The sequence below is a fragment of the Podarcis gaigeae genome (genome assembly GCF_964106915.1).
Source record: "Podarcis gaigeae genome assembly, chromosome: 2".
Lineage (NCBI taxonomy): Eukaryota > Metazoa > Chordata > Lepidosauria > Squamata > Lacertidae > Podarcis > Podarcis gaigeae.
Window position 1 is genome coordinate 409,662 of NC_139679.1, and position 1,153,433 is coordinate 1,563,094.

Below are 1,153,433 nucleotides of genomic sequence, written 5' to 3' on the forward strand. Positions count from 1 at the left end.
TGTGGCCATTACCTGCCCCTCCAAGCTTAAGGGTATTTCTGTTAAAGGATTCCGGGTCTGTGGATCTTGTCCAAAGCCCAAGGCGGGGCTAGGGCCATGACACGGCCCCGTCATGAACACCTGGGGGAGCTCGAGTTAGTTTGCATCGACGGGGCTCCCCCCTTCTGGTGATTTACCCTTACCAAGGCTCCCCCCTTCTGGTGATTTACCCTTACCGGCAGCAGGCAGGAGTCAGATATAGCCAGGTCCATTCAATGCCTAAACAAATTACCGCTCACATTCTGTAATCAATAAAGTTGTGGCCTAAATTTGCCCAATAACATTAACCTAATATCTGTGTCCTGGTGTGTTTTATTCCTCAACGAGGGGTGGTTGCGGGGTCTAGACACACAAGAACAGGCCCCTCTGCTTCATCCAACCAAGTCTCTGTTACACATGCCAGGTCAAATCCTCCATCCACGATCAAGTCATGGATGGCAGTGGTTCTATGAATCATTGACCTGGCATTGCACAGCAGCATCTTCAGGTCATGTGAGTATCTCTTGCTGATTCCAGTATTTGTCCAGACAAAACCATACCAAGGATAGTCCTCAAATAACAACTAAACCTGCCTCCTTGGTAATGACATGAATGTGTGGGAAATAGTATAGTATGATGAATTTGCGAGCAGGATTTGAACTATAAATAACAGAAGGAATTAGAGATTATTGTATGGAGAGAGAGAGAGAGAGAGAGAGAGAGAGAGAGAGAGAGAGAGAAGACAGGGTGCAGCAAGGGGGAGAAATTAAAAACCCTGTGTGTTAAGTTGTGGGTGAACATATCAGACGACACAGTGATTCTTCAAACAGCTCTTGTTTATTCACAGGCCAGAACAGAACAGAACTGAAGGGTTCAGCCAGCATGCTTATAGAGAGCCCCACTAGAACGCAACAGGAACCATTTTCTGTAACTATCCAATCAGTGAACGTCACTTTCGATCTCTTATTTGCATATGTGGACCTGAACTATCTACAGTATCCCCCTGCTGGCCCAGGGTGAGAACTTCAGGACATAACATTGTGGAAAACAGGAGGGGAAGTTAAATAAAAACTGAAGAAAAAACTATTTTGTTTTGGAGTGTATAGGTGCTTTTTTTTTATTTAACAAAATACTATGTCTCATGGAATGCTAAATGATAATACAAGAGCATAAATGTAACAGTGTGGGGAGTTGTAATCATGAAAGCTGATGGCAAGCAAAATATTTACAGGGTTGTTGTGAGGATCAAAGGAGGAGTCGGAGAACCATGTGCGCCACCTCAAGCTCCTTAGAGAAAAAAGGTGGGATGGTGCTCTCTTTTGTTCTTCTAGGTACTTATTTTTAAGCATTTATAAGAATGTTAGGATGCAGTGCATCAGTGATCCTGATTCAAAGTGGAGGAATCCCTAGAGTGAAGCAATAGCATATTTGCTGCTCTCACACCAAAGGGACCTATCACTGTAGAGGTAATGGCTCGAGAGGGATTGAGACTGCTTTAGAAGACAGAACCTCTACTGTGTGATATTCTTATATATGCAAGTTCAGCAGTGGTACAGATGGAAGGCTCTAATATAAAAAATGGAACAATATGGAAAAACAATATTCGTTAATTGAGGTAACGCATTTGTTTGCTATCCTCTTCTCCAGTGTTCATTATATTAACTTCTTTGATATTATTGGGGACAGATGAGTGATTTCAAAAAGACTTTTAAATTAGATCCATGTTGACACTCAAGTCCATAACAGACAGCTTAACCCCACGTTACTTCCATGTAAGTCTTTTTTTTTAATGAAAAAACAAAAACCATGAGAATAGAGTGAGGCCCTGCTACACTGGGAGCTTTAAACAGGGGGAGAAAACATTTGTCAAGTCTTGGTAAATCCCAGTTTTCATCTTATGGCACTGCTAGGATATCTTAGCCTCTTGGTACTCACCACTGTCTGAAATTACCACTGCAAGTATTTTGAGGCAGGAGGTTCATTTAAAAAAAAAATTCTGGTCTTTAAATCCTACAGATCTCAAAATGCAAGTTTAACATGAATGGGCTATGAGATCAGATCCAGAGTCCCCACCACATGTTGAATGACATGGTAGTGTGAGAGATAACAGGGTGGGGGCAAAATCTTTCAGTTATAAGCTTTGTTTCCAACTACAGCTTTTGAATTAAGAGCCCTGATTAAGAGCCCTCTGTGTAATAGGCTAAACTGCAGTCTGCAGATGGCCAACTTCTGCATCAGCAGATGGGGGCACTAGATTTTCCATGCAGCAGTCCAGGGATGAGCAGTATATTTCGCCCAAACCCCTGCAAACCAGGTCAGGGTCTCAATGAAAGTCAACATGACATGGTACCATAGTTAATTCCCAATGCTAACTTTTTGGTTATGACTGGGTGTTATATACAGCATATGAAAAGAGGTGCACTGTGAAAGTGCAAAATCTGTCTCATGAAAATTATTTTTGAGATCTGGTGTAACACAATGACTAAGAATGAGATACACCAGTGCCTAGTTTGAATCTCAGTTCCACCATGAACTTAGGAAAGCCACATGATCTCTGCAATATGGGGAGTAATATTTTCCAGGTGGGGTGCCAACTTGAATAAAATATTGTGCAGGGGGCAGGTAAGCCCCACCCTACATAACTGAACACAAAATGTCATGCATGCACACCATGAAGGGTGGCCCTTTCAGATATTTTATTTGGGGGATGAAGGGATCTCAGCCCCTAGGAGTTGGCTCCTATGTTTACAGGATAGTTGCAAGGATACAACTACATCAGGGATGATGAGGGTGTGATCCTCCAGATGTTGCTGGACTCCAATTCCCATCATCCCTGACCATTGGCCATATGGGTCAGGCCCAGTGCTTTTTCTCTGGGGGTACTCAAGGGAATGCAGTACTGACACCTTTTATTCTAGAAGAAAAGAACTGGCTGGGCTTAATGAAATTTGGAGTCCAACAGCATTTGGAAGGCACAAGTTCTCCGCCCTTGAAGTAGATAATGTAGGTGAAGCTTTCAATTCTGTGGGGGAAACCTTTGTTTTGTCCATTTTGCCTACAATCATGTTGGAACCTACTAGCTGAGTTAGCTATCAGGAGTGTATTTGATTTATGATATGGTTGCGCACTCATTTTTTTGGTTTCTGATCTGCTTCATTCTAGCCTATAGGCATATCATAATATATCGTTTCTATTTCTGCCTCACAGATAATAGCTCTAGAAGACTATGAGAGATGAAAATGATACAATGGTAACCGAATTCATTTTGATAGGACTTTCGGATCACCCCAGAGCTCAGAAAGTCCTCTTCTGCCTACTTCTGGTTGTCTATTTCATTACCCTCTTTGGCAATGGTCTGATGGTGGTGGTAATTATTGCTGACTCACACCTCCACACTCCTATGTACTACTTCCTCAGCAATCTCTCTTCAATAGATATTTTCTACATCTCCAGCAGTGTACCACAGATTTTAGTCAATTGCTTCATTGCTAGAGCTACCATTCCTGTTACAAATTGTTTGACCCAAATGTACTGTGGACTCTTCCTTGGGATGACTGAGTGCTTTCTTCTGGCTGTCATGGCATATGACCGTTTTGCTGCTGTGTGTCATCCCCTTCATTACACCTTAATCATGAACAGTAGGCTCTGTATCAGTTTAGTAGCCTCATCCTGGATTATTGCTTTTCTGCTGGCTGTGCTCCCTGTATTTTTCATACCAGTAAGCTTTTGTGGCCCTAATATCATCAATCATTTTTCTTGTGAAGCCCAGGCAGTCCTTAAATTGGGCTGTTCCAATGCCCGCATCAATGAGATCTTCTCAATTGCTCGGGCTATTCCAGTTCTTGTTGTTCCCTTTCTTTTCATCATGGTGACTTACATTCGCATTGGCCAGGCAGTGCTGAAAATCCGATCGGCAGAAGGTCGAAGCAAAGCGTTCTCCACCTGTGGCTCCCACTTGATTGTGGTCAGTATATTCTATGGCTCAGCCATGTCCATGTATCTTCAGCCAGATGGTAGACCCTCTTCTGATCGGGACAAGCTGATCTCTGTACTGTATGGGGCACTGACCCCTATGCTAAATCCCATGATTTACAGTTTGAGAAACAAAGATGTAAAGGGGGCTGTGTACAGATTGATTGGGAAGAATCCACCAGAATAAATATATCTGTTTTTGATGGAAGATTATCATGAAGTTTTTGTATATGCCAATGCTTCTTTCCTTCCTTTCTTCTAGTGTAGCCTTCTGTCCTGCCTCTTTAAATAAACTATTTCATGTTGGATCCGTATATTTTTGCATACCTGAATGAGACCTGAATCCCAAAGTCATAAGGCAAAATTCACTGAAAACCCTACCTACAAGCAGTGGGAGAGTCCTCTAAGCTTGATAGTCATTGAAAGCAATTAGAAGTTATTTTCAGTTAAAAAGCAGAGAGCAAGGGGAAGGGCTACCTTACTTTATTATTTTTTAAATGACAAGCATGTGAACCTGCCACATGGAGCAAGCCGTTTGCACACGCTCTCTCTCCCCTCCAATCACAAGAGCCCAATGAAACTGTGTCTGAGGTTTTTGCCCAATCCCTGCTCACTTGCCACCCAGCAAATCTTTTACATGTTTCCCCCCCTGCCACCAAGCAGGCCCTGCTCATGAGCAGAGGCTGGGTGATCTGTGGATCATCATTGTGACTTTCACTGTGCAATTAACAAGATAAGTGAGTCCCTGGCAGGGTGCTGCAGACCCCCTGGGTGTGTTCTGCGGACTCCCAGGGGTCCCCAGGCCCCAAATTGGGAGCCACTGTTCTAGGGTGTTTTTTGCAGTCCTAGGGATCATCCACACCTCCACTTGTCCCACTCCTAGAAACATAGGTGCTGGCTCTCTGGGTGCCTGAGCACAAAATTCCCCATGAAGAGGCCGGGCACCCACAAACTTTGTTGCCAGGGCCATATACGCTGCATGACACCCACGGCCCCAGGCACCTACAGTCATGTGGTCAAGTTGGCACTCCTGCCTAGAAAGCAAGGAGTCTGAATGGTTTTCCACATGACCCATGCTTTCTAGGTAAGGTCTGAGTGCTTTTCCTATTGTCCTCCTCATTTCCCATGGAAAACCCACCCGTTACGTTACGAGAGATGGTGCCCCCGGGTTTCTCCGTCCTCCACCAGTCTGTGGGCCGGGGGGGAGGGGTGGCATTATTAATCCGAGAAGATGGTTCTTTCAGGGCTCTACCATCGCCATCAATTCCCGGCATTGAATGTGTTGGCCTAGTGTGGGGCTCCGAGGTGAGCTTGGCTGTCTGGCTGGTGTACCGGCCACCTAGCGCACCAGCAGCCACCCTGTCAGGCCTGCTGGAGGCGGTGGCTGGCTGGGCCTTGGAGTTCCCTAACCTATTGGTATTGGGGGACTTCAACATCCATGCTGATGCCATTCCCTCCTCACAGGCTCTGGACCTGGTGTCTTCCATGGCGACACTAAGGCTCTCCCACACATCAAGCAGGCCACACGCTGGATTTGATCTTTGGCGCCGGTATAGATGTGATCATGTCTCCTTCAATGAAGGTGCCATGGTCTGATCACTACGCTCTGAAAGCCAGGATTGACTTTCCACCCCCACCCTGCTTAGGTGGCGAGCCAATTTGGGCTTGCCCGCAGAGGCTGATGGACCCTGAGAGATTCCGTCAGGCCTTGCGGGACCTTGCTCCCCCTGGCGACTCATTGATTGAGCTTGTTGAGGGCTGGAACATCCAGCTCCTAGCAGCCATCGATGAGATCGCACCTAGGCGCCCTCTGCGACCCCGCAGAAACCTTGCTCTCTGGTTTACCGAGGAGCTTCGGAAAATGAAGCAGGACCTCAGACGGCTAGAGCGAGTATGGCGGCGTGCCCGTGACAGAGCCTCAAGAACATCTTATAGGGTTTTTATGAAAACCTACAAGATGGGAGTGAAGGCCGCTAAGAAGTCCTACTTCTCGGCCTCCATTGCCTCCGCTAGCTCTCGCCCGGCGCAATTATTTAGTATAATTAGCTCTTTAACGTCCCTTGAAGGACAGCCAAATTTAAATAAGAATTTGACACACAGCTGTGAGGCATTTACGAGCTTTTTTGCGGAGAAGGTCCTGTTGCTCTGCCATGACCTCCCTGCCAATTTGGATACAATAAAGGAACTGGAGGCCCCTCGACTGTCCTCGGGTCCAGTATTGGACCACTTTGACCGGATATCCCCAGCCGATATGGACAGACTCCTCCAAGCTGGAAAGCCCACCACCTGTCCTCTTGACCCGTGCCCGTCTTGGAACGTGTCCAGACGAGGTGCGGGCCCCCTTGGGTGATATCATCAATTTGTCCCTTGGCACCGGGATATTCCCAGGGGAACTGAAGGAGGCAGTGGTGCATCCACTCTTAAAGAAAACATCGTTAGATCCCTTAGATCTATCCAGTTACCGCCCAGTTTCGAATCTTCCATTCCTGGGTAAGGTGATTGAGAGAGCGATTGCTGAACAGCTTGGTAGGTTTCTGGATGAAACATCGGCTCTCAATCCATTCCAGTCCGGCTTCTGCGCTGGTCATGGGACCGAGACGGCTCTGGTCGCCCTAACAGATGATTTCCGCAGGCAGCTGCATCGAGGCGGGTCGGGGCTGCTGATTCTTCTAGACCTGTCAGCAGCCTTCGACATGGTCGATTCCGAACTCCTGGACCACCGCCTTGCCGACGTGGGGATCCAGGGCACAGTCCTTCAATGGCTGCGCTCGTTTCTCTCTGGTCGGGGACAGAGGGTGGCGCTTGGGGGGGGAATTGTCATTGCGCCACTCCTTGGTGTGTGGAGTGCCTCAGGGTGTGATTCTCTCCCCAATGCTTTTTAACATCTTTATGCGCCGCCTCGCCCAGCTTGTCCGGAGTTTTGGGCTGGGTTGCCATCAGTATGCCGATGACACCCAACTATCTGTTGATGGACGGCCATCCTGACTCGGCCCCAGATGCACTGACCAGATGTCTGGAAGCTGTGGCTGGATGGTTACGTGGGAGCCGGTTGAAGTTAAATCCTTCGAAGACAAAGGTCCTCTGGCTGGGACGGAGCGATATGGGATTGAGGGGGCAACTCCCATCTCTTGCGGGGGTGCAATTAGTGCCAGCATCGTCCGTTAAGAGTTTGGGTGTAATCTTCAATACCTCCCTCTCTATGGAGGCGCAGATTACAGCTATAACAAAGGCGGCATTTTTTCATCTCTGCCAAGCTAAGCAGCTGGCTCCTTATCTCTCTCGCTCTGACCTAGCCACTGTGATCCATGTGACGGTCACCTCCAGACTGGATTATTGTAACTCGCTCTATGTGGGGCTGCCCTTGAGATTGACCCAGAAACTCCAGCGGGTGCAGAATGCCGCGGCGAGACTCCTTATGGGGTCTTCACTGCGAGATCATATTCATCCGGTACTATACCAGCTGCACTGGCTCCCGGTGGAGTACAGGATCAGGTTTAAGGTGCTGGTTTTAACCTTTAAAGCCCTATACGGCCTAGGACCTTCATACCTACGGGACCGCCTCTCCTGGTATGTCCCACAGAGAAATTTACGGTCTGCAAATAAAAACATCCTGAAGATCCCAGGCCACAGAGAGGTTAGGCTGGCCTCAACTAGAGCCAGGGCTTTCTCAGCCGCGGCTCCAATCTGGTGGAATGCTCTGTCTCAAGATACTAGGGCCCTGCGGGACCTGACATCTTTCCGCAGGGCCTGCAAGACAGAGCTGTTCCACCAGGCCTTTGGTCAGGGCGCAGCCTGACCCCCTCCTCTGGCAATCTGCACAGAATTTTGCTTAATTGGTTGCCATCAATTTTATTTTAATTTTATTTTAATTAATTTTATAATGAATGTTTTTAGAATGTTGGATTATTTTGATTGTTGTTAGCCGCCCTGAGCCCAGCTTCGGCTGGGGAGGGCAGGATATAAATAAAATTTATTATTATTTATTATTATTATTCTTTAGTGCTGATTCAGAGCAAACATCAATCCAGAGAAAATCTGAATTGCCTTTTGTTCCAATTGAGCACTAAAGCACAGTTTTCCCCAGAGGAAAGCAGTGGGACAAAAGGAGGGTGTGGATAAGTCCTTAGGCTGTAAAAGGACTACAGAACTCTGGTTCCCATCTTTTCAGCGTCTTGGTCCATGCATCTCTTAGCTCATACAGAAAGAGAAATTGGCAATATGATTAACCCCACCCAATGTGATTTCAAGTATTATCAGGTTCAAATGATGGTTTGCAAGTCAAGGATTCCTTCTCATTATAGGCTACAGGTTATATGGCACGATAGATTGCAGGCATATGTTCCTCTATGAACCGCAGGCTGCCCCTTTATAGGTAAGGAGAGAGGTCAAACATCAAAAATAGCCATTCCCAAATGCATGTAATTCAGTGTGGGTGACTGACAAAAATGTGGTTCAGATATGGCACCACAATTTATAGGAGACACATATACACAAAAACAACAACATGAAGGCTAAAATGTGACAGTAATGTCATCTTTTCCCAATGAGAAAAATGGACCTTATGGACCTTAATTCTTACAAAGTTCCTATAAAATGATATTTCTGTCTTTCTCACATGCACACCAACAGTGGGATAGGGGTTCTAAAGCACTTTGAGTGATAGGTCTGAAATATATGTAAGTGCTGGAAATGTTTGTGCAATGCATGTACATTCCACATTCCAATTAATGATGGCAACAAGGACAATCCCTGGGAGAAGTCTTGTATTTTCCCAGGTACAAAATATAGATCAGGCCACCAAAAAAAAAAAAAAAAGATATGTGCATATGAATTGATTGAAATCTATGGCCTCCAGCCTAAATGACTCTTTATTATGTTCTTGGCTATAACTTATCTGTGGTGGGATGATGAGCTGCTTGTGCGTAAAAGCTTAGCCCCTCAGAGTTTGGCCAGATTAGCAAAGCTCTGTCTGTAGCGGAGCCCCTTAAGCATGGCTCCCTCAATCGCTGGCAGAATCCGACAGTGGGCGTTTGCGGAATCTCTTCCAACATAAAAGCTCCTTAACGGAAACGCGTCTTCTGGACTCTCGGCGTGACAGTTTCCGGCGAGGTGTGGGTGTCCCTATAGGAGGTCCTGAAACCTCCTCACTGTTTTCGCTAGAAGTGTCCCAGAGCCATCCCTCCGAATCCCTTTCCCTCGGAGCTCCTTCTCTCCCCCTGCTGGTTCCCTCCTCTGCTGTTAAGTCTCTCCTAACCTCCTTGAGCCCTTCCACCACCTGCTCTTCCGATGGCAGTTCCCTGACATCCACCTCCCCTCCAGGGCCCCCTTCACCCCCTCCCGTCCCTTCCTCCATGGGCGGTGAGGATGCAAAACCCCTGAAAGAGCCTCCCTCATCTTCCGAAGTCTCGAACACTTCCCTCCACCGGTTGCTATCCCTAGCCCCCCAGTACTCCTCCTCATCAGAGTCTACTCCTTCTTCCAGCTCTGATTCCGGGAACCCTTCGAACTCCTCTTCCTCGTCGGTGGTGCCAAAATGTTCCCTCCGGAACCTCGTTACAGACTGAGGTTTCCTTGGGAACCTTTGATGAAACGTTTCTATCAAAACCTCGTCATTGACTTCCTCTGCACTTACCCAGGTGTTTTCTGACTCTGGTTCCCCTTCCCAAGCTACCAAATACTCCACCTGATTACCCTTCCACCTGGAGTCAATGATTTCCGCCACATGGAAATCATTTCCCTGACATTATCCCTTCATGTACAAGACAATGAGGTCTTGTACAATATAAAACATACATAGAGGGGAAAAACCATACGGAGTGGTCAGCATACAGAGTTCCAATGTTGTTGACCAAGACTTCATGGCCAGAGATCCTAAATCAGTGGTGGCCAGTCTTTTCCAGCTTGTATTCCACAAGCTGGAAATGATCTGTAATAGAACACACACACCTCTCATTTAATGGTGTTTTGCCTCTAGTTCACTGGCCAGATTTTGAAGGCAGCTTTGCAATGAGGACAGGCAATGATGATGATGATGATGATGCACCAGTCCTGACCATGCATTGGCCCAAGGGTCCTTTTGCACATATCCAAGCATGTGATAAATCCTGTGCCATGTGTGACACCAATGACTTAGGGTGGCCACCAATGATCTATACACTAGGACTGCTTAAACCAGTATGGGGGATGACTTGTGGACCTTCAAAAGCTGTTGTACTACAGCTACCATCACCCCCTGACCCTTGACCATGCTGGCTGGGGGGAATGGGAGCTGGAGTCCAACAACCTCTGGAGGGCCACAAGTGGGGGCATCCCAGCCAAAACTGTCACATTGGGCGGGGGTAGAGGACAAACTGCCATCTATAGATGTGGAAATATGGAAACAACGAGGAGAGGCAGGATTGAGATTTGGAGCTATGTTTCAAGGTCCAGGCTATGGGAAGTCCCAAAAAATTAATAATTATAATTTGGATTATAATTTGGTATTGTTTATTTTAATTGGATTATGATTTGATATGTTAATTGGATGTTTTTTATTTGGAAAATTAATAAAAATGATTTAAAGAGAGAGAGAGAGAGAGAGAGAGAGAGAGCCCTCCATAGCTGGCAGTGACACCGAGGAGGAGGAAGGGCGGCTTAGAGGAGGGGGTGATGTGCTGGGGAAGGGGGAGGAGCTCAGTCTGGACAACTCCATCTTCTGGGGAGGACAATGAGTAGAGGAGCTCCATCCTAGTTTATTGTTTTAGCAATAAATCTGAAATAATTAACAGCCAGAGTTGTCTCGCATTTGTGGGCGAAACCAAGCCATAACACCAGCCCTGATTGGGAGGTTTTAAGGGTTTATTAATTCAACATAGTGCCTACAAAATTTATCATGTTCTTGTCTAGAGTGGAGCTTGCCTCTGAATTCAGTAGCTTCCTGTGATGATTTTTTATGCATCTTTCCGCATATGTACTCTATATCCACGGGGCCTCTTTTAAAGGACTCACCCTGTATAAAGTCCTGAGTGTCAGGCACACAGATTATAAAGCTGAAAAGATGCTTTCCCAGTAATTGTGTGTAACTGAGGGACTGTGTGTCCAAAACAAAATTACTTTGGTGTGTATTGATAACAGGGAATTCAACACTTCAGCTAACCCAGAATCAAGGATTATGCTTCTTAATCTACAGGATTTGTTCCACAACTATGTTGAGAAAGTATCTATAGTGTACTTGACAAATTACAGTGCACTGAATACTAATTTTTGAAGATACAGGATTACTGTTGCAAGCTTTGCCCATGTCTGCAATGCTTTTGCTCAGGCTTCCTCAACCTCGGCCCTCCATATGTTTTGACATGACAATCTTATTTAAAGTCAGTAAAAGAAAGTTTACTTACAGTATCATCAGTTCACAATTGGATCCCTGAAGGCAGACTTAGGTTACAAAAGTATATATACATGTGGAACTATCCCATAAGCGAGTTAGTTCCTTTGTCGCTTGTTGGCTGAAAGCCAACAGGGCATCTCTAGCTGAAGAGATGTTGCTTCTTCGAAGAATGGAATCAGTGAGAGAGGGCTGTGTCACCTGGGCAGGTAAGGTCACACCCACCTCTAGTCACATGCAGAAGAAGTTTGCCCCAGCCCAGGAGGAAACAGGAAGTTTACCTACTGGCTGGTGCAAACATTCCTCCTTATGTCCACTCTAGGAATGTTGTACTTGACTGCTATGTGTTTCACATCCCACAAATTTATGGTGTTGTTGTTTAGTCGTTTAGTCATGTCCGACTCTTCGTGAACCCATGGAGCAGAGCACGCCAGGCACTCCTGTCTTCCACTGCCTCCCGCCGTTTGGCCAAACTCATGCTGGTAGCTTCAAGAACACTGTCCAACCATCTTGTCCTCTGTCATCCCCTTCTCCTTGCGCCCTCCATCTTTCCCAACATCAGGGTCTTTTCCAGGGAGTCTCCTCTTCTCATGAAGTGGCCAAGTATTGGAGTCTCAGCTTCACGATCTGTCCTTCCAGTGAGCACTCAGGGCTGATTTCCTTAAGAATGGATAGGTTTGATCTCAAGAGTCTCCTCCAGCACCATAATTCAAAAGCATCAATTCTTCGGTGATCAGCCTGCTTTATGGTCCAGCTCTCACTTCCATACATCACTACTGGGGAAACCATAGCTTTTACTATACGGACCTTTGTTGTCTCTGCTTTTTAAGATGCTATCTAAAATTTATGGTAGACTTTGCTTAACATTTACCCTTCATCCTGTGAAATTTAGGGGGGAAAGAAAGAGGGAGATAATATATAAGCAAATGAAGAAGAGGAAAGGATGAAGAAGGTTGTCACAGGCTTCAAATAGCTTTATTTTGCATGTGAACTCTAGTCAGGGTCTTGCTAGGCTTATGATTTTAAATGACTCAGATGGTCTTCACTCATCAAACAGCCTGCTAAAGAAAAAATCACCATCCTTTCATCTTTTCCCAGCCCAGAAGCCAGAGCTTTTCCCAGGAGATGCCAAGACCATGGGTAACAGCAGTGATGCAGTGGTGACTGAATTTATTTTGCTTGGTCTCTCCAACCATCCCTTGGATCAGGTTGTATTCTTCTGGATCCTCTTGGCTGTCTACCTCAAGCTTCCTCAACCTCGGCCCTCCAGATGTTTTGAGACTACAATTTCCATCATCCCTGACCACTGGTCCTGCTAGCGAGGGATCATGGGAGTTGTAGGCCAAAAACATCTGGAAGGCCGAGGTTGAGGAAGCCTGGTCTACCTTATCAACCTAGTTGGGAATGGGCTGATGGTGGTGCTGATCATAACTGATCCCCACCTACACACACCCTTGTACTTTTCCTTCAGCAACATTACTGGACATTAACTACACCAGTAGCAGTGTCCCCCAGGCCTGGTCACCTGTACCACTGAGAGAACCACCATTTCTTTCATGGGCTGCATGGCCCAAATCCACATTAGCTTATATTTTGGCATGACTGAATGTATCCTCCTGGCTGTTATGGTATATGACTTTGCACTGCACTCTGATTATGAACTGGAAAGTGTATGTCCAACGAGCAGCTGGGACACAGGGCAGTGGCCTGATATTGACTCTCATCCTCACTGCAATTGGTCAGAAAAAGTTATGTGGCTCCAACATCATCAATCACTTCACCTGTGAGGCACAGACCATTGGCAAAGTGCACTGTGCCAACACCCATCTCAATAACATCATCTCTTTTATAAACACTGTTACTGTTCTCATTGCCCCCTTTTTATTCATCTTGATGATGTACTTGCGCATTGGCTTGGCTGTGTGGGAGAGCCAGTGTAGTGGACTTGTAATCTGGTGAACCGGGTTCACTTCCCTGCTCCTCCACATGCAGCTGCTGGGTGACCTTGGGCTAGTCACACTTCTCTGAAGTCTCTCAGCCCCACTCACCACACAGAGTGTTTGTTGTGGGGGAGGAAGGGAAAGGAGAATGTCAGCCGCTTTGAGACTCCTTTGGGTAGTGATAAAGCGGGATATCAAATCCAAACTCTTCTTCTTCTGTGTGGTGGATCCATTCTGCTCAGGATCAAAGTAAGGCCTTTCCCACTTGTAGCTCCCATCTGGTTGTAGTTGGCATCTTCTATGGCTCAGCCATGTTCATTTACCTTCAACCAAAATCTAAACATACTATAGACAAGGACAAGGTGATCTCTGTTTTCTATGGAGCAGTGACTCCCAAGCTGAAACCTGTGATATACAGCCTGAGGAACAAAGATGTCAAATGTACCCTGAAGAAACTGCTTAGGAGGAAGTTCCCAGAATAAGAGACCCTCAGAAATCTTAACTGATTTGTTCATGTCTTGCCAAGTATCTAATAAATATCTAAAAAAGATAAAGGACTCCTGACAGTTAAGTCCAGTCGCAGACAACTCTGGGTTTGCAGCGCTCATCTCGCTTTACAGGCTGAGGGAGCCGGCATTTGTCCACAGACAGTTTTTCTGGGTCATGTGACCAGCATGATTAAGCCGCTTCTGGTGCAACAGAACACTGAAACCCGAGCAGCGCACAGAAACACCATTTACCTTCCTGCCAGAGCGGCACCTATTCATCTACTTGCACTTTTTGGTGTGCTTTCAAACTGTTAGGTTGGCAGGAGCTGGGACTGAGCAACGGGAGCTCACCCCGTCTCGGGGATTCGAACCACCGACCTTCCGATTGGCAAGCCCAAGAGGCTCAGTGGTTTAGACCACAGCGCCACCCGTGTCTCCTACCTCTACATTAAATTCCAGTCACTGTGGAACAGTTGCCCATGTGTCCTCTTCACAGGCCTCCAACAGTCATCTTCTTAGCCACTGTGGGGAACAGGATGCGGGACTAGGTAGAACTTTGTTTGATCTAGCAGGCATCTTCTTATGTTCCTACCTGTCTTCAATCACACCAAATTTTTTAATGTTCGGTCCATGCAACCTTTAGTGTGTGAGTCAATTCATTTTTCAAGTGGATATGCACATGTTAAACTGAATTGTTCATTAGACATCCAGCTCCTGATTGCTGGTTTTGATTTCCCAGCAATTCTGTAGATGTGTCTGGGGCTGCCATTTTTCACACCTTTAACACAGCTTGAGCCACACACAATAGCAGATGGTAACACTGATGTTACAGTGAAAGGCATCCACTGCTAATTTCTGTGGTTCAAGCTGCTGCTAAAGGTATAACCCTCCAACTTATAGTACTGGGATGGATCCAGGCTACAGCAGGCACGTTGCAGCCTCATTGAATCATGGGGGGGGATAAGTTAGGGCTTAGTCACAGTTACCATTCCTCCACTCTTTCCAGGCACAATCTGTGCTTTAAAGCACCTTGTCCAAGCACCTTTTCCCCTGCCAGAGCTTTCCCCATGAAAAGTCACCATTTAAAGCTCAATCGGAACAATATATGGAAAACCTGAACTGACATTACCCTGATTGAGGGGAAGAGTGGGTTTTTGCAGAGAAAGCTCTGGGGCAAAATAATATTAACAAGTGATTTTAAATACAGGTGAAATTCCAGAAACACGGAAAGAGGCTTACATTACAGTAATTCCAAAACAAGGTTCAGATTTGCTGCAAATTAAAAATTATAGGCCTATCTCATTGTTAAATAATGGTTATAAATTATTTGCAAACATTTTAGCTAACAGAATGGGAAAAAAATTAAATGAGCATATACATCAAGATCAGGCAGGATTCCTTCTAGATAGACAAATGAAAGAGAATATAAGAAATATTCTGAATACCTGGAGGTCAAAAATGAAAATAAAGCAGCAATGATGTTTATAGATGCTGAAAAAGCCTTTGATAGCATCTCTTGGAATTTCATGACAAAATTACTTGAAGAAATTAATTGTGGATCCAAATTTTAAAAAGGAATACAAGCAATACATTCAGAACAAAAAGCCAAATTAATTGTAAATCAGGTGATAATGGAAGACTGTAAAATACAAAAAGGAACTAGACAAGGTTCCTCACTATCACCGCTTTTGTTCATTCTGGTCCTGGAGGTGCTTGCCAGAAATATAAGAGAAGACAAGGAGATCACTGGGTTAAAAACTGGGGAAAGTGAGTTTAAATTGAAAGTATATGCTGATGATCTAGTGATTACAGTGGAAGATCCAAAAAACTCTCTCTCTCAAGTTATAGAAAAGATTCAAAAATTTGGGGAAGTGTCAGGATTTAAATTAAACAGAAATAAAACCACATTATTAGTTAAAAATCTGAAGAAGAGAAAAAAGAGTTGGAGCAAAGTATTGGGATAGAAGTCCTGTCAGGGAACTGCCATCAGAGCCAGAGGCGGAGGGAAGGCTCCAGAGGGATGCCGGAGAGGGTCCCAGTAGGGAGAGAGGCAGCCCATCTGCTGGGGAAGGAAATCAGCATAGCACCAGTGGAGAAGGGGGGCAGATGGGGGAATCGGCGAGGGGGCTCCAGGACTCCTTGCCAGAAACCAGCGGGGAGAGCACGGGTCCTCCGCTGCCCACACCCTCCCTGCGCAGAAGACTTCCACACAGGGAGAGTAGGAGGAGACTCGGCGTCAAAGAACTTCTTTGCTGGAAGAAGTTCAAGAAACGCCCACTGACGGATTCTGCCAGTGACTGAGACAGCCACGGATGGGTGGCTGTCCGGACAGAAAGGGTTCACCCAGGAAATCCAGCCAGGTGTGGCAACAACTTACGCACGAGCAACGCCTAGAACCGTTACAGCAATCCGTCAGTTACTGACGTTGCTTGTGCGGAGCCCCAGAGAGGCAGCATGATGAGCCGAACAGGGACAGCCGGAGAGCTGGAGCAGCCAGCTGCGATGCCGAGTCTGGTAGAGAGAAATTGAGACTTGGAACAGCATGTAGCTATCTTGACAGCGCGGCTGGACGAGAGACGGGCTCAGGATGTGCAGGTCAGACCCACCCCCATCGCAAGGAAAGTACCGGGGCTGGTACACAAGTTTGGTGGGAAACCCCAGGACTACAATGCGAACAGAACGGAAATAGAGTACGCTTTGGAACTGCAGCATAATGACTTTGCTGATGACGGGGAGAGGGTAGCTTACATTGTGGGGTATCTGGAGGATGGGGCGCGCGAATGGATCAGGCCCCTAATGGCGACGCAAAATGATGCCTTGAAGGACCTTAAGAAATTCTTCCAGGCAATGAATGCGATGTATTCCAGCGAAGTGGAGCAAAGTGTAACTCGGCGGGAATTGATGGGGTGCAAGCAGGGGAGCCAGTCCGTTAGAGACTACTGGTCGCGCTTTGCAGTGCTGATCCACCGGCTCGGCTGGAATCTGGACTCTGAACCTATATGAATGTTGCTTGAGGAGGGGTTGTCCCCAACGGTGAAAGACGAGTTGTCCCGCGTGCCCCGCCCACAGTCGATGGATGAACTGACCAAGGCTGTGCTTGCGATTGGAGTACAGCAGGAAGCGCGGGCTCAGGAGAAACGCGAAGTGAGAGGGGAACGTTGCCATGACTACCGCATTCCGGAGATACCGAGACAGCTTTCCCAGGCGGCTGAGCCAATGGAAATTGATGGCGCATGCGCGCGAGGTTTCAAACACCAGTGAAGGTCACAAGAGGGAGGGGAAGGATTGGAAAACCACCAAGAAGTGTTTCCTCTGCCAGCAGCCAGGACATTTTGCTAAGGTCTGCCCTCAAAGAAAAGCCTGGCAAGGGATGGTAGGGGCTGCTGGCTGTGAGGGGAAGGGGGAGGAAGGGCAGGCGCAGGGAAACGACAACGCCTGGCTGCCAACCAGCAGGGGCAGTAGCCAGGCCAGCAACCAATAGAAGTAACCCAGCCTGACCCTCCCAAGGCAGCTATAGCCATAGAAGTGGTGCTAGAACTCCCGAATGGGACCCAGTCAAGGTTAAGGGGCTGCTGGATTCGGGCAGCTCCTGTAATTTCTTCAGCAGGGACTTCGCTCTGGAGCACCAACTCCACCTGCTGCCCCTGGATTTTCCCTTGCAAGTGACCACCATCGATGGCAGGGAACTTCGGGGGGGAGTGACACACCAGACCCAGCCAATGCAAATGTGGGTTTCCAGGCACACAGAGACCATCGCCTTTCACGTGGCCACACTGGCAGGACCCCCAGTAATACTGGGAATGAGCTGGCTGGCACTGAATGATCCAGTAGTGTCATGGCATCAGTGGTCAGTCACCTTTGGGTCAACTTACTGCTTGGAACACTGTCTGGGGGGGAGAACCTAAGAATGACGGTGGCTAGGGTGGCTGGGCTTGCCGTGGAACTAAAAGGGGAGGTGCCACCACAATATGCTGACCTGAAGGAAGTCTTCAGCGAGAAGGAGGCGGATAGACTACCCCCCCATAGGCCCTTTGACTGCCAAATCAACTTACTCCCAGGGGCTCAGCTGCCGGTGAGTAAGCTGTATGCCATGTCCGACCGGGAGATGCACGAGTTGCGGCAATTTATTGACAAGAACCTGAAGAGGGGGTTCATAAGGGAATCAAAGGCGGTGGGGGGCAGTCCAGTGTTCTTTGTGGACAAAAAAGAGTCTAATCAGCCCAGATTAGTTGTGGATTACAGGGCCGTAAACCTGGTGTCAGAACCCGTGACCTTCCCAATGCCCAGGATTGATGACATTTTAACACGGGTGAGGCAGGGGAAAAATTTTACCAAGCTGGACCTCAGGGGAGCGTACAATTTGATCAGGATAAGGGAGGGGGACAAATGGAAAACTACCATGTTCACCCCCCTAGGGGCTTTTGAATACTTAGTCATGCCATTTGGATTACAATCAGGCTCTGCCTGCTTTCAAGCTTTCATGCACCACGTGTTGGGGCCCCTGCTGTACAATAATTGCATAGCCTTTTTGGATGACGTCTTAATCTATTCGGACAATGAGAAGCAACACGTCAGAGACGTCAGGGAAGTACTACAGAGACTGCAGAAGCACCAGTTGTGGGTCAAGCTGGAAAAATGCCAATTTCATGCCAGAGAAGTCGAGTTTCTGGGGTACAAGTTGTCAGACAAGGGCCTAGCTATGGACCCAAGCAAGATGAAGGCAGTGCTGGAATGGAAGGCCCCCAGAACCAGGAAGGATGTGCAGAGGTTCCTAGAGTTCAGCAACTTCTACAGGAAGTTCATAAAGAACTTCGCTCGCTTAACCGCGCCCATCACAGATTGTCTCAGTAGCAAAAGGAAGTTCACGTGGACAGAAAGTGCCCAGCATTCATTTGAAAGACTGAAAAAGGTGTTTGCTTCGGAGGAGCAGCTCCTGCACATTGATCTGGAGAAGTCCATGAAACTGGAGACGGACGCGTCTGACCGAGCCATTGGGGTGGTCCTTTTGCAGCCAGGGGCCAAGCAGAGCTGGAGGCCGTGTGCCTTTTTCTCAAGGAAGCTGAACAAGTTGGAGCAAAACTACACCGTGTATGACCGCGAACTGCTTGCGATCTATGCAGCCTTTCGGTGGTGGAGACATCTGTTGATAGGGGCGCGGCACAAGATCCAGGTCTGTACTGACCACAAGAACTTAGAATACTGGAGGACCGCGCAAGTACTCAACCAGAGACAGATTCGATGGGCTCAGGAGTTCTCCAAGTTTTCCTTCAAGATGCGATACGTGCCGGGAGAGGAAAACGTAAGAGCAGATGCTCTCTCCAGGAAGCCGGAGTACATGGAAGGAGAGGGACCGCCGGAGGTCCGACACGTGTTTCCCGAGGACCGATGGATGTGTGGGGGAGCGTTGGTTGGGAAACAAGAACTGACTGGGCTTACTAGAGACGACGCGTTCGCTCAAGCGAAAATCAGGGAACTCCGGGATGGAAGGGAAGACTAGGGAGGGTTTGAGGAAAAGGAAGGGCTACTGTACTATAAGGGGGCTCTGTATGTACCGGGGGAGACCTTGAGGGAGAAGGTACTCAAACAACTCCACGACAACCCAACAGCTGGGCACTTTGGACAACACAAGACCATGCTGCTCGTCACCAGGCAGTTCTGGTGGCCAAAGGTGAGGGAAGACGTACGGGAATATGCACTCCCGTGCGACCGATGCCAGAGGGCCAAGGGGGAGAGGGCTGCCCCCGCAGGGTTACTGGAACCCTTGCCCACACCAGGAAGACCCTGGGAGGTGGTGTCCATTGATTTTATGACAGATTTGCCCAAATCAAGAGGGAAAACAGCAGTCATGTTAGTAGTCGATCTACTGACAAAGATGTGCCATTTCACAGCTTGCTCTCATGTGGTGACGGCAGAGGAGACAGCCAGGTTGTTTGTGGATCACATCTTCAGGCTGCATGGGACTCCCTTGAGGGTCATCTCGGATCGCGGGAAACAATTTACTTCCCTGTTCTGGAGGAAGCTCATGGGCTTGCTACAGGTCGAGGTGGGCTTCTCAACGGCAAGGCATCCGGAAACCAATGGACAAGCAGAAAGAGTGAACAGTATACTCCAGCAGTACCTACGCTGCTACGTAGAACGATTGGGTAGAGAAAGTAGCGTTGGCTGAATTTGCGTACAATAACGCTGAACATGTGTCCATGGGAATGAGCCCGTTCATGGCCAATTATGGGTGTCATCACAGGGCCTTCCCGGGGAGGGGGGAGGAAGGATGGAGTGTACCCACGGCAGAGCAGTTTGTAGAAGAAATGGAGGCCTTGCACCAGCAACTCAAGATTAACTTGGAATGGGCCAAGGAAGTTTACAAGAGGCAGGCGGACAAGCACCGTTGGGAGGGGGAGGCCATACGGGTGGGAGACCAGGTGTGGTTGTCAACCTAAGGGTTACCCCTAAAGGGAGGGTGCAAAAAGTTGCAGCCGAGACGGCTGGGGCCTTTTGAGGTAACACAGCAGGTGAACCCCGTGGCATTCAAGCTCAAGTTGCCTGACAGCATGAAGATACATCCAGTGTTCCACAGGTCCCTACTTTCACCGTACAGGGAGGGATGGTAATTTCCGGGGCGGCAGGGAGGAGTCACCACCCACCCACAGGTAGAGGAGAGGGAACGCCGGAACCAAGCCACGGAAATACTCGACTCAAGGTGGCGAGGTCGCCAGGTGGAGTACTTGGTGGCTTGGGAGGGAGAACCCAAGTCAGAAAACACGTGGGTCCCCGCTGAGTCGATCAATGACGGGTATCTGGTGGAAGAATTCCACAGCCTGTTCCCAGATAAACCAAAACCACTAGCGAGATTCTGGGAGGAAGAATTTGGAACCACTGACGAAGAAGAGGACTTTGTGGGTTTTCCCGCCTCCGAAGAGGAGGGAGGGGAGGTGTCAGAGGGAGAAGAATCAGACTGGGAGGCCCACCCCGTGGGAAGAGATCGGAGCAGATGGGAAGCGGGTTTGAATCCTCAGAGGATGGTGACAGCTCCTTCAGGGGATTCCCCGCATCGTCGGCCGAGGAAAGGGACAAGGTTGAATCGGAAAATCGGGCCGGGGGTGGAGGGGGTCCTGGGGGGGAGGTGGATGTCAGGGAACTGCCATCGGAGCCAGAGGCAGAGGCAGGGAGAGAGGCAGCCCATCTGCTGGGGAAGGAAATTAGCATAGCACCAGTGGAGAAGGGGGGCAGATGGGGGAATCGGCGAGGGGGCTCCAGGACTCCTCGCCGGAGACCAGCAGGGAGAGCATGGGTCCTCTGCTGCCCATGCAGACTTCCGCGCAGGGAGAGTAGGAGGAGACTCGGCGTCAAAGAACTTCTTTGCTGGAAGAAGTTCAAGAAACGCCCACTGAAGGATTCTGCCAGTGATTGAGACAGCCATGGATGGGTGGCTGTCCGGACAGAAAGGGTTCACCCAGGTAACCCAGCCAGGTGTGGCGACAACTTACGCACGAGCAACCCCTAGAACCATTACAAGTCCATAAAAAGGTAAACTATTTAGAGATATGGTTAACACAAAAAAATATAAATATCTATAAAGATAATTATGAAAAAGTGTGGCTTGAGGTAAAAAGAAATTTAGAAATATGGAGTAGAATGAACCTTTCCCTATTAGGAAATATTGCAGCGGTAAAAATGAATGTTCTGCCAAAAATGCTCTTTCTTTTCCAGACAGTCCCAGTAATGGTGAAAGGTGACTGCCTCAAAAGATGGCAGAAGGAAATTTCCAAGTTTATCTGGGGGGGGGGGAGGCCAAGGATTAAGCATAAGATACTTACAGATAGAAAAGAAAGAGGCCGTTTTGCCCTCCTAGACCTTAAATTGTATTATGAGGCTGCATGTTTGGTATGGATCAGGGACTGGATACAATTGGAAAAAGGAAGAAGCATTGGACTTAGAAGATCACGATAACAGATTTGGATGGCATGCATACTTATGGTATGGGAAAGGAAAGCTACATAAAGGATTCTATAATCATAATTAGGAAATCATTAATGAGGGTTTGGGAGAGATATAAAGAGTTAATAGAACAAAGGACACATTGCAGGCTCTCACCAATTGAAGCTTTGTTGCTCAAGCTACTTGGCAAGAAAGGGAAGTGGCTTACATACAGCGATTTATTAAAAGATCAAGAAGTTAAATGGAAACTAAAAGAGTATGAGGAAATAAAAGATCATTTTCAGAGTTGGTTACATTATAAGCAATAAAGAAGACAACAAGAAAGGATTTAGTTACACTACTAGATTTCAAAAGGAAGTCATAGAAGGGAAAGTGAAGTTGCTGGAGTATTCTGCTAGAATGGGAAAAGGGACACGGGTGGTGCTGTGGGTTAAACCACAGAGCGTAGGGCTTGCTGATCAGAAGGTCGGCAGTTCGAATCCCCGCGATGGGGTGAGCTCCCGTTGCTCAGTCCCTGCTCCTGCCAACATAGCAATTCAAAAGCACATCAAAGTGCAAGGAGATAAATAGGTACCGCTCTGGCGGGAAGGTAAACGGCGTTTCCGTGTGCTGCTCTGGCATGTACACTGTACGCCGGCTCCCTCGGCCAGTAAAGCAAGATGAGCATTGCAACCCCAGAGTCAGCCACAACTGGACCTAATGGTCAGGAGTCCCTTTACCTTTACTAGAATGGGAAACATAAGATGAAGAGGTGTCGCTACATGCCAGGAACAACACAGGTGGGCTATCACAGAAGAAGTGGTTGTTCTCATGTGAGCCACAGAAGAGCCATCTAAAAAACAGTGCAGTGAGTCCCAGTGAGAGGATGAAACCAGTGGAGCGGACCACCACCAGTAATTGGAGACATAGCACCTGGCTCATGATTAGGGTATAGCACAATGGGTTGCAGATAACCACATTTAGGCCATCACAGCCAGCAAGAAGCATTCAGAGGTGCCCAAGGCAATGAAAAAATACATCTGTACTGCACATTCAAGCCGAGAAATATTGTGGCTCTTGATCAAGAAGTTTGCCAACATTTGGGGCACAATGACCAGTGTGTAGCAAATCTCAATGGAGGAGAGGTTGCACATGAAGCCAAAGTCACCACCACAATAGTAAAGTGCCCTGACAGAGTCACTAAGTACATGGCCATAAATACCCAGAAGAGAAGGACCTCGTATTCAGGCAGATTAGAAAAGCCCGGCATGGTGAAATCTCCAGTCGCATTCAGTTCCATTGGAATATTGCAACTATAATAGACATGGTTGTGATAAGATAACATTTATACCTGTCAGGTCTGCCTCTAGATCCCAGCTCACAGAGGACCAACGCCCGGTGGATATAATGTACAAAAGTCTTTATTGAAGTTTAGTTTCCATTTCAAAGCTCTGGGCGCGCAGACCCACGTCTTGATGCTAGACCGGCTAAGTCCCCTCTGACTCACTGCTCCACCCACACCAGTTTAAGATTCTAGCCCGGCTCCACCTCTTACGCTGTTCTTTCCTTCGCTGGGTCCTTCTGCCCTCTGGGGTTTCCTCCTTCCTGGACTCCTCTGACGCTGAGCCCCCTGAGTCTTGTCCCTCCCTCCGGCGGGCTTTAGGACCTGGCTCCCTTCCCGGGCTCCCCGCTGTGCCGCGCTCCTGTACATTTGAACTTGGCGCGCGCGCCCAGCCGGTGACTTTCCTTCTGACCCTTTCCCCGCTTCCTGATGTGGGCGTTGCCAAACCTGACTCCTCTCCTCCCTCTGGTGGTGAGGACACTGGTCCCGACTCCTGGGACTCCCCCTCCCCACTGCGCTCTGGTGGAGACGCTGGTCCTGATCTCCAACTGCTGCTCAGGGACTCCCCGCTGGCCCCTTCCTCCTGGGGCTTCCCCCCTGGAACCCCCCTCGCTCTGGCCACCGGCGCTCCCTTCTGTGAGTCCTCCGATTCGCTAGAGAGGCTTGTGGAATAACTCTGGCCACTGTCACTGCCTGCGCCCCCCTCGTACTCCTCCTCCTCACTCTCCATTTGCTCCCCCTCCTGTGTCTCTCCTTCTGAACCCCTGACATCCATCCCCCCTCGAAGCCCCCCTTCCCCCCTCCCCCTCTTCAGGTGCGGGTTCCGGGTGCTCTAGAGTTGTTGGGGTGAGTTCAGGATACAGTTCGTCCCCCGAGGCGTGGAGCCATCGTGATAAGTCCGGAAATTCCTCCATGGGCTCGTCGACTGCGATTCCCTCCGCTTCCATCTCCTGGGCGGTGTGTTCGAAATCTGAGGCCGCCCCCAAATCACTCAAAACCCCTTCTCCCCCTGTCGCCTGAGGTGACGCCACTTCCCAAGGTCCCTCCGGCATGTCTCTGCGCCATCCCACTTCGGGTTGGTCCTCCCACCAATAAGATCCCCCCGTGCCAAAACCTGAGAGCGAGCCCTCTGGGGAGCTGCCTCCCGGAGCCGAGTCCTCCGCTGACGAGAAACCCCGGAAAGTGCTGGCCGAGAGTGTGGGTGTGAACAGACAATCATCGAAAAAGCCCGCTGGCATAGGCTTGTGCGGGAAAAGTGTATGGAATTCTTCCTTGAGCAACTGCTCCTCCAATGCGTAATCCGGCACCCACCTGTTGGCACTGGCCGGGGTGTCCTCTGTGGCGAGAAGATATTCAATCCCGTCCTCCCCCCACCTTGAGTCTAAAATCTCTGTGGCTTCGTTGAGTGGCCCCCTCCTCGGCGACCCCCCCTTTTTGGGCGCTTCCCTGAGCGGGTCTGGCGCTGTCCCTGGTGCCTGAAACCTGTGGGGCTCTTTGTAGGGTGTGAGCACTGATCTATGAAAGACCGGGTGCATTCTGGACCCCTCTGGGAGTGTTAACCGGAAGGCCACTGGGTTGATCTGCGCCTCTACTTGGTAAGGCCCTAGCTGCTTGTGCCCGAGCTTCTTCTTGGCCAACGATCTGGCCGGAACTGCCTGGGCTGCTAACCAGACCCAGTCTCCTACCCGGATGTCTTCCCCAACCCTCCTGTGTCGGTCTGCCTGCACTTTGTAAGCCTGTTTCGCCATCTCTAACTGCCTCCTGAGCTGCTCGTGGATCTCCTGCAACTCCGCTGCCACGGCCTCTGCTCCCTGCGGCTCCCCCTCCCTCACTTTCTCTAAACCCGGGAAGGTTCTGGGATGCCGCCCATTGTTGGCGAAAAACGGTGTCACCCCCGTGGACACGTGTTTCGTGTTGTTGTAGGCAAACTCGGCTAGCGGTAGGTAGTCCACCCAGGTCGAGGGCTGCTGGTTCACGTAGCATCTCAGGTACTGCTGCATGATGGCGTTGACTCTCTCCGCCTGTCCGTTAGTCTGCGGGTGTCGCGCCGATGCCAAGCTGACCTTGACGTTCAGGAAGCCCATCAGCTTTTGCCAGAAGTTGGAGATGAACTGGCGCCCCCTGTCGGACAGGATGGACCGTGGGAGGCCGTGCACCTTGAACACGTGGTCTATAAACATCTTGGCGGTCTGCTCGGCTGTGGCCACCTTCGCGCAAGGAATGAAGTGGGCCATCTTGGTGAACAAGTCTACTACCACGAGTACTGCCGTCTTGCCTCTCGAGCTGGGCAGATCCGTGACAAAGTCCAGGGCCACCCTTTCCCACGGTTCGAACGGTGTCTGTAGCGGTTCCAACAGGCCCGCCGGCGGCTGGTGTACTGGTTTGGCCCTTTGGCAGGTGTCGCACCTCTTGACGTATTCCGCGACATCCACCCTCATCTTGGGCCACCAAAAGTCTCTGGCTACTAGGTCCACCGTCTTCTCCTTGCCAAAGTGTCCCGCGCTGGGTGCGTCGTGCAGCTGTTGCAGGACCCTCGCGCGGAGGTTGTCTCCCGGCACGTAGAGGGCTCCTTTGCGGATGAGCAGGCCGTCGCGTATTTGGAAGTCGTCGTCCCTCGCCGTGCTGCTACGCACCTCCTCCATCTTGGCTCGCGCGAAGGAGTCCGTCTGCAGCGCGCGACGCACCGCGTCCAGGTCCACCGTGGCTGACGCGCATGCGCATGCCCACGCCTTGGGTGCGAAAATATGCTTGGCCGCCGCCGGCGCCTCTTTTTCGAGATACTGCGGTTTCCTGGACAGCGCGTCTGCCATGATGTTGTTGTTTCCAGGGATGTATTCTATTCTGAAGTCGAAATCTGCAAAGAACTCCGCCCAGCGGATGTGTCTCTGGTTCAGGAACCTCGCCGTGCGCCAGTACTCCAAGTTCTTATGGTCTGTATGGACCTGCACCGTGTGTTTGGCCCCGACGAGGAAATGCCGCCACGCCTTGAAGGCTGCATGTATGGCCAGTAACTCCCTGTCCCAGATGGTGTAGTTCTGCTCCGACTTGCTGAGTTTCCTGGAGTAGAAAGCGCACGGCCTCCAGTCCCCCTGGTGGTCTTGCTGCAACAGGACGGCCCCCACGGCCCTGTCTGACGCGTCCGTCTCCACTCTCATGGGCCTGCTGGGGTTCACGTGTAGCAGGTGTTCCTCGGACGCGAAGAGGTGCTTGAGCTTCTGAAAGGACTGCTCTGCCTGCTCCGTCCAGATGAACTTCTTCTTCTTGGAACTGAGGATGTCAGTGATGGCTGCTGTCTGCATGGCAAAACCTTTGATGAACTTGCGATAAAAGTTGGCAAAGCCGACAAACCTCTGGACTTCCTTTCGATTGCGTGGGCTCTTCCAGTCCAGCACTGCACGTACCTTGGTACTGTCCATGGCGAGTCCCTTGTCGGACAGTTTGTAGCCCAGGAAGTCCACCTCCGTCTTGTCGAACTGGCACTTCTCCAGCTTGGCGTAAAGCCGGTGCTCCCGCAGCCGCTGCAGGACTTCCCTGACATCTCTCTCGTGAGCCTCCGGCGACTCCGAGAAGATGAGGATGTCGTCCAGGAAGCAGATGCACTTCTTGTAGAGAAGACCCGCCAAGACATGATGCATGAATGCTTGAAAACAGTGGGAGCCATTTTGTAATCCAAAAGGCATAACTCTATATTCATAGGTGCCCAGCGGCGTAAACATGGCCGTTTTCCACTCGTCACCTTCCCTCACGCGAATGAGATTGTACGCTCCGTGCAGATCCAACTTGGTAAAAATGCGCCCCTTCCGCACCGTCGCCAGCAGGTCATCGATCTTGGGCATAGGGAAGGCTGAGGGCTTGGTTTTCGAATTTAAGACGCGGAAGTCCACGACCAGCCTCCTCTGGGGCGTGTCCCGCTTCTTTACAAAGAATACAGGGCTGCCCCCCACCGCCTTGGACTCTCGGATGAATCCCCGCTTCAAGTTGTGATCTATGAACTCCCTGAGCTCCTGCAATTCATCCTCAGACATGGAATACAGTTTCCCCGTCGGGAGCGTCGCCCCCGGCAGGAGGTCAATCTTGCAGTCGTATGGTCTGTGGGGAGGCAGCTTGTCCGCTTCTTTCTCGCAGAAGACCTCCAAAAACTCTTTGTACTTGTTAGGTACCGCTTGCAACATGCCCAAGTTCAGCTGTGGTCCATCCTCATGCCCCTCATCTTCCAAGTCAGCCAGGATGCAGTGTTCTGCGCAGTAGGAGGAGCCGAAGGTCAGTTGCCGCTGGTACCAAGCTAATGCCGGGCTGTGCCTATCCAGCCAACTCATTCCCAACACTATGGGCGTGTCTGACAGGCGGGTGACGTTGAAGCTGATGACTTCGCGGTGATTACCAATGCGCATCACCATTGGCGGCGTCTGCTGTAGCACTTGCCCTCCCAGTAGCTCCCTGCCGTCCACCGTGACGACGTTCAGAGGTACCGTCGCTGGCAGAAGGGCTATGCCATGTTGCTGGATGAACTCCATGCCTATAAAATCTGCATTGCTCCCAGAGTCAATGGTAATGGGGATTTCCACAGTGAGCCCATTGGGAAGTTGAAGGGATGCGGTGAGCTGCACTACTGGTTTGGGTGGGAGGGGGTCTGTGGGCTGTAACATTACTGGGGATTGCTTCACTGACTTGTCTGGCTGGCCCCCAGTGACTCCATTTCCAGCCAGACAGTGTAGTTTTCCTGCTGTGATTCACTCTGCTGAACTGCTTCTGTTACTGTCGCTGCGGCTGCAGTGTGCTTGTGAAACCGCTGGGGACACTCTTTCGCCATGTGCTGAGCACTGTCGCAGATGTAGCACTTCCTGGTCCCTCTAGGAGGCTTCATTTTGACTGCTCCCGGCGTTAGGGCTCCGGCTGTGGACTGAGCCTTAGCACCACCTATCTCCATCGGCTCCTCTCCTCCTCCCAGCGGAGGCATGGATCGAGCGCGTGCCGCTTCCTTGGGAAAGTGGGGCGGTCCTCTCGCTGGCGTGCGGCCCCAATGCCCTTCCTCCTTGTCCCAAGGGCGTCCTTCCAGCCTAACCCCAATCGTGAGTGCCCTCTCCACAACGTCTTTGGTGGTTTGGGGTCTCTCTCCCCTTGCAATTTCGTCTTTCACAGCTCCGTTCAGCCCCTCCCAGAACAGGTCTCTGACGGCAGACGATTCTCTCTCCCAGCCCATTACATTCACCAATGCAACAAAGCGTGAATGATATTGCCTTACAGTGGCTCTGCCTTGCCTTAGTCCGTGAATCTCCTTCCTAGCGATATCCACATCAATCTCAGACAAAAAACACGCATCCATCACTTTAAGGAAGGCACCCGCATTTTGGAGGGCTGGATCCTTATCTCTCCAGAGATTGCGCAGCCAGGATTTAGCCTCTCCCCGCAAATGCGATACTATAAATCCCACTTTCTCTTCCTCTCTTCTAAAGTCTTTCTCCAGCAGTTGCAGTGCATATACTACATCTGCTCTGAAGTTAGGATACTGCTGCAGGTTCCCATCGAAATGCGACACAAGGCTCCCTCCTCTGTTCCCCAGCCCAATCCCCTCTGGTCTGGCGGCCGGTAGCCCTTGTGCAGTCAGCACTTCTAACCTGGTTCGCAGATCCTGGCAGGCAGCAGCTGCTTCCTGTTCCTTCTTTCTGGACGCCAAAATCTCTGCGTTCAGCTGCGTCACGGCGTTTTGCAAACTTGCTACCTTCTCTTCGGTAGTCATTTTTCAGGTATTCGTGAGCTCGCGAAGTACCAATCTTCACCCCTCACTGCTTTCCCGCACGTCACGAGGTGATAAAATTGGTGGAGGCAGAGGGGACTTACTGTCAGGTCTGCCTCTAGATCCCAGCTCACAGAGGACCAACGCCCGGTGGATATAATGTACAAAAGTCTTTATTGAAGTTTAGTTTCCATTTCAAAGCTCTGGGCGCGCAGACCCACGTCTTAACGCTAGATCGGCTAAGTCCCCTCTGACTCACTGCTCCACCCACACCAGTTTAAGATTCTAGCCCGGCTCCACCTCTTACGCTGTTCTTTCCTTCGCTGGGTCCTTCTGCCCTCTGGGGTTTCCTCCTTCCTGGACTCCTCTGACGCTGAGCCCCCTGAGTCTTGTCCCTCCCTCCGGCGGGCTTTAGGACCTGGCTCCCTTCCCGGGCTCCCCGCTGTGCCACGCTCCTGTACATTTGAACTTGGCGCGCGCGCCCAGCCGGTGACTTTCCTTCTGACCCTTTCCCCGCTTCCTGATGTGGGCGTTGCCAAACCTGACTCCTCTCCTCCCTCTGGTGGTGAGGACACTGGTCCCGACTCCTGGGACTCCCCCTCCCCACTGCGCTCTGGTGGAGACGCTGGTCCTGATCTCCAACTGCTGCTCAGGGACTCCCCGCTGGCCCCTTCCTCCTGGGGCTTCCCCCCTGGAACCCCCCTCGCTCTGGCCACCGGCGCTCCCTTCTGTGAGTCCTCCGATTCGCTAGAGGCTTGTGGAATAACTCTGGCCACTGTCACTGCCTGCGCCCCCCTCGTACTCCTCCTCCTCACTCTCCATTTGCTCCCCCTCCTGTGTCTCTCCTTCTGAACCCCTGACAATACCCAAGCTTGCTTTCAAACATAATGGGGGGGAGAACAAAAACAATGGAAGCATCTTGAAACTGTGGCTGTGAACATAACACAGGAATATCTATAAACAGAGCTGTAGAATGGGGTGGGGGCTGGGGACCCCGGCCCCAGGTGCAGAATTTTGAGGGGGCATGCACCAAGTGCCCCCATGAGGGATCCTCTGCCTGCAACCGGGGGTCTCTTGGCCACTACATCCCAGGCCCCCTCACTGAATGGCCACCTGGGCAGCATTTGCTCACTCAGACGGAGAGTGAATACAGAGGGAGAATGGCGAGCAAGGGGTGACCCCGGCATGGCCTGGCACTTTTTTCCATGGACATCCAGGGGATTCATCCGCCATAGGCCACATCAGCCGATCAGGCTCCCCCCCTGTGCAAGCAGCACAGGGCAGTCCCTCTTGGCTCCAGTGGCAAGGGCTGGCCTGGCCCTGTGGGCTCTGTTTATCTTCTGTGCCCCACTCATGCCCAGCATGCATGCCCCAGGCACCAGCAAACTAGGCCACAGCACCGTCTATAAAGCAGTCCCTGATTAAATATGTGAAGCCAGAGCACTGCAATTTTGGCTTTAATGACTGGCTCATTTTTTTGCCCATTCCCATGACCTGCAGAAGTAGAGTAATTAATGCCCAATAATCAAATAATCAGCTGTGAGTGTGAAGGCCGCTCCCTGCAAGGCCCTAAAGTACCTGGCCCCTAGGGAGGGGCCCACACTCACCCACCCCTACAAAAGAGGCTCCTCATGAGGCTGGAGGAACATTGTCTGGCTACTGTTTTATTGTTTTATTGATTTAATATGCTGTAAACCGCTTTGAGATTTTTATTAAAAATGTAAAGCGGTATAGAAATTAAATAAATAAATAAGGTTAAAACTCCCATTAAAAGGATCTCAGATAGCAGGACTGAAAGAAATCTTAGCAGACCAAAGGGACAGTGATGGCACTGGGGGGGGGGGATCTAGGGTGGGCACAGAAGAAGCAAAGTATATTTTTAGGGGGTTGTTCTTTAAAAGGGAAATAGCTGTGTATGTAATGACAGGAGTCCAACAATGGTTGGGTGAGCTCATTGTTAGGGAGGGCCTTGCCTCTTTCCCTCTGGTGCTGCCCATGGTTAGTGGGCATAAGAAGACAAAGAAGCATTGTAGAACAGGCAGAAACTATGTACAGGGTACCTAATATATATCCATAACCCTGCAGACTTTTCATCACCTACTTCTTCACTTCTTCATTTGATTTTTAAATTACCGGAAAGTTCAGAGAACTGAATATCCTTTGATCAAAATCCCATTCATTCTGGGACTTACAAAATATTGATGTAACCAGAACTACCAATCAAAGTATGGCAGGAGTACTATTTGGAGAGTAGTTAGCTCTTCCCTAATATAACACATTTTTGTATGTTATTTTCACTAACACATGCATTTATATGCTAAGACTGTGCAACCACCCAAATTTGCTTCTGAGCCCAATTCATCCATCCTGATCAGGTAGCCACCCAACCCAGACTGATCTGGCTGAGAGACTCAGGCCCGATGCAGGTCCTGAACCAACTGGGGACCTTGCACAGTCCAATAGAAACAATAGTTTCATATGGGTTTTTAAAATCAAACTTGTGGTCAGTTTTCTGTATTTCACCTTATTCTGTTAGTGTACTTTTATGGTTTCATTATGTCATAACACATCTTTAAGCTGGTATATTCTGTGTTTTAAGATGGACATGCTTTGTAATACTCCTATGAGGAGACTGTTTTTATTTTGCTGTATTCTTTTGAGAAACTTCAGTAACATTTGTTTGTTTGTTTGTTTGTTTGTTTACACTGACAACTGGGAAACATTGACCTGCAAGCTCTCCAATTGGAGAACAGCCTTTACCAAAGGTGTCATGGGTTTTGAAGACACTCGAACTCAGGACAAAACATGCTAAGAGGAAGGCACTCTTGGCAAACCCTCACCATGATCAACTCCCACCTGGAAACCTATGTCCCCACTGTGGAAGGATGTGTGGATCCAGAATTGGCTTCCACAGTCACTTACAGACTCACTGTTAAAACCATGTTTATGGAAGATAACTTTACACAGCTATAAGTGATTGTCAAAGCAGCAGCAAAAAAAAAGAAAAAAAGAAAAAAGTGAATGCTAGTGTCTACTATCCAGATCAAGGGAAGTAATAAAGGTAAAAGTAAAGGGACCCCTGACCATTAGGTCCAGTCATGACTGACTCTGGGGTTGTGACGCTCATCTTGCTTTATTGGCCAAGGGAGCCAGTGTACAGCATGACTAAGCCACTTCTGGAGAACCAGAGCAGCGCACGGAAACGCCATTTACCTTCCCGCCGGAGCGGTACCTATTTATCTACTTGCACTTTGGCGTGCTTTTGAATGTTGGCAGGAGCAGGGACCGAGCAATGGGAGCTTGTAGCACCCTGCTTGTGGTTAACGCTTAGCTGGAATGAAATATTCAACGCAGCAATAGAGAAATTAAAATAGTAATTTATTTGTCAGACAAATAAATGAGAGGCACAGTGGTATATGGTTACCAAGCTCTGGCCTGGCCTCCTGCCATTCTGGCCAGCACTTATATTTCCTTAATCCAGCCCCCTTGCTCCTCCTGTGGCTGCCTCTGTCCAATCAGCCTGGTTGAAATTCTTATTGGCTGTTTGCTAGAACCAATCACAAAAGATACACCCATTTCCTTCTGTCCTTTTATGGGACACAAAGAGCTATATATTCTTATATCTATAAATGACAAATAAGTAGTAATATATCTTACATGTGTCTCAACAAGGAATCTTAATTACCAGCTCACCTCTTGCCCTCCTTGCCCTATTGCCTTCCAAAACAGATGATTAATCTTAACTTTTTATCTTCAAGGATCTTGAGTTCACATCATCATTGAAAGATCTCCTTCATTTGGAGGTGTCTAAACAAAAGGCCTGACAACCATATATCAGGAGTGCTCGATGGCGTCTCCTGTCTGGCAGGGGGGCTGGGCTGGTGGCTGACTTAATTTCAGGATAGTTACAACTCTTACAACTATATGAAATAAGAATCTAGCATTTCTTAAATCCTTTGCATAATTACATTTAAGCCAATATATTTAATACATAAATAACATTTTAAAAGGAAAAGAAATCTTAAAAGGATCTCAGTTTAAGAGAGAAACAGCTTTAGAAAAGACTTCCCAAAAATGCTCTCTTTCTGCCAGCCAGACCAGTTGCTTTTCAATTTGCTCTTGACCTTTCAACCTTAGGAAAATATGGCTCAAGTTTTAATGGGAGGCACATGGTGTTATTTTACTATTTACCCACTCCTAATTATGTTTTCTCAGCCTTTTTTATCTTCTGTAATATGTAGGGTCAGTGTCCTCGCTCTCAGCCTGTAATTCCCTTTTTACGACTTTGAGAATTGTTTTCTGCTATAAATCAGGGCCCCCCCTTGTCTAGGAGGAAAAACATCTTGCCAAGGTTTTTTAGTCTTCTGCCTGGCATGAAACATTTGAAAATCTTTAAGCTCTTTTTAATATACAGGCCCTGATCGGAATATATAATCTCTGATAAAAATGCAGGCTTATGATTAGATGCCTCAAGCTCACCCCGTCGCGGGGATTCGAACTGTCAACCTTCTGATCGGCAAGTCCTAGGCTCTGTGGTTTAACCCACAGCGCCACCCGCGTCCCCAAGGGAAGTAATAGTACCACTCTATTTTGCCTTAGTCAGACCCCACCTGGAATACTGTGTCCAATTCTGGGCACTACAATTTAAGAAGGATGTTGACAAGCGGGAGCATATGCAGAGGAGGGCAACCAAAATGATCAAGGGTCTGGAAACCAAGCCTTAGGAGGAGGTTGGTTAGAAGGAGCTTAGAAGGAGCTGGGTATGTTTAGCCTGGAAAAGAGGACTGAGAGGAAATGAGATTGCCATCTTCAAATATCTTAAGGGCTATCACATGGAGGAGGGAGCATACTTGTTTTCTCCTGCTCTGGAGTGTATCAGGGCTTCAGGAATTCTATTCCTTCCCCAGTGGCAGCAACAAACAGAGTAAACAAGAACAAGAGTTTGTTCATTCATAACAGCAAGAGGCAAAAGAACGCCATCTACCCTAATCATGGCGTTGTTCCAACTGAGCTCCTCCTCCCTCCTTCCTAGCAACAGCAGTTCCCCTTATGGTGGCCACACAAGCTCAGTTGTCTCTGAGTCCTTTGTTCCTGCACTCTCAACGAACACTGAATTCTGGGAGAAGGGGGGGGGTCAGAAATACTTGTTAAAACTTTGGATAAGGATATAATCACACATTATATCCTCTCCTGCATCCCTGAACATTCCCACAAAGGGTTATGGGCCCAGTATTGCATATTTTTGTGTATTTTTGAAGGATTGCGTTGGATTGTGATTTTGAGTTAAGTAGTATTTTTCTGAGAGAACTTCATGGTAAGCACATGGTCTTTTGTACCATTGTGCACTGGGGATTAAGCAACCCCCCCCTTCCCTCAGAGTTCACAGGGACCCAAGGCAGTGAATATTTGTTTTGTATTTTGAGATTTTTGAGATTTTGATTTTAAAATTTTGAGAAATTTGGAATTTTGAATATTTTTCAATTTTTTGGATTTTAAGATGGCTAGAGCAACTTTTGATAGTGATGCAAAACTAGGAATGCCTGTGCTAAATGAATACAATTTCATGCATTGGAAGCAGCGCTTAATACCATGTTTAGATTCAAAACACATTCTGTTTTGTTTTTTTTAAATGATATTTATTGAAGTTTCCATTAACAACATATAAAAACAAACAACAACAAAAACAAACAAAAACAACAAGTATAGTTTCAGACCTTATTTTCTTAGCCTACTTTCCCCGACTCCCTCATACCTCCCTGTTCTGTATTCTAATTTCATTATCCAGTCAGTAAATCCATTCCCTTATTTCCCAAAGTTTTTTGACAATTCCATTCCTTTTCCTAATTAACATCTCTGAACACCGTATTATTTTCCAACCCATGTCTTTCTAGCCTTCATTAATTTTATAATACTTGTCAAGATAATCTTTAAATTTCTTCCAATCTTCTTCCACTGTCTCTTTCTCCTGGTCTCGGATTCTGCCTGTCATCTCTGCCAGTCCCATGTAGTCTGTCATTTTCATCTGCCATTCTTCCAAGGTGGGTAGCTCTGGTGTCTTCCAATACTTTGCAATAAGAATCCTTGCTGCTGTTGTGGCATACATAAACAAAGTTCTATCCTTCTTTAACACCACATGGCTAACCATGCCCAGGAGAAAGGCCTCTGGTTTCTTCAAGAAGGTATATTTAAATACCTTTTTCATTTCATTATATATCATTTCCCAGAAAGCCTTAATCCTTGGGCACGTCCACCAAAGGTGAAAGAATGTTCCTTCAGTTTCTTTGCATTTCCAACATTTATAATCGGGCAAATGGTAGATTTTTGCCAGTTTGGCTGGGGTCATGTACCACCTGTAAATCATTTTCATAATATTTTCTCTTAAGGCATTACATGCCGTAAATTTCATCCCGGTGGTCCATAACTTTTCCCAGTCAACAAACAAAATGTTGTGACCAATATCCTGTGCCCACTTAATCATTGCAGATTTAACAGTTTCATCTTGTGTATTCCATTTCAACAGCAAATTATACATTCTTGACAAGTTCTTAGTATTGGGTTCTAACAGTAGATTCAAAACACATTCTGGATGCTTTAGAAGACCCTCAGCCTACTGGTTCATCTGAGGAAGATTTAGCCAAGAAAACTGCTTGGAAACACAAGAATAGGGAAGCCAGACACATAATTTTGAGTGGACTTCGTGATGAGCATCTATCATTAATAAATAGTAGAGATGATGCATCTCAAATCTTATTTTTTTAAAATGATATTTATTGGAGTTTCAAATAATACATAAAAAAGTAAAAGAAAAAAGAAAAAAAAATCAACGTTTACAATCCACATTTTCAGTACCTTTTTTCCACAACTTCCCCTCGCCTCCCCTTCTTGTATTCCATATCCAAAAGTTTGTTCAGCAAGTTCTTATCCCTAAATTTTAACCTTAATTTATTGTTATGTTAAATTCAATTTATATATCACCTTTTAGCTTATATACATCAATCATTATACTTAAAGACTTTTTCTAAGATCGTCCCAGTTTCCCTTCCACGAATTCCCCATTTTACTACTAGTAGCAACACAAAAAGAAAAAAAGATAGAAAAAAATCAGAGTATTTTTGTACATCCTTTGGATTTCCAAACCCCACCCTCCCTTCCCCGGTTTGAATCCCCAAACCATTGTTCATTTGTCCATCTTTTATCAGCCTGGCAACCTCACGTCTGAGGCCCTTAAATCTCTTTCAGTCCCTCTCTGCGGGTTTCTTTGAAAGTCCTTTATATTAAACACCAAATCTCGGAGGGGCACTATCCCTATAATGTCCATGTTCCTTCCAGCCAGACCTCCATGTTTAAAGGTGGAGCTCAAGTCTTGTTTCTCAATCCTTTTAAGTCCAAATAGCCCAAAGGCTGCAACTTCCACCTTGATCAGATTTATAGACCATAGATCTTCAGATCTCCACAAAAGGAGATCTTTCCACTCCTCATTTTCCAGTTCAAACCCAGTTCTTATTATCCAGTTCTTATTTTCTTTTATATCCATCTTGACAGGCCTCCGGCTCTCCTTTGCCTTCTGCAGCATTGCAGCCCCTCCTTCCTGCTCCTCCTGTTCAACATATATCTCTTTCTCCACTTCTTCAATTTTCTCAAGTTTCTTTTCTTGTTCAGCTGCCTGGGTTTTGTACATCAAATCCTTTTCCAACTCAGTAGATTCCTTTGCTGTTGACTTCACAGTTATGGCACTTGTAGACAAAACAAAACCTTGCTCCTGCGACTCACACAACTTTCTCACGAGAAAAATAACCTCCTCCAGGTCAGCTAGTATTTTTCGACCTATTTCCATTTTTGTAATGTCCCTGAACCCCCACTAGAGGGATTCTGGTTATTCAGTATTCCTTTCACTTCCAACCCAAAAGCCAAGTTAATTTGTTTCAGTTCTTCTTTATTTTCAGCGATTTGTAACTATATTGTATCTATTATAACCAGCAGGAACATCAGAAACAAAGTTCTCTATTTTTTCCGCCTTTGACAGCTAATTTGACAGCTGTCAAAATCTTTTATGTCTCCTCATCAGGCTCCTCTCACGGATCACTCCAGGTCCCAGGATGGGTGGCACTTTAATTCAAAAAATTAACTCTCATCCTCCAGCACAATTACTTATACTATCAATCCGTTCAATTAATAACTTTTATCCAATTAAGAAGGGATTCTTCTTTGACCTTAGTTGTCAAATCCTTGCTTTAAATTGTATACAATGGGGGGGAGACGGACTTCCTTTTTGCATCTCCCCCGCTCGTACCAAATCCAAGAAAACTTTAAGTCCAATTTCAAAATTACTCACAGGTTGTTATCTTTGAGTTTTAGTCCAAATTTTCAAAAGAAGAAGTCAGCGCTCTCAGTCGAATGGCATGTGGCTTCACTTGGCAGGGGAAGCAGAAGACTCACAGCACCGCGCCGCTCCCCGTCCCCTGCTCCGAAGCCTTTAAAAAGGCTTCTTCGCAGGTCGGGGGGCGCAAACGGTGCCCACCGAGTCACCAGGTCCACAGGCTTCCGCGCCCATGGTTTTTGAGGGTCCCTGCGTTGCCGGCGCGGCAGGACCCAACCCCTGTCTAGCAGATTCCCTCCGGAGCTCAGAGGGAATCCGCCATTCGCCTATGGCGCCAACCCGGAAGTCCGATGCATCTCAAATCTTAAAAGATATTGAGCGCATGTATGGAGAATCTACCATGAACTCCTACAGAACCTTGATGTATAAATTAACCAGACTGAAGATGAATTCAAAAGAGGCATTCACAGAGCACATCAACAAGTTAACTGAGATTATTCAAAGAATTAATCTTACTCCTAAAGCTTTTGGTGAAATTACAAAGACATCATTCTTGCACATACGTGTGTTTGGAAGTCCGTGTTACTACCACGTCCCCAAAGAACACAGACACAAGCTTGACTCCAGGGCAAAAGCAGGTATCCTTCTTGGGTACGCTTCTGGAGGCAAAGGGTACACAATCTTGGACTTACAAACTGGTAAGACAAACGCGCACCATGCAGTTTATTTTGATGAATATGGCAAAGCTGACACTAAGAACAGTGTTGTGGACTCTTCCAATGAGTCAGAAAGGTCTCAAGAATTTGTATACTTCCCTTCTGAAACCCCACAAAGTACTAATCTGCCTTCCAGTGTTATAGCCCCCCCCCAGGCAACGCACCAGAAGATGCAGAGGACCAGATCACTGGTGGCACCAGAGACAAAGAGGAGGACTCAGATGGGGACATGCCAGTGTTGGAGGAGGATGAGGAAGCTGATGCGGTCGCAGAACCAGAGGTCAGACACTCATCCAGAACCAACAAAGGTTTCCCACCATTACGGCTGTCCTACTTCGCAGGGTTGGCGTTTCCACAGGAACCTTCCACTTGGGAAGAGATACAGGAGATGCCAGCTGCTGAAGCCAGTCTCTGGAGGAAGGCCGTGCAGGAGGAGATGGATGCACTGCTTTACGGCATTTAATGCCCTAAGAGAAAATATTATGAAAATGATTTACAGGTGGTACATGACCCCAGTCAAGCTTGCAAAAATTTATCATTTGCCCAATAATAAATGTTGGAAATGTAATGAGACTGAAGGTACTTTCTATCACCTTTGGTGGACTTGCCCGAGGATTAAGGCCTTCTGGGAAATGATTTATAATGAAATTAAGAAGGTACTTAAATGTACGTTTCATAAGAAACCAGAGGCATTTCTCCTGGGCATGGTCGGCCAATTGGTGTTAAAGAAGGATAGGACGTTTTTTATGTATGCCACCACAGCAGCAAGGATTCTTCTAGCAAAGTATTGGAAGACACAAGAACTACCCACGCTGGAAGAATGGCAGACGAAGGTGATTGACTACATGGGACTTGCGGAGATGACCGGCAGAATCCGTCACCAAGAAAAAGAGACGGTGGAAGAAGATTGGAAGAAATTCAAAGTATATCTTAAGAACTGTTGTAAAATTAATGAGTGCTAAAATGTCAAGGGAAAGGAAAACATAGAATTACAGCTGTAATTGATTAAGTATGAGAAGAAGCTAAAAATGAAAATAAGTAATCAGTTAATTGGTGTGAGGGGTTGCTGAAGAAATTTAAAACAGGGATGCAGAAAAGGGGAGGTAAGGGGAAGTCCGGGAAGCAAGGTTAATGAAAAAAGAGGTCTTGAAATTATACATGTTTATATGTTTTGTTTGTTTATGTGTGTGTGTTGTTGTTTTTTAATCTGTGTTGGAAAATCAATAAAAAATTAATTTAAAAAAAAGAGAGATGGATGCACTGCATCAAAACAAGACCTGGACACTCACTGAGCTGCCTCCTGATAAGAAGGCCATTGGCAGTAAATGGGTTTTCAAGGTTAAGAAGGGGTCAGAAGGAGAAGTGCAGCGCTACAAAACTAGACTTGTATCACAGTGATTTTCACAACGTTTTGGTGAAGACTATGATGAAGTTTTTGCACCAAACGTGAGGTACAGCAGCGTAAGAATGCTTTTGAGCATTGCAGCCTCCAAGCAAATGAGGGTGAAACACATTGACATTGCTACTGCTTTTCTTCACGGGCAGATTTCTGAGGAAATTTATATGAAACAGCCCAAAGGTTTTGTAAAACCACATGAGGCACATTTAGTATGTAAACTGCAGAAAGGACTTTATGGACTTAAGCAGGCTGCTAGAGCCTGGAACTAGAAGTTGCATAAAATGCTGACACAACTTGGGTACAAGCAAGGCAACGCTGACAAGTGCTTGTACAGTAGGTCAAATAATGGACAATTCTCATATATCCTAGCATTTGTTGATGACCTGATTATTGCCACAGCAATTGAAAGAGATTATGCACAGAAAGTAAAACACCTTAGCAAAGAGGTGGAGGTCAAGGAGCTAGGAGATGTCCAGTACTACCTCGGGATCCAAGTGGAAAGAGAAGAGGATGGCTCATTTCTTCTCAGCCAGAGACAAAAGATCCATGAGCTGATTGAATGCATGCAGATGCAAGACGCACACCCAGTTGCTACACCAATGGCTACTGACTTCTTGAAGAATCAGCAGGATTTGAAGCGGTTGCCAGACAACAGTGAATACAGGTTGGCGATTGGTAAACTTTTGTATTTAGTTACCACATGTAGACCTGACTTAGCTAATGCTGTGGAGATTCTTAGCAGAAAAGTGAATTCTCCCACTGAGCATGATTGGGCAGGTGTAAAGAGGGTGGTGTGGTATTTGAAGGGTACCATGAATTGTAAATTAAGGTTACCAGCCGTCAGAGACCCTAAGTTGGTTGGGTATACTGATGCAGATTGGGCTGGGGATAATGCTGACTATAAATCAACAAGTGGTCGTGTTTTTATGTTTGGGGATGGACCTGTTGCATGGGGCAGATATAAACAGAGCTGTGTAGCATTATCTTCCACAGAATCAGAATACGTTGCAGCAACAGAAGCGTGCAGAGAGATTGCCTGGCTCGATCAACTCATCAAGGACTTTGGGTTGTAAGAAAAGAACCTGTCAGCTTACTAGAGGACAATCAGAGTTGCCTGAAGCTGACGCAGAGTGAGAGGTTCCTGGCCAGAACAAAACACATTGGGGTGAAATACCATTATATACGCCAGATGATCCAGGATGGACTTGTGGAACTGTCTTATCGCAGCACCGAAGAGATGACTGCTGACATCCTGACAAAGCCCCTACCAAGAGAGAGTTTCCAGAACCTACGTGTCAAGCTGAGACTCTGGGTGGTTGAATAAAGTTATTTACGTTTTGTGCATGTTGTATTGCCTGAGAAGGGGTATGTGGGATGTAAAACACAAGAGCAGTCAATTACAACATTCCTAGAGTGTACATGTTTAGACATGGGGAGGGATGTTTGTCCAGCCAGCAGGTAAACTTCCTGGGACAGACTTCCTCCACATGTGACTAGAGGTGGGTGTGGCCTCACCTGTGCAGGTAATGACAAAAGCACAGGGCAGGGGCAGCCATCTCTCTCTCTCTTCTCTTCCTTCGAAGAAGCAACATCTAAAGATGCCCTCTTGGCTCCCAGCCAAGAGAGGACAAAGGGACTATCTTCTTATAAGATAGAATCCAAATGTATATTACTTTATTAAGCTGTCTGCCTTTCTGGGATCTGATGTGAACAGAATGTGAGTAAACTCTTTTTATACTTTTGTAAAAGACTGTGTCGTGTCTTGTATTTTAAGAGGGAATAAAGGGGAAATTACCAGATGATTATTATGGAGGTTCTAGCAAACCTGAGCAAACGCTACCGTTGCAAACTTAAGATAAAGGGGAATGTTTCACTCTGCTGATATTAGGAACTTTTTAACACAAGTTGGATAAGGATATAATCACACAATATATCCTCTCCTGCATCCCTGAACATTCCCACAAAAACTTTAAAGCCTGCGAACTGGTGAAGTGCTTTCGCCTGTTAGCAGAGCTTAGCAGAGTATTGCAGCTTTTCTTAGACAACTCTTGAGATTGCTCAGTCAGGAACGATGATCAGGAACAAAGACTGATGACTAGTAACTTGATTATTGTAGTTTATTTACATAGCAGTAACCACAAGCTATATACAATTTACTAGATACAAACACGACTTCTTAACTCTCAGAATACTACTAACACACCAGCACACGCCACTCACAACTAGTGTCATAGGTCATGCTGCCTATATGAGAGACCTCAGCCGATCACAGAGCTATTACTGGGTCCTCTTATCTTTAGGCAGATTTCTTCTGTGCTCCGTCTCCCTAGCCTGCTTTTGAGACACTAATTGCTCACTTGCCAAGCTGCACATAGACTATGAATTTCAACAATACTCTCCAGCGACAATGTGTCAGCTGGCTGCTCTGTCTCTATCTCCCCTGGCTCTGCCCCCCTCCCCTTCTCCTAACACTTTCCAACTCTTTTTTTTTTTTACGAACTCTGAGGTGTGACCTTCTTCAAACCCCTGCTGCATTCCTCTTCTTCTGCAGTGTCAGGAGAATGGGTGGTGGTGGTGGTCACCATTTCTCCTCCATTTTGTTCCCTGGAGTCCAATCCCTGACAGAGGGTAGGACTCAAACCAATGGCTTCAAGTTGCAAGAAAGGAGATTCCAACTAAACATTCAGAAAAACCTTCTGACAGTAAGAGTTGTTCAGCAGTGGAATAGACTCCCATGAGAGGTCGTGGACACTCCCTTCTTGGACGTTATTAAACTGAGGTTGAATGGCCATCTGACATGAATGCTTAAGATCAGATTCCTGTATTACAGGGGGTTGGGCTAGATTACACTTGGGGTGCCTTCCATGATTCTATTATTCTATCTCATAAGTCTCAAAGGGAAGGAAATGTGAAAAGGTTAAAATTTCCTAATCCTAAATGGCAGGTTTGGCATGTAAAGATCAGCTACCTAGATCCATGTACTGATAGTGGCCGCCTCCCAATTGGGAGTATTTGGGGGGAGGGATTCAAATGCATAACAGAAATTTAGGTTTACATAATGAAAGTGGACTAAAGCACTCTTTTACTCTGGCGCAACAAATCCAGGGTTTTATTTTACTCATCTCCTTCACATCTGGTGGAAGGACATTCCACAGGGAGGGTGTCACTACCAAGAAGGCCTTCTGCCTGGTTCCCTGTAACTTCACTTCTTGCCATGAGGGAATTACCAGAGGCCCTCAGAGCTGGACCTCAGTGTCTGGGCTGAAAGATGGGGATGAAGACATGCAACAGCACACATCGTCAGATATGAGTTAGACATGTGGGAACTGGCTGAGAACATGGCTGTGGGTCACAGCAATAGCACTGGATGGACCTATCCCATACAGTTCCCTAACCCTTCCATGCAATCTTTCAAAGTGAAGATGCATATGCCCCTTTAATTTTTAGTGGAAAGGAATTTCCTTTCCCATATTCTCCAGAATGCTCCCCTGACCTCCTTGTTTCTGAGGCTGTAAATCATGGGGTACAGCATGGGTGTGACATTGGTGTAGATCAAAGACACCACCTTGTCCTGCTCTAGGGAGTAGCTAGCTTTAGGGCGGATGTAAATGAAGATGGCACAGCCATAGTGGAGCACGGCCACAATCAGGTGAGCAAAACAGGTGGAGAAGGCCTTCTTCCGGCCTTCAGAACATTTGATCCTGAAGATGGAATTGGCTATGAATGCATAGGAAATGAGAATAAGCAGGAATGGAATGAGCAAGATCATCATGCAGACAAGGAACACAGCCACTTCATTGAAATGTGTGTCACTACAGGCCAGGTACAGCACAGGTGGAATATCACAGAAGAAGTGGTTGATATCATGTGAGCCACAGAAGGGTAGGCTGAAAATCAGCATGGTAAGTCCCAGTGAGATTGTGAATCCACTGGCGCAGGCTACCACCAAGAGTCGCATGCAGAGATTCCTGCTCATGATAAGAGTGTAGCGCAATGGGTTGCATATGGCCACATATCTGTCATAGGACATCACGGCCAACAGAAAACACTCAGCGCCCCCCAGGGCAATGAAGAAATACATCTGAGCAGCACACGCAGTCAATGGGACTCTTCTGCTCTTGGCCAAGAGGTTGGCCAACATTTTGGGTACAATGACCAGAGTGTAACAGACCTCAATGAAAGACAGGTTGCGCAGAAAAAAATACATGGGGGTGTAGAGGGCAGGGTCAACTAAGGTTATGACCACAATGGCCAAATGTCCCGACAGTGTGATAAGATGCATGGCAAGGAACAAGGCAAAAAACAGAGACTGCAAAGTTGCATTGGTGCTGAATCCCAGCATGAAAAAATCAGCACCCAGGCTTTTGTTCTGCCCATGTTGCTCCATCCTAGGTTACATAGTTGTCAGGCAGTGCTTGCTGTCAGTCTGTACAAGAGTGAAACAAAGATAAAATAAAGACAGGATAATATTAGCAAGAGGCAACAGGCAAAGATGAAAAGATTGCCTTTGAAACTACTCTTTTAGTCAAAAGTAAATGTATGCAGTTTTAATTGATCAGTTAATCAGTTAAGACAAATTTGATGAGTCAGGTAAGATTTCATTATCATTGGGTGACATCCCTAGCAGAGACATCCAGATCATCAGTTGCTACAATGTTTACATGCGCTTTCCCCTTTTTGCAATTTGGAAGTCAGTTTGGGTTTTTTGGTGGTGGTAGTGGTTTTTGGAGGGCGGAGAGGAAAACCATGTACCAAATGGTATGTGATATTATTCAAACCTAAGGCGGGGTGGTGGTGGGAGCTTAAACTGGCCACTTATTTTGAAGGGAAATCAGCCAGCTGGAACCCTGACCTAGTACCATGCTCACAACCCAGATTGGTACCCACAACTGTTTCCTGCCAAAAATCACTTCCCTTCCCCAGATCCTTCCTTCCTTCCTTCCTTCCTTCCTTCCTTCCTTCCTTCCTTCCTTCCTTTGAATATTCACTTTTATATAAGATATTGCACTATACAGACTAAAAACACAGTGTTGCAAAAAACCCACTAAAATAACAAACAACAGTATGAGTTGGTTGGCAGTATTTCTTTACTGCAAACAGCATCCTAGAGGCCACATAAAAGCTGGGATGGGGGTGGATTTGGAGCAGGACACTAGCATGGCACCCTGACCTGAACTGGGAGCTTAGCACCAGATCATGTGACTCTTTGCTGAGTGGTAGAGCATCTGCTCTGCAAGCAGAAGGTTCAATGTTCATTCTCCAGATGGGGCTAAGAATGTCTGCTCTCTGAAACCCTCGAGAGCTGCTGCCAGCCAGAGTGGGTGATGCCGAGCTAGATGGACCAATGGTGTGACTCAGTACAAGGCAGCTTCCTATGTACAAGGCAGCTTCCTATGTACTACCTCAGTACAAGGCAGCTTCATGGCCTCAATGCAAAGGGAATCCCCCTGCACACAGAGTCTGGAAGTGGTTCTTCTGAAACAAAAACACTAGTTGGTAGAGCATCTGCTTTGAATGCAGAAGATCCCAGTTGAAATCCCTGGCATCTGCAGTTAAGGCTAGGCAAGACACCTACCTGAAACTTTGGAGAGCCACACCAACCAAAGTTGTACACATTTATCTCCATAGAGCCTTAATTATTTTTCTGCCCATTATGGCAATTGTAATGTATTCTACTAGATGTGGTATAGTTTTTTAATTGTATCTTTACAGATATGTCACAGAATATCTGAATGAAGCTCATAGATGGCTGGTGGTCAACAGACCTCAGTTTGGGAAGCCCTGCTGTAAACAGTACTTGTCTGACTCAGTAGAAGACAACTTCCTATATTCCTGTCCTATAAAAATAACTCACCTAGACATTTGGACGTTTGTTTAAGTAGGATGTATGAGATCCCCACAACAACAGAGTAAGGGCTGCGTATTTTTGGATTTTTTAAAGAAGTGGTTGATTATTGCAGGTTGTAGCAATCTTACTGCTCCCACTATCTCTCAGCATAACCTGCTTCAATGAGTGGCTTTGATGTGAGAATGGAGAGAGGGAGAAGCCTGTTCCCCACCTTGAGCTCCTTGGAAGAAAGGTGAGATATAAATGTAAATACATAAATAAATAACCAGTGGAGAGGTATGACAGGTGTTATAGATCTATGCAGTGGTCAGTTTTGAAGTGTGTCACAGAGACGTGCCTGCAAAAGAAGTTCCCTAGCCATGTCTCCAAGGAAAGTCCAAAAACGCAGGCAGCTTTGTTTATTTTTTGCATTTATTACATACACACACAAGTGTGTGCATGTACATCTGCATGTGTGTAACCCACCCAGAGGGGTTTTTTTAAGTTAAGTGTTCTATATATTTCATTATAGAACATGCAGCTTCCTCAAAGAGCATCAGGACACCATAGCATAATATCCAGTTCATTAGGATGACTGTCACAAAACTGCTACAGAGGTCCAGCTAACTCTTCATCCAGATAAAGAGCAGCCTTCAGCTTTTAATTAGAAATGGAAGCAATCCTGCAAAGAAGTTTTGACATTTAAAGCGTAGATGTAGGAAAACCCCCCCCATCCAGCTTCGGTTTATTGTCCTCATTCTTCAGCTTCCTCTATGCAAATCTGTCACAACTTGAAAACTTTATTTGCACCACATTCACTTGCCAGACTAAGGAGAGTCCATCAGTTACACTGGCTCTGAAAAGAAATTCTTGGAACTGTATGCTCCTGCATTCCCTCTCCATTCCCACCATTGTTGCTTGGCTATGCAAATCCTTAGCCCCAGCTCCCTCAACCTGGTGTCCAAAACATTTGGTTGGCCTCAAGCTGGGAAAGGCTGCCTTGAATATCTTTCAGGCATTCTCACAAAGTGGATCTTGCTTCAACCCAGTTTGCAATACAAACACATTTTTTCTCTGCTTTCCCTTCCAGGCAACTATCAGAAGAGTTTAACATAGTAAAGTAAGAGAGGCTCAAAAAAGGACCATTCTGAAAAATGGTCTCTGCAAAGTCTATCTGTAGCTTATGATTCTCAACTCCTGCAGCTGAAAAGAGGAAGGATTGTAGCTCATTAGTAGAGCATCTGCTTTGAATCTGAAATGTCCCAGAATAGTCCCCAACACATCCAGGAAGGACTGGGAGAGAACCCTGCCTGAAATGGTAGAGAACTGCTGTCAGTCAATGGCTACAGTACTGAAGTAGATTGGCTAATGGTCTGGCTCTGTGTGCTCTGGCCTTTCCTATGTTCCTGTGAAACATTGTCCTGCTTTAGAACTTTAAAACCCTGCAATTCCTTACCTGTCAGAAGTCTGATTTGTTTCGTTATTCTTTTTCTGAGAAATTTGGACATTTTTTCGATCAAGAATCAGCAACTACAAACTTCTCTTCTCATGCCGAATATGTTTATTCATAAGTCTAGGTGGTCAGATAGGAAGGCTTGCTGTAATCTGAACATGCATCACTAGCAGGTGGTGCTGGCAGAGATGGAATAGCTATCTGAGCCATTTATAGGTTTGTTTGGTCCTCAGGGAGATCTTGCCAGCCTTTTGCATCAGAAGTCCAGAAGGAAAATAGGAACAGGATGCATGCTGCTGAAGGTGAATAACTTAGGCTGAGATAAAATGTCTCTCTCGCCAAAAGAATTATTTTATTCTATTTCAACAATTCATTTACTGCTTAACACCACAGCCACTCTCTGATGTTAAAAAGAAACAAAGAAAAATAAAACTAACTATAAAATCATAAAATTTGCTTTAAATGCCTGCTGAGATAAAAAAAGATGTTCATCACATGCCAGCAGATCAACAGGGGGCGTGTCTGGTCTCGGGTGGGAGAGAATTCCACAGAATTGGGTCAACAGTACCAAACACAGCTCCTCGTGGAGGCAAGCTGTGTGACCAAGCCTTGTGGGCCCTCTAAAAGTGACTTCTGTCATGATTAGTTTGGGATATGAGAAGTCAAGTGGTCTTCAAGGTCTCCTGGACCCAAGTTGTTAAGGGCCTTGTAAATTAATACGAGAACCCCCATATCCCTGCTTAACGTGGATTACACAATTTTTGCAGATATTCTGGCTAAAAGACTGAAAAAAGTACTAGTTGAAGAGATACACAAAGACCAAGCTGGCTTTCTCCCAGATAGACACTTGTCTGACAACACGAGAAACATAATTAATATTTTAGAGAAGCTACAAGTGAACATCAACACTAAAGCAGTTTTGATATTTGTTGATGCGGAGAAAGCTTTTGATAATATTTCTTGGAGTTTTATGAAGAAAAATCTTCAGGGGATGGGGGTTGGTCAAGGTTTTGAAAATGGTATAGGTGCAATTTACTCAGAACAAAATGCCAAATTGATAGTTAACAACGTGGTGACAGAAGAATTTAAGATGGAGAAAGGGACACGACAAGGCTGCCCAATTTCCCCATTGCTTTTCATTTCGGTCCTGGAGGTTTTGCTAAACATGATTAGAAGGGACCATCTGATCAAAGGTCGGAGCTAAACAGTACAAACTTAAAGCGTTTGCAGATGACTTAGTATTGACATTACAGGAGCCAGAATCTAGTACTAAAAGAGTATTAGAATTGATTCAGGAATTTGGTCAAGTGGCAGGATTTAAGTTGAACAAATTAAAAACTAAGGTTCTCGAGAAAAACTTAACACCGATTGAGAAAGAGAGGTTTCAGAAGGAGACAGGTTTAACACTGGTTAAGAAAGTAAAATACCTGGGGGTTAACATGATCGCTAAGAACTTAAATTTATTTAAAGATAACTATGAGAAATGTTGGTCAGAAGTGAAAAAGGATCTTGAAATATGGTCAAATTTGAAGCTTTCCTTGTTTGGTCGAATTGCTGTTATAAAGATGAATGTATTGCCAAGAATGTTATTTTTATTTCAATCATTGCAAATTTTGGACAAAATGGACTGTTTCAAGAAGTGGCAGAGAGACATTTCTAGATTTGTCTGACAGGGCAAGAAGCCCAGAATAAAATTTAAAATATTAACTGATGCAAAGGATAGAGGTGGATTTGCCCTGCCAGACCTTAAACTCTATTATGAATCAGCAGCATTTTGCTGGTTGAAAGAATGGCTGCTTCTTGAGAACACACACATTTTGGATTTAGAAGGTTTCAATAATGTTTTTGGGTGGCATGCATATCTGTGGTATGACAAGGTTAAAGCACACAAAGCATTTAAAAACCATATTGTCAGAAGAGCATTGTTTAATGTCTGGACAAGATATAAAGATTTACTTGAAAATAAAACCCCAAGGTGGCTATCACCGATGGAAGCAAAGGCTCAGAAAAAGCTCAATATGGAGGCCAAATGGCCAAAATATTGGGAGATCTTGGAATAGGAGGCTGACAAACTGAAATTGCAGAGTTTTGAGAAATAGATAAAGTGCGAGACTGGCTTCATTATTATCAAATAAGGGAGGTTTATAACTTGGACAAAAAAAATGGTTTCCAGGTGGAAAAATCAAAATTGGAAACAGAACTGTTAGATCCCAAAACTAAGATATTATCAAGAATGTATAATTTGCTGTTGAAATTGAATACTCAGGATGAAACGGTTAAAGCTGCTATGATTAAATGGGCACAAGACATTGGACATAACATAATGTTTGCTGACTGGGAACAGTTGTGGACCACAGGTATGAAATTCACGGCATGTAATGCCCTAAGAGAGAATATTATGAAAATGATATACAGGTGGTACATGACACCAGTCAAGCTTGCAAAAATATATCATTTGCCCGATAATAAGTGTTGGAAATGTAAAGAAAATGAAGGTACATTCTTTCACCTTTGGTGGACATGCCCAAAGATTAAGGCTTTCTGGGAGATGATCTATAATGAAATGAAAAAGGTTTTTAAATATACCTTCCTGAAGAAACCAGAGGCCTTTCTCTTGGGCATGGTCGGCCAATTGGTGTCAAAGAAGGATAGAACTTTCTTTATGTATGCAACAACAGCAGCAAGAATACTCATCGCAAAGTATTGGAAGACACAAAATCTACCCACCTTGGAAGAATGACAGATGAAGGTGATAGACTATATGGAATTGGCGGAAATGACTGGCAGAATCCGAGACCAGGGAGAAGAGTTGGTGGGAGAAGATTGGAAGAAATTTAAAGACTATTTGGAGAAACATTGTAAAATTAATGAATGTTAAAATGATGTAGAATTGAAATGAGACGGCTTTAGCAACAAAGTTAAAAGAATATGTAAAAATGGATTGATAATTAGATGACAACATGAGGCTCAATATGTTAAGATATAAAATTAAGATAAAAACAAAGAGGGTAAGGATCTGTTGAATTAACCATGTGAACTGGAATACAAAAAAGGGAGGCGTGAGGAGGTCAGGGAAATAAGTAAATGAAATATAAGACATGAAAAGATTGATTTGTTTTTAATGTTTTTTATTTTTCATCTATCTATATATATATATATATATATATATATTATGTATTTTGTATTTGTTAACTTGTATTTTGTAACTTTGCTTCTTATTTTCATTTTTTTCTCTTTTTTATTCTGTAACCTTTTTCTGTCTATAAAATTTCAACAAATATCTTTTTTTTTTAAAGTAAATTAATACGAGAACCTTGAGCATGACTCAGTATTATATGATAGTAAGAATGTAGCATAGCAAGTTCAAGTCCTGCTTTCTTTTCTCTTATGGGATGCTGTAAAACTAGTTGTTTTATATAATTTACTCAAAAACTGCTTAACTTGTTGCATTATGAAAATCTTAAGTAAAAACAAATCTTGTTTCAAGGTCAGGGTGGGGGAGTGGGGGGATAAACTGATCCATCCCTAGCCTCAGCTAATATCTTAAACCTGGACTACAAGTACATATGCAGCAAAATATACATGTCCCATTGAGTTTCTTACAATGTGGACTGTAGCCCAACTGACTCCCTAGATTGGCTAGAGCAGAGTGAATAATAAGGCATCAGACCATTTCTGATCCATGCCACTTTTTCATGCATATATTCCTAAATGCATTCTGTCCAGTTTCTTCATTAACTTGTAAAAAAACCAAAAAAACCAAACTTAAAATTCACATGGAAATTCATATGTGCCTTTTTTCAGTGCCTTTTTTCTATAAAACAATGTTTAGGGGTACTCTCATTTTGACTCTAGAAAACCACCATTTTATAGTTCAAATTGGGGGAAATAAATACAGTAAATGCAGTGGCAGAGGAAGGGGGTGCAGGGGTGCGGTCTGCCCCAGGTGTCATCTCTGAGGGGGGTGACAAAGTGACAAAAATCTGAGTGGCTTTTTTTTAAAAAAGGGCCTGCAACATGGTGTTTGCATCTGCCCATTGCCTCTCCCTCAGCTGCCCTACAGCTGAGGGGGAGGCGGCAGAGAGGCTCCACGCAGCACGCCCCATTCCCGACTGCAGGACACGTGCACCGCCCCCAGCACTCAAGTGGCTACCTACATCACTGAACAAATGGACAAAAATACAAAGATTCACAAAATGTTTAGGAGTATGCGTACCCCTGCAACCCCCCCAATAAAAAGCACTGCATATAATAAAAAACTAAGAATGTCACCACACTGCATTCCGCTTGACCACAGACAAGTTGGTGCTGCTAAGTGCAGCAGAAAGGCAGCTCAGAAGTGATGGGGTGGTGAATGTGAGGAAAGACTTTCTGTCCCTCATTCCCCACCCCTGCCATAGGCCACAATGGCATGAGATGGAAAGGGACATGGAAAGCACCCAGAAGTGGCAGCCAACCACTGGCTCTGGAGTGACAGTGGCAGCAGCATGAGGTGGAAAGGGGAAGGTCTCATCCACCTTGGAGTCAACATTTTAATTTCTGATGTCTAAGATTGAAAGGATCAGCATGTCATCAGTGGGGGAGAGTGAAATGAAGAGGAGAAAGCCCCCCCCCCCCCGTCCTCTCTGCTGTTACTGCTGAGCTGTTGCGATACTACAGTATGACAACAGCACCCTCTGTCATTGGCCAAGTGAACTGCAGTGTGACAACATTCTTAGATTGTTATTATATGTATAGAAATATGACTTTTCATGTGCATTTCTTTTTAACAGACAGGGCTCTTTCTGGACTCTGTCTGGAAATGCCAGAGATTTAACCTGATAACATCTGCGTGCAAAGCATGGACTATCACTGAGCTCTGGTCTCACTCCTCTTGAAACACTTCACTGAACTTCATGCTGGCAAACAGAACAAAGTCAAATGGTCTAGTCAGTAGTAAAGGAATAATGGACAAAACAAAGTGATTTTGGACACCACTAGGTAATAACAACCTGCCTACAAATATCTGTGATTATAGATTAGGCTCTCCTTAACTTGGCTTCCTTAGTACATCTCTTAACAAAAACTAACCTCTACCAAGCTAAGTGGTTGTGTGGCCACTCCCCATCTCCAAATTACTCTCCACAATGGTGCGAATCAGTCCTGTACCAGAAAAATCCATTATCACCACACCCCAGCACACAACTTCCACAGCCTGAGCCCTCAGGTGTTCATAGCAGAGTGGATTGATTTATTTGGCTAGTTCCTCAGGGTTGGTGAAAAGCCCATTACCAGAGCAATAGGTAAGGTGTATGACAGCTTGGTCACCATTGGCTGCTGCATTAAGGTGCTCCTTGACCCGGTCCCATTTGCGCTCTGCAGAGAAAACGTCCCAGGCATCACCAACACTTAGTTCCTCATACAGCACTCCCAACACCTCTTTCTCCAGTTCCTCAAGAGGACCACCTTGCCTCATGCCTGGCCTAAGGTGGGAATGGCCTCCTTCATCTAAACACAGCCCTGGCCTTCTTCATCCAAATACTGCTGCAAACAGGGGGCAAAGTCTTCTTTGGGAATAATTGGGAGTTCCTCTTTGACCCTCATAAGTACAGTCTCCTGCTTGTGGTCCCTGAGGAAGCTCAATGTCTTGTTCAGAACTTCAGAAAAATCAGCCTCCTGGAAAGTGTTGACATGGTAGATAAGAAAATGGCCACTTCTAGTTTGCAGCGGATGTCCAGAAAGTGCATGCCAGCAGCCAGCTGAGCTTTGAGAGGCCAGCTCTGACAGTGGATCTTCAAGTCACCAAGGAGACTCATGGAATCATGGGTACCAGGGATTGAGACTCTGGAAAGGAGAAGTTTGTTTGTTTGTTTGTTTGTTTGTTTGTTTGTTTGTTTGTTTGCTTGTTTGTTTATACATGCCCCACCCTCCCCAGCCAAGACAGGGTGGCTAACAACCAATAATAAAAACAAGTTGATTAAAATACAATTTAAAAGATTAAGATACAACATTAAAACATTAGGATGCAGCCTCTTCACAGGAGAGGAAAGGAAAAAGAAAAAGAAAAAGAAAGAGGGGGAGGGAATCAAACTGTCATATCTGACATCCAGTCAGGGAGGGTAACAGTGGGCCATGGAGTGTTGTCAAATGCCTCCGTCTGCTCCTGATTTTCAGTCTCCATGGTGAAAATGAACTTTCCTGCAAGGGATAGAAAACATCGTAGCTTTACCACTTCCTGTAGTAATATAAGGCAGCTGAGAACTTGAGAAACGAATGTCTCTGTCTGTCTCTGTGTGTCTACATAAAAACAACAACATACACACAGAGAGAATATACGCGTACATACCAAATTCAAGTTATTCAGTGTGTTGTATTATGGTATAAACAGTACAAATACAATTTTTAAAATATACAGTCACAATCAAGTCCCAACAAGCTCTCATTAACAATTCTACAGCAGCTAGCATCAACAGCTAGCAAAGACCAAGATGAACAAGGAAGTTTTCAGCATACACTGATATTGTATAAAAGTTGGTGCACCCCTTATTTCCAGTGGGTAGGCCATTGCAGAGCACGTCCACCCCCACATAAATGCCCTCTTCCTCATTTATATCTGGGAGGTTGATGGGTAGGTGCGTGGGTGAATAACCCCATGAACAGGAGGGCTTTAAACTGACTAATGTGGGGGAGGGAGACAGTGCTCCTGAAGGTAGGAATCTATCAATTGATGAAGATGATCATCTAAATGTCATAGACCAAATGGAGCAAACAGCACGCAAACCTAGTGGTGGTAGGAAAAAATCCTTAAATAAGAGACACGGGGGAATGATTAATGGACTTCAATGTCTGTACACTAATGCGCAAAGCATGGGAAATAAACAAGATGAGCTTGAGCTCTTGGTACAGCGAACTAAATATGACATAATAGGCATCACAGAAACCTGGTGGGATACGTCCCACAATTGGAATGTAAAAATGAAGGGATACAATCTATTTCAGAGAAACAGACCAGACAAGAGAGGAGGAGGTGTGGCGTTATATGTCAGGGATATGTATACCTGTGAAGAGATCCAAGATTTAAAACCTCAAAGCCAAAGTGAGAGCATTTGGGTCAAAATTAAGGGAGAGAAGAATAACAGGGACCTCATTGTGGGAGTTTACTATAGATCCCCAAGTCAAACGGAGGACATAGATGATGCCTTCCTGGAACAGATGGCCAAGCATGCAAAAGGAAGGGAGATAGTAGTAATGGGGGACTTCAATTACCCGGATATTTGTTGGATGTCAAACTCAGCCAAGAGCATAAGGTCAAACAGATTCCTCACTGGCCTTGCAGACAACTTCATTGTCCAGAAAGTGGGAGAAGCAACAAGAGGAACAGCCATTTTAGATCTGGTCCTAACCAATGTTGATGACCTGGTTAGTGGGGTAGAAGTGGAAGGATCATTAGGCGCGAGTGATCATGCTCTTCTGAAGTTTACTATACAGCGGAAAGGAGCAGCCAAGCATACTAGGACTCAATTTCTTGACTTTAAGAAAGCCGACTTCATAAAACTTAGGGAAGTGCTGGGTGAGATCCCATGGACAGTAATACTAAAAGGAAAGGGAGTTCATGATGGCTGGGAGTTTGTTAAGAGGGAGATAGTAAAAGCACAACTTCAGGCAATACCAATGAGACGGAAACATGGAAGGTGCCTAAAGAAGCCAGGGTGTCTATCTAAAGAACTTTTAACTGAGTTAAGATTAAAAAAGGATGTGTACAAAAAATGGAAAAGGGGGGGAAACCACCAAAGAGGAATTCAAACAAATAGCCAGCATGTGTAGACACAAAGTCAGAAAAGCTAAAGCACAGAATGAACTCAGGCTTGCTAGAGAGGTTAAAAGCAACAAAAAAGGCTTTTATGGGTATGTTCGTAGCAAAAGGAAGAACAAAGAAACAGTGGGGTCACTCAGAGGAGAAGATGGTGAAATGCAAACAGGGGACACAGAAAGGGCTGAACTCCTCAATGCCTTCTTTGCCTCAGTCTTCTCCCAGAATAACTAAGGAGATAGTACAAGAATACTTGGCTAGTCTAGATGTATTCAAGTCTCCAGGGCCAGGTGAACTGCATCCAAGAGTATTAAAAGAACTGGCAGATGTGATCTCAGAACCACTGGCAGTCATCTTTGAGAATTCCTGGAGAACAGGCGAAGTCCCGGCAGACTGAAGGAGGGCAAATGTTGTCCCTATTTTCAAAAAGGGGAAAAGAGAGGACCCAAATAATTACCGCCCAGTCAGTCTGACATCAATACCAGGGAAGATTCTGGAGCAGATCATTAAGCAAACAGTCTGTGAGCACCTAGAAAGGAATGCTGTGATCACCAATAGTCAACATGGATTTCTGAAAAATAAGTCATGTCAGACCAACCTGATCTCGTTTTTTGACAGAATTACAAGCCTGGTAGATGAAGGGAACGCAGTGGATGTAGCCTACCTTGATTTCAGCAAGGCATTTGACAAGGTGCCCCATGATATTCTTGTAAAGAAGCAGGTAAAATGCGGTCTTGACTATTCTACCACTCAGTGGATTTGTAACTGGCTGACTGACCGAAGCCAAAGGGTGCTCATCAATGGTTCCTCTTCATCCTGGAGAAGAGTGACTAGTGGGGTGCCACAGGGTTCTGTCTTGGGCCTGGTCTTATTCAACATCTTTATCAACGACTTGGATGATGGACTCAAGGGCATCCTGATCAAATTTGCAGATGACACCAAACTGGAGGGGTGGCTAACACCCCAGAGGACAGGATCACACTTCAAAACGACCTTGACAGATTAGAGAACTGGGCCAAAACAAACAAGATGAATTTTAACAGGGAGAAATGTAAAGTATTGCACTTGGGCAAAAAAAATGAGAGGCACAAATACAAGATGGGTGCCACCTGGCTTGAGAGCAGTACATGTGAAAAGGATCTAGGAGTCTTGGTTGACCACTTGACATGAGCCAACAGTGTGACACGGCAGCTAAAAAAGCCAATGCAATTCTGGGCTGCATCAATAGGAGTATAGCATCTAGATCAAGGGAAGTAATAGTGCCACTGTATTCTGCTCTGGTCAGACCTCACCTAGAGTACTGTGTCCAGTTCTGGGCACCACAGTTCAAGAAGGACACGGACAAAGGCAACCAAAGGCAACCAAAGGGGGGCAACCAAAATGGTCAAAGGCCTGGAAACGATGCCTTATGAGGAACGGCTAAGGGAGCTGGGCATGTTTAGCCTGGAGAAGAGGAGGTTAAGGGGTGATATGATAGCCATGTTCAAATATATAAAAGGATGTCACATAGAGGAGGGAGAAAGGTTGTTTTCTGCTGCTCCAGAGAAGCGGACACGGAGCAATGGATCCAAAGTACAAGAAAGAAGATTCCACCTAAACATTAGGAAGAACTTCCTGACAGTAAGAGCTGTACGACAGTGGAATTTGCTGCCAAGGAGTGTGGTGGTCTTCTTCTTTGGAGGTCTTTAAGCAGAGGCTTGACAACCATATGTCAGGAGTGCTGTGATGGTGTTTCCTGCTTGGCAGGGGCTTGGACTCGATGGCCCTTGTGGTCTCTTCCAACTCTATGATTCTATGATTCTATGATTCTGTCAGAGCTGCCCAAGATCCCAGCTCACAAAGGACCAACGCCAGTTCTTGCTGTATACAAAAGTCTTTATTAAGGTTCAGTTTCCATTTCAAAGCCGCGGCGTGCAGCTCTACGTCTCAACCCTAGACCGCTGAAGCTCCATCTGAATCTCCTCCCCCTCGACACCAGTTCAAGACCCTAGCCTTGCTCCACCTCCTCCTCTGCTCCTTTCTCCTCTGGGTCCTTCTGCCCGCTGGGGTGTCGCCCTTTCTGGACTCTTCTGATGCTGACTCCCCGGATTCTTCCCCCTGCTTCCGGCGTGCTTTAGGACCTGGCTCCCAATCCGACCTCCCTGCTGTCCCGCGCTCCTGTACATTTGAACTTGGCGCGCGCGCCCAGCCGGCAACCTTCCTCCTGACCGTTACACTACTCCTGTCGCTGCTTCCCCCTTCGGGGGGGTTGGCTGGGTCTGACTTCCCCTCCGTTCCCTCACTCAGCGATAGGGGCGTGGTCAGCCCTGCCTCATCTTCTCTCGCCACTGGAGGGGAAACTGGCCCTGACACATGGGACTCTTCCCCCCCGCTACGCCCTGGTGGGGAAGCTGGTCCCGATCTCCAGCTGCTGCTTTGGGAGTCGCCGCTGGCCCCTTGCTTCTGGTGCGTCCTTCCCGGGACCCCCCTTGCCCTGGCCATCGGTGCCCCCTTCTGGGAATCTTCCGAATCGCTGGAGAAGCTCATGGAATCTCTCGGCCCACTGTCATACTCCCCTACGCTGCCCTCGGATTGTTCCCCTTCGCTCTCCACTTCCTCTCTCCCCTGTGCCTCTGCTCCTGAACCCCTGACATCCATCCCCCCCCTCGAAGCCCCCCTTCCCCCCTCCCCCTCTTCGAATGCGGGTTCTGGGTGCTCCAGTGTTGTGGGGGTGAGTGCGGGATACAGTTCTTCCCCTCTGGTGTGCAGCTGGCCAGCTGGGTCCGGCCAGTCCGGAATGGGCTCGTCGACGTCGATCTCCTCTGCTTCCATCTCTCTGCAGCTGTGCTCGAACCCGGGATCCTCCCCCAACATGTCCATGTCCGTCTCCCCCCCGGTCGCCTCGGGGGATGCTGCCTGCCAAGGCCCCTTCAGCAGTTCCCTGCTCCACCCCACCTCCGGTTGATTGTCCCACCAATAAGAGCGGTCTGTAACAGACTCCGAGAGTGATCCCTCCGGGGAGCGTGTGTCGGGTGCTGGTTCCTCATCTGATGAGAACCCCTGGAACGTGCTGGCTGAAAGTGTGGGTGTGAAGAGATATTCGTTGAAATAATCTGCCGGCATAGGTCTGTGTGGGAAGAGTGCATGGAACTCTTCTTTGAGGTAGTGCTCCTCCACCGCGTAGTACGGTACCCAGCTGTTGGTGCTGGCCGGGGTACCTTCCCTGGCGAGGAGATATTCAACCCCCTCTTCCCCCCATCTCGAGTCCAAAATCTCTGTGACCTCGTTGAGTGGCCCTGCTCTCGGTGACTACCCCCCCTGTTGGCGATTTGCGGGGTGGGTCTGGTGCGTTCTCTGGTGCCTGGAACCTGTGGGGTTCCTTGTAGGGTGTGAGCACTGATCTATGAAAGACTGGGTGCATTCTGGAGCCCTCCGGGATTGTCAACCGGAAGGCTACCGGATTGATTTGTGCCTCAACTTGGTAAGGCCCTAGCTGTTTGTGTCTGAGCTTCTTCTTAGCTAACGTCCTGGCCGGCACTGCCTGGGCTGCTAAACAGACCCAGTCCCCCACTTGGATGTCTTCCCCGACTCTCCTGTGCCTGTCTGCCTGCACTTTGTATGCTTGCTTTGCTAGTTCTAAATTCCTTCGGAGCTGCTCGTGGACCTCCCGCAATTCCTCTGCCCAAGCCTCTGCTCCCTGTGTGTCCCCTCCCCCACTTTTTCTAATCCTGGGAAGGTTCTGGGATGCCGTCCATTGTTGGCGAAGAACGGTGTCACTCCCGTGGACACGTGCTTCGTGTTGTTGTAGGCAAACTCGGCCAGCGGTAGGTAGTCCACCCAGGTCGCGGGCTGTTGATTCGCGTAGCATCTCAGGTACTGCTGCATGATGGCGTTGACCCTCTCCGCTTGTCCGTTGGTCTGCGGGTGGCGAGCCGACGCTAAGTTGATCTTGACGTTCAGGATGCCCAGCAGCTTCTGCCAAAAGCTCGAGATGAATTGACGACCCCGGTCGGACAGGATGGACCGCGGTAAGCCGTGAACCTTGAAGATGTGGTCTATGAACAGCTTGGCTGTCTGTTCCGCTGTGACCACCTTCGCGCAAGGAATGAAATGCGCCATCTTGGTGAACAGGTCTACTACCACGAGTACCGCTGTTTTGCCTCGCGAACTGGGCAGATCTGTGACAAAGTCCAGGGCCACTCTCTCCCACGGTCCGAGCGGCGTCTGTAGCGGTTCCAACAGTCCCGCCGGCGGCCTGTGTACTGGTTTGGCCCTTTGGCATGTGTCACACCTAGTGACGTAATCCGCGACTTCTCCCCTCATCTTGGGCCACCAAAAGTCTCTGGCTACTAATTCCGCCGTCTTGTCCTTGCCGAAATGCCCAGCGCTGGGCGCGTCGTGTAACTGCTGCAGCACTTTCGCGCGGAGGTCGTCTCCCGGCACGTAGAGGGCCCCTTTGCGAATGAGCAATCCGTCGCGTATCTGGAACTCGTCGTCCTTCGCAGTGCCTCTTCGTACCTCTTCCATCTTGGATTGTGCGAACGAATCCACCTGCAGCGCGCGACGTACCGCGTCCAGGTCCACGATAGCTGAAGCGCACGCCCACGCCTTCGGTGCGAAAATGTGCTTGGCCGCCACCGGTGCCGCTTCCTCGAGATACTGCGGCTTCCTGGATAGCGCATCCGCCATGACGTTGCTGTCTCCCGGGATGTATTCTATCCTGAAGTCGAAATCCACAAAGAACTCCGCCCAGCGGATGTGTCTCTGGTTCAGGAACCGCGCCGTGTGCCAGTACTCCAGGTTCTTATGATCTGTGCGGACCTGCACCGTGCGTTTGGCTCCGATGAGGAAGTGCCGCCATGCTTTGAAGGCTGCATGAATGGCCAGCAACTCACTGTCCCAGATGGTGTAGTTCTGTTCCGACTTGCTGAGTTTTCTGGAATAAAATGCGCACGGCCTCCAGTCCCCTCGTGGATCTTGCTGCAGCAGGACCGCCCCCACCGCTCTGTCCGAGGCGTCCGTTTCAACCCTCATTGGTTTGCTGGGGTTGACGTGTAGCAGCTGTTCTTCGGACGCGAAGAGACGCTTGAGTCTCTGAAAGGACTGCTCCGCCTGGTCCGTCCAGGTGAACTTCTTCTTCTTGGAGCTGAGGGTGTCCATGATGGCTGCCGTCTCCATCGCGAACCCCATGATGAACTTGCGATAAAAGTTGGCGAAGCCGACGAACTTCTGGACCTCCTTCCGATTGCGTGGGCTCTTCCAGTCCAACACCAATCGGACCTTGGTGCTGTCCATGGCGAGTCCCTTGTTGGACAGCTTGTAGCCCAGGAAATCCACCTCCGTCATGTCGAACTGGCATTTCTCCAGTTTGGCGTAAAGTCTGTGCTCCCGTAGTCTCTGCAGGACTTCCTTGACGTCTCTCTCATGAGCCTCCTGCAATTCCGAGAAAATCAGGATGTTGTCTAGGAAGCAGACGCACTTCTTGTAGAGGAGTCCCGCTAGCACGTGGTGCATGAAGGCTTGGAAACAATGGGAGCCATTTTGTAAACCAAATGGCATAACTCGGTATTCATAGGTGCCCAAAGGCGTAAACATGGCTGTCTTCCACTCATCGCCCTCCCGCACACGTATGAGGTTGTATGCTCCTCGAAGATCCAGCTTGGTGAAGATGCGTCCCTTCCTCACCGTCGCGCGTAGGTCGTCGATCTTGGGCATGGGGAATGCCGTGGGCTTCGTCCTCGAATTTATGACCCAGTAATCAACTACAAGCCTCCTTTGGGGCATATCTTTTTTCTTCACGAAAAACACGGGACTGCCCCCCACCGCTTTGGATTCTTGGATGAATCCCCGCTTTAAGTTGTGATCTATGAACTCCCTGAGTTCATGCAGTTCGTCCTCAGACATGGAATACAGTTTCCCAGTCGGCAGCGTCGCCCCCGGCAGGAGGTCAATCTTGCAGTCGTAGGGCCTGTGGGGAGGTAGCTTGTCCGCTTCCTTTTCGCAGAAGACCTCTAAAAACGCCTTGTACTTGTGGGGTACCGCTTGCAGCATGCCTAAGTGTAGCTGCGGGTCTTCCTCCTGCCCCTCATCTTCCTGGCTAGTCAGGATGCAGTGTTCTGCGCAGTAGGAGGAGCAGAAGGTCAATTGACGCTGGTACCATGCTAATGCCGGGCTGTGCCTGTGCAGCCAACTCATGCCCAATACTATGGGCGTGTCTGACAGGTGGGTGACATTGAAGCTGATGACTTCCCGGTGATTTCCAATTCGCATCACCATTGGCGGCGTTTGCTGTACCACCTGTCCTCCCAGCAATTCTCTTCCATCGACCGTGACTACTTTCAGGGGCATCGTGGCTGGCAGGAGCGCTATGCTATGTTGCTTGATGAAATCCACTCCTATAAAGTCTGCATTACTACCAGAGTCAATGGTAATGGGCGCTTCCATAGTGAGTCCATTGGGTAGCTGGAGCGATGCAGTGAGTTGCACCACCGGTTTGGGCGGGAGTGGGTCTGTGGGCTGTAAAATCTCTCTCGGGGACTGCTTCACTGACTCGCCTGGCTGGATTTCAGTATCAATGTCGGCCGTGTGGAAAGAGAAATGATCGACACTTTCCAACGTTACACCATTGAGTTGGATTTGTAGTGCTGTAGATGGGGTGTTTTGTGCTTTGGTTTTTTGGATGTTGAGCGATAGGCCAAGCTTTCTGTAAGCTTCTGCAAAGATATTTAGGATGGTTTGGAGGTCATCTTCTGAGTGTACACACACAACCCTTTCTGGACTCTTCTGATGCTGACTCCCCGGATTCTTCCCCCTGCTTCCGGCGTGCTTTAGGACCTGGCTCCCAATCCGACCTCCCTGCTGTCCCGCGCTCCTGTACATTTGAACTTGGCGCGCACGCCCAGCCGGCAACCTTCCTCCTGACCGTTACACTACTCCTGTCGCTGCTTCCCCCTTCGGGGGGGTTGGCTGGGTCTGACTTCCCCTCCGTTCCCTCACTCAGCGATAGGGGCGTGGTCAGCCCTGCCTCATCTTCTCTCGCCACTGGAGGGGAAACTGGCCCTGACACATGGGACTCTTCCCCCCTGCTACGCCCTGGTGGGGAAGCTGGTCCCGATCTCCAGCTGCTGCTTTGGGAGTCGCCGCTGGCCCCTTGCTTCTGGTGCGTCCTTCCCGGGACCCCCCTTGCCCTGGCCATCGGTGCCCCCTTCTGGGAATCTTCCGAATCGCTGGAGAAGCTCATGGAATCTCTCGGCCCACTGTCATACTCCCCTACGCTGCCCTCGGATTGTTCCCCTTCGCTCTCCGCTTCCTCTCTCCCCTGTGCCTCTGCTCCTGAACCCCTGACAGATTCTAACACTTATGCACATTTAAATCTCTCAAGGTAGCAGAGGAAGAGGCATCCAGAGTTTCCCCCACCCATTCCCTTCTAGATTTGAATGTCCTCCTCCTCTCTGCCCAGCAGCAGTGGGTGAGCGAAGGGGGTGGATGGAAGGATCAGCAAGGGATGGGGCAAGAGGAGCTGTGGCTGCCTCATCTGTCACAGCATTGGTGGATTTAAAGGCATATGGAAGGACTTTTGCTACAGAAGCACCACAACTGAATCCCAGTTCTTCAGAAGAGCAGCCCACTTTCAACACACAGGTGCACTTATCTTCTGTTTGGGGAAGTTAGTGCTCCTATTTTTAATGTGAAAAACCCCTACCTTTCAAAACCCAACCCCTTGATTTTCAGAACACCTCCTTTAGGAGGATTTGCTGGAGTTTTGCAGAAGTACAACTAATCTTTAGGGGAAGAAACCCTCATGGGAAGGGACCCCCCCACTGGCAGAGGAAGGGGTCTGCAGGGTGTGTGGCCAACCCCGGGTGTCATCCCTGGGGGGGGTGACATCACTGCGATGTCCCCTTGGGATTCTCACCCCGCCCCTGGGTGCACAGCATGTGTGCCGTTCCAGGTGCCAGAGCCACTAGCTCCGCCTCTGGACACCCCCCCCAAAAAAAAAGCAGCTCTGAGGGAAGTTGGACTGAGCATGCTTAGTGGCATTGAATGCTCATGCACAGCTGGGAAGAGAAACAGGAAACCTACAGGCAATTTGGAAATAATGGAATGCTTGGAATCCTTAACACCCTGCACTACAACATTCTGTTGCAGGTCTCAGTTCTCTGACCACTGGTCCTTTTGTAGCCAAAATGGCATACACAAGAGGGTATTATATCAGCTTAAGAGCACTGGAAGAGTCTGCTGGATCAGGCCAGTGGCCCACCTAGTCCAGTTTCCTGCTCTTACAGTGACCAACAAGATAGCTGTGGGAAGTACCCAAGCAGCCACTGCGCACAAGAGCAACTGGCATTCAGAGACCTGCTGCCTCCAACCATTGTGGCTAGTAGTCACCAAAAGCCTTCTCCTCCATGAATTGGTCTAACCCTCTTCTGAAGCCATTCAGGTTAGTGGCCATCCTTGCCTCCTAAGGTAGAACATTCCACAGTTTAACACTGGGCTGCATGAAGGACTTTCTTTTACCTGCCCTGAATCCCTCAACATTCAGCTTCATTGGATGTTCACAAGTTCACATAGTGCTATGGGGATGGAGAGCTTTTCTCTGCCCAATTTCTCTAAGCCATGGATAATTTTACATTCTTCTATCATGTTGCCTTGAAGTGCTCCTCCAGACTGCCTTCTGTGCTGCATTTCTAGGCACAGGTCTGGGTTTTACTGCGTCCAAGCATATTTTGTCAGTCAGGTTTTCCACAGATTGCCATTTGCTCCAATTCCACAGTGAAATGTGGGTTTTTCCAGGAAAAGCACCAAGACAAAAAGACCTGCTCAGACACAGAGCTTTGAAGCCCGGACCTGTGCTAGGAAGCAGGTATGAGTCCCTCATCGCCTTTTCCTTAAACTAAAAAGCTCAGAACAGTGAAACTTTTCCCCAATAAGGGAACTGCTCCATTGTGTTCTGGGAAACCCCTTTGTCGAAGAACAAAATGGAAAAGAAGCAAGCTGACGAGGACTGAACATGCTCAGTAGGCAAGGAATGATAACTGAGGAAAATAAAGAAAACAAAGTGCTGGAAAGAATGAAAGGATGGATAGGGAGCGCTGCATAGTGGAACATTTTGGGTATAGGTCCCCCTTCTTCTATGGTTTAAGCAACTCTTCTGCCCCAGATCCATTTACTTGTTTTGGAAATCATGATCCTCTCCTGCCTCTCTCACTTTAGAGTTCAGATTTAATTGCTAAAATGTTACAAACAGATTAATATTTCATCAGTTTGTGGATGTCACCTTACTCAACAGGCAGGAAAGACGGGTTTGAGTGCCTGCTTAAGCCTCGTTTGCAGATCTGACAGGGCTTTATCAACCAATCTGGAACATCATGCCAAGCACCTCCCTCATTTAGTCAATCTTCACCAGCTTCACCTGGGCTGGGCTGCCAAAGTTACTTGAGCTGGTGCACTGCTCTTGACACATTTCACATGTGCCCTTTGCACTATGGGCTCATCCAGACTTGCACTTGTGCCTAGGAAACATGGGTCCAAGCAGTTTCTCAAATCCTAGAAGGCCCTTCAGAACACGTCAGTATTTTATTGTATTATTTCGTTAAGTGCTGTCCATGGAAGCCCAGGACAATTCTGTGTCCAGGGCAGCTGTTTACAGCTCCACTTGGTATGCAGGCTGAGACCCTACCTGCCAACTGTCTGTCTCACCAGAGTGGTGCATACTCTGGTTATCTCCCGCTTGGACTACTGCAATGCACTCTACGTGGGGCTACCTTTGAAGGTGACCCGGAAACTACAATTAATCCAGAATGCGGCAGCTAGACTGGTGACTGGGAGTGGCCGCCGAGACCATATAACACCGGTCCTGAAAGACCTACATTGTCTCCCAGGACATTTCTAAGCACAATGCAAAATGTTGGTGCTGACCTTTAAAGCCCTAAAGTAGGGAAAACCCAAAGATCCAGGACAAAGTGCTGCCTTTCTGAAATTCCCCCCAGACATCAATTCAGCCTTTGAAATCCCGGTAAAGTCTGGATGTTTGGCAGCCCTACCTAAACGACCTTGGCCCAGTATACCTGAAGGAGCGTCTCCAACCCCATCATCCAGCCTGGACACTGAGGTTACAGGGAACCACGCAGAGAGCCTTCTCAGTAGTGGTGCCCTCCCTGTGGAATGCCCTCCCTTCAGATGTCAAGGAGATAAAGAATTATACAACTTTTAGAAGATATCTGAAGGCAGCCCTGTATTGGGAAGTTTTTAATGTTTGATATTTTACTATATATTCTGTTTTTTTTAATAATATTTTTATTAATTTTCCAATTTTATCAACACAGCAACACTAAACAATACATACAACAACAGACACACACAAAAACATAAATTTTACTTTCTTAACCTCCTTTTCATAAGCCTCTTTTCTCGGACTTCCCCATACCTTCCCCTTTTTGCATCCTAGTTTTACAATTTTTCAGCAACACTTTTAGCCAATTAAAATTTAAACTCATTCTCCTTTTCAATATCACATTAAATCAAAAAGAATAAATATAGCTGTAATTATACATCTTCCTTTCCCTTCACACTTTAACACTCCTCAATTTTATAGCGATTTTTTAGATACACTTTAAACTTCTTCCAATCTTCCTCCACAGTTTCTTTCTCCTGGTCACGGATTCTGCCGGTCATTTCTGCCAGTCCCATAAAGTCGATATTTTACTATATATTCTGTAAGCCACCCAGAGTGACTGGGGAAATGCAGCCAGATGGGCAGGGTATAAATAAAATAATAAATAATAATGATAATGATGACAATGATTATTATTAAGTTCAACCAGCACATGGTCTGGTTAAGGGTAGATGGCGAATGCTTATCCAATGCCTGATGCCAAAACGGCTTACATCTGAAATCTATAAAGTTGTGGCCTAATCTAACCCAACCCATAGTCTTCTGTGTCTTATTTTCACTATCAAATCCCCATTGGCACACAGCATGCCTTATGCGCTTGGCCCATGCAATAAATGCTAACAGGGAATAGGACGTTTATTAAATAACAGCTGAAGGTTAATAAGCTTGCCAATATTGTTCATGTAGAGCAAGTAGTTATTTGTAGTGCAGTGATTACATGTCAAATTGTTACAGGCCCATCTTAAAACAATTAGGTTTGGTTTAAATAATTTCAGAGTGGTTGTAATCTGTAATCTGTAATCTAAGTAAATGAGGCCACAATCCTATATCCACTAACCTGGGTTCAATGGGTCCTACTTCTGAGCAGATATTTTCATAGGGAAATCATTGCCTATCTCCCTCAAATAACTACTGATTTACAAGATTTCAATTCGGTTTTGAAACTTTTTAACCTTCTTATAACAAACCTTACCACTTTTTTTACATCACCTCCTCAAAAGGCGAAAGTGGTGCATTGCAGTACTGGGGCCCCTTGGTTTAACACCTCTTGCAAACAAGCAAGATCCCTTCTTCATTCTATCTATAATGAATACAAAAACTCTAATGCCCAGGCTCTACCACCCTCCTATTTACAAGCCAAAAGAGCATACAAACAGATTTTAAAGCTGGCCAAACGCGAGTGGTACCAAAAGCGTTGGCGAGCCTTGATTGCGGCCTCTAGATCCCGCAGACCACAGGAATTTTGGGCTCTGATAAACAAAAGAGGAAGGAAGTACCCATTGGCGATTATCCCTGCGCCCACATGGGAACAATTCTTGAGTAAATATTTCTCTTTGGCAGAGGAATCCAACTCACTCACGGAATTCCGAGCCGACCATCTACCTTTGTGGCCCTCTACCGACCCAGAACTGATAATGGACTTGATACTAGACCTGAAAACGGGCAAAGCCCCTGGGCCGGATCTAGTCCCTGCTGAGGCTATTGTTGCGCAACCGAGGTGGTGGGCTGAAATTCTGGCCAAAGTCTTTGATGCAATTAATTCTACGGGGGGGTCATGGAAGGAGGCCGTGATCGTACCAGTCCATAAAAAGGGTCCCCCTGCTGACCCAGAGAATTATCGGAACATCAGCCTTTTGTCTATCATCGGGAAAATCTATGCAAAATTTTTGCTGTCTAAGCTGTCCCATTGGGCATATGACTCAAACCTGATTGGCCATGAGCAAGCGGGCTTTAGGATCAATTATTCGACCACTGACCATATGGTAATTATGTATCATCTTGCCAGAAAATATTCTGCCCCAAGTCGGGGGCGCCTACGTGTTGCTTTCATAGACTTAAAGGCCGCCTTCGACAGTATCCCAAGAAACTGTCTATGGAAGAAATTAGAGAGATGGGGCATAGATAGAAGGCTGTTATGGCTTATAACCCAATTACACCACGGGTCGTCGGCTAGAGTGAGATTTACACCGGCGGGAAACCTATCCAATGAGGTCCCAATAAATAGAGGAGTGCGCCAAGGCTGCATTTTGGCCCCACTCCTCTTCAACTTGTTTATTAGCGACATGAAGCTCTTTCTGAGTGAGTATCAAGCCAACATTCATGCCCCCCGCCTAGCTGATTTTCGCTGCCCTCTGCTCTTATATGCTGACGATGCAGCAATCCTTTCCTACTCTAGAGTCGGTTTATGCAGAGCTCTAAAGATTTTTGCGGCTTACTGCAAACTCAACCACCTGACAATTAATTATGGAAAATCAAAAGTACTGGTCTTTACCAGGTCTCGGAAAACTTACAGCTGGAAGTTAGATGGAGTCCAATTAGAACAGGTTTTCAAATTTAAATACCTGGGAGTCTTTTTTCACTATAACCTAAGCTGGAAGCCACAGATACAGTATTTACTGAACAAAGGGAAAACAATACTTTACACTCTACTCCAATTTTTTGCGGCCGACGGAGCCTCCCACATCCCTTCTGCATTGAAGGTGTACCACGCAAAAGTGGTTTCCACCCTCTGTTATGCTGCCCCGCTCTGGGCCCCAGGGTCCAATTTAACATCGCTAGGGACATTGCAGAATCAGTTTCTCCGTCGCCTCCTGAAACTCCCCATGTGTGTGAGCAATGCAGCCATACATCTGGAGTTAAGGATTGCATCATTGGAGACGGTCATCTGGAAGCGAGTCTTTGGCTATTGGCTGTCCAGCTGGCATAGGCTTCCCGACCATTACCTCTTTCAGTGCCTCTGGCGGGATGACTTTGTTAACCCGTGGGTAGGAAAAATCCATGCCAAACTTTTGAGCATCGGAATTTCCCCAGCGGACTCCTTAAAGATGAACCTACGCTCAGCCAAAAGCCTTATCGAGCAAAGATTAGCAAACATTGAAAATCAACACAACCTCTCCAGGGGTGGGGGTGTCTGCTCTCCCAGGTATCACGGAATAACCCCACCACTTGGCCTTCCATCATACATGTCATCTCTTTCATCTGCACCACACCGACTTGCATTTATTCGTGCAAGGTTCAATGTTTTTCCATCGAACCTGTTGAGCTACAGATTTTCCAAGGGTTTGGTGTCTCCGCTATGCGAGTGTGACGGGAAAACAGTTGAATCTCTTCCTCATTTCAACTGTCCCTTAGCTAGGACTAAATTCCTGGGTCCTGCTTTACTGCGCTTGGTTGGCAGGCCTGTTGAGTCACATGCCGCACTGCTCTTGCAGGATACAGATCCTTCTGTAACTCTGCAGGTGGCGAGATTCCTGAATGCGGTTATCTCACACACAAAAACTACCAAAAAACAACAACAACAACAAAAACTAATCGGACAGTCATGATGAGAGTGCATGACGGATCTCGTCTCCAGTTCTCCTTTTTCTGTGAACCGTCCCTTGGATCCTTCCGGGCCCAAAGCCGTTACTGTCACTGTTCAATGACCACCCTTGCATCGTGGTGTTCCCCTTCTGTTGTTAGATGTATTGGTTTTTATGCTTCTGTGCTTTTATGTTTGTACATATTTTATGGGCTAATAGCCGTAAATAAAGTAATAAAAAAAACCAAAGGAAATACTTCCAAAGGAACACAATTGCTTCTGAAGTCTCAATGCATGATCTGACTTTCTCAAATACCATAAATCGAACGTGAAAGAAAATAAATCTCCCTTCCACTGTCATGGAAGTATTTTATTTTATAAATATTATGGTCTGATAAGAATTGAAACATTTTAAAAGAGAAGGTTCAATTTAATTTCCCTAGAGTTCCCTTCAATAATTATTAAGTTCTCACTTAAATGTGAATTATTAAAGCCATCCAGTGCTTTTTTCTGGGGGTACTTAAAGGTCATCTTCTTCTTCTCTGGCATTCACTCGTAGCCGAGTAAGATGGTCTTCCATGAACATGGTTTTAACAGTGAGTCCATACGTGACCGTGGAGGCCAATTCTGGATCTACACATCCTTCCACAGTGGGGACATAGGTTTCCGGGTGGGAGCTGATCCCGGTAAGGGTTTGCCAAGCGTGCCTTCCTCTTAGCATGTTTCTCCCTTTTGTCCTGAGTTTGAGTGTCTTCAAAGTCCATGACACCTTTGGTAAAGTCTTCAAAGTCCATGACACCTTTGGTAAAGTCCATCACACCTTTGGTAAAGGCTTGCAGGCCAGCGTTTCCCAGTTGTCAGTGTTTATACTATATTTTTAAAGATTTGCCTTGAGACAGCATTATGGTTTCCATTTATAAGCTCTGGAATTAGTTCGCCTGTCTTCCCAAGTGATGTGTCATTTTTATAGACACCATTGATGGAATCTTTTGAGAAGCTGGAGATAGTGTTTATAAGCGGACCATGTTTCACAAGCATACAGTAAGGTTGGTAGTGTAATAGATTTGTAAACAAGCACTTTGCTTCCCCTGTGAATGTCCTGATCCTCAACACGCTGCACTTCAATTAGGAGATAGCTGTGCTTGCAGAGCTTAGGCAATGCTGGATTTCAGTATCAATGTCGGCCGTGTGGAAAGAGAAATGATCGACACTTTCCAACGTTACACCATTGAGTTGGATTTGTAGTGCTGTAGATGGGGTGTTTTGTGCTTTGGTTTTTTGGATGTTGAGCGATAGGCCAAGCTTTCTGTAAGCTTCTGCAAAGATATTTAGGATGGTTTGGAGGTCATCTTCTGAGTGTGCACACACAACGTTGTCATCAGCATATTGAAGCTCTCCGATGGAAGTTATGGTAACCTTACTCTTTGCTTTCAGTCTACTCAGATTAAAGAGTGTTCTATCTGTTTGATATATGATTTTGACTCTGGTGGGCAGTTTCCCTTTGACAAAGGATCATGGCAATGAAAATAATAGATAGAGTTGGGGCAACACAACCCTGTTTTACACATGATCCCACTGTGAATGGTTCACTTTGAGAGCCATTGTTATCTGTGATTGCTGCTGTCATATCATCATGGAGGAGCCGAAGGGTGTTCACAAATTTATCTGAGCAGCCAATTTTCAGAAGGACAGTCCACAGGGCATTATGATGTACAGTGTTGAAGGCCTTAGTCAGGACAATAAACACCATATACAGGGATTGGTTTTGCTCTCTGCAATTTTCTTGAAGCTGTCAAGCAGTGAAAATCATGTCCACTGTCCCCCTAGAAGGTCTAAAACCATTTTGGGATTCAGGAAGGGTTGCCTCAGATATTGTTAAGAGATGGTTTGCTAAGCCCCTTGCAATAATTTTGCTGGCTGCAGCTAATAAAGAGATGCCTCGATAGTTTCCACAATCCATTCTGTCACCTTTTTAAAAGAGATTGATAATTTTGGCATCCCTAAAGTCTTTTGAGATCTCCTCACTCTCCCAGATTTTTTCGATGAGTGTGTGAAGTTGTTGTATAAGTTTAATTCCGCCCACTTTGAAGACTTTGGCAGGTATCCCATCAGGTCTGCTGGCTTTGTTATTTTTCATTTGGTTAATAGCTGTACAAAGCTCTCCCAGATTTGGAGATACTGCAAGCTCATCTCTAATTTGTTTCTGCGGAATTTGTGAGAGGACCTCAGCAGCTACAGGGGAGCTGCAGTTTAGGAGATGCTGGAAATGTTCTTTCCAGCACAGTACAATAGCTTATCTTTTAGAAGTATGGTACCATCTGTTGAGCGTAGGGGACATATGCCATGATTTATTGGCCCATAGATGGTCTTTGTTGCTTTAAAGAAACTCTGTGCATAATTAGTGTTGACTAAGTGCTGGATCTCTTGAATTTTTTTTATCCATCAGGTATTCTTTAATTGTCTGGTTCTTCTTTAATTTCAGCCTTAGCATTGGCATAGGTTTTTCTTCTTAGTGGAGCAGTTTCTATCTCTTTGCCAGATATGAAAGGCCTTCCTTTTCTTGTCAATAATTATTCAAACTCACTGTCATTCTCATCAAACCAGTCCTGGTGTTTCTTGGTTTGGTATCCAATAGTTTGTTCACAGGCTGCAATAATGGGTGTTTTTAGCTTGGTCAAGTGTTCCTTGCTGTTATCAAGGAACTCCAAAAGTAGGTGGTCCTTAGGAGTCATTTGGAAGCAGTCCTGCTTAATAGGATTTTGAAGGGCTTAAGTGTTCATTGTACACCTTGGTTTCTTTCCTTGAAGCCTGTGTTGAGGTATAATCTTGGTAGCCATAGTGGAGTGTATTAATCGGTGATCTGTCCAGCAGTCATTGTCACTCGTCACAGGAGCACATCACGGCGATTTTCAGCTCAGACAATTACATAGGCTAAGAGGTGCCAGTCATTTGACCGAGGGTGCCTCCATTATGTTTTAAATTTATTTTTTTGACAAGAGTGTGTTGGTTATAACAAGGTAATGTGCTGCACATACAGTCAAAAGTAAGATTCCTTTCTGGTTGCTGTTGCCAATTCCTTCTTTCCTAATAGTCCCAGGCCACAGATCTAAATCTTGCCCAACTCTTGCATTAAAATCACCCAGGAGAATAATTTTATCCTCCTTAGGCGTCTCTGATCAGATGGCATCCAGCTGAGAGTAAAAAAAATTCTTTAATGTCTTTATCGGAATCCAGTGTTGGTGCATAAGCACTTAGAATAATAGCCTGTTGGTTTTTGGTGAGTTTTATTCAAAGGGTTTAAAGCTGCTCATTAATGCCAGTAGGGACTTCTGACAAGAGCCTCACAAGATTGTTTTTGGTAGCAAAGTCTACTCCATGTATTCAACGTTCTTGTTCAGGTAGACCTTTCCAGAAGAATGTGTAGCCTCCTTTTTCTTCCTTCAGTTGTCCCTCATATTGGCTTTTTCACAGATTAGTTTGCACTACAGAAGGCGTGCTGGGGAGACCACACATTCAAGAAACACAAAAGTAGGACTTCCGGTCTGATCACAAGGTGGAAGCAAGTGGGTTTTCCCTCAGAAGAGGGAGGCCAGCTCCAAGGAGGCAAAGGGGGGTGCTACAAGGGCGCCGTAGCCCCTCAAAACCCCGCTGAAAGGAGATTTAGGGGGTCAGGATCCCAGTGCTGCCGAAAGAGCGATTCCCCCAGCCGCCAGGTATCCTCTTTAAGGGGAGACGAGAGCGGTGGGGTAGAAGGGCTGGCAGCGGGATGCCATTGCCAGCCTCTAGGAGCGAAGCCCCGAGCCTGCCCACTGGAGCAACCGGCTTTCCAAATTAAAAGAAATTGAATTGGTAACGTTAAAAATGACTAAATTACAGCTGAGTTGGACCTAATTCGACACAGACAAGGGGTAAACAGGAGGTCAACCTTGTCTGAACTCTGAAGAGCACACAGAGAATATCCACAGAGCAAACGGAGCAGTGAGTAAAAAACAAACGGAGACTGTTTCGGCAACTGAATCTATCCCATTTGGTGTGTGTTTTTTTTGTGTTACTTTTTTTTTTAAATGGATTTTTATAAAGAATATTGGGAACTGAGGGAATAGAGGAAACTGGCGCAAGCTTTGAGGAAAAACAAAATTGAATTTAGATGGGAGTTCCCAGAAGGACTATCTTTTGCATACAAAGGGAAAAGACACAGAATAACAAGACCAGACGAATTGGACAAATTTCTGAGAAGATATAAAGAACTGGGAAGAGAAGAAGCAGCATCAATTGAAGAAGGAGCTGAAGGAGGAGGCTCTCAAGACTCAGAAGAAGATAGAGGAGAGGAAGAAGAGGAAGAGGAAAAATAAAATTAAGGACTATTATAAAAAATTAATTAGAAACTATCATGGTGTTGAAATTATGGACTTGGAATGTTAATGGGATGAATGAGGGGGGAAAACAAAAATTCAACAATATTTGAAAAAACAAAATTTGGACATTATTTGTTTACAGGAGACACGTGATGAGGAAACACAGAAAAATCTTAATAAACAAAAAATTAGGAAATGAATTTATTTCATCGGATAAAACTAAAAAGAGAGGTGTGGTTCTATATGTTAAAAATAAAATAGAGGCTCAACAGATTTTTAAAGATGAAGAAGGTAGAATTGTGGCGGTACAAGTCAAATGGCAAGGTGAAAAAATAATAATCGTCGGAGTGTATGCACCCAATGAAAACAAAATGGACTTCTTTAAGGATTTAGAAGAAAAAATATTTGAATATTTAGATCAAAAGATTATAATAATGGGTGAAATGAACACAGTTGTGTCAATGGAGATGGATAGACTAAGAGCAACAGGTAAATCAAAAGAGGGGAAACTGCCAAAAACTTTCTTTTCAATGGTGGAGAACTGTAATCTAATTGATATCTGGAGACTGAAACACCCATTAGAAAAACAATTCACTTACCAGTCAGAGGCAAATCAATCAATGTCAAGAATAGATAAAATATGGATAACTAATGAGCTTACAATAAGAATTCTAAAGATCGAAATTCAACCTAGGACACTTTCGGACCATAACCCAATAAAATGTATTTTTAAAGGATATGAAGAAAAATCTTTCCGGTGGAAAATAAATGAAAATCTTTTTGATGATCAAAAAGTGGTAGAGGATGCACAAAAATGTTTGAAGGATTATTTTATAAACAATATGAATCAAGGAACAAAAACAAGTATAGTTTGGGATGCTGGCAAAGCAGTAATGAGATGTTTCTTTATTCAACAGAACACAATTAAAAATAAATATAGAGAAAAAGGGGAAAAAGAAATCTTAAAACAAATAATGGAGAATGAGAAGAAACTTGTTGCCAGACCCGATGATAAAAAATTGAAGATGAATATAAAAACATTACAAGCGCAATTTTCTATGATAATAAATAAAGTAGAATGAAATATCAAAAGGATGAGGCAAAGGAACTTCGAGTTTGCTAATAAATCTGGGAGACTATTGGCTTGGCAGATTAAAAAAAGGAAAGAGCAAAACACTACACACAAAATAATTGTTGAAGATAAAGAGATTGAAGATCCGAAAGGAACAAGAAAAGGAATTGTGGACTTTTATAGACGATAATATAAAAGGAAAGAGAAAGGGAATGGGAAAAAAATAGAAGACTACTTAAAAGAAAAAGCGGTGCAGAAGATTCCGACGAAAGAGAAAAATAAATTAAGTGAGATGATAGAAATAGAAGAAATAAGAAATGCAATCAAAGAATTAAAAAGTGGAAAGACACCAGGACCGGATGGATTTAGCGCAAGATTTTATAAAGAAATGAAAGACATTCTAATTGTACCATTGAAAGAAGTAATGAACAACATATTAACAAAAAGAGAAATACCAGAAACTTGGAAAGAAGCATATATTACTTTGATACCCAAACAAGACTCTGATTTATCTCAAGTTAAAAATTATAGGCCAATTTCGCTTTTGAACAATGATTATAAGCTGTTTGCAAGCATATTAGCAAATAGGATGAAAAATGTATTGAAGGGGTTGATACATAAAGACCAAGCGGGTTTTCTTCAAGGCAGACAAATGAAAGATAATATTAGAAATGTAATTAATATTATGGAATATCTAACTGCCAGGAATGATAAACAAGCTACGTTGATATTTGTGGACGTGGAAAAGGCCTTTGATAACATTTCTTGGGAATTTATGTTAACAAATTTTGAGATGATGGATATAGGACAAGGGTTTCTGAATGGTATTAAAGCAATATATAAGGACCAAAGTGCAAAACTAATAGTTAATAATGTGATTACAGAAAACATATGGATAAAGACTCTCCTCCCTGGAAGAGAGGGGAGTGGTTGTGGGCGGGAGCCGGAGCTCCGCCCTTAGCAGGGGGCGTTAGCCCCCTGCCTCCTCCTCTCACCTGGCTGGCGCCCATGCCCCTCGGCAGGCACCCAACCAGGTGCCTCCGAGGGGGCGTTTACAGCAGCCTTTTGCTGCGGCGCCAGCTCCTCCTCAGCCTCATTCTTCTCTCCGTCGTCTCGTCGCGAGTCATCGCAGGGCCTCTGCCTTGGTGGCTGTGCGTTTTATTTTAATTTTGGCCAGGGTGCCTGTATGTTTTTTCCCTCTATTGCCCTTGCCTGTCCGATTGCCTGGCTGGTCTGGGTGACTGAGTGGGTTTGCCTTACATTTTAATTTGTTAGCCAGGGTGCTTGTACGTTTTCCCCCTCCCTTGCCTGTTCCTCTCTAATTTTAAGTCGTGTGTGTGTGTGTGCTGGCAGCATGTGTTTGTGCCTGCCGTTTGTTGATTTATTACTCTTTTAGTGTGGGTTTGATTTACCCTGCCATCCCTTCCATTAGTACCACTTAAATCGGGAGCCCCCTCTGAAATTTTAAATGATGCCGGGGCTTAGAATAGACTGTGCACTTAAACCTCACCCCTCTTACTTTGTCTAAGCCACACACCCCTCTTCGCTTGGCATTTGGGGGAAGAAATAAGGCAGGGCTTGGGGCGGACAATTCAGGGTTTCTGATCAGGGAACCATTCCTCAGCATTGTACATTTATACGCTTAGAACCTTTGAAGGTGTACCTTTGCCTGGTTCTTGTCATTGGCTTCACTTGCCAGTACAGGGTCCCTAAAGAAAACCGCTTTTAAACAAACAAACAAAACAAACAAAAAAGGTTGCGGCTTATAGACCCTTACTGAAAAGTCCAGGCTAACCCACGGTTTATATTTCCACTTCATTTTGGCTCACTGTAAAGGACAGCTATTTTCCTTTTCTTCTAAACTTTTCCTTGCCCGGCGTGTTCATAAAAACTAAAAGTATAAGACAAGGATGTCCACTTTCACCATTGTTATTCATCACGGTCCTGGAGGTCTTTTTAAGGGCATTAATTAGTAATGATCAGATAAAAGGGGTTACAGTTGGTTGTAAAGAATATAAAGTTAAGGCCTTTGCTGACGACTTAGTATTAACGTTGGAAAATACTACAAATACTGTAACAGAAGTCTTGAAAGAATTAGACCAGTTTGGTCAATTGGCGGGATTTAATCTGAATAAGAAAAAACCAAAAATAATTACCCAAAATTTGGATCAGGAAACAATAGATAAAATGCAGCAACAATTAGAGATAGAAGTGGTAAAGAAAGTTACCGTATTTTTTGCTCTATAAGACTCACTTTTTCTCCTCTAAAAAGTAAGGGGTAATGTGCGTGCGTCTTATGGAGCGAATGCAGGCTGTGCAGCTATCCCAGAAGCAGGAACAGCAAGAGGGATCGCTGCTTTCGCTGTATAGTGATCCCTCTTGCTGTTCTGGCTTCTGGGATTCAGAATATTTTTTTTCTTATTTTCATCCTCCAAAAACTAGATACGTCTTATGGTCTGGTGCGTCTTATAGAGCGAAAAATACGGTAAATATTTAGGAGTATGGTTAACCCCCAGGAGTATTGATTTATTTCAGAATAATTACACTCCAACTTGGAATAAGATTAAAAGAGACTTGGAGGTGTGGGGGAGAATGAAATTGTCATTTGGGGGAAGAATTGCAACGATAAAAATGAACGTGCTACCGAAGATGTTATTCTTATTCCAAATGATTCCAGTAATCAAGGGGGCAGCTATATTTAAAAACTGGCAAAAAGAGATTTCAAGGTTTATCTGGCAGGGTAAGAAGCCGAGAATAAAGTTTAAATTATTGACAGATGCAAAAGAACGAGGAGGCTTCGCCCCGCCAGACTTGAAACTATATTATGAAGCATCCTGCCTCTGTTGGTTAAAGGAATGGATGAAATTAGAAAATACTGATTTGTTAGATCTGGAAGGGTTTGATAATAGGTTTGGGTGGCACGCATATTTGTGGTATGACAAAAAAACGAGTACATAAAGGTTTTGAAAACCACACCATAAGAAGGTCTCTGGTTGAAGTTTGGGAAAGGTATAAAAACTTATTGGAACCAAAAACTCCGTATTGGCTTTCGCCATTGGAGGCGATGAGTGTGAAAAAAAATAATATGAAAGGGGGATGGGTGACATATCAGAGGTTAATACTGAAAACAGAAGGTAAATGGAAAATGAAACCATTTGAAGAGGTTAAGGAATATGTTAATGACTGGCTGCATTATTTCCAAATTAATGAAATGTTTAAAAAAGATTTGATTTCAAGAGGTTTTGATGATAAAGAATCAAAATATCAAAGAGAAATAATAAATAATGACTTTAAAGTTTTGGCAAGAATGTATAAGCTATTATTAGAATGGTGTACAGAGGATGAAGAGGTAAAATCGGTTATGATTGACTGGGCCAAAGATATTGGCTATAACATACAAATGGAGGATTGGGAGAGATTATGGAAAGAAGGTTTAAAATTTACTGCATGCACAACAATAAAAGAAAATGTGATGAAAATGATGTATCGATGGTATGTAACAGCAGTGAAATTAGCAAAGATGTATAAGATATGTAATAAATGTTGGAAATGTAAAGAAAAAGAAGGTACATTTTATCATATGTGGTGGGAATGTAAGAAAGTAAAAAGCTTTTGGGAAATGATATATAATGAATTAGGGGACGCAGGTGGCACTGTGGGTTAAAGCCTCAGCACCTAGGACTTGCTGATCGAAAGGTCGGCGGTTCGAATCCCTGCGGCGGGGTGCGCTCCCGCTGCTCGGTCCCAGCGCCTGCCAACCTAGCAGTTTGAAAGCACCTCCGGGTGCAAGTAGATAAAATAGGGACCGCTTACCAGCGGGAAGGTAAACGGCGTTTCCGTGTGCGGCTCTGGCTCGCCAGATGCAGCTTTGTCACGCTGGCCACGTGACCCAGAAGTGTCTCCGGACAGCGCTGGCCCCTGGCCTCTTGAGTGAGATGGGCACACAACCCCAGAGTCTGTCAAGACTGGCCCGTACGGGCAGGGGTACCTTTACCTTTACCTATAGGGAATGAAATAAATAAGAAAGAAAAGAAGTTATTTTTATACGCAGTGACAGCAGCAAGAATATTGATGGCCCAGAAGTGGAAACAAGAGGAGCTACCTACGTTAGAAGAATGGAGAATGAAAATTATGGACTATGCAGAGCTTGACAGAATGACTGGAAGGATCCGAAATCAACGAGACCAGAGATTTACAGAAGATTGGAAAAAATTTATAGAATATATGCAAACATTAAGTGATAATCAGATAGAGAAGATGTGAGAAGAAAGGTTAGAATATCACACAAAAAAATGTTTAATATAAAACAATAATAGAAGTATGGCTTTAGGAATGTGGAAGAAGTAAAAATGTGAAGGAGTGTCAGTCAGGTTGAGACAAAAAAAAATCCTTTTTGTGCATGCACACAAAAGCTCATACCAAGAACTAACTTAGTTGGTCTTTAAGGTGCTACTGGAAGGAATTTTTTTTGTTTTGACTATGGCAGACCAACACGGCTACCTATCTGTAGTCAGGTTGAGGAAAGTCAAAAAAGAGAACGGGGATATTACTAAGATGTATGAATTGTATGAATTTGTATTGGAAAATGAATTAAAATATTATTTAAAAAAACAAGAAACACAAAAGTAACTTTTGCTAGGTTTTAATAACAAAAACAAAAACCTCCTTTTACACTAAATTACAATATATCAATAAGCACGACCCATCCACCAGGGTACTCAAAGAGCTACATGCTGCTCTTTATAAACCATACCCAACAGCTTAATTACCACAACTTAACAGCACCTAGTCAAAACAAAAAAAATTCCTTCCAGTAGCACCTTAAAGACTTGACTATGGCAGACCAACACGGCTACCTATCTTTAACAGCACCTGCTATACTGCTTCACCTGCAAAGCTAGGTCACATTATTTGCTCTCGCCCTTAAAGACATACACATCTTGTGAAACAATAATGAACCTTCAAAATTAAAGAGACCATTCAACACCTCACCTGCTCTTCAGGTTTCTTGAAACACTGCAATATCAATGTTAAAACACTGCAGCTCTCCTGCAATGATGGCAGTTCTGCATTTGGGATGCTTATTATCTGTGTTATCCAACGAAGTCTGTATATTCCATGTTCCAAAGTTCAGTTGTCCTTTACGACCGCTAGGTGCACCCCACTGGGTGCAGTAATCCAGTCAGGGGGAAAGGGGAGGCAGACTATGCTTAGGGTACCTTTTCTAGCCCCTCCCTCTTTTTCAGGTGAGCAGAGTGGATTCTAAGTAGGGCTGCTCAGTCATGGATACAGCTGCTGAGCTGCTCAACTGCCTCATTCCTTGAGTCAGAGACTGAATCTGTATCCACTGCCCAGGTGTTGGTTCATGACTAGGGGCTTCCAGATTTCACCCAATTGCCATGGGACTTTTTTGGGTTTGGGTTTGGGATGGGTTTTTGGAAGATGCCTGTAAATTTCTTTTACTTTTGAGGGTTTGGGATGGGTTTTTTGGGGTACTCAAGGGTATGCAGTACAGACACTTTTTTCCCTAGAATGAAAGCACTGCACGGAACAAAGAAGTGGCTGTCACAAGTCTATCCAAATCAGTTTTCTTGCACAAAGATGAGGAAACCCGTGGCCCAGCAGATGTTACTGGACCCCACTAGCCCCAACCAGCTGAGAACCCTGATTGGGGTGTGGGGGGTGGCAAATATTCTTTCCCCAATTTCTCACTTTCAACTATTTTTCTAAAGCAGCACTTGCAAACACTTTGTTTACATTCTCTGAGAAAGGAAATATGAAATGCTATATACCAACATATTGCACCATGAATGTGCCAAACTTGTGGCTGCTGTTCAGGTTTGAAATTCTTGTCTCCTAGCAAAATCCAAGCCCGCCCACTTCCCAATCTGGCATTTGTCTGCCAGGGTGCTGTTCACAGCCCAAGTCTCCAAGTTCTACTATGGTCAGTGGGACATGGCCCTGCTTATTATAGGACAACAACCTCTGAACTGCCCGACCCCATGGGCATAGCCAGGATTTTTGTTAGTGGGGAGCTTTTTTTAGGAAATCAAAGTTGCTGAGCTTTTCTTGGGAAATCATGGGTATAAATTATGGTTACCAGATGTCCCCGTTTCCCAGGGACAGTCCCCGGACAAAATCCGTCCCCAGAATGTCCCTGGATTTCATTTAATGTCCCCGGATTTATATTTTAAGTGTTGTAGATTTATTAGTAGGGAATGAATGTTGCGTGATTGGTTCAACGGCACAAGACACATCATATGGGGACTTCTGGCGAGGCAAAATGGTGGGCACCATGGCAGCGAGCAGCTCCTGAAGCCAGCCAGAGCCAACTGCACTACCAGGCTAGCTCCAAGTTGCTGAGGTTGCCCCTGCCAAGGCGGAACCAGGGACACATGGAACGCCAACAGGGGGAACCGCAGACCCAAATCAAGCCGGGAGTGAGAGCGCCTGGCCACCCAGCCAACTGCCCAGCGGCGCTCCAGGGCCACTAAAAACCCTGGAGCCAACACAGGGAGAAGGAGGAGAGGAGAAGGAGAAGGAAGAACACAGAGGGGAGCCCTGACCTTGCTGCTCTGCCACCGCGGAAGAGAGGTAGGAGAGCACCGGGAGGGCAAGGACATGTGGCCGAGCCCAGGCCCAGCCTGAGCCTATTCCACAGCTGATAGCGCTCCAAGAGATCAGGCCCAGAGGAAGGCTGCGCAACAGGAGACCACAGAAGAGAAGATATTACTTCTTAATTTTCTTTAAAAATGATTTTTTCAAACGAACTCTTTTTTCTCTTTTTTTAGAAAAGTGTCCCAAATTCTTTGAAAAAAAATCTGGTAACCTTAGTATAAATACCCCGCAAAAAGGATATTGCGGGGGGGGGCAGGCTTCTGCTGGGGGGGCAGAGAACCTCAGATAATTGAGTACTTTCAATGCTCTTCAACAATATTTGTGCATGGAGGGCGCTGCCCTGCTGCCCCCCCCCCTTTGGCCTCGCCCTGCCCTACCCCCCCCAAAAAAAGTTCCTTGGGAGGGGGCAAAGGCTTGCGATCATTTTGTTAAGATTTCATTCTCCGATGCAAATGCGTTTCCGGGACCCGTCAAACGATAAAGGAAGAATAAAGCCCAAATAAAAGCGAACACGCATCAGCCCAAAGACGTCGCGAGATTAACACGACGAGGCGGTTGCGCAGCTCATCCTGAATCTTCGCCGCGAAACATTTTCCTGGCTTTGCGGGGGTGGACTAGATGGCCCCGGGGCGTCCGTCGCCGCTCTCCAATCCCGCTCGGGAGGCGGAGAGCGCGAGGCGCGCATGTGCGCATGCGTCCCCGAGCGCTTCGTCCCGGCGGAGAAAGGGAAGAGCGGCGGCGGTTTGTCTGCTCTCGGCCGGTGAGTGGCGGGCGGTTGGGCGGGAGGTGGTGGGGCGCGCGGGGAGGCAGCGCGCCGCTCGGCTCGCCGCTCTCCGGCTGCGCAGCCCCGGGAAGGGGGCGGGAAGGGGTTTGGGGAACGAAGCTGCCCCCGGAGAGGAGCCCGAGGGGCGCCCCGGGGGGGGGTCTGCGGGCAGGAGCCGGGGCTGCCCGGGGGCCCGATCCCCGGCGCCCTTTGCCCCCAAGGGCGATCAATGCGCGGCCGCACCTGGCGACGCGGGGGCGGAGCTGGGGAGGCGGAAGAGGGCGGGGGCACTGGGGTGCGCCTCTGAGGGTGAAGCCAAAGCGCTGTGTTAGCAGCGCCCGTGTCCCCGTCAGTGTGGGCGGAGGGAGAACAAGACGCCTCTCTCAGCCGAACTGATGTGCCAAGAGAAGCAGAGCCATGTGTTTGGCACCCGCAGGAGTTGCTTTGCAGGATGCACCATCTCACCGTCTTGGGGACGCCCCTCAGGATTTGTGTAGGATTTACTCCTTAACCTTTCCTTCCTCCAAAGATAACCCTCATGGCAGCAGAGGTTTAGGACCAGAGTTTTCCTTCTCCTACCTTCCCAGGCTGAGGAGCCCCATAGACCCCCACTTCCCTCGACTGCACATGCAGGGGCTTGAGGGTTGGACCCACTCTTGATATCTTCCGCCCAGAGCCTGTCTTCACATGCAGGGGAACTCCGTAACTCATCAAGGGTCTGAGACCCATTGGCTACCTTCACCTGGGGTGGGGCCACTGTCGCATACTGACAGCTTCTAGAATCTAGGAGCTGAGGGGTTGGACTAGCTGACTCTCGCGGATCCCTTCCAACTCTGCAGTTCTATGAACCAGCACTGGTATCTGGTTTGAAATCATATCTGTTCTTAAACCAGGATCTAAGTCGCTTAGAAGTAGGTGGGGCTTCTAATGATGTCATTGTTTGCTTGCATGTTTGCATGCTTGTTTGTTGCATCTACATTGCAGCTTTTTCCTCCAAGGAGCTCCAGGTGGTGTACATGGTAAGGTAGCAAAGGGGTGGGAAGTGCAGGTGAGGGGGGACTCCCACTCTCATCAGCCCCAGTGGGCAGGAATGGCGGTGGGAATTCAGCCTTCATCTGGAGGAGCAAAGTTTCCTCGATGCTGGGATAGGATGACATGACAGGATTGCCTGCCCAAGATGCAAAAGTCATGCAGTATATTGATAGAGGCTTTCAAAAGAATGCTCTTTTAAAAAAGAAAAGAAAGAAAATGAAATACCTTGCAATTGACTGTCCCGTTTTCTTGACAGGCTTAAAAAAATGGTGGTTCTCTTCCCCTTTTTTACTCATCCCTGTTGACTTCAGTGGGAATGAATATGGGAAGATTCAAGACAGACAATTCACCTATGGAATTAGCTGCCACAAAATTTCACACTAGCTACCAACTTGGGTGGCTCTGAAATGGAATTAGGCAAAGTCAGGGAGATTAGAGCCTGTCAGTGAATAGGAGACACAATGGCTTTGTTCTCCTGCCACTGTCAAAGGAAGTGAACCTCTGACTGCCAGTTGCTGAGATGACAATTGGGGAGATAAAGGCTGTTGCATTAAGGTCCTCCTACGGCCACCTGAGAGCAGGATGCCTGACTAGATGAGCCTCTCACCTCATCCAGCAGGCTCTTAAATTCTTAGAATAGTAGAGATGGAAGGGATCCCAAGGGTCATTTACTCCAACCCCTCCTGCAGAAATCTCAACTAAACATCCTTGGCAGATGGCCATCCAAGTGCTGCTCAAAAACCTCCAAGGAAGGAAAGTCCCTTCCACTTTGCTCTGATGGTGTTTCCTGCTTGGCAGGGGGTTGGACTCGATGGCGGGAGGCAGTGGAGGACAGAGGTGCCTGGCGTTCTCTGGTCCATGGGGTCACGAAGAGTCGGACATGACTAAACGACTAAACAACAACAACAACAACATCACCGTGACGTTTCATGAGCTATGAGCTCATGGCGCCTGGGGAGGCACATGTGAGCTGGAGGGATGTGTGCAAGGCAGGGGGGAGGGCGAAGGAGCCCACCATGGCACCCCAGCTCTTGCCGTCAATCCTGCCAGAGTGACCCCGCCCCAGATCCAAGCAGGTTGCGCTGCGCCTTCTACCTGCCGCACAGCGGGGAACACAGCCAGCTGACATTGCACTTGTGGGTGTGAACCTTGCGCTCCCACACAGGTGCCCCCCATGTGGCCCAGTCTTCCTCTCCGCAAACGTTGGTTCCTCTGACCGGGCTGCGTTGCACCAACGGCACCTGTGGGGGGCATCTGATTCATGCACCCTCAAAAATCCCTGCCCAGGGCCACTGCCCCTCTGGGCTCTCCTATCTCTTCTCATTCTCCTCTTTTCCAGGCTAAACATTACCAACTCCTTCAACCATTCGTCATAAGGATTGGTTTCCAGACCCTTGGCTATGTTGGTTGCCCTCCTCTGCACACATTCCAGTTTGTCAATACCCTTCTTAAATTGTGGTTCACAGGACTTCTGGTGTGACCAAGGCAGAATAGAGCAGTGCTATGACTTCCCTTGAAGTAAAGGTAAAGGGACCCCTGACCATTAGGTCCAGTTGTGGCCAACTCTGGGGTTGCGGTGCTCATCTCGCTTTATTGGCTGAGGAAGCCAGCGTACAGCTTCTGGGTCATGTGGCCAGCATGACTAAGCCGCTTCTGGCGAACCAGAGCAGCGCACAGAAACGCCGTTTACCTTCCCACCGGAGCGGTACCTATTTATCTACTTGCACTTTGACGTGCTTTCGAACTGCTAGGTTGGCAGGAGCAGGGACCGAGCAACGGGAGCTCACCCCGTCGCAGGGATTCGAACTGCCGATCTTCTGATCAGCAAGTCCTAGGCTCTGTGGTTTAACCCACAGCGCCACCTGTGTCCCTTGAAGTATGTTCATCTTTAATCCTCACAACAACCCTGTGAATTAGGTTCGGCTAAGAGACTGTGAGTTACCCAAGATCACCCAGTGAGTTTCATGACTGAACAGGGATTTCAACCCCGGCCTCTCAGGTCTGAGCTCAACCCTCTAACCACTATACCATACTGACTCTCTTATGACTTATCCCCAGGTAAGTGTATAGTTTACATAGGATTGTGGTCCCCTCTCCGCCACCTCTGTTGACCTGCCAACAGCATGACTGTCCCCAGCACAGAAGAAATGAAGAGCTTCTGGAAGAGTTTCCAGGAGAAGAACCAAACCTGTTTCATCTTGGGTGCTTCTGGTGAAACTGGGAAGGAACTCCTAGCTGAGCTCTTGAGGCGACAGCTTTTCTCCAAGATTACCCTCATTGGCCGCCGGAAGTTGGAAGGATCACTTTACAGCAATGTGGTAATGAAAGCAAATGTTCCTTAAGTCATTGTTGATTTTTAAACATAGATCCAGATTCTCTTTCCCTCACCCCCGTTTTGTCCTCCCACCAACTTTGTGATGTAGAGTAAGCTATGGTAAGGTAAGGGTAAAGGACCCCTGGACGGTTGTCCAGTCAAAGGCGACTATGGGGTGTGGCGCTCATCTTGCTTCAGGCCAAGAAAGCTGGTGTTTGTCCACTGGCAGCTTTCTGGGGCATGTGGCCAGCAGGACTAAACTGCTTCTGGTGCAATCGGTCACCTTGACAAGTGCCAGAGTGCACAGTTTTGTTTACTAAGCTAAGAGATAGGTAAGCCCCTGAGCTTCCTGGGGATTCAAACCTGGGTCTCCTCCAAGCCTAGTCTGACTTTTCCACCACTAGACCACACCAGGGTTCCTCCAGGCATCCTATTTAGGGCTTATTCATGTTGGATTTGTGCTCATGATGCTCTTGGGCTAGTCATGCGCCATCCTACTTTGGTGGATGGAGCTCTCGCAGTGTCTCATCCTGGGAGATCTTCAAAAAAAAAATGAGAGGCACAAATACAAGATGGGTGACACCTGGCTTGAGAGCAGTACATGTGAAAAGGATCTAGGAGTCTTGGTTGACCACAAACTTGACATGAGCCAGCAGTGTGACGCGGCAGCTAAAAAAGCCAATGCAATTCTGGGCTGCATCAATAGGAGTATAGCATCTAGATTAAGGGAAGTATGGGCCATGATAAGGGGACTTAGTGGTTGTTAATGGTAGGTGATGATGTTGCGTTGTATTATTATTTTATATTATATTGTATTATGTTATTTATGTGTGGTGTGTTAGGCCTAATAAAGGATTTTGAATTTGATTAAGGGAAGTAATAGTGCCACTGTATTCTGCTCTGGTCACACCTCACCTGGAGTACTGTGTCCAGTTCTGGGCACCACAGTTCAAGAAGGACACGGACAAACTGGAACGTGTCCAGAGGAGGGCAACCAAAATGGTCAAGGCTCTGGAAACGATGCCTTATGAGGAACGGCTAAGGGAGCCGGGTATGTTTAGCCTGGAGAAGAGGAGGTTAAGGGGTGATATGATAGCCATGTTCAAATATATAAAAGGATGTCATATAGAGGAGGGAGAAAGGTTGTTTTCTGCTGCTCCAGAGAAGCGGACACAGAGCAATGGATCCAAACTACAGGGGCAGGGGGTTGGACTCGATGGCCCTTGTGGTCTATTCCAACTCTATGATTCACTTCCCTGCCTCTCACCTAGGGTCTGCTACTTCCATTGGGGTGCAGTCCTTCACCCACAGAAGGGAAGACCCCAAAAGGATGGCTACCTGTGTTGAATCCTCCTTGTGGTGGGCAGCCCACTGCCTGCAACATGCCTGGCTTCTCTCCCCATCTGGAAACACAACCTCAGGGTGCACTGAGTCCATTTTTCCTGTTTCTGAGCAGTGCCAGCCAATTAACACTGTTTCATACAACAAGATGCTCCTTTGTGTTTCTTTAATAACTCGGCTGTCATGCCAAGATGTTACTGCTGGATTTCTCTGTCAGAAACCACAGAGACATCTCTTAAGACGGTGGGCTTGGCTGATAAAAGTTGCTCTCCGAATAGAGCCAACAGTATTCAGAATCAAAACAAAAAAAATTCCTTCCAGTAGCACCTTAAAGACCAACTAAGTCAGTTCTTGGTATGAGCTTTCGTGTGCATGCACACTTCTTCAGATACCTGAAGAAGTGTGCATGCACACAAAAGCTCATACCAAGAACTGACTTAGTTGGTCTTTAAGGTGCTACTGGAAGGAATTTTTTTTGTTTTGACTATGGCAGACCAACACGGCTACCTATCTGTAACTGGAACTATGGAAGTATTCAGAATGTTACACAAAACGCACAGGTGGAATCAATTAATTAATATTATAGGTAAAACTTATAACCAAAAGAACAACAAAGAAGACACTCTTATGGGATGCTTCAGGAAGCATTGGGGGCAACACAGAATGTGGTATGGGGCCGCAGACAAGCTGCCCAGCTCTGCCCTGCAAGAATCCCCCACGCTGGCTGGCAGGAGGTCTGGAGCAGAGAGGTGTGGGTTGGCCAGACAATCCTTGGAGAAATTGTAGATTTCTGCTCTCTAGGAAAGAATGGCAGAGCCAGCGGTTGAGAGATGGGGTTACAACACCGCTTAACATATGTATTTCCCCCCCCCCAATATATAAGTAGTCTGTGCTTGGCTTCCACATGTGTGGAGGTGTGGGGGCTTCTAGGGAGTGTGATGACAGCTACACCAGGAGATAGAAGTGAGTTTACTTATTTGTTTGAAGCTCCATTCCTCCACATGGGTCATTTTTTTAATTTGAAGAGTTGCATGTTGTTTTCTCCTTCTTTTGGCTCCTCTCGTGCTCTGCATCCCAGTCACAAGAAGTTGTTGACTTTGAGAAACTGGATGAATCGGCGGCTGCCTTCCAAGGCCATGATGTTGGGTTTTGCTGCCTGGGGACAACAAAGGCCAAAGCCGGAGTGGTGAGCAACCAATGCCAGCAGGAGGGCGGGGCAGTATTTTGTGGGTGGTAGGAACTGAGGAAGATGGCAAGGCCCACACAGCCATGGGGAGCCTCAGGTCAGGAGCCATTCAAGCACCTGTATTGGTTCTGTGACCATCTCCCCACGCCACACACCCTCCACAGCTGCCGCCCCCCCCTTCCCTCAGCCACATCTCCTGGTGATGCTTCTTGCTTGCCTGCATGGAGGATGGAAAGTGGCCTGTCAAGAAACTAGCCTAGTATGCAAATGTAAAATTCACATCTCTTGCTCTGCCCATTTTTGCCACTGGCATGTGATTTCTGGAAGGTTTCTCAAAGGAAAAGTGGCTCCCTGTCTCCGGAGTAAAAGGAAATGGGAGCTGCATGAAGCAGCCACACAAGCACTTTGGTGTGGCCTAATGTTTGCTTTCTTTTCCTTTGTGTCTGAGAGCTGTGAGGGTGAAATGGGAGCGCTGGGACCTTGGCAGAGGATGCACTAGGAGTTGTTCATTTATTACATATGCACAACATTTCTTCCAAGTTGCATGAGGTTATCTAATTCTTTGTTCACAACAACCCTGTGAGGTACACTGGACTGAGAGAAAGACTAGCTTGCCCAACTTGAACACAGGTCTTTCCAGTCCAAGTTTTGCCCTGCACTAGCTGTCACCTGCTAGTTCAACCTACTGAGTGAAAATTATTGGTATTTAAATATGGCTTGAGTCACCCTTACCCTTTGGAATAGAGAGGATTTCCAAATAAATGTTACTTTCTCTGGCCTGCAGGATGGATTTGTGCGGGTCGACCGTGACTACGTTGAGCACTCTGCAAGACTTGCCAAAGCTGGTGGCTGTCACCACTTCGTCCTGCAGTCGGGCAAAGGGGCCAATAGCTCGAGCCGCTTCTTCTACCTCCGGGTTAAGGTGTGTCTTGTTGGAGAGAGCCTAGTCCTGGGGTGCAAACCCTCTGGCCCTCCAGATGTTGCCAGACTCCAGTACTCATCAGCTGCAAGTTGCAGTCCAGCAACATTGGGCGAGCCACAGGTTCCCCAGGTCTTGAATTGTCTTTCAAAACAAAGTAATCAATGTATGGGAGGAGACACCAGTTTTCTGAGCTGTTCTGAATTCTGTCCTTAAATGCCAAGTTCTAGGTTTTAATTTTATGTACAGATGGCTGTGGCTCTAGGCTCTACTCTTCATTCTACTGCTATTCTGGATATTAGCAGAAGCTAATAATAATAATAATAATAATAATAATAATAATAATAATTGCCTTTCCTCCAAGGTGGTTTACAGGGTTTTCTCTCCCTCCCCCAGACCATTAAACTTTCACAAAAGCCCTCTGGAGTTTGTTAGCTGAGAGAGATTAGTAACTGGTCCATGATCATCACGTAGCTTTCATAGCTGAGGAATAATTTGAACCTGGGTCTCCCCAGTCTTGGCCTGACACTATCAGCACTACACACACGAGCGTGCGCACACACACAAACAACCCAGAAGCAACACAGTGTTTGTGGTTCAAAATGAAGTGATCAAGATCAGTATCCCTGCCATAATATGGTGTGTTGTAGATGCGAAGCCAATGTAAGCCCTAATAAAGGGATGTGGTGGGGCAAGAGTGGGGGGGGGGGACTTGGGTTGGATCCTCAGCCCATGCAGCTCAGTTTCATGACCTGGTAATCCAGTGTAAGTTACACTGATGAAAAGGGAAGTGTTACTCAAACCCTGTTTTAAAGGCTCACTTTTCTTCTGCCAGGCTTAGGCCAGCTCCGATAGGAGAAGCTGTACTCCTGAACAGAGTTTGGATCTGGTGTACTTTATGGTATTTTGCTTCTGTATAGGATTGCTTCATCAGCTGCCCCTGCCCTGGTAATTTTGAAGCTGGATTACTGCAGTGCACTTTTCATGGGGCTGCCTTTGAAGACAGTATGGAATACTGCAGCTAGGTTGTGAACAGGAATCAGGCAAAAAGATCATATCTTGCCTGCATAGAAACAACTCTACTGGCTCCCAGTGAGTTTTCAGGTTCAATTCAAAATATTGGTTTTAATCCCTAAGTTCTAATACATTTTAGGTCCCAGATAAAAATCCAAACAAGTTGTTTTCCCAGTCTCTTAAAAAGTGAAATATTTTAAAACTTGGAGCAACTTGATTTTACACTCTTTAAATTGGCTGTTGATGTTTCAGATGGTTTTTAATTTGCTGACTTAGTTTCATTGTATAATAACAGTAATATTTTAAATTGTACTTCTTGTTTCTTATTACTGTGTTAACTACCCTAGAAAAATGAATCTATGTTAAAAGTGCAGGATAAAACTTTTGTATGTAAATAAATGAATGTGTGTATGTAAATAAATGAATGAATATTTCATTTCCTCTTCCCCTACAGGGTGAAGCAGAGGACAGGGTCCAAGCAGTTGGCTTTGACCGTTGCTCCATTTTTAGACCGGCGTAAGTAATGCAAAGTGTGTGTTTGTTTGTGTGTCTGTGTGTACAGTGGTGCCTCGCAAGACAAAATTAATTCGTTCCGCAAGTTTTTTCTTCTTGCGAGTTTTTCGTCTTGCGAAGCACGGTTTCCCATAGGAATGCATTGAAAATCAATCAATGCGTTCCTATGGAGACCGTCCGGGGACAGGGGGGAAGCGCCGCGCGCCTTCCCCTCTGTCCCCGGACCTGTTTTAAAGCAAGGGGCAGCGGGGAGAAGATTGCTTCTCCCCATTGCCTGCCCCGCAATCTCCGGGGACAGAGGGGAAGGCATGCGCACCTTCCCCTCTGTCCCCGGACCTGTTTAAAGCAAGGGGCAGCGGGGAGAAGATCACTTCTCCCCGTTGCCGCCCCTGGGTTCAAAAGGGGTCTGGGGACAGCGGGGAAGACGCGCTGCGCTTCCCCGCTATCCCTGGAGCTTGTGGGGCAAGCTTCGTTTTGCGAAGCAAGCCCATAGGGAAATGCGTCTTGCGAAGTGGCTAAGAAAACGAAAAACTCCTTCGTCTAGCGAGTTTTTCGTCTTCCGAGGCGTTCGTCTTGCGGGGTACCACTGTAGATTGGGGATGTGTGGGTGGGATAGAAGGAAAAGCACTCAACTATTGACGGCCGTTGTGGGGATGATGAGTGGTTGATGGGCACATCACAGTAATAATAATAATAATAATAATAATAATAATAATAATAATAATAATAATAATAATAATAATAATAATTTATTATTTATACCCCACCCATCTGGCTGAGTTTCCCCAGCCACTCTGGGCGGCTCCCAATCAGTGTTAAAAACAGTACAGCATTACATATTAAAAACTTCCCTGAACAGGGCTGCCTTAAGATGTCTTCTGAATGTCAGGTAATTCTTTATCTCTTTGACATCTGATGGGAGGGCGTTCCACAGGGCGGGTGCCACTACTGAGAAGGCCCTCTGTCTGGTTCCCTGTAGCCTCACTTCTCGCAATGAGGGAACCGCCAGAAGGCCCTCGGCGCTGGATCTCAGTGTCCGGGCTGAATGATGGGGGTGGAGACGCTCCTTCATGTATACAGGACCGAGGCCGTTTAGGGCTTTAAAGGTCAGCACCAACACTTTGAATTGTGCTCGGAAACATACTGGGAGCCAATGCAGATCTCTCAGAACCGGTGTTATGTGGTCCCGGCGGCCACTCCCAGTCACCAGTCTAGCTGCCGCATTCTGGATTAATTGCAGTTTCCGGGTCACCTTCAAAGGTAGCCCCACGTAGAGCGCGTTGCAGTAGTCCAAGCGTGAGATAACTAGAGCATGCACCACTCTGGCGAGACAGTCCGCGGGGAGGTAGGGTCTTAGCCTGCGTACCAGGTGGAGCTGGTAGACAGCTGCCCTGGACACAGAGTTAACCTGCACCTCCATGGACAGCTGTGAGTCCAAAATGACTCCCAGGCTGCGCACCTGGTCCTTCAGGGGCACAGTTACCCCATTCAGGACCAGGGAATCCTCCACACCAGCCCGCCTCCTGTCCCCCAAACTGTGAAGCCAGTTGGAATCCAAGATACTGGCTTACCAGTGGGTTTTATGACTGAACAGATATTTGAATCTTGATCGCCTCAGTTCCAAGTTCAGCACTCCCACATAACAATGGCTCTTGCTTGCAACAGGTCGCTTGGCAGCATTTTACTCCCAACAGTGCCTAAGTGCGCATTATGACAACATTGTTTTGGGCGTTCCAGCTCTTCTTGAGGGAGTTGTCACTAACCAGATCCAGGCTCTCTTGGATGAGACCAATTTCCACCTGTGTTTAGGCCTGGTTTAGACTGAAACTGCCTTGGTCATCCTGTTTGATTGTCTTTGTCAGGACAGAGGCAGGAGAATGTGACTCGGTTGGTTCTCTTTCATCTCTCAGTCTTCTGGAGCAGCTGAATTGGCAGTAGGTGGTGGCACTTGACAGTGGTTCTGGTCCTGTTTGTATGTCCATCTCCAGAGGGTTGTGCTCAGGAGATGTGAGGTGCCACATAGAATCATAGAGTTGAAAGAGACCACAAGGGCCATCGAGTCCAACCCCCTGCCAAGCAGGAAACACCATCAGAGCACTCCTGACATATGGTTGTCAAGCCTCTGCTTAAAGACCTCCAAAGAAAGAGACTCCACCACACTCCTTGGCAGCAAATTCCACTGTCAAACAGCTCTTACTGTCAGGAAGTTCTTCCTAATGTTTAGGTGGAATCTTCTTTCTTGTAGTTTGGATCCATTGCTCCGTGTCCGCTTCTCTGGAGCAGCAGAAAACAACCTTTCTCCCTCCTCTATGTGACATCCTTTTATATATTTGAACATGGCTATCATATCACCCCTTAACCGCCTCTTCTCCAGGCTAAACATGCCCAGCTCCCTTAGCCATTCCTCATAAGGCATCATTTCCAGGCCTTTGACCATTTTGGTTGCCCTCCTCTGGACACGTTCCAGTTTGTCCGTGTCCTTCTTGAACTGTGGTGCCCAGAACTGGACACAGTACTCCAGGTGAGGTCTGACTAGAGCAGAATACAGTGGCACTATTACTTCCCTTGATCTAGATGCTATACTCCTATTGATGCAGCCCAGAATTGCATTGGCTTTTTTAGCTGCTGCGTCACACTGTAGGCTCATGTCAAGTTTGTGGTCAACAACATCTTCCATGCTGTTTAAAATCTGCATGAAACCACTGGAAGGGAATGTGGAGTATATTGCCATTAATTTGCAGGTGATTTGCAACTCTATTTCTGCAGGTGTAGAAGTGGATGTTCTAGACCAGGATGAGACCCAGTAAACTGAAGTTTAATTCAGATAAGATGGAATCACTGTTAATGGAGGTTCCTTGGACTGAATAGGTGGGGTTCAACCTGTTATGGATGGGGTTGCACTCCCCCTATTGAAGCAGATGCACAACGTGGAGTTACTTCTGGATCCACTCCTATCACTGGAGGCAAAGTGACCTTGGTGGCATGGAGTTCCTTCCATGAGTTCCAGCTGGTGGCCCAGCTGTGACTTCATCTGGAGAAAGAGAGCCTAGCTTCCGTTGTCTACCTCCTGGTTAGATTATTCCAGTGCATTGACTTACCTGCTGGGCTGCCCCTTTCCCTTCATTAACCTGCCTAGACCCTGCATTCATTATCTGGGGTGTGGAGGGTGGCAACACAAGATCAGGCCTTCTCAGTGATGGCTCCCTGACTCTGGAATTCTCTCCCCAGAGAGATGCACCTAGTGCCTTCACTGTTAACCTTTAGGCACCAGGTGAAGACATTCCTATTCATTCAGGCATTTCTCTCTTAATTGGAGTTATTATTTCAGTTAGGTGGGATGTGCCTTTTCATGTTGTTGCAGAATGAACACTTTTAGTTGATAATGTTTTATCTTCTGAAGTATTTGAAGTTTAATCTTATATTGCTTTTTTTTAATAAAAGCAAGCCACATGGAGACAATTTCTTTGTAGTAAGTGACAGATAAATATAAGTAAATAATAACCCCCAAACCAGTAGCTCCCACCTCTGTATAAACTGGGTTGCTGTTTCAGCAGGAGTGAACGGCCCCCTATGCTGGAACCACTGTAGCTTCCATGTTGGGGCCTGAGGCAGATACTTAGTATGCCCTGTTTGAAAAATTGCTGTATTCACTGTCCTGAATCCAATACACTTGGTCTTCTATATGATTCACTGATTTTGCTGTCTCCAGAAATGCCCGTGATAGATGCAGCTTCCCCCTCCCTGCTTGCTTGTACTCTAAAAGGTATCCAGTGTGTTATCTGTTGCCTTCCAGAAGTCACCATTCTGAGCAGCTGTGATACCTGGTGACATCAGACAACTGAAAGGAAGTGGTTTTCTCCTTCTGTCTCCTACAGAGTGCTGCTGTGTGATCGCCAGGAGTCTCGGCCGGCAGAGTGGATGGCCCAGAAATTCCTAGGAGTGGTAGCCCTTGTCTGCCCCACAGCCCTTTCTGTTCCAACAGTGACTGTGGCGCAGGCAATGCTGAATCATGTGGTGATGCCAGGAAAGGAGGGCCAGAAGGTTTATGTGCTGGAAAATGCAGATATACATGCCCTTGGGCAGGCAAAATGGTAATGGGACAAACCGCCACACCTCCCATGGCAGCCATTTTGAGTAGCACTGCTGGTTACCAGAAGGACAAATATTTGATTTTCACTGCTGTGCAATGCTCACTAAAGATTGTAAAGCACATCTATGGAGGGAGGGTGCTGCTTATGGGGTCACTCTCCTCTGTGCCTTGATCTATGGGAGATCTGTTCTTGGTACAAGTCTTCTTTTCCTGTCATGCATTAAAATAAGATCCCCTCAAGTGCTTGTTTCCTTACTGCTTTGAAGGTACTGATCAGATCCCTTCTGGGCTAACTGCCTCTTTAGGAATGTTGCTGAAAACCAGCCATAACTGGTTTGCTTCTGTCAGTATCTATAAAATGTGTGATTGGGATACCCATGTCTGAGAACAGTGGGTCTGTCACCATCATTTGGACCCAAGATTATACCCTTCTAGGCATTTCTGTGACACAGGAAATATTTCCAACCCTGGCAGGACTGAGCTGTCAAGCTTTCAGACATGTAACAATCTGAGCTGGCGCTGGGAACCTGGCAATCTTTTCCTAGTCCTATACCAAAGAAGATTGTGATTTCTTTTTATGTTGAATTTCTGCTTATGGCTCAAGGGAAAAATTGAATGTTATTCAACTCTCATGGGTGAAAATGAATAAGGGATGCTTTTTCTACACAGGTTGAAAAGAGGAATGTAATAATGAACAGGACTCAAATATTATCCACCACCCCGGAATTTTCTGCTATGCTTCAAAGCTGTGTTACAGCAGTCACTTACAAGTTCCCAAGAGGGCACAATACATGTTCACATGATCTCCATTCGCACGAGGTACACCAGCCTTCACCAAACTTGTGTCTCCTGTGCATGTTTTGGACTACAGTCCCCATCAGCCCCAGGCAGTATGGCCAGTTCTCAGGGATGATGAAGAGAAAGTCCCAAGACACCTGGAGGGGACCAGGTTTGGAAATGTTGGCACACACCTTTTTAGAGAAAGCCTTGTGTGAAGTGGCCTACAGATTGTGGCGGAGGGGCCTGTACAGGAATCTGCCTGGTATATTAGCCATAGCTGAGCTCTGGTGCTTCAAGTAAAAGTCTAACTATCTTCGGCTGAATGCTACTAAGTGAAGCTTTCTGATATTTTCATGGATTTATTTGTTTTGCAATAATACTTCACCTTGTACAGTGAAATGTTCTCTCCCTCTCCTCCCCTCATGCATCCCTAAATCTGTTCTGAGGGTTCCCTGAATCCTCCAGAGCAGATCTAGGGAGCAGTAATTTGTATTGTGTTAGCACAAATCTTTTCTGCATGAGATCTACCCAGTGACAAGACAGTTATGAATATGAGCTTGAAAGAAAAGTGCTCAATATTAGACTGTACGCTCAAGTTATCTGCATTGGATCTGACTGGTAGATCCCATTCAGATAAATTGAACATACAGTCCAATATTCTGATCCAGCACTTTTCTTTCAAGCTCATATTCATAACTGTCTTGTCACTGGGTAGATCTCAAGCAAAAATAGGTATTTCAGTGGATAATGCAAATGTTGAGAAGCAAAGTGAGCTAGCAAAGAAATGTCAAAACAATATTCAGCAAACAAGGCTTGGGAAAACCTTTAGACCTGACTTCCAATTGCATTTTATTTGATTCATGAATCAAAAAGTATGCTATTTTTATGAAACAATTATGGTGTTGGTGATATTTCTAAAGCTGTAAATGTGTTTAATTCTTATTTATATATTCATTAAAATCATTTAAAAGGCTTTAAAGTTTTGTAGTGTAATGATTACATGTTAAAATGTTAGTTATAGCTTGAAATACCACTCCAAAATAATGTGTGTTCTTTAGATTTTGTTTCCATTTTTCCTCCTTATTGCGTCCCAGCCAGCACAAAATATAAATTATTTAAAAAAAAACAGTCTTGGGACATCAGCACACCCTGCAATGTGCAGGGCAAGGCAGCACACCTGCTTAAATCATGCATCACAATTTACACTTAAGTATTTCAATATTATTATTATTATTATTATTATTATTATTATTTATTTATACTCTGCCCATCTGGCTGAGTTTCCGCAGCCACTCTGGGCAGCTCCCAACAGAATATTAAAAACACGTTAAAACATCATTCAACCTTCCCTAAGCACACGTGCAATTAGAGGCTGAGATGGGAGTAATCAGCCTCCCAAACTCCTCCAGGACCGGAGGAAATAGGCTTCATATAGATGTTAAAAAGCATGAGGGAGAGGGGTCTGTACACTCATCCCCCAAAGCCACTTTCTGGACACGGCCCAGGAGGAAGGAGCAGAACCACTGTATAGCAGTGCCCCCAGCTCCCAGCCCCTCTAAACGCTCCAGAAGGATGTTATGGTAGATGGTATAAAAGGCCGCTGAGAGATCCAGCAGAACTAGGAAACAGATTTCACCTTTGTCCCTAGCCCGCCCTAGATCATCAACCAGTGCAACCAAGGTAGTTTCAGTCCGATGATGAGGCCTTAATCCCGACTGGAAGGGATCCAAATGGTCCGCATCCTCCAGGCGTGCTTGGAGCTGTTCAGTAACCACCATGGAATCAGCTGAAAGGCCATCTCATTGGATAAAACATTTCCTACTACTCTCTGGAAACTATTTGTATCCGTTAAGTGGCAGGGATGGGCCATCCGAATCGGTCCCACCTCCCTTCAGAGGGGATTGGATTGGATTGATCTTTCTTACGGCCATTGGCCCGTCACACGACAGTTTCCCATACCACCATAATGTACTTGAACCTCCAAATTTAAAACCACCAAAACTTACAAAAAACAGACAAGTACCAAAGCAAAACAAAAACAAAAGACCAACATCATACATTAAATTAAATTTGTAACATAAACATCGCCCTCTGCTCATAAATTAATAGAAGACATAAATAGTGATATCACCTAATTACATCCTAAACATAGATCATGGTTTAAAGGGATTATCCGAGCCACACAGGAGTCTGTTTCTCTTCTTTAGGGATAGGACGCTGATCAAGAATCTGGCAACCATGAGTGATCTTAGGAGGTCATCATCATTTAATAGATATCTCAGTTTGGCTTCAGTCGTATCATCGGCAATTCCCTTTAGATATTGAGCAAGGAACTTGCTCCTGGCCGATAAGTGAAAAGCACAATCAAGAATTATGTGATGCAACGATTCCGGTGCCCCACAATTACAATCACATAAGAGCGATATCTGTCCATTGGAGAATCTATTTCTCAGCACATTCGATGGGAAGGTGTTGAATCTTGCCTTTACAAAGGCATATCTAGGAGCCGAAGAAGTTAAGGAATTCAAATAGTTTGGGAGCCTTAAGGGGGGTAATAAACCAAGGTTTAGAGGTGAGCAGGTACCATTGCCCAAGACCATTTTCTGCTGCAAGTCCATCTCCTCTAGTTTACAGGTTACTGTTCTTTTAGCTGGAACTATGTCCTGCTCTAGTAATTTGGATGGGGAGATTCCCATTGCCGTAATTTTCAGCTGTAAATTTTTTACCCATGGGCTCTGGAAATCATCTCTCCACATACATTGTATCAAGTACAAGTTTGGGAGATTGTGCCATAGAGATAACCAGTGACAAAGTATGTGCTTCCACAGAGTGTTTTCCAGGGATACAGTGTTACATTCCATGCGTAACGCTGTATTACTTACACAGTTGGGCAGTTTCAATATCCCTCTTAAAAACTGATTTCGAATAACCTCTAGGTGAGATAGGTTGACAAAAGTCCCCCAAATTGAGATGGCATAAGCAATTGTTGGAATCACCTTGGCCTTGAAGACTTTCAACGCCGATGGGATATGAAGGGCCCCATCGGTGAAGAAGAATCGCAAGATCGCCAAGAAGATAGCTTTGGCTCTATTTGTAACATAGGCTACATGGGCCTTCCATCTAAGGTTATGTTGTAACCAAACTCCCAAATATTGGAATTTATAGACTTGTTCGATGACTCTCCCATCAATTTTCCAATTATGGAGTTTCCGGCTCTTTGAGAAAATTAGGATCTTAGATTTTCCATAATTAATTGTAAGGGAGTTTGCGTTACAATATGATCCAAAAAAATTTAAAGCCCTCCTGAGACCTACTCTAGAAAAGGAAAGGATGACTGCGTCATCCGCATATAGTAACAAAGGGCAGCGATAAAGTGCTAGGCGGGGTGCATGAATCCTTTCTTGAGTCTCTATTAGGGGAGTCCTCATGTCGCTTATAAACAAATTGAACAGGAATGGAGCCAATATACAACCCTGTCGGACACCTCTGTTAATGGGAATTGAATTGGTGAGATCACCCTCCCGGGTGAATCTCACTCTAACCGCTGAGTTCTCATGGAGTTTGATTATTAGCCAGAGAAGCCTTCTGTCGATGCCCCAGCGGGTGAGTTTTTCCCAGAGGATGCTCCTGGGGATACTATCGAATGCTGCCTTTAGGTCAATGAATGCCACACAGAGTTGGCCACCCTTTGGGGTGGAATATTTCCAGGCAAGATGCTGTAAAATTAGAATATGATTAATTGTTGGCTGTTTTGGGCGGAATCCAGCTTGTTCGGGCCCAATTAATTTTTTCTCTTCGGACCATTGGATAAGTCTGTTCAGCAGGAAGCGGGCATACAGTTTCCCCACTATTGAGAGCAGACTGATATTTCTGTAATTCCCCGGGTCATCTGGTGAGCCCTTTTTGTGGATTGGAACTATAACAGCGTCCTTCCATACTTCCGGGATCATTCCAGAGTTGTTAATGGCATCGAAGATGGTCGCCAGGACTTTGGCCCACCAGTCCGCGTGGTATTTTATAGCTTCTGCCAGGATCAGGTCTGGCCCAGGTGCTTTCCCTGTTTTGAGTTTAACGATCAAATCATGGATGTCTTCCGGATCGGTGGGGGGCCAGAGGGGAAGCTGATCTTGGAATTCATCTCTTGTATTAGCAATATAGTCAGTTGTGGCAAAGTAATTTTTTAAGTAAGATTCCCAAACCGGGGCAGGAATAATAGTCAAAGGGTATCTTTTAGTTCTTTTATTTACCAGGAGCCAAAATTGTCTGGAGTTCCGTGATGATGAGGCTTCTATGATTGCCCGCCATTGATTCACTTGCCATTCCTGTCTGGCTTCCTTTTGAATTTGCTTGTAGGCCGATTTTGCTTGGAAATATTCTTTTGGCAACATCGTTGCCCCAGAGGCTTTATACTCTTTGTAGATGTTACCAAGAAGTTGTCTAGCCTGTTTACAAGCACCGTTAAACCACAATGCACCTATCTTCCTTTGTGTTCGGTTTATTTTAAGCGTTGGGACAGAGAAAAAAGACGTTAGATCTTCCGACAAATTCGAGAATAGTCTTAGAGTTTGGTCATAATCATAATAATCCTCGATTAATCCTGAATATGCTTGTTTTAGTCCTTGTTGGAAATATGCTGAGTATTTTGGGGCCTGTAGTTCGGACCATTTTACACTTTTGATTTGCAATACTGAGTTCGTAATCAGATGTGTTGGGTGTCTGTCTCCATCTGGGGTCCAGTCTATAGTCATTATGGCGACCAACAGTAGGTGGTCGCTCAGTTGAATATTTTCAACTTTAAAATGGGAAAATTTGCGGAATATGTCATAAGATACTAACATATAATCCAGGACACTGTTTGCAGAGGAGCTTATGTGTGTAAACACACCCGGTACGTCAGGCGGGCAGTTCCCGTTTAGAATCACTAAGTTTAGACGTAGTACCAATTGGTAAAGAAGGGTTCCTGCTTCATTTACCCTTTTGTCTTTGGAAAGTCTTTGATTATGGAGGGAGAGGTCATTTATGAATTCTGGGGTTATCCACCATTTGGCTTTGATTCTTCAGAGGGGAAGAGTTGTGCAGAAGTCCAGTGGCACCAGGAAGTGATCTGACCATGGCACTTCTTTTGTTTCACTTTTACTTGGTGTCACCCACATCCATAGATGTGAACACCAGGTCTAAGGCATGTCCACGACTGAGTTGGGCCAAACTTATTCAGGGACAGCCCCATAGAGGCCATGCTTTCCACGAAGTCCCGAGCGGCCCTTTGTAAGGTTGTGATGGCATGGATGTTAAAATTCCCTAGGACAACCAAACTAGATGTCTCCAGGAGAACATCCACCATGACCTGAAGCAGCTCAGGCAGGGAATCCTTTGTGCAGCGGGGAGGCCGGTACACCAAAAGGAATCCTGTACTGCCCCTAATGTCCAACTTCCAGAGCATGCACTCAGAGAACTGGGTCTCCCCAATAGGACACCTGGTGTAAAAATCACTGCAACACCCCCCCCCCGACCATATGACCTGGGTTGCTGTGCATAAGAGAAACCTGGTGGACAAGCAGTAGAAGGACAGGTCCATTTACTTCAACCAAGTCTGTGTTACACATGCCAGATCAAGTTGTGGATGATAGCCAACTTGTGAATCATTTACCTGGCATTGCACTTTTGAAGCCAGGGGATGAGAATGTGGGGGGTGGAAAATGCAAAATATGTTGTATTATTTATTCCGCCTTTTTCCCTGACAGGTTATTTTGTTACCTTAATAACATAAAACACATAACATATAACTTGATTTACTATAGAATTATCTTGTGTGATATAAACAAAGTACAATTTGTTCAGGCAATAATTACAAATGGACTTAACCTTTTAAAATTGATTTATTAGATGATCACAAATTTGTTGAAAAAGCAAAAAAGACCTTGAGGGATTATTTTGAAATAAATAGTCAAGGGCTAACAAAGTTACAGATGGTCTGGGATGCAAGCAAGGCTGTAATGAGAGGACTCTTTATACAACAAAATTCATTTAAAAGGAAATTGAGAGAGAAAAAGAAAAAAGAAATATTAGAGGAAATTATGAAAAAGGAGAAACAGCTGCCAAACAAAGCAAACAAAGAGGCAGTAAAACAGGCAATCAAAACATTACAAACCCAATACTGAATGATTATAAACGAGGAAATCAGCTGGAAAATAAAAAGAGTAAAACAAAAATATTTTGAGCATGCAAATAAACCGGGGAAGTTGTTAGCCTGGCGGTTGAATAAAAGCGAACAAAGGAACTCCATAAATAAAATTAACATAAATGACAGAATGACAGACAACCTGAAGGAAATACGAGAAGGGTTTGTTAAATATTTTTCTGAGTTGTATAGACAAGGGAAAGAAAAAACATTTAAGATAGAAGAGTACATTAGGAAAAGCAATATGCCATATTTAAAAGAAGAACAAAGGAACATCCTTAACTCCCAGATAACAATGCAAGCTCTAAAAATGGCAAGTCTCCAGGCCCGGATGGCTTTACGGCTAAATATTATAAGATATTAAATGAACAATCAGCGAACCCATTGAAAGATGTCATGAATGAAATACTGAACACAGGTGAAATCCCAGAAACATGGAAACAGGCCTATATAACAGTAATTTCAAAACAAAACACAGATTTGCTGCAAATTAAAAACTATAGGCCTATTTCCTTGTTAAATAATGATTACAAATTATTTGCAAATATCCTAGCTAACAGATAAAAAAAAAATTAAATGAATAAATACATCAAGATCAAGCTGGGTTCCTACTAGAAAGACAAATGAAGGAGAATATAAGGAATATTTTGAATATAATAGAATATTTGGAGGCTAAAAATGAAAAGAAAGTGGCAATGATGTTTATAGACGCTGAAAAAGCCTTCGATAATGTTTCTTGGAAGTTCATGGTAAAGCTGTTAGAACAAATCAGAAGTGGTCCCAAGTTTTTAAAAGCAATAGCAGCAATCTATTCAGAACAAAAAGCTAAACTAATTATAAATCAGGTGATAACGGATGACTGTAAGATCCAAAAAGCAACAAGACAAGGATGCCCATTATCACCATTATTGTTTATTCTGGTCTTGGAAGTATTTGCCAAAAACATAAGAGCAAATAAAGAGATTACAGGTGTAAAAACTGGGAAAAGTGAATTCAACTTAAAAGTGTATGCAGATGACCTAGTGATAACAGTGGAAGAACCTAAAACTTCACTCCCTAAAGTAATAGAAAAAATTCAGAATTTTGGGAAAGTGGCAGGATTTAAGCTAAATAGGAATAAAACTAAATTATTAGTTAAAAACATGAAGGAAGAAGAAAGAACCGAATTAGAACAAAACATTGAGATTGAAGTCCATAAAAAGGTTAAATATTTAGGGATTTGGTTAACATCAAGAAATATAAACCTATTTAAAATAACTATGAAAAAAATTGGCTTGAGGTAAAAAGAAATTTAGAAATATGGAGCACAATGAATCTCTCAATGTTAGGAAAAATATCAGCAATTAAAATGAATGTGTTGCCAAAAATGCTATTTCTTTTTCAATCAATACCAGTCATCCTGAAAGATGAATGCTTTAAAAAATGGCAGAAAGGGATCTTAAGATTTATCGGGGGGGGGGGGGCAAGAGGCCTAGGATAAAACATAAAATACTTACAGATGTAAAAGATAGAGGCGGGTTTGCCCTTCCAGACCTTAAATTGTATTACGAATCTGCTTGTTTGGTATGGATTAGGGACTGGATGAGATTGGACAAGCAAGAGGCATTACAACTAGAAGGACATGACAACAGATTTGGTTGGCATGCATACTTATGGTACGGGAAAGGGAAGATTCATAGAAGTTTTTACAACCATATAATCAGGAAATCATTAATGAGAGTATGGGAGAGATATAAAGACTTATTGGAACAAAAGACTCCGTGGTGGCTTTCACCACATGAAGCAATACTGCTCAAAGCACTTGGAAAGAAAGGAAAATGGCTCACATATGCTGATTTATTAAAGGAACATGATGGACAATGGAAATTAAGAGATTATGATGAGATCAAAGACCACTTTCAGAGTTGGTTGCATTATCGACAACTACATGAAACATATAAAGAAGACTGTAAGAAAGGATTTAGTTATACTAGATCTAGGTTTCAAACGGAAGTGATTGAAGGGAAAGTGAAACTATTGAAGGCCGCATACAGCATACTATTCGAATGGGAGACGAAAGATGAAAAGGTAAAATCAGTTATGATTAAATGGGCACAAGATGTAGGTCACAACATTATGATGGAAGATTGGGTTAAATTATGGAAAACTGACTTAAAATTTACAGATTGTTCCCTATTGAATGAGAATTACATGAAGATGATGTACAGATGGTACACAACACCAGTGCAGTTAGGGAAAATGTACAAAACTAGTTCAAATATGTGTTGGAAGTGTAAGGAAAAGGAGGGAACATTTTATCATATGTGGTGGGATTGTAAAGTAATTAATTTTGGGGGGGAAATGATATACAATGAATTGAAGAAAATGTTCCATTTAACATTTGTTAAAAAACCTGAGGCATTTTTGTTGGGAATTGTAGTGAAAGACCTGCCAAAAAAGCTGAAAAACATCTTCACGTATGTGACAATGGCCGCGAGAGTTCTGGTAGCACAAGGATGGAAGACTGAAGAAACCCCAACTAAAGAATCATGGCAAGAAAAATTGATGGACTATGCAGAACTGGCAAAATTGACATATAAGCTATGGGACAAGGATAACTGTGACTTTAAGGATGAATGGGTATTTGAAGACGCAACAAGGTATTTGAAGATGCAACAAACTGGACTCCTTGGCAGGTTTTGAATAAACATTCACAATTTTTTTACTGATAATAATTAGCTAAACAGTTGGAGGATCTATACAATTCTGTAACATGCAGAAAATAGAATTATTGGAGAAACCAAAGACTGGAACTGAGGGAAGTAGTGGGGTGGGGTGGGGGGATGGGTTTTATGGGGGCAGGGGGGAGGGAGGAAAAATGGGGGGAAATAAGGATATGTTTTTGGAAAATGTGTTTTGTTATAATTTTGAATAAAATTTATTAAATAGAAAAAAACCCTGTTGTTGTTACAAGCGATCTTCTGTGTGTGTGTTCTCTGCCCTGGGACCTTTGGATGAAGGGCAGATTGCGAGCACCTGAAATAAACAAAAACCTCTGCAGCCATACAGGTGATGTGGGATTACAACTCCCATCAGTGCCATCCAGCATGGCCAGGGGTCAAGGACACAGGAGTTATCAAATAAACTTGGAGACACACAATTTCACATCTCTGGTCTAAGTCTTTTAATATTTAAATTTATTTAAATTTACAAATTTACAAACAATCATCAAGCAAGCAAATAAAACAATTTCCATAAATTCCCTTGGACACTTTGTGGGTCCTTATGCATCTTCTCTGTTAATCCAGTTTTATTTTTTATTTTCCCCCGATAAATTTTTATTCTTTTCTGTATACATTCTTTTACAATACAAATACGATACATTAAATCACATATATACTTTTAGCTCTGTTGAGCTTGCGTCTTCCCTCCTTCCCTTCAGCAGGTATCCCTTATTTTCTTTTATCGCGTATTCTGATTTTTAACCTCATATCTGTCATGCATTGTAAGAGCTATTTCAGTCCTGCCACTGTTTTTAAAGTTTTACAAATATCCTTTAAATACACAGTAAATTTACTCCAGCTTTCTTGGAACCTCTGATCGTCCTGGTCCCAAATCCTTCCTGTCAGTTTGGCTAACTCTGCAAAACTCATCATTTTCATCTGCCACTCCGCAATAGTGGGAATTTCTTGCAGGTTCCAATTTTGGGCGAGCATGTTTCTTGCTGCTGCTGTGGCATACATAAAGAGTCTTTGTTCCGCTTTCTTAATTTCCTTCCACATCAAACCCAACAAAAAGGCTTCTGGTTTTTTGGGAAAGGTATATTTAAATATTTTCTTAAGTTCATTGTAAATTAACTCCCAAAAGTATAGGTAAAGGTAAAGGTACTCCTGCCTGTACGGGCCAGTCGTGTCCGAATCTATGGTTGTGCGCTCATATCGCTCAAGAGGCCGGGAGCCGGCGCTGTCCGAAGACACTTCCGGGTCACGTGGCCAGCATGACAAAGCTGCAGCTGGCGAGCCAGCACCAGCGCCGCACACGGAAACGCTGTTTACCTTCCCACTATAAAGTGGTACCTATTTATCTACTTGCACTTAGGGGTGCTTTCGAACTGCTAGGTGGGCAGGAGCTGGGACTGAACAACGGGAGCTCACCCCGCCGCGGGGATTCGAACCACCAACCTTACAGTCAGCAAGTCCTAGGTAATGAGGTTTTACCCACAGCGCCACCCATGTCCCTCCGAAAAGTATAAGGTGGATGCAAAAGAGTTTAAAATAAAAGTGTTTGCTGACAACTTAGTTCTAACAGTAGACGACCCAAAGAATAGTGTACAAGAAGCCTTGCAGAGAATAGAGGAATTTGGAAAAGTTGTGGGATTTAAACTTAATAAAAACAAGACCAAAATGTTAGTAAAAAATATGAACAAATAAGAGATAGAGGAATTGCAACATAAGACAGGAATCATGGTGGCTAAGAAAGTGAAATATATTGGAATATGGTTGACAGTGAAAAATATAAATTTGTACAAAGATAATTATGAAACCACATGGAGAGAGATCAAGAAAGATCTAGAAATCTGGAACAGGTTGAAACTCTCCTTTCTAGGCAGAATATTGGCGATTAAGATGAATGTTTTACCTAGAATGTTATTCTTGTTCCAAAAATTTCCAGTGAGTAAGGGGACAGGACAATGTAGAGAGTGGCAAAAAATATTATCGAGATTCGTCTGGCAGGGAAAGAAGCCGAGGATTAAAATGAAAATTTTGATAGATAAAAAAGAAAGAGGCGGATTTGCCCTGCCAGACATGAATCTCTATTATGAAGCGTCCTGTCTCGTATGGCTAAGAGAATGGATAACATTGGAAAACACTGACCTTCTAGATCTAGAAGGCCATGATAACAGGTATGGGTGGCACTCGTACCTGTGGTATGATAAGGTAAAGGTCCATAAAGCTTTCCTAAACCATGTGATAAGAAGGTCAATCTATGAGGTGTGGGAAAGAAACAAAAACTTCTTGGAAAGGAAAACCCCATGGTGGATATCACCAATAGAAGTGTTGACGATATGGAGAGGGAAGGAGGACCGAACAAGGGTTAAAACTTAAGTCATATGACCAATTAGAAGGCATGTTTACACTGCGCCCCCCCAGAAAGCTCAAGGGGGGAAGCCCTTGAGGGAAAGAGCCCCAGCCGTGTGGATGCAGCTCCCCGTTTTTCCGGGTTTCTTTTGTTAAGGAGCTTGAAGCGGAGAGCCTGCTAGCACAAAAGGGGAAACAGCGACCCTGTATTACGATGCCTCTGGCTCCCTCTGAAGAATGCGATGAACCTCCTCAACCATAAGAACGGAACCCTTAGTGTGAGTAGTCTTTTTTTATGCCGAAAAATTTAATGTTACACTAAGAGAACGTCGGATGTTAGAAGATTTAATCTGGGAATTTATCTCGATAGAGGACTAAAATGGCGCTGGCTACAAAGTAGCAAGGAGGAGACAGGAAGTTTTTTTCTTGCTGCCCGACTGTGTGAGTTACTAAGTAACTGTCTTGGACTTCTAATGTAACGAACGTGAAAATTTGAAATATTCCACAACCCTGGACAGCCAGCCTCTTTGGAGAGGAGCGGCTTAAATCTAAAATCTAAAAAGAGAGAGTAAATAACGGAAGGCTGCAGAGCAGTGTGAAATGGAGCTTTGCAGTTCGGGAGAGAAGAGCTGCCTATGGAACTCTATGTAGAAGGGCACGGAAAAAACGGCTCGAGAAAACCGTCGGAAATATTAATAAAAAGAACTCTCCCTAACTTGTTGGCTCTCGTGGACACGCTGGAGGTTTGCTCAAGGCCTCTACGACTGAAACAAAAAACCATACGAAGCTAAAATATATTCCTCCAGCCCACCCTGTCAAAGCTGTACATATACCATGCTCATAAGTTCGTGATTATCATTTTTCCCCCTCCCCTGGTCCCCCCCCTTCTACCCCACGTTCAGTTATACCATTCATGACATTTACATTTTTGTGTTAAGTCAAAAAATAAATTGGTTACTCTATATTTTTTTCCTTCCCCTCTCCTGTCCCCTCTCTCCCTCCTCCCTCCCCTCCAACTCTGTTTTACTGTCTGTTTCTCTTTCCTCTTTATTTTAATAACATAACTAACAACTTATCCAACCTACTTTCTACTCACCAATTTTTGGAGGAACTCTAAATCATCGGAATCATAACATTTAATTTAGGACGATCCTTTATCTCCTGAAAACACAATCAATGGGATAACAGCTAACGGAACATCTGAGGCACCCAGTGTGGTTTCCTGGATATAACTACACCTCACCTAAGACCGAATAAAGAGACGCATTGGAATTTGGAACTGGAAATTCCAGAGTGCAATAAAACTTCGCGCAGCCCCCAGAGTGCAATAAAACTTTGCACAGCCCCCGCGAACTGGACTAAATAAATAAGTGGCTGAAAACTACAGGATTATACAAGTGGCTGAAACTACTGAATATATAGAGACTATACAACTTCTTCTTTTTCCCCCCTGGAATATAACAGAAAGACACCGATTTTTGTTTACGCTTTTTTATTTTTTGCTCATCTCCCCTCTGTCTCTGAAACAATTATACTAATATACTAATACAAAGCAAATATTTAACAACAAAAAGTTTCTGGAAATATAAGCGGGACTGGTTAATATTGTGTGAATAGTTGATGTAAATAAACTGAAATAAGGTATTGAAAGCCCCCTTGATACTAAGAAAACAAAAGAGGATAGGAGGTCAGGAGGGCAAGAGTTTTAAACTAATACAGTTTAAGGTGTTTATGGTGTGGAAAACATAAAAAGGGGGGGTAGATTGTGAGCCCTTTAGGGGAGAGAAATATAAACCACAGGATGTCGGGGGAAATGGTAAAAAAGTTGGAGGGACCCCGGGAGAAAGAAAAGCATCTCGACAAGAGGAAATTAAAGACTTAGACTTTTTGTGGTTTAAGATTAAAGAGGAATTTAAGCAAAGGGAAACACACATGGAAAACAAACTAGGAGAAATACAGGAGCAAATTGATAGGAAAATAGAAAGTGCTGTAGGCGAACTCTCGAAAAAGATACAAGATCTGACAGTTAAATCAAAAATAATTGAAGACTCCAATAAAAAAACACAAAAAGATTTGAGGGACCAAAAGAAGGAAACAGAAAAGCTGAAGGAAGAAGTAAAAAAATTAAATAAAACACAAGACCAATTATTGGACAATTTAGCTATGACAGAAATGCGTCAAAAAAATCTTAATTTAAAATTTAAAGGGATCGCCGAAGAAGCAAATGAAAACATAAGAGGAAAAATAGTTCAGGAACTTGCAAAATGGTTGGAGATGAAAGAAGAACAAATAGCATATACAATAGAGAACGCGTTTAGAATAAGAGGAAAACCACAACAATTTAAGTCCAAAAGAATCCCCGGAGACTGTTTAGTAATATTCAACTCCATTGAAATGAAAAATATAATATTAAGAAATAGTTTAAAAAGAAAGTTGATGATCGGAGTCCGTCCAATCACCATCTTTAAAGAAATTCCAATTAGGATCCTGCGCAAAAGGATACAGACAGTTAACAAGTGTTTTGAAGAGGAACGCAATACAATACAAATGGGAATTCCCAGAGGGGGTTTCCTTCTATCATAAAAATAAAAAATTCAAGCTGACAGATATTCATGAAGCAGAAAAGTTCGTGAGAAGATACGAAAAAGACCTGGGTAAAGAAGAAGTAGGACAGCGAGGAGGCGACTTGGTCGCAGGGGGGAGTGGAGGGGGTGGAGTCGAGGAGGGGGGGAGTCAGAGGAGGAAACGGAGGATTTTAGATCGGAGGAAGAGGAGGAGGGAGAAGACAGAGAGTTCAACAGAAAGGGAAGCACCAGACTTTAAATCAGAAAGTAGGATAAAGTGTACTTAGTCATAACTTGAAATGACCATTAAGTTTATATCGTGGAATGTGAATGGCTTTAACGATAAGTCCAAGAGGAATAAATTTGAAAAAATTATAAAGAAAAAAAATATCGATGTCATTTGTTGCCAAGAAACTCATGTTGCCAAAAAACACAAGCATATTTTAATAAATAAGAAGCTGGGAACAGAATTTATCAACTCAGACTCAAAAAAGAAAAGAGGGGTAGTAATTTATGTGAAAGAAAAATTAGAACCCAAGCAAATATGTAAGGATGAGGAAGGAAGAATCCTAGGAGTACAAATTAAATACCAGGGAGAAAAAATAAATGTGGTAACAGTTTATGCCCCAAACTCAAATAGACTGGAGTTTTTTAAAAAATTGGAGCAATTCTTATTAGACTTAGATAATAACAAATTGGTCTTACTTGGAGATTTAAATGGAGTACCGACACCAGAACTAGATAGAAGTGTAAGAAAAAAGAAGTTAAACCAAGGGAAATTACCGAAATCCTTCAATGACCTTGAGGAAAATTTAGATCTAATAGATATATGGAGATACAAAAACCCTACGACAAAACAATTCACCCACTTCTCTGAACCACACCAGAGCTGGAGTAAGTTGGATCAGATTTGGATCTCAAGAGAATTAACAACAAGAGTGGTGAATTGCGAGATCCAACCCAGAACTCTGTCGGAACATAACCCAATAACACTACAACTAAAGTGGAACACCACCGGGCTATACAGATGGAGAATGAATGACTACTTATTTGAAACAGAAGAAGTGATTGAAAAAGCAAAAACTACTATAAAAGAATATTTTGACCTAAACATGAATAAGGGGACAGACATAGATGTAGTGTGGGACGCTAGCAAGGCAGTGTTAAGAGGCCTCCTGATACAGCAAAATATTCAAAGAAAAAAGGCCAAAGAACAGAAAAAAGAAGAAATAATTAATAAAATGAGAATATGTGAGAAAAACATGATAAAAAATTCGAACAACAATGGTTATAAACAAGAATATAAGATGCTCCAAACACAATACTCAATATTAATAAATCAAGAAGTGGAATGGGGAATCAAGTTAATGAAACAAAAGTTTTTTGAATCTGCAAACAAAACTGGAAAGTTCCTGGCGTGGCAATTGAGAAAAAGGAGAAAACTCAGTCTTATCAACAAAATAAAAGTGGAAGAACAAGTGCTAGAGGACCCCAACGAAATAAAAAAGAACTTCCTTAAATTCTATGAAAAGTTATATAAAATAGAGGAAGAAGACTTAATAAGTATAGAAAAATATTTAGAAGAAAACAGCCCAAACAACATATCGGAAGAGGAAAGAAACGATTTAAATAAACCTATAAAAGTAGAGGAAATTAGAGAGGCAATTAAGAGGATGAAACTGGGGAAAGCTCCAGGCCCAGACGGGTTATCTGCTAAGTATTACAAGACCCTAGAAGAATATATAACACCGGTATTATGTGATGTAATGAATGAGATATTAAGAGGAGGAAAAACACCAATATCTTGGAAAGAAGCATACATCACGTTGATTCCGAAACCAGATTCAGACAAACTTAACATCAAGAACTACAGACCGATCTCATTATTGAATAATGATTATAAGATCTTTGCCGATATAATGGCACACCGACTTAAAAAGTGTCTGAGTAATCTCATCCATACTGACCAGGCCAGTTTTCTACCCAATAGACAAATTAAAGACAACATAAGACATACAATAGACATCATTGAATATCTAGAATGTCATAATGAAATTCCAGCAGTTTTAATGTTCGTTGAAGCCGAAAAGGCATTTGATAATGTGTCTTGGGTTTTCATGATAAAATGTTTGGAAAGGTCGGGGATAGAGGGCACATTCCTGGAAGGAATTAAAGCGATTTATACACAACAAAGTGCTAATCATAAATAACAATTTGACAGATCCGTTTAAGATAGCGAAAGGTACCCGACAGGGGTGCCCTCTGTCCCCGTTACTGTTCATTATGGTGCTAGAGATAATTACAAATAAGATAAGGAAAACTCAAGATATTTGGGGTATAAAAATAGGAGTGAAAGAACACAAATTGAAATCATATGCTGATGATCTTATGTTGTCGCTGGAAGACCCAAAAAAAGAGTGTTGGTAAAGTATTGGAACTACTAGAGGAATTTGGAAAACTATCCGGTTTTAAATTGAACAGAGCAAAAACCAAAATAATGACCAAAAATCTGGAAGAAAAGACAAAAAATGATCTCGAAACTCAAACAGGGATTAAAATTGCCAAAAAAGTAAAATATCTCGGAATCTGGTTAACCATGAAGAACATAAATCTGATTGAAAATAACTACAAGAACACATGGAAAGAAATAACAAAGGACTTGGATACTTGGAACAGAATACACCTCTCTTGGTTGGGGAGAATGGCTGCGATCAAAATGAATCTATTACCAAAATTACTCTTTTTATTCCAAAATTTACCGATAATTAGGGGAATTTCACTATTTAAAGATTGGCAGAGACTACTTTCTAAATTTATTTGGCAAGGAAAAAGACCAAGGATTAAATTCAAATTGCTCACGGATCAAAAAGACAGGGGGGGATTTGCGGTCCCAAATTTACAGTTATATTATGAAGCAGCATGCCTTTGTTGGGTAAAAGAATGGATTGTCATTAAAAATAAAGATTTGTTAGATCTAGAGGGTTTTAACTTAAGATTCGGATGGCATGACTATCTGTGGCGGGATAAAGGAAAGAAACATAAAGATTTTTCTAACCATATTATTAGAGGGCCACTGTTAGAAGTGTGGGAAAGGAATAAAAAATTATTGGAACAGAAAACCCCCTGGTGGTTATCACCAATCGATATACTGACAAAAAAGAAAATAAACACTGAAGGGGAAAGATGGACATATGAAGATCTATTAGTTAGAAATGAATCTGGGTGGAGAATCAAACCATATGAAGAAATAAAAAATAAGTTGACTGGCTGGATTCAATATCACCAAATTAACTCCATGTGGACGGAAGATAAAAAGATTGGGATAAATGAGAAGAAATCTAGATTTCAGATTGAAATAATAGAAGGAAGAACAAAATTACTATCAAAAATGTATAACCAGTTACTTGAGTGGGACACCAAAGATGAGGAAGTGAAGGAGGTGATGGTGAAGTGGGCAGTGGACTTGGGTTATAATATAGAGTTTGACAAATGGAAGGCTTTATGGTGTAAAGGTATGAACTTCACGGCATGTACAACACTCAAGGAGAACATGTATAAGATGATGTACAGATGGTACATGACGCCGGTAAAATTGGATAAAATTTATAAAACAGGTGATAAAATGTGTTGGAAATGCAAGAGTAAGGAGGGCGACTTTATACATATGTGGTGGTCATGTGAGACACTTAAAAAATTTTGGGAATCTATCTATAATGAATTTTAAAAAGTCCTCAAATACACCTTTAGCAAAAAACCTGAAGCTTTCCTCCTGGGGATAATTGGCGAAGAAATCAAAAAGGAAGATAAAACTTTTTTTCAATACGCAACAGTGGCTGCCAGAACCCTCATAGCACAGTATTGGAAAACGTCTAAAATCCCAACGATAATAGAGTGGCAATCTAAACTATTTGACTATTTAGAACTGGCAAAATTGACACAGAAAATAAGAAATCAAAAAAGTACAAAATTTAATAATGAATGGGATAAATTTAAGTTATATATGGAAACAGAAATAAAAGGAAAATAAAAATGTTGATAAAAAACAAATATATATTTGAAAAATTCACAGTAGGTATGAGATAACGCTTACTACGTAAAAATTGCTTGAAAAATGAGACACTGCGGATAAAAAATATGATAACTTTATTCCGAAATCAAGATAAAGGGAAGTCGATGAGTGTTTGTCAATGTAAGTTGAGTTGTCTATGTTTTTATGTATTACATGTTTCGTTTTTTTTCTTTTCTTCTTTTTTCTTGGCTGTGTAAGTATGTTTGTGATATGTATGATATGTATGTATGTTAAAAAGCAATAAAAAATATAAAAAAAATAATAGAAGGCATGTTTACAGGTTGGTTGCAATACCATCAGGTGAATGATATATTGAGTGATGATAAAAGGAAAGGCGGGTTTGAAGATGAAAAATCAAGATTCCAAATAGATTTAATAGAAGGCAGAGGTAAAACTTTATCTAAAATGTATGATTCGTTATTAGAATGGTTTACAAAAGATGAAGACGTGAAAGAAGCAATGATAAAATGGGCTATAGATTTTGGGCATAATATTGAATTGGATTCATGGTATGAATTGTGGAATGTAAACATGAAATTTATGGCATGTACGGCTTTAAAAGAAAATTTAATGAAGCTGATTTATAGGTGGCATTTAACACCAGTAAAATTGATGAAAATGTATAGAATGAAGGACAAAAAATGCTGGTAATGCAAAGAGTCAGACGGAGACTCCCCTCCCCCCAATAATATTTATTAAGTTTCAAACAAATACAACACATACTGTAAAACCAATGAAACGAAAAGAAAAAGAAAAAAGAAATAAAACAAATATAGCAAATAATAACCAAAAATATAACCACAAACAGATAAAAAGTAAAAATTAACTAATTAAACTTCCAGCTTCATAAACATATTACTTGACTTCCTCTAATCTCTTCCATCTGAATTTCCTTGTAACTGAATGTAGCAGTTTTCCAATATCAATATTCAAAAAACAATATTCCAATTATAATCAAATTTCTTAACTTTTCTTAACATTCTATATCTCATTTATTTAATTTATCCTAATTTAATCCTAGGCCTATTTAGTACTTTCAAGTAACTAATAATCTTTAATATTACAATATTTAATCAAATAATATTTAAATTTCTTCCAATCTTCTTGATATTCCTCTTCTTTCTGGTCGCGGATTCTCCCAGTGAGATCAGCCAGCTCCATAAAGTCCATCCATCTTCATCTGCCATTCTTCCACAGCTGGTAATTCTTGTGTTTTCCACTTTTGGGCTATTAATATTCATGCTGCAATTGTGGCATACAAAAATACCTTTACATCTTTCTTGGGCAGTTCAGGACCTAATATTCCAAGGAGAAAGGCCTCTGGTTTCTTTATAAATGTATATTTCATCAATTTTTTTTTATTCATTATAAATCTTTTCCCAGAAGTATTTTACCTTAGGACAGGTCCACCACATATGATAAAAAGTACCTTCCTTTTCTTTACATTTCCAGCATAAATTATCACAATTATGGTAAATCTTGGCTAGTTTGACAGGGCTCAAGTACTACCTATACATCATTTTCCTAATATTTTCCTTTAACATCATACATGCAGTAAAATTAACCCCTTTCTTCCATAACCTCTCCCAGTCTTCCATCATTATGTTATGTCTTGTGCCCAATCAATCATAACCGATTTAACTCGTTCATCTTTTGTATGCCACTCTAATAACAGATTATACATTTTAGACATATTCTTAACATATTCTAACAACTCCGTTTCCAATTTGGTTTTTTCTGTTGCAAAGCCATTTCTCTTATCAATCTTGAATAATTCATTAATTTGATAATATTGAAGCCAATTCACTTTATCCTTAATTTGTTCAAACGGATTTAATTTAAATCCTTCATAATCCTCTAACAGTAAATCTGAATACCTCAGCCACTTGTTTTCTATATTTAGCTTTTTGGGGGCCTGTGCTTCCATTGGTGAAAGCCATTTGGGTGTTTTTTGTACCAAGAGATCCTTATATCTGTTCCATACATTATAAAGCGCTTTTCTAATTATATGATTCTTAAAACCACTATGGGCCTTTATCATGTCATTCCATAAATATGCATGCCAACCAAATCGATTGTCCAGTCCCTCCAAATCCAAAATATCTTCATTATCTAATTTAATCCAGTCTTTAATCCAGCAGAAGGCCACAGCTTCAAAATATATCTTCAAGACAGGCGGGGGAAAACCCCCTCTTTCTTTTACATCCGTAAGTAGTTTATATTTAATTCTAGGTTTTCCCCCCTGCCAGATAAATTTAGACAGCGCCTTCTGCCATTCTTTAAAACATTTAACATTGTCAGTGATAGGCAGGGTTTGGAACAAAACAACATTTTCGGCAATACATTCATCTTGACCACCGATATTCAGCCCATAAGTGAAAATTTGACCATATCTCTAAATCTCTTTTTATTTCATTCCATACTTTTTCATAGTTATCCTTATATAAATTCAAATTCTTCACCGTTAAATTCATACCCAGATAGATAGATAGATAGATAGATAGATAGATAGATAGATAGATAATACTTTATTCGGCTATAAGCCCACGGGTCACACCCAGATATTTAACCTTTTTCGTAAAGACCAGGCCTGTTTTTTCAAGAAGGGATTTTCTTTCATCCTTGTCTATGTTTTTATCCAAAACTTAGGTCTTGCTCTTATTTAATTTAAATCCTGCCAGCTGCCCAAACTCCTGAATCATCTCCAGTGCTTTTAATGCACTGGTTTCTGGGTCATGTAAAGTTAAAACCAAATTGTCAGCAAAGGCTTTTAATTTATACTGCTTGGATCCTACTACAATGCCTTTAACTTTCTCTTCTTTCCTCAACATATTTAGCAATACCTACAGAACCGAAATAAATAATAGAGGGGAAAGTGGGCACCCTTGCCTAGTTCCTTTCTCAATTCTAATTTCCTCTGATACCACATTGTTAACAATAATTTTAGCTTTTTGTTCAGAATAGATCGCCTTAATACTATTTAAAAATTGTTGACCAACCTCCATACTTTCTAATTTCCCCCCCATAAAAACCCAATAAATGTTATCAAAGGTCTTCTCTGCATCAATAAACATTAATAATGCTTTACAATTTCTTTTAGCCTCTAATCTTTCTAATATATCAACTATATTCCTAATGTTACCTTTCATATGTCTTCCAGGCAAAAAACCTGCCTGGTCTTTATGTATATATTCTGCTAAGACCTTTTTCAATCTATTAGCCAAAATATTTGCAAATATTTTATAGTCCACATTAAGTAATGAGATTGGTCTGTAATTCTTAATATCTGATCTACCTTGGTCTGGTTTCGGTATCAGGGTTATATATGCATCTTTCCAGGTTTCAGGTGCTTTCTCCCCTCTTAAAATCTTATTACAGTGGTACCTCGGGTTAAGTACTTAATTCGTTCCGGAGGTCTGTACTTAACCTGAAACTGTTCTTAACCCGAAGCACCACTTTAGCTAATGGGGCCTGCTGCTGCACCGCCGGAGCATGATTTCTGTTCTCATCTTGAAGCAAAGTTCTTAACCTGAAGCAATATTTCTGGGTTAGCGGAGTCTGTAAGCTGAAGCATATGTAACCTGAAGTGTATATAACCTGAGATACACATCTGCCAATGGTTGAATTAACCAATCTTTCAAAGTTTTATAATATTTGGCAGATAAACCATATGGTCCTGGGGCTTTGCCTAGTTGCATCTAGTTTATTGCTGTCTCTACTTCCTGTCTTGTAATCATATCACTGAACAAGGATCTTTTGTCTCCGGGAATTTTCTGCAATTCATTTACCTTAAGAAATTGCTCAATTTTATCCTTATCTTCTTTACCTTTTTTGTACAGTTGTATAAAATATTTCTGAAAACATTTCCTTATGTCTGCAGGGCACAGATTTTCCATCAGATACAATATTTGCAATAGTATTTTGTTTCTGTCTCTTTTTTAATTGCCAAGCCAACAATTTTCCACACTTTTTGCAGATTCAATTGAATCTGTAAGGCTTTAATTTCTTTTTGTATCTGTTGGCTTTTTGGCTTTGATCTTCTACTCTTTTCTTTCTCTTTTTTTTGAGACAGAATTTTTTATTTTTTCTCATTTTGTATCTTTTTCTTTATAGAATTCTCTTGTATGATGAAACCTCTCATAACAGCTTTACTGGCATCCCAAATGACTCTTGTTTCTACTTCTATATTTATGTTTAATTCAAAGTAATCTTTTAGAGTCCTTTGGGCCTTGCTGATCACCTGTTCATTCCTCAACAAACCATCATTCATCCTCCATCTGAAGGAACCCTGCAGACACAATTTCATTTCCAAAAACACTGCATTATGGTCAGAGCACGTCTTAGGGCAGATTTGAGTTTTACACACCCTGGGGACCAGATCTGTAGTAATCCATAAATAGTTGATTCTCGAAAATGTTTGACTCGAATTTGAGAAAAAAAGTGTAATCTCTTTCCATAGGGTTCCGTAGCCTCCATATGTGTGACAGATCATATTTGTCCGTCATATAAAAAAAAACCTTTGGAAGTCTGTCAACATTCTGATATTTTTGTTTCTTGTGACTTATCCATAAATGTTGAAACTACTCCATTCAGGTCCCCCATTAAAATTAATTTGTAATCCAAATAGTCATTAAGTTTTAAATCCAAGTTCTTAAAAAAATCCACTTTTCCATCATTTGGTGCATAAATTCCCAATAAAAGAAATTTGTCGCCTTATGCTGTAATTTTAACAGCAATGTATCTCCCTCATCCTTAAACAACAACTTGGGATTGCATTTTTCTTTAACATAAAAAACCACACCTCTTTTTTTTTACCTTGTCCGATGAAATAAATTCCTGTCCAAGTTTTTTGTTCTGTAAATTTTTTCTATGAAATCTAATAACGTGTTTCTTGTAAACAAATTATATCCAAATTATGTCTTGCTAAGATATGATAAACTTGGTTCCTTCTTTCTGATAATTCAAGCCATTTACATTCCAGGAGTAAATTTTTCGGGACATCCTGATTTTTTAGGGGCCTACTGCCCCTGCCCCCAATGAAGAGGGACTTTCCAAGCCAAGCTCCTTTGCGTTTTTTCTCTTTCTCTCCCACAGTTCTAATTCTTTGTTTTCTCTCTTGAAATTTAAGAGAGGGACCCTCTGGGAACTCCCACCTGAAAAAGACACTTTCCCCCCCCTTAAAGCAGTCACCAAATCTGTTTAATTATTTCTCAAAGCCAAGAAATCTGGGAACCTCTTTGAATAAAATTACCCCCTTCCCATCTATCTTTAAGCTTTTTTTTATAGTGATGTCCTAAAATAATATCTCTTTGATCTTTTGTTTTAAAGATCACCATACAGTCATGTGTGATCTTGGAGTCCTTTTTTGGTCCAAATCTATATGCCTTGTCAACCCACAAATTTAATTCTTCTTTTGAGAGATCCCAATAGGCTGCAAATTCATCAATAAGCCAGCCCTTTAAATTATCCTGCTCCTTCTGGGGTGCTCCTCTCAATCTCAAATGGGTCTCCCTCTCTTTCATTTGAAGAAACGCGATTGAATTCTCAGGTTCCTGCTGAATTGTTTCCAATTGTGACAGTATTGCTTCATGTGCAGTTACATCTGTCTTAACCACTTTCAAATCTTGCTTTAATTCAATAAAGTCATTTTTTAAATCCTGAATAGTTTTGATTACCTCTTACTTCTGCTTTGATCTCCTGAAGAAGTTGCATCACAGACTCCTGAAATGTTGGTGACCTAGAGTCCCTTCTTGCTTTAATTTTTGCTTTCTCTGGTCTTTCTGCCTTTTCTCCTTTGTCTCCCCCATCCATGCTTTTTTATTTTTTATTTTCCCAGGGTCAACCTCAGTCACAAGGGGGAGATAGTGAAGCAAACAAATTCTCTTCCCAGCTTCTCCGAAAGTCCCCACAACAAAATAGCAGTCTCTCCTTTCCTCAATCTTTGGTTCTGTTAATCCTTTCTTTTTACTCCTCTAAGTTCCCAAGAGTTTAGTTTTAAAGTTATAATTTAATAATGATTTTTAGAGTTCTGGCTGCTGGAATTACTTTGTTTTTCCCAAAGGGGAAAACAAAAGTTGAAAGTATCCGATTCCTTTATGACGTCACAATAGAGTCTAGCCTTCCCCCACCGGGTGGTCCGCTTCCACAAAGAAGATACAACAGTTCAAACAGTCTTCTGCAGGGAAATTAATTTTTAGTCTTTAGCCCCCTTGAGAACGAGGGAATCCCCAGGCATGCCTGCGACCCTGCCCACCAATCGGCGGGCTGGGGAGGCGTGGCCTAGCCCATTTAAGGCCAGGTGCACCCGGGGACTGCCCTCTTTGCCCTGTTCCAGCTGCCCGGTTTTCCCATCCCACCCACCCTTTAGGATTAGCTAGCTTTGACCTTGCTATGGACTCCGGTTGGTTGCCGCAAGGGGCCTGGTAGGAATTTTTCCACTTGGTGCACTTCCAGCCATTTGGTTTTTTTGCCTACCTCGTAGCAAACGTCACAACTTCCTCGGTATTGGCGGTTAGGCATTGGTAGGGGTAATTGTTATGCAAATGAAGGGGGAAGGAAACACCATCACCTTCCACCAATGGAAAAGGGTAGTCCAGTAAAGGACTCCAGGGGGCGTCGCCTTGTCCAAAACCTAGGGAGGTGAGGGCCTCCGGCATGCCCCCGAACAGTGACACCCGTGGGATCCTAGCTGGCGTACTTCAACAGGACTCCCACGGCTGGTGGATAACCCTTCCCGGTCTCCATGCCGGGTAGTTGATTGGCCTAAGGCCAATACCTTCTAATTCCTGTAATCAATAAAGTTGTGGCCTTTTATGCCCATTAACCTTAAATAATGTGTCCAGTGTTTTCATTTCACATGGGGGGAGGGGCCTTGCCACGCAAATCAAATCTGTATCCTTTTACTCACGAGTTTCGAATCAAATTTTCCTTGGAGCTTTTGGCCACTCACGATTGCCGGACTCAGAGCTTTGTGCATTGAAGGAAGCAAGTCGATTCCCAAGTGCCACTGTCTCCAACCCCGCTCACACTCGGCGCTCTTTTTAGAGCTTACCGGGGAGCGGGGGAGCCGTTCCAGGCACCCACAGGAACACCAGGTCCTCAGAATGCTCAATCTGAGGGTTTTTCGGGGTACCGCAGCGCTCTAGCGGTTCTCCCCTGCCTTCATAGCACCAGCGCCCTTTCCGCGAAAGGGCTCCTGTCCGCCATGATCGGGCGAGCCAACCAGCAGTCTCCTAAATTCACAGAGGCAGATGGAGACTTTTATCACATGTGGTGGACCTGTGATAATGTTAATCCAGTTTTATTAAATCTCTGATAAAACCATAGTCCAATGCTTAACTGCATTCCATTCCTAGTAATAATTTTTATTATTTACAATGATTTTTTAGGTAAATTACATATTTTCCCAATTCTTTATTGAAATTTTGGTCTTCCTGATTCCTAATTCTTCCGGTCAGTTTTGTCATTTATGCATAGTCCATTGGTTTAATCTGCCATTCTTCTTTGGTAGGGACTGTGCTTTCTTTCCATCTCTGAGCTAATAGTTTCTGGGCAGCAGTAGTCGCATATATGAAAAGTCTCTTCTGGTCACTTGGAATTTTGGCACCAACAATTCCTAAAATAAAAGCTTCTGGTTTCTTAGAAAAGGTTATTTTAAACATTTTTTTCCCAATTCATTGTATATTATCTCCCAAAATTATTTTACTACTTTACAAGTCCACCACATATGATGGAAGGTGCCCTCTTTCCCCTTACATTTCCAGCATGTATTTGATCTTGCTTTATACATTTTAGCTAATTTGCTAGGGGTTAAATACCAGCAGTACATAATTTTCATATAATTTTCTTTCAAAGTACAGTGGTACCTTGGGTTAAGTACTTAATTCGTTCCGGAGGTCCGTTCTTAACCTGAAGCTGTTCTTAACCTGAAGCACCACTTTAGCTAGTGGCAGCCTCCCACTGCCGCCATGCCACCGGAGCACGATTTCTGTTCTCCTCCTGAAGCAAAGTTCTTAACCTGAGGTACTATTTCTGGGTTAGCAGAGTCTGTAACCTGAAGCATCTGTAACCCGAGGTACCACTGTATAACATGCTGTAAACTTTAAGTCTCATAACCTCTCTCATGTTGCTAATTGTATGTTATATCCCTAACCCAGTGTATCATTACTGATTTGACCTTTCATATGCCATTCTAACAATAATACATTTTTGAAAGTAATTTAGTCTTGCTTTCTAACAGCTCATTAAAGAAACCTTTCTTTAGGTCCATCTTAAATATATCATTGAGTTGATGGTATTGTAACTAATCAGTTAGTAATCCCCTTATATCTTCAAACCTTTTTAATTTCAACTCATGATATACTTCTATTAATAGTTCTTTATAAGATACCCAGTCATTTCTCATTGTTTGTTTTTAAGAGATATCACCTCCAGTGGAGAGAGCCACCATGGTGTTTTTTGTTCTAATAAATATTTATATTTTTCCCATACTTCATAAACCACTTTCCTTACTCCATGGTTTAGGAAAGCTCTGTGTACTTTAACCTTCGCATACCACAGATACCGTATGTGTGCCAGCCATATCTATTGTCATGACCTTCAAGATCTAAAACATCAGAATTTTTAAATGATATTCATTCCTTTAGCCAGCAAAACATGATGCCTCGTAATATGGTCTTAAGTCCAGCAGGTCTAAATTGGTCTAAATTGACTGGCAGAAGCTCTCCAGGGTTCCAGGCAGGAGCCGTACCTGAAGATGCCAGGGATTGAACCTGGGATGTTTTGCATGCAAAAAAGGCCTTCTTTCTCTTGTCACAGGATTGCATTTGCCCAGGCACAAATAGAGATGGGTATAGACTGAGTAGACATTTAGCCTGAGTATAATTAAAGGGTTGTCTCTACATTATCTTTCCTTCAGAACATGACCATTGCGAACTTAAATTAAAAGCTAATAAATGGCTAAGCCTGCTCTTACTCATCAGATGCTTCATGGCTTTCTTCACATCCTTGTTCCTCAAGATGTAGATCAATGGATTGAGCATGGGGATGACAAGTGTGTAAAACATGGAGACCAATTTGTCTTGGTCTTGAGATCCATCCTTGGTCCAGGTCTGGGCATACATGAATATGGCAGTGCTGTAGAAGAGACCAAGTGTGGTGAGGTGGGAAGTGCAAGTAGACAAGGCTTTTTTGCTGCCATTGGCTGGAATGGACCCTGAGGACATTCCAAAGGAGCTGGAAGTCACTGCTAGTCTGGATGATGGAGCCCATTAGGCTGCATGCATAAAGCTCCCAGGCTAGGAACTGATCGTACGCCATGGCTACCAGGAGGAAACACTCTGCAGTCACCAGTGTGGAGAAGCAGAACATCTGAGCAGCGCAAGCTGACAGGGAGATGGAAGCTCTGCCACACTGCAGCTGGACGTCCAGGGCCTTGTGTGCAATGACTGAGGAATAGTAAAGATCTAGAAGAGAGAGGTTACTGAGGAGGAAATATGTGGGGTATGTAGACACTGTTCCATTCCGATCAAGGTGACCATCCAGGGATTGCCTAACACTGTGAACACATAGAGAAGGAAGATACCAGAGAAGATTGGGCCTAGTTTAGGGTTCTCAGTAAAGCCCAGGAGGATGAATGTTTTCACTATGGTCACATTATGATCCTCTGTAGAGTCAGGGCTGGTGGATCTGTGGATGAAACCACAGACATGGGTGCATTGCAATTGACACACACACTCAAGGTTAGAAGTAGGTGCCAGAAAAACAAGACATAAACTATGGATTTAAAAAGACCTTGCAGAGGAGGAAATGGGAGGAAAGCAGCCAATGTTCCTTGACTTAATAAATACATTTTAATGTAAGCTTGTGCAAAATTTATCACCGAGGCGAGAATGTATGCAAACAAATAAAAATGCAAAACCAGAGGCCCAATCCCTTCCCCCATCCTTGGATGCAGCTTTCCAGCAAAAGGGAGTCCGTATATAGATGCTCAATTAAAGCCTCTTCCATTAGGACCCCATGGTTGGCCCTGAGGTGCCATTTTGCATCAACTATACTCTTAATGCGAAGCCTATGTTTCTTTGAGGATCAGGCATAACTTAGTGGAAGGGCAGAAGGTCCCAGGTTCAACCCCCAGCACCTCCAGGTACAGCTGGCAAAGACCCCTCTCAGAAACCCATGGCAGCCGTTGCCCCTCAGTAGACCATATTGAGCTGGATGGACCAAGCTGAAGGCATTCTTCAATTCATCAAGGGAGGGAGGGACATCCAGGTCTTTTAAGAAAGACAGAGTCTGGATACCATCAATTGCTGTGTCAGAGACCATGTTTTCTCATAAGTACAGTTCTTGATAGCACTCTGCCCATTGCTTGCTTCATCTGCTTACTGCAGTCTGCGATGATCTCTCCCAAAATGGTTTTCAGTGGTGCTGTTTGCCTGACTGTTGGTCCAAAGGCTTTCTTCATGCCTTCGTACATTTTGTGAGTGTTGCCAGTGTCAGTAGCAAGTTGGATGCTCTGACATAGCTTTAGCCAGTGGTCACTGGCCCATCATCTGGCAATCGGCTGAACATTACTCCTTGCCTTTCTCAGGGCAGCAAGCGTCCTGAGAACAATTGTAATTCACAATTGTAATTCATAAGAGCCTCACACTTTGCAGCAATAACACATGACATCAAGCTTGCATTGATTGAGAGAGGTTTAATGACATCAAGCTTGCAGTGACTGAGAGAGAGAGGTTTCAGAAGGACACAGGATTAACATTGGTTAAGAAAGTGAAATACCTGGGGGTTAATATGACTGCCAAGAATGTGAACTTATTCAAAGATAATTATGAAAAATGTTGGATGGAAGTGAAAAAGGATTTAGAAATATGGTCAAATTTGAAGCTTTCACTGCTAGGCCGTATTGCTGTGATAAAAATGAATGTATTGCCAAGAATGTTGTTTTTGTTCCAAACACTGCAAATTTTGGATAAAATGGACTGTTTCAAGAAGTGGCAGAGAGATATTTCTAGATTCGTCTGGCAGAGCAAGAAGCCCAGAATAAAATTTAAAATACTAACTGATGCAAAAGAAAGAGGTGGATTTGCCCTGCCAGACTTTAAACTTTACTACAAATCAGCCGCATTTTGCTGGCCGAGAGAATGGCTGCTTCTTGAAAACACAGACATTTTGGACTTAGAAGGTTTCAATAATGTATTTGGGTTGCATGCATATTTGTGGTATGATAAGGTCAAAGCACATAAAGCGTTTAAAAAACATATTGTCAGGAAAGCATTGTTTAATGTCTGGACAAGATATAAGGACCTACTTGAAAATAAAACCCCAAGGTGGTTGTCACCGATGGAAGCGAAGGCTCAGAAAAAGCTCAATATGGAGGCCAAATGGCCGAAATATTGGGAGATTTTGGAACAAGAGGGAGATAAATTAAAATTGCAGAGCTTTGAAAAACTAAAAAACAAAGTGTGAGATTGGCTTCATTATTATCAAATAATGGAGGCATACAATTTGGACAAGAAAATTGGCTTCCAGGTGGAAAAATCAAAATTGGAAACAGAACTGTTAAATCCCAAAACTAAGACCCTGTCAAGGATGTATAACCTGCTGCTGAAATGGAATACTCAGGATGAAACGGTGAAATCTGCTATGATTAAATGGGCACAAGATGTTGGACACAATATTATGTTGGCTGACTGGGAACAGTTATGGACCACAGGTATGAAGTTTACAGCATGTAATGCCTTAAGAAAGAATATTATGAAAATGATATACAGGTGGTACATGACACCAGTCAAGCTTGCAAAAATATATCACTTGCCTGATAATAAATGCTGGAAATGTAAAGAGACTGAAGGTACATTCTTTCACCTTTGGTGGAAGTGCCCAAGGATTAAGGCTTTCTGGGAGATGATCTACAATGAAATGAAAAAGGTATTTAAATATACCTTTTTGAAGAAACCAGAGGCCTTTCTCCTGGGCATGGTCGGCCAATTGGTGTTAAAGAAGGATAGAATTTTTTTTATGTATGCTACAGCAGCAGCAAGAATACTCATCGCAAAGTATTGGAAGACACAAGATCTACCCACCCGGGAAGAATGGCAGATGAAGGTGATGGATTACATGGAATTGGCGGAAATGACTGGCAGAATCCGAGGCCATTGTAGAAACATTGTAAAATTAAGGAATGTTAGAAGGATGCTGGAATGAAGTTATGTGGTCTTAGCAGTAATGTTGTAAAAATGGATTGTTAACAGGTAAGAATGTAAAGTTACAATATATTAAGATAAATTATTAAGATTAAAAACAAAGATGGAAAGGATTTGCTGAATTAACTAACTGAACTAGAATACAAAAAAGGGAGGTGTGAGGAGGTCAAGGAAACAAGCAAATGAAAGATAAGATATGGAACAATTGATTTGTTTTTTATTGTTTTTATTTTTCTGTATTTTGTATTTTTTGTTTTATTCTTTTTTATTTTTGTAATTTTGTTGAAACTTCAATAAATATTATTTTTTTAAAAATAGAAGCCTCTGAAATAGAGGACACTCAGAACATTAGAAACTGCTGTGCAGATGTGGTTAAAACAGACAATTAAAACAATGTACAACACTAAATTTAGCAAAAATGTACAACAATAAACTGTCCCAGGGAGTTGACTCAGAATCACCCATGGATCCGTGTTTGGGGCTTTCCATGCCGGACTATTTTCAGTTGGGCGATGGTCTGCACCTACAGATCTGTACATAGAATCTGGCGACCATCTAGGTCATCTTCTGATCTTTGCCTAACAGCAAAAGGTCAAATTTTTGCTTTCGCGGGAGGTTGGCGAGCCTCACCAGTAGGGGATCCAAGATCTTACTACGTGCCTCTTCATAAAATTGACATCTAAAGAACAAGTGTTCTTGGCTTCCTATCTCCTCCAATGGGCAGGTGCAAAGTCTCTGAGCATACGGGACCCTTCTAAAGGCTCCATCCAGGACTGGTGAGGGAAGAGCCGAACTTCTGGCGAGTGTAAAGGCCTTTCTTGCATCCCTAGATACGAGAAAGAAGAGATATACTGCCAGTGCGGCTATATCTCTCTCGATTTCTCCAATTCTAAAGTCGGGGCACCTTGCACAGTCCTGCTGACTCTCGGTGTGTAATATTATTTGCCTGACTGTAGCTTTTGCCTGGCCCAAGCCCCGACTTAGAAGGGCTTGAGGGGCAAAACCCAGTTTCTGGAGGGTGTTCAGGACTGCAGTCTGCCATCCCAACTGGAATTGGTCACAGAGGATCAGTGGGGCTATCCCTCAGGGGGAGCAGGTTCAATGTCAGCCATTTGTTGATTGATGTTAGGCAGATGCTAGCCTCCACTCTCATCATCCCCGTTTCCAATCTAACCCATGCGTTTGAGACACATCTGGGGACTTGGAGGAGAGCTCTAAGAAATCTAGATTGAACTCTCTCAAGTGGGGAGAAAGCAGAGGAAGGCGGGCCCAAAAAGGAACCATAGAGGAGTTGTGCCAAAGTTTTGGCCTTGTATAATTTTAGAGCTACGGGGACGAAGAAGCCCCCTTGTGCTCTGAAGAATTTGAGGATACAATTTGCGTTTTTCCCCGCTGAACTCCCGATGGAGTTTATTTGTAGTTTGTTGGTTCCTGAGGCCTGTACCACCATTCCTAGATACTTGTAGTTTGTGACTTGTTCTAATTTATGGCCTTGGAGTTCCCAGCTTCTAAGCTTTGGTTTTTTCCCAAAAGCAAGTAAGTATCTTGGTCTTTTGATAGTTGATTTTGAGACATTCAGATTCACAGTATGTTGCGAGCTTTCTTAGTGCTCTTTTGAGTCCAATGGGGGTCTGGATAGAATTACCGCATCATCGGCATATAGCAGGACTGAAATATGCTGATTTGCAAGCTTCAGCGGGTGGAGCTCTGAGTCATTGAGTGCAGATACTAAGTTATTTAGATAGAAATAAAATAGTAGAGGGGCCAATAGGCACCCTTGCCTGACTCCTTTGAAGGTTTTAATAGGGTCCGTTAGGTGTCCTAGGCAGCTGCACCTGACTCTAAGAGCCGTGTTTGCATGCAGTACCTGAATTAAGAGCAGTAGCCTTCGATCTATATTGGTACCCTGTAGTCTGTCCCAGAGTCTGGTTCTGGAGACTGTATCAAAAGCTGCTTTTAGATCGACAAAGGCAGCATATAGTGAGGCCTGCCCTCCAGATTTGTATTTGTCAATGAAATGTTGTAGCGTTAGGCAGTGATCTGTCGTGGACCTTCTGGGTCTAAAGCCCGTTTGTTCTATTGCCAGAATATCTTCATTCTCTAGCCATTCTGTAAACTTATTAAGGAGGTGCTTTGAGTAGAGTTTACTAATCACACTTAATAAGCTAATCGGCCTATAATTCATTGGGTCCCCTCTGTTGCCCTTTTTATAGATTGGGACTATTATGGCTGTTCCCCATTCCCTTGGGATGCAGCCAGTGTCATCTATGTATGTGCAGAGGGTGGCTAAGAAAGGTGCCCACCAATCCACCTGTGCTTTTATCATTTTTGGCGTAATGCCATCTGAGCCTGGGGCTTTGGCTGTTTTCAGTTGGTTTATATATGCTTTCACTTCAGTTACTGAAACAGGCGGCCATTTAGCCAGTTGTTCTATATTATAATTCCGTAGTGGAGGTTCAGCATCCTCAAATATTGGAAGAATGAGACCCACAGGCTAGGGGGAATTTGTGAGATTAAGGGGGAAATAGCTTTATGGGTACCAGAAGTTACCAGTTTCTAGAATAGTGTCTGATCTTTTGCTTTTGCCGCACTAATTAATTCTAGCCAACATTTTCTGGTATAGGCATTCTTTTGGTGGCGTATTAGGTCTTTATACTCTTTTTTTAGGGCATGGACGGCAAGATAGGCTTGGTGTCTGACAGAATTTTCGGCTGTCAGGGCGGCTTTGTAAGTATTTTGCAGGGCTTTCTTTGCCTCAGAGCAGGTGTGATCAAACCAGGGTTTGTTCGATGTTATTGGTTTAGTTGGCCTTTTCTCTGTGGTATTAAAAAGATGGGGTTTTAATTGTTGGAGACATACTTGGAAAAAAACTCTCATACTTGGAAACTGGGTCCTCAGGCCTAGGATTATTCCCAAAGCCAGTTAAAATTGTACGGAGTTTTTCAGAGGTTACAATCTTCTTCAGTTTGGGGTCAAGTGCAGGGGTCCATTTGACTCGGCAACCAGGTCGCTCTAATGCAGTGATCTCTGCAGGGTATACTGTTCTCAGGAAGGGTGACTCGTTTAACGGAGACACCTGGAGGTGCAAAGGGAAATGGTCCCCCTCTATGAATAGGAGCACTTTTAAATTCACTATTTTTGTTAGCAATTCACTGTCCGCCAACATATAATCAATTGTGCTGGATCTTACCCCAGACATGAATGTATATTCCCCGGGGATGTCGCCCCTGATGCGACCATTTAGGATATGAAGACTTAGCTGCCTAGAGAATTTGAGGAGGCAGGCTCCAGCAAAATTTGAATGTTGATCTTTTGACTGCCTCGGTAGTTGCAAGGCCTCCGTGCCAAAGTCATCAGGGTACCCTATTTTTGGCCTGTATTTGATTTCTAAACTGGGGTCGTCAGGACCTAACCTTGCGTTTAGGTCGCCCACCAACAGGACCTTTGCTCCCGGATAGTCTGTTAGCAGTAACCTGACATAAGAGTCCAGTCTATTCCAGATGCCCTCAATATCGGGGGTGGTGGGTGGTTTTTGTTTGTTTGTTTTGTTTTTGCTTGTTGGGGGGATATAAGCGTTGATAATTAGTAAACTGCAGTTTCCCCAGGATATGAGTAGGGCCATTGCTAGATGCTCTAGGGGGGACAGTTCCTTACAGGTGGCGTTTAGGCAGAGTGAGATTAGGATACATAACCCTCGCTTGAGCCTCCCTGGTCCTCTGCCTGCAACTGCTCTCACTGCATATGTATAGTATCCTTCCAGTGATGGATTTTCAGCTGCCCACGTCTCCTGGAGAGCAATAATATTAAAGTTTTGACGGTAGAAGGGAATGTCTGTAGAATGGGAGAGGCATCTGGACCAGCCGGCAACATTCCAGGACATGATGTTTAGGGCAGTAGTTGATTCTTGGGTTTTTAGATTCCAGGCACTCATAGCTGTTTTCTGCCGCTGATTCCTTGGGTTCTTTGAGTTTGGCTTGATTGAGCCGCGATGCGGAGGAATGGGGGAGCCTTTTGAGGGAAAGACTAATTTGGGGGTATTAATTTGTCTGTCCAGGCAGTCACCCGCTAAGACCTTATTTCATTCCTCTGCATGAATAGCTTCTAGGATTCCCCGGCAGTCCATGATGATTGAGCCAATTCCCGGCGCTGGCACTACTAGTTCGACTTGTTGCGATTTGGACTGGGCTGTTGGTGGGGGTGTAGGAAGGCCCATTTCTTCTGGAGACAGATATCGACAAGTTGTCCATTCCTCGTTGGTTAAAGGCTTTGATTTACAATTAAATTCCATGGGAGGAGGCGGGGCTAGAGGTGGAAGGGAGTTCCTTATGGTCGATAGTCTTTCAATTAGTGCATCCTGGGAAAGTAGAATCTGCTCGAGGTGGGTTGTTAGGAGTTGTTCATCCTTTGAGGAGAAATCCTTTTCTAGCTTATTTGGTGAGGGCGGGGTTTTGTACAGCCTGCCAGATTGTTTAAGATTGCCAGCCTCTGGGTAGAGCAGCTTACCATTTCCGGCACTGTTGGATTCTGCAGTGCTGGTTTGGGTTTTTGGTCTGGCTGGCCTATGTGCTCCTAGAAGTGGTAAAGGGTCTTCGATGTTTTCAAAGAAACGGTGCACAAGCAAGCCAGCCCTCAGGAAATTGTCTTTATTAGAAAGGGTCTGCTTAGTTGAGAGCCCGTCCTTAAAAGTCACTATAGCCCTATTTTGGGCCGTATCATGAGGGACAAATTTTACCTTGATGATATTTTCTGCTGTCACGAGGCCCCTGGTGACTATTCCGATTTTTTCGGGAATATTTACTTTTCTTTGAGCATATGATGGATGACCTCTGTTTGTGGGAAGTATTGTGAAGGCAAGTTTGTGTTTGTTTAGCGTTAGCTTCCAACAAGTCTGTGTTGTTTCATCTTGATCCTTTTTTGTTATATTGGGGTACACAGGATTTATTTGTGATGTCAAGAGAAGGGTTGGTTGCTTGGGAGCTGAAATTTCCTTTGGTTTTCCTATTTCCCCACTAGAGGGCGGTGTGTGATCTGCTGGGGCGTGGGGCTTTTCCTCAGAGTGCTTTATTGGAATGCATGAGTTTGTGATTTTCTTTTGGGTTGTAGAAGCAGAGTTCTTTGTTGTTATATTCTCCAGCACCTTAAAGAGCTTCTGGAAATTCATTTTTTTAGTCCGGCAGGTCGGCGCTCCTTTTTGGCCTCTCAATTTGATGTTTTTGGTCTTCTTCATTTTTTGTGTTGAGCATTTTCTCTTTAAGGTTGGTTTCTTGGGAGCAAGGGACCCTCCCTCCTGCACTGAATTGTTTCTGTTTGTTTTTTTGTAATCAAGTCCTGGCTTGGTTTCACCTCCATTAGTCCTAGTCCCAGATGTCATGTGAGGGAAAGCGACCTCATGGTTCTTAATCAATTCAGTTAGGGTGGTAAGCAGGTTCAAGCTTTCTGAAAGGAAATTTTTAATTGGCTCAAGTTCTTTGCTTATCTGTGTGAAATGAGTTTTGAGTAACTCTTCAAACATCCCTGACAAGTAGAAGATAAAGTTGTCCGGGTACTGTAACCTTAAGCTGTTTGGCCATTTGTCTGTCTCAATCAGTTCAGTCGGGGAAGGGCACCTTAAATTCTCTCCTGATAGGGAGGAGAGGGGAGGCTCATTTAACATGGCTTCTGGGTTTTCCAGGAATAGCTCCTGTTCTAAACTTGCTTCACGTCCCTCTTTGGCTAGCTCAGTTTGTTTTAGTTCTGTTGCCAGGTCCACTCCCTCACCTCCAACGTTAGTTTTTTCCTCCCTTCTAATCCAGGTGTGGTCAATAGACCACTCATGAGAATGGAGATTTCCTGGATTATTTGCTTCATCAGCCTTGGAAACAGGTTGAAATTTTGGCCTGTTTTTTCTTTGGGGGAGTTGTTGCAGGTTGTAAAGGTGAAATCCCCAGTTCTTTGCAACATTGTCTTGTAAGTACCATCTTCGTACTCGGAGATAAATAGGGCTATTTTATCCAGCCCACAGCTTTATGGGCTTTTCAATGGAGGCAGTTCAAAGTTTATTTAAGTAGCTTTGAGGGGGGGTTAAAAGTTCACCCGACAGCTCCCAGAGTCTTTTACTGAGTCTTTTTACTGTTGTGGGTCCACACCATTTGGTAAGAAGAGCTATGTTGCCGCTAAAGACAGAGGTTCTGTTCTTAGGTGTGGGTATTAGCCATTACAGATCTTCTCCAGCAATGCACTGCAACATTTTGAGTATCTTCCTTGAGGTGTCTTCTAAACTGATTACCAACCAGCTGTCATTATATGCTGTAATGGGTGGTATTCATCAGTGGAGTCCTCACGCAAGGTCTTTTTATCCCCCTCCTCCCCAAAGTGTCTTCTGCACCCAAAATTGGCTGGGGGGGACAGCTTGCAGGGGGAGCAGAGGGCAGATCATTCTGTCTGACATGCTGAAATGCTTGTGCTGACAGAACAATCAACTTTGCACAGCATTGAATTATCTCCAGTATCTCTCAGACTTGCTATGATGGTGAGTTCCTAATGCCACATTTAATCATTCATATTCAGTTCTACTGTGGATGGGGTTCTAAAATACTTTATACTTTGTACTCTGTTTAATAGTCCGTTGACCCTAGTAAACACTTGATTGATTGAACTTCTCTAATCTAATACTTCCTTCCACCATCACACAGTGCCATGATTGCAGTTTGTAGGATGTATTCTTGGCAACATCCTGCTCATTGGGCAAACAGGTTGGCATATGTGTGCCTCGGGAGACAATGGAGGAGTGCGCCTTTGGCAATGAAGTCAAGCCTTGAAGTGTTACAGTGCCTGCTGTGGCTGTAGAGACCGTTACGGGAGAGAAACATATTTTGTTGCAGCTGGGTCAGATGAAGGCAGCTGGTTTTGCTGCTACAGATGCCCCATGGTGTTTCTTCTCTCTGCGCCCCCCCCCCAGTGGTCATTCTTCCACTGTTGTGAATATACAACCTGACTGTCTCTAGGAACTGTGGATATTGGCAAGGGATTCCCACATGGCAGGGTTGATGTTTTCAGTCTTCATGTCTTACTTGCAGACATCTTTGTAAGACAGAATTGGTCTGCCACACTAACTGTTTTCAGTGAAGCCAAATAATCATGCAACAATGTTGGTGTCCAATAGCCATGGGTAGGCTCCAGATTTTAGTGTGTTCCTGAGAAAGAGGCCCTTGGAGGCTGCCTCCCCAAGCAGTCCCACCTCCATGTCCATGTCATCACTGTCACTCTGCTTTTCTGCCCACTTGACACCCGATTGGCACCGTTATCCAGGGAGAAGGCAGGTGAAAAGGCAGCCAAAGCAAATAGGAGCAAGAGCAGGGCCAGGAGGCTGTGCAGTTAGCCCCCTGCTGGACCATGGGCCTTTAAAGTGCCAGACGCTACTAAGTCCTGATGTTGACCCTACCAGTTCCTCACCCATGGCACCACTATCTGAGGTGGTTTTATGGAAGTGTCCCTTAGTAAAAGACATCAGGGAGCTGTGGCTTTAGAGCAGGGATGGAGAACCAGATGTTGTTGGTTTACAACTCCCATCAGCTCCAGCCAGAATAGCCCATGGTGATGCGAGTTGTAGTCCAGCAACATCTGGAGGGCCACAGGTTCCCCATTCCTGCCAATGTGGTGCTCTCCAGATGTTTTGGACCACAACTCCCATCTGCCCCAACCACTGTGGTCATCGGCTGGAGGGCAGTACATTGACTGCTCTTGGTTTATTCAGCCATAACTCTCCAACCAGCTCCATCAGAAAGCAGTAGTGTGGAAGTTTCTTGCACTTCATAACAAAAATAATTGCCTATCTAGGGTATTGCTGTTTGCAAAGTTTGCTAATGACAAGTTGCTTTAAAAAATATACTTTGCACAACAGCATATAGGGGCCTTATTAAAAGTCTGCAAAAGTTTATAATGCAGTGGGGACAGGGAGGAACCTATTTGCCAACTTATTTGTAGACTCCCTTACTGCAACGGAAGCTCGCGGGAGAGAGATGTGTTTTGGAAATAGGCAGCCAAGCCCCACAGGACACTAGAGAGGAGGCTAATTTAATGAGCTGGAAGAGTCACAATCCAAGAAACTTTTCTTTTTAGTAACAAAGATCTCTCATTTGCATTGACAAGAATGCAACTGCAAATAAACGAAACCAGTTCTCAAATTGGCACCCCAATCTGAAGTATCAAATTTCACTGATCTGCAGGTTAATAGGTTCCCAAAGAGCAACCACCTCCGGTTACTACTAACTCTAATAACTGTAAAATTTTATTTGGTCCAGTATATATATATATATTAATAGGGAGTCTAATGCTGATATATTTGGAAAACACTGGGAATTAATTTCTTTCATGGGAAGCAATCCCAATGGTTAAATCCCTTCCCCATTCCACACAGAGAGTTCATTTTATTTGTATTTTTTTAAGAAACCCCACTGCCACATTTAATCATGTTCTTCTACCTCCTTCTGCTGGATTGAACAACCATATATAGCAACTTCTCTGGAAACAGACATCCCTGAGAAAATATGTAGAATAGCATTTGGTGTTATATAATTTTTCAGGAAATTCTAATTCAATCAATTGTATAAATAATGGTCCACAGCTGAAAATAGCCAGAGGTCCACAGCCAGAGGGAGGAACTTCATGTCTGGGGTTGCCAAATGTGGCCCTCTAGTGTTCTCTATCCAGCCCTCTGGACTCTTCTGGTGCCACATCTCTTCCCCAGGGCAAAACCCTCACCAGCCTCTTAATTATCACTGCTTTCCTGGTGCTGGAGGTTAAAGGTTAAATTGGAGAATGGAAACTGCATGGCTGGGACAGAGCTTATCAATACTTAGACCAATAAGAGTCACATCCATTGCAGTCAGCCCACCCAAAGCAGCATGAGGCCCCGTTCTCCACAAGGGAATGTGGCCTTGGGTTGGAAAAAAGGTTCCTCCCATCTGATATAAATAATGGAACCAATGCTAACCATTCCAGCTCCAGATTGGCTCATCGTGCCACTCTTAAATGACAGCTTCTTAGAGGCACCAGAAGTCATGTCTGAGGCCTCATGGGGACATCAGTGGTGGTATCTGAGGCTTTAAAGGCCTCAGAGATGGTGTTAATTTAATTAATTAATTTATTATTATTATTATTATTATTATTATTATTATTATTATTATTATTATTATTTTCTACTCTGCCCATCTGGCTGGGTTTCCCCAGCCACTCTGGGCGGCTTCCAACAGAAGGTTAAAAATACATTAAAACATCAGTCATTAAAAACTTCTCTAAACAGGGCTGCCTTCAGATGTCTTCTAAATGTCCAAGGCCTTGTGGGGCCTTGTGTGCAACTTCATGATTTCATGATGTTATATTAGGTTGTGTGCCACTGGGCATCCATAATCTGGGGCCCAAGTCAGCACCCCTGTGTCCTGTTCTGGGTGCCATATTTTAAGGAGAAGATTTACTACTTTTAATACATCCAGAGGAAGTTGACCAAGAAGGTGAGTGGTCTTAAAACCAAGTCGTGTGATGATGAACAGTTCAAAGAGATAGATATGCTTAGCCGAGTGAAGTTTAAGGAAAAACTTGATAGCTTTCTTCACATATCTGAAGGATTGAACATAGTTCCATGCGAGAGCAGAGCTAGAAACAATGAGTAGAAACAATGAGTAGAAACAGCAGGTTCATGGATGCTGTAGAAGCAGCCTGCATTGCCAATCCTAAATTCAGGATGACCTCCCAAATCCCCTCCAGCTATAAGATTTTACCATTCTTTTTCTCAGCATGGGCAACCAAATGGTTCAAGGATGACTGCAAGCAAGGCTTGTAGGGCAACACCCCTCTCCTGCTGCTCCTCAACAACTGATATTCAGTGGCTTAGTGCCAATAATGTGTCTGGTAGCCACTTATAGACCTGCCCTTTGTGAATTTAGCTTATCATCAGATAGTGAACTCAATTCTCTGAGTACCAGGTACTAAGCACAAGATGGTGGTAGCAGATTCAGGGGCAACTCCAAGGTGGGAAAGTCCCAAGAAGCAAAAGAAAAAAAACAAAATACCACCTCATCACTCAAAAAAAGCCCAATGAGGACTCAGCATGTTCAGTGGGCAGGCAATGCTGTCTGATGGGGGGAAATATGATGGAATATCCTGCAAAAGAGCAGGAGAGACTATCTGGAAGCATGAACATACCACTGTGGCGGGAAAGTAAACAGCATTTCCGTGCACTCTGGCACTCGTCACGGTGTTGTACCAGAAGTGGCTTAGTCAAGCTGGCCACATGACCCAGAAAAGCTCTGCAGACAAACACCAGCTCCCTTGGACTGCAAGTGAAGATGAGTGCTGCACTCCCTAGTTGATTTTGACTGGACTTAACTGTCCAGGGGTCCTTTACCTTTACCTAGTAGGTGTATGTCTAATTGTAAGACATGAGAGGAGCATGATGGAAAGGAAGCAGCAGTCACTGGTAATCTTATTGTCTTGCCTTCTTCCTACTACAGACAGGTAGCCGTGTTCTTCCTACTGTTAGTCATAGAATCATAGAATCATAGAGTTGGAAGAGACCACAAGGGCCATCGAGTCCAACCCCCTGCCAAGCAGAAAACACCATCAGAGCACTCGTGACATATGGTTGTCAAGCCTCTGCTTAAAGACCTCCAAAGAAGGAGACTCCACCACACTCCTTGGCAGCAAATTCCACAGTCGAACAGCTCTTACTGTCAGGAGGTTCTTCCTAATGTTTAGGTGGAATCTTCTTTCTTGTAGTTTGGATCCATTGCTCCGTGTCTACTTCTCTGGAGCAGCAGAAAACAACCTTTCTCCCTCCTCTATGTGACATCCTTTTATATATTTGAACATGGCTATCATATCACCCCTTAACCTCCTCTTCTCCAGGCTAAACATGCCCAGCTCCCTTAGCCGTTCCTCAAAGGGCATCGTTTCCAGAGCTTTGACCATTTTGGTTGCCCTCCTCTGGACACGTTCCAGTTTGCCAGTGTCCTTCTTGAACTGTGGTGCCCAGAACAGGACACAGTACTCCAGGTGAGGTCTGACCAGAGCAGAATACAGTGGCACTATTACTTCCCTTGATCTAGATGCTATACTCCTATTGATGCAGCCCAGAATTACATTGGCTTTTTTAGCTGCTGCGTCACACTGTTGGCTCATGTCAAGTTTGTGGTCAACCAAGACTCCTAGATCCTTTTCACATGTACTGCTCTCAAGCCAGGTGCCACCCATCTTGTATTTGTGCCTCTCATTTTTTTTGCCCAAGTGCAATACTTTACATTTCTCCCTGTTAAAATTCATCTTGTTTGTTTTGGCCCAGTTCTCTAATCTGTCAAGGTCGTTTTGAAGTGTGATCCTGTCCTCTGGGGTGTTAGCTACCCCTCCAGTTTGGTGTCATCTGCAAATTTGATCAGGATGCCCTTGAGTCCATCATCCAGATCGTTGATAAAGATGTTGAATAAGACCGGGCCCAAGACAGAACCCTGTGGCACCCCACTAGTCACTCTTCTCCAGGATGAAGAGGAATCATTGATGAGCACCCTTTGGGTTCGGTCAGTCAGCCAATTACAAATCCACTGAGTGGTAGCATAGTCAAGACCGCATTTTACCAGCTTCTTTACAAGAATATCATGGGGCACCTTGTCAAATGCCTTGCTGAAATCAAGGTATGAAACAGCTGTTTCTTTATCATTTCCATCATGCTTTCTCCTTTGTTTGTCTTACAGTTAATCATAAATGAGCCAGGTCTTGGCCCCCCATAATGAAGCCCTTGCTCCAGGACTATACTAGAAAGCTATTACACATCATGGGATGTGGGTGGCGCTGTGGGTTAAATCACAGTGCCCAGGGCATGCTGATCAGAAGGTCGGCGGTTCAAATCCCTGCAACGGGGTGAGCTCCCGTTGCTCGGTCCCAACTCCTGCCAACCTAGCAGTTTGAAGCACGCCAAAGTGCAAGTAGATAAATAGATACCGCTCTGGTGGGAAGGTAAATGGCATTTCCATGTGCTGCTCTGGTTCACCAGAAGAGGCTTAGTCATGCTGGCCACATGACCTGGAAGCTGTACGCTGGCTCCCTCGGCCAATAAAACAAGATGAGTGCCGCAACCCCAGAGTCGGTCACGACTGGACCTAATGGTCAGTGGTCCCTTTACCTTTACTTCTATTGTCTCACTTCATTCAGGAGGGATGGTGGGGCAGTGAGGAATTATGTTCCAGTGTCCAAGGAGGAGAAACTCAAGCATCTCCTGCCCCTCTGCCACCATTTACCATGATAATAGTTTGGATTTGATATCCTGCTTTATCACTATCCTAAGGAGTCTCAAAGCGGCTAACATTCTCCTTTCCCTTCCTCCCCCACAACAAACTCTCTGTGAGGTAAGTGAGGCTGAGAGACTTCAGAGAATTGTGACTAGCCCAAGGTCACCCAGCAGCTGCATGTGGAGGAGCGGGGAAGTGAACCCGGTTCACCAGATTACGAATCTACCGCTCTTAACCACTACAGCACACTGCCTCTAATGAGCTGTTGGCATCAGGGCACATAATACTGATAGCAAAATCCTTGAAAGGATAAATACAAATCTGCCTCTCACCATTCTATAATCCTTCTCCATTATTATTATAAACATTTAACTACAATACTAAGAATGATAGAACTTCTTTCTTCTTTGGTGATCACTCATAGCCGAATAAGATTGTCTTCCATAAACACGGTTTTAACAGTGAGTCCGTGAGTGACTGTGGAGGCCAATTCTGGATCCACACGTCCTTCCACAGTGGGGACATTGGTTTCCAGGTGGGAGTTGATCAGGGTGAGGTTTTGCCAAGCGTGCCTTCCACTTGTGTCCTGAGTTTGAGCGTCTTCAAAGTTTGAGTGTCATGACACCTTTGGTAAAGGCTGTTCTTTAACTGGGGCGCTCGCAAGCCAGTGTTTCCCAGTTGTCAGTTTTAGATTTTTTTAGATTTCCCTTGAGACAGTCTTTAAACCTCTTTTGTTGACCACCAGCATGACGCTTTCCATTTTTAAGTTCAGAATAGAGTAGTTGCTTTGGAAGACGATCATCAGGCATGACCAGTCCAACAAAGTTGATGTTGAAGAATCATTGCTTCAACACTGGTGATCTTTGCTTCTTCCAGTACACTGATATTAGTTCATCTGTCTTCCCAAGTGATGTGTAAAATTTTTCGGAGACACCGTTGATGGAATCTTTCAAGGAGTTGGAGATGGCATTTATAAGTGGTCCACGTTTCACAAGCATATAGTAAGGTTGGCAGTACAATAGCTTTGTAAACAAGCATTTTGGTTTCCCTGTGAATCCCTCAAACACTCTGCACTTCAATTGGGAGAAAGCTGCACTTGCACAGCTCAGGTGATGCTGGATTTCAGCATCAAAGTTGGCCCTTGTGGAAAGATAACTGCCTAGGTAAGAGAAGTGATCGACATTTTCCAACGTTACAACATTGAGTTGGATTTGTGGTGCTGCAGAGGGGTTATTTTGTACTTGTTGGTGCAGCACTTTGGTTTTTTGGATGTTGAGTGATAGGCCAAGCTTTTCGTAAGCCTCTGCAAAGATATTTAGGATGGTTTGGAGGTCATCCTCTAGGCGTGCACACACTATGTTGTGTGTTCTATGAAGTTCTATGACGGAAGTTACGGTAACTGTACACTTTGCTTTCAGCCTGCTCAGATTGAAGAGCTTTCCATCTGTTTGATATATGATTTCTACTCCGATGGGGAGTTTGCCTTTGACAAAGTGTAGGATCATGGCAATGAAAATAATGAATAGAGTTGGGGCAATAACACAACCCTGTTTAACACCTGATCCCACTGTGAATGGTTCACTTTGAGAGCTATTGTTATCTGCAATGTTGCTGTCATGTTATCATGGAGGAGCCGAATGATGTTTACAAATTTAACTACATTTAACAACAATACTAAGAATGATAGAATTTACTATAAGAAGGGGTAAACTTAGTGTGTGCTTGACTAGGACTAGGGGGAGATGGCTTTGAAATCACACACAGCCATAAGTTTCACTGATGTGACTCAGTAACACAAACTCTCTCTACCTCAGCCTTGTAAGGATGTTATGGGGAAGCGAGGAAAAACCATACAGAGCACCATGAGTTTCTTGGAAGAAAGAATATTAATTAAGATTAGAAAACAGAGTGTCAAAAAGTTGCTTATATATTCTCAAATTACACCCTCTAACAAAAAACATTTAATGTTGTACAATTTTCAGTCTCCTGAAAACAAAACATCACAAATCTCACTGAGTTTTTGAAGCACCAAAAAGGCTTTCTTTTAGATTGTCTTAAGAGCTTCAACTTTGATCGCTTCTCAGCCTTTTGGCTATGATCAAGTGTAGTATAAGAGCTTAAACTTTGGGGAAGCTTGATTAATACAGATTTTCTGAATGACAATTACCAAAACAAAACTAAGAATTAATAGACATGAATCAGGCTGTATCAAATGAGGAAGAAGTACCAGCCAGCCCCTTGTCACTTCCGAAATCTGCTTTGGGACTGGACCTTTTAGGCATTTTATGAGGCAAAATAGCAAGACACAAGATTTATGAATTAAGGAACAATGTTGCAAAATTAGTTGGTGTGTAGATGAAATAGTCATATATGAGCTGGAAAGCTTATGGAGTTTTAGGGAGACATGAAAGAGAAGCCATGAGAATAAATATGATGGAAAGAAAAGCAGCTGGTAGGAAACAGGTCAAGCATGCATATACCCTGGCTCCCAATTTCCCTCTCCCAGTTGCTGTTCCTAAGGGAAGCAGCCACCAGCGTGTTTGTTATCTCCATTTGTGCTGAAAATGCAGAAAAGTTCTGACTCAGCACCCAAAAAGAAGCAGCCTCAGGGGGTGGAGCGTGCAAAACAGGAAAGGGATGTATAAACTGCTCTGCACCAACACGTTATGAAAAGTTCGTGACACACATTTCTGCTCTAAACCAGCAGGGATTTATATTTGTGTAATAAATTTAGACACCCTCCCCCATCCGTAGCAGGAGTGACTCATAAGATGGCTATCTGCAGATGTTTTTGAAACGTGGGCTTATTTTTCACTTCCTTTTCTTTTTTGACTCTCTCAGCATGACAGTGGAACGGACTTCCTCAGAAGGTGGTGGACTCTCCTTCGTTGGAGGTTTTTAAGCAGAGGTTGGACGGCCATCTCTCATGGATGCTTTAGTTGAGACTCCTGCATTGCAGGCGGTTGGACTGGATGACCCTTGGGCCCCTTCCCGCTTTACGATTCTATGAAAGAGCTTTCCATACTTTCCATGTTGATGACACACTTTTTAGACATGCATCATTTCACAACACAGTAATTCAGTTTTACTAGCTAACTGGAGGTAAACTAACCCTTTTCCAGTCCCAGGAGTGCAGGGAGTGTTTTTACAACACACCTGCACACTGCAACCAACACGCTAACATGTTGCAACACAGAGTTTGGAAAGCTCTGCTTTATGATATATGCTTAGCTCATGCAACAGACCAGCTTTCAATAATCTAGTGCTTTCCAGATACTTTGGACTAAAACTCTCCATCAGCCCCAGGCAGCATGGCCTGTGATCAGGGATGATAGGAGCTGAATACCAGCCACATCTGGATTGCACCAGACTGGGAAAGGGCTTCAACACATGGTGGAGGCAGAGGTGACAATATTGAAATCCTTGCCTCTACATATGGGAAAGTGGGGCTTTTGCCTGCAGAGATCCCCCAGGTTCAATCTCCAGCATCTGTCAAAAAGGATCTCAGGAAGCAGGGCTGGCAAAGAGCTCAGCCTGAAACCTAGGAGAGTCTCTGTTAACTGGGACTGCTCAAGCCACTGATCACTGTATGGCCCTTCTTCTTTCTAATGCAGCTAATAATGTAGCATCAAAGGCAAAAATGAAAAACATAGGTCATGACATGAATGCATCTAATACAGCATTTTCAAACCTTTTACCTTCAATTAACTCTTTCCAAATTCCATTGTTTGTGAACCGAAACTAAGCCAACGACAGGGAACCTATGGCCCTCCAGACACCACAGTCAGCCTGGTCAATGGTCAGGGATGGGCACTGTAGTCCAGCAACATCCAGAAGGCCACTAGTCCTCATCCCTGCTCTAGGCAAACACTTCATTCATGCTGAGCAATGCTGATGCACCTCACTGGTGCCATGAACTAAGCATGCACCCTAAAACATATCCAATACTTTCCTGTGGCAACAGACTGCTAGAGAAGACCAATGATGCTGGACAAACTGACTTTCAAATCAGTATATAATGACCCCCCCAAAAAAAAAAATCTCATCACCATCACACACATATAATGGAGAAAAGGCAGATAGGGACTACACAACAGCCAAATCATTTTAGTGTATTGATTGCTCAAAGGAGATGAAACAAATAACATGCAGCTCTATTTTAGTTGTATTAATACAACTTGTGCATCATTTAATGGTCACAAAAATAAAACCCTAATGTGTTAGTTCTTTTGCTTCAAGGTTCTGCACCTCAAACATGAGAACTTGAAAAAAAGCTTTGGTCTACAGGTGTCATTAAGATGAACAGCAAAATGGAAGCAATGGTTTATTTACTTATGCCTATTTTTCTACCCTCATAAGTGTGTTGGTACAATCCAATTTGCAAACCCACCTCAGCCGTCATTGGCTGAGGTGGGTTTGCAAATTCACCCAGAAGTTCACCCAGGAAAGCTGATTCTAATAAGGCTGATTCTAATAATTCTAATTCTGATTCTAATAATTCTAATTCTAAACAGGTACCAACAATATTGATCACTCTGGGCTGGTGCTGCTCTTGGACCTGTAGGAACTGGGTTCAAATCTCTGCTTAGCCAGCTTCATTTCTGCTTTTGCTTAACAGACATAATAGTCACTTGCATCTTTGAGGGTTTATTACTATTATTTAAGGTTACCATCTACTGTATTGCTAATCTTCTGTTTAAGCCCTACTGAAATTAATGGGTGCTTCAAACAAGCTTATGGCCCACTTGCTGGTGGATTGCAACCCAATTGTGCATCCAGAAAGGGGGGGGATGTGCTTTCTCACTGCATTTGATCCCCACATACTGCCCCATCCAAAATGACTCAAGAGGAAAGATCAGTATGAGGTTCTTCTCCACTCCATCACTGCCTTCCTCTCCAAGCAACATCTGTAGCATTTTGCTACACACCACATCCTAAATTATGTGTGTCCTATATACAACATCACACCAATCACAAGTCTGCCTATGGATATTAAATAAAGCTGCTCAAATTGCAACACAGGTGTAGTTCTGCCAATCCAACTCCAATCAGCAGAAGAAATGTGTAGTCCAAGGTTGTTCCAAGTACCATGTGCTGAAGAATATACACCTCTGAAAGAGGAGAGTATCAGATGCAAAATGTCTGCTGAGAAGTGGAGGGTGCAGTGAGAGAATGCAGCTAACTATAGGGCTGTGCAGAAAATTCTCATGTAGTATAATCTCATGTAGGAAGAAGTAGCAAGGCACTTGATTTTGTGAATTGTTTTGATTTTGTGCATCTTGTGAGTAAGTGAATACACAGAGGTCTGGGGGCAGAACTTCCACAGTCTCGCCATCCTGATGTGATGGAAGAGCTCTGCTGGGGATCTCCCATCCCATCCAGCTGCAACCCCTCCACCTGGTGACATGATGCATCACACACCATCTGCTTCAGAGTTGGATGATGCTTGCTAGCATGCCACAACCATGCTTTCTGAGGCACCTCTGCTGTCACCAGAAGGGGCATCATGGTGGAATGTCCTTCCAGGATGGGTGAAACTGCAACAAGGCTGACATTGAGCTGTGTCTTTTAGAACCTTCCAATGTTCCTTACAGGATCGCTAACACTACCTTGCAAGCCTCTCCCTCCTCTCCCCTTTCTTCACCCCATTGAACTGTTCCAATGTTTCTCCAAACTTCAGGAGCCTTTGGACTAATAGTCTTCAGCATGCAGATCTGGGGCCCACCTTTTTAACTCTGATCTGCAACATGAGGCTCGTTTTAATTAACTATATCTTACCCTCTCTTCCCCAGCCCCACATTTTTTATTTTGAAAACGAACAAAAATAATAATAATGGTGGAGTGCTGCAGGCGCAACCCGCCTTGAAATGCTGTCCCACAAGTTGAAGGGCAATGCTTTATATTTGCTTGTCACAATGTATGAAGGGAAATGTGGCTCCAACTATGCCTCCCTCGATGGATGGCACCTCCCACCATGCATCTCTGACCACTGGGGAGTGAAAGCACTTTGTGTCTCTACAGAGCAAATCAAGAGACATGGTAGCAAAAACATTCATCAGCCCAAGGGAAACAAGGACATTTCTGACTTTCCACATCAAAACTGGGCATTGCAATCTCAGCACAGACAAGGCACACAGAAAGGGGAGGGGAGGGGAATCAGGATTCCACAAAAATGAGATCTGAAACTGTCACCAGTAAAAAAATTATATAAAAATAACTGGAAAGGTTTGAAACGTACACCAAGATAAATGGTTTGTCTGACACAGAGAATCATTGTGCTGTAGTCTGCAAGTCTGGCCTGCATTTTTTCAAGGACTAACCACTCTTGCTTCTTCCAGAACATATAGGGCTCCCTGTAGGAGCACGTACCAATTCTTCAAAGAATAAAACTTCTCTTACACAACTGAGTATGGAAAGATCTCACCCACACCACTTCCAAAACAGAGGGTGGGAGAGGTGGGGGATGGCACAGCTATGTAAACCAAACGATTTCTGTTGCAGGATCTGCATGGCAGAGGGAGTGGAGCTTGCCATTATTGCTTTGCCACAAGGTGTGATGAAAGATGTGGACCCCACAGTGAAAAGCGAGGGAAGCAACCCATAAACCCTGAGAAAGGGAAAAGCCCTCCCTGCCTCATGCCACGCCATGCCCTCCTGCTCAGCCCCCTTCATCTGTGCCCCAGCAGGGTCATAGTTCATCACGGGCTGTGCTGTCCAGAGGGGACTGGAGCACATTAGAGTTCTTGGCTTCACTGCTCAGCTCCTGCTGCTCCTTCATCTTCTGGGACTTGGCCCGGTCCCAGTCAGTTTTGATGTTCTCATTGTTCCACACCACAGAGGTTTCCGTGTCGCTGATGTAACCATCGTCTCCTGTGTAGTGCGTTGGGAAGACTAGCAGCGGTTCTACAGAGAAGGCCAGCAAGTTCCGGTTCTCAAAGTGCTCCATATACTCAGAACTGTAGGAGAACAAACATCACATGAAAAGAGCTGCTTCTGGAGATACATCTCTGCCACACGTGTAGGTCAAACAACTAACTGCACAAAAGTATGACTCCTGGAGTTACATGAGGCAAACCATGAACCCCCTTTGAAGAGAAGGAATGCCTTCTCCTCACTAGCTAAGTTTGTCTTAGGTTTCTGACGAGCTAGAAAGATGAAACTTCATAATTTCACTTCTCGGGAAATACAAGGGTCTACTGTACAAATATCTTCTGCTAATATAACTTTCTCTACTCATCTTGCTTATTTGGACCAGGTTTCCTCAGTGTTAGATATTTTTTCACATTCTTGTCTTCCTGTGAGAGAATCAGCTCCTTGGGCAGCTGTTATGTTCTAGAACACTCTAGATTCTTCCAGCAGAAACATATTAGAAGCTGTGATATGAAAGCTAAGAGCTGAATTGCACCTTAAAGGTCGGTTATGGGCACAACAACGGAATGTCTAGGTGTGCTTTTTTATAACAAGAATACATAGCTGAAAATGAATGAACTGCAACTAAAATATTATGTTCATTTTTTACATGGTCTAGTCCTTCCCCTGCCCGCCCCCCCCCCCAATATTCTTAAGAGGGTCTCTTCACCAGTGTTCAGAGAGTAGCTGGAAAGAGGGAGGCTGAAAAAGGTCCTCCTTTCCTTCCACTCTACAGTTCTAATCTGAAATCTTAGGTGCAGTACTGTGCCCAGAGCTCAGAAACTGCTTGTGCTGATCAAATTGTGTATTTCAAAATGTGCCTAGAACAATGGGAGTTTTGAACATTGTTTAGAAGAGAGAGTGAACCCTACCTAGAGTGAAGGCTACCTAGGCAAAAGCTACATAAGATTCCACAGAGAATTGATTCCTACCTTCTCAAAGAGTACAATCATCTAGCCCAGGAGTTGCTAATGCAGTTGCTCTTCAGATGCTTGGACTCTGGCTCCCATCAGCCCCAGCTAGCCTGGCCAACAGTCAGGGACGATGGAAGTTGCAGTCCAGCAACCTCTTGAACTGGCTACCCCTGATCTAACCACACTGAGGGAAATCCACTTCAGCTGTCAAGTGTTCTTGGCTTCAGATAGATGGCATGGCCAAAGAAGATAGAAACCAACTTGGAACAAGGCAAGGGAGCAAGAGAGCAAAAACCATTTTCCAAGCAAGAAATACATGCCAGGACAGAACCTACAGATGAGACAAAAGCAAAGGTGTCCATGCCAAACTAAAGAGGAGGTGTGCGACAGGACTGTGGAAGGAAGCTCAGACACGGCCATCCTTCTGGCCCAACAGGCTGCCACTTAAAATCCTTCTGTAAATCAGGAGGGCCTACAACTATTACCTGCTGCCTTGTGATACATATTTGGGAGAAGAAAAGGCTCAGGAGTAAACCCTACACAAATCTGGAGTGGAGTGTACTAGATGGCGCCTTGTATGCCTCCTTCCAGCAACTACTGCAGTCCAGCTGGTGCCAAACGTCTTGATCTGCTTTCCTTTGAACCACATCACCAAGAGGTCTTGTTGCCTGGGCATCCCAGGTCCACTGCCCAGGTGTGTCCCAGGGAGGTCACTTCGGTGCTGCTAATATAGCAAAAGCAATGCAGGAGGCAGCAGTTACAAGTCACAAGACTCTGCAGCTAGAGCAGGCCCTGGCCATTTGACTTCCATTGTCTTGAGGCAGATGAATGCCAACAACTTCTAGCCAACAGAAAACAGCAAAGGACTCCTCTCTATCTCCCTCTTTTAAGAAGCTACATCTCATGTGCACCCTGCTCCTTCCTGCCCAAGGCCACAGGCCCCTCTTCCCCTCCCAGCCCCAACCTTACACAGGATGTTTGTCAAACATGACAGGTAGGAACTCGTCCACAGGCAGCATCTTGGAGAGGGGCTGGGCGTCCAGGAGCTTCTGGGCCCCCTGGAGGGAGATGACGTAGGCCAGGGTCCAGTAGGAGTAGTCCGCTTCCACCAGATTACGGACGTGGGGCACGGCTTTCTCAGGATGCTCCACTTGCATGCGTTTCCGGCCAATGTAACTAAAGGCAAGCAGAGATTGAGATCATGACACTTCTTCCCTTTGAATCACATGGGGGCAGCCTGCAGGCAGACCTCCACTGCTCTCCATGCAGCCCACCAAGCCCCAGGGCGCCCCCCCCCCCCGGCTGCTCAGCCACCAGCCATCAGCAGGGAAAAGGTTGCTGTCCCTGCACTGCTAATGGGGTTCCTGGCAGACAGTGCTGCAGAGATTAAAGTGTGAGTGTGTAAGGCAGGTAAACAGGAGTGAAAGGCATGGGGGGAACTAGGTGCCTATGAGTGTGAATGGCAGGGCAGATATCATAGAATCTTAGAGTTGGAGGGGACCCTGAGGGACCAACCCCCTGCAATGCAGGAACCTCAACTTAAGCATCCATGACATATGGCCACCCAACTCGTGTAAATGTGAAAGGGAGCAGGGAGGATGTTGGTCCCGTAACTCCCCGCTCCTGCCCACATGAATCCCCCAGAAGCAAAAATGTTGCCCAACTCTGCCATACAAGATTCCCCACTGACGGATGCTTTTGCCAAGACTTCCCGCTGCCTGAGTCAGCACTTCCGTACTTACATCAAATCCCAGTCCAGGCCCTCCTCTTCTAAGTCATAGATGAGGTTCATCATGCGTCGCTTAAAAAAGATCTCGAAGCGCAGGTCATCCTCAAACACCACCGACTTCTCCAGGCCTCTCTCAACAACCTAGCAAAAATCAGCACACGTCACTGTTTATTGATTCATTTATTTAATGAAAATATTTCCATCGTGTTTTTCCACTAAGGTGCTCAAGGGGTTAAATCTGCTCTTTCTTGGACCAAGTTATTTTTGGCTGCTTGGCTTGAGTTTGATGGTCACAGAGAGGGGCAAGAAGTCATGCAGGGGACTGATGAGACCACACACCCCCCCCCCCAGCAACTGGTAGCTCTGCTGGGTCTGGACCAGCCTTTCCCAGCCTTTTGTCTTTCAGATACTTCAACTCTCATCAGTCCCATCAGCACCTGGAAGACACAAGGATTGGGAAGGCTGGTCTAGAAACTTGCTTTTTTATTTTTAAAAATGAAAGCTTGTATTCTCAGAAGGCGGATGGTATTCTCAATGCCACCTTCGGCACTCTTTTTCTGCAGTCTTTCAGAACCACAGCATATACAAAGCCCTGTAAGATTGTATGTAGCTCTGCCTCCCAGAGCAGGGAAACAAAACTGGCATTCAGATTTTGAGTGGCAAATATCCCCTAAAGGTCCCTTTCCTTTCTAGATCATCACACCATGAATGTTTTCCATATTCTAGCTGATGTAATAATCCAATGTGCCCAAGAGGTGGCAGCACATACTAAAAATGCAGTGAAATCCGGTTCTAAGGGATTCCTTCCTGCTGCTTTGGAAGACTGCAAGCAAGCAAAGCCACACAGCAGACCCCAAGTCTGGCTCTTGTGCCAAAATAAGGCCAGCATCCCACTTGTGCCAGCACAACAGGGACCGCTCTGGAATTCTGTGTAACACTAAAGCCCCCATGTTTCTCCACTGATGGAAATTGGTCCAATGCATATTGCTTCATCGCCTTTTATATCTGTATCTTGGGCCAATAATACAATTGTTGCCTAAACTGAACCATTTTCACCCATTTCAAAAAGGATGAGGAGACCAATGGAAGGTTGCAGATCTGCATCTGTAGAAAGGCATTTCTGTTTCCAGATCTTAGTCACTTCCAGAAAGCTAATCTGCAGCATTCAATAGGCTCCACACAGAAGGTAGCCACTTACGTGAGCTCTTCAGTATGCAAGAAGGCCAGAGAAGGCACTGTGTTTACCAACTACCATTTTAAAACATCCACTCACTGAAATCCCGTGCCACATTAACCCACATTCTGCAACACAAAATGCTAAATTCTGCAACCTGCGTGAATTATGTAAATTAGGCATGGAATGGTACACAAGCCCCACACACTTTCTGGAAATCTTATAGTGGGGATGGGAAACCTGTGGCCCTCCAGATTCCCAGCAGTCCCAGTCAACACGAGGAAATGGATTATGGAACTTGTAGCCCATCATCACCCCAGAGCCACATGTTCCTCATCCCTGTCCTACAGAGATCTGTCAACCCCATGGGCCACAAACTTTGAAGCCTAGCTAGGAGGATTGGAAGCTTGCCTACTCCCACAATGAAAGGGGAGATTCTTTGGGAACTGGATTCTGTGCCAAGTACTGTGTCTTGCAGTCCTTAACTGCTTGTGCAGAACCACACATATACACCTGTTTTGAAAGCTTCATGGTTGGGAACAGATGACCTAATCTCCTGAAAAGACAGACTGTTTGACATAAACATAATTTTTGGATTTGGTTTGTGGTATTCAAGAGTTCAGTTCCAACTAAGTCGATCTCATAAATGTCGTTTGGAACGCTAGGCACCTTTCCAGTTAGGAGTTTGATCTGGCCTTCCACAAACTGTCATGCAGATCTTTTTTGGTTGGAAGATTAAATAAGAAGAGTTTGTTTTAAGAACCTCTGCGCATTCTATGTCGAGCTTAGTTCTTGTCGCCATTTCACTTTGGTACTTTGGTGTTCTGTTAGTGCCTGCTTGTTATTAACTGATAAACTGTGGACCTCTTTGGATAATTGGGTTATTTGAGAGGCAGTACCTCTAATTTGTTGAAAGATATGCTCAACTGTTCTTGAATTTGGAGTTAATTGGGTGCTCTCCCTACTTGTTATTCCTTCCTCTCTTAGAGGCACAGGGTCAACTTGCCCCATTGTTGGATCCAGTATTCTCTCCATATTCATAATCATCTTTAAGGAGAGAAAATCATTTTTTTGTTGGAACTGTAAAAGCAGATTTATTTTAAAAAGTCCTCCATTTTAGATTGTTTGGAATCTAATTAGATTGGTGAGAGAGCTGCTTCCTCTGGGTCCCTGTAGCGTTTACTAGCAGGCATAGTGTTGCGGTGGGGAGTAAACAAGGAGAGGTTTCCTTAACCAAAGAAGAGAGAAAAAATAGAAAGTGCTCAGTTTGTTCAATTTAAGAGCTTCTCTGTGAGGTGACTGCCAGGAGTTCCAGGAACAAAGTATAAAAGGGAGCTGGCGGTTAATAGCTAGCAGCTGGCGGCCTGCCCAGGATGCTTCACAGAACTTGCCCAAGGTGTTTCTCATAGCATAGATAAGAGGGTGCTGATAGAATCCCAATAGGTTGGTAAGTTTAAAAGTAGAGAAGTAAAAAAAAAAAAAGAAAAAAGGAAATATTACTTCCCTGGGTAGCAACCAGCGCTAATTACAGTCCTGTTATCTGCGGAGCTTTGAAGCCTGCTTGCCAAGCCGTTGCCATCTTGGAACCGCCCCTGAATAAATAATTAAAAAATGGCCGCTGTTTGACATGATGAGCATCACTTACCTCTTGCCAAACCTTATAGTGGCTAAGGAAGCAACCCAATTCCCCCTTGGTGAGTGGACGCCCATGGTATGGGTCCTTGTAACCTGGCAACATCTTAATGCCCAAGGCTTCCACCTGGCTGGTGTTCATTGCTCTGAGGACAGATGGAATGAAAGAATAAAGGACAGTCAGTAGAACACAAGCTATTCATGAAGAGAGCGGCAAAGATACATGCCAAAGATATATGGCTGTGTGATCTAGGGTGAAAAATAATGCAGAAAGAAAACAATTCTCTTTCCCTAGATCAACTTCTGTTGGTGCAGAAGCTTCCAGCCAGCGCAGAGTTCTTCACTGAACAGAACAGAAAAGCAGTCAAGCCCAAGAAGCAGGGTTGTGTGCCACTCAAAAGCTTGCCTACTTCTTTCTACAGCCGCTGAAGTTTCTCCAACACAAGATTTCACTTCCCCTGTTATTTCTGTGAGCAATTTGGCAGCAACATCTTTTGCTCCGTGCAAGCAAAGATTAAACGAGGAAGATAAAGAGCACAGGGTGTTGTCTTTGGGCAGATTAGTTTCTGCTTTGGCCACGACTGGCCGGAGGTCTTGGGGGTCCCAGGCAGAAGACCCTTCATGTCAAACCTGTTGCCCTAGAGCCTTTTTCACTGCAGATCCAAGACCTTCTGCAGGTTGCAAAGCAGGGGCTCCAACCCCGAGCTACAGCCCCTCCTTTTAGATATGGTGAGTGTGAGCCCATTCCACTACAACACCATTGGGCCCCTAAGTACCCAGGATATTGGCATGGCTAAGGTCAAGCACCCTATTCCACCCTGGACACTCGCCCTTTTTGTCTTTGTCCCAGGCGGGCACTCACTTGCCATCCACAGCTTCAACCACTTTGCAGTCTATCTCCTGCTCATAAAGCGCCCGCAGCATCCGCTCCCGGCGGTCGGTCCGACGCTTCAGGTTAATCATGAAGACCTGGGAAAGGAAGCATTGCGGCGTCAAGAATGCAGAGCGATGGCCCACTGTGGCAGAAAGGCAGAGGAGGGAGCAAAGCAGCGCCCCAGGCTTTGCCATAGCTCTGCAGGCAACCGAAGGACATAGCGGAGCTTTGAGGAGAGAGTCAGAATGGACTCTGCATTACTTCAGAATGTAGGCAGAAGATGCTGAGCTCCCTGCAAATGGCCAAGTAGCAAAGCAGGAAATAAGCTGGGCTGCAACCTTTTCCTTGCAGGAAGTTTTCTTTTATGCAGGGGGCATTATAAAAGGGGATCTTCCTCTCCACACTTGCAACACACACCTGTAGTCTGAAGTGGTACAGTCCACTCTCATCCCCTTGGGATTCTGGCACCAGCTCTCTCATGTCTAGACATTTCCCCTATGGCACTACACTCTAAGATCTATCTGCAGAGCTGAACAAAGAAGGCTCCAGAAGTCAAAGAACTAGGGAAGTCTGCAACTTGGCTTTCAGAAGGCAGGATGTCTGAAGGCAGCAGCATCACAGCCCACCAATGAAAAAGTCCCTCAAACTGCCCTCTACTAGGGCAAACCCAAAGGAAATTGCCCGGACCCCATGGAAGCAGATGTACATGATGGTGGAGATGATGACAATCAAGGGTCGGTCAAATTCTGTTCTCTGCTTAAATCCTGTGACTTAGATTATGCCGTTCAAGCACATTCACACAGGTCTGCTTGTTTTTCCTCACCTCATCAAATCCCATCTTGTCCGGGATTTTAGGAGGCACAGATAGGTATCGAGAAGATTCCACTGGAGGGTTTTTAACTGTAGGGAAAGACAAAACTGGGTCATGCAGTGGGTCACGTGACCTGTCACCAGGTTTTCATTTAAGAAAAAGAAGAGCAGAGATGCAATTTATGACAAGCTCCCCCCCAGATTCTTGGCCTCGTGTCAGATGCTAGGGAGGGCCATTGTTCGGCGGCAGAGCTTCTGGAAGATCCCAGGTTCAGTCCCTGCCATCTCCAAGTAGGGCTGGAAAAGACTCCCAGTCTGAATCCCCCAAGAGCCGCCTCTGGTCCGTGAAGACATTTCTAAGCCACATTAATAAATCTGCACCCTAAATTTTGATGTGGAGGCACATACATGAATTGTTCCCCATGAATGCCCAGTGCACCATGTAGTCCTGCAGCACTGGGTCTCCCAAACTTTCAGGGGGGAAATTGCTCACACCACACTGATTTTTTTATTGATAAGAAATACATTGGAAAACAAAAAGTGCTTGATTATAACATAGAACACAAATACTTTATAATATGATCAGGCGGGATCTAGAAAACATAAAACAATGCAGCCACATAAGAACACAAATCATTCCCAAAATATAAGTATGGATACAAACTCAAAGAGAGGTGTGAACTTGCTTTTGCCTGGTAAACTTATTTATATTGGATCTTATTTGATACAAACAAACTCTTATCTCCTCATCAGCACAAAGAAGCCTTTCTCTTTTCTGATCTTTCATATTTGTCAGAGCTGACAATCCCTGTTCACAACAATATGTTGCGGAGAACTGTAGAAAAACAAAACAAAAAAAATTCCTTCCAGTAGCACCTTAAAGACCAACTAAGTTAGTTCTTGGTATGAGCTCATACCAAGAACTAACTTAGTTGGTCTTTAAGGTGCTACTGGAAGGAATTTTTTTTGTTTTGACTATGGCAGACCAACACGGCTACCTATCTGTAGCTGTAGAAAAACAGCTATACTCTTGAAGAGGGGCACGGATAGATATAAAAAATATTTTAATACTATACTATACTGAAATGTTTAACTCTTTCTTTGTTTGTCCTTGAATCTTCCTGCCACACTTGCCTTCCTCTCTGCCACACCCTCTGAGAACCACTAAGAGGTGTCTAGGTGGATTTTTAAAATGGATTTTCTTCTTAGCCCAAGGATGGGGATCTTGTGGCCCTCCAGATGTGGCCGGGCTAGAACCCCCTTCATCCCTGACCCCTGGCAGTGCTGGTAGGGGTTGAGGGGAATTGTAGTTCAGCAACATCTGGAGGGCCAGTCTAGCATTAGCAAAATGCAATTTTGACTTCTCAAGAGCCCTAGGAAGACAGTTCACTCCCTCTGAGTTTACACTAACTTTGTAAATAGATCTCCAGGAAACCAGGCAAGGACATTTCAGAAAGTCCCTGCCCCTTCCCCTCTGGCTGCAAATGACAAGCATATGGGGGTGGGGGGAGACTAAAGTCCTTTTAAATTTATTTCCTTACATTTCTAAGGTTTCATGGTTTTCTTTTCTCATCCCCTGGCCAATATTTTATCACTGTAGCTTGGGTTCAAGATTACCCCAAATATCTTCTAGTCAGATTCAAGGCTAAGTTGAAATGTGCCCTTGGCCGTTTCCTAGAGGGCGGGTGAGGGGATTTGGGCACAAGGCTGGCTCTCAGTGTGGGCTAGAAGCTTCGATGACATATCTTCCTCTAACTCCAAGTTCTCCCTAAAAAAAAAAAGAAAAATCTTCCTCCACACAACCTTTTTCAACCACTATTTTCAACAGACTTGACTGTCCCACTCCTCACAGATACATTCCACAAGGATGAAAGTGTGCCTGACAGCAAAGGCAAGGTCTTCTTCTTCTTACATGAATGTGCTTTTGCACATTTGCATTCCATGGAAGCACAGAAGACGAGGTCCTGTCCTGCCAAAGGAAAAGATCTGAAGGAGCAGCTGGGTGGGAGTTGGGGGGCAGGAATGTCTCTTTACCCTCCAAAGTCTTGTTTTTAGAAGGCTTCTATATTCAGACACCAGGCGCTGCTATTTTGCCCATGAAATGACCAGTGCTGTGTTTTGCCAAATAAAAAACAAAAATCAACCCCCATTGTTTCAACACAAAGAGGATGCAACTTTAAAGAACCAAAACCAGTTGTCCATAGCAGCAGAAACATGCCTGAAACAAATCCCACTCCACTGGTAAAGGCAAATGTTGAGAAACTAAACGTTTTCTCCCCAACACAGTACCTTTCCACATGCAGAAAGGTTTTTGGCATGGCAGCCAAGCCATGTACATTCTGAGGCGGTACAGTCCACCTCAAAAGCAGCACCCTTGAATGGGCTCTTGGGGCCCACAAGCCATCTGCTACTTACAGAAGTTTTGCCTTCGAAGAAATCTCCCAAGGGAAGGTCAGCACAGAGAATGCCCCTTTCGGTTAGCGAAAAACAAGCAGTTATTAATGAAAAGAGGGTGCACACGGAACTCTCCTACCTTCCACCTCAGTCACCTTCTCAAAGAGGTGACCATTTTGCCTTTAAGGGCAGTCAAATTTAGTGAAAGGACCTTTGTGTAGCTGCAGCCCTGTACAAAGAGCGACTGTGAATCATCCCCAAGGGACGGAGTCTAGCAAACTCCTCCAGAACCCAAAGGAGGGGCGACTGCTACACACAAGCACCATTGATGGCAGAGGCTGCTCTGAGAGGCTTCACACAGGCCATGTGGGGATTGGATTGGATGGGATTGATCTTTATTACGGCCATTGCCCGTCACACGACAGTTTCCCATACCACCATAATGTACTTGAACCTCCAAATTTAAAACCGCCAAAACTTACAAAAAAACAGACAAGAACCAAAGCAAGACAAAAACAAAAGACCAACATCATACATTAAATTAAATTTGTAACATAAACATCGCCCTCTGCTCATAAATTAATAGAAGACATCAATGGTGATATCACCTAATTACATCCTAAAACATAGATCATGGTTTAAAGGGATTATCCGAGCCACACAGGAGTCCGTTTCTCTTCTTTAGGGATAGGACGCTGATCAAGAATCTGGCAACCATGAGTGATCTTAGGGGGTCATCATCATTTAATAGATATCTCAGTTTGGCTTCGGTCGTATCATCGGCAATTCCCTTAAGATATTGAGCAAGAAACTTGCTCGTGGCCGATAAGTGAAAAGCACAATCAAGAATTATGTGATGCAACGATTCCGGTGCCCCACAATTACAATCACATAAGAGCGATATCTGTCCATTGGAGAATCTATTTCTCAGCACGTTCGATGGGAAGGTGTTGAATCTTGCCTTTACAAAGGCATATCTAGGAGCCGAAGAAGTTAAGGAATTCAAATAGTTTGGGAGCCTTAAGAGGGCTAATAAACCAAGGTTTAGAGGTGAGCAGGTACCATTGCCCAAGACCATTTTCTGCTGCAAGTCCATCTCCTCTAGTTTACAGGTTACTGTTCTTTTAGCTGGAACTATGTCCTGCTCTAGTAATTTGGATGGGGAGATTCCCATTGCCGTAATTTTCAGCTGTAGATTTTTTACCCATGGGCTCTGGAAATCATCTCTCCACATACATTGTATCAAGTACAAGTTTGGGAGATTGTGCCATAGAGATAACCAGTGACAAAGTATGTGCTTCCACAGAGCGTTTTCCAGGGATATAGTGTTAAGTTCCATGCGTAACGCTGTATTACTTACACAGTTGGGCAGTTTCAATATCCCTCTTAAAAACTGATTTTGAATAACCTCTAGGTGAGATAGATTGACAAAAGTCCCCCAAATTGAGATGGCATAAGCAATTGTCGGAATCACCTTGGCCTTGAAGACTTTCAACGCCAATGGGATATGAAGGGCCCCATCGGTGAAGAAGAATCGCAAGATCGCCAAGGAGATAGCTTTGGCTCTATTTGTAACATAGGCTACATGGGCCTTCCATCTAAGGTTATGTTGTAACCAAACTCCCAAATATTGGAATTTATAGACTTGTTCGATGGCTCTCCCATTATGGAAATTATGGAGTTTCCAGCTCTTTGAGAAAACTAGTATCTTAGATTTTCCATAATTAATTGTAAGGGAGTTTGCGTTACAATATGATCCAAAAATTTTAAGGCCCTCCTGAGACCTACTCTAGAAAAGGAAAGGATGACTGCATCATCCGCATATAGTAACAAAGGGCAGCGATAAAGTGCTAGGCGGGGTGCATGAATCCTTTCTTGAGCCTCTATTAGGGGAGTCCTCATGTCGCTTATGAACAAATTGAACAGGAATGGAGCCAATATACAACCCTGTCGGACACCTCTGTTAATGGGAATTGAATTGGTGAGATCACCCTCCGGGGTGAATCTCACTCTAGCCGCTGAGTTCTCATGGAGTTTGATTATTAGCCAGAGAAGCCTTCTGTCGATGCCCCAGGGGGTGAGTTTTTCCCAGAGGATGCTCCTGGGGATACTATCAAATGCTGCCCTTAGGTCAATGAATGCCACACAGAGTTGGCCACCCTTTGGGGTGGAATATTTCCAAGCAAGATGCTGTAAAATTAGAATATGATTAATTGTTGACTGTTTTGGGCGGAATCCAGCTTGTTCGGGCCCAATTAATTTTTTCTCTTCGGACCATTGGATAAGTCTGTTCAGCAGGAAGCGGGCATACAGTTTCCCCACTATTGAGAGCAGACTGATATTTCTGTAATTCCCCGGGTCATCTGGTGAGCCCTTTTTGTGGATTGGAACTATAACAGCGTCCTTCCATACTTCCGGGATCATTCCAGAGTTGTTAACGGCATCGAAGATGGTCGCCAGGACTTTGGCCCACCAGTCTGCGTGGTATTTTATAGCTTCTGCCGGGATCAGGTCTGGCCCAGGTGCTTTCCCTGTTTTGAGTTTAACGATCAAATCATGGATGTCTTCCGGATCGGTGGGGGGCCAGAGGGGAAGCTGATCTTGGGATTCATCTCTTGTGTTAGCAATACAGTCAGTTGTGGCAAAGTATTTTTTTAAGTAAGATTCCCAAACCGGGGCAGGAATAATAGTCAAAGGGTATCTCTTAGTTCTTTTATTTACCAGGAGCCAAAATTGTCTGGAGTTCCGTGATGATGAGGCTTCTATGATTGCCCGCCATTGATTCACTTGCCATTCCTGTCTGGCTTCCTTTTGAATTTGCTTGTAGGCCGATTTTGCTTGGAAATATTCTTTTGGCAAGACCGTTGCCCCGGAGGCTTTATACTCTTTGTAGATGTTACCAAGAAGTTGTCTAGCCTGTTTACAAGCACTGTTAAACCACAATGCACCTATCTTCCTTTGTGTTCGGTTTATTTTATGCGTCTGGACAGAGAAAAAAGATGTTAGATCTTCCGACAATTTCGAGAATAGTCTTAGAGTTTGGTCATAATCATAATAATCCTCGATTAAGCCTGAATATGCTTGTTTTAGTCCTTGTTGGAAATATGCTGAGTATTTTTGGGCCTGTAGTTCGGACCATTTTACACTTTTGATTTGCAATACTGAGTTCGTAATCAGATGTGTTGGGTGTCTGTCTCCATCTGGGGTCCAGTCTATAGTCATTACGGTGACCAACGGTAGGTGGTCGCTCAATTGAATATTTTCAACTTTAAAATGGGAAAATTTGGGGAATATGTCATGAGATACTAACATATAATCCAGGACACTGTTTGCAGAGGAGCTTATGTGTGTAAACTCACCCGGAACGTCATGCGGGCAGTTCCCGTTTAGAATCACTAGGTTTAGACATAGTACCAATTGGTAAAGAAGGGTTCCTGCTTCATTTACCCTTTTGTCTTTGGAAAGTCTTTGATTATGGAGGGAGAGGTCATTTATGAATTCTGGGGTTATCCACCATTTGGCTTTGATTAAAGACTCCCAGTTGGTTGCAATGCGAGCATTGAAATCCCCTGCTATAACATTGGGTATATTGGGGTATTTGGAGTGACAAAGAGTAAGATGTTCCTCCAAGATTCCCCATTTATTGTATAAGTCTGCAATGTTGCCTCCAGGAGGAAGATAAACATTTGTTATAACAAGTTCAAAGTTTTTCCCCGTAACCAGGGCTGTAATTGCAAAGGTGGAAGCATTTACAAGCGTGAGGTTTGCCTGTATTTTCAAGGAAATTGCTATAACTAATCCTCCACTAGGCCGGCCTCCTTTAGTAGACGGGCATGCCTCCTTTAGTAGACGGGCCGGCCTCCTTTAGTAGACGGGTAATGATGTAACATCAAAACCATTAATATCTACTCTCCCCTCTTCCCATGTTTCCTGCAAGAGAATTACTTGGTGTGAGTTTATTAGTTTTACAAAGTCCGGGTCAGATTTTTTTCCCCTTCCAACCTGCTATGTTCCAGCTTAAAAGGGAGAACGGGGGAGGATTTGACTGAGGTTTGGGTAGTCACAATGGAGAAGGGGGGAACGCTGATCTTGGTGGGTTGTCAAATTTAAAGAAGTCAGTAATTTTTCTTTGACTAATGGTAGATGACTTCTCTCCTTTTGGTGCAGGTGTGCCTCTTGAGCTATTGTGAATAGAGATAATATTTGACGTTTTTAGCTGTCGGGCCCAACTAGGCCCTGAAGAGGCTCCTGCCAAGTCCGCTGGAGCCGTCCTCTTTGGGGATCTAACCGATCCACTTGTGATCATTTGGTTTATATGTCCTGCTGGGTCTTCAGTCCACTCTGTGGTGACTCTCGGCACTGTGGTGTCTTCCTCACATGATTGTTGGATTTTTGGTGGAGAAGCCTGACTTGAGGTGGCCACTACCGTCTCAGGACGTGGATGGTCTTCGATGTATGTTGATTCCAAGTCCGGCATGGAGGGGTGAAGGGACAACGATTTATCCAGGGGGGTGTTATCCTGAGTTCCATTCTTGGATTGGTTAATCACGGAGGGAACAGATAAGTCTATTAAAAGCAGGGATGAGTTACCAGCGTGAAGGGGAGGAGAAGAGTCTGCCTCCAGCAGTGGGACCTTCCCATCTACTGCAGAAGGCACCTTATATGCTGGGTATTGGGGAATTGTTGTTTCCACCTCCATGGGGCATGGCACCGCTAAATTAGAGTGGGTATCATTCGTAGGAACTCCGTTGCAGGCGATCCTTAGGAGCTGAAGTTTAAGTAAATCCAGCCTATTTATAATTTCTTGTTGTTTCATCGCTGGTAACTCTCCAAAGGAGGCGATAAGCTCTCTTTCCTCCTGGAGTGTCAAAGAGTTACTGGCACACTCGTAGTGTTTAGTTGTAGGAGTGGAGGTACTATGAGACTGGCCCAGACATGGGGTGTACAGCTCAGCCCTCTTTTGTGGTTCAGGGCGGGAGGGTTGTACCGTCTCCTTGGTTAATCCCTCCGATAGGAGGGGTCTAATTTTGGAATCCATGAAAACTCTCATTGGAAAAATACCAAGATTATTCAAAAAAACTTTTTGCTTAATAATAAGAGAGGGGATTTTTGCAGAGTGGAAAGCCAGCATCATTCTCTGATATCTGTTCTGGCGGACTAAGGGAAGCACAGCACAAAGATCTATTTGTGATGCCTCGAGTTTTAGAAGCCATCTGAGGTGCTCTTTAGTCCCATGTAGCGTTGTCCAACTTAGGTCCCTTTCCCGGAAGGTTAGGGAAATCTTCCTTGGATGTAGAATCAGGGATTGGCGATTCAGTGCGGGGTTGAGATTGTATTTGCAGTTCTTCATACAATCAGTGTTTGGTGGAGCTTTCTGCCGGCGCAATGGAACATCTACTGCCCCATCTTGGGCTGTCTGTGCCAGCTGGTCATCCAGTTTTTGCTGAAGGCTATGCAGCTGAGAGGATAGGCCGTCAATTCTCTTAAATATACAGTTTAGAGTTCTAATTATTAGATGGAGTTGCTCGCATCCTGTGCAGTCCGATTCGGCTACCAACTCCTCCTTCGGATAGGGACCATCCCCATTTGTGTTACCATTAGCGTTTCCAATTTGTAACGTCTCAGGGGCCTCATCTTCTGATGTTGTTTCAAGGGCAGTTAGAGGATCGAAACGATTTTGAGTTGCTATTGAGTAGGTACATTCCTCGGGGCCTCTCCCTCCTTTAGGTGAACCCTTCCTTAATTGCTTAGGCCTCGGAGAGGATAATGCCTTGTCAGAGTCTCTTGGACGTTTTCCATGGCCCATAAATCAATTTTGCAGGAGAACCGTCGTGGGCACTGTGCTGGGGAGCTCCTTAAATCCTTTAGTCTTCCTCACAAGAATACTACCACTTCCAGGAGAGTGGTGCCATAAAATTACTCACAGGAAGGCAGTCAGTTCAAGCCTCTTCCTTCCCCTCTTCCTTGTTCCTAGGATTTTCGAGACAGCTCGGTTCCAGCAGTCGGGCAAAATTCACTTCGTAGTATGCAATAAACTAAAAGCTAAAGGAAATTGCTGGTCGACAGGGCAGAGGATTTATGCCCAGGAGAACCTTTCACTTATCTCTCCCAGTTAGGGAGGTGGCGGCACAAGTAGCGGGATACTAAAAGATACTAAAAGACAGCCAGCACAGCCAGCAGATCATTAAAACTCACGGATAAAAACAAGGGAGGATAAAAACCGCTTAAAACCACTTAAAACTTTGATAAGGGTAAGCGAAATTACTCGGAAACTACCTTCGCCGCCATGTTGGATCCTCCTCCCTCTGGGTATCACATAACTTTGCCTTTATCTGGGTCACATAACTTTGCCTTTATCAGCCCACAACCAGGGATTGCCCAGGTGCCAAAATTAATTGATTAACTGATTGCCCAGAAGCATGCAGAGCCCTTCCTATAGCAAACCACCAGTGAAGATGTCAAAAGCTCTGCCAAAAGTAAGCCATCCTCGCTCTCCCCTAAGTAGGGCTGGGTGATATCTGGTTTTCAACATCACAATATATCACCAGCTAAATATCTCAATATATCTGCGGCGGCAGAGGGCCTTGCTGGGGGCCCCCGGAACAATGGAGGGTGCACTTCACTTCCCCCACAGCCACCGAGGGCCTTGAGGGTCCCAGCAGCGGTGGAGGGCCTTAAAATGCAAGGAAGTAGTAGATGAAAATATGAAATAAACTTCCATATAATATAAATTCCTTCCAGTAGCACCTTAAAGACCAACTAAGTCAGTTCTTGGTATGAGCTTTCGTGTGCATGCACACTTCTTCAGATACCATATAATATATTTAATATATTTTCAACCAATTTAAAGAGTAGTTTGTGATTTATTAGTCAAGTTGCATCTGCTTTCCCACTCAGAGGTCTAAGTGGAATATTTGCATGCATAAGCCCCACTGAATTCAACTAAACTTACTTTTCCTTTCCTGGGAGTAAGCCTCTTGAATTCAGTAGGACTTATTTGTGAGTAGACACACATTTGCTTGCACTGCTTACCAACAAACACCCTTAGCATCATGCTCACATAGTACCCAACCTCCCATTTCAGCATAAGGCAGCCAGCTAAATCTTCTCCCCTCCACCCCTCCAGAAGCCCTCATCCCACCAATCTCTCTCTCTTTTTATCAAAGGCAGGGAGGGAGGGCAAACAAGCAAAAAGATAGTCTCCTTAAAAACAAAAAAACCCCTTCCTTTTTAATATGGTGGAAAGCTATTTAGGGGGAACCAACAACATAAACACCCCCAGAAAATAAAAACAAAAACTCTTCCCCCTCTTTTTTTCCACAGGTGGGGGTGATTGTGAGGAAGAAAGAAGAGCTTTCCAGTGCTTTATTTATATTCTTTGTATATTTTGCCACTGAATCACTGGAAAGACTCCAGTGAAGCCGATAGAGTTCCTAAGCTCAACAATTCCAGAAACTTTTGGGGTGTCCTGGTCTTTGCTTTTTGAAATATGGTAACCCTAGATCTGCTTAGGAGGGAGGAGGGAGAGACTAAACAAAGCAGGAAACACAGCGCCTTGCTGAAACTCTTATCATGATGTATTCAATGATATGCACAGCCCCCACCCCCAGGGTAGTTTTCTAACCCTCCTCCTAACCCTTACACAAGGTAAAATCTGGTATCTGTTTATAAAAATTTCTTCTTTGGTTTAAAACAACAACTTGCAAAGGCCTTGCTAACTTTTGGCCAAGAGTCACATAGAACTCACCCATCACCTCCAACTGCACGTGCATGAAACTCTCCACCTCGTCGCGGAGGGTGCTGTGGGATCGCAGAGGCACGGGAAGGAAGCCATACACCTCTTTGTTGCACACGTACATCTGAACTTCTAAACAAAGCGGGGAGGAACCACAAAAGGGAGCACATAAAATCAAGATGTCATTGGGCAGCAGAAGACAGACCCCTCTCTGTATCCTTTCCAAGTCAAGGAGTCATGGCCATTGTTATGTTTCACCTCCATATGCATGAAGTTGGACTAATTGGTGATTAAAATAAATTCTGATGGTACACTTGGCAGCCCACAAAATGCTCCAGTACCCTGTTCAAAGATTTAAAACTAGGTGGAGAACCAGCCCAAGGAATCTGCACTATTTGGACTACATGCAATTCTACAGGAGCTCAAAATGTAGGAAGGGGTGCTGAAGTCAGCTTCCCAGGACTCTCGGGAAGCTTCTCTTCTTTTTCAAAGCTTCTGGCCCTTATGTTAATTCTCAATAGCAAAAGAGGTGCCTGAACGAAATTTTCTGTGGTTGGGGCACAGCTTCAGCACCCTTGCCTCTCCCATGACCAACAAACCCAGAGCAAAAAATTCAAAATATTAAAACACAGAAGAACAAAGTATGCAAAATAAGACCAATTTATGATCCCCCCCCCAAGATGCACCATTTATATAGCTTGCAGAAATCCACATCTATTTTTTGTTTTTTGTTGTTGCTAGAAAGGAAAACATATAGCCCTAGTTACGGTGAGGAGCAAAGATCAAAGTAGAACTGGTTGTGCCTGGAAATCCCAAGAATGCCTCCTTGGATTCATGGATTTGTGTTTCTGTTTTGAAGGCACTTGCCTCAGCTGAACTGAACTGGCCCCAAGCAAGCAGGCAGGTAGCAAAGTAGATCTGCTTCTCCTTGCCCATGCTGCCACCTGATTGCCCATTCCATGGCAACACTATCCCAGGTGCAGCAATATTTAAAGCGGAGATGGGGAACCTGTGGTCCTCCAGCTGTTGTGGGAGTACAATTCCCATCCATTCCATCATGACAGCCAACAGTCCGGGATGAAGGGAACTAACCCTGTTTTGAGTCCCACGTGCAGGCAATGGGCCTTTTGGAAACAGAAGCTCCCTGGGAGAGACAGCACCTAGAAAGGAATGCTGTGATCACCAATAGTCAGCATGGATTTCTGAAAAATAAGTCATGTCAGACTAACCTGATCTCGTTTTTTGACAGAATTACAAGCCTGGTAGATGAAGGGAACACAGTGGATGTAGCCTACCTTGATTTCAGCAAGGCATTTGACAAGGTGCCCCATGATATTCTTGTAAAGAAGCTGGTAAAATGCGGTCTTGACTATGCTACCACTCAGTGGATTTGTAACTGGCTGACTGACCGAAGCCAAAGGGTGCTCATCAATGGTTCCTCTTCATCCTGGAGAAGAGTGACTAGTGGGGTGCCACAGGGTTCTGTCTTGGGCCCGGTCTTATTCAACATCTTTATCAACGACTTGGATGATGGACTCAAGGGCATTCTGATCAAATTTGCAGATGACACCGAACTGGGAGGGGTGGCTAACACCCCAAAGGACAGGATCACACTTCAAAACGACCTTGACAGATTAGAGAACTGGGCCAAAACAAACAAGATGAATTTTAACAGGGAGAAATGTAAAGTATTGCACTTGGGCAAAAAAAATGAGAGGCACAAATACAAGATGGGTGGCACCTGGCTTGAGAGCAGTACATGTGAAAAGGATCTAGGAGTCTTGGTTGACCACAAACTTGACATGAGCCAACGGTGTGACGCGGCAGCTAAAAAAGCCAATGCAATTCTGGGCTGCATCAATAGGAGTATAGCATCTAGATCAAGGGAAGTAATAGTGAAGAAGAAGAAGAAGAAGAAGAAGAAGAAGAAGAAGAAGAAGAGGAGGAGTTTGGATTTGATATCCCGCCTTTCACTCCCTTTAAGGAGTCTCAAAGCAGCTAACATTCTCCTTTCCCTTCCTCCCCCACAACAAACACTCTGTGAGGTGAGTGGGGCTGAGAGACTTCAAGGAAGTGTGACTGGCCCAAGGTCACCCAGCAGCTGCATGTGGAGGAGCGGAGACGCGAACCCGGTTACCCAGGATTACGAGACTACCGCTCTTAACCACTACACCACACTGGCTCTCCAGTGCCACTGTATTCTGCTCTGGTCAGACCTCACCTGGAGTACTGTGTCCAGTTCTGGGCACCACAGTTCAAGAAGGACACTGACAAACTGGAACGTGTCCAGAGGAGGGCAACCAAAATGGTCAAAGGCCTGGAAACAATGCCTTATGAGGAACGGCTAAGGGAGCTGGGCATGTTTAGCCTGGAGAAGAGGAGGTTAAGGGGGGATATGATAGCCATGTTCAAATATATAAAAGGATGTCACATAGAGGAGGGAGAAAGGTTGTTTTCTGCTGCTCCAGAGAAGCAGACACGGAGCAATGGATCCAAACTACAAGAAAGAAGATTCCACCTAAACATTAGGAAGAACTTCCTGACAGTAAGAGCTGTTTGACAGTGGAATTTGCTGCCAAGGAGTGTGGTGGAGTCTCCTTCTTTGGAGGTCTTTAAGCAGAGGCTTGACAACCATATGTCAGGAGTGCTCTGATGGTGTTTCCTGCTTGGCAGGGGGTTGGACTCGGTGGCCCTTGTGGTCTCTTCCAACTCTATGATTCTATTCTATGATTCCCTTGAACTCCACACACTTGTCCTTGCCACGAGTGATGCCAGCTGATTGATCAGAGGGTGTGGTTGGGGGGGAAATGGCCTCATGGGCCAAACTGCATCCCCAGGGAAGGTAAGACTGACCCCCTGGCCAGATGTTCCCTACCTCTGGAGTAATAGAATCATAGAATCATAGAGTTGGAAGAGACCACAAGGGCCATCGAGTCCAACCCCCTGCCAATAATTTCCACAGGGTGCTATTTCCTAACAGCAGGGAGCAGCATGGGGCTATCCAATCTTCTTCTCCTGGCTTCAAAGAGCAGCAGTTGTATGTGATGAGAATGGAGTGTTTCTAGCAGGCAACAAGTTGGGGACTGAAGAAATACTGTGGCTCAATGGTGGAGGACGTGTCTTGCAAGCAAAAACCCTGAGGTCCAATCCTAGGTGTTTCCAGGCAGGGCTACAAGGGACTTTTGCCTGAAACCTCGGAGAGCTGTAGCCAGTCACTATTGATAATGCTGAATTAGACTGGCGAATAGTTTCATAGAATCATAGAGATGCAATGTTGGGAGGGACCATAAGGAGCATCTGCTCCAACCTCCTGCAATGATGAAATCACAGTATGACTAGGCATATGGCAGCTTCCTGCGCCCCTATTTTCCAAGGCAAAATAAGGGAAAGTATGCAGCTATGCTGAAGAATTGTCTGCAAGGCAGCTCAACAAAGAAAAACCATCTCAATTAATCTTGTTGATCCTCACAAACAGATGCCTCTGCGAGGCCAACACACACAAACCAAGACGGCATCCTTCTCTGTCAGCAAAGATAGGGCTTTGACTCACCTGCCTGCCTGCAGGCAAAGGCAAAGACGATGATGTCATCAAATGCCCAGGTGTAATCCGGATGGGGTGGGTAGAAGACAAGGCTCCGAGTGGCCTCTTTCTGCAGGTTGATAAGAAAGGTGGAGTGCACCATGGGAACAGCAAAGCAGCCCTGGCGGTCTCGCTTCCTGATGGGGATGTAAGCAGGCGTGCGCTTGTAATAGCCCTAGGAGAAGCAGAATGGAAATTCCACATGAGATTTTCTGCAATGAGAAGCAGGAATAAAGCCCAGCCTAGGAAAACTTGCAACACTTCAGCATCATGTGCAAAATGAGTCTTTGTGCTGAATTATATGAACAGTAAGGCAGGAGAAGGGACGCAGGTGGCGCTGTGGGTTAAAGCCTCAGCGCCTAGGACTTGCCGATCGAAAGGTCGGCGGTTCGAATCCCTGCGGCGGGGTGCGCTCCTGCTGCTCGGTCCCAGCGCCTGCCAACCTAGCAGTTCGAAAGCACCTCCGGGTGCAAGTAGATAAATAGGGACCGCTTACCAGCGGGAAGGTAAACGGCATTTCCGTGTGCGGCTCTGGCTCACCAGATGCAGCTTTGTCATGCTGGCCACGTGACCTGGAAGTGTCTCCGGACAGCGCTGGCCCCTGGCCTCTTAAGTGAGATGGGCGCACAACCCCAGAGTCTGTCAAGACTGGCCCGTACGGGCAGGGGTACCTTTACCTTTAAGGCAGGAGAAACGGGGTTTCCGTGTGCTGCTCTGGTTCGCCAGAAGCGACTTAGTCATGCTGGCCACATGACCCAGAAGCTCTCTGCGGACAAACGCCGGCTCCCTCGGCCTATAGAGCAAGATAAGCACCACAAGCCCAGAGTTGTCTGCAACTGGACTTAACGGTCAGGGGTCCCTTTACCTTTAAGGCAGGAGCATAAAAAAACAGTCTCATACATGATGACAGCACTTAAGAGCTCTAGCTGCACGGTTTTTAAAAGACTTGCCTCTATAGTTAAACTAACACATTGTATTAGATCTAAAGAAAAAAGATAGCAAAATTAATTCAGAAGATATTGGTCCTCTTTTACCATGTACTGTAAAAAGAAGCCACTGTTTCCAAAAACACACCATGGACACACAATTTTTTGATATCAATTGATGTTTACACTTTTCCAATAGGGTCAAGTCAGAACTTGCTTTCTTGGTTCATGTCATAGCTGTTGCAACAAAATGCATAACCTCATTATCTTGCATATCTATAGCAGAGAATATTTCAAGGAAATGTGCAAGCATGGATTTAATTTTAACTTGTGTTTAAATACCTCATTATCTTTTTATGGCTCTAGGTGCTTGATTCTTAATTTGAAGAACATATCCTTTTCTTAAATAAACATTTTTTCAATGAATGAGTGCAGATGCTCATCATCCTTGATCCACACACAAAGAGAGATTCTGAAAAAGTGAGAACTGTATTGGCTAGGAGGCAAGGAAGTTGCAGAGAATATGCCTGGTAGATATTTCTCTGTGTTGAATTTGTTGAAGGACAGAAGATCGTTGAGGTCATGTCAGCTGACAATGTGCTTAGCCATGGATATACCAAGTCCTTCATGCCTACTGCCTCAATCATAGTCTTTGGCTGTGGTCTCAGGCACACATGGCAAGAACAGAGTTAAACCAGAGGCTGGGATCCACCTACCTGAGAGGTCATCCCACACCAAAAGTTTGAATAGGCTGCCCGTGAGTCCAGCATCGGAGCCACCACAGTCTTGTTCTCAGCTATCAAAAGGCCCAGAGTGTCAGGGTTCGTCAGGAGATTGTCTGCATCCACAAACTGCAGAATTATGCAGCAAGAAAAAGAAAAGTCAGTTCTACAGCAGCTGTTCCAGTTTAAATGTTGTGAATCCCCAAGGTCCAAGGTTGCTGGTGAGTAAGAAACCTTAGCCAACAAATTACTGTGCCCCTGTCTTAGGACCTCAACTTCTAACCTATGCTTACGATATGCCAACATTTTAAAACTGGCAGCTGCTGGGCCAAATCTGGACCCAGGAGATTTTGGTCCAGCAGATGCAGCCTTGAGATCCAATTGCCAGAAAAATAACTTTTCAGAAAGGAAGGACAGGTATGAAAATGAGAGGCGACAGCTGTGATGTCAGTGAAAGAGAAAAATAAGGATGGTGAGGAGTCAGCCATCTGCTTGGCAAGGGAAAGACATGTTGCCCCCCCCCCACCTTTCTTATTGCCCCCTATACCTTCTCAGAAGGAAGGGGACCCCAAACTTGGATGGCAGCTGCTTTTCCAAGGGGCATTATATGTACCTTCTCATGGTCACTATTTAGTAGGGACCAAGGCTTTGATATTCTGGTACCTGTTCCTGGTAAATTCTTGTCCGTATTTTGCTTGCAAGGGCAGCTTTGGGGATAACCACCATTGTAGCACAAGAAGCTAGAACATTCAAGCTACTAGTCATTCCTATGCAGGAGGCAGAGACGTGAATGTGTGAGCAAAGAGCACTAAGGCTCCATGGAATTCACAGCCTGCCATTTTCCAGCTGGCAATATTTATTTTCGTCTGCAGTGCGAGGCACCCGTTTGCTTTCCTTTTAACTAAAAGCACCAGACCATCTTAGCTTCTAAAACAGCATAGGACAGTATATTGTGAGGCCATTAAAATGCAGAAAGTGGAGGAGGCCCTTTTCTGCACATGTAACACAAGGAGGACGCTACTCAGATTGCTGTAAAAACAAATGGCAGAGTGTGTCCCTTTTTTCATCTGTGAAACAGAAGGAGGTATGCTTGGCTTGGAGGACAACTACAAGAAAAGCCAGCTTAAGCATGCGAGGACACTCCTTCCATAAGAAATCCTTTGAGGAACTGTGCAGGAACTGAGGTCCATTGTGGGCTTATCTCCTAAGAGCCAAGGTACTGCTAGGATTAAAAGAAACTTGATGACATCTCCACAAACAAACAGGTGCCTCTGCTTTTCATGAGCAGGGCAGCTCCCTCCAGCCCTAGCAAGAAACACAGAGACACACAAATCACTCCCTGCCAGCAATTCTGGGCTGCAGGCCAGCACCTAATTCCAGAACAGAAGTACAAGGCATGACAATCCAAGGGGGCTGGCTCCCAGTGAGAACAGCTGGACTTCTACCACTCCATCCCAAAATCCCACCCCAGTTGTGCTTGCCCAGGACTGAAAAGCACCAAGGGAAAGAGCAGCCCACATAAGAATGTCGGCTGCGCCCCCAGCGAGGCAAGGCTGAGGAGGTCAGGGGGCACAAAGGGGCATTGGAGACAGGGAAGTGGCATCATCGCCCCCAGAGATATTCCACTCTGTACTAGAAGAATCAGGTGAGGCAAGGCAGGGCATCACCTGCTGTGATCTGCATTGGATAGTTTCCTTTTAATGCCAGATTTGGCAGTATTTGCATAACAGCAAAGTGGCAGAAGTAAAGAGCTGGATAAGATCAATGGACACGGCACTGCCGAGGCAAAGCCAGTCTCACCCCAGAAATGAAGGGCCAGCCGTGAGCTCTCTTCTTCTGTTACTTTTGTCCTCAACCAAAATCTTATTACAAGAAATTGAGGGTTCTGACCAAATACCACATTTGGTTTTGAGAAGAGGTCTTTCCCCACTGGAGGGCTGGGGCGGGGGGCAGAAAGGCCGCCTTTCCCTATGGAAAGGGCTGTGACTTGAGATCTCTAATGGAGGGACCACCAAGCTTTTCGGCCAGTGGTCACTGCAACTGTTCCCCCACCCCCCGCACTTCACTTAGAATCATAGAGTTGGGAGAGACCACAAGGGCCATCGAGTCCAACCCCCTGCCAAGCAGGAAACACCATCAGAGCACTCCTGACATATGGTTGTCAAGCCTCTGCTTAAAGACCTCCAAAGAAGGAGACTCCACCACACTCCTTGGCAGCAAATTCCACTGTCAAACAGCTGTTACTGTCAGGAAGTTCTTCCTAATGTTTAGGTGGAATCTTCTTTCTTGTAGTTTGGATCCATTGCTCCATCCATTGTAGTTTGGGATCTAACAATTCTGTTTCCAATTTTGATTTTTCCACCTGGAAGCCAAGTTTTTTGTCCAAATTATATGCCTCCATTATGTGGTAGTAATGGAGCCAGTCTCGCACTCTATTTTTTAATTTTTCTTTTTAAAAAAAAAAAAAGATTTTTATTAAGGTTTCAACAGATTTTATAATAACAAACAAGACAAAACCACACAACAAACAATAAACGATAAAAAACACAAAAACCAAACAAAAATATATAAGTTCAACTCTTAATTTCATATAACTTACTTTCCTGACTTCCTCACCTCTCCCTTTTCTGTATTCAAATTTCCAATTTAGTTTCAGCAAATTCTTCCTCTATTTTCACTAATTTTAATATTTCTTAATTTCTTTTAAATTAACCATTCCCACTGCTGTCCACTTATCTTCTAATCCCCCATCATTTGATTAATTTAACTGTGTTTCTTTACTTGTTACTCATAAAACATCTTTGCACATTCCTTTCAGCTTTGTCACTAATGCCACATTATCTCACTATCCTGCATCACTTTAACATTCAAATAATTTACAATGTTTTTGCAGATAATCTTTAAATTTCTTCCATTCTTCTTCTGTTTGTTCTTCTCCCATGTCACGGATTCTGCCAGTCATTTCTGCCAATTCCATGTAGTCTATCAATTGCATCTGCCATTCTTCCAAGGTGGGCAAATTTTGTGTCTTCCAATACGTTGCGATAAGTATTCTTGCTGCTGTTGTTGCATACATAAATAAGGTTCTATCCTTCTTTAACACCTTCTGGCCAACAATGCCCAAGAGGAAGGCCTCTGGTTTCTTAAGAAAGGTATACTTAAATACCTTTTTCAGTTCATTATAGATCATTTCCCAGAAAGCCTTAACCTTTGGGCACGTCCACCAGAGGTGAAAGAATGTTCCCTCAGTTTCCTTACATTTCCAACACTTATTGTCAGGCAAATGATATATCTTTGCAAGCTTGACTGGTGTCATGTACCACCTGTAAATCATTTTCATAATATTTTCTTTCAAGGCATTACATGCCGTGAATTTCACACCAGTGGTCCATAACCGTTCCCAGTCAGCAAACATAATGTTATAACCAATGTCTTGTGCCCACTTAATCATAGCTGATTTGACCGTTTCATCCAGAGTATTCCATTTTAACAGCAAGTTGTACATTCTTGACAGTACCTTAGTTTTAGGTTCTAACAATTCCGTTTCTAATTTCGATTTTTCCACCTGGAAACCTAATTTCTTGTCTATATTAAAGACCTCTCTGATTTGGTAATAGTGTAGCCAGTCTCGCACTTTATCTTTTAATTTCTCAAAACTCTGCAATCTCCATGTATCTCCATCATGTTCTAATATCTCCCAATATTTCGGCCATTTGGCCTCCATATTGAGTCTTTTCAGAGCCTTAGCTTCCATAGGTGACAACCACCTTGGGGTCTTGTTTTCTAATAAATCTTTATATCTTGTCCAGACATTAAAAACTGCTTTCCTGACAATATGGTTCTTAAATGCTTTATGAGCTCTAACCTTGTCATACCACAAATATGCATGCCACCCAAACGCATTGTTGAACCCTTCCAAATCCAGAATGTCAGTGTTTTCAAGAAGTAGCCAGTCCTTTATCCAGCAGAAAGCTGCTGATTCATAATATAACTTCATGTCTGGCAGGGCAAACCCCCCTTTCTTTAGCATCAGTCAGTATTTTAAATTTTATTCTGGGCTTTTTGCCCTGCCAGACAAATTTAGAAATTTTTTAATCTGTCTCCCTCTTGTTCCAGAATTTCCCAATATTTCGGCCATTTGGCGTCCATATTGAGTTTTTTCTGAGCCTTCACTTCCATTGGTGACAACCATCTTGGGGTTTTATTTTCTAACAAGTCCTTATATCTTATCCAGACATTAAACAGTGCTTTTCTGACAATATGGTTTTTAAACGCTTTATGTGCTTTGACCTTATCGTACCACAGATATGCATGCCAACCAAATACATTGTTGAAACCTTCTAAGTCCAACATCAGTATTTTCAAGAAGCAGCCATTCTCTCAGCCAGCAAAAAGCAGCTGATTCATAATTAAGTTTAAGGTCTGGCAGGGCAAATCCACCTCTTTCTTTAGCATCAGTTAATATCTTAAATTTTATTTGAGGCTTCTTGCCCTGCCAGACGAATCTGGAGATATCTCTCTGCCACTTCTTGAAACAGTCCATTTTATCCAAGATTTGCAATGTTTGAAACAAAAACAGCATCCTTGGCAATACGTTCATTTTTATCACAGCAATTCAGCCTAACAGTGATAACTTCAGATTTGACCATATTTCTAAGTCCTTTTTCACTTCAATCCAACATTTTCCATAGTTGTCCTTAAATAATTTCACATTCTTAGCAGTCATGTTAACCCCCAAATATTTCACTTTCTTAACCAGTGTTAATCCTGTCTCCTTCTGAAACTTATCTCTCTCAATCACATTTAGATTTTTCTCTAAGACCTTAGTTTTCATCTTGTTCAACTTAAAGCCTGCTACCTGACCAAATTCTTGAATCAGTTCCAGTACTCTTTTAGTACTAGATTCTGGCTCCTGTAAAATCAATACCAAATCATCAGCAAATGCTTTCAGTTTGTACTGTTTAGCTCCCACTTGTATACCTTTAACCAATTGGTCCCTTCTAATCATATTTAGCAGAACTTCCAGGACCGATATAAAAAGCAATGGAGAGATTGGGCAACCTTGTCGTGTCCCTTTCTCAATCTTAAATTCTTCCATCACTACATTATTCACAATTAATTTAGCCTTTTGTTCTGAGTAAATTGCACCTATACCATTTCAAAAACCTTGACCTACCCCCATCCCCTGTAGATTCTTCTTCATAAAACTCCAAGAAATATTGTCAAAGGCTTTCTCCGCGTCCACAAATATCAGAACTGCTTTAGTATTAATATTCACTTGTAGTTTTTCTAAGATATTAATTATGTTCCTCGTATTGTCAGACAAATGTCTGCCCGGGAGAAAGCCCGCTTGGTCTTTATGAATTTCTTCTGCTAACACCTTTTTTAATCTTTTAGCCAAAATATCTGCAAAAAAATTATAATCCACATTAAGCAGCAATATGGGACGGTAGTTCTTAAGCTGTGTCTTTTCAGTCTCTGTTTTCGGTATAAGTGTAATATAAGCTTCCTTCCATGACTCTGGTGCCCTTTTCCCTTCCAGTATTTCATTACAGACTTCCTTTAAAGGTTGTATTAACCATTCTTTCAGAGATCTGTAATATCTTGAAGTCAAACCATCCGGTCCTGGAGATTTACCTAATTGCATGTTCTGAATGGCCCCTTCTACTTCCTGCTCCGTTATTTTGTAATTCAGCATTAGCTTATTTTCCTGAGAGATTTTTTGTAGTCCATTTGTTTTCAAAAATCGATCAATGTCCATTTCTTTCTGCGTCTCCTGTGTATATAGTTGTTTAAAGTACCTCTGGAAGCATTTTCTGATCTCCACTGGATTCTGTATATTCTTTCCTTCCACTTCCAAATTCATAATGGTATTGAGTTTTTGTCTTTTTTTCATTTGCCAAGCCAACAATTTTCCGCACTTATTTGCCAATTCAAATGTCTTTTGTCTCATCTGTTTAATCTTCCATTCTATTTCCTGATTCATCATTTTCATATATTGTACTTGATATAACTTTATCTCTTTCAGGATCTCCTGCGACTTTGGTTTCGCTCTCACTTTCTTCTCTCCTTCCTTTATTTTCTCCAGGATTTTATCTTTTTTCTCATTTTGAGCTCTCTTCTTGATTGCATTCTGTTGTATCAGAAATCCTCTCATAACCGCTTTACTTGCGTCCCAGATTACTCTTTTTTCCACAGTAGCATTCATATTATCTCAAAATAGTCTCTCAAAGTTTTTTGGGCCTTCTTAGTCACTTCTTCGTTCCTAAACAAAGTATCATTCATCCTCCATCTAAAGGAACCAATTGGCGTCAGTTTCATTTCCATCTTCACAGCATTGTGGTCGGAGCAAGTTTTGGGACAGATTTCCACTTTACTGATCTTCGGAACTAGTCCTCTAGTTACCCAAATTTGGTCAATTCTTGTCCATGTCATTTTGGCCTCAGAGAAGAAAGTTCCCTCTCTTCCCAGAGAATTCTTCATTCTCCAGATGTCAACTAAATCCATATTTTCCGTCATGTCAAAGAAGGTTTTTGGTAGTCTACCATCCTTGGTGACTACCTGTCTCTGTGCCTTGTCCATGTTTGTAGACACCACTCCATTCATATCTCCCATCAAAATCATATTGTAATCCATGTAGTCCATCAGAGTCTGGGCTGTGTTTCCTCTGTGTTTCCTCTGCTGGATCATTTGCTCCAAATTCTTCAGGTCGGGCATTGTTTTCTTTATCAGAGAAGACTGAGGCAAAGAAGGCATTGAGGAGTTCAGCCCTTTCTGTGTCCCCTGTTTGCATTTCACCATCTTCTCCTCTGAGTGACCCCACTGTTTCTTTGTTCTTCCTTTTGCTACGAACATACCCATAAAAGCCTTTTTTGTTGCTTTTAACCTCTCTAGCAAGCCTGAGTTCATTCTGTGCTTTAGCTTTTCTGACTTTGTGTCTACATGTGCTGGCTATTTGTTTGAATTCCTCTTTGGTGGTTTCCCCCCTTTTCCATTTTTTGTACACATCCTTTTTTTAATCTTAACTCAGTTAAAAGTTCTTTAGATAGCCACCCTGGCTTCTTTAGGCACCTTCCATGTTTCCGTCTCATTGGTATTGCCTAAAGTTGTGCTTTTACTATCTCCCTATTAACAAACTCCCAGCCATCATGAACTCCCTTTCCTTTTAGTATTACTGTCCATGGGATTTCACCCAGCACTTCCCTAAGTTTTATGAAGTCGGCTTTCTTAAAGTAAAGAAATTGAGTCCTAGTATGCTTGGCTGCTCCTTTCCGCTGTATTGTAAACTTCAGAAGAGCATGATCACTCGCGCCTAATGATCCTTCCACTTCTACCCCACTAACCAGGTCATCAACATTGGTTAGGACCAGATCTAAAATGGCTGTTCCTCTTGTTGCTTCTCCCACTTTCTGGACAATGAAGTTGTCTGCAAGGCCAGTGAGGAATCTGTTTGACCTTATGCTCTTGGCTGAGTTTGACATCCAACAAATATCCGGGTAATTGAAGTCCCCCATTACTACTATCTCCCTTCCTTTTGCATGCTTGGCCATCTGTTCCAGGAAGGCATCATCTATGTCCTCCGTTTGGCTTGGGGATCTATAGTAAACTCCCACAATGAGGTCTTTGTTATTCTTCTCTCCCTTAATTTTGACCCAAATGCTCTCACTTTGGCTTTGAGGTTCTAAATCTTGGATCTCTTCACAGGTATACACATCCCTGACATATAACACCACTCCTCCTCCTTTCTTGTCTGGTCTGTTTCTCTGAAATAGATTGTATCCCTCCATTATTACATTCCAATCGTGGGACTTATCCCACCAGGTTTCAGTGATGCCTATTATGTCATATTTAGTTTGCTGTACCAAGAGCTCAAGCTCATCTTGTTTATTTCTCATGCTTTGCGCATTAGTGTACAGACATTGAAGTCCATTAATCATTCCCCCGTGTCTCTTTATTTAAGGATTTTTTCCTCCCACCACTAGGTCTGCGTGCTGTTTGCTCCATTTGGTCTATGACATTTGGATAGTCATCTTCATCAATTGATAGACTCCTACCTTCAGGAGCACTGTCTCCCTCCCCCACATTAGTCAGTTTAAAGCCCTCCTGATGAGGTTTCTGAGATTTTTGGCAAAAACATTCCTCCCAACCGTTGTGAGGTGCAGCCCATCGCTTGCCAGAAGTCCATCTTCAAGAAACTGCAGTCCGTGATCTAAGAATCCAAACCGTTCCTGTTTACACCATTTGCGAAGCCAGCTGTTCACTTCCAATATTTTTCCCTCTCTCACTGTGCCACGTCGTTCAACTGGGAGGACAGATGAGATGACAATTTGTGCATTTAATTGCTTAAATCCCCTGCCCAGAGCCTCGTAATATCTTTTGATCTTCTGGAGGCTATTGCTTGCAGTGTCGTTGGTTCCCACATGAACCAAGAGGAAAGGGTATTTGTCAGTGGGTTTTATGATTCCTTGCAGTCATTCAGTTACATCTTGGATCTTAGCCCCGGGGAGACAGCACACCTCCCGAGACATCTTGTCAGGCCCACAGATCACTGCTTCTGTTCCCCTACCACCACTACACGCCTCCTCTTAGGTTTGGTTGGGGTTCTTCCGTGAGCTGTCCGTTCCAAGGTCGCCTGCACATTCCCTGAGGACTGACTTTGCTGCTCGTCTTCATATACCTGATCGACTGTAATGAGGGAGAGATCCTCAAATGGAGTCTGTTCTTCGTCTTTCATGCTAGGGGAGAGGACTTCAAAGCGATTGTGTATTTCTAAACAATCAGAGCGAACCCTGGGCCTCCTACTTCTTTGAGTCACGTTTCTCCATATATCTGGCTCCTGTGTTGGTGAACTAGCCTCCTTCTCAGGGGAGTCCCCTGTCCTTGGTAGAGACTGTGTTCTCTGTTGCTTCCAAGAAGAGCTCCAGCTCTCTAATTCTTTGGAGCGTAGCTACACGTTCCTCCAGTTGCTGGACTTTGTCTTTTAAGAGGGCAATCAACATACAATTGCTGCAGGTAAAGCTGCCTGCAACCTTTGGCAAGAAAGGTTTTCTTTCCCCAGGCAAAGGAAGAGAGAAAAGTGCAAACATACATGCTTCACTTTCCCAAGGGATCCGGTTAAAAGTCAGATCCAGCAGAATTATCCAGAGGTTTGGGAGGCCCTCAGGGCTGAAAGAGGAAATGAAGTAAAGTGTTGCTCCACCAACTTCTGCTTTCAGTTCTATGTACTTTTCTGAAGAGAGACGGGTGACCTCATCACTTCATGACTCAGGAGGAAGACCATGGGTGGGGGGCTCAGAGGCTTGGTAGGAACAGGGGAAATGCCGTGAGGGCACCTTGCACCCACAGGCGTCATCTTAGCAACCTCTGCCCTAGGGCCCTTGGCGGCACACGCATCCTTCCCTTCTCTGTGCAACATCAGGGGCCCTTGGCTTGGCCAAAGCTACTTCCCAGGTCAAAGGGGAGGCCCTGGTTCAGAATGTATTGAAAGCTTGGAAACAAGTCTGCTCACTTCTCCCAAATTTCCTTGGGAGGTGGGGGATGTAAGAAAACAATCCTCAGCGCTTAGGCAAATTACTCACAAAGAGCTTCACATCATTCTCCGTAATCCCTACAACAACCCTATAAAGCTAAGTCAGAATTATCATCTTCAGATTTCCGCTTTGCCTGGGGTGGGGTGAAGAGGGATTATCACGGCAAAGGTGTTTTATTACCTGAAGTCAAAAATCCAAAAACATCATTCCCACCTACAATTAACGCAGGGAATGAACCACAGGGAAAGGAACAGCTGCACAATCTGACAGAAGCAAAAAGTGGGGCTGGTTTGAAAGGAGGCATTCCCAGCCCAAACACTATAACCATTAAATGACACAGTTGTTTACTGAAGCATCCCTAGAAAAGTCAGGCTTGTTTCCCAGCCATGGGAATTAAAACTGCACAACCCACACTGGTCTCCAGATTATCTCTCTCAGCTGTGCGGCTGAGCAGGGCACTAGCATGCGCTGAAAGCCCTCCTGGATGTGCAGACTGCTGGGCTGCCACACAGCATACAGTGATGCCCTAAATCAAGGTCCCTGGAAGTCAGTCATCAGATCTTAGAAATGCAGCTCCCCCACCCTGGCTTCTCTCCCAAGCCTCTCCTTACCAGGATGTAGTCAGCCCACATGTCCCGCGCAGACTGCAGCGCTGCCTGGCGAAGCTTCATGACATGTTCATAACGGGAATTGGACCAGTGCTTGGGACCTTCCTCATCCAGATAGGACCTGCCAGGGACAGCGAGGCTCAGGGTGAGGTCACATAAAGAAATCACCTTCTTCCCCACCCTACCTGCCCCAACAGAGGAATCTAGATGCGCTAAATGCCAACGGATGGGGGATACCCAACAAAGTGCTTCAGCCAGCACAAGGTTTTCTACAGAACGTCTCCCTCTCCCATGCATCCCCATGCCCTCTCCAGATCTGCTCTGGAGGGTTGAGAGAGGCCCCCAGAACAGATGGGGGGAGTGCCATTGCACTAGTGGAAGCATTTTGCTACCCCAAGGGATTTTGTGACCTTCATCAGTTGGCTCTTATCCTTATGACACAGATAAGCTTGAAAAACACGGAGAGTAGGTGCTGAAAGCAGAAGAGGCTGCTAAGGTCCTTTACATACTTACCTGTGAGCAAGTGCCATGAAATCTGGTAGGACTTATTTCTGAGTAGACGTAGACTGGATTACAGTGTAAAGGTTTCCAGTGTCTTGGCACTGCAAAGAATCTTGCCTTTCCTCAGAACTAGTAAAATAGATTTAGTTCAAATTGCAGAATTGTGTAAAACAAGAGGAAACTACACAACTCTGTTCAATTTGCATAGTTTATACTAGAAGCAGAAGCTGCTTTTCCTTGCACAGAATTTGAATTCATTTTATTTTTAAATGCAGAGTAAACACAGCCTGGCCACAGGGTATCATTCGCCAGAAGCCTCGTTTGGGCCATTCATCCGTGGCCACAATGTGCAGTTTTGATGTGCCTGTGGTGCAGCGTCCGAGGTGCATGCCCTGCCTTGCTGAACAGAGCCGTCCAGAGGAACGGGGTGGGGCTACCCAAGTTGACTCGCTTATGCAATCCACCCACCCTTTTCTGCAAGCTGCCCATCAACAAGGCTATGTCTGCAAAACATAAAGCAAAAAAACAAGTTTGTGGAACTCAGCCACAGAGCAGTCTCTGTGTTCTCACTCTCTCCTTGGGAATTGGATCCCTCTTCAAATCAAGTTTCTGTTTTCTTTTCCCTTCTCTTCACCTCTCCCCACAAATACTGGAGCCCCTTTTCTCTCCTCCCTTCCCCACAATGCTGGTTTGCTCACCTGGGTTGCTCCATGGGCCGCCACTCCACCGAGTGATACATGTTTTGTACATTCATCAGCCATTCCCGAAGCACAGCTGTCGTGTTGTCCACATTGTGATCAGTTGCCACCCTAAAAGACACGCAAGGCAATGGATTTGGAAGTTTCATTCCTCCCCACCTCACACTTCCAGGCTTGCAAACAGCCACTTGCCAAGGTTACCCAAAATGTAGGACACCAGTATTTTAGCATCTGCACAGGTTTCTAACTGGGCACAAATTTCATTTGAAAATGTATACCCCACACTTTGAATAATTTCTTCCAGAGCACAGCTTACAGTCTCCAAGAAAAACCAACCCACTTGATGATTAAAAAAATGTACAAAATTACAGTTCAGCTAAAGAAAAAACAAGCATAGAAAGTGAAGTACAAGAAACAGAAGATAAAACAGTGAAAGAAAAACTCAAGCTTGGGAAGGTTTGGGAGAAACACTTTTGACAAATGTAAAAACACAACAAAGTTGGGGTCTACTTCACTCAGGGGAGGAGGATCTCAGAGAACTGGTGCTGCAACGTCAAAAGCAGATGCTCGAGTCACAGCATGCAGGCATGTGCAGCACCATCAAGAGCCCTTCCTGGCTTAGGAAAGCAATTCCCTTCAGAGAAGAAAAGGCCCACACAAAGGCAAGTTTCCAGAAATGGCTCTCGAGTTCCCACGCCTTCTCCAGAAGACTCTGCCTCCCTCCCACTGTGCCACTCTCACGCCATGGAGCCTGGTCCTCTTCCTTCCCCCTGCATCCATTTCCCCACGTGTATTTTATCTGTGGATCAGCAAATCTGCTGCCTCTTTGGACAGCCCTGTCCTGAAGGCCCAAAGCAGCAATGGGAATCCTGCGGCCCAATAACTGCACTTGGCTCCACGCGGTAGTGGTGGGGGGGGGGGGACAAGAGAACAAAGGATGTCCTGCCCAGCTCCAGCTCCCACCCACCACCCGTGAGTGCCCCAGCTATGATTACCCCACCATATTTGTAAAAGATCAGACAGCACTCCTCATTCCAAGCCAGGATGAGACATCCTAAGCCCATAGCATCTGATATTTTAGAAACTCCTGTCAGCTCCAGTCAGTGTGGAGATCTGTGTGAGCCGATCTCACAGTTCTTCAGGCCATGTATGTTGAGGATCACGTTTCTTGCGGATTAATTTGTTGACTGTAACGAACCTCCTCCCAAACCTTGCTACTTACAATGAGTATGTTTCTTATTCTTATGTGCATCATGATCCTTACATCTCCCTAAACCTGACAAATTGCCACCTATAACTTTGCCTCCATTCTTCATTAGGATGAGCCACCGCCCCATCAGATCAGGGCCTCTTGGGGCTGTCAAGCCACTCAGATCCTCCTGGCCAGCTGCCAGAACAGGAGAGGGGGAGACAGAAGGCCGGCCAGTGTTTCCTTTTACCACACTTTCCATAGCTGCAAGATGTTTCAGTAATGAAATGTTGGGGGGCACTTTGCACATGTTCTGAAGTATCATATTACATATTTTTGAGATGGATTCTGACTTAGGCTGCCAGCCATTATAGAGAGCGATGTTGGTGCCCAAAGGCTTGCAAACCAATTTCACAGTGAACGACGATTTTGGGTCCACTGAACATCAACCAAAAACTAGGCACAGCCTCAAAAACCACACAAAATTAATATATGATATTAAACGTATCTACTTGCTGGGTGTGTTTTAAAAAGTATCAAAGCAGGCAAGGAAGGGGAAAATTAACCCTGCCCTTCCTTACTGTGATACAGTATCTGTTTGGGTGGAGGGCATTTTGGTGCCAAAGTGACTGTCAGCTTCAGAAGAGGGATTTTATTCAAGACCACCATCAAGGGAGGGATCAATTATCAGCCACTACTGCTGATATAATTCACATTTTTTAAAAGCTGCTTATTAAATCCAAAGAAATACAGTATTTTGATAAATATTGAAAATAAAATGGAAATTCACTTTTGAATTCCAGCCTGCGGGTGGAATTGGCTGCAAAACAACGTCAGCCCAAGCCACTCATGTACAGTAATCTTGGCAAACAGGCAGGCAAACTTTTGTTTGCTGTCCTTACTGACATTTCCTCTCCCCTTCCTCCAGCTGGCTACTCTGTGTGCAAACCGTTTTTGCTCTGTTTTTTGAAGACTGGTAATTTTCATGTGCTCATTCCCAAAGCTGCTTTCTAATCTTTCATGGAGTAGACAGGAAGGCGAAGTTCTGCAGCCTCAAGCCACTTTCTGAGTCACAAGCGGGGAGCTGCTCTTGCACCCGAGTTCTGCTTCCACTGGATGCCAGACTACATGGGCCAAAGCCCGCCAAATGCATGCATGCACAGAGGCATACTGGGTGGTGGCTGGAGGTGGCTGTTTTCTTCCCCGAGTACGGACTCAATCGTCGCAGCAACACGGCTCAACCCATATTTACTGGTAACTAAAAAAGCAAGGGACATGGGTGGCACTGTGGGTTAAACCACAGAGCCTAGGACTAGTCAATCAGAAGGTTGGTGGTTCGAATCCCCGCAATGACGGGGTGAGCTCCCGTTGCTTTGTCCCAGCTCCTGCCAACCTAGCAGTTTGAAGCACGCCAAAGTGCAAGTAGATAAATAGGTACTGCTCCGGCAGGAAGGTAAACGGCGTTTTCGTACGCAGCTCTGGTTCACCAGAAGTGGCTTAGTCATGCTGGCCACATGACCCGGAAGCTCCCTTGGCCAATAAAGCGAGATGAGCACTGCAACCCCAGAGTTGGTCCCGACTGGACCTAATGGTCAGGGGTCCCTTTACCCTAAAAAAAGGGAGGGAGTTGAAAGTGGGGTGTGGAGCGTGGACGCGCGGCTCCACAAGTTCCGGATGGCCATTGGCCCTGCTTGCTTGAGCTGAGTTTCCTGCATGGCAGGGGGTTGGTCTAGATGACCCTCGGTGTCCTCCCCCCCTCTACACTGCTAGGATTCCGGGCGAAACATGCGCTTGGCAGCCGCACAGCCATCATCCGGGTGTCGCGGCTCGGAGCGGCCTCCTCGCGAGCAAGCTGCGCGGCGAGCGCGCTGGGCTTTCGGCGGCGGGCGAGGCTGCGCGGGAACTGCGCGATGGGAAGCGGCTCCTGGGACTGGGCCGCCCGGCAAGCCCGGCCCTTCGCTCGCTCGCTCGCTCACTCACCAAAGCGCCAGGCGGTCCTTGGGATGGCGCAGCCTCTCCAGGCAGCCGAGCGCGGCGGGCAGCGAGTGCGCCGCGTTGCGCGCCAGCAGGGCCAGCAGGACGCGCGGCGGCCGCGCCGGAGACTCGGGCACCCAGCGCTCCTCCGGGAAGTAGCCGCGCGCCCGCCCGCCGCTCCACGCCAGCAGCGCCGCCAGCGCCAGCCACGCACCCCGGCGCGGCCCCGCCGCCGCCGCCGCCGCCATCGCCTCGCCCGGAGCACCAAGCGCCGCCTTCCCGGCAGGAAGCAGCCGCCCCCGAAGGCGGCCCTCCGACACCAACGCCAGGCCGGCGGGGCGGCGGCGCGCCTCGCTCCTTTCCGGAGGACGCGCCCGGGCTGCGCGCTCCCAGCAGCATCCTCCGGACGCAGAGGCGCTTCGCAGAAGGGGGCGGCTTTGCTTAGGCGGGCAGAGACGGTTGGGGACAACGGCTTTTTGGTTTTTTGAATACTGGATCTTCCTCCGCAAGGGCAAATCCCGATTACATAGCGGGGGCGGGGCGGTATATTTATAGAGACAGATTTATAAACCACTTAACTCTCTACAACAGTGCATAAAATTAAAATGTAAATATAAACAACTTAAAGACACCCCCCCAAAAAAAAAAATCCCACAAAGGAATGAATACACTTAAAATTAATTAAAACGCAGATGAAATCAGTACGGCACTCCTGGGTGCTACATATTAAGAAGTACAGCATACAAGGAAGCTGAGAGCAGTAAAGATAGACAGGGATAAGGTGAGAAAGTCCCATGAGAAAAGGATCAAAGGACTGGCGTTGGGGATGCGATGGTGCTCTTCAACTCTCTGCAGGATGGCCACACAGAACCAGTGACATAGTGTGGGTTGCCAGTGCCCAGAGCCACGTGGAGGGAAGGAAACGGATGGAGTGTGTATGCACATTCAACTAAGAGCATCATCCAAGAGATCCGCAGGTGCAGAGATAAGAATTGTTGCATTATCAGGAGAGGTCACTTCTTGGTTCACATGGAGACACCATTTTCAATGGATCCCTGTGACAGAAGCGCAAAGCTGTATTGAGACAGCACCAAGCATTGAAACTTTGCACCCCCAACAATTTTGCGCCTGGGGCAGCCGCCCTGTGGTCCTTCCCACACTACACCACCACACAGTTCAAGGCAAAGACATGTTCTCTGCTGTCCAAGAGGGCAGGACTGGATCTCGTGGGCTGAGGTGACAGGAGTATACAGTATTTCAGTTGATCATTGGGAGAAAGGAGCAACTGGACAATCAACCTAGAGGGGGGTCAGGTGTCTCTCTCTAGCTCTGGGTTGATGAGATTATCTGCAAGGCTCCCACCAACACTATGAAAAAATGTTGACACAGCGTCCTCCTGTCAGCCATTTTGGATGTCTTCCAGCATCTGGCCTGTCCAGATTTGCCAGCTGGACACTCACAAGATCCAGGTTTGTCTCTTGGAATTATTTAGTGGAGTGGCAGGAAGTGCAGCTGCAGCTCTGTGTCCCAAGATAACCTCCCCACCAGCACACACACCCCCACACACTCCTTGCAGCCAGGGATGCTGCAAATGCAGGAAATAGTCTGCAGGAAATAGTCACAGCCAGCTGCATTAGAACATCTGGAGTTGCATCAGAACAAGACTGTGATCCAAGCACACATCTTCTGTCCCGGGGGGGATGTTTGAACACAACAGTCTCTTTGCTTAACCCAACTGAAAGCCTGCTTTATTCAGTCCCCATAGTGGTGATCCAGGTGTGTTTAAACACACACAACTACCAACAGCTGGAAAGTTTGCTACTGCTTGTCCCAGCAAATAGTGGGTGCTGTTTGTCCCTCTAAATAGTGTGGAAAGGCAGGGGGCTTGCCTTTGTGTGTTTACTTAGAAGTGCTACTCAGTTTTAAGTAGCTTTTGAGTGTGATGTCACTGTTCTATCACTAGTGATAGTTTAAACATTATTGCCACTGTTGGTTTGATGGTATAGTTTGTGTGGTTTGATTTCAGATGATGTTTGTCCATTGCCTTGAAAGGCGATCACTGGATTTAATATTAAACCCATTAAGAATAAGAATTCAGTGGGGCTTACTCCCAAGTAAGTCTGTATAGGAGTGCTGCTGTGCAGCCCAATCCTATGCAAACCCATTCAGCAGTCCCAGAGACTTGCTCCAAGATAAGTGCACAGCGTTGCCTCTTCTTTAAGCCAACCTCCTTGGCTCTTGGTTCTGCTCTTTCTCAACAGCACTGGCAGCAAAGGTAGGTCTCTTGTTCAGAGTTCTCTCCCCAGTCCAACAGGTGACTCCCATGGTGCCACAGCTGCAGCCAGGTCTGCTGGTGTAGATCAGGGATGCAGCACCTGTGGCCCTTCAGATCTGCTGGACTTCAAATCCTGCAGTGTGACAGCTTGGGGAGATAGAGAAGGTGAGTAGATTGACCAAAAAACTGGTGCAGGAAAAAAGCACGGACTATTTTTATGCTAAGGCTTTAATAGTACAAGAAGCAATGTTGTTTGTTTGCATGGCAGCATCAACAGATAAAGGTTCTCCAGTGCATCAACACCTCCCTGAGGGCTTTGGCCCGGCTGGGTCAGGCCTCTGCCTTGCCTGGATGGAGGACAGTGGAGAAGTTTCCCCCTCTGGACAAAGATAAGACTTCAGGCAAGGGGAGGGCACTGCCTCAGGGGCCAGGATCCACCGGGGAAGCAGATCCTGACAAGTCTTTCCTTCCCGCTTGTTCCTGATGCAGCTCTTCCCTCAGCCCTTCTCCCCAGGCAGGGAGAGGGTGCCATCTTGGGGTCTGCCTCAGGTGCCCAGAGGTCTTGGGCTGCCCTCTTCTTCCCCCACATTTGCCTCTCGCTCAGTCCAGAAGGAAAGGGAAAAGGCTTTCCCCCTCTTCACTTGTGTTGCTGAAAGGAAAGGAGGAGGGCAGAAAAAGGGCCAGGAAAAGAAATTCTGTGACCTGTTTGCCCATCCTAAGACGGAGAAGCTTTGTACCTCAAAACAAATCACATTCCGGTATTGTGGAATATTGTGCCAAGAGAGATTCAGCAGCTGCTGCCCTCTGCTTCCATGCTGAAATGTTTTCTGTGCGGCCAGGTTTATGCAGGTGATTAGGAAGACATTTTTTAAAAAATGCTTTTTATTAATGTTATTACTTACTACAAACACAATAAAATCACCAAAATAATTACTACAAACAAAAGAAGATATAGAAATAAAAAAGCAAAAAGAGAGAAAAGAAAATAAGAAAAAACATACCAAATACATACATGAAACCATAAATCCATCAGTCTGGCATATTGACTTATGTCACCATATTCTTTAATCTTCATTCCTTTTCTTCTTAAATAGACTTCCATCTTCCTCTAAACAGGTCTATTTTATCTATGTGTTAAACTGCTCCTATTATCCTTTCTTCATTTCTACTGTTTTCCACATACTATACTAATAATTCATACTGTGGTTTGCAAAAGTTAATAAAAGCAAATCCAAGTTTTTACTTGGGGACACTGGTTTTTCACATAATCTCTATATATTCCCCATTCCTTTAGGAATTTTTGGTTAGGTTGTCTCCTAATCGCATCTGTCATTGTTGCCAACTCGAGATATTCAAATAGCTTATCCTGCCATTCCTTTTTTGTTGGTACTTTTTCACTTTTCCAATGCCTAGCTATTAATATTCTACCTGCCGTTGTGGCATATAAGAATATTCTCTTTTTTCATTTGGTATATCCAAGTCCAAAATACTCAACAAGAAAGCTTCTGGGGGTTTTTTATATATATAAAGGTTTGCTTAAACATATTCTTCACAGTTCTTCAGAAGTCTAGAATATGGGAAGTCCAGTTGAAATTTAATAATTCAGATTGTAATTTGTTTTTTTGTTTTTAATTTTTATTTAATTTGTTATTTTTTTATATTGGATTATGATTTGATTTGTTATAAATTGGAAGTTTAATGAAAAATTATTAAAACAAAACAAAACAAATTCTTCAGCTCCTCTTATATAATATCCCAAAAATCCTTTTTTTTTCTCAATCCCACAACACCTCCAGCAAGTGTTACGATCTCATTTTATACTTTTTGGAGCCGAGGGCTTGCCGATCAGAAGGTCGGTGGTTCGAATCCCCGCAACGGAGTAAGCTCCCGTTGCTCGGTCCCTGCTCCTGCCAACCTAGCAGTTCGAAAGCACGTCAAACTGCAAGTAGATAAATAGGTACCGCTCCGGCGGGAAGATAAACAGCGTTTCTGTGCACTGCTCTGGTTTGCCAGAAGCGGCTTAGTCATGCTGGCCACATGACCCGGAAGCTGTACGCTGGCTCCCTTGGCCAATAAAGCGAGATGAGCGCCGCAACCCCAGAGTCAGCCACGACTGGACCTAATGGTCAGGTGTCAGGGAACTGCCATCGGAGGGACAGGTGGTGGAGAGGCTCCAGGAGAATAGGAGAGACTCTACAGCAGAAGAAGGAACCAGTAGGGGGAGAGCAGGAGTTCCAGCGGAAAGGGAATCGGGGGAGAGGCTCTGGGATACTTCTAGTGAGAACAGTGAGGAGGTAACAAGACCCCCTTTAGCAACCCCCACCCCTCGCCGGAAGCTGTCACGCAGAGAGTCCAGGAGGCGCATGTCCGTCAAACAACTTTTATGTTGGAGTAAGTTCCGTAGACGCCCACTGTCGGATTCTACCAGCGACTGACGGAGTCATGCTTTGGGGGCTCCGTTAGTGCCTAGGTTTGGGTGACCAGCCAAACCCCAGAGGGAACAAGCTTTTACGCACAAGCAGCTCATTATCCCATCACAGCAATCCGACAGTCTTTGAAAGCAGCTTGTGCAAGCAGAGGGCATCATGAGCGAACCAGCCAGAACCGGAGGAGCTGGAGCTGGAGCAGGTCCAAGCCTGGAAGAAAGGTACAGGGCGTTGGAGGTCCAGCTCGCGCTGCAAACGGCGAGGCTCGAGGAGAGGAGGGCTCAAGATGTGGATAAGGGAAAAACCACCCCACTTGCCAGAAAGGTGCCTGGATTGGTGCAGAAATTTGGGGGGGATCCCAGGAACTATCAAGCCTTTAGGACAGAGATGCAATATGCTCTCAATCTACTGTTTGATGACTTCCCCGATGAGAACTCTAGAGTGGCGTACGTGATTGGCCATCTAGAGGGAGGGGCGAGGGACTGGATTAGGCCCCTGATGGCAGCCAATAATGAAATCTTAAAGGACACAATGAATTTTTTTCGCGCCATGGACTTGATGTTTTCCAGCGAGATTGAGCAAGGGGTGGTGCGCAGGCAGTTAATGGCGTGTAAACAGGGGAGCCGATCTGTACGTGAGTACTGGACTGAGTTCACCATGCTGATTCATAGACTGGGGTGGGACCTTGCGAGTGAACCTATTCAAATGCTGTTTGAAGAAGGGCTCTCTCCGGCAGTGAAAGATGAACTTTCCCGGGCGCCTAGGGCGGAGTCTATGGACCAGCTGACTAAATCTGCGCTGTCCATAGGAGCGCGCCAGGAAGCCAGAGCTTTGGAAAAGCGGGAAGGAAAGGGGGAACGTTGGAAGGACTTCCGCATTCCGGAGATTCCGGAGCAGCCTTTCCCGCCAGCAGAGCCGATGGAACTTGGAACAGCGCGCGCGCGCGCAGTTTCAAACACCAGTGAGGGACGGAAGAAGGAGGGAAAGAACGCCAAGAGATGTTATCTCTGCCAACAGCCAGGTCACTTTGCCAGAGTCTGTCCGCAAAGGAAGGAATGGCAAGGGATGGCGGGAACTGTTGGGGGAAAGGAGGAAGAAGAAATCAAGGAGCAAGTAAAAGCCAACGCCTGGCTGCCAACATCAGGGCACAGCAGCCAGGCCAGGGAGTAGTGAATGTGCCCACGCCGGAACCCCCAAGACCAGCGCTTGTGATAGAGGTGTTGCTGGAACTGGCAAACGGACACCCACTAAAGATAAAAGCGCTATTGGATTCAGGTAGTTCCTGTAATTTCATGAGTAAGGAGTTTGCAGCTGAACACCAGATACAGACTATCCCATTAAGTAAGCCTTTGCAGGTTACCACGATTGATGGGAGGGAACTGTTGGGAGGAGAAGTGAGCCAACAGACTGTACCAATGATAATGAGGGTGGCAAGACACACAGAACTGATAGCGTTTAACGTAGCCACCTTGGGAGGAGCTCCTATTATTTTGGGAATGAGCTGGCTGGCACTACACGATCCGCTAGTAGGCTGGCATCAGAGAGTGGTTTCCTTTGGATCAGCACATTGCCTAGAACACTGCAAGGAGGGAGAGGCTCAGGCAGGGGCCAGGGCCACTCTAGCAGGGATGGAAGTGATGGACAAGGGGAAGGTGCCACCACAATACGCTGACTTGATTGACGTCTTTAGCGAAAAGGAAGCAGATAAACTGCCCCCGCCCAGACCCTTTGACTGTCAAATTAACTTACTCCCAGGAGCACAATTGCCAGTGGGCAAGCTGTATGCAATGTCAGACAGTGAGATGCAGGAGTTAAGGGAGTTCATTGACAAGAACCTCAAGCGAGGTTTCATCAGAGAGTCACGAGCGGTGGGGGGCAGCCCAGTGTTCTTTGTGGACAAAAAACACACGGGTAAACCCAGGCTTGTGTGTGATTTCAGGGGCCTAAATGCAGTGTCAGAACCAGTGACGTTCCCTATGCCTAGAATTGATGACATTCTGACACGTGTGAGAAAAGGGAAAATTTTTACCAAGCTGGACCTTAGAGGGGCATATAACTTGATACGTGTGAGAAAGGGGGATGAGTGGAAAACCACTATGTTCACCCCCTTGGGGGCCTTTGAGTACCTCGTTATGCCCTTCGGTCTACAGGCGGGCTCGGCCTGTTTTCAATCGTTCATGAATCACGTCCTGGGGCCATTGCTCTACAAGAACTGCGTAGCGTTCTTAGATGACGTCCTGGTATACTCAGAGAATGAGGAGCAGCATGTGCGAGATGTAAGAGAAGTACTGAGCAAACTGCGAGAAAATCGGCTATGGGTGAAACTGGAGAAGTGTCAGTTTCATACCAGGGAGGTGGAATTCCTGGGGTACCGGTTGTCTGACAAGGGATTGGCCATGGATCCCAGCAAGGTTCAAGCGGTACTGGAATGGAAAACACCAAAGACCAAGAAGGACGTGCAAAGATTCCTGGGCTTCGGAAACTTCTATAGGAAGTTCATCAAAAACTTTGCCCATTTAACAGCGCCCATCACGGATTGTCTTAGCAGCAAGAAAAAAATTGTTTGGACGGAAGAAGCGCAGCGGGCGTTCGAACACTTAAAGCAGGCGTTTGCGTCGGAAGAGCAACTTTTGCACGTAGATCTACAACAACCAATGAGGGTGGAGACTGACGCGTCAGACCGAGCGGTGGGGGCCGTGCTTCTCCAGCCGGGAAAAGATACGTCCGAATGGAGACCGTGTGCGTTCTTCTCGCGGAAGTTGAACAAATCCGAGAGGAACTACACAGTATACGACCGAGAACTGCTCGCCATTCATGAAGCATTCCGGAGATGGCGCCACTTGCTGATTGGGGCGCAGCACAAGGTTCAAGTCCGAACTGACCACAAAAATCTGGAATACTGGAGAACAGCACGAGTGCTGAACCAGAGACAAGTGAGATGGGCCCAGGAGTTCTCCAAATTCCACTTTGAGATTTGTTACGTGCCAGGCTCCGAGAACGTGAGGGCGGACACTCTCTCCAGGAAACCTGAGTACTTAGAGGGGGAGGGAGCGCCTGAGGCAAGGCATGTAATCCCTGAAGACCGCTGGGTGTGTGGGGCGGCATTGGTGGGGCAGAGGGAACTGATAGAGGGTACTGAGAACGATGAATACGCCCAAGAGAAATTCAGAGAACTCAGGAGGACAGAGGACAACACAGGGGGGTTTGAAGAAAAGAACGGGGCGTTGTATTACAAAGGGGCACTGTACATACCAGATGGGGAACTGAGGGGCAGAGTACTCAAGCAGTTGCATGACAGCCCCACAGCGGGGCATTTTGGACAGCACAAAACCATGTGGTTGGTTACCAGAGAGTTTTGGTGGCCCAAGGTGAGGGAGGACGTACGGGAATATGTCAGGGGTTGCGACAGGTGCCAGCGAGCGAAAGGGGAGAGGGTGGCGCCAGCGGGGCTATTACAACCCTTACCCACACCAGAAAGGCCATGGGAGGCAGTATCCATAGATTTTATGACGGACCTGCCAAAATCCAAGGGCAAAACAGCTGTCATGGTGGTGGTAGATCTATTAACTAAGATGTGTCATTTTATAGCCTGTTCCCATGCGGTCACCGCGGAGGAAACCGCCAAGTTATTTGTAGAGCATATTTTCAGGTTGCATGGCGCCCCCTTGAGGGTGGTCAGCGACAGAGGGAAACAGTTTACTTCCAGGTTCTGGAGGAAACTTATGAGCTTACTGCACGTGGAACTCAATTTCTCAACTGCCCGGCACCCAGAAACAAATGGGCAAGCGGAAAGGGCAAACGGGATTTTACAACAATACCTGAGGTGTTATGTAAAAGACAGAGAAAATGATTGGGTAGATAAGTTACCTCTGGCAGAATTTGCCTACAACAACGCTGAGAACGTGTCCACAGGGATGAGTCCTTTTCTGGCAAATTATGGGTGTCATCCCCGGGCATTTCCAGGAGAAGGAGGGGAGAGGTGGAGCGTGCCAGCGGCGGAACACTTTTTTGAAGAGATGGAAGCGATCCACCGTCAGCTTCAACTTAACTTAGAGAAAGCCAAGGAATAATATAAGAAACAAGCAGACAGAAATAGGAGGGAAGGTGAAACTATAAGGGTGGGAAACCGGGTGTGGCTATCCACCCAAGGACTACCGTTCAAGGGAGGGAGTAAGAAATTGAGACCCAAAAGATTGGGACCCTTTGAGGTCATACAGCAGGTCAACCCAGTAACATTCAAACTCAGACTGCCCAGTCACATGAAATTGCACCCAGTATTTCACAGGTCATTACTGTCGCCGTACCGAGAGGGACGTGAGTGGGGGGAGTGTGAGAGAGAGGTCACCCAAACGCCCGTGATAGAAGAGAGAGAACGCGACATGAACGTGGCAGGAATCATTGATTCCAGGTGGAAGGGGGATCAGGTGGAATATCTGGTAGAATGGGAGGGGGAAGTTGAGTCGGAAAACACTTGGGTACCAGCAGAGTTAGTCAAGGACGAGGTTTTAATAGAAACATTTCATCAGCGTTTCCCAAAAAAACCGCAACCCGTGGCACGATTTAGAAGGGAACACTTTGGGACCACCGATGAGGAAGGGGAGTTTGAAGGGTTCCCAGAGTCAGGGGTGGGTGAGGAAGCTGACTCCGACGAAGAAGAGGAAGACGAGGAGAGAGACGGTACGCCGTGGTTAGAAGTGTTTGAATCCTCGGACGACGAGGAGAGTTCCTTCCGGGGCTTTCCGCCCTCACCGCCAGTGGGAGAGGAGGCGGGGGGGTGAAGGGGGCCCTGGGGGGGAGGTGGATGTCAGGGAACTGCCATCGGAGGGACAGGTGGTGGAGAGGCTCCAGGAGAATAGGAGAGACTCTACAGCAGAAGAAGGAACCAGTAGGGGGAGAGCAGGAGTTCCAGCGGAAAGGGAATCGGGGGACAGGCTCTGGGATACTTCTAGTGAGAACAGTGAGGAGGTAACAAGACCCCCTTTAGCAACCCCCACCCCTCGCCGGAAGCTGTCACGCAGAGAGTCCAGGAGGCGCATGTCCATCAAACAACTTTTATGTTGGAGTAAGTTCCGTAGACGCCCACTGTCGGATTCTACCAGCGACTGACGGAGTCATGCTTTGGGGGCTCCGTTAGTGCCTAGGTTTGGGTGACCAGCCAAACCCCAGAGGGAACAAGCTTTTACGTACAAGCAGCTCATTATCCCATCACATCAGGGGTCCCTTTACCTAATATATACTAGAATGTCCTACAAGAGCTGCCTTCTCTCTCTCTTTTTGCTATCGATATGCCTGTGCATTCAGCAGCAGCTGAGCTGGTCAACAATGAAGCAGCTGAAGCTAAATGTGGCAAAACGATGGAGAAAAGCTTTGCCAGAGCAGGAAGAGCAGGATAAAGGTCAAGGGGGCAAAGCAGGGGGAAAGTCTTGCACACTGTATCTCAGTTAACTGCATAACTCCGGGATTCATGGGATCATAGACTCACGGAATGGTAGAGTTGGAAGGGACCCTGAGGGTCATGTGGTCCAACCCCTGCAATGCAGGAATCTCAACTGAAGCAACCATGGCAAATGGCCATCTAGAACTTGTGTGATGCATGGAACTTGCACTTTCCTTTTGGCAGTAGCACCCTCCCTGTGGAACACCATCCTATCAGATGTCAAGGAGATACACTTTTAGAAGACATCTGAAGGCAGCCCTGTAGAGGGAAGCCTTTTAATGTGTAACGTTTATTATGCTTTTATATATGCTGTAACCTGCCCATAGTGGCTTGGGAAACCCAGTCAGATGGGCAGGGAATAATAATAATAATAATAATAATAATAATAATAATAATAATAATGAAAGCCACATTAAACAGTGGATTTCCCTACCCCCTTCTGAGTAAATAAGGGGAGAATTGCATTGTTGCACACATTGCATCCGTACTCTATGAAAAAATCCAAGAGCACCCCACACCTATCAACCTCTGCTTAAAAACCTCCAAGAAAGGAGAGTCCACAACCTCCCAAGGGAGACCGTTCCTCTGTCAAACAGCTCTTACTGTCAGAAAGTTAGCTGGAATCTCCTTTCTGGCAATTTGAAGCCATGGGTTCGAGTCCTACCCTCCAGCAGGAGCAAACAAGCTTGCTGCCTCTTCCATGGGACAGATTTCCCTGAAAAGATTTGAAGATGGCTCTCATATCTCCTCTCAGCCTCCTCTTTTCCAGACTAAACACACCAGCTTCTTCAACTATTTCTCATAAGGCTTGGATTGCAGATGCCTGATAATCTTGGTCATCCTTCTCTGCACAAATCTTAAATTGTGGGGTCCAGAACTGGACCCAGGTCTCCAGGTGTGGTCTGACCCAGTTAGAACAGAGTGGGACCAGGACTTGCCTTTCACTGTGAAGTGGGCCTTTTTCTTTTGTATAAAAGTCTGGATTCTTAGGATTCTCTCTCACTCACTCATCCCCCCCCCAGAAAAAACCCTATAAGGCTGGAAAGCACTAGACATAAGGACTCAGGGGATTAAACTACAGTTCCAATAATTCTTTAGGGAAAGCCATGATGGTTAAAGTAGTATAATGCGGCTTTAAAAGCAAGGTGCAGCTGCGACCTTAGGCTAGGTTCAAACAGTGACTGGCCCAGAGGAACTTCATGGTTGATCAGGGATGTGAACCCAGGACTTCCAAGCAATGTACTTACCTGCTATTCCACCTGTTTCACTATTCTATGACTGACACTACAAAGACTGCTGTTCTCTGGGAGATGAAATAATGGAGCAACAAAACTGCCTGCATTTCTTTTTTGCTTTTTCTTTCCCTGGGGGTGTCACTGGGAGGCTAACATGATGAGCTCCTGTGCTTCAGAATTTACCTCCTCCCCCTCTTGTGCAGGCCATTGGGTTGCTCAGCCTCCTCCCACAGGGAAGGGCTATGGAACATCTTTTCCTTTGACAGCTGTAAGCAGCAGTGCCAGCCAAACGTGGACATGGCTTGCAGTCATCTGGCTGTGCTTTTCTGTTAACCTCTCAAGATGCTCCTGTACATTCTTTATCTCCGTTTAGAAGCTTGTAGACTTAAGATGTCACTACAAAGCTTTGGTGAATTGGCTCTGTTGCATTTCACGTCCTCTCTACCTCTCCCATCTACATCTTTTCAACTGAGTCTTGCCAGCCCAAGTTGACCCCAACTGCCCTGCAAATACACTGCGACCGTGGGCCATATAAATTCTGCTAGTACCCTGTATGTTAAATGTGCACTGACCCAGCATCCATATATAATGAGTGCCAATGCAGAAGAGACTTCACTCTTGTCCCCATATTAAAGAAGAATCACACAAGGAAGAGAGGAACACACAGTGCCAACATGGAGTGGCTGTACTTTACATCTTTAATTGTGCACTCACTTTACACCACATTAGACTGTTCACATGATAAAAGACTGTAACGCTGTTCCCTGCAACTCTGTTTACAACTAGTAGCTGGACCCAAGCGTCCCCCCCACCCCCATTTCACACTTTGTCCTGGCTAAAGAAATAATTATATTGGTTACACAGTGCTCCACAAATGTATCACTTCATTAATTTTTTTAAGAGGAGGAAGGAAGGGGGGGGGAACAGTGTTAGTTTAGTGCCGCTCCTGAGCGCTACGACCAGATGTGGAGACCGTGACCTGGAATGTTGGCAGGCTGGGACCACAACCTGCATTTGATGGGCTCTCCCCAACCTGAAGCATGACCTTCTACAAGATGGAGTGCTTCTCAAAGGGAATTGTCAACTCCTTTGCAGCTGGCTCATCCAGAAACCAATACAGCTTCCCAGTGTGGGGTTGGACCAGGGCAGCTGGCAGTGGGTTCTCTTCATCACCTTCCAAAATACGCTGTCCCAAAAAACAGCATGTTAGAAACTAATCACTTGGAACTTAATGATTAGCACAGTACTCAAAATGTAGACATTACAGAGATTTCCCTCACCACATCTCCAACAAAAGATAAGAATCAGAATTCAAACCCAAAACTGCATGATTAGCAGCCTTGATATCTACTGAATCAGACATGCCTTTGGAAACCAGGTAGGTTGGTAGGGTGTAGCAGAGGCAGCAGTTTGAACAAAAGGGGTGTTTTTAAACTCTAAATGCTTCTGGAAAGATAGACACCCAGTGGCGAGGGCTGGGCCTCTGGTTCTCTTCATAAGCTCCCTCGGCCCCAAAACTAACAGAAACAGAATTACACAAAATGAATCCAGCCTGCAGAAGTTGATGAATTTGAAAAATCAGTGGGGAGAGAGAACATGAAATTGCGGGGCAAAGTATTATTTATTATTTTGTGAATCATTTCCCATGAAAACATCTTAAAGAGATTTACTTTTTTAAAAAAACCATTATAAAATAGAGAGCCATAGCTCAATAATGAAGCACGTGCTTTACATGCAGAAAAGCCCCTCCTTCCATTCCTGGCATCTCCTCGTCCAAATCCCTGGAGAGCTGCTGCAGCCGCTGTATGCTAAGGGTGGGAATCCTGCACCCATCCAGATGTTACTGGCCTCTCAAGTGCCACCAGTCCCAGGCAGCCTGGCTAAGGGTCAGGGATGGTGGGACAGTCCAGCAATGTGGCCGCCAGTTCCCTGCTGCAGGTGTGGACAATACTAACTTGATTACTCCTATCAGGCCACATGCCAGGCTGGCTTAGAACACCTCTTTCAAGCATTTAATGAGGTTGAAGCTGTTCTCCTCTCCCAGACAAAAGCAGCTAATGCTGGAAGAAACAAGCCAGTGTTGCTTTAAGAAGAGGCTGCTGCCATGTGGCTCCACTGCTGCTTCTCTAGGAACCCAGAAAAAGCCAAGAGGTGTGTTCCCAACAGCCTCACCATCCTCATGCAATTGCTCTGTCAAGGATGATGTGTATTCTTTTCCTGGGGAATTCTAAGACAGGTAAATTCTAAAACACTCAACATGTTGCATCTTTAGGAGGTTAATGTTTGATTCAGACAAAAATCTGATTTAAGTCTGAAACACTTCTGTTTAACTCCTCCACAGATAAACCAGGGCAGGAGAAGCTGAAGCTCTCCAGACCTTGTTGGGACTCCAAATCCCATCAACCCCAGCTGGAATGGCCAATGTCCAGGGATGCTAGAAGCTGTGATCCAAAAATGGACTCAGGACCACAGGTACCCCACCTCAGGTAAAAACCTACCAGTACTAAGTTTCCTAGCTCTTGGTATTCCTAACCCACCCCCCACAACAAATCCATTCTCTTCTTTGCCAGGGTGGAATCCAGCGCACCTCCAAACCTGTGAGAAAGAAGCCACAGGATGCATGTTACCTTAATCACGGCAGCCTTGCTGTCCCCAGTGGCCACAAACACCACGCTGCGAGCCGCGTTCAACACTGGGAGGGTCAGCGTAATGCGCTCCGGAGGTGGCTTTGGAGAATCGCTAATGGCAGCCACTATTTTCTCCCGCTCCTGCCACAGGAAAGAGGGAGGGAGGGGAGATTAGGGGTGTTCTGTCACAGCCCTGCCTACACCATATTCTGCCAAGCCCATAATTGAAAAGGATCTCCACAGAGCTATTCTCAGGCACATTACTGGCAATCTGTGGCATCAGCCAAGCACCTGTTCTGAAGAGCAAGCCTAGATATTTTAACTGGGCAGACACTGGTATTCAAGCCTCCATAGCATCCATGCAGAGCAACCAGTCTTGAGAGCCAGCCGGCCAGTCATCTTTAAAGAATGTGAAGAATGCATGCAAACTCATATCTTCACCCAGAAATGAAGCAAGGTGGCCGGGTACACAGAAAGGTTGAGTGAGATTTAAACACAAGTACAAAAGAGGAAATTTGACATGACTATATGGAAGTCCTGGGAGCAGTTCTTCCTAATGTTTAGGTGTAGTTTGGATCCATTGCTCTGTGTCTGCTTCTCTGGAGCAGCAGAAAACAACCTTTCTCCCTCCTCTATGTGACATCCTTTTATATATTTGAACATGGCTATCATATCCCCCCTTAACCTCCTCTTCTCCAGGCTAAACATGCCCAGCTCCCTTAGCCGTTCCTCATAAGGCATCGTTTCCAGGCCTTTGACCATTTTGGTTGCCTTCCTCTGGACACGTTCCAGTTTGTCAGTGTCCTTCTTGAACTGTGGTGCCCAGAACTGGACACAGTACTCCAGGTGAGGTCTGACCAGAGCAGAAGACAGTGGCACTATTACTTCCCTTGATCTAGATGCGATACTCCTATTGATGCAGCCCAGAATTGCATTGGCTTTTTTAGCTGCCGCGTCACACTGTTGGCTCATGCCAAGTTTGTGGTCAACCAAGACTCCTAGATCCTTTTCACATGTACTGCTCTCTCTAAGCCTCTCAGGGATAGGGCACAGTATAAAACCCAATTAGAGAGAAGAGATTTCTCACCCTTTACTCACATCCGCTTTACTCGCCTGAAGCAGTAGTGCTGTAAGCACTAATATCAACATGCCCTAAATGGGGGAGACGCAAGTAATGCTGACACCTCGTCAGACATTATTTCAGGGACATGCCAGGCTGGAACCAACAGCTCTGGTGCTTCTATCTCTGCTGGGCAAGTGATGCCATCATTTCCTTTTTTAAAACAGGGGTTTCAACAGAAGCAAAAGCAAAATACAGGAAGTGTTTAGAAACCATTCCATTCCATTTTGGAATGTTTCAACTGCCTATGGCTGCCAAAACATATTTTTGAGTTGACTATTTAATGTACTTCAACATTTCCAAGGTACATTTAAAACCATATCCACACTTGCTATTTTCTTACTTTCCCAAACTTCAAAAGGTCGGAAAACAAATGCATCTTTGATGAGATTTTTTTTTTAAAAAGGTCAAGATTTTCACTGATACACACACTAGTACACAAACACAAACAAGTTTGAACTAGACATTTAAGCAATTAAAACTTAAGCTGATTCAATGTTGGGGGCAATTTTAATCTGAGGGTCTGTGAGTTTACACTGTTTAATTTCTAAAGTTATTTGGGTTCTTGTGTGTTATTGCAATAAGGAATGAAAAAGAAAATATTATGGCTCTCCCTTCTAATAGCCGACAGGTAGCTCCATTTATTAAATTGAAAAGTCGCCTTGTGGTTTCTCCAACATCTCAAACAGCAACCTCTATTGACGTTTTGGTACAATACAGATGTATTTAAATTTAATTTAATATATTGATCAGTTAGGAGGCAGATGGTTAAATAACTCATCTTTAAATTCATTGATAGTCCCTAAAGATAAGTTTCAAAAAACTTCAAATATCCTAAGGGAATTGTTTGAGTAAAGGTAGTTGAATAAGAGGAAAAGGGGTGGAGTCAAGAGTCATCGTCCGATGAAAGCAGATGATGCAAGGCAAAGAGAAAGGGGAGGAGAGCAAACACCTGGTCAAAATCTGAGATAACATAACAAGAAAGTGTCCAGAATATTCAGTTTAACCACCTGCCAGATCTGTTCCCCTGGCAATCAGTTTGTCATGCCTTGCAGCCACCTACAGTGGTGGTGGTGGGGAACCTACAGGGGTTGCGGGACCACCTCTCTCAGCTCCCATCTCCACTGGCCACAACCGCTGGAGCTGACGGGAGCTGGAGTCCTCCAACAACATCTGGAGGTTAACACAGAGCAGGATTGGGGAACCGAGGGACTAGGTGTCAAGTCACACCCCTCACCAGCCCAGCTCTGCACCCTCTTTGGGTGCTTTTGCCTGGCTAGAATGCCTACTTGAACCCTCATCATGTGTCTTGTGTTCCTGAATGGAGGACACAGAAAGAGGACTTCAACTCTGAGAGCAAGCCTTTCTGCTTGTCTGATGGAACTATCTCCCCTCTCCTCCCCTTGTGTGCTGTTCTGGAGGTTCTCCTGCCCAAACCCCTTAACCAACTGGGGAGTGGGAGAGGAGAAGTGGGGAAAGTCCTTGTGCAGACTTCTGCTAGCGAGATTGGTTAACTAAATTTGGCCCAAAGTGCTTACTGCACAAAAGTAGCATGCACATTTATTACTCAGCCCCCTTTTGCTTCTGGCCCTGCCAAGCACTGTAAGGTTTCTCAGAAGGGAGTGTAGTCCTTGGGCTCAAAATGCAATCCCCACACCTGACCTAGAAGCTCAGTGGTTAGCTAGCTCCTAGTGTGGGAGAGCATCACTCCCAAAGATCCAGCTGCCCAGTGAATTCCCACTTGGCACTGCCAGAACAAAATCCAATTTAAATGTGTCAGGCAGCCTGCCTTCAGGACAAAGCAAGACACCAGTAAGCCTTAATCTGATTCCCCTCAGCAGTTTAAAATAGCCAGCTAGATAGACAGCAGCCCCTTCTACTTCCTCCTCCTTATTCAGATGCTGTGAGGCATGACCTCTGAAAGGAACATGGCTCACACAGGGGTGGAGAACCTTTTTCAGGCTGAGTGTGACTCAACAAATGTGAATGCTGCTTTGGAAGAGGAGTCTAGCTTCTGCACTACTCACTCAGTCATGCACACCCCTCTATCCTGCACCGAGGCAAGCAAGAGGCAGGATCCTGTTCAAGGACACAAACATAAACTCAAGGAGGGGGCAAAGCAGGGCCAGTGAGGGGCGCAGCCTGGAGAGAGTTCCACGGGCAGACAGAGAAACCTGGGGGGCTGCATTGGGTCCTGAGCCTGAGGCTCCCCAGTCAAGAGAGGAGCAGTGCAGCAATAAACCTGCAGGCACATTTGGTTTCAAACTGGGTGAGGGACCACGTGTTGAGATTCCTGCATTGCAGGACCCTTGGGGTCCCCCCCCCAATTCTGTGATAGGGGTCAGCAAACTTTTTCAACAGGGGGCCGGTCCACTGTCCCTCAGGCCTTGTGGGGGCCAGACTATATTTTGAGGGGGGAAAACAAACAAATTCCTATGCACGCTGCACATATTGTATTTGTAGTGCACAAAAAATAGGAAAAACAATACAATATTTAAAATGAAGAACGATTTTAATCCCGCTCTCCGTCCGTTTTCCATGGGGGGTGTATATGTGTTTTGTGTGTTACAGAAACTTAGTCACCAGCTATTCACCCTCAACCACCTAAAAGGTAAAGGTAAAGGTACCCCTGCCCGTACGGGCCAGTCTTGACAGACTCTGGGGTTGTGCGCCCATCTCACTTAAGAGGCCAGGGGCCAGCGCTGTCCGGAGACACTTCCGGGTCACGTGGCCAGCGTGACAAAGCTGCATCTGGCGAGCCAGAGCCACACACGGAAACGCCGTTTACCTTCCCGCTGGTAAGCGGTCCCTATTTATCTACTTGCACCCGGAGGTGCTTTCGAACTGCTAGGTTGGCAGGCACTGGGACCGAGCAGCGGGAGCGCACCCCGCCGCAGGGATTCGAACTGCCGACCTTTCGATCGGCAAGTCCTAGGCGCTGAGGCTTTAACCCACAGCGCCACCTGCGTCCCTCTCAACCACCTACCCACCCCCAAAAGTGACACAAGCCAGCTCCCAAACAGGGAAGGGTACCCCTGCCCACAGAAAGAATGCCTCCACACCACAGTTTCCCTTCCATGGGGTTTTCCTACCACAGCTCATCATTCTTGGCAGAGTGTGCCTCCTGACCATGGGAAGAGTGCCCTGCTGAGTGAGTGTGTGTGTGTGTGTGTGTGTGTGTGTGAGAAACTTCCACCTACCCCGCTCCCCAAGAATATGGGGTGCCACCTTGAATAAAATATTGGGAGAGGCAAGTAAGCCCCACCCTGTATAATCGATCGCATTGTGCTTTACACGTGCACACCAAAAGGCAACGTCCATCAACTTTTTTTGGGGGGGTGGCTCCCTCAAAAAAATTTGGGGGCGGCTTGGTGGTGATGAAGGAACCTATGCCAAGAACAGAGACAGGCCAATCCCCAGAATGGCAACAGTGCCCCTGTGCATGGCGAGAGCACCTCTCCAGCACTTGAGGCTACTACAAATTGGGGTGGGGGGTGGGGACCGATCCCACTTGCCTCCTGATTCTGGCCAGCCAATCTCAGGCTCGAGGTGAGCCTATACCCACCCTCTCACGAAACTGGCAAGAGTGCCCCTGCCCATAGCAAACGCGCCGAGTGCGCAACACCCACGCCTCCTGCTCTGCTCCGTCTCTGCTGTTGGAGACGAGGAAGCCAAACTTGTCGACACAGCGCTCGCCATTGGAGCTGCCGTGGCGGCTGCCCAATGAGCTCTGTGAGTCCATCTCGCTTGTCACAGCCACCGCTGCTTCGTCTTTGGCAGCGCCGCTGCCTCGGCCAGGGGTGCAGAGCCCATGCCACTGGCCTGGGTGGCGGAGGCAGCCTCCCTGCCGCTTCCTTCCACTCGGCTCTTGGCCATACGCGGCTGCCTCAGCGGGAAAGAAGGGGCATTGCACAGAGGTGTCCGTGGCTTCGGATTGGCTGCAGGAGCTTCCTGCAGCCAATCCAAAGCCATGCCAGCATCGCGGAAGTCAGTCCCCGCACGGGAAGGCATCCATGGCTTCTTCTGAAGGAAATGCTGCACCACACTGGCTTAGATCAGCACAGGGAGACTGACTGAGCGGGCAGCAGAGTCCGCAGGCCAGATTTACGAGCCTGGTGGGCTGGATCCAGCCCCCGGGCCTTAGTTTGCCAACCCATGTTCAAAGTTCACTGCAGCTCCACACCCTGGCTCACCTGCAAGAGAGAATGATCCGGAAAGAGTGAGCAAGTGTGCCCATCTGGTCCCACTCCCAAGATCAAGAGGTCAAACACAGGCATATCCTCGCCTTGGAAGGCCTACACAGAATGGGAGAACACAAATTTATCAACCACATTTTCAATACTGCCCTTCAATATACAATTATCACTGTGCTTTACAGAGCTTAAAATAAAAGTAAAAATGCACTGGAACAGCATCGCAATCCTAATGGCAGGAAAAAAGAAGAAGCCATGATAATATCATCAGAAGATGATAATAAGCCTGGGAAAAGGTATTTGACTGGCACCAAAATACCTTAGTGCCAGGCAGCCAATTCCTTGGTGTGTCCAAGTGAGGGACAGCCGACCTTCAAATGCATTAGAGGGAAGACCTTGCCTCCCACCAGCAATTTTCCAAAGTGCTTTCAGTCTTCAAGCTGTCAAGCTGTCATGGGGGCCGGGGGGGGGGGGGAGACCCAATTCATTTAGCAAGGAGAGATGCATATTTCTGACTATTACTAGAAGATCCCTCTAGGCTTGATTCGAGCGTGGGAGAAACAAACAAACCAATAAGAAGAAAGCAAAATAGTTCTAAGAACTAAAAAGAATTGAATTTGAAAAGTGAGAAAAATAAGGTTTTCACCTAGCACCAAAAAAATCCTAACATAGGCCCCAGGTATGGCTCTTTGGGGAGAGCATTCCAAAACTGGGGTGCCACCACTGAGAAGACCCTCAGCCCATTTAATGCAGAGCAGCAGAGCAGACTAGGAAGAGCTCTAGCCAGGAACTCAAAATTTAAGATGTTGAGTTAAGCAATGAATGGTAAATAAGCTCAGTCCATTAACTCTCAACACACAAGGATTTTTTGTCCCAACATGGGGCCTTGTCTGAAAAAAACACACAACTGTACCTCTTTCAGTTTTGCTGCATAATCTGCAGCTGCCTCTTCCACTGGTAGCGAAGGGTTGATAACAACAATTTGGTCCTCAGGTACAGCAATTTTAGAAAGGAGGTACGTCTGAAATAGGTAACCACAGGTCACATAACAACAAAACCATCTATGGTGGTTCTTTCCAACTTTTGTACTAGGTGATGAAAGCATCATATAAATTGCCTCTTTTTCCTCCCTTGTTGAAATTTAGATTGTAAGCCCCTCGGGGCAGGGGCTGGTTTCTTTTTAGCTTATGTATAATATTCTGTAAAGTACATCAACGGCACTATATAATTAGTAAAAACAAGATGACTATTTCATTTCTATATCCCGGAGGGCCAGCCCAATCTGTTTGGGCCGGTGCGGCGAACCCCACAAGGCGGGGTCCGCTGCCCCCGGGACCCCGCCGCCCCCCTCCCCCCCCCCCAGGGCCACCTGGTAGGCGCCGTAGTTGCTCTCGGGGTCGCTGAGCGGGACGCGGCGCTCGTCGGCGAAGGCCAGGAGCCAGCGGGCCGGGCAGGCGGCGGCGGCGGGCAGCTCCTGGGCCAGGACGCGCACCAGGCTGCCTCCGGCCAGGCCCAGCGAGAAGCGGCCGGCCGGCCCGCACTGCGCCTCGCGCTGCGCCACCAGCTGCGCCAGCGCCGAGCCCAGCTCCTGCGGGGAAGGGAACACCGAGACGTGCGGCGCCGAGGCCGCCGGGCCGCGCCGGGACGACGAGGAGCCGGGCATGGCGGGCGAGGCAGAGAGGGAGCCGGCGGGCGGAACGGAAGGGCCGCGCGGCGAGGGAGCCGGGGGGACCCATGAAAGCAGCGAGCGCAGCCGGGCGGAAGACCGGGAGGTAGCCGAGGGAGCACGGGCGGAAGAGGCGCCGGAAGGAAGCGCAGCGCAGCTCAGCGCAGCCCGACCCCGCCCAGGAGGCACCGGAAGTCCGGCGGCGAGCTCGGAAGCCCTCGCTGCTCCGGACGGCCTCGTAGCGCCGTCCCGCGGCCGGAGGCGCATCTCTGGCTGCCCGCCTCGGCAACTGGCCCTCAGACTCAGCCAGGGGGTAAGCTGGAAGTCAGGAACCAGAAGCGATCCACGAAACCACGTTTCCCACGTCCAGCAAGAGTCCCGCTGCAAGAGCAGCTTTGGCCTTTGCTCCTGCTTTTTGAGTGCCTTTCTCCTCAGCAAAGTCTGGAGGGCGTTGTGTTGGCTGCCTCTGTCCCATCAGGCACCCGGGAAGACCGTGTGATGGGAGTCCCAGAAGTAGGTGGCTAAGGCACAGGTAAAGCCTGGTCCTTAGGAGGCCTCCTCCTCCTTTGCCTTTAACAGACCAAAAAGCAGCAGGTGAAGAAATTAGTGTCCTATTTCTATACTGTCTTGTATTTCCCCCCTTTCCTGGACCAAAAGTGGTCCTGAAATGTAGAATGGTGGCAGCCACACATCTCTCATTAGTTAGATTCTAAATCTCAGGGACAGGGCTATTTATTGAAGATACAGGCGCAACTTAATATGAAATGAAACCTCCACCTTTTTAGCTAGAGGCATCTTAAAATTTTGTTTCTTGAGCATGCATGCCTAGCTGCCTATGCTATTCTCCAACCCTTTGGAATAATCCCCCGCCCCTTTTAATGTAGAGACTGTCTTCCTACTTTGCTGCATGTCTCCTGCACAGGAGTTCATATCCAGTCCTCCACTAAAAATAATGCATGGCGTAAAGTAGCTCTTTTTATCTTCCATGAATCTTCCAATGATTAGCTGTATTAGATGTCCTGAGGTTCTGGTTCAAGAGACACCTGCAGGAATGAATGTTAATGTGTGCAGAGGGCCCATAAATAATGGTCTTCTATCCTGCTATAGCCAATGAGGTCAAGCGTCTACAACAGGAGCAATTTCTTGTAGGGGAGGGAAGTATATGACCACAAAACAGCATGGAAGAAACTATCAGCACATGCCCTACCAGGGGACACTTTAGATGCTCGGAAAATGCATTATTACAACAAAAGGCACTGCCTTGAGGGAAGACACAGGAAGAGTAGAAAGTCCAACTTGCGAGACGTGCCTCGTCTCACAAAAGGATGAGGTAAGAGTTTGATTTGGAAGTAAGGTTCATTGGTTCCAATGAAGTTAAATTCCAAGGACTGAAGGATACTTAGGATCCTTTTTGGGTTTTCCTTCTGAAAACTTCTGATATAATAAAAAGTGAGGCATGACCATGGATCAGGTGTTTGTCTTAAGTACATCCTTTATATGGGTTGTATTCTTAGAACAAAGGGAACCTATTAACATAATTTACAGAATACATATTGCGTGCCTGCCCCTTCCAATATGCATACAGGCAACCCTAGTTACTAATCCAAATAAGACTTGCTTGTGATAACGGCTTATGCAGATATGATGAAGAGACACAGGAGATGATCCAATGCTGAGTGGTCTCCACCCACAAAAGTCTTTTTGCTTGACTAGCTACATCAATTGGTTTAAAGCCTGACAGAACAGAACTGAGGGCAACAAAGAGTGAAACTGGTCTCTGCATTTGACTGAAATGACATGCAGCTGCATACATCAAAGAGAGACAGAGACAAAAAAGAGCAAGACAAACTCTTAAGCTTTCTTCATTTTTTATTTTCAAAACAAAGTTATACTTTGACAATAGTGACTCCATCTGAAAATGTAACTGTTAGTGCATGATTTCTGTTCAAACCATGAACTATATAGCCTTAAAAAAACCTGTGTGCTTTTCTCCAAATATCAGGGCTCAGTTAGCTGTAGGTGCCTTTTTCTGAGGATTAATAACAAAGCTAAATTTATTACAAATGTTAACCTGCTCTGTCTGGCTCTGATGAAAGGCACATTCTGAGTCTAATAAAAAAGGGAAAGCACACATTCCACTGGTTTCAGAACCATTACTTAACAATGGCCCTACTAGTACTGTATGGTGCTCTATTATACAACCTAACACTGCATAGAAGTCTTTGTAAAATGGTTTTGTCCAAAGTTACATTTTTATGAAAGAGAAGAAGGGTTATTAAAGGGAAAAGGGCACAGAAAGAAGAGTACAGGAACATCCCAGTAAAATAATCAATTCCATAGAAGTTAACTAGGATATCCTTGGAATAGCTGCATTAGTGGTACAGGTCTTCCACAGCAACAAGAAAGAATCACAGCAACTTTGAAGGTATGGTCACTCACAAGTCTCAGTATCCCTTCTGTCTTCCTTGTTTTAAATAAAATGCTTTGTGCCATCTACAGAAATTGCACTAGAAAAAGCGGTAGAGTTAGTAATACCCACAGTTGTGCACTGATGGAAGGTGAATGTTAGGATTATGTTGCAACTTGCTTTGAGCAGCTGCCACACTTCCTACAGAGAGCAGTGTGGATCAGAGAAACCAAAACAAATGTTACCAGACTTTGTTCTCAGGATTATCGCCCTGTTTTCCAAGATTCTGGATCAACGTCAAGTAATCTGAAATGTTGCAATGTTCAAAAGTGGACATGTAAACCAAAGCACAATGGCTTCCCCTACAAGGATACAAAGTATTTTATTGATCTTCTGTCATTGTGTGGAAACTTTCAAGCACCACAATGGATTAGAAGGGTGTTTCCTGTGCATTTTTCAGCCCAAATTTGTTTTTGCTTTAATATAACATTTTAAATACCAACTTTGTTGTTACTTCATCAAATTAGTCATTTTATTTTTAAGATCAAAGTCTCTGCAGATAAAATATTGCATTTTGAAAGTCAGTCCATTAAAGTTCTACCTAAACATGGGTACATTTCAGAGTGATGACAACTGGAGGGACTATAAATGTGTAGATTAGGAAGCTGGAAATCCCAAAACAACTGAAGAAGCTCCACAGCAATTGTGCTATTGCCTTAAGTAAGGCAAATCCAGCTGAGACACATGGCAGAAGGCAAGTCCACCAGTGCTATTGCAGGCTCAGTCACACCAACGTATTGAGGGCTTTAACAGTGTAATAATGGGGACCATAAATCTGTCTTGCTTCACACAGTGTCTTAAAATGCAATGGTTACATAGAGGAAGGGGAAGAAAAACCATTCTAAAGACTGAACAGTAGAAAGGGGCCACCACCTTTGCTCAGGAAACAGTTAATGTGCTTTTAAAAAAGATGATGGCCACTCTACTCCCTGTGCCTTGCTAGTTTTTGTCCCTACTGCAGATGTTCTGAATGGAAACCTTGCTTCACTTGTTTAACCAAGTTTGTTTCTCTAGCCAAGCAAAGCCCTCCAGTGGCAAACTCTTCACTAGTGGCTTTTGCTGATGAAATCACAGAGACACTTTTCCAGCCTGGATCCTCTCAAATACACACTCATCCACAGGTAGGTACTTGCCAAGTTTTACATCCAAGAAATATAATCGATCAGATGTCTGGTGTGGGTTGTAGCTTTCCCTTTGCAAACGTGTTTTCTGAATTTTGAAAGTGCCTGTTGGAAGAAAAGAAGTCAGAATAATGGTGGGAGGAGGACAAGGGCAGTGGCAAGAAACAGCTATACTGCAGATTGAAGGGAGACGATTGGGTGAAGGAATTGCCCTGCTCTCTTCTTCAAAGCAAGCATGTCATGGTCAGATGTGAACACAGCTCAAACTTCAGCTAGATTCAGGAGGAAGACTGGTTATTTCTGTGAGGCAAGTTGTTGGTATTGTTACCGTATTTTTGGCCCCATAGGACGCACCTCATTTTTTGGGGGGGGGAATAAAGAAAACAAATTATCCCCCCCCCCCCGGCACGGGGCAGGCACGGGGGAAGCCCGAGCTTCCCCCGACCCCAGAACAGCCTGCTATCCGCAAACCTAGGGAGCCGTGCCGGTCTCCCCAGGCTTGCGGAGAGGTGCGCAAAGCCCAGACGCGCTCTTCAGCGCGCACCAGGCTTCGGGATGCAGGCAGCTCTGCGCCACCCTCCGGAGCCGGGCGCGGCTTCGCGTCGGGATCCAGAGGGTGGCGCAGAACTGCAGGAAGCCCGGGAGCACAGGCAGCTCTGCGCCACCCTCCGGAGCCGGGCGCGGCTTCGCGTCGGGATCCGGAGGGTGGCGCAGAGCTGCAGGAAGCCCGGGAGTGCAGGCAGCTCTGCACCACCCTCCGGAGCCCCGCGCGGCTTCGCGCCAAGATCCGGAGGGTGGCGCAGGGCTGCAGGAAGCCCGGGAAAGCCTGCATTTGCCCCATAGGACGCACACACATTTCCCTTCATTTTTGGAGGGGAAAAAGAGCGTCCTATAGGGCGAAAAATACGGTATATGCGTTAGTCACGAAATACAAAAATAGCCTCTGGGCGATTTACAAAATAAATTCAAAGACACAGTTAAAAATATAGCAATCAATATTCCAACAAAGCAACAACCTCAATATGCTAACAATAATTAATAAGAAGGGTGAAAAGGTAGAGACAGAAATTACTAAAAAGTAATGATTGTTACAATACAGAATACAGTGAATCGGTCATCTTGCCATTTTGGATGTTTCTAGATAGGAGCTTGATGTCACAAACAGGTGGTTTAGACGAAGTTTTTTCTCTGTGCACAACTGGCATGCAACTGTGCACATGCTCCATTTTTTAGGCTTATATTTTTCATCGGTATTCTGCTGCTTCCCATCCCCATCAGTAGGTGGCCCTTAATGAAATGTTTCTGTGCTGTTTTCTGGCCCCAACTCTCATCCACTCCTCCCCTGCCAACCACTACCTTCTCTGGTCTGGGCATGCACACATGTTTGTCCATATATGTGCGCACACACTTAAGGAACTCTACAGGAAGTGTGCAGGAGTAAACATTACCAGCGCTTAGTTATGCTTCAAAAGGTAAAAAGGTAAAGGACCCTTGGATGGTTAAGGCGACTCTGGGGTTGCGGCGCTCATCTCGCTTTCTGGCTGAGGGAGCCGGTATTTGTCCACAGACAGCTTTCCAGGTCATGTGGTCGGCATGACTAAACTGCCACTGGCGCAACAGAACACCGAAACGCCATTTACCTTCCTGCTGCAGTGGTACCTATTCATCTACTTGCACTGGCATGCTTTCAAACTGCTAGGTTGGCAAGATCTGGGACAGAGCAACGGGAGCTCACCCCATCACGTGGATTCAAACCACCGACCTTCCAACTGGCAAGCCCAAGAGGCTCAGTGATTCAGACCACAGCCCCACCCGCATCCCCTGCTTCAAAATGGAAGGTTATGCTTGGGGTTGTCTGTGTGTGGCTGAGTACATCATTCATTTGCATTTGGGTTTTGTTTTAATACGGATATCTTGCATAAGGTTGATATTTAGCAATACCTAGAGTCTGAAAAAAGATAGAAATAAAAATGCTAATCTATGTATTGTAACTACAGTCTCCAAGTTAATCCCCTACATGTGTTGAGATGTTGAGAGAAAAGTTCCTTTGAACCATATTGGAATTTCAGCATTTGCTGCCAGCATGTGGCTATTGGTAGAAACGGGCAGAGGCATATTGGTTGAGCTGCTAGAGCAAATGACTATGTCAGGGCTTTCCAAACTTTTCATGTTGGTGGCACACTTTTTAGACAGACATCATTTTGTGACACAGTAATTTGGTTTTACTAGCAAACCGGAGGTTAAACTAACACCTTTCTAGCCCCAGGAGGAGCACAGGGAACGTTTGTGCGACACACCTACACACTACAGCTGACACACTAATGTGTCACGACATTTACTTTGAAAAGCTCTGGGGCTAGGTTTTGCTCAGATGAGGAACAAAGTGTGGCAATAGAGACCATGACCAAAGCACATAGACATAGACAGAGAGAGAGAGAGAGAAAGAGAGAGAGGGAGCTCACCAGCTTCCATACCAGTGGGTACAGGCTGACAGATTATTTTACTTAATGGGCTTTCTGTAGTAAGAGAACATCTGGCTGTGGTGAGGACTGCAGGGCCTGCTCCCTTCCAGGGCCTTCTCCAAATGGCCCAGGGGGCGTGGCCCAGGCCCTTATTTGGAACAAACTTTTGGGGAAGTGCAGAAAGTTGTTCTGCTATTGCTTCCCTATTCCAAATGGTTTATGTGTTTTAAAATGTCCTCAAGCAGTCAGTGGCATTTTAAAATTTATTTCTTTTTTTCCCTTTTTTGCTTTGTTGGTTGGCTATTTGGTTGGGGATTAATTTTAGTATAATTGTTCTGTTTTTGTTTTTTGTTGTTTTATTGGTTGTGTATAGTTTGTGTTTTGTTTTTAAGGGGCGGGATCAGGGCTGCCTGGGAGTGGGGCCCCAGCCAACACAATGGCTGGGACAAGTTCCACAGGGGGGGAGGCACTGGGACATCCGATCTCGGTGATCATGGGCAGGAGGAGAAGTTATTCTAAGACCAGACCGTGTCATTACCGAGGAGGAAGGTTTAGTCGTTGTTTGAAGACTATCCCTGCCTCCGGGTCTGGCCTTGTCCAGATGGATACTGGAATCAACAGGGGAAACCCACACGACCTGAAGGTGTTGCTGTGTAATGCCAGGTCAATGATGAATAAAACCACTGCCATCCACGACCTGATTGTGGATGGTGGATTTGACCTGGCATGTGTGACAGAGACCTGGTTGGATGAAGCAAATGGGCCTGTCCTTGCCGCTGCTTGTCCACCAGGTTTCTCTTACGCACAGCAACCCAGGTCATGTGGGTGGGGAGGGGGGTTTGCAGTGATTTTTAGGAAGTCATTAGCTTGCATCAGGCGTCCTACTGGGAAGACCCAGTTTTCCGAGTGCATGTTCTGGACGTTGGGCAACAGGGGCAGTACAGGATTCCTTTTGGTGTGCTGACCTCCCCGCTGCACCAAGGATTCCTTGTCCGAGCTGCTTCAGGTCGTGGCGGATGTTCTCCTGGAGACACCTAGCTTGGTTGTCCTAGGGGATTTTAACATCCATGCCGACCACGACCTTACAAGGGGCCGCTCGGGACTTTGTGGAAAGCATGGCCTCCATGGGGCTGCCCCTGAATAAGTTTGGCCCAACTCATAGTCATGGACATGCCTTAGACCTGGTGTTCACCTCTAGTGACGTGGGTGATCTGACACTAAGTAAAAGTGAAACAAAAGAAGTGCCATGGTCAGCTCACTTCCTGGTGCAACTGGACTTCTCTGCAACCCTTCCCCTCTGCAGGGAGGTGGGACCAATTCGGATGGTCCGCCCCCGCCAAGCTGTGGGGATGTTTTTACCAATGCTTTTATTAACTATGTTTTATTGTGGGGTATATGGAGTTTTAGGGGAGAGGTGATAACTCTGCTGGGGAACACATTGTACTCCTTCTGGGGTAGTTTATTCCCCTTGGGTCCCCACCCTGCAGTCAGCTCCCACTTGTAACTCCTAGAAGCTGTCAGCAGGCAACAGCAAACACACTGGCTTCGACTGGCCAGCTAAATCAGGTGAGGGTAGATGATGGGTCTGAAAAACTGAGGGGGGAAATCATATCTGCTGCCTTGTGGGACATATTTAGGAGAAGAGTAGGCTAAGGAGTAAACCCTACACAAATCCAGAGTCCCTAAGATGGTTTCTTGTACACCTCCTTCAGGCAACTTCTACAGTCAAGCTGGTGCCAAATATATTGCTCTGTTTTCCTTTGGACCACATCAGCCAGGCTGAGAGGGGGATGGAGCCCAGGACCTCCATACTGCCCAGGCTTGTGCCCCAGAAAGTTTACTAAATAACGTAGGAGGCAACAGTTATGAGTCAATGTCTTTGCAGCCACAGCAGGCACTATGATTCTCTGGCAGTTTGATTTCACTCCTGGAGGCACACTCCATTGTCTCTTGATCCAACAATGCTTTATTGTACTTGTTATTCAAATTGTTCTTTGGGGATTTTTATTACAGCTGATGCATTCTGATTTTAAATATGTAAGCTGCCTTAGAAGAATTATTCTGTTACACTCTCAGGGTGCCCTTCCATGCATCATGGCAGGTATTTTGCTAGTTATCTGCAATCTGAAATGATTAATATAAGTTACAGATATTAATTCTGTCTCACTTCTAGGTTACAAATTCCCTTTATGTCCAGCTCTTCCTCCAAATTACAGAGAAGGTCACCCTTTCACCTTCTGGCAAGGTGCATAAACTGTCTGTTGCCAGTATATTGAAGCAAAGGCAGCGGAACAGAAGTCCATGGGTGAAATCTGGTGTCAATTAATGTAAGTTAATGAGGTCAGTCTTAAATATTTCAAACAAAAAGCCACAAATCTTCCAGCCTGCTATGCCCAGTTAATAGTTACTATTTAGTTGTGAAAGATCAAGCAGAAACTCTTTCACATAATGAAAGTTACCACTTGATACATTTAGATCTCCATTACGCAATCGGCATCAAATGCTGGTTTTGTTCCTGTCATTTAAATCTGGCCGCAGCTCAGCTTGCTAAAAGAGGCTGAGTTTCTCACTTCTTCAAAGCAAAAACAGGATATTTTAAAGCCTGTGCCAATCGTAAAAAGGCTCTTAATTCCAACATAAGGGAGTGTAAGCAAGAATGCCAAGATGCTGAAGCAAACAGGCAGTTTCTTTGTGGGTGCAGACAATGAATTCTTTAGCAACAAACTTGACCAACAGCCTACTTGTTAATCTGAGCTGTTTGAAGAAACCTGCTTAGAACACATCCTGTTGCTCTCCAAAAAAAGAGAGAATTCTCTGGGGTTAGCTCAGCTGCTTCATGAAAAGAATGTGAGTGAGTTTTATGTGCTTGTGGGTCAATTTCCACAACCATTCTCCACTTTTTGGAAGATATCAGCATCAACAGTTACCATGCTTGATGGTCAGGAGTTCAGCAATCTCAAGCAGCTGTACAAACCACACAGGGCTAATGGTAGGAGACAGAGAATGCCCATAGTGAGTTAATTTACTGCCAGGATGTTCTTATAAAACAAATCAATCTGCTTCCAGAACCTTTAGAGAAGAAGCAATTCCCACTTTGTTTCACCCTACTCAGAGAAATGGAAGTAAGGATCAAGTGACTGGGTTGATATACCGAGACCAAATATTCCAGCATAGAGTCTCACAGCAAACAGGCAACCTGGGCCGGGTGCCAAGAGAGGATCTTGCTGCAAATGTGCCATTACCTGTAGTGTCAACCTGGGGCAAGAGCCGGAGGAAGATGGGTCGTGCATAAGGGGGCAGTACTTTCTGCATCTCTAGGTACAGCACGTTAGGGTTTAACTTGGCTTCAGGATCAGCAATGGCTGCCATTCCTGCCTTGCCTTCTACTCCTGAAATCAAAACAAAAAACACAGGAAGGGACACAATCTTATACCGCAAAGGAGCAGTTAGACCCAACCTAGCAAAATCCACAGCTGGAATTCAAATCAGGTTTCACTCCTCCCTCCCACAAATAACTTCACAGCAAAGGATAAAAAACAGCCTAGCCCGAGAGGTTGCCTGCTGCCTTCCCATAGGAAAGAATTGTTACTTGCCCTGTGACTGCACCAGGAATGTCACTAAAGTGGCCAGACCTGGCCCTCCAGCTGTTTTGGGACTACAATTCCCATCATCCCTGACCACTGGTCCTGTTAGCTAGGGATGATGGGAGTTGTAGTCCCAAAACAGCTGGGGGGCCAAGTTTGGCCATGCCTACTCTAGCCTCTGTCTCTGGAGAGGGAGTTGTTGCTAGTTGCTCCCCTCCCTATGAACAAAAGGAACACCAGAGGAAAATGCCAATTCCAACTCACCAATTTGTTCCGGCAGCATCAATCGCATCTTCCCCCCTTCCCTCATTTAACCTCTAGTTTTTTAGTTTGAAGATCCAAAGGCAGGGCTCATATCTCATTTTTAATTATGTACAGCTTTCTGCCCTGCATCAACATTGTATAGTGAATTTTAATTGCTGCGAGCCATTTTGGAGTCAGTGGAGGAAACAATATAATAAACTATACTAGTGGCCAAAATTGTGGAAACCTTTTGGAGAAAGTGTATTTCCAAGGTTTGATGGCTCATAGCACCACTTGTTTTTGGAGTAATACCACAAAATTATATATCAATGGAAAGATAATTTAATGAAGAATGTAATGCAACAAAGTTTGTTCAGTTATCTGTATTCTATCAAAAGTTATGGGCAAATAACCAGAAAAAGGAGTGTTTAGAGGGCCAATCATGTGTCATCTTGTTTTGGCAATGATGGCTCATAACACCATTTTTTTTAGCAATATAGTGGTACCTTGGGTTACAGACACTTCAGATTACAGACGCTTCAGGTTACAGACTCTGCTAACCCTGAAATAGTACCTCGGGTTAAGAACTTTGCTTCAGGATGAGAACAGAAATTGCACAGCAGCGGGAGGCCCAATTAGCTAAAGTGGTACCTCAGGTTAAGAATAGTTTCAGGTTAAGAACGAACCTCCGGAACAAATTAAGTTCTTAAACTGAGGTACCACTGTACCATAAAATTATATATTAATGGAAATATAATCTAATGAAGAATGGAATGCAATAACTTTTATGAAAGATTATTTATTACAACAGAAGTCATAAAGAAAAGAACATGAAACACATAGAAAAAAATTAATATACAAAAATTCTCCCCATGTCAGTTAATACTTAGTTGGGCAACCTTTAGCCTTCCCATGGAGTGGACCAAGTTTTTTAGTTCTGCAGCTATAATAATGTGAAACCAAGATTGAATTATTGCCTCTTTTATTTGGGTTTTATTGCTGGGTTGCTTCTGACTAACAACTTTCTCCATAGATTTTTGATTGGGTTTTGGTCTGGCCTATGCATTTTTGGGCATTTACATTCCCATTAATGATGCAAATTCTGCCCACACGTTTTGCTGTCATACAACCCCAGATCGTAACATTAACTGGGTGTTTCACGGTAGGTGTAATACAAGTGGGATGTAAATCTTCTCCGATTTTCCTCTTCACGTATTTCATGCCATCACTATCAAGCAAGGAGATAGTCCCTTGTTCCACTGTCCAGTTAACATGGGTTTTAGCCCAGTTTAATCTTTTCAACCTTTGTTTGAGAGATAACAATGGCTTTTTCCTTGGAATTCTAGCATATAGACCATATTCCTGCAGTCTGCGCCAACAGTCCTTGCACTCAACTTCACATTATATTGCGCCATGTCATCTTGTATACACCCAGATGATTTTCTTCTGTCATTTAGGCACAGTCTCTCAATTCTTCCACCGTAACTTGCTGTTGTGCACCTTTTCCTGCCTTTACCAGTTTGATTTTGTAGTGACTGAGCCTTCTTATACCTCTTCAAAAATTTAGAAATGCCACTTTTGGTTAAGTTTCTACCAATTTTTCTTCTAATTTCTTCATAACTGTAACCTTGTTCACTTAATGATACTATTTTACATCACTTCCTGGCTGATCAGTCAACTTTGCACCATTTCTTTAATTTTTTTACGTTTTACAAGCTCACTAAATGAAAGAACAAAAAAACCCCCAACCAACTTGATTAAATTATCTTTCCATTGATATATAATTTTATGGTTTTACTCAAAGAAAAAGTGGTGTTATGAGCCAAGGTAACACCTAATTGGCCCTCTAAACACTCCTTTTTCTGGTTGTTTGGCCATAACCTTTGATAGAATACAGATAACTGAACACACGTTGTGGCATTCCATTCTTCATTAAATTATCTTTCTATTACTACAAAAACAAGTAGTGTTAGAGCCAATAAACCTCGGTAATACACTTTCTCCAAAACATTTCCCAATATTGGCTACTAGTGTAGATAACTGAAAGGACAGTAGACTTTCTGAATCAAAAGACAATTTCTGCCCTCTTGCTCACATTAACTCTTCACTCTGCTCCTTTCATTTCAGTCACCAGCTATTATTCAGTGACTCCGCATAAAGGATGTTTTGTTCTGCTCCAACAATCCCTGCCAGAAATCTGGGCTATGCCACTAACAGTGACCAAGAGGAGTCCAGAAGGAAATAAGCCCAGTCTATAAGTCTTCCTCTCCTTTAACTAGAGGAAGACCTTTGTCATCACATTATTTTAATGGTCACTGTAGATTGTCCTTTTCTATCTGCTTTACCTCTGTCCAGGCAGATATCTCTGTTGTCAGTTTCAAAAGTCTCCTCACACTGCCCCACAGGGGCCTGGGACTGGTCTCTCCATTCCCAACAGCAAGGGCGGGCTGGCTGGCTGGCTGGCTGGCTGGGCTCCCTCTCCCACTTGCTTGCTTACTCCGATGCCACCTCAGCTTCTGGCAACCAGCACTCCCTGACCAGCCCCAGAGGCATCATTTGCCTGCAGAGCTTGTAACCAGGGCTGCTGCAACAAACAGCTGTGCAAGCCTTTGGGAGCCAGAAATGCAAGAGGGTATCAGAGGAGGGAGGGAAAGAGGCCAGTGTTGCCCAAGGCACCCCTGACCACCATTCAAGGCACCCCAGGATGCCACGGCAGACTGGTTGAAAACCACTGCACTAAAGACATTCTGATGATGTTTTTAGAGGATTACACTCTGATTGCTCATTTGTATTTACTTCCTCTCTAGTGGTGAATCTTATTTCTGTATGATTTACTCTCCTTTCTCATCAGCTTGCTTGCAGGACCCCAATCCCAAAAGCAAATACTGATTTCTAACTATTCTGGGAAACTAAACAGCCAGATGGGCAGGGTATAAATAAAATAATAATAATTATTATTATTATTATTATTATTATGCCTACTCACTGGTCCAAATTGCATTCCCTGCAATTGCATTGTTCCATTTACCTGGCACTTCAACTCCATAAACAGCAACATCTGTCTTGCTGAGGATGTGGCTCAGGATTCCTTCAACCTCTGTGGTAGAGACATTCTCCCCACGCCAACGGAACGTGTCCCCACTCCGGTCTTTGAAATACATGTAGCCAAGTTCATCCATCACTAGTACATCTCCTGGAATTAAAGAAACGACACTCAATACCCAAACAAACAGCAGAATTGCCTGCTTTTGGGGATCACTGGGTATCTACTACCTACTGCCCTGGAGGAAGGATCCCACAACAGCAAGGGAAGGAGGCAAGAACATCACATGCCTGCCCCTGTTCCAGGTGGCTGTTCCCTTCCTCTGCAGCAGGGATGAGAAATATGCAGCCTTTCAGTTATTGTTGGACTGCAGCTCCCATCCTTCTTGACAACTGGTCAAACTGGCCAGGCTGATGGGAGATGGGATCCCAACATCTGGAGGACACATTTCTCATCAATGCAGACCTGGCCTACCACTGTGAGAACGATCCTGATGCTTTTCTATGTTGACTTTCTTAATTGTAGTTTTAAATAATTATTTTACTGGTAAATTGCCTTGGAAGGATTTGTATCCTGCAAGACAGGCTAAAAAGAATTGTGATTGGCTAATTATTGATGAACGTAGTTGTCTCTGCCTCTACAATTGGGGATCCAGTAACAGAAGACCAAAATAAAGTGACGTTGTTGCTCTCCAGCCGCTAATGGAATGACTCAAGAGCCAAACAAGCAGATAAAGGCTCAGAGGCTGGGCAAGAATGAATAATTCCCTATGGTAAAACTATTCCATCACAATAGGTAACAAAATCAAACCAGAAGGCTTAGGACAAGAACCATAACCACTTGAAATCCCCTGCACATGGAGCAGTGCTCTATTGAAAAAAGACATAGAAAAGGCAATGAAGGCAACACATAGGCGTCCACCCCCACCCCCCGATTATTTAAGTCTTTTTTTTCTTTTTTTGTCTAAGCTTATATTGTACTTCCAGGTTATACTATAGTTAAGCCGTCTTCTTAATTCTGGTTAACAGAAAGGCAGGGTACACATCTTTTAGATAAATGTGATACACAGAGCAGTCTGACTTCGCACATCCATGCTTAGGAAGTGCTGCTTCCTAAAGCCAAGTCACATGAGAGCAGTGGCACTGACTTGCATGAGTCACTACTGGGAACCCATGAGTAGAGTAGAGTAGAGTAGAGTAGAGTAGAGTAGAGTAACTGAGGGCAGGGTTTGATGTGTTTAGTCTGAGCAAGATCAATCTTCTAGGCCACAACTGTAAATATCCCTAGCCACCAAAGAACAAGATGATGGCCTGAAGAGTACCTGAAAGGTAAGCCTGGTCCCCTTTCTGGAAGACATTGTAAGCAATCTTCTTGTTGGTCGCATTCTCATTGACATAGCCATCAAACCTACGCAAAGGATCCTCCTGGTTTATTCGACCCACAAGTAGTCCTGGTTCTCCTGAAAATAATAATTCCAGATGGAAAAAATAGAAATCAAGATACTTCTGCAAAGATTATTCCAAAGTAACCACTAGAAATGCAGCTGGATAGAATTTGTTAGCATCTGAAGTTTCCATGTTTCTGCCACAACATCTCAAGAAAAGTAGACTGATTTGTTCGCAGCCCTATAAAACCAGACATCAAATGAGACATGTAGCCCAGTCTTACTCATGTATGAAATTAGTGGGTCTCTACTCCCAGGTTAGGTGTGTAAAAGACTGCAGCCTGTGGAGGTCTGTTCTACAGATATTCCAACTATTTTACTATTTATTTATTTATTACATTTATATGCCATCTTTTCCTCCAAGGAGCTCATGGTTCTCCTCTTCCCTAGTTCATCCTCACAACAAGTGTGTGTTAGGCTAAGAGATGGTGACTGGCCCAAGGGCACCCAGTGAGTTGGGATTTAAACCCTGGTCTCCCAGGTCATAGTCTAACACTCTAACCATTACACCATTTTGTGCACTTTCATCTCACAGTATTTTTGCCTGACAAAATTCATGCATGCTGCAGAGTGATACCATCATGCAACATTATGATACCATTAAAGAGAAGCACAAGAAAGAGAGAGAACCGGCTCACCTAGCATACATCAACTTTGGTGCAAGGGAGTGAACAACTGGGGAAGGGAGGATAGCCAAGAAAAGGGAAAAAAGACAATCGTTCTTCATAAGTGACAATCACGTGGTTCAGCTCCATGGTTAGCTTCAAATATAGGACCATAAATTGAGTTATCCTGTTAATCTACATCAGTTCAGGACAGCACATGTTCCTCACACAGATGCTGCTGGCAAAATATGTCTTTAATTCACATTTAGTTAAAATGGGTTAGTAGTTCATGGGACAGTAGCAATGTAGTCAGACAGAGAGGCCCAGTTTATATGTTCATGAGGTAGCAATTCAGTTCCCTTGAGGAAGCCTGCATTTGCCTAGCTTCCATCTAATGTATATGTGGTTTCAGATCACTACACAATAAGTACATGGGCCCTAGTTATCTAAGGTGCCACAAAATCTCCAATCTGCTCTTGAAGTCATGCTAACTGCAGGTTTGACTATGACAAAGAGCAAAAGCAAATTAGCAAGGACTCAGATCTAATGATTAGGAACAATGGCCCTATTGGGGCAGCCAATTTGTCCCTTAAGACCTCACCCGCAGAAGCCATAGCAGTTAAAAGGAGGAATATGAAAGGAGAGTGGCCTACGTCCCAATTATTACTAGATGTGGATAAAGATGAGCCAACTTTGAAGAAATATGATGAAATCAAAAACCACCTGTCAGACTGGCTCCAATATTTTCAGTTAAATCAAAGACTGTATATAGATAAAAAAGAAGGTCTTGCAAAAGAAACATTCAAATTCGAAAAAGAGTTAACCCACAATAAAGGGAAAAAACATATCACGAATTTACGACTATTTATTAGAATGGGAAGTAAAAGAGGAACAAATTAAAATAGTAATGGTAAGGGGGTGCAGGACCTTGGATACAATATCTACATGGAACAATGGGAAAGATTATGGAGGCCAGATATTAAATTCACTGCATGCTACAACATTAGGGAAAACACTATGACGATGCAATACAGATGGCACCACACCCCTAAAATGTATAAAGACAGGTTGTCAACATGCTGGAAATGCAAAAAGGACAGGGTCATATTTTCGTATGTGGTGGAACTGTGGATATCCATGAATTTTGGAATAACATCTATACAGTGGTACCTCGGGTTACAGACGCTTCAGGTTACAGACTCCGCTAACCCAGAAATAGTACCATGAGTTAAGAACTTTGCTTCAGGATGAGAACCGAAATTGCACAGCAGCGGTGCGGCAGCAGCAGGAAGCCCCATTAGCTAAAGTGGTGCTTCAGGTTAAGAACAGTTTCAGGTTAAGAAAGGACCTCCAGAACGAATTAAGTTCTTAACCCGAGGTACCACTGTAGTGAACTTTAAAAACTATTCAAATTTACATTTTAAAAAAGACCAGAAAACTTCCTATTAGGTATACTACCAATAGAATTTTTAAAAAATATAAGACCATTGTCTATGTATGCAATCACGGCATCCAGAATAATAGTGACAAGAAACTGGAAAAATGAAATCCCACCAATGATTACAGAGTGGCAGACTCTTATGATAAAATACCTGCAACTAGCAAAACTGATGGGAAGAATCAGAGGAGTGTCAAACCAGAAAGTATACAGAGAATGGAAAATATTTAAAGAAGAAGGCACCGGAGTCGTGGAAAGAAGCTTTCATCACACTTATACCAAAATCCGAAGCTGAAAAGGCACAACTTAAGAACTACCGTCCCATATCCCTTTTAAATGTGGATTACAAAATTTTTGCAGATATTTTAGCCAACAGATTGAAAAGAGTGTTAAATGAAGTAATACACAAAGATCAGGCAGGCTTTCTCCCAGGTAGACATTTGTCTGATAACACAAGGAACATTATTGACATATTGGAGCTATTGCAAACGAACACTAATACAAAAGCAGTGCTAATTTTCATTGATGCGGAGAAGGCCTTTGATAATATTTCTTGGAGTTTTATGAAGAAAAATCTTAAGGGAATGGGTGTGGGACGAGGGTTTGAAAATAGTTTAGAAGCAATCTATTCGGAACAAAAGGCAAAATTGATAGTTAATAATGTGGTGTCAGAAGAGATTAAAATTGAAAAAGGAACACGACAGGGTTGCCCTATCTCTCCATTGCTATTTATCTCGGTCCTGGAGGTGCTCTTGAATATGATTAGGAAGGACCAGTTGATCAAAGGAATTCAGGTCGGAGCTAAACAATATAAACTTAAAGCCTTCGCAGATGACCTGGTTTTGACGTTACAGGAGCCAGAATCTAGTACGAAAAGAGTTTTAGAACTGATTCAGGAATTTGGTCAGGTGGCAGGATTTAAACTAAATAAGCAAAAAACTAAGGTATTGGAGAAAAATATGACGTTAATGGAAATAGAAAGGTTTCAGAAAGAGACAGATTTAAATGTGAAGAAAGTGAAATACCTAGGGATAAATATGACAGCCAAAAATCTGAATTTATTTAAAGATAATTATGAAAAATGTTGGTCAGAGGTCAAAAAAGATTTAGAAATCTGGTCAAAATTGAAGCTCTCCTTGTTGGGTCGAATTGCTGCTATAAAGATGAATGTATTGCCAAAAATGTTGCTTTTGTTTCAAACCTTGCAGACTGTGGACAGGATGGACTGTTTCAAGAGGTGGCAGAGTTTGTCTGGCAGGGCAAAAAGCCCAGAATAAAATTTAAAATATTGACTGATGCTAAAGAAAGAGGGGGGTTTGCCCTGCCGGACATGAAGCTATATTATGAATCAGCAGCATTCTGCTGGATGAAAGACTGGCTACTTCTTGAAAACACTGACATTCTAGATTTGGAAGGGTTTAACAATGCGTTTGGGTGGCATGCATATTTGTGGTACGACAAGGTTAGAGCTCATAGAGCATTCAAGAACCATATTGTCAGGAAAGCAGTTTTTAATGTCTGGACAAGATACAAAGATTTATTAGAAAATAAGACCCCAAGGTGGTTGTCACCTATGGAAGCTAAGGCTCTGAAAAGACTCAATATGGAGGCCAAATGGCCGAAATATTGGGAGATACTAGAACAAAATGGAGACACATGGAGATTGCAGAGTTTTGAGAAATTAAAAGATAAAGTGCGAGATTGGCTACACTATTACCAAATTAGAGAGGTTTTTAATATGGATAAAAAAATAGGTTTCCAGGTGGAAAAATCGAAATTAGAAACGGAATTGTTAGAACCTAAAACCAAGGTACTGTCAAGAATGTACAACTTGCTGTTAAAGTGGAATACTCAGGATGAAACGGTCAAATCAGCTATGATTAAGTGGGCACAAGACATCGGTTATAACATTATGTTTGCTAGGAAAACAAAACTCCAAGGTGGTTTTCACCTCTGGAAGCTAAGGCCCGAAAAAGACCCAATATGGAGGCCAAATGGCCAAAATATTGGGAAATACTAGAAAAAGATGGAGACAATTGGAAATTGCAGAGTTTGGAGAAAATGAAGGATAAAGTGCGAGACTGGTTACATTATACTCAGATTAAAGAAGTCTTTAAAAATGATAAAAAGTTAGGGTTCCAGGTGGAGAAATCGAAGTTGGAAACAGAACTGTTAGAACCAAAGACTAAGGTACTTTCAAGAATGTATAACTTGCTGTTAAAATGGAACACACAAGATGAAATGGTTAAATCAGCTATGACAAAGTGGGCACAGGACATTGGGTATAATATCATGTTTGAGGACTGGGAAAGGTTGTGGACCACTGGGTTGAACTTCACTGCATGCAATGCTTTGAAGGAAAATGTAATGAAAATGATATATAGATGGTACATGACCCCAGTTAAACTTGCTAAGATATACCATTTGTCTGATAATAAATGTTGGAAATGTAAAGGAAATGAAGGAACATTCTTTCACCTCTGGCGGACGTGCCCAAAGGTTAAGGCTTTCTGGGAAATGATCTATAATGAACTGAAAAAGGTATTTAAGTATACCTTCCTTAAGAAACCAGAGGCCTTTCTCTTGGGCATTGTCGGCCAGATGGTGTTAAAGAAGGACCGAACATTTTTTATGTATGCAACAACGGCAGCAAGGATACTCATCGCTAAGAATTGGAAAACTCAAGATCTACCCACACTGGAAGAGTGGCAGATGCAACTGATGGACTATATGGAACTAGCCGAGATGACTGGCAGAATCCGAGACCTGGGAGAGGAGAGGGTCGAAGAAGATTGGAAGAAATTCAAGATTTATCTAAAAAAAACACTGTAATTTGGTTGAATGTTAAGAAAGGATGCTAGATCATAAATAATTGTGCACCACTAAATTAGATGGAATTAAGATGATAAGTAAGTTTGAGGAAAAATTACAAACCTATTGGAGAATTAATACTCATCGCAAAGTACTGGAAGACACAAGATTTGCCCACCCTGGAAGAATGGCAGATGCAATTGATAGACTACATGGAATTGGCAGAAATGACTGGCAGAATCCGAGACACGGGAGAAGAACAAACGGAAGAGGATTGGAAGAAATTTAAATACTATCTGCAAAAACATTGCAAATTATTTGAATGTTAAAGTGATGCAGGATATAAAGATAGTGCGGCATTAGTGACATAGTTGAAAGGAATATGCAAAGATGTTTTATGAGTAATAAGTAAAGAAATATAGCAAAATTAATCAATGTTAAAATGATGGGGGATTAGAAGATAAGTGGTTGGTAGCGGTAATGGTTAATTTAAAAGAAAATAAGCAATATTAAAATTAGTCAAAATAAAGGAAGGATTTGATGAAAATAAATTAGAAATTGGAATACAGAAAGGGGAGGTGTGAGGAAGTCGGGAAAGTAAGCTACAAGAAATTAAGATTTGAATTTATATATTTCTTTCTGTTTTTTATGTTTTATACTGTGTTTTGTCTGTTATTGTGTTGTGTTGTTTTGTTATGATAAAAATTTGTTGAAACTTTAATAAAAATTCTTTTTTTAAAAAAAAAATTGCATTGTACAAACAATAAGATACTTGCTGAACTTGTAAGCAAAAAGTGTATTAGATATTATACTGGAATATGTGTGTGTGTACCGTATTTTTCGCTCTATAACACGCACCTGACCATAACACGCACATTGTTTTTAGAGGAGGAAAACAAGGGAAAAAACATTCTGAATGAAACAGTGGATGTATCATTTTTGGGCTTCATGCTGTGGCCACAGACATGTGATCTGATGGTGAATTTGGGATGACCCAATGCAAAGATCCTGAGAATCCCTGTGGATCCATGCTCTGTAACCACGTTTTTGCACCATTGCAGCCCCAGGCAACAGTGGGTGCGTGATTTTTTTGGTGCAGGCTGTAGCCATGGACATGCTATGTGATCTGATGTTGAATTTGGGGTGACCCAATGCAAAGATCCTGAGAATCCCTGTGGATCTATGCTTTTTAACCACGTTTTTGCACCATTGCAGCCCCATGCAACAGTGGGTGCGTGATTTTGGGGGGGCAGGCTGTAGCCATGGACATGCTATGTGATCTGATGGTGAATTTGGGGTGACCCAATGCAAGGATCCTGAGAATCCCTGTGGATCCATGCTTTTTAACCACATTTTTGCACCATTGCAGCCCCAGGCAACAGTGGGTGCGTGATTTTTTGGTGCAGGCTGTAGCCATGGACATGCTATGTGATCTGATGGTGAATTTGGGGTGACCCAATGCAAAGATCCTGAGGATCCATGTGGATCCATGCTTTTTAACCACATTTTTGCACCATTGCAGCCCCAGGCAACAGTGGGTGCGTGATTTTGGGGGGGCAGGCTGTAGCCATGGACATGCTATGTGATCTGATGGTGAATTTGGGGTGACCCAATGCAAAGATCCTGAGGATCTATGCTTTGTAACCACATTTTAAGTGGGGAGGGAAGGAAAAACACAGAAGGGACAAGGAGCAGGAGAGGGGTGTGCAGAGAAGCAGCTGGCTAAGAATGCAGGAGCGGGGTAGGGAGGAAAGGAAGGCAAAAGTTTTCCCCCACCCAAGCCAGCCAGCCAGCCAGCCATCTCTCTCTCTCTCTCTCTCTCTCTCTCTCTCTCTCTCTCTTCCTCCCTCCCTCCCTCCCTCCCTCCCTCGCTCCCTCCCCCCCTCTCTCTCTCCCTTCCCCCCTCTCTCTCCCTCTCCCCCAGCAGCACCGGAGCTTGCCTGGAGGGGAGGGGCTTTCCCTGCTCTTTGTTCCGTTTCAGCAAACACAGCAAGGAAACAGAGAAGGGTGGGCAGTAAGACCCTGAGGCAGAATGCAGGAAAGCAGCCGCTTTCTCTTTTCAAGTTTCGCTTCTCTGTGCAGCGTGCAGCCCCGCGATTTGATTTTTGCTTGATTTTTCGGCTCCAGGGACCACACATTCGCTCTATAACATGCACAGACATTTCCCCTTCCTTTTTAGGAGAAAAAATCTGCGTGTTATAGAGCGAAATTTACGGTATATAATGAAATAACATAAATCTGTGCAAGAAAATACAGACAGTATAATGCGGCGACATTTTTCCACCTTCGCCGCATCAAGCAGTTGGTCCCTTACCTTTCCCGCCCCGACCTGGCCACAGTGATCCATGCGACGGTCATCTCCAGGCTTGACTACTGTAATTCGCTCTACGCGGGGCTGCCCTTGAAGCTGTCCCAGAAACTCCACAGGGTGCAGAATGCTGCAGCGAGGCTCCTCACGGGGTCTCTGCCATGGGAGCATATTCACCCAGTGCTTTTCAAGCTGCACTGGCTCCCGGTGCAGTACAGGGTCAGATTTAAGGTGCTGCTTTTGACCTTTAAAGCCCTTCACGGCCTAGGACCCTCGTACCTACGGGACCGCCTCTCCTGGTATGCCCCACGGAGAGCCTCAAGGTCCATAAATAACAACACCCTAGTGGTCCCAGGCCCTAAGGAAGTTAGATTGGCTTCAACCAGAGCCAGGACCTTTTCACCTCTGGCTCCGGCCTGGTGGAACGCTCTGCCTCATGAAACCAGGGCCCTGCAGGATCGGATTTCTTTCCGCAGGGCCTGTAAGACAGAGTTGTTCCGCCTGGCCTTTGGCTTGGAGCCAATTTGATTCCCTCCCTCCCTCTCTCCCCCCCCTTTCTTTTCCTTCTCCTCCTGCGATGAGGCTACATTTTAATATTCCATTATTTTAATGTTGTATTTTATTCTTGTTTTTAAGTTGTAACCATTCATCTTGTTTTTATTATTGCTTGTAAGCCGCTCTGAGCCCTTGGCTAGGGAGGGCGGGGTATAAATAAAAAAATATTATTATTATTATTATAAGCAGTATAATAAGAATTATTGGAAATTTTACATTTTAACCTGTTATTTAATTGTAATATAGTGTATTTTTTCTTTTCTTCCCCCCTTTTCTTCTATTTTTTCTTTATTTGTATTGCTTTTAAAAAATATAATAATAATAATAAATTATTTATACCCCGCCCATCTGGCTGGGTTTCCCCAGCCACTCTGGGCGGCTTCCAACTGAATATTAAAAACAATACAGCATCAGACATTAAAAACTTCCCTAAACAGGATGTCAGTACTGGTTGTTGTCCTCTTCAGATCACCACACAAATGATTCTTGTTTTTTTATACCTTTTTATTGTGTATTAACAAACAAACTTTTAAACGATCCTTATCTTTTAACTATTCTTCCTCAGAGTCACTTATTTCAGATACCTTCTGAGCTCCTCTTCTTGGTGACCAGCCACCTTCAAAATGGCGAAGGTGCCCTTTCCTTGGCTTTCCTGCTCTTTTTCCTACCCTCCTGGCTAGAGCTGGCTTGTATCTCCTCTCCTCCGAATCTGAGCTAGAACTGAACCGTGGCCTTTCCTGGGAACAGCCGGTCCCTCCCTGTTCCTGTTGCCCTCTTCTGCTCCTCCCCCCCTTGGGAAATGCTTTATCCCTCTGGAAACTGGAAACTTCTACCTGTAACTCTTCCCTGACACAGTTGTCTTTTTAAAGTAAAATAGTTGTTTATTGCTATGACATCTGCTGGGAGGGCGTTTCACAGGGCAGGCGCCACCACCAAGAAGGCCCTCTGCCTGGTTCCCTGTAACCTTACTTCTCGCAATGAGGGAACCGCCAGAAGGCACTCGGCACTGGATCTCAGTGTCCGGGCAGAATGATGGGAGCGGAGACGCTCCTTCAGGTATACTGGACTGAGGTCATTTAGGGCTTTAAAGGTCAGCACCAAAACTTTGAATTGTGCTCAGAAACATACTGGGAGCCAATGAAGATCTCTCAGGACCGATGATACATGGTCACGGTGGCCACTCCCAGTCACCAGTCTAGCTGCCGCATTCTGGATTAACTGCAGTTTCCGAGTCACCTTCAAAGGAAGCCCCACATAGAGCGCATTGCAGTAGTCCAAGCAGGAGATAACCAGAGCATGCACCACTTTGGCGAGACAGTCTGCGGGCAGGGAGGGTCTCATCCTGCATACCAGATGGAGCTGGTAGACAGCCGCCCTGGACACAGAATTAACCTGCGCCTCCATGGACAGCTGTGAGTTCAAAATGACTCCCAGGCTGCACACCTGGTCATTCAGGGGCAGTTACCCTATTCAGGACCAGGGAGTCCCAACCTGTCCCCCCAAAACAGTACTTCTGTCTTGTCAGGATTCAACCTCAATCCATTAGCCGCTATCCATCCTCCAACCGCCTCCACTCACACACTTCTGCTTTGTATGATTTGTTATTTATGTATATATGTCTATGTGGGAAATTAATAAAGATTTATTTTTTTTAATTGTCACTTAAGAAGCCGGGATATATACAAGTGCCAGGGACCCAAACGTAAGAGCTTCCAAACAGGATCTGAAGCTAGTTGACTTCCAGATTCTGGCTTTCTGGAAGCTAGTAACCATATTTTGCCAGTTCAGATGAAACAGGGAGCTGCGGTTCACCCTGTCTTCTTGATTTGTTCAGCAACCTGGGAAGAACAAATTAGCTGCAAAGGAGTTGCATCAGGTGTACAGAGCTTGTGCATATCATGGCTTATTAAGCCACAAACTGATCACCCAAACCAGATCAATATTTCACAATATAAATTAAGACCAGTTAACCAATTACAACAAACAGAAGTACACCCATAAATAATTCAGCCTCAAACCACCGTTGGTTATGTACATGGAAACAATCATCAGTTGGCTGTCACTTTTTGGGATGGCTGCCAATCCTTGTCCTAAAAGATTCATTTGAATCTATCAACTCTGTTGCTTTATATCAGGAGTAGCTAAGCTATGGCTCTCCAGATGTTGTTGCACTCCAACTCCCATCATCCCCACCTAGCATGGCCAGGGATGATTAAAGCTGTAGGCCAGCAACTTCTGGAGAGTCCCAGGTTCCGCTCCCCCACTGTGTGTCTGTGCTTACCTTTCTTGTATGGCTATCTTTTTATCTACCCTCTTCTTTCTCTCTCTTCATCCTCTTACATTTCTCTTCAACAACTTCTTCCGCTTCCAATTGCCACCAGTTAACTTTTCAGCCTGTTGCTCTGTTCCACGGTTCTATGCTCCTTCCCCCTTCCCTTGCTCTGCATATTTATTTATTCAACTAATTTATATCCCACCCTTCCACCTTTTAGGTATTCAGTGTGTCTTACAAGCATGTTTAGATTAGCGGCAGTGAAGCCCTTCACAAGACCATGGATTCCTTCACCTGACACTTGATGTCTACTCTGCTTCTGGCCATCTTGCTCTCCCTGGTGAAGCAAAGAACAACCCTGCCCTAGAAGTGTCTGTCCACGATCCTCCCCACAATCAGCCCTGGGAGGTAACACCATTCGGGTCAGAAGATGGCTAGGGATGCTCCTAACACACAGCAATATCATATGGCAATCACAGTGACATTTACCTGGGCGGCAGGTGATGCATAGTCCATTCTCTTTCCTTATCAATTCCATGGTATCCTCATTTACTTTTACCAAGCGAATAGGATACACATTTGGCAAAATCCGGCTGTTGAAGCCACAGGCACCAACCTGACAAAAGATAAAGCAAAGTTTAAAAGACGATGGAGGCTACCCTGAGTCATTTGCCATGATTAACCAGCAAGGAACAGCCAGAGAGCTTCCAGTGTATACAGATCCCTGAAGAACGATCAGCTGAGGAGAACAGAAACAAATATAAGGAAACAGGGGAGGAGGACCTGCTCAACCCCCCTATACTATAGCAAGTATCCTGGAGTGTGGTATTGCTAGGGATGTGGGGAAGAGAGAGATATGTCTCACCAGTTTGTTTGTTTTTAAATTGATAGTCTCCTTGCTTTATACAGGAATGTTTCAGGAAGAAATTTGTCTCTTTCCCTTTTCCCCTTTCCAGGACCTCCACTGCTATAATACACACTTCATATACGGTAGTAAAATGTTCAGGTTCAAGCAATATCTTTAGTGCCTCACAAAATGTTCTTCCCCCAGTCCTGAAGCTTCTACTTCACCCAGCCCCCTCCACAGAACAGTCTAAGGTTCCTGTTCTAGGCTGGCAGGAACCCCAAGGAGGAACAGTCCTCAGGAAATTGGGACGCACCGCAACATTAAAAAGGTCAAGGTTCAAGGACCCCTGACAGTTAAGTCCAGTCGCAGACGACTCTGGGGTTGCGGTGCTCATCTTGCTTTACTGGCAGAAGGAGCTGACATTTGTCCACAGACTGTTTTTCCGGGTCATTTGGCCAGCATGACTAAGCCGTTTCTGGCGAAACCAGAGCAGCACATGGAAGCTCTGTTTATCTATTTATCTAGTTGCACTTTTTGGCGTGCTTTTGAACTGCTAGGTTGGCAGGACCTGGGACCGAGCAACGGCCGCTCACCCCATTGCGGGGATTCTGATCAACAAGCCCAAGAGGCTCAGTGGTTTAGATCACAGCGCCACCCACAATCTATAAATGAAAACTGAAAACTGGTAATAGTGTACATCAATGAGGATTTAATAGAGCGAAGTTGTTAATCTGGACCTGGTGGTTGTCAGGGAAGAGTTAGAGTTAGAAGTTTCCAGTTTCCCAGAGGGAGAATGTTTTCCCCAAGGTGGGGAGGAGAGCAGTGAATCTAACAGAAGAGAGCAAGAGGAACAACAGGGAGGGACTGGCTGTTCACAGGAAAGGCAAGGGTTAAGTTCTAGCTCAGATTCGGAGGAGAGGAGATACAGGCCAGCTCTAGCCAGGAGGGTAGGAAGAAGAGCAGGAAAGCCAAGGAAAGGGCCCCTTCGCCATTTTGAAGGTGGCTGGTCACCAAGAAGCAGAGCTCAGAAGGTATCTGAAATAAGTGACTCTGAGAAAGAATAGTTAAAGATAAGGAGCGTTTAAAAGTTTGTTTGTTAATACACAATAAAAGGTTATAAAAGAACAAGAATCGTTTGTGTGGTGATCTGAACAGGAAAACGGGACAACTGGGAAGACCCAGTTTTCCGAGTGCATGTTCTGGAAGTTGGGCAATAAGGCAGTACAGGATTCTTTTTGGTGTACCGACCTCCCCGCTGCACCAAGGATTCCCTGCCCGAGCTGCTTCAGGTCGTGGCGGATGTTCTCCTGGAGACACCTAGCTTGGTTGTCCTAGGGGATTTTAACATCCATGCCGACACGACCTTACAAGGGGCCGCTCGGGACTTCGTGGAAAGCATGGCCTCCATGGGGCTGTCCCTGAATAAGTCTGGCCGCGGACATGCCTTAGACCTGGTGTTCACCTCTAGTGACATGGGTGATCTGACACTAAGTAAAAGCGAAACGAAAGAAGTGCCATGGTCAGATCACTTCCTGGTGCAACTGGACTTCTCTGCGACCCATCCCCTCTGCAGGGAGGTGGGACCGATTCGGATGGTCCGCCCCCGCCACTTAATGGATCCAAATGGTTTCCAGAGAGTGGTAGGGGATGCTTTATCCCATGTTGATGGCCTTTCAGCCAATTCCCTGGTGGCCCGCTGGAATGTGGAGTTAACCAGGGCTATTGACTGTTTGACTCCGAAGCACCCTCTCCGATTGCATGGAGCCCGGAGAGCCCCGTGGTTTTCCATGGATCTGAGGGCAATGAAACAATTGCTGAGACGGCTAGAGCACCGGTGGCGGATAACTCATTCCGAATCTGACTGGACACAGGTTAGAGCTCAACATCGAGCCTACCAAGTGGCGATAGCGACAGCGAAGGAGACTTTCTTCGCCGCCTCTATTGCATCTGCAGAAAACAGCAGCAGGAGACTTTTTCAGGTGGTTCACAATTTAGCGGAACCACCTGCGACATCGGGGCCCAGTACGGGCCACATGATCTCCTGCAATGATTTTGCAAAGTTTTTTGCAGATAAAATCGCTCAGATTCGGGAAGAAGTAGACTCCACCGTGGGAGCAGGGCCAGGACGGGAGAGTGCTAGAATCCTGTCTAGTCAAGTTGTGTGGGATCAATTCCAATCTGTTACCTCCGAGGATGTGGACAGGCTGCTTGGACGAGTGAAGCCAACCACCTGTCTCCTGGATCCTTGCCCATCCTGGCTTATAAAAGCTAGCCAGGAAGGACTGGGCGATGGGCTTCGTGGGGTGGTGAATGCTTCCCTCTGTGAGGGAGCTTTCCCAGACCCACTGAAAGAGGTGATTATTAAACCGCTTCTTAAAAAACCATCTTTAGATGCGACCACGATGGCCAATTATCGCCCAGTCTCAAATCTTCCATTCTTGGTCAAGGTGATTGAGTGAGTGGTTGCTGAACAACTCCAGGCACGCCTGGAAGAAGCGGACCATTTGGATCCCTTCCAGTCGGGATTCAGGCCTCATCATGGGACTGAAACTGCCTTGGTCGCACTGGTTGATGATCTCCGGCAGGCTAGGGACAAAGGTGAGAGCTGTTTCCTAGTTCTGCTGGATCTCTCAGCGGCGTTTGATACCATCGACCATAACATCCTTCTGGACCGTCTTGAGGGGCTGGGAGCTGGGGGCACTGTCATACAGTGGTTCCGCTCCTTCCTCCTGGGCCGTGTTCAGAAAGTGGTGGTGGGGGATGAGTGTTCAGACTCCTGGGCTCTCACTTGTGGGGTGCCTCAGGGTTCTGTCCTCTCCCCCATGCTTTTCAACATTTACATGCAGCCACTGGGAGAGATCATCAGGAGGTTTGGGCTGAGTGTTCATCAGTATGCGGATGATACCCAGCTCTACCTCTCTTTTAAATCAGAACCAGTGAAGGCGGTGAAGGTCCTGTGTGAGTGTCTGGAAGCGGTTCGGGGATGGATGGCGGCTAACAGATTGAGGTTGAATCCTGACAAGACAGAAATACTGTTTTTGGGGGACAGGAGGCGGGCAGGTATGGAGGATTCCTTGGTCCTGAATGGGGTAACTGTGCCCCTGAAGGACCAGGTGGCAGCCTGGGAGTCATTTTGGACTCGCAGCTGTCCATGGAGGCACAGGTCAAATCTGTATCCAGGGCAGCTGTTTACCAGCTCCATCTGGTACGTAGGCTGAGACCCTATCTGCCTGCAGACTGTCTCGCCAGAGTGGTACATGCTCTGGTTATCTCCCGCTTGGACTACTGCAATGCGCGCTACGTGGGGCTACCTTTGAAGGTGACCTGGAAACTACAACTAATCCAGAATGCAGCAGCTAGACTGGTGACTGGGAGCAGCCGCCGAGACCATATAACACCGGTCTTGAAAGACCTACATTGGCTCCCAGTACGTTTCCGAGCACAATTCAAAGTGTTGGTGCTGACCTTTAAAGCCCTAAACGGCCTCGGTCCAGTATATCTGAAGGAGCGTCTCCTCCCCCATCGTTCTGCCCAGACACTGAGGTCCAGCTCCGAGGGCCTTCTGGCGGTTCCCTCACTGCGAGAGGCCAAGTTACAGGGAACCAGGCAGAGGGCCTTCTCGGTAGTGGCGCCCGCCCTGTGGAACGCCCTCCCATCAGATGTCAAAGCGATAAACATCTACCTGACATTCAGAAGACATCTGAAGGCAGCCCTGTTCAGGGAAGTTTTTAATATGTGACATTTTAGTGTATCTTTCATCTTTGTTGGAAGCCGCCCAGAGTGGCTGGGGTACAAATAAAAAATTATTATTATTATTATTATTATTATTATTATTATTATTACGACCAGTCCTGACAGTGGTAAGCAGAGCATATCAGTAAAATTGTCCTTTCTGACGTCAGTCTACAAACTGCTGTCACATCTAGCAATGACCTGCTGTCTGAAGGGATTTCCCCACTAATCCAGTCACTTCTTGGGTTACTTAAACCACTGCATATTCATCTTGCTGCATGGTTCACAGCAACTTGATATGACTTTGCATGTAGCCCTGTGCTATAATGGGGCTGCGTTTCTTCTGGCAGATGGTTGGAGCTACATAAAAAGTTGCAGCTGTTTGTGTATTGGGTGGGGAAGAGAGTTGCTTCCAATTAACACTCTTCAGAAACGGAGCTTGCACATGGAAGGGTTTGCAGAGATTAGGCTCTGTGAGCCTATGCCACAAGTGGCCTAGGCACTATCCAGCCCCAACGTAAGGGGGCAGGATCTTTTTTCTGTCAAGGGCCACCTTCCCTTGAGGGTCATTGTCAGGGACCACATGCTGTCAGTGCCTGAGGCCGAGGCCAGGGGAGGCCCTCCCCCTCTCTTCCCCTCCTCCTTCCTTTCCTCCCAATGGAGAGGGAGAGGGATGGATGGAAGGAGAGGGATGGATTACACTTGCCAGAGATCTGAATTAATCACTTGCCTTCCCTGCCCCTCCTTCCACCACTTCCTCCATCTTGCGTTCCCCGCCCTCCATTTTTCTATTCACAGCTTCCTTCTCTCCCTCCAGGCACTCCACCCCGACCCCCACTTGACATCAGGCCATATTGCCCACTCCCATCCTGCATGAGTAAGAATTGTTGTTCAGGCCGATTAACACAAACCAATATATATCACACATATATGCCTCACTGAGTCTGCTTCCTGCAGGGATCTCAGAAGGCCTTGAAAATCTCTCTTTCAAATGGCTTTCTAGGAGTCACTTTAATTAGACTGTGGCTACATAGTCTATTTACATAGACTATGGCTACATAGTCTGTGGCTACATAGTCTAATTATTTTATCCTGACCTAGTTATTCTTTTGAGGAGATTGGTTCCCCCCCCCCAATATTATATTACCATTTCTTTGTTGTTGTTTTATGACTGTAAGCCAGTCTGGACAGAAATAGCCCCAAAAAGCAGCCTAAAACTATTTCAAAATAAAGAATAAATTACAGACGCCTCCCAAATATATATTGCCATGGCAGCCCTTTAACATACCTTTCCATCCAAATTAGCAATGCTACAGTTACACTCTGTAGCCCCATAAAATTCCCCAATCTGTTTAATTTGGAAGCGTTGGGTGAAGTCTTCCCATATGGTAGGCCTCAAACCATTTCCTATTGCCAGTCGTACTTGGTGGTGTTTCTCTGCCTCCCGCACCGGTTGGTTCAGCAGATACCTGCAGATCTCCCCAATATACTGGATAATCTAAGAAGAACAAGACAGACTAGATTTGAAAGATTACTAAACCCTTTAGAAAATTTGGTCAAAATGCAACATTTCCAGAACTTTTGAAGAGACAGAGGAAGGATATCTGTTTTTCTGATTACTTTGAGGAGAAAAGGGGCATAAGTTGATCTGTATATAAAAAATATTTTTACTACTTTAAGTATGGGGGGGGGAGAATGTATTACGAGTCCATTCATCCAGAAAATACTGCATGGTTGAATGACTGAAAGCTTTAATTGATTAGCTTTCATATAAACCACCCCAGACTCTGTGTTCATCATCTGAGGCCCTCTTCATGCGCCTCCTCCATGAGAGGTCCAGAGGTGGCAACACAAGAACAGGTCTCCGATGAAGTGGCTCCCATTTGTGAAATACTTTCCCCAGGGAGGTTTGCCTGGCCCCTTCATTATATATTTTTAAGTGCCAGGAAAAACACTCTTCTTCAACCAGGCTTTTTGCTGATTAGTATCTGTGGGAGTATTGTTTTGCTGTTGTTGTTTTTACTTATTTTGATCCTGTATTTTATTCTATTTTTATTATTTAGAAAGGTGCCATGGCATTTACAAACCATGGGCTGCTGCTCTTTCTAAGAATACAAGGCATTCCCCTTCTTCTCTCACACATGAACAAATGACTCTTCTGAGAACAAATGACTCTTCCTGCTGCAATACGTCCATGTATCATAAGATGAAGGAATGCTTTTGTCTTCAGAGCAATATTTTAATTCATATGAATATAAAATCTATTAATGAAAATGCGATTGACTAGTAAGATTTAGTAAAGTTATTCTCACCACTTGGCCTACAGTAAAACTAAGAGAATCAGAGGAGGAAGCATAAGTGTTGCTACACCTTCACATGCAAGGGCACATTCAAACCAAATCCATAGTAATGCAACCATATAATGCAATATTGTCTTGGAAATAGCCACAAAAGTTACCTATTGCTCAGACACAATTCTGACACAGTACTACAAGGAAGTCAGACATTTCACCCAGTCCAGTGTTATGCCTGGTGGTGACCTTGGAATTCTATACGGTGGGGCAGTCTACAAATACTTTTTATAAATCAATAAATATGCACAGCACTTCAAAGAATAAGTGAAGCCTAGCACTACAAAGAAATGCTAGGAGATGAGGTCAGCTTAAAGAATCAGTTCTTGATCAATGCAACAGGGGAGAGGAAAAATCAATTAAGCACTTTCCTTGATGAGTGTCACACAAGACACTGGCAGCAGCAAGAGTGTTAGAACTGGGATTAGCTTTCTCACTATGTAAGCCTCTCTGTGTTACCCAATATAGCTACACAGTCGTACCTCCGCTTACGTATCCTTCCAGTTACGTAAACTTCGGGATACGTAAGCGGCAAACCCAGAAGTATATTTCCGGGTTTTTGCCGAGCGTGCATGCGCGGAAGCAGTCTCTCCGGTTGCAAAAACCTCAGGATCCGGCCGGACATCTGGAATGGATCCCATCAGCAACTGGAGGTACCACTGTATCTGGAATGGGAGGGCAAATGGTCAAGGGATTCCCTGCTGGAATCTTCCTTTGCAAGGAAATTCTGAAAGCAAGAGGCACATGAAGCTGCTAGCCAGGCACTGGCGTCAAGTGCAGTTCTGGAAGACAACGGCCAGCAGCTATGTATTCGACTTAATTCATTGCCACACCTCCAATAAAGGGACAAGAGACTGTCCATCTCTATTCAGAGGTGGCTATTCATGAGGCAAAGTGAAGTGGCTGCCTCAGGTAGCAAATCCCCAAGTGCCATTAGGAGTGGCAGAGTGAGACAGAGAGTTCTGAACCACAGGACATAATCCACTGAGATGCAGGAAGGATGATAGTTGGACTTTCCACCACAGCCTCATCATGACTTGGGTGTGTAACTAATTCACTTTAGCACCTACAAACCACCAGGGTTTGAATGACTCCTACCTGTCCATGGGCATCTCTTGTCAAGAAAAACTAGCTTTAGCTATCCAACAGGCACCTGCAAAGGTTTAGGGTGGGTACAGATCACAATATTTGGATGGGAACCCTTCCTAATTATTTCTGCTCAGGAGAACCCAAGTACTCTGGATCACAGGAACATCCACAATGTTTAATGTGTCAATACCAATTGCCCTTCAGTGACTGAAACAGCTTTGGGATCTTATAAATCCAGCTGAAACAGGGATTTGCAAGGAACTACTGCACACATATCATTTGGAGTACCCCATTTACCTCAAGGTAATTTCTGATTTCATTCCTGTTAAAGGGTCTTATTGATCTTTTTGAGCTGGAGCTTTCTTTCCAAGCAGACCCTCCCCACAAATTCATTTGCTCCCACCTCCTACAAACTCTGGTGCCTACAAGCAGAGTTTGGGGCTCTCCTTACTGTGCACTTGTATTTCACACAGTCATCCCAGAAGCGACTGGCAGAAAATTTCTTCCTAATCACTACAGTCAGGCCATGGATCACACACTGGCCAGCACCCATGATATTCCCTAAGAGAAAGAGAGAAAGGTTGTCAGCATGGCGGGTTTGCCATGAACCTGGAGGACGGCATCATCTTTAAACAACAGAGTGCCCCCAGCAATGCCAGAGCAAGCCTCCATAACTAAAACAAGCAGCAGGAACTATGGCCTACCTGCTGAGTGATACAGTGGTAGACAGTTATAGATTATGTCATTGGGGGTCATTCTGTAGGCATAATAACCAAAAGCTGCTATTCGGTAATATCTGCAAGGAAACAAAAAGCATGTATGAATTTAGGTCACTTAATACTATCTAGCAGTAGCAAGAAGAAAGTAAGTATTTGGTAAAAAGGAGAATTTCAGCTCACATAAGCAGACTTTCTAAAGCAACAACACAAGAACATGCAGGCAATGTAACAAAGGAGACTATTTTCAGGATCCTATCTCTTGTTCACAGGTACATCTAAGGAAAAAGTTGCAGAAGGTACTAACCCCATGATGAAGGCTCCTGCATGATTTCTATCCATAAGATCCAAAATAGTCCACACACACACACACACACACACACACACACACACTACAAGAGGTGAAATCAAATTCTCTCAGGTAGCCCTGTTTCCATAGATAACACTCTCAGTGTTTTATATTATTATGGAATTCATTTCCACCTGGCCCTCAGCATTTCTTACTTTTTCTCTGTGAAGGAACTGCAGTCCATAATCAAACCAATGGCCTGGCTTGATATAGCATAGCTTCCTACATTTGTATATGTGATTAGGCACAGGGCCACTATCCTAAGGGTGACTATGTATACAATGGGAAGTGGGGAGGAGATGCAACACACATCTGGTGCAATGGGCCCAACAATATCAGAAAGCTGCACAAGCTGCATTTCATTGCTCCTGCTGCCTCCTCTCAATTATTCAAAGACAGGAAGGAAATGTTATGCCTTCTTCCAAGAAGACAGCTGTAAAGACAAGTGTCTGGCAACCTACTGTCCAGTAGTGCTTCTTGGATATTTGTGTACATATTAAAAAATAATAATCACAAATTAAAAACTATACTGAACATTGGAAGACTAAGTTCCCAGGACAGTCACGTTGATGCTCCTCACCTGCTATGCACCACAATGGCAGCCTTGGGCATTCCAGTTGTGCCAGAGGTGTAGATGTAGAACAGTCGATCTAGGAAGAAAATACAGAAGTGGAGCATGAGTGAGACATTCAGCTTTTGTCTCCTTGATCCTTGCCCATCCTGGCTAATAAAAGTGAGCCAGGAAGGGCTGGGTGATGGGCTCTACGGTGTGGTGAATGCTTCCCTCTGCGAGGCAGCCTTCCCAGACCTGCTGAAAGAGGCGGTCATTAAACCGCTTCTTTAAAAAACATCTTTAGACCCGGCCAATATGGCCAACTATTGCCCAGTCTCAAATCTACCATTCCTGGGTAAGGTGATTGAGCGGGTGGTTGCTGAACAACTGCAAGCATGCCTGGAGGATGCGGACCATTTGGATCTCTTCCAATCGGGATTCAGGCCTCACCAAGGGATGATCTCCGGTGGGCTAGGGACAAAGGTGAGAGCTGTTTCCTAGTTCTGCTGGATCTCTCAGCGGCCTTTGACACCATCAACCATAACATCCTTCTGGACTGTCTAGAGGGGCTGGGAGCTGGGGGCACTGTTATACATTGGTTCTGCTCCTTTCTCCTGGGCTGTGTCCAGAAAGTGGTGTTGGGGGATGAGTGTTCAGACCCCTGGGCTCTCACTTGAGGGGTGCCTCAAGGTTCCGTCCCCTCCCCAATGCTTTTTAATATCTATATGAAGCCGCTGGGAGAGATCATCAGGGGGTTTCGGCTGGGTGTTTTTCAGTATGCAGATGACACCCAGCTCTACCTCTCTTTTAAATCAGAACCAGTTGAAGGCGGTGAATATCCTGTGTGAGTGCCTGGAGGTGGTTGGAGGATGGATGGCGGCTAACAGAATGAGGTTGAATCCTGACAAGACAGAAGTTCTGTTTTTGGGGGACAGGGGGTGGGCGGGTGTGTGGGACTCCCTGGTCCTGAATGGGGTAACTGTGCCCCTGAAGGACCAGGTGCGCAGGCTGGGAGTCATTTTGGACTCACAGCTGCCCATGGAGGCGCAGGTTAATTCTGTGCCCAGGGCAGCTGTCTACCAGCTCCACCTGGTACGCAGGCTGAGACCCTTCCTGCCCGCGGAATGTCTCGCCAGAGTGGTGCATGCTCTAGTTATCTCCCTCTTGGACTACTGCAATGTGCTTTACGTGGGGCTACCTTTGAAGGTGACCCGGAAACTGCAATTAATCCAGAATGCAGCAGCTAGACTGGTGACTGGGAGTGGCTGCCTGGACCACATAACACTGGTCCTGAGAGATCTTCATTGGCTCCCAGTACGTTTCTGAGCACAATTCAAAGTGTTGGTGCTGACCTTTAAAGCCCTAAATGGCCTCGGTCCTGTATTCCTGAAGGAGCGTCTCCACCCCCATCGTTCAGCCCGGACACTGAGATCCAGTGCCGAGGGCCTTCTGGCGGTTCCCTCATTGCGAGAAGTAAGGTTACAGGGAACCAGGCAGAGGGCCTTCTCGGTAGTGGCGTCTGTCCTGTGGAACACCCTCCCAGCAGATGTTAAAGCAATAAGCAACTATTTTACTTTTAAAAGGCAACTGAGGGCAGTCCTCTTTAGGGAAGTTTTTAATGCCTGATCTGTACTGTTTTTAACACTCGACTGGGAGCTGCCCCAAGTGGCTGGGGTAACTCAGCCAGATGGGCAGGGTATAAATAATAAATTATCATCATCATCATCATTATCATCTACCTTGGCAAACTACTTGTCTCCGAGACAGCTGTTCTGAAAAAAAACAGAACAGAACAATAAGCAGAAGGGCTTCTGTGCCAGTAAAAGTGACCTGTGGTGGCCCACAGCCCAGGTTGCAAGATGCAGTTATGCTCTTTTGACCCAGCAAACAGCCCTCAGGTTATAAGCTTTCAATTTCCATGCCTTCCTGAAACTAGGACAGGTGCTGGCTGAGACATCTAGTAACATGATGAAAGGTCCCATGAATCAGTGTCTGTCAGATGCTCCTGCTGGACTATGCAGGATAACCTGATTCATTAGGGAAAGGCGTGTGGTTGTATGGAAACATACCATCTAATCCTTTGGCTGGAACCTGAGCTGGAGGAGATGTTGATGCCTTAGCCAGAAGAGGGTCCAGGTGTTTGGTGCCTGGAGGAACCAATTCAGGTTTGAAGTCTCCAGAGCAGAACTTGACCATATTTTTCCCCAATGTCCCATTCACTTCAGATATTGCTGCAAAACATAGTCAGCCTTACAAGAAGCTCAAAACAGTAGGTACCCAAGGGCAAAGAGTTTTCAGAATCTAATTTTGAGAAGATGCCAAACTACAGCTTGTGGGAATTCTGTTTATGTCAAAAGAACAATAAACCCAAATGTAAATTTTCATGCCATGCTTACAATAATGATATTCAAATTATGCTAATTGCATGCAAGAAAAGATGCAGGCTAGCCTTCCCAACAGCAATTCCCTGGAACCACACCTAGCATGTTCTTGCTACCATTATCTAGGACTGGTACACACACACACACACACACACACACACACACACACACACAGACCTACTCCCTGCAACAAAGGCCACAGGCACACAAACCCACCTGCTGCAGATATACAGGATAAAGTATTTGTATCCTGCCATTTGCACTAGAGATCTTTCTACCAATGCTGATGGGGGGGTCTTTTTAAATTGCTACTTTCTGCAGCTTTTAAAGTATAAAACCTTCCAAAACAATTTGCAGCATTCATAAACAATATAGCATCAATAAAGATTGATACAATACAACAGAAGAGCATTGTAAGAGCCCAATAAATGCATCAGTCAAACTAAACAACCTGTAAAAAGATTGGAAAGATATCAGAGATGGGACTAGGTGAGATTCCCTGAGGGGTGAAATCCAAAGACAAGGAACCACAACCAAAAATGCCTTTTTACAGGCATATTGCCTCATATGATGTAGGGACAACAGTAGGGATTCTTCTGGTGAGGATCTTAAAACCTAAACAGGCTTGTGTGGAAAGTTTTTGAGGTATCCTTTATATAAGCCATTTTATTCTAATAGTGTTTCTATATATGTACTGTTCTGGTTGTACACTGCCCTGTGTGTTTTACTGAATGGTGCATAGAAAATGTCAACATAATTAAAATATTAATGAATATAGTTGTGCTCCTCCTAGCAGAAGACTGAAGCTAATAGTCCATTTTGGGGGCCAGGTGGGTGATGGGTATGAAGTGGAGGATTAGGGTCTGAGAAGCCCCTTGACACCAATCTACTGTTCTGCCTCTACTTCCAGACCACACTGGCTTCTGCACACCCAGAGGAGAGAGCAAGAGAAACCTGCTCCCACTTCTGGCACCAAGGAAATGATGGACATGTTAGCACTGCCTTGAGATGACCCATTCCGTAACAGATCAACCAATTCAACCTTGGCAAATATTACTAAGAGCCAAATTACCACTGTGCAATTGAAGATCTTCAGTTGGACACCGGAGGAAGTGAGCAGCTTTCAAGTATTTCCTCCAGAGAAATCAATCTTCTCCCCCTCCTCACAAAACAAAAGTGTAGTTCCTCTGAGTAAAACAAGAAGTGCTTAAGGAGCAGCAAACCAAATGGAATCCCACCTGTTGACAGCTCTCCGCCAAAGATGATGGCTTTTGCCCCTGATGTTTTCACACAGTAAGTCAGAGAATCAAGACGCAAGTTGAAGTTGATGAGGGCTGCCTCGATGCCCACTTTGGCCATCCCCAGCCAGAAGCCTACAAACTCAGGTCGACTCTCCATAAAGATGGCAATGACATCACCAACTCGAAAGCCTTGCTGGTAGAAGAAGTTGGCCACAGCATTAGAATATTCATCCAGATGCCGGAAAGTCCATTTCTCATCAGTAGCTTCATAGATAAAGGCCACTTTTTCTGGATGTTGGCGGACCACATCCTGGAATATCTTGGGGACATTGCTCTTGGCTTTCCGGTGCCAGTACAATTTATATTTAACCTGTATGAGCACCGACAGCCCCCTGCAACAAGGAAAATCTAGTTACAATAGCACTTAACACAATGCTCCCTGCTCAGAGGGAAAGGCAGCAATATACCAGAGTATCGTCTTGTCCAGATACTCATTCTTCAAGATACAGACTTCACAGATATTAACTTCATTTAAGGAGCTACTTATATTGTGCCTGACCCACAGTCAGTTCCATGCCGAAATGACTTCATACAAAATAAATAAATAAATAAAATTTCTGCATCTAAGCAATCTAAATTCTACACCCAGCTAAGTATGCATTCACCCTCCTTACTTTGAGAACAGCTAATTATGCATTCACCCTCCTTACTTTGAGAACTTAATAATACAAGTTTGTTTTCACTATTTTGCACATTTTAGACTTTAATAGGCCTGTGGAGAGGGAGAGGCGAAGAGCTAGTCACAGAATACAAACTTTCCCAACCAGTGAAAAATGTAGTCACACACCTCTCTGGCTTCTTGAGATTTCATCAAGTGTCATCCACACATCTTCAATCATAGAATCATAGAGTTGGAAAAGACCACAAGGGCCATCGAGTCCAACCCCCTGCCAAGCAGGAAACACCATCAGAGCACTCCTGACATATGGTTGTCAAGCCTCTGCTTAAAGACCTCCAAAGAAGGAGACTCCACCACATTCCTTGGCAACAAACCACTGTCGAACAGCTCTTACTGTCACGTAGTTCTTCCTAATGTTTAGGTGGAATCACATCTTCAGTCATAAGGGCTAGAAATTTGTTTTTGTTTTTAAAAAGCCAGTATTTTTGAGGAAGCTGACTTTTATGTCCAATATCACGTTCTGGACTTGTTCTGCCCTCAGCTGCAGCATACAGACATAAATATCCTCAGTTCATCTAACCAAGTATATTTATGTCTTGACAGCTACTGGCACTTGATGCTTCAAAGGAAGCAACAATTTAAACTACTGTACTGGGAACTTGTGCCACAATCTACCCTCAATTAACAATTCCCAACACTAAAGATTTTCAAAGGCTGATATTATAGCTCCTGGTATCTTAGCTTATATATTAGATTTAATATATATTATTAGATATTATACCTCCTGGTATCTTAGCTTATAAGCACCAATGGTTCAAAATTCTCTGCATGAAACAGAGCCTGTTGTCAATGCAGAAAGGCATTTGTCTATTGCAGGGATGCCCAAATGGTTGATCGCAATCGACAGGTCGATCTCCAGTTGATAGCAGTCGATCGCCGGCTCAATTTCCTCCACGGGGTAAAAAGAACATCCCGCCCCCTCTTTCTGTCCTTCATTTGCGCACAATTGCAAAAACAGAAGACGGAGTTTTTGCTGGCCGGTTTATTGTTTGGTTAATGATTTATGGCATGCCCCCCCCCCCAAAAAAACAGAAGAGCTTTTGGTTTCCCGCCTAAAAAAAGCTCTCCCCCCCCCCCATGGGTAGATCACTGACAGTTTTTTATTCTGGGAGTAGGTCGCAGTCTCTTGGGAGTTGGACGTCCCTGTATTGAAATTAAAATCTGGTTCTAGCCAAAGTTGAGGAGGGGCACTCTACAAACCAAAAAGACATGCTGAATGTTAAGTATTTCTTACACAAGTACATACAAATAAAGTTTGTTTGTTTGTTTTTTCATTCACTGTGAGATAATGTATAGCTGCCTCTTTGCTGCTTCCTGCTTAACTCACATTTTGGAGTACTAAGAAGCAATGGTCTGTGGTATCCCACCCTGCCTATTTAATGCCAAGTGTTACGTGGGAGATTTCGGAAACTCAGGAAAAAAAATTCTACAACAACATCTTCCAGATAAATTGTTTCAAGTTTGGTTATCTTACTGTGAATTGTTTTAATGAAGTGTTGCTTTTGGAGGTTAGGGGTTTAAAACAAAAGACTTCTAGTTCTGTGATAGCTGGGAATGTTTTTTATACCTTCGAATGGTTATACACCATAAGAGTTCAGAAGGTAACAATCTCCAGCTAATGGGAAGGAACAGAGAGCATTTGGAGCCAATATGTAGTTTTGAATTTGAAAAAAATATATATATTTTGAGCTGTCAGGAGTGTCAACTTGCATAAAACTTTGGGGAGGGGGGCCAAGTATGCCCTGCCCCATATATTTGATCACAAGACGCAGTGCACCCACACCATTTGAATGGCAATGCCCATCAACTTTGGGTGGACAGGCTGCCTTAAATATTATAGGGGGGTGAATAGTCCTCGGTCCCTGGGAGCTGGCTTCTAGGTGAACTGTAGTTGACGTTAAAATTAACAAGAGCCAAGCCTTGGATCTGGCTGAAACAGTTCCTATTTCAGCTGTGCTGTCTGTTTCTAGGAATGTTCCTGCCTCTATCATGGTCTGCTTGTATATGTGTAAATGAAGCAAGTGGTTACAAAAGGACACTAAGTGTCTGGTTCTCTCTCATCCAAAGGAAACTAAACTCATAATTGACACGGGAATTTCTCACCCATCAGATTAGTGCAGAATATATACAAGCAGACATGTATGATTCCCTAGATCTCTCGGTCCATATAGCTCTTTGCAGAACCAAGGATGGAGATAAAACCATAGGGACTGAGGCAGTTTTGGCCCCCTGAGGGGGCTGGGCCTCCTCCATTTTCAGAGGGCATTTGGCTCTGCCCCCTGGCTCCTCACAATGTCATATGTGACGTCAGGACAGAACAGGATAGAACAGTCATTCGTACGTCCACACATCACTCCATGGTCAGGCCAGTCCTTCGCTTCTCTATGCCTACATCTTAGAGTTGTTTACATATAGAACCGGGGGGGGGGGGTTCAGGGGGGGAAACCATGGGTTGTATCCACCTAGAGTAGGCTTAAGTTGGTCCTGTTCATTAATTTCAATGGATCCACTTTAAGTAGAACTAACACTGGCTACAATCCTGTGAAAAAGAAACTGCATACGAATGTTCGTATTTTGCATGAAACTGCATTCCGAGTCTAATGTTTTCAGATTTGCAGTCTGGAATGTCTTTAGACATGTGCTGTGACAGAAAGAGGAAAATGACTAAACAAGTGGCAGAAGAGGAGGGGAGATAGGAATAGGGCAAGAGGCTATAAAAGAAGCAAAAGAGCACAAAATTCCAACCCCTAAACACTGGGCCTATATATTTTAAAAAAACTTCTCTGCATCTGAAAGCTTGAAAACTGAGATTTTAACACTTGCAAATTTTTCATTAGATTCTCTTATAATCTTAGGGCACAAGAATTAGGCTCATAGTAGCCCCTTGAAACAAGGTATGCATTGGTTTCTGGCCTGCAACGTGCAGCTGCCATGCACAGAATTAAGTTGTGCATGTCATTGCAAGCCTCCATTGGTGCATTAGGTGGAAGGGAGACTGTAGATGCTGTTGGTCTTAGTATTACAGCCTGACAACACTTCCAGCATCTTTTAACAAGGTCCACTTGGCACCAAACCCTCCCTTCTGTGGCTTTGTCCTAATTTGTAAATAGTATATATGAAATAATATACAACAGAGGAAATCATTTACAGAATGCCCTTTGTTCCCAACCAAGCATGGAGACGGGACACAACCCAGCCAGCAGAATACACGATGTGCACTCAGAAGGTGCAGGTTCAATCCCTTGATCAAAAGCATTACCTCTGCCCAAGAAATCAGGGAGCTGCAACAAGTTAGAGTATAAAACAGCTTCATAATGTATTAAAACATGTCAGTCAACTAGTGCAACTAAAGTAAAACTGTCTCCTTGCAGTGGACATGGTAGAGCACCCAAACAGACCTGAGCCCCAATACTTCATTTTAAAAATCAAGTGCTGTATTCAAAACATTTGATTAAAAATTGTAACATATGCTGGAACTACAGCATTTCACAGGAAAAAATCACTACTAATTTTCATTTTGTTGAATGGGCAAGGTGAATCAGTTCAAGAAGGACACTGACAAACTGGAACGTGTCCAGAGGAGGGCAACCAAAATGGTCAAAGGCCTGGAAACGATGCCTTATGAGGAACGGCTAAGGGAGCTGGGCATGTTTAGCCTGGAGAAGAGGAGGTTAAGGGGTGATATGATAGCCATGTTCAAATATATAAAAGGATGTCACATAGAGGAGGGAGAAAGGTTGTTTTCTGCTGCTCCAGAGAAGTGGACACGGAGCAATGGATCCAAACTACAAGAAAGAAGATTCCACCTAAACATTAGGAAGAACTTCCTGACAGTAAGAGCTGTTCGACAGTGGAATTTGCTGCCAAGGAGTGTGGTGGAGTCTCCTTCTTTGGAGGTCTTTAAGCAGAGGCTTGACAACCATATGTCAGGATTGCTCTGATGGTGTTTCCTGCTTGGCAGGGGGTTGGACTCGGTGGCCCTTGTGGTCTCTTCCAACTCTATGATTCTATGAATCAGAAAGGGAACAAAAGGGAGTGGAGAAAGGAGGAACACTTTGCAATTTAAATGCTATATTTTCAGGTTCAATTTGTGTCTGAAAGCAACAAGGAGCAAGCAAAATTAACTCATTTGTAGAAAGGCTCTTAAAGATGACTCAAAGCAAATTATATTGCATACACCCCATCCAGTCAGGGTTATGAGACATTAAAAATTATATTGACAAAAATTGAATAAAAGATGAACACCACCACTAGCAGCACAACCTTAGGGATATTTGCTTAGGAGTAAACCAACAGAGTTTAAAAGCAAGTATGAATAGGATTGTATTTTAAGACTGCTGCACAATGCATGCTTAATCAGAAGGTAACCCCTCCAAATTCAATGAAGCTCACTGCTTCATAATTGTACTCAGGACTGCTGTGTTAATTATCTGCTATCCTGACTTTTTGTCTATACCAGACACTGAAAGCAACTTTTTGGTGTGGGTAACTGATCTTTCTGGTTTTTTGGATAATTTAAAACATCTTCCATTGTACAGTGGTACCTTGGTTCTCGAACTTAATCCGCTCCAGGAGTCTGTTCGACTCCCGAAACAGTCTGAAAACTAAGGTGCGGCTTCCAATTGGCTGCAGGAGCTTCCTGCACTCAAGAGGAAGCTGCATTGGACATCCAGTATCCGAAAAACGTTCGCAAACTGGAACACTTACTTCCGGCTTTGCGGTCTTTGGGAGCCAATTTGTTCAACATCTAAGCCGTTTGAGAACCAAGGTACCACTGTAATGGACAATTATGATCAATTTTGAAGTAGGAATTCCTTTTAGACTCATCAGAAAGATAATAAAAAGTGCCACAGCATCAAGACATGACTAACAGGGCTGAACTAAACACATTCTGTACCAAAAATGTCATTTGCTGTTGATCTAAGGAAGACTGCCCAGAGGATTAGACCGCCAATACAAATCAATAACATTTTAAAAAAAAAATCCTACACATCCCTCCTGAGTGAAGCAGGAGCCTTGAGGGACTGGGGAGAAGAGAGACTGGTTTAGTAATAGGCTGTTGGCATTTCACCAAATGAGGCTTGCCTGTCACAATGACCCTGCCCTCAGCTCTGCCAGGAAAGAAACAGAAGAGTCTTTGCAAGCTTTAGCTGCACTTTCCACATTCTTAAGGGGGCTTTATTCTCTCCTGTTATTTCTCACTTGCCATGCAATGAGAGGAAGCAGAGATCCAGAGGACACTGAAAACCCCTGTAAGAAGTGAAGCAATCTTTGAGAATGCAGCAGCCCTAAATCCATTGACAACACAGGAATCTCAAGGATATATAATCTTGAAGAAAATAGGTGTCAATTTCAATTACAGAGCAAGGCACACAGGAGAGCAGTATGGATCTAACACACAGTTTATATCTTCAGCCAAGAAAGCTCATCTATGGTTGTTTAGATGATTCTTCTTGTTACTGCCACTCTTGTGATTCTTTTGTACAGTGGTACCTCAGGTTGCAGACGCTTCAGGTTACAGACTCCGCTAACCCAGAAATAGTACCTCTGGTTAAGAACTTTACTTCAGGATGAGAACAGAAATCGCGCAGTAGTGGTGTGGCAGCAGCGGGAGGCCCCAGTAGCCAAAGTGTTAAGAACAGTTTCAGGTTAAGAACTGACCTCCAGAACAAATTAAGTTCTTAACCCGAGGTAGAACTGTATTTGTTCTTTTATATGGTTGCACTGGTGGTTTTTCATTTATATTATAGTACCCCACCCTGCAGTGGTGAGCAGATTGAAAATATTTTGAATAATAATAAAACAAAGATCAAGAAACCCAATTATACACATAAACTCCACACAGAATTCATGTTAATTTCTAGGTGCAAGTTATTTCCAAGTAGGAATTTGAATTTGGCTTTAAATTTATTTCCCCTTTCAAACTTTTAATTTATCTAATTTGGATTCTGAAGCATAATAATAAGATTTATCTCCTTTTATTATCACAACAATAGCATGATGTACATTGGACCAAGAATTAGTACCTGGCCCATGGATGTAGCCAAGGGGGAGCTGCCCCCCCCCGATCAAGTAAAGCAATATAAATACTTAACTTACTGATCAATCACATTGGCTCTGCTCCCCTTTCAAAAGTCCTGAGCCCCAACAAAGATCCTGGCTACGCCGATGACCGGGCCCCAAGCTTCATGGGTGAGTAGAATTTCTCAACATTTCTCATTATGTGTAGTTTCAGAATTCTTCACATTAACACTATTTATGGTTTTGAGCAGACAAATAGCTAACAAAACTTTAAGCAACCTTCTCTCCCACCTGCTACCCACCACAAATTAGTTCTCCCTTCAAGGTCGCAGCCTCCTGTGGAGCATTTCCTTTCAAAATGGAATCAGAAAAATGATTTTCACAACGTTTAGTTCAGCCCCAAATCTACCTCTAACCACTCAGTTACAACAGCTGAGGAATGGAATTTTATCAATAATATTTTAGCTGCTTTTAACTGTGTATTTCCATATCAACAGCTTAGAGTCTTAGGAAGTAAGAGCTGTCTCTTTCAGATGTACAGTGGTACCTTGGGTTACATACGCTTCAGGTTACAGACTCCAATAACCCAGAAATAGTACCTCGGGTTAAGAACTTTGCTTCAGGATGAGAACAGAAATCGCGCGGCAGCAGCAGGAGGCCCCATTAGCTAAAGTGGTACTTCAGGTTAAGAACAGTTTCAGGTTAAGAACAGACCTCCGGAACAAACCAAGTTCTTAACCCGAGGTACCACTGTATACGAATGGTATGGTACTTTGCTTCTGAAGCAATCTAGCAAATGCTTCACACACGGTTTCATTTCACAGTAAGAGTATTTCCATTCATGTGGGTGGCCCGTTCAACGTAGCTTTGTCCCCAGATAAACTAACCTTGGGTCGCTTTCCTCATAAGTACAGTACATAAGACTGAATAAACAGAAGATTTAGAATGTTGTACCTTGATCATCTTTGGATTTATCAGCAGCAATAAATCCAATTTAGCACAAGTTCCACTTCCACTGAAGTCCTTAGCACACTGAGCCACATACAGGTCTACCGGGTGTGAGAACACCTTTATTATTTATGGCACAAGTGGCAAACCCTTTTCAGCCTGAGGGCCACACTGAGCGTCAGCCACCTGTCCAAGCAGCATTGGGCATGGCCAAAGGATATGTGTGCATACAGGCTCACTACAAATACAGCCAGTAGTAGCTAGCATGGCTGAGGCTGCATTGCTCTTCCACCTCTCTAACATTGTGTGCACTGCTGATACCAAAAGGGAGAGAGGAAAAGACAAGGCAGCATGGAACTCAACATGGTTTTTGGCTCAGCAACACAGCTAATCTAATGCCCTGTGCAGAGCTTCCTGTGACTGCATCCAGCACAACACAACACAGGCAGCACACATGCACTCGCTACACAAGCACATTCACAACACACAGTTTTTTCACCAGACATGTAACCACAAAGTACACTTTTCTCTCATTCTCCACACTCATGTGCACACGCAGCATTGCCAACCCTCAGCACTCCAGTGCTGGGATGAGAGTGTCTGGAAATGTTGTGTTTTATACTCTTAAAGATCAGGCTCCAATCTTAGTTCTATGGTGCTCAGTGCAAAGATCAGAAAGAAAAACCCTCTATGTGCACTTTTGTTGAATTTCCTGATCAGAGGGCTGGTGAGCCACTTCTCACGGCATGAGGGGCCAGATCTGTGCCACAAGTTGGCCACCCCTGATTGATGTAAACAACAAACGAGCACATTACAATGCAAGAGGAAGTTGTACTTACAGGAGATCTCTCAAGGCTGTTTTAAAGATGATCCGGAGAAATGTCCAGCCACCAGTGCCAATGTAAATGCCCAGAGCAACTGCAATACTCCATGACCAGGCCAAGCCAAAAAAACGCATCAGGCCAAGAGAACCAAGTGAGGCAGTGCAAACGCCAATCATACGCATTCTAGAGAAAGAGATAGGCTGCAGTGTTAACCACTAAGTTCATTTGTTTTGCATCAACATTTTATTAAGTATGCAGTTGAGCAGTGTTAGAAACTCAAGATATATAAGCTAGATGCCAAATGGCTCCTTAAACCAGGATTAGCCGGGGGTCATTCCACGTCGGTTCAACATAGTCATGCCACCCACTTTCTCGGATTTTAATGAAACTTGGTGTACACCCTTCCCTTATGGTTGAAAGAAACCCCCTTAATCCCCCCCATCTCAAACGGTTTTAATTTTATAGCACTTCAAAATTTTGTGAAATCTGTGTTTCTGTCCCTCTTGAGATCGTCGGCCTTGTGTGCATTTTATTGTTTTTCTCCATAACCAATGATCAGATCTCTTTGAATTTTTACACAGAGATCAATAACATGATGAGGATTTCAGGAAAAAATACACCAGCACTCAAAAGATCTTATAAATGCCTTTAAAAAATGTATAAATGTAGCTTTTCTGATGGAAAAACTAGGTTTAGGAAACCTAAATTTTCAGCGTTAGGGCACGATGCAATCAAAAGTTTTTGATGGCGAAAATTATTGCAAAGTCATGCTCTTTCTCAACAAAGAATAAAATTTATGGTTCTCTTATGTCTTGTAACAAAACTTTACGTTTTTTGGACATCGTGGGGGGGGGGGAATGGCTACTGGGTACAACTTTCCTACAATCCATAGCTGTGAAAGAAAAAAATAATGAAACAAAGTTCATCTTAAAATCTAAAATAATATTGGTGATTACAGGGTTGTTGTTGGTTTTTCAAAAGTGCAGACTTGTTTTCAGTTTTGGGGTATTTAAAACTATGAAAATTGGCTATATCATGAAATCAATCTAAAAAAAAAAATCGGTCAGAAACATTAAATGCTGACATGTAAGGAAATAAGACCTAGCAAGAAAAAGATTAAAAGTATGTAAAAGTATCCATTATATTCAATTATGAGTACATCAAACCATATTTACACTGCCTGGAAACTTTCTCTGATCCCGTATGTAGCACCTCTCAAAAGACTATAAAGTTTCCTAGGTACAATTCAAGGTGCTGGGCTTGACTGAGAAACCTTGAAGACAAGGGAGACTGCCTCCTTCTCTTGTGAACGCCAAGATCAACAAATGGGTATTTAACAATGCCATCCACACACTATGTTCTGATGCAAGTAATGAACAGAAAGGCTGTCCGTTAACTGAAGCACAAGCCTGAGTATCATTCCAAAAAGTTACAAATACTCATTTCATTTTTTTACTTGGTGAAGGCTAAGGTAGCCAAGGTGAGAACTTTCACACTGAATATACTTAAATCCATTTTTAGTCCTGAGTCTTCAAGTTTGGAGAAACAACACATTTTATGAACGAGTGAATGAAAGCTTAATGAAGGATTTGAAACAGGATGAGCATGTAAGTTACTTGGCGAATAGAAAGGAGCAACTTGTTCCAGAAGTAGGGAACGGCATGCTAGAAGGGTACAAAGACAGGAGTGGCAAAAGGGAACAAAGGAGAATCAGTGTTGTTTTTGCTACAAAGCTGCACACTCCAACACTTTCATTTAGCTGATTTTCTGTCTTGCACACTGTCTTGCAACACACACACTCCTTTGACTAGACTCAAATACAATCCCATCATAACATAGATAGCAACAGTCTGTCAGGGTGCAAATGCTGCTTATGCACCAAGAAAACTGCATTATTTACCTAGTTAAATGACATAAAAAGTAAAAACAAAATCACCATGATAGGCAAGGAACATTATTTAGATAAGATAAAAGATTGGATCTCCTAAAGTCAGGAGCTAGATCCCAAGGCCTGTGAGGACACTTACTTGCTTGTCCTTAGTTACAATTTTCAAGCTAATAATAAATATACTGCATGTCAGTTGTGCACATTTATAATCTGTACCTGAAAATATAATCTTCCTAGGGTTCCTTCTTTAAGTACAGCTTCCTCAATGTGTTTTATACTAGGATCATGTGTTTGATACAGTCATGGATTCAGTTTAAAAAGATAACAATTGTAGTCCTTGTTTTAGCCTGTTTCTATTAAATTCAGATTTCACTTTTTTTCTTTTGTTTTAAAACAATCTTACATTAACTAAATAGCAATAATAATAATAAAAATAAAATAAAATCTGGCTTCAAAAAACAACATCAATCATTCATCCCATTTCAGCTTCAAAATAAAATGCAACTCCCTAGCATTTTAGGGGAGATGAAATAGCAGCACTACTTACAGGGAGGATGACTAATGCCATATAGAGAATTTCAAAGACAGAGACTGGATCTTCTAACAAATCCAACTCTGATCAAAGCATCTGTTTGACATTTAAAGCCCTAACCAGATTTCAGCTCCTGCGTACTTGAAGGATTGCCTCTGCCAGGGGCTCTGATATCATCAGTGTCTATGGTGAGAGCATGATTACAGCTCACAAACACATGTTCATTGAGATTGGTGGGTATTTTGATATTTTCTGTTGTTTAGACTGATTTTAATTTGGCAGAGCAATCCAAGCAATGGGGAAGCAAACTGACTCACGTGGAAGCGGCAAAACACGACCCACGCATGCGCAGACATGCCGTCGCGTCTTACGTTCTGTTCAGGATGCGAACGGGGCTCCGGAACAGATCTTGTTCACATCCTGAGGTACCACTGTACTGATAACTTGGACACAGAATACCATCCCTAAAACCTTAGCTTCCACTGTACATTTTTAAAAAGATGTTTCTAGTCTTGAAACCTAGGAGCAGGTGGGGTGGTGAAAGACTGCTGTGGAGTGCCACTGCAGCTTACAAGGACAGGGTCAGGCAGGAACAAGGAAAGGGCTGCAGGAATGCACGGGCAGGGCCAGCCTTGCACTCTTGTCATTGCACCCATAAACACTGACCTCACCTCACCTCTGCCCTGCCCCACCCTCCTGGTAAGCTGCAGCTACACCAATCAGTGTCAGGAGGACAACTCAGTAGCACCCTCCCACCACACCAGCTGCTCCCGTCAAAACTGCAGTGGGCACTATATGCAGAATAGTTGCATGCAAGACTCTTAAAACTCAAGGGCACAAGGCAGTCTTCCAATGGTTAGGAAACAAAGTTTTACTATCCCAAAAGGGTTCCCAGTGTTTTCTTGCATAGTTGCTATTCCTTCTTGCATCAACAATAAAATCTAATATTCCCTTTCTTCTCTGGAATTCCACTTCTTGCCAAATTCTTTTAAAATTCCAGTCTTAGAAGCAAAAACTCACTACACCAATTTACAGTATTCAGTAAATGCAATTCATTCGGCAACTATAAAAGTTGTGTGTGATGCCCAAATGCCTTGTACAGGTTGCATGAGGCAGTAGGTATCTGCTTTCTTGTTGCCCTGATCCCACAGAGAACTGTCACCACCATGCTCGAAGTTCAGCAGCAACAAGTGAATTCATGAATGGCATCTTGAAGCAGGTAACGCGTAACATTTTCTGTTCTAAGTCTCCTTATTCATTCATATATTTTTCTCCCCCTTGTTTCCAATTCCACAATGAGAGTATTGCTGAGTGCCACAAGGAAAGGTGTAACTTGGTTTTGTCCCCTGGATTTGGGGAGAATCTCCTGAACTACTCTAAGATCAAAGTCTTTCTGAGGAACAGAACCAGCCCCTTGAACTACTTCTAAAACAGCTACACCTATAGTTAAGATGTAAAAAGCTCTACCTTGGACCATTTGCCATCCTCTCTGTCCAAAGTAAGGACTAGAATGTCTGTGTTATCCTTACACAAAAGATCATCAGATCTTTAAGCCTTTCCTCCTCCTGGATTGTGGATGATGGGAGCTCTATCATCACCAGGATGACATCCTGCAAGCCAGTTTGCCAGCTCTTGGGCTTCAAGAACTGCCTTTCCCTTCTTTTCACATCTGTGGTATGTTAACTCCCAAACCAAGTTTTCAGAAGCATGCCCCTACTCACAATCCAGGCTTTTTCTTTGAGAGTCTTGAAGGGGATGATGCCCTATAGCATCTATGAAGTAGGACTAGAAGAGTGTGAGGAAGAGACTTCATGGCTTCATTTAAACGGCTGTCCAGGCACTTCTGGCAGCAGCCTCTGGCACACCTCAGTCCACCTCAGCTCTTATAGCTCTGCTAAGGATCTTCTTGACCCACTCAGTGAAATCAGGGTGCACTGAGGTCCCTCCAACCACCCTTACATTAGGGTTGGGGGTTTAAGGGAGTAAAACAACTCTACAAAGAAGTCCAATGTTTCATATATTTGATCCCTACAATTCATTCTACAAGCAGAATTTTTCTTGGCACATTTTTTTTGGGGGGTGTAGTGTACATACAGCCCTACACAGAGTTAATAAGGTTGTGTTTTGTACAGTCACTAGTCAAGAAGTCATAGAATCATAGAGTTGGAAGAGACCACAAGGGCCATCGAGTCCAAGCCCCTGCCAAGCAGGAAACACCATCACAGCACTCCTGACATATGGTTGTCAAGCCTCTGCTTAAAGACCTCCAAAGAAGGAGACTCCACCACACTCCTTGGCAGCAAATTCCACTGTCGAACAGCTCTTACTGTCAGGAGGTTCTTCCTAATGTTTAGTAAATGTAATGTGCCTTGCAGATTGTCTCTTGTCAAAAACATTTTGGGTGGGTGGGTATGACTCTCCAAATTCCCTACATCACCTAACCGTGCTTAAGTTTCAAAAGCTTTTTCTGTTATCCTGCCTAAATCTGCTGTGTCTCAACTTGATTCTTGCCCTTCCCTTGTGACTCAGGTGAACAGCTCCATGTGATCTTTATTGCAGTCTAGATATTTGCCAACTGATATCATGTAGTGCTTTAATCTTCATTTCTCTAAGCTAAACAAGCACAGTTCCACCAACTTTTCCTTATGTCATAAATTCTGGACTCTTTGTTGTATCTAGTTGTATGCGTTGCTATCCAACATGCTCTCTGGATTTGTTTTTCTCCTCCTCTCCCCCTTTTAAAGTGTGGTGACTAAAAGCAGGTATGATACATCTGAGTCATAACCAGCACTAGTTTGGTTCTGTTGTAAATATTACCTTCTGGTAAAAACGTGCCTGCGTAGAAATATGAGCATCAGCTTGATTCTTGGTTATTGGTGATCAGACCTGGAACAGGTGATTTTAGAAATATTTTTCATCTTTTTTCTGCAAGTATGGAAGATGAGCCTTCCTGGATTAAATCAAACGTCTATTTGGTCCAGCATTCTGATTCCCGCAGTGGTCAGACGGATTCTTCTGGCATATTATATGCATGCAATGGCATTTCCTGACATTCTCCTAGCACGGGACCTCTCAAAATGTTGGCTGGCTAGCTCCCTCTTGCCATCCTGTCTCGTCTTCTGTCCGTTTGGCTAGTCTTTTCAGTGGCCATGGATGCATCGTGTGCCAGGGTTCATTTATACAGGCAGTTTTACAATACAGTCAAATGACATCCCTATGGGGCACCGGGATAGCACCCCACCCAGCCCGCGGGTCCGGGGGAGGGCTTCTCGCCAGGCTTCCTCCCGCGACCCTCCGAGCCCCATCTCTCGCGCGCCCCTCCCAGCCGCTCTCCCCCTCCGTTGCCAGGCAATGGCACGGCGCCCCCCGCCCCCTCAGGAACCGTGGCGAGGGCAGCGCCCACCGTCGTCAAGGCAACGCACCAGCTCCCGTACCTCGCGCCGCCACCGCCCACCGCTCGCTCGCGAGGCTTCTTCCACCTTCCGCCCGTCCGTCCGTCTCTCCGACGGCCGCTTCAGAGGAAGCACCGCCCTCGACTCCACCGGCGGGCCCGGGGGCGGGGCCTGGAGGCAAAAGCCCCGCCCCAAGACATCGAGCCCGGGAGGCCTAGAGAAAACGGGGGAGGGCGGAAGGCGAGGATGCTGGGAAGGCGGCGGAACGGAACGAGGGGGCGGGGGTTCCTGCTCAGCTTTGGCAATGGGAGGGGCTGCGAAGGCGGGAGGGGCACCTCGACGTCCTCGGTCGGACGGACTGCTCGGGAATGTTGTCCAGCCTTCCTCGTCCGTCTGTCTCTCACACAAACGCAACTCTTTCGATAACTGACTGGGTGGTTTTGGTTGTTGTCCGTTGGCAGCAACTCGACAGACACCCCCCCCCCCGAACTGACAGAAAGGGCTGTCTTCAGAAAACGGTCCGCTTCCCGCCCTGGCCTCTGCAGGCTTGCTCCAGAAATGTTGTCAGGGTTGGACTCAAGACTCCCAGTGAGTTGCAGGGGGTTGGAATAGATGACCGTTGGGATCCCTTCCAATTCGACAGTTCTCTACACAGAATGCGACTCTTGCTTTTCTCTTACGTCTGCTCTGGTCTGAAGCCCTCTCTTCAACTGGAGGGCTGCAGTCAGCCGATGGGCTATAGCCCCATCTAAGCTGGGCTGCAGCAGCATCTCTCTTAAATATCATAGAATCATAGAATCTTTTTTTAAAAAAAAAAATATTTTTTATTCAATTTTTTCCAATATAAAATTTATACAGTTCATACATCTTTTTTATATCCATTCTCTTTTTTGACTTCCCTCAACTTGACTGATACGCCTTCCCTTCTTGATTTCTTACACATTTCTAAAACCTATTATTTTTATAAATAAAATCTTATTTTACTCATATTCTAACATTTCTTTTTACAGAGCTTCATTAAAGCTTACAAGCGTTATTTGATTATCACTTAATTTATGCATATACTCTGTAAACTTTTCCCAGTCTTCTATAAATCTTTGGTCTCATCGATTTCGGCTCCTTCCCATCAGTCTATCAAGTTCTGCAAAGTCCGTCATCTTCAATCTCCATTCTTCTAATGTAGGAAGCTCCTCTTGCTTCCATTTCTGAGCCATCAGTATTCTTGCTGCAGTCACTGCATATAAAAATAGCTTCCTTTCTTTCTTATTTATCTCATTCCCTGTAATACCAAGTAAAAACGTTTCTGGTTTCTTAACAAAGGTGTACTTAAACATTTTCTTCAATTTGTTATATATCATTTCCCAAAAGCTTTTTACTTTCTTACACTCCCACCACATATGATAGAAAGTACCCTCTTTTTCTTTACATTTCCAACATTTGTTACATCCTTTATACATCCTTGCTAACTTCACTGGTGTTACATACCATCGATACATCATTTTCATCACATTTTCTTTTATTGTTGTACGTGCAGTGAATCTTAAACCTTCTTTCCATAATTTCTCCCAATCCTCCATTTGTATAATATATCCAAAATCTTTGGCCCAGTCAATCATAACAGATTTTACCTCTTCATCTTTTGTATACCATTCTAATAATATCTTATACATTTTAGCCAAAACTTTAATATCACTGTTTGTTATTTCATTATGAAATTTTGACTCTTTATCCTCAAAACCTCTTAGTTTTAGATCTTTTTTAAACATTTCATTAATTTGAAAATAATGCAGCCAATCATTAACATGTTCCTTAACTTCTTCAAACGACTTCAACCTCCATTTACCTTCTGTTTTTATTATTAAATTCTGGTATGTTGCCCACCCCCCTTTCATCATGATTTTTTTCACACTCAGCGCCTCTAGTGGTGACAACCAATACGGAGTTTTTACTTCCAACAAGTTTTTATACTTTTCCCATACCTCTATCAAAGACCTTCTTATGGTGTGGTTTTCGAAACCTTTATGTACTCACTTTTTGTCATACCATAAATAAGCATGCCAGCCAAATCTATTATCAAAACCTTCTAGATCTAGCAAGTCAGTGTTTTCTAATTTCATCCATTCCTTCAACCAGCAGAGGCAAGATGCTTCATAATATAATTTCAGGTCTGGCAGGGCGAAGCCTCCTCTTTCTTTTAAATCAGTCAGTAGCTTAAACTTTATTCTTACCCTGCCATATAAACCTTGAAATTTCTCTTTGCCAGTTTTTAAAGATAGCTGCCCCCCTGATTACTGGAACAGTTTGAAATAAAAATAACATCTTTGGTAGCACGTTCATTTTTATTATTATAATTCTTCCCCAAAATGAGAATTTCATTCTTTCCCACACCTCTAAGTCTTTTTTAATCTTACTCCAAGTTGGTATGTAGTTATTCTGATACAAATCAATCCTTCTGGGGGTTAACCAAACTCCTAAATATTTAACTTTCTTTACCACTTCTATTTCTAATTGTTGCTGCACTTTATCGGTAGTTTCTCGATGCATATTTTTACTAAACATTTTTGTCTTTTTCTTATTCAAAATAAATCCCACCAATTGACCAAACTGTTCTATTTCATTCAAAACTTCTGTTACAGTATTTGTTGAATTTTCCAAAGTTAGTACCAATCATCGGCAAAGGCCTTAACCTTATATTGTTTACTTCCTACCGTTATCCCTTTTATCTGTTCATTGCCTCTTATTGCTCTTAAAAGGACTTCCAGTACCGTGATAAATAACAGTGGTGAAAGCGGACATCCTTGCCTAGTTCCTTTAGTTATTTTTATGTTTTCTCTTACCACATTGTTAACTATTAATTTTGCTCTTTGGTCTCTATATATTGCCCCAATACCATTCATAATTCCTTGTCCAATAGCCATCATTTCAAAGTTTTTTAACAATAATTCCCAAGAAATATTATCAAAGGCCTTTTCCGCATCCAGAAATATCAACATAGCTTGCTTATCATTCCTGGCATTCAAATATTCCAAAACGTTAATTATATTCCTAATATTATCTTTCATTTGTCTGCCAGGAAGCAAACCTGCTTGGTCTTCATGTATCAAACCCTTCAACACTTTTTTCATCCTATTTGCTAATATATTGGCAAACAGTTTGTAATCATTATTTAGAAGCGAAATCGGCCTATAATTCTTAACTTGATATAAATATGAGTCTTGCTTGGGTATTAAGGTAATATATGCTTCTTTCCAGGTTTCTGGTATCTCTCTTTTTGTTAACATATCATTAATTACTTCTCTCAGTGGTACAACTAGGATGTCTTTCATTTCTTTATAAAGTCTTGCACTGAATCCATCCGGCCCTGGGGTCTTTCCACTTTTTAATTCTTTAACTGCATTTCTTATTTCTTCTATTTCTATTCTTTCATTTAATTTACTTTTCTCTTTCGTCAGAATTTTCTGCACCCCTTTCTCTTTCAAGTATTTTTCTATTTTCTTTAGATTATCTTTCTCCTTCTTCTTGTATAATTGTCTATAAAAGTCCACAAATCCTTTCCTTATTCCTTTCGGGTCATCAATCTCTTTATCTTAAACCACAATCTTATGTACCATACTTTGTTCTTTCCTTTTTTAAATCTGCCACGCTAGTAGTTTCCCAGATTTATTTGCATTTTCAAAGTTCTTTTGTCTCATCCTTTTGATGTTCCATTCTACTTCCTTGTTTATTATCATAGAGAATTGTGCTTGTAATGTTTTTATGTTAAGTTTCAATTTTTTATCATTAGGTCTATCAATAAGTTTCTTCTCATTTTCCATAATTTGTTTTAAGATTTCTTTTTCCCCTTTCTCTCTATATTTGTTTTTAATTGCATTCTGTTGTATAAAAAAACCTCTCATGACTGCTGTACCAGCGTCCCAAACTATACTTATTTTTGTTCCTTGATTCATATTGTTTATAAAATAATCCCTCATATGCTTTTGCACATTCTCTACTATTTTTTGATCATCAAAAAGATTTTCGTTTATTCTCCATCGGAAAGATTTTTCTTCAAATCCTTTTAAGGTACATTTTATTGGATTATGGTCTGAAAGCACCTTAGGTTGTATTTCGATCTTTAAGATTCTTGTTGTAAGGTCATTTGTTATCCGTATTTGATCGATTCTTGACATTGATTGATTTGCTTCTGATTGATAGGTAAATTGTTTTTCCAATGGGTGTTTCAATCTCCAGATATAATTAAATTGCAATTCTCTGCCATCGAAAAAAAAGGCTTTGGTAACTTCCCTTCTTTTGATTTTCCTGATGCTCTTAATCTATCCATCTCCATTGAGACCACTGCGTTCATATCACCCATTATTATAATTTTTTGATCAATATATTCAAATAATTTCTCTTCTAAGTCTCTGAAAAAATCCATTTTGTTTTCATTAGGTGCACACACTCCGACGATTATTATTTTTTCACCTTGCCATTTGACTTGTACTGCCACAATTCTACCTTCTTCATCTTTAAAAATCTGGTGGGCTTCTATTTTATTTTTAATATATAGAACCACTCTTCTTTTTTTAATTTTGTCTGATGAAATAAATTCATTCCCTAATTTTTTATTTACCAGATTTTTTCTATGTCTCCTCATCACATGAGTCTCTTGCAAAGAAATAATGTCCAAATTTTGTTTTTTCAAATATTGTTGAATTTTGTTCCGTCCCCCAGGGTACACAGAAAGGTTGAGTGAGATTTAAACACAAGTGCAAAAGAGGAAATTTGACATGACTATATATGTAGCCATGAGCACTTAAAAGCAAAGGGAAGTCCTGGGAGCACTCCAGACTTGAGAATGCCCTGGAATCTGGTTGCCCATGCACTTAGATGGAGCAACAATTGGGAATATTTGTCAACTTGGGAAAGGGGGGCTGGCACCTAAAAGATTGATACTGATTCCAGCTACGTTTGATATTTTCTTGCTTCTCCAAATACATGCTGTCTGAACAGACAGAAATGGGCACAGGAACAAAGGGAGAGGACAGCCAAAAGAGGGGAAGTGCTGCAACAACACTGGGTGTGTGTGTGTGGCACATCTGCAGAACAGGCTTAGATGGGGAGTGGCGTGCAGGCTTGATAAACTAAATGAGTGCATCCATAATCCCCGCCCCCAAGAAATCTGCAAGGAAGTGCCCTGGGATGAGCAAGATGGTTTAATCAGCTAGGGGTTTGTTTAATATTGAATTTGGTGAAATGTTTCTGCATATTTTTGAGTCGTTCTTGTTGCAGAAGCTTCTGAAATACTCCATGTGATGGCCTGGGATTCCGATTCTGAGAGTGAACCAGAGGAATCCCAGCCGGCACAGGAGTCCCCGCCTCCAGGGCCGGCTGAACTGGGGCAAGGCCTAGATTCTGAGCAGCCTGCACCTGTGCCAGATCCTCAGGAGCAGGCACCAGGTGAAACCATTCTGGCCCCAGAGGTGCTTGAGGACTCAGTGTCTACAGGTGAGCCTCCCCCGGGGCCCAGTAACCCTTTCCTGAACTGCAGAGGCTTAGGGCAGAGAGGCGAAGGGAACTGGTTTCTCCCAGGAGGAGTGCTCGCCTTAAGGCCAGGAGAGGCGGGGCTCCTGGGGGCCGGGACCGCCCCTGGCCTTAGAGAAGATAAAGGTCAGTCAGCCCGGTCCCAGGTTGCGGGAGCAATGTCGTTGTGGAGTATCTGCTCTTACCCGGACCTAGACCTGAACTGCCAGTGTTCCTGTTTCTCGTCGGCTTCCTGCTTCTGACCTTCCAGCGTTCCTGTTCCCACCCGGCTCCCTGTTTCGGACCTTCCAGTGTTCCTGTTTCCTGCCCGGCTTCCTGCTTCTGATCTTCGAGTGTTCCTGACCCCGCCCGGCTCCCTGTTTCGGACCTCGCCTCTCATCTTGTGAACTCTGACTACGGTAACAGTACCTTCCCCCCAGGACCAGCACAGTTTGCTCCCGCCACACCCGCACTCCCTCTTTGTTGGGGTGCGTTCGGGAAGAGCCAGAAGCCATGGCCGACCAAGCGGCTACGCTGTTGGCAATCGCCCAGGTGAACCAGGCCTTGACTCTCACCGTGCAGCAGCTCAGCAATGTGGTTACGGCACTTCAGCAGTGGTTGGACGCCCTACCGGCTCCTGGGGCCAACGCCCCGGCTCCTGGCAAGTACCCAGTGGCTTTGCCAGAGAAATTTGATGGGGACCCGGCCAGCTTCCCCATGTTCCTTGCCCAGGCCAAGTTGTATATTCAGGGGCAAGCCCGGGACTTCCCTGACGACCGCACCAAGGTGCACTTTTTGATTAGTTTGTTAAAGGACCAGGCGGCCAAGTGGCCGTTGCCGTTGCTCAGGCAAGACTCCCCCTTGCTGACAGACTATATGGGGTTTTGCAATCATTTGGAGGCCGCGTTCAGCAACCCCCAGAAGGGGAGTCAAGCCAACCGGGCAATCAGGCGGTTGAAACAGGGCAAGTCCACTGTGGCCGCATACACCACAGTGTTCCGGCTGCTGGCACAGGACTTGACCTGGAATGACTCTGCTCTTCGGGACCAGTATCTCAAGGGGCTTTCAGATGAGATACTGGACCAGCTGGCCACAATGGCACGCCCCACCACGCTAGACACCCTGATTCAACGGAGTCTACAGATAGACGATCGGCTAGAGGACCGTCGTCAGGCCCGGGGCCGCCGGCACTTCCAGTTCTTGGCACCAGCTTCTACCAGCAGCTCCACGGCCACAGCCGAGTCATCGGAGGAGCCTATGCAGCTTGGGGCAGCGCGGACACGCCTCTCCCCTGCGGAGAAGACGCGGCGTCGGGAGGGGAATCTATGTCTCTATTGTGGCGAAAGCGGACACTACGCCCGGTCCTGTCCTGAGAAGCGCCAGCCACAGGGGAAACCGCCAACCCCAGTAGCTGATGGCCCTGGCTACCTGGGGTCCCAAACAGCACAGAATGGGGCCGTACCAATTGAATTGCAACACCTTATGGTTCCGGTATGTCTATACCCTCCAGGTGGGCCCTGGATTCTTACCCATGCTCTGGTGGATTCGGGGGCAACCCGCTCCTATATGGACGCTGCTTTTGCTGCCCATCATCGGGTGCCACTTCAGAACAAGCCAGAACCGGTACAGGTGGAGGCAATCGACGGACGGCTCCTGCGTTTGGGTGCCGTTACTCAGGAGACCCAGCCCTTGGTCCTGTGTCTCCAGCAGCACCGGGATATGCGAACCTTGGACATTGCCTCCATGCCCCGGTTCCCCCTGGTGCTCGGGATGGACTGGCTTGAGGCTCACAATGTGCAGATTGACTGGGTCAAACGGACTGTGCACTTCCCAGACCCATGTTCCCATGCTCAGTCCGAGATGCTAGCGGCCGCACCCACAGAGGAGGCAGCACCCACGCTCCCAGCCGTGTACCGGGACTATCACGACGTGTTCAAGGAACGGGGGGCAGACCAGCTGCCGCCGCATCGGTCTTTTGACTGCGGCATAGACCTCCAGCCCAGAGCGCCCCTACCGGTGAGTCGCTTATACTCTCTAACAGCCAGAGCGCAAGGCTTTGCAGGACTTCTTGCGCAAGAACCTGGAGCGTGGGTTCATTAGGCCTTCTACCTCGCCTACCGTTGCGCCAGTGCTCTTTGTTAAGAAGAAATGTGGGGAGCTCCACCTTTGCCATGATTACCGGGCCCTGAACAAAATTACCATCCCAGACCGGTACCCCTTGCCCCTTATTTCGGAGTTGCTGCAGCGGGTGCAAGGGGCGCAGGTGTTCACCAAGCTAGACCTCCGGGGGGCCTACAATTTGATTCGGATCCGAGCCGGGGATGAGTGGAAGACAGCATTCGGGACCCGGTACGGGCAGTTCGAATACCTGGCTATGCCCTTTGGTTTGTGCAACGCGCCTGCTGTGTTCCAACGGTACATCAACCACGTGTTCCAGGACTTGCTAGACAAGTACGTGGTGGTGTACTTGGATGACATTCTGGTTTACTCCCGTGACCCGGCTCGCCACGAGGGTCATGTCCGGACCGTGCTGCAGTGCTTGCGCGAGCACCGTCTGTATGCAAAGCTCAGCAAGTGCGAGTTCCATCAGCGGTCAGTGGACTTCCTTGGTCACCGGCTCTCACCAGGTGGGGTGCAGATGGATCCTGGGAAGGTGGCATCGGTTCGAGAATGGGCGGCACCTCGGAACCTCAAGGACCTACAGCGTTTCCTGGGGTTCGCCAACTATTACCGGACCTTCATTGCGGATTATGCTCATCGCACCACCCCGTTGACCCGGCTACTGCACCCCAAGACGCCGTTTTCCTGGGACAAGGAGGCAGAGGAGGCATTTCAGGGGTTGAAGGCCTGTTTCCAGAGAGCGCCAATCTTGCAACATCCGGATCCCTCTCGACCCTTTGTGGTAGAGACTGACGCCTCCAGTACAGCTCTCGGTGCCATCTTGTCTCAGCAGTACGGACCGGAAGCACCACTCTTACCCTGCGCCTTCTATTCCCGTCAGCTCCTTCCAGTGGAGCGTAACTATACCGTGTGGGAGCGGGAACTACTGGCCATCAAGGTGGCCTTTGAGGTTTGGCGCCACCATCTTGAGGGGGCACGACACCCGGTGGAGGTGAGAACCGACCACCGGAACCTGGAGTACCTCCAGACCACCCGCAAGCTGAACCAAAGGCAGATCCGGTGGGCGTTGTTCTTTTCCCGGTTCCAGTTCCGGATCCGCTACATCCCTAGCTCCCAAAACCAGAAGGCGGATGCCCTGTCCCGGAAACCTGAAGACAACACAGACACGGTACAGCAAGCAGTACCCACCACTATCCTACCACCCGCTGTAGCAGAAAACAACCTTTCTCCCTCCTCTATGTGACATCCTTTTACAGTGGTGCCTCGCAAGACGAAATTAATTCGTTCTGCGAATTTTTTCGTCTAGCGAATTTTTCGTCTTGCGAAGCACAAAATCCCATAGGAATGCATTGAAAATCAATTAATGCGTTCCTATGGTCAAAAAATGTCCAAACAAAGCCAAATTTGGTACAACAAGAGTTTATTAAGTGTTCTTTAAAGTCACACATACTGTAAAGAGCATTTCAAAATTCAAACCCCGAATTTTTTTAAAAAAAACAGCAGAGTGGCCCAATGGTCCCAGAAAATCATAAAAATGCAGAAAAAAACCCACAAGCTTCCAGATTCTTGCAAACCCCTCCCCAACTGTTCCCCCAGCACACAGAAATTCAAATCCAGAAATTTTTTTAAAAAAAACAGCAAAGTGCACCAATGGTCACAGAAAATCATAAAAATGCAGAAAAAAACACACAAGCTTCCAGATTCTTGCAAACCCCTCCCCAACACCAAGTCCTTGAATTCCCAACACCCAACCCAAAATCCCAACCCCAGAACTGGACATAGTACTCCAGGTGAGGTCTGACCAGAGCAGAATACAGTGGCACTATTACTTCCCTTGATCTAGATGCTATACTCCTATTGATGCAGCCCAGTATTGCATTGGCTTTTTTAGCTGCCGCGTCACACTGTTGGCTCATGTCAAGTTTGTGGTCAACCAAGACTCCTAGATCCTTTTCACATGTACTGCTCTCAAGCCAGGTGTCACCCATCTTGTATTTGTGCCTCTCATTTTTTTTGCCCAAAAGCAATACTTTACATTTCTCCCTGTTAAAAATCATCTTGTTTGTTTTGGCCCAGTTCTCTAATCTGTCAAGGTCGTTTTGAAGTGTGATCCTGTCCTCTGGGGTGTTAGCCACCCCTCCCAGTTTGGTGTCATCTGCAAATTTGATCAGGATGCCCTTGAGTCCATCATCCAAGTCGTTGATAAAGATGTTGAATAAGACCTGGCCCAAGACAGAACCCTGTGGCACCCCACTAGTCACTCTTCTCCAGGATGAAGAGGAACCATTGATGAGCACCCTTTGGGTTCGGTCAGTCAGCCAGTTACAAATCCACTGAGTGGTAGCATAGTCAAGACCGCATTTTACCAGCTTCTTTACAAGAATATCATGGGGCACTTTGTCAAATGCCTTGCTGAAATCAAGGTAGGCTACATCCACTGCGTTCCCTTCATCTACCAGGCTTGTAATTCTGTCAAAAAATGAGATAAGGTTAGTCTGACATGACTTATTTTTCAGAAATCCATGCTGACTATTGGTGATCACATATCTTGGGGGGGGGGGGGATAAGAAAGGCCTCCCTGGGCATTTATGGCAGGTCTGAAAAGGCTTAAAGCTACTAATCTAAATAATTTCATGTCACCGCTTACATAAATTTGCTTACGACAAGAGAAATCCGTTTCAAGTTATATTGCTTACACTTTGGACATAGGTACTGTATTTGAACATGACTTTAATAACTTCAGGAGACCGCCTTATCCGATTCAAGTCTATGAAAGCAAAGTTCATAAGTCAGACTCCAGGCTATTAAACATCTAATGCCAGGCCTATAGAAAGATCATAGTTGGTCATTACATTGCCGCCTGTTGGTACTTTTAATGGAGAATTCATGTTTCAGGAGATGATTAGAAATTGTTTGAGCAAGCACCAGTCCCTGCTGCATATACAGGGGAAGGCAGCTTTTCTAAGTAGTAAAAAGTAAACAAAGTATGCATTCAAAATACAGGAGCAAGTAAGGGTTACTTCTCTCATAGAGAAGTAATGCAATTTGTTGATAATCCACAGTTAAGAAAAACAAATTTCTGTGTACAGTGGTACCTCGGGTTAAGTATTTAATTCATTCCGGAGGTCCGTACTTAACCTGAAATTGTTATTAACCTGAAGCACCACTTTAGCTAATGGGGCCTCCCGCTGCCGCCGCGCCGCCAGAGCAGGATTTCTGTTCTCATCCTGAAGCAAAGTTCTTAACCTGAAGCACTATTTCTGGGTTAGCGGAGTATGTAACCTGAAACATATGTAACCCGAGGTACCACTGTATTACATATTTACAGGATTTTAACTCTGCTCCGTAATCAAAGAGGCCCCCAGAGTGGTTTACATAGTCCAGGGACCAGAGGAGTCTGCTGGGAACTGATCTTCCAACACAGACACTCAAATGGCTGCTGCTAGATGATGAGGGAGCGAAGAACCCAGTGCAGCTGATAGGATCATAATGGGATCCCATGTGTGGATAAATTCTTCCCTCCTAGCAAACGCAAGTGAATGCATATGGGATGTCTCATTTTATCCTCAATAACTGAGAAATGTTAAACAAATAATTTGTCCAAGATCATCCTGTGCTCTTCAGCACTGAGCAGATATATAAATCCAACTCATCCCGGTATAGGTTGGCAGTCGTGTCCATTTTCCAATTCTGACTTTAACAAAGCCTTAAATTTACTTAATAGCTAAGAGAAAATGATATTACTGCTGGATAATAATAATAATAATAATAATAATAATAATAATAATAAATTTTGATTTTGATTTAAAAACCGGGCTCAGGGCAACTAACATCAAATATAAAACATATATATAAAACATTGATTAAAATGCGACTTGAAAACAGCATAATCCATGATCCAAATAATTTAGACCCTCCAAGTGTCTCAATTTTCCAGGCACAGTCCTGGAATTACAGAAGCCATCACAGTTTCTGATTTGACCCCAGAATTGGGGGGGGGGGGTATGCAGTGACTCCTGAGCCAAGGAGATAAGTAACTATACAACCTTTAAAAGACATCTGAGGGCAAAGTTTTTAAAAATGGTTTATTGTGCTTTTATGTATGTTGGAAGCCACCCACAGTGGGCAACCCAGTCAGATGAGTGGAGTATATTGTTGTTGAATAGGGCATCCTTATTTTCATTGGAGAAATGTTGGCGGGTATGTATAACTGTCATGGCTCACAGTGCAATAAAAACCATGGATCAGATCAGTCAAATTCATCATTTTGCCCCATAGTGAATGGCTGGTCTGTCCATAATTTGCCAAATTAAAAGGTAGTTTTTTGGTCCCTGTAATACTGCACATAGGTTACTTAAATGCCATGACTTCTATGCTAATTGCTAATGTAGACTATTACCGGAGGCAAACTGATTATGCTGTCTTCCTCATTGATATCTGCAACTGATTTGTTTTCATGAAAATAGATGGGCATAGTACTTCAATAGGAGATTTATTGTCCAAATTATTTCTAATACAGGTAAAGAACTGATATAATTAAAAAAACTGCTCCTTTTCCCTTATGGGGTACCCAAGAGCCCATATAGAGTCCTTTTGTAGGTTCTCTATCGGTAGGAGAAAATAACCAACCAGAGAATATTGAGAAGAAAAGCAGCTAGTAAGCCTGATCTTTATTAACTGTTGCAACAGGGTGCTCCCCCACACGCAGGAGAGAGGAGGAGGACCCAGAACAAAGGTGTGCCCACCCTTATATAGACATTTTAAATTGCCCGCCCTGGAGTCCAAGACCACCCCCAGAAACATCATACATACATCACAGAAAAGGTTGTCTACAACAGAAATCCGAGTGCGTTGTTTATCTCCTGTCTGGCAAGTTACCTGATTGCATTATCTGGATTTTGGCTACTCTTTTGTTATTATAACTACTTAATTCCTGAATCTAGGTCACAGGTCACAGGCTCACGCCATGTTCATATCTTGAATGTGCCCTTAAGACAGGATTTGTGAGGAAAGAGACAATGGGGAGGTTTCCCACTTTGACCTTGCAGAGAATTATTTGAGGTCACTTTGTTCAGGACCTAATCTGTGGGGTTTCAGACATGTGGTTTTTATATATACAGTGGTACCTCTGGTTACGTACTTAATTCGTTCCGGAGGTCCATTCTTAACCTGAAACTGTTCTTAACCTGAAGCACCACTTTAGCTAATGGGGCCTCCTGCTGCCACTGCGCCGCTGCCGCCCAATTTCTGTTCTCATCCTGAAGCAAAGTTCTTAACCCGAGGTACTATTTCTGGGTTAGCAGAGTCTGTAACCTGAAGTGTATATAACCTCAAGCATATGTAACCCGAGGTACCACTGTACAGTTATGAACATTTAAATTTTTTATATATGACCTTAAAATTATTATAACAGAACTATTAGCTTTCTTGCAAAATACTCTAATTTTAAATAAACTCTGTTTTAGTGGCAAGGCACTGAGACTCAAAAAACACTTATTACCGTATTTTTTGCTCTATAAGACTCACTTTTTCCCTCCTAAAAAGTAAGGGGAAATGTGTGTGCGTCTTATGGAGCGAATGCAGGCTGCGCAGCTATCTCGGAAGCCAGAACAGCAAGAGGGATCGCTGCTTTCGCTGCACAGTGATCCCTCTTGTTCTGGCTTCTGAGATTCAGAATATTTTTTTTCTTGTTTTTCTCCTCCAAAAACTAGGTGCGTCTTGTGGTCTGGTGCGTCTTATAAAGCAAAAAATACGGTATATGTATTTTCTTTTTCTTTTGTTGTAAATAGGTATTTTTTCTAATTTGTGCTTAATAAAAATTATTTTTTAAAAAACAAAACAAAACAAACACACTTATTTGGGGAATAAAAAAGAAGCGAGGAGAAGAAAGCCCAAGACATTTTCATAACCATAACATTTAAACATTTCACAAGCAGGAAACACTATTAAGTAGTGTTGCTTGAAGTTACTTCCTTTTATTATTACAAATAGAACTGTGGCATATGTAAAGAAGAGGAATATTTGTTGTGTGTTAAAAGTCATAATGTTCTAGAAGATGTAACAGCTATTCAAAATGAAGTGCCTCTGGTTAGTATTATTTTTTGAAGAAGCATTTGTTTTCAAAACCAGTGGGCAATGTAGATTTATTTGAGAGACATATTTTCTCTCATAAATTAATCAGTACAAATTGTTCAGCTGCAAAACCTTGATAGGACATTATGCTCAATTTCTCTTTCTATCATGATGGAAATTGTTGTGTACATGATGTTCCAGGGACCTTTCCTCTACTTCCAGATCAGCAGAATTACTCCTGAATCCGATAGTATTGTCTGAACCCTATTGTTAGAGAACTCACATGAACTGTTCGCTGGGGGAGGGTTTCCTGTAGTATCAAGTGAGTCAAGAGTTACACAGACAGAGAGAGAGTCATATTACAAGACACTAACAGGTTATTTAGTTTCTTGAATACAAATCACTTACCATAACATAATGTTACAAAGTGATTTACAAGAATAATGTACAAGAAAATACAGTGATATAGTAATAAAATAATAATAATAAAGATAACACTAATAGTAAAAACATCCTTTCCAGCTATTCTTGAATTTGGTTCTGAGGATAACACACATTGTTGTATGCCAAGCAAATTCCCAATTATCTGGCATATTAAGAAATTCCCAAATTTTGATCCATTGTGTGACTCAGTTTCCCAATTCATGGCTAAGTGTGGATGAACAAGTGAGCATGTGGATATTCACAAAAAATAATAATCCATCCACTTTCTTTCTACCCAGGTCCTGCTGCTGTTGCTGTGCTACTCGGAGCTAAGCAGTGTTTGACTTAGGGTTATGTCCAATCCAGGGCTCATGGGTTGTTTGCCCACCCCCCGGACAAACCACAAGTGGTAACCAAAGTACACACCTTGGTTATGTGGGAGTAAGGTAACAATGCATGTGATAAGTTACCTGACCTGGAGGGGGGCAGTGGCAGCAATAGACAGGAAGGCAACCTATTCTTCTCTCACTGATTCCTTCTTGAGTAATGACTTGCTGTCATTAAAGTGTGTTTCCCTAGGCTTTACTTTCCTCCATCTTCAGTCAGTTGGTATCGGACCTTCCTTTGCTAACCTCATCCACATGTAAAGTAAAGGTACCCCTCCCTGCCCGTACGGGCCAGTCTTGACAGACTCTAGGGTTGTGCGCGCATCTCACTTAAGAGGCCGGAAGCCAGCGCTGTCCGAAGACACTTCCGGGTCACGTGGCTAGCGTGACGAAGCTGCTCTGGCGAGCCAGCACCAGCACAGCACACGGAAACGCCGTTTACCTTCCCGCTATAAAGCGGTACCTATTTATCTACTTGCACTTAAGGGTGCTTTCAAACTGCTAGGTGGGCAGGAGCTGGGACCGAACGACGGAAGCTCACCCCGCCGCGGGGATTTGAACTGCCGACCATACGATCGGCAAGTCCTAGGCACTGAGGTTTTACCCACAGCGCCACCCGCGTCCCTACCATCCACATGTAAGCTTGTATTAATAATGGTTTTGTTTGCCAGGAAAAAAAACTTCAGGTTTTTTTATTCTTTCAACCAGCAGTTTTACCAAACTTTTTACTTCTGTACTTTTTTATTATCAGGGTGACTGGGGCAACCCAGCTGAATGGGCAGGGTATAAATAATAAAATTATTATTATTATTATCATTATTATTAATATACTGGTGCTTTTGAATTATGGTGCTGGAGGAGACTCTTGAGAGTCCCATGGACTGCAGGAAGATCAAACCTATCCATTCTGAAGGAAATCAGCCCTGAGTGCTCACTGAGAGGACAGATCCTGAAGCGTAGGCTCCAATACTTTGGCCACCTCATGAGAAGAGAAGACTCCCGGGGAAAAAACTCTGATGTGGGAAAGATTGAGGGCACAAGGAGAAGGGGACGACAGAGGATGAGATGGTTGGACAGTGTTCTTGAAGCTACTAATATGAGTTTGACCAAACTGCGGGAGGCAGTGGAAGACAGGAGTGCCTGGCATGCTCTGGTCCATGGGGTCACAAAGAGTCGGACACAACTAAACAACAACTGCTCTTCATCTGAAGATCTCAGGTCTGTTCACAGCACATATATCACTTCACTGATATGTACACCAAACTCCAACAGGCTTTTAGAGCGCAGCAAACCATGAGCCTGAGTTTAGACGTAATGCTAAGTCAAACCATGGCTTGCAGGGCCCCTAAAGCAAATGCAATTTTTGCTGTAAATCCTACATGCTCTTTTGTGCTTAGGTATGATTTGGTTTAAAACAATGTATGAACCAAACCAGAGGGATCGTTGCAGAGTTCAATGCAGTCTTCTATTCCCTTCTATGTTTTGCTATGAGATATTTTACTCTGCCCTTATATTTTGGTGTTTGGTTTGCTATTTATTATTTTTATGGATAATTTAGGTATTTTGAGCTGGGCAGGGGGGTAATTTTTTTTTACATGCTTCTTACACAATGTAGGAGAATATGTTTTTTTGTTTTGAGACTTATTTTAGAGGAACAATGGAGGTCATCCTTTATGTTCCCACCAACATCTAAAGTGGGGCTTTGGTATTAGGTAGAGAGCCTTCATTCTCTTTGTCTGTATTCAGTCTGTGAAGCTCCTTGCTTTGGAAGGCCCATGTTTCTCACTCCCCCTGGTGACCTTCCACTGCCATGTGAAAACCTTTCTACTTTAGAAAGATGTTTGGGCTGTGGTAATCTGCTTTTATTTCCCCCCCCTGATTGTATGTTTTGTTTGACACACACAGGGTGTTTCAATTTTTTGTTGTTCAGTCTTGAATTGTACCTGCCATATCATCTTTTCTCTCAGTTTTTTTTGTATTCTTTAAGGGTTTTAGGCTGCCTTGGACATCTTATGGAAATGTGGAGTAGAAATAATTTAATTACTACATGTATTTGTTTGCCAACAAGTCACCATATCTGTGCACACTTGTGAAAAAACAATATTATAGGATGACACAGAGAGCACAACCAAGTAACTCTTTTTCTTTTATTTGATCAGGATTATCACCTGCCCAGGAAGCTATCAGTACAACGAACAGATTTCTGGCAAGCAGTGCATGGGTCATATTATCTCCAAAGGTCTGCTTTAAGAAGATTAAGGTACTGGCTGTGGATTCTATTAATAGGGAGGGAGGTGAAATCCAGCATAAAAAGTCATGCACGTCAGTGATCCAAACTAGCAGCAAGGCAAGGATAGTGTCACACTTAAATGTGAAGAGGAGGATCTCAGCTGCACAAGGAATGACAGATGGAGGTTTCTAATGATACAAAACACTGAGCAATGTAAGAACTCTGGCTTCTTATTCTGGGCATGGAGATGTCTTCAAGGTGAGAAAAATGGAACTGTATCACATTGATGTGTGTGTGTGTATATATATATATATCCATTTTAACAATCCTATCAAACCTCATCATATATTCTGAATTATACATATTATTTAATAATCAAACAGTCCAAATATTATGCCAAATTATAATATTTCAGGGCGACTTCACCATGCTCCGAGGTCGGGGGGGGGGGGTCTGATCATCTCATACTTCTACTGCTTTTCATAATCTTTCCCGATAGTTCACATAAGTCATTCTGATGTTAATCCTCGTTATTTTCCACAGCCTCTGAGTTCTTCTGGCAAGCGAGATAGCTCAAAACAGTGTTTCTGTGTGATTTTTATGTCCAAGATTCCCCTCCGCCTTGATGTATTCTTTACTTAGAAGAAGACTGGAGTCCCCATCCTTGGGAGGACACTATGTGACACCTGGAAGGTACAACAATCTGACTGTATCATTAACATGTACAGACTAGATTGCATTCCCAAGACTTTCTTAAGACCCCTCTAGACCTTTAATAATTTTTTTTTGTTCTTGTAGTTGTTGTCACTGCTGGAGTCTTGGCAAAGCCCCAGCCTGAACGGAAATGCCTTATTTCTCAAGATCTTTGTGGGAAAACCTAGTTCCAAATGGAATGATTTGCCAGAGGAGGTCTGCATAGTGCTTTCCAAGTCACACCGATATCTATTGCTTGCCATGAAATGGTTTCTGGTAAGGGCAATAGCCATTTATTGCTCCTTGGCTAACCTCGCTAGCTGCCATCAGAGGTAGGTTAGACAGAAAGTGACCCTAAGTCTCCCATTTTGCTTCATAGCTGAGCAGGGATTTGAAGCTGGCCTTTTGTCAACTCTGTCCAACATTCTGTTCATTGTGCTTAATTTTGGGGCTTCACAACTAATGGCAGAGCTGGGGAGTGGTAGAATGTGGGGAACCAAATAATTTGTTGCATTTTGTTTTTATTATGTGCAGATATCTCTTTTTTTACACCACCTATATTTTTTATGCCTTCTCCACCTGTAGTCTGAAGTAGTACAGTCCGTTCCAACACTCCCCCATCCCACGCTGCATACTTGAATCAATAATTCAATAAAAATAAATTCGATGAATGCATGATGAAGCTAAAAAAAGAATAAGTTCCCTGATACTGCCTTCTTGTTCCTTTTCTGTCTTAAAATTGGTGTATGGCACCATTAGCACAACAATCAGTCTAAAGCCATGGCTGCCATTTTTACCAACAAGACCCTGATTGTGAACAACAAGGACAAGGATAAGTTGGAGCTGGAACGTGAGCTAACCCGAGCATTGGAGAACAAGATTATGCTTCTGTATTTTGGCTCTGGTGAATGTCTTCGATGCCAAGAGTTTGCACCCATCCTGAAAGATTTTTTTGTGAGGCTCACAGATGAATTTTACGTGGAGAGAGCATCCCAGCTGGTCCTGGTCTTTGTCTCACTGGATGAGACTGAGGAGAAGCAAGACAAGTTTCTGAAGACCATGCCCAAGAGATGGTTGTTTTTGCCCTTCCAGGATGAATTCAGGAGGTAGGGATTCCAGAGCTTAGACAGCTTATACAATGGCCAAATTCAAAGTGAGTCACCAGAGGCATATTAGCATAGTTTATGTATTGACAGGGGTTGGGCTAGATGACCCTTGGGTCCCTTCCAACTCTAAGATTCTATGATTCTATGACCTTTGCCAGGAGCTGCTGCATGGTTGTGCAGCACACCCATGTGGCGAACTCTTGAATTGCAAGGGGTAGCTTCTCCTTCATGCCTTGGACTGAGTTTTCGGGAGGTGTGGATAGGCTGGGCAGATCAGGACGAGGTGGGGGGGGGGAGTTGCTCAAGGACAACCGCTGGGCGGGACGCAGCAGAATAGGAGCAACCATGTCAGAGACCTGGAATGCCAAAAGTCCTCAGGGGAGGAGGGTCCTCCCCAGGGAGCATCCCAATGGGGTGCCTTTCCGCACCCTGTTCTGTCTCCTTGAAGCTCCACCCTTGCCTCCTGACTTGGCTTCACCTTCAGAGTCACCAGGGCCCACCGCCAGTCCACTTTCCCAAGAGGAGATCACTGCTCCCACTACTGAAGGTGGGAAAATGCATAACATGATGATGTCACAATACTGAGTAAGTGATCCTATATGTTGCAAGGGAAAAGAACTTGACACAGAGGTTTTTGGTGGCATCTCCATGATATATAATGTGCAGATATGCTCAGAGTTAGTAGCTGGGCAAAGGAAATGAGCAATCATCATGCAAGCAATTCAGTTTTGAAACTAACTAACTAACTAACTAACTAACTAACTAACTAACAAGCAAAACCCATTGTTTTCCAGACTTCAGACTTTTATTCAAAACCTTGGAGCTTCATCTCTCTTTCTGTATTAACTTCCAGGGAACTGGAATTGAGATTTTCTGTGACAAACCCCCCAGTGGTGGTGGTGTTGAAACCAAACGGAGAAGTCATTGCTGCAAACGCAGTGGAGGAGATTAAGCAGGTGGGCCCTGCTTGCTTCAGGAACTGGCAGGAGGCAGCTGACCTGGTGGAGAGGAACTTCCTCCTGGCCCAGGACTTTGACAACGTGGCTCTGAGGAGCATCATGGATCCCCTCCGCCGGCTCAAATACAAGCTTGCAAGCAACAAAAGCAGAAGGGGAAGCAAAGATGACAACGAAGAAGAAGTGTTCTCCTGACAGGACATTTCTTCCCATGGTAGCTTTGTTGTAGGTGAGCTTAACTCTTCCCAACCCATGGCCTGTGTGCAGGATAATGATCGTTACCTACAAGCACAGAAATTGTTACTGAGAACAGATTTCAGGCTTCTGAAAATCTAAGTGCCTTTTACTTTTCTATATAAAAAAAAATCTAGCCTTTATGACTGTGAAGATAGTCATGAAAGTGTGTGGACAATATCTTGTGAAAGCATAGAATGTGGGAGTCTGGTGGGTGAGGGTTGTTCATGCAGATTTTCAGTGGCTCCTGGGAACTGTGTTTAGCATTTGCCCCTTCCACTTGAATAGCAGAAGACGCCCATGTGGATTTGTTTGCTTGAATTTGCTACCCTCCCTTGACTGCAGCGTGCCAGAATGTGCATACATTCAATGCAACATATTAAATGTCAGTAAAACATCACTTAAAACCATAATTAAAGCAACATAGGGATTACAGTGCTACTGTGTAGAAGCAGCAGAACTACTCAGTCAAAAATGACTCATTTGCTCCCAAAAGCCTGGGCAAAGAGGTGTATCTTGACTCATCAGCAAAAGAAGTACAATGGTGGTGCCAGATGCACCTCCAAGGGGAGGGAGTCCCTAAATGGGCAGGGAACCGCAGAGAAAGCCTTCCTATGTGCCACTGCCCTGTAAGTTTTAAGGGGTGCCAGCTCCACCAGAAAAGCCGCCTCTGTTGATCTTACAGGTGCTCCTTCAGTTATCAGGGAAGCCAAATGATGTAGGGTTTTGTACATGAACATAAGCACCTTGAATTGGTATTGGATGCAAATAAGCAACCAGTGCAGGATTTGGGGGACAGGTGTTGCAGCTTCTGAACTGTCTTTTATTTATTTCCTAACATTTATATACCACTTAATTATAATAAAACTTTAATGATTCAAAGGCAGCACTACACAGAGCGCATTACAGTAGTCCAATATGGAAGTTATCAATGCATAAATTCAAAAAAATGTATGCAGGTGTGCTTTTTTTTTGCTTACTATATACAGTAGTGTCTGCTTTCATATGGCTCTCCCTGTTCCATCACTGGAATATTCTGTTACAACTTGCTTTAGGCTCAGACAATAACTACTGTAAACCCAAATTAACATTCACTTGGTGCAAGGCCTTCTGTGTGGTAGCATTTTCCTTGTGGAACACATTCATACTAGAAACTTCAGGTTCTTCTTATCATTCTGTAAAAAACATACCATGGCTTTCAACAGGCATTGCTTTGTCAGGTTTTATTTTCTACTGTGTCATTGGTCGACTGCTGATTTTGTAGCTTTTGTCTTATTGTGGTGCTGTTTGAAATTACGATTCTCCTAAATGACTTTGAAGCTGAGTGGGTGGTATATAAACTTTAAAAATAAAAAATGATAGATAAGTGCACAAACAAAATACGGCATCACCAAAGAAGGCATAAAAAGGAGAAGGGAACATTTTCAAACATATACTGCTTATGAAAAGAGAAAGATCAGTGGTTTAGTTTTGCTTCTGAGCTTTAATTCCTCAGCAAATAGCAGGTGGAGTGTGGGGAGTATTCCTATTCCAATTGGGATCTGAGCAGAAGCAAAGTGCTAAAGCCCTGCTCACCCCCTGCCAGGGTTCTAATCTGACTTGGCTCCTTTCCATATGCTGGCTGTTAAAACCAAAGCAGCTGTGCAAGGATGAAATATGTGGCAAACATCATGCTTTGTTTGGTCCTCTATAGTACACCAGTCTTGGCCCACCTGGTGCCCTCCAGTTGTAACCGGACCACACTTCCCATCATCCCTGACCATTGGCCTTGCGGGTTTGGGCTGATGGCAGTTGTAGACCAGAAAGTCTTCTGGGGGGTACCACGTTGGGAAAAGTATTGCTTGAGATGCATGGCGTCTGCCAACCTATGACTCCGCTCTGGCTTTCCTCTGATAGCTCATGGAAGAAGACATGTGATTTGCCATGGTGCTCTGTGTTGCACCACACAGAGACATGCGCAGATCCTCCTTACAATAATGTGTTTTTATTATTATGACCATTTCTCTCTTGCTTTCCTGAACCTGGTACAGGGGACACTAAGTTGTTTGGAACTGTTGGTTGGTATAGAAAGAAGATGAGTAAGGAGTGAGGGCATACTAAGAAGTGTATAAACTAAGAATGGTGTACTCACTAAATCTTTTTTAAAGGAACACTTTAAGAAGGGATGTAAGAAGGCATCATTTTCTATTTCGCCCTGTGTTTGTGACATGCAGTACTGGATCCATTCCACTGCAGTTCATCTTCCACCAAATACTATGGTAATCATCTCACTGTCTGTTGTGACAAAATTATGTAACTGTGCTTTGCATGCAGATGCTCCTGGGTTCAATCCCTGGCATCTCCAGGCAGGGCTGGGAGTGTCTTGAACCTTGGAGAACTGCTGTCAGTAAATGCATTCGACCCACTGTGAGGCATTTGTGAGCTTTTTTGCGGAGAAAGTTCTGTTGCTCTGCTGTGACCTCCCTGCCAATTTAGATACAGTGACAGAACTGGAGGCCCCTTGACTGTCTTTGGGTCCAGTGTTAGACCATTTCGATCGGATACTCCCTGCTGATGTGGGTAGACTCCTCCAAGCTGGTAGGCCCACCACCTGCCTCCTTGATCCGTGCCAGTCTTGGCTGATTAGGGCGTGCCCAGATATTGCGCGGACCCCCCTGGTTGAAATTATCAATTTGTCCCTTGGCACAGGGATATTCCCAGGGGAGCTGAAGGAAGCAATGGTGTGTCCGCTCTTAAATAAAACTTCACTAGATCCTTTAGATCTATCCAATTACCGCCCAGTTTCAAATCTCCCATTTCTGGGTAAGGTAATTGAGAAAACAGTTGCTGAACAGCTTGGTAGGTTTCTGGAGGAAACATTGGCTTTAGATCCATTTCAGTCTGGATTCCATCCTGGTTTTGGGACTGAGATGGCTCTGGTCGCCAAGACAAAAGACAAAATCAAAATTTATTTACGGCCGTAGGCCCATACAATTAAAACAACACATAAATAACAACTTGTGCACGTGGGAAAAACAGCCGCTAAAACACCACTATAGCAATAAAATACAGTAAGATAGAATGGCATACTACGCCTTAGTTAGCTTGTAGTGCTCCTTGGCGTCTCTTTTGGGTAAGGACAGCGACCAGGAACCTTGCCACTTTCAGGGTCGTATGAGTATCCTTATCCTGCAAGATTTGGGCAAGGTGGAATTTTGGTGGGGTACCCTCTAGTTTCTGTATGATTGGTCCCAACAAATTTGCCCGTGGCACATTGAACAGGGGGCAAGTGAACATAATGTGGTGGAGCGACTCCAGTGTCTCCTTATCACATTCGCACATGGCGGAGGCTTGGCCCTTTGAGAATCTATGTCTCAGGACGTTGGAGGGAAAAACGTTGAACCTCGCTTTGGTGAAGGCCAGTCTATGGGCAACAGTCGAAAGGGAGGAGAGGTATGATGGAACGCAGTAAGTTAAAGTGATCCCGATGTTCTGGGGCGAACAAACACCTCCCCCCAGCATATCATTTCGCTGTAGATCAATGTCATCCAGTCTTTGGCGGATCAGTCTTTGAGCAGTAGTTTGGTCTAGTTTTAGGGAATCTGAAGGAGAAATTCCATAACTCAGGCTCTGGTCGCCCTAACAGATGATCTCCGCAGACAACTGGATCAAGGCGGGTCGGGACTGCTAGTTCTCTTAGATTTGTCAGCAGCCTTTGACATGGTTGATCATGATCTTTTGGACCACCGCCTCGCCGATGGAGGGATACAGGGCATAGCCCTTAAACGGCTGTGCTCTTTTATCTCTGGTCGGGGACAGATGGTGACACTAGGGAGGGAGATGTCATCACGTCACCCCTTGGTGTGTGGAGTGCCGCAGGGCGCAATCCTCTCCCCGATGCTTTTTAACATCTTTATGTGCCCCCTTGCCCAGATTATCCAGAGCTTTGGACTGGGTTGTCACCAATATGCTGATGACACTCAGCTCTATCTGCTGATGGATGGCCATACCGACTCGATCCCTGACACACTGACCAGATGTTTGGCAGCTGTGGCTGGATAGTTTCATGGGAGCCGATTGAAACTAAATCCTTTGAAGACAGAGGTCCTCTGGCTGGGTCGGGATGGTATGGGGATGAGGGACCAACTCCCTTCTCTTGTGGGGGCCCAATTAGTGCCATTGCCTTCCGTTAATAGTTTGGGTGTAATCCTTGATGCCTCCCTTTCCATGGAGGTGCAGGTTACAACAACAGCCAATGTGACATTTTTCCACCTTCGCCGTATCAAGCAGTTGGTCCCTTACCTTTCCCGCCCCGACCTGGCCACAGTGATCCATGCGATGGTCACCTCCAGGCTTGACTACTGTAATTCGCTCTACGCAGGGCTGCCCTTGAAGCTGTCCCAGAAACTCCAGCGGATGCAGAATGCTGCCATGGGAGCATATTCACCCAGTGCTTTTCCAGCTGCATTGGCTCCCGGTGGAGTACAGGGTCAGATTTAAGGTGCTGGTTTTGACCTTTAAAGCCCTTCACGGTCTAGGACCCTCATACCTACGGGACTGCCTCTCCTGGTATGCCCTACGGAGGACCTTAAGGTCCATATTTAGCAACACCCTAGAGGTCCCGGGCCATAAGGAACTTAGATTAGTTTCAACCAGAGCCAGGGCCTTCTCAGCACTGGCTCCAGCCTGGTGGAATGCTCTGTCTCTTGAGACCAGGGTCCTGCGGGATCTGATCTCTTTCCGCAGGGCCTGTAAGACAGAGTTGTTCCACCTGGCCTTTGGCTTAGAATCAGTTTGATTCCCTCCCCCTCTTCCTTTTTCCTTTCTCCTCCTATGAAGAGATTGTACCCTAATGTTTTAATGTTGTTTCTTAATCTTTTAAATTGTATTTTAACCAACTTGTTTATATTATTGGTTGTTAGCCGCCCTGAGCCCGGTCTTGGCTGGGGAGGGCGGGGTATAAATAAAAAATTATTATTATTATTAAGATACACTAAGACCATGCTGGGTTTTAGTAATCACAGCATCCTTTTCTAAGTGCTCACAGACCGATTGTTGAATTATCTGTTTTAGGACCTTTCCTGGTATTGATTACTGACTCAGTAGTTAATTGAGTCTTCTTTCCCCCCCCCCCCCACCTTTTTGATGGGGACAAGATTTGCCCAACTCCAGTCCGCAGGTAACCTCACCTGTTCTCCAAGAATTCTCAAAGATTATAGATACTGAAAAGTAGCATTTGTATTATTAGTGTACCTTTAAACACTGGCATTCATAATATTTTCTTAGTAACTGAGAATGTTCAAAGTGCTTTACATATATCCACAAAAATTATTACGACCTTGTAAGGCAAGCCAGTACTATTATCCCCATACTGGAGATACAGGGCCTGAAGTTGAAAGAGAGTAGATTGCTGATTTCAACTAGGGGATTACCTAATTCACAACTTCCATCTTGTCCTAGGCACTTCACTTTTTTCTCTGCCACATTAAATTTCTACTTGGTAGGCTGCTTTTAAAGGTACAGGAATAGGGCCTTGAGGGCTGGTGGGTGGAAATAGGCAACCCTATGCCATTACCCTCCGTTCGTTGAGAAGGCTCGTGTTCCACCTCTTGGGGCTTTGAATCAGACTCCCTAGAAAACATATACAAGGCCTTCAAGTAGGAAATGGTTAATAAAAGAGAGAAAGGTGGGAGGATTGCTTCCTCCTGTGTTGGGCAGAGACACTCTGGGAAGCCTCCAATGTCATCACTCCTGCAAATGGAATGTGGAAAATCTGCCCTGTCTGACACCCTGTAACCCAAATGGCTCATCCATGATTCCTCACAGACATGTGACATGTACCAATACTTCTGAGTCTGGCGTCCTTGGACCTGGTTTAAACGAAAGGAGACGCAGACATCCGCTGGACGCATAAGACTCTCCTGGGGTACAGCTTTCAGGCAATGACTTTAGTACATCCTCTTGTGTGATGAGGCCAACAGCGAACGAGAATCCTTTGTCCTGACCTCATTCCTCAGGGCACAGCTTAGCTCGAGAATCTGATAGAGCTCTCCAAGAAGAAAGAAAGAAAAACCATTTCGCTCCTGCCATTTTCAAGAGAGGAATGAATATCTGTCTCTGGGAAATGAAGGGCCTTCTCTGGTGCTGGGTGTGTGTTCCATAGAACTGTCAGACTGGACCTTTCATTTGAAGACTATGCCAAGGCATGATTCTATGACTATTCTAAGGCACCTGTGCCTTAACTGTTCCCAATCAATGCCTCTGGAACTCCCCTCCCAGTCATGACATCTTCGCAACAGCCCCACTTGAAGAACTCTGACTCACTGGGAGAACTGCTGAGCCCTTGGAAAAGAGCAGTCGTGTGCCTTCAGAATCTGAGGACAATTCACGGATGAAGACCATGGATGCCTAGGAAATAGCTGGGGGTCTTACAACAAATGCTGAAGCCTGTGGGCTGTTCAAGGGAGGCACGTGACAGGGGAATCTCTAGCACCGAAGGCAGTTGTGCTTGTGGTACTTGTCATCTGTGTCCAAGCTCTGAGGGATGAACATGAATAAGGCCAGGAACCACAATGATTCCACCTGCCCTTGCAATGGCAGCCAGTCACCACTGGGCAATGGGCTCTTAGCCAGTGATTCAGGTTTCCTGAGTGCTGTTTGGGCTTCTGTGCAGACATCCACCTCTGGGGAAGGCATGGGATGTGTGACTCTCTGCCCCAACCAGCTGCTTCAGGTCACTACGCATCTCAGAGAAATGGACAAACAGTTCCAGCATTTCCGGGAACTTTTCCAGCAAGATGGCAAGTATTGGAAGCATTTTATTTATTTGTGAGTCATCTCACACTTCCTCCAAGTAACTTGGAAGGGCCAGGGAGTTAGCTAAGCTTGGGAGGGGTGAATCTGCCTCCCTTCTCTGCCGTTTTCTGAATGATTTTTTTACTTCTGGTTCTGTTCCATTTCTGCAATGAATCTTCAGACTTTGTTTTCAAACATTCATCTCAAAATACAATTTTTGAGGAATATATGGTTTTTTATTTTAAAAACTGTTACATTTAGTAGAGGCAATCTGTTAATTATTATTATGGTCATTTTTTCATATAGAATGGTTACCGACAAGCACATACAAAATGCAGTAAAAATAATGTACAAAATAAAAATAGAAAAATGAAATGAAAATACAGAGGGGAGGGGGAAACCAGGAGACAACTGAGAATGCAATGCCACATACAATTATCACATATAAGAAGAAAAAGGTGAATCAAATTAGTTCTCAATAAAGCCTCTCCACATAGTAATCTGTGGAGCAGGGGGTTTAGTGGGCTGTGTGGATCAATTAACATAGGAGAAAACCTAAGTTGCATAAAAGTGGTCTATTTTTGATGAACCACTTAGGACTCTCTGCTTGTGTGTCAGGTGTTCTGACAGCGCTAGCTACTCTTAGGAAGGAGGTGAGTCCGATTTCCAATGGGAAGCCACTGACATTCTGACTGCGGCAATAAGCATAAACTCAAGAGATTTGTGTGTGATGGATTGGTGAGTTGGCACCAGGCTCCAGGGACAGGTGTGCCAGGTCTGAGTCTGGGGACAGTGCCTGAGAGGTGATGGTGGAAACAGTGTGCAAAATTTGGGTCCAGAAACTGAACTATGCAGCAATCCCACTCAAAATGCATTTTTTTGTATTTACATTGATTAGTCAGTCACCTATTAACCTTCCACTCTAGGGTAATACACATGGTAATACACATAAGGAAATATATCTTCAATGAGTACTTTCTCTCATATCTTTTATAAATTTAAACTTTTAGAAAATTCATTTTAACTGGTAGTGGCTGATGCAGTACAAGGCAATGGGAATGAATGAGGTTGCGCACCCTGAAGATTTTAATATTTGGTCCTCACAATCAAGCTAAACACTATACTCATGGTCAGCATGAGTTAATACTAATTTGTTTGTTTTTAAAGTCAAGCACAAGAATTATTCACGCTCCTGAACATTTATCAGAATGCAGAAAAGATGTGAGACTTCTGAATCATCTGTATTAATGTATAATAATGATTAATTAAAGTGGCTGTCCTGCCCTATTTCTGAAGGGTGGTAACCAGTTGTTAGAACACACTCTCAAGATATTCTCTTGAATGAAGTCTAGTTAAAACAGCTAAAAATTTCATTACACTGCAAGCCAATGCAAACTTAAGTGCAGTTAAGTCAATGAAAATCTATAGGCTTAAATGCACTTAACTGAGCATTGGGTTGCGGTCAACTGCTGTATAACTCCCATCTTCTAATTCCTGAATCCTAGCCTAGGAATTCCAGGAATTAGCACTGCCAACTGTTGGTCATTTTTACTCTCTTGCGGCCACTGACACCCCATTGATTTAAATTAAGTTTGTTGAAAAGTAACCTCCTTTGGGATTGTGCCCCATGTTAATTAATGGGTCAAGGGTGTCATTTGAATCTTTCCCCTTAAGCAACAAAATATATTAAGGCAGTATTGGCAAAGATCACTACAAAAGTGTTTCCAGATTGATTGTTGAGCTTATGGTGGGACTCTAATGAGGGCAACCACTTACTGAAGGTATATTTAGCCAACTCCCAGAGGACAAGGTCCCTTCAGTCCCCCAATAAAATATTTGAGGGGGCTAGTCCTCCCCCCAAAGGGCACTGCCATTCAAATGGTGTTTGTGTGCCACATCTTGTGATCAATTATGTGGGGCAGGGCTTACTGCCCCGCCCTCCCATATTTTATTCAGGTAGGAACCCCAGCCAGAACTGTTCAAGGCATGTTGAATTATTCCCAAATCAGTACAAGAGACAAGTGGTTCTTGTGGCACAAGTTTACTGCCCCCCCCCCAACTCCTCTTCACAGAGTCATAATCTTTGTGCTGGGAGAAATCCAAAACATCATGTTCCCTGAGCGCTAGACTTTAACAGTGCAGTCCTATGCAGGTCTACTCAGAAGTAAGTCTTGTAATGGAACTTTCTCCCAGGTAAGAAGCAATTAAGTAAGTGATTGCAACCTCAGATCATTAACACTCAAGAAATGGTCATAAGACAGAAAAGCCTTGTCTAAATATGCAGGGGTGAAACTAGGCTTTATTTCACTCGGATCATAGGCCCAGTTTGGTACGCACACCCGTGCACATTTGCGTACACACACACACACACACAGAGCGTGGAACCTCAATGGCGCCCCTCTGAAAGCTTCCGGCTATTCCTCACTCCTGTAACTACAGCACTGCCTGTTATAATAGGTTGCTGCCTCTATGCCTCATCAGAAGCTCCACAGTCAACCAGGAACTGCTTTAGTCACAATGCAATCTTTGCAACAAACATCATTATACTAAGCTGCAGCTGAACACCAGCAGCAACCCGCACGAGGGCCAGGCTAAACAGGACACCATTCACGCAACCAGCAATTGTGTGAATGACTTTTTCAAAGTGCATTGCAAGCATGATTCCCACCTCCCACCCCAATCCAAATCAGGACCCTGGTGTGAGCTTCAGCCCTTTGCTCCTGCTGCAGTTCTGATCCAGAGTGCATGAGAGTGAACAGGAGCTTACCTGCTGCTGCCCCAATGCAAATGGCAGGCTTGGGTGAGTCGGTAGGTGCTTGATATAGTACTGTACATTGATACCCTAAATAGACATGGAGGGCCCTAGCTATTTCCGTGACATGATGAACTAATAATCCAACAATTTATGTATTTCTGCTTTGAAAGAGAAGTGCATTCTCGAATGCCTCCTTTGGTGAGGACCAAGGCGGCTGGTGCTTGCCCCATTGTGCAGCCTGTGAGAAATGTCACCAGATGGCGCTCAGCAACAGCGAACCCTGATTTCAGAGTAACCAAATTTGCATCCTCTTCAACCAGCATCCTGTTAAATTGGGCTGAACATCCAGAGCCAAGTTGAGCACAGCTTTAAAGTGTGGAGGCTGGGTTACATCCACACTTATTATATTTATCTGCAAAGGAAGATCATAGTTCAATAGTCAAACCTCTGCTTAATGTGTCCAGAAGTCCAAACAGCCAGGTTTTTTGTTGTTGCTGGCATTTCTAGTTTAAAGACTAGATAGCAGGCTCAGATTCTGTCCTCCTGACCACAAACTTAAGCAATATCTGACTTTTGACCTCACTCATTCCTACTTTGTACACATAGTAGCTGCAAACCCTGTGTAATGCACACGGGGCTGCATTCTGACTTTGCATATGACTGTGGCACCACTGACCAAGATCCCCATTTATTGCTAGGAAGATGTGGGGCCAGGAGGAAATGGCTGTGGAGATCCCATGATTTGCATGCCTATCTGTGGGCAGCCCCTATTTTGCATTGAGCTGCCTTTGGTTTGCCATTTCACAGTGTCCTGGTTGGATTATCTCTATGGCTATAATCCAATCCACATCTAGCTGAAAGTAAGACCCATTGACCACAATGCGGCATATTTCCGATGATTAGGCTGTGAGATTAGTTTCTCCTCCCCAACTATTCTCTCTTGGAAATATCCCAAGGCTGTTTTGTCTCCCATAATCTCTGGGTTTGGAAATGATTGAGGACCCCTTCGTCCTGGTTCCTTCCCCAACAATTGTCCCACTGCATTCATGTTATCTTGGCCAGCAGACATCTGGAAACCACAAATCCACAAAGAGAGTGAGTTGTAGCCAACGCTGTTCCTCCACTCATGCAGCAGACTCCCACTCATCTCACCTCCAGGCCCCGCCCATGCACCCTCAAAATCTTAGTTCAGACTAATTCATTTTTAGGCAAAATTGCCACTTCCAATATAAGTTGCCATGCATCCACATTTTCCTGGACATAGCAGCAATTTGCACCTGGATGCTTTCCCAACAACCGAATCCTGGGTATGTCTGGGAAATTCCTGACATATGGCAACCCTAAGAGATCCTCCAGGGCATAGCTGTCAACTTACCGATTTGAAAATAAGGGACCAGCAGCCTTGAAAATAAGGGACCTGCAGCCTCACCTGTTCCAGGCACTCCAGTCTTCCTGTCCTCCTGCAGTCTGGTCAAACTCATGCTGGGTAGCTTCGAGAAAACTGTTCAACCAACTTCGTAACCAGAGGTTCAACTGAATAGAATCTGAAATACATGCACCACAAGGCCTATGCAGCCTCAGCTTAAGATGGCTCCCCGGCCTGGCTTTGCAGCAGCACGTGCAAGAAAATGGCGTCCAGCATTCAAAAAACCCCTCAGCTTGCATTAACTAGCCACACACAAGGCATGCAAGCTCCACCCCCCAGTCGTTCTTAGACTTCTTATTGGGTGAGCAACACAGCCAAGCAACACAGTTGGAGCCTCCCTCCTCCCTGGCCGGCAGGGAGGGAGGGAGAGGAGCTGCTTCCTTTGAAATTTAAGGGACATCATTTAAGGGGCATTTAAGGGACATCCATCAATAAGGGACAGCAGCAGGACATGGCGCTGGAATAAGGGACTGTCCCTTCAAATAAGGGACACTTGACAGCTATGCTCCAGGGTAGATTTTGAGGAAGCACGGGGTAGATTTTGAGGAAGTCCTGTTGCCTGAGTGGAATACTGCTTCTGCAGTGTGGGAGGCAATCCATTGTAAAGTTCCAAGTGCAGAGAATATTGTGCAGAGGAGACAATCTCCCTTTGCTGATGGTGGCGTGAAAAGTGAAAGCAGCTTAATGCCCCTCTGTGAGATTCAATGTGCTGGTGCATATCTTTAAAGTCTTAAGTTATGGTACTTGGGACCATGGACATAGCCAGGATTTATTTTTTTGGGGGGTGTTTCTTTGTTGGGGGGGGCAAAACCGAGGAATCTGTGATGCGATTGGTCAGTTAGTTAAGTATTTATTTATTCATTTACTTGATTTAGGAGGGGCACCTCCCCCCCCCCAGCTACACCCATGCTTGGAACTAAGATACCTGGAGGAATGCCTCTTCCTCTATCAGAAGTCAGGGGCATAGTGCCGGGAGGGGGGGGGCGCTGCCAGGCTGATGGCCCTGGGTGCATTTTTTGAGGGGGAACTGTGTGTTTGGCTCTCTCATCTTCCCTTACCAGTCCTGTGCCACTTTGCAAGGCTGGGATCTGATCTGAATGATTCGTTGTGTGAGTCATTCAGATCAGAACCCAGCCCCACAAAGCAGCTCAGGGCTGGCAGGGTGGCATGAGAAGGATGCAACAGACATGCGTTCTTCAATCCCAGCCTCACCCTTGCATGGCTGCTGCACCTAAAAGGAAAAAGCACTGCACAAAGCCATTTCTACTACAGGGAACACAGTAAAGAAAGGGAAAAGACAACAACGGTTATGCATTGATTAAATATTGAACAAGGACGGGATAGCTCAGGAGGCAGAGCCTGAGACTCTCAATGTCAAGCAGTGAGGCCTCGTCCGCACAGGATGCCTGTGCCCATCTGCCACCAGGTCCGGTTCAAGGTGTTGCATGGAAAGCCCTTAACAACTTGGGACCCGTTTGCCTACGAGTTTGCCTTCCCCCAAATGTGCCCCCTCAACTGCTTCCATCACCAGAATTGACACCACTACAGGTACCTACGAATCCTCTTTGCCTTGATAAGAACTTGCTCATTTAGTGTGGCAGCTCCTCCATTGTGGAGCTCCCTGTCTGTTGCTATTAAACAGACACCTGCACTTCATTCTCTTGGGTGCCTGCTGGAGGAATTCGTTTTGGCAAGCCTACCCTGATGCTTAGAAATGCTGATGTGAATTTTAATATATTTTAGCATTTTAACTTTAGTACATTTTAAAGTATTATGTTTTTAAATTTATCTTTGAAGGTTTTTTCTTTTTTCTTTACAACTAAGCGGTATATAAATTTTATGTAATAAAATAAATGAATTAAATGTTTATTATTTATTAAGTTATGTTATGACAACCCAATAAAACAGAGATAGAAATAATAATACACGTTTATCTGCTGTTATTTTGTTTGCAGGTGATGCCCTCTCAGACCCAATTGAGGTTAGACTGGCTGACTTGCTCCAGGCCACCTCATCCTTTCTCAGCAAGTACCCAGCCTTGAACGGTTCTGCCATTCAGCCAGCCATTGCCTCTCTCATCACCTGTGTGAATGGTGAGTATCTAACCCCAGGTACTTTCAAGCCACCCTGAACAATGTTTCCAAAGACAATTTAAATGATGGGGTAACATATAGAATATAAGAATACCTTATTTATCCAGAGGAGGGGAAATTTAGCAAGCATCACATATCATGGCTCAGTAATAAGAGGCGGTGTCTGCCACAGTTCCCTCTTCCACACTACCGTTATATATTTATGTGCTGCATTTCTCCCACGCCCTTCAGGGGCTCTTCATGGTTCCCTACCCTATTTCAGCCTCAGCAGGCGGCAAGATTCACCCAGTCAACTGGGTGGCGGAGCAGGAATTTGAACCTGGGGCTCCTGCAATCCTAGTTTTGCATTCTAAGCACAGAGCCATCTTTTATTGAAGGTCTAGGAGACCTTTCCTTCTGGTTCCTGTCTGCCTTAATGGATGCTGCTCCCACAGTAGTGGAGACCATTAGCAAAGAATAAACAAGGATTATTTGAGGGTAATTGTCCTTGCAAGCTCCCCACAGGACCCGGGGCACTTCGCCCATCGGTAAGCTCCCTACTCAGCCATTAATGAAGCAAAGGCATTTTATTGGAGTGAAATTAGGACTAATATACAGACACATGCTGGAATAGATGGGACAAAATCACAAACTGCTAAATTGGAACAGCTACAAAGCCGTTATGACTTGAATTGAAAAGACTTCCTTTGATGCAAAATACGGTATGTGGGGGGAGCCTTTACCCTTTCTTTATATATATCATGTTTGCTACATAAATGATTTGGCAACCCACCCATCCCTTGAATGCTAATAAACTGATAAAAGGCAAGAAGAGATAAAAGAGAACGGATTATATTTATGGATTACAATGAAAAATATAACTGAGAAAATGGAAATGGATTTAAAGCATCAAACTTTCACTGTACTGCTATGGGAGGACCTGGACTTTGAAGATCTGCCAAGGCTTTGGCGGGACACCAGATCGTTATTGAGAGAGTTGACCGAGAAGGAGAAACCGGAGTCTTGTTAAAGCGTTGGCAGGACACCAGTTCATTCTCTATCTAGACTCAAATAATAACCAAAAAAAAGATGGCGTGTCTCTGCCTCATTTTCTGGGAACAAAAAAGGGCGGAAGAGTGGAAGAGCAGAAGTAGCGATGCTGTGCAGGTCAGATAGAGAACAGGAAGAATGAAGAAACAACATGGATAAGATAAACACCAAACACAGGAAATATTTGGGATATAGGAGTTTTTTTTTTATTAAATGTGTTAATTCAAATGGAAGACAAAAACTCTGTACCTAACTTCCAGCGAGGCAAAGTGGCGAGCACCATGGCGGCATGGAGCCCCTGAAGGCAGCCAGCATCAACTGCGCTGCCTGGCTGGCTCCCAGGCCACCAGGACTGCCGCCACCAATGCTGCCACCAGAGAGGAACCAGGGGCCCCCAGTGTGTCAGCCAGGGGAGCCGCCAAGAACCCCCCCCCCCAGCGACTTTGGCCAAGCTGGAACCAAGAACTCCTGGCCAACGGCCCAGCAGAGCTCTGAGGCCTTGAGGCCTCTCCGGAGCCAACATGGGGGGGGGGACAAGAAAAAGAAAGAAGCCCCAACCTCCCCAGCTTACTGCTGCCGCCACTGCCGCCAGCGCCAAAGGTAGAAAAGAGCACCAGGAGGGCCAGGGAGGCCACGAAGAATCGTGCGGCCAAGCCCAGGCCCAACCCGAGTCTACCTCCCCAAGGCTAGAACTCCAGGAGCAGACCGGGGCCCAGAGGGAGGCCGTGTGACGAAGGACACCCTGGAAGAAAAGAGAGCACAGCACTGCCCCTCCCTCACGGGAAGAATATTTTTCATTATTATTCAAAATCTCTTCTCTCTTTTTTCGTTTCCTTTGGGGGGGGCACTGCCACTACAACCATCTTTATTTATTTATTTATCAAATCTTAATTCCTTCTCCTTAATTTTTTTTAAATATTTCTTAATATGTTTTTTCTTTCCCAAAAAATTAAAAAAACCCCAAAAAATTACTTCTTAAGAATTAAAATGGCTGCACCCAGAAGAACACCCTGAACCAACACAGGCTACTCCCTAGGACTGCCGCTTTGCCCCAGGCTTGCTGTTCTTATTTAATTATTTATTTTTAATTTTTTTGTTCTTTAATTTTTACTTTTCTTATTTTTATCTCTCATTTTTAAAAATTAAATAGAAAAAAAGAATAACATAAAAATATCCTGTTTGTTTGGAGAGGAGTCCTCTCCCCCCCCCCCGCCAATTCTATTACAGTGGTACCTCTGGTTAAGAACTTAATTCATTCCGGAGGTCCGTTTTTAACCTGAAACTGTTCTTAACCTGAAGCACCACTTTAGCTAATGGGGCGTCCCGCTGCTGCCGCGCCGCTGCTGCACAATTTCTGTTCTCATCCTGAAGCAAAGTTCTTAACCTAAAGCACTATTTCTGGGTTAGCGGAGTCTGTAACCTGAAGTGTATGTAACCTGAAGCTTATGTAACCCGAGGTACCACTGTACTATCACCATCCTCTTTTAAAACAAAACTTTTTCTCCATATTGCTGTTATTGCTATTGTTATTTCCCCCTTCCTCCCCCTTCCCCCCTTTCTTCTTCTCCCCTTCCCCCATCCCACATTTTTTCCTTTTTCTCTTTAAAGAGAATACCCCCCCACACAATTTTATTTTTTTCCCTCTCAAAAGGGTTTTCTACATATATATTTTCACTTTTCTCATTTGATACACACACACACACACACACACACACTACTGTTAAGCACACCCTCAACATCTTCAGATTTTTCTTTTCTTTTTCTTTCTTTTTCTTTGTTTTTTGTTTTTTGCTGTTTTTTGCTTTCAATTTCCTTCTTTGTTAACTCTTAAATCTCCACCCCCTCCATCCCCTTCCCTCATCTCTCCTTTCTGTCCTCTCCTTCCCCCCAACAAATAATAATAATAACAATAATACAAATCACAGACCCACCCATTTTCAATGGTAACCCCCCACTTTTGTGGCCACCTACCTCATGCTATAACTTGGACCACCACTTCAATTTTTTTATCATTACTATTCTTTCCTCTCTCTTTTCCCTCCCTTTTTCTTTCTATCTCCTTTATTTCTTCTTTATATTTTACTCTAATTTCCCCTCCCTTCCCCCTTCCTCCTCCTCCTCCTCCTCCTCCTCCTCCTTATTTTACTCCAACCTATATACCTTCCATGGGACGCGGGTGGCGCTGTGGGTAAAAGCCTCAGCGCCTAGGGCTTGCCGATCGAAAGGTCGGCGGTTCGAATCCCCGCGGCGGGGTGCGCTCCCCTTGCTCGGTCCCAGCGCCTGCCAACCTAGCAGTTCGAAAGCACCCTCGGGTCAAGTAGATAAATAGGGACCGCTTTCTAGCGGGAAGGTAAATGGCGTTTCCGTGTGCAGCTCTGGCTCGCCAGAGCAGCGATGTCACACTGGCCACGTAACCCGGAAGTGTCTTCGGACAGCGCTGGCCCCTGGCCTCTTGAGTGAGATGGGCGCACAACCCCAGAGTCTGGCAAGACTGGCCCGTACGGGCAGGGGTACCTTTACCTTTACCTTTATATACCTTCCATAACCCGCCTGCAGAGGAAATCAGAAAATTCCTAGCAGGGCTGACAATGCCTACCTTAACCAATGAGGAACAGTTACAGATAGGTAGCCGTGTTGTTTCTTAATTGGCTAAAAGAGTTGCTGAAAAACTGTAAAACTAGGATGCAAAAAGGGGAAGGTATGGGGAAGTCCGAGAAAAGAGGCTTATGAAAAGGAGGTTAAGAAAGTAAAATTTATGTTTTTGTGTGTGTTTGTTGTTGTATGTATTGTTTAGTGTTGTTGTGTTGATAAAATTGGAAAATTAATAAAAATATTATAATAATAAAAAAATACATTCATTAGCCACATCCCCAAAGCCTGTAAAATGCCCTTCTCACCAATGCCTACATATGCCACTTTTCTCTGGCTCTCGTAAGTGCCATCATGGAGTAAGAGGAGGAGTCTGTGTGTTTTAGATGACCTCATCAGCACAACTGCATGAAAATGATGGTGAAAATTGCTTCCCCCTCCCCACAGGGAGCTGCCACACACAACTGGCTCCCCATGCAATCCTGACACCACACAAATCAGCATCTCAGGAACTGCTGCACCACAAAGGAAATGTGAGAACTGGATCGCCATGAACATGGAATTAACATTCAGGGAATAAGGGCCAGCCTCAGCAGCTAGCAACCTCAAGCAGCACTGTAGCCCCTGCAGCAAGCAGCTGGAAGGAGGAAGCATTTGCCACGTTCATTTTCCCACAATGCCCTGGAGCATCTGGTACAGTGTCACAGCTGGGCTTTCTAGGAAATGTGAAATCATCACGAGGGATCCAACAGAGGAGGAGGTCCGTTCTTGCCATAGTCCCTTTAGACCTCAAAGTAGCCCTGAACGGAGGCGGATTTAGGAGAGTGTGGCTGGTTCAGTAGCACTGGACATGGAGCCTCTGGAGTGCCGCAGGGGACTCCACAACTATGATGTAGCATGGAAGGCAAGGGTGTGCGGGGGGCCACTAGGGGCGCATTGGAAGATGGCTGACAATACCATCTCTCCGTCTCACACAAGGCAATTAAGAGGCTAATATGGGAGTATGTAGCCTTCCTTGTTTCCCCAGGGAATGGGGGAAACACTGCCTTCACCTGCGGTTGCCATAAATTACCCCCGAGTTCGAAAGAAGGGGGTGAGGGCACTAGGCGCACAGCACACATGTGGGATGGCTCTCCCGACGCCATCTCTGCTTGCACGACCTGGTTGCCTAACAATTAGAGAGAGCAGCAAATGCCCATGTTTCGAGTGAAGAATGGGAGTTTAGACTGCTAATTGAAGTGACCTCTGTGAAGCTGAGCGACTGGCTGGATTCAACAGGAAAATACATCAAAGGGTCGGTATGTCGGAACGGGACAGAAAGGGGGGGGACTTTTCTTTTTTCTCTCTATGTGATTACCTAACAATCCCTCCCCAAGAAGTTACCGTTGCACAATTGACCATAAGCGGGATGATTAAGAAACTGTGTGGAAATGAATTACTAACCAAAGGCATGGTTTATGGAGATCTGGAAAAGAATCAAAGGCTTTTGGAATGGCGCAGTTATAAAAAGAGAGTCGCCATGTTGGCAGGCTTTGTTCCAGGATTGATGATTAAGAGGGGGAGGAGGCGTTGGCTTTGTTATTATATCGGACTCTTGGCAGAACCCCCTGAGAAGATCGAGAAGGGAGTGACAGGCCTGCGAAGATTAATGAGCAGACATGAAGATTGTTTTTATGGAAGTGATGAAATGCGTCTGCTGTCTGAATATGACTCTTGGATTAATGGAAAAATCCACACAGGATTATAAAAATGCTTGTTTTCAACTCGCTTGTGGAGATTATCAGAGGTCACAAAGTAAAGAAAGGAAAAATATATGAAAACAACAAGAAGAGATGAGGAAAACAACAAAGAAGGAATGGATAGAATAATGAACATTATTTGGACAGAATTGTGAACATCAAAGCAGCAGCAATAAGATAACCGGATCCCTTTCGGAGCTTGACACATCGGTACCCCCAACAAAAATTTAAAATTTGGCTCTGTAATTTGGAATTAATGTGATTTGATTGGTTTGTTAATATTTTTTTTTTTTAAAAAAAAAAGAAGGCAAGGGTGTGTGTGAGAGAGAGATGTCAAATTTTGGCACCACACAGGACACCACTGAAATTGGTGATCCCAAGGTCTACCACTGCCCTGAAACAGATTAGGGGCTTGTTAAGTTTATGGAAGGAGTGCCTTGCACTGAAAACATGCAGGAAAGGCAGAAATGTTATGCCTTTAATAGCAAGCAAAAATAAACAGTTGAAAGTTTTCCCTGGCAGGGATGGTTGCAAATTGTGGTTGAGGAGTGCCAGGCAGCCAAAGTGAGGTTCTAGTGAAGTTCACAGTAAGAAGTGAGGAGTAGGAAAATACAGTTCCCTGTAACAGAAAGCAAGAAAGGAATGTGGACGCTCATGTAGAGGACAAAAAAGATCTAGTTCACTCATGAAGTGAGAAAATGTCAAACTGAAGGTGCCCATCTCAAGGATGCCTATGAGGTCCTACATACAGCAACAGTGTTTTGTGTTGTGTCGGCTCCTATTTGTTATGTGCAAATGGCTTTAGATACCTATTAGGTCCTAGATACCTATTAGGTCCATCAATTACCATATAGCATATATTCAACAACAAAAAGTGACAATTAGTTGTTGACAGCTGGACATATAAAGGGCCCCATTACCTTCAGTAGCTGAGGGCCTCATCAAACCTCAATCTGGCCCTGATCACAGCCATGCAGTGTCCAGGGCTGCAGCAACTTTCCATGCAGAATGTGGTTTGTTCCCCCAACTCCACCCACCATATAATTTTTGGAGAAAAAGAACGCAAATGCTATGCAGATAAGCAGTCTGTTGGCAAATGGCCTTTGGGAGGGTTGCTATTGAGTTGTCTTCTGTGGCTTTGAGAATGCAGAAGTAGGGACAGAAAGTGCCATGACATCCTCCTGACTCAGTCTTTTGCCACATCAGCCTGCAGTTCTTTATATCTTCTGAGCGTTTTATGTCTTGGGTTCAGTCTTGCCAAGATGCAGTATAGATACATTGGCTTTGACAAACCCCAGACGGAATCACTTTCACTTTTATCCCACAAAGTGATGTGATCAAGTGCAAAGATGCTTGTAAAAGTCTGCTAAAATACAAAAATGAGCATAGTATGGAATGCAAGCAAGGCGGTGATGAGAGGATTTCTTATACAACAGAACTCAATTAAAAAGAAGAACAGAGAGAAAGAAAGGAAAGAGATCCTAAAACAAATTATGGTGTGCTGGACCCGGGGGAAAGGTACCGTGAGCGTAGTCTGAGTCCACATGAAGAGGGGCAAGGTCCGAGGCGGAGAGCCGGGCGGGGAACAGGAACGCTGGAACAGGAGGCCGAGCAGGGTACAGGAACACCGGATGGTCAGGAACAGGAGGCCGAGCAGGGAACAGGAGCACCGGATGGTCGGGAACAGGAGGCCGATCAGGAACACAGGAAGGTCCAAAGCCAACAACGACGTTGCTCCCGCAACCTGGGACCGGGCTGACTGGGCTTTTATCCTCTTCTAAGGCCAGGGGCGGTCCCGGCCCCCAGGAGCCCTGCCTCCTCTGGCCTTAAGGCGAGCACTCCTCCTGGGAGCAACCAGTTCCCTTCGCCTCTCTGCCCTAAGCCTCTGCAGATCAGGAGAGGCCGAAGAGTTACTGGGCCCTGGAGGAGGCTCACCTGTAGCCACTGAGTCCTCAAGCTCCTCTGGGGCCAGAAGGGTTTCACCTGGGGCCAGCTCCTGGTGCTCTGCCACAGGTGCAGGCTCTTCAGCATCTAGGCCTTGCCCCAGTTCAGCCGGCCCTGGAGGCAGGGACTCCTGTGCAGGCTGGGATTCCTCTGGTTCATCCTCTGAATCGGAATCCCAGGCCATCACATATGGAAAATGAGCAAAAATTAATTAGGAAACCAAATAACACCAGAATTAAAGCATAAAGGTTTTGCAAACCCAATTTGCAATGATATTAAACAGAGAGGTGGAATGGAATATTAAAAGACTAAGACAAAAGAATTTTGAATTTGCAAATAAATCAGGAAAATGGCTTGCCTGGCCGATCAAGAAAAGGAAAGAACAAAGTACAATAAACAAAATTAAAGTAGAAAGTGAAGAGATAATCAGTCCTAAAGGTATTAGAAAAGGATTCCTGGACTTTTAGACAACTGTATAGCAAGAAAGAAAAGAACAATATAAGGAAAATAGAAAGATATTTAAAAGAAAAAGAGGTGCAAAAGATCCTGACAGAAGCAACAGAAAGGTTGAATACCCCAATTGACATCGAGGAGATTAAGGAGGTAATAACAGAGCTGAAAAATGGGAAAGCACCAGGACCAGACGGCTTTACAGCAAGGTACTACAAAGAGCTGAGACTAACCCTGACGACACCACTAAAAGAAGTAATGAATAATATCTTAAAAGAAAGGGAAATCCCCAAGACTTGGAAGGAGGCATTTATAACTTTTGTTCCAAAAGAGGATGCGGATCTAACACAAGTAAAGAATTACAGACCGATTTCTCTGTTAAATACGGACTATAAAATTTTTGCAGGAATAATGACAAAGAGATTAAAAAAGGTTTTACAAGAAATCATTCATGAGGATCAAGCGGGTTTCCTTCCTGGCAGACAGATGAGAGACAATGTGAGGAATATAATAAATATTTTGGAACTTCCGTCAGCCAGGAATGAGAAACGAGCAATGCTAATGTTTGTAGACGCCGAAAAGGCATTTGATAATGTGTCATGGGACTTTATGTTGAAAAATATAGAATGTATGGAGATGGGGAATGATTTCTTCAATGGAATTAAGGCAATATACACCGAACAAAGGGCAAAGTTGATAGTAAACAACGTGATAACAGAAGAAATTAAAATATCAAAAGGTACTAGACAGGGCTGTCCGCTCTCACCTTTATTATTTATAATGGTACTAGAAGTCTTTCTGAACTCAATTAGGAAAAATGACAGGATAAAGGGGGTGACAGTAGGCCAAAATGAATATAAAGTAAAAGCCTATGCTGATGATTTGGTTATAATGGCGGAAGATCTGATGAACAGTGCAACTGAAATGTTAGAGGAAATTGAAAAATTTGGCGAAGTGGCAGGTTTTATATTAAATAGGAGAAAAACTAAAATTATCACTAAAAACATGGACCAACCAATGATGGAAGTGCTGCAACAACAGATAGGTATTGAAATTGTGAAAAAGGTTAAATATCTGGGAATATGGTTAACTCCGAAGAACATTGAGTTATTTCAAAACAATTATGTCCCGGTGTGGAATGAAATTAAGAAAGATCTGGAGGTATGGGGAAGGTTGAAACTATCCTTTTGGGGTAGAATTTCAATGATTAAGATGTCGGAGCTACCTAAGATGTTATTCTTATTTCAGATGATTCCAATATTAAAAGGTGTAACGATTTTTAAGGATTGGCAAAGAATAATTTCAAGATATATCTGGCAGGGCAGAAAGCCGAGAATTAAATATAAATTGTTAACAGATGCAAAAGAAAGAGGAGGCTTTGCCCTGCCAGACTTGAAGTTATACTATGAGGCATCATGTCTTTGCTGGTTAAAAGAATGGATAAAACTTAAGAGTACAAAATTATTGGACTTAGAAGGATTTGATAACAGATTTGGGTGGCACGTGTATTTATGGCAAGAGAAGAAAAAAGGTTATAAATCGTTTGAGAATCATATTTTCCGGAAATCGTTGATTGAAGTATGGGACAGATATAAAAACATTCTAGAAATGGGGGTACCACATTGGTTATCCCCATTAGAAGCCATGGGAGTTAAGAAAATTAATATGAGGAGTGATTGGATCACTTATGGAGACTTGGTGGTGAAAGAAGGAGGAAAATGGAGATTGAAACCATATGAGCAAGTAAAAGAATATGTATATGATTGGCTGCACTATCATCAGATAAGTGATATCTTTAAAAAAGAGGTGAAAGAAAAAGGGTATAAAGAAAAAGACTCGAAATTTCAAACAGAAATTGTTAACAATGATTGTAAGATACTTTCAAAAATGTATAAAATTTTACTGGAATGGCACACGATGGATGAGGAAGTCAAAGCGGTAATGATTTACTGGGCCAGAGATTTAGGATATAATATAGATTTGGAAGATTGGCAAAAAATATGGAACGAAAATTTAAAGTTTACAGCATGCATTACGTTAAAAGAAAATGTGATGAAAATGGTTTATAGATGGTATATGACACCAGTAAAATTGGCAAAAATGTACAAAACTAGTAACAAATGTTGGAAATGCGAAGAGAAAGAGGGCACATTTATTCATATGTGGTGGGAGGGTAAGAAAGTGTAGGGGTTCTGGGAAATGATATATAATGAGTTAAAGAAAATGCTGAAATATAGCTTTGTAAAGAAACCAGAAGCCTTCTTACTGGGAATAACTAAAAATCAAATAAATAAGAGAGACTGTAAGCTTTTTCAGTATGCAATAACAGCGGCGAGAGTACTGCTGGCCCAAAAATGGAAACAAGAAGAATTACCGACTTTGGAAGATTGGAGAACAAAATTAATAGACTATGCAGAACTGGACAAATTAACTGGGAAAATCAGACTTCAAAGAGACCACAAGTTTTTAGAGGACTGGGGAAAATTTAGAGAATATTTGAAAACTGTATGTGAGGAACACACAATGCTAGTGTGCTTTAAAGAAGCTTTGTGAAAAAAATAAGGAATATTGCATGAATGTAAATGAGTATAAAATATTTTATTGATAGGCGATACTATAATTAAGGAATGCGAGGATAGAAAATTAATTATGGATGATTGTCAGAGGAGTTGAGGGAAGTTCAATAAGATAAAATACGTGATGTGTTATGTGGTATGAACAGAGATGTTATAGAAAATTCAATAAAAAATTATTAAAAAATGTAAAAGTCTGCTAAAATAACACCCTGGCCCTACAGTGACATTCATGTTTTCAATAAGTGTTGAAAGTTCAAAACTGGTTTGGAAAGAGAGTGAGAGAGGGCTCCTTGGGGAGTCCTGCAGTCCTGCCATCACACCATGAAGGCCCTAAAGCTGGTATTAATATAGAAGTAAGCATTTTCAAAATAATGCAAAATTCTGACCATGATGCCTCACAGGTAGTTGTGAAATAATGGACATAGGTGTGAAGTCTCATGTGTTTCAATGTTCTTTGCTTTTCACACATAATTTCTGGTACTTGTCCCTGGTAAATCAGTTCCTATTTTGACTTTTGGGGAGACAGGGAGATGCCCTCAAAGACAGGCTGAAGATGGGCACCCCAGCTCCCACAAAAAGGGAAAGGAGGTTGAAGGAGGTTTAAATGGTAGGTTGATGTGTATGTTCTTGGTGTGTATGTTCATTTTGCATTTGCCTCTGTCAAATAGGCCTTGCAGGTTTTTATATTGTTTCAAAACCCTGCAAAACCTGTTTGATCAGAGGTGACTGTGGCACACACAGAAAAGGTTTTTGTATACCAGAGGCAGGCAGAAAGTTTTCTTCTTTGGCAATCACTTGTAGCTGAGTAAGATTGTCTTCCATGAACATGGTCTTAACAGAGTTTTTATAACATTATTCTTGTTTATAAAACCCAATTAAAAAACAAACAGTGAGTCTGTGAGTGATTGTGGAGGCCAGTTCTGGATCCACATGTCCTTCCACAGTGGGGACATAGGTTTCCAGGTGGGAGTAGATCATGATGAGGCTTTGCCAAACATGCCTTCCTCTTAGCACGTTTCTCCCTTTCATCCTCAGTTCAAGGATCTTCAATGTCCATGACACCTTTGGTAAAGGCTGTTCTCCAGTTGGATTGTTGGCAAGCCAGTGTTTCCCAATTGTCGGCTGTGGTCCACAGATGGACTCCATATTGCTGCATACTATTTGCTGCCAAAGAATGCTAGACTAGGAGGATCTTGGGTTGATCCTTGGTCTGCACAAATATACAGAAACATAATAAAACATCAGACATTAAAAGCTTCTCTATATAGGGCTGCCTTCAGATATCTTCTAAAGGTTGTGAGGTTACCGTACTTATCTCCTTAACATCAGAAGGGAGGGTGCCACTACTGAGAAGGCCCTCTGCCTTTAACCTCACTTCTTGCAGTGAGGGAACCACCAGAAGGCCCTTGGAGCTGGACCTCAGAGATGGGAGTGGAAGCTCCTTCAGGTATGCAGGGCTTTAAAGGTGAGCACTTTGACTTGTGCTTGGAAACATACTGGGAGCCACTCTCCTGCCCCAGACCTGCTACCACGGTAAAGTCTACCTCCTTCCAAATCTGAGTTATTTAATCTGCAAAAAACTTCGCAAAGTCATTTAAGGAGATCTTGGGAGTCCTCACCAGAACCCAGTGGTGAAAAGGATCTGTTAGATTCCAGACTGCCTGAAAGAGTCTCCTGGTACTGTTTTCTGCAGATGCAATAGAGGCAGTGAAGAAGGTCCTCTTTGCCGTGGCTATCGCCACTTGGTAGGCTCGACGTTGAGCTCTAACCTGTGTCTGGTCCAATTCAGAATGAGTTTTCTGCCACTGGTGCTCTAGCTGTCTCAGTGATTGTTTCATCGGCCTCAGCCCTGGAGAAAACCATGGGGCTGTCTGGGCTCCATGCAATCAGAGAGGTTGCTTTGGAGCCAGGCAGTCAATAGCCTTGGTTAACTCTACATTCCAGGGAGCCACCAGGGAATCAGCTGAAAGGCCATCAACATGGGATAAGAGCCATAAAGTGTCAGGGGTGGACCATTCAAATTAGTACCTTGTAGAATTGTTCATTAATTTTAAAATGCTAAATCCTGTACTAATACTAGCCCTTTTTATGTTCTGAAGCAAAAGTGCATATTCAGAATAGCTTTGGATTGGTTATGCTTTAAACAGTAAAAGAGCCTGAGTTGGCACTCTTCCTTTGCAAAGTGAAAACACAGAAATGAGCCCTGGGGATTCTATTATAAAGACCACCCAAAGTGAAGCTGACCCATCCCTGGTTTAACATTATGACAGCAGTCCTTCAACAGTTCCAGACCCAGAGCCCTAACCCCCACCCAAACAAGCATTCAGGGACCCACTTCATTTGCTTCCTTTGTACCTGAACAGTGGAACTGCTTTTTGCAACTCCATATATAGTCAAGCCTTAGCTCCCATCAGCCCTGAATGGGGTGGGGGCATAGATGCACCACTCCTGCAGTACAGAGTCCCATCCCCACATGGGCATAGCCAGTATTTTTATTAGGGGGACATGACTTTTGTTAGGGGGGGCAGAACTGACATGACTGGTCAGTTAGTTAAGTATTTCTATTGTTTTCCTTGATTGGGGGGGCAGCTACCCCCCCATCCCCCCTTGCCCAGGCATCCTGACCCAGCAGTTGAAGTCCAGTGATGTCTCTCACAAATTGTTTTCAGCTCTCTCTTAAATTCCACATTTTATCTCCCGTTTTACTTGATTGAGCTAGTACAGTTTAGTAGAGCTGCTAAGAACATAAAACAGGAAGCCCCGCATTCAAATCTTACCTTAGTTACAGACATCATAGGTGTTTTTAAGCAAGCCAGTATTTTCTTAGCTTTAGCTGTCACATGGGGTGAGCAGGACTAGTCCACTTTGCAGAGCTGCTCTAAGGAAGCCTGCAATCATGTGCCATGAATGCCGATGGCTTATGGTGTCCAGGATCCAGGGGGGTCTAAGCAGTTTCAGAAAATTTATGCATTTCATTTTTTTTGTTTGGATTATTACTTTCTCTTCCTGCATATTACTGCATAGTTGTTGGCTTACAGAGCAAACACATTCATTCATTCATTCATTCATTCATTCATTTGTATACTGCTTTTCTGGCAGACGTCACAAAGTGCTTTACATAAAGTTATTACAGCAATATGCAGCGATTGAAACATAAGCTAACAAAACAATGGAATATTTTTTTTAAAGCAGCAGCAGCAGCAGCTGCAACTGCTGCCTCTCCACTCCCCATGGGATCTGGGCTTCTTCAGAGGCCCCCCTGGTGGCAGTTGCCCAGGGAGGGGCCGCTGACGTGAGCTGGGCAGGGGCCAGCCAGAAGACCCTTTCCTTCCCCTCCCCTGGGGGGGGGGTAGCCTTTTTTTACTTCATCCCCACCAGCCATATTTCTGTCAGGAGGTCCTCAAGACCCGGAGTAGAAAGTGAGGTTTGTTAATTTCGGAAAACCTCAAAGCCAAGAGGCCTTGTGCAGCTGCAGATAGCAAAGCCAGTAGGATTGCCACAGGGCCCTCTTTCTTGCAAGCTGAAAAAAAGTATGCAAATCAAAGGGACAAACAAGTTTCCTCACACGGAAATGCTTGTCGGCAGGAAGCAGCAAATTTTGAGCGGCTGCGGGCTCTGGCAGACCAGCAAGGCTCTGCAAAGTATGCAGAACCCGTGGGGCCACCTCCCAGAGCCTGTGGCTTTTGAGTCGTCCGGGGACTTGGGCTGGGATTCACCCCTGCGTTTCCTGCTGAGGACTTGACCATGGCGGACCCTGAACCTGCTGGTAGGTGAAGCAATCTTCTGATCTATTTCAGCAAAAAGGATGAAGCTCATTCTTAGTGCGCTGTCAGGAGGCAGGTCCTGGGGCTTCTAATCTGGGGCTGCCCTGAAGGTGTGGTTGTGCACTTGCTGGAAAATTCTCACTGTTATTTGGGCCGGACCTCTGAGAGTAAAGCTTGAGTGGATGAGACCAGCAGTTTATTCAGGGCCAGGGGATCAACGATTTTGTTCGGAACCAAAGACAGCACAAAAGAGACCATGTGTATATACACACTCAGCCAGCTGTCCTCTGCAGTTAACAGTTCCCTCCACCCCAAATGTCGGGAGTAACAGCCTGCAAAACCTGTTTGACCAGAGACAACCTGAGGCAAAAGGGACAAAGAGGTACTGCAATGGGCAACACCACCTCTGCTGTGCAAATACAGCCCCTGTGGGCCTCTACCCAAGGTCCGTATGCAGTCCTTGGTTGTGGCTGGTGCAAAAAAGAGGAAACTAAATGAAACTAGGCAGATTGAGTATAGCAGTGTTCATTTCAGAAGTACTTAGAAAGCAGGAGCAGTTATTAATTGCTTCAGAAACCATTATTATATTCTTATTGTATTCACAGTTGGGAAGTGGGCTCAAAAGGTAGTTGGTGTTATATATTTGTATATATTATATATTTGTTACTTGAAAACTTATTTTAAAAGGCTGACCCTTAAGTTGTATCTCTGAAACTGAAGGCATGTGCACACAGCACTAGGTACACTAATTGGAACCCTAATCCTGAAACTTAAAAAAGCAACTTTTAAAACTAATGCTTTTAAAGTTTTGTAGCAGAAATGTCAGATTTGAAATTCTATATGTACACACACACGTGAAATTTTAGGAAACTTTCCTCCCCAGATTTGTTTCAGCTGTTGCACTAGATGTTTGAGTGGAAATTATTCAGGCCATCTGAGGAGCCCTTGCAGGATGGTCCATCTCCTGCTAGCCATGCTCAGGGCTGTGATCAGCACAGATTTCCATTTCCTGGCTGTTTTTGCCTAACTGCCCTTCTGTAGGTACACACTTACACATTGGACACAAAATACATACACACGTACACACATACACACGTACGTACGTACGTACATACACACATATGTACACATTGGACACAAAACCACAGAGCATCTTAGAGCTGGGAAGGATATAGAGGTCAGGTGACCTGACTCCCTGACTTGGTCTCACATGCACTATATTCATCTTCCAGCAATCCTCAGATACAGGAACCTTACCCCATAGATCACAATGTTGTAGAATCATAGAATCATAGAGTTGGAAGAGACCACAAGGGCCATCGAGTCCAACCCCCTGCCAAGCCGGAAACACCATCAGAGCACTCCTGACATATGGTTGTCAAGCCTCTGCTTAAAGAACTCCAAAGAAGGAGACTCCACCACACTCCTTGGCAGCAAATTCCACTGTCGAACAGCTCTTACTGTCAGGAAGTTCTTCCTAATGTTTAGGTGGAATCTTCTTTCTTGTAGTTTGGATCCATTGCTCCGTGTCCGCTTCTCTGGAGCAGCAGAAAACAACCTTTCTCCCTCCTCTATGTGACATCCTTTTATATATTTGAACATGGCTATCATATCACCCCTTAACCTCCTCTTCTCCAGGCTAAACATGCCCAGCTCCCTTAGCCGTTCCTCATAAGGCATCGTTTCCAGGCCTTTGACCATTTTGGTTGCCCTCCTCTGGACACGTTCCAGTTTGTCAGTGTCCTTCTTGAACTGTGGTGCCCAGAACTGGACACAGTACTCCAGGTGAGGTCTGAGGTTGAGGTCTCCAGGTGAGGTTGTGTTACAAGCAGAGCCCCAGAGTCATATACAATAGTCATAAGAAGAGCTGGCTACATTAGGCCAGTGGCCAGTCAAGGCCTGCCTCCAGTGGCCAACCAGATGCCTATGGGAAGCCCGTCAGCAGGAGCTGAGCAGGAGCAGCCCTCTCTCCCTTCTTGGCTGTTTCCAGCAACCTGCACTCAGAGACCTCTTGCCTCCCACAGGGGAGGGAGAACACAGCCACCCAGGTTAGGAGTTACTGAAACACATTATCTCAGTGAATTTCCCTAATCCTTTTTAAAAGCCGCCATTGCCTCTTTTGGAAGGGAATTACGGTACATAGTCTCACAGAGAAAAGCCACAAGGCATTTTCAATACTGGATGGGTGTGGTTCTCTTAAGCACTCTTAGGGGTTCATGTTCCTATGTGCCTCTGATTCACTGTTTCAGCTTGCGCTACAGCCCCCTTGTATGACCTAAGCGAATGGTTCATATCCCATATCAGGTCTCCATTTCATTCTGTCGGACAGTGAGGACAAGGCTCCATAGGCACTGGCTCTCTTTTTCCATGGTGGATGTTTTTACAGCTCATTTGTGCTCAGCAAGAAGGCAGAAGTTCCACTTCCCTTTGTGCTCCTCTTACCTCATTTCACAGAAAGTGTCAAATAGTAAAAAAAAAAACAACCCAAAAAACCCCAACTCAGCATCTTTCCCTGCCTCAATTAGAACATTATTTCCGGTCCTGGGCCTGGCACACACAGAATAGATGTCGACACTGCTTAACAAGCAAGCATTTGGAGGACAGTGGGAGGATCTGTTCCCCATGTATACAAAATTCACACACCGGACAAGACACGTACATGCAAAGGAATGTGGGAATCCATGCGTTTCTGCATTAATTTCTGGGCAGAAGTTAGAGGCACCATTTAAGAATGAGAGGGGTATGTTTCAGGATCCCGTCCAGCCAGTTCTGCAGTTCTACACACTGATTTACAAAGTTACCAGGTTTCATAAAAACAAGATATTGAGGAAGGAATTCAGCGTTGCACTAAGGCCATTATTCAATTAGGACAAGCATCTGGGCTTGACAGATGGAACAATTCCCCCCTCTCCTCTTCCAGTGCACTTTTTGGAGTCCTCCCAACCCCTTCAGAGCCAATTTCAGGGTTCAAGGGGAGGAGCGGGAAGGCCACTGTACAAGCAAGAGCCAATTCCGTGGATGTACCTCTTTAATTAAATCCCACCCTAAGATTAATGGGGCAGAGCCTTAGAAATAAGGGGTGGGCCTTGGTAGTGTAGGGACAGAACCTGGCCATAGACAGAGATTTTGCCTGGGAACATTGGGAACAAAGCCTCTGTCCAGTAGTTTCTGGGCAAAGCCTCATAGCCACAAGTGGCTCTAATAGCAAAAATATTCAAGCCAAACAGAAAATAGCCTATCCACTGGTTTCTGTCTTCATGCTATAGGCACTTCCAGACAGTAACTGTTTTCAGGTGAAATTCTGTCACAAATTCAAGTTGTGCAATTAATGTTGGTTTAGAGGTCTCAAACAACAAAGTTGCTTCTGCAAAAGATCAGACTTTTATAATAAGGGAAATGCACGGGAAAGTGTTGGATGACACTTGCTTTGACACAACATCATTTAACTTCCCTGCAAATAATCTGGAATTAATGCTCAGTCAACAGTCATTGTTATCTAAGTTCTCTACAAACAAATCAGGGTGAATGTTCAACACACAGGTTGTCTGGAACCACCACTATTTTCTCCCTCTGAGAGCTAAACTTCATCCCCTGGAGATCTTGAGATGAGTTGTTAGACCTGGAGACTTATGAGTGACTAGAATTATAAGCAATTAAATGAGCCTGCGTAGTAGTCACCAGGCATGCCCTAGGCATTCGTGTTTGCTTTAGGAAAAGGGCAACTTCTTGACTCTTGCTAGTAACACTGCTGTAGTAATTACAGATTGTAAAAAAGTGAAACTCCCCAGGAAAATATGCCAGGCCTACTCCACTATGATATATAGGTGATCATAGGATGTTTTTATTCCACCAGGCATTCAGCGAACTGATTTCACATGAGATAAGTCGTTGCTATGGTATTGTGTATTTTTACTTTTTGCAGTGCTGTTCCGCAGACAAGTAAGGTGTACAAAAATGTATATTCTGGGGTAAAGTGTGCATATAAATGCATTGTTTGTTGTTTAGTCGTTTAGTCATGTCTGACTCTTTGTGACCCCATGGACCAGAGCACACCAGGCACTTCTGTCTTCCACTGCCTCCCGCAGTTTGGTCAAACTCATGCTGGTAGCTTCGAGAACACTGTCCAACCATCTCGTCCTCTGTCGTCCCCTTCTCCTTGTGCCCTCAATCTTTCCCAACATCAGGGTCTTTTCCAGGGAGTCTTCTCTTCTCATGAGGTGGCCAAAGTATTGGAGCCTCAGCTTCAGGATCTGTCCTTCCAGTGAGCACTCAGGGCTGATTTCCTGCAGAATGGATAGGTTTGATGTTCTTGCAGACCATGGGACTCTCAAGAGTCTCCTCCAGCACCAGAATTCAAAAGCATCAATTCTTCAGCGATCAGCCTTCTTTATGGTCCAGCTCTCACTTCCATACATCACTACTGGGAAAACCATAGCTTTAACTATACAGGATATAAATGCATATATTAGTGAAAATAGCATGTAATGCAATATATAAGGAGAAACTATGTTGCAAAAAATGTGTATATTAGGAAATAGCACTAAAATGTAATTAATCTTCATGAGGGACTTGTGTTTTTTATAAAAAAAATGCAAATGTGGAATGTGAAGAACTGAACTAAGACTGAAAAAATGAGAAATGAACTAGAATTGACAGATTTGCCCATCCCTAGATATGGGCAAGGCACACTTATTATGTTTATATAATAAGACATTTAGGCTAAATTTTAGGAAGAGTTCTTGAGTTATAGAGTTCCTTAATATTAAGATAGATATCAGTGTTATAAAATACATTCATGACTGTGCATATTCTAGGCTTCTGAACACATATTGTACAGATGTAAAAATTGGTATTAAGTACAATATTCTGCATACTGTCTGTTCAGCTTCCATTTTAAAAAACCAAGTGTCTAGTCCTCATGGTTGCAAAAATAGCCTTGAACGTGTGAGCACTACCAGGTGAAATTGGCAGTGTGTGTTTTGGGAAAGATTTCCAGTGCTGAGTGAACAGAGTTTCAGTGCCCTGCAAAGATTTCTGTGGACAAAGCAAAATAAATTAGGCAAATACATGCAATTTTTATAAGAGCTGTTGATTTCAACTTGACACAGATTTTTTAAAATAAACTTGGTACATGCCAACTTAAAGCATAGAGTACATATAGCCCTGCATAGCCTGACAGTGCAAAGTTTGGTCTTCCTACAACTTTTATATGATTCAGTGTCTACTGCTCAGAGAGATGGTTATATCAGTCAAATGGCACATGTCAAATATTGATATAAAGCAAATCCAACCATGGGTGTCTTTGGGATCTCTCCTTAGTAGACTTGCTTTGACTTCCAGGAAGGGAGGAATATCAAAATTAAATATGAGGGGGTGGGGGGAGAAGCTGTAGAAGTCTTGTGGAGTGTGGACCCTGTAAGAAGGGCACACATTGGTTTCACTCTTCTAGCAGACAGTGTGGTCCTTGTATGCACTGATGTGGTCGGTTTCACAGCACTTAAATGGCTCATTGACAGTACTGGCTATAGTGACTCTGGCAGGCAAGCTTAGGGCTCATCCACACATCTTTTTGTGGCATGGTTCTAAGCACAGGTCTGGGCAGTATTGTTATTAGATTTGGGGTTTTCTGGGATCAGTGTTTTCCCCAGGAAAACTTGCGTTTTACCATTGAATCAGAAAAAATGGCAATCAGGTTTTCTGTACATTACTGTTTGCTCTGATTTAGCAATAAAATGCAGGTTTTCCCAGGGAAAGCGCTGGGATAACCCCCCCCCCCTTCAGACCTGGACCTGGAAAGCATGAAGCCAAGGTAAGTGTGAACCAGCCTATAGCTACTTTTGGACGGGAGGTGCTATAAGACATGGACTCTCACTGGACAGTGCTGAAGTCATCACCACCAGGCATGTCCATCACAAATCCCTATTCTACTTTAGCTGTGCCCATGAGCATAGTCAGACACACAGGGGGCAGCTGCCCCTCCAATCAAGTAAGTAAATAAAAATACTTAACTAACTGACCAATCACGTCTCCGATAGCTTGGATCTGCAGAAATCCTGGCTGCACCCATGACTGCGCCCTTCATTTCAGCCACTGTCTGAAATGTGGCAGGCAATTACTAGGTCCAGGGCCTTCTCCGTAGTGGCATCCTCCCTCTGGAGACTCTACCCAGAGAGAATCACCTGGGGAGCTGGCATTTTATTGCTGTCACTGCACTGTGAGAGGGTTAAAGACTAATTTTAGCATAACTGTTTTTAGTGGACAGCTGGTTTGCTATATTCTATGGTCTTGTTACATTGCTCCATTTTCTAGGGTTCTCTTCTGATGGGGGTTCTGTAAGAATTGTTTTTCTTTTAAATGGATTGCAAGCCACTTGGAGAACCCATTAAGCTAGGAATGTAGGATACACCTATTAGAACAAACAGTCTGCACCTCCCAGTCCATCTAGTCAAGCCATTTTGAATGCCCAAAATTTGCACACACAGATATTTGGATGTTGGGAGGAGGTTACACTGTTCTGCTACAAGAGTTCAAGCAGATGTCTCCAGAAATAAAAACCAAGGGTCACTTCCCGGACTATCCCTAGCAACCAATCTTCCCCATTAACCATCACGTCCCCCAGCACTAGCAAGGTGAACCCCACACTCCACTTTGTTATGCAGAGCTAGGATTATTGATGCAGATGTACAGAGCCGGCTACAGCATTGCATATCATGCCCCAAAGGGCAAAAGCCAACTTCCTAGGCGTGCCTTCACATTGACAACAGTATCAACAGCACAGAGGGGTTTGTGCTGTTTGGAGACACTGAGAATTCTCAGATTGCAGAGATGGTTGGATTCTGCTGCACTTAGCATGCATGCTGTCCAGAAAGACAGGCCAGCAAAGCCTCTTCCTCCAACCCGTGCAATTTCCGTGGTCGGCCAAGGTGTGTCAGCCAATACTGTCAGGACAAAGCTAAACTCAAGTCTTTGTCTTTTCCCTATTGGCTGCCCTCCCATTAAAATTCAGCTGGGCAATCTGCGTAGTTCAGTAGTGAGGCAAGCAAGAAGGTGCAAGACCCAGCTGAGTTAAAATGATTTGGAGCAACATTGCTGGCTCTTTTCGTTTTCATTTGTGCCTGACAAACAAGCCTTTCCTCCCATTGCTTGCTGCTTAGTGAAGCAACCCCCTGAGTTTAAGGCAACCACATCCTGTTTCTGGAGGAGGGGGAAGGAGAGCAGAGAGATTTTGCTCTGTTTATGGTATGAAGAAGCACATGCCTTGTTTTAAAGGTTTGGCAAAGGGTTTTGACCCAGAGTTAGGCCATCTTTACACATGCTGCATCCTGATATCCAGGTTTATTATGAGCATATAGGGTGTTTTCTTTTTAAATTGTTGCTTGGTGGTTTCCAAGGGGAAGCATTCTAAAATGGCCTCTTCCCCATGCAGTCTGAAGTGCTCAAGTCTAGATTCCACCACTTCAAGTCCCCCACCTGAGTCTTCTGCACAAGCAGTCAGGCCAGGCCAAGTGTTTGTTTCAGGAAACAGAATTGGACGTTAGTGAGACTCTAGGGAGAAGCCTAGAAGGGGGGTGGCACAGGTTTGTGCCGCCAGTGCATGCTCCTCTCTGCTTGCTGCTTCACCCTTGGCACACCCCATCATTATGATAACGCGGCTGGTGCACTGTGCCCACAGGGGCGCAAGGGGGAACAGACGCCCAGCAGTGTCCTGAGGAGTTTGGTAGCCCCTTTTCCCTCCTTCCCTGTGTTGCTCAGCACATCCGCTGTGCCCCACAGGCCATGAGGAGGGTGCTGGAATGCGGTGCTGCAGCCATGGGTGAGGGCTGTGGGGCCAATAAGGGCACAGAGGGACCCCCAGCATGCCTGGTCTGCTGCTGCACCATGACTGGATACACGTGTCTTTCAGTGACTTTGTGGTAAAGCCAGGGCTGGCCCACCTATGAGGCAAGGTGAGGCAACCGGCTCAGGCGGCAGGATCCACGGGGGCAGCAGATCCTGATGTTGATCTTTCTTTCCCCCTGGTTCCTGATCTTCCCTCTCCCCTTCTTCCTTGCTGGGGAGGGCATTCGCCCAGGTGCCAAAATGTCTTGGGGTGGCCCTGATAAAGCCTCTCATAGGGATTGGCTGGGCAGCACCGATGTCATAATGTGGTTGGGTTGCACCAATGATGGCTGCAACCCTACTGAACTATTTTTGCCCTCATCTGTCCAATTTTAAATAGCACCTTTGAGCAGGAAAGGAGGCAGCAACAGACCAAAATTAGTAGGAAAGTAAAGCAAGTTTTTCCCTAGAAGAATAAGCAGAAAAAGGAAAGGTCGGAAGAGAGTTTATAGTACTACAAACCAATATAGACTTTAGGCCAGCTGAACAGTTATGGATAAGAATCTTGGGTATTGTAACCTTGTGTGAAATGCTGAGAATCCTCAGCTGCCCATCAAAGAGTTCCCCCAGAAGTAGGACTGCCATATTTAAAAAAGTAAAAACCATGACACACTGAAAGTTGTTGGGCTTTTTTTTTTTTTTTAGTAAAAGCTACAAGAAAATTTGAGGTTTTGGAGCTTTTAAAGGCAATTTTGGCACAATTTAACCCCCGTTGCAAGTGGAGAGCCAAGGTGTGAAATTCTGCAGAGCAGCAATGGTCCATCAGTGCAAGTATTTCTCCTTGTGCTACATAGTGTCCTGCCCCTCTTCTTACCCCTGTGTACCTCCCAAAACTGGAATTCTCTCAACCCTTTGAAGCAGAGTTGGTGATGGCATGGGGCATGCGTGGAGAACATATTTAATGTTCTGGCTTAAGCAGGTTTCCATTGTGAATATCCTAGCTGGAATCCAGCTGAAAATAGTGCAGAGTAATGCAATGCACTTTATTCCATGCTACTCTGAAACCAACCAATCAGCTACTGGTGCCTGGCTGGGGAAATATCATCCTTGCCCCCGTTTTTCTGGCAACTGGTGTGAAATAGGTAAATAAAAAATAAGGTCAGTTTTCTTGGGTGGATCCTGTTTAACAGGACTCTGTAATTAGTCTGGATTCAGGACCACACTCTTTGGATGACAATTTGTTCCCCACGTCCCATGGAGCTCTCTCCACTGCAATGACTGTTGTGATGTCCTCAGAGAGAACACTGGCCCAAGTTTAATCCCAAACATCTCCAGGAAGGGCAGGGAATGTCTTAAGGGCTTGTCCACACTTCCGCTTCTCCTGTGCCTTGGAAGCACAGGTCTGAGCCGTTTACCCCTTTCCCCTCACCTTTCCCAGGGAAACCCACTCTTTAGCTCTAAATCGGAACAAATGGCAATCCACAGAAACCCCAATTGCTGTTTGCTCCGATTGAGCACTAAAGAGTAGTTTTCCCTGGGGGGAAGTGTGGGGAAGACCTGAAATTCTGTTAGGCCACTGCCAGTCAGGGCTTATCCACACTTACCTTGTGCCCCACTCTTTCCAGGCACAGGTCTGCACTTTAAAGCTCCATGTCCAAGTGCCCCATTTTTTGCTCCAGAGCTTTCCCTGAGAAAAGCGTCTCTTTAAAGCTGACTCAGAGCAAACAACAATTTGAGAGTGCCATTTGCTCTGACTGAGCTTTAAAGCTCCTTGAACACAATGTGCCTTGCTTTTCTGTGAAGATACTTTTCTTTGTCCTCCTGTAAATATCCTTCCAACACAACAGCACTGATTTCTCTTGCCCTTTATCATATTCTCAACTAGCTAGCCCCACCCCCATCAATTGCATGGATTCAGAATATGATAGCAGTGGGACCCATCCAGTATTGCTTTTGTCATCGGGGGGGGGGGGGGAGGGGATGACAGACACAGTGTTTAAAGAGAAGCCACAGTTGGTTATTGGTCTGTGGTACAAGCCTGGCAACTTTTCAGTTTACATGACAATTGCTGGATCTTATCAGGTCAGATGCTGGGTCGGCCATCAGTTCTGCCACTCTCTCCTATGTTTACAGCCTTTCTTTAAGTTTTACTTTTCACAATGCTGTATGTTTGTTTGTTTATTTATACTTTCATCCTCCATGTTCTGTTTTTAAAAATGCAAATATGTTTAAAAGAGTTGCAAAACTGCTCACAGGACCGATACCTTGCTGATGTCATCTGTGCTAGCCAATTAGTACTGTCAGTGCTTTCCCCCTTTCTTTCTTTTTAAGGAAAAAGGGTCTTGGCGGACACCATGAAGTTGTTACAGTAAATGCCACACTTTTAACTTTTTTTGGGGGGGGGGAGGTACCCGTACTGCATAGCCTTGAGTATCTCCAGAAGAAAAGTACCGAGTGCTGTGACAAGCCAGATCTTCCTGCAAACTAGCATCACTGTTGTTTTTTCCTAAGGAGCAAGTGGCACGTTTGTATTAAGGAGAGTTTCAAGCCAGCTCTGCAAATCTTGTGCCTGTCTTTATTTCAGTTTGAGCATTCACTAAGCCCAATAAGATTTCAAACACATCCATATTGTTAATTATTTAAATAGTTTTCAATAGATTTTAGCTTGAAAGGAAGACAAGACTTCTCTATAATTTTGCATGGCTAGATTCTATCTTTCATTGTTTGCACAAGGCCTCATGGAGATTTCTCTTTTATCCCTTTTATCCTCCTTTCCAGATCTCAATAGCCAAGTGAAAGGGACTGAAAACAAGAAACGCTTCAGTGAGATTTTCCGGAGTCTGGATGCCATAGAAATTTCAATTGGAAATTCGTATGTATCCAAGATCGGTTTCATAGCAATCCTCCTAACAGTGCTCACCACCACCGCTAAATTTATCCATACTGTTGTACAGAACCAAAGGGAGAAAGATCACACAGATGAGGCATGAGCATCTCCATCAACTGTGGCTGCTGAAAAAAGCACAACTGCAACCATGAAAATGGCTTAGAATTGTCAGAACAATATTTCTACTGACCTGTCCAGGGTGTTATGCTTTTCGCCAGAACCAGAGGGTGCAAAGCCAGAAAAAATAACCCAGCTGAATTCTTCTTGCATTTAGCCTGGTTCTTTTATTTATTTAACAAAATTTATATACTGCTTAAATGGAAATAAAACCTCTAAGCACTTTTCAAATAATATAAAACATACATTTAAATTGTCAATAAAAATCAGTGTTAGAAACATGCTATAAAAAGCAAAATGAATAAAATCAACAGTTAAAAGTATACATTCTAAGCTAACATTATGTTATTTTTGGTTATTGGTTTTTTAAAGTTTGAGGTGCAGGTGCCTCCGTGGCTAGGAGTGCCTTTCACCAGCTTGATTGGTAAGACAGCTGTGGCCATTCTTGGACTGGGATAACTTGACCATGTACTGGTAACCTCGTGGTTGCACTACTCTGGTGCACTCCATGGGGCTGCCCTTGGGGTTGGTCCACAGGCTGCAGCCGCTGCAGAATGCGGGAGCAAACCACCGGCAGCATATAACACACCACTGGGGGGATTTTTTTCTGGCTGCCAAGCTGCTGCCAGTCCAAGTTCAAGGTGCAGGTATGAAGATATAAACCCCTCTATAGCTCAGGACCAGGGAGCTTGAGAGACCACCTTATATCTCACCCAGCAGATCACTGCAGCATGCAGGAGAATTTACCCTTTCAGTGCCAAAGGTTTCCAAAGTTTTCTCTGCGGTAACTCTGGGCAGGGCTTTTTGTGTGGTTGCCCCTGCTCTGTGGAATAGCGTTCCTGTTGAGATGCCCAATGTCGACAGGTGCCCAATATCCACACTTTCCAGAAACAAACTGAGGCTTTATAGGCTTTTCCAGTTGGCTAAATGGGTTTTTGCTTTGGTATGGTTTTAGTTTTGTTTTAAACACAACTGCTGGTACCCCACCACCCCCAGCAACTGTTTATTGATGGTTCTGGTGGAGAACCTTTACTTCTGCCGTGTGTGTAATATTACTTGTTGGCTCTTTCTAATTTGCAGGGCAGTTGATATGTTCATTGATGATGTTAATGACAATGATAGTGGAATCTCAAACCTGCAGACGGAAAAACTACAGGTACGTTGAAATGTAAGCCTGACGCTGGAGTGAAAAACTATTGGTGCATTTGTGAAAAGCTAATTTGTTCCAACAGTTCAAAAGTAACCAAATCCCTTCATTTGCATGATAAACTCCCCCATAAAGTCTAATACCACAAAACTAGCAAAATGGGTAGCCAACATGGTGCCTATGGGTGCGGTGGCCCCCTTGAGAACTTCCACACACCACTCACTGTCCCTTGCATTAACAGGAGAGAAGGGGGCTGGCTGCCTTTCTTCCCCTCAAAAAGTCCTGTACAGCTGGAGGACAAAGTTGGAAGGCTCTCACCTTCATCTGCTTCTTTTCTGCTGCATGTGCTTTTCAAAGCTCAGACCAGCACTGAAGCTGAAAGCAGGAGAAAGCGGAGATTCTGGGAGCTTGTGGGGAGGGGCTAGGGGAGAAAGTGGTCAAGAAAGAGAAAATGTAATTGGAGAGAGTGGAAGGAAGAGAAGGGGCAGTGTACATGTGCAAAGATCCAGCAAAACAGATCCACTGGAAACGGCATAATTTTTTTAATAAGTTTTCTCCTCCTTCCCAAATTACCATTAAATCACAATTCATATCTGTCTCATTGACAAGACTGCAAAAATCACAGATCCTGTGCTTTGGTCTAGTGCTGCCATGGTGTAAAATTGTGGATCCAAGGCACAGATCCTTATGGATCCCCAAATAGTGAGAAATTAGCTTAATACCACTTTTTAGCTCAAAGGGTGTGAAAGGTGTCTGAGACGACACTGCAGGATATTTCAGCTATCTTGTGAGGTTTTGGATTTTATCACTTGCCTTCTACCATCTGCATAGCTGTCAACGTTTCCCTTTTTTTAAGGGGAAATTCCCTTATTCCGAATAGGATTCATCGCAAGAAAAGGGAAAAGTTGACAGCTATGACCATCTGCTCCTTCCCAAGTTTCTGCATCAGAAGCAGATTATGTGGGTGGGTGGGTGTCAGGTGCACAGTCTGCACCTCGTGCCCTTTGGCAAAATGAAGGGCTTGCCCACACTTCCACTTGCCCCATTCCTAGAAAGCACAAGCAGGTTTCCACTTGCCCTGCTGCTTTCCCCAGAAAAACTTGCTCTTTAAGTGCTAAATGGGAGCCAATCTCCACCTGGAGAAAACGTGGTTGACCTTTGTTCTGATTCAGTGTGAAGAATGGGTTTCCTCTCGAGAAAGCAATGGGGCAAACAGAAGCTGGAAGAGCCCTAAAGCACTGTAGTTGTGTTAAACAAACCAAATGAAGCTTTAAAATGGGGGGCTGTGCATTTGGGGGTTATTCGCCCATTTGAAAACATTCTCAAAAATGTTATCTCTTTGTTTCACAGACAGATGAAGCTTTCTATAAATGTGAAGGAAGTTCGGAAGCAGGAGAACCAGGGAACATGTCAGGTAACAGGACAAGGGAGGTTAAACAAAGGTGGCCAAATTCAGTTTGGATTGCCACTGTCATTTTATATCTGCTGCTAGGCTTGAGGACTCTTGTAACTTTTTGGCATCATGAATGGCAGGACATCCAGGACAGACAAAAGAAAGTCCTTCTCCACAAAATGCACAATTAATTTATGGAGTTCACCATCACACAATGTGGCGATAACCAGTAGCTTAGTTGGCTTTGAAAAGGGGATCTGATGAATTCATGGAGGATGTGTCAATTAAATGATGTTTTTTTTTAATTACAAAAGCCGACCCTCTGGTTATATTTTCACTTAACAGCATGGCTACCCACAACCTGTTGTGAGGAAACACATTCTTTGGTTGCTTCCCCCATCACTACTTCCATCTGGAAGGGGGAGGAGATTGCTGGCACTCCCTCTCCCCTTTCTCTAGTTTCAGAACTGTTTAGGGGCAGTTTAATGGCTGAATGGTGGCAACATGAGGATGACCATCCTGGGTGGCATGTGATTATGTAGGTCAGGTGTTGGAACAAACCTTGCCTTGGAAGAACTTGCTTAGGTTTTGTGATTTTTCCACCCTAAATGACAGATTCCTACTCACTGATTCATGGGATCAAAGTCACGTTTAAGCATTACTGTATTAAAGACATATGTAAAAGGGAGTCAAAGAGGGAAGTGCTCTGGAATTAAGAGCAATCACTATTAAGTATGTACACACTCTTAAAAGCCAGACATTCAGTGTGATGTCTCACACAGGTGGGGTCCTTTGCCCTCCTACAGAAGAAAGGCCTCTCATTGTGAGAACTGGTCTTTTTGGCTAAGTAGTCTGGCTGAAGGACCAAGTTGCCAGGGAGAAAAATGAAACTGTAAGTTGGAGAACTCATTAGTTCCAGAACAGTAGCACAGACAGATGACAAGAAGGGCATGTCCAAAGGATGAGTCATTGGGGGATTGGTGCTCCTTAAGTATGAAAATCCCTCCCAATGTTGCTGGACACTTACAAATAAGATTTTATACCCCTGTCATTCTTTCCAGAGGTTCCTGTGATTTTGTCTGTTGTTTCTTATATTATTGAGGACCTTCTCTGTTTTGGTTGGCATCCAAAATACCAATCCATATTTCACCACCCCATTTAACTTGGATCAAGAACAACAAACCTGTTGCCAATGACCCCTTTAATGATATCTGAATAACCTATTTACAATATTAGGGCTCCATCTGGAAGTACCCAAAGAGATGAAGATAGCAGCACTGCTAGTGAACTAGAGAAAGCCTTGTCTGGCTCAGGAGCAAGGCAAGCATCAGGAAGGCGGAAGACATGGAGCAGGTGCTGCAAGAGACACACACACGGGGCACTTTGTTACAATGGCAGTGCATGTTACAAGGAAGGAGAAGCTACAGGGATTGAAAATGCCAATCACCAATCAGCGGAGGAGGGGGGTAGAGTAAAGCAAGAGGCTGGTAAAGATGTTTGGTCTCCTGGAAGCCAATGGGCTTCCCGTGGTCCAATGAGCAGAGCGACTAGACACCAAGTCTGGCTTTGACCTGACCAATGGAGACTTGTTTGCCTCCTCACGCTGCTGAGTGCTGGTGGTCAGCCACAGGGACTTCTTCTGCAGCTGCTTCCTGAAACCTGCAAATTAATTTTCTCAGCTGAAGAGGCCGACGAGATGCTGATCAAGTGCACTGGTGGCGTGGAAGCAGCCCTAGGCTATGCCAAGATGTGGTGCAAATACGTCAAGGAACTCTTGACCTGGGTTGACAAACGCCTGAATTACGGTGAGGCTGGTTTTGCATTATCCATGACCTAAACAGGCCATCAGACCCCCCCCAAACTCTCCTCTAACACAGACTCTTTTAAGTTAAAATCCAGGTGATATATTTCCACATTAGGCAGCCATAAAAAATGTCCCCACAAGCAATCCTGGCCAAAACAGCAGCAGAAGATGACATTAGAATGGGTACACAGTGTTGCGACATACAAGAGCCCCACAAGAAGCATTCGGGAATCCAGTTGGATTTTCAGTAAGGCTTTATTCAGTTTCAGTCTTGCAGCATTGTAAAGCAGTCTTGGTACATTAAGGATACACAAGATACAGGTGGAATTACATTCAGGGAGAAGCCATCACCTGAAGACAACCTTGCCTCTTTATGCTAGCTGGCAAGGAATCAATTAGGCTACGCCCCATGATGCTTAGTCATCACATGCTGCTGAGTCAGCATTCCCAATAAGCACAGTGTTTAACTCCTTGATACCCACAACACTCCAACACATAGTTCTTTCCATGACTCTTGCCAAGGTAGGAGCAGCTTTCCAAAATCCCATGTTTTTGTGGCTACATAGAAAGAAGCTCTCTGCTCCTACTATATGTTTCCTTTGGAAATTCAGTCTATTGTTTTCTGTTCATAGAAACTGAGTTTGCAAAGAACATCCTGAAGATCGCTGATGCTGGCAGGAGTGCCATTTTCCCACAGGTATTGTTTCCTAGTTGCTCCCTTCTGGGACTTCATGTCACAGGCTGTGTGAAATAGTTTCGGTATTGCCCTACGTTGTTTGATCTGTAGGGTCTTTGCTAGTCTCTCCCATGCAGAGCCTAAGTCTATAAGGTGTGTGTGTACCCTCCCCCCACGTTTACAGTTACCATTTTTCCAGTACGTATAAAGATGAATTCACCCATGCAAGGGCTAGTGTTCCAGGGTGCCACTTCCAATAATGCAGCACCCAAAGGCAACTGTTATTTTCTGGTATTATGTTCTCATCAGCTAGTTAATGGACATGACTCACTTGAAAGCTAGCCTCTCTACTTGACAGAGCAAAATTAACGCTTATGTGCATTTCACCATGCTATTAGCATTAATTTCATGTCTATTTTATTCCTGCAGCTCTGAGAAGCAACCAGCACCCTCTGTATGTCAGGGATGGGCAACCTGGTACCCCCAGGTGTTGCTGGATTGCGACTCCCACCTTCCTTCATCATTGGCCATGCTGATGAGAGTTGGAGCCCAACAACATCTGGAACACCACACAGTTCCCTGTCCCTGTTCTATGTTGTACACTCAAACCTCTGTTCTCAAATGGCTCCGTTTTCAAATGTTTTGACTCCCAAATGCCAGAGACCTGGAAGTAACTGTTCTGGTTTTCAAACAATTTTCAGAAGCTGAACTTCTGACACGGCTTCCGTTTTGAGTTTCCCTATTGTATTGAGGCTTCTGCTTTCAGTTTTTGGTTGTCGGACGTTTCGGAAGTCGAATGGTCTTCCAGAGTGGATTACATTTGACAATTGAGGTTTGACTGTATCGTAGTGCCATGACACTAGCTTCTAATATGGCTGGGCTAAGTTGCAGCTAGAACTCCTAAAGCTTGATTCTCTGCTTTCTCCTTTAAGCAGGCAGAGGGGTTGTTGCTGAAAACCACTTCTGTGTGGTATGCAGCTAGTTTTGTGGATTGGCTCTGGTGCTTCAAAAGTCTTGAAAGCCAGTTGCAGTGCTGATGTGGACACTTGCCACGTGACGTGGCTGATCCACGGGGTGAGCTGTTCACATATGCCATGGTTACTGCATTGAGCCAGCAAATGAAACCGGCAGAGCAGTGCCACATACGTGAGATAGGAGGTCTTCTTTCATCACTGTGCTAATAGGGAGACTGAGCATTCCCTGTAAGCTGGGATTTGAACCCAAACATCCTTGTTCCAGTCCCAACACTCTCAGTCCTAGAACCCATTGGCTCTGTGTTTTTGTCTTTTCAGACTTGTATGCCCTTACAGAATCTGTACACCATGACCATGGAGCATGACATCAGGGCAGGGAACTTGGCCATAGAGACGGCTGGGATTTTGCAAATGAAGGAATACTATCAGGTACAGTGTTTCTCAGCTTAGATGAGACACCATTTTACAAATGCAGCAACTAAAATATCTCTTGGGCTTGCAATCCATTCTGCTGATTTGCCCAGGTCCCTTGGTCACTCATGGTGTCTCCTAGATGCCATAGATTTGTAAATAATGAAACCTACTGCTCGAGATCTCACTTCCTGCACCCCACCTTGCCTTGCAGCCTCTTTGGGCGAAGAGGAATGAAATTGAGAAATGGCGGAAGGAATTCAAAGATCAGTGGCAGAAGGAGCAGAAAAGGATGGTAAGAGCAGATCTAGGAAAGGATCGTGTGGGGGGGGGGAGGGAAAAAGCTGCAATCACTGGGAGGTCCCCTTTCATGCAGTATTTCTCAGCTGGTTCCTGGGCAATGCATGCTGGGATTGATAAATGCTGGGATTGATATGAAAGTGGAAGCTTGGGGAAGTACTAGGACAGGCATAGGCAAACTCGGTCCTCCAGCTGTTTTGGGACTACAACTCCCATCATCCCTGACCACTGGTCCTGTTAGCTAGGGATGATGGGAGTTGTAGTCCCAAAACATCTGAAGGGCCGAGTTTGCCTATGCCTCTACTTCTCAGAGGTCCAATATTTGCAATCCTTGTTTTGCTGATGTCATTTAATATTCTAATTTTCTGAGATTATTAATTTGGGGTTTTCATCAGCTGTACGCCATGATCATCACAATTATAAAAAATAAAGGCTTGACATAGCTTGCTTTGCATGTCATGAGTCTATCTCATATATTAGTTTCACCTTTTAAGTTAAATTACTGAAATAAATGAACTTTTTCACAATATTCTAATTTTCTGAGTTTCACCTGTATAACAAATAAATCTCCAAGTAGGAATAGATATATGAACAGCAGCTAAATCAATTAAAAGGGGTATAAAGATATGTAGCACAACTAAGAGTAAAAAGGAACCCATGGAGGGTGGGGTGTGTGGGGAAGTCGAATAATGTAGAAGAATATTGTGAAAGCATAAATAAAATTTTAAAAAAGAAAATATGGACGTCCCATTCCATAATGATAATTTGACTATTTATACCCCACACATCTTACTGGGGTTGCCCCACCACTCTGTGAAGCTTCCAACAGATATAAAAATATAATAAAACACTAGACATAAAAAACTTCCCTTCAGAGGCTTGGGGGTTGGATAACTCCATACCCCCCAATAGTTCTCCAATGAAAATAGGGATATTATAAGGAAAAGCGGGACATTCCAACCAGGATCAAATGAGAAACTGGGATGGCTTCTCTAAATTAGGGATGTCCCTGGAAAATAAAGACACTTGGAGGTTCTGTGATCCTTTTTCATCCCAAGGACCGTAGCCTGAGGTGCTCTCAGAGGCTTTACATGCCTTTCTCTGTCAACTTTAATTAAAAGCCATACATGGCTGACTTCCAGCAAGGCAAGGTGGCGAGTGCCACAGCTGCGCAGGGCTCCTGAGGACCACCAGCACCAACTGTGCTGCTTGGCTGGTCTCCATGCTGCTGCAGCTGCCATGGGGGGAGGGACTGGCCCCTCCTGTCCCAATGTCCAGATTGGTCAGCATTCTGCTCACACAAGGCCTGATCCCCCAGTAGAAACAGCAAACATTGGTAACATTAAAGTCACAAACCATGCCCCAGTAGAAGCTACCCTCAAAATAGGAGGGTCCTTCAGCCCCATCCTAACCACAAACCAACTAGCTAGAGAGAGTCTCTTGAAAACTCTCCAGAACTGCTTTAAGGACAATGATGTGGTTGACATCACAGCCCCCTTCCTTTGGGGCACAATAAAAGCAGAGGAGCCTTCATAACAACAGAGGAGCCTTCATAAAGAAGAGGGCATCCATTAAAAAAAAAAAACCTCCTCAAAAATTGATAAATTTGAACAAGACATTACTTTTTCTTATTAATATTTTATTAAATTTTTTCAAAAGAAAGATAAAAGATTACAATAGAACAATAAACATCAAAACCCCAACAGACACCAACAATCAAACAACAAAAAAGAAGAATCAAAACTCAGCCAAAAAACAGGAAAAAAGAAAAATATTCCAACCCAAAAAAAAATTTAACATAAAAAGGGAAAAAGAGCTCTTTTCAAATTCATATCCTTCATAACCTTATTTTCTTGACTTCCACCCACCCTCCTTTCTTGTATTCCACTTTAAAATTAATTTAGCAAGTTCATTCATATTTAATTTTATCCTTTAAAAGTTCCTTCACATATTGTATTATTCAAATTTTCATCCAATATCTAGGCCTTCTTTCATACTCTTATTTATCTTATTCACTAGAACCCCTTCGTTTCATTTCAATGTCCTCAACATTCAAAAATTTTACAATGTTTTTGTAGATAGTTTTTAAACTTCTTCCAATCTTCTTCCACCTGCTCTTCTCCTTGATCTCGTATTCTGCCAGTCATTTCTGCCATTTCCATATAGTCCATTACTTGGATCTGCCATTCTTCCAAGGTGGGTAAATCTTGTGTCTTCCAGTGCTAAATTCGAACAAGACATTACAACCCTCTCATCACACTACAAACAAACAAAAGCCAAAAAAACTCCTTAAACTCATAGAACCAAAAAGAAGGAAAATAAACTTGCTAGAAATCAATAAAACAATTATTAACATCCTATATTCTAAACAACGCTTTTACGAATATGGGGGGAAGAACTCCAGACTATTAGCAAACAGATGTAGGAAAAGATTACTCAAAATAAGAATACACAGTGTCACATAAAAATGCACTGTAAAAATACACATAAGAATACACTGTGTCACATAAAAAAACACATGGTAACATAACATCCTCCACCAAAGAAATAACCTCAGAATTTGCTGAATACTATCTGACTTTATGTGGGGACGCGGGTGGCGCTGTGGGTAAAACCTCAGTGCCTAGGATTTGCCGATCGTATGGTCGGCGGTTCGAATCCCTGTGGCGGGGTGAGCTCCCGTCGTTCAGTCCCAGCTCCTGTCCACCTAGCAGTTCGAAAGCACCCTTAAGTGCAAGTAGATAAATAGGTACCGCCTTATAGCGGGAAGGTAAACAGCGTTTCTGTGTGCTGCGCTGGTGCAGGCTCGCCAGAGCAGCTTCGTCACGCTGGCCACGTGACCTGGAAGTGTCTTCGGACAGCGCTGGCCCCTGGCCTCTAAAGTGAGATGGGCGCGCAACCCCAGAGTCGGTCATGACTGGCCCGTACGGGCAGGGGTACCTTTACCTTTACTATCTGACTTTTAGAAGACATCTGAAGGCAGCCATGTTTAGGGAATTTTTTAATGTTTGATATTTTATCACTTTTATTATTATTATTATTAATATTCTGTTGGGAGCCACCCAGAGTGGCTGGGGAAACCCAGCCAGGTGGGCGGAGTAAAAATAATAAATTTATTACTACTACTACTGAATTTTATGCCAATCTATACACCTCCTGCAACCCACAACAGGAAATCAGAAGATTCCTAACAGGACTGACCATGCCAACTTTAACTGCAGAGGAACAAGAATTCATGCACAGCCCTATCACCCCACAGGAAATAGAGGCAGTATTCAAAAACCTGTAACCACCCAAAGCCCCAGGCCCAGATAGCTATACAGCAGAATTCTACAACAAATTCAAAGAACCCCTGATGTCTTACATGACCTGTCTATTTAACGACATCACAAAAGGGCTCCCCATCCCTAAAACCTGAACCTCTTCCAAAATAGTTTCTATCCTAAAGCCACTCAAAGATAGCCTCAAAATAGAATCATACTGCCCAATCTCATTGATAAATCAATCAGTCACATCAATCCTGGCTAATCGCCTAAAAATCTTCCTACACAAACTAATCGCCCTGGACCAGGCAAGCTTTGTCCCTGGTTGCAGCATAACAGACCCCATTAGGAGACTACAGTGGTACCTCGGGTTAAGTACTTAATTCGTTCCGGAGGTCTTTCTTAACCTGAAACTATTTTTAACCTGAAGACCACTTTAGCTAATGGGGCCTCCCGCTGATACCACGCCACCATAGCATGCTTTCTGTTCTCATCCTGAAGCAAAGTTCTTAACCTGAGGTACTATTTCTGGGTTAGCAGAGTCTGTAACCTGAAGCGTATGTAACCTGAAGCATATGTAACCCGAGGTACCACTGTACTGAATCTGGTAGAACACAGCAAATCAACCAAACTCCCATTGACAGTCATGTCATCTACATTTGCATAACACTGAAGTACATATTCCTGAAAATTCAATGCAATACTGCTGGATTTTGCATTCCTGTGCTCTGGCCAGTGAGTGTTTAGGCACCAGGGCAATTGAAAAACACATGATACAGGCTGTTCAGTGCTGTTAAGTTTTTGAAAGGAATTATAGCATGCACTTAATATAGTGAATAATTTCAAATATGCTGGTCTATTGGTATTTAGATTGCACTGACTTCCCGCTGCTTCTCCTGCTGCTCTTCTACCTCCATGTCTATTAAATGTGATTAGAAGTGTAATGTGAGCATCTCCTGTGAGGTGCTGTTTGTGCAGCTGCTGTTTCCTATGGTGTGGAGGGGGGGGGGACCAAGCCTGATAAGCCGATGACAAATATAGAATGAATCTGCAAGTAGTGCTGGATGGCCACCCCTGTTGAGCTACTTCCAATGTAGCCTTTTGTTGTTACTAATTAGTTACTAGCTCACAAAAGGTTTTGCTTGCCCAGTTCCCAGAGATACCTCCTTCAGGGCTCATCCAGACTTGTGCTTCTTAAAAGACACTTTAAAAAGCATAGGTCCGAGGGTTTCTTTGCTTGTCCCCTGCTTAGGTCTGAGTGGTTTTGCTCTTCACCCACCCCTTTCCCCCCAAAAATCCACTCTCTAGCCATAAATCAAAGCAAGCATTAATCTGGAGAAAACTTCATTGACATTTGCTTTGATTCAGCGGTTTTCTTTGGGGTGGGAAGCAGTGGGGCAAGGAGCCCATTGTCATTTATGACACTCCGGGGGGCTTCCAGTTGTAGGATACTTCTCCTGCTCCATCAACTGGAAGCAAATTTTACTTGCCAAGGCCACTAAGCCTATAGCTATTTTCAAGCCTATTTTCAAGCCTGATTTAGAAGGGTTACAGCCGGGAACCACACTTTAAATCCACAAAAATGTGCTTTTCCCCCAAAGTTTATTGCAATTTGGTTTTAGCACTTTGATCAGGAAGGAAAGAAAAGCTCCCTAGATGCCTCCTAATGCAGGTCTGAGCTTCTAAATGAAAAAATGACCCAGAGCCACAGCTGGTCAGACATGCCCTTGTAACTCCACCTTCAATTGCAGAATGATTCCAGGTCCTCGATGCAGAAGGCACGGCTCCACTACCTCCAGCGCTGCGAGGATCTGGAGAAAGCCAAAGTGCTAAGTGCCAGAGCAGAAGAAGAATGGCAGACCACTGCAGGCAGCGGCAACAAGCAACTGGAGAAGCGGCGTCGATGTCGTGATGAGCTGCAGTCAAAGGTATCAGTCTGAGATCCTAAAGCCTATGCAGTTTGTCCCTTTGTCATTTGCAATCTGGGGTCTAGTTCAGACCTCGGATTTTGGAATTCAGGTCCTCCTAACGAAGAGCCTGTAAATGTGTGGCAAAGACTCATATGCCAAAGGTGAGTTGGGAAACAGGGCCAATGACAAGTTTTTGTGGGCTACAAAACTGGGTGTGGAGGATCTCTGCATGGGAGACCAAATGACAGCAAAGCAACTCACACAGAAAGGTTGATGGCCTATTGGTCTGGTCACCCCTGATAAAACAGGGTGTATTAGCTGGTTAAAATCTCTATTATCTTTGGTCTGTTTGTAGTCATAGCCTTTTATATACTAAACCTTTATGCTTTCCCTTATCCATTTAATGCTCCTAACCCTTCTTTTAGCTTCTTTTATAGTCTTTTATATATACCTTCTCTTTAAATCTCCAAAATGTTTTATAGATTTAAAATGATTGTACTCCACCCTACATCTATGACTGTAATAAACAGTTTTGTTTGCAAAGCCTATAAGGCTCTTTAGAATACGCCAGTATTTTATTGTATTCTTTTATTAAGTGCTGTCCATGGAGGCCCAGGTCAATCATATGTCCAGGGCAGCTGTCTCCCAGCTCCATCTGGTATGTAGGCTGACCCTCCCTGTCCGCAGACTGTCTCACCAGAGTGGTGCATCGCTCACTTGGACTACTGCAATCACTTTTGAAGGTGATTTGAAAACTACAACTAATCCAGAATGTGGCAGCTAGCATGGTGACTGGGAGTAGCCACTGGGACCATATAACACAGGTCCTAAAGGATCTAGATGGGCTCCCAGTACAACAACGACAACAACAAATTATTTATACCCAGATATAATTTATAGATGACTGGGTTTCCCCAGCTACTCTGGGTGACTATTTACATGTGCAGACTTTATATAATTCATTAGGTAACACATTTCAGTGGAAAAGTCAACTCAGAAGATATACAGGTCACTCTAACAATAAGAAATGCAGTTTCAGTCCAGAAGAATTTTGTTTCTCCTTTCCTCTGAAGAGGAGTTTGCAAGCACAATTCGAAGTGTTAAAGCCCTAAACAGCCTTGGCCCAGTATATCTGGAGGAGCATCTCCACCCCCATTGTTCAGCCCAGACACTGAAGTCTTCCTCCAAGGGTCTTCTGCTGGTTCCTCACTGCGAGAAGTGAGGTTGCAGGGAATAGGCAGAGGGCCTTCTCAGTAGTGGCACCCACCCTGTGGAACACCCTCCCATCAGATGTCAAAGAAATAAACAACTATCTGACTTTTAGAAGACACCTGAAGGCAGAGCTGTTTAGGGAAGTTTTTTATGTTTGGTGTTTTATTATGCTTTTATATTGGTTGGAAGCTGCCTAGAGTGGCTGGGGCAACCCAGTCAGATGGGCAGGGTACAAATAACAAAATAATAATAATAATAATAATAATAATAATAATAATAATAATAAATTAATTTTGTTTGAAGATTTCAGCTTGTGTGTAACCAAAAGGTTATTGCATGTCTTTCTGGCTGCTCTTGTCAGACTTTTATCAACTACCTCCCTGAGTAACCTCTCTCAAGAAGCCGATTGCCTAATGTGGATATTGAAGGAAATTTGGGGTTTGCCCAGTGACTTTGAAACTCCAAAGGAAATTAACAAAGGGGTCAGAGGAAGGCTGCAACAAACGGCATCGTTTTTCTATGTGACAATGAACCTCAAACTAAAACTGCATGTATGATTTCAGCTTAGTTTTAAAGTAAATTTTACAAAATTTATTTTGGGTGCATAATTTGGCTTTTGTGGTAGAGGTGTCCACATAGGGCACTTCCTCAGGTACCCTCAGAAATGTGTAAGTACCCCCTTCTTGCATCTCCAAGTCAGCACTTTCCATTCCTTCCCTCAGTTTTTATTTCACTGCCCACAGGTTCAGGAACTGGAAGTTGTCTATCGAAGCTGTGTCTATGATGCTAACATCCACCGGCAGGAACTGGAGAAAGTCAGGGAGAGAATCATCTCCCACATTCGCAAACTTGTGTACCAAGGAGATGAGGTGCTGAGGCGGGTAAGTCGTTATCTGTGCTGAGGGAATATCCCTGGCCCTTTCCTACTCTTCTCCAGGTGCAAAGACAGAAGTGACTCAAGGAGGCTTCACCCCAATTAATTACCTACCAATTAAGGGAGGCAGGAAACTTGAGTGCAGAAAGGTCTAGGGATGTAAGAAGGCAGCAATTTCCATTTGTCATAACTGTTTCCCTTCTGCTGCAGTTCAGTTTCCGTTAAATACTATGCTGCTTGTCTGGCTGTCCACTATTTAACGTAAATGGTTTTACAAATCTGTGGTGCAACCGCATTTGGAATACTGTGTACAGTTCTGCTGTGTTGGAAGAATCTCAGAAAAGGGCAATAAAATGATCAAGGGGAGAGGGCAACTCCCATTGAGAAAAGGTTGTGGCAGTGGGGCCTTTTTGACTTAGAGAAAAGGCAAGTAAGAGGTGACATGACAGAAGTTTATAAAATTATGCATGGCATAGAGAAAGTGGAGAGAGAAAGTTTTTCTCCCTCTCTCATAACACTAGAACTCATCAACATCCAATGAAGCTGAATATTGGAAGACAAAAGAAAGTCCTTGTTCACGCAGCACAGAGTTAAACTATGGAACTCCCTCCCACAGGAGGGAGTATTGACCACCAACCCGGATGCCTTTAAAAGAGGATTAGACAAATCCATGTCTGACAAGGCTTCTATGGCTAGCAGCCCACTGGCAATGTTCCCCCTCCCCTGTCAGAGGTCATCTGCCTCAGAACGCCTGTTGCTGGGAATCAGACAGGGTAGAGTGTTGTTGTGCCCACATCCAGCTTGCCACAGATTTCCCACAGGCCCCTTGTTGGCCCCTGGGATGCTCTAAACAGGACGCTGAATAAGATGGACCATTGGTCTGATGCAGCAAGCTGATCTTACATTATTCTACTTATTATTATTACCCTATCCTTTGGCCTAAGGTACCAGGGAGGGTCACAGCAGTTAAAACACAATATTTAGAAGCAGTTTAAAGCAACTTAACACCACAAAAATAAGGTGAGTCCTATGTATCCCTTTTGTTTGTCCCCCATGAAGCTGGAATCTCAGTCCTCACCTGGAACTGTCTGGAGAAGGATGGGACACAGCTCTTCAATGAGAGGCCAAGGCAGACAGGGGACGGAACAGAACTTTGGGCCTTTGTTTGGAAGGGAAAAGGAGAATTGGAAAAGGGCAGTTGAAGAAGTGAAAGGGAGAGAAAAAGCAGGAAGAAGGAGGAACAACAACATAAGTAACGGAACGAAAGAGCCAGGCAGGTCAAACACAGAGACACAACGGAAAATACTTTTGAGAGACTTGCACAGCTGCTGCAGTTGGAGAAATGCACAGGCTTGAGAGAAATGATCGGAGAAAGTAATGCTGATTATCTGTATTGCAGCAAAGGGCATTTAGGTGAAGTCCTCAGAACACTCATAGACAGCATCTCATCAACGTATACGTACAGTCATACCTTGGGTTAAAGTTGCTTCAGGTTGCGCTCCGCGGTGACCTGGAAGTAATGGAACATGTTACTTCTGGGTTTCGCTGCTTGCGCATGTGCAGACGCTCAAAATGATGTCACGCGCTTGGGCAGAAGCTGTGAATCGTGACACGCAGACACACAGACACGGGTTGCATTCGCTTCAGGATGTGAACGGGGCTCTGGAACGGATCCCATTTGCATCCAGAGGTACCACTGTACCATGGTTTTGGTGTGTTTAGATAAATTTGCAAGTATTACCCTGTGACACTGATGATCAACACTGCTTTGCCCCTGTTGTGTATTTGAGGGCGGTGGGGGGAGAGTCTGAGAGACAACAGCTTGCCTATGGACACCTGTGAGCTTTGGAATTTTAATTACAGCTCCCATCATTAACCAACAGGTAAAACCTGTGTTGGATTTTGCAGTTTTCAAAAACAACAGGCACCTCCAACTGTCCGATTTCAGCATCAGTCTGAATTGCATTCTATTACTACACAGTCGGTGGAGGAACAAGAATCATTACCATTGCTTGCTATGGTTTTCAAGAACATTTAGTTTAAAGTGAGCCTAGCAACAGAATAGATTGAAAACACCTCCGGTTGGCTGACATGCTTTTCACTGTTCCCTTTCTCCAGCAATTCTCGATACATTTTGCAGCTTGTTCTATTTGGGTTTCAGTCTCCTTTAGTCTCCTTTTGCTAGTTGCCGCAGCCAAGCCCCAAGATGAGGAAGACTTTAGAGGGGAGGACTTCGGGGGCTCGCTTGGGGGGGGGTGGAGAACAGAAGACAGAAAGCAGCATCCAGGGAAAGAACTAGACTGAAGTGGAAAGAGAGACCATGGAAGCTGTGCTATATGGTGTCTGGACCATCTCCGAAGTTGCAAGGGGAAAACCTCCTTGGCTGGGCATTCAAAAGAGATGTGGACAGAAGTTGGGCTGCCTAGGAGTTGTGGGGATATGGAGATGGTGGATGGATTCAACCTCCTTCCACTTATTCATGATGTGTGTGTGACAACCGTCATCATAGATGGGGCTAGCCTCAAGGATTGGTGTCATGGGGTACTTCCTGAGGGTGCATGTCTTCAGGAGGCCTCACTGCCCTTGGCTGGTCCTGGCCTGCCTGTGGCTGTTGGAGAGCATCTGTAGGCACAAGGAAACAGCAACACCTTCCCAGCAACACCAGTAACTCAGAAGAAGCTTGCTGGTGGGGAGGAGGAACAGCTATGGCAGCCTAGCAGCTTCAAAACACCACTGAGTAGCTGAAGTGAGGTGAGAGAAAGGGAGGAATGTAAATGACATGTGCGGACACCTTGTGCAAGCTTCCACCAGATGAAAAACAAAGTAAAAGCAGGTGAACAAGAAAAGCAGGAGACAAACACACAGCAGCTGAGGAACAGAGCCCACGTCTTCCTTCCCCCAAAATCATTCATCTTGCTTGTTGTAGGAATCTGATTTTGAGCCCTAACAGCTGACAGCAGAGCTGTCAAGCAAAAAAAAAAAGAGTGAAACCAGCACAGAATAGCTATAAACTTCATCAGCAGGAGGTGTGTAACGAGAGAAGTGATGCCATAATTGTGGCAGCCAATAGAAAGGTGTCCTTTTCTCAGCTAACTTTACATTACATTTAAATTTCATTTTTATGAAAACTATAATATCTAGATTTAGGGTTCTTTTTAAAATAGTTATTAATCAATTAACTGTTAGGAGAATTTAGGAGAAATCCCAGTTCTGAACTTCCAAATGGCGAAAAGTCATTTATAGTCATATTGTCATATTTTGTTTCCCTAAGGTCACCTTGAGGATGTTCATGTTCCAGAAAGCCCAGGCAGAGCGAATCCCTGCAGGATATCAGAACCTGACTGAGATCTGCAAGCCCTATAAGGTTGGGGCAAAGTACCTGGAGTTCATTCAGAACCTGCAGAAAAACGAGCTTCCGATGGAGGTGTACAAATTTGAGGAGTTTATATCCTCAGGGCAGAGGTAAGGAAGCACATTTCTTACTCCTCCTCCACACCTCAAGCAATGTAATGCCGCAGACTTTGGATGTCACACCTATACATGTGTACAAAACAGAATTCCTTGGGGGCTAAAAAACAGCAACTATCCATGGGAGCACAAGATGCAGAAAGATGCCCACAGCTTCAGGATGCGCCAAAGATGCACGAGAAAGACTGCCAAATCTTTACTAGTGGCGCAAGGTCAATACTATGTCATATAGTTAGTACTATGGGGAAAATCTTACTACAATACATCCTATTTTATCTATTGCATTATTTTTATTTCCCAGCCATCTCTGAATTTGCTGGGTGTTGGGGGTTGGAGAGGGGATAAATAAATTTAAATTAAGATAAAATGTCCAAGCAAAGAAATTAAGTTGCTTCAACATAGATTTGCTATTGACCTTTCACAGAGCCTGAGAGCAAAACTACATGTTATGAGGAAAACAGATTCTCCTTTGCAAAGGCCACCCCTGGCCATTTTTAAAATCATTTTGTCCCTAGCCAGAGCCCAGAACCCTGAGGCAAGTCAGGCCAGCAGAGTGAATGGAAACATGTCAAGCAAGAGTTTTGAAACTTTCTGCCCCAGAGGCCTACTTGGCAGGGCTGTCCCCATAGGCGCCGACTCCATGGGGCCTGAGGGGGCCCGAGCCCCGTCAAAAAATCGTTTAAGAAATAATTTAAGAAAATTATTAGTTATATTATGCTTTGTAAAATCACAAAATTATGTTGGTATTTTTTATTTTCCTTGTTTGACAATAGTTACCTTTTAAAATACATTCAGTAATGAGTTAAAACAAATAATTATTACGGTAGTAAAAGAGGCGGCGCGAGTAGTTTTGCTCGGTGCGTGCGACTGGCCCAGCCCCTCTTTCCTTTTCCTCTCTTCTGCTCTCCCGCCGGGCGCCTGAGGGAGAGTTACTTAGCGGTTCTGAGGAGCCGCTGTTGTTTCGGCAGGGGAAAAACCGCCGCCCGCGAACTGCCGAGCTCCCTCTCTCTTGAACGGCCAAGAGCTGGGGTGAGGAGGGCGAGCGAGCGCGCACGCGGGGAAGGGAGGGGAGGGGGCGGCCGGCCGGCACGAGGGGCGGTGGGAGGCGAGGCGCAGCGGGCACTTGCCTTGCCCACCACACATCTCTCTCCTTCTCGGTCTCTCTCCCTCCCTCAGCTGGCGAGGGGGCCACGAGGCGGGCGGCAGCAGCAGCAACGGGTCGGGAGCGGCTCTTAGAAAACTTCCCGGGGCAGGACCCCGGTATGGGCCCCCCCAATATTTTTTATAAGTCGGCGCCCCTGGCTGTCCCTCATCATAAATTGGGGGGGGGGCGTCCTAAAGTGTGGCAGATGGAGGCAGAGTTCAGCATAATCAGCTGACAATTGCTGACAGCATTTTCTGCTGATAGCACTTTTTAGAAATTGCTAGATTCTTGGCCAGAGCAATTTTATCATGGCAAGGAGTTTCATTCTTCAGTTTTCCTCAAGCTAAGTACAGATATTAGCCCTGGAGGCAAGGTGACTCAGTCACAGGAGGTTTAAGTGGAGAAGTTTTGTTTTTTAATGTTTTCCCTACCCCCTCTGTGATTTCTTTTTTTTAAAGAATATTTATTAAAGTTTTCAATAATAATACAATAAAAAGGAAAAAGGAAAAAATGACAAAAATACCAAAATAAAAATAATTAAAAACACATAAAGTTTCCATTACTTATTTTTCATTAACTTATTTCCCAGACCTCCTCATACCTCCCTTTTTTGTATTCCAATTCACATTGTTAGTTCAGCAAATCCTTATCAATAAATTTTAACCTATTTCTAACCCTTCTCCCCCCCCCCCCATATTCTCTTAAAACATTACAGCTGGAAACCACTTAATTTCTATCCGACATCATTCTAGCATTCATTAATTTTGCAATATTTCTGTAAATAGTCTTTGAATTTCTTCCAATCTTCTTCCGCCGTCTCTTCTCCCTGGTCTCGGATTCTGCCAGTCATTTCCGCCAGTTCCATGTAGTCCATCACTTTCATCTGCCATTCTTCCAGAGTGGGTAGATCCTGTGTCTTCCAATATTTTGCGATAAGTATTCTTGCTGCTGTTGTGGCATACAGAAAGAAAGTTCTATCCTTCTTTAACACCAATTGGTCAACTATGCCCAGAAGAAAGGCCTCTGGTTTCTTCAAGAAGGTATATTTAAATACCTTTTTCATTTCATTATAAATCATTTCCCAGAAAGCCTTAATCCTCGGGCACGTCCACCAAAGGTGAAAGAATGTACCTTCATTTTCTTTGCATTTCCAACATTTATTATCGGGCAAATGATAAATTTTTGCAAGCTTGACTGGGGTCATGTACCACCTGTAAATCATTTTCATAATATTCTCTCTTATAAGGCATTACATGCCGTAAACTTCATACCTGTGGTCCATAACTGTTCCCAGTCAGCAAACATAATGTTATGTCCAACATCTTGTGCCCATTTGATCATAGCAGATTTCACCGTTTCATCCTGAGTGTTCCATTTCAACAGCAAGTTATACATCTTTGACAAAATCTTAGTTTTAGGTTCTAACAGTTCTGTTTCTAATTTTGATTTTTCCACCTGGAAGCCAATTTTCTTGTCCAAATTATATGCCTCCATTATCTGGTAATAATGAAGCCAATCTCGCACTTTGTTTTTTAATTTCTCAAAACTCTGCAGTTTCAATCTATCTCCTTCTTGTTCCAAAATTTCCCAATATTTCGGCCATTTGGCCTCCATATTGAGCTTTTTCTGAGCTTTTGCTTCCATTGGTGACAACCACCTTGGGGTTTTATTTTCCAATAAATCCTTATATCTTATCCAAACATTAAACAATGCTTTCCTGACAATATGGTTTTTGAATGCTTTATGTGCTTTAACCTTGTCGTACCACAAATATGCATGCCATCCAAAAACATTGTTAAAAGCTTCTAAGTCCAAAATGTCTGTGTTCTCAAGAAGCAGCCAGTCTTTCAGCCAGCAGAATGCTGCTGATTCATAGTAAAGTTTAAAGTCTGGCAGGGCAAATCCACCCCTTTCCTTTGCATCAGTTAATATCTTGAATTTTATTCTGGGCTTCTTGCCCTGCCAGACAAATCTAGAAATATCTTTCTGCCACTTCTTGAAACAGTCCATCTTGTCCACAATTTGTAATGTTTGAAACAAAAACAACATTCTAGGCAGTACATTCATGTGATTTCTTCTCCTTTCACACTTCTCTGATGAACTACTAGTATTTTTCATCCCTTCTCCCTGCTTCTATTATGTTCACTTATTCCTCCTATAAATGTCATTTTTATTCCCAAGTTATTGTTGCTGTTGTTATTTTTAAAATTAACTTTTTATCTCTTATTCTAATTTCCTTCAGCCCTCCTTCCTCTGGCCTTTTCCTCTCACAGGAAGGAAACCTTCCTTCTCTCCTCTCCCTCAGTATGGGGGGAGTCACTGGTGCTGGCACCCATCCAACCCCAAGGGGACATCAAGGGAAGAGCCACTGAGCTGAAAGGGAGACCTACCTGAAAGTGGACTGAGGCCCATAGTGGTCCACTGTCTGGGAAATGGTGATGCCAAAGACTGCTTGATAAAGTAGGCACAGGTTGTAGGAGAATCCATTTCATTTGTTGAAGGTGATGCATGATCCAGAGCCAGCTTTTGTAATGGTTAGTGATTGTGTAGGTACCTTTCTTCATTTAGGGTGGTCATAGCCCAGGGCAGTGGCAGAGGAAGGGGTGTGTGAACCGCCCCGGGTGTTATCAGTGGGGGGGGGGGTGGTGACAAAATGACAAAAATATTAGTTAAAACTTTTTTTAAAAAAAGTTGGGCTCACGAAACTTTTTAGTTCAGTCAACAAACATAATGAAACGTGACTGGCACTGGGTGCCACACCACGGGGGCTGGCACTTACCGCAGGGCCTGCAGTGTGTTTGAGCCACGCGTCTCTCCTGGGAATGACGTGGTGGCTTGAGCGCCTGCAGGCTCAGCGCTGCCTGAAACGGCAGCGTGGGACTTGCGTCTGCCCACCGCCTCTTCCTACAGCTGAGGGAGAGACAGTGGAGAGGGTCCATGCAGCGTGCCCCACCCCCAGGACGTGCACGCTGCACCAGGCACCCTAGCAGCTAGCTACACCCTGGCCCAGGACAATAACTTATGAGACAAGAGCTTCTTCTACACCAGGGCACTGAGTATGGAACAAGGGTTCACGGATATCTTAGAAGGGTCCACACAAAGCTGTCCTCCATTTGCAATCTGCCTATGGTTTGCCAGTACATCTTCCATCTTTTTTCTTACTGCACATAGTCTGGCTTGTTGGAGAATGGTGGAAGTGCAGCACCATCTCCACAGGTAGAGGTGCTCTTCTGTCCTTTTAAAACAAGAAATATCTTCTTCCAGCTAGCTGCTTGATGAAGGCTAGTGTGCCTACACATGATGGGAGCAGCAAATGCACCAGCCTGCCACCTGCAGTGGCAAAACCATTGAACCATCGCACCAACTCATGAACAAGTTCTTTACTGACCATTAAATGTTTGCATCCTTTAAGAAAACTGAAGTGCTTGACAGATGCATTGCTTTCTCAGGTCACCCCCCACCAATGCCAGAAGAAAGAATGCTTCACACAATACTCGTATCGCATCATCTGCAGCTGACCTCAGCAGCTCCTCAGAAGATGCCTCTGGAAAGCCATCGTCCTCAAGCAGTGAGCAAAGTAAGTTATGTTTACATTAAAGTCAATTTTCTGTTTTATTGTCCTTCAGTTTTGTTCCATAATTCTTGCCATGGCCCAGCTAGATCAGTGAATGGTTCTCACAGGGCTGGAGTGGAGAGAAGGGCCAAGGAAAGACAATGACGCATTTCAAGGACCACCCCGTCCAGAACCCAGCACCAGCCTGTGTGGTGGGGCCAGCCTGGCATCACAACAGGTTTCCTGGAAGGGGCGGGGCTGAGGTTGGGCCTGCTTTCATGCAGAGCCAGTCCAGTGCCTTGCCCTGTCCAGGGATCCGCAGCACTGCAAGTGCTCAGAGGGTGGGACCACTGCTGCGCCCCGACGCACAGACCAGGGCTGCCCAAACCCCATGCTCTCCCTTCAGTGACTGGGGTCAAGGTGGTCACTCTACCTTGGGATTGCTAGTTTGAGTTGGGGAGCAACTTTGTAGTATCAGGGAAAACCCTCTTCTCCGTGCATTGGTAGACTTCATTTAAAACTCTGGCGTCTTCTAACAGTAACAGCTTGGATATTAAGGAGGACATAAAAGTTCAGATTTTGCATAACTTATAGATATGATTTCACACATAAAAAGAGAAAAAATGAGAGAGGGGGTGTATTCTTAAAGTGAAGGATATCTGTATTTGTTACCATTTGAAAATCTTATTTTCCTAGCTCGTCAAACTGAGAGATCAGTGTCTTAAACATACTTTGACTGAGAGTCGGTAGGGGCACAAAAATGCTTCTTGAGTCCAGCTTGTGGGCCAGTAGCTGCCTGTCCCAGGTCCTAACTAGTCATTTCCGGAGCCCCAGACTTCCTTTTCAGTCTCCTGGATCCTCACTTCTTAGCCCTGTTTCTTGGATGCTCCTTTCAGACCTTAGTGGAAATAAGGTGGAGACAGAACAAGGATCAGCAGCTGAAAATTTCTAATGTCTACCTCAGACACCCTCACCCAACATTTTACAATTCTATTTTTTGTTTTCTTTTGTTTCCTATCTTCATAAAAGATTTGAAAGCTATCCATATCACCTCTCCCCCCACCCAAACCATTGTTATATTATTATATTATTTGGCTGAAAAAGTAACTTCATACTGTCCTGGAAAGCTGTGTCTTTGTGGAATCCCTGTCCAGATTGCCTGAAAGACAGAAGGTGATTAACTCTGGAGAAGCTGCCTAGAGGGTAGATTCGCCACTGAATCGCAACAGGGCATCTCCTCTATAAGATTGCTGCAGCTTGCTGCAATGAAATTACCTCAATCTAGTAGAAGTCAGACTGAATTCCCCCAAGTAGTGTAGGCACTGGCCAAAGTGAACAGTTTTCATCATGCCTTCTGACCTGTGAACTGTCCAGCAGCTGTTCTCTGCTTCCTTTAAGTCAGACGAGTCTTCCTGGCTGCTGCTCCCCATTTCTTTGACTATGTAAAGACATCACATTTCCCCAGTCATTTACCCCTGTCTGTTACAGTGGTGCCGGCCCCAATCCTCTTTCATTAGCAAAGGGAATTGGATGTTTACAGGTTCAGTTTGACTGGGTTATGAAACCTTAAAACACAATTGAGCTGCATGCATGAATTGAAACTGTGGGCGATGACAGTGCTCTCGTATTGCCTACATCACAGTGAAAATATGAGTTGCACACATCTTTTGTTTCAATCTGTTATCCAGGTGGCAGCAAATCCTCCCACAGTGACACGGAGAGTCTGGGAGGGAGTACTGAGGGCCAGTCCTTAGAGTCACCTGCCTCCAGCCCAGGTGAGAGGAAAGTATGAAATGTTGCAAAATAATAAACATCCATTAGCACGAGGCCTTCAGGTTTTTCCACATAACTTTGTTTTTCAGCACATATAAATCTGCATGCTTGGTTATTTTTTTGCAATGTGCCTCTTCTATTAAGGGCAAACAAATCACTTTAAAATACCAGGTTTTAATTTGTTTTTCAAAAGTGGGCTTTGAATATGCCTTTTAAAAAAACTGAATGGCAATTTAATTTGTGCTTCCTTTGCAATCCCTAAATTATCTTTTAAAAATTGAATTAATGCATTAATACATTCTGAATTGGAGGACCCATGAATGGTCTGGGAGGAAGTGATGCCGCAGATTCACTGCAGCTATGTAACTGTGGACCTGAATGGAAGTCTGCAGGAAGTCTGCAGGAAGTCCAGGAGTCTGCAGGAAGAGTGTGCTGTAAATAAAATACCCATAATATTAAAACAAAATTCTGAATTGATACTCTAGTTTCATGTCAGCAGTATCCATATCTAAAGGAAAAGAGAGCAAGATATTAAAGAGAGGAAATGTTGCCTGCAGAGACTGACATACAAGCCTGCAGCACGCAGGTACTGGGAACCCATTCTTAGTGTGGCCCCATGTCCTGCTTTACAGAGGGCAATTTGAAGGTCTATGCAGCCCAAGTCCAATTAAATACTAGGTTATTTGTGTAAATTTGCTTTAATTGATGTTAGTGGCTTTGCACTTCTTTAGTATGGAGAGGGAAATCCAGGTATAAACTTTAATGTAAGTAAACAAATCTGGACCAATAAAAGTTTCTGAACTTTCTTCAAGGGTAGCCATACAGTGCATTGCGGTGGTCCCGTTGAGAGTTTGCCAGGGTATGCTTGGTAGTGTCAACATCACTCTTTCTCTCTAAGAAATACGGTCATGCCTCAGGTTACAGACGCTTCAGGTTGCTTTTTTGGGGATATGGACCAGCCAAAACCCGGAAGTACCGGAATGGGTTACTTCTGGGTTTTGGCGGCCGCACATGCGCAGACGCGCCGCTGCGGGTTGCGAACGCTGCAGGTTGTGAGCATGCATCCCGCACGGATCACATTCACAACCCGAGCGCCCACTGTATGTTGAAGCTGATAAGAAAGCTCTCCTGGTTGTATCCAGGAGAAAGCCTGTACCCAGGAACTGTAATGGATGGGCATTTTTGTTGGGCGGGATGTACAAGGGCTTTTGCTTGTCCAACTGGCTTTCCCTCCACTCTCCTCACTCCATGTGCCCCCCCCTGCAATTCACTCTGGGAGAGCAGGAGAACCCCAGAACAGAAGAGGGATGTTTGTACAGACGGAACATCTGTAGTAACTCAATGCTGAATTCCACCAATTAACTTTTCCAGTTCTAGAGCCAGTTACCATGAGCATCTCTATATTTACCTTGAGATAAGTAGCTGGAGCATTAGGGGAAAAACCCACTTCAAATTGTTAATACTGCAGTGAAACAAAGATGGTCTAAATTTTCAACAAGGCTGTCTATAGGTTAAACTGAACCCAGTTCCTAAAACTGTAGAGCACTCTTTCCTTTTCAAGGAAGGGTAATTTCTTTTTTCACAGAAGAAGCATCCTAAGCAGAATCCTGTGTGACTTTGAATTTAACTGGTTTCTGGCTCTTAAGTGGCTTCCTTTTCCGTTTTTAATCTGTTCTTCATGTCTAGGCCACAAGAAGTTGTTGAAAGCTCCATCCACAGGCACGGTGTCCTCCTCTGAGGACTGTGAAGGCAAAGATTTAATGCAAGCCTATGACCATGGTGAGAAACAAGCCACAGACTGGGGAAATGAACGAGGGAGGGAAGAGTCCTATAACTGCAAATGCTAGACAAATGGCAGATCATGAGGTTAATCAGTTCTGGGCATGTACAGCTTTAGACTGCAGGTGAAGACTGCATGTTGAATGTTCCCACATAAAAGCAAAAACGCCTCCCATGAGAAAACCTACATTTTGGGGGAAATGAAGGGCTCGTGTCCTTTTTCTGATGTATATTTTTCTACGGAAAGGTAATATGTTTCATACAGGGGAGGGGAAAATTTGATCATGTAATGGTACTGTTCAGGAACGATTTTACCACGTGATCTCCTCTGCCATGCCAGAATTAATGGGGCTTTATGGATGCTGGGATTTCTGTGTGGACTCAATATCTGAAGAGGATTGGAGGGAGAAATTGCAAGGTAGTAATGTCTCTTGTTTGACCAAACTGTGGGAGGCAGTGGAGGACAGAGGTGCCTGGCGTTCTCTGGTCCATGGGGTCACGAAGAGTCGGACACGACTAAACGACTAAACAACAACAATGTCTCTTGGCTAATCACAATGAAATCAACAGCAAAAAAGCTGAATGGAAAGTCAACCCACAAGAAATTTAACCACATTTGAATCACTTTCTTGACACGAGGCAAGTGGAAATGTGAGTGAACCCGCCGTGTGAGGGCCAGCCAGGGTGCTGCTGCACTTCCATGTATCTGGTTAAGAGGGAGCGAGGTTCCTGCTTTACCTTCTCCAGCTTTCCCAGCCCCCTGGCACTTGAGAGCCTTTTGAGTCTGAGTTTGAAGGAACCTTCCTTTGTGTATTCTAGTCCTTCCCACCCTCTGCTATCTGTTCTCTGTGTAGAAGGTGCATGTTTAGCTATTAATCTAGAAGCCATGTCTGCAGTCTAACAGAGGACAATAGTCACATGCCTGACCCTCTTTTCAGATCTCACTGATGTTGCCTCTGAAAATGGCTTGTCCCATTACCACTTTAAGAACATCAACCTCTCCAGTGCTGCTCAGACCCACCATCTGCGGAAGCTGAGGGGCCCTTCAAAATGCAGAGAATGTGAGAACGTAGTGGTCAAAGGCGTAGAATGTGAAGAGGTCAGTGAGCATTAAAGGGAACGGCTTTGCTGCAACAAGAGGTTCAGATCTCAGGCAGGCTGGCACTTGGGCACTGGAAAGGGAGAGGCACACAAATTGGCCCCAGCTTACAGCATAAAGCCCTGAGGCAGATTCTTAGACTTTTAAGTCTGGAAATAATTAGGATTTTGGTTGCGATCGTATGTATACAAGGGGAGAGGAAGTGGGGTGTGGTGCACCCCGGGTGTCACCACTGAGGTGGGTGACAAAATGCCAGGCAGCACTCACTGCGGGGCCTGTAGGGCGCCCGAGCCATGAGAGAGACGCGGTGGCTTGAGCGCCCGCAGGCTCCGCACTGCCCAAAAGGTCCACCTGCTGCCTCCCCCCCCCCCAGCTGCAGGGCGGCTGAGTGGGAGGAGGCAGGCAGACTCTAGAGGCCCCACAGTGCGCCCCGCCCTTGCCTCGCCCCTGGGCACGCCGCCCCAGGTGCCCAAGCAGCTTCCTCCGCCACTGTATGTATACTTAGCACTACTTCTGTGTGAACATAAATAGGATGCTGCTGTAAATCTACTAATCTAGTTCCGTGTTTTGCCCTGAGACAGGCTGTCCTGAATATTCGCTATATCCTCACACACGCCACTTGTGTGAAGTTAACTCCACTTGATGAATGTTTTTCAATGAGATTTGATTGCCAATGTGAATGAGACATGTAAAAGAAGATGGAGTTGGTGCTCTGACTCCCCCTGTGTCTGGATGTGGAACCTGGAAAAGAGAATGAAGCACAAATGGAAATGCCTTTCCTCTGCTGTTGGTGCATTACACCTGTCTCAGAGTACTGAGATGTGAGAAATTAGCAAGGGGTCCCTTTGGGGCTGGGAAAGAGTTCAGCCAGAGTAACACGGGATCTTTGGGCCATTTGCAGTGCTGCCTGACCTGTCACAAGAAATGCCTGGAGAGCCTCCTCATCAGCTGTGGTCACCAGAAACTGCCGGCACGGGCATCACTCTTTGGGATCGACTTCCTTCAAGTGTCACGGGATTTCCCAGAAGAAGTGCCATTCATTGTGGCAAAGTGTACCTCGGAAATAGAAAGGCGTGCCCTGGGAGTGCTGGTAACTTGTCCCTGCATCCAGAAATCCACCAGTGCTCAGACTCCATACCTCTCAGAACCCAGAGTGAGCAGCAAAACATAAAGACATAAACATATGTCTGCTGCCCAAACATAAAGGCTGAATTAATTGAGTAACTATTAGACTATGATTGGTTCATTTGTATTCCTCAGTTCTGTGCAAGTGCAGCAAACCAGAGCAAAAAAAAATTCTAGACATTAATCCTAAAGAAATGTGTGAGTTATGCCTGGTGAAATCCCACAAATAAGCAGTGACCAGAACAGGATTTCTGGTGAAGAATGAGCTTTTCTGCTGGTGCAGAATTTTATATCCACCATTCTCCTATCACAGTAAGAAGGAGACAGTGGTGGGAGTTCCCAGTTATTGGGAATTTTTAAGGTGATGAACAGCCTCACCTCTAATGAGGAGCAGGCTGTGCTGTGGCAGGATCTAGGTGCTTACCTATGAAGAAAAGACAGGTTGTCTGCTTCTTTGCGTGTCTGTATTGCAGCAGTTCAGGGAAGGTGCAGAAAGTGGGGGGTGGAAACAGCGGGGGGGGGTCAGAGAGTTGTGAGGCATCCCTAGACTCTTTCTTTCACTCTGCACGGTAGCCCTAACTTCCTGGTGAGCTAAGGCGTCTGCTTATGGCCTTCAAGAGCTGCCTCAGAGTTTCAGTCCATGTGGATTTCCCAGTTTCATGTGCTAGCAGTCCAGTCTCGTGCACACACACCTCCACCTCCCTGCTGAGTCAGAGAGAAATCCCAGGTCCCTTTCTGACACATACATCATGTGCGGTGGCCTCAGGCCCAGTCTCTTTTTTGTCCTTGACGCAGGGCATTTACCGCATCAGTGGAGCCAAATCACGGGTGGAGAGGCTGTGTCAGGCCTTTGAGAGTGGCTGGAGGCTGGTGGAGCTCTCGGATCATTCACCCCATGACATCACTGGAGTCCTTAAACATTTCCTTAAGGAGGTAAGAAATGGAGGGGGAGACATCCTTAGAATTTCATTTCTCTAAACCTGAGAGTGGTTTCCCAAAGTTTATGTCTTTAGCAGACTCTGGGAACTCATCAAGCTACACATCCCCAACCCTTTTCGGGTGTGTGTGTTATTTTATCTAAAGGTGGAAACAAATGTAATATACAAAAAATAAACATGCAACTGGGTTCAATCTGTTGGGAAATAACTGGTGAATACCAATTAATCCTGAAGTCCCAGGTGTGTGGGGAACTACAAAGAAAAACAGCTGACTGCATGAATTCAGAAATAGGGTGTGGGGCTTGACTTCAGCCAAGGCAGCCCCCAGCAGAGTTTAAAACACAGATCTAGACTGCGTTTACAAAGCATGGGAAATATAGGTCGTTAGACTTTTAAATGTCCCAATATGAGTGCTTACAGTTCTCCCCTGCCTCTGCCCTCTTGAGCTTAATAGACCACAACTTTTAGTAAGTTTAAATGCTTTATTTCAGTAATCACAGGTCTCACTCATGTGTTGTTCAATGCTACAGCAGAAACAACACAAGTAAGGTATTTTTGCTTACAAAATACAGAAGTGATTCTCAAACATGTGGACTGAGTCTGAAGTCCCAGGCTCAGACATCTGCTCAACTTACATGGTTCAAAGGAAGAGGGGAAGGAATATGAAACCTTTAGTTCCTCCCTCCTTGGAGGAAAGGGGATGTGACATCACAGAGTCTACTCTAGTAATTTTGAACTCTGTAGTCCTTAACCCCTTCATATACTAACTAGCACAGGTATGCATTGTTAGGTTTGACTACAAAACTCCCACACACTCTACATTAAAGGTAAAGGGACCCCTGACCATTAGGTCCAGTCGTGGCTGACTCTGGGGTTGCGGCGCTCATCTTGCTTTATTGGCCGAGGGAGCCAGCATACAGCTTCTGGATAATGTGGCCAGCATGACTAAGCTGCTTCTGGCAACCAGAGCAGCACACGGAAACGCCGTTTACCTTCCCGCCGGAGCGGTACCTATTTATCTACTTGCACTTTGGCGTGCTTCAAACTGCTAGGTTGGCAGGAGCAGGGACCGAGCAACGGGAGCTCACCCCATCACAGGGATTCGAACCGCCGACCTTCTGATCGGCAAGTCCTAGACACTCTACATTAGTCTTGTTTATTGTGGCATTGCTGCTCATGAGTTGCACAGCACGTGCCCCAATCTGTAGTTATTCTGCTCCTTCTGTTCCTTTATTCCCTGATATTTCTAACTAGTTTTATTATGTATTTTTATTTATTGCGTATGTGCACAGTAACCCTTAATACAGGGGTCACCAGGAGCCTCAGCTTTCACTGAAATTAGGCTCGAAAGAAGCATTCTGTTGTAGCCAGTAGAATAGGTTGTGGTGTGTGCTTAGTAGAAATGGGCAAAATGGGCAATTTCGGTTTCACATTTTTCCAACATTCAGTTCTCCACAATTCCACATTTCTTTGTAATTTTTTAAAAAAAATTAAAGTCCTCATAAAAATCATAAGTGTTTTAGGGCAAACTTCTCATATGCGTGTGCTTATATACCATCTTACTTCTACTATGCACATTTCCCCCCAGTGCTGTGCTGTTTCCTCTAATATAATGCATTTTTGCATGGGATTTTCTCTAATATAGGCAGTTTTGTGCACATTTTTCTCAACTATATGTATTTTTGTGCACATTGCTGGGCTGGAGAACTGTGCTGCTAATTACAGAAAAGTGTGAATTTTGAAGCATGGCTCTGTTCCAGTACCTGCATTTTTTCACAGTGTGTGAATTAGGTATCTTCTTCTTTAAATGCAAACTGAATCGATTTCCCTTCCCATCTCTAGGATTTGGTTGAAGTGTTTGTGCATGTGGGTGTGGGTTTATGGTGACCAAAACAATTTTCAAATGGCCCCCCAAAATGTTGGTGACCCCTGTCTGGAGTAGTTAGGGCATCCCATGACTGCCCATGGTTCTGTTGCATCTGCTCTGCTCTCTATTTTCCATTGTTCTTTGTACTGTCGTAAGCAGCTGTAGGCTCTCCAGATGCTATGGTAGATCTGTGGCTGAGGGAGGAAGGCTCTTCTCCTGGGAGACTAGCATTTTTTATAAGATTGTGATGATCAATTAATTATTTTCTATCTCGCTCTTCCAAAGGAGCCCAGGACAGCAAACGATGACACAATAAAACAATACAATTAAAATAAAAGGAAGGTATATTTGAAAACAAGAGCTTTTACCTTTACCTTCTGCTGGAAGTGGTTCACTCATTTCTCTGAAAACGTTTGCAGTCGCATGTAAAGGGGGGTTTTCTAAATCTTCTCCTCCCTTCTTCTTACAGCTTTCCAGTCCTGTGCTCCCGTACGAGCTGTATGATGATTTCATGGCTCTCTCCAGGAGCGTGCAGAGAATGGAATACAGAACAGGGGCTGATGCCAAGACCTTGGCAGATCCCATCAAGAGTACAAAGGATTTACTGCGCAAACTGCTACCAACAAATTATAACACATTACGGCACCTCATTGCTCACCTCTACAGGTAACAGGGAGACCAGCAGTGACTCCTGAGCTCTTTTCTTGTAGGAATAAGGGCCGCTTTGGATGCTCTTTGCAAAGCTCTAAAGTGGGGTATAAATATCCTTAAGAGTTAAGTATCCAGTTTCAATACAGATCAATTGGTCCACACCTCTGTTTGCCCTGCCACTTTCCCCTGGGAAAACCTGCTGTTTCCTTCTGAAATGGACCAAATGGCAACTGGGTTTTCTGCAGATTGCCATTTGTTCCAATTTAGCAATAAAGAGTGTTTTGCTTTGAAAGCTGCAGGGCAAACACAAAGCCACTCATACCTAGAAAGCCCAGGGCCCTATGAAGCAGTGTGCGCCCACCCACCCCAGGTCTCATTGGGGCTCCCTACGCCACTGCCTGTGTTTATCTGCATGATACTTGGGTGTCCTGCTTTCTCCCAAGGGCTCAGACTACGAGTAGAACATATAAAACCAAGGGCAAAGCTAGACTTTAAGTCAGACCCAGTTTGACACCCCATGTGCATTTATGTTCACACACACGTAGACTGGGAGCCTCAATGGTGCCCCTCTGGAGGCTTCACCCAGGGCAAAAAACCTAGCTAGCCCCCACCCCCGAAGCTATAGTGCTGTATGAAATTTATGTTTTCCATCCCCAGATGCTTTTAAAATGGTATCTGATCAAGAATTCAAAAATTGAGAATAGCTTCCACAAGCCACAAAAACCTGTTTGCATCTTCCTTAAGGGTAGAGCTGTGCATTGATGCAAACATATGTCACACAACCTTAGTGGCATCTTCTTCTAGGGAAATGGTGGCCAACCTGAATCCAGTGATCCTTGAAGTTCCTCAGAAGCTTCCCCAGGGTTGCTCTATAAGAAGATCAGCCCGACCTGGCCACAGTGATCCATGCGACGGTCATCTCCAGGCTTGACTACTGTAATTCGCTCTACGCGGGGCTGCCCTTGAAGCTGTCCCAGAAACTCCAGCGGGTACAGAATGCTGCAGCGAGGCTCTTCACGGGGTCTCTGCCATGGGAGCATATTCACCCAGTGCTCCCGGTGCAGTACAGGGTCAGATTTAAGGTGCTGCTTTTGACCTTTAAAGCCCTTCACGGCCTAGGACCCTCGTACCTACGGGACCGCCTCTCCTGGTATGCCCCACGGAGAGCCTCAAGGTCCATAAATAACAACACCCTAGTGGTCCCAGGCCCTAAGGAAGTTAGATTGGCTTCAACCAGGGCCAGGGCCTTTTCAACTCTGGCTCCGGCCTGGTGGAATGCTCTGCCTCATGAGACCAGGGCCCTGCAGGATCTGATTTCTTTCCGCAGGGCCTGTAAGACAGAGTTGTTCCGCCTGGCCTTTGGCTTGGAGCCAATTTGATTCCCTCCCTCCCTCTCTCCCCCCCCCCTTTCTTTTCCTTCTCCTCCTGCAATGAGGCTACATTTTAATATTTTAATGTTTCATTATTTTAATGTTGCATTTTATTTTTGTTTTTAAGTTGTAATCATTCATCTTGTTTTTATTATTGCTTGTAAGCCGCTCTGAGCCCGGCCTTGGCTGGGGAGGGCGGGGTATAAATAAAAAAAATATTATTATTATTATTAGTCATGGAATAGGATTCAGGCCACTTAGTCCATTCACGTGAGACCCAGTCAGCCCCAAACCTCATACAAAAACCTCTCCATCTTGCTAAAGTTCTGCAACTAATGATTTGGGAATTCTTATGCAGGGAGATTCACAGCTCAGTTGCAGAACCATGGGCATAGCCAAGGGGGGCTCAACAACTTTGACTGCCCCCACAACAAAAATCCTGGCTAGGCTCATGTGCAGAACGCATGTTTTCAATCCCCAGCATCTCTAGTTCAAACAATTGGGGAGCAGATGATGGAAAAGATCTCTGCCTGGAGCCCTGGAGAGCTGCTGCCAGTCAAAGTAGACAATATTAGGCTAGATGGACAAATAATCTGACTTTGTATAAGGAAGATTCCTGTGTTTCTACAAAACAGAAGATTGTAAAGAGAAGAGGGTAACTCCAGAGTAAATCCTTTCAAGGTGAGGGGAACCTCAGGTGATAGGTTAGCACAACTACTTTTGCACCAATAGTATAAAGCTATAATGGTTATTCATGTTTTATGTAGGGTCTAGGCTCTTCCCTCAAGGTAACACTCCTGAAGGGGTATTGTATTTTTCCAGTACTCAAGCAGCAATATTATACTGCTGGAAAAATGTGACCCCTTCTCTGACATTATCATCATTGCTGTACCATGTGGAATGCAGTTGCCTAAGTGTCACAGCCCCTATTGAATGGCACCAGTGATGAAGGACCCATCCCATGCATGCCAACCATGGAGATGCTTTTCAGAATGAAGTGGAGAAGCCCTGAATCCACAAAGTCACACAAATAAAAATGACTACCTACCTTACTGAAAATGTAGCCTAAGCACCTCAGTGTCTCCCATTTCTGGAAAATGTCTAGGTTCAGACCTTTGATGATTCATTCTCTCTCCTCCCCCCTCAAGAGTGGCTGAGAGATATGAGGATAACAAGATGTCTCCCAACAACCTGGGGATCATATTTGGGCCCACACTAATCCACCCTCCCTTGAGCAATGAAGTTTCCATGTCGTGCCTCGTGGACTCAGGGTACCAGTCCCAGCTGATTGAGTTTCTCATCCTCAACTACGAAAGAATTTTTGGGATGGATGACCTGCCTCCATCTGTGCTTTGTGAACGTGAAAACTCTTTGAAAGAAGCAATTACCAATGAAGCTCTTTCAAGCAGCGAAAGAGATGTTGATGCACCCTCTGAGGTAGGAGTGGGGGCGGTATTCCCAAGCACATGCTTCCCTTCATTTCCCTACTCCTTCCCACATTGCCTCTACAGATATACTTCCATGGGCACCCCTCAAAATCGTGGTGCTAAGAATAGGGGAAGTGCCGTATTTTTCTGTATATAAGATGCTCCCATGTAGAAGACGACCCCTATTTTTTTTGAACCCAAAATTAATAAATCAATATTTTAGGGTTTCCATATCTCTAGAAGTGAAAATCTGGATGATTGGTGGCAGCAGAAGGTTGTTGAGCTTTTTTTGGCCAAGTGGGCAAAGTGTAACCCCCAGTCCCCCCGCCAAACACACAATCCAATCCAGACATTTGCTAGAAAATTTAAAGATCCTCCCGGCAATCAGCCTGTGATGGCTGGCAGAACTGGTTCTGGCAGCTTTTTCATGGCAGCCGCAGGAAGGTAAGTAGTGTTTCTGAAAACTCCTGTGCATTCACCATCTCTGTATAAGATAAAGGTACCCCTGCCCGTACGGGCCAGTCGTGTCCGACTCTAGGGTTGTGCACCCATCTCGCTTAAGAGGCCAGCGCTGTCCGAAGACACTTCCGGGTCACGTGGCCAGCGTGACGAAGCTGCTCTGGTGAGCCAGCACCAGCGCAGCACACGGAAACACCATTTACCTTCCCGCTATAAAGCGGTACCTATTTATCTACTTGCACTTAGGGGTGCTTTCAAACTGCTAGGTGGGCAGGAGCTGGAACCAAAAGGCGGGAGCTCACCCCGCCGCAGGGATTTGAACCGCCGACCATGCGATCGGCAAGTCCTAGGCACTGAGGTTTTACCCACAGCGCCACCCGCGTCCCCCATCTCTGTATAAACCAAACCCCAATTTATGACTTTAAGAATTAGCCAAAAACATTGTCTTATACATGGAAAAATACGGTAATTGCAAAAACACAGGATGCCAGATTCAATATAGAAATCATCATGTATAAAAGGAGTATTTGACATTGGTGGGACAACATGGCTGTATCCAGGTCAGGAGAAAAATGATCATACCATGTTGTTGTCTTGTAGCTGCTAAGGTCAGGACAGGGGTGAAAATAGCCAGGTTATAACAAATGCCTTCCCTACATGTGGCCACATATTCCGTCCTTGGTATCTAGTCGCTGTTGGTGGGCTGAGATGCTGCTGCTCTCCCAGCTTCCTGGAGGGAGGCAGCTGAGGCCCAGGGAGCTCAGCACTGTGCAGGCACAGAAGGGCAAGAGCAGTGGACTGGCTCCACTGTATTGCCCAGGGCCAAGCTCCTTCCATAAGTGCCTGCGGCATACGGTGCTTGGAAGCTGGGAGAGCCAGGTCACCTCACTGACAGCTACCATTGGTTTCTATAGCTAAAGGATCTCAGGTGATTTTTATTTTATTTTTTATTTTTTGAGACATATCAAGCTGTTACTAGTCAAGGTTGATGGTACTAGGTAATGTGGACCATTTCTGAATTTATTATAAAACCTGAGCTGTGGAAGAATCACATCATGGTTTTGTTTTGGACTGAACCCCTTTTTGCTACAGGTAAAGGAATTGCATGTTTGAGTCACATATGCATGACCTTTTGCACATGAAAACCTAACATGTCAAGGGAAAAATTAGCCTAGAACTCTTCTCCTAAGCTTTATATATGCAAGCAGTGTTTTATGGGAGAAAATTCAAAATGCAGTCCCTGATATGTAGTTTGACGCAGTACAATCCATGTGCTTCTGCTCAGCACATACCTTGGTTCTAAGACTACTGCCAATATGAGTAAGAGGCCTTATGATTACTGGGCATACAAGGATCCCTCATTTCTCATATTCTGTTGCCTCCATCTTTTCTTCTGAGCTTGTCAGTCTGCATGTGGTTGACCTCTGTGGTGCAAACTGCAATGGAGACACCAATGTTCTACATTTTACAAGGATCTCAATTTTTAAAAATAAATTGCCAAGCAGTGTATGGAGGTGGGGGGAGCAAAATTTTGCCAACATTTCAAGTTTATCAGAATAGATCCATTTTTTGACATTTCAAAAGCACATAATACAACAAATGGCAGTGACCAGTTTCAAATTCTGAAAACAAAATGTGAGCAAAATGGATGTTTCAACAGGGAACATTCTGAAACAAAAATATTTATAAAATAATGAAAATACTCCCCCACACACATTTTTTTAAAAAATGTGGCACTTGAATTTAAAACTTTTAAATGAAATTCTGTAATTAAATGATTATATACACACACAGTAATGGGATTCTTTCCCTCTGACTCTGATTCTAACTTTTTGAAAGTCCTTTTGCAAGTTTGCCTTTTTTGCAGCAGCCACACCTTCATACAGGTGTGGCTATATATGGGGAGCGCGATTCACAAACATGGCTTTTCCTTCCAACAGAAGTCCTCCTCTAAGCCGTATCTGGATGAAGACAATAGCACTGCTGTGGATTCTGCCAGGCAGAAGCAGTGTATGGAGGAAACCCACTTTCCTGAAAGTGGGGAAACTATAGGTAAAGTTCTTTCCTAGATCCTGATCAGGCATTTAAAGAATATTGGTTCCTTTTTTGGGGAGAGAATGTTGTATTCTTCAGGTTCAACAGTGCCCCACTCTTCCTCCAAACCATTAAGATCCACAATGTCTCCCTCATAACTTCCAGACACCCTGTCTCTCTAGATAATGTTTCTATATCAACATTTCAAGAAGCCACTGCATTCTAAATTTTGCCTGCTCTAGTATTAGAATGGCCAAACCCAAATGATATATCTTGATATAATAAGAAAGGTATGACCCCCCATAGGAGGATTTGTATTGCCACATCACTCCTGGTTTGGCATGAAGTCATGGTGCTGTGGGGGTGCAAAAGTGAAGGCAGGTTGCGCAACAGTAGAGGTCATGGCATAGGAGTAGGAAGGGAGAGACAGTGAGAGGGGGAAGTGGTTAAAGAAATGGCAGACATTTGAGTAAAGCAGAGATAGAGAGAACTGAAAGAAAAATGGTGATTTTAAACCACAGCAGAGGTTTGACTAAAGGACCATTGTCAAAACATTGTATGAAAGTACTATGGAGTATTTTAGAGCATTGCATATTTTATATCTCTCACATGAGGCAGCTAAGGAATTGGAAAGGGAGAAGTTTGAGTACTGGAGATACAGGGAGATACACCGAAAGCAGGGGGAAGGGACTGTTCTAAACAATGACAGAAGTTTTGAGTAAAGGGAGATAAAGAGACACTGAGAGGAAAATTGCAGTTTTAAACAATGGCAGAGAAGTGAGTGAAACAGGGCTGTAAAGTCACACAGAGAGGAAAAAAGTGGTTGTTTTAAACAATGGCAGAGGTTTCAATAAAGCAAGGATGGAGGAACACTGGTGATTTTAAATAATGGCAGAGGTTTGAATAGAGCAGGCAGAAGTGACACTGCGGGGGGGGGGAATGGCAGTTTAAAACAAGGTTTGAGTACAGCAAGAAGGAAGTTTAGAAAGGCTCTGTTGTGTTAGCTTCTGTGTTGCATCCATCTCTGCTATTTTTCCATCATAAAACTAGGTTTTATTTTGTTTTTTTTAAAAAACAACAACTTGTCCCATCATTCCTGCTTTATTTAAATCTCTGCCATGGATTAAAACCACCATTTTCCTCCCAGTGTCTCTCCACCTCAACTCCAGTGCTTGGGGAAGCCCAACAAAGGAAGTGATCAAAGAGGAGCTTTCCTCGTCATTAACTTTTAATAAGCATTGCTTTGGGACATCTTTCTTTTTTTAATTTCTTTTTATTGAATTTCACTTAAATAACCAAAAGAAAAAACAAATCAACAATTTCAAAAGAAATATCCATACATAACACAAAAATAGCATCAGTTTCCATTACAATTCTTTGTCTTCTTCCTTAAATCTTTATATCTTTAAATCTTTCCTCTACGTACCTATTGACCTCCTTCCCTCCTGATTTTGGGCTTCTTAACAAAACTTCTTTCTTTTTTCTGCAGCTTTAATTGTTAATGGTTTGCGCATCATAAGATTTATATCAAACCTGCTGTAGTTTTTAAGTTTCTATAGTTTCCTTCAATGTATACCATAAATTTATTCCAGTCACTAATAAACTTTGTATTTTTTTGGTTTCTATTTTTTTGCGTCATTTTTGCTAGTTCAACATGTTCAAATAATTTTGTTTGCCAATCTCTGATAGTTGGGGTGTTTGGGCTTTTCCAATTTTGTGCTATTAATATTCTAGCTGCTACTGTTGCGTATTGGAATAGTGTCTTACCTTCTTTTTTAATTTCATCCCCAATTATTCCTAGTAAGAAGGCTTCTGGTCTTTTAGGGAAAGTGTATTTAATTTTTTTTTTTTTAACTCAGTTCCCAGAACTTCTTCATTTCTTCGCAGGTACACCACATATGGTAGAAATTGCCTTCTTTGATTTTACACTTCCAGCAAGCCTTATTTCCTGTTTTGTACATTTTCCCTAATTTTTCCGGTGTGATGTACCACCTATACATCATTTTTTCCAAATTTTCTCTAAGCGTAACGCATGCCGTGAATTTCATTCCACTGCTCAATAATTTCAACCACTTATCATATTCTGTATTGTATCCCAAGTCCATTGCCCATTTTGTCATGACCTCCTTTATTTCTTCATCTTTAGTGTCCCATTCTAATAATATGTTATACATTTTAGATAATAACTTGGTTTTACCTTCAATTATTTCTATCTGAAATTTAGATTTTTTCTCATTTATCCCTACTTTTTTATCTTCCTTCCATACTGCATTTATTTGATGAAATTGCAGCCAGCCTGTTAATTTATCTTTCAACTCCTCATATGTTCTCAATTTCCAGCCGCTTTCTGATCTTATCAGTAGGTCTTCATAAGTCAGTCTTTCTCCTTCCATGTTTGCTTTTTTGGTTGTTAGGATGCCAATTGGTGATAGCCACCAGGGTGTTTTCCATTCCAAAAATTTTTTATTTTTCTCCCAAACTTCATATAGTGGCCCTCTGATAATATGGTTTGAAAAACCTTTATGTACCTTTTCTTTATTTAGCCACAAATAGGCATGCCAACCGAATCTGTTGTTGAAGCCTTCTAAGTCTAGCAGGTCAGTGTTTTCCAAATTAATCCAGTCTTTGATCCAGCAAAGGCAGGAGGCTTTGAAATATAATTTCAGATTTGGCACCGAGAATCCCCCTCTTTCTTTTTGATCTGTGAATAATTTGAATCTAATTCTCGGTCTTTTCCCTTGCCATATACATTTTGAAAGAGTTTTTTGCCAATCTTTAAACATTGTGGAACCTCTAATCACTGGAATGTTTTGGAATAAAAATAACATTTTTGGAAGTATGTTCATTTTTATTGCCGCCATCCTTCCCGACCACGAAAGTTTTACTCTGTCCCACGTATCTAGATCTTTTTTTAATTTCCTTACATGTTGTAAAATAATTGTCCTGAATTAAGTTTATGTTTTTTGTAGTTAGCCAAATTCCCAAATATTTTATTTTTTTAACCTCCTTGATTCCATTCTGTATCTCTAATTTTTCTCTTTCACCTTTTCCAAATTTTTGGTCAACATTTTTGTCTTTAATTTATTTAACTTAAAACCGGATAGTTTACCATACTCTTCTAGTATTTCCAAAGCCTTACTAACACTTTTTTGCGGCTCTTCTAAGGATAACATCAAATCATCTGCGTACGCTTTTAGTTTGTATTCTTTCGTTCCTACTTTGATCCCTCGAATCTCTGGTGTTACTCTTATTTTGTTCGTGATTACCTCCAATACCATAATGAATAAAAGCAGGGCTAGAGGGCATCCCTGTCTTGTTCCTTTTTCAATTTTGAATGAATTTGTTAAATTGTTGTTTATAATCAATTTAGCAGATTGGTTCGAATAAATCGCTTTTATTCCTTCCATGAATTCGCCCTCTAGCCCTGCTTTCTCAATGCTTTTTAGTAGGAACTGACGTGAAACATTATCGAATGCCTTCTCAGTATTGATGAAAATCAGCGCTGCAGGTATTTCATTCTTACACTCCAGATATTCAATGATGTTTATGATATGCCTTACATTATCTTTGAGTAACCTATTTGGGAGGAATCCTGTTTGATCTTTATGTATTAAATTTACTAGACATATTTTAAGTCTGCTTGCCATCACCTCTGCAAAGACTTTGTAATCGTTATTTAATAATGATATAGGCTATAATTTTTTATATTTAGTTTATCCGTGTCAGGTTTAGGAATCATCGTAATATGAGCCTCTTTCCATGTCTCTGGTATTTTTCCTCCTCTTAAGATGTTATTCATGATGTCACATAGCACTGGTGTTAGTTGGTTTTCTAATACTTTGTAATATTTAGCTGACAATCCATCCGGTCCTGGGGCTTTCCCTGGTTTCATCTTCTTTATCGCATCCTGGATCTCTTCTGCTTTTATGGGTTTATTTAATTGAGTTCTTTCTTCCTCTGTTATAGTTTTCCCGCTGTAGTCTTCTAAATATTTTTCTATTTGGGTTATCTCTTCATCTTCCTTTGTATACAATTTCTCATAAAATTTGGGGAAGTTTTCCTTTATTTCTTTTGGGTCTTCTATCAATTGCTCCTCTATTTTTATCTTATTTATCACATTTTGTTTTTGCCTTCTTCGCAATTGCCAAGCTAATAATTTACCTGTTTTGTTAGCTGATTCGAAGTATTTTTGTTTCATTGACTTAATTTTCCATTCAACTTCTTGACTTGTTAGCATTAGTGTTTGTAATATTTTTATTATTTGTATGTTTTGTTCGTCTTTCGGATTTGTTGTTAATTTTTTCTCACATTCTCTTAACTGACTGAGGATTTCCTCTTTCTTTTGTTCTCTTACTTTCCTCTTATAATTGTTTTGCTGGATGAGAAAACCTCTTAGGACCGTCTTGCTGGCATCCCAGACTACATCTATGCTTGTTTCTTTATTAAGATTCAAACTGAAATAGCCTTTTAAGGTGACTTTGGCCTTTTCAATAACTTCTTCACTCTCCAGTAGATATTCATTCATTCTCCACCTGAACCCGCCCTGTGATACACCTTTTATTTCAAAAACTACCGAATTATGATCAGAGAGAGTTCTAGGTTGGATTTCACATTTCAGAGTTCTTAATGTTAGTTCTCTTGAGACCCAGATTTGATCAATTCTGCCCCAACTCTTATGTGGTTCTGAAAAGAAGGTGAATTGCTTCTCTATTGGGTGTTTGTATCTCCAGATGTCTATTAAATTTAAATTTTCCTCCAGGTTATTAAAGGATCTTGGCAGTTTCCCTTGGTTACATTTTTTCTTTTCTGATTGTCTATCTATTTCTGGTGCCGGCACTCCATTAAAATCTCCCAATAATATCGTCTTGTTACACTCTAACTCTAGCAATATTGGTTCCAGTTTCTTAAAAAATTCCAATTTGTTCAGATTCGGGGCATATGTGTTTATCACGTTAAACTTTTCACCCTGGAAATTAATTTGTACCCCCAAAATCCTTCCTTCATCGTCTTTACAGATTAATTTGGGTTCCTGTTTTTCTTTGACATATATCGCTACCCCTCTTTTTTTTCCACAATAGAATTTATAAACTCAACCCCCAGTTTTTTGTTTATCAAAATATGTTTATGCTTTTTGGTCACGTGTGTCTCCTGTATACAGATTAAATCAAGATTCTTTCTTTTCAGGGCATTCTCAATTTTATTCCTTTCGGTTTTTTCATTCAAACCGTTCACATTCCATGACAAAATTTTCAGATTCATTATTATGCTTACTTTCCAATCTACAAACAACTAATAATTTAAATTCGAGTGGTTTTGTTTTCTGTATCCTCTTCCTCTTCTTCCTCCACTACTCCCTCTTATTCTTCCCTTCCTTTATCTTACTGTTCTTTTCCTTTCTCTCTTTTTCTTCTTCTCTCCTCTACATCTCCATTTCTTCCTTTTTTTAAAAAAAAGATATTAAAGTTTTACAAAAAGAAAAAAAGATACAGAATAAAGGAAAAGGAAAAGGAAAAATACAAAAAGTACAAAAATACATAGAAAAAAAATGCAAAATACAAAGAAAATATAAAAAAGCAGTTAAAAACAGATCAATCTTTTCATATCTTAGATTTCATTTACTTATTTCCTTGACCTCCTCACACCTCCCTTTTTTGTATTCCAGTTCACATGGTTAATTCAGCAAATCCTTACCCTCTTTGTTTTTATCTTAATTCTATATCTTAACATAATATAACTTTATATTTCCATCTGTTATCAATCCATTTTTACATGTTCTTATTAACCTTGTTGCTAAGGCCGCTTCATTTCAATCCGACATCATTTTAACATTCATTAATTTTACAATGTTTCTGCAAATAGTCTTTGAATTTCTTCCAATCTTCTTCCACCGACTTTTTTTAAAAAAATAAAATTTTTATTAAGATTTTTACATTACAAAAAAGAAAAGAAAAGAAAAAATACAAAATACAAAATAAAAATTATTAAAAACAATCAATCTTTCCATCACATTATTTTTCATTTACTTGTTTCTCGGACCTCCTCATACCTCCCTTTTTTGTATTCCAATTCGATTTATTAGCTCAGCAGTTTCTTTCCCTCTTTATTCTACCCAAATCTTTATTCTTAAATTTATTACGCTCTTAATTTTTTACTTATATAAACCCATTTTTTCATATTCTTTTAAGCCATTACAGCTAGAAACCACTTAATTTCAATCCAACATTATTCTAAAATTCATTAATTTTACAGTGTCTCTGTAAAATTTCTTTAAATTTCTTCCAGTCTTCTTCCACTGACTCTTCTCCCTGATCTCGGATCCTGCCAGTCATTTCCGCCAATTCCATGTAGTCCATCACCTTCATCTGCCATTCTTCCAGAGTGGGTAAATCTTGTGCCTTCCAGTATTTTGCGATAAGTATTCTTGCAGCTGTTGTGGCATAAAGAAAGAAAGTTCTATCCTTCTTTAACACCAATTGGTCGACTATGCCCAGAAGAAAGGCCTCTGGTTTCTTCAAGAAGGTATATTTAAATACCTTTTTCAATTCATTATATATCATCTACCAGAAAGCCTTAATCCTCGGGCACGTCCACCAAAGGTGAAAGAATGTGCCTTCATTTTCTTTACATTTCCAACATTTATTATCGGGCAAATGATAAATTTTTGCAAGCTTGACTGGGGTCATGTACCACCTGTAGATCATTTTCATAATATTCTCTCTTAAGGCATTACATGCCGTGAATTTCATACCGGTGTTCCACAACTGTTCCGTCAGCGAACATAATATTATGTCCAACATCTTGTGCCCATTTTATCATAGCAGATTTAACCGTTTCATCCTGAGTATTCCATTTCAACAGCAAGTTATACATCCTTGACAGATTATTAGTTTTAGGTTCTAGCAGTTCTGTTTCTAATTTTGATTTCTCCACCTGGAAGCCAATTTTCTTGTCCAAATTATATGCCTCCATTATCTAATAATAATGGAGCCAATCTCGCACTTTGTTCTTTAGTTTCTCAAAACTATGCAGTTTTAGTCTATCTCCATCTTGTTCCAGAATTTCCCAATATTTCGGCCATTTAGCCTCCATATTGAGCTTTTTCTGAGCTTTCGCTTCCATCGGTGACAGCCACCTTGGGGTTTTATTTTCCAGTAAATCCTTGTACCTTATCCAAACATTAATCAATGCTTTCCTAACAATATGGTTTTTAAATGCTTTATGCACTTTGACCTTATCATACCACAAATATGCATGCCATCCAAATACATTATTAAAACATTCCAAATCCAAAATGTCTGTGTTCTCAAGAAGCAGCCATTCCTTCAGCCAGCAAAATGCTGCTGATTCATAATAAAGTTTAAGGTCTGGCAGGGCAAATCCACCTCTTTCCTTTACATCAGTTAGTATTTTAAATTTTATTCTGGGCTTCTTGCCCTGCCAGACAAATCTAGAAATATCTCTCTGCCACTTCTTGAAACAGTCCATCTTGTCCAAAATTTGCAATGATTGAAACAGAAATAACATTCTTGGCAATACATTCATCTTTATAACAGCGATTCGGCCTAACAAGGAAAGCTTCAAATTTGAGCATATTTCTAAATCCTTTTTCACTTCTGACCAACATTTCTCATAATTATCTTTAAATAAATTTAGGTTCTTAGTGGCCATATTAACCCCCAGGTATTTAACTTTCTTAACCAATGTTAAACCTGTCTCCTTCTGAAACCTCTCTTTCTCGATCAGTGTTAAATTTTTCTCAAGAACCTTAATTTTAACTTGTTCAGCTTAAATCCTGCCACTTGACCAAATTCTTGAATCAGATCCAATACCCTTTTAGTACTAGATTCTGGCTCCTGTAATGTCAATACTAGGTCATCTTCGAAAGCTTTCAATTTGTACTGTTTGGCTCCGACCTGTATGCCTTTGATCAGATGGTCCCTTCTGATCATACATCTCCATTTCTTCCTCCATATCTCTCCTCTACTTTTCCAAGATCTTTCTCATATCTCCACAGAAATTTCTTCACTTCTTGGGTCTCGGTAATCCTGAATCTTTTATCTTTATAGAAGAAGGAGATCCCTTCTGGGAACTCCCATCTATGTTGTATGCCTTTTTTTTCAGAACACTTACTAGCTGTTTGTAACCTTCTCTTTTGCGTAGGAGTCTGGTTGGTATTTCTTTAAAAATGATAATTGGTCTGCCTTCAATTATTAATTTCTTTTGATAGCTTGTTCTTAATATTGTATTTTTCATCTCTATCGAATTGAATATGACTAAACAGTCTCCTGGAACTTTTTTTGATTTTACTTGTTTAGACCTCATTTTTATTCTAAAAGCATTTTCCATCGTATATGCGACCTCTTCTTCTTTCAATTCCAACCATTTCGCTAGTTCTTTAGTCATTTTTTCTTTAATGTTCTCATTTGCTTCTTCTACTCCTCTAAACTTTAGGTTTAGCTGTTTCTGTTTCATTTCAATCATCGCTAAATTATCCAGAACTTGATCTTTATTTCTATTCAGTTCTCCTATTTCATCTTTTATCCTGTCTCCTTCCTTTGTTCTTTCATTTCTTTTTGTATATTTTTGTTTGTTTCTTCCATAGTCTTTGATTGAACTGTTACGTCTTTAATTTTACTAGACAGTTCTCCTACTACTCCCTCTATTTTCTTGTCTATCAACTCATGCATCTCTCCTAGCTTTTTCTCCATATGTATTTCACTCTGTTTGAATTCCTCCTTTATTTTTAGCCATAAGATATCTAAATCCTTAGATTTGGGACATCTTTCAAGTTAAGATTTGTTGCTTCCTGGGATGATACATTCAATAGGTTGTCTGCTTCCCTAATTCTCCATAATGTCTCTTCTCCTCACTCAGAGTTGAACAGCAGTGATGGCACCAAACAGAATGACGCTATACTTGACCCTGAAGCTGCCAATGTCAGCCCACAGACCAGGGGGCGCTTCAGCCGGATGCCTGTGAAGCACCCTCGCACTGTCACCCCCATAGTGTCCAGTCTGCCCCTGCTGGCTGCTACCATGGCTGGCTCAGAGGCAGGAAGCCGTCTCCTGGAGCAAGGTACAAACAGCCGCAGCAACTCGCCAGACACTCGAGGGCAGCACAAGCACTTTGAGATCACTCCGGAGACTGCCACGATTGTTTCCAAGTTCCAGACTCAGAATGGGAGCCAAGACTGCTGTCCTGCAGGGCTGGAAAACCCACTGGAGGGAGAGCCTGTGGATGCATTGGGAGGAAGCAGGACTGAATCTTGAGCTTGAGCCTTAAATATTTTTGTTTTAATTTTTTAGGAAGCAAACCAGACAAAGGGCTTGAATTCCAGTTCCAGGAACAATTTGGAATAACTAGACCCTAACTTTGCAAAAGCAGGAAAAACTGCTATTCACCTAAGAGTACACTTGAGAACTAGGGAAGAAACAGCCCTGGGTGTATCTCACAGAAACCTAGTAGGGATGATGCCCCCTCCAGATTTAACTGTTGCATTTCTTGCTTTGCAATGCCTTTGCAATGGAGGCGAGGAGCCAGTGCGGAGCTGCTGGGTTGCTGTAAGCTACAAAGCCATTGGTGCAGTCTCTCGAAATGGGGCTGATGCTGAAGGGTGACTTCCAGGGGGCAGCCAGGAGCATTTGATGAGAAGAAGAGTCAAGGGCAGAGCCTAAGGCATAGCAGGATGTTGCTTGAGGTCCCGGGGAGTCGTTTGCCAGCATGGGGTGGCTGTTTTTCCAGGGGTCGTGTTGGGGATAAAACACATTTGGGGTGTTTGGGGGCAGGGCATGACTGTTCAAGTAAACTCCAGAGTGGTTCAGGGGTGGTTTTTCCACCTGGGCTGGGTATGGTTTGAAAAGGTGATGACATTACGCCGAGACTACATGATGGGGGGCTCAACCAGACCAGACTGCCACATGCAGGGCTATATTCGGCAGGTTTAAAGATACCAAAATATTGAGAAAGGTGAGTTCTGTGACCTATATAAATTTTGCAAATTAAGCAAAGTTTCATAACTTCTCTTACTTTGCATACTTCTATTATTTTTATTTCTTACTTTTGTGCATTATTTATTCTACTGCTGCTGTTCATACCGAGGGGGCAGTGGAGCCCCACTGCCTGAGCTTTGGAAATCTTGTAACAGCTACCTCTCTTGCTTCTGAGCTTTCAGGGGGTATTGCCCAAAAAATTCAAACACATCTTTGCAGTCTTCAGAGCTACAAACTGTTTTTGTTCTTTCTTTTTTTTTTTACAAAAGAGAACAGATTCTCAGGAAGCAAAGCTTTGCAGTGTCATTTTCTGTGCCTTTTCTTCTTCTGTGCCTGCCTAGAATTGCAGTGTTTAGGGCAAAGGTAGGTTGTAATGCTATAAGTGAGGAGGGAAGCGTGACTGGCAGAGGACACATGGAGGCAGGACAGCTACTGTCCTTGGGAGGCTGCCTGCTGCAGAGGTGGGTGGAGAAGGTGCTGCTAGGATGTTTCAACATCAGCCTGATCACGCTCATCTATATTTAGGTTCTCTGTGCAGCTTTGGCTGCTTCATAGATGATGGAATTCCTTTGTTCAGTTCCTTGCAGGAGGTTGCATGTACTGCATGTTTCTGCCATCCATGGAGTAGGAGACAACAAGGTGACTACGACTCCTCCCACCATTTCTTCCCCAGTTCTGTCCTCCATGCTTAGGGCTCAGACACACTTACCTTTCGCTCCTCTCTTTCCAGGCACAAGTCCATGCTTAAAAGCTCAATGTCCCAGCATGGTGGTTCTTTCACTCTCTCTCTCTTCCCTCCCAGCTTTGCCTGCAAAAACCCACTCTTTCACGCTCAGTTGAAGCAAACATCAAGTCAGGTTTTCTGTGGATTTCCATTTGCTCTGATTGAACTTTAAAGAGTGGGTTTTGGTGGGCAGAGCTCCAGACCAAAAAGAAAAAAGACCACTCAGACATAGAGCTTTAAAGTGTGGACAGTGCCTGGAAAGAGCAAAGGAAAGGGGAGTGTAGTAAGCCCCCCTCCTTGCCTGCTTTGAGTCCTCTCACCACAGCAGGTGAAGAAGAAGAAGAGGAAGAGTTTGGATTTGATATCCCGCCTTTCACTCCCTTTAAGGAGTCTCAAAGCGGCTAACATTCTCCTTTCCCTTCCTCCCCCACAACAAACACTCTGTGAGGTGAGTGGGGCTGAGAGACTTCAGAGAAGTGTGACTGGCCCAAGGTCACCCAGCAGCTGCAGGTGGAGGAGCGGAGATGCAAACCCGGTTCCCCAGATTACGAGACTACCGCTCTTAACCACTACACCACACTGGCTCTCTGTGTGACCTCTGTGGATGGCAGAAGTGGGCAGTGAAGGAGTGGGCAGACATGCCATTTCTGACACAGAATGTAATGCTAGCAGAATGGGAAATTTGCCACAAGTGAAGCAATTGTCACTAGTGTTGCCAGAGAGCACCTGAAGTGACTCCCGGCTGGATGCTAGGTTCCTCGGTCAGAGTGGAGAAGAAACAAGAAGAGACAACCAGGTGTAATGCACTGCAAAACGGGCTATTAAGCCTTTGGTCAGTTTATTGGTCAACCAAAGTTGGAGAAAGTGTGCATTTTTTAAATAACTTTACATTGAGGAGAAAAAATTAAGTCTTTTTCTTTCCCAAACATCCAAGTCCCATGGGGTCAGTGTCACAGATGCATCACACCTCCAGGCGGAGAAGCTACATTCTGGAGTTTGGGCTAGAAACAGGTTTTTCCTGTGACCCATTAAGGCAACAATACAGCACCCAGAGGTCCCCATTATGCAAAAGCCCCTGGTACAGTAATAAGAGCCCTTAAAGGTGGGATTTCCCCTGGAGAGTCTGCCTGCGTGACTTTAGGGATTATGGATGGCATTAGGATTCCCACGATGCAAGGCGTAACACACTTGGTCTACAGTTTAGGAACAAAATCATACCTTTACAAGCGATTTTACACAAGGTTACAGGAAGAAAAATAATTTTTCGAAGAGAGATGCGACATTTTCTTAGCTGAGCAGTTCCTAGTGAAAGCTCTGGTTTCAAGAGTTCGCTACTTTGTCGCTCTTAGTCTTGCAGAACGTTCCATAGCTGCAGTTACACTAAGCCAGCCACTAGGGGCGCTGTGGAGCAAGGATGTTGAAGTGGGACAGCTGATCCCTTTCAATCTTGCCTGTAGGCGACGCGATGAAAAGGGGGCAGGCAGATGCCTTTATCTGAAACCGGCGGCAATGAACGAAAGAAGGGGGGGCAGGGAGAGGAAAAGAGACGGGATGGATCTTTCTCAAGGCGTAATCGTGTAGCTGCAGGTGGTGGTAACTGGGAATAGAAACGGGGCACTGGATTCTGGTAACAGGAGGCAGGAGAAGAAAGGAGGTGGCTTGTGAGTAGCTCACAAAGTGGCAGGAAGCAACCTTGGGCTGAAGTCATGCCAGTCTCAAGGCAGATCTCAAAACAGCCATTTCGCCCCGCCCCCCGTCCTGCATCTTCAGTCTAAATCCACATGCAGTCAGGGTGCAATGGTGCCACAGCTAGCTACACATCTACGCATAGCTAGCGTTAGACATATTTATCAGTTAATGCAAACATCATTTTCTTCTCTGGAGATCACTTCTAGACGACTAAGATGGTCTTCCATGAACACGGTTTTAACAGTGAGTCCGTAAGTGACTGTGGAGGCCAGTTCTGGATCCACACGTCCTTCCACAGTGGAGACACAGGTTTCCAGGTGGGAGTTGATCAGGATGAGGGTTTGCCAAGAGTGCCTTCCTCTTAACACATTTCTCCCTTTTGCCCTGAGTTCACGCTTCTTCAAAGCCCATGACACCTTCGATAAAGGCTCACAGGCCAGCGTTGCTTCAACACTGCTGATCTTAGTTCGCCTGTCTTTCCAAGTGATGTGTAAATTTTTTTGGAGACACCATTGATGAAATCTTTCAAGGAGTTAGAGATGGCATTTATAAGTGGTCCGTGTTTGACAAGCATACAGTAAGCTTGGTAGTACAATAGCTTTGGTTTCCCTGCAAATGTCCCACTACTCAAATGCTCTGCATTTCAGTCAGGAGATAGCTGCGCTCACAGAGCTCAGGCGATGCTGGATTTCAGCATCAATGTCAGTCCTTGTAGAAGGATAACTGCCCAGTTAGGAGAAGTGATTGACACTTTCCAAAGTTACACCATTGAGTTGGATCTGTGGTGCTGCGGAAGGGTTGTTTTGTGCTTGTTGGTGCAGCACTTTGGTTTTTTAGATTTTGAGCAACAAGCCAAGCTTTTTGTAAGCTTCTGTGAAGATATTTAGGATGGTTTGGAGGTCATCCTCTGAGTGTGCACACACTATGTTGTCATCAGCATATTGAAGCTCTATGACAGAAGTTACAGTAACTTTACTCTTTGCTTTCAGCCTACTCAGATTAAAGAACTTTCCATCTGTTTGATATATGATTTCTACCCTGGTGGAAAGTTTCGCTTCGACAATGTGTAGGATCATGGCAATGAAGAGCGATAACACATCCTGGTTTAATGCCCAATTCCACTGTGAATGGTTCACTTTGAGAGCAAGTGTTATCCGCAATAGTTGCTGTCATGTTATCATGGAGGAGCCAAAGGGTGTTCACAAATATATCTGGGCAGTCGATTTTCAGAAGAACAGTCCACAGGGCATTACGATTTACAGTGTCGAAGGCCTTAGTAAGGTCAATAAACGCCATATACAGGGATTGGTTTTGCTACCTGCATTTTTCTTGAAGCTGTCGAGCAGTGAATATCATGCCCACTGCCCCCTAGAACAGGCATCCCCAACCTTTGGCCCTCCAGATTTTTGGACTACCAATCACCACTGGTCCTGTTAGCTAGGAATCATGGGAGTTGTAGACCAAAACATCTGGAGGGGCGCAGGTTGGGGATGCCTGTCCTAGAAGGTCTAAAACCATTTTGGGATTTAGGAAAGGTCGCCCCAGATATTGTTAAGAGACAGTTTGCTAAGATCCTTGCAAGAGGTTTGCAGGCTGCAGCTAATAAAGAGATGTCTCAATAATTTCTGCAGTTCTATCACCTTTTTTAAAAAAAAGATTGATAACTCTGGCATCCATAAAGTCTGCCGGAATCTCCTCTCTCTCCCAGATTTTTTTGATGAGCTTGTGAAGTGGTTGTGTAAATTTAATCTGGCCCACTTTGAAAACTGGCAGGTATCCCATCAGGTCCACTGGCTTTGTTGTTTTTCATTTCGTTAATAGCTGTACATAGCTCTCCCAGATTTGGAGATATTGCAGGGCCATCTATCATTTGTTTTTGCAGGATTTGTGAGAGGACCTCAGCAGCTACAGGGGAGTTGCGATTAAGGAGATGATGATGATTGATTGAATTTATATACCACCCTATACCCGGAGGTCTCAGGGCAGTTCACAGAATAAAATCTAAATATAAAACCACAAAATACATAATCAAAATAAAAACAACAACCTAATAACCCTCCCCCCAAAAATGAACTTCCCTGGGGAGAGCATTCCACAGATGGGGAGCCACTGCAGAGAAGGCCCATTCTCGTGTTGCCACCCTCTGGACCTCTTGAGGAGGAGGCACATGACAAAAGGCCTCAGAAGATGCTCTCAGGGTCCAGGTAGGTTCATATGGAAAGAGGCGATCCTTGAGGTATTGTGGTCCTGAGCCATTTGAGGCTTCATGGGTCAAAACCAGCACTTTGAATTGGGCCCGGAAACTGATCAGTAGCCAGTGCAGTCAGACCAGGATTGGTGAAATGTGCTCAAACCATCTTGCTCCAGTGAGCAACCTGGCCAGTGAATTCTGCACTAACTGAAGTTTCCGAACCATCTTCAGAGACAGCCCTACGTAGAACCATTGCAGTAAATCTAACCTTGAGGTTACCAGAGCATAGACAACAGTCAGGGCCGTTTTTACCTGGGGGTGCGGGGCACCCAGGTGCCAAATTCTGGGGGGTGCCAGGCGCCCGCCACTGAAGCCACCTAAACTCTTAACTATCTACCTGTTATGAAATAATAAATAATTTTGATCAAGCTAGAAAAAATACATACTGTATATACCTAGGTATTACCAAAATGTATACCTACTGTTTCACTAAAGGACTTTCGACTTTGTGCACTCTTTTACCAAAGACGTGCTGCTCCAGTGGTGGTGCTTGTCATTCACAACGGTGGTGCTTGTCAGACTCAACAACGGCACTCACAACTAAATTTGGGGGCACTGGGAGGATCTTTGCACCCTGGTGGTGTATATGCTAAAGACGTGCCTGACAACAGTAGTTAGGCTATCCCTGTCCAGATAGGGGTGTAGCTGGGCCACCAGCCAAAGCTGAAGGAAGGCACTCTGGGCCACTTAGGCTGGTATGGTATGCTGGTAATGTTCTTTCCAGTGCAATGCCATCGCTTCTTCATCTTTTAGAAGTGTGGTACTGTCTGTTGAGCATAATGATACTGTGAATGTGCTGAAACAAATGGTCTTATTATCTCACATTTCCTGAAGGATATAGCAGGCTAGAAATGTAAATCAACAAGTAGTAAATATTGGGGCATTGGTTGCTCCCCTCAATGTCTTGGCCAAGATAGCATGGATTTCCTTCAACTTTGAACAAACTTTGTTATGTTGACCACCACACATTTACCACCGGAGAGAGGGCTGTAGACTTAAAAATTATTTCTTGAACTGGAGCTGCCCCAGACTCACAAGAACTCTAAAGTCAGAGGGTGGGGTGTGTACATATATTTTCCATTCTGTCAGGGTGTCTCCCAGGCCATCTCCATGTTTCACACTTAACTGGCTTCACGATGGATCAATATAATGTTACAAATTCCTTCCTAGCAGTTATATATAATATTAAAAGGGGGAAGTAGAAGAGATCTATGATTGCTTAGACTCCCAATCTCTTAAATTGTCTGCTAAACCTGTATGTAATGTTAATACCTGAATTTATCATGGTTAACCCTGGTTGAGCCTCAGCCACCAACAGGGCAAAGGACACCGTTGCCTTGAGTGCCAGTTCAGGGGTGGGGAGAGGAGAGCAGCTGTTTGGGCCCCTCCAACCAACCTTAAGACAAAATTTAAGACTGTTTGACTGGCAGTTCCTACTGATGTGCAGCCCAGGGTTAAAGGCACCAGAAGGGAAGGGCATGGATCAGGATCATATGAGGTCCTCCTGGTATGTTTCTTAGACACTTGAAGGAAAGACATGGAGAAGCAACTTTATCTTCGGGGAATGCCCTTTCTTCTTCCCCTGCCCATTTGTATAGTCAGTTCAGCAAGGAAGTGCCTGTATCATTTCTCCTCGGTGGTCAATTGCAGCTTGAGGTGAGGTGCCTTGAGGAATTGGTGCCAGAGAAAGGCTAAATACTGCTTTGCACCAGGGTGGGTCCTAAATCCAAAATGGGCTGTTTTTTGTACAAGAAAAACATGTTCATCTCACACATCATGCTTTGTTTGGGCTTATGTGCCTGCACTCCCTGATTAAGAAAGTTAGATTAATGTACAGGGTTTGCTTTTTCATTTTAACTCCATTATTTCAAGGCTGTAAACTCTTCCATACTGGGGCACACATACTTGTGAAGCATTCTTCCCCCACTCACCTGACACTCCTGAAAGTAAAACTATGGCCTACCTTAGAGGAGAGGCATGGTGAAGTTACCCTCACAACTTTTTGGCAAATTAAAGCTGCTGGATGAGGAGTTAGGCCTCTCGGGAAGTAGTCCTATAGCAGCTTAACTGAGGGCTCCTCTGGGAACATGTGGCAATCCAGGGTGTTTTCTCTAACTGTTAAAGAGCAGTTTTCCCTGAAGGAAAGTGGGTATGTGTGTGTGAGAGAGGAAGTGTTGGATAAGCATTTAAATGAATTATTGCATTGCAAGAGTCGTAACATAACTTTGCTTGATTTTATAACAAACTTCTAGTTGTTCAAGGTGTGCCCGCCCACCCCTTCCTTTCAGAGGGAAATGTTCTCGTTTTGCACTGGTCATTCCCCCATCTCTCTGATTGGGTGGTGGAGGTGTTAAGTTTTTGGCCACAGTGCGCACATGTGGAAGTAGGCGCCTTTTAATATTTGGATTCGTGTTTGGGGCAGTCTGCCTCCTCCCAACCTTGCTGTGTGTTTCTAGGGAGCCAGGTCAAATAAATATCCATTCTGAGTTTTTCCTGAATCAAACTTGGCTGCGAGGGGAAAAAATGTCATCTGGTTTCTTCCCCTGCTGTAGCAGTGTGGAAAATGCCAATTTTAACTGTATTTTTAAAAGACTGCAGTCACTGCACAACTTAAAAGATACAGAAGCCAGGGGCAATGCGGCCACAGCCAACCGCCGACCCCCGATATTTGGGTACTCTTCACTTGCTTAGAGGGACAGCATCCTCAGGTCCCTCTTTAAAGTATCAGATAGGGTTCGCTTCCCAAAGAAAGAAGCTGTAGCCCCAGAGGCAGAGGTGGGGAGCCTTTGGTCAGGCAACAGATGGAGGATCACAGATTTCCCCATTCCTGCAATACAGGAGCCATAAGCAGTATAAATAAAATACAATTATAAATAAATTTATTTTTATTTTTATTATTATTATTAGAGAAGAGGGCTCCTGTACCTTTAATAATGGTGCATATGAAGGGAACATTTATTTACACTTTGGTGGGGAAAGCAGCATCTCAAACTCCTCTGAGCAAACATCATGCTCTGGGTCTGTGGCTTGGGGGGGGGGCAGGCAAGTCAGCAAGTTCTTGGTTTTGTGCAAAGAATGGCTCTAGCTGGCAGTAGTAGCTGCTGCAGCTGGGTTATTTGGAGCAACCGGGAGGTTTTGGTACTTCTTGACATTTGAGGCAGAACAGAAGATCCAGGATCAATGCTGCATGAATCATCACAATATGGATTTCCACAAAACTTGAAAGTCAGATTAAAAAGAAGAACTTGGTCAGAGACCACATACCAATCCTGCATCACTCAGCTCTAGCCTTTTCAAGAATGACTGTGGAGACAGAGTTTGTGAGAGGGCAAAGGGAACAGCACTGAATCAGGAAGTGTGGGGTGAAGTGGAACAAAATCAATGGCAACACAACAGAAAATAATGTATCGGGAGCATTATGATGGAATGGAAGCACCCAAAGTCCATCTGGATTACGCGCCATGTACAACAAATTGGGCATTTCCAAGACCAGGGGAGGAGAATACTGCAGTTTGCACACAGATTCTTCCTCCTCCTCTCCATCTTTGATATATCAGCCTTGGGCAAGATAATCCTCAGTCCTTTTATGACTATATCCAAACAAATGCTTCCGGCAACAAGCCCTTTGCCATTGTTCAAGGTTCAGGGCTAAACAGCTCACTGCAAGCAGCCTTCAGTTTGTTTGTTTGTTTGTTTCCTTTGTAGCTGGCTTGTGTGGCAAGGAATTCAGAGCCATTTGGTGCAGTCAGGAGAATCAAGGGGCCAAGCCACCCAGGAAGCAAAGTGAGGCGGCTGCCTCAGGCAGCAGGATCCGCAGGGTCAGCAGATCCAGCCTCCAAGGAATGCAGCGCTTGCTCCTGCTCCTGCCGCCTTCCTTGGAGACTGGAGACTGGGAAATGCAATTTACTCCTCACAGAACTACAGTTCCTGGCATTCCTAACAAACTTTGCTTCCCATCATTCTTGGATGGATGGTGTGGGTGTAACTGCATCCATTAAGCCCGTGTTGGACAGCTCAAATGAAGAAGCCCATGATCCATGGCTTTGTGTGGAGACTCAGCAGTCACCTTGAGGTGTTTGTGAAATTGTAACATGCGGAACAGTTCTTTTCAATTGAGAGCTCATTTTCTCTGGCTCCATTTGCTATTGTCAATTGTCAAACAAAAATTAGGTGGATATGGCCCTCCCCAAACAGGCTCCCTTCGACCCACATAGCTTCAAACCACTCAGGCCATGGCTGAGATCCAGTGGGGTGGAGGCTTCCCATTTTGTTGGGAGGGAGAAAAGAAACAATATGAGGCACCAGACTCCACATGCCTTTTCGCTTTTGCAAGAATTATGTCTGCAAAAGCCGCCTTTCCCTCCCCCTCTCTATCAGCTTTAGTGTTGGACGCCTGCAGAGCCCTAAAAAGTCATTTAGCGTGCCTTTCTGCTTAATGTCTGTAAAAGAAAAACAACAGGCCGTGTGTTGCATCCGGTGGCCAGAGGGCTAAAGCATAAATATGTCTCCCTCCCTCCCCAAATGCATGATGGGACACTGAGATGCTCACTTGGCTCGGCTCAGCTGCGGACGCCACTCACCGCCTTCAAAGTTGTCTCCTGCAGAACAGCCCTCCAGGCAAATCTGCAGCGCTGGCCCCCATGGTGGAAAGAGCCAGACCCCTTCTTTGCTTAGGCCCAAAGCATGTCTGCGGGTAACGCAAGGCAAAGAAGCCCCTGCAAATCCATGTAAAAGAGCAAAGGGGGTGTTAGAAGCGTAAGCGACTTTCGTATCTACTGAGGCCTATGAATAAATCATATTCCAGCCACAAGCTGTCCTATTAACGAGCACCTTAGCCACAAGCTGCTCTAACTATGAGTATAAGCAGTCTAGGCCGTTTGTGGTTGCCTAGCTGTTGCAGCTTGTGTGAAAAAGCAACATTATCACTGCTCACAGGGGGGCATGCAACTCTCCCTCCACCAGCTGCTTGCCTCTTTCCCTCGATGCTTCTATTTCTCCTAGCTGGGCCCTGGGATGTTCACACCATGCATTTAAAGCACATTTTCCCCTTCCCAAGAATCCTGGGAGCTGCAGCTTACCCCTCCCAGAGCCAAACTTTCCAGAACCCTTAACAAACTACCATTCCCAAGATCATGTGAGTAGGGAGATGTGCTTTAGATGTGCTCAGCTGTGGAGAGAACAGGCAGCAAAAGGAGCAGAGTCAGCACCCTTTGGGCAGCTGCCGGGGCTTCCAAGCCATGGCTGCATCCGCAGCTGGCACCGGGAGGCTGGGTCTATAAGCCACCTGCCATTTTAATTCCCTACAATGCCCTTGATGTAGAATCGCTCCAGAGCATTGTGGAACATTAAAAGAATAGCCACCATCATTAAAAGAACACCACCTTGAAGCAATGCTATGTCAAAGGCATTGGGAGCCATGAAACTGGCAGGCGGCTTAAAGCCCCCCAGCCAAATGGGATGCTGCTGCAGATCCCACCACCAACAGCCCCCAGGAGGGTCTTCCAGTGTACGGCACTTTGTGCCTCATCCCTGGCACCAGTCTTGTTCTGGGGTGGGTGGGGAGGCCACAAGAAGAAAAGTGGCTGCTTCTAGACATATCCATGTGGATTTTATCTCCAGGGATAAAATCTACTCAGCTGGAACGTGATCTTTGAGCCCCCCCTGGTCTATGAACTGATGCATCTTCTGATGACCTACTTAAGGCTGCAGAGTAAAGGATGGGTATTATCCTCCCAGTTCCTGGGGTGGCCCCCTTGCCCCAGGCAACTCCACTGATCCCTCACAACTTGGCTTGGTTATAAAGGGTTCAAGTCCAGTTTTCCCTTTGCTTCAGCCACAGCCAGACTTTGGCTTGGCTTGTTTTGGTTCCTCCTCTTTCTCCCTTCCCACATGCTCTGTAGTTGTTTGCCATCTCCCTCATCTGCCTGCCTCCATCCTTGTTCCAGCCTTCCTTTGAAGGACTCCTCAGCTGACTTGACTCTGCCCCCGGAGGACCGCTCTGACTGTGCTCAAGGGCTTCACTTCAATTCTGGTCCCATCAGTCTTGCTGCAACTCAAACTTTATCTCTTTGGGTTTTCAGCTACAGGTAGGAACTCAGCACTGAAACTCTTAATGTGCTGTTCATCTGACCCTTGTGCCACAGAAACACACTGAATGCTTGCTGGTCTCTCATACATCTGAATGATGCCATTCATAATAATTCATTTTATTTTGTAGTATCCTTGTAAGTATCCTTGATTAAAAGACTTTCTTTTCTCTGCCCAATAGAAGCCAATCTAAACACACACACAAGATCATTCAGCTCTTGCGAGAAGGATTTGATTCTGCTTTCAAATCGTCTTTTGCATTTTTATTTCTGAAACGGATTTTTGCCTTCCAGCAGCCCTGCGTCTCCCTGTGACAAACAGCCACTCTCCTTTGCTCGGCAGCAAGAAACAAGTCAACGGCATTCATTAATCTGACACGTACTGAGAAAGGTAAATTTGTTCTGAAATTGTTGTCTGTGAAGCCAGTGCATCTCCAGGGCCCTTGTTGCTAACGATCTGAAACCTGCTGCCTAAGCAAAGCCAGAATTGCAGCTTTGCAAGTTCTTTTTTTAAAATAAATGATAGAGCAAGGAGCAACCACAAACAGCTGGTTGAAAAGGACGTCTAACTTGATCCTCTCCAAATCTGCTCTTCAGCACACTCTCAACTTGTTTTCGCTGAAGCAAAAAACAGCCAAGGGCGTTTTCTAAATCTGTGGCAGAAATGACAGGCGATAGCTTCTGCAGAAACCCATCAACCCACGGGATCTAACAATCCTGTTCCTGGGAATGCCAGGCCTTATTGTCAGCTCTGGCTCCATATTAGAGTTTGCCAGGCTCATTCGCCTGGAAGGAAAGGTGCCAGATTTGTAAGCGGAGCTGTTGCCAAATCTTTGGAAATGACTGTGGGATTTTGGAACCCCCACCTGCATGCAGCAGCTTTCCTAGCAGAGCATTCCATAAGTAGTTTTTTTTAAAAAAGGTAAATGATCCCTGGACGCTTAAGTCCAGTCAAAGGCCACTATGGGGTGTGGTGCTCATCTTGCTAAACGGTGTTTCCCAGAAGCAGTATTGCCCGTCTCTCTGCTGCCATCACCCCAAAAGGGCTCCAGTAAGAGGTGGACTTTGGTAATATGGTGCCCTGAGCAAGGCAAAATTTTTGCCCCCCAAACTATTTCTTATTTTCACAATCATTCCTTTTTGGAACAGTTGCTTTTTATGGACCTTCTCAGTAGACATCTGTAAAAATATAGCTGCTAACAACAACTTTTGCACCATCCTCAGTCTTTTAGCTCAGATGCAGCTGCTGCCTCTGGATGCAGACGCCAGGTGTCCCAGTATCTGAAGGAATGCCTCACATGGTACCTGTCTGCCCAAGATCCCAGAGGAAAAGCCTATCTCATTGCCAAGCCTACCCGGACCCCAAGATAATCTTCTGAGGCCCTTCTTTGTGTGCCTCCCATTGGAGGACTGCTCTCCCCAGGGCGGTTTGCCTGGAGCCTTCATTGTACACCTTTAGGTATCAGGCGAACACATTCTCTTTCCATCAGGTCTTGAGCTGATTAACATCTTAAAACACTTTTAGATGTGGTTGTGGGAGGGGATATTGGTTTGTACAGTTTTTTTGTTCTTGTTTTATGCATTTTGTTGTTTTTTTATGTGCTGAGATATATTGTATTTTTATGTGCGCCCTGAGATCTACAGATGAAGGGCGATACACACACACACACACACACACACACACACACACACACACCCCAACCAACCCACCAACCAAGCCTTGGTTGGTGTTTGGGGAGGCCCTGTGTCCTCCTCACAGTCCTCTCTCGGAAGGGGTTTCAGAAGACAGCTCTCTCTTTGGAAATATCCTCTGTTTGAAAGGCTACGTGCTCCACATTAAAGATAAAGAAGCCAACACCTGGACAGCACAACACAAGAAGACAGCACCTGGATCAGGCACATATGGGTGAAATTTTTTTCCTGTTAATTATTTCCCAATTTGCAATTAGCATATACACATTTCAGACAAATCTGTGACCTCTTTTCTTCTTCTGTTTGTTGATGCCACCCAACTGGACTGCCTTGTGGCTGAATGTCCTCAGGGTCTTCCCTGCCTCCAGACTGGGACCTGCAGAAAAGGACAACTAAAATGATCAAACCCTTCCTTTTGTTAAGTGAATAGTTCTGCAAGGCCTGTGAAGTACTATCCCCTTTTGTAATGGAAGCCAGGGCAACATCTTGCCCCAGAAACCAAACAGCTGGAAATCATGCGCAGCCAGAGGAGATCCCAAGGTAGGTGGGGTGTACACACTCTGTGTTTGTGTGTGTGTGTGTGTGTGTGTGTGTGTGTGTGTGTGCATGTGTGTGTAAGAGAACACTAGACTGTCAGTCCTGCAGCTAAGTCTGAAAGGGAAACAAAGGCCTGACGCTAAAAGCATTTTACATCAAATTTGCATCTGCTAATTTATATGGCTTAATGCACACGTTGAAATAATGTGTATAATCTAAACAGAAATAACATGCATCCCATCACGCTGGGGAAGACTGTGTTCCAGGTGACCTGCTCAATCTGACATCTGGGTTCTCTTTATGGGCAGCTTCAAGGCTCTCCCTTCTTATCTTTTATCTTTTATCTCTCTTCAAGGAGAGGACTGTGGCCGGTGTGTGGGCCACCTTTTGCACACTGCAGAACAGGGTAGTACCTGCCCACATTCCTTGCAGGGAACGGCTGGCAGCTTCTCCTGGGTCCTGTCCTGGGGTTCATACATTATGTTTTCAGCTGAACCTTGGCTGTTTCAGCAGCATTGCTCTCTTGGGCTGGGCCTCTCCTCCTCTCCACCCCCCACCCCGCCTCCACCCTGCTTTTGATTTCCACAAAAGTGTGGACAAGCAGTCAATTTAATAACTAACTAATTCCATTAGACATTCTGCAGCAAAACAGAAAGAAAAAAGAAAAAAGAAACCATCACAAGACTTACAGTACTTAAAGATTAATACATCTACAAAGCCCTGAGCTCTAGGATATCTTAGGGACTACTAGATCTCTTCTATCCCAGCTTGACCACTGAGATCATCTCTAGGAGCCTCAGTGGTCATTGAGACTCAATTGACAAACTGAAACCTTCAATGTCATCAGCCCAGTCCTGTGAAATCCTCTTCCCAGAGAGATTTGGCAGGTGCCTTGTACATTAACCTTTACATGTTTGCCATAAAACCTTTCTATCGTCAGACTCTTGCAGACAATTAAGAAAAACATTTTCAATAGTTATTAGCTGCTGCTCTGTAATTTTAAAATGTAGGGTGTGTATTTTTACTGTTATAAAATAATTTTTAAATGACATTGTGATGTACAAGTATTTTTTTTATATAAATAAAGGCATTTATTTGTCATAGCATAACCAAACAAATCCAGGAAAAGTTTCTGTCCCTTGCCCTAAAGGAGCCACAAGACTCAGAACATGACTGCTTGAATCATCGGATAAGGTCAGTGTGCCAGACAAGGACTTAGGTGCAAATCCTCATTTAGCTCTAGAGCGCATTTGGGTGACCTTGGGCCAGTCATACTCTCTCTCTCAGCCTTACCTACCTCACCAGACTGTTTTAGGGATAAAATAGGGGTAAAACCCATGGAAGGAGAACTAGGGGTTATTCAGCATCAGTAGGACAGAATAACCTGCAACGGGGTTATGATGCTACCACATATTATGAACCCCGTGGTATCTCTGAGAAAGGAGGCCTCATCTGGGGAGGAACTTAGGTCAACAGTAGAGCAAGATGTTTTGCATTCAAAAAATCCCTGGTTCAATTCCTGGCAACTCTATTTAAAAAGGATCAAGTGACAGCTGATAGCAAAAGCCTCTGCCAGTCCAAACAGACATAGCTGGGCCAGAGAGACAAAGAGTCTGTCCCAGAGGGTTCGTGTAAAACTGTCCCCCTTAAAAACAAACAAAAAAACTTCACTGTAACCATGTTGCCCTGTAGTAAGACCAGGTGCAATAAAAGACCTTTAATAGCCAGGCAAAAAGGGAATTTCAGCAGCTTCAGCTTGTCCTGCTGGTTTCCCTTGCTGAACTGCCAGGATGCTGGAAGAATCCTGTCCGCATCTGCACTTAGCCAAGTTCACAACCCCTGCGGTGGGCAAGGGGGGGGGGGAAGTGGTACCTGGGGAAGCCTCTCCTCCTGCTGTTGTGACCCATTCTGACCCAGTTCAAAATGCATCAGCTGGTATTAATCCTATGACTTATAGAGTCCAAGCCAAAGCATGTTTACTCAGAACAAATTCCCTCTGTGCTCAATGGGGCTTTCTGTCAAGGAGGGGTGGATAGAAGGGGTTTGGAAAAGGATCTGGCTGAGGGGCCAGATCTTGAGCCACCTCCCTCCCTGTGGACCATTTTGACAGGCACCTGGCATCACCATGACGTCAGGTGATCCAACTTCAGAGGAAAGAGTTGGGAGCGTACAATCCAAGGGCTCCAGGCTCTATCTAGGAGAAGAATCCCCTTACATCTGAGAAAGGGGAAAGGGAAAGTCAAAGACTTGAGAGCACTTTTTTATCAAGCAATTTTTTTAAAAAAATCAATGTCTCCAACTGATTAATCAATTCAGCATAGGAAGACAACATATAAGAATGAATTGTAAAGGTAAAGGGACCCCTGACAATTAGGTCCAGTCGTGACCGACTCTGGGGTTGCGGTGCTTATTTTGCTTTATTGGCCGAGGAAGTCGACATACAGCTTCTGGGTCATGTGGCCAGCAGGACTATGCCGCTTCTGGCGAACTAGAGCAGTGCATGGAAATGCCATTTACCTTCCCACCGGAGCGGTACCTACTTGCACTTTGATGTGCTTTCAAACTGCTAGGTTGGCAAGAGCAGGGACCGAGCAACAGGAGCTCACCCCGTCACAGGGATTCGAACTGCCAACCTTCTGATCGGCAAGTCCTAGGCTCTGTGGTTTAACCCACAGTACCACCCGCGTCCCTAGGATGAATGAATTGTAGTTACATCTTATTGTTTCTAACATTAATATTCTTCTCTTCAGTAGTCAATCAGCATCCCTAGCATGGCTGGGCTAAATTCATTTCCCTCGAGAGCCAGTGTGGTGTAGTGGTTAAGAGCGGTAGTCTCGTAATCTGGGGAACCGGGTTCACGTCTCCGCTCCTCCACCTGCAGCTGCTGGGTGACCTTGGGCCAGTCCCACTTCTTTGAAGTCTCTCAGCCCCACTCACCTCACAGAGTGTTTGTTGTGGGGGAGGAAGGGAAAGGAGAATGTTAGCCGCTTTGAGACTCCTTAAAGGGAGTGAAAGGCGGGATATCAAATCCAAACTCTTCTTCTTCTTAACATGGAATGTCCTTGTCATCTGGGATCTACCCTCTTCTGCACTCTGCGGGCCAAAGGACCCTCGACATAAAATGCCTCTTTGCATCTGACCTGCTGTATTTTTTTTATATAAAGAAAGCATTTAATCATATCAGGTAGGAGTCTAATAATTAATGAGAAAAAGAGCATGGAATGGGGGGAATTTAACCCTCACCAGCTGACCTCCTGAGCAAAATCCCTCTTTTGAAGCCACTACAGTGGTACCTCAGGTTACCAGCACCTTGGGTTACAAACACTTCAGGTTACAAACTCCGCTAACCCAGAAGTAGTACCTCGGGTTGAGAACTTTATCTCAAGATGAGAACAGAAATCGTGCAGTGGCAGCGGGAGGCCCTGTTAACTAAAGTGGTACCTCAGTTTAAGAATAGTTTCAGGTTAAGAACAGACCTCCGGAATGAATTAAGTTCGTAACCAGAGGTACCACTGTACTTACTTTGGGGATGTGGGGAAAATGCCTCCCTGAAGCCAAAGCAAATCCCAGGCTTCAGATGAGGCATCCGCTCCCCCCCCCCCCCCCCGCCTTCAGGAGGCGACAATAGCTTAAATCCTTCTCCACACCTACTTTGATCCCATTAATTATCACCTACCCCACAGCTGATGCTTTTTTCATTTTGTTTTAAGCCTGCAGGTTAGATGCCAAAATGCCTTTAAACTTCCAGGTGCCCTTTGGCCCTGAAGTGGTTCACTCCAGAAAAAGAGGTCTGCCCTCTTATCTGCTGTTTGTGAGAAAGGAGCCTCAGCCATCAGCTGTCACTGGATCAAAAGCAGGTTGCAGCGGCAGGGCAAAGTGCACACAGACACAGCCATGGGTCCTGACCCCGTTTTGGTAGGTCTCATTTCCTCTGCGTCTTCGCAGACTGGAGGCGCCTGCCCTTCTGTCACACATTGACAATGCTAGGGCAGCTCAGCTGGTCGCTCAGGCCCTGCTGTAAGGAGTGTGATTGAACCAAGTTCTAATTCCACCAGAGGTCAGCATGTTTCACCCAATCGGAGTTTCGATCAGCTGTGAAGTCTGAAGGCCCCTTGTTGACTTGGTGATAAGGCAAGTTATTGATCCTTCCTCAGGCACACAGGCACCTTTATTAGGGCTGCAATAGGGGCTTGTTTTGTGCCAGGAACTAATATTGACCCATGCAAGATGCTGTGTTTATCTACTCTCCTGTGTGCAAAAGCAGCAGACTTCTTTTTGTTGCAGATATGTAGCAGTTTTTAAGAAACAGTCTCAGATACAATAACTTACAATAAAGTTCAGTAAAGCTCAGCAAAGTTCATAAGCCTCTTCCAAAATTAAGAGGTCTTTGTTTCTTTCAGAGCAGTCCTCCCTCAGGATGCAAAGACAATGGATGTAATTTCCTTTCTCCCTTCATGCAGGAGATAAACTGTCAATAGAAATTCTCCCCACCGCTCCTGCTGGCTAGGTGGGGGGTTAGTTCTTGCTTTTTATCAATGGGTTACTTAACCAAAGGCAATCTTCAACCGTTACAGTTTAGCAATCTCTTTGCTTTGATGTATCTATGGATCGGAAAAGGCAGACTTCCTTTTTGTACCTTTTCCCGTGACGGAATTCATAAAGTTCTTAAGCCCAATTAAGCTTTTTAGTCCTACTCACGAGTAGTTGTTTTTTGAATCCAATTTGCAGGAAGAAATCAGCGCTCTCCGATAATGGCGATGCGGCTTCGCTCCACGGACTGGGTGACAGCTCTCAGTGCCGCGCTCCCCCCGCGCCATTCCGAAGCCTTTAAAAAGGCTCCTTCGCGGTTTGGGGAGACCCCTAAGGCACCCGCCGAGCCTCCTTGTTCGCAGGCTTCACTGCCTGCGATTTCTGAGGGTCCCCACTTTGCCGTAGCGGCCGGACCCAAACCCGCGGAGCAGACTTCTCTCGGAGCACTGGGAGAAGTCCGCCATTAATCGCTGGCGCCGACCAGAAGTTGGAATTAAGGCTTTTCCCTTCCTATTAAGAAGAATTAGGGGGGGGGGACTATAAAAAGTATCTTTTTTTGTAAAAGACTCTGTAACTAAGCTGAGAACTTCCCCCCCAGAGGAGACTTTGTTACTGTTGAACAACTAAACTACTAGAAGCCCAGCCAGTGGAAATTTCCTATTGAAAACAAACTGCCAAGTGTGGGACTGACCTTGACTGGGCATGATAGTGGCATGGCAGATGGCAAAGAAAAGATAGAATCACTTCAGGAGAAAAGCCTAAGATCCGGTAAACATTACAGAAGGGCCTCATTGTCAGGAGCAGCTGCAGCCTCACAAAAAAAATCCAAAGCTATGTCCTCAGAAGATGTTTTAGCCAAAGCACTGGAAAAAATAAATCAATCTCTGGAACTCCTTACAAAGCAAGGGAATGATACAAGTAAACAAGTTGCAGAGATAAATAAAAATGTAGCTGAGATCTCAGCAAAACTTGATTTGAATACTTCAAGTATAAAAGAATTGGGGACACAAGTTAACGCAAATGCTCAAAATATAGAGAAACTTTTAGAGGAATCAGCAACTACTAAGAAAATTGCCGAGGAGGCAAAGGAGCTTGCAACTGCAACACAAGAGAGAATACCACCGGTTGTTAAGAAACTGGCGGAATTTGATTTGTCCTTTGCTATGTTGGATCTACAAAGGAAAGAACGCAATCTGAGACTGAGACTTGTACCAAAAAAAGAACAGGATAATTTGGTGGACTTCCTTACTAAAGAATTCCGTGACTTCTGGCAAGAGGGTTTAGAAGAGGATGAAGTAAAGATTGTGAGTGCATTTAGACTTGGAATAAGACAAAAAAGGAACAAGGCAAGAGACTGCCTGATTACTTTGAGATCAAAGGAAGAAAGAGACAAAATTTTGAATTTGCACTATCAAAGAACACTGGAAATTGAAGATTCTTTTGTGGAGATTTATAAAGATATCCCTAAGCTTATCTTAGATGCAAGAGGTGACTATAGAGAGTTAGTTGTACTATTGAAGAAAAGCAGAATCTTCTTTAGATGGGAATTTCCTCAAGGTCTGTCTTTTAAATACAGGGGGAAAAAAATAAGAATTAAGACACTGAGCGACAAAGACAAGTTTTTGAGAGATCACGAAGAAGATCTTGTGAAGGAGGCGGAAGCTGGAGAGGAACCATCACCATCAGGAAAAGGAATCCTGGGCTTAGCAAATTTATCATTTGGATTGCAGCTACCAACAGAAGAGGAACAACAATTAGGAGCTGTTGGAGGAGTAAGTAAATAATCCCATCATGGCTTTGCGACTTCTGAGCTGGAATTGTAATGGTTTGAACATTCCTTGAAAGAGAAAGAATGTATTTCATATACTAAATAAACAACAATTGGACTTAATTTGTTTACAAGAGACACATGTGATGAGAACTCATAGAAGATTACTCATTAACAAAAAATTAGGACAAGAATTTGTCTCATCTGATAGAGTGAAAAAAAGAGGAGTTGTTATATATGTAAAAGACAAATTGATGCCGAAATTGATTTTTAAAGATGAACAAGGAAGATATTTGGCAATTGAAATTCAAATTCAAGGACAGAATTTTTTGATTGTAGGGGTGTATGCACCGAATGAAGGTAAATTTGAATTCTTCAAGAAGTTGCATGAGATCTTATTGGACTTGTTAGAATGGAATGTAATTTTGATGGGAGATATGAATGGAGTTGTTTCCACAAACATGGACAAAGCGCAAAGACAAGTATTATCGAAGGGTGGAAGACTTCCAAAAACCTTTTTCGAACTGACTGACAATATGGATTTGGTTGACATTTGGAGAACAAAGAATCCCCTTGAAAGAGAGGGAACCTTCTTTTCTGAAGCCAAAATGACCTGGACTAGAATTGACCAAATATGGGTTACTAGAGGACTGGCACCAAAGATAAAAAAGTGGAAATCTGCCCAAAAACATGCTCTGACCATAACGCTGTGAAGATGGAAATGAACCAAACAACAGCTGGCACCTTTAGATGGAGAATGAATGACACCCTATTCAGAGACAAAGAATTCTGTAAAAAGGCCCAAAAAATATTGAGAGATTATTTTGAAATTAACCTGAAGACCAATGTTGAAAAAAGAGTAATCTGGGACGCAAGCAAAGCTGTTATGAGAGGGTTCTTGATACAACAAAATGCAATAAAAAAGAGAAGCCAGAATGCGATAAAGGATAAGATTTTGGAAAAGATAAAAGAAGGAGAAAAGAAATTAAGATCAAAACCAAAGTCTCAGGAGATCTTGAGAGAAATTAAATTATATCAGGTCCAGTATATGGAATTGATGAATCAAGAAATAGAATGGAAAATTAAACAAATGAGACAGAAGACCTTTGAATCTGCTGATAAATGTGGTAAATTTCTGGCTTGGCAATTGAAGAAGAGACAAAAATTGAATACAGTGACAAATTTGGAAGTGGATGGAAAGAACATCTATAATCCAATTGAAATTAGAAGATGCTTCCAGAGATACTTCAAACAATTGTATGCACAAGGGCCACAAAAAGACTCCGATATAGAACAATTTTTGGAGAAAAATGGATTGAAGGAAATTTCGAGTGAGGGTAAAGTACTTTTGAATCAGAAAATAACAGAACAAGAAATAGAGAGTGCCATTCAAAGTATGCAACTGGGCAAATCTCCGGGGCCTGATGGACTGACTTCCAAATACTATAAAGCTTTAAAGGAATGGATACTACAACCTTTAAAGGAAGTCTGTAACAAGATCCTAGAGGGGGAAAAGGCACCTGATACGTGGAAAGAGGCCTACATCACGCTTATACCGAAGACAGAGACTGAGAAGACCCAACTTAAGAACTACCGCCCAATTTCTCTACTAAACGTGGATTACAAAATCTTTGCTGACATTCTAGCTAGAAGATTGAAAAAGGTATTGATGGGGGAGATTCATAGGGATCAAGCAGGCTTTCTCCCGAGAAGACATTTATCAGATAATGTAAGGAATATTATAGACATTTTGGAGATGTTAGAAGTTAATATAAATACAAAAGCTGTTCTGATATTTGTGGACGTGGAGAAAGCCTTTGACAATATTTCTTGGACCTTTATGAAGAAGAATCTCCATGGTATGGGGGTAGGCCAAGGGTTTGAAAACGGTATAGGCGCAATATATTCTGAACAAAAGGCTAAGCTTATAGTGAACAATGTGATTACGGAAGAACTCAGAATTGAGAAAGGGACACGTCAGGGGTGCCCAATCTCCCCGTTGCTTTTTATCTCGGTCCTGGAGGTTTTGTTAAATATAATAAGAAAGGACCAGTTGGTTAAAGGGGTTCAGGTCGGAGCAAAACAATATAAATTGAGGGCTTTTGCAGATGATTTGGTACTTACATTACAAGAGCCAGAATCTAGTACTAAAAGAGTTTTGGAACTGATGCAAGAATTTGGTCAACTGGCAGGGTTTAAATTAAACAAGTTAAAAACTAAGTTATTAGAGAAAAAATTAACAGACATCGAGAAAGAGAAGTTTCAGAATGAGACAGGCTTAACTGTGGTTAAGAGTGTAAAATATTTGGGGATCAACATGACAGCTAGAAATATGAACTTATTTAAAGATAACTATGAGAAATGTTGGAAACAAGTGAAAAAAGACTTAGAAATCTGGTCAAACTTAAAGCTTTCCTTGTCTGGTCGAATAGCTGTTATAAAGATGAATGTATTGCCTAAAATGTTGTTTTTGTTTCAAACTTTGCAAATTGTGGACAAGATGGACTGTTTTAAGGGTTGGCAGCAAGACATTTATAAATTTATCTGGCAGGGCAAAAAACCCAGGATAAAATTTAAGATTTTAACTGATGCAAAGGAAAGAGGGGGATTTGCCCTGCCGGATTTGAAACTTTATTATGAATCAGCAGCTTTTTGCTGGTTAAAAGACTGGCTGCTTCTCGAGAACACAGACATTTTGGACTTGGAAGGATTTAACAATTCTTTTGGGTGGCATGCATATTTGTGGTATGACAAGGTTAAGGTGCATAAAGGCTTTAAAAACCATATTGTCAGGAAAGCATTATATAATGTTTGGATGAAATATAAATATTTGCTGGAGAATAAAACTCCAAGGTGGTTGTCACCAATGGAGGCAAAAACTTCGAAAAAACTTAATATGGAGGCTAACTGGCCAAAATATTGTGAAATCCTAGAACAGGAGGGTGATAAATGGAAGTTGCAGAGTTTTGAGAATCTAAAAGATAAAGTCTGAGATTGGCTTCATTATTATCAGATATTGGAGATCTATAAACTGGACAGGAAAATGGGCTTTCAGGTGGAAAAATCAAAACTGGAAACAGAGTTGCTAGAACCCAATACTAAGAATTTGTCAAAAATGTATAACTTGCTGTTGAAGTGGAATACGCAGGATGAAACAGTGAAATCAGTTATGATTAAGTGGGCTCAAGATATTGGTCATAATATTTTGTTTGCTGACTGGGAAAGGTTGTGGACCACCGGCATGAAATTCACGGCGTGTAACGCCTTGAGAGAGAATATTATGAAAATGATCTATAGGAGGTACATGACCCCAGTCAAGCTTGCAAAAATTTACCACTTACCAGATAACAAATGTTGGAAATGTAAAGAAAATGAAGGCACATTCTTTCACCTCTGGTGGACATGCCCAAGGATTAAGGCTTTCTGGGAAATGATATATAATGAAATGAAAAAGGTATTTAAATATACTTTCCTGAAGAAACCAGAAGCCTTTCTCCTGGGTATGGTAAGCCACGTGGTGTCAAAGAAGGACAGAACAGCAGCAAGGATCCTTATCGCAAAGTATTGGAAGACACCAGATCTACCCACTCTGGAAGAATGGCAGATGAAGATGACGGAATATATGGGACTGGCAGAGATGACGGGCAGAATCCGAGATCAGGACAAAGAGACAGTGGAAGAAGATTGGAAGAAGTTTAAAGACTATCTTAATAAATACCATAAAATTAATGAAGGCTAAAAAGATATGGGTTTAAAAATTAGTGGTTTACAGGGGAATTGATTTAGGGAAAAAGAACAGAATTAATAAAAATTATGGGAAATGTGGGAATGGATTTGCTGATAAGATAAATGAGATTAGAATACAGAAGGGGGAGGTGTGAGGAGGTCGATGAAATTAGGATTAGAAATTATGGTTTGAACTTATACCTGTTTTTTATTTGGCGGTTTGTTTGTTTATGTTTTTACTGTTTTTTGTGTCTATATGTGTTGTGTTTTTTTTTTTAAAAAAACTTCAATAAATATCTTTAAAAAAAAAAAAAAAAAAAAGCAGCAGACTTCTTGTTCTAAACAGGGGAGGCACCAACACTATGCATCACCTTTATGTGCCAACGAGGGAGAACTGCAAAGCCCAAGAAGCAAGTGAGTTGGATTTTATTGCCAATCCATGCTTGAGGCGCAAAACATGGAAGACAGTCCAATGGGATCACCGGAAGACAGTCCAATGGGATTTTGGTGCCTGGGGCAGAAGCGATAAATGGCACCTACACACACACCGATTAATAAGAGGCTTGATCCCCATCATCCACTAGGAAAGTCTCCTGTCCAAGCCCTGCTAGATGTCCTGATGTGTCATCTAATGTTTTTGGGGGGTTTTGAAAAAAGAAGTATGTGGTTTTTGCACACAGTGGCAGGAGGGAGCAGTGAGAGGACAGGGGCTGCTTAATCCAGGGTTAGCCAATGTGGTCCCCATCATCCCTGAGCACTGGCCATGCTGGTTAGGGCTGGTGATGGGAAGTGTAGTCCTCAAGTCTACCCTGAATAATTAGTCCTTTCCCAGGCAGCCATGGTTTCCCAATTAAGGCCGCCTCCCTACCTGCTCTTCCTCTCCCATGGCTACAGATGCATACCAGCATTGGGAACCCCATGGAAGAAAAGCAGCTGGGGGACAGTTCTGAATGAAGATACAACTGGCAGGGAAAGGGACAGATAGCCGTATCCTCCCCACAACTACCCCACCAAAAATTATAGCCTCCTAGGGCTGCTTTTCATTTGTCACAGTCAGAGATTCATTATACTCCTTTACATGTAATGCCTCTTGGTCAGTGCCATAAGCTATAGTTTAGTGCCAAGCCCCCCCCCCCCAAATTTAAAGGGGTAAAAACTGGATGTACATGTGGGCTCCTATGATGTAAGTAATGGGCCCCGCCTGCTCACCTGCTCCCTAAAATATCAATGGTTTCAGTTCAACAATTACTTTGATAAAATACATATTTTGTTATGTGCAAGTGGCTTTAGATACCTACAGTGGTACCTCAGGTTACATATGCTTCAGGTTACAGATGCTTCAGGTTACAGACTCCACTAACCCAGAAATAGTACCTTGGGCTAAGAACTTTGCTTCAGGAGAAGGGGAGTGAAGACTGCTAACAGAAGGGACCTCTGCGAAAGAAGACGACGGGTTGGAGCAACAGGAATATTTTACGAAGAAGATACATCAAAGGCTGGGTATGTCGGCAACGGGACTGGATGGGGGGGGGACATTTTTTTCTTTTCTTCTATGTGATTAACCAAGAACCCCTCCTCGTTAGAACCGTCGGTTAACTGGCCCAAGCAGGATGATTAAGGACTGTGTGGAAATGAATTTTAACCAAAAGTATGCTTTATGGAGATTGAGTAAAGAACAAGAGCTTTTGGAATGGCGCAGCAAAAAATACATAGTTGCCATCTTGGCAGGTTTTGCCGATTTATAACCAGGAGGAGGAATCAATTTGTTTTCAGACTGCTTTCCTGGTGAATCTCCTCAGAGGTTGAGAAAGGCGACAGATTTGTGAAGATTAACGACGCTAAGACTGTTTTGATTTATGGAAGTGATGTTATACGGAAAACGTCTGGATATGGCTCTTGGATAAAAAAAAATCCACACAGGATTACAAACTGTTTTAACCCGCTTGTGGAGACTATCAGAGGTCACAAAGAGAAAGGAAAAATATATGAAAATAATAAGAGGAGATGTGGAAAAACAATAAGAAAGGACTGGATAGTACTGTGAACATCATATGGTCAGATTTGTGGACATTAAAGCAGTAATAAGAAGCAAGAAGATGATTGGATCCCCTTCGGAACTTGAAATATGGGTACCCCCAACAAAAATTTAAAATTCGGCTTTGTAATTTGTAATTTATGTAATTTGGTTTGATTTGATGTGATTGGTCGGTTAATAAAAATTATTATTTTTTAAAAAAGAACTTTGCTTCAGGATAAGAACAGAAATCGTGCAGCAGCGGCACGGCGGCAGCGGGAGGCCCCATTAGCTAAAGTGGTACCTCAGGTTAAGAACAGTTTCAGGTTAAGAACGGACCTCCGGAACGAATTAAGTTCTTAACCTGAGGTACCACTGTATTAGGGCCATAAATCACCATAAAGCATATATTCAACACAAAAAAACAGCAACAATTTGTTGTTGACAAAGGACAGCTGGACATATAAAGGGCCCCATTACCTTCAGGAGCTGAGGGCCTCATCAAACCTCAATCCGGCCCTGTTCTTGGTCCATACTCTGTGGCCATACTCTAACATACCTGGGCTGCCCTGCAGATAGAAAGAAATCCATATGGAGAAGAGCCCACTCCAGGTGGGAAACCTCAAAACCTCTGAGCTGGAGTATTTGTTTGTGTTTTCTTTTCTTTCTTTTAGAATATCCCCAAACTGCAAGCAGTACTGCAGTCATTCCCAGCACAGTGCTATTGAAAGACAGAAAAGGTCACAAGGCAAGCTGGCTGCAGTTAACTCAGAAGTATTTGCAGAAAATGGGCAAAAAAGAAGCAACCTCATAAACAGAGGAGTTGGAATCAGAGTCAGTTCCCTGGGGAAGGGGATGTGAATGATCTCTGATCCCACATGTCATGAAGTCAAGATGCTAGGCCTGCCTTTGAAGTGACAAGTGAGAAAGAACTGCCAGCTTCCTTCAGCAGCTGATTGCAAAGATATCACCCACCTTCAGCCTGCAAGGATGCTCAACATGCTCTTAGACATGCAAGGTCTGAGTCTGGTTAGTGCCTGGAAGGAAGACCACCTTGGAAGCCCAATTCGCATTACCTTGGGTTCCACAGTGAAGGAAAGTTGGGGTGTAAGTGGAAGAGAATTATGAGAGCCACCAGAGCAAATGAAATCTCACACTTGGAGGAGCCAGCAAACTGCAAATACCCTCCATGCCATAATCTCACAATGTAGACCCCACAACACAACATGGGGTAGTGTACATTGCAGTTCTCACTACTCTTACTGCAGCTTTTAAAGGACGTTAGGTCTACTCTTAGCCTCAATGGAACCTCCCTGTATAGGAACAGTTTACCTTAGAACACCAGACACTGGTTTTCACACAGTGGGGGAGGAATCAGGCAGGGGCTGCCTGTTGTCAGATACATCATGCTGGGCAAGATGGACCTTGACCTGGTCCAACAGGGCAATTTTTCATGTTTTTCATATGTTGTTGTAAGATCTTCAAAGCCTGCTGTGCAGAGGAGAGCTCCAGGAATGATTCAAGCGCAAGAATGCAAACTGTGCAGAGTGAAATTGGATGAGCTCCAGAGAAGGAAGTAAACTGGGCTCTCTAGGGAAAGCTCCTTAGGGATGCAATCCAAGGTCCAGGGAAACAGACAGCACTTACTGCAAAGGAAATGCGTTTACAGTCAGCTTGCCTGTGTGGGAGTCAGAACCAGGATCTAATCAAACAAGTTGCCTTTAAAAATGAGGAACTGTCCTTTTTCAATGGTTGCAGACTGCCCAGGGTGGTGTGTGTGTGTGTGTGTGTGTGTGTGTTGAGATCAAAACATAGATGCCTTTTTAACAGAGATGTTTGCTTATACCACATTCCAGTGCAATGTGAGTGATCAGGTATAACTGGAATTTTCTAGTCTGGGATGGAGGTATTTCCTGCAGTCAAACACCCCCAGAACTTCTCGAAAGCCTCTTATCCTCAGTTGCAACCAGGAAGGCTTCCCATCCCCAAGTGCTCTTGGCAGCTGGGCAGTGCTTTAATTATGGGGAGAAAGATAGCGAGTCCTTTAGAAAACCCAGGAGCCCCATTTCTGACTCCTCCCAGGTTTAGTCAAGTCATGTTTTCCTTGTAGTCTTCTAGAAGCTGGACCTGGGAGGGGCCGTCTTCTGAGTACGCCCCCTGAAATTCCAGCCCTCAGCATGGGTGGATTCAGATAGTCAACAAAGCCAAGCAGAGGTGATCAGACTGAACTCAAGCAGGCAGTAGCCACAGAGAACATTGAGCATGGATCAAACAGAAGCCCAAACGACATCTAGTGCACAGAGTGGTGCCTCATTTGGCAGTACAATACAGTGGTACCTCGAGTTACAGATGCTTCAGGTTACAGACGCTTCAGGTTACAGACTCCACTAACCCAGAAATAGTACCTCGGGTTAAGAACTTTGCTTCAGGATGAGAACAGAAATCGCACAGTGGCAGCGGGAGGCCCCATTAGTTAAAGTGGTGTCTCAGGTTAAGAACGGACCTCTGGAAAGAATTAAGTTCTTAACCCAAGGTACCACTGTGTGTGCAACCCAATCCTATGGGTGTGTACAGTCTTCTGATGCTAAGTGTCACTGAGTCCAATTGAGCTTATTCCTAAGAAACCCTGGATAGGATTGCAGCCTTAATCCTTGACAGACTCTGCTCCCCTTCCCATGCTCATTCATGCCACTCTAGCATCCCCCCCCCCCGAATTCAGGGCCTTTCAGCACATGGTTGTCACTGTCCTGAGACAATCTGCAGTGCCCTCCAGTTACGGCTGTGAACTAAGCAGAGGGAGCCCGGTGGATGTTGTTGTGGAAGAACTCGGTGCTGATCAGGGTGGATGTGCCTCATTGCCGCAGGGGAGCAGACGGAGCCCCTTGCAGTGCTGTGTGTCCTGACCAAGAGGGTCTTGGCTTGCAGCAAGTGCAAGGCCAGCCGGGGCATCAGGCTCACGCAATCAAGTGATCCATGGCATGGGTGGGTGGGCAATGCTTTTCGGTCCAAGGGCCACATTCTCCTGTAGGCCAACTTTTTTTGGCCTACAAAGGCTAAGAATCTCCAACCCCTTTGCCTGAGGTTCAGCATCTCTGCCAAGAATGCATCCTCTACAGTGTGATGGGCACGGAGCAGCCATAACTTAGGAATGCTCACCTCACTAACAAAATGGGTTTAGTCTATTTTTATGATGGGGCTGATGCTGGTTGCAAGCCACATTGGGCACCATACGGTGGGAAGGGAGGTCATAAATTAAACACTGAGTGATCTGTCAGTTAATCACAACTGTCCCACTCAGACCTTCTGCTGGGCAAGGGGAGTTGGCCAACTCAGGCTGCAGATTTTGAAGGCCCAGAAGAGTAGCAGACTGAGGTGACCCAACTGTGCGATTATTCCATGGAGAAGTTCTCCTGCACAAGCTTCACTGAAATAAGCCACTATGCTCTTGCGCAGCTTGCACTGGTTTCAACAGGACTTGCCTGGAGGAACTTTTCCAGGCCCTGTGAGTGCAGGCAAGATCAGTTAGGATTTCCCATCTCAGGCATCAGAATGTCTTGTTATCCTTGTCCTTTTCATCTAAACATGGACAGGTCACTATTTGTTCTGTGGTATATTCCCTATGAGGCACCAGAGGGCTGAGGAATCCCAAATCAGAACCTGGACATCTAGGGATTGGGTGCTTCGTACATTGCTAAGCATCTGAAGGCACCTGAAGCAACCATCTTACTACAACCAAGTGGGTCTAGGTCTGGTCTGGGTCTGGATGAGAGACCACATGAACTGCCTTGAGAAGACAGAAGAAAGGTAGAGTATAAAGGGGCTAAACATACCTGCAAACCTGCCACTCTTCTGGTTATTGCTATTATTTTCAGAAAGCTCTTCTTCATTGTCAGCCCCCACTGGAGCTGAGTGACTCACACTCTGCAAAGGCAAGATGAATGGTGGAGCCTCACACATGTGGCAGTGATTAAAGAAAGCTGGTTTTAAATTACTCTCTCTGCTGCAGCTGGCTAAAACGGGGAGGAGGTGGGAAAGCGGAGAGGGGAGCCCCAGCATCTTCAAGGCCTCATGGAAAAGCCCCATTCCACTTCCTGCCTGCCCTGGAGAGATTTTTGGCCAGGAGGAGGGCCATAATTCACTGGCTTGTTAAAGGGTGGGGGATGGGACAGCAACAGAAAACTTGTAAGCTGGAGAATAAAAACTCCTGCTGCGGTTTCTACCAGGAGCTGAATAGCAACAGAGAAATGTGATAGTAAAGAAGAAGAAAGGTGGTAGTGGGGGACATGAGCAGAGCTGCAGCAGGCTCTCTCCGGATGCAAAAATCAGTCACCTTCAAGTAAAGACAACAGTAAGGAGGCAACCCTATCAAACCCATGCTAAGTGATGACCAACTAAGGAGGCAAGAGAGAGGCTGAGGGAGCAACATTCTCAATCATTGGAAAGGTTAAACTGCAGGCATGATGGGAAGGCCAATTCCCATTTACCCATCCTGTGTCTCCAGGGTAAGAAGTGGAGGGAGATGCCAGCTGCACTTGCCTCAGTGTAAGTGTGCAATGAACCAACAAGGAACCAGTGGGCAAAAGAAATGCTGAGTTCCGGGTTTGCGCCATTGTCTCTGTGCCTGAGAACCACTATCTGGAAGTGGGTGTAGGTAGCAGCCGCCACCCAGAGGGTGCAAGGGTTTCACTTCACAATTATCCTTTAAACTGTCCTCAGGCCTGGGCCAAAATATCGTGCTGCCTGGGAGGAATGACGAGATTCTTCTTTACTATCACATTGTCTCTGTGCCTGAGAACCACTATCTGGAAGTGGGTGTAGGTAGCAGCCGCCACCCAGAGGGTGCAAGGGTTTCACTCCACAATTATCCTTTAAACTGTCCTCAGGCCTGGGCCAAAATATCGTGCTGCCTGGGAGGAATGACGAGATCTCTCATTTTCAGGCACAGAAGTGGATAGGAATGGCAGCCCAGTCTTACTTCAACCCCGGCCCTGGGGTCGTGCCCTGCCCTGCACCTGAGGGTATGAGTCTGGCTTAAGGGATGGCACACACAGCTCTGCCCCCCAACATTGGGAATGGGCGGGGAGGACTCAGGAGGAATAGCCAGAGGCTGCCACTGCCTGATGCAGATGCCTCATTCTGCTGGCTCTGTTTTGCCCCCAAACTACAGTGGTGCCCCGCAAGACGAACGCCTCGCAAGACGAAAAACCCGCTAGACGAAAGGGTTTTTCTGTTTTGGAGGCGCTTCGCAAAACGAATTTCCCTATGGGGTTGCTTCACAAGACGAAAAAATCTTGCGTCCCCCAGCGGTTTTTTTTTTTGTTTTTTTGCCCTTTTCCTAAGCCGCTAAGCCGCTTATCAGCTGTTCCGCTGATAAGCCGCTTAACAGCTGATCGCTGGAAGCCGCTTGACAGCTCTAGCACTAATCCGCTAAGCTGTCAATGGGCTTGCTTCGCAAGACGAAAAAACCGCTAGACGAAGAGAATCGCGGAACGGATTAATTTCGCCTAGCGAGGCACCACTGTAAAGCCTTTCCTACAGATATAGACAGAAGTGATTACAACCACCCTCAAAGTTTCCAGAATGTTGCCCCTCTATTATGATCTCTCTCGTAAGCATTCATCCTCGGGGCAAATGTTTTATGCAATGGAGGGAATGTCAGCTTTGTTTTGTTACCTCCTAACTTTTCTAGCTGCCATGACTGTAATACACATATCTGCAAACATTTTATACACAAGTACAGGTGTGTCTTTGCAGTGAATCTATCACCCCTATTCCCCCCAAAACCAACCTACAATCAGAGTGAGATCTAACATGTGCACACTTCGAAACACATTAACATTTCCTCCTCCCCCCCCCATCTCCTGTGAATGAAAGACTGAATCCAAGAGTCTGAGTTCCCTTTCCCTAACTACTCTGCTCAGGCCAAATCAATCAATGCTAAACTGTAGGATCAGAGGATGCATGGACAGTGGTGTTTTTTAAAATTGCATGTTTGTGTGTGTGACCGCCCAGATAGACTGGATCAGGGGTCGGCAACCCAAGGCCCATGGGCCACGGGGTTTAACCACCCCATGAGCTGCCTCCAAACCGAGCCATGCGCTTGGCGAGTTCCCACGCACTGTGCTAAATTGGCGTGGTGTGGTGACTTGCTTCCGTGTCACCAGAAATCACATCTGCACAGACGCAGATGCTGGAAATGGCAGGTGCATGCGCCCATGTGCGATCCAGCCCATGGAGAGATCTCTGCTGGAGTGAACCGGCCCAGGCGAGGTAAACCTTGCTGACCCCTGGACTGGATTGTCCTGGTTGGTAAGACACCCACTGCTCTAAAGCCCCTCTAATCCGGAGGTAAGTCAAAGATCCTAAGGCTGCCCACTGACTTCTAGGGTTTCACTGACTTTCGAGTCAATTTGCTTACGCACACAAACTGGGATGTGAGCTCCATTGAGCACAGTGGGACGTCCTTCTAGGTAAACAGACCCAGGACTGGGTTGCACATTCTTTTAAAACCAACTGGGAGTAAACATGAGCTGCAGGCCTTAGGGCAGGGATGGGGAACCCGACACCCTCCAGATGTTGTTGCTGCCCTTCCAGCATCCCAGACCACTGGGCTAGGGCTGGCGGGGTGGACTGGTGGGATGGAGTCCTTCGACAGCTGGAGGGCTACAGGCTCCTCTATTCTGCCTTATGGCCTTTCATGGCGTTCAGTGGGGCTTCCGCCATTGGACTGCAACCATACTCCTGCATAATCAATAGCTTCATCAGGCCAGGCAAGAACCACAATATCCCAACATGACTGATTGACTCTCCTAACAGTAAACCCAACTTGTCTCCAAGCTTTGCACTCTGTTCACAACAGCCAACAGGTGAGAGGAGCCACAGGTGAGAGCGGAGTGCAGGGTGAGGACCAAAGGTGGACAAACAACCCCGGAAGGAACATGACACGTCCCCCACCAGAGGTACCCCCCATACACCCCACACATCCTGCTATGTATATACCATGAATTAAATCATATGACTTCTCCCCAAATCCTGGGCATGACAGTTTGTGAAATGTGTTGGGACTTGTAGCTCCATGAGGAGCAAATGAGATCTCCTAGGATTTTGGGGCATAGCCATGTGCTTTAAATGCATGGTCTTCAGTTGCGCCCAACATCTGCTGCCTGAGGCGGTGGCTGTGGACCCCGTCCGGCTGCAGGATCCTGTGCCCTCACTGCAACTGGCCTGATAGCGAGGGATGCAGCTCAGCCCCGCCTAAGCGGGGGTGCTATTGGAGTATCGCATTCAGGTGCGCCCTTGGGAACCTGTGCCCCTCTAGACTGGGGCAGGGGGAAATCTCTGGGCCACTTTTCTGCCCCCTGCCCTCTCCCCTTATCCCACGACCTCCCCCCCCCCCCGGATGCCGAAACCTGCCGTGGCCGCAGGTGGCCGGCCAGGGGCCCGAGTGGCGTCTTCCTCCTGGGGGCCACAGAGATGCCGCCCCCTGCAGTCCTCTCTGAGGCGCCCGCTTGCCGGGCTGGGTGGCTCCGAGGGCCTCGGGCGAGGCGAGGAAGGCGGGCCCAAGGAGGCCGCCCGAGGCGGAGAGAGGCGCGCCCGCCGGCCGCGGCGCAGTCGGCGCTTGGCGGGCCGAGGCGGCGCTTCCCTCTCGCTCCGGCTTTGTTCCGCGCGCTGCTCCGCGATGCCTCCCGGGCGCCGCTCCAGGAAGCAGCCGCGGCGGGAGCGCGGCGCCCACCACTAGAGCGCGGCGGCGGAGGGCGGAGAGCGGCGGGCTCGGGGCGCGCAGGTAAGCGCTGCCTTTCGGCTTCGGGGCCGCGCGGGAAGCGGGAGGCAAGGCGGCGGCGGGGAAGGACTGCGGAGCGGAGCCTGGGCGGACCGGCTCTTGCCCTCGCTCGGGGAGAAGGAGTTGCGGAAGCAACAAAGGCCGGCGGCTCCCGGGAGCCTCGACCAGGCAGGGCCACGTCTGGGGAGGGGACCCACTGGGACGCGGACTTCGGCCGCCCCCGGCTCCCTGCGAGCCCGCCTGCGCGGTCGCCGTCCCTTGAGGCATCCAAGCACACCTTCTCTCCTCAGTCCTATTAACGTGGAGTTGGTGGGAAGACAGGCTTCCGTGCCCCACCTCGAGCTCTTTGCAGGGAAGGCGGGAATAGAAATGTAGCAGAAGTTATTCCCGGGTTGTTTCTTCCATGAGAATCGAAGAACAACCCTATTATCGCTTCACGAGCTAAAGCTGTGTTAGATAGAACTAAGTGTGAGTATTTGCCATAGTTTTGTTCACAATAATATCCTTTTGGGAAAGTGTCAGTGGGGTGCCAGAGTTTGCATTTTGCCAATAAGTCGCCTCATATGGTTGTATTTTTTCTTCAGAGCAGTCACTGCTGAAAATTACCTGTCTTGCAAAAATAATGTGCTACCAAATGGCAGCGGCACAGATGTTGCTCGATATCAGGATCAGCATATTCAGTGGTAACTGAGTAATCTTGATAACATGAAGCAAAAATTCAGAAATCCTCCTTTCCAACAAATGGTCTTTCACCGTCCTTTCACGCAACAGTTCAAAGAACTGTTGTTCTTTTTGCACAAAAACAGCTTAGAGTGACATCGCTCAAACTTCTCTGTTTCTCCAGCAGAAAAGTAATTGACAAATTTGGGTGAAGCAAACTTCAAATCACCCTTGACTTAACTATTAATTAACCACTATTAATTAACCACAGTGACAGATCTGGCAAAAGTCCAGGGAATTGTTTTCCTTGACTATTATCGCAGGCTGCTTAAAACAGCTCCATGTAGGAGCTGCACCTTGTGGTGAACCCTCACCAGATCTGTAGAAAGCCTAGAGCAGGCATGTCCAAAGTCCGTTTTGGGGACCTAATCCGGCCCACTGGTCGGTTTAATCCGGCCCCTGTGGCAGTTTAACAACTTCACACATCTCAGTGTGTGAAACAAAATACCTCCTGAGATGTGTGCAAACCTGGTGGCCACCTACAAGGAACGGTCGACCTCTGTAATTGCCAACAAGGGTTTTGCCACCATGTACTAAGTCATCTTTTGCAAAGGGATCAAATACTTATTTCACTCATTACAATGCACATCAATCTCTGACTTTTGTCTTCTGGGTTTCTGGGGGTTTTCCTGTTGTGATTCTGTCTCTCACAGCTACAATAAACCTACAATTAAAATTATGGACCGGTCATTTCTTCGTCAGAGGGCAAACGGGCAAATTTAGCAGGGGATCAAATACTTTCCCCCCTCACTGTACATCAGGAACAAAGGGACAGGGAGGAGGTAAAGATCTACATTGGGATCTACTGCCCCTGTGAATCCTCTCGCCTGAGGCAGTCGCCTCACCTTGCCTCATGGGTGGGCTTCTCCTGCCTGATTTGGTGGAAAGGTGCTCCTGAATTACTCCAAATGACTCCGTTTGAGGAGGGACGGTGGTTTTCAGTGTGTCCATATGCAGCCTTTTCTCTTTACTTGGAGTTGCATCTTTCTAATGGGGGGGCAGGGAGTTGCAGGAAGGGCATGGAAATTTGAGATTACTGTATTTGAAAAATGCTGCATTTGGAGAAGGAGTCTGAACTTGTTTAAGAGCAGGAGGCAGTGTTTAAAGAATGGGCTGGGTTTGTCCAGCCCATAAAGGAGGGAGGCATTGTGATCACACATAACCAGAGCTGGCTTCTTCCCAGTTGGCTGGAATTCTAACAATTTCAGCATTTCTTTGGGGCAAGGAGAAGGTTTCTAGCCTTCCAGATTGGGAGGCAGTGTTTGAATCAAACTGCTTCTTGGCTAGGAGTCCTGGGTTCCTACCTGTGCTCCTAACTCTTCCAGTCATGAAGCCCTGGAGATGGATCCCAGAAATCCTTTTTCTCAACTTCTCAATGGTCTTCTCAGGGGAACAAGGAACAATTTGTTTCTTGTGAATCATGAGGAGGAATGGGGAGGGCTGAAGGATCTTGATGGAACTTGCAACTGGACTGATAGGTGTCTGCTGTATATTGTTTTAAAAAGTTGTGCTTCAATACCAGAGAGAAATTGTGGGGTACATGGTTGTCTTTATATAGTAAGTGTAAAATGGAGATGGTGTGTAACCTCAGCATTCTTGGAAGAGCGTGTGCCTCTTTCTCCTATTGCCATATCTGAGCACAAACCCCACAAGTGCACTTTAGCACAGCTGTTTGGTCCAATATGGGGAAGTGCTTGGTTTGGTTAATAGCGTGGGGTACTTGAGCAACCAATGCTTCCAGGTCAGCAGCAGCAGCAGCAAACAATTCCAAGTTGTTATGGGAAAGCTGCCTGCATACTCCAGTGGGATGGGCCACTGGCCCTTAGGGGTGTTTCCAAGAGCAATGGGGGATGTCTGTTTTTTCTCTCCATTCAGTGTGGCAGGGTGAGTGACAGACAGAGCTGACACTATGGGGGTGCAGCCAGCCAGCAACTTCTCCTGAACAAACCCTGGCAATGTGAGTGTGAGCCCTGCAAAAGCTCAGTAGTCCTGGTCTCATGGATATTTTTTCTAAACTAGTTTTTATTGGGGGGGTTGTGTTACAAAGCAAACAGATAAAGAGGGAATGTCTCCACTTTCAATTCATAGTTTTTCACAGGTCATTTACATATGGTGAGAGACATTTTTGTCATAGCCATCTTGCAGTTGAGGGAAAGGAGAGGTGGAGAGAAAGATTGTTCTTTCCTTCTATTGCCTATTCTTAGTGTGTTTGGGAGGGGTTGTGTCAGCATCACATGGGTAGGTCCTTTGTGTTTTTATTTTTTCTTTATTGATATTGCAAGAGGTTAGGGGTTTCTGAGCTTGGTTAGTCATGTTTAGTAGATTGTGGAGTAGCTCTGTGTGAGGGAGGCCGGCTGGGTTGTTGGGTCACATTAGCCATATGGCTTCATATGCTGTTGGAGGGGGTAGCTCATTGCTGGTCTCATGTATTTCAGCAAGGCTTTGTGAGAGAGATATTCCAAGTGGACTGTCCCATCCTAATTGGGGATGGTGGAGTGACCTTTTGGATCTTACAACTCAGGGACCAGAATATCTTGAGCTGGCCTCAGATTTGATGCACTGATAGAGGTGATGTTGTTGGCACACTTTACTTCGGCCCCAGATTTCACCACCCTGAACAGTAGGCTTATCCTGAGAGCCAGGGAGCAGCTGTGCAGCCTTATTGTTGAGTCTCCTAGTCTTGTTTGTGAGCACCTCCACCCTTGAGGCTAAGCTGCAAGGTCAGATGTTGCCCAACTGAAAGCAAGGCCAGACAAAAGCCAGGGAAGCATTATTTACCTGTCAGCACTGAGGCTGCCCCACCCCCACCCCGCTCTTTCACTTCTCTGCATTTCAAAGGGATGTGGTAACTATCCCTCCTGCAATTGTTCCTCTCCTCAGCTGAGCTGCTGGCTTATGCAGCCCCTGGGATCCTTTTCAATCCTCTGGGCACAAAACAAAGACACCGCATAGGATGCATGCTTTCATACAGAGGGAACCAGGGCCCATATGAGCAGTCAAAGTATCTGGAAGTGAAGTCTGCCTTGTCATCGATGGATAAAGTGAGACCCTAGATGTTTTTATCCGTGGATGAAGATAGACCATAGTTTGTTATTGAAAGAATGTTGAAAGTGGTTTGAGAAAGGGTTGGTTCCCTGTTCTTTCTTCTGAGTAACCATGGTTAGGATTGCATTAGAAGGCACTGGTGATTAAGGCTGCAGTCCCTTACAACTTCACCTGGGAGTAAGCCCAGGTGGATTTCCTCCTTCTGTGAAGGATGGCACTGTAAAACCCAAAAGATAAGCTTTGCAGGCTCTCAGGTCCTAACGAACAAAATAAGCTTTGCACAATGTCAGGTGGTATTAAAATGGACAAAATAGAGGAAATGGACCTACCTCTGTCCTTTGGACACCTTAAAATATAATAGAATCATAGGATTACAGAGTTGGAAGGGACCCCAAGAGTCATTTAGTCCAGCCCCCTGCAATGCAAGAATCTCTGCTAAAGCATCCCTGACAGATGGCCCTCCAACCTCTGCTTAAAAACCTCCAAGGAAAGAGAGTTCACAACCTCCTGAGGGAGACTGTTCCACTGTTGAACAACTCCTACTGTCAGAAGGTTTTTCCTGACGTTTAGTTGGAATCTTTTTTCTTGTAACTTGAAGCTATTGGTTCGAGTCCTGCCCGCCAGAGCAGGAACAAACAAATTTGCTCCATCTTGATAGCCCTTGAGGTATTTGAAGACGGCTGTCATATCTCCTCCCAGTCTCCTCTTTTCCAGGCTAAACATACCCAGCTCCTTCTACCATTCCTCAAAAGTCTTGCTTTCTAGACCAATGATCATCTTGGTTGCCCTCTGTCAATATCCTTATATTGTGGTGCCCAGAATAGGACACAGTATTCCAGGTGTGGTCTGACCAAGGCAGAAGAGTGGGATCTTAACACTAGACTTCTGTTGATGCAACCTAGAATAGCATTAGCTATTTTTTGCTGCTGCATAACACTGTTCACTCAGGTTAAGCTTTGTGGTCCACCAAGACCCCTAGATCTCTTTCACATATACTGCTAGTAAGCCAGGTGTTCCTCATCTTATACAGTGGTATCTTGGGTTACAGATGCTTCAGGTTACAGATGCTTCAGGTTACAGACTCTGCTAACCCAAAAATAGTATCTTGGGTTAAGAACTTTGCTTTGGGATGAGAACAGAAATTGTGCTCTGGTGGCGCAGCAAGTGGCCCCATTAGCTAAAGTGGTACCTCAGGTTAAGAACAGTTTCAGGTTAAGAACAGACCTCCAGAACGAATTAAGTTTTTAACCCGAGGTACCACTGTATTTATGCATCTGGTTCTTCTGCCTAAGTGCAGAACCGTACATTTGTCCCTACTGAAATTCATTTTGTTAGCCTGAGCCCAGTTCTCTAATCTGTTAAGGTCATTTTGAATTCTGATTCTGTCTTCTGCAGCATTAGCCACCACTCCCAGATTGGTGTCATCTGCAAAGTTGATCAATTCCTTCATCCAAGTCATTTATAAAGATGTTGAACAACAACAGGCCCAGGACTGAACCCTGCGGCACCCCACTTGTCACTTTTTTCCAGGATGACAAGGAACCATTAATGAGTCCTCTTTGGGTTTGATCAGCTACAAATTCACCTAACCGTTACCTCTTTCAACCCACATTTTACCAGCATCCTCACAAGAATATCATGGTGGACTTCGTCAAAATCCTTACTGAAATCAAGGTACACTATGTCCACAGCATTCCTCTGATCCACCCAGCTGGTAACTCCATCAAAAAAAGAAATGAGATTCGTTTGACATGACTTGTTTTTTAGAAACCCATGCTGGTCTTAGTAATCACAGCATCCTTTCTGAGTGCTCACAGACTGAATGTTGAATTATCTGTTCTAGGACCTTTCCTGGTATCAGTGTCAAGCTCACTGGTCAGTAGTTACTTGGGTCTTCCCTTTCCCCCTTTTTGAAGATGGGGACAACATTTGCCCACCTCCAGTCAGCAGGGACCTCACCTGTTCTCAAAGAATTCTCAAAGATCATAGACAAAGGTTCTGAAATTACATCTGCAAACTCCTTTAAAACCCTTGGATCCAGCTCATCAGGTCCTGGATATTTTAATTCATTTAAAGTAGCTAGGTGTTCCCTTTCTACTTCTTTTCCTATTTTGGTCTGCAGCTCCCTCTTTCCATCATTTATTCTGTTATCACCCGGTCAGGCATTGCTTTCCTTTTGGGTGAAGACAGAAGCAAAGTAGGTGTTGAGTAGTTCAACCTTCTCTCTGTCACCTAAAAACATTTCTCCACTTTCTCCAAGCAGAGGACCTACCACTTGCTTGTTCTTCCTCTTAGCTAAAGAAACCATTGTTGTTGTTCTTAGTCTCTTTTGCAAGCCTGATCTCATTCTGAGCTTTCTTGTGCTTGAATAAGACTGTGGATATCAGCTGATCTAGTTTTCCTTAAGCACAGAGGTCTCAGCCACATCACACATTTAAAGCACTCTTATACCACTTGAGCAGTCCTGGAGAATCCTGGGAGCTGTAGTTTGTTAAGGGTGCTGGGAACTGCAGCTCTATGAGGCCAGCACCCTTTAGAAGGTGCAGTTCCCAGGATTCTCCATGACCGTTAACAGTGATATAACAGTACTTTAAATATGCTTTGAGAATGTGAGCAGAGCTACCGTGGGGGGGGGGGGGGAGGGCAGAAGAGGAAACGGGGACTTCTGAGAAAAACTGGCAGGTGGGTATTTGTTTTTTGTGGTGTACATCCACTCCATAGTCATTGCGGGGGACTCAAGCATCTTTTCAGTGCTGTTTTTACTTGGCAGCTGTGGGGGATTCAGGCAGCATTTCTGCTGGTACCAATTTTTGTTTTGTGGGAAATCTCATCATCATCTCAGTGATCAAGCCACATATGTCACCACACTAGGAAACAGCAACTTCATTCACAGCTGACATTTTCCGTTGCCAGTCTGAGTGTTGCATGAGCAGTGGCTGCAGGGCCGTCATGGGTGCCTTTCTTTTGGAGCATCTGTGAGTCAGAACAAGAGCTCCCCACCTGGAGAAAGCACTGTTCTAGGAGGTCCGAGGCCTCTACAAATTCTGAATCTCTCCTTGACGGAATCCCTTTTGATGGCATCGTACGCTGGATCTTCAAGGCGTCTGCTGAACACTTTTTTTCTGGCAACTGAAGCATAATAAGTATTTTCTGTTCTTGTGTCCTGGTGGTAGCAGAGAGAAGGGTGCAATCCATTCTCTGCAGTTTAGGTGAGCTTTGCTTCCTGTGTTCAGTCAGTGGTACCATCAGGGCAGGGTAGGATTATGGGGGCAGAAGGCCAGGAATCCCTTCACCAGGCCGAGCAGAAGGGATCAGACAAACCACACTTTGAAATAAGTGAAGCAAGACCTTCAAGGGAGAGGACTGTAAGCCCATGAAGCGCAATGCCAAAATCACGTCACTGTGTTCAGCATCAATAGCCACTCATACACCTCCTACACCTGTCTGCATATGCAAATAATAGTGATACTTAGTATTTACATAATGCATTTCAAAGAGTCAGAGTCACATATGCTGTCTCTGTAATCTTCACAATAGCCCCACAAAGGGCAGCAGGACTTGCTGTAGGCTGTCTAATGAGTTCATGGCTGAAGTGACATTTGAACTAGGAACTTCTGGCTTACATTCTGAGCCATCTTCCACATTTTGTATTGGAAATTGTTGCTTTTCCTAAAGCATTGCATAAAATGATTGCCCACATTTCAGAACATTGTTTTACACTTGCAAAAATTGTAGCAAACAAATATTTTGAGATGTTGTGAAGAATTGCCAATGGGCTAGAAAATTAATCTCTTTAAGCCATGGATGAAAGTTGGGCATATTATTATTATTATTATTATTATTGCTGCTACTACTTACTAATACTAGGTAAAAGGTACTACTACTACTATTACCAACATTACAACATTCCAGCTGTTTTCTACTCAGTCTTCACCAATACTTTATCAAGTCCTGACCAAGCCTTCGCCTATGTATGTCTTGAAGGTGCAAGACCCCTCAGTTAGCAGAAGCATATGCTGCAAAGTTTTGCATCTCAGATTACAAGTAAGGAATAGCATGTTTGAATACTCCCCCATATAAAAAGACTTCTGCATATAGAACACTTTCAGTATACCTAAAGTCCTTTGCTTATTAGGGGTTACCCCACATTTTCTTCAGAAAATTGCTTTGCACAGGTAACTACCATAGAGTTAACAAAAAATTTCAAAAGTGGGGGTCCGTGACTTGGCACTTGAAAAATAGGGGTCCTTGGTAATTAGGTAATTAGGAAACACTGCCCTAAACAACAGCACAAGTTGCAAATGAAGCTTTTCAATGCTTAAGATGATGCTGAGAGATCAAGCTGATATGCAAAGGGGATTGGTTGAAACAATGGCAACCCTGATCTGTGTCCATTCCAAGCCAAATAACTCCACATTCCACCTGACTCCACGTATCACCTCCCCCACCCCCCAAATAAATCCTCCCTCCTTTCTTTTGCAGCTACAGTAGTATCTCAGTTTAAGAACAGTCCGGTTTAAGAACGATTTGGTTTACAAACTCTTGCAAAACTGGAAATAGTGTCTTGGTTTGTGAACTTTACCTCGGTCTAAGAACGGAAACTGAATGGTGGAAGGGCACCGGCGGTGGGAGGCCTCATGAGGGAAAGCGCGCCTTGGTTTAAGAACGGTTTTGGTTTAAGAACGGACTTCTGGAACGGATTAAGTTTGTAAACAGGGTACCACTGTAGTTTGAAGAGAAGCAGGACAAACCTAGAGCTGTGCTCCTTTAAGTAAGACTGTTTTTCTGCATTGTATTTTTCAAGCGCGTGGACTGGTTTGCAGAGTGCAGGAAACAGCTAGCAGAGTTCCTTATCCCATTGCTGCTGGTGTTCTCAGCGCTGTGTGGGAAACGGGTCTGGTGGCCAAGTGCAAACGGGACCAGTCCCTTCCCCAGTTGTGTAGCAGAGGAGATTTCAGCAGAGGAAGCTTGTTGAAGCCCAAGTGGGGAAGTGCTGTGGTGCTCAGGTCCTACTTCTGGGGATCCCATGGGCACCTGGATGGCCATTGTGAGAACACGATGCTGGGATGAGAGAGGCCTTTGGTCTGACCCGGCAGGAGTGCCCTTAAGTGCTAAAGGTGCAGGAGCCCCTGTCCTCCTTTGGGCTTCCCTAGGAACAGGAGGCATCATGCAAGCGATTTTTAAAACCTGACATTGCAGATATGTTTTTTAATCTAAAGCATAGCTGGTGAGAAGCCAATCTGAATCTTGCTCTTCCCCCGCCTTTTCATTTTTATCATTTATGCCAAACTGTCATGTTTGCATTATTCTTGGAAATACAAGGCATCTTGGCTGCAGATATGCAGGCATCGCAGGAGTTGCCAGCCATGTTCAGAAGACGAAGAAAAAGGCGGCTTCATTCTGTAAAAGCTCAGGGACTGCTCCTTGCACATGTTGCATGTGCTGTGCTAGCTTGGTTGGCTTAGCACAAATGTGTGGGCTCTGGGAGAGAAGATGATGACTGCTTCATTTCTTCCAATTGCACACACAATGCTGGTGCTTCTCAGCCACAGGGACTACCATGGTCAAAACGAAAGCATCCTTTATGTTGGGTCTCGGGGGATCAGGGGCACTTGAGCATTACTCTCTGCCCTCAAACCAAGTGCTGCATGAATACAAATGTAGGGTGTTCTGTTTTTCTAGAATGCCTCCCTTGTTCTCTTAAAATGGCAAGGGCACCTACCTGAGAGGTGCTGGAACTGAGTTCCTGTGAGTACTGGCTGAAAAAAGCCCTGGGCATGATTCAAGAAAGTTCTTGGGTGTGTAGAACAAGGGCCAATCATGTAACGAGACTCCCCACTTTGGTACAGGCCCTGCACTCCCTAGATCTACTCTAGAGGGGGATCCCCAGGAGAGTTTAAGGGGGCACTCAGGAGGCATGAGGGAGAGAGTAGGAAACTCACTGTGTGAGTGAAACTCACTTTCCATGCACATACCCCACTCAGCACTACATTGAATTTTGGCTGTTATGACTTGATTGCATAGTCAATTGTTACACTTTTGACAAAGCAGGTGAGGATTCTGACTATGAGTTGTATCAATGCTCAGAGTAGACCAGTTGAAGCTAATGGACCTGGCTACGTTAAGTTCATTAATTTCAGTGTGTCTACTCTAAGTAAGACCAACACTGGATACGGTCCTATGTGTCTGCACTGATCATTGCCCAAGCATTCCTCAGGCAGACCTTCAATGAACCTCTTAGACATCACTAAGCCCAGAGCAATGTGAGACCCTTATTAAAACCCTAGTTAGGTTTTCTCCTTGATACACAGAAATGAGGAGGAAGAATCCTAAGGGTGAGACCTTGACATAGGAGAAGCAGAGAGGATAAGCTGATAACAAGCAGCAGAGAAAGAAAACATAGAGCCTATGACTATGCTACCACTCAGTGGATTTGTAACTGGCTGACTGACCGAACCCAAAGGGTGCTCATCAATGGTTCCTCTTCATCCTGGAGAAGAGTGACTAGTGGGGTGCCACAGGGTTCTGTCTTGGGCCCGGTCTTATTCAACATCTTTATCAACAACTTGGATGATGGACTCAAGGGCATCCTGATCAAATTTGCAGATGACACCAAACTGGGAGGGGTGGCTAACACCCCAGAGGACACGATCACACTTCAAAACGACCTTGACAGATTAGAGAACTGGGTCAAAACAAACAAGATGAATTTTAACAGGGAGAAATGTAAAGTATTGCACTTGGGCAAAAAAAATGAGAGGCACAAATACAAGATGGGTGACACCTGGCTTGAGAGCAGTACATGTGAGAAGGATCTAGGAGTCTTGGTTGACCACAAACTTGACATGAGCCAACAGTGTGACGCGGCAGCTAAAAAAGCCAATGCAATTCTGGGCTGCATCAATACGAGTATAGCATCTAGATCAAGGGAAGTAATAGTGCCACTGTATTCTGCTCTGGTCAGACCTCACCTGGAGTACTGTGTCCAGTTCTGGGCACCACAGTTCAAGAAGGACACTGACAAACTGGAACGTGTCCAGAGGAGGGCAACCAAAATGGTCAAAGGCCTGGAAACGATGCCTTATGAGGAACGGCTAAGGGAGCTGGGCATGTTTAGCCTGGAGAAGAGGAGGTTAAGGGGTGATATGATAGCCATGTTCAAATATATAAAAGGGTGTCACATAGAGGAGGGAGAAAGGTTGTTTTCTGCTGGTCCAGAGAAGCGGACACAGAGCAATGGATCCAAACTACAAAAAAGAAGATTCCACCTAAACATTAGGAAGAACTTCCTGACAGTAAGAGCTGTTCAACAGTGGAATTTGCTGCCAAGGAGTGTGGTGGAGTCTCCTTCTTTGGAGGTCTTTAAGCAGAGGCTTGACAACCATATGTCAGGAGTGCTCTGACGGTGTTTCCGGCTTGGCAGGGAGTTGGACTCGATGGCCCTTGTGGTCTCTTCCAACTCTATGATTCTATGAGAGCCGTGATCAGTAACCAACGGCCTGTGGACCAAATGCAGCCTGGTGGGGGTCACCACCTGAGTTTCTGGCTCCTAAGCAAGGGAGGGGGAGAAATGTAAGAAGCAGAAGCCGTGGGACTTCCTGTGGTGATGGTGTAGCCTTCCCTCTCTAGTCCATCCCCAGAGAGAACCAAGGAAGGCTCTGTAGAAAAATGGGTGTTTACTCAGGGTGTCACGCCAGAGTAGGTGCTGATGCTCTCGGGGTGGGAGGTGGGGTTATGGGACTCACAAAGGCATCTGTGCAGTAACTGCTGTTCTCGGGTATACTTTGGGGGTGGGGCATCAGCAGGTAGCAACAGAAATCAGCTCAAAGACTTCCTCTTTTAAAACCTGAGTGGCAACTTTGAATTACTAATACCTATTGTCATCACCTTTGGCAAATATACAATGACTATTTAAAACACACACCTCATATCTCCCTATGACAGTTTCTGGTACTGATTATAAGGAGTGAGATTATAGGACTGCTGCGTTCACTCCCCAGTGCTTAGTGATGGGTAGGTCCTAGAGTGGAACTATTATTTCCCTGAAACGATTAAAATGAACTCCATCCATCCCATGGCGATAGTTGGCATCTGGAATGTTTGATCATCTTTCCTGGGTGAGACTGTCAAGTAAAACACCCAGACCTGCTCAGGGACTCTGCCGTTGTAATGTCAGGATCTGAAGGCAACACAAGGAAATGCAATGTGTGGATGTGCCTTCAGGAGTCCCTGGCCCAGCCTGGCCACATGACAGCCAAAGAAGCCTCTTTTGCACTGGAGGTCCATGTGATCTGATGCCGATCAGCTGTGGGCTACATATCCTAAGCCAAAGCCTTAAGTGGCAGACTTGCCTGATGAATTTCTACTAGCAGAGAGGTGGGGAAACTTTTATCAGTCCAAGGGCCACATTCCCTTCAGAGAGACCTTTTTTGGGGGGGGCACATGTCAGTAGTGGGTGGAACAATTTCTGCACAAACACAAGCATCTCACTATCCTCCACCCAGAAAAGCAAAGAGGCCCTGTCAGAGTTCATGGATGTGTTTCCACCAGGCAAAACCATGCAATTTGAGGGTCAGGCCAGGGAGAGGCATGGCCTGGGGAGAGAGGGTGGGCCTGAGAGGGAGTTCAGAGGACCAGACAGGGAAGGGCCACAGTTGAAGGGGCCCCAGGCCTGAGGTCTCCCCCCCCTTCTACACCAGCATCTGGAAAGTGGGGCTGACCTACATAGCTGCATATGTTTATAGCAATGGCTGGGCCAGGGTCCACAGACTTGGGCTTTTGAAGATCTTGGGCTTTTGTGGGGTCAGCAAACACTCAGCAAATACATTTGTTGTTCAAACTGTAGATCTGCCCACATTCTCTCACACACAAAGGCAGAAATTCAGCATGCTGCTATGGCAATTGTTCCATCAGTGCAAGAATGATTACTCCTCTCCCCCTTCCATGTGCAGGTTCTCCTGAACTCCTCCCCTGAGATCATTTGGAGGATGGGGGAGGAAGCCCCTTTTTGCTAGTGGAAGTCCTTCAGCTTCCCGGCTCCCCCAGTCGTCCTGCTGCTGCTGTGGTCCCCCCAAGCTAAGCCATGGTTTGGCTCGCTCAGTGCTACTTCCAAGCCCAAGCTCATAGTTTGTCTCCCCCAGACAAACCATAAGTAGCAAGCCAACAGCAAACCTTGGCTGCAGCTTGTGGCTTGTATAGAGTGAGACAAACCCTAAGCTCAGGTTTAGATGTAACACGAAGTTTATGGAACCACACTGCATCAATAGGAGTATAGCATATAGATCAAGGGAAGTAATAGTGCCACTGTATTCTGCTCTGGTCAGACCTCACCTGGAGTACTGTGTCCAGTTCTGGGCACCACAGTTCAAGAAGGACACTGACAAACTGGAACGTGTCCAGAGGAGGGCAACCAAAATGGTCAAAGGCCTGGAAATGATGCCTTATGAGGAACGGCTATGGGAGCTGGGCATGTTTAGCCTGGAGAAGAGGAGGTTAAGGGGTGATATGATAGCCATGTTCCAATATATAAAAGGGTGTCACATAGAGGAGGGAGAAAGGTTGTTTTCTGCTGGTCCAGAGAAGCGGACACAGAGCAATGGATCCAAACTACAAAAAAGAAGATTCCACCTAAACATTAGGAAGAACTTCCTGACAGTAAGAGCTGTTCAACAGTGGAATTTGCTGCCAAGGAGTGTGGTGGAGTCTCCTTCTTTGGAGGTCTTTAAGCAGAGGCTTGACAACCATATGTCAGGAGTGCTCTGACGGTGTTTCCGGCTTGGCAGGGAGTTGGACTCGATGGCCCTTGTGGTCTATTCCAACTCTATGATTCTATGATTCTATGAAACCAATCCCCAGTTCTTGGATGGTCAGAGCAGAGTGCAAAGTTTGTTTTAAAACCAAACGCTGCCACCTCACCCATCCAACTGCTCTTTCCACATTCCAGCACAGACCCTGCTGTGCTGGCTGTTGCTGCTGCCATTGTTATGATGTCACTGGGAAGTGAACCAATGGCAGCCTCTTTTCTCTGTTGCTAAGGGAAGGAGCTGTTGGCTCAGGGCCCTGCACCCTACCCTGTGGGCTCCCAGCACAACCCCATGCAAAGGAGAGTTTCATGGTTGAATCCAGCCCTTTCTACTTATTTTTTTACTTTCCTGGCACTCCAAGGTTGTCTGCACCACACAACTCAAGCGCATGGCTTCCCCCAAAGAACCCTGGCTGGGAGCAGCAGTTTACCTCTCGCAGGGCTGCAATCCCCAACACCTTTCATAAACTACACTTCCCAGGATTTCTGGGTGGCAGCGGAAAGCAATGTGTTTTAAATGGGTGGTGTGAGCTGAGTGCATCAAGCGGTAGTTTGGTGTAAGGTGTGAAGGATTTGAGCGGTGACCCAAAAGGCGAGGTTTGGTGGGCTTTCTCCATGCTTCAGTGGTGCCAGGGATGAAGAGGCCTAGCTGTGTTCTTCTTTCAAGGAAGAACAGTGGCACTTGCCAGAGCCTCCTTCTCTGGGCCCAGGTGATGGAGGCGGCTTCTGCTTTCTTTCTCCTGTGCCCTTAGGTGGCCTTGTTCATGTTATGGAACAAGGATGGGGAATCTGTGGCCCCCACGGTTGTCAGACTCTAGTTCCCATCAGCTACAGCCAGAATGTGAGTTGTCGTAGTGGTGGCTGGTGCCCTTTAGAAGTGGAAGAGTGAAAGGCAGGGAGACCAATAGAGAATCACAGAATTGTAGAGTTGGAAGGGACCCTGGGGATCATCTAGGCCAACCTTCTGCAATGCAGGAATCTCAAAGCATTCATGACACGTGGCCATCCAACTTCTGCTTAAAAACCTCCAATGAAGGAGAATCTCCCACCTTTCAAGGGAACCTGTTCCCAGGGTGTGTGGTGGGGGCGGGATGCCCCGGGTGTCACCACTCAGGGGGGTGACAAAATGCCAGGCGGCACACACTGTGGGGCCTGCAGCACACCTGAACCACACATCTATCCTGAGAGAGATGTGGTGGCTTGAGTGCCCGCAGGCTCTGCACTGCCCAGAAAGCCCACCCACTGCTGTAGGGCAGCTGAGTGGGTGGAGGCAGGGAGAGTTCCTAAGGTCCCTAAGGACTTTATAGGTCAAAACAAGCACTTGGAATGCAGCAGCTTGGCATTGGGGGGGGGGGGTCATTTGCTGTTCTTCAGTCAACCAAGTAGTCCTATCCTAATAAATTGAAGGCAAACAAAAATGAAGGTCTCCAAATTCCACAGTTGGGCAGTACCTTTATTAGGACCAGGCAAACGTCACAAAATAAGCAAGGAGCAGTCCTCTTCTACAGAACTCTCCGTCAGGCAAGACAGGTAGCTATGCAAATCTGTTCATGGATGTGGAAAAGCCTGGGGAAGCTAAGGCTGATTCTCATTGTCATCAGACACTTGATAGCAATTTTCATGTACACATCTCATAGAATCATAGAATCATAGAGTTGGAATAGACCACAAGGGCCATCGAGTCCAACCCCCTGCCAAGCTGGAAACACCATCAGAGCACTCCTGACATATGGTTGTCAAGCCTCTGCTTAAAGACCTCCAAAGAAGGAGACTCCACCACACTCCTTGGCAGCAAATTCCACTGTTGAACAGCTCTTACTGTCAGGAAGTTCTTCCTAATGTTTAGGTGGAATCTTCTTTTTTGTAGTTTGGATCCATTGCTCTGTGTCCGCTTCTCTGGACCAGCAGAAAACAACCTTTCTCCCTCCTCTATGTGACACCCTTTTATATATTTGAACATGGCTATCATATCACCCCTTAACCTTCTCTTCTCCAGGCTAAACATGCCCAGCTCCCTTAGCCGTTCCTCATAAGGCATCGTTTCCAGGCCTTTGACCATTTTGGTTGCCCTCCTCTGGACATCTCAGGTAAATTCATCTTCAAATGAACCCTGCGACTCAGGAAATCCTTTTCATTATGCAGTTTAGGTTCTCTGGTTAGGGAAAGGAACTTGCTCAAGAGCAGTCCACAAAGCCACTGCTGAAATCAAGGCTGGATGGCTTTGCAAGAGGATTAGACACATGCATGGAGGAGAAGCCTCTCAATGGCAGCTATGTTCTGCCTCCCCTCAAGAGGCCAGTGGCTGCGAATCTCAAGTGGGCAGAGTTGCTGCCGCTGTGCTCAGATCCTGCTTTCAGACTTCCCTTGGGCGTCTGGTTGGCAACTCTGAGAACAGGATGCTGGACTAGTTAGGTCTCTGGCCTGATCCGGTAGGCTCTTCTTGTGTTCTTAAGTCAGCTCTTCCCAGTCAGTGTACTTCTGGGCAGGTCTCGAAAATCGTTCCAGTCAGTGTACTTCTGGGCAGGTCTCGAAAATCGTTTAGAAACCAAACCACTAAACACTGGTATCCAGACACCAGTTGAAAACAAACAAATATCTGAACTGAATTTGCACATGGGACATCTCACTAGGAGATGGAAAGAAGGGAGCTGCTGGGTTTGGCACATTGTTTTTGATCTTCCTCTCATTTGTTTCCTGTGTTGTGTTATTTCCCAGTTACAGAATGTACTTTGCCTACCTAATTAGTTCATCAAGCAACTTGGCTGAGAAAGCCAGGTGCCAAGGGAAATAATCTGCAACCAAACAAACACTGGTTTTGGGATGGCAAAGCCCTCTCAGGGGTTTCCTGTTACTCAGCATGAATGCGTTGACTCCCTGGCAGAGGAGAGAAAGGGAAGAAGCAAATGCACCACACCAGGGTTGAGAGAGAAGATTACAGCAGCTTGTCCTTACTCCAAGCTGCAGTGGTTCTCAACCTGTGGGTCCCCAGATGTTGTTGGACTACAACTCCCATCATCCCTGACCTCTGGCCTTGCTAGCTGGGGTGATGGGAGTTGTAGTTCAACAACATCTGGGGACCCACAGGTTGAGAAAGGCTGCTCCAAGGGACTTTGCTAGGGTACCAAATGCAAGGCTCCTGGATCTTTAATAGGCTGCTAAGACATCCTAGTCATGCTGGCCACATGACCCAGAAGCTGTACGCTGGCTCCCTCAGCCAATAAAGCGAGATGAACAGTGCAACCCCAGAGTCGGTCACAACTGGACCTAATGGTCAGGGGTCCCTTTACTTAAGACAGCCTACATTTAAAGCACATGACTCCACCAGAGAATCCTGGGAACCAGAGTACCCCTCACAGAGGTACACATCCCAGCACCCTTAACAAGCTGCATTTGTAAATGCATTTTGAAGGTATGGTACATATGCTGCCATCGTCATGCCATCGCATAGCTAAACTGTGGGTGTTCATGGATTTCTCAGTCCTGCTCAGGTTTCTGTTCAGACCAAGCAAGAAGAAAACAGAAATTGGTAGCCTATTTTCTCACAAATAAGTTTCCACTGCAGTAAATGTGAATACACTTTTGCAAGTGTTTCAGCAGCTGAGATAGTAGACTGCAGTGATACCATTCTAGGACTTAATTGTCTGCAATGGGTAAGCAACTGGCAACCCAAGGGCTCATTTTAGCTTCCACACAAGCAGTCTTCTACAGCAACAAGTGGGTTCAGGATTGGGCCAGGATTGGGTTCATGCCTCACGACAGGAGGGAGTTATGGCCACTGTCTCGAAAGAGCTGCAGACAGTTCTGAATTCGGACACCTTGGCCTCAGCTGCCCTTGCTCTGGTGACCTCCTTCCTAGACTCCCGCCATGTGCTCCACTTGGGACTGCCCTTGAAGATGCCTCAGAGGCTGCAGCTACTGCAGAAACTGGCTGCTAGGTTGGTAAATGGGGCAGCTTGATGGGACCATGTGTCACCAGTCCCAAAAGTTTAGCGCTGGCTGCCAGTGAGCTACCAGGCCCAATTCAAGGGGCTCATATTGGCATACAAGGACCTAAATTGCTTGGAACCAAGTACCTAAAAGAGTGCATGCCCCAGTGTCTCCAATAAGCATCAGTAAAGCTCTGGGTGCTGCCCAGTTGGTGTGGATTCATGACAGGGCCCTCCGGGTAGCATTTCCGCATTAGCAAAATGTCCTCCCCGGTGCAATGCATCCGTCCCTATAATTCGCTTTCATGAGGCACTTGAAACAACAGATTCTCTTCCTGACAATCTTGAAATTATGAGCTGTAAGTGTATGTGGACATTTTACATATTTTTAGTTATTTTTAATTATCTTTAATTGTTTTTAAATGTCTTAAATGTATTTTTTTATTCTTAGTTTTAATTATATTATTGCTTTCTGTTGGTGTTCGCAGACCTGGGCTCCTTTTGGAGAAAAGGCGGGGTAGTAATTTACCATAATAACACAATTAAAGAAACAAAGTCCTTTAGAAGAAGCCTCCCTTTACTGGGACCCTCACTCTGTCAGAAAGGGCGCTTTAACTCCTTCTCTTCCCCTCACTTGTGACCATGCAGAAGAGTTTCTATCAACATAGCACCACCCGGCTCCTTGCTGCTGTTCCCATGGGAGGGAAGAAGTTAAAGAGCCCTTTGCCTGTTCAATATGTGGAGCCAATCCTGCCCCAAACTTTGACCCACTAGGCAGCCCCAACTGTGCTCCTGGTTCAATTAGTTCCTGATCTGGTTGGAAGAGGCTCCTGATCCTGGCAGTGAAAACAGGAGAGGAAGCTTTTCACATTTTGGAGGTGAGCATCCCTCCTGCTCCTTCCCCCTGGATGCCATGTCTTCTTCTATTGTGAGCTTGAGGGCGGGGGCAATCTCCGCTCTATAAACTCTAGAATTAACCCTTGTGGCAGGCTGGGTGTTGCCCGATTTCAGCCTGCTCCATCCCTGACCACTGAGAAGGCTGGCAAGGCTCATGGGAGCAGATTCTGATCATGTCTGGTGGCCGCAGGTTCCCTCTCTGTGTGCTAAGGTCGGCACCCTGTTGGAGTAGTTGGCGTGGTGACTGGAAGAACAGAGTCCCGCATCTTGGAGAGGGTTTCAGCAGGTGATGCTCCTCATGTTCTGCAGTGCTGTGCCATTACGCTCCCATTCAGTACAGTTAACTGTACAAGGCCCTGTCTTCCCTATCCCTTTGAAGCAGTTTCATGCCACTTTAAAAGAGTCCTGGCTTTTCCAGGGACTGTTGTTGGTTAAGGCTGCTGAGAGTTGTCAGCAAACTTGGGAATCTTGGGGAGAAGCCATGGCTGTTTAAAGTGGTATGATGCTGCTTTAAAGGTTTAGTACAGATGGGGCCCAAGAGTGAAGGTTTTTATTTGGCTGTTCTCTTGTCGGATGGAGGCTTCCATGCTCCTGCTCTCCGTCCTAGGGCCGGAGGGGGCAGGCAGCCTGTAGACACAACTGTCTATAAGAAAAGCCTCTTTCTTGCCCTGGTTGCATTGGGGATATTTGGAGGAGAGGTCATTTCTATCTGGTAGGGGATTAACTGATCCTCCAGGGACAAAGACTCAGTTATTCATCCCATTTGGCCCCAGATGTTGTTTGCTGCAAGGATGTTATCTGCCTAGCCAACAAGAGCTGCAAAACTTATTTTAAGGGTTCTCAGACCTGGTGTGAGTTTAAACTGTTCCCAGGGATCGCCCTCATATTCTGGGCCAATCCTTTCTCGGTGCTTTTCTCAGAATAGCTTTGGGATTTACCAACTTTGTTATTGGTGGAACTGGCATTCTTGTGATGTCGGCCTCATATCATTGTTATACGTCCCTCTGAGGATCTTGCTAGATGTCAGCCCTAGAATATGGTAAGTATGCTTCTAGGCATTAAGGGACGTGGGTGGTGTTGTGGTCTAAACCACTGAGCCTAGGGCTTGCCGATCAGAAGGTCAGCAGTTCAAATCCTTGCAATGGGGTGAGCTCCCATTGCTCAGTCCCAGCTCCTGCCAACCTAGCAGTTTGAAAGCACCCCCCAAAAAAGTACAAGTAGATAAATAGGTACTGCTCCAGCAGGAAGGTAAATGGCATTTCCGAGTGCTGCTCTGATTTTGATGTTCCATTACGCCAGAAGCGGCTTAGTCATGCTGGCCACAAAACCCAGAAAAACTGTCTGTGGAGCGGACAAACACTGGCTCCCTTGGCCTGTAAAACGAGATGAGCACCGCAACCCCAGAGTCGTCTGTGACTGGACTTAACTGTCAGGGGTCCTTTACCTTTACCTTTATGCTTCTACGCATGTGCACTGAATTTGTAGTTCATACACAGTCTGCCAGAATTTGTAGTTCATACACAGACCAGCCCTCAGGAATTAACTGCAGGCTACTTCAGAGTAGCTGTTGTTTTTTTAAAAACCAAAGCCTTATCTTGTGGGTGCCTTTCAGCATCTTACAGTAAAAGTAAGGATGAGATACTGACCTATTTTACAGGGTTGCTGTGAAGGTAGCTCTCTCTCTCTCTCTGTCTCTCTCTCTCTCTGTGTGTGTGTGTGTGTGTGTGTGTGTGTGTGTGTGGAGAGAGAGAGAGAGAGAGAGAGAGAGAGAGAGAGAGAGGGAGAGAAGTTCTTCCAACACTTACAGTACATTTGATAAAAGTGGTTGAAGATTATTAGCATGGCCCTCATCTTGCCACAGGTGTGCAGTGCGGGGGGGGCTGGTGTTGTGCACCCCTTGAGGGCTGAAGTGTGTGTCTGTGGGCAATTGGCATGTGGGAGTGTGTGCCTCCACCCAAGGGTGTCACCAAGGATGGCCCCTTCACATGTGGCATCAGAAAAAAAGAAAGGGGTGCCCTCAGATGACTATTCTGGATTTGATTCCCTGACCTTGGAAACCCCAGCGGTTGGGGGCCAAGGCTTCTCTGTGACAAGGCCATGGATTGGGACCAGGCAAACTGGAACTGGGCTCCCTTCCCGGATTATTATGGAATGCTCAGCAGCAAAAGTTATAAAAAGTTATAAAAAGTTCACTGGGATTCCAGTTCTGCTCCATATTAGTTAATCTGGACCTAACTGCTGCGCTCCGTATACAGAATCTCCAGTTCATCCATAAGCCTAGCTAGAGACTAAAATGTGGGTCTAAGACAATTATCCAGCTGGAATTCTACACCTCCAGCAGTGGCCTTGCTTGCTCTCTCCGATTCTGCTAACCTTGGACGGAATGATTGACGTTGCATTGCCAGTTAGGGCAGTTGCAGATGCATTTAAAATGCCACAAATTAGTACTGACTCTAACAAACTGGAATGAGGAGTTTTGTATTGTTAGCTGTTAAGGCTTGTGATGTGCTTAATTGTTGTTGGTTTTTAAATCACATTGAATAGATTTCTTTAAAGCCCAAGAATTAGAGGCCCCTCTCTCTTGTCTCTTTTTAACGTAAATGCCCATGGCCAATCTGTGAATGGTCAAGCCCAGATAAAATGCTCATAACACAAAATTATCTTTTTTCCTTTCCTTTCTTTTTTGGGGGTGTTTATAGTTAGGGCTGCTTAGCTGAGTTACGACTCACTATGCTGGAACTCAAAACACTTGGGGTGAATCACAGCAATCCATAAATAGGTTTAATCAGCATCCTTGGCTTTGAGCCAGTTGGGTCCAAACTGATATACAAGTGGGGGGGGGGGCAGGCCTTGCACCCACATTTTCATGTTTCTGCTTTGTTGATCAGTCTAAATGATATGCGGTATTTCTGATAAAAGGAATCAACTGTTCAGCACGGTTTGGACTCCATGTACAGGATCAGAGAAATGGTTTTGTGCTCAAGCAGCATTCAAAAGTCTCCTTTTTACACTATTTCCTGAGACTTAAGACGCAGGTGGCGCTGTGGGTTAAACCACAGGGCCTAGGACTTGTTGATCAGGTCAGCGGTTCGAATCCCCACAATGGGGTGAGCTCCCGTTGCTCGGTCCCTGCTCCTGCCAACCTAGCAGTTTGAAAGCACGTCAAAGTGCAAGTAGATAAATAGGTACCGCTCCGCCGAGAAGGTAAACGGCATTTCCTTGTGCTGCTCTGGTTCGCCAGAAGCGGCTTAGTCATGCTGGCCACATGACCCGGAAGCTGTACGCCGGCTCCCTTGGCCAATAAAGCGAGATGAGCGCCGCAACCCCAGAGTCAGCTACGACTGGACCTAATGGTCAGGGGTCCCTTTACCTTTAAGATGTATGGGGGCTGAGGAACCTCATGAGGATGGGTTCAACAGAAGATGTAAATATAGAACAGAATAATGTATACTTGGCCATATTCCATTCATGGCATGGAAGACCAGACCTCCACAGTTACCTTAGAAGTTCTGAGAAGTATTTGTACATTATGATAATGGTATGAACATTGTGGTTATAGTTGAATCCTGTGGTACTTCACCACTAAGTCAGAACTATAACCTGTGAACTGAGCAATATGATTTCTCTAGAGCAAAAACTGGAATCAAGGTTAGTTACTGCAGTGCTCCTGTCGAGACACTTCTTGCATAATGTCTGTGGTGCAATTGATAATGAGTAACATACAGGAAGCCCTCAACCTTTGCAGGGGTTGTGTGCCGAACATTGCGCCTGAAGCCAAAATCATGTATAGCCAAAACTCATTGGCTGCAATGGTGGGTGGGATTGCCAAAGTTTTTTCCTCCTTTCTGCCCCCTTTTTATCTGCAGTGGTACCTCGGGTTAAATACTTAACTTGTTCTGTAGGTCCGTTCTTAACCTGAAACTGTTCTTAACCTGAGGTACCACTTTAGCTGATGGGGCCTCCTGCTGCTGCTGCGTCGCTGGAGCACAATTTGTTCTCATCCTGAAGCAAAGTTCTTAACCCAAAGTACTATTTCTGGGTTAGTGGAGTCTGTAACCTGAAGCGTCTGTAACCTGAAGCATTTGTAACTCGAGTTACCACTGTATTTGTTAAAGTTTTGCCAAGCATGTAAAGCTGAATGTGCACAAATTAAATGTGTGCAGGTTGCAGGATTACTGTACATCCCTACTCTTCTCCCTCTGGGACCTTTTGCGCACAACACATGTGCTCTGCTACCCAGCTACAGTCCTCCTTGCAAATTACCTGTGCTGGGTTCTTTTTTAATGGTTGATAAAGGGTGTGTGGGTGTGTGAAGATATTTGCCTATGACCCGTCATACAACTTTATCCCAATTTCCTATCTAATATAACTTTTTATGTAATTAGGAATTACAATAAAATACAGTTAGAGTATTAAAATTCTGCAAAAATAGAATTAAAACAAGCACACTTTTCAAATAGAGGAACTTATCCATTTGTTTTATTAGCTGCTTCTTCTTTTAAAATTAAAGAAGAGAATGAAAAATACAGAATAGATTTCATAATAGCTTTCCTACATCTGTGTAGGGATGATGTAGGTGAAACCCTGACCAGCACCCAGTATCTTGTCTCTGAAACACCCATTCTCTCTTCTGCCTTCTCTGCCTCCCGGGGGCTCTTTAGCAGGCGCCTGTCCTGGAATCAGCCGCTTGCCATGAATGCCAGAGAAAATCCTGCAGCTGAAGCCCCCTAGGCAGCAAAGTGCCCTTGGATTGCTGCTTGGCCCTGGAGAGATAAACAAACCCAGATCATTACTGCTTGATAATTTTTGAGGCAGAACAGCTGTGGCAACAAAAAATGTTGGCGGCAGCATCTCCCACACCCACAACTTGGGGAGGAAATATTCCTGAGGAAGGCTTTCTTCTTATCAGATCTGGGCAAATTTTCCAGGCTTGGCCTCTATCTTGTCCCAAGAATTTTGCCTCTTCAGCAAAACTGTGGGTGAAGCAAAGGTTGAAGCCTGACTCTCTGGCGTTCCTCATCCTTTGCGGGCTTCTCATTTTCTGCAAGCCACATTCGGTGGGTGGGACTGTTCCCCCCCAAGTTCAAGGATAATAATAATAATAATATTATAATAATTTATTATTTCTACCGTGCCCATCTGGCTGGGTTTCCCCAGCCACTCTGGGTGGCTTCTAGCAAAAGATTAGAAAGGATTTAGGCCCAAAGTGGAAAACTCTTATCCCGTTTATTCCCCTTAACACAGATTAAATGTTTAAGTACAAATTGGAGTTGGGCTCCTAGCATAGGAGGCTCCTTTTTGTTTCCCTCTCTCAAAGAGTGGATGGGCCTTTAGCAGCTAGATGTCCATGAGGGATTGGAGCAAATAGCACTTTCAGTGACCGGTTGAATCTTCTCCTGCTTTCCATCTGCTACTTGAGCAGAACCTATCAAAGTGGGGAGAGCAGTCTTAACCACACCTGCACCAGACATCGAAAGTGTTTTTATACCACATAGTGGCTTCCGTCACACTCCTGGAAACTGCAGATCATTCTTAGGAGAGCCCTATTCTCTGCACAGAACAGCAACCCCAGAATGGTTTTCATAATACATCCCTGTTCCCAGGATTCTTTGGGGTAAGCCATGCCTGTTAAAGAGCAGCCTTACAACAGCCCTGGTGCTCCAATTGCACCCATTTCCATGTAAGTGGAGAGAAGGTTTGGGCTGATCCATGGGCTGGTGGAAGATCTAGCTAGCTGGGATGCGAGATGCTTGAATAACAATTCCTGGATAATTGGTGGGGTGTGTTTCATAGTTCCTCAAACAACTTTTGAAATAATCCTGAGTTTGTTGAAATGTGCCTGGCTAATTTCAAACACGGCTAAGAAGCCACAAGAGGTGTTAGCTAAGGCTTCAAGTTTTTTCTCTGCGTGCCGAAGACATTGGAGTCTCCTCTTCCTTGCCCTTTGCCTTCACTATGTATCCCTGCCAAAACATCTGCAATTCTTCCAAACACCCAGCTTCTACACTTCAGTTATGCAAATGTTGTGCAGCTTATTCTAAGCACAGTTATTATGTCCCCCCCTTCCCGACACACTTAGTATTCAATGTAGCCCCCCAAATAGCATTCCTTTGTGTAACTGCTTCAACTAATACTAAATGGAATGTAATAGACATGCACATGCATGCCCTAGGGATCAAATGTTCCACGAGGAGTTTGTCCATAAACAGCTAATTAATCCTATTAATACAAGAGATTAATTTCCATTATTAAATATCTCATGTAATAGCCTCCTTCGTGCATTGCTAAGAGTACAGGGACAGAACCTGATGTTAAACACATTACATGTTAAGCACTTGATCTGTTGCATGCTGACATCTAAATTCAGTTGGAACTTTGCCCAATCCATGCTGTGGATGGCAGCCTTAATATAACTAGACACCAACTCTTTTACAATGTCCTAAATTCCTTCCATAATAAGGTTACTTCCAGTGAGGTGTATTATTTAAAACCTCTGCCCATTTGTTAATGAAACAGGCACCTACGGTAATTTACTCCATTAGCTATTCCAAAGAGAATTCTTTTTGCTTCTTTTGTCAGCATTTTTTGAAACATAAATAAATAGTTGGGGGCAGTTGTAAGATTACCAGCTAACCTCTCCTCACATATCTATGTGGAACAGATTCAAAAGGGATGATGGAATACCAGGGAGTTGTATAATTTCGCTTATACATGGGATTGTTCCTTTTTTGTTTGTATGCACAATTGTAGCACAAATGGTAAATGTCAAAGCTTGAATTGTGAACTTGCTGAGATAAAGGTTTGAATTTGTATTTTTTAAAAATAAGTTTGGTTTTAGAAGGGTATATTTTGGAAACAGAAGAGGGACTGAGCATGTAGGCTTAATTCCCAAACTTACCTCTCATTCACTAGCTGGCGTTTAATCCTGGTTTTTGTGTTTGAAACAGAATTGGCGGCGACCATCTGTGACAACTGCATCCTGTCCTGTGTGCGGACGGCTTCAGTGGCTGTGGCACATGTCCTGGACACATGATAGAAGAGTTCTGGGGAACAGGAAACTCAGCCTTCCTCCCCAATTGGGTGCGTGCTGGATGTTTTGGACGGCAACTTCCATCAGCCTCAGCCAGCACTATGCTGGGTCTGATCGGAATTGTAGCACAAAACATCTGGTGGGCTCCAGGGTTTTTTTGGGGGGGGGCAATAGATTAAACTATTTGCCTTTCAGTTGGTTGATTTGCGTGGGGGTTGTGTTGCGGTTCATTGCGCACGTGGGTGGAGCTTACATGAGTCCACTCTGCCCTGTCCCCCTCCTGTTCTGCTTCTTCCCCCTTTTCCAGCCACTTTGAGGTCACAGCAATGCAGTCATGCATGATCACACATGCTTTGAATGCACACAAAGTGGTTGTTTCCTGTACTTTTCTTTTTCTCTTCTTAAAAAAAAAATTAAGCATGTGAGAAGGGGAATTGGAGAAAGATGAAAGTATGCAGTAAACAATGAATGAAGCAACTGCAGGGGTTGCCAACATGTCACCCGGGGGTGGGACCTTTGATGGTGCTGCCACCTGGCCTCTCTGGCCGTTTTTCTCCTCTGCCTCCTTCCAGCACCCCAGGGCTTCCCCAGGCCGCTTCCAGTTGCCTCAGGAGGAGGAGGAGGCAGGGGGCACCATTTTCTGTTTTGCCTCAAGTGGCAAAATGCCTTGGGCCAACGCTGCTGGCAGCCATACAATACACAAGTTTATCTTAAATGAGCCAGGCCCTGTGGTGACAGCCAGATTGGGGGGAACTCAGTTTGTGCTTATCTTGGGGATGAGAAACTGGAGAGCAACTTGTGCCTCAGATGAGCAGGAAATGTTATGCCAGCTGGCCCTGCCTCCCTGCCCTCTCTCCAAGGTTAAAGGCAAGCTGAACAGAAGACTTGTTTTCTTTTTGTTTCTCTCTCTACCACAGGGACTGACGATTTGAAAAGATGACCAGGTGTTACTACAACGAGACCATTGAGTTCTTCTACAACAACAGTGGCAAGGAACTGTCCCGAGTGTGGAGGAACAAGGATGTTCTGGTGGTTGTTCTGGGCCTGACGGTCAGCATCATTGTGCTTCTCACCAACCTGCTGGTCATTACAGCCATTGCGATCAACAAGCGCTTCCATTATCCGATCTATTACCTGCTGGGGAATCTGGCTGCTGCCGACCTCTTTGCCGGCATTGCTTATTTGTTCCTGATGTTCCACACGGGACCCAACACAGCCCAGCTTTCTCTCAAGACTTGGTTTGTCAGGCAGAGCCTCCTGGATACCAGCCTGACAGCCTCTGTGGTCAACCTCCTGGCCATTGCGGTGGAGCGACACCAGACAGTGTTCACCATGCAGCTCCATAGCAAGATGTCCAACCAGCGAGTCATAATCCTCATTGTCTGCATCTGGCTAACAGCTCTGCTGCTTGGCCTCATCCCCTCGTACGGCTGGCACTGTCTGTGTAGCCTGAAGGACTGCTCAAGGATGGCTCCGCTCTACAGCCGAAGGTACTTGACCTTTTGGGCCATCTCCAACCTCTTCATCTTCCTCATCATGGTGGTCGTCTACACTCACATTTTCATCTACGTCAAGAGGAAGATGGCTCGCATGTCCAGGCACACCAGCTTCCATCCGCGTTACAGGGAGACCATGATCAATCTCATCAAGACAGTTATCATTATCCTCAGTAAGTAAATGTCTCATCAGACCTACAGTTTCTTTGCAGTCAAGAATTTCTTTCTGGGAAAGATGCAGATGCAGACTACTTGCTTCTGCTGACACCTTCCTTGGCTATGGATTGGTAGGTGTCCCTTGTTGTTGGCTGTTTGAAATGCCAGCTTCAAGGAATGAAAATGAATGGAGGATATCTCTGTTCTAGACAGAGATTAGCTTGGTCTGTTGGTTACAATCTCAACATATAATGCACCAGGTTGATCCTTCGGTGGGTCTATCCCAAGGATTGCCTTCTGGTGGCCCATAAACTAGAAATGAGAGATGATCCCCGTTCGAATCTGGCTTTAATAATAATAATAATAATAATAATAATAATAATAATAATCATAATATATTATTTGTACACTGCCCATCTGGCTGGGTCTCCCCAGCCACTCTGGGTGACTTCCAACAAAGATTTAAAAATACATTAAAATGTCACACGTTAAAAGCTTTGCTAAACAGGGCTGCCTTGCTTCAGGGAAGCCACCCTTTGAAACCAAGGCAAGGTTTATGCCTTTAGCAGATTATGACAAGATAGTCACTCATGCCAAATTGCCACCTGGATTATCTGAAACAAGCCTCAGTGAACCTCTGGCTCGTGCACACCCAGGGGTTTATTTTGCAAGGCAACAGGCATTTTGTCTGGCAAAATACACTTCTGTCCCCCAGACCACTGTCTTGGAATGTACAGCAATCCTGAGAATATAAACATTATTTTTTTATTTGTCCTTATCCATCTTTTTGTCTCTTTGCAGTCTCCCTTTGAAATCTATGGTTTAACCCTTGATAGTTTATAACGGTGGTTACTGGGGGATTTGCATTACAAATTGTACTAGTCCACACTGTTCTTTTTCTTCCTCTACTCGGCCTTATTTTAGTTGAGTCTACTACACCCTTACTTTAGTTTTCTGTGGGCTTAAATGGTGGTGGAAGAACTTGCTTCTGTAACTCTTACCTGCCAGGAGGTAATTCTTACTCTCCACAGGCAACTAACTGGTTTGATAATTTCAAGACTGACTTCTAGAAGGTGTACATTATGCCACCCTAGATCTTCCCATGTGTCTGCATGCATACTCTTGGGATGATTAAGGTCTTACTTATTTTCATCTCTGTTTAACCTTCAACTCTTCAAAAGAATATTGATGGCCCTCCACAAAGTGTGCACGGAGTCCCCCAATGGACTTTGGTTGAGTTTGTGCTCTCCTCTTTCCATGTTTATCCTTGTAGTGATCAGCTGCTGGCTTGTGTTTCTCCAAATGATTCTCCAAGATGACCAGTTCACAGAGCTACTGAAGTGTGCAGTGGCTGGCTTTGCAATGCCTGGGCTAAGAAGTAAAGTGGGATCCATGCCATCCATTGATTAAGTGTGCAGGGGCCATGTTGCATCAGAGTTGGGTCCCCAGCTGTTGTTGGACTACAACTCCCATTATCCCTAGCTAGCAGGAAGCATCTGTGGTGATGAGGGCTTTTGAATTAGTGACTTTCAAGACATAAGCCAAGTTAGCATGAATTGAAAGAGCCAGCTACTATGATTCACCCCAGAAGTGGCTAAGCTTTTTCTTCTTTTTTCTGGTGGGGTGGTGCACACAATATTTGACTTTGCCCAAAGGAAGCAGGGCTGGAATTGAGCCAGGCCTTGACAGGGTTGCACCAGAGAAGTCTGCCAAAGTTTGGCTCCCCGAGGGCTTGGAGGGAGTCAGGAGAACGCTGTCAGGCCCCCTGCTGTGTGGATGCAGCATCTCAGCTGTATGTTGGCGTGTGTGGATGTGTGACAGGATCTCCCTGAGGTCTTGGAATGGCCAGATGATGATGATCTGAGGAATGTATGACAGCACCAGAGGGGAAATGAATTTCATTCTTCATGCAGAATAGCTTTTCCTCAGATCATAAAGCTTTAGGAAGCGGATAGCCAAACTCTGTAACCACACTGATTCCTTGAGAATATTGGCTTTAGCAGCTTTCCCCTTTGAATAGTTAAGGATGTCCACAGGCCCGGCTCCAGGTTTGGGATGAGCCAAGCTGTGGTGCTGTGTCTGGCTGTACACTGGGAGCAGAGCCAGCCTTGCTCCTGGTGGTGCCAGCCAGTCCAGAGGGCCCCACCCCTACTCCTCACCAAGTGAGCCTCATTGACGACAGCAGCAGGAGCAGCATGCCCTGCTGGTTTTTGTGCCGCCAGACGGAGTGGTGGTCCCATATCTTTGCTCCTATTGCTGCTTTAGAGTGAGGGTGGCTAATGAGGGTGGCCAAGGGGCGTTGGGGGAGATCAGGACTTTTTAAACTAGGCAACCAGAGCCAAAATGAGCAGTTAACCAGGATGAGAAATGCGAAGTTCAAATATTCAAGAGATGCAATGATTGTATTATGTTAGTTACATGATGTCCAGGCCCCTGGAACTGGGGATAGTCGTCGGATTTAGTGCCATCAGTGTATAGTAAGCTCACAACTTACACAAGGGTTACTTTCTGGGGATCACAACCAAAGCCAAAATCAAAACCCACTGGGTCAAGGGCAGGTGGGATTGCCAAAGTCATTTTTCTCAAAGCTCTGCCCTTAGGGTTTTGTTTTGTTTGGGTTTTTTTGCCACACACATAAAGCTGAATGTGTACAAGTTAAATGTGTGCAATTTGCAGCCTTATTGTAAAGTAAAAAGCTAAAGGACCCCTGGATGGTTAATTCCAGTCAAAAGTGGCTATGAGGTGTGGCACTCATCTCACTTTCAGGCCGAGGAAGCTGGCGTTTGTCCACAGACATCTTTCCAGGTCATGTGGCCAGCAGAACTAAACCGCTTCTAGTGCAACAGAACACTGTGATGGAAACCAGAGTGCACAGAAATGCTGTTTACCTTCCCACTGCAGTGGTACCTATTTATCTACTTGCACTAGTGTGCTTTCGAACTGTTAGGTTGGCAGAAGCTGGGATGGAGCAACAGGATCACAGCACCACCTGCGTCCCTAGGTTTACTGTACTGTGTATCAAGCCTGTGGCCTGCCAGCTGTTTGCTTTGCATTGCACCACCAGCAAAAGCAGAAGATTCCCCAGGAATTTATAATGCACATTTTGTCTGGGGATGAAACAAGTGCTGTTATATATACTGGAGCTTCATTTTCACCTACCCTAGGTGAACAGTGAGGAGGTTTCGAAGGAAGACAGTCCTGGCGTGATGGTGCTCAGGCATAAGAAACCGGTGGGTTTGTGCCCCTCCATCCCTCCCTCATCCCACAAGCCACTTGCAGAGAGGACTTGCTTCCAGGACAAATGTGGAGGCGGCTGGAACTGATTAACTGAATGTGATGGTGTGGTACTGCCTCGTAGGTGAGCCGCTGAGCAAAAAGTAAAATTAAAAAATAGGTGGGCACAGATATGCTTTTTATAGCATCCTTTGGGTTTCCTCATTTCCCAGTTCATATCACAAGTACAGTGGTACCTCTGGTTAAGAACTTAATTCGTTCTGGAGGTCCATTCTTAACCTGAAACTGTTCTTAACCCGAGGTACCACTTTAGCTAATGGGGCCTGCCACACCGCCATTACGCAGTTTCTGTTCTCATCCTGAAGCAAAGTTCTTAACCCGAGGTACTATTTCTGGGTTAGCGGCGTCTGTAACCTGAAGTTACATGTACCATTGTACATGATGGTGTAAGTCTAAGTTTTTGCAAGCAAGGACAGAAGATGTAGTTGCTTTGACAACCTCCAAATACTTGTGTGGATGCTGGGCTTTGCCTGCTGTCTTTATTTCGACTTATGACCAGCTGAGTGGACAGAAGTGAAACAAATTCAAATGAACAGAGAGGCTAACATAGATTTTTTGGGGGGGAGTACATGCACAGGGACTCATGCAAGTGCCACTTGTGTCCTCCATTTTTCAGGGTACATAATGTGACCAGACCCTGAACACCTTGGAGTGCACATGTTTAGATCCTGTGCAGACACCACCTCAAACATGTGGAAGCTGGGCAAGGGACCAGCAGGTGCAATCCGTATTTCCTGCTGTATTTGTCTCTCTGCTTCCGCTCCGCTTCTCATGTCCTCTGCACTTTTTGCCATTCAGCTCCTTCCGCCTGGGTCCTCTGCTGCTGCTGCAGTGACAGCACCTGCTCCTGGTTCTTCAAGCTGTCTCCAAACTCCCCTTGTCTGCATCATTTTCTCTGGACCACCAGAGGCTCACTTTGTGCAGCTTGCTTTGTTACTTCTTACCATTCTCCCTTTCCAAGAGCAGAGGCTGTCATTTAACCACAGCAGCCCTGTGTGTAATATGGTTAGGCTGAGCAACGGGATGCCCTAGGCCACCGGGCAAAGTTCATAGCCAAGTGGATTTTGAAAAGGGCTATGCAAAGGCAGGGCAGGGGAGGCTGTTTCTCTGTTCTTTTTCAGTATATTTGTTTTAGGGTTTCCCCTGTTTATTTCAGTGGGCAATCCTAACAGGCTTCTGATGCCCTGATTTTGGTGTTCGCCATCCAGATGGCAGGAACATTGCAAACGTGGACTACTTGCTACAAGCCACAATACCTGCCAAATTGCAGGTGCAAAGAATCCCAGTTTTATAGGCAGTTTAAAAAGGTGTACAAACACAGTCCAACTGCTATCTAAACTGTATAGTGTTTCCAATCTATCACTTTTACTTTTCTTCCTCTGTGCCCTCTTTGTGAACTGTACACAGTGGGCCAGACTCTTTCCAGAACAAAACATTGCTGCAAATAAAAGTAAGTGGGAAATGATTTTTGGGTGGGTGGGTGGGTGGGATTTTATTTGTTTTTATTCAAAACAAAGCAGGGCTCTTTGCATTTTTCAGTTCATTTTAAAAATAAATACCCCTGGATTTTGATGTTTGGGTTTCACACACTGAACCACCCCCACCCGTGCTTTCTGGACCCTTTCTCCAGGGAATAGCGATCTCCCTAGAAAGGCTCTGCAGGGTCCTCAGGAAGATAGTAAATGGAGACGGACAAGCTCTGCTCTGAGCCACTGCTGCCGCCGTAGTGACACATTTGTCAAATTGTTCCTGTCAAATTGGTACTTGTGACAGATGTTTCTCCTCCCCAGAACAGTAGAAGGGGAAGTAAACTGAGGTGTGTCTCAAAGAGTGCTGTGAATTCATGTAGGGCATGTGGGGGCTGTATCCAGGGATTCCACATCTGGCGGGGGCGACGACACATTTTGACTGGTGGGTGGAGTTCAGGCCTAGCCGTTACTCTACGGCAGGCTTCCTCAAACTCAGCCCTCCAGATGTTTTGGCCTACAACTCCCATGATCCCTAGCTAGCAGGACCAGTGGTCAGGGATGGTGGGAATTGTAGTCTCAAAACATCTGGAGGGCCAAGTTTGAGGAAGCCTGCTCTACGGGAAAACTGCCCTTTAGAACATGCCCCCCATAGCAATGGAGGAGGAGGCATTCCATGGTAAACCCAGCAGGGAAAGTGTTCCTAGAAGATAGAAAGCATGAAAGTACTCCTGCCTCATCGTCACTATTTTAGTGCTGTTGTTTCTTCCCTTGCCTTGGATCCTGGATCCTAAGCCCTTTAAGTGGGGGGCATAGTCTTACAATCTGCTTGCCTAGCTTCATGGATGGATGGATGGAGAAATTCAGTTTGGCTCCATGATATGGTCATGGAATAGCTGTTTTCTGTCTTTGAGATAGATGAGACTCTACACCAGTCTCTCCCAGCCCAGTGTCCTGCTGATGGGAGTTGTAGCGCAAAGCAGCTGGCACAGTGGGTTGGGAATGGCTGCTCTACACACATCCTTTCTGCAGTAGAGGCTGCAAAGAAGAGGCCAGAAGTCTCCGCTTCCATTTTCAGTTCCATTATGTCCAAACCGTCAACTGTTGTTAATTTTATCTATGGTTTTTTAAAGCCAGCTGCTTCATTGTCTTGCTTCAGTAAACCATTTTGAAGATTAACCTCTTTTAACTTCTTGATGGATAGTAACTGGCAAGTCGCACTTTCTACTGTATAGAAATAGTCATGGTCCCTGCTTACAGGGTCACATGTAGGTGCTGCTAAAGGTGCATGAATAAAGGCACCTTTATTCATTCTTTATTCATTCTCTCAAACCAATAAAACTCTCTGTGATGTACTACCAGTGACAAGAATCCCTTCTCTAGAGGTTTTTTTTTTGGGGGGGAGGGGTGTTATGTATGGTGTAATCCTATCTGCCTGGGTTTGTATGAGCTTTCAAGACACCTCATGCAGCTAGGAACTTCACAAAGGAAGAATGATCTTGACCTTTCTTCTGGAGAGGACGGGTGGAAAGTTTTCAGATAACTGCTGGATGACAGTAGTTTGTGCACTGCTTTAAGCAGACTTCTAGTTAAATACACCTCATAATCAGAGTTAAAAATATTAAAGGGGTCAGTATTCTGATCACTATAGTTTTACAGTTACAAAAATTGTGTGTTTGTTTTGGAAGCATTACTTGGTGTGGGTGACTTGTTGAAATTAGCATTTTCCAAAAGCTGAAATGGGGCTGGAGAAATCAGATTCAGCTGGCGAACCTGATCCTGAGCTCCCTGAACAGACCACAAGGATGACATGAGGGTCACAGGCCTCCCTTGCTGTTTGCCTTCCAGCACAAGTGGACCCTGCAAGAGTATGTTTCAGTGCAGCAGAGTGCTGCCCTTAGGGTTCCAGCTAGCCACGTCCTTGTCAGGATACGTACGCCATTCCATCCTGAAGCCCCCTTTGCCCTTTCCCCCTGGTTGCTGCTTCCTTCCTCCTGGGCATGCGCTGGTCCTCGCTGAGCTCTGCTGTAAACCCATGCTCAGTCCTCATGGGGTAGTTTCTCCCCTTAATTTTTGTTTGGTATTGGTATTTCTGGAAACCTGGCGGCTTCCCCCAATTTGTAGATACTTCCCATGTTTATAGCTTGAGGCTGTCACCAGTTCAAACTCATCTGAGAAATTGTCTTAAGAGTCCTTTAGCCAGTTGGCAGCACAGTCATGTCCTTGGTGCCTAGAAAATGAGTGGTTTAGATCCTGAGGGTGCTGAGGAAGCATTTGTGTGTGTGAGGTTCAGTGCAGACAAGATGTTCTTGAGCAGGAATGTGCTTGTTATGTTGCACTCCGTATGCTCCTTGGGGTGTGTGGGCTGACCCTTTTTGGACTCCCTCCTTCCCTCCCTCCTTTCTTCCAAAGGAGAATCAGTTTGGTACCCAAGCTGTAGGACAGCTTGACTTAATCCAATATGCAGGTGGTGATGGATGGGGCTCTCACGCCCTTGACTTTGGCATGCGGCTGGCTACCTGCTTTCTGCAACAGATGTATCCGCCTGCCTCTGGCATGACCAGAATTTCAGAAAAGCCCAAGGTTGGATTTTGCTAAGCTCTTAGGCTCCTGTGTGCTGTGCTATCCTAAACAGTCGGACAGAGGCTACTCTCTAGCTGTGCAGCAGTGGCTTTGGAAATGAAGGACCCTTGGATGAGTTCTGCTGGGGAAGCTGAGTGGTCGGGGTGGGCTGAAGCAAGAGGGGAGCTCCAACTGTAATGAGCTCCAGCTGAGAACAGGGTGGGGTCCTGTAATAAACCTTGATTTGAGTAGAAAAAGAATCACCAGGGAAGCTTGCATGGATATTTTTCATGAACACTTATTTGTATTTAGAGGAGCAGGGCAGATTGTTTGTGGTTTTGAGGGATGGTGATGCTTATTTTCATGTGGTCAAAAAGTTTCCTGGCTACTTTTGTGGAGGCACAAGATCCAGGTTTGAACATGCTTTCCCCTGGTCAGTTGGCAACCTGAGGATAAGGGGTGCAACTTTGCAGACCCTATTTTTGAGATAGATTCAACACTAAATATATATACTGTATAAAAAAGTAGTGCAAAAGCATCTCTTGATAAAGACCATGAAAGTCTGATAGCCATGAGAAGAGATGGAGAATTCTAGCCTTTTCCTCTTAAAGTTTACCCAGCAGCTGTCTAGGATCACCAGGAGAAGAAGACAAGGCTCCTGCAGCTTTTCATAATGACGTAGATGAGGGAATTTCTTCAGGTTTTGTCATTTTGAAGCATATTTACTCCACTCGTCAGCTGAAAAGGCTCCCAGAACAACTCACAAAGATCAGTAGTCAGGCAGCCCCCTCAAAAGTCATGACACAAAAGGAAAAAGGGATGGGGAGAGAAGCAGAAATGCAAGTTTAAGTAGCAGTTCTTTTAAAAGTTACAGTTCTTATTAGAACCAGCTGGGATGAAAATTGTTCATGTAGCCTAGTATGCGCTAGATCTTTTTAATTCTGAATTTTAAATTGTAACCTGCCCTGGGACCTGCTGGTGAAGGGCAGGTATTATTATTATTATTATTATTATTATTATTATTATTATTATTATTATTATGGAACAGCAATGGCTAGGCATCAGTTGAGAGAGGAATAGCCAGAGGTCCTGGCAGCAGAGCTGATGGGGTCGTCCTGTGCCCTTTCTCTGTGCTTAACTCTGATGGAATGACTGATGCAAGAATCTTGTTCTTAACCAGGGAATACCATTGAGGGCGGCTCCTCCTGCTGCTTTCAGAGCAGTGTGGGAGCAGAAGTGTGTGCTTATCCACCATGCAAGCATTTTCCACATTTTTTAAAAAAGTGCTGAGCATATCAAAGAAGTGTCCCGCCCCTTGGAACCAGGAGGCCTCTGATCTCTTCGAAATTCTAAAGAGATTCCTCTCTCCTGTTCTTAGGTGCCTTTGTTATCTGCTGGACCCCTGGACAGGTGGTGCTCCTGTTGGACGGCCTTGGCTGTGAAAGCTGTGACGTGTTATCGGTGGAGAAATATGTCCTGCTTCTGGCTGAAATAAATTCACTCATTAATGCCGTCGTCTACTCCTACCGGGACAATGAGATGCGCAGCACTTTTCGGAAGATTCTCTGCTTTGCCTGTCACAGGATGCCAAAGTACTCGCCTGCGTCGGTCAAGTCCAGCACCACAGAGCACAGAATATTGCCTCAGAATGGCCATCCAGTGATGGACTCCACACTCTAATCTGCCATTTTCAGGCTCCTTCATGCTGGTTGTCTGAAGCCAACTTTTTGGTAATCAATGGGAGACCAGCCTGTCTTGAGGCTAGAGACCATGGCTGCGGTGCGACTGGGAAAGCGCTGTGACCAAGGTTATCAGCCAGGGTCTGTAGGAGACATTGTTGTATCTGTGGATGAGGACAGCCATCTTGGTTTGTAGCACCCAACTGTGACGATGTGCGCCCCCCCGACAGATGGTGCTGTATTGTAACTGTAGAGATCACATATCTGGGATGCAGTGACTGTTCACAGAGCCAAGGAATGAATCAGCACACGTGCTTTGCATGACACCTTGAAAAGCACCTTAAAAATGCTGTTGTGTTAAGAACCTGTTCAAAACTGGTTTGCACCACAGCTGCTTCTTTCCCAAGCTAACAAGCAAGTCTCCCTCTGTCTGTTAACACGGGGGGGGGGGGGGCTCTTAAGACAGACTCTTGTTTTTCTAGTTCTTTTAAGCACACAAATCTTTGGACAGTCTTTGAAAAATGGTGGAATGAAACCACTGGGATACCTGCCTTTCTGTTCTTGTGCAGTGCTGTTTTAAGCAAGCTGTCCTGAGGGGTGCCATCGCCTGCTATGTCAAGGTGCTCGTCTAGAATGTTTCTATGTAGGGTGAAGAACTTTCTGTCCCCAGCCTGTTCAGTATTACTGCCTTCTTGGCACACCCATTCTAGGGCTGAGACCCAAAAGCCCACATGCCTTCTGCTACTGCACAAACTCCCCAATAATCTGTTACAACCTCTACCCCCCTCTGTGTTTTATGCTGTTGGAGATTCCAGGTCAAGATGGCCCAGTTGCCAGCTGTCCTTCTGGCAACATCCACAATAACAATTAGGTTGAATTAATGGTCCCATTCTATCTAGGAACAGACACCGCAGCAGCAATAGGCAAGAATTAAGCATGCCAAGAGCAATTATTCTTTTCTCTTTTTCTGAAGGTTGATGCTTAGAGGTGGAGTTTGGCAGCTTAGCTGACACTCAGATAGTGTGGTGCCCTCCAGGTGTTGTGGGACTACAGCTCCCATCATCCCTTCCCATTGCCCATGCTAACTGGGGATGATGGGATTTGTAGTCTCACAACTGGAAGGTCCTGTTTTGGCCACCCACCAGCTGATGACTGAATAGTTTAGCTTGCTAAGTATTATATTCTTCTGCCCAGGCTTTGTTTGCTCCCACAACTCATTTGCTGTAGGAAATTGACCCCCTGCATTGTTGAAACAGAGGCATGATGCCCAGTTAGAGGGCTGGTTCCATCATGAGGTCTTGTCTGTAAAATGCCATTGTTTCCCCCCACAGGCTTGGCCTTGAGTTGCTTTAGAGTCACTGGGTGAAGAATCAGTCAGCAGGTTTGCTCCTGTGCCTTGAATAATTGCATAGCAGGCAGAAGTTTGGTGGCTGAACTCAGCCCACCCCCTCAGGGAGATTACGATGCTAACTGTGCTTCAGCTTTTCTTCCAGATGTGCACAGTTGAACCCAGGTGTCCCAAAGCCAGCAGCCCCTTTAAGCATTCACTCTTCTGAGTTGGCCCATCAATATGCAAAAATATGAGTTGGAAGAACCCATGCTTCTTTTCCACTGTGTAAATTTCACAATTTGCAATGCACATCCCCCCAACACCTTCTCTGGAAAACTGTGATGGGTTTTTTTAATATATATGCCAAGAATAAAATAATGTGTTGGTAGACTGACAAAAGTGATTGGAATAATATGGTTAGCCTGGACTGATGCGAAGGTGTCCTTCTCCCTTCTGCTCATGTTGCCACCTAAGCAGGGGAAGGGGGGAAACTGGCCTCCTGCCTTTGGTAGCCACCTGACCTGCACCTATCAGCTAGTGGCACTTTTCATGGCATAGAGGTAAGACTGTTCCCTGTCAATGTCTGCAGAAGAAGCTGCTGTTAAAGGCACAGGATCAGTCCTCACTCCAAAGGGATGGTGAGCCTAGACCATTGTGTAAGTCAGCAAGTGTCTTATGTTGTGCATGCACAGGTGCACTCTGGAAATTTTGTCCCTGCTGTGGTTGTGACTGGAAGAAGCTGTTCAGGGTGGGCAGAGAATGTCATGGACTCCACCATGATGTACAATGCAATCTTAAAACAATCCAATATAACGGCGCAACTCAGAAAATGAACGCATGAGCCAAGCATCAGTTTACAGGAAGCATGATAATAAAAGACACTAAATACTATTATTATTATTATTATTATTATTATTATTATTATTATTATTTTGAAAGGCTTATTCAAAAGGTGTGGGAGAAGTGGAAAGTCTTTGCCTGGTACTGGAGTAACTGTTAATTAAGTATTGCCAGGTGTGCTTCCTTGGGGAGAGCATGCTGCAAACTGGGCTGGGTGGGTGAGCCTCTGTAAATACCCCATTCCCCCTCACCAAGGTTTAGCTTGGGAGCACACACACACACACAAACAAACAAACAAACAAACAAACAAACAAACAAACAAACAAACAGTGCTGGCTATTTGTTAAAGAGAAATCAGTTACTCCAAGGCAAACTGTATGACAAACTACATTTCAGTTGGCCCTGGAAGTAGGTTGAGCACTTGGCTCTGTCATAGGCTACTGGTGAGAGAGCCTGCCCAAAATATTTTTGTGAATGAGGCAAAATGATTAAAGGGGAAAGGGAGGGCTGACAATTCTCCATCAGGAGAATTGGTACTCTCCAGGTGTGCCTCGTAGTCCCAACAGCATCTGGAGGGCACCAGCATGGCGAAGGAGCAGTGGAACTGAAACCCAGTACAAAGGGCAAATGCCGGGGGGGGGGAGAGCTGGGCTGCAGTGGCAAGACAAAGGGAGGGCCCACTTTGACAGTAAAGTAGTGCAGGTGGAATGCAGCTGACTCCGTCCCCACCACTTGCACCTGTAAGGATAGGGAGCCTGTGGCCCTCCTTCCCCAGCCAGCTTGGTCAGGGGTGACGGCAGCTGCCGTCCGACACCACGTGAGCTTCCCTCATCCCTGGTAGGCATTGCTAGCAAAGGGATGGGGAAAGAAGCAGCACTTGCCAGAGGGGAGAAGATGCCGCTGAAGGAAGGGCAGCCTTGTGGCAGCAGATGACATGGGTGAACTGCACTGAGAGCCTGCAGAACACTAGGGGCTCCTCAACATCCAACATGGCACAGGGCAAAGGAGATGCATGACAGCACACCACTCTGCTGCCTTGCACATTAATGTTCCACCACCTGACACTGTCCTAGCTTAGTCAAGCTCTGTCCCCCTCAGTCTCTGTGTCTTCTGCTTGCGAATACTCCTTGGGACGGTTGGTTCCTACCAGTTCCCAAAGCTATTGCCCCCATTTCACTTAAAGCACAAACAGAGGGAACTGCCTTTGTCCTGCTCAGACTCTCCATCTAAGCTCAACTATGCTGACTGGCGGCTGCTTGTCTGTGTTTCAGGCATGAGAGATGAGGGGTACCTCATCTGCTGCTTTAGCCTTTTAACTGGAGGTGGCAGGGATGGGATGTGGGACTGACCACCTGCAAAGCAGAGATTTTACCACTGAGCTGCAGCCCCTCCCCAGATTTTAGGTCCCATCATTCATACACTGGGTGCAACAGAGCAGGAGGATTTCCTAGACAAGCCCCACTGGAATGAACAGGAGCTGTGCAATACTGCTACCAGGCTATGGTGGTTTGATTCTATTAGTGTTTAATTGCTTTTTAATTACTACCCCCCCATTATGTTTTTGGCTGTTTCTATCTGTAAGCTGTCTTGAGCCCCTGTCTGATGAAAATTTATATATAAATATAATAATGATAATCCAAAACTGAGCTGGAGTAGAGTCTAGGTACCATTAAGAGCAGGCAGATCAGCCCCGTGGGCAAATGACCCACTGGCATTTCCTCCCAGGGAAAACCCCACTGAGATGGATGGGATTGCTGGTCTTGTTCAGTTCACTTCCATTTCTGTTTAGACGTGTGCAGGACAACTTCCCAGTTGATTGTGAAGTGACATCTTCAGTCAGCTTCCGGTCCTCAATCCCTCAAATGTTTGGGGCTCCTTTTAATGGCTGCTTAAGCAGGGCTGGAGCTATCAGAAACTCTGGCTGGGGGACTAGTGCAGCTTAATGTTTAAAATGGAGTCCAGTTTGCTTTCTGGCACGGAAGTAAGAGCTGGATGTGGATAAAGGTAACTGGACAGCTGCTTACAAGAAACTGGCTGCGTTTTCTTCAGTCTCAAGAGTCTGACATGGATGCTTGACAGTTGTGCACAGGGACAAATCTGCACAGGTTGCTTGGTGCTTCCACAAATGACCCTTGGAAAAATTAAGCTGATTACGCCAAACTGATTTTAGAAAGTCTCTTGTGTTTCTTTTCCAGATTACCTCATTTATTAACAGGACATGTGAACACTTTTAAAGGGTGTGCTGTTTGTGGGAGAGCCAAATGACCAGCTGCCTAAACCATGGCTCTCCACTGTTTGTGAATGGATCCTTGTAGTGAGAGATGAGCTACGTTGTTCTCTCCCAAATACCTCACTTGGCTTTCAGGAGGGTCCAATGAGCAGTGTGTATTGATCTGGGACTGGAGAAGGAGAGCTCTCCAAGAGGCTTCTGACCTCACCCTTGCTCTGTTGGGCTGCAGATGTGGAACCAGAGGTGGGGAATCTCTGGCCCTCCAGATGTTGCAGAACCACAACTCCCATCATCCCCCACCAACAGCCATGCTGGCCACAGCTGATGGAAGCTGGAGTTCAACAACATCTGGCAGGCACAGGCTCCCCACCACACTGACCAGCACACCTTCTCTGTGGCAACCCTTCCCACAAATTGCGCACAGCCCCACCTCTTCCTAGGCATTACGGGATGCTAATTTTTGAAACGTTGGAGCTGTTGGAGCATAAATCAGGGTTTCAAAAGCTACAGCCTCCGTTTAGCTCAGCTTCTCTTTACAGTGGTACCTCGGGTTACATATGCTTCAGGTTACATACGCTTCAGGTTACAGACTCCGCTAACCCAGAAAGATTACCTCGGGTTAAGAACTTTGTTTCAGGATGAGAACAGAAATCGTGCTCCGGTGGCATGGCGGCAGCTGGAGGCCCCATTAGCTAAAGTGGTGCTTCAGGTTAAGAACGGTTTCGGGTTAAGAACAGACCTCCAGAATGAATGTTCTTAACCCAAGGTACCACTGTATTTCATAAAGAAGACTGGGTTTGGGAGTAAAAGGGCTGCAACTGATGTCCCCTCCTTCCTCCTGGATGATCTGCATACCCCAATAGCTCTATGACCAAAAGAAGTGGCATAAATAATATATCCAAATGCAGTTCCAGCTCTGAAAACAGAGAGCTGATATAGGTGTCAGGGTACCTTGTATATCAAGCAAGACCAGCAGATGATGCCAGATGTTGATTTACGGAAACACATGGGAGACGTGAGGGACTTTCACCCACCACCTTGTCTGTAGAATTCCCTTACCCGTTTCCTCCTTCTTTGCTTCTTGATCACATCAGCTCATCAGGTGCTACTGGAAGGATTTTTTTTGTTTTGACTATGGCAGACCAACACGGCTACCTATCTGTAATCAGCTCATCAGTCAGCATTTCTCCATTCAGATCCAAATGATGCTTCCAGGTGGGCTGTAGGGCAGGGGCAGAACATCTGCTTTGTATGCAGAAGGTCCCAGGTTCAATCCCTGGCTTCTCCAGGAAGGTCTGCCTGAAACTAGGGAGCCACTAGGGACAATATAGAGCTAGATGGACCAAGGGCTGACTCGTTAGAAAGCTGCTTTCTGCTTTCCTACATGTCATATTTTGTGGGTCATTGACACTCAAAACTGGGGCACCAGAGAGAGACCTTACTTCCCCCTACACTGCTTGCTGATAACCCAGATAAACTAGAAGGATCAGCACAGCGCTGCCATTGTGAAACATTTATTGAAAAGTGCTCTGGATGCTTGTGGTTAACTGCCAGAACAAAACACACGTTGTGGCTCTGGTCCATTGAGAAACACCATCCTCTGATCAGGAAGATCTCCCACGACTTATTCCCAAGCCCACCCACCCTGCTGTATGGGAACTTCATTGTAGTTTTTGTGGTGGGTGGGGGGATGCACTCTGCATTTGCTTGTGGGTAGAGTTAGGTCTTCTTGCTTTTTATGTCCCACGGGTCAGCAGTGGCACTGAAAATAGCTGCTTGGCACAAATCCAACCCTGCTGGTTGCTGGCCAGTGCTCTGAGCAGAAAAGGCATATGCTCTAAGGCAGTGTTTCCCAACCTTGTGCCTCCAGATGTTTTTGGCCTACAACTCCCATCATCCCTAGCTAGCAAGACCAGTGGTCAGGGATGATGGGAGTTGTAGGCCAAAAACATCTGGAGGCACAAGGTTGGGAAACACTGCTCTAAGGTACTATTAAAACAAATGATGCATCTTATACTTCTCTTCTTGGCTCTCTTTTCCTGTGTGTAAACTTTTAAGGTTAGTTCTCGTTGAATTTCATTTAGTTGCTATCAGTCCACCTCTCAAATGGAAAACTATTTTGAACTTTCAAACTATCCTCTAAACCAGTGGTCCCCATGCTTCCCTCCCCCAGACCACTTGAAAATTGCTAAGGTTTCTTGGCAGACCACGTAATCCTCTCTGCCCCCGTTATAGCAATTGCAGTGCACGGTGCTAGGTGCTGCATGATTTCTAACTCTTTTTTTTTTTTGCTTCTTTTATTTCTTAAATATTGTATGTTACTGTATTACAATTTGAATTCTATAGAATTTAAATTGTAACACAATATAAGTAATAAAATAAATATATAATAAAAAGCAATATGAGTATTTAATGTAATTGATGTGCCAGCTTCCAGCTTCAACCACAAATCCACAGAGATGCCATGGATCACGTGAACGAAGCTCATGGGCCCTGGATGGTCCAGGCACTGCCCTTTAGGAACCCTTGCTCTAACTAAACTGGCTGCAATTTCACCCCCTTTTGCCTCCCCTTCTTTGTTCAAATAATTCATAAATTGATGGCTTACCTTCAGACCCAGTAATATACCCTGTCAATTCCAGATACCCTTTTAAAATAAAAGTGAATAAGTCTGAAGTAGACTCCCTGTCACTCTCTAATTTTTGTAAACAGTGTGCCCATTCTAAGGCAGTTCTTTTGAACAAGGCCTGCTATCTTTTATTTCTACTATTCCTGGGTGTTTAACAGCACTCTGTCTCACACACAAAGGCAGCCAACTCCTCACATTTGTTCCTTGTGGCAAGACAAGGATTGTTGCTTGATTTCTGTCGGCAAGGCTGCTGTTAAAGTCTCAGGAGCAGGCCATGAAGAAAGCAGGCAAACCTCTTCAAAAAACCTTCTATCAAAAAGCATCCGTGTCATTCAAAAGTACCTAGCAAAGCTGCTTTGTGGCACAATCCTGTGCATGTCTGAAACTTTGTAAATGGTGCGGAATCGCTCAAAGGGGAGAGGAAGGCCTGGGGATCCACAGAGGTGTGGATCATGTGCAGATCTGTGAGCTCAGGCTGCTGAGTGATGCTAGAGCAGCATTTGAAGAAATAAAAATGGCAGTTTCTGTGTTTATTTAACAACTTGCTACAGCTCTGTGCACTCTTCCGTATTTTACAACACATTTATTTATAGCAATCTTCAAGTGACAACCCTGTAATAAATATTAGCAATGAAGCATTGCATGCCCTGTTTGTTTACGCTTTGCCCAATGACGGTTACGTGCCTCTCCCATTAAGATTTTAAAACTTACACTGTCATGATAGCATTTTAAAGGTTTGTCCCAATACACAAAGCCTTTTTATTTTTTAAAAACCCTCAGCCTGTGATTTGTTTTTACTGGAACCAAAGGGAGTGTCTCCATTGACATAAACAGGGAATTAAGAAAAACAGACACAGATAAAACAATCTGCAGAGGGAAGACACAGACTGACAGCTGCCACTCATTGTAATGGGGGTGGGGGGAGCTTTATGGAGTGGCTTGAATCTTTAATAAGATTCTCTTCCTGTATGGAATATACAAATTGTGATACAAAGGAAAGGGAAGCTAAAGGTTAAGGGGTTTTGTCCTTGACAGTTGATGTTGTTGCTATAAGAACCTTTACCCAATTTTATATGCAGTATTTGGCTCTTACCTTCATTTGTTTTTATTAAACAAGAAAAAAGAAGAGAAGGGAGATGATCCCTGGATCTCCGCTTGCACCCTCCCTTCCAACACGATCCCTTGCCTGCATCCGTGGCCTGCTAGATCAAGTGCTGCCACGGGCCCAAGTAAATCAGATGCACATCCAAATGCACAGAGGGGGGGGGGATGCTGTATGAAGCGCCACCAGCAAGAACCAGGTGCAAAAGACAGGATCATTGAGCACATTCGAGGTCTAGAAATGTGTTTCCATTGTCAGAATTGAAATGAATTTCAGCTTACTCCCAACTAGCTACCTGTTCCTGTTTTAGCAACCTAATTTAGGTGGGAGAAAATGTTGCTGCCATTGTTAAGCAACTGGGAGTCAGAACCTCTTGGCAGTCGACTGCAAATCACCCAGAGATCCACTGGTTGATCAAAATATATCTTCTACCCTGAAATAGAGGAATCTTCTCTGGAAAGCAGGACTCATGGATGCTGGTGGAACTGGGCTTATGGGATCAAGGATTGTCGAGTTGGAAGGGATCCTGAGGGTCGTCTAGTTCAACCTCCAAACATAAACCCTCCCCACCAGCTTGAGGTTGCAGCTAATTTATAATGGGGGCAGGACTTGAACCCTGAGTCATACTCCTAGCACAATGCTGCAAACAGTTATTGATGTCTCCGAAGAAATGGGTGTGGCAGGTAGGAAAAGCCAATGGCATATGTCAGGTCTGGGGAGAAATTCCTTTCTGACATGAATAATTCAGTACACCTGAGTTCTGAGCCCCATAGGTCACAGCTGCGCCAAATGTTTGAAGCACCTGGCTTTCTCCAAAGACTCCTGGGAACTGTAGTTTACCCCTCACAGAGTTACAATGCCCAGCATCTATAGCAAACTACCAGTTCCTGGATTTGGGGTTGGGGGGAGCCATGTGCTCTATGGTGTTGGTGGAACCTAAGAATCCCATAGAATAGAGATCAGTTTAGTCCAAAGGACAACACTATAGCCCCCCTTTGCCCCAAGAGGCTGCTTTTGATTCTGAAAGGGAGAAGCAGGTGTGGCAATAGGTCTAAAGTGATGCTCTCAACCTGTTGCTGCCTGGGCTTGCCACAAACACTTCGCCTGTGATATTCATGACACCTGAATTTCAGGCTAGCCAACCCTGATTTACAGGCTGTGTAATTATAGCCAAAGAGATGGGGCATGGTTGCGCTTTTGCTCATCTGCTTACACAAACATGCCAATTTACGCACCAATGGTACTAGTGCAGCCTAGTGGTGCAGTTTGGCAATTTTAGACTCTGGGCTAAATGGTCTTATGGGAGCCCCTCTCTTCTCTAGACTTTGTGTCCTGGCCCTCGCTGCCAGTTGAAGAACTGGGATTTGGGTTCCTGTCACATTCTTTCTGGCATAAATCTGAGCAGTAGACAGGCAGGGCAAGGGTTAAAGGCGCCCCACCCTTCCTTTTGAAGAGCAGAGTGGGCATAAGTCTTGGTGTGGCAAATGGTTCTGGTTGCCTTTCTCCAGCTCCCCGATCTCGTCTCCCACCTCTTTAGGATCCACCCATCCCTTCCAACAACACTTTAGAATGGGCCTCAGCACTATTTTAGGATGTGTTGTTGCTTCGCTCCCTCCACAATGCTGCAAAGCCATCCCTGCTGCGTTTTGGGCCTCGCCCCCTGCTCTTTTCTGATGGCACCCTCTGGGCAAGCGAAGGGGCCCTTTTGCAAGTGGGTTGGGCCCGTGAGGTTTGTTTGGGTTGGTGCCAGCTCTCCATGTCCTTGGCAATCTGACTGACTCTGACAGGAGGGGCTGGCAGTGGCCCTTGGGCGTGGGACTCCTCTCCGACAACCTCTTCCAGGATTCAGCCCCTGACTCTCTAGATCACTGTCTCCTTCCGCCATCTCTCACACCTCCCTGGCTCTGCTCTGGTTGCCTTTCTCCAGCTCCCCGATCTCGTCTCCCACCTCTTTAGGATCCACCCATCCCTTCCAACAACACTTTAGAATGGGCCTCAGCACTATTTTAGGATGTGTTGTTGCTTCGCTCCCTCCACAATGCTGCAAAGCCATCCCTGCTGCGTTTTGGGCCTCGCCCCCTGCTCTTTTCTGATGGCACCCCGGGGATCCCCAGATCTCACAGGCATGGTATGTCTCTGCAGGTCAGGAGTTCTGTGCAGTGCTAGCATGACTTACTAGAAGAATGTCTGGCCTCATGCCTGTGGAATGTGCAAGGAGGACCTGCCTATTGCCAAGACCCCATGGGGATGTCGTTTGGGAATCAGCGCTGCTGGGGAAGGGGATTCATTTAATCTCTTGCACTGCCTACTCAAAATCTGTTTTAGCAAGTCACTGAACCCGGAGGGAGTTTGTGACAATAAAACCACATTGTCATCATATAGGAAGATTAATATTGGTCATATTAAAATTCTGCAGATGATGAAAATGGTAATCTGTCTGAATTCACAAAAGTAGCAAAAGGAAATTAGAGTTTCCGAGGAGAGAAACAAAGATGATTGAGGCTGGTTTTAGAATGCAAGTCAGATATACATACATACATATATATATGATGAAAATTACGGTACCTGAAGCCTGATTCTAACCAGGTTTATTCAGAACTAAGTCTCATTTATTTCAATTTACTTCATTCCCTGGACACAGAAGTTAAATCTTTTCACAGTGCGAATATACAGAGCCTTGCATATAAGGAAATGCCAAGAGAACCATACATTTTAGCATAGGGTAAAGAAGATTAAGAGGCCCACGGTGGCTAGCCAAGGCTGCCATAAAGCAAAGCGACAAGAATTGTTCCCACTTGTCAATGAGTGTGGAACAAGAGTTTGAAGGCTGAAGTTGCAGAAAGGATGATTTGGGTTTATATATTAGGGGAAATGTCCACTGAGTAAGAGCAAGTATTGAATTATTGTTTCACACTCTCCGCTTCCCTCAGTTCCAACAGCAGCTTTACAGTCCTCATGAGAATTGTAATAAACTGTTTTTTAAAAATGTACAGGTGAGGAAGCCAGCCAGCCAGCCAGGGTGCAGGCGGCCAATCCTAATCGCAGAGCAACAGGAGCCCAGGAGCTCAAGAGCCAGAAGCTGCTTCTGATGGCCAGAAACGCCTTTCCAAGGCAGATCCAAATCTGTCTTTTCTGATTACCCTATATACGCTAGTTTCCTGCCATTTTGTGTAGCATTGTCCCCAAAGCCCTGGCTATATTCATCCCTACAGTTGCAATTGGCCTTTGAAATGTCCCCAATCCACAAATGTTCGATTTTGCAAACAATTAAAAACAAAATTACATATGCTACTTGGGCGAGGAACCATTTTGACTTTTCTCTGGGCTATTTTTTGCTTAAAAAGTGCAAAGTGAACTGTTGAGGGTTTTGTTATAAACAGCCTGATCGAGCTGCTCCAGAAGAGATGCAAAGTGGGAGGTCCACCCTCCGATCTCCTTCTCGCCTGACATTTTTGCAGGCTGCAAATGGTCTCCTTGCAGAGCTGGACCAGGGAACTTTTGGATCTGTGCGAAGCTGCTCCCTGTGGCGAGTCCTGGGGCTTCATGTTGCTGCATCTCCCTCCTATCTTCCTGCTCTGCAGTGGACCAGCACAGCCATAGGTGCCAGCTCCCTGGGACCTTGGGTGTCCAAGCACCCACAAAATTCCCCATAAAGGGGCCGGGCACCCACAAATTTTAGCACCAGAGCCATACATGCTGCATGGCACCCATGGCCCCGGGCACCCACTATTGTGGAGCCAAGCTGGCACTCCTGAATGCAGCTCAGCTGCAGCTGACAGGAGTGGAGGGCCCTAACTTAGGGAAGGGCTGCTTCTCAGTGGCAGAGCTCAGCATGCAGAAGGTCCCAGGTTCAGTCTCTAGCGATTCCAGGTAGGAGTTGGGCGAGGCCCCTGCTTGAATCTATGGAAAGCCACTGCCAGTCAGAGTAGGCAGTACTGACCTAGATGGACAATCTCAGGCCCCATCTGCACTGTACAGTTAAAGCAGTATTATACAGTGATACCTCCGGTTGCAGACGGGATCCGTTCCAGAGGTCCAGCCGGATCCTGGAGAGACCGCTTCTGTGCACAAACGCACAGCGGTAGAGCGCTTCTGCACATGCATGTGCGGCAAAAACCTGGAAATATACTTCCGGGTTTGCAGCTTACATATCCCAAAGTTTATGTAACCGAGGAGGTATGACTGTACTGCTTTAAGCAGCCATCATGGCTTCCCCCCAAGGATCCTGGGAACTGTGGTTGTTTGTTAAGGTTGCTGAGAGTCGCTAGGAGGACCCCTTGCCATTCCCCTCACATTTCCAGAGTGGTTTAACCATCTGTCCCCAGCGAACTCTGAGAGATAAAGCTGTATGAGGAGAATAAGCATCTCATAACAATTCTCAGCAACACTTTCACAAACTACAGTTCCCAGGAAGCCATGGGTGTTAAAATGGGATAATAGTCCTTTAAATGTCACATGCAGATGTGGCCAGATGAATAACAATATTCAAGAACTACATACGCCAGAGATGTAATGGAACAATTTTATCTCATTTGGTGTTCGATAGAAAGGGCGGCCCAATGGAGCAGTCTAAGCCTGTCCGAAGAATGTGTTTCTGTGCATTCCTTCCATCCACATCTCAGATGGAGGGAGGCTTCGCAAAAATGACTCTCCAACTGATCTAAGGCTATGCATACCTCAGCCGCTCTGTTCACCCCACAGAAGGGGTGGGGAGGTCTCCACCCCATGCCCAGTACCTGGCTAGTTTTCCAGCACAAAACTGCAATTCACTGATGCTGTCAACAGCTTCACAACAGCTGCCCTGAAATGGATGCATCTCAGTTTAGCTGCAGCTTCCAAAGTGGTACTACTCTGTACGCAGCCACACTGGATGGGCAGAATCCTAAGGGAGGAGATGATTCTTTAACAATCCTGTTCCTAAACAGTATTTTGAATTGAGCCTGGAAACAATCCAACATCCAGTGGTGTTGGTATAAAAGAGGAGTAGCTCCGTTCAGAACTATATATATCTAACTTAACCTCCATTTATGAGAGCAAGGATGGCCAAAATTAGTACAGCGTAGGCCTAACTAGCCATTACGGGGAAATGCCTGGCTTCCGCTGCCCTGCATGTCTTCTGCATGGTCCCTTGGCAATGTCTAGTGAAATAATCATGTGCTATATGACACAGCAAGGCATCTTGTATTTCCCTTGCCCTGTGCAAGTGGGAAGCCATGAACTGGAGTCAGGAAATGCAAAACACAATGACATCACAGCATACATTTTTGTTGCTAGACTTACTGAGGAGACGCTGCTCCTTGTCAGCCATGTCTGTCCCCATAACATTTTGTTAGCCCCTAGGAGTGTGTGCCATGGACGAGGAAGTCCTCAAATATCACCTCTGTCATGAATGAAATAAGTCGCCTTAGGCAAGCTAGTATCCTATCACACTTCCACGGGCAATAATGGCAATAATAAGACCAACCTACTTTGCATTGCTGCTGTAAGGAATAGGGAGATAATGACCATGCTCACACACCGTGAGGTGTCCGCTCCAGTCAGTCTGTGCCCTAAGCTTAAACACTCCCACTTTGCTCCTTCCTCCAGCATGACAGTTCGTAAAGTGTCTAGCTTGGTGTCGCATCCAAGCTCCTGATTTGTTTCTCCCAAACTTTGGCTCCAGTTCATGGTTTGTTTGATATGAAACTGTCTCAAATTCTACAATATAGTTGGTGTTGCTTAGCTGGAAGAGTATTACAGTTCAGTAAGCATATGAATTTGGCCACAAAGAGAGATGCACCACTAATTTGGAATATCTTCAGCTATCAACTTTTGCAAAATGGTTTTTTTATTCAAAGTAAAGCTGAAACAGACATTTTTATTTAAACAAAACAAAGCTGTAGGCAAATGTTTATGTTGATTACAATTTGGAAGGATTGCCAGAGGCTGGGCAAATTTGCTTCATGGGCTGGATCCAGCCTGCATTCACCCTGCTGGCCTTCCCTGTGCTAGCATCTAAGCATGCATAGTAGTAAACAAGAACTATAATACCAGTTGGGGGAACAATTACTTTTGGCAGCTGTTATCTTTCCATCCTTTATGGGGAACGTAATGATACCCTGTTGGTAGATAAGGTAGTCAAGTACTGTTGAACTATAAACCAGAGGCAGCTGCCTTTATTCTCTCAGGGTGGATAGGATAGATTAGAAACAATGTTTAGGATTTGCTCTCCATGACTTTTGGTCATAATAATCCATTCTTGCTCCAGTAGCAGGTGGATAACCATAGTGCCAAATGGAAGAGTCACACAATACAAGTCTCTCAGTTTTTTCCAAAATTGAAAATGTAAACCTTAAATTCAGATTTCCCTTCAGGTGGCTTCAGTTCCCCCCACTGCAAAATCTGCATTTCATTGGGAAGGATTACATAACTACATTTTGGATGGATGATATTAAAGCTTGCTTTTATGCATTGTTTGACTTGCAGGATGAAAATTTATGATCCAATTCATTGTTTCTCCAAATTCAGTTTCAGTTCTACTTCACATATCGATTCCAGATTAAGACTTGGGGTTGAATCCAGCACTGCCCATTTGCAAGTGCAATGTACCTTTCTTTGTGTGACACAACTATCCCTTCTTGCCCCCGCCCCGTGCACCCACAAATTTGGTCCTCCAACCCTCCAGATCACATTTTGGGGGCACAGAGGAGGAATTCATGAGGAAGTGAAGAGGAAGATCCATTGCACTTGGAAATGTTTCCCAGTTGTGTGTGGCCCCAGGTAATTGCAGTGTTGCTAGTCTAGTCTAGGGGTGGGGAACCACCAGATGTTGCTGGACCACTAGTTGTGACTCTGAAAAAGTGTAAATACTTCACTTAAGTAGCTACCAATGCAGGGGTGTCTGTCATATTTTTAGGGACAAGCTGGGGACTAGTTTGTGGGAGTGAAGCAGAGGGTAAAGACTATTATTAGGGCAGTAAATTCATTCAGGGGAGCATGGAATGTTAGCAGAGGGGACAGGCAGTACCTTTGGTGGGGGGCACATTATGCTCCTTCTGGGGCAGTTTGTCTGACTTTGGTACTCCCTGCCCTGCACTCAGCTCTCACCTGTCAGCATGAGATAGCAGCCACAATTCCGGGAAATGGCTTTGACTGGCTGGCTAAACCAGGTTAGGGTAGCCAATGGGTCTGAAACCCTCAGTGAGTTAGGGACTTTTCCTGTGTGCAAAGACAAGCTCTGGCGGTCCGAGCAGATGAGACCAAGAGTGGGTCCAAGGGTCAAGAAGGCGGTTTCTGCACTTGCTGTAGAGGGAAGTGAGGGGCACATGGGGTTCATAAAGCTGGGAAGGCAGCCCGTCTAGGAGAAGGAAAACTCTGATCCTAAACCTCTGCTGCCTTGTGGGACATCTTCAGGAGAAGAAAAGGCTAACCTACACAAATCCAGGGTGGAGTCCCTAAGGCGGTTGGGTGACACCTTGTGTGCCTCCTTCTGGCAACTCCTGCAGCCAAGCTGGTGCCCAACATCTTGCTTTGCTTTCTTCTGGACCACATTTAGGAGGCCAAGAGGAGAGCCTTGTCGTTTAGGCAGCCCACGAGCTCCATACACACTGCCCAGGTTTGTGCCCCAGGGAAGTCACTTTGGTGCTGCTAACATAGCAGTTCAACTTCACCCCAGACTGTGATGGCCTGGGAATCGGATTCGGAGGCTGAATCTAAGGAATCCCAGCCTGCACAGGATTCCCCGCCTCCAGAACCAGCTGGGGCATGAGCCTGAAGGGTCCTCACCTGTGCTGGATCCTCAGGTGAAGGCACCAGCTGAGTCTGCTCTGGCTCCTGAGGGGATGGAGGACCCATTGCCTGCAGGTCTTCCACCCTCAGCCCTGTCAGAGGAAGTTGAGGTTGCCTCTGGGTCTAGTAACCCTCCAGCCTCTCCTGAGCTGCAGAGGCTCAGGGCAGAGAGGCGGAGGGAACTAAGTTCCCGCAGGAGGAGTGCTCACCTCCAGGCCAGGGGAGGCGAGTCACCTGAGGATCGGGTCTGCCCTATGCCTCGGGGGAGATAAAAGCCAGTCAGCCCCAGTCCCAAGTTGTGGGCAACATCGTTAGTTGTTGGTCCAGCCTGATCCCTGACTTGCTTCCCTGCCGGAGCTCCTAACCTCACCCGACGCCCTGCCCTGCACCTAGCTTCAACTTCTAGGGACTGCCTTCATATTGCATCATCAACCTCAGACTGGACTCGGACCTCGCCTCTCGGTTAGCCCCCGGGACCAGCACACAGAGGCTCACTCCCCTCTTTGTCGAGACAGACAGATACCAACATCAACATTCGATATTGCTTGACTGAAAGCTAGGGTGGCAAATTGAGTAGTGGGTCTCCTGTGGGGACACTCCTCCTCTCTGCCTCTTGGAGCCATCTCTGTGCTTCAGTCTCCTCATGTAAATGGCTTGGAAGGGATCATTAAGTATATTATTTTATTCTGAGCTCAAAGTCTCCAGCTTGTTTCACGCATGCATCTAGAAACCTCAATTTCTTGACTTTAAGAAAGCCGACTTCATAAAACTTAGGGAAGTGGTGGGTGAGATCTCATGGACAGTAATACTAAAAGGAAAGGGAGTTCATGATGGCTGGGAGTTTGTTAAGAGGGAGATAGTAAAAGCACAACTTCAGGCAATACCAATGAGACGGAAACATGGAAGGTGCCTAAAGAAGCCAGGGTGGCTATCTAAAGAACTTTTAACTGAGTTAAGATTTAAAAAGGATGTGTACAAAAAATGGAAAAGGGGGGAAACCACCAAAGAGGAATTCAAACAAATAGCCAGCATGTGTAGACACAAAGTCAGAAAAGCTAAAGCACAGAATGAACTCAGGCTTGCTAGAGAGGTTAAAAGCAGTACAGTATGTGATCGAATCCCACCCGAAATACCAACAGTCCTGGAAGTGCCCAGAACCTGTCTAGTCAGGTGAAGCCAATATGGAATCTGGTGGGTTGAGGTTGCACAGCTGAAAGTAGTTTGGGCACAACAAGCAAACACAACTTTTTCCAATGAGAATGTGAGGGGCCAAAGCACTGAAAGGTACAGGATAACAACTGGGTGACACAGCATCGTAATGGCTCTCCTCAAACAAATCAGTAATCAGGCTGCAGCGTCAACCTCCCTGCAAACATTGTGCAAATAATTAAATGTGAAGCATCAGTAAACCGGTCATCTGGAGACTATCTCAGTTATACTTCTTCCTGTCCTTTCTCTGCCTCCTGTTCCTGCCTAAGGGATAGTGTTTTTCGCATCAAATGTTGGCAGTTCTACTCTGGGCAGCTATGACTGCACCAGTTCAGGGTATGATGGCTTTAGATCATGGAATTTTCTGGTGAATGTGTGTTTCTTCTTTTGCCTGCTTGCCAATGATTGTCCCTAACCCATCCCCTGTTAAGAAACAGAGAAGTTGAAGCTAAGAGCTGTCGTGCATTACTTAAAATAAAAATAAAAATCCTTTGACCTTACTTGATTTTTCTTTCAATAAATGACGCTTTTGTCTTACGTAATCTGAGAAGGGCACACAGAACTAGATTTCTCTGCTTCTAAAGCCAGACACTCATCCAGTAATTAAAGAGAGTTTGTGGGTGCTTTAGCTGAACCCTTCATCACATTCTTGAGGATGAGTACATGGGAAAGATGTGGTCATTATTTTATCAGTTCTGGGCACCAAAGCGAAGGATCCATAGAGCCTTCCCAGAGGATTGCTTTCTAACTTTTGTCCCCGTTATGCTGCGATAGTGCTACCCCTGATTCTGCAACATGAGTTTAAAAACCCTGCAAACATTGTCACAGTGGGGATGGCATTTTGGCCTTTTAGGAACTGTCTGTATACAGAAAGTCCCAAGCTCAGTTCCTGACATCTATCTTCAGTTAAAAGGACCAGGTAGTCCTAAGGTGGTATGAAAGACCTCTCCCAGAAACCTTTGAGAGTTGCTGCCAAGACAAGAGCAGACAATATTGGACGAGATGAAGAACTATAGGCTGACTTGCTATAAGGCAGCTTCAGATAGGTTCAGCCCTAAAGGTAGAGAGAAGAAGTCCCCCCAAGAAAGTCTGAACACACAACGCACATTTAAAGTACATGGGGATGGGGTCAACTACTTAGTCCTGCCAACAGAAGCCCATGCAAGGACTTCTGCTAGTGCACAGCGCCTTTCCCCATTTCCCCCTGCACACCTCCCAAATTGGCTCTGGAAGGGGTCAACAGAACAAGGGAGGAGAAGGCAGATTTTTTTTGTCAGGCAAGCAGAAATGATTGCGCTGATGGGGCCATCTGCTGAGCGCTACATTGAACTCCCCCCATGAATTTCTCCAAATAATCCTGACAGAGGTTAAGGGTGCTGGAAATTGTAGCTCTGTGAGGGGAAAACTAGAGTTACCAGGATTCTTGGAGGAAATAATTTGCTTTAAACGTATGCCGTGTACACTTTGTAATATAAGAAAAGTTTATTTGAATAGTTAAACATTGTCATTGTGGGAATATGTCGGCTTTAAAGTTCTGGATCTTATTTTATTTTTTAGTTTCATGGACATTCTCAAAAGCACAGGTATTCCTGCTTTGCTGAATTTCACTCTCTCTGTGCTTTGATCCACCTCTAGTTGCAAGTTGTTGCAGGCACCTAGTGGCCTTGAATGGGGAATGACAATCCCAGCTGCATCCGATGTGCTCATTACGTCCAGTGGGATTAGATGAGCATTAACCTATGCAGCTGCATTTGATCAGATGTGTCTGGTATCTTCCTTTGCCAGATGGGGGAGAGACATTTTCAGAAGACATTCCCAAACTGCACAGGGAGCTCCTGCATCCCGTCATCTCAGATGATGTTAAGCCCCTATTCAATAGTGACACGAACACTGCCTGCGTGGAACAGGAGCATACAAAAGGAACTAGAGAAAGTGGGCAATTAAGCAGCAGATAGCATTTATTTTTTAAAAATAAGAATGAGTCCCATGGCCCAGCACAAAGCCATGGACTACTGGAATAATCCAAGTACACTCATTTTCTGCATCAAAAATCTTTCCCTATGGCTTAAATATTAACTCAATTTATAGAGGTTTTTGGAGGAAAGGTGTGGTTCACAAGGAAAGAGGGTGGATGTGCATTCAAGATGTACAGGTTTGTGTACTTCGGTCAGTTGCCTGCTTCCGGCTTCAGCTTGAGAATGAACTTTCTTCTGTTGTGCTGACATGCAAGAATTCACTTGTTAATTATACCCCTGTCCATTTTGTATAAGCGCAGGTGATTCATCACAGGACTAGAAGATAGGTCTCCCTGCTCCCTCAGCAGTATCCATGTGAACTATTGCCCTACAATTTAATTCCTTTTCATTTCATTATCCAGTAGAGACATGATTATCTGTGAGCAGGGAAAAGGTGGTTTATGTATATCATCCCCACTCCACTGTGAAAAGGGTATAGCATTAAAAAATATATGAAAAAACTGCCATACTTATTTAAAAGGAAATGTTATATGAGTGTAAACAAAATGTTACTGGACCAGGAAAGGGACTAAGTACTTGGCTATCTTGGGGAGTGTGTCTGTATCTCCCTCTTTTCTGAGTCTGCACACCCCCCCCGATCCTCTGGGGTCCATGCAGCCTGCTCACAGGAACCCCTACTGTCACAGAGCCAGCAGAGCCAGCAGTAAATCACACCACTCAAAGTTGGACTCAACTCTTTATTAGCAAAACCAGGATCTTCACAGATTTTGCAGAGTGACAGGCCTAATGAGCATAGCAGCTCATCCCTGGTAGGTCTTACTCCATGCATCAGTTGCTGAGACTAAAAGTCCCTGCCTCCGCACAGCTGCCTAAGTCCCCTCCTCTCCAGAGCTTTTTCCAAGCGATTGGAGACTGTGTCTGTGTTCAGCCTGTCATTGCTCTGCTGATTTCAGCTCTCTTCTGGTTCTGGGAGACAGGGCAAGGGGCACTTGTCACAGTAGGAGGTGGAGACACCTGTGACTCTTCCCCAGCCAGACTCATCTCTGCCTCTTTACCTCCCTCCTCTCCTGCTTCAGCTTTTGCCTCTGAGTCTGAACTTCTCTCTGCCACAGTCTCTCCAGCTCATCAAGGCCTGCTCACTCTTCAGCTTCTGACACTGTCTCTTCCCAGTCTTCTCCCTCTTTTCCCTCTGGCCACTCATTATTGCCCCACCATCACTCCCTGGGCTCTGAACCTTCTTACCTTAGAGGAGGTTATGATACATTTTAATAGAGCAAGTCATTGCTGCAATCAAGTTTTGATCTTCCGCTTAACAGTGTGCTGCTCTGTTAGATGTGAAAACAGCTAGGTTTCTTCCTGGATTTTTTCTTCCCCTCCCTCCCTAGCCCAAGGGTAGGAATGGGCTCACAGCCTACATGGGTTTCTGAAATATCTACACAGAGTTCATAGGATCAGATATCTGTGCTGGCAATGTGTCAGCAACCTCCCCCAACCACAGCAATCTGGTTGAAACCTAAAATGTATTGCTTCATGCTCCACCCCCCCCCCCGGCCCCAGCGACTTCCCCCAAGTGTTAAGAAAAGGCAGGGTAGAGCAGCCTTCTTCTTGCCAGCTAGCTCCAAAACCTCCTGGTTCTTTCTCTCACTCTCCCTGGCCAGATTCTTCTTCCATGGACACATCCAGGCAGGCAGGGCCGGATTTAGGTTTGATGAGGCCCTAAGCCAGGCTTCCTCAACCTCAGCCCTCCAGATGTTTTGAGACTACAATTCGCATCATCCCTGACCACTGGTCCTGCTAGCTAGGGATCATGGGAGTTGTAGCCAAAAACTTCTGGAGGGCCGAGGTTAAGGAAGCCTGCTTCAGCTACTGAAGGTAATAGGGCCCTTTATATGTCCAGCTGTCCTTTATCAACAACAAACCAGCGGTATTTTAGGGAGCAGGCTAGCAGGTGGAGCCCAATACGTACATCACAGAAGCCTACACAACACAAAACACTGTTGCTGTATGTAGGTTTTATTTTATTTTTATCTTATATTTTGGAAATGTACATCCAGTTTTGTTTTGTTTTCTGAGTTTTGGGGGGGCCCCCAAGTGAGTGGGGCCCTAAGCTATAGCCTGTTTTGCTTATCCATAAGTCTGGTACTGCAGGCAGGCAGGTGTCTTTGTGGGTCTAGCACAGCCTTCTCCAGCCTGGTGACCCACCCACCCTCCCTCTCTCTCTCTCTCTCTCTCTCTCTCTCACACACACACACACACACACACAGAGTATTGGCCACACTGGCTGGAACAGATGAGAGTTGTAGTTCAACAATATCTGGAAGGCACCAGGTTGGGGAAGGCAGGGTATGGACTGATCACCAGTGAGCATTATGTATCCTCAGCTATCCAAAATATAGAGAGCAGGTCCTATTTTCACTTGCAGAATATTATTCTCCCAAACAACAGGCAAGCAGCTTCTGATCTAGAAATGGTTTCAGCTTAGGTATTATATAAATGAACCTTTTGGTATTTTTAACATTGACTATCCAGCCTGTCATCAAGCTTACGAAACATCTTTGAAGAATATACTTTTAAGAGTTGTTCTGTGACAGAACCCATCTGATTACCCCTATCAGACAGCTAAACACCCTGCCTAGTTCATGATTCCTGTAGCTCTTGGCAGTGTTGCGGCTGCTACTTCATATTGCCTTAATATCAGGTGCTGTAATGCACAGAGGAGTGTCAGGTTCTCTGCTTATATCCAGTGAGCACAACTGAATATATACATTTAGTTTGAAATTATGGCTATTGCTCTCTCTCCTACTCCCATGTAAAAAGCAATTTAACTCAGAATGTTTCCTCTTTGTGATACTCATAAATCTTATATATGGAGTACTTTTGCTGAATCACTGTAACATTCATTGTCTAAATATGAACACAACTTGCTTAACTAAATATGAACACAACTTTCAGTGGGATGTCAGCAGCCTGTGTGCAGGACTGCCGCTGTGGCCTTTACCATTTTGAGCTAAAAATCTGTGAATATTCATCTGTGGAAATTTCAAGGAATCAGCAGATGCAGTTGTTGAGCGAGTTCCCATCACTCCCCAGGCTTCCTTGCAGAGGATAATATTTGGTTTCCAGGCAGAGCACTGTGCCTTCCTATTAATATTGGTGCATTTATTGATTGAACTGACTCAAGCTTCAAATCTACAGGGAAAACAATAACCACAAGTAATGTTCTCAATCAATCAAACCTTCATGTATGTAGTAGTTAGCTTTTTCCATTTCTACTATAATAACTGGGTCTGAGTTGGTATGAATGGATAGGAAAACGAGCGAGCTTCTGTGTATTTATAAATGGGGATGGGGGACTGAATTCAAATGTTACTGAACCACAATGAACAGCAAAATGTACAAAATTTAATTCAGCACAGAATTAATAGGTTGAAAATCGTGAGAGCTGTAAAACATGGTTCAAATTTGCACCGACTATCTAGGCAAAATGGAAGAAGGGAAGAAAGAGAGGAAACAAGAAGACAGAAGTTGAGAGTCAATGAAAACAAGCAAGCCTTAATTGGAACCACAAAGAGCAGCACATTAATAAATAATGGTACTAGAAAATCTTTACAATTCTATATTTGTATAATTTTGTTTCTTTATGAAAAAAAATTATCCCACCTCTGCTGCCCAAATATGACACTCAAATGACTTACAACAGGTATCTGAAGAAGTGTGTATGTACATAAACGCTTATACCAGAACAAACTTAGTTGGTCTATAAGGAGCTACTAACTGGACAATTTATTATTATTATTTTATTTTTATTTCAACCATAACAATATGCTAAGATAATTGAACAAAATGAACTAACGGCTCAAATCTTCCATTCTTGGACAAGGTGATTGAGCGGGTAGTTGCTCATACCTGGAGGATGTGGACCATTTGGATCCCTTCCAGTCGGGATTCAGGCCTCATCATGGGACTGAAACTGCCTTGGTCGCGCTGGTCGATGATCTTCGGTGGGCTAGGGACAAAGATGAAAGCTGTTTCCTAGTTCTGCTGGATCTCTCAGCAGCTTTTGATACCTTCGACCATGACATCCTTCTGGACTGTCTAGAGGGGCTGAGGACACTGTTATATAGTGGTTCTGCTCCTGGGCCGTGTTCAGAAAGTGGTATTGGGGGATGAGTGTTCAGACTCCTGGGCTCTCACTTGTGGGGTCCCTCAAGGTTCCGTCCTCTCCCTGAGCCATTGGGGTGGCTAATGCTGCAGAAGACAGAATCAGAATTCAAAATGACCTTAACAGATTGGAGAACTGGGCTCAGGCTAACAAAATGCATTTCTGAAAGGACAAATGTCAGGTTCTGCGCAAATGTAAAATGGGGGACACCTGGCTTACTAGCAGTACATGTCAAAAGGATCTAGGGTCTTGGTGGACCACAAGCTTAACATGAGTCAACAGCAGGGGTAGGCAACCTAAGGTCCATGGGCCACAAGCGGCCCACGGGGGTCATTTAACTGGTCCACAAGCCACCCCCAAACCTCCCTCTTGGCGAGGTCCCACATGGTATGCTAAACCGGCGCAACGCGGCACAGGGACTTGCTTCCGCAGTGCCGGAAATCGTGTCTGCGCAGACGCAGTTGCCGGAAATTTGGGGCATGCACGCGCATGATCCGGCTCACGGAGGGATCTCCGCTGAAGTGAATTGGCCCAGGCGGGGTAAGCCTTGCCAACCCCTGGTCAACAGTGTGATGCAGCAGCAAAAAAAGCCAGTGCTGTTCTAGGCTGCATCAACAGAAGTCTAGTGTCCAGATCAAGGGAAGTCATAGAACTGCTCTCTTCTGCCTGGGTCAGACCACACCTGGAACACTGTGTCCAAATCTGGGCACCACAATTTAAGAGGGATGTTGACAGGTTGGAAAGTGTAAATAGGGCAACCAAGATGATGAAAGGTCTGGAAACTAAGTCTTATGAGGACCCCTTGAAGGAGTTGGGTATGTTTAGCCCAGAAAAGAGGAGACTGGGAGGAGATATGATGGTCATCTTCAGATATCTTAAGGGCTCTCACATGGGGGAGCATGCTTGTTTTCTCCTGCTCTGGAAGGTAGGATTCAAACCAATGGCTTCAAGTTGCAAGGAGATTCTGACTAAACATTTTGAAAAATCTTTCTGACTCTAAGAGTTATTCAGCAGTGGAACAGATTCCCATGAGAGGGGGTGGACTCTCCTTCCTTGGAGGTTTTTAAGCAGAGGTTGGATGGTCACTTTAGCTCAGATTCCTGCATTGCAGAGGGTTGGACTAGATGACCCTTGGGGTCCCTTCCAACTCGAAGATTCAATGTTTCTGTGACCAGCATGGGAGGTAAAATACCATGTGCAGAGAAGAGTGTAACTGAAGCTTAGAATGATGGAAACTCTGTATGTGTTTTGTGAATAAAGGCAGAGAGAAAAATGTGGTACATGGGTCAAAGCATGGATTCCCAGAATATATATGCATGCACACAAATTATGACTTTATTTATTTTAGGGAGCACAACTTCCATTGTGATGGTCACAACCTGGTTGCTGAAGTGGTTGCATGAATCTTTGTGATTTTGCAAGAGATGCTAAGACGGGCCACGATGGCTTTCTTCTGTGGAGCCATCTGTCACAGGGTGAGGAAGGCAGAGTAATAACAAATAGAGAGGGAGTATCAAATCATCCAGAATGTGGCACATACCTATCAAACCTCTTCCATTATGAGGAGCATTTCAAAAAGTTATCCTGCCTTCCCTCACTGGGCACGGGAAGTTCTCTCATTTATGCAGAGCTCTGAGTGTATTTTGCAGGGTTCCTCGTGAGGGATGGACGCGGGTCCCGATTCTGGCCTGCGGGGCCTGGAGGAGGACAGGAAAGCAGCGTCCTGCCTGCATCTGCGCCTTCGGTCCAGGCGGAGCGAGGGCTGGCTCGGCCTCCCGCCGCTTCTCTTGCCCCCCCCCCCCGGGACTTGGGGCCGCTGCTTCCCCTCCTCGCTCGCCCGCCCGCCGCCTCCCCGAAGCCCGGAGACCAGCCGGGCGGGGCCTCGGGAGACCCAGGAGGGCGGGGCGGGGGGGCGGCGCCGGGAGGAGAAGCGCCTGAGGAGGGCCGAGACGGGCGGGGGCGGGGCCGCGGGGGGCGGGCGGGCAGCCAGTCAGGGAAGGCGTCTTGGGCGCGGCCCCGCCCCTTCTCCCTGGGAGGCGGCGATGGCGCTGCGGCCGCCGAGAGACTGGCTTTGTCCCCGAAGGGGGCGGGACGCTGGGAGGGCAGGCGCGCGAGGGGAGGGGGAGCGGGAGGAGACGCGCCGCCGCCGCCGCCGCCGCTGCTGCTGCTTCTGGGGCTGCCGCTTGGCGGGGCGACGGGCGAGGAGGCGGCGGAGGCGGAGCCCGTGCGCGGCGGGGCGGGGCGCGCGCGAGGAGCCAGGGTCGCGGGGCCTGCTCGCCGCCAGTCGCGCGTCCGCCAGAGCCAGCGCCGCCGCCACCGGGGGGGGGGGGATCGGGCCGCACAACCGCCGGCCTGAGGCGCCTCCGCTCGCCGCCCGCGCGCCCGCCGGCCATGGAGGAGGCGTCGCGGCTCCTGGCGGGTCTGCAGCCCCCTCCGGGAGGCGCCGGAGAGCCCCCTCCGCACCGGCTGCCCGCCCCGCCGGGCCCGCCCCCGCCGCAGGCGCCCCCGGGGCTCCAGGACACGGGGGACATTTTGCAGCAGATCATGGCCATCACCGACCAGAGCCTGGACGAAGCGCAGGCCAGGTGAGGGGGGGGGGGCGCCGCCGCCTTGGCCTGAGGGAAGGGCTGCCGGGCTTGGGGGGGGGGCGGGAGATGGGGCGGGCCCAGGCCGGGCGGGGGGAGCGAGACGGAAACTTTGCCTTTGCGCGAGGCCCCCCCCCCCGAGATCCAGCGGGGAATCCATAGACAAAAGGGCTGGGAAGCCCCCCCTCCCGGGGGGGGGGAGGCTATGGCAGGAGCACCTGAGCTCCGAGGAAAGCAGGAGAGGCACCGCGGCCCCGAAGCCCCCAAACTCCTCGGGCAGTTTGTGTCCCCGCTTCTGAACCGCGAGCCTGTTCCGTTCATGCTCTGCATCTGTAGGTGCACACCTGAAAATGTCAGGTGTGAAGCTTGATGCAGTGATCTCTGTAGAGTCTTGGGCTGCTGACTAGCCTGGTCTGGTGACAGATGGCCTTTCCCTTGGGATCTGGTCAAGGATCCCATAATCTGTAATGGTCTCCCATGGTAGGTTGATCACCAGGTGACCTAAGAGTCCCAGTGCCCCGAACAATGTGTAAATTAGTTTCCCAGGCAAGATGGGAACTAAATGGGACTTGGTAAAATGGTATAAGAAAGAGAGAATAATTCTTCGTCGGGGAAGAGTGCAGTTAGGGAGGAGTCAGACCCCAAGTTACAGAGGATTGGTATATTTCTCCATTGCTCACTAAGGCAGAAGCAATTCCAGCATAAAATATTGCGGTGGGGGAAGATAGTTTTGCTATTTAAACGGTACCATGGTCAGTACCTGCAGTGGGCAGGCCATGAGGCATCACAGCAAAGGCTAATAGTGAACTTGCAGCAAGTCTGGGCAGGTCTGCAAGGAACAGGGACTCTGTGTAAGTGCAAATAAGCCTATGGTATGTTCAAGAAGGAAAAGATTGATAGCTTTGGTATCTTTGGATCAGATCCTTATATTGTGCTTCTTACTTGAGATATCCGCTAATGAAAAATCTGGTCAGGGATTTGATGCAGCCTATTGGTTGCATTTATTTTGTTGTTCTCTTTTTGCCTTTGTTAAGTGAGGAACCAAAATAAGATGGTGGATTATCTGTGGCCCCACATTTGTGAAGAATTTGTGGCCAGACCGCTATTAATTGGCAACTTGTTGAAGAGTCATCCCAGGAGAATGGTTTTTACTTAGTTAATGCCTGTGGTGCATTGACATTGAGGAACATACTGTATTTGCATCCATTTTACAGATTACCTGCATTTTTTTGCAAATGGCTGGCAGTATAAGGTAGGGAGAATAGTGACTGACTTCTTTTTATACCTATGTTTATTTCAATACGTTACTTTGATTTCTGCATTGGTCATGTAGGTCATGTGCTGGGGTGCTGCACAGGACCATGAAGTTGCGTGGTCTTTGCCTTAAGAGTTTGCAGAAAATTATTTTGCAGTTCCATTGATTTAAGTGAAATTTCTGTGTAATAATGAGTTTAAAAACATAAATTATAATTTTTCTACTTAGTAAAGATACACAAATAGACTGGTCTGAAAGAGGAGAGAGAGGAACCCTTGCATCTTCTTGGACTCCTGCTTAGTTCCTCTGTGCGGTGTTTGATTTGTAACCCCAAGCAAAATTGTGGCCCATAAACACAAACATTGCTCCACTCTGCTAAGACCCACTTCCTGTAGCCAACTTGGTGCATTGAGAATGTGAATTGGGTAGAACTATACAGCTGCCTTGCAAATAAGTTTACAAAAGTTACTAGGCTCAAAACATGTTTACTAACTTCCTTGTCTGCACTTGCCTATGTGAGTCATTTGTGGCCAAATGGCAACAAGAAACAACTTCTCATCCTGGTAGCCTGGAGCTGATTCTTAACTTGCTGTAGGTGACTGGGCAAGTGGCTACTTATAAGTGCTGTAAAGTGGCATCTGCTGACTATCAACTATTTGTCCATCCTGAATTGAGTTGTGGCATTGTAAATGTGGGTTGAGTTGTAAGCTGAAGCAACCATGTACAATTCATTCAGTGCATATAAAAGTCAGCAATCCACTTTTGTCTGTCAGAATTGGTCTTCTCTGTGGTGGCAATTCATATAAATTGTCCCACAGCTTCAAAAGAACATTTTTGCCCCATGTGTTTCCTTGCAATTTGATACAAATACCAAATTCCTGTTTACTCACCACAGAAAATGCTCTGCTCCTTCATACTGTACATTGGGGGCTAAAATAAGCATATTGCTAAGTTATACATAACTTTTTTACTTTGAAACAGCAATTCACAATTCCTTCAGGTGGCCCATATTTGTTGGACAGTTTTAGCAATGTACATTCAATAGGACAAACTCATAATATAGTTTTATCTTGCATTAGTTTTGTTGACAGAGAAATTAAAAGAAATCAGGGAGCAGGACTGCAAGCTCCTATTTATATAGGTGTGCACCTGCCCTCCACTCCTGGCTGTTCCAGGATGAAACTCTTTACCCAAGAGTTGGTTTGTAAGTGCTGTAGCTACTTCCTTGGTAGCCTTTGGTGAGTCAGATTAATCTTTTAACAAGACTAAACTGAACATCTCCCTTGCGGGGGGAAAAGTGGAGGGTGTACTTCTGTATATGAAGATCATATAAACAATACAGAAGTAAGGCACTTGTTCCTTAGTTATTCCTAGAGAACAACCTAAACCTATCTGCTCACGGGAACATCACCCTTAAAGTCACTGGCTACAAGCCAGCACAGAATTAGTTGCCCTTAAGCTATCTGAGATTGATGAGCTTAAGGCTGAATCCCTAAGAACACTTACTAGGATGTGTGCGCAATGGAAGAGGGCAACACACTTTGGAATAAACACACATTAAACTGAGCTTAAAGGTAAAGGGACCCCTGACCATTAGGTCCAGTTGTGGCTGACTCTGGGGTTGCAGCGCTCATCTCGCTTTATTGGCCAAGGGAGTCGGCGTACAGCTTCCGGGTCATGTGGCCAGCATGACTAAGCCGCTTCTGGTGAACCAGAGCAGCACAAGGAAACGCCGTTTACCTTCCCGGCGGAGCGGTACCTATTTATCTACTTGCACTTTGATGTGCTTTCGAACTGCTAGGTTGGCAGGAGCTGTAAGTGTGTCTAATTCTGTGTTGAATTGAGGCATTAATGGCTAACAGAGATATGAGGTACATATAAAAATCTCAACGGCTGCCCCATAGAAGAGGGAGCCAGCTTGTTTTCTCCTGCTCTGGAGGGTAGGACCTGAACCAATGGCTTCAAGTTACAAGAAAGGAGATTCCAACTAAACTTTAGGAAGAACTTTCTGACAGTAAGAGCTGCTGAACAGTGGACTCCCTCGGGAGGTGATGGATACTCCTTCCTTGGAAGTTTTTAAGCAGAGGTTGGATGGCCATCTGTCAGGGATGCTTTAGTTGAGATTCTTGCATTGTGGACTAGATGGCCCTTAGGGATCCCTTCCAGTTCTATGGTTCTAAGCATTTATGCCACTGAATTTTCAACAGAATGCCATGTTCTGCAATAATGGTCTAGTATTGTTATCCCTCTAAGTCAGTGGTAGGCAACCTAAGGCCCGTGGGCCGGATGCGGCCCAATCGTCTTCTCAACCCGGCCCACGGACGGTCCAGGAATCAGCATGTTTTTACATGAGTAGAATGTGTCCTTTTATTTAAAATGCCTCTCTGGGTTATTTGTGGGGCCTGCCTGGTGTTTTTACATGAGTAGAATGTGTGCTTTTATTTAAAATGCATCTCTGGGTTATTTGTGGGGCATAGGAATTCGTTCATTCCCTCCTAAAAAAATATAGTCCGGCCCACCACATGGTCTGAGGGACGGTGGACCGACCCACGGCTGAAAACGGTTGCTGACCCCTGACCTAAATAGTAATATAGGGCTGGATTACTGCATTACTGCTGGGAGACAAAAGGTGCTAACTATCTATGCTGAATTTTTGAGCATTTATTTTGTAAGCAGTCTAAAAAGTAAGGTTATGAACTAGTCATAGCAATCTGTAACACAGCTTTTCAGAGGCAATATTCTGTGCCTCCACCACTTTGATAGGTGCAGATGTAGAAAACAAAAACATCTTGACCTGAATAAAAGGGTGCGTTTATGGCAGAATTCTGTGTGAAAAAGTATCTTAGAACCTATTGTCTTTACTCATGCCATTGTTATGAACACAAGAAAACCAAGGTGATTCTGTTTAATGAGATGCTGGCTTGACAAATGCATCCTTTTTAGGAGCGCAGTGGCCTCTCTTGTGTTTTTCTCATGGGACTAAAATTAATTATGGGAGGTAACAAGCTTGATATAGGAAGAGCAAAAGGAATTAGCATCATTCCAGTTACTCACTTTGCCCTGATGCTGCATGTGATTTGGTAGTAATTCTTCTGCATTGATAATAAAATAGAATACATTGATTATTTAAGCACAGGTGCCAAAATTCCAATTTGAGAGTTTGCTGCAAGAAACATCAGTGCATATGAAGCAAAATATTTGCTCTGTGCAGTGTGCAGCTCCGTCATGAATTGAATTCTGTGGAAGGGTGTTGCTTGAACCCAAGAATAAATTCCCATCCTGTTGATGTGGTGGAATCATCCAATGTTAGGAGGACCCATAAACAAAAACGCATACATTCAACTGTGGACCCAGGCTGGGTTAGGATGCCTAGGTACATCTCTGTGTGTAATTTGTTCTTTTGGTGTAACCCTCTGCCATGCTTACTCAGAAGTAAGCTATTGAACTTAGTATGCCTTATGGCCTAATAAGTGGCCTTAGGACTGAAGCCTTTATGCATTTGCAGCAGTAGCTCTGGGGTAGTGCCAGTGTACAGCAGATACATTTGAGGTATAAGTATTGGGTTATGTTAATATTTCCGTTCATGTAGAAACATGAAAAGAGAACCTCTAAGGTACACTAAATTTTAATTTATTCATCTTGACAGCTTAGAATCTTCATCTGTGGCACCGTAAAACAAAGTAGCACTCTGTATATTTGCTCTCTAAAACGATTTCCCAGTTTACATTCTAAATTATCCGTGGATACATATTTAGATGTTCTCTCCTCCTTCGTGCAGTGGTGTGTTCCCTCTTTTTCTCCTCATTTCATTCATGTGCCAGATTCCACATTCCTTTGATTTGCTGTGCATGGCGAAATGCAGAAAGGATTAACTGCAAGGTGCCGCACCATGAGTCGTTGTGTACACTTGTGCAGCAATACACCAGGATGCTCAACTAGTGCAGTAACTTGAAAAGCTACATGAGCAGGTGCATGCGGACAGGCACCTGTCCTCAAGGATTGCTTTTAAAGATTTTTACAGGCATATACTGACATTTATTCTTAGTTGTGCAAGGTAAACTTCAGCCTGGCTGGTCAAAGGAGAGCCATGTACTGGCCTGAGGTTTGCAATGCTGGGCGTAAAGGTACCTATGGAACAAAATCCAAGCACTCCATGTAATGTGGGCTGACTACACTACTACAGTGGTGCCCCGCAAGACGAACGCCTCGCAAGACAAAAAACCCGCTAGACGAAAGGGTTTTCCGTTTTGGAGGCGCTTCGCAAAACAAATTTCCCTATGGGGTTGCTTCGCAAGACGAAAAAAATATTGCGTCCCCCCGCGGGTTTTTTCCGCTTTTTTCGCCCTTTTCTTAAGCCGCTAAGCCGCTTATCAGCTGTTCCGCTGGAAGCCGCTTGACAGCTGTAGCGCTAATCCGCTAAGCTGTCAACGGGCTTGCTTCGCAAGACGAAAAACCCGCTAGATGAAGAGAATCGCGGAACGGATTCTTTTCGTCTTGCGAAGCACCACTGTACAAGTCTCAGTGTTACTAGAACGCTCCAGTGCTGCTACATCTCATAACAGTTTGTTGCTGTTCCCTATGAAGTATTGTGAGTACAGTGGTATCTCGGGTTAAGTACTTAATTCATTCCTGAGGTCCGTTCTTAACCTGAAACTGTTCTTAACCTGAAGCACCACTTTAGCTAATGGGGCCTCCTGCTGGTGCCGCGCCGCCGGAACACGATTTCTGTTCTTATCCTGAAGCAAAGTTCTTAACCTGAAGCACTATTTCTGGGTTAGCAGAGTCTGTAACCTGAAGCGTATGTAACCCGAGGTGCCACTGTATTAGCAATAAGAAATTCAGCACTTAAAACAAAGCCAGAAATCTACTGTTATTGGTTCTTGTACTTCCTGGTCAGTAGGAACTCTCCTACTGGGGAGGGGGCATCTTTATGTTCCACTTGGCAGCCTTATTGCCTCTTTGACAGCAGTCAAGGCCAGTCTTATTAATCTGAGTCTTGGAGTGAACCTTGCTTGGTAGCAGTCTGAGCCCTCTGCTTGTATTCAGAATGTTACTGCTTGTCCTGCCCTTGGAGACCTTCACTCTGCCAGAGGAAGTAAAGTTATGTTGTGTACTTGGATCTTTGCATTTGACTTTTTGTGCAATCACAAACTACTACCTTTCGTGTTCAGCAGGGTGCCACCTCTTCGAGGAACAGAATGTCAATAGAAGCAGGCAATTTGTGCCATGTTTTGTTAAGTCTGTTAGGTTAGACTGGGCTGGATGACTGCTGTGAGCTGTGGAATGTTGAATGAATTTACTCTAATGTAAGGTTCTTTCTTTTTCTGTTTTAAAGAGTCTGCCTTCCAGGGTGGCAGATACCTAAGTATTCTGGTGTATAATATTTTTAAAACATCATTAAATTTCAAAAGTCCCTATACACAAAAATCAAGTATGGATTTGACATTGAACTAAAGCGGAGGTGGCTGTTTGAACACCCCCCCCCCCCGTTGTAACGTGCATTTGTTTAAAATGTTTAAAATCTGTTGATTAAGAAGCCTAACTTACTCAACCATTTAAAGAAAAAGTAGGACAGGTTTCAGAATAAGGGCAGATAAAACCACAATAAAAATAAAGCAATAAACTCTAAAAGCAGTAGATAAAAAGACCAGCATAAAATCAATAATCAGGGGTACAGTTTCACATTTGAAAGACCTGTGAAAATAAAAAGTGCAGAAATTATATCAAGGTAGGTGTCAGTCAAACCTCCCTGGGTGAGGTGGTCCCTGCTTGCAAGTGCTGCAGAAGGGTCCCAAAATATCAGTCATTGTACTGTATCAGCAGACTTGCCTGGAGATACAGTGGTACCTCGGGTTACAGACGCTTCAGGTTACAGACTCCGCTAACCCAGAAATAAGAACTTTGCTTCAGGATGAGAACAGAAATTGTGTGGCGGCGGCGCAGCGGCAGCGGGAGGCCCCATTCGCTAAAGTGGTACCTCAGGTTAGGAACAGTTTCAGGTTCAGAACAGACCTCCAGAACTAATTAAGTTCTTAACCTGAGGTACCACTGTAGATGATTCTTCTGTAGTCCTAAACCATGAAGGCCTTAAAAGCTAAGAACTGGCACCATGGATTGTGCCCAGAACTGAGTTGGAAGCCAATGCAGCTGTTTAATCACTAATGAGAGATGTTCTGCCGCCTAATTCCAGTTGACAGTCTTGCAGCTGTGTTTTGAATTAACTGTAGTTTGCAGGCGGTCTTCGAAAGCAGCCCTGCATGCAGTGCATTTAGAAATTTTGCAACAGGAGTAAGTGGGCTGGCTTCCTGTAGAGTCTTTCCGCTATGGAAATTGTAGAACTATGGGATTAATGTAGAAGTCCTGGAAGATTATTGTCCCAAGAATGAGTAATGAACTTTGGCTACCATTGAGTATTTAAGCAAGTTCTGGAGAGTTTAATTTATGAGCTCAATATTATTCATTGACGGATCTCTATACTGAGTTTGAACTTTATGAAATCTGAAAGCGATGGTTTATTTGTATTTGTCATTGCTTGCTAAGGCAACATTTAATGTAATAATTTTATTTAGCCAAATGATTTTGGGGATGGACCATGTAGCATGAAGGCCCACTGTTTCTCCTTTGTATTTTCAAAGTAAAATTCTATACATGTCTGCTCAGAAGAAGCCCCCATTGAGTTCAGTTCAGTGGGACTTGCTTCCAGATAAGTGTGTATAAGATTGCAGCCTCAGTTGCTCTAACTGTTGTGTCTCTTCTTCCAAGAGTCTTGGGGCCAATTTATATATTCAGAGTGTTGGTGGAGGGGTGCCTGCTTAAATGCCTCCACTTTCCCCATCTTCTGTACATATAAAAATAAATCCTAGAGAAAGCTTTGCTGAATCCATCCTCCTGGCATGCTAGATTTGTTTGTATAGGAAGCTCTTGGGAGGGGGACATGAAAAACACAAATTTCCGCCTGAAGTAGTGCTGCCCATGAAAAGTATCAGCATATGATTCTGTTAAATATATCAATACTGGTGGTACAACTGGACTCCACCACTTCAAACTTTCTATGTAAGAAGCTCCCTGCAAATGGGGAACTACTAGACCAAATGGGGAACTACTACGCTAAAACATTCTCACTGCTGTGCTAGTTTCCCATACAGAGAACATACTCTACATGAGAACCTTCAGAAATATCACTCCCTTGCTCTTCTGCAGTCTCATGTGGTGCACTCTGAAATTCTTACCCTGCATAAAAGAGAGGCTGGCTCTGATCTGCTGTGACTGCTCCAACTTGGGAATTTTTTTAATGAGATGTGCAAGGCTGCACTTAGAGCTACAACCTGACATATCCTGAAGGTTGTGGTGCCAGTTAAATATTAATCCTCCCACTCCACCCCATGACGACCCACTTCCTGGTTTGAAAATGTATGATGTATTCTAAGTGCAAGGAGATTTGGAGCAGAACAGCTAGACTGGGACATGGTAACATCCCTTGCTTATTCAGTATGAATGGTGTCCACCTGAAGTGGTGCTTAAAACAAAAGGGCTGCCAGGCAGCAGACTACAGCTGATTGTATTTGCACGTGATATGTAGTTTTGGCCTTAATAGAAATGCAATATAAAAACAAGGTGGTGTATTGCCCTTTGGTGCATTGTTATATTCATGGAATATGGTGAAGCCCAATGTTTTAAAGTAGTAGTAGTAGTAGTAGTAATTAATAAATATTTTTCCCTGTCCATCTGGCTGGGTTTCCCCAGCCACTCCCCATGTCCATTAATTAGGTTAGGCAATTTAATTATCATAGATAATATTTGCTACCTGTCCTTCACAAAAAGTCCCAGAGTGTTGTGCAATAAGAATACAAACGTACCGGTATCTAAAACCAAAAAGCATGAAATACCAAGCAAAAGTAAAGAATGCAACATCAGATAACAGAAGAGAAACCTCACATTCCATCCACGAGAGCCTGGAGATTAAGTTAGATTCTTAGCAGAAATAGCTACAGTGGTACCTCGGGTTACATACACTTCAGGTTACATACGCTTCAGGTTACAGACTCCGCTAACCCGGAAATAGTACCTTAGGTTAAGATCTTTGCTTCAGGATGAGAACAGAAATCATGCTGTGGCGGCAGCGGGAGGCCCCATTAGCTAAAGTGGTGCTTCCGGTTAAGAATAGTTTCAGGTTCTGGAACGAATTAAGTACTTCACCTGAGGTACCACTGTACAGTCTGTGGACCAGACAGTATGATGAAGGTGACCCTAAATGCACTGGATTCTCGGGGGCTGGACATTACTGACAGAGAAGCAGCATAAGAGCCACAGCCACCTGTGCCTCTGAGTGCTTGTGGTATTCCAAATCTAAAATTGTGATGGCAGTATAATCCACTATGAATCTGATTTTATTATTATGAGCTACTTTGAGAATCCACATGATTGAAAAATAGTCCACAAATATTGTATAGCAAAATAAAAATGGCCCTGTTTGTTCTGTAGCATTATATTTTAAAGCACTCTCTGCTAGCTTACTGTTGGAGATAAGACATTTAGCAGTGGGCTGTTGGTTTGATTTTCAAACTGTGATTTTCAAACTGTTTTCTGGGCAACCATGAGATTTCTTTTCCAGAATCTTATCTGGGGTTCCTCAATGAAATGTTCAGTAACAGAAAAGACAGTTTGCCCATCGCTAATGTTTCCCTGTAATTAAGGGTCGGTTCCAGAGCATTCACTTGCTCTGGAGGTAACCATGCTGGTGACCATGAGGCCCCATGGACTTGGCCAGTATCTCAGAAGCAATGTCTGCCCTAGGAAATGTCCCAGAATCCTCCGCAAGTGTGGTGGTTAGGCAGACCATGGCAGAAACGTGGAGTTCTTTGACAGACAAGCTGTTTCTTGAAAGTTTGAAAACACTGCAGTAAGCTATTGCTTGTTTCCCACATGCCAATAGATAACAAGATTCCAGGAGCCTGTGAGGCCTGGCCATTGACCAGGGCAGGAAGTTGTATTTATCACCCAGGCAAATGGAGCACCTGCAGTTTCTCTGGGGACTCTGGTGTTCCAAGGAAATGAAACTCCTGCTTGCTGGTCTGTGGAGTTAACCTCAAAAGAGATCTGCTTTGAGCTGATGCTGAAGTTGCCAGGTACCAGGTGGAGCGAGGTGCTTTGTGAAGCATTTGTCAAAAAATGGCACATACAGGGTATGAGAAAGGGCATTTTAATATGGGGGAAGTGCTTTTGTAACCATCAGAGACCAATCAATTGCTTGTCTGTTCTCTTGGCTGCTTTTGTGCTTGCGTGGCTTTTGCATGGGGAATGAATCTTTGGAGAAAACATTACAATGCTAACTTGGATCTAGAGATGTGAAGGCCTGGGAAAAACAGACCCCCCCCCATTTTTTCTAGATTTCCCCCTCCCCCCTAGGTCTTCACATGTCTATTTGTAACTCTTGGATACTCTGTTTTGAAGGAACATGATCCATGTACAGTTTAATTTTGTATTTGAAGAAATTTTTCATAGCTTGTGCTTAGACAGGTGGTTGTTTCATTAGAATCCATGTCTTCTCACTTTGCCTATGGATATAAATAGAGGTACTGTATATGCCATGACTAATATATAAAAAGCCTCCATTTATGTCTTAGGATGTTGTATATTGATATGAATGCAGAAGTTCCTGCTCTCGAGAGACATGTTGAGCTCAGCTGTAGTGATGGTAGATATCATTAGAACAGTGCGTTTTGGTTTCTGAATTCTTTGTCCAGGGAAGCGGAAAGCAAATATTAATGCTTGCTTCAGAAGAAAACTTGCATTTGGGTGTCGCTTAAGACAGTGATGGGAAACTGGTTGCCACATGCTGCTGGACCACCACTCCTATAATCCCTAAGCATTGACCATGCTGCCTGGGACTGGTGGTAGCTGCAGTACAACAACCTTTAAACGGCTACAGGTTCCTCGTTTCTGTTGGGCAGATAAGGGTGGTGGCAGTGTTCAAAACCAACCAGGAGCCAGTCACATTTCATGACCGGCAATCGGCCTTTTGCAAGCAAGTGGAGTTGTCTGGTAGCACCTAACATCTCCATCTGGCAGGCTGGCACTGCTGTGATGCCAAAGACATGCCTCTTTTGCTGCTGCTCTGCCCCACAAATCAGGTGAGTCAAGCAGCACCAGAAGACGCTCACATGTACAGAAGCTGTTTGCTGGCTGCTTCCTTCCACGGGCTGCTTTGCCTCCCCTTCCCACCCCAAACATGTAAGTTCTTATCTAGCACACTACTTTGCATAACAGATTTTTAAAATTTGTTAATAAAAAAAATCTTTATTATTCTTTCTTCTTTCTTTCTTTTTTAAAATAGTGTTACCAGCTGGGTGGATCAGGGGGATGCTGTGGACATAGTGTACCTTGATTTCAGTAAGGATTTTGACGAAGTCCGCCATGATATTATTGTGAGGATGCTGGTAAAATGTGGGTTGAAAGAGGTAACGGTTAGGTGAATTTGTAGCTGTCCCAACCCAAAGAGGACTCATTAATGGTTCCTTGTCATCCTGGAAAAAAGTGACAAGTGGGGTGCCGCAGGGTTCAGTCCTGGGCCTGTTGTTGTTCAACATCTTTATAAATGACTTGGATGAAGGAATTGAGGGGATGCTAATCAACTTTGCAGATGACACCAATCTGGAATGGGTGGCGAATGCTGCAGAAGACAGAATCAGAATTCAAAATGACCTAAAGAGACTGGAGAACTGGGCTCAGGCTAACAAAATGAATTTCAGTAGGGACAAATGTACGGTTCTGCGCTTAGGCAGAAAGAACCAGATGCACAAATATAGGATGGGGGACACTTGGCTTACTAGCAGTACATGTGAAAAGGATCTAGGGATCTTGGTGGACTACAAGCTTAACATGAGTCAGCAGTGTGATGCAGCAGCAAAAACAACAAAAAACAACAACACCAAACACTATTCTAGGCTGCATCAACAGAAGTCTAGTGTCCAGATCAAGGGAAGTCATAGTCCCACTCTCTTCTGCCATAGTCAGATCACACTTGGAATACTGTGTCCAATTCTGAGCACCACAATTTAAGAGGGATGTTGACAAGCTGGAAGGTGTGCAGAGGAGAGCAAACAAAATGATTATGACTTATGAGGAGCAGTTGAGGGAGCTGGATATGTTTAACCTGGTTAAGAGGAGACTGAGAGGAGATATGAAAGCCATTTTTCAATATCTGAAGGGCTGTTCACATGGAGGCAGGAAAATGCTTGTTTTCTTCAGCTCTAGATAGGAGGACCCAAACCAATGGAGTCAAGTTGCAAGAAAGGAGATTCCGACTAAACACCAGGAATAACTTTCTGACAGTAAGAGCTATTTGACAGTGGAACAGACTACCACAAGAGGTAGTGAACCCCCCTTTCTTGGGGGTTTATAGCAGAGCTTGGATGGTCATCTGTCATGGATGATGTAGATAAGATTCCTGCATTGCAGGGCATTTGGCTACATTACCTTTGTTTTTTAGCCATTGTGGTGGTTGAGTGAGTTATTTTGTAGTTTGTGTATGAGCGTCAGCTCAGAGACATCGTCAGGCCCTTCAGAGACTAACAGTGCAGGAGGCCACCACTCCATAAGAGCCTGTGCCTGGTGATAGGTGCTTACATCCTTGTTTAATAGAAAACACTTTGCAGGTAAGAAGGCTGTTCATAGCCCAATGGTCTGACTCCATGTAAGACAGTTTCATATATTCATTTGCTCCTGGGGTCTCCAGGACACAGCATGGCAAAATAGAACACCATTGTGCTCTCATATTCAGGCTATAAATGCTGTGTAAGTTGCCAGAACTGCGGACACAACTTCTGATTTTACTGATTTTGGTGAAGAACATCGGTAAAATTGGGGACTCGGGTGGAAGTGACATTTATTAGTGAAGAACTAATAGCAGGCCTCCTGGGCATCCCCTGAATGTGGAATTTGTTCCCCCTGTCCATTGAATTTGACACCCTTGAGTTAGAGGGTCTGTGAAGACTTTAGCCGCTGTATATCAATTGTAGTGTTTGTTTTTAAGACTGGTAGAGCGATCTTTCACCCTTGTGTTTTGTGAGTGAATAATAGATTGGGATTCTGACAGTTCTGTGGCTTTGCTGGTACAGAGTTAAGCAGCAGGATGCTTAAATATTCCTTTTGTGGTTTTACATAGTGTTCCTCATTTTGAAGCAGGCTGCCTTGTTAAAGGAAGTGCAAGAATGCTAATGTGGAATACAGCCTTGAGGCTTCCCATATGCTCTTAAAATACACAAGCATCTGTATAATTATGCAAGTTTAACTTTCCTGGTGCTTAGCTAGTATAGGCAATAGGGCATTTCAGACTGTAAATGAACCTTGCAGAGCAATTTTCTGGTGCAATGTGGACTGTGGCTTTTGAATGGAATGTTTTGCCTGTTTCTTTGTTATACTTTTTTCTTTTTCTTATCTGTTATATTCCTTTGCCACTCATCCTGTTTCCCCCTCCTCCTTTTCAGGAAACATGCCTTGAATTGCCACCGAATGAAACCTGCTCTCTTCAGCGTGCTATGCGATATTAAAGAAAAAACAGGTGTGTTGGTATTTTTATACAAAATTCATTTCTGAAAACTAATCTTTCTGGCACATGGGCTGCTGCAACTGTCTTTAAGTGCTAAATTTACCATTAATGCACTGTAGCCTTCCAGCCACAAGCTGATATCAGTGAGACTTTGGGGTACATGTCCTTTCTTTATGGAAAGATAAAAAATACATAATTACAAGTGCACAGAGTTAAGATGACACACAAATAAGAAGAAAAGAGAAAAGAAATAGGACCAATTTAGAAAACAAAACAGAACAGACTTTGGGGTACATCTCTTCAGAGAGTCGCTGTTTAAACCCATTGACTTCATTAGGATTTTAGCAGCCAAACTTTCTGTGTAGGCTTGTGACCTAAATTAGTAAATTGAAAATATCCAGGCATTCTTGTAAAATACTTGTGTGTTGTTTGAACTAGTGTATGTACTAAAAAAAAGATGAAGGATGGCTGTTTGACTATTTAAACACATACACCCCCCATGCTACATGTATGCTACATTTCTCATTAGCCAATATATCAAGGGCTAACATCATCCTCCCTTCATGCTAACTTTCTAGAAGTGAATGGCTTTTGCTTGAAGCCACCCAGTGTTATCAGCTATTTGGTGACAAACACCATTCATTTCTCAATATTTCTTTCTACTTTGATGACCTCTGTATTGTATTTATTCTTCCGAGTTGATTGTATTTGGATTGTAGACAAACCTCTTTTATGGGATAGACAACTTGTTGAACACGGAAGACCACAGTGGAAATGTCTTGCTCTAGAGAGCTGTGGCTAATTTGTATAATTTAATTTCTGCATAATGAATGTAATTTGCATAAAATTCAGAATAACATAATCAGCTTGGTAATGGCAGGTGATGCTTTTTATGCTGGGTCTGGCATGCAACCATTACAGCAATCGTAGATGTCATGACACAAAGATCTGTGAATGGCAGATAATGTTGACTGTCAACCTGGACTGGCATGCAGTCTTCTAAAATTCATATGAACTATACATCTCTTACACTGTTCTTCGCCTTTTCAGTAAACAATTCATGCATGCTTGCAGATGAGTACAACATATTTTCCAGCCTGTCTCCATATTCCTGTATGCCAGAGTGAGGCATGAGCAGTAGATCTGGCAAACTCTTCACCTAGAGTTAGGACTGTGGTTGGGATCGTCTCCCATCTGTACAGGATTAACATGCAAGTGATCTTGGTATAGGGACCAAATGCAAAAATAGCCAGGGCTGCTTTACTTCAAATAATTGTGTAGAAGAGGGGATGTTAGCAGGAGCGTTTAGTAATGCAGGAGTGAGAGAAGCTGTACCTTCTGAAACTCTCACTTTTGCACAACGGCCAAAGGTGCAGGTCCTTTGTCCTTCTTTGCACCTGCTCACCCAATAATGGATATAGTTTCTGATTTTGACTCTTTAGTCTCTTGGACCCACAGACACTACATCCTTGTGTTTCAGTGCTGCACAAGCCTCCCTCAGATGGTATCCTTACCTGGCAGGGGAGATTCCTTGATCATGAAGGAGGTTTTCCCAGGGTGAGGCTCCTCCACTTCACTGTGGGTGTGCTGACCCCTGCGATTTCCCCAAATGCGGGAAACTCAACTGCCTTTATTTGTGGGGAGTGGTGAAAGGGTATGGCTGAGCTCTTCTTGCCCAGGCGCTGTTCATTTCAGTGTAATTTGCATGGGTGCAAACTGATGGTGCCTCATGGGTCAGCAATCTCTGTCTTGCACTCTGTCACACTCAGTGAAGCCCCAAATGGGTTGTCTCAGGTGATTGTCTTGTGGTCATGATGGGGTTGTGCTGTCTGGTTGTGTTTTGAGATTTTTTTTACAATCAAACCAAAGGTGAGGATTAGGTGGAAAGTTCTGTGGGAAGGCAGAAGTCTGTGGTAATCTCCACTCAATGGTGACAGTTTTACTGCCCAATTTAACTATTTCTTTGTCCACACACCTTTTTTTAGTTGAAGTGGAGAAGCTTTTCCTTTCTTCAGTGCAGCTTAAAGTTCGATGAAGCCACACCTATTTACATGATAATAGTGGAGAAAACAATAATAAAGACATAATATTTAAAGAGGTCTTTCCCTAACAATAATTAATAATAGCACTGTGTTCATTCTACATTACACGGTAATTCATTAATCCTTACACGAGCTACGTAAAGTAAGCCAGCATTATTATCCCTGTATGACAGAGGCCGTGAGAGAGAGTAACTTGCCTGTTGACTCCGGCTGGGGTGAGATGGGACACAGCAGCTTCTCAGCTGACAGTTTATTCTTTTAGGCTAGAGTGTATTATTCCCTCTGTTAGAACACTCATCCTTCTGTCCTCTCAGTTGACAGGTTTTGCAGGTTGTTTAAGTTCTTCAAAGCCTGTTTTGACCATAGACAGCAAGGGGATAAAAGAAAATAGTGTAATGGAAAATGAAGAATTGTACCTCCTTCAGCCCTTTTGAAAGCTAGTGTCTGTCTCTATCCTTGGTTACATTTGCTTTCTGTATATGATCAATTGCTTATTCAAGGTTTTAGTGACTAGATTTTCAGTAACTTGAGAATTTTTTTTTTTATTTTTATGTCGCATAACCCAGGCCTGTAACTATACGTGTTCAAAGTAATGGAAAGACTAGGAGAAGAGGCTGCTCTTCGTGAGTTTTACTCTAGTAACTACAGATATATGTTATTGGTTACAGTGATATTTCCTGGGCTAGAAAAGGCTTAGGAAACATTGCAAAGAGCAACCTGGGCATGCTTGCTCTATGGGTAGCATATTCTGTTTTCTTTTAACAGCAATTGGCCTTTATTGTAACATAGCTTTACAGAACTAGGAGAATGCTGCCTGTTTTATCTTTTATTGGGTTTGTTCTCTCCCTTTCTGCAGCTGAAAGAGCATGGATTCGCAAACTCTGCTTAATGAAATGTGTTTCCTGGTGGGATTTGCCTTTCAGGGTGTGCAGTTTGCATCTTTTAAAATGTGCAAGTTGAAATTCATTTCAAGTTGAACATATTTGTACCAAGGGATTGCAGCCCCATAGTTACGCCGGATTTGTTTAGGTCTCATAGGTTTTTGAATGTCTGATGGCCTGTCTGTTCCTTATTTAAATTATGGGGAGCAGATGTTACTGCTTCAAGCAAACAAAGACCTGGTCATACATAGTGTAGCATCAGGGTTGAGGCTCTGTTTTAATGATAAAGGGTCACAAGCTTGTTCTCAGTTCTGAATCAGTTTCAAATATTGGGCCTTCTGTTTGTGCTCTACTCTTCCCTTTTCTCTTCAGTCAAGTGCCCGCATGCTTGCAAGAACCAATGGTAAACTATGAGAAAAATTGGTGTTTCTCTCACTAAATGTGGTGATTCTCTGCCACTATGTCCATTTGGTCAAGTATATATTCTAGGCCACCTCTTGTGTTTTGACTTTTTCTAATTTTAAGACAGACTGCTGATCAACAAGGGCACTTGACGTTATTCACGTTTGTTGGAGGGGTCCTAAGAGTGCCCTGATCCTTGAATATAAAGGTTCTTGGCATCCTTCATTGCCCTCAGACCACTGCCTTTATTGAAGAGGAAGAGTTCTGGAATAATTGCAGAAGTTGGTGCTAAGGCAGAAATGGCAACATGAACCTTACCAGAACTACTGGGTTTTAAACCAAGTACTGTATGGTAATGTTTGTCATTGGTTTGATTCATAAGAAAAAAAGAAACATGTTTTCAAGCTGCACAAGCCTCCCTGAAGGCAGGGACCATCTTAGAACTGATTATGTTAGCAGCTCCGAGAACCCTTTTGGCTTAAGGGTGGCGTATAATGCTGTTAATAAATAATCAATAAATAATCAACTAATGGTACGGGGATGGGTCAGGGATTTTCAGTAATTATTGCTATGTTCAATAGTGTGCCCCTTTTGAAATTCTGCTCCATTTTTAATTGCAGTGGTGTAGGTAATGTTTTTCCTTGACATAAAATGTGCATTAGCAGAAAATTTGTCAAAGCAGTGTAACAATGCTTTTAGCTGCCCGCCCCCTGTCCCCCCAAAACAGTACTTCTGTCTTGTCAGGATTCAACCTCAATCCATTAGCCGCCATCCATCCTCCAACCGCCTCCAGGCACTCACACAGGACCTTCACCGCCTTCACTGGTTCTGATTTGAAAGAGAGGTAGAGCTGGGTAGCATCTGCATATTGTTGGACACCCAGTCCAAACCCCCTGATGATCTCTCCCAGCGGCTTCATGTAGATGTTAAAAAGCATGGGGGAGAGGATGGAACCCTAAGGCACCCCACAAGTGAGGGCCCAGGGGTCAGAACATTCATCCCCCACCACAACTCTCTGAACACGGCCCAGGAGGAAGGAGTGGAACCACTGTATAACAGTGCCCCCAGCTCCCAGTCCCTCTAGACGGTCCAGAAGGATGTTATGGTTGATGGTGTCAAAGGCCGCTGAGAGATCCAGAAGAACTAGGAAACAACTCTCACCTTTGTCCCTAGCCCACCAGAGATCATCAACCAGCACAACCAAGGTCGTTTCAGTCCCATGGTGAGGCCTGAATCCCGATTGGAAGGGATCCCAATGGTCCGCATCCTCCAGGCGTGCTTGGAGTTGTTCAGCAACCACCCGCTCAATCACCTTGCCCAAGAATGGTAGATTTGAGACTGGACGATAGTTGGCCATATTGGCCAGGTCTAAAGATGTTTTTTAAGAAGCTGTTTAATGACCGCATCTTTCAGCGGGTCTGGGAAGTCTCCCTCGCAGAGGGAAGCATTCATCACCCCGCAGAGCCCTCCCCAGCTCGCTTTTATTAGCCAGGATGGGCAAGGATCAAGGAGACAGATGGTTGGTTTCACTTGTCCAAGCAAGCCTGTCCACATCCTCGGAGGTGACAGATTGGAATTGATCCCATGTAACATGACTAGAAGGGACACGGGTGGCGCTGTGGGTTAAACCACAGAGCCTAGGACTTGCCGATCAGAAGGTTGGCGGTTCGAATCCCCGCAGCGGGGTGAGCTCCCGTTGCTCGGTCCCTGCTCCTGCCAACCTAGCAGTTTGAAAGCACGTTAAAGTACAAGTAGATAAATAGGTACCGCTCTGGCGGGAAGGTAAATGGCATTTCCGTGCGCTGCTTTGGTTCGCCAGAAGCGGCTTAGTCATGCTGGCCACATGACCCAGAAGCTGTACGCCGGCTCCCTCGGCCAGTAAAGCGAGATGAGCGCCGCAACCCCAGAGTTGGCCACGAGTGGACCTTACGGTCAGGGTTCCCTTTACCTTTAACATGACTAGTCAGGACTCTAGCACTCTTCCGCCCCGGCCCTGCTCCCACGGTGGAGTCTACCTCCTTCTGAATCCGAGCAACTTGATATCTGCAAAAAACTTTGCAAAAGCATTGCAGGAAATCTTGGGGTCCCTGCCAGGCCCCGGTGATGAAGGTGGTTCCGATAGATTGCGAACCACCTGAAAGAGTCTCCTGCTGCTGTTTTCTGCAGATGCAATGGAGGTGGTGAAGAAGGTCTTCTTCGCTGTCGCCATTGCCATTTGGTAGATTGGACATTGAGCTCTAGCCCGTGCCCAGTCTGGTTTGGAATGAGTTTTCCACCACCGGTGCTCTAGCCATCTCAACAATTGTTTCATCACCCTCAGCTCCAGGGAAACCATGTCCAGGCTCCATGCAGCCGGAGAGGGCGCTTCGGAGCCAGACAGTCAATAGCCCTGGTTAACTCCGCATTCCAGCGGGAATCAGCTGAAAGGCCATCAACTTGGGATAAAACATCCCCTACCACTCTCTGGAAGCCAATTGGATCCATTAAGTGGCGGGGCCGACCATCCGAATCGGTCCCACCTCCCTGCAGAGGGGAAGGGTCGTGGAGAAGTTTAGAACTTGTTTTGTACACTTTAGCTATTTTGCTCGGTGTTAGATACCAACGATACATTGTTTTCATATTACTTTCTTTCAATGAACAGCATGTAGTAAATTTTATTTCCTCTTTCTGTAACTTTTCCCAGGATGAAAGTTGGATATTATATCCAAAGTCTCTAGCCAAATGTATCATCACTGGCTTAACTTCTTCGTCTTTTTTATTCCATTCTAAAATTAATTTGTATATTTTTGATAAAACTTTCACATTATTTTCCAACAGATCTATTTCAAACCTCGATCTCGTATCGAAACCATTTTTTGGCAACCTTAAAAACATCACTTCATTGATGATACTGCATCCAGTCTGTTAACAATTCTCTAATATCCTCTTTTTTCAATTTTAATTGGTCTCCTGCCTCTTTTAACAAGTCTTTATAGGTGGCCCACTCGCTTCTCATATTTACTTTTTAAACTGAGATTGCTTCCAATGGAGAAATCCACCATGGTGTTCTTTGTTCTAATATATTCTTGTAGATTGACTTTCTTATCAAATGGTTAAATAATTTCTAAACTGCAATCAGTAAAACAGCGGCAAGCCACAGTGCATAAAATAATAAAATACAAATTGAGAAGCAGAGACTGGAGGGTGTAGCAAGGCAGGTGGAAGAAGGCCTTGCCTGGTGAAGTCTCTCCTCTCACATTCATTTTTGCAGCAGATATTCTACCCTAAAATGATAATTTCATCCTTCCCCATACTTCAAAATCCTTCTTAATTTATTTCCATGAATACATTTATATTTTTGGCAGTTAACCATACCCTAAATATTCAATTTTCTTCCCCACACGTATTTCTGTGATCCGTTGTAATTTTTCTTTTAATAGTACATTCATATTTTTCACCGACATTTTAGTTTTTACCTTTAGTTTTGAGTTTAAAACGAGCCACTTGGTTTTATACTTTTATATTTTCCTCTGCTCTTATAATGTTCACCAGAACTTCAAGGAACCAGTATAAACAATAATGGTGACAGGGGACATCCCTGTCCTGTTCCTTTTGTAACATCATACTTTTCAACTGGGTCGCGGGTGGCGCTGTGGGTAAAACCTCAGTGCCTAGGACTTGCCGATCGCACGGTCGGCGGTTCGAATCCCCGCGGCGGGGTGAGCTCCCGTCTTTTGGTCCCAGCTCCTGCCCATCTAGCAGTTCAAAAGCACCCCTAAGTGCAAGTAGATAAATAGGTACCGCTTTATAGCGGGAAGGTAAACGGCGTTTCCGTGTGTGGCGCTGGTGCTGGCTCGCCAGAGCAGCTTCGTCACGCTGGCCACGTGACCCGGAAGTGTCTCCGGACAGTGCTGGCCCCCGGCCTCTTAAGTGAGATGGGCGCACAACCCTAGAGTCGGACATGACTCGCCCGTACGGGCAGGGGTACCTTTACCTTACTTTTCAGCTACAATTCCCAACACTGGTTGCGTTGTGGTCTAAACCTCTGAGCCTCTTGGGCTTGCTGATCAGAATTTCAGCAGTTTGAATCCCCACGATGGGGTGAACTCCTGTTTCTCTGTCCCAGCTCCTTCCAATCTAGCCATTCGAAAGCACACCAGTGCAAGTAGATAAATAGGTATCACTGCGGCAGGAAGGTAAAAGGCATTTCTGTGGACAAACAGGGAGATGAGCGCCTCAACCCCAGAGTCGCCTTTGACTGGGCTTAACCGTCCAGGGGTCCTTTACCTTTACCTTTTACCTACAATTCCCAGCACCATTAACTGCAATTCCCAGGGTTCTTTGGGGGAAGTCACCTGCTTTAACTGTATTGTGTGTTTGCATTCTAGATTTGACCTGAGAGCATCTTTCTGTTCTTCTTTTTTTAATGCTGAAAGTATCTTTGAACGTATGCCCATGCACTTTGAGGAGCAGGAACACATATTAGTGTTTCTAGTTGCTTTTTCATGTGCAGCCTGATCCTATGCTTTCTTACTCCCAAGCAAGTAGGCATAGGAATATATTCCAGTAAAATCTTAGTTGGCAGCTCCTTTAGCTGTGGTCATATTCTGAACTGAGCCAGGACAACACTGAGTCATTGGATGGAGCCAGAATACTTGAGCTGCTGATATATATGGAAATTAGCTCATTAAACTATCTTCTTCCCAGTGTTAATAGCAGCAGCTGAGGTTTATAAGGAAGGGAAGACTCTGCCAAAGCTGCTGCTGCTGCTGCTGCTGCTGCTGCTGCTGCTGCTGCTGCTCAGTAGCACTAAGGATGAGGAATCAGAAGGGATGCTTCCCTGTCTCTCATCCTCCTTGATTTTAATAGAGTTGCATGGCCAAAATATTTCATCTTGCATCTGAGGGTAGATTATAAGGTCCTTGGGATCAGAGGGTGTGTTGCGGTCCAGGTGCAAAGTAAGTGGGGTTGGGCGCTCAGGCCTGCAGAGGCCTCGACTTGTTCTACACGAGCAAATTAAGGATTGCCATTCAACTACTTAGATCAGGCATCCTCAGCCTTGGCCCTCCAGATGTTTTGAGACTACAATTCCCATCATCCCTGACCAGTGGTCCTGCCAGCTAGGGATCATGGGAGTTGTAGGCCAAAAACATCTGGAGGGCCGAGGTTGAGGAAGCCTGACTTAAATATTAGCATTGTCACTTAAGCTCAACCACTGAGCTCCCTCTCTCCTTCCAGTTTCTCTTGAGTGAAACCTTTAACCACTGTTTGCCAGTGCTGCTGTTTTTGTTGACATTTGTTGCCGTTTCCCTAACACTAGTTGAACCTTATCTTCCTTGGTACCTGAAGAGAACTGGACATTTCAGCTCAGCCGGGGCTTAACTTCAGTTGACTGAATCAGCTGGATCATCCTGTGTCTGCTTCTTGAATATTTCAGTTAATCAATAGATATGTTTTTCCTCTCTAGTAGCATAAATGTTCCATCGTAATAGAGGACTATGAGCCCTGCTGCTCTGTTGCTACATGGAAGAGAAAAATCTGGATTGGAAAACAAGCCTAACAAATGGCATATCATTCTTGTTTTGGCACCGGTGCTCTCGTACAGTTCATTACAGCACCGCAGCATGTTAATTAATGATATGTAAATATATTACAATGATTGCATTTGCATATTGAGTGAGGCCTCAGTACCTTAGGTTGTGATGTGTTTTAATTAAGGGCTAATTAGAAATGATGGGAATTTCACTTGGCTCAGTCTAATTATTTTCCATTTTGATGAATATGTAGAGAGTGTTATGATTAGCTATCAGAACAAACCATGGCATGTTAGTGGATGTGGCTGCCCAGGTTCTCAGGGGTTTATGGGGCTGAGAATTGTCCATTAAAAGCATTCATAAAAATTAGGGCTGCCAACCAATGGAAAGGTTTCTTTTAGTCAATTTATTGTTGTACTATTACTCATTTAATTGATTAATTAACTGATAAATATTAAAGTAATTCGGTTCAAGTGATTTTTTTGAGGCTATTTAATGAAGATAACAGTTCTCTCAGCTAATTAACAGAGACAAATCCATTCTTTCCTTGGAAAATAAAGTGCTTTGTCTGAATGAAGAGAAGCTCTTTTACATGGGAACTTAAGTTACCATGCAATTAAAAGCCCACACTATAACCTGTGACTAATTTTTGAATCCTGTTAAATCTTTTGGATTTAATAAAAATTATTTATGACTAATAGAGTTTCTGAGAGCTTCTTTCAGGTCTGGTGAGATGAATTTAGCATTTAGGATGCAGGTGTGTACACACTGGGTGCTTTGCTGCAACAGGTGGCATTGCAAATGCTCACAGCCATTCGACTCCTACAACCTGCCAGTTGATGTTCTGGGCAGAGCTATTCCTGAGTTCCAGGTGATCTGCATTATCTGAGATCGTGTCATTGCTCAGCCGTTGTGCTCTGCTCTGCCTGGGCTAGGAAAGATGGATTGTGGAAAAGGCGGAAAGTGTGTTGAGGCCCTGCCTCTCTTGCAGCCTGATTCCACCTACCTTAGAGAGCACAGAGAGTAAGGGTGGGAAGTGTGGGGGGCTGCAGGAGAGGCATAGGGACTAAATGAGAAATATGAAGCAGCAAGCTTGGCCTGCACACACAGGAAAAAAAGCAACCAATGTGGGATGACTCTTTTTCAAACCTCTGTTCTTTTTTTAGTAACATTTTATTAATTTTCCAAAAAAACAAACATAAAAAACAGTAACAATACAAAAACAAAACAAATTAACTTCCCTCTAATCCCTTTCTTGGTTCAATTATTTATCAAAATACTGCATGTCCATTATTAAGTTTCTAACATATTTAAATAATCTATTATCCATTTATGATAATATTACAAGTATTCTTAAAATCCTGCTAACATTAACCTGTGTACATTGCTTCTGTATATATGCAATAAACATCTTCCATTTTTCCTTAAATTCATTATCGTCTCTTCCTCTTAATTTCATCATCATTTTTGCCATTTCAGCATATTCCATTACTTTAACATGCCAATCTCCTTTAGATGGGACACAATCTACTTTCCAATGTTGGGCTAGTAAAATTTGTGTGGCCGTTGTTGTATACGTAAACAGATTCTTTTGTGCTCTTGGTAGATTCACTCCTATTATAACTATTAAAAAAGCTTCTGGCTTTTTAAATAAAGGTTATCCTAAACATTTTCTTCATTTCATTATAAATCATTTCCCAATATTTCTTTATAATATAGCAATTTAAAAATGTCCCCTCTGCTACTTTACATTTCTAACACTTGCTTTCCTTAGTTTTATACTTTTTTTGCTAATTTAACTTGAGTTAGATACCATCTATACATCATTTTCATGTAATTTTCTTTAACCGCCACACATGCTGTAAATTTTATATCATTCTTCCATAATTTTTCCCATTCCATCATCTGAATATTATGTCCCACACCTTATGCCCATTTAATCATGACTGACTTAACCTCTTCATCCTTCGTTTCCCATTCCAACAACAGATTGCACAATTTAGAAATTAATTTCATTTCATTTTCTATTATTTCTCTCTGAAAAGTTGAGATTTCATACGCAAATCCTATCTTTTTATCATTGTTAAACATTTCATTTAACTGAAAATATTGCAACCAATCTGTTACATTCTCTCAGATTTCATTAAAGTATTTCCATTTTAATTGGTTCTCTGTTTCCATTAACAACTCTCTGTTGGGTCACATTAGACCAGGCATAGGCAAACTCAGCCCTCCAGATGTTTTGAGACTATAATTCCCATCATCCCTGACCACTGGTCCTGTTAGCTAGGGATGATGGGAGTTGTAGTCCCAAAACATCTGGAGGGCTGAGTTTGCCTATACCTGCCTTAAACTACTGAAGATAAATTGGAACGAGGGAGAATCTTGTATACTACTTGGAGGAAAGGGGCAATGAAAATGTAACCCCTTCCCCCTCCTCAGCATCTACCGTATTTTTCGCTCCATAAGACTCACCTGACCATAAGACGCACCTAGTTTTTAGAGGGGGAATACAAGAAAAAAAAAATTCTTTAAAGGGAGTGCTGAGCAGAGCCTGCAGGCATCCCAGCCTCTGCTCCGTGCTCCCTTTCACGAGCCGCTTAGAGCGTGTGCTTAGAGTGCACGCTTAGAGCGCTTGCAGGCTTTTCCCCAAGGAGGGAGAAGGGCAGCCCGTCAGTGACGGTTGCCCTTCTCCCTCCTTGGGGAAAAGCTCCCAAGAGCAGCACACATGCACCGCTCTTTAAAGGGAGCGTGGTTCTTGGGGGCTTTTCCGGGAGGTGGGGGAAAGGACTGAGGGGCTAAGCCAGAAGCTAGAGCTGCGCAACGATCCTTCTTGCTGTTCTGGCTTCTGCGATAGCTGCGCAGCCTGCATTCGCTCCATAAGACGCACACACATCTCCCCTTACTTTTTAGGAGGAAAAAAGTGTGTCTTATAGAGCGAAAAATACGGTATTTTCCAGGCTCATTTTTTTAAAGGCTCCAGTGTCTACTGGGCATATGCGTTTTTCCACCCATGGAAGAAGCTGTCAGTTTGTAGTACATAGCAGTCAACGGCTGCTACAGGTTTCTTCTGGCCAAGGAAATGGCACAAAACTGCTCTACACCACTTCCATTTTAAAAAGTGAACCTCTGGGACACTTGGCTTTAGAGAGGACTTCAGAGATCGAGAAGGAAGCTTAGGAAGGAGTTCCAAATGACAATATAAAATAGTCAAGAATTTGTTGCACATGCTGAAGTTTGCATTAAGCTATGCTCTCCCTTGGCCTTTGAAAGTGTTCGATGTGTGCTTCTGTATGGAAAATGCAAATAGTTTGGGATGCTATTGACCATATGTGTCTTCCTGCTTTTTTGTTGTTTTTCTGGAGATGTGCCATCTCTTCTCTAGCCTCAGCTCGCTCCTTTGAGTGCAAATGCATATGAAGCATAAATAAATTATTCAATCTTTGTTAGCCTTTTGTTTGGGTGCTATGCATTCTGAGGTCATGGTTGTTACTGTATGTGCAAAGAGATCATGGGGCAAATAAACTCCTACTTTGTTTTCTCTGCTTCTGAAATAATCCTCTGCTCCCTATTTATATTTATCCAGTGTTAAGTATACGCGGTATTCAGGAAGAAGATCCCCCTGATGCTCAGCTAATGAGACTTGATAACATGTTGCTGGCAGAGGGTGTCTCCGGGCCGGAGAAGCGGGGAAGAGGAGGACCTGCGGCCATAGCAGCAACTTCAGGTGGCTGTCCAAATGACAATAGCATTGAGCACTCTGACTACAGGGCCAAGCTGTCACAGATCCGACAGATATACCACTCTGAGCTAGAGAAATATGAACAGGTGATCTTTCTGCATGGAAGAGTTTTTATCCTCTCAGTTAAAAACAATTGTTTTTCCTTTGCGATCACAGAGCAGGGAGTATACATCCAACTTTTGACTGGGCTGAAGTAAAAGTGTTAGTCTATTCTCCATAGACTATGGAGAATAGTCTGATATGTAGTTGTAAATATTGGTACAAGGAACCATGTAGGGGATGGAGGGAAGTCTGGAGATTCAGAGAATCTCAGAGTATGGTTATTTAAACAATTTTGTTATAAATTTGTACTTGTAAAAACAAAAACAAAAATAAATGGGGGGAGAAGAAGTAAAAGTGTTTGAGGGAATAAATTCATTTAGGCTGCAGTCTTGTGTCCTTTTGTGAGCTTTTATGTAGCCTCAGGATTATGACCTTTTCTAATTCTTGGTTGCATTAAATGTGGCTGAGTCCATAGCGTTGGGTGGGCATTCCTCTTTGCCACAGACCAGTGGTTTGCAGAGATCGCTTCCTTTCTTCTCCAGAAGCCAACACCAGCTTATGTGTTTCATAGGGGAATTTTGTACAGAGGTCTTCAAAATTCTTCCTTTTTCTCACTGACTTTCGACAGAGCACAGTCTGCTTTTTGCAGAGATTGGTACAGCTGATTGGCCTTTATGTGTAGATATGGGCAAATAAAAATAATTACAAAACAAATTGGGTCAAGCCATAATGTATGCAGCAATATTAGTGTAAAAAAGTATTTAAATACCTGCCTATTAATAATAAAATGTAATGGCCCTCTGCAGTTTTTTAAAAAAATCAGACCTGTGTAACATAGACTACAGAATATGCTGTTTCTACATATTAAATCTCACAAAGACACCTAAAGTATATTTTAAAATATTATAATCTTGTATTAATAAAGACTGCATGTGATGCCAAGTTATCTGCCCCTTGTCTAGTCTGTTGTATAATTATCACTCCCATTTATTTATAAGTTTTGAATTAAAGGTGACCGTTGCTTGAGTACAATATGCCTCTCTGCTTCTTATTTCCAGGCTTGCAGTGAGTTCACCACCCATGTGATGAATCTGCTCCGAGAACAGAGCAGGACGAGGCCAATTTCACCCAAAGAAATTGAGCGCATGGTGAATATAATTCATGGAAAGTTCAGCACCATTCAGATGCAGCTGAAACAGAGCACTTGTGAGGCTGTGATGATCCTGCGCTCACGGTTTCTGGATGCAAGGTAATACATGATCAAGCCTCAAGGGAGACCCTTCTTGTGTCCAGGGTTTTGGTGGCATAGAAGGCTGTACAAAGTGTGACACTGGGCACAATGGGGAAAGACAATATTGAACCTGATACAATGCGTAGACAATAAACACTGGCAGCTATTAGCATCTATGGTTTAAAAAGGTAAAGGTACCCCTGCCCGTACGGGCCAGTCTTGACAGACTCTGGGGTTGTGCGCCCATCTCACTTAAGAGGCCAGGGGCCAGCGCTGTCCAGAGACACTTCCGGGTCACGTGGCCAGCGTGACATCGCTGCTCTGGCGAGCCAGAGCCGCACACGGAAACGCCGTTTACCTTCCCGCTGGTAAGCGGTCCCTATTTATCTACTTGCACCCGGAGGTGCTTTCGAACTGCTATGTTGGGGCTGTGGTGCCTATCTTGCTTCAGGCCGAGGGAGCTGGCGTTTGTCCACCCACAGTTTTCCAGGTCATGTGGTCAACATCGCTAAACCACTTCTAGCGCAATGGGACACTGTGACAGAAACCAGAGTGCATGGAAACACTGTTTACCTTCCTGCCACATTTACCTTCCTACCTATTTATCTACTTGCATTGGCATGCTTTCGAACTGCTAGGTTGGCAGGTGCTGGGACATCTATGGTTTAACAATATCCTGTTTGGGGTGCAATCTAGCAAATTCACCCATGAACTGTGGTGTTTGCTATTTTTAATTATGCAAGTTGCATTTATATACCTTGCATTGGAAACATCAAGTTTAGGCCCAGTTTTATGATTTCCTGGGATCTGCCTCCTGTATGGAGAGCCACCTTTTGTCCAGATGCTTCTGCAGTAGGAAGAGGCATCCTCTTTCTCCAGACTGACCCATCTAACCCAGCATTATCTATTAGCAGATTTCAACGGTCTTCGTTGGGGCCATTTCTCAGCACCAGTTAACTGATTGTTTTCACTGCCATCCTGGGAGTTTTATTCAAGGGTAGAATCGAAATAAATAAACTGGAATTGCGAGGGCCAGAGCCTAGGAACTTCTCTATGTAAAGGATGTATTCGGCCACTGAGATATGGTTCCTTGTTCTTTGTGTATTCCTGCTCTGAAATGTATTATCTGTTATCTGAAAGTTTTCTGTCTTGAATTTCAGGAAAGTGTGCTTTAGATTTGGGGGGTAATCAAGGATTTAATCTGTCATATCACTTTGTAAGTATTTTTAATTGTATTTAGAGCAGTCTACTTAATCTTGGCTGCCCTTTCAGTCCAGATATAGATATATATACACACACACCTCATGCCATACTTACTCCGTCTTCCCATTTGGATAAAATCTTTCCACTGTGTGCTTTCCTGCAGCCCTCCTTGGCTCTTCCTTAAGCCCTTGGGCCAGCACACAGTGTGCTCTGACATCAACTGTATGAATAATTTCAATGTGTTCCCAGGCGTAAGCGGCGGAACTTCAGCAAGCAGGCAACAGAAGTCTTGAATGAGTACTTTTATTCTCACCTGAGTAACCCTTACCCCAGTGAAGAAGCCAAAGAAGAACTAGCAAAGAAAGGAGGCATCACAGTCTCACAGGTGGGTGGTCCATCTCCAGTGAATGTGGTTGTCTGTTTTTCAAACATTTGTGTAGGCAGATGCTTGTTTCTGACCGTTGCATCCTGTAGACTTTAAACAAAGGTTTTCAAAATTTTGCAGAATTTCATGTAAGTTTTCTTCTTTTTGAAAACATTTAATCATTGTATAAAAGACTAAAACAACAGTTAAAAATTGTAAGAAACCATGGTCTAGATTCAAGTAACCCAGTGCACTACCAGAAGCCAGTGCAAGGGCTTCCTCTTGCCGCCCCACCCCTAAATCCACTCAGGGGTGGGGGGTGGGGGTGGGAGAACCTTGAACATGGTGCCAGGGAGGAAAGGGGAGATTGTTCCATCAGGCAAGCATTTCTGCTTGCCAGATAGAACAATCATGCTGACACAATGTTGAGTTCCACCCTACATGGAATGTACCTATGAAGTGTAAATTCTATTTGTAAAGCAATATATTTAATTACCTAATATAGGTAATTAGTTTGATTTTTGTTTTCATTTAAAGAAATATCTGATGTAAACACCGGAAGCTTGATTTTGTAAGTCTTTTCTCTTGGTGTTAGGCTTTAAGTCTTGATTAAACCATATTGATTTAAATCAATTCACTGTTGACAGAAGAAATCCTTACATCTCTTAGTGAGCAAAATAAAACTTTGGATTCCCTCTCAGTCGTTCTTACAGTATTACCAAATCCAGTTCTTTCAAGCCTTTTCTGTTTTCTTTTTTTACTTTAATCAAAAAGCAAACCTGACCAGGATGTTTTTATAGAGTCAGTCTTTGCCACTCAACCTTCTGTCCTTTGGAAATTTTCTGCTGGTCTGGCTGGCTATCCTGTAGTTTCACCATTTTGCAAAGCTTGGTAGCAGCATGCAGACTGAGTCAATCTCTGCTTGACATCCATCAGGTTTCAGGGTTGAAATTTTCTGCCACAAAAATTAAGCTGTATTTGGTTAAGAACAACTTTTGGAGCCTATACAGATTGAAATAAAATCTGTTGGCTTACAGAGTGACCTATGCCAATCATTTGTCATTTCGGTTAGTAGGAAAGTTTTTCTTAAAAGATTTTATTAAGACTTTTCATAATACTTTACAATAAAAGAACAAACTAATCTAAACAAAAACAAAGAATCAAAAGAGAAAGAGAGGAAAATAAAAAGCTGGCCACTCAGCTTTTAGCATCCAATTCCACAAAGGAATTGTATAAAACAGTGTTTCTCTACCTTGGGTCTCCAGCTGTTTTTGGACTACAACTTCCATCATCCCTAGCTAGCAGGACCAGTGCTCAGGGATGATGGGAATTGTAGTCCAAAAACAGCTGTAGATCCAAGGCTGGGAAACACTGGTATAAAGCACTATTCATGCTGGTCCCAAAGTATTTGCAATTCTGCAGATGGACCAGTGTCAGCAGCTGGTGTGTGCACCCAGAGACTGGAATTATAGCTTTATTTTGCACACTCTGGGAACAATCTTTGTCTCCTCTCTTCTGTTGATAGCTGCCTATACACTAATTTGTTCACACATTAACTTAGTTATTGTTGCAGGTCTCAAACTGGTTTGGTAACAAGAGAATTCGGTACAAGAAAAACATGGGGAAGTTCCAGGAGGAGGCTAACATTTATGCAGCCAAGACAGCGGTGGATGCAACCAATGTGGTGGCCCAGGGCAACCAGACAAGTTCTCCACCCACCCCAAATTCTGGTAAGTGCAGAAACCCTGCCTCTAGAACAGGATTTCCCTGGACACCTGCTGGGGAAACCTGTGTGCAGTTGGAAGAGCCTCTTCTGTGCTGTTCTGAAGTAAAAAAAGCTACAGAAATGTGAATAGACCTCATTGGCCTTGTTTGGAAAGTTGCTTAGAACTGCAGTGCATGTCCAAATCCTTTGGTTCCCCCCCCCCCCACAAGTTTTGCCTTTTCCTGCCTTCCAAGAGCCATTCTGGTTGCTATATATAAGTGCAACTTCCTGAATAGCAGTAAACTTCTGAGTGAACCAAGATGGACTGGAGCATTTCCAGTTCCCAATATGTTTTGATCCAGTTGTTCTTCAGGTTGTGTTACAAATAGAAAGTGCTAGAGAAAATACTTAACAAGCATTTCTGTTTCTTCTTTGACAAGCTTGATTGCCATCTAGACACAATAAGGCTTGTCAAAGGGCAAGTCAATGCATTTTTAGAGTTATTTTTGCTCACTGAGGAACAACTTGTTTGAAGCATCTTGGGAACTGGAATAGCTTCATGAAATCTTTGTACACCCACTGGGTTGTTTGAGTTGTTGTCTGCACATTGCTCTGTAGTATTGCATTTAATTTCACTTCAGTTTTGTCCCTCATCATCCGAGTACTAATTTTCATGTCTTTCCCATGCCTGCCCCTGAACTGTAGCCAGTCTACCTTGCTGGATGAGACAGCCACATTTCTAGGTGGGCCTTCAAAGAAATAAATGGGAAAGCAATTATTTCTTCAGAACCACCATAAACATATAAGTGTCAGTTCACCAAGTCCAAGACCGTGTCACATTTTCTATCTAATAGTAAAGTTCATAAATTGTTAGTAGCACAAGCATATATATGAATCATGTTGTGGGTGTGTGGTATTTGTTAGAACAGTGCGGGGGGAACTCTCCCTCCCTTCATTCTGTGGTTCCAATCTGAAATGGAAAGGATGCTTGGGCTGCCTGCTATATCTCTGTCCAAACAAGGTTAGTTTATGGGGAGAGGGTTCTCTACCACAGTTTGTGTAGGGAGATCTTTGTTTTTGCCAGTCAGGGTTTTGCGTGTTTGGTGGACTGTTTCCATCTGTATGTGTGCAGTCACCCTTTTCTATCCCTGGGGATCTCACCTTTAACTACTATGATTGTGAGTACAGAAGGGTGCTTTGAGCAATGGCTACCAGGGAGATAAGCTGGGGCATATTCCATGGTGTATGCTTGGTTCATGGGAGGTAGTGGCCAGGCCTGTAGAGCCTCACCACTACAAGAGATTGTATCCTAGAACACACACATGCAGCTGTGCATTGGAAGGAGAGATGTTATGGGGAGGCATCTTTTTTAAGGAACCTCAGGATTCCCATGGACGCCATTTGGAACCACTGCTTCAGAGTTAACAAGGGGATGGGGATGGACAAGGAAATGGGACTGTGAAACTTTTCACTAAGTCCCCAAAGTGGAGCACTACAGAAAGTTAATCATGGGATCAGGTGCAAAACACAGCAGCTCCTTGTGCTAATGTCTTGATAAAATTGCGCAACAATGAGCAGGTGCAGACATACCATTAGGTAACTTCTTTTCCTCTTCAGGTTCCTCTGGGTCATTTAAAATGACAAATTCTGGAGATTCCTTTATAAACCTGCAATCACTCACTTCCTACCAGAACTCGCCAGTGGGAGCCAATGTGCAGTCACAGGTGGGTGTGCAGAGAAAACCGTGTGAGAAATCCCCTGCGGTCTTCAGCAGGCAGACACTTACATCTAAGTGCTCAAAGCACCACATTTATGAATTACTGGATTTTAAGATCTTCTGGGAATTTTGCAATAAGATGGTCACCTGTAGAAGTGACTTAATAGGAGAAAGATTATTCCATAAAAAATTTTTTTGCTCCTTGGGCCAAGTCTCTTTTTTCCAGTCTTTGCTCAGGCAAGGAAAAATTTGCTTGTTCTGTTCTAAGATGGGGTTGGCAACATGAGCTCTGATAGTGGGGCAGAAGGGGTTGGGTTGGGATTGGCCCATAGTATATGTAGGAATGTCATGCATGAGAGGGTAGGGCTAGTCCCACACACATTTGTACAGGAGGACTTGCATGTAAGGCTTAGAAAGACTTGAGCATAACTTTTTTTGTGCAGCAGAGTTGAAAAATACTTGAATATAGCATATTCCTGCTTTGGGACTGTTGTATCTGAACAGAGGTGAAGCCAAACAGCTGCTAAGAAATGATGGTACTCTGTAACATCACCGGTAGCATGTGTGGCAGGAGAGTAACAGTACTTCCAGATAGTTCATTACTATAATTATACACACCCTGGGTTTAGAGCTCCTAATAAATTAGATTCGAGATTAAAAGGCAGCACTCATGTAATGCAAGTGTGAGGTACTTTGTGAGGCTGTGTCATACATTTCTAGAGCAGGGGCACTGGAGGACTTGAGTCCCGGGCCCAGAGTTTCATCCATCATCATTTTTTTTATCTGCCTAGTCTGAAAGCAGTCTCCATGCTCTGAGCATAGCACACAATTGTGTCACAGTACTGGAGAGATGGCATATGCTGCAGAAGGTGGACACAAAGTTAGAAACAGAGATTTAACTTGCAGCCATTGCCCCAGCTGGATATGGTAACATTTCAAGCATTCCATTGGAGGCCACATAAATGGCGTTGGGATGGTGGTGCTTTAGGTGGCGACCGAAGTATCTGCATAACTGTTGAAGCTATTTTATCTCTTTTGCCAAATTGGTTGTATTGTTACAGATGGATTCCTTACACCATGTCATACATCAGGCAGGAAGATATGACAGCATTGTGGGGAACCCTCTATATTCAACGCAGCGTATTGATGTAAGGAACTTCTGATTTTGAAAGTGAATATCTTAAGCTTCAGAAGTCTGACTGGGCAACGAAGGGTAATGTGCCCAGCTCTGCAGGTGTATTTAAAATAATACTGTACTTTGCTGAGACCTTAGCCATGGTGTTGCTAACACCCTGCCACAATGCAGCACTGCTCCAAAGAGAAGGTAGCCTACTTCCAGTCCTTGTCCAGCCCTTGTCATCCAGGGGATTGAGGGGGGGGGGGAACCTGCCCCTTTTTTTATTTTATCCCTTTTCTGTGTCATTCATGGTACAGTGAAGACCAGGATCCCAAGTGGTTAGGGGATGGTCAGAGAGAGAAGATGGCTTACCTACCAAGTCAGATTGGCCCAGTGGATTAGAAGACCCACGTCCCCTCCCATTGGAAGAGAGAGCTGTCAGTTGGAGGAAGAGACTGCAAGCGACAGTGAACTCCACCCTTGGCCATGGATTGTTTCTGCTTGTGGGAACGGAAATGTGGGAGTGGCTGTCACTACACATAATGTTCCAACCTTTGCTCTGAATTCTGTTTGATAATACAGTCATAAGCAGTAAAATTTTATCCATTTAGGTAAGTTAGCTGGAGAAGTTGAGCAAGAGCAAAGGAATCCCATTTGGGGAACAGGAAAAGCCGTGAAACAAATGCAGCGGAAGCAGCATTCACACAGTACTTTGCCTTCTGTGCTCCAGAAAGTGAACTGCAGTGTCAAGACTTCTGTTCTGAGGTTAAGTCTTATGGAACAAAGTATGTGTCTTGTACATGGCACAGTGATCTCCCACTGTGATGTGGGAAATCAGAATCAGAATGGTTTAGGATGCAAGTAACACCTTGTGGACTTAACAACAAAATGCATTTATTCCCTCTTCAGGCTAATGGCAGCTGGCAGGATGCTACTACCCCTTCATCAATCACTTCACCTGCCGGAGATCCCGGAAGCATTAATTCAGATGCGTCTAATTAAATTTTTTAGGACCTGTTGAGGAGAGGAAAGAGGTCGTTAGTGTAACTTGTCAATGTTGCTCTTTTTTTGCCAATACTTTTGATTCTACAACTTGACACACACAGCTAATTACCTCAGACAAAAGAAAAAGAAAAAGAAAAAAAGAAAACCAATAGAAGATTGTGATTATATATGGACACCTCTCTACCTCTCGGCATGATGTGCTTGAGTCTTCTGGCTTCTGCCCTTTGGATTTTAAAGGAACTGGCTTCATTTACCAAACCAAATTCCTTTTTTAAAAAGAATATCACTTTTATGCTTAGAAGTCTGAAAGTGTTTCTCCAATGAACTTTGGAATTTGTCTCCATTTTTCCAATTTAAAAAAATAGCAACTGATTTTAATTTCTATGTGTTTTTATTATAAAAATTCTGTTCTAGATGCTAGTTACTAACAAATAGCCCCTCTTGTATTGTAATTGTATGCGTTCTCTGTATTGTAATTTTGTATAGGAAGGCTTTTTCTTTGAACTCATTAACCAGAACAGGCCATTGCTTTACCAAAATGATTGTTGGACTTTGCTCTCGAATAGAAATTTCATCTTCTGTGTCACTCTCACGTAGTTCTAATTTAATGTCTTAGAGTAAACACAGACTTCCTTGTGAATAGATTTTTGTGCATTTAGAAAAATGTTAATAGCAAAGTCCACCACTTTCAGTTGAAATTTTATCAAAGAATAAACTTCCAAAGTCCTTTTTTTCCTTTCTGCCTCTTTCGAAGCCTTCCTTCATGTTTGTCAGCTAACAGCTTCCTGGCAGGTGGATGAAGAAAAGAAGGAAATATTTTGCCCTATAAACAAATATAGTTACCTATGAAGGTGCTTGGGCAGATGAAGGTACCGTTGTTCCTGTGTTATGACATATGGGCGAAAACAGAAGCAACATTTGGTAGAGCAGTAGAGTGTTTGCTTCAAACCTCTCTTTCTTTTGGAAACTGAGCTCTGGGGAAATGATTCTGAACGCTTGTAGCAAAAGCTCACCGGATGGTGCTGTTTAGCTGGCACCCAGAAGCCTCCCCTATATCTGTAGCAGAATCCTGCATGTAACTTTATAAAGAGATGCTTTATGAATGTGATGAAAGCCTAGATAAACATCTCTGTGATGATTAAAAAAATTAACAGCCAGTCTGCCTAAAACTAGTAATCATGGCTTTCTAGTTAGGCCAAAATGGGAAAACGTGGTTAATTAGGTAACTTCCTGGTTTAATCATATCTCTACTTACTAAGCTGAGATATGACTGCAGACTACTGTATATATGACACCCATTTTTACCCTATGACCAGTCAGTCTTAAAAGAAGCATATGCTACCAGGGAGAGACTAAATTGTTATGTCTTCATGTGATGTTTTATTGTTAATGTTCATTGCGTTTCTTAAAACACCTTATGCTAAGGCAGCTTGCAGAAAATAATGCAAAATTTAAATAATAATAATATAATAATTATTTATTATTTATACCCCGCCCATCTGGCTGGGCCTCCCCAGCCACTCTGGGCGGCTTCCATAAAAACCAAAAATACAGTAAAATCACACGTTAAAAACTTCCCTGAACAGGGCTGCCTTAAGATGTCTTCTGAATGTCAGGTAGTTGTTTATTGCTTTGACATCTGCTGGAAGGGCGTTCCACAGGGTGGGCGCCACTACCGAGAAGGCCCTCTGCCTGGTTCCCTGTAGCTTTGCTTCTCGCAATGAGGGAACCGCCAGAAGGCCCTCGGCGCTGGACCTCAGCGTCCGGGCAGAATGATGGGGGTGGAGACGCTCCTTCAGGTATACTGGACCGAGGCCGTTTAGGGCTTTAAAGGTCAGCACCAACACTTTGAATTGTGCTCGGAAACATACTGGGAGCCAATGTAGGTCTTTCAGAACCGGTGTTATATGGTCTCGGCGGCCGCTCCCAGTCACCAGTCTAGCTGCCGCATTCTGGATTAGTTGTAGTTTCCGAGTCACCTTCAAAGGTAGCCCCACGTAGAGTGCATTGCAGTAGTCCAAGCGGGAGATAACCAGAGCATGCACCACTCTGGCGAGACAGTCCGCAGGCAGATAGGGTCTCAGCCTACGTACCAGATGGAGCTGGTAAACAGCTGCCCTGGACACAGATTTGACCTGTGCCTCCATGGACAGCTGTGAGTCCAAAATGACTCCCAGGCTGCGCAGCTGGTCCTTCAGGGGCACAGTTACCCCATTCAGGACCAGGGAATCCTCCACACCTGCCCGCCTCCTGTCCCCCAGAAACAGTACTTCTGTCTTGTCAGGATTCAACCTCAATCTGTTAGCCGCCATCCATCCTCCATGCAGAAACAAGGAACATAATAGTAAAAAAGCATCCATCCCATAAATGCCTATATCTCGGCACAGCAGCCAGCCAACAGTGCCAAACAGAAGAATAACACATAAAAGCCAACAGATACTGTCATGTTCCGTCAAATGCCTGGGACCAGAGAAAGGTCTTGTATCTGCACCCAAAAGTTGTTAATGCTCGTGCCAGACAGCCTCACCATGGCAAGCGTTCCATAGAGTGCACCACCAAAAGAGCTCTTCTCCCTTGTCACTTCCCTGTGAGCATCTCTTAGGACACTCAGAGGCTACATGTAGGATCATATCTGGAGAGGTGCTCCAGCAAACACGGAGGGCCTGAGCCATGCAAGGTTCTCTCAAGTTAAAATCAGCACATTGAATTAGGCTTGGAAACATGTGCAGAGCTAGTGCAGCCGGACCAGAGCCAGGGTAACATGATCATACTATTTGGCCCCTGCATTCTGCACTAGCTGTGGTTTCTGAACTCTTCAGAGGCAGCTCCAGACATGGTGCATTGTAGAAGTTACTAGAGAGTAATCATTGAAATCCAGTTATCCTTAAGAGACTAACTGGACCACCAGCTGAAGCGTGTGGGATGCATTCTACATTGTGAAGCTGCCTGTATCTTCGTTGACAATGTTGGATTTAGGAGAACTCCCAAGCCATGAACATCTCTCTCTCTTTCTTTCTTTCTTTCTTTTTTTATAAATAATTTTTATTAAATTTTCCACAACTTTTTATCATAACACACAAAACATGACAATAGAAAAACATACAACATGTATAATTTCACACTCTTAATTTCTTATTCCTTACTCTCCCGACTTCCTCATACCTCCCCTTTCTGCATTCTCATGTCGAATTAATTAATTAACAAATCCCTCCCTTACTTTCAACTTAATTGTAATAACACTCATTTTCTTTAACTTAACCATTATCGCTGTTAACCCCTATTTTTCTCATTCAACATCAATCTAGCATTCACTAATTTTTGAGTATTTCTTTAAATAATCTTTAAATTTTGTCCAATCTTCTTCCGCCGTTGCTCTTCCCTGGTCTCGGATTCTGCTCGTCATCTCTGCCAATCCCATATAGTCAATCACTTTCGTCTGCCACTCTTCCACGGTGGGTAGGTCTTGTGTCTTCCAGTACTTTGCGATGAGTATTCTTGCTGCTGTTGTAGCATACATAAAAAAAGTTCTATCCTTCTTTAACACCAATTGGCCGACTATGCCCAGGAGAAAGGCCTCTGGTTTCTTAGGGAAAGTGTACTTAAGTACCTTTTTCAGTTCATTATAGATCAGTTCCCAGAAAGCCTTAATCCTTGGGCACGTCTACCAAAGGTGAAAGAATGTTCCTTCTGTTTCTTTACACTTCCAACATTTGTTCTCGGGCAAATGATAGATTTTTGCAAGTTTGACTGGGGTCATGTACCACCTATAAATCATTTTCATAATATTTTCTCTCAAGGCATTACATGCCGTAAATTTCATCCCGGTGGTCCATAACTTTTCCCAGTCAGCAAACATAATGTCATGACCAATGTCCTGCGCCCATTTAATCATTGCAGATTTAACCATTTCATCTTGTGTGTTCCATTTCAACAGCAAGTTATACATTCTTGACAAATTCTTAGTACTAGGCTCTAACAATTCAGTTTCTAATTTTGATTTTTCCACCTGGAAGCCGACTTTCCTGTCTAATTTAAAGACTTCCATTATCTGATAGTAATGAAGCCAGTCTCTCACTTTCCCTTTTAACTTCTCAAAACTTTGCAATTTCAATCTGTCTCCCTCTTGCTCCAAAATTTCCCAATATCTCGGCCAATTAACCTCCATATTTAGTTTTTTATCAGCTTTTGCCTCCATTGGCGACAACCACCTTGGAGTTTTACTTTCCAGCAAATCTTTGTATCTAATCCAGACATTATATAATGCTTTCCTGACAATATGATTTTTAAAACCCTTGTGAACTTTTACCTTGCCGTACCACAGGTATGCATGCCATCCAAAAAAATTGTCAAAACCTTCTAAGTCCAAAATGTCAGTATTCTCCAGAAGTAGCCATTCTTTCAACCAGCAGAAAGCTGCTGATTCATAGTACAGTTTAAGGTCTGGCAGGGCAAATCCGCCCCTTTCTTTCGCATCAGTTAATATCTTAAATTTTATTCTATGCTTCTTGCCCTGCCAGACAAATTTAGAAATATCTTTCTGCCATTTCTTGAAACAATCCATCTTATCCACTATTTGCAATGTTTGGAACAAAAACAACATTCTAGGCAATACATTCATTTTTATAACTGAAATTCGACCCAACAAGGAAAACTTCATATTTGACCAAATTTCTAAGTCTTTTTTTACTTCCATCCAGGTTTTCTCATAATTATCTTTAAATAAATTCAAATTTTTAGATGTCATATTTATCCCCAAATATTTCACTTTCTTAACCACAGTTAACCCTGTCTCATTCTGAAACTTTTCTTTCTCCAATACTGTTAGATTTTTCTCCAAAACCTTCGTTTTAGACTTGTTTAGTTTAAATCCTGCTACTTGACCAAACTCTTGAATTAATTCTAATACTCTTTTGGTACTAGATTCAGGCTCTTGCAATGTAAGTACTAAATCATCTGCAAATGCTCTCAATTTATACTGTTTAGCTCCGACCTGTATTCCTTTAACCAACTGGTCCTTTCTAATCATGTTCAGCAAAACCTCCAGGACCGATATAAAAAGTAATGGAGAGATTGGGCATCCCTGACGTGTCCCTTTTTCTATAGGAAATTCTTCTGTAACCACATTGTTTACAATTAGTTTTGCTTTTTGTTCAGAATATATCGCACTTATACCATTTTCAAACCCTTGACCTACCCCCATCCCCCGAAGATTCTTTATCATAAAACTCCATGAAATATTATCAAAGGCTTTCTCAGCATCCACAAATATCAGAACAGCTTTAATATTAATGTTCACTTCCAGTTTTTCCAAAATATCAACTATGTTCCTTACATTATCTGATAAATGTCTTCTCGGGAGAAAGCCTGCTTGGTCCCTATGTATCTCCTCCATCAAAACTACTTTCAACCTTTTCGCTAAAATGTCAGCAAAAATTTTGTAATCCACATTTAATAAGGAGATTGGGCGGCAGTTTTTAAGTTGAGTCTTTTCTGTCTCAATCTTCAGTATAAGTGTGATAAAAGCCTCTTTCCACGTATCTGGTGCCTTCTTTCCCTCCAGAATTTCGTTGCAAACTTCTTTCAAAGGTTGTATTAACCACTCTTTCAAAATCTTATAGTATTTAGAAGTCAATCCATCCGGTCCTGGAGATTTGCCCAATGCCATATTTTGAATGGCACCTTCTATTTCTTGCTCTGTTATTTTCTGATTCAAAATCCTTTTACTTTCCTGAGAAATCTTTTTCAGTCCATTTTTCTCCAAAAACTGTTCTATATCCATATCTCTCTGAGGACCTTGTTTATACAATTGTTTAAAATATTTCTGGAAGCAATCCCTAATTTCTGTTGGTTTATAAATGTTCTTTCCATCCACTTCTAAATTTGTAACTGTATTCAATTTTTGTCTCTTTTTTATTTGCCAAGCCAGCAGTTTACCACATTTATCAGCCAATTCAAAGGTCTTCTGTCTCATTTGCTTGATTTTCCACTCTATTTCTTGATTCATCAGCTCCATATATTGTGTCTGATATAATTTAATTTCTTTCAGGATATCCTGTGATTTTGGCTTTAATCTCAATTTCCTTTCTCCCTCTTTTATCTTTTCCAAGATTTTCTCTTTCTTTTCATTCTGGCTTTTCTTTTTAATTGCATTCTGTTGTATCAAGAATCCTCTCATCACTGCTTTGCTTGCGTCCCAGATAATTCTTTTTTCTACATTTGTCCTCATGTTAATTTCAAAATAATCTTTTAGAGTTTTCTGAGCCTTTTTACAAACTTCTTCATCTCTGAATAGGGTGTCATTCATCCTCCATCTGAAGGTACCAGTTGTTGTTAACTTCATCACCATCTTTACCGCATTGTGGTCGGAGCAAGTCTTTGGGCAGATTTCAACTTTTTTTATCTTAGGTGCCATTCCTCTAGTAACCCAAATTTGGTCAATTCTAGTCCATGTCATTTTAGCTTCAGAATAGAAAGTTCCCTCTCTTTCAAGTGGGTGTAGTGTTCTCCAGATGTCCACTAAATCCATATTGCCAGTCATTTCAAAAAAGATTTTTGGCAGTCTTCCATCTTTTGTCTTTGAGCTTTGTCCATATTGGTCGATACTACTCCATTCATATCTCCCATCAATACTAAGTTTATGTCCATATAATCCATCAGTATCTCATGCAGCTTCTTAAAAAATTCAACTTTCCCCTCATTTGGTGCGTAAATTCCCACAATCAAAAATTTCTCTCCTTGAACTTGAATTTCAATTGCCAAATATCTTCCTTGTTCATCTTTAAATTTTAGTTTCGGTTGCAATTTTTCCTTTGCATATATTACCACTCCTCTTTTTTTTAACTTTGTCTGATGAAATAAATTCTTGTCCCAGTCTTTTATTAATAAGCAATTTCCTGTGTAACCTCGTCACATGAGTTTCTTGTAAACAAATCAAGTCCAATTGTTCTTTTTTTAATATGTGAAAAACATTTTTTCTCTTCCGGGGAATGTTTAGACCGTTACAATTCCAACTTAGAAGTTGCAGAGCCATGATCAGTCTATTTATCTTCTCCTCCTACTGCTCCTAGTAGTTCTTCTTCCTCTGTCGGTGGTTTCAATCTGTGTGGTAAATTGTCTTTGTCCAAGGTTCCTCCTCCAGGATAGTCTTGTCCTGATTTCGCCCCCTTGCAGAGATCTTCTTCGTGTTGATGTAAGAACTTGTCTTTGTCTTCCACCGTCTTTATTTTCCTTTTCTTTCCCTTATACTTAAAAGATAAGCCTTGAGGAAATTCCCACCTGAATGGTATACTGTTCCTTTTAAGTAACACCACCAAGTTCTGGAACTGACTTCTAGCATCCAAAATTTGCTTCGGAATGTCCTTGAAAATTTCCACGAAGGAATCCTCAATTTGTAAAGTTCTCTGGTAGTGCAAATCCAAGATTTTATCCCTCTCTTCTTTTGATCTTAACGTTACCAAACAGTCTCTTGGTTTATTCCTTCTTTGCCGTGTACCAAGTCTGAATGCACTCTCTATCTTAAATTCTTCCTTCTCCAAATCCTTTTGCCAAAACTCCGAAAACTCTTTTGTTAGATAGTCCACCAGGTTGTCTCCTTCACTCTCAGGTATTGCTCTGATCCTTAAATTCCTCTCCTTCCTCTGCATCTCAATCATCGAGAGCGCCAAATCATGGTCCCCCAACTTCTTGATGACCGGTGGGAACCTTTCATCAGTTGCGGTTGCAATCTCTTTAGCTTCCTCGGCTATCTTCCTGATGGTGGATGATTCCTCAAGTAGCTTTCCGATATATTCTGTGTTAGAATTCACTTTATTTCCAAGTTCAATTATACTTTTAGTATTAATGTCGATTTTTCCTGAGATCTCTGCTACTGTTTTATTTGTTTCAGCAACTTGTTTACTGGATTCAGCAACTTGTTTACTTGTTTCAGCACCTTGCTTTTTTAATTCTGCACCTTGCTTTTTTAGCTGGTCTAAAGATTCATTTATTTTTCCCAGCAGATTCGAGAGTGCCTCCTCAGACATGACTTTTGTCTTTTATTGTGGAATAGCAGCTGCCCCAGAGGCTCCAGATATAGAGGGCCTCCTTTTCATGAGAGAGTCAGTTCCGTATTGTTTACCAGACCTCAGAATTTTTTTCTGTGACTCTCCTTTGTCTTGGTCACTTGCCATAACCGTATCTTGCAGTCAAGGTCATTCCCACAGTCATATCTCCCTTTTCTCAGCTGCAAACTAAATTCCACACTATGACTGTAATTAAGCCAAACTCAAATAAAGTTGTTTCATTATTTTACCTCTGAATTCTTGTGTCTTAATTTCCATTTCATTAACTTACATTTGCTGAAGTTAGGATTTCCTAAAAGGTGCATTTTTTTTTTTTAACATTCATACAGCTTATAGTATTTTTTCAAATAGTCCTTAAACTTTATCCAGTCCTCCCCGATTGTTTCTTCTCCCAAGTCTCGGATTCTGCCAGTCATTTCGGCCAATTCCATGTAGTCCATCAACTGCGATTGCCATTCCTCCAGTGTGGGTAGATCTTGTGTCTTCCAATGCCTTGCAATCAAGATCCTGGCTGCCGTGGTAGCATACATAAAAAAAATTCTATCTTTCTTAAGTACTCTCTGGTCTACAATGCCCAAAAGAAAGGCCTCCGGTTTCTTAGGTAAGGTAAATCTAAGTACCTTTTTTAGTTCATTATGAATCATCTCCCAAAAGGCCTTTACTTTCGGGCAAGTCCACCAGAGGTGAAAGAATGTCCCTTCCGCCTCTCTGCATTTCCAACATTTATTGTCAGACAGGTGGTATATCTTAGCTAGTTTGACTGGGGTCATGTACCACCGGTATACCATTTTCATAATGTTTTCCTTCAAGGCAGTGCATGCCGTGAATTTCAAACCGGTGTTCCATAACCTTTCCCAGTCTGCAAACATAATGTTGTGCCCCACATCCTGCGCCCATTTTATCATGGCGGATTTGACTGTCTCATCCTGTGTATTCCACTTAAGCAGCAAGTTATACATTCTCGAAAGTAGTTTATTTTTTGGCTCTAACAATTCTGTCTCTAGTTTCGATTTTTCCACCTGGAATCCAACCTTTTTATCTACTTTAAAGACCTCCTGGATTTGGGCATAGTGCAACCAATCTCGCACCTTGGTTTTCAGTTTTTCCAAGCTCAGCAACCTCCAATTGTCTCCAATTTTTTCAATTATTTCCCAATATTTAGGCCAGTGGGCCTCCATGTTAAGTCTCTTACGTGCCTTGGCCTCCACCGGTGAGAGCCACCTCGGAGTCTTACTCTCCAATAAGTCTTTATATTTTGTCCAGACCATCAAAATTGCTCTTCTGACAATATGGTTTTTAAACAATTTGTGCACTTTAACCTTGTCATACCACAAATATGCATGCCACCCAAACGCATTATCAAACCCTTCCAGATCTAGGACATCAGTGTTTTCCAGTAAAATCCAATCTTTCAACCAGCAGAAGGCTGCAGCTTCGTAATATAACCTCAAGTCTGGCAGGGCAAATCCCCCTCTTTAAACTTAATTCGGGGCTTTTTGCCCTGCCAAACAAACTTAGATATATCCTTCTGCCACTTTCCAAAACATTCCACCTTGTCCACAATCTGTAGGGCCTGAAACAAGAATAACATTTTCGGCAATACATTCATCTTTACAGCAGCTATTCGGCCTAACAAGGAAAGTTTCAATCTTGACCATATTTCCAAGTCTCTTTTGATTTCTGACCAACATTTCTCATAGTTATCTTTAAACAAATTCAAGTTTTTGGAGGTCAGATGCACCCCTAGGTATTTTACTTTTTTAACCACATTTAGTTCTGTTTCTTTAGAGAACTCATCTGTTTCTGTAACTGTCAAATTTTTTGCTAAAACTTTAGTTTTTTGCTTATTTAACTTAAACCCCGCCACCCGACCAAAGTCAGAAATTAATTCTAACACTCTTTTAGTGCTGGAGACTGGTTCCTGTAATGTTAACACCAGGTCATCTGCAAATGCTTTCAATTTATATTGTTTCACTCCGACCTCAATTCCCTGAACCAACCGGTCCTTTCTAATCATGTTTAGCAACACCTCCAGAACTGAAATGAACAATAGGGGGGATAGGGGGCACCCCTGACGTGTCCCTTTTTCAATTTTAAACTCCTCTGTCACCACATTGTTTACAATCAATTTAGCTTTTTGTTCTGAATAGATTGCTTCTATACCATTTTCAAAACCCCGCCCCACTCCCATCCCTTCCAAATTTTTCTTCATAAACATCCAAGAAATATTATCAAAGGCCTTCTCTGCGTCAATAAAAATTAAGACCGCTCTAGTGTTAAGATTTGTTTGTAGAAGCTCCAAAATATCAATAATGTTTCTTGTATTGTCAAACAAATGCCTACCAGGGAGAAAGCCAGCCTGGTCCTTATGGATCACTTCATTTAATACTTTTTTAAATCTATTTGCCAGGATATCCGCAAAAATTTTGTAATCCACATTTAGGAGTGAGATGGGGCGGTAGTTCTTAAGCTGAGTCTTTTCAGTTTCTAGTTTAGGTATCAATGTGATGAAAGCTTCTTTCCACGTTTCCGGTGCCTTCCTCCCCTCCATGATCTGGTTACAAACCTCCATCAAGGGTTGTATCAAATAATCCTTTAAAACCTTGTAGTATTTGGAGGTTAGTCCATCAGGGCCTGGAGACTTGCCCAATTGGAGATTCTGAATGGCACTTTCAATTTCTTGCTGTGTGATGTTACAATTCAGGATTGTTCTCATTTCCTGGGATATTTTTTGTAATCCATTAGTTTTAAGAAATTGATCCACCTCGGAAGCTTTTTGCGGCCCTTGTGAGTAGAGTTCTTTGAAATATCTCTGGAAACACTTTCTAATTTCCTCAGGTTTCTGAACCATTCTCCCTTCAATCTCTAGATTTGTAACTGTATTAAGTTTTTGTCTCTTTTTCAACTGCCATGCTAGCAGTTTCCCACACTTATTCGCCGATTCAAAGGATCTTTGTTTCATTTGTTTAATTTTCCATTCCACCTCTTGATTTATCAATTTCGAATATTGCTCCTGGAAAAATTTCACTTCTCTTAGCACATCCTTCGACTTAGGCCTAGATCTTATTTTTTTCTCTCCTTCTCTTATTTTCTCCAATATCTTCTCCTTCTTTTCATTCCAGAGTCTTTTCTTAATCGTGTTTTGTTGTATTAGAAACCCTCTCATGACTGCTTTACTTGCGTCCCAGATTATTCTTTTTTCCACAGTGGTATTCAAATTTATCTCAGAATAGTCCTTTAAAGTTTTTTGGGCCTTCTTCACAATCTCCTGATCTCTTAATATGGTGTCATTCATTTTCCATCTAAAGGATCCGGTTGTATTTAGTCTCAATTCCACTTTCAAGGCATTATGGTCGGAGCAAGTTTTTGGGCAGATTTCCACTTTTCTAGTCTTAGGTGCCAGTCCTCTAGTTGTCCATATTTGGTCGATTCGTGTCCATGTCAGATGAGCTTCAGAAAAGAAAGTTCCTTCTTTCCCTAGAGGGTTCTTAACCCTCCATATGTCAATTAAGTCCATATTGTCAGTCATTTCAAAAAAGGTTTTAGGTAGTCTGCCATCTTTCGATATGTTGACACTTTGTGACTTATCCATGTTTACAGACACAACCCCATTCATATCACCCAACATAATGATGTTATTGTAGTCCAAGTAATCCAGCATAGTCTCATGCAGCTTCCTGAAAAATTCCGATTTTCCCTCATTTGGAGCGTATATTCCTAATATCAAAAAATTTTCTCCTTGTGTCTGTATTTCAATCGCCAAAATTCGGCCATGTTCATCTTTAAATAAAAATTTCGGTGACAGGCTCTCCTTTGCATATATCACCACTCCTCTTTTCTTAACTTTATCCGAAGAAATAAATTCTTGGCCTAGTCTTTTATTAATTAGCACTTTTCTGTGGAGCCTTGTCACATGTGTTTCTTGTAGGCAAATAACGTCCAATTGTTCCTTTTTCAAAATGTGAAAGACTTTTATTCTTTTTTCCGGGGAATTTCCGCCATTTATGTTCCAGCTAAGAAGCTGCAGAGACATCCTGGTTCAATTGGCGGGTCCTACAATGGGGTATCTAAGTTTCCCTCCGATCCCGGAGGTGGTAGTGCTGGTCCAGATCCAGATGGTGTAACTTTTGAAGGTGGTCCCGGTGGTGGTGGAGGCCAAGAAGCTGCAGCTCCTTTTTGCAGGTCCTCCTCGTGGTCGTATAGGAACTTCTGCTGGTCTTCAGGTGATTTAATTTTTATTTTCCTTCCTTTGTAAGTAAATGATAGTCCTTGTGGAAACTCCCACCTATAAGGAATTCCGTTGTGTCTCAACAATTTAGTCAAGTCTATATAGGTAGTCCTAAGTTCCAAGAGATATTTGGGTATATCTCTGTAAATTTCAGCTTTTTTGCCTTCTATCTCCAAATATTTCTTGAAATGTAGGCCTAATATCTTATCCCTCTCTTCTCTTGATCTCAGAATAACTAAGCAGTCTCTGGACTTGTCTTTCTTTACAGATCTTCCCAGTCTAAAGGCTGTCACAATTTTAAAGTCCTTTTCTTCCTCAATTCCCCAGAATTTGGAGAACAAAAGTGTCAAAAATCCCTCTAGGTTGTCTTTCTCCAGTTCCGGGATAGCCCTTATCCTGAGATTATTTTCTTTACTTTTCAATTCAACCAATGACAGGTAGGCTTGTTGTTCCCCTACCTGTCTTTTCAGAGGCCTTACTTCCCCTTTAATCTCATCAACCTTTATATTCGCCTGTTCTGCTTTTTTATTGGCTTCCACAGCTAATTTGTAGTTTTCAGCCGTAGCTCCTTGCAGTTTCTCAATTGCCTGGGTATGCTGCGAAACCTGTTCAGTTAATTTGCCAATAGAGGATGTAGCTTGGTCAATTTTTGATGTTTGATTATCCACTTTTTGATTTAAAACTGCCAGTTGTTCCAAAATTTGTTTCAAAACTGTTTCAGATCCTCCAGTTGCCATATCTTCTGCAGCAGGCTGTACAAATTCCACCTCCTGTGCTGTCAGCACAGTTGGGACGGATGATCTGCGATGATGAGTTAAGGTTGTTTGCATAAGTTGCCCAGATTTTTTCTCTTTTTCTTTATCTTTGGCTTTAGCTGCTCTTGTTCTCCCTGAGCCGCTCATTCCACACCTGCCTCTGTTCAAGGTCAAATGATCTTTTGTCCCATGAGAAAGACAAGTCCAAAGTATAAACAATTAAACCACAAAGAGTTTCAATAAAGTTCAATTCCCAGGCCACTATACTTCCACAATCCTCTAGGGGGAGTATTTCAAAGTTTCAAAGAAGGAAGGAACTATTTTCCGCCATTGAAGTTCCTATATTCCCCATGTTAAATTTTTGTAATTCCAAAACACAAAAGGAAGGTTTCCAAAGCTTCCAGTTTCTTAAAATCCAGCCACAAGGTGTCAAGGGAGGTCCCAGCAACAATGTTAAACGTTAATATCTCAGTCTATGCAACAGTTTGAGTCTCTGCTACAATGTCGTCAATTTGACAGCAGTTTGACAGTTCTCTTCTATACACTGGCAGCCCGGTGACGGGGTTACCCCTTTTAACTCCGTTTAGCTCAAAAATAGGGGGACAGTTCCAGAGGGCAAAAGTCCATAAATTTCACAATTCTTTCCCTTTTATCCTCAAAATACAAAGTCTATCAATGCACTCTTTCTTCCACTTTTACAATCCCTTTTAAACACTTCAGCTCGCTTCAGAGCCCTTGCTTTGATCTAATTAGCAGAGTCGGGAGGCGGACTTCCTGTTACTCGCCTCCCGTTTTCAGCCGAATTTCTTCAATTTAGTTAAGAATTTAAACCCCTTACTCACGGGTATGTTGCTCCAATTCCGATATTTTCAAGAAGAAAGGTCAGCGCTCATCAGCAGCAGCAGCGCGGCTTTGCTTCCACGAAAAGAGCGATGAACTCACAGCGCCGCTCCCCCTTTCACGTTCCGGAGCCTCTTACGAGGCTCCTTCTCCGCTTCTGGGGGGGCTCAAGGCGCCCGCCGAGTCCCACGGCCGCAGGCTCGCTCTGCCTGCGGTTTTTCTTGATGGGTCTCCGCTTTGCCGCAGCGGACGACCCTTCTTCGCGGAGCCCCTCTTCACAGCGCGAAGAGGACCGCCATTGCTGTTTCGCGCCGCCTCCGGAAGTGCTGCAAACTAAATTCCACACTATGACTGTAATTAAGCCAAACTCCTCCAGAGGGCGAAAGTAACTATTCTTCTCTTTACTGTTTTAAAATGGAGACACTCTTTCATGTAAAATACTCCCAAAGCATTCAGAACAGTTTCCAAAGCCTTCAAAGTTTCACAAAAGTTCTCAAAAGGCCACAATATTGGTCCTTGGCAGATTGAAACAAAGTCCCAACAGTTCTAGCAAGAGTGTATCTTTTTAAAATACAGTTTAAAGCCACACACCCGCTGCCGTTCCGAAGCCTTTAAAAAGGCTTATTCGCAACTTCGGGGGGGCGCAAACGCTGCCCACCGAGTCTCCAGTTCACAGGCTTCGTGCCTGTGACTTTTAAGGGTCCCCGCTTCGCCGTAGCTGCGGGACCCAAACCCGCGGAGCCGATTCCCCTCAGGAGCTCCGAGGGAAATCCGCCATTGAGCGATGGCGCTAACCAGGTAGTGCAACCCCATCAGGAAGTGGCTGATGTTAAAGTATGTCTCTTGCCCCACCCCTGAAGTTGTTGTTGTTGTTGTTTAGTCATTTAGTCGTGTCCGACTCTTTGTGACCCCATGGACCAGAGCACACCAGGCACTTCTGTCTTCCACTGCCTCCCGCAGTTTGGTCAGACTCATGTTTGTAGCTTCGAGAACACTGTCCAACCATCTCGTCCTCTGTCGTCCCCTTCTCCTTGTGCAACATCAGGGTCTTTTCCCCTTCTCCTTTCCCAACTCCTTTCCAGGGAGTCTTCTCTTCTCATGAGGTGGCCAAAATATTGGAGCCTCAGCTTCACGATCTGTCCTTCCAGTGAGCACTCGGGGCTGATTTCCTTAAGAATGGAGAAAGGTTTGATCTTCTTGCAGTCCATGGGACTCTCAAGAGTCTCCTCCAGCACCGTAATTCAAAAGCATCAATTCTTCGGCGATCAGCCTTCTTGATGGTCCAGCTTTCACTTCCATACATCACTACTGGAAAGACCATGGCTTTAACTATACGGACCTTTGTTGGTAAGGTGATGTCTCTGCTTTTTAAGATGCTGTCTAGGTTTGCCATCGCCTTTCTCCCAAGAAGCAGGCGTCTTTTAACTTTGTGACTGCTGTCACCATCTGCAGTGATCATGGAACCCAAGAAAGTAAAATCTCCCACTGCCTCCATTTCTTCCCCTTCTATTTGCCAGGAGGTGATGGGACCAGTGGCCATGATCTTCATTTTTTTGATGTTGAGCTTCAGACCATATTTTGCGCTCTCCTCTTTCACCTTCATTAAAAGGTTCTTTAATTCCTCCTCACTTTCTGCCATCAAGGTTGTGTCATCTGCATATCTGAGGTTGTTGATATTTCTTCCAGCGATCTTAATTCCGGCTTGGGATTCATCCAGCCCAGCCTTTCGCATGATGAATTCTGCATATAAGTTAAATAAGCAGGGAGACAATATACAGCCTTGCCGTACTCCTTTCCCAATTTTGAATCAATCAGTTGTTCCATATCCAGTTCTAACTGTAGCTTCTTGTCCCACATACAGAGTTCTCAGGAGAGAGATGAGGTGATCAGGCACTCCCATTTCTTTAAGAACTTGCGATAGTTTGTTGTGGTTTACACAGTCAAAGGCTTTTGCATAGTCAATGAAGCAGAAGTAGATGTCTTTCTGGAATTCTCTAGCTTTCTCCATAATCCAGCGCATGTTTGCAATTTGGTCTCTGGTTCCTCTGCCCCTTCGAAATCTAGCTTGCACTTCTGGGAGTTCTCGGTCCACATACTGCTTAAGCCAGCCTTGTAGAATTTTAAGCATAACCTTGCTAGCGTGTGAAATGAGTGCAATTGTGCGGTGGTTGGAGCATTCTTTGGCACTGCCCTTCTTTGCGATTGGGATGTAGACTGATCTTCTCCAATCCTCTGGCCACTGCTGAGTTTTCCAAATTTGCTGGCATATTGAGTGTAGCATCTTAACAGCATCATCTTTTAAAACGTTAAATAGTTCAGCTGGAATATCATCACTTCCACTGGCCTTGTTATTTGCAGTGGTTTCTAAGGCCCATTTGACTTCACTCTCCAGGATGTCTGGCTCAAGGTCAGCAACCACACTACCTGGGGTATACGAGACATCAATTTCTTTCTGGTATAGTTCCTCTGTGTATTCTTGCCACCTCTTGTTGATGTCTTCTGCTTCTGTTAGGTCCTTTCCACTTTTGTCTTTTATTATGGAAATCTTTGTTCGAAATGTTCCTTTCATATCTCCAATTTTCTTGAACAGATCTCTGATTATTCCCATTCTATTGTTTTCCTCTATTTATTTGCATTGCTCGTTTAAGAAGGCCTTCTTGTCTCTCCTTGCTATTTTTTGGAAATCTGCATTCAATTTCCTGTATCTTTCACTATCTCCATCACATTTTGCTTGCCTTCTCTCCCCCGCTATTTGTAAGGCATCGTTGGACAGCCACTTTGCTTTCTTGCATTTCCTTTTCATTGGGATGGTTTTAGTTGCTGCCTGCTGTATAATGTTACGAGCCTCCATCCATAGTTACGAGCCTCCATCCATAGCCTCCATCCATAGCCTCCATCCATTCAGGCACTCTGTCCACCATCCATTACGAGCCTCCATCCATAGCCTCCATCCATTCAGGCACTCTGTCCACCAAATCTAAATCCTTAAACCTGTTCCTCACTTCCACTGCGTATTCATAAGGGATTTGACTTAAATTGTATCTTACCGGCCCAGTGGTTTTTCCTATTTTCTTCAATTTAAGCTTGAATTTTGCTATAAGAAGCTGATGATCTGAGCCACAGTCAGCTCCAGGTCTTGTTTTTGCTGACAAGCTTCTCCATCTTTGACTGCAGAGAATATAATCAATCTGATTTCGATTCTGCCCATCTGGTGATGTCCATGTGTAGAGTCGTCTCTTGTATTGTTGGAAAAGAGTGTTTGTGATGACCAGCTTTGTTCTCTTGGCAGAACTCTATTAGCCTTTGCCCTGCTTCGTTTTGAACTCCAAGGCCAAACTTGCCAGTTGTTCCTTTTATCTCTTGACTCCCTACTTTAGCATTCCAATCCCCTATTATGAGAAGAACATCCTTCTTTGGTGTCATTTCTATCAGGTGTTGTAAGTCTTCATAGAATTGGTCAATTTCAGTTTCTTCAGCACCAGTGGTTGGTGCATAAACTTGGATTACTGTGATGTTAAAAGGTCTGCCTTGGATTCGTATCGAGATCATTCTATCATTTTTGAGATTGCATCCCAGTACAGCTTTTGCCACTCTTTTGTTGACTATGAGGGCCACTCCATTTCTTTTACGGGTTTCTTGCCCACAGTAGTAGATGTGATGGTCATCCGAACTGAATTCGCCCATTCCTGTCCATTTTAGTTCACTGATGCCCAGGATGTCAATATTTATTCTTGCCATCTCATTTTTGACCACATCCAACTTACCAAGGTTTATGGTTCTTACATTCCAGGTTCCTATGCAATATTTTTTTTACAGCATTGGACTTTCCTTTCGCTTCCAGGCATATCCGCAACTGAGCGTCCTTTCGGCTTTGGCCCAGCTGCTTCATCAGCTCTGAATCTACTTGTACTTGTCCTCCGCTCTTCCTCAGTAGCATGTTGGACGCCTTCCGACCTGAGGGGCTCATCTTCCAGCGTCATAACTTTTATATGCCTGTTGTCTTTGTCCATGGAGTTTTCTTGGCAAGGATACTGGAGTGGCTTGCCGGTTCCTGCTCCAGGTGGATCACTGTCAGGACTGCTGCTAGGTCCCAGCTCACAGAGGACCAACGCCCAGTGGATGTTATATACAAAAGTCTTTATTAAAGTTTAGTTTCCATTTCCAAGCTCTGGGCGCGCAGACCCACGTCTTGACGCTAGACCGGCTAAGTCCCCTCTGACTCACTGCTCCACCCACACCAGTTTAAGATTCTAGCCCGGCTCCACCTCTTGCGCTGCTCTTTCCTGCGCTGGGTCCTTCTGCCCTCTGGGGTTCCCTCCTTCCTGGACTCCTCTGACGCTGAGCCTCCTGAGTCTTGCCCCTCCCTCCGGCAGGCTTTAGGACCTGGCTCCCTTCCCGGGCTCCCCGCTGTGCCGCGCTCCTGTACATTTGAACTTGGCGCGCGCGCCCAGCCGGTGACTTTCCTTCTGACCGTTTCCCCGCTTCCTGATGTGGGTGTTGCCAAACCTGACTCCTCTCCTCCCTCTGGTGGTGAGGACACTGGTCCCGACTCCTGGGACTCCCCCTCCCCATTGCGCTCTGGTGGAGACGCTGGTCCTGATCTCCAGCTGCTGCTCAGGGACTCCCCGCTGGCCCCTTCCTCCTGGGGCTTCCCCCCTGGACCCCCCTTCGCTCTGGCCACCGGCGCTCCCTTCTGTGAGTCCTCCGATTCGCTAGAGAGGCTTGTGGAATAACTCTGGCCACTGTCACTGCCTGCGCCCCCCTCGTACTCCTCCTCCTCACTCTCCATTTGCTCCCCCTCCTGTGTCTCTCCTTCTGAACCCCTGACAATCACGTTTGGTCAAAACTCTCCACTATGTCCTGTCCATCTTGGGTGGCCCTGCACGGCATAGCTCATAGCTTCTCTGAGTTATTCAAGCCCCTTCGCCACGGCAAGGCAGTGATCCATGAAGGGGCACCCCTGAAGTAGCTCCCTGCAAATGGGAGGGTGCTGAGTCTCAGCAAATGTATAGTCTTCAGCCTCAGAAGTTGAACTACCTGGACCAGTTGTCAATCACAGAGGTGCTTAAGGTGGAGCAGTGGCAAGATGGAATTCAGGTCACAGAATCATAGAATTGCAGAGTTGCAAGGGACCCAGGGGTCATCTCAGCTTTCCTCTAAGGGGCACAAAAAAGATACAAGTTTGATTGGGATTGTACTTCAATTGCAACAAAATGTTTTCTTTCAGGGATTGGATTTTTGTTTGCGTGCTCAATTAGAATCTTGGTCTCTTAAAATTTTCTTGAAAACTGGGTGTGGCAGAAAGCCTGTGTTTTCATCTTGTTAAAACATATTTGTTCTACAGGACTCTCTGATATTGTGCATCTTGATCTCCTTTACAGCCAGTGTGGTGTCGTGGTTAAGAGCGGTAGACTCCTAATCTGGGGAACCGGGTTCGCGTCTCCGCTCCTCCACCTGCAGCTGCTGGGTGACCTTGGGCCAGTCCCACTTCTTTGAAGTCTCTTAGCCCCACTCACCTCACAGAGTGTTTGTTGTGGGGGAGGAAGGGAAAAGAGAATGTTAGCCGCTTTGAGACCATAGGCGCCGACTCCATGGGGCCTGAGGGGGCCCAAGCCCCCGCAAAAATTCGTTTGGGGGGGCTCTCCCCCCCCAATAATTTAAGAAAATTATTAGTTATATTATGCTTTGTAAAATCACAAAATTATGTTGGTATTTTTTAATTTCCTTGTTTGACGATAGTTACCTTTTAAAATACATTCAGTAATGAGTTAAAACAAAGCCACTCCCAATCTAGAGAGGGGGTGGGGTTGCGGGCTCTCGACCCATCAACAACCGCGAGAAGCGGGGATTCCCCCTAGCTCATTAATATTCACTGCCCACGGCGGCAGCCAATCGGCTGCCGCAAAGGGCAGGCCCTCACAGGTTCACTTAAGGTCGGGGCAGCCCGGGGCTCGCCCCTTTCGTTCCCCCAGCAGCAGCGGTTTGGAGGTCTTGGGCCCCCCCAATATTTTTTATAAGTCGGTATGGGCCCCCCCAATATTTTTTATAAGTCGGCGCCCCTGTTTGAGACTCTTTAGGGTAGTGATAAAGCGGGATATCAAATCCAAACTACTCCTCCTCCTCCTCCTCCTCCTCCTCCTCTTCTTCTTCTTCTTCTTCTTCTTCTTATGTGATAGTTGTCATACAGGTCATGGTTACGTTTTAAGATTACATGGACTTAGATCTTTCAAGGCTAAGACCAGCAGAGATTCCTTCATCCATAGAATGTGTTGCAACTACACAGCCTCCAACAGGCCCCATGGACCAGATATATAGACTAGATGCATCTAGTCACTGATGCCAATCTATAGCTACTGGGACATGGAGATATGAAAATGTTTTTTTGCTGCATAAGCTTCTAATGAGAAGCTAATGAGAAAAATGAAAATTGGATGAAGGAAATCTTAATTGTTTTCTGACCCTGAGTCCTATAAGTTTAAACTCTTAGGGTAGCTGTTTCTTTCTTTGAGTCATATTTTGTTTCTTATTATAAAGAGCTCTTTTAATACATCCTTCAAAATACAGAATGCACTGATGATTGATTAAAAAGTTGCCCAAGAGCAGCTGTGAATACAGCTCATATTGCAGTTGTGAAATTATTTTAAAATCAAGCATGAGAGTAAGCTGTGTGATCTGATATACTTGGAAACTGCCACCTTAATTTCAAGGAGGGGTTCTTAGCTAGCTGAAAGTGGATTTTCAGTTGTGTAAAAGCCAGGATGTATTATTTAACACTGTGTTTGGCATTGTTTATAGAGACAGACAAGCAATATTTTAGAACTGAAAGTATTCCAATATTATAATTGCATTTATCCCTTTATACCCAGAAACCACCCAACACAACAGGACAACTTCAAAGCTATCCAAATCAACAAAATATATTGGTGACATGTTTCTAGATGAAATTTATGTAGAAAGTCCAGAGTCTATGTTCTGATACCACTTTCAGAAACATGGCCTGGAGATTTCCAGACCATCCAAATTCACTAGCCATGCAAAACTAGATTGGATTGAAGCACTAAATGATATAACTCTCACATAAACCATGTTCCAGGAAATTTATATTATTTACAGAAAAATGGCCCAGAAAGCTAACTTCCAAGCTATCAAAATGAACCCAATTGAAATCACATTGGACCAGATGGGAGTGATGTAGTAAGCCACAAAATCTACAGAAACCATGTTCTGTTTCCAGGCAAAATGTGTATTTCAGGAAAAGGACCTGGAATGCAAATTTACAAGCCATTCAAATAACTCTTATGTTGGAGCAAATGGGAATGATGCAAATCCCGCAAAACTTCAACAGAATCCACATTCAAGCACCTATTCCAGGCAATAAACTCTTTGATTATGGCTGCAACCCCAACTTCTGAGCTAACCCTGCCAACCCATTTGAGACAGCCGTGAATCTCCCTGGGTGACCTTGGGCTGGTCACTCACTCTTAGCCTAGCCTACCTCACAGAGTTGTTGCAAGGATGAAATGGAGAGGGGACACTCTAAGCCATCTTGAGCACCTTGCAGGAAAGGTGGGATACAAAGACAGACAAGAATACAGTGGTCCCCTGGTTCTCAAACACCTTGGTACTCAAACAATGAGGAACCCAAACTCTGCAAACTGAAAGTGTTCTGGGTTATGAACTTTTTTTCAGAAGCTGAACATGCTCCGTTTTGAGTGCCACACTTCCGGTTTGAGTGTTACGCTTCTGATTTGAGTGCCATGCTTCCATTTTGAGTGTTGTGCTGAGGTCTGTCTGTCTTTGCTATTTATTTTGCATTTTTATTTCTGCGGTTCTTTTTGTTTTTGTGACACTGTGGAGCCCAGTTCAACTACTGATTGATTGATTGATTGTGTGACTGTATTACACAATCAATCAATGTATTATTGCTTTCATTTTATGGATCAGTGGTCTCATTAGATAGTAAAATTCATGTTAAATTGCTGTTTTAGGAGTAAAAGTCTGGAACTGGTTAATCCATTTTGCATTACTTTCTATGGGAAAGCACGCCTTGGTTTTGGAACGGACTTGTGGAACGGATTAAGTCTGAGAACCAAGGTGCCACTGTAGCTGATGGGATTGGTGCAGTAAGATCCCAAACTTTCACAGAATCCAGGCTTGCTATTCATTGTAGTTAAAGGATGAATCCAGAAAAATTGGCCAAAACAACAATGTGACTTGAATTTGGGGCAGTATTCTGCTAACAAGCTATTCTACTGAATGACCTTTACGTGCGTAATGTGATTTACGCACCCTCTCCCTGCGTCCACCCTGAGGGTTGGGGGGATCCCCCTCCAGGCGCACAGGGAGAGGAAAGGGCAGGGAGCTGAAAGCTGCACTGTTATAATTCATTAGTTGAATAGCACGCTGGTTTGGGTTTCTTAGATGTTGCCATTCCAGGCATTTCCCCCGGAAAAAACTTTAGGCCCAGAACAGGTATTGGAATGTGGTTTTTGTGGACGTTTTGTGGTTCACTGCATCCGTCCTGGCCAGTGATGTGTGGCTGGTGAACTTAGCTGGTTTGGATAGCACCAAAATAGGCAGGCTGGACCCAGGAGGCAAACTGAGGCAGCTGCCTCAGGTGGCGGAATCCAAGGGGGTCCTGCTACCATGGATGAACAGAGATTTCTGGGGAGATTTCTCAGGGCTCTCTCAATATCTCCTCTGAACCTGGAAGGTGCAGTGGAAGCTGCACAACCCAGGTAAGTGAGGGGGTGGTATCCTTTCACCTCAGGTGGTGAAATGGGACACCCTGTCCCTGGCCAGGCCCTTCTGCTCTGTTCTGGTTGAGCTCGGGTGTGATGGAGTTGATAAAAGAATACTGGAATGGTTCAGATTTAGGCTGAGAGGGAAGCGTAAGTAGATCAACCTGAGGTGTGTTTTATATGAGAGCCTCAACCATTCCTCTAACCTGTACAGTGGTACCTCTGGTTATGAACTTACCTTAATTTGTTCTGGAGATCCGTTCTTCACCTGAAACCGTTCTTTGAGGCACCACTTTAGCTAATGGGGCCTCCTGCTGCCGCACGATTTCTGTTCTCATCTGAGGTAAAGTTCTTAACCCGAGGTACTACTTCTGGGTTAGCGGAGTCTCTAACCAGAGGTGTTTGTAACCTGAGGTACCATTGTAGTGGTAATATTGGAATGCACTGCAAGGCTGTTGTCTTTCCCTTAAATCCTGGCCACTTCTGTGTTTGTTGCTATGTTTTGTTTCTGGGGCTGGGGCCAGGGGAGGAAGGGCAACGTGCATGACAACTACACTGAGACCCTCAATTTCTCATTTTCTGTTGGGAGCTCTTTATTTCCTCTGTTGGGCAAAGTGTTGACTTGTGGGGCACTTTGCAAGACACTCTGTTGGCCGAAGGGAAAAAAGGTCACCTAAAGTCATCCTGCTGTCAGTTGATTGACAGGTCTGCTGCTTTGCCCTCTTGTCAAACTTCGGGTGCCAACCTGGCTCCCGGCTGTGTGTTTTGCTACACTTCCAGAGGCGGCGTGCGAACGTGCGCCTCGTGGGCTGCACAGCCCTGGCCTCCGGGTGGCCGTGGGGCAGCTTCCTCTCCCTCCTCTGCAGCTCAGTCGGGGGCGGATTCAGGTCCTGCCTGGCGGGGGGCGGGGCTAGACGGCCCCGGGCTCGGCGACTGATTCCACTGGAGCCCAGGCCCCGCCTCCCGCCTCCCGCCTCCCTCTCGACTCGCCGCTTCTCGCGCCTTTCTAGCTCTGCGGCTCCCAACCGCGCCCGAGGGGGCGGGGAAGAGGAAGACGCGCATGCGTCGGGGTAAGCCAACAGCACCTTCCCAGAAGGCTCTGGGGCCGTGGGCGGGTGGGGCGCCGGCGCGCATGCGTGGCGGCGGGCTAGTTTGATTCTGGCGGCAGCGGCGACGTCGAAATGGCGGCGGCGGCGGCGCCTCGTCCCGGCAGGTGACGGAGGGCAGCGAGAGGGAGCCCGGCCGGGGGCGCCTCGGTCTTTCGGGCGGCGGGGGCGGGGCGCTGTTCGACGGAGTCAATCCCCGGGCGGCGAAGGCCGTGGCCTCTCAGGGCAAAGCCCGCCGCGCCTTTCGGGGGGGTGGGATCCCAGAAGGTCATCCAGCCCAACCCCGAGCGATGCAGAGGGAGGCGCACAAGTAGGCAGGCGAAGCAGCGAAACGGGCGGGGCGCCATTCTGTACTTGCCGCTGCTGTTCTGAGTGAAGCTGGTTATGACCCTCTTTATTTGGATAAGCAAGGGTTTGTTTCTGTTGCTGCTTGGGGCCTCGATTGCGAGCGCTGCTCTTGGTGTTCTTGCTTTTCTTAATGCTGTTTTTAATTCTGTTTGTGTTATTTTATCTACAAATGTAGATAAAACCTACACTTTCATAGATATATTGTATAGCAAGATGGGCTACAACACAAATAATAAAAACAACAGCAGTAGCCTTAAAAGCAAAATAAAAGCCTCAATAAATACTGATTGGATTTTTTTAAAAAAGAAAAACAAAAACCACCCATATTGTAAAAACCTGTCTAAACAAAAAAAAGTTTTCAAGGGGATGATTCTTGCGGAACTGCTACTGGTAAGGAATTGCAGAGGACAGGGCTTGCCACGGGAAAGGGTTGCTCCCTCCTGGAGGCCAACCAACCTCAGGGGTTGCATTGCTGCTGTTTTTTGTTTCCTTGGCTTTATTAGGTGTTGACCATCATTTTGGAGGGGAAAAATGGGGTTGAATAATTAAAAATAAATAAAATTTACTACAGGAAATGCTAATGATAACACAGGTGTGTAACAGTTGTGTAACAGGTAGGTGCTTTGCAAAAGTTAAGTGGAAGGTGAATTGGTTGTGGGAGCAGAATGTGGTGTGGGAGAAATGCAAGGTGCAGTGCATGAGTTATTGGAGCAATGGGGTAGAAGCCCAAGGCTTAATTTTTGTTGTTGTTGAACTTTTCAGTAAAGAAGACAGTCTTCCAAAGGGCATCACCCAACAGGTAACACAAGTGTTCTTTACCAGCTATAAAGTGCATAAAACTTAATGCCCCAATAACAAATTCCAAGCAATCCATACTTAGGGTTGCTAACTTGCTTTCCTGATGAATTCTTCGTTTAAATAGTTGCAAGAAAATTGGAAACCCAACAGGCACAGCATTTTTGAGAATGCTGCACCTGTTCAGTTGCTGCAGCTGTTAAAAGACATTAAGCTATGCTAAAAACATACACGGTGGCAGTCCGATTTCTACTATAATAATAGGCCAATGTGTGAGAGCCAGTTAATAAAATAAGTATCTGTACATGACAAAAAGACAATACTGTGCCCATTTCTTTGTAGCAGAAAAGTGGGGTGTTTAGTGTGCAGTATATCTGTAACACAAGTGACAGGTCTGGCTATGCATTTCCCTTTTTTGAAAAAAAGCATGTCCTAATACCTTCTAGAGCAGTTGGGTACATGTGTATATTATGTGAAATTGGGGCACTAATCATGTTTGAGGTCACGACTGATTTTGGACAGTGTTGCAGGGAGGCATTTCTAATCTTTTCTTCAAGGGTAGCCTTTTCTTTTTTAACTTATTTGAGGTAATTTTAAAATGCTCACTTTTTGCTCCAGATATGGATCACATACGGAATGTAGTTACAGATAGGTAGCCGTGTTGGTCTGCCATAGTCAAAACAAAAAAAATTCCTTCCAGTAGCACCTTAAAGACCAACTATGTTAGTTCTTGGTATGGGTTTTCGTGGGTATCTGAAGAAGTGTGCATGCACACGAAAGCTCATACCAAGAACTAACATAGTTGGTCTTTAAGGTGCTACTGGAAGGAATTTTTTTATATGGAATGCAGTTTAATGGGAATGTGATGCATTTATAACCATACTAGAATATAAACACGGTTTGAAACACTGTGTTTCTAGTTTCTTTTCTAGTTTCTTGTCACAATGGCTGACTAAATCTCCAGGCATTGGTTATTTTTTCCATAGGTATGGATTATTAGCTGCTCTTTGTGTTATTGGTTTTTGCTTTTTTCAGTGGATGGATCATTGTTGCTTTTGGGTTTGCCTTCACATTTGTAAACCATAATCTGAGGCTTTAATCCTGTGCAGATTTTACTGGGTTGTATCCAGTGAATTTGTCCCATAAGGACTTCATTTTACACAATGGGACTTACCTCTCTCTCCTCTCCTCTCCCCACCCTCCCATTCTGTTTTGCCCCTGCCCCGGAGGAGATTTTGGAGCTGTGGGCATGCAAGGAAAGGAAGTCATGTTGCTCAGAGGGAGGGAGACCCTTGCACTAATGGGATGTCATCGGATACAACACACTGAATTTGTTGGGACTGCTTCCATGTAAAATGTGTGCAGGATTAGGCTTTAAATGATTTAACAAGTTATTACATTGAGCATTGAAGGTTGGGCTGAAATTTAGGAAGAAAATAATAAATCTTGCAAGATTACATCATTGCAAAACCTGTAGAATCCTGTGAGGAGGAAAAAAAAATCAGATAATGTGTAATGAGAAATATTCATTTTTTGTTTAGAACTCTTCTAAAGAAAATCAGCCTGGCTTTGAAGATAGAAAAAATGTTGCAGCATTAGGTAAAGGAATTGATAGTTTTTGAATTGTTTTACATGGTTACTGTATGCATGGATGCTCTGTTGCTGAGGCAGGAGAAACTGAACAGTTCATTTCCAGTTATTTAAAAATAAAATTGTGATTGAAGGGGGAAATGTAATATTTTGATAGCTCAAAAGTATGCCAACTAAACTCTGCTAATAGGTAAGAAGCTGGAATCTATGCAGCAAATTCATACTTCCCATCTGTATCCTCTCTATACACCACAGGACTTCTTAGAATCTCACTTGAATTGCAGTTTAGGTTGCAGTCCTCTGCAACCTAGGAATAAACTCCACTGATGGTAATGGGGAGATCAGTAAATAAAAACAAATAAATTGATGATTGAAATTGTTTGCCTTAAACTTGTACAGCTTCAGCTCATAAGCATTGCTTTCCCAGTTGAGGCTCTTCCCTCAACTGGGATGCTTTGGAATTAAAAGCACTAAACCAGACAACAATGCTGTCAGGATGGTAATCTGACAGATTACTATTAAGCAAGCAGGGATATCATTTAGTGATTCCCCCCCCCAACCTTCCATCTTCCTGGGGAGGCCCACCTGGACATTTTGCAAACCCTTTTTTGTACTCCCAGACATTTACAACTGTAGGTTCATTGCTGCTGATGATCCTGCAATTCTATTTTTAGAAAAAGTTGTTTTGGCTTTTAAAATCTGATACATAGTTTTGATTACATTGTATTATCTTGTGAGCTGCCTTCACTGCCCCTGGTAGGTTGAAAGGCATGTTATATTTGCAGTAATAAATTTGATGTGCCTGTGGAAGAAGGAACTAGAACTAGTGTGCCTACACATTACATGCTATGGTGTTACAACATGAACTTTGGCACTGATTGGCATAGAAGCTGTTCTCAGGTAGCCAAAGTTCTCCTCTTCACCCTCTTGATCATTCAAACTGGTGGATTCACAGTGTATTCCTATGGCACCTTCAAACCCTTTGTTATGCAAAATAAATTCATGCATTTATTAAATTCATGCATTAATTTAAATGTCAACTGCCATTGTATACTTTGTTGCCATTGTGTATACTTGGATCTGCACTTCATAGTATTTCAAGTTTTTTGTTTAGTGTTTCCTCTTTTCCCTTCTTTCTAGAAAATGTGTGCAGTCAGGAGAAAACGGAGGCAGGATGTGCTTCTGAGCCAGATAACATTAGATTCAGCTGTGGTATCCAGAGTGACCCAGGAGCCAGTCACACTCAGGTGTTGGCAGAAATTGGCAAGAGAAAATGCAATCTAAGCCCCAGTCCAAACGAAGGGGATGCCCACGGCCCCAGCCCTAAGAAAGGACCTCTGCAGATTCTTGGTCCTGGATCAGGACAGGCTTCTACTTCGTTTAATCAATCCTTTGGCCATCTCCCTAACCCACGAGTCATGCGTCATTCCTTGAATCGCTACAGTTTGAAGCTGGGCACTAATCGCCGGAGGTCTTTGCCTCCTCTTCACATGGATGTTTCTGGTATGTTTTCAGCATAATGTCACGACTAAGCTGGGGCTAGGTTAATAATAATAATAATAATAATAATAATAATAATAATAATAATAATAATATATTATTTGTACCCCGCCCATCTGGCTGGGCTCCCCCTGTCACCCTGGGCGGCTTCCAACAAATGTCACTCATAAACAGGGCTGCATTCAGATGTCTTCTGAATGTCAGGCAGTTGTTTATCTCTTTGACATCTGATGGGAGGGCGTTCCACAGGGCGGGCGCCATTACCGAGAATGCCCTCTGCCTGGTTCCCTGTAGCTTTGCTTCTCACAGTGAGGGAACCGCTAGAAGGCCCTCGGAGCTGGACCTCAGCATCTGGGCAGAATGATGGAGGTGGAGAAGCTCCTTCAGGTGTACTGGACCAAGGCTGTTTAGAGCTTCAAAGGTCAGCACCAACGCTTTGAATTGTGCTTGGAAATGTACTGGGAGCCAATGTAGGTCTTTCAGGACCGGTGTTATATGGTCTTGGCTGCCGCTCCCAGTCACCAGTCTAGCTGCCGCATTCTATAATTCTATAACACCATTGTATAACAGTGCCCCCAGCTCCTCTAGATGGTCCAGAAGGATGTTATGGTCGATGGTGTTAACGGCCGCTGAGAGATCCAGCAGAACTAGGGAACAGCTTTCACCTTTGTCCCTAGCCCGCTGAAGATCATCAACCAGTGCGATCACTATGGAACTATAGAATAAATATTCATTACTTACAGCAGCAGCTAAATGTATTATCCCTGAACAGATGCAACCCTGCATTGACTGGACTCAGTACTTCCATAAAAAGGGCCTTTCTGTTCTCTGGATAAAATTAATGTGCTCAGCTACATATAGACCTCTCACAGGTCTGGTACAGATGTAACACTTGTTCTCTGCAAACCATTATTTTCAATTTGGAAATCAACCTCAGAAGCACGGACCTCTGTGGAATGATTTCCCTTCCTCCTCCCTGGTGTTTATAATGGTTTTATGTTACATGTGTGCTATTGCAAACAATACCTAACAAACCAGGTCCCCAGAAGGCACAACCACTTCAAATCATGGTTTCATTTGATCTCAGGAAAATCTGGCTTGCAGTGGTGCACTTGGGCTTCTACTGTAGGTGACTAATAGGGACACAGTGCCCATTGTTGATCTTTATTTACTTCCTAGATGAGTATTGTAGTTTTTCCTTAAAAATCCATGATACTGTGGAGGTGTGCCCCCCCCCCCCCGAAAAACAGGAGAAAAAAATAATATTTTGTAGGTTTTGACTGAAGATAGTGGATTGTGTGCAGTTGATGACCATTTCGCGTGAGGATTCTGTTCCCTGTCACCTCACACATTGGTGGAACACACATACATCTTACCCTGCCCTATTACGCCCTTTTAATGATATTTTTGGTGACGTTTACGGTCACTTCCGGGTTCAGTGCTGCACATGATTGTGAGTCTTTTGGACAGGCATTAATCGGTTATCACTTGTAGTGTGTTCTGGATGGTAGCTGGAAGTGGCTTGTTATTCAATAAGGTGGTGGTTATGGATGCACTGCAATGTCCAAAAAGTGCACTTCCTGCATGGACTAGTAGAGACTTGTGTTAATGGCAGGATGAAATCCATTGTGGGAAATCTCTTTCAGGCCTCCTCCTCATTGGTCCAGAAGATGATTCAATTTCTCTAATTTGTGTTAAGGAAAGGCATATGTGTTACTCTTAATGGTGCAATGCTATTATACATGTCTGAAAGTAAGTATCCCTGTGATTAGTGGGTCTTACTCCCAGGCAAGTGTGTGTAGGATTGCAGGCCAGGTCAGTCACAAATGCTGGGCATAATGGGGAGCCAGATGAGATATCTGTAGTAGTGTTATTGATGTGAAGAAACAGTCTGTATCCATGTCTGATAAAATTGTAAAGGTAAAGGTACCCCTGCCCGTACGGGCCAGTCTTGACAGACTCTAGGGTTGTGCGCTCATCTCACTCTAGAGACCGGGAGCCAGCGCTGTCCACAGACACTTCCTGGTCACGTGGCTAGCGTGACGAAGCTGCTCTGGCAAGCCAGAGTCGCACACGGAAATGCCGTTTACCTTCCCGCTAGTAAGCAGTTCCTATTTATCTACTTGCACCCGGGGGTGCTTTTGAACTGCTAGGTTGGCAGGTGCTGGGACCGAGCAATGGGAGCTCACCCCGCCGCAGGGATTCGAACTGCCGACCATGCGATCGGCAAGTCCTAGGCGCTGAGGTTTTACCCACAGCTCCACCCGCGATAAAATTGTGGTGGATGGCAAATGGTTACAGCTTAGCAATGAGGTATGCTTTGATTATGCAACTATTTAATGTACTGTACAGTACTGAAAATATGTTAAAAATGCACAATTGAATTATCAATTATCTGGCTAGTGTTATTGGACTTTAAGTGGTATTGTGCTTAACTTTCAGAACTGAGTAAAGCAATCAGCCTGGACTTGCCAGAGACAGACAGAATGGTGGAACTTCTCCACTCCAGCTTCCGGGTAAGGCTGTCTGTCTCACAAAAACGCTCTCCTTTCTACTCTTTATTAGTTCTTGCTGCTGACCTTTAAAGCCCTAAACAGCCTCAGCCTTGTGTATCTGAAGGAGTGTCTCCACCCCGGACATCGGGGTCCATCTCCCGAGGGCCTTCTGGTGGTTCCCTCACTGCGAGAAGCAGAATTTATGATGATGATGATGATAATAATAATAATAATAATAAGCGATCAAACATCAAACATTAAAAACTTCCCTAAACAGGGCTGCCTTCATATGAAAGTCAGATAGTTGTTTATTTCCTTGACATCTGATGGGAGGGCATCTCACAGGGCGGGTGCAGCCTGGTTCCCTGTAACCTCACATTTTGTAGTGAGGGATCTACCAGAAGGTCCTCAGCACTGTACTGGGCTGAACGATGGGAGTGGAGACGCTTCTTCAGGTATACTGGGCTGAAGCCGTTTAGAGCTTTGAAGGTTAGTACCAATACTTGAATTGTGCTCAGAAACATACTATGAGCCAATGAAATTCTTTCAGGACTGGTCTTCCAGGTTGGCGCCATCGTTTAATGGCGGATTCCCTCCGAGCTCTGGAGGGAATCGGCTCTGCAGAGACTGGGTCTTGCCGCTGCGGCGACGCGGGGACCTTTAAAATCACAGGCATAGAAGCCTGTGAGCGTAGTGACTCAGCGGGCACCATTTGCGCCCCCCCAATCCGTGAAGGAGCCTTTTTAAAGGCTTTGGAACGGGTATGGGGTGCGGCGCAGTGCTGAGAGTACTCCTGCATCTGTGGAGTGAAGCCGCAAGCCATTATCGGAGAGCGCTGACTTTTTCCTTGGAACATTCGGACTCTAAAACATCAACCCGTGAGTAATACGGAAATTGGAATTTTAAAGAAAAATTTTGCAGATCAGGAACGAGTGGGGAAGGGTTAAAAAGTCCACCCCCCCATTTGTAAACAATTTAAAGCAAAGGACCTGCTAGCTAAGGTCGAGAGAATCATTTCTTTTTTAGTAAAAGACTTTAATTTCACGGTTTTGACATTATAAGAATTTTTGCTGGAGGATAAAAAGATTAATTTTGGGAGCTGAAGTTTCACCCCCCCACGGACCCGGGAATGTCCCACGAGAGAGCCTGTTGATGAAAGACTGGAAAGTTTGACAGCTGTCAAGTTGGCTGTCGAGACGGAAAAGGAGAACTTTGTTTTTGTTGCTTCTGTTGGTTAATTTGTAATAATTTGTTGAAAATAAGGAAGGGCTGATACAAAATAACCTGACTTTTGGACTTGAGCTGAAAGGAATACTAAGGAACTAAAATCCCCCTAGAGGGGTTTAGTGACATTACAGGAATGGCTGGAGGAAGGAAAATCCAGGCTGAATTGGACAGAGTATTTGTTCTCTTGGGAAAGCTACAAGGCCAATCTGATGTTTTGGCTACAAATGTTACAACTCTGGACTTAGCAGTAAAGAACATTGTTGAACCTGATAAGGACTTGAAACAAGGAGCCTATCCAATTGAACAAATAGAGAAAACAGAGAGCTTTGACAATATGGAGCAGGTGACAGATGTTGTCCCTGAAGAAAAGGAAGGAGAAGCTGAAACTTTGCAGAAGTTAAAGGAGAGCAGCATTTTGAAGCCTGACATGATGACAAAAAAGGAAAATAAAAATCTGATGTGGAGAGCCTGGCCTGAATTGGAGGTGGAAGCTGGAGCTTGGGGGACATTTGGACTTGAAAGGAGTATAAAACAAGATTTGAAGTACCCCGTAAGCTTTATCTTTAAATATGGAGGTCTGGCTGGTAGAAATATGGATCCTGTTGGGCCGGAGCTTCTTCGAGATTTGGAGTTTAACATTAAAGACTACCAAAAAGACCGGCAGAGAGGAACTGAGAGAGAATTGAGAGCCTCGGACGTGAGATCTCCAGGCTAAACAGTATATTGGGACTGATGGATTTTTGTTGGGGACTGAAACCGGGAAAAGGGTGGGTGAAGTTTGGGAATCCAAAGGATATATAAATATAGTTTGTTTTATTTTTACTTTGCTTTGCTATTGGTATGGAAATGGGGAAAGACGTGGAAGGGAAATTTTTGGTCGACTTTAGGAAAAATGTTTAAGAAAAAATAATGAGGTATAAATATTGATGTGTAAATTTGGTTAAGTTAAAATTGATCTTTTAAAATGGTCTAAATTAAATGAAAATAAGGTCTGTAAATATAAATTGAGGAAATGGAAGAAAGAAGAAAAGTTAAATAATAATATGTTAGAATAAATTAAATTAAGTTAAAATGGAGAAGTAAGCTAAGGATTTGCTGAGCCAATAATTTAAATTGGAATACAAGAAGGGGAGGTGTGAGGAGGTCTGAGAAACAAGTTAAAAGAAAATAAGTATTTGAACTGTCAGGTGTTTTTAATTGTTTTTTTTTTAAGTTTTGGATTTTTGTATTCTTTTGTTTATTTTTGTTTTTGTTATATGTTTTGTCCTTTTTGAAAATGCTAATAAATATTCATTTTTAAAAAAAGTCTTTCAGGACTGGTGTTATGTGGCCTCGGCGGCCACTCCCAGTCACAAGTCTTTTTTTAAAAAATTAATATTTATTAGCTTTTTCCACAATAAAACAAACAAACAAACAAAAAAGTAACAAACATACAAAAATACAAAACTTAAAAACAGTTAAAAACACATAAAATTTCAATTGCTTAATTTCTTTTGACTTATTTCTCAGACCTCCTCACACCTCCCCTTCTTGTATTCTAATTCAAATTATTAGCTCAGCAAATCCGTATTACTTATTTCTCAACTTTAACTTAATAATTTATCTTAACATATTATTTTACTTTTTCTCCTTCATCCCTTTCCTCAATTTATTTTTGCTAACCTTATTTTCATTTAATTTAATTCATTTTAAAGTCCAATTCTACCTTATCCAAACTTAAACATCAATACTTATCCATCAATTCTTATTCTTAAAACAGTTTTTCTAAGATCGACCAAGATTCCCTTCCACGAATTTCCCAATTTTCATACTAATAACAAACAAAATAAAAACAGATTAAATTGTAATTATGAACCCTTTGGATTCCCAGACTCCACCCCCCCTTTCTCGGTTTCAGCCCCCAACAAGTGTCCATCAGTCTTGATCTACTATCAGCCTGGAGATCTCACGTCTGAGGCTCTTAATTCTCTCTCAGTTCCTCTCTGCCGGTCTTTTTGATAGTCCTTAATATTGAACACTAAATCTCGGAGAACCTTCGGCCCAACAGGATCCATGTTTCTTCCAGCCAGACCTCCATACTTAAAAGTAGAGCAAACGTCCAAAAATCCCCAAAGCTCTAACTTCCGCCTTAATCAAATTTGTAATCCTTAGGTCTTCAGATCTCATAAGAAGATCTCTCCATTTCTCAATCTCCAATTCAGGCCAGACTTTCCTCATCAAGTCTTTATTTTCCTTTGTTGTCATCATATCAGGCCTCAAACTCTCTTTTGACATCTGCGAAATTACAGCTCCTCCTTCCTTTTCTTCAGAAGCAACATATGTCTCCTCCAAATTCTCGAATCTCTCGAGTTTCTCTGTTTGTCCAGTTGCACAGGCTTCCTGATTCAAATCCTTATCAAATTCAATGAAGTTATTTACTGTTAAGTCCAGAGTTGTAACATTTGTAGCCAAAACATCAATTTGGCCTTGTAACTTTCCCAAGAGAACAAATACTCTGCCCAACTCAGCCTGGATTTTCCCTCCTCCAGCCATTCTTGTAATGTCCCAAAACCCCCTCTAGAGGGATTTTGGTTCCTTAAATGTTTCTTTCAGTTCAAATCCAAAAGTCAAGTTAGTTAGTATCAGCTCTTCCTTATTTTCAACAAATTGTAACAAAAATAACCAGCAGAAACCACAGAAACAAAGTTCTCCTTTTTCCGTCTTGACAGCTAATTTGACAGCTGTCAAACTCTTCAATACCTCATCAGCAGGCTCTCTCGCGGAGCACTCCCGGCTCCGCGGGGGGGGGCTCTCAAAATTAGTTCTTTATCCTCCAGTACGATTTCTTATAATGCCAAACCGTGAAATTAAAGTCTTTTACCAAAAAAGAAAAAAAAAGAATTCTCTCGACCTTAGTTAGCAAGTCCTTTGCTTTAAATTATTTACAAAGAGGGGGCCTGACTTCCTGTTTAAGCCTTCCCCACTCGTGCCTAATTCGTAGAAAAAAATTAAGAATCCCAATTTCCGTACTACTCACGGGTTGTTACTTTAAAGTCCAATTGTTCACAAGAAGAAGTCAGCGCTCTCCGACCATGGCAATGCGGCTTCGCTCCGCAGAAGGAGCAGTCTACTCTCAGCACCGCGCCGCTCACCCCTTCCCTGTTCCGGAGCCTTTAAAAAGGCTCCTTCGCAGCTTGGGGGGTGCAAATGGTGCCCGCCGAGTCACCACGCTCACAGGCTTCACCGCCTGTGATTTTTGAGGGTCCCCGCGTTGCCGCAGCGGCAAGACCCAATCCTGCGGAGCCGATTCCCTCCGGAGCTCAGAGGGAATCCGCCATTAGTCGATCGCGCTAACCCGGAAGTCCTCCCAGTCACAAGTCTAGCTGCCGTATTCTGGATTAGTTGTAGTTTCTGGGTCACCTTCAGAGGTAGCCCCACGTAGAGCACCTTGTAGTAGTCCAAGCGGGAGATAACCAGAACATGTTCCACTCTGGTAAGACAGTCTGCGGGGAGGTAGGGTCTCAGCCTGTGAACCAGATGGAGCTAGTAGCAGCCTTGAACACACGCCTCCATGGATAACTGAGTCCAAAATGACTCCTAGGCTGCGTATCTGGTCCTTCAGGGGCACAGTTACTCCATTCAGAACCAGGGAGTCCTCCACACCTGCCTGTCCCCTGTCCCCGCAAAACAGTACTTCTGTCTTGTCAGGATTCATCCTCAATCTGTTAGCCGCCATCCATCCTCCAACCACCTCCAGGCACTCACACAGGACATTCGCCGCCTTCACTGGTTCTGATTTAAAAAGAGAGGTAGAGCTGGGTATCATCCGCATATTGATGAACACCCAGCCCAAACGCCCTGATGATCTCTCCCAGCGGCTTCATATAGTTAGATAGCAGGGTACAAATAATAAAAATGTCATTATTCTGCAACGTGTTTCTGTAAAACCAAGCTAACGTGTGTGAAACTGCATTCAGCAGTCACACGTACTACCACCACACACATTAGCTGGAGTGCTCTCCCTAGAGAGGCTAACCCGACACCTACTTTACTGTATCTTTGGCACCAGGTGAAGATCTCGTAACATTGCTGATACTATTTTATTATTGTCTCTGCAAAATAATAGTTTGGCAGTTCTTCAGTTTTTATGCCTGGATTTTAGTTTACATCTTGTCTATCTATACCCAGCCAGGGGGCGGGGTATAAATAATAAATTATTATTAAATTATTATTATTATTTTACAGATGGCTTTTAGTTATTTATGGTTTTGCTGAGTCAGGATTTTAAATTTGCCTGTTTTACTGTCTGTCACAGAAAAAATTAGGTGACCCAAATTGCATAGAATAAAATTGGCTTTATTTCTGTTTATTCATTTTTATGTTAGTGTATGAGGCTTTAATTGTGGCTTTACAGTGTCGTTTTTACCATATCTACTCAGAAGTGAGTCCTATTTAATTTAGTGGATTTTCTCCCGGATAAGGGATTTTAAGTTTGCTTCTCTGTATTTTTGGTGGGATGACTTAAGAAAATCAGTAAACTAAAAAATCACTGGTCTTATTCATTCCTTGCCCCCACCCCCTTTCAATGTCTTTCAGTCTACCTTGTGGTCTCCACTCCCAAATTTTAGATTGTAAGATTCCTGGGACGCAAACGTAGCTGTTGTGTTGTGCCTGTCTTTTTTTTCACTGCTGTAAATGCCATGTATGTTGCTGATGTTGTCCTCTAATTATCCATTTCTGTCATGCTTTCCCCTCATCATTGGAGTGGATTTCCTCTTCCAACTGGCAGGTGCAATGTATTAAAATTAGCTTTAGAACCTCGGTCTCCGCAGTTGGAGGCTCCACCTGCCCTCTTAAAGTTCTTTGACCTGTCACTTCATATGCCTGTGGAGCTCTGGCTCAGATCCCAACTTCACTTGACTATTTCTGAGTTTCTACACCCAAACTTGGGCACTGTGAACTCTTTAAAGCTTGGCATTCCTTGCATCTGAAAGCTTTTTGTCTGCTGTCTCATATTTTTAAAAAATGGCCCAGTAATGTGCTGAGTGTGGTGCCTCAGCCAGCAGTCTTCATCTGAGGCTTGATGGAAATCCAGCAGCAGGTTTAGGCAGGGCCAGAGCCCCAGAGAGAGATGTGCCAGACACAGGAGCTGTTACCTAGCATTGACTAAGAAGGTTAACTTGCTTGAGGGCCTCCAAACCAATTTTATGTGGGTCCTCATGGCCCAACTGATGTTTTATCTTAACAAAAAAACACTCTAAGCGGTTTGCAACAGTATCAGCATGCAACACCATCTGGAGAATCACAGGTTGCTCATTCCTGGTATAGAGAATAAAAGGGCATTTGTGAGTAAAGATGCTGCCTTGGCCACAATGCTGAAAAGCCTGCATTGGTTTTTTTGCTGGTGGCTCCTCTTTTCTTGTGCTATTTGATATCTGCCTTGTTCCCTTCTAGTAGTTCTCTATCTGAATGCTATGAACACTATGGAAGCAAATGCCCCCGCTTACAAATACTTTTCTTTCCCCTCCCTCCTAGTACTCTGCCCGGAAACTTGAGTGCTCATTAAAGCAGTCTGAAGGTTTTGATCCTGAAACCTTTGAACAGAAAGGTGGGTCTTAACATCAGTTGACTTAAACAAAGTGTGGCATAGCTGAAGGATGCATGGAAGTCAGTTTTATTGAGGGCCTAAAAATTATTCATGACTGCCCCGGAGCTGAAGTAGCTTTGCAAAAGACGCAGGCCAGTAGTACACTGTTGCTGTTATACACCTTTGCTTTCCCTATAACCCCATTGCTTTAAATTGTTGAACTTCAATTCTGGTGAAGTAATTGAGAAAGCTAGGGCCATCTGTTAAGGATCTACCATGGGTGCATAGGAAATCCTGTGCAATACAGTAAGTCCACAACTTATGTGCATTTAGCTTGGGTGCATTCAGCTTTAGTTCTGTGGCAAAAAAAAAGAAAAAAAGGGGGCAGGCTTCTGGGAAGAATGACTTTGGCAACCCACCTGCCATTGAACCCATTGAGTTTTGATTATACATGATTTTGGCTTTAGGTGTGATCCCTGGAACCTAACCCCCATGTTGTTGCAGGCTCACTGTACTCCCGTGTCAGTCTTTAAAATGCACTGGCTATCTTACTCTTCACCTTCAGTGAACACTTTTCCATGTTGACTTGTCTGTGGAGAAAAGCCTCAAGAGAAAGGCCCTGACTCCGAGGGAGAGACCCTGCTTGGCATGCAGAAGGTCTAAGTCTCAATCCCCAATGGGGAAAGATGTCAGAAACTTTCTGTATTCCTGTGTGCCTTGGAACCTCTGTTCATTGCAGGGAATTCTGAGGTATATTCTGGGGTGCATATCTGGTTCACGCAATGCTCTAGCTAGGAATATGAAATGAACTTAAGCTAGGTGACCATGGTTCCGTTTGCCTGGTACTGTTTACTCCAGGGGTGGGGAGCCTTCAGCACTCTGTAAGTTGCTGAACTACAACACCCGTCAGCCTCAGCTAGTAGGGCCATATAAGGCTGATAGGAGTTGTAGTCATGCAAGGAGAGAGAGCCAGAGGTTCAAATTGAGCTATTGACCCTGCTGTCACATTATGTGAACATATAACATAGAATACGCTGACTTGCTCCCTGGAACAGAGATGAAAAACAACTGTTTCAGCCCATATTAAGTTGGCCCCTCACATGGAATTTTTGTTTACTATGATTTCTCTTTATCTCTACCTTCAGTGAACCTACTTTCAGAAGATCTGAACCACTGTACAAAGAAACTCAAACTAGATGGAACTCTGCAAAAATGCCTTGAGGACTCCCAGGGGTAATGGCTACTTGCCCTTCGTCCCAATCGTGCACTTAACACAATCCTGGGTTGATTGCCTTCTTGGTTTTCACCTCATCACATGAAGCTGTCACTCCGGCTAGTAAAATCTCAGCTAAGCTTCAGGCAATGGCCTGTGAGCAGCACCAGATACAGTAAACCCACAATTTGCACACATTTAATTTGTGTGCATTCAGCTTTACACACATGGTAATCATCAAACTTTATGAAGGTTGCAGACCAGCATAAGACAAAAACGTGTGAATAAAATACACACATGGTAATTAAAAACAACAACAAAAATAGAAAGGGAGCAGGCTTCCAGGAAAAATGACTTTGGCAATGCCACCCTTCATTGAACCGAATGGGTTTTGACTAAACATGATTTTGGCTCCAGGTGCGATCCCTGGAACGTAACCCTCGCGTTAGTTGTGGGCCCACAGTACAACACCGCAGAATTACACTGAAGTTACGAGGAGCCCCTCTGCCATACTTCATAACCATTTAAGTCTTTCTATTTTAGGGGCTTAGCAGATCCGGTGCTGAATTCCATGGTGGCTGCCTTAAAGGAGACGACAGTCAGGTAAGACCTGGAATCTTACAAGAAAGAAGATTCCACCTAAACATTAGGAAGAACTTCCTGACAGTAAGAGCTGCTTGACAGTGGAATTTGCTGCCAAGGAGTGTGGTGGAGTCTCCTTCTTTGGAGGTCTTTAAGCAGAGGCTTGACAACCATATGTCAGGAGTGCTCTGATGGTGTTTCCTGCTTGGCAGGGGGTTGGACTCGTTGGCTCTTGTGGTCTCTTCCAACTCTATGATTCTATGACCTATGATTTTATTTTGAATATTTTATTCATATATCTTGGAACTTCTCAATAACTTGCGGAGGAGTATAATTTATGTGCAATCTTTTCCCGTCAGAGCAAAGCTACTCACTCCTGCCCTGCTTGTAGGGCGTACTAGAGGCTGAATAAAAGAAAGTCCTTCACACGGCACATAGTTAAAATATGCAGCTCTCTTCCCCTGGAGGCAGTGATGGCCACTCACTCAGAGGGCTTTGAAAGAGGATTAGATCTATGAAAGAGGTTGTGTTCTGCCTTCACGGACTGGAGGCAATGTTCTTCCTCCACAGTTGGAAGAAGTGTGCTTCTGAATATTAGTTGCTGGAAACCACAAGGGCTCTTGTGCTCAGGCCTTAGCATTAAAGGAAACAGTCTGTTGTCTTTCTCTTCATTCTCCAGGTTCTCTGCAGAGGATCAAGCCTGGGAGGAACTGCTTCTGTCTTACCAGAAAAATGCAGAGGATATATCCAGGTTAGAGTGACCATCTTCCCTTTGACAAAGCAACTGGAGGTGGTCACTAAATTGAACTTTGAGCAGAGCACAAGTAACCCAGAGGCTGTAAAATTAACTCAGTGAAAAGAAACTTGAGAAGCTTAAGGCGGGGGGGGGGGTGCAAAAAGAGAACTAAATACGGACAGAGGTCCACAATATATGCCTGTCTTTGGTACCCAGGTCAAAATTTGTGGTTGCCAGGGCCTTCTCTAGTTGTTCCTGACCTTATGCCTCCTTGCTTCATTTCCTAGTTCCAAGTTTGTAGCTAGAAAAAGGTGGTGGGGAGGCAGGGGAGGTACAGGACAATTATAGTGCCTCAGCAACACTCTGACCAAGCAATTCAGCTGTGAAGCCGGCCAAGGGGCAGGGATTATCATGCAATTGCATGGACTATTCTTACCATGATGAAAGCAGGCTCATCATGTTTGCCAGAAGGCAGTTACACACTTATATATGTGAACTTCTCGGCATGCTCACAGTGCTAATACAAATGTGGATGCTAGATCAGTCTATTGGGCTGTATTGTCTTGCCTTGCCTCGCCCCCAGATATGAGCCTATAAACTTGCTTCCTGATGTTAGTATGCTGGATGGCTCAGCTATTAAGCACTGAAACTTGACTTTTAGGCAGCTACAGGAGTACAAGTTGAAGCAAGTGCCAGAGGAGCCTTATAGCTATACTGGGGCATCCCAGGCCCATGTGCTTCAAGCCAAGCCAGACTACCAGAAAATACTGGATTCTCAAGGAGAGGTCTTTGACTACATGGAGCTAGTGGTGAGTCATGCTTGAAGATCCAGGGCAAACAAAAGGAAGACCTTGTTCACAGTTAAATCATGGAAATTGTCACCACAAGCTGTAGTGATGGCCATAAAGGGGATTAGCAGAATTCACAGAGGATAAGGCTATCCGTGGCTCCTAGCCACAATTGCTGTGGTGTTGTTACAGTTATATATTTATTTTATATATTTATTTATACCCCGCCTTTTTTCCTGACGGGGCTCAAGGCGGCTTAAAGGTAAAAACTGCTAAAAACATAGATAGAATTAAGGTTTAAATGGAGCAGAAGGTGACAGGGTCCACTCGCCATGGAAAGGTGGCTTCTGATTTCTGTTGCTTAATAGATCTGGATGTTCTTCTGAAAAGCAAATCCTAGGAATATCCAGATGAAACCCATTGTTGGGTTCTGACCTTTAAAATGTTTGTTTCCTTAGCTGGATGAAGTCTATCAGATGGTGAAGGTTTGTCAAAGTTATATAGAAGATGTTACACGGTATCTTCAGAAGCTCTCAGTGAAACTTGGTAAGTATTTATTTTTAGCCATGCATTGATTATGGCTGCTTAACCAGCAAATGTAAAATAGTGCCTTAAAAAAACCCTCTTCTCCCCATTAAGAGCATGCTCACTCAACATTTTTCTGATGCATGGGGGTGCACCCCCTTCCATCAGAGAGTTGTGCAAGGGTGTATTTTGCTACACCTGCAGCATTTTGAAGACACTGCATATCCTATGTGAACTTTGTCTCAATTCCTGGATAAGTAGAAAACTGAAAGTGATCATTTGTTCTCACATCTTAAAATTTAGTTCAGATTTGATCTTTTCAGCCCTACCTGTAGTTTTTTATTACTGGGTTTTTTTTTAAATATCCCTGGCTTGTAGGTCTGTTCTAATTAATATTTTTGAAGTTGCCAGGAATGTTGGATCTACGTAATAAAGCTCTCTCATTTTCCTAAGGTGCTAATGCAGAGTCTTGGGTTGTTCTATAATTGCTATTTTTATTTTGTATTTTTAGGTAAGCTGAATTTTAATTTTTGACTTTAGCAGTTTTTATGATTAGGTGGTTTACAGACTCTGATAAATAGAAGTCTAGAAGGCAAATTATATTTGGGAGAGACTGAATACATTATTTGTCCAATTTACAGATACAGATAATTGGGGCTGAGGAGAGAGAGGACTTTGACTTAATCCGTAGAGACTATGTGGCAGTTCCCACAACTTAGGCTAGTCAAAAAGCTAGCTATTCCTCTTACAAACATGAAACCTTGCAAATAAATAATTTGCCATAAATGTGCAATCTGATGGTCTCTGTTTTTGCTGTATTCTAACCATGAGAAGCATCTGGAGACAACTAAGGATTCTTGTTTCAATTTCAGCATCAGGGACTTTCCAGAACTTAGAAAATTCACCAGCCCGGAAACTGCTCAGACTTCCCCCAACAACCCCATCTGTGATCCAGCCTCCAGAGGGGTAGAGCTGCATTCTTCTTCCATTTGCAAGCTTGGGATGCAACTCTGCAGCTGCCCACTTCTCAGCACTATGGCCCGCTTTGGGTTTGATCTGCACTTCAGGGACGGTGGCATTCTTGCCCTGCAGCGCAAAAGGATGGGGCAGATGAAAATAATGTTCTATCCTATTGGACAGATCCTTGCTGGACAGTAATACTTCCATTCTTCCAACCAAATAAGAAAATGCTCCCCACCCCCAATTGCATTGAAGCACAGGACACTCATCGTTCCACAAACTTAAAAGAAGATGACAATGGATTTTCCAATCACAATCCTAACTGCAGCTGTAAAATGGTACTGGCTTTTATTTTCTCTTTTCTAACTCACAGGTTTGACCTGATAGGTAATAGGAGTCTAGCTTGAAACACTTGGTAATGGCTGCAGATCACAGCTTCGTGTGTGTGTGTGTGTGTGTGTGTGTGTGTGTGTGTATATATATAATATGATGCCAAGGTTTTAGTCACAGAGCTAAAATAAGATAAAACTGTCCAATGCTCTTTCCCTCTTCATTCATTTTTTTAAATCCACAGGTGCATGTATGTATGTAGTCCATAACCAGCAGGGGCGTCTTACCCATAGAGGCTAGTGCCGCGGGGCCCAAGACACCAAGTTCTGAAGGGCGCCAGGGAAGAGGTGGAGGCTGGACCTCCCAGCATCAGCTCGCCGCCCTCGCCTGCTTCTGCCATGCCAAAGCAGCGCCACACCCAGAGCCTCCATCTGCTGTGGCCACCGCAGCACCAAGCGGCCAGCTGAGCCAGGGGGTGCCGCGTCCAGCCTCTGCCTCTTCCCCACTGGAGGAACCGCCCTCCAGCCGCTGCCCGCCTCCTCCAGCAGTGCCGTCCTCCCTAAAAGAAGGTGGACAACTCTGGGAAATGTGTGTGTGTGTGTGCCGGAGGGACCACGGCACCAGATATGCTTAAGATGGCCCTGATGACCAGCACCAACTTAAAAATTTGTCCTAGGTCATAAGTTGCTGAGGACTGCAGGAAAATTTCTCCTTCTGTGTATACTGGTGATAGGAGAGAAGAACAAATACACAGCGGCAATAGGACCTTTCTTTTTTCTGCATTTGGGGCTCAGGTTGGCTCCCATGCTTTGTAAACATTTTTGCACCTTTGTCTAATTCCACTCTCTTGAGGTATTGATTTGAGAGCTTGCAGGGCAGCAGCTGAAGAAGGAGCAAAAAGGGTTTTCGTGTGTGTGTGTTTCTTTGTGGCTGATTAGCTGCTCTCCCTGTGCAAAGGTCAGAGGGGGCAGGGTTTCTGTTGAGACAGGTGATTAGCTGTGGGAGGAGCTTATCAGAGCTTGCAGGGCAGCAGCGCACGCAGTTTGATCCATCTTTTAGATTTAGGGGAGCTAGTCTCAAACGTTTGTTGGGGGAGACCTAGGTTTTTTTTGGGGGGGAGTTATTTGTCCTGTAGCCACCCCCAACGACACGTTCTCAAGATGGAGGGTGAGGGAACAGCTGCAGTCGCCTGCGGTTCCTGCGCAATGTTTGCCATCTTGCCAAAGGTTGCAGGCAGCTTTACCTGCAGCAATTGCATGTTGATTGCCCTCTTAAAAGACAAAGTCCAGCAACTGGAGGAACGTGTAGCTACGCTCCAAAGAATTAGAGAGCTGGAGCTCTTCTTGGAAGCAACAGAGCACACCATCTCCACCAAGGAGGAGACAGGAGACTCCCCTGAGAAGGAGGCTAGTTCACCAACACAGGAGCCAGATATATGGAGAAACGTGACTCAAAGAAGTAGGAGGCCCAGGGTTTGCTCTGATTGTTTAGAAATACACAATCGCTTTGAGGTCCTCTCCCCTAGCATGGAAGACACAGAGCAGACTCCATTTGAGGATCTCTCCCTCATTACAGTCGATCAGGTATATGAAGACGAGCAGCAAAGTCAGTCCTCAGGGAATGTGCAGGCGACCTTGGAACAGACAGCTCATGGAAGAACCCCGACCAGACCTAAGAGGAGGCGTGTAGTGGTGATAGGGGATTCCCTACTGAGGGGAACAGAAGCAGTGATCTGTGGGCCTGACAAGATGTCTCGGGAAGTGTGCTGTCTCCCCGGGGCTAAGATCCAAGATGTAACTGAACGACTGCAAGGAATCATAAAACCCACTGACAAATACCCCTTCCTCTTGGTTCATGTGGGAACCAATGACACTGCAAGCAATAGCCTCCAGAAGATCAAAAGAGGGCACCAGGAGCGCCTCCCCTACTCGCAGGGAACCCCATTTTGGGGCTCTGGAGGGGTGAGCGGCGCGGTGCTGTGAACTGACTGCTACTTTCACGGAGGGAAGCCGCATAGCCATTGCTGGAGAGTGCTGACTTTTTCCTGTCGACAATTGGACTCGAAACAAGTACCCGTGAGTAGAAACGGAAAAATGGATCAAGAAACACCCTAATTTGGGAAGGTTCAAAACAGGAAGTCCGCCTTCCGCTTTTTGTAAATAGACTGAAGCAAAAACCTTGTAAGCTAATAGCCTGGAAAGTTGTTTGTAAAGGTCAAATTTCCTTCATTTATAACCACTAAAAACCCCTTGGAAGCAGGAGAAAGGGGGGGGGAATTTGACTGTTCAAGCCTGCAGGAGAGGGAGTAAAGAAAAATAAGTTTCCACCGTCTCAAACCTGGGAACGGGGTGTCAGAGACAGAAATTGTTGGAGACGTCCATTGATTGTGAATAGAACATTTTGACAGATAGCTAAAAAAGAGAAACAAACTGATTCCAATGTTGCCTTTTGCATTCTAAAGAAACAAAATATTTGAAAATTGAAAGTAACTTTCTTTTGTTGGACATGCTTTTAAAAGATGGACACAAATAGAAATTGTCTCCTCTAGAGGGAGCTTGTCAAATTGTTACTGCAGTTTATTTGGGGACTCTACAGCTGCGAGATTAAGATCGTGGGACCAGTCTTTTGACCTTAAATAAAAATGTGTTGGGAGGAAGTTTTGGTGCTTGCTTTTTGTAAGACAAATGCTTTGTTGGAGCAGTTGCATGAGAAGATGGATTTGATGAATGAGAAGTTGGATTTGATGACTGTTGTAGTCAGTGAATGTGGACAAACAGGGAATACTGACACAAAAATCATACAGGGACCAACTCAGGAAACTGGTTCGACTGGGCAAGTGCAAGGGCAGATGATAACGGAGGAGGTTGCGGTTGCACCTCAAGCAATACAAATTGAGAGATCCGAGGCCCTGCAGGAGCATAAGCCGCTGTTTTGGAAGATTGAATTTGGAGTGGGCCAGGGGGAGCCTGGAGCTGAGGAGGCTCTTAACTTTGGAGGGACTTGGAAATATGCTGTTAAATATTTTTTGGATTATATTGATGACTGGGGAGTGGGACTGTGGGGAATGGGCTGGTCTGATGAGGGGAGATGGAGATAATTATGGGCTGGAATACCCCAGAGACCTACTCCTCAATGAGAAAGGAAAGAAATCAAGAAAGAGACCAACAAAAGACAAGGAAAAGTGCAAGTATAAACAACAAGAAGAAGATCTGCAGAAGGGGCATGGAAGAGATTTAAGAGCCTCGGACATAAGATTACCAGGTTGATGGACTAGATGGAATGGACAGTAAGGACTGACATAACCCGAGACCAGGAAGAAGGGACGTTGGATGAAAATTGGAAGAAAGTCTATAAAGAAAAGCTTTTATTTTGGGAATTAGTGTAAAATTAATGAATATTAGGGAAAATGAATGAAACTGGGTTTAGTAGAAATGATATAAGGAGTTATGTATAAATAAGCATTATGTTTTAAGGTATTTTACGGTAAGATAAGGTTAAATAAAGTAAGGCAAATTGAATAACAGAATATAGTGAAAGATGGAAAGGATTTGCTGAGTTAATTAATAGGTTAGACTGTCAAGATAAATTATTCAATAAAAATTGAAAAAGATGGAAAGAATTTGCTAAAATAACTAATTAAGCTAGAATACAAAAAGGGAGGTGTGAGGAGGTCAAGGAAACAAGCAAATGAAAGATAAAGATATGTAATATGGGATTTGTATTTTTCTTTTTTTTCTTTGTTGTTGTGTTATTGCATTGGTTTTTATGTATTTTTTCCCTTCTTTTTTCTTCTTCTCTTTTTGTAATCTTGAAACTCTTAATAAATATTAATAAATATTATTTAAAAAACAAAAAAAAAACCATAGATACTACGAGGCTCTGGGCAGGGAATTGGAGCAATTAAATCCACAAATTGTCATCTCATCTGTCCTCCCAGTTGAACGAAGTGGCCCAGGGAGAGAGGGGAAAATAGTGGAAGTGAACAGCTGGCTTCGCAAATGGTGTAAACAGGAACGGTTTGGATTCTTAGATCACGGACTACAGTTTCTTGAAGATGGACTTCTGGCAAGCGATGGGCTGCACCTCACAACGATTGGGAGGAATGTTTTTGCCAAAAATCTCAGAAACCTCATCAGGAGGGCTTTAAACTGACTAATGTGGGGGAGGGAGACAGTGCTCCTGAAGGTAGGAGTCTATCAATTGATGAAGATGATCATCCAAATGTCATAGACCAAATGGAGCAAACAGTACGCAGACCTAGTGGTGGGAGGAAAAAATCCTTAAATAAGAGACACGGGGGAATGATTAATGGACTTCAATGTCTGTACACTAATGCGCAAAGCATGGGAAATAAACAAGATGAGCTTGAGCTCTTGGTACAGCAAACTAAATATGACATAATAGGCATCACTGAAACCTGGTGGGATAAGTCCCACGATTGGAATGTAATAATGGAGGGATACAATCTATTTCAATGAAACAGACCAGACAAGAAAGGAGGAGGAGTGGTGTTATATGTCAGGGATGTGTATACCTGTGAAGAGATCCAAGATTTAGAACCTCAAAGCCAAAGTGAGAGCATTTGGGTCAAAATTAAGGGAGAGAAGAATAACAAAGACCTCATTGTGGGAGTTTACTATAGATCCCCAAGCCAAACGGAGGACGCAGATGATGCCTTCCTGGAACAGATGGCCAAGCATGCAAAAGGAAGGGAGATAGTAGTAATGGGGGACTTCAATTACCCGGATATTTGTTGGATGTCAAACTCAGCCAAGAGCATAAGGTCAATCAGATTCCTCACTGGCCTTGCAGACAACTTCATTGTCCAGAAAGTGGGAGAAGCAACAAGAGGAACAGCCATTTTAGATCTGGTCCTAACCAATGTTGATGACCTGGTTAGTGGGGTAGAAGTGGAAGGATCATTAGGCGCAAGTGATCATGCTCTTCTGAAGTTTACAATACAGCAGAAAGGAGCAGCCAAGCATACTAGGACTCAATTTCTTGACTTTAAGAAAGCCGACTTCATAAAACTTAGGGAAGTGCTGGGTGAGATCCCATGGACAGTAATACTAAAAGGAAAGGGAGTTCACGATGGCTGGGAGTTTGTTAAGAGGGAGATAGTAAAAGCACAACTTCAGGCAATACCAATGAGACGGAAACATGGAAGGTGCCTAAAGAAGCCAGGGTGGCTATCTAAAGAACTTTTAGCCGAGTTAAGATTAAAAAAGGATGTGTACAAAAAATGGAAAAGGGGGGAAACCACCAAAGAGGAATTCAAACAAATAGCACGTGTTGACACAAAGTCAGAAAAGCTAAAGCACAGAATGAACTCAGGCTTGCTAGAGAGGTTAAAAGCAACAAAAACGGCTTTTATGGGTATGTTCCTAGCAAAAGGAAGAACAAAGAAACAGTGGGGTCACTCAGAGGAGACGATGGTGAAATGCAAACGGGACACAGAAAGGGCTGAACTCCTCAATGCCTTCTTTGCCTCAGTCTTCTCCGATAAAGAAAACAATGCCCGACCTGAAGAATTTGGAGCAAATGATTCAGCAGAGGAAACACAGCCCAGAATAACTAAGGAGATAGTACAAGAATACTTGGCTAGTCTAGATGTATTCAGGTCTCCAGGGCCAGATGAACTGCATCCAAGAGTATTAAAAGAACTGGCAGATGTGATCTCAGAACAACTGGCAGTCATCTTTGAGAATTCCTGGAGAACAGGCGAAGTCCCGGCAGACTGGAGGAGGGCAAATGTTGTCCCTATTTTCAAAAAGGGGAAAAGAGAGGACCCAAATAATTACTGCCCAGTCAGTCTGACATCAATACCAGGGAAGATTCTGGAGAAGATCATTAAGCAAACAGTCTGTGAGCACCTAGAAAGGAATGCTGTGATCACCAATAGTCAGCATGGATTTCTGAAAAAGAAGTCATGTCAGACTAACCTGATCTCGTTTTTTGACAGAATTACAAGCCTGGTAGATGAAGGGAACGCAGTGGATGTAGCCTACCTTGATTTCAGCAAGGCATTTGACAAGGTGCCCCATGATATTCTTGTAAAGAAGCTGGTAAAATGCGGTCTTGACTATGCTACCACTCAGTGGATTTGTAACTGGCTGGCTGACCGAACGCAAAGGGTGCTCATCAATGGTTCCTCTTCATCCTGGAGAAGAGTGACTAGTGGGGTGCCACAGGGTTCTGTCTTGGGCCCGGTCTTATTCAACATCTTTATCAACGACTTGGATGATGGACTCAAGGGCATCCTGATCAAATTTGCAGATGACACCAAACTGGGAGGGGTGGCTAACACCCCAGAGGACAGGATCACACTTCAAAACGACCTTGACAGATTAGAGAACTGGGTCAAAACAAACAAGATGAATTTTAACAGGGAGAAATGTAAAGCATTGCACTTGGGCAAAAAAAAATTGAGAGGCACAAATACAAGATGGGTGACACCTGGCTTGAGAGCAGTACATGTGAAAAGGATCTAGGAGTCTTGGTTGACCACAAACTTGACATGAGCCAACAGTGTGACGCGGCAGCTAAAAAAGCCAATGCAATTCTGGGCTGCATCAATAGGAGTATAGCATCTAGATCAAGGGAAGTAATAGTGCCACTGTATTCTGCTCTGGTCAGACCTCACCTGGAGTACTGTGTCCAGTTCTGGGCACCACAGTTCAAGAAGGACACTGACAAACTGGAACGTGTCCAGAGGAGGGCAACCAAAATGGTCAAAGCTCTGGAAACGATGCCTTATGAGGAACGGCTAAGGGAGCTGGGCATGTTTAGCCTGGAGAAGAGGAGGTTAAGGGGTGATATGATAGCCATGTTCAAATATATAAAAGGGTGTCACATAGAGGAGGGAGAAAGGTTGTTTTCTGCTGCTCCAGAGAAGCGGACACGGAGCAATGGTTCCAAACTACAAGAAAGAAGATTCCACCTAAACATTAGGAAGAACTTCCTGACAGTAAGAGCTGTTTGACAGTGGAATTTGCTGCCAAGGAGTGTGGTGGAGTCTCCTTCTTTGGAGGTCTTTAAGCAGAGGCTTGACAACCATATGTCAGGAGTGCTCTGATGGTGTTTCCTGCTTGGCAGGGGGTTGGACTCGATGGCCCTTGTTGTCTCTTCCAACTCTATAATTCTATTCTATGATTCTATGATTTGCTATTGCCTGGTAGCTGGTCTTTTACAGCCTTGTCCAGTTATTCTAGCACTTAAGTAAACAGGCTGAGTGTATATCCTTGAATTGCTAGTATTGTCAGTGGCTTGTCATGCAGAGTATGATTTCCTTTTATTTGTTTATTTTTAAAGGAATGAAACTGATAAACAGTTTTCTCAATTACAATTAAAAATGGAGCAAATCCCTTTGGTGGAAAGATAATATGAAATATTTTGCAGATCTATCCAAAGCTCTTAGAAGCTATGCTTTTATAGTGTTGCTCTTTTGTCTCAAGCATTTTTTTAAAATATAATTTTTATTAACAAACCAATCAAATCACATTAATTCCAAATTACAAAGCCAATTTTTTTAAATTTTTGTTGGGGGTACCCATACTTCGAGCTCAGAAAGGGGTCCAAATATCTCTCTTGCTGCTGTTTTAATATTCATAATTCTGTCCAAATAGTATTCACAGTTCTGTCCAATCTTCTCTTTATTATTTTCCTCATCTTCTTTTTTTTTAAAATAATATTTATTAAAAGTTTCCAATTACAACAAAATAAAAAACAAAACATCCAAATTTAAAATCTTGTTTTCCATAACATCTTTCCAGGACTTCCCCTCCCCTCCCCCTCTTGTATTCCAATTCTTACTTATAAATTCAGCAATTTCTTATCCCAAATTTTGAACTTATTGTCATTGACCCAATTTAAAAATATTTTCCCATCTCCTAAAATCGACCTGTTCCCTTCCACGCGTTCCCCCCTTTAACATACATTACAAATTAAAATATAATGAAATAAAATGTAGTTTAACACCCTTTGGATTCCAAATTTCCCTCCCCCTTTTCCCGGTTGCGTTCCCAAAATTTATCAACATCTGATGTCTTCCTGGAGCTCCCACAATTATTTAAGCCATAGTCCTTTACCAGTCATCTTTAATTTCGAATGTCCAATCTTGGAAGGAGTCTGTCTCAAAAAGGCCCATTTTTTCCATCCATATTTTTATACATTAGGAGTAAAAACTCCAATTTTATTTCTTTAAACCTTTCAAATCTGGATGTCCCAAATGTTCCCTCTTCCAACTTTATCCAATTCTTGTTATTCTTGTTATTCTTGTTGTTCTTGTTGATCTCTCTCCTTTTCTTTTTTTTTCTTTCCTTTCCTGTTTTCCTGCATAAATGTTCTAATTCCAAAAGCTTCAAATTCAGCTGCAGAGGCTCTGTTATTCAGGAACGAAACATAATGCCAAGTCCCTTCCATTTTTCAGTAGATAAGTCTATTGTCTTCTTTAGTATGTCAGCCTCTGTAGTCCAAATAGTGTTCCATTTCTGCAGTTTCCCAGGAGATAGAATGTTCTATTCAAATTCCATGTCAACAACTTGTAATATCCCTCGGCTCCTCTAGGTGGGTTGCAATAACTCAGTTCCCTTCCAGATCACCCCAATCAGTCCAAATAACTTGTTATTCCTTGTTTTAAACAATTTGTATCCAATTTATAACAAATGTAACCGGCAAAGTCCTTGTAACAAAGTTCTCATTTTGTTCTTCTGTTTTGACAGCTCTTTGACAGCTGTCAAAACCTCTCTTTGTCTTCTCCCGGCACTCTCGCAAAATGCTCCCAGGGTTCCGGGGGGGGGGGGTTACTTTTAAATCAATTCCACTTTTCTCCTCCAGCTCAGTCTTATAGTTTTCCGTCGCGAAATTAATATCTTTGTAAAAATAGGGTTGCACTCGATCTTAGATGTCAAATCCTTTGCTTTAACTCCTCTACAACGGGGGGGGGGGGCTGACTTCCTTTTTGCGCCTCCCCCGCTCGCTCCAAATTTTTTAAAAATTTATCCCCCTTTTTAGTCCAGGTTCCAATTACTCACGGGTTATTCTTTTAGGTCCAGATTTTCAATAGAAGAAGTCAGCGCTCTCCGTCGAATGGCATGCGGCTTCGCTCGGCAGGGGAAGCGGAGGACTCAAAGCACCCCCCCGTCACCCGTTCCGTAGCCTTTAAAAAGGCTCCTTTGCGGGCCGGGGGGGAGCGCAAAAGGTGCCAGCCGAGTCACCATGTCCATGGGTTTTAGTGCCCATGGTTTTTGAGGGTCCCCGCGTCGCCGTCGCGGTAGGACCCAGCCCCTGCCGAGCAGGCTCCCTCCGGAGCTCGGAGGGAGTCCGCCATTCGGCGATGGCGCCAACCCGGAAGTCTCTATTTTCCTCATCTTCTTGTTGTTATCATATATTCCTTTCTTTGTGACCTCTGATAGTCTCCACAAGTGGGTTAAAAACAAACGTTGTTTTAAACAACGTTTTTAACGACCTCTTTGGAGGTCTTTAAGCAGAGGCTTGACAACCATGTCAGGAGTGCTCTGATTGTGTTTCCTGCTTGGCAGGGGGTTGGACTTGATGGCCCTTGTGGCCTCTTCCAACTCTATGATTCTATGATTCTATATCCTGTGTGAATTTTCCACTCCTCCAAGAGTCATATTCAAACAGACAGACACCATTTCAGCACTTCTGTACAAAACATTCTTTAAGTCTGCCCATTAATCCTCGCAGGCCTGTCACTCTCTCCTCGATCTTCTTAGGGGGTTCTCCCAGGTCAAACTCACAGTCCGATATAATAACAAAGCCATGGCCTCCTCCCCCTCGATCGTAAATCCTGCCACCAGGCCTGCTTCTTAACGAGTCTCTTTTTGTAACTGCGTCATTCCAAAGGCCTTTCATTCCTTTCAAAATATTCCACAAGCCAAATCTTTGATTAGTAATTCATTTCCACACAGTTCTTAATCCTCCCGCTTATAATTATTAATTGCAACAATTCTTCCTGGGGGGGGGGGGATTGTTATGTAATCCCGTTCCAGCATACCAACCCTTTGATGTGTCGTCTTCTTGCTTTATTTTCCTGTTGAATCCAACCTGTCGCTCCACTTCACAGAGCTCACTTCAATTAGCAGTCTTAACTCTCGTACTTCACTCGAAATATGTGCATTTGCTTCTCGCTAATTGTTTATTTTGAGCTGCTGCAACCAGGCCGCGCGATCAGAGACAGCATCCGGGAGAGCCGTCCCACACAAGTGCTGTGCGCCTTGTGTCCTCACCCCCTTCTTTCGAACTCAGGGGTGATTTATGGCAACTGCAGGCGAGGCAGTGTTCCCCATTCCCTTGGGGTAACAAGGGAGGCTGCACACTCCCATATCAGCCTCTTCATTACCTCGTGTGAGCCGGAGAGATGGTATTGTCGGCCATCTTCCAATGTGCCCCTAGCGGTCCCCCCATCTCAAGCATTTTGTTTGGTGTTCTTGCTGCTATTTAAAAATGCTCACTCACTGGATCATCACCTTGTCATGGTGAGTGGGCTTGCATGTTCCTATGATACTGTATGGGATAATTATTCCAGAACAATTTTGAGTAGACAGGAGGCGTTGACCATGTCAGATCACTGTCTATCTCTTCCTGGCTCTGCTTATCTATGTTTTATTACTTTCTTTATCCATTGTAAAAACACCATCACTGGACTCAACATCAAACATACCATCTCTGGACTAATTGCTCATCTTCTAACGATGTGTATGCTATCAAATGCCAGCAGTGCCCTTCAGCTCTCTATATTAGACAAACAGACCAAACCCTATGCCAAGGATAAATGGACATAAACCTGACATCAGGAATCACTAGACAGAGAAACCAGTAGGAGAACACTTCAATCTCCAAGGACATTCTATACAAGATCTCAAAGTAGCTGTCATATTACAAAAGAATTTCAGAAATAGACTTGAAAGAAGTTGCTGAATTACAACTTATTACCAAACTTAAAACCATGGAGAGACCTGGTCTGAATAGAGACATTAGATTCTTATTTCATTATACATGATAAAGCTATTTTTGGCCATCTCATCCCTTGCTTTTTTCCTGTAAGACCAATTGCAGTTGTTAACAGTCGTCAACAGGTTTACCACACCTATTAGCCAATCACTCATTCCCACCACCCTCCCCACCCTCTCACTACATACAAAGGTCTGGTGACTTCTGTTTCAGTTGTTGTAAACAAAATCTTTTTTTTTAAAAAAAATATTTATTAAAAGTTTAAGGATTACAGAAAGAAGAAAAAAGAACAAAGTTAAAACAAAACAAAACAATACAATACAATACATAAAAAAGAACAAAAAAACACTATCTTGGCAAACTTACCAGGATCAACTTCCGTCCGGAAACCTATTTCCCCACTGGAAGGATGTGTGGATCCAGAATTAGCCTCCGCAGTCACTCATGGGTTCACTGTTAAGACCACGTTCATGGAAACAAATCTTACTTGGCTACAAGTGATCGTCAAAGAAGAAAAAAGATTTAACTTTCTTTTTCTTTTTCTGCAGATGTTGTTAAGCTTTCAGCTGGGTTGCATCCTGGCCTTTGTTAAAGTGCTAGAAACAACCTTGTTTGCTTAACTGGAAAACAGGGCTCCGGAGAGGGGCTGCTTCAAATGGAGATCGCTCAAGTGTTGTGGCTGCTGCTGCTGGCACCGACAAAGCCCAGCCCCCTTCCTCCTCTAGCCAGGCCGGGGGGAAGCCAGGAGGGAGGGAGGAGGTGCTGCCGCCGCAACTGTGTAAGGGAGAGGGAAAGAACACGCGCACTGGCAATCCACACGGCGATTCCCGGACTGTCCGCAGGCCAGATCCAGAAGGCAATTGGGCCTGATCCAGCCCCCGGGCCTTAGTTTACTGACCCATGGCTTAATTGATACTAGCACAGCCTGACTTGGGTATGCGCCAGTGATCTAGGATGGCCATGTGCCCTACTTCACAAAAGACAGTCCTCTGTTTAAAGGGCTGCCCAGACCTAGTCTTAACATCAGAGGCATGGTTGGTGGTGACAGAAGAGAGAGCTTTATTGGTGACTGCTCCCATATTGTGGAATTTCTTCCTTTTTCTCTTTCCACTTTGTTGCTGTTTAGTCGTTTAGTCGTGTCCGACTCTTCGTGACCCCATGGACCAGAGAACGCCAGGCACCTCTGTCCTCCACTGCCTCCCGCAGTTTGCTCAAACTCATGCTGGTAACCTCGAAAACACTATCCAACCATCTCGTCCTCTGCCGTCCCCTTCTCCTTGTGCCCTCCATCTTTCCCAACATCAGGGTCTTCTCCAGGGAGTCTTCTCTTCTCATGAGGTGGCCAAAGTACTGGAGCCTCAGCTTCACAATCTGTCCTTCCAGTGAGCACTCAGGGTTGATTTCCTTCAGTATGGAGAGGTTTGATCTTCTTGCAGTCCATGGGACTCTCAAGAGTCTCCTCCAGCACCATAATTCAAAAGCATCAATTCTTCGGCGATCAGCCTTCTTTATGGTCCAGCTCTCACTTCCATACATCACGACTGGGAAAACCATAGCTTTAACTATACGAACCTCTCTTTCCACTAAGACCTTCCTATTCAGATAGGCATTTGAAAACTGTGTGAAGACAATGTGGAGCAATCAGTATTTTACTGCTGGTTCTAAATGTGTTTTAGCTGTTGTTCTTAACTAGTTTGTTTTTATTGCTTTGCATTTTAGAATGATGCTTTTAAAATGTTGTAGGCTGCCTTGAATCCCAGCTTGAGAGGATATTGATACACTAAGTAATAAACCTTACAGATTTAGAACTGGGAGAAGAGGCCCTGAGCTGGCTTGTGCATAGTTGGCACTTGAAGAATGAGCAGGCACATGGGTCAAACTTCCCCCCACCACTGCATTTATTTGTTCGCATTACAGCCAGTGCTTTTCTTCTAGAAAAAGAGGTTTGAGTATTCACCATGAAGTTGTTAACAGGAAGCTGCCACATTTTAACCAGCACTTTTCTTGGGGGTGGGGGGTGGAATACTGGTGCTGCATGCTTTGAGTACCCCCTGAAAAAAAGCACTGATTACAGCCATAATTTATAAATGCATCTATACATATCAATTAGCATATGCAATTTTTTCTTTTTATTGTTGATGTGCAAGTGGCCACCCTACAACTGAGCAAGGCTGCAACGGAGTACCCTGGACTCTTCAAAATAATTCTTAACAGTTTGAATGACGTAACTTTATCTGTGTAAAAATACATTAAAACCACAATATTCTATTTTAAAGTACGGCTATTTAAAAGGGTAACCAACTCTATGAGTCACGTGCATGTGAAAACCTCACATTCCCCACCTCCACAGCTGCTCCTCGGTGAAGGCACTGCCCAGCTCTGGCTCTGGGATGTGCTCATTTAGTTATTTCATAAAACTTGATTGTAGCTTGATTGGAACAAACTAACTTACTTCCAAGCGGCTGACAAAAAAGTTCGCCGCGCCGGGATGGGCGGAGCTGCCTCTCATTGGCTGGCCGTGACTCCTCCTCCCGGAACGGAGGACGACGAGGCAGGGCGCCTGCGCGCTTCTTCCCCCTTTCCCGAAATGTCCGTAGGAGAGCGAACTTTCCATTGGCTGCGCCAAGGCGTCCAATCGGAAGAGGCCCGCTGTGAGCGAACAGGCGGACGAGCCAACGGCTTTTTCTTTTGAATCGGGGGGGGGGGGGGCAGAGCGAGAGGCGCCTCCCGGGACGGACGGACAGACCGAAGCCCCTGCGCTCGCTCGCTCGCTCGCTCGCTCGCTCTCTCCGGCGGACGCCCGCGCGGGAGTTGGCGCGCCTCTCTTCTGTTCTACCGAAGGTCGCCGCCGCCTCGCTCTCCGGGGCGGAAGAGCGTCCCGAGGCCGCGGGCGCCATGAGCCCTCCGCTCACCGGACTGGGGTGGAGCTCCGCCGCCGCCGCGGCCCCCGCGGGATGGACTCCGGTGAGGGACGAGACCCCCCCCCGGTGACCCCGTCCCCCCCGTCTCTTTCTGCGAGGGTCCCTCTGCTCTTCCTCGGGGCTCGTCTCCGTCGCTGCCTCAGAGGGGCCGCGCGGCCCTGCGCTCTTGGCCGCCCTTCGCCTTCCCGGTGCGTCCCGAAAGGACGTCGAAGCAGAAGTCGGGAGGGAGAGAAAACCATCCTTACGCGCCTTTTATTTTTACCTCCATCTTGAGGTTGGTTAATTCTAGCTAGAGACGCGCCCAAATTTTCAGTACCAGGTGAGCTACAAGGATGGGCGCCCCGAGGAAATGCAGAAGGAGCTACAGAAGCTTGAGAGCCGTCGTCTGTTGGGCGTCGAGGGAGCCAGGCATGGGGGGCGGGGAACAGCCCAAACCCTCTTGGTTTTAGAGATTAAGCTCTGCGTCTTTAGTGAAGAGATAATAGTGGCCTGCTTTGCAGGGCTGTTGTGAGGACCATTTATACTATAATTCTATACGAAGTGCTTTTGAACAGGAATTCAAAATATTATTCTGCTGGCGGCATCTTGAGGAGCCCAGGGCTGAATGGAGCTTTGGAGTGGGCAGCTGCTAGAGGCCTTACTTAAACATGACTGTGCTGCTATAGTATTTTATACCTATGAATTGCTAGGTCCTCTGGTATTTTAGACTGAATAAGAACCTGAGGCTCCACTATCGGACATTATAGCCCCTCTTTCTAGCATATGTATAGTTCTCTTCTGCATCTCTGCTGGCTATCTTGCAGCCCTGAATACAAAGACCAGGTGAACATAGCTCATCTGTCAACCAATGATAATGATAAGTAAAGGTCATCTGACAGTTTGGCAACAGATTCCTGACTTGGTTTCAGTTAGCAACATGTATGTGCCCTTCAGCATTGTTGCAGTGTTGACGTTTCACTCCACGCACATTAAACTGGTTTGGCTACAGTGTGGCCTGGCTTATTCATTCAGTAACTTCTTGCTTCCTGGTGTTCTGAACTGTAGTCCAAAGGTTACAAAACCATGGACTGGTTTGCTTTCTGCCCCACCCACTGTGTCCATCCTTCACACCTGCTTGTGTCATTGTTCTATTTAATAAGCAGCACCTGTTCTGCAGGAGAGTTCATGTGGCACAATTTCTTTAAAACATGGCTTTTTAAGGCTCTGGATTTATTATTATTGTTATAAGGCTCTGTGGATACTAACTTGCAAAATCTATTTTCTCCCTGTGACCCTTTGTCAAGCAAATAGATCAAGACAGTCCTTTTGCCTGTCGCTTCATAGATGTTTTGATCTCTCCTGCTGTCTCTAGATCACATCCACTGTAGAAGGAGCACCTGCAAACTTTGGAAAGGGATTTGCACAGAAATCTGGTTACTTCCTATGCTCTACATCAGCTATAAACAGTGAGGTAAGGAGGATGCCAGGATTGCGGACAGAAGCTTGGTGCCAGTAATGTCAGGACTGGTCGTTGTCCTCTTCCGGTCACCACACAAACGCTTCTTGTTCTTTTATAACTTTTAAACACTCCTTATCTTTATTCTTCCTCAGAGTCACTTATTTCAGATACCTTCTGAGCTCTGCTTCTCCGTGACCAGCCACCTTCAAAATGGCGAAGGTGACCTTCCCTTCCCTTCCCTGCTCTTTTTTCTAACCTCCTGGCTAGAGCTGGCTTGTATCTCCCCTCCTCCGAATCTGAGCTAGAACTGAACCCTTGCCTTTCCTGGGAACAGGCGGTCCCTCCCTGTTGTTCCTGTTGCTCTCTTCTGTTAGATTCATTGCTCTCCTCCCCCCCCCCCCCTTGGGGACAACATTCTCCCTCTGGGAAACTGGAAACTTCTAACTCTTCCCTGACAAGTAACTCAGTGCTGCTGGACTTTATGAATTCTGCTTCTTTTCAGAACCCCACAGGAGAGGTACTTTATGATGTCATAATCCTGAGTGAGAAAACCCCACTGCCTTACGGATACACTTACGCTAAGGAATTTTTGGATCCCAGTAAGTCTGCCTATTCATGTATACTGTTTTGGTATAAATCTGTTTATAACAACAGGTCTTCAGCACAAACTAACCAAGAATAGCTTACATTTCCATGTATGTACCTAAGATACTTTGTGGTCCTGGGCTACAACAGCTATCCTGTAGGGTTAGCTTGTATCCCTTTGACCGGGCATAGGCAAGCTCAGGCCCTCCAGATGTTTGGGATTACAATTCCCATCATCCTTGACCACTGGTCCTGTTAGCTAGGGATGATGGGAATTGTAGTCCCAAACATCTGGAGAGCTGGAGTTTGCCTATGCCTGCCTATGACTTATTACATAAGTGTGTGTTGCTGTTATAACAGTGTAGAACAAAACCTTTGTTGCTTCCCTATGAAGGAACCTTCCCAGACCTGCTGAAAGGCAGTTATTTAAACTGCTTTAAACAACATATTTGGACCTGGCCAATATGGCCAACTATTGCCCAGTCTCAAATCTTCCATTCTTGGGCAAGGTGATTGAGCAGGTGGTTGCTGAACAACTCAAGGCACACCTGCAGGATGTGGACCATTTGGATCCCTTCCAGTTCGGATTCAGGCCTCATCATGGGACTGAAACCGCCTTGGTCGACGATCTCTGGCAGGCTAGGGACAAAGGTGAAAGCTGTTTCCTAGTTCTTCTGGTTTTCTGAGCGGCCTTTGATACCATCGACCATGACATCCTTCTGGACCATGTAGAGGAGCTTGGGGCACTGTTATACAGTGATTCTGCTCCTTCCTCCTGGGCCGTGTTCAGAAAGTGGTGGTGAGGGATGAGTGTTCAGACCCCTGGGCTCTCACTTGTGGGGTGCCTCAGGGTTCCGTCCTCTCCCCCATGCTTTTTAACATCTACATGCAGCTGCTGGGAGAGATTATCAGGGGGTTTGGGCTGGGTGTTCATCAATATGCGGATGATACCCAGCTCTACCTTTCTTTTAAATTGGAACCAGTGAAGGCGGTGAAGGTCCTGTGTGAATGTCTGGAGGTGGTTGGAGGATGGATGGCGGCTAACAGATTGAGGTTAAATCCTGACAAGACAGAAGTACTGTTTTGCGGGGACAGGAGGCGGGCTGGTGTGGAGGACTCCCTGGTCCTGAATGGCGTAACTGTGCCCCTGAAGGACCAGGTGCGCAGCCTGAGAGTCATTCTGGACTCACAGCTGTCCACGGAAGCGCAGGTCAATTCTGTGTCCAGGGCAGTTGTCTTCCAGCTCCTTCTGGTACGCAGGCTGAAACCCTATCTGCCCGCGGACTGTCTCGCCAGAGTGGTGCATGCTCTAGTTATCTCCCGCTTGGACTACTGCAATGCGTTCTATGTGGGGCTACCTTTGAAGGTGACCCAGAAACTACAACTAATCCAGAATGTGGCAGCTAGACTGGTGACTGGGAGTGGCTGCCGAGATCATATAACACCGGTCTTGAAAGACCTACATTGGCTCCCAGTACGTTTCTGAACACATTTCAAAGTGTTGGTGCTGACCTTTAAAGCCCTAAATGGCCTTGGTCCAGTATGCCTGAAGGAGCATCTCCACCTCCATCGTTCTGCCCGGAGACTGAGGTCCAGCTCCGAGGGCCTTCTGGCGGTTTCTTCGCAACGAGAAGCCAGGTTACAGGGAACCAGGCAGAGGGCCTTCTCGGTAGTGGCACCTGCCTTGTGGAACGCCCTCCCACCAGATGTCAAAGAGAAAAACAACTACCAAACTTTTAGAAGGCAGCCCTGTTTAGGGAAGCTTTTAATGTTTAAGTGGCTTTCTGATTGTTGAGGCTATTTTTCTACATCTCTTTTTAAAGCTATTAAGACTTCTGTCTCTTAATAGCTTTGGTCACTTTAGCAGTATCACAGCTTACAGCTTTGAGATAACAAAATTCCATTCCTGTGGATACAGTGTCAGCTAGCAAAGTAGCTTTTAATTTCTTAAACACATTTTTGTCAAAGGGGGGAAAATCCACTTAAAGTTTCACAGAGGTTCCCCTTGTCTGTTTAAAACTTTCTCATTTCACACCATAAATCCTGCTTTTTGTCACTTTTTCTCAACGCCTTAAACAGTAGCTTTCTTTCCTTTATTATGAAAAGCAGTTAACTCACCAGGTGTCAGTTTTCACTGACAGACACAGAAACTCTTTTAGGTTGTAAATTATCCCATTCTGAAGAAAATTAAGAAAGGGAGGCGTTTGTATGGCTTTGTAGCGTGGTTTGGGCAAGTTGATGGTCCTCTGCTTCCAGTCACTTGACCCACAGGGCAGGAAAACAACCCTCTGGCAGAGAGGAAAAACTTTTCAAAGCAAGAGGGTAATCCCTTTATTTCAACTTTTCGGAGGGAAAGCTGCCAGCCAAATGTGTGTGCAGTACCTATATCCATAGGTAAGGAGCCAATGAAAGACTTTCAATCCACCATGATTCCTCCCTTGGGAGTCCATTCCTGTTACAGCTTTGGTTGGTTATTTAGTCCTTTTCTTGATCCTCCATGGGGGAACTTTGTACTGCCTCTCATTTTTTAATTGGTTATGATGATAAGGGATAATGGAACAATTAACCTATTTTTCTTTTTTGCCCTCGGTCACAGATGAACTTTACACATGTAAATGGGAACCAAATCATTTTCTCATGTTCCACATGGCCTTGTGACCGGGACAAGGCAGAACTGTGCAAGTTTGTTCAGCTTAGTTTTGACTCATATATAGCTGCCCAAACTCAAAACTACTGCATTTGTGAACCTATTATTTATTTAACAATATTTGAATACTGTTTCCTTAGGCTAAGTGGCTCCTATACCTGAAGTATCCCTTAAAGATGCTGATCTTTCTGCTGAGGCAGAAGATGCTATAAAGATATTTGATCATAATCTTTGTAAACCCTAATAAAAATGCATTTATTTATTTTAAATAATCTAAAAGAAGACACACAGGAAAAGGGAGGAAGAATGTTCATCTCCTAATCGAGATATATCAAAGTTAGGTCTGAGGACTGAATCTGTTCTAAATTTCCAGCAGATTAAATTACTACAGCATGTTTACCCGTGAGCAGGTATTTCAGGCATCATAAAACTAGCCAAGCACTGTTCTGCAAGAAAGCAAACGGAGCTTGATTTTTCTGATCCTGGAATCTGTGGCTCTTGTCTTAACTGTGAGAACAAATATGGAAAAACACCTGCTCCACATAAGAACAGTGTTCAAATAAAATCAAGTCGTAATTGAATCTCTCTCTGTGGGGAAGGACTTCTATATGCCATTTGCATATTCTTTTACCTTCCCCGCCACCTTTGGATGCATAAGCCCATCTAAGGAAGGCAAGGTGTTGGTGTTATTCTGATGTCATTTGGGTGTAATCTCTTCCTGCTTCCCTGCTGCAGAAACCTCCCTCTCCAAGAAGAAGAGACTGTGCGTCAAGCTGATTCCATTGACTGCAGCTGAAACAGCTGTGTTTGACATCTTGCTGAGTAGCAAAAATAAAGTGATCCCAAATTATATGCGGATAGGGTGAGGCACTCAATCTATAGTCATTGTTCTCATGTTGTAGCTCCTGGGAGACATGCTTTTGTTCTAACCATATTCTTCTCATCTAGGGAAATGAGTGGATTTGCACTTTGGTGTAAAAAGGAGCACATTCTCAAGCCCAAGCCCCTTCCCAAGCCACGGAAAGTGAGCCTAGAAATGAAGCGCCTTTCATTAGAACCAGATGGGTAAGTTTTGGACTTGCTGTAGATTATGTCCAACTTTTGTCACAAGCACATCATTCTTGATGTTATGTGAGCCACCATGATTTCCCATCTTCACTGGGATAGGCTCTATCCTATACAAAGTAAAACGCTAGGCCAGATTCTTGAACCATCCAAATGCCAATTGTTCTCACCTGCTTTTCTCAGTTTTAACATTCATTCACAAAAAGAGATTAACTAAATTGCCAGACCAGATTGCCACCTGTTGGTTCAGGGTGTCTGAGCTTTTGGCACATGCGTTCCAGCTTCCAGGCTTCTGTGGGAGGCAAATTGCTGGTGAGGATAAGCATGAACTGTGGGGCAGAGAGCCTGTTACCTCTGTCCCCTTTATTTGCATAGGGTGGGCAGTAGATGGAAATTTTACCAGCACCATAACAACTGTCTTAATGTTTCTAAAACTAGATGTATGGCTTTTTATATTAACAACAAAAAATAATCTCTGGAAGGAGAGGTGTAGCTGCTAATCTAGTTTTGTGTGTAAACTGAATTGAAACCCCTAATTTACCCATTACAGTTGTCCTGAATCTTTGCCAATAAGTACATGGTACCACTGAATTAGTGGGGGAGACCAGTGACCAATGCTATTTGTAATCCTTTTTTAAGTAGAGCTGATTTATGGTGGTAGAGGCAGGACTATGATGATGTTGATGGTGATAATATTTATGTAACCCGTCTGGCTGGGTTTCCCAACATTGGCTTTTCATCCCACTTTAGCTTATTGACTAAAAATAGTTGGGTGCACTTAGCTTCTGCCCTTATAAATTTATACCCCCGTTTCATTTTGCATTATTACTTTGTTTTTGTTTTTTATAATATTTTTATTAAGTTTTCAACAAAAGTAACAACAAAAAAACACAAACAGTAACAAATGCAATAACATCCATAAACAAAGAAAATTATACATAAAACCATATCAATTCCATAAAGTGGGATTCTCTGAATCCCCTGCCTTCCCTCCCCCATTCCTCATTCGCTACATTTCTTATCAACTATATTTCATTTCTACTCCAATTTTTTTCTAGCCTTAAATTTCCCATACTATTTCTAAAATTACAAGTGTTCTTAAAATCCTGACAATGTATTTATAAGTTTACAATACTTTTGCAAAAACATAATAAACATTTCCCATTATTTTTTAAATTTCCTGTCATCTTGATTTCTGAAGCTTTCCAGTTAGTTTCGCAGTTTCAGCACAATCTATTAACTTGGTTTGCCACTCTTCTTTAGATGGGACTGCTTCTTCTTTCCATCTTTGGGCTAACAGCATTTGAGCAGCCTTTCATAGCATACATAAACAATTTTTTTCTGATCTTTTGAAATTTCTGCTCCTACAATACATAGAATCATAGAGTTGGAATAGACCACAAGGGCTATCGAGTCCAACCCCCTTCCAAGCAGGAAACACCATCAGAGCACTCCTGACATAAGGTTGTCAAGCCTCTGCTTAATAGAAAGCCTTCTGGTTTTTTTAATAAAGGTTATTCTAAACATTTTTTTTCCATTTCATTATATATCATTTCCCCAAAATTTTTAACCTTCCTACATTCCCACCACATATGATAAAACATACCCTCTTTTTCTTTACATTTCCAACACTTACTAGATCCTGTTCTTTTCATTGCATATTAACAGCCAATCTTATAAATGGTTCTATTATTCCTCAGAAGGGACGCGGGTGGCGCTGTGGCTTAAACCACAGAGCCTAGGACTTACCGATCTGAAGGTCGGCGGTTCGAATCCCCCCGACGGGGTGAGCTCCCGTTGCTCGATCCCTGCTCCTGCTAACCTAGCAGTTCGAAAGCACGTCAAAGTGCAAGTAGATAAATAGGTACCGCTCCAGCGGGAAGGTAAACGGCGTTTCCGTGCGCTGCTCTGGTTCACCAGAAGCAGCTTAGTCCTGCTGGCCACATGACCCAGAAGCTGTATGCTGGCTCCCTCGACCAGTAAAGCAAGATGAGTGCTGCAACCCAGAGTCGGCCACGACTGGACCTAATGGTCAGGGGTCCCTTTACCTTTTTATTATTCCTCAGAGTCACTTATTTCAGATACCTTCTGAGCTCTGCTTCTCCGTGACCAGCCACTCTCAAAATGGCGAAGGCGCCCTTCCCTTCGCTTTCCCGCTCTTTTTCCTACCCTCCTGGCTAGAGCTGGCTTGTATCTCCCCTCCTCCGAATCTGAGCTAGAACTGAACCCTTGCCTTTCCTGGGAACAGCCGGTCCCTCCCTGTTCCTGTTGCTCTCTTCTGTTAGATTCACTGCTCTCCTCCCTCCCTTGGGGAAAACATTCTCCCTCTGGGAAACTGGAAACTTCTAACTCTAACTCTTCCCTGACATGACCTTCCAGATCCAACAGGTCATCATTTTTAAAAATTATCCAATCCCAGCTCCAGGAAATGCAGGATGCCTCCTCTGTCTTTAACATCTATCAATAATTTATGTTTTATTCTTGGTTTCTTCCCTCTCCAGATGAATCTTGAAATATGTCTTTGCCATTCTTTGAAGCAGCTCACGTTGCTTATCACCAGGACTATAAATAAATAAATGAAATAAAAACAGCAATTTTGGCAATATGTTCATCTTGATCACTGATAGTAATGACAAATTAATCTTTCCCAAGATTTCCATTTCCTTTTTATTTCTTTCCATAATTTTTCATAATTATCTTTAAATATATTCTTAGCTGTCAACTGTATTCCCAGGCATTTGACTTTTTAACATATATTTATCTCTGTCTTCTGCTGTATCTCCTTTTTATGTTGCTCTGAAACATTCTTCACAAAGAGTTTGGTCTTATTCTTAGTCAGTTTAAAACCTGATAATTGTACAAATTCCTGTATTTTTTCTAATACTTTCAATAATGAATTTATGGGGTCCTCAATCATTATTACAAGGTCATCTGCAAATGCTTTCAACTTGTATGCTTTATTTCCTACTGTTATTCCTCTTATGGTTTCATCTGCTCTTATGTTTCTCACCAGGACTTCTAATATTAAAATAAATGAAAATGGTGACAAGGGGCATCCTTGTTTTGTCCCTTTCATGATACTACATTTTTCAGTAGTAACATTATTCAAAATTAATCTTGATTGTTGCTCTCAGTAAATTGCATCTATTCCTCTTCTAACCCTTTCTTCTAATTCCATCTTTTCTAAAACCTTATGCATAAATGACCAAGAAATATTATCAAATGCCTTTTCGGCATCAATAAACATGAATGCTGCTTGTTTTTCATTTCTTATTTCCAGGTATTCTGTGACATCAATCATATTCCTTATATTATCCTTCATCTGACGTCCTGGAAGAAATCCTGCCTGGTCATATATAACAAGATTCCTTTCAATCTATTGGCCATAATATTTTACAAATAATTTATGATCGTTATTTAATAAGGAAATTGACCTATTATTCTTAGTTAATAACAAATCAGTCTCTTGCTTCAGAATTAATGTAATAAAGGCCTCTTTCCAAGTCTCTGATACTTTTCCTACTTTTAAAATTCTGTTCATTAAATTTGGCAATGGTTGCAATAAACAATCCTGTAATTTTTAAAAATATTTTGATGTTAATCCATTCTGTCCTGGTGACTTCCCTATCTTTGCTTATTTGATTGCATCGGCTTCCTCAGAGATATTTAATAGTGCATTTAATATAATTTTGGTTTAATACAGTGGTACCTCAGGTTACAAACACCTCTGGTTACAAACACTTACGGTTACAGACTCCGTTAACCCGGAAGTAGTACCTCGGGTTGAGAACTTTGCCCCAGGATGAGAACAGAAATCATGTGCTGGCAGCGCGGCAGCAGCAGGAGGCCCCATTAGCTAAAGTGGTACCTCAGGTTAAGAACGGACTTCCAGAATGAATTAAGTTCGTAACCAGAGGCATCACTGTATATAAAACCACTCCTCACTTCTTAGTTTTGTCTGAAGTTATAAATTCCATTCCAATTCTTTTATTTATCAAGACCCTTCTATGTCTCTTGGCCACATGACTTTCTTGTCAACAAACTATATCTAGATTTTGTTTCAGTATTACGTGTTCAATTTTATTCCTTTTTACTTTCCTATTTAATCCATTTACATTCCAGTTTAATATCTTCCTATCAGCCATTTTAATTGTCAGTTCTTTACGCCTTGTTTTTTCTTTTCTTTCTTCTTGCTACCCACTCCCTCTGGTTCTGTCAATGGTTTAGTCTCTCCTAACTCCTTTCGCTATGTCCTCAAAAAATTCTGGGCCTCCTCTATGTCAGTGAATCTACATTTATTGTTTTTGTATGTGAAGGAAATCCCTTCTGGAAATTTCCATCGATACAGTATTATGTGGCTTCTCAGGGCATCTGTCAGAAATGTATAATTAATGTGTTTTTTAAGAAGGCATGCAGGAATTTCCTTCAGGATAATAATATTTTTACCTCCAATTTGCAATCTGTTCATATAATTGCTTTGTATTATTCTATCCTTACTAGATGTTGAGTTAAAGGTCACCAGACAATCTCCTGGCAATTTTTTAATCTGCACATTTTGAATTCACCTGTCAATTGAACCATACAAGAATTCTAGTTCAATTTGTAGCCATTTTGCTAACACCTCAGTTAAATATTCTCTTAAATCCTGTTTGTCTTCTTCTGGGACAGCTCTCAGCCTAAGAACCAATTCCCTGTGTTTCATTTCCAAATTGATTTTTTGCAGGTTTGCATTATCACTGTGTAACAATTTCCTCTGATTGCCATATTGCATTTTAACTGTATTTGAATATTTCAAAATATTGATGGTTTTTATAAAGGAACAATAGTAATGCCAGTCAGAAAATGTTAATGACTAGGTGGAAGCTGACTGCATCGGCACCCCCAGGTTAAGGCAAAGAAGTTGTTTCCCATTCCCTGGAGCCTTCTGTAGGTATATGGTTGTATCCATTGCTACTTCAGCTCAAAAAATCAGGTCCATTAATTTCACTGGGTTTACGCTGAGTTTTTAAGTTAGTTTGCTACAACCCTTAGCCTTTTGTTGTATTAGCCAGTCAGAGCTGGTGACACCCCCCCCCCCCCCCCGGTTTCCGGATGGTGAGCAGCAGCCTTGGTTATGACATGCTGTGCTTTGAAGAAGCTGCAGGTATCTCCAATGCTCAGCGAGACAAAGAACCAACCCATGGTCTCATTAGCTGTGGATGGGGGCACATCCTATCATACTGAGTCACTGCAAGGCTCAGTGAGTGAATCTTGCCAGAATAAAAAAAAAGTAATTTGCTGTCTGCATTTGTTCAGAACATGCAACCCCAGACAAATTGGAAAAATACTACAGAGAAAGCTAGCATAGATGATGAGAAATCCATTGTGTGGCACTCTTGAGAGAGTCTGGCTTGTAATTCATCAGGAGTCTTTATAACTTACTTTCTAATCTAATCCTGCAGTGTAGTCCTTCCATCAGAAAAGCCTGTGGTTCCACCCGGTCCCAAAAGGCAACCTACCCTGAAGCGGAATGAGTCTATATATGACACTTCAAACGTCTATGGCATCTCAGGTAGGTATCCAGAATTCGATGGGCTGAGGCACTAAAACTTAGTTTGCTTTGTGTGAGTTGCTTTTTCCTTGAGAGCTCTCTCATTGCTTAGGAGCAGAGATTGCTACTTTTTCAGAACCTGTCTTGCACAGACTCTTGGGCTGCTCTTGCTTTCATAGGAAAATGGCAAAACAGCATTGTGATTGAGTGGAGCATTTTGCCCTGTAGATGAGGGGTGGCAAATGTTTCCTTGTCCTTTACACTGTCACATGAAATAACCTAACTCTTTTTCTCCCTCTTAGCCATGGATGGAGTACCCTTCACCCTGCACCCCAAGTTTGAGAGCAGCATCTCCAAGGGCACAAATGTAAGAATTAGTCTCAATTCCAAGTGTGTTGTCAGTACTGTAGGATCTGCCTTTAAGGGAACTTGTTTTCCAGAGGGAATGGTGGTAAGAGTTTTTAGTTGTGCCAATATTGGTTTTGAGGTGAGGTCTTGGGAAATTAAGATGTGGTGAGGCAAAAATAATTGCTTTGTTTGCTCTTTATTTTCTAGGCCTATTCTCTGTTTAAAAGCTTGCATATCAAATCTCTTGCCGATATTGAGAAAGAGGTAAGCAGCAGTTGAGGCTTTTCAATGTACTTATTAAGCTGTCCTTAAGAGAAATTTTGAGACTATCATTCCTGTGTTCTCTACTCTAGATAGAGTTTTGTGGTGTGATGTGATTTGATTTATAAAGGCTGTTTTGTTTTGCTTTCAGTACAACTATGGCTTTGTCGTCGAAAGAACTGCTGCTGCTAGACTCCCCCCCAGCATCTCCTAGCATCAGTAATTTGTTTGACAGTGTGCCTTTTTGCTATCGGGACTCCTAGCCCATTCACCACATAGGTGTTCTTTAAAAAGAAATTAACTAGCAGGTACATTACTTTAGCAGCTCAAGTTTGTAAATATAATCTTGCCTGATGGCAGCTAATGCTACCCCCTGTACTGTATTTCTTGCTGATAAGTATCAAACTTCTGTACAGTGTATATGTTTTACTTTCTATGCAAAGCACTACTTTTATGAGCAGATTTTAGCTTTACCTTTAAAAATATTAATGGCCTTTCTGAATAGGCTGCCTTGTATATAATGAAAGTATGACTTCCATAGAAATACACTAATTTTAACTGAAAGTGAAATGAGAAGATTTCTAGCCCCAAACTCCCAGGATTGGGCACAATAGGAATGGATTTTACCACAAAGAAAACTCCAGCCATATTTCAAAATGCATTGATTGCCATTTAATTACCAAATCCCATGACCGCCTTTTGAGGAGTGTAGGGGTAGTATAAAAGTCAGCAGGTGCTGTCATGTCTGGGAAACAGGTGGAGCTCGGTGTAGCCCCCGGGGCATCGCCTTTGTTGTGGTTTCCAAAACAGCACAATGGGGAAGTCGCCTGCCAGTACCAAACTGGAGTAAGAGAGGGCTGTCCAAAGAATAAATATTCTTCTTGCAAAACTGTACAGTGGCTGTTCCTTTTTTGGCCAGGGATCTGTTCATCTCAAGAAGGCACTCTGAGCTTTGTGCTGCCAAGAAGAAACTGTAGGATTCTGTCTACAAGTAGGGCAGTGACAAAGTTTGCCAGAAGAACTTGAGTGATCACCATCTTGAACTGCAATAGAAGGATAAAAAACCATGAATGTTCCCCAGTAGCAACATTTATTCCACTACACTTTTTGGTGACTCGCCAAAAATAATTATCTTGAGCTGAACTGAAATTGTGCCACTATCACAGTAACCTAAGGAAGCAACTTCAATTTGTGAACATATTCATGACTGGTTGGAAATACTGCATTGAGACCAAGTACAAAGTACATGTTTGCCACTTAATAGCTCACAATAGCTGAACTACAACACTGCCAACATCACTATGTTGTGGGGGGGGGGGCGGCACAAAAAGGTACATGTTCAGTTTTGAGTACAGTTATCAGGGATCACATTTTAAGATATATGCATTTCCTTGAATCACTCAGGGATGATGAGAGTTGCAGCCAAAACATCCGGAGGGCACCAGGAGAAGGATGATCAGAGAAGGATGATCTAGGCTCTCCCTGGTTAAGATGCACACTGCTAGCTACTTGCCAGTTGAACACACATTTCTGAAACTTCCCAGTAGAAAAAACCCCCCTAAACACATTCCCTAAGTAAAGACCTAGGAAGGATCCTGCCTACTCACCTCTGTTGGGATGTCTACCAGTCCAAACTGTTCATTGAACTCGGGAGAGGAGCCTGTCAAAAGGGCTACAATGGCCAGCCCAGAGAGAATGATGCTCCACAGCAGAGGTTTGTTTTCCCGCAGGCTTTCCATGAATGGATGGCCCTTGAGCAACAAAGACAAAGATGGAAAGGGCAGTCAAGAACCAGATTGCAGGTATCACCAACCCAAATACTATCACCCCAAATAGTCGTTTTTTTGTCTTCAACATACATGCATCTGGAGACGTTGCATGTTGCAGGCCAAAATATCAATGTCTATTGGCTAGCCATTTATTTCATTAGCAAGATTTTTGTGAGGTTGAAGTTGATTTTAATCTCTCCTAGGCTGGGTGGTGGTGGGATTGGAACCAAAGACATGGTCTGCTCAATCCAGTGCCCTGCTGATGGTGGGTAGAAGAGCACTTGCACGCCTGTTCTTTTTTTAAAAAAACAGCAACCACAACTATTTCCCTCTCATCAGGGAGGAAAATGAATGGTAATAATGCCAGCTCCTGGGCTGAGTTTATTTCTTGGTCCAGGGGCATGTTGGAAGACTGGGAAGGCAATAGATCTTTTGGATTCATTGCCTTCCCCGGTACATCCACTTTTATTTCCAGGGACAAGAGGGTTGCAGGAAATATGTGTATGTCAGAAAGCAGTCCTGGTATTTATTGGAACACACAGTCGATCTCAAGTAATGGATTTCACAAGACTTAAATGCAAATTTTTGGCTTAAGTAGTTTCCTTTGTACTCAAGCTTATCCCAGCCATATGAGCAATTGCGAAAAAAGGTCTGGCTCTCTTTGAACCTCTCTTCTGCCCCCACCAATAAAATGAAAATATTTAGTACTTCTCATAGTAGGGCACCCTGAAGAACTCAAAGTAGAGCATCAGATCATCTAATCCGCTTGCAACATGCAGACTATTCAAACTAATCTACACAAAGAGTTTCAGTACTTGGCCTGGCAAAACTTTCTAGCACTCCTTGTTCCACATGGCTTCATACTCCCTTTGAGATCCCTGGCCACCAGCATCTTGCAGAATGGCCTTCAAATGGAGAATTAGGCTCCAGCACGACAGGTACCAAGTGAAGCAGGGAAATAAATTACAGCACACCCTAGAGAGCTAAAAAAACTGAGCACACCTCACCTTATAGTTGATGGCAAATGTTGCCATCTGCATGGCCATGGACATGATGTAAACCGTGCTGTTCACCAAACTGGGTTCAAACTCTTTATAGAGATCTACAAAATCATCTTTCCTTAAAAGAAACAGAGAAAGGCTCTTGACAATTTGACTCCTTAAAATGCAAGTTATTGTCCTAGGAAGTGTAGGGTCGCACAGTAACCAAATACCAGCACCAGCGGGCTACTGAGCCCCCACCTCCCATTTCCTTCCCTGTCTTGACTTGGGACACAGTATTTCTACACTTCTGCTTCTCATTTCCTTGGCTTTTCATTCTTATTTTGTCAGCTCTCGGGTTTCTTGCTATTCCGTTTTTGTCTCCAAACAGAACTATCCTCTCCTTTCTCCCTCTGGTGTGTTGGATGCTGTTCATGGGAAAGACTTGTGGGAGGAGAAGACCAACATTGTTAGAAATAAAACAGGGACCAGCTCCCAGGTCTTCCTCAGCAGTCTCCTTCGCCAATTCCCCAGCAGAACAGGTGACTTTGCCCTTTGCCCCCTGAGCACGCCTGGGCATGCAGCACACCCCCATTTTTAAAACATGTCCTGTCTGATAGTGGCTATGGCCCTGACTCTCTTGGGGAAGGGGAGCGTCCCTATACAGCGCCACTCTGATCACCACTTGATACACAGAGAGAAGGTTTGTGGCAAGTCTGGGGAGGGAGTGGCTATTCTGTAACCATTTTCTGTGTGCCAACAATACACGCCTCCATCATGGATGAAGTATTTACTGGCACTTCCTGCCGCCAGAGGGTGCAGCTGTGGCCCACCTCCGAGAGTGCTCAAGAGTTGAGCAACAGTTGGGCCCAGACCTAGAAGGCTGTTCCTAAGCCTGACAGCTGTTCACCCAACAACGCAGTCATCCTTACTGACACACAGAGATAGGTGCCAGTTTTATCTTCATCAAGGAGTTTTGGTTGACTTCAGCCCTACACCTGTCCACTCAGACCAGAGGGGTAAACAAGCTCATGAGTTGGCATCCCACCCCCCACTCCCTGCCACTCTAAAAAACCCCAAGGAAAACAAAAACCTGCTTTGTGTAGTAAGACACCTACAAGCATGCTACAAGTCCCAGAACTATCTGGCCACTCCTCAGGAGGACTTAATGGAGGACTCCCCTAACCCTCGTGTTCTCCCAGGGGCGAAGGACTGGGGCTGATGGAACCCTTTGGCTATCTCTCCTCCTCCTTTACAGGACCCTTTTCCAGGGCTTCTCTGAGGAAGGACCATGGATGGATGCAAGGGGACAGCTCTGATTGTCCTAGGACAGTGATCGTGTTAACCCACAGTTTCATGGATGTCTCTTGCATTCACACCTGCCCTGGGAAGTGTGTTCATGTTAAGGGAGCAACATTCCTTCTGGCCCATATATTCCAGCCTGCCGATACCAATTCCATTGTGAGCAATATCCTTTCACATTTTCATAGTTCCAAGCTTAAATCCAAGCAGCACTCACTTGGGGTCACTGCGGGCCTGTGCACCTCGATACAGATAAACCAGGCTGACAAAGTGAACCATGAACTGCAGCAGCACTGTAAGAACTGTGTAGAGGTTGAAGATATTAGGGAGTGGACGCTCCTGGGAGAGGGTCTTCAGAGGCTGGAAATAAGAAGAAAAGGGGTCAGGACCAGGCAGCCACAAGCCGCCCTGAACGGCTGGGGCAACCCAATCAGAAGGGTGGGGTACGAATAATAAATGTTATTAGCAGCAGCAGCTTTCCTGGGTTTGTGAGCCAGCTGCGTTCTCTTGCAAATATTTGGGAAGCAGTCCATGTTGAACCCTGCACACACCAACCGCTTTGGAAAGTGGTCTCAAAGAAAGAAAAAGTATGTCAATGTGGCAAGGCGGACCAATTTTGAAAGTTGCTTTAAAACATGGAAGGGCTGTAAGGAAAGAGTGCAAATGATGAACAGGGTAGAACGGCCTTTTCTGTGCAAAGGAAGTGATGGTTGCCTCCCTTCTCATCACCTTTCTTACCTTCGACCGGGAGATGAAAAGGAAGCAGCCAGCCAGCAGCAGCCCTTGCAATGTAGCCTGGAAATCACTGAACTTGACCCCTTCCAAGTAAAGGACACTCTGGCTGTAGGCCAAGATTAGTGCATTCAGAGCCAAGATCTTGAACATCTGGAGCGTGGTGACCAGAGTGCAGCGGCCCTGCTTGATCACATGGCAGACTGGAGGAGGAAATAACACTTTGCTTGCATGAGATGTACTAGTTGCCCTTCCCTCTTTAGATCTACACGGCTGGAGTATCTGTGAAGGAAAAGCCCAGAAGGCCAGTTCCAGCCCTGCTCTGGGCACTCAGTCAATGAAACCTTCTCTAGTGGATTGGCTTGGGTTGCTCTGGAGGCCACAAACTGGAAATCAAATTAAAAAACTGGGTGGGGCAGGACTCAGAAGAGCTGTTTCATGCTTTCCCAACCCCTTCCCATACACAGTGCCAGATTAATATTGCACTTCACCTCTTACAGTGCAAACATAAAATGTGCATAGTTTAAAGATTCCAAGTTAGTCACATGCACACAAACAGTGCAAAAAAAGAGGCTTAATGGTTGCATTTACATGCAAAACATGCCTGGAGGTGTCCCCATCGTTCAGAGTTGGTCCAAGTACTGCCTTGCTCAAAACAAGTTCTCTCCCCTCCCTACTTACTGCACTGAATTGAGGACAGCTTGGAGGTGAAAGGAGCCGCAATGCTGGCATCACCCAACTTCACAATGGGGACTTGCTCCTCCTCCAGATCCTTCAGCACCTGGCTAATTCTCTCCTGTTAGGAAGAAGGGGGGGGGGGGACAGAAGACATGCGGTTTCATCCACAGCAAAGCTATCCTCAGAGATACATTCCAAATGCCAACCTTACAAAGCCAGTCACTAGGAAAAGGAAAGAGGACACGAAGAGGACAGAGTTGCTTGGTTCATGGTCACTGGAATTTTATTATTTTTTTAATCTAGGTCAGACTAAGGAAAAGGCCAGCTTCCATTCACCTTAGTGACTTTTCTTCCAGCATACAATGGGTGCAGGGGCAGAGCCAAGTGTGTCTCTCGCTGTAACCTCTTGGAATTTCACAAAGGAAAAAGTCCTGAAGCACCAGGGAGTACAATATGGGGGGAGGAAGGAGAACCCAGCAACTTACCCGCTGCATGGCAAGCTGCTCTTCTCTGTGCAACATAACCCTGTGCTTGGCAGCCCGGGAGGTGGGCCTCATGTTGCTCCCAACCAGGGAGGGGGGCAAAGCAGGTCTCCCGTCAGCAGGGCCGTCGCGGGGCGGCCTCTTCCTGCGCTCAGGAATTCGTTCAGGTGCATTGGCCAGTAGAGCCACTCCTGCAAGAACAAGTCAGATCACAGAAGCTATTGGGAGGTGTCTGGCAAGCTGCTTTCAGAACAGAAAAGTTTAGGCAGTTCCCTTGTTCCGCATCCCAACTGGATAGGAAGGAGGCTTTTTAGAGGAGAGGGTAGCAAGAAAAGTTTTACTATGACACCTGCAAAATTGATCAGTAGGCTGAGTATATGTTGCTCAAAGCACACAGAAGCTGTAAGATGAAGAGGTAGCCAGAGTACAGAAAAACTTGTTAAAGAGGCATTTTCTTTTGTAAGAGGTGGGAGAAATGCCTCATAAACTGAAGATTGTGTTGGAATCAAGCCTTGTCAGAGGAATTGGCCACTCTCCAGGCACCCGGCTTGAGTTCCTTGTTGACCTCCCCGTCTGCGACTCCCGGCAAGATACAGGCGAGGCCTCTATCGGTGATCCTCCTCAAACGTGAGAAGAACACACCACTCCTTCCCTCTCCTCCCTGCTATCCCCAGGGAGGGGAAAGAGACAGACAGAAATGTATTTACATGCCTTTATTTCTGTCTTTTGCAGCAGCACAGAGAAAACATGTCTGCACTCTCTTAACACCAACAGAGAGAGGATAGGCTCCACCCATGTACTTCCAGTACAGGTCAGATGACACACTGAGCTAACACCCGGTGCTCAGTACAGTGAATGGACTGCCCCCTTTTTCCCACGGTACAGTCACAAACATCAACATCCTGTTTGGCTTTCCAGCCACCTGCTGCTCGCTGCATTGCTCCTTTTTCGTAACATCCTCCCCCAAAAGAATCAATGCGTGTTGCGAGCAAAGCGTGATCCAGAGAAGAAAACAAACAGTTGTTATACATATAACACTCCCCTGTTGTTTCAGTTCCACCCTCGGAACTACCCGCCACTGGTTTCCCCAGTGTACCTCTCTGGTTGTTTGGCTTCCAAGGAATGAGTGCCTCTGCATTACCTTGGCTAGCTACTCTCTGTTGTGTCTTTGTCTCTGACTTAGACACAGCTTCAAACTGTCCTCGGTTGTGTACAACAGCAACACATGCAACAGCTAAGTTGGCAAACTCTTTTGAATACCTCTTGGGTGGTACACCCTTTGTAACTCTCTCAGACCTACGTATGAGGTGCTGATCTTCTCTGCTCACTGGTTCAGTCTCCGGACTCTTTGGAGAACCAGTACCAATTGTAAACAGTGGTTCGTCCTCCGCCTGTGAAGGTCTAGCCATTATGTGAGATTTCCTCTCAATGACTGTGTCAACTGAGCTCCCTGAGCTACTACTGTCACTCTCAGTACCACTGTAATCAGTAAAATCATCATCATCATCCGAATCATCCCCTATGGGAAATGTGTGAACAATTACTCTCTCCTGTTCAGGAGCACTCTCTAGAAATTTTGTGAGAATCACCTGACCAGATTCAGACAAAATTACTCTGTAGAGACCCTTTTCATATCCCACAAAAATGCCTCTGGCATTCTTTACTCCACCTGGAGCTTCTGTCCTCACATGAGACCCAAAAACCTTGAAATGGGCAACAGAAGGTTTTCTATGGAACAGTTTCTCAAAAGGAGAACTTCCCAACTCTTTTGAAACCTTTCTCAACCACGTATAACGATATGACATTAGCGACTCCGCCCAGTACTCATGTGGCAGATGTGAACTAAGCAATTGCACATGCATCGCTTTTTGCAATTCTTTGTTCACCCGTACACAGACACCCCTGTTCCACGCTTCCGCTGAAACAGCAACCTTGTGCCTTATCCCTTTCTTCTGCAGGAACTCCTGAAAATCCTGTAATGTAAAAGAAAAATTGGCTTCTCATCTGTGAAAAGACAATCAATGTTAGCATCATGCATATTTTTAACCTTGTCACAAAACTCTTTAAACCTTTCTAAGGCTTCTTGTGGTTTCTCTAACACATAAATCCAGACAAAATTTGAGAAACAATCCACACACACAAGGTAAAATCTTGCATTGCCTCTAGATGGTGCTAGAGGACCAATCACATCAGCATACACCCGCTGAAATGCCTTGTTGACCCTTGTGGTCACCTGCCTGGCGTCCTTCTTGGTCACACCTGCAAGAGAGATCATGTTAGACTCAGATGAATTACATTCCATGTAATCACTTTGATCAAAAGTCAACAAATACAGTCCATCTTTCTCTCTGGCAGAAAGATACAATTAATTGCAGCTCTCAGCATCAAAGGACAGTTTTAGTCCTTTCTTTGCAATCTGCGAAACACTCAGCAGATTGAACTTCAACTCTGGAACCAAGTACACATTGTTTATAGTCAAGTTCAAACTCTCAAGATACACAGTCCCAATCCCAGTCGCTTCCAGCTCCTGACCGTTGGCTTGCTTCACAGCGAAGCTTTGCTTCTTAAATGACGAAAACAGTTCCCTGTGAGAACACATGTTTTGTCGCTCCAGTGTCGATGACAAAAGCGTTCTCCACTTCTGGCGTGGTTCCTTTCGACATCAAAGCCTTTGCAGGCTTCGCCTGAGACTTGGTATGACTTTTGCCTGACGCCTCAGACTTCGCAGAGATCCCCTTGGCTCTGGGCTTCTTACAATTCCTTTGAAGATGCCCCTTCTGTCCACAATTGTAACAGCGGACAACGTTAAAGCTACAGCATTCTCTCCAGTAGCAACATCAGTGGGGGAGTTAGAACTCCGTTCCTCCCTCCCCCTGTCCTTTACTTCCAGTGCAGCAAGTCGGTCGTGTTCATTCAGGACCACGGCACACACCCTCTCAGCGGTCAAATTCTGGGCTGGTAGGGAACCAAGCTGACTGGCAACCGTTTTATAAGTCCGATTTAGGCTGTTTAGCATCATGAAGCAAAACACTTCCTCCTGTAGACGGAAATTGCGTTCCACCATCTGTTGGCGCAGAAATTTCATTTCCGTCAGGTGCGCTTGAACATCTCCATCAGGCGCAAGCCTCAGATTGGTCAGCTTTTCAAAATACAGCAACGCTGAAGAACCAGCATCTCTCTGATGTGTCCTACGCAGCGTGTCCCAAATCTCTTGCGCGTATTCTAAATGTTGAATATGCACTAATTGGGAATCTGAGACACACAGAATTATAGCCGTCCTGGCCTTCACATTCTGTGATTCCCAACCTCGCGTTGGTGCTGCAGGGATGGGGTTCTCAATCACCCCAAAGATCCTCTGATTCTGCAGCAGGGCCTTCATCTTAACAGACCAAGATGAATAATTGTCATTTGGGGGGGTGGATAAGGCAGGCCTCCCCCCTTCTTGGCATCCATTTTGAATCCTTGCCTCAGCTCTCACTCTTAAGCCTGCTAAAATCCAATAGCTGGCTGTTTACGCTCTTGGTACCTGGCAGCTAAACGCTGGCTGCTATGGAAAGTCCCCTCCAAGAGCTTGTGAAATTGTAGCCAAAACAATCCGTTGTTTGTTCGCCTCTCTCAGGCCCAGCCTCACAGTCCAGCCCCTTTGTCAGTAGCTTTCTACCTACTGACGGTCGTTGCTTAGCAACTGTGCATACCTTTCTTTGAACAGGAAATCTTATCAACCACAAGAATTCCTGGTATGCAAGCCTTCTCTCTCGGAGCTGTTTTTTTTTTCAAACGCAGCTCCCGTGAACCAGAGAATAAATCAATCTGCGTTCACACTTTTAGCACGAAATTCAGCATACCTTGGGGCTCCGTTGCTTAGCAGTCACCTCATCTGTTCAGCTTCTGGCTGCACGCAGACGTTATCTTCTTTCCCTTGGTGCAGAGGATGAAGAACGATCCATCAACCTCTTATTGCAGATTTCCATGGATCTATTAAACCATCGGCTCTGCTACCAGATGTTGGAATCAAGCCTTGTCAGAGGAATTGGCCACTCTCCAGGCACCCGGCTTGAGTTCCTTGTTGACCTCCCCGTCTGCGACTCCCGGCAAGATACAGGCGAGGCCTCTATCGGCGATCCTCCTCAAACGTGAGAAGAACACATCACTCCTTCCCTCTCCTCCCTGCTATCCCCAGGGAGGGGAAAGAGACAGACAGAAATGTATTTACATGCCTTTATTTCTGTCTTTTGCAGCAGCACAGAGAAAACATGGCTGCACTCTCTTAACACCAACAGAGAGAGGATAGACTCCACCCATGTACTTCCAGTACAGGTCAGATGACACACTGAGCTAACATCCGGTGCTCAGTACAGTGAATGGACTGCCCCCTTTTTCCCACGGTACAGTCACAAACATCAACATCCTGTTTGGCTTTCCAGCCACCTGCTGCTCGCTGTATTGCTCCTTTTTCGTAACAGATTGCCATCCATGCCTGGCTTATGTAAGCTTGTCCATTAAATATTCATTCTTACAAATCCGAAATTCAATTAATCAGTGGCACTTTTTGAACAGAATAAACACTCACCCACATCAGCATGCTTCAGAGCTCCCACATCATTGGTCCCATCCCCACACATCAGCGTCACATAGCCAAGCCCCTTCAGTGTTGTGATAACAAACTCCTGCAATGAGAAAACAGAGTGAGGAAGAGGGCCTGCCACCCTCTGCTCAAATCCATGCCATCAAAGAGATTGCTTCTCTTCACCCAAACATGTAGGCTCTTGTGAGTTGACTACATGCCAGCATCCTCATTCAATGGGAAGGTAAGGGAGCCCATTTGGCAGCAGACAAAATCCTTTCCATGACTCCACTAAGCTTATGCATTTGATGGCAAGAGTCAAGTGATAAAAAACAAGTACATGGAGATCTGGTGCTTGTGGTAATAGAGGCAGCCCACTTCTAGTTAGACCAAAGAGGCTAGTGAAAGTCTGCATGTTCTTCTGCTAGCAGAGGTTGCTCTGATAAAAGGATATTATTATTTCCATTTAATTTTTTATTTGTACAGCTGTGCCCAGGATTTTGACTCCAAGGCACTTGCTACTCCTGCAACATTCCACCTCTGAGGTAGATTTGACTAAGAGGCAGTGACTGGGCTCCAGGCCACTCCAAGAGCACAATGGCGGATACAGGATGCAAACTCTTCAAATATGGTGCTATATGCCAGGTTGTAGGCTGTCCATTTGTTCCACTGAGCCAGGGACAATCCAAACACCTGATGCTCTTTTACTACTAATGGATGAGAGAAACATGCCCCCCCCCCCCGGATCCTTGGGCTCGCTGGCCACAAGGGCCTGAAGAACGCTGCGGTGAGGAAGCACCTCTCACCTTCTGCTTGGGTGCAACTCGCGCAAAGACCTGCACATGTGGAATGAGCCGAAGCAGCAGCTGGGCATCTGTGGCCTGCAGCTGAGAGAGTCCCTCTCCTGTGACACACAGGTTGTGGTCCCTGGTCAGCTCCTGTAGGGAATCTGGGACGATGGGGAGAGTGACGGTGCCGCTGATGGACTGCCACTGCCAGCTGCAATCTGGAATAGAGGGTTTGATTAAGGGGGAGGCAAGCATGGGTTTGATTAAGGGGGAGCATGAGGAGGAGCTGCCTGCTTTGCAGAACCAGCCCAGGGAAGAGAGCTATCCTGGGCTCCACCATCCCAAATTCCCCCCTCCATGTACACTCAACAAGCCTCCCCCCCGCACATGTCCCTTCCACTACCTATCAACCATTTGCAGCTGCTTCCAGAGTCTCCATCACATTTCTCACACTGCATTTCTACACCATACATAGCTCGTAGTAGTAAACTGACCCCCCCTGTGCTAACCTGGGCAAGACCTTTCACCAGCAACTTCAGAAAGCTTAATTATACACTGTGTACCATGTTCTGTACTATTCCTATGCTTTTGCAGCATCACAGAATCCTAGCCATGTGCTGCTGCCTTGTGGGGCTCTGGATGATTATCTGCTCCACCCTGACCACGTCCACCTGCCTCCCTCAGCCTCTCTACCTTTGTCACAGGGCGGCTGCAGGATGAGCGTCTGCTCCTTCTGGGTGAAGTGCAGTTCTTGGGCCACGTGGCAGGCAGTCAAGGGGTTGTCGCCTGTTATCATCACTACCTGAGAAGAAGTCAATGGAAGCATCAAGGGACATTTTCCTAAGCAGGGACTGGAGATGCAATGCACATGTGCCACACAGACCTGGATCAGAGGGGCTGGAAAAAGCTTTAAAAAACTGTTTTGTATATCACAAAATTAGTGTTACATTGTACCTCAAAGCATGTTCTCTTCTAAAATGTCTGTGCGTGTGTGGTTTCTGAAACATCTTTTGCTGGCGGAAACAAACCTCCAGCAAAATATGGGGGAAACAAATATTTTGCTGGAGGAAAGAAACCTCTTTCTGTACAATAGGGAAGATCATAGCACATTCCCTTGTCTTGGCCAACTTTCTACCACCAGCGATATCGCAAGCTCAACAATCATTACAATAAGAGCCATTTGACACATCCCTCCATCTTTCAAACCTCTCCACTGTCCCCCACAGCCCCAATAATTATCTCTATTCCATTCCCAGAAGTGCAGTATACCTTCCCACCTGATGGGGGTGGGGTGGGGAATACTTCATTTGCATGAAGGATAGTCTGCTTCTTCTCCTCTCTAGCCTACCCCCCCCCCCCCCCGGAAACACAGTGGGGAGCTCTCTCATCCTGGAATGGTCCTTTAGCTACAAGCACTAAATGAAACCTTCCAGGATGTCTTGGAATGCTAGATGCTGGGGAGCAAGTGGCAGGGGTGTCTCCTGCCATCTCAGCCAGCCTAGAGGGGTGCCAGAGGCATCTAAGAGGCTCAGGTGAAACAGGATGCTAGGCTAGTCAGGCTTTTGATCTAACCCACCCGGGCTCTTATTATGTTTCAGATTCTTATCTTTTCTGCAGCAGTGCCTCTCTGGAGCACCGTCCTAGCTTATCAACTTATGTGAACATGAGTGTGAAGAGTTTTTTCCCCTGCAAGCATAGGACATCTCCAATCTCCCAAGCAGAGGATTGTTAAAGAGTGTGGAGGAGGGAAACACCATTCTTGTACACCTTGGCATTATGCTCAAATCTTTGCCTTGGGATTTGCTGTGCATGGGGAAGGGCTGATCACAATGAGACAAGAGGACTTTTGTTCAAAACGGCAGCAAATGGGAAACAAAGACTCCGGACAAGTGGGGGGGGGGAGGAGGAGGAGCAGCAGGGACAGAAATAGGAAAGCAGGTGGGACTGTGCAGGCCAGTTCCTCAGCTTGCCTAGGACTCCCATGTCTCCGTCTTCCACTACATCTGAGCCAGCAGGCATGCTTTTTCACTCACATGATGCGAGGCATTGAGGATTTCACGGATGACGGGCTTGGAGTCCACTTTAAGGGGGCACGAGACCACGATGAAGCCCATGAATCGCAGGTCACACTCAAGCAACTCTCGTTTCATCTCTCGTGCCTTCAGATGAGAGGGAGAACAAAGATCAGCACTTTGTCCAACTGAATATTTAGATGCCCCACATGAAGAATCTCCCAAAGAAATTCACACCCTGATTCTAGGGGCAACCCTCCGACTGAAGACAACATTGTGATTGCTTGGTAAACTTCCTAGTCCATACCTCACATGGCAATCCGACATGTCAAAGAGCATCCAGGTCTCACCTGGAATTCTGCTTTGCGAAGGTGGTGTGCTGGAGACCATTGACTAAGTTCCCCCCATGCTTGTGCCAAGTCAGAAATCCTCGCCCACTTAAATAGCACCTGCTCTGGCACAGATGAGCGTCATGGAAAATCCAGTCCCCCTGCCCTGGGCAGCCCATTCCAACCAACTTGCCAACCGGTCAGCAGACTTCCTTTCCCATTGGGCTTGATCAGTTTACTCCGCCCCAATCTTTTTGCTCACCCCTTCTCACTCTGCATAACCACAAACTCTCCAGTCCAATCATCATCTTCTCTCACATCAACTCTCTCCACCACACACAGAAACTCATTCATTGCCCACCAACTCCCTGAGTTCCCTCCCATCTCTCTGCCTTTTGCCCTGGTGGCCAGCTATGCCCCTTCCTCTAAAGTCATAAAGGCTTTTCCCTTCCACATTGCAGTTACTGGGCTGGGGGGGGGGTCTTCGCTAAAAAACCCACATTGACATTGCTTTCCACTCATCCTCATCTGTCAGTTTCTAACTTCTCCCTCTAGGCTGCCTTGTGCATTTATTTTGGACTGTAAACCCTTCGGCCAGGTCACTTGTGCACTCAGCACAGTGTGGCAGCTGCCACACTTCAGAAGCAGACTTCTAGCCAGACTGCACAGATTGACCTTGCCATGTGAAAAGCAACCCTCTTGTGCTTTGTCAGAACTCTGAATGCTCCTCTCTACCCCGCAAAAGGAAGGAAGAGGCGTTCAAGGCCAACCATGAGCAAGGGGCCAGTGTGGGCTGGTTTTATCTTTCAGTTTATCTCTAGCACAACTAACTTTACCCATAAGAGAGGCCACAATCTGGCACATACAGAGGCACCTCCCACAGCAACAGGGTCCAGACAGAGCATGTGGAAGGTGTCGCCTGTGCAGGCCAAAGCCTACCTGCTGATGCGTGAGGTGTCCCAATTCCTTGTAGCCGAGTGCCAGGACCCTGGCTCCCTCGCGTGAGATCTCTGTGTGGATACTGTTGTAGCTACTGGGGCACTGAGAGAACTGCACGAGAAAAGAGAGGGGCAAAGAGGGACAGTCACAAAAGAATGTGAAGGCCCCCCGCCCTGAGCATGTCTCCTTGTGAGCCACAAAGCACCAGAACAGCAGAGGCTCTGGCAGCCTTGGAGGGTGAAGCTGAAGGTTACCAGGTCTAGGAAAGACAAATGGAAGTACATTGCATTCATTCCCACAAGCTGTAGTTGTTGTTGTTGTTTAGTCGTTTAGTCGTGTCTGACTCTTCGTGACCCCGTGGACCAGAGCACGCCAGGCACTTCTGTCTTCCACTGCCTCCCGCAGTTTGGTCAGACTCATGTTTGTAGCTTCGAAGACACTATCCAACCATCTCGTCCTCTGTCGTCCCCTTCTCCTTGTGCCCTCCATCTTTCCCAACATCAGGGTCTTTTCCAGGGAGTCTTCTCTTCTCATGAGGTGGCCAAAATATTGGAGCCTCAGCTTCACAATCTGTCCTTCCAGTGAGCACTCAGGGCTGATTTCCTTAAGAATGGATCGGTTTGTTCTTCTTGCAGACCATGGGACTCTCAAGAGTCTCCTCCAGCACCATAATTCAAAAGCATCAATTCTTCGGCGATCTGCCTTCTTTATGGTCCAGCTCTCACTTCCATACATCACTACTGGGAAAACCATAGCTTTTACTATACGGACCTTTGTTGGCAAGGTGATGTCTACTTTTTAAGATGCTGTCTAGGTTTGTCATTGCTTTCCTTCCAAGAAGCAGGCGTCTTTTAACTTTGTGACTGCTGTCACCATCTGCAGTGATCATGGAGCCCAAGAAAGTAAAATCTCTCACTGCCTCCATTTCTTCTCCTTCTATTTGCCAGGAGGTGATGGGACCAGTGGCCATGATCTTCGTTTTTTTGATGTTGAGGTTCAGACCATATTTTGCGCTCTCCTCTTTCACCCTCAATAAAAGGTTCTTTAATTCCTCCTCACTTTCTGCCATCAAGGTTGTGTCATCTGCATATCTGAGGTTGTTGATATTTCTTCCGGCAATCTTAATTCCGGCTAGGGATTCATCCAGCCCAGCCTTTCGCATGATGAATTCTGCATATAAGTTAAATAAGCAAGGAGACAATATATACCCTTGTCGTACTCCTTTCCCAATTTTGAACCAATCAGCTGTTCCATATCCAGTTCTAACTGTAGCTTCTTGTCCCACATAGAGATTTCTCAGGAGACAGATGAGGTGATCAGGCACTCCCATTTCTTTAAGAGCTTGCCATAGTTTGCTGTGGTCGACACAGTCAAAGGCTTTTGCATAGTCAATGAAGCAGAAGTAGATGTCTTTCTGGAACTCTCTAGCTTTCTCCATAATCCAGCACATGTTTGCAATTTGGTCTCTGGTTCCTCTGCCTCTTCTAAATCCAGCTTGCACTTCTGGGAGTTCTCGGTCCACATACTGCTTGAGCCTTCCTTGTAGAATTTTAAGCATAACCTTGCTAGCATGTGAAATGAGTGCAATTGTGCGGTAGTTGGAGCATTCTTTGGCACTGCCCTTCTTTGGGATTGGGATGGCTTCAACAGAGGCTTAGCTAGATGCAGGTAAGGCTGCTAATTATGATGGCTCAGCATATCAGTTGCTGGGGAACCTAAGTGGGAACAGCACAGCTGCACTCATCCTGCCCTGCTTGCCATCTTCCCAGAGGCATCTGGTTTGCCAAGGTGAACACAGAATGCTGGACTAGATGGGTTTTTTGTCTGATCCAGAAGGGTTCTTATGCTCTAGCAAAAAAACCCCGACTAAAGTTTAACAACAGCATTGTCAAGCTGCCAAACATTGTTTTGATAATAGAGCACTTCACGAAATCAAAGGCACCGTGGGTATCACATTTTCAGCTCTGACCATTTGGCTCCCCACCCCCGCTTAGCTGCATGGGCCTTGCTGCCACGCCCTCCTATCTTCAGCATGTTATCTGGCCTCCCCACAATCCAGGGCATAAAATGCTCATCTGCCACTAGGCCAACGTGTGGAAGATTCAAGTACTTCTTTTGGGAAGGTCTTCCAGTCTGTGAGTCGCAAGGCTTTTCTCCGTGTCCAATCCTGCTCAGTTCCTAAGCATTCCCTGCCTTGGCACCAGCCCATTTCATGGCTATAACAATAAACCAAGAGATAAAGTCACACCCATCTCCCTTTGCTCACCATTTTGTGCAGCGTCTCCGGGGCCCCCTTCACAGTTGCAATATAACACAGATCAGTGGAGCCGACCTTCTCGTAGGAAGCCAAGACCGACATTCTTTTCAGGGCACTGGCAAAATGAAAGCGCTGGTGAATTTTCAGTCCCTGAGTTTTAATACTTCGGGAGAAAACTTTCTCATCTGGAAACAAAGAGATCGGGAAATCCTGAAAGGGTTCAACAGCACCACAAGCAGCAATCCTCCCCTTGGGCTCCTGGGAGTGACAAAGGGGCCCTGAGCCCACAGGATGCATTCCTTAGCAGAACAAGGAAGCCCTGGCTCCCCCAGCGCACAGTCATGGAACATAAAATGGGTTTCTGGAAACACTGAAGCAGCCTCAGAGTCAGACCGGCTGGTTAGTCAGATGCTGATTCACACCTCGTTCCAAATATTGTGAAAGAAAGTTGCAGGCAAGCTTCGCTCACTCTAGTAGAATTGAAAGGTAAGGGAGCTATGGAAAAAGGCATGCAGCTCAGAAATGAAGCAAGCCTACCTTTGGTCAGAGTCCATTCCACAGCCGTTAGCATGGCTTTCTCCAGAGGGTCACCCACCAGAGTCCCATCATCCAGCTGCATAAGGGAGTGGCATGTGGCGATGACTCGATGTGTTTCAATAGGAATGTCAGACACAGGGGTCACCTCTTTCCCATCTCTACAATAGTGGAGAGAGAGAGATCAATTACTCCAGCTGAAGGACAACTACTGACATTAGTATGACAGAGGACTTGAGAAGGACGCAGATTATTATTACAGTGAACATATAGCAGTTCCAATAACCAATGTGGAAATGAGAATTTGCTAGCGGCTACATGCAAACATTACTTTTACAATCTTCTCTGCCAGGGATGGGGAAGCTGTGGACCTCGCATCAGCCCAAGCCCGAATGACCGATGGTCAGGGGGCTTGGAAGCGAAGCCGAAGGTAGATATCCTGGCTGGATATCTCTATTATTGCCTAAGGACACAGGTGAGGCTTTTGTTTGTTTGTAAGTCTCTTTGGGTGGCCCTGGGCAAGATAAAGTGACTCACAAATAATATAAAATAGTAATAATTTAAAAAGTGAAGAGAGCTCATGATAGCTCTGAACAGCCTCCTTTGGCTCACTCCACCAAGGACCTACCTCAGCCCAGCCACACCTCTCACCACTAGGCTGTCACTGGTCAGGGTGCCCGTTTTATCAAAGCAGCAAATCTGGACCTTCCCTGCAAAGGGGATGCGGAATGGCTCGGTGCAGTAAACATCTTCAAGAAAACAAAGAGAGAGGGAGAGGTCAGCGATCACTACCCCCCTTTTTTCTACTGGGCCCCACTCATGGTGGTCAAAAATTTAAAATATACCTTCCTTTTTGTGTGAAGGCCTCCTCCATCACTGCCCTCTCTCCAAGCAGAGGAGGAGGAGGCATGTGTGCGCGTGCCTGCACACACATACACAATCAAGTGAGGAAAACGACACGGGGGTCTGTACCCAGTGAAGTCACTTTGCTTGTGCAACAGAACTTCCCCTCTCCTTGCATGCCCACTGCCAAATCTGTTATGGAGGCTTGGGAAAACCCCAAAAACATTTCTGGGGGGGGGCATATGGGGGGGGAGGAGAGGGATGGGCAATTCTGTTGCACAAGCATAGGTCTTTGTGGCTACTACCCAGTAAGTTTAACAAAAAGACAAACGTGCTTGTGCTCATTTGCTATGCAATTACAAGATAAAGGGTATACCCACCTCTCAGATGGTAAACATGAAACAGTTCTGTTTGGGCATGGACTGAGTGGCCACCGAAGAGAAAGGGTTTATTTTAGTAATGAGTTTTTACAAATGCATACTTCTAGGAGGAATAGGGCAACAAAGCCAGTGGTTCTAAGAACTATGGGCTGCTTCACCATGGCAACAGGGATTCTGCTCTCGGGCCAATGGTCCCAGACATCTCATAGGAGGACACTCAAGTCCATGAGACAGGGTGGTAGGCATTCTAAATCAAGACGTGGGGATGAAACCTTATGGTGGGGAGGGGGGAGAGAAGGGAAAGATTAAGCCCCTTGTTCATGGGACCTGAAGTCTATGGGAATCTGAGAGGGGATAAGTGCTGGACAAGACCCCTACATCTAGCCAACTATTACATAAGCAACTTCTTTTGTTGCGCTTTGTTTATAAGGCCATAATAGTCAAATATTGTAGAACACAGTATCCTGCAATAAAAATAAAGTTAGCAAACTGCTCAGAACCTGAGGGTAGAACAAGCTGTGAAATAAATAAAACAGGGACACTTCCTAGAAATGCAATCAGGTCAGCAGTTTCACCCCCTGCAATTTCAAAGCCTGCAGCTTCATTTCTTGGTGAGGCTTGGTACTTACACAATTTGGCGAGAGCAATGAGTGAGGTGTTGACGGCCAGAGAGAGCTCGATGGGGAGTTCAGGTGGGACAACTGAGGTGAGGATTAAAGTGCATTCCAGAAAGAGCTTGTAACGGTTCCTGCTGGGGTCCTTGGTGCCTTGGGAAGGGGAGCAGACACATATTTATGCCATTTTACTGCTGCAAAGTCCACCAATACAATCAGAACAATGTTTCCCAAACCACATGCTGCGGAATGCCTATGAGCTACAAGAGAACTGCTAGTGTGCCAGGAGAAATGATTTCTTTTTTTTTTTAAAAAAAAGAGTTAAGTTTCTTGTGATCTCAGCATCTCCACCCACAGAAAAGGCTGCCAAATCATGTGTACAGGATTTACTGTTCTAGGGAGCAATGGATACATAGCAGGACAGCCCATCATCAAGGAAAAAACCATCTAGGTGAGGCTGCATCCCTGTCAACACTCAGGCAGCCATATCAAATGTATGCTCCTTCTATGAAACCCCAACCTGTGCCCTCACTGATACTATTTTCTGATCTGTAAGAAACCTAGGTTCCAGAAATAAAAAATCACCTTCAACCCACACATACGCTGCCGCTGCAATGGCAAAGACGAGCAGGAAGAGGATGAAGATGAAGGTCTCCAAGTTGTTGGCTGTCACCCGCTTCACACCAAAGAGGATGGTACGCAGAAGCTTCCCCTGGGAGGGAGGAAGAGTTGTCAGGGGGAGGCAGCAATAACCTCCCTCAGGAGAAGTGGCAGGAAATGTTTTTAGTTAACGAGACTAGGGGCAGTGAGAGAGCAATAAAACAAGACTTTTAAGAACTTCTTATTGAGATTCACCTGCCCACTGCAGTTCAGTAAGAAGGACCCTGCTGGCTAAACAGTTTAATCCCTGAAAAATCAGATTGACTGAAAGCGCCATACGCTCTTAGGACAGTAGCAAGGCTGAAAGCGCCATACGCTCTTAGGACAGTAGCAAAAGGTTCCCAGGGCTTGCTTCCAAGATTAGCTCTCCAAAGATTAGCTCTCCTAAGTCCTCAGCTCAACACAACCCCCCCCCCCGTTTACTTATGAGAGCTTCAAGGGTTATCAGAAGCTTCAGGAAGGCAAACCGAAGTCCCTTGATAATCAAGGGCTCCTGAAGGTGGAGCTAAATATCCAGACAAGTCTTTGTCTCTTTACCTGCCAAGTCAGGTGGATTACTCCCAAGGGTAAAATAAACATGAAAACAGGTTTCTACTATCTCATGTTAAGTACAGTGGTCTGCCCCCTCCTCCCTCGAAGTGCTGTTTTGAGGGTTCTCCTGACACAAACCCCAAACCAATTTTGGGTGACAGTTGTGCAAGCGGAAGCCCAGTGGCTCTCGTTTCTTACCTGAGATGTATTGAAGCCTGTCCTTAGAACATAGGCCACACACCCGTTATCAACCGCTGTGAAGAGGTATAAAGGAAAAGGATTACGCAACATGTTGGTATGAAAAAATGAGCAGATGAATAGGTCAAGTTGTGCAGTTCTTCCAAAGAAGTCCTTCGGACATGAACACTTTGGCTTCAGCTGCTACATGGCGCCAGGATAGACCATCAAGAAATGCAGAAGAGCTAAAGCGAAGGAAGGAAGCTGCAACATGCAGAAACCAGTCTAAGCTTACACAGCGCAGAAGACGCAAAGGTGTTGGTAGATCTGTGGTGAATCATAGTGCCTCTCCCTCTCTTCCAGGCTCAGGCAGTTTCTCTTGGATCATGTTTTGAAGGAGTTGTATCTGACTTATGGTGACGCAGGTGGCGCTGTGGGTTAAACCACAAAGCCTAGGACTTGCCAATCAGAAGGTTGGTGGTACGAATTCCCGCGACGGGGTGAGCTCCCGTTGCTCGGTCCTAGCTCCTGCCAACCTAGCAGTTCGAAAGCATGTCAAGTGCAAGTAGATAAATATGTACTGCTCCGGCAGGAAGGTAAACGGTGTTTCTGTGCGCTGCTCTGGTTCGCCAGAAGCGGCTTAGTCCTGCTGGCCATATGACCCGGAAGCTGTACGCTGGCTCCCTCGGCCAACAAAGCTAGATGAGCGCCGCAACCTGAGAGTCGGCCACAACTGGACCGAATGGTCAGGAGTCCCTTTACCTTTACCTGACTTATAGCATTTTCAGCAAAAGTTTCCCCTCTCTCTCCCTTTGAAATTGTGTTTTTTAAAATAATTTTTTATTCTATATTTTTAAATGCCTTCCCAATCTGCATCATACGATAATGAAATCCTATTATTGTCAGAAATGCATATTATTCAAAAGGAATAAATAATATACAATTCTGTAATTAAGGAGTATTTGAGCTACCCCTAATTGTGTAATTTATCCAAGCTTGGCTCTTTTGCCTGTATGCTGTTTTATAATGCAAGTTTAATTCTATAATGTGAATCACTCAGGTAGATTCTGTTGGAGAAACTGGACGCTTTTGCTTATTCTAGCACCAGCTGCTTCACTACCAATGTCTGCATGTCTACTTGATCTCAAAGTTTCAGTTTCTGAACAGGTGTATATCCTCATCTCACAGCTAAAAGTGATGACTTTAAATTCTGCACCAGGGAAATTCTGCCAGAGAAGAAAGGGGAAAGCACAGGTTTCCACGGGTCTTTCCTACTGAGAGATTACCGTATAAACTCGTGTATAAGCCAACTTTTTCACCATATTTTTTACGCTGAAAAAGCCCCCTTCGGCTTATACTTGAGTGAGGTGGGCAGCGTGGTGGAGGGACAAGCAATCCAAAAGGAGCGCTTTCTCGCTGCTGGTTCCACCGCCGCCGCCTGCCTCTTGGAAGGGCAGGCACAGGAGCCGCAGCTTCTATGCCTGCTCTTACGAGCAGCGGAGGGACGAGCGGCCAGAGGACAGGATCACACTTCAAAACGACCTTGACAGATTAGAGAACTGGGCCAAAACAAACAAGATGAATTTTAACAGGGAGAAATGTAAAGTATTGCACTTGGGCAAAAAAATGGGAGGCACAAATACAAGATGGGTGACACCTGGCTTGAGAGCAGTACATGTGAAAAGGATCTAGGAGTCTTGGTTGACCACAAACTTGACATGAGCCAACAGTGTGATGCGGCAGCTAAAAAAGCCAATGCAATTCTGGGCTGCATCAATAGGAGTATAGCATCTAGATCAAGGGAAGTAATAGTGCCACTGTATTCTGCTCTGGTCAGACCTCACCTGGAGTACTGTGTCCAGTTCTGGGCACCACAGTTCAAGAAGGACACTGACAAACTGGAACGTGTCCAGAGGAGGGCAACCAAAATGGTCAAAGGCCTGGAAACGATGCCTTATGAGGAACGGCTAAGGGAGCTGGGCATGTTTAGCCTGGAGAAGAGGAGGTTAAGGGGTGATATGATAGCCATGTTCAAATATATAAAAGGATGTCACATAGAGGAGGGAGAAAGGTTGTTTTCTGCTGCTCCAGAGAAGCGGACACGGAGCAATGGTTCCAAACTACAAGAAAGAAGATTCCACCTAAACATTAGGAAGAACTTCCTGACAGTAAGAGCTGTTCGACAGTGGAATTTGCTGCCAAGGAGTGCGGTGGAGTCTCCTTCTTTGGAGGTCTTTAAGCAGAGGCTTGACAACCATATGTCAGGAGTGCTCTGATGGTGTTTCCTGCTTGGCAGGGGGTTGGACTCGATGGCCCTTGTGGTCTCTTCCAACTCTATGATTCTATGATTCCTCCGCCGCTGCCACCACCACCAGGTTTGTGGTGTGGTGAACCGGCTTATACTCGAGTCAATAATGCAATGAGGCTACATTTTAATATTTTAATGTTTCAATATTTTAATGTTGTATTTTAATTTTGTTTTTAAGTTGTAATCATTCAACTTGTTTTTATTATTGCTTGTAAGCCGCCCTGAGCCTGGCCTTGGCTGGGGAGGGCGGGGTATAAATAAAAATAATTATCATCATCATCATCATTATTATTATTAAGTTTTCCCATCTTTTGTGCTAAAATTAGGTACCTTGGCTTATATTTGGGTCGGCTATACTCAAGTATATATGGTACTCTTAGTGCTAAAGTTAGCGGGTTTATTATATCAGCAATCAAGCAGCAACTAAACTGTTCAGGGAATGACATTTTAAGAGCTTCCCTGCCATTGATTCAAGCTATATAGGCATGTACATACGTTTCAGGCCTGTGCTTGCTTTTTGCGGTGGGATGTGCTGTACAACTTTCGTTCCCCCAAAAATTATGTGCAATCTGGAATCAGCCTTCATGTCCAAGACATATTCTGGGTCTAACTCTTCGATTGGCTCCTACAATAAAAGAAGAAGAAAAAAGCACATTTGGGAACTGATAACAGATGTCCAATAATGCCTGGCCCAACTATTCCGCCTACATTAGGCAGGTACAAATGTAGACAGACATCAACAACCTGCTCTGCACCTGCCTGCATTCTTGGTCACAAGGGAGCAAGCTATATGTAGTGATATTTTAACACAAAAGACTCTAAAATCCAGGGACTGAGAATCTCCCTCATTCCTCAACTTTGGAAATCTGCAGCTGCTTCTACAGTTGGAGGGAGAACATCAGGTATGTGATTCAGAACTGCTTCCCATATTTTGTCTGAGGGCTTCCCTTGTGGGCTTCCCATAAGGGCATCTGATTGGCCACTGTGAGAACAGAATGACGGATGCTCTTATGTTCTTAATATAATTTAAAATAAAATAAAAAGCATCTAAAAACAGTATTTTTCAGTGTGAAGTTGACATTCCTCTACTCCCAGATATTTGATGGGATGAGTTTTATATCAGTCTTTGGTAACTGGCCTTCCCTGATGTTTCATTATACTGTTGGGGTAGTGCAGTTTTATTATTTTATGGTGACTGTTTCTATTGTTTCATTTTATATAAATGTTTGTATATTTTAACTGCTCCAAGACAACTTGAGTCTTCTTTTAGAAAAGTGCATCTAATAAATTCAACAAACAAAACTAAGTGTTGTTGTGCTTTGATGCTCTGTATAACTGGATTGCTTTGCCAGTTTGTTTGTTTTTAAATAAATATAAGCACTGTGCTATTTGCAATTTGAATCTGGAACTAGAAAAGCACCACCGGCATAAAACAAGCCACTTCTTGTTTCTTCTCTTGTGCAGTAAGTCAGAGGACTCCACACTGGGGACGATGGGAGGGAGCACCACCCATTACCAAGGCAAGGGATCCATCAAGCTGTGCTGGATACACACAAGCTGCCCTTGTTTTGGGGTTGTTGTTTTTTTAGATTCATTAACCAACCAAAACCAGTGAATCCTGAACTCAGCTGGAGTTCACTCTGCTACCTAAAGCCAATGACTTCCCACAGATGATGTATAGTAAACAAAAGCTGCCTTGCCAGATCAGGACAAATTGATCTAGTCCAGCCTCCTGCGTCCAGCAACGGCCACTCATAAGACACTGGCAACAAGCAGGCAGAATGAGATGGTCCCACTACCCAAGGCTCTAAAATACGCCACCTCTGAACATGGAGGTTCCATATCGCTCATAATAATTGCCAAACCTCTCCTCCAAAATTTTGGCTTTGCCTCTTGTTGCCATGGCAATCTCTCCCTCTGCATAAGCGAACACATTGCTGCCATTTCCCCCGTCAGCTTCATGTTTCTCTTCCTTACTATTCAAAGCTACACCTCCTCTCTCCTTCACTTTCACTCCTTGCTCCCCAGGTGTCCCCGTTTGATCCCTTCCACTATGTCAACTTTCATGCAGCCCCACCCCGCAGCATCTATATGGCCCGTTTCCCCATTTCACTTTCACTGTGTCCATTTTCCTGGGTCAGCACTGTCTTCTGCAGATTGTATAACTGCCAGGCATCCTGCTAACACTAAATAAATTGTGACTAAATTAGCAGAAATCATCAGGCAAACCTTCATTTGAGGCACTGACTCTCCAGTCAACATGGCTTCATCTACGATGCACCTTCCGCGCAGCAGCAGCACATCGCACGGCACAAGGTTCTCATGGGGGGAGCGGCCTGGAAGTGAGAGTTGGATGCTCAGAAGGACTGGGGGGAAGGTGGGGCCTTTGCTCATAAGGTCTCAGGAATCTTGAGAGAGGGACTGTGTCAGGTATTGAAAAGACTCCGGCTTCAGGCCCATGACACAAAGTTGCATGAAATATGCACATGCTAATTTATACACATAGTTGAGCTAATTAAGACTGTGGGTGGCAGGGCTCTTATCAGCGCAACACTGATCTTACCAATGGACACAATGTCCCCTGGAATTATCTCATCGCTGGAAATTGGACGCCACTTCCTGTTTCTATAAACCTGCAAGAGGAAGAGATATTATTAGTACTATTGTTCTTTATTAATTTAATCTTCATCCACAGATCTCAGGGTGGTTCACAGAAGGGTGGCATTTAGGATGCTAGAGGAAGAGGAGCTGGAGCTGTCCACAGACCAACTTCCCCAAACTCACCTCGTCATACCTACAATTCATATCAGCTTGGGCTCAAGGACTCCTGAATGGAGACTGTTGGACCAATTAGCCATCACAGGTTAATCTATCAAACAGCAACCCCGTTCTAATACTTTGGAAACTCAGGCCTGGTCAGGTCAAGAGCCTCCTGCACTCCCTTGATCAACTACAGCACCACCTGACAACTGTCTTCCCAATGCCCTTGCATGAACAGGGGAGATGGGGAAGCCATGGGGATTGGTGCAAGAGAAGAATCGCCATGGCTTTGTGAGTATTGTTGATAACAAACCCTTTAGGCAGGTGAGGAGCAGCTGAATGACAAGATAATTCTCCTAACTCCCATCTGGGGCTGGCACAATCCCTGCGGCTCTGGCGGCACCTCCAAGTTCACCCCAACAACCTTGGCTTTATTCTCCTGACTGCTCTCCTTCCAGCACCTGCCATTACTGTTCCCTTCTGCATTCTACATTCTACACAGTGATCAGCCCTCTAGGGTCACCCTGAGCAACAGGGATTCAGCGTTCCGGAATCCATGCGCCTCATCAGATTGTCTCCAAGTGGGAAGGACCAGTGTCTCACAGCATTGCTCACCACTTCCTGCCTTGGCTCACCTGGATCATGTAGGGTTTGTTGCCCATTTTTCGAATCTCTGACATGTTCCTCATTTGCTGCTGGACGAGAGATGCTTCAAAAGCTACCAGCATGGAAAGGGTGAAGACACTGTAATACCAGTATTCATCCAGGCACCACAACCCCACGCAGAAGACCTACATGTAGGAAACAAACACAAAGCACTCCCAATACTGGTACAGAGCAACAATCCCATTTGGGCCTATAACGAAGATTTGGTTAGCACAGTGGCTAAAAGCATTTAAGTTTCTCCTCAGCCTCAAATGCATGAGGTAGCCTTGGACAAGCTTCTAGCCTTGGTGCTTGGTCTGCAACAGAGGGATAAATAATACTGGACCATCTTATAAGATTGTTGCAATGGTTGCTGAAATAGTGGCCAAGCTCCAAAGAACCATGGAAACAAATTCTGGGCACCCAAGTGGACTTTAGATTTGTTTTTCTTGAACCACAAATTATTGTGTGGTTTGAAAGCATTTTGAAACAGGTGTGTGTTAAATGACCAAAGAGAGAAGACAAAAACTGCAACAGCCTAACGCAAACCTTTTGTTACTAGACTCATCAGGCCCTCCAAGAACGTCCATGTGGGACACGAGGGTAGAGGCTGGGCCTGTATAAACTTTGTTATTCGCATAAACATATGATATTTTATACACACTGAAAACTTTTAAGAAAACATTAATTTTAACTGAAGAACAGTAAGCTGAATCAGGCCAATGCCCCATCTGGTCCAGCGCCCTGTTCTCATGGTGGCCAGCCAGATGACTGTAGGGGGAAAGCCCTCTTGCTGGCTGCAGTTTCAGCGGCTGGTAATCCGAAGAGAACTGCTTCCAGCTGTGGAGACAGAGCATAGCAACCACAGCAGGCGGCCACAGATATCCTTATCCTCCATGATGAGGACAAGAGGTTTGTCTAAGCTGCTTCTAAAGTTAGCTAAGCTGGTGGCTGTGACTGCCTCTGAGGGGAGCAAGTTCCAGAGTTTAACTATGTGCAGCATGAAGAAGTCCTGAATCTTCCAATATTCAGTATCACTGGATGTCCATGAGTTCTAGCATTATGAGGGCAGGAATTTTTTTCTCTTTCTTCATGTCATGCATAATTTTACAAACGTCTATCATGTCGACTCTTAGCACCTTTGCTGTAAACTAAAATATTCCCAAACGCTGCAACCTTTCTTGCTAGCTTCTGCGCCAAGAATGGCTGAGCAGCATCTAAGTCCATACCAGCCTGGTAAATATGTATGGCAGGAGTGTGTGATTCAAAGTACAGTGGTACCTCGGGTTACATATGCTTCACGTTACATACGCTTCAGATTACAGACTCCGCTAACCCAGAAATAGTACCTCAGGTTAAGAACTTTGCTTCAGGATGAGAACAGAAATTGTGCTCTGGCGGCGCAGAAGCTGCAACAGCAGCAGCAGGAGACCCCATTAGCTAAAGTGGTGCTTCAGGTTAAGAACAGTTTCAGGTTAAGAACGGACCTCCGGAACAAATTAAGTACTTAACCCGAGGTACCACTGTACAATAGAAGGTGTCAATTTTTAAATATACGTAAGAGATTTTGCCTGTGGAATTCTGGGTTTAAGGAACAGAAACTCAAAAAGAGGCTGATGCTGCATATCCTTTTTGATTACCTGAAAGACGAAGAAAGGGGCAGTGGCTCTTTCTTTGAAGAGTTCAAGGAATTCTGGCACAACCATCTCTGCCCTGTGTGAAAAACAGAACCCTGATTTATTTTGGCATTGTGTTGTGACATTCTGTCCTGCTTGCAACCCCTAAAACCCTGGAGGTTTGATTACACACACACACACGAGACACCTCACCATCTTTCTGCTTGCTCTGTTTCCACTTGGAAGCACTTCTGCAATGTCTTAGATCATCCGGCTCTGTTTCCAAGTGGAAACAAAGCCGGATGCTCTAAGACATTGCAAAAGTGCTTGTTCTGAGAAGTTGACGGGTAGCAATCCCTCAGACAAAGCTCTTCATAAAACAGGGCTTATGAGGAAGGTTTCAAAATCTTGTATTCCATTGTCTGTCCTAGAGTTACTTCAACTGTGTATATTTAATAACTAGAGAAACAAGAATTACCATTGCGGCCATTGCCATTTTTATGAAAGTGAACCTCTAACATTTGGCTGAAAACTGGAGAGTGAAAATTCTCTCTTACTGGTTGACATGATTATTACATCATTTGCTTGTTCTTCCAGATACTGTTAGAGAAGCTGCAGCTACTGACTTGAGTTTTCATTGTGTTGCCCACCTTTCCTGATAGTTCTGCTGTCATCTTCCAGGCCCTAAAATTTTAGCAGGCCTTTAAGACAAAGGTGCATTATTCAAGGGGGTATTCTGTTCCTTCAGACACAATTACAGTAGATGCCTGCATCTTTCGTGGTTGATCTATCACTTTGAAGACTACATAACTTTGCCTCAAAACACTAAGAGTTTAAGACTGAGAAGCTTAGGTGGGTGGACGATGGGAGAAGAAAAGAATTCTCTCCCCACCATAATTACCCAAGAATAAATAGGAGCTGGGGAGGTGATGGCTAGAATGTGAGTGAAAGGGGAGGCCATGAAAAATGTGTGCAATCTGATGCATGTGTTGAGTCTTAATTGTGTTCCTTGTTGCAGACAGCATCCTTCTGGGATGGAAGCCAAAACAAGGGATTAGAGCTAGGAAGTTGTATTTCAACTGTGAAGAAGAGAGGAAGATGTTGAGTAGGTTAATCTTCCTTGCCTCCACTTGCTGGCTCAATCCTGGAGGCCCTTCAGTTAAGGGCTAAGAGAGGTACCAGAGAGATTAGGGCCAGGGCTTGAGTTCAGGTGATGACTGTAAAAAGGGAGGGGCCGTTTGCTCTACTATCCCTACCCCTAAATGCATGTGGAAAGACTGCAGTGCTCAGCCCAGGACACAGGATAGATCTAGTAGGGGATATTCTAGATGTGCCCTATGAGTTTTCAGCTTCCATTAATGAGCAATGTGCAGGCAACACGGGCACAAAAGTTGTAGAACAATGACCAAAGAACCCCTACTTTTATTCAAAAAGGTCTGGAGATTTATGCTTCCCTCTACCCATATCTACTTAGAAGTAAGCCCCATTGATGCATACAACTGCATACTCAAGAGCCAAATCAGAATAAAATTGCTCGCCTGTGGAAGGACAGAATCACCAGGTAGTAAACTGTAAAAAATAGTTACACAGAAATGAAAAACTATTTCTGTAAAATTCTTCCTATAGTTACTCATTAACCTGATAGTACTACCCATCCATTGCTCTGCTTTCCTTTGGACCACACCAGGGAGGCAGGCAGGTGTGTGTCTTGTGGTCTGGGCAGTCCAGGACTGCTATACACACTGCCGAGGCTCGCACCCTGGGAGGCCACTTCAGCACTGGTAATGCGGCAGTTTGACTTCACCTCCAGATGCACACTCCATAGTCTCTCAAGGAAGGTGGATGCTGCCAACACCTACCTACCCACAGGTGGCTTGACCCACACTGAGCACAGCGCATCACACTAAGCACTATGTTTTGTCAGCGGTTATTTTTTGCTAGAGTATCCCCCAGAGAACCCTTAACTCATACTATGTTACCCACATGCTGGATTCAAAGTACTGCCAACTAATAGTTGTAAGTTAATTAGTCATTAATTCAGGCATCCTGTGGGCAAAAGTCTGAGTGCTCCAATTCCTGGAAATGCCCACCGTAAATGTTACCCCAAAGCAGTTGGATCCAAGTTTGCCCCACTTACTTGTTGGTGCCATAGGTCTTCTCTGCTGCTTTGATCTCCTTGTCTTCCTGGTAGCCACGTGCATTCTGATAAAATTGCAATGGATGTTCCACAGGGAATAGCACAGGAAGGAATTTTTTCCTCTCATTTAGCTCGTAGAAATATTTGATTTTCTGAAATTCGAAGGAAAGGACCTCCTGTCCATCCTCCCCCTAGAAGAAATAAAGAAAGCTACAGCAACCAGGTTTCCACATGCAAGAGGCCAGCTTAGCAAGTAAGATTTTAGACACTTCCACTGTCATGTTTAAAAGGACTCCCTGCCGCAAGGTGGGCGCAATCACCAGCCCCTCCACCCCAACAGGGAAGGGCCGAAGCTCAGTGGCAAAGCGGTTGCTTGGCATGCAGAAGGTCCCAGATCCTATCCCTGGCATCTCCAGGTAGGGCTGGGACAGGATTCCTGTCTAATACCCCGGACGGAGAGCAGCTGCCTATCAGTATCAACAATACTGAGCTAAATGAACCAGTAGCCCAACTCAGAATAAGGCAGTTTCCTGTGTTCCAAACTGAGCAAAGTAAACCCAAGCATCAATAAAGTACCACAATAAAAGGACACCTCCAAAGCTGAAAGTCACAATATGCAAAAAAAGTCTGAAATAGACAAGAGACACAAATCAATTTAACCCACCCTCTCGAACATGCCCTGCCTGCATGCTTCCTACCTTTATTTGGCTGCCAAGTCTGCTTTTCTGTGGCTTTTTACAAGGTGCGAAATCAATAGGCCAGATCCAGACTTAGTCAAAAGTCCCACTGAAGCAACAAGTCAAGTCATGACTAGCGAAGTCTGTATCCAGCTGGCAAACAGAAATGGGATAACAGAAGGTTCCACATGGGGGAGCTGCTTTGAACCACAGCCATGAATTTCTTACCTGGTCTCGATGGATGGGCACCAATTCTGCAGAACCGTTATTGGGGGTTGGCACAACTTTAGCCAATGTGGCTTTCCTTGGACTGCGCACCTGAAAGACACACAATTAGGGAAGAAAACAGTCTTTAGAGTTAGGACGAACATCTGAATCTGAGCTTTTGGTTTGTCTTTCCTAAATCAACCAAGAGTAGTAAACCAAGGCTTGCGGTTGTGATCTTTGCTCTGGAAATTCACATCTGCTTAGCATTATGTATAAACCAGGTCAGTATCTGAGATGGATACACAACTAGCCTCTGTTCCTTTGAACCTTTTGCACAGGACTGACCCTACTATGAGACAGAATACAGTGGCTGCCTCAAGCAGCTAATTTTGAGTATGATTAACAGATGGCAAAACATTAACAACTGATGGTAAATAACTATCAGTTACTTAAACTAATTCACTATTAAGAGCTTTAACAAGTAAGTTTTAAAATAAATATTGTCTGTGCCCTTTCACTGTATTCTCTAAAACAGTGGTTCTCAACCTTCCTAATGCCGCAACCCTTTAATACACTTCCTCATGTTGTGGTGACCCCCAACCATCAAACTATTTTCGCTGCTACTTCATAACTGTAATTTTGCTACTGTTATGAATCGTAATGTAAATATCTGATAGGCTGGATGTATTTTCATTGTTACAAATTGAACATAATTAAAGCATAGTGATTAATCACAAAAACAATATGTAATTATATATTGCGAAATATTTATTTCTAATTACAAATAAATGAAAGCTAAAGCACAGAATAAGCTCAGACTTGCTAGAGAGGTTAAAAGCAACAAAAAAGGCTTTTATGGGTATGTTCGTAGCAAAAGGAAGAACAAAGAAACAGTGGGGTCACTCAGAGGAGAATATGGTGAAATGCAAACAGGGGACACAGAAAGGGCTGAACTCCTCAATGCCTTCTTTGCCTCAGTCTTCTCCGATAAAGAAAACAATGCCCGACCTGAAGAATTTGGAGCAAATGATTCAGCAGAGGAAACACAGCCCAAAATAACTAAGGAGATAGTACAAGAATACTTGGCTAGTCTAGATGTATTCAAGTCTCCAGGGCCAGATGAACTGCATCCAAGAGTATTAAAAGAACTGGCAGGGGTGATCTCAGAACCACTGGCAGTCATCTTTCAGAATTCCTGGAGAACAGGCGAAGTCCCGTCAGACTGGAGGAGGGCAAATGTTGTCCCTATTTTCGAAAAGGGGAAAAGAGAGGACCCAAATAATTACTGCCCAGTCAGTCTGACATCAATACCAGGGAAGATTCTGGAGAAGATCATTAAGCAAACAGTCTGTGAGCACCTAGAAAGGAATGCTGTGATCACCAATAGTCAGCATGGATTTCTGAAAAAGAAGTCATGTCAGACTAACCTGATCTCGTTTTTTGACAGAATTACAAGCCTGGTAGATGAAGGGAACGCAGTGGATGTAGCCTACCTTGATTTCAGCAAGGCATTTGACAAGGTGCCCCATGATATTCTTGTAAAGAAGCTGGTCAAAAAAAAAATGAGAGGCACAAATACAAGATGGGTGACACCTGGCTTGAGAGCAGTACATGTGAAAAGGATCTAGGAGTCTTGGTTGACCACAAACTTGACATGAGCCAACAGTGTGACGCGGCAGCTAAAAAAGCCAATGCAATTCTGGGCTGCATCAATAGGAGTATAGCATCTAGATCAAGGGAAGTAATAGCGCCACTGTATTCTGCTCTGGTCAGACCTCACCTGGAGTACTGTGTCCAGTTCTGGGCACCACAGTTCAAGAAGGACACTGACAAACTGGAACGTGTCCAGAGGAGGGCAACCAAAATGGTCAAAGGCCTGGAAACGATGCCTTATGAGGAATGGCTAAGGGAGCTGGGCATGTTTAGCCTGGAGAAGAGGAGGTTAAGGGGTGATATGATAGCCATGTTCAAATATATAAAAGGATGTCACATAGAGGAGGGAGAAAGGTTGTTTTCTGCTGCTCCAGAGAAGCGGACACGGAGCAATGGTTCCAAACTACAAGAAAGAAGATTCCACCTAAACATTAGGAAGAACTTCCTGACAGTAAGAGCTGTTTGACAGTGGAATTTGCTGCCAAGGAGTGTGGTGGAGTCTCCTTCTTTGGAGGTCTTTAAGCAGAGGCTTGACAACCATATGTCAGGAGTGCTCGGATGGTGTTTCCTGCTTGGCAGGGGGTTGGACTCGATGGCCCTTGTGGTCTCTTCCAACCCTATGATTCTATGAAATTTTGTCATGAAGCATGGTGTAGCATGGGTAACAGTCTTAATATAACAACAGTAAACTACATTGCTCCATTTTGCGACAGTATGCGTAAAAAGCCAAAGTCAGCATGAAGGTTGAGATTGCTTCTTTCTCACCAGATCAGAAATTCTTGGGGCAGACTTTGCAAGAGCAGAACGAAGATCATCTTCTACAACAAGTCTACTTCTGTAGACTTGATAATCAACAAGCTGGAAAACTCTGTTTCACAAAGATATGTTGTTGGAAATGGAAGAAGAAGGCACAACACATTTTCAGACAGAACAGGATATGAGTGCAAACACTTGATCCAGAATTTTGTAACTGGCCTTGTAGAGAAATCAGTTCTCGCTGCATCACTGTTAATAAATTCAATGAACTCCTCTTGTGCTGACTCAGGAATATCTTCAACTTTGACTGTGAATGGGCTTCTGGCAAGTGCAAATGGGGTGTCTGGTAGATTTGGAAAGTATGATGAAATTTCGTCTGCAAGCATGTGCAAGTGTTCTTTCACAGAAATTATAATCACAATCCTTTTGTCTGGTTCAATGTCATGTTCCTCAAAGAAAGCACATAAGGTAGGCAACACCTAAATTTTACAGTGGTACCTCGGGTTACATACGCTTCAAGTTACATATGCTTCAGGTTACAGACTCCACTAACCCAGAAATTGTGCTTCAGGTTAAGAACTTTGCTTCAGGATGAGAACAGAAATCGTGTTCCGGCGGCGCGGTGGCAGCAGGGGGCCCCATTAGCTAAAGTGGTGCTTCAGGTTAAGAACAGTTTCAGGTTAAGTACGGACCTCCGGAACAAATTAAGTACTTATCCCGAGTTACCACTGTATTTTGATCCAATTTTTTTTTTTTGCCAAAGCTGAAGTTTCATTTGGAATGATCGAATCTTTTCAGACAAATCGAGGCATGTTGCATTTGGTCCTTGCAGTGATAAAAGGTAAAGGTACCCCTGCCTGTATGGGCCAGTCGTGTCCGACTCTAGGGTTGTGCGCCCATCTCACTTAAGAGGCCGGGGGCCAGCGCTCCGAAGACACTTCCGGGTCACGTGGCCAGCATGACGAAGCTGCTCTGGCGAGCCAGCACCAGTGCAGCGCACGGAAACGCCGTTTACCTTCCCGCTATAAGGCGGTACCTATTTATGTACTTGCACTTAGGGGTGCTTTCGAACTGCTAGGTGGGCAGGAGCTGGGACCGAAAGACAGGAGCTAACCCCGCCATGGGGTTTCGAACCGCCGACCATGTGATCGGCAAGTCCTAGGCACTGTGGTTTTAACAACAGCCCCACCCGCGTCCCCTTGCAGTGATAAATTTAACCATTCAAGATGGCAAAGAAGTCAACCAAGTAAGCTATTTTCTGCAGTTCACTTTTATTGCTGAAAAGTGCTTCAAACTGCGGTCTTACTTTCTGATTAAAAAAAGGTTTTGAGTTCATCACGAAACTCAAAAACACATTTTAAATCTTTTCCTCTAGACAACCATCTCACTTCAGTGTGAAATAGCAGAGTATTGTTCAGCGCATCCAACTTGTTGCACAGTTGCGAAAACAGTTGCCTGTTTAAAGTGCTCGCCTTTACAAAAGTGACGGAATTTATGACGCTTTTCCCCGCTGACATTTCCTCCCCCCCTCCCTCACCGCGGTGGAACCTCCCCCTTCTCCCAGTGTAGCAAATCGCCAGCCAAGGTTTGAGGCCCTTGTCAATGGGCGAGCGGCGGCTGCGCGTGGCTGAGAGGAGGAAGGGGGCTGGGCTGAGCTGGCTGAGCGCATTTCCAGCAGTCCCTCATCTGAGCAAGCTGTTTGCTGCCGCTGCTCGTGCTGCCGCCGCCACCCTGCTAAGCGCGGCTACTGTGCCTGCCCTTGCGAGAGGCAGAGGCTGTCATCAGTGGAAGAGCCCACCCTCCAAAAGCTTGCTGACCTCTGGTCTTAGGTGACCTCTGTGAAAGGGTCGTTCAACCCCCCCAAAGGGGTCGTGACCCACAGGTTGAGAACCGCTGCTCTAAAACAAAGATAAACACACACACACCTTTGCTTCCCCCTTCCCTGTCATGCGATGATTAAACGCAGAAGTAGAAAGCTTGAATCAAGCTAGTGTCTTCCATATTGACATTGGGGCTTGTGCTTTGTGTCATAAAGAATTCTACACCTAATGGCTTGGATTCTCTCTGTGGGAGTCTCTCCATAGAATCAGGAGGGATGGGGCATGAAATCACCGAAAACTGGGCAGAGGGTATGGAAAACTCTTCTTCCCCAAGCTTCCTTAAGTCACCTGACCTTAGGATCCAAGCCACTGCTTGCCACGTTCTAACCATATTTGCTCAGAGGTAAGAAAGATCCTCCAGCTACATTGAGATTTACTTTTCAGTAAGTTTAGTTATGACAGCAGCTTAGATTTATAGTCCAGCCCCTAAATTTTACACACACTTGCCTTTTGTGTAGCAGGAAGAGAAGATTATTTTTGTATGGAAGAAACTTCCTTATACTGCTGTCAGACCGCTGGTCCACAGTAGTGTCAACTCTGACTGGCAGTAGTACCCCTCAACAGTTTCAGGAAGAGCTCTCACTTAGCACTGCTACCTGCAATCCTTCAACTGGGAGTTGAACCTGGGACCTTCTGCATGCAGATCATGTGCTCCCCCCCCCGAACTATGCTTATTACTTGCTTGAAAGGGAGCAAAGGAAGTGAAGCTTATGCAATTAAAGTTTAGGAATCTAAAAAGACCCCCCCAAAAAAAAACCCAACCCCAAAACATTTTCTTGCATTTTAGAGAAATGAGGAACCCCAGTGGTTTAAAGAAAGCAAACTTAGCAGGGGTTAAATGTAGCTGTGAGAACCAGACGGCCTGCCGCTTTCAAGGCCTTGGAAAGAGACCTTGGAAAGAGACGACTGAGCAAAGTTCACCAGATTACCACCCGTCCAACAAAGTTTTGACGCTGTGCCCAACAATACCACAAGCAGCAAAAAGTTATTTACAGCTTTGTCTCCCAGCTTAAAAATATGAAATAAAAAAGGATAAGTATTTTGATTTTCTTCTTCGTCACCAGCATCCTAACTGAGACATACTGGTATGGCTGACAGAGGCTGTTGTTGGTCTCAGTCTGTGGTACTCAAATCAAGCAAGTCCCAACCAACATTGATTCTTGAGGAAGTGGATACAGAATATCCTGATGCAGCTTGCCCTACTGGTGACATACACAGGACAATCCTAGAAGTGTCACCACTGCCCAGAAACCAGTGTGCCATTGCAAGGAGAAAGCCTGGCCACTTCATAAAAACTTCAGCGCAGCAAAAATATTCAGAGTGGATCATTATCCATTTACTTATTTGCTATTGCCCACCTTTGAAATCAGCCAGACTTAACAATTAACAGAGAAATACACGCCACTCCAAAGCCTGCAAATCAAACTGCAAGTTTTGAAATAAGGGAACATCCTGTGCTCCAGCTGTCTGAGTACCTCAGCTGTGACAGTAACACATGTGGATCCAACTTTCATGCAGGGTAGATGTATGTTGGTAACATGTACATCACCATGTTACATGTATTTCATCATGCAAGAAGTTTTTGTCATGGTGAAAAACTGAAAGTGGCCTTGACTGTCCAAATAATCACACACCAATTACATTAATGGTCTATTTTGTCATGCAGCCAATTTTGCAAGCACAAATATTTTTCCTGCAAAACAGGTTTGATTACAAATTTTCTGTGCAACAGGGATACTCATGTAGGAAATTGTTACTTTCAAGACACCCCTACGATGACCTGGAATAAGAACAATCCACCATGTATGGCAGTATAACAAAGGGCAGGTTTTTAGACCAACCAACCACTTTAAAATTAGACAGCTGCCAGCCCTAGCAGAGTCTCCAAACACAGATTCTGTTCTGGTAAAATGAAACGTGCGTGAAGAGGACTTCCAACTGGTCACATGAACAGCCCCTCCCCCCCCCCCGCCTCGAGGTCTCCTCAGTCCCTCCGCAAGGGCTTCCCGGGCCCTCAGGAGGCCCGACTCACCGCGCAGCAGTAGAGCAGGCAGTGGACGTGGACGCTCCAGAGGCCGGCCAGGGCGGTGAGCAGGTGGGCGGCGCCGATGGCGGCCAGGTAGAGGAGCGCGGCTTCGGGCGCCTCGGCGGCGGCGCCCCAGGCCCAGTCGCGGGCGCTGCGCCCCCAGAACCACAGCCAGAGCGGGTAGAGCACGCAGAAGGGCAGCACCGTCCCCCACAGCAGCCGAGAGCGGCGCCGGTACGGAACCACGTCCTGCACCAGCTCGTCCCCGGGGCCCGGACCGGCCCCCGCCGCCGCCGCCATCCTTCTCCCGGGACCCCGCGCCGCCACCGGCCAGCTCCGCGCGCGCCGCTTCCGCTTCCGGGGCAGCCGGCCCAGCCGCGAGCCCGGCTGGCGCGCAGCCCCCGCGCATGCGCAGCCCCTCCCGCGGCAGTGGCGGGGCAGCGATACAACGTGGCCTTAGCGCGTCTTACGCGCCGGTGCCGCCATGGCCTCCAGTGTCATGGCTGCCCGAGAGAGCCTGGCACGCATGCGCAGATGGGGACACACCCTCGGGAGGGAGCATGCGCGCCAGAGGACGGGATCCGGCCTCGGCGCTGCAGGAGCGACATGTGAGTGGGGCGCCTGAGCGGAAGCCCAGTGCGGTGGGAGGGAGGGAGAGCGCGGCCTAATGGTTAGGGCGCTTGGCTTGGGAGACCCCCAGGGCTACAACACAAAGGCATCTTGCATCTTTATGCTGTGACATTTTTATGCCCCGAGACTACGGACAAAGAGCGGGATGCACAATTAAGACATTAAACAAGCCCAAGGTTGAAGAAGAATATTTTCGCCTGGCATCTAAAGGTGTGTAATGGAGGTGCCAGGCAAGTCTCCCTGGGGAGAGCATTTCGCAAAGGGGGGGGCAGCGCAGAGAAGGCCCCGTCCTCCTGCTGCCACCCTCCAGGCCTCATGTAGAGGAGGCTCAGAGGATGATCTCAGGGTCTAGGTAGGCTCATATGGGGCAGTCCTTGAGGTATTGCGGTCCTGAGCTGTTTATAATTCTGTGGTAAACCAAGTTATGCACTTCATGCTTCTAATGTTACAAAATGACTTGTAAAGAGCACTTAAAAAGAAAAGAGCATTGCATTTCCCCCATTTTAAAAAAAAATTCTAGAAATTTTACATTTACATCCTGATGTTAGCAATGCACTCCAAAGCAGTTCTTCCTACGTGTTGGGTGTGATTTTGCCAGGAGCATGTGGAATAATGGCAAAGTGATAACCACGAATGTCAGGGATTAGGGAGCATGGCTAATCTTTGAGGAGGGGGCAGAGACTCTGTAAATTACAGGGCTCTCCATGTACCTGCGCTGGAATCCTATCCATGTTGGATCAGATGACTCTAATGAATGCTGTTGTGCCTCCATCCCCACAGGCAGGCGGCCCTGGAGGTGACCGCCCGGCATTGCCGAAAAGAAGCAGAGCAGTATGGCCAGTGTGTGGCTGCCAACCCTTCCTCCTGGCAGCAGGACTGTCACCAGCTCAAGCTTGAAATGGCCAAGTGCACGTCATCCCAGTAAGTTTCCAAGCAGGGCACCATTCCGTACCACAAGCCCATCTTGGTGCGATAAAACTTTGATGCATCATTGTTGGGGGGGGGGCAACCCTCTGGTGCATGTTTTTCCCCCTCCCGCTTGGGGATCTACTTTCAAAGCAATGACTGAATGGCTGGATTTATACAGGATCATAGAATAGAATCATAGAATCATAGAGTTGGAAGAGACCACAAGGGCCATCGAGTCCAACCCCCTGCCAAGCAGGAAACACCATCAGAGCACTCCTGACATATGGTTGTCAAGCCTCTGCTTAAAGACCTCCAAAGAAGGAGACCCCACCACACTCCTTGGCAGCAAATTCCACTGTCGACCAGCTCTTACTGTCAGGAAGTTCTTCCTAATGTTTAGGTGGAATCTTCTTTCTTGTAGTTTGGATCCATTGCTCCGTGTCCACTTCTCTGGAGCAGCAGAAAACAACCTTTCTTCCTCCTCTATGTGACTTCCTTTTATATGCATACATCAGGAAAGCCTGACTTTGAATGCCGTGCTTAAATCACACATTAAACTGATGTGACTAGTAGCCTTCTAAGCAGGGCGTTTTTTTATAGTTCTGGCTCCTCCCAGGGGGGCACCATTGCCTTTGTAAGAGAACGAGACGAGTTCTGGCACCTCTTTTTCTAGAAAAGTAGCACTGCTTCTAAGCCACTGTGTGAGGGGGCCAGTGCATGTTGGAAGCCTACACGGGTAACAATTTCTCTGTGGTCTGCATTGTGTATAAATTAGGCCTGTGTCTGGGGAATGTCTATCCTGTACTCTGCCTAAATGAGTGGAAATGAGCTCGTAGGAAACTTGGGAGAGCTCTATGAGTTCAGGGGAAACCATAATGGGAGTTGGGGGTAATTATTGAAGACATGTCTAGTGGCAGAATGGATAGGAGGCATTTGTGGAGGGGATCTGGGTCCATGACAATGTCCAAAGTGCTCAGTGTTCATTATCCCAGTAATCCATAAGTATAATAATTTATATTATCCCCATTTTGCAGGTGTGGGGACAAAGACTGAGATAAAGTGGTTTGCCAAAGGCTACTAAGTAAGTTCAGGGCCAAGTGAGAATTGAAGATATTTTGGCTCACTCTCTTAGCAACTACAATGCACTAGCACTCAGAGACGCAGTTTGAGTGACACACTAAGTCTAGGTGCACCATGAATGAGCAAGCATACTGGTGCATTCTGCTACAGTGGTGCCTGCCTGCCTGTCTCTCTTTTTGCAAAGCTGGAAGGGAACAAACTCAAGCACTGGCTTAGTGTGACCCAATGGTCATGGTTTGCTTCTCTCTAAACAAATCATGAGCAGAAGCCACAAGTGCTGCTTGCTAATTGCTAATGCTAATTCTGTGCTTTGCTTTCTCTCAGCTTTGGGAAGGAGGGGAAGGCATGATTTTAGCACACTTGCTCATGAATGGTAAGCCACAGCTGAGCTTACTGCGATGTATGTGCCAGGCCAAAGTGAGATATTTCTCCAACCATTCAAACAAGAGTATCTGTCAATTTCTCACCTTTTACACAACCACCTGTGTGGCTTTCATTGCAGCCCAATTGTACAGAAAATCCGCCACGATTGTGCTGAACCATTTGCTGCATTCGAACAGTGTCTTAAACTGAACCAGACGTCTGTAGCCAACTGCACTGAACATGTCCAGAAATTCCTGCTCTGTGCTGACCAGGTGAAACTGGCCACATAAGGTTGGTGCCCTAAACTGATATGTAAGAGGGCGCCCCCCCCCCCCCGCTCTCCATGTGCATGCATGTGTCATTCTTGGGAGGCCACTCTTGCAGTGATCCAGGAGTGTGTTTTGCCAAACAGGCTAACCCACCAATCCAGTTGTGGCCGTTGTTAGAGTAAACACTTCTCTGTTTAAGCCATGCATGCTTGAGCCTGGAACTACAAAAATACACTTACATAGCTGTTCTTTACAAACAATTCCAAAGGTGGTAATATATCTCTCACTTGAGCCTTTGTTCTTCCTCTCCTATAAGCAGCACTCGATTACTGCTTAGTCGGCCTGCCAGGGACCAGATAAAATTGCACTGGCAGGGACTTCTTCTCACCTCTCGGTTGCCAAACAGCTCTCCTGTCTTAAGTTGGTAACAGTGTGCAAGCCTCCATCAGCCTTGAAAATAGAGAGTCCCATGAGGCCTCCTGTTCCCCTGCTGTCTCCATCTTCTCTTCTAGGCACATATTTGGAAAACAGGCCGCCAGGATCCTTGCTGCCATTCTATTTCCAAGGAGTCTTGTGGCACTGTAAAAGATGAACCACTTTATGATGGACTACACTTGCTCCGGGACGCGGGTGGCGCTGTGGGTAAAAGCCTCAGTGCCTAGGACTTGCTGATCGAAAGGTCGGCGGTTCGAATCCCCGCAGTGGGGTGCGCTCCCGTTACTCGGTCCCAGCGCCTGCCAACCTAGCAGTTCAAAAGCACCCCCAGGTGCAAGTACATAAATAGGGACCGCTTACTGACAGGAAGGTAAACGGTGTTTCCGTGTGCAGCTCTGGCTCGCCAGATGCAACTTTGTCACGCTGGCCACGTGACCCGGAAGTGTCTCCGGACAGCGCTGGTCCCTGGGCGCACAACCCTAGAGTCGGACACGACTGGCCCGTACGGGCAGGGGTACCTTTACCTTTACCTTTTACACTTGCTCCACTTCCACAATGCATTTGTTAGCCTCCTCCACACCCATTAAATCTGCTCTGGAGGGTTGGAGGGATCTCCAGAACGGTTTAGGGGGCATGTGGTGGAGAGGAGAGGGAGGAAAAGTCTCATTGTGCAAATGGACCTCCTTCCAGGGACACATCCCCCATTTTGCACTACGTTGAATTCCACCTGTTGTGATGTACTGTTTTGATAGGCCTTTCATTTGTGCTGTGTTTGTTCTTTGTCCCTCTCTCCTTCTCCTTCAGTACCAAAAAAGGTGATCTCCTCTGTGTTAACTCTCTGGTGTCGACTGGATTAAAGGTTCCTGGTTCCAGGAATGGCAACAACGTCATCCTCAAGATCTACTAGGTCACAAGAATTGCTTCCCGGTCCTGGAAGCCCATTTCTGCAGCCATGCCTGCCAATGCCATCTCAGTGTGGCACATTGAAGTGCAGCTTCTGATCAATAAACCATGGGAAGCACATAGGCATGACCATGGTAGTCTCAGCTCCATCTGCAAAGCCAGCCCTGCCTCTTGGAGCCCAGTGTGTGGCTCTGTGTGAGCCCTCTTGGAGCTCATCCAGGCACAGTGCAATAAACTGCAGTCAAAGACCAGAACAGTCTCTTGTGGTTCTTGCAGTCTAATCGTCCAGTTTAGCAGCTGGTGCATGAAGTCTACCTACACATAACCTAAACCAGTTTCAAGGTGATCAGCAGGAGTTTGCAGGGAAATACATGGATGGGAACAGAAAGGAGTCTGGTTTTCTGCTTGTGGATCTTCCCTGCAAAATCCATGCAGCCTAAAGTGTCATTTCTCCTTGAGCAGGGGACAGGAGGTAGATGTTTGCATTGTGTTTGCCCAGAGCCAGTAGAGGGCACTATCTCAGCAGGAGAACCATCTTGGTTCATGTGAAATAACTACCACCTTCTGGACGGATTAGCATCCCCACTGCACCTATAACCAGGCTGGAACAAGAGGAAAACAATCCCCTCTTTAGTCAAACGCATTGCATGGCTTGCTTCTCCTGGAGGCACTAAACCTGTGCTGGGGGTGTACCATCGAGATTGCAAACAAAAGCACTTCCTGACCAGAACAATCTGGTGTGGCAGGGGAAATCATTCCCTTCCTTGCCTAGAGTCTGATGTGGTTCAGCTGAAACAAAGGTTGACTGTGTCCCTACGAACTAAGTTATGGTTAAAGGGTGCTGGTTAAAAGATTTTGAGTGTGACAGGTGCTGCCATTGCTTGATGCTGTTGCAAGTTTGTTTGTTGGCAAAATGTGGGTAGGGCAGCAGGAAGTGATAAAAGGAAAGTGCTTGTTTTCAGAGGAATGGATCAGAGTCTAAGCTTAGAATAACAATAGAAGGATCCAAAGTCTTCTCCCCTACTAGGAAGGGGGCTGGGAGCAGGGGCTTCGAGGATATTCTCCCAGCTCTCTGAGCATTTTAGGAAGACCACACTGCTTTCCTAAGGGTCTGGAAGCTGACTTTCCCATTTTCTTTTGAGCAAATTATTTTCCCACTTCTAACTGGGACTGGTTATAACATTGCTGATCACATAAGTGGTTGCATAGTGCAAGGTGCTTAAGTCATATTTTGCTTGCAACATTTCTTCCAGGTGGCCACTCCGAGTTCTGTTTAAGAGGATGTGATGACCAAAATCCAGAGCTGGCAACAGACATAGGAGTTGGCATGTTTAAATTACCAGCATAGTCTGCTGACTACCTTAGTGCTGTAGTGCTAAATTGGGGCAATTTGCATCAAAGGTGAGATTTGTCCAGTGTGGAAGTGGTCCACAATTCCTTGATCGGACTGTGCTTTTACCCTGATTCTTTCTAGCCTACCATGATCAAGAACTGAGATCAGCAGAGTCCCTGTGCAGCTTTCAGGCATCAGCACGTTGAACGCTAAAATATACCAACCTCCATTTTGAAGCACCCTTGTCTAAGATGATTTCCTCTTGGGTTGCATTGGAGGTAATTGCTTCAGTCTACAGGAAATTAGCTGTACAAATTGCAACTTCATGTTGACTTATAACTAGCTTGTTCTGTTCTGTTGATTTCCACGGGGCACGAGAAACCATCTCTGGACTGGCTTCATTTAGTGTTCAAAAGTTCTGGAAAGAAGCCATACAGAAATGATCTAAGGGCTACAAAAGCTCTTTGGGTTGTTTTGCCTCTGTTTTCTCCTTTGTGTGACATAAATAATAGTTTTTTTCCCCCAGCGCAGTGAAATGAAAGGTAATTTGTTTTTTTAAAAAAACAGAACTCGGTGGTGTGATTCTTGCACTCGCATATGCAGTCATGTATGTCAATCCCACTCCCTTCTGCCCCAAAGTTTCAGCCCCCCATCCCTTCTGCCCCAAAGTTGTGGAGTCAGACTGGATGAGAACATGGCACCAAGCGGCTTTGTCAGTTGTCACCTCTTCCCCGAGTGGAACTTTGCATGTGGACGCAGCCCAGATCAGAGCAAGTTCATGGCCAGCTCTGCCTTTAATTCCTCATCCAGAAAAATGTCCTCATTTTACACCCCGCTTCTCGCTCGCTATTGAGCATGCCCATTAATCAGCACCACAGCCTTTGGTGTCGACGGGCTCCTCGGGGGAGATGAATGCCTCTCTGTGAGACGGGCTCAGGGCGCTGGGGGAACGGCATTCCATGCACGTTGGTTTTGACTGGCTGACGTCCAGCCAAAAGCAAGACAAGGCTCTTGGGTGTGAGCGGAGGAGAGCGGAGGAGCTGGACATAGCAAAGAATCAAAGCCAGGAGTTCAAGATGTTTCCTGAGGATGAAATTTATCGGGGGGGGGGGGGTTGTGGGCTGCTTCACACTCTTACCTAGCCTAATCAATGATCCTGCACAACTTGTGCCTCATCAAGGCAAGTGCAGCCGTATGATGCAGCTGGCTGGAGGCCTGTCAACTCCCCTGTGGTACTGCCTCACTTTTTAAAAGCAGGTCCCTGGAGGGCAACCATTGTTGCCTGGTGGGCTGCAGTCGGCTTTCTGGGACCCAGGTTGTGCAAGCCGGATCTGAGGGAAAGAGGGTTTCTCTTCTAACTAGCACCAGCTTAGATGGTGCATCATCTCTGTGTTTTAGTAGGCTGGCCCATGCCAGTGAGATAGCGCAACAAGTACTGTCATTGAAGAGCACAATTATTTGTTCTTTTACACACACACACCCCCCTCGGGATTTCACCAATTGGCTTGAATCTCAAAAGAGCTGAAAGTGCAGACAGTTTATGTAGGCAAGCTTGGCTTTGAGTTTTTGTTATTGTTTAATTTCCAAATGCACATGCAAAGACACCCGCACAGCACAACACAACACTAGATTACAACGGGTATGAAAATGTAAGGGTCTCCCCTATCCCTCCCCAACCAGGCCTTGTATATGGAGTACACTGGCCAATGTGTGCTGCGGATGGATAGAAACTCTTTTCAGAAGCTCATTCTGGACCCAAAATCTAGAGCAAATGCCTCTGCTGGAGGGGAACACTACAGAGAGGGTGCCACTCAGCAGGGTGTTCTGTGTTGACCTTCAACCATTCATTCTGGTGGGGTTTGCAAGGCTCTCCTCCTGCCCCACTGGATTGTGGCCCTGCAGATGTTGCTGGACTCTCAGCTTTCATCAGCTCCAGCCAGCATGGCCATTGGTGACAGGGATAATGGGAGTTGTAGTCCACCTGGAGGTCCACAGCTTCCTGACCCATGAAAGAAAGCTTTCTGTTTTGGTTACACCATGTGTGCTGCAACCCTGCAACTTCCATTGAAGACAGGGAGACCACTGTGTGTAACAGGATGCAAAGTGCAACTTTAGCACACGGCCAAGCAGAAATAATTAGATTGTGGGCTGCAGATTGGAACCACAGTTAGGCAATATGTTCTGAGAAGCTCTCCTGTGGCTCCCAGCTGCAGGTAGAGCCTTTCTGGAGGGGTTAATTGTCCTGGGCCTCACAGTTGGGGGCAAATCAAGCAGCGCATGAATTCAACTGAGCAGGGGGTGGGGACTCCAAGGAACCTCTGGCTTCCAGTTTTTAAAAGGCCCTTGCTCAAGCACTGTCAGAACAAGGTCTCCAAGGTCTCTCTGCCCAAAGACAAAACAGAATATGTAGAGCGCAGTAGGGCCCATCTGGAAGTGCTGTCGCCACATTCATGCTAAATGTGCTGGTTGTTTCTGCAGTTAGGCTTTGGGGGTAAATGTTCTGGAAGTTTCCAACAGAAGCTTGCTGTGCAATCTCACAACCCCGCTTGCACTTGCAGTTTTTGCAACAGATTTTGCAACTTTTCAAACAAGATGATGATGGAAGGTATAAATACATGATGCAGTAATTAAAACAAAACACCAAGAATGTGGTCAGACTGCTGGAAGCGTTGGGAGATGGTCAAAACAGGCAGCTGAGCTGGCATTTGATGAGCCAAAATGCACATCTTGATGGCGAAGCCAGGCTCCCCAGGCAGCCCATGGACAGGCTAGGAGCCCTCTTTCTCTATAGTCTCCCTCTCAAGCTCAACTTAGAGTAATGTGTGACAAGTGGTGGTTCAACAAGTAGATATATTCAGAGCTCACAACAACCAAATTGCTTTTCCCACTGTCCATTGGGAGCACAATCCTACATCTTGGCTACAGTGAACCATTACAGATTGATCTGCTGTCCTGGACACACCTGAAGGAAAGCCCATTTAGCTCACTGGAGCACACCTGCACATGATTCACTCACTGAGAGGACATGGGGTGCCTGGGAGAGTGAAGTTGGCCCCTATCTCCCACCCCACACATAACAACCACACACTTTCTGTTGTGGGCAGGGGGGGGGGATGGAAGCCCTTCCAACATGCCCACGCATAGGTCACTCAGACTGGGGAATCTTCCTTTTCCCAAAACCCTCCCCCCTCATCAAAATGTAATTAAACCAGGGCTGATTACTTGCATTTAAATGGGCACCTGCCTTAAAAAAACAACAGATGACTTTGACAGAAGATCATCTCAGCGGCCTCTGCATGTCTAATGATGCTCTTTTCACCTTTGTTGTTGTTGAAACACTGATCTGCAGATAAATATGAACTATATATATAGAGCTGTTTATAAAGCAGCATTGATGTTGGTGGCCAGTCTAGAAGAGAGGTCTGGTTTTGTACTGGACATTTCTATACAAGATCATTTGCCTCCTGGCACATTCCAGATATTTGCTTTGCCCAGGCACATCACAGGTCATCTGCAACAAAAGGGGCTTCCCTCCATATAATGATTTTGTAACCTGCAATGGATCATCGTGAATCACAGAGGAGATACACGGGGCATCTTCAAATATCTAAAGGACTGCCACAGGGAAGAAGAGCAATCTTGTTTTCTCCTGCTCTGGATTCAAGGTACAAGAAAGGAGATTTCTACTAAACATCAAGAAGAATTTTCTAACAGTCAGAACTGTTCAACAGTGGGACAGTCTCCCTTGGGAGGTGGTAGACTTTCCTTCCTTGGAGGTTTTTAAACAGGACAAGAGGATCCAGATTTTTTTGCTGCTATGATGATGGAAGGAACTGTTCTGAGGTCTGCTGTGCTGCCTTGGCTAATGAAACCATCCTGCAGGGAATATATTGTGTGAAATCTCCAGCAAGCATCAAGTGGCCAATGGAAAGTATTTGGGGCAGAGCTTAAAGAGAAGATGGAGGTGTTCAAGAGCAAGGGAGTCGAAGGATGAACAGAGAGCAAAACTGCCTTCCATCTGCAGCAAGGATGGGGAACTAGTGGCTCTCCGGCAATTGCTGGATTCTGGCTGCCATCATCCTTGATCATTGGGCCATGCTGGCAAGAGCTGATGAGAATTGCAGCCTGGCAGCCTCTGAAGGGCCACAGATTCCCCACCCCTGCTCTAGACCCTCTCTTTGAGATGCTTGGAACACATTGAATCTAAGAGCATGTTTTCACTATAATCATATCTAGTTTAACATTCATTTCCCCTCTCTGGAGGGGGGTTTAAGTAGCTCTAGTGGGGAACTCTCAGGACCTTCTGCAAACTACATTTCCCATAATTCTTTAGAGTGGCATTTAACTATTGTTAAAGTATAAAACTAACCTAATGTTTCTAAAGCACCTCTCAGACTCCTCATGTTCCTGAAAAGTAAGCTCTTAGTTGTGCCAAGATTGCAGAGTATTAACAAGGAACAACAAGCTGGATGAAAAGCAGCCCAGTGGCCCTGGAAACCTTGTTCCCAGCATGAGCCGGGTCTCCCGTCCCTGCTGGTGATGCATCAAATTAGCCTTAATGCCCTACACAGTTTAAGCACAAAAACACACTGCTAGAAATACAAGCTACACAATGTGAAATTGTCCATCTCTAGGACACTGGGTGAAGGGCAAGGGCAGAGGCAGTGCAGCAAAGTCCTCTGAGACTCAACTTCAGCACCTACGGCTTGGCCCTCAAACGCCCAGCAGCCTTGCATGCCTCCTTCACTTTGCAGGGTCCAAAGAGTCCTTCCAAATGCAACGGGCTTGCTCCTCCGTGCTGTTCCACACTTCTAAGCCCAGAGTGGCATAGATCAGGTGGAAGAGCCAGGAACGTCCCCACGGTCAGGAGGTGAAATAGGAGCTTTGCATGGAGTAGAGCCGGTCAATGGGGTTGCCCACTCGGGTCTGCAGGAGGTTGGCTTCAGCCGCTGACAGCAGGCAGTCACCCAAATGGCCAATGGTGTCACTGTCCATGTCATGGAAGACGCCTTCTGAATCTAGGGTGCGGAAAGAGAAGGAAAATTGCTTACGAGCATTTCACAAGGAAGCGGGCAGAGGGCTTGCGGCAGAAGGCCAGCCTCCTCTCCCTTTGGGGGAAAAAAAGATGCCACAAAAACAGGAACTATTCTGGATTTTGGTGTGTCCTTGGGACCTGCACCCCAGTGGGCCTCTGGGTCAGATGGTAAATGAACCAGCCATCTATGGGAAAAGAAGGGGGAAGGAGACCCCCTCCCCTTTGACAGTGGCCATGGTCGTGGGGCTGCTACCACCTCTTCCTGCTGGTACCAACTGAGCCCACAGAGAGAGGAGGATTAAATTTCTACCCCACATTTCCTCCCAAAGGATCCCAGGATGACAAACATCAGCAAGTTAAAGCAATATAATTTAATATATATATTTAAAGATATTTTAAAGACCAACTAAGACATTTCAAAACACCCAAGCACATCTAAAAACATTTCTAAGCAACATGAGCAAAAAAAAGGTAAAGGTAAAGGTACCCCTGCCCGTACGGGCCAGTCTTGACAGACTCTGGGGTTGTGCGCCCATCTCACTCAAGAGGCCAGGGGCCAGCGCTGTCCGGAGACACTTCCGGGTCACGTGGCCAGCGTGACATCGCTGCTCTGGCGAGCCAGAGCCACACACGGAAACGCCGTTTACCTTCCCGCTGGTAAGCGGTCCCTATTTATCTACTTGCACCCGGAGGTGCTTTCGAACTGCTAGGTTGGCAGGCGCTGGGACCGAGCAGCGGGAGCGCACCCCGCCGCAGGGTTTCGAACCGCCGACCTTTCGATAGGCAAGTCCTAGGCGCTGAGGCTTTAACCCACAGCGCCACCTGCGTCCCATTCAACATGAGCAAAAGGTCCAGTCAAAAGCCTTGTGATTATCTGTACTCTTAAGCGATTCTCGCTCTTAAACCATTATGGCTTTGCCTGTTGGCTAATTTATTCCTCAGCTCCCCTTTCACAGGCAAACGCCAATGGCAAACAAAGCACAGTGGCATTTACACCATCACCATCGATCCCATTTAACGCCACCACTGGAATGAACCAGGATATAACTTGAAACAGAATGAGTGTTGGTTATTTTGAAAGCCACATGGACATCATTCGGTGAATGGCGACATTCTCACAAAAATGGTAAGTAGAAACAAGAGGCCAACTCTCAGTTTGGCCCTCAGGGAATCTTACTTTGGCTCCATCACTTTTAAAGAGGCACCATGCCACTTTAAGCCGTCATGGATTCCCCCAAAGGCCACATCTGCAATATACCTTTAAAGCAGTATCAAGCCACTTTAAACAGACATGGCCTTCCCCAAAGAATTCTGGGAACTGGAGTTTGCTAAGAGTTGTTAGGAGACCCCTTTTCTCCTCACAGAGCTACAGTTCTCAGAGTGGTTGAAAAATCAATCTCTCTTCCCAGGGGAACTCTGGAAATTGTAGCTCTGTGAGGGGAAAAGGGGTCTCCTAACAACTCTTGGCAAACTACAGTTCCCAGAATTCTCTGGGGAAGGCCATGACTGTTTAAAGTGGCATGATACTGTTTTAAATGTCTGGTGTGGCCTTCGGAAGCAAGAAAGATGAGGAATAGCAACAGGCACAGCCAGAGCCATTTCCGTCTTCGGTCTTTCATTTTGAGGGCCACTGTAAAAATAATTATTTAACTTTCACAGGTCACATACACCCTGTGTCATGAACATCCTGTGGGATAACCAGCCTCATATAACCAACATGTTTAATGCATGAAAGGGTTAGGACTATAGAGTAAGCTGTCCTGACAGGCTTAGCTCACCTTAGGAGGAACTAAGTGTCAAGCCTTTGTTCCCTTCCATCTACCTAAGAAGCTCAGTGTGTGAGGAGGTTTGAGCTGGTTGTTGCAGCTCAGACCACATGGCTCTTACAAGCCTCTCTTGAGTTCCTATACCCAATAATTTAGGAACTTTCACCACTGTAACTAAACTAAGTTTTACTGCCTGTGCAACTTTTTCGATTGCTGTATGGAAAAGCACATGAATATGACCTTTGGAGAGTTTGTAAGTAAACCATTTTTCACTTACCGAATGTGTGGTTTTTAATCTATGCTAGGGGAAGAAGGAAGCTTTGGAACTTCTAAGGGCTTATTTTAAAGGTCTAACAGTCTATATTCCCATGCTTTGCTGCATATTTTGTGATTTTAAATTTCTGCCTAGGTTCTCTCATCAAAGAGTACTTGCCCTAGACTTGGATCTTGGCATCCAGGGAATTCTCCTTTTATGCCTATTCTTTTCCTTGCCACCAAGATCCATGGAGGGAGATTTTTACTTCTGCTATGCACCCACTGGCAGAAAAAACTGTGCAGGACCATTATGTCTCTGTAGGAAAAGTGTGACAGAGGGGTCTGGTGCACAGCACATGCTCATAGCAGATTCCTCTGGAGAAGCTCACCATAGGGGTGGAGATGGTCTCCTGGCAGCTGGGGTGGGGTGAGTCCTTGCCGGTACAAGTCTGTGCTGTAGCTGTTCTGATCCAGGGGAAGCAGCTGCTGTTGGGCAATCCTGGAGTATGGCACCATCAGACCCTCGATTCCATGCACACTGGCACCATCTGTTGAAGCAAAGAAGGGGGGAAGCCTATCAGCGAACACTTTGGATTTAGTAATAACACTCTATGTGTGTTTAAGTAACAACTAAGTTACTGAAACTACTCTGTCCTCTCAAAAGCTGTTTTATTTTTTAAATACTTGGCTCTCACATCCTCTCTGAAACAGCACTTAAAACAGCCAAGCCTGGGGAAAAGACAGACATTGGGGAATGCAGGTTTGCTGCTATGATCAATAATTGCTGTTCCAGGCATATCTTTGTTGTGAATAGACAACTTGGAAGGCCATGTATAGCCATCTCCTGATAACCAGTATTTCATTTTAATTTATTTTAAAGCAAGTTTCTGTCCCTCACAGCTGCAGAGTGTGAGCGGAGACTGCTGATTCCTCAGAAGTCAAATGAAGCTTTTGATAGGACTTCAGAGCTCTGTGTGACTGTCCACACTTTACTTTCACTCCAGGGAATCTTGGGGATTGTAGCTCTCGCTAACATTGGGGTGGATGGGGGTGGAACCACTGGTGCTGTGGGACTCTAACTTCTATCAGCACCGGCCACCAGCAGGGCCACCAGAAAGATGATGGGATGCAGTCGATTTCCAATATCCCAACAGTAAGAGATTGGCAAAGTAAATTATTTGAATATTCAGAATTGGCAAAATTAACACAAAAAATTAGAGATCAGAAAGAAACAAAGTTTATTAAAGAATGGAATAAATTCATAACCTATATTGAAGTAGATTTAAAAAATCCAAAGATCACAGTAGGCTTAATCTAACCCTTCGACATACAAAAGTTTTAAAGAAAAACTGTGGGGGGAAATGTATTACATAAACCAAAACTGAGGTGGAGGGAAGTCAATAACCTACATGTTTGTCTTTGTTTTTTTTCTTTTTTTTCTCCTTATAATTAAGCTATGTTGTTCTTATTATTGTTTTCTTTCCATGAAGAATTTATTTTCTGTACATATGTGTGTATGAAAATTAATAAAGAGAAATTAAAAAAAAGATGATGATGGGATGCAGTCAGGGATGCAGTCCACCACCAAAGTTTCTCCGGAGGCGCCAGTATCCTCACAATGCCACACCCACAATCCCAAATGTAAACTGGTGAGTTAAAGCCATTTCTATTTTGTGCACAGACTCCTATTCTTCTACAGTAACCCAATCCTGGGGTGGGGGTGGGGGTGGGGTGGCAGAGGGGACGGGACGGGACCCAGAGCTGTTTAATTACAATACACTATTTTGATGGCATAAACCAGGGCCAAAATATAGACTGCAAGTTGCAAAAATGGTATGTTTGCTCTCCCACTGAATGTGCAACAAAGGTTACTGTTCTGTAACTGAGCAGATGCAGACAGAGGCACTCACCTGTTCATGGTCTCATGGCGAGATGCACTGTATTTCTCTTTCGTTTATAGTAATTACTAACGGAGCCTTTGGCTGCTGGGGAAGGAGCCTCAGAGAGTGGTGGGAAGGCAGGGACCTTCAGTCCTTGCAATGGCTTCTTTGGGGCAAGACCTGCTGGGAAGCGTTGCTGTGACCACTAGCCCTGAGATGTTTTGTTTCTTTGAGTTAACTTCACTGACATCGGTGCTTTATTGTTTTGTTGCTGACCTCTGCCTGACTCCAGCTCCTGACACCAAGGGACTCAGGTGCCCTCGAGTTTCCGCCAGAGATTCTCACCTTCGCTGTCTTCATTGCTTTGCCTGCTGCTCCTTCCAGTCCCCCTTCCGGTGCCCAGGCGTGGATTGCCCAGCTGCTCCTGCTCCTGCTGCTGCTGCTGCTGCTGCTGCCTGCGGGCGATCTTCTTCATCTGCAAGGAGGAGGACGGATGCTCCTGGGCAGGGGTGCAACAAAAGGGGGAAGGGAGGACAGAATCCCCCTCCTAAATTGGGGCGAGGGGGTCTGTCCCCTTCCGAGGCCAGTGCCACACACCTGCCCCTGCCTTGCATCGGATGCTCTCCTCCCTCCCGCCACTGCTGCACCAACTAAGGTTGCCAGCTGACAAGAAGAAAAGAAAGGAAGGAAGGAAGGAAGGAAGGAAGGAAAGAAAGAAGGAAGGCAGAAAGAAGGAAGACAGAAAGACGGGCCCTTAAGATAGACTACTCCTTAAGTTTTAACCGTGGTTTAAGCTGAGGAAGTCAGCAGGCATGATGCTGCTCTGTAAAGTTGCTCAAAGAACTTTGGCTGAAGTGTAATGAATTATCTTCGATAATAGCAAAAGATGTGGTTTTCCACAACAGGGAGATAAATATTGTTCTCTGGCTACTTCTTGCAGACCAGAAACCACAGCTCAAGGCATTGCTGCTGGGCCAGTGAATAAAATTGGCACTGATTCACATTGCACCCACATTTAAAAGCAACTCTAAAACACCAGACTCAGCAAGGGTTGCCACTTCTTTTTTGCTGGGTTTTTGTACAGTTCCTGTGGCCTTAATAGCTTCATGACAGGCAGAAATTCAACAAGTGCAGGAATCCCAGCTTGAATAAGTAGGAATGCTGAGAGGAAGACCTGGTGAATTTCTGCCTGGCACAGGAGCCCTTGCCAAGGCAAAAGCATAGGTGCTCTAGGAATGGAGAGAGCACAGCTGCAATTGCCAAAAGTGTGCGCTCTTGGTTTGTTTCAGCATTTATAGCCCACCTTTCTAAACGTTTAGGGGCCTATTTGGGATAAGAGCCAGAATTTGACAGCCAAAGGTGTTCCTCCTCTTAATAATGGTCAGGGATGGTGTGTTGCTCAGAGGCCTGAGAGTTCCAGCTTCACAGCCCTGGATAACTATGGCTAGCGGCGGAGCAAGCCAATCGGGCGCCTGGGAGGCGTGTGTGCCCTGTGCCCAGGGGCGGGACCAGCTGCCCACAGGGGCAGGGCGAGCTGCGTCAGGACACTCTGCAGGGCCTCCAAGGGGTCTGCCTGCCTCCTCCCACTCGGCCGCCCTACAGCTGTGGGGGAGGCACCGTCAGACCGTTTGGGGTAGTGTGGAGCCTGCGGGCGCCCAAGCTACTGTGTCACTCCCAGGAGAGACGCATGGCTTGGGTGCGCTGCAGGCCCCATGGTGAGTGCCGCCCGACATTTTGTCACCCCCTTCGGTGGGTGACACCCACTGCACCCCCTTCCCCTGCCCAACTCTGGCAGAGAGAGATGCCCCTTCTCCTTCCTCCTGTTTAGTCAGAGATAGGTTGCCACTCAAATGTAAAGCTCTGAGGCCGTCACTCACCTTGGCCCTTTGATTCTGGAACCAAACTTGCACCACCCGAACAGTCAAGCCTGTTTCAGCTGCCAATGTCTCCCTCACCTGCCCAGCGTGGAGAGTGGAAAAGCGTCTGGTTAAAAAGAGTTCCATCCCTCTCAGGTTGGGGCTAAGAGATGCTATGTGCTGCCAAAGGATGTGCAGGTTCTTCTCTCCCCACACCTGATTGCTAAAAGAAAGCAATCTACCCGCCTCCAACTCCTCAGGGCTGAAAGTGGGGCTTGTTCAGCCTACAGCAGGGGTCAGCAAACTTTTTCAGCAGGGGCCGGTCCACTGTCCCTCAGCCCTTGTGGGGGGCCGGACTATATTTTGAAGAAGAAAAATGAATGAATTCCTATGCCCCACAAATAACCCAGAGATGCATTTTAAATACGTAAAAGCACTCATTCCACTCATGTAAAAACACGCTGATTCCCGGATCGTCCACAGGCCGGATTTAAAAGGTGATTGGGCTGGATCAGGCCCCCGATCCTTAGTTTGCCTACCCATGGCCTACAACATTGTCTGTGGGTAGGGATCGACAAAACTAATGTTGGTCTCTCACCCTTTATTTTTATCTTCCCGTCTTAAATTCAGTTCTCCACATTTCCAGCTTGTGATTTGTTTAAAAATGCACAAAGTTCCCATGAAATTTTGTCAGAGTTTAGTGACGTTTCTCCTAAGAGACACTTTTATAAACAATTCCCCCCTAACATTTGCAAAGCTATGCAGGGTCTGGTCTGGTTTCAAATTGGATGGGGGGGGGGTTGCATATTGAGATGCCTGCATTGTGGGGGTCGGACGACATGACACTGGCTGGTCCCTCCCGCTCTCAGATTCTATGATTCTGTGAACTGAGTGTGGGCTTGTTGTGGCCTGCGTCTTGCTTTAAGTGTTTTGTTTAAAAAACTTTTTAAAATCATCTTATTGCCTTGAATGGAGGTTTAGAAGGCAATTAATAAATTGATGACAACAAATGCATTTTGAATGTTTGATGTTTTATGTATGCTGTAAGCTGCCCAGAGTGGCTGGAGAAACCCAGCCAGATGGGTGGTATACAATACTAATACTAATAATTGCACACTTTCTCCATGACACAGTTGGAGAACTGGATCAGAGCTGAATGAATTTTGATGAATAGCTGCATTTCAGTTCATGTAATATTTTGCATTAAAATTAGGTTTGCATTAAAAATAGGTTGATATCAAAATGTGAACTAAAATTAATCTCTCCCCAATCCTATGGGAAGAATTCAGGATATTGCTAAGCCACTTTTTCCGTCAGTGCAAACATTACTGCTTGCCTAAGGCAACAATCTGCCGTCTTCTCTCCTGACCCCCCGGGTGTTCTGGGGATTCTCCCACCCCCAACAGCCAATGGGGAGGGGGGACAGGAGGAGAGGGCGAGGAAACTCTCTTATCCCCCCCCCATGCAAAGGATCTTCCGTGATACTGGACCTTCCGGCAGGGCTTGGAGGAGACTTCGAAGGAGGCCTTGAAGGCACGGCGCTGCTGTGTGGTGAGGATGGTCCGTGGCCGCTTGGAACGCTTGTGGTCCTTGGCTTCCTCGCTGCCTTTGCCCTGCGGGTGGCTCCCATCTTCATCCTCACTCTTCACTATGAAGGGAAAAAGAAAAAACCGGACTCAGGATCCCCCCACATTGGGTGCCCAGTGGGAGAGAGCTTCTCTGTCCTGCCCCCTTCAAGAAACGCAGGAGCCCCTGCCTCAGGGATCTGTGCTGTGGACGGGGAACCTGCAGCTCCCCAGTTGTTGCCAAAATATGTCTCCCCTGATCCTTCGGTTGGCCAAGCTGGGTGGGGCTGAAGGGAGTTGGAGTCCAACAACATCTGGAAGCCCCCCAGGGAAAATATACCGGTAAATTAGCATTGCTAGCACGTATACTGGCTAGGTCTCCTATTTCTTTCATCTTAATGAGAAGCCTTACAAATGAGAATTGAGGCGGCACCTTAAATGCCACCAGCCTTTGTGGTCCATAGTCTATTCCATCAGATGCTGCAAAAGCTTATGGCATTAAAAAACTGATTCATCTTTAAGGGGCCGCAATATTTTTGTTGCTTTTGCTGCAACAAGCAAGCATGGTCTCTTTGGGGCACAAGCCTGGGCAGTGTGGATGGAGGTCTTGGACTGTCCAGATGACAAGACCTGGCCTTGCTGAGGTGGTCCAAAGGAAAGCAGAGCAAGACATTTGGCACCAGCTTGGCTGCAGGAGTTGCTGCATGGGACTCCACTCCAGACTGGTGTCAGGTTTACTCCTGAGCCTTCTCCTGAAGATGTCAGGCTGAGGTGGCATTGAGCCAACTGCTGCCACCAGAGGCTCAATGTTGCATTTTGCTACTTGTGGCCAAGGGGAACATGCTGCCCCACTGCAGCTCTGCAACTGCCCCCCCCCGGCCGAAGCCTGCCTTGCCTGGGTTGCATGGCAGCAACTGCAAAATAGCCGTGCCTGCTTCTAGTGAGAGCTCACAAAAATCTCACGACATCCCATGCTCTGCACAAGATCTCATGAGATTTTAGAGAACTCTTGTGAGATCTCACCAAACTCCACTGCCACTGTTGGTTCTGCTTCCCTGGCGGGTGTGTTTGTGCCGGGGGAACGCTGCCTGGTGGGCTTCTGCTGCCTGAGGCAGTTGGTTCACCTTGGCTCATAGGAGGGTCAGCTGCGACAGCCCCCTTGCCCCATTCTGAGGAGCTGAGCACTGCCTCCGCTGGGAGGATGCCACGGCCCCTGCCTCTCCTGTGAGCCAGTGCTGCATGCAAGCAGTGAGATGGGTGCAGAGATGGCGCAGCAGAGGAGGCCTGGAGCGAGTGCGAGTGGAGACACGGCATGCACACATTGGAGGAGGATGCCCCTCAGGCTCCTGCTGCATGGATAGGAACATGTTAGAACATAGGTTCATTCATTTCAGTGGGTCTGCTCTAAGCAGGAGTAGCTTTGGGTACAACCCTCTGTCTTTTAAGGTTGCACCTGTTCATTCTAGCCCCTTATCTAAGGTCAGCAGCTTCACAGGAGGATGCCACAAAGCCTTGTTGTTCCTGGTTGAAACAGGAACTTGTGCATTGCATTCTTAAGCATGGCTATTCAGAAGTAAATCATCCTGAATTTGTTGGGTTTCCCCTGCCCCACCCCACAGAAGTGTGATTTGGATTGCATATGGGGGCTTTGTGGATGGCAAATTTGGAACTAGAGTGGGAGGGCATGGTATTCATTTTCCTACATAGGACTGTGCTTATGTAGCCTCAGATGCCCGAGAGCTGGTGATAGGACTCTGGAGTGGTGACTCTGCCCATGCTCAGAGACATTTGCCTCCATCCCTACAAAGAAGGTCTCACTGCTCTTGCCTCTCACCTGACTCGGTGGGAGCAGGGCTGATGGCGCTCAGCATGTCTCTCTCCTTCTCATAGTCACTGCGGCAAAGCAGCTGCCCTTCTTTGAGTACAAACTCATCACCACGCTGCAGCCGCCTCTCGCACTCACAGCAGGAGAAACAGTGGACATGATAGACGTTTTCCAGCACCCGCATGATGAACTCTGAGGGAGCCACTGCTTTGAGGCAACCACTGCATTTAGTCTGGAAGAGCCTGAGAAAAAAGGGGAGCCAGACATTGAGGCAAAGCAAATATGGTGGAAAGAGACCACCCTTGCAAGGAAGTCCACCTAAGTTACTAGTCCATTTTTGCTAGGCTTGGTGCACCTACCTGTGTGCAGCTACATTTGCTTGGTGAACCTACATACATTCCTGGGTGTGTTAATAAGGTGTGGCACATCAGCAGCCTGGAATCTGGAACTCTTTTCCAATTTATGAAGATTTTCCTATCTGATCAGCCATGAGTGAGTCTGACTTACCTCAGGCCGGACGGACAGACTTGGCCATTTGTTAAGGAAGGATCTCGGGTGATAGATGTCAACTCAGCCCAGCCAGCTACCAGGAAGGCAAGAGGCAAAGCTAGTTCCTGCTTCACCACCACTCTCTGCTGGGGTGGCTTTGCCCCCAGAGCCTGCAAACATACCAACCATTTTGTTTTCATGGTTCATTCAGACGTGCCAGGTCTGTTCTCCCAGGTGGACAACAAGGCTATGCAAGCCCTCAGCCAAAAAGAAAAAGAAATCCAAATCCCAAGCTAGGATTTACCTGCCCTGCTCTTCGTCTAAGAAGCTCAGAGCTGCTTATATATATTTTCCCCCAGAGCTTCTCTCATCCATTGTGACCACAAGATGCTGGATTAGATCCCGTAGGGCTCTTCGTACCACTTCCATGGGTTTGTAGGGGAGAATCAGCAAGAAAGCAATGGGCTGACCATCTTCCCTGCCAGCTGATTCTCTTGAGCAAATGCTTCATCCATACTCACATCTGTTATCTCAGCAAACACAGGTTTGGGAAAATACATTTGCCAAGGCAACTTCTTGTTCCATCTTTACTTCACTGTGAGGTGGCAAGGCCTATGGCTTTCCCTTTATTTTACTTTGATTTATCTGTATGTTTTAGAAATAATAAATAGTTAACTGTTTATTGTTGGCTTTTGCTTTGATTTAGTCAAATCCAGATTGCTGGACACATAATAATTTTCTTACTGAGGTTCCTAAACATAAACAAAAACAAATCCTGATCGACGATTATGAGGGAAATGATGGGGCAAGTTCTCTGCTTGGAACTCCTTGCAAGGCTTTAGCTCCTCCAATTTAAGGGAAGTGTCACACTGGGCAACAATTTTTTACTTTTTGAATGTTGTCTAGATTTCTACAACTGATTTAGGGTATTTTTGCACTTCTGAATCAGGAAATGGCATCCGTTTCTCGCCATCAGGTCAGGTTTACTGTAAACTGAATGGTGGGCATTGATAAAGGTAAGTACATGTAAATTGCATGTTGCTTCACCATTTTTCAAACTTCAGGGCTTGAACTTCCATTTCTTGGAACTCCTGGAATGCTCAGCGGCAGGGAGGTCTCTCTTCAGAGTCCAACAGTAGTCAGCCATCATGACTGTGTCCCAGTGACCCTGATACCTGGTCTCCATCTCTTTCATGTCCTGATGGAATCTTTCCCCCTGCCCGTCACTCATTGAACCCAGGTTCTCAGGAAACCGGTCCATATGTGAAAATAGGTAGTGCATCTTGACGCTCATGTTGCAGCCCAGGTTTCTGAAAGCAGTCAGCATGTTGTTGACAAGTTCTGCGTAGTTTCTGGCCTTATTGTTGCCAAGAAAGTTCTTCACTACCAGAACAAATGCCTTCCACACTTCCAGTTCCACTTCGTTCATTGACTTTCCGAACTCTGGATCTCTGATGAGCTGACAGATCTGAGAACCGTCAAAGATGCCAGCTTTCAACTTCTCCATGGTCAATCCTGGAAAAGCCTGGCACAAGTAAGTGAAGCAGTCACCATCCTTGTCCAGAGCCTTGGTGAACTGCTTGATTAAGCCGAGCTTGATGTGCAGTGGTGGGAAGAGTATTCTGTCTCTGTCCACCAGAGGGTCGTTGATGACGTTCCTTTTTTTGCAAGGCACCAATTCCTCCCGCACAGGCCAGTCCTTCTTCGTGTAATGCTGAGCACGGTCCCTACTATCCCACATGCACAGAAAACATGGGCACTTGGTGAAGCCAGACTGTTGTCCCAACAAAAAGTTCACCATCTTCAGGTCAACACAAATAAACCACTTATGCTGATCATAACCAATTTTCTCCAGCACATACTTCACTGCTTCATAGTTCTCCTTCATTGTACTCGAGTGAGCCAGGGGTTTAGAGGCAAACTGGTTGCCGTTGTGTAGCAGAACACATTTCAGTGATCACTTGCTGCTGTCAATGAACAGTCTCCAATCTTTGGGTTCGTACTGTGGCACTCCAAGCTTGAGCAGAAGCTGCACAATATCTGCACAGTACACCAAGTCCTTCTCTTCCGATAAAAAATGGAGGTACTCTTGTTGCCTGTTGCGGAAGAAGCTGATGCGAGCACTGTCAGAGAGGAGGTTTTTTCCTTCAGTCTGGATGCCAACAGTTCGGCAGAGTCCTTTGACAAGCTGAGGTCACGAACTAGATCATTCAACTCCTTTTGGGAAAATGGATGTGGAGCATCATCTTCAAGAACCACTTCTTCTTCTTCATTTCCTTCAACACTGGAGGCATCTTCGTCACTAATGTCAGGAAGTTCTCTGAAGATAGGCACTGGAATTTCATCACAATGAGCTACAGGACGATGTGCTGATTGAAGATCAGGATACTTGAGGTTGCTCCGGTTCTTTCTGTTGATCCCAGCTGCACCAATTTATGGAAGATTTTGAGGTTTTATGACTTCAAATTGATCCCTTTTTGACATAATCACCCAGAACTATCGGACCTGAATACTTCTTGTCATTAAAATAATCATTTCCAATCAAAACAATTATTCAACATGGCATTTTACCCCCATCAACTTCTAAAATGTTCCACACAAGCGTACATGTGAACAAAAACGTAAAAAAACGACATGTGGCCATAGCTCAAAAACTTGACCTGATTGAGCAATACCAATGTGATTTTTGGATTCAGTGCATCAGATTCGTCCTAAATCAACTGAAAAAAACCGCAGACAACAAATTTGTTGTTGACCAGTGTAATGCCCTCCATAAAATGATGGTGGCATTATGGCATTTCACCCTGACCAACAGGAGGGCAAGCCCTGGGCAGAGAAGGAGGAATGTTGAGGAATTCTAAGCAAACTCAGAGCAGCAATGGGGCACAGCAGATTACCCCAAACAGCAGGGGATGAGAAACAAATAGAGGGATGGGGACAGTTGGCCTCTTGGATTTCTGGAGGTTGGGCTGCTGTTACAGGCACAGGAGCAGAGCCTTTAGAAAAAGCTGGCAACCCTAGGTATGACTTGCATCATCAGGCGGTGGTGGGGAGGACAAAAGGCAAGGAATGGATCTCTCTAGCTGGCACACCAATTCTGATGGAACAGGTTAGAAATGGAAAAGTACCAGAGCTCAGATTTCCCCTCCCAAGAGTCAGAAGCCTTTTTCTAACCTTCCAGCTAGGTGCAGCATCTCACCAAGATCTCACTTTGAAAAAGTGAGAGGAACTCCTTGAGTAATTTCTACTTTCACAGTGTGGAAAGCAACATTTTAAATGTGCAAATTATTTTTCAGTCAGGGATGGGGAGCCTGTGGCCCTACAAGTGTTGCTAAACTGCAGCCCCCATCAGCCCCCATCTGCATGATCAGTATTAGGGTGATGGGAGTCGTAGTTCAGCAATGGCTGGGGTGCGGCAAGATCCCCATCCCGGTTTGAAATGCCAATTTATTTTTAATGTGTGTATTGTTGTTATGTCTGTGGGTCCCCCCCCCTTGTAAGCTGCTTGGGGGGGGGGGAATAGTTTTTTTAAGTGGGGTGTAAATTATTTAAAATAAATGACATCTAATTATTATTACAGTTGAATCAGCATGAAGCAACACATTGTAGAAGAACAAGAGGCTACCATGGAAAACCGCACCCCCATGCCATATTATTTGTGACACAGAGTTTCACGTACCCTGCAATGTGATGATGCTATACTGAAAGTTTCTGCCCTGCCAGACCACATCCTGGCCTCTAACAGAAATAAGCAGGAGTTGGAGAACCACCTACAACACACGAGAGAGCCAGTAAGGTGTCGTGGGTAGAGAACTGCACTGAGAGCCAGTGTGGTGTAGTGGTTAAGAGTGGTAGTCTCGTAATCTGGGGAACCGGGTTCGCGTCTCCGCTCCTCCACCTGCAGCTGCTGGGTCACCTTGGGCCAGTCACACTTCTCTGAAGTCTCTCAGCCCCACTCACCTCACAGAGTGTTTGTTGTGGGGGAGGAAGGGAAAGGAGAACGTGAGCCGCTTTAAGACTCCTTAAAGGGAGTGAAAGGCGGGATATCAAATCCAAACTCTTCTTCTTCTTCCAAACTGATGAAATCCACGTTCAATTCAGTTTCAACTCAGTCATGAAGATCAGTGGGTGAACTTATCCTACCTCACAGGATTGCTGTGAGAAGACAGGGGAGAACCAAGAGTGCTGTGTTGAGCTCAGGAGGAAGGAATGGCAGGAGATTCATGTAATAAACCAGCCAAAATGATATTGTCAAGGGGTGAGTGAAATGATTCCGCACAGGAAGAATGCCACAGAGAGGATGCCATTCTCAATGGAAGATTGGTGAACAATACAATCTTGCATTTCACCTTCCAGTGCAGCAGGATTTTCAAGGGATGATAATGGAGACTGGGAAATGCCCCCCCCCAGCCAACACCAGTGAAATGGCATGAGGCATGACTTATGCTTAGAATGACTGAGGCAGGAAGGCCTCCACGCCTCCCTGCCCCACTGTTCAGCCTTCTGCTGTGAGGCAAGATCATCCATCTATCAAGCGATATTATCCTGATCAGAGTGGGCCACAAACAGCAAGAGAAGAGACGCAGAGAAAAAACACCCTCAAGGGCTTACAAAAAAACTTGAACCAGTGTTTATTTACTCCTCCAAAGCCGTCAGTTTTGGTCACTTGATCTGTTAACTGGTGGAATAAATCTGCACAAGTCTGCATGCGAGAAAAACACTTTCAAAGACAAAAAGAAGAATACTTCCTTAGGTTTGAGATAATGCCTGCAATGACACACACCAGCATCATCTCAGAAGATGCATTTTTTTACCTCTTGCACACAGGAAAAGAGACCCCTGCAGCTTCTAAAATTATAATAATCTTCTGTCTGATCAATTGGGGCTCACATACTGTATGTATTTATTGTTGTTGTTGTTGTTTAGTTGTTTAGTATCACCCTTAATTCTAGATCCCCAATCACCTGTTCTAACAGATTGAATAAATGTTGCAGCTTTAAGGAAGAGTGAGCTTTGGAAAAAGTGGAATAGAAATTTATAAAATAAAAACAGTTTCAACGATTTGCAAGCATTACATACTGCAAATGAAGTAGGGGCTAAGGTCTTTTTCCAGACGTCAACACAGATAAACTGTAAATCTCCCATTGCATTTTCCCCTTGCTGTGTCAGAGGAATCCTTCAGTTTAAGTGAAATCTACCTGAATTGTCCAGCTCTGGCTCTTCTAATTTTTTGCAGATCCCATTTTCTTCCCTACCTGTAGCATCACCTGCCAATTTGACAGCCACTCCTTCCACCGAAGACACAACCCCCCCCCCCCCCCGCCTCTGGATTCATGACCCTCAGACTTCCTTTAACATCTTCTGCCCCTGGAAGGAGAGGCGTTTGAAGGCAGGAATAAATAAGCCCAGCAAAGGCGTTTGCAGCAGATGGTTCTGATGAAGTAATTTGGGAGCTACGCAAACGTGTGTGGGGCGGCTCACTGGGCTGACAGCTTCTCTTTAGCCACTTGACAAGAGAAAGTAATAAAATGAGGATTAATTAGGCTGTTGTTTAAACACACACGATCCTCCCAGCCAGCAGGGAAACTCATAAACCAGGATTGAGAACAAGACGTGGGTTAATCCTCCCAGCAAACTCTTGCCGAGCGCGGGATGGAGAGGATTTACCCGGGAGGGCCACTCATCCCTTCCGAATGCCGCCCTGCCTGGATCTGCACTTTTGCTTGAATAGGCTGGGGCTGTTCTGATTGCAGGGCAAGGCTGGGCAGGATTCCTGGGCTGAGAACGAGGCAGGCATATAGATGTAGACAAACAGAAGCAGAGCCTGAGCGCCAGAGAGAAACAATGCAGGCAAGGATGTATGGAAAGCCAGGGTGGGTGGAGCAGCGCATGGGTAGGCACGCTAAGGCCCGGGGGCCGGATCCAGCCCAGTCGCCTTCTCAATCTGGCCCGTGGATGGTCTGGGAATCAGCGTGTTTTTACATGAGTAGAATGTTTCCGTTTATTTAAAATGCATCTCTGGGGTATTTGTGGGGATAGGAATTTGTTGACTCCCCCCCCCCCCCCGCCACTAAATATAATCCGGTCCCTCACAAGGTCTGAGGGACAGTGGACCAGTCCCCTGCTGAAAAAGTTTGCTGACCCCTGGAGTAGCGGGAAGATTGTGTTGGGCTGGAATCTAAGTGACCTGGGTTCAAATCCCCAATCAGGCCAGAAGCTGAAGGCTGGGTGGCCTTGAGCCAGTTGGCCTAACCTACTTGGCAGGGTTGTTGTGCAAATAAAATGGAGGGGAGGGGGAGAGAACCATGTGAGTTCCTGGGGAGAATATAGATGCAACACATATACGGGGAGGAAAAGACAGGTAGTCCTGCGGTGGAATTTCAAAACTGATCTCAAAACCTAACATTCAGAATTTTAAAAATGTATCATGAGAATTGTACAGTTTTGATGATGGGTGAAATGAGGTTTGACCAAATAATATTGCAAGTGCTGGCAAGTGTTGACTGCTGCTGGTCAGATACGGACGGCTGCTGCAGAATATTTGGATCACTATGGCCCCTCATTTTGAGGGGACCTGGGATGTTGAGAGGGCATTCCTTTAAACTCTGAAAGACACATAGTTGTAGATTATTGCAAAGTGCTCAGTGTGGGTTTCCCCTTGGGCCTGGACAAGAGGCTCCAGATGGTGCAAACGGCTGCGGCTAGACTGTTGATGGGGACAGACCATAACCAGCTCATAGCTCTGGTGCTCAACAGCCTGCAATGGCTGCCCACCTGCTGCCAGGCCAGGCTCAATGTTCTTGCATGATTTACAACTGGGGTACAGGATACCTGGGACCACTTGGCTCTTTATATCCCTGCCAGATCACTGAGGTCTTTGGGGGATTCATGGCTAGTGCTCCCCCATGGCTCAGATGCATGGCTCATCTCCAGCAGGGCCCAATGTTTGGGCTTGCCCCTCTAGCTCAGGTCAGAGAGGCCCCCTCCCTACTGAACTTCCAGCGCCTACTTGGATTTTGTCCAAAAGTATGTTGTCCTGCCTGGCCCTTAATCGTATCGGCTGCTAGGGAGGCAAAGTTCCTCCAAGCTGGAGTCAGCTTCCAGGATCAGAATCTGTTGTCCATTACTATGTCTAAGGCAAGGTCCACCCATGTCCTCCTGGGTACTGGGTACAAACCTCCCTTCCCCTGAGGATATTGGAACAGCTAAAGAAGTTACACGTATAAAACAAGAATGAAACTTGGACATTCCACAGTGAAGAGGGATTGGAATAGTCCAGGGGCCACTGTCTCCAGCCTGGTGCCCTCAGGCATTGTTGGGCTCCTACTGCCCGCATCTCTGATCACTGGCTGTGGCAGCTGGGAGCTTCTGTCTCACAACTTCCAGAAGGGGCTGGGTTGGGGAAGGCAAATCAGGGTCATTAGGTACATTGTGGACATCTGAAGGCAGCCCTGTTTAGGGAAGTTTTTAATGACTGGTGTTTTAATGTATTTTTAATCTTTTGTTGGAAGCCTCCCAGAGTTGCTGGGGAAACCCAGCCAGATGGTTGGGATATTAATAATAATAATAATAATAATAATAATAATAATAATAATAATATAATAATAATATTTTATAATAATAATGTGGCTGCTGCATTCCCAAGTTGCCACTCTTCAGAGAGACTGCTCCTGCTGCCCTGAGATGAGTCAGTGCAGAAGCCCTTGTACAATGCCCACTTCCCCATTGTTCCTTTTCCGTCAGCAGTTGCAGGCAAGAATCACTTGCCTCCCATTGTCCCATCTCTCTCCAGCAATATTCAGTACCTGAATGTGCTTTGCTTTGTTAGGTAGCAAGCACAATTGCTCTTCCAGGCCTGCTGCCCTTAATAAGCCTCTGACCTAGCTAACATCTGGCTTGGCATTTACCAGGTTCAATTACTCCAAGATGAAAACTATTCTTCCAACAACTTCTAACTTATTACATGATCCTTGATACATGGACACCTTAGAAAAGGTAAGCCTGGATGTGTTTGTTCTCTTTCCTGAGTGAAATGGTCAGAGCAGGCTTTGCGGTGGCACTTTTCCTTTGGCGGGTGAGGGATGGAGGGTGGCAGTGTCTTTATGAAGATTATATGAAGAGTATGGCTTGCACGTGAGCAGAGGCACACAGGAGCTCAGGCAGCCATAGGACATGCCTGGAATCCCAGATGTTAAGAATGTGTGGCATACTGCTTCTGTCAAGACAGCCCTACCATGAGGCACGGAGAAAGGGACCAACTCCAGAGCCCAACTAAGGTCTGGTCTATAGACAGGTTGTTGCAGAAGGAGGTCGGGAAATGGACCGTGCCACTTCAGACTGCAGACAGAGCAGAGAGCACACAGAGAGAAGCTCCTTCCACCTAAGCAGAGTGCACCGCCCCTGTGGGTCCCTCACCCAGAAACACCAAGCCAACATGTGAAGAGTTCCAGCATCTCCACTCTGCCTCTTCTCTCCAGAGAAGATGGAAGGGTGGGCGCGTATCACATTTTGGGATGCTCCCGTGCATCAAAAACACCCTGAAAGTATTCGCACAGCAAAGAACCAGGATTGGAACTTGCATCCCCTGCATTCCCCTTCTTTTCCATTGCGGGGAATTGTTTACACGGAGAAGCATTTAAAAGTGACCTCCAACCCCTACAGCCTGCAGTGGTGCAGTCCACTCCACCACATTCCACACCCTCCAAAATTCCTCAGATGAAAATAGGGGCATTGGCATCCGAGGAATGTTGGAGGGTAGGCAGTTGGTGTGTTGTGTTGTTGTTGTACATGTGATTTAAAACTGGAAACTTGATTAAGAAATATTATTAATTAAAAAACAAAAACCAAGCAGTGTGGCAAAACCTGGTGTGTGTGTGTGTGTGTGTGTGTGTGTGTGTGTGTGTGTAATGCACAGAGATTAAAACAAAATGTAAAAAAGCTGAAGTGACAAAACAGTACGCAGAGGTAAGTAAATAGATGTATTATGATGCCTGTGTCCGTATGTCCCCACACCATATCATTTATATGCCACCTTTTCTACCCAGGCACCCAAACAGACCTCCCTCGTGTGGCACCAACCTGAGAGGAGAGGCTCAGCAGCCTGGTGCGACCATGACCAGACAGGAGGGAGGTTTTCCTCTGGGTGGGTGGGAGAGCTGACAATTTCACTCACATCTCGTCTTTCTGGTGCTGCCTCTGCCCCAGTCCGGCTGCTGCACTTGGTCATCTCAGCAGCAGATGGGTGGGAGAGAAGTGCCGCAAAACCAACAAAGGAGAGGAGCTGCCAACCCCAATGCCCAGCTGGCCACACAGCCACCCCCCAAGACACACAGAGAGAAGCTCCTTCCACCTAAGCAGAGTGCACTGCCCATGTGGGTCCCCAGAAACACCAAGCCAGCATGTGAAGAGTTCCAGCATCTCCACTCTGCCTCTTCTCTCCAGAGAAGATACACACACACACACATGGGGAGGAAAGCTCAACAACTTTGCAGGTGTCAGGAATCTTACTTTTTGAAATATGGCCACCCTAAGAATAACAGCTTTGGGCAGGAGGTGAGAGGGCTTTGCGAAGGAGCCCTCATGCCACCTTTCCAAGGCTGCTGCCGCCCCAGGAGCTGCTTCCATGGGGGAATTTGGAACGTCCCATGATTAAGTCAGAAGCCGTCACAGCTTCAGGAATTTCACGACTGTCCTGGCAAAATTAGGGAACTTGGAGAGTATGACTTTTCCATCTCAGGCCTAAAATTTGACAATATCTGCATGTTTAAACATGGATGTGCCATAGTCACAGAGAAAGCAGAGGGTGTGGGTTTAAGATGAAGAGCAAACTGGATGCTCAGGTGAGAATCCCCTCCCAGGCTCAGGCGGTGTCAGGGTGGTGCAACTGGTTTGGCCACACTGAGTGCCACACTACAGGAGGGCAGCACAACATGGGCGTAGAACGGAGCAAGAGAGGCGGGGGGGAGGGGCACTGAATTTTAGTATCCTACAGGACACCACTGAAATTTGAGAGAAGAAAGTCCACCTCTGCCTGTAGCCTCTTTGCCCAGATGCTTTCTCCTCCAGCTGGGCTTGATTCCCATATCCAAGCGCAGCTGCTGGGAGGAAAACTTCACAAGGCCAGTGATGCCATTGGCCCTTTTCTACCAGAGGCAGGGAGGCCGCTGCAGTCGCACCAGCCCAGCCCTTGCCCCTGCTTGAAATCAGTCCGATCCCAGCCTCACAAAGTGGCGTGGGGGTGCTCATGCAAAAAGTCTCCTCTTTAGCGGAAATGGGTTTGTTGTGGAAGTCATCTCCCAGCCAACTCTAAGTACACAGCATGGATTTGCCAGTATGTGGTTGAATACGCCACCCACCACCTGCCACCTGCTAGGGACAGTCTGGAAGTACAAAGGGAGAGGCTGTGGAAGGCTGGGCTGATCAGGGTGGTGGTGGTGTCAGAAACGTCATTTGGCCCAGGGACTCAAGATTAAAGGGGCCTCAAGTTTAAACACTGTTTAGTTTTTGGCATTTGATCAGTTTCACAACTTGTTTTTATGCAGAGTGGAGCAAAAGTTACACATTCTCTCATCTAGAAAAGCATTTGTTAAACACACACATGGATATTCAAATTCTAATTTTTGTGCCGTAGTTTGTTTTGCAGGTGTTGCCATTTTAATTTTTATAATGCCCAGGGGTCTCACGGACGGCTAGAAGCAGCCAGGACATGGTGGGAGGTACACAGGAGAAGCAAGTTGTGTTTTGCCACCAATCTGTGTCTTCTCCTCATGTGCAGAGCTGCCTTCTCTGTTGTGAAGCATTCCTTCAGCTCACCGTGGCAGCTCACACAGACACAGACCAGCCTATTGCTTGTCCTCACTTCTTAGGAGGAGGCTGTTATCTTCCAAGGTCTAAAAATCACAGCATTTACCAGAAATCCCCCCTGAATTTACATCTTAGGGGATTGATGGCTACGCCAGGGTGACCTGCCTTCATCGGCTCCCCTCCTCACTCCATAACTCAATAATGCCTCCCCCTTAAGCCCCGAAAACAAATCCACGCCTCTCTGCACTAATTGAAGAAAACAGGCAGCGAGGCCTCATAAACACGGTGTCAGCTCGCATTACGCAAAATTAAAATTCTCAGCACCAGGAATTCCTAAAGAGGCTGCTTTTTTAATATCGTCCGAATCCGTTTAAGCCTGGGTAATATTGTTTAGGTTGCCATGGGAACAGAAGGCAGCTCTGTTAGCCACTGGTGGATTGAAAACTAGTTTATTATTGGTGCTGGATTGACAGACACGGTAACTGGGGGAGTCTGTGCGATACCTGTAAGATGGGACAGCTGCCATTTGGGGCAGCACAAAGGGGTTGCTTTCACACTGGGGCACTTCAGCGCAGCTCAGATATTATTTCCCTGCAATTAGCTGGCAGCAGGATTAAAACAGAGATTCCACACAAGCACTTAATGGAGCACCATATTATCCAGCAGCCCCCTTCCCCACGGTCTTATAATGTTTACTCACAAGTAAGTCCTGCTCAGCAAAGGTTTCCAGCAATGTTACTCAAACGCTTCTTCCTTGTGGGTTCAAGTTTGCTTTTTTGATTCTTGATGAGCATTGGTGGGGGGATTAAATATAAATAGCCTATCATTTGTCCTTTGAATAGCCACTCTGATTACCCCCAGTATTGGTTTTGGTTCCCACAAGGGGGGGGGGGAGGATTTAACTACTGATTTCAGATCATTTTCTCCTTTCCATTTGTAATACTGAAATAATGCTATTTCTCTATAAAATTGTGGGCGGGGGGCATAGAAGAAAGTAATTAAAGACAACAATTGTATTTTTCTTTCCCCATAGAAACAGAAACTGATACTGGAACAAAACAAGGATTTTTCAAGGGACACTCCATCACTCATCAGGCTGAAACAAACCTGCAAACAGGAAATGTCTAATTAAAGGCACAAGAGCCATGAGGTGCCTCAAAGGCTGCAACTATGTTCTATTACAAAAATAAATAAATACTGCAACAAATCACGTCAGAAAAGAAAGGGAAGGCACACCACCAAAAACATTGAAATGGAAAGGGCTAATGCCATTGTCATCAGAATGCTCTCTAAGAAGGAAGTGAGCAAAGGACAGGAAGTCCAGAGGAAATGGCTAGGGCAGAATTTTAAAAAGGCCAGTGTTTAAACAGGCAGATTCCACAGGGCCAAAGACTAGATTGCCACCCTCTCAGGGAGCCAGCTGCCCTCAGTTGGGGGGGGGAGGAAGGTGCTGCCACACCCCAGTGTTTTTCAAGAGAGATTTGACTCCCGGTTCAGTGAGCTTTTCTGCATTGAATGGGGAGGGGAGAAGAGCACCTTCATTTCAGACAGCAAAAGGTCTCAAGCCACCCTTCGTCCTGAGCCCTACAGAAACTAGGCCTATGTGAAAGTAAAGGCATTTGCAACTATTCTTCCCTTGTGATCTGCCCTTCCTCACTCTGCTGTCTTGCCCGGCCAATAGCTAGTCTGTTCACTCCTCTGGGCAAGAAAGGAATGCTTGCTCCACTTCTAAGCACTCAGCTGCAGTGCACCATAACACCCAAGCCCGCTCCCATCAAAGACTTAGGGCGTGCTGATGAATGGGAAGCTTGGGTGGGATCATGAAGTAGCAACTTTTTAGCTTTGCTTAGCAAGCAAAACTCAGCAAGGTGCAGGGGCATAGCATGGCGGGGGCAGAGGGTGGCAGCCCCGGGTGCACCATTTTTAGGGGGCACAAGCAAGGCATTCCCACACAGGGGATCCCACCCTGCCTGCTACTGGCTCTACTGGCCAGGCTCCTCCCTGCATGGGCAGGTGGGGGCACAACGCAGCCCCACTTGGCTCTGGTGGCCACGGCTGAACTGTGCACAGGCTCCGTGAACCGTTTGCGCCCCGTGCTTATGCGCCCAGCTGTGTTGGTGGCCAGAGTCCAAATGTGCAATGATGCAATTTCCCTTGATAATGAAAGCAAAGAGGCAAGCCAGTGGTCCATCGTGACCTCTGGGTGGGGTGAATTCTGTGGGGGAAAGGCACAGAAGGGGCAGTCTGCATTTGGGGACACAGAAGAGCTTTTTCCCACAGGTTAGAATTCTGAATGAGAAATAACAGTACATTTCACATTAACACTGTTGTTCTCAAAACCCTTCCTCTGAAATAAGGACAACCTTTTTTTGATAATGTTCAAGTGAACATCCTTAGCATTGCAGCCGTATTTTAATGCCCAGTATAAAAGGGCCTTTCCTTTAAGAAACCACAAGGATCAAGAAATATGGGAGTTGAGGGGCAGCCCCCTTTCTGAGATGCGGGTGCTTGTTGCCTTCATTCCCCCCCCCCACTCTCCTGTCAATCACTACATGAAACTTGATCCAGACTAATTTTGCAAAAGATTGCCTTTAATTTTTTTTTAATGATACAATGTTTTGTGCCAGAAAACTAGAGTTTGTGGCACACAGTCCAATTACTGAACCCCCTTCATGTATGTTGTGAACCACCCTGTGATCTTTGGGTGAGGGGCAGTATACAAATGTAATAAATAAAAAATAAAATAAATGTATGCATAGTGACAACCAAAAATGTTTGCAAACACCCTCCCTTTCCTATTGAATTCTCTCATCCCCCCCCATCCACTAACTTCTGGGTGTTCCTGTACCCAGATATGATCCAGTCAGGAGAGCTGAGCCGCATTCCCTGCATTTTGAATCAAAACTGGATCCAAGGAGCCTAAACGAGAAAACTCTCCTCAAGTGCCTGTAAGAGGCCTTGTGAAGTCCTGTGGTAACAGCATGGAGAGCCCTGACCTGAGCCTGGGAAGGCTAATTTGGAGAATATAAAACTGTACCAGTGGGATTAAAAGGTGTTAATGAAGCAGGACTTGAGGCCACCTCAAAGGCGACTGGGTCCCCTGCTTCATGAAGCCGCTGTGTTTAGTTAGGGTTTAGTCAAAATGAAGCGGTCCCTGGCTTAAGAGCGGGTCTGTTTACTCAGCGCTGAGCTCCAAAATCCATCCTTAGCTGCCTGAAATATTGAAGTGGAAGGTTTAAAGCTGCTTTCCAGATTGCCAGGCCAGACCCAGGAGCAAGGGATGAAGGAACCCTGGAAATACAACAATACTCCCCTTTCATTACTAGGAGTTTTGATTTGAGTTCTACTAACAATGGCAGTGTGATGAGCAAAGTTTGAAGAGGGAAATCTCTCCTTCTCTCTGCCTTTTCTCCCTCCTCCAACTTGGCCTTGTTTCCTTAATGCCACAGAGAAGCAGAGATTAAAAAGCTGTGTCTGAATCGTCCGTGGCTCCAGGTCTGATTCAGCAGGAGGTGAAAGGCAGGGCTCCAAGGTGTCTTTGGGCCTCTCAGAACAGATGGGCATCTGAACAGGATGCCCAACACATCAACTTTGCCGGTGGAAAGGTCTTACGAAGGCACTTTCCAGGCAAAAACTCATTCTTTACTGCTGAATTGGAGCAAATGGCAATCCATGGTAACCCAAACTGCCTTTTGTTCAGATTCTGCTGGGGAAAGTGGCGGGCCAACAAAACCTGCTTGAACTTATGCCTAGAAAGTGCAAGGCAAAAGGTAAGTGCGGATGAGCCCTTTGTTTGGGACCACGACCACTAGGATGCCAAGTGTACCCAATACATAATGTATACATACACAATTGTTGTTTAGTCGTTTAGTCATGTCTGACTCTTTGTGACCCTATGGACCAGAGCATGCCAGGCACTCTACTGCCTCCCACTGCCACTGCCACTGCCATCCACTGCTTCCCGCAGTTTAGTGAAACTCATTTTAGTAGCTTCTAGAGCACTGTCCAACCGTCTCGTCCTCTGTCGTCCCCTTCTCCCTGTGCCCTCCATCTTTCTCAACATCAGGGTCTTTTCCAGGAAGTCTTCTCTTCTCATGAGGTGGCCAAAGTCTTGGAGTCTCAGCTTCACGATCTGGCCTTCCAGTGAGCACTCAGGGCTGATGTCCTTAAGAATGGATAGGTTTGTTCTTCTTGCAGTCCATGGGACTCTCAAGAGTCTCCTCCAGCACCATAATTCAAAAGTATCAATTCTTCGGCGATCAGCCTTCTTTATGGTCCAGATCTCACTTCCATACATCACTACTGGGAAAACCATAGCTTTAACTATACGGACATTTGTTGGCAAGGTGATGTCTCTGCTTTTTAAGATGCTGTCTAGGTTTGTCATTGCTTTTCTCCCAAGAAGCAGGTGTCCTTTAATTTCATGACTGCTATCACCATCTGCAGTGACCATGGAACCCAAGGCAGTAAAATCTCTCACTGCTTCCATTTCTTCCCCTTCTATTTGCCAGGAGGTGATGGGACCAGTGGCCATGATCTTTGTTTTTTTTGATGTTGAGCTTCAAACCATATTTTGTGCTCTTCTCTTTCACCCTCATTAAGAGGTTATTTAATTCCTCCTCACTTTCTGCCATCAAGGTTGTGTCATCTGAGGTATCTGAGGTAGATGATATTTCTTCCAGCAATCTTAATTCCTACTTGGTATTCATCCAGTCCAGCCTTTTGAGGTTGTTAATATTTCTTCCGGCAATCTTAATTCCAGCTAGGGATTCATCCAGCCCAGCCTTTCGCATGATGAATTCTGCATATAAGTTAAATAAGCAGGGAGACAATATACAGCCTTGTCGTACTCCTTTCCCAGTTTTGAACCAATCAGTTGTTCCATATCCAGTTCTAACTGTAGCTTCTTGTCCCACATAGAGATTTCTCAGGAGACAGATGAGGTGATCAAGCACTCCCATTTCTTTAAGAGCTTGCCATAGTTTGCTGTGGTCGACACAGTCAAAGGGTTTTGTGTAGTCAATGAAGGAGAAGTAGATGTCTTTCTGGAACTCTCGAGCTTTCTCCATAATCCAGCGCATGTTTGCAATTTGGTCTCTGGTTCCTTTGCCCCTTTGAAATCCAGCTTGCACTTCTGGGAGTTCTCGGTCCACATACTGCTTGAGCCTTCCTCGTAGAATTTTAAGCATAACCTTGCTAGCGTGTGAAATGAGTGCAATTGTGCGGTAGTTGGAGCATTCTTTGGCACTGCCCTTCTTTGGGATTGGGATGTAGACTGATCTTCTCTAATCCTCTGGCCACTGCTGAGTTTTCCAAACTTGCTGGCATATTGAGTGTAGCATCTTAACAGCATCATCTTTTAAAAATTTTAATAGTTCAGCTGGAATATCATCACTTCCACTGGCCTTGTTATTAGCAGTGCTTTCTAAGACCTATTTGACTTCACTCTCCAGGATGTCTGGCTCAAGGTCATATACGAAACATCCATATCTTTCTGGTATAATTCCTCTGTGTATTCTTGCCACCTCTTCTTGATGTCTTCTGCTTCTGTTAGTTCCTTATCACTTTTGTCCTTTATTATGGTAATCTTTGTACAAAATGTTCCTTTCATATCTCCAATTTTCTTGAACAGATCTCTGGTTTTTCCCATTCTGTTGTTTTTCTCTATTTCTTTGCATTGCTCGTTTAAGAAGGCCCTCTTGTCTCTCCTTGCTATTTTTTTTGAAATTCGCATTCAATTTCCTGTATCTTTCACTATCTCCCTCGCATTTTGCTTGCCTTCTCTCCCCCACTATTTGTAAGGCTCGTCGGACAGCCACTTTGCTTTCTTGCATTTCCTTTTCATTGGGATGGTTTTTGTTGCTGCCTCCTGTATTATTAGCCTCCATCCATAGTTCTTCAGGCACTCTGTCCACCAAATCTAAATCCTTAAATCTGTTCCTCACTTCCACTGTGTATTCAGAAGCTGATGATCTGAGCCACAGTCAGCTCCAGGTCTTGTTTTTGCTGACTGTATAGATCTTCTCCAACTTTGGCTGCAGAGAATATAATCAATCTGATTTCGATGCTGCCCATCTGGGGATGTCCATGGATCACTGCCTTGTCGTGGCGAAGGGGCTTGAATAACTCAGAGCTATGCCATGCTATGAGCTATGCCGTGCATATGCTATGAGCTATGCCGTGCAGGGCCACCCAAGACAGACAGGTCATAGTGGAGAGTTTTGACAAAATGTGATCCACCTGGAGCAGGAACCAGCAAGCCTCGCCAGTATCCCTGCCAAGAAAACTCCATGGACAAAGACATACACAATACTGAGTAATTATACTACTGTGTTCTTTCTTTTACTGTATTGTTCCTGGCTATTCTTATTCGTTTTTCTTCTTGGAGTTTTAATTGTTCTATCTACTTCTGTAAAAGAAAATGAAATAAAGAAATATTTGATGCCATATCTCATAGATAAGTTATTATACTATATTATTATGATGCCCTGTCCTCAGTGGGAGCTAAGTGCAAAATAGCAACTTTAGAAAGAGGAGTGTATACAGAATTAAGAAAAATAGCATTCCAGCCCAGGAATTTGTTTTCAGTACCAGAACTTGAGTTCACAGTTACATTGGAGAGGCCAAACTGGGGGGGGGGGGAGTTGCTATTGTTTAAACAATTGGAGTCAGAAATCCTCCAGAAATCTACCGGTAGAGCCTTTTCTACCTTTTGCCTTTTACTGTTGTAAATTGATCCTTTTGGAGGTCAGGTACTGGCACCCAGTAGAGCTTAATCTGTCACCCTTTAGCACTGGAGTCAAGGAAGTCCTTCACCAGTTGACCCTCAGCAACCATCAGGCTAGGGAAGCAAGGGTCTGGTCTCAAATAATAGAGATGGTGACAGAAAACTGGTTACATTCAGAAACTACAGGACCTGGGAGAGCTCCTGAGGAGAGCAGGCGTTGTTACAATGACATCTAAAGCCCACCTCAGGGCTCATCCACACTTCCTCTTGTTCCACTGCTTTCCCCTGGAGGGAAACTTCTATTGAGCACTCAGCAGGAGGGAATAGCAATTTGGGGTTTCTTTGGATTGACGTTTGCTCCGATTTAGGTTTTCCCTGGGAAAAGAGTTGTGCTGGACCCGGGGGAAAGGTACCGTGAGCGTAGTCTGAGTCCACACGAAGAGGGGCGAGGTCCGAGGCGGAGAGCCGGGCGGGGAACAGGAACGCTGGAACAGGAGGCCGAGCAGGGTACAGGAACACCGGATGGTCAGGAACAGGAGGCCGAGCAGGGAACAGGAGCACCGGATGGTCAGGAACAGGAGGCCGAGCAGGGATCAGGAACACAGGAAGGTCCAAAACCAACAACGACGTTGCTCCCGCAACCTGGGACCGGGCTGACTGGGTTTTTATCCTCTTCTAAGGCCAGGGGTGGTCCTGGCCCCCAGGAGCCCCGCCTCCTCTGGCCTTAAGGCGAGCACTCCTCCTGGGAGCAACCAGTTCCCTTCGCCTCTCTGCCCTAAGCCTCTGCAGATCAGGAGAGGCCGAAGGGTTACTGGGCCCTGGAGGAGGCTCACCTGTAGCCACTGAGTCCTCAAGCCCCTCTGGGGCCAGAAGGGTTTCACCTGGGGCCAGCTCCTGGTGCTCTGCCACAGGTGCAGGCTCTTCAGCATCTAGGCCTTGCCCCAGTTCAGCCGGCCCTGGAGGCGGGGACTCCTGTGCAGGCTGGGATTCCTCTGGTTCATCCTCTGAATTGGAATCCCAGGCCATCACACCATCCCCCCTCCCAGGCCCCCCCTCAACCGAGGGTCCGGACCCGGCTTGCCGGGGTACGTCGCATGGAACTCTCGGAGGCAGGCAGGTGCGTGGACGTTGGCCGCTGGTTCCCAGGAACGGTCCTCTGGTCCGTACCCCTTCCAGTCAATGAGATACTGCAGCTGTCCCCTGCGGTATCGGGAGTCCAGGATGCGTTCCACCTCGTATTCAGGCTCTCCCTGAACCAACACTGGCTGCGGTCGGGGACGGTTTGGGTGGAACTCGTCGGGTGGGGCCACCAGACTCAGAAGGGACCTGTGGAAGGCCGGGTGAACCTTCAGGGTTGCAGGTAACCGGAGAAGGAATGCCACAGGAGAGACTTGGTCCACGATAGGGAACGGGCCGGTGAAGCGGGCGTCCAACTTCCGCGAAGGTTGAGAGGGGTGGAGGTGGTGAGTGGAGAGCCAAACCAGGTCACCGACGCGAAGTTCCGGCCCCACCTGGCGGTGGCGGTCAGCCTGGGCTTTGTACGCTTCCTTGGCCTGGTGCAGTTGCTCCACCAAAAGCTGTTGCTGGGACTGGAGCTCTTGAAGCCACTCCGTCACTGCCGGGACCGCGGATGCCGGCAGCACATCTGGAAACAGCCGTGGGTGATAACCGTAACTGGCCTGGAACGGGGTCTGCTGGGTGGACGCATTCACCGCGTTGTTGTAGGCGAACTCCGCCAATGCCAGGTGGTCGACCCAGTCATCCTGCTGGTAGCTGCAGTAACACCGGAGGTACTGCTCCAGCACCGCGTTCGCCCGTTCCGTCTGGCCATCGGTCTGTGGGTGGTAGGCTGACGAGAGGCAGACCTCTGTCCCGAGAGTCTGGTGTAATGCTCGCCAGAACCGGGACGTGAACTGAACGCCCCTGTCGGACACCACGCGCTCAGGTAGGCCATGCAGGTGGAAGACATGCTGAAGGTACAGCTGAGCGGTTTCCTTGGCTGTGGGTACAGATGGGCAGGGGGCGCAGTGCACCATCTTGGTGAAATGGTCGGAGAAAACTAGAAGGCAGGTACAGCCACGAGACGGGGGTAAGTCCACTACAAAGTCCAACGAAACCGTGTGCCAAGGGCGTGGTGGAACTGGCAATGGCTGAAGTAGGCCGGGGGGTCGCCCGGTAGGGCCCTTGGCGCGCCGGCAGACATCACAACCAGCAACGTAGCGAGCCACGTCAGCCTTCAGGCGGGGCCACCAAAACTCACAACTGACCAGATGGGTGGTCCGATACCGTCCAAAGTGCCCCGCTGCTGGGGCATCCGGAGAACCTCCAGCCGCAGTGGCCCTGGCGGGATGTACAGACGACCGTGGTGCAGCAGAAGGCCCTGATGCAGGACCAGCCCCGGATACTGTGGGCTGGACCCTTCAGCCAGCTCCCGGAGTCGTTCCTGGGCCCAAGCGTTGATCCGCTGCTGTTCCCGCACCCGAGCCTGCAGTGGCTCCGCCTCCTGGGTGGCCAGGAATGCAGCTGGAGGTAGGATCGTGGTGGGTTCTGCTTGCTGTACCATGTCTGTGTTGTCTTCAGGTTTCCGGGACAGGGCATCCGCCTTCTGGTTCTGAGAGCTAGGGATGTAGCGGATCTGGAACTGGAACCGGGAAAAGAACAACGCCCACCGGATCTGTCTTTGGTTCAGCTTGCGGGTGGTCTGGAGGTACTCCAGGTTCCGATGGTCGGTTCTCACCTCCACCGGATGTCGTGCCCCCTCAAGATGGTGGCGCCAGACCTCAAAGGCCACCTTGATGGCCAGTAGTTCCCGCTCCCACACAGTATAGTTACGCTCCGCTGGTAGGAGCTGGCGGGAATAGAAGGCACAGGGTAAGAGTGGTGCTTCAGGTCCATTCTGTTGAGACAAGACGGCACCAAGAGCCGTACTGGAGGCGTCGGTCTCCACCACAAAGGGTCGAGAGGGGTCAGGATGTTGTAAGATTGGCGCCCTCTGGAAGCAGGCCTTCAACCCCTGAAATGCCTCCTCTGCCTCCTTGTCCCAGGAAAACGGCGTCTTTGGGCGCAGTAGCCGGGTCAACGGGGTGGTGCGATGAGCATAATCTGCGATGAAGGTCCGGTAGTAGTTGGCGAACCCCAGGAAACGCTGTAGGTCCTTGCGGTTCGGGGGTGCCGCCCATTCTCGAACCGATGCCACCTTCCCAGGGTCCATCTGCACCCCATCTGGAGAGAGCCGGTGTCCAAGGAAGTCCACAGTCCGCTGATGGAACTCGCACTTGCTGAGCTTTGCGTACAAACGGTGCTCACGCAAGCGCTGCAGCACGGTCCGGACATGTCCCTCATGGCAAGCCGGGTCACGGGAGTAAACCAGTATGTCATCCAAGTACACCACCACGTACTTGTCTAACAAGTCCTGGAACATGTGGTTGATGTAGCGTTGGAACACAGCAGGCGCGTTGCACAAACCGAAAGGCATAACCAAGTATTCAAACTGCCCGTACCGGGTCCCAAACGCTGTCTTCCACTCATCCCCGGCTCGGATCCGAATCAAGTTGTAGGCCCCCCGGAGGTCCAGCTTGGTGTACACCTGTGCCCCTTGCACCCGCTCCAGCAACTCCGAAATAAGGGGCAAGAGGTACCGGTCTGGGATGGTAATTTTGTTCAGGGCTCGGTAATCATGGCAAGGGCGGAGTTCCCCACATTTCTTCTTAACAAAGAGCACTGGTGCCGCGGTAGGCGAGGTGGAAGGCCTAATGAACCCACGCTCCAGGTTCTTGTGCAAGAAGTCCTGCAAAGCCTCGCGCTCTGGCTCTGTTAAAGAATATAAGCGACTCACTGGTAAGGGCGCTCCGGGCTGGAGGTCTATGCCGCAGTCAAAAGGCCGATGCGGCGGCAGCTGGTCTGCCCCCCGTTCCTCGAACACGTCCTGGTAGTCCTGGTACACGGCTGGGAGCGTGGGTGCTGCCTCCTCCGTGGGTGCGGCCGCCAGCATCTCGGATTGAGCATGGGAACATGGGTCTGGGAAGTGCACAGTCCGTTTGACCCAGTCAATCTGAACGTTGTGAGCTTCCAGCCAGTCCATCCCGAGCACAAGGGGGAACCGGGGCATAGAGGCAATGTCCAAAGTTCGCAACTCCCGGTGCTGCTGGAGACACAGGACCAGGGGCTGGGTCTCCTGAGTAACGGCTCCTGAACGTAGAAGCCGTCCATCAATTGCTTCCACCTGGACCGGTTCTGGCTTGTTCCAAAGTGGCACCTGATGAAGGGCAGCAAAAGCAGCGTCCATATAAGAACGGGTTGCTCCTGAATCCACCAAAGCATGGGTAAGAATCCAGGGCCCACCTAGAGGGTATAAACGTACCGGAACCATAAGATGTTGCAAGTCCATTGGTGCGGGCCCATTCTGCGCTGTTTGGGACCCCCAGTAGCTAGGGCCATCAGCTACTGGGGGTTGGCGGTTTCCCTGCGGCTGGCGTTTCTCAGGGCAGGACCGAGCGTAGTGTCCACTTCCGCCACAGTAGAGACATAGATTCCCCTCCCGACGCCGCACCTTCTCTGCGGGGGAAAGGCGTGGCCGTACTGCCCCGAGCTGCATAGGCTCCTCCGATAACTCAGTTGTGACCGTGGGGCTGCCGGAAGAAACTGGTGCCGGTCCCAGGTTGCGGGAGCAACGTCGTTGTTGGCTTTGGACCTTCCTGTGCTCCTGTTCCCTGCACTCCTTTTTCTGGACATTGTCTCACTCATAGTTTTGCTTAAGTCACCTAACCACCCTCATAACTTTTGACAGTTCATGCCTGTGAAATAGGGGGTCCCCAGTTCACCCTGTCTACCTGATCTCAGGCTATAGAACCAGGATTGGAACTGGAAGCCAAGGTGATGTGGTGGTTTTTATGGCGGCTGACTAGGACCTGGAAGACCAGGAGTCAACAAACTGTCTTTGGCTCACCACAGACGGGAACCAGGGATCTGAGATTTAGGGTGGGGAAAGGGTCAAGGCCTCCAAGATTATGGCTTGCTTCAGGCAAAGTTTAGACACAGTACTTCTGAAGCCCCGCCAAAAAAGGAGACAAGTTCTTGCAAACACCACCAGTGAGTGTCTGGGGTCTGAGTCTTCCCATCATCTCAGAGATAAAATTGACACTTGTGAAGAGGAAGAAGAAGATGAAGAAGAAAAACAAGAAGAACCCTTCCCTCGTGCACACAAACAAACCGCTGGTCTTGTGTTCCCAAAGCTGATGAGATTCATAAATATTAAAGCACCGTGAGCTGAACGCTGGCGAAAGATTTAATACAGCGCCGCCATGCCGCCCCTCAAGGGGTTAAAGCCCCCCTGCTGCGTGGATATTATTGCCGGTGCGGTGGCACGGAGCCATCGCAGTATAATCTGATGAACTCTTTTATTAAATTTCACAGGCCTGTCTTCTTTATTAAAATCTCCCAGAATGCATAGGGTTCCTGTCATATCAAACACAGAAAGCAGGGGTGGGAGAAAGTGGGTGTGCATTTCCTCCCTCTCTTTCTGGGTCTTGCAGGAGACGTGATCCATGTCAGGAAAAGTTGCCCAGGCTGCAAGAAGGCAGAGGGGCTGGATTAGAATGTTTTTGGCCTGGGAATTTGAGCTGTAGTCCAGGGCCCGGGTTTATTCTAAAAGGAGTCGGCACAATTGTCACACACCTAGGACTTGTCCACACATCTGCTTGTCTCAGGCCCAGAGAACACAGCTCTGAGTGGTTGCCTCTTTGCCCCATGGCTTTCCCCAGGAAAACTGGCTCTTTACAGCTGAATTGGAGAACACGTCAATCCATGGAAAATCTGATTGACATTTGCTCCAGTTCAGCAACAAAGATTGGCCTTTCCCAGGGAAAGCAGAAGTTTTGATGAGCCTCTCAAGAACTTTCTCCTCCATCCCCATCTGCTCTGCATTCTGAAAAATGGCTGCTCAGAATATTCTGGCCCACATGCCACTAGTGACAAATATTCTGGCCCACATGCCACTAGTCACGAAGAGGCGGACACGACTAAATGACTAAACAACAACTCTGATACCCCCATGAGTGCAAAGTATCATTTATGTGTTATAAGAATTCTAAGGTCCCAAATATAAAATAAATGTTCATAAACGTACAAGGCAAACACATACATAAGTATATAAACCACGTGTCTGAAATAGTACAGGAGAGCAATCCTGAAGCCATTTTGACTCTCCCAAATTGACCTCAAATATTTCTCTGCAAGGAGGAAGGAAATGGGAAAGCCTCTCCATTGTCTTTTGCTTACCTGTCTTAAGGGTGCATTTGTGTATGAATAGGGTGAGCCTGTGACCTGGATTTGGGAATTAAAGTATTTACCATCGCAAAAGAATGGTCAGGCTGCTCAGGTAAAGCAATCAGTGACCATTAACAGATATCTGATTTCTGCTGTAGACTGCCTCCTGTGATGTATTTCTGCTGTAGACCACCCCACTTCTGTGATGTATGTATGTATGATGTTTTTAGGGGGGGCAGTTCTAATCTGTGCATGTTCTGTAACTTTCTGCTGAAATTCTCTAACCTTTTTATACCACAGATATTCTGGGGTGGGGTTTTTTTTGTCCTCCTTCTGTTGTGTCGCAGGACAAGTCTCCTAACTATATCCGAGGATACCCTTCCCAAATCCCAAAATAGTTTTTGACCTTTTAGGAGACAGTAGATATGATTTTCACTGCTTGACAGCTTCCAGAAAAATGCTGACAGCAAAACCAACCCCTGTATATGGCATTTATTGACCTGACTAAGGCCTTCAACACTGTAAATAGTAATACCCCGTGGACTGTCCTTCTGAAAATCGGCTGCCCAGATATATTTGTGAATATTCTTTGCTCCTCCATGATAACATTATGGCAACAATCGCGGATAACAATTGCTCTCAAAGTGAACCATTCACAGTAGAATTGGGCATTTTAAACAGGGATGTGTTATCGCCCAACTCTATTTATTATCTTCATTGCCATGATCCCACACATCATTGAAGGGAAACTCCCAACTGGGGTAGAAATCATTTATTGAACAGACGGAAAGCCCTTTAATCTGAGTAGGCTGAAAGCAAAGAGTAAGGTCACTGTAATTTCCTTCGTAGAGCTTCAGTATGCTGATGACAATGTAGTGTGTGCACACTCAGAGGATGACTTCCAAACCATCCTAAATATCTTTGCGGAAGCTTATGAAAAACTTCGCTCAACATCCAAAAAAACAAAGTGCTGCACCAACAATCACAAAACATCCCCTCTGAAGCACCACAAATCCAACTTAATGGTGTAATGTTGTAAAGGGTCAATCACTTTCCCTACCTGGGCAATTATCTTTCCACAAGGGCTGACATAGATGCCAAAATCCACCATTGCCTGAGCTCTGCAAGTGCAGCTTTCTCCCAACTGAAGTGCAGAGTGTTTGAGGACTGGGACATTCGCAGGGAAACCAAAATGCTTGTTTACAAAGCTATTGTACTATCAACTTTACTGTATTCTTGTGAAACATAGACCACTTATAACTGCCATCTCCAACTCCTCAAAAGATTCCTTTAATGGTGTCTCTGAAAAATGTTACACATCACTTGGGAAGTCAGGCAAACAAATGCCAGTGTACTGGAAGAAGCAAAGATCACCAGTCTCAAAGCAATGATTCTTCAACATCAATTTCGCTGAACTGGTCATATTGTCTGGATGCCTCATTATCGTCTTCCAAAGCAACTACTCTATTCCCAACTCAAGAATGGAAAGTAAAATACCAGTGGACAACAAAAGAGGTTTAAAGATGCTCTCAAGGCAAATCTAAAAGAATGTAACATAAACACTGATAACTGGGAAACGCTGGCCTGTGAGCCTTTACTTCATGGGCTTTGAAGAAGCATGAACTCAGGGCAAAAGGGAGAAATGAGCTAAAAGGAAAGCACTTTTGGCAAACCCTCACCTTGATTGACTCCTACCTGGAAACCTATGTCCCCACTGTGGAAAGACATGTGGATCCAGAATTAGCCTCCACAGTCACTTACAGACTCACTGTTAAGGCAGTTTTCATGGAAGACAATCTTACTTGGCTACAGAGAAGAAAGCAGAATACACCTGAGGAAAACCACCAGTCTGGATAGGGCCCTGCTGTCTGCCAGGTGTTTTGGACAAGATGAGTCTTTGGTCTGACCCAGAAGAGCTCTTGGGATTAAGGGTTCAGGGGAACCATTAAAACACACACTCCACTTTGTAACCATTGTGTAGAAGAGGGAGTTTCAGCAGGTGCTTCTTCGTTGTGCTGTGCAACCCCAGGGCCTCACTGCACATGCTGAAATTCCCTCTTTAACTTTAAGGTAAAAGGTAAAGGTACCCCTGCCCGTACGGGCTAGTCTTGCCAGACTCTAGGGTTGTGCGCTCATCTCACTCTAGAGGCCGGGAGCCAGCGCTGTCCGCAGACACTTCCGGGTCATGTGGCCAGCGTGACAAGCTGCATCTGGCGAGCCAGCGCAGCACACGGAACGCCGCTTACCTTCCCGCTGGTAAGCGGTCCCTATTTATCTACTTGCACCCAGAGGTGCTTTCAAACTGCTAGGTTGGCAGGCGCTGGGACTGAACGACAGGAGCGCACCCCGCCACGGGGATTCGAACCGCCGACCATGCGATCGGCAAGTCCTAGGCGCTGAGGTTTTACCCACAGTGCCACCCGCGTCCCTTGTTTAACATTATGTTTTTAATATTTACATCCTTTAAACTTTGCAATTAACATATCAAAGCCCTCACCCTGTCTTTGTGTCATTAAAGGTGGTAAGCAGGAAAGCGTTAAAATCCTGTATCACAATCATGAACTCAGCTGCTAAGTCATGATGGCTAAGCTGCCCCAATGGGACTATGGAGAAGCAGGAGGGTGGCATCAGCAGGCTGGGAGTGGGGGGGGGGGAACGGGACTCCAAGGTTTGCAGAAGCAGAAGCAAAATATTTAAGAGAGACCCCCCACCTACAAATAGCCCAAGGATGACTGAGCATATGCAGCAGCCTTGGAATGCAGAAGATCTGGAGGTTGAGGGGTGGGGTGGGAAATGGGGCATCCTGTGAAAAAACATGGCTGGTTAGCTGGAATTATGAACAGGAGCACCTCCACTGTAATATTTTGTTTCAGATCCCCTTTGCACCCCTTTCAGAATGTCAACAGTTTGGTGCAAAATGATTAAAAGAGAGAATGTACAGGGTGAGAGGGCTCCAGGTAGGGGGCATTCAAGACAGCAGTGGTTCCCCTCACTTTAACAGCAAGAGACACTGGCATTGCCGCCAACCTTCCTAACTGTTCAGCAGTAAGAGAAAGACCACACTCACCCAGAGTCCAGTGAACTTTCTGGGAGAGGATGCCATTGGCTTGAAAGCAACTCTTCCTCCAGGCAGGCTGCCCACTAATCCAGTGAAAGAGCTCCTACTCTTCCTCCTTGCTGGTCCCCTGAGTGTCAAGAGGGAGCAGCAGGGAGGATGGATTAGAGGTCATTGGTCTGGGACTTGGCTTGGCATCACCCCCCATGCCTGACCTTTTGAGCCCTAGTGCCAAGTAGGAGAGCGCAGGTGGTGTGGAAAGGCTGAACTATGGTTCAGCTAGAAGAATGCAGACCCACTATTTGTGTGGTCTGTAAACCTTGAAGGCAAATTTCAGAATGGCTGTCAGAATATTCTGCAGGTGATTCAGGGGGGTCTTGATTCTGTTGTTGTTTTGTTGAATGACAGTGACTCTAGGGAAAAGGTGTTTGGAAGAAGCAGGGGGGAGTATTTGTGTGCAAGTGTTTTGGGATCAGATGCTTGAATAAGGGCAGCATCACTGTTGAGGCTGGGAATTTTTCAACATAATATTAAGCTGCAAAGTGCTCTGCTGCCTTCATCTTCTTGCCCCCCTCCCACTTTGTGAGGAAGATTGCTACTGTTCCCATTTTACAGACATGGATGAGAGAGAGAAGCCAGTCCATGGTGTTCTGCCATCATCTCAGCCAATCCTGGCTGCTGAGCAGTGCACCTCTGTGACGCATGCATTTACAAACATGTGTTTTGCTGGTGTCACATTTACTCTTTACAACGTTGTTAGAGGTGCATCTAAAAGCATAATGTGTGAGCAGGCCTTGAGGTAGGTCTTGAACCCAGGTCAAGAACATCAACACGCTTGTCTGGAGCTTAGACCAAAATAGAGATCTAATTAATAATAATAATTGTACCCGGAGCTTAGGGAGACATGTCTATTATTTTCCAACTACAAAGCAACTTCCTTCCTTCCTTGTTGTGCATCGAAAGAGAAACCAGTTTGCAATATGAGGATATAAGGAAAGCCCTGCAGCTGGGTCAGGCCAAAGGGGCCCATCTAGTCCAGCATCCTATTCTTGCCAACAGATACCCAGCGGGGTGTGTGTGTGTGTGTGTGTGTGCGTGTGTGTGTGTGCGTGCCTGCAAGAGGGACCTGAGGCAACGGCACTCTCCTCACTTGTGAGTTCCAGCATACTGGCTCCCACACTGGAGGTGTAAGAAATAACCTTCCTTGCAAACCATGAAAGATCTGTTCCTTCTCAGGCAATGCTGTCCATCAGACTTCCCTCTCCAGTCAACAGGGGGGAGGGAAAAGAATTGATCTCACTGAGTGAAACCTCCAAGGCTGATTTTCTCCCCAACCCCCAACCCAAATGTATGAATTGCCAGTTCTTGGCTATGGGGTCGTCAGAGCCAGCCTAGGATTGTCCTCCAAGGTATGAGAATTTCTGTTTCAGCTAATCAATTCCTATTGATTTCTCTGCTGCTTTGTGCCAAGCCGCGGTGGGCTATATTAATATTCTCGGCATGGGGAAAAGCCTCCTTCCCCCTAGTAGCTAGGGGTGATATTACTGATCCAGATAGTATTCAAACTCAATATCCTGTTTCTCTTTTTCTCATTTCCTGTTTGCGGCCTGAATGCCAGCCGTTGTCAGAGAGAGGACAGCGTGAGAGGGGGAGATTATACAAAGAAAGGGGTGGCAAGACTCCGGCTTCTTCTCCTTTTTTATATTACAGATTTAATAATGACAAAAGAACATCATTAAACATTCATTAGAATTATTTAATTAAATTTTGCTTTGGAAGGGGAGAAGAAGGGGGGAAAATAGAGAGAGATTAGATATGATGCAAAAAAAAAAGCAATATTGATTGAGAAAAGAACAAGTGGGAGAAAAGGGGTTTAAATTAAACTCTATGCTCTTTTTCATCTTCTCTTTTTGACAGTGTTTCCCCCCCTTTTTAAATGCTGCAAAAGTGTCAGAAGGTAACTAGGGAGAGTACAGCTTGCCAAGGAGCCTGTGCAGGTCCTCCTTTGCTGGTGAATCTGGAGTTGCAGAAAGGCTGAGGGAACCGGGGATGTTCCGCCTGCAAACAAGGAAGCAGAAGGAGCGGCAGAGCCCCAGAGCTCCTGTGGGAAAGGTCCTCACTTTGCTTCTCTTTGCTCTGGAGGAGAGCGCACTGCACGGAGGCCTCATTTGCAGTGTCTCTACACACAGGGAACATGCTGCCCTGCAGGACTCCAGCTCCCATCAGCCCAAGATAGCATGGCTGTGGTCAGGAACGATGGGAGTTGCAGTCCAACAACGCCCAAAGGGGAGATAATTAATGGTGGTTCCAAAGGCAGACTCAGGGCAGGGCTAGAATTTTTAAGAAACTTAGGCTGCAATCTTATACCCTCTTACCAAGCAGCAAGTCCTACTGGACTCAAAAGGGCTCACTCCTGATAGACATGTACAGAATTGCACTGCCAGGACACTGAGTGCCTCTGCCAAGTTCTTAGTTTTCAACATCCCAAAAATACATGTATAATAATCAGTACTCATTTTTGAGGGACGCAGGTGGCGCTGTGGGTTAAAGCCTCAGCACCTAGGACTTGCCGATCGAAAGGTCGGCGGTTCGAATCCCTGCGGCGGGGTGCGCTCCCGCTGCTCGGTCCCAGCGCCTGCCAACCTAGCAGTTCGAAAGCACCCCTGGGTGCAAGTAGATAAATAGGGACCGCTTACTAGCGGGAAGGTAAACGGCGTTTCCATGTGCAGCTCTGGCTCTGGCTCTGGCTCTGGCCAGAGCAGCGATGTCACGCTGGCCACGTGACCCGGAAGTGTCTGCGGACAGCGCTGGCCCCTGGCCTCTTGAGTGAGATGGGCGCACAACCCCAGAGTCTGGCAAGACTGGCCCGTACGGGCAGGGGTACCTTTACCTTTACTCATTTTTTTTCTCCATGATGCACTTCTGGAATTCTCTATATTTCTAATAAATATAGAATTGCATGCTTTAAAATTGCATGTTGTATAGGAGCAGAGCAAGGCCTTTTCTGGCAATATCCCCCAAAGCTTGGGTCTTCCTTCTTAAGCAAAACCTATGTTTATGTTAGGATTCAGAAAAGGCTGCCAAACTTTTATTTTTCAGCAACCTTTTGGTTAATTTTCTTTTTGTTTTGTTAGCCTTCCAGTATTTTGTTTGGTTTTTATTTTTGTTATTATTTTAACCAAATTATCTATTTTGCTTTTGCTTTGCTTTTAGAATTATTCACAGACTACTTTGAATTCCCTAGAACAATCTCAGATTAATTACAAATACAGAATGTTTATAAATCTTCAAATATAAAATAGAATCCTTTAAAACTAGAGATGGATCCCCAGATGTGGCTGGAGTCCAACTCCCACTGGCCAGCACGGCCAGTGACCAGCCATGATGGGAACTGGAACCCCAAAACATCTGCAGGTGGGGAGGCACCTGCTTTCAAAGAGGGAAGTGAATGCCATCGCTGGGCTAGCTGGATGCAGGGCCAATGGGGCACAGCTGCACCCGCCGGCTCCCCAGGCTCCTTACTTACAACCAGCGCATAGGATGGTCCTGGCTGCCAGCTTCCTCCTCCTCAGTCTCACTTTTGTTCTGGTCAAACTCAGCAGGAAGGAGGATGGGGGCAAAACCAGAATTAGTCTGTTCAGGCTGTCATTGGTTCTGGCTTCCCTGCCTTCTACCCTCCCAGTCCCAATGGGCACTGGCTGCTGCTTGTTATGACATGAACTGGGTCAGAATAAAGAAGGGTGCAGCCATGGCTTCTATCTGCCCATCACCAAATGGGGGCTGTCCCAGCAGGCAGAAGAGGAGGGTGGGCAATGGAACTGAAGAAGCTGTAGAGCTTATCTCTCATGGCTGCAGAAGAGGGAGGATGAGTCTTCCTGGGGTGCAGTGTGGTAGCCTTATCAATAATTCCTTTCTTAATCCTTTCCTCTATTTACTGGGCATGTCTTCTCATGAAGAGGGCAGGGATACACCTGGAACAATGCCGGATACAGGCAATCCTTAGTTTGCACCACATCCTGGGAGGGCCTGGGGCTGATTTAAGATGATAATAAGGGATATTTGGTAACCTTAATCCAAGAGTTGAAAATCTGAAGGGTTAAGAGAGCTAGCATTTGCATTTGTGTACTTGTTCAAAGTTATGATGTGTGTGTGTGTGTGTGTGTGTGTGTGTGTGTGTATTTGGGGCATTAACAAATTTCTGCAAGTTACATGGTCTCCAGAGAATGCAAATGACTCCTACTAGATTCTCTTGACTGGAAAGGCATAGCCCATTCATACATCTCTGATGGCTCCTCAGGTCATTCATATTTATTTTCCTTACAGGAGCATCTATGGCAGGGTGTGTGTTAATCCTGACATTTCAAATGTTACAGGAGTTGTGTGCTTGTTTACACAGCTCTCAGAAATTGGAGGTTAACCCCATTGACTTCTTCATTTGGTGGGGGAACATCTGGGAGCACAGACCACATGTGCATCTTATTGGGATCTGCCTTTTCTCTTCTTTCGGTATCACCCAACGTTTACAAGTTCTGATATACTACTTTGGGGAAAGGCGCATTGAAGTGTCCATAGTCTGTACTTCTGGAAAAGCACTAAGCAAAACTGATCAATGCTCTTAAATTTCCCAGGAGACTTCTGAATGATGAAAAACTGCTAGTTTCCCCCCCAGAGAGTCACCACTTTGGATACAAAGTTGAATGTGGAATTGGGTGTTCTGGGTTCAAATCCTTATTTCTCATGGGGCTGATGGTAGCCTAAGGCAAATTCAGCTTCCAGTTCCCCCTTGATCTTTAGAGGATCAAAAGAAGCAAGCAAGCAAGCATACAAAGTAACAAACAAACAAGCAAACTCTCCAAAGAAATTTGCATACTTAGTAGTAGAAATAATAATGATGCTCTAGAAACAATGATGGCTTAAAATTCATATTCAGCCATAATAATTTATTATTATTATTATTTATATCCTGCCCTCCCCGGCCAGGGCCAGGCTCAGGGCGGCTAACACCAAATATGAATTACAATAAAACATAATAGAAAACAACAACAACAACAACAACAATTCATTAAAATACAGCTTAAAATGCAGCCTCATTTTAGAAGTAGCCCATAGATCAAGACCATAAAGGGAGGAAACATCAGATATTCAGCAGAGCCAGCTATCCATGCTGGTCTTACATGGACCAGCAAAAAAGCCAAGGGAAAATTGATATGCCAAATCCCATATAAGGGGTCAGAGTGAGTCTAAGCCAGAGGCAAGGCAGAACAGCTCCGTCTTGCAGGCCCTGTGGAAAGATGTCAACTCCCGCAGGGCCCTGGTCTCTTGTGACAGAGCATTCCACCATGTCGGGGCCAGTGCTGAAAAGGCCCTTGCCCTAGTTGAAACCAATCTAACCTCCTTGAGGCTTGGGACCTCCAAAGTGTTGTTATTTGTGGACCTTAAGGTCCTCCATGGGGCATACCAGGAGAGGCGGTCCTGTAGGTACAAGGGTCCTAGGCCGCATAGGGCTTTAAAGGTCAAAAGCAGCACCTTAAACCTGACCCTGTACTCCACCGGGAGCCAGTGCAGCTGGTAAAGCACTGGATGAATGTGATCCCGCAGCAAGGACCCCGTAAAGAACCTCGCCATGGCATTCTGCACCCGCTGGAGTTTTTGGGTCAGCTTCAAGGGCAGCCCCGCATAGAGCAAGTTACAATAATCAAGCCTGGAGGTGACCTTCACATTGATCACAGTGGCCAGATCAGGGCGAGAAAGGTAAGGGACCAACTGCTTAATACAGCAGAGATTGAAAAATGCCACCTTTGCTGTGGCTGCAACCTGCACCTCCATAGAAAGGGAGGCATCAAAGGTTACACCCAAACTCTTGACAGAAGGCGCTGGCACTAATTGAGCTCCTGCAAGAGATGGGAGTTGGCCCCCAACCCCATGTCATCCTGACCCAGCCAGAGGACCTCTGTCTTCGAATGATTTAACTTCAAGCGGCTCCCACACAGCCATCCAGTCACAGCTTCCAAGCATCTGGTCAGTGTGTTCGGGGCCAAGTCAGGATGGCCATCCATCAACAGATAAAGCTGGGTGTCATCAGCATATCGATGACAACCCAGCCCAAAACTCCAGACAATCTGGGCAAGGGGGTACATAAAGATATTGAAAAGCATTGGGGAAAGGATTGCACCCTGCGGAACTCCACACACCAAGGAGTGCTGCAACAACAACTCCTTCCTTAGCATCACCCTCTGTCCCTGACCTGAGATAAAGGAGTGCAGCCATTGGTACAGCACAAATTTGTATGCATAAATTTCAGCTGCAGCAAAGCTAGACTTGCTTTGGTGTCAAGAGGAGACCAGAGCCCTCATCCCAAGTACCTTGCAGGGAGCTCTGCACACATGAGATAGTACTCAACAAGGCTTGGAAGGGAACAGAGCTTGAGTGGCAGTGAGTTCTAGATAGCAGGACAGGGGCAGGCTCTTCAGTACCTTGGCAAGCTCCCAGGGAAAGTAGATATTGTTTCAACAATCATCAGAGCCCAACTGGACTCTTAAGACAAAGTTGGGGAACCTGTTACCCCCAGAAGTTCTTGGGCTCCAGCTCCCATCTTTTCTGAACTTTAGGCCATGTTGGCTTGGCCTGATGCAACAACTGGAAGGTCACAGGTTACCCAACCCTGTCTTTTGCAATGATTCTCCCCTGATGACCTGTGAAGTCTTGAGTCATCACCCACCATGGAAAGGTGGCATTGCCAGGGAGTCTCCTGGCATATCATCTCACCCAGGAGCTGATGTGGGAGTAAGAAGCCTTGGGTTGTGAACAACATGTCAGAGCAGCAGATTCAAATTCCTCACATGAGTAGTATGAGATTCTGACTTCAAGGTCCAAGTTCAGTTTCAAGTCTTCTCCTTCAGAATTGCATCCCCTTAGAGGTGAAAAGGGATATAGAGGTTTGGTCGAACTTGAAATTGTCATTGCTGGGCCGAATTGCTGTTATAAAGATGAATGTATTGCCTAGAATGTTATTTTTGTTTCAAGCATTGCAGATTATAGATAAGATGGAGTGTTTCAAGAAGTGGCAGAAAGATATTTCAAGATTTCAAGAAGTGGCAGAAAGATATTTCAAGAAACCCCGAATAAAATTTAAGATTTTAACTGATGCTAAAGAAAGGGGTGGGTTTGCCCTGCCGGACTTTAAATTGTATTATGAATCAGCTGCATTTTGCTGGCTGAGGGAATGGCTACTTCTTGAAAATACGGATGTTTTGGATTTGGAAGGTTTTAATAATGCATTTGGATGGCATGCATATCTGTGGTATGATAAGGTCAAAGTACACAGAGCATTCAAGAATCATATTGTTAGAAAATCCCTCTTCAATGTCTGGATAAGATATAAGGACTTATTGGAAAACAAAACCCCAAAGTGGCTGTCTCCAATGGAAGCGAAAGCTTTGAAAAAACTCAATATGGAGGCCAATTGGCTGAAGTATTGGGAAATTTTAGAACAGGAAGGAGATAAGTTGAAATTACAGAGTTTTGAAAAGTTAAAGAGCAAGGTGCATGATTGGCTCCATTATTATCAAATAATGGAGGTTTATAATTTGGATAAAAAAATTGGTTTTCAGATGGAAAAATCAAAATTGGAAACACAGCTATTAGATTCCAAAGGTAAAAACTTGTCAAAAATGTATAACTTGCTGTTGAAATGGAATACTCAAGATGAGACGGTGAAATCAGCTATGATTAAGTGGGTTCAGGATGTTGGACATAATATTATGGCAGCTGACTGGGAACAGTTATGGACCACTGGTATTAAATTTACGGCATGCAATGCCTTAAGAGAGAACATTATGAAAATGGTTTACAGATGGTACATGACACCAGTCAAGCTAGCAAAAATTTACCGCTTGTCTGATAATAAATGTTGGAAATGTAAAGAGGCTGAAGGAACATTCTTTCACCTTTGGTGGACATGCCCAAAGATCAAGGCCTTTTGGGAAATGATCTATAATGAAATTAAAAGGGTATTTAAGTATACCTTTCTGAAAAAACCAGAGGCCTTTCTCTTGGGCATGGTCGGCCAATTGGTGCCAAAGAAGGATAGAACTTTTTTTATGTATGCTATAACAGCTGCAAGAATACTTATTGCAAAACATTGGAAGACACAAGATTTACCCACCCGGGAAGATTGGCAGATGAAGATGATCGACTACATGGAAATGGCAGAAATGACCAGCAGAATTCGAGACCAGGGAGAAGAGAAGGTGGAAGAAGATTGGAAGAAATTTAAAGACTATTTACAGATATACGGCAAAATTAAAGAAGTTTAGAAAGAGACTGGTATTAAACAATTTGACTTTTGCATAAGCTGTTTTTAAGATTGTGTGTAATATATTATTATGAAAAAGCAGGTAATGTTAAATCAGAAGGATTTGCTAAAACAACAAATTAAAATAGAATGCAAAAAGGGAGGCGAGAGGAAGTCAAAGGAACAAGTTAATGAAAGGACATTTTGGAAAGTTTAATTTTATGTGCTGTTTTTTTTCCCTTTTATGTCTTTGATTGTTCATCTTTCTTTCTTGTTTCGTATTTTTTCTTTTTTGTATTTGTGTAGTGTGTAGTGGTTTTTGTTATTGTTATTGTTATTGTTGAGTCTATTGTTAAAACTTCAATAAATATAAATTTAAAAAACAACAACAGAATTGCATCCCCTTAGAGTGGGGCAATGTAAGCTCCTTGAAGCAGACTATTACTGACCCACAAGTGGGCAGGGAGAGCTTTGCCTTGGAGTCACCATGGCAAGGTCTCTAAGGACTGGGACATGATACATGCACAGTACAGCTCATCAGATTTTATATATATATAAAACACCCTATTAACTAAAAGTGCCCATGCTGTTGTAACATAAGGAGGATGCATCCTGCCCCACCCAACTTAAAAATGAACATCAATTAAGAGTGAAATGCCTGAATGAATAGGAATGTGTTGTGAATGGCTGAAATGTTCTCCCAATGTTTTATGGCTTTTGCCATTTCTGATGCCAAATATCTATGCCATGCATAATTCTTTCTTGTTAATGGTTCTCTACAGGTGTTAATACTATTAGCCCAGCAATGCTGAGTACCGTATTTTTCGCTCTATAAGACGCACCAGACCACAAGACGCACCTAGTTTTTGGAGGAGGAAAACAAGAGAGAAAAAATTCTGAATCTCAGAAGCTAGAACAACAAGAAGGATCGCTGTGCAGCGAAAGCAGCGATCCCTCTTGCTGTTCTGGCTTCAGGGATAGCTGCGCAGCCTGCATTCGCTCCATAAGATGCACACACATTTCGCCTTACTTTTTAGGAGGGAAAAAGTGAGTCTTATAGAGCAAAAAATACGATAAATTATCACCAATCTGCTACTGTAAAAGGTGTGCCTATTTAACACATATTTAAGTTCTACAATTGTTGACTGTAATTTTTGCATCCTGTTGCCTTTCAACTCCCACCTGACACCTTTCTCCTTTCGATACCTGCCAACTACCGGTAAGTTTTCTTTTCATACAATTGACATAGTGGGCTTGATTCCATGAAAGCTTAGGACCACAATAAATAAACGTGTTAGTCTTTAAAATGCCACAAGACACTTGTTTTTTCTGAGATATACATGGGCCACAGATTTTGCATACTCCCCCCTCCCCATTTGCAAACTTAAGCGTACAAAGTTTAACCCTCAGTTAACAGGGCCCTCAGCCCTGTGAATCTACTGCCCATGGGGACCTTGAATGTAAGTCCTTAATTAGAGGCCTGTTATTCAACTTCATGCAAAAATAAACTACATAATATACACATACAGTGGTACCTCGGGTTACATATGCTTCAGGTTACATACGCTTCAGGTTACAGACTCCACTAACCCAGAAATAGTACCTCAGGTTAAGATCTTTGCTTCAGGATGAGAACAGAAATTGTGCAGTGGTGGCGCGGTGGCAGCAGGAGGCCCCATTAGCTACAGTGGTGCTTCAGGTTAAGAACAGTTTCAGGTTAAGAACGGACCTCAGGAATGAATTAAGCACTTAACCCGAGGTTCCACTGTACAGTCTTTATGGTTGGGTTTTATTCTGAGCACAGTATTGGAACATATATTTCTGATCTCCCTGGCATGTTAAAGTATTTCACCAGCTACGGATTATACCCCCTTGCATTTTCATACTTGTTTTGTAAGCTGCCATGAGCATTTTAATAGAAAGGTAGGGTAGAATATTTTAAAACAATAAATACATAAGCAAATGCTCTTGGCATATCTTTTTGATTTATTTTAGGGACAGAGTATGAAAAATCCAGTCTGAAACTCCACCTCCCTAACACCCTAATACCTGATTATTATTACCATTATTGTGCAAAAGTTAAGTTTTAGTTCCTGATCTGCAGATTGGAAGTCCTCCACTCCAGTCTAGGGAAAACACTGATGAAAGGTGACTGCAAAGAGCAAAACAAGCAAATGAGATAAAGAGCAGCTTCAAGAAGGCAGTGATGGATAGGGGCAGGTGCCTTCCACCTTGCCCAAAGCAGAACAGTACAATCAGCATTGCAGCAGACAGGAGAAAAGAAGAAACCTTGCATTTGATGGAAAACCCTTGGGTCTGAGCACAACCCAGGTCCCATCTTTGACAAGCACCAGTTTGGGGAGCAAACTGGGTTCAACAGTTCTGGTTATATTTACGGGGTTGCCTTATGACTTCTCACTTTAAGGTGCAATCCTATACAGAGTTGAATTTCTGAACCTGGGAAGTTAAGAGATTGTATATCCCAGCCTTGAAATCAGAACCTGGAAGGAAGACCCACTGAACTCAACAAGTCTGATTTACGAGTCGATGGATATAGGATTGCATTCTCAGTGTCTCAGGACGTCTCCAGACTGCCATCATTTTGTGGGAGGGATTCATCTACTTACCAGAACTTTAGGTTTGTGTGTTTTAAAGTGAAATTTTAAAGGGAACCAGGCAGAGGGTCTTCTCGGGAGTGGCGCCCACCCTATGGAATGCCCTCCCATCAGATGTCAAGGAAATAAACAAATATCTGATGTTTAGAAGACCTCTGAAGGCAGCCCTGTTTAGGGAAGCTTTTAATGTTTGATGTTTTATTGTGTTTTTAATATTCTGTTGGGAGCCGCCCAGAGTGGCTGGGGAAACCCAGCCAGATGGGTGAGGTAATAATAATAATAATAATAATAATAATAATAATAATAATAATAATAATAATAGAAATCAGCTCTGAAAAAGAAATCAGCTCTGAAAAAGAACTGGACTGTTTATGGTTTGGAAAGTGATGGGCAATGCCTGGGAAAGTGTGGGATGAAGGAAAGGCCACCTGGAAGACTTGTAAACATCTTGCAAGCAGATCAGGATTGTCGTGCAAGTGCCCCACAAACAAATCAGAACAAACATTCAATAAAGACTGGATGTGATTGAACCTTTGTAAAAGCAAAGCAGGATGAATGCTCAATAAACAAGTCATCTGGAGGAGCCCTCAGTTGTGGGATACCGCCAGAGGTTTCCTCTACCCAAGTTTTGGCCCAGATGCCCTCCTGGGCTCCAGACATGGCTACAAGTAGGGACAAGCCACCCAATGTCTCACAGTTCCTAGATTATTTGCATTCTCTAAATCTCCATGGGGCATGTGCAAAATGAACCTCAGCTTCATGGCAAGTCAGATCTGGTTGTCTCTAGGCAATGTTGTGAATTACAGTGGTACCTCGGGTTAAGTACTTAATTCGTTCCGGAGGTCCGTTCTTAACTGAAGCTGTTCTTAACCTGAAACACCACTTTAGCTAATGGGGCCCCCTGCTGCTGCCGCGCCGCCGGAGCACGATTTCTGTTCTCATCCTGAAGCAAAGTTCTTAACCCGAGGTACTATTTATGGGTTAGCGGAGTCTGTAACCTGAAGCATATGTAACCCGAGGTACCACTGTAATAAAACAATGGTGTGTGTTTTTAATCTCACCCTTTCTCCCAACAGTTCAATGTGGGACATATGGTCTTCGCCTGTTTCCTCACAACATCCTTGTGCTATAGTAGGTTAGGCTAATAGAGAATACCTGAACCAAGACCAGCCTGTTAACTTTTCAGATGAGCAAGGATTTGAACCTGGCCCACTCCCTAAAAGGTGTACAGTGGTGCCTCGCAAGACGAAATTAATTCGTTCCGCAAGTCTTTTCGTCTTGCGAGTTTTTCGTCTTGCGAAGCACGGTTTCCCATAGGAATGCATTGAAAATCAATCAATGCGTTCCTATGGAAACCGCCTTCAGACCAGGTTTGGGGACAGTCTGTCCCCCGACCTCTTCTGAAGGCCGATGGGGGGGGCGAAAGTCTTTGCTTCCCCCCCCTTCCTGGGACAGCGGAGACTTCTCCGCTGTCCGGGGCGATCTTAAAATGCTGGCGGGCGGCAGCGCTGCCGCCCGCCAGCATTTTAAAAACCCCCGGGAAGGCAGGCAGGGGGGACAAAGACTTTTGCCCCCCACCCGCCTTCAGAAGAGGTCCAGAGGGCTCTCCAAGCTGCGGATAGCAGCCTGCTGCCCCGCGCGAGGGGCAGACATTCGCAGCTTGGGGAGCCCTGCAGGACTTCCCCGCAGGGCTCTCCAAGCGGCGAATGCCCCTCACGCGGGGCAGCAGGCTGCGCACCTTCCCCTCTGTTCCCGGACCTGTCCTGAAGGCTTGCGGTGGGAGGAGGGCTTTCCTCCCCACCGCCAACATTCAGAATGCTGTTCTGAATGTTGGCGGTGGGGAGGAAAAACCCTCCTCCCACCGCAAGCCCCGGGAACAGAGGAGAAGCGCTGCGCACCTTCCTCTCTGTTCCCGGACCTGTCCTGAAGGCTTGCAGTGGGAGGAGGGCTTTCCTCCCCACCGCCAACATTCAGAATGCTGTTCTGAATGTTGGCGGTGGGGAGGAAAAACCCTCCTCCCACCGCAAGCCCCGGGAACAGAGGAGAAGCCCTTCGCGCCTTCCCCTCTGTTCCCGGACCTCCCACCGCAAGCCTTAGGACAGGTCCGGGAACAGAGGAGAAGGCGCGCTGCGCTTCCCCACTGTCCCCGGAGATTTCCCTATGGGCTTTCGTCTTGCGAAGCAAGCCCATAGGGAAATTCGTCTTGCGAAGCCGCTAAAAAATCGGAAAACCCTTTCGTCTTGCGGGTTTTTCGTTTAGCGAGGCTTTCGTCTTGCGGGGCACCACTGTACCTGAATAGGATTCTGCCTTCTCTGATGCACACATGCTACTGCATTGATTTTACACATAAGCAAGGTGTGCCAAGCCTTCTGAATCCAGCCCCTCAGCAAAGGGGTTTTTTCCTCCCTTCTTGGCCAATGCCTTTCCATGAATACATTTGCTACACAACAATATGTTTCTCAGTAACTCCCTGATCTCCTTTCACCAAAATGCAGTGCTACACCAGCACATAAATGTGTCCCTATTGTCAGCTGTGAAATGATGGCACCAGTGGAGCCACTCATTGTGACATGCTGCACTGTGCAGATCTGGGATCGAGTTGTACATCTTGATTTGTGCAAGTGCATGTGCGCAGTGCTGTATGCATGGAATTAGCACCTTTGGGGACAGAGGCTGGGGCTGGGCTGCCTTTTGGGGTTGACTTCTGAGGCTTTGAGTGACTTCTGTTTAGCCCCGTACAGATTCCGGAGAACTTGAGACATTTGCTGCTTTGCTGCATTATAATGTGCAATTATTAGCTGACATGGAACATGGAACTTATGGCCACTCATGCATGCACAGCTGATTTGAGCCGGGACTAACTTGCTATGCTCTGGACAGCAATGGGAAAGTGTTATGATGCTCTGACAACAAGGCACCAGTGGCTTCACAGGGTGGGGGACTCCTTGGTTGTGGCTGCTGCTGCTTTTAACTTTAACAAGGGACCCATTGAGCCAGTGAATTTGCTCCTATTGCCAACTCCCTTTACCAGATAGTAATAATCCAGATCTTCTCATGTTTCAGACTGTCTTCCTTTCACATTGACACAAGAGGGGGGAAATACATCTCCCCCACCCTCCACACAGCTTATGATTAATGATGTTAATTAGGCAAGCTTTATCCTTCTCTTTGTTCACACCATTCCCCAAACTGACACAGCCCAGAACATTAAAACACAAACTTCATAATCATGGCAAAAAATAAAAGAAAATAAACAGAATATTCAGATGGGCCCAGAGTACAATTAAAAAGAATGCTGTTGCCACGAAATGCCCCTCTGCTCCCATTTTGACTGAGCCAAGAGGCAAACAGTGCATTGTGTTTGCTAACAAAGTGTATTGCTTCATGCTTCTCCATTCCCCGCCAAGCATTAGGAAAGTCTGTGGTCAGCTTTCTGTGGTCAGCTTTTTGTGAGTACAGGAGTTGTATGGGTCCCAATGCAGCGCAGTTAAGGGCAATTAACACCAATAGTTCAGTGGGCTTAAGTGTGCTTAACTTTCTGAATTGGATTGTGGTCACGGAAGGTTCCAAATGCCTGAGAGGCAGTGTGGTGCAGTGGTGAGAGAGTAGGACCCGGACTTGGGAGACCAGGGTTCAAATCCCCACTCAGCCATGAAGCTTGCTGGGTGATCTTGGGCCAGGATTGCAGCCTAATCTACCTCACAGGATTGTTGTGAGGATGAAATAGGAAGGAGAACAATGTGTAGCGCTTTCCCTTCCTTTGAGGAAAGAGGGAAGGGCGAGGGAAGGGGGGGGGGAGTTGAGCAGGCGTGCTATTTGCAGGCAGCGAAGCTCCTCCAGAGAGGGAGAAACAGTCTTCAAATAGTCCCCAAACGTGGCAGCAGGTAGGGATGGGGGAGAATTCAGTTAACCTCCAAAGGTGAACCTGCTTAATTCACAATTTCTGAAGCAGTAAGTGAACTGAAATACAGCTGGCTTTGGAAATCTGCACTTCTCTAAATTTTGCAGTGGTTTTCCAGCTGGGCCATGTGTACAAAATGCATATACTGGGGTAAAGCATACATAAGAATGCATACACTGGTGAAAATAACTTACAAAAATGCATAATATTGCATTGCAAAAATGTCTAAATTAGGCAAAATTACATACAGAAATGTGTGCTTTAGGATAAATTTACTCTAAAATACTGATGATTTTTTACAAGGAATTTTAAAAAAAGAAAATTTGATTACTGATATGTAAATGAAGAGAAATGAACTGATGGCCGGAAAAAATGAGACACTGAGAGAAACCAATGTGGACAGATTTGCCCTCTCCAGCAGCCGTTTCCCCAACCTCTCCAAGGTTGCTGCTTGGCAGGCTGCTCAAAACATCCAGAATTCTTTTCTTTCTCTGGTTGAATTCAAACTGCCTCTCCCCCCCCCCCCCAGCTGGGAATGCACATACCTGTTCAGGTGGACCCACACACCTGCACCTGCAGCCATGACAGCGGCCCCTTCCACGGGGTTCCCAGGCTCCAGCAATGTCAGGTGCGAGTCAATGCTTAGTAAACAAGCATCTTCAGCTCTTCAGGTAGAACAAAAGCCTAGGGAGATGGTCCTATCCTCACTTGGCATGGTTAGGTAGATTTGAAGTCTCTTGTGCTAGATCTCTCCCAATGTAGGCAAGCACACACCAGGAGGTGGGTGGAGGAAGAGCCACTGCCTTTGCAGGAGTCCTTGTGCTGGCTTCCGCTAATAGAACCACAAAGCTGAATCCAGACCATGCTCCCTATACAAGCTCAAAACTAACATCATCAAACTGTGTTGTCTGTTTAGCTGTTTCACTCTGGAGTCTCCCTTTCACCGTTGGAGAAAGTTGCCACAATAAATGCACCAATCTTAAAGGTGCCACAATATTCTTCATATGTAGCAGAAAGTTGTGTGCAATGTAGCTTATTGTGCTAGAGTAATAATGTTTCTAGGGACGTGGGTGGCGCTGTGGGTAAAAGCCTCAGCGCCTAGGGCTTGCCGATCGAAAGGTCGGCGGTTCGAATCCCTGCGGCGGGGTGCGCTCCCGTTGCTCGGTCCCAGCGCCTGCCAACCTAGCAGTTCGAAAGCACCCTCGGGTCAAGTAGATAAATAGGGACCGCTTTCTAGCGGGAAGGTAAATGGCGTTTCCGTGTGCAGCTCTGGCTCGCCAGAGCAGCGATGTCACACTGGCCACGTAACCCGGAAGTGTCTTCGGACAGCGCTGGCCCCTGGCCTCTTGAGTGAGATGGGCGCACAACCCCAGAGTCTGGCAAGACTGGCCCGTACGGGCAGGGGTACCTTTACCTTTACCTTTAATAATGTTTCTGAAAACGGAATTTGATGTATTTCCCACCCGTATGAGAACACCAAGACAAGGGCCCCGTCCTCCTCTGCCTATCATTATCCTGGTTAAGGACACAGGAAGCTGCCTGGTGCTGAGTCAGACCATTTAGATCAGGTGTGGGGAGCCTTGGGCCTCTCAGATGCTGCTGGACCACATATCTCACCATCCCTGGCAATTGGCCTGCTTGCTGGGTCTGACGGCAGCCGTAGTTCAGCAACATCTGCAGGGCCAAAGGTTCCTTGCACTGGATCTCGGTGGCACTGTGGGGAAGAGCTCCCCAGGGTTTTGGAGAGGTGTCTTTGCCCCCCTACCTGGGGACTGAACTGGGGACTTCCTCTGTGAAAAGCCTGTGCTCTGTCATGGATCCACAGCTCTTCCCTAACCAGCCTCTCTTCATGAAAGGAGTGCAGCTCCACAAACCATTTGTTTTTAAAAGGCTTTCTTTGCAAGGCGAGGGAAATGTTTTAGGAGGAGAGATAAGCTGACAGCTGCAGCTGGTTGCGGGGGAAGGAGAAGCCTGTTGCTGCAGAGATGAAATGTTAAGAAAGAAGATGGATGTTGTTCTCCGGTCCTGCACTTCCAAAGCTTTGGGTGCCTCTGACTCCCCCCCCTGCCCTGCCCCCCGCCTTCAAGTCCACCCGGCCTCCCTGCTCTGCTCACAACAATCCTGGCGACTGCCTCTGGGCACCTGCCCCGTAAATCCTGATTCAGAAGGGGAGGAAATGTGCTTGCCTGGCCCCATGATAAAGTGATTGCAGCTCCTCCATCCTGGACGCCCTTGCTTGGCTTTGAAGTCTGTTTTCATGGCATGGCAGGCAGAGGCGGGGGAAGCTGAGGAGCTGTCAGGAAGGACCTGAATGGTGGCCTCTGCTGCCAAGGAGCCTCCTCCCTTCCCGCCTGTCCCATGTGGAGATGATTTGCTCATCCAGGGTGAACTTGGCTCGAACCTGGTTCATCCTGGCTAGCGCATGAGCAGCGCAGGGAAACATCTTGTGGATGAATATATTTGTGTGTGCGCGCACACACACCCCCACACCAAAAACTGGTATCCAAGCCAAGAGCTGTGAGAGACTATAATAGCTCAGAGGTAGAGCACATGCTTTGAGTGCAGAAGAGCCCAGGCATATCTCTAGTTAGAAAGACCAGTGAGCAGATGGAGGAAAAAGACATCTCTAGGCCTGAAAGTCCTAGCATACACAGTTCTGCAATTCCATTTACCAAGCAAGAGGGAGAAAGTAGTTATAGAATGACTGGATTTTCTACATGATGGAATCATTGTTTCCCCCCGTGGAATAAAGCAGCACCGCACACAACATATTCTTCACTTCACAATTTGTATCCAAATTCAAGTCAATCCACAAGAAAAGCAACATAAGGCCACCCCCCCCAATAATCTACAGGCATCACCCAATTGGTATGATATCTAGAATAAGTTTTTATGAGAGACATATCTAGCAGTGCATAGCACACAAAAGCTTTCTCCTGGAAACAGACACTGGAGCCCCAGTACCTGATCCTGCACATGCCTTGTCCCATAGCATACTCAGCTCTGGTCATTGACATGAGCACTAGGAATCTCTTCCAGGGGCAGAAGGAAGGAGCAGGTCACCAAATCCCTCTTGCCCCCCCCCCCAAGCAGATGATCAGCATGATAAGTTGAGGAAAATGGCAAGTCATGGGAGGACGTGACGGAGGTCTGCACAATTATGCATGGTGTAGGGAAAGCAGACAGCAACTTCTTCCCCCTCATAACACCAGCCATACAATGCAGATGGTTGGCAGAAAACCCAGGACAGACAAAGGGAAACACTTCTTTACAGAGGACATATTTAAACCATGGAACACACTGCCTCAAGATGTGATGATGACAGCAGTAGCAGCTGGAGGGCCTCTGCCACCACACTCAGCACCTCCAACCTCCCTCTTGGCAAATTGGAAAGCTGGGACAGCAACAGAACCACACCAGTGCCTCCCCACTGGCTGCTACTGGGTGACAGCCACCAGTTTAGGTAGAGATGGTGTCAAAAGTAATTTGACGAATTCACTGAGGAGAGAGGGCTATTAGTCATGGTGCTGATACGCCACACACCCGCCAGGATTGGAGCCCTCTGGAAAGAGGGCTGTTGCCCCCCTGTCCTCTGGTGGGCTCCCCAGAGGAATCTGCTTGCGCAAGACTTGGGCGATGACGGTGGCACCCAGTTCCCTGCAGCCCAAAGGGTCCCCAGGCAACACCAGAAAGGTGGCAGTGGCAAGGCAAAGCACAGACGGCTGGGAAGCACTGAGCGATTTCATTTGGCTATGAAATAGGTCTCCACTTTTCCACAAACATTTCATATTTTTGTCTCTTATTTTTGCTAGTTGTAAAACTTTCTCCTCATAAACAAATTTTATGCAGTTTTGTCTAAAATGCACATTTTTGCAAAGCAATTCCCCCCATAATGCCTTTCTGCTTATTAATTTTTGCATTTCTGCATTTCTATGCACACGTTCCCTCAGCTTATGGATTTTTGTTCCCATTACTTTGCTTGAGAACTGCATTGCAATATTCAGAGAAGTGAGAATTTCTAAGGACTGTTGCGTTGTGGTTCTTGTTTTGTTTCAGAAAGTGTGAATTAGGGAGGTTCACCTTTAAACATGATCTGAATATAATTTCTTCCCCATCCCCAGCAGCCACTCATAATTTTCATTCCAACAATTTCCTCAAAGTGAGAGTGGCAGAGACCCTCTTCACCAGCCACGGTCAGAATCCTTTGAAGCCCCAGCAACACTTTCTGTTTTCTGTGAATGAATGCTATTATTGTAGAATGTTTGCAATGCAAGTAATTGTACATTTAGGCTGCAATCCTATATCTTCACCTACCTTTAAGCGCAAGGACTATAGCATTTAAACTGCCCCTAACACTGTTGCAGGCACACACTAATACATTTGCACTGGGAAACTGAGGAAGTCTTCAAAAACCAAACCTACAAGTGAGCCAAATGTGGTGACCTAACAGCAAAATTACTGCCAACCTAGCAGTTTGAAAGCACACCAAAGTGCAAGTAGATAAATAAGAACCATTCTGGTGGGAAGGTAAATGGCATTTCTGTGCGATGCTCTGGTTCGCCAGAAGTGGCTTAGTCATGCTGGCGACATGACCTGGAAAAACTCTCTGTGGACAAACACTGGCTCCCTCAGTCAGTAAAGTGAGATAAACGCCGCAACCCCAGAGTCATTCGCGACTGGACCTAACGGTCAGGAGTACCTTTACCTTTAACAGCAAAATGCACTAAAGAGAACACAACCTTTAATACGAACAAAGAGCAGCATTCATAGGTGGAGGAGAAGAAGGGAAAATTCTGTTGCACAAGCAGAAGTCTGTTGCATAAGTATAGGATACAACCCACAGTTTGAGGGCCAGTTCACACAACTCCTTCTAACAGAGAAGGCTCAAGGCAAATTGGCTTTTGCTGTAGATTTTGGCACATCAAATTTGCTTGGTTGAATATGGTAACATAATCTATGCCCGGTGCTTTTCTTGGAGGGGAAAAAGGTGCCAGTACTCACCATGAAGTTGTTACCGTAAGTGCCACATTTGTAATATTTTTTGAGGGGGAGGTGCTGGTACAGCATACCCTTGAGTCCCCCCAGAAAACAGCACTGCCTTTGCTTCCTTAACCATGTCCTCACTGGACATTTTCCCTAACAATTTTTGTTAAGAATGCAATGAGCCACATTACAGTCACTTGCCGTACCACTAAGAAATATCAGTTCAATAATCTGAACGTTCCTGGAAAGCCAACTTCAATTTAATGCAGTACATTTCTTTAAGGTTGTTGTATGAATCAGTGGAGGGGACAAGAGAATCACGTATTAGCTTGGGAAAGACTACTGGTACCTATGAATCCTAGGGGGATCAGCAATGGCAATCCCATACTAGACAAAGTTAATGTGCAAATCCAGGTCCAGGTTCCTTCAAAAGTCTCTCTTTAGCAGCCTAAACCTTGTTATCGCCTTTGTTGCTTCCGCACCCAATCTGTCTACATCTTTCTTAAAGTGTGCAGCCCAAGACACTAGTCAGTCTGGAGCTTGAATGAAACACCCCCAGAACATCCCCTGCATTTTCTTTCATCAACATCACAGACTTGTGTTCGATTTATGACCCATTACAACTCCCAACTCCTTTCCTGCAAAGGCTACTTTAAACAGGGAGGCAGCCCAAGCCCTGTTCATTGCTTGCTTATAGGTCTCTCTCTCTCTCTCTCTCTCTCTCTCTCTCTCTCTCTCTCTCCCTCTGGCAATGCATCACTAGGAAATGGGCAAATGCTGGTATTTTTATTACTCCCGTCCAGCTCTGCTGACAAAGCTTTGCGTCAGTGGCTGGGGAGGAGGTTGTTCTCTCTTTCTCTCTCTTCAGAAGAAAGAGATAAGATTTGGACCGTTAAGGGGGAACTTTTCAAGGAGACTGCCAAGACTCGGAAAGCTCTCCTGAATAATGTTACATGATGTCTTCCCAAAAACTTCCCCAAAGTCTCATGTGTACTATGTCTACATTTCCGTTCCCAGCAGGGCCTGCTGCCAAAGGAGGACCTCAGGCTGTGGAGCAGGGGGTAGGGAGCCTGTGGCCTTCCAGAAGTTCATAATATTGTGGAGTTGGAAGGTACCTCAAGGGTCATCTAGTCTAACCCCCTGCAATGCAGGAACCTCAACTAAAGTATCCATGACAGATGACCATCCAACTGCTGCTTAAACACCTCCAATGAAGGAGAGTCCACCACATCCCAAGGGAATCCATTCCACTGTTGAACCACTCTTATGATCAGAAAATTATTCCTGATGTTTAGTTGGAATCTCCTTTCTTGTAGCTTGAATCCATTGGTTTGGGTTCTACCCTCTGAAGCAACAGAAAACAAGCTTGCTCCATTCTCCACATGATAGCCCTTTAGATATTGGCAGATGGCTCTCATATCTCCTCTCGGTCTCCTCTTATCCAGGCTAAACATACTCAGCGCCCTCAACCATTCTTCGTAAGGCTTGGTTTCCAGACCTCGATCCTCTGCACACATTCCAGCTTCTCAATATTCCAGGTGTGGTCTGACGAAGGCAGAATAGAGAGGTTCTGTCAGAGGCAGGTGCCAGGGCCAGGTAAGTAATGACTCACAAGGTGCCAGCGAAGTTAACTCCTTATTCAAAGAAAGAAAACAGCTCAGGCCCATTGAGCCTAGTAACTCTCCACAGTAGGTCTTGCCCCAATGATGTAATTGTGAGGACTGAAGGTCTCCTCCTTCCCACAGTTCCCTAACTCTCCCACCCCCAGGTCCTTTGTCTTGTCTCTCTTTGCTCCATCCTCTTCATGTTCTGGGAGACTGGGGGGGGGAGGGGAGCTGGTTACAGCAGGAGGGGGACACCCCCTGGTTTCTTCAGCCTTAAACAGGTCAGGACCACAGTACCTCAAGGACTGAATCTCCCCATATGACCTGACCATATGAGACTGTTCTTTGTATGCCTCTTCCGTGAGAGGTCCAGAAGGCAGCAAGATGAGAGCAGGTCTTAGTGCTGTGGCTCCCCACTTGTGGAATGGCTCCTTTGCTACACATCTTTAGATGCCAGGCAAAGACGTTCCTCCTCTCAGGCCTTTGGCTAATAAAACAATCGTGGCCTTTTAAACTGGGGGCGGGGGAGTGAGGGTCTTTCTTTGTAACTATGTTATGTATTTTTGTGTTTTTATATTGTAAACTGCCCTATGATCCTTGGATGAAGGGCACATTAAATCAATCAATCAATCAATCAATCAATCAATAGCTACCCCTCCCAGTTTGGTGTCATCTGCAAATGCAATGAGGACCCCCTCAATTCCTTCATCCAAGCCATTTTTAAACACGTTGAACAACAACAGGCCCAGGACAGAGCCCTGTGACACCCCACTCATCTCTTTTTCCCAGGATGGGCATGTTGGACTCCAACTCCCACATCCCTGACCATTGGCCAGGCTGGCTGAGGAGGTGAGTGCTGGAGTCCAATCCCAATAAAATTGGGATTAAGAGGTTTTCAGGTTGGCTGTGTCCTGTTGGTGAAGTGGTGGTGAAAATGCTTGCGGGTGGGGGTGGGGACTGACAAAAAATGGGAGGTCAAGGAGGGTCAGTTGTGGGGGGGGGGAGAGAAATGTCTCTATTTTCATCTAAAGAATGTTGGAGGGCTGGCTTAATTAAATACAGTGGTACCTTGGGTTAAGTACTTAATTCATTCCAGAGGTCCGTTCTTAACCTGAAACTGTTCTTAACCTGAAGCATCACTTTAGCTAATGGGGCCTCCTGTTGCCACTGCGCTGCCAGAGCATGATTTCTGTTCTCTTCCTGAAGCAAAGTTCTTAACCTGAAGCACTATTTCTGGGTTAGCGGAGTCTGTAACCTGAAGCGTACGTAACCCGAGGTACCACTGTACTTGAATTGTGGGCCCATATGGCCAAGTGTCATTTGTGGCATCACCCGTAGCCATGGGGACAGGTGCTGACATCATCATAACACAGCTGAAAGGGTCAGAGACATTCTCAGGTCAACTGGTGGCAATCTGCCTGGGTAGCCTGCATATAGCGCTCAGCTAGAGTGTGCACCTTCTACAGCTGCCCCACCCCTCCAAAACATCCCCCCGAGAGGGTGACTAGGCTTGGAAACTGCCTCCCATTGGCTTACAGGCCAGAGGTTCCTCACCCCTGCTCTACGCTCTAAAGGAGATGAATTTCCCACACTTGCTGTGCTTTGGATGAGTTCCTGGGACACCAGGAGAAGATGGAAGAGGCATTCCTCTGAAGCAGGTGAGTAGCCCTTTTTCTATGACTGATAGTTATCTGTTTGGGGCTGCCAGATGGAAATCCAGAGACTTTGCCTATCAGCTCAAGAGGTCTTGTCAGACCCATTAAGCAACGTACCAACCACCCCATGTAGTTTGCAGAATACTCCAGCCAGTCCTTATAGGATGATAGCAGAGAGAAGGGGAAGGAGACCTAGGAGGCATCCAGCCTTGATCAGAGGATTCATGAGGGTTGACCTGCTGGAGCTCGAATATTTGCTCTTTAGTTTGTACATAATCAATGGATCGAAGAGAGAAACCAAACTGCCACAGCTTCTCTGGATTAGTCTTGCCCCCATCTCCTTTTAGTCTGTCTCCCCTGCCTCCTGCTTGTGAGGCTTCCCTGAAGTCATCCTTCTCCCAGCAGCCAAAGGAGCTGTCAACAGAAGTGTGGATGGCATAAATCAGCAGGAGAAGCTGTGGCTGCCGACCCCCGGCAGAACTGGATTCCCAGATTTGTTTCAATGATACTCCACTGTTTCCCCCCTCCCTCCCTGGTCGTGGTTGCATCTGGGAAATGACAAAGATGGGCTGCCAATTTCCTGTTAAATAATGTTAAATATTCCTGTTAAATAATGAAAATAATAGTCTGGAAAGACCCTCAAACAAAGCTAACAAACATAAAGGGGTTGCACAGCAATGTGTGAGTGTTTATCAGCCCTTCTAGGGGTGCTCGGTGCATTTCGCGGCATCCCTGTCACACTTGATGCAAGCTACTACTTAACATTCTTCCAATGTGCTTAATAGAGAGGTAAAGAGGTCAGCTCTCTCCGATGGCTGCTTGCATCTCTATCCGCATGAGCCTCCTCTCCCACCATGGCCTGTAAATGTGCAGTTAATCAAGAAACTCTCCATGCGATTTGTTTGTGCTGAAGATGGAATTATCTGTTGCTGTGTGCACAGGCTATGCACCCTCCCCCTCCATCATGTGTTGGGTATGGCAGGGACGGGCATGAGAGATCTGTCAACGGAGAGGCCTTTTACTGTGAAGAAGAAAGGAACAAGTATTGGCTGGGTAGGGAGTTTGGTTCTCCAGCCCAGGGATGTATTAAAATAAATGGCAGAGAACGGCCATTGGGATGCATTGCTTTATTTAATATGTTCCTTTCAACCCATATGAGTCTGGCACCCCTAAACCTAACTAGCATATCCGGCTCCAATGGCTATGATTGGAAAATCCATTTATTCATTCCATTGACGGGCAGGCACTGACACTTTGGCTGGAGTGAAGCAGTGTTTTAATTTGGTGCCTTTTGCTGTTGTGCTGCTTTTGGCAACGGCTGCTCCCACCCGGCAGCTCCCACCTCTCCCAAGTGCACTGGACCACTTCTGAAAGCTGTGTCTCAGTGAAAGACAACCCACTGAAAAGGAGGACTCAGGAAGACAATCTTGCAATTCTTCCTGACTAGCTGCTTTGTGGCCCTGGCTTCAATTCAAGCTAGGACTGCAAGGGGCAACACAGGAGCTAAGTGCACTCCCGATTCTTCTTTTGACATTTCAGTCACCTGACATTGGAGGATGTCATGTGACTGTCAGGTGGAATGTTCTGCCCCCTTGCCAAAGTTGCCTTCTTCTGAATCTGCCCCTTTGGCCAGATCCAATCCCCCACTCTTGCCTTAAGGTCCAGCTTTCTCTTCCCCCACCACAGTCTGCAGAAGATGTCTGGAGAATTCTTTCTCTGTGGTATCCTTATTTATTCATCCCTGATAATATCATTGTTTGTTGTTGATTTTATTTAGATTTTATGTATCTATTTGCTTGATTTGGTCTGTTTTTAACACTTTAGTGTTGGAACTTTATTTTCTACAGGAGTTTAGGATCCTTGGATGGGCAGCTGTCGATAAATGCTTTCAGCCCGCTGACGCTTAATATTACTCTCCTGTTCCATTCAGTTCTCATGGGTGCAGCTGCAGAGCAACGTAACTGAATAAGGGAAGGGCCTAAGCTCATTGGCAGAGACCCGGGGTTGTGCACAAAACCTCCCAGATTCAACCCTAGACATTTCCAGCTGGAGCTGGAGATTTGTTGCCAGTAAACTAGGGAGATGGAACGATGGTCTGACTCGGTATAAGGCAACTTCCTGTGTTCTAAAATTCTGGTTTTGGTGGGAGAGTTCATGGCAGGTCTTGCTGAGCAAGCTTTGGAGAAGCTCTTGAAGCAGAAAGCCCAAAGTATGTACCCTCTCTGAGATACTCCTCTGTAACGGACAGGAGTGTGGAGCTCGGTGGACCAGGAGGCTTTGTTTGGTTTGGTTGCTTTCTGATTTCTGCAGCTGCGATCAAAGCTTGGTGTTGTTGGGAGATCGAATCCTCCCCCTCTAATCCTCCAGCCTTGTATGCTCAGGCCTGACACTTGGCCCAGCAGCAGAAGGTAATGGGTCTGGAGGGCTGGTTAATCATTCGAAAACATGCTAAGCGTGAGCAGTCAGCACAGGCTTCCCCCAGCGCTAAAGTGTTGAAGGAAAAGCAACGGGGCAGGGGGAGCTCCCTGCTCCCTGCTAGTTTTTGAAGTTGCTATCTAAAAGTCCTCCATTAGGAATCCATAAAAACAGAGTTTTTGCAAGGCCGTTTGCAAAACGGGTTGGTTTTATTAACTGGTTGGCAAAGGTCTTCCTGCAGGGAATAGGGGAAAGAAATATCAATAATCTTTCATGATTGTAAATGCTCATTGCACTTTACAGATAATGTGAAGGGGGAAGAAAACGAGAGGTCCTTTCTCCAAACAGCACTCAATCTAAACTCGGGGGGGGGGGGGAGAAGAGATCATGTCCACACCATAACATTCAATGCATATTTAAACTACACAGCTTCTCCCCAAGAGTCCTGGGAACTGTAGTTTGTTAAGGGTGCAATAGCCCTGTGGGGGGTGAACTACAATTCCTACAATGCTTTGGGGGGGGGGGTAATAAGTACTTTAAATGTGCATTGAATATGCGTTAAATGTATAGTGAGAATGGGGCCAGAAAAGGGAGAAGAAGGGAAGGCCAATGTAAAAAGGGAGAGGAAGGGAAGGCAAAGGGTCCTCCCCTTCCTCATTCAGTCCCCACAACGACCCCTTGAGGTGGGTTTTAGTCATATATATGTTGGGCCTGTACATCCTCCCAGTAGCACTAGCTTCCTCTGTACCTGAGATCAATGGTCCTGTTTATTACAGTGTTTTGTTGCTCCTGCCCTGCTGCCTGTGCACAAGGAATTATGGGCCTGGTAATTCTTGAGAGGAAATGTCATACAGTGGTACCTCTTGATACAAATGGGATCCGTTCCGGAGCTCCATTCGCATCCTGAAGCGAATGCAACCCATGTCTGCGCGTGCGTGGGTCGCGCTTTGCCACTTCTGCACATGCGCGTGATATCTTTTCGACTGTCTACGCATGTGTGAGCGACGAAACCCAGAAGTAACACGTTCCACGGAGCACAACCCGAAAGCGCTCAACCTGAAGCAACTTCAACCTGAGGTATGACTGTATATCGAAGCACAAGTATTGCTTGTTCTCAAATTCACACCCTTTTTCAAATGTACAAGGTGTACAGCCTCCAGCATTCCTCAGATGAAAATAGGGGCATTGCTCACTCCCTGCCAACTGCCCCTTCTGTACCCCCCCTTTTTTGGGTCTTCTCCTGCAGAGCGTTTCCTATCAGAAGAAGGGCAAGGGCCACCACCGCGGCACCAGCAGGACACAGCACACACAGCAGCAGCAGCAGCAGCATCATATTATAATAATTTATTATTTATACCCCACCCATCTGGCTGGGTTTCCCCAGTCATTCTGGGTGGCTCCCAACAGAATATAAAAAATACAATAACCCTCCACTGTCCTGAAACAACCCCTTAATCCTAATTATATTTTATTTTATTCTTTGGTAGATTTACAAAAGAAAACACACACAGATAGAGAAATATATATATATAGGGGAAGAGTCGATATACAAAGCTTTTTATAATAATAATAATAATAATAATAATAATAATAATAATAATAATAATAGACTCCTTGTGCTCCGCTGTGCTCTGCCTTCCTTCCCTCCCATAAAGGAAAAACAAAAACCCCCAGGATTCCTGCTATGAATATTGCTGATTGATCCACCCGAAGTCTGGGCACCTTAAGCTGTTGCACCACAGCTGCTGCCTTTCTCCGAGTTGCAGTAGCATCACTCTGGTGCTGACTCATCTTCCAGCATTGTGTCCTGGCAATCATAATTCACCCTACCTATGCAGTGCTACCGCTTAGCTAGCTATCATCAACCCTGTATACAGTACATTTAATGAATGCAGGGGTTTGCTGTGCAAACACCAGTGGCGTAGCGTGGGTTGTCAGCACCCGGGGCAAGGCAAGTAATTTGCGCCCCCTAACCCGTGGATTTTAGCACTCGAGTCTCTTCCACTAGATTAGCGCCCCCCCCCGATGTTGCGCCCGGTGCGGCCAGCTCCCCCTGCACCCCCCACGCTACGCCACTGGCAAACACAGACTGTGTGTCTGACATGGAATCATGCTACTTTATCCTTTTCATTTTTGTTAATGAAAGGGGGTGTTTCTGGCTCTCCTGGGCAGGCAGTGAAGCCTGGGGGTGTCTCCTTGCTCTCCTGCCATCCACATGCACATTATTCCCCAGTGTGCCAAACTGTTCCTTAAAAACCATGTTCAAGGCAGCAGAATAAATTATCCAAAAATAAGGTTTTTTAAAAAAGCAATTATATTCAACATGCATGACTTATTTTCTGTTTGTAGAATTTAAGTTTATTTTGCAGCTGAATACAGTTGTTCTTTAATCCTGATCTCATAATGGATTTTAGCAACCTGTTCACAGTCAATTTACCTATCACATGGCAATAAGATCATGCCACTGGATAAGAAAAGATTACATCTCTGAGCCTACATGTGATACAAACTTTAACCACACCATAAAATAGCTGACAAAAGCTCTCCACAATAAATAAACTGATTTGCACCAACAGTTCAATGAAACATATTACTTGGCTCTAGAATTCCAGCACTGAGGTCTTTCACGTCCCCCTTAGATGCCCAGCTCTGGACTATTCTGACCTTCTGTGACATCACAGCAATGTTCATGGCAGCCAATAGGACGACAATGCCTGCCCAGTTCCACTATGACAGTGGATATTTAACTAACTAGTGACTACAGAAATGACCGCCCAGGTAACAAAGTTATTTGGGCCCATCTTTCCCTTGACCATTCCCCACCTCAGCCTGCTCTGCCAAGCCACAGGGGTAGAAATCAAAAGGTGCCAGACACTTACTTTTCATAGTCATGCTTGCAATACAGCTGCCGGTTGCGACAGTAGCAAGTGCCGGAGAGAGCCTGCAGGCAAGCGGCGCACTTCAAGCAGCCTTCGTGCCACGAACGCTCATTCACCCTCAGGAGGAAGCGGTCGGAGATCGGGGTGTTGCAGCCAGCACAAACCTCCCGCATTTTGGACTCTGAGCCTTGATGGCAGGGAACAACAACAACAATGAATTGCAAAACTCAAAGGTCCTCCTCATCAATGAGATCAGTTTACAAAGAAACAGGGAGGCCTGGTGTGCTGCGGGTCTGTGGCGTGACCTGCTGGGATACCCTGCCTGGGGATGCTTTTGCAACAGAACACTCGGGTGGTTCATGTCCCAGGAACTCATTGCTGAAAAGAACCCACAATCTGCATGCAAATGGTGCAACTTGTATAATCGTACTCTCCCCCCCCCCCCTATAGTTGGAGCTTATATGTTGCAGTTTGGTTCATACTTGGATTCTGTGACTTTGAAGTCATTCCGTTGATTCGAACGTTCAATACTTCTCAATAGTGGTAACCCAACTGTGGAGTGACCTTCATAGGAACGGTGGTCCAACTCCCTCATCATTAACTTAGGAAAAATCTAGAAATATTCATTTTTACCCAGGCAATTGGAGGCTGAAAGATCTGTTCCTGGCAACTCTTAAATTATTAGCTGTGAGAGTAGGTGGTTTTAAAAAACAAAAACCCCAGTTTTTGTTTAGTTTTTAAGTGTTGTTTTAAAAGGTTTAATCTGTTTTTAGAATATTGTTTAAAACTGTTTTTAGACATTTTAATTGTACTGTATTCTGTTATTTACATGTTTGCCACCTTTGGGAGGAAGCAAGGAATATAAATTTAGCAAACAAACAATATTTGACCGTTAATGATTAATTTTTTTAACCTGCCTCATCCCAAAAGCACTCAACAGGTAACAGAGCATTTAAAATATTTTATCCATATAATATGTGTTTTATACTGCTGTCATTACAATGGGAAATATTCCATAGTCCTACATGAAGGAAGTTTTTCATCTACAGTTCTTCTTTCTGTAAAATGGGTATAATACCAATTGCCCTCATAGCTCATTCCACTATTTATAAAATTTTACTTATATTAGCAATCAATCTGATTATTTTTTTGAATCCCAAATATCATTTTTAAGAAGTTTCCCCTTATCCTGAAAACATACATCCCTTCATAATTTAGAAAACTTTTTAAAAAACCAATCCCAAGAATATAAATAAAAATGTCCTGCTTCTTGAAGCTCAGAGAATTTCCTTGCAGATTCCCCACACTCCATTCTTTACAATGCTCTTGCTTGTGTAAGAGTCACTACTGCGCATCTTTGACCCTGCTTCATCCATTCAGTCAATTTCCAGCCCTCTCTACCACCCCGGATACTTTGGCTTAAGCAGGATATACCTCACTTCAAATAGGAGATAACTTTTTAAATGTCTTGCTTGAGTTGATCAGGATTATCTGTGCATCAATCTATGGCAGCCGTTCAAAGACTTCCTAGCATGGACTGCAACAGATAAGGAAGTAAGTGCAGGTGGGTCATAAACACCCTCTCCAGCGTGTTGGACGTGGCTTGGGGCTGAGGCAGTGAGGGAGTCTAAGCTGCTGCCAAGTGCATGTCATCATCTTCAGTGTGGAGGTTGCTGGGTCTTGTTGGCGCACTTCCTTTCCTTTTGGGCTTCCCTGCTTGTATGTGTGAGTGCATGTGTTCGCACTCGATTGATGCTGTGTGCTGCCATCTCGGTGCTGGAGTGGAGCCATGGCTCTGTAGTAAGGCTTTGCACACAGGTGGCACCTGCTGGGAGGAGGGCTGGGAGAGAAGCCTGCCGGGAACCCCAGAGAGACTCTGCCTAACCTACAGTTGCTGTTGTTACTGTTATCATTAATTCCCTTCTAAATTGCAGTTCATCTGAAGACCACAGTATATGACATAATATAAAATGATACAGTAAAATTACCAAAAAAACCTTTAAAGCGTCACAAAAAAAATAACATTAAAATAAAATAAACTGACAGTGGAAACAGCCTCCAAGATGTTTCCTTTCCACTGAAATGTATTGAAACTGATTGAGTAATTAATCATGATAGTTTTGGCCATAGTGGATAGCAAGACATATAACAGATTTCAGTGGAATCTGAACTGCAGTGGAACAGAAGCAGTGCTGATTGTGGTAAACATAGGACGGGATGGAAATGGCTGCCTCCTTACATTCCTAGTCTCTTGTTCCACAATTGGATACCACAGTGGGGAAGGTCTGTGTCCCTTGTCATCAGCCGCTGGGCAATGCTGCTGCCAGCGCTACTAGCAGAGCCTCCCTGGCTCATTTTCAAGGCTCAAGGCGGGATGTACTGGGAAAGATGCTCTTTCAAGTGTTTGGGTCCTGTGCTGTATGAGGCTTTGTAGACCAAAATCAAAACCATAGCATATAGACAACCAGGGCAACTCCCTAAGGGTTGGTGTCACATGGCCCACAGAGCCACGTTTGATACTAGCTGCAGCATCCTGACTGTCTTCAAGGGACAGAAAGTTGCAATGATCTAGCTGGATGGTTATTAGGGTGGAGATAAGATGTAGTTTATGGAGGAAGTGAGGAGGGACCAGAACACACCAACAGCATAGGATCTGCTCCCTCCCTTCATAGAATCGTAGAATTGCAGAGTTGGAAGGGACCCTGGGGGTCATCTGGTCCAACCCCCCTGCAATGCCGGAATCTCAAAGCATTCATGGCAGGTAGCCATCCAACCTCTGCTTAAAAACCTCCAAGGAAGGAGAGACCACAACCTCTCAGGGGAGACCATTCCTCGGTCAAACATCTCCTTCTGCCAGGAAGTTTTTCCAAATGTTTACTCTCCTTTCTTGTCGCTTGAAGTCATTAGTTCAAGTCCTACCCTCCAGAGCAGGAGAAAACAAGCATATTCTGTCACCCATGTCACACTCCTTAAGATATTTGAAGATGGCTATCACAACTACTCTCAGTTTCCTCTTTTCCAGGCTATAATTTAAATGTATCTTTTTAAAAAAATAAAAATTAAGCCTTGAAAAAACTCTTACCAGGTTAAAAAGAGGGGATTTCAAATTCAGATGAAAACTTCATGGTTATTTTATCTAGAAAAGCAAACTTAACAATGTAATTCTACACGTCTACTCTGATATTAGCTCCATTGAGCTGAATGGGACTTACTCTCAGGTAAGTGATTGTAGGGTTGCAGTTTTGGTCTGCTTAAACACTGAGACATGCATGTTTTCTAAGAAGGCCACACTCAGTATAGTGTGATTTGCTGAAATTTTGAAAGATGTTTAAGGGTTAACATAGCACCAGAATACATAAAATATGACAAAGAAGTTGTTCTGAACATATGATAGATTTATCCAAAGATTGGTGACTGTTATAATCCCATGAATTTTTGGAGCAAAAGGACAAAGTCCTGAATCGCAATGTTCAGCTTAATTTTTTTCTGGTTTGATTGTTCTTGATAATCTTATTGCAGCGAGTGGGAGCACCTTTCAAAATTCCCTCTTCTATGCAACTCTTAAAAGTGTGGGGAGCACTGTTTTCCTTTGCATTATATCAGTCCCCGTGTCCATTTCTAGACTTCTGATTTCTCCACACACATCAATTTCATAAAACAATTCAAGTTGCAGGGAATCAAGAGCTTGGGATTCCAGCACAACCCAAGTATCACCACCAGTTATACTAAAAGGGCCTTTACAATTCCTTGCAGGCTCACTTGGGCAGCACTTGCAGCAGATCTCTCTTCCTTGGATTGGCATGCTGAACACACACACACACAATCAGGGCAGGTAGGGGGCCAATGTAATATCTGGGAGCAAGGACTTTTGTTCTCATTCTTCTCATTGCCTTTACACCCACATCTTCCGCATGCACATGCCTATAATCATACTGAAATTAAAAGTCATAAAGAAATGGAGCTGGTTTGAGCTCAAGAAAACAACCCTCTCTTATGCAGCATTATTCCAGTTTATTTAACGGCAAAATGCCGAGGTTTGCTGCTTTAGTGGAAACTCTCTGGCATAATTGTCCCAGAGATGCCATTTCAAAGGTCTCTGTACTCCCGTGCATTATTTGCTTCAGTTTGTTTGTATGAAAGTTACTGAGAGGGATATATTTCCCCCCCAGGCTTCATCATAGGCAAGCCAAGCTTGCAATATGAGCTGGAGTCCTGTGCACACTTACTCAGGAGTAAGCCCCACTTCAGAGTAAAGATGCATAGGCTGCATGGGGGTAGTTGCCCTGCTGTATATTTTGCACATGAGAGTGGAAAGGTCAGCGTTCCTGTACTGTTAAGAATGGGGGTAATAAAGGATGCATGAATTGCATTTTCCCCACAACTCCTCAACATTATAAAAGACCTTGTTATCCAATATAGAACAGAAGCAGTATCTGGCAGGAGAGGTGCTAGGAGATCCTTCTTATTTAGCACAAGATATCAGTCTAAATTGATATCAATGTAAATTGGGGAAGGAGTACGACAAGGCTGTATATTGTCTCCCTGCTTATTTAGGTAACTTTTATGCAGAATTCATCATTAAGATTGCAGGAAGAAATATCAACAACCTCAGATATGCAGATAACACAACCTTGATGGCAGAAAATGAGGAGGAATTAAAGAACCTCTTAATGAGGGTGAAAGAGGAGAGCGCAAAATATGGTCTGCAGTTCAACATCAAAAAAACTAAGATCATGGCCACTGGTCCCATCACCTCCTGGCAAATAGAAGGGGAGTGAGATATTTTACTTTTTTGGGTTCCATGATCAGTGCAGATGGCGATAGCCTGCTTCTTGGGAGAAAAGCAATGACAAACCTAGACAGCATCTTAAAAAGCAGAGACATCACCTTGCTGACAAAGGTCCGTATAGTTAAAGCTATGGTTTTCCCATTAGTGATGTATGGAAGTGAGAGCTGGACCATAAAGAAGGCTGATCACCGAATAATTGATGCTTTTGAATTATGGTGCTGGAAGAGACTCTTGAGAGTCCCATGTTCTGCAAGAAGATCAAACCTATCCATTCTGAAGGAAATCAGCCCTGAGTGCTCACTGGAAGGACAGATCCTGAAGCTGAGGCTCCAATACTTTGGCCACCTCATGAGAAGAGAAGACTCCCTCATGAATGAGAGAGAGAAGTTTCAGGAGGAGACAGGACTAACTGGTTAAGAAAGTGAAATATTTAGGGGTTAACATGACTGCCAAAAATGTGAATTTATTTAAGGATAATTATGAAAAATGCTGGATCGAAGTGAAAAAGGATTTAGAAATATGGAGAAATTTGAAGTTATCATTGCTAGGCTGAATTGCTGTAATAAAAATGAATGTGTTGCCAAAGATGTTGTTTTTGTTTCAAACATTGCAAATTTTGGACAAGATGGATTGTTTCAAGAAGTGGCAGAAAGATATTTCTAGATTTGTTTGGCAGGGTAAGAAGCCCAGAATAAAATTTAAGATACTAACTGATGCTAAAGAAAGAGGTGGATTTGCCCTGCCAGACCTTAAACTTTATTATGAATCAGCTGCTTTTTGCTGGCTGAGAGAATGGCTGCTTCTTGAAAACACTGGTGTATTGGATTTAGAAGGCTTCAATAATGCATTTGGCTGGCATGCATATCTGTGGTACGTTAAAGTAAAAGCACTTAAAGCGTTCAAAAATATTGTTAGAAAAGCACTGTTTAATGTTTGGATAAGATATAAGGATTTGTTAGAAAAGAAAACCCCAAGATGGTTGACACCAATGGAAGCGAAGGCACAGAAAAAACTCAATATGGAGGCCAAATGGCTGAAATATTGGGAAATTCTGGAACAAGATGGAGACAGAATAAAACTGCAGAGTTTTGAAAAATTGAAAAGCAAAGTGCGAGATTGGCTCCATTATTACCAAATAATGAAGGCATACAATTTGGACAAAAAAGTTGGCTTCCAGGTGGAAAAATCAAAATTGGAAATAGAATTGTTAGATTCAAAAATTAAGAATTGGTCAAGAATGTATAACTTGCTGTTGAAATGGAACACTCAGGATGAAATGGTGAAATCAGCTATGATTAAATGGGCAGAAGACGTTGGACATAACATAATGATGGCTGACTGGGAACAGTTATGGACCACAGGTATGAAATTCACGGCATGTAATGCCCTAAGAGAAAATTTAATGAAAATGATTTATAGGTGGTACATGACACCAGTCAAGCTTGCAAAAATTTACCATTTGCCTGAAAATAAATGTTGGAAATGTAACGAGACTGAAGGTACATTCTTTCACCTTTAGTGGACATGCCCAAGGATTAAGACATTCTGGGAGATGATTTATTACAAAATGAAAAAGGTATTCAAATATACCTTCCTGAAGAAACCAGAGGCCTTTCTCCTGGGCATGGTCGGCCAATTGGTGCCAAAGAAGGATAGAACTCTTTTTATGTATGCAACAACAGCAGCAAGAATACTTATAGCAAAGTATTGGAAGAAACAAGATTTACCCACCCGGGAAGAATGGCAGATGAAGTTGATGGACTATATGGAACTGGCAGAAATGACTGGCAGAATCCGAGACCAGGGAGAAGAGTCGGTGGAAGAAGATTGGAAAAAGTTTAAAGACTATTTACAGAAATATTGTAAAATTAATGAATGTTAGAAAAATGTGGGAATGAAGTTATATGGCTTTAGTAGAAATGTTATAAGGAATTAAGTATAAATAGATTATTAGAGTATTAAAAGAAAAAATAAGGTTAGAATATGTTAAGATAATTATAGGATAGAAAACAGAGGAAGATGGAAAGGAATTGCTGAAACAATTGACAGAAGTGGAATACAAAAAGGGAGGTGTGAGGAGGTCGTTGAAATAAATGAATGAAGAATGAATTGTCTATTTTGTTTTGTAGTGTCTAAATTGTTGGAAAAGTAATAAATATTATTTTTTTAAAAAAAGAGAGAAGAGAAGACTCCCTGGGAAAGACCCTGATGTTGGGAAAGATGGAGGGCACAAGGAGAAGGGGACGACAGAGGACGAGATGGTTGGACAGTGTTCTTGAAGCTACCAGCATGAGTTTGACCAAACTGCGGGAGGCAGTGGAAGACAGGAGGGCCTGGCGTGCTCTGGTCCATGGGGTCACGAAAAGTTGGACATGACTAAACAACTAAACAACTACAAATCAATGTAAATGCACCACTTTTGTTTTCCAAAGGAATTAGAAGTGCTCCAAAAGTCAAGCTATGGTTTTCAGAATGCTGATGTTTTCTCATCCTCAGAATACTTTTAGCCATCATGATTATTGAGAAAAACATTGAAACTTGTTGGTTGTGCCAGCAGAAACTTAGGAAACTGTGTAGGACTACGCCATTTGAAATAAGAAAACCCATCTATTGCCTTTAAAAAATCCTGGCTTATGTAAACTTAGACGTTAATGAGCAGGTTATATCAGGATGTCAGTGATAAACAGCCTGTGTTGTTATAAATTATAAACATAATTACATTCACCACTGGTATTTTATTGTCCTTATGGGTCTAAAAGCGTCATTAAGGTTACACATTTCATTTCTTGACATTCCTTTTTTTGAATTTGTTATAGGCATTGTATTTCTACTGTGGTCATGTGTTTGCTGAGTATTAATTATAATAGTAGATTCTCTATATATAAGGTGCTATATTCCTCAAGGCAATGAAAAATAATTTCATGAAAACAATTCAAAAGTGCGTTAAAACAATGTGTGTGTGTGTGTTTGCACAAAACAGTCAGCATAATACTGTACATCTAAGGAGAATGCTACATATACTCAAGTTCACTGTCCTGATGTTGCTTTTCAAAAATAACCTTTCTGCATTTTGCATCAGTGAGCTTTAATTCACATTAAGTAGCAGGTTTGCTTCTAGATTAGCAAAGGGCATCCTAGTCTGGGTTGTTGTTGTTCCCTTAACCAGAGTCTAGAGAACCAAGAAAGATTTTCTGAAGCTGATGCTATACTAGGGCCCGTCTAGCACTTACTTGGAGCCTGAGTATCACTGCAGACATTCAGCCAAGACCACTGGATTGTGGGGCATTTGCCCCCCACCTGTGGAGCTGCACACACGCTTCCCTAGATCAGAAACTCACCATAGCCCAGGACGGGCGTGGCCTGCTGGAGACAAGATGGAGCCTCTTCCGTCTTCATCCTCCAGGTCTGGCAAGCATAGGATGGAACTGCCATGGAGGAGGAGAGACTTAGTTAGTCATAAAAAAGAGAGAGAGATAAGGGCAAAGGAGGCTGGCAGGCAGCAGCTGGACTCAAGCAGGATGAAGGAGAATTGGGAATCCAACTTCTGCCTTCTCAAGTGCTTGCCAACAAAGTAACTCCAAAAAGGGTTAGGTAGTCTCAGTGTATTTTCTTGGATACTGTTCTGGATTTGGGAGTGGGGCTGCTATTTTTAATTTTTTCTGGCAGTGGGACATCTGTGCCTCTGATGACACACAAGAGTGTTTACAGCTCCCCATGTATGCCATCTCACTCTAGGGTTGCCAACTGTAGGTAGGTAGTATTAATCACCTCTGAAAAGCATCACCTGCTGACTTCTGCACCTTAAAAGCACAAGAGCAGACCAGCTATGCCCCCCCACCCGACTCCATCTGTTGGTAGATATGATCACACCTGGGCTTCATCATCTACATTGTCTTCCAGTTCTTTTCTGAGCCCTCCAATGTTTAAACGAAGCCCTAAACAAGTTACCTGAAGGATTATCTCTTGCATATACATACTCAAGACTTTCACCAGAGGCCCTCCTTGAGGTTCCCCTCCCTGGTGGTGTGTGGGCATGGGGACAGGGCCTTTGGGGTGGTGGCCCTGATGCACAAATTGATGGTTTTAGATGCTAGGTTTCGTGGACTTCTGGGGTCCTCCTTTGTATTATTTCAGTACATAATTAACATTTATTGTTTTCTCTTCCCCCAGTTACCCCATGCTTTGTAACTGCTCCTATATTCCTGGTATGATTAGACCCCCTCCCCAATGGTTTGCCAACCCTGATGAAAAATGAATTCTCTCTGAGCTTATGCAGTTTCCCATTTTAAACTCACTTAACAGCACCATCTTTTAGACTAAAGGAATAAATTAGAGTTATGCATATTTACTTGGGAATATACATCATTTTAGGGACACGGGTGGCACTGTGGTCTAAACCACAGAGTCTAGGGCTTGCTGATCAGAAGGTCGGCGGTTCAAATCCCTATGACGGGGTGAGCGCCCGTTGTTTGGTCCCAGCTCCTGCCCACCTAGGAGTTTCAAAGCACGTCAAGTGCAAGTAGATAAATAGGTACTGCTCTGGTGGGAAGGTAAATGGCGTTTCTGTGTGCTGCTCTGGTTCGCCAGAAGCGGCTTAGTCATGCTAGCCACATGACCCAGAAGCTGTATGTCAGCTCCCTCGGCCAGTAAAGCGAGATGAGCGCAGCAACCCCAGAGTCGTCTACAACTGAACCTAATGGTCAGGGGTACCTTTACCTCTATACATCATTTTATTATAGAAAATGATATCCTTAAGGGGGGAAAACTAAAAAATATATGTAACCATGTACATACCTGGCCAGGCCCCCCCCATCTCTGGCTTACAAAAAAGAAAAGAAAAAAAGATGCTATGGCCCCCCAAATCAGCCTCACTGGGCCATGGTATGCTCATGACAGCTTGGATGCTGGTTTCGTGCCTGTTTGCTGCCGCTCCCCCTGCCATTTGCCACCCTCTGGACTGTGGGCTCTGGATTTCAGCCCAGAGGTCCAGCTCCAGATGTACCACTGCATAGCGGTGCCCCAGTTATAGAATGCCTTCCCCAGAAAGGCTCACCTGGTGCCTCTGTTATGGTCTTCCCCCGCCCCCCACTCGTGCCTTTTAATATGCCAGTTAGTATTTTTCCCCTTGCTGGCTTTTAGACTAGTTTTATACAGTGGTACCTCAGGTTAAGAACTTAATTCATTCTGGAGGTCCGTTCTTAACCTGAAACTGTTCTTAACCTGAAGCACCACTTTAGCTAATGGGGCTTCCTGCTGCCGCCACTGCACGATTTCTGTTCTCATCCTGAAGCAAAGTTCTTAACCCGAGGTACTATTTCTGGGTTAGTGGAGTCTGTAACCTGAAGCATATGTAACCTGAAGTGTATGTAACCCGAGGTACCACTGTATTGGTTTATATTCTGCTTGTGTTAGTTTTATGCTGGCAATATAGAGATATTGGTTTATTGTTTATTTTTAGTCTGTATTTTTAAAACTTATTTTTAATATTTTGTAAACCACCCACAGGACTTAGTTGATGGGGAATATAGAAAGGTCAGAAATATACAAACAAATAAAAATACCTCAATAGTCCTTGTAACTTCCCTGTGACTAGTTACATGACTTGTGGGACCTGATATCTGTCTTTAGCTTCTTAAATACGTGTTGTGGGTTCAAACCTAGAAATGGTTCCTGCTCATGCCAGATGTGTGAATGCTAACTGTGATTCTTCATTAGGAAGAGAAAGGCATTCTGCACAAACTCAGAAAAATTTCCTTCTTTAATAGATGGCCTTAAGCAAGCTAGGGACTTGGGTGGCGCTGTGGGTTAAACCACAGAGCCTAGGACTTGCCAATCAGAAGGTCAGCGGTTCAAATCCCTGCGACGCGTTGAGTTCCCATTGCTCAGTCCCTGCTCCTGCCCACCTAGCAGTTCGAAAGCACATCAAAGTGCAAGTAGATAAATAGGCAGGAAGGTAAACGGCGTTTCCGTGCATTGCTCTGGTTTGCCAGAAGTGGCTTAGTCATGCTGGCCACATGACCCGGAAGCTGTATGCCGGCTCCCTTGGCCAATAAAGCGAGATGAGCACCGCAACCCCAGAGTCGGTCACAACTGGACCTAATAGTCCCTTTACCTTTCTTTACCAAGCAAGCTACTTTCTCCTAGCCTAAAGTGTGTGTCTGGTACAATAAATTATAATTTATAATTAGATTATTTGTTATAATTATAATTAGATTATTATAATTAGGTTATAATTAGATTATTTGTCAACTTTTCAGACAACCTTTTTAGGTGTGCCAACAGCAGCTTGATCAGCAGGAACTAGCTGGAGAGGTTTTTCAGAGCAAAGAGAAACATATTACCTGCTCATTTCCACAGACTGAGCTGCTATTAAAAACACAGCTACAGGAGCTAGTTGAAAAGTTGGGAACCCTAATTATTATAATGGCCTTGGGAATTACTGAGAGTGGGGTGCAAAAGCAAATGACAATCTGGGAGGTAAGAGATAAGGGCATAAATCAGGCTTTCTGAGGTAAAACCAAGGAAGTAAAAGAGACCTAACAAATGAATTTAGCGTTATACAATATCTTCTTTATCCATGCTCTTGTTCTTCCCTTCCTAACATTACAGCCTCTTCAAAATGTCAGCCACAGCGAATGGCACAAGCATAAGGGCTGCCAAAATGAAAATATTGTTATAGGTGTGGGGGGGGCGCTAAACCCTAGAAATTAATAAATGATAATTGGGGTGGCACATAACAATATGAAGCTATTCTAAAAGTGGAATGCTGCTGGGATTTCAGCTGCCTGAAAGTCAGTCCCCTAACCCCACGTGTGAAGGAGCTGAATTTAGTCAGCCATCAGCAGTAAGGGGAAGGTGACACTCTGCACATGCCCAGTGTTTTAAGGCATTCAAAGTGGATTCTATCTGAAAGGGTTAAGGTCTGGACACCCATGGCCACACCAAAGCCTCTAAGACAAAACTGCTTTCGTCTATGACAAATGAAAGTAAGCCAAGGGGAGCCATCAGGCTATAGGAGAAGTTGCCCAGTCAGGCTGGAGTTGTAGGTGAGGATTGCTGGTGTCTCCATTAGAAGCAGGAGATGCACTACGTTGTGAGTGCCAGGCTGTGCCTATGTGGATAGATGACTGGGGAAATAAGAGCACAACCATCTGATCTGGGCATAGGGCAAACCTTCCAAAGGGGGGGGGGGTTCCTTTCCCTAGATCAGGTTCTCTAGCTTCTGAGAAATGAGGGACACCCCCTGGGTCTCTGTGCTGGGAATGACTGGAAGTTCCTGTGTCACACCTGATGCAGGGAAAGGACAGCAGAGCCTAACTGGAAGGAGACTGGCCTGAACAGTAAATCACACAGAGATACCGTGGGGCAGCCTTCTCTGTGAGTGGAGCTGCTTACAAGAGTTTCTCCTAATTTGATTAGCTTATTCCTCACTGATGTTCTTAATTCTCATTACTCTCAGGAGTAGTTAATCCCAGCACTCAAACTGCAAATTCCTGCTCTAAGACTAAGAGCAGGGCATGGGAAACATGGCAGGGTGGGGGGCTCCAGATTTTGCCATTGTCATTCCTGCTCGCTGCCTAGTCCCTAGAAATCACTTCCGCAATTAAGCAGTATCATTGGCAGGGGCCAATGGGAGTGAAGTTCAGGAGTGCAACTAGTAACTCTTAACACCCCAATTTAGAGAGACGCTAGAAGTAGGGAATGCCTTAATTGCAGCAGCCAAGATGGGAGCCTATAGCTGAGGGGTCAGGAGCCTGTGACCCTTTAGACGCTGTTGCACCAGCAGGACCAAAGGTCAGCCATGATGGGTGCTGGAGTCCAGAAACATCTGGCCAGCCACAGTTTCTCCATCCCGACTTTGATTCTACTGCATGGAGACAAGAACAAAAGGTCCATTTGCAGCCCAAGTTAAAACAAAACAAAACAAAACCCTTTCCCGTCTTTTTTTATTAAATAGGCCTGGTTAGGATTGTGCCCTTAGACTATAATCCTCTGCGGGTTTACTTCTCAGTAAATATATCATCAGATTCTGTTGACCAGCTACTTCTACCTGTCATTCAGTACCTGGGAGGGCATCCTGCTTTGCTCCTCGGCTTTGGACAGGAAGAAGCGAGAGCTGTGGGGACCAAGGTGTCTCATGCAGAGACAGGAACATGCAGAGGAGGAGTTGGAAAACGGATTGGGACACAGAGAACGGGGCGGGTGTCCCAGGCAGGTACCTGGGTTGTGATCTAGGGCGCTCGCCGGCCGCTTCGACCTGTGGGCCCCCCTGCTGCCCCCGCCCCCCTGTCCGGATCTTGACTCCTTTTTTCATTTTGAGAGGGAGGAAGCTAGAAGGGGAGGCGGGAGGGGAGGCGAGGGGGACGGCCAAGGAAGGCTCTTGCATTCCGCCGACTCGCCGCGATGGCCCGGCGCCTGCCCGGACCAAGCGGGAGAGAGTCTCGCTCCGGGCGAGAAGCCGCCTTTCCACGAGCGTCTCTCCTCCGCGGCGGCGAGGAGTCGAATTCCGAGACTGGCGGCGGCCGAGGCGCTGCTACCCGGGTCTCATCAGTGCTCGACTTTGGGGCGCAATTTAATTTCCCCCTCTCTATTTGGTCCGCCTTTTTTAAAAAGGTATTTTATTTGGAAAGGGGCTTGGTAAAGTCCACCCTCCCATCAAACCCAACCAACAATAATTGGAACAACTCTGTGCTCTATTCGGCCCCCAAAAGGACGGCTGGAGAAGAGAGTGGATTCTGTTCCAAGGCTTTTTGCGCTAACAGGCGCTTCGGCCAAAGGGAAGCGATGCGAGATCTTTGGCATTAATTGTTGCGTTTGTGAGTCTTTAGGAAAACGAGAAGCTTTGCTCTGTTTCCTCTCTCGCCTCCTTTCCAGTTTTTCGGAGGCTGAAGTCATATTTATATATATACGCTTACTTTAAAAGTACAGTAACTTCTCCTGAAGTCAGTGGGTCTTACTTCTGAGTAGACGTTGACACTAGACAGGTTGCGTCGTACATTTCAATTAGATGGGCATTTTCTGTCATGAATAGGGGGAAATTGCCGCTAGGTTCCTTTTCATTTTGTATTAGTTATCCAGCCCGCTTTATACGTTGTGTTAAGCACCAACTTTTTGAATCCGATGTTTGTTTTGGGTTTTAAAAGTTACTTCTGTGCTTCGACGCGGGTTACACTTTGTAGGTTATTATTTTGAGATGCGGCATTTCAACATTTTTATGTATTTGCTCAAAAGGGCTGACGGTTCTCGTTAATTTTTTTAAAGTAACAGTTTGGATTCGACAACCTTAACTTAAGACATGCTGTGAAAAATATAATGCTTAAAGTGGCACCTTAAAAGACTAATACATTTGTGGGTCTGTCTACGCTACATAAAGCACGTTGTTGTTTTCAAACTGTCCGTGCCCACAATGAACTTAAAGGAAAATACAGAGTTCCCTCCCTTTGTATATATACATATTTTTCACATTTATAAAATCGCCTTTCAGCAAAGGCTCCAGAGGTGGAGGAAGCAAGAATAAAATAGCTTAGTGCAGTGGTTAGTCTGGTGCATTGAAGCGGGTGCGGGGGTGTGTGATCTGGGTTCAAATCTCCATTGGGCCATCGAGCTCACCGGGTGACTTTGGGACAGTCTCAATCTCTCCGCCTAAACTATCTCACAGGATTGATGTGATCGCGCGAGGATAAAATGGAGGAGGAGAACCTTGAGTTTCTTGTAAGATACAAATAAGTAGAATGACTAAATTTCACTTTACATTTTACACTTTACATCACCATACATTTATATAGAGCACAACAGCAAGCAAAAGATAATTACAATAAATTAAAACTTCATGCAAAATACAAGAACAAGCAAATAAATTAATAATAAGAAAAACAATAATAACAGTTTATTAAATTTATATACCGCTTTCCATTCAAAAATCACATTCAAAACCTTGACCTGTCGACTTTCCTAGCGGCTTGCCAAAATTAATTGACCAATGCACTCTAAAACCATTGTATATTTTAAAACCCAGCGGAGTCAAAAGGCATCAATGCATAGCTATCAACTTTTCCCTTTTTTTGCGAGGAATCCTATTCGGAATAAGGGAATTTCCCTTAAAAAAGTTGACAGCTGTGCATCAGTTGACAGCTGTGCATCAGTGGCGGCACTGTTTTAAGCTGCTACACATCCGGATGCGAAATATATTTCGCACAAGGCCGATGGATTTCAATTGCGTCTAACACCGAGGTTATTAAGTTTTAATAAGTCTAACGAGCCGATCATTTACATCTAGTTGCAAGTAAATTCCATTTATCTCAATAGCCGCCTGATGACTTTAAGACTTCCAGAACTCAGATCACACAACAAAACGGTTAACAGGATAAGCATTTGCATGTTTTACCAGATGTAAATCCCATTGGGTTCGGGGTTTACTCGCAGGTAAGTACGTATCAGATCGCCGCGCAGGTCTTCAGAATTGTTCTCCCCAGAGCAGACTCGCACAATGTATTGTTCTGGAATCTGCCTACAAGTTTATCAAGGGAGGGGTGGAGGCCGGAAAGAGTGGGTGGCTTTTAAAAAATCACACTCGACTAGAGTTTACTTACAAGTAAAACGATGTGTTTAGAATTGAGATGTCTCTTGAAAATAAATTCCTTTTTGATCACTGGATCTTCCAGAGACTATCGATGGGGCTTGAGACATAACATTCCCTATAGAATACTAGGAAATCGTGGCAAACTTTTATCCACATATTGAAGCTACCCAATTTTTATGCGCGCGGAGCATAGGCTTCTCGCTGCAGGATAACCCTTCTTTTTGCATGTTGACGCGGACGCTGTGTGAACAATAGGTGATATATGTGAACCCGCCTATGCTTCTTCAAATATGAAATCATAATAGCCAGGCCATTCTCAGTTATTTCAAGGAGATTTTTTAGATTTTTAAAATGCCTCCGGGTCGTGCAGCTGGCTGTGCATAAGCCGAAAAAAGCACCGCCGAGTTCTCTGGGACTTACTCCGAGGCAAGTATGCTTAGGAGCAGGCATAAATTTGGCTGGATCGTGCTCTGATTTTGTTTTTACCAGCACTCTAGAAGGTGTGTCATAAAGGTATAGCATTATGTATTTTGCATGGTACATAACTTTTACTAGGGTCCTATTTGGCGACGCAGCGAGGAAGTCGGAAGTAGAAGCGCACGCAGGGGCCTCAACCTCGAGGAGTTCAGGGTTTGTCTGCGCGATATAAACTGAACTAAGTACACGAGGATGCGCAACTGGTCCTCAACATGCGCCTCAAATCTAAGTTAAAAGAACTATAACCGACATCGCAGGAGCCCGTCCGACAAGGAGTCTGGCGCGCTGCAACTTCCCTGTTTGTCCCGATGCGCATCCAGGGACCGACCAACCCAGGAAGCGAAGGAACGTGGAGAAGCGCCCTGCCATAGAAAATAGGGCACAGGTATGCCAACACCGTATAGCGCTGCTATACGGTATTTTTTCATCGTTTATAATATATCGGATTTCTCTCACACACCCTTGCGCCAGCAGAACTCTTTGGATGATGACTGAAGGGTCGTAGCGCCAAGTCTCACCTTCCTTACCTAAAGACACGGGCAGCTTAGTAGCCGGTTCGTCAGAACAGTAGCGACACGCAAGCAAGTCACGCAACAACAACAACACACACACACACACACACACAAACGGTATACTATATAGTGAAATGCTTGCGTTATTTGCGAGAATGACTTTAGGACAAATCAATGCATCCAGCGATATAAATAGAAGTCTGCGATTCGTGCCCCTGGAATAATATTTGTCCCGGTTGCAAACAGAAACTCACTGAAAGAGACTTCTGCCAATGCACAGTTGCTCCTCTGACGGTCACATACCGATCTTTGTCACATATATGATATATCGTATGTATATAGACCCCCCACCCCAAGACAGCGCGGTTTTTGCTCTGTCAAGAAGCGTCTGGGAAGTGAGGAGGAGGAGTGCCCTTCGCTAGGACTCTTTAAGGAGTGAAAAGCAAGTCCCATCTCTCTCTCTCTCTCTCTCTCTCTCTCCCTCTCCCTCTCCCTCTCCCTCTCGATTTCATTCCCCAAGTAGTCTCGGCCTCATGCGGATGGTGCTCAGTCCTCCTTCCCCGCAGCTTCTCACACAAATCACCCTCGACGCTTAGCAAGACGCTCAGCAGGCTGAGTTCACTCCAGCCGACCCCTTTCCGTCCCAAACCAGGGGCACGATCCACCCTAACGGAAGCATTTCCCACGTCCTCGTGCTTTGCCAGACGAGAGGCTGAAGCGGTCGCCTCCCCGACGGGACTTGGGACGCGTCAAGCTATGGGGTAGATGGTGCCCCTTGCTTGGAAGCTGATGCTCACCTGGATGGAAGGCAAACTTAAAGTGAAATCCCAACCAAGCCTAAGCGAGCCTAATTCGCTAAATGGACAGGTCGGGAAGGCTGCGTTCCTTGGCGCGCTTCCGCGAGAAAAAGTCCCACTGAAAAGTGCAGGATTTCCTTCCGAGGAAGCGTGCTTAGGCTTGTGCTGCAACTCTCCCCGCCTCCCCGCGCCCACCCTGCCAAATAGGACACCCCAAACTCCATAACCGCCGCACAGAAGAAGAGGCCCAAGGTCCATCCAGCGCAGCGTCGCAGAGCCCAACCAGGCGCCTCTAGGCAGCTCACCGCGGGCAAGAGCCCAGCGCAAAAGCCCCTTCCTGCAGCTGCCTCCCCCTGCCCCGCCTGCAACTCAGAGAGACGAGGCCTCTGATCCTGTTGACAACCTATAAGCCATGCTGAATAGCAGCCGACGAGACGCCTCATACTCCACGAATCAGTCCTCTAAAAGCCACCCGAGCTTGTGCGTGGCTGTCGCCGGACCTTGTGGCGGTGAGTCCCACAGCGAATTCTGCCGGCGCGCGCTCCTCTGCCTGGAGCCTCCTGCCAGTCAGCCGCTTTGGATCACCCCGAGATCCTGCGCTAGGAGAGGAGGCGCGCACGGTTCAGCGGGATCCCCTTTCAACGAAAGGTGCAATCTAAAGGGCTCCCTGCCCAGCCTTAAGAAAACTTCCCGTCGATCATTGAAGGGGTCCCCCTTGGGAGGTGGCGGGGAGAGACCCAGAGCCTGTGCACACTCTGGGGTGGGTGAGGACTTAGTTTAGGGGTGGAAGCCAGATCAACCCCCCCCACCGCTCTTCTAATGGACCAGGCCGGCGACGCGACCCGAACCCTCGCCCTGTTCTTAGGGAAGGATTTCCAAGGCTCTCTCGTAAGGAACCGCTCCAGTGCCGGGGGGGGGGGGTGAAAGGGAAGCGAGGAACAGCCTGGAGGCGAAACCGCGGGAGATCCTCTCTCTTTCTGCCCCCCCCAGCTTTCCGTATTTCGGAGCCCCCACCCGGACGCGAAGCTCTCGATCTCGGCCAAACGCGCGACCTACCCGGTTCCGGCGCTGGTTTCCCTCTCTGCTCGTCCGCTCTGCCTTCGGCTGCGAAGGAGAGGAGGAGGAGGAGAAGAAGGAGAAGGAGAGGGAGGAGGGGGAAGATGATGGGGTGGGGGTCCCCCCGCTATTGTCTAAAGCTTGCAAGGGGGGTGGAACTGAAAGTGAATACTCCAGACATATCCAGGGGCGCGCCAGGAGGGATGCATGGGCGACCTCCACCCACTTGAACCCCCCCTACTTGTCATTCCTAGGAATCAGGAAGGGAGGGCAGTCCTTCAAAGCCGCCCCTTGCTGCTTCAGGCTGAAGAGCAGTGGACGCTTACTTAGGAGTAAGTCCCTTGGAGAGCAGGGATAAATATTCCCTTTATGGCTTCCCGGTGTGTTTGGAATCAGCAGGCACAGTTTAAGGACTGGGCTTCCACCCTCCTCAGCGGGGACCCTTTCAAACAAGTAAAGACTGTTCTATTGTATTAATTGCATTTGTATCCCAGCCTTTTCTCCAAGGAGCTCCAGGTGGCGCACGTGGTTCTCTGCCTCCTCCTTTAGCCCCCACAACAATCCTGCGAAGTAGGTTAGGCTGAGATGCAGGGCCTGGCCCAAGGTCACTCTGGGAGCCCCCTAGCCCCCTACAAGGCACATGCCCATTAGTTTAGTATTGTTCTCGCTTTGATATTCTGACAGATGGGGTATTGGTTTTATGACTAGGAGGAAAACAATACGGTGGGCAATTCTGGTACCTGGAGCTGTGCCTCCTGATCGCACACAGAGTTATTTCCTTTCCTTCGTGGTGCAGTGGTGAAAGCATTGGACTAGCACTTGGAAGGCCAGCGTTCATCTATGGAACTTGCTGGGTGACCTTGGACTAGTCGCTGCCTCTCAGCCTCACCTACCTCACAAAGTTGTTCTGAGGATAAAAATGAGGAGGAAGAAATTCGTGTACACTGATTTGAGTGCCTTGGAGGAAAGGTGGCGCATGAATGTAGTAAATAAATAGATACTCATTACTTTGGCAGACGATGCTTCCTGATACGATGTGTTGCTCCTAAAATAATCTCTGTGTAGGGAAAGAAGCCACATGCATGCACAACTGTCCTGCAATGTGCACAGCAACCACAATAGCTCTCCCTCCTGCTTAAAATCGTGGAACTTGTAGGCTGTGGCAGGAAGGAACTCCCTCCCCCTAGAGGGGCATCCAACATATTTATTGTATCTTTTTTCATATATGCTCAAGATGCACCTCTTTACCCTTGACAGTTAAGGTGTTTGTTTTGTGAAAGACATCTTTCTACTGAATCAATTCTGTTCTGTTCCACTTGGAAGGTTTTGCACTTTTTGGAATTGCCACTGTTTGGTTTTCACGACTGTATAATATATTATAAGCAGCCCCAGGTCAAAGTTGGGAATATTACTTATTTATTTATACTAGGGGCTGCAGCTTTGGTCCACTCTGCTCGCCAGCTTTGCCTACCTGCCAGCCCCTTTGCAAAGCACCCTTCCTCCACACCTGACTAACTCTACCCCCTCCAGGAGACGACTAAAAGATCAATTTTGGATCAGGATTCGATAGTTTGGGGGGAAATTCCCCAAAGGGAATATATGGGCCATGCCACCACATGTGCAGTATGGACCCGGGTAAATTACACTCCCACCAGCAAATTATTGAAGTATTATAAATATTTTTGTTTAAACGGACTGGGCAAATAATACCAGTGCTGTGCTACTTTTAAAGCATTTTCTCAGGTCTTAACCAAATGGCAAAGTGTTCTGTCCCCCCCACCCCAAATTGTTCATTAAGATTATCTTCTTTTTATGTACTTCTTTTACAAATAAATAACCATAAAAATGCTGCTGCCTGTTTAGAGGCATCTTTCTAATTGTTCAAAAGATTTCTGATTGATCAGTCAAACTGCAGTGCTATAAAATTATTCAAATGTCCACCTATGTGCTTGCGCATCCCATTCATCCCCAGGAATACTTGTCTAAATATAATACAGGAAAGTGCAGACAAGAGATTTACAACATCTGCTTAAAGAAAACCCACTGAGAAGATTATAGACAATTCACCATATGGGCAGTTGATACATATTAGGATGGGATCGTGGGTGTAGCCAGGATTTTTGTTGGGGGGGGGGGGAGAACCTCAGTTTGCTATGTATTTTTGTTGATTTTTATTGACGGGGGCAGCACCCCCCCTGCCCCCTGGCTACACCCATGGATGGGATAGTGATAGTACCACCATCTCAGATTTTAATTCTGAGACAAAGTTAACTTTACTTTCAGTGGCTACCTAAGAACTATAGTCAGGGCCATGTAAAGGACGATCAGAGGAAGAAGGATTTATTGGCACTGAGAGACCGGATGAGAAGTTCTCAGGAGATCAACACATAGCTGTCCTTTTGATAATGTTAACAGTGCTGTGAAAATGACATATTTTGTAAGCATTCACCCTCTGATTAGACATCCATGGCAGCCTATCAGAAACCTATCTGAAAAAATATGTATGTATGTATTTGTATGTATTTTGCTTGTATTTTGTAATAATTATGTTAAATAAAATTTAATTTAAAAAAATCAGAACCTGAAGGGTTTGCATTAGGCCATTATGCACCTTCTTTCAGAGAAAATAAAAGCAAGTGGAAGTATTGACTGGAGTAATTCCTCCCCAGGGCGAATTCTCATGTTGGAATTGTGTGTACTACTGTCAATTAACCTGTAAAGCGACATATTTACTAACCTTGCAGCCAGCACAGGATAAAAATTGAGTCTGAAATCCGAAACACTTCTGCAAGTGAGTAAGCTCCATTTAGTATACAAGAGCTTAGTTCTACGTGAACCTGCCTAGGCCTCCACTGCCTGGCATTTTCCACCTGCCACTCAGCATGTGGAGTTTATTTCATGTGACCCCTGGTATGTAGGGGAAATAAGGAGACCTCTCAAAGCAATAATGGGGAACATAAGAGTAAGATTTAAAAACAAGGACAGGAGCTCCAGACATCAGAAAAGCAGTTTTTGGGAGGAATACCACCACAAGGTACTGAAGTTGCAATCTGACACATGCTTGTCTGGGAGTTTAGTCCAATCTCAGCGGGACTAACATCTCAGCAGTCATGCACACGTTGTGACTTTACTATTTGAGCATTAGAAAAGCTAAATAATGAGAGTGGGCAATTGCTACTCGGGAGATGAGCCTAGCAGGCCATTAGACCTTTCTGTGTGGTATCCAGAAGGTGTAAACAAAGAAACCATACATATTTTTTGTCTTTAGCTTAGAAATAGACATGTCCATTGCATCAGTTTTGAATGAAACTGAGGACTCTATAAAGTAGTATTTGGGAGATTCTTATACTTTTAGACAGTGCTATTTTTCTAGAAAAAGAAGTACCACGAACTTCTCCCTTGTTCTGTTAGAATGGCAATGCCCCCCCCCAAGAGGTGCTGGAGCTGAGCTCTGGTGAGCTCCAGCTGAAAAAAAGCCCTGCTTTTAGAAATCATTAGTTATGTAATTACTGTATTTGGGAAGGCGTTAAGAGAAGGGAGTACATTAGAAAGCGGGTGGGGAAGGTGGCAATCTTGTATATGCCTCCCAAAGAGAAGCAAGCTCCACGGTGCTTTCTGTTTTTTTTTTTAATAATATTAATTTTACAGAATAGAAAAGAAACAGATAAAAGAAAAAAGAATATAAAGTTTTCATAGATCTTTTGTCAAGACTACTGGACTTCCCCACATCCTCCAGACCTTGCATTATTTAAAATACAAACTTCAGCAATTTGTCATCTTGTTTTATAACTTATTGTAACTTTCAGTTTATCATGTTATCAAATTCAAAATGTTGTACACCAATTCTTATGTATTTTAATCAAAACACAATAAAATTATTTCCTGATTCCACCTCAAACTTCTTATACCTTGGTTTTCATTTCACCTAATTGCCATTGCTGGGGTTAGAATTTCCTATAAAGCGCATTTTCTTAACATTCATACAACAACAATAATGTTTTTGTAGATAATCCTTAAATTTTTTCCAGTCCTCTTCCATTGCATCTTCTCCCAAGTCTCGGATTCTGCCAGTCATTTCAGCCAGTTCCATGTAGTCCATCAACTGCGTCTGCCATTCCTCCAGGGTGGGTAAATCTTGTGTCTTCCAATACTTTGCGATGAGGATTCTTGCTGCTGTAGTAGCATACATAAAAAAGGTTCTATCCTTCTTTAACACGTTCTGGTCTACCATGCCCAGAAGAAAGGCCTCCGGTTTCTTAGGTAAGGTATACCTAAATACCTTTTTTAGCTCATTGTAAATCAACTCCCAGAAGGCCTTCACTTTCGGACATGTCCACCAGAGGTGAAAGAATGTCCCTTCCGCCTCCTTACACTTCCAACATTTATTATCAGACAGATGATATATCTTAGCAAGCTTGACTGGGGTCATGTACCACCGGTATATCATTTTCATAATATTTTCCTTTAAGGCACTGCATGCCGTGAATTTCATTCCGGTGTTCCATAACTTTTCCCAGTCTTCAAACATAATGTTGTGCCCAATGTCCTGTGCCCACTTTATCATGGCGGATTTGACTGTCTCATCCTGTGTGTTCCATTTAAGCAGCAAGTTATACATTCTCGAAAGCAATTTATTTTTTGGTTCTAACAATTCTATCTCTAATTTCGATTTTTCCACCTGGAATCCCACCTTTTTGTCCACTTTAAAAACTTCCTGAATTTGGGCATAATGCAACCAATCGCGCACCTTGTATTTTAATTTTTCCAAGCTCTGCAACCTCCAATTGTCTCCAATTTTTTCAATTATCTCCCAATATTTTGGCCAATAGGCCTCCATGTTAAGTCTCTTACGTGCCTTGGCCTCCACCGGTGAAAGCCACCTCGGGGTCTTACTCTCCAGTAAGTCTTTGTATTTCATCCAGACCATAAAAATTGCTCTTCTGACAATATGGTTTTTAAACCGTTTGTGAACTTTAACCTTGTCATACCACAAATATGCATGCCACCCAAACGCGTTATCAAACCCTTCCAGATCTAGGACATCAGTGTTCTCTAGCAAAAACCAATCTTTCATCCAGCAGAAGGCTGCAGATTCATAATATAACCTCAAGTCTGGCAGGGCAAATCCCCCTCTTTCTTTCGCATCAGTTAATATTTTAAACTTTATTCGGGGCTTTTTGCCCTGCCAAACAAACTTAGAAATATCCTTCTGCCACTTTCCAAAACATTCCACCTTGTCCACGATCTGTAGGGCCTGAAACAAAAATAACATTTTCGGCAATACATTCATCTTTATAGCTGCTATTCGGCCTAACAAGGAAAGTTTCAATCTTGACCAAGTTTCCATATCTCTTTTAATTTCGGACCAACATTTCTCGTAATTATCTTTAAATAAATTCAAGTTTTTGGAGGTCAGATATACCCCTAGGTATTTCACTTTTTTAACCACATTTAATTCTGTCTCTTTCTGGAACTCATCTATTTCTGTGGATGCCAAATTTTTTGCTAAAACCTTAGTCTTTTGCTTGTTCAGCTTAAATCCCGCCACTCGACCAAAGTCAGAAATTATTTCTAAAACTCTTTTAGAACTAGAGACTGGCTCCTGTAATGTTAATACCAAGTCATCTGCAAATGCTTTCAATTTATATTGTTTCACTCTGACCTCGATTCCTTGTACCAACCGGTCCTTTCTAATCATGTTCAATAGCACCTCCAGGACTGAGATAAACAATAGAGGTGATAGGGGGCACCCCTGTCGTGTCCCTTTTTCTATTTTAAATTCCTCTGTCACCACATTGTTTACTATCAATTTAGCTTTTTGTTCTGAATAAATTGCTTCTATTCCATTTTCAAACCCCCGTCCCACTCCCATCCCTTCCAAATTTTTCTTCATGAACATCCAAGAAATGTTGTCAAAGGCTTTCTCCGCATCAATAAAGATTAACACCGCTCTAGTGTTAAGATTTGTTTGTAAAAGTTCCAAAATGTCAATGATGTTTCTTGTGTTGTCAAACAAATGCCTACCAGGGAGAAAGCCTGCCTGGTCCTTATGGATCACTTCATTAAGGACTTTTTAAAATCTACTTGCCAAAATGTCCGCAAAAATTTTGTAATCCACATTTAGGAGTGAGATGGGACGATAGTTCTTAAGCTGGGTCTTTTCAGTTTCTAGTTTAGGTATCAATGTGATGAAAGCTTCTTTCCACGTTTCCGGTGCCTTCCTCCCCTCCATAATCTGGTTGCAGACCTCCAACAGAGATTGTATCAAATAGTCTTTCAAAACCTTATAATATTTGGAGGTAAGTCCATCGGGGCCTGGAGATTTGCCTAATTGAAGGTTCTGAATGGCACTTTCAATTTCTTGCTGTGTGATATTACTGTTCAGGATTGTTCTCATTTCCTGGGGTATTTTTTGTAATCCATTGGTTTTAACGAATTGATCCACCTCAAACTCTTTCTGCGGCCCTTGTGCATAAAGTTCTTTGAAGTATCTCTGGAAACACTTTCTAATTTCCTCGGGTTTCTGAACAATTCTCCCTTCAATCTCTAGATTTGTGACTGTATTTAATTTTTGTCTTTTTTTCAACTGCCATGCTAGCAGTTTCCCACACTTATTAGCTGATTCAAAAGATCTTTGTTTCATTTGTTTAATTTTCCATTCCACTTCTTGATTTATCAGTTTCGAATATTGTGCTTGGAAAAATTTCACTTCTCTCAGCACCTCCTTCGACTTAGGCCTAGATCTTAATTTTTTCTCTCCTTCTCTTATTTTCTCCAATATCTTCTCCTTCCTTTCATTCCAGAGTCTTTTCTTTATCGTATTTTGTTGTATTAGGAACCCTCTCATAACTGCTTTACTTGCGTCCCAGATTGTTCTTTTTTCTACCGTAGTATTTAAGTTTATCTCAAAATAGTCCTTTAAAGTTTTTTGGGCCTTCTTAACAATCTCCTGATCTCTTAATAAAGTGTCATTCATTTTCCATCTGAAGGATCCGGTTGTGTTTAATCTCAATTCCACTTTCAGGGCGTTATGGTCGGAGCAGGTTTTTGGGCAGATTTCCACTTTTCTAGTCTTGGGTGCCAGTCCTTTAGATATCCATATTTGGTCGATTCGTGTCCATGACAGATGAGCTTCAGAAAAGAAAGTTCCTTCTTTTCCTAGGGGGTTCTTAACCCTCCATATGTCAATCAAGTCCATATTGTCAGTCATTTCGAAAAAGGTTTTAGGTAGTCTGCCATCCTTCGTTATGTTTGCACTTTGCGACTTATCCATGTGTACAGACACAACTCCATTCATATCTCCCAACATGATAATGTTGTTGTAGTCTAAATAGTCCAGTAAAATCTCATGCAACTTCTTAAAAAATTCCGATTTTCCATCGTTTGGTGCGTAGATTCCTAATATCAAAAATTTTTCTCCTTGTGTTTGAATTTCAATCGCCAGAATTCTGCCTTGTTCATCTTTAAATAAAAATTTTGGTGACAGGCTCTCCTTTGCATATATCACCACTCCTCTTTTCTTAACTTTATCCGAGGAAATAAATTCCTGGCCTAACCTTTTATTGATTAGCACTTTCCTATGGAGCCTTGTCACATGGGTTTCTTGCAGGCAAATAATGTCCAATTGTTCTTTTTTCAAAATATGAAACACTTTTCTTCTTTTTTCCGGAGAGTTTCCGCCATTTATATTCCAACTAAGTAGTTGCAGAGACATCCTGGATCAATTCGTAAGTCTTACAATGGGGTGTCTTGATTTTCCTCCGATCCCGGTGGTGGTAGTACTGGTCCGGCTCCAGGTGTAGGTTCCGGTGGGGGCGGTGGCCAAGAAGCTGCTGCTCCTTTTTGGAGGTCTTCCCCGTGGTCGTATAGGAACTTCTGCTGATCCTCTGGTGTTTTGATTCTTACTTTCCTTCCTTTGTATGTAAATGATAATCCTTGTGGAAACTCCCACCTGTAAAGGATTGCGTTGTATCTCAACAATTTTGTCAGTTCTAAATATGTGGCTCTAAGATCCAAAAGCGGTTTGGGTATGTCTCTGTAAATTTCAGCCTTTTTACCTTGTATCTCCAAAGATTTTTTAAAATGTAGGCCTAGTATCTTGTCTCTTTCTTCCTTTGATCTCAAAATGACCAAACAGTCTCTGGCCTTGTCTTTCTTTACCAATCTACCCAGTCTGAATGCCGTCACGATTTTAAAGTCTTTGTCTTCTTCTACTCCCCAGAATTTGGAAAATAAAAGTGTCAAAAATCCCTCCAAATTACCTTCCTCCAATTCTGGGATGGCCCTCAGCCTGAGATTATTTTCCTTACTTTTCAGTTCCACCATTGACAGGTAGGCTTGCTGTTCCCCTACCCGTCTTTGCAGAGGCCTAACTTCTCCCTTAATCTCATCAACCTTTTTGTTCGCTTGCTCTGCTTTTTGATAGGCTTCCTCAGCTAGTTTATGATTTTCAGCTGTTGCTCCTTGCAAATTCTCAATTGCTTGAGTGTGCTGAGAAACCTTTTCAGTCAATTTACTAATGGAGGATGTTGCTTGGTCAATTTTTGTTGATTGATTGTCTACTTTTTGGTTCAAAATTGCTAGTTGCTCCAAAATTTGTTTCAAAGCTGCTTCAGACCCTCCTGCTGCCATATCTTCTGGAGCAGGCTGTTCGACTTCCACCTCCTGTGCTGTCAGCACAGTTGGAACAGATGATCTACGTTGATGGGTTAAGGTTGTTTGGGTTAGTTGGGCAGATTTCTTTTCTTTTTCTTTAGCTTTAGCTGCTCTTGTTTTCCCTGTGCCGCTCATTCCCCAACAGCCTCTGTTCAAGGTCAAATTGTCTTTTATTCCATGAGAAAGACAAATCCAGAGTGTAAACAATTAACCTCAGAAAGTCCAAACAAAGTGTAGTTCCCAGGCCCCTATGTCTCCACAATCCACTAGGGGGGGTGGCTCACAGTTTCAAGGAAGGAAAGAGTTTTTCCGCCATTAAAGTTCCTATATTCCCTGTGTTGAATCCTTATAGTTCCGAGACAAAAGGAAAGTTCCCAAAGCTTTCTATTTCTTAATGAATAGCCACAAGGTAGCAAGAAAAGTGGCAACAACAATGTTTAAGTGTTGAAACCTCAATACATGTAACAGTTTAAACTCTTGTAACAGTAATCCGCAGTTTGACAGCTCTCTTAAGCACTGGCAGCCCGACGGCTTGGTTGTCCCTTATAAATCCAAAACAAAGGTAAAGCAAGAAAAAAGTTCCAAGAACAAATCCCACAGTTTCGAAAGTAGCTTCTCCTTTATCCTTTAAATAAATCTTTAAATGCACAATAGTTCCACTTTTACGATCTCCTTTAATCTCCTCCGCATTCCTCAGAGTCTTTGCTTTGATCTGTTTAGCAAGATCGGGAGGCGGACTTCCTGTTACTCGCCTCCCGTTTTCGGCCAAATTTCCAATTTTTAAATTTTAGATTCAGATTTTGGTACCCCTTACTCACGGGTATGTTACTGCCAATCCGATGTTTTCAAGAAGAAAGGTCGGCGCTCATCGGCAGCAGCTGCGTGGCTTTGCATCCACGGAAAGAGCGATGAACTCACAGTGCCGCTCCCCCTTTCACGTTCCGGAGCCCCTTACGGGGTCCCTTCTGCGCTTCTGGGGGGGCTTTGGGCACCCGCCGAGTCCCACGGCCACAGGCTCGCTCTGCCTGCGGTTTTTCTTGATGGGTCTCCGCTTTGCCGCAGTGGACGACCCTTTTCCGCGGAGCCCCTCTTCACAGCACGAAGAGGACCGCCATTGCCGTTTCGCGTCGCCTCCGGACGCTCCACGGTGCTTTCTGGCGCTTCCTCTGCGGTGAGTGTGCCCAGGGTTGAAGCCTAACTTGTATATGAAACTACAAGAGCTAAGATACTGGGTCTGAGACTGTATAATAAAACCTGTATTTGTGTTTTTGTAAAATAATGCAATTAATGTAAGACAATCTGATATGATAGTTTTCCTGTTTATGTGCTGTGTCCTTTTAAAACGTCACCTGGTTTTATTCTCTCTGCTGGAAAAGTTTAGGTTAAAAGTTATTTTATGAAGTTGAATTTTACTATTTACTGTTTGTGTCTCACTCAGAGAACATTATCAGGCAGCCTGATACCAATATAGTAATTACATGCATAATACAAAACTAAAAACATAGAAGCTGTTCAATTAGCCCCTTTGTAAAGGGCTGCATTTGACGTGTGTGCTTGATTGACGGGGTGGAATGAATGGCAGGGCTACTTTGAGAGAACTTTGGTGGAGAAAAGAGAGAAATGAACCTGGAACTCTGTGCTTGCTTGAAAGGATGCCAGCAGATAACCAGAGAAAAATATCATTTTATTCAGGACTAATAACAAAACAGCAGTTTTCTAGACTAGAAGGAGATAGCTATGATGAAGATTGGTTTTTTAAATAATAAATAAGACTTTAAAAACCCCAAACATGTATTCATACATGACATTGGGTTAAGCATGTTTCACACCATAATTGTAAAGCACATTTGAAGCACATTCTTTCCCTTAAAGAATTCTGGGAACTGTATGTTGGGTGTAGTGAAGGGTTAACCTTCTGTGTCTCGAGACTGAGGGGATGGGCTTACAAGGGAAGTAAGCCAGGACGTGAGGAAAGCAGTTTTGGAATGCTATGTGCTGAGTGAAAATTGAAAGCCGTTTGGAGGACTTCCGGTCAGCGCCAGCGATTAATGGCGGATTTCCCTCTGAGCTCCAGAGGGAGTCTGCTCCGCGGGTTCGGGTCCTGCCGCTATGGCGAAGCGGGGACCCCCAAAAATCACAGGCGGTGAAGCCTGTGAACGAGGAGACTCGGCGGGCACCTTTTGCGCCCGTGAAGGAGCCTTTTTAAAGGCTCCGGAACAGCAGCGGGTGAGCGGCGCAGTGCTGAGAGTTGTTTACCCAGTCCGTGGAGTGAAGCCGCATCGCCATTATCGGAGAGCGCTGATTTCTTCCTGAGAATTGGACTTAAAAGCAACTACTCGTGAGTAGGATTAAAGGATTAATTGAAGCTAAATTTTGATGAATTTTGGCACCGAAACGGGAAAGGTATAAAAAGGAAGTCTTCCTTTCCGTTCTGCAGATAGATTAAAGCAAAGAGACTGCTAAGCTGTAACTTTTGGAGAATTTTTCTTTGGATAAGAGCAAATCCACCGTTAAAAAAGTAGACCTCCCATCTGCAGGAGCGGTGGGGGAGGAATTTGTACCTTATATACCTGCATGAAAAGAAGAGAATAAAAATACATCCGCTGTTTTAAACCCTGGGGACGGACTGTCTTGACAGGGAAGCCTGTTTGTGGGCTGTCAGCACGTTAAGGTAAAGTTTTTGGAAGTGACTTTTGAGCTAACTCTGTGAAAAGATATAGTGTCTCTGGACTGTCTTTGGACTGTGTAACATTTAAAATAATTCTAAAGGCAATTGAAACTGTGGCTTCTTAGGAGATATAGGGGATTTTTAAAGAATACTTTTGTTTCAAAAATTGTAAGGTGAAGTTGGAAACTTCTCCCCCTAGAGGAGACTTTGTTGCAACAATAACAACTGAGCCACTAGCTGCTGAGCCACTGTAAATTTCCTATTCAAAACAATTTTACAGGCGTGAGACTGACCTTGGCTTGGCATGAGAGTGTTATGGCAGATGGTAAAGGGAAAGTAGAGCTACAGGAAAAAGGTCTTAGATCCGGCAGACAATACAAGACTGATATTTTACAACAAAGAAGGGCCTCAACATCCGGAGGCACAGGAGCAGCTGCTGCCTCGCAAATAAAATCAAAAACTATGACATCTGAAGACGCATTGGCAAAGGCACTTGGCAAAATTAATGAATCTTTGGAATATTTAATGAAACAAGGGGCAGAGACAAGTAAACAAGTTGCAGAAACTAATAAACAGGTAGCTGAGATCTCAGCAAAAATTGATTTAAATACTACAAGCATAAATGAATTGGGAAAGAAGGTGAATTCTAATACACAGATGATAAAAAAACTTTTAGAGGAATCGGCTACAACTCGACAGATTGCAGAGGAGGCAAAGGAAATTGCAACTCTCACTCAGGAGAAGATACCACCGGTCGTTAAGAAATTGGAGGACCATGATCTGACACTGTCCATGATTGATTTGCAAAGAAAAGAGAGGAATTTAAGAATCAGAGCAGTACCTGAAAGTGAGAAGGATAATTTGGTGGACTTTCTTACAAAAGAATTTTCGGACTTTTGGCAACAGGGCCTGGAGAAGGAAGAATTCAAGATAGTGAGTGCATTTAGACTCGGCACAAGACAAAGAAGGAATAAGGCAAGAGACTGTTTGATAACTTTAAGATCAAAAGAAGAAAGAGACAAAATTCTGAATTTGCACTACCAAAAAACACTGGAAATTGAAAATTCTCAAGTAGAGATCTTCAAGGATATACTGAAACATATTTTGGATGTAAGAACCTACTACAGAGATCTGGTTGTTTTACTGAAAAGAAACAGCATACTTTTCAGGTGGGAATTTCCTCAAGGCCTATCCTTTAAATACAAAGGAAGGAAAATAAGAATAAGGACAGTGAGTGATAAAGACAAGTTTTTGAGAGACCATGAAGAGGATCTTCAGAAAGAGGCGGAATCTGGAGAGGAACCAATTTCATCAGGAAAAGGAATACTGGACATAGCAAACTTATCATTTGGATTGCAACCACCGACAGAAGAAGAACAACTACTTGGAGCAGTAGGAGGGAAAAGTAAATAATTCCATCATGGCTCTGCAACTTCTAAGCTGGAATTGTAACGGCTTGAACATACCCCGGAAGAGAAAAAGTGTTTTTCATATATTAAAGAAAGAACATTTGGACTTGATTTGTTTACAAGAGACTCATGTGATGAGGTCACACAGGAAAATACTTATTAATAAAAGATTGGGACAAGAATTCATTTCATCTGACAGAGTAAAAAAAAGAGGAGTGGTGATATATGCAAAGGAAAGATTGCTGCCGAAGTTAATTTTTAAAGATGAACAAGGAAGATTCTTGGCAATTGAAATTCAAGTTCAAGGAGAGAAATTTTTGATTGTAAGAATTTATGCACCGAATGAGGGGAAATCTGAATTTTTTAAGAAGTTGCATGAGACTTTGTTGGATTATCTGGACTATAATTTAATTCTGATGGGAGACATGAATGGAGTAGTTTCTACAAATATGGACAAAGCACAAAGACAGGTAGTCACTAAAGATGGAAGACTACCAAAAACATTCTTTGAAATGACTGACAATATGGATTTGGTTGACATTTGGAGAACAAAAAACCCTCTTGAGAGAGAGGGAACCTTCTTTTCTGAAGCCAAAATGACATGGACTAGAATTGACCAAATATGGGTTACTAGAGGAATGGCACCAAAGATAAAAAAAGTTGAAATCTGCCCAAAAACTTGCTCCGACCATAATGCCGTAAAGATGGAGATGAAGCAAATAACAGCTGGTTCCTTCAGATGGAGGATGAATGACACCTTATTTAGAGATGAAGAAGTGTACAAAAAGGCCCAAAAAACCTTGAGAGACTATTTTGAAATAAACATGAAGACCAATGTTGAAAAAAGAGTAATCTGGGACGCAAGCAAAGCCGTTACGAGAGGGTTTTTGATACAACAAAATGCAATAAAGAAGAGAAGCCAAAACGAGAAAAAAGACAAAATCTTGGAGAAGATAAAAGAGGGGGGAAAGAAATTAAGAGCGAAACCAAAGTCTAAAGAGGCTTTGAGATAAATTAAGTTATACCAAACACAATATATGGAATTGATGAATCAAGAAATAGAATGGAAAATTAAACAAATGAGACGAAAGACTTTTGAATCAGCAGATAAATGTGGCAAATTACTGGCTTGGCAAATGAGGAAAAGACAAAAATTAAATACGGTTACAAATTTAGAAGTGGAAGGAAAGAACATTTATAATCCAATTGAGATTAGAAACTGCTTCCAGAGATACTTTTAACAACTATATTCACAAGGGCCGCAGAAAGAATTGGACATAGAACAATTTCTTGAGAAAAATGGATTTAAAAAATCTCTCATGAAAGTAAAATAGTTTTGAATCAGAAAATAACTGAACAGGAAATAGAAGGTGCCATTCAAAACATGCAATTGGGCAAATCTCCGGGACCGGATGGGCTGACTTCCAGATATTATAAAGCTTTGAAGGAGTGGTTATTACAACCTTTGAAGGAAGTCTGCAATGAAATTTTGGAGGGGAAAAGAGCACCAGAATCGTGGAAAGAGGCTTATATTACACTTATACCAAAGACAGAGACTGAAAAGACTCAACTTAAGAACTACCGCCCTATCTCGTTATTAAATGTGGATTACAAAATCTTTGCTGACATTTTGGCTAAGAGACTGAAAAAAGTTTTGATGGAGGAGATTCATAGAGACCAAGCGGGCTTTCTCCCAAGAAGACATTTGTCAGATAACGTAAGGAATATAATTGACATTTTGGAAAAATTAGAAGTGAATATAAACACTAAAGCAGTTTTGATATTTGTGGACGCGGAGAAAGCCTTTGACAATATTTTTTGGAGTTTTATGAGGAAATTCTTAGATTGCAATGCATGTAAACAGGCGAAAATTGTGACATGCTCCTATCCAAAGTCAGAGAGGCAGACCACACAACCCTTTGAATTAATTCATGCAGATTTGTGTGGCCCCATGTCAGTTGAGTCACTGGGAGGATCAAAGTATTCTCTGCTTCTAGTTGATGATTTCTTGAGGTCTGCCTCGACCTTTGCCCTTAAAAAGAAAGGGGAGGCGGCTAAAATGATCAGGGATTGGATCACCGCAGTTGAGGTAACCTTTTCCACCAAAGTTCGTGGCTTTCAAAGTGATAGAGGTTCTGAATTCACTGGTTCTGCTTTACAGGATTTCTTTAGGGAGAAGGGGATTAGCCACAGATTGACCGCTCCTTACTCTCCGCAACAGAATGGGGTCGCAGAGAGAAAGAACAGGACGGTGGAGGAAGCTGTGTCTGCGATCCTGTGGGACGCAGGGCTACCCCAAAAATATTGGTCTGAGGCCTGGAGATTTGTGGTTCTTACGCAGAACAGAGTGTACAACTCTAGTGTAGGAAATACGCTGTATTTCTTGCTGCATGGAAAGAAGCCTAAGGTACACTACCTCCGTGTGTTTGGTTGTGAGGCTTGGGTGCTTATTCCAAAGGCTCTATGCAAGAAAGGTGAGCCAAGATCTAAAAGAATGATCTTTGTAGGGTATGAGCCTGGCTCAAAGGCCTGGCGGTTTGCGTACCCAAGTGGAAACCAGTCAAGGTTGGTTATCAGCAATAGCGCTGAGTTCTGTGAACAAGCCGGTTGGAGACGTCTGCACGCTAATCCAGACGTGATTTCACAGCCGTTCTATGACTCAGATGTTGAGGAGGAAGAGGAACTTGTTGCTGGGGACCATGGTCCAGAGCAACAGGATCCACCACAGGGACAGAGTCCAAGGCAGGGACAGCTCAGGATCCCTCAGAGGGGGGAACACCTGGAACCTAGAACACCTCCTCAGGCAAGTGTCAAGTCTGAGCCAAAGAGTGAGTCTTCTTCACCTGCTGGACCAGCTGTAAGGCCCAAGAGGCGCAGCAGGTCAGAGGGGGAAGACACTGAAGTTGAGGATGATTTAGCTGGACCCAGTGAAGCAGCAGGGTCACCAGGATTCACACTGAGGAGATCAGCGAGGACAAGGAGGCCTCCTGATCGGTACGACGTGTCAGGCGTCTGGGTAGGTTCAGCCAGGTGTGAACCTGAATCCTTCGAGGATATTCAGAGTTTACCTGAGGAAGAAGCAGGCAAGTGGCACAGGGCAATGAACAAAGAGATGAAGTCCATGAAAGATCTAGGTGTGTTCTCACTCACAGAGTTGCCACCGGGAAAGCAGGCTGTGAGTTGCAGGTGGGTTTACCGCTTGAAACCCACTGACGCTGGAGAGCCACAGTATAAAGCTAGATTAGTTGCTTGAGGATTCACTCAGAGAAAGGAAATACACTTCACGGAGGTGTATTCGCCAACGTCACGAGCGGAGACTCTGAGAACGCTTTTAGCTTGTGCAGCACAGAGAGGCTGGAAGCTAAACCACTTTGATGTGGATGTTGCCTACCTTAACTCAGATCTCCAGGAGGCCAGCTAGTGGTGAAGTTTGTGAACTGGAGCATTGGAAGGGACCTTGAGGGTCAGTAGCCCAACCCCCTGCAAGGCCGGATCTTAACTAAAGCTTCCATGACAGATGCATATTGAATGTTCTTGTAGCAGAGGCCAGACCTAAGTGGTGGGCGGCAAGCACAGACTCCTGGATCCTCCCTCTTGGCTGAAGAGCTGCAAAGTGGCATTATGGGTGATTTGCAAGAGAGAAACACTGCAGTGAATGGAAGGGGAATGGGTTGACAGCTTCCTTAATGTGTGACCCTGGAATTCTGGATCCCCCATCACACAAACTGATGCCAAAGTTTAGTGCTAGTTTACCCTAGGAGACCAAGTCCAGTATACCTCTTTTCATAAGTAGCTAATTTCTGAATTTAACTTTTTATATGGTTTTATGTATAATAGTTGTAAAATAAATGTTATAAATAAATAAGATAAATGTAACAAACACCATGTGCTCAACGGATAGAAAATTTCACTGAAATCTTCTCTCCCCTATGATAATTTTCTATTGCCATTTCTTTTCCCAGTTTACGGAGCATGATAAAAAGCAATAACAAATCTTCAGCCCTGCGCTATTGGTAATGCCACTCCATTGATCAAATTAAAATGTTGCCTACACAAGCTTGCTAGTGGCTTCTGAATGCACAGAAGATTGTGGCTCTGTTTCTTTCAGTTGCCTGGGGGTGGGGTGGGGGGCTGATTCAGATGGAAACCACTTGGGGATGGAACTTTAAGCCATTCCCCAAAAGGTGCTTATTGCACTAGTGGACAAAACCTGCAGGTAATGTATGGCTACCTTTAAGTCTTCTGCCTGAGACACAAAAGATACCAGGGTGAGCGGCTGGTTAATTAATCAAGAAAATGTTGTAAAGTGGGCAGGGTGGGGGGAATGAGATTGTATATGGCACAATCTTTGTGCAAAATACTTGCTCATGGACCACATACCTACTGTGAAATAGTCTCCACCTCCCTGAATGTAAGTGAAACAGCTGGATGTTGTTGGCATCAGCAGCGAGCCGTTGGCCGTCTCTTCCAGGGGTTCTCAAATGCTGGTCTGAGCTTCATATAGATGACCCATGGCAGGCCAGCAAAAAACACAACCCAAATTCTATTCAAATTGTAAAACAATTAAGTACAGTATAAGAAATTAAAGGAGCAATAAATATGCAAGTAAAATCATATAGCTTCTAGCAGAGTGCTTTACAATTGCCACAATAGGCAGAAAAAAACCCTTAAGTGGTCCACCAAGACCCACCGCAATTTTCAAGGGGTCTGTGGGAGAAGATGTTTGGGAATCACTAGGTTTAATACATGATTCCAGGCGGAGGGCCTCTGGATTTTCACCATTCCATAGGCAAATTCAAATATAAGTATCTGTTTAGAGAAAAACATCCTCCCTGAAATCTTCTCAAAGGAATTTGATTTGTGCAGCGCAAGCCCAAATACTATGAACTGGCAGATAAGACAGAATCACCAGGAAGGTTAACCTTGATTTCCTCATTGAGGAGCTTTTGCCTTTCAAAAGAAGGCATTCTCTCAAGTACTGACTTAATTATTTTTAAAACGTGCCAGATACTTTTTCGGACATTGGGTCCACAAGCGTACACTAACTACTTTTGAAATATAAGCAGTGGATTATTGAAAGATTTAATGGTAGTGAAGTTTAGATAATAAAATCATATATATTGTGAAACAGCTAATAAAAAGAAGTGTCAGGACTGCCTGACAAGAAGTAAAAAAAATATATATCAGGAAAGGAGGGGTGTGGAGAAATTTTTTTTTGTATATGATGATAAATGTTTTGGAATATTTTTGGAGATGTAATAAAAAATATTTTTAAAAAACAATGCCTGCATTCTGCCCCTGAGCTAAGTCTTTTCCTCACCCTCCTCTGGCAGTGGAAACTCAAGAGATCTCCCCAATTTAGTTCTGTTCCTGTCCCCCAGACAATTAGATCCAAAAGCTCCCAGTGGATCTTGGAGAGACATTTACTTTCCTTGCTCATTTGAAGCTGTTTCTGCAACTTGCTCACTTTCAAAGAAAGCTTCAACCCTAAAATTGCAAGAAGAGATATAAGCAAGCACCTGGCATTATGTGTTATTATAAAATTAATATTAAAAGGGTAATTTGTGGCAAAATGGCACATTTCCTATTGGGTCACAATCCTAGCATGCAGAAGTTTTACTCAACAAAAGATGGTTATAACTTATATCTTAGAATTAGGCAGCAATGCACAATTCTATGCACACTTTCAGTCCTCTCACTAAGCTTGGCAGCTTAGTTGGACTCGATGGCCCTTGTGGTCTCTTCCAACTCTATGATTCTATGATTCTAAACCTCCCTCTAATGTCTGGAGTACATTCACGCAGTACTTAAATTAAGGTTTGTTTGTTTTTTAAGTTACCTTTCAGATTTTTGATTAGGGATGATGATGTTGTTGAACTCCCATCATCCTTGACTGTTGGTTTTGCTTCCTCGGGCTGATGGGAGTTGGAGTCTAACAACTGGATAGCCACACATTCCCAGTCCCTCATCTAAATGAACAGAGCACCACTCTGATCTGCAGCCAACGGGCTTTTGCTTGTATCATGCCACTATTTCATGCTCACCTTCTCATAGATTACTCTGATTTTGTTGGGTTAAACACCAGTAGTGAGTGTACGCTTTGTTTTGCACATTTCTTACCCAATATAGATCTGGCTCATCAGGGGTAGACGTTGGTAATCTTTTGTAATATGGTGTCCTGTGTGAGGTCAAAATTTGGTGCCCCCCAAGTGGATCCTCTCAGTTATGGATCTTCTCCGTGTGACACTCTGTGCAGGGAAACCGCCTGTACCTCCTTAAATCTGGCTTATTGTGGGAATAAAGCCTGACAATCTCCTGTCTGCTTTGTCCAGTTTGAGAGGCATTGCTGTTAGGCATCAAGATTGGTCTTGGAGCACAATCTGCTGCCAGTTATGGTGCTGCCTCGAAGTTCTTCTGCCCCCTGCAGGCCTCAACATAGTACTGCACCAAGGTGGCAGCAGGAAGGCAACTGAGGTGTAGCTCATCTTGCAACTTGCTCAGTTGTGAGTCTTCTTTCAATACCAATGTGGTAATGGAGAAATGTGCAGTGTTGCTGGTTCAGAAGGGACAAGAGGGCCACAGAGATGTTCAAGAATGCCCCCCTCCTTTGCAGTGGGGTGATCTATGTCAGAGCCAAGGTACAAAGGGAAAGGATTCACCTCCCTCCCCTTGTGTCATGGTCCCAATCCAAAGCAGCCCCCTCTGCAGTTGCTATTCAGATAACCAAACCAGATATGTGAAGTTAGGGCTGCCGTACGTCCAGATCTTCCCACACATTAATGGGATTTGAAAGGAATTGATGTCCTGGGGGGAATTTCCAAAAGGTGGCGAGCTTTGTCCTGGATCTTAGGCAAGTCAGTTGAAAAATCACATTTTGGGGGGCATTTTTGGTTCAACAACTTCCGGGTTTTTCTTAAAACTTTTTGAAATGTGGCAGCCCTGTAAGTGCCTTCCTGGGTTTGATGCAACTCATTGTCTAGTCCTTTTTTGCTACCAGACTCTAGTTCAGTTAGAACCAGTCTCTGGCCATTGGCTGTGCTTCTGCTGTCCCCTAGTGGAGCAAAACGTTCTGTCGAGGATGGATAGCTTTCCTGCATTCAAGCGTTTAAATGATCATTCAGAGCATGAATACCCAGGAAAGCAGATCTCCATTTCCACTGGGGGGCAATGGAATCTATCTTTCAAAAGAGGAAAAGGAGAAGAATACAGAGGGAAAGAGGGGTCCATGTTACAAGTTTGTATGAGGCTCAGAGGAGTCATGCCTGGGCATTGCCCATTACCCTCCAGGACTCATTTATTTACTGTATTTGGCAGCTGCCTAATAACAGTCATTCCTTGTGTAACATACATGAAATATTGGCATACCCAAAGATGCAGAGTTCCCTCTCCACAGTGGTGTGTCATGTGGAGGAGATGGAGGAGAAATGTGACTTGGCAGGCATTTCAAGAGAAATCTATCAAATCCACACTTTCCAAAGTAATATGAGAACCCAAACACTGCTATCTTTCAAAATTTGCATTTATCTGGATTTTGTGATTCAGTTCTTCAAACTATGTTTGCAAAAGTGTAAGTGTGCATAAAAATGAAGACACTCATGAAAAGAAGTTAAAGAAGCATATAAAAACACATTATATTAGGGAAAATAGCATGGGCTTGTAATATGCCCAGAAAATTGAAAACTTTATCAGGAGATGAAATGTGCAATAAATCTCTAGTCCCTTGCTGTGGTTGTTTTCTAGAAAAGCTAGGAGAAATCTAGTCATTTTTCTACCACTGACTTCAGAGGTGACATTCCTTTTAAAAGGAACTTTTAGACAATTCTCTTGCACTGAAATAAATTACATAATGTAACGATGTAAGTTTCAGCCATAGCAGATAGCAAGATGGATAGCATAGGTTTTGGCAGAAGCAAAACTGTAGCTGAATGGAAACAGTGATGATTGCCATAAACACAGGATAGGACAGGAATTGCTGCTTCCTTGCACCCTTCGTATACCTACTCAGACTGTAGTTCAGCAGTATAAAACAGCACAAGGTTTTCTTTAGTTCTCCAGAACTCTTCATCCAGCTAGTTAGTAAACTAAGCAAGGGGATGCAAGAGAAAAAATTGGCTGATGGTAACACCATGGAAGTCTCAAGACAGTGAGTAGAATTCAATGTTTTGCTAAGTTGATCTTTCCATCAGCACAAGAATTTCTGCTTACCAGATGGAACAATTTCTCCTTCCCACCATGTATGTGCTGTTCTGGAGGGATCTGCAACTATGTGCACTTTCAACCTGATCACTCCATAGCACCCAGAGGGTCCACCTTGAATCTGCTGCCGGCTCCCAGACTTGCTCATAATGGCTCAGAGGCTTCTAGCATTACAGTACACACACTGTGTGTATTCTGCATGTGAGTAGCCCATTGCAGAGCACATATCCAGGTTGCAACTCCAGTTTATGTATATATGCAGGAATTTGCTTGAGAATGCTCTCCCCACAAATTGTTTCAGCTGTATCCCTATCTGCAATGGCCATGTGAACCAGCTGCAATTAGTTTGATGCTAATTTACACAACACTTTTAAAGGTTTGAGGCTGATTTGAAGCTGAGACTTGCATGTAGCGACTTAATCTTTTTGCTGCAGGGTTATGGGTCTAGACGGACGCAGGTGGCGCTGTGGGTAAAAAGCCTCAGTGCCTAGGGCTTGCCGATCGAAAGGTCGGCGGTTCGAATCCCTGCGGCGGGGTGCGCTCCCGCTGCTCGGTCCCAGCGCCTGCCAACCTAGCAGTTCGAAAGCACCTCCGGGTGCAAGTAGATAAATAGGGACCGCTTACCAGCGGGAAGGTAAACGGCGTTTCCGTGTGCGGCTCTGGCTCGCCAGAGCAGCGATGTCACGCTGGCCACGTGACCCGGAAGTGTCTCCGGACAGCGCTGGCCCCTGGCCTCTTGAGTGAAATGGGCGCACAACCCCAGAGTCTGTCAAGACTGGCCCGTATGGGCAGGGGTACCTTTACCTTTACCTATGGGTCTAGACCAGGGGTAGGCAACCTAAGGCCCGGGGGCCGGATGCAGCCCAATCGCCTTCTCAAACCAGCTCACGGATGGTCTGGGAATCAGCGTGTTTTGACATGAGTAGAATGTGTCCTTTTATTTAAAATGCATCTCTGGATTATTTGTGGGGCATAGGAATTCGTTCATTCCCCCCCCCCCAAAAAAATATAGTCCGGCCCACCACATGGTCTGAGGGACGATGGACCGGCCCACGGCTGAAAAGATCTAGACTGGTCTAGACTGTCACTCACACTGCACTGAAAGCCTTTAGCCGAACCAGTTAGCTGGTGAGTCAGAAAATCTGGGCAGACTCGGAAATATTCTCAAGAGTATTTCAGATCTCTCTTTTCCCCAATCAAGACTCAACATCGTTGAATAGGAATAGATTAAAAATTGCACTGAGCTGCTGCTTGTCCAACTCACTCCCTTCCAGGGGGTCAGAAGTCATCCACACCCTCACACCCCATCTGCACACAACAATGCCCCATGGACATCCTGTTCACACACGTCCATATACACTGCCCCCAATCTACACTTCCATAATGCACCTTCACACTCACCCATCCCCATCCTCCCACCTTGGTCATATGCAGGCTGCATACTCATGATGCATTTAAAGTTCTCCCCTGCCAAAGAAATCATGGGAACTGCAATTCCCAGCACCCTACACAAACACCAACCCCCAGAATTATTATTTTTTTTGGGGGGGCTTGCTTTAAATGTATGGTCATGTAAACTTCCTCTCCCCTTATTTTTCTTTCCTTCCTTTTTCTTTCATTCCCTTCCCTGGTGGGAAGCTTTACAAAAGACAGGTCCTGTGACATATAGAGAAACCCTGAAAATAAGAATTTACATTGACTTCAGCCTTATGATTTTGATTGCAAACCTTTATTCAGAATATAGTTCTTATTACATTCAGAATTACTTAATTTTTTAAAATAATTAAGTCTAGCTTCATTCACGTTGTGCAGAGTCCTGAGGCGGATCTACACACATGGTTTTTAATGTTAGGGAAGGGTTTTGATAACATATTTGGACACATGACATCCTACTTTTAAATTCCATAATGCGTTATTAAAATGGGACACCAGAGGGCACCGCAGAGCAACCAGCAGCAGGAGGGCAGCGTTTTCACGTGGGGGGGGGGAGGGAGGGAGCAGGGTAAAAATGCTTTAATTAACAAGTATGCCCTGTGATGTTTTAGAACAACATATCTAATAATGTTCCAATAACATTAAACTGGTCAGTGTAGAGCCAGCGCTTGTCACTCTAAAGCAAGTGATTTGAAGTAGGCAGTCTCTGCAAAAAGAAGATGCCTTTGCAATCCCGTTCTTGCTACTTGGTGTGTTTTTTCATGATGGTTCTTCAGGAAGGCAAAGGTTTCTCACATATGTAGAAGTTTGCAGTGGAACAGCTCTCATCATTCCATTCCCCAGAAAAATGGATCTCTGCACAGTCTTCCTTGTTCTGATAGTCACTGGGCTGACCCTGTCTCCAATTCCTAAATGAGGAAGGGAGGTAAGATACATTGAAAAATGTGGAAATGGTTCTTCTCCAGCCAAACCATCCTCGACTCGCTTCCCAAATCCAAGTATATCCAAGCTATTCTCTCTAGATTTTCCATTCTGCACTTTGGTGGCTTTGACACAGCAGGGGCATAGGAAGGCGGTGCGGTCCACCTGGGGCCTGGCCCGCAGCCTGCCCAAGCCACCTGCCTCTCCTGGGAGTGACGCTGCACCCCTGTGCGCAGATGGCCCCGCCCCCACTGCTCCGGGTGCTGGAGCAGCCAGCTGCACCCCTGGGACACAGTGACTGGCTCATTTGTTTTGTAAAATTTACACACTGCAGGGTTGTAAATAACCTCAAAAGAGATTACTAAGAGAATAAAACAATAAAGTTATTGGTGAAAATAGTTAAAAACAACTTTTTTGCAACATTCAAAAAAGAAATAAAAGCAGCAATAAAGTCAAAACAGATTAAAATGCACATCACCATTTTAGCTATCTGGGTAGGCTTGTCTACCCAGCTTTCTTCCAAGGAGCTCAAGGCATATCCCACCCAAGGAAGCTCTGTCACAAGACCTAGATCTGCTTACTTTCAGCAAACCAATTGCACTGTATGACTTCATATCACATCTTAGCATAAGCTGGGGAACATTTTAGCCCAGTAGGCCAGATCTTTTTCTCACTGGCCCACGGCAGGCCAACTTTGACAGGTGGGTGGGACCTATGCCATAATGGTAGCAGGTTATTGACACCCATCAAAGTTCACAGAAGGTTGGTGTAGCGCAACATCCTGTGAATATGTACTCCCTGTGCCAGGGAGGCTCCCTTTAATTAAAAATCAGCTGGTGGTTGGTTAGAAGGAGCCCCTTTGAAGGGGGAAATGCTCCAGTCTTTGGGGCATTGCCGCCTCTGCAGAGAAAGCAGTTTCTATTGAAATCACTGGGAGAAGCACTTCCTTTGGGGGGCAGCAGCATCTGAGGGGGTATGTGAGAGACAGTGGGGCAGAAGAAGGGGGCAAGGGGGCTGACCAGGCCAAGACTTGGTCAGCTACTCCTGGGATAAAGAAAACATTGTAGACCGGGGCTCAGCAAAACTCCAGTCTCTGTTGCCTTCCCAGGATGGCCAAAGTTTGGCTTGCTGCCTTGCCAAGTTTGGCTTGCTGGGGGAGGTTGCGGCATTGTGTCTTACTTGTAGCTGCTTAAGTAATTGGTGCCATCAATCCACCTCCATTCCCCTTCTTCATCGATGTCATTGAGTCCAATCCAATAGCGTTCATTCCTGGTTTGAGACTCGAGGAAATTCTGCAAGGAAACCCCCCACAGGATAGGGCAGGCACTGACTTTTAGTTTTAAGGATACAAACACATACAACTCATAGAAGTGGCGTTATTCAAGCAGCATTGCCTGCAGGGGTGCGATTGGAGGGTTGAGGGGTTGAGGGGCTGAAGGTCCCCTCAAAATTCTGTGGCCGTTATGTGTGCACACTGCGCCATGTGCTCATTTCACTCACATGCTCATGTCCCTTGCAGCACATAATGACACAACAAGTCAGCACATCGTGGGGTGTGTGCACATTGCGCAGCCCTGGCTCCCTCAGTCATGGGGCAAGCCAGCGCAGAAGATGATCCCTGTGTCTCTGCATGAGTCCCTGCTCTGGTCTTGCCTTTCTCTAGTCAGGAAGCATCTTGATCAGCAAACCTGGATTTCCAGAGCCACACTTGCCACTAAATATCTACAGAGTGTCCACATGGCCTACTTTACAGATAAGAGTCCTCTGTTTGAAAGAGTTCTCTATTTTAAGAGCTGGCTAGTTGAAGTCCAGGTTAAAGATGCAGAAGGGAGAGCAGATATACCGTAACACGCACACACATCTATAAATGAGCATATGCAAATTTTACACCATTTTTGTAATGTCCTCAATGTCTGACTGGGCTTTCTCTCTGGGTAAAACTGAAATTTGTGACAATCACCAGCAGCTGAAGCATCACATGCAGGATGTATTTTGTGCTTTTCTCCTCGCCTGCTCAGCTTGCATTTAAATCTTACCTAATTTGCACCTTCCAAAGCAATATACTCAGCTATACTCTGTATACTCAGACTTATTTATAGCATTTCTTTCCTGTGTTTAGAATGATCCACCCCATCCTTCAAGATTTGAATTTCTCTGACTTTTGCAATGCAGTCTTCCAGCTGAGTAATGTGTGTCACTAAGGTGACTTTGCATATAAATGCATATTAGTGAAGATAACATTAAAAATGTGTTATGTTAGAGGAGATTGCATCCAAAGATGTGCATGTTAGGGGAAATTTGCACTGGAAGAGAACGTCTTTTTAAAAAATCTCTAAAACCTGATATGGAAATGTGGAGAAGTGAACTTAAGACTGGCAATGATGAAGAACTGAGAGAAACCCAAATGGACATGTTTGCCCATCCCTAGCTGCCCACAAGGGAAGCTGAGCCCTGCAGTCATTGTAAGAGGCTTCCCAGCATCCCTCACCATTGTCATCTCAGAGCGGTTGGGGCCTTGTTTCAATTTCATGTCTGCATCTTATTTCTACTACATTAAATGTAGTTTCCCACCAAAAGACCCCAGGAAATGTAGTTTGAGGTGTCAATAAGAACTCATTTGAGAGGCAACATATCCACACACATACAAGGACCAATATTCCAGCACCTTTACCTGCTTGGCCTCATCATGAATAACCACCAGACTTGAATTACGTTGTGCACATTGAGATTCAGCTATGTGCCAAGTAAATTTTTGTACAGAGAAGTAATAACACCGACCGTCAAAGTATTCCCATTCCCTGCTTCTGGAACCGCATGGGAACACTGGCAAAAGAGAAAAGGCACAGAATGAAAGCCCTGACCATGGCTTCACCCAATGGACTGCAGGTGGAGCGGGCATGCTCCGGCCATCCTTCCACAGCCTTCCCCACCAGGAGGAGAGACGTGCCATCTTTCTGTTTTAATATAGGCATGCTTTCTAAATTGTGAAGAACAGTTACAATGTGGGGCTTTTTAGGGGATAGAGAAAGCCTTTTCTCCCTCTCTCAGCACAGCACTGGATGGGGGCATCCCAAGAAGCTGAAGGCTGGAACATTCAGGAGAGACAAAAGAAAATACTTCTCCACAGAGGAGATAGTTAAGGTGGAATTTGCTCCTCTAGGGGGCAGCGATGCTCATCGAGGCAGCAGCAGCAGCCGAGCCCATTTCATCCCTGTAATCCTGAGGGCGCTGGGGTTGTGAGGGTTTGCAGCACATCAATGGCACAAGCTCATGAGTTACGCCTGTTTCTAAGCTCTCACAGAGTTCCTGGCCCAGGAGGTGCTTAGAGTTCAGGCTTCCCTGGAAGATGCCACTTTGATGGGGAAGACCTGCCGTCTAAAGCCAGGCATTGGAGGAATGATTGTGGGTGATAAATTATGCCCCTCCTGCAGTGGAAACAGGCTCTCTGGAGTAATGCCAGGCGAGAGCCACCTCCCCCAGGCTATTGCAGCCGCAAGCCCCAGATGGTTTGGGCAAGACACTTACGCTCCTTGCTCATTTCAAGCTGTTTATGCATGTCATTCATTTCTGAAAAAAACTTTGACCCTGAAATTTTAAGAAGAAATACAAGTAAACTCAGAATATTAGAAATTCAGAAGAGAGAAAAAGAGATAGGGTGGGACTTCTTCTCCCATTCCATAAAATTAATCCAGCATCACTTGTCACAAACCAGACAGGTAGATTCTGGAAATCCCAAATTAAATTAGTCCCAACACCTAATTGCTATTCCTCTTGGACAGCTTCCATCCTAGGATGAATAGCAGAATTGAGGTGAGGGGAGAATAATTTTTGTCAGAGTAATGACAGAGAACATTAGTAAGAGCACATATCCTGCATGCACCTCCAGATATTTTTTATTTATTTCCATGGTGCCTGGGGGAATCCCAGGGAAAGAACTCTGAGACCCTGGAGGAGACAGTGCTGGGCTGGTTGGTCCAGTGGTCGGACTCAATATCCAGCAGAAATGTATATGCTGCCTCATCCCCCTTGGCCATTCTGGCTCTCTTGACTCACTAGTCAGCCATTGGCCATCCCACCAGCCCAAGTTTGATTTTCTGAACAGTTTTCCAGCAGCTTTCAAAGGTGAGAATCTGAATTGGGGTGGGAACCCCACATTTGGTCATAAAGCTGGAGCATTTCAGACTTTGGAGTCCTTTAATTACCACTGGAGATCAGTAGCCCCAGCAAGATGATCATCAGCAGGTAAGCGAGAGCCAGGAGCCCATAAACCAGGAAAGAGGAGCTCCATTTCCACTGGGGGAATGACCTGCCTTTCAAAAGAGAGAAAAAGAAGAAGGTAGAATCTTATGGCCATTTGTCCTTATCTTGAACACATTCCTTTGTGGATAATGGAGGTTACAGAGGATTTTACTCTATATTTTCAAAGCATAATGTTTCTCCCCCCCTGCCCCAGTTCCTTTCTCTCTCACACACAGTTCCAATTTTGTTAAATTCCACATTACGGTGGTACCGCTGGTTATGAATGCTTCTGGTTACGAACGCTTCAGGTTAGGAGCTCTGCTAACCCAGAAGTAGCTGCTCCTGGCTGTGAACTTTGCCCCTGGATGCGAATGGAAATCGCGCGCCAGAGGCGCACACAGCAGGAAGCCCATTAGTGAAAGTGCGCCTCAGGATAAAAATGGTTTCAGCTTAAGAACAGACCTCTGGAATGAATTAAGTTCGTAACCAGAGTATATTGCAATTTCTTCCATTCTCACTAGTGCAGATATTTTTTAATAAAGCTAGCATTCAGGGGAAGGTTGCTGTATCATAAATGTAGAGAAATCTTTAAATAAGCAAACTGTGGGCTCCCCTCATCCCATCCTCTATTTCACCAAATTAAATCCACTCTCATTCCAAACCTTTTAGTTCCTTGTAGCTGGGTTGTTTTCGCAGTTTCTTATCTCATGATCTTTAGCACACACCTGTAGTTTAGTCCAATTAAAATTCAATTAACAGGATAACCTTTGCTTCCAGGAATAGGATGGGGGGGGTCACGGCAGCCAGAGTGCCCTGTGCCCCCAGTGCCTTTGCCTGCCCTCGCATTCCATGGGGAAGCGAGTGCCAGACTGCCAGGCAAACTGCAGGTAAGAGCCTGGTTCCTCTTCCAACCGAAGAGGAATGCAGATAATGAAATTCCCCCTTCATTATCTGATTACCTCCATCTGTCTCTCTCCCGCAGTGTTGGGAGGGACGCCAATTCTGGCGCACCAGAAACAGGAAGCCCTTGATTAGAATTTCTGATCCTGCTTCTCTCAGACACTCAAGTCATTTTTTACAATTTTTACGTGATTACGTAGTATATAAATATCTTACAAAGATAAATTAAAGACTAGAGCAGATGCAACCAGACCCTCTAGGTCTATTCGCCCTTCTTTGTGAGCAGGCCCCAAACTGCTCTTGTGAACTGGCAAATGGCAGGCCGAATTGTCTGCCTGCCACCAAATTGACCATTGGCAACAGTGTGTGTTCCCTGGGGCACGGGATTAACTGCCCAATGGTTACGCCTGGCAATTTGGCCTCTTCTTTCTTTGCAGGTTCTCCCACCCTCCCTTACTTCAGGATGTTGCTGATGGTACAACCTTGTTATGGACTATGTCGGCTGTCATATTTGGGGCCAGGAAGGAATTTTTCCATTTGGCAAATTGGCATCAGCCATTGGGTTTTTGCCTACCTTGTAGCAATCACCACAACTTTCTAAAGTGGATAGGCATTGGGTAAGCTTAGATCTTGGATGGAGGGGAGGTTGTAGCCTCTGACTTGGCCTCCAGGTAAGGGTATCCTGTTAAAAGGATCCAGGAGTAGTGACTTCTGTCCAACACCTAGAGGGGGGCAGGGCCACTGCACTCCTCCATTAGGGACCACTTTTGGGGTACCCCGATTTGATAGAGCTCATAGGGCATTATTCCCTGTCGGTTGGCTTCAACCTTAGAGGCCCTTCCAGCAGACGGGCTGGAGTCATAATGCCGATGGCCAAAACCTACACATCTGTAACCAATAAAGTTGTGGCCTTATTGGATCCCATACTTATTTAATCCCCAGGGAACGGGGTGGTCATGGGGCCTCAACATGCAAGTCAGGAAAGAGAAGAAGTCAATTAATTACTTCCAGCTTCAACACTGGCAGTGAATTGCTGGTAGGAACTGAGTTGGTCAAAGAAAGTTTGACCAACATTGCCAGCCTGCTAACCTTCCTTCAAACGGTATATTGCTGGCATCTCCATACGCCTGCCAGGGCCAACTTCCTGTCCAAACATCTCCTCTTCCTGACACCAGGTACTGGAAGTAGGCCTAATTCTCAGATCTGAAGCTGCTTTGTGCAGTTCCACTTTGGGTGCTTATTGTGGTGCCCACTCCAAAGCCACAGGAAGGAAAGCAAATCTTTCTATTTTTCCTCTACCCCAAGTCAACTGGAAAGACTCCTAGCACAAAGACAAAGGACCTGTTAATCTGGAATTTGGAAGGTTGCTTACCCCTTAGATGCAATTTTGAGTCCCCTAATAGTGACTTCAGATCTGGATCCAGTATTGGAATAGGTTTACCACAAAGGGCTTCCTGACTTGTTGGATCTGGATCCAAACCTTGAGGCCACTACATGCCACAAATACATACCCGTTTTTCTTGGAGCCATGGCTTTCCCCATCCTGGCCAGATATCCGTGGTCTCCGTCTTCCACTTGCTCATGGACACCAACAATACCCATCTTGCTTTTGTCTTCAAATTTCTCCTCTCAATGCATTTATAATAGGAGCAACAAATTGAGGAACTAAGCATCTATTTATTTCCTTCCCCCTCCTCCTCCTGTTTGTTTGGAAGAATGGGGGAAGTTAAAACATGCACCACCCACTGGTTTCAGGAATTAAGCTCCTTTTAAGAGGAACTTTAGACTTTTATAATGGCACTTTAAGAAATGGTCCCTTCCTCTGAGAAAACCAGATATTGCAGCATGATATCTCCATGACCCATTTTATCTGATCTTGGCTGGATCTAGAGACATCAAAAAAGCATTTCAGGAAAACGCATTGTAAACTTCATAGTGGGAAATCACGTTGGCGAAATAAGGAACTCCATAGTGTGAGTAGATAAATAGGTACTGCTGTGGCAGGAAGGTAAATGGCGTTTCTGTGTGCTCTGGTTTCCGTCACGGTGTTCCATTGTGCCAGAAGCAGTTTAGTCCTGCTGGCCACATGACCTGGAAAGCCGTCTGTGGAGAAACACTGGCTCCCTCAGCCTGAAAGCGAGATGAGCACCGCAACCCCAGAGTCGCCTTTGACTGGACTTAACTGTCCAGGGGTCCTTTACCTTTCTTTTTTAACCCTTTATGGATGCTGGCAGAGACTGTGGAAACAGAAGCTGAGTTTATGTGAATGGAGGAGAACTTCCACAGACCATGTGTGGCTGTTTACTTTTACCCTACTTTCCCCTTTCTCTCCATTGTAGGTATTGCCATACCAGATACACTGCCCAAGAATCCTGGGAACTGAAGGGCCCTGGGAAATGTAGCCATGAGGGGTATAATATAGTTCCCAGGATTCAGTGTGGATGTGCTTTAAATGTATGTTGTGCACACAGCCATCACCTCCTCTTTCTGTGTTTCCTCCCTTCTCTTAGCATTAATTACTCAAATGCTATAATTAATTCCTAGACTCCTCATGCAGGATACATAATCTTGTTATTCTGAATTAAAATTAAAGGATCACTTCAAGCCAAAGTGTTTACTGTTAAAATATGTGTGAGAATTCCTCACCCCAAGAGGAGCCCATTCTGTGCGAATTACCTGCCCTGTAGAATCTGCCTTAGGAGTGGCAGGAGATAAGTCCAGAGCAGAGACTCATGCAGAGACATCGCTGTAACTGAGCCCATTGTGTGAGCTGTCCATATGCTTGGCAATGGCTGTTATTCTAAAGCAGCAATGCTGCAGCAAGCAAAGGCTCTAGCAGCTCAGTCTGCTGCTTGTGGCTGGAAAGCCAAACAGGAAGTATGTGACTGTTGCCATGAAAACGAAGGGGCAGTCCATTCTCCTTATTGAGCACAGGATGTGAGCTGAGTGTGTGTCATATGACCTGTACAGGATGTACGTGGGTGGAGTTTGGAGTTTCTCTCTGTTTGTTGAAGAGAGCAGACATCTTTTACTGTATGACTGCTAAAGACAGGAATAAAAGCATGTAGTTACATTTCTGTCTGTGTCTGATTCCCCTCCCTGGGGATATGCAGGGAGGAGGAGAAGCAGTTGGTGTGTTTTTCTCACAGCCTGAGGAAAATCGCCGGAACGGACCTCGTATGTTTTTCCTGCCGGGAGTCGCCGGAGGGAGGTCTAAGGAATTCAGCCGGTGCCTGGACTGATAGGCACATACCTCTGACCGGGCTAGAATTCCAACAGTGGTATCAGAGCTGATGGTTTCTACGATCCATGGAAGTCTGCAGAAAGAGTGGCAGAGCTGCTGATATTCATTGCTCCATGGAGGCCTGAGGTGAGAAAGCTGTTTCTCTGCAGCCAGAAGCTGACCAGAGGAAGCTGAAAGCCAAGCTACGGAGCCCAGGTATGAGATTTTCGGGCTTAGAAGTGTGCATGCAGATTGATTCATTCTCTGCTTCAAGGGAGCAAGGTTTGGGAAAAACAGCTCCAAGAGAGAAGAGCTCTGCATTCCAAACATTCCTGTGGTTAATCCTGTCCAAGGAAAGGAATGCTGTTGCTTAGCAACGAAGGCCAGTTTCACGAGAGGGCTGGAAGTCAGGCTTTGCCTCAGAGAGGCAAAAACAGCCTATGTTTTGACTTAGGCCCAAAGGAACTGTTGGAAAGGGACTTTCCAAAGCGGCCAGTGTTATAGCTGCCAGGTGCACAGAGTGTAAACAAGCCAGCTATTGGATTTTAGAGGCTTGTGTTTGAGAGTCAATGCAAGGACTCAAAATGGATGCCAAGAAGGGGGGAGGCCTGCCTTCTCCAAGCCTCCTGACCAGTGACAATTATGCATCTTGGTCTATTAAGATGAAGGCCTTGCTGCAGAATCAGAGACTGTTTGGGGTGATTGAGAACCCCATCCCTGCAGCACCAACGCGTGCTTGGGAGTCACAGGATGTGAAGGCCAGAACAGCTATAATTCTGTGCGTATCAGACTCGCAGCTTATTCACATACAGCATTTAGAGCACGCGAAAGATGTTTGGGACACGCTGAGAAGGACACATCAGAGAGATGCAGGTTCTTCAGCGTTGCTGTATTTTGAGAAGCTGACCAACCTGAGGCTTGCGCCTGATGGAGATGTTCAAGCGCACCTGACGGAAATGAAATTTCTGCGTCAGCAGATGGTGGAACGCAATTTCCGTCTGCAAGAAGAAGTGTTTTGCTTCATGGTGATCAACAGTCTGAATCGGACTTACAAAACAGTTGCCAGTCAGCTGGGGTCTCTCCCAGCAGCTGATCTAACGTCGGACAGGGTCTTTGCCGTCGTTCTGAATGAACATGACAGACTTGCCGCCCTGGAAGTCAAGGACAGGGGGAGACAAGAACGGAGTTCTGACACCCCCACTGCTGAAGCTACTGGAGAAAACGCTGTAGCTTTGAACGTTGTCCGATGCTACAATTGTGGGCAAACTGGGCGTCTTCAGCGGTACTGCAAGAAGCCACGTCAGAACAAAGGAGCCAAGGGAAGCTCCACAAAGTCTGAGGCGTCAGACAAAGGTCACACCAAGCCAAAGGCAAAGACTGCAAAGGCTTTGATGTCGCTAAAGGCCACACCAGAAGTGGGGAATTCTTTCGTTTTGGACACGGGAGCGACAGTTCACATGACAGGACACAGAGGACTATTTTTTACGTTTAAGAAGCAAAGCTTCGCGGTACAACAGGCCAACGGTCAAGAGCTGGAAGCCACCGGAATTGGGACTGTGTATCTTAAAAGTCAGAACTTGACTATAAACAATGTTTATTTGGTTCCAGAGTTGAAGTACAATCTGCTCAGCGTTTCGCAGATTGCCAAGAAGGGACTAAAACTGTCCTATGATGATCAACACTGCGAGATCTACAAAGATGGAGAGCTGTATCTTTCTGCCAAAGAGAAAGATGGACTGTATTTGTTGACATTTGATCAAAGTGATTACATGGAATGTAATTCTTGTGATTCTAACATGATTTCTTTTGCAGGTGTAGCCAAGGAGAACACCAAGAAGGTGACCTCGAGGGTCAACAGGGCATTTCAGCGGGTGTATGCTGATGTGATTGGTCCTTTAGCACCATCTAGAGGCAATGCAAAGTATTACCTAATATGTGTTGATTCTTTTACAGGTTTTGTCTGGATTTATCTTTTGGAGAGACCGCAAGAAGCCTTAGAAAGGTTTAAAGAGTTTTGTGACAAGGTTAAAAATATGCATGATGCTGACATAAATTGTCTTTGCACAGATGAGAAGCCAATTTTTCTTTCACAGGATTTCCAGAGGTTCCTGAAGAAGAAAGGGATAAGACACAAAATTGCTAGTTCCGAAGAAGCTTGGAACAGATGTGTCTGTGTTAGGGTGAACAAAGAATTGCAAAAGGGAATGCATGCGCAATTGCTTAGTTCACATCTGCCACATGAGTACTGGGCTGAGTCGCTGATGTCATTTTGTTATACATGGTTGAGAAAGTTTTCAAAAGAGTTGGGAAGTTCTCCTTTTGAGAAACTGTTCCACAGAAAACCTTCTGTTGCCCATTTCAAGGTGTTTGGGTCTCATGTGAGGACAGAAGCTCCGGGTGGAGTAAAGAATGCCAGAGGCATTTTTGTGGGTTATGAAAAGGGTCTCTACAAAGTAATTTTGTCTGAATCTGGTAAGGTGATTCTCACAAAATTTCTAGAGAGTGCTCCTGAACAGGAGAGAGTGATTGTTCACACATTTCCCACAGGTGATGATGATTCTGATGATGATGATGATGTTGATTTTATTGAGTTCAGTAGTACTGATGATGACAGCGATAGCTCAGACAGCTCAGTTGTCACAGTCATTGAGAGGAAATCTCACATAATGACTAGACCCTCAGAAGAGGAGGATGAACCACTGTTTACAATTGGTACTGGTTCTCCAAAGAGTCCAAAGGTTGAACCAGAAAGCAAAGAAGAGCAGCACCTCTTACGTAGGTCTGAGAGAGCAACGAAGGGTGTACCACCCAAGAGGTATTCACAAGAGTTTGCTAACTTAGCTGTTGCTGTTGTAAACGACCAAGGTCAAATTGAAGCTGTGTCTGAGTCAGAGACAAAGGCACAACAGAGAGTTGTTAACCAAGGTAATGCAGAAGCACTCATTCCTTGGAAGTCACACAACCAGAGAGGTACATTGGTAAAACCAGTGGCGGGAAGTTCCAAGGGTGGAACTGAAACAACAGGGGAATGTTATAAGTATAACAACTGTTTGTTTTCTTCTCTGGATGACGCTTTGCTCGCAGCACGCATTGATACTTTAGGGGGAATATGTTATTCTAAAGCAGCAATGCTGCAGCAAGCAAAGGCTCTAGCAGCTCAGTCTGCTGCTTGTGGCTGGAAAGCCAAACAGGAAGTATGTGACTGTTGCCATGAAAACGAAGGGGCAGTCCATTCTCCTTATTGAGCACAGGATGTGAGCTGAGTGTGTGTCATATGACCTGTACAGGATGTACGTGGGTGGAGTTTGGAGTTTCTCTCTGTTTGTTGAAGAGAGCAGACATCTTTTACTGTATGACTGCTAAAGACAGGAATAAAAGCATGTAGTTACATTTCTGTCTGTGTCTGATTCCCCTCCCTGGGGATATGCAGGGAGGAGGAGAAGCAGTTGGTGTGTTTTTCTCACAGCCTGAGGAAAATCGCCGGAACGGACCTCGTATGTTTTTCCTGCCGGGAGTCGCCGGAGGGAGGTCTAAGGAATTCAGCCGGTGCCTGGACTGATAGGCACATACCTCTGACCGGGCTAGAATTCCAACAATGGCTGTTACCGGGGAGGGGGCTTGACCCCTGCAGCAGCAGCAGCACCCCAAAGTTTATACATGCCTCCAGTTATGTGTCTTCTCCAGTCTTCTGTTGCAACACCTTCATGGGACTCTTGTGTTCACTTCCCTGAAAAATTATTTGGAAAACGCTGACTCCAAAAGTTGCTCAATCCAAAACAAGCAACAGTTCTGAGTTCAAGAAAGCATTCCTTAGCATTCCTTATAGAACTACTCATTCTGTCCTTATTTTTAAATTATTCCTCCCAGTTTATAAAAATCCCAAAGCTTTGATCAACTTAATGTTGCAGCCACTATAAACTTTTCCCACCAAGAACCGTAGTATCATTGGGCAGCTCCTGGGGGAGCTCGACTGAATTGAGGTGCCTACATTTGGGGCATTGCCCTTTAAGAAAGCACTCTGACTCCAGGGGAATTATCTGGTATAACAGGCATCAGATCTTTCAGAAACCCAAAAATTTGCCTTCCTCATACAGTGCATCAAGCTGTGAGGTGTTCTCTGCTGCTGTTCTGGGGAAGTGAATTTAAAGAGTCCCATGTAAGCATTCATGGATCACTGCCTTGCCGTGGCGAAGGGGCTTGAATAACTCAGAGAAGCTATGAGCTATGCTGTGCAGGGCCACCCAAGATGGACAGGTCATAGTGGAGAGTTTTGACCAAACATGATCCACCTGGAGCAGGAACCAGCAAGCCACTCCAGTATCCCTGCCAAGAAAACTCCATGCACAAAGACAAAAAGCATATAAAAGTTATGACGCTGGAAGATGAGCCCCTCAGGTCGGAAGGCATCCAACATGCTACTGAGGAAGAGCGGAGGACAAGTGTAAGTAGATTCAGAGCTGATGAAGCGGCTGGGCCAAAGCCGAAAGGACACTCAGTTGCGGATATGCCTGGAAGCGAAAGGAAAGTCCAATGCTGTAAATAAGAATATTGCATAGGAACCTGGAATGTAAGAACCATGAACCTTGGTAAGTTGGATGTGTTCAAAAATGAGATGGCAAGAATAAATATTGACATCCTGGGCATCAGTGAACTAAAATGGACGGAAATGGGCGAATTCAGTTCAGATGACCATCATATCTACTACTGTGGGCAAGAAGCCCGTAAAAGAAATGGAGTGGCCCTCATAGTCAACAAAAGAGTGGCAAAAGCTGTACTGGGATGCAATCTCAAAAATGATAGAATGATGTCGATACGAATCCAAGGCAGACCTTTTAACATCACAGTAATCCAAGTTTATGCACCAACCACTGGTGCTGAAGAAACTGAAATTGACCAATTCTATGAAGACTTACAACACCTGATAGAAATGACACCAAAGAAGGATGTTCTTCTCATTATAGGGGATTGGAATGCTAAAGTAGGGAGTCAAGAGATAAAAGGAACAACTGGCAAGTTTGGCCTTGGAGTCCAAAACGAAGCAGGGCAAAGGCTAATAGAGTTCTGCCAAGAGAACAAGCTGGTCATCACAAACACTCTTTTCCAACAACACAAAAAACGACTCTACACATGGACATCACCAGATGGGCAGAATCGAAATCAGATTGATTATATTCTCTGCAGCCAAAGATGGAGAAGCTCTATACAGCCAGCAAAAACAAGACCTGGAGCTGACTGTGGCTCAGATCATCAGCTTCTTATAGCAAAATTCAAGCTGAAACTGAAGAAAGTAGGAAAAACCACTGGGCCGGTAAGATACAATCTAAGTCAAATCCCTTATGAATATGCAGTGGAAGTGAGGAACAGGTTTAAGGATTTAGATTTGCTGGACAGAGTGCCTGAAGAACTATGGATGGAGGCTCGCAACATTGGGAGTGCCTGATCACCTCATCTGTCTCCTGAGAAATCTCTATGTGGGACAAGAAGCTACAGTTAGAACTGGATATGAAACAACTGATTGGTTCAAAATTGGGAAAGGAGTATGACAAGGCTGTATATTTTCTCCCTGCTTACAGTGGTGCCCCGTAAGACGAATGCCTCGCAAGACGAAAAACCCGCTAGACGAAAGGGTTTTCCGTTTTTGGAGGCGCTTCGCTAAACGAATTTCTCTATGGGGTTGCTTCGCAAGACGAAAAAATCTTGCGAGTTCCCGCGTTTTTTTCTCGCTTTTTTCTGCCCTTTCCCTAAGCGCTAAGCCGCTTATCAGCTGTTCCGCTGATAAGCCGCTTCTCAGCTGATCGCTAAAAGCCGCTAGACCGCTAATAGCGCTAATCCGCTAAGCTGTCAATGGGCTTGCTTCGCAAGATGAAAAAACCGCTAGACGAAGAGAATCACGGAATGGATTAATTTCGTCTTGCGAGGCACCACTGTATTTAATTTATATGCAGAATTCATCATGCGAAAGGCTGGGCTGGATGAATCCCTAGCTGGAATTAAGATTGCTGGAAGAAATATTAACAACCTCAGGTATGCAGATGACACAACCTTGATGGCAGAAAGTGAGGAGGAATTAAAGAACCTTTTAATGAGGGTGAAAGAGGAGAGCGCAAAATATGGTCTGAAGCTCAACATCAAAAAACGAAGATCATGGCCACTGGGCCCATCACCTCCAGGCAAATAGAAGGGGAAGAAATGGAGGCAGTGAGAGATTTTACTTTCTTGGGCTCCATGATCACTGCAGATGGTGACAGCAGTCACGAAATTAAAAGACGTCTGCTCCTTGGGAGAAAGGCGATGGCAAACCTAGACAGCATCTTAAAAAACAGAGACATCACCTTGCCAACAAAGGTCCGTATAGTTAAAGCCATGGCTTTCCCAGTAGTGATGTATGGAAGTGAGAGCTGGACCATAAAAAAGGCTGATCACCAAAGAATTGATGCTTTTGAATTATGGTGCTGGAGACTCCCATGGACTGCAAGAAGATCAAACCTCTCCATTCTGAAGGAAATCAGCCCTGAGTGCTCACTGGAGGGACAGATCGTGAAGCTGAGGCTCCAATACTTTGGCCACCTCATGAGAAGAGAAGACTCCCTGGAAAAGACCCTGATGTTGGGAAAGATTGAGGGCACAAGGAGAAGGGGACGACAGAGGACGAGATGGTTGGACAGTGTTCTCGAAGCTACAAACATGAGTCTGACCAAACTGCGGGAGGCAGTGGAAGACAGGAGGGCCTGGCATGCTCTGGTCCATGGGGTCACGAAGAGTCGGACACGACTAAACGACTAAACAACAACAACAAATGTAAGCATTACAGTGAAAGTGTGTCAAAAGAAAAGAGAGATGTCGTCATAGAGTTGCCTGCATGCTATGAGGGAAGGAAGCCTCTGCACATGCGCAGAAGGCTGCATCCAATGTTCATCACACTCAGAGTACACCTATTGAAATTAATAGACTGAGTACAATATAGCACACTGATCCTGGCTTCCTGAACAAAACCCCAGATGGAAAATCATAACCAGAGTGGAATGCAACCTAGCCTGAACAAATAAACTCTGCCAGCCATATTTTAATGACAAAGGGACATGTAAAAACTTTCTTTTGCCTGTGTGAGACAGATGTTGAGACAATGTGTGATTGACAAGGGCATGAAGGAATGGGTTTCTGTGTAGTAAGTTTAAAAACTGACTCACCCCCCCTTTGTTCTTTCAAAAGAGAGCACTTTTAAATGTGTAAAACTTGAATCGTTGAGCAAAACCATAATAAGGACACAACTGCATAAACAGTTCTGTCCTTTATCAGGACAGGCAAGGCTTGGCCTTGGCTCCCCAGGGAACAACGAAAACACATCAGAACTTTATCTTATGTGCTGACCACAAAATACGCACAAGACCAATGTCCGGGAAAAACGCCAAAAGTGTGTTCCCGGAGATTATGACGTCCCCCCCCCCCCAGATAAGAGTAGGAAGAGGAAGATCCTTTTATGGTCAGAAGTACAGGAAGGAAGATCCTTTTATGGTTGAGAGTACCAGAGCAGGAACATATGTGATGTCAACCTGCCTATACAAGTTGACATGGCAGGGGAAGGGGGAGAGAATGCCTGGAGAGTATATAAACTGCATGAAACCTGTCATTTCTTTGGACTTGCTGTGGACTTGATCACGCAAGTGCCTTCTGCTATCCGGAGAGCAGAATAAACTCTTTCTTTGAACCAACCTTAGGTGTTGTTTGACTTCCTTCCTCCTGTCCCGGAGCAACGCACACCCAATCGGTGAATTCTAATAAGGCTACAGGCATCCAGTCCCGGCAGACTGGAGGAGGGCAAATGTTGTCCCTATTTTCAAAAAGGGGGAAAGAGAGGACCCAAATAATTACCGCCCAGTCAGTCTGACATCAATACCAGGGAAGATTCTGGAGCAGATCATTAAGCAAACAGTCTGTGAGCACCTAGAAAGGAATGCTGTGATCACCAATAGTCAGCATGGATTTCTGAAAAAGAAGTCATGTCAGACTAACCTGATCTTGTTTTTTGACAGAATTACAAGCCTGGTAGATGAAGGGAATGCAGTGGATGTAGCCTACCTTGATTTCAGCAAGGCATTTGACAAGGTGCCCCATGATATTCTTGTAAAGAAGCTGGTAAAATGCGGTCTTGACTATGCTACCACTCAGTGGATTTGTAACTGGCTGACTGACCGAAGCCAAAGGGTGCTCATCAATGGTTCCTCTTCATCCTGGAGAAGAGTGACTGGTGGGGTGCCACAGGGTTCTGTCTTGGGCCCGGTCTTATTCAACATCTTTATCAACAACTTGGATGATGGACTCAAGGGCATCCTGATCAAATTTGCAGATGACACCAAACTGGGAGGGGTGGCTAACACCCCAGAGGACAGGATCAGACTTCAAAATGACCTTGACAGATTAGAGAACTGGGCCAAAACAAACAAGATGAATTTCAACAGGGAGAAATGTAAAGTATTACACTTGGGCAAAAAAAATGAGAGGCACAAATACAAGATGGGTGACACCTGGCTTGAGAGCAGTACATGTGAAAAGGATCTAGGAGTCTTGGTTGACCACAAACTTGACATGAGCCAACAGTGTGATGCGGCAGCTAAAAAAGCCAATGCAATTCTGGGCTGCATCAATAGGAGTATAGCATCTAGATCAAGGGAAGTAATAGTGCCACTGTATTCTGCTCTGGTCAGACCTCACCTGGAGTACTGTGTCCAGTTCTGGGCACCACAGTTCAAGAAGGACACTGACAAACTGGAACGTGTCCAGAGGAGGGCAACCAAAATGGTCAAAGGCCTGGAAACGATGCCTTATGAGGAACGGCTAAGGGAGCTGGGCATGTTTAGCCTGGAGAAGAGGAGGTTAACTGGTGATATGATAGCCATGTTCAAATATATAAAAGGATGTCACATAGAGGAGGGAGAAAGGTTGTTTTCTGCTGCTCCAGAGAAGCGGACACGGAGCAATGGATCCAAACTACAATACAAGAAAGAAGATTCCACCTAAACATTAGGAAGAACTTCCTGACAGTAAGAGCTGTTCGACAGTGGAATTTGCTGCCAAGGAGTGTGGTGGAGTCTCCTTCTTTGGAGGTCTTTAAGCAGAGGCTTGACAACCATATGTCAGGAGTGCTCTGATGGTGTTTCCTACTTGGCAGGGTTTGGACTTGATGGCCCTTGTGGTCTCTTCCAACTCTAGGATTCTATGATTCTATGATTCTATTCTATGATTCTATGTCTTGATCTCAGATTTCTGCTGACACCACTCTTCTTCTGTGACATATCCATGGTGTTTTGATGACACTGTAAGAAATGTATTGTGGGAAACTGTGAGAACTTTTAAAAACTTGTGTAACCTTTGTTCTGGGCTTCTTCTTTGTTTGCTTTACACCTCAAAACCTTTGTTGCAACAAATAAATGATCAGGCCTCCGGGCCACTGATTTGCTCCTTCATTGCTTGGCTGAAGTCTCTCATTTTTTGACCAACCCAGAACCCGCAGGGATGCTTTAAGTAGCACACCCCAAGACTTGTCCTTTTCATGTACAGATGGCAATGATGTAACAACTGCTTACGCTGCCTGCATTTCATGCAGGTGTGGAGGCTTGCAAAGCAAGGTCTACAAAAGTGCTGCTCAAAATCCCTAACCTGCAGAACTTCAAGGGCGTGTGTGAAGTGACCCTAATTCACCTATGGGACTGTGTTGAGATGTCTGTTGGCTTAGGTTTTGGGGCATGGGTGTAGTCAAGGGAGGGGGGCAGCTGCCCCCATTAAATCAACTAAATCAATACTCAACTAAATGAGGTTCTGCCCCCCCAACATAAATCCTGGCTATGCCCATGTTTTGGGGTTCATTCTCTGGGAAGCAAGTTTCAACTCATGGCTGTCATCTGGTCTCAAATTAGGAGCTTTGAATCTTTGGGTAAAGCAGTTTTGCAGAAATGATTATGAAACCCTTTTATAAAGAAAAACTACTCATCATTTTTTTGGAAAAAATAAATATAGTATATTGCATAAGATGCTGCTGAAATTGCTTACTAGGTCAAAATACCAAAAAAGGAAGGAAATATCCTATGTTCCTAAAAAACAAAGTAAAGTTTATGGACCGTATTCAACTACTCTATTTTGCTAACACAACAGGGCTTCCCCTTCTCCCGCGCCTCCTCCAAAGGCGCCTGGTGGCTGGGCTCCCAGAACAGCACGTGGCACAGGGAAATTGCTCCAGTGGGCAAGCAGAAGTGCTATGCTGGATTCTATCCAATATGTCCCTGAACCCCACGATAAGCTTTGCAATATCCCATATAAGAAATCTCCATGATGAGGGGACTCCCTCCTTTATGCACAAGAATATGGTAGTTTATTCAGTTCAAATTACCATGCCCCTGCTGCATTTGCACATCAGAGAGTGGGAGGGAGATGCCCTCACCTGATGCAGATAACCTTTTGGTGTGTCCCCCCCACACACCCCCAACTCCTATTCACCAAGCTGTTATCTGCCCATGTGTGTTCAGATGGCTGTTAGGGTCTCTTCACATTACTGCCCACTCTGCATCCAGTTTTCTGATCAGATTCAAGCTGGTTTGAAAAAAGAGACTAATTGAACAGCAAAAAAAATTCCTTCCAGTAGCACCTTAAAGACCAACTAAGTTAGTTCTTGGGATGAGCTTTCGTGTGTATCTGAAGAAGTGTGCATGCACACGAAAGCTCATCCCAAGAACTAACTTAGTTGGTCTTTAAGGTGCTACTGGAAGGATTTTTTTTTGTTTTGACTATGGCAGACCAACATGGCTACCTATCTGTAATTGAACAGCAGTCTTTGTCAAGAAACCACAGGATCAACATGCAATGTGGCTAATGTCATGTGAATGTGGCTTTAAAAAAAATAGCAGTGAGGTGCAGAGTCAGTGGTATTGCGCCAGGGAGGCAAATCTGGCATTTGAGGCTTAAAAACTCCCCAGACCCCCACCTTCCAATCGGCTGATGTCGCTCTGATGGACAAGAGGATGGGTTTGAGTTTGTCTTAGTTGTGCGCCCACTTCTCTAGAAGAGTAGTGCTGCCTGCAAAGGGGCTTTCAAACAGCCTCTCACTGCACTGAAGTCCCAACACCTGGGGCATCAAAGTGCAGCATGAGCTGATGTCCCTATGATTTCCCCACAATTTCAGGCGTTTGTCAGGTGGGTGGTGCCAGTGACTTGTGAAATTTGGCACTCCAGGGGTGAGGGAGATAACACACTCACACCCCATTTTCACATACCATCCATGCCCCAAATTCATCAACTTTCCATTCAGGCTCATCCATATACAGTTACACCCCATTCATAAACACCCACACATTCCTATTCTACCCCTATACACACCATACATTTAAAGCATACCCCAAGAATCCTGGGAGCTGTAGTCTTCCCCTCACAAAGCTATAATTCCCAGCACTCTTAAAAACTACAGCTCCCAGAACTGCCTTTAAATGTATGGTGCATATACAGCCATAGCCATTTAAACCACTACTGGCCTTATTCTTTCTCTCCTTCCCTCCCCAGGTGTGGCAATTGGGACTACTAAACACACACAGAGAGAGATGTCTCATGGCATACAGAAACAACCTGGAAAGAGGAATTGACATTGACTCCAGCCTCCGGACATGATTCTGATTACAAAACTTTACTTAGAGTATAATATGGTTCTTATTGCTTAGAAACAAAGATCATTATATAAAAATTCTAGCTACATTCAAGTTGTGCAGAGTCTTTGTCACTCTAAAGCAGATAGTGTGAAGCGGAGAAATGGCTTGCTCTTGCAGCCCTGTTCCTGCTAGTTGGTGCCTTTTTCATGGTTCTTCCTCAGGAAGGCAAAGGTTTCTCACATGCATAGAAGCTTTGAAAGTTACAGGGCACATCATTCCATTCCCCAGCCTCATGGATCTGGGCACAGTCTTCCTTGGTTTCATGGTCGTTGGGCTCGCCTTGTCTCCATTTCCTAAGCGAGGAAGGCAGTTAAGATACCCTGAAGAACCTGGCAAGAGTTCTTCTCTAGCCACACCATCCTCTGCTCCCCCTCTGCCCCCAATACTAGGACTGCCAAGCTATTCCTTCTCTATTTTCCGTTCTTCACTTGGGCGGCTTTGGACACAGTCACTAGCTTATTTGTGTTGCTTATCTCGCTCCCTTCTTCCATGCAATTCAAGGCATCCCACCCAGGCACAACCAATCAAAGAGGCTCCCTTTAACCGACAAGCAGCTGGTGGTTGGTTAGAAGGAGCCTTTGCAGAGGAAACAATGCTCCGAAGCAGCAGAGAAAGCAGCTTGTATTGCGAGGAGCACCTGGAATACAAACCTCTTCCTTTGGAAATAACAAAAATGCTCCTTTTAGAAATGAAGCTTTTCCCTCCTCTCCAAAGGAACTTGCAAAGCCCCTTTTTGCAGTGCTTCCTGAAGTGCTATGCAAAGAGCTTTGCAGGCCCTGTGTTTGGGAAACACTGAACCCTGGGCTTGCTAAGCACTTTGTCCAGAGCCCCCCAAACACCTGATGATCTGCATGCTTGGGAAGTGTTGCACAAGGGACTTTGCAGGCAGGGCCAGTGGTTAGTGCCTTCAAAGCCCCCTTCAGCCAAGGTTTGCCCCTTATGTGCCCCAGACCTGAAACTGTCTACAGGCTGCTGGTTCCCTGCTCCCACCTCAGCCATTGTTGTTTCTCTTCCCATCCACGGCTGGTGGCAGCTGCTCCTATTCTGTCAAGGTGGAGCAGGCTAACCAATGTGGTGCATTCCAGATGTGATTGGCCGCCAGCTCCCATCAGCTGGGGTTGGACTAGATGGCCCTTGGGGTCCCTTCCAACTCTACAATTCTATGATTCCCCCTTTAAAAAAATAGGAAACAATTCCCTGAGTCTGCCCAGTTCTATGAATTTGGGTTCCTACACATGAACAAATACATGAGAGAAGTTATGGAGATGGGGAGATCCTGATCGAGAGTAAAAATTTGGACTGAGTAATCTTTGAGGTTGCTTGGAGGAGTTTGCTATGATGGTGGTATAAATCAGGAAGGGTGAGCCTCTCAGAAAGGTCTGCCAACTCTCAAGGCAATTTGCGGGTGGTGTGAGAGTGAGTGGGGTGCAGCAGAAGGGGGGTCAAGGGGGGTCACCAGGCCAAGGACTGTTTAGCTACTCCTGGGATAAAGAAAACACTGTAGATCAGCGGCTCAGCAAAGCTCCCATCTCTGTTTTCTTCCCAGGATGGCCAAAACAGGAGCCTTGCCAAGTGCTTGCTGGGTCACAGGACACAGCAAGGGCTTGGCTTGATGGGTGAAGTGGTGACGTTCATGGTCCTCTGTCTTACTTGTAGTTGTTTAAGTAACTGATGCCATCAATCCACCTCCATTGCCCTTCTTCATTGATATCAGTGAGTCCAATCCAATAACGCTCATTCTTGGTTCGAGACTCTAGGAAATTCTGCAAGACCAAAAAGGAGAAGATGGTATCAAGCTGGAGAAGCTGCTCTGGTTCCATATTCACAATCACCAACACAAATTAGAAGAGTAATTTCATTCACAAAATGTAGGCTCAGTTCAGCAGTAGGTTATGTAAAATCAAGAATGATTCCTGTGAGCTGGGATCAGGCAAAAAATAAGGATCCCTCTGTACCTCAGCATCCATCTGGATGACTGCCCCTCTTCCAGTGCAGTCCTAGACATGTCTACTCAGAAGTCAGTCCTACTGAGTTCAGAGTGGGGCTTACCCCCAAGATGCGGGTATAGGATTGCTGAGTGCATGATTCAGTACTAAGATGTACTTCCAACCAATCTGCTTTCACTGGGGGTGGGGCCACATCTCGTCAAATCAATCCCAATGAAGAAAAACAGAAAAGCTCCCTGCCTCTGAGGAAGATGCTCCCTGTGTCTCTGCGTGAGTCCCTGCTCTGGGCTTGCCTTCCCTAGTCAGGAAGCATCTTGATCAGCAAACCTGGATTTCCAGAGCCACACTTGCCACTAAATATCTACAGAGTGTCCACATGGCCTACTTTACAGATAACAGTTCTCTGTTTGAAAGAGTTCTCTATTTCAAGTCCAGGTTAAAGATGCAGAAGGGAGAGCAGAGATCTTCCAGCTGCCCATCTACATTTAGCAGCACTGGGACAGAGGACTGAGCAGGCATACCCAGGGGAGAGGGTATTGTATTCCTATTTAAACTAAAGCCATTATATCTATATTTGTGTTTATCTATATATCTACTGTATACATATGTAAATCTTATGTAACTCTCCTCTTTTTTGATACTTTGTTTCATTTTTGTAGGTGATTCATAAGTGGCCACCATCACTGTCTGGCTGGTCTTTCACTCAGGGTGAAACTGAAATCGCTGACAATCACCAGCAGCTGAAACATCACATGCAGGAAGTGTTTTGTACTGTTTTCTCTGCCTCTTCAGCTTGCATTTAAAGATGATCTTATCTAATTTGCACCTTCCAAAACAATATGTGAACCTAAGCAAAGCCATCATTCAACATTTGAATTTCTCTGAATTTTGCAATGCAGTTCTCCAACCAAGTACAAAAAAAATCTATTAGGGTAATATTTGCACATAAATGCACATATTAGTAAAAATAGCATAACAAAATGCATTATAGCTTTCCAAAAATTCACTGAAGAGGCAACAAATCCCCACCCCCCACCCCAGCCAAGACTCCAGCACCTTTACCTGTTTGGCTTCATCATGAATAACCACCAGGCTTGAATTGCGCTCTGCACAAAGTGACTTAGCCGTGTGCCAAGTAGCCTTCCGGAGGGAGAAGTAATAACACCGACCGTCAAAGTATTCCCATTCCCTGCTTCTGGAACCGCATGGGAACACTGGCAAAAGAGAAAAGGCACAGAATGAAAGCCCTGACCATGGCTTCACCCAATGGACTGCAGGTGGAGCGGGCATGCTCCGGCCATCCTTCCACAGCCTTCCCCACCAGGAGGAGAGACGTGCCATCTTTCTGTTTTAATATAGGCATGCTTTCTAAATTGTGAAGAACAGTTACAATGTGGGGCTTTTTAGGGGATAGAGAAAGCCTTTTCTCCCTCTCTCAGCACAGCACTGGATGGGGGCATCCCAAGAAGCTGAAGGCTGGAACATTCAGGAGAGACAAAAGAAAATACTTCTCCACAGAGGAGATAGTTAAGGTGGAATTTGCTCCTCTAGGGGGCAGCGATGCTCATCGAGGCAGCAGCAGCAGCCGAGCCCATTTCATCCCTGTAATCCTGAGGGCGCTGGGGTTGTGAGGGTTTGCAGCACATCAATGGCACAAGCTCATGAGTTACGCCTGTTTCTAAGCTCTCACAGAGTTCCTGGCCCAGGAGGTGCTTAGAGTTCAGGCTTCCCTGGAAGATGCCACTTTGATGGGGAAGACCTGCCGTCTAAAGCCAGGCATTGGAGGAATGATTGTGGGTGATAAATTATGCCCCTCCTGCAGTGGAAACAGGCTCTCTGGAGTAATGCCAGGCGAGAGCCACCTCCCCCAGGCTATTGCAGCCGCAAGCCCCAGATGGTTTGGGCAAGACACTTACGCTCCTTGCTCATTTCAAGCTGTTTATGTAACTTTTTCGCTTCTGATGAAAACTTTGATTCTGAAATTGTAAGAAGAAATACAAACACATACAATGTTACCAGTTCATATGAGGCAAAAAGAGATATGGTGGAGAGACCTCTTCTCTCATTCCATTTGAACTAACCCAGAATAAGCCAGACTCTGACAGCCTGGAAGCCACATTTGTTAGAACACACACCCTGCTGAGAATCCCACTGAGAACTCAAATGACAAAGTAATTTGAGGGGGAAACACTCTGTACATGCTTAGACTTAGACACAGTGGCCACTTTCCATGTTTCAAGTTTACCTTTCATTCCCTCCTTTTCCTAGGTCATCAGGAAAAATATGTGAGTCATCATGTATGATCAACTAGAAGAGCCATTTTGAGCAAAACCTTTTTTAAAAAAACAGTGGTGGGCCTGATATAACAGTGCAGTCACTTCATCAAGTGAAAACCTAACTCTCCTTTGCCCGACTATACTGTGAAATACAGTTCTGCAACTTTGCAGCTGTACGCCGTACTGAAAGGCTTCCCAGCCCATGATGTCACCAAGAGACTTCCTGCTAGTCCCCAGAACTGTCCATATATAAGGACATGAACATCATGCAGCACTTAAAATATTCTCAGTGGGATTTCCAGTACTTATTTAGATTCTTGATCAGCGATACAGAACGTGTGGCCCTTCAAAGGCTGCCCTTCACAAAGCACATCTGCAGATATGCACGTTTCTTCTTCGGTTGAATTCTGCATCCTTGTCTGCCATCAGAGGCATTCCTTCTAGGCAGCAACAGGGGCCTTCAACCACATCTGTGGCTAGTTATGGCATTGCCGCCTCAATGAAGTCCTCATCCCTCCAGCAGGCCTCCCCACAGCACTGCTCCAAGAAGGCCAAAAGCAAGAAGGGAGACCCTGAAGGAAACAGGGCTGGGCGGGTGGCCCAACAGTCTGAATCAAGGTAAGGGAGAAATGAACAGGTTGTCCACAGACCAGCTGCCCGTTCTGGCAGCCTTGGGCCCTGACTCAGTAGTCAGTCGGTGGCTACAAGTCCAATCTGGTTATTTTAAACTGTTTTCAAACTGGGCTTAAATGTGAGAGTCTGAACTGGGGGGGGGATCCCTCCCACATTTTGTCATAATGCTACTGAAGCGTTTCAGCCTTTGGAGTCCCTCAATTACCATTGGAGAGCAGAAGCCCCAGCAAGATGATCATCAGCAGGTAAGCGAGCGCCAGGAGCCCATAAACCAGGAAAGAGGAGCTCCATTTCCACCGGAGGAAGAATCTGTCTTCAAGAAGAAAGATAGCAACAAATTTCAAGCAAAATTGTATGAAGTTGGCCATCAAGTAACATCCAGTGGGGTCACTCTGGGTGTCTAAAATTACGAGAAATGTAAGGGATGTTGGTTTTTGTTGCTTTAAAGGTTGGTTCTCTCCCCCCCCCCCCCCAGTTTATGGTGGACGGTGAATTAAGCAGAGCAGTTCTGGATTGATGTGTTTGAGAGCTGTTGGCAGGAGGGAGGTGCATGTGTTCCAGGCCCCCAGCCAGCAAGGGCCCCAGACTCTTAGCTATCATTTAAAAATTGTAAATGAATCAGACATTTCTAAAGGAAATTATGAAACAGAGTGTGGAAACAACAGCTTTGGCACCTGGGAAGCAGCAGTGTTGCTTTGGGTGCATTGACATCCCTACCAGCAATGGAAGAACAGCTCAATTTCAGTCTCCCACTTTCTCGTTCCAATCTTAAAGTCACACCTCCACATTTCTGCAGCATTTCACATTTATATGTAAAAACCCCTCATGAAGATTCATGAGCATAATATTGTGAATTTATCCTATTACATATATTTTTTAATGCAGTTGTCACTAATGTATGTATTTTACAACAATTTCCCTCAATAATGCATCTTGTATGTTGTTTTCACTAATATATTCATTTTTATGCACACTCTCCTCAAATAGATGCTTTTTTGTAAATACTGGTTGGAGAACTGCACCACAAAATTCAGGGGCGTTTAAATTTTGTAGGATGGCTGTGCTTTGATTCTCATATATGTTGTCTCCAGTCCCAGCTGGCTTTTCTAGCCGCCTTGGGTCCTGACCCAGTAGTCAGTTGGAGGCTATTCTACAAATCCAAGTTGGTTATTTTAAACAGTTTTCAAGCAGTACTTAAATGTGATAATCTGAATGAGGTGGAAATGAATTAGGCAAATTTGCCTTTAAACATGAACAAAATTGAGTTCCTCATCCCTACCTGTGACTAAACCTGACTAAACAGAGCAGCAGGGACCCAGGAGCTGGGTCTGCTGGTACAGGTCCCAGAACATAGCAGTGCAATCCACTGTATGTTTTCTTAGAATAAGTCCCATTGCATTCAATAGAGCTTACTCCCAGGAAAGTGAGAATATAAATGAATTAGCCCTCCTATCTCCAGGTCAAGTGAAGTGCAAAGTAGTAAACTGCTGTTAGAGACCGGGTTGGTCAAAGAAAGTTTGACAAAAGTCATAAGCATGTAAATCTTCCTTCCAGCTGTATCTTAAAATACCTGCCACTGCCAGTCTCCTGCCCTAGCATCTCCTCTACCTGGCACTAGCTGTACCAGGTACCTGAAGCCAGGTGAACACTTTGCTGCTCAGTGTGCAGTTTCACTGTGGCTGCTTATTGAAGTGGTGCCCACTCTAAAGCCACTGGAAGGAAAGAAAACTCCTTTACTTCTCCCCTTTCCCAAATCAGCTGTAGACTCCCATCATAAAAGCCAATGGACATATTTATCTGAAATTTGGCAGGTTTTTCACCCTGAGGAATTTTGATTCCTCTGTGATATCTACTATTTTCCAACCATTTGCTCAGTAATATCATCTATTTTCTAACCATTTGCCCATAAAACACTATGGGATAAAGTGACCCCCCCCCATAATGATACAGTCTTCCCTTACGGGAGAACCACTGCAGCTATTTGGCAAGCATCTCTCCCTTGGAAAGGAGGACAATGTCTGCAAATTTTATCAACTTCTGCCCATAGATTTAAGTTATGCACATTTCTGAGTCCCTGGATATATATGCCTGTACTTTAGCAGAGGGACTAGGCCTGCCAGTTTGGTAAGCTTCTGTCCAAAGCAAGTGGACCACTTAGATCCATCTTTGAGTCCCCCTAAAGGTGAATTCAGATCTGGACTCTGTTACCACAAAGTGCTTCCGGATGAGAGAGAGTGCTCCTGAATTGCCAAATCTGGATCTAAATCTTGAGGCCAGGGCACACCCCAAATATTTACCTGCTGTTCTGGGTGACTTGGCTTCTTCCGTCTCTGCCAGGTATACACGGTCTCCATCTTCCTCTTGCTCATAAACACCAAGTAGAACCATCTTGCTCTTGTTTTCAAATTTCTCCTCTTGCTGGGTTATAATATGAGCGGCAAATTGAGGAACTTTATCAGGAAATATAAAGATCTATTTCCTTCCCTCTCCTCCCCCTATTTCTTTGGAAGATCAGGGGAAATTCAGACATGTGCAGTCCCCTCGTTTCAGGGAATAAATTTCCTTAAGAAGGAACATCAGTTTCTGACCCCTCCTCCTCCCAGTCTGCTCCCTCTTCTCCCTCTGACCACTCATCATCATCATCATCCCACCAAAAGCTGTAGCCATAAATAAAATAATTGTTTAAGCCCCACACTTTGTTAATGTTTTCTATGGTGACTTAGACACATGTGTGTGTGTGTGCATGCACGTACGAGTATCTCAAAGAGATGGGGCAATCGTGTGCTACAGCTGCTGTTGTAACAATGGCTGCTGCTTGGGCAGGGGAGGGGGTGTTGAGCCCTGCAGCCCCCCTCCCCAAAGTTTCAACCTGTACCCCCAACCATGCATCTTCTCCACTCTTCCCTTACGATGCCTGCATTGGAATCACATGTTCACTTCCCCATAACTGCAGCATGACAATTTATTTGGAAAGTGCTGACTCCAAAAGTGCAAACACCCAAGAACGTCTTACTCATCCTTTCCTTATAAAATGGCTTGTTCTCTTTGTCTTTTAAGGCCCTGCCCCAGTTTATCAAAATCACAAAGCTTTGATTAACTGAACATTGAAACCACTATAAATCCCCGCCCCCACAAAGAACTGTATTGCCTGCCTGCTAATGATGGGAGTTTGAATGACTTGAGGTGCCTCCATTTTGTGTATTGCTCTTTCAGAAAGCACAGTGACTCAGGTGGAATGAAGTGGGCACAGAGCCAGGGGGTGAAATGACCCTCATTCCCCCACTGGATGTGCAGAGATGTCTGTTGCCTCTTTAGGATTGTTAGGGCTCAGGAATTGGCTCTAGTACTGAGGTTTTGGGATTTATTCTCTGGGTAGCAAGTTAAATCTCACGGCAGTCAGCTAGTCTCAGATCAGGACCTTTGAATCTTTGGATAAAAATCCTGCTTTAAAAGAAAGACCACTCAATGTATCATTAGGATTTTACCTGCTCATCCTTTGTCTCCCATTCCAATAATATGTTATACCTTTTAGACAGCACTTTTACATTCCATTCCAACAGGTCTCTCTCCAGCTGTGATATTTATTCCCCAAATCCTCATATCCTATCTTTCTTAAATACTTCATTCAAATGATATTGTATCCATGTTGTTAATTTCTCTGATAATTCTTTAAATTATTTAAATTTATACTCTCCTCCCTCGTTTTAATAAGTTTCTATAAGTTGTCCACCCTTCTATCATGTTCTATTTCTTTACTGCTATAGCTTCCAATGGTGAGAGCCAAAGTGGTGTTTTTACCTCTAATAAATTCTTGTATTTATCCCATACTCTATAGAATTTTTTCCTAATTATATGATTTGTAAATCCTTTATGAACTTTCACCTTTTCATACCATAAATATGCATGCCAACCAAAAATATTGTCATGACCAGTGTTTTTTTTTCCGGGGGGATGCAAGGGTACGCATACCCCTAAACATTTTGTGAATCTAAGTTTGGCCTCATTGAGGGGCAGTATTTCAATATGAGTAGGAAAATGAGAGTACCCCTAAACATTTTTTAAAGAAAAAAAAAGCACTGGTCATGACTTTCTAAGTCTAGAACAGTGGTACCTTGGTACTTGAATGGCTTGGCTCCAGAAACTGTGTCTGTGGCACTTGAAATGAGGAAGAGACCTCACCTTCATGGGTTACCATGTAGAGCTTTGGAACAGAGAGAGCAAGTTCCAGGACACACAGTGGACTCCTCTGGGGTCCTGTTCTCATCACATACTGCCTTGGCATAATGGGAAGGAACAGGAGATTCAAATCCTGTTGTCCTTGTAAAAAGCAAGTGGTGGGGCAATCAGGATGGTCCTTCTTAAAACTGCTCTAATTGGATGATGGGCTGTTGTCCAGTGAGAGAATTTTCTGCTTTGTATGCAGAAAATTACCTGTTCAATCCCTGGCATCTTCAGGTAGTGCAGTGAATGTCCCCTGCCTAAAACCCTCCCAAAGACACCACTGAAGGACAGGATGGGGGGTGTTTGTGTGAGAGGGATCCTCTCCCTTCCCCCACTGAGATCTTGATCTAAATCAGCCCTCTCAGTGTCTTCTCATAAAGGAAAATCTGTGCAGAGTCCCAAGCAAAGGATCCAGTGTTGCCAGGATTGTGTACACAGACAGTTTAAAGTGGATCTGATATATTCCAGGTATACTTGTTTTTCACATTGCCCACACAATGTTATACTCATCCAAGTGGCACCCTGCATTTTCCCTTCCCATATTTAATTCAGGTTTTTGATCAGTGGATAATGCAGTAAGGTAAGAAAATCCCATATAAAATCAAATATTAGCTAATTGTGGATCTTTTTAAAAAAGGAAAAAGAAAAAAGATGTGTAGTGATGTTTTGCTGGGTGCCATCTGACAGGGCCTTGTGTGACACACATGGTGGTGCTTTGGGCTGCTATTGTTGTTTTTTACCCACTGGACTGGTCTACTGGTGAACACACACATTTAAAGGCTGCTAAACAAATACCTTCCCACATGCCCACAGTGGACCTCAGTGTTTCAGAACTCAGGCAGAGTGAGGGACCAACATCCCGTGGTGTGAAAGTATCTCACCAAGCATCACCCACTTGGGGTTTTATTTCAGTGTCAAGCCAAGCTTCAAGGTATACAGATTGAAAGCCTATCAAATCCATTTGGCATAGCTGCTGCTGAGGTGCCAAAATAATTAAAGAGCAGAAATCTTGAATACAGTAGTCAGCAGGGATCTTCAGTGTCAGCCAGGAGTTAACCAAAAAGTAGTCAAATGGTTTTTAAACTCAAGTTATCTTTAGAGCACCTCTTTGATTACGTTAGGGAAGTGACATTTCTGTGTGGGGAAATCCCACAGCGCCTGGCCATTGAGCCTCGGGTGCCTGCCTGGGCGAGGTTCCACCAAAGTGCTTAGGTCCCCCTGCCCTGCTTCTCGCTCGGCACGGGCTTCTCACAGATGTAGTAGCACAGGTAGCTGCAGTAGACGTCGTTCCATTCCCCAGAACCCCAGAGATGTGCACAGTCTTCGTTCCCACTGTTATTCGGTTCCCCTGGCTTCCAGTACCTGCATTGAATAGATTTAGATAAATTTATTGTCATTGTCCGTATATACACAGTATACACAACAACGAAAATCAAACACCCGAGACCGGATTCACATACACATTCGCACGTATCTCCAACACTCTCATCCTATGCAGACATAATCTATTAGAACATAACATAATCCAGAATATAACATAACCTATTTGAAGCATAGCATAACCTAAAACCTATCTCATTCCTTACTACTCACTGCTTGCTATTTCTTACAACTGGCCCTGAGATCATTATTTAGTGCAATCAGAGCTCTTGGATAGAAACTATTCAGAAGGCGTGTGGTTCGTGTTTTCATTGTCCTGTATCTTCTGCCCGAAGGCAACAGTTCAAAGAGGTTGTGAGCAGGATGGGTGGGATCTCTCAGGATATTGTGTGACTTCTTCAAGCTGCGAGACGTGAAGATCTCATCCAGGGTTGGTAGTTGGAGCCCAATAACATTCTGGGCAATTTTAATTATTCTCTGTAAAGCTTTTTTATCCATTTCAGAGCTGCTCCCATACCACGGTAATATACTATAGGTTAAGACACTCTCAATGGTACTGTGATAATAGGACAGAAGTAGGTGCTGAGATAGATTCAATCCCCTGAGCATTCTCAGGAAATACAACCTCCCCTGCACCTTCCTCACAACCATATTAATATTTGCAGTCCATGAGAGGTCCTCAGAGATGTAAATGCCCAGGTATTTAAAACTACCAACCCTCTCCACCTCCTCGCCATTTATGTGCAATGGTAAAAATACACTTTTCTTTCTCCTAAAATCAATTATGAGTTCTTTGGTTTTTTTGGTGTTAAGCATAAGATTATTTTCTTTACACCATTGAATGTTAAATACTTTGAAAAATATCAAAAATCCAAGATATACAGAATTTGATAGACTTCCCTCTTGATGTCTTTTTCATGGCCAAAAAGCAGTTTGGGTGGGGTGCAGGAAGAGAGATTTGGACTGGGGTCATAGTGCCTGAGAGGTCTAATCATGCAACAGAACTGATCCAAGTCCTCTGGCTATTAGTCACAAATATATTGGGGTGGTGGTGTTCTTGCATTGTGCCCCTGTGTTTGAACAGGATTGCAGTGCTCCACTCTTCTCCCTTATGCCATTTTCTCACTGAAACCATCTCCACTGCCATATCTTGCTGTAGGCAGTCCATGAGGGCTATTTTTCAGAGCGTCTATGGTGGATTTCAGTTCAAAAATGAAAAAAAGGATCCAAGGACATACTGAAGAGGATGTAGAGTTTGACCCTTTAGAAAAGCATTTCCCAACCTTGAGTCTCTATATGTTGTTGGACTACAAATCCCATCAGCCTGGACCATTGTCTATGCTGGCTGGGGATGATGGGGACAGTAGTCCAACATTTGGGGTCCCAAGGCTGGGAACAGTTACTGTAGCTTTTGGTGAGGTTATGCTTGAAAGAACATCAGTCATGTGAGAATTCCCGCTGGCAGAATTTGAGAAGAGAATGCCATTTCCAAATTTGTTTTGACCGCACTTGATGCCAGCTGCATAACAAAAGGGATGACAACTGCTCAGTGCTTACGTGAAGCCCGAGTAGTAACTGCTGCCATCAATCCATCTCCACAGTCCTTCAGCATCTCTGTCCGTGAGGCCCATCCAATAACGGTCATTCCTGGTCCGGGTCATAAGGAAATTCTGCATGAGAAAGAAAAATCAGATAAATATGGCCATGAGAGTACATGGACTTTCTGTTGGAAGATGACGTTTAGGAGGATCCAGAATCAGTTTCTCGGCCATTGCTGTGTTGGGTTCCACAGGGTTCAGTTCTGCCACGGGTACTGCATCAGTGTAGAGCTTTATGCAGCCAAAGTAGTATGACCCATGTGCATCAACAGACTGGTGGTGGTCCCTAAGGTTAGCAGAAGTACATTTTGTCGGGGGAGAAAACCAAAACAGCTCAATGAGATCTGAGAATGCTCAGTGAAACACTGCCTGGCTGTTTGTGTGCAGGAAACGAAAGCTGGGTGTCAGGGAGTATTGGACTGGAGGCTCCTGGCAGAGGGTGCAGCTTCCTGGCTGGCTGGCCCTCTGAAAGCACGCCATGTGGCAACATTTTGTGGTGAGCATGGCTGGCCACTCAAGGCCACTCCAGCACAGAACCTGGCGGGAAGAGTTGCAGCTCAGCGGCAGAACATCTGCATTGCTTCCTGAAGGTCCTGGGATCCATCACCCGGCAGCTTCAGGTCGAGCTGGAGAAAGACTCCTGCCTGAAATCATGGAGTGCTGCTGAGAGTCAATGTAGACAATCCTGAACTAGATGGATCATTGGCTGCTTCCTAGGTTTCTATGTTGAAAAGCACAGTACAGCATGGAGCACGAGTAGCCAAGGAAGAGGCAAATCCTCCCAAGTTGAATTCACTGGAAAATCTTGAAGGCATTCAGAGCCAGGTACAGGTGTACAGAAACACATCCACTGGGCCAACCATGGACAGTATGTTGATACAGGGGAACATCCGTAGTGGTGGTTAAACTGACTTTCAGAGACGTTTGTCCACAATTTTCTTTTTGAGGAACCCCTGATAAGCATTCAGGAAAACCCCAGGTTCTCTGGAGCCCAATTTGGAAACTGTAGCCTGGCTGTGATCAGGAGACGCATGCCAAGCAAGTTGGATTGAGGCAACTAAGCCCCCCAATCTCTCTGGGTGCAATGGTCTTCCCCAACTTTCTCTGATTCCTCCAACTCCAGGACACCAGCCCTGGCCGTTTCCTTTCTGTTTACCTGTTCAGGCATGCTATCAATGACAACCAGCTTTGAATTTCTGACAGCGCAATCATCCCTGGCCTGCATCCAGTTAGTTTTCTGCAGGGAGAAGTAGTAGCATTTTCCATTGTGGTATTCCCACTCTCTAGTGTCAGGATTGCATGGGAACACTGAGCAAAGGAAAGAGAGACAACATTAGCCAATGGCTTGAAAAGTAAAGTAAAGCTTAGAGATGTCTGAGAGCACAGAAAGTGGAGTAGGCATGTATCTAGCTATGCAGTCGTCCATCTATTTAAAGGAGGAGGAGCTGGCAAAGTGGTGCCCTCCAGATGATGTTTGAATGCAGCTCCTACGTTCATAAGAAGAGCTCTGTTGGATCAGGCCAAAGGCCCAACTAGTTCAGCATCCTGGTCTCACAGTGGTAAGCAGATGCCTATGGGAAGCCCACAAACAGTCCTCTCTGCACTTGTGATTTCCCAGAAAATGGAAGTTCAGAAGTTGGCTGCCTCCAAAAATGAACATTCTGGCTGGGACTGATGGTAGTCAGCCTGCTTTCACATGGCAGTTAATTCCGTTTTAACAGCTGTTCCATACCCTCCAACATGTCATGACAAAAAAGTGGGACACCATCTTCCAGGGCTGCACTTCTGCACAAGTTACATGACCTGTGCAAGATTGCAGTCCTGAAAAAACACTTTATTAGGGCACAGTGCCCCAAAGAAATTGCCTCCCCCCAAATAAAAACTTTTCTTAGGGGAAAATTGCAGTGCGAAATCAAGCAATATTGCAGTGCCCCAAATGTTTGCCATGCTCACGAGAAAAAACAGGATCTCTCATTTCCTGGGACGGTTGAGGGATATGCTGTTCCCTAACTGTAAAGTTCTGTATTATATGTGAGCTTTCACAAAAGCCACTTCTGGAACTGTAGAGGAGTATAGTGCACGTTTAGTGCCCATTTCTGTCTTATTTGCTTCCAGAAAAAAATCTGTTTGCAAAAAATATGGAAACAAATGCTAAACTTGCACCATATTCCACTATAACTCTGGAAGTGGCTTTTAGATCACGTGAAAGTTCAAATATAACATGAATTGCAAGTGGAGAGTGCTGTTCTGGACTCAAAGGGTCTTTGGACAGGTTCAGCAAGGCGCTTCTGATATTCCTTTTATACTTGAGATCAATTAGGAGAGGTTTGAAAGCTCATAAGAGAAAATCACTGAGGGCCCCCCACTGCTATGTGAGGCACCACTCCTTAGCTTTCCAGCTCTGCTCCCTGATGTTTAGGGTCTGAGATTCAGGAGAACTGATCACCCTTGAGAAGAATATACCGTAAATTTCGCTCCATAACACGCAGATTTTTCCTCATAGAAAGTAAGGGGAAATGTCTGTGCGTGTTATGGAGCGAATGCCTACAGATGGCGGGGGAATCTGCTGCAGTTGTGAGCAGTCCGTGGCTTGCTTTGAAACAGCAAAGCAGGTGTAAGCGGCTCCTGTCAGCGAGCCGAGCTGGGGAGGAGGGAGAGAAGCAGAGCGGGCTTGGCTGCTTTAAAAAAAACCCGTCCTCTAAGTTCCTCTCTCCTCCCCACTGATCTGCTAAGTAGCAGCGAAGCTTTTCAGCCAGCCTAGCCGGGAGGAGGGAGAGAAGCAGAGCGGGGTTGGCTGCTTTAAAACAACCCCGTACTCTTTGTCCCTGCCTGCAGTTTTTTGCTGTCTGATTTTGGATTAGCCACTGTAGGGGCTGTGTGTGTGTGTGCTTGAGCTATCGTTTTCCTCCTCCTGCTTCCCCTTCGCTCTCCCTGCGCCCCTGCGCTTTCCCTCCGACTTTAGAATTGACACTCTGTGTGTGTGTGTGAGAGAGAGAGAGAGAGAGAGGGGGCTCCTTCTCTTCCTCCTGCTTCCCGTTCACTCTCCCTGCGCTGTCCCTCTGACTTTAGAATTGACACTCTGTGTGTCTCTCTGTGTGTGAGGGCTCCTTCTCCTTCTCTTGCTTCCCGTTCACTCCCCCAGCGCCCTGCGACTTTAGGGTCAGTTCCCTCTCTGCGTGTGTGTGTGTTTTGACCTCACTGCGCTTGTTGGGGGAGAGTGTTGGTCGCAATTTTTCTTGATTTGTCTCAGAGTGGTTACTATCATGGTTTCCTTGCCGGGGAGGAGGGAGAGACGCAGAGCCTGCTTGTTCTAAAGGAGCAAAGCCAGAGAGGAGCCTCTCCTGCATTATCAGCAGCATCCTAATCCATACCCCCCACGCGTGCTCCTTGTCCCTTGAGTTCTTTTCCTTCCCTCCCCACTTAAAACGTGGTTACAAAGCATGGATCCACATGGATCCTCAGGATTTTTGCACTAGGTCACCCCAAATTCACCATCAGATCACATAGCATATCCATGGCTACAGCCTGCACCAAAAAACACACGCACCCACTGTTTCATGGGGCCGCAATGGTGCAAAAACGTGGTTACAAAGCATGGATCCACATGGATCCTCAGGATTTTTGCATTGGGCTACCCCAAACTCACCGTCAGATCACATGTCTGTGGCCACAGCATGAACCACAAAAATCATATATCCACTGTTTCGTTTAGAATATTTTTTTCTTGTTTTCCTCCTCTAAAAACTATGTGCGTGTTATGGTCAGGTGCGTGTTATAGAGCGAAAAATACGGTAAGTTTGGGGTGGGGGGAAGTAGGCTGTAAGCAGAGACCTTTCTAACCCCTGGATCCAGCAAGTGTTAAAATATAAGTCCAGCTAGTTTCCAGTGTTGAGGTGATAGTCCAGGTGATGGACCATTAAGGAAAACAAAGGGGATCTGTGAGAGGGTATTTAGGAAAAAGACAAAGGCAAGAGTTGAAAGTTCAGTGAGTGAGCCAGAGGGAAAAGGAGCAAGCTGGAGAGAGAGTCAGAGCAACAATTGAGAACATTGTTTGATTATTTCTGTTTGGAATCCAAGGCTGTGGATATGCGAGAAACCAGACCCTCTTGGGTTTTTAATGCTGTGATCCCCTCCATTGTAGGATCAGGTTGCATATGTATTTCTAAATAAATCATAGAGACACCACAGTCTCCGCTAAGCCTCATTCCCAAAGGAAACATGAACCCTGGGTGAGAATCTGGAAGACCTTGGATCTCACACCGTGCAGGGATTGGAGTGGCAGGCAACAATATGTTACAAGACTTACATTCATAATCATGTCCCGTTCGTGGCTTTGGACTCTCATCTATCAATTCACTCAGTTCTGATGAAAGTGTTGTTGCTTAAAATTTTAAAAGAGGAAAAGGGGGAAATGTTAGAAATTTAGAGCTGAAATGAAACATATTAAATGGCAGACGTTATGATGCACGGAGGTGTGATATGGTTTATTATTCTTGAGAGACAGCAAATCAGGAGAGGCTTAGCGATGAAATGCTTAGTAATAACTTTGAATGTCAGTGTTGTGCTAATTAATCAATTAACTTTGAAACAATGCCTCCCTTTCCCACACCCCTCCAAACATCACAAAGTGGTTTGAAGTTGGCATTACGCTAATTGTATAACAAATTATCTCCTAATATAAGGGTGGGAAACCTGTGGCCCTGTAGATGTGGACTGCAATTTATAGGCGCCCCCATGTATAAGATTTCCCCTATTTTGGGGGACTCTGATTTAAGAAAATGAGGGATGGCCCCCATGTATAAGACACCCCCAAATTTTGGACATTATTTTCAGGGGGAAACCTAGTCTTATACACAGAAAAGTACGGTATTTTATTTCATAAAACCACTTGATTGTAAACCTCAAAGTGCTTTACAAAAACATAAAACAATAAAATTAAGAAAAAAGTCACAACCCTAGTTTAAAATAATTGAGTAGACTTATCTAAACAAGAATATTTTAGCAGGTGCCAAAAAGAGTACAGTGAAGCCTGCTTGATCTCAATAGGCAGGGAGTTCCAAAGTGGAGGTGAAGACTCAGTTCTTATAAATGTGGAACGGGCATTATGTGACGCCTGTTGTAGTGCCAGTTCTGTCAATCGATGTGGTTGAGTGGCGCATGTGCAGTAATCTATTGGCCATGTTTGCTTGGGTTGATAATGGGAACATTATATTAGACCTTTTATGGGCCTCTACACAGACCAGAACCCTTGGCGGCTGTGCTTCGGCCGCTTCACCGCCAGGATCTACCATGGGATGAGGCACCTTTCCTTCCCAGATGTCTGCTTCTGCTCTGTGGGTCCTGGACTCTCCTGGCTCTGTCCTTTGGGGCCTCTCCACTCTACCAGTCAGATTGATTCACACCCTATGCCATTATGAGCAGGGCTGATTATTGTTGTGCCAGTTGTGCTAGAAATCTTTAAAATAAATATAGCATAGATAAATATAGCAGCATAGAAATCTTTAAAATAAATATATAAATTCATTCATAGTTATTAAAGAATAATAAACCAACGCATACACCTCCCTTTGTTTCTGATGGAGACAAAGCCAAGAAACAATGTCCTTTATAGATGAAATGTTTTGAACGATAAAGAGGAAAATGGTCAAAGTACCTTTGGAAAGAGCCACGATGCAGAAAACAGCAGCTCCCAGGATAGAGACCATCAGCAGGATGCAGATGTGGAAGACCGGCCTCCGGGTGAAATTAAGGTAACTTCTTTCTTTAAATAAAGAAAAGAAAAAGAAGAAAAAGATATAGCCATTGTTCCATGACTGCTGGAATCATGCAAGAACCTTTATTCCAACAGAGTTTCCAGCAAGTGCTTTGAGTTGAGGATATGCACCCATTGTGAGCACATTGTGATGAGTATGCCAGGCCCCTGTAATCTCTGGATGGTGCAAGTGTTAAATCTAATCTGTGCTAGATGGCAAATGGGTGGGGCCCCTCACTCAACTCAGAGATAGTTGGAAGGACAAAGCCTGAACTGAGAGTTGAGAGTTGCTCTGATGTGAGCTAGAAGCAAAACAGCAAATGGGGAGCGAGAGAGACAGAGCAATGATTGATTTCTGTTGGAATCCAAGGTTGTGGCTACCGGAGAAACAAGACCCTTACTGTGAACTCCTCCATTGTAGGCTCAGGTTGTATTTATGAGTAAATAAACCATATATCATAAAGACGCCTCATTTCCAAAAGGAAACACAAGCCCCTGGTAAGTGCCTGGGATCTCTGGAATCTTGCACCCCTTGGAGACTGGGGTGGTGTGCAACGGTATCACACTTGCCTTGGTGCAGACTTTCTTGCTATCTTACTGCACTTGCATGATGTCTTGGAACTTTCTTGAAGTATCAGCTGTGCTGCTTGCTGTGCGGCTGCAGCCTTGTGTTGTTTTGTATTATGAACTAATAAAGCAGAATAAATCTTGCACTATGGTGGGGTTAAGAAACAAACATGCCCACAATAAGGCAGCAGTCTTGGAAGGGCCCCTGGAGTCACCTTCGCCCCTCCACTTCTGATTTCCTTAGCTGCTTCTGTGCCCGGCAACCTGGCCTGAACATTAAAAGAACCTCTGGATGGCCTTTTTCTTAAGCATTCATTCGGATTTGCTATTACAAAGCTTACAGGTCTTTATTTAGCAAGCATCCTTTGTTTGCAGGGAGGTTCAGTGACAAAAGAATCATAGAATCATAGAGTTGGAAGAGACCACAAGGGCCATCGAGTCCAACCTCCTGCCAAGCAGGAAACACCATCAGAGCACTCCTGACATATGGTTGTCAAGCCTCTGCTTAAAGACCTCCAAAGAAGGAGACTCCACCACACTCCTTGGCAGCAAATTCCACTGTCAAACAGCTTACTGTCAGGAAGTTCTTTCTAATGTTTAGGTGGAATCTTATTTCTTGTAGTTTGGATCCATTGCTCCGTGTCCGCTTCTCTGGAGCAGCAGAAAACAACCTTTCTCCCTCCTCTATGTGACATCCTTTTATATATTTGAACATGGCTATCATATCACCCCTTAACCTCCTCTTCTCCAGGCTAAACATGCCCAGCTCCCTTAGCCGTTCCTCATAAGGCATCGTTTCCAGGCCTTTGACCATTTTGGTTGCCCTCCTCTGGACACATTCCAGTTTGTCAGTGTCCTTCTTGAACTGTGGTGCCCAGAACTGGACACAGTACTCCAGGTGAGGTCTGACCAGAGCAGAAGACAGTGGCACTATTACTTCCCTTGATCTAGATGCTATACTCCCATTGATGCAGCCCAGAGGGACAAAGGATTTGCTTGCAGGTCTTCCCATTAGCCATTTGCTCACAGCACATTTTTCAGTGCATTTCCACCTGTCACTTTCCTAACCGTAAAAAAAATCTTTTTTTAAAAAAAGTGAATTTGTTGCAGTAAGTTGACTAGAGTGCTTTAATTCACATTATTTGTGCAAACCTCAATTTCCAGTAATATATGTGGAACCAGGAAGTGCTCAGCTCCCTAAAGTACAATAGTGAAAGCAATTATTTCTTGGCCCATTAACTCCATCTTGTCTAACACCCCATCTCCCGCCCTGCCTTGTATATTTTCAACATAGACTTAATAAGCATCTTTGAAAGCCTGTTGGCTGAAAAATAAATCTGCCTTGTGGCATTAGACACGCACATATATTGCAGCACAGAAAACGGGGGGGGGGGGACACACAAGACAGAATAAACAAACAAATAAATAAATACATAAATACATAAATGAACTATTGGACAAGGCACAATAGTGTCAAATAGAGATCTGAGCCAGAGACTTCCTTGCCACGGTCAACTTTCTTAACTGCGACAGAATTAAGGTTGCGCTGCTGTTAACAGTGCCAAGGAGGAGGAGAAAGAGGAGGAGAAAATATTTACCTTTATATGTCCGGAAGTCATCTTGCATTTTTTCTTCCTCCATCTTGCAGAGGTCCTTTCCCCCCTCCAGATCTTGACTTTCCAAAATGAGGACTTTACAGTTTACCTTGGCTATTCCATGAGAAGAGTTAATCTGTAACTTGCAGGGATGGCAGAGACCACACCTCTGCCCCTCTGCCCTCAGCCTGCCTGCCAGTTTTTAAAATGCAGCGGCAGCTGAAACATCCTGCATTGAACTGTGGTCCAGAGAGTTCTTAGACAACATGCTAATGAATTTAGTGCCTGTTCAAAATCTTTGTGGGTGGAAATCAATGCTATAGTCTCCTTCCATGAAGCATCAGCCTTGATCCGAATGGGCAGTGTGTGTGTGTATGTATGTATGTATGTATGTATGTATGTACAGTATGTATGAATGAATAAATAAATAAATAAATAAATAAAGAGTTGGAAAGGATCCCAAGGGTCATCTAGTCCAACCCCCTGCAATGCAGGAAACTCAACTCAAGCATCCATGCCAGATGGCCATCTAAGCTCTGATTAAAAACCTCCAAGGAAGGAGAATCCACCACCCTCTGTGGGGGACTGTTCCAGCTTTGTCAGAAAGTTCTTCCTGATGTTTAGTTGGAATCTCCTTTCTTGTCACTTGAAGCCATGGGTTCGAGTCCTACCCTCCAGAGCAGGAGAATACCAGTATGATCCATCTTCCATGTCACAGCCCTTGAGATACTTGAAGATGGCTCTCATATGTCCTCTCAGTCTCCTCTTTTCCAGGCTAAACATTCCCAACTCCCTCAATCGTTCCTCATAAGGCTGGTTTCCAGATCCTTGATCATCTTGGTCACCCTCCTCTGCACACCTTTCAGCTGGTCAATACAGGAAGCGACCATTTTACACGTGTCCACTTGATGCACTTCACATACTTGCTTGCTTCTGGTGACCCTGAAGTGGCCCACAAATGGAGCTGGGGGCAGAATGGGACGGGGTGGTCTTATCATGCTCTGCTGATGCATGCAGAGGTCAGAAACAGAACCCCTGTGCAAAATGGTTGCTGCCTGTATCCTTCTTAAATTGTGGTGCCCAGAACTGGACACAATATTCCAGGTGTGGTCTCACCAAGGCGGAAGGGAGTGGCGCCACCTCTTCCTTTGACCTGGACACTCGACATCCATAGATGCAGCCTAGAATAGTGTTTTTTGCTGTTGCATCACACTGTTGACTCATGTTGGGCCTGGGAGTAAAGAGGCAGGGCCCAGGGGTTAAAAACCAGAGCTAGAAATCTGATGCCCCCCCCAATGTTTGCTGGGTGATGGGAGTTGTAGTTCAGCAGCAACTAGAAGGACAAAAGTTCTCCATATCTGAGCAAAAACAAGGAAACTGGAGGAGGAAACTGTGGCTCTCTACAGGTTGGATTGATTGATTGATTTCATAAAATTTATATACCACTTTACAAAGAAGAAAAATCACAAATTTGAAACATTTGAAAGTTTAAATACTAAAATAGATTAATCAACTTTCTAAGCATCTGGCTAGGCTTGTCTAAACAGGAAAATAGTATAGTGAAGGCACCTGATCTCAACAGGCCAGGATGTCCAAAGTGTAGGTGCTTCAACACTGGTCCTCCTCTCCTGCTCCTCTCTCTCTCTCTGATTTCTGGCCATTGGCAGAAATCAAGGTTAGGAGGCAAACACAGTTGAAATCAATAGTCCTTGTTAGTTGAAATCAATAGTCCTTGTTAGTTTAGGCTGCAATAAGTGTAAATATTATTACACTTTCTAATCAGAGAACAGATCACTGTTACACACACACACACACACACACACACACACACACACACCTCAGTTTATGAACTTAATCCCTTCTGGAAGTCCATTCCTAAACCAAAACCGTTTTTAAACCGAGGTGCGGTTTCCCTAATGAGGCCTCCCACTGCCGGTGCCCTTTCACCATTCAGATTCCGTTCTTAGACCGAGGTAAAGTTCAAAAACCGGGACACTACTTCCGGTTTTGTGCAGTTCATAAACCAAATCGTTCTTAAACAGGACTTTTCTTAAGCCAAGGTGTGTGTGTGTGTGTGTGTGTGAGAGAGAGAGAGAGAGAGAGAGAGAGAGAGAGAGATGTTTAGCTTTCTACTGACTGCATTTTTGGGTCAGTAAGTCCACTCTGAAAAGTTCATAGAAAGGGGTGGTGTAATAAATCCTGAAAATAATCACGTAATAAATGAAAGGTGCAATCCTATACTTGCGAAGCCCTGGTATGCCAGAGGAACTCAGGATACGCAGCAACAGAGTGACAAGGATTGCCAGAAAAAGCCCAGTGAGATGGGGGAGGATCACCCCCAGACTGCACTGGTGTGTGAGGCAGTCAGTTGCAGGTGGAAGTCAAGGAGGGAGAGAACAGATGATGGCCAATGGCTCCTTCTGGGATCTACCCAGCAGGGCAAGCCTCTCTGGCCAAATTGCAGGGAGGGGGACGCTCTGCATGCTTATTTTTGTCCTGGCTCTATTCTTTGGTGACTTGACAAAATGAGTCACCTCTGACTCTTGTGCTCTCCACATGTTATGAGTCCTGAGGCATCACCAAGCTCAGGAGTGGCATGGCAGCTGGATGACATAAGGGGGTGGGGGGAGGCTGAGACTGGAGACCAGAGACTGGAGGAGATGGCTGTTATGTACTGAAGTTCTCACCCTGGGCCAGCAGGGGGATACTGTAGATGGTTATGCAAATGAAGGATCAAAAGTGACGTTCAGTGATTGGATAGTTTGTATGCAAATGAAGGATCGAAAGTGACGTTCAGTGATTGGATAGTTTTAGAAAATGGCAACAGTTACATTGTTCTGGAGCTCTATATAAGCAGGCTGACTGAGCTCCTCAGTCAGTTCTGCTCCAGCTTACAAATAAAGAGCTGCTTTGGAAGAATCACTGCGTCGTCTGATATGTTTGCCCACAACTTAACAATGGCCCTTTCCCTTCCCAGGATGCCCCAGGCTGGGGAAGCAGGATGCCCATCTCTCTTCTTTCCTCCTTGGGGATGGGAATAGTCAGAAGGGGAGGGCACAGCCTGGTCACCCAGCGCCCGATGGCACTCCCACTGGGGGGAAGAGTTGCATCCTCCCCAACTCATGCTCAGGGATCTTGCAAGGCACACGAGTTGTGAGTAGGTCTGCCTTGCTCTATAGCCCTGCTGCCTCTATAGATTTGGAATGGGTGCCGAAGCAGCAAGCAGTCGTCATGACTTGTCTGTGAGGTGCTCATATGATAAACATTACTTATGCACAAAGCAAGCGACATAAACTGGCGCCCACAGCCCAGTTAACTCACCCTGACTTAGAGGCCCTTTCCCAACTCTCATCCATCTCTCAGATAAGGAAGCAGCTGACAGGCAGTCAGCGTGAAAAGACTCCCTTTTCCCAACTAGCTATGTGCCCCAGGCAGGGGCGCCAACTTGGACCTCAGATTGTTACACCGTGCGCCGCAGCAGTGCCTGGGGACCCTGGAAGTCACATCCAAGGCCCTGTGAGGCCTTGGACAGCACCTCCTTTGCGAGGCACCGGAAGTCACATCAGAGGCCCTGCACGGTGTGGGTGCTGAACACCCAAAACAATTTTTTTGTGGGTGCTCAGGCCTTCAGGGCCCCCTTTAGTTGGCACCAGTGGTCCCAGGCCCACAGCTGAACATAGTATCAAAGCCAGCCAATTAGCATATACAAAAGCAAATGCATAAACAAACATGAGCTTATTCTTTCAACAACTAACAATTAACCCCCGAGTTATCTTGACTAGCAAGATGGCATCCACAGGCCTTCCAGAGCATTTGCACCCCTTGATTCTCTGCTCATGCTGATGGGGCAGAGGGCAGTTGGAGTCCAGAAGATCTGCAGGGCCACAGATTTCCCACTGCTGACCTCTGGCCTTATGCCAGCAGAGCAGTGGCATTTCTCCCTTCCAACCAGTGTCCTATGAGCATAGGATTCCTCTGTTGGGAGACATAGTTTCCTGGATAACTATTCCTACCTATTGGCTCAAGGGCCAGGCATCCTTTGAAAGTCCTGCCTCAGGCTCAGAGAGCTCCTGACCATCAGCCTCAGGTTCTGCAGGTTCCTGGCCACCAACCCCAAGGCTTAGTGTCAGGAACATGGAAGACCAGTTGCCCAGTTGGTGGTATAGCAGGCCTAGAGCTCAAGGCTAGGGCTAAGCCATATACAGAGTTCAAGACTGTTAGTTGTGTTTTTTTTAAAGGCTTAGGTGTGAGAAGGCCAAGCACTAATGGCAGCATCTAATGAAGTTCCAGAGTCCAGAGACAGGCTGAGCTAAATCCTAGTGGTTAAGGGAGAAGCATCAAGACAACACTTCTATCCTACCCTAAAGGTTGGTACCATATGGTCGGTCAGGGACTGGTCAGATGAGGAGGAGGGGTGGAGACCAACCACCACCCCAGGAGGCTTCTGGGCAGGAGGCAGGTGCAATTAGCATGGACCCAGATGTGTGGTGGTGGCACGTTGGGAAATAATGGAGGAACAGTAGCAAGCTAGCAGATGCTCCAGTCCTACACAGAGACAGGAGTCCGAAGTGGGAGAAACAGCACAGCAGGCAGTGGACACAATGTCACTTGAAAGCCTGGTAGACCCTCCTCCTCCTCCTCCTTGAACCAGGCGTTCCCTGCATATCTTAGAGCGGAAAGTCAAAGAGAGGTTCCTTTGCTGGGCACCGTAGGCAGCAGGAGGGGTTGGGAAGCTAGGAAGTATCGCAAGGGGGGTGGAGCAGGCATTCTGAGCAAAGTCTCAAGATTGGGGGAGCATAATTCATGGCCTCTCTGTGTATTTCTGTTGGTTTAAATAAAAGAACTGAAAGAAGCTCTCTGTGTCTCTGATTTCACTAGGCTCACGACACATACCTGCTGTGCAAATACATATCAATATTGGGGGTTTCTTTTATGTGAAATTTCATGTGGGTGTTTTCAAAAGGGTCAGTCACTAAAATAACAAAACAACACATGTAGCAGATGCATTTATATAATACTTTATAGCGTTGAAAGTGCTTTTCTTACACCATCTCAGGAACCCTGTAAGGAAGGACAGAATTATTTCCCACAGTTTGGAAGAAACAATTGCTTAAGAATTTCTATGTCAGCAGTAAATCTGCCATTTTCCTCAAATAATTGGGTTTTAAAATGAAATCTTGAAAGTTTGTTTGATATTTTAGAAATAATAATGATAATAAAGTTTTTCTGACATGGCTTTTTTTGGAGCTGTCACCAGGTTAGGGTTTGAAGTGGCTCATATTAGGCATGAAGATCAAGGCAGGGGTTCAGGTCCTCTTGGATGCAGATGTCGGCTTCACTGGTAATGCTCTCTCACAGACATAGAAGGATTCAGAACTGCAGGTGTAGTCATTCCATTCCCCGTTGATCCAAAGTTGGCCACAGTCCTCATCCTGGTTTTGATAACTGTTGGGTTCTCCTTGCTTCCAGTTCCTGTGATGGAAGCAAGATGTCTCTGTCTCTCTCTGAGCATCATCAGCATAATCATCATCACCAAAAATTCACTAAACCTATTTATGTTCACCCACTAGGAATTCTAGGCCACTGTTTCCCAAACCTCTAACAGATTAATATTTTCCTCCCTAAATTAAAATTGAAAGCCTATTTACTTTTACAACTAAAAATATTTATTCCCTGTACACGTCTACTCAGAGATGAGCTTCACACTGTGTCTGTTGCAGCTTATTCATAGGTCAAGTGGGCATAGGATTGCAGCCGATAATATATTATTATTTATTATTATTATTATTATTATTATAGGGTTATTATATTATTGTTCCATAGGGTTGCAGCCTTCCAAACACAGGACCGGTGTGACCAAGTTGCTTCCCATCCCATACGAAAAACTGGCAGTGACACTGTCACCCCTTGTGACCTCCAGTCACTGAGAAACAGCCGTGAGGGGGCCGTGGCCTCGGGAGTGGGGGGTGCAGAACTAGGTGGGCCTTTGGCCTAGTCCCACAATGACCCCAGAGGAGTTGCCCAGTGCTTACTTGAAGCCTGTTCTGTAATTGCTGCCGTCCAGCCATTTCCACTCGCCTTCTGTGTGTTGGTCATGGAGTCCAATCCAATAGCGCTCATTCCTGGTCCGTGTCTGTATGAAATTCTGCAAGAGGAAAATCCAAAATACAGAAATATGGGGCTGTGTCAAACAAAGGCATCCCATTAACGCAAGGACTACCATCTTCCTCTCCTTTTCCTCACCCTCCCTCCCATTTTTTTCCTGGGGTTCTCCAACGTCCAGAGCAGACTTGGGGGGGTGGGGTGGGGGGCACAGGGACAGGAATTCCAATGTGTAGGCGGAAGTGCCTGTGTCGATGGGGCCAGTTCTCTTCTTACAACGATTGCTTCTGCGTTTGCATGAAGATGAAGATTCTGGGCTGCCTACTTTGCAGAGAAGGAGAAGAGTTGCTCCGCTGCAGTCAATGGGCAAGAGCACTTTGCCTGCCTTAGGCAAGTGAGTGAGTGATCAAGGAAAATATGTTTCACATCTTGTTACCTGTTTGGCCAAATTGTTAATGATGACCAGCTGAGAGTGCTGCTGTTCACACTGCGCTTTGGCCATGTGCCAGGACACGGCCTTCAGGGAGAAGTAGTAGCATTTCCCACTGAAATATTCCCATTGTCTGGTGTCGGCACCACACGGAAACACTGAGCAAAGGAAAAAGACGAGAGAGAGAGAGAGAGAGAGAACTTGGCACTCGCCTAGCTTGTCAATTTAGCAAGGTCTAAAAAGTACCAGAGAACAACGGCTGGGTGAAGGGACTGCTCTAGTGACCCAGCGTTGTGTGTTCAATGCTGCAGATGTAGTGTTGAACTGTAATCGTAATTCTTGGGGAAGGGGCAAGCCACGTACTTTGAATGTGCTGTGTTCAATGTGCTCTAGATTGATGGTGGTGCATAGGCAGCCTAAATGAAATACATCTATCCTTTTTAAACTGACTTATTTATTATTACATTTTTATTCCACCTTTCTTCCAAGGATCTCAAGGTAGAATCATAGAATAGAATCATAGAGTTGGAAGAGACCACAAGGGCCATCGAGTCCAACCCCCTGCCAAGCAGGAAACACCATCAGAGCACTCCTGACATATGGTTGTCAAGCCTCTGCTTAAAGACCTCCAAAGAAGGAGACTCCACCACACTCCTTGGCAGCAAATTCCACTGTCAAACAGCTCTTACTGTCAGGAAGTTCTTCCTAATGTTTAGGTGGAATCTTATTTCTTGTAGTTTGGATCCATTGCTCCGTGTCCGCTTCTCTGGAGCAGCAGAAAACAACCTTTCTCCCTCCTCTATGTGACATCCTTTTATATATTTGAACATGGCTATCATATCACCTCCTCTTCTCCAGGCTAAACATGCCCAGCTCCCTTAGCCGTTCCTCATAAGGCATTGTTTCCAGGCCTTTGACCATTTTGGGTGCCCTCCTCTGGACACGTTCCAGTTTGTCAGTGTCCTTCTTGAACTGTGGTGCCCAGAACTGGACACAGTACTCCAGGTGAGGTCTGACCAGAGCAGAAGACAGTGGCACTATTACTTCCCTTGATCTAGAAGATGCTATACTCCTATTGATGCAGCCCAGAATTGCATTGGCTTTTTTAGCTGCCGCGTCACACTGTTGGCTCATGTCAAGTTTGTGGTCAACCAAGACTCCTAGATCCTTTTCACATGTACTGCTCTCAGGTAGCACAGGTGGTTCCCCGCTCCCCTGTTTTATCCTCACAACAGTCCTGTGAGGTAGGTTCGTCTGAGAGGCATTGCAGGGCTCAGTGCTTCATGCCTGGTTCAATCCAACACTGCAGACACCTCTCCACATGGCTTCCCATCCATAAATTTTAATTTGCACAGTTTATTCTGCAATGTATTTACATGACTAATGTGACTATAGGTATGGACACGTAACACTAATCTCAAAAAAGAAAACTTTTTAATTTTAAGTCATTAAGTAAATAAGTTACAGGATGCATAGGTCAGAAGTACTGTCTTGCCGATTATGATCACTTCACAAGGAGAGGCTGAAATCAGTTCATTTATAAAAAGCAGAAACGGGTAGTTTTTAGAAACAACTCTCTTACTTTGAGCTTCTTGTGGGATCACCTAAAAGGACTTGGAGCAGAATTTGGGTGGAGGCTGGGAAGGCAGCCCCTCCCTGCAAAGGGGAATATACTGTTATAAGCTTGGGGTTGGTTTGGATGGTGTTTGGATGGTCCCCTCCAAGCCTGTGGTTTTGCATCTGTAAGATGAAATTCTGTAGCAGAAGGAACCATTTTCTTTGTTAATGGCCAAGCTTGTTAAGGGTCAAGAACACTAGCTAACCGAAGAGAGGCCTTCCTCCCTTTCCCGACTGGAGCCACGTCATCCCTAGGGGGTAGGAGAACAATTGGTCAGAGGCTGGTCTCATCTTGCTCTCTGTGCTGAACCAAAGCTATTGCTGTGTGTGTGGCGAGATGTCAGGGACTGGCTGGATGAGGAGGAGCGGTGGAATCACCTGACCAAGATCTCCCCCAGAAATCCCAGAAGAGGATTTGGATCCTAGATCCTGGTGGTGGACAACTGGGCACACCTCAGAGGAAGGGAAGAGCTTTAATAGAGAGACTGGCATTTCCCTGTTGTCCTCTGATCTGTGATGGAGCTGTTCTCTTGGTCAGCTCCCTTGACCCAGAGGTGGGGGAAGGTCTGGAAGCTTAATGGGGGAGCAAATCTGTTAATGCTGTGAGTCTTTCCATCTTATGCTCGGGATGTATATATGTGTAAATAGAACCCTATATAAAAAACACACCAGTCTCTCCTGTGACCTTCATTTCAGGGAAACTGAACCTGAGGTGAACACCGACACCCCTGAAGTCTCTCAACGCTTGGAGACTGAGGTCTTTGTAGCAACAGAAACTTACAGTGAAAATCATGTCCGTAGGGATCCTTCGCAAGGGCTGTGTGGAGCTTGCTGATTTCTGAGGATGCTAATGCAACTGGCATGATAAAGAGGGGGAGAAAAATATATGTCAGAATCTTCCTTCATCCTGCTACCCATTTCCAATTACATAAGAGTAGGAATGCCAAGCCACCATGAAAAGGTCGTCCTTGTTACAGGTGTTTTTTTTAACCTTTGAACCTTTTGGCAGCTTTTTTTGTATAACAGGCAAAGGGCAGAATCAACCTTGTGCTCACAGAATGGCTTTGGGTCCACCTCTGGTGGCCGAAGAGGAGGGAAGAGGACTTCCCCCCTCACCCATCACACCACCTCCCTCCTAATTCTGAAGGGGCCCCAAATCTGGAGCCCATTGCGAGGAAGCCATTGTAGGGCAGAGTGGGGCTCCAGGGATGCCATTTCTCCTCTTCTGGCATGAGTGGAGAGGCAAGCACAGAAATCAAATCATGTGAAATCAAATCATGCGGCTTCCTGCAGAGAATCCTGGAAACTGCAGCTCACCTCTCACAGAGCTACAATTCCCAGCACCATCAACAAACAACAGTTCCCAGGATTCTTTGGGGGAAAGAAATGTGCTTGAAATTTATGGTATGGATAAGTCACTTCCTGCCATCTCCGACCATGCTGGTTGTGCCCTACAGGAAATCCTGCAGGCAGGGGCAGCACATCCCTGCCACCCCACCCTGTGCCACTCCTCCACCCTCACCTGGGAAGCCAGAGAGGTGGTCTCCCCACGGGTGCGCTGCCCACCCACCCCAGCAGAGCAGAGGCACCGGCAGAAGCGCCAGAGAGATCTTGCAAGACTGCTCTGCTGGCTGAGGTGTCCATGGGGATGCCGCTTGTTTGGCTTCTGCAGCTCTTTCACCCTGCCTCATGGGTGGGCCAGTGCTGTCTGGAGGGCACCAGGCTGAGGAAGGCTGTGCTGGAAAAAAGCGTCTTTGGGAAGTGCAAGGGGACCAATTGGAGTCTACCCAAAATGCTGGACTGGCTGTCAGAATTTGGGGATGTACTGATATATTTAAAAAGTTAAAATCATCAGTATCATTTTCAGTGAGTGTATGTTTGAACCTGTAGCCCACACATAAACATTCAAGTGCCATCTTTTTTACCTCTACCGGAGCACGCAAGGCTGTGCTGTATGTTTCCTTGATCGCTGCATCTTCTCCTGCACTCTCAGGGTTGGGAACATAGGAATCTGCCTTATAATGGACCATCTTGCTTAGTGTGGGCTGCACTGGCTTGCAGCAGCTCTCCAAGGTTTCTGACCATGCAGTGGCGTAGCGTGGGTTGTCAGCACCCGGGGCAAGGCAAGTAATTCGCGCCCCCTAACCTGTGGATTTGCACCCCCTAACCCGTGGATTTGCGCCCCCTAACCCTAACCCCCAGATGTTGCGCCCGGTGCAGCCGCCCCCCCCTGCACCCCCACGCTACGCCACTGTGACCACGGACATTCTCAGCCATATCTGGAGGTGCTGGGGACTGAACCTGGGACTTTCTGGACACCAAGGAGATGCTCTGACATTGAGCTGAGGAGCTTTCCCAAGGCATCCTCACTGTAGCAGTTTGGCTGGGTCAGCTTTTATGTCCCAGATTCTGTACAGCTCTTCCCTGCCTTGGAACCAAAGCACAGCCTCTGCCAGCCAAAGGAGGGTAGGGAGAGTTGTCACAGGAGCCTGCCAGTCAGTATCACACAGTTCAAAGTTGGAGTTAGGTCTTTATTAGCAAAACCACAATCTCCACAGACTTAGCTAAATGTCAGGCCTAATGAGCACAGGCCTCTTCATGGATCACTGCCTTGCCGTGGCGAAGGGGCTTGAATAACTCAGAGAAGCTATGAGCTATGCCATGCAGGGCCACCCAAGATGGACAGGTCAAGGTGGACAGTTTTGACCAAACGTGATCCACCTGGAGCAGGAACCGGCAAGCCACTCCAGTATCCCTGCCAAGAAAACTCCATGCACAAAGACAAAAAGCATATAAAAGTTATGACGCTGGAAGATGAGCCCCTCAGGTCGGAAGGCGTCCAACATGCTACTGAGGAAGAGCGGAGGACAAGTACAAGTAGATTCAGAGCTGATGAAGCAGCTGGGCCAAAGCCGAAAGGACGCTCAGTTGCGGATATGCCTGGAAGCGAAAGGAAAGTCAATGCTGTAAAGAAGAATATTGCATAGGAACCTGGAATGTAAGAACCATGAACCTTGGTGAGTTGGATGTGGTCAAAAATGAGATGGCAAGAATAAATATTGACATCCTGGGCATCAGGGAACTAAAATGGGTGGGAATGGGCAAATTCAGTTCGGATGACCATCATATCTACTACTGTGGGCAAGAATCCCGTAAAAGAAATGGAGTGGCCCTCATAGTCAACAAAAGAGTGGCAAAAGCTGTACTGGGATGCAATCTCAAAAATGATACAAAGATCTCGATACGAATCTAAGGCAGACCTTTTAACATCATTTAACATTAAAGTAATCCAAGTTTATGCACCAACCACTGGTGCTGAAGAAACTGAAATTGACCAACTCTATGAAGAGTTACAACACCTGATAGAAATGACACCAAAGAAGGATGTTCTTCTCATTATAGGGGATTGGAATGCTAAAGTAGGGAGTCAAGAGATAAAAGGAACAACTGGCAAGTTTGGCCTTGGAGTCCAAAACGAAGCAGGGCAAAGGCTAATAGAGTTCTGCCAAGAGAACAAGCTGGTCATCACAAACACTCTTTTCCAACAACACAAAAAACGACTCTACACATGGACATCACCAGATGGGCAGTATCGAAATCAGATTGATTATATTCTCTGCAGCCAAAGATGGAGAAGCTCTATACAGTCAGCAAAAACAAGACCTGGAGCTGACTGTGGCTCAGATCATCAGCTTCTTATAGCAAAATTCAAGCTGAAACTGAAGAAAGTAGGAAAAACCACTGGGCCGGTAAGATGCAATCTAAGTCAAATCCCTTATGAATACGCAGTGGAAGTGAGGAACAGGTTTAAGGATTTAGATTTGCTGGACAGAGTGCCTGAAGGACTATGGATGGAGGATACAGGAGGCAACAACGAAAACCATGCCAATGAAAAGGAAATGCAAGAAAGGAAAGTGGCTGACCAACGAGGCCTTACAAATAGCGGGGGAGAGAAGGCAAGCAAAATGCAAAGAAAATATTGAAAGATACAGGAAATTTAATGCAGATTTCCAAAAAATAGCAAGGAGAGACAAGAAGACCTTCTTAAACGAGCAATGCAAAGAAATAGAGGAAAACAATCGAATGGGAAAAACCAGAAATCTGTTCAAGAATATTGGAGATATGAAAGGAACATTTCGTACAAAGATTACCATAATAAAGGAAAAAAAGTGGTAAGGACCTAACAGAAGCAGAAGACATCAAGAAGAGATGGCAAGAATACACAGAGGAACTATACCAGAAAGAAATGGATGTCTCGTATATCCCAGGCAGTGTGGTTGCTGACCTTGAGCCAAACATCCTGGAGAGTGAAGTCAAATGGGCCTTAGAAACCACTGCTAATAACAGGGCCAGTGGAAGTGATGATATTTCAGCTGAACTATTTAAAATTTTAAAAGATGATGCTGTTAAGGTGCTACACTCAATATGCCAGCAAATTTGGAAAACTCAGCAGTGGCCAGAGGATTGGAGAAGATCAGTCTACATCCCAATCCCAAAGAAGGGCAGTGCCAAAGAATGCTCCAACTGCCGCACAATTGGACTCATTTCACACGCTAGCAAGGTTATGCTTAATATTCTACAAGACAGGCTTAAGCAGTATGTGGACCGAGAACTCCCAGAAGTGCAAGCTGGATTTTGAAGGGGCAGAGGAACCAGAGACCAAATTGCAAACATGCGCTGGATTATGGAGAAAGCTAGAGAGTTCCAGAAAGACATCTACTTCTGCTTCATTGACTATGCAAAAGCCTTTGACTGTGTCGACCACAGCAAACTATGGCAAGTTCTTAAAGAAATGGGAGTGCCTGATCACCTCCTCTGTCTCCTGAGAAATCTCTATGTGGGACAAGAAGCTATAGTTAGAACTGGATATGGAACAACTGATTGGTTCAAAATTGGGAAAGGAGTACGACAAGGCTGTATATTGTCTCCCTGCTTATTTAACTTATATGCAGAATTTATCATGCGAAAGGCTGGGCTGGATGAATTCCTAGCCGGAATTAAGATTGCCGGAAGAAATATCAACAACCTCAGATATGCAGATGACACAACCTTGATGGCAGAAAGTGAGGAGGAATTTTAATGAGGGTGAAAGAGGAGAGCGCAAAATATGGTCTGAAGCTCAACATCAAAAAAATGAAGATCGTGGCCACTGGGCCCATCACCTCCAGGCAAATAGAAGGGGAAGAAATGGAGGCAGTGAGAGATTTTACTTTCTTGGGCTCCATGATCACTGCAGATGGTGACAGCAGTCACGAAATTAAAAGACGTCTGCTCCTTGGGAGAAAGGCGATGGCAAACCTAGACAGCATCTTAAAAAATAGAGACATCACCTTGCCAACAAAGGTCCGTATAGTTAAAGCCATGGTTTTCCCAATAGTGATGTATGGAAGTGAGAGCTGGACCATAAAGAAGGCTGATCACCAAAGAATTGATGCTTTTGAATTATGGTGCTGGAGAGTCCCATGGACTGCAAGAAGATCAAACCTATCCATTCTGAAGGAAATCAGCCCTGAGTGCTCACTGGAAGTACAGATTGTGAAGCTGAGTCTCCAATACTTTGGCCACCTCATGAGAAGAGCAGACTCTCTGGAAAAGCCCTGATGTTGGGAAAGATGGAGGGCACAAGGAGAAGGGGACGACAGAGGACGAGATGGTTGGACACTGTTCTTGAAGCTACCAGCATGAGTTTGACCAAACTGCGGGAGGCAGTGGAAGACAGGAGGGCCTGGCGTGCTCTGGTCCATGGGGTTACAAAGAGTCGGACAAAACTAAACAACAACAACAAGCACAGGAGCTCATTCCTGGTGGTCTTACTCCATGAAAACCAGTTGCTGAGACCCTACCCCCTCACAGCCGTCTAAAATTCCCTCCTCTCTAGGGCTTTTCCCAAGCAGTCAGAGACTGCACCCACATGCAGCCAACCCCTCATCTGCCCTTTTCATGCCTTTCTTGCTTCTGGGAGACAGGAGGGAGGGGAGCTTGTCACAACAGGAGGGGGAGATACCTGTGACTCTTCCCCAGCTGGACTCATCTCTACCTTTTGACTTCCCTCCTCTCACTCACCTGCTTCAGCTTCTGATCTTCTCTCTGCCACAGGCTCTCCAGTTCACTAAGCCCTATAGCCCCTTCGGTTCCTGACACCTCCTCTACCTAGTCTTCCCCATCTTCTTCCTGCAACCACACATTGTCCCACTGCCACTTCCTGGGCTCTGAGCCTTCTTTCTATGGTGGCTTCCCAGCTGGTTCTTTCCACCGTTCCTCTATGTCCAACCAGTCCGTGACAAGAGTGTTTGCTACAGGCTCTGCTGCTACCTGAGCCCATAAACTCAACCCAAAACAGTTATCTGATTTACAGATGACATGATGTAGGCAGTAAAGGAGAAAACGTACCTTTGGAGAGGGCCACCACAAAGCCAATGACAATCAGCAGGTAGGAGACACCCAACAGTGCATAGATCAGGAGAAATGGCCTCTGAATAAGATTTCTCCCTTCATAAGAGGAAAATGAGATGATGGGAACTTGACCCTATGCAGACTTCTCTTTGGTAAAAAGTAAGGTAAAAAGTATTGGCCTTCAAGAAAGGATTATGGGTGGTGCATTTTCCCTTCATAGGAGCTTCTAATCACTTTTACATGCATACAGAGATGGAGGAGAATTTTGTTAGGTCTGCATGTTAAAGCTAACCAACCTAATCTGCACCTATGGGACAAATACCTGGATCCACACCAGAGATGGATAAATCCACTAAGCTCAGTTTCTCTTGGTTTCTCATTTTTCCATTCTTAAATTCAATTTTCCACATTTCACACTGCATCAGTGTGCAATTTTTTAAAAAGTCCTCACAAATTTTTTTGTGAACTGAACATAATTTCTCCACCATTCCTAATCAGAACATAATTCTGCCCTACACTGAATTTTGTGATAAAAGTTCTTGACAGACTATATATATATGCGCAAAAGGGAGGTGCCGTGGGTTAAACCACAGAGCCTAGGACTTGCTGACTGGAAGGTCGGCGGTTCGAATCCCCACGACGGGGTGAGCTCCCGTTGCTCGGTCCCTGCTCCTGCCAACCTAGCAGTTCGAAAGCACGTCAAAGTGCAAGTAGATAAATAGGTACCGCTCTGGTGGGAAGGTAAACGGTGTTTCCGTGCGCTGCTCTGGTTTCCCAAAGCGACTTTGTCATGCTGGCCACATGACCCAGAAGCTGTACGCTGGCTCCCTCGGCCAATAAAGCGAGATGAGCGCCACAACCCCAGAGTCGGCCATGACTGGACCTAATGGTCAGGGGTCCCTTTACCTGTATATGTTTAGAAATGTGTACATTGAGATATGTGTATTTAAATACTATCCTGTGACAAAGTGAGTATCTAAATACAATTCTTATTTGATTGATGCACGCATTGTATTTATACCCCATCTTTTTCTTCCAACCAGCTTAAGGTGACATACATGGTTCCCCTCCTCCTTATTCCATTGCCACAGCCCTGTGAGGCAGGTTTATCTGAGAGGCAGTGATTGGCCCAAGGTCACCCATCCAATTTTTTGTATGGATTAAAAAAAAAAGATGAAAGTGGAAGCTGGATAGAAGGGACATGAATGCAGAACTGACAGAGCCTGGAAGTAGACTAATCCACCCCTGTGCATCTGGAGATATGCTCCCCCCGCCTCATTTGGACCGAGGTCGGCACTTCTAATTTATTTTATTGAGAGGGTAAATAGAGAGACTAACCATTTGTGGTTAATGATTTAGAAATGTGGCATTCAACCTTTTTAGGCCATCAAAAAGATTTGCTTCATTAACCACAAATGGTTAGTCACTAATTTTGATGGGCAAAAAATGTAGCAAGCAAATATGTTCTGCGTGTGGCACAGAAGTCACAGCTCAGTGAGTGGGGACGGAATGAAGTTCTTTTGTGCTCATTGAGGCTGGCTGCCAAAGCAGCGGGAGTAAGACGACCACTTCACCCAGACGTGCAAATCTGCAAAGTCTTGTGGTTTCAGCGCAAATCTGCAAAGTCTTGTGGTTTCAGCGTCTGCTCCTTGGCTCTTCAGGCTGGGGTGAGGATTTTCACACTCACTCACTGAGGCTGCCAAAATGAATGTATTCTTTAGGGCAAGGAATAATTAGCAAGCCTAACTGCAAGGGTCCACTTAAGTGTTTTAAGGCAACTGACTGCCACCCACACTTCAAATGAAAAAAGAAATAGCAAATCAATATAGTAGTATTCAGTTCAAACTACAAAATACAAGAAACATTAAAAGCACCCGAAAAAAGCAGCAAACTCAGCAGCATTCCAAGTTAAAAGTGACTTTAAAAACAGGTTAAATTCAAATATCTTTGGGGCTGAACAAAGCTCCAAACAAGCATAACTTGGGAGAATGTTCCAGAGATCGTGGGCTCCACCACCATCCCTAGACTTGCTGCACTTCAAGCGGATTTAGTCACCTGGAGAGGATCCTTCCCAAGACCTGATGGAACTCACTGATTGGCCGATCCTTCAGGAAAAAACTACAAAACCTTTGGCAAATGCCAAACAAGGGGAACAGGGAGATCATCTTTACCTTTAGAAGTTCGAAAGTTATCTGCATACTTTTCTTCATCCATCTCAAAAAGCTGTGTGAGGGAAAGGTGTTGTTTGCCTTTGGTGTTGTTTTGAAACACTTTTGAAAATAGGGACTTTTGTCATTTTACTGGGGTTGCTCTGCATAGATGGTTAACGATTAATTTAGGAGAAGCCCCTGTTCTCCTATCCTCAGACTACCTCTTTCTAGAACATACCTCCCCCTTGAAAGCATGCCCATTGCACACAAAACCAGCAAGGTTCATGGGCAACTCGTCTTTTGATGAATCCGTAGCAGAATTTTGCAATTGTACCAGATTAGCAGAAGCTGGGTCATTGTTCCCTGTTCTCAGCTATGTAATTTCGGGAAATGGGATCACACTAAGGCGCACGTCTGAAGGTGATTTTACTAGCTGCACGGCTTGATATGGGAGAACACAATCCTATCATTTTCCTGGGCCCAAGCTGTGAAGACTTGAATGTTAAAAGCAGTACTTTGAACTGTGTCTGGGAATAAAACTATAATTGACGTAGTCATGAAAAGATACTTTAATGATTTTGGGGTGTTCAGCAGGATGCCAGACCTGGATGCCAATCCCTGGATCTGGCAAGTGCTAGAATTTAATCAAGGCTTCCATTCTTGGAACAGCCAGGCTAGTTTTCTGGGGAGTTGACAGCCTGGGTGATGAGCCATTAAGGGGGATTCAGGGGCAAATGGGCAAGATAGCAAATGGGCGGAGGCCCCTCTCAACAGATAAAGTCAGAGTTTGGAGCAGTGATGTGACCTAGAAGCAAAGCAGTGAGCTGGAATCAGAGTAACGCAGAAAGCAATGAGTGATTTCTGTCTGAATCTGAGGCTGTGGCTGTGGGGGAAGCAAGGCACTTTTGGGGTGCTGTGAACCCCTCCAGCATAGGCTCAGGTTGTATATATCGGTAAATAAACCATATATCATAAATACAGTGGTACCTCTGGTTAAGAACTTAATTCGTTCTGCAGGTCCATTCTTAACCTGAAATTGTTCTTAACCTGAGGTACCACTTTAGCTAATGGGGCCTCCCGCTGCTGCGCCGCTGGAGCACGAGTTCTGTTCTCATCCTGAAGCAAAGTTCTTAATCCGAGGTACTATTTCTGGGTTAGCGGAGTCTATAACCTGAAGCGTCTGTAATCCGAGGTACCACTGTACAACACAGTCTCCACTCTGCCTCAAAAGTAATCACAAACTGCGTAATGTGGCACCCTGAGGACAAAATTTGGCACCCCCTAAATATTTCTTATTTTTTATGGATCTTCTCAGTAGGTATTATTATTATTATTATTATTATTATTATTATTTTGCACCCCCTCAGCTTGAGGCTCTTTGTGGGGGAACCACCTGCACCTCTCCCAACAAACTGAGGTTGATGTTCAATAGCTTGGGGGAGAAGATGCTTTTCTTGCCTTTATTTCCTTTATTTTGTACATGAGTAATAAGAAGGACCCTAAATCTCTCTTTTGGCATTCCAGCAGTTAGCAGACAGCAATAGCAGTCTAAATCAATAGCTACTGTTGATTTAGGCTACTTGCCAATATTATAATGCTTTCTAACCCAGGGAACAGTTAAGGAAGCTGTTTCCTGGATGAGACAGTATGTGTGCACACAGGATTTTTCAGAAGTGTACAATCTTATCTATGGCATGGAATTTAGGTTAAAATGTATGTTACACAAGAGCATAGTCTGGAGGAATTATTCGAAGTTGAGCTAATAGAGGGGTGCTTGGATACAGCACTTCCTTGCTCCTCTGCTAATTTCCCTAATTTTTCTTCTTGTGCATAAAAATGTTTTTTTAAAGAACCTCTTTTAGGCTTGAATGCTTCCTCTATCTATTCCACCAGACATTTAGAAGCTTCTGTTACCATCTTTCATAAAACACAGTTTGTTGTGTTGTGAAGCTGGCTTGTTTCAACAAAGCATAGTTAAGATTAACCAGAGGTGTGAATGTAACCCTAAACTGCAGTTAATAAAAAATGGAAGCAAATGCTTTCAGTCACCTCATTCACACCATAGGAGAGGAATCCATGAGAGGCTTATTCCCATAACGGCAAACCACTATTTATCATGATGTCTATTATGCCTTCCAGTTGATGAATACCAGATTCCTGGCCTAACCAGGAAGTGAGGGCATCTTCTGAGTGGATTACCACTGGCTTTTCCTTAAAACAACCTGAGATCTTTCTTGTGAACTTTCTTTCTTTTTTTTTTAATAGTATTTATTGAAGTTTTAAGGTTACAAAAAGAAAATAGAAGAAACACCAAATTAAACAAAAGCAAAACAACATATCACAATAAAAAAACAGAAAAATGGAAACAATTAAAAAACACACAAATCGAACCTTTCCATAGCTTGTCTTTCATTTGCTTGTTTCCCTGACCTCCTCACACCTCCCATTTTTGCATTCTAAGTCAATTATCCATTTCAGCAAATCCTTTCCCTCTCTTCAAATTTTTGTTTACTTTCCCTCCTTTCACCAATTAACAATCTATTTTTCTTAAATCTTTGTTACATTTTTGCTAGAATCACATAAATTCATTCCAACATCATTCTAACATTCATTAATTTTACAATGTTTCTGTAAATAGTCTTTAAATTTCTTCCAATCTTCCTCCACCGACTCTTCTCCCTGGTCTCGGATTCTGCCAGTCATTTCCGCCAGTTCCATATAGTCTATCACCTTCATCTGCCATTCTTCCAGAGTGGGTAGATCTTGTGTCTTCCAATACTTTGCAATAAGTATTCTTGCTGCTGTTGTGACATACATAAAGAAAGTTCTGTCCTTCTTTGGCACCAATTGGCCGACCATGCCCAGGAGAAAAGCCTCTGGTTTCTTCAGAAAGGTATATTTAAATACCTTTTTCATTTCATTATAGATCATCTCCCAGAAAGCCTTAATCCTTGGGCATGTCCACCAAAGGTGAAAGAATGTACCTTCAGTCTCTTTACATTTCCAACATTTATTATCGGGCAAGTGATAAATTTTCGCAAGCTTGACTGGTGTCATGTACCACCTGTATATCATTTTCATTATATTCTCTCTTAAGGCATTACATGCTGTGAACTTCATACTTGTGGTCCACAACTGTTCCCAGTCAGCCATCATAATGTTATGTCCAACATCTTGTGCCCATTTAATCATAACAGATTTCACCGTTTCATCCTGAGTGTTCCATTTCAACAGCAAGTTATACATTCTTGACAAATTCTTAGTTTTGGGATCTAACAGTTCTGTTTCCAATTTTGATTTTTCCACCTGGAAGCCATTTTTTTTGTCCAAATTATATGCCTCCATTATTTGATAATAGTGAAGCCAATCTCACACTCTATTTTTTAATTTTTCAAAACTCTGCAGTTTTAATCTGTCTCCCTCTTGTTCCAAAATTTCCCAATATTTCGGCCATTTAGCCTCCATATTGAGCTTTTTCTGAGCCCTCGCTTCCATTGGTGACAGCAACCTTGGGGTTTTATTCTCAAGCAAATCCTTATATCTTATCCAAACATTAAACAGTGCTCTTCTGACAATATGGTTTTTATACGCTTTATGTGCTTTGACCTTATCATACCACAGATATGCATGCTACCCAAAGACATTATTAAAACCTTCTAAATCCAACACATCAGTGTTCTCAAGAAGCATCCATTCTCTTAGCCAGCAAAATGCGGCTGATTCATAAAAAATTTTTAAGTCTGGCAGGGCAAATCCACCTCTTTCCTTAGCGTCAGTTAATATCTTAAATTTTATTCGAGGTTTCTTGCCCTGCCAGACAAATCTAGAGATATCTCTCTGCCACTTCTTGAAACACTCCATTTTATCTAATATTTGCAGTGTTTGAAACAAAAACAACATCCTTGGCAATACATTCATCTTTATCACAGCAATTTGGCCTAGCAATGATAGCTTCAGGTTTGACCATATTTCTAAATCCTTTTTCACTTCCATCCAACATTTTTCATAGTTATCCTTAAACAGATTCACATTCTTGGCAGTCATGTTAACCCCTAGGTATTTCACTTTCTTAACTAATGTTAGCCCTGTCTCCTTCTGAAACCTTTCTCTCTCCATCACTGTTAGATTTTTCTCTAAAACTTTAGTTTTCATCTTATTCAGCTTAAATCCCGCTACTTGTCCAAATTCTTGAATCAATTCCAGTACTCTTTTAGTACTAGATTCTGGCTCCTGTAGTGTCAGTACCAAATCGTCAGCAAATGCTTTCAGTTTGTACTGTTTAGCTCCAACTTGTATACCTTTAACTGTTTGGTCCCTTCTGATAATTTTTTAAAAGAACCTCCAGGACCGATATAAAAAGCAATGGAGAGATTGGGCAACCTTGTCGTGTTCCTTTCTCTATCTTAAATTCTTCCGTCACCACATTATTCACAATTAATTTGGCCTTTTGTTCTGAATAAATTGCACCTACACCATTTTCAAAAACTTGACCAACCCCCATCCCATCCCCTGTAAATTTTTCTTCATAAAACTCCAAGAAATGTTGTCAAAAGCTTTCTCCGCGTCCACAAATATCAAAACTGCTTTGGTATTAATATTCACTTGTAACTTTTCTAAAATGTTAAATATGTTCCTCGTATTATCAGACAAGTGTCTACCCGGCAGAAAGCCAGCTTGGTCTTTATGGATTTCTTCTACTAATACCTTTTTTAGTCTCTTAGCCAAAATATCAGCAAAAATTTTATAGTCCACATTAAGAAAGGATATGGGGCGGTAGTTCTTAAGCTGTGTCTTCTCAGACTCTGTTTTCAGTATAAGTGTAATATAAGCTTCCTTCCACGACTCTGGTGCCTTTTCCCCTTCCAATATTCCATTACACACTTCCATTAAAGGCTGTATTAACCAATCTTTCAAGGTTCTGTAGTATCTTGAAGTCAAACCGTCCGGTCCTGGGGATTTACCCAATTGCATATTCTGGATGGCCCCTTCTATCTCTTGCTCCAACCAAATCTCCGTAATTGGCCCTAAGGTCCAAAAGATATTTCGGAATATCTTTAAATATTTCCACTCTTGACTGCAATATTCCCAAGGGCTTCTGAAAGTGCCAGCCCAAGATTTTATCTTTCTCCTCTTTGGATCGGAGGGTAATCAGACAATCTCTTACTCTATTCTTCTTCCCTCCTCTTCCAAGCCTGAAGGCACTCACGATTTTCACTCCTTCTTGTTCCAAGTCCAGCTTCCAAAACTCTGCAAATTCCTGTGTAAGAAATTCTATCAAACTATCTTTCTCCAATTCAGGTACAGCTCTAATCCTCAAGTTCACCTGTTTTTCCTTGAGCTCAATCATAGACAAAATCAGCCTATGATCCTCAACCTGTCTCTGAATGTCTGGGACTCTCTTTGTTTCCAGTTGTGTTACTTTAACTTCCACAGCGTCCACTTTTCCCTTAGCTTCCTCTGCAATTTGACGGGTCGAGGAAGACTCCTGTATCAGTTTCTGTATTGCTTCTATATTAGTATTCAACTTTTGTCCCAGACTATTTATACTTTCCGTGTTTATGTCAATTTTGGCATTGGTGGCATCTACCTTCGCATTTGATGCATCGACTTTTATATTTGTCTCATCTACTTTCCTGCTGAGTTTTTCCAAAGATTCATTTATCTTACCTAGCACCGTCGCTAAAGCCTCTTCTGATGACATTCCTCTTTGTTTTGGTTGAGTTGGCGCAGCTGCAGATGGTACAGACGGACCAGATGCTGACGATCTTCTCTGCCAAGGCTTCCCAGATCTCGTTGTTGATAAATCTACTTTCTCTTTCCCATTTGCCATAACACTCAAAAAGTCCAAGGTCAGTCCCACAGTCAGGCAGTTTTATCTTTCTAAAGGAAAGTTTCCACAACTACCTCTAGGGGGAAACAGTTGCAATCTGTACTTATATTTATCCAAAATAGCACCTTTTAAAACGTAACTCAAAAAAGAAATTTAGTTTCAGTTTTCCGTTACTTTATCTCCCCCTTAAAAATCAGAGGGGCAGTTAGACACAGTTAAACACAATGTATCTCTCTTTTGACAGCCAACAGTCAGAGCACATTCCAAATACGGCAGCCTTATTGTCAAATTTGAAGCCCGTTCCCAGGGTCTGAGCAGTGGAGTTTTAATTTCCTTCCCTCTCTCTCGCAGGTATAAAAAGTCCAATACGTCTCCCCCCTCTTCTCCTGCTTCCAGGGTGGAGTTTTCTATTTTAGAAGTTGAAATTTTAATCCTTTCCAGTCGGCTCTCCAAGACTCTAGCTTGCAGCCTCTTTGCTTTGTTCTGTCTACAAAAGCGGAAGGCGGACTTCCTGTTCATGCCTCCCCGCTACAGTTCCAAATTATAAGTTTTCTTCCTTTAAAAGTTCCAATTTGTTTTGTTCTTAAATAATATCTTTACGATCCAATTGTTCTACTCACGGGTAGTGCCTTTTTAAGCCCAATTGTTCACAGGGAAAAGTCAGCGCTCTCTGGCAATGGCTATGCGGCTTCACTCCGTGGAAAGAGCAGTCGATTCACAGCACCACGCTGCTCACCCCACTTCGCTACGGAGCCCCACGAACGGGTTTCCCCGCAAGTAGGGGAGGCGCTGAGGGTGCCCGCCGAATCCCACGCTCACAGGCTTCACCCGCCTGTGATTTCTGGAGGGTCTCCGCCTTCGCCGTGGTGGCCAGACTCAATTTTCACGGAGCAAATTCCTCTTGGTCAGAGGAATTCAGCCATTACCGATGGCGCCAACCCGGAAGTGCTCCTGTGAACTTTCTTGATGTATAAGGCAGATAGCAAGTTAGACTACATTTTACTAAAAGCAGGCCCACTGCAATGAATGGACTCAAGTCTGCTACGCTTTGCTCTGAGTGGGACTTACATTGAAAAGGATGATCAACTGTAAAGCCAATGGACTTCAGTTCAGTATGCTGAGCAATGGATGTTTAATTTTTTAGGTAAATAAACTGATATGATAACACTCTTGAAGTTTAGACATGTTTCCTTTCAGAGGTGCAATCATCTTCCTAGTTGGATCTACTCTGAGTAGAATTAGCACTGGATACAACCCTCAGCTTTTCTGCTGTGACAATGTTCCAGAGCACATGCAGCCACACTTTGAAAGTCATGTTATCAATGAGTGTGCAGCTCCTTGCCATTTCTCTCTGGGTTGCCATCAACTTAAATGAGATCAAGACTATGCATGTGATGGTTTCATTGCCTCTTGCTCCCCAGAGCTTCTCCACAATGCGCACAAGCTCACGGTGTAGACACCACACTGGAATCTCCAAGGGAGACAGCACTTGTCACAACACAGCCTGGCAAATCCGCCTGGATTTTGTGGATGACCTGGTCTTGGAACTCTAACCCCCTTATATCAAGATGTCTGAGCCGGGGCAATTTCTGGCAAACGGCCACAATGGCTTCTGAGGAAAGCTTGCAGCAGGACTCCAGGCAGAGGTCCTCCAAGTCTAGCAAGCTGCTTAAACAAGGAAGACCTCTGTTTTCCAGAGAAGGATTGTCCCCGAGGTCCAAACTTTGCAGGTGCCTCATGTGGAATGCAATGACATGTGTGAGTAAATTGCCAATGCTACAGCGGCGCAGGGTGAGGTGCTCTAGGCCTCCCAGGTGTGGTGCTGCTGCCTGGAAACCTTCAACAGTTATCCGGTACGCCTCGGACAGGACCAGAGTCTTGAGATTGCCCTGGATGGAGATGTTCAGCAGGTGCTGACTGGAGAAGGCAGGGACATTCTGGATTACAAGGTGCTGAATCTGTGGAAAGGCAGGGCAGGTCTTCGAGGCTTCAGACACTTTGAACCACAGAGAAGGGATCTCGCAGGAGCTCAGTTCCAGGGTCGTGACAGAGGAAGGGATGCAATCATAGGAGAGTGAGCGAAGGTCTGTCTCTGTCAGGCACAGGCGGTGGAGATTGGGGCATTGCCTGCCCAAGGCCTGCATTAGTGCTGGGGTAAAAACTTCTTGCTTGCAAATGGAGTGGAGGGATCCCCGTGCCTTCAGCGTCCGCAGGCTGCCTCGAAGATTGTTCCGCAGCAAGTGCCATAGGGCCTTGGAGGACATCTAAGTACAGGGAAGTGAAGTTTGCATGCATATCAAAAGCCACATGGGCACACGAGGAAGAGAGCACTACAACTGCCAAATCACTGCCAGACCAACTGACGCCAGGCTGCAAGGCTGTCCTCATTGACAGGCCCATGCAACTCTGTGGGACTTGCACCTTGGGGGAACATAAAGGGCAACAGATGGCGGAACATGCACAGTTTGCATCCAATTTCCTAATGCATCACATCCACACTGCATATTTAAAGTTTCCCCTACCCCCCGAAATCCCAGGAACTAGAGTTTGTTAACGGTGTTTGGAATTATGGTTCTGTGAAGGGTAAACTACAGTTTCCATGGTTCTTTAGGAGGAAGCCATGTGCTTTATAGTGTGGATGTCAAATGTACTGGCAAAATGTTGAAGTTTCCAAAATGTTGTTTCATTTGCTGTTTGGGAACTCAGGAAAGGGATGGAAATGTTTCATTTTAATTTAGATGCATGCAGGGAGAAGGGGGTGGGACCTCAGAAGCAAATCTCACTGTGCCCAATGAGGCTGACTTCTTAGAAATTTTAGGATTATAGCCTAAGATTCCAGTGACTAAGGACTGAGCCTGCTCTCATCCTCCCCTGACTAATAAACCTAAAATAAATTGTACAAAATAGTGTATTAAATTTACAGAATTTTGTACATTAAGTACATTAATTTGCATAATTTATACAGGTTGCCAGAAAGTCTCATGCCTGCTGTCCGCTGGATCATTTTGCTCCAGGATACTGGATATCTGGCTAAAGTCATCCTCTAGCATTTTTGCACTGACTCTGATCTGGCATAGCCTGCTCCTCACATGGGGGAAGGGCCAGAGGTCAGTGGCAGAACACTTGCTTTGCCTGCAGAAGGTCCCAGTTTCCATTCCTGGCATCTCCAGGTGGAAACCCTGGAAAGCTGCAGCCAATCATTGTACAGTGGTACCTCTGGTTGCGAACAGGATCCGTTCTGGATGCCTGTTTGCAACATGAAAAGAACGCAACCCGCGTCTGCACATGCGCGGGTTGAGATTCATCGCTTCTGTGCATGGACACGACATCATTTTGCGCGTCTGTGCATGCGCAAGCGGCAAAACCCAGAAGTAACCCTTTCTGGTACTTCTGGGTCACCGTGGGACGTATCCAGAAAGAACATAACATGAAGCGGAGATAACATGAGGTATGACTGTACATAGTACTTGGCTATGTGGGCCTCTTCTCTGACTTGGTGTAGGGCAGCTCCCTATGCGCCTACCTACCCAGGCCTGTTGCCACAACTACCCAGCAACTAGTTTAAGACGGAGGGCAGGCATTTTTACCTTGTAAGGAGTTAGGTCCAAGAATCTCCACAGCAATTTGTCCCGCACCAAGCGACGCCATCGTCTGCAGACTCTGCAGGAAGATGAGAATAGCTGAGTCATTGTCATGGGCCTGAGATGAAACAGCCAGTTTGATCATCTGGCATCCTGCCATACCTAGGGTTGCCATATTTCCAAAAGTGAAAATTGGGACAGAAAAGTTGTTGGGCTTTTTAGGTTTTGCCCAAATCTCAAACAATTGAACAAACTGTAAGTTTTTGAACTAATTTTAAGGGAAATCACCAAAAACAACACTACTGACATGGGTTGCCATAGACACACATTGTCCCAGATTTTTCAACGATTTCCACCTGGATGCTGTTTCCAGCTGTTTCTGATTGCCAGCTATATCTAGGAAGTTCCAGACATATGGCAAGCCTAGCCAAACGGCACAGAACCAAGCAGGAGGGCAACCATACTGCTTGAATAATTACATTGCCTGGAATTAACTTTCCTGGAATCTGTACAGCAGATGACTGCTGCTTGGACTCCTCTTTGCTCTGATGTTGCCTTGAGAGGAGAACAGCTGCGTGATAAGGGAGAAAGGCTGAAGCAGGTTGAGGAGGAGGCTTGGAGCTGAGCAGGCAGAAGGTAAAAAGTGTGTATTAAACTGAAGTTAATAGAGTAACTTAGTTTATAGAGATTTTTTGCACTGATATTTTGGGTATGGCTGGGGCTAGAAATGGGATTGATCTTAACGTTGTGTGTTTTTTGGAACCGTTAGCCATTTTGAGTTTCTTTTGCAAAATATGAAGTATATAAACTTTTAAAGTAAAATGGGAATGGGGGGGGGATAAACACATGAATAACCGCCTCCGATAATTTCACATTCGATAATGATGGCATAATGTGAACAGCTCACTGGGCAGAGCACGAGACTTAATCTGCGGGTCGTGGGTTCGATTCCTGCCTTGCAGGGCGTTGGACTAGAGGGCCCTCGCGGCCCCGCCCCTTCCTAGTTCCAGCGGTCCAACCACAACGCCCCTGCAGGCGAGCCTGGGCATTGCAGCCCCGCCCTGGCCAGGAAGCGGCTCGAGAGGAGGGAGAGCGGCAGCCGCAGGATGGACCGAACCACTCTGTGGAAGTGGGGGGGGGAACCATGAAGCCGGGAGAAGGGAAGGAAACACCCACCGGGCCCCGCCCAGCCGGTCGCGCGGCGGCAGGCACTCCAGAATCCGGAGCAGAAGCGAGTCCGGGAGGGCGCACAGGCCTGGCCGCTCCATTCTGCCGCCATTGGTTCCTTCCGCGGGCTGCTCCGACCTCGCTTCCGCTTCCTCTGGGAGAGAGTCCCCCGGAAGTAGATCTCGTGATTCCTCTTCCAGGGCGTTGCTTCCGTTTCCGCCTGGTCTCCGGCTGTCAAGAGTCCGCTGAATTCAGGTAGGTCCGGAGCGGCAAGCGGGGATCCTCCGGGGCCGGAGACGGGGCGGGCCTCCCGTCGCCCTGGCCCCAGGCCTCTGGCCCTGCTGGCTGGGGCAGGCGGGGGCTGGAGGGCAACCCGCGCGGCCTCTCCCGGGGCTGCCCAGGCGCTGCGCTGAGTTGCTCCGCGTCGAGGGGCAGAGGCCTCCTTTCTCCGGTGGACATGCGTGCAAATGCCAATGTCCTGAAAAACGAGCCTTTGTTTTCTATGCTTCCGGTGCGGTTCATTTCGAGCTCTTTGCTATGTGGCTTTAAATGTGCTTGTGCCTGGTGGGGTTATTGGTTCGTTTCGTTAGTGTGCTTGTTTTTATTATGTTCTCTGTGGTTTTATTCTGCATTTTTTTTTTTTTTTTTGCTGTGAACCACCCTGAAATCTTCAGATGAAGGGCGGTATGCAAATTTAATAAATAATAGTAATAATAAAAATAATAATTGAATCATAGAATCATAGAGTTGGAAGAGACCACAAGGGCCATCGAGTCCAACCTCCTGCCAAGCAGGAAACACCATCAGAGCACTCCTGACATATGATTGTCAAGCCTCTGCTTAAAGACCTCCAAAGAAGGAGACTCCACCACACTCCTTGGCAGCAAATTCCACTGTCGAACAGCTCTTACTGTCAGGAAGTTCTTCCTAATGTTTAGGTGGAATCTTTTTTCTTGTAGTTTGGAACCATTGCTCCGTGTCCGCTTCTCTGGAGCAGCAGAAAACAACCTTTCTCCCTCCTCTATGTGACATCCTTTTATATATTTGAACATGGCTATCATATCACCCCTTAACCTCCTCTTCTCCAGGCTAAACATGCCCAGCTCCCTTAGCCGTTCCTCATAAGGCATCGTTTCCAGGCCTTTGACCATTTTGGTTGCCCTCCTCTGGACACGTTCCAGTTTGTCAGTGTCCTTCTTGAACTGTGGTGCCCAGAACTGGACACAGTACTCCAGGTGAGGTCTGACCAGAGCAGAAGACAGTGGCACTATTACTTCCCTTGATCTAGATGCTATACTTCTATTGATGCAGCCCAGAATTGCATTGGCTTTTTTAGCTGCTGCGTCACACTGTTGGCTCATGTCAAGTTTGTGGTCAACCAAGACTCCTAGATCCTTTTCACATGTACTGCTAATTGTTTGGAATCCATCTGAGGATAAATGTACAGAATGTGAATCCATCCCTTTGCAGTTGGATTGTTGAAAGAGTGGTTATTGTGTAACTAAAATACTGGGGGAAAACTAGAAGTGGATTCCTGTGTTTTATCCTAGTTATGTGCCTTTGAGAGTTGTGAATAAAGATTTCCCATGATGTTAACGTTCTGGTGGGAGAAGTTGTACTGGTAACACTTCTCTATCTTAATTTTCTTTAATCATCAGTATTCCCTGTCAGTTGAGAAAGCATCCCCCCATTTTTTTTCCGATTCTGCTTTTAAAAACTGTATACCCCCACCTGTTTTAGGACTAAGTGGCATAAGACATACACTTTTAAACAAATGAATCATCCTGTCTTTTCTTCCCAACAGAGCCTCAGAAGGCAGGAGGCCAAAGGTCTCCTTGACCAGCAGTTTCTTGGGGTGGTTCTGGCACCTGGTCGGGATGATTGAAGTGGTTTGCAACGATCGGCTGGGCAAGAAAGTGAGAGTGAAGTGCAAGTATCCAAAGCTCAAAAGAAGTAGCTTCTGCAGGAGGCTCGAATGGCATCTTCCTGCCCTATATGCAGCAATTGTGTTTTATTTGAGGCTCTGGTGTATGAAGAGGAGGCAAGGTAGTGATCACTTGGGACATGAACATGGTTTGAAAGGAGGTTCCATTTTTTAATTGTGTACCTGTTGTTTAGTTGTTTAGTAATATCCGACTCTTTGTGACCCCATGGACCAGAGCACGCCAGGCACTCCTGTCTTCCACTGCCTCCTGCAGTTTGGTCAAACTCATGCTGGTAGCTTCGAGAGCACTGTCCAACCATCTTGTCCTCTGTCGTCCCCTTCTCCTTTCCCAACATCAGGGTCTTTTCCAGAGAGTCTTCTCTTCCCATGAGGTGGCCAAAGTATTGGAGCCTCAGCTTCACAATCTGTCCTTCCAGTGAGCATTCAGGGCTGATTTCCTTCAGAATGCATAGGTTTGATCTTCTTGCAGTCCATGGGACTCTCAAGAGTCTCCTCCAGCATCATAATTCAAAAGTATCAATTCTTCGGCGATCAGCCTTCTTTATGGTCCAGCTCTCACTTCCATACATCACTACTGGGAAAACCATGGCTTTAACTATACAGACCTTTGTTGGCAGGGTGATGTCTCTGCTTTTTAAGATGCTATCTAGGCTTGCCATCGCTTTTCTCCCAAGAAGCAGGAGTCTTTTAATTTGGTGACTGCCTTCACCATCTGCAGTGATCATGGAGCCCAAGAAAGTAAAATCTCTCACTGCCTCCCTTTCTTCCTCTTCTATTTGCCAGGAGGTGATGGGACCAGTGGCCATGATCTTAGTTTTTTTGATGTTGAGCTTCAGACCATATTTTGCGCTCTCCTCTTTCACCCTCATTAAAAGGTTATTTAATTCCTCCTCACTTTCTGCCATCAAGGTTGTGTCATCTGCTTATCTGAGGTTGTTGATATTTCTTCTGGCAATCCTAATTCCGGCTTGGGATTCATCCAGCCCAGCCTTTCGCATGAAGAATTCCGCATATAAGTTAAATAAGCAGGGAGACAATATAGAGCCTTGTCATACTCCTTTCCCAATTTTGAACCAATCAGTTGTTCCATATCCAGTTCTAACTGTAGCTTCTTGTCCCACATAGAGATTTCTCAGGGGACAGATGAGGTGATCAGGCACTCCCATTTCCTTAAGAACTTGCCATAGTTTGCTGTGGTTGACGCAGTCAAAGGCTTTTGTGTAGTCAATGAAGGAGAAGTAGATGTTTTTCTGGAACTCTCTAGCTTTGTCCATAATCCAGTGCATGTTTGCAATTTGTTCTCTGGTTCCTCTGCCACTTCGAAATCCAGCTTGTACTTCTGGGAGTTCTTGGTCCCCATACTGCTTAAGCCTGTCTTGTAGAATTTTAAGCATAACCTTGCTAGCATGTGAAATGAGTGCAATTGTGCAGTAGTTGGAGCATTCTTTGGCACTGCCCTTCTTTGGGATTGGGATGTAGACTGAATTTCTCCAATCCTCTGGCCACTGCTGAGTTTTCCAAATCTGCTGGCATATTGAGTGTAGCACCTTAACAGCATCATCTTTTAAAATTTTAAATAGTTCAGCTGAAATATCATCACTTCTACTGGCCTTGTTAGTAGCAGTGCTTTCTAAGACCCATTTGACTTCACTCTCTAGGATGTTTGGCTCAAGGTCAGCAACCACACTGCCTGGGCTATACGGGACATCCATATCTTTCTGGTATAATTCCTCTGTGTATTCTTGCCACCTCTTCTTGATGTCTTCTGCTTCTGTTAGGTCCTTACCACTTTTATCCTTTATTATGGTAATTTTTGCATGAAATGTTTCTTTCGTATCTCCAATTTTCTTGAATAGATCTCTGGTTTTTTCCATTCTATTGTTTTCCTCTATTTCTTTGCATTGCTCGTTTAAGAAGGCCCTATTGTCTCTCCTTGCTATTTTTTGGAAATCTGCATTCAATTTCCCGTATCTTTCACTATCTCCCTCACATTTTTCTTGCCTTCTCTCCCCTACTATAGCCACAGTCAGCTGCAGGTCTTGTTTTTGCTGACTGTATAGAGCTTCTCCATCTTTGGCTGCAGAATTGTGTGGCTAGCAAGAAGATATAATAAGATATCTCTTACTGTGAGTGCAGGGTTTATGGGAGGGGTAGTACCTTTGGTTGGGGAACACGTTGTGCTCCTTCTGGGGTAGTTTATTCACCTTTGGTCCCCACACTGCACTCAGCTCTCGCCTGTGGCTCCTAGAAGCTGTCAGCATGTGGAATCAGCCACAACCCAGGAAACAGCTTAGACTGGCTGGGGAAACCAGGTTAGGGTAGCCAACAGGAGAGGCAATGGGTATGTGAAAATGGAGGTGAAAAATTGCAGCTATAAGTACTCAGGCTTCAGCTCAGTTGGGACTGAGTATTTAAGATCTCACAGAAGAGCTGGGGAGTAAAGAGAAAGGGAGAACTGGCACTGTTTAGGAAGAAGATTTCAGGTCTAAGGCAGGCATCTCCAAACATGGCCCTCCAGACGTTTTGGGACTACAGTTCCCATCATCCTTGACCACTGGTCCTGTTAGCTAGGGATGATGGAAGTGGTAGTCCCAACACATCTCGAGGGCCAAGTTTGGGGGTGCCTGGTCTAAGGGAATGGGTGGTTTAAGGGTGCAGGTAACCTTTGGGTGACTGAAGCAGCACAATCATGCCTTTTCGTAAATTGTGACACACATTTTATGGTTGGAGCTGAGGAAAGGGTTCTTTAATAAGTGTATGGATTGTGCATATGTGTATGTTTGGATCGTACATGTCTAACTCAGGAGTGGGAAAGCTGTGGCCCTCCAGGCGGTGCTGGACTGAAATCTTCCTCCTCTCTATGTATTGGCAATTCTGCCTGGGGCTGATGGGAGCTGGAGTCCAAAAACATTTGAAGGGTCAGAGGTTAGTCACCCTTTGTTTAAGTGGTATCCACCCTGTGCTTGTAACATCCAAATATGTTTCTTCTTCCATGTATTGGCAAGCATAACTCGAGGCCACTGTGTGTGACATACATGTGTGCACAGCCCCAATTGTGTTGGGCATCCAGGTACTATATTGCTTGGGACTGGTAGATGGTGCACAATGAACACGTAGTCTGCTTACTGCTTTTGATTTAAGACATCCTTTCCTTAACTCGTACCACCACTCAGCTCTGACGACACCATTAGGGACTTGAAAAAGCTGATTGCTGCGCAGACTGGCACGCGGTGGGACAAGATTGTGTTGAAGAAATGGTGAGTAGAAATGAGCAAAGCATCAGGGCCCCTCAGGCAGTTCTCTCAGCTTGTTCTTAGCACTAACAATGCAATAGCACAGTTCATGCTTTCAGTACAAGAAGCCCAGATCTCCAGGTTTCCACACATGATTACAGACCTGCGTGCATGTTGTACTGCTTAGTATTGATCTTCGTAAACCACTTACAGTATTTGTATAGTTCCTTTCAACCATAGTGGTTCTTCAAAGCAATTATCATAATCAAAAACAGCAATTGATAATATCAATTAAAAGCAATTAATTTTAAACTATAATGATCCATACCAAAACAAGGAAAATATGATAGTGGCATAAAGTTCCAAAATTGCCAGGTAAAAATCAAACAGAAAATAAATAAGTCTTGCCCTCTGAGAGGAATAGAAAGAATGTGCCAACCATACTTGGAGGAAAAGAGAATCTCATAGCTTAGGGGCAGGCCGCTGAAAAGGCCTTACTCTTCATTGATGATAGGCTAAACTCCATAGTTGCAATGTGGAGTGGGCCTGATGGATAGTTTTTAATGTCTAGGGTGGGTGTGCCTCATATAGAAAGAGGCTGGGGAAACCCAGCCAGATGGGCGGGGTATGCATAATAAAATGGTTGTTGTTAAGGACCCATTCCATTTAGAACTTTCAAGGCAAAATCCTTCAATCTGAGTTGCAGTAAGAAACAGATCTCTTAAAATGGGCATAACCTGATTGCAGAATCTTACTCTTCTTGCAAATGGGTAGCTATATCTGTACCAGTTGAAGTTTCTATGCTAACTTTAAAGACAGCTCCATAGAGAAGCCTATTGGCTCTGGTGTGTGTGTGTGTGTGTGTGTGTGTGTGTGTGTGTGTATAATCCACCATGTTAGTTGTTGAAATTTTAACAATGTCATAATTGCCATATTTAATTGAGCTGTGTAACAAATTACGGTTGACTAACTGCCTTTCTTGTTAATGTTTTAGGTATACAATTTTCAAGGACCATGTTTCATTGGCAGACTGTATCCTTAAAAAATCTTGGTGATTTGCGGTAAATTAATAGGCTGGCCAGGTGGGTCCAGAGGGGGTGGAAAGAAGGGGGTAATACTCTTCAGCTTGAACTGAGCAGATTTCGATCATGGTTAATTTATTTCTTTTTTACTCCAGTTGGGTGGGGTATAAATAATAACAATAATAAATAATTTACATAAATAAATTTATGTAAACTATTTCTCTACTACTTTACATCTATAAAATAATAATAATCACTTTCCTATCATGCACATAGACAGAAACTTTTAAAGATGTGTAGATTGGTTTCTACTTATGAACGCTTTCCATAAAATATTGAAGTGAATTCACAGTAAAGACAACGATAAAACAATTAAAAACAGTAAGTTTTTAAATGATATGACTACTCTGTGCAGTTGGGCAGCATTTAGAGTGAATCTGTTGGGATGTATATGGGCTTGGATAATTCATAAATTAAGTATGAATTTCAGCACCTATGATAAATTTCAAAAGTATCATTATTCTGGCATTGTGGTAGAATTTTCCCATCATATACATCAAGCTCAATTTATAAAAATACAGAAATATTTTTCAGTGGAATTTTACCTTAACTTCTCACTTCCAGATGAAATTCATGATGGCATGAACCTAGAACTATATTATCAGTAGTTTCGTTGTGACAGATGCTGCCTTTTCTATTGTCTGTTTTTTTTTTCATTCTTTGTTTCTCATTTGACAAACTCTTGATTATTTGGCTGCATGAGGTTTAGTTAAGAGTATTTTATCCCTGAGCACAATATACCAGGAATGAATACCAGACTATTCAGACTGTCTTTTATTGTTTAGGTTTTTAAAAAATCTTTATAATAAACGTGACCCGATATGTGTGACCTGACTCTGTGTGCAGTGTATCTTTGAAACACAGAAACCTTAAGTGTCATATATATGAAAACGATATCTATAATACGTGCTGCATGAGTGGGCAGGCCTGAGTGGAGAGAGAGTTGGAAGGGGCCCATAGGGCCATCTAGTCCACCCCTGCAATGCAGGAATCTTTTTGTCCAATGTGGGGCTCGAACCTGCGACCCTGAGTTGAAGAGTCTGGACTATCCAGACTCTCATGAGTTATTTAGAAATTAACCCGGGATAGTGGAAGATGGGTGAATCGAGAATGGGTGTGCAGGCAGCGGGCGCCTTGCAAAAGGAACCAAATATTCTCCACCTTTTTGGTCTCTAGGCATAGCTGCCAACGTTTCCCTTTTTTAAGGGAAATTCCCTTATTCCGAATAGGATTCCTCGCAAGAAAAGGGAAAAGTTGACAGCTATTGTCTCTAGACCTCAACCTCCTCAACTTCAGCCCTCCAGATGCTTTTGGCTTACACCTCCCATGATCCCTAGCTAGCAGACCTAGTGGTCAGGGAAGCTGGGATAATAATAATAATAATAATAATAATAATAATAATAATAATAATAATAATTTATTATTTGTACCCCGCCCATCTGGCTGGGTTTCCCCAGCCACTCTGGGCGGCTACCATAAAAACCAGAAATACACTAAAATATCACAGATTAAAAACTTCCCTGAACAGGGCTGCCTTAAGATGTCTTCTGAATGTCAGGTAATTATTTATCGCTTTGACATCTGATGGGAGGGCGTTCCACAAGGCGGGTGCCACTACCGAGAAGGCCCTCTGCCTGGTTCCCTGTAGCTTTGCTTCTCGTAATGAGGGAACCGCCAGAAGGCCCTCGGCGCTGGACCTCAGCGTCCGGGCAGAACGATGGGGGTGGAGACGCTCCTTCAGGTATACTGGGCCGAGGCCGTTTAGGGCTTTAAAGGTCAACACCAGCACTTTGAATTGTGCTTGGAAACGTCCTGGGAGCCAATGTAGGTCTTTCAAGACCGGTGTTATGTGGTCTCGGCGGCCGCTCCCAGTCACCAGTCTAGCTGCCGCATTCTGGATTAGTTGTAGTTTCCGAGTCACCCTCAAAGGTAGCCCCACGTAGAGCGCATTGCAGTAGTCCAAGCGGGAGATAACTAGAGCATGCACCACTCTGGCGAGACAGTCCGCAGGCAGATAGGGTCTCAGCCTACGTACCAGATGGAGCTGGTAAACAGCTGCCCTGGACACGGATTTGACCTGTGCCTCCATGGACAGCTGTGAGTCCAAAATGACTCCCAGGCTGCGCACCTGGTCCTTCAGGGGCACAGTTACCCCATTCAGGACCAGGGAGTCCTCCACACCAGCCCGCTGGGAATTGTAGTCTTAAACCATGTGGCGGGCCGAGGTTGAGGAAGTCTCTAGGCCACCATCCCGACGGGCCGCGGGCGGATTGGGCGCCTCTTTCTCTGGTGGGCGGGGCTTTCCTCCCTCCCAACTCACTGCGACCAATAGCGGGCGCGGAGCTCTGTGGCCTAGAGGGCGAGTGCGCGTTGCGCCGCCGCCGTTGCTAGGCGAAGGTGGGCGTGGCCGGCTCTGCGCTTGTGCTCTGTGAGGCGAGGCAAGATGGCGGAGGAGGAGAAGCTCCCCGCGGGCTGGGAGAAGCGCATGAGCCGCAGCTCCGGTACCGCCGCGGAAGAGGGAAAGGGGCGGCGGAGGGGCGGGCGGGCGGAGGGCGAGGGCCCGGCAGGAGGGTGGATGGGCCTCGGGGGAGAAGGAGGGCGGAGAGGCGCCCTTCGCGGTCGGGGCCGGTCGCCTCGGAGGCCCTTTCGCGCCCCGGAGGGGAGGCGGGAGAGGGGCTGCGGGGAGGTGTCTCTTTCAGGGGGCGGTGGCGGGGATAACGGGGCCGCTGGGGATTGCGGGGGGGGGGGGAGCTTGTGGGACACAAGAATAAGAATATCAGCAGCGACGCAGTCGTAGAACCATAGAAGTGCAGCGGTGGAAGTGACCCCAGGGTCATCTAGTCCAGCCCCCTGCAATGCAAGGATCTTCCCCAACGTGGGGCTTGAACCCATGACCCCGCCATTAAAGGTCTCGTGCTCTGCTGACTGAGCTGGCTCATAGAGAACAATCGTGGTTTCTCACTGCTTTTCATAGAATGGTAGAGTTGGAAGGGATCCCAGGATCATCTAGTCCACCCCCCCCCCCCCCGCAATGCAGGAATCTCATCCGAAGCATCCATGACAGATGGCCAGCCAACCTCTCATTAAAAAGCTCCAAGGAAGGAGAGTCCACCACCCTCCATCCTGAAGTAAAACAGCTCTTGTCGTCAGAAACTTTTCTCTGATGTCTTGTTGGAATCTCCTTTCTTATAACTTGAAGCCATGGGTTCAAGTCTTACCCTCCAGAGCCGGAGAAAACAAGCTTGCTCCATGTTCCACATGGCAGCCCTTCAGATATTGGAACATGGCTTCTTCCTTCCTACTCCTCTTCCCTCCCCCATTTATTTCTCTCCCTGCCCCATTTCCATCCACCAAAAAAATATCCTGAGGGTTCAGGACCATTTACACTGTTCTAATAATAATAATAATAATAATAATAATAATAATTAATAAAATAAAAAAATAACACAGCCCCATGGAAAAGTATGGTGGTTTCTTCCTCCCTACTTCCACATCCCCCCCAATTATTTTTCTTCTCTTTCCCCACCCCACAAAAAAATCATACCCTGAAGGCCAAGGACTGTAATACAGTGCCCCCAGTTCCTGTTCCCTGGAGCCAGTCCAGGAGAGTACCATGGTCAATGGTATCAAATGCCAGTGAGAGATCAAGAATCAGGAGCAAGATCACATTCCCCCTGTACCGCTCTCTGCAAAGGTGACCATCAGGGGGACCAAGGCTGACTCAGTTCTATAGCCAGGCCTGAACCCAGAATGGAATGGATCTGAATAATTATGTCATCCAAGAATGCTGCCTAACCACCACCTCTCTCTCCCCCCGCCCCCATGGGTATGGGCATCTGGGCTGTATTTAAGCATTGGTTTTATCAACAGCTATCTTTCATGAGTTTATCCAATGCCTTTGGAAAGCCATTCTGAGTCAGTGACCATCAACATCCCATAAGTGAAGCATTGTGCAAAATGCTTGCTTCTGTTGTCTTGAATTTCCAGCTAGTCAGTATAACTGGGTCACTGTACATTCTATTCTTATGAGAAACACAATATCTTTTTAAGTTTTCTTAATATTAGTCCTGTTATCACTCCAGTAATTTGTTTTTAAAAGTAAAATAATAATAATACTGTTATAATAATTTTTATTTATACCCCACCCTCTCCAACCGAGACCGGGCTCAGGGTGGCTAACACCAAATGTATAAAGTACATTAAAAACAAAATTAAACACTCAGGTGTAGCCTTTACATATAGAGAAAGTAGTGCAATCACTTCAATGTCTTTCCTACACCTTTTCCAATTCTACAATATATTTTTTGAGATGTGGGGGATTAGAACTTCATTAGGTGAATATATTGCAGCATTCTCCCAATATGATGCCCTACAGATGTGCTGAGCGACGAATTTTAGAAGCTCCAGCCAATAGTGAGGACATGTGCTGGCTGGGGCTGATTTGAGTTGAAGTCCAAAGTATTTGGAGGGCACCAGGTTTGTGGAAATGTGGTATACCAAATTGCACATGTCCTCAGTATTGGGGTATATGAAGGGACATAAGAAGAGCCCCCATTAGACAAGTCCAAAGGCCCACCTAGTCCAACATCTTACTCGTTCAGTGGCCAACTAGATGCGTATGAGAAGCCTGCAAGTAGAGCCTGAAGGCAGTGGCCCCTCTCCTCACTTGTGATTCCCCACAACTGGTATTCTGAGGTACACTGCCTCTGAAAATGGAGGTAAAACATAGCTATCATGGCTAGTAGCCACTGATAGTATTCCTTCTATGAATTCTAAGGGTTTGGTGCCAGCTTTCTATGTTCACTTCCTTTCCTAATCCCAACATGAAAGCCACCCTTTTCCCACTGCTGCTGCACATAGAGTTCATTATTTTTTAACCATGTACCATGATACAACGACATCTTTCCTGGATAGTCACTTTGCTGTATGTATGAAAACGGCTTTGTTGTTACTATTGCTCCTGTTTTTTTTCATTTTAAAATGACATTAAACCTCATTTGCCGTTTTCTTGCCATTCACCCATTTGCAAAGACTTCCAAAAGGATCGCTCCATTTCGCTCAAGCCTTTGCCATCCTAAATAGTCTGTCTGCAAACTTGGCAAAGTTTGCTCACCTCTGTTTCTGTGTCATGCAGATCCTCCAAGAAGCATCTGTTCCAATACAGATCCTCACTGCTTATTTCCTTCCATTTTACCAGTTTTTGTTCTGTAAGGGCACTTGCCCTTTTACTCAGTGACTACTAAGAGTTTCTTCACTGGTGTTTTTGTTAAGAGACTTTTTGAAAAGCATTTTAGAACTCTAGGTATGATTATCCCTGGCTGCACATGATTACCAACACTCAGAGAATTCTAAAAGGTTGTTGAGGCAGGACTGCACTGCAGAAGCCATGCTGATTCTTCTTAGTGATGCTTGTTCTATGTTAAATTCTACTTAGAATTGTGTTTTCTACCAGTTTATATAGGACAGAAGCTAGGCCAATAGGGTTGTTAGTTATGGACTCCCCTCTGCTTCTCCTTTCTCCCTTTATTTATTTATTTATTTTCTTACATGACCTTCACCATAAGGTCTCAGGCAGTTTAGAATATAATAAAACAGTATTAAAATCAATTAAGCAATTTGCACCAGAAGAGTGGGGTGGATCCTAAAAATGGATGTTGTATTGGCTACCTCAGAAAGGTGTGCTGATGGTTGTGACAAGTTTCCTATTAGTGAGTGTGTGTTAACTGACCAGGTAACATCTTAATTTGTCAGATCTAGAACATCATCTCCTGCCACTTCTATTTGACTTAGTTCTTCAGGTGCCTACTCAGGGAAAAGTGATGAAGGCACAGTTATCTGCAGCAGGTTCCACAGTGAGAACGAATACAAATAATACATTCAGCTTCTCTCCTCCTCCGTTAGGAATCCTTTTACTCTTCTGTTGTCTAGCTGTTCAGCATCTCCCTGCTTGTCTTTTCTGCTTCTGATAAATGATACTGGATTGTTATAGGTCATAGAATAATAGAATTGTAGAGTTGGAAGGGCCCCTAAGCATAATCTAGTCCAACCCCCTGCAATGCAGGAATATGCAGCTCTTCCATATGGGGATTGAACCTGCAACCTTGGCATCATCAGCACTATATTTACAGACCTTTTTACAGTAGGTCCATTGAAATTAATATGCCTAAGTTAGTCATGTTTGCTAATTTCAATGGATGGTATTATTGTGGAAGTGGAATATTTTCTGCTTGTGCAACGGGACTTCTCCCTTCTGGCCCTATGCATGCCTTGAGACCCCCAGAGCAGATTTAGGGGCATGCAAGGGAAGAATGTTTCATTGTGCAAGGGTAAATTCCACCCAGTATTACTGAGTATTACTAACATTGTTGACTATATTTTTACCAATTTCATTCCATAGTTGAGGGTGCATGCCATGGATTTTTTAGTCAAAGTGAACCAGCCAAGAAGAAGAGGGAAGTATTAGTATGTTTGATAGATCCCCAAGGTTTGCAGAAATAGAAGAAAAAAACCTCCAGGAAATGATACAAAAGAAAACCTGAAGCAAAAAAAATGACAAGACTGCGCATGCTTGTAGTTACATTGATGAAAGGAGAGGGAAGAAAAGCAGAGCTTGGATCCAGAAGTGTGACACTACTAAACCACACTTACGAGCCGGATTCAAACTGTACAGGGACGTTGATTGTGTTGGCTGATGGCAGAGGAGGAAGGAAAAGGTAGGAGATGGAAGATGGAGGGAGAAAGCTACCCCCCCTAAAAAAATCCACCACCCAGATGGTGGAGAGGGAATGATGAATGGAAACCATGGATGAAGTGAGGGGGTTGTAGGCTGCACAATATCTTAAGAGAGAAATTTAAAAGTGGCACCCCAGAGAAAAAGCCACGTGAAGACTTGGCATGCTCAAAATGTCAGTTGGAAAAGATAAACAGAAAACTTTGGGGTGAGTTGGGAAAGTAGTGTCCTGGAGGAGCACTGCACTGGGTGAATTTGAAAGGAGCTGGCTAGAATCCTGAGCCAGGGATTTTTACAGATAAACATTTTGTTTCAGGTCTGACTTGTGTTCTAAATTCTTCATTATTTTTCTTATTGTCGGTTCATATTTATTTTGTTAGGGTTAATGCTTCTTTTTGTTCTCCTAATTCGGGTTAGACTTCCACTTTTTAAAGGAAACCTTGCATTTGCTTCTGCGACTGCTTGTCAACCGCAGACATCCTCTTGAACTTGTTTGTCACTTTCGTAATCTGAGTATATTTTATCTGATACTGTATTTAGTAAGTGACCATGTTGCACTTTCAGAGCAACTTCTATCTATCTATCTATCTATCTATCTATCTATCTATCTATCTATCTATCTATACAGTGGTACCTCTGTTTTCTAGCGTCTTGGAAGCTGAATGTTTCAGAACCTGAACGCCAAGTAATTGCTTCTGTTTTCAAAAACGTCTTGGAAGTGGCACAGCTTCTGCTGCATTTTTTTCTTTTTTCTCCATTGACTTTGCCATCTACCCTTTGTGCCTTGGTTGTCGAACATTGAGGAAGTCTAACGTTCTTCCGGAACAGATCACATTCAACAACCGAGTTACATATATATAATTAAAATGAGAGAGACAGAGTTTTCAGCAGGAAAACTTACTAAATACAAAGCTCTCAGTTAAAATTATTAACCCCACATTGATAAATGCAACAACACAAGTGACAACAGTTGAGAACATAATTATGTTAAACAGAAATAGTTTGTTTAATCCAAAGGTCCTGATTAAAACAGGTGTTTCTTCAAACCTTGGCTTTAAAACTCAGTAGATGGGGTGGAACAACTGCATTTCTCGGGAGAAGGAATTCCACAAACAACCTGCCATGATTAGGAAGGCCCTTCCCCACATCACTCCCCAATGAGTAATGCTTGTGGGGATCCCAAGAAGGGGATTCCAGCTGATCAGAAAACACCAACATGGAGCATTTTATAGTGGCAACCTTTGTATTCTGCAACCGTGATCTAGGAGTGCAGCTAATAACTGAGTTAAACATCAGCAGCTTCGATTGTGTCCTTTACTGGTCTAAGGCACAGTTCCCCTAACATAGCTAGAAATTTCATCTCTTTGCTGTAATCTGAATGTATATGTGCCCAGATAATGGGAGGTTAATTGAAGCCACCCAGCACTTTCTCATTTGGGCTGCCTTCCTGAGTTTTTGCCAGCTTTGAGTTTCATCCCAACCTTCAGTTTGGGTTGTGGACAGTTACAGTACAGGGAACATGAACCTGTTATTTCCGCACTCTGTGATTCTGGGGACCCCATCCATACATTGAGACCCTGCAATCCTTCCTGCCTAGCTAGCTGTATGTGAAGCAATATCATTTTTAAAATGCCCCCTCAGTGTGCTTGACTTAAGCTTCCTACACAACAACCTATAAAACCTCATAACTATTTTTTAATGTTGGTGCTGTTGCCTGTGTGCCTAACAACTTCTCCAGATCTTTCACTTTTACCTCAAGGGAATAGATTTCCAAAGAGCCCCAAACTTGCTGCATGGAGCATGCACTCATAGCTTCTGTGAGCAGGCGGATAAGCAAAGTATTGTTTTATGAGGTTTGTGGGTCAGGTGTGAGGCCTTTTCTTGGCCTTTATTTCATTGTTCACTCTCACCTTATTCTTGATAGCTTTTTTTGCACTTGCAGAGCTGGGTGTCCTCAGACTTCCCTAAATAAATAAACTGTTCCTGTTTGTTTGTTTATTTGTTTGGTGTTTTTTTGGGTGGTGGTTATCTTAAATACGTTGGTGTAGGAATGGGTGAGGTAGTATGGATCTGTTGTCTATACACTCCGTATAGCAAGTGTTTCAGTTTGAGCACCACTTTTCCTATCCCCTTCTCTTTTACATTTGTGGAGGGACTTTGTGGAAAGTAACCTAATGACCCAGTGAACACAAGGAACCCTGTACTCAAAATTTTAAAATAGAATTAACTGCCTTCAACATTTGGATTCATTTTTCCAGTTGCTGCAGGTGGCAGCGAGAGTAGTATGCTTTGTCTGCAGTTCTCAAGTGACTTCCTATGAAGTTGTTGCATGTGTGTAGGTTGTTTGAGGACTGCATACATTCAGGGTGGTCTTTTGCTTCTTGTTTATTTGCTTCTTGGTATGAATGGAGCATGCAATTAAATGTTAGTGGTTGGTATTGCAGGACTCAAACACAGGAAAACGAAGGCTGTGTCTCCATTTCCTAGCAAGTGGAATAAGACAGTGGCTGATAATAAAAGTCATTATAATACCATCATTAAATCCTGCAAAGAGTACATGCTTTTCTGTTAGTGGGCTGTGTCACAGTATGACTGACTGGCTTTTGATTTCATCCCAACATTACAGGATGCAATTAAGTCACAGCGTGGTTCTCATGGTTTATAAGCTTTCCCCAGCCTAATGTACTCCAGATGTTGTTGGGCTAAAGCTCCCATCAGCCCCCACCAGCTTGGCCAAAGGTCATGGCGTGGTGGCAGTTATGGGCAAAACATCTGGAGGGCACCATGTTAGAGAAGGCAGGAATTGGGTGGCCTTCACTATAATTCTCCCCTATTCTTCTTGCCATGCTCAAATTATACTTTCTGCAAAAGGAGGTGTCTGTCTGGTTGATGAGAAATGTGAAGCCATCAAGAGAGGTTACTGGGAAGATCTGGGGGTCTTGCATGTTACTGTTAATGGTGGATACCTGGTTGTGACACTTCCACTCTACTTAGCAATCAAACCTAGTTCAGATACTCCAGGCTTCTGGCACCTTTGCTCCTTCAGGTGGCTCATGACCACTGCATCACTAAAAAGGTTGAAAGGCTCCAGCTGGGGAAGACTTGGTCAGGTCACAGTCTTGAGCAGTGTTAGAAACTCAGATATATAAGCTAATTGCCAAATAGCATCTTAAACCTAGGTTACAGTCGCCACAGTGGAATGGCTAGGTGCCATTTCCCCCCAAATGTGCTTTATTGTTTTTTTTCCATTTCATTTCTATAGCACTTTATATTTTAAAGAAAACATCTCAAATTAGTTTATAACCATCAAATGGTGTAGTGGTGACATTATTGGACTAGGACCTGGGAGATCAGGGTTCAAATCCCCACTCCGCCATGAAGCTCACTGGGTGACCTTGGGCCAGCCACAGGCTCTTCAGCTACCTCACAGGGTCATTGTGGGGATTAACTGAGGGGAGGGAGGTGAACAATGTACTCCTTAGAGAAAAAAGGTGGGAGATAAAGGCAATAAGTAAGCTCTTCTGCTGACCTGCTTAAGAAAGCTGGAGAGACCACCCGGATGGAGATGTCCGTCACCAACCTGGTGCCCAGAGATTTCCACAGGGTCCCAACTGGATCAGCGCCAGTCACAAAATGCTCTGGCACAGGTCCAATTAAAGTGGTATAGAAATGAAATCAAATTAATAATAATAACAAATTCCATTGCAAAAACAGGAGAAAAAATGACTCCTAGACATTCTGTTGTGGCAACTGCAACCTAGGTTTAAGGTACCATTTGGTGACTAGTTTATGTATCTGGCCTCCAAACGCTGGTGACTATCCCTAAATGAGAGGAGAGAAAGTGTGTCAGCTTGCCATTCTGTAGTTGGTCTTCTCTCCAGTTGTCAGTTGCAGATTACATGAGTACCCTACCAGAGGAAGTAGCTTTGCATTTAAGAGGAAACTAGTATTTTGAGATCTTCTGATTCGGTTGAAACTTATTTTTCCCCAACAAACCCCCTATGAATTTCACAAAAGTTACTCGCTCACAAATTATTAATAGCCGTCTGCCCCCAGTCATTTACAGTACAGTGGTACCTCGGGTTACATACGCTTCAGGTTACATACGCTTCAGGTTACAGACTTTGCTAACCCAGAAATAGTACCTCGGGTTAATAACTTTGTCTCAGGATGAGAACAGAAATCGGGCTCCGGCGGCGCGGCAGCATCAGGAGGCCCCATTAGCTAAAGTGGTGCTTCAGGTTATGAACAGTTTCAGGTTAAGAATGGACCTCCGGAATGAATTAAGTACTTAACCCGAGGCACCACTGTACACTGACATCCCATTAAGGAAATGGAACGAGCAAACACTTCAGACTCCGGTTTACAAATCCTTCCTTGCCTGAGGACAATTTCTACGGGTCACGAGCAGCCAGGCAAGTTACTGTTTTACAAGCCCAGTTTAATATCTGTCTGGCTTAGACTAAGCAGGTGTGTGGGGTTCTTGCACTTGAGGCAGCAAAGTGTTCATTTTTCTTCAGGAACAGGAAGTGCTGAAGGAAAGAGATACTATAGCTTGGCTGCTACAGACTTGGCAAACAATTGCAAGTACAGAGCAAGCAAGTTGTTCTGTGGGTTCTGGACTAGGAATGAAGTATAAGTGACTAAGCAGCCTTTTCATTGGGCGTGTTGACGAGAGACCAGCTGTAAATATGTAGGGAAGGAACCCACCTTGGAGCTTTACAAGTTTACACGGAAGAGAGTGCAAGTGGGGGACTGCACTGTGTGTCTGTGTGATTTTAATAATACACTTAAATCAGATTTCAGCAGGAAATCTGCTAGTAGTGGAAAATTACTTCAAATTCCTCACGAATGGGCTTTAAAGGCTATGGGGTCCAGATACTTAGGACTTCCCTAGCTTCTATCAGGCAACCCAGTCTATTTCTTTTAAGATCTGCAGATGACTGCAATGCGTTTAAAACAGCAGCACCAGACCCTGCAATATCCAGGCTTTCCATCCTCCCTTCATATGGATTTCTTTGTGACTGATTTCTTTGGGCAAAGGGAAATGTAATCTCCCACAGCTCTGTGCCAAGAAGACCCAGCATCCTTCATTTTCAGTATAGGCCTAAAACAGTCTTTTCTGAAAAAATGCACACACTTGTTTTTTCTCGCTGGTCGAGTAGGGACAGGGCGAGCTAAAGGCTGCTTTTTCCAGCCATCTCTTCTAATAATTCATTAGGACCTTCAAGTACAGCATACCTGCTACAGGACAACTTTATGGTTTCTTCTAACAACCAGGTTTGAGTAGCTCATGCTTTGCATGAAGCTGATATATGTGTGTTAAATTTGTAGCAGCTGACCAGCAATTGGTACTTTGGGCTAAATTAGTGGATTTTAGGCTTTGTTTTGGAGCAAGAAGTAGTTGTGCCCGGGCAGAGGGGTGAAGTATCCTGAGTGCACACATCTGTGTATTTTCTTGTACAGTGAGGGAAAAAAGTATTTGCTCCCCTGCTAAATTTGCCCGTTTGCCCTCTGATGAAGAAATGACCAGTCCATAATTTTAATGGTAGTTTTATTGTAGCTGTGAGAGACAGAATAACAACAGGAAAACCCCCAGAAACCCAGAAGACAAAAGTCAGAGATTGATGTGCATTATAATGAGTGAAATAAGTATTTGATCCCCTATCAATCAGCCAGATGTCAGGCTACCTGGTATCTTCACTGTGTGTAACGAGCTGAGATTAGAAGCACCTGCTGTAAGAGAGAGGTCTTGCCTGTAATCCCAGCTCGTTACAATACCTGTACAAAAAGACACTGTCAACAGAAGCAATCAATCCAGCAGATTCCAAAGTAGCCACCAAGACCAAAGAGCTGTTCAAGGATGTCAGGGACAAGACTGTAGACCTGCACGAGGCTGGACTGGGATACAAGACTATTGCCAAGCAGCTTGGTGAGAAGGTGACAACAGTTGGTGCAATAATTTGCAAATGGAAGAAACACAAAATAACTCTCAACCTCCCTCGGTCTGGGGCTCCATTGCAAGATCTCATCTCATGGTGTTGCAGTGATCAGGAGAACGGTGATGAAGCAGCCTAGAACTACAGGGGGGAACTTGTCAATGATCTCAGGGCAGCTGGGACCATAGTCACCATGAAAATAGTTGGGAACACACTACGCAGTGAAGGACTGAGATCTTGCAGAGTCTGCAAGGTTCCCTTGCTCAAGACAGCACATGTACAGGCCCGTCTGCAGTTTGCCGATGCACATCTGAATGACCAGAGGAGAAGTGGGTGAAAGTGTTGTGGTCAGATGAGACCAAAATCAAGCTCTGTGGCATCAACTCAACTCGCCGTGTTTGGAGGAGGAGGAATGCTGCCTACGACCCCAAGAATGCCATCCCCACCGTCAAACATATTATGCTTTGGGGGTGTTTTTCTGCTAAGGGGACACGACACCTTCAGTGCATCGAAGGGATGATGGACGGGACCATGTATCGTCAAATCTTGGGTGAGCACCTCTTTCCCTCAACCAGGGCATTGAAAATGGGTCGAGGATGGTACTCCAGCATGACAATGACCCAAAACACATGGCCAATGCACCCTTAAAGGAGTAGCTCAAGAAGAAGCACATTAAGGTCCTGGAGTGGCCTAGCCAGTCTCCAGACCTTAATCCCATCGAAAATCTGGAGGGAGCTAAAGGTTCAAGTAGCTACACATCAGCCTTGAAATCTTACTGACTTGGAGAGGATCTGCAAAGAGGAGTGGGACAAAATACCTCCTGAGATGAGTGCAAACCTGGTGGCCACCCTTTGACTCATGTATGCATATTCGTGCAGGAAATATAAGCTGATGCAACCATTAAACATACGTTTGCAGCTAAAACTTTATTGGTCATTTTGACACTTAGATGATTTTGCCATTTTGCATTCTAGAATTGTATCTTATTTTGTAATATGTGGGAACATTGTGAAACTGTTGAGTTACTCTTTGGCCTTCTCTATCCCTATGCAACGACAATCTGCAAGATCACTTTCCTGAAAGAAAGTTACCCAGAACCTTTCAGAGATGAGGGTCTGTATTTTTTGGCAGAACAGTGTGTTTCAATGAGATGTAAAGTTAATGCATGTAGTTTGCTTGGCAGAATCCTGAATATTTGAGAATGGAACATGCTGCACAGCTTGGGCAGTTAAGAGAAAGTGATAAATTACTGTCATGTGGGGTTGCTTTAAATACAATTTCGAAACATCAGTTGTTCCAGAATATGGTAGCAGTGCTAGTTGTGCAGAGCATATCACCTAATACTGCAAGAACTTTGTTGGTTACTAGGATAAATGCAAGGCGTTGAGGGAATTTGAGGGAACACTTTCTCCTTTACATATCTCCAAACATGGAGGACTAGTGATGAGATCTCCTTGTAGGTATTTTGAGAGAATAAAATTGGATTTCTTGTTTTAGTGTTGTGTTCTCTCTCCCCATTTTTATCTGGTGAATTTAAAAATTTCTGTATTTTTATATTTCTGATGCAGTGGAAGGTCACTTTGCCCCACCAGTTTTCCACACCAATTATTTGAGAAATTTCAAATCAAGTGATTTATTTATTTGGCCATGACAACTGTTGAAATAAGTTTAGTGCCTTTCCCACCACAGCCTCTACAAAGTTGACTGATTGGTACTGGACGTTCAAATTGCAGAGAATGGATAGGATCTCATCTTGGACACCATGTACCGGTATTTTTATGAATTGTGTTGTTACCTGATGCTTGAAGAGTTGTAGCAATTGAAAAGCAGGTGATACATTTGCATTTGAAACAGAAAATAAAAACCCTTGCCCAGTCCTAAATGTGTTTACTTTGAAGTAAGTCCTACACAGTTCAGTTGGGCTTAAGTCCTGGGAAAGTATGCTTAGCAGTTGCAATTTGGCTTATATCTATGCTTCGTCACAATCAGTTTTATCCTTTGGTGGCTCTTTTGCATATGAAAATTAGGCTTTTAACTGTGCCTTACAAAGATGAGTTTACTTGTAGGAGATTGCAAATGTAAGCTTAATAGGTTTCACATTTTCTTTTTAAACCAGGCTTTTTTTAAACAGTCATGTTAAATTAAAAGTTGGTTTAATGTCTGTGTCTCTATGTGTAATGCCTATTTGATTATAGTAATTCAAAGGTAAGGGAGAAAATCAAAGCAATTATCTTTTTTAAAATGGACTTTTATGCACCCTGATGGTTTATATTGTTGTTGGAGTGTATTTGTAAGTGTGTTAAGGTGGGGGGACGGAGGCTGAATCTTCCTCATTTACTGGCAGTCACTCTAAAGCTACCAGAGATTACATTTAGCATTGCTTATAATCATGGCTGAGCTTACCAAAGCCAAAAAATACTCTGAGCTTTTTCACCCGTGTAGTGTTTCACGTCACGTGTGTTTTGGCTCTTTCCAAAGAGTGACCACGCAGTTGGGCTTTCCCCCGAGAAACTGGTATCAATTTGGCAGGGCTCTTCTGATTCTTGCTTGGAGTTCCTGTCGCTGCGACCCTGCAGTGAAATGTACACAGGAAGGTTTGCCATCAGATCTATGTTGTTCTTTCATAGTCATTTTCATCTTGTGCATGTTACTGACATCACAAAGGAGCTATAATAGTGCTTTGCCTGAGTTGGTATCACATAGTCCTGGGAGGTACTTGCCCTTAGCTTGGTTGCAGCAGTTGGGGATTGAGCAGAAACACTACAAACTGGTAATTTTGAGGGAGGCAAGTGAGAGGGAACGGGCTGAATTTCAGGTAGGTAGGCTGAAAGCTAAAATAATTGGGTGGGATGGGTCATAAGAGAATGCTTCTTCGAAAGAAGCTGATCTGCTGTGCCCTACAACTAAAGTCTTTTTCTCCTGTTTTATCTCACAGGGCGTGTGTATTATTTCAACCATATTACAAATGCCAGCCAATGGGAACGCCCCACTGGAAACAGCAAGAATGGACAGGGAGAGCCGACTAAAGTGCGATGCTCACATCTCTTGGTGAAACATAACCAGTCTAGGAGACCTTCATCATGGAGGGAGGATAAGATCACCCGGAGCAAGGAAGAGGCCCTGGAGCTAATTAATGGCAAGTAAAAGCAAAGGAAAGTGAGAGCTCAATGTACTGAAGCCCTGCTTTCCACACCAGACAGTCCAGCCCCCAATGCAGTGCTTTCCTTTCAAAATTGTGATGAAGCCAGCAGCCTCTGGACAAAAGGAACCTGTTGACTCACTTCACTCCTCTTGATTGGGGCATTTCAGTTGCCTGTTAGGGCCATTTTTTCTACAAATTGTCTGTGCACCATATAAATTAAATTTATATGCCTCCCTTCATCTGTGTATCACAGGGCAGTTTACAGTATAAAAACACAAAAAGTACGCAACATAGTAACAAACAAAAACAACACTCCCTGCTCTCCCAGTTTAAAAGGCCAGAGATTGCTTCAGTAGCCAAAGGTCTAGGTAGAAGAGCAAAGTTTTTACCTGGCGCCTAAAGATATGTAATGAAGGTGCCAGGTGAGCTTCCTTGGGGAGAAGATTGCACAAGCGCAGGGCTGCCACAGAAAAGGCCCTCTGTCATGTGCAAATGAGGAACACAAAGAAGGGCCTTAGATGATGATTGCATGGTCTGGGTCAGTTCATATGGTTCACATATAAAGTCTCCAGCTCTTAAGATGGTGGAGAAACATATGGAAGTGGGAACTGCCTCTGAAAGGCTGCCCTTTTCAAACCCTGCATGGCTAAGTGTCCTTCCTTCATTGCCATCTGTAGCAGCTTAGTCCATAGAAGCTGGCTGCCTCATCCATCCCACCTTGCCAAGAATTTCCAGTGCTGCAAGAATTTCCAGTGCTCAGTTATCATGTTCAGTATAAAGTAGGTGGACGGAGTGCGATAATGCAAAATTAATTTGCATAAGATGGGGTTGGTGGCATGTGGTGTAGATAGCTTTTTGTCTGATGCATGAACAGCATAATCAGAAGAGGGTTCAGTTGGGCTTTATATCTAGACCTATATCTTAGGACCTATTTCATACAAACAGCTGATGAGGTGACAAAATTTGCTCCTGGACTTTCATCCTACGATGGAGAAGTTTATAATAGTTTTATTCTGTCCTGTAATATGTGAGTATATATATCTGTCTGTCTAAATATATAGAATCATAGAATTGTAGTGTTGGACCTTCTACCATTATTAATGAAATGTATCTACTACTTGCCAGGGCTGAAATCACTGCCAAGACTCAAATTTGACTCAGCCACTCCTGTTTTCTTCTGCATGTGAAATAGAGTTTTGCAGGGCTGCAATAGGATCTTAGAATTTGAAGGGACCCCAAGGGTCATCTAGTCCAACCTCCTGCTATGCAGGAATCTTAGCTAAGTCATCCCTGACAGATGGCTATCCAACCTCTGCTTAGAAACTTCCAAGGAAGGAGAGTCTACCATCTCCCAAGGGAGTCCCTTCCACTGTCTAGCAGCCCCGACTGTCAGAAAGATCTTCATGAAATTTAATCGGAATCTCCTTTCTTGTAACATGCCCCCCCGCCCCGCAGAGAATGAGCAAACAAGCTTGCTCCATCCATCATGTGACAGCCCTTAAGATGGCTATCATATCTCCTTTCAGTCTCCTCTTTTCTAGGCTAAACATAAGGTTTAGTTTCCAGACTCTTGATCATCTTGGTCACCCTATTCTGCACACCTTCCAGCTTGTCAACATCCCTCTTAAATTGTGGTGCCCAGAATTGGACACAGTATTCCAGGTGTGGTCTGACCATGGCAGAAGAGAGTGGGACTATGACTTCCTTTGATCTGGACACTAGATGTCTGTTGATGCAGCCTAGAACTTCATTGGCTTTTTTTTGCTTCTGCTTCACACTGTTGACTCGTGCTAAGCTTGTGGTCCACCAAGTCCCCTAGATCCCTTTCAAATGTACTGCTAGCAAGTCAGGTGTCCCCCATCCTATATTTGTGCACCTGGATCTTTTTGCCTAAGTGCAGAACCTTACATTTGTCCCGACTGAAATGCATTTTGTTAGCTTAGGTCCAGTTCTCCAATCTGTTAAGGTAATTTTAAACTCAGATTCTGTCTTCTGTGACAGTAGCTACCCCTCCCAGTTTGGTGTCGTCTGCAATTTGCATCCCCTCAGTTCCTTCATCCAAATCGTTTATAAAGACATTGAACAACAGTGGGCCCAGGACAGAACCCTGTGGCACCCAACTTGTCACTTTTCCCCAGGATGACAAGGAGCCATTTGGATTTGGTCAGTCAACCAGCTGCAAATCCACTTAGCAGTTACTTTGTTCAGTCCACATTTTACCAGTTTCCTCGCGAGAATATCATGGAGGACTTCGTCAAAAGCCTTTCTGAAATCAAGATACACTATGTCCACAGCATTCCCCTGATTCACCAAGTGTGTGTGACTGTGTGTGTGTGTGTGTATATCTATATAATCTTTGCATGTACAAATGTGTGTAAAGCCTTGGTGACAAGCTCTTTTTTAAATGTGCAACAAGGTATATGGAGGAGTGTTCAGTCCTGTCAACATTCCCTTTCCCAGTCTGCAGTCTGAAATTCTACTGTTTACAAACCCGTGACCATCTCATCTGGTGTTATGTGCGATATATGCCCCAAAGTGCAAAATAGAGTTGGAGGTGCTGCCCAGCACACCCTGTTCTGAGAACACAGTGCCAGATTGTGGTCATAGTAATGTATTGCGGGTGGAATGAGCAGAAAATAGGTGGAGCTGTATCAAACCTTGGCAAACCTCTGGAGAAGGTAAGATGCTTGGTAGGAGAAGGAAGAATGTCTTCCAGTTTGCATTGTTTGTCCTTGTTCTAGAGTCTGTAGAGCTCCAAGAAAGGACAAGCATTGTCAAAGTTGCCAGACTTCTTTTTAGCTCAGTTCATCAAACCAGAACCGGGGCAACCCTGACTTGCTAGTATTTTGAATCATTTTGGAGCTGAGGGTTTCAAATGCATTTCTCATGTAGCACAGACACTTGGGGGAAAGGCCTAAAATCGCTCTTGTATGATTTGGTGCCTCAAATACCAGTTGCCACAATTTTGTTCCTTATCTATTTTCCCATTTAGCACTTTCTTTTGTAAAGCCACCTGAGAGGTTTGCTTGTATTTTCTTTGTAAAAATGTGTATTTTTATATTGAAAATAAAATTTGTATTTTAAGCCAAAACCAATGTTCTTTAACAAATTTGCATGTATGTTGAATGTTCATTTCACTGGTGGGAGGGAGGCAAGAGGGCAACATAACTGTGGTGGGAGAATAAGATACCACCTGCATATTAGATCCATTTCAGTCCGGTTTCCGTCCTGGTTTTGGGACGGAGACGGCTCTGGTTGCCTTAACAGACGATCTCCGTAGACAACTGGATCGAGGCGGGTCAGGACTGCTGATCCTTTTAGATTTGTCAGCAGCCTTTGACATGGTCGATCATGATCTTCAGGACCACCGCCTCGCAGACGTGGGGATACAGGGCATAGCCCGTAACTGGTTGTGCTCTTTTATCTCTGGTCGGGGACAGAGGGTGGCACTAGGGAGGGAAATGTCGTCGCGCCACTCCTTGGTGTGTGGAGTGCCGCAGGGCGCAATTCTCTCCCCGATGCTTTTTAACATCTTTATGCGCCCCCTTGCCCAGATTATCCGGAGCTTTGGGCTGGGCTGTCACCAATATGCTGATGACACTCAGCTCTATCTGCTGATGGATGGCCACACCGACTCAGCCCCAAACACATTGACCAGATGCTTGGAAGCTGTGGCTGGATGGTTTCGTGGGAGCCGATTGAAACTAAATCCTTCGAAGACAGAGGTCCTATGGCTAGGTCGGGATGGCATGGGGATGAGGGACCAACTCCCTTCTCTTGCGGGGGCCCAATTAGTGCCATTGCCTTCCGTTAAGAGTTTGGGTGTAATCCTTGACGCCTCCCTTTCCATGGAGGCGCAGGTTACAGCAACAGCCAAGGTGACATTTTTCCACCTTCGCCGCATCAAGCAGTTGGTCCCTTACCTTTCCCGCCCTGACTTGGCCACAGTGATCCATGCGACGGTCATCTCCAGGCTTGACTACTGTAATTCGCTCTACGCGGGGCTGCCCTTGAAGCTGTCCCAGAAACTCCAGCGGGTGCAGAATGCTGCAGCGAGGCTCCTCACGGGGTCTCTGCCATGGGAGCATATTCACCCAGTGCTTTTCAAGCTGCACTGGCTCCAGGTGGAGTACAGGGTCAGATTTAAGGTGCTGCTTTTGACCTTTAAAGCCCTTCACGGCCTAGGACCCTCGTACCTCCGGGACCGCCTCTCCTGGTATGCCCCACAGAGAGCCTCAAGGTCCATAAATAACAACACCCTAGTGGTCCCGGGCCCTAAGGAAGTTAGATTGGCTTCGACCAGAACCAGGGCCTTTTCAACTCTGGCTCCGGCCTGGTGGAACGCTCTGCCTCATGAGACCAGGGCCCTGCAGGATCTGATTTCTTTCCGCAGGGCCTGTAAGACAGAGTTGTTCCGCCTGGCCTTTGGCTTGGAGCCAGTTTGATTCCCTCCCTCCCCCCCCTCTCTCTCTTTCCCCCCCTTCTTTTCCTTCTCCTCCTGCGATGAGGCTACATTTTAATATTTTAATGTTCCATTATTTTAATTGTTGTGTTTTATTTTGTTTTTAAGTTAGTAATCATTCATCTTGTTTTTATTATTGCTTGTAAGCCGCTCTGAGCCCGGCCTTGGCTGGGGAGGGCGGGGTATAAATAAAAAATTATTATTATTATTATTATTATTATTATTATTATTATTATTATTATTATATCTTCCACATGAAATCTGGTGCAGTGCTTGTTCGTTGGCCACCCTTGGCTTCAGCTGAATTGGATTAAGCTAATTTAAAAATACTAACATGTTCTTCTGGAAACACCGGACTCCTGATTTTTTTTGTCCTTGACAGTAATAAAAGTTCAGCTCCTAGCAGGGTGGGAAGAACCTTAGGTGCCAGTATGGGTAAGTAGAAAGAAAAAATAAAAAATTCCTTCCAGTAGCACCTTAAGGTAAAGGTAAAGGTACCCCTGCCCGTACGGGCCAGTCTTGACAGACTCTGGGGTTGTGCGCCCATCTCACTTAAGAGGCCAGGGGCCAGCGCTGTCCGGAGACACTTCCGGGTCACGTGGCCAGCGTGACATCGCTGCTCTGGCGAGCCAGAGCCGCACACGGAAACGCCGTTTACCTTCCCGCTGGTAAGCGGTCCCTATTTATCTACTTGCACCCGGAGGTGCTTTCGAACTGCTAGGTTGGCAGGCGCTGGGACCGAGCAACGGGAGCGCACCCCGCCGCAGGGATTCGAACCGCCGACCTTTTGATCGGCAAGTCCTAGTCGCTGAGGCTTTAACCCACAGCGCCACCTGCACCTTAGAGACCAACTAATTTGTTATTGGTATCTGAAGAAGTGTGCATGCACATGAAAGCTCATACCAACAACAAACTTAGTTGGTCTCTAAGGTGCTACTGGAAGGAATTTTTTATTTTGTTTCGACTACGGCAGACCAACACGGCTACCTACCTGTAACTAGAAAGAAAAATGTTAGGGTCTAGGAATCCTTTGGCATCTGAACTCCATGTTTCTGGCTTCCATGAAGCCATCTGTTGTGGCAGGCACAGAACAGTGATTCCTACTTAGACATTCTTCAGTGTTTGATATTGTAAGCAATGAGTGGGTTCCTTGGATTGCTCCGTGGCTCCTCTCTTTTTGAGCCGCAGGGGTGGCAACAACAGAACCTTTCTCTGCGAGGGTTTGAGTTATTTGTTTCCAGGCATGGCCTCCTCACGCAGCAGCATTTTGTATTTGTGATCTGGAGACCCATTCTGTGGTTTGCATGCACGTTTCTAGGAAATGAACCCTTCCACATGCTTTCCTACCCAAATTGTGCAGCAGGAGAACTGGCCTGCCTGGGTTTAGAAGAGGGATGGGGAGAACTATGCCTTCATGGAATCTCATCTTTTTTAGTGCCTTTGGGGAGTTCTCTCTTTTTGAAATTGTAGCTTCTGGTTCAGTCAAGGAATGAGGCTATGCAGTATTGGCAGCCATGGCCTCTGGTATTTCTAGCAGAATTTCCCTCCAGGTTTCAGGTTGTTAGAGAAGCGCAACAGGAACTTGATACTGGAACTGTGGATTAGCAATATAGGTGGTACAACCGGTGTAGTTTCCATGCTAACAGCTGTAGTTTCCCACAATAGCCCACAAGTGTCAGGTGGGATTTGGACATAACCCAGCAGAAGAAAATCTGATCGCAGTTGGGGAAAGTTTAAATGGGTGCTTAATTCCCCCATTGAAATCAAGACACAAACTTCAGGTAGATTGTACCTTTATTCCTCTCCTCTCCCTTGCTTTTAAGGACAGGTTCTCTTATGAGACCTTGAATTCATTCACTCTGGGATTAAAGCAATGTACTGTATACACTTCTTGTTCTGAGTAGAATATTTTTTTAAACACTTTCCCATCCTAGAAAACATAACCTTAAAGTAAAATAAAATAAAATAAGAAAAGAAGGATGCATATTTCTTGCCACTTAAAAGAATTCATATGTCTATCCAGGGATCCACAAAATGTATTTGCCAGATCACTGGAGGGAACCAGCAAACATATCTTGTTTGTCCAGCAAACATATCTTGTTCTTGATTCTGTGCTGGACTTCAGAAATCCAACATGATGCCCAAAATGAGATCCTATCCGTTCTTCCAATACCAGTCAGTATTTGTAGAGCCTGTGGTAGAAAAGGCACTAGACTTATTTCAGCTGTTGTCAGTGACCAAATAAATAAATCACTTGGTTTGGAATTGCCCAGATAATTGGAGGGAATATTTATTGGACTGTATGACTTTCCATCCTTAGGACTGAATCAGAAATATAAGATAGGTTGAAAAACTGCAGTGAACCTGTATTTAGTCAAAGCCATTTGCACTCTTTTAATAAGAGCAGAACATGGCTCTCCTCAGCTGGATGCATTGTGCATTGCTATTCTTAGATTGGAGGAAAAAACCCTTCATGTGTGTAGTTATAAGTATGGGAAAAGAAATTAACTTCTAAAAAATGGCTTTTGTTTTTGGCATTGACTGCACACAGACACAGACACACAGACACAGTTTCAGCTGAGCAGTTTTTCACTTCATTTTGTGGGATGGTGCTCTGTGGGTTAGATCTACTTGCATGTGAAAAGTCTGCATGTTAAGGAGAAAGGCAGACTTGACACCTGCCCGGTGCTTTCTGTGTGTGGTTTGGGGACAGCCATACTATATGCAATTGCCCCTCCTGCAGTCTGATTTGGTGTCCTCGCTGCATATTTGGAGCAGTCTTACAATTGTTAAAAGGGAGAACATCATACCTGTAATTAACTGAGGATGTTACCAATTATTTTAAAATAAATATTTATTAAACTTTTTCAAAAGAAATACATTAAAAAAAAAAAAAACAAAAGTACAAAATACAAAAAAATACAAAAACAGAAAAAATAAAAACACAAAATTTCCATTTACTTATTTTCTTTTAACTTGTTTTCCAGACCTCCTCTTACCTCCCTTTCTTATATTCCAGTTCCAATTATTAACTCAGCAAATTATTAGTTCTCACCATTAATTTTGCTTATTTCAAAATCTTAATTTTTCATATATCTTAAAACATTACAGCTGGAAACTGCTTAATTTCTATCCAGCATCATTCTAGCATTCCTTAATTTTGCAATATTTCTGAAGATAATCTTTAAACTTCTTCCAATCTTCTTCCGCCGGCTCTTTCCCCTGGTCTCGGATTCTGCCGGTCATTTCTGCCGGTCCCATGTAGTCTAGATCAGTGTTTCCCAACCTTGTGCCTCCAGATGTTTTTGGCCTACAACTCCCATCATCCCTGACCACTGGTCTTGCTAGCTAGGGATGATGGGAGTTGTAGGCCAAAAACATCTGGAGGCACAAGGTTGGGAAACACTGGTCTAGATGTTACCAAAATTTTACAAGACATGTTCCGTCAGGTGGCAAAGCTGCTAATAAGGGGAGTAGAAAAATTGATGGCAAAATATAGCTTGAAAATAAATAAATTGAACCTAGATATTAAAAAAAAAACTGGGAACATGTATGTTAATCATAAAGTGCTTAAAATCTGATTTTAATGCTAATGTATTAAAAGTACATCTCTAGTTGAATCCATTTGCCTATAAAATGCAGCACTGAAGAAGGCTTTTAAAATAGCAAATAGGGATGAGGAAATTTTCTTTTGAGGTTAGCATTGTAGATCAGATGTTACAGGCTTTGAGGGGTTAGAATCCATGAGATGTCATCCATGCCGGGTTCATCTACTGAGCCCACCTGGATAACTTTGTAATTCCTATGCCTTCTAAATTTGTTGTAGTAGCATACATGGGGTAGATAGAAATTGGTATTGTGAAGGTATTGTTTTGTAAATATACGACAAAATACCTCCTACTGATACATCCTTCTAAGATTCCCACTTCTATCTTCAAATAACACCCTCTATGGGTACAAAAATCAGGACTGTTCTTTATTTAAGGTTCACAGCATGCAGTGGAGTCAGGCCCCCATGCAATCAGGTTTTGGGATCTACCAGTTCTCAGTCCAAGAGAATCGGAGGCAAATACAGTGGTACCTCACGTTACAGACGCTTCAGGTTACAGACCCCACTAACCCAGAAATAGAACCTCAGGTTAAGAACTATGCTTCAGGATGAGAACAGATTGTGCAGCGGCAGTGGGAGGCCCCATTAGCTTAAGTGGTGTTTAAGGTTAAGAACAGTTTCAGGTTAAGAACGGACCTCCGGAACGAATTAAGTTCTTATCCCGAGTTACCAACGTAGTGTGGTTGAGGACAGCTTTGGGTCTAAATTCCAGAAGCAGCAGCTAATGTTCAGAGCATTTTCTGGCAACTAATGTAGTCTAGGACAGGCAATGAAGACAGTCCCACAGGCAGCAGCAAAAGCCAAGAGGTAGGTAACATAACCCGAGAGGCAGAGGCAAGGGATCAGGTTCTGGAAAAGGACTTGGATCTTAGCCAGGCAAAGTCTTCTCGGCTGAGCTTTCTCTGACAAGTGAGCAGATCCCAGGGTTAGGACTTTCTGGGCTGGGATGGTTGGTTGATGGCACACTAAACTGATTGCTGGGGCCAGTGCAGCAGCTGGGATGGTGCTTTTAACCCTCTTCAAGGTTTGTGTTCAGCACACAGCATGGGTGGCAAAGGTGAGCTCTGGTTTGATACCCCTTTCTACGCCCATCCCTCCAGGGAAAAATATTTCAGATTGTTTGTCTTATTCCCTTCTCTTCCTCATTGGTCACATAAATGCTGGCCTATTAAGTTGGTTCTAGGTGAAGTACAAGAATTGCAGAGTTGGAAGAGACCATGAGGGTCATCTAGGGCAACCTCCTGCAGTGCAGGAATCTTTCCCCCAACTTGGGACTGTAACCCATGACCCTGAGATCAAGTGTCTCATGTTCTATCAACTGAGCTATTCCAGACGTCCCTTTGACTTTCCTTGTGCCCCTAGACATGCCTTCCCAGGTTGTTGTTGTTTAGTCGTTTAGTCGTGTCCGACTCTTTGTGACCCCATGGACCAGAGAACGCCAGGCACCTCTGTCCTCCACGCCTTCCCAGGTACAATTAAAATTTATTTAAGTAAATAATATTTCCCATTCTAGAACCCTCCATCACTCTAATATGCAACATTCCCTCCACTCCCTGTTCTAGGTTATAATAACTCACCTTAATTGCTTCTAGGAAACTCGTTAGCCTTCTGTGAAACAAAATACTGCCAATTGATAGTATGTGAGCAAAATCAACATTTAATAGGAATTGGGCCATTTCATTAGAAAATAAAACCAAGAAATTATTTCTCAATGTTTTTCTTATGCCCTGTATACAAGCCATACTTCCATTATGTGTTTCTGAAGAGACCAGATTTATTTCCAAATCTGGGTCCAAGGAGATGGCTGTCTTCATTGTCCCCATGAACATCACCATCAGAGAAGCATGTGAAACAGGAAAACTGGAATCTTATTCTAACTTAAAAAATCTTCCACACCTTAGTAGGTTGAGAAAAAGACTGCCACCCACCCTTTATGGCATGGGGCCAAGAATGCCTTATAAGTCATATTAACTGCAAGAAGCAGAGCTCATGAAAAGCCTGTTTGGAAAGCGAGTTTTAGGATGAATTATTCCATGCTAATGATTCACTATCCTGATGATCCAAACAGCCCTTAAAATGGTTCTTAAGGGTAAGTGTTAGCAGTTGGCTGTTTGATGTAACCAGGATGGTTAAGGCAGAAATCTGTTTTGCTTTCCAAGTGAGAGTTGTAATTCTCTCCCCATCCCCTCTTAAACAAAGGAAAGGAAATTGAACTTTTAAAGTTACACCAAGCAACCATGCCCAACAGATTATAGTTGTTCTGTTGGTGCAAGGACTTCCCACAACTTTCCCTGCCTCTCCAACAGTCTGGAGCAGATTTGTGGGGGAGCCTGGGGTGTGCGCAAGGAGAGGAGAGGGAGCACAAGAGCCCTCCTGTTGTGCAAGCAGTGCAATTGTGTGAAATGCAACCCGGTGTGTGTGAAGATTCACCACAGCTCCCAAAAACTGGGGCAACCTTCCTTCTAGTCGGGCTGCTACTCAGCTTGGCTTTTCTTGAATTCCTAGAGCATTCAAGATGGTATGCTGTTGTAGAGGAGGAACACATTGCCATTGTTTCCTTTACCTTGAGCAAACTGTGGCATCTTGGTATTGTTGAGAAGTTCCGTTTGGATGCAGAGCACGAGAGGCTTATTGGCCAAGTGCTGTCCCAGAACCACATCTTCCATTAGAAGTTCCGATAACCAGCTTTTTCTGTGCATGTTATCTTTCTCAGATAGAAGGCTAAGCCAATGAAAATTTGTTGCTGGGTGCAGCAGCAGAAGGCTTCCATCATCTGATAACATTATGGAGAGAGACATTTTAATCTTGTATTGTATGGGATTCTGATGTAATTCTTATATTCAAGTGATGTTTAAAATGTATTAAAATACCGGTTTGATAGCCCCAGAGACAGGAGTCCTTTTGCTATCAGATAATTTTTGTGTTAGAGCAATCTTCTGTATCACCTTAAGGACAGAGGGAAAGGTGTGATTAAAACTTATTTCATCTAACTCTCCTGCTGTGAGGTTGATAAAAAACATTAGGAATTCATTCATTTGTCCCTTTTATTATCATTGTTTCTTTTTTTATATGAAATGCCACGATCAGGAGAGCTGGGCGTGGGGAGAATCTATTTTCTGTCAACAGCTGCATCTGTCCTTGATAAACACCATTTGTGGTAAAGGTCATAGGAGCTTGCATATAATTGTTTAAAAATGGCGGTGTGCATTTTGGCTTGATAACGGTATAAAGGGAGATTGATACTGTTGACTTGGCAAGAGCAGTCTGTTATTATCTTCCTAAAAATGAGCAGGTGAAATTATGAACAACAACAAATATCTCACTAAAGAATTTATTGCATGAACGCCCACCTTAGCCGCAATCAAACAGCTGAGCCTCATTGAATTTCTCTGAACAAGCTTACCATACCTGATGAACATAATTATAGCCTAGAATTGTTAAAATAGATCCCCTGGGAAGCATCAGTTTGACAGGCATATCATCGTCGCCTTTGATGTTATTGTTTAGAGAATTTTAACTCTGATATTGCCATGTTTTTCTTAAACACTGTGGAGGTTGAGAGTTGTCAAAGGGCTTGTGAGTGTGTGTTAGATTTTTGTTGTGTAAATAGCCTCTTACCTGATCTCCTACGGCGAGTAAGAATCTGGTGGAGGTGACCACACACAGGTGTGTCGTCCCCCCAGATATGTGAGCAGGAGGCTGGTGTAGAAAATGTCTGTGGGCTACTGATTTTTCTTTGGTGGACTTCTTTCCAAAACTGTATCACTGGGCAGATTAGTCTTAATGTGTTGTTCCCCGGGGGTCCTGTTGAAAAAATGTGACTGCTTTCCTGCATACTCCTTCAGAACTCCAGCCAGAGTGACCTGTTCTGCCTTAGCAGCTGAGGCAGGGGGCAGGGAGAGAGTGATGGGGAAGAAAGCCTGGGTCCTTCTCACCACCAGCATGCAGACTTCAGCCACTGATGCCGAGGGAAGTTGGACCTCAACAGAAGAATGAGGTCTTCAGCACGTCTGTTTATAGGCGGCATCTCATAGAAGGACTTCTGTGGGTGGTATTGTTTTAGTATATAGAATTAAACAAATAATGAGAGAATACTAGATGACACACTGAAATAATGTAGCATCTATTGGATGCATAGTATTGGATGCACAATTAGAAAAAATGCCTGAGATATTGAAGAGTTGCTGATAGCTGAGCTAGATCTACAAATACCCTGGGCTTGGTAGTAGCTTCCTCTTCTGCTCATGTTTCAGAAGGGATATTTTGCTGGCTGCATTGGACTGTTAGCAGTGTTTGCTTTGTCCCAAACATCCCATTGGGTGGGAATTCTGTGTGCCGGAAAAAACAGAATTGTCCACAGGAAGGCAGTCAGGTGAGAGTTGAACTCCTCCTCCTTAGATAGCAGGGTTGGCAAACACGACCCATTTCTCAAAGAGGACCTGCTCTTCCAAATGGCAGCAGGGCTCTAGAGTGGTTCCTGCTGAACGGGGCTGCACGGCAACCAGCTTGGCTGCCTCGAGACAAACCAAGAAGTCATTAGCCCCGGTAACAGCTGCCCTTTCCCTGAGTTTGCTGCATTGCTTGCTCTTGCAAGTGTTTGCTCCTCTCCTCTGACTCTCCTGCTATGTTAAGTGGGAGGCAAATCAAACCACATGGCTCAGCTGTGAGCTAGGGACTCAACCTCATCTCTTCTGCCTTCCTCCCTGCCCAAGTATAGAGGGGTGATGCTTCTGAGAGGCTGCAACCCTGCATTCCTCATTTGCTGTGCTAGATAACATCAGCATCCTGTGTCCAGGCCCATGAAGTCACCGGGCTGGAAGGCAACGGCTGGGGCTGCCCTGGGAGGTCTCCACGGCCCTGCGGTTGCCTGGCATGATTCTCAGTGGGCCTCTTTTCTCCCCATGGCTGCCTTAGATTTCTACTTTGACCAATAGGTAATGTTGATTTGACATCCCTGCTCCCCCGTTTCCGATGTAGATCTTCTTCCTTGCTTGTTTCTGATAAGATCTTCCTTCCCCCCCTTTTCCCTGGCAGGAAGAGGGTGCCATTTGGTGGTTCAACTCAGGTGTCCAAATGTCTTGGGCTGACCCTGGGTAAAGGCTGATGGGAGAACAGGGAGGCAAGGGAGGAAGACACTGCTCTGATCATTCCCCAGGGACTCTTGCTTCTTCTGCCCTTCCCATTCTGCCTTCTGATTTAAGGCAGCTGCGGGTGAGGACAGCGCTGGAGCTGAGGATGTCCAGAATCCTAGAATCGTTGAACAGTAGAGATGGGACCCCGAGAGTCGTCGTCCATCCCCCTTCAATGCAGGAACCGAGGACAGGTCACAAGTTAGAACTGGAGGTCACCTCAGGAGAGCTTGGGGCATGGATGGCTCTGGGTGAAACATCCATAATTTCTGCAACCCATGGCAGGCTGCACCAGAGTAACCTGCCAGCCCCAGGCCCTCTGCAGCTTGGTGCAAAGGGGAATCAAACCCAGGGACCTGACTCTGCCCTGGCTGGGTTAATCTGGTTCTCTCTTAAGCTTCTCTTGTGTGGAAAAATATCCAACATGTAATTCAAATTTGCTGCAGTGAAGCAGCAGGTGGCTCCTCAGTCCTTGCTCACGTGAGCTGCCTGAATTGGCACATAGCTACTAAGTGTCTCCCCTCTCCTGCCTTCAAAATAACTGTTCTTAGTCAATCCAAAATATCACAGAGGCATTTGGCTTCTACGCAGGTGCTGCTGATCTGCATAAACACTTTTCACTGCAGGAAAGCAAACAGGGAGTGATTCCAGACTCCACTTCTAGAATAGATGGTTGTAAACTCCAACTCAGAAACCTCCATTCATCTTTTGGGACAGTAGCATGTTTTGTATTTTCAGTCTTCTGCATATTCTTCCATTTCTACAGCTTATGCTGTAGTAACATCTTCTCAACTCCCTTGCAGGTCACAAGCATCAGGGTGAAATTTTAAGATGGCCGGGGAGGAAAAATTGGAGGCCCTGTGGTGTTCTGATCCTCCTGTGCTGTGATCCCCTTTTGAGGGTTGCATACAGTGTTGGGCAGATGATAAAACACAGTTCTGTCCACTTTTGTAGTTTATGAAAGGCTGGCAAGAGTGAACAGGGCTACAGCTGTTTTGCTGTAGTGATTACCCTGTTTCTGAAAGGAATCTTCTACAGCACAATCCTGGGCATCTCTACATGAAAGCCAGTCCCCTTAAGTTCAGTGGGGCTTCCTGCCAGCTAACTGTGTATAGCAGACTTTGCCAACTGAGTGTCCTGCACTAGAAGTTTCATCAGCCCCAGTGAGCGCTACCCTCAGCCCAGGAGCTCCTCACGTGGAGGTGGCTTGGATCTGTCCCTCTCAGTTCCGCAGCTGGGTGGTTCTATCTAGGCACAGAGCCCCTGTGGAATCTGTTTCCTGTGTTCTGCTCTTGGCTCCTCTTAGCCACACATTGCATAGATGTGCAGTGGCAGAGCACATCCTGTGCATGGTAGAGGTCCCAGATTCAACCTTTGGAGAGCAACTGCCAATCAGTGTGGTCTTCCCTAGCTTGGTGCCCTCCAGATGTTGGAGTACAGCTTCTCTGGTGAGTGAAGTTAGGAGCAGTAGTCCAGAACACCAACCAGGTCAAAAAGGCTGTATAGAATTGCAGTCCTAAGTCTAGGTAGAGGCAGTGTAGTGCACTGGTTGGAGTGTTGGGCTTGAAGCTGGGAAATCTGGGTTAAAATCCCCAGGGCTGGCCCACCCATGAGGCAAGGTGAGGCTACTGCCTCAGGCAGAGGATCCACCAGGGCAGCAGATCTGAATGCTGTTCTTCCTTCCCCCTGGTTCCTGATGTAGATCTTCCCTCATCCCTTCTTCCCTGGCACCATTTTGGGGTCTGCCTCAAAATCCCTACAAAAGCCCTTCAAATCCCTACTCATTGGGTGACCATGGGCCAATCACCCTCTCTCAGGCTATAATCCAACTCCACTGGCTTGCTGTGAGAATAATCTTACACACTGACCTGAGCTCCTTGAAGGAGCAGCAGGATACAAATGTGAACCAGGTTTCTACAGCTAACACAGTGACAGTGTAGTAATTTTGAAGTGGTAAAAAAAACTGATTTAAGGTCTAATGTTTTACAATTTTTTATGTGCTGTAAGCAGCCCAGAGTGGCTGGGGAAGCCCAGCCAGATGGACGGGGTATAAACATCATCATCATCAAGGTATACTTAGAAAAATGCAGAAGCCAATGCAGTATCCAAACCCCCCTTCACCATTGCTTTTGTGCTCCCAAGAAAAGTAGAGTTTCTTGAGAAGTTTTGCCATTTGCACAGTGGATTGCTTCTGAAACATACAGTGAAATAGGTATGTGTCTCTGCTGTTCAAAAGGAGGGAGCATCTCCAAGGGCGGAATGAAGCTCTTTCAGTCTCGCTTTTGTATCTTCGTCATATCTGCTAACAAAGGTTGAACACCATTGGGTGGAAAGACAAAAGAAAATCAACACAAACTAGGGATGTCATCAGGACAAGACAATTTGTGCTTAAGTGTAAACTATGTGCAAACTTTAAAAACACAACAAATTGTCAGAACTCAGCAACTTAGGCAGAACTTGATCAATTGCTGCCCTGGGGTCCTTTTGGATATAAATTGAATGATGATGATGATATACCGGTAGTTAAATTGTACCGTTATTAACTGGACACAGGAGCCTTGTACACTAGAATCATAGAGTTGGAAGAGACCACAAGGGCCATCAAGTCCAACCCCCTGCCAAGCAGGAAACACCATCAGAGCACTCCTGACACATGGTTGTCAAGCCTCTGCTTAAAGACCTCCAAAGAAGGAGACTCCACCACACTCCTTGGCAGCAAATCCCACTGTCAAACATTGTAGTTTGGATCCATTGCTCCGTGTCCGCTTCTCTGGAGCAGCAGAAAACAAACTTTCTCCCTCCTCTATGTGACATCCTTTTATATATTTGAACATGGCTATCATATCACCCCTTAACCTCCTCTTCTCCAGGCTAAACATGCCCAGCTCCCTTAGCCGTTCCTCATAAGGCATCGTTTCCAGGCCTTTGACCATTTTCGTTGCCCTCCTCTGGACACGTTCCAGTTTGTCAGTGTCCTTCTTGAACTGTGGTGCCCAGAACCGGACACAGTGCTCCAGGTGAGGTCTGACCAGAGCAGAATACAGTGGCACTATTACTTCCCTTGATCTAGATGCTAACAGTGTTGTAATACACACTGAGATGGTAAACCACTTCTCTGGGCTCTACCCCTTTTGGACAGCAGGTGGGAGCTTTCATGACTTTCTGTTGCCTTGCCTTAGTCTCAAATTGCTCTCTTGTCCACAGGCTACATCCAGAAGATTAAATCTGGGGAAGACTTTGAATCCTTAGCATCACAGTTCAGTGACTGCAGCTCAGCCAAGGCAGGAGGAGACCTGGGTGCTTTTGGAAGGGGTGAGTAGAGCAAGAGTTTCACATGGTGCATTGTGTGAACTGCCCTGAGATACTACTATGAAACTTAATCAGTCAACAAATGATAAATACCACTCCCCAAGCAGAGGGAGCTGTTAAAAGGAGGACTGCAAGCCTGCCCCTCTCTGATGAGAGGTTTCTTTCTGCACACACCTTACAAGAAGTGGAGTTACTTCAGACACCAAGCCAGTTGGATGCCTTGGAATACAGTGAATCATGAAGTCAGTGATGGTGCTTCAAATCACTCACGTTGTACGCAAGCACTGGGTTATTGGCTCTCCGGTTTGAAGAGGCACACACTGATTGAAAATAGCTCTGTGCTGAGCCTCAGCCGCCTTGGCTAATAACAGTGCAGACCTTGCTGGACAGATGGTGCATTAGGAATCAGGTTCCCCAGCACAATTGATGTGGCCTCGATAATAACACTGTAGATAGAAAGGCCTGCTCCCCCCCCCCCTTGTATGAAATGTGAGGGCCCTCAGCCACTAGGGAGGAGGCAGCCTCAGTCCTGAGAGTCCTGGCACGCTGACAGGGAGAGACTCTCCTCAGCACCAACCACAACTCTTTTATATCCTTCAGGGCTACTGTTGTTGAGGGCCACATGCCCATGGCAGGGACTTCACACCGATGTTGTGCAGAGCTGATGATGAGCAGAGACAAAAGTGTTCTGGATTAACACATCTGGAATAAAGATTGCCCTCTTTCAACTGTCAATTTTGATTTGAATTCCCAATCCTATGCTGGCCTACTTAGAAGTAAATCCTTCTGAGTTTGTTGGGACTACTTTCAAACAAACATACAGGGGTTTTTTATATTTTTCCTACAACAGACGAATACATCCATTGCCATGGAATACAAGTGAAAGTAATTCCTAAGTGAGAGTAATTCTGACCCTCGTGTGCTGCCCCCACCCACAAGCACATGGCAGAAGTCTCTCAAGTTGTTCTTAAAATTACTGGGGGACAGTGATATACTGCCCCTTCCAATTGTTCTGAAGTTGTATTGCTGGAGGCACATTTTAAAAGCCACACCTTGGCCCATAGCTTCCCACTCCCTGTCTGTTTTTCCACTGCTGTGGTTGTCCTGCGCCATGGCTGGCTTTGCCTTCTTAGGCTCTCCAGTCTGACTTGCTAAGGGTTCCCCCTTACCTTGGGGGAAATGCTGCCACTCTCTTTGGCTTGAGTGTCCTCAGAGTAGTTAGCTCTGCCTGCCTGCTGGAAGCCAACCTTGGACACGGTTAGGCTGTTTACATCCTCCTCTTGCCTGTGCTTGACTTGCTGTGACTATAACAAAGAGAAATGCGCAGAGAGGGCACTGTGGTGCTGTGTGCGCATGCTGCTCCAAGTCTCTTATCTGGACTGTGTTGTGGTCATGCTGTGTTGCTGTGCTCTTGAAAGGAATTTGGAGCAGTTTCAGAAGAGAAGGATCCTCGTTAAGTGAACTGGGGTCTCTGGCCTCAAACAAGCCGCTCACAGAAGTTCTTTTGCTATTATTGTGGTGTTCCAGGGCATTGTAGGCTGAGCACTGCATCGTCTGCCCTCTTGCTCCCCAAAGGATCTCAGGGAATTGACTGGTCTTTCCCATCTGTTACAACTTAAGGCCTTTCTCTACTTTGTTCCATATGATTAAGCTTTCTGTCTACAGAATCACACCAGCCCAGGCATGGCTTCTTTCCTTCAGCAGGCTTCCGCTGTGTGTTTTGTATTAAAGGATACCTGCTCTTTAACGATTTTGCCACGTGGAGGTTGTTCCTCCTCTGTATCGCGCCTCCCTGCTGTCTTATACATTTCATTGATCATCTGCCTTTGACCCAGCATCATAGAGCTGGAAGGGATACTATGGGCTATCTAACTTCGCCCCTAGGCATGTGGCCTAAGGCTGCTGGGTCCTGCATTTGTGTGGTTTCATCCTGAAACTGAAGAAATGAGATATCCTCGGTGGGCTGCTTCTGCTATTTCCCCAAGTTCTTCAAGTTTGCCAAAAGAAGCTTGGGGGAAACGAAGTAGTGCCCAGAGGTGACTGGGCAGCTTCTTCAATGCCTTGCACACCTCTCCTGTCTTTCATGTTTAATACTGCCTATTTTCAGACCTGAGTATGCCATGGATTGTATCCCATGGTGCTGACAAAAGGCACTTTAATTCACTGGAGCAGGAAGACCCCACCCCCACCCCCTGGAGCCCTCCAAAGAGCCTCACAGGTCTCTTAACCATCAATGTGCCTCCAGTCCGCACATGCACCTCCCCTTAGGCTTCACACTAAAAGGGGCTGTAGCTCAGGAAGAGGGTACGTTGTTTCTAGGGGGACGTCCCTCCCCCACCCCGGCAACCTGCAGCATCTTCCATGAGAAAGGACCACAGGGAGCAGGAATGGGATGTACAGAGCCAGGTAGACCAAGAGTTGGATTACACTGGATAAGTGAGAGGGATTTAGGATTAAAGAGCAACACCGGGGACTATTGAAAGTGATGTAGACAGTGGACCTCATCTATCTATCTATGGAGCTTTTGAGTTCGTATCTTGAAACTGTCCTGCTACTTTTTAAACTTGAAAGATAAGGCTCTGAGAGTCTCAGTGAGCAAGACGAGCCTGTCCACAGGGTCGCTTGTACTCAAGGGGCAACTGAACCACCAACACAATAAAATAAATTGTATGAAATTTGTTTTGTGTGGCTGTGCATTATTTTGGGGAGTGAGTCCCCAGATTTCAGCTGATTCTCCAAGGGGTCCAGGACCCCCACTGATTTCAGAAGGGTGAGTCAGCAGACCTTGGCATTCTCCCAGTGATGGCTTTTCAGGAGCACAGCAGGGTGTAAAAGTGTCTCCACAGCAAGTGACCAAGTGACCTGGATAGTCACTTCGCACAGCACACCCTCAGAGCGGGAGGGTGGGTTTCTGTCGGGAGCCTGATGGGAGACGGGTGACAAGTTATGAGGCCCCTCTGGCCCTGTGTGTTACCAGTGTCATTTGTGGAAGCACTTCAAGGCCAAGAGGCTGTTTCAGACTCTCTCAGCCCCATTTTGGGAACTGTAACTTTGATGAAGTGGGAGAAGCGTTCTCTGGCTTTTGACAAAGTTGAAAGAAAAATGCCCAGCTCCAAGACTTCGGTGGTCATGGAAAGGAGTCCATCTTTGAATAGTGCCAATTTACTGGTGGGTGGGGGGAGCCCCTGGCTTCACCCAGGATACATTTATATAGCCAAAGCTCTTGTGGGCATCTCCCAATGCCATAATCCCTAATAGGGTTGAAAAATGCCTTTGAAAATCTGGATGTATGGCAGCCCACGTTGCTAAAAAAAGCATTTTTTGTGATTTTTGTCTAAAACCTTCAACAACATCTTTTCTGCCTTGCCTGTCTAGCATTAGTTTGTGTTTGTTTAGCTGCTAGCCAAGGCACTGCTAACTTTATCTAGCCAAAACTTCTTGTCAGGAATCCGAAGTCTTGATTTGCATGGAGACACTGTTTTATGTGCTCTTTATCTTCATTTCCATGAAGTGCGCTGTTTTGACGACAAATGGCAAGAATTTATTCCTCAGTCAAATATTTCCTGTTTTTTTAAAAAGAAAAAGAAAAAAAGGATGGTTACTAATATTGGCACATTATGGATTGGGAAGTAATGAAACAACCATTAATCTTGGGCTGCTGGTGACGGGTTGTTTGGTCTCCTTTAGGAACTCAGCTCAGGCATAATCCTGGGTGACTTACAGAGGGAGATGCTTTTAGATATGCAGCGAAGCTGCTGGAGTCCCTTTTGTCCACTGGGTGGCACTAATGGCACAAGCAGCTGGTCTGCTCTTCCCAGGCAACACTGCCAGTCCCCTTCTCCTTATGCATTTTGGGGGGCTGCAAACCATAATTTATGAGAGCTATGAATTCTGGTTACGTTTAGAGATAGAACGGCTCAAGCATTCCAATTTATCTTCTTCAAAAAATATTCCAGGTAATTGACGTTTCCTCTTTTGGCTTTATTAAAGCCCAGGCTGGGAGGCTAAACCTGTTTTTCCTCATTCTGAAATGAAGATTTCTTGGCTTGAGAGAGAAATTGGCTTTTAAAAAGATCAAGTTGGGGAAGGGTTGGAATGGGGCAGAGGAATGTACATTCTTAGAGGCAAATGGAATCTCTCTCTCTCTCTCTCTCTCTCTCTCTCTCTCTCTCTCTCTCACACACACACACACACACACACACACACACACACCAGACTTGTTTGTCCATAGATATGCAGCAGCACCCTGGAAGCATTCTAAGGACCACCTCCTTGCCAGCCAACCATGATCCCCCATGTCTTGCACTTGGGCTCCACCCTCCCCACCTGTTAGAGGAGCACCACTTCTTCCTGACAATTCTTTTGCATCCTCTGGCTATGCTACTTCATTTCTCGGTGCCACCAGCAGTCTGAGACCCCAGCCTGGCACCATAGCTTTTCCATAAGCCTTTTGCTGGTAAAACATCTTCTAACTGCACTTGTGGAAGACAATGGGCGGAAGCTGTAATGACTAATCCTGGAAGAGGAAGTTCAGAGCTGCAGCCGGAAGAAAAGGCTGTGGATTTAAAGCCTAAAGTAAAGTATATAAATTGCACCCAGCCGCCTCAGAGGCGTGATGCGTCCGCAATGCATGGCCCTGTGCAGAGCCTGCAAAGAGATTAGTATATCACCCAAATGTCTTCCATCTCAAAAAGAAAAAAAGAGAGGCAAACAAGAAAAAAGCCCTTCAAAGATTCATCTGTCAGATGGTCATTAAGCTTTCTGTGCCCATCTCATTCCTTCCGCAGTGGACTTACAAGGGTCGTAAACTTACATGAGATTTACTTGGCCTTTTCTCACCTGATCCCTGTCATGTTGGGCATCTCATAGAATCATAGAATCATAGAGTTGGAGGAGACCACAAGGGCCATCGAGTCCAACGCCCTGCCAAGCAGGAAACACCATCAGAGCACTCCTGACATATGGTTGTCAAGCCTCTGCTTAAAGACCTCCAAAGAAGGAGACTCCACCACACTCCTTGGCAGCAAATTCCACTGTCAAACAGCTCTTACTGTCAGGAAGTTCTTCCTAATGCTTAGGTGGAATCTTCTTTCTTGTAGTTTGGATCCATTGCTCCGTGTCCGCTTCTCTGGAGCAGCAGAAAACAACCTTTCTCCCTCCTCTATGTGACATCCTTTTATATATTTGAACATGGCTATCATATCACCCCTTAACCTCCTCTTCTCCAGGCTAAACATGCCCAGCTCCCTTAGCCGTTCCTCATAAGGCATCGTTTCCAGGCCTTTGACCATTTTGGTTGCCTTCCTCTGGACACGTTCCAGTTTGTCAGTGTCCTTCTTGAACTGTGGTGCCCAGAACTGGACACAGTACTCCAGGTGAGGTCTGACCAGAGCAGAAGACAGTGGCACTATTACTTCCCTTGATCTAGATGCTATACTCCTATTGATGCAGCCCAGAATTGCATTGGCTTTTTTAGCTGCCGCATCACACTGTTGGCTCATGTCAAGTTTGTGGTCAACCAAGACTCCTAGATCCTTTTCACATGTACTGCTCTCAAGCCAGGTGTCACCCATCTTGTATTTGTGCCTCTCATTTTTTTTGCCCAAGTGCAATACTTTACATTTCTCCGTGTTAAAATTCATCTTGTTTGTTTTGGCCCAGTTCTCTAATCTGTCAAGGTCGTTTTGAAGTCTGATCCTGTCCTCTGGGGTGTTAGCCACCCCTCCCAGTTTGGTGTCATCTGCAAATTTGATCAGGATGCCCTTGAGTCCATCATCCAAGTCGTTGATAAAGATGTTGAATAAGACCGGGCCCAAGACAGAACCCTGTGGCACCCCACTAGTCACTCTTCTCCAGGATGAAGAGGAACCATTGATGAGCACCCTTTGGCTTCGGTCAGTCAGCCAGTTACAAATCCACTGAGTAGTAGCATAGTCAAGACCGCATTTTACCAGCTTCTTTACAAGAATATCATGGGGCACCTTGTCAAATGCCTTGCTGAAATCAAGGTAGGCTACATCCACTGCATCCCCTTCATCTACCAGGCTTGTAATTCTGTCAAAAAACAAGATCAGGTTCGTCTGACATGACTTATTTTTCAGAAATCCATGCTGACTATTGGTGATCACAGCATTCCATTCTAGGTGCTCACAGACTGTTTGCTTAATGATCTGCTCCAGAATCTTCCCTGGTAGAATCTTCACTCAAAACAGCAAGTGTTTGTGAAGGCTGTTGGTGCTGGGATCAGGCAACAGAACATCCTCCTCCCTGCCCTCTCCTTCCTCTTGACTCTGGGCATGCAAGTCTGCTGTGAGCGGTGCCCTTTTCTGTAGTTAAAAGCCTCATTGTTCTGAGCTGGGAGCCGCAGACTTCTGGACCGCCTTAAATTGGATGCAGAAGACGCTTGCTCTTCTGGTCTTCTGCATCAGCTTGGGAGCTGGCTTTCTTACCCAAGCATTTCTTGAGCTGCTGCTGTAAAATGAACTCCCTGGCATCTGGGTTGCTGCAGGGCAGCATTTGCAGAAGTTGGGTCCAAAAAGCAGGCCTGGTGCCTGATCTGGGGCTGTTCACAGAGAGGCCTACAAAAGAAATTGGACAGGGAGGAGCAGTTGTCAAGGAGGGTGGAAGCACAGAGCAAGAGCCATTTGAGGGAATGGTTAGTCCTGCGACTATCCTGGGACCACTCTTGGCCCTCCTTCCTTTTTTCTGCTGTCAAATGGGGACCAATGGGGGTCTGGGCAAGCAGGAGAATCTCAAGTAAGATCATTTCTCCCTGAAATCCATTGAACAGCTGTCATGACTATGTCCAGGGCATCCAGTTTCCAAGGGCACTTGAGCAGAGTGACATTCTGACTCAAATGCTCCATCTGTACAGCAGAGGGGCACCCTCTTCCAGGCTGCTGTTGCAACCTAGTGGTTTGAGTCAACCCTGTGCAAGGAGCTGTACAGGGTTAAGAGTCCTTTGTCTAGAGCGCTTGTTGCACAACACAGGGGTGTGTGAGAGGGAGGAGGGGGGAGGCATGGCCTACAAGAGGTACATCTGGCACCTTGTCCAGGTTTTGTCATATGTTGACGACTCACCTCTTTACCCTTTCCTTTGATGCTTGAGATAAGTATTTTTGAGACCCACCCTGTTCTTGTGATTGCAGTTTGTTTCCAACTCTTAGTAATGTTTTATATGCTTGCGACCCTCCTGGGACGTTATGGTGAAGGGCTGGTAATAAATCAAATGGTTGATTTTTATATATAAATGTTGCTGAATGAGGTGGTAGGATAAGCTGTGGAAGGGGAGGGGGTAAATCAATTTTTAAGATCCTCTCCTATTAAAACAAAAACAAAAAAACACACCTCTGCAGCTAATTGGCACAACAGGAAGAAGATGAGATTAGAAGCTTCTTACCTGATGTACTAGCTTTCTACTTGTAGGAAGCCTTGTTCATTGGCAAGTTTTTATGCAAGGAGAGCATTCAAACATAGAATCCCCCACCTGCCATCCCATTTGGTGCACTCCATCCTGACCCATTATCTCCCCCTCATTTTGCTCTCTTTGTGGACCATCCTGACTGTGAGTAACAAGGAGAGATTGGGTAGCAAAGGAGGTGCACATAAAGGAGGACAGGAGCAACTCGAGACTCTAGTTTTAAATGACTTGGAGTGCTTGATTTAGAAGGTGTTTGCTCATATCTCTCAGATATTTGAGTCTTGGCTGAGGATGCACATAGCACTATACTTAACCCCCTTTTTTGCTGGTGAGCTCATTTAAGGCTGGCCTGTTCAGTGTGTGTGTTCATTTATGGATCACCCACCATGTCAATTTGGTACAATTCAAACGTTGGACCGTTTTTGCAGAGTGGAGTGTGTGTTTGTGTGCCTAATATCAGAGACATGGCAAGGTGGAGACTTGCCAAGAGAGAGAACATGCATATGTATCCAATAATGAAGAATTAATTATTTTATGTTAGCCCTGATGAAGATCTTTTAGATTGTCCCCAAACTTTCAGGCTCGTTCATAAGATCAGAGCAAAGCTCACATCCAAATCCTAAACTAGGGACCTGTTGTCACTTGCACACATTGGCCACCCAAATACTTGAGCTCATGTAATTGCTTGTCTGCTTTATTTTCTTACCTTGTTCTGGTCAACAATGACCAAATTTGCTATCCCTTATATGTTTTCTTGCGGCTTGTTTCAAGGTAACACTTGATCTGATGTCTTTTGTCCTCTTCCAGTGTTTAATTGAAATCTCTTTTCCATCTGACAGGTCAAATGCAGAAACCTTTTGAAGATGCCTCGTTTGCGCTGAGGCCTGGCGAGATGAGCGGACCAGTATTCACAGATTCAGGGATCCATATCATCCTGCGCACAGAGTGAAAGTGCCTTGGAAAGGAAAGGGTGGCGGGGAAAAGGAACAAGAGAACCTTCATTCCAACCCCTCTGTGCGCTCTCTATCCCCAAACAAACTCCATATCTAGCTTTTCATTTTTTATTTTATTTTATATATGGAAAAACACACCCCTTGTTTTCATATCTCAGTGCCTCCTTTGGCACCTCAATGCAATGTCCTTCCCCACCTGTAGAGATGCATGGTTAGCTGAGGCAGAAAATGCATTTGAAACTAAGAGACAGCAGCATCTTTCATAGGCACAGTGAGGAGGATGTTTTAAAGGAAATAAATAAATAAACCCACAGCCACTTGAGTCTGATATTGACAATTTCTCCAGTTCAGGAGACGCGCCTGTGCTGCAGGGTCATACTTCAACGCTTTCTCTCCACATCCAACTTGTAATAGAGTTATTTATTACAGGGCTCCACTGATGGTGGCAAAACTTAGCTCTTGGTGTTTTAGATAGAAAGAAAATATATTCCACTAGTGTCCGCCCTTGTTTAGGTTAAAACGTAATGCCTCCTCCCCCACCCCACCCCACCCCTATCCTCTTCTCTCGCTTGGAATTCAGGGCATTGAGTTTTCCAGTTGACCAATCATTGCTAAATTGCTCTTGGATCCGTAATGAAAGCCATTATTCTGCAGTATGGCCTGGCAGATTCCCTTTGAATTGTGAATTCAAATAATATATACCGTGCCCTAACTGAGCTATGATAATCCATGCATGGAGCCCACCAGGCTTCTCCATTCACTTCCATAGGGGGGAATTTTCCATGTGTGCAAAGGGATGTGCAGGTGGCATTGCCCCCTCCATGGAAGTGCATGGAAGAGAACTGCTTGTGGGGGAATTTGGAGCGGATGTCTGAGCATGCCCAGGGCTCTGGATCCGGAGGCCCAGCTTTTAACCTGTCGTGTTGGCTTCCAGTATGTTTTCATGTTGACTTAAAACTTGAAGATGCCTTTTAAGGACAAGCAAAGACTTTAGCCATTGATACCCTTCCCATTCAGCTCTTCCCCCTCCCCAAATTTATACCTGTGTAAAATTATATTACAATTAATTGTACGTTAACCATTCCTGTGTGCAGTTCTTGTTGTTGAAATGCCATCCCAAAAGAAGATCGTTAGACATAGACTTCTAGGTTCTCCCCCCCCCCCTTTTCCTTTTTTTCAAAGAGGCAGGTCATGATCCATTTGTGGTTTAAGAATACTGTAAAGTCACCCTTTCAGTTATGCTACGTTGCTTTCTGTTTACTAAGATCCGTAAGATTCCTACCAATTTCCTCGCTTTTGGTCTGATGCAAGCAAGCTTTGTGTGTGTATATAGCTGTATAGAGAGAGTGTGTTTGAGTTCTCTTATGCAAGAAGAATTAAAAAAAAACCCTCACCTGTTAAACATCATAGGTTTGACCTTGTCACTTTCTTTCTTGACATCTCCTTGTATGTATTCATTTTGTTGTTTCTCTTGCAAGGTTTGATCATAAGCTGGAATTCTTCAGGTATAAATAAATAAAGTTTTTAGTGCAGGCCCCTGCAGCTTGTGAACCACCAATCCCAAATGCCGTTTGCCTAGCCATTCATGGTGACTCCTTTATTACTTGCCAATCTTGTGTCCATGGTGTATGTTGGATTTGCAGTGCTGAGCAACCTGGGGGGCGGAGAAGGCTGGTGGGCAACTGCATATATCTGCTGTGTGGTGTTTGGTTTGGTCACACGCTGGATGGGCAGGCTTGCACTAAAAACCAGATTTGAAGTGTTTATTGGAACAAAACCTTTCTGAGTTGGAAGAGTCCATGGAAAAGATCAGGTGTTTGTTCCAGGTGTCAAGGAGCCAGTTCACCCAAGGCTGCATGTTGGTAGAGCTGGAGAGGGCTGCTGAGCGGGAGACAGGATGAGTGGCAAGGGAAAGCTCATGTTTTCCAAGGTGGCCAAATGCCTTGGACTATTATTATTATTATTACAATTTGAATTTATATACCACCCTATACCTGGAGGTCTCAGGGCGGTTCACAGAACAAAAATCTCTTGGACTTGTTCACATTTAGTGGGATTTTTCTCCAAGTCCATTTTAAACAGGAGGCCCTGCCTTCAGCTGCGTGACTAATTTGGTTTGTGTGTGAGAGAGATACATACCAATTCCAATTTGGCAAATTGGGATCTAAGTTTTAATCTTGCTTTGACACTTTCTAAATGTTCCATATTGGAGGTTGGGTGTACATTTAACCTTGAGAGCGCCAATTTTTGAAACAAACCTTGGTCTTTTTGACCTTGCATAAATTAGGAATAATTAAATAGGACAATTATGTGCTCCAGACAGAATATATTACCCCCAACGCCACAGAAAAACCCACACAATTTAGGCAGTGGGATGCCATAAACAGCACAAGCAGCGCATTGGATCTGGCTGGGTCCCAAACCAAACTGGTTAGTTTAGGGTTGACCTGGGATGTGTCTCTTGGTTGAGGCAGCCCTGGGTCACCTGGGGTTGGGTTGAGAGGGGTGTTGTGGTGGCTTGAAAGGGTGACAGGAAATGTGCAGGAAGCCTGTGTAATCTTCCCCCACCCCCAGGGCCACATGTTTAATTTGATTTTAAAACTAATTAAACATTGCAAGGCCTCCAGATCAGATCAGGGCCTGGGTTGGAGCAGGGCTGCTCTGAAGCACTGGATCAGGCCTCAAATTGGATTGGGGGAACAGTGTACAGCCCTAACATAGACCCATTACACCAGTGTCAGCAGCACCCAAGATTTTACACTGGCTGTTAACCAAACAACAACAAGAAGAAATTGAATTTTGGGCAATTGACCATTTTAAAGTTGTACACCTTTCTATTTCAATTCAAGTGCAGAAAGACAATTTTTGTGTGCACTGTGATTTCTGTGAACCCTGGTTCTGAAGCAGCCTGGTATTTACCAGTAATCCAATGATAGGATTAAATAGAAACATTCATCGGGCCCTTGTCTTCAGTTTAAGAAGCTTCTGCAGAACTGAAACTCATGGAAATAAGTCTCCTGAAATCATACTCAGTTTCTAACTTGTGCCAGTTGGCTGAAGTCCTGCACTATAATGGAATTTATGTTTGCAAGGTAGTGTCAGCGGGGATTTGGTGGACCAGATGCAGGCCAGTTGCCATGCAGGGGCTTGCTGTGTAGCAACCTTCCCCATCCTGGTACCCTCCAGAAGTTTGGGATTTCACCTATCTCCCCTACCATTGGTCATTCTGGCTGGGGCTGATGAGAGGTCAACAGCATCTGGGGGGCAGCAGGTTGGGGAAAGTTGTGGGGAGGAAGTTGCCCGAACCATCCCACCCCACGGGCACTCAGTGAGATCATTATTGCATGATCCCTAGCATTCACTTGGCTGCCTGCATTGGGGGGTGTTAAATCAAGTCTTTCTGAAAACTTACCTCTTTCCTGTGGCATTCTCGGGAATGTTTGGAGACTGCAGTGTGGTTGGTGGGGACGAGATAGCATCTCCTTTCCCTGCTCCCACCAGACTCTATAAATTTTAAAACTAGCCCAATTGATTCGGGGCCAGATCCAGGTCAGGTGTTCCTTGGGTTGGCCTGATGTGCGGGGTTGATGTGCTCAGCTAAGAAATGACCTTATCGCCTTTTAAATCTTAAATCTCTCAGAATTTCTGAACAACAGGTGCTTCCTGCTAGTAAATAGAGAGTAGCTGTTCTTGTTTTACAGGAGCAACTGAGCCTATGTGTGTCTTGCCAAAGGGCCCACTGAGTTTTTTACAGGTTTTTTACAAGGGGAGATGTACCTTGCCCAATATCACCACTGCAATTTCCCTCACCATCTAAATTTCTTGTGGCGAGGATATTGGAGCATTGGATGGAAGTTTGTATCCATGGCAACTCATTGATTTCTTTATTTTTCTGTATAAATCTCCCAGTAGCAGAGTGACAGGCAGGTGAAATTAGAGGAGTGGAAGCAAATTTACCCCAAATGACCATGATGAGCCCGGGATGAAAGGAGGAGAAAGGGAAATGTGGGTAGCATCATTGATAAAAATTTGGTAAAATGGCCAGGATTAAATATTGGCAAATGGGTAACTCCTGAAGCAGAGCTTGAGCATGACCTTCCTTTCTGCAACACAGTGCAGTCTTCAACTAATTCTACCCTGTGGGTTGACTAATCAGGATTAACCTCAGTCAAAGATAGCTGGTTAAGCCTTTCTCAGTCTCAAATAGGGAGCACAATCCCCACTGAAATAGAGGGAGAGCTGGCTTTTTGCATAGCTCATTGATTTCCATGTAGGTTGGGTAGGAGAAGATCCCCTCTGGTTTGCATCCTAGATGGCCGCTATTGTCTCTCAAACAGGAACAAAACATCTCCAAAGTATTGCCTACAGTGCCTGCAGTGTCCACATTGTCACACAATGCTAAACCAAATAATGGCTCAGAGTAAACTCTGCTCCTTCCCGGTGCTTTTGCTCCTGCCCTGCCCTGAGTTAAGCTGTGTTTTGGCTTAGTGTGGCATCCTAGCCCAGGCTTGTAATTTAGTGTGTCCAAACAAGCCACAAGTTGTGAACCATACAACAAATCGTGGTAGCAATTCGCAAGTGAAACCATGAGCCTGGGTTTGTACAGCATGCTAAGCCCAACCATTGCTTGGCATGGAACAGCTGGAGAAGGAGGGAGCATCAAAGGAGTGGCAATCTCTCTAGGAGGTTTGGCTTAGCTTTCCTTGTGATCTGGTCTGGTATGTTAGCAGTATCTCATCTGGGCAGCAGACAGGCCTAGACGTGCTGAGCTTCAGTCAGATTTGCATCATCTAGCAGGGCCAAATACTATGGAAGTCTTTATAGGAAACTGCTGCAGTCAGAGCAGCCAATATTGGGGCTAGATCAACTCATGTCCTATATAAAATAATAATAATAAGCATCCTACTCTGTTCACTGTTCTCTGGGCCCTTCTGTCTTTTAAGTATTGAAGAGCTTTCTAAAGATGAGAATTCTGACACATGTTCAGAATTTAAAAGGTATCATCAGTGAATGAGCTCATCCCTGCTCTATTTGGCTTGAGCCTAGGTAAAAATTTGGAACTGAGTGTTTTAGGGAGCTCTGTGCAAATTTTATATCTGGCTTGTGAGTGAAAACATTTGGCCCCCAATGCTTTTGCCTCCAGCAGGTGTCTAATTTCTAGGCCTAATTTTAACTGCAGGACAGGATGAAAGCATTTGCTATCTGTTTTGTCCAACAATGTTTCTGACTCTTCCGAAGACTGTTGGGCAGCTTTCTGGCAACTGTTCATAATTTATTGTTGGGGAGTTCCTGCATCAAGACTGTAGGAAGGTCATCTAGAAATCAGCAGAGGAATTCTCTGCTTCTTTATAGTCACCGTCTTCCAATACCCGTCAAGAGGCATTGACCAGTGGCAGGATTATTTCTGTGTTTCAAGCAGAATTGCAGTTAGGGGAATAGTACAGTTTCCTGCACAACTATTTTCTGGGTCACTTCCATTCAAAGCATGGGTTGGCATACTAAGGCCCGTGGGCCGGATCAGGCCCAAGTGCCTTCTAAATCCGGCCTGCGGGCGGTCCGGGAATCGCCGCATGGATCGCCAGCTCGCGGATCGCCAGCGTGTGCGTTCTTTCTCCCTCACACGGTGGCGGCGGCTCCTCCTCTCTCCCTCCTCCTGGCTTCTCCCCGCCTGCCTAGAGGAGGAAGGGGGCTGGGCTTTGTTGGTGCCAGCCCCTCTCTAGAGCCCTTGCACACACCGCTCATCGTTCCCTCCGCCACCACCAGCAACCCCTGCCGCTCGCAAGACAGAGGAGCCGCAGTTGGCTGAGCGCCCCTCTTGAGCAACAACCATCTAAAGCAGCCCCTTTCCGGAGCCCTTTCACGCACCGCTCATCCCACCGCCGCCAGCCCCTGCCGCTCGCAAGACACAGGAGCCGTGGTTGGCTGAGCGCCCTCTCGAGTGGCCATTTACGGCAGCCCCTCTCCGGAGCCCTTTCGTGTGCTGCTCATCGTCCCTCGTTCTCCCCCCCCAAAAAAAATATAGTCTGGCCCCCCACATGGTCTGAGGGACAGTGGACCAGCCCCTGCTGAAAATGTTTGAGGACCCCTGATCCGAAGGGTTCTCCGAATCCACACTGAAAAAGGCTAAAGATATAGAGCCACCACCTGGGAGTTCTTACAGGATTGTGGCCTCTGTCCACAGGATTCAGGTGAAACATCATTTGTGCCTTCATTTTCCTTATGATGATCTATAAAAGGGCTGTGCTTTGAGAAAATGGCAAACTCTGAGTAAGATTCATCCTGGAACTCTGGATTTCGTTTTAGTTGTATTAAAGTACTGGGGCTTTCTTAGTTCATGTACATTTAGGCTGGGAGATGTAACAGCAGTAAATGATAGGTGTTAGGTCAAAGGAGAAGGGGTGGTAGCTCAGTAGCAGAACACATGTTTTCCATATAGATCACAGATTTTATCTGTGATACCTCTGAATTTTTATTTTTTTATGGACTGAAGATCAAATAATGTGAAAGTGGGTTGGAACAGGTGTAGAGAACTGTTGAACTACAACTCCCATCAGTCCAGCCATCATGGTCAATGACCAGGGATGATGGGAATTATCATTCATAGAATCATAGAATCATCGAGTTGGAAGAGACCACAAGGGCCATCGAGTCCAACCCCCTGCCAAGCAGGAAACACCATCAGAGCACTCCTGACATATGGTTGTCAAGCCTCTGCTTAAAGACCTCCAAAGAAGGAGACTCCACCACACTCCTTGGCAGCAAATTCCACTGTCAAACAGCTCTTACTGTCAGGAAGTTCTTCCTAATGTTTAGGTGGAATCTTCTTTCTTGTACTTTGGATCCATTGCTCCGTGTCCGCTTCTCTGGAGCAGCAGGAAACAACCTTTCTCCCTCCTCGGAGCCAGTGTGGTGTAGTGGTTAAGAGCGGTAGTCTCGTAATCCTGGGTAACCGGGTTCGCGTCTCCGCTCCTCCACATGCAGCTGCTGGGTGACCTTGGGCCAGTCACACTTCTGTGAAGTCTCTCAGCTCCACTCACCTCACAGAGTGTTTGTTGTGGGGGAGGAAGGGAAAGGAGACTGTTAGCCGCTTTGAGACTCCTGAAGGGGAGTGAAAGGCGGGATATCAAATCCAAACTCCTCCTCCTCTTCTTCTTCTCTATGTGACATCCTTTTATATATTTGAACATGGCTATCATATCACCCCTTAACCTCCTCTTCTCCAGGCTAAACATGCCCAGCTCCCTTAGCTGTTCCTCATAAGGCATCGTTTCCAGGCCTTTGACCATTTTGGTTGCCTTCCTCTGGACACGTTCCAGTTTGTCAGTGTCCTTCTTGAACTGTGGTGCCCAGAACTGGACACAGTACTCCAGGTGAGGTCTGACCAGAGCAGAAGACAGTGGCACTATTACTTCCCTTGATCTAGATGCTATACTCCTATTGATGCAGCCCAGAATTGCATTGGCTTTTTTAGCTGCCGCGTCACACTGTTGGCTCATGTCAAGTTTGTGGTCAACCAAGACTCCTAGATCCTTTTCACATGTACTGCTCTCAAGCCAGGTGTCACCCATCTTGTATTTGTGCCTCTCATTTTTTTTGCCCAAGTGCAATACTTTACATTTCTCCCTGTTAAGGTCGTTTTGAAGTGTGATCCTGTCCTCTGGGGTTTTAGCCACCCCTCCCAGTTTGGTGTCATCTGCAAATTTGATCAGGATGCCCTTGAGTCCATCATCCAAGTCATTTTACCAGCTTCTTTACAATAATATCATGGGGCACCTTGTCAAATGCCTAGCTGAAATCAAGGTAGGCTACATCCACTGCGTTCCCTTCATCTACCAGGCTTGTAATTCTGTCAAAAAACAAGATCAGGTTAGTCTGACATGACTTATTTTTCAGAAATCCATGCTGACTATTGGTGATCACAGCATTCCTTTCTAGGTGCTCACAGACTGTTTGCTTAATGATCTGCTCCAGAATCTTCCCTGGTATTGATGTCAGACTGACTGGGTGGTAATTATTTGGGTCCTCTCTTTTCCCCTTTTTGAAAATAGGGACAACATTTGCCCTCCTCCAGTCTGCCTGGACTTCGCCTGTTCTCCAGGAATTCTCAAAGATGACTGCCAGTGGTTCTGAGATCACATCTGCCAGTACTTTTAATACTCTTGGATGCAGTTCATCTGGCCCTGGAGACTTGAATACATCTAAACTAGCCAAGTATTCTTGTACTATCTCCTTAGTTATTCTGGGCTGTGTTTCCTCTGCTGAATCATTTGCTCCAAATTCTTCAGGTCGGGCATTGTTTTCTTTATCGGAGAAGACTGAGGCAAAGAAGGCATTGAGGAGTTCAGCCCTTTCTGTGTCCCCTGTTTGCATTTCACCATCTTCTCCTCTGAGTGACCCCACTGTTTCTTTGTTCTTCCTTTTGCTACAAACATACCCATAAAAGCCTTTTTTGTTGCTTTTAACCTCTCTAGCAAGCCCGAGTTCATTCTGTGCTTTAGCTTTTCTGACTTTGTGTCTACACGTGCTGGCTATTTGTTTGAATTCCTCTTTGGTGGTTTCCCCCCTTTTCCATTTTTTGTACACATCCTTTTTTAATCTTAACTCAGTTAAAAGTTCTTTAGATAGCCACCCTGGCTTCTTTAGGCACCTTCCATGTTTCCGTCTCATTGGTATTGCCTGAAGTTGTGCTTTTACTATCTCCCTCTTAACAAACTCCCAGCCATCATGAACTCCCTTTCCTTTTAGTATTACTGTCCATGGGATCTCACCCAGCACTTCCCTAAGTTTTATGAAGTCGGCTTTCTTAAAGTCAAGAAATTGAGTCCTAGTATGCTTGGCTGCTCCTTTCCGCTGTATAGCAAACTTCAGAAGAGCATGATCACTCGCGCCTAATGATCCTTCCACTTCTACCCCACTAACCAGGTCATCAACATTGGTTAGGACCAGATCTAAAATGGCTGTTCCTCTTGTTGCTTCTCCCACTTTCTGGACAATGAAGTTGTCTGCAAGGCCAGTGAGGAATCTATTTGACCTTATGCTCCTGGCTGAATTTGACATCCAATAAATATCCGGGTAATTGAAGTCCCCCATTACTACTATCTCCCTTCCTTTTGCATGCTTGGCCATCTGTTCCAGGAAGGCATCATCTATGTCCTCCGTTTGGCTTGGGGATCTATAGTAAACTCCCACAATGAGGTCACTGTTATTCTTCTCTCCCTTAATTTTGACCCAAATGCTCTCACTTTGGCTTTGAGGTTCTAAATCTTGGATCTCTTCACAGGTATACACATCCCTGACATATAATGCCACTCCTCCTCCTTTCTTGTCTGGTCTGTTTCTCTGAAATAGATTGTATCCCTCCATTATTACATTCCAATCGTGGGACTTATCCCACCAGGTTTCAGTGATGCTCATTATGTCATATTTAGTTTGCTGTACCAAGAGCTCAAGCTCATCTTGTTTATTTCCCATGCTTTGCGCATTAGTGTACAGACATTGAAGTCCATTAATCATTCCCCCGTGTCTCTTATTTAAGGATTTTTTCCTCCCACCACTAGGTCTGCGTGCTGTTTGCTTCGTTTGGTCTATGACATTTGGATGATCATCTTCATCAATTGATAGACCTTCAGGAGCACTGTCTCCCTCCCCCACATTAGTCAGTTTAAAGCCTCCTGATGAGGTTTCTGAGATTTTTGGCAAAAACATTCCTCCCAACCGTTGTGAGGTGCAGCCCATCGCTTGCCAGAAGTCCATCTTCAAGAAACTGCAGTCTGTGATCTAAGAATCCAAACCGTTCCTGTTTACACCATTTGCGAAGCCAGCTGTTCACTTCAACAACATCTGATGGGCCAAAGGTTCCCCATACTTGGGCCAGAATCTAATCCCTAGAGGAGGGGTGGGGGACCTACAGAGCCCATTATCCCTGGCCATTGGCCTTGCTGGAGTCCAGCTATATCTGGAGGGCCACAGGTTCCCAATACCTGTGCTAGATGGATAAATAGTCTGACCTGAAATAAGGCAGCTCCTTCATATGTTCCTTCATATGTTCACCACTCTCAGTCTTTACAATTGTTTGCTTGGTTTCTTCTAATCCAGTGTTTTCTGGCTGCTTGACTTCACAGCCTTCACGGATTTCCCCTGCAATTGTCTGCGTGCAACATGCAAAGTAGAGTTGCCAACTGATTGGGGGGGAAATTGGCCTGGCCTGCTCTTAAGTCTCTAACAACCTCTTGACCTGCAGAAATATACAGGTGAGGCTATTCAGAGCATGGAAATGAGGTATGTGCCATCCTGCTAATATCAGCACATCATGCTGCCATCAAGGCCTCTTGAGGACAGTTACTGGTAACAAGATTGGTAAGCTCAGCAGCAAGGCTTCCAAGTGGGAGGAAGATTAAGATGGTGAGCTTTAATTATAAAGGAGTCTGCCTGAGAGAGAGAAGGCAGAGACTCTTAAAGACTTACATATCTTTAGAAGACAAGCCAATGTTTAGGTTATACGTTAAAAGGCAATATATACAATCTGTGTTTCTGCTAGGCTACGAGAGACAAATTGAACTAGCTTTCTGGGAGAACAGTAATTAAACACAAATGAAAAATACTCTCCTTGCTCAAGCTAACTCCCAGAAAACAATCTTTAAAGAATGGAAAGAGCTGCTTTACAAGAGCAATATGATTTCACATGGTTTTGTGGCAAATAGGTTGGTGGCTGGCCTAAGGCAGAAATTCCCAAACTCTTTTCTCCCGAGCAGACTTTTAGTGCATTTTAAAATAATCCAAGTCTCCTGTGAGCCCAAAGTCTCCCCTCACAGAGAAGGCAGCCATTTGTGGCTCCAAGTAATGGGCTGCTCCTGCCCTGATTCCTACCAGTTGGTGTCTTAGCTGGTAGAAGGCAACTGTGCTGTGGCTCCGCATTGGGTGTCCATCACCTCAGCGACTCCTGAAGTGGAGAAAAGCAGCAGGATGAGCAGTTCTCCAAGGAAGTTCCCCATCTAGTCTGCTTTCAGATGGTTAAAGGGTGGGGGTGGAGGTGACCCCGTCACTCTGGGCAAATCAGGCTCATCCATCAGTGTTGACACAGCCTAAAAGAGCAGTCCTTTGGGGAGTGTAAGAAATGAATGTTCCCCCAAACAATTTTAATAAAAGAAAAAAGTGCTCCAGGTATCAGAAGTCACCACCCCAATGAAACATTTTGGATTTTTTCACAACAGTAGCTTTTTCAAGAGCAGGTGGGATAAGCTCCCTTTAGCAAATTGTATCCCCATCTCAAGTTACTTTTGGTTAGGCAAGATATTAGAACCTTGTTTTCTTGAAAAAAAACCTTCAAATTTCTTGAAAACTGTTCCACAAAACCCAGTAACGTCTGGCTTTTGGTGTCTGAAAAAGTGTGCATGCACACAAAAGCTTATACCCAGAACAAACTTAGTTGGTCTCTAAGGTGCTATTGGACAATTTTTTAATTTTTTTATATTCTGGCTTTTAGTCTGTTTTAGGTCATAGGCATTGATATCAATCATAATAGGATAATCATAACCCCAAAGGTTAACATTTACCCAAAGGTGAAATGTCATCTGCATTTTTAAAGCTGTATTTAGGCAAAACACAACGACCAGCTAGAATCTGAAGAACAGAAAATAAAGTAAAAGTTAGAACTTGAATAATGGAGGCTGTGCTTGATTCACTGCCCTCCAGCTTACCGCCACCTTGTGCAGGATTCATGGCTCACAAGTACAGCAGGAAAGGCATGAGTGTGTTGCTATCACAGCCACAGGCCTTCTGCTCTCAGGAAAACAGTCCATTTGTTCCCCGTGAAGGGCACTTGGGTTCAAATCTCTGCCATGAACTTCCTGGATGATTTCTCAGCCACAAAATCCATTCTTAAATATGCAATAGAGAGACAATAATGCTCGCCTACCTCAGAGAGTTGTGACAACTGCAGATGGACAGCTGTGTCAATTTCAGTTCCCTCAGTATCTCATTTTTGCCAATTTTAAATACAGTTCATATTTCTGCAGCAATTCGCTTTTTAAAAAGTTCACGAAAATGTACAGTGGTACCTCGGTTTACGAACTTAAGCCGTTCTGGAAGTCCGTTCTTAAACTGAAACCATTCTTAAAGCAAGGCATGCTTTCCCTAATGAGGCCTCCTGCAGCCGGTGCCCTTCCACCGTTCGGTTTCTGTTTACCTCGGATTAGTCTGAGGTAAAGTTTGCAAACCAGGACACTACTTCTGGTTTTGTGGAGTTTGTAAACTGAATAGTTTGTAAACAGGGCTGTTCTTAAACCAAGGTACCACTGTACCAGCATTTTAGTAAGTTTCTCCTAATAAATAGATGTTTATATGCAGTTTTGACTAATGTGCACATTTTGTGAGCAATTTCCCCTAATGTACAATGCATTCTTGTAAGTTATTTTCACCATTATATTATTATTTATTAAATTTCTATACTGCCCTTCATCTTAGGATCATATATCTTCATTTTTATTCCCACTTTTTGTAAACACTGGAGAACTGCATCACACAAATTGGATGTGCGAAATTCAAAGGATTCAGTTTGCATATTGATTCAGAAAACTTGAATTTAATAGATTCACCTTTAAATGCAAGCTGAATTGAATTTATTCCCCATCCTTAGTGGCAACATAATGTAAGCAAATCACCTTCAAAACTCTAAAGTAAATGCTGCCTGGTGTTCTTGAGTTTCTTATTATAGGATCTTTCCTATATAATGAGATGTAAAATAAGTTTTTAGACTAACACAACAAGAAGGATCCAAACAGCCACTTTAGGTGCATCCAAGATCTTGGCTGCATTCTGTGGCATATTGAAAATTCCTTTCCTGATTTACCTCATTTAAATTTTACTGCAGTTATCCTTCACCATTTGACTATTGATATTCAGTCTGTCTTGGCAACACTAAGGATATGACAACCCCCACCCCAATACTCTTTAAAACCTCATACATCTGAAAAGAAAATTATTTTGTTTGTACGGTCACATCCATTCTTGAGAAACAGCTTTTGCTTCTTTGAGGTTTCAATAATCTTTGTTATGAAACTCACTGAGGCATGGGTTGGAATACTAAGGCCCGTGGGCTGGATCAGGCCCAATTGCCTTCTAAATCCAGCACGCGGACGGTTTGGGAATTGCCGCGTGGATTGCCAGGGAGTGGATCACCACACGCATGTTCTTTCCCTCTCCCTCACAGGGCGACAGCGGTGGTGCCTCCTCCCTCCCTCCTCCTGGCTGCTCCTCACCCTGCCTAGAGGAAGAAGGGGGCCAGGCTTTGTTGGTGCCAGCCCCTCTCCGGAGCCCTTTCGTGCACTGCTCATCATCCCTTGTTCATCCCCCCCCCAAGGTCTGAGGAACAGTGGACCGGCCCCCTGCTGAAAAAGTTTGAGGACCCTGGCGAGGGATGGATGCTAGACACCTTCCAGCTCAGTGCAGGGCTGCTTCTTTGGTGGGGGGGCATTGTATGTGTGTGAAATGGAGTGTCTTTCTCAGTTCACCCTTTATTAGCTCAAATTTAAAGATAGCTCTGGTGCTTCATTGGAGACTTCTCCATTAGGGCAAATAGGGTTCCTGCCCAACCAACCCCAATCTGTCCTCAGTCAGCTCCTGCCTGCCTGCCCTCTTCCAAGTGTGTGCCTTAGTCCTCCTTTGTCCTTTGAGACTGAGTTGATATTGTAGAACTCAGCAGGGAGAAGGATGGAGATGTTCCACATGTGTGTCATCATGCACCTGGCATGTGTTGTGTGCACGATGTTGTATTGTTGAGAGGAGGCAGAGCGTGGAGCCCAGTGCAACACAACTTCAGTGGCCGGCAGCTCCTCTCTTAAACTCAGGAGGAGCCAGCCATTGAAGCAATGCTCTGCTTCATGCTCAGCCTCCTCCACCCCTTCCCAACAGATATTGGGGGGCCCAAAGACACCTCGTCCCCATAGAGTTGGTGCCCCTAGTTGGCGCCCCTATGGAGCTCTGGATGTGTCCTGTGCTGCATGGCATAGTCATGACCGTACACATTTCTGGAACCACCACCCGCAGCTCTGGAATTAATGTTAAATGATAGCTATATTGGATGGCATTCAATTAATGCAGATGTCCACATTTCTGGGATGTATGCCCACCTTTTCACAAATGTGTGCGAGCCAAACTGAGAGTTTTCTTTCCTAATGGCTTGTGACCCGCCAGTCCAGTGATTGATCTCTCTAGATGTGACAGTCTGTTCCTTGGGGGGTGGGGGCTTGGATGAAAACCAGAAGAAATTCTGTAAATGATCTTTCTAGGGAAGTGAATGCTGCAGATCTGATGTGGTCAGAAAGTGTTATGGTGGCTGTCAACCAAACGACTTTCAAGGGCTTTCTGTGATCTCTGCACTGCAGAGCCCACAGCTCAGTGAAGCTGGATTGCGGCCCTGGGAAGAAGGCCAGAAAACAGCTGAGAGGAAGTGATGTCATATCGACCCAGCATGCCGGAAAGGGAGGAGTGCGCAGGCTTGTGCAATGAACCCCAATTTGTTTTTGTTTTTGTTTTGGTGCTTGCTCTGGGTACAAATTTTAATCAGAGTGGGCGTGACTCTCCATTACCCCAAACAGAAGTTGCTGCAGAAACTTGGAACTGGTGGGTTTTGTTTTGGCTTCAGCCTGTTTTCCAAAATTGTTACCCTGATAAACACCATGAAAGTTTTTTGTTTTGATTCCCAGAGCACAGGAGAGCCCCCAAAGTAAATTTAAATTTTCAATTTCAATTTATTTCTTAGAAGATGAGTCCATGTGGGCTATAGAAGAATATACATGTTACATAAGTCGAGGAGAAACTAATGAGGAATTTGATAAAACAAACACCAATTAAAATAATTTTGGCAACCCACCTTACCCTAAAATGCCCCTTCCCAGCATAGAGCCTCCATAATTTTCTTTACAATAAAAATTAGCAGCCATCACCAGTAATAGCCTTGTTTCCCAACTGTTAATATCAATCTGCTCAACAGGGTGACTTGGGTTCTTATCCTGGAGAAACCAGAAAAAATACTTTTCTGGAGCTCTCATATGGGAGTGTGGGCAGTAGAGTTGAAGTTGACAGACATCAGCTGGGGATCCCTGCCCACCTGTTTTTCTCATAGGTATTGCTATTATATTGTCCCACAAAAGAGTTTGAAGCCTAGGAGCTGTAAAGGCCCTTCTGTGATGTAGGATTATTTTAAGATCAAAGAGCCTGAAGTCAAGATCTTGAGGCCCTTCTTCACATGTCCAGATGGTGGCAACACGAGAATGGGCCTTTTCTGTAGTGGCTCCCTGCTTGCGAAAAGCTTTCCCAGGCTCACCTGGCACCTTCATTACACTGAGGGGCGATTCTGCAACCCATGAAGACTAACCCAGAACTAGAAGAATCATTCCAAATGGCAAAAGCATGACAAAGTTTATTTTTGTGTGTGCAATCCCACTGCCAAACACACACACACAAGATAAGAACCTCTGCTCACATGATTTTAGGTCCCATGTAAGTGGTGGTGGTGGGTGTCCAACCCAGACTTACCTGATTCCTTTGTTTAAAAATGAACTTGGCCCTCAAAAACCTTAGACTTAATTAATAGAAATTCAACACTGATGAACTGTTTCCCGTACCATGTGCTGGGCCGGCCCTATCATTACATCAAGTAGGGCGGCCATCTGAAGTGGGAAATGCAGCTGGGAGGAGAATGGTAGCAAGGTGGTAGAGGACACACAACCCCCTCCTGTACCCCCTAAGCTAGTCATCTGCTCTCTAGTGCAGCAGAGGATGCTGTTCCATTGCCGGAGTGGAAATGAGACTCAGCAGCCAGTTCATCCAGAATCTGTACCAGGAATGAGGGAGATGCCAGCTTGTCCTTTGCAGAATGCAGTGAGCCATCCCTAATCCTGTGGAGCCAAGAATTTATCTGTTATGGATGGAATTCCCTAAGCAGTCCTGCCCAATGGGGCTTCCCTCATCTCTTCACCACACACCCTCTGAAACTGGCTTTGGGAACGGGTCAAGAGAATCCCCGGAGCATTGTGGAGTGGGAGGAGAGGGAGTATTGTTCCTTCTGGCAATGGCTACCATCCCCAATGGCTTCCTCTGAATCCCAGTTGCTGACAATCCCAAGTTGCGCTCAGGTCCTCCTTGCAGGATCACTAGAGACATCTGGGTGGCCATTGTGAGAGCAGGGCCATTGTCCTGATCCAGCAGAGCTCTTCTTATGCTCTTAATTCTTGGAGGAAAAAAATGACATTACTGGATATTGTTCTCATGTTAGTCTCCAGTGTCACCCAAGTGATTGGAGTTGAAGGAAAGGCAGCTAAAAGTGAAGTCTATGGGGCCATCAGTTGCAATGGGGCATCGCATCCTGATGTCTCTTCCTCCTCCACATCATCATGTCACATTGTGTCATAGAAATTTGATAGATTCCACAATATCTGCATGACTGGGCTGGAACTCACATGGGTAGATGCAACTGGGAATAATTTGTGAATGAGAATATTCTGGCTCTCAAATATATATACCATCTGGGTTCCTGATAAGGGAACACTTTCTTCTTTGGATGACACCTGGGATCCTGCCTTTTGCCAGGTCAGACTATCTGTCTTTGTACTTCAGGGAGTGGAGTTTGGGACCCTTTGGAAGCCCACTGTGAGGGGAATGTCGCTATTTTGACATGACATTTACTGCAGTTTCCATTGAAGTGCACAGTGAAATGTCCGCTGTGACATCAGTTTCACTTGATGCAAGAAGGTGATGTGGACAATATGCTTTCAGTGATGCTCCCAACCATGCTATTCTTCTAGAAAAAGAGGCGACAGAACTCCGCATGAATGCCTTCCTTGTTCTCTTATAGGGTAATGGCACCCACCTGAGTGGGGCTGGAACGGAGTTCCACTGATTTCTGGCTGAAAAAAGGCCCTGCCCCGAAGCACATGTTCTTTAGCTCCCTGCCCCTCTTGGCTCATTAATGCATGCTGAGGGGGTAGGACCAGGTGAATCCAAGGTGTGGTCAATGCATCCTTGAGGGAGGGAGTGGTTCTGGCCATCTTGAAAGAGGTGGGGATTTGACCACTCCAGACAAAGTTCGCCCTGGACCCACCGGTTTGTGACAACTACACACACGGAAGGTTCTTGAGAGGGTCATGGTGGGACAGTTGCAAGCACTCTTGGATGGAACCAATTATTTTGACCCATTTCAGTCCAGGTTTAGTCCTGCCTATTAAACTGAATCAGCTTTGTTCTCCCTTTATTTAAAGGTGAATGAGACTCTGCTACTCTTATTTGATCTCTCAGTGGCTTTTGATACCATTAACCATGGTGATGGTGTTTCCTGCTTGGCAGGTGGTTGGACTCAATGGCCCTTGTGGTCTCTTCCAACTCTATGATTCTATGATTCTATGTATCATCCTGCTACCCGACACTTTAAAGCAAAACAAAACTAGAGAGGAGGAATGGGCAAGTCTGTTCATTACACACACACAGAGAGAGAAAGACACACTTAAATTCAGTTCTCCACATTTCCATGTCAGTTTGCGATTAAAAACAAACTCCTGATGACAATTTTGCTGTGAAGTGCTCCTAATCTATACATTTTTGCAAAGTAACATCCCCTAACCTCATGTACATTTTAGTATGCTATTTTCACTATTATATTCATTTATATGCCTACATTAGCCCAATATATGCATTGTCTGTACACATAACTCGGCTGGAGAACTGCATTGCAAAATTCAGAGAAGTGTGAATTCTGAAGGCTGGCTGCTTTTTGATCTCTGTATTCTTTCGAAAGGTGTGCGTCACATTGTGCTTCCTTTACATGTGCCTTGAATTGAATCTCCCCCTCCCCCCTCCCTGTCAGAGATGGGGACGGTTGCATCGGAGGCGTAACTTTCTTTCCTGCTGTCATAGACCTCTGCTCAATAGCCGCCCCACAAAATGAAAGCCTTTCTTCGGTTTATTGAGGTTGGGTTTGGGGCGGTGGCGGAGGGAGTTTATTTTTGCTCCTCTTCTTTCTGCTTTGCACTGCAGCAGCTGTTGTGATACTGCCATTTAACCCAATGGAGCCGTCTTGGGAGCTTAAATGAACAACATTAAGATGTACTTAGGGGTTATTATTTCTTTAACTGTCGGTCAGCAGAGCCATCACCAGTGGAGGGATTTATGACATCCAATTAATCCCTTTTGAGTTCAGATTTGGAGACAGGAGCAATCAAAACTGAGGCTGAGTATAGAACAGAATGTATTAGAGTGGTATAAAAGGAAAAGGAAACAAGCACATTTGTTGGCTTTTTGCCCTGCCAGATATATCTTGAAATCATTCTTTGCCATTCCTTGAAAATCGTCACTCCTTTTAGTATTGGAATCATCTGAAATAAGAATAGCATCTTTGGTAGCCGAGAATTAAATATAAATTATTAACAGATGCAAAAGAAAGAGGAGGCTTCGCCCTGCCAGATCTGAAGTTATACTATGAGGCATCATGTCTTTGCTGGATAAAAGAATGGATAAAACTTAAAAACACAAAACTCCTGGATTTAGAAGGATTTGATAACAGATTTGGGTGGCATGCACATCTATGGGAAGAAAAGAAAAAGGGCTACAAATCGTTTGAAAACCATATCTTCCGGAGATCGTTAATTGAAGTTTGGGACAGATACAAAAATATATTAGAAATGGGGGTCCCACATTGGTTATCCCCATTAGAGGTTATAGGTGTTAAAAAAACTAATATGAGGAGTGAATGGATTACTTATGGAGATTTGGTGGTGAAAGAAGGAGAGAAATGGAGATTGAAACCATATGAGCAAGTAAAAGAACATGTATATGATTGGTTGCACTATTATCAGATAAGTGATATGTTTAAGAAGGACGTGAAAGAAAAAGGATATAAAGAAAAAGATTCAAAATTTCAAACAGAAATTGTTAATAATGATTGTAAGATAATTTCAAAAATGTACAAAATTTTATTGGAATGGCACACGTTAGATGAGGAAGTAAAAGTGGTAATGATCCAATGGGCCAGAGATTTAGGGTATAATATAGATATGGAAGACTGGCAAAAAATATGGAATGAACATTTGAGGTTTACAGCATGTACTTCATTAAAAGAAAATATTATGAAAATGGTATATAGATGGTATATGACACCAGCCAAATTAGCAAAAATGTACAAAACTTGTAACAAATGTTGGAAATGTAAAGAAAAAGAAGGTACATTTATGCATATGTGGTGGGAATGTAAGAAAGTAAAGGGGTTCTGGGAAATGATATATAATGAGTTAAAGAAAATGCTGAAATATAGCTTTGTTAAGAAACCAGAAACCTTCCTGCTGGGAATAACTAGACGGACATAAATAAGAGGGACTGTAAACCTTTTCAGTATGCAACAACAGCAGCGAGAACATTGATGGCTCAAAAATGGAAACAAGAAGAAGTACCGACCGTGGAAGAATGGAGAATAAAATTAACAGACTATGCAGAACTGGATAAACTAACTGGAAAAATCAGATTCCAAAGGGACGATAAGTTTTTAGAGGACTGGGGGAAATTTAGAGAATATTTGAAAACTGTATGTGAGGAACATACAACGCTAGTGTGTTTTAAAGAAGCTTTGTGAAAAATTAAGGAATATTGCAAGAATGTAAATGAGGACAGAAATATTGTATTCAAAGGCAATATCAAAATTAGGGAATGTGAAGATAGAAATTTAACTACGAATGATTGTCAGAGAAGTTGAGGGAGGTCCAATAAGTTAAAATATGTGATGTGGAATTTTGTATGCTTGGAGATTTTATGGAAAAGCTTAATAAAAAATTATTAAAAAAAGGAAACAAGCACATTTGTAAAAACATCTCTTTTTGAAGAAGTGCAGAGCAAGGAGGAAAGAGCTGCCAATGGGCAGGAAACAGATATGTGTAACCTGACTTTCTTAACATCAAGATACGGGATTCAAAAATGAATTTATATGCAACCACAGTTGTGAGAATGTTATTTGCCCCAAATTGGAAAGTTGAAGGAATCCTGATGAAAGAAGAATGGATACAAAAACTTATGGACTATGCAGAAATGGTGAAACTTACTGGAAGAATAAGAATTCAGGATAACAAACTTTTTATAAAGGAATAGAAATGGTATATTGAATATTTACAAACAAATTGCAAACAGAAAAAAACATTGGCAGGGCTATTGTAATAACCTGCAGTTTTCAAAATATAGATATATGAAAATAGATGAATAAAAGAATGATTTAATATAATTTAATATACGCAGGGAATGATGATAAAAAAATTAACGAACCGCAGAAAAAGGAGGAAGAGAGCCAAGTTTTGAAATGTTTGCTTTACTGTTAAACTACTATTGAAATGTATATAAATGAAAATCATAAATAAAATTATTTTTTTAAAGTTAAATAAATGAAGGGGATTAGTACGTGGGGTTCCTGCTACTCAAGACTCTCTTTGCCTGGAGTGCCATTTGATCTAGTGCCAGCCCTGAGGGTGGATCTCAACCATGGTACTAGGCACCCTCCTATGACAACCACCAAAAGATCCATTGTGAGATCAAATTGTGAGATAAAGAGCTCGTTCTCTGAGTGTGGAACCTTATGCGCTCAAAACTCCACCATCTGCATGCATAAGGCAGGTATCAGCAGGTTGGGGATATCTTGGGGGAGGAAAACAGCCCCAAAGAGCCCGATGCGTGAGGGTGATGCCTGTGAAACGGGCAGAGAATGCTGGAGAAGGAGAATGGAGGCTCCTGGCATGAGACATGGCTGGCCAGGACTCCAAAGAAGAGGATTCCACACAACCACCTCTTGCTACAGGTCCTGCTTGCATTCTAGAGGGTTCATTTTTAATTTCTTTATTTCACAACATTTATATACCACTTCATTGTGATAAAAGCCCCAAACACCTCACCCCTTCTCACATTTTTTAAAAAAAACACAAAATGTTTCTAAGCTTGTAAATTCTTTTTTTCCCTTCAAATTTTTATTGATTTTCACAAAATTATAAACAAACAAACAAACAAACAAACAAACAAACAAAAATCATAACCTTAATAACATTATATTTATTAACATTGTTAAGTGACTTCCTCGCTTCCCCTTGGTTGAATTTCAATGTATATCCTTTTAACGGTTTTCCAAATCAGAGTTCTTATAAACTTAACTTAATCATTTAATATCCTTATATCTTTTCATTTTGAAATTAAACATATTAATTCAACACTTAACTTATATAAAATTCTAAGCCAATCTAATAGTACCTGCAAGCTGTTTCCAATTAATTTAACTTAACAAATTTAACAAAATAATCATTAAATAAGCTTGTAAATTCTTGTCAGCTCCGTTCTTTCACTGACAGGGAATGAGAAGGCAGGTCTAGAGAAAGAACAGGCAAGAGTGGGATGCAGAGGGAAGCAGCCAGAACTGGATCTCTGGACACAGGGAAAAGAGGGCAGCTTGTCAGCTCAGACACAGGGGTGCAGGGAGCGCCCTCTTCAAAATCTCGCAGACTCACGAGAGTGTCCGAGAAGCGCAAAGGGGACAGGAAGAGAAGGTGGGGGTTTTCCTGTCGGGGGGAAAAGGGGGCAACTGTGCTTTCTGAGGATGACGGAGATTAGTGGAGCTCCGAATGGGACCTTTTGATATGACTAATAAATCTGGAATAATTAACTGCCGGAGGGACCCAAGCCATTACGATTCAGCTGAGGGCTGAATTCTCTTTGGAATAATCTGTTAGGGACATTGCTGGCAGCGGGTGGGGGACGACGACCCAAGCCCCCTGTTCTCCTTCTACCTCTGTCCCTTTCTGGCACCATTTTCTTTCCTCCTCCTCTACTTCCCTCTTCCTCTGCACCCAGCAGGCTGCTCAGTGTGGCTTGGATTCCTCTTGCCCGCATCTGAATGGATTCCTTGCCAAATGCCATTGACACTATTCACCCCACTCTGGTTTCATCGTGGAGGAGTGTGTGTGTGTGTGTGGGGGGGATCTACACATCCTATAGCTAAGGCCCATCCCCCCTGCCTCTGAGCTCCAGTTCACAGCCCTCTTAACAAACTTCGGTTCCCAGGATTATCAGGGGACAGGAAATGCACTTTAAATGTATGGAGTGTGCTCAGTCTTAGGCAGAGTGCAAATCTCACATGATGGATGGGAGCACATTTTACCTTTGGGAGGTGCATACAGCATGCACACACAGACTAGCAGAAACTGGAGGTGAAAGAGTGTCTTGTTCTCTTGCCATCTATAAGAGGGGTTTTGTAGCATGGAGGCTGCCATTCTCAATGCCATTGGTGGGTTCCGGTGCCTCTGCAAGTGCAGATATAATTGGATCATCAGCCAGGTCTAATTTACCAAGCTGGCTTCTTCCTGTGTGGTTCATTAAGGATGGAGCCTAGATCAGCCAGCTGGACTGCAGAGCACCAGGCTCATCTGTAATGAACTTGGATGCTAATTATTTTGTATCGACTCCCCTGCTTTCCTCACGCCAGCTCAGCCTTTGTAAATCTTCCTAACTGGGAGCTGTGGTGGTCTTCACTATTTCAACAGAGGAGCATGGAGGGTACTGGAGAGGAGTGAAGGCAAGGGACCCAGAAGAGCAAAAAAAGCAGCAAAACCACAAATCAACAGAACCACCCATTCCCCAAAAAGTCTGGCTGCTGCTGCATCTTTGATCTGGACTGGTCTCCTTCCAGCCAGGAGGGGAAGGAGGCCAGAGCTCGGTGGCAGAGCATCTTCTTCTCATGCACAAGGTCTCAGGTTCAACCCCTGCCGTCTTCAGGGAGGATTTGGAGAGACCCTGCCTGAAACCCCAGAGAGTAGCTGCCAGTGCATGCAGACAGTATGGAGTCTGATGGGTCTGACACAATATAAGGCAGCTTCCTTTCTTCCAGTCAAGATGCAGGCTCAGGAGAAGGTCTCCTGCAGGGCCAAAGGGGGCTGACTGCCTCCAGCTGAGGGTCCTTCCTACTTTTTCAATACTCTGAAAGTAGCCGCTTTTAGATTGCAACCTAATTGCAACCTCTCCACTGAACCTACCTCATAGGGTTGTTGTAATGAAAAATGTGTGAGGGAAGGAATCATGTACAACACCTTCAATAGATAAATGGAATGAAATAAAATTTTGCTGTCAGCTGCCTTGAGTCCCCATGAAGGAAAAAGGTGGTCTCAAACAACAACAGTAACAGAAACTGCAAGAATAATCAGGAACATGCGAGGAAGAAAATCCTATTGAACTTGGTGGGACTTCTGAGTAAAAATGCTTAGAAATGCAGTGTAAGGCTGCCCAATCTTTACCCAGTTACCTGGGACAAAGCTCCATTGAACACAGTGGGACATACTTCTCAGTAGGCAGTGTAAGGCACCATTTACGATAAACACTACACACGTTTCCTAAAAAATGGCTGGCTGGCTACTGAAGCATTGCAATTAAAGGATTTAAAGTGGATTGGTGACATTTACCTTCTAAATTCTAGGAAGGGCTTTGTAGGCCAGCTTCACCATTTTCTACATTTGGTTCAGGAATTTCATTTTCAGTATAAAGAGGACTCTGGTTTTGCACAGCACTTTTAATTGTTCTCCGAGACGTGAAATGGGGAGAATAGCAAAACCGGGACATTCTGGAACAAATCAGGAACTAGGACAGCTTCTGTAATTCTGGGACTGTCCCTGGAAAATAGGGACACTTGGAAGGGTATGTCACAGAAGCCTTTAATTATTTTAATCAATGTATTTGTGGCACCCCACTAGTAGCACCCTAGTGGTGCAGTCTTGTCACCCAATGCACAGTTTGGGAATGCCTGAGAGAGAAAAGCCACAATTAGGTCTGCAATCCTAAGCATATTTACTCGGAGAGATGTGGTACCTCCTGAGTAAACTGGCACAGGAGGTAGGGCCAGAAATCTCTGATCTGTATGGTAATGAAGAATTTGCCTGAATGAAGTAATGCCTTGAGTACTGACAAGGAGGAGAGTGCTAAACACCCCACAAACTGGCTTGCACCAGGATGTTCTGCTCAGTGACCCATGGATTAGGCCATGAGCCCACTGCGGCTCTGGGACATCAGTGCCCACAACTCAAGGTAGCCTTCTCATCTCCAGCTTCTCTCCTCTCCTCCCACGGATCCCTGGCTGTGCCTGGCTTGAATGTGCTGCTGCTCAGTCTCCATGGACCTGCGTGGCTCCATTGATCATGGCAGAGGCCGCATTAGCAGCGGGAAGAGGCAGACTGCCAGCACGTTGTGTCTGTGGGATCATATTGCCTTTCATGCTCAGGAGGGGCAGGCAGATCATTTTATTTATATACTTATCTTTTCCTTTTCTACCAGGCTCAGCAGCATCTATGGCCACCGCACCCTGCCCCACCGGAACAGGCCTCAAAAATGACTCTCGGGGGGCAATGTTTGCTTTGTAAGGTACAACAACCTAGAGAGGACATTGAGTTTCCTCCCCCCACCACATTTCTCACACGTTTTGCACAAGCATGCCTCCAAGACCCCCCCCCCCCCCGAGGCCTGGGGACATATGGAGATAGGAACCTACTTTGGGCTGTGAAATATACTCGGCCCGCCATCTGGAAACGGTGCAGAACGGTGAGGAAGCAGTCCCCGAACTCCTCTGCCGTGGGCCCGGCGATCCACACATCATCGAAGAAGGGGGTGATGCCAGGAATCCCTTTAAGGAGAGAGTCCATTAGATTCTGGAATATGCCTGGCGCTACGCTGACGCCAAACTGCAGCCGCTTTACCCTGAATGCTCCTCTGTGCATCACAATTGTCTGTGCCTCTGCTGTGGCCTTATCCACCGGCAACTGCTGATAGGCTTGGGCCAAGTCCAACTTGCCAAAAAGAATTGACCCAGCCAGGGTGGTGAGGACATGGCTGACCACTGGCACTGCGTATGCGTGGGCCATGAGGGCCCTGTTTATGGTGCATCTGTAGTCTGTGCTCTTCGGGCTCTTGGGTCAGTTATCGATGCCTGGCATAAGGCAGGCTGAGCCCGACACACCCAGGTGATGTGTCCTGATTTTCTGCACTACCTGCACTCTGCATTGCGGAAATGGCAGGTCCTCCACTTGTGGCTCTCCCCACAGCTTGCACAGTTCGCCCTCCTCCTGGCTGAGGCAGATGTGGTGTGTGTGCTGCTTGAGTGTGCCACTGCACTCGGTGCACCTCCTCCCTGTTGGATTCTGAGTTGCCGGTGAGGTCTTTGTGGTGGACCCTTGGTTGGGATGGCAGGCTCGGCCGTGCCTCTTGCACTGACCTCTCGGCAGCTTCGCTTGCCAGGGCCTCCTCCAGAGCGACCTGGAACATTAGGTCCTTCTTGGTGTAGAGGCATCGTTGCAGCTTCTCATCCTTCAGGCCACCGACGAGGCGGTCATGAAGCATGTTCTCCAACTCTGAGAAGTTGCAGAGCTGGGCAGTTTGGCGGAGGGAGGTCACAAACCCGATTATGGTTTCCCTGGGGGCTTGCTGCTTTGCCTAGAAGGCATTTCGGCAAGCTGCCACCGCCGGCTGCAGCAAGAAGTGCCCCTTTTGTAAGAAACGGGAGCGACGTTTTCAGGTGCAAGGAGAACCCGGGCAATTTTGAACATCTCCTCTCCGCAGATGCTGAAGAATGTCGCCCTCTTCTTGGCGTCGTTGGTGACCTCTTTAGCTTCTAGGAGGAAGGTGATACAGGAGGCATACGCTCCCCAGTCTCCTGATGCTGGGTTGAACGATGAGAAGCTGCTGTCAGTTGCCATTCTGAGTTCCTTGGGTCCCGGAGCTGAAGCCTGGATGCACGGTGTGAGGCAGCGGTGCGGCAGGTGGCGGTGCTGCGGTGCTGCGGTGCTGTGCATGGCAGTCAGCTCAGCAGGATCCCACCTTTGTTACCAGTGAAATATACTCGGAGTTCAAGTGTATTTCATGCTCTTTATTCAGCTCATAGCAGGAATGAATGAAACTTTCCCCAAAACGTCTATTTACACAATGGGTCCCGCTTGATTGGCTAATTCCGGGCTGCTCCTGTAGGCCAATCAGGTCGCTGATTCACTTCCACCTGGAGCTGGATTGGGTGGCTCCTGCGGACCAATCAGACTCCTGCATTCTGGATCCTATTGTTCTAGTATTCAGCTCAGTACACAACAGGCTGAGTCTGGTCATGGGCCTTTTAAAGCTCAGAACTGCCTATACCAGCCTTTCCCCTACTTGGTGCCTTCCAGATGTTGTTGGACTCCAGCCTCCATTAGCCCTGGCCAGTAAGCTCTTACAGTGGCCAACCAGATGCCAATGGGAATCCCACAAGCAAAACCTGAGTGCAAGAGCTCTTCCTGTCACCTGATTCCAAAGCACATGGCCTCTGTCAGTGGAGGTAGAGCCTAGCTGTTGTAGCAAGTGACCACTGATGATGCCGTGCTTGTGGGCTTCCTCCCACCATCTGGTTGGCCACTGTGAGAACAAGAGGCTTCACTAGATGAGCCTTTGGCCTGATCCAGAAGAGCTCTTCTTGTGAACTTATGACAAAGGGAAGAGTAGCGGGGTCCCCGGCATTAGGTCAAATTTGAAATTCTCTAAGGTAAATCTGCATTTTTCCACTATCAGAGGATGGGAGACCATGAGAAGAGGACTACAGGGTGGGTGGTGGATTTGGAAGCCCTCTTTCCTCTCCCCTGGCTTCATCCAATGCATGTGCCAGAGTGGGTGCCTGGAGTTTCCTTCTCTTGGAATGTGAAGCCAAGCTCGGAAGAGAGCTCAGCATCCCCCTTCCACGGAGGAGGTTACTTTCTAAATTATCCAGACTCAGCCTAAGAAGGAGAATCATCATCTCCCATGTCTGCTTGAAAAGGTGGCAGGTAGGTGACAGCAGAATCCAAACGGCTGTGGTTCATGCCTCACGTGAGACAGACTCAATGACAGCCGCACTGCTGAACTGATGCTGAGCTCCATCTTTTAAATGTCAGGAGAATCAAGTCTGAGTTTGGAAGTGTCAGAAGAATATCGAGGTGACATTCCCGCCCATGCCCATCAGTGAGCAGGAGCGGTCTATATGGGCTGCACAGCGCCTCCAAAGCCCAGCTCCTCAATGAGAGAGTTTGTGCCACCAAGACTGCCATTGTGGGACCAGCATAGGGTTGCCATATTTCAAAAAGTAAAATTGGTGAGCACCCTGCGTCCTTCATATTGGCACCTCACAAGGTTGTTGTGGAGATGAAATAATGGGGAGGGAGAACTAGATGCACTGTCTTGAGATGCTTGGAGGAAAGGTGGCGCGCGCGTGTGTGTAATGAAATAATGATGTCTCCTAAAAATGCATTTGGATTACATTTTGGAGAGATGTCTGAAAGCCAGGAGGGAAATCTAGAATATAATGGAGAGCTGGAAGCATTATGGAGAAAATCAGTGTCAGCCATGGGGCGGGGGGCTGTATCTCTCTCTAGCTATCAGTCATTTTCCTGTCACTCCTTTAGATGCAGGGCCAAGGAAAGGGGAAGGGGTCGCCAATCACAGGGTCTTGAGACAATAAACAGGCAGCAGCTTTGAAAAGGATGCATTCAAGAGGTTTTCCACACACTTGACAATTTGTCTTTGTTGAGATAGATGTTCATGCTGTGAATATACAGCTCAGGTGGTACCTGTTGCATGCATATAAAGTTGCCTCATGCTGTGCAAGACCATTGAACTATTTATCCTGACAGGCAATGGCTCTTCAGGGTCTAAGGCAAACAATCTTTTTCAGTCCAGCAATCTGGAATCCTTTTAATTGGAGAGCCTGTGCAGCAGGCTGTGGAACTTTCTGCATTCAAAGCATATGGTCTAGCCGTGATCAAGGTATAGACTAAGGTTACCAGATTTTTTCCAATGAATCTGGGGACACTTTTCAACTTCCTATTAAATAGATGGATTTTGTCAGGGGACTGATTTGTAAATCCGGGGACTGTCCCTGGGAAACTGTCTGGTAACCTTGGTGTAGACCCCATATCCTCCTGGGCAAGGCTAGTCTAGAATCTGAACCCAGGACACAAGAGGAGCCTGCTGGATCACACCAAGGGCACATCCAATCCAGCATCCTGTTCTTTCAGCAGCCAGACAGATACCGGTGGGAAACGCACAAGCACTAGAGCCCCCTCCCCTCCTGTGGTTTGGACATCACAGCTGCTTTTTCTTCAAAATAAAAGCTTTAGAAACACCATTTGTGCTTCAGATGTCAGGATTTGGGGGCTTGGCTTCTCCCCCCCCCCACCGTAAGGAGCACAAAGAGAAAGCAGTCTCTTACCAGTAACAAAAATGTTTAATGAATGCAGCAAAAGAACAAGTGAGCATTCTTGGAGTGCTCCCAGTTAAGGTTTCTCCCGCTTCCCTCCAGTCACTTCTGTCCTCTTGTCTCCTAGCCACCTGATCTCTCAACCACAGAGCCTTTTACATAAGGACGTTGCGCGTGCGCCACCAGGTGGTTTGCCCCACCCCTTGACGTCCTGCCCCGGGTGCCAGAGAGGGTTCCTCCACCACTGGCCTTGGGACTGAGAGGCTGCACGTCTTCCAGTGAGAGAGAGCTGGCCAGCTTACTCTCTTCCCTTTCTTCTTCTTGCTGTTCACCTCTCAGTTCTGCCCAACTATTATCTTCCAAACTGTGATTTGTTCCAAATCAACACTACTCCATGCTCCTGTGGAGTTTCAGGATCCTGGCCATGAGCAGGGAGAGGGGTAGGCTCCCACCATTCCTCATGAGAGTAGCACTCCTCAGTCTGTTTAAAAACCTCCAAGGAAGGAGAGTCCACCACCTCTCATAGGAGTTTGTTCCACTGCTGAACAGCTCTTACTGTCAGAAAGTTTTTCCGAATATTTAGTTGGAATCTCCTTTCTTGCAACTTGAAGCCATTGGTTTGAGTCCTACCTTCCAGAGCAGGAGAAAACAAGCATGCTCCCAGCTCCATGTGACAGCCCTTAAGATATCTCCTCTTAGTCCCTTCTTTTCCAGGCTAAACAAATCCAGCTCCTTCAAGGGCTACTCATAAGGATTGATTTCCAGACCCTCGACCATCTTGGTTGCCCTCCTCTGCACACATTTCAGCTTGTCAACATCCATCTTAAATTGTGGTGCCCAGAATTGGAAACAGTATTCCAGGTGTGGTCTGACTATGGCAGAAGAGAGTGGGACTATGACTTCCCTTGATCTGGACATTAGACTTCTGTTGATGCAGCCAAGAATAGCATTAGCTTTTTTTGCTGCTGCATCAAACTGTTGACTCAGACTAAGCTTGTAGTCCACCAAGACCCCTAGATCCTTTTCACATGGACTGCTAGCAAGTCAGCTGTCCCCCATCTTATATTTGTGCATCTGGGTCTTCCTGCCTAAGTACAGAACCTTACATTTGTCCCTATTAAAATGCATTTTGTTAGCTTGTGCCCAGTTCTCCAGTCTGTTTAGGTCATTTTGAATTCTGATTCTGTCTTCTGCAGCATTAGCCACCGATCCCAGTTTGGTGTCATCTGCAAATTTGACGAGCATCCCCTCAATTACTTCACCCAAGTCACTTATAAAGATGATGAACAACAACAGGCCCAGAACAGAATTCTGTGGCACCCCACTTGTCACTTTTTTCCGGGATGACAAAGAACCATTCATGAGTCGTCTTTGGGTTTGGTCAGGCAATCAGCTACAAATCCACCTAACAGTTACCTTGTTCAACCCACATTATGTCAAGATACGCTATATCCACAGCATTTCCCTGATCCACCAAGTTTGTAATTCCATCAAAAAAGGAAATCAGATTGGTCTGGCATGACTTTTGAGAAACCCATGCTGGGTCTTAGTAATCACAGTATTCTTTTCTAAGTGCTCACAGACCGACTGTTGAATTGTCTTAACCTTTAGCTCAGACAGCAAATTGTCTTTGGCCCTGGAAGAAAGAGGAGTCCACAGTGGTTGCTTAGCAGCCACAGGTCATCATATATCCACAAACCTTCTCTTCCAGCTGCTTCATAACTATAAAGATCTCCACATCTCCCTCTCAGAACTGAAGTCAACCACAGGCCTTAGACTGAGTCAGACCATGTTGTCCATCTAGCTCAGCCTTGTCTACACTGACTGGCAGCAGCTGTCAAGGATTTCAGACAGGGAGCCTCTCCTAGAGACTCTGGGGGTTGAAACCTGGACCTTCTGCAGATGCTCTACCACTGCTCTATGGCTCCTCCTTCAGTGCTGGATTCCTCTGGGTAAGGCAAGAGAATTGCAGGACCTTCTCACAGAGAGCTCATTTATCCTCCCTGACCTGGTGGATAATGGGGACAGCTCATTCTGCTTGGCTGCTAGGGCTGAAAGAGATGAGAAAGCAAGGAGGTACTTCATCATGTTGTCATGCAGCCAGTCAATGGAAGGTGGGCATTGAAGGCTGGAAGACTTACCTACCTTTCTTAGCAACCCTCATTCTAGGACAAAGCTTGTGATCCATTAAGGTAGATTGGTGAGCACCCCAAAGCACCATGGCGAGGGGGAAGAGATCTTCCCAAGAATGGGGTCTCAGGGTCTACTTATTTGCCTTGAGGGAATGGGGGGGGGGTGTTATATACTGAGTTGAATAGGATCCAAACTGCAGCAGTCTGATTGGTCCTAGAACAATAGGATCCAAAAGGCAGCAGTCTGATTGGACCTAGAACAATAGGATTCAGAATGCAGCAGTCTGATTGGTCCTAGAACAATGCAGCAGTATGGTTGGTTGGCAGGAACCACCCAATCATGCTCCAGATAGAAGTGAATCCACAACCTGATTGGCTTACAGTAGAATTCCGGAATTAGCCAATCATGTGCAGCCCATTGTGTACATAATGTATATAAAGCAGATACTTTGAGGGGACTTCCATTCATTCCTCCTCACCACTATGAGCTGAATAAAAAGCATGAAATCACTTTGCGACTCTGAGTATATTTCAGGGGGCAAGATTCGCCTAACACCAGGGCAAGCCCTATATGTGGGCTTCTGCAACAGGCAGGGGCATAGCATGGGGGGTGCTAGGGGGCCCTGGCACCAGGTGAACCAGGTGCCCTCCACAGGCACAGGCTTCCACGGGGATCCCCGTCCCATCCAGGCGTGTCCTGGCGGGCCCCATCCCTGGCTCTGGGCCCTGGAGCCCTTCACTGCCCTGCCTCACTGCCATGTCCCCGCACTGAATGGCTGCCCGGCCAACGCGTCCCAGACAGAGAGCAGGTGTAGACAGAGGGAGGCGGGCACAGGGCAACCCCAGCATAGCGCAGGTACTTGCAAACCATGCTACGCCACTGGCAACAGGGCTTTCTTCTCCTCTACCTGTGACCCCCCCCCCCCAATTTGCTCTGACGGTTCTTTCAACCACCCCCAGAACAGCACGCAGGGGGATTGCTTTGTCTGGCAAGTAGCAATGCTTGTGCTGCTGGGACATTCACCACAGTTCAGCATGAAATTCTACTCTAGGATGAAGTCCCCTAGCCCTGCCCAGCTCACTTACCCAAGGCATTTTAGCTCAGGGATGGTGGGGAGTCAGGCAGACTTTCCTCTGCACATCTGTGATGATGCACATCTGGGATATGTGAGCCACGAGGAGCCACGTAGCTCAGGGGTAGAGCAGCTGCTTTGTATGCTGAAGGTCCCAGGTTTACCCCCTGGGATCTCCAGGCAGGGCTGGAAACGCCCCCTGCCTGAAACCCTGGAGTCAGTGTAGACCAGCGTTTCTCAAACTCAGGTCCACAGCTGTTATTGGACTACAACTCCCATCACCCCTGACCACTGGTCCTGCTAGCTAGGGATGATGGGAGTTGTAATCCAACAACAACTGGGGATCTGAGTTTGAGAAGCACTGGTGTAGACAATACTGAGGTAGATGAACCAATGGTCTGATTCATTTTAAGGGGGCTTCCTGTGTTGGGCTACCTAGATAAGGGATGGAGATGGGCAGAGACTAAGTTGCTGTCTTATCAGGAGCTGCTGGGTTAGAACTGGGAATGCTGAGCTACCAGTAATTTAGCTGAGTCAGTAAAGGGCTTCAAGTGCTTGAGAGGCTTCACTCAAGCTGGCCATTGCCTCTCCTGAACAGGAAGGAAGAGACACATCCTGTCTAGGCTGAGCCACTGACATGGCAGCAATAGTATTTCCTGGTTCTACCTTGTTTTCTGCTTTGACTTCTTCCTTGACCTCTGAGCTCTGGCCCCTTGGCTTCTGGTTCCCCCTTGGGGGCTGCCTATGCCCAAGCTCTGAGCCATCATCACATCTCCCCAAACTGGGGAGGGGAGATACCTAAACAATTTAGAATAAGGAGTCCCTGATAGTTAATTTAATTTTGACCCTAACTTAACCCAAGAAGAACCTGTGTCTCCTCGCTAAATTCCTGCACCCACACGCAGTAAATACTTCCAGATTAGGCTTGGGTCTTTGCCTAAGCAGATCTTAGGCAGCTTTTAGGAGCAGCTCTTCTCTCCCTTGCAGTAGCAAGATCTCCACAGCAAAACAACCCTTCCCACAATTGATTCAGTGCCTTGCCTGGTAAAATGCTAAGCTGTCATGTCTGATAATTAGATTTTTGATCAGGAAGTGTCGATTTCCACACACCCAAACTGATGAGAAAAAAAAGATCCATTAGTTATAGAATTTGAAGGAGAGATTGGGCAATGAATGCTGAACAAACGTATTTAGAAGCCTGCCACGGCAAAATGAACTGTGCAAACATTCCAGGTGGGTTTTGTTTAAGTTTAAATTTATTTTTGAGAACAGGGACTACTTGTGCACCGCCCCCCCCCCTCCGGAGCGTGAACAGCATTTCCATTTCAGAACTGTTTGAGGTTCCTCTGTGCCTCTCTTGACAACTTCTCTGACATTTTCCTTTCTTTTGCTGACACTGATTCATCTCTGGAAAAAAATGCTATGTGCCTTCACGTGAGCTGGCAAAGTATTAATGTAACAACCAATGGAAAGCTCTACTTCATTGTGTTTGGTGTGCTTCCCTCACCTATTTGCTTGGCAAGATTGTTCAGGAATTTTGGCAAGCTTATGCAGGCAGTGTTCCCCTCAAAAAACTCATTATCCTTGAAAATGCTGCTTATGACATGTGCTGTGAAGTGGTGATTGTCCTTGCATTGTGGGTGTTTGACTCCCATTCAGCAACATCACACAAATGGAGCCAACGTCCTGCATGGATTCTGCATTTCTGCCAAGCTCCAATCCTTTTGCATTCTAAGTGTTGTTGTTGTTTAGTCGTTTAGTCGTGTCTGACTCTTCGTGACCCCATGGACCAGAGAACGCCAGGCACCTCTGTCCTCCACTGCCTCCAGCAGTTTGGTCAAACTCATGCTGGTAACCTCGAAAACACTATCCAACCATCTCGTCCTCTGTCGCCCCCTTCTCCTTGTTTCTCCATCTTTCCCAACATCAGGGTCTTCTCCAGGGAGTCTTCTCATGAGGTGGCCAAAGTACTGGAGCCTCAGCTTCACAATCTGTCCTTCCAGTGAGCATTCAGGGCTGATTTCCTTCAGAATGGATTGGTTTGATCTTCTTGCAGTCCATGGGACTCTAAAGAGTCTCCTCCAGCACCATAATTCAAAAGCATCCATTCTTCGGCGATCAGCCTTCTTTATGGTCCATTGCATTGTTTATTTATTTTTTTTAGCTGAAGTCCTCATTCACCAGCATTTTAGTCTGAAGACTTACCTAACTCTCTTAGCAACCCTCACACCCCTCCCCAGTTATTGCCCTGGGAGATTAGCCTGAGATACAGGGACTGTATCTGAGCCAAAATAATAGTCCAGGAAGGTGAGCTAAAAGGATATGATGCAGACCTGATTTCTAGTGAAGGATGCCCAGTGTTTCAGGTTGGACAATATTCCACTCTGGACTTAATGGCCACCCACCATATATGGTAAAGTCATGTATATGATGTAACTTACTTTAGATAGTAATTTGTAAGTCATTCACCAGTGTGGTGTAGTGGTTAGAGTATTGGACTAGGACATCAGAGACCAGGGCTCAAGTCCCCACTTGGCCAGCAATCTCACTGGGTAACTTACTGTGTTGTCCCCCCCAACAAAAAAAAAGTGAATTGCATCCCATGCCTTCTGTGTGTGTCCCTGCTCTGTAGCCGACCTGGCTCCCTGACAGCTCCTTGACACTAGCTCAGCATTGTCTACCTTGAGTGGCAGTGGCTCTCCAGGATTTTAGACAGGCGGACTCTCCCAGCCCTACGAGGAGATGCTCTGCCACTGAGCTATGTGCCCCCTCCCATAAATTCAACTAAAGCTAGCCCTGCTGTGCTTGGGGGCCACTCCTGCTTATTCTGCTAAGTGAAGCCCTGGACTCCTGCTGTAAATGAGAATGCCTAAATGGTCCGTTCCCTAGGAGGACCTATTTGATTCCTGCTCCTTCCTCCCATGTTTCTGTCAACAGAGCTGTATCAGCAGTAGATGAACCGAGAACATTAATGTGCCAGGAAAAAAAGGACTCCAGCCCCTGGCCCCTCCCTGCACTTCCCCAGGTGAGGATAGACGCCACCTTCACCGACAGAGAAATAAGTCATAACATTTCTCACTTTCCTGCAGATCCTTCTGATGGGCCCTTCCTGGCATTTGTGAATTCAGCAAGCGCTATGATTAATAGCCATCCGTGCCTCAAATCATCCTTTGCTGTCAACTCCAGTAAATTGATAAGAATGATGGGGCCCAGCACCCAAAACCCTGCCTGGGTTTTTGCTTTCCGCTAAGCCAATTAGCGCCTCTTCTTATAAGTTTTCAATTGGCCCATTAAACCTGGGCAGCCTTCAAACAAATAATTCAGCATTGCATATGATGGAGGCTGATCGAGGAAAGGGGGCCATGCCCCTCTAGGCTGGCTGCAAATAAATATGCATTCTTAGAGATCGGGGGAAAATATCATCAGAGGGGATGGCTGGAACACATTTACTTACTGACGTGATTACTAAGATAGCGGCATGTTTCAAGGAAAACACGCCTGATGGGATTGTTAGACTTCAAGCATGAAGACTGATCCCTTGGATGGTGAAGGGCGATTTGTGAGAAATGATCTATGCTTTCAGAATAAGCTTGTGACTCCCCCACTCCTCTCATTAGCAACTTAGAGCATATTAGAAGAATACGCCTATGTTCTTGCTCACTGGTTCTGTGTATGTGTTTTGTTTCTGCCCGATTCCCTTTTGGCCTGTAAATCAAAAGAGCTGCTTGTGCATTGTTTTTAACATTGATATTATGAATATTTTAAAGTGGCAAATCATTAACTTATACATCTTAAACAAATGATGTGCATGCCCACTGTGACAGATTTCCTTTGATCACACACACACACACACACACACACACACAGCCTGGCTGGATCACGCCAATGCTTCATCTAGTCGAGCAACCTGTTCTTAGGGTGGCCAACTGGATGTTTGTGAGATGCAGGTGGTAGATATGTTTTTTAATTAATTAATTAAAATAAATAAGGAGTACCAGGAGTTCAGCTATGCTTCCAGCTCCTTCTGGAATCCAAGAACAAAGCCGTGACTTTGCATGTCCAGGATGGAGGTGATGTGGGCTGTGACTGTTTTGAGGATCAGCTGAACAGTGTGAAAAGGGCCCTGTGCAAGTGTGTGACTGCTTGTGGATCAGACGACCTGCACCCCAAATGCCCCTCCCATTTCTGCTTCTGGCTCTACCGATCATTGGAATAGAGCCCCCAAAATGTTGACCATATTCAATCTGGCCCTCAGGAGAAAAGTAGTTCCTCAATTCTTGTTTAAGGAATCTGAGTAAAAGTCTAAAATAAACTACCAGCCAGCCAGTCCCACGATGCCCTTCATAAGCAGAGCACCCTGGATGAAAATGGGTTTAGACTAGGACTGGCATGCACAAACACAGATACAAGCAGCACACTGTTCCCTTTAGTCTTTACATATGCAATTTTAGTTTTCAGTTTCAATGTTTAGGTTTTGGTGCTAACTTAATCAAAGCTGGCAAGACTTGTGGTGCCACGTCCAATGTAAAGGAGACCAAATCAAATTACTGTCTTATATTGCATTTCATCATAACTGCCTGAACTAAGCGACCCCTGAGTAGTGGAGCAAGCAATTAAATTTAGAATCATAGAATCATAGAGTTGGAAGAGACCACAAGGGCCACCGAGTCCAACCCCCTGCCAAGCAGGAAACACCATCAGAGCACTCCTGACATATGGTTGTCAAGCCTCTGCTTAAAGACCTCCAAAGAAGGAGACTCCACCACACTCCTTGGCAGCAAATTCCACTGTCGAACAGCTCTTACTGTCAGGAAATTCTTCCTAATGTTTAGGTGGAATCTTTTTTCTTGTAGTTTGGAACCATTACTCCGTGTCCGCTTCTCTGAAGCAGCAGAAAACAACCTTTCTCCCTCCTCTATGTGACATCCTTTTATATATTTGAACATGGCTAACATATCACCCCTTAACCTCCTCTTCTCCAGGCTGAACATGCCCAGCTCCCTTAGCCGTTCTTCATAAGGCATCGTTTCCAGGCCTTTGACCATTTTGGTTGCCCTCCTCTGGACACGTTCCAGTTTGTCAGTGTCCTTCTTGAACTGTGGTGCCCAGAACTGGACACAGTACTCCAGGTGAGGTCTGACCAGAGCAGAATACAGTGGCACTATTATTTGCCTTGATCTAGATGCAATACTCCAATTGATGCAGCCCAGAATTGCATTGGCTTTTTTAGCTGCCGCGTCACACTGTTGGCTCATGTCAAGTTTGTGGTCAACCAAGACTCCTAGATCCTTTTCACATGTACTGCTCTCAAGCCAGGTGTCACCCATCTTGTATTTGTGCCTCTCATTTTTCTTGCCCAAGTGCAATACTTTACATTTCTCCCTATTAAAATTCATCTTGTTTGTTTTGGCCCAGTTCTCTAATCTGTCAAGGTCGTTTTGAAGTCTGATCCTGTCCTCTGGGGTGTTAGCCACCCCTCCCAGTTTGGTGTCATCTGCAAATTTGATCAGGATGCCCTTGAGTCCATCATCCAAGTCGTTGATAAGGATCACACTTCAAAACGACCATGACAGATTAGAGAACTGGGCCAAAACAAACAAGATGAATTTTAACAGGGAGAAATGTAAAGTATTGCAGTTGGGCAAAAAAAACGAGTGGCACAAATACAAGATGGGTGACACCTGGCTTGAGAGCAGTACATGTGAAAAGGATCTAGGAGTCTTGGTTGACCACAAACTTGACATGAGGCAACAGTGTGATGCGGCAGCTAAAAAAGCCAATGCAATTCTGGGCTGCATCAATAGGAGTATAGCATCTAGATCAAGGGAAGTAATAGTGCCATTGTATTCTGCTCTGGTCAGACCTCACCTGGAGTATTGTGTCCAGTTCTGGTCACCACAGTTCAAGAAGGACACTGACAAACTGGAACGTGTCCAAAGGAGGGCAACCAAAATGGTCAAAGGCCTGGAAACGATGCCTTATGAGGAACGGCTAAGGGAGCTGGGCATGTTTAGCCTGGAGAAGAGGAGGTTAAGGGGTGATATGATAACCATGTTCAAATATATAAAAGGATGTCACATAGAGGAGGGAGAAAGGTTGTTTTCTGCTGCTTCAGAGAAGCGGACACGGAGCAATGGATCCAAACTACAAGAAAGAAGATTCCACCTAAACATTAGGAAGAATTTCCTGACAGTAAGAGCTGTTTGACAGTGGAATTTGCTGCCAAGGAGTGTGGTGGAGTCTCCTTCTTTGGAGGTCTTTAAGCAGAGGCTTGACAACCATATGTCAGGAGTGCTCTGATGGTGTTTCCTGCTTGGCAGGGGATTGGACTTGATGGCCCTTGTGGTCTCTTCCAACTCTATGATTCTATGAAAACATAAAAAATTAAAAGTATTCAAGCATTTAAGATCAATTTTGAAAAACAATCATACACCCTCACAGCTAATAATTTAAACAGTTTCTTTCTGCCATCAAATGTCTGGGTGAACGGAATGGTTTTAGCTAGCTCCTTTTAAAGTTGTTATATTATGTAAGATAACATTTTTAAACGTGATTCCACACATGTTGCTGAAGGCCATCTACTACCTCTAGGTTTTGCCCCCTCATTCCCATCTCCCATCTCAGTGATGCCCCGTCTGCTCTCAAGGCTAATCCATTTTGGTCACAGTCCATTACTGCTGTGCCTTTTGCTTCAGGGGAAAACCAGATCTGTGAACCTTCTGCATGTTGTCTTCCAGGCACTTACCTACTAAGTGGACTGTTCAAAGCACGACAGTCAGGTGTCAAGTGGCTTGAGAGTTGGCTTCATCTATAAAAGAAATCCTTTTACAACATATCAGACTGAATCTCATCAATCTTCTCCAGAAAATATATCATTTCTTCCCACAGATTCTCGCCATAGATTGGATGTAGATGGTCCCTTTCCTTTATTCTTTTTCTCTCCCTGCCATCAGCCTTTTGTTTGATTATGGTCATTAATACAGCAGAACAGAGTTAAGAGAAATGCTTTCTTTTAAATATCAAGAAAGCAGATGATGCTCGTGCCAACTTGCCTCAGGTTTGGCAACAAAGTGGGAGCAGATGGTACAAACCCAGGGAAACCTCAGTCGAGATCCAGGAGCAGAAGAATGATGCAGATGGGATGGGTGGGGTGGAGGGTATCCATGCATGAACCTGTGCAATGGAGTAGACATAGAACCATAGAATCATGGAATTGTAGAGTTGGAAGGGACCCCAAGGGCCACCTAGTCCAACCTCTTGAAATGCAGGAATTTCAACACGCAGTCCTCCATCCTATTTGAAATCATATCAGAGCCTGCTTAGGCTTTGCAAATATGCTAGCCATTGTATTGCTGCACCACTAGGGTAGGAATGCCCTCTTCCAAATTGGTTACTGCCTACCTCTTCTTCTAAGCTCTTCACATTGATCTGCACCTCCACAGTTAACTCCCAAATACTCCTTCACATTAGCAAGTCACCAAGGCCTTCTACAACACAAAGGTATAAAAGTTGCCTTGAACAGGGTCATTCTAGCCGGACATTGTGCTTCCCGCAGCAACTTGCCCAATGTCATTGGAAGTTCTCAAGCCAAGCAGGACCATTCAGGACATAAGGAGGCAGCAGTTTCCATCCTGGGCTTGTCACAATCAGCTCCATTTCTGAAAATTTTGACTTCGGCGAGGCAATATGGCGCACGCCACGGCGCCGCAGTGCTCCTGAAGGCAGCCAGCGTTAACTGCACTGCTTGGCAGGCTCCAGGGCCACCAGGATTGCCGCCACTAATGCCATTACCGGAGTCAAACCGGGGGTACCCAGCGGGTCAACCAGGGGAGCTGCCAAGCTACCCCTCCAGTGATCCTCACCGAGCCGGAGCTGAAAACACCCGGCCAATGGCCCTGTGGAGATCCGGGGCCTGGAGGCCTGGGGAGCCAGCAGGAAATGAAGATGAAAGAAAAAAAAAGGAAAGAAAAAGGAGCCCCAACTTCCCCAGCTTACCGCCGCTGCCGCCGCTGCTGCTGCCGCTGCCGCTGCCACAAAAGGAGAACAGAGGCAGGAGAGCACCAGGAGGGCCAGGGGGGCCGCAGAGAACCATGCGGCCAAGCCCAGGCCTGACCCAAGCCTACCTCCCCAGCGGCTAGCGTGCCTAGAGCAGGCCGGGACCCAGAGGGAAGCAGCGTGACGGAGGAATCCCTGCAAGAGAAGAGAACGCAGCACCCCCCCACTTTGCTGGGAAAAATATTTTTTAATACTATCCAAAAAACCCCTCTTTTTATTTTTTATTCCCAATATTTTTTATTTTTTCCAATTTAAAAAACAAAAACAAAACACGTTTCTTCCTCCCCCCATTTTTTCGTTTTAAAATATTTTCTTTTTTTAAGGGGGGCACTGCCGCTACAGCCACCTTTTACTTGTATTTTTACTTTTAAAATCTTAATCCCCTCCTTAAAAAATTCTGAAAAACACTTCCCCCCCATTTTTTATTTTTTAAATATTTTCTTTTTTAAGCAAGGTACTGCCACTACAGCCATCTTTTACTCATATTTTTACTTTTTAAATCTTAATTCCCTTCCCATATATCTATTCTATTTTATTTATTTATTTTATTAATATTCTTCACTTAAAAATTAAAGTAGCTGCACGCAGGAGAGAGCCCCAAATCAGCAGGGGCCACACCCTGGGATCACAGTTTCATCCCTGTCTTCCTGCTTTTTGCACTTTTTATTTCCTTATTTTGTTTACTCTCTACTCTCCATTTTATTTTTTTTATTTTTTTATTTTTCAATAGGAAAAAAGGAGAACAACATAAAAATCTGAGACCATCTGTATGTTAATTTGCTTGATTATTAGCTACTGAAAGGGAGGTTTTGTTTGCCTGTTTGTTTTTGCTCTTTGTTTTCTGCTTCCTCTTTCCTTCTTTCTCAACCCCTAAGCCTCCTACCCTCCCCTCCCCTTTCTGTTCTCTCCTCCCCACAAACTAATAACAAAACCCACACACCAACACACACACACACACACACACACACCTCCCCACCTCATACTTGGACCAGCGAGACAAATCTTTTACCACCATTACCACTATTCTTCCCCCCTTTCCCCTCTCTCTTCCTCTCTCTCCCCTTTATTTCTTCTGTATATTTTACCCTAATTTCCCCTCCATTCCCTCTTCCTTATTTTTTCTCCTTCTTCCTTTTCTTCTCTTCCTCTTTCGTTTTCCCTTCTGTCTCTGTTTTGTTTTGCTCTGTTCCTAAACAGAACTGAAATATACTCGGAGTCCTGCAGTGATTTCATGCTCTTTATTGTAGCTTGTAAAACAGTGTTTAAATTTCCCAAAAAACCTCAGGCTTTTATATACATTATTTACACAATGAGTCCCGTCTGAATGGCTGATTCTGCTTCCCTCCTGGAAGCAGTCTTCTCCTGCAGGCCAATCAATTGTTGCATTCTAGGATCCTACCTGCCTATTGTTCTAGGATCAAAGCTTAGTACATAACAAGAACCTTAAAAAGGGGGCAAAAGGCCAAGGATAAAACATAAAATACTTACAGATGTAAAAGATAGAGGTAGGTTTGCCCTCCCAGACCTTAAATTGTATTACGAATCTGCTTGTTTGGTATGGATCAGGGACTGGATGAGATTGGACAAGCAAGAGGCATTAGAACTAGAAGGACATGACAACAGGTTTGGCTGGCATGCATATTTATGGTATGGGCAAGGGAAGATTCATAGAAGTTTTTACAACCATATAATTAAGGTAAAGGTAAAGGTACCCCTGCCCGTACGGGCCAGTCTTGACAGACTCTGGGGTTGTGCGCCCATCTCACTCAAGAGGCCAGGGGCCAGCGCTGTCCGGAGACACTTCCGGGTCACGTGGCCAGCGTGACATCGCTGCTCTGGCGAGCCAGAGCCGCACACGGAAACACCGTTTACCTTCCCGCTGGTAAGCGGTCCCTATTTATCTACTTGCACCCGGAGGTGCTTTGGAACTGCTAGGTTGGCAGGCGCTGGGACCGAGCAGCGGGAGCGCACCCCGCCACAGGGATTCGAACCGCCGACCTTTCGATCGGCAAGTCCTAGGCGCTGAGGCTTTAACCCACAGCGCCACCTGCGTCCCACTACCATATAATTAGGAAATCATTAATGAGAGTATGGGAGAGATACAAAGACTTATTGGAACAAAAGGCCCCATGGTGGCCCTCACCACATGAAGCATTACTGCTCAAACCACTTGGAAAGAAAGGAAAATGGCTCACATATGCTGATATATGCTGATATAAAGGAACATGATGGAAAATGGAAATTAAGAGATTATGATGAGATCAAAGACCACTTTCAGAGTTGGTTGCATTATCGACAACTATATGAAACATATAAAGAAGACAGTAAGAAAGGATTTAGTTATACTAGATCTAGGTTTCAAAAGGAAGTGATTAAAGGGAAAGTGAAACTACTGAAGGCCGCATACAGCATACTATTCGAATGGGAGACGAAAGATGAAGAGGTAAAATCAGTTATGATTAAATGGGCACAAGATGTAGGTCACAACATTATGATGGAAGATTGGGTTAAATTATGGAAAACTGACTTAAAATTTACAGATTGTTCCCTATTGAAGGAGAATTACATGAAGATGATGTACAGATGGTACACAACACCAGTGCACTTAGGGAAAATGTACAAAACTAGTTCAAATATGTGTTGGAAGTGTAAGGAAAAGGAGGGAACATTTTATCATATGTGGTGGGATTGTAAAGTAATTAAAAAATTTTGGGAAATGATATACAATGAATTGAAGAAAATGTTCCCTTTAACATTTGTTTAAAAACCCGAGGCATTTTTGTTGGGGATTGTAGGGAAAGACCTGCCAAAAAAATTGAAAAACATCTTCATGTATGTGACAACGGCTGTGAGAGTTCTGGTTGCGCAAGGATGGAAGACTGAAGAAACCCCAACTAAAGAATTATGGCAAGAAAAATTGATGGACTATGCAGAACTGGCAAAATTGACATATAAGCTATGGGACAAGGATAACTGTGACTTTAAGGATGAATGGGAACCTTTCACAAAGTATCTGAAGACGCAACAAAGCAAACTGGACTCCTTGGCAGGTTTTGAATAAACATCCACAATTTTTTTTTTACTGATAATAATTAGCTAAACAGTTTGAGGATCTATACAACTTTGTAACATGCAGAAAATAGAATTATTGGAGAAACCAAAGACTGGAACTGAGGGAAGTCGGGGTGTGTGGTGGGGGGATGGGTTTTGTGGGGGGAGGGGGGGAAATGGGGGGGAATAAGGATATGTTGTTGGATAATATGTTTTGTTATAACTTTGAATATTTTTTAAAAAAAGGATCAAAGCTTAGTACATAACAAGAACCTTACTAGTCTTAAATTTTAACTTTCTACTACAAATCCCTAATCCCCTTTCCCACCCTTAACTGGACCTCACTTCCCCCCAGTGTGTGCATGAGCCTGTAGGTGTGTGTGCACAGGGATACCCACAAATAACCCCCCATCCTCCCCTGGCCCCACTTCACCACTCTCTTACATCTCAGCCTGTTACCCCTCTATGTCAACTGTTTGTCTGTTGGTCTACTTGTCTGTCTGCTTGTCTATTCCCTGCTTCGCCAACACCACTGAGGCATCTATGGAAACCCCAGAGAAGCCCTTGAAATGCAGCCCAGATGTGACAAAAATGACTGCCTAATCCCAACGCTCTGTAAAAGCCACCAGTCAACAACGCCTGCCCAGCTCAACAACCCAACAACACCCAGGAACCATCATCACCACAACTCCCAGTCATAACACACCCCACTCCAAGAGGATGCCAAGCAGATCTCAAACCAAAACCACTAGGGAGATTGAGATGATACCAACCAGGGAGATGGCAAACAGTGCTGAGACCGCAGCACCCCTTCAAGATGACGACCACCCAACAACGAAATGAGATCTGAGGGAAATGGAAATGAGATTAGCAGAAATACTGAAGGTCACAGTGGCTCTCCTCTAGAGAAAAAGAACCAAATACAAGAAAGAATAATAGAGCAATACCGAGAGGAGAACACACATGTGAATAAGAAATTGGCTGAACTGGTAAACCACCTGGAAACAGAAAGCACAGAAATGAGAATCAAACAAGCAGACCTCGAAGATCGCAGTAGACATAGCAACATCCGCTTCCGCAACTTTCCCAAAAAAGTGGAGGAGAAAAGCCCAGCAGACTTCATTGTATGCTGGCTAAAAACCATGATCCCAAACCTGACACTCGAGGTAGACGACCTGGAGAGGGCTCACAGAGCTCTAAAACCTATGCCAAAATCCAACGCCCCCCGCAACAACATTGTGTGCTTCGCCCATTACGAAAAAGAAGAAGTATGGAACAACCTCAAACTGGAGGAGAAGCCTACGCCCATGCATCCAACGTCTCCAACAAAAAGGGATCAAATACTTCCCTTTCTGCTTCGTTGTAACAACCAGCACAACACAACACACGGCTACCAACATACCTGAAGCCCTGCAACTACTGAAGAACCTCGGACTCGACCCTCCACCAGAATGGCAGACCAACCAAGTGAAAGCCAAGATTATGATGAAACAACAACAAGTGACTGGATGATAGTAAAGAGGAAAAAGAAATCACAGAAGCGACACAACAATGCAAAGCAATACAGTCAAGCACCACACACAGAATCGTTCCACCGAACATACAGCACAAGACACCAAACCAACCTCAACCAGATCAACCAAACCAACACATCATAGAATGACAACCCTGAAACATCAACCACAGCTGAACGAAGCAACCGGAAATCACCTCCAACTGAGGGAGTGGTGAACCCCTCCCCCTTTTCCTCTCTTCCATGTCATAAATATAGCTAACACCATCAACTCCCCCCAACCCTACAACTCCACAGAGATCCCCACCCCAACACCAGTCCAGATGACATCAAATCACATTACCCATTACCCAACAACCCACAACCCACACTTCCAGCACTCCCCTACACCATACTAAAATAACTCCCCCTCAAGAAAACAGCCCACAAACAGGCCAAACTCTGCCACTCCACCAGCACAATGGTGGTGCCAGAGCGCACCAACACCCACATCCCCACCCCAATGCACCAATGATGTTGTAAATAACACTGAAAACATTGCTTATGCCTATACACAACATTGGTGTCACAAAGATGCTTAACACCGTCTCACTGACTACTCCCTATCGCAAACAACAGGAAGGATGGCCTGTCCTTGAACAAGGCCCTCCACGCCAGCTGAGACCTAGGACCAACCGGCTAAATGCCAGATGGCCCATGATACCCCAATTAAACACCTATATGACTACATATATGACTACATACATAAGAGGGAGATAGTAAAAGCACAACTTCAGGCAATACCAATGAGACGGAAACATGGAAGGTGCCTAAAGAAGCCAGGGTGGCTATCTAAAGAACTTTTAACTGAGTTAAGATTAAAAAAGGATGTGTACAAAAAATGGAAAAGGGGGGAAACCACCAAAGAGGAATTCAAACAAATAGCCAGCACGTGTAGACACAAAGTCAGAAAAGCTAAAGCACAGAATGAACTCGGGCTTGCTAGAGAGGTTAAAAGCAACAAAAAAGGCTTTTATGGGTATGTTTGTAGCAAAAGGAAGAACAAAGAAACAGTGGGGTCACTCAGAGGAGAAGATGGTGAAATGCAAACAGGGGACACAGAAAGGGCTGAACTCCTCAATGCCTTCTTTGCCTCAGTCTTCTCCGATAAAGAAAACAATGCCCGACCTGAAGAATTTGGAGCAAATGATTCAGCAGAGGAAACACAGCCCAGAATAACTAAGGAGATAGTACAAGAATACTTGACTAGTTTAGATGTATTCAAGTCTCCAGGGCCAGATGAACTGCATCCAAGAGTATTAAAAGAACTGGCAGATGTGATCTCAGAACCACTGGCAGTCATCTTTGAGAATTCCTGGAGAACAGGCGAAGTCCCGGCAGACTGGAGGAGGGCAAATGTTGTCCCTATTTTCAAAAAGGGGAAAAGAGAGGACCCAAATAATTACCGCCCAGTCAGTCTGACATCAATACCAGGGAAGATTCTGGAGCAGATGATTAAGCAAACAGTCTGTGAGCACCTAGAAAGGAATGCTGTGATCACCAATAGTCAGCATGGATTTCTGAAAAATAAGTCATGTCAGACGAATCTGATCTTGTTTTTTGACAGAATTACAAGCCTGGTAGATGAAGGGAATGCAGTGGATGTAGCCTACCTTGATTTCAGCAAGGCATTTGACAAGGTGCCCCATGATATTATTGTAAAGAAGCTGGTAAAATGCGGTCTTGACTATGCTACCACTCAGTGGATTTGTAACTGGCTGACTGACCGAAGCCAAAGGGTCTCATCAATGGTTCCTCTTCATCCTGGAGAAGAGTGACTAGTGGGGTGCCACAGGGTTCTGTCTTGGGCCCGGTCTTATTCAACATCTTTATCAACGACTTGGATGATGGACTCAAGGGCATCCTGATCAAATTTGCAGATGACACCAAACTGGGAGGGGTGGCTAACACCCCAGAGGACAGGATCAGACTTCAAAACGACCTTGACAGATTAGAGAACTGGGCCAAAACAAACAAGATGAATTTTAATAGGGAGAAATGTAAAGTATTGCACTTGGGCAAGAAAAATGAGAGGCACAAATACAAGATGGGTGACACCTGGCTTGAGAGCAGTACATGTGAAAAGGATCTAGGAGTCTTGGTTGACCACAAACTTGACATGAGCCAACAGTGTGACGCGGCAGCTAAAAAAGCCAATGCAATTCTGGGCTGCATCAATAGGAGTATTGCATCTAGATCAAGGCAAATAATAGTGCCACTGTATTCTGCTCTGGTCAGACCTCACCTGGAGTACTGTGTCCAGTTCTGGGCACCACAGTTCAAGAAGGACACTGACAAATTGGAACGTGTCCAGAGGAGGGCAACCAAAATGGTCAAAGGCCTGGAAACGATGCCTTATGAAGAACGGCTAAGGGAGCTGGGCATGTTTAGCCTGGAGAAGAGGAGGTTAAGGGGTGATATGTTAGCCATGTTCAAATATATAAAAGGATGTCACATAGAGGAGGGAGAAAGGTTGTTTTCTGCTGCTTCAGAGAAGCGGACACGGAGCAATGGTTCCAAACTACAAGAAAAAAGATTCCACCTAAACATTAGGAAGAACTTCCTGACAGTAAGAGCTGTTTGACAGTGGAATTTGCTGCCAGGGAGTGTGGTGGAGTCTCCTTCTTTGGAGGTCTTTAAGCAGAGGCTTGACAACCATATGTCAGGAGTGCTCTGATGGTGTTTCCTGCTTGGCAGGGGGTTGGACTCGATGGCCCTTGTGGTCTTTTCCAACTCTATGATTCCATATAGGATACTTTCTGCAATCTACACTCCACTCTTTAACCCAAACCTAATTCTAACTCTCTACTCCCCCACCCACTACACTCTAGGTCAGTGCAACTTCATTGGTTCGATAGACAACCCAAGGTGAGAGAGACAGGGCAACCCGGATGGGTTGGCAGGGAATCACCCTATATAGTAGATAAGCAAGATGGCTAGCTTAAAAGCAATTACATTAAATGTGAGGGAGTTGGGAAACCCCATCAAAAGAAAACACATCACCTTGTATATCAACACCATAAAACCACACATCACCTTCCTACAGGAAATACACAACCCACCCAAAGTGAGCAAACTCTTGAGTGACCCCCGCTTCAGTCAACAATGGGTTGCAACTGGCTCAGGGAAGGCCCGCAAAGAAGCCATAATACTTAGTAGAGACCTGAACTTCAAAGCCACGACAGTCTTAAAAGACAAAAGAGGCAGATTTGTTTTCGCTAAAGGGACACTAGATAGCAAAACTCAACTGACAATTGGCTCCATGTATGCTCCAAACTCAAAACAACTAGACTTCATCCAGAAAACACTAAACAAATTCCTCTTCTTCTCTGAAGGGGAAGCAATCCTGGGAGGTGACCTCAAATGTGAAAGGCATATCACTGAAAGATACACACCCCACAACCCCATGGGCAACCTTTCTCTGAAGGAAACCCCTAACAATTAGGGACTCTAATTGGGGTGAACAAAACCCGGGAGACACCAGCCACACATTCCAATCCGGATGCCATGGCACAGTGTCCAGACTGGACAGCATTCTGCTCACAGAGGGTCTGATCCCCTCAGTGGAATCAACGAACATAGGTAACATTAAAATCACAGATCACGCCCCAGTAGAGGTTACCCTTAAAATAGGAGAGGGAACACAAACCACCCCATCATGGTCCTTCAGTCCCATCCTAACCACAAATAAACAAATTAGAGAGAGTCTCAAAAAACCCTCCAGAACTACTTCAAGGAAAATGATGTAGACAATATGACAACCCTCCTCCTATGGGACGCAATGAAAGTGGTCACCAGAGGAGCTTGCATAAAAGAGAAAACTCCAGACTATTAGCAAATAGGTGTAGGAAAAAAGCACTCAAAACAAGAATACACTGCATCACCAAAAAAGACGGCAACATAACATTCTCCCCCAAAGAAATAACTTCAGAATTTGCAGAATTTTACTCCAACCTATACACCTCTCCTAACCCACCTGAGGAGGAAATCAAAAAATTCCTAGCAGGACTGACCATGCCTACCTTAACCAATGAGGAACAGGAATTCATGGACAGTCCTATCACCCCAGAGGAAATAGATACGGTCCTCAAAAACCTGAAGCCACACAAAGCCCCAGGCCCAGATGGTTTTACAGCAGAATTCTATAGGAAAATCAAAGAACCCCTGATGCCCTACATGACCCGCCTATTCAATGACATCATAAAAGGGGGGCCTATCCCTCAAACCTGGACCTACTCCAAAATAGTCTCCATTCCAAAACCACTGAAAGACCTCAAAGTAGAATCATACAACCCAATCTCATTAATAAACCAAGACTACAAGATATTCACATCAATCTTGGCTAATTGCCTAAAAAAATCCCCTACACAAGTTAATAGCCCCAGATCAGACTGACTTCATCCCTGGCCACAATATAACAGACCCCATCATGAAACTACTGAACCTGATCAAACACAGCAAGGCAACCAAACTCCCATTGACTATTATGTCCCTAGACATCCTCAAAGCCTTTGATTGCTTAGAGTGGAAATACATATTAGCAGTACTAACTAACATGAAATTTGACCCCAACTTCCTACAAATCCTCAAACAAATATACTCCCAAGCCTCAGCAAAATGCAGAACTAACAATATGGATTCTAATACTATAGCTATCCAAAGAGGCACGAAACAAGGATGCCCACTGTCTCCCTTCTTATTTATCCTGGTTCTGGAACCCTTAGCAATCCAAATCCGAGCAGCCACAGACATCAAGGGAGTGGAAATAAGAGGCAGAACATATAAATTAGGGCTCTTTGCAGATGACCTAATGGTCACAACACCAGACCCCATAAGCACAGCAACCTCCCTAATCAGAGAACTCAACACATTTGCAATGGTGTCGGGCCTACAGGTAAGTTTTACAAAGTCAGAAGCTATGTGCTTCAACACCCCTCCTCACACTCAAAAAGAACTCACATAGAATCATAGAACTGTAGAGTTGGAAGGGACCCTGAGGATCATCTAGTCCAACCCCCTGCAATGCAGGAATATGCAGCTGGTCCATACAGGGATCGAACCTGCAACCTTGGTGTTATCAGCACCATGGTCTAACCAGCTGAGCTATCCAGGCTCATTCCATAGGTAGATCATGAAGGTCACCAAAATAAAACTTTGCCACACCACGTTCAGATACCTAGGGGTACAAATAACCAGAAACCTCAATAAATTGTACCTCCACAACTACAAGCCCCTGTGGCGACAAATTAACAAAGACCTAAAGAGATGGAACAACATGAATTTCACTCTCTCAGACAAAATAGCCATGGTCAAAGTGATCACCCTCCCCAAACTAACCTACCTATTCCAAACTCTCCCAATCTGGATCCCCCCAACCCAACTCCGCAGTTAGCAGAGAAAACTACACTCTTTTATCTTCTCACATAAAAAACCAAGGATAAGCCCCAAATACCTGCACCTCCCCACCTCAGAAGGAGGATGGGGAATCCCCAACATAGAAGCATATTTCATTGCCAACCAAATACACCATATAATCCCATATATACTCGAAGATGAGACAAAACAATTGGTACACCTAGAGAGAGACACAATTGAAAATACCTGCACCACAGCATACCCACTCCTCCCAAACAAACTAAAGAAAATTCCCACAACACTTAACAGGTACACACGGACCATGCTCAAAGCATGGAAAACAGAAATAGGCAAACTATCCCCAACCCCATCCCCACTAATCCCCCTGGCGTACCACCCATTATTCCACCATGCAGCACAAAACCTCCAGATAAAAACCTGGCGAACCAAAGGCTTATATCGCCTAATAGACTTTTATAAAAATAACAAACCTTTGTCAACACAAGAAATACAAGACAAACTAGAAGACACCCAAATGCCCTGGTTAACACAACACCAACTACATGCCCTCTTAAACAACCCAACAGTAAAATCAGCAGCAACTAGGCCCCTGACAACCTTCGAAAACCTCCTCCTAACAACAAAGGGAAACGGTAAAGGGATGGTATCTGTAATATACAAAATACTACTCCAAAATCCCACAAACCCTCTAGACGCAATCAAAAAACAATGGGAGAATGACATAGGCTATGAGATTAACCCCACTCAATGGACCAGAATGTGGTCTAAACCCCCCTTTAAATCCATATCAATGAAAAGAAAAGAACTCACTCTGAAACACCTACAAGTGTACCTAACACCAAGAAAACTAGAATCATAGAATCATAGAGTTGGAAGAGACCACAAGGGCCATCGAGTCCAACCCCCTGCCAAGCAGGAGAATTCCTGGAGAATTCCTGGAGAACAGGCGAAGTCCCAGTAGACTGGAGGAGGGCAAATGTTGTCCCTATTTTCAAAAAGGGGAAAAGAGAGGACCCAAATAATTACCGCCCAGTCAGTCTGACATCAATACCAGGGAAGATTCTGGAGCAGATCATTAAGCAAACAGTCTGTGAGCACCTAGAAAGGAATGCTGTGATCACCAATAGTCAGCATGGATTTCTGAAAAATAAGTCATGTCAGACTAACCTGATCTCATTTTTTGACAGAATTACAAGCCTGGTAGATGAAGGGAACGCAGTGGATGTAGCCTACCTTGATTTCAGCAAGGCATTTGACAAGGTGCCCCATGATATTATTGTAAAGAAGCTGGTAAAATGCGGTCTTGACTATGCTACTACTCAGTGGATTTGTAACTGGCTGACTGACCGAAGCCAAAGGGTGCTCATCAATGGTTCCTCTTCATCCTGGAGAAGAGTGACTAGTGGGGTGCCACAGGGTTCTGTCTTGGGCCCGGTCTTATTCAACATCTTTATCAACGACTTGGATGATGGACTCAAGGGCATCCTGATCAAATTTGCAGATGACACCAAACTGGGAGGGGTGGCTAACACCCCAGAGGACAGAATCACACTTCAAAACGACCATGACAGATTAGAGAACTGGGCCAAAACAAACAAGATGAATTTTAACAGGGAGAAATGTAAAGTATTGCACTTGGGCAAGAAAAATGAGAGGCACAAATACAAGATGGGTGACACCTGGCTTGAGAGCAGTACATGTGAAAAGGATCTAGGAGTCTTGGTTGACCACAAACTTGACATGAGCCAACAGTGTGATGCGGCAGCTAAAAAAGCCAATGCAATTCTGGGCTGCATCAATAGGAGTATAGCATCTAGATCAAGGGAAGTAATAGTGTCACTCTATTCTGCTCTGGTCAGACCTCACCTGGAGTACTGTGTCCAGTTCTGGGCACCACAGTTCAAGAAGGACACTGACAAACTGGAACGTGAGAGACAAAATTTTGGGTTTGCACTTTCAGACTCTTTTGATAATCCTGCAGTCAAGAGTGGAAATCTTTAAAGATATACCGAAACATCTTTTGGATCTTAGGTCCAACTTTGGAGACTTGGTTGCCCTTCTGAGAAGGAACAAAATTATCTTCAGGTGGGAATTCCCTCAAGGTCTATCCTTTAGCTTTAAAGGAAGGAAGATAAAAATAAGATCAGTTGAGGAAAAAGACAAGTTTTTGAGAGACCACGGAGAAGATCTGCAGAAAGAACTTGGAACAGAGCCAGGAGTCTTGGACAGAAGCCTGCCGAAAGGAGGGAAACCAACATCATTGTCAGAACTAAAACAATTACTGGGTGCTGAAGGAGGAGAAGCAAAGTAACTACATTATGGCACTGCAAGTATTAAGCTCCCTGGAAAAGAGACGGAGAGTCTTTCATCTATTAAAAAAAGAACAATTGGACTTGATTTGTCTACAATAAACACATGTGATAAGGCTACATAGGAAGATTCTAAGTAATAAAAGATTAGGACATGAATTTATTTCATCAGATAAAGTAAAGAAAAGAGGAGTAGTACTTTATGCAAAGGAGAGCCTATCACCAAAGTTTTTATTTAAAGATGATCAAGGAAGATTTGTTGCAATTGAAATTCAATCACAGGGAGAGAAATTTTTGATATTAGGTATTTATGCACCAAATGAGGGGAAAGCAGAGTTTTTCAAGAAGTTACATGAGATTCTGATGGACTATTTGGATTATAATATGATTTTGATGGGAGACATGAATGGAGTAGTGTCTACTAATATGGATAAGGCACAGAGACAGATAGTAACAAAAGATGGTAGACTACCAAAGACGTTCTTTGACATTACTGACAATATGGACTTAGTTGACATTTGGAGAACTAAGAACCCCATGGGAAGAGAAGGAACTTTCTATTCTGAGGCCAAAATGACATGGACAAGAATTGACCAAATTTGGGTAACTAGGGGGCTGGCCTCGAAGATTAGAAAAGTGAAAATTTGCCCTAAAACTTGCTCTGACCACAATGCGGTGAAGATGGAAATGAAACTAACACCAATTGGTTCCTTTAGATGGAGGATGAATGACACTTTGTTTAGGAATGAAGAAGTGACTAAAAAGGCTCAAAAAAACTTGAGAGATTATTTTGAGATAAATTTGAACACCACAGTTGAAAAAAGAGTAATCTGGGACACAAGTAAAGCAGTTATGAGAGGGTTTTTGATACAGCAGAATCAAGAAGAAAACCCAAAATACAGCAGAATCAAGAAGAAAACCCAAAATGAAAAAAAGGTTAAAATTTTGGAGAAAATAAAGGAAGGAGAAAAGAGACTGAGAGCAAAACCAAAATCACAGGAGATCCTGAAAGAGATAAAGTTATACCAAGTACACGAAACTGAATCAGGAAATTGAATGGAAGATCAAACAGATGAGACAAAAGACATTTGAATCGGCAAATAAATGTGGGAAATTGTTGGCTTGGCAAATGAAAAAAAGACAAAAGCTTAATACTATTACTAATCTGGAAGTGGAGGGAAAGAATATACAGAATCCAGTGGAGATTAGGAAGTGCTTTCAGAAGTATTTCAAACATTTATATATACAGGAGACCCAGAAAGAAATGGACATTGACCGATTTTTGAAAATAAATGGATTACAAAAAATCTCTCAAGAAAATAAGCTAATGCTGAACTATAAAATAACAGACTAGGAAGTTGAAGGAGCCATTCAGAACATGCAATTGGGCAAATCCCCAGGGCCAGACGGCTTCACTTCAAGATATTACAGATCCTTGAAAGAATGGTTAGTATGGCCTTTAAAGGATGTTTGTAATGAAATATTGGAAGGGAAAAAGGCACCAGAGTCGTGGAAGGAAGCATATATTACACTTATACCGAAAACAGAGTCTGAGAAGACACAGCTTAAGAACTACCGCCCTATATCATTGCTCAATGTGGATTACAATTTTTTTGCTGATATCATGGCTAAAAGGTTAAGAAAGATATTGGTAGAAGAAATCCATAAAGATCAAGCGGGCTTTCTCCCGGGGAGACACTTGTCTGACAATACGAGGAATATAATTAACATTTTAGAAAAATTACAAGTGAAGATCAACACAAAAGCAGTTTTGATATTTGTGGACGCAGAGAAAGCCTTTGACAATATTTCTTGGAGTTTTATGAAGAAAAACTTACAGGGAATGGGGGTAGGCCAAGGTTTTGAAAATCTTATAGGTGCAATTTATTCAGAACAAAAAGCTAAATTGATTGTGAACAATGTAGTTACAGAAGAGTTTAAGATTGAGAAAGGAACACAACAGGGGTGCCCAATCTCTCCATTGCTTTTTATTTCGGTCCTGGAGGTCTTGCTAAATATGATTAGAAAGGACCAATTGGTTAGAGGTATACAAGTCGGAGCTAAACAGTATAAATTGAAAGCGTTTGCGGATGATTTGGTATTGACATTACAGGAGCCAGAATCTAGTACTAAAAGAGTATTAGAATTGATTCAAGAATTTGGTCAGGTAGCAGGTTTCAAGTTGAATAAGTTGAAAACTAAGGTTTTAGAGAAAAATCTAACACCGATTGAGAGAGGTTTCTTAACATTGGTTAAGAAAGTGAAATACCTTGGGGTTAACATGACTGCTAAGAATATGAACCTATTTAAAGATAATTATGAAAAATGTTGGACGGAAGTGAAAAAGGACTTAGAAATATGGTCAAATTTGAAGCTTTCATTGCTAGGCCGAATCGCAGCTATAAAAATGAATGTATTGCCAAGAATGTTGTTCTTGTTTCAATCATTGCAAATTCTGGATAAAATGGACTGTTTCAAGAAGTGGCAGAGAGATATTTCTAGATTTGTCTGGCAGGGCAAGAAGCCTAGAATAAAATTTAAAATATTAACTGATGCAAAAGAAAGTGGTGGATTTGCCCTGCCAGACTTAAAACTTTATTATGAATAAGCCGCATTTTGCTGGCTGAAAGAATGGCTGCTTCTTGAGGAAACAGACATTTTGGATTTAGAAGGTTTTAACAATGTATTTGGGTGGCGTGCATATTTGTGGTATGATAAGGTCAAAGCACATAAAGCATTTAAAAACCATATTGTCAGGAAAGCTTTGTCTAATGTTTGGAAAAGATACAAGGATCTGCTTGAAAACAAAACTCCTAGGGGGTTGTCACCAATGGAAGCTAAGGCTCTGAAAAAGTTCAATATGGAGGCCAGTTGGCCAAAATATTGGGAGATATTGGAACAAGAAGGAGACAGATTAAAGCTGCAGAGTTTTGAAAAACTAAAAAACAAAGTACGGGATTGGCTTCAGTATTATCAAATAATAGAGGTTTATAATTTGGATAAGAAAATTGGGTTTCAGGTGGAGAAATCAAAATTGGAAACAGAATTGTTAGATCCTAAAACTAAGAATCTGTCTAGAATGTATAACTTGCTGTTGAAATGGAATACTGAGGATGAAACGGTGAAATCAGCTATGATTAAATGGGCTCAAGATGTTGGACATGCATTATGATGGCTGACTGGGAACAGTTGTGGACCACAGGTATTAAGTTTACAGCATGTAATGCCTTAAGAGAGAATATAATGAAAATGATATACAGGTGGTACATAACACCAGTCAAGCTTGCAAAAATCTATCATTTGCCCGATAATAAATGTTGGAAATGTAAAGAGACTGAAGGTACATTCTTTCACCTTTGGTGGACGTGCCCAAGGATTAAGACCTTCTGGGAGATGATCTATAATGAAATGAAAAAGGTACTTAAATATACCTTTCAGAAGAAACCAGAGGCCTTTCTCCTGGGCATGGTCGGCCAATTGGTGCCAAAGAAGGACAGAACTTTTTTTATGTATGCAACAACAGCAGCAAGAATACTCATCGCAAAATACTGGAAGACACAAGATTTACCCACCCGGGAAGAATGGCAGATGAAAGTGATGGACTATATGGAACTGGTGGAGATGACTGGCAGAATCTGAGACCAAGGTGAAGAGTTGGTGGAAGAAGATTTTAAAAAATTTAAAATTTATTTACAGAAACATTGTAAGATCCAAGAATGTTAGAAGGATGTTGGAATGAAGTAATGTGGTTTTAGCAGAAACGATATAAAAGATTAGGTAAAAATTGATTTTTCTTAATTGGTGAAAAGAGAATGTAAAATTATAGTACACTAAGATAAATTATTAGGATAAAAACCAAGCTGGAAAGGATTTGCTGAAATATTTAATTGAATTAGAATACAAAAAAGGGAGGTGTGAGGAGGTCAGGGAAACAAGTAAATGAAAGACAAGACATGGAAAGATGGAAATGTTTTTAATTGTTTTTACTTTTCTGTATTTTGTATTTTCTGCGCTCTTTTTAATTTTCTTTCTTTCTTTTTTCCTCATTTTTGTAACTTTTTTGAAACTTTAATAAATATTATTTTTTAAAAAAGAAGACAAACTGGAACGTGTCCAGAGGAGGGCAACCAAAACGGTCAAAGGCCTGGAAACGATGCCTTATGAGGAACGGCTAAGGGAGCTGGGCATGTTTAACCTGGAGAAGAGGAGGTTAAGGGGTGATATGATAGCCATGTTCAAATATATAAAAGGAAGTCACATAGGGGAGGGAGAAAGGTTGTTTTCTGCTGCTCCAGAGAAGCGGACACGGAGCAATGGATCCAAACTACAAGAAAGAAGATTCCACCTAAACATTAGGAAGAACTTCCTGACAGTAAGAGCTGTTTGACAGTGGAATTTGCTGCCAGGGAGTGTGGTGGAGTCTCCTTCTTTGGAGGTCTTTAAGCAGAGGCTTGACAACCATATGTCAGGAGTGCTCTGATGGTGTTTCCTGCTTGGCAGGGGGTTGGACTCGATGGCCCTTGTGGTCTCTTCCAACTCTATGATTCTATGAAATTCCTCAAAATCTACCTGAAGGCTAGAAAAATAATGTTGGAGCCCTTAGCTCAAGTGTGGGGAACCTTCAGCCCTGCAGATGTTGCCGAACTATAACTTTCATCATCCCTGGCCATGAGCCATTCAGGCTGCAGCTGACTGGAGCTGGAACCTAGCAACATCTGGAGGGTCACATGTACCTGAAGGAGTGTCTCCACCCCCATTGTTCAGCCGGGACACTGAGGTCCAGCTCTGAGGGCCTTTTGGCAGTTCCCTCACTGCAATAAGTAAGGTTACAGGGAACCAGGCAGAGTGCCTTCTTGGTGGTGGCGCCCACCCAGTGGAATGCCCTCCCATCAGATGTGAAGGAAATAAACAACTATCTGACTTTTAGAAGACATCTGAAGGCAGCCCTGTTGAGGGAAGTTTTTAACGTCTGATGTTTTATTGTGTTTTTAATATAGTGTTGGGAGCTGCCCAGAGTGGCTGGGGAATGAATGAATGAATGAATGAAGATTCCTCATGCCTCAGCTAATCCTATATGAGCTTCACTGCAACCTCCAACATAAGAATGCTTCTGAATGGATTGAGCCTTTGCTCTGGTAACTCCTTCTGTGGGGAGTAGTTCTCTACCCACTGAGGACACCTCCACATACATCCTGCATGGGCAAAAGGGCCAAATATCACCAGCCTCTAAATCTGTGATTTCCTACGTAAGGATCACTCTGCATTTGCCCAGCGCTGTGCAGATGGGCTTTCTTCTGATGCCTCATGAAGCCTGCTACCTGACTCTTCAGTTTCCTGAAGGACAATTGCTGCCTCTGCCTCCCTGTCCAACAGCATCTCTCTGTTTCCTCCCTAATTGGTGAGGATGAATGATCCGGAACCACCAGCTAGAAGAAAATAGCATGCAATTAGCTCCTGCAGATGAAGAGCCCGTGTCCTTTGTTGTACGCTGTGAGCTGGCAGCTAGGGACTTGGAGGCAGCCACCTGGCTTCTCCTAGCAGCACATTCTGAGCCTCCCTTCTGCCTGATTAGACCTCAAAGGCAAATGAGGAGCCCTCTCTGGCTTGGTGTTGGCAAACAGTGTGGTTCAGAGTCCTGTCAGGTACAAACATGATTAATCAGGGCCTATTTGTTGCAGCTTATTCATCAGAAAGGAAGGAAGTCTCAGCGGTGCAATGGCCTTAGATAGTGAAGGGAGGATCAGAAGCAGAGGCACTCCTGAATCTGTTGACCTTGTTGTGTTGGCTTCCTTGCTGGCTGCTCCACATGGCAGGGCAATGCTGGGCCCAGCTCAGGCAGGCCACCAGGAGTGGACTTTGGTCTTTAAAATCTCAGCGGTGCCCTGTGCGAGGCCAAAATTCAGCACCCCCTGCCTCTCACCTTCTGTTCTGCTCAGTTCACTGCATCATAGTTGCAACAGCTGTGGCACCTCCTGGACTTGGCACTTTGTGCGGCAGAACCAGTCTCATTGCCCTAAATCTGCCTCCAAGGCCTTGCTGATGATGAGCAGCTGCCCTGTGGGATGAGCTGTTCAGTGGCAGAAGGCAGCCATCTCTATGAAGTACCTTCAACCCAGCCTGGATTGACTTCACCCACCCCCAGGCTGTCCTTTGGTTTCTCCTGGACAGGAAGAAATGCAGTCGTACCTTGGAAGTTGAACAGAATCCATTCTCGAAGTCCGTTTGACTTCCAAAGCCTTCAAAAACCAAAGCTCAGCTTCTGATTGGCTGCAGGAAGCTCCTGTGGAATACACAGGATGAGACAGTTAAATCCGCTATGATAAAATGGGCTCAGGATGTGGGGCATAACATTATGTTTGCAGACTGGGAAAGGTTATGGAACACCGGTTTGAAATTCACGGCATGCACTGCCTTGAAGGAAAATATTATGAAAATGATATACTGGTGGTACATGACCCCAGTCAAGTTAGCCAAGATATATCATCTGTCTGACAACAAATGTTGGAAATGTGGAGAGGTGGAAGGGACATTCTTTCATCTCTGGTGGACCTGCCCGAAAGTGAAGGCCTTCTGGGAAATGATCCATAATGAACTAAAAAAGGTATTGAGATTTACCTTACCTAAAAAACCAGAGGCCTTCCTTCTGGGCATGGTGGACCAGAGAGTGCTTAAGAAGGACAGAACCTTCTTCATGTATGCTACCACAGCAGCAAGGATCCTGATTGCAAAATACTGGAAGACACAAGATTTACCCACGCTGGAGGAATGGCAATTGCAGTTGATGGACTATATGGAACTGGCTGAAATGACCGGCAGAATCCGAGACGTGGGAGAAGAAACAACTGAGGAGGACTGGGAAAAGTTTAAGGACTATTTGAAAAAACACTATAAGCTGTATGAATGTTAAAAAAAAATGCACCTTTCAGGAAATTCTAGCTTCAGCAAATGTAAGTTAATGAAATGAAAATTAAGACACAAGAAATTCAGAGGTAAAATAATGAAATAACTTTATTGTGTTTAATATAAAACATATAAGAATTGAGCGATAGTAAAATTGAAAATAGGGAACATGATAAAATGGAAGCTACAATAAGTTTTGAAATAAGTTAACAAATTGCTGATGCTTTACAAGACAGAGAACGCAGGGTTCGGAGGATGTGGGGAAGTCCTATAGGTTAGATGGAAAAAGAATATGGAAATTTGCTATTTATATCTTTTTATTTTTATAACCACTCTTTATTCTTTTTTCTGTATCTTTAAAAAAGCAATAAAAAATGTTTTAAAAAAAAAAGGAAAATAAGTTAATCAAAGATGAGAAATTTTTTGTGCTTTTTTCTTTTTCCTTTTTATGTTAAATGTTTGTATTTTTGTATTTTGTAACTTTGTATCTTTGTGTTTTTGTATTTTTCTTGTGTGTTTTTTCTGTTTGTTGCTCTGGAATTTCTTTATTGTTAAAACTTAATAAAATATTATTATATATATATATATATATATATATATATATATATATATATATATATGCAGGTTTTGGTGTCCTCGGGTGTCTTCCCGTGTAAAAGTTGGGGTGTCTAGGCGACGTTTCGACGAGGTCTCACTCGTCATCTTCAGGCTGGTGCTTTCGGCTTCTTGTTACTGGAACAGAGCGGGATCTCAATGTTTGAGTTCCTATAAATACTGTAGAGGGGGTGTGGTGTCTAGCCTCCAATGTTCTGGGCAGAGAGGAAGTTCCCAGGCTAGTGTGCCTTTTCTTCTTTTGTTCCTTAATTACTTGAGAGATACCTTGAGTGATTTCTTGAGTGATATCCTGAGTACCACTTAGGTGGGTCATTAGGTGTGGATTAGTTGCTAAAGTCTTTGTGTCTTGACCTCTTGAACTTTGTGAAGAGTTTTCCTGAGAAGATGGCTGTATTGCACTTAGTTGTGCTTTGGCTTGGCTTCGTGTATAGGGGCGAGCTGTGGTTTTGTGGCTTGTGTCAGCCAGATCTGTGTAGGGATTGCAGGGGGGTGCAGCATCCGGAGGTGCCACCATGGATTGGCTACTGGATGGTGTCAGTAATTCATCTGTGGAGAGGGTCTGGGTTTGGGTCTGGTGTGGTTGATTGGTGTTGGCGTTCTGTGTGCCTCTGGATCTGGTGTCAGTTTTTGTGGGGAGGGCTAATTTCCAGATGTCTGGCAAGCGGGATGTGTCGTCACGCTTGTTCATGTTGTGAGGGTGTTTCTCTATCTCGATGGCTTCCATGATTATTCTCTTGTGGTGATGTTCCGTGTTAAAGAGCAATTTGGAATCTGCAAAATTAATTTCGTGTCCTGTTTCTTTCATGTGTTGGAAAAGAGAGGAAGTTTTTTCTTCTTTTTTGACGGCATTCTTGTGTTCTGCGATACGTGCATTTATTCGTCTGTTTGTTTGTCCAATGTACGTGGCTGGGCAGACTTTGCAGGGTATTTCATAGATCCCTTGGTTTTCCAACTGGATTTTATCCTTGGGGTTTCTGAGGATATTGGCTATTTTTTGGTTGGTGCAAAAGGCTGTTTTGATATTGTGTTTATGGAGGATTTTGCTAATTTTATCTGTAGTGCCCTTGATATAAGGAAGGAGGGCCATGCCATTGTTTTCTTCTGTGTCTTGGTTTTTGGGGGGTGTTTCCTTTTGGATTAGCTTCGTAATCCTGTTTTGCTGGTATCCATTGGCAATTAACACATTTGAGAGATTCTGTAACTCAGTTGTCAAGTGGTCTTTGTCAGCCAGGCGTTTGGTTCTGGAGATGAGAGTCTTGGCTACGGAGTTTATTTGTGCAGGGTGGTGGTGTGATTGTGCATGTAAGTAGCGGTTGGTGTGTGTTTTTTTCTGGTAGATAGTGTGTCCTAGGGACATCCCTTTGGGATGCCCCAAACTCTACGGCCTCCCCAAGATACACAAAGAAGGAACACCACTCAGACCAATAGTCAGCTCCATAGGCTCACCTCTACAAAATCTCGCTAAATTTCTCGCCAAGCAACTTCAGCCCTATGCAGAATCCATCTCTTCACACGTACCAAACTCCTTCCAGTTCATAGAAACAATAAAGAAGCAAAACCTACATCCTAATGACCTACTTGTGAGCTTCGATGTTGTATCTCTCTTCACACAAGTGCCCATTAATGAAGCCTTGACAGCTATTCAAAACAAATACAATCCCCCCGAATACATCTTGGACCTGACCAACCACTGCCTAACCAACACGTACTTCATCCACAATGGACAAAGATACAAACAGATAGAAGGAGCACCTATGGGATCACCCCTCTCACCGGTCATCGCAAACCTGTACATGGAACACTTTGAAACCAATGCTTTAGACAAGTCAGAACACAAACCCAAACTTTGGCTCAGATATGTTGACGACACCTTTGTAATTTGGCCACACGGGAAGGAAAAACTGGATAGCTTCCTCACACATCTCAACAACTTACACCCCAAAATACAATTCACTATGGAAATAGAAGCCAACAACCAACTTCCCTTCCTTGACGTCCTAATCTACAAAAAACCTGATGGCTCCCTAGGACACACTATCTACCAGAAAAAAACACACACCAACCGCTACTTACATGCACAATCACACCACCACCCTGCACAAATAAACTCCGTAGCCAAGACTCTCATCTCCAGAACCAAACGCCTGGCTGACAAAGACCGCTTGACAACTGAGTTACAGAATCTCTCAAATGTGTTAATTGCCAATGGATACCAGCAAAACAGGATTACGAAGCTAATCCAAAAGGAAACACCCCCCAAAAACCAAGACACAGAAGAAAACAATGGCATGGCCCTCCTTCCTTATATCAAGGGCACTACAGATAAAATTAGCAAAATCCTCCATAAACACAATATCAAAACAGCCTTTTGCACCAACCAAAAAATAGCCAATATCCTCAGAAACCCCAAGGATAAAATCCAGTTGGAAAACCAAGGGATCTATGAAATACCCTGCAAAGTCTGCCCAGCCACGTACATTGGACAAACAAACAGACGAATAAATGCACGTATCGCAGAACACAAGAATGCCGTCAAAAAAGAAGAAAAAACTTCCTCTCTTTTCCAACACATGAAAGAAACAGGACACGAAATTAATTTTGCAGATTCCAAATTGCTCTTTAACACGGAACATCACCACAAGAGAATAATCATGGAAGCCATCGAGATAGAGAAACACCCTCACAACATGAACAAGCGTGACGACACATCCCGCTTGCCAGACATCTGGAAATTAGCCCTCCCCACAAAAACTGACACCAGATCCAGAGGCACACAGAACGCCAACACCAATCAACCACACCAGACCCAAACCCAGACCCTCTCCACAGATGAATTACTGACACCATCCAGTAGCCAATCCATGGTGGCACCTCCGGATGCTGCACCCCCCTGCAATCCCTACACAGATCTGGCTGACACAAGCCACAAAACCACAGCTCGCCCCTATACACGAAGCCAAGCCAAAGCACAACTAAGTGCAATACAGCCATCTTCTCAGGAAAACTCTTCACAAAGTTCAAGAGGTCAAGACACAAAGACTTTAGCAACTAATCCACACCTAATGACCCACCTAAGTGGTACTCAGGATATCACTCAAGAAATCACTCAAGGTATCTCTCAAGTAATTAAGGAACAAAAGAAGAAAAGGCACACTAGCCTGGGAACTTCCTCTCTGCCCAGAACATTGGAGGCTAGACACCACACCCCCTCTACAGTATTTATAGGAACTCAAACATTGAGATCCCGCTCTGTTCCAGTAACAAGAAGCCGAAAGCACCAGCCTGAAGATGACGAGTGAGACCTCGTCGAAACGTCGCCTAGACACCCCAACTTTTACACGGGAAGACACCCGAGGACACCAAAACCTGCATTCCTGTACCCGTGAAAATCTACGAAAGCATATATATATATATATATATATATATGCAGGTTTTGGTGTCCTCGGGTGTCTTCCCGTGTAAAAGTTGGGGTGTCTAGGCGACGTTTCGACGAGGTCTCACTCGTCATCTTCAGGCTGGTGCTTTCGGCTTCTTGTTACTGGAACAGAGCGGGATCTCAATGTTTGAGTTCCTATAAATACTGTAGAGGGGGTGTGGTGTCTAGCCTCCAATGTTCTGGGCAGAGAGGAAGTTCCCAGAACATTGGAGGCTAGACACCACACCCCCTCTACAGTATTTATAGGAACTCAAACATTGAGATCCCGCTCTGTTCCAGTAACAAGAAGCCGAAAGCACCAGCCTGAAGATGACGAGTGAGACCTCGTCGAAACGTCGCCTAGACACCCCAACTTTTACACGGGAAGACACCCGAGGACACCAAAACCTGCATTCCTGTACCCGTGAAAATCTACGAAAGCATATATATATATATATATATATATATATATATATATATATATATATATAGATGTTTTTTAAGAAGCTGTTTAATGACCGCCTCTTTCAGCGGGTCTGGAAAGTCTACCTTGCAGAGGGAAGCATTCACCACCCCGCAGAGCCCATTGCCCAGCCCTCCCCAGCTCGCTTTTATTACCCAGGATGGGCAAGGATCAAGGAGACAGGTGGTTGGTTTCACACATCCAAGCAGCCTGTCCACATCCTCGGGGGTAACGGATTGAAATTGATTCCATGCAACTTGACCAGACAGGGCTCTAGCACTCTGCCGCCCCAGCCCTGCTCCCATGGTGGTGTCTACCTCCTTTTGAATATGAGTGACTTTATCTGCAAAAAAACTTTGCAAAATCGTTGCAGGAGATCTTGGGGTCTTTACAAGGCCCCGGTGGTAAAGGTGGTTCCATTAAATTGCAAACCACCTGAAAGGAGTCTCCTGCTACTATTTTCTGCAGATGCAATAGAGGCGGTGAAGAAAGTCTTATTTGCCGTCTCTATTGCCACTTGGTAGGCTCAACGTTTAGCTGTAACTCGTGTCTGGTCCAATTCAGTTTTCTGCCACTGACGCTCTAGCAATCTCAGCGATTGTTTCCTCACCCTCAGCTCCGAAGAAAACCATGATGCAATCAGAGAGGGTGCTTCAGAGCCAGACAGTCGATATCCCTGGTTAACTCTGCATTCCAGCGGGCCACCAGGGAATCAGCTGAAAGGCCATAAAGCATCCCCTATCACTCTCTGGTATCTTGGCAAACTTTCCAACAACTTTGAAAGGTAGGGAGGTGGTTTGATGAGGGTTTGAGAGAGAGCAAGAGAGAGAGAGAGAGAGGGAGAGAGAGAGAGAGAGAGAGAGAACACAGCGAGTTTAACCCTGTCGTGAGTTCATAGCAGAGGCAAGTTTTGAAGTGGGGACTGGGTCACAGTGGTCAGTATGGCCCTCATGGTGAGGTGGAGATGCCCTCCTGGCTGCTGCGTTTCTGACGCTTACTTGGGCAGGGAAGGGCAGGGGGTGGTGAGGTGGGGACTGTGTGGATACAGGGGCAAGAGCACGTGATGGACTTCACCTGTGCACCCAAATGGCCCCAATCTTGCTGTGGCCTTGCCCTGCTCCCTGTCATGGGTTTTGTGGTGGTGTCTTGGAGGGGGTGGTCTGATCCAGGGGAAGAATGGGAGGCGCTGGGAGGAGGGGGAGTTTGACAATCTGGCAGAGGGTCCCAGCAGGTTGCAGGGGGTGAAATCAGGCCACCAAGGAATGTTGGACCCAAGGAGAGGACTGGTGAGTTGGAGAGTGTGCAGTTTTTATATATGAAGATTGCTTATGAGACTTATATCCTGCACTGCCTTCCCAGGAGACCCAATCAATCAACCAACCAACCAACCAACCAACCAACCAACCAACCAACCAACCAATAAAAAGATTGACTAGAAACTGTGATGTCATGAGTCCATTTCTCCATCTGTGGGGAAGTTTTGCAACTCTCAAAAAAAAAATTCTGTTTTTAAAATAAGCTTGCTTCTTCCAGAGCTTCATAACAAAAAGGCCTTTTGGCTGAACATCTCCTCTTGATATGGCTTCAGATGGCTGCTTTGGAACTGTGGAGGTGAATTTGGATAGGTTTTTAAAAATGTTATTTCATGATCAAGGTGTCTCCCCTGCCAGGTAAGTATAAGGACTTCCGGGTCGGCGCCATCGCCGAATGGCGGGCTCCCTCCGAGCTCCGGAGGGAGCCGGCTTGGCAGGGGCTGGGTCCTACCGCACCGGCGATGCGGGGACCCTTAAAAACCACGGCCAGATTGAGGCCGTGGACATGGAGACTCGGCTGGCACCGTTAGCGCCCTCCCGACTCGTGAAGGAGCCTTTTTAAAGGCTACGGATCGGGTGCCGGGGAGAAGCGTGGTGCTTTGAGTTCTCTGCTATCCCTGCCGAGCGCAGCCGCATGCCATCCGGCGGAGAGCGCTGACTTCTTCCATTGAAAATTCGGCTCTAAAGAAGAACCCGTGAGTAATTGGAATATGGACTAAAAAAAAAGGGGGATAAATTTTTAAAATTCGGAGCGAACGGGGGAGGTGGAAAAAAGGAAGTCAGCCTACCCCTAAATTGTAGAAGAGCCAAAACAAAGGACTGGACAACTAAGATCGAGTGTAACCTTATCTTGCCGAATCAGCAACTTCGCGAGGGAAAATTATAAGATTGAGCTGGAGGAGAAAAGTGGAATTGTTTAAAAAAAAAAAAAGCAACCCCCCCGGAATCCCTGGAGCGATTCGTGAAACTGCCTGGAGAAAAGTGATGGAGGTTTTGACAGCTGTCAAAGAGCTGTCAAAAAGGAAGATTAAAATAGAGACTTTGTTATAAGGACTTTGCCGGTTATATTTGTTACAAATTGAATACAAACTGTTTTAAATATCGGTCAACAAGCTATTTGGTCTGGTGGATGTGATTCTGGAAGGGAACTTTGTTATTGCAATCCACCTAGAGGAGCCGAGGGACATTGCATGTGTTTTTCACAGGAAATGTGAACAGTTGAATGGAACTTTCAATCTCCTGGGAAACTGCAGGAATGGAACACTATTTTGTCTACAGAGGTCTACACACTACAGGAAACAATGGAACTATTTGTTGGAAAATGAAAGGAACATGATGTAATGCTTTGCTTCAAGAATAACAAACCTCTGCAGAGACACTAGAAACTTTTGGAAAAAGAACATTTCTGTGGGAGAACAGAGAAATAAAAAGGAGGAGAATGATTGATAAGAACAAGGAAACAACAAGAACTGGACAGAACTGGGGGAACATTTGGGATATTCAGGTTTGACAAGCTTATGGATACAAAATTGGAGTTTTTACTCCTGGATATAAAAACCTGGATAGAAGAAATGGGCCCTTATTTGATAGACTCCTTCTACGATTGGACATCCGTAATTAAAGACTGGCAAAGAACCTGAGGGACATAGTGTAATGTGGGAACTCCAGGAAGATATTAGAAGTGGAGGGATAGGTGAAACGCAAAGGGGAAAGAGGGGAGGGAAAATTGGAATCCAAAGGCTGTAAAATTATTATTTATATTTATCTTATTTCCATCTGTACTATGTTTGAAAGGGGGAAACTCGTTGAAGGGTATAGATCGATCTTAGGGGATGGGAATTTGGATAAATTGGGTTATTGATGAAGAGTGTAATTTGGGGATAAGAATTTGTTGAATTTAATTGCTTATTTGGAAGATTTGGAACACAAGAGGGGGTAGGGAGGGGAAGTCCTAGTTATTGGCAATAGATTGGATTTAATTTGTTTTGATTTGTTCTAATTTGGAAAACCTTAATAAAAATTATTATAAAATAAAAATAAAAATGTTATTTCATAACCCCAGAGTCTAGCCCTGACGTGGGCACTGAATCAGATGTTACAATTGTTGGGATATGAGTACTACGCAGGTGCAAACAAGCAGCTCGGTGTTTACATCACATGACCGTGGGACAGGATGTTCCAGGGAGTTCACGGGACGATTCACAGGGATTTGTTCTTTATGTAATTTGAGACCTTCTTGTTACTTTTGTGAAGGCAGTCTTTTTCCGTTGCTCGGAGAGAAGTTTGAGTGAACGGACATGTTTTTGTACAGTTTTGTACAGTTGTACAGACAGAAATAAACTAGAGATGTAGACTTTCTGACTTTCTTCTTTCTCCTGCTGGTATGCAAGGGGAAGGGGGTGTGCATCTTCCACGCAGGGAGATGTCGCCTATCAAGATTTTCCTGGACTGCGAAGATGCCAGCCAGAGTAGATCACCGGCAAACAACCCTCAGGAGCCTGGGAGAGGGACCAGCCTCTCCCGAGGGGCAAGTTTTCCAACTGGCTGCTTTGGAATTGTGGAGGTAGAATCATAGAATCATAGAGTTGGAAGAGACCACAAGGGCCATCGAGTCCAACCCCCTGCCAAGCAGGAAACACCATCAGAGCACTCCTGACATATGGTTGTCAAGCCTCTGCTTAAAGACCTCCAAAGAAGGAGACTCCACCACACTCCTTGGCAGCAAATTCCACTGTCAAACAGCTCTTACTGTCAGGAAATTCTTCCTAATGTTTAGGTAGAATCTTCTTTCTTGTAGTTTGGATCCATGGCTCTGTGTCCGCTTCTCTGGAGCAGCAGAAAACAACCTTTCTCCCTCCTCTGTGTGACATCCTTTTATATATTTGAACATGGCTATCATATCACCCTTTAACCTCCTCTTCTCCAGGCTAAACATGCCCAGCTCCCTTAGCCGTTCCTCATAAGGCATCGTTTCCAGGCCTTTGACCATTTTGGTTGCCCTCCTCTGGACACGTTCCAGTTTGTCAGTGTCCTTCTTGAACTGTGGTGCCCAGAACTGGACACAGTACTCCAGGTGAGGTCTGACCAGAGCAGAATACAGTGGCACTATTACTTCCCTTGATCTAGAAGATGCTATACTCCTATTGATGAAGCCCAGAATTGCATTGGCTTTTTTAGCTGCCGTGTCACACTGTTGGCTCATGTCAAGTTTGTGGTCAACCAAGACTCCTAGATCCTTTTCACATGTACTGCTCTCAAGCCAGGTGTCACCCATCTTACTGTACTGTTTTTGGGGGACAGGAGGCGGGCAGGTGTGGAGGATTCCCTGGTCCTGAATGGGGTAACTGTGCCCCTGAAGGACCAGGTGCGCAGCCTGGGAGTCATTTTGGACTCACAGCTGTCCATGGAGGCACAGGTCAAATCTGTGTCCAGGGCAGCTGTCTCCCAGCTCCATCTGGTACGTAGGCTGAGACCCTATCTGCCTGCAGACTGTCTCGCCAGAGTGGTACATGCTCTGGTTATCTCCCGCTTGGACTACTGCAATGCGCTCTACGTGGGGCTACCGGAAACTACAACTAATCCAGAATGCGGCAGCTAGACTGGTGACTGGGAGCGGCCGCAGAGACCATATAAAACCTACATTGGCTCCCAGTACGTTTCCGAGCACAATTCAAAGTGTTGGTGCTGACTTTTAAAGCCCTAAACAGCCTCGGTCCAGTATATCTGAAGGAGCGTCTCCTCCCCCATCGTTCTGCCCGGACACTGAGGTCCAGCTCCGAGGGCCTTCTGGCGGTTCCCTCACTGCGAGAGGCCAAGTTACAGGGAACCAGGCAGAGGGCCTTCTCGGTAGTGGCGCCCGCCCTGTGGAACGCCCTCCCATCAGATGTCAAAGCGATAAACATCTACCTGACATTCAGAAGACATCTGAAGGCAGCCTTGTTCAGGGAAGGTTTTAATATGTGACATTTCAGTGTATCTTTTATCTTTGTTGGAAGCCGCCCAGAGTGGCTGGGGAAACCCAACCATATGGGCGGGGTACAAATAATAAATTATTATTATTATTATCTTGTATTTGTGCCTCTCATTTTTTTTTGCCCAAGTGCAATACTTTACATTTCTCCCTGTTAAAATTCATCTTGTTTGTTTTGGCCCAGTTCTCTAATCTGTCAAGGTCGTTTTGAAGTGTGATCCTGTCCTCTGGGGTGTTAGCCACCCCTCCCAGTTTGGTGTCATCTGCAAATTTGATCAGGATGCCCTTGAGTCCATCATCCAATTCATTGATAAAGATGGTGAATTTGGATAGGTTTTTAAAAATGTTATTTCATAACCCCAGAGTCTAGCCCTGACGTGGGCACTGAATCAAATGTTACAATGTCACTAGGAAAGGAACTGAGCCAGGTTCCTGGTTTTGAGCCTGATTCTAGTGATTGGGGAGGCAGGGGGCGGGAATAATGAATCTGAGGTTGACAAGCTGGAAGGAAGCTGTGGAACCTGATCCCCCACCCCCCATGGCACTGTAGCAGCCAGTGTCTTTAAAAAACACAAAAGTCCTAGACTTGTAGAATCTGGAATGCTGTAAAGTTGCTCTTGCATTTCATCCATTTTCCTGTGACTCAGTAAAAGGCAGCTTCCTGTGTCCTTGGCTGATGTTGCCCAGCAGCCCCATCTGGGCCAGGAGGCAAGATTGGGGATGAGCAGCATCAAACCTAGGGGGGCTCTTGGTGGGGCAAGGGACTCTCCTTCCAGAGCATGGGCCTCAGCTATTGCCCAACCATCCCTGTCTGTGTCATCAGTGCTGCTGGGTTCCGGTTTGCTGACTTGATTCCGGTGCCAGGAGCATAGCAAGTGCAAATATAATGATATATTAATGACCAATATAATTTCAAATTAATTAAGAAGCTACTAATTTTCTCAGCAGGGGAGCCTCCTGGAAGAGATTGCTGTTTTAGTAATGGCACCAGTGAATCCTTTTTCATTACATTATCCTTTTTCCAGACAGCATGATATTGTTCCATTAATCTGTTTGCCCAAAGTGGAATGATGGGAGGTGTGTTTGTGTGTGTGTGAGAGAGAGAGAGAGAGAGAGAAAGGGCAGGCACAGGACTGTGAGATGAGAGCAGACTGTGAACAAGGGGAGGAGGACTGCTGTCGCACCGCAGCTTTGCCCGTTCAACCCCAGACTCCCTGCCTGAAACTTTGAAGAGCTGCTCTCAGCCAGGGACCAAAGGCTGTTCCCTAGATGCTGTTGCCTAGTGCTGCTGTGTGCATGAAGGCACGAGACTGGGATTGTGTAAGAAAGGGCAGAGTGTGCCAGTTTGTGACACGTGCGCCTCAGGGTAGCCAAGGTGCTCCTGCATGTTTAAAAGCTGTGAAAAGGGAGAAGGGATTTCAGCTGGAGTGGCACAGCTGCAGGTAGAGCAATCATTAAAGATGCAGGACCAGCCTAATAAGCCTCTGTGTGCAGATGTTTTTTCCTAGTGCAGGCAAATGGGTGCTCTCAGAGTTGCCAGCTGATGGGCAAAACCATGGCTTTTACTTTTTAAAATTGCAATTACAAGAAAAAGGAAGGAGTGGGGGGAGGGCACCATCCCATAAGCATCAGCAGCCCCATTAACAGTACAAATAATCTGTTCAAAAAGAGAAGAACAATTCATCAAACCTAACAAGCAAATATATCAATACAAGAAGTTAATCTGTCCAAATAAGTATCCCAATGAGATTGCTGATTTTAAGATAGGTGTTCAAAAGTGGAAAGTCCACTGGGTAATAGGTGGTGGGTCTTTAGCCTTCTGACCTTGAAGTATCCGGCCACATTCACACAGCACATTGAAAGCACAACGAGGCCACTTTAAACAGGGGTGGCTTCCCCACCCCAAGAACCCTGTGAAGTGCATTTGTTAAGAGCGCTGAGTGTTCCTCATAGAGCTACAAGTTGCAGAGGGGCATCCCACGGGTGGCTCAGTCACAGCAGCAGTGAGAAAGGGTCTGTAGCTGGATGTTTGGGAGCTGCTGGCATGATCACCTTGCCTGAGGGGCTTGAGGTGGTGGTGCTGGTTCGGCTTGCCCGCTGGGTACATGGCGGCAGGCACCTCCTCGTGTTGCCAGGGCCACTGCCCTCTTCCAGCTGCAGCATTGTCAGGGCAGAGATGGGGGCCGGGCAGGTAATGGGGTGTGTGTGCAGGAAAGAGTTTAAACAAGAGCTGGATATCGAGGGAAGGAAACTGTGAGGAAGGGGAACAAAACCCGCTGTGGTAAGTTCGAGATCATGGGGGGAGAAAGCTAGCCGTGTCTCACTACATGTTTCTAGGGGCTGTTGGGGGCCTGTGTAGCTGGGTGGGGTATAGTAGAGAGGAAAGTAAGGTGGGGGGCTGTGTAGGAGAAAGGGGTGCATTAGGGTCTGGCTGGCTTTTTTAGGGGGGTTCCAGGTCCCCCCAGACTTTTGTAGCAGCTGTGGTCCAGGTCCAGATGGAGCAGCCATCCTGATATTTGCAAAAAGTTGGGGTGGGTGGGAAGCAGGTTTGTTGCACAGAAATGCCAAAATTGGTTTTAACTGTGGAACCTGTGGTGACCCGGAAACTACAACTAATCCAGAATGCGGCAGCTAGACTGGTGACTGGGAGCGGCCGCCGAGACCATATAACACCGGTCTTGAAAGACCTACATTGGCTCCCAGTACGTTTCCGAGCACAATTCAAAGTGTTGGTGCTGACCTTTAAAGCCCTAAATGGCCTCGGTCCAGTATATCTGAAGGAGCGTCTCCTCCCCCATCGTTCTGCCCGGACACTGAGGTCCAGCTCCGAGGGCCTTCTGGCGGTTCCCTCACTGCGAGAGGCCAAGTTGCAGGGAACCAGGCAGAGGGCCTTCTCGGTGGTGGCGCCCGCCCTGTGGAATGCCCTCCCATCGGATGTCAAGGCGATGGATAACTACCTGACATTCAGAAGACATCTGAAGGCAGCCCTGTTCAGGGAAGTTTTTAATATGTGACATTTTAGTGTATTTTTTATCTCTGTTGGAAGCCGCCCAGAGTGGCTGGGGAAACCCAGCCAGATGGGCGGGGTACAAATAATAAATTATTATTATTATTATTATATAACCTGAATTTGTGGGTATGTGATTGAACCCTACCCCATATTGCCACAATCTGAAAGCGTCCCAGGTCTCCAGCTATGCCAGCCTGCAGGCGGGGAAGGAACATAGATGGCAGGACAGGGAAGGAAAGAGGAGGCATAGCTGCTTTCCCTTCTGCGTCATTGTGAGAGTCTTGGCAGAAGGGGGTGTCCCGTTTCCTACGCATGACACATGCTAAAAACACGTGATTGGCAGTTCTGTTCTCCCAAAGTCATTGGCTGCACTGCTGTGATGTCATGGAATGTTCATGGCAATTCTAACTGATCCGAGGGAAAACCTTCGGTATAACAGCATGTTGACAAAAGTACAATTACTGCAAGGGAAGAAAGCAGTAATTCGCCTTACAAATTTCAAGACCAGAAGCAACCAAGTCAAAATGACCTAGTACTCTCGCCTGGAGCTTTGCTGTTAAAATGCCACACATGCGGAGCAATTAGAGGCAGGAAAATATAAGGCTTCCTTCTCCCGCAGTCGCTGCCTGAAGATGCTGCTTAACATTGAACTGAACTGAACTCAGCTGCTCCGCATTACTTCATCATAAAGCCAGCAGTGAAGGCCAGGTTTGACTAGGAAAAACTCTTAAATGAATAAGCAATGACAAAGAGGACTGCAAGAGATTGCAAGCTGAAAGATGCAGGAGACAAAAAGAGGTGCTGGAGGCAGCCTAGGGGAACAGGGAAGAGCATTGTGCTGTTGGCTGGAGGGCAGCAGATAGGGAAAGGAAGTTGGTGGGCTGGCTGTGTGCTTGTGGGTCAGGGAGCACCAAAGCAGCAGTGAGCCTGAATTTCCCATACTGGATTGAACTAGCCAACTGCTTCTTGGCCTTTAGTCCTTGCTTTATCAGAGCTGCAATTGTAGGGTGATGGCTGGGCCCCTTAGGAATCTGCTAATGGAAGTCAGATGAGGATAGGAAGGAAATAATTCTGGGAAGTTCAGACACTTTTCTCAGAAAATACAAGGGCTGCCTCATGCAGTCCCTGTTCCACCTTTTCTGCCCATCACTTGCCTGCCTAATTCAAAACCCAGGATTTTTAATACTGCCACAGAGGCTTAGGGGGTTTTATCTGACGCGAACACAGCAGAGCCTTTTGTACTTGGGCAATGACAGCCCCGTAGAGCTCGTTATCTGCAGATCTGGAGTTAATTGCCTGGTGGGAGTGGGGAGGAAGGTGACTCATTCCAAAGCTGTTTATTAATACTCATTCGACCAGCACTAAGCAGAAATCCTGAGAGAGGGAGGTGGGCCATAGAATGTCAGCATCAGGGGAACTGGAGGAGGGGCTGGTGGGGATCCATATGCTTAGAAAATGAGGACAGGGAACGTGCAGTACAGCTTGCCCATGGGGCAGGTGGGATATTTGTCCCAAGTACCAAACGTGAAGGGGATGCTGTGTAGGCATCCCTACTGATGTGACTACAAACCTTTGCAGCTGCATCCCCTGGCAAAGGTGCTGATATGTCCAGTAGGTGTAAAGGCTTTTGGAGGAGTTGCAGTGTAGATGAAACATTGGGGTGTGGGGGTGTGAAACATGGCATATTAAGTTCCAACTTTAGGTTTTCAGAAAAGGACTAGCCCCTCCCCTGATGTGTTAATGAGGTGGAACAAGGGCAAGTTGAGCAAGAATAATTATTTGCTGAGTGACGGGTGGAGGCAGGGTATCTCACCCAGTGGATTATCATGGTTAGGACCTGGCAGAAGTGTGGTGTAGTGATTAAGAGTGGTGGACTCGTAATCTGGGGAACTGGGTTCGATTCCTCGCTCCTTCACATGCAGCTGCTGGGTGACCTTGGGCTAGTCACACTTCTTTGATTTCTCTCAGCCCCACTCACCTCAAGGGAAAGGAGATTGTTAGCTGCTTTGAGACTCCTTCCAGTAGTGATAAAGCGGGATATCAAATCCAAACTCCTCCTCCTCCTCCTCCTCCTCTTCTTCCATAGGTTTCACTCTGGGTCCTCCCCGCCCCCCGTAAAGTCCAACAAATCCCTGTAAGTTGCCCATTGTCTATCCAAATCTACTCTCTTGATTGTAATTGCTTCAATGGGAGATAGTCATAAGGGTGTTTTCTTTTCTAACAGATTTTTTTATTTATCCCAGACTCTGTACAAATTCTTCCTAATAATGTGGTTCATAAAACGCATACCAAAGGCATGCATGCCAGTCAAATTTTAAATCTTGGCCTTCCAGATCTAATATGTCTGCATTTTTATTTATTTATTGGGTTTTATAAACAAGAATAATGTTACACAAATAAGTATACCAAGTTTTCTCATATCATATGTATATCACAAAAATAGCATAATAAATGTGGAAAAATATCTACAACATATATTTCATTATTATTGGTCAATGTATAAGTTATTGGTTCATGAATTGGTTTAATTAGGAAGAAGAAGAAGAAAGGGAGGAGGGGAGGGGGAGGGGGGAGGGGAGTTATGCTTCTATTATTCCTTTGGGGGGGGTGTTGTGTCAGCATCACTTGTGTGGGTTCTCTTACTATTCACTTGTTGTATTTCCTTGGTGGTGAGAGAGGTTCGGAGTGGTTGGTTGGTTGTCTTTGGTTGGCTGTAGTGAGAATTGTTTTTGTGTGTGAGTGGGGTGTGAATGTGTATTTTTTAATCAGGCTAGCCAGATTGATTTGTATGCTGTTGATGGATTCTTGTCGTTGTCTTGTTGGGCTGCGTATGTGATAAAGGGGAGCCATACGGGGGTGAAGGCGTCTTCTATTTGTCCCCATGTCAGTTTCAGTTTGTTGGTTGGTTTTTCTAGTAGGGCTGTTTCCCATACTATTTGATACCTTTGGTCTATGCTTACTCCTGACAGGTCTCTCCAGTGTCTGGCTATAGTGCTTCTGGCTGCTGCAAGTAGGTGAATTATGAGCTCTTTCTATTGTGAGTGGGCATTATTGTCTTGGAAGATATTTAGTAGGGCCAGTTCTGGGGTGACTTCTAATACTTGCTTAATTATTTTGCATATTTCTTGTATTATTGCTGTCCAGAAGAAATATATGCATTTTTGACTTCCGGGTTAGCGCCTCCGGCAATGGCGGAATTCCTCTGATCGGGAGGAATCTGCTCCGTGGAAATCAGGGTCTAGCCGCCACGGCGAAGGTGGAGACCCACTAAAATCACAGGCGGGAGAAGCCTGTGAACGTGGGATTCGACTGGCACCTTTTGCGCCTCCCCTACTCGCGGGGAAACCCTGTTTTGGGGATCCGGAGCGACGTGGGGTGAGCGGCGCGGTGCTTTGAATTGACTGCTTCTTTCATGGAGTGAAGCCGCATTGCTGTTGCCGGAGAGCGCTGACTTTTTCCTGTGGACAATTTGACTTTAAACAACTACCCGTGAGTAGAACGGAAAATTGGATTTATAAACGTTTTAATTTGGTACCAAAACGGGAAGGTTTCAAACAGGAAGTCTGCCTTCCCCTTTTGTAAATAGATTGAAGCAAAGACTCTGCAAGCTAAGGTCTTGGAAAGTCTTTCATAAAGGATTAAACTTCCATCGATTAAAATCATTAAACCCCCCTTGGAAGCAGGAGAAGAGGGGGAAAATTTTGGATCGCATAAGCCTGCAGGAGAGAGTGATGAAAATCAAATTACCACTGCTCTGAACCTGGAAACGGGCTCCCAGTAAGATTGACGTCTTGGGAGAGTTCATTGACTGTGAACAGAACGTATGTTGACAGCTAGCTAAATAAGAGAAATATATTGTTTTCATTGTCCTCTTCTGCGTTTAAAAAGGAGGAAAAGTAACTGAAAATTGAAACTAACTTTATTGCTTGAACTGTGCTTGAAAGGATTGATACAAGTGGAGACTGTTTCCCTCTAGAGGGAGCTTTTGAAACTGTTACAAGAGTGGAGCTGGGAAATCTCCAGCTGCAAGATAAGAAACTGTGAGAATCAGGGATTGACCTTGGACCATTTAAGAATGTCGACAGAAGAAGCCTTAGTGACTGCATTATGTAAGATAAGCTATTCGCTGGAACAGCTCCACAAGAAGACGGATGTTATGACAACTAAAATTGATAACTTGGGACAAAAAGTGATTAATTTGGGACAAAAAGTGAACATCAATTCAGAAATTATTCAGGATTTGACACAGGAATCTACTTCGACAGGAGAAATTGGGGAGAAGACGAAGGAGAAAGTTGTTGATATTGAACCTAAAGTAATACAAGTGGGAGCCCCAGCCTTACAGAGGCAAATTGAGGACTATAAATTGAGGCCTTTTATGATTGAATCTAGAAAAAGTCAGATTTTGAGGATCGGAGCCCTGCTTGGACTGGAGAAGGAAAGTTGGATAGATCCCTTCATGCAGGGATTTACTGACCTTTGGGACCTGGATTTGGGTCAGGAGGTGATTGGAGTTGTGGGGGACTTTGGATTTGGAGGAATTTTGAATCATGTCCTGAAATACTATATGGACCTTAGTTCTAACTATGGAGAGTTGGCTGACCTGTCGAGAAGGAATAAAAGCATTGTTAGGTCGGAGTCTCCCCTAGATCTGCTCTTCAGCATCAAAGAATATGAAGAAGACCTCCAGAAGGGACTTGGAAAAAAGTTAAGAGCCTCGGACAGAAGATCTCCAGGTTGATGGACTATATGGAATTGACGGAAATGACTGGCAGAATCCGAGACCAGGGAGAAGAGATGGTGGAAGAAGATTGGAAAAGTTTAAAGTTTATATATAGAAATACTGTAAAATTAATGAGTGTTAGAAAAATGTTGGAATGATGAATGGAGTGGTGTCTACAAATATGGACAAGGCACAGAGACAGGTAGTTACTAAGGATGGTAGACTACCAAAAACTTTTTTCGATATGACTGACAATATGGATTTAGTTGACATCTGGAGAATGAAGAACCCCTTGGGAAGAGAGGGAACTTTCTTCTCTGAGGCCAAAATGACATGGACAAGAATTGACCAAATTTGGGTAACTAGAGGGCTGGCTCCGAAGACTAGAAAGGTGGAAATTTGCCCTAAAACTTGCTCCAACCACAATGCTGTGAAGATGGAAATGAAACTAACACCAATTGGTTCCTTCAGATGGAGGATGAATGACACTTTGTTTAGGAACGAAGAAGTGACTAAGAAGGCCCAAAAAACTTTGAGAGACTATTTGAGAGACACCACTGTTGAAAAAAGAGTAATTTGGGACGCAAGCAAAGCGGTTATGAGAGGATTTCTGATACAACAGAATGCAATTAAGAAGAGAGCTCAAAATGAGAAAAAAGACAAGATTTTGGAGAAAATAAAGGAAGGAGAGAAGAAACTGAGAGTGAAACCAAAGTCGCAGGAGATTCTGAAAGAGATAAAGTTATATCAAGTACAATATATGAAAATGATGAACCAGGAAATAGAATGGAAAATTAAACAGATGAGACAAAAGACATTTGAATCGGCAAAAAAATGTGGAAAACTGCTGGCTTGGCAAATGAAAAAAAGACAAAAACTCAATATCATTACAAACTTGGAAGTGGAAGGAAAGAATATACAGAATCCAGTGGAGATCAGAAAGTGCTTCCAGAGGTACTTTAAACAATTATATACACAGGAGACACAGAAAGAAATGGACATTGATCAATTTTTGAAAACAAATGGATTACAAAAAATCTCTCAAGAAAATAAGCTAATGTTGAATTACAAAATAACCGAGCAGGAGGTAGAAGGGGCCATCCAGAACATGCAACTAGGCAAATCTCCAGGACCGGATGGTTTGACTTCAAGATATTATAGATCCCTGAAAGAATGGTTAGTACAACCCTTAAAGGAAGTCTGTAATGAAATATTGGAAGGGAAAAAGTCACCAGAGTCGTGGAAGGAAGCTTATATTACACTTAAACCGAAAACAGAGTCTGAGAAGACACAACTTAAGAACTACCGCCCCATATCTTTGCTTATTGTGGATTATAATTTTTTTGCAGGTATTTTGGCTAAAAGACTAAAAAAGGTACTAGTAGAAGAAATTCATAAAGATCAAGCGGGCTTTCTCCCGGGTAGACACTTGTCTGACAATACAAGGAACATAATTAACATTTTAGAAAAACTACAAGTGAATATTAACACCAAAGCAGTTTTGATATTTGTGGACGCGGAGAAAGCTTTTGACAATATTTCTTGGAGTTTTATGAAGAAGAATTTACAGGGGATGGGGGTTGGTCAAGGCTTTGGAAATGGTATAGGTGCAATTTATTCAGAACGAAAGGCTAAATTAATTGTCAATAATGTAGTGACAGAAGAATTCAAGATAGAGACAGGAACACGACAAGGTTGCCCAATTTCCCCATTGCTTTTTATATCGGTCCTGGAGGTTCTCTTAAATATGATTAGAAGGGACCAATTGGTTAAAGGTATACAAGTCGGAGCTAAACAGTACAAATTGAAAACATTTGCCGATGATCTAGTATTGACATTACAGGAGCCAGAATCTAGTACTAAAAGAGTATTGGAACTGATTCAAGAATTTGGTCAGGTTGTGGGATTTAAGTTGAACAAGATGAAAACTAAGGTTCTAGAGAAAAATCTAACAGTGACTGAGAGAGAGGTTTCAAAAAGAGACAGGATTAACACTGGTTAAGAAAGTGAAATACCTAGGGGTTAATATGACTGCCAAGAATGTGAATTTATTTAAAGAGAATTATGAAAAATGTTGGATGGAAGTGAAAAAGGATTTAGAAATATGGTCAAATCTGAAGCTATCACTGCTAGGCTGAATTGCTGTGATAAAAATGAATGTATTGCCAAGAATGCTGTTTTTGTTTCAAACATTGCAAACTTTGGATAAAATGGAGTGTTTCAAGAAGTGGCAGAGAGATATTTCTAGATTTGTCTGGCAGGGCAAGAAGCCCCAAATAAAATTTAAAATGTTAACTCAAGCTAAAGAAAGAGGTGGATTTGCCCTGCCAGACTTAAAACTTTATTATGAATCAGCCGCATTTTGCTGGCTGAGAGAATGGCTGCTTCTTGAAAACACAGACATTCTGGACTTAGAAGGTTTCAATAATGTATTTGGGTGGTGTAATGGGAAAAGGGGCCTGCTCGTGCGTAAGCGTTTAAGTCCTCCAAGCTTTACCATCAGTTCCTAAACTTTCCCAGTCTGAGGAGCCATGGGTGCGTAGCTACCTCAATCGCTGGCAGAATCCGTCAGTGGGCGTTTCCGGAATTTACGCCAACATAAGAGTTCCTTGATGGAAACTCTCCTTCTGGATTCTCTGCGTGACAGTTTCCTCCGCGGAGTGGGCGTCCCCAGCGGAGGTCCTGAGCCCTCCCCGCTGTTCTCACTGGAAACATCTGGGAGCCATTCCTCCGATTGAGTTTCTGCAGGAACTCTCCCTCTCCCCCTACTGGTTCCTTGCTCTGCATCCGAAGCTCTCCTAGCCTCCTTGAGCCCTTCCACCACCTGACTCTCCAATGGCAGTTCCCTGACATCCATCTCCCCTCCAGGACCCCCCTCACCCCCCCATTTCCCCCTCTTCTCTGGGTGGTGAGGCTGGGAACCCCCTGAAAGAATCCTGCTCATCTTCGGTTGACTCGAAAACCGCCCTCCACCTACTACTATCCCTTCTTTCCCCATACTCTTCCCCATCTGATACTTCTTCCTCTTCCTGTTCTGATTCTGGGAATCCCTCAAACTCCTCTTCCTCATCAGTGGTGCCGAAGTGTTCCTCCCAGAACCTAGCCAAGGGCTGGGGCTTCCTCGGGAACCGGCGATGAAACGTTCCTACTAAGACCTCATCCTTGACCGTTTCTGCCGGTAACCAGGTATTTTCGGACTCCGGTTCCCCTTCCCATGCAACTAAGTACTCCACCTGTCTCCCCTTCCACCGAGAGTCGAGAATTTCTGCTACATGACTGCTCCGCTCCCTCTCTTCTACTTGCGGTGCCGCAGTAACCTCACTTTCGCGTTCCCCAAATTCTCGCCCCTCCCTGTATGGTGATAGTAATGACCTATGGAATACTGGATGCAGTTTCATGTTGTCTGGCAGCCTGAGTTTAAAGGCCACCGTGTTGACCTGCTGTATAACCTCGAAGGGTCCCAGTCGTTTTGGCCGCAATTTTTTGCAACCCCCCTTGAACAGTAACCCTTGTGTTGACAACCAAACCCGGTCCCCCACCCTTATGGTCTCTCCTTCCCTTCTGCTCCTATCTGCCTGCTTCTTGTATTCTGCCTTGGCCCTATCCAAATTTATTTTGAGCTGTTGGTGTATTGCTTCCATTTCTTCCACAAAATGTTCCGCTGCCGGTACGCTCCATCTCTCCCCCCCTTCCTCTGGAAAGGCCCTGGAGTGACACCCATAATTAGCCAAAAATGGACTCATGCCCGTGGACACATTTTCCGCATTATTGTACGCGAATTCGGCCAGGGCTAATTTCTCTACCCAATCATTCTCCCTGTCATTTACATAACACCTCAGATATTGTTGCAGAATACTGTTTGCCATTTCCCCTGCCCATTTGTTTCTGGGTGTCTGGCGGTTGAGAAATTGACCTCCACGTGCAGTAAGCTCATGAGCTTCCTCCAGAACCTGGACGTAAATTGTTTCCCTCGATCTGAGACCACCCTCAAGGGGGCGCCATGCAACCTAAAAACGTGTTTTACAAACAACCTGCTGGTTTCTTCCGCCGTTACCGCATGTGAGCAAGCTATAAAGTGGCACATCTTGGTTAACAGGTCTACCACTACCATTACTGCAGTTTTCCCCTTGGATCTTGGTAAATCCGTCATAAAATCTATGGAAACTGCCTCCCATGGCCGTTCAGGTGTGGGTAATGGTTCCAGCAACCCCGCTGGTGCCACCCTTTCCCCCTTTGCTTGCTGGCAGCGGTCGCACCCCCTTACATACTCTCGTACATCTTCCCTCACCTTGGGCCACCAGAATTGCCTGGTAACTAACCACATTGTTTTGTGTTGCCCAAAGTGCCCCGCGGTGGGGCTGTCGTGCAGTTGTTTGAGTACCCTACCCCTCAATTCCCCTTCTGGTATGTACAAGGCCTCCTTGTAGTACAACGCCCCGTTCTTTTCTTCAAAACCCCCGGTGATCTCCCCGGCTCTCCTGAGCCCTCTGAGCTTCTCTTGGGCGTATTCATCGTTCTCTGTCCCTTCTACTAGTTCTTGTTGCCCTACCAATGCTGCCCCACACACCCAGTGGTCCTCGGAGATGACATGTCTCTCTTCGGGCGCTCCCTCCCCCTCCATATACTCTGGTTTTCGAGAGAGAGCGTCCGCTCTCACGTTCTCTGGTCCCGGTACGTAGCGAATCTCAAACTGAAATTTGGAAAATTCCTGCGCCCATCGCACTTGTCTCTGGTTCAGTACTTTGGCCGTTCGCCAATATTCCAGGTTCTTGTGGTCCGTGCACACCTGGACCTTGTGCTGCGCTCCTATTAGCAGGTGCCGCCATCGTTGAAACGCTTCATAAATGACGAGCAGTTCCCTGTCGTACACGGTGTAGTTCCTTTCGGATTTATTCAACTTCTGCGAGAAGAAGGCACACGGTCTCCAGTCCGATGCATCCTTCCCCGGCTGGAGCAGAACCGCCCCTACCGCTCGATCTGATGCATCTGTTTCCACCCTCATCGGTTTCTGTAGATCCACGTGCAAGAGCTGTTCTTCCGAAGCGAACGCTTTCTTTAGCTTTTCAAACGCTCGCTGCGCCTCTTCCGTCCATGCAAATTTCTTCTTACTACTGAGACAATCGGTGATGGGAGCCGTTAAGTGGGCAAAGTTTTTGATGAACTTCCGATAGAAGTTTCCAAACCCCAGGAATCTCTGCACGTCTTTCCTGGTTCTGGGTGTCTTCCATTCCAGTACCGCTTGGACCTTGCTAGGATCCATGGCCAATCCCTTGTCTGACAAACGGTACCCCAGGAATTCCTCCTCTCTGGTATGGAACTGGCACTTCTCCAGCTTGACCCACAGCTGGTTTGCTTGCAGTCGGCTTAGGACCTCTCGGACATCTCGGACATGCTGCTCTTCGTCCTCTGAGTAGACTAACACATCGTCTAAGAAGGCTACACAGTTCTTATAGAGCAAAGGTCCCAGCACGTGATTCATGAATGATTGGAAACAGGCTGAGCCCCCCTGTAGTCCGAAGGGCATAACAAGATACTCAAAGGCTGTCTCTTAATTTTCACCTTTTAAACGGAGCTCTCAGTTCTGATTACCCTGCCGAATTTACTTTCTGGTCAGGCTCCCGAGCCTCTACCATAGCTTTTATTTGGACATCAGTAGACCTAATTCCCAAAATTTCTAACTTTAGGGTGGTAACGAGGCTGGAAAGTGACCATTTTCCATTAGAACTCTCTCTGACCCTGGATGGAGAATTGGCTACCTATTCCTGTGTGCCTATTACAAATAACCAGCTTCAGATGAGGACCACTGCCTTAAAATGGACCGACAATTTGGCTCAACGGATAAATGAACTCCTTCGGTCTGACCAACTGCAAGAGACAAGGGACTCCCTTGTCCAGGCAGTTGAGCCACTGCCAATGTATGACAAATTAGTAGATCTGCTAAAACCTTCATTGACTAAGGCCTCGGTAATGAATAGTAACCATTTCTCTCATAAAAAGTGGTTTGACGAGGAATGTAGACACTTCAAGAACAACCTATATAATGAATTCTTGGCATATAGGGCATCAAATGACCCCGCACCTAGCAGTCACCTTATGAACCTCAAGAGAAGGTATAAAGCACTATTAAAGGAAAAGAAGCTTGCGGCAGAAAGAAATGATTGGAACAACCTTCTAAAAGCTGCAGAAAACAGAAATCCCTCCTCCTTTTGGCACCAAATTTCTCAATACCTGGGTAGACCGTGGTCAAGGATAGAACCCCAAATTTCAGCTGACACCTGGGAAAGCTTCTTCTCCGATTTATATGCAGCTCACGCTGCCAGCGGAGAAAGGATAGAATTGGCCCCCTTGCCTGAGTGGGATCCTGTTACCTGCTCTGAAGTGGAAACACTTATAGGCCAATTTGAGGCAGGCAAGGCACCCGGAGACGATCTTATCTCCATAGATGTTATTAAAGCCAATAAGGATTGGTGGTGTCCACTCTTAGCAGCTCTTTTTACTTATATAAACAAAACAGCACAATTTCCTCCAAGCTGGAACTCTGCACTGATTGTGTTAATCCACAAGAAAGGGCCACACACAGACCCGGCCAATTTTAGACCAATTAGCCTGCTAAATGTTATCGGGAAGATCTATTCAAGATTTCTACTTAACAAATTAACAACCTGGATGGAAAGTAACAACATCATCATAGAGGAACAGGCGGGTTTCCGCCCTGGAAGATCAACAACAGACCAAATCTTGATCCTAAATCACTTGGCCACCAAGTATGCTGACAATGGCCTAAAAGCCCTCCATGTCGCCTTTATAGACTTTAAGCAGGCTTTTGATCTAATTCCCAGGAACCAGCTATGGGCAAAATTGGCAGCGACATCTATCGACTGCCGCCTTCTCCTGCTGATTATTAATTTGCATACAAATACCTTCCTGAGGATTAGGCTAGATAGCAAGGGGCTAGTCTCCAATCCGGTTGCCACCACTAGGGGGGTAAGACAGGGCTGTTTGCTTGCCCCTGCCCTGTTTAATTTCTATATTAATTCACTAGTGGTGCATATGGCAAATACTGATTTCCATCCACCAAAACTGGCAGGACGAGCCTTGAATGTCCTGCTGTATGCGGACGATGCCGCCCTATTAGCTACGTCCCCCATCGGATTAAGGAGGATGCTTCGAGCTCTTCATGAATATGTGACCCAACATGAGCTCCAACTAAATCATGCCAAGACCAAAATAATGGTATTTGCCGCTCGACCGAAACCTAATTTATGGTCAATTAATGGTATTCCTTTAGAGCAGGTCAGCTGCTTCAAATACCTGGGTCAGGTTGTTAGATCAAATAGGTCCTTCTTGGCGCACAGAGAATACATAGCCTCGAACGCATCGAAAGCAGCCTTGATGATTAGAACCCTGTACTCTAAGAAACAGGCACAAACTGTCAAAGTTGCCTTGCGACTCTTTAAAATGAAAGTCCTCCCTCTTCTACTGGTGGGCATTGCCTTGGGCTCATGTAGGGACTTTGAAAAATTGGAATCTATCCAAACCCAATTCCTCAGGGCCATACTCAGGATCCCCCCCTCCGTGGCAGGTGCGATCATGAGATTGGAAACCGGTTGCCAAGCCTTTAGGTATGTGGCCCTGAAAGCGAAGTTATGGCTTTGGCTTAAGCTTTGCTTCAGACCGGTGGGTTTGGCCCCCTTGATTCTGAGGGATAACTTTAAATCTCCATGGGAAGGGGAGATAGTGGAGGAAGTGCAGAAGTGCGGGTTGTCCTCCCTTTATATAGAGTCCATGACGTATAGCCACGCAAAGGCAGTGATCGCCCAAAGATTAAGGGATATTGCGAGACAGGAGGACATAGCCCGTGTGAAACCTGGGCTGTTTCTGGGGGAGCAGATGTACCGAGCTGCTCCAGCTCGCTACCTGGCGGATATCCACTACGTGGATTACCGCAGACTATTTACCGCGGCTAGGCTGAATGTTCTTGACTCGGCGGTTCTGAAGGGAAGATATGGAGGAGTCCCATATGACCAGAGATTATGCCATTGTGCGTTGGGTGAGGTAGAATCCACAGAGCACATTTTAATGAGCTGTCCCTTCTACAACGATTTAAGACAGTATCTTATAACCCCATACTTACCCCAGCTTAGTCCCCGACAAAGAGGAAAGCAGACAGCATATCTGCTAAATAAGTCTTCTAGGAAAACAACTTTGTCAGTGGCTAAATTCCTTTTCCTGGCACTCAAGCGTCGGAAACGTACAATTGAATGCCTTGATGTGGGTTATCTGTGAGAGGTTTAGTGCTGTGGCCCTACCTTATTCATGTACCCCTATGATGTTTTAGTTCATAATTCTGTATTGTGTTTTATTTCTGTGTTTTATTTCTGACTATCGGCCGAATAAAGGAAATTGATTGATTGATACTCAAAGGCCCCCAAGGGGGTGAACATGGTAGTTTTCCATTCATCCCCCTTCCTCATCCGTATCAGGTTATACGCCCCCCTCAGGTCCAGCTTGGTAAAAATCTTTCCCTTCCTCACCCTGGTCAAAATGTCGTCAATCCTGGGCATGGGAAAGGCCCAGGTTCTGACACTGCATTGACGGCCCGGAAGTCCACGACCAACCTGGGTTTATTAGTGTCTTTTTTGTCCACAAAAAACACTGGGCTGCCCCCCACCACTCTTGACTCCCTGATGAAACCTCGTTTCAGGTTCTGGTCTATGAACTCCCTTAACTCCTGCATCTCCCTGTCTGACATGGCGTACAGCTTGCCCACTGGTAGCTGGGCTCCCGGGAGTAGGTTGATTTGACAGTCAAAGGGTCTATGCGGGGGCAGTCTATCTGCTTCCTTCTCACTGAAGACGTCACTCAGATCGGCATATTGTCGGGGTATTTCTCCCTTTTCCCCCACCGCCATCCCTGCAAGACTGGCCCTAGCCAGCCCCTGCATTTCTCTTCCCTTGCAGTGCTCTAGGCAATGCGCTGACCCAAAAGAGACTGTCCGCTGGTGCCATCCCACTAGTGGGTCATGTAGCGCCAGCCAGCTCATTCCCAAGATGATGGGAGGTCCCGCTAGTGTGGCTACGTGAAATGCAATGACTTCCGTGTGCCTTGCCACTCTCATTGTCATGGGGACCGTCTGTTGGTTCACTTCCCCTCCCAGCAGTTCCCTCCCGTCAATCGTTGTCACCTGCAAGGAAGGAACTAAGGGCAGCATTTGTATTTGGTGTTCTGACGCAAACTCCTTACTCATGAAATTGCAGGAGCTGCCTGAGTCTAAGAGGGCTTTTATAGTGAGTGGATGTCCGTTGGGTAGCTCTAGCAGCACCTCCATGACGAGAGCAGCTCTTGGGGGTTCAGGCTTGGGCACGTTCACTGATACTTGGCCTGACTGCTGTGCCCTGTCGTTGGCAGCCAGGCGTTGGCTTTTACTTGCTCCTTAACCCCCTCCTCCTCACTCCCAACAGCCCCCACCATTCCTTGCCATCCTTTCCTTTGCAGGCAGATCCTGGCAAAATGTCTTGGCTGTTGGCAAAGGAAACATTTCTTGGCGCTCTTCCCTTCCTTCTTCCGCCCTTCGTTAACATTTGAAGTTCCACGCGCGCTTGCTCCTCCAATCTCCATCGGTTCCACTGGCGGGGAAGGTTGTGCTGGCATCTCAGGAATGCGGAAATCATTCCAACGCTCTCCTCTCCCTTCCCGCTTCTCCAGCGCTCTCGCCTCCTGGCGCGCACCAATCGCAAGCGCTGCCTTGGTCAGCTGATCCATGGACTCCGGACGGGGCACGCGGGAAAGTTCATCTTTCACCGCTGGGGCTAGGCCTTCTTCAAACAGCATTTGTATCGGGTCCGAAGACAGATCCCACCCCAATTTATGTATAAGCATGGTAAACTGTGTCCAATACTCTCTGACTGATTGATTTCCCTGTTTGCACGCCATTAACTGTCTGCGTACCACGCCCTGTTCAATCTGGCTGGAAAACATCAAGTCCATCGCACCAAAGAATTTCCTCAAGTCTTTTAAGGCGCTATTATTGTTTGCCATCAGGGGTCTCACCCAATCTCTAGCCCCTCCCTCGAGGTGTCCAATCACAAAAGCCACTCTCGATTCCTCATCGGCAAAGTCATCGTGTTGCAGGTTCAGTGCATACTGCATCTCTGTCTTAAAGGCTTGGTAGTTCCTTGGATCACCCCCAAATTTCTGTACCAACCCAGGTACCTTCCTTCCGATGGGAGTGGGTTTCCCCTGTGCATCCTGCGCCCTCCTTTCCTCGAGCCGCGCCGTTAGCAGTGCCAGCTGGTGCTCCAAAGCTCTGTTTCTCTCCTCCAGAGTTGGTCCCCCTCCAGCTCCTCCTGCTCCTCCGGCTCCAGTTGGGTTGCTCATGATGCCTCTCCTTCGCACAAGCAGCGTCAGTGACTGATGGATTGCTGTAATGGGAAAAGGGGGCTGCTCGTGCATAAGCGTTTAAGTCCTCCAAGCTTTACCATCAGTTCCTAAACTTTCCCAGTCCGAGGAGCCATGGGTGCGTGGCTACCTCAATCGCTGGCAGAATCCGTCAGTGGGCGTTTCCGGAATTTACGCCAACATAAGAGTTCCTTGACGGAAACTCTCCTTCTGGATTCTCTGCGTGACAGTTTCCTCCGCGGAGTGGGCGTCCCCAGCGGAGGTCCTGAGCCCTCCCCGCTGTTCTCACTGGAAACATCTTGGAGCCATTCCTCCGATTGAGTTTCTGCAGGAACTCTCCCTCTCCCCCTACTGGTTCCTTCCTCCGCATCCGAAGCTCTCCTAGCCTCCTTGAGCCCTTCCACCACCTGACTCTCCAATGGCAGTTCCCTGATAGGTGGCATGCATATTTGTGGTATGATAAGGTCAAAGCACATAAAGCATTTAAAAACCATATTGTCAGGAAAGCACTGTTTAATGTCTGGATAAGATATAAGGACTTACTTGAAAATAAAACTCCAAGGTGGTTGTCACCGATGGAAGTGAAGGCTCAGAAAAAGCTCAATAAGGAGGCCAAATGGCCAAAATATTGGGAAATTTTGGAACAAGAGGGAGATAGATCAAAACTGCAGAGTTTTGAAAAACTAAAAAACAAAGTGCAAGACTGGCTTCATTATTACCAAATAATGGATGCTTACAATTTGGACAAGAAAATTGGCTTCCAGGTGGAAAAATCAAAATTGGAAACAGAACTGTTAGATCCCAAAACTAAGAACTTGTCAAGAATGTATAACCCTCCCTCCGTTTGCAGGAGCGGTGGGGGAGGAAACTGTACCTTATATACCTGCATAAAAAGAAGAGAATACATATTTATCCGCTGTTTTAAAACCCTGGGGACGGACTGTCTGGACAGGGAAGCCGGCTGTGGGCTGTCAGCACGTTAAGGTTAAGAAGTAACTTTTGAGCCAACTTTTGTGAAAGGATACAGTGTTCCTGCATAGTCTTTGGACTGTGTTGCATTTAAAATAACTCTGAAGATAATTGATACTGTGGCTTTTTAGGAGGTATGGGGGATTATTAAAGGACACTTTTGTTTCAAAAATTGTAAAGTGAAGCTGGAGATTTCTCCCCCTAGAGGAGACTTTGTTGCAACAACAATAACTGAACCACTAGCTGCTGAGCCATTGGAAAATTCCTATTCAAAACAATCTTACAGGCGTGAGACTGACCTTGGCTTGGCATGAGAGTGTTATGGCAGATGGTAAAGGGAAAGTAGAGCCACAGGAAAAAGGTCTTAGATCTGGTAGACAATACAAGACTGATATTTTACAACAAAGAAGGGCCTCAACATCCGGAGGCACAGGAGCAGCTGCTGCCTCGCAAATAAAATCTAAAATTATGTCATCTGAAGACACACTGGCAAAGGCACTTGGCAAAATTAATGAATCTTTGGAATATTTAACGAAACAAGGGGCAGAGACAAGTAAACAAGTTGCAGAAACGAATAAGCAAATAGTAGAAACTAATAAGCAAGTAGCTGAGGTCTCAGCAAAAATTTACTTAAATACCACAAGCATAAATGAACTCAGAAAGAAGGTCAATTTTAACAAACAGACTATTGAAAAACTGCTAGAGGAATCAGCTACAACTCGGAAAATTGCAGAGGAGGCAAAGGAAATTGCAATTACTACCCAGGAGCAAATTCCACCGGTCTTTAAGAAATTGGAGGACCATGATTTGACACTGTCCATGATTGATTTGCAAAGAAAAGAGAGAAATTTAAGAATTAGAGCAGTACCTGAAAGTGAAAAGGATAATTTGGCGGACTTTCTTACAAAAGAATTTTCGGACTTTTGGCAACAGGGCCTAGAGAAGGAAGAATTTAAGATAGTGAGTGCATTTAGACTCGGCACAAGACAAAGAAGGAACAAGGCAAGAGATTGTTTGATAACTTTAAGATCAAAAGAAGAAAGAGACAAAATTCTGAATTTGCACTACCAAAAAGCATTGCAAATTGAAGATTCTTACGTGGAGATCTTCAAAGATATACCAAAACACATTTTGGATGTAAGAACCTACTACAGAGATCTGGTTGTTCTACTGAAAAGAAACAGCATACTCTTCAGGTGGGAATTCCCTCAAGGCCTATCCTTTAAATATAAAGGAAGGAAAATAAGAATAAGGACAGTGAGTGATAAAGACAAGTTTTTGAGAGACCACAAAGAGGATCTTCAGAAAGAGGCGAAATCTGGAGGGGAGCCAATCTCATCAGGAAAAGGAATACTGGACATAGCAAATTTATCATTTGGACTGCAACCACCGACAGAAGAAGAACAATTACTTGGAGCAGTAGGAGGGAAAAGTAAATAATCCCATCATGGCTCTGCAACTTCTAAGTTGGAATTGTAATGGTCTGAATATACCCAGGAAGAGAAAAAGCGTTTTTCATATTTTAAAGAAAGAACAATTGGACTTGATTTGCTTACAAGAGACACATGTGACGAGGTCACACAGGAAAATACTTATTAATAAAAGATTGGGACAAGAATTTATTTCATCTGACAGAGTAAAAAAAAAAAAGAGGAGTGGTGATATATGCAAAGGAAAGACTGCTGCCGAAATTCATCTTTAAAGACGACCAAGGAAGATTCTTGGCAATTGAAATTCAAGTTCAAGGAGAGAAATTTTTGATTGTAGGAATTTATGCACCGAATGAGGGGAAATCTGAATTTTTTAAGAAGTTGCATGAGATCTTGTTGGACTATCTGGACTATAACTTAATTTTGATGGGAGACATGAACGGAGTAGGATCTACAAATATGGACAAAGCGCAAAGACAGGTAGTTACTAAAGATGGAAGACTACCAAAAACTTTCTTTGAAATGACTGACAATATGGACTTGGTGGATATTTGGAGAACAAAAAACCCTCTTGAGAGAGAGGGAACCTTCTTCTCTGAAGCCCAAATGACATGGACTAGAATTGACCAAATATGGGTTACTAGAGGAATGGCTCCAAAGATAAAATAAGTTGAAATCTGCCCAAAAACTTGCTCTGACCATAATGCCGTAAAGATGGAGATGAAGCAAATAACAGCTGGCTCCTTCAGATGGAGGATGAATGACACCTTATTTAGAGATGAAGAAGTATACAAAAAGGCCCCAAAAACTCAGACTATTTTGAAATAAATATGAAGACCAATGTTGAAAAAAGAGTAATCTGGGACGCAAGTAAAGCTGTTATGCAAGGATTCTTGATACAACAAAATGCAATAAAGAAGAGAAGCCAAAATGAGAAGAAAGACAAGATTTTGGAGAAGATAAAAGAAGGGGAAAGGAAATTAAGATCAAAACCAAAGTCTCATGAGATTTTGAGAGAAATTAAGTTATATCAAACACAATACACGGAATTGATGAACCAAGAAATAGAATGGAAAATTAAACAAATGAGACAAAAGACTTTTGAATCAGCAGGTAAATGTGGTAAATTATTGGCTTGGCAAATGAGGAAAAGACAAAAACTGAATACGGTTACAAATTTAGAAGTGGAAGGAAAGATCATTTACAACCCAATTGAGATTAGAAATTGCTTCCAGAGATATTTTAAACAACTATATTCACAAGGGCCGCAGACAGAATTGGATATAGAACAATTTCTTGAGAAAAATGGATTTAAAAAAATCTCTCATGAAAGCAAAATAGTCTTGAACCAGAAAATAACTGAACAGGAAATAGAAGGTGCCATTCAAAACACGCAACTGGGCAAATCTCCGGGACCAGATGGGTTGACTTCCAGATACTATAAAGCTTTGAAGAAGTGGTTAGTACAACCTTTGAAGGAAGTCTGCAATGAAATTTTGGAGGGGAAAAGGGCACCGGAATCGTGGAAAGAGGCTTTTATTACATTATACTGAAGACAGAGACTGAAAAGACTCAACTTAAGAACTACCGCCCTATTTCTTTACTAAATGTGGATTACAAAATTTTTGCTGACATTTTGGCTAAGAGATTGAAAAAAGTTTTGATGGAGGAGATTCACAGAGATCAAGTGGGCTTTCTCCCAAGAAGACACTTGTCAGATAATGTAAGGAATTTAATTGACATTTTGGAAAAACTACAAGTGAATATAAACACTAAAGCAGTTCTGATATTTGTGGACGCGGAGAAAGCCTTTGACAACATTTCTTGGAGTTTTATGAGAAAGAATCTCCGGGGGATGGGGGTAGGCCAAGGGTTTGAAAATGGTATAGGTGCAATATACTCTGAACAAAAAGCAAAGCTAATTGTAAATAATGTGGTTACGGAAGAATTTAAGATAGAAAAAGGGACACGTCAGGGGTGCCCAATCTCCCCACTACTTTTTATATCAGTCCTGGAGGTTTTGCTGAACATGATTAGAAGGGATCAGCTGGTTAAAGGGGTACAGGTCGGAGCTAAACAGTACAAACTGAGAGCATTTGCAGATGATCTGGTACTTACATTACAAGAGCCAGAATCTAGTACTAAAAGGGTCTTAGAATTAATTCAAGAGTTTGGTCAAGTAGCAGGATTTAAATTGAATAAGTCAAAAACTAAGGTATTAGAGAAAAATTTAACAGCTATTGAAAAAGAGAGGTTTCAGAATGAGACAGGTTTAACTGTGGTTAAGAAAGTGAAATATTTGGGGATTAATATGACAGCTAAAAATGTGAATTTATTTAAAGATAACTATGAGAAATGTTGGACAGAAGTGAAAAAAGATTTAGAAATCTGGTCAAATTTGAAGCTTTCCTTGTCTGGTCGAATTGCGGTCATAAAGATGAATGTATTGCCTAGAATGTTGTTTTTGTTCCAAACATTGCAAATTGTGGACAAGATGGATTGTTTCAAGAAGTGGCAGAAAGATATTTTGAAATTTGTCTGGCAGGCGAAGAAACCCAGAATAAAATTCAAGATTTTAACTGATGTAAAGGAAAGGGGGGATTTGCCCTGCCAGACTTTAAACTATACTATGAATTGGCAGCTTTCTGCTGGTTGAAGGACTGGCTGCTTCTTGAGAACACAGACATTTTGGACTTAGAAGGTTTTAACAATATTTTTGGATGGCATGCATATTTGTGGTATGACAAGGTTAAAGCTCACAAAGCCTTTAAAAATCATATTGTCAGGAAAGCATTATATAATGTCTGGATTAGATATAAAGACTTGTTGGAAAATAAAACCCCAAGGTGGTTGTCGCCAATGGAGGCAAAGGCTGTGAAAAGGCTCAATATGGAGTCCAAGTGGCCGAAATATTGGGAAATTTTGGAACAAGAAGGGGACAAACTGAAATTGCAGAGCTTTGAGAAATTAAAAGATAAAGTGCGAAACTGGCTTCATTATTATCAAATAATGGAGGTTTACAAGTTGGACAGGAAAATTGGCTTCCAGGTGGAAAAATCAAAATTGGAAACAGAATTGTTAGAATCCAATACTAAAAAATTGTCAAAAATGTATAACTTGCTGTTGAAATGGAATACGCAGGATGAAACGGTGAAATCAGCCATGATTAAGTGGGCACAAGATATTGGTCATAACATTATGTTTGCTGACTGGGAAAAGTTGTGGACCACCGGTATGAAATTTATGGCATGTAATGCCCTAAGAGAGAATATTATGAAAATGATTTATAGGTGGTACATGACCCCAGTCAAGCTTGCAAAAATTTACCACTTGCCTGATAATAAATGTTGGAAATGTAAAGAAAATGAAGGTACATTCTTTCACCTTTGGTGGACGTGCCCAAGGATTAAGGCGTTCTGGGAAATGATCTATAATGAACTGAAAAAAGTATTTAAGTATACTTTCCTAAAGAAACCAGAGGCCTTTCTCCTGGGCATGGTCGGCGAATTGGTGCCAAAGAAGGATAGAACCTTTTTTATGTATGCCACAACAGCAGCAAGAATACTCATCGCAAAGTATTGGAAGACACAAGACCTACCCACCTTGGAAGAATGGCAGATGAAGGTGATAGACTATATGGGACTGGCAGAAATGACTGGCAGAATCCGAGACCAGGGGAGAGAGACAGCGGAAGAAGATTGGAAGAAATTTAAGGACTATCTTAAGAAACATTGTAAAATTAATGACTGTTAGAATGACGCTGGTTTAGAAATTACGTGGTTTTCAGCGGTAATGGATAAGTAAAATGAAAACAAGGTAAAAAATTAAATGAAAAACAAGGGAAAGGATTTGCTGAATTAACAAATTAGAAATTGGAATACAGAAAGGGGTGGTATGAGGAAGTCAGGGAAGTGAGTTATAAGAAAATAAGGGATGGAAATTATTCTTGTTTTTTGTTATTTTTGTTTGTTTGTATTTTTGTTTTGTTTTTTATATAAATCTCTGAAACTTTAATAAAAATCTTTTTTTTTTTAAAAAAAAGAATGTATAACTTGCTGTTGAAATGGAATACTCAGGATGAAACGGTGAAATCTGCTATGATTAAATGGGCACAAGATGTTGGACATAACATTATGATGGCTGACTGGGAACAGTTATGGACCACAGAAATGTTATAAAGGATTAGGAAAAAAACAGACTGTTAATTGGTGAAAGGAGGGAAAGTAAAGTTACATTATATTAAGATAAATTACAGGACAAAAATTGGAAAAGATGGAAAGGATTTGCTGAAATAGTTAACCGAACTAGAATACAAAAAAGGGAGGTGTGAGGAGGTCAAGGAAACAAGCAAATGAAAGACAAGTTATGGGAAGATTCGCTGTGTTTTTTAATGGATTTTATTTTTCTGTTTTCTTTTTTTCTTTTTCTTTCTTTCCCCCCCTTATTGTGATGTGTTGTTTTGTTTTTGTTTAATATGGTGTTTTTACTTTTTCTTTTTGTAACCTTTAAAACTTTAATAAATATTATTTAAAAAAAGAAAGAAAAATGTTGGAATGAAATTTTATGGCTTTAGTAGAAATGTTATAAGGAGTTAAGCATAAAGAAGTATTTTAGCATTAATGGAAAATAAGGTTAAAAATATGTTAAGATATTTATATGACAAAAATAGAGAAAGATGGAAAGGAATTGCTGAAACAATTAACAGAAGTGGAATACAAAAAGGGAGGTGAGAGGGGGTCGATGAAACAAGGGAATGAAAGATAGAGTATTGAAATGGTATGATGTATGTTTTTAAACTGTTGTTGTTTTGTTTTGTTTTGTTTTGTTTAATGTGTTAAGGTTGCGTTTTGTATTGTATTGTATTGTTTTTTTCTCTCTCTTTTGTTTTTTCTTTTCGTCTTTTTTCTTCTCTTTTTTTTGTAAGCTTTAAAAGTAATAAATATTATTTATTTTTTTAAAAAGAAATATATGCATTTTCATGCACACTCCCTCCAAATTTATGTATTTTTTTACCATTTAGCTGTAGAACGACATTGCAAAATTCAAAGAGATGCAAATTTCAAAAAAGGTGTGGTTTAGTTTGCATATTGGTTTGAGAAGTGTGAATTAGGTAGCTCACATAGTCCTTCATCATCATATGTACATTTGATCTCACACGGGTGCCTGCTTTTGGCCCACTGAATTTTCTAAAGCACTCTCTGGATGTTGGCTGCCCCAGTGACCTTCCATTCTTCACTGTAGGATGCTGCAGAGTGTCAGCCATGGGGCACCCCAGTCTGCACAGAGATTCAGCATTCATTCACGCGTCACAGCAGGAGATGTGCCCCAGAAAGTTCACCTTAACGAGTATTGTAAACCACAAAAAGTTCTTTTTTAGTTTATTACTCATCTGCATTTTTTAAAAAAGAATTGGTTAATTAATCCATTACATTTAAATAAGTTTGCAGAACATCAATAGTGTTTGCCTGTATTGGAGTAAGAGAGAACTTTATATTTCATAGACAAAAAGCCCTCATCCTTTGTTACATGGAAAGGCCATCTGGAATTTTTTCTTTTTCCCCCTCTGTTATTTGACATGTCAGAACCCAAATAGCTTCAAAAATACTTTAAAATAGTCCTCACTGATTAAAATTGCAACCTGGCCAATCCATCAGTGAAAGCTTTTAGTTCATTAATCTACCAATTAAAGTGATTAAAATCTGCAGTGCCACATTTAAAACAGGCATGAGAATAGGGACACCCAAGCTTCTGTTGCCAGTTGAGAAAGGACCATACTCTCCCTTGGAGTCTGGTTTCAATGCCTGGCTGAGTGCCTAGAAAGAGATAAATGCTCCCTGGGATCAGGGCTGGATCACCCGTGAGACAAGGTGAGGTGTCTGCCTCAAGTCGCAGACACTGGATGGTACTGGGAGGGAGTGACAGCAACATCTACCATTCATCCCGAGCCCTTTGACCAATTGTTGGAGAACAGAGCTGTGGGTACCAAATGACCTGCCCCTGCTGCCCTCCTGCATGCTGCAAGCAAAGCAACAAGGCGTGCAATAAGTTGTTGTGTGATGTAGAAGAGGCCCAGTGTGGTGCATGGTTAGGGCCCTCCAGTTCTTTTGGATTCCAACTCCAATCAGCACCAACATGGCCAGTGGTGAGGGAACTTCAGGAGGCCAGCAGATCAGGATAGGCTGGGCTGGAGACTAGAACCAGGAGGCCTGAAGTTGAGGTCTTTGCAGAGCTCTGCAGCTCACTGGGTTATCTAGGGCCATAGTCACATTCTCTTGGCTTAGCCTATCTTGCAAGGCTGTTGTGAGAATTAAGTGGGTATGCTGAACTTTGTGGTGTATGGAGTGTTAGCGTAGGAGGAATACCTATGGTGACAGGCATGTCATGCTCCTTCTGAAGTAGTTGGCCCACCTTTGGTTCCCACACAACACTTCACATGCATCACCTAGCTGTAATCCATCAAAACAGCCCTGTAAGGTACATCAGCACTATTCTCTCCATATCACAGGGTAGGGGTGAGGCAAAGAAAGAGGTGGTGACTTGCCTAAGATTACCAAGTTAGTTTACGGCAAAGCTAAGATTTAAAATGGGGACTTCCTGATTTGTGGGCCAGTCGTTTAGCTGCTATACTAAACTAGCTCAGGTAAAAATTTAGCTGTTCTGTGATGTCTGAGTCCTTTCCTTAATTCCCAGTAACTGACCAGGTAACATGTCCCAGACTAAAGGTTGGGGCATTAAATCAGGGATAGGGAATCTGTAGCCCTCCATATACTGTTGGACTGCAACTCTCTGACCTTTGGCCATGACAGATGGGGATGTGAAACAGATATCACAACATAAACACAATGACTTTATCGTATTGTGTCCTACCTTGGTGTTTTAGGGCTGCACTGGAAGAGGGGTTCCCTGTCTGTGAAATAGGCCACCTCCCCCCTTTAGGGAAAACCCCCCTCCCATATTGCAGTGGTCTTTCAGGGAGGCATACAACTGTGAAGAAAATGTTCTCCTTTAAAGCAGCAGCTGCTCCTTTAAAGGAACCCACAACACTATGCTTACCATAATCCCTAATGGATTACTTTATGATTTTGTGGGTGGTATTGATAAAGCCTTGAAATATTATTCCCACTGCCTCTGTCTTCCTTGGTATTCTAATTTTAATAACCTGCGATTAAGCGACAGACAGGGATGTCACTTATCAAATAGAGAACAACAGTTGTAGGTTGCAGTGGAAAAGAGAGACTTATTTCCCACTGTCAGTCACTATCCCTTCCCTGCGTCAGGCACTCCAGCACCTTGGGCTCCCATATCAGCCATCTTTTGGATCTTGCCCCATGGGAACACACAGCAAAAGCACATTGCGACTGTCAGAGGGAAGAATCATAGAATCATAGAAGAGTTGGAAGAGACCACAGAAGAAGGGAAGAAGGGAAGAAGAAGGGAAGAAGAAGGGAAGCTGCCTGCTACTGAGTGAGACCCTTGGGTCCATTGAGCCCAGTATTGTCAACACTGACTGGCAGTGGCTCTCTAGGGAACACAGGGAAGAAGATCTGCACTCATGGCCCCACCCAGTCAAAACTTCAGACATTTCCATTTATTTAGGCCTACAGCAAAGCCTGCTTTTGTTAGGTGAAGTTCTCTTTTGTGGCTTTTGACATGGGAGCCATCCCTTTCCAGTCCACGCAACACCAACAACTGCATGGGCTGAGTGCTGCTTTCCGCACAGTCAGGGGGCTCTTTCTTCAAAGGCTAGTTTCTGGATCTCTGGGGGTCCTCCATTTCACCTCCGAACTCGAAAGCTCTCTGAAGGACTTGCTCTTTCTTTTTCTTTGATCTGAGGATGAGGACCCGCAAGGCATTTCCTGTTTTGTTTGGACTATTTCCTTGGTCGAGGGTAAGGTTCCACAATGACACTTATGTGGCATGCACTTAAATTGCATTCTGAATGCCCCCCCCCCCCCGCTTGATGATGTTGTAATTGCTGTGCTGACTTCAGGACGCAGGGACCGCAGCTTGGCCTTTCTCTACCACTGATGTTGGACTGCAGTTCCCCTCACCCCTCACCAGCATGGCCAAATATCTGGAGGGCCACTGGTTTCCCAGTCCTATGTAGATAATGCTGAGCTAAATAGAGCAAGAGCCTGGGTGGGTGAAAGCAGCTTCCTGTGTTGGTCGCTGTCACCAGGAGCAACTTTCTTACTTCTCACCTGTGGCTTGCTGTGCAGGCCAGAATATGTTTGGCTTCCCCCAGAACCTTTGAGATGTTACTCAAGTCCACACCCAGGGGTGAAACTAGGCTTTATTTCACCCGGGTCAAAGGCCCGTTTGGCACCCCACCCAGACACATTTGCACATGCACACACACAGGCTGGGAGCCTCAGTGGCGCCCCTCTGGAGGCTTCACCTGGGGCAAAAAACCCAGCTAGCCACTGCCGCCACTCCCCGTAGCCATGGCACTACCACACCAGGGACTTACCTGCATGCGATACATGTGCTCAGAGCAATTTGAATTAGTACCCCACCCTTTGCCAAATGCCTGGGTGTTTCCTTTTTGTCTCATTGTGAAGCTATCCCCAATCAATGAGGAAGTTACAGATGTGCAAATATTAAGCCAGCACATGCAGATGGGAAATGGTGGCTTTTCATTCATTCCCAGGAGAAGGGTGGGGGCCTCAAATCTAGAATCAGACATAATATCAGTTCCTTACATCATGAGCAGGGTGAGGGGTGGGGACCCTATTCCATCAACTACAGAAGTGGTGATTATCAGAAGAAGGTGCAGCCAAATATATAACTTGGCAAGGAATGAATTAAGGGGAAATTGGCAGTTTGAGAGCCTTTTCATGACGCTCCTGCAAAACAGGCTATTTAAATCATTTAGCTACCTTCTTAATCACGTCACTTAACAAGCCTTGAAGATGAAGTTTCCAGATGGTAGCAGAAGGAGAATAAAAGCTGGACAGCTCTCCTGACAAGCACCAGCCGATCTCGCCAATCTGGGAGAGAAAAAGGTAGTGGAGAGAGGGTGAGAGGAGGATTAAAACAGGAGCCTTATTATCACCTCAATCGAGATGGATTCATTATGAGAAAATAAATGCCATGGGGGATGCAGCTATTCAGGGCCCTAGACAAAAGGCAACGAAGATAATCAGGCTCCACTGTGTTGAGCTGAGCACAGTTCAAAAAAGGCATCAGCCTCTTTGGGAGAGGAAAGTACCATTTGCACAACAAAGATGCAACACGGCTTTTGTCTGAGAAGGGCCCCTGGATGGTCATTTATCCCTCTAATGAGCACAGGCCTGCAAAGGCAATTGAGAAGAGAAAGCAGGCAGGTGGAAGCCACCAGCTCACCCAGCCACTCGGCAGGCAGCTGGCAAGAGGTTAATGACCATTTCAGAGTGTTCTCTAGAGATGTGCATGCATCTGTCTTAAAGCCATATATTGCATTTTAAAAAAATTGTACTTCTAAGGTGTTTGTCTTTAATATACCTCAGGAGTGGGAAGCTTCAGATGTTCTCAAACTGCAGCTCCCATCATCTTAGAGCATTGGCCGTGCTACCTGAGGCTGAGGAATTTGAGGTCCAACAATATCTGGAAGGCCACAGGTTCCCCATTCCCATTAAAGGGTGAAGGGTGAATGTGGTATGGAGCTTCATACTTTTGTCAAATGACTAGGACTGACTGCGAATCCCTATCTGGTAAACATAAGAAACATCCTTTTAATGAGGTAGACTACTGGTCTATCTAGCCCTGTCTTACCTTACCAAGCCCAATTTGCATAAGGTCTTTTAAATGAGAATTGACAGGAACTATACCTGGGACCTTCTGAATGCTAGGTTTCCTACACTCAAGTGTCCTCTCCATGGCAGGGGTGCAAAAATCTAGATGCCCAACCACTACTGATGACATAGAAAACACACACCATGGTTTGGCAACTGGTGTTCAGTTGCTAATGAGCGTGGTAGACAAGATTTCTTTGCTTCCCGTGTGCACCGCAGGGAGTAAAATTGTGTGGCAGCTCCCCTTAATCCCAGCCCCTTTGATTTGAGCCAGAGCTTCCTCAGATACAGCTCCATAACTTCTTCAGCAACCAGAATGGGGAACTTGTGGGCCCTCTAGATGTTGCTGGACCAGAGTTAGGGCTCTGGCTTCCCAGAGCTATTTGTTGAACTGCTCCATTCCATAGAATGTTCATAGACACTCCAGCTTCTCCAGAACATTTCAGCACAAAGGAACTAGAGGCAGAAGTGTCTGCTTGCTATTGGTGAAAAGCTATGAGGAAAAGTATAAATGTTAAGTGCTTCCTCAGTGACATTTGTGCCATCTCCTGCCAGCGTTGTTCATCTGGCCATTGCATTTGAGCTTTTAGCAGCAGGTCGATGTGCAGACTGTGAAGTGCTTCCTTTGTTGATTTCTGCTGATCAAGCTGCTGTGGAAGGCATAAGAACTGGTCGGGCCATTTGTTTTTCTGGTCAATTGGCAAACCTCTTGCCCTAGCGGTCAAAGAAACGTCACATACTAATTTTAACAAAAATCTACATCTCTGGTGGTAGGTTAATTTATAATAATGAATCCCAGTAATCTATTTTAACAGCATTGCAACCAACAATTATTTTATACAAAATGCCATTGTGACTGCATTGTGACATGCACTTTCCCTTCCTCTTTCATAATACTAGCATGAATTCAGGGTCACCCAATGAAATTGATTAGGCCTTGATTCAGGACAAACAAAGGGGAATATTTATTCACACAATGCATAATTAAGCTGTGGACTTTGCTGCCATGATAATTTTAGATGGCTTTAAAAGGGAATTAGATAATTCCAAGGAGGACAGGTAGTGACTATGATAGCTGAAAAGAACAGCACAACTCTGAGCGCCAGATGCTAAAGAGACAAGGAGGGTCACGGTTTCATTAGCCTGCTTCTGATTGCCATGGGGCATCTGACTAGCCATTCTTCGCAATGGCATGATGGACTAGAGAGATTCTTGGTCTGATCCCAAAGAGCTCCTTTTTCAGTCTCCTTGACAGCAAACTCAGGTGATGAGTGCCAACATGAGTGGCATCCAAGCAGGGCCACTGAGAAAGAAGAGGCAAGGTATTAGCACACATGTGGAAACCCTAAGATTTGCAAAATCTCGTTTTTAGAAACCATAATGGAGCAGCCTCCCCAACAGCCTAGTGAGGAAGACAGGGAATGTTGAGCAGCCATGGAATTCTGAATGGCAATTGGAAGCGAAAAATGGGAAACCTGGGCATTGGGGGTGATGGCAGCGGGATGGAGTATCCCAGAGAGGGCATGGCTGGCTGGCTGTGACACTGGACAGGAGCACTCCTTTTAGGAGGTGAGGTGTTGTTGCAGGTCCCACTTCTGTTTGTATGTTCCCAATCCTTTGTTTGATTGTGCATAATTTTATAGTCAGGAAGCCAGAGAGGTTATCACAGAAGTCATCTAGTCATTACTCCCAGCTTCCCCTTTCAGAAATAAAAAAATAACCTTCCAGAATAATCTATTACTATATTTTCCTGTTTCTCCCTCAGCCCTTGACTCCCCAAGACTGAGACCCTATATCTAGGGCAAATCAATTGTTAAATCTCCCCCATTCGGTTCTGTCACAAGTTTAGACCAAACATCACTTTGAAGGTTGCATTTGAATTTCTGCCTCCAAGTCCAATGAAAACCTGCACTCCATATCTGAGTTTTTACTTTTGTGGGGAGAAGAGCAAAGAGAAGCAGAAGATAAAAGATAAAAGAACAAAAATATACTTTAAAAAAATGAGAAAGGATCTCAGGAAACAAGGCACAACAAAATGAGAAAACAAAACAAGGGAGGCTGACATCAAAAGTCTAGTTAAAACTACTGAAATAAAAGTCCAATGAAACTACCAGCCCAAAAGCATGAACTGAATATAAAAAGCAAGAATTGAAATAAAGAAGCTATAGATCAAAAGACCAACAAAACTGATCACAAGAATGAACCAACGGGTGGGGGAACATGTAAAGGAGAGAGTGAAGAGCAAAAGGAAAAATAATGAAGAAAAATCCCTGATTCCCACTGAGAAATTCCTTCCCCACAACCAGGGCTGAAGGGAAGATGATCAAACACTGACATTACATCCAGAAATTGGTTGGCCGCAGCAACTGGGGCTTAAAAAAAAAAAAAGCTAATAGGAACGTAGGAAACTGCCCATTACTGAGTCAGACCACTGACCCACCCAGTTCCATTTTGCTTACATAGGGGGCAGGGGCAATGGCTCCCCAGGGTTTCAGATAGTGGTTTCTCCCAGACCACCCTGGGGATTGAACCAGAGACCTTCTGCACACAAAGCAGATGCTCTATTACTAAGCTATGGCCACTCCCCTAAGAAGATCACTTTGTTAATTTATATAGCTCCATCACTGTGCATTTCTTAGAAGTGTAGCCATAGTATTCAGCTACAGCAAACAAATTGCACCAACTTGCAGAACCTTTAAGACTAGCAGATTTATTAAAGCAGAGACTTCCACGCAGGAACATAGGAAGCTGCCAAAGTGAGACCACTGGTCCATCAAGGTCTGTATTGTTTGCACTGACTGACAGCAGCTCTGCAGGGCTTCAGACAGGGGACCCTCCCAGCTGTCCCTCGAAGTGCCAGGGATTGAATCTGGGACCTTCTGCAAGCAAAGCAGTTGCTCTGCCACCTGAGCCATGGCTCTTCTTTATACAGTGTGACTAATTGGTTATGAAGAGCTGGGTTCTATGTAGGGCTGAACTGAAAGGCTGCACTGATTTTCATGAACATTTTGGGCAGCCTTGAACAGTGCTTCACTTGGGACGATTTTCTGTGTGTGATTGCTTCTAAAGCAAAGATGGAGAACCTGTTGTTCAGTTCACAATTCCTATCAGCCAGTGGTCAGGGATGATGAGAGTAGAGAGTGTAGATGGGTACATTAATTGCATACTTCTAGAATGCACATAGGGACGCAGGTGGTGCCGTGGGTTAAACCACAGAGCCTAGGACTTGCTGATCAGAAGGTCAGTGGTTCAAATCCCCGCGCGGGGGTGAGCTCCCGTTGCTCGGTCCCTGCTCCTGCCAACATTGCAGTTTGAAAGCACGTCAAAGTGCAAGTAGATAAATAGGTACCGCTCCAGTGGTAAGGTAAATGGCGTTTCCGTGCGCTGCTCTGGTTCGCCAGAAGCGGCTTAGTCCTGCTGGCCACATGACCTGGAAGCTGTACACCAGCTCCCTTGGCCAATATAGCGAGATGAGCACCGCAACCCCAGAGTCGGCCACGACTGGACCTAATGGTCAGGGGTCCCTTTACCCTTTACCTTAGAATGCACATATGAACATTCCTATATTTAGGTCCATTAGCTATCGTTCCTACCCCAAAATGTCCTGTCAGTGTGGGGGGATTTAGCTCAATATAAATCAGGCACTGATTCATGTAATTTATTTCTAGCTGAATTTACATCCTACCTTATTTCTGAAGCCTCAAAGCGATGAATAACAATAAATATATATAAGTGGTACCTCGGGTTACAGACGCTTCAGGTTACAGACTCCGCTAACCCAGAAATAGTACCTGGGGTTAAGAACTTTGCTTCAGGATGAGAACAGAAATCGCGTGGTGGCAGCCGGAGGCCCCATTAGCTAAAGTGGTACCTCAGGTTAAGAACAGTTTCAGGTTAAGAATGGACCTCCAGAACGAATTAAGTTCTTAACCTGAGGTACCACTGTATAAAAAACATTGACATATCAAAGAACAGTACCTCACCAAGATGAAGAAGTGTGCATGCACACGAAAGCTCATACCAAGAACTGACTTAGTTGGTCTTTAAGGTGCTACTGGAAGGAATTTTTTTTGTTTTGACTATGGCAGACCAACACGGCTACCTATCTGTAACAAGGAACAGTAAGTATGTCTTCAACAAAGTATCACACAGGGCTGGGTATATGTTGTGATGCTGCAACAGTATGGACAACCTCACAGAATGTGGTATTATTTGGCTGTTCCCTTTTTGTTTTTAAAGAGCAAATTTCTGGCTCTTATGAGGGGAATGCCTGCTGAAACTGCAGAAGCCAGAATGCCACTGAATTCTAAGCTCAGATGTTTCTGTGCCTCAGACAGCTCTTTTGGGTGGAGTGGGATATATTCTGAAACTCTGTAAACATTGCAAAGTAAAATATGCAAAACCAGAGAAAGCATGCTTAAGCTGCATGTTTTGCACTGGCAGCAGAATCCAGCTTTTCACTTCAGAGAAACCCAGGTTGCTGTGACACAGAATTCTGATTTTTTTTCTTTTTTTTTAAGTGCAGGGTAGACTGTGATAATTAAGGCCTAATGAGAAACACATTTGGAATGGACTGCACAAGATTTTCCTAAGGCATAACCTGGAGGAGTTCATATGTGTATGCAATAGGAGTGGAAACCAGGAGGAAGTCCTAGGGGCAACCACGGAAGGGCAAGTTTACTTGAAGGGTGAGAAGAATGGAGGCTGATGGTGCCTTTTGCAATAGCAGTTTGTTTTCAAAGTTACAGTTTGGGGATGGGAGAAATAGATGGGCAATGCTAGTTTTAAGGCAGCATCAGTCTCCAAAAGCAAAAGCAGCCCCTCTCCCAAAGCTGCTTCTCTTGCAAAACATGGACTTCTTCCTACAGCTGCATGCCAACTGCCTTTTCATCTCCTGCAGAGCATTGGTCTCAGCTGAGCTGTTACCCTGGCAGCTCTGGCTGCCTTGCATCCCTACCTGTCAGAACATGAACCTGACATCAAGCTACAGTAGGCAAGCAAGTTACGCACATTTAACTTCAGCTTTATGCACTTGACAAAAAAATTAAAAAATAAATTAAAAGGGGGCAGAAAGTGGGTGGGCATCTGGGAAAAAACTACTTTGGCAGTCCCACCCACCATTGCATCCAGTGTGTTCTGACTATGTGTGATTTTGGATTTCGGCACAATGCCTGGAATATAACCCCCTCTTAAATGCTTACTGTATACCTAAGCCTGTAGAGCAGGAATAGGGAACCTGTGGCTCTCCAGAAGTTGTTGGACTCCATTTCCCATCATTTTCAGCTATGGCCAATGGGAAAAGACAATGGGAGCTGTAGTCCAGCAACATCTGCAGGGCCACAGTCTCCCCACCTGTGTATAAAGAACATCATCCCTACACTTTGCATAACCGAGCAGCCTGTTTTCTACGCAACAAACCATTTCTCTGATTGAGGCCCCAGAGTTTTGATTTTGGTCCCCTTTGTTGAGAGTAAGACATTCAGTCTCCACCCCCCTTTTCTTCTCTTCCTCTCATGTTTTCCTTCACCCCTTGGCATGTCTCTTACTCTTTTTACTAGTTTCTATTTTTGTGCTGTTCTGACACTTTTTAAATCCAGAACTCTACATGTACAGAGGTCTCCAAATGGAGACATCATTAGAATGTGAATCTTCACCCTGCAGAGAAACACTTCACAAAATCCAAAGGCTCTAAATCCCTTTGGAGATGCTTTCAAGCCTCTGGGCCACATACCACAAAGCTGCACTGATGCCACCAAATGAAAAATAAAATTCTCAGGCATATTTCAGCATAAACCCTAGAAAACCACCTTCAAGATTAATTATCAAGAAGATCCATCTTCATTTGTGTATGAGATGTTACACAGATCTTTATTTATTTTGAACTGTCTCTCTCTCCATGTTTACCTATATTGTAATGCACTAAGAGATGGTGTAGGTGAATCTTTACAGGTGTGGGAACAGTTCCTAGAGGTGGTATGGGCTGGATAAGGGCCAACAAACTAAAGAGAAAGGCACTGTTGGTTGGTGGTTTTCATGTCTGGAAATTCAGGAGACATCCTGTTCTAGGTGGAGTCTCACTTCCCCTGAAGGAGCAAGTAAAGTTATTCCTGGAGTCATTTTTGTCATGTGGTTCAGGTGGCATCAGTGGTGAGGAGTGCCTGTTTCCATTTATGGATGGTACCTCAGCTATGACCATTCCTGGACTGGGATAGCCTCACCACAGTGGCTCAGGCTCTGGTAACCTCAACTTTTGACTAATATGATGTGCTCTAAGTGGGCTTACCCTTGAAGATGGTCTTGTGGTTGTCCAAGTGCTGCTAAGTGGTGTATTTTATTTTTAATGATTGATTAATAAATTTGTATACTGCTCTATACTAGTCAATCTCAGGGCATTTCACAACATAAAATAACAATATAAAAAAGAAAATGCATAATAAAAAATAAAGAAAACCCAATAATTCCCCCTTCCACAACACACTGGGTGTCAGTCAGCCAAAGGCCTGGTGAAAGAGGTCTACACATTATAGGTGTATAATGAAGGACCTCTTGTGGAGGAGGCACACAAAGAAGGGCCTCAGAAGATGATCTCAGGGTCTAGGTAGGTTCATATGGAAAGAGCAGGCATAGGCTAACTAGGCCCTCCAGATGTTTTTGTACTACAATGCCTATCATCCCTGACCACTGGTCCTGTTAGCTAGGGATGATGGGAGTTGTAGTCTCAAAACATCTGGAGGGCCGAGCTTGCCTATGCCTGGGAAAGAGGCAGTCCTGGAGGTATTGCAGTCCTAAGCTGCAATCCATCTAGAATCATATTTCACAGATTATGAGCAAGTAGCTATCTAAATAAAATAATTAAAAACAATAAAAATATGTTTCTGTAAATATTTTTTAAAACAAACTTTCTTAAATAGCATGCTTAACTAAAGTGCAGAAATCTGCTCCTGGGAGCAGTCTGGCTGTTGCATTCTACTCTTAGCTATAGCTTACAGACCAGATACAATGGCAGCCCCACAAAAAATGCATTACAATAATTGAGTGTTGAGGTTACCAATGCATGAACCACTGTGGTCAGGTTGTCACAGTCCAGGAATGGTCACAACTAGCATTCAAGCAGGAGCAAATAAAAAGCACTCCTGATCCAAGGACATTTGGGACTCTAGTGACAGAGATGGATGAAGGAATAGCCCCAGACTCAGGCAGGTAGCCGTGTTAGTCTGACGCATTTGAAATGAATGAATGAATGAATGAATGAATGAATGAATGAATGAATGAATGAATTGTCCAGTAGCACCTCAGATACCAACTAAGTTTGTTCAGGATATAAGCTTTTGTGTGTATCTGAAGAAGTGTGCATGCACATGAAAGCTTGGCCCCAGAATGCTTACCTGCTCCTTCAGATAGAGTGCGGCTGCTCGGCGGCTGCTCCCAGTCACCAGTCTAGCTGCCGCATTCTGGATTAGTTGTAGTTTCCGAGTCACCTTCAAAGGTAGCCCCATGTAGAGTGCATTGCAGTAGTCCAAGTGGGAGATAACCAGAGCATGCACCACTCTGGCAAGACAGTCCGCAGGCAGATAGGGTCTCAACCTACGTACCAGATGGAGCTGGTAAACAGCTGCCCTGTCCGGGCTCCATGCAATCGGAGAGGGCGCTTCGGAGCCAAACAGTCAATAGTCCTGGTTAACTCCACATTCCAGCGGGCCACCAGGGAATCAGCTGAAAGGCCATCAGCATGGGATAAAGCATCCCCTACCACTCTCTGGAAACCATTTGGATCCATTAAGTGGTGGGGACGAACCATCCGAATTGGTCCCACCTCCCTGCAGAGGGGATGGGTCGCAGAGAAGTCCAGTTGCACCAGGAAGTGATCTGACCATGGCACTTCTTTCGTTTCGCTTTTACTTAGTGTCAGATCACCAACATCCATAGAGGTAAACACCAGGTCCAAGGCATGTCCGCGGCTATGGGTTGGGCCAGACTTATTCAGGGACAGCCCCATGGAGGCCATGCTTTCCACGAAGTCCCGAGCGGCCCCTTGTAAGGTCATGTTGGCATGGATGTTAAAATCCCCTAGGACGACCAAGCTAGGTGTCTCCAGGAGAACATCCGCCACAACCTGAAGCAGCTCGGGCAGGGAATCCTTGGTGCAGCGGGGAGGTCGGTACACCAAAAGGAATCCTGTACTGCCCCTATTGCCCAACTTCCAGAACATGCACTCGGAAAACTGGGTCTTCCTAATAGGACGCCTGGTGCAAACTAATGACTTCCTAAAAATCACTGCAACCCCCCCTCCCCGCCCACATGACCTGGGTTGCTGTGCGTAAGAGAAACCTGGTGGACAAGCAGCGGCAAGGACAGGCCCATCTGCTTCATCCAACCAAGTCTCTGTTACACATGCCAGGTCAAGTCCTCCATCCATGATCAAGTCATGGATGGCGGTGGTCTTATGAATCATTGACCTGGCATTGCACAGCAGCACCTTCAGGTCATGTGGGTATCCCTTGCTGATTCTAGTATCCATCCGGTCAGGACCAGACCCGGAGGCAGGAATAGTCCTCAGACAACGACTAAACCTGCCCCCTCTGTAATGACATGGTCTGGTCTTAGCGTAACTCCTCCTCCTACCTGTGAACACTGAGATCGGTTGTCCCAGTGCATCCCCCCCTGTGGAACATGCCCCAGCCATTTTGTGGGCTGGGGCCCACTCCCCGGCAGCCCTGACCCCTCCCCCTAAGAACAAAATAACACCTTAAACAAACAAACAAAACCAATAAAACAGTACAAACAAAAAATGTAAAAATTACAAAAACATCAAAATAAAAAAATAATTCCCCAAGCCCAACCAAACATCCATCCCACCCCCACCCCCCACATACAAAAACCCAAAAGAAATTTTTAAAAACATTTTAAAAACACTCTGTGCCCCTCCGGCAGTAACAACTGTCCTAGTGAGGCCTGTCAGGCCCCGCCCCAGGCCAGGTGGTAAGTGGCAAGAGCAGGGCCCTCAGGCACTCACTCAGGGGGGTCCTCCTGGGCAGCAGGCAGCAAGCAGCACGCAGGCTAGATCCTAGATTGGCAAAACTCTAGAGGATCAGTCCCATCCAAGAATGTCTTCAGTTGTTTTGTCACAGCCCCTTCAATAACTTTCCCCAGGAAGGAAGGATGTGCAACCAGATGATAGTTGCTGGGTCCATTGGGCTGGCTTTTTCAATAGTGGTCATACTACCGCTTGTTTTAAGGCAACAGACATGGCCCTTTCATGCAAGGAAGCATTGACCTCTCCCTGTACCCATCCAATCAACTCTCCCCAGCCCAATTTCACCAGCCATGGTGGGCAGGGATCAAGAGGGCATGTGGCAAGATGCATCCCTGCAAGCATCCTGTCTGCATTGGCAGGCCTCATAATCTGAAATGGATCCCACAAAGTTGGAGAAGACGTAGCAATAGACACGTCAGCTAGAACTGTAGCCACAAAGGTAACATCTAAATCACTGCAGAGTCGAGTGACTTTATCCTCAAAATGATGGGCTGAATGATCATAGGATGGCTGTCCCCACCAACAGATGAGACCAGATTCTTTGCTGCCCTTATTGTCTCATGGTGGTTGTGATTATACACTCTAGCTAATATTTGGTTGGCCTCAGAGCAAGTTCTATTCCACTGGTGCTGTCCTCCCTCCTGTTTCACACATAGCTCTCTAGAAACCAAGGGACATTGTGGGTTCCATAGCTGCAGAGAGGGCACTCAGAAGTAACCATGCCAATAGCTCTTCACATCTAAGCATTCCACAGTAAGACAAGAGCCTTAAAAGGATCAACACTTCTGCCCACTGGAATGTCACTCAGAGTTTTGAAGAATCCATTAGGATCCATAAGTCTCTGAGGGGCAATTTTATTAATCAGTCCCCCATCCTTGCAGAGGGCGATGGCCGCTGTGAGTTCAAACTTGACCAACGAGTGGTTTGATCATCACAACAGAGCCCCCCCCCCCCAATTTCCAGATCACTCCTGCCCACGCGTGAAATGAAGACCAAATCAAGGGTATGTCCTAGTCTGTGCTCCAGGCAGATGACAACCTGAAACAGCCCATGGTTACCAGGGAGGCCATGAAATCCCGTGTGGTACAATAGTGGGCTCACCATGGATGTTGAAGTCACCCAGAATTATTGTCAAAGATTCCTTCAGCACTGTACTTAAGACTACCGCAGCCAGTTTAATCAGGGAGGCTGTTGAGCAGCTGGATGGGAAGTACACCCAACAGCATTCCTAGTCTGTCTCTTAAGTCCCAACATCAGATGAAGGCACTCTAGTCTCACTTCGTTTCCCAGAGAGGGAGAAAGAACTCTGGTGAGCCACTGCAGCCCCACCTCACTGGCACTGGAGCCTGGGTTGGTGCTGCGCTAATCATCCAGGGGACAAACCCACTTAACCTACACTTTCTGAAACAATACAGAAACCAAGATAAAATTCAAAATTTACACTTCTCTGAATTTTGCAGCACAGTTCTCCAGCCTAGTAATGTCTACAAAACTTCTATGCTAGGATAGAGGGTGGATAGAAATGTACTTTTTGTGAAAATAACATAGAAAAATGCATTGATAAAATTGCATACAAAAATGTGCATGTGAGGAGGAATTTACACAAAAGTGCTGATGTATTTTCATGAGGTCTTAAATAAAAATGTAAATGGATGTGGAAATTTAGAGATCTTAAGACTGGGGGGAAATGAGAAAGTAAGAGGATCCAAAATTGATGGATTCACCCACATCTCTGTCTGTCTCCCATTCTTCTTTGGAGTCCTAGGGATCAATCACAGCCCATATCTGGAGAATAACAGAGCCAAATGTAAGGCCCCCACCTCAAGGAAGGAGGGGGGGCAGAAGTCTGTCCTCGTCTCTCTCCACTTCAAAACCATACTTTACATATAGATTCTTTATGGTAAACTCCCTCTGCCTGCCCTATGAATGGCATATGAAGGATGTGCTTTCATCTTGCAAATGCCAGTTCCATTTATCCTCATGTGCCTAAACTTTATGGCTTTTGGAGAAAGGATGGGATTGATTGATTGCAGTCTTGAAGCTTTCTCCTCCTCCCCCGTCTCCTCCACCCCTGCAACCACCTACTCATCTTGCAACTCAGGCAGCAGATCCTGTTCAAACAGCTGGAGTATAAGGCAGGGTGGGATCTTGTGATGGTTTTTAGCCCATTGCCCATGGCTTTGCTGGGCTATCTCTGTCTTAACTCTCCTGGACATTGGGGGCATTGGCCCTACAGCATTTGCTGCCTGAGGTGAAGGATGAGAGAGCACCCTTCCCCATTCCATGCACAAAAGTCAGCCGTGAATGAAGTTTACGGCATGTAATGCCTTAAGAGAGATTTTAATGAAAATGATCTACAGGTGGTACATGACACCAGTCAAGCTTGCAAAAATCTATCATTTGCCCGATAATAAATGTTGGAAATGTAATGAGATTGAAGGTACATTCTTTCACCTTTAGTGGACATGCCCAAGGATTAAGACATTCTGGGAGATGATTTATAATGAAATGAAAAAGGTATTTAAATATACCTTCCTGAAGAAACCAGAGGCCTTTCTCCTGGGCATGGTCGGCCAATTAGTGCCAAAGAAGGATAGAACTTTCTTTATGTATGCTACAACAGCAGCAAGAATACTTATTGCAAAGTACTGGAAGACCCACCAGGGAAGAATGGCAGATGAAGGTGATGGACTACATGGAACTAGTGGAAATGACTGGCAGAATCCGAGACCAGGGAGAAGAGTCGATGGAAGAAGATTGGAAGAAATTTAAAGACTATCTACAGAAACACTGTAAAATTAATGAATGTTAGAAGGATGCTGGAATGAAGTTATATGGCTTTAGCAGAAATGTTATAAAGAATTAAGTAAAGATAGATTGTTAATGGGCCAAAGGGGAAAAAAGTAAGGTTATAATTTAAGATAAATTATAGGACAAAAATTGAGAAAGATGGAAAGCATTTGCTGAAATAGTTAACTGAACTAGAACACAAAAAGGGAGGTGTGAGGAGGTCGTTGAAACAAGTAAATGAAAGATCAGATATGGAAATATTGGATGTGTTTTTCACTATTTCTGTTTTTTGTTTTTGTTTTGTTAAGATAAGTGGTGTTTTTTGTTTTTTATGTATTGTATTGTATTGTTTTGCTTTGTTTAATTTTCTTTTTTTCTTCTTCTTTTTGTAATTTTTAAACTCTTAATAAATATTATTTAAAAAAACAAAAACAAAAGTCAGCTGGGCTGGAAGTTGAACCTGCTTTGACACTAACAATGGGGCAGCCTCCTTCACTGCACCTGAGGTCAGCAGGATACGTTAGGAGGTGCAGGGCAGGACACGTGGCACTCACAGTCGTGCTCCCGCTCCACCCCTCTGTGTCTGCGATGCCACTCGGCTTGTGATAGGGCCAGCCTTGGTCCTTGGTTTGAAATCTTTGCTCAGCCGCAGGCTATGATATGCCCTTGATTCCCCTGCTCCAGTGATTTAGTTTGCCCATTCCATGTTCTTGTCTCCAGGGTGACTTAAGCAATGTACCCCATTGCCTTCAAGGACCATGAAAGCATTTGGGAATGCTGCCACATATAGCGCATGCACATAGCCAATTTGCTCAGCGCCTGAGGGCCCCAGTCCTGCCACTCACCACCTGGCCCAGGGTGGAGCCTGATGGGCTCTATAAAGGACTGCTGCCGCTGCGGCTGCTGGGCAGAAAGGGCTCCGTTTTGTTTTGTTGTTTGTTTAAATTGCTGTTATTTTTTACCTATGTCATTTTAAACTGTGATATTAACTGTGTTTTAGATTTTGATTTATGTGGAAATTGTTTCCCATTTGGTTGTGTATTTTTTTAATGTGGTTTATTTATGACTTTTGTAATTATGTAAATCTTGTTATGCTGTAAGCCGCCTTGAGCATTGTTTTTTTAACTGTGGAAAGGCAGCATATAAATAAAAAATGGTGATGATGTTGGTGAAAGCACATGCTCCACAGGGCTCTAGCCCCAGGAACTGATGGTGCATTTGCATAAAAAGAAACACTCTGGATAAACAAATCTCATTTTGTTTCCCCCTGATCCCAACTTGTACAGTCCTTTAAGGCCCCTAACACACCACCCAGCAGGATTTATCAGACAGTATTGACTGAAAAATGAGTTAAAGTTTTACCACACTAAGCTGCCAGAGGATTTCAGGAACTGGTTCCGCACTGTCCTGCACCGTTTCCAGATGGCGGGCCTCAAGGTGAAGCGGGAAAAGTGTCTACTCTGAGTGCCTCAGTTGGACTTTCTGGGATTTACGGTGGATGCAGAAGGGGTCCACCTGACCGGTGACAAGGTACGGGCCGGGCCATTTGTGATGCCCCAGCGCCCAAGGGCAAGACTGAACTTCAGGCCTTCTTGGGACTATTGAACTTTTACCACACCTTCCTTCCCCATAAGGCGGTGGAAATGGAGCCCCTACACAGACTCCTAGACAAGTGGGCCCCTTGGGTGTGGGGCCAGCACTAGGAGGCTGCATTCCAGGCAGTCAAGGACTTGCTTGTCTCGAACTCGGTCTTGGCACACTTCGACGAGTGGCTGCCAGTGGTGCTAGCATGCGACGCATTGCTCTACGGCATCAGCGCTGTCCTGGGACACCAACTCCTGGACGGAAGAGAGGTGCCGGTGGCATATTTTTCCTAGACGCTCACCGCAGCCGAGCGGAACTACTCTCAAATCGACAAGGAGGGTCTGGCAATCATGAAGGGAGTAAAAAAACCCCACAATTTCTTGTACGGGCAGCTCTTTACCGTGGTGACTGACCACAAGCTGTTGCTCAGTCTGTTTACCCCTGAGAAGCAGACCCCCCAAGTGTCTCCCCACATCCTCAGGTGGTCAATTTTCCTTGCTGACTACCAGTACGCACTGATCTACTGCCCAGGGAAGGCGATGGGCCACGCGGACTCCCTCAGCAGGCTACCACTACCAGAAACAGGCCCTGACCCAGCACCCACGCAAGAGGTTATGAGCCTGGAGCTGCTTCCCAACCGCCCCATGCAGGCACAAGAAGTTGCGCACCATTCCACGAAAGATAGGGTCATCTCCTGGGTCCTGGACTGGGTGTGGAGGGGATGGCCCAACAGCAGCCCCGGGCCAGAATTAGCTGGCTGCACAACCTGCAAACATAAACTGTTGGCCCACAAGGGGTGCCTGTTATGGGGAAGCAGGGTTGTCGTTCCCCAGCCCTTCTGATTGTGGGCTGAGCCAAATCCAATGGAGGATCAAATCAGAACCAAAAATGGATGGAGTTTGGAGGAGTCCCTCCCTCCCTCTCTCCCTCCCTCCCTCTCCCTCTCCTCCACAATCATCTCTCTCCCTCTCTGAGCTTCCCCGTCATTCATCTCTCCATCTATTTCAGTCCCCTCCTCCCATTCCCCCCCCTCCATTAACACAAGTCTGACCTGATTCCCTGCTGAATTCATGACTCATGAATTCAGGCTGGGGGGTTCCAAAGGTTCCCATCACAATATGAAAGGAGTCACTTGGGTCTCCCCTCAACAGCAGATATCAAAATCACCACCACAGGACACTTTAGTGTTTGTCTTGGGCCCTCATGAACTATTTGGGGAAATTCTACTTCTTCTCATTCCCACCTCCTTTTTTTGATAGGTGTGTGAGAAAGTAAATTTAAGTTGCTTTGAGCCTTAGGGTTGGAGCAGGACATAAATCAGAGGAAATAATAAATAAATTGAAAACAAACCATGTATCATGTAATAAGAAGACGGGAGGAATTTCCAGCAGATAATGGCCTATTGGAACCAGCCCTAACCAGCCCCTATATCATCTTCCGAAGCAGACAAAGGCAAAACTAGCTTTCCTCGTCCTGGCTTTTTAAATCCAAAGGAGAAGAGCTTGAGATAGAAATGGATGAGCTGCAGGCTGACAGGTTAAATATATGTTTATCAAAACCCCGACCAAGCAGACACCCGCATGGGAAGCCTCCCAACATCTGCCTGGGAAAGAAGGCAGCAATTGCTGAGGTAAACACTGCCGACAGGATGATAGATAGCTAAGCTGTTGGGCAATAGAGCTGAACCAATGCAGGTGGACGGGGGTGGGGGAGGCAGTGAAGGAAAAGGCGTATGGAACACACACCCCCTTAAAAAAAAAGATAGGGCAATGAATGAGGTTGCTGGGTGGGCCACGATCTGAACCCTTGGGAAATTAAAGATGTAAATCCTACAAGATCTATAATTCAACACAATCCACCCACATCTACCAGCCAGGCACGTGCACTGCATGGAGATTTGGCAGGGCTCAGTCTCGTGAAGATTGTCTTTTGCTCGCTCTTCAGTTTCAAGGCATTACAGCAGGCCTGAGCAACTTCACAGGCATCCTGCTGAACCCAGACCAGCCATGCATTGGCAGAGCCTACTGGGAACTTGAGTAGACCCCAGTTTCCAGGTTGACTGAGCTCCCCCAGCTGCAAATGGACCGCCAAGCATGGCTCAGGGGATAGCCAACAGCTCGGTGGGTCACATCCTGTAAGAGGGAAACTGGAGTGAGAGTGTCCCGCTCCCCCCCCCCCATTGTAACAGTAGAATTCAGGGCAGTCCAATAAAGCTGGATGATGGAAGTGTCAGGGCAGACAAGAGAAGGCACTTCTCCACACAGGGCACAGCTAAACTATGGAATGTGTTCCAAGAGGAGAAAGTGATGGCCACCAACTTGGATGGCTTTGAAAGCCAAATTCAAGCAGAATAAGACTAACAATGGCTGCTAGCGATGTGGCTCTTCTCTACCTCTACTGTTGGAGGTGGTGGGTCTCTATATACTAGTTTCTGGGAATCACAAGTTGGAAGAGGGTGTTTCTTGCATTTGTATAATTGATAACGGTCGTGAGCACTGTTTGGTGGCATACAAATTTAATGCAGAAACCAAAGAAAAACCACCACCACCACAAATCACCACCACTGTAGTATCTATTGTTGGCATCCATCTGTTTCAAAAGGCAATGGAGCTTGCCTCGGGGGGGGGGGGGAGTCAAACTACTAGAGAATCACAACACCGGCTGTAGCTGAAGAGACTGGAAACTCACAACTGCTGCCTCCAGGATTCTTTTTGCTCTCTTTGCAGCACCAAAGTGACCTCCCTGGGGCACAAGCCTGGGAGGTGTGTCTGGAGGTCCTTGGATGCCCAGCTCACAATACCCCCCTTCCCAGCCTCCCTGATGTGGTCCAAAGGAAAGCAGAGCAAAATGTTTGGCACCAGCTGGGGTGCAGGAGGTGCTATCCAGCTGCCTTAGGCACTCCCGATTTGTGTAGGGTTTACTCCTGAGCCCTTTCTTCTCCTAAAGATATCCCACAAGGCAGTGGGTATGCAGGGTTTACTCCAAAAACCTTTATCACAGTTTTCTTTCTCCTAGATGGGCTGCCTCCCCGGGTTGATGAACTCCATCTGCCCCTCCTTTCCCTCTACAGCAGGTGCAGAAACTGCCTTCTTGACTCTTGGTCTTGTCCGCTCAACCTGATGGAGCCTGTCTTCACATTCAGGAAAAGGGTTTGAGATGCATTGGCTACCCAAAGCCATATTCTGGGGTGTGGCTGCTGTCCCATGCTGACAGCTTCTAGCAGCCACAGGTGAGAGCTGAGTGTAGAGTGGGGACCAAAGCTGGACAAACTGCTGCAGAAGGAGCACAACGTGCCCCCCACCAGAGGCATTGCCCCTCCCTTAACACCCTATACACCTGCCACCCCTACCATCACTGATGGAAGTCAGCACTACAAGATATGATGATAGCCCCCAGCTTACATACCTTTTGAAAAGAATTAGGTACATTAACATGAAGGACAAGTCTATTGATCACTGTTAGCCATAATAGCTAAATAGAGCTTCCATGTTCAGAGGCTGTATATCTCCAACTATCAAGTGCTGGGGGGAAACAGAAAGGGCTGACTGTTCCCTCCAGGCCTTTCTTAGCTGCCAGAGGCAGCTTTGAAGATGTAGGAATCACACCTGGGACCTTCTGCATGCAAATCAGATGCTGTACTTTTGAGCTATGATCCATTCCTGTGGCTGCTGGACTTCAGCTCCCATCAGACCCAGGCAGTGTGGCCAGCGGTCAGGGATGATGGGAGCTGTAGTCCAGCAAATTCTGGAGGGCCACGGATGCCCTCCTCCTGGACTGAATAGGCTCTTCGTCTCATCTAATCAGTCCATGTTATGTTCTTAAACAAATGTTAACACACTTTGTAATTTGTCTCTCAGCCAGGCATGCCAGCAAAAACCGCCTCCTCTCTTCCTATTAGTTTTCACACTTCAGGCTAATTTTAGAGTAATATTTACGAAGGAACATGAAATATTTACCCCCACTCAGCGCGCTGTGGCACTCGAGTGCAACAGAAGCATGAAACAGGGAGGAGGTGTTCCACCGCATCACTGTCAGCTGGGAAAATTGTTCTCAACCTCCTCGTGATGAATGCATCACACTTAGCTTCCTTTTTTAAAAAAACGAATGGATGATTTTTGGATGCGTGTTCAGTTGTGCCTTCTCCCCATAGCAATTTGAGACAGAGTTTAAGCTGAGGCAGGGTTCTTTTTAAGTGGCAGAATAGAGAGTTAACAATGAGCTCCTCTGAGCATGTGCAGAGAACACCAAGAGGCCATCAAAGTTGTATGTTCAGATCAAAGCCTGTCTCAGGTTTCCATGCAGGCTTGAGGTTTAGCTGTGCCTGCCTGCCTGCCTCTCTCTTCTAAATGCAGGAAGAACTTTTGGTCCTTTGAAGCCCAGCCTCCTGTTTCCCAGATCTGCCAATCAGAAGCTTCTGGGAAGTCCACAAGCGGGGTAGAAAAGCACCCACCACCATTCCCATTGAACTGGCATCCAGCCATTGGCCAAGGCTCTTTGGGCCCCTCCATCTCTTTTTGAGCCCCCCCCCCCGTTCAGGCTGAATACAAAGCTGGGTGCAGAGCAACGTCTGGATGTCGCATCAGGCTCCCTCAATATTCTTTGGAAGATGGAGCCTCTGCATTCAGTGGTACACTATCTCTGAACACAGAGGCTCTTTTTAATCCACCATTGCCAAAAACCATAGATAGACCTACCCTCCATGCAGCTTTCTGATTTCCTTTAAAAGCCAGCTATGCTGTGTGTGAGAAATTAATTACTAATCAGAGTTCATTAGGAGACTACAGCAGATATCACCCACATGTAACTTCTCTTCCAAGGGGCTACTTTACAAAATGGAGGCTTGCGTCCCAAGTAGCCCTAACTCTCTTGTTCCGTTAGTGAAAGGATTTACTCTTGCACAATGGAACATTCCTTTGTCTCCTCCCACTTCCTCCAAATATGTTCTTAGGCTTCCCTCAACCTCTGGACCAGATTTAGGGAGGCCATGGGATGCGTGGGGGGAAGTTTCATTGCACAAACTTAAATCCTTGCATTAGCAGAATAAAGGCATCGTTTACTGCACTCATTCAAAACAAGTGATGCTGCTGCAACTTACAATTGGTCAATTGGTTAGTGAAATCCAGCAGATTCATAATTATTGAATATATCACATCCTGACTTCATTCCAACAAACAGTCACATTTTCACAATCAAACTGAGGTCGTTTATGAATTAATTTGATGTTCTGCTCCTGTTTTTAATAAAGTTTAGTAAAGTTACAGCAATATGCAGAGGTGTGAGGGATTTAAAATCATTCCCCCCCCCCCAACTTCCTTAGAGGTAAAGGCATCTGTCAGGGGTAGGAAAGGCCACACACTTTCCGATCAGGACTAGAAATGTCTCTGGAAATGGTATTGAGTAAGGGGTGAGGAGGAGATGGCTGCCTTGCATACTGAGCGCTTGGACTATATCTTCCTATAAACTGAAACCTAGTTTGAAATCTTGGGAACCATTCTATCAGTGCAAGCACTTCAGCTTGCCAGATGGACTAGTTCCCCCTTTTCTCTCCCTCTCCTGACTCTTCCCCAGAGCCAATTGGGGTAGGAGGGCAGGGAGAAGAAAGCAGGGAAAGCCCCATTGTGCTAATGGAAGTTCTCGCATGGGCTACTGGGGCTCATTTGTTCAAAACGACCCCTTGAAGAATCACAGAATAAAAAACTGTAGACTTGAAAGGGGCCACGAGAGCCATCTAGTCCAACTCCTTGCAATGCAGGAATCTTTTGCCAATGTGGGGCTCAAACCCACGACCTTGAGATTAAGAGTCTCCTACTCTATTGATTCTGTGCACTGCTCTGGTTCGCCAGAAGTGGCTTAGTCCTGCTGGCCACATGACCCGGAAGCTGTACGCCAGCTCCCTTGGCCAATAAAGCAAGATGAGCGCCGCAACCCCAGAGTCGGTCATGACTGGACCTAATGGTCAGGGGTCCCTTTACCTTTACTCTACTGATGGAGCTACCTGAGTAACAGAATTTCCAAATGAATTTATAAATGCTAGATTTGTACCTCACTGAGCAAATGACAAACTGTGATGGAATCATTTTGCCCATCGCTGCTCATGCTGCTATAGAACAGACGGGCAACCTGTGGGTCCTCCAGAAGATGTACCTGGAGTACAACTCCCATTATCCCTTGCCACTGGCCATTCTGACTGGGGCTGATGGGAGTTGGAGTCCAAAAAAACCTGGAGAGCCACAGGTTCTGTCAGCCTTGTTCTAGCCCCACAAAGATGAAAGAGACCTCTCCAAGGGCTTGCGCACAGGACCCAGGGACAAAAGAACCCCTCATCATCACCATCACCAAAATTTGGGAGGAAAGAGATACAGAAAGAATACTTCTAAGGGAATCTTTCATTTCTCTTTTATGCTAGGATATATGTTCAAATCCATAGAAGCATTTGATTGGAACTGCTCTTCAAAATACTCTGCCCCCCCCCATTTTTGGCAGACATAAAAGCCCTCTCCACCCTATGCCAAAGTATAGGAAGGTCAGCTTTTCTGTGCTTCAGCCCCTCCCCTTTTGTGCCCAGATTCTTCTTGCTTGCTTAGCAAGGAGAGCAAAAATCAAGCCACCTTTACCTCCTTTTTTTTGAAAACAAGAGAAAGAGAGAGAGAAAAGACTCAGTGTCTTTAATAACCACTCACTTCTCCTGTGGGGAAGAAAGAGCCATACTCGGATCAGGTGAGTGTAATTGTGCCCATTTATTTCTTTATTGCAGTCTTGTCAGAAGGCTTTTTTTAAAAAGGGGGAAGAAAGAGATGAAGTAACAAAAACAGCTGTGCAGTTAAAATTTCCACTTGTGGAACCCTCCAGATTCCCCTTAGGCCAATCAGCTTTGTTTAAAATAAGAAAGAAAACCAGACAAAAGTTTCCTGTGCAATAGTAGTGATGCTCTTTTTTATATCTATGTCTATATCCGTCTGAAGCGATAAGGGAACAAATTAGTTTAAAAGAATAAGCTGGCAGTGGGTTAAAGTAATGGCCCTGCAGAGTTGGTTAAGAAAGTACATGACCCTAAAATACACCCTGTCATCTGGGCGTCTTTTCAGGCACATACAACATAGAAGGTAGTCCAGTTGCTTCAGGGACAATGACAACAAAGCAGAGCCTGCCCGATGGTGAATACTCTTCTCCCATGCCACTCTTACACAAAAGCAGTTTAAAAATCCATGTTGTGATAACTATGCCTCAGAGAGAAAGGGAGGAGGGGGAGACTGCAGAGGCCTTCCTTGGAATGGGCTCATGGGCCAATATCACCAAACGTATCTTGAGATGCGTAGGTGATGTAGAGGAAGCCGTCGTCATCTTTGTTGGCTTCGTAGACCTCCGAAACAGTCAGGCTCAGGCAGGGCAGGCTCTTGTTGTCCACCAGCAGGTAGAAGGCTTGAGTGGCTGTCAGGGACAGGCGGGCCCTAGAGAGGGGAAGGGAGAGGATCAGTCCAAAGGCCAGTGGAAGGCTGCATTTTGGCTATGTATTGTTTCAAAAAGGGCAAGGTGGGCACACAGGTGTACCTTTAAGTGCAAATGGAATTAATTGTCTTTCCCATCTCTCTCCCCCACATTACCACAGTATGTGAAAACTCTTCCCTACCTCAGACTGTAGACAAACTGAGACATAGATAGATCCCCTGAAACCAGGAATTTGACCCGGCTCAACTGAGGGAGTGTCTTCTCCTTCTGGTAACGCTCAAGCACCACCTGTGTGTGAGGAAAGCATTGGACAATGTCAAGGCACATGATGGAAGCTCCATTGCTGGATAAGCAGATGTGCTCTTAAAAATGGCAGCCGCTTTGGGAACCATATATAAGTTCCTTCAAGTTCCTCAGAGTAGAATTGAGGGTACTATGTTCAATAAATGGAAACTTGCAATAACTGTGGGAGCCCCAAGCTCGCATCTCCCAGAGTCTCTTTTGCTCTTAGAGTCTTAGAATAGCTTTTGAGCATTTAGCAAAGCCTCAGTCCAGATTATGCATTCTCAACAGCTTCATGTGTTCAGGAAAGACTAAGCAGCTCATGAATTCCATACTCAGTTCAGACAAGGCCACATTTGTACCACACACTTAAAGCACTGTGATACCACTTAAGAGACCCATGGCTTTCCTCAAAGAATTATGGGAGCTGCCAGTAAGGGTATTGAGAGCTGTTAGGAGGCTCCTATTGCCCTCAAAGCTACAGGTCCTAGAGTCCTCTGTGAAGAGGGATTTATTACCAAACTGCTGTGGGAATGATAGCTCTGTGAGGGAATTCCCCCTAGAATCTAGGTAGAAAGAGAGGAGGTTTACCGGAATCTTGCTTGGATACTTTGTCCTGATATCAGTTGTTTCCTGCATCCGAGAGGCTAAAAATGAGATTATGACAAATAAAAGTCATCAGAAAGAGTTTTGGAAGTTTCAGCTCTACCAAGAGGAAGACTATCACATTTAACACTTAAATGCCACTTTGAGCTTCTTGAATGAGAAGTCGATAAGAAAAGGGTAGTTTAAAAGTCAACAAGACCTGCCAGTGGAAAGACACTCAAGGAGGTGTCATTCACAGGGAAGACAGAGAATCCAGAGACAATGAGATATGCTGGGAAAATGCTAGAAGGGTGTTATATTTAGCTTAAAAGGAAATAGTCAGAAAGATGCAAGTGGAAAATGAGTAGAAGTTCCAATTTATAATCCAGAATCATATCTCCCACCTCATCATTCAAGTTCATCCCTCAGTTTTTTACCTAAACTTTTCCTCTGCTTGAATGGACGGTCGTCACTCTGGAACCTCAACATCTTTCTTTAAAAACACAAAAGACCCTTTTCTCCCCCTCACCGGCCCTTTCCACTTCCACTCTACAGCACTAACTCAACAGAAATCACCTTGGCCTGCCTTCATTTAAGAGAAGGCTGAGCAGCCTGGGTGGGGCTGGAGACTGCCTCAGACCTAATGATTGTCACCTGCTGGTGGAAGGAAAGATGAGTAAAACAGAAAAGAGGGGAAGCCTACAGTAGGGGAAGGAGTATTGGTGCACACTTCAGCAATAACCCTGCCAGTTCCTCCTTTAGGATGGAGACAGCCCTATTTTCTGATAAAAACACTGTCTCTGCCTTGCCTTTTGGCAAGATGCTGGAGATGCTTCTCCACCCCACAGCACTAGTATGCATTACTTATACGTCTGCTACATTTCTTTAAATTTCAGCTCTTCCCTCTTTGGAGAATCTGCAGAGTTTACATTTTGGTGGGTGGGGCTTCCCATGCCCATATGCATGCAAATAAATTAATGTACATGAAACCCAGAGGCTCCTTGCTCCCACCTAGTGCCCCAGAAGGTAGCAGAATGCGTTTGAGTTGCAGGTTGCAACTGTTGAAGAGTAAGTGCAACCTGTGCGATTTTCATTCATAGAATTGTAGAGTTGGGAGGGACCCTAAGGGTCATCTAGGCCAAGCCCATGTAATGCAGCTATCTTGCCCACAGCTGTCCTTGGGTGGGCTTGAATCACCAACCTCCTGGTTAACAGCCAGACACACTGGTCCATTGTACCCCAGGAGTGCACCATGTTCTCACAGAGGCCAAGCAGATCCTTGTGGGAAGCCCATGAGCAGGACCTGGGTGCAAATTCACTCTCCTCACTTGTGATTCCCAGCAACTGGTCCTCAGGCCCATACTGACTCCAACAGTGGAGGTGGAACATAGCCATTGCGGCTGGTATCCAACGAAAGCCTTATCCAAACACAAGGAGAGCCTTGCAGTTGCAACAAGGAAGTATGTGTCCCAATAAACTTGCACAGGGTTGGGCAGCAAGGTTGTGGCTGAACCTTTGAGGGGGACAGAGGCCCCTGCACCTTTAACACTTTTGTGAAAGAGGGAATTTCTACCAGTGTAGCTTACATGACAAAATGCACCTGCTGAAATTTTCTCTTCTGCACCACTGTTAAAGGAGCAGGAGTGCCCCCTCTCCTGTTTTCCATCTGACTACCCTACCACAGGTTGTGCACATTTTAAAGACTCTTGTGGCCTGATCCTGTGCATACTTACTTGGAAGTAAATGCTGTTGAATTCAGTGGGTCTTACTCCTTTAATTTGCCATCACACTCTCAAAACTAATCTGTGGTGAAAACTGGTTATATTTGGCTGTCACAGAATGGTGAATCTGGGCCAATGTGCCTTGAATGTGCTTTAAAGATATAATAGCTCCAGGTTGCAAACTTGTTCCTTCAGTGCAGCCCTCCACCTAGTTCCTGGAGAAAGGAACCTCCCACCCACAGCACCTCCATCTCATTAGGATTCAGCCTCAGTTAATTGGAACCCATTCAGCCCAGCATTGCTTCTAGGTGCTGGTCCAACCCTTTCACAGCCTCCCCTGATTCAAATGGAAGGGAGAGAAACGGCTGCGTATCATCGGCATTCTGGTGACACTGCGCTCCAAGCCCCTGAATGACAGCTCCCAATAGTTTAATATAGATGTTAAATAGTATAGGAGACAAAGTAGACCCTTGCAAGACCCCAAAGCCCTGCGCTTCAATCCTACAACCAGTGCAAAGTATCTGTCTTCCACTGTAGCCAAGGCTAACAGAGATCAGGTGAGTCTTTCTGCTCCTATTCTAACCTGACTGGCCATGAAATGGGTCTTTCCACTAGGCAAATGGATTAGATGTTGGTGATCACTCATGTTTTATCAATGTAACCTTCCCCAAGCTGGTGTTCACCAGATGATTTGGACAACTCCCATCAGCCCCAACCAGCATGGCCAATGGTTAAGAATTATAGGAGTTGTAGTCTGAAACAAATGATGGGTACTAGATTGGAGTAGGCTGCATCAGTGCAATGTACTGCTCATGGTACAGGATTGCACCCAACCCACAGCTGCATTGGTTTTCCTCCTGCCTGCCCATGCTCTGTCCAAACCCCCTCAAATGCCTAATAGTTAGTCTTCTCAAGTTCCTAACAAATAGCAGTGCTTGAATTATGAGGGGAAAGGAAGAACCTAATGAAATCCACAACCTCATGGGGTGGGGCAACTTTTTAACCTGAGGGACACATTTCTTTCTGTGCAACCTTCCAGGGGCCACATGGCAGTGGTGGGTGGGACCAGAGGCAAAAGTGGGTTGAGGTGGATTTTACTGTTGTGCAGTAGTCTAGTTCCTACACATGTTCACATACCCTTTTCTGTCCGCCATCCCACTCTGGTCAGTGCCCGAAATAAGTTGATTCATTCATCCTCCATCCAGACAAGGAAGAAGCATGACCAAAGCTCTAGGAGACATTTCAGTTAGGTAAAAATGCTCAAGTGGGGTACAAAAAGGTGTGACTTGGGGAGAACCTAGAGGGTCATAGTGAGAAGTTAAGAGGGCTGTATGCTGCCTCCAGACCTGAGGTTCCCCACCTCTCCTGTGGCTAATGGTACATTTTAGCCAAAATGAAGACCTCCTCCTAGCCTTCTAAAAAGAGCAGGTGTGTTTGGGGGGTAATCTTGGTCTCCCTGCAATCTGAGTACAGAAAAACTTGCAGTTGAGCCAGGTATCTATTGTTCTCCCTTCCCTATTAATTTCTGAGCCTCCTTTGAGGATTTCTGAGAGTGATTAAGTGGCAGAGACAAGGGTGGTAGAAGATTGCTGGGGAAACACGCAAGGGTCTCCAGATGTGGATGAGGGTTCTGTATTCTACAGCATTTCATAGGCCCTTGAATCAATGCAAAGAAAATTGGGTGGAAGGTGGAAGGAGGAGATGATAGCAAGAGCGAGGGTGGTTGCCACAGCAACAGCACAAGCTCATTAACAGAATGGATAACAAAAAAAAAAAAAAAAGGATTGGGAAATAAAAGATTCAGAGTTGCTCTGAGAGGAAGAGAAGATAGGAAGGTGTGTTGCTCTTCTCTTGTGAAACAGCTTGTTCTCCAAAGCGAGTGTACCTGTATGTTTGTCTTGCAAATCCATGAAAACTCTTTAAAACTAGGCACTAGGACGGAGTCAAAAAGCTCTTTTAAAGAGTTTTTACTTCTTCCACTACTACTGTGTATTTTGGAAAGATGTTGGTCTGTCTGTTTTTTATAAATCTAGGCACCTCTTAAGATATTGTAACTCAATTTTGCATGGTGTTTCCTGGAATGAAGGAGCAGATTTTTTTAGTCTATATCTACATACAAAGTGATGTGATTTTGAATTAGGATGGCAGACTGAATCTTTCAAAACTGCACTGATTTTATTTGGTTTCTTAGAATTCCTGAGTGATGCCAGGTGTGAGACTGCTAGTCTTTTATAGATATCAATTCACAAGGGAAGCACAACATGGCTAGTAAGTTTTAGCTTTCTATTTGTAAAGTAGATGTTTGCATCTGGACTGACTGGGTACCAAACCGGGATGGGAGGGAGAGAGCCTCAACCAATGAGAGAGATTCACTAGCCTTGCAGAAAAAATACAGAAGTTGGAATGACAGTCTCTCTCCATTTAAACAGGGGGCTATTTTTAGTATATTGCATTTTTATCATGCTCTGAGCATCCTTAATTCTATCCTCACAAAAGGCTGAAAGATAGTGAGTGGCTCAAGGTCATCTCGGACACTTTGTGGCTGAGTGAGGATTTGAACTCTGGTCTCCAGGATTAGCATCAGTACCCAGTACCCAGGCAGTTCCCAGTGCCCTTGCTTTTCTGACTATTGAATCCCATTGAAACCAGTAGAATGTAGTTCTGTGTGGACATGCATAAGATCAAGCTGCAAATCTGGAAGCAAGAAGGGCACACTCTTTTTTCATCATTAAACTGCCTAAAGTTGCCACTTCTTCATAATTCTTCATAGTTTAGAAGTTTACCCATATTTTGTTATGAGAAATGAAATCCCAGTGGGCAACACATAAATATCGCATGAATGATGAATCACTGATTATGTATTCGCTGCTGTGATGAATTGAATTAAATGGAACATCTTCTGTGGATATTGCTGTGCCAATGTGATGCCAGGCAGGGACATCTCCCCTGATGCAGGGAAATCTGAGCACAAGCTTATGCAAAGCGGGAGATTTTCTAGGAAGAAACACCCACCCAAATTATAGGGGAAATTGAGTCTGGACTTCCCAAGAGCCTTTACACGTGTCTACACTATAGACTTAAAGTGGCTCATCTGTCATTCTCCCCCCACCCTGAATGGTAATGCTGTGAGTGGGGCTAGCTACAAGTCAGGAGCTGTGAATGCAGTGCTCTCCTGACTTTCATCATCCTTAGCCATTGACCCTGCTGGCTGAGACTGATGGGAACCAGAGTCTAACAAAAATCTGGAAAATACAACATGGGTTAAAAAGGTACCTGGCGCCTTGAAGCAAAGCAACCTTTCCCAACTTTATGCATATCGTCCAGACATCACCGAACTCCAGCTCCTTTCAGCCCCAGTCAGCATGGCCAATGGTCAGGAATGATGGGAGTTGTAGTCTAAAACATCCAAAGGGAACCAGATTGGGGGAGGCTGAACCAGAGACCCAAACAGGAGCCAGCCTTGTTCCAGATTATACTATTTTCCCATCTAGCTCTGCATTGCCTACTCCGATGGGCAGGAGCTCTCTGGGGTCCCAGATAGAGGCCTTCCCTGTAATGGTTGTCTGATCCCTTTAACTGGGACCTTCTGGAGTGAATGAGGGAACTGTCTGAGTGCTTATACTGAGGCTCCTCCCTAGACCAAAGCACTTTTCATCCAGAGTTTTCTCCCCCGGCTGATGTCAAAGGAAAGACTAGATCAAAGGTGGCCACCTGAGCCAGGACCAGTCTCCAAGGCTAACTGTAAACCACTGTTATCCTGACATTTGAATTCTGTTCCTTTCAGTCTTGTGATTTAATGAGGAGCTGATGTCAAAGCAGGCTCCATAAACCTCCTCAGAAACCTCTTCATTCAAATGCCACAGGTATAATTCACCCACGCTGCAAGTTCACAAGACAAGTGGCCTTTTGGAAAACAAATGAGGGCCCATTATGCTAACAAACTTCCTCCCTTTCCTGAGCATTATTGATCTGAGGATTTTCTACCCAACTTCAATTCAAGGCTGGGTAAAACTGGCTGGCTGGAGCAACCTGAGATTCTCCAGAGACTTGAACTTGTGTCATTAGCCCCATTTATGTGCTACTTGCATTCATGTGCAGCGTGGCTACGTGGACAGCAGAGCAGAGCCAGGCTTTCCATTTGTGTGTGTGTGTTTGTGTGTGTGTCCTGTTTTGCTGCTTGAAGTGAAATGGGAAGTGCTGCCCTGCCCTGCCACCCCTGCCACCTGCATCACCCACCCTGCTGCCTACTCTGCCAGCATTGATGCTGATTTCAGGTGAGACCTCAAGTGCTCCACAAGATCTTGGACGACTTTGCTTAAACCTCACACAAAATCAGCAAGATCTCGCCCAAAATTAGTGCCAGTGCCATTTCTTTGCCAGTGAAATCCATGGGGGCACTGTGTGAGGAGGTGTGGCACTCCTGCATTTAGTCCTATTGCCTTGGATGTTGTTGCTCCTTCCTGCAACAATGTCTTGCTTGTGGCCAATTGCAGAGAGATTCTGCTCAAACAACACTCTGGGTGTTGTTGGTCTACAACTCCCATAATCTCTGATCAGGTTGGCCAGGAATGATGGGAGCCGGAGTCTTGCAACATCTGGGGTGGGGCAGAGGTTCCCTACCCCTGGTGTAGGGGCACCCTGTTTCCCAGCTGTTCCAATTGTATGAAGTTCCTACACTGAAGGAGGTGCTTGAGTGCTGGAATTTCTCTGTAGACCTCTGTGCACAAGATGTGGTTGTTTCAGGATGGAGTCATGACATCGGGGGTGAAAAGGGTGACCCTGCTCTGTTGTCAACATGGCTAAGTCCTACATGTGAGTAATGTGTGAATTGGGCTATTGGGAAAACCCTTTTCAGAAACTGTATGTTTCCATTCTGGGACACGGTAGCTGGGTTTGTTGAGAGAACCAGTGTTTTTGCAGGACACTTGGTCGGATTGTAGGCTCCAAAGGGTGGTATGCAATGTTAGTCATACTCAGTGTAAACGCACTGGGCTGGATTCAACTAACCAGTCCCACTAGCAGAAGCCCTGCACAAGGACTTCTGTTCATGCAATGGGGCTTTCTCATTGGCCTGTGTCCTCCCAAACATTGGCCTGTGTCCCCAGGGGGTTGGTGTTGGGAGAATGATCAGAAGATTGTGACGTCAAATTCCTCCCATTGAAATAAATCAAATTGTTACTGGAGTCAATAGACAAGTCCCTAATTAGATGCACAGTTCTCTATCCTGATATCACCACTACCCCACTTTCCAGTCTGCAGCTAGCCTTTCCTCTTGGTGCTGCCTGAAGTAGCACAAGGTAATGTATGGCATATAAGGCTTAAAAACACAACCCTGAGCGATTTTTAGAAATGATGGGATGAAAATGTTGCCAGTGAAATAAATAAAAGTCTTGGAGCCTTTGGCTTGGTATTAGCTTCAACTGTCAATTATGCCTAACAGCATCCTGGGGAGAATGTTGATCCAACTTATTCTTAATAAAACCCAAGGGAAGCAATTCACTCCATGAAGTTTGGAAGTCCTTTTGCCTTGTAATAGAGGGTGTCTTCCTCCTTGACACTTCTTCACCCTGATCTTATTTCCTGTAATAAGGAAGGACCTGTTTATTCAGCATTCACCCTGATTTGCTTGCACAAAGCTTTTGCAGTGGTTTGACCATGTCCGGCCTTTATTAAGCATTTGTTCTGACTTGTTTAGGGGCAGTTATAGGACAATGAGAATTCATCCTAATTTGATTGTAGGGTGTCATTAATGATTCATGCACCCTAGTCAATGCAATTCCTCGTCACTTTCCAAATCACAGAAAGACCATTCTTTTTTGAAAAGTGGCTTTGTCATCCTAGGGCAGCAGAGCTCTTCAATACCACTTTGACTGCACAAAGCTAAAGTTCCAGCCTGCATCCGAATCCCTTCCACAAAATAGTGACACTCTGCAGGCATCCTTAAACCCTCTCAGGCTTGTCCCCTTGCCACAAAGTGTTCCTTGTGTCTTACATCACAGCAGGCTTGTGAGGATGGGGGGGGGGGGATATCCATTTCCTCTTTCTGTTTTAGCCTCTTCTTCTAGAAGCTTAAGAGGCCAATTCTCCATGCACATTTACTAATAGATTTGCTTTCACAACTTGTAATTGACTCACTTGCCTGCCTATAAACCACAGCTGATGGATTTGTGGACTTTGCTCCTTCCAGTCCTCTGGTCCGAGAACAGCACAGCCTTGATGCATGAAGGAAGGGATATGCCTAGCTATTTGGTGGCAGAGAGCCAACTTTGAATATTTTGAGTTATTTCCCCCCATCTCTCCTATGCTTGATTTGTCTTACAGTTATGAATCAGTGAAATGCAATAGCTTCAAGTGGGCAAGGGAGATCTGAGCATTGACGTATCCTTCCCTGTGAACATTACAGATGCAGCCTCAGCCTCAGGCAGTGCCTGCCACAGCCATTTTACTGCCTGAAGCAGAGCCCAAATGGTACTCCTCCCCCGTAGGACCAACATTTTCCAATCTTGATGCACTATTTGGACACCAATTACTGCAACCATATGTGGCATCTGAAGCAAGTAGCTTCACTCGGCTGCATGGCAGGGTCAGCCCTAACTGAGGGTTGGAGGAATGGCTAGCCAATCAGGCCAATAGCTATGTGCAAGGCAGAAATTCAACAGGCAAAGCTTCCTTAATTCCTGCACCACCATGTTGTGGGGAGAAACAATACTTGCTGAATTTCTGACTGCCATGTGGTTGCTTAAGACAGATTATTAAGATTTTGGAATGCAGAAAATTAAAAAAATATATAAAAAAGAGGGAGCCATCAAATCTAGCACATGAGGAGGCCACTTTAGCTAAACTGTATAATTTAGTATATTAATAATTGGTTTTAATAATTGTATTAATTGGATAAAATTGGCATTGTTATAATAAGGCTGTTATTGGAACGATGACAAAGGGTGCTTCCAGGCAGCCTGTTTATTGAGCATTCATGCTGATTGGTTTGCAAGGCAAAAGCGACAAGGCTGGGTATTTATTCTTACTTGTTTGTGGAGAAGTTAGATGATGATGTGTCAAGGCAAGTGTTTCTTCGCACTTTCCAGTGCAATTTCCCATCACACTCCTCACCACAAAAAGCCTGGCCTTTAGGGGAAGGAGGTTTGTTGCACAAGACCTCCCAATCGACTGTAATTGTGTGACCTGAATTTGCCAGCATGTAGCTGAATCCCACCTGAAAACAGTGAGAGTCTGGATGTACCCATAATATTTTTATTTTATTTTATTTTGCCAGAAAAGGTTATCATCTCTAACAGACATAACAGCTCATATAGGAATCGTACCTCTGCTTTCATTTTGGCATACAGCTCAGTCATTTTATTTCATCCATTCTTGCTGGGAGCGCTTGACTGCCTCTTTCCTTGTCTTCTGCATCTAAACTATCCCAGAATACATAGACTATGACTTACCCTCCAGTATAATTTACTCTGTTTGACCCCTTGGAAAGCACAGGGCAAGGAATTCCTTCCAGCAACCAGTAGATCAAGCCCATTAAAATGTTCTGTAGTTGAGAGAGCTCCGTGTCATGTGCCCTTGGTTTGGGCACTGTGGATGATGGAGGATCTACATCTGCCTGGAGCAATGACCAAAGGGGCAAGCATAGAACTGTGGATTTGGAAGGGGCCACAAGCGTCACCTAGTCCAACCCCCTGCAATGCAAGATCTGTTTTGCACAGCTTGGGGCTCCAACCCACAACCCTGAGAGAATAACAATTATTTTTATATCTTAGATTTGATGCTAGTGAAACAGAAGTGCTCAGAAGGAAAAATATAAAATAGATGAAATGAGCACTCCTAACGGAGCAGCCATCACTGGTTCTCTGAAAACAAATTCTTAGCCACTGAGTAATGAACACAGACATTTGCCTTTTCTTTTACTCTACCAACATAGGATAAAGAAAAGTGTTTTTTAAACAAAACAAAAAAACAAACAAACCACACACTAGATTTCGAAATATCCATTTCTTTTGTGTATTGAAATCTAAGCAAACTGATTTCCTGGGAATAAACCTATTTTCATCATTTCTGTTCCAAATTGCCTCTGGATTTCAATCTTCTGCGCCAACTTATGTGCCTAAATGCTGCTGTATGCTATATACTTTTGGTAAACGAATCTCTTGGGTTTATGGGAAAGTACCAAATAGCAATGTCTGAGACAAAAGTGAGGCAACTCCAAGTGACTTTCTTTAAAGAATTTAACAGAGGATCTGAGGACACAAACAAAGAGGTTGTGTAAAAGCAACCCTGGAATACCCTTCTGAGGCATCTGATCAAGGCCTGTATTTTAAAATGAGCTTAAAGATATATTTGCAAATGTTTGTATGTTTCATGCCAGGCAGAAACCAGCTGGCTAAGTACTTTGGCAGTTGTTTATCTTCCTGCTCTACTGAACAAGGGCCCCCCTGATTTATAGCAGTAGCAGGAGACAAGTTTCTCAAAGTTGTAAAAGGGAATTATAGGCTGGGAGCAAATGTTACACTGACCCTACATATTACAGAATACAATCAAGCTGCGAAAACACTAATTAAGAGTTGGTAAATAGTAAGATTTATTGTTTAACAGAAAATAATACCATGTGCCTCCCATCAGAACTCTAGCCATATTTTCCTAAGGTTTAAGGTATACTGAGAGAGTTAAAGGGCAATAAATTTTGGGAAGAGCTAATGGGAAAGGCAGCTGGCTGGGAAAGGGGGGGGGTGTAAACTGAAGAGGCTTCTTTTGAAGCTGTTTTTTACTGAGTTTCTTTTTTACTTTGCAAAGGCCTTTTCTTCTTTCTATGTTATGTATGAGATTTGTTGGCTTAATGTAATTAGGCAAAGGATTTAGAAAATAAGAAATGTTAGATTCTTATGTTAGATTCTTATTTCATTGATGGTGTGTGAGAATGTGAACCCAAGATCTCTGTTTAGATAGAATTTAATACCATGAGCCATTTGTTATAGACATTTGTTTTGGAATGCAGGGGCAACAGGGGCAAAAGGACATCTGGTAATTAAGGTGCCTTGTCGAGGCAAATGTAAGATATATGGCTACTTGTCTGCCATTTATGGATAGAAGGAAATATAGCTCTTGGTCTCCCATAAAAGGTAATAGGAAATGGGTGTATCTTTTATGATTGGTTCTAGCAAACAGCCAATAGGAATTTCAACCAGGCTGATTGGACAGAGGCAGCCAAAGGAGGAGCAAGGGGGCTGGGCTGAGGAAATATAAGTGCTGGCCATCAAGGCTGGAAGGGGCAGAGCTTTGGTAACCATATACCACTGTGCCTATCATTTATTTGTCTGACAAATGAATTATTATTTTAATTTCTCTATTGCTGCGTTGAATATTTCATTCCAGCTAAGCGTTAACCACAAGCAGGGTGCTACATTTTATGGTGCCTGTGACTCGGATAAGTGTTCTGCTGGAACGCAGCCCCTTCGCCTTAGCGGGCAGGGTGCAAGAGGGAGGACCACTAACCGCTTACCCAGCGCGCACTGGAACATTTTTCCAGGGGAATGCGGAAGTCTCGTCTGTCTGATACCCTGCTCACTGATGGTGACGGACTGGGGGGAACCAGAAAAATAAACAGGGAATCAGCTAAGGGTAAGTGCACAAAGGGGTTGAGGCCCTCCAATTAATTGGGAGGAAGAGAAGTCTTGATCAAACTTCTGCGTCTCAGTAAGGGGGAACTGAGTACGCCATGTGGTTGGGTACATCAGATGGTGGTCTGGTTGAGGAAAAGGGAAAGATTGGGAGGTAGAGTGTGGTGAAGTATCCAGCGCATTGTATGTGTGAGAAAGTACAGAGTAATCTGTAGCTGACCTGGGTGTGGAGTGGGTACTACTTCGTTTCCCAGTAAGGCGACTTCACTGGGCAAGGAACCCCACAAAGCGAGTGTGTGAGTGACTGACTGGATACTTCACAAGGCCATACAATGGGAGTTGGAGGTTCAAAGGGGGAAAATACACCTCTTGAATGTATGTTAAATAATTTTTAGAAAGCCTTCTCAGGAGCATATGGAGTCAAAATGACGCCAGAGTGCTTGAGAACGTTATGTGAATTAGACTGGCCGAAACAAAATACTGGATGGCCGCCTCAAGGAACTTTTGATATAAATAATAATCCTCCATGGATAAGGGAATGCAAAGTCCAACGATGCAAATTTTTGGCTGTAAAAGCCGAAGCTAGGAAAGGAATCTTGTCAAATAAACTCAAACCCATTTTTGAGGGACCAGAGGAAGAGGTGCTTCCACCCCCACCCTATGCGCCACATCAAAGGGAGCCTAATCCAAACGCTCCACCAGTTGTAACCCCAAGGCAAGAAAGTGGAACGAATAACGGAGCTGGAGTCACAGAGCTTGATTCCTTGATAGATTATGATAAATATTTTCAGGAGGCATTGGAGTCCTATAATAAAGCCCAAGCAGTAGTGGTTATTCCACCTGTGAGTCCCAGTAGACCTCCATCTACAGTCTCCTTTAGTGGAACAACTGATTGTCCACCCCAAACCCCTGTACATCCAAGTCCTAGAGAACTATTACAGAAGTTACAGGGAGACCTTGATCGGTCAGCAAGCAATACAGCCAGGCGCATAAAGCTGCTAAAAGAACGCCTTGGGACAGATACCATCCCCTATGATTTGAGGCCCCTAGAGCAAAGCGAAGAGAAAGGTCACGTAGTAGCCCCTCTTAGAAGAGTATTTGATGCACTTGAGGAGCCTGTGCTGGTTAACGGGCAACCTGGACCACGGCCACCTCGAATTTCGACCCTGCAGTACATTCCATTCACGACTACAGATCTGATGAATTGGAAAACACACACCCCGTCTTTCGTAGAAAAACCTCAGGCTATGATGGACTTGGTGACTTCAATAGTAAATACTCATAGTCCTACTTGGACAGATTGCCACCAGCTCCTGAATACTCTTTTCACCACTGAGGAAAGGAGAGACATAATTGAAAAGGCACAGATATATTTGCGTGAGCAGGCCAGAGTGGGGACACTGTTTCGTGCGCACCCACAAAAAGACTTAAGTTGTCACCTTTTGAGCTCCTGTATGGGAGGCCACCCTTCTTTGTTCAGGATATTCTAGCTGACCTCAAACAAATAGGAGACCATGTGACACAGGGACAAGTGCAATCTCTCTCCCGTGTTTTTGTTTCTCTTAACAGGTGGGCCCTCGAGTGCACGCCGTGCAGCATTGCCGAGCCGATTCATCAGTTCCAGGCTGGTGATAGCGTATGGGTGAAACAGTGGAAACGTGATCCACTTGCACCTAAGTGGGCCTTACACTGTCTTGCTCTCTACTCCAACAGCGGTGAAGGTAGCTGAGGTGACCCCTTGGATTCATCACTCCCGTTTGAAGAAGTCCGAAGGCAGTTGGACGTGCAAAGGTGACCCCTCTAATCCTTTTAAACTGACTCTCTCCAAAAACCCCTGTATCTAGCCCTACGGGGAACGGGCTAGGTCACGGGCAACATTAGACGACCGGCCTGCTGCAGCCACAACCTGGAAGCTGGCTGACCTGTGCACGCCTGAAGCTTGAGGAGCGTCTGAACCAGCGATTGTAAATGGGAAGATTCTCTTATACAATTGATTGACTGCCCCCCCCCCCCCGTGGAACAATTATCAGGGATATTACTCATTGGGGATCCTCGGGGTATATGTTTTGGTCTTGGTGGTTCCCCATTTCTGTCACTGGGGGAATTATATTGGGGCTAATATTTTTTTGCTATCACAATAAGGTAATATTTTGTGGAAGGAATGCATATACTAGACATCAACATGATTTTATGATCTCTTGGGAAGGGGAAGGGTCCTTGAATCTGACCAAATTTGCTAAATATGGATTCCGCCAAGACCACAATATGTGGGTAGGCTTAGCTGAGATGGTAGCCAATGTTACAAATAGGACCAATTGCCTTGTTTGCTCTCTTGGGCCAGATGATTCAGAGGGAGGTATGCCCTTATTACCGATACCATTGAGTGCCATTGGTATGGTAAGCGAAATGCCACACCAAACAGAAGTACAGAATTTCCCCGGATGGAACTTAACTAAACCAATACGAGTTATACTTGTAGAAGGGGAATTCTGTGTACGTAAATCATTAGATGCAGCTGATTCTACCATGGTAGGCTCTTCTCATTGCCACTATACTTGGGATTATATTAAGAGTAGTCAAACCTGGGCAAACAGTACTACCTATCGAACTCAGAATACCTTGCCCTGTGCACCTCCTTTTATTCATGCATAGAAAATGGTGTGGACAGCAAAAGGCAATCTAACATACTGCACTGTGAACTCTATACCCCTTTTGATATTTCACCTTATGCATTCCACGTACCAAAAACCTCAGACCCGATGGTTGTGGTGGATATGTGGAGAATGGGCATACAAGCAACTCCCTTCCAAATGGAGTGGGACTTGTTTCCTGGGATGGGTATTACCACCAATGTGGATTATGCCCACTAGTTGGGCCAAGCGTACACGAAGAAACGCTGATATTTTTCATATAGCAGGAGGAAGTACTCAAAGCTGGAGCGATACTGATGATTGGCCACCAGAGCGCATTATAGCCTATTATGATCCTGCCTCCTGGAATCCTGATGAGCTCATACAAGGGGCACAGAATCCTATTTATAATCTAAACAGAATAAATCGATTGCAAGCAGTAGTGGAACTTGTAACCAATGCAACGGCCCAGAGTTTGAGACTTATTGCACAACAGTTGGATGAAAGTAGAGCCGCCATTATCTTATCTTATTAGCTTATCTGACTGGCTGCATGCCAGGGATCATTAGATGTGGTGGGCCAGTGGCAAGGAGGTACACACTCATTGGCAAGAGCTCCCACTCTACTGGGTTGCCTGCACCACCTCAAGCTCCTTGCTGCTTCCCGCTCTCCTTCCCAGCAAGGAGCAGGGACTCACCACTCGGGAGGTCAGGTGACTACTGCCACACCCCCACGCCGCCTGCAGATATATAGGCAGATATAGGCAGATATATAGATAAGGAAAGTGCGCCAGGAGACCATGTAGTAAACAAATTCAGGGCCCAGGCTACTGGCCATAACACATCAGTATGTACTCAATTACATAAATTGTTATATCCTAAGTGGTGGGATTTATGCTCTCACTTTAAATTTGATCACTTTGGCTAGACTACTTAATGGAAGAGAATGGAAGACTTTATAGCATCCCATATAAGAAGAATGAATAGCAAAAACTGTAGATATGCTTAGAGTTAAACCAGGAAAAAATGGGCTTGATTGGGTTTGTCTGTTTTGGGATAGTCTCCTGAAAAACAATGGAGGAGAACAGGGTCTTCTCCGGGGCTGAATGAACATGTCCCTGCTCATATTTGCCACCCTGTTCACAGCCCAACTGCTCTGGGCTTTGCTCCCCTGAATCAGAGAGGTCTGTCCAAAGGAGAAATCCCATGTAGCAGAATGCTTGATTCCTGGCATCTCTGGATATTTCTCAGTTATTTGGCTAAGTTGATTTCATTTAGCTGAGTGTTAGAAACATACACTTGATTTGAGTTGAAAAATGATTTTCATTGATGTCACCTACAAATGCAGCAGTATAAACTGCATATTATGTATTTTCTGTAACTGCCCTGTTAATGATGCATGTCTTCGAAATAATACGTGTAAGCCAGAAGGAAGAATTCAGCAGCAGGAACTGTGGTGATAGACCCCCCCCCTTTGGGGAGATTCCCCCCCCCCCCGTCTCAGCTCTGGGAATTAATAGGAACAGAAGTATTTTTAGATGAGAAGACATTACTAAAAATATAATCTCGGAGGGGAACTACACATTCTGTGTTGTTCAATGATTCTTTTTTTGGACCTCTATATTCAGCTGCCAAAGCTGCAGTTTGAAGCAGAAAAGCACCGGGGGGGGGGAGGGGCTAGCTTGGCTATTGCAAGAATTAGGTGGCCCAGGCCTCTGCCCCCAAGCACATAACAGTATTTTTTTCTGCTGAACTTTCCCCCTTCAAACTTTCCGTTTTTGTTTTTTGTTTTGCAATGTAGGAGAAAGCAATATGAAGGAAACACATTTAAGCAGAAAAAACAACACAGGGTGTGTGTGTGTGACTCAAGAAGACCCTCTCTGCTCACATCAGGGGGGCACTTCAAATGGCAGTCTCAGCAGCTATGTTGTCTAAAAGAGGGGGAGCCCCTCCAGAAATCTTGGAACTATACATAGTTGCTTGAATCCATAGAGATCTTTCTTGTGTGAGCAGGAATGTATTTCCATCTGCACAAATCTCTCCACTTTCTCCATTCTGCTGCAACCTCTGTGCCATTCCAGACAATGGGAGCTGGGGCTCATTTGAACTTGTAGGAAAGAAGTCAGGGAGCCCAACAGGATGGGGAGCCAGATTTGAGGACAGGCAAACCAGCTATTTCAGGTTTTGTCTCCATCCTGCTCCCTGCTGAGTTGCACAAGGGGCAGCCCTGAGACTAAGGAGGAAGACCCTTCAACATTCCTCAGATGGAAACAGGGATGTTCTATTCCACACCAATATTACTGCTAGTTGGTTGCCTTTATTGAATCGGGCTCTACCCCCCCCCCGGCTTCCCTAAATGCAATACATAAATGCAAAAAAAATTCTGTGCTTAAAATACTGCCATTCTGTGTGTTTCCTCTAATAACCTTTGCACTTGACCAGGAGGAAATGCTCAGAAGTGATGCTGATGTAGAGTAGCATGTCCCTATTTTCATCAGAGGAATGTTGGAGGGTATGAGAAGCTGCCAGACAGAGCCATTGCCTGGACTGGTTATAAGTAAGAAGGCAGTTCAGTTGGGTGGGCTAGGTGAGGGCAGGCGAGATTAGTAGGGTAGCACCCTATTCCCCCCCCCCAATAGACTAGTCTCCACTGATCCATCTTTTAGTGAGGTGGGTGGGACTTGGTCTTTATTAATTTGTAGCTGGATGAGTATTTTATATATCTTGTAATGCTAGCATTTTAAATGTTTATTGGGTTTTAAATTGTTTTTATGTGCTATGCTTTATTTTTGTCAAGACACTTAGAAAATTCTTACTGTAAAAAGTGACTGATAAATGCAATGATAATCAATCAATCCAGATCATCATGAGTAGCTTTGGGCAGGGGCACAACAAGAGCTTTGTGTAATGGGGGTGGGCAGTTTGAAGGAACCAGAAAATCCCCATTGCACAAGTGAAGTTCTGCTCAATCTGCTCTGGATCCAATCCATGTTTTCAGGGATGGGGAACCTGATGCCCTTCAGATGTTGCTGGGCTCCAACTCCCATCAACCTCAGCCAGTGTGGCCAAAGGTGAGGGTTGGGGATGATGGGATTGAGAGTCCAGCAACATATGGAGGTTCTCGGTTCTCTGCCCTTTCAATATATCATCCCACCCTCAGCACCAATTCTCACATCTCAGGAATTCTTGACACCCTTTGCTCACTTATGAAGCTCTGAGCCAGTCATCCTCTCAGACCAGCCTTCCTCAGCCTGGTGCCTGCCAGGTGTTTTGGACCACAATTTCTACCTGCTGGAGTTGATGGGAATTAGACTCCTCCAAAATCTGGAGGGGACCAGGTTGGGGAAGCCTGTCTCCAACCAACTGTCTCCAACCAAGCTTATTGTAAGACTAAATCCGGGCAACCCCTGATTTAACAAAATATAGATAACAATTCTCTCCCTATCTGCTCTCTCTCTATACCAACATTTACACCAATGTACCAAGGCAAAACTTTCTATTTTCTGTTTATTGCTAAGAAATGTACAGATAATCTCCAAACGGTACTGTTCCCTCCCCACTCCTGACTTTTCTTTTGTTTACATCATATTTCTGTATTACACTTTTATGAACATTTTATGCCTTCTGATGTTGTATGATTATTTTAAAATGATTGTATTTTCTTAAAATCAATATAATTACTTTAAGAACAAAAACAAATACAGGACAACCCCATGTTCCTGACCTCAGAGGAAGGGTGGGATGCAGAAGTGATAAATAAACCCAGAAACCTGTTCTCCTGTTACCTGACCACTACCATAGGCGCTGGCCTTTGAGAAAACGACTGCCTTCATTAGAACAAATGTCTAGCATGAGGTTCTTGTGTGTCATTAATGGAGAGGTCAAGTTTGGGTGGATGCACATATTTGAGTGGATTCTAATGCTGTGCATTAGGAATGTGTGCCTTTTGCTTGGGGTGAGAATACCGCAGGGCTTGTTTCTGACTCTCTCTTAGACAATTACACTGTAAAACTCAGGTGGGCAGCTGGAGAGCAGCCCTGACCACATATTACCGTATTTTTTGCACCATAACACTGTGCGTGTTATGGAGGGAATGCCTACGGGTGGCATGCCTACGGATTTTCCTCCTCTAAAAACTACGTGCGTGTTATGGTCGGGTGCGTGTTATAGAGCGAAAAATACGGTACCTGGCCCAGGATGCCTCCTGAAGCTGCTTCATTCTTCCATTTCATTAGTGTCCCTTCTTTTCTTCTCCTTCCTGCCTTGTTTGTCTGGCTTTTAAAAGTGGCTCCCACCCCCCTCTTCAATTAGAAGTGCAGTATTTTATTTGGTAAAAGTAGGGTTTTTTTTATTAAAAAACCCCATTTCCCCCCAGTTGTGTGGCTTGAGGAAAAAGACGTTTCCTCGGCAGGGATGTAAGGACACTTGTAATGTGGAATTATTTATGATAATTACAGTTAATCAATAGATAGATACAGTGGTACCTCAGGTTAAGAACTTAATTTGTTCTGGAGGTCTATTCTTAACCTGAAACTGTTCTTAACTTGAGGCACCACTTTAGCTAATGGGGCCTCCCACTGCCGCTGTGCCGCCGGAGATTTCTGTTCTCATCCTGAAGCAAAATTCTTAACCCAAGGTACTATTTCTGGATTAGTGGAGTCTGTAACCTGAAGCGCCTGTAACCTGAAGCGTCTGTAAGCCAAGGTACCTCTGTAATGGTAAAAGATGCGACAAACTTAAAATTAAATATGGAATCCATGGAGGGAGGGAAGGAGGTCCAAGGTTCAAAAGAAGCTTGTAACTGAATGTTTGAAAAGGTTATTTTATATGTATAAAATTATTAAAAACCTAATAAAATAAATAAATAAATAAATAAATAAATAAGAAAAAAGACGTTTCTTCCCCATGCAACTGAGAACATATGAGCAGGCTGTGTGTGTGTGTGTGTGTGTGTGTGTGTGCACTTCTCAGAAAGGAAGTAGCTTTCACTTGCTTTCTAGAGGAGTGGCTGTATTGGTCACAGGGGAAGGGGCATTGCTAAGTGGCAGAAGGTCCCAGACACAACCCTAGGAGTGCCTGCATCTGAAAAACCTTGCAGAGCTTCTGTCAGTCAGGGTCGACAGTGCAGAGCTCGATGGACCATCCGTGTGAGGCAGCTTCCTGTGTCCCTATGGTGTGTTGTACTTAAAAAAATAAATCCCTTGGGTAACATCCAGTTGTGACAACTAACATCCAGTTGCAGGGCAGCAGCTGAAGAAGGAGCAAAAAGGGTTTTCTTGTGTGTGTGTTTCTTTGTGGCTGATTAGCTGCTCTCCCTGTGCAAGGGTCAGAGGGGGCAGGGTTTCTGTTGAGGCAGGTGATTAGCTGTGGGAGGAGCTTATCAGAGCTTGCAGGGCAGCAGCTGAAAAAGGAGCAAAAAGGGTTTTGATCCATCTTTTAGATTTAGGGGAGCTAGTCTCAAACGTTTGTTGGGGAGACCTAGGTTTTTTTTGGGGGGGGAGTTATTTGTCCTGTCTTCACGCTTTTTATGATGGAGGACCGCTGTAGCCACCCCCAACGACACGTTCTCAAGATGGAGGGTGAGGGAACAGCTGCAGTCGCCTGCGGTTCCTGCGCAATGTTTGCCATCTTGCCAAAGGTTGCAGGCAGCTTTACCTGCAGCAATTGCATGTTGATTGCCCTCTTAGAAGACAAAGTCCAGCAACTGGAGGAACGTGTGGCTACGCTCCAAAGAATTAGAGAGCTGGATCTCTTCTTGGAAGCAACAGAGCACACCGTCTCCACCAAGGAGGAGACAAGGGACTCCCCTGAGAAGGAGGCTAGTTCACCAACACAGGAGCCAGATATATGGAGAAACGTGACTCAAAGAAGTAGGAGGCCCAGGGTTCGCTCTGATTGTTTAGAAATACACAATAGCTTTGAGGGCCTCTCCCCTAGCATGGAAGACGAAGAACAGACCCCATTTGAGGATCTCTCCCTCATTACAGTCGATCAGGTATATGAAGACGAGCAGCAAAGTCAGTCCTCAGGGAATGTGCAGGCGACCTTGGAACGGACAGCTCACGGAAGAACCCCGACCAAACTTAAGAGGAGGCATGTAGTGGTGATAGGGGATTCCCTACTGAGGGGAACAGAAGCAGTGATCTGTGGGCCTGACAAGATGTCTCAGGACGTGTGCTGTCTCCCCGGGGCTAAGATCCAAGATGTAACTGAACGACTGCAAGGAATCATAAAACCCACTGACAAATACCCCTTCGTCTTGGTTCATGTGGGAACCAATGACACTGCAAGCAATAGCCTCCAGAAGATCAAAAGAGACTACGAGGCTCTGGGCAGGAAATTGAAGCAATTAAATGCACAAATTGTCATCTCATCTGTCCTCCCAGTTGAACGACGTGGCCCAGGGAGAGAGGGGAAAATAGTGGAAGTGAACAGCTGGCTTCGCAAATGGTGTAAACAGGAACGGTTTGGATTCTTAGATCACGGACTACAGTTTCTTGAAGATGGACTTCTGGCAAGCGATGGGCTGCACCTCACAACGGTTGGGAGGAATGTTTTTGCCAAAAATCTCAGAAACCTCATCAGGAGGGCTTTAAACTGACTAATGTGGGGGAGGGAGACAGTGCTCCTGAAGGTAGGAGTCTATCAATTGATGAAGATGATCATCCAAATGTCATAGACCAAATGGAGCAAACAGCACGCAGACCTAGTGGTGGGAGGAAAAAATCCTTAAATAAGAGACACGGGGGAATGATTAATGGACTTCAATGTCTGTACACTAATGCGCAAAGCATGGGGGAAAAAACCAAGATGAGCTTGAGCTCTTGGTACAGCAAACTAAATATGACATAATAGGCATCACTGAAACCTGGTGGGATAAGTCCCACGATTGGAATGTAATAATGGAGGGATACGATCTATTTCAGAGAAACAGACCAGACAAGAAAGGAGGAGGAGTGGTGTTATATGTCAGGGATGTGTATACCTGTGAAGAGATCCAAGATTTAGAACCTCAAAGCCAAAGTGAGAGCATTTGGGTCAAAATTAAGGGAGAGAAGAATAACAGTGACCTCATTGTGGGAGTTTACTATAGATCCCCAAGCCAAACAGAGGACATAGATGATGCCTTCCTGGAACAGATGGCCAAGCATGCAAAAGGAAGGGAGATAGTAGTAATGGGGGACTTCAATTACCTGGATATTTGTTGGATGTCAAACTCAGCTAAGAGCATAAGGTCAAACAGATTCCTCACTGGCCTTGCAGACAACTTCATTGTCCAGAAAGTGGGAGAAGCAACAAGAGGAACAGCCATTTTAGATCTGGTCCTAACCAATGTTGATGACCTGGTTAGTGGGGTAGAAGTGGAAGGATCATTAGGCGCGAGTGATCATGCTCTTCTGAAGTTTACTATACAGTGGAAAGGAGCAGCCAAGCATACTAGGACTCAATTTCTTGACTTTAAGAAAGCCGACTTCATAAAACTTAGGGGAGTGCTGGGTGAGATCCCATGGACAGTAATACTAAAAGGAAAGGGAGTTCATGATGGCTGGGAGTTTGTTAAGAGGGAGATAGTAAAAGCACAACTTCAGGCAATACCAATGAGACAGAAACATGGAAGATGCCTAAAGAAGCCAGGGTGGCTATCTAAAGAACTTTTAACTGAGTTAAGATTAAAAAAGGATGTGTACAAAAAATGGAAAAGGGAAACCACCAAAGAGGAATTCAAACAAATAGCCAGCACGTGTAGACACAAAGTCAGAAAAGCTAAAGCACAGAATGAACTCAGGCTTGCTAGAGAGGTTAAAAGCAACAAAAAAGGCTTTTATGGGTATGTTCGTAGCAAAAGGAAGAACAAAGAAACAGTGGGGTCACTCAGAGGAGAAGATGGTGAAATGCAAACAGGGGACACAGAAAGGGCTGAACTCCTCAATGCCTTCTTTGCCTCAGTCTTCTCCGATAAAGAAAACAATCCCCAACCTGAAGAATTTGGAGCAAATGATTCAGCAGAGGAAACACAGCCCAGAATAACTAAGGAGATAGTACAAGAATACTTGGCTAGTCTAGATGTATTCAAGTCTCCAGGGCCAGATGAACTGCATCCAAGAGTATTAAAAGAACTGGCAGATGTGATCTCAGAACCACTGGCAGTCATCTTTGAGAATTCCTGGAGAACAGGCGAAGTCCCGGCAGACTGGAGGAGGGCAAATGTTGTCCCTATTTTCAAAAAGGGGAAAAGAGAGGACCCAAGTAATTACCGCCCAGTCAGTCTGACATCAATACCAGGGAAGATTCTGGAGCAGATCATTAAGCAAACAGTCTGTGAGCACCTAGAAAGGAATGCTGTGATCACCAATAGTCAGCATGGATTTCTGAAAAATAAGTCATGTCAGACTAACCTGATCTTGTTTTTTGACAGAATTACAAGCCTGGTAGATGAAGGGAATGCAGTGGATGTAGCCTACCTTGATTTCAGCAAGGCATTTGACAAGGTGCCCCATGATATTCTTGTAAAGAAGCTGGTAAAATGCGGTCTTGACTATGCTACTACTCAGTGGATTTGTAACTGGCTGACTGACCGAAGCCAAAGGGTGCTCATCAATGGTTCCTCTTCATCCTGGAGAAGAGTGACTAGTGGGGTGCCACAGGGTTCTGTCTTGGGCCCGGTTTTATTCAACATCTTTATCAACGACTTGGATGATGGACTCAAGGGCATCCTGATCAAATTTGCAGATGACACCAAACTGGGAGGGGTGGCTAAAACCCCAGAGGACAGGATCACACTTCAAAACAACCTTGACAGATTAGAGAACTGGGCCAAAACAAACAAGATGAATTTTAACAGGGAGAAATGTAAAGTATTGCACTTGGGCAAAAAAAACGAAAGGCACAAATACAAGATGGGTGACACCTGGCTTGAGAGCAGTACATGTGAAAAGGACCTAGGAGTCTTGGTTGACCACAAACTTGACATGAGCCAACGGTGTGACGCGGCAGCTAAAAAAGCCAATGCAATTCTGGGCTGCAACAATAGGAGTATAGCATCTAGATCAAGGGAAGTAATAGTGCCACTGTATTCTGCTCTGGTCAGACCTCACCTGGAGTACTGTGTCCAGTTCTGGGCACCACAGTTCAAGAAGGACACTGACAAACTGGAATGTGTCCAGAGGAGGGCAACCAAAATGGTCAAAGGCCTGGAAACAATGCCTTATGAGGAACGGCTAAGGGAGCTGGGCATGTTTAGCCTGGAGAAGAGGAGGTTAAGGGGTGATATGATAGCCATGTTCAAATATATAAAAGGATGTCACATAGAGGAGGGAGAAAGGTTGTTTTCTGCTGCTCCAGAGAAGCGGACACGGAGCAATGGATCCAAACTACAAGAAAGAAGATTCCACCTAAACATTAGGAAGAACTTCCTGACAGTAAGAGCTGTTCGACAGTGGAATTACCTGCCAAGGAGTGTGGTGGAGTCTCCTTCTTTGTGGAGGTCTTTAAGCAGAGGCTTGACAACCATATGTCAGGAGTGCTCTGATGGTGTTTCCTGCTTGGCAGGGGGTTGGACTCGATGGCCCTTGTGGTCTCTTCCAACTCTATGATTCTATGATTCTATGACTTTCACAACAACCTGCCGCTCGCACAAATGGGACTTAGCCATTCTCTCCTCACGCTGAAGGAGAACCAAGGAATCTTGCTTAGGACTGATTTTGCCACTGAAAGGAACTGAAATAATAGAATCATAGAATTGTTGAGTTGGAATAAATGCCACGGGCCATCTAGTCCAACCCCCTGCAATGCAACTGGAGTGGGGAAAGTGGTGGGTCTTCAAGACCTTCTTCTTTAGGATATGCCTGGGGGAGGTGGTGGGCAATTTTCTTGGCATTAGAAAAGCAGGCCTTAAGGGTTCTGTATGTATTAGAGACAGCATGGGATTTAGGGCAGTGTGGGCGGTTGTCCTGCACAGGGCATTGAGCTGGGGGGGGGGGCTGCAAAATTGAGATGATCCATCAGCAAAATTTTGGCCTTGCACGGGGCTCCATATTAGGAAAGATTACCAAAGTCCCTGGAGAGAGAGAGAGAGAGAGAGAGAGAGAGAGTGAGTGTTAAATTTTGTTTATGTACTTGAATATTTATGACCTGCTCTCCTAAAATAAATCAAGGCACCTTAAATCATAAAATACAAAAAAATCAACCGAGATCTTTAAAATATAATAAGAAACATTCATAAACAGCATTAGATACTGGTTGCCAAAGGTTGCCACCCTAGACTACAATTCACTAACCACTGGTCATGCTGCCACCATGTCCCTTCTGGGAGGAGCTAGTAGCTCCAGCGGAGCAGAGCCCCTTTGCCACAGCAACCTGGCGCCCACTTCCAGTCTTGCCACATCAGCGTAGCCATCCTGAGCAGTGATGGATTCCTCCAGATTGGAAGAAGGGGCTTCCATGTTGTTGCACTCAGGTGGTGGTCCCTCTCCCCCTGAGAACATGCCAAAGCCTTCATTCCTAGAAAGGAGGCCCTCAATTCTTGCACATGCCCGAGAATTTTCCCTGTGTATGACAGCACTGGAAATGAGTGTTGCTAAAGAACTTGCACTTGAAAATTAAATTGTCTTCTGAAAGTCTGGAGGTATGAATGGTGTCCCTTAGGAAGCAACAGGGTGATGTAGGGGAGAGCCTCGTGACAGATTATCAAATGACAGAGATGATCATTCTGCATCAAGACATCTGAACTAAGCAACTTTCTCTTTGACGGATTGAACAGCTAGCTCCCTTTCTGTCCCCTTGCCGCTGTATATAACACAGCGAAAGGACAATCTGTCATCCCGCCCCCCCCCATGTGTTTCATATACATATTTAATATATTTTGCTGTTCGGCGATATATTATACTATATTACTTAGCCATAAAAATCTCCAGGAGACATGCTTGTCACTGGTTTGGAAAATTACATTAGCAATATATATTCCATCTGTGTAGCGACTTGGCCCATTACAAATTTATGCCCTTAATAAATTTTGTTCTTGAAACGGAGCTGGTTTCATAGGGGAGGCTTGAAGGAGTGGGGGGAAGGGCAAGGGGAATTCTGATCTCCGAACAATAAGCCAATAAATATTAAGTGTGCCTCTCAGGTTTGCTAATAAAACAAATTGATTATGCATTTGCCACCTTAATTCTTGATCAGAGCAAATGCTAATTGGTTTCTTGAAGAGTGACAAAACTTCTCATTATTTTTTTCAATTTTCAATCTCTTCCTCCATTGCAAATTAGTTCATTAGAAACATACATCTATTATTTATTGGTTTAATTTCCAAATATTGCCATGATAACCAGGCCTAATGTGGAATTCTCAGGTCGGTTTAGAAACCTGCCAACGATTTCATTAGCAGGGCTAATTAATTAAAGATGAAGGGAAAAATAGTTCTCTCTTAAGAGAGACGGAAAGGAGGGGATAGGGAAAGGCAGTGTCAATGAAAAATCTTAATTGTGTGACATATTAAACTTCAGTCTAATGCAGCTTTCATTCTCTGTCCAATTACATTTAAAAAACCCAGATTTTCAGTGGCTAAAAGCAGCCAGCAGGAACAAGATATATAGTAGTGAAGATGAACAACACCTAAGGGTTTCACACAATGGCACACAGCAGATTTTAACTGAATTAAGAGTCATTCTCTTTTCATAGGGAATTCCAAGAATTGAAGTTCGTCACTGAGGGCTGTGGATCTCCAGGAGGGAATTCTCACCACTTCATTGAACTACATTTCCCAAGATTCCTTGGTGAAAGCGATGACATTTAACGTGTTGTAAATCTGTCTGTTATACTTCTGTGGAGTAAATAAGGCCTGAATTAAGATTTTTTTAAAAAAAAATTACTTGTTTTATTTCTAAAAACACACACACAAAGCAAAATCCCAGTCTGGACTTCCCATGTAAAGAAGGCAACCTCCACAACTTAGAAGATTGAGGTATCTGGTAAGATTATGGGAGACAGCTAGGTACAAAAGGGTTCAGGGGAAAAGAATAATGTCAGAGAGAAATCCTGATTAGTTTTACTAATGCAAAACACTCATTTTGATTTGCTTTTATTCTCCCCGCCACAGCATCCTACAAATATTACTTTGTGTGTCTGCTTTCCAACACAACGTGCCCTTTTAAAGCCAGAAATGTGAAACTGACCAAAGTCTTCCCCTGCTATTAAAAAAAAAAGGTAAAAAGGGAAGGGACCCCTGGATTGTTAAGTCCAGGCGACTGGGGTTGCGGCGCTCATCTCGCTTTCAGGCCGAGAGAGCCGGCGTTTGTCCACAGACAACTTTCCGGGTCATGACTAAACCGCTTCTGGTGCAACGGAACACCATGACGGAAACCAGAGCGCATGGAAATGCTGTTTACCTTCCCACCACAGCAGTACCTATTTATCTACTTGCACATGTATGCTTTCGAACTGTTAGGTTGGCAGTTCCAACTCAATAGGCAACCATAGTATTGCAAGCCACCCAGGTTTCTGGGAGGTGTGAGATTCCAGGGGTTCCAGGTGCTTACCTAGAGTTTGTGCTCCTTTAGGAATAAGGCACAGCAGAGACCACAGTCTTCCCTTGATATCAATTTCATAAATGTCCATAGCCAATGCTATTTTTTCTAGAAAGAGGTATCAGAACTCTCCATGAACGCTTCCCGTGTTCTCTTATAATGGCAATGGTGCCCACCTGAGAGGGGCCAGAACTGAGTTCCAGCAAATTCCAGCAAATTATATTTATATAAGGCCTGTCGATAGCAAAGCACTAGTGAAATTGATAAGGCCTGGATCTTCTGCATGCAAATTGTATTCTCTACCAATGAGCTATAGCACTTCATTCTAATGCAGCTGATTGTTGTGGAAAGGACAATCTGGGAGAAGACCTTGCAAGAGAGGCTATTCCAGCTGCTGAGCCCCCCATGCACCTGGGTAGCCAGCAAACAAGACAGGTTCATGTTCTTGCCTATGGCCAGGAAGAGAGAGGGTCAGTTTGGGGATAGTGGGGGGGGGGGGGCGAGAACTGCTCCAAGGACATGTTGTTTGCTTTGGGGTGAACTGATGTTACTTTAAACAGCGCCCCCTGCCACCCTTGAGCCATTGGGAACAAACAACAAATAACACAAAGCACCCCAAATCGCCATCATTTTCCTTCCCTGAAAACTGATGCTATAGGATGCTGTTCTTCCAAAGCTTCCTAGTGCTTGGATCAATAACTGAAATCCAGTGAGTCAGGGAGGTCTGGGGGGTGGGATAGTTCTTCTTTAAGTTTGAATACCAATATTCACAACCAAATCCTGAGCCTGGATACAGTTCTGGGGCGGATCCCCAGGAATCTCTGGCTGAGATTAAGCCCCACATTTTATTTATTCCTGGGGTGGGCAGGTGATTTGAAGCTTTAATCTTTAACATTTCAGATAAAAGATAAATCTGGAGGGACCCCCTTTTTTTTAATTCCAGCATATCACAAAATGAGCAATGAATAAAACTTTAACTGGTGCAGGGAGAGGGCTTATTTATGAGTTTCAGCTGAAATTTGCCCGGCGAGGACCCAGAGGGGGAAATTGGCACTGCATACAGATGAGACTCCAGCTTGGTTTTATGGAGACAGGACTATAAATTGCAACTGCCAGACCCTCTTCTCTCCTCCCTTTCCCAGTTCTGCATTTATTTTATATTTTATATCATTTTATTTTTTCCTCTTATTTGCACCAATGTTATTGTTTCCCAAAGGAAATTAAAATTCCTGGAGTCTCCGAGTGACTCCATCATTTTCTATGTGGGGATTTTAAGCATCCTCAAAGGGACTGGTGGTAAATCTACACCTTTTGTACACAGCAATGTAGGCATTTTCCAGAGATTTTGGTGTGGGTCATTCATTTTATCTGAGCTTACAGTGCTTGAGATATAAAATGCACACAGACTACGGGAGAGAAAATTCCCAGAAACATTGTAATACTTCTTGCTATATTTCTGGACTGGAGATTGTGTAAAAGATTGTGCTTTGTGGTCTCTTTCCATAAGCAATAGCTTTTATAGGGTAAATTTTCTTGGGAAGAAAAAGCATTGGAGATTTATAGTGTCTTTGTAGTCATTTGTTTACTTACAAGTGTACAAGCTGAGCAGGCAATTTGAGGACACAGAGGCAGGTGGAGGCAGTAGCAGCACTTCGAAATCTAATCACACCGGTTCTCCCCCTGCTCTACCAGACAAAGCAAAATTAATTTCACTAATTTTGCCCCACTTCAGACTCATTTGGACCATTTCAGATCACAGTGGGGTGATCCCATGACTGAATACAACCCATGGAAAAGAAAGGCACTCGGCGCCAGCAGATCAAGCAGATCAAGGCTGGGCTGCAAACTGATCTGTTTATTGAGCATTTGTCCTGATTTGTTCGCAGAAAAAAATCACAGAGGTTATATGCCACTGAACATTCATTCTGATCTGTTTGTGTAGTTGCCATCATAACATGCTGTTCCCTGTCATTTTTCTTACCACAACAATTTGGGGGTTTGGGGGGTTTGTCACACACGAGTGTAAGAGCAGAAGCCTCAGAGCTGATTGCACTTTAGCCCGGACCTTGGAGACAGAGCTGGCATCAGAATAATCCTCTCCCAGGGCTCATGGCTGAGCAATAGCTCAGTGGGAGAGCATTGGATTTCTATGCAGAAGGTCCAAGATTCAATATCCGGCAGGGGTGCCAACTTGAATAAGATATTGTAGGGGCACAGGTAAGCCCCACCCCGCATAATGAATCACATGACGCAATGCACCATTTGAATGGAAACGTCCATCAACTTGGTGGGGTCCTGGTCCCCTCAAATATTTTATTGTGGGAGCCGAAGCCCCCATAGCCCCTAGGAGTTAGCTCCTATGATCCCTGGCATCTCTAGGTAGGGCTGAGAACAGGCCCTGCAGAGAAGCTGCCAGCTGGGGTGGGTAGTACTGAGCCAGATGGAGCAGTGGCCCGACTAGGTGTAAGGCTGCTTCATATGTTCTTCTTATGGGTGTCAAATCCACTTAACTGCACAACATAAATTTGCCTGCGTATGATTGAATCAAAACAGTGACAGTCTGGAAGCAGCCTGGAACAGATCAACTGGAAAGTATCTACCGTGTTAATAACTGCTCCTGTAGCAGTTCCCTGACTCTTAAATCGCCCTCACTCTCAACTGGTATTAGTTAGAGGGGTAGACTTGAGTTCTGAATGGCCAAATAATATTTGGTCAATTGAACGATCAGTTGTTGTTTAGTCATTTAGTCGTGTCTGAACACGCACCAATATTTAATAATCAACAGGTTTGATACTTAATGCTAATTACAAAGCCTGTTGTTGCGAAATGGTAACATTTATTTTTAGAATTCAAAATCTATCAATCTGTTTGTAATTATTATTCTATATACTGATCTTATCCAATTTGCTAAAAGCAAGCTTTCTCAGTGTGAATTCCTTTGAGGCTGGGCTACCCTTGGCCCTGCACAAGAGGCTTCAGCTGGTGTAAATGGCTGCGGCTGGACTGTTGATGGGGACAGACCATCACCAGCTCATAGCTCTGGTGCTCAACAGCCTGCAGTGGCTGCCACCTGCTGCCAGGCCAGGCTCAAGGTTCCTGTATGATTTAGAAGGCCCTTAACAACTTGAGTGCAGCATTCCTTATATCCCTGCCTGATCACTGAGATCTTCAGGGGAGTGACAAAGACCTTTTGATTAAAGCAGGTATTTGAAGGAAGTTTTCTGTTTTTATTATTAATTTTATCCACTGCATGCTTCCTGTAATGTTTATGTGAACTGCTTAGAAACTTTGTTACAAAAGGAAGCAGCACATAGTAAATGCACCCTTTTTTTTTAAAAAAAGAGCTGTTTCACAGTGGAACAGTCTCCCTTGGGAGGTGGGGGGGGGGAAAGAAACTTTGGTAATTTAGCTATATATAAATAACTGGTAGGTGGGCTCTAGGACCCTGTCAGAATCCTCATGCCTCCTTCCTGGAGCTGCGTAAGCACTTACCGGGCTTTGAGAAGGCACCCTCCTCAGTTGTGTGCCTGGTGCAACCGCACTGCTTGCGCTGCCCCAAATCCATCTCTGGAATTTCTGTAATCATCTTTTAAAGAAGTGAAAATTGGGCCCAGGTGTTCTGTATGTATTAGTCTATAAGGTGAGTGAGCTCTTGGGGCAGAACTTCAGGATGCAGAACTTACCAGACCCAGGCTTCTTATCTCATCCACCTTTTGCAAACTGGCAGAAGGCCTTTAAGTTGCAGCACATTTTCACAGGACTGGCTGAATTGAGCTGTGACACAGCTACAGTTAGAATTTCTTATGATCTCAGGCAACCAATTCAATCTTGGCTTTAACCTTCAGTTCTGTTCTCTCCAGAGACCTCCTTGGAGAAAGGCACAGGGAGAGAATGACAAGGGGAGCAATGGGCAGATGGAGATGGCAGTGAGTAAACAAATGCTTCTCCCACTTGCCTTCTTCACATCGCTGCCCCGTTTCTCTCTTTTCTTCTCCCCTTTCCCCCTTTTTTCTTCCCCGTGTTGCCGCCACTGATCTATGCTAATCAAAGCCCTTTGATCACCAGCAGCCTCCTTTGGGGCATCGAGTGGATTGTCACTTCCAATCTGCTCCTGTATCAAAGGAGCCTTCTGTGGTGCTGCTACTGGGGAGGATGGAAGAGATGGTTTGGGGAGGGAGGTGGAGGCAGAGGCACCTTCTTTGAAATGAGAATCTCTCCCTGGGTGTCAGCAGCACAGGAGTCCGTATGCCCAGGAGTGCTGCCCTGTGGGGTGAACGGCTGAGGTGCAGGTGCTGGCAGGCTTCTCCGGGGATGCCTCAGTCTGGTGCCATGATCAGGAGAAGGAGTGGCCTAGCAATCCCTCTGGAGTCAAGTGAGTGTAACAAGATCTCTGTGTCTCACAAGAAGACCAGAACAAAGAAAGAATGATTAACATTACCACTTAAGAAACCAAATGTTTTAGAGTCACCCAACCCAAACTGCTGCTGGTTACCTGGCAACAGTGAATTTATTGAATAAATGAATAAAAGATATCAATTAACTGTTGCTGGCTAAATGGCAATATTTCCATCGATCAGAGTCCACGTTGGCTTTCTCCTTGCTCCTGCTCCTGCTTTCTCTGCTTCTTCTCCCACAGCTTCCTCAGATCTCTTCGAGACCAATCTGGAGGGCAACAGGTTCCTCATTCCTAGTCACAGGGAAGAGTGGGCAGAGAAACTATTATTTTTATTTTTACTCTTCCATTGTTTCCCATGACCGACAGATGCCAACCAAATATTACTTTTTTTTTTAAAACTCCCCTCTGAAGATCACAGGGTGGTCCATGACATAAAAATACAAAGTGAGAACACAAAATACACAGCAAATGACAACAAAAAAACAAACAAACCAATATGCTTCCCCCTTCCAGAAACACATTTTAAAGGCCATAGATTGGTTGATCAGCCAAAGGCCTGGTTATAGAGAAACTTTTTGCCTGGCGCCTACAGAGATGTAACGAAGGCACCAGTCAAGCCTCCTTAGAGAGATTACTGGTATTTCACAAATAGGGAGTCACCACAGAAAAGGCTCGTTCTCATGTTGCTACCCTCCAGACTTGTCATGGAGGGGACACATGAAGAAGGGCCTCAGAGGATGGCAAATACATGGTGGTTATGGCAGATGGTGTGGGGTAAGATCTAAATATGAGTCTCAGTTTTAGGCAGTTAGAAAGGCTTGGTCCTCAAACCCAAATGTGAACTTTTTGGCAGTAGATGGGTCTTCTCCCAATTCCACAAGCACAGTCTTAACCCAGGACAAGTATAATAATAATAATAATAATAATAATAATAATAATAATAATAATAATATATTTATACCCCACTCTGGGCGGCTTCCAACAAAAGATTAAAAATACATTAAAACATCAGTCATTAAAAACTTCCCTGAGCAGGACTGCCTGTTTGTCCTGTGATTTTCAGGTCTGGGAGGTTTTCTTTTGCTCTGCCACTTTCCCCAGGAAAACACTCTGCTTGCTGCTGCATTGAAACAAACATCTGTTGGGTTTTCTATGGAGTGACCTGTGTTCTGATTCAGCAGTAATCAGCAGGTTTTCCCAGGGGAAGTGGAAGGACACAAGAGAAATGATAGGAAAAGAAAGAATGGCCGTTGACCTGGGGCTCCAGTGAAGTGGCCATTTGCTGCCTGGCAGGCCGTGGCATGGGCATGGGGTGGGAGCTATCTTCTCCCTCTGGAATTGGCATGAAAGGCCCATTTAAATGGGCCAACCAGAAGACAGCTGGGTGTGTGTCAACTGGGTCTGCCCAGCCCCTATAAAGTGAAGCCACACCAGGACTCCACCTGTTCTGATGATGTGGGATTCCTCACCCTCCCACTCTGTGGTCCTGTCCAAGGTCAGTGTTGCTATGGAATATTTGGTCACTGTACTGAGGACCAGGGAGGAATTCTCCCCACAGAAAAAAATCCCACTTTGTGGGTTTTCACCTGCCTCATAACAGATGTCACAACTCTGGTGGAAAAAGCATTGGGTTGGGTTAGTATGGCCCATTAAAGGAATCCAGGAAGGAGTATTGTTGTCGAGGAGCAAACATGGGGCCCAATGGCCCATAGCATCCCTTCTGAGCGGGATTGTCAACTTGGTACACATCAGGGGGCATCCCTCCACCCAGGGTTGACCCATCACCCTTTGATCAACCAGTAAGCAGGCTGCTTGATCCCAGATACATACTCAATGCATTAGCCGAAACCTACTTACACCTGTAATTAATAAAAGCTGTGCTTATTTCATCCCAGGCCTGGTATCCTGTGTCTCATTTCACCCCTGGTCAGCCTCATACTGCACTGCGTGCTTCCTGTGCCTGGGCATGCAACTCACGGGACCAAGGGAAGCATGGATGAGCCTATGGTGGAATGCTGCCCCCTCCCCAAGCTGTGTTGGTGCCATTGCTATGGGGGCACATGTAGGAGGAGACAAAGCTTTCAGGTTGGAAGACAAATCCTGGGGAAGGTAAGGATGGCACACACTCTTCCAAGCACATCATTGCCCCGGGGTGCAATCTGCAAAATATGAGGTTGTGCCGACCTCCTCAATCACTGAAACCTTGTGAAGGGTTCCAAGGTTAGTCAGAAATGTGTGAAAAGCCCATTTCATCTGTCGCTGGCTTATGCCACTCTTCTTGCATTGATAAAAATAAAGCAGCTCATCCCCTGCTCATCTGCTGCCTGAACAGCGCGTCTGTCTGACATGGATCGATAGAGGACCGCATGCACTAATCTGCTGGGCAGCCCTCCAGATCACAAACACAGCCCCCAGATTAGAAACATCAAATGCAATATCCCCTAACCTTTGCCATTCCCCCAGTTCCATGCTCAGTCATCACCTCTTTCTTGGTCTAGCTTCTCAAATTGGATTTTTAAAAAGTAAAATAACATTAAGATTGTAGCTGTCAGAGATGCACAAGGGAAACTGTGTTTTAATGCTCAGGAACTTGGCAAAGTCGTTTTTATATTATGGATATATGCTGTGTATTATTTTATTAATACTATTGCCTAATACAAATTTGTCATGGCCTTTGGCTAGAACAATAAGCTTATGAACTTGAACTTGGCCTAGCTTCTAGATAATCTCATATCTAGTTCATGATAAATCAGTGATATCCTCAGCACCAGAACTCAGGGACCTGAAAATATTTTTGGACACCTGAAAAACAGAAGACAACCCAACATTCATAGTTCTGTACTAAACTAGCATTGGTCCTTAGTCTCATGGTAGTAGCCCACGATGTTTTACAAGCCTGACAATGATATCTGTGCCCCAAATGTCAAGTCTATGCATACCATTTGTGTACTTGTGCAACATTTCTCTGGGTGGAAATGAGTGCTACTCATCAAGCTAGCTTTGATCAGATATGAATCCTAATGCAGAAGAAAAACAATTCAGCTGTAGTTGCTGCAGAACACAAATCCGAAGGACTCAGGCAAAGTTTCAAAAGATCTGCATGGCACTAGCTGCTAGGTACACAACATCAAGCAAATGATTTCTGCAAAAAGGGTGTGGCTCCCTCAAACTTTCCTTTGTGCACTTTAAGGGTCAAACTGGATGTGAAGCTGAACATGTCCTTACAAATCCAACAAAGCAGTTTCACTAGCAGAAGCACTTTGGACTGAACAATGAATCTTCTCCTCTCTCCCTCTTCCTAAATTTGCTCTGGAGGGTTACAGGAAAACTCAGAACATATTTAAGGGGTCTGCAGGGAGCGGAGAAGAAGGAGAAGATCTGTTACCCAGGCAAAAGTGGACAGCGTCCCAGATTTCCCACCATGCTCCTGTCAAAAATTGTCCCCCCTCCCACTATTAGGGTTAGAAAAAAACTCCCATTGGGACATCTTCCCCCCTCCTTCCTGCTCACATGGTACAGCTCTTATCGGACCACATCAAATTCAAGCAAGCAAGTACAATTTTCTTAATTCTGCTTCCTTGTAAAATGAGCACCTGAATGTAGAAAACAAGCATGGCAGGTAGAAACTTGCTAGTTTTCTACAGACGAGAAAGGCTGAAATTCTTTTCCACTGACTCTAGCAGGATGGGCTAAGGTTAGGGTTATCAAAGTCCCTTTTCGCCCCTATAAGGGAGGTGGGCTGGGTGGGGGGAGATTAGAAAGTCCTGCTTCAACTGGCAGGAGTGTAGGACTGTCAACTTTTGATTTCAAATGTTATGGGAGCTGGATGGGGTTGGGCTAGTGCTGGAGCCCCAAACAGAACCAGGTTGCACAGGAAAGCCAGCATGAGAGCCATCTCTGCTTCAGCTGCAGCTACCCCCTTGTGGGTATGTGGCTCTAATCACAAAGCCCTTGGCTCAACAGAGAAGGCAGCTATGGAGGAACTACTCATGTGTAATGTGCAACTATGAATTGGGGCCCTGGAACCAAGCTTCCTCCAATGGGAGAGGGCGCATAGTTCCATGGCAGAGCACATGCTTTGTGTGCAGGTGCAATCCCTGGACTCTACAGGTGGGACTGGGCACACATCCTGTCTGGAGCACTGGAGAGCCACGGCCAGTCTGTGAGTAGAGCAGACCAGGCATCGCCAACCTGGTAGCCTCCCAATGTTTTGGACTTACAACTCCTATCAGCCCCAGTTGGCAGTGATGAGAATTGTTGTCCACAAGCCACAAGACAGAGGCATAAAGCAGCTACAATTTCATTTTCTTTTGTTATTTGCAGTTGTCACAGGTTGGTGGTGGTTGGGGATGGATGGATGGATAGATGGACAATACCGAGCAAGATGGACCAAGGGTCAAAGTTACTGTAAGGCAACTTCCTTTGTTCCTAAGCAGACACAATCTGTGGCCCTGATGCTCATGTCCATGCATTGGATTGAGCATGCTTTGAGCATGCAGACAGAGTAAAGATGCTGCTACTGTCTGGTTTGGATTTCAAAAATCCCAACTTTGCTTATGAGAAGCTTCTGGCCTATACATGCATGCACAAGGATGCATGCACATGCGCATGCACGCGTGTGTACACACACACACACACACACACACGAGGACCAGAACCTGGAGGACAGGTAGGCATAAGCCCTGTCAGAGCCCTTGATTGTTTTGGAAATTTTTATACTGCTTGTCTCTTACATTTTAAATTGCAGGCTGTTCAGCAGGGGGAAGAAAGGGGAGTGGGGAAGACTGTTCTGTGTCTTAATTCAGTGAGATTGACAGCTTCATCGGGCTTGCTCTTTTTTCTTCATTTTCAGCCCAATTAAGTTGAAGTGCTACAGATATTACAGCCTTGCGTCCCTGCTTAATGGAGGGAAGCCCCCTCCCCACTGGGCCATTGCAGCTTATGATTCTTGGCCAATGCCAGCTGCAATTGGGAGAGAGATTGCATATAGAGGTGTGTGGGAGAGTGAGGCCTAGTGCTTAGAGCCTTCCCACCAAGGTGCTGGCTGAAGCTTGGTAAAATAGACCTAGAGGCCCCCAGCCTAGTCTTAGGGGCTTTTGTACCAATTGTAGGGACAATCATCAAAGAGTAGAGGACAGTGCCTCTTTCTGTGGACAGGCAGCTTTAATAACCTAGTTATTAAAGCTAGAAGTTAGCTAGAAATTATTTTGGCCGTATATTGCAATATGTGCTTACTGGCCATAATTCCTCCATTCGCTGGAGACCTCAGCTATTGCTTTCCCTCACCTGTAGATTGAAATGCATTCAATTTATAACTTGTCCCCCAAACACTCTCCTACGCTTGACAGCCCACGACAAGGATTGAATGCTGAGCAGATGGGGTCCCCGAACTATTCGCCAAACAATCAAGGCAGAGAGGGGGTAGAAAGACAAGCAGCAAGACGGAGGCATAAAGCAGCTACAATTTCATTTTCTTTTGCTATTTGGGGTTGTCACAGGTTGGTGGGAGTTTGGGGATGGATGGATGGATGGATGGATGGATGGATGGATGGATGGATGGAGAGGGTGGGTGACGGCAGAAGAATGCGCCACATGGTACAAGCAGAGAAATCCACCCAAAATCACATAAATCTTGGCTACTCAGCTGGTGTGGGATAACTCCTAAAATGCTGATGGGGTGCAGCTGAAGCAGGGGCAAACACTCTGTCTTTTGGAGTGTGCCCCAGGTCTCCTGCTTTTCCTTCTTTTTAAGCAATTTCTACTCCTTCTCCTCTTAAAGGGCAATTGGGTGCACTGCCAAGCCATAGCCTTCAACTGTCTCAAGTTGGAACATCCCGTTTTAGGGTGCTGTGCTCTCAGCACAGTGTCAATAAACACATGAGATCATGTGACTCTCACGGGAGTGTGGCTGGGAAGATGAGCATCCAGGTTTTGGGCCTCAACAGTTTATGCAGAGCACAGTGCTAGTTAGACCCGCCCCCATCACTGTAATTTCCCAGGGACATTATACTTATAAATTAGCAAACGTTTCAATCCTTTAACAGGGCCTGAGGGTCAGCCTCTGGAGAAGATATAGTCTGGGGTTGTGTTAGGCTAAGGTGAGATCCAGTGGTGAGGGTAGAGGTTAATAATAATAATAATAATAATAATAATAATAATAATTTATACCCCGCCCATCTGGCTGAGTTTCCCCAGCCACTCTGGGCGGCTCCCAATCAAGTGTTAAAAACAGTACAGTGTACTGTACTGAAAACTGAGGTCCTTTGGGTGGGAGGCAAAGGACAGGAAGGGGGGGGTGAGCCTGATGTGAGAGAGGGGGCTCTGTGTATGTTCTATCATCATCCATGAGGAGGGAAGATGAGGAATTGGATTGTTGTGGAGAAGCCTTGACTTCATAAAATCACTTTGTTAAGATCTAAATAGGCAGATTTAAGAACCAGTTTGGCTCAAGTTATGTCCATTATTTAATATAATCCAACTTTACCATCATTTTGTATTTGAGTGTTCATGTTTTGATACTTGTATTCCTGTTATTAGTACATTCAGACTGTGAGCACATTTAATTTAGTGCCCTGCTTTGAAGATCTTCTGCTGACAAGGGTTTTCGATGTGTTTGGGTGATGGAATGGTGGGGAGCAAGGAGAGAAAGAGAGAAGACGAGGAAGGAGCTGCCCTTTAAGGAGTGAGATGCTGAGGGAGGTATGGCGATGGGGGCTGGCCATGCCAGGTTAGGAGAAGGGGTGATCAATGGACGAAGGCTGTCCCCTCTTCTGCTGCTTTCCAACCATCAGAGTCTGGGTGATCATGTCAGTTGACCCCCTCAGCCTGGTGCTTCTGCTATTAAGTGCCAGTTTGATTCAGCATAAATAACCTACTCTTTATGACTTAATTGAAAGACCCCATGGGGATGGACCTATCCTGCAAGGAGTGAACTTGGGCCCAACTGAATACAAAGCTTGTGCTCTCTCTCTGAGTTATGGTCCCTGCCAGCAATTGGTGGAATATGTGTCTTTTAAGGGAATTGATGCTTTTGAATTATGGTGCTGGAGGAGACTCTTGAGAGTCCCATGGACTGCAAGAAGATCAAACCTATCCATTCTTAAGGAAATCAGCCCTGAGTGCTCACTGGAAGGACAGATCCTGAAGCTGAGCCTCCAATACTTTGGCCACCTCATGAGAAGAGAAGACTCCCTGAAAAGACCCTGATGCTGGGAAAGATTGAGGGCACTAGGAGAAGGGGACGACAGAGGACGAGATGGTTGGACAGTGTTCTCGAAGCTACAAACATGAATCTTACCCAACTGCGGGAGGCAGTGGAAGACAGGAGTGCTTGGCGTACTCTGGTCCATGGGGTCACGAAGAGTCGGACAGGACTAAACGACTAAACAACAACACAACAACAACAAAAAGGCAAGCAGGAAGCATCATGGTTCTGAGCAGCGGGAAAGAATGCTCCGGGAACAATATTAGGGACTAATGAAGATTGCTGCCCCAGCCATGATCTTATTACCACTAGCAAGAACGCTGCAATTCATACAGGTGTTTTTCTTCATTTGGGTCTATTTTAAAAGCTAGCTATTCCATAATGCTTTTAACCACTTTTTTGCCATAATCACCAATTATCACATAGGCTCCACTTTCAGGGTAGACTGAATTATCTGGTGGGCCTTGGAGGGAATTGTGGCTGGCTGTGAACAGCCTAATAAGTTTCCATCATAAATGGGATTTGTGTTGCTCCCCAAGGCAGGTGTGGGATGCTCTGCAGATGCTGTCAATGGTGCAGTGGTTTATTGATCAGAGGTGAGATGCAGAAGCTGGTGACTCTCATGCAGTGGTAGTAAACAATGTAGCTAATGCTCACAGATATGCTATGCATATTCCAGATTGGGTGTACTAACTCCCCCCCCCCCCCCCGATCACTCAGCAGCCATCAAGATTGAGGCAAGGCAAGAGGCTTAGTGGCATCATAAACAAGAGGGGGAATCCATGCCCTATTGAGAATGTCATGGAGTTGCTACCCTGACTGGCTAGTAAGACTCCTTTCAGCCAGGACACAGCAGGGTGAGTGGATAAATGAATGAATGGTGCAATGCATTACCTGATTCCCAAAGATTTAAAATCTTCTGGCTTACATAACTCCCTTCCCTCCCTCTAATATTTATCATTTTATCATATTATGCTTCCAAGAGAAAAAGGAACAAGGTAATCGGACAATTGTACATGTGCAATGTCAGTGGGAATGATACATGGTGTTCCTTGCCTGCCTCTCAGACAGTTCACCTGGCATAATTGGGCCTCATTTCTGGCTCGTTAGGGTGTGTGCAAGGAATCTGAGATAACGGGAGGAGAATTGGTGATTCACTCATTGTCCCAGAATGGGTGGTAGGGAGGCAGGATGGAGAGGAAAAGAGAGAGGAGAGAGAGAGAAAGAGAGAGAGAGAGCAGGGTGGGGTGGGTTGGGGTGGGGAGAGAGAGAGTTCTGGAGGAATACAACAATTGGGGTGCGGGAGAGCAAAATCCTCCCGGCAGGGTTTGGAGGCTTGGCGATGGCATCAATCACTGTGGACGCAGAGGCTGGTCAGATGAGAAAGATGAAGACGTTTGCAGTATGGTTGGAACACAGAAAGAATCTCTGTCTCATTGGATGCTGCTGCAGCCTCGTTCTGCATACATTGAGAGTTTGCTTTCTCCTGGTTGTGCGCACACAGAATATGTCAAAGCTTCATTCCTGGGTTGGAAGGGTGCCTGCTTTTTGTTTTTGTTTTGTCCCAACTTGGGAATGGAAAAATGGAGCTTTTCGCAAGGATGGGCAAGATGTATGGTTGTTGGGGAAGCATAACCAATGCATTGTAAGAGAAAGAAGAATCTCTCACAGCACTTGTTTGGGCTTTCAAATTTCAGTGGTGCCTGTGCGACGCCAAAATTCGGTGCCCCCTCCCGCTTCTTATCTTCTGTTGTTTGTCATTGTTGCAGTGCTCCTTGTAGGATCCTCTCAGTTCTGTGCCCAGTGCAGGCAAACTTGTTGTGCTCCCCTAAATCTGCCTCTGTTCAAAGGTTGGACACTTGGGAGGATCCACAAGGGATGGGCAAAGGTCCAGGGGTGGGGTACATGTGACCCTCTAGTTGCAGCTGGACTCCAAATTCCATCCACCCCCAAGAAGAGGAGTTGAGGAAGAAACAGTTTATTAAGTATACAACCAGACCCGCGCTGAGGGGGAAGGAAGTCAAATATAAATGAATAAGAATTGAAATAAGGATTTATGTGTATCATTTGTTCTACATGTGTAGTTATATCTTTTTGTAAGTTTGTCTTGTGAGTGACGTCTGTGTTGGTGTTAGTATAATAACTAAAATAAAAGCATTTAAAAACAAACAAACAAAAAAACACACACCACAAATCGCATCCTCCCCTGCCAGCAAGAGCAATGGTCAGGAATGATGGGAGTTGACTCCCTTGCAGGAACATTTGTTTTTAATTTTCTTGGCAGCTGCAATTACATCATGGGTGTCACCCCTCCAGCAAATGCATCATCATCACCATCATTTTAGTATGCTGATGACAATGTAGTGTGTGCACGCTCAGAGGTTGACCTCCAAACCATCCTAAATATCTTCGCAGAAGCTTACAAAAAGCTTAGCCTATCAATCAACATCCAAAAAACCAAAGTGCTACACCAACAAGTACAAAATAACCCCTCTGCACTGCCACAAATCCAACTCAATGGTGTAATGTTGGAAAGTGTTGATCACTTCTCCTACCTGGGCAATTATCTTTCCACAAGGGCCAACACTGATGCCAAAATCCAGCATTGCCTGAGCTCTGCGAGTGCAGCTTTCTCCCAACTGAAGTGCAGAGTGTTTGAGGACCGGGACATTCGCAGGGAAACAAAAATGCTTGTTTACAAAGCTATTGTACTACCAACCTTACTGTATGCTTGTGAAACGTGGGCCACTTCTGAATGCCATCTCCACCTCCTCAAAAGATTGTATCACAAAATTTCACACATCGCTTGGGAAGCCAGGCGAACTAATGCCAGGGTACTGGAAGAAGCAAAGATCACCAGTGTTGAAGCAATGATTCTTCAACATCTACTTCGCTGAACTAGTCATGTTTTGCGGATGCCTGATGATTGTCTTCCAAAGCAACTACTCTATTCTGAACTTTAAAATGGAAAGCGCAATGCTGGTGGTCAACAAAAGAGGTTCAAAGACTCTCTGAAGACAAATCTAAAAAAATGTAGTATAAACACCAACAATTGGGAAACACTTGCCTGTGAACGCTCCAATTGGAGAACAGTCTTTACCAAAGGTGTCATGGGCTTTGAAGACACTCTAACTCAGGACTCAAACTTGCAAAGAGGAAGGCACGCTTGGCAAATCCACACTGTCATCAACTTCCACCTGGAAACCAATGTCCCCACTGTGGAAAGACGTGTGGATCCAGAATTGGCCTCCACAGTCACTTATGGACTCATTGTTAAAACCGTGTTTATGGAAGACAGACTTACTCGGCTATGAGGGATCAAAGAAGAAGAAGAAGAAGAAGAAGAAGAAGAAGAAGAAGAAGAAGAAGAAGAAGAAGAAGAAGAGACGACTTAGGATAAGGCATTCTGACATTTGAAAATGACATTTGGAAAGTAAGGTGGTTTCTTTGGAAAATTAAGTGCAGTGATTTCCTTTGCAAAATCCACCAGCCACTTCTCCCTCCTGCTTTCCAAACACTCAAGCACTTGCGGAGGGGAGGGGGGCTGGCATTCTTCCCCGAGTCCTCCAACAGAGCCACTGCAAAGCTGATGGTGGTCATTGATGCATTTGGGTAATTTACTGCGGCTCATAAGGTGATATGAACGGAATTACGACTCACCAGGGAATGGAGCCAGATAGCAGGTGACTGGCCTGTGAGCACTGCCAAAATACAATTGTATCTGTCAGAAATTAATCCTCTCTTCTTTAATTTCAAATGCAGGGATACAATAAGAAGTTGGTTTCAAAGCACCCCTGATTGAGGGTTATCAAAATCAGACACACACACAAACATCCAGTATTCAGTGGTAATGGTTATACGCAGGGTCTAGAATTTATGGGGTAACTGGAGAAGCAGGATCCCTGGGAAGAGAGACAATATTAGTTACACAATCCTGTGTGTATTTAGGTGGGAGGTAAAGCCTACAACAGAATTCCAGGATTCCAGAAGAGTATCACTCTGTAACACACACACTATATGGGGCTGCTCTTGAAGATGCTGCAGAAATTGCAATTATGCAGCAGCCAGAGTGCTTATGAGAGCAGTACAGCTGACTACGTGTGGGTCCCATCTACACGATACATTTAAAGAGACAGAATCCTGGCTTCCCTCAAAGAATCCTGGGAATTGCCATTTGTTAAGGGAGCTGAGAGCTGTTAGAAGATCCGTATTCTCCTCCCAGAGCTACAGTTCTCAGAATGGTTTAACAGTCAATTCCTCTTTCCAAGGAACTCTGCAAATTGTAGTTTTGTGACTGTTTAAAGTGGTATGATACTGCTTTAACTGTATTAACATAATTTTCCATCTTAAAACAACACTGATTGCCCGTTGTTTTCTGGGTCCAATAAAATTCACATGCAGATTTTTCTTCCATGAAACTGCATACAAAAATATGTTTATTAGGAGAAATGTGCACTAAAACGCTGAAGAATATTCATGAGCAGTTTTTAAAAATGCAAATTGCTGAAGAAATATGGAGAACCAAATTTAAGGTTTGAAAAATCTCGGAGAGATTGGAGAGAGCCAGTGTGGTGCAGTGGTTAGTGTCCAACTAGGACTAGGGAGACCAGGGTTCAAAGCCCTACTTGGGATACCAATGCTTTAAATAAATAAAAATTAGAAACCGAGAGAACTGAAATTTGACAGATCAGTGCATCCGCACTGTTTGTTTTTAAGGGTAGTACTTCCATTTAGGAACACAGCAGACACATTCCTCACCATCCCTTGTTTATAAGAGAGTTCAGCCAAGGACTTAGAGTAGTTTTCAGGAAGCAGAGGCAAAAGAAAGGCTGTAGAGTACTGGTTTGTAGAATGAAAGAAGGGTCCTCCTAGACACCTCAAAACACCACATGCCACAGCCTCACCCATGCAAATTTCACCTTAGTTGTCTGTCTCCCTTGATAATTTCCAAATGCAATTTCTTTTCTCATTAATTGTTGGAAACTCTTTTTTAAAAGTGGGAGAACTTATCAGCAGAGCCCTAACAGATAAACATTGGCGCTTTGTTTTTCATCGTTCAGAAGATGTGCAAGACCAGCATTTTCAGGAGAGCACATGAGGTTACCTAAGGTAAGGCTGATAGATTTTATCATGCCTGCTCTAGTGCTCTGTTTTGAGATGATAATATGACTTTTATTGTTGTTTTTATGGTTTTATGGATGTGTGGTTTTAATGTTACAAGCTTCCTTGAGCGTATGGAGAAGCGGGATAGAAATTAATTTTGAAAAGGAAAGAAAAATCTCTCGGGTCTCTTGTCTCCTCTCCATAACTTATGAGACAGACACAGATAGGTAGCCGTGTTGGTCTGCCATAGTCAAAACAAAAAAATTTCCTTCCAGTAGCACCTTAAAGACCAACTAAGTCAGTTCTTGGTATGAGCTTTCGTGTGCATGCACACTTCTTCAGATACACTTCTTCAGATACTTCTTCAGATGAGACAGAGAGAGAGAGAGAGAGAGAGAGAGAGAGAGAATAAGAATAATGGTCTACCAAGGAGGGCTGTTGTAAGTACCATTGGAATACTTATTGGAAGGCTTGCCAGCAGTTCATAATTTTTATGAACAGTTAATAATTTAGGATCTTTGCTGTCAAGGGCAGTGAAGCAGTTTCCCAGTAGGACCATCAGCTGCTGCTTTTGGGTCACTGAAGAAGGATGCAAATTCTTGCCCTCACTGAAAAAGATGAGGAGACCTTGGTGGAGGCAAGGCATGCCTCAGGACTATGCAGGTAAATGGTTGCTAGTTGCCTGCCCACCTTTGTTGATGTCATCATCCCATGCCGACACCTGGGGCTGCTAGCCAATCAGCAAGCACACACTTCCACCATGCTGACTGAAGGACCCTCCGTTGCCTTCACCTATGCCTCCCAATAGCTTTAGTGAGACAGAAAAGCCCCTCTGCCCTAGACTGCTCTGTGCAGGTCAGTACTTCCCACTAGTGATCCATTTTGCCAGCTGCCACTGGGATGCCATGATAATTGCTCCCAAACCTGGAATAAGGAGGCACGAGACCTGTCTTGTTGCGTTAACAAGGGCCACGACCACAACTATCTGAATGTCTAGGGAAAGATCTAAAACTGTTTTCTGTGAATGAGCAGTGTCTGAAGAGTTCTGGGTTTGTTGGTGCTGCTGCTGTTAAAGCACAGCAGATTATATATAGAGAGAGAAAGAGAGAATGAAAGGTTCATTTTTTTAAAAAAATTATCCTACATTGCTCTGTTTTAATAGCAAAACAACCCCAAACTCTTCAGACATCCAATGAAGCTGAATTTTGGAAGATTTGGAACAGATAAAAGAAAGTACTTCTTCACGCATCACATAAACTATGGAACTCCCTGCCACAGGAAGCAGTGATGGCCAGCAGCCTAGAGGGCTTTAAAAGAAGATGAGGCAAATTCATGGAGGACAAGACTATTAGCCAGGATGAGCCTGCTCTGCCTCCACAGTCGGAGGCAGCCATGCTCCTGAAGACCAGGAGGGGAGAAGGGGCTCTTGTGTTCGGGTGCCGCTTGCTGGTTTCTCACAGGCCCCTGGTTGGTCCCTGTGGGAACAGGATCCTGGGCTAGATGGGTCATTGGCCTGATCCAGCAGGGCACTTCTTCTGTTCTTGACTCCGCAGGGAGGTTCCTACACAGATCCACATAGTAGTGGGCGGGCCAGAGGGAAAGATTGGGGTGCAATGTATGGGACTTTTACCTTCCACAGAAGACTGTATTCCATTCCCACAAAAGGTTCTATAGACACACACATCCTTCTCTTTCTCCTCCATCCAAGCAGAAAGACTCATTGTCAAGAAGCCAGGCAAAAGCACTCAAGGTGGCTGGAGGGGGAGGGGTGTGGCCTGAGAAGAGCCTAGAGGGCTGCATCTGGCCCCGAGGTCAGACGTTCCCCACCACACTGCTATCAACAAACAGAATTCAGTGTGAACCAAACACTGTATACAATTTTAGCATTAAGATGGACACATGCTTCAGCCGGGGTGTGATAAAGGCTAGGCTTGGCACAAGCATCTGCTGTGCTTTGGAGCAGACATGAAGCCTTTCTAGCCGATCATTCAGTTCGATGCCTCTATGCCCTCAGGTGAGATGGAGATGTCATACATACATCCTTCTGACACTGGCAAACCCTCCAGGGGACAGAGGCACTTCCTAACAGTTATTGCCAAGCAGCGCTCAGTGATCTCCCCTGCGTACACACATACAGCATACCCTGTTTTCCGCACACAGCATTTTGTGGGACATTGACTCTTGGGTGAGACCTTTAGCTGTGCAGTTCATGCTTGTGCCTTCAGCATGGCTTCCTTGGTTGGCTGATCAGGTCCCTTTGGGGAATTCAGTGGAAGTTTTGTTTTTTGTTTTTTTAAAGACAGCACCTTGATGCAGTCTCTTAGGCCTGCCAACCTGGCAGCTGACGGAGGGGAAAGGTCCCTTTCTTGCAGCTCTAGCAAGAAGGACTTGTTCTTCTTTGGGGTACAGCCCTGCAGCAGAGGGAGGAGGTAGAATCCTTGCTAGTGGGTGTTGTTGAATGGACATTTCATGCAGGCGGTGTGGTTTTAGGATGCTACTCTGTTGGGGGCAATCCCACCACCACCACCTTGCAGATAAACAACAAGAGCACGTAAGAAAGAGATGGAGAACCTCTGGCCCTCCAAGACCCTCTATCTGGTCCTTGACACTTCCCACAGGCTATCCCTCTCCCCAGCCATATATTTTACTAGCCCTTGTATGTTTTTGCCTGGCTAAAATTTCTCCATGACTTTTGTTTCTGTCCCTGCCCCAATGACATTTGGACCTCAGAAAGTTGCCTAGAAGACAAATTGGCCCTCAGGTCAGAAAAATGTCCCTGGCCAAAGGGAAAGGGCTTGTAGTGCAGGTTGCTACCTGCTCTTTGGACACTAGTGAGGCAGGGGGAATGAGGTCAGCAGGTGCCCCCTGATCAAGTAAAACAATAGGAATACTTAACTAACTGGCCAATCATGTTGGTTCTAACAAAAGCCCTGCCCCCACCACAAAGTCCTGCCCCCCCCAACAAAAATCCTGGCTACGCCCATGGAATTAGTTCTGATTACTGAGATTTCTACTTCACCTTTCAGGCTTTGTGAAGTTTTGCAGTATCTTCCCAAGACTGGGTGGGAGATACTAAGAGGACAAATCAGTTCCCTGCAAAAGCAAGCAATTAGCTACCAGGACAGTTGTGGATGTGACACAAGGAGTGACTCAAAATCTATCTGTGTGGGGCTGGCAGTCTCATCAGCTTAGTGACAATCTCCCCAAAGAATGATTTTCTGTCCAATTTAGTCTCATCATCCAACTGTGACCTGTGTCCTCCCAACCTGGGAACAAACTGATTTGTGAGCAGAATTCCTAAGTCAAGAGCGGGGGGAAACCTTTTCTAGAGGGCGGAGGAACAAAAAAAGAAGCCAAGATGGAATTTAAATCAGGCACATTCACTGTTGGAAACTCTGGATGGAGTTTCTATATTACCATTTCATGTTCCCCTTCTCTGAAAGCGTGTGGGCAGAACTTAGGGTCATTGATATAGGGTGGATTCCCAAAGAGTAGCAAAGGGAGTCTTACAGCATCTTAAAGATGAACAGATTGCCCAAGGCACAAATATTGCTGGACTAGAATCCATTTCAAAAAACAGTCTTGCAGGATAGAGCACATTTCCTTTGTCCAGTCCAGGAGGTGCTCCTTATTTATTTAGTTAGATTTGCATCCCACTTTTCTTCTGTCATGGAACTCAAAGACAGGTAGGTGAGAATTCCCAGGCAGTCTCCCATCCAAACATTGACCAGGCCTGAGCCAGCTTAGCTTCAGCCAGGGGACAGGACCATGCACCCTGGTGCTGTGGTTAACAACATGGGAAATCACACCAACAGACAGTGTGCATTGTAAGGCCCCTATAAAAACATCCTCATCCATCCTATCTTTGCCTCTCCCTGGAAATATCAGTCCTGAAAAGGACTTTGCTTCCAACTGAAGCCCCAGGAGCAGTCTAACCGCCCTCCTCCAAAGCAAGCCTCTTAATTCCCTGGACTAAACTTTTGAGTCCTTGAGCAACTTCATCTCAAATCCCTTCTTGCTGACTGAGTCCCTGAAATGCAGAAGAGGCAGGCGGGAGATGGGGAATGAGAGAGCACCAAAGCCAGCAATTAAAAGCTATTTATAGCAGTTGAGAGACAGGAGCTAATGAGAGAGAGGGGGGAGTATGCTAATAGAATAGCGATTCAATCAACACCCAAAATGTATTAGCAGCATGTTTCTTTAGCTGCCTGCCAAAAGTACGCCCACATCACAGGGAAACAGAAAATGTTAGGAAAGCGAGTGACTGATAACTTCACAAACTCGTGAACTGCTCTTGGGTTTGTGGGATCCCAGAGTTGTTCACCACATCTGTGATGTGTGGATCCAGATTTTAATGTGCATCCAATCCATAGGGCAGTTGTGGCCTCCAGAGGTTTCTGAAATGCAACTCTCACCAGCCCCAGCAAGCATGGCCAATGGCCAAGGATGACAGGGGTGTGTGCGCTGCCTGAGTGTGTGTGTGTCTGAGGATGCCAGGGTGGATTGTAGTATAAAAACACAGAAATATGTAACATAATAAAAAACAAAACAATGTTTTTGCCTGGAGCCTAAATATATGTAATGAAGTCTCTGAGAGCATTCCACAATCCACGTCACTCGCTATAGGGTTGCAAACTGTAATCTGGGGCCCATTCTGCTCCTGCCAGCAGGGTGAAAAGAGAGCAGAAGTTGGAAGCTGCCTTCTGCCCATCTGCCCATCTAGCTCAGCTTTGTCTACTATGACTGGCAGAAACTCTCCAAGGCTTCAGGCCCACAGAAGCCATTCAAAGCACTGGCTGCCTGATCTTCTTAACTAGAGATACCACAGGCTAAACCAGGGCATTCTGCATGTAGAGCTGCCAATGCTGGAGGAAAGTAAAAGTACCACACTTCATTTAAAAAGTGCAAACCATATCAGGGTGAGCATGTCTAAGGCCACAATGAAAGCATTTAAAAAGAAAGAAAAGCAGAAAAACAAACAAAAAAGTAGCAGGAAATTAATCATCTTCAGCAACCAACCATTGCTACAAATGCCCATAGGGAGAGAGAGAGAGAGAGAGAGAGAGAGAGAGAGAGAGAGAGAGAGAGAGAACTTTTAACAAGTGCAATGACTTGTATCAGGAAGTGTCATGGTAGGAGTTGAGAGCCTGGGGTTTTGTTGGAAAGGAGTCCAAAAGACTTGGTGGCATCACAATGAAAAGGCTTTCCTGTTCACCCTCACAGATCTTACCATGGTGATAGAAGAAATGCTCAATATACTTATCTCAGTAGGTTTCAGGGAGATGATGAGGTCTATCTTTTTCCCTACTAAGCAGCCTGGGAGAAGAAACCTAAACCTAACCCTGGCAAACATTACATTGAACAGGTCCCAATACTGAATTGATAGATTTGTCCATCCCTAGCCCTTGGTGAGCAGGAAAACAGTGCATAAATGCTATGATCAAACAAATAACTGAACTGAGTTTGATTAAATAATGCAGAATGGAAAATCAGGAATAATTTTATACTGTACTGAGAAACAAGTGAGCCCTTGCAGCACAATTGTTGCAGGGTGGACTGTTGCTGTTCAGGTTTTGGAGGCATGAAGACCCCGTCTCCAGTAGCCATCTGGCAAAGCTCAGAAGATGGGCACATCCAAAGCACGGCCTCCCGTTGTGATCTAAGTGAAAGGAGAGGTGATTAAGGGAGAAAGGGGTCCTTCAGATACCCCTGGGTCCAGCCTGTTAAGGACTGATTGAAACACCCCCTGTGACTTGATGGTCAACTACACAGAAACAGGGGGAAGCAATGAGGAAAGGATTGCACCTCAATGAATTGCCTGCTTGTTATCGTTTCTCCTTTGGGTGTCCTCTTTGCCCTCTTTGTAATTGCTTCTCAGGCATCTTGCCTGCCCAGTCAAACAGATCACTGAAACCTACATATTTAATCAACATATCAAATTCAACCTCCTTCTTCTTCCCAACTTCTATCCTCTTCCCTCCCCCTGCCACCCCCACCTCAAAGTCAAAGCATACATTTTTATCTCTGCTTGATCAATCTTCATTATCAAATCTCCAAATCTGGAAGCCACAGCAGGGGAGATATGGCATTTTGTGACAATTGTTGGATTAATCCGTCCTTGGTCAGGATCAGCTACAATCAAAGGAACAAGGTAACACAAGCAGCAGACAGAAAAGATTTTTATCCTGATTACCGGATTACTGTCTACAGGGGTCAGGAGGGACCCTGTATAGCAGACATGTAGGGTAGAAAAACTCTTTGTGAGGTTACTGTTGCTCACACCCCAATCTCTGAGTGGTGAGAGACTCTGGGATGCCTAGGCTTAATCAGGGTTTGGTTTCCTTGGGATAGAGACTGTTATGTCTTTTAGGATATATAGTTTTCTTTACACATCTATACAACCTAAGCATAGGATGAAGGGGTTCCCAGCATTAACACTCCAGCAGATCCTGATACACCATTAGGTCTCCAGGGAAGCCCCGAGCCACAGCTTTGGGTCCAGACTCCAGCACAAAGGAGGACATGCTTTTGTGTCTACAATTTCTGGCATCAGCCAAAACTCTCCCTTGCCCTATTGCTCTTCATCCTAGGATGGAATAGCCTCCAGGCATGTGGGGGAAGTGGTTAAATGCCTACCGTCTTCCTGGAGAGCACAATCACTTAGTTGCCACTATGTCCACAAAGCTCACTCTTTGAGATGCCAATGAGATTACTTAATTGGCCACCTTACAAAAAGACTAATGGGTTCAGCAGTTTCTTCTACTAGATTCAAAACCTCACTGGGTACAGAATCACAGGCCTGCAAGGGACCCAAAGATATCATCCAGACCAACCCCACAAACCTATAACAGTATGAAGTCCACCCTTCCCAAAGAGAAGGACATAAGGTTGCTTGCTGTCTAATTTTTGAGGTCACAGATCTGAGAACTAACAGTGCTTCCAGATGACCTGTCTATTGAGCATCCTGATTTCTTTGCAGGAAGATTAGATATCATTGGTTCCTTAATGAGCATTCATTTGTTTGCAGGGAGGTTGGCTCAGAAGGAAGTTTCATCATTAAGCTTGCTGGGGCTTACCTCCAAGTAAGTATGCTAGGAAGGATTGCAACCTCAGGCTACTTTTTCTAACCTCCCCACCCCCTCTCTTTCCCCATGTATAACTTTTATATTCTTTCTTAAGCCCAACTTTCTTGCCACACTCCATTCTCTGTAAATTAAGTTATTCCCAACGAGTCTCGGCCCTCTTTAAGACTCGACCTCTTTCCTTTCTTTCCACCTACCATATCCTGGCTCTCAACCCTCTGGCTGCTGCCTTCCTTCGGAAATCCAGTTCTAGGCTCCTGGTCCCTACTGAGCTTAGTCTCTTTGTGATGTCTTTGCTGCTCAGGCAATGCACTCCTTCTTTGCCTCATTGTGACATCAGCACTGCCCAGCCACTTCATTACAACCACAAAGAAATCCTTTAACCACAAAGAAATCCTACTCGCAAGGAAACCACTGTTTCGGGGATCCGAAGCCACGTGGGATGAGCGGCGCGGTGTTTTGAATCGACCGCTATTTTTACGGAGTGAAGCCGCACAGCCGTTGCCGGAGAGCGCTGACTTTTTCCTGTGGACAATTGGACTCTAAACAAGTACCCGTGAGTAGAACAGAAAATTGGACTAAGAAACATTTTAATTTGGCACTCAAGCAGGAAGGTTCTAAACGGGAAGTCTGCCTTCCGCTTTTGTAAATAGTCTGAAGCAAAAATTGTGCAAGCTAAAGTCTGGAAAGTTGTATATAAAGGTTTAAAATTCCTCCAGTTTTAACCATCTAAACCCCTCTTGGAAGCAGGAGTAAAGAGGGGGAATTTTGATTGTTCAAGCCTGCAGGAGAGAGAGTAAAGAAAGATAAATTTCCACCGTCTCAAACCTGGGAACGGGGTGTCAGAGACAGAGATTTTTGGGGAAGTTCATTGAATGTGAGTGGAACGTCTTTTGACAGATAGTTAAAGAAGAGAAACAAATTGATTCCAATGTTGCCTTTTGCATTTAAAAGAAACAAAAAATCTGAAAAATGAAAGTAATTTTCTTTTGTTGGACCTGCTTTCAAAAGATAGATACAAATAGAAATTGTCTGCTTTAGAGGGAGCTTGTTAAATTGTTGCTGGAGTCGATCTGGGGACTTTACAGCTGTGGAGATTAGGATCGTGGGACCAGACTCTGACCTTGAATAAAAATGTGTTTGGAAGAAGTTTTGGTGCTTGCTTTTTGCAAGACAAGCGCTTTGTTGGAACAGATGCATGAGAAGATGGATTTGATGACTTGCAGTCAAAAATTTTGGACAAACAGCGAATATTTATACAGAAACCATTCAGGAGCCAACCCAGGAACCTGTTTTGACAGAGCAAGTGCAAACGCAGAAGATAATGGAGGAGGTTGCTGTTGAACCTCAAGTAACACAAATGGAGAGGCCCAAGGCCCTGCAGGAGCATAAGCCGTTGTCGTTGAAGACTGAATTTGGAGTGGGCCAGGGGGGGTCTGGAGTTGTGGGGGCCCTTAAGTTTGGAGGGACTTTGAAACATGCTTTTAAATATTTTCTGGATTACACTGTTGACAGTGGGGAATGGGACTGTGGGGAATGGGCTGATCTGCTGAGGAAAGACGGAGATATTTTTGAGTTGGAACATCCCCGAGACCTACTCCTCAATGAGAAAGGAAAGAAATTAAGAAAGAGATCAACAAAAGACAAGGAAAAGTGCAGGTACAAACAAGAAGAGGATCTGTAGAGGGGACATGGAGGGGACTTAAGAGCCTCGGACATAAGATTACCAGGTTGATGGACTAGATGGAATGGACAGTAAGGACTGACATAACCCGAGACCAGGAAGAAGAGACGTTGGAGGAAGATTGGAAGAATTTAAAAAAAAAATATTTTGGGAATTAGTGTAAAATTAATGAATATTAGGAAAAATGTTGGAATGAAAATACTTGGCTTTAGTAGAAATGATATAAGGAATTATGTACAAACAAATATTAAGTTTTAAGCTTTAAGGTATTTTATGGTAAGATAAGGTTAAAATAAACTAAGGTAAATTGAATGACAGAATATAGTGAAAGATGGAAAGGATTTGCTGAGCTAATTAATAGGTTAGACTGTTAAGACAAACTACCCAATAAAAATTGAGAAAGATGGAAAGAATTTGCTGAAACAAATAATTAAACTAGAATACAAAAAGGGAGGTGTGAGGAGGTTGATGAAACAAGTAAATGAAAGATAAAGATATGGAATATTGGAGGTGTGTTTTTATTGTTATTGTTGTATTGGTTTTTATGGTTTTTTTCTCTTTTTTATGTATTGTTATGTATGTTTTGTTAAATTTTTTGTTGTTCTCTTTTTTTTTCTTTTTTCTGTAATTTTTGAAACTTCTAATAAATATCATTTTTTAAAAAAAGAAATCCTTTAACACAGGCCCATCTGCACTGTACATTGAAAGCAGCAGTATACCACTGTGGAGTATAGTTTGTTAAAGATGCCAAGAGTTGCTAGAAGACCCCTAGGCTCCTAAAGGGCTGCAATTCCCAGATTTCCCTGAGAAGAAAAACCACAATATTGATCGTTGGGGATTTATTTATATGGGATACAACTCATCTCCTCCCATGCATGCTGTTGTGTGCCCCTGAAAAGATGTTCATGTGTGGGAGGGGTCCCCAAAGAAGCATAAAATCGACCCTCCTCATTTTCAGCCTTGACCAATTTAGTTCACTGAAAAAGGATCCAACAGGCCCACTCCTCTTCATAAGCTCCTGTGTGATCTTACTTGGAGCATGAGTAGCTGTTGCATAGAGAGTCTGGGGAGGCGTGGAGCTGCCGGATCATTCAATAAATGCAGGTCACATCAAAGCAACTGTGCACACCTCAGAAAGGCTGGCCTGACAGTTTGAGAACCCTGGATTTAGGAAGAAGCAGGTTGTGGAATAACTTTCACCAGCTCAAAAATAAAAGACTAATGAAAGGCAACTAGAATCATTTGATGTGCTCCTACCAGCCCACTGCATTAACACCAGGGGGCTGATTGCTAGTGCATTCTGAGAATGGGATGCTGAGCCATTTTAACCTTGCCCTGGAGCCCATAATGATAGGTGTGATGAGTTGAAGAATAAGAAAAGGATGCCAACAACAGGGAAAGGACCCTGAGACCAGAGAGCAGGAGGGAGCCAGAGGCTGCCTATAGCTGGCTGGGACAGGCAAGAGGATTGAGTTGAAAACCATATGAAGCATAGTCCATTGATGAAATGGGCTGAGTTGTGTAGCTGTGCATTTGATTGAAGGTGGAATCAATGGAATCTCATTGGGGAAAAAATGCACGGCTTTCAGACAAGAATCAGAACCACCTTCTTTGTGTAGCAGCAGGTAGTTCAGGGGAGAAGAGGCAATCCCAGGCTCCTTTGCAACAGAAAGCACTGGATGCAAAAGAAGGTTGTAGAAAAGAATAATCTTGCTTTCAAATTCTTAAGCTGCACACATTATTGTCCAAGCTGTGTTCAGCCTAGGCATGAGGAGCTCATTGCAGTTGTTGTTGTTGTTGTTGTTGTTGTTGTTGTTGTTGTTGTTGTTGTGTTTTTACTGATTCTGAGCCTTTTGGAAAACAATGACTGTTCCTTGCCCAGAATTCCTTCCAAATCTCCACAGTACTTCAGGGAAAAGATAGTTGTCCCTATACTTGGCTGTTATTGAGAGGGATCTGGACTGGGACATTTGTATCTTACTCCCCCCCAACATTACAGCATTCCCAGGATGGCTTACAATTAGAGTCAAAAGGAGATGAGGACCTTTGAACATGCTCAAATAGTCTTTTCCAGTGCTTTTCCGTGCCACATTTTCTTTACATGCACACAGACAGTTGCAGAAACAAATCTATGTATTGTTGGCATACATTTGTCTTGGGAGACAAGGAGGAGAGCACCTTTGGGTTAGGTTACCAGACATCCCCATTTCCCGGCGACAGCTACATTAGGTCACACCAGGCCCTGTTAATGGTCTGGAAGCATCTGATACTGCAGCATTGTTGAAGCTAAGAACCCGTGGACCAGATCTGACCCACAGAAGTCAACAAGGAAGAAAGAACAAGTTGGAAATTTAGCAATAATTTTTCATGAAGAACAAGAAGAAGAGGAGGAGGAGGAGTTTGGATTTGGTATCCCGCTTCATCACTACCCTAAGGAGTCTCAAAGTGGCTAACATTCTCCTTTCCCTTCCTCCCCCACAACAAACACTCTGTGTGGTGAGTGGGGCTGAGAGACATCTGAGAAGCGTGACTAGTCCAAGGTCACCCAGCAGCTGCATGTGGAGGAGCAGAGACGAGAACCTGGTTCACCAGATTACGAGTCTACTGCTCTTAACCACTACATCACACTGGCCAAACCAATTACCCTTTCCCACAGTTTTCTTCTTTCTCTCTTCTTTCTGTTCACTTATTGGGAGGCTAGATGATGGTGGATATTTTATGAGCATTCACTCTCCCCCCCAAGAGCTGAGATGACATTGCATCCAACCAAGTGGCACCCAACTTTCCTTATTGCAAAAATGCTGATCTTTTGAGGAAACAGGTTTGTTCTGCAAGACCTCCCAATCAACTATAATGGCATCATATGAATTTGTTGATATGTGATTGACTGCCACCTGAAAGGAGTAACAGTCTGGAAGCACCCTTAATTGATCAATATGGGATGGCCAAAGTTACTGTGGACACCTGCATGAGAGCCAGGAATTTGGAAGTGATAGGTCCCACCAGAGTTCAGCTCCCTCTGAGATCATAGAATCATAGAGTTGGAAGAAACCACAAGGGCCATCGAGTCCAACCCCCTGCCAAGCAGGAAACACCATCAGAGCACTCCTGACATATGGTTGTCAAGCCTCTGCTTAAAGACCTCCAAAGAAGGAGACTCCACCACACTCCTTGGCAGCAAATTCCACTGTCGAACAGCTCTTACTGTCAGGAAGTTCTTCCTAATGTTTAGGTGGAATCTTCTTTCTTGTAGTTTGGATCCATTGCTCCGTGTCCGCTTCTCTGGAGCAGCAGAAAACAACCTTTCTCCCTCCTCTATGTGACATCCTTTTATATATTTGAACATGGCTATCATATCACCCCTTAACCTCCTCTTCTCCAGGCTAAACATGCCCAGCTCCCTTAGCCGTTCCTCATAAGGCATCGTTTCCAGGCCTTTGACCATTTTGGTTGCCCTCCTCTGGACACGTTCCAGTTTGTCAGTGTCCTTCTTGAACTGTGGTGCCCAGAACTGGACACAGTACTCCAGGCAAGGTCTAACCAGAGCAGAAGACAGTGGCACTATTACTTCCCTTGATCTAGATGCTACACTCCTATTGATGCAGCCCAGAATTGCATTGGCTTTTTTAGCTGCTGCGTCACACTGTTGGCTCATGTCAAGTTTGTGGTCAACCAAGACTCCTAGATCCTTTTCACATGTACTGCTCACAAGCCAGGTGTCACCCATCTTGTATTTGTGCCTCTCATTTTTTTTTTGCCCAAGTGCAATACTTTACATTTCTCCCTGTTAAAATTCATCTTGTTTGTTTTGGCCCAGTTCTCTAATCTGTCAAGGTCGTTTTGAAGTGTGATCCTGTCCTCTGGGGTGTTAGCCACCCCTCCCAGTTTGGTGTCATCTGCAAATTTGATCAGGATGCCCTTGAGTCCATCATCCAAGTCGTTGATAAAGATGTTGAATAAGACCGGGCCCAAGACAGAACCCTGTGGCACCCCACTAGTCACTCCTCCAGGATGAAGAGGAACCATTGATGAGCACCCTTTGGGTTCGGTCAGTCAGCCAGTTACAAATCCACTGAGTGGTAGCATAGTCAAGACCGCATTTTACCAGCTTCTTTACAAGAATATCATGGGGCACCTTGTCAAATGCCTTGCTGAAATCAAGGTAGGCTACATCCACTGCGTAGCCTACACTTATCTTACACTTATATACTAATGGCAAATTCATTTTCTGATCCTTTGTCCTTATGTAGCTAAAACAGTACCATCCCCACACAAGAGGGAGGTTTCAGCAGGCTTGGGGGAACCCCAATGTTTGCTAAAGTACTGACAACTTTTTTTGGGGGGGGACCTAAGATGGAGAGCCCCAAGCAGCCTAATAAGGGCTAATCATGCTCAGGGGCCACAGGAATGGAGTGGCATGGAATACCCTGGAAAAAGTTTTGCCTGGCTGGAAGCCTGAACAAGAGCACCCCTCTCTACAACATCACGTTGCTGGTCCACTTCTTATTGCCGGTAGAATCCTGAAGGAGCCTGAGCTTCGCCAATACCACTTCAGGATTTCAATTTATTATCAATTCCACTCTCAGCAGGTTGAGTGTCTGTCACCTTCCCCCCACCCCTGTAGAAAAGGCTCCAGAATGAAATCAATAAAATTTAATCATTCTAAAGTGGCATTGACATGGATCTCTTTTAAAGTCAATATGTTTAGTGTCAATTTCTTTTCCAGGAATGCTTCTCCAAGCCTTCACCCCACCCACAACAACCAGATAAGAATACACATAGCAGCCTTCCCAACTCCCCAATAAATTGATTACTGAAAAGAAAATTCTCACTCCACAGATCTCCATTCTCCCCAAATGCCATGTTCCCAGTGCCCTTCTCTTGGGTCTATCTAGGGATGTTAAGAAAGCAGAGATTTCCATTCCAACCTGTATTCATCACAATCAGCGATGTTCCTGTCCCACTGTCGTTCAGTTTCTGCAAATTACTACATGATTCATCTCATCGTCTGCTGTTTAACATCATTCACATCAGTTACTTAACTATTTATGTAACTTACATAACATCCAAACAATGTTAAAAAGAAGTCATTAATTATGTTTCCAGACTGAAAAACAAGACTGATGTGAATGAATACTAATCATATTCCATTTTTTATTAATAGTTTTTATTGACTTTTCCAGAAAGGAAGACAAATACAGTCAATACAAACTAAATGATAATAAATGGAGACCTGTTCCAAGCATACAAGTAAGAGGGGGAAGGGAGGGTTCAGCCAAGTCTGCAGATCATAAAACAAATAGATCTGTATAAAGAGTCCATATATCAGAGAATGTCCCATCTACTGAGCACATTACCTTATCTTATTTCTGTTCCTGATCACATATGAAAACATAAACTGCAGCAATTTCCACTTCCTTTCCCATTTTTTTGTTGGCATTCTGCATCATCCCCCAGCCTGTTCCATGTGTTGTCGTTAGAGTCCAGTCTCTCAGTTGCCTCAGTGAGTCCTGACTTCTTAAAAGGGGGCAAGGAAAAATTCCAGGCTGAGGGCCACATTCCCTTCTGGACAAAACTCCACAGGCTGTATGCCTGTGGCAGATGAATCAGAGGCAAAAGTATGTCTCCTCTTAGCCACCTGAACAGACTACAGTTCTCAGGATACTTTGGGAGGAGCCATGACTGTTTAAAGTGGTATGATATTGCTTTAAATGTCCAGTGCAGATGGAGCTTAACAGTCATTTCCCAACTGCCAATCTCTCCTGGTCCCCCCTCTGCCTCTGCGCAACATGCCATTTCTCCACTATCAGCTGTCCTCCTCCTTGGATAAGAACCGCTCTCAAGGCTGATGGAGTGGATGGCTGGAGTCAAACTGGGAAAGTAAATATGGGGACAAGCAATGCTTTTTTCTGATCATGCCTGTCATTTCGTGTTGGTACCCACAGCTGTTTTCTCAAGGTATGAGTACCGGCACTAAAAAGGTCAGTGAGAAAGGCTTCCCATGTTGTTGCAGCTGGTCTTAAATGAATGCAAACTCGGCTTCTTTACAACAAGTATACAAGGCAGCTTTGATAAAATAAATAAACTACAAGGTAAGATAAAAAAGATCTTGCAAAAACAAACATGTATGTGAAACGAACGTCAATTTCAGGGGAACAACAATGGAAATCACCAGCATATTCTAAAAAGGTGCATTTTCAGTTAGATAATCTTCCCTGCCTTGCCTAGAAGCAGGCACGGGGAGGGCCAACCCCACCACAACCTGGGTGCCCTATCCCCTTGAGTACTTTATCTCAGAGGATGGTGGGATCTGAAGGAGAGAATCTGAATCAGCACTATATGGTCCCAGGAATGGGATGTGGTTCCTGAGATATTCTGGTCACAACATGAAAGGCCAAAGCCATCACCTGCTTTACAAAGAGCTGCTTTATCAAGCCAAGGTCCACCCAGTCGGTATTATTCTGATTCCAGAAAGCTGTCAGCTCCCAACAGTGGTGCCATCAGAGCAGGGAGTGGGGCAGGGACAGAAGACCAGAGCTGCCCCTCTCAGGGGACAATGCAGATGCCACCCCTCCCAAAACAGCAGGGCTATCATGCAGCTTTGAAACTTGTCATAAAATGCAAACTGGATCTGCCCTAGCCCTAGGCAGAGGGATCTTGTTGCCAAAACAAAAAGCTGTCCCTAGAGTCACTGCCCTTGTGCGAAACTCTCCCGGGATGCAGGTAACTGCTGCTTCTCCACTAGAGCATCATTCACAATGTCATTCATGTTGTGTCACTTTGATCACTTTGCTCATCAACTTCATCGTGTTCAATTCAAGCTTCTCCAGTTTGCCATTAGCCATCACTGTTCTCTCATTACTTTTTTCTTATCTGTTTTGCTACCACATTCTCTGCGCCTGCCTCTTTGAGCATCTGCCAGCAATCTCCATCTCTTGCTTCCATATGTTTCTCTTAGCTCTTCCCTTTGAAACTCCCTCTCCCCTGACATTTACCTGGCTCCATCCATCATCACTGTCAATAACAGGGACGGAGGGGAAATTTGATGCTATTTGCATTCTAATGAGAATACAACAAATTTGTGCCTCTCAAAGCAATTATATGAACCGAAGTGTAGCCATCTTGGAAAGGGAATTTCTCTGCTTCCTGCAGTGCAGTGCTCTAGCCAGATAAAATGTACCCCAAAATGCATAGATTTGTAAAAATAGCACACAAAAGTGCATTGTGTTATGGAAAATAATCAGAGAAATGTGTTTCTTAGACAAAGATGCATGTGAGGAAAAATTCACACTAAATGCCAATAAATTTAAATGATGTAAAAATCTGGAGCATTGAACTGCAGATAGGAAAAAAAATTAGAAATTGAAACACAAATCTGCCCACCCCTCTGTCCAGGCCACTGTCACCTGACCCCCTTTCCATTTTGCAGCCCCTTCCCTTGTGGGTTGCACCTCCTCTCTGACTCTTGGCTTGACACATTTTGGGGACTGTCCTTTTTCAATCTCTGTAAGGTGCTGTAATGAGGCACTCAGCCAAGCCCTGAATAGCGCTCTTTCTGTTTCTGATGTTGAGCTAAGAGTGCCCAACTGGCTGCATTCATGCACACGAGGGAGGTATCAGAAGGCTATGGGGATTGGGGACTCCAAAGTTTGCAAAACAAAAAATCAGGGCGAGGTGGGGGTAGGGGGTGGGGTAGGTGAAGGAACCATGAAAACAATGCAATTATGACTGAGCATGCTCAGTGGCCATGGAACACTAACTGGGAGGAGAATGGAATGGGAAATATGGGGAAGGAAAGGAGTGGAATGGAGAGACTTAGAATCCCAAACAGCAGCACTCCACACTGCAACATTTTGCTACAGTTCTCCCATGATATATATTATCAGAGAAGTTAAGTCTCAGCTGTGACATCGCTCAGCCCGCAGACTGCTCCTGCAGCCCTCTCTCATGTCCCATATGTAGAGGGGAAGGCTTCCTCTTCCTAGAGCCTCACCTTGCAGCACTTTATGCAAAGTGGCCTAATTTACATATAAATCACATAAGGCGGACAAGGAGCCTTGGCAGGATTTTAATCAGACTTCAGACATTGTGACTAGCTGAGATGGGAAGCAGCAAATCTCGCCAGAGTCATTAGGACTTTCATTACCAACAACATTAAAAAAAAAACAAGTAGAAGATGGAAGAGAATGTGTCAAGCAGGAATAGCTCAGGACTTTCCAATCCATTCGTCCTTGGCATATGTCCCAAAGCAGCCCCATCTGAGGCGGCTCCTAAGGAGACAACGAAGGGTATAGATTCCTCTCCAATGTGGATGAGCTAGGAAGGCTGCAGCTCTTGGGTAGGTGGAGGCTTTGGCCTGTGCTTTAGCTCTGCAGAGTGCGCGGCTGCAGTCAGAATGCTGCAATGGGGCATTTTCATGATTCAGAGAAAGGGAAGCCCAAGGAGAACTGGAGGCTGCCTGGTGTGGGCAGGTGGGCAGGCAGCTAGGTGTTATGTACTGAGTTGAATAGAATTCAGAATGCAGTCTGATTGGTCTGATTGGTCCTTGAACAATAGGGTCCAGAATGCAGCAGTCTGATAGGTCCACAGGAGCCACCCAATCCAGCTCCAGGTGGAAGTGAATCCGCAACCTGATTGGCCTACAGGAGAATCCCAGAATTAGCCAATCACGTGGGGCCCATTGTCTGAATAATGTATATAAAGCAGACATTCTGGGGGGGGGGGGACTTCCATTCCTCCTCATCACTATGAGCTGAATAAAGAGCATGAAATCCACTCTCGACTCCGAGTATATTTCACTAGTCACAAGGCCAAGAAGCAAAATGTCTTTCTTTGGAGAGAGCCTGGAAATGGCACAGAAACTGACTCCCCAGCTGACACATCCCAGGTTTTGGTCCAGCTGCAGACTCAAGCCCTCACTGGATCTAGAGATTCGCGCCATGGGGAATGGGGGTGGCAGTAGTAGAGGCAAGGAAGACATGAATCGAAAGGAGCAACACATCTCTTGTAATGTGCACTGAACCCCAAAATGTTTATGAAGAAAAGTGTAGGATGACTGTGTTGAAGTTCAGTGGGTGCAAAATGTGGTGGCCCCTTTGTTGGCAAGTGGAGGCAGAAGAGGACAGGTCCCATTGATTCTGTAGCATTTGCACTGTCTACCTGTTTGTATTCCAGTTCAGTTCAAAATGCTGGGGTGCAATAATTTCCAGGCAGGCTTCCAAGCCCAGATAAGAAGTAACAAGTCTCTGGCAGTTTTTTATGATTTCATTTATTCAGAATACAATCAGAGCGTGGCTACAGCCCTCTGCTCCATAGATATCAGTTGGTCACTCTGAGAAATCACTTGTGTCACAACAGGAAAAACGCCAATGTTCTGCCTTTCCCCTTTTGCACTTCCGTTGCAATCTGGCCTTTTCAGCTCTTTGGACAAGCGGGGGGGGGTCTATACTTTCCAAGGAAAAGCTCTCAGTCCTCTGCCTATCTGATTGTTGCTTAGTAACTCCTCCCGTGACATCTATCTCTTCCCCTCCCTCGTCTTGCAAGCTTTCTGTGTCTGCTCTAACTCAATGAACTCTTGGATAAGGGGGGCTGGGCCCACTTCATCCTACTGTAATTGTAGATTGTCATATTCAGAGTCAGACCCTGTTTCTCTTCCATCTCCTTTGTCACTTGGCTTGGCTACGCTCCCAACACCACCACCCTATCCATAACTCTCCTCCTCCTCCTCCTCTTCTTCTTCTTCTTCTTCTTCTTCTTCTTCTTCTTCTTCTTCTTCTTCTTCTTCTTCTTCTTCTTCGTCTTCCTCCCTCCACCCTCTGGGTCTAGGTCTGTTGGGGTGGCTATGGTGAAACTCCCTCCAGAGCTATGGGGCATGAACTGTCATGAGCTCATCCTACACTCGAGTAGGACCCTAGCAGAGACACATGCCTGACTGGCATGTTCCCTCCCTCCTGGTTGATCGTTTGGGAGCTTCAAAAGCTTTTTTCAGCCCGAACATCACAGCGACCAATGCCAACAGACATTGGCACACTTAGGGATCCACAGAGTCTTCGCAGCTTGTGTGACAGACCTCAGCAACTCAGCATTTTGGCTAATCTACTTTATTTACATCTAAACACACACGGAGCACTGCAACATAGCTCCCTCTCTCTCTAGCATCAGACAGCAAAGAGAAAGAACAAAGGACAATAGTCCCACTTCACGGAACACAGTAACACAAACATCCTGTCTCTGTCACTTCCCACTCTGTGGAGTCAAAACATACACCATCATATGATAGACAAAAATCCCATGACTGCAATCATGGAGCAGGTATTCTAACATGAACATTCTGTGTGTATTCCCAGGATCTATCCTCTGGGCCAGATCCCTTCCACACTGTCAGATACTGTAGCTTCCAACACCTCCAGCGTGAGTCCAAAATCTGCTCCAGTTTGAACTCCTCTTGTTCCTCCACCATTACAGGAAGAGGAGGTGCCTCCCTAGGGATCTGTAAGGGATGTGCAGGAACTACCGGGGATAACAGAGCTCTATGATTCCACAGGATGTATCATCATAGAAACTTGATTGATCTGCTATATTACTTCAAAGGGCACCACCCACTAAGGGCCCAACTTCCTGTATCTGCCTTTCTGGGGCAAATCTCTTGTGGACAGTCACACCTTGTCCCCCACCCTTATCTTTCTAAAAGGCTGCCTGCACTTAGTGCCCTCTTTTTGTACGACTCCTTGGCCAAGTCCAATTGTTCCTTCAACAGACTATGCATAGCTTCCATCTCTTTAGCGAACCCCTCCACTGCTTGCACTGACAGGCTGTCCACTTCTGAAGGAAAGGTGTGTGGATGATGCCTGTGGCAGGCAAAAAAGGGTGTTTGTTGCGTAGACACATGAAGGGCATTATTGTACACAAAAACTCTGCCAAGGGCAACTTGGACATCCAGTCATCCTGCTGATAGTTCACATAGCACCCGAGGTACTGCTGCATCATGGCATTAATCCTTTCTGTCTCTCTGTTAGTCTCTGGGTGCCTTGACGAGGTGAGACATACCTCTTCCTCAAGTAGCTGCATGAGCATCTTCCAGAATTGTGAGATGAACTGCATTCCACAATCTGAAATAACTCTAAGAGGCAGTCATGAAGCTTGAACACATGATTCACAAGGGCTGCACTGTCTCTTGTGTTGTCAGCAGCCCCTTAAAGGGCATGAAATGTGCCATCGTTGTGAACAGGTCCACCACTACCCGGATCACCGACTGACATTGCAACTCTGGTAGATCGGTGATAAAATCCATAGCTATCACTTCCCAAGGCCTAGGCTCTCAAGGCCTAGACAATGGAGATGACAATAAGCTTAAAGAAACCTTATGGACTGCTGCCCCCATGCTATCACTGGATCGTGTTTGGATAACCACATCATTCCCAACACCAGAGGGTAGGTGGCTAATTTCATGACATGGAGCGTGGCTTGCTCTCTGTGACCAGGTAGTTGTAAACTCAGTGGCACAATTGCATACATGACTCTCCCTGATGCTAGAGGTGACTGTGTGGGGGGGGGGGGATGGCAGGGATTGAAACCCAACAGCATCTAAAGGGTCACAAGTTCCCCATCTGTGTAGAAAACCCTCAATAGTTAGTCTGGGTTTGCATATGGGAGGAGCACCACTTACCATATTTTTGTCCAAGCACCTTTACATCTTCAAGTGGGCTTCTGCTGGATGTTCCACCATTGAGCCACCTCAGGCAGAGCCTTTTCAGGGGTGGCACTCATGATTTTGATTCATTACACGCAGTGCAGTGAAGTGGACACCAGTGAAGAGGACACAAATCCTTAGCCATGAAATACCCCTTGGTGACCTTGGGCCAGTCACCACCTCTCATCAGAGCATTGTTGTGAGGATAATATGGAGACACAGGGAGAGCCCCCTTGAGCTTCTTGGAGGATGGGGGGGTATAAAAACAAACATTTTAAAAAAGAAACATTGAACTCTGTTCATGTGAAGCAGGGCAGGTGAGAACCCAGTAGCCCTCTATATATTGTTGGACTACAACTCCTATCATCCCTGATCAATGGCTATGCCAGCTGGGGCTGATGGGAGTTGGAGTCCAGCATCTGGAGGGCCATGGCCTCCCCATCCCTGCTATAAATATGAATGGATGTCTAAAGCATAGGCAGAGGTCTAATGAAAAATCTAAAAATGGGACTTCTGCTGGTGTAATTTTCACAGGGTATCCATGTCTATCTGTGCTGTGATCTCAGCCAGAGGTCCATTGGGATCTAACAGCAAGATCTCACACCTCAAAAATTCTCCCCATCCTTCCCCTGTTAGCCTCCTGATTTCTTTTGCAGCACAGAAGTAAAGACAGAGAGCATATTCTTTTAACACAAGGGCAAATCTCTGCGCTTCAGAGCATCTAGAGGACCCTACAAATAACAGATAAAAGAAGATGGAACTCCGATTAGGGAGAATTTCAATTACGGCTATATTGATCGGGGAGAGATGAAACAAATGCTACAAAGGAGTGGCAGCTGCTTCCTCCAAAGTCCATATGTATCCAGCCATCATGGAAAAATAAGACTGGAGATCAGTGGATCCAGAAAACTGTTTTCTTCATCAAATGACAGATGCTGGTCAGAGCAGAACAGCAGGGATGGGGAACCTGGTGCCTTCCAGAGGTTTGTGGGACACTAACTTCCTACCCTGTATAGGGAAGTTTTTAATTTGTTGGAAGCTGCTCAGAGTGGCTGGAGTAACACAGTCAGATGGGCAGTATATAAATAATAAATTATTATTATTTTTATCAGCCCACAGCAGCATGGTCAGCAGTCAAGAGATTATGGAAGGCATCATCCAACAACATCTGGAGGCTGACTAGCTCCCCATTCCTGCTGTACAACACAGAGAGAAGTGAACAGCTGTGTCTTAGGGCTGTGTCATGTGGTGGGCTGCAAAGGTATTGGCTTTTTTAAAGAGGGAGAGAAACATGGGGAGGGAGTGAAATGCCTAACTTTTCTCTTCCTCTCTTCCTCTCGTCTAACTTCTCTATTTATTAGATTTATTTATACTTCTGTAAGAAGATTTGTGTTTTCTATATAGGTTTTGAAATAATCATTAAATATTGGCCAATCTGTTAACTCTTTGTGTGGTGTTTCCTCTTAATCTCCCAGATAATTTTGCAAGCTGTATTCAATCATTTTTTCTAACCAGTCAGTTTTCATGGGAATATTGTTACTTTTCTAATTTTTTGCTATTAACATCCTCGCTGCGGTGGTCATGTACATAAATATAGGTCAGGCAGTTTTTGTAATTTCTTGTGACATAAAGGTAAAGGTAAAGGTACCCCTGCCCGTACGGGCCAGTCTTGACAGACTCTGGGGTTGTGCGCCCATCTCACTTAAGAGGCCAGGGGCCAGCGCTGTCCGGAGACACTTCCGGGTCACGTGGCCAGCGTGACAAAGCTGCATCTGGCGAGCCAGAGCCGCACACGGAAACGCCGTTTACCTTCCCGCTGGTAAGCGGTCCCTATTTATCTACTTGCACCCGGAGGTGCTTTTGAACTGCTAGGTTGGCAGGCGCTGGGACCAAGCAGCGGGAGCGCACCCCGCCGCAGGGATTCAAACCGCCGAATTCAAACCGCCGACCTTTCGATCGGCAAGTCCTAGGCGCTGAGGCTTTAACCCACAGCGCCACCTGCGTCCCTTGTGACATAATATCAAGTAAAAAAGCCTCAGGTTTTTTGTTGAATGAAAATTTAAACATTTAAAAAATTTCATTATAAATAACCTCCCAGAATTCTCTTATTTTCTTGCACTTCCACCACATGTGGATAAATGTGCCTATTCCTTCTTTACACCTCCAACAAATGTTTGTGTTCTTCTTATATATCTTTGCCAATTTGACTGGGGTTAAATACCACCTGTATTGCATTTTCAGTACGTTTTCTCTTAAATTATATATATATATATTTTAAAACATTTTTTATTGCTTTTTAGAAATACAGAAAAAAGAATAAAGAGTGGTTATAAGAAGATAGGGTATAAATAACAAGTTTCCATATTCTTTTTCCATCTATTCTATAGGACTTCCCCACATCCTCCAAACCCTGCGTTCTCTGTCTTATAAAGCATCAGCAATTTGTTAACTTATTTCAAAACTTTATTGTAACTTCCATTTTATCATGTTCCCTATTTTCAATTTTACTGTAGCTCAATTCTTATATGTTTTATATTAAACACAATAAAGTTATTTCATTATTTTACCTCTGAATTCTTGTGTCTTAATTTTCATTTCATTAACTTACATTTGCTGAAGCTAGAATTTCCTGAAAGGTGCATTTTTTAACATTCATACAGCTTATAATGTTTTTTCAAATAGTCCTTAAACTTTTCCCAGTCCTCCTCAGTTGTTTCTTCTCCCACGTCTCGGATTCTGCCAGTCATTTCAGCCAGTTCCATATAGTCCATCAACTGCGATTGCCATTCCTCCAGCGTGGGTAAATCTTGTGTCTTCCAATATTTTGCAATCAGGATCCTTGCTGCTGTGGTAGCATACATGAAAAAGGTTCTGTCCTTCTTAAGCACTCTCTGGTCCACCATGCCCAGAAGGAAGGCCTCTGGTTTTTTAGGTAAGGTAAATCTCAGTACCTTTTTTAGTTCATTATGGATCATTTCCCAGAAGGCCTTCACTTTCGGGCAGGTCCACCAGAGATGAAAGAATGTCCCTTCCGCCTCTCCACATTTCCAACATTTGTTGTCAGACAGATGATATATCTTGGCTAACTTGACTGGGGTCATGTACCACCGGTATACCATTTTCATAATATTTTCCTTCAAGGCAGTGCAAGCCGTGAATTTCAAACCGGTGTTCCATAACCTTTCCCAGTCTGCAAACATAATGTTATGCCCCACATCCTGAGCCCATTTTATCATAGCGGATTTGACTGTCTCATCCTGTGTATTCCACTTAAGCAGCAAGTTATACATTCTCGAAAGTAGCTTACTTTTTGGCTCTAACAATTCAGTCTCTAGTTTCGATTTTTCCACCTGGAATCCAACTTTTTTATCTATTTTAAATACCTCTTGAATTTGCGCATAGTGCAGCCAATCTCGTACCTTAGTTTTCAATTTCTCCAAACTTAGCAGCCTCCAATTGTCTCCAGTTTTTTCAATTATTTCCCAATATTTAGGCCAATGGGCCTCCATGTTGGGTCTCTTACGTGCCTTGGCCTCCACCGGTGAGAGCCACCTCGGAGTTTTACTCTCCAATAAGTCTTTGTATTTTATCCAGACCCTCCAAATTGCTCTTCTGACAATATGGTTTTTAAACAATTTGTGCACTTTAGCCTTGTCATACCACAAATATGCATGCCACCCAAACGCATTGTCAAACCCTTCCAGATCCAGGACGTCAGTGTTCTCCAATAAAATCCAATCTTTCAACCAGCAGAAGGCTGCAGATTCATAATATAGCCTCAAGTCTGGCAGGGCAAATCCCCCTCTTTCTTTCGCATCAGTTAATATTTTAAACTTTATTCGGGGCTTTTTGCCCTGCCAAACAAACTTAGAAATATCCTTCTGCCACTTTCCAAAACATTCCACCTTGTCCACGATCTGTAGGGCCTGAAACAAAAATAACATTTTCGGCAATACATTCATCTTTACAGCAGCTATTCGGCCTAACAAGGAAAGTTTCAATCTTGACCATGTTTCCAAATCTCTTTTGATTTCTGACCAACATTTCTCATAGTTGTCTTTAAACAAATTCAAATTTTTGGAGGTCAAGTACACCCCTAGGTATTTTACTTTTTTAACCACATTCAGCTCCGTTTCTTTGGAGAACTCATCTGTTTCTGTAACTGTCAAATTTTTTGCTAAAACCTTAGTTTTTTGCTTATTTAACTTAAACCCCGCCACCCGACCAAAATCAGAAATTAATTCTAACACTCTTTTAGTGCTGGAGACTGGTTCCTGAAGTGTTAATACCAAGTCATCTGCAAATGCTTTCAATTTGTATTGTTTCACTCCGACCTCGATTCCCTGAACCAACCGGTCCTTTCTAATCATATTTAGCAACACCTCCAGAACTGAAATAAACAATAGGGGGGATAGAGGGCACCCCTGGCGTGTCCCTTTTTCAATTTTAAACTCCTCTGTCACCACATTATTTACAATCAATTTAGCTTTTTGTTCTGTATAGATTGCTTCTATACCATTTTCGAACCCCCGCCCCACTCCCATCCCTTCCAAATTTTTCTTCATAAACATCCAAGAAATATTATCAAAGGCCTTCTCTGCGTCAACAAAAATCAAAACCGCTCTGGTATTCAGATTTGTTTGTAGAAGTTCCATAATGTCAATAATGTTTCTTGTATTGTCAAACAAATGCCTACCAGGGAGAAAGCCAGCCTGGTCCTTGTGAATCACTTCATTTAGTACTTTTTTAAGTCTATTTGCCAAAATATCAGCAAAAATTTTGTAATCCACATTTAGGAGTGAAATGGGGCGGTAGTTCTTAAGTTGGGTCTTTTCAGTCTCTGATTTAGGTATCAATGTGATGAAAGCTTCTTTCCACGTTTCCGGTGCCTTCCTTCCCTCCATTATCTGGTTACAAACCTCCATCAAGGGTTGTGTCAAATAGTCCTTTAAAACTTTATAGTATTTGGAGGTTAGGCCGTCCGGGCCTGGGGACTTGCCAAGTTGAAGATTTTGAATGGCACTTTCAATTTCTTGCTGTGTAATGTTACAGTTCAGGTTTGTTCTCATTTCCAGGGGTATTTTTTGTAATCCATTAGTTTTAAGAAATTGATCCACCTCTGAGGTTTTTTGCGGCCCTTGTGTATAGAGTTCTTTGAAGTACCTCTGGAAGCACTTTCTGATTTCCTCGGGTTTCTGAACCATTCTCCCTTCGATCTCTAGGTTTGTAACCGTATTAAGCTTTTGTCTCTTTTTCAACTGCCAGGCTAGCAGTTTCCCACACTTATTCGCCGATTCGAAGGATCTTTGTTTCATTTGTTTAATTTTCCATTCCACCTCTTGATTTATCAATTTTGAATATTGCGCCTGGAAAAATTTCACTTCTCTTAACACATCCTTCGACTTTGGCCTAGATCTTAATTTTTTCTCTCCTTCTCTTATTTTCTCCAATATCTTCTCCTTCTTTTCATTCCAGAGCCTTTTCTTAATCGTATTTTGTTGTATTAGAAACCCTCTCATGACTGCCTTACTTGCGTCCCAGATTGTTCTTTTTTCCACGGTAGTATTCAAATTTATCTCAAAATAGTCCTTTAAGGTTTTTTGGGCCTTCTTCACAATCTCCTGATCTCTTAATAAGGTGTCATTCATTTTCCATCTAAAGGAACCGGTTGTGTTAAGTCTCAATTCCACTTTCAAAGCACTATGGTCGGAGCAGGTTTTTGGGCAGATTTCCACTTTTCTAGTCTTAGGTGCCAGTCCTCTAGTTGTCCAGATTTGGTCGATTCGTGTCCATGTCAGATGAGCTTCAGAAAAGAAAGTCCCTTCTTTCCCTAGAGGGTTCTTAACCCTCCAAATGTCAACTAAGTCCATATTGTCTGTCATTTCAAAAAAAGTTTTAGGTAGTCTGCCGTCTTTCGATATGTTGGCACTTTGTGACTTATCCATATTTACAGACACAACCCCATTCATATCACCCAGCATAATGATGTTACTATAGTCCAAATAATCCAGCATAGTCTCATGCAGCTTCCTGAAAAATTCCGACTTTCCCTCATTTGGAGCGTATATTCCTAATATCAAAAATTTTTCTCCTTGTGTCTGTATTTCAATCGCCAAAATTCGGCCATATTCATCTTTAAATAAAAATTTCGGTGACAGGCTCTCCTTTGCGTAAATCACCACTCCTCTCTTCTTAACTTTGTCCGAAGAAATAAATTCTTGGCCTAGTCTTTTGTTAATTAACACTTTTCTATGGAGCCTTGTCACATGTGTTTCCTGTAGGCAGATAACGTCCAATTGTTCCTTTTTCAAGATGTGAAAGACTTTTCTTCTTTTTTCCGGGGAATTTCCGCCATTTATGTTCCAACTAAGAAGCTGCAGAGACATCCTGAGTCAATTGACGGGTTCTACAATGGGGTATCTAAGCTTCCGCCCGATCCCGGGGGAGGTAATGCTGGTCCTGATCCAGGTGGTATAACTCTTGGAGATGGTCCCGGTGGTGGTGGAGGCCAAGAAGCTGCAGCTCCTTTTTGCAGGTCCTCCTCGTGGTCGTGTAGGAACTTCTGCTGGTCTTCAGGTGATTTAATCTTTATTTTCCTTCCTTTGTAAGTAAATGAAAGTCCTTGTGGAAACTCCCACCTATAAGGAATTCCGTTATGTCTCAACAGTTTGGTCAAATCTATATAGGTAGTCCTAAGTTCCAAGAGATATTTGGGTATATCTCTGTAAATTTCGGCCCTTTTGCCTTCTATCTCCAAAGATTTCTTAAAATGTAGGCCTAATATCTTATCCCTTTCTTCTCTTGATCTCAGAGCAACCAAACAGTCTCTGGGCTTGTCTTTCTTTACTGATTTTCCCAGTCTAAAGGCTGTCACAATTTTAAAGTCCTTTTCTTCCTCAATTCCCCAGAATTTGGAGAACAAAAGTGTCAAAAATCCCTCTAAATTATTTTGCTCCAGTTCCGGGATAGCCCTTATCCTGAGATTACTGTCTTTACTTTTCAATTCGACCAATGCCAGGTAGGCTTGTTGTTCCCCTACCTGCCTTCTCAGAGGTCTTACCTCTCCTTTAATTTCATCAACCTTTAAATTCGCCTGTTCTGCTTTTTGGTTGGCTTCCACAGCTAATTTGTAGTTTTCTGCCGTAGCTCCTTGCAATTTCTCAATTGCCTGAGTGTGCTGCGAAACCTGTTCAGTTAATTTGCCAATAGAGGATGTAGCTTGGTCAATTTTTGATGTTTGATTGTCCACTTTTTGATTTAAAACTGCCAATTGTTCCAAGATTTGTTTTAAAACTGTTTCAGATCCTCCAGTTGCCATATCTTCTGCAGCAGGCTGCACTAGTTCCACCTCCTGTGCTGTCAGCACAGTTGGGACAGATGATCTGCGATGATGAGTTAAAGTTGTTTGCAAAAGTTGCCCAGATTTTTTCTCCTTTTCTTTATCTTTGGCTTTAGCTGCTCTTGTTCTCCCTGTGCCGCTCATTCCACACCTGCCTCTGTTCAAGGTCAAATGGTCTTTTGTCCCATGGGAAAAACAAGTCCCAAATATAAACAAAAAGAACCACAAAAAGTTTCAATAAAGCTCAGTTCCCATGCCACAATATTTCCACAATCCTATAGGGGGAGTATTTCAAAGATTCAAAAGAGAAAGGAACTATTTTCCACCATTGAAGTTCCTCAAATCCCCATATTGAGTTTTGTAATTCCCAAACACAAAAGGAAGGTTTCCAGATCTTCTAATCTCTTAAAATCCAGCCATAAAGTATCAATACAGGTCCATGCGACAATGTTTAATGTTAGTATCTCAGTCTATGCAACAATTTCAGTCTCTGCAACAATGTCGTCAGTTTGACAGCAGTTTGACAGTTCTTTTTCTATACACTGGCAGCCCGATGACGGGGTTATCTCTTTCAACCCCGTTTAGCCCAGAAATTGGAGGATAGTTCCAAAGAATAAAAGTCTATACAACACACAGTTCTTTCCTTTTTATCTTCAAAATGCAGAGTCTCTCAATGCACCCTTTCTTCCACTTTTACAATCCCTTTTTATATACTTCAGCTCGTTTCCGAGCCCTTGCTTTGATCTAATTAGCAGAGTCGGGAGGCGGACTTCCTGTTACTCGCCTCCCGTTTTCAGCCGAATTCCTTCAATTTAAGTTAAAAAATTTAGGTCCCTTACTCACGGGTATGTTGCTCCAATTCCGATAATTTCAAGAAGAAAGGTCGGCGCTCATCAGCAGCAGCAGCGCGGCTTTGCTTCCACGAAAAGAGCGATGAACTCACAGCGCCGCTCCCCCTTTCACGTTCCGGAGCCTCTTACGAGGCTCCTTTCCCGCTTCTGGGGGGGCTCCAGGCGCCCGCCGAGTCCCACGGCCGCAGGCTCGCTCTGCCTGCGGTTTTTCTTAATGGGTCTCCGCTTTGCCGCAGCGGACGACCCTTTTTCGCGGAGCCCCTCTTCACAGCGCGAAGAGGACCGCCATTGCTGTTTCGCGCCGCCTCCGGAAGTCCGTTTTCTCTTAAATTATAACAGAGTGAATCAAATATCTTTTTTCCATAATCATTCCCAATCACTCATATGATACTGTAATATGGAGCAAAGGAAACATTTGTGAAAAAGATGGCCTTTCCTTGTAATGAGATTTTAAGCACAGCCTTACAGAGCCTCCCAGTGAAAAAGGCTAATTGAATGGAATGGGATTCCTTCCTGAGTAAACATGGTCATATGGTCATATGTCCCCTCAATGGAGAGGGGAATACATAATGTGCATTTTTATTTTTATTTTGCTGTTTAGTACCAGCAAAACGTTTAGTACCAGCAAGACGTGGGTGGGCTGTGGTCTAAACCACTGAGCCTAGGGCTTGCCGATCGGAAGGTTGGTGGTTCGAATCCCCACGATGGGGTGAGCTCCCATTGCTCAGTCCCAGCTCCTGCCAACCTAGCAGTTCGAAAGCATGCCAAAAAGTGCAAGTAGATAAATAGATACCGCTCCGGTGGGAAGGTAATTGACGTTCCGTGCACTGCTCTGGTTTCACCAGAAGTGGCTTAGTCATGCTGGCCACATGACCCGGAAAAGCTGTCTGGCTCCCTCAGCCAGTAAAGCGAGATGAGCGCCGCAGGAGTCCTTTACCTTTACCTTTTAAACATGGTCATACTGTCTTTGTATTAAACTGCAAATTGTCTTCAAACTGTGACTATGAGGTTTTGGTCATATGCACCATTATTAAAATTGATTAAGCAATTAATCCATGGAAAGGCAGATGATTTATCAACTAGAAATGGTTTAATTGATTGACAGCCCTTGTCACAACATTGCATAAAGAAACCATGGCACAGATGTGGTTTGCATTGCACTCCACAAGAGGGCCATAACGCATCAGTCATCCCTTAGTTTCCTCTTGGGAGAAGTGAGCTGAGTGAATGTGTGTGTTTGTACAAGGAGGGGGTCATGTTCTAGTCTGGCTACCTTTCCAAATTCCTGGGTTGATTCTGGCTGAAATACAGCCCCATTGATCCAGGCAGTAAAATCTCCCATGGAAATTGGTCTGCGGACTCCCTTTCCCTTCACAAGGGCAAGGCTCTTCTGCAGTGGAACTGGCAGGATGCCTTAATTGGCACTTTGAATCTCTTCCGCTTAGGAGTTGCGACCATACATCTCTGAACAGGTTTCTGCCTTCTGTAAGATTGGAAAAGAAGCGATCAATAGAATCAAGTAATCCAAAGAAAGCAAAGGGACGTTGGGGTCCTGAGACACTCCCTGTTCTGGGACACCTGCCTCCAATGAATCCAGAGGTCTGTAATATATCTTCATGTGTGATCCTGGTGACACTTCTTTTTAAGTTGTTGGGTGTACTCAGGATTGTTTTTTATTAATTACTTATATATCCTGCCTTTGCCTCCAAGGAGCTGAAGGTGAGACACATGGTTCTTCCTCCTGCACATTTTATCCTAACAACAGCCCTGTGAGGTAGGTTATACTGAGAGACTGTGATTAGCTTTGTGGCTGAGTGAAGATTTGAACCCTGGTCTCCCAGGTCCTTGCCCCAAACTTGGATCTTGGCATCCAGGAACTATCCTTTCTATATATTATTTATTATTTTTATTTATTAAGTTTGTATTCTGTCCTTCATCCAAAGACCACAGGGCAGTTCACAACATAACAATAGAAACTAAGAACACAAAATTCACAATAAAGCAAAAACAAACCAATAGCCCCCCCCCATAAACACATTTAAAAGGAATGTTAATTAGCCAAAGGCCTGGTTATAGAGAGATATTTTCACCTGGCACTTAAAGATATCTAACAAAGGCGCCAGGTGAGTCTCCCTGGGGAAAGTATTCCAGAAGCAGGGAGCCACTGCAAAAAAGGCCCATTTTTCTCTTACAACTTTCTGGACCTCTCAAGGAGGGGGAACATGAAGAAGGACCTCAGGTGATGATCACAGGGTCCAGGCAAGTTCATATGGGCAGAGGTCCCCCCCTTTTTGCAGCAATGTTTTACACCCTTAAATGACAGTTTGTTTGTTTACTTATTCATTCCATTTATATCCCACCTTTTTCTCCAAGGAGCTCAAGGTGGCATAAATGGTTTTCCTCACATCTCCTTTTATCCCCATAACAACCCTGTGAGGTAGATTAGGCTGAGAGGCAGTGGCTGGCCCAAAGTCACCCAGGTAGCTTCATGGCCGAGTGGCAATTTGAACCCTGGTCTCCCAGGTACTATTCTGATACTCTAACCACTACACCACACTGGTTCTCAAAAATATCAGGAACTTTCTTCACAGATAACCAACCATGAAGGGACTCAAATCCTTAGTCTTCTAGTCTGAATTCAGACACCTTATCCATTAGGCCACGCAATCATCATTTAGCTGTAGTGCTTTCCGAATGTGTTGGAACTGAATCATACAAGCGGATCCATTGTGGGTGGAAACATTTGATTAAACCAGCTTAAAATGACAACAACAGAAAACTGTTGTGGGTTCAGTTTACTAACACATGCTAGCTTCCAAGTTAGTGTAGGTGGAGCAAATGAATGCATCATTCAGCAGGTGGCATATGCCGTGCTGTTGGTGTTGTAACAGGAGAGCCACCACACAAGAATGCCCATTTCCTTCCTTGAAATGTTGCGAGGCATATTAGCTCTGGCCTGCAAAACGAAACCATATGCTATAACCACGTTCCTGGCTCCAGACCCCAAGGTCACTGTCAGGGGGTGTTAAGCAGGATATAGGAGCAAAGAGAAAAGGGATGTGCAGATGTGTAGAAACAGTACACATTTGACAGATTTGTAATTATGTGCTTAATTTGCATGAATTTGATGGTTTTGTGCAAACATTTGACATGCTTTATTTATCCATTACTATGCCAGTTTACTGCTGCTGCACAACCCCAAAAAATTCAACAACCTCGATTCTGAAAATTTGCTGGGAGGAGAAGAATGTATTATGCATATTATACCACTTATGTAAATGATATTGGATTATTTGCACTAAGAATTGAATCAAATGTGATTTATTAGACATAAACTCCTTTGCAGCATCAGCAGAACTGATAGCTTTCTTTGAGATCTCAATATATCCCTCACTCGGTTAGATACTTCATCCTCGCTCTGTAAGTCAGGAGGAAGGGTGAAAGCGGCATTGGGAAGGCTGGCAAACAGCAGGCAAGGGCAGAGGACAAAGGCACTGAGGGTTAATGGAGAGCAACATGGAGAGGAGAATGAAGAGCACAAAAACGTATTCCCATTATGTTCTAGTGATTGTCACTATCTAAAGGATCTACTTCTATCACAGCTGCTGGAAATCTCTCCCTGAGCCTTCCCAATTGCAAAGCTTTAGAAGATTGATGCCCCACTTTGATAGCTATCCTCTACCACAATGAGGTCTAGAAGCTTCTCCTTTTGAGAGATCTGAGAATCGTGAATAAGCACTTGGTGCAATAGAGCCTTTCCCCCATATAGTCTGCCCAGGTAGCTGTGATTTGTGGAAGCAGTCTGCCTGACTCTCCTGTCATTTGGCTAGGGTTGGAGCAGGGCATTTGGCACTATGGTGCCCATTTTGTGGAATGAGCTCCCTATGGAGATCAGGGGAGCTTTGGAGGGGGTCTTTGACCTGGGTAAAATAAAGCCTAGTTTCGCCCCTACTGTCTGGATGCTTTAAAAGTATTTATTTAAATGGTTCTGCATTTATTGTGTTTCTAAATTTAGACATAGATAAATGAGTGTGTGTGAGAGAGGAATTCATTCAGGGGACCAGAGACAACACATATCACACTTCTGCACAACAGAGCAGGCTGTTTCAATAAACTTTTTCTCTCCCTTACTTCCATTTGTTGGATCCTTAAGACCTATGCTTAATATTATTGTTGCTGAATCTGCTGTTAGCTTTGAACAAAGAAAGCAGTAAGAGTGGCACCAGCTTAGGTGCTCTGATAGGGAGTCCCAGGCATAATGAAAAGAAAGGGGGAAATGGCCCTTTTTTGGAGTGCAGGGGGCCTTCAGGTGGCTGAAGCTGAAGAGATGGCGGGAAGATCAGGAGTAGGGATATTGCAGGATATAATGGGAAGTGAGACAAGATTATTTAAAGAGAAGGCCATGAGGAATCAGAAAACTGCTTTTGCAAAACTAGTTTATGCCATACATGTCTCTTTACCTTCCAGTTAACTGGAAGTACATTTGGCCTGAATGTTCTCCAGCAAAATTATTACTCATTTAGTTCAAGCATTGTTATCCCACTCTTCAGCCAAAAAAGGCTTTCAAAAGTGGCTTACAATATCTATATAAAAAAGACAGTCACTACCCACTGACGTACAAGCTAAGAAAAACAACACAAAAGGAAAGGTCATTAGGAGGGAAGAGGAAAGCAACAAACAGGCATTAGTTCTTAGTTCCAAAGTTCACACTTGTATTCATTCTGGCACACAAGAGGGAGGCAATCCCCATGTAGTTGAATGGGTCAGTTAGTGTCCCTCCCTTGGCCCACTTCAGCAGTCCCAGGGAAACTGGTAGTTAAAAGCGAAGGTTCTACCTGGTAGGGAAGGGGATGAAAGCCTCTTTTAGCTGTTTTTTCTTTGGCCGGTGGGTGGGGTCTGGTTGTGTGCCTTGCTTGCCTGATGGTCCTCCTCAGTATCATTAGCTTCAATTGTTGGGAAGCTGCCTCCAAGACTGGGCTCAGGACGCTGCCATTTCTGCTGCACTCCAGAGAAGTCTGGTGCTGTGGGACAAGGAGAGGATCCCACAGGTCTTATTTTCTGGCTGTAAAACCAGCACATTCACAAGATGCCTCTGGTAACCTAGCACAAATTTGTTCCAAATGGCATTGTGCAAAACTGTGGCCTGATTTGTGCCAATCCGAAAGTGAGGGCTTGGTTTTTGACTTGGAGAGAGAGTGAGGAGGGGCACTTGGATCATGCCGTGCTCCCAGCACCAAATTTTAAACGCTTGCTGACCCTTGTCACAGAAAGCTTTTTGACACATGGCCTGTTGGCGTCTTTGGGCAGCAGCAAGCTTTACCTTGGGCTGGCTTGGCTACGCACTTGGTCAGATTAGGCATTCTGAGCAAATTTGACAGAGCACAGCGCTGCAGTGCCATTAGAGAATGAGAGCACTTCACCTAAGTGCCGCTTCCAGATTCTAGGTCAGAAGGAACACCTGAGGTCATCTAGCCTGAGAGGTCTCTTCTCAGCTGAAGGAAACAGTGAGGAATTACTCCTGGTTTTCTAGCATACACACTTTTCAAACTGATGTATATACTGTAGCTCACATCCTCTTTTTGCCGTGCAGAATGCCCTTCTTCGGAGAAGACTTTGGTACAGTTTGATTTGAAAGATGGATCAACGGCCTTTGATGGCTGGTGGCCTCTCACAACTGGGCCCACTCCTGACAGCTAAACAAAAGAGTTTGAATGCAGCTTTGCAGCTGGCTGGTAAGATGATACTGGGATGGGAGGGAGGCTCCCAAGGCAGGCTGCTCTTCAGACTCACACTGCATGTCTGGATGCTGAAGAAACAGATAATGCAAAACACCTTCAATCTCCAGCCTTCTGTTCTTTGTGGGAAAACTGGCTCTCTAAAATGTTCCTTCTGGAACATCCTACCATGTGGGGGTGGGGGGAAGAGTGAGGATCACAAAACTAATCTTGATTTTCCAAAGTTTTCCTTTCAGAAAGCTCCAAATGACTTACTAGGGGCCTCCAGTGCTCCTGTGGTTTGACCAAGGCAGAACAGAGTGAGACTATTAGTTCCCTTGATCCAGACACTAGACTTCTGTTGATGCAGCCTAAAATAGCATTAGCTTTTTTTTTTTTTTGCTGCTGCATCACACTGTTGACTCATGCTAAGCTTGTGCTCCACCAAGACCCCTAGATCATTTTCACATGTACTGCTAGTAAGCCAGGTGTCCCCCATCTTAGATTTGTGCATCTGATTCTTCCTGCCTAAGTGCAGAATATTACATTTGTCCCTAATGAAATTCATTTTGTTAGCTTGCGACCAGTTCTCCAATCTGTTAAGGTCATCTTGAACTCTGATTCTGTTTTCTGAGGCATTAGCTACCCCTCCCAGTTTGGTGTCATCTGCAAACTTTGATGGGCATCCTCTCAATTCCTTCATCCAAGTCATTTATAAAGACATTGGCAACAACGGGCCAAGGACAGAACCCTCTGGCACCCCACTTGTCACTTTTTCCCTGGATAATGAGGAACCATCAATGAGTATTCTTTGCATTCAGTCAGTCAATCAGCCACAAATCCACCTAACAGTTATCTCTTTCAACATTTTACTTTCTCGCAAGAATATAATGGGCTAGTTTCTCAAAAGCCTTACTTAAATCAAGATACACTATGTCCATAGCATTCCCCTGATCCATCAAGCTTGTAACTCCATCAAAAAAAGAAATGAGATTTGCCTGACATGGCCTATTTTTGAGAAACCTATGTTGGGTCTTGGTAATCACGGCATCCTTTTCTAAGTGCTAAGTTCAACTGTTGAATTATTTTTTCTAGGACCTTTCCTGGTATTGATGTCAAGCTCACCGGTCAGTAGTTACCTTGGTCTTCTCTCCCCCCCCACCTTTTGAAGATGAGGACACCATTTGTTCACCTCCAGTCATAGAATCATAGAATCATAGAATCATAGAATCATAGAATCATAGAGTTGGAAGAGACCACAAGGGCCACCGAGTCCAACCCCCTGCCAAGCAGGAAACACCATCAGAGCACTCCTGACATATGGTTGTCAAGCCTCTGCTTAAAGACCTCCAAAGAAGGAGACTCCACCACACTCCTTGGCAGCAAATTCCACTGTCAAACAGCTCTTACTGTCAGGAAGTTCTTCCTAATGTTTAGGTGGAATCTTCTTTCTTGTAGTTTGGATCCATTGCTCCGTGACCGCCTCTCTGGAGCAGCAGAAAACAACCTTTCTCCCTCCTCTATGTGACATCCTTTTATATATTTGAACATGGCTATCATATCACCCCTTAACCTCCTCTTCTCCAGGCTAAACATGCCCAGCTCCCTTAGCCGTTCCTCATAAGACATCGTTTCCAGGCCTTTGACCATTTTGGTTGCCCTCCTCTGGACACGTTCCAGTTTGTCAGTGTCCTTCTTGAGCTGTGGTGCCCAGAACTGGACACCGTACTCCAGGTGAGGTCTGACCAGAGCAGAAGACAGTGGCACTATTACTTCCCTTGATCTAGATGCTATACTCCTATTGATGCAGCCCAGAATTGCACTGGCTTTTTTAGCTGCCGCGTCACACTGTTGGCTCATGTCAAGTTTGTGATCAACCAAGACTCCTAGATCCTTTTCACATGTACTGCTCTCAAGCCAGGTGTCACCCATCTTGTATTTGTGCCTCTCATTTTTTTTTTTTTTTTGTCCAAGTGCAATACTTTACATTTCTCCCAGTCTGCAGGAACCTCACCCGTTCTCCAATAATTCTCAAAGATCATAGACAAAGGCTCTGAGATTACATCCGCAAGCTCCTTTAGTACCCTTGGATGCAGTTAAATGGGTCCTGGAAATCTGAATTTATTTAAACTAGTTAGGGGTTCCTTACTACCTTTTTTGCTATCTTGGGCTGCAGCTCCCTCCTTTCGTCATTTATTCTGTTATCACCCAGTTGGGCATCGCTTTCCTTTTGGGTGAAGACAGAGGCAAAGTAGGTGTTGAGTAGTTCTGCCTTCTCTCTGTCACCCAGTCCTATACACGTCTTCTCAGGCATGCCCCATTAAGTTACTCTCCCCAGAAGTGCCTTTAGGGTGGCAGCTGTAGTGAACTTTTAGATGCTTTGATGATGGCAATGGCATTAGCTTTTTTAGCGCATAGTCAAGATGCCATGCCAATAATAAATGAAGAACAACCAGAGAAGAATTGTAGCCAGATGGCAGCTGCTTGGGTTTTCCTCCTAGCCCGCCTATTTTATCAAGCTGAGTTTTCTTGCATATTCTCAATAATATGTCATTTGAAAAATGAAAAGCTTGCTTTTTGATGGGGATGGAGCAGTTCTGATACTCATGTGCAATTAAAAGAAATGACTTGAACTTTTGCCAAGATGCTGATGGCACAGATGGCAGCTGATCCCAACCTCAGCGGGCCACAGAGGATTGTCTGGAGTGCACAACTGAATCCTCCTGGCTTTGCTCATGGGAGAGGGAAAGCAGCTGACACACACTCAGAGAGGAGCTAAGCACACTCCAAGCTGACCTCAGAGCTCTAATGCCCAGCTTTCTGCCTAATTCTGCAGTCTGCAGTCTTTTCAGATACTGTCTTTGGATCTGCTTTGCTCACCATTCCCTTCCTAAATAACTTTTCTCTTGCATTCCTCTCTTATGGCGTTAATTTCCCAATGTATGAGCCATGAGCAAACAATCCATGAGAAAGCGATTAGATAATTATTGTTACACACCACCCCAATTTCTGCTGAGCGGCTACACAAGATTCCAAGGGTTCCAGGCGCTCATGCGGAGTTGTGTTTCTCTTGAGAAGTCAAGGCACAGCAGAGACTAGTGTCTTTAAGAAATGTAGTTTATTGTACACATATTGACACCTGGGTCTAACTTTGGAGAGGGTTCCATCTCAAGAGAGGCTTGCTCCCAACAGCAGTGCAGCAGTGGGGTCCACGGCATCCTGCTCTGTCTCAGCCTCCAATATGGTTCTGCCCTACATGGCCTCTGCCTGGAGTTCTGGCTCCACCCTTCTCCATCCCAAAGACCATTGCCAGAAAAAAACAAACCAAGCCTTGTGAAATGAAACATTTTTCCTGTGAGCACAGCCTGCCTCTCCCCTGTTTTCCTAGCCATGGAAACTGAAATCCTAAACCTTTCTCCACCCATGATAACCATGGGAACTCCCGCCTCTGCCCTGGGTTAATGACTTGCTTCTGGCACCTTTAGTCATTCTTAATGACCTCTATCCCATATCCTCCAACATCCCCCAAGCAATGGAAACCCCATTGAACTAAATGAGGGCTCTTTACTTCCATGCCCTCCAAGTGTCCCAATTTTCCAGGGACGGTCCTGGAATTACAAAAGCCATCCATGCTTCTGATTTGATCCTGGAATATTCCTATTTCCTCCACCAGTGGAGTCAGCCCTTGTCCTGAGCTGCGGCGGCAGCAACAGTGGCAGATGCAAGGGAGCACCCTGTTGCCTCTCTGTAGCCTTTCCAAGCTTAGCCTGTATTTTTCACTGGCCTGGCACCTTCCCTCCAACATTCCAAATATTATCTAAATTCTGCTATTTATTAATTTCAAACATTCACCAACTCTAGTATTTATGGGTGCCCTTGTGCCCCAAATCTTTGCTACCCTAGATTTGTAACATTATGCTTCTCCTCCAAGTGAACCCCAAAGTAACTGAAGGCACAGAAGGCACAGAAGAGGTTGCTCAGAGTGTTGCTGCATGACTGATCCACTGCACTGAGTTTTGTCTGCTTCTAGCTCGCCTCTGGTGACAGTAAATCACTCTATCCCATTTCTGCATTGGGGGCAGTTGAAGCATTTGATCACTCTTGCTTTGGAGCACAGCAAAATCTCCTGATTCCAGGCAAGCAATGAGCACCTGCAATGGGCATCACTCTTTTTAAGCAGGTGACATACCCAGGACGGTTCATGCAGAAGGGCCAGCGGGGCTGCTCTATGGGCGGGGAGCTCTCTCCACTTTCCTCCCTCTTTCCTAGCAAGCCTTTAGCACAGAAATCCACATGATTTTATACTGGCTGCAGTTTGGTTTGGGTTTTTTTAGATCTAAACTTTATCTCTAAAAACCTCTTTTTAAAAAATGAAAGAGCAAGCTTCACTAGAGCTGCTGAAATTTCAGAAGACAGAGGAGGGTTGGCTGAAATAGATCTCCATTGATGGAAGTGGGGCTTCAATATCCCACCTAGCCCCCATAACTATCCAAAACAAGAGAAATAGTGATAGCATTCATGATTTACCCAGGTTGCAAAACTCAGTGTTTGTTAGTGGAGAATTTCCTCTTTAGTGTGTGCATATGCTGTATGACACACCACACAGCACTTAGAGCATTTAAATGACCATCAAGCAGGGACGTCCTGCCTTGGATATTCTACCACACCATTACAAACAGGAAAGGAATCAGCACAGAGTAAAACACTTCCCTTCTTGCTTCCTGAAACCATGACCTACTACAGAAAAGAAACGTCTGTATGTCACTCCCAGAGCTGCCTGGAGCACGGCTCTGCTGAATCACTACCTGCTGAAAAGAAAAAGTGTCCCTGTTTTATCTTCCTCCTTTGGTGGTTTCTATAGCAACATCCCTGCAATGCCTCCTTCCAGAGTGCTTGTCTCACTGATCACATTAGAAGCCAAAAACTTTCGAGCCAATATTTGCCATCAAGGAAGTGTGGGATGGAGAGAGAAAGAAAGAGAGGGAGGAAGAGTTTTTGCACATATTATATATATCCGGTGTGACATTTACCTTGGGTGGCTAAGTCCTAAAAAGAAAGACACGAGGCATCTAAAGCTGCAAAGCAAGACACGGGAAGCACCCATGGTAGGATTAGCAACTGGTGGCCTCTGAGTCTCCCTGATAGGGGGATTATCTGGCCTCCCACAAAATCCTGACAGTCTGGAGGCAACCACAGTCACGTCCTGTCATTTCCCAACCCCAACACCTGAACATCATTGTTGGTACAGACTCTCTTCTTCCATGTATGAACAGAACTGTAGGTAATTGCTTTCATTTGGTCAGTCTTGATCCACAACTGCATCACCCATCCTTTTTTAAGGTGGGTTGTGCTGTATCACTAACACAATTTTTGAGGTAGCTGTTGTTTATGGTGGTATTTTTAAGAGAAGGACCAAAGAACAGCAACAACAATGTGGCAGCAAAGAGAGGAGAAAAACAAATACAGACAATCAGCTACATAAATAATTAAAAAGGGATCCTGTTGTGGTCCAGGGGTAAAGGTGGGCCCTGGGTCTGAAAAGGTTGGGAACTACTTGCCTTTGAAATGAAAGAGATGACATTCTCCAGAAAGAATCTAAGGAATATCGGTATTGTTATGAGATGGGGAGGGCAGGTTATATGCCGAGACCCTGGATCCAGCATGTGTTAAAATATAAGCAAGGGTTCAGATTCCTGAAATAGCCAGGCTGGCTTCCTGGTGAGGTAATGGTAAGGTAACAAAAGGAATGTTAAGGTAACAAAGGAAGTAGATCTGTGCCAGAAAACAAATGGGTGGGCTTCTCTCCCTCAACTCACTGGTAGTTAGAAAGACAAAATTCAGGATGGAGAGTGGAGTTATGTGAGGTGGAAGCTGGAAGCAAGGCTGCAGGCTGGGAAGGCAGAAAGTCAGAGCCATGCCTGATTTCTGTTGAAACCCAATGCTGTGGCTGTGGGAGAAGCAAGGCCCTCTTGGGGTGCGAATGCTGTGAACCCCTCCAGTATAGGCTCAGGTGGTATATATGGGTAACTAACTATGTGTCATAAGGAAACCACAGCCTCTGCTGTACCTCATTCCAAAGGAAACACAAACCCCTGGTAAGCTCCTGGAACTCCAGAAATCCTACCTTGTTCAGAGACTGGGGTGACGTGGAACAGAATGTTTGGTTTCTAGTGAATGAAAGGGCAAATGTATGCATATTCTCTAGAATCCAGTGGATATGTGGAGAACGACTGTAGCTCTGTGGTAGCACACATGCTTTGCAAGCCAAGTATTGGCTCATGATGCATAGTCATACGGTCAAGTGGGTCCCTGCACATATAACATGATTTTTGTACATTGGTAAATTATGGACTGTGATGCCTTGTGTGGTGTGTTGAGTTGGCATTCCCTCTTGCACATTCTGGGAGCTGATTCATTTAGCTCCATTGCCTGGCAGTGGCTCTCCAGGATTTTAGACAGTCCAGGTCTACTTGGAGAAACTGGCCATTGCACCCAGGGTCATCTACATGCAAAGAATGTACTCTACCACAAAGCAGCAACTCTTTCCTGAGTTAGGTGTATTCAGCACCACAATGCCAAAAGTTTTCCATAAAACATCAATTGAAACTCTTATATGAAACACAGAAGTGTTTCAAATTATTGCTGCATGACTACCAGAAAGTCAAGTTTAGATTTACAAAGCACAAATCTGTTTTCTCAAGAATGATAAAGTACATGCCTGTCAACTGGAAGTTGATACGGATGAAATTGCCCATACATAATTCCCACTAGAACAAAAATTGAGTTTACAAAGCACCACCAGAATGCTGGTGCAAAAATAATTCAATAGATGTTTGTTGGATGCATTTCAATGTGCTGGTTGTTCTCAATGGTACTAAATTATATAGGTTTAAGTTAAAATGGATCCAGGTGGACCAACAAGCACCAGTCTTCTGTGCTTTTGAGGACAGGGGGTATATTCAGCGGATATGCCTGTATGAGCCTACCCTTATGAGCTGGATATTTCCTGGATGATTTTGCCCCTTGCTTTTTGTGGTTTAAACAGAGGCAGCTCCAGTGTCTGTTGCATCCACTTGAGCCTCAAACTCTTTGCTCTACCTTCTTTTATTTGGGTGACACCTTTTCCTTTCCCATTCAACCAGATTCATTCACTTACCATATTCTTCACACCCCTTTCACCTTCATCCAATGGGTGAAAAAATAATCCCATTAATGGTTTCTGTGGTGTATTTTGTTGGATTTCTAGTATGTGGTAGAAATTCAAACACAAATCATTACAAACAACAAAAAATATCTTTTAAAGGGGAAATCATTTATTTATTTCATAAAATTTATACACTGATTGATTGTAAAAACCTCAAAGTGGTTTACAAGAGATAAAATCGTAAAATCAAGTAAAATCCACAAGCCTACTTTAATGATGATTATATTAATAATAATAATAATAATAATAATAATAATAATAATAATAATAATAATTTGTTTATAGCCCATCCATCTGGCTGGGTTCCCCCAGCCACTCTGGGCGGCTCTCAACAGAATATTAAAAACATGATAAAACGTCACAAATTAAAATTTTCCCTAAACAGGGCTGCCTTCAGATGTCTTTTAAAGGTAAGATAGCTGCTTATTTCCCTCACATCTGAAGGGAGGGCGTTCCACAGGGTGGGCGCCACTACCGAGAAGGCCCTCTGTCTGGTTCCCTGTAACCTCACTTCTCGCAATGAGGGAATCGCCAGAAGGCCCTTGGCGCTGGATTTCAGTGTCCGGGCTGAATGATGGGTGGAGACGCTCCTTCAGGTATACAGGACTGAGGCAATTTAGGGCTTTAAAGGTCAGCACCAACACTTTGAATTGTGCTCGGAAACGTATTGGGAGCCAATGCAGATCTCTCAGGACCGGTGTTATGTAGTCCAGGCAGCCACTCCCAGTCACCAGTCTAGCTGCCGCATTCTGAATTAATTGCAGTTTCCGGGTCACCTTCAAAGGTAGCCCCACGTAGAGCGCATTGCAGTAGTCCAAGAGGGAGATAACTAGAGCATGCACCACTCTGGCGAGACAGTCTGCGGGCAGGTAGGGTCTCAGCCTGAGTACCAGGTGGAGCTGGTAGACAGCTGCCCAGGGCACAGAATTAACCTGTGCCTCCATGGACAGCTGTGAGTCCAAAATGACTCCCATGCTGCGCACCTGGTCCTTCAGGGGCACAGTTACCCCATTCAGGACCAGGGAGTCCCCCACACCTGCCCGCCCCCTGTCCCCCAGAAACAGTAGTTCTGTCTTGTCAGGATTCAACCTCAATCTGTTAGCCGCCATCCATCCTCCAACCACCTCCAGGCACTCACACAGGACCTTCACCGCCTTCACTGGTTCTGATTTGAAAGAGAGGTAGAGCTGGGTATCATCTGCATACCGATGAACACCCAGCCCAAACCCCCTGGTGATCTCTCCCAGCGGCTTCATATAGATATTAAAAAGCATGGGGGAGAGGACAGAACCCTGAGGCACCCCAGAAGTGAGAGCCCAGGGGTCTGAACACTCATCCCCCCCACCACTTTCTGAACACGGCCCAGGAGGAAGGAGCGGAACCACTGTAGGACAGTGCCCCCAGCTCCCAGCCCCTCTAGACGGTCCAGAAGGATGTTATGGTTGATGGTATCAAACGCCGCTGAGAGATCCAGCAGAACTAGGAAACAGCTCTCACCTTTGTCCCTAGCCCGCCGGAGATCATCAACCAGCGCGACCAAGGCAGTTTCAGTCCCATGATGAGGCCTGAATCCTGACTGGAAGGAATCCAAATGGTCCGCATCCTCCAGGCATGCTTGGAGTTGCTCAGCAACCACTCGCTCAATCAATCACCTTGCCCAAGAATGGAAAATTTGAGACTGGGTGATAGTTAGCCATATTGGCTGGGTCTAAAGATGTTTTTTTAAGAAGCGGTTTAATGACCACCTTTTCAGCGGATCTGAGAAGGCTCCCTCACATAGGAAAGCATTCACCACCCCACAGAGCCCACAGAGCCACCCGGCTTGCTTTTATGGACAAGGATGAACAAGGATCAAGACGACAGGTGGTTGGCTTCACTCGTCCAAGCAGCCTGTCCACATCCTCGGATGTAACAGACTGAAATTGATCCCATATAATATGACTAGACAGGACTTTAGCACACTCCTGCCCCGGGCCGGCTCCCACGGTGGAGTCTACCTCTTTCTAAATCTGAGCGACTTTATCTGCAAAAAACTTTGCAAAAGCATTGCAGGAGATCTTGGGGTCCCCACCAGGCCCCGGTGGTGCAGGCGGTTCCAATAGATTGTGAACCACCTGAAAGAGTCTCCTGCTGCTGTTTTCTGAAGATGCTGCTGTTTTCTGAAGATGTTGTTTTCTGAAGATGCAAAAGAGGCGGCAAAGAAGGTCCTCTTCACCATTGCCATCACCACTTGGTAGGCTCGACGTTGAGCTCTAACCCATGAGTGAGTTTTCCGCCGGCATTCTAGCCGTCTCAGCGATTGTTTCCTCGCCCTCAGCTCTGAAGAAAACCATGGGGCTGTCCGGGCTCTATGCAATCGGAGAGGGCGCTTCGGAGCCAGACAGTCAATAGCCCTGGTTAGCTCTGCATTCCAGCGGGCCACCAGGGAATCAGCTGAAAGGCCATCAACATGGGATAAAACATCCCCTACCACTCTCTGGAAACCATTTGGATCCATTAAGCAGCGGGGGCGGACCATCCAAATCGGTCCCACCTCCCTGCAGAGGGGAAGGATCACGGAGAAGTCCAGTTGCACCAGGAAGTGATCTGACCATGGCACTTCTTTTGTTTCACTTTTACTTAATGTCAGATCACAAACATCCAGAGGTGAACACCAAGTCTAAGGCATGTCCGCGGCTATGAGTTGGGCCAAACTTATTCAGGGACAGCCCCATGGAGGCCATGCTTTCCACGAAGTCCCGAGTGGCCCCTTGTAAAGTCGTGTCGGCATGGATGTTAAAATTCCCTAGGACAATCAATCTGCCATGACCTGAAGCACCTCGGGCAGGGAATCCTTGGTACAGCGGGGAGGTCGGTACACCAAAAGGAATCCTTGCCCAACTTCCAGAACATGCACTCAGAAAACTGGGTCTTCCCAATAGGACGCCTGGTGCAAACTAGTGACTTCCTAAAAATCACTGCAAACCCCCCTCCCCACCCACATGACCTGGGTTGCTGTGCGTAAGAAAAACCTGGTGGACAAGCAGCAGCAAGGACAGGCCCATTTGCTTCATCCAACCAGGTCTCTGTCACACATGCCAGGTCAAATTCTTCATCCACAATCAGGTCTTGGATGGCAGTGGTCTTATTCATCATTGACCTGGCATTGCACAGCAACACTTTCAGGTCATGTGGGTTTCCCTTGCTGATTCCAGTATCCTTCTGGTCAGGACCAGACCTGGAGGCAGGGATAGTCCTTAGACAACAGCTAAACCTGCCTCCTCGGTAATGACATGGTCTGGTCTTAGCATAGCTCCTCTTCCTGCCCGTGATCACTGAGATCAGGTGTCCCGGTGCTTCTGCCCCTGTGGAACCTGCCCCAGCCATTCTGTTGGCTGAAGCCCACTCCCCAACAGCCCTGACCCTTTCCCTTTAAAAAGCAAAATACAAACTATACAGTAGCCTAACAAAATAGTAAAAGTAAAAACAAAGCCAAAAACGATTATACTAAAATAAAATTAATCCCCACCCCAAGTCAACATTTATCCCACACCAAACAAAAATAAAATAAAATAAAATAAAAATATATAAATAAAAACCACTGTTCACAGTGCAACAAAGTAAAAACACTTTAAAAACATTTTAAAATATGTAAAACCATTTTCAACATTTGCTGCAGTAGTAGCAGCAACAGCAACGTCCTGAGGCCTCGCTGGAGCCTCTTAGAGCTGTGGTGGTGAGTGTGGGCCCTGCCCCCTAGGCCCGGTGGAATTGGCCTTCCCCAACACTCACGTTGGCAGCAGCAGCAGCAGCGTCCCAAGGCCTTGCTTAAACTTACAGTGGTTTGCTTCTTCCATGACCAGTCAAACAAACAGTTGTTGTACATGCAGCACACACCAGAAGTGCTTTTACCATCTATGGGGTCACTTCCCAAACTTGCATCAGCATATATTTCAAGCCGTCCAGACAACCGTTTTATCATACTCATCAGCAAAACACCGCCTCCATGCACAAATACCTCAAATGGATCAAACAACGCAGTATTATTGAAAGAGAGAAGCAGCAGCCACTGGGACCAGCTTAATATTCATCTCCACAACTGCCTTTGATGCCACAGTTACTGAGCGGGGAGCTTGAGTTGGGCTCTAATTGCTAAACAAGTATCTGGAGGCATCTGGTTTCCCTGGGAACAGCCACAGCTTTTTGATTGCACTGATTCATAACATTTTATTTACCCCTTTAGGAGGAGCCAGGCCTGAGCCCAACAGAAAAGGAGATGGAATTGGGGAAAGGGCTGCTAGAGAAGGGTCAATTTCTGCCTAGCTTTTAGAATGACTCTCTCACAAAACCATATCCACCTGCAAGCTTCTAGGAAGCAGATACCAAATGAATGTATTGGCTGAGATACAGAGGGACTGTCATTCAAGCCACTTGGAGGGTTGAGGGGGGAGAACAAAAGAAAGCAATCCATTAAGGTTGTGCAGAAAAGCTGGAGGACAAGGAGTCACTTCAGCAAATGGCAAATGTCAGTGCTTTGTGGAACAGACCCTGGAAAACAAGGAACCTGGAATTGCCTGTCTCAGCATCCAACTCTGTAGAAGGAAAGTGGAATATACCCTGAGTCGCGTAGTGATTTCATGCTCTTTATTGCAGCTTGAAAAACAGTGAATGGATTTCCCCCCCAAACCTCAGGCTTTATATACATTATTTACACAATGAGACCCGTCTGATTGGTTGATTCTGTTTCCCTCCTGGAGCCTGATTGGGCTGCTACTGCAGGCCAATCAGTTGTTGCATTCTAGGATCCTACTGGCCTGTGCTGGACCAGGTGGGAGGTTACCGTGGGGCGAGGTCCAGGACCCGAGTCCATGGGTGAAGCGGGGTCCACAGCGAGGAGCCGGGCAAGGACAGGAACTCTGGGGGAACCGGACTGGGTGCTGGCCGAAACAGCTCTTCAACGATGTTGCTCCCGCAACCTGGGACCGGGCTGACTGACCTTTATCTTCTCTGAGGCCAGGGGCTGTCCCGGCCCCCAGGAGACCCGCCTCTCCTGGCCTTAAGGCGAGCACTCCTCCTGGGAGAAACCAGTTCGCTTCGCCTCTCTGCCCTGAGCCTCTGCAGTTCAGGAGACGCTGAAGGGTTACTGGACCAAGGGGGAGACCCTTTTTTTTTTGAAATAATATTTATTAGTTTCAAAGAATTACAAAAATATAAGTAAAAAAACAAACAGAAAATACAAAATACAAATAAAAATAAAAACAATTAAAAACAAATCGATCTTTCCATATCTTATCTTTCATTTGCTTGTTTCTCTGACCTCCTCACACCTCCCTTTTTTGTATTCTAATTCAGTTAATTGTTTCAGCAAATCCTTTCCATTTTTACTATTATCTTAATAATTTATCTTAATATATTGTATCTTTACATTCTCACCTACAGTGGTGCCTCGCAAGACGAAATTAATTCGTTCCGCAAGTTTTTTCGTCTTGCGAGTTTTTCGTCTTGCGAAGCACGGTTTCCCATAGGAATGCATTGAAAATTAATCAATGCGTTCCTATGGAAACCGCCTTCAGACCAGGTCCGGGGACAGTCTGTCCCCCGACCTCTTCTGAAGGCTGGGGGGGGGGGGGACAAGGGCTTTTCTTCCCACCCCCAGCATTTTAAAAAACCCCGGGACAGCAGAGGACTTCTCCGCTGTCCCGGGGTTTTTTAAAATGCTGGCGGGCGGCAGCGAAGGCTTCGCTGCCGCCCGCCAGGATTTTAAGATCGCCCCGGGACAGCGGAGGACTTCTCCACTGTCCTGGGGCGATTTTAAAGCCCCCGGGAAGGCAGGTGGGGGGGAGCAAAGACTTTTGCCCCCCGCCAGCCTTCAGAAGAGGTCCAGGACCTCTTCTGAAGGCTGGCGGGGGGGCGAAAGTCTTTGCTCCCCCCCGCCTGCCTTCAAAAGCCATCCGGGATAGCGGGAAGCGCTTCCCTGCTATCCCGGACTGCTTTTAAAATGCTGGCGGTGGGGAGCAAAGCCTTTCGGCCCCTGCCAGCCTTCCTGGACCTCTTCTGAAGGCCGGAGGGGGGGGAAAGGCTTTGCTCCCCACCGCCAGCATTTAAAAGAGGTCCCCGGAGATTTCCCTATGGGCTTTCTTCTTGCGAAGAAAGAAGAAATTTCCCATAGGGAAATTCCCCATAGGGAAATTCGTCTTGCGAAGCAACTCGCAAACGGAAAACCCTTTCGTCTTGCGGGTTTTTCGTCTTGCGAGGCATTCGTCTTGCGGGGCACCACTGTATTCATAATCCAATTTTACTTAATTCTGTAACATTACTGCTATGACCACCTATCTTCATTCCAGCATCCTTCTAACATTCCTTAATTTTACAGTGTTTCTGTAAATAGTCTTTAAATTTATTCCAATCTTTTTCTACCGACTCTCTCCCTGGTCTCGGATTCTGCCAGTCCTTTCTGCCAGTTCCATATAGTCCATCAACTTCATCTGCCATTCTTCCCGGGTGGGTAAATCTTGTGTCTTCCAATACCTTGCAATAAGTATTATTGCTGCTGTTGTTGCATACATAAAGAGAGTTCTATCCTTCTTTGGCACCAATTGGCCGACCATGCCCAGGAGAAAGGCCTCTGGTTTCTTCAGAAAGGTATATTTAAATACCTTTTTCATTTCATTATAGATCATCTCCCAGAAAGCCTTAATCCTTGGGCACGTCCACCAAAGGTGAAAGAATGTACCTTCAGTCTCTTTACATTTCCAACACTTATTATTGGGCAAATGATAGATTTTTGCAAGCTTGACTGGTGTCATGTACCACCTGTATATCATTTTCATTATATTCTCTCTAAAGGCATTACATGCCGTAAATTTCATACCTGTGGTCCATAACTGTTCCCAGTCAGCAAACATAATGTTATGTCCAACATCTTGTGCCCATTTTATCATAGCAGATTTCACCATTTCATCCTGAGTGTTCCATTTCAACAGCAAGTTATACATTCCTGATAATATCTTAGTTTTGGGACTAACAGTTCTGTTTCCAATTTTGATTTTTCCACCTGGAAGCCAATTTTCGTGTCCAGATTGTAAGCCTCCCTTATTTGATAATAATGAAGCCAATCTCACACTTTATCTTTTAGTTTCTCAAAGCTCTGCAATTTCAATTTATCTCCTTCTTGTTCCAAAATCTCCCAATATTTCGGCCATTTAGCCTCCATATTGAGCTTTTTCTGAGCCTTCGCTTCCATCGGTGACAACCACCTTGGGGTTTTACTTTCAAGTAGATCTTTATATCTTATCCAGACATTAAACAGTGCTTTCCTGACAATATGGTTTTTAAATGCTTTATGTGCTTTGACCTTATCATACCACAGATATGCATGCCACCCAAGTACATTGTTGAAACCTTCTAAATCCAAAATGTCTGTATTCTCAAGAAGCAGCCATTCTTTCAGCCAGCAAAATGCGGCTGATTCATAATAAAGTTTAAGGTCTGGCAGGGCAAATCCACCTCTTTCCTTTGCATCAGTTAGTATTTTAAATTTTATTCTGGGCTTCTTGCCCTGCCAGACAAATCTAGAAATATCTGTCTGCCACTTCTTGAATCAGTCCATCTTGTCCAAAATTTGCAATGATTGAAACAAAAATAACATTCTTGGCAATACATTCATTTTTATAGCAGCGATACGGCCTAGCAAGGAAAGCTTCAAGCTTGACCATATTTCTAAATCTTTTTTCACTTCTGACCAGCATTTTTCATAGTTGTCTTTAAATAAATTCACATTCTTAGCAGTCATGTTAACCCCCAAGTATTTTACTTTCTTAACCAACGTTAAACCTGTCACCTTCTGAAACCTCTCTTTCTCAATCACGGTTAGATTTTTTTCTAAAACCTTGGTTTTAAACTTGTTCAACTTAAAACCTGCCACCTGACCAAATTCTTGAATCAGTTCAAGAACTCTTTTAGTACTAGATTCTGGCTCCTGTAACGTCAATACTAGATCATCTGCAAATGCTTTCAATTTGTACTGTTTAGCTCCGACTTGTATACCTTTGACCAATTGGTCCCTTCTAATCATATTTAGGAGAACCTCCAGGACCGAAATAAAAAGCAGTGGGGAAATTGGGCAACCTTGTCATGTACCTTTCTCTATCTTAAATTCCTCCGTCACCACATTATTAACAATTAGTTTAGCTTTTTGTTCTGAGTAAATTGCACCTATACCATTTCCAAAACCTTGACCAACCCCCATCCCCTGAAGATTTTTCTTCATAAAACTCCAAGAAATGTTGTCAAAAGCTTTCTCCACGTCTACAAATATCAAAACTGTTTTAGTATTAATGTTCACTTGTAATTTTTCTAAAATATTAATTATATTTCTTGTGTTATCAGACAAATGTCTACCCAGAAGAAAGCCTGCTTGGTTTTTATGTATCTCTTCCGCTAGTACTTTTTTAAATCTTTTAGCCAGAATATCTGCAAAGATTTTGTAATCCACATTAAGCAGAGATATGGGGCGGTAATTCTTAAGTTGTGTCTTCTCGGACTCAATTTTCGGTATAAGTGTAATGTAAGCTTCCTTCCACGACTATGGTGCTTTCCCCCCCTCCAAAATTCCATTACAAACTTCCTTTAGTGGTTGAATTATCCAATCTTTCAAGGATCTGTAATATTTTGAAGTCAAGCCGTCCGGCCCTGGAGATTTACCCAGTTGCATGTTCTGAATGGCTCCTTCTACCTCCTGTTCCGTTATTTTATAGTTCAACATTAACTTATTTTCTTGAGAGATTTTTTGTAGTCCATTTGTTTTCAAAAATTGATCTATATCAATCTCTTTCTGTGGCCCTTGTGTATATAATTGTTTAAAATATCTCTGGAAACATTTTCTAATCTCCACTGGATTCTGTATATTCTTTCCTTCCACTTCCAAATTTGTAATGGTGTTAAGTTACAGATAGGTAGCCGTGTAATGGTGTTAAGTTTTTGTCTTTTTTTCATCTGCCAGGCTAGCAGTTTCCCACATTTATTAGCTGATTCAAATGTCTTTTGTCTCATCTGCTTGATTTTCCATTCTGTTTCCTGATTTATCATTTTCATGTATTGTACTTGATATAACTTTATTTCTCTCAGAATCTCTTGCGACTTTGATTTCGCTCTTAATTTCTTCTCACCTTCTTTTATTTTCTCCAAAATTTTATCTTTTTTCTCATTTTGAGTTCTCTTCTTTATTGCATTCTGTTGGATCAGAAACCCTCTCATAACCGCTTTGCTTGCGTCCCAGATTACTCTTTTTTCAACAGTAGTGTTCATATTTATCTCAAAATAGTCTCAAAGTTTTTTGGGCCTTCTTAGTCACTTCTTCATCTCTAAATAAGGTGTCATTCATCCTCCATCTGAAGGAGCCAATTGGTGTTAGTTTCATCTCCATTTTCACAGCATTATGGTCGGAGCAAGTTTTAGGACAAATTTCCACTTTTCTAGTCTTTGGAGCCAGTCCTCTAGTTATCCAAATTTGGTCAATTCTTGTCCATGTCATTTTGGCTTCAGAGAAGAAGGTTCCCTCTCTACCCAAGGGGTTCTTTATTCTCCAAATGTCAACTAAGTCCATATTGTCAATAATTTCAAAAAAGGTTTTTGGTAGTCTACCATCCTTAGTAACTACCTGTCTCTGCGACTTGTCCATGTTTGTAGAAACCACTCCATTCATGTCCCCCATCATAATGACATTGTAGTCCAGATAGTCCAACAAAATTTCGTGCAATTTTTTAAAGAATTCTGATTTTCCCTCATTTGGAGCATAAACGCTCCAAATTTTTCTCCTTGTGATTGAATTTCAATTGCCACAAATCTTCCTTTAAATATAAATTTTGGTGATAGGCTCTCCTTTGCATAAATTACTCCTCCTCTTTTTTTAACTTTGTCTGAAGAGATAAATTCCTGTCCCAATCTTTTATTAATCAATACTTTCCTATGGAGCCTTATCACGTGTGTTTCCTGTAGGCAAATCAAGTCCAATTGTTCCTTTTTTAGTAGGTGAAAGATTTTTTTTCCTTTTTACAGGGGAGTTCAAACCATTAGTATTCCAAGTCAATAGTTGCAGGGCCATGATGTAGTTATGCTGCTTTTCCTCCAACCGCGCCAAGGGCTTGCTCTTGTTCAGTCGGCGGTATTGCTGCTTCTTTCTCTGGACAGTCCAATCCAAAAGATAGTCTTGATATGTCTAGTATTCGTCTTCTTGGTGATCCTCTAACCAATGCTCTTTGCTCTAGGCCTCTGTCAAATGATTCTCTGTCCAGCACTCCTGGCTCTTCTCCAGATTCTTTCTGTAAGTCTTCTCCATAATCTTTCAAGAATTTTTCTTTATCTTCCACAGATCTTATTTTTAACTTTCTTCCTTTAAACTTAAAAGATAGGCCTTGGGGAAATTCCCACCTGAAGATAAGTCTGTTCCTTCTCAACAGGGCAACCAAATTTCCGTAGTTAGACCTAAGGTCCAAAAGATGTTTAGGGATATCTTTAAATATCTCAACTCTTGACTGATGTATTTCTAAAGTCTTCTGGAAGTGCAAACCCAAAATTTTGTCTCTCTCCTCTTTTGATCGGAGGGTGATCAAACAGTCTCTCACCCTGTTCTTCTTCCCCCCTCTTCCAAGTCTAAAAGCACTCACAATCTTAAATCCTTCTTTTCCCGGATCCAATTCCCAGAAGTCTGTAAATTCCTGCATAAGAAAGTCTGTAAAATTATCCTTCTCTAACTCAGGCACAGCTCTGATCCTCAAATTGGTTTGTTTTTCCTTAAGTTCAATCATAGAAAAGGTCGACCTATGGTCCTCAAGCTGCCTCTGTATACCTGGAATCTTCTCCTCCACTGCAGCTGCTTTTTCCTTAGCTTCTTCAGCTGTCTGTCGAGTCAGAGTGGATTCCTGTAGCAGTTTCTCAATAGTTTCTGTGTTGGAATTCACCTTTTGTCCCAAATTATTAATACTTATAGTATTTTGGTCAATTTTAGTTGATGCTTCGACCACCTGTTTACTTAATTTTTCCAATGATTCATTTATCTTGCCTAATGCGATTGTGAGAGCTTCTTCAGATGACATACCTTTTGGCTTAGATTGTGTAGATGTAGCTGCAGGTGGAGTAACACTTCAGTTAGAAAAAACCCAAGGTCAGTCCCACGGCCATTTGTTTTAAAGTGGAAAATTCCCCTGGCCTAATTGTTAACAGTTTCAGAAATTTCCACTAGGGGGACACAGTATGTCTATGGTTGTTATGTTCCAAAGTAGCACTTCACCCGCTTCGCTCCGGAGCCCGTAAACAGGTCCCTTTGCAAGTTGGGGGGGTGCAAAAGGTGCCCGCTGAGCCCCACATTCGCAGGCTTCTCCTGCCTGTGATTTAAAAGGGTCTCCGCTTCGCCGTAGCAGATCGACCCAATTTCCATGGAGCGGGTCCCCTCCAGCTCAGAGGGAATCCGCCATTGCTGATGGCGCTAAACCCAGAAGTCTGGTCCCAGGAGGAGACTCACCTGTAGGCACTGAGTCCTCAACCACCTCCGGAGCCAGAGTGGATTCACCTGGTGCCTGCTCCTGAGGATCCGGCACAGGTGCAGGCACTTCAAAATCAAGGCCCTGCCCCAGTTCAGCCAGCCCTGGAGGCGGGGACTCCTGTGCAGGCTGGCATTCCTCTGGTTCAGCCTCTGAATCGGATTCCCAGGCCATCACAGGCCTAATAGGCTGCTTAACTTCCTCCTGGGGTCTGATTGGGCTGCTCCTACAGGCCAATCAGGTTGTTGCATTCTAGGATCCTACCTGCATTCTAGGATCCAAGTTTAGTACATAACAGAAAGGTTGTACATAACAGAAAGGTTCTGGATATCCCCCCTGCCCCAACATACATACACAAATAAATCAATGGACCCATGTTTTGGCACTGATCGTTTCCCATTCCTGGCAAACACTCACCATCTCTGCTGGAAACACTAACAATTATCAGGTGTGTATGAAGAGAGCACCGTAAATTGGTGCCAAATTTGAGGAATTGTTAAATGTCTGCACTGCAGATATTTAGGATTGGTGCAGACATGGTGCGATGTAAGTCCAGTTCATGCATTACTCACACGTAGAATTTGCTCGTGTCTAATTGGAGTGGAGCTGTACTTTTAGCTCTGCCCCAGCATCATGCCTCCTTTCTCAAATGACCACATTACCCTTGGTTGTTTGAAAAGTAGCTCCAATCCACAAGCTCCTGTTAACATGTAGGGCCTCCTCATGATCAGGCCACATGGATGTGTGGGTGTCCTGTTCTCTCAGAGGTTTGTCTTTGCTTTTGGAAGGAGACTCCATATCAGGAGTGGGACTAAAAATGTGGCCCCACTCACAACAAACATGTCCTCTCTGAAATCCTGGAGAGCTGCTTTGGTCTGTGTGGCCAATACAGAGCTAGAGAGACCAGTGGTCTAAGTCTAGGGCAACTTCCTTTGTAGCTAGAGCCCATAACACTGAATAGAGCACTTGCATTCTGAAAAGACTGTGGGACATGTAATAGGTCTCCACACCCAAAGACACATGGCGCCTCCCATACAATACCTATCAGCAAGATCTAGGCTAGTAATTTTCCACTTTTCAGAACTGAGACCCACACATGCATCTAGGAACCTCTTTCTTTCTTTCTTTCTTTCTTTCTTTCTTTCTTTCCCTCTCATATAGCTCTATGGTGGCAGTGTTGCTGTTGCAACCCACCTTGGTTCAGGCTGTGACCCAGTAGTTGGTCTCCTGACACCACCTGAAGACCAGGAATGGCTTTCCTACACAGAAAAAAAAATAGCCACACTTGCAGTGCACTGCTTCTCCTGCCCTTGCCGTGAATAGTAAGACTTTCCCTGTATGGAAGAAACTAAAGTGGTGCACTCGAGGACACCACTTAGGTAGAAATTAAACTTCTCTCATGTGACCTCAAGCTATTGGGAATCAGGCCTGCTCCCGTATTGCAAAAACTAGCTTCATCTGGAGGCCAGCTGGATACCTCATAAGCAAGCCATAAAGGTGATGACCAATCCTTTTATTACTTTCATTAATGTGTCTCCAGCAGCTTCCTTGGATGGAGGTTGCATTTGATCATGCAAGGCGTGATTCTCAATATCTTTGGGTAGGAATTCCAAAGGCCAAAGGAGCAGATCAGGACACACAACTGGACTTTCTGCCACCTCCAACTGATTGGATAGCTCCATGCATTCTGCGGTTGTGACGTGCTTCTTTGCCGAGTGAACCAAGGAAAGGCAGAAGGCGACGGAAGCTGGAACAAGCTTTTCAGCGCCTTAGCGCCGAGCTCTGTCCAAGGTACTGAAATGCTTCAGCCTATGAGCATGACATCTCCCTGTGCGTCTTGACCTACCTACCTGCCCCGCCTACCTCCCGGAGGGTCCTTCTGCAGGCATCGTTTTCTGCTTGCTGTCGCAGACATTAAAAAGGGTGGGGTAGGAGGGTGAGTACTCATTCATTTGCAGTGTGCAATGAAGTAAGGGAGTGAGGGCGTCAAAAACAGCGGAGGCGTCACAATGCAGATGTCTGTTCCCTGGACAGCAGCCTGCGTAGGAAGTGCCGGAGCAAAAACAGCGAGCTACAGACAGAGCCACCACAGCAGAGGCGAAGAATCTCCCCTTTCAAATAAATAACTGGTTGATGGTCTCCCTCCTCCTCCTCCCCTGCTTGCTCCAGCCTACGCAGGTTCCTTGCCAGAAAATTAAACTCCCTCCTTGGGGAGGCCACCTGCGTGGGAGGAAAACTGAGAGATGACTGCGAAAGAGCAATTTTCACCCACAGGTGACTGGAAACATAAGCCTGGCATAGCCAGCCAGCCAACCTCCCCTCCCAGCCCCCAACCACCACTAGTAGGGCTGCCAGCTGATCAGAAAACAAGCACTCTGGCTCATTTCCTGCCTTTAACAACAGACTGTTACATGCAGGAGTCAGGAGGGGAAGCTTCTCAGAGCATGGAGATAAGAAAGGTGGCCTGTTGGGGTCTGTACTTCAAATAAAATCAGAGGCCAGAGGTTGGTGCAAAGAGATTGGTAACCCTCACTGTCCATCCCCAAACTTTAAACCTTTCCTCTCAAGTCTCCAGCCTTTTAAAACCAGGGGTAGCACAGGTGTGCCTTCAACAGATGATGCCCATATCAGTGCATCACTATGGCTATAAAGCTTTACCTGTTGATTTTCTACCTGTCACACAATTGTTAGAGATAGAAGCTCTGCAAGGAAAGGTTCCATGCTACCTTAGCCTTACCTCCTGATCATCCTTCTTTCCCATCCTGCATCTTGCCCATAAGCCCTTAAGGCCACCTCCAGAAATGCTAAATCTAAGCCATCTCCTCCCTCCCCCATTACCTGCATCATGCAGTAACCGCAAACTCCCATTGAGGAGTGGCAAAACTGGAGGACAGCAGAAGCAGTCACAAACACACAGGATTTCAAACCACATGCAACTATTCCTTGATAATCTGAGTATTCCTATGAGTTTTTGCTATTTTAATCTTGAATATATCAAAACATGAACCTCTGAGCCTTGAGGTGGACCCCCCTGCAATGGAATCCCACCCTAACTCTAAATGCAGTACCAGACATCAGGTATGGAATGGGTCAACTCACAGGTATGGAATGGCTCAACTCCTGGCAATATAGGACCAGGACTGTTACAAGGTGTCCTCAACCATCATGTCACTGGCCAATATGATCTTAGTGTGGACTTCTTTTTCAATCCCCTTAATAGAGTATTTCCAGAGGGAATAGGAAAGGTAAGATGGAAAGTAGGATGCTGAAGAATATTTGGAGGATGGGTGTGAATGTCTGTGTCCATTCTGGGTGCCACAATTTAAGAAGGATATTGACAAGTTAGAACATGTGTAGAGGAGGGAGACCAAGATGATCAAGGGTCTGGAAACCAAGCCTTATGGTGAACGGTTGAGGGTGTTGGGCATGTTTAGTATGGAAAAGAGGAGTCTGAGAGGAGATATGATGGCTGTCTTCAAGTATCGAAAGGGCTGTCCCATGAAAGATGAAGCAGGCTTGTTTTCTCCTACTCTGGAGGGTAGGACCTGTGGGATGTATTATTACTAGAGCAGTCAAGTACAACATTTCCCTGTTGCCTAGAATGGACACACAGGGCAATGTGGCTCCAGACAGGGAGGACTTCCTGTCATACGTGCTCTGGAGCTTCCTCCCTCTGTGTGTGACCAGATAAATGGGTGTGACCCTAGCTGACCAGATAAAAGCGCTGGCCACACAACCATCTTTCTCTTGGATTCTTACTCTTACTCTTGTACTCTCACTCTCCTGGCTCATAGCCAGCACATGGCTCAACCTTCACATAGGATGGAGCCCGCAAGCAGAAAGTCTGAGATGTAGCTCACACTTCTTTTCACTGTAACCATAAGATAAAGCCTGCCTTCAGATTACTGCTGTGAACTGAATGTGAGTAAAACTTTATTCTTACTTTTAAAGAAAACTGTTGTGTTATTATTATTTTAAGAGGGCAATAAAGGGGAAACTTAACAGGAATAGTCCAGACTGAAGAAGCAAAACTGGATTGCTTAATCAAAGGATTCTAATGAATCATCAACGTGCTTCCAATAAGTTGCAAAGGGAATGTGCTCTGCTGTTTAATCTCTAGTGTGAGTGAGGAGGGATAATATCAAAACAATATATACTCTCCTACCTTCCTTAATACTACCTTGCTTAAAAAACCTGAACCATTGGCTTCAAGCTACAAGATAAGAGATTCTGACTAAATATCAAGAAGAACTTTCTGATCGGGAGAGCCTTTTGACAGTGGAATATGGACTCCCTTGGAACAAGGTGGATTCTCCTTCCCTTCCTTGGAGGTTTTTAATCAGAGGGCCATCTATCCTGGGTGCTTTAGTTGAGATCCCTGCATTGCCGGGGGTTGGAGTAGATGACCCTCAGGCACCCCTCCACTCTACAGTTCTATGATTCTATGTCTCCTTTATATTTTCTGGATATGTTCACAATATTTGGAAATTAATTAGCATCCTGCTGTCTTGCACTTGCACCACCATACTTTGTTGTGAGACTGGGCCCAACAGGCTACCATTAATATGATACACTTCCCATTGACAGAGCATCAATATGATTCAGCAACCACTCCACATATTTCAATAGTAAATGGAACGTGATTTACAACCCATGCTTCAGCTCAATTTAAACTCCCTTCCTGGTACTTAAGGGAGGTGGAGCTCAGAAAGGCTCATTAAGGGGGAAATGATTAATGAGGGCCCATGACACCACAGTGATGCCTGGGTCACATGCACTTCATGCTTGCATCACTCCCCCCCTTCTCACTGCCCTGGCAGTAGCCACACACAAACATCTCCTTCTCCAAATCCCCTGATTTCCAAACCACTGGCTATCAGTACAATACTTGGGCTGCAATCCTGTTTCCTTACTTGGCATGGGTTCCACTGAATGCAGTGAGAGTTATTTCAGAGTAAACATTCCTAGGAAATGTGCCCTTTTGGCCCATTGACTGTTACTCTTTCCCCACACCATTCCCTTTTTATATCCCATTTTAAAGCTCCAATTTTCCAGAACTCAAGTCTTGACTCTGCCACCAAACTGCCAAGTTGTGTTTAGAATAGTGATGGCAAGCCTCTGGCCCTCCAGGTGCTGTTAGACTCTGAACTCCCACTGGGGCTGAAGGGAGCTGGAGTCCCGCAATAGCTGAAGGGCCACAGGTTCCCCATCTCTAAAGAACACATCCCTGCATCTTTTTCATAAAGTTAAAAGACAAGCTGTAAAGCACTTTGCACTGCCATTGGAATGGCCCCAGAAGCACATACTTTGCTGGTTGCTCGCTATATATTGATTATAGATCATTCATATATATAATGGATGATATATTTCTAAAAGGAATGATTATCTTACATTGATAGGCCAATTAACAAGCATACATTTAAGTATTGATTTGTCCTTAATAGCTATTATTTAAACTTAAAGGTGCCACTTCTGTGCTTTCTTTAGATGCTACTTTCTTTTTGTTATTATTGGTGTTACAATATGTAAAGGGGAGGAAATTAAGATCAAGAGGGAGAGTAGAAGAGTGTCACCCTTTGGCTTCAACTGTGGGGTTTCTCTGGTTAATTTGCTGTGCCCTCTTCCTACCTTTGGCTGTTTCCATGCCTCCTCCCACCCTCTTATGCCCCAGCAGCTCCATAAAAGGCTCTCTCATCCTCCCCCCACCTCCAAATGCAATCAATTTCTGTCACCCATGCACAGGTCTGGAAAATTAATAAGGAATGGAAAATGAAGAGTCATCCTGTTTCAAAACGCCAGGAGATAATGTGTGCAGGGAAGGATGTCTGTGTAAAAAAAGATGATGAAAAAATGCCAGTGCACAGCTTTGAGGAAATGGTGGTGGTATGTGCTGTTGTTGTTGCAGCCGCAACAGCAGTGGGATTGCACTCCAGACAGATCTAGCACAAAGAATGCAAAGGTTCATTTAGCTCAGCATCCTGCTCCTCGCAGAAGCCAGCCTCTTACTCCTGAGAAGTTTGTAAGCAGAAACAGCCTTGCCATTTGCTTCCCATTTGCTCCCAGCTGGTATTCAGAGGTATCCTGCCTCTGGGGTGGAGTTGGGCTACAATTCCTACCATCCCTGACTATTGGGCCATGCTGGGTGGGGCTGGTGGGAGCTGGAGTGGCAACATCTAAAGGGCCAAAGGTTTCCCACCCCTCACTTAAAGCTTCCATTTAGTAATCATAGCTAATGGCCATTGGCTGAACTTGTCTGACAAAACCTTCCATTTCAGCAAGCCTGTCCAGGCGCATGATGGAGTTATCTAATATCTATATTTGTTTTACAAGTGCTATTGATTTTATCGTTGTTTCTAAAGAGTGATGCAGTTTAGGAACTGGCTCCCTCAGTCATGTGTATTTAACTCATAAGCCTTAACCCATCTTTACCACCTTTTATTTCACTAAAATTCTGGATACAAGCATTTGTGCTACTCTTCATCAGGGTGGTATTGTGAATCTGCAGATAGGACAATAGCTAGGGAAGCATCCTATTGACCTGCCTCTCAATATCAGAATGTTTTGTGCGTCCCATTTCTCCCTTCCACCCCCACCTCCAAACACAGATGCAAGTTCTGTCTGATTCATCCACTTCTATCTAGACTCTTTTAACATTAACAAAATGAAAGGTTTCAATGATGCTGGATTCAGATTTATAAGTCACATTACACAAAACCATTGATGGAGGACATCTACTCTGCATAGCAGGCTATGCCTTTAGGTAAACTTAATTGGCCTGCAAGCCAGGGGGAGCTGCATCATAAGCACGGCAGCTGGTGTTTTTTAGGTGCCTTTCACAGCATCACAATAGGATGTTGCGGCACAATACACTGGGAACCTACTTCTTTGGCTGCGTATTCACTAAGACTTTAAAGCACATTGGAAGTACATATCTGGGCACTGTAGTTTCTTAAGGGCTGCTGGCAATTGCAACGCTGTGAAGTGTAAACTGCAGCACCCAGAACCCTTCAAGGGAAAGAATATGCTTCAAAAGTGTATTCAAAGGTATAGTGTGTACACAGCCTTGGTGGATTGTACACCATGTTAGGGTGGAACTACCCATGACACTTGACACAGAGCTGCCACTCAAACTGGCATCCCAGGGTCAAGCTTGTCTTTTCTGCCATATTTTGTAGCACCCTTTTTACTTGAGATTTCCCCATCCTTGCTAGTGAATGACATAAGTGAGGAATATCACATTGTGACCATGTTATAGCATGGGGTACGTGACCTTTTCCATTATGGGGAACTTTACCTTCTGTAGCACAGGGTGGTGTATCATTTTCTGCTGTGGACCCATGCCAAGCACAATGTGTCGTTCCACTCTGAATTAGCGGCCAGGGCTAGGTAGTGCACTGCCATTTGTATTGACAGCCCATTGGAGCACTGGTCAGGCTGTTTGACTGCTCGGAACTGAAGCATATCCATCAAAGCTGAAGAAACAGGAAAATATATAGTAATGCCAAATATAGTAATGCCAGGGAAAGTTATTTTCAGGAAACCATTTATAAACAATTACTAGTAAAAAATAAAATAAAAAAGAAGAATATGGCAGTGCCTCTTTAGTCCCTTTTCTCAGAGGCAGATTGGATTCCCCTAGCATCCTAGCAGTCAAAAAACTTTGACCCCTCCACACTGGTGGGCATTAAGGCAGGTGGTTTCTTCAGCATGTCTTTGTCCACACACCATTCCACTTTATTTGATGTTAGCAATGCTTCTCCAGCGTAAACACATTGTTGTCATCTGGAGGGGTACTCTTGTGCTATAGCTCGACAGAACAGGACACACAGAGAGGGGGGAGCGTTTGTGGTATCAAAGGTTACAAGATTTCAACAGGAAGATATGGGATATGCACTGATTGGAAACAATGGGGTATGTCCACCCTGCACCGTTTGGCGGCACAAACAGTATTGCAAGCGGATCACACACAGCCACACCAATGCCATCATGAACACACTGCCTCTCACCACCCCTGTTTTTGTTTTCTAAGGAATTAATTGAAGCTGACTTAGGAAATACTTGAGAGGATACAGAGGTGGGGGAGCATCTTTTGTTTTGATGCATAGCACTAGCTAAATTTTAATCACAGTGAAATATTTCCCCAGCACTCTCCAATCAGTGATTTCGGTGTTAAGTAAATATGCAGGGTTGTGCATACATGGCCCATTTTTCTCCTCTGAATTTCATTTTGAAAGCAGGACATAAGTAATGGAAACAAAAAAAAATTCCTTCCAGTAGCACCTTAAAGACCAACTAAGTTAGTTCTTGGTATGAGCTTTCGTGTGCATGCACACTTCTTCAGATACACTGAAATAGAAGTTTCCAGACCCTTCTATATAGTGAGAAAGTGGGGAGGGGTATTACTCAGAAGGGTGGTGGGAATGGGTGATTGGCAGATAGCTGTGATGAGCCTGTTGACGACTCTTAACGACTGCAATAGGTCTTACAGGAAAAAGCAAGGGGTGAGAAGGTGAAAAATGGCTTTGTCATGTATAATGAGATAAGAATCCAAGGTCTTTGTTCAGACCAGGTGTCTCCTGTGATTCCTGATATCCGATTTATGTCCGTTTATAAATCGGACATCAGGAATCACAAGACAGAGAAACCAGTAGGAGAACACTTCAATCTCCCAGGACATTCTATACAAGATCTCAAAGTAGCTGTTTTACTACAAAGGAATTTCAGAAATAGACTGGAAAGAGAAGCTGCTGAATTGCAACTTATCACCAAACTTAAAACCATGGAGACACCTGGTCTGAACAAAGACCTTGGATTCTTATCTCATTGATAAGAATTCTACTCATTGATGGAAAATATCACTGAAGGGGAGATGTTGTGTTTGGAAGGAGTTAGAGGAGAATTGCTACTTTGTTCAATCCAGGAAACAACGTACTGGGATTGGATCAAAATGGAGAACTATAAAAAGGCATGACATATACTCAGAGTCCTGCAGTGATTTCATGCTCTTTATTGCAGCTTGTAAAACAGTGATTGAATTGCCCCCCAAACCTCAGGCTTTTCTATTCAATATTTACACAATGAGTCCCATCTGACTGGCTGATTCCGCTTCCTTCCTGGAGCCTGATTGGTCTTTTCCTGCAGTTGTTGCATTCTATGATCCTACCAGCCTAATAGGCTGATTAACTTCCTTCTGGAGCCTGATTGGTCTTCTCCTGCAAGCCAGTCAGTTGTTGCATTCTAGGACCTGCCTATTGTGCTAAGATCCAAGCTTAGTACATAACAAGGCAAAACATTTTTTTAATGCTCATAGAAAATATAACTCACTAACAAATTCCAGAGGGTGATTAAGAGAATTCATGTAAGGATTTACCGCCAGGTTTTCACTCTCCCATTAATTTGCACAAATGATCAACAGTCTGGCTACAGCTAATATAAAGCATGGGTGGAGAACCTGTGCCCCCCCCCCGATATTGTTGGACTACAACTCCCATCAGCCCCAGCCAGGGGTGATGGAAAGGAGTCCAGCTAAATCCAGAAAGTTCACAGGTTTCCCATACTTAATATAAATCATTGCAATACCTGCAATATTGAAAGCAGGTAAATACATAATTCCATAAACCATGTTTAAACTCTCCCAAGAAATACAACAAATATCCCCCTGAAAGGAAAGGAAAGGAAAACAACAGGATTTTTCTGATGAGGTTGGAGTTGATCTCTGGGGTAAGCTGGTTGTCCATTTGCAGCTCAGGGAAGATCTATCTGAATGGCAAAAGCAGGAATCTGTGGCCTTGCTGCTGTTGCACACACTTTCCCAATGGCGGCTAATAATGATCCCTGCTTGAGCTTAATTACCTCCCTACTATCATGGAGGGCAAAAATCACTAGAGCTGTGAAGTGAGAAATTTACTAGATTGTGCTGCCTGCTGTGAAAGCAATGACTGTGCAGTCCCATCTATGAGTATTGATGTGGGGAGAAGGGAGGGAAGGACTGGTCTTCAAGACTTATATAGGAGAAGTAGTGTGCTAGATTCTCTGCCCCCTATTCTTTTAGCAGGATTCTTTGCCTTTTATAACAGCTGTGAAAGTAACAGAAATCCGGCTGCTGAAACCTACATGTTACAATAGGGAAATGTTCACCTAAAGGCAACAGTGCTCTTGTCGTTTATATAAAATTATATAATACACACACACACAGGTTACACAGAAACTGGGAAAATGACAAATGGTTCTTTGAACATCAGCTATTAAGGAGTTTTCTCATAGCCGGTCAGACAATTTGTGCGCCTCTCCCACTATAGGCTATTCTGACTGGGAAGAGCTTTGTAGTGATTCAGACAGAGACTCTTCCCCAGTACATGCTACAACCAATGAAGACTATGTTCTACTTCCACTGTCGGGGGGGGGGGGGAGGCCTCTAAATATCAGTTCCTGGGAATCACAAGTGGAGAGAGAGTTCACTGTGCTCCCTCATTCCTGCTTGTGGTCTTCCCATTTTGGGCATCTGGTTGTCCACTGCGGCAATAGGCTGTTGGACTCAAGGGGCACTGGCTTGATCCAGCAGCCAGGCTCTTCTTACCTTCTTATGTGCCTAATCCTTCTTTCCTTTTTTCTTTATTGCTGGAGATGCCTGGGATTGAAATTGATATTGTCAGGACTGCCGCTAGGTCCCAGCTCACAGAGGACCCAGTGGATATTATATACAAAAGTCTTTATTGAAGTTTAGTTTCCATTTCCAAGCTCTGGGCGCGCAGACCCACGTCTTAACGCTAGACCGGCTAAGTCCCCTCTGACTCACTGCTCCACCCACACCAGTTTAAGATTCTAGCCCGGCTCCACCTCTTGCGCTGCTCTTTCCTGCGTTGGGTCCTTCTGCCCTCTGGGGTTCCCTCCTTCCTGGACTCCTCTGACGCGGAGCCTCCTGAGTCTTGCCCCTCCCTCCGGCGGGCTTTAGGACCTGGCTCCCTTCCCGGGCTCCCCGCTGTGCCGCGCTCCTGTACATTTGAACTTGGTGCGCTCGCCCAGCCGGTGACTTTCCTTCTGACCGTTTCCCCGCTTCCTGATGTGGGTGTTGCCAAACCTGACTCCTCTCCTCCCTCTGGTGGTGAGGACACTGGTCCCGACTCCTGGGACTCCCCCTCCCCACTGCGCTCTGGTGGAGACGCTGGTCCTGATCTCCAGCTGCTGCTCAGGGACTCCCCGCTGGCCCCTCCCTCTTGAGGTTTCTCCCTTGGAATCTCCCTTGCTCTGGCCACCGGCGCTCCCTTCTGTGAGTCCTCCGATTCGCTAGAGAGGCTTGTGGAATAACTCTGGCCACTGTCACTGCCTGCGCCCCCCTCGTACTCCTCCTCCTCACTCTCCATTTGCTCCCCCTCCTGTGTCTCTCCTTCTGAACCCCTGACATCCATCCCCCCCTCGAAGCCCCCCCTTCCCCCCTCCCCCTCTTCCGGTGCGGGTTCCGGGTGCTCCATTGTTGTAGGGGTGAGTCCAGGATACAGCTCGTCCCCTGAGGCTTGCAACCATCGAGATAAGTCCGGGAAGTCCCCCATGGGCTCGTCGACGACGACCTCCTCCGCTTCCATCTCCTGCGCGGTGTGCTCGAAATCTGAGCTCGACCCCAAATCACCCAAGAGCCCTCCCCCTGTTGCTTGATGGGGGTCCACCTCCCAGGGTCCCTTCGGCATGTCTCTGCGCCAGCCCACTTCGGGTTGGTCCTCCCACCAATAAGATCCCCCCGTGCCAAAACCTGAAAGCGATCCCTCCGGGGAGCTGCCTCCCGGAGCCGAGTCCTCAGCTGACGAGAAACCCCGGAAAGTGCTGGCCGAGAGTGTGGGTGTGAACAAACAATCCTCGAAAAAGCCCGCCGGCATAGGCTTGTGCGGGAAAAGTGTGTGGAATTCTTCCTTGAGCAACTGCTCTTCCACTGCGTAATCCGGCACCCACCTGTTGGCGCTGGCCGGGGTGTCCTCTGTGGCGAGAAGATATTCAATCCCATCCTCCCCCCACCTTGAGTCTAAAATCTCAGTGGCTTCATTAAGTGGCTCCCCTTTCGGCGACCCCCTTTTTTGGGCGCTTCTCTGAGCGGGTCTGGCGCCTTCCCCGGTGCTTGAAACCTGTGGGGCTCTCTGTAGGGCGTGAGCACTGATCTATGAAAGACCGGGTGCATTCTGGAACCCTCCGGGAGTGTCAACCGGAAGGCCACTGGGTTGATCTGCGCCTCTACTTGGTAAGGCCCTAGCTGCTTGTGCCCTAGTTTCTTCTTGGCTAACGATCTGGCTGGAACTGCTTGTGCTGCCAACCAGACCCAGTCTCCCACCTGGATGTCCTCCCCAACCCTCCTGTGTCGATCTGCCTGCACTTTGTAAGCCTGTTTTGCCAACTCTAACTGCCTCCTGAGCTGCTCGTGGATCTCCTGCAACTCCGCTGCCACGTCCTCTGCTCCCTGTGGCTCCCCCTCCCGCACTGTGTCCAAACCCGGGAAGGTTCTGGGATGCCTCCCGTAGTTGGCGAAAAATGGTGTCACCCCCGTGGATCCATGCTTCGTGTTGTTGTAGGCAAACTCGGCCAACGGTAGATAGTCCACCCAGGTCGATGGCTGCTGGTTCGCGTAGCATCTCAGGTACTGCTGCATGATGGCGTTGAGCCTTTCCACCTGCCCGTTAGTTTGCGGGTGTCTTGCCGACGCCAGGCTGACCTTGACGTTCAGGAATCCCATCAGCTTTTGCCAGAAGTTGGAGATGAACTGGCGCCCCCGGTCGGACAAAATAGACTGTGGTAGGCCGTGCACCTTGAACACGTGGTCTATAAACATCTTAGCGGTCTGCTCGGCCGTGGCCACCTTCGCGCACGGAATGAAGTGGGCCATCTTGGTGAACAGGTCCACTACCACGAGCACTGCCGTCTTGCCCCTCGAGCTGGGTAGATCTGTGACAAAGTCCAGGGCCACCCTCTCCCACGGTACGAACGGTGTCTGTAGCGGTTCCAACAGGCCCGCCGGCGGCTGGTGCACAGGCTTAGCCCTTTGGCAGGTGTCGCACCTATTGACATAGTCCGCGACATCCCCCCGCATCTTAGGCCACCAAAAGTCTCTGGCTACTAAGTCCACCGTCCAGCGGCGTAGCGTGGGTTGTCAGCACCCGGGGCAAGGCAAGTAATTTGCGCCCCCCTAACCCGGGGCAAGGCAAGTAACTTGCGCCCCCTACCCCCTAACCATGGTCATTAATACTGACGGCTCTACTCTGGGGCAAACTCCGTGGTGACTACTGCCCTCCGTGGTGTTGTTTTTGCAATTAAAGGACCCCTGCCTCAAATAAAGCATCTTGGGGATTGGGGACTGGGATTTGCCAAGGGAGCTGGGAATTGCAGTTCAGTGGCGGCTCAGGGGGAGAGGGTCCCTTCCGCGTCTGGGTGCCGCGGGCCCCTTTGCGCCAAGACGCGCGTCTTTGGGCGTCGCGGCGCAGCCTTCTCGGTCTCACTCCCCACCCGGCTAGCCCCGACGCGGCTTCTTTCTGGCGCGGGGAGGGGCGGCTCTGGGGCCAGTGCGTCGGCCGGCCTCCAGCGCGGGTGGGTGGGCCCCGTCGGGGCGGGTGGGCGGTCTTGGCGCGCAGGCACTAGAGCGCAGGTGGCTCCGGCTGGGCGCTGCATTCGCCGCCGGTGGCGCGTTTGGTGGGCTGCGTGCATCCAGACAGCGAGCCGAGCCTGGGCGCCGTGGCGCTTGGTGCCGGAGCCTCCGCCCGCAGCGCCCCGTCGGGAGACCCGGCCGGAAGGAGCCTCGAACCGGCTGTCGGACGCGGCTGAAGCAGCCAAGGCGGCAATGCAGGCAGCGGCTCCTCGGCGACTCCGGAGGCAGCAAGCGCGCCCCCCCCAGAAGTTGCGCCCGGTGCGGCCGGCCCCCCTTGCACCCCCCACGCTACGCCACTGCCACCGTCTTCTCCTTGCCGAAGTGCCCCGCGCTGGGCGCGTCGTGCAGCTGTTGCAGGACCTTCGCGCGGAGGCTGTCTCCTGGTACGTAGAGGACTCCCTTGCGTAGGAGCAGGCCGTCGCGCACTTGGAATTCGTCGCCCCTCGCCTTGCCGCTGCACACCTCCTCCATCTTGGCTTGGGCGAACGAGTCCGTTTGCAGCGCGCGGCGCACCGCGTCCAGGTCCACCGTGGCTGACGCGCATGCCCACGCCTGTGGTGTGAAAATGTGCTTGGCCGCCGCCGGTGCCTCTGCCTCCAGATACTGCGGTTTTCTGGACAGCGCGTCCGCCAAGACGTTGCTGTTTCCTGGGATGTACTCAATTCTGAAGTCGAAATCTGCAAAGAACTCCGCCCAGCGGATGTGTCGCTGGTTCAGGAACCTCGCCGTGCGCCAGTACTCCAAGTTCTTATGGTCTGTGCGGACCTGCACCGTGTGCTTGGCTCCGACGAGGAAGTGCCGCCACGCCTTGAAGGCTGCATGTATGGCCAGCAACTCCCTGTCCCAGATGGTGTAGTTCTGCTCCGCTTTGCTGAGTTTTCTGGAGTAGAAAGCGCACGGCCTCCAGTCCCCCTGGTGGTCTTGCTGCAACAGAACGGCTCCCACGGCCCTGTCTGAGGCGTCCGTCTCCACTCTCATGGGCCTGCTGGGATTTACGTGCAGTAGGTTCTCCTCGGAAGCGAATAGCTGCTTGAGCTTCTGAAAGGACTGCTCCGCCTGCTCCGTCCAGATGAACCTCTTCTTCTTGGAACTGAGGGTGTCGGTGATGGCCGCTGTCTGCATGGCGAAACCCTTGATGAACTTGCGATAAAAGTTGGCAAAACCGACAAACCTCTGTACTTCCTTCCTATTGCGTGGGCTCTTCCAGTCCAGTACTGCACGTACCTTGGCACCGTCCATAGCCAGTCCCTTGTCGGACAGTTTGTAGCCCAAGAAATCCACCTCCGTCTTGTCGAACTGGCACTTCTCCAGCTTGGCGTACAGCCTGTGCTCCCGCAGCCTCTGCAGAACTTCCCTAACATCTCTCTTGTGAGCCTCTGGCGATTCCGAGAAGATCAGGATGTCATCCAGGAAGCAGACGCACTTCTTGTAGAGGAGACCCGCCAAGACATGATGCATGAAGGCTTGAAAGCAGTGGGAACCATTTTTTAATCCAAAAGGCATAACTCTGTATTCATAAGTGCCCAGCGGTGTAAACATGGTCGTTTTCCACTCGTCGCCTTCCCGTACGCGAATGAGATTGTATGCTCCGCGCAGATCCAACTTGGTAAAGATGCGACCCTTCCTCACCGTCGCCAACAGGTCATCGATCTTGGGCATAGGGAAGGCTGAGGGCTTGGTCTTGAGGTTCAAGACGCGGAAATCAACGACCAGCCTCTTCTGGGGCGTATCCCTCTTCTTTACAAAGAACACGGGACTGCCTCCTGCCGCCTTGGACTCCCGGATGAATCCCCGCTTCAGGTTGTGATCTATGAACTCCCTGAGCTCTTGCAATTCATCCTCAGACATGGAGTACAGTTTCCCCGTCGGGAGCGTCGCCCCGGGCAGGAGGTCGATCTTGCAGTCGTAGGGTCTGTGGGGAGGCAGCTTATCCGCCTCTTTCTCGCAGAAGACCTCCAAAAACTCCTTGTATTTGTTAGGCACCGCTTGCAACATGCCCAAGTTCAGCTGTGGTCCATCCTCGTGCCCCTCATCTTCCAAGTCCGCCAGGATGCAGTGTTCTGCGCAGTAAGAGGAGCCGAAGGTCAGTTGCCGCTGGTACCAAGCTAATGCCGGGCTGTGCCTATCCAGCCAACTCATTCCCAACACTATGGGCGTGTCTGACAGGCGGGTGACGTTGAAGCTGATGACCTCACGGTGGTTTCCAATGCGCATCACCATTGGCGGCGTCTGCTGTAGCACTTGCCCTCCCAGTAGCTCCCTGCCGTCCACTGTGACGACTTTCAGAGGTACCGTCGCTGGCAGAAGGGCTATGCCATGTTGCTGGATGAACTGCATGTCTATAAAGTCTGCATTGCTCCCCGAGTCTATGGTGATGGGAATTTCCACAAGTAGCCCATTGGGGAGCTGAAGGGATGCGGTGAGCTGCACTACTGGTTTGGGTGGGAGGGGGTCGGTGGGCTGTAAGATCCCTGGGGATTGCTTCACTGACTTGTCTGGCTGGTCCCCAGAGACGCCATCTCCAGCCAGACAGTGGAGTTTTCCTGCTGCGACTCCCTCTGCTGAATTGCGTCTGTTACTGTCGCTGCGGCTGCAGTATGCTTGTGAAACCGCTGGGGACACTCTTTTGCCATATGCTGAGCACTGTCGCAGATGTAGCACTTCCTGGTTCCTCTAGGAGGCTTCATCTTGACTGCTCCCGGAGTTAGGGCTCCGACTGTGGAGTGAGCCTTAGCACCACCTATCTCCATCGGCTCCTCTCCCCCTCCCAGCGGAGGCATGGATCGAGCGCGCGCCGCCTCCTTGGGGAAGGGAGGCAGTCCTCTCGCTGGCGTGCGTCCCAAATGCCCTTCCTCCTTGCCCCAAGGGCGTCCTTCCAACCGAACCCCAATGGAGAGTGCCCGTTCCACCACGTCCTTGGTGGTTTGGGGTCTTCCCCCCCTTGCGATCTCGTCTTTCACAGCTCCGCTCAACCCCTCCCAGAACAGGTCTCTGACGGCAGGCGATTCTTTCTCCCAGGCTAGCACATTCACCAATGCGAAAAAACGTGAATGATATTTCCTCACAGTGGCTCTACCTTGTCTTAGTCCGTGAATCTCCTTCCTAGCGATATCCACATCAATCTCAGATAAAAAACACGCATCCATCACTTTAATGAAGGCAGTCGCATTTTGGAGGGCTGGATCCTTGTCTCTCCATAGATTGCGCAGCCACGATTTCGCCTCCCCCCGTAAATGCGAAATAATAAATCCCACTCTCTCTTCCTCATTTTTAAAGTCTTTGTCAAGCAGCTGCAGTGCATAAATTACATCTGCTCTGAAGTTAGGATACTCCTGCAGGTCCCCCTTGAAGTGAGATACCAGGCTCCCTCCTCTGTTCCCCAGCCCAATCCCTTCTGGTCTGGTGGCCGGTAGCCTCTGTGTACTTAGCACTTCTAACCTGGTCCGCAGATCCTGGCAGGCAGCAGCTGCTTCCTGTTCTTTCTTTCTGGAAGCCGCAATTTCTGCAGTCAACTGCGTCACTGCGTTTTGCAAACTCACTATCTTCTCTTCGGTAGTCATTTCCCTGTTTTTCGTGAGCTCGCGAAGCACCAATCTTCACCCCTCGCTGCTTTCCCGCACTCCACGAGGTTGCAAAATTGGTGAAAATGGAGAGGGGACTTACTGTCAGGACTGCCGCTAGGTCCCAGCTCACAGAGGATCAACGCCCAGTGGATATTATATACAAAAGTCTTTATTGAAGTTTAGTTTCCATTTCCAAGCTCTGGGCGCGCAGACCCACGTCTTAACGCTAGACCGGCTAAGTCCCCTCTGACTCACTGCTCCACCCACACCAGTTTAAGATTCTAGCCCGGCTCCACCTCTTGCGCTGCTCTTTCCTGCGTTGGGTCCTTCTGCCCTCTGGGGTTCCCTCCTTCCTGGACTCCTCTGACACGGAGCCTCCTGAGTCTTGCCCCTCCCTCCGGCGGGCTTTAGGACCTGGCTCCCTTCCCGGGCTCCCCGCTGTGCCGCGCTCCTGTACATTTGAACTTGGCGCGCGTGCCCAGCCGGTGACTTTCCTTCTGACCGTTTCCCCGCTTCCTGATGTGGGTGTTGCCAAACCTGACTCCTCTCCTCCCTCTGGTGGTGAGGACACTGGTCCCGACTCCTGGGACTCCCCCTCCCCACTGCGCTCTGGTGGAGACTCTGGTCCTGATCTCCAGCTGCTGCTCAGGGACTCCCCGCTGGCCCCTCCCTCTTGAGGTTTCTCCCTTGGAATCTCCCTTGCTCTGGCCACCGGCGCTCCCTTCTGTGAGTCCTCCGATTCGCTAGAGAGGCTTGTGGAATAACTCTGGCCACTGTCACTGCCTGCGCCCCCCTCGTACTCCTCCTCCTCACTCTCCATTTGCTCCCCCTCCTGTGTCTCTCCTTCTGAACCCCTGACAGATATGATCCCCATGCAAAGAACATGACCTGCCACTGAACTATTGACTTTCTCCTACACTAGGTACCCAGAAAAGATGCCCAAAGGCTGTCAATGGTTGCAGTCCCTTAACACCTGGAATGAAGAACCTGCTGTTGGATGGCGACTCTCATCAGCCCCAGCTACCAAGCACAATTGTCAGGGATGGTGGGAACTGTAGTCCTCGAGCTGCTACAGAGTCTCCATCTACACTTATCCTGGGAATACATGGACTTACTTTAAATTGACTGAAGCCATTTGTTCAGTCAAATCAGTTTTCACCCAGGTGGGGGCACAAGAACCAGCAGTAGTCCAGAGACACACCGTCAGACTCCCCATGTCTCTTATTCCAGTGCCAGGATCTGGATGGTGAACTACTTCTGAACAACAAAAATGCACTGAGCAACACTTTGGAAAATGATGTTGCATTTGACAGGTGGCAATTAAGTGCTGCCACCACCACATCAAAGGACTCCCCCCCCCCCAAATGAAAGTTTACAATAAGGAATTGGGGAGAGGGAAGTGGCAGGGCAGACTTTTGCCCCCATGGCAAATTTTGTAGATCCAGCACAGCCTTTCAATGACTTAAATCCTTCCAGGGCCCTGATCTAACTTGCATGTCAAGACTGGGGATGGGACCCAAGATGTATTAATATACTGAAATAAGCAAACTACCACATCATGATACTTTGGTTACATTTCACATGGGAGGTTGGAGGATCCTTCAAACTCAAATGCTGAAACCCTGCCAATTTCCAACTCTGCTGTTTCCAGTCTCGCACTAGTACCTTTTAGATTCCATCTCCACAGAAGAGGCACCAGAAGAGGTTTCTCCTGCCATTGTTGTAAAAATCCAGTGTCCTGATGCAACATGTGCTTCATCTCTCAGTCATGGGTCAACGCTTGTTCAGCAAGTCTGAATTCTCCAGTTTGCTGAATAGCACTTGGTCTGTGGCAATGAGCTGGACCCTTTCCACAGCAAAAGCTGGTGCCTCCTATTACAATGGGAGCATGGCAGCCATACATTGCAAATGGTGGCATAAAAGTTTCTCCTTCCTGTGTTGCTCGGGCACCGTAGAAAGCCCCACCCATATGCCAGGAATGTAATGGCAGCACCACACAAGTTCTCTTAGGATCAGTGTTGGCATGGTTTAGGGCTGGCTCCTGCCCCATGATCCATGTTTTGCGACTTATTCCTTGTGGCTTGGGAATGGAGGCATGGCCTGGGCAGAGTCCCAAGGTCTGTACAGAGAGGCCTTGGAGGGTCGTTTTTGGCCATCTGGCCTCAGGTTCCCCACCACCGGCATTAAGTCATGTATAGCTGAGTAATAAAAACATGCCCTGAAGCTGAATCCTGCTTACCGGTAGCTTGAATTTCCTGCTCATGGTTCTTTACCACCACAGCCTTTGTCAAAATGGTCTGTTGCCGAAATATCAAAGCTGAAACTGGAACAAACCAGTCTGATCAAACAATAGCAATGCACATAATTTACATTATTTATTCCAAGCATAGTGGGGAGGACTGAAGCTCAAAAAAGGAGTGCTCTGTAGCAAAAGCCTTCTGTATTCTTTCCCTAACCAGGGAGGGGGAAGTTGTGGCCCTTCAGATGTTGTTGGACTCCAGCTCCCATCAGCCACAGCCAGCATGATGAGCAAGGGGCAGGGATGATGGCCATTGTTGCCACAGTTATTCCATCCTTGCCTTAAACCTTCAGTTTAAGGTGGAAGGATGGGGACACTACAAAATGGCATCTTAGAGCACAAGTTCATGCAAATGCCAGCAGCACAAGTACAGAACATCCAGCAGAACAGGATGGAAGGTACATTTAAATAAGTGCAGAGCCAAGAGGTACCAAAGACTCTGGCACCATCTCTGACTCTGCTCTTGCTCACAAGCAGATAATGGGATTAGTGGGGATTATCCCCTTGTTCCCCTACTGGCTTCTCAAGAGTTGGGGATATAAATGTGACATGATGATGCATCCAACTCGTTTCCACTTAATACTTCATAATCCAAATGTGGCAATTTCCCCCCTTGTCCTTAAGGACTGGGAAAAAGGAGAGAGAGAGAGAGAGAGAGAGAGAGAGAGAGAGAGAGGGAGGGAGGGAGGGAGGGAGGGAGGGAGAAAAGAGCTCATTTATTGTCAACCATATGAGGCTATTAAAAATAAGACATCATTTCAATTTTGGAGTGAAATATATCTAGTTTCCACTTTTTGTGTCTGCCAGAGGCTGTGTTGTTTTAACTGCTGTGTGGCAGGCAGAAATTTGACCTCCAGCAAGGACTATGACATGTAAGGGAAAACCACACTTGCTGAATCTTTGCATGCCATACAACTGTTTTAAAGGCACCATATACAGCAAGAGTTAAACTTTAAAATCCTTCTACGCTTACTTAGCACTATCTGAGTGTCCAATCCCTCTCCCTCCTACTAGTGCCTCCCCAGATGTTTTTGCACTTCAACTCCCATCAGCCCCAGTCAGCAAGATCAATCAACCATCAGTATTTATAGGGGCATAGCTGGGGGAGGGGTGGGCAAGGGGAGGCACCTTCCCCCCACGTCAAGTAAATAAATGAAAATACTTAACTAACTGACCAATTGTGTCACAGATAACTCCTTTCTGCCTCCCAGCATAAAGCCTGCCACCCTAAAATAAATCCTGGCTATGCCCATGGTTGTAGCAACATCTGGAGGGCCACATTTTTTCCTCTCTCACTCACTCTATCTATCTATCTATCTACCTATCATCTCTCATCTCTCAAGCACCCAGAGAGCCGCTATGACAGTGAGCATCCCCTAGTTCAGTGGTGTCCAAACATTTTTCAAAGAGGGCCAGATTTGATGAAGTGAAGGGCCGTGAGGGCCAACCAAAGTTGTTACCAGTAATCTTTTTTTAGGATTGAAATGGTTGAGGGGTTTTTTAGAATTTTACCCTGGGAAATAAACTGCCACAGAGTCGGATTAAACCGGCTGGCAGGCCTGTCGTAGTTAGAAGCGTCATCTTCCTTCCTTGCCTTACCTTCCTTACTGTTGAAATTTAAGTTATATTTTCTTGGAGCAAGGACCTGCCTTTTCTTGTTTTGCTCATATAGCTCTGCAAAAGAGCCTTGATCGGATGATGGTGATGATGACTGCAACAACAACCATGGCACATCCAGATGTCTCTCATTTCAGAAATGGGGTTTGCTGTTTCAACATATTTGACCTCACAATCCAGACATGAGGATGCTTCCGTCTCTTCCTGCCCTGCCTTGTTGATGCCCTGGTGATCCTCCTTATTGCTGTATTGATCTATGCTATAGCCTTATTTGGCCATATTTGCATATTGATGGGTGCATGTGGGCCTTCCATGGTCCAATAAGCCCTTTTCAGGAGGAAAATTGGCTGTTTCCCTAATGAAAATGCTGGCTCTGTTAAGAATACTGTTGTTTGCCAAAACTGGGTGATCTTGGAAGATTCTTCATACCTGTTTTATCTTACAAGACACTCTCTTTGGGCGGGCCTTCTACGCAGATCCTTAGATCTGCTTTCCAGCTAATGGCTAACATTTACAGATGTTTGTAATGGATAACTGCAATCATAAATCTGACTGCTGTGTTCCTCACAATGCAATCTCCTACAAATACTGTGGCTGAGACTCTCAGTTTGCTAATGCCACCACTAAAGTTGCAAGATTAAATTAGCATTAACAAAGCTAGGCCGAGTTAGCCAATTACAGCTTTGCACAGAAATCTGACAGCCCTTGTGTAACTTTAGCATTTGATCACCTTTTAGGCCCACTGATTACACCCCCCTGTAGAGCTAGAGGGAGGCAGTCCCTGGCCCATTATGTCACCAGCCATGGGAGCCAATGAGGAACAACATTATGAAATGAGAGGGACCAACCTAGCGTCATCTATCAGCCAGAGATGGAGCAGCTGCTCCAATGTGTGCTTCGCTCTACCCACCTCTCCCACACCTTTATATTATGTATGTTAGATTGTTAGCCTCCAGACACATCTGTTGCTCCAGATGTCTTGTAAAGGTAGATATTTTTTACCCAGAACTAGTTGGTATTTGTGTTTTCATAAGATTTTATATTACAGTTTTAGTGGTTTTGTTTTATTTTAATTGTAGTTTTTGCATCTTTAATGTTGTACACTACAGATACAGTATTTTGAAAATATTAAGTGGTGTATAAATGCTTTTAAGTAAATAAACTCCCCCTTTTGGGTGTGGGGAGTGCAACATAGGGCACACAGTCCCCAAAGCTTATTTCTGGCAATGCTTGTATTTGTCTTTCAATGGAATTGGTGTTAGCCTTTACAGAGGAACTTTGTTTTGCTTCTGCTTTGGGAGATATGACCAGAAAATACCATATTTAAGGTTTTTATTCTTTTTAAACAGGAAAACCTGATTCTGTGTAAAATATGCAAACATGTCTAGTTGTTTTTTTTAATGTTTTGCATAATTTATTTTGATTCTACTTGTTGGAAACCTGACAGGATCTGCTAAGTAATATTGCAAGGGTTTTTCTTGAATAGGATTTACCTGTGAGTAAATGCATCTGAAGGATCTTTCCCATGAGGAAGGGCCCTTTTGCATAATACAGTGGTACCTTGGGTTACAGACGCTTCAGGTTACAGACTCCGCTAACCCAGAAATAGTACCTCAGGTTAAGAACTTTGCTTCAGGATGAGAACAGAAATCGTATGGCGGTGGCGCGGTGGCAGCGGGAAGCCCCATTAGCTAAAGTGGTGCTTCAGGTTAAGAACAGTTTCAGGTTAAGAATGGACTTCCAGAACGAATTAAGTTCTTAACCCGAGGTACCACTGTATGGCACTGTGCGAAGAGATGAGTGAAAGCAGCAATTGAATCCAACTTCCATCTGATTGTGGACAAGCAAAGCCTCAGCATCACTAAAATGGCTCTAGTGTGGAAGCAATCTTAGCTCTGCATGGCATGGAAGAACTTTGAAATCTCTCAGGATAAACAGGGGTCTCCTTGGAAAAAACTGTTTCTTTTTTTTTAAAAAAGTCAAGGACAAAGCATGATCAGGTTCATCAGTTATAGTAAAAGCTTGGCTCTTGAGAACAGGCCAGGTGAACTAAGTACTGGCCGATAAAGCTTCTTTTTATATCAGGACCACCCTTCTCTTAGTGGTTTTGTTCTTAAATCAGTCAAAGTTGGCTATGGAGAAAGGGGACGTTCAAAGGCATCTGCCGCCTGGAGCACCTGTTATGGCCCAGAGATGGTGTGTGCTCTGTGGTCCACGAAGCCTATTCTCTCTGGATTTAATGCAGGAAGCATCAGATACTGCTGTGAGCAGAACCCATGAGGGTGCTAAGAGCAGAGGGACTGCAGATATTTGTTTTGTAAAGTTTGAGCTACAAACCTAGGGGTTACTATTTGTAAAAATTATATATTGCTATTCATGAAGAGCACCACAGAAGTTTACAACAGTTATACATGAAACCATACAATAAAAACATATTTTAAAAGTTAAAACAGTAAATCAACTATTATGGAAATGTGTATTCTTAATTGCCTGCCTAAGGCTGACAAAATAGTAAAGTTTTAAGCAGGCTTCAAACAGAAGTTGCCTGCTGAATTTATTTATTTGTATACCGCTCTTCATCCCAAGATCACAGGCAGTTTACAACATAAAAATACAAAACACAATATACATAATAAAAACAAAAACAAGCCAATAACCCCCCCATCCCACAAACACATTTTAAAGGACATAGAATGTTAATCAGCCAAAGACCTGGTTAAAGAGAAACATTTTTAGCTGGTGCTTAAAGATATGTAAGGAAGGCAAGGTTTTAAAACCAAGTTTATATGTCTATAGTTTTAATTCTATCGGTGTTCAATTGTATTTTAATGGTTGACTTTTTCATGCCTTTAGTGTCAGGTAGGTAGCCGTGTTTTTAGTGGTTCTTGTTCTTCTCTGTAAGTCAACTTGAGTCCCATCAGGTTAAAAGGCAGGGTATAAATATACCAACAATAATTCCCAAAACCTCCAAAAATTTATTTAAGATTCTCTGAACAATTCCAAGCTAGGCCACCAGCAACAAAAAGGGGCAGGATTAGATTTCATCTTGCCAGATAGGAAGATATTTTTGCATGTCTTTTTCACCCCACGGTAAACTTTCCCTCACTGCACCTCCAGGCAGGGCTGGAAAAGGCACCTGGCCCCAACCCTGGAAAGCCGCTACGGGTTGGAGTTCACAATACTGAGCTCGATGGAGCGATGCTGTGTTCCAGAGAGATGCATCCTCGACTGACCTTGCTTCCCCATTAATCAGCATTCATCGTTAATGAGCAGCTAAGGCAATGAGGCAGCATTTAACCCTTCCAGATTTCAAAGCCTTTCCCTCCGCTCTTAAGCGGAGCGCGAGAGAAGCAGCGTGAAGCTGGGAGGGAGACTTTCAAGACTCGGCAGCCGTTTCCCCCTCTTTAGCATCCGAATAGCCTTCTCCAAATCGAGCCTGACACTACGAATCCCAGAGCGCAGGTCTATTCTTAGCTTCGAAAACAGCCATAAAAATCAATACAGCACAAACTGCTCCCTAATGGAGAACAATCAAATCATTGAACTGAGGCCCAGCCAGGGGAAGAGACGGGATGATAGAGATGCATTTGAGAGCGAGAGAGACTGAAGGAAGCCAGAGCTGCTCTGCAGAGGGGAATCAGGCAGAGGACACCCAGGGGAGGGGGCGCCAGGCAGGCTGCAACGAGAAGAGGTTGCAGAGAAGAATTTGCAGGAAGTGGCAACGGGGGGGGGGAGGGGAGGGGAGGACGAGGAGAGCGCACCCACCAATCCTTGACGTCTCCCCACTGCATTATGACTGCATTATCCGCCCAGCTACCAACACCACTCAAAACTCCGTCTAAACCAGGAGTTCACCAAGGCCTCACTGAGCACACGAGCTCGTAAATACAAATGTCCAATGCAAGTGGCATGGAGGGGGTGGGGGTGGGGGCCGCCAGTCAGGGAAGGTGAAATTGGGCCTCCAGGAAATGTTGGAACCTGAGAAGAGGGTGGATGAGCTACAGACAGCACAACTGGATCCAGAGGAGGTATCAAGCAGGCTGACAAAGAAACGCCCCCTCCCATGATATTGGATACCTCTAGTCAGACCTCTCCTCTTGTGGAGACACCTCCACAGCACCTAATGAATGAGCCTCCTCCTTCTGGGGAGGCAGCTGAGAGTCCAATCAGATGCTGAGCTGGCACCAACTCCAGTCTGCATGGGCACAGAGATGTTGGCCCAACCGACTTGAAGGGGTGCTAGTTTGCTTGCCCAGTCCAGGGACTAGGGCCACTTACCTTGCTAAGAGTTGTCGCTTGCTGGATCAGCATCTTCCCTTGTGCTCAGACCTGCTTCTTAACTTTTATTATACATGTACTCAAATGTCAGGAGGGATGCTCAGGGATATTTCTAAGTGGCATGTGTAAAAATGGCCAAGACATCCTTGACACCTGGGATGGAGTCTGTTTGATACACACACAGAGGAACATTCCTGAAGTCTGAAGTGGTATGAACCACAAACCTAATCCGAGATGGAACATGTCAATTCCAAAGATGCCCTCATTCATTTCAGGGGAAATGGATAACGTCAGAGAGAAATCCTTATTAGTTTCACTAATGCATAGCACTCGTTTTGTTTTGTTTTTACCCCCCCCCCCCCCAATCCTACAAATATTACTTTGTGTGTCTGCTTTCCAACACAACGTGCCCTTTTAAAGCCAGAAATGTGAAGCTGACTAAAGTCTTCCCCTCCTATCAATTCCATAGGCGACCATAGTGTTGCAAGTTTCTGAGAGGTGTGAGATTCCAGGGGTTCCAGGCGCTTACCCAGAGTTTGTCCTATTTTAGGAATGAAGCACAGCAGAGACTGTGGCGTCTTTAGGATATATGGTTTCTTTATATATACAACTTGAGCCTATGATGGAGGGGTTCACAGCAGTAACACCCCAAGAGGGCATTGCTTCCCCCATAGCCACAGCCATGGATTGCAACAGAAATCAAGCACCACTTTGGCCTTTTGGCTTCCCATCCTGCTTCCTTGCTTCCAGCTTCTAGTTTACATCATTAAAGGGACGCTGGTGGCGCTGTGGTCTAAACCACCGAGCCTCTTGGGCTTGCTGATCGGAAGGTTGGCAGTTCGAATCCCCATGACGGGGTGAGCTCCCGTTGCTCTGTCCCAGCTCCTGCCAACCTAGCAGTTCAAAAGCATGCCAGTGAAAGTAGATAAATAGATACCACTGCAGCGGGAAGCTAAATGGCATTCCGTGTGCTCTGGCACTCGTCATAGTCCTCCATGCACCAGTGGTAGTTAAGTTATGCTGGCCACATGACCCAGAAAACTGTCTGTGGACAAATGCCAGCTCCCTCAGCCTGAAAGCGAGATGAGCACTGCAACTCCATAGTCACCTTTGACTGGACTTAACTGTTCTTTACCTTTACCTTTTACCTTACATCACTGAACTCTTACCTCTGGCCTTTGTCTTTCTAACTATCAGCCAGTTGAGGGAGTGTCACCCACCCATTTGGTCTCTGGCACAGAGCCACTTCTTTTGTTTCCTTAATGGACCACTATCACCTCAGCAGAAACCTAGCCGGGCTATTCCAGGAATTAGAAGGGGGTCCAAGGCATGCAGCCTGCCCCTACCCAACTAATGTCATTAGTAAGACACTGGTGAAATTAAGAAGGTCTTCTCTTCACCAGGAGTGGAAAAATCTGTAAATTTCAATTCTCCTTCTTCCTCTCCTGATATCATGCTTAATTAGTTTTAAACTTTAATCAAACACTTTACAAGGCCTCTAAATCAGTTTGGGGCCTAGATCCATGTTGGGTCATCCCTGGAACATTCCAAGTCAGGTAGGGGCTGCTCTGAAACACTGGGTTGGGCCCTGAACTGAAGGGTGGGCATGCACAGTGCTAGCTTATACCACTACCAGCTGATACCAGCTGTTCCCCAACAATGTTTGGGACGGGTCTGTGATAGGAATTTTGAGGTCTTAGATATATGGTAATGTTCATAAGTGTACCAACCAAGCACGTACATACATCAGCACAGGAAGACCAACCTGGAACCATTCTGATTCCCAAACTGACCAAATGGTTTCCCTGCAAGGGGGGGGGGGGGTCAGGGAGCCTTCCCGTTGTCTCAGGAATGGAGTAATCAGCATTTTAATGGGTGACAGAATATCAGGAAAGACAATCAGGAAAGGCAATCAGATAATCTGGCAAACAGGAAAACAACATTCAAATTTCTGTTTTATGTAGGTATGTGTGATGTAGGTATGATGTATGGGGGGGGTGTCTTAGGTTACATGCCTTCTGTGGTGTATGTATGATGTTTCTGCGGGTGGTCTGGATCTACAAGGTGGCAATTTCAAAAGTCTATATAAGGCCTTGCGCGCCATTGTTCTGGGTTCCTCCTTCCTCCTGTGTGTGGTGAGTGAGGACCTTGTTAATTCCTATCACTGGTCCTAATGTATATTTTTCATTTCTAGGCAGCTGAACTACAGGGCTCAGCTGTATGATAGTTCTATGTGATTTCTCATATGCTACTGAGCCAGAGGAGCCCAAGTTCAAGCACATGGACATTTTCATAAAGTGTGAGGCTGAAGTCCTGTTCTCAACCATAGAAGGGCTTCCCTCTCTGAGTAAATAGCTTGGGGTGGAATGGCAGGGGCATGTTGACACAGGGCTTCTTTTTCTGGTCCTGCATTTTAAACAAGAAAATACTCCACAGATTCATTGCATGAAGTAAGAAGGTGTGGACTTGTAAATATATCAAACCTGGGGGTTCCCCTCCAGCAATTGCCAGATCAAACTAATGTGGAGGTGAGGATGCTTTGCTGGCTCTCACCTTCACAAATTGTTGCCTTGTCAGTTATGCCTTGTTGATTTCACTTCTGAACAAGGACATCAATTTGCTCTCTGTTATTTCTCCTGGTTTATTACTGACAAACAGGGAGGAGGAAAAGTGATAACAGCAGGTGAGGGGTCTGTTTTATCTGTGTAATCTGGGTTTTGTTTTTTGACAGGTTGAAGTCTCAGAGTTCTCAGACATATTTCATTAAGGAGATAAGTTACAGATCCATCTCTCTGCCAAATTATATATTTTTTAGTTTATTAAATTATCCAGCACTCTTTCACTTGATATATCCCCAGCCACAGACATCCACATGTTCATAAGCAAAGGTTACATCATGCAAATATGCCCCTCCCCAGACAGCCTTGTGAGGGCAGTAGCTGGCAAAAGTGTCCTGTCATTGCCATCCATCCATATGAATGAATAAGACATTTTGTAAGTGGAGGGCTAATTGAACTTGGAAGCCTGGAACAAGCAATGGAGAACCCAACAGCTTCATCCACGGGCTGCTTATGGGCTTTGTTCTAGGAAGCAACACAGTGGGAAAGTCCAAGATAGTACAGAGACGTCTGGAGGAAAGCATGAACCAATAAATGAGATACCAGGAATAATGTATTATTTTTTTAAAATAGATATTTCATTCTGTCTGGCATCTGTCAGGCTTCAAGGCTTAAAAAGAAGAAGCAGATATGGTGGAAATTCTAAGAATCAAAGAAAAGTGACAGAGACGATAAAATATTTAGAAAGCTGGAGTTATGAAGAAAGCTGGAGGAAAGGGAATCTCAAGAACTTAAGAGATGGGTGGTGATGATGGGTGGCTAACTGTGCAATCTTAGAAATGTTGATCAAAAAGTAAGTTTCATTTAGCTCCGTGGGACTCAGTGGAGAGTAGTCCATTAAGACAAGGGGGCACTGCCCCACCAAGGTTGCATTGCCTCCAGCCAGCCCCCACCATACTTATAACCAACCTAGAGGGTCTCCCTGACCATCAGCTTCCTCCTTCTCAGCCAGGAGGAAGATGAGACAAAACCAGAATTAATTGCCTCTCTCACTGACTCTTGCTCTGTCAGCCACTTGGTTTGGTGCCACCTGCTGCTGGCCAGCTCTACCAATCCCAGACGGGCATCAGCCACTACAGAGAAGACTTATTCCCAAATAAGCGTGCATCATTGACTGATCAATTACATTTTTAAAGTAACATTAATCTATTCAGATAACAGGATGGTCTACACAGGATTTCAGCCTAGCTTTCTGTCATTCTCTGTGTCTGAAAATTATAATAATCTGAGGCCATGAAATTTTGCAAATTTATACAGGTCATAGGTTTCATGGCACAAAATGTAGGTTCCTCTTCGGCAGAATGTTTATAGCACTATCCTAAGAGCCAGTTATGACACCAAGGTGACAGTTCTGTATCAATTTACCTGCATGTAATGTGTGTGATGAGCCTGATGGGAGCTGGAGTCCAACAACATCTGGAGGGCCACAAGTTCCCCACCTCTGTTGTAGCATCTTTTCTACTCAATGTATACATTTTAAATAAACTAGTTATTTCTAGGATTTCACTGAGTTATTGGGAGGGGAAAATGTTTGAGGTTCATTGGGAAAATGGCATTTAGTGAGCTTGACACATTCTGAGAAAAACCTCTACACATTTCTGCCACTCTTTACTTCAGCACCTGTTTGCTCCTCCTTTCAGAAGCTGCATCAGCACCACTAAAGAAACAGAAAACAAAAGGGGGAAAATCTTTTTATTTCAGCCAATCATGTTCTAGCCAATAACAGATTACATAGCCAGCATGAGGACATCACAATGCCACTGTCTGAGCTAGGCCATGGTCTGGAGTGAGCCAGGAACTGGTAATCAAAGCTAAAGAGCTGTCAGGATCAAAGTGCACATAAGAACGCTGAACGGGAGAACAACCCAGGAGTCAGAAATGGCTCAGGTAGACCTTGTTGCCCCACTGAGACAGGAAAGCATTGTTAATTGTTTAATTCACACTGAGGAGAGGAGAATGCCTCTGTGTGTTGATGAAAAGGTTTAACTGGAAGATTCAGTTGTAGCTAAAGAAGAGCTAGAAGCTCCTATCTGGTTTGATAATTAACTGTTTTTGTTCTCTGCTCTAAGACATAGTGTTTAACCTCAGACCAGGTGATTAAGGTATTGAATTGCAAATAACTATATTGGGAGTTGGTTTTTTATCTTCTTATTGATATTAGCAACTTCCAATCTCTCACATTTCAGTGCTTGTATGAACTTTACTATTATTCTTTACATCTGAACTATGCCTTATCAACAAAAAACAAAAAAAATGAACCATAAAACCAGCAACCATGCCTTGCCAATCAGCTACTTGATCAGGAGTGAGCAGTGTGTGTTTGTGTGCGCATGCATGCCCATGAGGCCACTACCTTGCTGAAGCTACCCAGATCTGGGTATAGTGGCAGCGCCTGAATGAGTGGGCACCTGGGAACTCTGAGTTCCATGATGGGAGAAAGGTGAGATCTAGATGCAAATAAATAAATAAGGAGATGGATTGGAGTGTTGGAGAAAGATTCGGATTGTGGCAACTTTGTACATTTCTGAATTTCTTTTTGTTTGGACTGTCAGTATATGGAAACATCACCGCTGCAGACAGCCAGTTTGTTGACATCACATGATGCGCTTATCTCTGGGAAAGAAGAATTTCCCAGGACGTTCACAGGCTGGATAAGTCTTTGTGAAGAGTGTAACTTGAAGCCTTCTCACTGCGCATGTTCAGGAAGTTTGTCAGACTTGCTGGAAGAACTGAACTGAAAGGATGTGTTTTTCTCTAGTGCCGTAATGTCAGAAATAAACATTATGTAAATAGATTTCTGACTTATTTTTCTTTCCCCTGCAGAAGCAGGAGGGAGGGGTTGTGCATTTTGCCCATGCTTGGGAAAATGTCGCCTATCAAAATCTCCCTGGTCTGTCCGAGATATCAGCCAGAGGAGGTTACCGCTAAGCAAGCTCCGAGGACAGTGAGAGAGGCCAGCCTCTATGGAGGGGGCTTTCAAACTAACAAATGGTAGCAGAGGATGGTTTCGATCCATCAACCTCTGTGATGCTGATTTATGGCTGGATGGTGAACGCGAATTGAAGAGTCTTCGGTTCCCTGAGAAAAAAGGCTCCTGTTTTGGATAAAACAGAGCGGAGAGGCCGCATACTTCGCATTCCAGAGCTGATATGAAGTTCCGTTGCTATGCGACAAGTTGTGAGTCCTTTTTGAGCTAAATTTATGAGCTGGTTAGCTTAAAGAGCATAGAGAGAAAAGATGCTTCAAAAGCGAAAGCAAGGCTGTGTTTTTCAGTGACGCTTGTTGTAAACAATCTGTTGGAAAAGGGACTTTCCAAGAAGAGCACAGCTTGCTGATTGCTGTTGGATTGCAGCAAAGGCTTATTGTTTACAGATTCTCTGTGGAAAGGAAAATTCCAGGCAGCTGAGCTGACTGCCAGGTGCAAAGCAGCTAGTAAACAAGATATAGACTCTTGGATTTTCCAGTTTGTAGCTGAAGCTGCAGCTTGGAATTAAAGATGGCTCTGTTCTCTCAGAAACTGAATAGCCAAAACTGGCTAGAATGGTCATTTGCAATGGAATTTTTGCTCGTGGGAGAGCAATTATGGGACTTAGTACAAACTCCACAACCTGTTGCTGTACAAGCACTGGGGGAGAAGGCTGCAATTCAAAGTGAATTGAAGCAGCGTGTCCTGAGAATTTTGGCGGAAAATGTAGACGCTCATCTTGCGCCAGTCCTAAAGGGTGCAGAAGAACCAAGGGTCGCTTGGGAGTCACTCCGCAAAGCTTGTGAAGCTGGGGTGGGAAGCAAGGACCAAGAATTGGTTGCGCCAAAGGGGGAGAGCCAAGATGAAGCTAGCCAAATTCTTGAGAGCTCATCGAAAGCTGGGAGGAGCTTTGAGCCACAGCAAGGAAGTGAAGGGACTGTTGCTGCTGATGCTGTTGATGATCCTAGCACTGCTGCAATGGCGGTTGCTGATGGGGGGAGTGAAGCTCGGAAATCAAGCACCCCCACTACTATTGCTACAGATGAGAAAGCTGTAGTTCAGAACGCTGTTCGTCACGACACACCACATCAGGAGAAAGGAGCTAGAGGGAGCTCTGTAAAGCCTCAGACTTCAAGCAAAGGTCGTACCCAGTCCCAGGCAAAACCAGATATGGCTTTGATATCCCTAAAAGCCACATCATCCATGGAAAACTCATTTATAATAGACACAGGGTGCACCCAACACATGGCATCATGTCGGGAACTGTTTTCAACGTTTGAGAAGCAACGCTTCACTGTGAAACTGGCCAATGGTCAGGAAATGGAAGCAACCGGGATCGGAACTGTGTATCTAGAAAGCCTGAACTTGACTATAAACAATGTTTATTTTGTTCCAGGTTTAAAGTACAATCTGTTGAGTGTATCTCAAATCACTAAGAAGAAACTGGTGTTATCCTATGATGAGCAAAGCTGCAAAATCTACAAAGATGGAAAGCTGTATCTTTCTGCCAGAGAGAAAGACGGACTGTATCTGTTGACATTTGATGAAAAAGATTATAAAATGTACACAGCATGTGAATCTAAAATGCTTTCTCTTGCAGGTATCTCGAAAGAAGACACGAGAGGAAAGGCAACAAAGATTAACAAAGTTTTTCAGCAAGTGTATGCTGATGTAATTGGTCCTTTAGCACTTTCTAGAGGCAATGCTAAATACTATCTTGTATTTGTTGATCATTTTTCTCAATATGTATGGATTTACACATTGAGATCTCCCAGAGAAACCTTAGAAAGGTTTAAGGAGTTTTGTGATAAGGTTAAGAGTGTTCATGATGCTAAGATTGATTTTCTTTTCACAGATGAGAAACCAATTTTTCTTTCACAGGATTTTCAGGATTTCCTGGAGAAGCAAGGGATAGAGCACAAGGTTGCTGTTTCAGAGGCTGCATGGAACAAAAGTGTTTGTGTAAAAGTGAACAAAGATTTGCAGAATGGCATGAAGGCACAATTGCTGAGTTCACACTTGCCACATGAGTATTGGGCTGAATCTTTATCATGTTTTTGTTACTCTTGGGTGAGAAAGGTTTCGAAAGGTATGGAATGTTCTCCTTTTGAGAGGCTGTTCCGCAGAAAACCTTCTGTCTCGCATTTTAAGGTTTTTGGATCTCAAGTCAGAACGGAAACTCCAGATGGGCTGAAGAATGCCAGAGGCATTTTTGTGGGTTATGAAAAGGGTCTCTACAGAGTAATTTTGTCTGAATCTGGTCAGGTGATTCTCACAAAATTTCTAGAGAGTGCTCCTGGACAGGAGAAATTAATTGTTCACTCATTTCCCACTGCTGATGATTCAGATGATGAATTTGATTATTCTGATTACAGTGATACTGAAAGTGACACAGAAAGCTCACCATTCCCCTCTTCACAAAGAAGCCCATGCATGTAACACAGACAATGCTTCATGCATCTGCTAAGTGGACTATAGTGCACCAAAGTTTGTGCCATACTAAATTTGTTAGTCTTTAATGTTACAACACAAGACTCTTTGCTGTTTTTCCTGCAAGGGGCCAATGCCAGCTCCAACCCCCTCTAGAAACTGTCTACTTCGAAACCAAGCAATGGCTGCAAATGGCAGGCAGGCAGGCAGGCAGCATAGTGGAGGTATGTAGGAGTGCAAATATCCAGAGATGTAGTGATCAGGTGGGATTGCTATGAGGAATTATAACAGATATAGAGTAAGCCATCTGTGTCAGCAATGAAAGCATTGCGTTGACTGGGTTTAAACTATTTTGATATGATTCTTGATCAATCTACACCCCTGCATCCCCGTTCCATTCCTCTCTTCCCCACATGTCAATTATGCAGCAGTTGCTTTGCCAGGCAGGCATCCCGGGCCATAAAGATAGTGGGCGAGTTCTTTGATGTAGTTTTCTTATATATAATCTTAAAATGTTAATCTTGGAGCCAGGAAACAGATCTCACATGAAGGTGGTAGTGATCTGGTCTTTCTGGCCATCCTTCTTATGTTTATTTCTCACCTCTGGGGTTGCCAGATGCACCCCTTTGTAGTTCTCAAGTTATTTACTACCCCTTTGTAGTTCTCAACATATTTACCCCAAAATATATGCATGCTAATTAGTGTTGTAGTGTAACTTTTTCCCCACGTGGGGTTTGATGAAATGCTCAGAGGAAATATGATGGGTTCTTACGAGCACTGTGTAAAAGATTCTGTTGCTAATAAAATGGCCTGGTGAGGGGTGTGGTTTACGCACTTTTCTCCGAGAGCCTTGCTGGTCAAAGCCTCGTGTCTTGATTTTTAATCAGGGTCCAATCCTTCCTTTACTTTGCAAATGCAACAGAGGTACACTGGCTCCTTTGCCTGAGGACACGGCTGTATTGATGTGGAAAGAGAATTCCCTGCCTCGAAAGGGGACTGCCATTCGAAAGAAGCGTTAAAGGGCCAGAGACAGAAGGAGGGGAGGAGGGAGCAGCTCAGGGTCACTGAGCTTAATCAGGCCCAATTGATCCCAGATTCCCAGGCTATAATTCTACTAGCGGCAAGGTCTGGCCAAGGATGGGGAGGATGCTCTGTTGTGCACCACAGAGCACAAATTGCTGTCTCAAGGACTGTAATCACGGAGGCGGGATAATAAAAAGCTCAAGGAATCAGGCTGCAAACTGAGAGTAGCTGATGGGCACACATGGTCCAAGGTCCATGAAGATGAGTCCCTGACCTAGAGTCCCTGCTGTCTAAACCCAGGCTTTTCAAAGCACATTGCAGAGTCTCCAGCTGTGAACCATTTGAGAGAGAGAGGGAGTCCTGCGTGGGCAGGAGGAGGGAAGAGAGAGAAATTATTCTGACCTGAAAACCCTGATCTTGTCTCAGTTTTATATGTGCTACAAAGTAGCTGTTCTTGTGCTGAGGAGGTCCCTCAGCATGCTCAGAGGCACTTCAATCTTCGTTATAAACTTGGCACAATCCAGAGCTGATCCTGGTGTTAAAAACAATCCGGGACAATATCTGGGGGTCGGCAGTGTCAGACACCCGCTGAGGTCCACGCCTCAGCCAGAAGCCCCTGCAAGAGGCCCTCCTGGCTGTCCTGCAATTGCTGCCTGCTGTCTCCCTTTGACCTACAGGAAGAGCACAGGAGGGTTAGAACACTGAAAAAATGAAATGTCCTAAGTCTCCTGCTATGGGAAAGGGGTTGATCTCAGATGTAAGGGTGTGTGTTTGTGTGCCTGTGTGCATAGGGACAAAAGGCGCAGTTTGAGGGGACAGAGACCAATGGCCATGCTAGACATGATGGGAGAATGTGAGAGTCCCTTGAAATGCAAAGAGCACCTTCAGAGAAGAGTTTTCCTCATGACTGTGTCAAGAAGAGAAAAGGTTAAGCTCCCCCAGTCCAGCTTGCATGGTCTCAAGGCAGGCCTGGTTTCCCCTCAGCTGCAACTTACATGGTTGGTTGGCATCCATCTGTCTCAGGAGACACCGTAAAATCAAACCGTTGGAGAGTTAGAACACCTGCTGTGGCTGTAGAGACTGATACGGGAGAGACATGTTTTGCACAGTGTTAGGAGAGACTGAGCCAGCGCAAACAGGAATGGCACAGGGAGAGCAAACATACATGTTGATATTTCCAGAGACCTTTCACAAGCATCATAGAAGGTCCTGGTGTGCTTGCTGGCCCTTGTGAGCAACATGTTGGTGGCCCATGGTCTCAATTATTTAAGAAATGATTATTTAGAGAGTGGAAGAGGTTCTGTTCCTTCTTTTGATGCCAACACTTTTGATGCCAACACCCCCAAACACTGCAAAACATTAGATGGTTTCCTTGCTTGCACTCACTTGAAGCAGCTTATTTATCCGTTTCCTTCTTAAGCAGATGTGGGGTAAATTAATTTCTATGGGCAGAATTGATCCAAATTTAAATACTTTTTAAGTGCCTAGGATTGCAGAGGGAGAATTGCTATAAATGGGGATTGGAAAAGTGCACATTAGCATAGCCTCCAACATTTCTCCAATGAAAATAGGGATGTCCCTTTCCAGCACAACAATTTTACTATTTATACCCCACACATCTTACTGGGTTGCCCCAGCCACTCTGGGCAGCTTCCAACATATATAAAAACATAACAAAACATTAAAAAAAACCTTTGCTATACAGGATTGCCTTCAGATGGCTCAGTGGTTGGATAACTCCATACCCTCCAACATTTATCCAATGAAAATAGGGATATCCTAAGGAAAAGTGGGACTTTTCGGGATCAAATCAAAAACTGGGATGGCTTATCTAAATCAGGGATGTCCCTGTAAATAGAGACACTTGAAGGGTCTGCATTAGGATGCATCACTGGTGTACTGTTGCAGTTTATAACGTTTGTTTTCCTAAACTGTGTTAATAGGGTCAATGTAGGCTAGGGTCATGAGCCATATTGCCCCCACCCCAACCCCACATACCTGCTGTTTACTTATAAAACACCATTCACTAGAAAGTAATTTCCAGCACAATCCTAAACATGCCTATGCAAAAATGTGTCCCACTGAATTAAAGAGAGCTTACTCCCAGGTAAATGAGGTTAAGATCGCAACCTTGGGGTGTGTTGGGACATGGGTCTTATTGTGTACTTTTCTTAGTTGGTGCTTTTACACTGCATTGCCTGAAATGTTATGAAATTGTGGATTGATATACTACCAGTGGGTGTGGTGTGACACAACAGCAGGAGTGAGTGGATGACCCACGCTGAGAAACTGTTGCCAGAACTTGGAACATAGGAAGCACCTTAAGCTGAGCCAGATCATTGGTCCATGTAGTTCAGTATTGACTACCCTGTCTGCTGGCAGATCTCCAGGAATTCAGAGAACCTTACCTGGAGATGCTGGGGATCAAACCTCAGACCTTTGGTATGCATAAAAGATGCTCTACCACAGAGCTATGGCATTTCCCTCAAATTAAATGGTTGGAATGCTTTTGGCATTTAAAAATTAGAAAACGGGGGTTTATGACAAGCTAACTAACACTCCTCCCCCATTCCTTTCCTGGGATGTTTTGTCCAAGGAGGAATCTCCACATTATGCTGTGGGATCAATTCAGTTGTAACTGTAATCAAAGATGCCCTGAAAATGCCTGCTATAAAAATCTGCTACGTCCTTAGGTCTGAAATAGTGATATTGAAATGTGTCAAACAGCACAGTGGTTTCAATCCAGTCTCCTGCCCTGAAACAGCCTCCCTGTTGCTTGACTATAACTTCCATCTTCCTTAGCTAGTAGAACAGGGATGATGGAAGTTGTAGTCCAACAGCATCTGGGGACCCAATTTTGAGAAACACTGGACCACATGGTGCTGCTAGAGTAAAACCTATTATCTCTCATAACCCCTGGGAGATGTGAAGACACATGAATCCTTGCACAGTATAGAGTAAATGAGTTTGTTGTATCCTCCCAGGCAGAGAATATCTCAGCCCTAAGCTACATTGCAAGATGGACGGTGCCTGCCTTTGATCACTTATTTGAGTCAATTTGGTGTCAGCCACTGAGACGAGCGATAGGATCTCCGCTGCTTAAACAAATGTCCACTTGGCTATGCCAAGAGCCTTATCTGAGACACACAAAGGCGGATAGCAAGCGCCTAGGTGAGTCCTGCTGTAGATCTCAAAGAATTATCACTAGCCGACAAAGCACAAGATATTCACCCTGCAAAGTAAGTGCTCTCTCACGCTCCCCCCTACAGTTGCCATTCCTCCCTGCATTTCAAAGAGAAAAGGCCACTCCAAATGGCCCACCTTCTGTGCTTGCATTTTGTTGATGTCTGTAACACAGATCTGAATTTTGTTCACAAAACTCAACAGTTGAGGCCATTCTGCCTAGCACCCCACCCTGGGGTAGCCACGATTTATGTTAGGGGAGCAGGCTTTATGTTGGGGGGGGGGGAAGAACCTCAGTTAGTTAAATATTGTTATTGATTTACCTGGTTTACGGGCGGCAGCTGCCCCCCTTGGCTACACCCATGCACCCCAAGACATTTTGGCACCTGAGGCAAACTACAAAATGGCACCCTCCCAACCAGGTAAGAAGGGGTGAGTGAAGATCTACATCAGGAATCAGGTAGGGGATAGCAAAACAACCTTACTTGATGACTGAAGTGGGAATTAAAGGCCATCTAGGGCTCCCTGCTCTGAATCATGCTGAGCTGGTGTAGAGCCCAGGAGACCTCAAAGGGCAGCTCCTGCCATTTCGTCCTGGGCGGGGGGAGGGGGTGGCCCTGGCCACACCTTGAAATTCAGATTGAGGCAAGGAAAGTTTTCCAGTCTGAGGGCCACGTTCCTGCCTGGGCAGCCCTCCAGGGACTGCATGCCACTGCTGGGAAGAGGTGGAGCCAAAAGTGGGTGGGACCAGAAGAAAAATAGGGAAGAGTAATGGATGTGACTCTTACTTTAGCAGCAGAATGCATTGCAGAAATGTAAAAACCAGCACTTGCACCTCTTCCACCCTATCTCTCGATTCTCCATGCAGGCAAGGACAAATTCCAGACTAGTGAAAGCACCCAAAAAGGGTGAGTGAAGCATAGAGCTGATGAGGAGTGTGGCTTTGGGAAAATCCCCAGACCCAGATTGAGAGGCCTCAAAAGCCACAACTGGCTCCCAAGTCCCAATTTTAAGGAACTCTCTTCTGGTTGAGATCAGAGAAGGCTCCTCCCTATTGAATGTTTGGCACCTTCTGAAGTCTTTTGACTGAGGGGACAAGGAGGAATTAGGGGAACAGGGAAGGGGTGTCTTGATGTGTGCTTGGAGTCAGGTGAATGGACTTGATAAGCAGCAGGACTGATACTGTGGAACCGAGACCTACGTTCCAAGATCAGCAAACAGGATTCTAGAAGCAAGAGGTTCTCACACCTCTTGTGATTTGTGAACTCAGTTTTCTTTTCCGTCAGCATTAACAGGCCACAGTGATCACAGCCTCCTGCAACAGTAGCCTCGCTTAACTTCTAATTTTACGTACCTCACATGGGCACCTTTTCAGCTCACTTCACAACTGGAAGGACTCCAGTCGACCTTGGACATTGCACTGTACCAAACATTGTCACCTGGCTAATTCAGCGCTGTTCAGAGCTGCAACCATAATAGCTATTGAGGGATTCTTAAAGCTGGCTTATGGGAGGCCTGAAAGTATCCTGGGAGGTGACATGGTTCTGCCTTTTTGATTGGGGGTGGTGTGGACCTGCCTTCCTCCTGAATGACCTTGTGTGTTTTCCAAAACCCCCAAGATATTTAAAACAAAATCTTTAAACTCACGTTTCTTCAACCTGTAAAATTCTGCCAGGAAGGGAGACAGCTGTTTTGCCCAGGGCATAATAGGGCTGTTCTTGCAGCTAAAATATTCTTTTCAGTTTCAAGGGAAGTTCACAACATGATTCACTCTGAATAGCAATTTGCTAGGTGCTTTGTTGGGCAACTTGTCGGGAAGGGCCAGAAACCATTGGCTGATGCTCCATCCTGCTGGGCTACAGCAGCTATTTCCTTGCACAAATTATGTGCAAGGGCACTGCTAGGGTGGAGTGGGAGAATGGGGAGTATGCTTGGCACAATCAAATCTCCTGGGAACCCATGGTATCTATCGCGTTGTGTCTCTGCCTGTTGTTTCTCTGGCTGTCCCTTGATGCAAGCAGCATCTGCCAAGAAGAACATATTCTGCCCATATTTGCATTGATTTGGATTACTTGATTGCTCCTAACATTAAGATTGAGGAGAATGACCTCTCCTCAGAGGAAGGTGCTTGTTGTGTCTCTGCCTCTGAGCCTGCCTCCTTCATGGGAAGTGTAGGTAGTTGCCTTACACCAGATCAGACTCTCTGTCCATCTTGCCCAATCCTGTTGATTACACAGGAGACAATGTTGTTAATCACATGTCATTTTTTCCTGTTCTTTCCTTCCCTGCCTATGAATGGTAGACTGCAGAGCTACCACTGGCAACAACATCTCCCACTGTATTTTCAGCTTAAGAGCAGCAAAACAACTCTCCAGGCTGCAAACTGGGAGTTTTACGGGTGGATGTAGGGCTGGGCCGGTCAGACTTTTCCAGATCCATCCAACTTTAGAATCTGTTTAGACGCAAGTCTGTTCTGTCCCATTTCTGCATTAATTTGCCTTTTAAAAAATCAACTACTTGCATGGACATTCACATTTAAGGACCCATTTTTAAAAGCATTTTCAATTTTTAAATTTCTTTCTGTCAAAAAATACATATTTTTTTAAAAAAATGTATTTTGGTATGCAAGGCAGGAGAGACCTAAGTTCTAGCCCACACATTAGTCTGGGTGGTTTCATACACATCTTTCCTAATATGTTCATTTTTGCATGGGATTTTGACTAACAAACACATTTTTGTAAGTTGTTCCCCTAACAGAATGAATTGTTGTATGTTATTTCCCAATAGAAGCTGTGTGTGTGTGCATGTTTTTTCTTTGAAGAACGCAGTGCAAAATTCAGATAAGTGTCAACTTAAAAACCTAAGAAGAGCCTTGCTGGATGAGGCCAGTGCCCATCCAAGTCCAGCATCCTGTTCTCACAGTGGCCAACCAGATGGCTGTGGGAAGCCTGCAAGGAGGACCTGAAAGATACCTGCATTTCGGGTTCAGGGAATTTGAATTACATTGGTTCCCGTTAAAAGTGAACCAAGCAGTCTTCCCTAGCTGATGGGAGGCAAACTCCCACAGAAGAAGCCCTTAGCGCAGCCTTTGCCATCCTGAAGACATCCAGAGGTTTTGGACTACAATAACTATCATCCCTAGTTAGCACATGCTGGTTGGGCTGATGGGAGCTGTAGTCCAAATCATAGCTTTAGAGAGGGTTGGGAGGCGCAGAACTGGAGCTCACGGCCTCCCAAGGACGATTTTCCTCTTGCGTTTCCTTGGAGCTTTCAAAGGGAAAGGCTGGATCTTTGTTTTCAAAGCCAATGCCCATATCCCCAGTTGGAACCCTGAATATCTCCCAGCATCCAAGTCATTCATTGAACCAAGAAGGGCCCAAACTCCATCTAACCTCAACGAGATTGTCTTTATTTGCCACCGGTAAATAAATAAAATAAAATCAATAAAAAAATAAAAAAATAGCCGCCACCCCCCAAAGAAGCCCCAAACCAGATCCATGCATCATCAACCACAGGAAAGAGAGAAAAGAGAGAAAGAGAGAGAAAGAGAAAGAAGAAATCTGTTTGCTTTATTATGTAGAAATAATGGCATCACGGAGTGTTTTCCCAGGCCACTGAGTTTGCAGGCCGCAGTGCTCCCCCACCTCCCAAACCCACAAGGATAAGAGAGAAAATGAACAAAAATGACAACTGAGAGAGAGTTGAGGCCTCTTTGCTTATGGGATTATAACTCTCCTGAAGTCTTGATGACATGGAAAAGAGTCACGTTGTAGATGACCTGGTGGCCATTGTTCCAGGTATAGAGGACCCTCTCCCGGGGGTTGTAGTCCAACATGGATATGTGGGAATACTGATTGTGGAAGGGAATATCCGTGTACTCATAGCTAGAAGTGTTTGTGTAGTAGGCAAAATAGATCTTAGCCCCAGCCAGGTGTGAATTGGTCACATAGAGGGTCCCGCAGATGATGAAGGATTCACCTGCACTCCGCTTGGGGTAGCCGGTGTCCCAGCTACGGATAATCTCCAGCGTGACAGGGTCCATCCTGCTTACTACAATGTTGCCAGCATTCTGGTTGGTGGTGTAGACTGCCCAGAGCCCATTCTCATCCACCATGAAGTCGATGTCTGAGAAGCCACCCCAGGAGTAGGGGAAGGTGTTGTTGTAGCCAGCGGTGTTGAGGCTGCGCTGCACGACCACACTCCGTGAACGGAAATGGTACTTCACCACTATGTTGCTCTGGTACTTGTTGTAGTAGAGGGACCCATTGAAGACCACGTGGCCGGTGCCAGCCCAGGGATGAGGCAGCAGGTGCTGGACAAAGTTTTGGCCTGTGATGAAGTCATTGAGTGTACGGTATTCCAGGACACGACGGCCTTTGTAGTAGCCATCCATGTACCAGACCTAAGGAAGAGCACAAGGGGCATTAGAATGGACCCTGCTGAGATTACTCTGTACTAGATCACTTCAGTGCAGCTATATAGGAAGAACAGGTAATTTGAGGTCCAAAGCTGAAAATCTAAATGGAAAAAAGAGAGCATCATCTACCCCACTTAAATTTCCAGCCCAGACCCTAATTATTGTTAGTATTATCATCTTAGAGAAGAGAAAGAAAGTGAATAAAATATTGGGGGGGCAGGTAAGCCTCACCCTGCATAATTGATCACATGATGTGGTGCATGCACACCATTTGAATGGCAATGCCCATCAACTTAAGATGGCTTGGCTACCTCAAATATTTTATGGGGGGGGCTGAAGAGTTGGCTCCTATGGCCTACATCCCCCATCCTTAAATTTTGCAGTGCAGTCTCCAGCCAAATATGTTCCAAAATGCATCATTTAGCAGAAAGTGTGCATAAAAATGCTTATGGATTAGCAAAAAGAATACATCAAATGCATTAGACTGCTAGCAAAGATGGGTACTGTTTATTGCACAAAAGTTGCATGCTAAAAATGTGTATATTAGAAAAGGCTCTAAAAGCACTAAAAGGCTCATGAATTTTCATGAGAACTTTTTAAATGTGGAGAACATAACTGAAGAACGCAGTAGTTGAGAGACCCAAATGGCCAGAGGTGCCTGTTCCTAAAGCAATGTATTCCCTGAATGCAGCAGGTGAGGGAAGAGGCTGGGAGCATGGCCTTGCATGGGGAAGGTGCCCCCAGGCACAAAGGAGGAAACCCTTCATTGCACTTCTGTACAGCAGCTGTGTAGAAAAAAGAATTTCGATTCATGCAGCTTTTCATGCAAGGTTGAGAAAAATTGCTAGAACTGCCACACTTGGGCCAGTTGAAGGATCAGAAGTGCTCTGCAACAATAGCAAATGGGAAGCAAAGCTGTAGACAGCACACAAACAGTTAAAACTTCAGCTCCACCCCTTGGGGAACCAGATTAGTTAGAAGCCTGGAAGGCAGAGCATTGCTGCTCAATGATTTGCAATCCTGTGGTTGTTGCACACTTCTAGTATCTGCAGTCATTCCCCTGGTTCCTTCTTCACACTCCACCCTCTGGTTGTATCTTTCTCTGCACTGCTTCCACAGGGGTACCTTGAGCAGTTCTTAGTGTCAAAAAGTTCTTTCTGAAGTTTTGTTGGAATCTCCTTTTTTGTAACTTGAAGCCATTGGTTCAAGTCCTACCTTCCAGAGCAGGAGCAAACAAGCTTGCTCCATGTAACAGCCCTTGAGATATTGGAAGATGGCTTTCATATCTCCTCTCAGTCTCCTCTTATCCAGGCTAAACATATCCAGCTCCCTCAACTGCTCCTCATAAGCCTTAATCATTTTCTTTGCTCTCCTCTGCACACCTTCCAGCTTGTCAACATCCCTCTTAAATTGTGGTGCCCAGAATTGGACACAGTATTCCAAGTGTGGTCTGACCATGGCAGATGGAAGAAGAGAGTGGGGCTATGACTTCCTTTGATCTGGACACTAGACTTCTGTTGATGCAGCCTAGAATAGTGTTAGCTCTTTTTTTGCTGCTGCATCACACTGCTGACTCATGTTAAGCTTGTGGTCCACCAAGACCCCTAGATCATTTTCACATATACTACTGGTATCTAAGATTTTACTGCCCTAAGATTTTGTCACACCCTGTGCGCAGACCATTTCACTGGAATTGTGCAGACCCAGATCAAGGCCTTCTTTCTCTCCCTCTGATCCCCAGAGGGTGCATGAGATTGCTCCAGCACAGGACACTGGTGCATCTGTGGAGCAAGCTCCTCCTTCCAGATAGGATACTCAACTGCCCTTGGTGCCACATGCAAGATGGCAACCATCTCTGAAATGTGACCTCTGGGCAGTCAGCACAAGCACTGATCACAAGCCGAGTTAACCTTTTCCTTGCTTGCCGAGTCTTTCACTGTAGCTTGCCTTCATAGCTCTCTCTGTGTATTTCCTTTGGAGAATAAGCTTGTGGTGGGAGATGGTGAAAAATACCGGTAACCTGGTAGCAAGGGATGCAAGGGCAGTTAACTAGTGGGACCCAATGGCAGTCCCCTGCAAATGCCCTTTGCCTTCTGCATCACAGCAACTTGGCAAGCACTTTTGAAGCCCAAGCAGCACATCCTTCCAATCTCAGCTCTTTGTCAGCTGCACAATTGGTCCAGACCATTAACATGCTCATCATCAGCTCTCACAGGCCCTGACCAGATGCCAGATTGGAGAGCTCCACTGTTTGCTTCAAACATTGGCAAAGGAGACAGGAAACCTTGAGTGTATAAACTTTGCCGGAGGCTTCTTTGCTCTCTGCCTAACACTGGGGCTCAGCAGAGCAGCCCCAGGGATCTGTGCCTTTCTCTTCCCCTTTCATTCTTCTTTAAACAATTAAGCCTATTTGATGGAGCAGCTGACATCTCCCTGCATCGGATTAGCTGTGTTTGGTGCCTAAACTGGATCCCCCCTCCCCTCCTCTCTTTCTCTCCAAAGCTCAGGGCTACCTTTTGAAATTTAAAGTATAATTCACTCAAAAGGAAAGGCATAGTGGGAGGGGGAGAGATACAGCCAGACATATAACACACATGCTTTCCAAGTCCCCTGGAGCCAACTGTCAACTAGAAGTAAGACACTGAGAAAGTTTGCATTATCACCAGAAGTTAATCGGATGGGACTGAAGACTGAGAGTGCAAAAACTATGGTTTGCAGCTTGATCATTTGACTTGATCATTAAAATTAGCCGCCTCAGCTCCCACCTCCCTCAGATAACTGCTGGGGATCCACCAGTGTTAATTCCTCCCCTGTGATCATAATGCTAGGTCAATGAACCACCATTTTAAATTCCCCATAATGCCCTGGAGCAACCTTTCCCAACCTGGTGCCCTTCAGGTGTTGCTGGACTCCAGCTCTTATCAGTCCTAGCCGTCCTGCTCAATGGCCATGAATGCTGGGAGTTGTAGTCCAACAACACCTGGAAGGCATGAGGTTGGAAAAGACTGCTCTGGAGCACCACTTGCTTCAGGGGCACTGTGGGAAATTTTAAATGGTGTCTCAGAGACACCTACTGCAGTTGATAGTGGCAAGGGGCCCACCAATGTTGGAGGAGGTCCAACAGGAGCACTTGCTGAGAGTCCCCTGAAACCTGGAGTTATTGTTTAACTGTTACATATGTCAGGTTTTAGAATAGTGTTCCTGGTGGAAATATCTCAAGAGAGAGCTGGTTAAATCCAAAGAGGCTATGTAGGGTAGTAGACAGTGTGGCCAGCTCTGCCTAAGAGGAAACCCTTTTCAAATTCCAGTTCAACCAGGAATCCAGTCTCTCATGTAACTTCCCAGTTACTGATCACATTTCTATCTTGCCTTCTCCTTCCAAGGACTGGTGAATCCTCTTAGTTTAGACTATTTTGACATTCCAGTTCTGGGGCCTCATTTGTGACTCATCTGGGTGATAAGAACATACAAAGAGTCCTGCTGGATCAGGCCGATAGCCCACCTAATCCAGCATCCTGTTCTCACAGTGGCCAACCAGATACCAGTGGGAAACCCACAAGCAGAATTTGAGCACAACAGCATTCTCCTCTCCTGTGGTTTCCAGTAGCTAGTATTTACAAGGTGTCCCCTTCATCCTAGGGTATCTACATTGCCAAGACAGACATGAATTTGAGATGGCAGTGGAAGTTGGACATGAAGCCTAGATTCCATGTGATCCCTAGCCTATGTCCATGTCTAAAGTGATCTGGGCTACTGGCCACAACTCAGCCATTGCAGCCATGGGAGATCTGTCTTCATGAATTCCAACATGCATTGGTCCGGGGCATGAGTCCTCTACCAACCAGTCTATGGGTAGACTGCCCAGTCAGCTATATGGTTAGCCTGTCCTTGTGCAGAATACCTGCAATGTTCTTGGTGATAATCTATATAGTTAGGAAATAAAATCACGTGATACAACCCTTTTTGGAGCATGCCATTCTAGAATACAGAGAACCAGCATCTCTTGGAAAAAGGTAGTCTGTATTCCTTCATCCTCACACCCTGGAATCCCGGGGCTGCCAACCTGCATTATTTGGCCCATGGGTACATTTTATTTTTGAGCAAGTGCCATGGCTACTACTCACTCTGGTCACTTCTAATTCCCCTCCCCAAATCATAAAAGAGAGAAAGTGTGCACAAACACATTATTTTCCAATGGATCTGGGGAAGAGTCATATCCAGAAGAATTAACCTGAGTCTTGAAAAAGCACATGGAGCTGAAACTGGAAGTGGGGAAGGTTGTTACTCTTCCAACTTTCCCCTTCAGCTCTATGTACTTTTCAAGAGAAAAATGGTAACCAAGCTGACCACCTCATAGCCATGAGGGCAATGTGTGGCTTGGGGTCTCAGAGGCAAATGTGTGGCTTGGGGGTTAAATGTTGGGAAAGGCAACTGGCTTGGCTGGAGAAGAAGCTTCTTTCTATTTTATTTTGAGGCTGGAAAGGAGGGTGAAAGGGGGGGTGTAAACTGAAGAGGCTTCTTTTTAAAAGCTGTTTTTACTGAGTTCCTTCCTTTTTACTTTGAGAAGCTTTATTTTTTTAAGAGGCTACCTATGATAATGTATGAAATATATTAGCTTAAATATATTGGCTTAAATGTAATTATGCAAAGGATTTAAGAAATGCTAGATTCTTATTTCATAGAGTCATATTGCAATAGGAGACCAGAGGGGCAAATGAGCCCAGCCTCCTGCCAGACAGGAGACGCCATCGAACACTCTTGATATATAGTTGTCAGGCATTTGTTTAAAAGACCCTCAAATGAAGGAGATCTTTCAATGATGATTAACTCAAGATCCTTGAAGATAAAAATGTAAGATTAACCATTTGTTTTAGAAGGCAATAGGGCAAGGAGGGCAAGAGGTGAGCTGGTAATTAAGATTCCATGTAAGATATATTATTACTTATTTGTCATTTATATATAGCTCTTTGTCTCCCTTATAAGGACAGGAGGAAGTGGGTGTATCTTTTGTGATTGGTTCTAGCAAACAGCCAATAGGAATATTCAACCAGGCTGATTGGACAGAGGCAGCCACAGGAGGAGCAAAGGGGGCTGGATTAAGGAAATATAAGTGCTGGCCAGGATGGCAGGAGGCCAGGCCAGAGCTTGGTAACCATATACCACTGTGCCTCTCATTTATTTGTCTGACAAATAAATTATTATTTTAATTTCTCTATTGCTGCGTTGAATATTTCATTCCAGCTAAGCGTTAACCACAAGCAGAGGTGCTACACTTGTATTGACTGAAATTCACATTAAGCCTCGGTTAACATAGGAGCCCATGAAAGAGAAGTCTCCAAATGATTGTAACAGCTACAATCACTACAATCAGCAAACTTTTTCAGAAGTGGGCTGGTCCCTCTCTCCCTCAGACCTTGTGGGGGGCCGGACTATATTTTTTTTGGGGGGTGGGGGAAATGAATGAATTTATATGCCCCATAAATAACCCAGAGATACTGTACATTTTAAATAAAAGCACAAATTCTACTCATGTAAAAACACCAGGCAGGCCCCACAAATAACCCAGAGATGCATTTTAAATAAAAGGTCACCGTCTACTCATGTAAGAACACGCTGATTCCCAGTCCGTCCAAGGGCCGGATTTAGGCAGCGATTGGGCCGGATCCGGCCCCCAGCCCTTAGTTTGCCTACCCATGAGCTAGAGGTTTGAACAGCTTCTCCCTTCCAACCCTGTTTTTGCACCACCACAGCATCTAGATTCTTCTTGGGCTCAAAGCAGCAGAGGAGACTATAAGGAAGTTCCTGCCCAATTCCCAGCAAGGAGGGAAAGTGAACTAGTAGTGAGAGGTAGTGCAGGTCGCTATCACAGCTATTGGAACCCTCAGCTGCTACATTCACCCAGAGACTACTGACCATAGTGAACCTCATTCACATGTTCTTGTATGAACTGGAGATAAGCTTCTTTTACATGTAACTTGAAAGACAAAGAAGCAAGTAGAACGATACACTGGAATTACAAAAGTGGAAGGTACCATATTGTCATCTACTCAACCCCCCTCCCACAAAGTGGAATAATCCTCAAGACAGATCTTCTGATTGACCCAAATAACTAAGACCACAGAATTGTGAGGAAAACTTCAGTCAAAAGGGCCAATATGTTTTTCTAAACAGGAATATGAAGGGGTTAAGACTCAAAGGGCTCCTGAATTCCTAGAGGGCACTTTATGAGGTAACATCCTCTACTTGCACAAGCAGGAAAAATATAATGGCTCTTAATTTTTTTAACTTCCTCCCACCTGAGGAACAGTTTTTTTTCTCGTCATGCAGCTATAGGGATACTACGCAAGGTCTGTGCTCTCCCAAGCCCAAGCACCATCTTCAATCTCAACCACATATTTTAAAAGTAATTAGAAGTAGCTTTGCCTGTCTTGTATTTCTAATTGCTCACTGCTGAGTCCTGAGCAAGACTATTATGTAAGTAAATGTTACATTTTTCATGTTTACAATACAGTCTGTTGCCTGATTATTTTGTAGAAGATAAAGAGGGGAACTCCGCCTGCTGGGGCAGCCTTAATCAATATATAGAAGTGTCAGCTCCGTTCCTTCACTGAGAGGGAATGAGAAGGAAGGCCGAGAGAGAAGAGGCGAGAGTGGGGTGCAGAGGGAGGGGAAGCGGCCGGAACTTGGTCTCTGGACACAGGGAGAAGGAGAGGGCAGCTTGTCAGCTCAGACAGGGACACAGGCACAGGGGTGCAGGGCGCGCCCTCTCCCAAATCTCGTAGACTCAGAAGCGCAATCAGGACAGGGAGAGAAGGTGGGGGTTCCCTGTCGGGGGAAGAGGGGGCAACTGTGCTTTCTGAGGAAGACAGAGATTAGCGGAGCTCCGAATGGGACCTTTTGATTTGACTAAGAAATCTGGAATAATTAACTGCCGGAGTCGTCTCGCGTATGTGGGAGAGGCCCAAGCCACTGCAATAAGTTTCCAGTTTAAATGCTGCAAGGGATGGTATATTTTTAATTCTGCAAATCCAGTGCTATAAATCTCACGTGAAACTGGAGAGACAAATTAAGTTTCAGCAGATAAATTAAATTTCAAATTCAGCGGAAAATCTTTTACTCATAATTTTCATTATACTCAATTTACTATAATTCTCATGATAAATGATGACACTAAGATTGTAGTCCTGCCCTGTCTCCTCGAGGAGCACAGGGACAGCCACACAACATCACTTAATCGGCTTCACATACATGGGAGTTTAAAAACAATTCATCTCTCTCCTATGCTTAGGCTTCTTATTACCAGACTAATTTCCAACCGTTAACATTTCTGCTATCCCATTTTTCAATTTTTGCCTACAATAGGGATTCTGAACATCCTAGGGACCACATTGGCCACTTTCAAACCCGTACATTTCTCACTGAGCATCAATTAAGCTGAACTGCAAAACCAATGTAAATTAAGTTATAAAAGATGCTGACTTAGTCATCCCATACTTATGTTGGAAAACTGTGTGTGTTTGTTTAAACAGCCAGCTTCTCTGTCAGCTTTTGGTGTGACCAGGAAAAAGAGCTAGGGGTCCCTTTACCTTTACCTTTTAGACAGGAGGAAGCTCTGTTTTCCAGGCCACTCCCAAACCCTCTTTTACAAAAAGGTTGATAATTGGGGATGCATTGGGAAGGTGGAAAGATAAGAGATAATCCTCTGACTACTCAACAGATTGTATAAATCTTTCACCTTTTCAGTTGAGATAAGATCTCAATCCAGCCCAATACCTCCACTGCTGAGCCACTAGGCCATTTCCCCCTCTCAATTTATGTCCGCACTATACATTTAAAGCACATTTATACCATAGCTCCCCCACAAAAAATTCTGAACTATAGTTTGCTCCTCACCTCACAGAGTGTTTGTTGTGAGGGAGGGAGGAAAAAGGAGATTGTTAGCCGCTTTGAGACTCCTTAGGGTAGTGATAAAGCAGGATATCAAATCCAAACTCTTCTAATTTATATTTGTGCTAGGTTTAAACAAAACATTAGCCTTCTGGGTTGTAGGCTGTTGACATACAAGCCAGCAACCCCACTTACGAGCAGCTCCAGAGTCTCCTGAGAGCAATTCATCCTTGATTCTAAATAAGTGAGCCTAGGGGAATTTTGTCTCTCATGCACTCACCCGGCTGTCAGAACTTGGGGCCATGGTGTCCGTCATCCAAGAGCCAAATCTGGAGCCTGATGCCCGGATGGTGATGGGGTTGCTTACCCCTGTAAGCTTTCCACACCCTGAAGTACAAAACAGAGAGGGATGAGAGGCTTAGAGGACCTGTGAGAAGGGAAAAGCTGGAAGCAGGTCTCATTGGCCAAGGAAGAAAAGATTCCTCTTTGGCTATGGGATCCATGAGTCGCCCTGGACAAATCACTGTTCTTTTGTGAGGGGACAAAAGTTTGTTTGTTTGGGCCCAATTGCAGTGCCACCCCCCCCCCCCCCGTGCAGTGGCTAAATGTGAATGATTAATAAACTCAAGCAGGCAATCGTCTGGATTAGAAAAGGCCACAACTTTATTGATTACAAATATAGATGGATTTTTGGCTCAGGCATTGGGTGTATATCCATTCCAGCCCCCACAGGGGGGGATATTTAATTTTAAAAGGTTAAGGGAACTCAGTTCCCCTGAGTTCCTGCTCAACCCCCCCCCCCCGAGCCTTATTTCAGCACTGATATTACTGCATGATGAACACTGTTGGCTTAACATGAACAAAACATTTTTTTTTTTCCAATTTAGAAAACCACAGCCTCTCATAGTTGAATTCCAAAAGCATTCAGAATTCTTCAATGCCATATTTGAATGAGTTCAATGTGTCCAGACTGTGCACTGTATGCTCTGTGATAATTCAGCTCTTGGTTAAGCGACCATACCACTGAATCAGCAGCAGAACCCACAGGCCGCAAATGAAGATGCACATTTGCCCTGCGGATTCTCTTCCACCCATTTTCCCAGCACTTTGCAGTAATGCGGTAAACGTGAGATGCATTGCAAGCTGGATGTGTGGCGACTCATCTGAATTGCCCCTCTGATAAGTGCACCCTAGTGATATTCTGACATCTCTGCATCTTTTATTTTCTGTTCAGCACAGCAGTAAGGCCCACATGACACCCAGATTATTATTCGCAAGGTATCAGCAGTGCAGCAAAACAGTCTGAGCTCACGAGCCCAAGAGAGCTCACGGCAGCTGCTGCCTGGAAAAGAAAAACATATGGTGTAGCAGCTAATAGAGGCAAGAATTTGCTCCAGATACCCCCATGGGTTGCATTTAGATTTCAGCACACAGAACTGGCTTTGCCCTTTATAAAGGTTCTATCAACATTACCCACATTACATCCGGCTCAAACATGCAGCATCAGTATATGGTACAGCCCTTCCTGGGCTGTTCCAATTCCAAGTGCAGCTGGAGGAGAGAGAAGGGAGAGAGGGAGGTTTTAACCTAGATTTCTCTCTGGCATCTCTTCACGAGTGGGAAATTTATACCTGCGGGGGAACATTCAGATGTATGATTTCCTCATTTTCTGCCATAAGTGAGCTTCTGAGGCTGGGGTACTCTCTGTCATGAGACCCATATGAAAGTGTCATGAAGGAGGTAGTCTCATCCTGAGGAATAATGGGTGGAGATCAGAGAGGTGGAGTCCTACTGGAACGGAGGAAGTGTTGGCAAGACCCAAAGAAATCTAGGAAATGGATTGGCAGGAGTGTGTAATATGATGAGCTTGATCCAGCCAATTGGGGTAGCAGAGGATTGTTCTACTCTGGTCCAACTGGACACCCCTAGTCTGATCCCTCCTGACATAGAACTGCCCCCAGTGCCTCCCCCTGTCAGGGATGAGCCCCTTCAGAGAAGGAGCCTATTGAGAGCAAATCAGATGCTGAGCTGCTCCACCTCATGAATAGACCTTACAAGCTCAGCCCACTCAGAGAAGTACCTGCTTCCTTGCCCAGTCTTGGGGCACAGGTTGTTGCCATGCTAAGTGCCATGTCTTCCTCTCCTTCAAACAGAAGGTGCAACAAGCATATTGCTTGCTGGCAGGGGCATAGCATGGGGGTGAGGGAGGCTGTGGTCCTGGATGCAGAATTCTGAGGGGGCACAACCTGGCACCCCCACGACAGGCTCCCTTTGCCAAGGCCACATGACTGCCAGCTTCCAGAGCTGTGGGTAGGTGAGCTGTGCTGGGCCAGGCCTTTGGGGCTGTGGTGGCATCCCCTTCCCCTAACAGGCAAAGGGATGTTCCGCCCCAGGTGGAACTCCTGCTGGATGGAGCCCTGACTTTTCCTGGCCTGCACCAGTTCTTCCCCAGGGTCTCCGTCCCAGTATGTGTCCTTTGGTGAAGTGCACACCTCACAGAGGGAGCACAGAGAGGAGAGCTGTCTGCTTGCCCAAGACCCACCAGCACCAGCCCACACACTACATGGCCAGGAAAGGTGGCCAGGGAAGAGCTGCACTTGGTGCCTCTGCCTGCTCTCTGTGTCCTTCCTCTTAGACCTGCTGTAGCTGCTAAGCCCACCAAGGAGCACCAGCTGCTACTCCTGCTGGGAGCTCATTGAGCTGAGAGGGCAAACGTGGCCACTAGCAGGCAATCTCCATGAGCAGCAGCCACTGAAGGCACAGCCAAGTCTGCATGTTGCCTCCCGAACAATGCCTGCAAGGGGGTTAGGAGCCGCAATCCTTGCCCTAGCCTGGGTGCTGCCAACACATGCTACACCACTGCCTGTTGGATAAACAAGTATCTAATCCTCTTGTGCACCTGGTATACCTTGTAACCATGCCTTGCTCATGTACCTGCACTGATTTAAGCATTAAAGTCTCTGGCAGAAACCGAGCTGGGAGTTTGAGTTCTATGTCTGGTAGTGAGAGCCTAGATGCCCTCCCATCCAATGGCAGGCTTTTGCTCATCTGGGTGTAGCCTTCCACTTCAGGCCTTGGTTGCTAAGGTGCCAAGGGAGGACCAGTCTTCCTCCAACATTTAGCCAAAAACAGTGCAAGGAACAGGCAACTCTGCAGGCACAAAAAATGGCTCCAAAATGGTTTGCCAAGTGAGGAGGGGAGAGGAGGTGGAGGAGGCACAGAAAATACCTCCATTGCACTGACTGGTAGGGAAGTGGATTGATACATGCTGTGCTTAGTTCATCTTTATTAAATGCATTTGCCGTCCTGTCGATCGCTGGGGTGCACTCCTGTTGTCTGTTATTTGGCTTGATTGCAGGCTGCGAAATTCAGGCTTAGGAGAAAATGCACTTGGCTGATGCTTCCGTTTTCAGCCAGGTGTCTTTTCTCTCCCCTTTGCTCTTTATATTGTTACAGATGTATGTGTTATCATTCTCCTAGTGTTAAAGTTTTCCAAGCTTACAATAGGGCATTACTTTATTCAAGCTTGTAAAGTGTCATTGCACAATGACTGCTGTAACAACATCGATAATAATAGAGCCTGACTTTTCCTACCTCAACTCTGCTGCAAGGCAGAGAGAGGAAGCGGTCACCCACATGCAGCTCAGAGCTGGTGAGCTCTCAGTCTGCTTAATCTGTAAACCAGATAATCAGCTCACAAACAAATCTGTGTGCAAAGTGCCTTCATTTTCTCCAGATTCCAGGATCCCAGTTCAAAGCTCTGCTCTCTGCCTGAGTTTTCCCTCCAGGGAAAATCAGGCAAATACCTTGAATGTGTCTGAACAGATCTAATTGCCAGTTCCTGTGGGGCAATCTGTATGTCTTGCCAGAATCTGAGGTTGATAAAATGTCAGCATCTCAGGATGTGGTGCTTTACCTCTCTCAGCTCTGCTTTTTGGATGTTCCAACTCTAAAGCCAGGGGAAGTTCATAACATTCCCTAAGGAAATGCAGATATGGCAGGGGAGAAGTACTTTCACCCTTCAATCTTAGACTTGGACAGTGGCTCCTCATTGGCAAGATGGTATGGGAAAGTTCTATCAACAGACAATGGAGCCTCCATTTTCAGGAATAGTCTGCCTCTGAGAACTAGATGCTGAATACAAAGGAAAGCAGGGAGCTATTGTCCTCATCCCTTGTTTGAAAGTTTTCCAGAAGCACCTGATTGGCTACTGTTAGAAAGAGGGTGCTGGACCAGGCAGACATTTTGCCTAAACTAGCAGGGAAAGTTCTTCAGACATATTGACATGGAAAAGATTAAAATGGCCACTACTCTCTCGCTGAGACAATCTTAAGCTGCCATTTCTTTCTTAGCCACAAGATGCATGAGCAACAACTATCCTTTGTCTTACAAACAAGAGCAATTCTATGGCAGGGTTGGGGACAGCTCTCCCAGAGTGGCAAAGGCACTAGAACATTGTTCCTCAGCCTGAACTCCCTGGAAGTTGTTGAACTAAAACTCCCATCATCCCCATCCCCATCCTTGAGGTTGAAGAACACTGCTCCTGAGCAAGGATGAAGACCCTGTTGGTCTTCAGAGGTTGTTGGCTTTCACCACCATCACCCCAGCCAACTTAGGCAATGGTCAGTTTTAGTCCAACAATGTCTGCAGGAGCCCAAGTTCCCAAACTCTGCAATAACAGGCAAAAAGAGGATTGAATACATCTACCACCTCACTTAGAGGGTGGCTTGTGAATCAGTCCACAGAGGAAGAGAGAAGAGGACCCACAAAAGCACCCACCTAGCTTCTGCATGCAAGCATGCAAGCGAGCTTCCAGGACCAGCACACGCTGTTGGAGCTCCTCGTAATCATAGGCTCCCATCTCTTCCTGGATCTGCAGCAAGCTGCCCGAAAGGTTCCTCACTTCTTCTTTCAGCTGCATGATGGTGCGGGTGTCTGACTTGTACTGGTCCAGCACAGGGATAAGTGGCATCAGCTCTGCCATTTTGTCCTTTAGTTCCTGCCGGTGGGGAAATGACAAATCAGAGGGGAAATAAAAGGACACCAGCAAAGGGCTTTGGAACCTGTGGCCCTCCAGGTGATGCTGGTATACAACATCCCATAATGACCATCTCTGGCAATTGACCATGCTGGCTGGGGCTGATGGGAGTTGGAATACAGCAGCTGGAGAGCAGCAGGTTTCCCATTCCTACCCTAGCAAACCAGTCATTGGCATTCTGCTACCATGCAAGGGCTGCAGGACCTTAGGAGCACCCCTCTTTTCACACTATGCCATGTGAGAGCAGCAAAGGTAAAGGTAAAGGGACCCCTGACCATTAGGTCCAGTCGTGACTGAGTCTGGGGTTGCAGCACTCATCTTCCTTTATTGGCCGAGGGAGCCGGCGTACAGCTTCCGGGGCATGTGGCCAGCATGACTAAGCCGCTTCGGGCAAACCAGAGCAGTGCACAGAAATGCCGTTTACCTTCCCACCGGAGCGGTACCTATTTATCTACATGAACTTGGACGTGCTTTCGAATTGCGAGGTTGGCAGGAGCAGGGACCGAGCAACGGGAGCTCACCCCGTCGTGGGGATTCAAACCGCCAACCTTCTGATCAGCAAGTCCTAGGTTCTGTGGTTTAACCCACAGCGCCACCTTTGTCCCTGAGAGCAGCAAAGCATCTGATAAATTCCTGCAATTACCCAGAAACTAACTGGCTGAGATAAGTGAGACCTTTTGGTTTAATTCACCTACTTGCCTGTGTAGCATTAGTTCATAACATTGAGATATCAAGAATGAAATCTGGTATGAATTTCCAGGAAGCAGTTCTGTGCTCAAGGAAAGAACATATATTGAAAAAAGCAAGCACATGAACTATTGTCATATCTAGCTTGAAGATTAAAGAATTTATTGATTTTTATTTAAACCATTTATTGCTGACTTTACAGATGGAAAGGCTTCCAGAATGGCCTACAAATCAATAAATAATAATGCAGCTCCTGCTTTCAGGATTACAATCTAGAAGGCATGGCAGAAAAGGAAATGGGGAGGGGGAGGGAAGAGGAATGATGTTGGAATGAGAGCTTGTGGGCATTTTCAGGACAGCGTTCTTCATCATGTGATATTTCCCTTGAGCACTCAAAGGCACAGAGACTTGTTTTGATTGTTTATGACACAATTCTTTGAAGGTTTAACGCCAAGTTTATTTAGTATCAATTCTCCAATCAGAACAACAACAGGAAAATATCAAAAGAGCAGATTAAAACATTGACAAAGTAACAACCAACAGAGAGTTAAACAGTATTAGAATTCTATAAGTATTCCCAAGGAAATGTAAGCAGCAGTGATCAGACAGCTGGCTAAAGCAAGAAAATTTTCAATCAATGGCAGAATACAAAAAATGAGGGAGACAATCTGACCTCCCAGGAACTTCCACTTACTAGACACCACTGCAGAAAAAGGGATCTCCATTATGCATCCTATTTTGCAATGTGATCGATGAAATCCCTCAGACATGTTATTTTCTAGTTCAAACTAGAGAAAGATCCACGGTAAAACATCATGTTTGATGAAACACAAAAATCCAGAAAAAGAGGTGCCAGAACTTGTTCTATTAGAATGGCAATGACACCCACCTGAGAGGTGCCAGAACAGAGTTTTGGCTGGGGAAAAAAAAAGCCCTGCAGAATACTAATTTTTGTCAGCGCATCTCAGATTCCTCCTTGTTCATGTTCATTGATTGAATTATGATTCAGCAGCTAATTCCTGCCTAAAATAAGTGTATACATAGAACACAAAATAAAACTGTAGCAAACTGCTGTAATTGAGGAAATGCAGTGCCATAAAGCAGGACTGCTGAAAAAGGCAATAAGATACAAAATGTTCTTGCCTGTATATGGAAGTCTACCTCACAATGGATAGGCAGTCTTAAGTGAAGAGTGGAGGCTTGGCTTCTGTGCTCTGTGCTCAGCAGTGACAATCACTGGCTCTTTCAACCTAACCATCTGCATGGGATTCTGTGAGTCTATAATAAGATAATCCTGAGTTCTTCAGACGAAGTGTGGACTACAAATGGGAATCCCTGGATCTAGGCAAAACTCACCTGAGGAATAGTCATGCATATGACAATCACAGAATCATAGAAGTGTGGAGACTTCCGGGTTAGCGCGATCGACTAATGGCGGATTCCCTCTGAGCTCCGGAGGGAATCGGCTCCGCAGGATCGGGTCTTGCCGCTGCGGCGACGCGGGGACCCTCAAAAATCACAGGCGGTGAAGCCTGTGAGCGTGGTGACTCGGCGGGCACCATTTGCACCCCCCAAGCTGCGAAGGAGCCTTTTTAAAGGCTCTGGAACGGGGAAGGGGTGAGCGGCGCGGTGCTGAGAGTAGACTGCTCCTTCTGCGGAGCGAAGCCGCATTGCCATGGTCGGAGAGCGCTGACTTCTTCTTGTGAACAATTGGACTTTAAAATAACAACCCGTGAGTAATACGGAAATTGGATCTTTAAAGAATTTTTTTTGAATTAGGCACGATCGGGGAAGGCTTAAACAGGAAGTCCGCCTCCCCGTGTTGTAAATAATGTAAAGCAAAGGACCTGCTAACCAGGGTCGAGAGAACTCTCCTTTTTTTTGGTTAAAGATTTTAATTTCACGGTTTGGCCGTATAAGAAATTTTACTGGAGGATAAAGAACTAATTTTGGGAGCTGAAATGTCACCCCCCCGGACCTGGGAGTGCCCCACGAGAGAGCCTGTTGATGAGGTATTGAAGAGTTTGACAGCTGTCAAGACGGAAAAAGAGAACTTTGTTTTCCTTGTTTCTGCTGGTTACAATTTGAAAATACTTGTTACAATTTGAAAATAAGGAAGAGCTGATACAAACTAACTTGACTTTTGGATTTGAGGAATATTAAGGAAATCCCTCTAGAGGGGTTTTTGGGACATTACAAGAATGGCTGGAGGAGGGAAAATCCAGGCGGAATTGGACAGAGCATTTGTTCTCTTGGGAAAGATACAAGGCCAACTTGATGTTTTGGCTACAAATGTTACAACTCTGGACTTAACAGTAAACAACATCATTGAGTTTGATAAGGATTTGAATCAGGAAGCCCATTCAACTGGGCAAACAGAGAAACTGGAGAGCTTTGAGAATTTGGAGAAGAAGATAGATGTTGTCTTTGAAGAAAAAGAAGGAGGAGCTGTAATTCTGCAGGTGTTAAAGGAGAGCTTGAGGCCTGACATGATGGCAACAAAGGAAGATAAAAATTTGATGTGGAAAGTCTGGTCTGAATTGGAGATTGAAAAATGGAAAGATCTCCTAATGTTGACATCTGAAGACCTAAGGATTACAAATTTGATGGTGGAAGTTGGAGCTTTGGGGACATTTGGTTTTGAAAGGAGTAAGAAACAAGACTTGGACTACCCCATAGTCTCCACTTTTAAGTATGGAGGTCTGGCTGGAAGAAGCATGGATCCTGTTGGGCCGGAGCCTCTCCGAGATTTGGTGTTCAATATTAAGGACTATCAAAAAGACCGGCAGAGAGGAACTGAGAGAGAACTAAGAGCCTCAGATGTGAGATCTCCAGGCTGATAGTAGATTGAGACTGATGGATACTTGCTGGGGACTGAAACCGGGAGAGGGGGGGTGGAGTTTGGGAATCCAAAGGGGACATAATTATAATTTGTTCTGTTTTTATTCTGTTTTGTTATTGGTATGAAAATTGGGAAATTCGTGGAAGGGAATATTGGTCGATCTTAGGAAAATGTTTTAAGAATGAGTATTGATGTATAAGTATTGATGTTTAAATTTGGATAAGGCAAAACTGGTTTTTAAAATGAACTAAATCAAATGAAAATAAGGCTAGCAAAATAAATTGAGGAAACGGATTAAAGAGTAAAAGTAAAATAATAATATGTTAAAATAAATTATTAAGTTAAGGTTGAGAAATAAGTAATAAGGATTTGCTGAGCTAACAATTTAAATTGGAATACAAGAAGGGGAGGTGTGAGGAGGTCTGAGAAATAAGGTAAAAGAAAATAAGTAATTGAAATATTATGTGTTTTTATTTTTGTATGTTGGTTATTTTTTGTTTATTTTGGTTTTTGTTTTATTATTGAAAATGCTAATAAATATTTAAAAAACACACACAAAAAAAACAGAATCATAGAAGTGTAGAGTTGGAAGGGACCATGAGGACCATCTAACCCAAACCCTTGCAATGCAGGAATCTTTTGCCCAATGTGGGGCTCGAACCCACAACCCTGAGATTAAGAATCTCATGCTCTACTGACTGAGAAGGTTCTCAGCAAAGTGCTGTTCAATGGGCTTCCTTACCTACAATGGTAGACCCCAACCCTAGGATTCAAGGGGGAAGGAGTTATTTGTTGGTGCTTGCAGCTCCAGTCAGCACCCTGCCTCCTAGAAGGACACTGGTGGAGGTGAGTAACTGTCACCACTATAAAGTATTTAGGTAGCAGTAGCCATTCCTCCCTTCATCCTGTTCTGTAGGCTCTCAGAAGAAAGGGATAGAGTCAGGGGTTGGCAAGGCTTACCGGGCAAGGGCCGGATCACTCCCGCGGAGATCCTCCATGGGCCGGACCGGCACAACGCAACGCCAGAAATCGTGTCTGCACCTGCCCAGATGCTGGAAATTGTGCCTGCGCAGAAGCAATTTCTGGTGCAGAGGACATGCGCAGACATGATTTCTGGCAACTGGGCATGCACAGAAGCCATTTCCAGAGCAGTGGAAGAGAGTCCCTGTGCTGCGCTGGTTTAGCGCAGCGTGCGGGGACTTGCCGAGTGGGCGGCTCGGTTTGGGGGCAGGTCGTGGGCCGGCTAAGTGACCCTCATGGGCCGCTTCCAGCCCATGGGCCTTAGGTTGCCAACCTCTGGGATAGAGTCAGGCCACATCTCTTTAAGCAAGGGTCAGGGAAGTCACAACCATGGGCAGCTCATAGTGGCCCTATTGCCTCCTATAGCATCTAATGTATGATGTCATCTCAGCAAAGAGCAGAAGCCTGGTCCTACCCTGAAAAGATCTCACCTTCTTGTAGGAGCTGGCTCTGTTTTTAAAAAGGCTCTTGCTTGATTTTGTATCCTCTGGCTTCTGCAAGGCTGAGGAAGTGCTGTTGATGACTCCTGAGATGAAAGAAAGGGATCCTTCTTCTGGCAGGGAGGCCATGGGAGAAGGTACTAATAGATCTTCCTTGGGTGAACCAGCCTGTACCTTGCTCTCCTCTGAGTCTTCCTTGCTATATTGGGTCCCAGGGGGGATGTGAGAGGAAGTTGACACAACATCTGGGCCATTGTGTGGGAGTGGGAAATGAGTTTTTGTGGCAATGGCCATTTCACCTCAAAATAGCCAAGAAGATGAGTCATCTTCCAAGACACAGTTGAAAAAAGAAATGGTGCCTGGAAGCCTAGGAATATGTCAGTAGTGGACCTTTCTGGGGCTTCGGCAACTGCCTGGAGATGCCAGGGGCTGACAACATCCCTAAATTTGTGTGCTACAAAACAGTAGTATATCATCAGCTAGTTTCTCTTTCCATTCAAGCAGTGCATTGCTCTCTTTCACCTTCCCCTAATGAAGATCAAAGGCTTCCTATCTTGTTTACCACAGGCCTGTTAATGATGACAGAACTCCTGGAATATGGTTAGGGAGTCATAAATGTGCACAAGGCATATTTTGCCTCCCAGATTCAAAATCAATAATAATGCTTATGCTAACTCTGGTTCATTCCAAGCACTTTAAAAACACTACCTGATTCCTCACTACAGCCCCAAATAACACCCCTCATTATTTGGGATAGTGAGCAAGACCTAAGCAAGGAAAACTGCACCCACAGTTTGAAGGAGGGGGGAACCCAGCCCATTACAAAGGTTTGGTATGGGAATCTTGTAGATGTTTACCAAGACAGAGCAAGCTTCCTCCTGTGGACAGATGCTCCATGCCATCAAGAGCTACACCATACACACTCTAAACATAACAGAATAGCCCTGCTGGACAGGTCGGAAGCTCACCAAGTCCAGTATCCCATGGGAAGCCCAGAAGCAGAATCTGAATGCAATGGTATTCTTCTCGCCATTCTCAGCAATACTCCCTCTGACGCTGGAAGTAGGACATAGCTAACATGGGTAGTAAACAAGCTGGTTCTAGTACTGATAAGGCTCAGTTCCCCACCCCTGCCAGGATGAGAGGTGGCAAGTATCTGGAGCAGAGGGGTCAGATGACTGGAGGCATACACAGCCGAGAGGCTTCTCACAAGAATGTAGTGGCCAGGCCGAGAACCACTCTAGATGCAGCTTATGGAGGTCTTTTCACACTTTCCTTCATTGCCCTCTCAGGTGCCATACCTGCCTTTCTTCCTTCTTGCTGTATGTAGCCAACAGCAGCCGCTTTAGAAAGAGGAAGGAATATTTACATTAGGAAAAGGGCTAAGGGAGAAACACTGTTTCCCAGAGCATCCCCAACTTTCAAAGCAACCACAAGGGGCAACAAACTAGTAAAAAAGAGAGAGAGAGAGAGGAGGGTGCAGGAAAAGAACAAAAACCCATAGAAAATCAGAAGTGCAGTGTGACATATCCACTTTGGTTCTAAGAGAGTGCAGCAGATCTTAGAGTTTTATAAACAGGCAGCACCATGGAATTGGCTCTCTGGAATCACATGCTTGCCAAGAGTAAGAGGACTCTGGCCTGCAGTGTGAGTCTCCCAGCAGTTTCCTTCTTCAGTCAGATGTCCTTGTGGTGAAGCGAGAACTTGCAGGCAGATCCCAAAATTCTGCCAGTGGAATGCTCCATGATTCCAAAGAGTACAGGCGGGAGCCCCTCTTGAAGGTGGGTGACCTTTGGGTGATAAAAGTCCTAGTGAGAGGCTATGAAGAGACATTCTTACAGACCCATTTTGAGAATGTGTGGCAGGAGCCACAGGAACATAAGGAAAGGCTTATCTAACCCAGCGTGCTGTTCTCACAGCAGCTAACCAGAGGCCTACGGGAAGCCCAGAAGCAGGGCATGAGCATGATAGCAATAACTGCACATCAGAGAATCCTTTGGGATTCTTCAAAATATTGTTTCAAAAGCCCTTGGACTGCCAATGTAGGTTTGCTAGGAACCCTCCTGAAAGTCAAATGACTTTCTTAGGAAGGCAAGAACATAGAAAGTTGGTCTTGTATTGAATTAGACAGTTGCTCCATCTAGTATAGCACTGCCTGCTCTGGCAGTGGCTCTCCAGGATTTTAGAGGGTGGTCCTTCCCAGTCCCACCTGCAGATGCCAAGCAGGGGTTCTGCAGCTGAGCTATAGCTCTTACTTAATTAGTGCTAATTACATGATTTACTGACGGTTTCCAATCCTCAGCCCCACCCTGAGTATATAAACCTGAAATCCAGGATGACACCCCATATTTTTCCTCAGCCCACAAATGTTACCACTTTCCCTGTCCACTTTCAACAGAACAAAAGGTATGATGGGCTGGAGAAGTGAATTTTCACCAGCTCAAGAAATCATTGCCTGGCGCAGGCTGCCAGTAGTGGCAGAACATAATAGCTAGAGAAGCATTGGCATTGGGAATTAAAAGAGGTCTGTGAAAATATGAATAGGAACATAGGAATCTTCCTTGCACTGAGTCAAAGCATTGTCCATCTAGCTCAGCATTGTCTACACTGACTGGCAGCAGGCTTCGGCAGGGTTTCAGGCATTCCCAGCCCTACCAGGAGATGTCATCGGGGATTGAAACTGGGACCTGGAACCTGCAAGGTGCAAGGCAGATGTTCTGCTTCTGGGCCACAGCCCTTCCTCCACAGAGTGGGCAATGTAGAGAAGCAACTCTCTCTCTTAATCTCTCTCTTTCTTATAACCATTGAATATGAGAAGGGTCACCTTGGTGGAAGGACCAGGTGGAAATGGAGCCAGGCTTCCTGCCTCACAAGCCTGCCCACCTGCAGCATGTTAAGACACTGCACAGAAAGCCTCATGCTGGTGGATGCCTTCACAGGTCAAGCAGGTCAACATCCAAAGGTGAGACACAATGCAGGTGCCAGTGCTGCTGGCCTTTGGCAATCCTTGCGTCATCTTCTGGGCTCTCTGAACTTTAAAGGCCAGATCTTACTTGCTGGGAACGGCCAGCTGTGTGCAGCCGATGGCAAGCTGAGAGACTTAAAGGTGGGAGCGAAATGGCTGCTGCATTTTTTATGACCCTGGCTGAGAGTGAAAGTGTGTTTGTGAAAGAGAGGGGGGAGGGGTCATGAACGAACAGCAGCAAGGAAGGTGGAACCTTTGGAAGAGAAAGTGTAGGTGATGTGGAGAAGACGGGGGAAATGGCTGAGCTTGCTGACATTTGCACATAAAGCAAGGAGAAGAGGGCTCCAAATGAAAAAATGGTGAGGGGGGGTTGGAATGCTGAAAAGAATGAGGGCAATAAATATGGTGGGGGTGCATGCACTGCAGTGAAGCAGGCAGCACAGAATGTGTTGGAAGATGCAGAGGGTAGCATAAGAAACAGAACATGAAAATTAGCTGGGAAATCTTGGGTTGTTGCTGACGCAAAATATGGTGTGTGTGTGTGTGTGTGTGTGTGTGTGTGCGTGTGCGTGTGTACAAACAACCAGATATCAACTGCTACACTTAATGAACAGTGCTGGCTCCAGGGTTTTGTTAGTTCCGTAGACTGAGACACTCTCCATGGACCGTCTTAATCTGGAGCAGGTTGGTGGAGCAAACATAATTCTCTCAAAAGGCCCCTGACCTCCTTGGGATAACAGGCCCTTTGACAGCTACTGAGCCCTGGCAAGGATCACTAAAGATGGAACCATTGCTTGAAATAAAAACAGATAGAGCAAGCCTTGTGTGGGCTCTCCTTACATCATTCTTAGAGCTTTTCTCTCTCTTAAATTTCAGCTGGTTCAAGTGGTGAAGCTTTCCCTGCAGGAGGAAGCTGTGTGCAGTATTTTGAATGCTTCTCTGTGTTATGTGTCAGGGACTACTGGGGCAAGAACTGGGGGACTTTGGTTCTGTTTGCAGCATCCCATGTGGTGAGCTTCTGGAACTGCAGCTTGGAACAACTTTTGGGGGTGGTTGGAGTACGAACTCTCAAGCTTTGGTCTGGCCCCACCCTGGCTGATGGGGTGCTCCTAGGCAGGAAGGGCTATCAAATGCCTCCCATTTGGGCCTGAGCAACAAGGTCTCTCTGGCTTTACTGCATTCCTCAGCTCCCATATGATAGCTGCTTATAGGTCAGCCCTGATCCAGAACACGCACACACAGACCAATATGCAAGGAAGAAGGCTATGCTGGGTGCTTCCTCCTGCCCTGCTGGCTTTGGTATGCAGCATATGGCACCAGAGTCTGGTAACTCTTTGCCAAGGGACAGCAAGCCCCCCGCCCTCCCGGCCATGCTTTTGTTCGAGGAAACTTAAAATTTGTGACTGCCCCCCCCCCCCAGTTGCAGCCTAACATGGTGCAGTCCAGGAAAAGCTTTAACACTTGACTCTTTTGAATGTATAAATTGCCCCTTTATTAACTGATTTTAACTTTTTCTTATTGAGAAGCTGCAAAAAGTAAGGTGGGAACCCTTTAAAGAGCAGAACAGTATCCTATTTTTGTATTAGCGACCCCCAACATCAAATGCTAACATTGGCAAAGTAGGCTCTACTCTACCTGATCTCAGGGTGCTTCTGTTTATGGCAAGTGGGTGTCCAGGCTAGCATTACCCCACCCCCAAATATGTCCCATAACATACCAACATTACCTGGTTCTCCCATCCCATGTCACGTCCCCAATTAATGCCACTCTTCCATATCTGTTTTTGTTCTCAGGAAGGTAATACCAAACCAAAAATAAAATAAAGGCAGATGGGTCTTGAACCAGGAGCTTCATGGTCTCAGGCAGCAGCCTAGCCTAGCCTATTATCCAGAAGTGTATGCATTCAGTATCTTCCGCTGGCTGCATTCCAGATCCCCTGGAGCTGAATACTCAGTCCAGATCTGATTCAAGATATGAGAAGCCAGGCTCTGACACTTACTATAGCTCAGCAGAGCATATGATGATCCCATGTCCAACCCATTGGCATATCCACTTTAAGAAAAAGATCCAAAAGCAGTTAATGTGAAAAACCACTGCCTGTGCCGCTGGGCAGCTGCTGCCAGCCAGAATAGAGAATACTGAACCAGGTGGATATAAGAGGATGACCTGGTATACAGCAGCTTCCTTGTGATATTTGGGAGCCTGCACTCAAAGTGAAGATCTTTGCTCCTTGTGCACAAGGACATGTAGTTAGTTGCTGGTTTGCTCTGGGAGAGGTTCAGCATTCAGCAGGCAGCTGCCACGCCTAGACCAGGATGGGTGTACTTGTGAAGAAGCACTCAAGCCTATTTTCCCAAGAAGCAGGCTGACCCATCTACCAGGCAGTGTATCGACCAGGGCATAAATGCTCCAGTCTGCCACTTGATATAGGACAGAGACAGATAATGGGTGAAAGGATCCAGGCTAGCATTCATAATGGCACATTTGAAGTGTTTGTTCTGCATCACTTTGACTATTAGTAGACAGCAGGGACATCGCTTGTGCGTGAAACGCAAGCTTTACTAGCTGAAGGTCCCTGGTTCAATCCCTGGCATCTCCAGGTAGGGCTGTGGAAAAGGCTGCTGTCCACCATGAAGAGCCACTGCCTGTCAGCGTACTGTAGACAATATTGAGCTAGATGGGTCAAGTGGTCTGACTGTGTATAACGCTGCTTCCTAAATTCCCAAATTCCTACAGTGGAACAGTCTCCCTTGGAGGTGGTGGGTTCTCCTTCCTTGGAGTCTTTTAAGCAGAGGCTCGATGGCCATCTGTCATGGGTGCTTTGGCTGAGATTCCTGCGCTGCAGCGGGTTGGACTAGATGATCCTTGGGGTCCCTTCCAACTCTACAGTTCTATGATTCCTAATGAAAATGGTGTGTAACCTGTGGAAGTGCTGGGCCCTAAAAAATGGGCTCAGGAAGAGGACAAGAGTGAACAACAGGATAGTTTTTTTTGCGGGGGGAGAATGCAGGAAAATATAATAATTATTATTAATTGCTTTAAAAGAAAGACCTATTCTTGGGCGGAAAAAAAGACTCTCTGGCTATACACGTGTGCTCTCAAAAGGAATGGATGGCACAATAGCTGACAACATAAAACGATGAGAAATGGAATAAACTGAGTAGAAATTTCAGTCAACTTTCTTTCCTCTCAGATACCACACAATGCTGGAGGGGCAAAGGGATAAGCTGACCCATTCACTCTGCCAACCCCAGAAGCAGTAGTCTATTTTCTAAACAATTTAGTGATCCCCCCTTGCCCAGGGCAAACAGAGAGCATAACAATGGGGGGAAAAAACTGGAGCATGTCTGCCCACATTTCTGGCCATGCACGAAAAAGACACAGGAGAAATGAAACTGCCTGCAATGTAAGCAAGCAATGAAAGCTGTATGGTTTAGAATTGTTTAGGAATGATTTATTTTTTATACATGTTAAAAAGAAAACTAAGTTATAATATAAAGAAAACAGAATTAAAGAAATAAGGATATTAAGTGTATTAGGTTTAGTGGATTTTAGAAGAGATATGAACGCTTGAATAAATGTACAAAAAATAAAAAGCAGGACCAGTAGCCCAGTGCTGCAGCGTATTCTGCTGACTTCTCAATAGGTGGTGTTCTTTGTTCAGGGGTCCAGGCAGCCATGCCCTTGTTCACAATACTTCTCTCCCCCCCTCCTTTTTTTAGCCTTTTGTTTCTATCTGACAAGCACTATCGCCTGGTAAGAAAAACAATCTATGAGGTATGGGATAGATACAAAAATCTATTGGAGTGGAGAACACCATGGTGTGTCAGGGATCAGGTTGGGGAGTACTACTCTGATGAGTGGTGGGAACCCCCCTCTCCCCCTGCTCAGAACCAGGATCCTGGGGCTCCACAGAAGCAGGAGAGTAGTATTGACCTGGAACGATGGTTTGCTGAGGGACACAGTTTGGAGGATGGGAGTTGGGCAGAATTGGGAGGTGAACAAAGAGGCAGAACAGAAGGAGAGAGAGTTAACCAAATCTCCCTCACTGGAGGATATACAATTTCTTAGTCCCAGGGCTAGGAGATTAGATAAGCTAACTTCACAGAAGGCTAATTGGTTGAGAGTTTGGGTAAATAGGAAATGGGAAGATGGAAGTGACTAGAGGAAAGTCGGAGGAACTCAATTGGGAGCACCTACATTGCGAGAATGGTCGTTTGTTCTTTTGCTGCATTCATTAAACATTTCTGTTGCTGTTAAGAGACTGCTTTCTCTTGCATTGCTTATCTAAGGTCAAAGTGAGAAGAAAGCTGATCCTGAAGCCTGACATGGTGGCTCATAGAATCATAGAATCATAGAGTTGGAAGAGACCACAAGGGCCATCAAGTCCAACCCCCTGCCAAGCAGGAAACACCATCAGAGCACTCCTGACATATGGTTGTCAAGCCTCTGCTTAAAGACCTCCAAAGAAGGAGACTCCACCACACTCCTTGGCAGCAAATTCCACTGTCGAACAGCTCTTACTGTCAGGAAGTTCTTCCTAATGTTTAGGTGGAATCTTCTTTCTTGTAGTCCGGATCCATTGCTCCGTGTCCGCTTCTCTGGAGCAGCAGAAAACAACCTTTCTCCCTCCTCTATGTGACATCCTTTTATATATTTGAACATGGCTATCATATCACCCCTTAACCTCCTCTTCTCCAGGCTAAACATGCCCAGCTCCCTTAGCCGTTCCTCATAAGGCATCGTTTCCAGGCCTTTGACCATTTTGGTTGCCCTCCTCTGGACACGTTCCAGTTTGTCAGTGTCCTTCTTGAACTGTGGTGCCCAGAACTGGACACAGTACTCCAGGTGAGGTCTGACCAGAGCAGAAGACAGTGACACTATTACCTACCTTGATCTAGATGCTATACTCCTATTGATGCAGCCCAGAATTGCACTGGCTTTCTTAGCTGCCGCGTCACACTGTTGGCTCATGTCAAGTTTGTGGTCAACCAAGACTCCTAGATCCTTTTCACATGTACTGCTCTCAAGCCAGGTGTCACCCATCTTGTATTTTTGCCTCTCATTTTTTTTGCCCAAGTGTAATACTTTACATTTCTCTCCATTGGAAGCAATTTCGGTTAAAAAATTGAAGATGATAGGGGAGGGGGCCACCTATAAAGCAGAAGACGAACTAAAACTGAAAAAAAATGAAGACATAAGAGATAACTAACAGATTGGCTACAGTACCATCAATTAAAGTTTAATACTGAAAATGGAATCGTCTTCCACTGCTTTATGCTTGTGCCAATGTGGAAGATGACATAGCCTGGATAGAAACATAGAATCATTCTATGGAAGAGTTGGAAGGGACCCCGAGGGTCCTCTAGTCCAACCTCCTGCAATGCAGGAATCTCAACTGAAGCACCCATGACATATGGCTATCCAACCTCTGCTAAAAACCTCCAATGAAGGAAAGTCTACAACCTCCCAAGCGAGTCTGTTCCACTGTCAAACAGCTCTTACTGTCGGGGTTATAAAACCTCTTTGAATAGTATCATTGTGTAGGTTGTTATCTCAACCTCAGAGGCTTCCATCTTGCCCCCTTGACTTAAAGTGTCCTGTTAAATGCTTGTTTGTACACAAGAGCTAATTAGAATCCTAACGGCTTGATACTGTGGAACATCTGCCCAATGGCTGCATCTCCACCTCAACCTGCCAGAAACTGCTCCACTTACAGTCAGCTTGGGTCAGAGGTCATTCCTGCAGTCTCAGTGGCAAATGGCAGCCATGACCCAGTATGTTGGCAGGTCAGAAAGGCTCCATCCATTCTAATTAGACTGGCAATGCCAGGCCAGCATTGCTATGCAGGGGGCAAGGGGCGGAGGCTGGGTTTGGGCACATCCAGTGGAAGGAAGTCAGTGTTTACTGGCAATGCCTAGGGAAAGGATAGCTGGTCTCAGTTTCTAAGATTTGTGGAACAAAAAGATCAACACTAAACAAAGACAATAATGGGAGTTAAAGAGCAAATAAATTAGGGTGAACAAAAAAGGGGGAGAAATCCAGTTCTCTGAAGCAAGAAAGCTAAATTAAAAGTAAAGCAAATTCTATAAAGAGATAGGCAAATCATGTAGAAATTATCAGAGGTGAAAAGGGCCATCCTCCAAATGCCAATGGTGTCAGGTTCAATCCCTGGTGTATCCAAGTAGGGTTGTGAAGGACTCTTGCTTTCAAAGATGGAGAGCTGCTGGTAATCAGTGTCAACTGTATTGAACTAGGTGACCAATTGCCTAACTTGGTGTAAGGCAGTTTTTGTGTCCCTAAGACACACATTTTGGTTATTGCTTCCTCTTTTGCTAAGCAGATATGAATTATCTACCTCAAGCCATGGCTATAAGTTATTTGTTGCATTAAAAGATAATAATCCAGTTGTGGGGTGGGCACTAGGTCCACTGCCCCACTCCACTTTGAGCACTGAGTAAATATGATTCTTAGGTAAATATATCACAAAACAATGTAAAAAACCTTCTGAGGTCAGAGAACTGAGATGTTAATGGAGTGGCGGGGGTCAGGGAGAGGGATGTGTTGCATGTGCCAACAAAACTGGAGCGTTAGCTGTGATGAGAAGTGATGAGTGATGAGAAGTGACTTTGGGGTGAAAAAGTCATGCAAAAATATACAGTGCTTTTCTCTCTCTCTCTCTCTCTCTCTCTCTCTCTCTCTCTCTCTCTCTCTCTTTCTCTCCTTCTCTCTGTGTGTGTGGTAGGTGGGAATAGAGTCTTATTTTGAAAGGCCTGGCTCCATATCTGGCTATCCAAGTGGAATATGTTTTCCCAGGCACCTGGGAAAGAAAGAAAGAAAGAAAGAAAGAAAGAAAGAAAGAAAGAAAGAAAGAAGGGGCAAAGATAATGAGAGTACCAAGTATCATCAAGAACGTGAGCCCTGCACTGCTGAAGAGCACAGGAAGCTGCCAGCTTAGACAGCGTCAACTCTTGTTCCATCTAGCCTAGTACTGTGTACAATGACCAGCAACAGCTCTCAAATTTCAGACAGGGATCTCTCCCAGCTCTACCTGGAGCAGCCGAATTGTACCCAGGACCTTCTGCATGCAAAGCAGATGTTGTACCACTGAGCTATAGCCTTTCCAAAGGTCTACTCATCTAGGATCCTGTTCCCAACTATGACTAACCAAAAGGTTGGGAGGCTCCAAAGCAGTTATGGCCTTTCCTTCTTGTTCATCCCCTGTTTGCAGAAATCTTGCCTTGGAGCATGATGGGTCCATTAGGCTATCATGAATGTTGGCCTTCAACAGACTGATCCTCTTTTTCTTAAACCAAAGACCATCACACCCAGTATCAGGAGTCTGGCTACCATGTAGCCATGGGGAACGGAATGTGGTTCCACTGATGTCAACATGGATGGATCAGTAGAATCCACCTGAACAACAGTTTCATGGGACTAGACCTTAGGCTGGGTCAGCATAGTTGGGCACCTGTTGAGACCCACAAGCTTCTGCCTAGGGGTCCTTTGCCCTCCTCCTCCTCCTCCTCCTCCTCCTCCTCCTCCTCCTTGCTTTTGCTACTTATCTATCTGCATGTGAGCTGTGCCAAGACCAAGGAGAGAGAGCAGCAGCCTTGCCCTCTCCTTCTACATAGTTGGAAGTGCAAATCAGACCTAGGGGGAAAGGACAAACAATGGGCAGTGATGAGCAATGGTAAGGAGGTGGGCCCAGGGAGGTGCCTGGACCAAGGGCATCTTGACCAGTTCTCCCACCAAAACTGGAGCCAACACTTGGTGATGTAGCACTCAGGCTCAAGGGGAAAGCCTGTAGCTCAATGGGTATAGCACCTGCTGTGCATGTAGAAGGTCTCAGGTTCAATCCCCAGCATCCTGGGAGAGAGTTGGGAGAGAACCTTACCAGAAATCCTGGAGAGCCACTACTAGCCAGTGTAGTCAACACTGAGCTAAATGAATGAATGGCATGGCTCAGTATAAGCTGGCTCCCTATGTTCCCAAGGATAGGAAGATAACCCAGGCAAGGGTGGATAGAAAGTGAAAGCAGCAGAGAGAGTAGGTTAATGATGTCTATGTAGAAAGGATGACCCTGAAGTAATGACCCTGAAGTAAAAGATCATGAGTCACTGAAGCAGCAGAAGCTAGAACTTCAGTGCAGGCTGAGCTGGCAAAAGGAGTTTAGATAGGTTTAGAGACCAACCAAAAGGCTGAGCTCTGGGCATCAATCAGGCACTGAAAAACCAGTTGAGGAACTGGAGAAAGGTCAGAAGACACTCTTGCTGACCAGGTCTCCTCTCTTGAGGTGACTTTGTTCAGAGAACCAAAGCCACTATCTTTATAAACATGATGGGCTCCAAGCTCTGGGACCCAAGAAACTGGTACATTTCCCCCCACGGAGCTCGGCTTCATCAAGCTGGCCCACTGGTCAAGGGCTAGCCCTGAACTGATCATAACCCAGCATGCACCTGGACCTATCAAATGTTGGCAATGGATCTAGAAGGGAATCATAGACCCTAGCAGGCCAGCTGTCTAATCAAGAGACCTTCCAAGGGGCCACCCCCATCCCAGCTGTCTCTGGGATGGCATGGCATTCTCTGCTCACTGCTGCACTCTCAACCATGCACACACACCAGAGGCCCATTATTCTCAGCAAAATGTCTCTAATCACTCTGGCTGGGGTTGAAAAATTACCAGGAAAGGTAATTGAATGGCAAAGGGCCCAGAATATGGATGGCCTTGGCTCATTTATCAGCAGCACCAATTCCTCCTCACAGGTGCCTGGAGGGAGGCAAAGGGGGCTTGTTGATTTGCTTGGTTTTTTAATTGCAAATGTGATACTCCTCTGGCTGATTCATGAGTTATGTCTGCGAACAGAGAGTACCAAGAGCAACCAGCTCCAAGGCAAAGCAATCCGTTCCCTGGCTCACCTTCTGCAGCATATGCCCTGACTCTGGGGAAAGGCCAACATGAAATTGCTGCCGCCAAGGAAAAATGCTAGTTGCTTCTAAAAGACCCAGAAACAGTCAGTAACCACTTCTGGTGTTATTCAACCACTTCACATCTTTCAGGTGGGCATTTGAAGAAGAAGAAGAAGAAGAGGAGGAGGAGGAGGAGTTTGGATTTGATATCCCACTTTATCACTACCCAAAGGAGTCTCAAAGAGGCTCACATTCTCCTTTCCCTTCCTCCCCCACAACAAACACTCTGTGAGGTGAGTGGGGCTGAGAGACTTCAGAGAAGTGTGACTAATCAACAAAGTGTGACTAATTAAATGTGTAATGTGCAAACATGGCAAATGCATGTCTGCAAACAATCAAGGTATGCTAATCGGAGAACAGTGACTGGCTACCATTCTCCCTCAAGCATGCAATCAATGGTGAATGTGGGGTTTTCTCTGTATAATACACAGAGTAGTCCTATGGCTTGCTAAGCATCAGCCATGAGACACAATAGACACGGACTTGTTCAATAAGGCTGCCATAAGACTGCATAGGAAATTCTTTTGGGAGTGAGTCCCATTCAGCTCAATGGGATTTGCTTCTTAGTCGATGTGCAAAGAATTGCATTGTAAAGTGCTCTTTTTCTTTGCCACTGACATTGAGTATCCTTGGGGAAGAAAATGAAAATTGGTTGACTGATTTGCTGCACCGGCATACCTTGCCTCAACTTCCGTTTTATTATTTATTTTTAATGTCTTTTTTATTAAAGATTTCTTGGTTTACAAAAGTATGTGCAATGTCTCTTTTTTCCCCAAGTTACATTTTCTACAGATCAGTTTCATTTGCTGAGACTGCCTTTATAGCTTGGCTTCACTGGACAACTTGTAGCCTTTTTACAGTCAGCTTTCCCAGAGTTCTGCTGTCCATGGTGCTGAAGTGCTCAAATAACTGTGGCCAGCATGGCTGTTACCCTTCTCAGGATGTGGCTGAAGGTGCAGCCTCATCATCAGCCCAAAGAAAGAGGCGTTATGGAACATATGCATCTGAACATATTAACTTCCCAGCTGCCTCTATGCAAGGCACAAGTTTCTTTTAAATATTTATGTTATGTAAGGTTTATCTGATGATGTCACACTTGACAGTTCAATATGAACCTTACCAGCCACAATACAAACCTTACCACGGAAACTGGCACAGGCAGTCTGGAGTCTTAGAGGGATAGCCTATGGCAGCTTTCCCCAACCTGTTGCCCTTCAAATGTTGTTGGACTCCAGCTCCAATCAACTCCAGTCAGCATGGCCAATGGACAGGGGTGATTGGAGCTGTGGCCCAACAGAGCACATGCTTTTGCATCAGAAGGCCCCATTTTCAATCCTTGCTGTCAGGTAGTAGATTATGGGAAAGGCTCATGCCTGAGACCAAAGAGAGCAGTTGAGAGTCATAATCTGTAATGCTACACTAGATTAACCAAAGGTGTGGTTCTTAGGCATGAACCATGATCCTCAACCTTTACTTAAACAATACGTTTCTAACATTTGTAAGACACAAGATGAGTCAAAATGCACATATACTATTCTCCACATTGTAATGGTGATTTTTACCATTTCCCCAAAGTCCCAGATAGCCTTCCCTTCACAGCAACTTTCAAAACACAGTCCGTACCCATCTCTGCTGAGGATGTTCTAAAGACAGGGTGGTTTGTTTGTGGCTGGCTCATTCATTGCATCTCTTGCATTTCTTTTATTGTTCCATATCAAGGAAAACTCAAATCCTGGAATACTTTTGATAATCGGTCAAATACTTTGGCACGGTGTTTCCTGAGCTTGTATTCCTTGACTAAGTGTATGCATGTGGCAACGGGACCCCAAAAGAGCCACTGGTCATCCAGGGACAGAGCTTCATTTTTTATTTTTATCTATCTATGCATTGAGAGGTGTTTTTCTTTTCCATTTTGGATAAGTCACTCTATTTCTGCTTCTTCCCAAAAGAGATGGGGCCGGGCTATTTTCCATCAGTGCTTTGATAGAAATCACCACTCCATTTCTGCCCTCTTCATTCTCTTTTAATCAATCACTTTATTATGACCAATTTATGCAGCACTTGGTCATTCCCCCAAACTGCCACCTCACTCTCCAGCAGCTGCTGAGTAGGAACCATGCCCAGTTTGCCCCTCCGTCTTTTGCCATATTTCTTCTCACTGTCCCCTGATTTCCCAGCAGGGGTGCCTGGGCTGTATTCCTGATCCATTGGCTGGGTTACCAGCAGCCCCTGGGGCCCCACTGCCTACACACTGTGACTAAAACTAACCAAGCTGTTGGCTGCTGCTCTGATATTTAATCAATGCCTTGGCTGCTGCAGCTGTCAAGCTCAAGGCTGCACAGCTCCTGCCTCTTTCCTTTGGCTACACTGTAATATAAAGCATATTTTGTGCTATTTTTATGATTATATGCACTGGTATGCATAGATATGCATTTATGTTCGGAGAATTGCATGGCAAATATTTGGAGAAGTGCAAATTTCAATGCATGCAAAGCATGCAATGGAGTAGCCTCAGGTGGCTGTGAGACTGACATTTAGAAGATGGATACAATCTATTTCAGAGAAACAGACCAGACGAGAAAGGAGGAGGAGTGGTGTTATATGTCAGGGATGTGTATACCTGTGAAGAGATCCAAGATTTAGAACCTCAAAGCCAAAGTGAGAGCATTTGGGTCAAAATTAAGGGAGAGAAGAATAACGGTGAACTCATTGTGGGAGTTTACTATAGATCCACAAGCCAAACGGAGGACATAGATGATGCCTTCCTGAAACAGATGGCCAAGCATGCAAAAGGAAGGGAGATAGTAGTAATGGGGGACTTCAATTACCCGGATATTTGTTGGATGTCAAATTCAGCCAGGAGCATAAGGTCAAACAGATTCCTCACTGGCCTTGCAGACAACTTCATTGTCCAGAAAGTGGGAGAAGCAACAAGAGGAACAGCCATTTTAGATCTGGTCCTAACCAATGTTGATGACCTGGTTAGTGGGGTAGAAGTGGAAGGATCATTAGGCGCGAGTGATCATGCTCTTCTGAAGTTTGCTATACAGCGGAAAGGAGCAGCCAAGCATACTAGGACTCAATTTCTTGACTTTAAGAAAGCCGACTTCATAAAACTTAGGGAAGTGCTGGGTGAGATCCCATGGACAGTAATACTAAAAGGAAAGGGAGTTCATGATGGCTGGGAGTTTGTTAAGAGGGAGATAGTAAAAGCACAACTTCAAGCAATACCAATGAGACGAAAACATGGAAGGTGCCTAAAGAAGCCAGGGTGGCTATCTAAAGAACTTTTAACTGAGTTAATATTTAAAAAGGATGTGTACAAAAAATGGAAAAGGGGGGAAACCACCAAAGAGGAATTGAAACAAATAGCCAGCACGTGTAGACACAAAGTCAGAAAAGCTAAAGCACAGAATGAACTCAGGCTTGCTAGAGAGGTTAAAAGCAACAAAAAAGGCTTCTATGGGTATGTTCGTAGCAAAAGGAAGAACAAAGAAACAGTGGGGTCACTCAGAGGAGAAGATGGTGAAATGCAAACAGGGGACACAGAAAGGGCTGAACTCCTCAATGCCTTCTTTGCCTCAGTCTTCTCCGATAAAGAAAACAATCCCCAACCTGAAGAATTTGGAGCAAATGATTCAGCAGAGGAAACACAGCCCAGAATAACTAAGGAGATAGTACAAGAATACTTGGCTAGTCTAGATGTATTCAAGTCTCCAGGGCCAGATGAACTGCATCTAAGAGTATTAAAAGAACTGGCAGATGTGATCTCAGAACCACTGGCAGTCATCTTTGAGAATTCCTGGAGAACAGGCGAAGTCCCGGCAGACTGGAGGAGGGCAAATGTTGTCCCTATTTTCAAAAAGGGGAAAAGAGAGGACCCAAATAATTACCGCCCAGTCAGTCTGACATCAATGCCAGGGAAGATTCTGGAGCAGATTATTAAGCAAACAGTCTGTGAGCACCTAGAAAGGAATGCTGTGATCACCAATAGTCAGCATGGATTTCTGAAAAATAAGTCATGTCAGACAAACTTGATCTTGTTTTTTGACAGAATTACAAGCCTGGTAGATGAAGGGAACGCAGTGGATGTAGCCTACCTTGATTTCAGAAAGGCATTTGGTGCCCCATGATATTCTTGTAAAGAAGCTGGTAAAATGCGGTCTTGACTATGCTACCACTCAGTGGATTTGTAACTGGCTGGCTGACCGAACCCAAAGGGTGCTCATCAATGGTGCCTCTTCATCCTGGAGAAGAGTGACTAGTGGGGTGCCACAGGGTTCTGTCTTGGGCCCGGTCTTATTCAACATCTTTATCAACGACTTGGATGATGGACTCAAGGGCATCCTGATCAAATTTGCAGATGACACCAAACTGGGAGGGGTGGCTAACACCCCAGAGGACAGGATCACACTTCAAAACGACCTTGACAGATTAGAGAACAAAACAAACAAGATGAATTTTAACAGGGAGAAATGTAAAGTATTGCACTTGGGCAAAAAAAATGAGAGGCACAAATTGTGAGGAGAACCTGAGCTTACATGGTTAAACAGCTCAGAGTGTACGCCCTGCCTACAATTTGCGAGGGGGGAGATTATGCGTCATTTCCAAGAGCCTCCAGCCTTTTTTCTTCCCTCTACTTTCGCTTTTGAGGAAAGAGGACATGTTCTCATGATGCTGTTCGCTGTGATAGATAATGGATAGTCTGCTGTAAATAAAAACTACTTTTAGCTGCTAAGATCCTGAGTGGACTTTATTTAAGCACACTGAAGAACGCACTTGAGCTTGCAGCTTTCTTGTACCGCTGCTCATCTCTGCGTTTGCTCAGAGCCTTTGGAATGTGGCCTTTGAAGTCCGGAGGCCTGGCTGGTAGCTGCACAGCCAAAGCGGGCTGGACTCCAAGGCTTATCTGAGCAATAAATCTTCTTCACAAATACAAGATGGGTGACACCTGGCTTGAGAGCAGTACATGTGAAAAGGATCTAGGAGTCTTGGTTGACCACAAACTTGACAGTGTGATGCAGCAGCTAAAAAAGCCAATGCAATTCTGGGCTGCATCAATAGGAGTATAGCATCTAGATCAAGGGAAGTAATAGTGCCACTGTATTCTGCTCTGGTCAGACCTCACCTGGAGTACTGTGTCCAGTTCTGGGCACCACAGTTCAAGAAGGACACTGACAAACTGGAACGTGTCCAGAGGAGGGCAACCAAAATGGTCAAAGGCCTGGAAACGATGCCTTATGAGGAACGGCTAAGGGAGCTGGGCATGTTTAGCCTGGAGAAGAGGAGGTTAAGGGGTGATATGATAGCCATGTTCAAATATATAAAAGGATGTCACATAGAGGAGGGAGAAAGGCTGTTTTCTGCTGCTCCAGAGAAGAGGACACGGAGCAATGGCTCCAAACTACAAGAAAAAAGATTCCACCTAAACATTAGGAAGAACTTCCTGACAGTAAGAGCTGTTTGACAGTGGAATTTGCTGCCAAGGAGTGTGGTGGAGTCTCCTTCTTTGGAGGTCTTTAAGCAGAGGCTTGACAACCATATGTTAGGAGAGCTCTGATGGTGTTTCTGCTTGGCAGGGGGTTGGAGTCGATGGCCCTTGTGGTCTCTTCCAACTCTATGATTCTATGATTCTATGATCTGAAGGCAGCCCTGTTCAGGGACGTTTTTAATGTGTGACATTTTAATGTATTTTTAATCTTTGTTGGAAGCCACCCAGAGTGGCTGGGGAAACCCAGCCAGATGGGCGGGGTACAAATAAATAATAATAATAATAATAATAATAATAATAATTATTATTATTATTATTATTATTATTATTATTATTATTACTGCTACTATTACTACTACTACTACTATTAGGAACATCTTCCTGACAGTAAGAGCTGTTTGACAGTGGAATTTGCTGCCAAGGAGTGTGGTGGAGTCTCCTTCTTTGGAGGTCTTTAAACAGAGGCTTGACAACCATATGTCAGGAGTGCTCTGATGGTGTTTTCTGCTTGGCAGGGGGTTGGACTCGATGGCCCTTGTGGTCTCTTCCAACTCTATGATTCTATGATTCTATGATTAAAATGTGTGTTTAATCCTTCTTCCACCTGCTTTCCTACTCAAAATCCTTCCTCTCCTAAGCTACAATGGAGAGGGGAATACATAATGTACATTTTCTTATTTTTTTATTTTTTGATGCTTAGTACCAATCTAACTGCGACGCGGGTGGCGCTGTGGTCTAAACCACAGAGCCTAGGGCTTGCCGATCGGAAGACTGGCGGTTCGAATCCCTGCGACGGGGTGAGTTCCCATTGCTCGGTCCCTGCTCCTGCCCACCTAGCAGTTCGAAAGCACGTCAAAGTGCAAGTAGATAAATAGGTACCGCTCTGGTGGGAAGGTAAACGGCGTTTCCTTGCACTGCTCTGGTTTCGCCAGAAGCGGCTTAGTCATGCTGGCCACATGACCCGGAAGCTGTACGCTGGCTCCCTCAGCCAATAAAGCGAGATGAGCGCCGCAACCCCAGAGTCGGCCATGACTGGACCTAATGGTCAGGGGTTCCTTTACCTTTACCAGTCTAACTAAACAGGGAAGGCTGGAAGTTGAAGGCTGCAAGCTGAATTTATTCCTCTTTGTTATTTTATTCTTCCCCAATGGGAAAATTGCATCCCTCTCAATGTTCTTTGACTCCAACCCCCATCAGCCTCAGCCAGCATGGCCAATGGTAAGGGATGATGGGAGCTGTAGTCCAACAACTTCTGAAGGGCCACACCTGCTTCCATCAGGCATATGTGATAAACACCACCCAACACCTTCTCATTCTCAACTGGCTTTCAAACAGCAACATTAGCAATTAAAATAATACTCTAGGAACCCACCAGCATCAGAAAACCAGTCCACAAACAACGTCCCTCCAGAGATAGTGACTATGTAGATCAGGAAGGACTTGGCCAAGCAGAAGAGTTACCTGGAAACTTTTGGCATTCAGATTTTTCTGACTCTCTGTGGCCACTTTCAGCCTGGAGTCCAGCCCCTTTATTAGCGACTCAGTATTGCGCACATACTGCAGGTCCCGGTAGGTCCGAAGGTCCAGCACCTCCATGGACTGGGAGATGTTTTGCACCTGCTCAATGAAAAAAAGGGAAAGAAACTTAAGACACACCACCTAAAGGATGGTCAGATTGCAGAGTATTATACATGGGATTACGGTAGATAGATGGAGGAGCTTGTGGTGGTGGAGGCAACCAGGGAGTGGGTCTTCTTCTTGAAGGTATCCCTGACATAAGAATCAGAAACCCGGGGTAGATATTTTGATTCCATTATGTTTCAAATATTAATGGTACTTAACCTTTAGAAAGATAGAATGCATCACTGACATTTTATAACATTTTAAAACCCCTGTGCTCTCTAGGCTATAAAGAAGAAACCTCATCTAACGCTGAAAGTGGCACAAATGGTCATTAAAGATGTTCTAGTTAGTATCAGGGTGTAAATCCAAACATCTCCTTGAAGCTTCCTGAGATAGCTCAGGGAAGAAGAGAAATGAGAGACAGAAATGTCAACAACCCCATCAAAGGTCTGGTTGCTAAGGAAACACTGATAAAGTGGCACCTGAGGCACCCCAAGGTAATTGTGGGGGAGCAGATAGCAGTATGGAGCCATACATGTTTATCATCCCATGACCTGTAACTTTGCTTGATGTATGTAGAAGAATGTTTGAGGTTTTAGGACTCTTTGTTTGAACTACAACATAAGACTCTGGGCAGTCTTTTGTAACTGGTTCTGTTGAGCAACTGGTTGGCAAGGCTGACCTATTGCAATAGTTAATAAACTGGGTCCCTAACTGGATCTGCTGTTGCTTGCTGTAATTCTCTTGGTTCTGTGTTTTATTTAAGAGGTGTTCCCTCAGCTGAGCCTCTAAAGAGGTCAGAATGGCTGACAAAAATTAGGGAGATTGCTTTGAATGCAAAACTCATGAGGTTTTCGTGTGTGCACACTTTTTAAAATCTAAGCAAAATGAGCAAGAAAATAAGTGTTTAGAAAATTGGTCCTTATTTATTAACTGCTGTAATGAAGATGACTACAATCATATCCAATCTTGTGTCTCTCCCTCAGTTCCATACTTTAAAATATTATGGCCACAATCCTGTGGTCTTAAAAAGAAATCATCCCATAAATTCTGTATTTTAGGTTGCTGCTATGTTTTTAAAAGCAATTTGGGGTGCAAATGTTCAGGTGCCTCTGCTGGAACTTGCTGTTTCCATCCATGAGGTCAACAATACAGCATATAGATGAGGGATGAGGGGACCTGCTACCCTCCGAATCCTATTGGACTCCAATTCCCATCAGCCCCAGTCAGAATAGCCAGTGGCCAAGGATGATGGGAGCTGGAGTCCAGCAACATTTGGAGGGGCACAGGCCCCTATTCCCCAGCATCAATCAACAGACAGAATGTGTGAATATGAAAAGCAAAGGCAAGCCAGGTCCCTCCATCCAAGTATTCCTGAGCACCTCTGTCACATTACAGACTGCAATTGATTTACAGTCTTGGTTCGGCAGACATACAGTGGAGTCTTCTCTTCTGGGACTTGAGCTGGAACCGGCAGTCTGGTGCACCAGCTGGAATTCAAGCTTCTTTCCCCTGCTTTGCACCCATGAAATATGAATGATAATGTAACCAGGCTGAGTTGAATACTTATTAGAGTTGGGGCGGGGTAGAGAGGAAAGAGAAATAAGCTATCAAAGCTGATCTTTTAAAGTGAGGTGGCTGAGTAAGGCTGCCCTCGATGCGGGGGGGGGGGAGCCCTCTCTGTATGTAGCTTCATCCCATCCTGTATGTAGCTTTTAGGAGAGGGGCAACACACTCACATCTGATAGTGCTGTATCATTCACCAGTTCCTCTGGAGTCTGCTGATGAGGAAGGGGAACACACTGGTCTCAAAAGCAAGCCAGCCACCACCTGAAGTGTGAGGCTACCACTAAACCAGGAGCTGTGCATTAGTTCATCTGTAGTCCTGATATCATGTTCTGGGTTCCACCCAGATCAGTGTGCCCTACATTAGTGGTGGGGAGCCTGAAGCCCTCCAGCTGTGGTTGGACCACATCTCCCAACATCTCTGGCCATTGGCCAACCTGGCTAGGGCTGATGGGAGTCGGAGGAGCCTACCAACTTCTGGAGGACCACAGGTTCCCCATCCCAGAGGTAAAACGTGAACCAAGCAACCTCCTTCCTCCCAAGATGAATACACCTCTCTTTACCTGAGATGTGTAGGGCCCCACTCTTTTCACAACTGTTTCCAGCTTTTCTTGTAACCTGCTCTAGGATCTGCTGGTGAAGGGTTGGTAATAAATGTAATTAATAATGATATTGATGATGATGATGATAGATGGAGACAGCCTAGTTGAGGGGAAGCAAGCTTGAATAAAACCCCCTTAGGAAGGCAGATGTGTGCAGCAATGGGGTCTGCACTCTCTCAAGAAAGAGATTTTTCTCTTGTGCTTTTCTGGAGCTTTCAACAATCTATAAAATCAGCAATCACATCACTTGTTATCCCAACTGGATATCACCTTCCACCATCCCTTACCACTGGCCATCCTGGGAGTTGGAATTGCGATAGGAATTTTATGGTCTTAGATATATTGCAACGTTCATAACCACACGTACATAGATCAGCACAGGAAAGCCAACCTGGAACAATTTTGATTCCTAAACTGAGCAAATGTTTCTCTGCATGGTCAAAATGGAAAAGCCTCCCCATTGTCTCTTTCCTCACAAATCCTGTCTCAAGGATATGTCTGTTTGAATAAGGGTGTGAGCCTTATCATTACAAGACTGCCCAGGCTCCCCAAGAAATCCAATCAAGTAACCTGCCAGACAGGAAATAAACAAAGCGACAGGAAAAACAATATGCAAATGTTCTGTTTTAGACCGCCTTATCTGAGGGGTGGTCTTATGTTACACCCCTTCTGTGATGACTGCATAATGTTTCTGGGGGTGGTCTTGATCTACAGGGTGGGAATTTCAAAAGTCTTTATAAGGCCTTGCACACCATTTTTCTGGGTCCTCCTCCTTTCCTGCGTGTGAGGGGAGTACCCTGTTGCAACAGATCAATAAAGATCAAGCTTACTAGCTGCTTTGCTTCTCAATATTCTCTGGTTGGCCTCTGTTATTTTCTCCTACCAATAGGGAACCTATGTAAGGACTCTATATGGGCTCTTGGATACCCCATAAGGGAAAAGGGCATATTTTTATTTACAACAGATGGCGACCACGCACAAAGGGACTTTTGGTTACCCGGATTCTGGAAGCGAGGAAGGACTGGTTATCCAGCGTGCACCAGGCAGTTTGCCAGGAGGAATAACCAGTCTTCCATCGATCCCAGGGTCTGGAAATAACTGGAGGTTCAGTGGGGCTAACCAGAGGAAGCAACGCTTGATCAGGCCGGCCTTAAACAACCAGTCAAGAGATCGTGGGATCACCAGGAACAGCGCATGCGGAAGTGAGTATTAAGTAGGAAACACGGGTAGTGGGTTGGGTTCTCTAAACCACAGCAACCAAAATTCTTTAATTCTTCCTTTGCCCTTCAAATCTAAAATTTCTACTTTTTTCCTCATCTAAAAATTGCCTTCTTCTCCTTTCTGTCCCCTCGATCTCAACACCAGCCCTAGCCCTTCGGAGTATGCCCAGGCAAAAGTTGTGTGTGACTTCTTTCATTTCCCTTCTACAGTCTATATGCCGACCTATTCCTTCAGAGTTTTGCCCAGAAAAAAGGTCGTGCTTTTTCTTCTGTACTGAAAACTATAACTCCCAGGTGCAGCCGCACCTCTGCCATGGCGATCTTTGTTAGAGATGACCTGTGAGCAGAGAAAGCAAGGGCACCTGATTCCTTTCCTTCTTTGTCTTTTCTGAGTCCCAATCTGGCACTGCGCTACGCAAGCGTCCAGTAGGGAACTCTCAGGTTAGATTGTAAGAGGCAGGAGGTTGCTGTGGGCTCCCTGGCTGAGAAATGACCAAAGGGGGGGGGGGTTTGAGATCGCTGACAGCACTGTTAGCTTAGTAGCCAGGAAAGGCCAACAGCTGTACCAGCCTAGTAAGTCAGGCCAGACGAACGGCGGTGTGTCACAGTACTAATTCTCGGAGTTGTCCAAATTGAGTCTACTGTGGGTTATTTATTGTGTTTCCTGAAAAGTGGGGATAAAACCCCGGCTGCAGTATAAAAGTAAAAGCTAGCGCTATTAAAATTCTTAAAATGGGTGCACCTCAATCAAAAGAAATGAACCTGCAGACTCCTGATGGGAAAGAAGCCCAGTTGGCGCTTATTTCCAACCTGGACTCTGACAGTCCCCTTCAATTTGTGTTTAAGAAACATTTTTCCTGTGTTTAAATTGTACTTAGGTAACATCCAGCAGCTGCTTATCTTAAATGTGCCATCTAAAATAAAAATGCAAGCTTGCTCCAAAATTTTAAATCTAAGAAAGCCATGTTGGGCCTTATCAATCTTAAACAAGACAAAAATGAGAATGAAGTGTTTGTTATTTGTTATGTTTTTATATATATATATATATATAAATATAAATGTTTGTTATTTGAGAGAGGCTCAAAAGAGTCTTCCTCCTTGTATGTACTTCATTAAGCATATGCCTATGAAAGTATGGTCTTCCTTCTAAGAAAAATATCTGAGTCCAGTTTTAACTTTGATTTGGTTGGACAGAAGAGTTATTGTAAGGCTCCTGATATCAGTCTCTATAAGACTTCCTGGCCTCTTTTCTTAGAAAATGCCCCCCCCCTTGTTTCATTCTGTCTCTTAGATCCTCTCCCTATCTTAGGAAAAATGTTCACTTCAATCTTCCTTTAAAGATCATTTGTCTAGGAACTTGCACTCTAAGGAACTTGCACATCTAAGGAAGTAAACTCAAACTAATCTCAAGATCTGCTAAAAGGGTTCTGTATAAAGTTGGGTACTTTTATTTTCCTCTTCCTTAGTACATGATAGGCGCATGGCTTGTGATAGGCGCATGGCTTGTGGTCTCTTCCCCAGTTGTGTCTGTGTACATAAGTATGTGTGTGTTTCTGGTAGTACAAATCTTGCTATGAACCCTGTATTTTAGGGTTGGACTAGATGACCCCAGGTCCCTTTCAACTTTCCCAATTTGTGGCTGATGAGTTGAAATTCAGCCCAGATTTGCTCTTTGGTTTTAAAAGGTGAGAGGTGAAAGCCATGATGTTTTGAAGCAGAACTGGTGATATCAGGCATTTGAGTGATTACAGTGTTTATCATTTTGTCTATTTACAGAAATCAGACTTAAAAGTCTACTCAAAGTTTAAGCACATACAAATTCATATAATCAAGTAGAGTAGCCTTGACCAATCCTGTAAATAAAGGGCAGGAAAATTTTGTCTGCAAATGGTAAGGCTGAAATGACAGAATGTTAAAAATATTATGAATTCTGACTCTCTGGCCATTTTTTCCCATATATAAGGGCGTGGCAGATTGTTCCGCGAATGGCCAGAGGGATATTAGCCCTTTCCTGTACATAAAGGAAGCAGTCGCTTTGCTTGGGCTGCAATTGCTAGCTTTGGTGAAAACTTAAATTGCTGAGTTTCTCTTTTTTGTTTTAAAATCTAACCCTATTTTTAAAATCTACTCCTTACCCTTCCCTTCCCTTATTCAAATTCTAATTTAGCCAAAAGATGCAACATTTTCAATAGTATAAAAGGTTTGCTGAGACATGAACTCTGCACATGCACAGAGGCTAGATCAGCTTAAAAGAGAGAGAGAGAGAGAGAGAGAGAGAGAGGAAGGAGGGGGGAAAGAAGGGGGGAGAGGAGGTTTGCAGAGCGTGTGCTTGCAGGGAGAAACCTATCCAAATTTCCTTATGTAAAACTTGGAACCATTGAGGGAAATCACCCTTAATGTGTCTTTTGCTCCAAGGGCTACTTAATCAAGAGGTCGTCAAGTTTCAAATCTAACATGCCAAATTCTTTTCACAGGTAAATATCAAAGCACTTCCACTGTGAGTTCCTCTCTTGAGTAGTTTGCCTCCCCAATGGGATTTAAATTTTATAACAGTTTTGTGTGTGTGTGTGTGTGTGTGTGTGTGTGTGTATGCCTATGCATTTTAGGAACAGCATTTCCTGACTGACTTCTCACATGAAATAATTTTCCCTTTTAACAGGATATGTGAACCCCATTAACAAAGTGTTTGTCCCTTCTTTTCTCCCACAGCACGAATGATAATGAGGGGATGCAAACAGTGATTTAAATACTCTATAAAAAGTAATTGCATTTGTATTTCTTTTTGTCTTTCTTCCCTTAAAGCCAGTCACTTTCTTTCTGTTCAGCAAAACAAGTCTGGATCCCTGCTATATTAGTTTATTTCCCTCTATCTCTTTGTGGCTTTGACACTTTTTTAGGTTACAAATAATCTGTTCATTTATTAATCAGTTTTTCATTGGGTTGTTAGAATGCCAAAACAGATTACTTCAGGTTACTTCAGGTTTCTTAAAAAAATTGTGTGTCTTAGCATTTATTTTTTGGTTCCTCATAGGTCATTGTGTGTGTGTGTGTGTGTGTGTGTGAGAGAGAGAGAGAGAGAGAGAGAGACTTTGGGGACATGTCCATCACATGTTGAAAGTCATTTTCATCAAGTTCTACTTATCAGATAGCACATGCTGAATTTTAAGCCTTTTTCCATTGTTTTCCCATTTTTTAGTCCAGTAGTAATCTGTGTTGTTTTGATAATATCTTTGTATTATTTAATAATAATTCTTTTCTGAATCTGATGCCTTTCTTGTATTGTTTATAGTTCTCTTTCTCTACATGTGGAGTAATTTTTTACTTAATATGAAAAAAAACTAAATGAAGGAAAGCAAACAAACTTAGCAGATAATAACAGTAATTATATGAAATTGTGATAATAATATTAAAATAAGTAAAATGCTTAACGTGCTAAGATAACTCAAGGAGATGGGGGGGGGGCTTTTGCCCCTTCTTTTTCTAACTCTTTTAAGTCCCCCAAACCCTGCCCCTTACAGGATGTCACTTCTACAGATGTGTTACTACAGACCTATGATGAAAAAGCTTCGCCACCACCTGCAGCAACAGACACCAAAGTTTTCAAAGTGCCCACAGCTATCTCTTTCAAAGGATATAGACTGACGGGGGAGTGGGGCTGACAAAGGGGGGAGGAGTTGAATTGCAAGGACATTTTCTCACTTTTGAACCTCAAGAATGTGCTCCAGCATTGAGAATATACATGCGTAGAAGATCACAATTGTCTCAAGATATGCAACTGATATTTAATTAGTTTTTTTTTGTATTATGTATTATTACGTAGGAATGTTGAAATGTGTCTGACAGTGTGTTATTTCCACAAAGGGGGGGGCTATTTTTGTGTGTAATTGTTTTTATGTTTAATGTCTTATTCCTTACACCCCAGTGGAGGATTCTCATACATTTTATGCGTTCTAATAGACCAGGCTATTGTATAGTCCAATGTTTAGATTGTCCCACCTGGCACTATGCCAACCTTCCCTACCCATTTTAAAATGTGCTAAAACTTTCTTTACCAAGGAGAAGCTTCTAAGATACATGAAGGTGGATATGCTTTGGTTTAGCAGGAATGATCCCTTATAGAGTTAAATTGACTTATTTGGACAAGTGCCCTTTTAAAGAATGGTTTTCTTTTAGCAGTTTGTTTTGGTAAGTTGAGAACCATGGGCATATATAAATTCAAATTGGACTCAGTTTGAATTGGGCAAGTGTATCCAGGCTGCAATTAGCTTTTTGGTCCTTTAAGTGCAAGTGAGCAACTTCCCATGAGTGCAAGACCACAGCCTATAATAAAATTCCATAGAAAGGCCAAGGCAAAGAAATCTCTCTCATGAGATGTCCAAACCTGTGCCAGCTATGGTGAATGCCAGGAGACATGGTTAAATGAAAGCCCCGAGGGAATTCAACAGGATGTGTTGCTGTAGCACTATGCCGGTGTGAGACCACAGAAGAGCTAGCTTGACACCTGAGAAACACACAAAAATGGCGAAGGACAAAACACCAACTGCATTTTTCAGTCATTAGTGGACCTTCCTGCTAGGTGTAAAGCATAGAACACTATTGAGTAAATGGTATCTCCCAAAGTGTTAGAATGCCACAAGTAATTTAGTAACAAAACGCAACATGTGTTATTTTTATATGATATATTTATACAAAGGCATCCATTTACAACATACGATGTTATTATTTGTGGGGCAAATTTTTTTAAGAAAAATTCTAGCCCCAAAGGGGGGATAATGCGATAGGAATTTTATGGTCTTAGATATATTGCAACGTTCATAACCACACGTACATAGATCAGCACAGGAAAGCCAACCTGGAACAATTTTGATTCCTAAACTGAGCAAATGTTTCTCTGCATGGTCAAAATGGAAAAGCCTCCCCATTGTCTCTTTCCTCACAAATCCTGTCTCAAGGATATGTCTGTTTGAATAAGGGTGTGAGCCTTATCATTACAAGACTGCCCAGGCTCCCCAAGAAATCCAATCAAGTAACCTGCCAGACAGGAAATAAACAAAGCGACAGGAGAAAACAATATGCAAATGTTCTGTTTTAGACCGCCTTATCTGAGGGGTGGTCTTAGGTTACACCCCTTCTGTGATGACTGCATAATGTTTCTGGGGGTGGTCTTGATCTACAGGGTGGCAATTTCAATAGTCTTTATAAGGCCTTGCAGGCCATTGTTCTGGGTCCTCTTCCTCTCCTGCGTGTGAGGGGAGTACCCTGTTGCAACAGATCAATAAAGATCAAGCTTACTAGCTGCTTTGCTTCTCAATATTCTCTGGTTGGCCTCTGTTATTTTCTCCTACCAATAGGGAACCTATGTAAGGACTCTATATGGGCTCTTGGATACCCCATAAGGGAAAAGAGCATATTTTTATTTACAACAGAATCCAGCAACATCTGGTGGGCCACACGCTCCCCTCCCCTGATCTCCATCATTGGCTGCTGATGGAAACTCAGAACATCACATCATGGCGTGTGTGTGTTGCAGGTGGGGAGAGGCAAAGGCCCCATGATGGGTATGATTCCCGCCTGTTACTGTGGCTGAGTGGTTAGAAAATTGCCCTATGCTGCTAGTGGTGTGACCGAGTCCTGGGAGCTCCCTCTTTTTCTTCCGAGATGACTAGTCATACAAAAGGCAAGTGGAGTCATGCTACTACTTTCTCTTAGTGGAGCTCAAATTCATGCCTGCTGCTTCCCAACCCCACGTCCTATGCAGGGAGCTGCTGTGGTCAGTGTGTAACTGTGGTTTGCCTTGTTGCCTGACCTGCTCCCTTGTCAAAAGATTGTTTTTCCTTGGGTTGTTTGTACTTTCTGTATGTCTCCTGCCCAAAGAATCTATGCAGCAGGTCTGCATTGTGTGGCTTCTCATTTCCCTACATGCAGTGCTTTTTTTCTGGGGGAGATGCAGGGGGACGCATGCCCCTAAACATTTTCTGAAACGTTGTACTTTGGTCCATTTACTGTATTTATTTTTCCAGATTTGAACTACAAAATGGTAATTTTCTTGAGTCAAAATGAGAGTACCCCTAAACATTTTTTTTAGAAAAAAAAGCACTGCCTACATGTATTTTGCTACACAATGGTGGTTGTGAGTGTCATAAAGGGTCTATAGCTTTCTTTGCCACTGGGGCTGCAGTAGGGACACTTAGGCATTGGAATCTGGGTTGTGCAATTCAGGTGTGCTGGGGGGGGTGTCCTTATGGTCATGTGCCCACTGGCTCCAATCTCATGTCTGTGTTGTCACATGCAAAAACCCCAATTGGTGGGCTTTGACTACGTTTCTGTGGCTATCTCTGCTGATTGGGGATTTTCTTCTGTGCTACCCATCCCATCTCAGGCTGAGCATGTACAGGGTGCAGGAGCCATTCCACCAGTGTGGAGGTGCTGCATCTTCCCCACTTGGGTAATGTGAGTATAGGATTGCTAACCTCAATTCTCTTTTATAGCTTCCTCTAAAGAAGGTTGAGTGGTTACTTAGTGACAGGGGGAAAAGATCCTGTCATGATGAAAGTGATTAGGTGTGTGTGGGGGGGTGTGTGTTAAAAAGCCTTCATTAATCTAGCAGAGGGAGGCAGTGCAAGGAAGAACACTGAAGACTGAAAGTAGGCAAAAAAATTCATTTAGAAGAAACTGGCCATCACTTTGTGATCCACTATCAGAGAGGGCGGCCACAAGTAAGCAATGTGGATTTTATGTGATCAGACTGCGATCAGAATCAATTTTGTGTATCTGCATATAAGAATTTAAACTGTTTTATGCCTCTGGATCTAGGAGAGATGCAGACCCCTAAAGCCCTGACTCTCAGTCCTGTTTGCACATATGCACCCTACGCATTGGCATCCAGTGTTGCCCACCATCTTGGCAAGCTTATCTCTGAAGATACAGATCCCAAACTCCCAAAATATTGTTTTGTAAAGAGCACAGGTTAGCAAGAATCTCCACAATCCTCAGCCTGAGCTCTCCTAGCAACATGATTTCAGTAGCTCCCCTGATCTAAAGAAAGACATGTTCACATTCAGTGTAATCAATGGGGAAATTAGTTATGTGACTGACCTAAGTCTCGTTGCTTTCGAATGGGACTGAACTGTGACTAATCTTCTCTAGATGGGGGCTAGGAAATCAAGTGACCTTGGAGATGCCAGCTTGAATAGGTTTGGCATTTTAAATTCAGACAAACAACAAAGTAATCTCCATGCTCCATTGTGACCTTCTGGTCTATGAAGTACTAAATCAATACCACTCCATTCACTTCCCCAAACAACAACTGATGGAGTCCCTCTTGCCATTCCACAATATGTCCAGACTCCGCAGCTGCTTTCATTAGAGAATTTGCCAAAGGTGCTCACTGTTCTGCCAAAGGACAAGAGGCATCGAAATGGCAAGTCAGATCAGACACCTCCATATCTGACTCCTGCCAAGTTGTGCATGCTTTTGGAGGGGTTTGGCTTCTATTACCAGAGAATAATCTCATCTGTGGGACTTGGCCCAAAACACCAAAGGAAACCAGCTCCTCTGATAGGTTGGCAGATTTTGGGGTGTGATCTGCTGCATGCACTTCTGCAACTCCAAAACCAACTCAAATGTTTGAATGCCTTGGTTCTTTCACCTCCTGCTGGCATAGGTGAAGGAGGAAACCCAAACCCCTCTGATCCCCAAATAACCCAGGACTGTATTCCTCCCAAGCATCAGTTCCTTTCTCATCTCGTCACACGCGGCAGCACAATGTCCATAGCCCCAGGTTAAGAGTCGTTGCGTGGAGATATTTTGCAAATGCAATTTGCTTGCTCAATGGCTGTGTGTGGTGTCTCGGCTGGCGCGTCAGCCAACTGCACCAGTTCCAGCTGAACAAACAGCTAGCAGAGTTAGTTGCAGCAGTGTGGGCACGGATGAAATTCCTGGCAGAAGAAGTGTAGGTCTGGAGCCCAGATTTATGTAGAACATTGTCAAAACAGTTGCAAGTTCAGGGAAGTATTCCAACAGCGGTCTTTAGGTACTTATGCTTGTAAAGGCTCTTTTATCTGCCTGATATTGCAACTGAGTTCCTATTTAAGTCATGGTTGTTTAAGGTTGGATTCAGCTAAATAGTTGCACTAGCAGGAACCAGCACAAGTCCCACTAATGCAATGGGGCATTTCCCCCCTCCTCTCCTCTCATCCCTCCACCCCACCCCAAATTGGCTTAGGGTGGGAGAACCCCCAGAACACTGCTCAGGAGGAGAGGAGATCATTCTGACTGGCAAGCAGAAATGCTCGCATTGTTGGAACAATCAAATTTGTGTGATGTTGAATTCCATCCATGCATAAGTCAACAACACTGAGTTAATGTAAAAAGCAAAAAACACCACCCTGAAATTACCGTAAGGGTTACTTTTTGTAATGCATGGGTACAAATATACAATGATTATACCTGGGTCTCTATTAATAGCTCCTTCCACACACCCCCATGTTACTTCCTATGGCATGTGCTACGACAGGCATATCCAAACTCGGCCCTCCAGATGTTTTTAGACTACAATTCCCATCATTCCTGAACACTAGTCCTGTTAGCTAGGGATAATGGGAGTTGTAGTCCCAACATCTGGAGGGCTGAGTTTGCCTATGCCTCTTCTAAGACATCATATTCAGGCTCTTTCTCCTTTAACTCAAAATATCTTGCATGCATTAATGGCTAAATCAACATATAGTACTTATTGTATTGTTTAAATAATGATTTCCACCATGTTAGGGTGATTTAGCCCCTAGACTCTTGGGTGTGCAAACAACATTAATGGGAGTCCAGATTTTGACTTCTCTGACATTTTAGTTAAATGCAGGGCCATTATATAGAGTGTTGTTGTGTTCATACCACTTGTCCTCATGGGGAGGGAAGGATAGGGAACCTGTGGCCCTTCATATGAACATTCTACTGAGTCAGACCATTGATACACCTAGCTCAGTATTTTAACAAGGACTGGCAAAGGATTAATCCAGGTTTCAGATGAGATACCAAGGATTCAAAATGGGGCCTTCTGAAAGCAAAGCAGATGATCTACCACTGAGCTGCAGTCCTCTTCCTGCAGATGTTGTTGGACTCCAACTTCTATAAGCCCTGATCATTGGCTAAGCTGGCTGGTGCTGATGGGAGTTGGACTCCAACAACATCTGGGGGGCCTCAAGTCCCTCATCCCTGGGTTCTTCATGAGAGTAGATTACTGGAGATCTTGAGTGTGGTTTCTGACTTTCTTCAACATGGACTCAACTCGGAGCCTCCCAAATAAGAACTGCATCCCAAACAGCACAGCCACAAGTTCTGCCACTATCAAATGAATAAACGAATCTGCTCTCAATTCAGTTCAGAGGCCCTATTCTTGTGTGCAAGTAATTTACATGCCAAATGCAAGACAGAAATTAGCTTGGTTGTGACAAAGAAATACCCCCTCTCTGCGGGATTTCTTTTGGTCTTGCACGGATCATACAAACTTGCGTCTGCATGGTAGGTTACCTCCATGGCGTTTGGTGCAGGTGTCACTTTGCTTACATTACAGTTGCATGTGGCAGTTGCTTTCTTCCTCCTGGTGCTTCTGCATTTTTGCTTTCACAAACCATGCTTCAGTTGGCACATATATATACAAAATCCCTATTGTCTTGAATGTACATTCAGCTGAATCCACCTTCTTTCCTCTAGCCTTCACTGATCCAAGTTAAAGAGTGACAGAAGTAACAGTCTCAATGCAGGAGGAGTGGGAATCTCAAGGTACAGATGTGGCCCTTTGCGCCTTCCTCCCTTGGAACTCTGTTGAAGCCAGCCCCCTACGCAGCCACATCCCCTCCTCAGCCTTGCTTCACATCTGCATTGAATATTTTCACTGGGCTGGCATGTCTCCTTGAACCCTGACAATGCCTTATTGCATGGGTAGAGAGGGGCGTCCAAGTGTGTTTAGAAGCTAGACTCCTGTACAAAGGAAAGTGTAATTGTTCTGCCCGCTTGTGCCTCTGGTCCCACACACCACTGGCATGTGGCCCCTGGAAGATTGATAAGAAAAGAATTCAGTCCTTAAGCTGGAAAAGGATACCCACCCGGTGCCCTTGGGCATGGCCAGAAGGCATGGGATACATGGTCTATGTTTGCATGCAATGCTAAGCCAAACCATGGCTCAGCATGGATGTCCAAGTGTGCAGATTTCCAGAAAGGAGATTGCACCTGCATGTGCTGCTTCTTCTCTTGGTCCTCCTGCTACCATGGCACCTGGGGTGAAAGCAAGGCATAGGTTGTCTTAGTATTCAGTGCAAAGTGGATCACAGTGGCCTTACTGAAGCTAAGCAGCTCTAAGTCTGGTCAGTGCCGAGACAGGAGACTGCCCATCCATGCCACTTGAGGTCTATGATGGGAGAAGCACAGGAAATAAATGTAAGAAGGAAAGGAAAGGGGCTTCTTAGTACCACTTGGGAAAGTGTCCACAGATGCCTAAATGGGCCTCCCTACATCCCTTTGACCCTCATCACCTCCTTTCCTTCTCTCCTCTGACTCTCTTGTTTCTGAGTCAACTCTTCATTTCTTGGCTTACTATTTGGAGTGGATTTTGGCTACTTTGCAAGGCTTGCAACCTTAAGCATCATTTATTCCATTACACTTGGATACCAGCCCTCTCACCCTCTGCCTGGGGTTACAAAGCATATTTAGGGCAATTATGTAAACATTGCCAGGAACAGGCCTCCCTCAGCACATTCAGCATTCAAAAATGACACGTTCTCTCAACTTATTTCCAGCGATTATTTGCCTTATTCCACCACAAACACCCTAAATCACTCCAGTGTACCTTCCTTTACCCAAACCAGGCACTTTCCTCCCCTTTCCCAGCTTTTTCAATTTCATCCAGCATAAACAGCAAAGTAATTTTATTTTGGGGGCTTTAAAGAGACTAGATTGCAAGTAGTGTTCTTTCAATGGTTATTTATTTATTAACATAGCCCCTACTGGTACTTTACGGCTATGGCTGGGGCCTCTGAAGGGAGCTATTTAAGAGGCATTTTGCAGCATGTTGTAATAAAAGTTTAATCAGCTTCCAGCCTTCTTTCTTTCTTTCTTTCTTTCTTTCTTTCTAAGCATGCACACTTATGTACAAAAAGTCAAGACAGAAAGAGAGGAAACACAGCTTGTCCAAGGATCCCTTCTGTGATACAGACAGGAAACAAGCAGTCATTAAAACACACAAACAAATGTCTAAAGTAACAACAACTTGAAAGTGACCTTGAAATCCATATTGGTGGCAGAGGACAGGCTGACTTGCTTGTTTTGTGTCCAAGCCTTTTTGGAGATGCTAAAACAAGCTTTATTTCGAGGCTATTTGATTGCCAAGGTGCCACCCAGAAAGTAAGAAAACCACCATGTGTAGACAGACCACCTGTCCCCAGTAAATGCTGCATCTGCAGATAGAGTCCCTTTTTCACAGAACAATTTAAGGTGCAAGAAACTCTTGTCCTCTTGAAACCACTGGGCTGAAGTTTGCAAAAAAGGTGAAATATCTGGGTGTAAATATGACCGCAAAAAAAAAAAAAAGAATTTGTACAAAGACAACTATGAAAAGCTATGGAAAGATCTTAAATGAGATTTGGATATCTGGACAAGGTTGAAACTATCTTTGTTGGGCCGAATTTCTGCAATAAAGATGAATGTATTGCCTAAGTTGTTACTTTTGTTCTAAGTACTTCCTATCATTGATAAGTTGAAATGTTTTAAGGAATGGCAAAAGGTATTATCTAAATTTATCTGGCAGGGGAAAAACCCAGAATTAAGTTTAAATTATTAACAGATGTGAAAGAGAGAGGGGGTTTCTCCCTGCCAGATTTAAGGATTTATTTTGAAGCTGCAGCCTTTTGCTGGTTGAAAAAATGGTGTTTATTGGAAGATACAGATGGTTTAGATTTGGAAGGTTTTGATAATGTATTTGGTTGGCATGCATATTTATGGTATGACAAGATAAAAGCTCATAAAGGATTTAAAAATCATATAATTAGAAAATCTTTGAACAATGTTTGGATAAGATACAAGGTTTTGTTGTATCTGGGAAAACACCCAGGTGGATATCACCATTGGAAGCTAAGACCCATAAAAGGTTGAATATGAAAGAGACATAGTTGAAGTATAATGATATTCTGATGGAAATAGGGGACCAATTTAGATTAAAATCTTATGATCAGTTGAAGGATAAAATAGATAATTGGTTCCAGTACATCCAGATAAATGAAGTGTTTAAAATGGATAAGAAAATTGGTTTTCAAACAGAGAAATCCAAACTGGAAATGGAATTATTAGATACAAAAACAAAAAACCTATCTAAGATGTATAACTTATTTCTGGAATGGCATATGAAAGATGAACAAGTGAAATCTGTAATGATTGAATGGGCCAGGGATGTGGGGCACAATATCATGATGGTGGATTGGGAGAAATTGTGGGAAAAGGGAATCAAATTTACAGCTTGTAATGTATTAAGAGAAAAAATTATGAAAATGATGTACAGATGGTATTTAACACCAGTGAAGCTAGCAAAAATGTATCATACTCATGATAATAAATGCTGGAAATGTAGAGAAAAAGAAGGAACCTTTTACCACATGTGGTGGACCTGCTCCAAGGTAAAAGGCTTCTGGGAAAGGATTTATAATGAATTGAAAAAAGTGTTGAAAAACACATTAAAAAACCAGAAGCCTTTTTACTTGGTATAGTGGGGGATGAAATCCCCAAAAAGGATATTACTTTTTTTTCTGTAAGCCACAACAGCTGCGAGAATATTGCTAGCGAAGAATTGGAAGAAACAAGATTTACCAACTGTCGAAGAATAGCAGATGAAGATGATGGACTATATAGAACTTGCAAAACTGACTGGGAGACTCCGAGACCAGAGAAAAGAGACGGTGGAAGAAGACTGGAAGAAGTTTAAGAAATATTTGCAAAAATATGTTAATATTTAAATCTTAAAATAGCTTTGGAAGTGGATATAGGCTGTAGGCTTAGAAGTAGAAGATAGGGTATTTTAAAATAGTATTATTTGTAAGTGATAAAATGTGAAGTTATTTTAAGTGTGATTAAAAAAAAAAGATGGTTAGAAATAATGATATATGTAAACTGCTAAAGATGAAACAAAATGAAAATCAGACAGGAGGGACTTGGGGAAGCCCACTTAAAAATCTTTAGAAAAATAAGGATATGACAAGAATTTGTTTGTATTGTTTGTTTTTCTGTTTGTGTTCTTTATTTGTGTTATAAAATGAATAAAAAAATTGAAAAGAAAAGAAACTCTTGCCGCCTTTTCCAGCTGGCACCCTGTCTTAAGGCAATCAGCCCCAGGTGGAGCTTCTAAGAGATGGTTTTGATTCTTGTTCCTTGGGAGTCACTGTATCACTTTAGAAAAATACCATCACCCTGGGCCCTAGCAGCTTTAGGAGGTCATTGCCTCTCCTCTTGCATTCCTGCCTCCTGTGATTGGTCCCTGACCCAATCCATGTCCATGTGGGAACTGGTGCAGTTCACCCCAGTGATGGCTAGCCCCAGTGGCCCAAACCACGCCAACCCCAGTAAGCTAACCTAGGGCCCCTTGACCATGATCAAGTCTAACTGCTGCTTCTGCTCTTGATATTGTACATTGAAGGTTCCCACCCCCATTGTGGGGACTTTGCATTTTTGGAAGTACTGGAGGGTGAATGGGGCCAGCCTAAGCTTGGGGCCACCACTGAGACACAATTTCCTTAATCTCTGTGCCAAGATTATGGACAGGGTTGAGCCTGTATCAAGCTCTATGCGGCACGGGGCTCCCTCTATCTGTACCTCAATGTAATTTTTTTTTGCATTGGAATGAGGCAACTGGTATACCTGACGGTCTGTGATCTCCATCAAGTTGCCTTGGTGTGTTGGACCGTGGGGCCTGGGACTCTTGGGTTGGCCATCTGATGTGAGGCATTGGCCAGGTCGGGCACAACACACCCGGGCGATGTGTCCCGCTTTTCTGCATTGTCGGCATTTTGCGTTGCGGAAACGGCAAGTCCTCCACTAATGGCTCTCATCGCAGCTTGCACAGTTCTCCTCTTCCACCCGAGGCTATTGTGGTGGATGTGCTGCTTTTGTGTGCCACTGCACTCAGTGTACGTCCTCCCTGTTGGATTCTGACTCATCGGTGAGGTTCTTGTTGTGGACCCTTGGTTGGGATGCCGAGTTCGGCAAGAATCCTTGCGCTGACCTCTCGGCAGCTTCAGTTGCCAGGGCCTCCTTTGGGTGATCTGGAACATCAGGTCCTTCTTGGCGCAAAGGTGCCACTGAAGCTTCTCGTCCCTCAGGCCACTGATGAGGCGGTCGCGGAGCATGTTCTCCGACTCTGTGAAGTTGCAGAGCTGGGCGGCCTGGTGGAGGGAGGTCACATACCCGGTTATTGTTTCTCCGGGGGTCTGCTGCTTTGCTTAGAAGGCGTTGCGACATGCTACCACCGAGGGCTGTGGCGAGAAGTGCCCCTTCAGCCGTTCCATTATCATGTTGTAGGGAATGGTCACAATATTTGCGGGTGCAAGGAGAACTCGGACGATCTTGAACATTTCTTCTCCACAGGTGCTGAATAATGTCGCCCACTTCTTGGCTACATCAGTGACGTCCTTTGCCTCCAGGAGGAAGTGGTAATGGGTGGAGTATCCTTCCCAGTCTCCTGAGGCTGGGCTGAACGACGTGAAGCTGCTGTCTGTTGCCATTCTGGGTCCTTGGGTCCCAGTAGCCTGGATGCAGCGGTGTTGCCAGTGGCGGCTGCGGTGCGGTGTGCGGACAGCTCAGTGGGATCCCACCTTTGTTCCCAGAGAAATATACTTGGAGTCGCATAGTGATTTCATGCTCTTTATTGCAGATCATAAAACAGTGAATGGATTTCCCCCCAAACCTCAAGCTTTACATACATTATTTACACAATGCGTCCTGTCTGATTGGATGATTCTGCTTCCCTCCTGGAGCCTGATTGGGCTGCTCCTGCCGGCCAATCAGGTTGTTGCATTCTAGGATCCTGCCTGCCTATTGGTCTAGGATCCAAGCTTAGTACATAACAACTTCCCTTTCTTGTCCGCAGACTTGGGCAGCCAAACACTGTCTATGTGCAGCCCATAGGCCAGCCTGATTCAGAAGAGGTCAGAGGGCTTCTGCACATCAGACCAATCATTTTAATGAGTGGGGAGATGGCAAAAATCCTCCTCAGATGATTTGCATAGATCAGCCAAAGGTGTTGTTGCTGTGTGTGTGAGATTGTGTGTGCAGGAAAGTGGGGCCGTCACACCCACTGCTAGCATGCAGCCCCCAGAAGATTGGCCAAGGGCAAATGCAGTCTTCAGACCAAAAACTAAAATTAAAATTAGCTCGTCCAGCTCTATTGCTGGTCCCTGTCATGAGGCTCGGCCTCAAGCAACTGATTTTGGGTGCTGCTACAGGGCAGCAAGCTGTGATTAAATTAAATTTAACTCTGATCACCTGCACATGCCACTCATTCTGCTACATAAAATGTAATGATTTTGTGTTATAAAAGTGATGTTTAAAGAGGCACAGAGTGTGATGGAAATAAATGGCTTTTTAAAAAAGAAGGGCAGTGTCTGTTTTCGTAAGGCTGAATTGTCGAGGAAGAGACATCACTTGTGTTTTCTGCCTCTTGCACCCAAATGGCCTGGGCCAGCCGTGGAGACTTCTCTGTGTAAACAAGAGGTGAGGACTGAGGGGATTGAGGACATCAACCTTGAATCATCATCGGCATTTATGGCATCCTGATGGTATAAACAAGCCAGGGTGTCCCATCTGCACTATTCCTCTGAATTGGTAGCAGCTCAAGCTGAGCTCTCTGCTGTGCAGATCTATGAAGAAGGCAGCTTCTGACCCATCCCTCTTCCCTTCCAGGTATTTCAATCCTCGCCAAGGTCAAGCAGTGACCTCACTGTCACCTGAGCCCTGCTGGTGCTCAAGGGAAGATTTATAGCTATGTTATGCTGCATCATCAGGAGGCACGTTTTCCTCACTACTCCCTGCTTTGAAGAAATGCCTCTCTGACTTTCTCCAAGGAGGGCTGTGCATGTCATCTTAAATTATTTCTCTTGGGCTAGACAAGAGCCAACTGCACACTGCTGCCTTTTACTCAAGCTTGATCTTCTACCACAACCACTACTCACACCTGAGAGGAGGAGTTATTGGAGAGTATTTCTCTCATCAGTACCAAAATGCAGCAGACGACAAAGGAAGGGTCTGTACCTGGCACCTTCAAGCAAATAGATAACCTGTGACTCTCCAGCTGCTGCTGAACTCCAATCTCAGCCAGCATGGCCAATGGCCAGACATGATTGGAGCCGCAGTCCTGCAACCTCTGGAGGGTTCTCCACCTCTGAAATCTGGCAGGATTTGTGTATTCAGAAGGGGTGGCCTCACCTGAAAATTTCATTCATTTCTACCCTAAATGTTACAGAAGTTCACTTTTTAAAAAATGCAAAGGTGACCAGCAAAAATGCCCCTGGGCCTATTTGCCTGTAATATGGCAAGAGCAAATATGCCTGCAAACGTCATCCACTTCTGTCAAAAGAAAATAAAACATATAGCTGCTTTTTTATCTCCTAATAGTAAATAGTGAGGGGAGAACACTTACAACCCCTGGGTAAAATCAGGCAGCTTGTGAAAGTCCATAGCAGCCTCTCCCAGTTCCTACTAATCTAAATAAAGTATTCCAAAAGGATCTCCTGCTTTTGCCCTGCTCTATATAAAATGTCTTCTCTGTTACTTCTCTTTTCCTGAAGATAACTTGCTCTAAACCAAAGCATTTGCATCCACAATAATTAAAATGAATATTTTGTCATGATTTCACTGAGGGAAATAGGAGTGGCAGGGGCAGGAAAGAAAAAGGTTGTATGCTATTGTATAGGTCGGGAACAAACAAATTAGAAGAAAAGAAAAAGGAAAGATGTTACAGGGAGAGAACAAAGTATTGGATGTATTGACATTCAGCACAGAGAGTGTGTGGAAAGCGGAGGAACTGGCTGCAGAGAACACGGCACAGCTCTTTTTATGATGAAGCTAACACGTACAAATTGAAAGGGAGGAAGAGAAACAAGGTGTGCATTAATGGTAAAATAGAATCACTTTTGTTATTCCCTGATATCTTAGCTACAGCCAGAAGGCTTCTTCAGATAGGACACTTCTAGCTATTATGTGAAATAAGGCCTGACGTGTGAGAGTGAGACATTTCACCAAATTATGATTTATTGTTGTGGGGTGGGGTGAATATGTATGTATGATTGTATGTATGTATGTATGTATGTATGTATGTATGTATTTGTGTACACACACACACACACACACACACACACGATAATAATAAAAGGAATAATTTGGCTGGTGTGCAAGCTGCACCCTCTCCTAGGGATGGGGAAAACTTGCCACAGTCTTCCAGACTGTCTCCCTCACTTCCAAACTAGACTCTTGCAAATGCCAGGGCTGTTTGTGAGAAGCATTTGGCGGGAGTATAGTAGGAATATAGCTGGTCCCTCCCAAACACAGCAGTGAGATTGTGTAGCAGTCTATGAGCACACTGCACCTAGGTACACCAGGCACAATTAAAATGTTAGGCCTTTAATGGTCTGGGTCCAGGATAACTAAAATACTGACTACTCCTATATGCTGAGATCATTGTGAAAGGCTTTCTTCCTCTTACAAGCCAGTGTGGTGTAGTGGTTAGAGTGTTATACTAGGAGCAGGGAGACCAGGGTTCAAATCCCCACTCAGCATGAAGATCCCTGGGTGACCTTGGGCCAGTCACAGCCTCTCAGCCTAACCAATCTAGCAGGGATGTTGTGCACTCCACCTTGAGCTCCGTGAAGGTGAGATATGAATGCAATGAATAGAAGCTCCTCTGCTAGATGAGTAGAAAAAGGTGGCAGAAACAGGAGACATAATGCGAGTGATGCTTAGGGTCAGGAATATTCTCTCCAGAAAAGCCCTTTCCCTTTAGACACCAAATGAAAGCAATTCTAATTTAGCACATTTCTGAAAAGAAGGGGGAACAATAACTTCAGGAAGCTGTTCTACAGTTTTGCATTTGCATGACTTGCTTATTTCTTTATTAATCTCAGCTAGCATAATTAATGGTCAGTGATTATGACAGTTGGAGTCCAGCAATACCTGTAGGGCCACAGGTTCCTCACCCTTGCTGTACACACTTACCTCGCAAGGTCCCGCTGAACTCAATGGAATCATAGAATTGTAGCATTGGAATGAACCATGAGGGTTGTCTAGTCCAACCCTCTGCAATGCAGAGCCTGGGATGATGGGAGTTGTAGTTCAGCAACACCTGCAGGACCAAAGGCTCCCCAAGCCTACTTTCCACTGACGGCCAGTAGACCTCCAAGGTTTCAGGCAGGCTCTTTTCCAGCCCTTGCCTGGAGATGCTGGTGCTGAACATGGACCTTCTTCAGGCAAAGCATAGGCTGTTCCACTGAGCTACGGACAATCCTTTCTCTCTCTCAGGAGGCAGTGACTTTTCTGAGATGGTGCCTTCTGGGACATATATGCACATAATCTAAAGCACAAAGCTTGTTTCCCTCCCTTTAGAACAATGGCTTTATTCATAGGCAAATGAATGCAGATGGAGGCCATTAAAACTCATGCAATGAATCAGCTGAGATCTCTTAGAGTTATAAACTAACTAAGTGCTAAAAGTTTAAAACAAATGATGAAATACAAAAATGGGAAAAAGAAAATGCAATACCAGAGGGACCTAATATGTTATCTTGGGGCAGTGGGGGAGGGGGGGAGGAGAGGGCAGAAAAATCTTTGAGAAAAACAGGTCTCTCCGGTACTGATAATCAGTGGTGGGGGCATTGCAGTCTTGTGATAATAAATGTTTGTTTGTTTGTTTGTTTATTCATACGTACCCCGCCCATCCGGCTTGGTTTCCCCAGCTGGACGGGACTGGACTGGGTTGTCACTGGGGTACGGGGAGTCTTCAGCTTTGCTGCATGGAAGATCACAATCCTTGCTCTTTGAAGATCACTACAATTTCCTTCCTTAAGACCAACCACATTCAGAGGTCCATGAAAGGCTTCTGCATTAATCTGCAACCACTGCATTTGCTTGCTATGACCACAGTCCCAAGAAAGCTCAATAGACACACAGGAGAGCCAAGGGCTTAGGCTGCAAGATCTACCCTACAGACCCCTCCACCCCCCACCACACACAATTAGGGCAAGCTGAGACATTCATTCCAGGCAATGAATCAGGACAAGTGGTGACTGGTGCTCCCTACCCAACCTCACTACAGGACTAACCATTGCTGCTGTTTGGTCCTCCACTGACAATCCATGTGCTGGCTGCTCTCTGCTACCCCAATGTCTCCCTCCAGGGAAGGATCCTTTCTTAGATCAAGGCATTGTAAGGCGAGGTGGCCCTGGAGAATCTCCATGCCACTGGCCCACTACTGTGGCATACACTGTTTAAATATCTGTCACTATAGCAAAGTGGTCAATGACCCGCTCACAGAGATTTCTGAGGCCATTCACCCCAGTTGCTCCAGTGCCTCAGTCTGGCAATAAAGGTAAAGGTAAAGGTACCCCTGCCCGTATGGGCCAGTCTTGACAGACTCTGGGGTTGTGCGCCCATCTCACTCAAGAGGCCAGGGGCCAGCGCTGTCCGGAGACACTTCCGGGTCACGTGGCCAGCGTGACAAAGCTGCATCTGGCGAGCCAGAGCCGCACATGGAAACGCCGTTTACCTTCCCGCTGGTAAGCGGTCCCTATTTATCTACTTGCACCCGGAGGTGCTTTCGAACTGCTAGGTTGGCAGGCGCTGGGACCGAGCAGCGGGAGCGCACCCCGCCGCAGGGATTCGAACCGCCGACCTTTCTATCGGCAAGTCCTAGGCGCTGAGGCTTTAACCCACAGCGCCACCTGCGTCCCTCTACAAACATAGGGTCCTTCCTCAGATCAAGGTGTGAGGGAGATCCTGCAGGCTGTGCCCATGATCCTTAACTATTGGACATGCTGGCTGGATGCTGATGGGAGCAGGTGTACAGCAACACCTGGAGGAACACAGGTTGCCCACCCCTGCCATAGAGCATGAACTGGCCAAACAAACTCCAATTGGACACTTCATACAACTATCCTTGAGTTAGGCCCGTCCCCTGCAGTTGTCATGCACACAAGAATTCTGAAGAGCTGTCCTTTGGAGTTGCAGCTGTCCCTCCTTCTGCCTTCCAATACACTGTGATGTGAGTCTGGTTTAACACATTAGGAATCAGGCTGAGATTACAACCAGCATTAAAAACTATCAATAAAAGCCAGGATAAAGCCAATGTGCCATATCCAGGGCTTTGTGAGCCATAAAAGGTTTTAAAAGGCAATTTAGTGTGGGGGGGAATAGGTATATTTAAGACAAATCCTATGTTTCTCATAGAACAGGGAGGGAGGGAGAGGGTTGGCACGAAATAGCTCAAAGAATTGGCTATTTGGAAGTCACCATGTCTCCTTGCTTTCTATGCCTCCACTCTAAACTCAATTCTTTCTGGATCAATAAAAACATATGAAAATGGAATCAAAATAGCTAGAGGTGCTTGGGGATAAGAACTAACACCCTTCCCTGTTAAGGATGAAAATTAATTCTAACAACACCATCCAGAAAAGAAAAGAAAAACCACTCCCAGAATGTATTTTCCTAAATAGTTAGCTAACTGGATACCAAATACCCAGATTATAGTGTACAAGGATCACAAGGATCACAATAAATGCAATATAAAAAGCAACATTAAAACCACAAAATTCTCAAACTCACAGACCTTGATTCACTAGCAAAACAAAACAAAACAAAACAAAAAACAGGCCAGCAATTGCATCAATCCGTAAAGGCCAGACAGAACAAGTTTGCCCTCAGCAAGAGGGACAAGTGTACCTTTGGTTAGGACTGCCATATTTCAAACACTGAAAAATCTGGACCAAAAAGTTGCAAAACCACAGAGAAGGCCCTACAACATTTAACCAGCCCACTGTGCTAAACCGGCATGGTGTGGGGGCTCCAGAAATCGCTTCTGCGCATGTCCAGATACAGAAAATCGCTTCAGTGCAGGCGCGATTTCTGGCATTTGGCCATGCACAGAAGCGATTTCCTGGTACCGCAGACACGCACAGACATGGATGCCCAGTAAGCCTTGCTGACCCCTGCCCTACAACAAGTCACTGCAGCCATGGCTGTGGCTGGGACTCTCAGCAGGGCCTCTCTAGGCACATTTGAAAGAGGTTTGTCATCTACCTGTGCAATATAAACAGTGCTGGGGAAATTGTGTGCTTGCAAACAGTCATGCCCAAAAGGATGGTGGGAAGTATTTCATTTCTCCCTCAAGACATTGTATAAAGAAACAGAGCAGGTCTGGGCAACCTATCAGTTGCCAGGTCAGCTGGACTACAACCCCCATCATTCCTGAGAGTTGACCATGCTGGCTAGGGCTGATGGGAGTTGGAGTCAAATTATTCCTCTTGTCCAGTTTCTGTTTGCATCTGACTTTGCCATCCCTAGGAGCCCTTCCATCCTTGACCTTTGAAGCCTTTTCTTCACTCTGTCCAATTAAAAAGGAAAGGTAAACCTGCTGGTCAGACCAAACCTCCTTAGAAGGATGCTGAATGTGTTGTTTTCTGAAAACTCTGTAGGCCCTGCTCTCAACTGGCTCCAAATCTATTTGCCCACTCTGATCATTTACAGGCAAGGAAACAGCAGCAGCAAGTAAGGTGGTATGTGGGCAGGAAGTCCAATTTTTCAAGCCACCAGGAGACGATAATCTCCAGGGTGCCATTACTCTTCTTTCCTGATCCCACCAGTGTCCCTCCATCATTCATGGCTGCCCACAGCTCTTTTTCCTGCCTCCACTACAACCTCCCCACTGGAGTAGTTAATTAAGTATCAAATGTTTCTAAATGGCAGGAGCAAAGAATACATTTGCGGCGTGAGGGGGGTGGGGAGAAAGGATCATTTATACATTTGTTTGTGACTCACACTGGCCTTGCTGCCCAATCCAGGCAGGGTGTCCTTGGCTTCCCAAGTGGAAATGGAAACAGCAATGCATAACCCTTTGCAACAAAAGGCTGAGATAAAACAAATAAATATCAAGTGCAAGATCTTTCCGCTCAGAGCATCTAAAGGTCATTGTTTCAAAAGTGCAGTTTTGCAATGCACTCTTTGCCACTTGCTTGCAATTCAGAACTTTGGGGGAGGTAAAGAGGTGGGGGGATGGGGCGGCTGGGCAGGGGTGCCTCAATCTCCCTGCTTCCCTCCCCTTCTCAAGAATATTTTACGTATATCATATGTGTGCGTGTACATGCACACTCAAACAAAGGCTGAGTGATGTCACAAGGCAGAGTTTCCCACGATGCCACAGGGTTTGAAAGTCTGAAACCTGACAAGAGGGTTGAACTTGAGAGTCTGTCTCAGTACAGCTATATATTTATTTATAAAAATAGTTATATACCATTCATTAAAAAAACATCAGAGCAGTTTACATAAAACCATACCATTAAAACCACATAGTTATTATGAAAGATCTATTCTTAATTGCCTCTGTAATACTGATAGAATAGAAAAGCTTTCAGCAGGCCAGAGATATGAAGGGGTATGGAATCAGGGGTATGGAATCAGGGAAGAGATGATGGTGGGCTTTGAAAAAATATATACTTTATATATTAAATATATATTTTGAGCGATGAGTGAGATTTTTTAAAAGCACTTTTCAGTGTTCTACTTACTTCTCTGCTGCTAACTTCTGGACCAGGGCAATTCACTGCCAGCCGTGTCCTACCTGTGCCTTCAGTTTCTGCCATGGGGAGGAAGGGTCAGCTCAGCTAGGCTAGCACAGCTGCACACTCAGGGAAAACCATCAAGTCTGGAGGTGTGCCAGACCAGCAGATAGCCCTACTATAACTTACCATCCTGAAGTGCCAAACACAGACCCTCCAAGTGTCCCTATATTCCAGGGACATCCCTGATTTAGAGGAGCCATCCCTGTTTCCGATTTGATCCTGGAATGTCCCACTTTTCCTTAGGATATCCCTATTTTCCTTGGAGAAATGTTGGAGTTATCCGACACCTGAACCGTCTGAAGGCAATCTGTATAGGAAAGTTTTTTAATGTTTAATGTTTTATTATGTTTTTATGTAGGTTGGAAGCTGCCCGGAGTGGCTGGGGCAACCCAGTAAGATGTATAAATAGTGAAATTATCATTATAAAAAGGGACTTCCCTATTTTCATCAGAGAAATGTTGGAGGTTTTACAGACAGGAGTCTTGGAACCAAAGCCTGATACTTGATTTCTCTACCCCTGCAGAAAGAAGTGAAAGTTCACAAGGCATAGACAGCAGGCACATCATACCTTACAGAGATTAGTAACCATCTCCACTCCTTGTAGCAGCTGATTCTGTGACTGCAGCAGCCTGACTTGTGGGATGCTGTCACTAAAGGCAAATCTACACCACAAGATGCTTCAACAGAGACCTGTAGTGCTGCAAGGAAGCCAGTCTAATTTGCAGCACCCTCACCAAAATACAGTCTGGGGGGAGCCAGAGACAGCAAAACAGGTATAAGTATAAAGCAGACTTAGGTTTATATGGTGCAGATCTACAAAAAATAGGCTCTTCATTTTGTTTTCCTGCATAAAATTCCCAGCCATTGGGTGACAGTATTACTGTACCATCTTGGCTGTTGCAATTTTCAGTGCAAATGATCGATGGGACTCAAGAGTAATAGTGCCCTTAGCACCCAATAGATCAGTGTGATTTGTCTCATATCCTGACCTGCAAATGCAGACCATAAAGCCAAACCTCTGCTGAGAAATGGAGCTCCTTTCCAATCTCAGTTCCATTAAGGGGGAGGGGACTCAGAGCACCCCCAAGCAACCCTGCCAACTGACGGCCGGCCGCTTCAGTGTCTCTTGTGGAGCTCAGAGAGAGCAAACAAACTTGGAGACTCCACTGACCAGCTGTTGTCTGTTCTGTGCTTTCAGTCATGTTAACACATTCTGAGCTGCAAGGCAAGACCCATATGCTGGGGTTGCCTAGCCAGGCTCTTGCTATGTCGCTTGGCCATCTCGAATGGACCATAGAAGAAGCAAGTAGCAAATGCCGCCATACCCTCCACGTGCCCCTATTGTCCAGCAACAGTCCCAGAATTGCAAAAGCTACCCCGGCTTATGATTTGATCCTGGAATGTCCCTATTTTCCCCACCAGGGCCACCACCACCACCATGTTTGGGGATGAGGAGGAGCCAGCACTTGTCCTGAGCAGCTGCAGCTGCAGGGGAGCATCCCATTGCCTCTCCTGGGCCCCTCCCACTGGCCTCCTCCCTTGGGCAGCTCATAGCTGCTGCTGGGGAGCAGGCAAGGAGGAGGAGAGGCTGCTGAGGCCCAGCCCTGCTTGATGTGCTGGCTTTGAGCTATAGGCAGAGGGCAGGGCCACCAGGGCGAGCAGAGTGGAGCACAAGGAGTCCTGATTTTTAAAAATCAAAGATCTACTTGCCCCTTTCTATATATTGGTGTGTTTTTTTCCTTTCGTAAATCTGCCAGAGAATAGAATAGAATAGAGAATAGAGAATAGAGAATAGAGAATAGAGAATAGAGAATAGAGAATAGAGAATAGAGAATAGAGAATAGAGAATAGAGAATAGAGAAGAATAGAATAGAATAGAATAGAATAGAATAGAATAGAATAGAATAGAATAGAATAGGGATTAATGGATTTTCTCAGGATGGTGGCTGCCATGTGTGCTGTGTCCCATTGGTGAAGTGGTGACGGCACTCTCCCTTCTTCTGAGGGAAATGCTCTGCAGTAGCTGGTGTGTGTTTGTGTGGAAAGGACAAAAATGGTGGCTGTGCAACAAGAGGCAACTCTTGCAAACAAGGGGAAATGCAGGGGGGGATGCAAGCAGGAAAAACTTTATTTCATAGCATTTATATACCACTTGATTGTAAAAGGAAACCCTCTAAGTGATTTATGAAAGGATAAAAGGTACGAAAAGGTAAAGGGCCCCTGGACAGTTAAGTCCAGTCAAAGGTGACTATGGAGTGGGGGCTCATCTCGCTTCAGGCCGAGGGGCCTTTTTGTCCACAGACAGCTTTTCCGTGTCATGAGGCCAGCAGGACTAAACTGCATACCTGTGATGCAGCTAAATAATTATAGACCCTGGAGTTAATGGACCTACCAGGGATTGTTTTGCAGCATGTTTATTTGGCTACTTTTGTTGCAGCCACTATGCATTCTCCCCACCCCACCCCCCACATCCCAAAATGATGCTGTATCATGGTCATGCATCTGGAAACAGACCTATTTTGAAGTGATTGCCATTGTCTACAAAAGCAATAAACTTCAAATTAAACATAAAATGTGAAAGAGATTGTCAGGGGTTCAGAAGGAGAGACACAGGAGGGGGAGCAAATGGAGAGTGAGGAGGAGGAGTACGAGGGGGGCGCAGGCAGTGACAGTGGCCAGAGTTATTCCACAAGCCTCTCTAGCGAATCGGAGGACTCACAGAAGGGAGCGCCGGTGGCCAGAGCAAGGGAGATTCCAAGGGAGAAACCTCAAGAGGGAGGGGCCAGCGGGGAGTCTCTGAACAGCAGCTGGAGATCAGGGCCAGCGTCTCCACCAGAGCGCAGTGGGGAGGGGGAGTCCCAGGAGTCGGGACCGGTGTCCTCACCACCAGAGGGAGGAGAGGAGTCAGGTTTGGCAACACCCACATCAGGAAGCGGGGAAACGGTCAGAAGGAAAGTCACCGGCTGGGCGCGCGCGCCAAGTTCAAATGTACAGGAGCGCGGCACAGCGGGGAGCCCGGGAAGGGAGCCAGGTCCTAAAGCCCGCCGGAGGGAGGGGCAAGACTCAGGAGGCTCCGCGTCAGAGGAGTCCAGGAAGGAGGGAACCCCAGAGGGCAGAAGGACCCAACGCAGGAAAGAGCAGCGCAAGAGGTGGAGCCAGGCTAGAATCTTAAACTGGTGTGGGTGGAGCAGTGAGTCAGAGGGGACTTAGCCGGTCTAGCGTTAAGACGTGGGCCTGCGCGCCCAGAGCTTGAAAATGGAAACTAAACTTCAATAAAGACTTTTGTATATAATATCCACTGGGCGTTGGTCCTCTGTGAGCTGGGACCTAGCGGCAGTCCTGACAGTAAGTCCCCTCTCGTTTTTCACCAATTTTGCAACCTCGTGGAGTGCGGGAAAGCAGCGAGGGGTGAAGATTGGTGCTTCGCGAGCTCACGAAAAACAGGGAAATGACTACCGAAGAGAGGATAGCGAGTTTGCAAAACGCAGTGACGCAGTTGACTGCAGAAATTGCGGCTTCCAGAAAGAAAGAACAGGAAGCAGCTGCTGCCTGCCAGGATCTGCGAACCAGGTTAGAAGTGCTAAGTACACAGAGGCTCCCAGCCACCAGACCAGAAGGGATTGGGCTGGGAAACAGAGGAGGGAGCCTGGTATCTCACTTCAATGGGGACCTGCAGGAGTATCCTAACTTCAGAGCAGATGTGATTTATACATTGCAGCTGCTTGACAAAGACTTTAAAAATGAGGGAGAGAAAGTGGGATTTATTATTTCGCATTTGCGGGGGGAGGCAAAATCGTGGCTGCGCAATCTATGGAGAGACAAGGATCCAGCCCTCCAAAATGCGGCTGCCTTCATTAAAGTGATGGATGCGTGTTTTTTATCTGAGATTGATGTGGATATCGCTAGGAGGGAGATTCACGGACTAAGACAAGGTAAAGCCACTGTGAGGCAATATCATGCACGTTTTTTCGGATTGGTGAATGTACTAGCCTGGGAGAAAGAATCGCCTGCCGTCAGAGACCTGTTCTGGGAGGGGTTGAGCGGAGCTGTGAAAGATGAGATCGCAAGGGGGGGAAGACCCCAAACCACCAAGGAAGTGGTGGAACGGGCACTCTCCATTGGGGTTCGGTTGGAAGGACGCCCTTGGGGCAGGGAGGAAGGGCATTTGGGACGCACGCCAGCGAAAGGACTGCCTCCCTTCCCCAAGGAGGCGGCGCGCGCTCGATCCATGCCTCCGCTGGGAGGGGGAGAGGAGCCGATGGAGATAGGTGGTGCTAAGGCTCACTCCACAGTCGGAGCCCTAACTCCGGGAGCAGTCAAGATGAAGCCTCCTAGAGGAACCAGGAAGTGCTACATCTGCGACAGTGCTCAGCATATGGCAAAAGAGTGTCCCCAGCGGTTTCACAAGCATACTGCAGCCGCAGCGACAGTAACAGACGCAATTCAGCAGAGGGAGTCGCAGCAGGAAAACTCCACTGTCTGGCTGGAGATGGCATCTCTGGGGACCAGCCAGACAAGTCAGTGAAGCAATCCCCAGGGATCTTACAGCCCACCGACCCCCTCCCACCCAAACCAGTAGTGCAGCTCACCGCATCCCTTCAGCTCCCCAATGGGCTACTGGTGGAAATTCCCATCACCGTAGACTCGGGGAGCAATGCAGATTTTATAGACATGCAGTTCCTCCAGCAACATGGCATAGCCCTTCTGCCAGCGGCGGTACCTCTGAAAGTCGTCACAGTGGACGGCAGGGAGCTACTGGGAGGGCAAGTGCTACAGCAGACGCCGCCAATGGTGATGCGCATTGGAAACCACCGTGAGGTCATCAGCTTCAACGTCACCCGCCTGTCAGACACGCCCATAGTGTTGGGAATGAGTTGGCTGGATAGGCACAGCCCAGCATTAGCTTGGTACCAGCGGCAACTGACCTTCGGCTCCTCTTACTGCGCAGAACACTGCATCCTGGCGGACTTGGAAGATGAGGGGCACGAGGATGGACCACAGCTGAACTTGGGCATGTTGCAAGCGGTGCCTAACAAATACAAGGAGTTTTTGGAGGTCTTCTGCGAGAAAGAGGCGGATAAGCTGCCACCACACAGACCCTACGACTGCAAGATCGACCTCCTGCCCGGGGCGACGCTCCCGACGGGGAAACTGTACTCCATGTCTGAGGATGAATTGCAAGAGCTCAGGGAGTTCATAGATCACAACCTGAAGCGGGGATTCATCCGGGAGTCCAAGGCGGCAGGAGGCAGTCCCGTGTTCTTTGTAAAGAAGCGGGACACGCCCCAAAAGAGGCTGGTCGTTGATTTCCGCTTCTTGAACCTCAAGACCAAGCCCTCAGCATTCCCTATGCCCAAGATCGATGACCTGCTGGCGACGGTGAGGAAGGGTCGCATCTTTACCAAGTTGGATCTGCGCGGAGCGTACAATCTCATTCGCGTACGGGAAGGCGACGAGTGGAAAACAACCATGTTTACGCCGCTGGGCACTTATGAATACAGAGTTATGCCTTTTGGATTAAAAAATGGTTCCCACTGCTTTCAAGCCTTCATGCATCATGTCTTGGCGGGTCTCCTCTACAAGAAGTGCGTCTGCTTCCTGGATGACATCCTAATCTTCTCGGAATCGCCGGAGGCTCACGAGAGAGATGTTAGGGAAGTTCTGCAGAGGCTGCGGGAGCACAGGCTGTACGCCAAGCTGGAGAAGTGCCAGTTCGACAAGACGGAGGTGGATTTCTTGGGCTACAAACTGTCCGACAAGGGACTGGCTATGGACGGTGCCAAGGTACGTGCAGTACTGGATTGGAAGAGCCCACGCAATAGGAAGGAAGTACAGAGGTTTGTCGGTTTTGCCAACTTTTATCGCAAGTTCATCAAGGGTTTCGCCATGCAGACAGCGGCCATCACCGACACCCTCAGTTCCAAGAAGAAGAGGTTCATCTGGACGGAGCAGGCAGAGCAGTCCTTTCAGAAGCTCAAGCAGCTCTTCGCTTCCGAAGAGAACCTACTGCACGTAAATCCCAGCAGGCCCATGAGAGTGGAGACGGACGCCTCAGACAGGGCCGTGGGAGCCGTTCTGTTGCAGCAAGACCACCAGGGGGACTGGAGGCCGTGCGCTTTCTACTCCAGAAAACTCAGCAAAGCGGAGCAGAACTACACCATTTGGGACAGGGAGTTGCTGGCCATACATGCAGCCTTCAAGGCGTGGCGGCACTTCCTCGTCGGAGCCAAGCACACGGTGCAGGTCCGCACAGACCATAAGAACTTGGAGTACTGGCGCACGGCGAGGTTCCTGAACCAGCGACACATCCGCTGGGCGGAGTTCTTTGCAGATTTCGACTTCAGAATTGAGTACATCCCAGGAAACAGCAACGTCTTGGCGGACGCGCTGTCCAGAAAACCGCAGTATCTGGAGGCAGAGGCACCGGCGGCGGCCAAGCACATTTTCACACCACAGGCGTGGGCATGCGCGTCAGCCACGGTGGACCTGGACGCGGTGCGCCGCGCGCTGCGAACAGACTCGTTCGCCCGAGCCAAGATGGAGGAGGTGTGCAGTGGCAAGGCGAGGGGCGACGAATTCCAAGTGCGAGACGGCCTGCTCCTACGCAAGGGAGTCCTCTACGTACCAGGAGACAGCCTCCGCGCGAAGGTCCTGCAACAGCTGCACGACGCGCCCAGCGCGGGGCACTTCGGCAAGGAGAAGACGGTGGACTTAGTAGCCAGAGACTTTTGGTGGCCTAAGATGCGGGGGGATGTCGCGGACTATGTCAATAGGTGCGACACCTGCCAAAGGGCTAAGCCTGTGCACCAGCCGCCGGCGGGCCTGTTGGAACCGCTACAGACACCGTTCGTACCGTGGGAGAGGGTAGCCCTGGACTTTGTCACAGATCTACCCAGCTCAAGGGGCAAGACGGCAGTGCTCGTGGTAGTGGACCTGTTCACCAAGATGGCCCACTTCATTCCGTGCGCGAAGGTGGCCACGGCCGAGCAGACCGCTAAGATGTTCATAGACCACGTGTTCAAGGTGCACGGCCTACCACGGTCTATTTTGTCCGACCGGGGGCGCCAGTTCATCTCCAACTTCTGGCAAAAGCTGATGGGATTCCTGAACGTCAAGGTCAGCCTGGCGTCGGCGAGACACCCGCAAACTAACGGGCAGGCGGAAAGGGTCAACGCCATCATGCAGCAGTACCTGAGATGCTACGCGAACCAGCAGCCATCGACCTGGGTGGACTATCTACCGTTGGCCGAGTTTGCCTACAACAACACGAAGCACGGGTCCACGGGGGTGACCCCATTTTTTGCCAACTACGGGAGGCATCCCAGAACCTTCCCGGGTCTGGACACAGTGCGGGAGGGGAAGCCACAGGGAGCAGAGGAAGTGGCAGCGGAGTTGCAGGAGATCCACGAGCAGCTCAGGAGGCAGTTAGAGTTGGCAAAACAGGCTTACAAAGTGCAGGCAGATCGACACAGGAGGGTTGGGGAGGACATCCAGGTGGGAGACTGGGTCTGGTTGGCAGCACAAGCAGTTCCAGCCAGATCGTTAGCCAAGAAGAAACTAGGGCACAAGCAGCTAGGGCCTTACCAAGTAGAGGCGCAGATCAACCCAGTGGCCTTCCGGTTGACACTCCCGGAGGGTTCCAGAATGCACCCGGTC

The 1,153,433-nt window shown here is 45.0% G+C and overlaps 24 protein-coding genes, 6 long non-coding RNA genes and 3 pseudogenes across 68 annotated transcripts in view; 16 read left to right on the top strand and 17 right to left on the bottom strand.

Annotated features, from left to right (window-relative positions):
* Positions 1–3,244: 3,244 nt before the first annotated feature.
* LOC310839459 (olfactory receptor 13H1-like) lies at positions 3,245–4,177 on the top strand (the record flags this gene model as incomplete). Its single annotated transcript, XM_083728096.1, has 1 exon — positions 3,245–4,177. One exon carries the CDS (start codon positions 3,245–3,247, stop codon positions 4,175–4,177), a length of 933 nt encoding a protein of 310 aa, XP_083584222.1.
* An 8,312-nt stretch (positions 4,178–12,489) lies between these two features.
* Positions 12,490–13,775, top strand: LOC310838363 (olfactory receptor 13H1-like; annotated as a pseudogene). The gene is made up of 3 exons: positions 12,490–12,588; positions 12,733–13,273; positions 13,512–13,775. The product of its transcript is annotated as an olfactory receptor 13H1-like (transcript).
* Positions 13,776–22,412: 8,637 nt separating this feature from the next.
* Positions 22,413–22,995, bottom strand: LOC310839468 (olfactory receptor 10Q1-like; annotated as a pseudogene). The gene has a single exon. The product of its transcript is annotated as an olfactory receptor 10Q1-like (transcript).
* A 16,600-nt stretch (positions 22,996–39,595) lies between these two features.
* LOC310836317 lies at positions 39,596–51,296 on the top strand. 2 transcript variants are annotated; one of them, XR_014560003.1, is made up of 3 exons: positions 39,596–40,920; positions 45,164–45,283; positions 51,256–51,296. It is a non-coding gene; the product is annotated as an uncharacterized lncRNA (long non-coding RNA). The 2 variants fall into 2 exon arrangements; XR_014560004.1 differs by lacking the exon at positions 51,256–51,296 and adding an exon at positions 46,121–46,488.
* On the bottom strand, positions 41,392–46,538 carry LOC310836310 (olfactory receptor 10K2-like). Its single transcript, XM_083721419.1, has 2 exons — positions 46,487–46,538; positions 41,392–43,629 (listed from the first exon to the last, which is right to left on the bottom strand). The coding sequence occupies exon 2, from the start codon at positions 43,588–43,590 to the stop codon at positions 42,640–42,642; it is 951 nt and encodes a 316-aa protein (XP_083577545.1). The 5' UTR covers positions 43,591–43,629; positions 46,487–46,538; the 3' UTR covers positions 41,392–42,639.
* Positions 51,297–51,356: 60 nt separating the features above from the next.
* On the bottom strand, positions 51,357–82,062 carry LOC310840082 (1-phosphatidylinositol phosphodiesterase-like; annotated as a pseudogene). Its single transcript, XR_014568560.1, has 2 exons — positions 81,333–82,062; positions 51,357–52,306 (listed from the first exon to the last, which is right to left on the bottom strand). The product of XR_014568560.1 is annotated as a 1-phosphatidylinositol phosphodiesterase-like (transcript).
* Positions 80,556–94,914, top strand: HTATIP2 (HIV-1 Tat interactive protein 2). Of its 5 annotated transcripts, XR_014561785.1 has the most exons (7): positions 80,556–80,750; positions 83,844–84,103; positions 86,519–86,626; positions 87,411–87,548; positions 89,014–89,075; positions 92,948–94,004; positions 94,112–94,914. XR_014561785.1 is itself a non-coding variant. In XM_083729263.1 (6 exons), the coding sequence occupies exons 2-6, from the start codon at positions 83,909–83,911 to the stop codon at positions 93,165–93,167; spliced, it is 723 nt and encodes a 240-aa protein (XP_083585389.1). In that variant the 5' UTR covers positions 80,556–80,750; positions 83,844–83,908; the 3' UTR covers positions 93,168–94,914. The 5 variants fall into 5 exon arrangements, 3 of the variants coding, with proteins under 3 accessions (XP_083585389.1, XP_083585390.1, XP_083585388.1); XM_083729263.1 differs by having other exon boundaries at positions 92,948–94,914; XM_083729264.1 differs by lacking the exon at positions 80,556–80,750 and adding an exon at positions 81,117–81,246 and having other exon boundaries at positions 92,948–94,914.
* Positions 94,915–142,457: 47,543 nt separating this feature from the next.
* On the bottom strand, positions 142,458–180,442 carry COLGALT1 (collagen beta(1-O)galactosyltransferase 1). The gene is made up of 12 exons (XM_083729202.1): positions 180,173–180,442; positions 177,004–177,114; positions 175,808–175,925; positions 165,661–165,795; positions 163,989–164,193; positions 160,451–160,570; positions 150,323–150,399; positions 149,488–149,594; positions 148,639–148,771; positions 145,833–145,960; positions 145,060–145,266; positions 142,458–143,223 (listed from the first exon to the last, which is right to left on the bottom strand). The coding sequence occupies exons 1-12, from the start codon at positions 180,412–180,414 to the stop codon at positions 142,956–142,958; spliced, it is 1,851 nt and encodes a 616-aa protein (XP_083585328.1). The 5' UTR covers positions 180,415–180,442; the 3' UTR covers positions 142,458–142,955.
* An 11,777-nt stretch (positions 180,443–192,219) lies between these two features.
* PGLS (6-phosphogluconolactonase) lies at positions 192,220–201,427 on the bottom strand. Its single transcript, XM_083729249.1, has 5 exons — positions 200,849–201,427; positions 200,393–200,500; positions 199,480–199,581; positions 194,167–194,307; positions 192,220–192,725 (listed from the first exon to the last, which is right to left on the bottom strand). The coding sequence occupies exons 1-5, from the start codon at positions 201,410–201,412 to the stop codon at positions 192,588–192,590; spliced, it is 1,053 nt and encodes a 350-aa protein (XP_083585375.1). The 5' UTR covers positions 201,413–201,427; the 3' UTR covers positions 192,220–192,587.
* A 1,569-nt stretch (positions 201,428–202,996) lies between these two features.
* SLC27A1 (solute carrier family 27 member 1) lies at positions 202,997–253,312 on the bottom strand. 4 transcript variants are annotated; one of them, XM_083729199.1, is made up of 13 exons: positions 253,144–253,312; positions 247,305–247,472; positions 238,755–239,149; positions 237,205–237,366; positions 235,163–235,232; positions 234,222–234,313; positions 233,969–234,078; positions 231,366–231,575; positions 225,988–226,114; positions 215,387–215,524; positions 214,051–214,215; positions 210,438–210,584; positions 202,997–204,838 (listed from the first exon to the last, which is right to left on the bottom strand). In XM_083729199.1, exons 2-13 carry the CDS (start codon positions 247,469–247,471, stop codon positions 204,681–204,683), a joined length of 1,941 nt encoding a protein of 646 aa, XP_083585325.1. In that variant the 5' UTR covers position 247,472; positions 253,144–253,312; the 3' UTR covers positions 202,997–204,680. The 4 variants fall into 4 exon arrangements, with proteins under 4 accessions (XP_083585325.1, XP_083585326.1, XP_083585324.1 ...); XM_083729200.1 differs by having other exon boundaries at positions 253,132–253,291; XM_083729198.1 differs by having other exon boundaries at positions 252,527–253,244.
* A 114-nt stretch (positions 253,313–253,426) lies between these two features.
* LOC310840103 lies at positions 253,427–268,428 on the top strand. 5 transcript variants are annotated; one of them, XR_014561797.1, is made up of 5 exons: positions 263,281–263,433; positions 264,837–264,924; positions 266,716–266,811; positions 267,019–267,867; positions 268,248–268,428. It is a non-coding gene; the product is annotated as an uncharacterized lncRNA (long non-coding RNA). The 5 variants fall into 5 exon arrangements; XR_014561796.1 differs by lacking the exons at positions 263,281–263,433; positions 264,837–264,924 and adding an exon at positions 253,427–253,689; XR_014561798.1 differs by lacking the exon at positions 264,837–264,924.
* A 50-nt stretch (positions 268,429–268,478) lies between these two features.
* NXNL1 (nucleoredoxin like 1) lies at positions 268,479–275,229 on the top strand. Of its 2 annotated transcripts, XM_083720529.1 has the most exons (5): positions 268,479–268,823; positions 269,765–269,865; positions 270,379–270,528; positions 270,634–271,634; positions 272,488–275,229. In XM_083720529.1, exons 4-5 carry the CDS (start codon positions 271,309–271,311, stop codon positions 272,783–272,785), a joined length of 624 nt encoding a protein of 207 aa, XP_083576655.1. In that variant the 5' UTR covers positions 268,479–268,823; positions 269,765–269,865; positions 270,379–270,528; positions 270,634–271,308; the 3' UTR covers positions 272,786–275,229. The 2 variants fall into 2 exon arrangements, with proteins under 2 accessions (XP_083576655.1, XP_083576656.1); XM_083720530.1 differs by lacking the exons at positions 268,479–268,823; positions 269,765–269,865 and adding an exon at positions 269,874–270,093.
* Positions 275,230–277,813: 2,584 nt separating this feature from the next.
* Positions 277,814–357,717, top strand: GMIP (GEM interacting protein). 4 transcript variants are annotated; one of them, XM_083729173.1, is made up of 21 exons: positions 277,814–279,603; positions 310,560–310,653; positions 311,866–311,941; positions 313,283–313,346; positions 315,005–315,130; positions 315,762–315,826; positions 317,098–317,208; positions 317,405–317,485; positions 322,505–322,681; positions 324,619–324,756; positions 328,021–328,211; positions 332,811–332,938; positions 334,603–334,689; positions 336,374–336,466; positions 337,405–337,565; positions 338,467–338,655; positions 339,486–339,623; positions 341,965–342,161; positions 344,665–344,953; positions 347,343–347,454; positions 356,311–357,717. In XM_083729173.1, exons 1-21 carry the CDS (start codon positions 279,348–279,350, stop codon positions 356,703–356,705), a joined length of 3,168 nt encoding a protein of 1,055 aa, XP_083585299.1. In that variant the 5' UTR covers positions 277,814–279,347; the 3' UTR covers positions 356,706–357,717. The 4 variants fall into 4 exon arrangements, with proteins under 4 accessions (XP_083585299.1, XP_083585301.1, XP_083585300.1 ...); XM_083729175.1 differs by lacking the exon at positions 277,814–279,603 and adding an exon at positions 299,454–299,965; XM_083729174.1 differs by lacking the exon at positions 277,814–279,603 and adding an exon at positions 300,022–300,408.
* A 32,343-nt stretch (positions 357,718–390,060) lies between these two features.
* On the top strand, positions 390,061–428,024 carry LPAR2 (lysophosphatidic acid receptor 2). 2 transcript variants are annotated; one of them, XM_083729250.1, is made up of 3 exons: positions 390,061–390,225; positions 416,560–417,311; positions 425,995–428,024. In XM_083729250.1, exons 2-3 carry the CDS (start codon positions 416,579–416,581, stop codon positions 426,294–426,296), a joined length of 1,035 nt encoding a protein of 344 aa, XP_083585376.1. In that variant the 5' UTR covers positions 390,061–390,225; positions 416,560–416,578; the 3' UTR covers positions 426,297–428,024. The 2 variants fall into 2 exon arrangements, with proteins under 2 accessions (XP_083585376.1, XP_083585377.1); XM_083729251.1 differs by lacking the exon at positions 390,061–390,225 and adding an exon at positions 390,491–390,690.
* On the bottom strand, positions 413,070–416,914 carry LOC310840107. 2 transcript variants are annotated; one of them, XR_014561806.1, is made up of 2 exons: positions 416,777–416,914; positions 413,070–413,375 (listed from the first exon to the last, which is right to left on the bottom strand). It is a non-coding gene; the product is annotated as an uncharacterized lncRNA (long non-coding RNA). The 2 variants fall into 2 exon arrangements; XR_014561807.1 differs by lacking the exon at positions 416,777–416,914 and adding an exon at positions 414,071–414,226.
* Positions 428,025–431,651: 3,627 nt separating the features above from the next.
* Positions 431,652–433,011, top strand: LOC310840102. Its single transcript, XR_014561795.1, has 3 exons — positions 431,652–431,797; positions 431,873–432,537; positions 432,682–433,011. It is a non-coding gene; the product is annotated as an uncharacterized lncRNA (long non-coding RNA).
* Positions 433,012–451,916: 18,905 nt separating this feature from the next.
* PBX4 (PBX homeobox 4) lies at positions 451,917–487,627 on the top strand. Of its 4 annotated transcripts, XR_014561780.1 has the most exons (10): positions 451,917–452,125; positions 465,866–465,939; positions 478,352–478,593; positions 479,608–479,798; positions 481,233–481,368; positions 482,921–483,077; positions 484,670–484,776; positions 485,831–485,917; positions 486,498–486,671; positions 486,796–487,627. XR_014561780.1 is itself a non-coding variant. In XM_083729234.1 (9 exons), exons 1-9 carry the CDS (start codon positions 451,932–451,934, stop codon positions 486,886–486,888), a joined length of 1,281 nt encoding a protein of 426 aa, XP_083585360.1. In that variant the 5' UTR covers positions 451,917–451,931; the 3' UTR covers positions 486,889–487,627. The 4 variants fall into 4 exon arrangements, 2 of the variants coding, with proteins under 2 accessions (XP_083585360.1, XP_083585361.1); XR_014561781.1 differs by lacking the exon at positions 484,670–484,776; XM_083729234.1 differs by lacking the exon at positions 486,498–486,671.
* On the bottom strand, positions 486,756–506,246 carry LOC310840119. The gene is made up of 2 exons (XR_014561819.1): positions 505,812–506,246; positions 486,756–487,960 (listed from the first exon to the last, which is right to left on the bottom strand). It is a non-coding gene; the product is annotated as an uncharacterized lncRNA (long non-coding RNA).
* Positions 506,247–510,607: 4,361 nt separating this feature from the next.
* DSN1 (DSN1 component of MIS12 kinetochore complex) lies at positions 510,608–529,287 on the top strand. Its single transcript, XM_083729237.1, has 12 exons — positions 510,608–510,728; positions 511,732–511,768; positions 513,306–513,363; positions 514,495–514,857; positions 517,297–517,370; positions 524,091–524,163; positions 525,288–525,375; positions 525,899–525,958; positions 526,617–526,688; positions 527,335–527,482; positions 527,920–528,007; positions 528,859–529,287. Exons 1-12 carry the CDS (start codon positions 510,697–510,699, stop codon positions 528,954–528,956), a joined length of 1,191 nt encoding a protein of 396 aa, XP_083585363.1. The 5' UTR covers positions 510,608–510,696; the 3' UTR covers positions 528,957–529,287.
* Positions 529,288–530,144: 857 nt separating this feature from the next.
* Positions 530,145–967,150, top strand: LOC310840067 (uncharacterized protein). Of its 2 annotated transcripts, XM_083729248.1 has the most exons (3): positions 530,145–530,302; positions 963,503–964,900; positions 966,777–967,150. In XM_083729248.1, exon 2 carries the CDS (start codon positions 963,788–963,790, stop codon positions 964,859–964,861), a length of 1,074 nt encoding a protein of 357 aa, XP_083585374.1. In that variant the 5' UTR covers positions 530,145–530,302; positions 963,503–963,787; the 3' UTR covers positions 964,862–964,900; positions 966,777–967,150. The 2 variants fall into 2 exon arrangements, with proteins under 2 accessions (XP_083585374.1, XP_083585373.1); XM_083729247.1 differs by lacking the exon at positions 966,777–967,150 and having other exon boundaries at positions 963,503–965,954.
* Positions 542,826–555,931, top strand: MVB12A (multivesicular body subunit 12A). Its single transcript, XM_083729259.1, has 9 exons — positions 542,826–543,211; positions 544,520–544,618; positions 545,109–545,205; positions 548,574–548,700; positions 548,787–548,903; positions 554,345–554,454; positions 554,736–554,800; positions 554,989–555,045; positions 555,194–555,931. The coding sequence occupies exons 1-9, from the start codon at positions 543,143–543,145 to the stop codon at positions 555,254–555,256; spliced, it is 804 nt and encodes a 267-aa protein (XP_083585385.1). The 5' UTR covers positions 542,826–543,142; the 3' UTR covers positions 555,257–555,931.
* On the bottom strand, positions 555,692–592,593 carry ATP13A1 (ATPase 13A1). The gene is made up of 26 exons (XM_083729156.1): positions 592,285–592,593; positions 585,985–586,074; positions 585,080–585,270; positions 582,967–583,039; positions 581,317–581,472; positions 580,485–580,554; positions 580,151–580,257; positions 578,417–578,546; positions 575,635–575,690; positions 574,831–574,957; positions 574,261–574,398; positions 573,037–573,157; positions 572,412–572,569; positions 571,884–572,059; positions 569,618–569,728; positions 568,371–568,496; positions 567,031–567,139; positions 566,356–566,555; positions 565,556–565,652; positions 560,989–561,176; positions 560,507–560,621; positions 559,832–560,028; positions 559,311–559,453; positions 557,819–557,930; positions 556,650–556,793; positions 555,692–556,085 (listed from the first exon to the last, which is right to left on the bottom strand). The coding sequence occupies exons 1-26, from the start codon at positions 592,576–592,578 to the stop codon at positions 555,975–555,977; spliced, it is 3,540 nt and encodes a 1,179-aa protein (XP_083585282.1). The 5' UTR covers positions 592,579–592,593; the 3' UTR covers positions 555,692–555,974.
* Positions 592,671–597,121, top strand: LOC310840086 (coiled-coil-helix-coiled-coil-helix domain-containing protein 5-like). 3 transcript variants are annotated; one of them, XM_083729280.1, is made up of 4 exons: positions 592,671–592,886; positions 593,693–593,829; positions 595,400–595,551; positions 596,769–597,121. In XM_083729280.1, the coding sequence occupies exons 1-3, from the start codon at positions 592,686–592,688 to the stop codon at positions 595,548–595,550; spliced, it is 489 nt and encodes a 162-aa protein (XP_083585406.1). In that variant the 5' UTR covers positions 592,671–592,685; the 3' UTR covers position 595,551; positions 596,769–597,121. The 3 variants fall into 3 exon arrangements, with proteins under 3 accessions (XP_083585406.1, XP_083585407.1, XP_083585408.1); XM_083729281.1 differs by having other exon boundaries at positions 592,764–592,886; positions 593,689–593,829; XM_083729282.1 differs by lacking the exon at positions 592,671–592,886 and adding an exon at positions 593,229–593,260 and having other exon boundaries at positions 593,689–593,829.
* Positions 599,758–686,304, bottom strand: LOC310840063 (LIM/homeobox protein LMX-1.2-like). Of its 3 annotated transcripts, none has more exons than XM_083729239.1 (9): positions 686,276–686,304; positions 676,193–676,279; positions 668,066–668,252; positions 612,392–612,624; positions 610,483–610,640; positions 609,014–609,091; positions 607,482–607,611; positions 605,646–605,804; positions 599,758–603,218 (listed from the first exon to the last, which is right to left on the bottom strand). In XM_083729239.1, the coding sequence occupies exons 2-9, from the start codon at positions 676,248–676,250 to the stop codon at positions 603,064–603,066; spliced, it is 1,158 nt and encodes a 385-aa protein (XP_083585365.1). In that variant the 5' UTR covers positions 676,251–676,279; positions 686,276–686,304; the 3' UTR covers positions 599,758–603,063. The 3 variants fall into 3 exon arrangements, with proteins under 3 accessions (XP_083585365.1, XP_083585364.1, XP_083585366.1); XM_083729238.1 differs by having other exon boundaries at positions 607,482–607,635; XM_083729240.1 differs by lacking the exons at positions 668,066–668,252; positions 676,193–676,279; positions 686,276–686,304 and adding an exon at positions 656,716–657,011 and having other exon boundaries at positions 607,482–607,635.
* On the bottom strand, positions 708,911–716,367 carry LOC310840080 (hepatic lectin-like). 2 transcript variants are annotated; one of them, XM_083729271.1, is made up of 6 exons: positions 716,209–716,367; positions 713,761–713,868; positions 713,084–713,143; positions 712,230–712,381; positions 710,738–710,850; positions 708,911–709,545 (listed from the first exon to the last, which is right to left on the bottom strand). In XM_083729271.1, the coding sequence occupies exons 1-6, from the start codon at positions 716,297–716,299 to the stop codon at positions 709,410–709,412; spliced, it is 660 nt and encodes a 219-aa protein (XP_083585397.1). In that variant the 5' UTR covers positions 716,300–716,367; the 3' UTR covers positions 708,911–709,409. The 2 variants fall into 2 exon arrangements, with proteins under 2 accessions (XP_083585397.1, XP_083585398.1); XM_083729272.1 differs by lacking the exon at positions 713,084–713,143.
* LOC310840079 (hepatic lectin-like) lies at positions 729,570–739,563 on the bottom strand. Its single transcript, XM_083729270.1, has 6 exons — positions 736,760–739,563; positions 734,668–734,775; positions 733,470–733,529; positions 732,616–732,767; positions 731,258–731,370; positions 729,570–729,900 (listed from the first exon to the last, which is right to left on the bottom strand). The coding sequence occupies exons 1-6, from the start codon at positions 736,848–736,850 to the stop codon at positions 729,765–729,767; spliced, it is 660 nt and encodes a 219-aa protein (XP_083585396.1). The 5' UTR covers positions 736,851–739,563; the 3' UTR covers positions 729,570–729,764.
* Positions 739,563–766,433, bottom strand: LOC310839558 (uncharacterized protein). The gene is made up of 12 exons (XM_083728194.1): positions 766,289–766,433; positions 764,115–764,213; positions 758,506–758,580; positions 756,114–756,265; positions 755,608–755,720; positions 754,888–755,047; positions 749,579–749,777; positions 747,315–747,422; positions 745,968–746,042; positions 742,818–742,969; positions 741,621–741,733; positions 739,563–740,045 (listed from the first exon to the last, which is right to left on the bottom strand). The coding sequence occupies exons 1-12, from the start codon at positions 766,329–766,331 to the stop codon at positions 739,892–739,894; spliced, it is 1,443 nt and encodes a 480-aa protein (XP_083584320.1). The 5' UTR covers positions 766,332–766,433; the 3' UTR covers positions 739,563–739,891.
* FBXL12 (F-box and leucine rich repeat protein 12) lies at positions 773,213–777,094 on the bottom strand. 2 transcript variants are annotated; one of them, XM_083729252.1, is made up of 3 exons: positions 776,855–777,094; positions 775,685–775,757; positions 773,213–774,361 (listed from the first exon to the last, which is right to left on the bottom strand). In XM_083729252.1, the coding sequence occupies exons 1-3, from the start codon at positions 776,944–776,946 to the stop codon at positions 773,543–773,545; spliced, it is 984 nt and encodes a 327-aa protein (XP_083585378.1). In that variant the 5' UTR covers positions 776,947–777,094; the 3' UTR covers positions 773,213–773,542. The 2 variants fall into 2 exon arrangements, with proteins under 2 accessions (XP_083585378.1, XP_083585379.1); XM_083729253.1 differs by lacking the exon at positions 776,855–777,094 and adding an exon at positions 776,586–776,756.
* UBL5 (ubiquitin like 5) lies at positions 777,288–783,939 on the top strand. The gene is given in 6 exon segments (XM_083729290.1): positions 777,288–777,341; positions 777,343–777,356; positions 778,650–778,778; positions 781,964–782,047; positions 783,018–783,055; positions 783,670–783,939. Coding segments are annotated over 6 exon segments (348 nt in total). The 5' UTR covers positions 777,288–777,302; the 3' UTR covers positions 783,714–783,939.
* Positions 785,469–825,206, top strand: PIN1 (peptidylprolyl cis/trans isomerase, NIMA-interacting 1). Of its 2 annotated transcripts, none has more exons than XM_083729283.1 (4): positions 785,469–785,606; positions 798,710–798,910; positions 815,322–815,429; positions 823,686–825,206. In XM_083729283.1, exons 1-4 carry the CDS (start codon positions 785,549–785,551, stop codon positions 823,793–823,795), a joined length of 477 nt encoding a protein of 158 aa, XP_083585409.1. In that variant the 5' UTR covers positions 785,469–785,548; the 3' UTR covers positions 823,796–825,206. The 2 variants fall into 2 exon arrangements, with proteins under 2 accessions (XP_083585409.1, XP_083585410.1); XM_083729284.1 differs by lacking the exon at positions 785,469–785,606 and adding an exon at positions 789,782–789,818.
* On the bottom strand, positions 942,693–946,092 carry LOC310840091 (microtubule-associated protein 1 light chain 3 gamma-like). Of its 2 annotated transcripts, none has more exons than XM_083729288.1 (4): positions 946,021–946,092; positions 944,294–944,349; positions 943,602–943,708; positions 942,693–943,422 (listed from the first exon to the last, which is right to left on the bottom strand). In XM_083729288.1, exons 2-4 carry the CDS (start codon positions 944,339–944,341, stop codon positions 943,251–943,253), a joined length of 327 nt encoding a protein of 108 aa, XP_083585414.1. In that variant the 5' UTR covers positions 944,342–944,349; positions 946,021–946,092; the 3' UTR covers positions 942,693–943,250. The 2 variants fall into 2 exon arrangements, with proteins under 2 accessions (XP_083585414.1, XP_083585413.1); XM_083729287.1 differs by lacking the exon at positions 946,021–946,092 and adding an exon at positions 944,725–944,837.
* A 22,769-nt stretch (positions 967,151–989,919) lies between the features above and the next one.
* LOC310840101 lies at positions 989,920–994,862 on the bottom strand. 2 transcript variants are annotated; one of them, XR_014561793.1, is made up of 5 exons: positions 994,764–994,862; positions 993,499–993,616; positions 993,290–993,398; positions 992,997–993,143; positions 989,920–992,144 (listed from the first exon to the last, which is right to left on the bottom strand). It is a non-coding gene; the product is annotated as an uncharacterized lncRNA (long non-coding RNA). The 2 variants fall into 2 exon arrangements; XR_014561794.1 differs by lacking the exon at positions 989,920–992,144 and having other exon boundaries at positions 992,960–993,143.
* Positions 994,863–1,081,545: 86,683 nt separating this feature from the next.
* Positions 1,081,546–1,153,433, bottom strand: part of OLFM2 (olfactomedin 2) — a 191,375-nt gene continuing 119,487 nt past the window's right edge. For 3 of the 5 annotated variants that reach the window (XM_083729214.1, XM_083729212.1, XM_083729215.1), the window contains exons 3-6: positions 1,119,378–1,119,536; positions 1,095,241–1,095,460; positions 1,090,742–1,090,848; positions 1,081,546–1,082,559 (exon numbers count right to left, since the gene is read on the bottom strand). In XM_083729214.1, coding sequence (XP_083585340.1) covers positions 1,081,882–1,082,559; positions 1,090,742–1,090,848; positions 1,095,241–1,095,460; positions 1,119,378–1,119,536 — 1,164 coding nt within the window. In that variant the 3' untranslated portion in view covers positions 1,081,546–1,081,881. The remainder of the gene's footprint in view (positions 1,082,560–1,090,741; positions 1,090,849–1,095,240; positions 1,095,461–1,119,377; positions 1,119,537–1,153,433) is intronic. The other 2 variants (XM_083729213.1, XM_083729216.1) reach the window with 1 other exon arrangement.

What these genes read in the sequence shown, in the direction of transcription:
- LOC310836310 (XM_083721419.1), bottom strand. Translation starts at nt 43,590, where the DNA reads ATGGAGCAACATGGGCAGAACAAAAGCCTGGGTGCTGATTTTTTCATG.
- HTATIP2 (XM_083729263.1), top strand. Translation starts at nt 83,909, where the DNA reads ATGACTGTCCCCAGCACAGAAGAAATGAAGAGCTTCTGGAAGAGTTTC. An exon ending in CAAAGGCCAAAGCCGGAGTG is followed by an intron (nt 86,627 to 87,410) that starts GTGAGCAACCAA and finishes TCTGGCCTGCAG; the next exon opens with GATGGATTTGTGCGGGTCGA. An exon ending in TGCTCCATTTTTAGACCGGC is followed by an intron (nt 89,076 to 92,947) that starts GTAAGTAATGCA and finishes TGTCTCCTACAG; the next exon opens with AGTGCTGCTGTGTGATCGCC.
- COLGALT1 (XM_083729202.1), bottom strand. Translation starts at nt 180,414, where the DNA reads ATGGCGGCGGCGGCGGCGGCGGGGCCGCGCCGGGGTGCGTGGCTGGCG. An exon ending in CGTGCAGTTGGAGGTGATGG is followed by an intron (nt 150,400 to 160,450) that starts GTGAGTTCTATG and finishes CTTTCCCTACAG; the next exon opens with TTAAAAACCCTCCAGTGGAA. An exon ending in ATGTTTGACAAACATCCTGT is followed by an intron (nt 143,224 to 145,059) that starts GTAAGGTTGGGG and finishes GTTCTCCTACAG; the next exon opens with TTCTGAGTATATGGAGCACT.
- PGLS (XM_083729249.1), bottom strand. Translation starts at nt 201,412, where the DNA reads ATGCGCCTCCGGCCGCGGGACGGCGCTACGAGGCCGTCCGGAGCAGCG. An exon ending in ATGCAGCAAAACTGAAAGAG is followed by an intron (nt 199,582 to 200,392) that starts GTACAGTTGTGT and finishes CATTCTGTGTAG; the next exon opens with GCCTTCCAAGGCGAGGATAT. An exon ending in GCAAGGCTGCCGTGATTAAG is followed by an intron (nt 192,726 to 194,166) that starts GTAACATGCATC and finishes TTTTTGGGACAG; the next exon opens with CGTATTTTGGAAGGTGATGA.
- SLC27A1 (XM_083729198.1), bottom strand. Translation starts at nt 252,564, where the DNA reads ATGCTCATATTTCTACGCAGGCACGTTTTTACCAGAAG. An exon ending in AGGCACGTTTTTACCAGAAG is followed by an intron (nt 247,473 to 252,526) that starts GTAATATTTACA and finishes CTCTTTCTCTAG; the next exon opens with AATGCGTATGATTGGCGTTT. An exon ending in GCCCCAGGTTGACACTACAG is followed by an intron (nt 204,839 to 210,437) that starts GTAATGGCACAT and finishes TTCTTCCAACAG; the next exon opens with GCACTTTCAAAATTCAGAAA.
- NXNL1 (XM_083720529.1), top strand. Translation starts at nt 271,309, where the DNA reads ATGGCTGCCATTTTTACCAACAAGACCCTGATTGTGAACAACAAGGAC. An exon ending in TTCCAGGATGAATTCAGGAG is followed by an intron (nt 271,635 to 272,487) that starts GTAGGGATTCCA and finishes ATTAACTTCCAG; the next exon opens with GGAACTGGAATTGAGATTTT.
- GMIP (XM_083729173.1), top strand. Translation starts at nt 279,348, where the DNA reads ATGAACATGAATAAGGCCAGGAACCACAATGATTCCACCTGCCCTTGC. An exon ending in TGACAAACGCCTGAATTACG is followed by an intron (nt 315,131 to 315,761) that starts GTGAGGCTGGTT and finishes TTCTGTTCATAG; the next exon opens with AAACTGAGTTTGCAAAGAAC. An exon ending in GGAGTGCCATTTTCCCACAG is followed by an intron (nt 315,827 to 317,097) that starts GTATTGTTTCCT and finishes TTGTCTTTTCAG; the next exon opens with ACTTGTATGCCCTTACAGAA.
- LPAR2 (XM_083729250.1), top strand. Translation starts at nt 416,579, where the DNA reads ATGACCAGGTGTTACTACAACGAGACCATTGAGTTCTTCTACAACAAC. An exon ending in GACAGTTATCATTATCCTCA is followed by an intron (nt 417,312 to 425,994) that starts GTAAGTAAATGT and finishes TCCTGTTCTTAG; the next exon opens with GTGCCTTTGTTATCTGCTGG.
- PBX4 (XM_083729234.1), top strand. Translation starts at nt 451,932, where the DNA reads ATGGAGGAGGCGTCGCGGCTCCTGGCGGGTCTGCAGCCCCCTCCGGGA. An exon ending in CTGGACGAAGCGCAGGCCAG is followed by an intron (nt 452,126 to 465,865) that starts GTGAGGGGGGGG and finishes CCTCCTTTTCAG; the next exon opens with GAAACATGCCTTGAATTGCC. An exon ending in GAGCCAATGTGCAGTCACAG is followed by an intron (nt 484,777 to 485,830) that starts GTGGGTGTGCAG and finishes GTATTGTTACAG; the next exon opens with ATGGATTCCTTACACCATGT.
- DSN1 (XM_083729237.1), top strand. Translation starts at nt 510,697, where the DNA reads ATGGCGGCGGCGGCGGCGCCTCGTCCCGGCAG. An exon ending in TCTTCACATGGATGTTTCTG is followed by an intron (nt 514,858 to 517,296) that starts GTATGTTTTCAG and finishes CTTAACTTTCAG; the next exon opens with AACTGAGTAAAGCAATCAGC. An exon ending in GAAGCTCTCAGTGAAACTTG is followed by an intron (nt 528,008 to 528,858) that starts GTAAGTATTTAT and finishes TTTCAATTTCAG; the next exon opens with CATCAGGGACTTTCCAGAAC.
- MVB12A (XM_083729259.1), top strand. Translation starts at nt 543,143, where the DNA reads ATGAGCCCTCCGCTCACCGGACTGGGGTGGAGCTCCGCCGCCGCCGCG. An exon ending in CTTTCATTAGAACCAGATGG is followed by an intron (nt 548,904 to 554,344) that starts GTAAGTTTTGGA and finishes CTAATCCTGCAG; the next exon opens with TGTAGTCCTTCCATCAGAAA. An exon ending in AAACGTCTATGGCATCTCAG is followed by an intron (nt 554,455 to 554,735) that starts GTAGGTATCCAG and finishes TCTCCCTCTTAG; the next exon opens with CCATGGATGGAGTACCCTTC.
- ATP13A1 (XM_083729156.1), bottom strand. Translation starts at nt 592,578, where the DNA reads ATGGCGGCGGCGGCGGGGGCCGGTCCGGGCCCCGGGGACGAGCTGGTG. An exon ending in CCCCTTTCTTCGTCTTTCAG is followed by an intron (nt 581,473 to 582,966) that starts GTAATCAAAAAG and finishes TCCTACATGTAG; the next exon opens with GTCTTCTGCGTGGGGTTGTG. An exon ending in AGCAGCTTGCCATGCAGCGG is followed by an intron (nt 560,622 to 560,988) that starts GTAAGTTGCTGG and finishes TCTTCCTAACAG; the next exon opens with GAGAGAATTAGCCAGGTGCT.
- LOC310840086 (XM_083729280.1), top strand. Translation starts at nt 592,686, where the DNA reads ATGCGCAGCCCCTCCCGCGGCAGTGGCGGGGCAGCGATACAACGTGGC. An exon ending in CGGCGCTGCAGGAGCGACAT is followed by an intron (nt 592,887 to 593,692) that starts GTGAGTGGGGCG and finishes CCCCACAGGCAG; the next exon opens with GCGGCCCTGGAGGTGACCGC. An exon ending in GCCAAGTGCACGTCATCCCA is followed by an intron (nt 593,830 to 595,399) that starts GTAAGTTTCCAA and finishes CTTTCATTGCAG; the next exon opens with CCCAATTGTACAGAAAATCC.
- LOC310840063 (XM_083729238.1), bottom strand. Translation starts at nt 676,250, where the DNA reads ATGAAGACGGAAGAGGCTCCATCTTGTCTCCAGCAGGCCACGCCCGTC. An exon ending in CACGCCCGTCCTGGGCTATG is followed by an intron (nt 668,253 to 676,192) that starts GTGAGTTTCTGA and finishes CCTGCCATCAAG; the next exon opens with GCTCAGAGTCCAAAATGCGG. An exon ending in CCTCCAAGCCCTGCCGGAAG is followed by an intron (nt 609,092 to 610,482) that starts GTCCAGTATCAC and finishes CACGCTGGGCAG; the next exon opens with GTGAGGGAGACATTGGCAGC.
- LOC310840080 (XM_083729271.1), bottom strand. Translation starts at nt 716,299, where the DNA reads ATGGGTATTGTTGGTGTCCATGAGCAAGTGGAAGACGGAGACCACGGA. An exon ending in CATGGCTCCAAGAAAAACGG is followed by an intron (nt 713,869 to 716,208) that starts GTATGTATTTGT and finishes CTCTTTTGAAAG; the next exon opens with GCAGGTCATTCCCCCAGTGG. An exon ending in TTCATGATGAGGCCAAGCAG is followed by an intron (nt 710,851 to 712,229) that starts GTAAAGGTGCTG and finishes GTTTCCTTGCAG; the next exon opens with AATTTCCTCGAGTCTCAAAC.
- LOC310840079 (XM_083729270.1), bottom strand. Translation starts at nt 736,850, where the DNA reads ATGGTTCTACTTGGTGTTTATGAGCAAGAGGAAGATGGAGACCGTGTA. An exon ending in GGGGCTTCTGCTCTCCAATG is followed by an intron (nt 733,530 to 734,667) that starts GTAATTGAGGGA and finishes TTACAATTTCAG; the next exon opens with AATCAAAGTTTTCATCAGAA. An exon ending in AGTTACTTAAACAACTACAA is followed by an intron (nt 729,901 to 731,257) that starts GTAAGACAGAGG and finishes TTCCTCGCTTAG; the next exon opens with GAAATGGAGACAAGGCGAGC.
- LOC310839558 (XM_083728194.1), bottom strand. Translation starts at nt 766,331, where the DNA reads ATGGATGAAGAAAAGTATGCAGATAACTTTCGAACTTCTAAAG. An exon ending in TAACTTTCGAACTTCTAAAG is followed by an intron (nt 764,214 to 766,288) that starts GTAAAGATGATC and finishes CCTCTTATGAAG; the next exon opens with GGAGAAATCTTATTCAGAGG. An exon ending in CATCGTGGCTCTTTCCAAAG is followed by an intron (nt 746,043 to 747,314) that starts GTACTTTGACCA and finishes TAAAATTTTAAG; the next exon opens with CAACAACACTTTCATCAGAA.
- FBXL12 (XM_083729252.1), bottom strand. Translation starts at nt 776,946, where the DNA reads ATGGAGCGGCCAGGCCTGTGCGCCCTCCCGGACTCGCTTCTGCTCCGG. An exon ending in GACCGGCTGGGCGGGGCCCG is followed by an intron (nt 775,758 to 776,854) that starts GTGGGTGTTTCC and finishes ATCTTCCTGCAG; the next exon opens with AGTCTGCAGACGATGGCGTC. An exon ending in TGGACCTAACTCCTTACAAG is followed by an intron (nt 774,362 to 775,684) that starts GTAAAAATGCCT and finishes CCCTGTACTTAG; the next exon opens with ATGTCCTCCAAGGCCCTATG.
- PIN1 (XM_083729283.1), top strand. Translation starts at nt 785,549, where the DNA reads ATGGCGGAGGAGGAGAAGCTCCCCGCGGGCTGGGAGAAGCGCATGAGC. An exon ending in GGCCCTGGAGCTAATTAATG is followed by an intron (nt 798,911 to 815,321) that starts GCAAGTAAAAGC and finishes TCTTGTCCACAG; the next exon opens with GCTACATCCAGAAGATTAAA. An exon ending in CCTGGGTGCTTTTGGAAGGG is followed by an intron (nt 815,430 to 823,685) that starts GTGAGTAGAGCA and finishes TCCATCTGACAG; the next exon opens with GTCAAATGCAGAAACCTTTT.
- LOC310840091 (XM_083729287.1), bottom strand. Translation starts at nt 944,776, where the DNA reads ATGTTGAGGTTCCAGAGTGACGACCGTCCATTCAAGCAGAGGAAAAGT. An exon ending in AGTATCCAAGCAAGATTCCG is followed by an intron (nt 943,709 to 944,293) that starts GTAAACCTCCTC and finishes CCTCACACACAG; the next exon opens with GTGGTGCTTGAGCGTTACCA. An exon ending in CAGTTTGTCTACAGTCTGAG is followed by an intron (nt 943,423 to 943,601) that starts GTAGGGAAGAGT and finishes TCCCCTCTCTAG; the next exon opens with GGCCCGCCTGTCCCTGACAG.
- LOC310840067 (XM_083729248.1), top strand. Translation starts at nt 963,788, where the DNA reads ATGATGGAGGACCGCTGTAGCCACCCCCAACGACACGTTCTCAAGATG.